Source organism: Pleurodeles waltl, chromosome 5 (genome assembly GCF_031143425.1).
Source record: "Pleurodeles waltl isolate 20211129_DDA chromosome 5, aPleWal1.hap1.20221129, whole genome shotgun sequence".
In the NCBI taxonomy this organism is placed as follows: Eukaryota; Metazoa; Chordata; class Amphibia; order Caudata; family Salamandridae; genus Pleurodeles; species Pleurodeles waltl.
This window is the reverse complement of record NC_090444.1, coordinates 1,148,335,075-1,149,289,658: the sequence shown is the minus strand read 5'-3', so window position 1 is coordinate 1,149,289,658 and position 954,584 is coordinate 1,148,335,075. Positions and strand designations below refer to the sequence as shown.

At 44.7% G+C, this 954,584-nt stretch overlaps 2 protein-coding genes and 2 long non-coding RNA genes across 7 annotated transcripts; 2 read left to right on the top strand and 2 right to left on the bottom strand.

Moving 5' to 3' along the window:
* Positions 1-120,477: 120,477 nt before the first annotated feature.
* LOC138296336 (uncharacterized) lies at positions 120,478-249,272 on the bottom strand. 3 transcript variants are annotated; one of them, XR_011203809.1, is made up of 3 exons: positions 249,180-249,272; positions 199,208-199,451; positions 120,478-121,404 (listed from the first exon to the last, which is right to left on the bottom strand). It is a non-coding gene; the product is annotated as an uncharacterized lncRNA (long non-coding RNA). The 3 variants fall into 3 exon arrangements; XR_011203810.1 differs by lacking the exon at positions 120,478-121,404 and adding an exon at positions 206,769-206,893 and having other exon boundaries at positions 198,344-199,451; positions 249,180-249,268; XR_011203808.1 differs by lacking the exon at positions 120,478-121,404 and having other exon boundaries at positions 198,344-199,451.
* Positions 187,195-199,226, top strand: LOC138296337 (uncharacterized). Its single transcript, XR_011203811.1, has 3 exons — positions 187,195-187,271; positions 198,220-198,313; positions 199,102-199,226. It is a non-coding gene; the product is annotated as an uncharacterized lncRNA (long non-coding RNA).
* CEP85L (centrosomal protein 85 like) lies at positions 212,159-627,799 on the top strand. Its single transcript, XM_069235375.1, has 13 exons — positions 212,159-212,579; positions 292,881-293,042; positions 418,053-418,822; positions 507,164-507,288; positions 551,678-551,795; positions 555,688-555,870; positions 568,969-569,121; positions 572,356-572,510; positions 579,487-579,604; positions 580,925-580,975; positions 594,810-594,917; positions 616,464-616,677; positions 624,140-627,799. The coding sequence occupies exons 1-13, from the start codon at positions 212,525-212,527 to the stop codon at positions 624,301-624,303; spliced, it is 2,376 nt and encodes a 791-aa protein (XP_069091476.1). The 5' UTR covers positions 212,159-212,524; the 3' UTR covers positions 624,304-627,799.
* PLN (phospholamban) lies at positions 439,509-454,781 on the bottom strand. 2 transcript variants are annotated; one of them, XR_011203807.1, is made up of 2 exons: positions 454,453-454,781; positions 439,509-443,914 (listed from the first exon to the last, which is right to left on the bottom strand). XR_011203807.1 is itself a non-coding variant. In XM_069235376.1 (2 exons), the coding sequence occupies exon 2, from the start codon at positions 450,984-450,986 to the stop codon at positions 450,828-450,830; it is 159 nt and encodes a 52-aa protein (XP_069091477.1). In that variant the 5' UTR covers positions 450,987-451,088; positions 454,453-454,589; the 3' UTR covers positions 448,595-450,827. The 2 variants fall into 2 exon arrangements, 1 of the variants encoding a protein (XP_069091477.1); XM_069235376.1 differs by lacking the exon at positions 439,509-443,914 and adding an exon at positions 448,595-451,088 and having other exon boundaries at positions 454,453-454,589.
* Positions 627,800-954,584: the final 326,785 nt, after the last annotated feature.

The following is a 954,584-nucleotide window of genomic DNA, read 5'->3' as shown; positions in this document are numbered from 1 at the left end:
TTGAACAGGCAGAGTCACTATTTTCTGGGCTTTTTTGCATAATCATTGACATGTCTGCCTTTGACGCAGATGTCGTCTGTCCTTATCTTTCCAAGAACTTGTGAAAGTATCAAGTCATTCAGAAAATGCCATGGATATGACACCTGATGCAACATCAGACTGGATCAAATGCCTTATTATCTCTATCTCAAGGTCAGATAATATAAACAGTGTATTCTAAATTTATTTGTTTTTACCTTATTTGAATGCATCTAAGACTAGCATATTGATGTACGCAGGTTATATCAGATATACCTCAGAAATTCCTGTCTCAGATAAGATATAGTATAAAAATGTCTACTTGTCAGGAGAGGTCCTTTTCCCCAGATTATCTTGCAAGATACTGCCAGAAGATCTTAACCGCCATAATGCCACAGCATCCCATTCAGCAATTAAAGGTGGAGAAAATCAGCTTGCGATGTGTGTTTTCCTTTCGAGGCAACACTTGCTCCTGTCTGCTGATAACTACAGTTTTTTGCTGTAAACAGATATGCAGTGCATTGGTTCACCTGAAGAAACTCTAGATGCAAGTTAGGCTACTCCTTGCTCTCATAGTATAGCACATAGAAGTAGATTTTAGGGTGTCAGGTTACTAGATGACATTTTAACTATGGTAGAAATGTGCATTCTGTTTGCAACATATGTTAGTGCTGTCTTAATAAACTTTCTGTGGTTCTTTTAGATGGGCTAAACAATTGATTTAGACTGTTGAAATAAAGACTTAAGTATAAAGTGTCTTATTCTTAGTGCAGTTTTTGTATGTGACATTTTAAAGTGAGAAATTGGGCTTGTAAATTACCACTGCATCCCTGAATCCCTGTTTAGGGATGGGTAGTAACCTTGAAAGCACTGACACCACATCAACTATGTATTGAGTGGGGTTGTGTGGGGCTACAGAAACCGACGTCTTCACATTCAATTGCTGGTGCATTGAACTAAGTTCATTCATGACACCTGTGAGTGTGAAGGCAAACCTTGTAGAACCAAGCAGGAGTCTTAGTTTATGCAACATGTCGTGTGCGTGAATTTCAACCTCTTGTCAGTCTAGCCCCCTTACACAACTTTCTTTCTGGACAAACTGGTATAGGGGACCAGAACATCCTTTTTACCTAAAGTCTTGACTTCCTTTCATGTTGGGGAGTACATCACTCCCCCAGCGTTCTTTGCCCCACCTCATTCCTTGAAGGAGGAGAAACTGCATCATTCAAATCTCAAAAGAGTGCTCAAATTTTACATCAATTAGACGAAAGACCATCGGCTGGACTATCAGCTCTTTGACTGGTTCTCTGGAGTAAAGAAAGGCAGTGTAGCGCAGAAACTGACTTTTTCCAGTGGATAGTCCTCTGCATTAAAATCTGCTGCATGGTGACCTAGAACAAGCCTTTCGGAGAGCTGAGGATCCATTTGACTAGGGCCAGGGCTGCTACCATTGCGGTTGGTGCGTGTCATGGATATTTGTCTGGCTGCAATGTGGGTGTCAGCATACATTCATGAAGCACTACTGCCTTCACAGGCAGGCCCTACAGGAAGGGTATTTTGGCTGTTCAGTCCTCAAGAACTTATTGGTCTGAGTCATTCCACAGACCCTCCACCGGGGAAGGTGCTACTTTGGTATTTACTCTAAAGGTGAGGAATCTACATTTCGAACTACCCATCAAAAGAACAAGTTACTTACCTTTGGTAATACTCTTTCTGGTGGCTACTCTTTCTAACCGCTGATTCCTCACTGCCTTCCTACGTCCCCTTTCTGTGGAATGATCTCTTTTCCATTTAAAAAGGTCCCAAATTAGAGATCTGCATCCTAGCACAAATAATGTGGCACCAATATGTGGCTCCAGCTCTCACTTCCAGGGTGGTGTGGGGTCGACGTGAAGCTGCACAGCACTACCTCGTGATCCACAGGAGCTGTGATAAAAAATCTTCCGGATCCAGCCTGGCACGTGGGAATATTCTTAAGGTGAGGAATATGCAGTTAGAGAATCTACTACAAAGATCGTTACTAAAGGTAAGTAACTTGGTCATCTCACCCTTACAAAGTGAAGGAAGTCACAGAGGATGGTAGACAACAGTTAACTATTCTTAACACCACATGGTTATAATGGTTATAAATTAACAGAACATAGGGGCAGATGTACAGCCATTTCCTTTAGCAACTTGCAAATGGCGAATTTTTGCAGTTTGCGTGTTGCAAAAAGAAATGTACTAATGTGTCACAGACACATTAAGCGATTTCCAGTGTGGTCTCAATTGACCTGCCTCATCACTATTCATGAAGCAGTTCGCAATTTGCAGCAAATTGGGAATGGGCAGTAACACAGGGATGGTGGCCTGCTGGGGACAATAGACCCCCATGTCTGTGTTTGCTTTTAAATAAAACAACTTTTTTAAAACTGCAGCCCGTTTTCCTTAAAGGAAAATGGGATGTGTTTCAAAAAGCAAAATTAAATGTTTGTTTAATTTTTGAGGGTAGGCAGGGGGACCACTGCCTGCTCTTAAAAAACATTTTTGCTACCATTCACAAAAGGGAAGAGGTTCCCTAGGGACCCCTTCCTGTTTGCGACTGGCTTACCACCTATTTGAAGTAGGCAATAAATTGCAATTGTTTTGCAACTACATTCTGGTCACGAAATAATTGTACATCTTCCTGCAACTTGCTATTAAGAAGGGATACCCTTGGCACCCCCCCTTCCTTATAGCGACTCTCAAATCTTATTTTGCAAGTTGGTAATCGGTTACCGACTCGCAAAATAGAGTTTAACATACCACTGGCTGTTTTTGCGGTCGCAAATATGCTGAATCTCCGTTTGCTACCGCTGAAAACTGTTGCAAATCTGGCCCATAGTCCTAACATATATATTTTGTGCCCATTGTACAATGTCTACTTTAGATTTTTAAACAACCTTAGGAATGAACGAGATCAGATGCTGTTTTGAGGTGCAAATTTGCAATTGTTTGTTCACCAGCAAATAGGCACGTCAATAGGCTTCCTCACTAACACAGTGGTTAAAGCTGCTTGTGCAGAATCTAGTCTCATGCCATGTTCCTTCACCCCCTTCTTCTCAAAGATTGTTTTATTTTCTGGTTCCAGCCTTCTCTGCCCCTAATCTGGGAAGGGTGATTTCCAGTGCATGCATGCATACCTTTTGCTGTACGTTATTTTTGATGCTTGAAAAATTCATGAACTTTGATGTAGGTGTGTGCTTTTTTTCAGAGCAGGGTTACATAAACTCCAGGATGGCGGTGCTTTCTGAGCTGTCTACTTTGGCTTCTATGACTTCATGGATGCTAAGATCAGAGCTCCCTCTCCCCTCGTCCCAGATTCATTTGGCTGCTCTGTGCAGTAGTAAGGAAACTGACAGATCTTAGAAAGCATAGGTACAAGAGAGTGGAGTTTTATTTGGGGTGTGGTAAGTATCTACACCAAGTAATAAACAAATTCCTTGCCAAGGTGAACCATCAAAGTCACTAAGTTACCCTGAGCTCAACCCCATGGTAGTTATGGCACAGAGCAGACATGCTTAGCTTAAGACAATGCGTACGGTATTTATGCAATACCAAAACAATAATAAAGGTAATGCAAAACAATGAAAACCTCAGAACGAATTAGAAAAAACAAAGTTAAAGTTAAAGCACAAAATGCCACCAAAATGACAAAAAATTCCAAGAAGGGGAAACAAAGATATTTGTTTTTATTAAGTTTAAATAAAATTGTTCTAAGATGTACAAAATGCCAATGATAGCTGATGTTCGTGATAGATGGGGACCTAGACGCAATGTGACACTGACTGCGATGAATCGCGGGTCGGATACACCAACCAGTTTCCTCCAGGACAAAATATTTTACCTTCAGAATTAGGGCCTGATTTAGAGTCTGGCAGATGGGTTACTCTATCACAAACATGACTGACATCCTGTTCGCTGTATTATGTTCCCCATATGCTATAATAGGATCATAATATGGCAGACGGGATATCCGTCACATTTGTGATGGTGTAACCCCCTCCACCAAACTCTAAATCAGGCCCTTAGTCCTTTAAGTTCCAATCCACCACAGAGATACTCTTCTAAAGCCCTCCAGGGCCTCAGGGGAGGCACCTCAAGATTCTCAGGGTGCCAGGCAGAAGCCAGCAGCAGAGCCCCTTCCAGGACCCACTGTTCAGCTGGGCAGATGCAGAAAAGGCGTTTTGTAGCTTGTTTTATCCTTGTACCTTGAACTGAACAGGAGGGGTTGGCTTTATGACCATTGGAGTCCACTTCTTTGTTCTGGGTAGAAGAAAGAGCAGGTCCAGTCCTTCAAGGCTCTTTTCGGGTCACAGACCCCAGATTCAGTTCTCTTCTAATTTCTCACATGTCCAGGAATTTACTGAAATGGTGCCTGGGTATGCCACATTTATGCCTGGCACGAGCTAGTGGGTGGAAATGACCCCTGTGGATGCCCAACCCAGTGGGATAAAGGTTTCCAGGGCAAACCCCTCCCACTTTGGGCATTTCCAAGATGACAAAAGTGTTTGGCCTCACTGAACTTGGGCTCATAGAGTTGGGGTGTATGTGGGGAGTGTACAGTGGTAATCCTGATATCCCCCCATTTAACTTTACAATCCAATTTGAAGCAGCCACAGTATCCCCAAAACCCCAGAGACAGAAATCCGTTGGAACAAAAAGCAGGGTTTTCAGCAACCCAGCTGTGGATGCACAAGAACTGTTTTGGCGTCCTGTTTTCCTCCTTTGAAGTGCACCGCAAGTATTATATGTAAACCCACCAAACCTTTCAAGCAGGCTTTGACATTGTAATATCAAAAGAAGCCTCCTGTGATTGGGGCCTGCCTGGCTGAAGTGGGGGCAAAGGAAGGACCCTGCCCAGGTGTCAGCTAATATCTGCCTGTGACAGGGAATGCCTATTTGAAGCGTGCCCCAAGTGTTCTATGAAACACCCAGTAGACCTGCCATGCAGGATTTTACATTCTAACATTAACAAGGATACTTACAGCCCTATCCTACATATTCTTCCAGGTTCACAGGGGTCAATTCTGCCCCTTAAGGTCAGCCTGTCGTTTGCTTCTCGGAGACACTTCACACCCATTTGCACCTATTCAAATGCCAATTACTGCCTTGCAGAAGCGGGAGAACAAAATTCAAATTAGTCTCTGGGATCTTCAGGCAGGGAAAGGGTAACTGTCTACAAGTTTCTTTTCCTTAATATTTAGTAAACATCCAACTTCACTATTGAATTGGGTTTTTAATAACTATTAAAAATAGTTGTTTAATTATTGTGCTAGCTAGTCCCATTACTGAGATACAGTAATAGTATCTCATATTACATCAAGTGTTATTTTATTTTTTATTTTTAGAACAGCCATAGTTACAACAGTGAAGGTAGCTTTTGGGGCCTTTTCAGCGTCAGGGCATGGGTAACATTTTTTTATGTCTTACTTTTAAATAACACTGACCTTCCCTTATGGGTAATAATGCTTACTATGAGGTGAATTACAAATATTTAAAAGGACGCTTTAAGTCTGTCAGATGTGTTATTTTGACAAGTTGAATTTACAATTAATAACTGCACAGTCAGGCCACAAAAACGTAGACATGCAGTCATGTTTTACACTATTACTATTGTGGATGGCACAATGGGTGTTTTAGTCCATTAGTGATATTGCACTTACAGGCCCAGAGAACACTTTTTATGATATACTAGGGACTTATACTTAGGTTAGTGATGCCAGTTAGAAGTATCCAAATGTTATCATGTTGATACGAAGAGCACAGGCACTTGATCACTAGTTAGCAGCAGTAAAGCGCAAAGAGTTCTACAGTGAGCAAGAATATGGGGTCCAGCAAAAGGTGAAAAATCTGTGACTGAAAAGGCGGATTTCCTACAGTGAGGTTTTGAGAAGAGAGAAACACCATTGCCTACTACTTAACTGTATGACTGTGCTCAAGTGCCACACATGCAACAGCTGAGAGGATGATCCTTGCTGTAAGTGAGGATGGGTAGTGACCAGAGTTGTACTGGCCTATAGGACTTGTTTTTCAAAATGGCTCAGATCTACAAATGCAGGCCATGTTTTTAGATATCTGTTTCACTAATGGGAGCAACTTTTGTGTTGGTCCCCCCTGCATATTGCCTTCCCCAGTCTGACACTGGTAATGACAGGACCTGTAGTTCTGCTGCTCAGTGTTGGTGGAGGAGGGTCAAAACCACAGAGGGTACCATATGACAATCCCACTAGCTCCCCAAGGACCGGTGAAGACGGGCTGGAGCAAAATGTGCAGTGCCTAATAAATAGGCTGAAGGAAAACCAGGAAGAGGGGGTCAGATAGATAGTAACACTGAGTCAGTTTTGTTTACTATTTAGGATGTTTCTTTAAAAAGTATAATATATTAATTGTTTTATTGTTTACTGTTTGGTATTTTAACATATTGTAGGTAATTTCAATTTGTTCTATAGTTATTGCATTTATATGGAAAATAGATTGTCTTTTTGACTGTTAAATAAATGTTAGCATCAATCGGCAATACATGCAGTCACAAGACTCCTAGAAAATAGACCTGAAGAAAGCAATAGGCACATAATAGCAATGAAGGAGAACTAGTAGGGCAAAAGACAAACAGAATAGATGCAGTAAGGGAGGCAGAGTGTAAGCTTGAACAAGTGCGGACAAAACCCACCAACAACACAGTTGAAAGGCACCATTTCCCCCTATGCTGCCTGTCTGACTTTAACTGAAAGAGGAAGGGACGAGCAAGCTAAAAGGAGCTCCCAAGGCAGCCACCATCCTGGATTGTGCTTCACATCTCCAGGAATAGTATATTATGCTATTTTACATTGAGGAAAGAGCAGCCAACGACTTTGCCTTATCACTGTGTCATCTAATCTTCATCCAGCCCACAAGCACCACTCTCAATTCTCTTAAAATGTTTTTACCCCACTTTCTTTGCAGTTTCTCTGCCCATCCTAGGTCCTCCATCACTGTGGAATCCTTGCTTCTGATAGCTGCAGGGTGGCCTTGAGACAAGAACACCACCAAGCCAACCAGATTTTAGCTGTTTCTGGTTGTAACTGGGTGGTTAGCACAATTTGATGGTATTCTTCCTCTTTCAGGAACCCCTACCGTTCCCCCGAGACAACTCCCTGTGGAGATATGTAAAGGTAGGAGTAGGAAACTGAGCTTCTTTGCAGATGCCCCCTACTTTTTCCCTCTTTTAGAACTACTAGATGCTGGTTTTCGACTGAGTGACAGACCTCCGTGCCAGTGCTCTTTCCTTAAAAATAAAGTATGTCTGATTGTTTGACAATTGGCACAGGATTTTAGCACCTCTGTAAGTACCTAGTAAATGGTACCCTTGGTACCTAGGGCATGGGTACTAAAGATGGCCCCTAAGGGCTATAGCATATCTTATGGCACCCTAAGGGACCCAAACATAAATTGCATTCAGCCTGCCATCCCAGACTGCATGTCAGGGTGCAGACCCGGAGTGAAAACATGACATGGCACACACATTGTGTGCTATTCCAAAGTCACTGCTTTGGCAGTGGAGCTGAAAGGCAGGGTGCATTATATCTAAGACACCCTACAGCTGGCCTTAAGAGCTGAAAGGCAAGGTGCATTATAATACATGTGAGGACAGATCTGCATGAGCAGATATGCCCATTTGATATCTAGTTCCATTCCTAGCCATTGCAAGGGATTGGGAGGCCATCTTCAAGCATTTACTGGACGCTGGTCATCACGAGTGACCCAGCTACATGATAGCCGCAACGAAAATACTGGTATTTGGTATCAAACACATTGTCCTAATAAATCTATACTGATGCCAGTATTGGATTTATTATGACATGCACCCAGAGGGCACCTTAGAGGTGCCTCTGCATCCTGCTAGTCCTCTAGAGTGCTGGCTGACTGGTTTCGACCAGCCTGCCACACAGGAGGGTTTCTGGTCCCCTGCAGGTGAGGGCCTCTACACTCTGAGGTCAGAAACAATTCCTGCTCTGGCAGGAGGTGTTATCACCTCTTGGCTAGTAAATCTGCTTACCAAGGCCAGGGACTTCAAAATCCCTGCCGCCTTTGGTATGTGACCCCTGCTTCCCCCAGACCTAGCAGAGGCGACCCCCTTCCCTGAGGCCCATTTGGCACCAGCACAGGTGGGAAAATTAGCTATGCAGGCCTATGTGTTGCACTGCCTGGCTGGACACACCGCTGGGGTGACCAGCCTGAAGTAAACATGAAATTAGGAAATCCACCATCTTGTGTTTGGTTGAATTAGGAATTCAGGGACAGGGTGATGCCTATCCCACATGTAAGTGGTCATCTAGGGAGTGTAGTGACCCCAGGGGTAAGTAGCCCATTGGGTACTACCCTTTTCTCCCCTTAATACCCCTAAAATTTGTATTTAGGGGACTCCCAAATACTAGGACTTCAGAGCCTGCTGATCTGAAAGAAGACAGACACTGAAGAGTTACAAAAGTAAAAAAACAGAAGACCAGCAACTGACTTGGCACCAACCCTGCCAGCCTGCCTGTTGTCGCTGAAAATTGTGCCAAAGATGTCTCATCCCGTAGCTGTCTACGTCTCCAAAAGCCTGGGAGAACTACCAGGGACTCCTGTGGAGGAGTGGAGCTGCTCCCCTCCATCCTAAAAGCACCCCAAAAAAACTGCAAGGACTCCAGGCTGCCAAAACCCGACATCCAAAAGCACCTCTGCACCCCGGCCCCCTAGCCTGAACTGAAGTGGGCCAACTGTGCCAACGTGGCCCCCAGAGCTGAAGCCCACCCTAGGTTTGGTAAATGTGGACTTCCTAACACCGCCTGCAGCCTCTTTCTGCAGGCTCCCTCCAACCGCCAGTATCTCCTGCACCGGAACCGATGCCAAAAGACACCACTGCACCCAAGCCCCGCAGCCCAAGGAGAATTGGACCAACTGTGTCAAGCATCTAAACCGTCGAGCCCCCCTGTGGTGCCCCCCGACTGGCCCCCCAGTCCCTGCTTGCAGCCACTTTCTAACCAGACCAACCTCCATTGAAGTGAATGGGACACCCAATGCCGTAATACGCCTCTGCAATGGGACACCCCAGAGCCCACCGAGGTGACCTGGTGGTGTGGCCTTGGACTTTGCCAAATATTCACCTCAAGTCTGGAAGAACCGGCCTGTAAGTCGTTGCCAAGTACCCATATGCAGTGTCTGTTTCTTTCCCATAGGATAACGTTAGGGCACCCGGACGCCTCAGTGCCTCGTGAAGTGACCTGTTGGTGCGCTATGGACCTTGCTCCATACATACCTTAACCCTAGAAGAACAGTCCTGTAAGTCGACAAGTGTGTGAATGCAGTAGGTCTTTTCCCCATAGGATAATATTACCGCTCCAAAATTTGCACTGTCAACTTTTGAAACGTTTTTAAATTCATAATTTGGAAACTACTTACCTGCTTCTGATGATCTTGGTATCTAAATTCATATAAAAATAAGTTTTATAAGTTGGTGTCAGATTTCTTTTTTGAGTGTGTGCCTCTATGTGTGCAATAGATGCTTAACACTGTCCTCTAATAAGCCTAACTGCTCACCCACACTACCACAAAAGAGAGCTTTTAGGGTTATTATGTTAAACCCTGTCAGCCAATAAGGGTTCCTCTGGACTATCTGCATAGTGTCCCCTTACATTGGTACACTACATAGATAGCCAACTTCCTACAGTAGGGCAAAGGATGCATTCCGGCCGTTAGGGATGCTTTAGTGGGCGATGTTTTGGAGGAAGGGAAAACTGAATCCTTGTGGAGAACTATATTAGGGACCCTTTCTCCCAACTCTTACCTTGGGGATAATTGCTGCTGTTTGGCATAGAACTACCTGTCCTAGGAACCCTGTGGAGGTCACTGAGGGGTGGGTGAAGAAGCCCTGCCGTGCCACGTCACCATCTGCACTATATAGCGCATCTCAAGCCCTTCGGTGCGGGATAATTGCTGCTGTTTGGCATGAGACTCCCTGTCCCAGGAACCTTGTGGAGGCCACTGAGGGTGGGGTGAAGAAGCCCTCCCACATTACCGTCTGTGCCATATAGTGCATCTCAAGCCCTTGCGGCGCAGGATAATTACTGCTGTTTGGCATGGGTCTACTTGTCCCAGAAACCTGTCGAGGCCACTGAGGGACAGGTGAAGAAGCCCTGCCACCTCACCGTCTGCACTATATAGCACATCTCAAGCCCCCGGGGTGGGGGATAATTGCTGCTGTTTGGCACAGGACTACTTGTCCCAGGAACCTTGTGGAGGGCACTGAGGGGAGGGTGAAGAATCCTGCCACGTCACCGTCGGTGCTATATAGTGCATCTCAAGGCCCCACCGTGCGGGTGATTGTGGCTGTTTGGCACAGGACTACCTGTCTCAGGAACCCTCTGGAGACCACTGAGGGGTGGGCGAAGAAGCCCTACCACATTACCGTTGCGATATATAGCGCATCTCAAGTCCAAGGATGGGCCCGTCTTGGGCCCATCAGTGCCAGGAAGAGGCAGGGCCACCCCCCTGGTTCTGCCTACGATTATCTTTTTCGGTCAGTTTGCTTTACTGCTGGGCATATTAACTTTCTTACCTCCTCACTCTAGCACTGTTCTGCATGTCTGTTTGAAGCTGCAAAGTAATATTAGAGGGGGCTTTGTCAGAAGCTAGAAACAAGCGGTGTTTGTTTTTGCTGCCCTGTCTGCAGTTAGAGCACAATGGGAAAGCAAAGAGAGGAGGCACAGAAAATGATGGCTAAGCGCTCAAGAACAAGCAAATCTATTTTACATTTTCTTAATAATGCAGTGGGGGTGTTAACACATGAAATTATTAGTGTGGAAGAGTAGCTCACGCAATCCCACCAGACACCAAACAATTTGTCAGATGTAGAGGAATTTTCTCCAACGGTTATTGCCACTTCTGCATTCACCCTTACCCCGTATCTCCCCTGCACACAGGCTCTCTCCACTCCAAATGAGGACCAGGAGATTTATGTTATACCCACTTGGCAAGAACAGCAAGGAACTGGGAAAGTAAATAAGGTGGGGTATGGAGACGGGTGATTGAAGCCACAGTGTTAAAGGGGCCCTCCTTCTCATGATCCCAACCAAGCCCAAGTTACTTAAAAAATCAAGGGAAGTAAGAGGGGGTTGTCTTCAATTGTGCCCGACCCAAATAACATGCACGTATTTTTTGAGAAAATGGAAGGTAAAATCCTTTCTGCTTTTGACATTCTTAATTTGCGGATAGCAAACCTGGAGGCAATAGTTGGTTCTTTAGTGAAAACAGTGCAAAATTTGCAAGTTCAGTTGCAGTTACAAGTATCAGCTCCAAAGGATATTCCACCAATAATTTTACATTCGGGCCCAAGTTCTTCCACCATTCTAAGTAACAATAGGGGATCAAACTCTTTGAACATTTCTGAGCAGCCAGGAGATAATCGGTCAACGAGTCACAGTCCATTGAATTCGGGCCAGCTAGCTATGTTCTCATCGGCCCCCTTGCTGGCAGGCAATAGAGCCCCATGTACAAGGGAAGGAGTTATCTCTAGTTTAAATCCTGATCATTCAACGGGAAGCCAAAAATGGTGGGGGTGTCTCAACAGAGAGAATTTAATCCAACTCTTAGGCAGGGGCCTGGCTTTAACATCAGCTGAGCTCAAAGTCGCCCTATTGCTCTGAATAATATGTTTTAATATTTGAGCAGATGAGGCGAGCAGGATTGACTGGGTACGCACATGGATCAAATTTCCCCATTCATTCCAATAAATCACTGATGATGCTAAAAGTTGTGAACTGGCATATTGCAGAAATTCAGGTTAAATTGTGGGATCCTAATTGGCTTGAGGTTTTAAGCTCCTATTATTAACTTACAGGAAACATGGGACACCAAAGATGAGTTTTGCTTAGGCAGCTGTTTCATTTAGTTAAAAGGGTATCCCATCGGTGAGTGGGCAAGCCAGGAGGGGTCTGGTTACCCCTATGAAGCTAAATTTGGATTTTAACCCTATGGTGATCCCAACTAAATCCTTAGTGTTTTGTTAACCTTTGGACAGAAATTTTGAATTATTTGTATTAATAAATAATTCTATGCATGGGAGAGAGGACACCGGTGTTGTGATGGAATTGGCACGGTTTTTAAATGCTTATGTTACGCCTCATGTGGATCAACGAAAAGTGTTTTTAATAGCAGGAGATTTTAATTTTCACCAGTGCACTGACTTTTATTTGTATGATTCTAGGGATTCTGCAGGGATTGACACAGGCCAGGTGCATATTAAGCATACTCCCCAAGGGGACTTCTTGAAAGACCTGGCCATGGACTTTAACTTAGTCAACTTACTTGTTCTAAGTTCTTTTGAATGGGCCAATGTCAGGCCTACATACAAAGGCCTGGTGGGGAGAGTCCACTGTTGATTATATCTATGTCTCTAAAGGTTTCTTCTCTGCTATTAACAGCTTTGCCACAGAAAGGAATGTCTTCAGTGATCATAATCCCCTGTTTGCTACATTTTCATGGGAGAAAAGGCAGTTAGACAAAAGTGCTTGGTACAAGGCTGTGGCTTTCAGTAAGGACAGAGGGTGGAGATTAAAATGGGGAACGATTGTGCCCAGGTTCTTTAATGCTTATTTGATACGGGCATGTCAGAATGAATTCTTTATCTGTTTAGATGTAGAGGCCCCGGATGAGAATATTTGTGAGGCTTTTCATTCTATCTGTAAGTTTGTAAATTCAGCCCAATCCTTGTAGCTGATTTGATTCACATGGTTCTAAGACTAGAAAGGAGCTTTTGCTCACTTAAAAAAAAAAAAAAGAAAAACAATACAAGGGCCAGGGTGGAGGTCAGAAGGTGTAGATGTGCTTACAGAACCGCTATAAGGGACAGGAAGAACAACTTAAAGTCTAGGCTATGGGAGGAACTGATGACTGCTAGTAACCAGAAGGATGGTTCCCAGTTTTGGCACATTTTGAATCATCCCACTATACCTTACAGGAAGAGAGGCTTTCTGATACATGGGAAGAAGTCAGAATTGTAATTTTATCCCTACCCTCAGGTAAGGCACCGGGTGCGAGTTGGGCCCAGGAGACTTATTGAAATCTCTAGTTGAATTATGGGCCCCTATTCTTACCATGCACATCAACACAGCCATTCGGGGATCCTTCCAGTAGCCTGGCAGCCAGCTTTTAAAAAAGTAGATGGAGGCGACGCAGCCTGTTATAGGCCCATCTCTCTTGTGGATATAGAATCTAAGGTAATAGGGAGTCTTATTTTGGAGAGACTGATTAGCTGGGCCAAAGAGGATAGAATCTTGCCTGACATGCATTACAGGTTTAGACTCAATAGGGGTACCGTGGGGCAAAATTTAAACATGTACCTACTGATTTCAAAATATACCATGGCGGGTTCTTGTTAATTCTTTGAGAGACCTTCATACAGATTTGACAGGGGTGGTCCGATACGGTGCATAGACTGAGTGCTCCAAACCCTTCCATTTAAAAAGAGGAGTACGACAAGGTTGTATTCTTTCTCTGTTTTTATTTATTATGTTTATTAACAGTTTGGAGGGGCTCCTTTCCAGTAGCGGACTAGATGTTCCTAGAGTTAATGGAAGGCCAATCCCAGTGCTTTTATATGCCAACGCTGCAGTTTTAATTGCTAGAATAGTCCGAAATCTTCAGCAGCTTTTTAATTTATTTGTTACTTTTATGGATATGGACCTATCCACAAATTAAAAAAAATCTCACTTCATGGATTGTCCTATGTATTGTATGTTTGCACTAACCATGAGTGGCATATGTACCTAATAAATTGTAAAGAGAATAAGGACACAATGCAACTGATAACAATGAAAGGAGCTCTCAGGGCGCACGTGTGCAAGAGAGTGCTTGTATCCTAGTCTACGGGTATCACATTTCTCTGTTTGTTGGGCGGAGGAGGTCGGGCAGTATTACTTGTGTGAGGGCTCCTGCGTCCTATATCTGTCTAGGCATACTACTTGTTCAGAGTTTGTTCAACTCCTTCTAGGACTGTTGCCCAATTGGGGGGGCTGAGTGGGAGGCAGTTGTGTGCGCGTGCCGCCTTTATTAGCTGTTGCTCTGCAAGTATTTCTATGTATAGGTCTGTTAGCCAGCCCGTGACTGGCAGTGTTGCGCTGGACTTCCAGCACATTGCTATATGACAATTTGCGAGGATCAGAGCTAGGTCTAGGACCTTGTTAGTGGCCCTGCGCTGTGAGGATCTCTTTGTTACCCCCAGTATGTAGTGTGACCCATCCAGGCATGTTTCCCATCCCATAATGTCATTCAGTATCTTAGTTATAGAGTCCCAGAACTTGGCTATGTGGGTGCATGTCCACACCATGTGTAGGAAGTCGGCATCCCGGGCTTGGCTTCTCGGGCACATATCCTGCACTCCCGGATACATTTTCGCCAATCTTGCAGGAGTAAGGTAAGTATAATGTAGGTAGTTAAATTTGTAGCGGGCATTCGTGGAGATAATCTTCGGTATTAGAAGGGCTTGTTCCCATTGAATATCTGTGTATGATGTTTGGAATGCTGCCTCCCAGTGTGCCCTAAGAGGCAGTTTGCTGTCTAATTGTAACGTACTGTATATATTTGTGACCACTTTTTTCTCTCCCCTCTGGGATAGTACCGTCTGCAGCAGTGCTGACGTTTTTGGTTCCTCACATATGGTGTCCCTGTATTGCGAGGTGTGACGAGTTAGTGAAGCATATGTGAGGAAAGTGCCCAGTGAGATACCATAACTGGTTACCAGTCTGTCAAAGGGAATGAGCATGCTGTCTTCAAATATGTCTCCCCATTCGGTTATACCTGCGCTTTCCTACGCAGCCGCCGTCGGCTTGTGACGTTTATCCGTGCACCCCAGTAGGACCCAAAGTGGTAAGCGGGGAGCATATGGGTATTTTTGATGTGTGGTGTGTGTATATTTGGTCCAACATTTCTTGGCAGTTGTCATTAATATATTACCCTCATCTGCTGGGATAGCTGGGCCAGACTTCATGATCCAGCTCAGTAGCTTAGTCTGAGTCCCCTGCCCATAGGTGGTCCCCAGCTCATGTAGATTGTGTGCAGCCAGCCAGCGCATTGGCCATTTGAGCTGGGCAGCTGCGTAATAATGCTCGTAACTTGGCGTCCCTAGACCACCACTCAATATGGATCCGTATAACTTATCCATATACACTTGATATCTTCCTTTGTCCCATATCACTGCTACCAGTAAGGACCGCATATCATTGAACCATTTACGTGGGAGAAATACCGGGATGGCTGAAAAGTAATGTAATAATCTGGGAAGCAGATATGGCCAGTCTACCCATTGGGGAGAGGGGAAGGGATGTCCAGAACTATAGGGAGGACCTCGTGTCCGACAACGCCCTTCCAATATTTGCATCTATAAGATTTTTTCCTCGTGGTATATTCTGACCCCCAGGTACTTGATAGTGTCGCAGGACCATGTCAGTGGGGTAGAGGGCAGCTGTTCTCACTGAGCTTCAAACAAGGATGTATGGGGGAATAAACAGGATTCCTCCCAGTTCACTCTGAGGCCTGATGCCCTACCAAATTGTTGCAGCAGTGCCATTAGTTGAGGTAGCACCCCAGCGTTGTTGCGTAGACATACAAGAGCATCATACGCATACAGTGAGATAATGTGCCAAGCACCACCCATATACAGTCCCCATTCAGGTGCATGCACCTGAAGGGCGTGCGCCAGGGGTTCCATCACCAATGCGAAGATAAGTGGTGACAGAGGGCATCCCTGTCTGGTCCCACGCTCTATAACAAAAGGGTCAGAGATTAGGTTGCCCTTCTTCACCCGCGCGAACGGTGCTTGATGTAGAAGGGCGATCCATCTAAGCAAACTAGGGCCCAGTCCTATTTTTTTTTTAACACCCTCATCAAGTAGTCCCACCCCAATGTATCAAATGCTTTTTCTATGTCGAGTGATACCACCCACGCTCCCACCCCCCCAGTGCACGCCCAGTACATTATTGAGAACAAGCGCCAGAGGATGAGAAACATGCTTCTGCCCAGAATGAACCCATTCTTGTCTGAATGGATTAGCCCTGTAATTATGGGTGTGAGCCTATTCGCCAATATACGATGGAGTATTTTGTAGTCCGAGTTAAGTAATGACAGCGGTCTGTACGACCCCATCATTAGTGGATCCCTGCCCGGTTTAGGTAAGACCACCAATGTCGTTTCCCACATAGAAGTGGGTAGGATCCCCGAAGCATACGCAGCGTTACAAGTCGTTAACAGTCTAGGGGCTAATACTATCAGGTATGTGGCATAAAATTTGATCGGCCAACCGTCTGTCCCTGGGGTTTTGCCCCGTGCCGTTTGTTTGATTGCCTCTTCTATTTCCGATAATTGTATTGGAATCTCTAGCACCACGCTATCTTCCGGAGCCACGCGAGGCATGCACATGGCACCAAGGAACGTTTCCAGTTCGTCACTCTCCATACCCGACTCCGGGGTGATGTATAATATGGAGTAATATGTGCGGAATGCTATGTTAATGTCCGCCTGCATGTTCAGCAGCTGCCTATCCCTATCTCTTATAGCGGTAATCGGTGTTTGGGCAGTCTCTAATATTAAAAGCCAGGCCAAGAGCCCACCCTCTTTGTCCCCCTCTGCATGTTTTCGGATTTGGTATTCCCTGTAATTCAGCTGCGCAAGCCTTTCCATTGTTTTTTTATGTGTAATGCGTATTCTCGCAAGTGATGCGGCCGCAGTGTCGTTAATGGGCAGGAGTTGCTCATAATATCGCATTTTGGATTCAAACTCCTTGATCTCCTTGCACAGGACCAAGATGGTACCAAAATTCGTCTTTATCGCATGTCCCCTGAATACGACCTCAAAGGTGTCCCATTCAATCCCCGCATCTGATGCTGTCCCCTCATTTTTCTCAAAATAAGTGTTGATATGCCCTCTGAGGGAGTCCCTTAATGATGTATCCTGCAAGGATAATACGGCATCCTCCATGTTGGTATGCTCGGAGGGGTGCGGTTCCACCGTAACCAGATCCATAGGGGTGAATGGTCTGAAACTATGCGATCTAGATTCTCCGCATTAGTATTTTTTAAATTTCGAATCTTAGTTGACAACCTCTGATAACAAAATGTAGGGTCCTGAAAGAGAGAGTTTTCTGGTTTAAGTGATTTTGCGATCGTATTGGTCATAGGCCTTTAAAGTCATGTTGAATATGTATAAGGCCTAATGTATTTCTATGGCAACTTTCGGTAGTGAGATCTGGGGTTATGCCGCTGTTGAAAAAATTCAGGTAATGGAAAATACGTTTCTGAGGGGTCTTTTACGGGTCGGTCAGTGCACTTCTGCTGCAATTGTACATGAGGAATTCGGCATCAAATGTACTTTTGATTTTATTTAAGTACGTCCGCTTTTACTTTGGTGTTCTGTTTGGTGTAAGGAGGGGCTTCATTTCAACAGATTAATTCTCCTGGCCTGCCTTTCTCTGGATAATGCACTTCAGAGTCTGTAACTTCTCTATTTAAAAAAATAGACTTTAAGGGCCATATTTATACTTTTTGACGCAAAACTGCGCTAACGCAGTTTTGCGTCAAAAAAATTTGCGCCGGCTAACGACATTCTGAAGCGCCATGCGGGTGCCGTATTTATTCAATGACGTTAGCCGGCGTTAGCCGCCGGCGCTGCCTGGTGTGCGTGAAAAAAAATGACGTACACCAGGCAGCGCCGGCGTAGGGGAATATGGAGCTTGGGCGCCAAAAAATGGGGCAAGTCAGGCTGAGGCAAATTTTTCGCCTCAACCCGATTTGCGCCTTTTTTTTCGACTCCCAACCCCCATTGAAATGACTCCTGTCTTAGCAAAGACAGGAGTCATGCCCCCTTGCCCAATGGCCATGCCCAGGGGACTTCTGTCCCCTGGGCATGGTCATTGGCATAGTGGCATGTAGGGGGGCACAAATCAGGCCCCCCTATGCCACAAAAAAATAAAAAATAAATACTTACCTGAACTTACCTTAATGTCCCTGGGATGGGTCCCTCCATCCTTGGGTGTCCTCCTGGGGTGGGCAAGGGTGGCAGGGGGTGTCCCTGGGGGCATGGGAGGGCACCTCTGGGCTCCTTCCGAGCCCACCGGTCCCTTAACGCCTGCCTTGTCCAGGCGCTAAAAAACGGCGCAAAAGCGGCTGGACGTCATTTTTTTTGACCCGCCCACTCTCGGGCGTGAATTTTGCCCGGGAGTGTAAATACGGCGCACATGCCTCGGAGTCAATTTTTTTGACTGGAACGCCTACCTTGCATATCATTAACGCAAAGTAGGTGTCCACGCAAAAAAATGACGCAAACTCCAAGGACTTTGGCGCTAGACGCGTCTAACGCCAAAGTATAAATATGGAGTTAGTTTTGCGTCGGAATTGCGTCAAAAAAAACTACGCAATCCTGGCGCAAACAGAGTATAAATATGCCCCTTAATGCTTTAGGAAGTCTGGGCTTTTTCTCACAGCCGTAGGGAATTAAGAAACAATATATTGTGTGGGTAAAACAGGATTTTTTCCTCAGGATGGAAGCAGATTGAGAGGCCTCAGCTCTGACAAGGCAGTCCATGAGATAACATGTAAAGTAGTTTAGCCTTGCACTTAGCACCTCACTTAATGTACTTCATGTCGATATGTATTATTGATGTTTTTCTTTTGTTTTATTAAATGATATGTAGATTTATATAGCTCAACTTATCACCAGTGATGGCCTCAAGGCGCTGTCCATGGGAGGGGAGAGATTAGGGGCCATAAGTACGAACACTTTTTCCCATAGGCACAGAATGGGGAAAAACCTTTGCTACATCTGGCCCTAAGTGATTTGCCCAGAATCACAGGACGTTGCACCGATGCCGTTTTAGGCATCTTAAAAAAGTGTTTGGCTCTTGTCATGTATGGATTTTTATCTGTTTTAAGGTATTGTGGCATAATAATTGTGTTGTATACTTTTATGATATTTTTTTTAATCGAATAAAGTTCTTTGACTGACTAAACTCTTACCTTGTTCTACATGGTACAGTTTAGAGGTGGTGTTAATTCTTGCAAGCTTAATTTTCCTCCTCTAAGAGGAAGGACGCAACTGTATATACATGGACAGGGCACAAAAAGGGCACCTGCTAGCGCCTAGGAACACCCCAGGGAAACAGTCACAAGACTCTGCGGCTTGTAGATCAGTTTTTCAATGACAGACTTTTTCCCCCAACTGAGTGTTCAGCAGTTAAGGTGGAAAAGTTCCCTTCTAAGGCTAAAGGCGAGAAGTCCTTATGGCCTTTATGGGAAGAATGCATACGCACTTGATACCATAGATCTAAAACCTACTGCACACAACTCTAGAATAGTCAGTGGACTGTAAAGAAGGGTGCCACTTCAAGCGAAGAAAAGAGAATGTAGAATAAATGTTGCAACACATGAAGAGAGAACTGTCAGCAACTACCATGTTTGAGTCATGCATCTTGACCGGGTAGAGCATCTAGAGAACAAGTTGATCTGGGTCTTAGAATGGCCACAGGAGAATCTACAAAGGAATCTAAACGGCGATGGGAGACAGCACAGTGCTAGGACATAGGGTGAGCCCAAGGGGAAACTGTTCTGAGAACTTCAGCAGTTTCAAAAACGCTCTTCCCTCTCGTGTCTTGACTTAAGTCCCATAACCCCTGCAAGGTGGCAGAAGATGCAGGAAATGCCGAAGAAGGCAATAAGGGAAGGGGCTGAAGTATCAGTGTTGTGCCTGATACATCTAAGAACGGAACTGGATATGTGATACTGCAATCTAACTAAAAAAAAAGTTACAAAAATAATCCCAAAATAGACACACATTAACATTAACAGATTTATTTGGCGAAGACTAGAACCTTCATTCCATAGCAACAGGGACGGTCTATTTCTAGCAGCCGGGCTCTGTTTTATCCTCTCTTGTTATGTTCTTGCGTGGAATATTTAGGATACTTTATAACAGAGAATATAAATAAGACAGAAATGCGACCCATCCCTTAAATGTACAAAACGAAAAGTTCCAGAGATGTATGCAGAAGCACAGACTGTAATATGCTATTTATTACCATTTTGAGTGTGGGAAAGGGTTTTAACTCGGGGGAGGCGAAGCTTTGTGGGCCCCAGCTCAGGCTGCTGGGAAGGGCCTTGTGTAGCCAGGTTTGTGTGTTTTTTATTATTAGTTTTAGGAATAACAAACTGCTTTCCATGCTCTATGACCCTCTTACCTGACTAAGCCAGCATCACAGCAAAAGCACTACGCTGAGGTCGAGCATTGCTCCTGCAGGATACAGTCATCGAAACCCACACACTGATAAATAGATTTTCTGCTGCCAAGACCACTCCCTCCTTAGGGCTCTGGCCCGCACTGAGAGAAGGCTTGGTAGCCTAAGAAGGCTCCATTCAAGGGCATCGAGCCTCATTTGCATTCGAGCCCTACCCCATCCAAGGGTATCGAGCACCCTTGCTCTTACCTAAAGCCAGCACCAAAGACTCCATTGACATCAAAAGCTAGGTCGACAGCCAGTTCTAAAGTATCAGATTTGACTATTATGAAAAACTACTGCCGTAGTGGGCAGATCTCAGAAAAGCCATCTCCATCTAAAACCACGGAAACACTACCTTGTAAAAGAAGGCTCACCTTTGAAGGAAACACTTATTTGGAGGCCCTGGTGGAGAAGAAATTCAAGGACAGGAGCAAAAGCCCTCTCCCATATGCTCAACTCCACCCTCCACCTCTGCCACCAATTAAACCACCTGTACCACCACGCTCATGTACCCCACCTTATCTGCCTCCACTAGAGTCACCTGAGACATAGTCACACAGATTTTCAGACCCAGGCAGTTGATATGACGCTATCAACCCATATGACCAGCCTTTAGACCCAGGGTCCAGTGATGGCCCCTTCAATGACAGACTGTGATGTCGAACCACCTGAGTGATCCCAGTACGGACCAATATTCAATCAGGGTGTTCCTCGGGATGATACCACATCCTACCCAGAGGTTATTCCTCACTATTGGTGGACATGCATGTTGTTCAGATTGAACAGGATTACCTGGTGGAGACTCTCTCCAAGTCTGAGTCCTTAGTCCAACTCTACCATGTGCAAAGGCGTGCTTAAGTCCACCAGTGAGAGTTTTGAGGAGCAGCTAAAGGCTTGGGTGGTAACGCCTTGAATGGAGGAAAAATATAAGCCCTCACCAGCCATAGTACCTATATTATGGCCCATGTCTCTTCCAACTCCATAGGGATACACATAGCCCACAAGAGGGTTTCAGTCCAGGTCACAGGCAACAAACCACCATCTGAAAAGGAATGCAAGCAGCTTGACTCTGTGGGCAAGAAGGTAATGGTAGAGGCGGCTACACACTAGAGCATAGCCAGTTCTGTCGGACGTCTCTCCAGGTATGACAGGTGTCCAGGTGAACAGATGCAGGAACTGGTGAAATGTCTTCCCAAGGAATACAGTGAAGGGAGGGGGGATGACTGTGTCCAAGGGCTAAATCCGCTTGAATGCCAACATTCAATGTGCGACATTTGCCGTGGCATAAATACTAGTATCCTTCTCAGGCAACATGCCTGGCTTGATGGTCACGGAGATCGCTAAGTCGATGGGTGCCCTGCAAAACCCTTTCAGATGAGGTTCCTTTCGTAGCCTGTGTAAGGATTTAAGGCTAAGACCTGCCACAGTCCTTCTCAAGGCAGTAGCACATCTTCTATCAGCAGAAAGGCAAGGGTTAAGTCAGAGGTGCATATAGGGGTGACACTCAAAGTAAGGGCCAGGACATAGTGGCTCCAGTAAGGGAGTTTCTATGGCTAACCACGGACTCCCTTCAATTCCCCCTGATCACACGTCACCTGTCGGTGGAGCATACAGGGTTTTCTTTTTCGCTTGAAGGAAATCACTTCTGATCACTTGGCTCTTGTGGCGTGTTTGTCATGGTTACTGCCACAAATTTCACGCACCCCCTTTCAACACACCACCTCACAGATATCCTCTGTCAAGAGCATCTCCACCTTCTTGAGGAAGAAGTTGAAACGCTCCTTCAAAAACAGGCCTTAGAGGACTTCAGTCCTTTGGGGAAGTGAGTCTTTTCTATTTATGTCATCATTCCCAAAAGGATAGCTCCCTGAGACCCATCCTGAATCTCAGACCTCTCAACTGATACATTTACTGAGAACATTCTCTATGCAACCCTACAGAATATCATCCCCCTGCTCCACCAATCGATTACGTGACAGCACTTGACTGCAAAGATGCCTATTTTTTCATTCCCATCTATCCTGCCTACAGCCAACACCTTCATTTTATGGTGAGTGGACGCCATTACCCATTCAGAGTACATCCTTAAGGTTTTTAGTGGTGGTGTCCTCCCATGTGAGAAGGGAGAGCACTCAGGTAGTCCTATATCTACAAAGATGAGCTGATCAGGAGCAGAAGCAGACACTATGCCTTGCACACACTCGCAGCAATATCTGTGCTCGAGAGCTTGGGATTTACCATAGGCAAAACCAATTTTCATCTCCAGCCCAAAGAAAATCCAGCTCTTCCTGGGATGTGTGTTGAACTCAATTACAAGGAAAGCCTACCCCAATATCGTTCCAGCAGCTACTATATCTTTTTCAGCTCACAGTCAGAACCATGATGTGCTTTTTCAGATTGATGGCCTCATGCATCTCAACTGTACCACTCATCAGGCCCAACATGTGAGGCAATGGTCACGAGTGTAGGATATTTTGGAGGATCTATTGTTGGTGAAGGCTAGTGCTCACTGATTTGGTGGATCAGCAACAACTATTCGGCAGTCAAACCTTTCTCAGCCCCCTTTCTGCAGGTGACCTTTACCACAGTTGCTTCTTTGACAGACTGAGGAGTGCATATTGGTGCTATGATTGTGCAGGAGGAATGAACTCCTCAACACCAGGGTGGCACATCATTTACCTGGAACTACTGGCCATTCTCTTATCTTCTACTGTTTTACATTCAGAAATAAGGTGGGACACGCACTCCACAGCTCTCAGTTCAGGGGATTTTGCATTGGGCAATCCGCCACAATGTTCACCTTCTAGCAGAGCACCTGATGGGGTTGTGTAAGGAGTTTGCCAACCTACTCAGCTGGGTGCATCAACTACTCCACGAGTGGGAACTCCACCTACAGGTTCAACACAGGTTCTTCCACTTCCAGTAGTGGTGAACCCCGCAAATAAGCCTCTTCACCAACACCATCAACGTAAAATGCCAAAGCTTCGTCTCCAGGTAGTACTCGCACCCAGAGTCCATGGGCAATGCACTGTGGAAGAACTGGTCAAGGATCTTTGCCTACACCTTCCCGTCTATCCTGCTTCTTCTGTACTAGGTGAGCGAGATGAGGCAGACATCTCTGACTCTCATCCATGCAGACGACACTTGAGCAGGGGAGCTGTGTTATTCCATGTGTTTGGAAGTGTGCATCAAAACACACAAGAAGCTGCTGATCAGGCCTGACCTCCTCACAGGGAAGCAAGGACAGATCTGACACCCAGACCCCTGCAGCTCAACCTGGCAATATGGGGCATGAAATCCTAGAGTTCGGATACTTAAACCTCCCCTAGGAGGGGGCCTGTTACATGACAAAGTGGAAGAAGTATGCCCACTACTGTATTGCAAAAACCTGGACCTCTTAAAGGCTAGTCTCCATCATATGGTCTTTCACATCTGTAGAGGTCAGGCTTTGCCTCACATCCATATGCACCTCCTCGCTGCTGTAGCAGCATATGTGCAAAACAGGAGTATGCATCCCTCTTCTGGATCCCAGTAGTTAGAGGTTTCATAGAGGGTCATACCTCCTCGGGCTACTCCTGCCCCTGAGTGGTTCTCACAAGACTCCAGGGGCCAACCCTCAATCCCCTACACTCATGTCTTTTTCAGTTACTTTCCTGAAATGTAGCTTTCCTAGTTGTCATAACCTATCTCAGGTGTACAAGCCAGCTGTAGCCACTCACTTTACAAGAGCCATTCACTCAGGGGCACAGGATATGTTTTTTCTTGGGACCAACTGTAAGTTTCTTCTAACGGCGGTATCTCTCTTTCAATGTAACCAGATTATAGAGTGCATAGTCTTCTTTCCACAACCAGCTGCAGTGGAGGAGAGAGCCTTACACGTGCTAGATGTTAAAAGGCCTCTTCTGTACTACAGTGATTGAACTAAACAATTCTACAAGTCTGATCAACTCTTTGTAACCTTTGTCAAACTTCCAAAGGCCATCCCTTCTCCAAAACAGACATAGCAAGATAGATTGTCAAAAGTGTCATAGTTGTTGCCACAAAGCTAGGAGATTTTTAACTATACCCCTAGGGCACACACCATGTTTAAGAAAGGGGCCTTTTTAGGGAATATTCCACTAGGTGACATCTGCAAAGTGGTTACCTGGTCGATGCCACACACTTTTACTAAGCACTATTTTGGGAACATATTAGGCTGTCAGCAGGTTATGGTTGGCAAAACACATTTGCGAACTTTGGCCCATATTTATACTTTTTTAGCGCCGCATTTGCGTCGTTTTTTGACGCAAAATCGGCGCAAACTCAGAAAATACAATGGAATTTTGTAAGTTTGCGCTGATTTTGTGTCAAAAAATGACGCAAATGTGGCGCTAAAAAAGTATAAATATGGGCCTTTGTTTCAGACATCTGCCTCAACCACTCACTAGATACCTTGTATTCAGGGCACTGCCTTATTATCTATTCAAAGCATGTGCATCTACAGCCAACCATGCTATGGGCAGAAAATATTACCCTGTAAGAATCTGCTTGTTGTGTGTGGTGTTGTAAATGTACATGCTCCCACCCTCCACCCTGGAAGCAGCATTGAGCACAGATCTCTTAAGTCTTTTACTTAGCACAATGCATTCTGCATACTGTACGTCAACTATGTTTTCTCCACACTGCATATCCAGTCTCACTTGCTGTGCAAAACACAATCCAAGATGGAGTTGGTGCCCAGGTTCATTGTCGACTGAAGGAAGAGTCACAGAACTTCCAGTGACTCAAAACAGTTCTTCAAAGAAAAAAACTTGTAAACATGCAAGCCCAGTAATAGATGGCAGGAGTATGCAGAGTACGTGAATCTACAGCACCATAGGCTACAAACAGATGCTTACAGGATAAGTAACATTTTCTAAATATTTTACAATATGGTAGTTTCCACAGTGTAATTATAGTTAGGTCAGCATCTGTATGCATAGCACTTCTGGCAGTTCAGTGCTGCAAAAATAAGAAGGTGTGAGGCATAGGTAGTGTCAACATCTACTACTGACTTCCTGGAGTCACGCTTCTCCCAGATACCTTTGTAGTCTAACAACAGGACTGTAATCTGTGCTTTGCCAGGACTGGGATCTTATGTCTGGACTGCCACAAAATCATCTTTGCCAGCCAACAGAATACCACTGCTTGGAAGAGTGAGGTGCTACCAGTCGCTGCTGGTGATGGTGCAATGTGGCGGGACGGGGCAGGGTAGGGGGTACAAAACAAACGTAAAAATATACATATATATAAAAAAGTACTGTGACTGCTGCACCGCTGCTCTCTGCTGCATTGCAGGCACACGCTCCTAGCCTTCCCTGCGGCCAATCCTGACGTTGCTCAGAGCAGCATTACGATTGGCTGGAGCACCCTGGCTGGGCGCTCCGAGCCAGAGTGGAAGTCTCTGCATGCTCACTCCACCAGGCAACACCATGCCATGTTGGAGGATGGCCTATGCCCATGTGTGTTTGACCGGCCAAACAAACATGCACACTGAGGAGAGTGCTGTGCACTCCCCTCCATGGCTGTCAGCACTCCCCTCCATGGCTGTCATTCCCCCATGGCTCGGCCCCTTTAAAAATAAAACACTAATAAACCCTGTATATTGTTTTATTTTTAAAGGTTTGCAGCTGCCTCTGGACAGGGCGTTACTCCTCTGCCATAGCCAAGGAGCTGCTACTGGGTGCTATGCAGTAGTGACTGGTGAATTTTAAAAGTGATGGGGGTGGTAATTTGTATGCCTGAATCTAATGTGTGAGCGAGCAGAGGGAGTGCACCTGAACTGAAAAATGTGTGTTTGGGGAGGGGGGGATGCAGAGTGGTTCTTTCCTACAAGAAACTCAGCATATATGTACTACAATTTTACAATGGGATCCACATGGGGCATTTTATAACATTCCTGATGATGACCTCACTTTAGGGACAGGAGTCCACTCCTGGTCAAGTCAGAAAGGTGGAGGCTACTAGAGATTAAGCTGAACAGACCTCGAGAGTCACAGCAAGGCTGGAAAGTTGCATGGGCCTGTGAGTCGTGGCTGTCCATTTGGGTATCATGCCTCAGGGTCAGAAAGGCCATTCCAGGTCCAGGGCAGACTAAAAGTGGGCGGTGGGTCTTTGCTGACCAGGTCCAGTAAGGCACCGCCAGGGCTTGTATATACTTAACTCCCATACAAAAAATATATATTTATTTGCCTTTCATTTTTTCCATGTGAGAATAGCCTTAAAAACCAAAGAGTAAATTATACAGTGTTTTCTGTTCCAGCAACTCGTATCATGTCATCTGCGATGGGGCAGTCAGAGGCTTTCATCTTTGAAAATGATGGTGAAGGTCATTAATAAAAACAATAATAACTAGGAGTGGGGAGACGCAACTGAAGACATTCTTTGCTGACTTTTATTGCAGCTGAAAATTATACCATGATTTCAGCCTTGGTGCCATATTAGACCAAGCCTCTAAAGAGTCATGCACTTGGAGGTCTCTTTCACATTCCATTTTACTTCAGAGATACAATGGCTGCCCATGCCGCAATTCTATCTCTACACGTTTTTGGTGAACTATAACCATGTACCTACCCAATTTTGGGCAAGATTTACAAGGCCCTAGCACCTCCTTACGTCACATTAAAGTTTTTTTTGTTTTACGCTAATGTGGCTCAACGAGGCAAAAATTGCCTCACCATATTTACAAAGTGATGCAATTCATGCATTGCACCACTTTGCGACCCCTTGCACCACATAATGCCTGAACCAGGCATAATGTATGCCATTGGGGTATTCCGGCAATAGGAGGCCCGCAAAAATGGCGCAATGAAATGTACAAGATTTCATTGCGCCATTTTTGGTATCATTTTTAACACCTGCTCAAAGCAGGCGTAAAAAGGACACAGCATTGAAATCAACGGGCCTCCTTCCACTTTGCTGCACAAGCATCAACATTTTTAACACTAATGCAGCAAAGTGCCACAACAACCTAAAAAATTGTGATGCTATTGGCCTAACTTGCGCCATGTTGCACCATATTGTAAATTCGGCGCACCCATGGTGTTGTTAGGTGACGGTGGGGGGGTGCAAGAAATCTGGCGCATCAGTAATGTAGAGTAAAGTAAAGTAGATGTGCCATATTCTTGTAAATCTGGGCCTTCATGTTGCACTCCTTCATGGAAGAGAAGGGCCTGAGAACATCTTGGTTTGTCTTTTGGAATAAATGTGGCATATCTAAAATTCTGCTTAAGGATGTGTCTTATGAGCACTACAAGCTTCTACATGTAGAAGTGATTTTCTGAATGAAGTGGCTGGTCAAAGAATAAGGCCCGTATTTATACTTTTTTTGGCGCCGCATTTTGCAATGGCATTTTGCAAGTTTGCGCCATTTTTGCGTCAAAAAACGACGCAAATTCGGCGCAAAAAAAGTATAAATACGGGCCTAAGTCTTTGATTGATATGGCTCAGTGGGTTGAGGTTCTGCAACAGAAATGTATGTGCAACAGGCCATGCAGGTTTGAATATCACCCTCATTCGTCTGTGAGCCATATACCATAAGTGTAGCCAGGGATAATATAATTACTATTATTTAAGTGCGTTGAGACAATTGAGTTTATAGCGTTTTGGGGAACAAAGTAACACAAATAAATCTGGACTGAGACACTGTATTAAAAAAGGAGTCCTTATTGTCAGTATTGCTTTCTTCAAATTCATACAATTATTGGTTACATCAAATGTACACATTGCGAATTACTGAATGAACTTGTGTTAAGTAGTAGAGGTGGGCGAGCTGCTACACAAAATAAGCTCTGAAAATACTTGGCATGTACATCATGCAACAAATAGCCGGTTATACTATGAAATTGTCTCTTTAAAATTCAAAACAGTGCATTTTGGTAACATGCCGAGGCGTTTCACCCTACCACATCACATTTTTCGAGAACTATGCATACAAAGTGAGAGTATTTTACCATGAACTGTTTTTAAACATAACCTAAGAAGCATTCCTGTCCCCTCTTTAATGACAATGCTAGCATTACACTAAAAAGCAAGTCAGACGCCAGGCATGCCCATTTGTGAATTTAATTGTTATTACAGATGGCTCAAAATTGTAGGCCCGTAAATCAAACACGAGGTTTTTGTACAGCGCAAATCCTGCACGGATGTATTTCAAAGTGCTTCTCATACGTGATAAAACACCGAAAGGAGGTTTTTAAAATGACTATTCGCCTAGTATCACATAATTTTGTGAGAAAAAAAAAAATCAAGCAGTTTTCCAATGCAAATGCTTTTTATTTTCAGCTGCCCAGTGTTATTTTTCATTCTCTTTCTTTCACAAGGTGGAAGCGCAACACCCATCCCAACCATCAAAGCCAGCTGCTATTGGTGCTATCTCATCAGGCCCCTTGCAAGAAGTGTTTTTCTTTTTTAATTTGTCTTTGCATGTTCAGACACTCTGTTTTTCAGTTATGCTATTTAAATCCTCAAAAAAGAAAAGTTTACATAAAAATTAGAAATCATTTAAAAAACAAAACAGAACCACCATTATTTGTTTAAAAATAGAAGACAAAAACGTTGCTTGTCATTTCTGTCTGTACTATTAAAGTTTGTTAATATGGACTCACCTCCAGAAATAGTAATATTAGATTTGTAAAATAGGGCTGTAAAATTTGCACTGACTTTTTGAAAATCCAGTGATATTATGTGAACCCACCAATGTACTAATAGGTTGTGTTACAGAATAACGAATTGTAGACACTTGCAATCCTACCTTCATCGTGTAAATTCATGAGAAAGATTACAAAGTGCAACCTGCTATGATTTGTTGTTATCACACAAATGGTGACCTGCTGGGGTACGTAGACCACTATATTTGTGATCACTTATACAAGGTGCACAGTGGAGGTTAGCTGCAAGATCTGATCATCAGCTAGACCCTGCACCCAACCACCTGAGGAGTGGCCAACCCCCGCTATGCACAACCTGTGACCTTGTGCAGTAGGGGTTGACCGCTGGGCTTGGTCTGCAGCTAAGTCCTGAGCTCAATCCGCCATGGGGCAGCTAGTCCCTGCTGTGCACAGCCATTTGCAGTGGGCTTGGCCACAGAGCCTTTGGCCATGCTCAGTGGGACCATGCACCCAAGTGCCCCCAGGGAGGAGCCAAACTCTTTCAGGCATGTGCAGCAGGGGTCTGCCAGACCCTGCACCCTACCCACCACTGAGTGGCAACCCCTGCTGCGTGTGGCCCTTAGCCATGCGCAGCTGGACCTGTCCAGTGGTCAGGCCTTGCATCCAACCAACTGGCAGGCGGTCATTCTCCTTTATTTTATTATTATTATTATCATTTTGGGTACAGCGGTACTCCCACGGTACTACAGTAGTACTGATGTATCTTATCGGGGCTCAATTGTTCCTGCAGTAGTACCATGGTATTGGTGGAAAATAGGTGTTTTTTTCACATTTTAATTAGTGAGGTATTCCCCAAGGACCCCTCCGCCTCCCAGAGGGGATTGGGAGGTCAGGGTGTGCTCATCCTGTCCCTTAAATACATTTTTTTAGTCTGTTTCAGGGCTTTTGGACCGAGTCCTTTAATGTCAGGTGCAACATTTCTTCAATGCTGCGGCCAACAATCAGATCATTTAAATGTACTAATTCTGTGGCACATAAATGGATAATGGCAGAAAAGCTCACTTGATCAATCAGGTCAGAGTATGTATTTGATTTTAGTATTACAGAAGTGCCACAGTACTGTACTGAAGAAGTACCACCGTACCAACCGCCCAGATATCTTAACTTTTTTTTAGGATTAACCCCTTCATGCCTATCCCTAGCCCCTCTTAAAGTACTATTTTTTCTAAAATAGCTGAATGAATGTATAACAAATCACCAAAAGCATGCTTTCTGAGTAAACGTCTAACTTTGTGTCAAATTTGGTGTGAGTTCTTTCAGCCATTTTTTCTGTATCTGAAATCAAACTTTCCTATGGGAATTAAAATAGTAATACGGCTCTACCCCCACCCCCACCTTTTCTTGGTCCCCACTTGATGGGCCAGCGCAAAGCATTCCATGAAGGAGTGGAAGTGGGTGAACCTGTTTTTTTAGTAAGTTTCATGTAGATTCATCAAACAGCACCAAAGTATTAAGAAATATAAAAAATCCTTTCTTTTAGAATTTTTAACTTAACTTTAACTTCACAGGTGCTGGCTGTGTAAGCGTGAGGTATGGAGGCGGGGTACTCTGCACATACAGCTTCATAAAGTGTGAGCCATATGTTATAGATAAAGGATTTAGAGTGAGGTGTAATGCAGGATGCAGTGCACGGCATATGTGAAGGGTGCAGACTAAGGCTTAAGGTGGGTTACTGAGTGATGTATATCTGTAGGGTCTAGAGCAGGGGTCTTCAAACTGGGGGGCCTCAAGTGATCCCAGGGGGGGCGCCAGGCTCTGGCCAAAAGAAGCATTTCAGCAATAACAGTGTTTTGTTTTAAGCAGAAACATGTTGTTGCATTTTTAAAATGGCAACAGGTCTTATCTGCAATGTTTAAATATATCTAGACATATTTAAACATTGCCATCTTTATAAAATATTTGTGAAACATTCTGAAGGGGGGCCCAGTGATTTTTATTTTTCAACTGTGGGGGCGCGGCATTAAAAGGTTGGGAGACCTCTGGTCTAGAGTATGAAGCATTGTATATAATGCAGGGTGTGAAATATATCAGTGGAGAGGAGCTATAACAGCATAGTGGGTTAATGAGAAAGCCATAGAGGTTGGTTCACAAGCATAAAATATTGAGTAGATGCAGAGCATGTGTTATAGAGTACTATGTCTTGGAATCAATGTATTGGACTAGACGTTGTGGCATGCAGTCTTGATAATTAAGGTGATATGACATATGACGTCATTGGTACCTGCATAATGAGGAGAGTGGGGATGACACATACCTGGCACTTGGTGTCAAATCGTATCTTCGTGATGAGTAATGGAATGCCACTGATCTGACTTTTGGAATTCCCTCAAACACAAGCAAGTAAAGGTGGAACGCAATAAGTTGTGGTTTGGATGCGCACCAGCGTGGGGAGTCATGGGATGGTGACTTCTTGCATTTCAGTACGGGCAGTGAACTGGTGTTTGGAACCATCTGGCATGGTAGATGTACTGAGAAGCAACTATTGATCTCCGACCCAATTGATGTCTTTCTGTTGACTGATAATAACACTGATCAAGACCCTCAGGGGGACCTTTTGTCTGGCCAGAATGCAAGATTTAACGAACACAAATTAAGGCAGTTCACCAGGAAGAGGAGTTGTCAGTGTCACAAATGGAGCTCCTTTTATCTGTTATCGTGGACCCACAGGAACCCCTTTGAAGAGGTTGATATGTGAATGAACATTGCCAAAACAAAACGCTCTTCCAACATGCTTATGTGTGGAGAATTACGTAAGCAACAAGAGAAGCCCCAATTATTAGGGTGATATGAGTAGTCGCGACCTAAGGGGGATCCATTCTATCTGTGTGATGTAAGCTAAACGGTCTTGATTTTTCTGTCATATGGATGAGATTAGTGGCCTCAATCGCTGATTCAAGGAGGCTTCCACGCTCCATGGTTAGGAGTTTAAGGACACTGCCACTGGTTCAGGCAGTTCTGTCCGGGTGCTGACCAGTCAGGAAGGCTTTGAAGCTGAAGATAACCTAAATGTAGCTAAGAATGGTGAGTGGACACTGGTCCAGCCAGACCACCTTCTATTGAAGTTTAGGAGAGTAAGTCGCTGCCCATTGGTCTAGAGGGATAACTCTTCTAATTTAGAGATGACACAGAATATTTCATCCCGCGATATTCTTGTGAAGCAAAATAATTATGTGTACATTACCTTGGTTAATACAATTTTGTGAAGGTCATCTTCAAGCTAAAGTACATTTTTAGTTAGTCTTTTTAAGTTTTTGAAGAGTGTATACATCCAAAAATCCAGAGTCTGGTTCAAAATTGAGCATGGTCCCTCCCCTTTTCCCGAAGTTGGTAGTATACCCTGCATCTCTCGAATCAGCAACCTCCTGGTTAGATTAATGGAAGTAAAATGAATATGAATGTGTGAATGAATACGAGGTCAGATGGCTGAATGACTAGATGAGGGTAGGGATGGATGGATGGATGAATGAGAGGATGAATATATTGATGACTCAACCCATATGATGATGAGGAAATGCCTGAATGGCTACTGTCATGTGGCAGGAGAATATTCTCCATTCTTGCTCCTTACTCACTAATCAATGCACTCTCAGATTTGTCCATCCCTGCACTGTCCTTCCAAAATGCCTACATTCACCCTCTCACATATCCCAAGCATTCAGTAATTTAGGGGCATATTTATACTCTGTTTGTGCCGGAATTGCGTCGTGTTTTTTTACGCAATTCCGACGCAAAACTAACTCCATATTTATACTTTGGCGTTAGACGCGTCTAGCGCCAAAGTCCATGGAGTTTGCGTAATTTTTTAGCGTGGACACCTACTTTGCGTTAATGATATGCAAGGTAGGCGTTCCCGTCTAAAAAAGTGACTCCGAGGCATGTGCGCCGTATTTACACTCCCGTGCAAAATTCACGCCCGGGAGTGGGCGGGTCAAAAAAAATGACGTCCAGCCGCTTTTGTGCCATTTTTTAGCGCCTGGACAAGGCAGGCGTTAAGGGACCTGTGGGCTCGGAAGGAGCCCAGAGGTGCCCTCCTATGCCCCCAGGGACACCCCCTGCCACCCTTGCCCACCCCAGGAGGACACCCAAGGATGGAGGGACCCATCCCAGGGAACTTAAGGTAAGTTCAGGTAAGTATTTTTGTTTATTTTTTTTTGTGGCATAGGGGGGCCTGATTTGTGCCCCCCTTTGCTAAGACAGGAGTCATTTCAATGGGGGTTGGGAGTCGAAAAAAATGGCGCAAATCGGGTTGAGGCGAAAAATTTGCCTCAGCCTGACTTGCCCCATTTTTTGGCACCCAAGCTCCATATTCCCCTACGCCGGCGCTGCCTGGTGTACGTAATTTTTTTTCACGCACACCAGGCAGTGCCGGCGGCTAACGCCGGCTAACGTCATTGAATAAATACGGCGCCCGCATGGCGCTTCAGAATGGCGTTAGCCGGCGCTAATTTTTTTGACGCAAAACTGCGTTAGCGCAGTTTTGCGTCAAAAAGTATAAATATGGCCCTTAATGTCCCTACAACCTACCTAATGTAAAACTTACCAGTTAATAATAAATAATTTGCACTATCAAAACGCCAGACCTATAAAGTTTACCAGTGTTTGTTTTTATAGACACACTATCTCACATCAGTTTTAAGTCCTCCAGCTCCCAATATAAACAAGATTTTGTCTACAGACTTTACAATTCTCTCTCTTTCCCTACCCCTGCTTTCTTGCAAGCATAATTGCCAGTGTTTTGGCTTTCCGTTCAGTCACCCTTCTGAGAGACCCACCTTCCAAGTTACTTGTCATTATTGTGAGAGCCCTTTGGCATTACCGTCTTGACTGGCAAATCACTCTTCTACAGAGTACCTCCCGGGTGTCAAGAACCTAGTTGCCAACTGGCAGGCTTGCTTTCCTTGAAACAGGAGTGACTTGGTGCTAGAGAAACTTTTTTCCAAGTGTTATCTCTTAATTGAGGTCTTGGGGTTAACGTGATGGCCAGGGGCTGCTCCTTCGGAATGGCGAAGGAGGGTCGCCCTACTGCCTGAGCCAGCCTCTGAAAAATAAAATAATATTCTACTACTGTTTTATTTTTCAGCTTCTGGCTCAGCCATCATGTGCACAGAGGGGTGGGGTTGGGCCATGGGAGGGGGAGAGGGGAAGGGTAGTAGAGTACACCTAAGTGTGCATGTTAGTTTGGTCGGCCGTCTTAGGCCGGACAAACAGACATACGCAATTAGGTTTCTCCAGCCAGGCTGTGTTGCACAGCCCGGTTTCAGAAACTGCACAAACTCCCATTCACTGTCTGAGTGGTAGACCAAGATGCTCTTACCAATCCTGATGCTGCTCTCATGCTAGGTATAGCACGAGAGCAGCACCAGGATTCCATGGGGAGCCTGTGCTGGTGTCCCAGGGACTGCTGGGACACCAACACCATCGAGGGAAGAGGAGCGAGGCAGTGCTGGGGGCGGCAGCAGCAAAGGTACGTTTTTTTTTTTTGTATTAATATTTTATTTCCTTCCACCCCTCCTCCCCTTCCCCAATTGCACGCTCCTCCACTTGAGATTTGCAGCTGCTGGTGATGGCATTGACATGGAACCATGAAGATCCTTTTCTTTTGGCCGGACGCTGCTCCGGATACATTTATTCTGGATTGGACTGGTCTCCGTCCCTATAGTTTTATTTGATGCCTTAATTTCTGACAAGGATCAAATCATTCTTAGACGTGGTTGTCCTCTGTGGTTCCCTCTGGAGGTCTGAAGCTTGGTTCCCGTCTGTCTTCCTTTTTATGGCTCATCTATCCGGGCCAACAGGGAAGCCAAAGGTCTGGTTAGTGGCTTGGAGAATTTATTTTCTTCATGACACAGGATACAGCTTTCAGCTTCTTTTGTGGAACTCGGTTGTTACGCCTGTGTATACCTGCACGATAAACATATGCTATATAAATATGAATGATGCATACATATATTGTACATTTGGGATCTAGCGTACTTTTAAAAGGTGATCGGTTACCCATTTTCATGCTTTTTGGCTCCACAGTTATGTCATGTGAGTAATGGTGTTATTCCTATGTCTCTCCTTTTGTATCCTATGTATTTTCTTGAAGCTAATAAAAATGTTCTACGCCGAAAAGAAACTCCGCAGGTAAAGACTATTGACCCCCTCAACAACCCACAGCCCCCTTTCTTTGGTAGGGGAGTTGCAGCAGCCAACTGGATGAGGTGGAGATAGGAGAGTGGGGTTGAAGAGCACCACGTTTGCAGATGGGGTAAATCTGTAGCAATACTTTCTTTCCTTAAGTGTGCAGTGGGATTCCCATGCACAGCAGATGATGCACTAGTAGCATGTAAATAGTCTACTTCCCTCTTTCCCGATCCCTCTTAATCACAGGGTCAATCACTCCCCCTCTCTTCTTATGTTCCTACGTATCCCTGGGCCTCTCCTTTATATTCTCTGTCACGCGCTCCCTTTTCTCTTCCTCCTCTCCCACCTCTTCACCCTCACACTCCCTTCTTCTTTCGCTCAATGTCCACATTCATTAACACCCGCAAACATTATTAAATCAGCAAACAGCTGAAAAGTTACAAAATATCAAAACAAAGCAATATGCGTTACTGTTTAAACCAGTGGTTCCCAACCTGTTGACTTCTGTGGACCCCCACTTTATCATTATTGGAATCTGGGGACCCGCACTGAGTCATTACCGAAAGCTGGGGACCTAATCTGTTAATACTATTTAATTTTCTAAGCAGTCGCGGACCCCCTGGGAAGGTTTTGCAGACCCCCAGGGGTCCCCAGGCCACAAGTTAGAAACCACTAGTTTAAACCATGCTTTATAGGAGTCTGCATCAATGTTCTTGATATCTTATACACTCAGTCACATCTTAAAGAGGAGCGCACATTAGGCACTACACAGGCGCTAGCAACACACAGAAACAAACTACGCTTCCTAAGGCAGCGTCCAAAATGCCCTTCACAAGACAGATTCACTGCCACAAGGGCAAAGGCATCGAATTGTCAATGTAACTGAAGGATACAGCAGTTATTAAAGATATTGGTCCGTAGCCACTAGCACTAGTAGAAAGACTTCTGAAACTGTGCAAAATAACAAACTTGTGACATCTTAAATTAGACTGATACTCATGTTGTAAAATCCATCAAAGCATTGATTAACAGCGGCTCCAGAGATGCAAGCGCAAACAACACGGTGTGGAGGTTAATGATCCTAGAAGCAGAGACTAAGGCCCATATTTATACTTTTTTAGCGCCGCATATGCGTCAGAAAGCGGCGCAAACTTACAAAATGCAATTGTATTTTGTAGGTTTGTGCTGCTTTTGCGTCAAAGAGCGGCGCAAATGCAGGGCTAAAAAGTATAAATATGAGCCTAAGGGCTGAGAACATATGCGGAAAAGCCACAAAGCCAACTTTGAATGAATGTGTGTCCACTCACCCACCCACTCAGGCACTAATAAGTATCTGCATATCACCATAAAGACACCAGTCCAAGTAACAACAACAACCTCTCCCCACTTGTCTATGCCCTTACATAAAGGGTTGAAGGTACGCTAGAGGGAGGCTTCCTATAGACCCATTTGCAAACATCTGAGGCCAGAATTAGCCACCCTGACCCCTGGGTTCACTCCTTACACACCCTACACAGTGAAGGAATGCAAAACACCAAGCTTCGTACACTCAAGAGAGGGGAACGGTAATACGTAAACTGACATGGGAGCAAAGCGCACAAATGTACCTGATCCGCAAGCATACCTGCAAATTGAGAAGAGTGAACCTGTAACAACACCAGTTGTTGCAATGGACCAACAACCCAAAGGTAAGTTTGACACCATCCTATTAGCCATAAAGGACGCTAGAATAGCAATGGTGCAGAAAATCAACACAGTGATGGTGGAAATTAACTTGTTGAAAGCAGATCAATGTGAACTAACGAAGTGATACCCACTGAGACTAATCTATTCAAGGTAAAACCAGCACTGGCCGAACTGTTGCATCAACAAGTTCCAGACCTTCAGGAAAAGAGCATGCTCTCAGGAACTCAGAGCTGGTGATCCTGAAGGTGGGTCGAGATAGAGAAAAATCCAAATTGTGGGACTTCTCAAAAAGCCAATCAGTGAAGCAGTGCCTGGAAGACTCGATGGTGAGGACACTGGAAGCAAAGGAGCTATAAAATTTCTTCACAGAGAAGCAAGGATATAGGGCACTGGTTCCCTGGCTATCAGTGAAAGCAACATCGTGCCCAATAATTGCAATGCTTCAGAATTATATGGACCGCAATGTACTTGTGTGAAGCACCATGCAAAAGGGACACATCAAATACCATGGTGCATGTGTGGCCATATCACACCCCAGCTGTGTAAAGTGCCTTCAGTAACTTGCTATCAGTTAAAGGGTAGGCTTCGAGCTGCAGATCTATGCTACAAGCTCCTTTTTTACACCAAGCAGAAGACACTAACTGGTAGGAAATCTTTAATCTTCGTGGCAGCAGCAAATGACTGACTGCATGAGAATGCAGACAAAACAAGGGGTGCAGCAGCACATAGGTGATAGGATGCTCCACCACACAGCAGAAACCGGAATCAGTGAACAGAACCAAGACCAATGGCAGCCCAGGCAGAAGTAGGCCAAGCAGTGGTCCTTGAAAGTGTAACTCTAGCTGCATGTGTCAGGGCTGGCCTTAGCACTGGTGGCGCCCTGTGCGACAAGGTTTGTTGGCTCCCCCCCCCCCCCAGTGACCACCACCGTCACAGATTGGTTCTCTACCACCCTTTAACAGTGACCCTCAAAACTCCGATCCCTCCCCAGGCAGAACATTAATCAATAGTTATCTTGACATTTTTATTGTTTCCTGAAAAGTGCTGAAGGCAAGGAACGCTGCTTCAGGTGCTTTTAAATCATAATACAAGGAGCCCCCACCCGAGTCAGCACCCGGTGCGGTGGCACCAGTCGCGCCGCCCCAGAGCCGGCCCTGGCATGTGTTCAGACTGAGAACGAGAGCAACAGCAATGACCTGAAAAAAATATGCAGGAAACTGATCTAGGCTCAAAATTAACAGAAAACTCCACAAGTCGCCCGAATGACTACAGATGTGATGTGAAAAGCAGAATACACAAAGAGTGCTTCTCCCACTATTCTTTTGCAAGAATGTTAAAGATAAAGGCTGCCAACATCTGTCATATCATACAACTCAGTTGTCAATCTGCCTTGTATTGTTCATGTATCAAACATTTTTTTATAATGGGCAAAGCCATAGATCAGAGTACATGTACAAAAATACTTTTTTCTGTAAGCCTACTTTATGAACAAACAAAAACACTGGATATGTACCCCCATCCAGCTGTGACATATGTGCTTACACCAAAGTGAATGTATAGAGATACATCATCACCAATCAAAACAGTGTTGAAATGTATGCCAAATAACTCATTAAACAAACTTAGAAAGATTCATATATTTACAAAAATGCTTATAACTCAGTCACCAGTCAATAATTGAAGAGACCTTTCATTTGACTGAATGTCCCACTTTAACTGATGTGTGATTAAGATTTGGGCCAATACAAACGATGGGGCTTCATTAGTGACAAGTGTAGCTCATGAAGCGTTTCTCCAGAAAAAGTTTAGGGCCTTATTTATACTTTTTGGTGCAAAACTGCACTAATGCATTTTGCACCAAAAGGTTTTGCACAGGCTTGCACCATTTTTTAGCACCAGCTGGGCACCATATTTATGGAATGGTGCAAGTCGGTGCAAAGGGTAGGCTAGCTTAAAAAAAATGACGTTAGGCAGTTTTGAGTCAAAATAAATTATTCTGACCAGATTAGCATCATTTTTTGACGCTAAGGGGCATATTTATACTCTGTTTGCACTGAATTAGCGTAATTTTTTTTTTACTCTAATTCAGAGCAAAACTAACTCCATATTTATACTTTGGTGCTAGACCCGTCTAGCGCCAAATTTATGGAGTTAAAGTAATTTTTGGGAAGTGGAAACCTATCTTGCCTTAATGAGATGCAAGGTAGGCGTTCCCGTGCAAAAAATGACTCTATGGCCTTAACGCCATATTTATACTCCCATGCAAAAATGGTGCAAGGGAGGGAGGAGGAGTCAAAAATGGGGCAAAGCTTGCTTTGCCCCATTTGTTAAGACCTGGGTCAGGGCAGGCGTTAGGGAACCTGTGGGCCTATTTCCATGGTGGAACACCATGGAATAAGCCCAGAGGTGCCCTACCTAGGCCCCAGGGGCACCCCCACCCACACTAGAGGTACTGCGAGAATGGGGGACCCCATCCCAGGTAAGTACAGGTAAGTGCATTTTATTTTTGAAAGTGCCATAGGGGGCCCTGAAATGGGCCCCCATACATGGCACATGGTGCAATGGCCATGCCCAGGGGACCCCTGTCCTCTGTGCTGGCCATTGGGTGGTGGGCATGGCTCCTGCCTTTTCTAAGGCAGGAGTCATGTGCCATGGTAGGTTTAGCACCATAAAATTACGCTAATCTGGTTAAAGTCATTTTTTTTTACTCTAACCTGCCTAAAGCCATTTTTTGGTGCTAAACCCTCTTCTTCTATACTGCCAGCCCCACCTGACTAAAGTCATTTTTTAAAACTCTAGCCTACCCTTTGCACCGGCTTGCACCATTCCATAAATATGTTGCCCGGCTGGTGCACAGAAATGGTGCAAGCCGGTGCTAAACTTTTTGGTGCAAAACTGAGTTAGTGCAGTTTTGCATCAAAAAGTATAAATAAGGGCCAATATTTTGTAAGTTTGCGCCACTTTTGCATCAAAAAATGACGTTAATGCGGTGCAAAAAAAGTGTAAATCAGGGCCTTGGTGCAAGATGGGTCTAGCACCAAAGTATAAATATGGAGTTAGATTTGCACCGAATTAGAGTTAAAAAAATGACGCTAATTCGGTGCAAACAGAGTACAAATATGCCGCAGCGTATAAACATGTCCCTAAATACGGCGTTAAGGCCATAGAGTCATTTTTTGCACGGGAACGCCTACCTTGCATCTCATTAAGGCAAGGTAGGTCTCCACTTTCAAAAAATGACTTTAACTCCATAAATATGGTGCTAGAGGGGTCTAGCACCAAAGTATAAATATGGAGTTAGTTTTGCACCGAATTAGAGTAAAAATAAATGACACTAATTCGGTGCAAACAGAGTATAAATATGCCCCCCAATGACTAATTTTCTTGACCCCTTGGAATGTCAACACGTTTCGATCTCTGATTTTTGGAGGTCTCCTCAGGACTTAGCCTGGGCAACGTGTCCTACAGACAAGCACGAAACACCGTTCAGCGGAGGATATGTGCCTGCAAAACTTCTAAGGAATAGTTGGAAACAATTAAAAGTACTCATCTAGTTTAGGGACCAAAAGTGTGCTGCCAAACTGCACCAAATTGTGCTTTAATGACCTGGATACTCGCAGATTCACACCCTTGATGATTAGTGTAAATACAGGCAAACCTCCAGGTACTCGGTGATTATTTGTCAGGCACTAACATTGTATAAGAGAAGAAAGGGACAACCATCGGGCCAGTCTTCTTAGAGATTTGCAGGAAGTGGAATAAGCATGCATTTGTAAGACCAGTTTGATCACTCACCTTTCCAATGGAGACTGTGCTAGGAAGGCTTGTTTAGGCGAGGGAGAGAGCAAAATATCACTATTCCACATTGATGGTTTAGTTGCGATTGGCTAACCTGCTAAGTTTTAGAGTCCCTCTCAAGTTCTTGGTTAGGCTGGAGTGGTTTCCTCGGGAACTGGGGACTGATTATGGTAACGGCCTGTGACAGGGAAGAGAACATGGAATCCTTACCCCCAGGTGAGTGTTAAATCAATACAAACTACCCTGCTGGGATTTAAAGTGCTCTTTGGTCCACAGGATTTCCTCAAGACCAGTGCTTAATTTGTAAATAAAAAGGTGCTGGTGCCCAAAGCCCTCCTCAAACATGCGGCTGCTGCAATTAAATGTGTGAATACGAAATACTGAGGCAGCGTAATCCTGAAGCCATCTCGGGCCTCTTCAATACATATAAAGCCACTCCCTGTCCCTTCAGCTCACCCTTGCAGCTTTCTACTTTCTCTCTTTGTGACCCCTTTTCGTTTTTCCCTTCGTCCGTTTTACTCATATGTGTCTTTTGCTCGCAGCAAATGCTTGAGGCATAAGAATAAGCCCCGGCCCTCAAAAATAAGTGCCGGTACCCAGCACTGGAAACAACAAGCACAAATTAAGCACTGCTCAGGACATGCGGAGAGGACCCGCCGACTGCCCGTAGTTCCCCGCTGGTAAATCGGAAGAAATGAGGGATACAACTGTAAAGAATGGATGTTAAACTCGAAAGTTCTCTGGGTAGCGGGACGGTAGCTAGCTGCTACATAATTTGTTTTTATGCTGCGTATTTCGGACATTTGATTAAGACCGATAACGAAAACGATGGTATTATATTTCAAAATGAGCATGGCCTATTTTTTTCAATAAAAGTGCTTCGACGTCAATCACCCTTGGGTATTTATTAATGGCATGGATTACGGTCCATTTAAATTCACGCTCGTTATGGTGATTTTTCATAAAGTGTTTTACCAGTGGAGCTGTCATCACGTTACAACGCATCTGTGATTTGTGTTGCCCAGTACATTTACAGACCCCTGGACTGGTCTGTATACAATTTATTTCAAAGGCAAATAGCGCCATAGGCCACATTCTTGGTTTTGCAGGTTAGGGTGCCCACCGTCCGTAAATTTCACGGACTGCCCATAATTTCGCCCTGCCAACCAGTGTCCGTGATGAAAAGCTTAAGGGGGCATCCGTCCGTAATTTGAGCCTTTCACCAAAAGGACAACGACAGGGTAGGGCGAAATTATGGGCAGATTAGTTTCCCCAGCTGGATTCAAAGGCAGGGAGTCTCCTGTGCTCTGAGGGGCAGACAGATAATAAACAGACCTTCTTGTCAGGGTGTCTCTTCCCTAAAGAAATGCAAATGTGGGCAACTAGTAAATCTGCCAAATGCAACAGGGCTTGAAAACCTGCATTGACTTTAACCAAAGGAGTCACTTGAAACTTTCAGAAGGAAAATATATTTTCTTTTAGAGAGGTACTGTAATGGTGTTCCAAGGTGAGCTGTGGAGTGTGTGGTTTTAATGGAGTGTTATAAAAAGTGTTAGTACTAGGTATAAACTGTATATTATTCAAATCTGTATTTGAGAAGCACTTTTTTTTATTTAACCAAAATGTATTTGCGCATTTTGTAGCAGCCTATATTATGATGAAATTGTAATTATATAGTGCTTACTACCCCTGACGAGGCATTGAATGCATGTTTAAAATAAGGACTTACATATTCACAGTTCTTTCAGGGACCTCAGTACCTCATGGTACTAATAAACATTGGCAAAGCCAATAGGTCTTGTCTACGCAAGAGTTATTGGCTTTGCCAATGTGTTTTAGCCATGTTATACACCAGAGTGGCTGCTGTTCAGCATGGCTTAAAGTTAGTGGCATAGTGGTGTGGAGTGGAGTAGAGTAGAGTGGCATAGGAGCAGTGGCGTAGAGCCCAGTGGTGCAAAGTATAGTGCAGTGGGGTACAATGCAGTTGTTTAGAGTGCATTTGCGTAGAGTGCAGTGGTTTAAAGTGCTGTGGCATGGAGTGGCGTGGGGCAGAGTAGAGTGGCATAGAGTGCAGTGGAGTAGAGTGGCATACAATAGAGTGGAAGAGAGTGCAGTAGTATTGAGTGGTGCAGTGGCATAGAGTGCAGAGTAGACTCGCGTGGCAGAAAGTGCAGTGGCGTAGTTTAGAGTGGTGCAGTGCAGAATAGAGTATAGTGCTGTAGCGTGCAGTTGCGTAGAGTGGAGTGATACAGAGTGCAGTGGCATAGAATGCAGTAGTACAGAGTAGATTGGTGTACTGTATAGTGGCGGAGAGTGCAATGTTGCTGAGTAGAGTGTCAGTGTAGTGATGTGGCGTAGAGCGGCACAGGGAGCAGTGACGTAGAGTACAGTGGTGCAGAGTAGAGGGCAGTGGCGTACAGTGCAGTTGTTTAGAATGCAGTGCCATAGAATGGCATGGGGTAAAGTAGCATAGAGTGCAGTGGAGTAGAGTGGCATATAATAGTGTGGCAGAGAGTGGTGCAGTATCACAGAGTGCAGAGTAGATTTATGCGGCATAGAGTGCAGTGGAATAGAGTGGGGCAGAGTGGACTATTGTAGAGTGGTGCAGTGCAGAGTAGAGTATAGTGCCTAGAGTCCAGTGGCGTAGAGTGCAGTGGCATAGAATGCAGTAGTACAGAGTAGAGTGGAGTAGAGGGAAGTGTTGCAGAGTAGAGTTTCAGTGCTGTGGTGTAGAGTGGTACAGAAAACAGTGGCATAGAGTACAGTGGTGCAGAGTAAAGGGCAGTGGCATACATTGCAGTTGTTAGGATCCGGAGGCCTCCAAAACGGCCCACACTCCCCCCGCCAGGAATGCACGAGACGACAAGCTTTACTTGTTGGAAGAAGTAACTTTTATTTTCAAAAGACATATTTCAAAATAACTCATAACTTCAACAAGCTAAACATCAAATAGCAAGTATAGCAAGGTTAGTCAATAAAGAAAACATTTTTATTTACATGTTACTGAGAAATTCTTGTGACCATAACCAATTTGACAGGATCCCTTCCGGTCCTGAACCACCATTTGGACCACACAGGTGACCCATGTCTCACCTGTATCCGTAGGAGGGACGGTTACCCTGACTACACAGTACCTTGTCCTCCATTTTCGGGTTCCGCCCCCCCTCCAAACACCAATCAGCCCTGGGGTGTAATGGGGGGAGCCAAGAGCTGGAGCCCCATGTTCTCCCCCAGCGATCTGAGGTCTCTTACCCCCTGATCTGGTGTGTACATCCGCTGGTTGGCTCAGAACTTCAGGATCCTATCCCAGATGTCCTCCTGGGGGCCCCACCTTGGGGACCCCCTCCTATTGTTTCTAGTCACATTTTTTATCTCAATTTCCAACTTCTTTCCAAACTATTAACATAAAGGAGAGGGTGGGTGGGACAAACGCGGGCCACACGCAGGTCCGGCCACCGCACACAGGAAAAGAAGGACTAGCCTTCTTAGGGGGGCCTTTAAATAGCCCCCCACCAGTATGCGGCGGCCGGAACCAGCGCAAGGCAAACATCGGCCCCACGCCATGCCCCCTGCAGGCTTGACTTCCTTACTAACGCCTCGCGAGGCGTCAGGGCGGAAATCCGGCCGAACTCCCGCACCCCCGGCACAAGGAAGGGGGGGGGGGTGCCTCAGGGCCTTGGAGGCCCGTCTCCTAACGGGCCGCACCCCCTCACTACGGAGCAGGCGCTTTTCCCTAGGATCCGGAGGCCTCCAAAACGGCCCACACTCCCCCCGCCAGGAATGCACGAGACGACAAGCTTTACTCGTTGGAAGAAGTAACTTTTATTTTCAAAAGACAAATTTCAAAATAACTCATAACTTCAACAAGCTAAACATCAAATAGTAAGTATAGCAAGGTTAGTCAATAAAGAAAACATTTTTATTTACATGTTACTGAGAAATTCTTGTGACCATAACCAATTTGACAGGATCCCTTCCGGTCCTGAACCACCATTTGGACCACACAGGTGACCCATGTCTCACCTGTATCCGTAGGAGGGATGGTTACCCTGACTACACAGTACCTTGTCCTCCATTTTCGGGTTCCGCCCCCCCTCCAAACACCAATCAGCCCTGGGGTGTAATGGGGGGAGCCAAGAGCTGGAGCCCCATGTTCTCCCCCAGCGATCTGAGGTCTCTTACCCCCTGATCTGGTGTGTACATCCGCTGGTTGGCTCAGAACTTCAGGATCCTATCCCAGATGTCCTCCTGGGGGCCCCACCTTGGGGACCCCCTCCTATTGTTTCTAGTCACATTTTTTATCTCAATTTCCAACTTCTTTCCAAACTATTAACATAAAGGAGAGGGTGGGTGGGACAAACGCGGGCCACACGCAGGTCCGGCCGCCGCACACAGGAAAAGAAGGACTAGCCTTCTTAGGGGGGCCTTTAAATAGCCCCCCACCAGTATGCGGCGGCCGGAACCAGCGCAAGGCAAACATCGGCCCCACGCCATGCCCCCTGCAGGCTTGACTTCCTTACTAACGCCTCGCGAGGCGTCAGGGCGGAAATCCGGCCGAACTCCCGCACCCCCGGCACAAGGAAGGGGGGGGGGGTGCCTCAGGGCCTTGGAGGCCCGTCTCCTAACGGGCCGCACCCCCTCACTACGGAGCAGGCGCTTTTCCCTAGGATCCGGAGGCCTCCAAAACGGCCCACACTCCCCCCGCCAGGAATGCACGAGACGACAAGCTTTACTCGTTGGAAGAAGTAACTTTTATTTTCAAAAGACAAATTTCAAAATAACTCATAACTTCAACAAGCTAAACATCAAATAGTAAGTATAGCAAGGTTAGTCAATAAAGAAAACATTTTTATTTACATGTTACTGAGAAATTCTTGTGACCATAACCAATTTGACAGGATCCCTTCCGGTCCTGAACCACCATTTGGACCACACAGGTGACCCATGTCTCACCTGTATCCGTAGGAGGGATGGTTACCCTGACTACACAGTACCTTGTCCTCCATTTTCGGGTTCCGCCCCCCCTCCAAACACCAATCAGCCCTGGGGTGTAATGGGGGGAGCCAAGAGCTGGAGCCCCATGTTCTCCCCCAGCGATCTGAGGTCTCTTACCCCCTGATCTGGTGTGTACATCCGCTGGTTGGCTCAGAACTTCAGGATCCTATCCCAGATGTCCTCCTGCTTGAGCTGGGCAGGGAGTTCTGACTCGGTGGGGTTGATGAGAGAGAGATGCTCGGTGCCAGGGCGACACACGGGCTACTATTCGAGGTCTGAAGAGGGTTTGAGGCGTGCGCTGCAACTAGGGAATATACCTGGCGCTTTAAGTCTGCTACTGTATTTTGCCAAGAGACACCCGCCCCCCATGGTGTTGTGGGTGGTGGCGCGGTGGTAGCAGGAGTGCTAATACCGGCCAACAACTTAGCCACTTCCATTAGCGCCAATCTGGATGGGTCTTGCTCCTGCGCTCGGGATTCGGGCAAGCCCGCTGGCGGGAGACCAAACGGCGCGGGAACGGCTACACCCTGGAGAGGGATGGGTGATGGCCCGGGCTGAACTGTAGGCGCCAAGGCTGACAAGGATTTACGAATATCAGCCAGGACCCCCTCCACACCCACGCTGAGAGGAGCCGTGCATGCCGTGGTAAGAACTTGAGGCGCGGGGTGGCACTGTGGGCGGGGCCGGGGTAACGGGCACGAACAGCTGTGCTGGCAGGCTAAGTGCTGCTGGGGGCAACAGCACAATGGTGGCCGGGACTGCTGCGGGGGGCGTTAGAACGATGGTGGCCGGCACCTGCACTTTGCCATTCCTTCTGCGCTTAACCGGGGGAAAGCCGCGCTGGGGGCCACATGGAACCGCTTAGGGCGGGAACCCTTCTCCCTGCCCCCATCTTTTTTAGGACCCTCTATGGCCACACTGGATTTCTCGCTCCCCAATTTTTCCAAGACTAATCTCAGCAACTGGGACAACTCTGGGTCGCGCTCCTTCCCTTTTTGGGTGCCAGCCTTCTTAGGTGGCATGGTGACCTGCTCTTATGGCTACTACCAATTGTAAAGGACTGTCTAATTATCAGTATAACCCCACCCTATTTAAAAAAAATTTTTTTTTTTTTGGGGGGGTTACGACCTGAAAAGAATTCAAATACAAGACAGTCAAACACAAGGATCCATAAGACACTCTTCCAAATGTCCACAAATTGAACCCACCTTAGACATGTGTGCCACCCCACATAAATCAATGACCTGAAGAAGCCACCAATACAGCCCCTTGATATAAATACAAGCAATATCTACTAAACACTGCCCCAGAGTCCCACACAAAGTCCTAATAAAAGGTGTAAATACTGCTGTATACGTAACATGCATTAACCGATTGCGCCACTGGGACTGACCACCCCAAAATGCCCAGCTCCAAAAAGAGGAATTAAAACAAAAAAGGGGGGCCATCATGCGACCCCGAAAGCCCCCCCCGGCGACCTGCCCCGCAAAGCCCTTATACCTTAATGGCGGTGGCTGAATTCAAAGCCCTGCCCAGGGAAGCTACCTGCGCCAAAGGCACTAAACTTTGCCCCTGAGCTATAAACTCGACGAGGAAGGCAAACGCTACTCACCCGCTACTGCGCGCCTGCCGCGACTCCGTTACCAATGCACTTGGTTAGATCTCAATAGTTACGCTACTGCCACTGTGCACAGCTAACAATACAATTGCCGGAGCATTCACCAGCAGAATGCGACCCGCACAGCTAACAGTACAATTGCCGGAGCATTCACCAGCAGAATGCGACCCGTGACCGTGACCCCATTAGTTACGCTACTGCCACAGCGCACAGCTAACCATATAATTGCCGGAGTATTTATAAGCCGATAGTTGGAGAAATCCGGATTCGATTCCTCCAACTCTCGTATAATAAAGGACCGCGCTAATGTTTGAGCTACTGGCCCTACCCTACACCCACACACACAGCGCGAGACTCACCTAAAATGAAGAAACCACCGACACGATCCGAACTGGAACAATCCCAGGCAAACCGAAGGACACTACAATCTGGAACAAGAACCGGCGCCGCCTGCGTGCCTCCCTCGGAATCCAGATAACGACCAGGAACCAACACCAACGTGGGCCTCCTCGACCTCGGAATCCAGATGACGACCAGGAACCAACAAACGCGGGCCACACGCAGGTCCGGCCGCCGCACACAGGAAAAGAAGGACTAGCCTTCTTGGGGGGGCCTTTAAATAGCCCCCCACCAGTCTGCGGCGGCCGGAACCAGCGCAAGGCAAACGTCGGCCCCACGCCATGCCCCCTGCAGGCTTGACTTCCGCACTAACGCCTCACGAGGCATCAGGGCGGAAATCCGGCCGACCTCCCGCAACCCCGGCACAAGGAAGGAGGGGAGGGGGAAGAGTGCCCCAGCGCCTTGGAGGCCCCGTCTCCTAACGGGCCGCGCCCCCTCACTGCGGAGCAGGTGCTTTTCCCTTAGAGTGCACTGGTGTCGAGTGCAGTGGCATAGAGTGGCATGGGGCAGAGTAGAAGGATAGAGGGTACTGCTGCACAATGTAGTAGTACAGAATAGAGTGGTGTAGAGTACAGTGGCGGCCAGTGCAGTGTTACAAAGTGGAGTGTCAGCATGCAGGGGTGTAGAGTGCAGTGGTGTAGAATAGATTGTTTCAGAGTAGAGTGCAGTTGCATAGAGTGGAGAGGTGCAGGGTAGAGTACAGTGGCATATAATGCAGTGGCACAGAGTGCAGTGGCATAAAGTAGATTGTTTCACAGTAGAGTGAAGTGGCTTAGAGTAGAGAGGTGCAGGGTAGAGTGGAGTTGCATAGAGTGGCATAGAGTGTGATGGCATAGAGTAAAGTGGTGTAGAGTGCTGTGGCGTAGAGTGCAGAGGTGCAGAGTAGATTAGAGTGACGTACAGTGTATGATGTAGAGTGCAGGGGCATAGAGTTGAGTGTTACAGAGTAAAGTGCACTAGCAGAGTGTATTAGCTTAGAGTGCAGTGGCGAACAGTGCAGTGTTGTCGAGTGGCATAGAGTGGACTTGTGTAGACTAGATTGGTGTTGCCTAGACTGGAGTGGTATAGCGAGCAGAGGAGCAGAGCGCAGAGGTGTAGAGAGGTGTAAAATACATTAGCATAGAGTAGAGTGGTACAGAGTACAGTAGAGAGTCATAGCGTGAAGTAGCATAGAGTGCATTGGCATAATGTGGAGTGGTTCAGAACGGAGAAGAGTGCAGTGCAGTGGCATGGAGTGGCATAAAGTGGCGTGATACAGAGTAGGCTGCAGTTGTGTGGAGTGGTGCAGAGCAGAGTGGAGTATGCATGATGTGGTAACACACTGCCATTACAGACAACACATTTTTTATTGGAATGACCATTAGATTTGCACAGATATACAGTTTTCCAAATCAAACTATACTGTGCACAGACGATGATGTGTGGAAATTGCATCACCTAATGCAATGATTTGTTTATATCATATAAAGGTATTTGTTTCCTGCACAGTTCAGAATTAACAAAATGTGCATTTGTACTCCTAATTCTGATGTATTCTGAAGTTTATTTAAATGTTGTCATGTGATAGAAAAACTCTTTCCTAACCCCAGTATCCAGCAAGATTGTCCCATTAATCCTCTCACTATGAAGTCAGAGCAAAAAAAGTTCCCACCGAAGACAGAGCCTGAGAGTTGACTTTGTTCTTTTAATGCACAGCAAATGTGATGAGATAAGAACAAGATTTACATGCCTGTTTACAGAAAGGGAGCTCTCGGAAGGATCCTTTAAATAAGGTTTTAGCAAGGGAAGGGATGAACTCAAGCTGCATAGCCTAAAACAAATAAAGCCAGCAAATTGAAAGCAACAAAATGTGAGTTACAAACCACAAGGCCAATGGCAAGCAGGGGGCAGAATGCATTCACAAGGAAGCACTATGAATGTACTTAAAATGACAGCCGTGGGATACTTTGTGGGGAAAGTCCAGTATTTTAGTCCAGTCCATATCTTGCAGAGGTTTGGCCGCATCAATCACCCTGGTAGTATGATGAGAAAACCTGGAGTGGTTTCCATGTTGCAAGAAAGGTCTGTACACCCATTCTATCAGTTTGCCACCAGTTCCTATGGTGTAGAGCTTCTGGCACTCCTCTTGTAGGGTTAGTGCTAGGTGGCAGACGTGAAATAGGGCATTTAATGATTATTTGAGGTGGTTGTAAATAAAGAGTTGACGGGGTGAAGATGGTAGTCTGCCACAGGGGTTTGGAAATTTAGTAGCTCGCCGTCCAGAAACAAATCCACCAATTTTAAGATACCTGCAGAATGCCACAGATGGAGTTGCTCTGAGCACAGCTGTCCTGTGCGAGTGGGAAGGCTTAGCAAAGGTAGTGCAGGAGCATAGTGTTTCTTCATGTCAGTGAGTTTACAGGTTCTAGCACAACAAGAAAAAGCTGTGCATGATAACCCCGGATGGTGATCTGTAGAATGGTCAGTAGGAAACAATGAGCAGTGCACTAAGCCTTTCCTTAAAGTCTTTACTAGTAAACCCCATCTCATGCAGGGAGGTGAGCAGAAAGCCGGCGAGCCACCCATTGGACCTGTGCAGCTGAATAACAGCATTCTAAGTCCAGAAGACCTAACCCACCCACAGTCACGGATAGTTTTAGAGTGGAAAGAGCTACACGATGGTGCCGCAGCGACCAAATCAGATGTGTAACATGTCTGAAGAAGGAATGAAAAAGATGAGCAGGAGATGGTTTGCAAAATAATACTATCATTGGGGTAACACACCATCTTCACTAGTGCCATGTGGCACACTACAGGAAGCAGAAGAGAAGACCAAAAAGCAAACTGGGCTTGGAGGGACAGTGACGCTCTGCTGAGATTTCCATCCTGCAAATCAGTGGGAGAATGGTAGATATTAATCACTAGGTATCAAAAGGTAACTGGTTCATAGTTCAATCTGAGATCTAATTGTATATAAAGGGAAAAACAATGCCATATGTTAAAGAAACACTAATTACATTTTAAAATTCCTACATTTTGTACATGCAATTTACATCCCAAATATTTGGAAGATTCTATGTGTACTTGACACTTAGGGATAACCTAGATCACTAGTTTGGCTTTTGCTCAATTTCAAAACCATTTAAAGACATGGACAGAGCGGGCAATTGCCTTGCGCAACCTTGCAATGGGTCTGGCCCCTGCTCACTTTTCACAAGCAAAAACAGCGGACCATTGCACCAGAAAAGTTTGCCAAATTGGATGGGTGTTGCTTGTTCAACCACTTGACAGTGCCTCTTCTGTTTCTCTCCTGTGTGCAAAGACAACTCCCCAGGTACCCAATACCTTTTGTTAGTCTTGGTGGACCCATCTTGTCTGATTTTAGGAATTGTCCCACCTTGTTCTCTTCCTTATTTATCCAGTTCTTAGCAACAACCCTTTGAATCACTTACTGTGGATCTCCCATTTGATCTCGATTTCATCCTCCTCTTTTACTATCTTTGATTGGTAGTCTGGGGTCCCGTTTCTGAGATAAATGCAGAGTCTTTGACATACACTCTAGTGCTGTGAGACTACAGACAAGTTGTGGGTACCTCACATCCTAACATTAGGTGAGAGACTGTCACCCACACCATCTGCCCTGCCTCTTTAATTTTTTTTTTTAAATAACTTGAATGCCTTTTTATACAGTTGTGTTCAAATAGATTACCTTCTATTTTCTGGCCACTACAAAAGCATTCTCCACATCAATGATAACTTACAGTGGGTTGCAGATTCCAAACTTTCCTAATCGCCTTCTTTAGTGATTTCACCAGAGGAGTGTACACTCGGATAATTTGTTTTCTAATATTCAGTCTTCTTTTCAGTGCAAACATCATTTCCTTAGTGTTGAGAGAATGTGACAATTCTGTCAAATTTTTGTGTGCTGATATTTATCCTTTTTCTATGTACTCTATGGTTTTGCCAAAAAGGATTTAAAAAGTTGGATACATGAACTGTAAAAGCTGAATTGACAGTTGATATCCGTGATATGAGTGATACTGGCAGTCTTTATCTTCAAGATGTTTGCAAAAGAATAGTGGGAGAGGCACTTTGGGCCATATTTATACTTTTTGACGCAAAATTGCGCGAACGCAATTTTGCGTCAAAAAAATTTGCGCCGTCTAACGCCATTTGGATGCGCCATGCGGGCGTCAAATTTATACCTTGACGTACGGCGGCGCAACCAACAGGTGGGAGTCATTATTTCGTGACGCACACAGCGTCGGTCTGTCGTAAAGGAAACCAACGTAAATGCGACGCACATCACTGTGGGTCGATTTACGACAGCGCAATCGTGAAAACGCCGTTTTTTTTCACGCAATAGCGTCACATTTTTGCGCGAAAACTGCCCTTTCAGGAGAGGAGACCCAAAATGGATCCTAGATGCCCCAACAGACCCCAGGAGGATGAGAGCAGACCAGGAACCAGCCAGGAGGAAGCATACAGGACCCAGGACATTTAAAAAAAAAAAAGAAAGTGTCGCTTCAGTGCAGAGGAGCAGGAAATCCTGGTGAAAGAGGTGACGGAACACCAGCACCAACTTTTCATCTCCTCAAAATTGCCACTCAGTAGGAGAGAGGCCATCTGGAAACAAATTGTGGACAAGATTAACAGTGTGGCTGAAGAACGCCGGACAGTCACCGAGTGTAAGAAACGCTGGCATGACTGCAAACGTAGGACCAAAGAGAAAATGGCCAGGAACAGGAAGGCAGCAATGCAGACTGGAGGGGGGAGTCCAGCACAACAGGAGGCTCTGGACCACATGGAGGAGATGGTCGCAGCCGTCATCCCGGAGGAGATCGTCACAGGGATTCAAGGACTGGACAGCGCAGACTACCACGACACTACGCACATGCAGGGTAAGTCGCATGGGGAATCATAATACAATAATGGGGACTGTAAGCAGGGGGGGGGATACCTACTACACAATGCATGTAAGTCAGCACATATATGAAGTGGCATGGGGAAAGGGGCACGGCAGGGGGGCATGCCCAGTACTGACCGAAGCTGGGGCACGACAAAATACAGCAACCACAACAGTCCCACGGGGACATCCTGTAATTACAACAAGAGAGCCAAGGGAAAGCAGTGACAGGTGGGAAGGACACTACCTCAAATCCACATCCAGGCACTTGTATTGCAAAATCTATTCTACATCAACTAGGTCCCTATCTGTAATGCAGTAGCAAATACAACAACTGTAACTTAACTGCAAACACAGTTGACAATAACACCTCTCATCTCTGTGCAGCTATAGTACCAAATGGCAGAAACCCCACCCTGGAACATACATACCTAAATTAGGGGGTGAGGGTGACATCTGCAATTACTCCTAGAAATAAGACAAAGGTACCAGTACACTCAAATGCCGAATGTCCATAACTGACACATACATAAGCCTAAGTAAACAGCAATAGGAGCCACACAGCACTAACGATACACACATGCTGCATACGTCAGGGTCCGTCACGATCCTGGCTAACAAGGCTACATCACTAATGTCATACTGCTCAGACAACAACATTGAGGAGGGGACACAGGCAACTGGTCACTGAAACACACCTGCAAAGTCGGACAAACAAATAGGACCTTCATACGATAAACAGGCCAATCCAATTCAAAACACATCACCCAACACCATCTCAAAACATCAAGAATGTTTACATCCATACCACATCCTAACATTGACATGCATAGGTAATGCCACGTTACATGTACAGATCATGCAATGTGAATAAAAAGTGTATGGGGCAGGGCCTGAGAGGCAAGTGTGCTGGCAGGGCAGTCACAACACCCACAGTCAGTCAAAGTGTAGTGTGGCAAGTGAAACGTATACTTTGCGCATTAGCCTCAGGCTGGAGGCCTTTGTGCATCTTACCCTGAATGTACTTATACTCATTTGCTCACATCTAAGTGCCTCAGAGCACTTTGCACTAAATGATTCTCATTGCCCTTCCTATCAGTTAATGTAGCAAATAGTCAGTCCTAAGGTGTTGTCAATTAGTCAAATCACACTGTTTTGCCTACTTCTGCACTGGAGTTTGCCAGAACATATTCACTCTGTGCCCCAGTCAAGGATACCGTCTGGTACGTTGCTGATAGATGTGGTAGGGGTCAAGGTTTGGCATTTCTGCTTCTGGAAACTTTGTCATCACCATGACATATGTCTTTTACATTCACTCCCTTGTCCCAAGACACGCATGGGGGAGTTTCCAAACAGAAAATAACAACTAGATGCTGCCTGCCTTGCTGCTGATGCACAACCAGATCCTAGCCCATTCCTCTGATATGAGGGATGATGTCTCCCCTGTGATTCTGACAGGCAACCTCCAAACTTAACAAGCTGTGCTATACATAGAACATGCAGGGGGAGAGTAGAAACAGTTAGGCACCATGAAAGCTGTGTACTAATGTATTACTCTCCTGCGGACTATTTCAATTCTAACAGTGTGTATTGTTTGTGTAAATGGGGCTCACACCTAAATTCCTACAAGTCAGTTGTACAATGAAACTTCATATCAAACTAATACTGTCTATGTCATTTGTGTATGGGAACCTACCGGAAAAGATACAAATGTGTAGGACCTGAGTGACCACCACTTCCCTGAGAAGTTCCAAAGATGTCATGCGCTCGGATGTCTAAACATTCCTTTGATGTGGGAGACCAGAGGCACTGCTAGTTAGTCTTAGCTAAATTGAATATCTGTGTGACAGAGTTATTTTCAAGTGGGTCAAACTTAGTCCCCCACACCATTAGCTATCCTGCTGCCTAGAAAGCCAAGAATCACATGTTGGATAATGAGAGCCCACTCTACAAAATGTCCCTCCATAACAATAGTGAAACACCGAGTGAGGAGTTGGAGAAAAAAACACCTATTCCTAAATAATTACAAAGCAACACCTAGAGGCGACCTGGCAGACATGTCTGAAAGATCCATATCAAACATGTGACACACAGGTGGGCCATAGGCCTACAACAATGCCCTATGACGGACAGCAGATACCTAGACAAACACAGAGTACAATGTTAAGGCATCCAAAGGCTTGTATCTTACTGCAAAATTGTCACAACACAGACACACTAATTGTACCCTGTTTCATTGCAGAGGAACACGGATCTCCTGCTGATCTGCCTGTCCATGAGTTCCCTGATGACATGGATGACGACACCATCAACCTCCCACAAGAGACCATTGACATGGTCCTTGAAAGCCTCCAAACCCCACCTTCAGTCACAAGGAGGAGCACAGAAGAAGCAGCCACCACAGTAGAACCACCCGCCACCCCAATTGTAAGACCTGCCAGCTCCAACACAGCTGAGGACTCTGACGACACTGGCACCAGCTTCGAAAGAACTGTCGTTGGGGTCCAGCGGGAGCTGGCCAAGGAGGTGCGGGTGGGGATGCAAAATATGGCAGCCAGCCTTGAGGGGGTGCGTTCGTGCATGTTGTCAACTGCTGATCAGGCAGCTGCAATGCAAGCCAGAAATTTTCTCTTGGAGGACATTTCAAAAACACTGAAGGAAATTGGCACAGCTGTCATCCAGTTGACACAACAACTCAAACTGCAAGCCACTCAACGTGTGCACGAATGCAACATAGAACCCCTCAGGGCCGACCTGGCTGCCAACCATCGGGATGTGGCTGCCATTCTGAAAAACCAGCAGGCCCTCCTTGCTGCAGTACTGCCCTTCCTTACTCAACAGGGATCAGCCCCCGGGATGTCTGCCTCCATGTCTTCTAACACTGAGGTGTGTGTTGCCCCTTCACAACCAACAACAACAAGGACACACCAGGCAACACACACATCAGAAGAAGAAGACATGGAACAGATAACATTCACACGCAAGAGTACCCGGAAGCCCTAGTCCCTGCACCATGCCCTACTCTGACCAAGGTCCTACGTTTTGACACATGCCAGTCTCACTACAACTAACCTCAATGACTGTTCGGCAATCCACTGTCTGACTTGTCCACCTTGCCAGTGAATGTTTCTCTCCTACCATTTGGCATTTCATGTTCCTCTGCACTGTCTGTGACATCACCCCAGCATGTCAGGAGCATCATCCACACCCCTTCTGTAGGATCACCATGTAATAATGCACCAGAAAGGAGTCAGCAAACATGGTGAATGGACATTTTGCACAACACCACTTATAAATAAATATCACTTGCACACCTATTGTGTCTCTGTGTCATTTCAAAATTCAACTGTGCAGTAGATAACTCCAAAGTGGCTGTGTGGAAACCATGTCGATTATCTATACTACTGTCCTGATTACATGTATACTGAATCATCTGTGCAGTGGCCAGGATTGCATCATAGCTTTACTATACTGAGGAAAATAACTGATGAAGGGACTAAGCACACACAATCATGCAGTGTTGGACAGAATGATGCACCATCTATAGCTATTCTACACAACTAATGGTGGCTGAGAAATGTAGGCACCATGCAATACTAAAATTTGAAATGATGCTGTAGAATGAAAGGAATGATAAACAAATTACACTGCATCAATCACCCTTACGGCGTATACTTCCATGAAGGAAAGTCATGCTGAATCAGTACACACATGATGTAGGTCAGCAATGATAGCAACAAGACAAGAGTGTGAACAAATCATCATCTATAAAGCTCTCCCTGAACTTCACAATGCTGTCCGACCTATCTATTTACCTACAATAACAAGTCTGGAAGCACTCTTTGTGAAGTAGGATACATACCAACCCCAAACCTTGATGATCAATGCACACTACCAATGGTGGCTCTCCAACATGGTGGATACTTACCAAGTTAGCACACGGGTAGCTGGCATGTTAAACCTCATAAGCCTGGGGATAGGGAGCATGGAACACAAATGTCATACTTAACATTTCTGCTACACTGATGTCAAGGCCATGAAAAGGTAGCACCTAACGCATCAGGTAAAGGGTTAACAAAATTTTTATTTAAAAGTAGTAATAAAAGAGGCAACTAAGGGAAAGGTAAACCTACACTAATCTAACCTGACTACTACTAACCCACAACTGTCCCTAACTAACCTAAGCTAAACTTACTCTACACATGTAACGAAACGATCTAAACATCAACCCCCCACCCACCATTAAGAGACAAGACACATGCAGGACAACACTTACTAACCTACACACATACTATACTATCCTAAACAAACATATATTTTTTTGTATTTTTTATATATTTTTTTTTTTTTTATTTTTTTTTATTAAACAGGAATCCCAACATTGCCCCCCACCCACCCACCCACACAAAAATATTAGATAGAAAGTATAAGGACCCCCCACCCTCTTACCTAACACTAACTAAGCTAATTACCTATACTTATCCTATAACTAACCCCCCAAACCCAACTAACAGTATGAAAAGAGGAAAGAGGGGAGGGGGGAGGGGTAAAAGTTCAGGAGGGCAAAAGAACTAAAGATTTGCCCTCTGAAGTGTGAGCCGGATGGAGCGCACCTTCTTTTTAACCTCCGCCATGTCCTCCGTCAGGTTGTCCACCTTTTGAATTAACCTGTCCAGTTTCCTAGACAATGCCTGGAAGGCTGCAGGGTCAATTGGAGGGTCACTGCTGGTCTGCGTGCCGGTGGAGGTGGAGATTGTCGCTGGAGTGGAGTGGCCACGGGACAGCCCTGCTCCCAACACACGGCTGGGTCCAGGTCTTGAGGAAGATGGCTGGTCCGTCGCTGGGTCCCCTTGGGCAGACCTGGTGGTTGTAGGTGGCACTGTTGGTGGAGCCTGTGGTGTGGTATACCACGCCCCGGAGGCCCGATCGGAATTGTATCTGCGGGCCATCCTCCAATACCCACACTGCACCTGCAGGATGTGCCTGTACCTCATTGCCCTCTGCTCAAAATGGTTGCGCTCTGCGGCACTCAGGTTTGCAGCTGTGAAGAGAAAAGGGAAATATTGAGCATTGAATTTACAGTGGGTTGAATCCCACAATGGCTCATTTGTCCATTACTAGAAATATATTGTATGCAGCAATTGTTACAACATAGTTCACGGAAATGCTCAGAGGAAGTACATGTGAATCATGCATCCCTAAGGTCATATCACACCTAGCATATCCATGTCTCTACATGATGGATGACATCACCCTAAACTACTCATCCAAATCATACCTAAGGCATTTGACATTGTGGGACCAGCTCTTCCGCATACTGACTTCAGTACATATGTCATTCTATGTGATTACACTCACACTCCTCACTCAATAGCATTTTTAATTAGTTGTGTGCTAAGATTGAACCCCTGGCCCAGAATCATGTGTCCACACTAGGTGTCAGATGTAGGAAATTAGGAAAATCAACTAGCAAATTGCAAAGCAGAACGGTGTCTCTGACACCGTCTGCGAGTCGCTATGGGGTCCATAAAACCCACCTCATGAACATCAATGATGTGGGTTCCAAGTTGCCCCACCTTAGCAACATGGGCACTCACGGGGATGGTGGCCTGCTGGGACCAGCAGAACTCCATAGACGTGACTGTTTTTAAATTAAGCAAGTTATTTCTCCCCAAGTGTAGGCCGTTTACCGGAAAGAAAAATGAGCAGCAATTATTTTTAAATCACAACAATTGTACTTGGAAATTTTCACGGTAATTATTGGTCCCTTAGACCACTGGCTTTTTTGCGCAGGATTCTTTTAGTCCACTCACAAAGGCTGAAGCTTTACAATGAGGACCCCTTCCAGTCAGCAAGGTGGTTACCATCCACTTCAAGTGGATGATAACAGCTACTCACTTTGCAACCACGTACTCGGTTGCAAATGGGATTGCCTACCACTTTGATTTGCAAGTAGGTCTGGTAAAACCCTTCATTATATCAATTTTGAAAAGCATTTTACTCATATGTACATGACCACCAAAGACATTTTGGATTAGGAAACAGACGTTTGCAAATCCCACACAGATATTTATGCCATTTGCAACGTGCAGACATTTTTCTCACTCTGGCCCAAGGTACTAACTCAAGTCACAAAAGGTGTTAAGTACGTGTAACATACTGGTTGCTACAGTCCTAGGTACCCTGTTTCACAGTAACATCCCAGTCTTTGTGGGTGGTGTGGGAAGAACAACCAACAATCCCATGTTCAATGCACACCCAGGAGTGTACAGAAAGTGCAACAATTATGTGCCTTCACACACAACACCTATGAAGGGCTAGCAACACGTTGTAGTCAGCCCAACCTTGTCACATCCCAGGTCCACACATGTCAAAATGTTATGACTTAGCCCAACATAACATACTATTAGTGAGGCATGTTTAACAACACACACAGGGGAGGTAGTACACCCATTCACATGATTCAACTGAACACCTAGGGCATTGCACTCAAGTCACACACACTTCGAGTTCACCTTGTGGAAGTACATGCCCATGGAAGATCCAACCTACAGTGTACACAGTCCATCCTCAACTAGGAAGAAGCACTTGTCATCAATGCCATGTGCCTAAGCTATCTGGGAGACTGTCAGTCTGATATGCAGACTCAGTTCATGGCAAGTCCCTGACCAAATCTAACATTGACCAGTCTATTCGAAATGAGTCATACCATTCCCAATTGCCGCCCTAATTGAATGGGCTACAGCCCCTCAATCTGAGAGATGACTACGTATTGCTTGGCAGAAACATAATTCTAATTTGATATCACACTAAAAGAACAAAGCAAATGAACGGCCAGCACATCAAATCATGAATTCTCTTGAACACACAGTAATCCATCATGCGTCATTACCAAACAATGTAAATAGCACTCAGGCGACACTCACTGTAGGTATCGGGGTCGTCAAAATGGGCCACCTCTCCCACGGTGTACGGGGCTGGTCCACCTGTAAAGCATGAAACAAAGATTATACTCAGACTGGGTGAATGGACAAAAGATTTCTGTTACAATGACACTGTGTGAAAATGACATGGTAATGATAGACTTTCACACATGCTCATCCTGCATGGATCACTTTGTATTCAACATTAACATTGGATGAGTCTCCTGCTCCAGTGTCACACCCTACTACACTCATGCAGTGGTCAGGACAGTCAGGTGTCGTCCAAGTTAATCCTCCATTAGTATGCCCCAACAATAATGTTATCCATACATCTCAGCATGTGCATCCCCGAGAGACATTCCAAAACTGGTTCCATGAGGACTGCATGACCACTCACAATAAAACAGGCTATTTGGACAGGGTCAACAGACAGCAACCAGACACACATGTGACATATGTGTGAACAACATGACTGACTTCATGTGACGTGACGGCAACACACATGTATAGCATCATCATGTGTTTCCAATTTTCTGTCTAGCTATGGCGTCTGCATCTGTAGGTATGTTGTTTCTACATGACGTACTCACTGCCCATTATGACCAGTGGAGTACAAATGGAGCCGTTCACGTGTTGCATTTCTGACACAAAGGCAACACTACATTACATGCAGCTACAGGCATCTGGTATGTGTTGCAAAAATGATCCATCGGACTGGTAGCATAGGTCTTCATACACATTCTCCAACAAATACACATTAGGACACATATGTATACCTTTGTAGCGCAGCATTTGAAACATTTTGGGACGCAGAGAGGGGGCGACTTAGCATAATACAAATAGATGTTGAATTTATAAAGCTGTCATTGCGTGTACATGTGTTGCAAGAATGGGGATTAATGTGTATAACCATGGGCCTAGGTTTCCCTGGCATTACACACACTCAGCTACTTATTTTGCAGATTCGCTAACAATCATCACATGTTCACACACCGATTTCTGTCATTCCCATGTAATTGTTTTTTACTCACCAACATGGCCACCAATCTGGAGTCCCAGGTGGTCCAGCAGGTCCTGTTCCCTGGTGATCAGATCTGCCCAGCGGTGCTTGAGTTGGTGTACATTCCTGAGACTCCCATAGACCCGGACCAGGTGATGGCGCACCTTCTCCCACCGGATTTTCCTGGCCTCCGTGTGATACCCCTGTATCACACGGCCCCCAGCTTCCAGCATTAGTGGGAGGAAATGGCTTACGAGCCATATGAACCCCCCCAATTCGTCTTCCCCCATCCTGGACAGGCGAGGCCTACCTGACATATTGAGAGGGATAAGAATGTACCAACAAAATATAAAATATAAAGGGGGAAATGGGGAAATGTAGAGGTGTGAAAGAAAAAGGAGAAGTAGAAAAATAGCCCAACTAACCCCCCAAACTATGCTACCCACAACAGACTCCCACAGACAATACAAACTATCACAGGTATAGACAAAATAACACTAAACAGACTGAGACAATGTGATACAACAATAATAGATTGACACTAAGACAAAATACAAGGCACACAGGACACTAGAGCAGTAAAACACAGGACAACACCTTTCACACAACCACACAGTCTAGAGAAATCTGAGACTGCAAAGTGAAAGTGAAAGTTACCTCCCAGTACAGATTTTGTAAACAGGATATCCTATTACATCACTTCCTGAATAAAATGGCCGCCGTTTTTATTTTCCCGTTATGCGTCATATTTTCACGCATACACAGTTGTGCGTCAATTTTTTATGACGCACTACAGTGCACATGATGCGGAGTGAAAAAATATGAATATTAATAATTAATACTGTACATGAAATGACCAATATATTGTGCATGTAGCGTCAATTTCACCACGCATACATCATGGGCGTCGTTTTTTTTACACGTACAGTGGTGCACATGATGCGGAGTGAAAAAATATGATATGAATATTAATAATTAATACTGTACATGAAATGACCAATATATTGTGCATGTAGCGTCAATTTCACCACGCATACATCATGGGCGTCGTTTTTTTTACACGTACAGTGGTGCACATGATGCGGAGTGAAAAAATATGATATGAATATTAATAATTAATACTGTACATGAAATGACCAATATATTGTGCATGTAGCGTCAATTTCACCACGCATACATCATGGGCGTCGTTTTTTTTACACGTACAGTGGTGCACATGATGCGGAGTGAAAAAATATGATATGAATATTAATAATTAATACTGTACATGAAATGACCAATATATTGTGCATGTAGCGTCAATTTCACCACGCATACATCATGGGCGTCGTTTTTTTTACACGTACAGTGGTGCACATGATGCGGAGTGAAAAAATATGATATGAATATTAATAATTAATACTGTACATGAAATGACCAATATATTGTGCATGTAGCGTCAATTTCACCACGCATACATCATGGGCGTCGTTTTTTTTACACGTACAGTGGTGCACATGATGCGGAGTGAAAAAATATGATATGAATATTAATAATTAATACTGTACATGAAATGACCAACATATTGTGCATGTAGCGTCAATTTCACCACGCATACATCATGGGCGTCGTTTTTTTTACACGTACAGTGGTGCACATGATGCGGAGTGAAAAAATATGATATGAATATTAATAATTAATACTGTACATGAAATGACCAACATATTGTCCATGTAGCGTCAATTTCACGACGCATACTTCATGGGCGTGTTTTTTTTTACACGTACAGTAGTGCACATGATGCAGAGTCAAAAATATTGTGGATGTAAATAATAATTTGAAGGTGAAATATCAAGACACTTTTGGATACATTTGTATCTGACTCTGCATTGTGTGCACTCATGTACGTGAACAAATTATGACGGCCATGCTGTATGCGTAGAATATGGAGCAAATTTATCCAAATGTCTTCATGTGTTTAGCTTTGGAAAGGTGATTTGTCATGGTCAAACGGTGCGATGTGAGACACATTTGTGTTTGTATATGACAAATGTCCGTACTTTTATGTATAGACGGCCTTCACACTGTGATGTTTGGGATACGTTAACTAATGTATTGACCATATTTGACAACATATTTGGTGTAATTGCTGATGGCTATTTTGAAATGATGTTTTTGATACCATTATGTATTCCGTCTCCAAAATGTCCCCACCTTTATGATGGGGATGCTTTTATCTGTAGTCCTAACAGGGAGTGGGAGAGTCACTTTCAGTTTTTATGGGGCTGACCATGTCCCATTATGATTTTGTGTTTCATATTTGTGTAGGACTTGTGACATGGAGGCCACACATGTGCCTTATGCATGTGTTTAGTTCACAAGTACATGATTCTTGTATGTTTTGGGGGTGGTAGAGGTGGAGTTAGGCCCCCAGGACCCTAGGATTTGACCATCCAGAATAGCTACTGTATCCATGGAGTATTTTTATCATATCCTGGCAAACCTGCAGCAGCGGGCGAATGTAAGGCCATATGGTATGAATGACTGTTGACCATTCATTCATCTCATTAGCCCATTTGACGTTTGCAGTAATGATGATTTGGAGCTAAGTTGCATACCATTTTCATATGACTAAGGGGGTCATTCTGACCGCGGCGGTCGGCGGTCGCCGCCCGCCAAGCGGTTCCCGCCGAAAGACCGCGGCGGTCATTCTGGCTTTCCCACTGGGCTGGTGGGCGACCGCCAAAAGTCCGCCCGCCAGCCCAGCGGGAAACACCCTTCCCACGAGGACGCCGGCTCAGAATGGAGCCGGCGGAGTGGGAAGGTGCGACGGGTGCAGTTGCACCTGTCGCGAATTTCAGTGTCTGCAAAGCAGACACTGAAATTCTTTGTGGGGCCCTCTTACGGGGGCCCCTGCAGTGCCCATGCCATTGGCATGGGCACTGCAGGGGCCCCCAGGGGCCCCGCGGCACCCCCTACCGCCATCCTGTTCCTGGCGGGAGACCCGCCAGGAACAGGATGGCGGTAGGGGGTGTCAGAGTCCTCTGGATGATGTCTCGTTCCCTGAGGCCATGCAGGGTTGTTCGTGGGTGGAATATCCTCTCCTGCCTTCTGCGCTGTCTTTGGGGTCCCTGCTGTTGTTGTTGTGGCTGCTGTTGTTGCTGCAGGGCTCTGCGTCTACGTGCACGTTGAAGAAAAAGCACCTCCATGTCTCCCTGTTGCTGCTCTGCTGCTCTGCTGCTGCTGCTCTGTTGTTTGTTCTGTGTGTTCTGATTAAGTACAGGTGTGTTTGCCCCATTTTAACGCCTGCCCTGTCCCAGGCGTTAAAATTTCACGCTATTCGTGCTTTGTGCCATTTTTTTGCGCCACCTGCCGCGCGGAAGTGATTTTTGCCCTGGAGCATAAATACCACGCACCGCTATGTGCGTCTGTTTTTGGACGGGAACGCCTACCCTGCATGTCATTAACGCAGGGTGGGGTGCCGCTTCCAAAAACTGGCGCACATAGCGCCATTTTCCTGGTGCGCCGGATCGGGCGTCAGGGCTTAAATATGGGGCAACGTTTGCGCTGAAAGTGCGTCAAAATTGTTGACGCACATTCGGCGCAAACGGAGTATAAATATGCCCCTTTATGTCTATTTCTTGTGGACCAACGTCTCTTCCCGCCTTACATGGACATGCTGGATTTGGCCCTTCCTGGAGGTTCATCCGCCCCCATTTTGCCTTCACCCCTCCAGTTTTGCTGAATTCGGCTTTCGAACACTATGCACTTACCACTGCTAACCAGTGATTAACTGCTTGTGCTCACTCCCTAAAACATGGCAAAATTGTCTTACCCACAATTGTCATATTTAATTTACTTATAAGTCCATAATGAAGTGGTATAACATGTACCGGGCCTGTAAATTAAATTCTATTAGGGGGCCTACAGCACTTCTTATGTGACCCACTTCTGTACCCCTTAAAACATGTCTTAAGCCTGCCATTGCAGCCTGAGTGCAGTTTTAAACTAGCAATTAACCTCTTGCCAAGCCTGAAACTTCTTTTTAATGCATATAAACCACCCCTGGGGTAGGCCCTTAGCTCTTAGGGCAGGGTGCATTGTATTTAAAAAGTTGGACATATACTTTTATATTTTACATGTTTTAGTAGGGAAAAATTCACATATTTATTTTTTACTACTTTGAGGCCTACCTCTCCCGTAGCACGACATTGGGTTATTTTATTACCATTAATAAGTGATAACTTTTTTTGGGAAGCAGTTTCCTGGGTCACATGACTAGCTGTAGTTGGCAGATGGCCTTTTTATATTCCTCCCAGACAGGCAAACAATAGGGGGACTGGGTGTTGGCAGGATGGACCATCCTGGCAGATTAGAGGGATGGAGCTGTGCACAGCCCCACTTTCAGTTGAAAGCAGCTGCCTCAGCCCTTACATAAATAACTTCACACTAGCCTTTTGTACCTCCAGACAGCCTGGGACTATCACAGGGAGGCATGAAACTACAGACACTTCTGTGGGGGGGAAAACTCAAGTTTATTCTATTTCATTGCTGGCAACAGGTTTAAAATTAGGACCCTCAGACACACTAATCAGTTCATTTTGGGACATGCGAAGGACTCTTGGAGAACTGGCCTGCTGTGTACTTGAAGGGGGTACACTTTTGGAGCTGTATTCAGCCACATCCTGCAGTTTCGTCCAACCGGAGAGTTTCAACTTTCATAATAGAGACTAAGGGGCAAATTTATGGGGATTTGATGCAGGGCAGTGCAGCATGTCACCATGCTGCGCTGCCCTACATCAAAATGAAAAAGCAGGAATGCTCCGTAGTTATAGCATACAACACATTCTTGTCCTTTGCCCCGGCAGTGGTGCAGAATGGGCTGTATAGTGCCAATGCAGGCATCCTTGCACTGTGGTGCATGGATTTCTGCGTTGCATGTAGGATTGTTTTTGTGCAGGAAGGGGCACAAAAACAATCCTGGGAGCCATTTTCATCTTTCTCTGTGTGCTGCAAAATGCAGCACACATAGCGGAAGAAACGAGGAGAAATAAAGATATTTCTCCTTGTTGTGCCTCCCCTGGCGAGGCGTAAGGTTTTGACGCATCCTCAGGTTCACAAGTTCTTGTAAATCTGGAGATGCATCAATATCCATGGGTGTTGCGTGGGAACACCCACAGCAATGTCCATGGAATGTCTCCCTAGTGCAGAGTAAGGCAACGCAGCGATTTGCATTGCATTGCCTACTCCATATCTATGAGGCCATTTAAAGCCATTCAAATTGGTTTTGTGTAGCCTCATAGATATGATGTGGTAGTTTCCGCTGCCGCTGAGTCACAAAAAGTGAAGCAACAGAGGAGCAAGGGGCTTGTAAATAAGCACCTAAGTCTGAACAAAGAAATCTTCACTGTAAATTTATACAGCAGGTCCTCGACTATGATGCCTCCTCCTCGTACACATCCGGCTGCCTTGCCCTGCTGAACTTTACCTTCTCAGACATTTTTTATTGAAAATTCTTCTAAGTTGATAGTAAGCGGAGACAAGGTCCAATCCACTCTGTGTATCAGAACCTCACTCCATTGCAGTCGGGAATAACTTTCCACTTTGCACCAGTCTAGTGTGCCTAGATGTCCATGGTTGGTGCATTGATCTTCAAACGCTATTTGTCACTTTAATCTTTAAAAATTAACTTCTCTGGTTCTACTGATTGGAGTTTTTTCATTTTGGTAACAAATAATTTATTAAATATTGCTAATTTGTTTTGTAAAATGGTGTCAAATTTTCTTGTGTTGTGTGTCCATTTTATTACTATTGATGTGCTGCATACATATTTTACACATTGCCTCTAAGTTAAGCCTGACTGCTTTTGTGCCAACCTACCAGAAGGTTAAGCACAGGCTGATTTGGTGACTTTTAGTGGTTCACCCTGACAATGATTGTGGCTGTTGTGTGAGAAGGGCTCAGGCTTCCCTCAACCAAGAACCCAATTTCTCACAGGGCATAACCCTATTTTTTTGAGTAACACACATCCAGCACACTGAATCAACTGCCCCAGCGTAAAATTATACCTGTCACCTGTCTGGATGGTTAAGCCCAGAAACCAGACAGAGGCACTAGAGGTCATGTGGTAAGAAGCAGCTGGACAATGTCTGGTGGAGGTGATCCACCAAGCGCTTGCCATCACCGCCCCCTTACTACTATTTTACTTGATTATGTTTATTGAACTGTCTACTTATATTAAGATAACATGTTTATCATAAGATATGTTATATTTGGTTGGGGTATTTTGGCTGACAAAACTGTTGTCCTGGCTCTGGGGGGAAATAGAAACTCACACCTTCCTGGAAACACAAGTAAGCTACAGGACACAACTCCCAGGCCATGCTAAAGGAAGAACACATTTTGGAAGAGACTAAAAGACATGACACTGAGTAATCAGCATACACTCCGAACATGGAATGTGAGGGATATTGGGACAACCATGGATATGATACACTGTTACCTGAGGCGTCAAAGTGACCTTCTTGTAACAAACACACATTATAGAGGACACAGAAAGTAAGCTGGAAAGAGCAGATATATAGTACAAATTACTCATCTTATGTCTAAAGGGCACCTATATTGCCCACACCAGGAACTCCATTTAATATACAGATACAAAAGTAGGCCCAGACAATATTTTTGTCTGGATAATCAATTATCTTGGCTAATGTTTATACTCCCAATGCACTACTTGAATATTTCCTAACCAAAACCTGGGCAGCCTTGCCACTGGAACCTCAAACATTTTCAATATACAGGGGGAATTTTAACAGCGTAGCCGACACGTTAGGATAGATCATTCCTCCCATTCTCGGGAACCACAAGCACTAGGACCTCCAGACACTTTGGGACCTGGCTACTAGACTGGAAGCTTAGAGACACATAGTGGGATGCACCCCCGCTAGTAGGGAGTATTTGTTCTACTCACCCATACAGGAACTCCACACTTGTCTAGGCATGTTTATCACAAGTGCGCACATGGAAGGGCTGACTGTGTCTGGTGAACGTCTTTGCAGGACACCATCAGATCACTCCCCGATGCAATACAAGTTGTGATGGGGTAGATTCCGGATGTGAACCCCATCTTGGAAGTTATAACCACTCTCCCTTGCCAATCCTCCACATATAGCCACAATCAGGGATGAATTAGAGGCCTACTTTAGTTCAAATGTGGGAACGGTAGAGAATATCATGACAGTATGGGAGGCCTTCAAAGTCATTGTATGAGGGACATGCATTAAACGGTTCATGGAGTTAGACCAGTTTTGTGTTCTGACTATGGTCATTAGATCTCACTATGAAACACCAGGAAAGGCAGATACACATTAAAGAGTTACAAGTAAAGTCACCTCCTCTTATAAAAGAAACATGCAGCAACACCGACAAGATTATGATTCTTGCATTGTAGTGAACATACAGGGAAAATCCACATGGAGTGGGATGGAACAGCCCAACTATTGGCACAATTACTAAAAAGTAATGGTGACAGAACCCAGTAACTGCCCTATGCAACTAAAAAGGAGAAGTTTAATACTACAAGCCATTAGCTGTAGCTTTAGCGTCCATCAAACTCACTTGTACAGGGTTGAAGCAGGATATATGAATATTTTAGTATCAGGAGCAGACTCTCTACGTTCCACCAGAGTCAAATATGCTGCACATTCACTGAACACCTGAAAGACCCATTGTAATTTTATATGGAATATAAGAAGCGTGGCACCCCACATTTGCTGGAACTTTGTGAGGCATCCGTGCAGCAGTGAGGTCTTCTCGAAAGTCCTATGAAGGCGCTGCTAGAAGTGATCCTAAAGCCTGACTGGGACGCCCTAGATGTAATAATTGTATAGGTTTCTAGCACTGCTTAACAGAAACATCAAAATATTGGGTAAAATACTGACCTCAACCCTGGTGAGAATGATGCCCGCACTGCTCCACGAGTTGGGATTTGTGCCGGAAAGAGGTACCTCTTATAATCCGAGACAGCTGTTCGATGTTAAGAATGGGCTGAGGGAAGAAGATAGCCTATCCATAGTGGCAGCAGTAGACATGGATGAAGCGTTCAATATGATTGAGTTGGATTTCATCTATGTCACCCTGAAGCATTTGCGCTTTGGAGAACAATGGAGGTGACTGTGGCACAATGGTTAGAGCGGCAGACCCTGAGGCAGAGATCTGGCTCAAGACCAGGGTTCAAGTCCCGCTTCGGCAGGTCTTGGGCTCAATTCCCTTGGACCAGATAATTCTCGCCTCGGTGCCTAATCTAATTAATGGGTCCCACTCTGCAACTCTGGGCAATAGCTTGCTTAATCTCCACAACGGCCCCAACAGCGCTTGGATGCCTGGCTTCACCCTGGGGGTGCCCAGGAGTGGGCACCTCACAGGGAAAAGCCAGGAGGGGTTCCATAGCGGTATGAGTACAGCGCCTTGAGACCCTAACGGGTGAGTAGTGCGCTATACAAGTGCAAAATTTACATTTTTACATTTACTCCATCTACTGTACACTGTGCCCATAGCCAGATTAAAGATGGGGTGCCTAATACAAGATACATGTAGGGTTCACAGAGGCACTTGTTAAGGGTGCCACTATACATCTTTGATACTTGCACTCACAATGGATCATCTGACCGGATGATATGCTTCTCAGACCGTAGGTCAGAAATGGTGGGGATAATACAGATCTTTGATGAATTCAGCTGGCTTCGGGATGCTGCATGAACAGAGCTAAGACATGATTTTTCCATTTCATGGACATGATGGACCATGACAAGTTAGGATGTGATCCATGGAGTACTGGTAGGATAGCAGATGCCTTAAAGCACCTGTGGGTTACAATATACAGAAACCCTGTGAAGCTACTCAATGATAACTACACTTGAGCTTTTGCTGTCTTACACAGGATATCAGAATTGTGCCGTCAACTAAAGATTTCAGTTATTCTGCATGGCTCTCATTAAGAGATGGTGGTACTCCTGGTGTTTTTATACCACTATGCCACTACTCAACCCCCACCCCCTGGAAATTGTTCAGCAACTTGAATTTGTTATTTATTAATTTAATTTGGAGCAGGTGAAGAGCAGGGCATTCCTTGGAAAACTTACCCTGAATTCACTGGAGGATATGAGGGGAAGACTGGACTTGGACCATTATGATCCAGCATTGAAAGCCCAGTGGGTTGCCAGGTGGATAGCTAAATGAAACCACCACAGGCTAAACCAGTTGCAAAAAGCAACTGTCTCTACGCCACTAAGTAAGGTAATCTGGGATGTGTCAACATATGCTGAAACCTTCAAAACTGGCAAAGTTAGTGAAGGACATCTGTGCTTGGTGCACTGAAGGCAGGACAAGCCACATTGCCTAGGTACCAGAACTACAAGTAGAGATAGTGTGATCACAGAGGGATCCCAAAAAGGAAGTAAAGACACCCATGGTCATGAAGCAGGGAAATATAAAACCTTTGATGAACTTACAAAAGGTCATAACCTGCAGACAATTTATTGCATACTGAAGACTAGTGGGGGGCTGATAGGGAGAACCCTAAGTGGATGATTCACTACAACTACTCCATATTCTAAGTTTGGGACGTAAGGCTGTGACCCACTTATACAAAGCACTTTCAAAATTCATGGAAAAATAATGCTATAAAATATGAAGGTTCTCAAAAGTAATTTACAGAAACTCCAGGTTCAAATACATGCAGTTTAATTATGTTCATCAGACTACTCAACCCATGCAAGACTCAATTTCATTTACTCCAACATTTTCAGTGCTTACCCCAGATGTTCCACAGAAGAGGCATCCTTTCTTCACGTGGTCCGGTTCTGCTCCACCCTGAAAGACGACTGAAAAGCAGTCACCATGACACTGACAGAAGTGATGGGTGGATCGAATTTACTTGAACCAATGAAATAACTGTTGGTGGACACGCCAAGACACAGAACAGACGAAGTAGAATGCAAATGTATCAATATAGCACTCGTATTGGTGAAACCCTTGGTAGTAGATATTTTGTGCGGGGTTTGCATTACAAAAGTAATGCAAACTGATTCAAAATGTCTATTTGCCATTTACTTTCCATTGCAAAACTTGTTTTGTGCTGGAATGTTGCCTGGATGTAATGCAAAGCAGATCTTTAAGCTGCTCTACTGCAAGGAGGCATTCAGTGGGTGTGCGTGGCATTCTCATGCAACCAGCCATGGTTTTTGATGCAAATCCTGCTCAACTAACAATGGTAGCCATGGTTTTGCATGAAAAAATAACACATATTTGAGGCAGATGTAAAAGGGAGAAAAGTTTTTGTTTCCTCAAATCTTTCACTGTTTGCACATATTCAAACTGGGAAATGTTTTAAAGTTTGTCTAGGCATAGTATTTTGTATGTGAAATGTAAAACATGCTAGACATGATGCAGATACCTTTGCACTATATTGCAACATTGAGTGAATGGTGCTAGGTAGCCTGATTACGCACCAGCACAAGTGAGAGATTAGGACACTGCCTCATCTTAATATAGACCTCATCCATTTAGGAACATTGCAGCTCTTTAAATGAAAAATGAAACAGCAAGTAATACTTTCCTGTTGTTACCCCAGGTATGACTGACTTTTTGATAATCCAAAGAGAGGGGAGAGTAGAAAACAGCTCAGGGATAAGTATGTACGTTGAGATTCTCTATCCTGTTGGAAGCTGTAGGGGAGGGGAGATGGGGATGTGAGAAAAATTAAGTTTAACTTTTTTTGGTCTTCTTTGATACCGTGATCAAAATCATATGAAGTTGCTTGTACATACATGAAATGTGCTGCTAATTTAAAATGTATTGCTCAATTTTTAATTAAACGTTCAAAGGAAAAAAAAGCATCTGACAAAATGTTTTCTGCCCCGTTGGTGGAAATTCCAATTGACCACCTGCGAATGGTTTCTATTGTATCAATTTGTGATTAGAGAGTTTGGAGATTGGACAACGTATTCCCAGTGGGAAAAACACTAGGTGACATACATAGGTTACAAAGTGGCAAACCAAAATCAATAGAGGTTATTAAACAATTGCCAGTTTTAGGATATCAGCGGAATGAATTGTTTTATTTGCCAAATAAATGATTTGCACATAATCCTATACATCACCAAGTGCACCCAGTAGAAAACTATTCAACTGGAATTTCTACTACTGAATTTAACAGGGGGCTTTCTATTAGTGTAGATACAGAGTAGAAACACTAGGTGTCACTGTTATATAACCTTCTGAGAATGTTTAATAGCAAATTACTAATATGGATATGGTAGGTAAAAGTCTTGTAGAGCGTTGGTGACTCTTCTAGCGCGCCCCTTGGCATGTCTACACCCTAAGAAGCTGCAACAACTGTCTGAGGTGGGGTGGAGGGAGGGGGTGTCTGGAGCAGGGGAAGGAAGAGGAAAATAAATCCCGGCAGGGTGGATCTTTTCAGATAAAATAGGAAAAGAGGCTTGGCCTCTGCTGCCGCCAAAACGTCATGTGATTTTTCCAGGCGGATTCAACGCCTGTTAACATCAGATTTTATAGTTCAGTGTTCCAAATCCAATACTTGGGAATGCCAAGTGCTGGAACACAGGCCCACTTAGCATTGTTGCGACGTGCGGTGCTGAGGCGCTACTGCTCTCGGCGCCTGTCAGGAGGTGTCAGGGTGGACTGCACATGGACGCGCCAGGGATTTTAAATAAATGAGACATATGCAGTGTTTAGTGTTTCTCTCGTCCTGACGGCAGCTCTCCTTAACTCCCGTGCGTCAGGACGGAACTTTATTAACTCAGCCCATGTGACTTTGGGGCTGCACCAACTATGCCCGCGGATCGGGGACCACCCACAGCCCTCCCCTGCAGGATTGGAGTAAATTAACTCCTCCCCCGCTCCACTACAAGCATCAGGCAGATCCGAGTTTCACAAGCTAATACTGCTTTGCCTGAGTCTTAATCAGAACCTAATGTAATAACTCTTTCTTAGCAAACATTAAAAAACGCAAACTCCTTTAACACAGGTTGGCAAGCATGTAACATTTTACTTTTGTTTATTGATATATACTTTTGAACACCTATCAAGAAAGAAATGTCAGGGGCCCTGCTTATGAGTGGGTCGTTGATAGGCTGCTATTTATCACACCTCATAACTAACGATATCCCAGGGTGCATTGTTTATGGGATACGATAGGGCCTATCGCAAGTTTTGGGGAAATAACATGTGGATTTTGATGTTCAACACACCAACATCCACTCGATATGGTAAATACCTTCCCCTGTTAAAATTTGGCAGGTTTGACAAACAATTAAATATGTTTTCAAGGATCAGCCTATTAAGTTCTGTGAATAGACACATTTTGCTAGTAAATGCAATGTTTCGATTTTTGGATAAATAAACACAAGTTCAATTGCCAAAGAAAATGTTGGCGTTTTCATAAAAGAACACTATTTATGTCCCAAAATTTCAGATTTTCTTCTTTACGTTATACAGATATGGTCCCCTTCTGGCATTTGTCATTTTCATCAAGTTTTCACACCTACTATTATGGCACATGGACACATTCTGTAATACATGGAGACGCATCACCATCTTCCACCAGAGATTTCCACCGCACATCATATATTTCTACCATTATGGAAGTAATAGTCACAATTATGTAAAGAAAGCCAACAGTATGTTAACAATTGGCAACATTATGCCAGAATCAATACTATGCCAGGGATATTTTTTATAACGTCAAAGATACCCATAACGTGAAAAGAATAGCCAGCATGGTGCCGAATATAGGCCACATCATGCCACGGGTGATCACAATACCAACATTTGCCTCCAGCAGATCCAGCCAGCATTATGAAAGAGGTGAGCAACGTCACGCCAGAGATGGCCACCATGTGCGTCCGCGACCACCAGATGCCATGGAGGCCTCAATTAGCAAGGGGAAAAGGTTACAAAAGTGACCCTGGTGGGAAAGTCACTTTCAAGATACTTCAGTTGTTTTTTTTTTTTTAAAGCATTCAGTGCATCAGCACCCACATTCACATTAATATATAAGGAATTATATCAATCTAAAAGTGGATGCAGATGCACTGCATTCTTTGTAAAACATTTGAAATATATTGTAAATGATTTTCATGAAATAATCACTTTTATAAACATTTCATCATTTTTCCCAGGCTAAGGTTGCTAGTAGTGAGGAAAATTCCTGCCAGGCTGAGGGTCACATTAGATTCCAGGTATGCACAAGTGGCGTAACGCAAAATAATGGGGCCCCTTGCAAAATGTGATGAGGGGCCTTTGAGTTTCCCATATGTCAGAGATATTCATTTGCATTATGTTGAATCGGCCCGCTGAAGGATTGAGGCTCCCCATGCACCTCAGTAGCTACATGAGCCTGCTTTGCACCCCTGATACTCACATACATACACACACTTCTTTTCTTTCTCACACAAGCATACAAACATACACACAACAGACATGGGCAGTCTCCCACAAAGAACAAGGCCTGCAACACATCCTCACATCTTGTACATGCAACCACATGGTCCCAGGCCTTGTTGCAGGGTTAGTGCTGTCAAGCACATTGCATGAGTGTGCACTGATTGGGCGGTGTCCTAACACTTGACAGCAAGCTCTCAGGCTTCCAATACACATATTATGTTAAAGGAAACATGGCCAGACCAGCCTTGTCCAACCCAATCACACGTCTCAGACACAACTTAACAAATAAAGGGAATAACACCTTCATGGCTAGTGGGGTAACTAAACTTGAGGGCCCCCCTGCAAAATATATGGAGGGGGCCCACCACCTACCACTTTTGTTGAGGGAGCCCCCTTGAGCTCGCCCCCCCACGCATACTGTGGGGGCTTATGTTACAACACTGTTAATGGCGTTGTAGTCCACAGGGACCAGGTAAAGGTGAACTACGTAAAATAATAAGAAAGTTAGGGTCCTTTACTTCACCAGCTCAGTTATAGATAGGGGTGTAGCTTCAAGGGGTTTAATTGGGGTGTCTACCTTTAATAGATGTATTTTCTGGTAAATAGTTGGCTACAGGTGCTTTGAGTCGGGTATGGTGAGGTGGCTGTCTGATTTCACCAGGAACCTTTACATGCATAGAGACAAAAACATGTGCACACACACTCTCCCTCTCTCTGTTTTGAAAGTCTTCAAAAATGTTGGTGGCTTAACAAAATATTGTGTTTTCTTTCACTTAGTACCCTTACCAGACCGTTTTTCCCTCCCTTTCCACTCTCCCTTAAGCCCCTCTCATGCACCCTACCTGTCATATAATGCATTGTAACAATAACCAGAGTGATTTTTTTAAAATCTGACGCCCCTGATAACAGACGGAACAGGACATATCACCCTCATATAGCAGTGCAGGAAATCCCACCTCGCAAGTGATAACGCATCCTGCCCTTATAAATTACCTGTACCTGGACACGTTGGAGGTCGGTGAATCTTTTAACCAAGTCGGGCTCTCCTCATCTTAGAATAGTCGGGTCACTCAGATCAATAATCGATAACTATTGCAATCGGTAATCAATACTCAATTAATAGATCAATATAGCACATCAGAAATCAATAACAGTTGGTATTTCGGCGCACCATGACCTTTCAGTCATGAATAACCACACCAGTTTGTTAAAAGTTAATGAATTTATTTCCCTATATTAACAAAGCTAACACAATGTATATAAGTCTCAAAACCAAATGATATATGTAGATGAACATTGCTAGCTGTCCATAGCGGCGGAAGAAACACAATCTACGCAAAATCTGAATAATGATACACTCAGTTATGGCAATGCAAATCACTAATATGACTAACTGTATTTGACTAATTTCATACATTGGTCAGCATAACAAGATTTCAAATTAGCATGGTACATCGAATGAATACCTCGACTAACCTCTAATTAGCATTGGCATGTGGGGTTTCATGCAAAACTAATTTAGTCAACACAAATTTGGAAACTTCTAACTTGCGCCCTATCAAAATAGCAGTTGGTACCTAAAACGAAAAATACAATGCATAATACATTTATCCTTTCATATTTACTAAATACAAACAGCATTCAAGAAAAGACTTCGTCCCTCAGGTACCGGTTCGATCAGCATGGGGCAGATTTCAAAGGGGCAAAGTTAAGGGCAAGCTTCCTTGCAACGGCAAGGAAAATGGGGCAAAGTTACTTCATAGGCAAGACGGGGCAAATCAAAGTTAAAGTCACTAGGTTGAGAATTCTTAAAGTCTCTTTCTCTCAGATAGAGAAAAGGGCATCAGGGTGTCGTCCAAAATGGAGTCTGGCATCTGGCTTCAAATTGGCATCAAGGAAAATGGCTGACTTCTCTTTGTCCAGTGGGTTTAAGTAAGAAACATTCCTAAATTCTGCAGGGTCTTCCATTGGAGGGTTCATAGGTTGGCTTCAAATTGTCCAATGAAAATTGTCTTTTTACTAGCTCTCATTTATGCATACACTGTCCTTGGAGCCTTGGAACACAAGTTGTAACATGGTTTGCCAATTATTTTACTATCTGTACCTTCATTGTCCGCACCTGCAGACTTACCTTGTATCAAAGGGGATGAAACCGGCCTAGTACAAAACCTTGGAGATAAGTGTATTAGTCATCTCTGCTGGAAAAATACAACTTCAAGCAAGAATATATGTTTCATTAGTTCAAGGAAAAAGCCACGCAGTTAGAATTTGAGACCAGGCAGCTAGGCCAAAGCCTCTACTACATTTAAGCTAAGCGGAACAGTTTCAACTAAGAAATCATGGCATACATTTGCAATTATGACGGATTACTACAATTTTCAATTCTTCATGATTAATAAAGCTTGTTTACAATGATGGTGAACTACCCCGAGGGCACAATTTCCCTCGTACATTATTTTCTTTACTGAAATCACACTACATTATATGCTTTTGATTACATGATATGTATGAATATATGTTGGACCCTCTTTTCTGCGTCATCAATCCCTCCTCTGATGACTAATTATGTCATCATATCAAATCTACCCACAAATTTTATTCCATTAAAATTCTGTATAGTAATTTGGCACTTCAGTTAATTCCCTTTTTCTTTTAATCCCTTTAGATTTTTCTCTATATATTTCTACCATTTTTGCTTGTTTTTTCTCTTCTCTTCTCCTTTTGCGTCTTGTTTTCAATATTTTGATACCTTTCCATATTCCCCAAGAGCCTAATAGACAAATTAATATTATTAATATTCCCTTTACTATTTTTAGTAACAATCCGTTCCAAACGTTGCTGAGCCAATTTCCCACAGAAGCAAATCCTTTTCCAACTTTCTCCCAAACTCCTGGTTCTTTCAATTCCTTTAAATCTATACTTTCATTAGTTAAATTTGTAAGCATCGTTCTAATTTTTCCACTGCTGTCCGGTATATATGTACAACAGTGACGTGTACCAAGCATTTTGCAAACGCCGCCATCCTTTGCTAAAAGAATGTCTAAGGCAAGCCGATTTTGAAGAGTCATAGCTCTTTCTGCAGCGAGTTCAGCATCCATCAGGATTATAGCTCCTGAAAATTTTGTCAGCATGTTATCCACAATAGTAGACAACTTTCGTATTTTGATTGAATTCAATATGACTCCCACTGAAGGAATCAATGCTCCAAATATATCTCCTACCACACCAGAAGCTGTCTCCCTTTTCTGAACATGATGTGATTCAGACAGCTTTGGAAATTTCTTTAAGTCGTCTAGTTGATAAATCTTTGGGAACACTATTCCCAAATAACATCTCCCATACCATCCTTTAGGAAGACGATAATAGGCGTTAAGTCCACAAATATAATATATTCCAGGAATAACTGGGTCTTGTCCATTCAGCATGAACGTCCACTTAGGTTGAAACAAAAACGTATGTTTGCATTCACTCGTTCCCACAAAAACTGTGTCATAGTATGATTTATGTCTATGTATAAAAAATCTCCCTACGTGCAATGTATCTAAAGCTATTTTCCCTTGTGTCTTTATTGCGGCAAAAGCATAGTTATCTACAGATGTCCTTTTGTGTAATTCCCTTTCTAACTCCTCCTTCATTTCTTTTCTCCTATCGTCAGTGTGGTCTAAAAAGTTTATCTCTACTGGTGAAAGCAAGCATGTAAGGTTCTCTCTATGCGCGTGAGCTGTGTGAAAAGGTGACAACGGCTCAAAGAATTCCCTCATTAATTTGAAATAATAATCTCTAGCTATTTTACTCAGGTAGTCAATTATGGGGACCTATGCAAATGTAACATCATAATTAGAGTAAAAATAATGAATGTACTGTTGACCATAAAATCTGGTTATTATACTACATGTAATTCCGTAAGTAAGAGGCATGCTATGATACGTCACCCCTTCCACTACTGAGGTAGGTATTTGTGTACACACATAACAATCTTTCGCATCCATTGTCTCAACATACTCACTCAACAAGCGATAGAAAACGTTAGACGAAAGTTCCTTCTTATCATGCAAATGTCTCATCTTGCTCGAGTCTCTTCAGAGCTGTTAGTTCAGTAATAATAGTAGGTTTAGAAGTAGAAGCATCATTCTTCTCACTCTCGTTCTTTCCATGCATTCCAAGAACTATCGCTACAATGATTAGTACGCATGTGGTTATTAGACCTATACACATGTATTTACAACACTTCATTTTACGTCCCTGTGTAGTGTAGCCTGTCATGATCTGTATAGAATCAGAAAGTTGAAGACACCTTATCAAAGCGGGTTTGCAAATATTTACAAAGCTGAACGAGTTCAATGTTCACACAGTTTCCTTTTAGCAGCTTAGGGGGTCATTCTGACCCTGACGGGCGGCGGAGGCCGCCCGCCAGAGTTCCCCCCTCCGAAATACCGCTCCGCGGTCGAAAGACCGCCGAGGGTATTCTAAGTTTTTCCCTGGGCTAGCGGGCGGTCGCCAAAAGACCGCCCGCCAGCCCAGGGAAAAACTCCCTTCCCACGAGGATGCCGGCTCGTAATCGAGCCGGCGGAGTGGGAAGGTGCGACGGGTGCTGTTGCACCCGTCGCGTATTTCACTGTCTGCCAAGCAGACAGTGAAATACTTGTAGGGGCCCTCTTATGGGGGCCCCGCGACCCCCCCTACCGCCATCCGGTTCCCGGCGGGCGAACCACCGGGAACTGGATGGCGGTAGGGGGGGTCGGAATCCCCTCGGCGGCGCAGCTAGCTGCGCCGCCTTGGAGGATTCCAAAGGGCGGCGGTACACTGGCGGGAGACCGCCAGTGTTGCCGGTCCGACCGCGGCTTTACCGCCGCGGTCGGAATGCCCTTGGGAGCACCGCCGGCCTGTCAGCGGTGCTCCCGCGGTCCTCCAACCCGGCGGTCATTGACCGCCAGGGTTGGAATGACCCCCTTAGTCTCTTATCGGTTAGCAGCGTTGTCTCAAAATCGGTTTCAAAAGTCAATCAAGTTAGCAATGTCTTAGCCGGTTGAAAGGTCAATCAGGTTATCAATGTCTCTATTCGATAAAGTTCATGGAGTTTTACTCCTCAAGTGCCAAAGTGAAGCTCTGCCTCTTCGTCCTCGAGACTGAGGGATACGAATTTGTCTCACCAATCGTTAGTGGCTAAGTATGCCCACTCGGGACCAGAATATCTTTTGCTCAGTATTCTTTTTCTTTTCAATTTTGCATCTCTCTTCGACTCTCTTTCGCTGGTACTTTCTTCCTTGACCAAGTCCTTCTCTTCACTTGGTGCTGATATTGCGACAGACACTTCCTTTCTTTTCTCTTTCACCTTTGGCCCTTCACTGTCGTTTAATGCTTCTCTGATCCTTAATTTCACTGGCGATATTCTTTGTCTCCGTTTCGCACTATGTCCACTCGATGGACCTGCACTCTCTTCTGAAGGAGTTTGAACCGCTTCGCTCTGTCCTGCCTTGTCTTCTCCCTCCGGGAAGTCAATCAGGTTTTCCTTTTCTTTTCCTGTATCATCTGCTTCTGGGAAAGCCCTCCTCTGATCAGACTCTCCCGCTCCTTCACTTGTCTCGAGCTCTTTGTCACTGTTACCTGCTTCAGGCTCTTTGTTACCTTCAGCTGTTTCAGGCTCTTTGTCACCTTCAGGACCTTCGTCACTTTCTGAGGCTCCTCCTTGGTCTTCCCCAAATGAATCGGTTGCTTCGTCCTCAGAAAATATTTATCCTTCCTCTATTTCTACCTGTTCGCTTCTGTTTCCTCTTCGCTCTGTCTCGGCGCTTGGCACTTTGTTATCAGACACAGGTGATTTCAGCGCTTCGACTTCCTCTTCTGTGGGACACGTCACCCTCTTTGTGTGACTGGCGTGAATCCAGTTGGGAACTCCCGCACACTTCACAGCGGTGGTAGTTGTCAGAATCACTTGGAAAGGTCCTTTCCAACGGGGTTCCAGACACGACTTCCTCACGTGCTTCTTTATCACGACCCAGTCACCTGCCTTCAGGGCGTGTCCTGGACCTTGGATCCGTGGCAAGGTGGTTGCCTCCACCTGGTGAGAGAAAGAGCGGACCACATCAGCTAGACCTTTGCAGTAGTCTAACACCATATCATCTGTAATATTCAAAAGAGCATTTGCAGGAACTGCTGGAAGTCTCATGGCTCTGCCCATGAGAATCTCGTGCGGGGACAGTCCAGTCTTTCTGTCAGGGGTGTTTCTCATTGACATTAGCACCAAGGGCAATGCGTCAGGCCATTTCAAGTTTGTTGATGCACATATTTTTCGCCAGCCTTGATTTCAATGTGCCATTCATTTGCTCCACTAGACCTGATGCTTCAGGGCGGTAGCTACAATGCAACTTTTGCTCAATGTTCAGCGCTGCACAAAGTAATTTTATTACTTCGTTATTGAAGTGACTTCCCCTATCTGATTCTAAGGAGATCAGAAATCCGAAACGTGGTATTAGCTCTCTCAAGAGTAGTTTTGCAACTGTGAGACTGTCATTTCTGCGTGTAGGGTATGCTTCAATCCAGTGACTAAAAATGCACACAACCACCAACACATACTTCAAGCCTCCATGCACAGGCATCTCAATAAAATCCATTTGCATCCTGCTGAAGGGACCCCCTGCTCTTCCAATGTGGCTCAAATTTACTACGGTTCCCTTCCCTGCGTTCATCTGTTGGCAAATGACGCAACGGTGGCAAACTGCTTCAGCAACTTGATGGAATTTGGGGTTAAACCAATCAGTTTTAAATAATCTAATCATGGCATCCCTCCCAAGATGAGCTTGTCCATGGTAAAATCTGGCTAACTGTGTCAAAAGACTGTTTGGCAGAACAAATTTCCCTTCACTTGAAACCCATAAGTCGTCTAGTCTCTCTACACATTGTGATTTGGTCCATGAGAGTTTCTCATCCTCACTGACATCATTCTGTAAGGATTTCAATTCGTCCATTGTATCTACAACTTTTAGAGCAAAGATTTCGCTTGGTTCAAGTTCTGGCTCATTTATCAAATTCCATTCATCCCTGAGCAATATACAGTTCAATACGCAAAACCTTGCGACTTGATCCACATATCCATTTCCCAGAGAAACATAGTCTTGTCCCTTCGAGTGTGCACTGCATTTTACCACTGCTACTTCTCCTGGTAATTGGATGGCATTTAACAATTCTCTTATTCTTTCACCATTTTTCACTGGCGATCCTGAAGAGGTCATGAAGCCTCTCTGTGACCACAATTGTCCAAAGTCATGCACTATTCCGAATCCGTACTGGCTGTCAGTGTAAATGGTAACTTTCATTAATGCGGAAAGTTGGCAAGCTCTAGTAAGGGCTACCAATTCTGCTACTTGTGCAGAGTAAACTCCTTGAAGCCAAGATGCTTCCAGAACACCTGTTACCGTACATACAGCGTATCCTGCCTTCAATATTCCCAGTGCATCTCTTAAACATGAGCCATCAACAAAAATAATTTGATCGTTTTCTTCCAATCGGGTATCTTTGATATCAGGTCTTGGTTTGGTGCAAAATTCAGTCACCTGAAGACAGTCGTGCTCGATGTCTTCAGCGTTCTCAATTTCGGCATTTTCACTGGGAAACAAGGTTGCTGGATTCAACGTAGTGTACAGTTTCAGCTGCACGTTAGGTGATCCCAGAATTATTGTTTCATACCTTGTGAGTCTAGCACCAGTCATGTGCTGTGTTCGGGAACGTGTCAAAAGTATCTCGACTAAGTGAGGGACCATGACTGTTAAAGGGTGTCCCATCACTATTCCTTCACTCTGAGTGAGGCTGATACCAACTGCGGCTACGGCACGCAAGCACCCTGGCAGTGCTGCTGCGACCGGATTCGAAGTAGATGAAAAATATGCTACTGGTCTGTTTACGCCACCATGGGCTTGGGTCAAGACAGACAAGGAACATGCATCACATTCATGACAAAACAATGTGAAAGGCTTTGTGTAATCAGGCATACCTAAAGCTGGAGCCCTGCACATGCATTCTTTCAATTCAATAAAAGCATCCATCTCATCTCCTTTCAGCTCTATTTCATCCAGCGCATCCTTCTGGGTCAGTTTCAGTAGAGGTTTTGCTAGGGTTGAGAAATTGGGAATCCATTGGCGACAGTAGCTCACCATTCCCAAAAACTTCCTCACCTCCCTCCTCGTCTTTGGGGGACTCATTTGAAGTACACTTGTTATTCTTTCCTTCATAATTCTTCATGACCCTTTCTCTATTTGGTGGCCCAAATATTTCACTTTCCTCTGGCAGAACTGTAATTTTGAAGGGGACACCTTGTGTCCATTCCTTCCCAAATGGTTCAATAGGGCAATGGTGTCAGCTGTACAGTCACTTTCTGTCTTGGATGCGATCAGCAAATCGTCAATGTACTGCACTAAGGTTGACTCGAATGGTAACTCTAATGATTCCAAATCTTTCTTTAGAATCTGATTGAAAATTGATGGTGACTCCGAAAACCCTTGAGGAATTCGACACCAACTGTAGACTCTGTCTAAGAATTTGAAACAAAAGAGAAATTGGCTGTCCTCATGAAGGGGCACAGAAAAGAATGCTTGCGACAAGTCGATGACTGAGAACCACTCAGCATCACAGGGAACTTGAAACATTATCACAGCTAGATTTGGTACTACGGGACAACATTTGATTATTATGTCATTTGTTTTCCTCAAATCCTGAACAATTCGGACCTTTCCACTCGGTTTTATTAGTCCCATAATTGGTGAATTACATGGACTGCTTAACACTTCTTTCAGTACTCCCTGCTTTACAAACTCATCAATGAGTTGGGCGACTTTCATGAGGGTGTCTTGCGCCATATGGTACTGTGGGGTCTGGGGAAAGGTTACATTGGGTTTTACCGTCACTTTCACTGGTTCCACTCCTTTGACCAATCCAACTTCTTTCCCTGTCATATCCCACACTTCCTTTCCGACTGTTTCCTGTAACTCAGCAGGAATATCTGCATTGCAATTATGACGGATTACTACAATTTTCAATTCTTCATGATTAATAAAGCTCGTTTACAATGATGACGAACTACCCCAAGGGCACAATTTCCCTCGTACATTATTTTCTTTACTGAAATCACACTACATTATATGCTTTTGATTACATGATATGTATGAATATATGTTGGTCCCTCTTTTCTGCGTCATCACAAGGAATGCAAACATTTGCTGCTGTCTACATCAGAGGTAAACAACTCCTGCTGTTTGGTCAAAGGACAGAAATCTATGCCCTACCTCATCATGGACAGTGTCACCGCGCGCCATGAAGGGCAAAAAATTACCAGGCAAGGTTAGTGTTGGTGCAATACGGATGCAGAGTGAGGGGATACGAAGGAGTGAATGTCCCAAGGATGGGGCACCCCAATAAACCGCTGTCAATGTCCTTCTTTCAGTGCCTCTGCCATATTAGTCAATCAAGCACTTAAGTACCACAAATGTAATCAAAATGGATTTTTTTGCTTGGCTAGTTGAAAAAAAACACTTTATGAATTAGGAAAAATGTATATCAAGATAAAGTATTCCAAATTTCAAAATGAATGCTGCTTGTGTTGCGGAAGAAAATTCAGGTTTTTGAAGGATTAATATAAAATTCCACGACAACATATTTCTTAAGAAAACATGTTATTAAGCAAAACACACACAAAAAATGATGTTTCTAATGGGCATGTACTTTTCATGAAGAACGAGGCTGGTGAAGACATTTTGCCAACTTGGTAATGTTCTCTTAAATCATGTGGCCAGAAAAGACATTAAAATCTTTCCTAAACTGCACTTTATTAAGAACTTTACATTTCTTCGCTGTATGGGAAACATATCTAATATTCGTAAACTGCTAAAACCTGTGAGTGTTTTAATCGAGAACACAAAATAAGTTGTGTGTGAGAACTAACGCAAAATTGAGTGAAACAGGGCATTTGCGGGTTTTTTTTTCTTTAAGTTGGCTCATCTCCCCTACACCACAGAAACACATTTTATGGAAATATGATCTCATTATTGCCTGGAGTCGCAGTGCAGCTCGCTGCTATGAGCAGCTTGTGTTTTCAGTTCTAATTTCCATTTCATTAATTGACAAAAAGATCCTGTTCTCGGTTGTAAAAAGTGAGACACGCATTTTGGCCACTAGAGAGCGCCATGAGGCTTCTTCACTGATTTAGGCTTCAGAAAATATTTTCTCATGTGACAGATGTGAGGGCAGATGCAAAGTAAAAACCGCTTATAGGCAAGTCCGGAACCATGCAGATGTTTACAGCGAAGGACAGCTTTATCGCCTGGTTGCTCTCCTGTGGAACAGTCTAAAATGATGACATTTTTTAAGCCTCCTTTCATTTGGTCAACGACGTGACTTAAATGACATCGGAGATAAGGTTATATGTTGTTTATTGTGCAACTGTACTGTACACATTTTCACTGCTCACGTATTCACTACGAAATTGATTCAGTTTATCACCCCCAAATAACTTTTGGCAAAATGTGTAATTTATAAAACCAGCGTCTTTTTCTATTGTGGTTGTCTACGATAAAAACACAGCGGAACAAACTGCACTTTACAAAACTATGATAAAAGACATCTAAACTTAATGAAAAGTGAGGTTGAATGTATCCTGGGGTTCCGTTTTTAATGTGATGAAATACTCCTAATCGACATGTAGTCCTTCCTTACCATTGTACTTATTGATTAAGGGATAACCATCCCCATGAGACACAGCCAACATCATTTTCTGACTCAATAAATACACCTTGTCCCGTTTCACTGTGAATAGTATGCAACCATTATTGTTCTGGCTGTTTGGGGCAATGGAAAGTTCTAAATCCCATAGACTATAATGGGATTTAGATTTCGGTGGATGGGATATCTGTCACTGTTGTGAAGGAGCAGCCCATCCACTGAGTTCTAAATCAGGCCCTAAATGCCAGACGATGTTTGTCCCATGGTGAGGTTTTCCACAAGTATTGGCACACAGACCCCCTCGCACACCTGCCCCTCATCCTTGCATGCATTTTTTTAGGTCTTCTCTACAGGCAGCTTTTAGCTGTTGACTGTCAAAGAGCTATTGGATACAATACACTAGGATCTGAGGAGTCGAAGGGTCATAAGGCTGACCTCTTAAAGCTACAGGGACACAGCAAGCTACAAGTGGCCTTTTCCTGCAAATGATCAGCTGCCAAGTGGCAAGTGGACCTGGACAGGACCCTGCTGTTGGCCACTGTCTGACACCCTGTGAGTCTCTAGCTGATTCCCCTGAAGTCCTGGGGATCTTTAGAAGTGTACTCCTGTGGTGGATTGGGACTTAAGGGACTAAAGGCAGAAGGTAAAATGTTTCACCAGAATGAACCTGGTTGCAGTCAGCGTTAAATTGTGTCTAGGTGCTGTTCTACCATGAGATCTGACTATCATTGTCACTTATGTGTTATGGATATATTTATACTTAAACTTCAAATATTCATATCTCCGGGTTCCCTGAATGGATTGTTGTCATTTTGGTGTCTTTTTGTTTATCAAATTTTACTCTGGATTTCTAATTCATTTTGCATTTCAATGTTATTACTGGTTTATAACTGCATGTATACTTTACACATTGCCTTTTTGTTGTGCCTGCCTGCTCTCTGCCATAAGTACCAAGGCGTTGAGCTCAGGTTGATTTAGTGACTTTGAGGGTTCACCCTGAAAAGGATTGTTGTTATTGCCTAAGATGGGTACATACCCCCTTCAGCTAATACCCCAGTTTCTTACACCACTGCACATAGCTGAAGGCCCTGCACTGCAGGTAGGGGTTTGTGTACAGGGTCGGCCGGAGTCCAGGCTTTGTGCCCAGCTCTAGCTGAACATGGCCATAGGCCTTATCCCACTGGGTGCATTGCCAGTAGGTGGTTGGATGAAAAGCTTGGGCACACACCATGCCCTGTATCCCACAGGTTATGATATTAAATACCTCATAAAAACAATGGAAAACCACTGTAAAAAGTGAGTTATGGTTCTTGCTCAAATGCATAAAACCATTGAAATTTACGAGACATGGTTTATGGAGCACACAATACACACCATAATTAACATTGTCTGCCATGCTCACACCAATGATTGATAATGGCACAGGAGAAACAGCCCGTCTAGCAAGAATAAAACATCGTGTAAGTTGTAAACCATAACTTGTGAATTTCTGTGGCTTTATGTGTTTTATGTGTTTGAGCCAAACCCATAATTCAATTTTGAACTATGTTTTTCGTTGAAGATAGATAAAAAGATAGATAGATAGATAGATAGATAGATAGATAGATAGATAGATAGATAGATAGTTAGATAGATAGATAGATAGATAGATAGATAGATAGATAGATAGGTAGACAGACAGACAGACAGACAGACCATAGATCAATGGTTCTTGACCTGTGGTCTGGGGAACCCTGGGGATCCGCAATGCCTGCTCAGGGTGTCCAAGACTGCTTAGCAAATTAAATAATATTAACAGATTTTTAAATTGCATATAAATGAAGAAGCAAAATGCAATTTAAAATTAAACATTTTAAAACATCTGTAAGTTTGAAGGAATAAAAAAACTGAGGCTAAAAATTAAGTTGGTATGTCCAGATTGATTTGTGGGAGCAGTCAGTGCAAGTGCATTAAACAAAATATATGGATGATAGATGGCCTCATCTGAATGTAGAAAAGTGTCAACCGTACCATTACAATAAAAATTTGTTGTTTTTGTTTATTTGTAAGTTTAAAACATATTTCATATTTTTTTTGTATTTGTTTCAGAAATACCTGAGCCAGTGTTTTATTGTTTTTTGTGGTTCTAGTCATCAAAGTTGACTAGGCTGGGGTCCCCAGTTTCTAATAATGATTCAATGGGTGTCCCTGGATTCCAGTGGTGATTAAATGTGGGGTCCACAGAAGGCAAAAGGTTACAAACAACTGCCGTAGTCCTTATGCTGAGCTCCTACCTGTCCTGTTGCATAAATATGAACTGACAAGGTCACACTTGCTCACATACCAATTAAATCCAGTTGTCCCTATATTTGCAGATAGGTTAGTCATCTGGGGCTGACGGGTAAGACTATGAGTCGGACTAATGAAGATTACTAATAAGTAATTGGGCAGTTTCCCTTCCTCATTTCTCTCATCGGTCTCCTCGTGCTTGGAATGGAGATGATTATCCTTGCCTCTTTCCAGGCACTTGTATTTTGGCCCAGCCTGTTGAGGGTGCACTGGTTTCTGTGCACTGTAACTGGGACAACTGTTTCATTTGTTTATAAATCGAGTTTTCTGCAGGTGAATTTTGATTACCAGGTTTCTGTAACATTTGAAGAATATTGTGGTGCCATTTCTTCATCTTGAAATAGACCTAAAGTCCTTGTGTATTACTCTAGTTTCCATTACCAACATTAATCTTGGTTCTTTCCCAAAACTGAGACATCAAGTGAGCTCACAAAATGTAAATTTATTCTTAATTGAATGATCTAACTAGAGACCATGGCCCAGAGTTATCAAGGGCTTATGTCGCCCTTGCATCACACATGTGACGCAAGACAATGCAGGCCTTTAAGTTAGATTCACTAGGCCACGCAAAGCCAGCTGGCATGCTGATGCGTGGCTTAGTAAATGTGGAGAAATCCAAGGCAGTGCATGTCACTGCCTTGCATCATCCTGCGTTGAGAAAACATTCCATGGGTGGAGCGTGGGAGTTCCCACTCATTTACCCATGGTTTTTTGGCACACTCCCAGATTTACTAAGACAAGTAAACCTGGGAGTGCGTCAAAATGCTAGGCCTTCCCAACAAAGGCATAACAAGGACAAATGGGTTTATTTCTTATTGTTATTTCCTCTTTTTGTGTATGCTACGTTCTGAAGTACCAATGGAAAGAGGAAATTGCCTCTGAGGATTGTTTTTGTGCAGAAAGGTGTCCCTTCCTCCACAAAAACAATCCTGGCTGTACCACAGTCACCCTTGCACCATGCCACAGGGGTGCCTGTATTAGTGCTTGGCAGCCACAAATGTGCCAGTGGAGAAACAGAGAAGGAATGACCCAAATGTAATTAAATATGGCACATTCCTACCCTCTCCTTTTGAGGCAACACAAATTGTGCCATAGATCTGGCCCCGTGTATTAAGACAAAGCATCTCTAATTGTGACCACCACACAGTTGTTCCCCAACAATTTTTCATTTCCACAAAGCTTCAATCATGCACTCAGCTCCAATTTGCCACACTTAAAAAGTACTTTTTCTTGAGGCAATTCTGGATTTAAAGAAAGTCCTTCATGCTGGTGTGAGACCTAAGGGTTGTAAGATATACGCTTCACAGATCTGTTTACCCTAAATGTTTCCCGCTACTAAACGTGCAGGGACTGACTCAGCCTTTAACCTGGTAAAATGAGCACCGTTTAGATTAGTAATATTACCACCTGTTTTTAACTGGATCAAAGTAATTTACTATTTTAAAAAATATTCAAAAACTCTAAGTAGGGTAGTCTTAGTATGCTGCAGTGCTTAATTTGTAAATAAAAACGTGCCGGTGCCCAAAGCCTTCCTCTTAAACACGCGGCTACTGCAATTAAATGTACGAACACTGAATACTGAGGCAGCGTAATCCTGAAGCCATCTCGGTCCCCTTTAATCCATCTAAAGCCGCTCCCTGCCCCTTCAGTTCACTCCTGCAGCTTTCTGCTTTCTCCCTTTGTGAGGCTTTCTCGTGTTTCCCTTTTTCCGTCTTTCCCATATGTGTCTTTTGCTCGCTGTAAAACAATCGTGAGGTAAGCTGAAAATAGCACAGTCGCCTGAGTGCATGCCACAGAGAGCTGTGCGAACTGATTGTTACAAGTTACCCTCTCAATCAGCAGCAAAACAGTACAGATGCTTGTCCTGGAATTTTTTTTTTTAAGGTTCTTGGAACTGCTGTCAATATCTGTATGCAACATACATGTAGTTTGTTTCTATACAATCAAGATGGCTCAGCACGTAAATGCACTTGCTGTCGAGACTGCGTCTGGTAAGATGACTCAATGAGTTAAACAATTGCTGGGAACATTTTGCCTGAAATGCAGGTCAGGATTTCACATCCAACAATTCTTATGAGGTTGGTAGTTTGGATGCCATTATATTAGCCAGTAGTAACACTCGTTATTAACAGTGGTAGAAATGTCAGATGTGTGTTGTGGACTGCTATATGAACAAGCATTGGCAAAGGCAATCGGTCTTGCTTTGCCAATGCTTTGTGTTTGCTGGTATTGGCCTTTGCAAATGCATCCAAGCACTGGGAAAGGCAATAGTGAAGGGCTGCCACCTCGAATATTTTTTTTCTATACTTCCAGGGTGTCTGCAATGTTACACCTGAAGGGAATGGATTTGTCTGCTATCGTCAAAATATAGAAAATAATGTTCCAAGATTACTGAACTTTAATTTTTGTCCCCCAATACGGCTGCCACATGAAATCTAGAGACAATCGATCATCGTAGAAGTATAGAAAATAACTTTCCAAGATATCCCGCCACTGCTTTGCCAACGCTTGTAAAATTGCATGTCAAGGATTCCCAAAGCCAATAGGACAGTCCTCTTGAAAGTATAGAGAGTAACTTCCTGGTGGAAAACCTTCGCTATTGAACTTGTCAGAGGCGGTGGATCCGAATAAGTGAACATAGCAATGACTGAAAGCAGTGCGAGGTGACGGAGGAAAGTGAGAGAGACTATGAGCTATGGCAGGGGTCACTTAGAGACAATGTAAGTAGAGCGTGTTAATAGAGAGAACTATGAGAGGAAGGAGAGCACAAGTTGGTGGGTAGATTGAATTAATAAAGTACTGGGGTGAGAGATGGGAAGAAAGAAAGTATGTTTAAGATGGAGGAGAGGAGCAAGACACACTGCAATTGAGTGCTAAATGTGAAATGACAAATTGAAAAACAAAAGAAAATTGTTCCACTGATGTCAGCTATGGAAAGACACACCCAAGAATCAAACCTAAATACGATAGGGATGAGACAAACACATGAACAAGAAGATAAGTCATTCATTAGCAGGGAACTGAAATAGACTGGAAAACTATCCATTGATTCAAAGCCCCTCTAAGAACAAGCTGAGTCACTGTTATGATGGAGCCCCATCACCTCCTGTGTAGGCCCCCCTACTTCAGTGCTTTAAATGGAAAAAGAGACGTGCCGGTACTCACTGAATTGATGGGATGGGTCTTGAGGGTCTAGCAGGGGCGTGCTTGGGGGCATGACTTGGTGGCCTAGTGCCTTCTGGCCACGTTTGGGTCATATGTGCATGGTGTAATTGTTATGTATTGCAGTTTAATATAGCCGAACCTGGCCGAAGGGCTTTAAAGCGTTTTACATGAGAAGCAGAAGTTTTATGTGATAGCATAATTTTTTTTATTTTTTATGGCACAGGGAGATTAAGGGGATGATTACGAGTATGGTGGTCCGACCATTGGACCACCAAACTCAGGGGCGAGAGGCCACGTAAAGCCGACGGCCTCACCCCCTGTCATATTACGATCTTTCCACTGGGCTGACCGGCGGAAAGATTGTATTATGACATTTCCATCAGTCAGCCCGGCAGAAACAGTGTGGCGGCGTTGGACTCGGCTCCCTTAGGGAGCTGAGGCCAATGCGGACGCACACCAGCATCCTTGAAATATGTACTGCCTGTATAGCAGACAGCGTGCATTCTGAGGGTACTGGCAGGGGGGCCTTGTGGCCCCCAGCGCTGGCTTTCTGCCGGTCTGTTCTTGGTGGCGACCCTGTCATGAAAAGGCTGGCAGAAAGTGGAGTCGTGATCAACATGGCGATGCCGAACTCGGCACCGCTGTGGCTGACCACGACTCCGACCACCGCCAACCCATCGGGATCTATGATCCTGGATGTGGTGGCAGTCTCCTGGCGGTCTGACTAGGATCATAATTTCCGCTGAGCGTGCCATGGTCCAGCCGCCACCACGGATTTGGCAGTTCTCAGACCGCCAAACTCATAATCATTCCCTAAGTGATTTGGCCAAATTCACAAAAAGTTGAGCTGAACCTGGGATTTCATGTCCCCGAAGCATAAAAACAAAAAAAGTATGCTTTCATGTAGAACTTGCGCTTCTCATGTAAAGAATTTTAATTGCTCGTTCCACGTTCACGCTAAATATAGCTGCAAAAAAAGTACCAAATGCACACATACACATGAGCCGAACTTGGCAGAAGGACATTAGGCACTAGGAAAGTCAATGGCAAGTGTATTCCAACACTTCAGCCTTACATACTGACAGCGCAACAGTTCCAATGTTGGGAGTTCTAACCGTCAGGCCACATCTTATTCCTGTTGGGCTGTCAGAGTGAAAGGCTGCAGCAGCAGCCCAGCGCTGGAATACCCTCACCATTGACTGCTAGAGTGTCTCACAAACATGCTCCATCTGAAAGCATCGTATTCAGCAGCACCTGCACTGCACGTACACATAGCCCGACCCCAGCTTTTCACTAGGAGTACAGGCATTCTCTTGACACAAGTAGAAGTTCCGGTACTCAAGGGGAGAACATCAAGAAGTGCCTGTACTTAGTACCGTTGAGTACCGGCCCATTTAAAGCACAGCCCTGCTTGCACAGTTTGCCACCACACCTCAGTGTGGCACCTTATGTGATTTTGTATTTGTGCCAACTGAAAGGGGGCCATGGGCGAGGCCCAGTGGTGCAGAGGGCCTTCAGAGGGTCTCCAATCATTTAGGTAGCCTCCCATTCAGCCAAAGACCAATGGCTATTTGCGAGATACAGGAGACTCAAGGGTACCTCATCACATTTTGCAGGTGGCACCCCTACATTTTGTCACTATACCGCCGGCGGTATTTTGACCCGGCTGACCGCCATGGTTTTCATGCGGTTTGGAACCGCCATGAAAACCATGGCGGTGAGCACTATCAGTGCCAGGGAATTCCTTCCCTGGCACTGATAGGGGTCTCCCCCACCCCCCACCCCACCCCAACTCCTTCCCCTACACCCCCCACCACCCCTGCCATCCCCCAAAGGTGGCAGGACCCCACCCCTACCACCAACATCACACCACACATACACACCCGACACGCATGCAGGCACCCCCAAAACACATACACACACACACCGACATACATGCCAACAGCCACACACAGTCAGACACGAACACCCACTTTCAAACATACACGCACTCATTCATACAGACATACCCATAGACATACACGCACTCATTCCCAAACACACTACACCCCCGCAAGCATACACGCACTCACACACCCCCTCTACATACACACACGCACACCCCCATGCACTCACACAACACACAACACCCCCCTGCCCCCCTCCCCTAACGGACGATCACCTTACCTGTTCCTGTGATCCTCCGGAGGGGACAGGATCCATGGGGGCTGCTCCGCCGACACCACACCGTCAACAGAACACCGCCACGCCGAATCACAGGACGTGATTCGGTGGGCGGTGTTCTGTTGACGTGGCGGTGGAGGTGGAGCAACCTCCACTTCCCCGCCGACCGCCAATATGGCTGTTGGCGGCCATCCGTCCGAAAAAGGACGGAGGGCTGCCAAGAGTCATGATACGTCGAGCGGAAAACCGCCACCACTGGCAGTCTTCAGCACGGCGGTCCCTCAGCGGTCTTGAGATAAGACCGCCGAGGTCAAAATGACCCCCTAAATGTATGTAAATGAGCTAACAATTGTATGGGTTTGTGTTCCAGAACATCTGAAAAAGTAGATGGGTACATTTACTGTTACACTTGTTAGTAAATGTACTACCTTTCGCTATTCAGTCCTCTTTGTCACAGTTCTTGCTACTGAGGAGAGCATCCCATCTCCAGAGTCCAGTACCTAATATTTCTTTTGTTTCCACTAATACGTGTGTCACTATCTCCACCTCCTTCCTTAACTTCCTGCTTGTCCCTTTCTATTACAGAACCACTATGTGTGTGCAGAGTAAAGATTAATATGAACAGCTTTAGCTGTCATGTTTTTGTGCTTTGGATCAACACACACTCGCCACTCAGGTGCCATAGCTGGAACTGGGAGTTTTAGCTGACTCCATAGCTTCCCTGCTGCTTTGCAGTGACGGTAGAGTTGTGCGTTAGATGAGATTTGGTTGACTTGAGACATATAACTACAGGAAGTCACTGTGATGTTTTTATTTATTTATTATGTAGTAGAAAATACTGAGGGGCTCATTTACAAGAAACTGTTGCACTGTGATCAGTGCACCAGTTTTCTTGCACCGTTCTGCTCCCCCGTAATGACGCCATGGGAACGCTGTATTTACAATACAGTGCGCCATGGGGCAAAGTTGTGGCACTAAACCTTAACATTTCTGGAATAGCATCAAAATGATGACGTTAGTCAAGCAATGTTGAAAGGGCCTCATAGACAACAGCACAGCCTCACCTTTAATGCCCGCCCTGAGCAGGCGTTAAAAAAATTACGCTATGCTAGTGCAGTGAAATCTCATAGTTTTCTCTGCGCCATTTCTGGGGGTTTCTTTACCCCTTTGCTGCAAGTCCTTTCCCCCCTCAGGTGCCAGGCCTTTTTTGGGGTATTTGGGGCAGTTTGCGCTTGGACCCTCATAACTTTTTGTCCACATTAGATACCCATGCCAAATTTGCGTCCTTTTTTCCAATATCCTAGGGATTCTAGAGGTACCCAGAGTTTCTGGGTTCCCCTGATGGAGACCAAGAAATTAGCCAAAATACAGCTAAAATTTCGTTTTTTTTTTAAAAAAGGGAAAAAAGGGCTGCAGAAGAAGGCTTGTGTTTTTTCCACTGAAAATGGCTTCAACAAAGGGTTTGCAGTGCTAAAATCACCAGCTTCCCATCTTTCAGGAACAGGCAGACTGGAATAAAAAAACTACACGTTTCAACACAATTGTGGCATTTTACTGGGACATACCCAATTTTTACTATTTTTTGTGCTTTTATCCTCCTTTCAATTAGTGACAGAAATGGATGTGAAAACAATGCTGAATCCCGGAAAGCTAAACACTTCTGAAAAGTAAGCACAATTATAAATTCAGCAAGGGGTCATTTATGTAGATCCTACAAGGTTTTCCTACAGAAAATAAAAGCTGAACTAAAAAAATATTGAAATTGAGGTAAAAAAACAGCTGTTTTTCTTCACGTTTTACTCTCTAACTTTTTACTGCAATGCCAGATTTTTTAAGGCAATATACCGTTACGTCTTCTGGTTGTGGGGATATATAGGGCTTGTAGGTTCATGAAGAACCCTAGGTACCCAGAGCCAATAAATGAGCTGCACCTTGCAATGGGTTTTCATTCAATACTTGGTATACAGCAATTCATTTACTGACATCTAGTAGACTTTCTGCCCCCCAGGGGTGTTGATCGAGGGTAATTGCCCCATCTTCCCACTGATGGGCAGAATAACTTGTGCCTGATTTAATAGGGGTGGGGGTATGCCCCACCCTTTTATTTCTTTGAAAAAAAAATCTTCCCTGGTATCTGGTGGAATTTCTACCCCTCCTGGGGGCAGATGGGCCTTCCAAAAATAAGCCGATCTGCCCCCAAGGGGGGAAGATATGGCCAACAGTAATGTGCCCCCATGGGGAGTGACCCTTCCCCCCAAACAAAATACACACTTACTCACACACCAATCCCTGGTGCCTACGTGGTTTCTGCCCCCTGGGGCAGATCAGCCTGATAGAAATAGGCCAATCTGCCCCCAAGGGAGGCATAAATGGACTAAAATAAATTCCCCCCCCCCAGGGGAGCGACCCTTGGCTAAGGGGTCACTCCCCTTATGTGAAATTGGCGCAAAAAAAGAAAATCCCTGGGGCCTAGTGGTTTCTGTCCCCCCTGAGGGCAGATCGGCCTAATAAAAATAGGACGATCTGCCCCCAAAGGGGGCAGAAATGGCCTAAAATAAATTTGCCCCCTAGGGAAACAACCCTTGCCTAAGGGGTCGCACCCTTTGCGTGAAATTGACGCAAAAAATACAAATCCCTGGTGTCTAGTGATTTCTGCCCCTTTGGGGGCAGATTGGCCTAATAAAAATAGGCCGATCTGACCCCAAGGGAGGCAGAAATGGCCTAAAGACAATTTGCCCCCCAGGGGAGGGACCCTTGTTTAAGGGGTTGCTCCCCACATATAAAAAAATAAAATAAATTTTCCATGAGAGAGTGTTGCAGTACCAGTAGTTGTTCATGTGTGGTGCTGTAATTACTCCAGGACTGAGCTGGAGTATTTTTATTACTGTGCAGTCATTTAGAAGTGTTGTTTGTGAATGGGACTGTTGTTACTCTTTTATTAGTGGGTGCATGTCCCTGCCTAAATCACCCCACTTAGCCCTCTCTTAACCCCTTCTTACTCCTCCCTAACCCCCTCCCATTTAGTAGTAAGTATTCCCCATATCCCAGCCACTACACCCTGTCCCTCTCACATTTTGGTCTAAAAATAGGCCCACATGTGTAGAGGTCCTCTCAGTCATCAGTCAGGGAGGAGATCTCCACACATAAGAGAAAAGAGAGACAGAGGCTGAGACCTCCACATGCCACTCTTCTGAATACCATTTGTAGTACATAAGTAGTACAAGTAAATGTACTACAAAATATAGTTTGTAAATAGGCCCCTTTTTGCTTAGATCGAGGCCCTGCACTCGCTGTTGTGTTCCACAACAAAGCCAAAATGCTAGCAGCAAACACCAGCCTATTGTTTTTTGCCAATGCTTGTTTTCTATCTTTTCATGAAACAGAATACATTTGTTTGAAATACACTGATATCGATGCTGTTCTCCATCCTTTACACTCTCTCTTGGGAAGGAAGTAAGGGAGGGAGAAGGGAGAGAGCGGGAGAGAGAGAGATTTTCCTTCTGTGAAGGTTAGGGGAAGGGTCAGAAGTTCAACTCCTCATGCTCTGCTTTGGTTTACCCAGAAGTGGCTGCGATTGAACAGGGGTGGCAGGGTGGGACAGGGCGCGAAGGGACAGAGGGGGATTAAAAAAAAAAACAACAGAAAACAACATTTACCTTCTAGGGGAGACGTGTTCGTCTCCCCTCCGTCTCTCTGTTCTCTTCCTCTTCCCGGCTGCACAGGCTCCCAGCCAATCATGACGCTGCTGACACCAGCAACAGCAGCTTTGTGATTGGTCTGAGCAGCCTGCTTCGCTGCTCAGACTGGGAATGGGAGCATAGGCATGTTCTCCACTAGGCTCTGCAATACAGCCGGGTAGAGGACATGCAAAGTGCGCATGTCTGTTTGGCCCGCCCAACACGGTCGACCAAACAGAAATGCGCACTTTGTGAGCACATACTCCTCTTCTGGCCCCCCTCCCTGCAGCCCAGCCCCACCCCCCTCACCCAGGAAAAATAAAATGATAATACCATAGTGTACATTATTATCATTTTATTTTTCCTTTTTGAGAAATCCAGCGGGTTGACGCTCCTCTGCCTTAGCATAGGAGCCGCTCCTGGATTTACCCCGAATTTGTCTGCACCAAAGGAGAACCCTGCAGCCACGCTGGAGCCACCCAGCTGCTGCCACTAATACACAAGCACCTTGGCCTAGCACCCCGTTTTCAGAATAGAAAGGCCACCATTGCACCGCAGTGACTTTGTGCTCCGAATCAGGCACAGACAAGTCTTAGAAAAAAGACTGTCCAGCAAAGAAAAGATAGGAAGCAATACATTAATCTACCAGCCCATAATTTAACAGACAGAAGCCATTACATTCTAACTAATTATCTGTTTTATTTCTAAGCAGTCCTAAGCATTTGCAAAGACAGGTGCAGGTAAAGCTGCTTCTGCCCCCAGATATATGATGGAACAACGAATACGTTTACAACGCATGTCTTTACAACAACAGCATCTTTACCACACACGCCTTTACCACACATGCCTTTACAACAAATTTAGTTGTAAAAGCATGTTTGATTAAAGTAACATGCATGGTAAATTCTCCCCCGACCTGCCCCCTAAACCTGACATCATACTCCACCTGCTCAGGCCCTTAAAACTGCCCCTTCCGACACCTTCCCAGAGCCCTAACCCCCAGGCCTACACTGCCCTGTCTGTAAACCTGTCCTAAACTTTCCAAAACACTACCCCGACCCCCCACACTGCCCTAAACTCTAAAACCTACCCTGTCTTAAAACCTACCACGTCCTGTCCTAAATACTACCCGACCCCCTGCTCTAAACCCTAAAACCTACCCCACCCTGTCCTAAAAACGACCCCATCCCACAGCCCCGCCCTGAACCCTAAAATGTACCCTGCCCTGTCCTAAAACCTACCCCGATCCCCACCCTGTCCACAACTGTCCCTCCCCAACCCAGGCCCCACTTACCCCTCTCCTCTGGTCCCAGCTCCTTCCTGCTTGCTTCCTTCCTTCTGCCCGACTGCTCTCTTTACTGTTACCACGTATTCGAGTGGTAAAAGCATGCATAGTAAACTCACATGCGTGGTAACGGCAGCGTGGTCAATGCATATCATTGCATTGATTGCGTCATTAGTGCTGTTTCCCCAGCCCCCTCGCAAATACCTGGAAAGAGACCCCACTTCACTTATGTAATCACTCCAACCACTTTATTAAGAATAAAGCTTTGTATTTGAATTTAAATTATATTGCTAGGCCATTAGGAATTCTCTCAAAGGAACTACAGATCTTGTTACATTTTCATTTAAGTTATCTGCAGTTAAACATTTATTCTCACTTGGCTGCAACCATGCTGATGTTTTCATTACCACTGAGAGTTCCAGAACAGCATAGAATCCCAACAAACACATTCAGTCTGTCTCGTTGACAGGTGTTGGTATAAAAAATCCTTTTAAAAAGACATTTAATTTAGTCAAAGCACTGGTTGGTCCTCGCATTTGTATAACAACTCTATTGGTTCTTTTAGTTGGCAGCATCGGTGACATTGAAAATATTCTCTGCTGGATGGTCTGCTGTTTTGCTCGCATACACTTGGTTGACTATGACCCTGCTGCTCACCCACTTCCAACCTCATCACCCTAAATCAGCCAACTGTGGCCGTATTACAATGTCCATGGCCGTATTACAATGTCCATGGGCTCAACGGGGGTGTGTGCCTGTTTTCTGCACCCCCTGGGGTACTGTAGTAATGCAGAACAAAGCACAGATACTTGTGTGCCCTCTTCTGTAATACAGATAGCACTGGTTCACATAGAGTGTTGGCGCTACCTTCGGAGGGAATTTCTTCATTAGCATTGGGACATGGTGCCATGCAAACTAGGGAAACACTTTTAGGGGGTTATTCTAACTTTGGAGGAGTGTTAATCCGTCCCAAAAGTGACGGTAAAGTGACGGATATACCACCAGCCGTATTACGAGTTCCATAGGATATAATGGACTCGTAATACGGCTGGTGGTAAATCCGTCACTTTTCCGTCACTTTTGGGACGGATTAACACCTCCTCCAAAGTTAGAATAACCCCCTTTGTCTCTGCCCTACAACAAACGTGACACAGAAGCAAAAAGGTGGCATGGATGTGCACTGGTTGTGAACCACATAAAGGTGACACTTTGGCCCATATTTATACTTTTTTAGCGCTGCATTTGCGTAATTTTTTTACGCAAAAATGTTGCAAACTTACAAAATACAATTGTATTTTGTATGTTTGCGCCAATTTTGCGTCACAAAACCACACAAATGTGGTGCTAAAAAGGTATAAATATGGGCCTTTTTGTTTTAAAACGCAGCCCCAGTCCCTTTAAGGAATATGGCCTGCACAAAAAAAACGCTGCACTATTGGAACACAATCACAGACATGTTGGTCTGTTAACGTTTAAGTTTTTTTTAGGTCGAACGCGCAAGCAATTTGACCTGTTGTAGTCTATCTGTGAGCTTTTAACCATGCCCGGCACACACCCATCACTATCACTCGTTCATTGTCTTGCTTTTCAAAAATCCTTTGTTATCATTGGTAAATGCTTTATGTTTGTCCTTCCTTGGGGCGGTTTTGTTAAGGCCTTGGACACCGACCCTGTTACATGGATAATTGCACGTTTGCCGATACGTTTGATTGAGAGCAAACTTACTTTTCCTTTTGTGTCTCTCCTTCGCGCTCATGCTTATGGCTCCCCTGGCGCTCTGAAACGGCTCACTTATTTCAACTGTTTTACTTTTGATTTTAAATCTATGTGACAAGTAAAGTGCAGTTAGGAATTTACAAAGCTAATAGCTCTAACTCGAGCAAACGCGAGACCCATTGCATTGCAAATGCTTATTTAAATTAAGACAGTTGTTGCTTTTTGGGTTTACAATAGCTCTTACAGTACCTTTAGCTCAGTTGCAATCGATTGATTAGAAGCAATGTGTCTTTGTTGTATGCTGATCTTTGAAACCTTCTTTGTGAGTGGATGCAAGCATTTTGCTGCATAATATCTCTCTTCAGAACCATTCGGGACGAGAGGCATTACATGATGCCTCACTTCATTGTCCCACAACTACCCGTTGAGTATGAGATATGACTTGGAGGCAGGCTGATAGTCAGTCCGCATTTGGGGGGTCATGTCACAAGCAGGGGATGAAGGGCCTCGACAGCCGGAGCAGGAGTTGTTTGATTCCTATGCACACGGTCCTTGCTACTGTGCAAATCTGGGCCATGTACACCCCCCCAGCATTTGACTCTCAGTGCTAGCAATGGTGAGCAGTCACAGGCTTCTTGGGGATGCAGTGTGGGGGTGTGCAAGCTCAGAACTCAACATTCACCAAGAAGTGCAATTACTGATTGTCCAACCCATTGTTTTTCTTTAGCAAATGAAAAGTACTTTAATCTACACCCTAATATTTCACTGAACACGTACCATGTACAAATAACCCACTGGCACTTGGGCTACTGAGCCTTAGATTCTTCCCCACCTCATCCTCTCTCCCAGGTGCCACCCACCATTTGGTAATTATAGGCAAGTCTCCCCCTGAGGTTTAAATTTTCTATTGAACTTGTATCAAACTAAGGAGCAGATTACCTTTTAGTTCAGTATGTAGAGCTAAGTAAAATTTTTAAAAATCCCCTTTTAGCAGAGTCTAACCACAGCACAGCCATCAGAATCTTTTCCCAACTGGTAGAGACCTTCAGAAGGCATCTCTCTTCCCTCCCAATTCTGGGAGAACACACGCCAGCTTCATGTACAGCCCTTGATCTGGAGGAGGGTTGCAGCAGAAAAACAGTAGGGGGGGCCATGCAATGTCCTTGCAGATGGCTGCTGATTCTGAACAAGCAAAGGGCTCCAACTGTTGGCCGACCAGCTTCTGAGCCTTGGGTGAGGGTCAGGGGTCACAGCAGCATGGAATCTTTGGTTGCAGTGGCACGATTTATATGGTGCGCAGTTCTTCATCATTTCTGCACGCTCTGCATCAGGCACAGATCTTGATGACAGTGGCATAATCCGCATTGGGGCAGGTCTTAGTGGCGGCACAGTCTGCCTTAGGAAGACTTCTTATCCACAGTGGCAACAATGCTGGATGTTGCCGGGGAACACTGAACGCTGCCGACCTGACCTTGATCCGACGCTAGCTTGCTCTGCCCACTCAACTCTCTCGGTGCCGGCTGGCCGGCAGTCACAGTGCTCTGCTGCGGAGTGCTCCGGTGTGGGAGCGGGTGTGGTGCTGCGGGCAGCAGGGCTTCGCTACAGCCTACGGTACATCCTGCGACCCACCCACCGCTACAGCTCAGGTCCATCCACCAGTCTGCTCCTCGTGTGCCTGGCCTGCCTGCCTGCTCCCCCTAGCTGGTGATGAACCCGGCTGCCCCTCGGCTATCCCTCCCGAGTGTGCAGGAGAGCAGTGAAGCGGCGGAGCGTTCAGCGGCCCCCCTGCCCACCATTTACCATCCACCCACCACCAACTGACCAGTTGTTCAGATGACCTGCTGGCATGTAGAGACTCAGCGGCTGGGGGCTGGTGGTAGGCCAACGGAAAGGCAGTGGTCGCTCTGTAGCAGCAGCCCTGGGAAGGGGGAAGATTGGGGAGACATCAGACAATGGACTACGGACAATCGGACAACGGACAACAGTCGGATTTACAGTGGCCCAGGAGCACAAGGTAGGGGGCTGCAAGATTGTGTGTGGCGAGCGCAGTGGGTTAAGATACCCACTGCCGAGTGTGTACCCCGTCCCCCTGCGGAAGTGGCCCGGCTAGGTTGGGTGCGGCTTTTGAGTTTGGTTTAGAGAGACCCGCTCGCCCCTGCTCGCCTCTACCTACATTTCTCTCTTCGTTGAACATAGCTTATTAAAAGCAAGCAAGCAACTAAACAACCAAGTAACCAGCTAAGCTCAGTCTTGCAAGGCTATTTAAGACACCTAACCACTCAGCAACTCGGCCACACAACACGCCAACCAAACCGTGCAACCACCCGTTGTTTACACTGCCTACACTGCCACACTGCCTATATCTGCTTATACTGTTGGTAAGCAGAGATGAGATCAGGCAAAATACGAGGCAGGACTTCACTCACAAGCAAGAGAAAGGAGGAACCACTGTCCACCGCAATTCAATCAAAAAGGAGACCAGACAGCAGAGTCCATCCGGCAAGATCATCTAGGGACTTCACCTTCAGCCCCCAAAGCCCTCTTCCCCCGCCTATTAAGTCTCTGTCAATGCAGGACTCTGTAATTGTAGCGGTAAAAGCTAAGCCAGTTAAAGAGACCAATAGCCTTCAGCCTGGGAGGATGGCCCCTCCAGCTCCACCCAAGCCTCGTAAAATAACAGATTACTTTAGGGCAACAAGCAGGATTATTGATTATCAAGGTCCCCCCTCCTCTTCAATTTTGGTTCAGGATCAGGCCCCCAACAAAAGAAGGGACCTAGAGGATGAAGGAAACCACCCCACCTCCACCACTCTCCCCCATTATTAGCATTCTGGAGGGTAGAACTTTTAAGGGCTAGCTCCATGGATAAGTATTTAAAAGACATCAAAGTTCTCAAGGACTGCCTCCCTACACCAGGGTGGTCATTGCCTACCGCAAGTGGTCAGGGCCCAGTTGTATATTCTCCAGCGTGGGAAAGCCTGACCAAACAGCACCCTGCCTCTCCCGGTCGGGCTAGTCCAATCAACCTACTTAGTGATGAGGACAACGCCCCGTGGGGAGAGAGGGGTGTCAGACTTCCCCCAAGGAGTTCCAGTTCTAAATACTACTATTTCCCCGCCATCAGTCCAAAAAATGCAGCCCAGGAGGGGCCATCCTTAAGGGCATTGGAGGAAGGTGGGGATGTATGGCCATCCGGATATATGGGCAGCAATTTTGAACTTTGAACAACAGAACCTAGGGACTTGTAAGGGCACCCCTGCCACTGATTGACCAAGAGAGAGAGGAAGCGTGCAAGTAAGGGCAGGAAGAACACTCAAGTGGCTTCTAGAGACCTCACAGGAATACTATCCTATAAAGTGCAGGAGGAGGACGTGAGGACAACACGCCCCCTCCAAAGACATCGTGACCCTGGACATTAGATCATGGGAGGCCCCTGAACCCCACCCTGGCAATGGAAGTGCCAGAGTTGGGAGGTACAGCTAGGCTCTCTCAGGACCGGCAAGCAGCAATTGCATTGCGGTCCTCCTAATCTAATCAGGTAGACTCGAGGCCCTCCTTAGGTGGGCGAGCAGAGGTGACACCCAAAGCATGGGGGGTAGATGCCACAGCATGGAACCGCCATTTGCGGTCAGATAGAGCGGAGATCTCAATAACACAGTCAAGTTTGGCAGATAGCTTAAACCAAGCCATGGATCGAGGCTTGCAGTTTTTATGGACCCCAGAGTATAAATCCAGAGGCCCGCAAGATGTGCTCAGCTGCTATATTCTCAAATTAATATAAGCACTCCCGGACCTGGCACCAGTGAGTTCTGATGACATTACCACTATAAAATTCATCCAAGCACAGGGTAGTCAGCAATCGGATCCAACCATTGTTATATTTGCATCTCGGAAACTACCAACGCAAATCATGGAGAAAAAAAAGCATCCTGAAAGATTGGGGAATTGAGGTATGCTTCCACCTAGGGGAAAGATACTTGCACCCGCTACTGCAGGGAAGTCATCTGAACAAGAAAGAAGTGACCACCTGGTCCGTCCTACGAGGAGTAAATGGAAAGTCCCATGTTGGAGAACCTGGCCAAGACCCGTCAGGACAAGGAGCGGCAGCTCAACCAGATTTACAAATAGAAATAAGGGAAGAAGAGGGCCGAAGAAGGATTACATCCAGACAACCCTCGAGAGAAGGCCACCCACAAGACAAATGGTCTTGGCTTCCAACAGTACGAGCCCCCAGATTACCCCCAAAAGCCTGAATGACAGTCCATCAGTCACTCCCGACGCAAGGATCATTAAGTATCTGCTCATGGAATATAGGATGCCTTCAGTCGAAGCTGGAAGATGCAGAGGTTATCAAATTCCTGGGGTCCTTCAATATCGTAATGCTGCAAGAAACATGGGCACTTTTGAACTTTCCTCTAACTGGATATGAGGAATTTAATAAGCCTGCAGTGAAGCACAACACGTTTTGAAGTGCAAAATAAGGTTTGTCAATCTATATCAACTCTAAGCTTGGGGCGAAACCATCCAGAGGACAGATGGGAGATCAGCCCTTCCTGTGGGTTCGCTTGGACAACTGGGCAAAAAACATTCATGATCCTTTGGTCCTGATCAATGTGTACATTAATCCCAAAAAGATAATGTTGGAAGCCAATATACTGTTAAAACACCTGCTCCACATAAAAAATGCATATAATTCTGCCGATTGGCTGGTTTCAGGAGATTTTAATCTTAATCTATTCCACATACCAAGTGAGGATCATGTACAATTGGCAGTTCCACTGATCATTCAAAATCTACCACACCAAAGAAAGAAAGATAAAATTGGCGCAGAGCTAATTAAGAGCTATGAGCTTGCAGGCTTCTTTGCATTAAACGGGCGGTTGCTGTCAGATACACCTCCAGCCTGGACAAGAGCTGCTGAAAAGGTTGTTTCATACTTAGATTATACCCTGGTAAATGTCCCCTCTATTTAAATTTGTGAGGGACTTTAAAATCAAAGATCATTCAGAAAGTGACCAGAACCCGCAAATAATCACAATCCAGACCCAAGTGCCTATCCAGGAAGAAACAAACCTCCTCAATGGGAAGCTCGAAAACCTAAAGCAATTAAGACGGAGCTCATTTTCGGTTGCAGCTCAAGCAGAGGAAGCTGTTCGGAAAATGGAAAATATGGCCAATGATCCACTAAAGGCAGTTGCTTTATGGAAGTCCTTCACTAAAAGCCTTCTTAAGCATTCCCCAGGGAGGGGCAGGTTCAGGGGAGCAGACCTGAGGCATAGAAATATCATACTCATGCCATGGGCAATACGGCTGAGGAAATCGGGGGTGAATAAGCTTCTGAGACAATTGTGGAATTATCCGACTGATTGATCAATTTTAAGAACCCTACGGAAAGTAAGGAACCTACTAAAGAGGGATATCTGTCTCTTTAAACGATCAAAGCAGGAAACACTATGGGCAAAATTACATTATGCATCGACACTGGCAAACTCTAGTCAGTTCTGGAGCTTGATTAACAACATTGAGAAAGGCCCCAGAGCTGCAAACAACTCCATCGTCACAGAGGAGGCATGGGTGGAATATTTGAAATCCCATTTTAAAGAATCATCCCGACAAATACCGGCTCAGCCCAATGTGAGATGACTGTGGATAGGTCTGAGCCTCAGGAGCCCATTACCTTCAGTTCACTTGAAATAATCAAGATAATAGAAAAAACACGCCAAGACTGTGCTCCTGGCCCCAATGGCCAACCACAGGCCCTATTTAAACAGCTCACCTCAAGATGGGCATTTTTTTTCGCCATAATGTTCAACTACATCCTAGCAACAGGCTCCATCCCAGACAGTTGGAAGGGCTTGATAATCCCCCGCCTTTTAAAAGGAAGGGGAGGCTTCCTTACCTTCCAATTATCGTCTAATCGCCGTTCTGGATGCAGACTTAAAATACTTCTCCATAGGAATCCTGTAGCACTTAGAATGGTGGGCCATGGACAAAGGAAGGCTCCCCATTAATCAAACAGGTTTCACAAAAAAAACAGGGCATGTTAACAAACCTAATGGCATTAAGTCTGGCAATTAATAGAGAAAAGGCTACATGGACACCCCTCTATATGTGCTTTGTGGATTTCAAAGCTGCATTTGACTGTGTCCCCCGAGACAAACTATGGATAAAACTACAGCAGTGGGGGTTGCCGGGGAATCTACTAAATGCCATTATCATGCTCTATTCTAACACTTGGGTAAAAATTAAATTGGGAGACGGCTCGTATCTATCCAGGCCCATTAAAACCACTGTTGGTCTGAAGCAGGGCTGCATACTGGCTCTGCTTCTTTTTGATTTGTAGATAGCAGATCTAGCTCCAGCATTTTTAAGGACTATTGGGAAAAAAGTATAGCCCAGCTGGAGCTGGGCGACCTGTGGGGCAGCTCATTACCGGTGCCAGCTTTCAGAAAAGCATTTAACAAATCAGCTAAGATTCTAAGATGGCTAGAAGATATGGAAGCCCTATCGAAACGATCACATGGATGGCTAGTCCTAAACTCATATCCATTGGATAAGGAATCACGCATCCTGTCCGCCCCACTAGAATGAAAAACTAAACAGTGCTTCTTATGGATGGGGTTGGGAGATTTACCAACTCTTGATTTCCTACCAAAATGGAAAAGAGAGGCCGGGCCGCAACCACAGGTTTGTAGACTATGTCATCAGACTAGGGAGACCCTAACCCATGTGGTTTGCATATGTCCAGCTCTGGGAAGTCAGAGAAGGGAACTACTAAGAAGAGAATTTAATACCCTAGGAGTTTGATCCTGCAGGTCGGCTGTTATGACAGCACTCAACCCCAGTAACGAAAAGTTAAATATCAGATGAATCCAGTTCTGGATAATCTGTGCCGCCCTGGCGATCCCACCCAGTTTATCTAGCTCACTCTAGGTAAAGAAAGGTACTGTCCAGTTATATAACACCAGAGCCTAGTCTATAGACATTAGGGCCCATATTTATACTTTTTTTGCGCCGCATTTGTGCCGCTTTGTGACGCAAAAATGGTGCAAACTTGCAAAATACAATTGGATTTTGCAAGTTGTGCCGTTTTTGCGTCAAAAAGCATCGCAAATGCGGCGCTAAAAAAGTATAAATATTGGCCTAGGTGTCCCTAATGTAAGGGTTTTGTCTATTTTGAATGCACCTTCAAATAACAGGTTGCTTTGCCTAAAAAGATGCTGAGGTCCTATGTGTCCCCAAAGTGATGATTTTGATTATCCTGAATGTATTTTCAAATAATATGTTGTGTTTGTGACTCAGCTGTATTTGGTTTTTTTGTGTACTAATCACGAGGGCTTCTTTTAATTTCTGTTTACATGTTATTGTCCGCATATGTTTAAAATTAATTGACACTGGTGCCTATTCGGTACAATAGCCCAATACGTTATGTGGGAGGACCCAAAAACCCGTTATTGTATCTTTTAGGTGTTTTTTTATGGTTTTTATTAACCAATAAAGTATTTTTCTACCCAGAAGCACTAGCATGGACAGCCAGCAACCATGCTCCTTAGGGCCCGCAGATAATTCTCTACAGTCCTCCTTCTTCTGGCTGACCGCTACACCACTGAGGTGAAACTGTTTCTGCCACTCCCTGAACTGTCACACCGTTTTCAGGGTTGGCAGGTTCTTTCCCTCTCTGAGCAAGCAGGTTGGCTTCTAGGCGCTTCAGGTAAGAGGAAAAGCTTCTTCTAGCAAGATAAAACTTCAGGTGATGTTCCATCACGTGTAGGAAGCTGGCTGCCAAGTAGACAAAAAGAATAATGTACATCAACAATAAGCAACCTCTGCTGTAAGTCAGTGTAAACCTTGATTAAAGTCTGTGTTTAATTGTACACGATATATGGATCATCACAGTCATTTACGTATACTCCAATATAGGGTTCTTTTATCACTCACAACAATAGAGGCCCTCTAATACTGCGAGGAATATTTTAGCTTTATGGAATGGTGGAAAGGTATTTACAGTTGTAAAAGCCCATTGTAATAGCCCGCCCGTCACCAGGGAAAAGGGTGTCTAAAGTGCGGATAATATTAAACATATGAAAAAATATTTTTTAACATGTTAAATCAGAATTTTCAAACAAGACAATAAGAACAAGGACAAATGACGCTAGACAGGTTAGAGTAAAAAAAATGGCTTTAACCTGCCTAGAGTAATATTCTGACACAAAATCATCCATACCACATGACTCCTGTCTTAAAAAAGACTGAGGTCATACCCACCACCCCAGTGGCCAGCACAGGGGACTAGGGTCCCCTGGGCATGGCAATTGCACCCAGCGCCATGTAGTGGGGCCCATTTCAGGGCCCCCAATGGCACATAAAAAAAAAATGCTTACCTGTTCTTACCTATACTTACCTGGGATGGGGTCCCCCATCCTCCACTGTCCCTCTGGTGTGGGTGGGGGTGTCCCTATGGCCTGGGGAGGGCACCTGTGGGCTTTCTCCATGGTGCTTCACCATGGAAATAGAGCCACAGGTCCCCTAATGCCTGCCCTGACCCAGGCGTTAAAAATGGTGCAAAGCAAGTTTTGCATCATTTTTTTACCCATCCAATCATGCACTGGAGGATAAATATGGCGCTATGGCCATAGAGTAATTTTTTGCACTGGAACGCCTACTTTGCATCTCATTGACGCAAAGTAGCTTTCCACGTCCCAAAAATGACTTTAACTCAATAATTTTAGGGCTAGACGGGTCTAGTGCCAAAGTGTAAATAAGGAGTTCGTTTTGCACTGAATTTGCATCAAAAATTGATGCAAATTCGGTGCAAAATAAGTAAAAATATGTCCCTTAGTATCTCTGGATCTGAAGCATGCATATTTTTCCATATGCCATCACGTCTCAGTCATAAAACATTTCTTAGATTTGCCTGGGGAAATCTTCAGTCCAGTGTTCTAAACTATTCGGGACTGTGGTTTCCTTGTCAACTTCGAAGACTCAACTTCAACCCTCACAGAGTTTCACATGTATAGGACCCCATTTTCAAACCAAAGTAGAAAAGGCCTCCTCAAGACTGGATAACAAAAATAGTTTTACTTAACTTCCCTTTGGCAAAGAAGAACACCATCTGTAAGAGACTATTTAAGACTTTAGGCACTTGTGACATCCGCGATTTTTGTAGACCTATGGGCTTGTTTCCTTTTAAAATATCTAGTAACTTACATTGTTGCACATAGATCTCCATCTTCACAGGACTACAACATTCACTTGAAAGCATCAGCATCTCTTCAAGACTGTCTAGCTTGGTGGGGAAACAGTATCACAGCGTTTCAGTTAATATGTTATCAATGTGATCTATCTATCTATCTATCTATCTATCTATCTATCTATCTATCTATCTATCTATCTATCTATCTATCTATCTGTCTATCTATCTATCTATCTATCTATCTATCTATCTATCTATATACAAATCACATTGATAACATATTAACTGAAACTCTGTGATACTTTAAACACAATTCAATTCTGAAGGGGTGGTGTGTGTGTGTGTGTGTGTGTGTGTGTGTGAGAAACAATAGCTTCAGTAATCCTCAAAAGTTAGGATTAGAGTGAGGACAGCAGATGAGAGATGAGATGGTAGTTACTTGCTGTTAGTTGCCATTAGGTCTTGATCATCCCTTTTCTAAGATCCCACCACCCCTCAGCTTCTGTCTTCCTGTCTGCTTGGTACTACAGATTATGATGAGTCAGGCAGAACATTTCAGAACACTTTTCCTTCAGTGGAACGAAAGGAAAGTATGATATTCATGAATCAATCAGCGTGGGCTCATGCCCGAGAAGCTAACTGAAGGGCCCTTATAATATTAATTCTGGACTGTGAGAGCACAACAGAATTGTGTATACCTCAACCTAACCCAGAATTGCTGACCCATGGCCTTACAGAAAGGGACTTTTCCGCACCTTGGCATGCTGAAGGTCAATAGCTTTCCTGAATAGGGTGATTCTCAGCTCCTTCCTGAGTTAATCTTTTTGGCTGACATCCCAATGATGGAGCTATTTTGTGTCCTAATTACCACTTTGTAGTTAATAAGAGAAATATTTCACCCAATGGGACAATAGCTTGTAAATGATATTTAGGACACATTATTAAAGTTAGATTATATTTCTGTATGCAGTATTCTGGCATACAATTGACTGGAGCATTAATTGTTCATACATTTCTTTACACTCAGTTTACTTTCCCATCAAAATAGGTTACAAAGAGGTCTTCTTATACAAAGATTCATTCATCATTGGCATCAATACGAGGCCGTTTTTAATTCCAGTGGACTTGTATCAGCATGTATTATTGCTCCACCAGAGTCATGACTTCTACTGGAGCACGGTAGATCATTTTTGTTGTTCCTAGAGATTTTGGCTTCTGAAAGCTGCTGAAAAGTTTATGTTCAATTCTAGGGTCAAATGAGAAGTTACCTGAGGAATTGAGTCTAGAATTACTGATTCCCCAGTAATTCCTCATTTCTAAGTGGATCCTCAGTTTCACACATATAACCCACTGGTAACTCTGCCACTGTAGTTACTGTTACTTTTTATACCAGTAATGCCGGGGGCAGAGTTATCAGGAGGATTACCTGATCACTCACAATTATGAATAGCCTAAGAATAGAATGGCAAGTCCTGGGGTAATAACATGATGTGGTAAAAAGTTAACACATTTTAAAGATGTGATATTATCTCAGGATATAAAGTCCATGCACAAAGAAATTACAGACGTTCACTACATTTCCATGACATGATATATGTCTAAATCTGCAGGAATAGAAGAAGTGACAGAAATCCATGCTTGAATTGTGCTGGTGGTTGCCATTCATGGGCACAGATACTCACTTCTGAGGGGAGATATTTACTTTCATCTTCAAACATCGAACCTGAACAAGAGATAGTAAGGCAGAAAAGAGAGAAAGAAGGCTAAGTAGTAAGATAGGTAATCAACAACAAAGGTAGAAAACATGGATCAAAAAGAACTTGCAAGTGTGAAATAAAAAGAGAAGTGTGGGGTAGTGGAAGAAGAGTCACAAGGGTCAATCAAGCCTAAGGGCCTGAATTAGATGTTGGTAGTAATGGTCCGCTGTCTACTTTTCAATGGGAAACCCGCCCGCCGCGTGACAGTCCACCTGCCGTATTTAGACGGTAGTAGGAGCCTAGACGAAAGACCACTGATGGTCTGATGTCACCGCCAAAAATCTTCACCCACTTACATGGCACAATAGGCAAAAGCGGCTGGCGGTGGGGCGAAGGCCCCTTTTACTGCCGAGCCAATCACGATGTGCAATCCCGCCAACACAATTGTGGCAGCTAAACCTCCATACTTGAGTTGGGGTTTGGGAGCTATATAAACACAAAACCTTTTTAAATGCTTTAAACAATCACAAATAGAAATGTGTCTGTAAAGGTGTGTGCAATAATGTCCCCAAAATATCAACTGAAACAGTATACCCAATTTGAACAAAACAATCCCATGATAATGTAGTAATTACACTACAACATGCTACAGGTGGTTGTACACAGAATGTAATACGATTGTTATTGGTGAACTGCAAACATGGCAGAGATGTGAGAAGGTAACATGTCCCCTGGGTGTGTGCACTATATCACAAACATCAGATCCCATTCAACTGTAAAGTGGCAGGTTATCTGTGTACTGCATATGTGCATATTATGGACACATCATGTCAAAATAAACACATACATTCTCCACTCACAAAAACAGAAACACATATAATTTTGGTGTAAGTGTCCAGTAACATCATGAATCCTTGCAACAAAATTAATATGTCCATCACTAATACACAACACTAATGTATGCATTTAAAAAAGAACTAAAATATAGAACCTGTGTTTGTCACTATCAAACATGAGCGCAAGAGTGCATGGCACACACATTAGCAGAAAGAACATCATCAGCAAACAATTAGTAACAATCAAAAAATAGGGGCAGGACAAAGGTATTCCTGTGGGACATGAACCTGTCAGGCCCATCACTTGCCTCCTAAATTTGTGATGTGTGATTTAATTTATAGAGTGCACAATTACCCAAAGGCGTCTTGGCACTAAGAATCCATACATATAGCCAGACAGAAATAGCATGAGGACAAAACAGAAAGATTGTTGTGTTAAATTAAGCAGGATAAAGCCATGTTTTCAGCAATTTTCGGAACACTGAGAGATTGGCTTGTTTTTTTTTAAATATAAAGGCAGTGAATTCAAGACATGTAAGTATAATATAAAAAACTATGGCCACCCCAGGTCATAGTACGTATCTTGTGTACATTTGCAAGCATGGATGAGGGAGATCTCAAATGTAGAGTGTGACAATACCATCTGATTTTATCTGTCAGACCAGTGGCCTTTGGGCCGTATAGGGGCTTATGAGCAATGCATAGTGCTTTGAAGGTCACTCTTTTCTTCACTGGAAGCCAGTGAAGTTCCTTCAAAGCACTTGATGCTGATGAATGCTTTGGAATATTTTTTAAGGCACGTGCGGCAGCATTTTGCAGCAATTGAAATTTCCTAAAAATAGAATTCCTGGTGCCCATATACAGGGCATTACAGTAGTCGATTCTAGAGAAAGTGAGGGTGACAACTACCATTTTCTATTTACCTGGTCTCTAAAAGAGAGGTCAGTGTCAAAAATGATGCTCAGGTTTCTTACGTTCGTCACTGGGGCGGGGGTGGGCCCAAGAGAATCTGGCTACCAAGAAGGTAGGATCTTTACCAAAGATAAGTACCTCCATCTTATCTGAATTTAATTTCAAACAATTCGAGGTCATCCAAGACATTGCATTCATACAGCTACTGTTGGCTACCTTGTTCACATTGCCGGGGACTGACACCACAATCTGTGTGTCATAGGTGTATGCAACTGTGGTGAAACCATACGAGTGTTTTAATTTGGCCAATGGGGGTTTAGTGGTTAGGTCCACGGTTAGTGGGGGGAAATGGCAAAAAACGCTTTACGGCCTATGGTATTCCTATCCGCTGTTGAGGTGAAAGCCACTGTATGGAACTTATTGCACACAGCCTCGAACTTAGAATTTAAAAAGGCTGCAAGTTTATCACAAAATACTTGGCTCGACGGGGAAACTGGCTTGGAAAGGCCTTGGAAATATCCCCAGCTATTTCAGCAACTCACATAAAGCAGATTCACCCCCAGAATAAACCTCCTCTGGAAGGGGCATCTATGAGGCTGAGATCAGGCACCTCGATGATCTTAGTGTAGTGGGTACTTGGGTTTTGGAGGGGAGGGTTTGGGTTTTCATGGGGAGGGATTGGGTTTGGAAGTGGTGGGTTTGGTAGAGATGGTTTGGGATATGGAATGGGTGGAGTTCTGTTTGGTAGGGGTGGGGTGGGATGTGGAAGTGTTCAGGGCCAGGGAAAAGAGTCTCCTTATGAAAATGGGTAGGGTGTTCGAGAGGGAGTTGGGTTTGGGAGGTACAGGGAGTGTCTGTGTCTGTTGTGGGTCTGTGGTTTGAAGGTGTGAGTGGTTGAGGACCTGGTGTATATACTGTAATTTTAGATGTGTGTATTTTACTGATTGTTGGGTGGGTGAGTGGGTGCATTTGTGTCAAGTATGTGTGTGTGGATGTGTGTGTAGTGGATGTAGTATGGGTTGGTGTGGTGCCTGTAGGTGTACTGGTGCATGCGTGTGTGGGGGTAGGCTTGCCGATTGTGGGTGTGCTTGTGGTGTGCGTGGATGTTGCTGTAGTGGTAGGTGTTGTGTCTGTGGGTGTGATGGTTGTATGTGTGTGCGGTTGTGTCATGGTAGGTGCACTGACTGGGAGTATGCTTGTAGTGTGTTTAGGTGTAACTGTAGTGGTGGGTGTTGTGTCTGTGGGTGTGGTGGTGGTGGGGGTATGTGGTTGTGTCATGGTGGGTGCACCGACGGGAGGTGTGACTGTGGTATTGGTGGTGTGTGTGATGTCTCCATGTGTGTGTCTGTGCTTGTGTTTTTGCTGTGTTGGAATGTGGTGCTTGTGGAAGTTATTGTGGGTGCATGTTTGCATGTGCTTTGGACAGGGCTGGGTTGAGGGATTTGGGATGGAGAAGGGGTGGGAGTTTGGGCATGAGGTTGGGGTGAGTGAGAGGCTGTGGCTAATGCGGATGCCAGACCCTGGAATGACTGGTGTAGGTCAGACAGGGCACAATGAATGCCATCCAGGTGGCATTCAATAGTGCAGTCTGGCCTACAGCAATTGTTCTTAAAAGATCAACAGCCTACTCAGTGAGCTCAGCCTGGGACACCGGGGCAGGGGCAGAGGTGCCTGCAGCAAAGGTGACGCCACCCCTTTTAGGGGGGCAGCTACAGTCAACTGTGGGAGCAAGAGGGAGGGTGGAGGTTAAAATGTGGGAGCGGACAAAGACACAGGTGTCACAGTCCCTCCAGGGTCCGTCCCCACTAGGTACTGGTCTTCATTGGAGGCCTCCGAGGAAGATGTAGAGTCATTGGTGTCCGCCGTACCAGTGTCCTCACCCTTCATGCCACTGGGTCCCTCGGTATCTATGGTGTCCACACTTGATAGCGCAGTGGCCTGCTTCATCCCTGCTGATGTGGCTGCTGTCACTTTTGCCTTGCTCAGTCGAGGATGAAAACACAGATACAAAAGTTATAGTGTATCTGTGAGAATACAATTGGGCATCAATGTACATCACACAACATTTGCAGCAAGTTCAGTAATCCCCCATCTCAACTCCCATATCATGTATGCCTTTGTCACCTATACACCTGTAGTTCACTCTATAACAAAGGGTTTCAACCGCATGAGTAAACACATAGGCCTGGCTACATCTCTGAACCTCTGCAGTACAGAGCTAAAATTGGTTCACTTCTCCCGAATGGTAAGATGTTTGGATGGGAATTGACTGCCCAAGATGGGACATCTAGGTGATGTTACTTCCATATGTAAATACCACTTTCAGTATTACATTGCTCTCCATCATCAATTTCTCCTCTAGACAGGACTAAGGACACCAAAATGTTGTCTGACACACAACTCTCTCACCAATGTGGACCCATTTCTGTCTGTTGCAAACAATACAGTTTGGCATAGAAACTGATATTGGCAATCACAGACTGGTTTACCGGCACATTCGTGAGGCCTAAGGACTCAGGTCCACCTGTTACTGTCCACATTAACTTACTAGACACTAGCTCAACAAACTGCTCTCAAATGTGTCAGATAAGGAATATTGCCACTGTACACAGAATACTAATAATTGTGGTGCAGATGCACATTCTCATTTTGTCACAGCACCAACTTAGCAATGTCAAGTCTGATATATCAGCTGCATCATAATTGTGGAGTTTGCCACAGTTACCAGTAATGAAGCCTACATTCACTTCACACATTTGTGATGTATTGTCACAGCTGACCCAGTCATGACATGGGGCATGTTTTTTAAACTGTCCCTCATTTGATTGTGAAAATCCTGGCAATCCCTTTGTCTGCATGCAGCCATGTGTCTGCCCGCAACAGTACTTGCCTTGTGAGGAGGAATCTAGTGTCATCCTTCAGCACAAAGCAATACATCACATACAGCATCAGACAGTGTCTGATCAACTTACATCTCCAGAAATCCTCATGGGATTTGGATGTGTCAACCTCAAAGATGATGGCATACAACATCACTAGAAAGTAAATAGGTTAAACCACAACTATTTCTACAGAAAATGACCTACCCCCTTGTTGCTGCTGTTGAGCCCTCAACTAGCCATACGCAGCTCCTGCCACTTATTCTGACAGTGTACGCTATGCCACTTGTGGGCCCCAGGGTCCGCACCATCTTTGCAATAGCCCTCCAGATTTGCCGCTTCTGATGGGCGTTGACTTGTATAGATGACATAAAAGAACAAGGAAAGAAAATTCAGGGTTACTGTTGGGCAGTACTGCTGTGACATTACATGTTGGAAATTCACAAGTACATCCACCAAACAGTTACTAGATTTTTTTACTGGCAAATTGTTACAGGTAGAGCAGAAATACTGATTTGCAGTGATCTCATGTGCACCATCAACACTCGCTAGCTTCTCCTGTTACCTAATCAGGCCTACAACATCATCTTGGCCAGAGCTACGCTACCAATCCTGTTGTGAGAGCCACCCCTGATTACTCACAATCATTGTGAACTCCTAAAGTCAAAACCACCTGTACAGTCCTTGCACATAATCAGACTCACAGCTACATTGGTTTCCTGCCTAAACTCCCAAGAGTCAGAACCAATTGTCTGCATCACATACAGTGACTGAGGGCAAGATAGAAGGGCTGCTATGTGTCAAAGAGAGCAGGGATTTTTGGGTTGATTGAACAAGTGTGTTCTGGGACAGACCGGTATTGATGATGGTGAGCCAGTGTCATCTGAACTTCCTGCACCTAAAATAAGTTTACCTATATGTGGCTTCATGACAGTTTTAAATTATACAGAGCAAACACATTATGTGCTGGAATCCCATGTGAAAGTACAGCATCAGACAACTCCAGACTCTCTATGATTTTCCTTCAACGTCACTATCATTTTAACATCGACTGTATGTTGTTAGTTGTACTACTGGTACACGTCAGTTGCCTGTAGTTTGTGTGATAAAATAAGATTTGTGTGTTACAAGGACACACATTACAGCTTCTACTTTCAGGTGACTTAACATTGGCATAGACAGGCATTTAAAACATTAGTAAAAATAATCTGTCCCAGGTACATAATTCTGTCATTTCCGATCACAACACTACCCACATTACCAAAAAGGAACCAAATAGCCTGTGAATCTAGAAAGAAGAGGTTACTCAGTCAGACATTCCCCAATCAGACATAAGCCTGTTCCTCTGGGCTCCCACAGAATTGGCTTTTCTGGGACAGAACCTCCCCGGCAAGCAGCTCTAGCTCCTTAGGGGAGAAGGCAAGGGTCCTGGCACCTGCTTTGCCTGGCACCCTGACTCCCAGAGGTCAGTAACAGCAGCAAAAAATGAGGGGGGCTTGACGGAGACGGACACAGCCATTGGCTTTTGTGCATAGCTGTCACACACACATTAGCCCATGGCAGGTCCTGTTGTGAAGGCTACCACCTACTATTCGGTCAACTTCTGCTGATGGCCGTCGGGTAGCCAATGTCCTTACGGCAAGGTCAGGCAGCTGCCATTTTAGGGTGTGAGGCTCCACATTTTTCAATTTAGTGCATCACCAGCACTCTAAATGAAGGCTGGTGCATTTCTAAATGTCAGATACGAATGACATGTTTCTTGGAAAGATATAACACAATACAGTGTGAACCTTGACTGTGTTTAACAACGAAAGTGCAGCGGGGGAAGTACTAACTCCGTTGATGGTATTTTAAACAAAATCTTTAAAAAAACATATGTGCAAATAATACATTTAAAATATATTATTTGCACATAATGAAAAAAAATACAAAAAGCTTTAATTCACATTTTTGAAGTCCAAATATTTGATGTCAATGTGTGTACATGTATTACCTAATGACATTTCTACTGTTACCAAGAAGTGAGATGTGTTTTGACTTTAAAGGTATGGTGTGATTATGTCATCTGATATTTTCTTTTCCATATATACAGATGTCTGAACCCAGCCATGGGTAGGAGGCGACAGCCTCAGGTGTTCTGGCCCTTTCCAGGCTTCGGCACCATGGAGGAAAAGGACGTCATCAAGCAATATTGTCTAAATAGGCAAATTATGATGGATTTGGATCAGCAGTTTCAGACTGATCTCCTGTCTCACAATATGAATCTAACAGCCATAACAACAATAGTAAAACTCATGGCAGTGAGAGAGCGTAGTCTAAATAACATATATATTAGAATGAAATGCTCATATCAATGCTTAACCATGTTGCATAGAAAACGACAATAATAGTGGTTTTGCTTAAACACGCATTTGAATTATGACTATAATGTGTGTGGTCATCAATATATACACATGAACTAATAATGATGAATAAAACTGTTTATGTTTTAGTCTATGTTAACATTACGATATTGCATCTATTAAAACTTCATAGGCCTTAAGTTAGCGTGAGCTGTGGGTTTTAGTTTGCCTGGCTCTCATATTAAAGGCATTTTTCTGTTTTCCAGTGTGCTGACTCGCAAAGGGCCATGACCCTGCAAATGTTCCTTTTCTTCATTCCAGTGTATCAATGTGAATTCTGTTCTCATCCGCATGCTTGCTGGTTTAGTATGGGCTTAAATACAAAGTTGAAACAAATGTAGATTAATGTAATGTACAAGGACGTTTAAACCATGGACAAAGGAACTCATGACCCGAGAAGACGTGCCAAATGGTGAAGTAACCCCGGATGTGCCACCTCCGAAGACGCCAATTATGAAGACCAATCAAAGTGTTATAAATTATTGTGGGGTGACAATTTGAATTACCTAATGTATAATTTGATAGGTTAAAGATAGTGGGGTATAGCAAATGACCAATAGAATTTTGGGGGAAAGTATTGCGAAAAAGGGATAAAAACCCATGTCACAGAAGGGTCAGAAGAACTAGGTAGGGAATGCTATTGATTTTATCCAGAAACTCTGTCACTCTGTTTGGTGACTTTGAGACTTAATAAACCATCCTCACCCATAGACCGCCCCTTTACACTTCTCCTCCTTATGAGGGAAGTGTCCCCTCTCCTTTAGACAAAGTTAGACTGATGGCGATTTGACTGATGTCCTGAAGACGAAGAGTGATCCTGTATGCTGACCTAATCCTTGGAGGGTAATTATGACAATGCAATTTGTAATTTGTCTGTTTGCTTTTTCTTTCTAGGTACCAACTGCTCATTTTTGATAGAGGCCATAGTTAGATGTTTTTCTAAATTGGTGTTCTAAATTATTTTTCATGAAGCCCAACATGCTGATGCTAATTAGTGGTTAGGACAGGAGATCCCTCTGACTGACGCAAATAGACAAAAGGCTGACGTTGCGCTATGCTGAACTGAGACTTACATGATATTCATTGTATTCTGATCTATGTTCACGCCGTGCTATGTTCTTATGTTTGTGATTCTTGCATTAATGAAATCTTATCACAGTTGCCATATTGTGACTATGCTCTTATGCTTCTTGGTTTTGAGATTGACTCTTCTGCTCGTAGATTGTAATCAATAGGGAATAAAATTCATAAAATTCTATCAAAAGATATGGTTATTCATGGCTGAAAGGTCATGGTTGCGTCGACAATTTGATTAATGTCTTTAACCAAAGTAAAGTGCATTGTGGTGGTGAATATTGATGATATTATTAATATATTACTTGACATATTGATCAGTTATCTCGTCCTACGGTGTCTCACCACTGGGTCACAAGATTCATTGGCCTAAAACGAGTCCTAATGTGTATAAATTAACATAGAAGGACGCGTTAACAGCAGTACTGCATTTTGTAGCTTCTGGCACCTTTCAATACACTGTGGCATTATATGGGGGCATGTCCCAGTCAACTTTCAGTGGTGTGCTACAAGAGGTCCTTGCTAAAAAAAACAACAGCTACGTCCAGTTCCCACGTCCACAGGATTTGACCACCGTGAAGGGAGACTTTTATGCTTTGGGTGGACTCCCACATGTGGTAGGAGCAATAGATGGCATGCATATTGTCTTGGTGCCACCACATGCAATGGAACAGGTCTACAGCAATCGGAAGAACTTTCCTTCCATCAATGTGTAAGTTGTCTGCTTAGCAGACTTAAGCATCTCAAGTGTGTGTGTGTGTGTGCCCTCTTCCTTGAGTCAACACATGATTCATTCATACTACAGAACAGCAACATACCCATGCATATGTCACAACTTGGACAAGGGAGGGCCTGGCTTGTTGGTAAGTACTATATGAATTGTTGATCTTTTGCCTGAATCCTAGTTGAGGAAGGGACAAAGGTTTGATATGTGAGTAATTTGTTGATGTGTTGCTTCTGTGTGGTAGACTCAATGTATCCTACCCAACTGTGGTTATTGGCACGACTGAGAAATCCAACAATGCCAGGGGAAGTCTGCTTCAAAGAGGCCCATGGAAGAACACGGAGGCCAGTGGAGCAGGCTTTTGGGCTCCTGAAGGCTAGGTTTAGGTGTCTGGACAAGACCGGTTGAGCCTTCCTCTACTCACTTGATAAGGTGTGCCAAATCACTGTTGCCTGCTGCATTCTCCACAACATCGCCTTGAGGACAGACATACCTATGATTGCAGAGAAGGGAGATTGTGATGAGGCCCCGGGTGAGAATGTTGAAATGCCCAATGCAGATGACAGTTCTAAAGAAAAAGGAGCTGACTTACGTCAAGATGTGATTGACCACTTCTTCACCCAAGTGTAAGTTTACCTTTACAAAATTTAACCTCCAATGTCAGTAGAACTTGTCACCTAAGGAACATATCTGTCTGCTATGGTAATTTGTTAGGAATGGTATGTGCAGGAAAGTTCAAGGTAAAGATGTAAGTGGATCAGAGTTTCCCCACATTGGGTAATGTGGTAATTGACAAAGATGAAATGTGCTTGCACTAAGTATGTGTGTCCTCATGATTTGTCAGTTGAGTTCAATTTAACATGTGGTAAAATTAATTTTCCGTTGTTATTCAATTTCAGGGTACTTCACCAAGTCATTGTTATTTGAGCATTTCAAGGTTGTGACATTTGCTGTGATATGTTGCTGTTTGGAAATGCAAAGTGAACATGTGTTGAACCTGGGACAGACACCCAACTTGCACTCTGATTGCATGGAAGTTCAGAAGATTGTATCTGACCTGGTTTCTGTGTGATGCTGCCATCAAGGCAATATGTGCCAATTTAGTTGCTCAAACCACTTGTGTTTGTAAAGCCCTAGCATACTTTTATTCCTTCACATTGGCTAAATCTTCAATTTGTGGACAGTGGAGGTAGCTGTTAATGTGCTTTATCATAGGTGATAGAACTTTTTGTTAGCACACCACTGAATGGTGAATGTTTCATTGCACCAGATACTGACACAGTGTCCTATACTGGTCATGTGGCCTCTAATGATGTCACTGCCATGATGCAGACTATTGGTGTTATTGATCTAGGATTCATTTTGTAAGGGCGGGATTTAGAGCTCTAAATGAGGTCATGCATCAGTGATAGTTTGCCTATTTATTTTTTTCCTGTTGCATATTCCCTTCCCTCCATGGTTTCAAGGTCTAAATGGCACAGTCTATTGGGGATAGGACTGTTTTTTGTAACCCAGTTTGCATTTCTACAAGGACCTGTTGCCAACATTTGCATGTTCCAAATGCGTTCTGAGTTGAGTTTGTTTTCTTTGAATAAATCGGTTAACATTTTACCTCTTTGTAATTGCAACCGATTTCCCCAACTGAATGTTCAAAGGATTTGGCAACATGATGGTGGAAGATGGACATGACAAAGGATGTGCCACAAAAAATTCAACAAGAGCCTTGTACTCTGTGTCCATTACATTTATTTTTGTAAAACAAAAACAAAAGTGAGATGTAGTATCAAAAATGAAATAAATAAAAAATGATCTATCATAATGAATGGAAACATGGTAGTAGAGCCAAAAACTGCTTTAAGTCAAATGTCCAAAATACATCTGTCCTCAGAAAAGGTAAATGTGTCCATGAAATATTTCACAGAGTGAACCATAGACACAAAAGAAGGAAACTAGGTTCTGCGTCTCTTGGGGGTGGTGGTCTTGCCATCCTCTCCAGCTAGTCCAGATGACCATCCTCTCTGGGGAAAAGAGTGCGGTGACTAGAGTGGTTGGAGCAGGTTCCTTCTATGGCAGGGCCTCCTTTTTGATGCTGGCAGTGGTGTATTTTGCCCAGATGTGGAGGGATCACAGACAGGGGCAGATGGTACAGGAAAAGCCCCACACATTTGGTATTAAATGTCAAATTGCACCACAGTCAAGGAGCTCATTCTTCCATTGTGGTACTGTAGTTCCAAGATGGGCTCCTTCTACACCACCTTAATTTCCTGGAGCTCAGTTATAACCTGGCCCATCATGTCTTGGAACTGTTGGACTGATCCCAAGACTTGGTTAATGGTGGTCTGGCTAACAGAAACCCCAGTGGCCACCCTTGGCTGACCCACAGAGTCCTTCCCATGAGCCCTATCCCTATTAGCCTGCGCCCTTGAGGAAGTGTGCCCCATCCCATTGGGTCCTGGCAGAACTGGAGACTGTGTTGTTGGTGTCTCAACAGGAGCCTGTACTGCCGGCACAGGATTGGTGTGTAGGTCCTCGGTCCACAGGAAGTGGAGATGTCTACACGTTGAGATGTTGTTGTAGCTGTGGTGGGAGGTGTAGCTGTGGGCCGAGTTTCACTTACTGGAGCTGTGTGGCCAGACAGACCAGATGGACCAGCTGGCTCGTGGTCATCCTGACTTGCATCATTGGAGTCCTCACTGAAGGCTTGCTCCTAGGCTGTAGTGGCGGTGTCTTGGCTGGCAGACGTTGGTGCATTTAGCCGGGTGTTTGGACCTTTGAAGGTTACAAAGGATATGTAATTAAAATATAGTTTGTGCATTTGTGGGCCGACCTAAAACCTAGAAAGAAAATGATAAACTGATTAGGCCTTTGTGTTTTTTTCAGTATTTTACCCATGTAGCCTGATTTACACAGATGGCAGCTCCAGTGCTGACTTTGTCAAGATGTCCTAAAATGCTAAAGTGTTACTTATGATTTGTAGGTTACATATGGCAGACATTTTATCCAACATAGTGATGAGTACATTGGAGTACTGGACCATTCCAAGGCCTACCAGGCTGCAATACATTGGATACAAAGTGGTTTATAATGTACATAAAACTATAACTGGTCATCATATGGACAGTGAAACTTGACTTGTATTTGGCTACTAGTCAGCATGCCACAACACATTTTTGGATATCTTGGACTCAAAAGACAATGAATAATGTAAGCATTTTCATTAATGTTGTGTAGCCATGAGCAGGTGTCAACATGAGCAGGTGTCAACATGGTTGTGGTACACAAGAAATTATATTTAAATCCACTGCATGACATGGTGACTGTCAAATGCACTCTTTTTTTAAATGTGTGTGTGTACATATGGAAGTAAAGGACGGTGGAACAACATTACATTCCACTATTGTTTTTTGGATCCAAAAACAAAGCATCATGGTAGTTGTAGTCATCTGTCAACATCATAGATAATACCTGTTTGAAACGTAGGTTACACATATCACTTTCAATTACTATACTGGAGATAAACACGTGTTTGCAACTTGTACACACATATGGATATGATATATCTAGGAAAAAACACCACTTAGAAATGCCATACTTTCCTGTCAAAATGGATGTTGTTTTGGACTTGTTTTTGGAAGCACAACACCATACATTGATAGACACACAATCTGACTATACATATTATGTTGGAGGAGAGCTACAACCATGCTGCTAGTATTTTGTATGACAACATATTTTTTGTCAAAATTAGCTATATTTGTGTTGCTAAGGTTGTTGCAGTATTCTAGAAGAAAACTTCATAAACCGCCTCAAAGGAATAAAAATAACTTAATTCCTGCCTCTACATGATGCCATATAATGGAGCAACAAGAATACTTTTAGAGGCAAACATGGATAACACATGATTTTATTAAACTCATGATCTCATTACATTAATCTATCTATACATCTGGGTCACAGTAAACTGTAATAAGAAATTGCACAATATACAAGCATAATAAAAGCATTCAACTTCAAACATTCTTTAAAACCAATTCTAGTCATATGATAGGTGAGGTCACTGATTTAAGTAAAAAATAGTTCAAATACTTTCATCTAAAGAAAAATCAATGAAGAACATGCATATTTTGTAGCAGTAAAACCATCTATATTGTAATAACAGAATGTTATAGCACATATGTAGATACAAATCCTATTCTGTTATATATCCAGGAAGAACAACAATGTAACAGTCTATAAATTGTGATCCTTCCTTCCCCGTATGTGGAACAATATAGGGGGAAGGAAAGATCACTGTTACATTGTTTTGTTCTGAATACATAAGAGATTAGGATCTGTATCTACATATGTGCTATAACCTTCTGTTGTTATAACAATGTAGATGGTTTTACTGCTACAAAATATGTATGTATTTAGTTGGTGATCTCAGAGATTGGTTGGCTTACAAGGAAGTTTCCGCAGGCTGTCCTAGCATGGTCCAACATCAAGTCGGTCAGGGCGCTCAACGATTCGGTGAAGCAAGTGAATAATAGGATTGGTAAATTGTTCAGGTCTTTTAGGCTGGTGTCTATACCTCATAGTTGCATAAAGAGCAAGCATTGTTTCTTGCCGGACAGGGATCACTTGTCCAAGGAGGGTAATGAAATGTTCCTTGAGAACCTGCTGGCTTGATTAGTTCATTGCCCATGTTAGTTTGTTGAGAAGTTGTGGGGCCAGATAGCAGGTGAACTATGCTGGCCTATGGCGGGTGAGGTCATGATTGAGGGACAGTTCTGGTCCATCCTTTTCCATTTAGATCAAAATAACAGCGGCATCACAGGACCCTCTAAGGCAGTGATACTCAAAGTACGGCCCGGGGGCCGCATGCGGCCCTCTTGACCTTTATATGAGGCCCCCTGATCAACAGCAGTACCCCGCAGCTGTTCACTCGATTTGCCGCTTACATAAAAAACAAAAAATTAACAGGCAAGTATTTCTTTAAAGGTTGATTGAAGTCTTCTCCACACACTGACGGCATTGCCAATAGTGAACTAAGAGGCAGGTCAGTTGTTATTTGCACTCATAGGGTGGCCTTGGGTACTATTACACACGAACAACACCCACCTTACCGCCTCCCCTCCCTCCCCCCTCCAAGACTGCCACTTTGCTGGCATCAATGCGGCCCTCGTGGCATCACAGACAAAGCTTTGCGGCCCCTTAAACAATGTTTGTGAGTACCAATGCTCTAAGGGGTGCTGGCAGCGAGTTGAAAAGAGTTTGCAGTAGAGTGGGTGTCGGGCGGTCACTGACATGCAGTCCTTACATATCAACTGCCCACGCAGGTGCACTGGACGCATGCTGGCATAGGTCCTTGGGGGTGGGGAGAAATTGATGCTGTAAGGGGTACCTGAGGTAGGTTTCCTAGTGGGCAGACAGGCCCCTTGCAGAGGAGTAGCCCAGTAGATGAGGTCGGTGGGTGAGGTCCTACTCTAAGTAGAGACCCATCCATGTCCATTTTGATTTGATAAGGGGTGTTAGGAGGAAGGGACACTGGGACTAGTCATGATCTCACTCAAAAAAAGTATTTTGAGGATGCACAAAAACCTCATTTTTAATTGTTTAGATATGGTAAGGTAAATATCTGTATTAGCGTCTCTGTTAAGGTTAGGCATTAATTCCTGTAAACAAAAATTGTACAATTGTGGGTTACTGTGCATTAAGCAAAGTGTGTTTTTGTGTATATGTGTGAATTAATACACCCAGGGGTCTTATGACCCCCTAACCCAAAAAAGAAAAAAACCTTGTTTTGTGTCTTGCCAGTAATATGGGTTTGTTGGGGTGCGAGTGTCTGGGGTATAGGCAATTTAACCATGGACATCAACGATGCCTGGCCATATTGCCTGCAGCAAGCTCAAATGCATACAGTCTCCCAAACCTTTGAAAAAACATATATAAAGTGCCATTAAAAGTTCAAAACTGCTCTGTTTGCAAATAAGGGACACTTTGGCCCATATTTATAATTTTTGACGCAAAACTGCGCAAACACAGTTTTGCGTCAAAAAGTATAGCACCGGCTTGCATCATCCCTGAGTGCCAGCCAGGTGTCAAATTTATGGAATGCCGCCAGCCGGCTCAAAGGATGGGCTACTGTAAAAAAATAATTACGTTAGCTGGGTGGTGGTGGGGGTGGCGGCATGGGAGAAGGGAGTTTTGCAGCACCAAAAAATGACATTAGGCTGGTTAGAAGCAAAAGAAATGCCTCTACCAGCCTAGCGTCATTTTCTGATGCAGAACCATCCACACCACATGACTCCTGTCTTAGAAAAGACAGGACTCATGCTCACCACCCCAATGACCAGAACAGGGGATCAGTGTCCCCTGGGGATGGCCATTGCGCCCTGTGTCATGCGGGGGGCCCAAGTTGGCCCCCCGATGGCACTTTAATTTAAAATACAAAAAATACTTACCTATACATACCCTACTTACTTGGGATGGGGTACCCCATCCTTCAGTGTCCCTCTGGTGTGGTTATTCCTGAGGCTTGAGGAGGGCACCTGTGGACCCATTCCATGGTGTTCAAGCATGGAAATGGGTCCACAAGTCCCCTAACACCTGATCTGACCCAGGCGTTAAATAATGGTGCAAAGCAAGCTTTGCACCATTATTTTGCTCCTCCTACCACCCATGCATCATTTTAGCACGGGGAATAAATATGGGGCTATGGGGTTAACACCATTTTTTAGATGGGAACTCCTACCTTGCATCTCATTGACGCAAGGTAGGTTCATGCATCTAAAAAATGGTGCAAACTCCACTCTAACATCAAAATATAAATGTGGAGTTGGTTTTGCGCCCAGTTTGCGTAAAAAATGACACAAATTCAGTGCAAATGGAGTATAAATATTCCCCTTTGTTAGAAATCTGATTCAACAATGAAGGCCACTTATTTTGGTGCTCCTATTTTCTGTCCTAGTCCAACCCTGCATAAGTATATAAGTTGTGAACTTTAAAACTCATAATGTCACTTGCCACACTTAGGGGCATATATAGAATCCCCTAGCGTCACCGGGTCGTACTTTTTCTGACGCTCCGGTGGTGCTGTGCACTGCACCATTTTAACAGGGTGGTGATAAGCCCCTTTTTGTGGCCAAATGTTTTTTTGCGGCAGAGGGGCGTGCAATGGGTGTTGCTGTGGGTATTCCACTGCAACACCCTTTGCGTTTGACGCTGCCTCAGATTTACAAGGAATCGTAAATCTGTGGCAGCCCAAAATCTAACGCCACCTAGGGGGTGGCAATAGCATGGCACAATGAGGAGAAATACTTGTATTTCTCCTCATTGTTGCTTTTTCCATGTGTGCTGCATTCTGCAGCACACATAGAAAGAGCAAAATGCCATGAATGATTGTTTATGTACCTGAAAGTGGCCCTTCCTGCATATTCAATAATGACTATTTGCTACTTCTATGCATTTCGCAGCACACATAGAAGTGCCAAATCGCAATTGGAGATTGTTCATGTGCAGGAAGGGACACCTTCCCTTCAACAAAGACACCCTTGCACTTTGGTGCAAAGATGCCTGCGTTGGCGCTGGCAGCTAAATTTAGCGCCAGTGCTAGGGGAAACACAGGGATGCGCTGTATTTTTGTATATACGGTGCATCTCTGCGTTTCAGAACTGACGCAGAGTGGCGATGCCAATTTTGGCCCAGCGCTGCACCAGTTCCTTTTAAATCTGTCCCGTAATATCTTGTCTCTGCTTGGCAACTTAATCAGAATATTAAATCAAAACAATAATTGAAGCCCAGAAGTACCCGTTCTGCCAGGTCATTTGAGAACATATATTTTACAAATTTTGTGCAGTGACTGATCAAAGAAACTTTAATCGCCTTCAACCACGCACGTATAAATAAAAAAGCAGTTCGCTTTAGGAAAGTTTGCAAGAATGTCCAAGGCGTAAATGGAGGTCTGCGATAGATAAGTAGATAGATAGATAGATAGATAATGTGTGAATGCGTGTGTGTAATATATGTACATATATACATATATATTTATTTATTTATTTTTTAATATCAAACCAATTTAAGGTCCAGCACTGTCCCCTGTTGTCATGACGCTGCAGCAATTATTACACTTGCTGGTTGCATTGTCATGAGAACATTGCAAGAAACCTCAAAAGGGGGTTGTGCGAGATTGCTGTATTCAAGAAAAGAGCCGGCGACGCCTGCAGCAATAAAGGGACACAATTTAAGGCTGGCAATCGCCGGAATGAACTCCGCTCTCGCACGGGAAATGCCCGAACAAAGAGCACGTCCCAAGGCCAAGCTGAAGCACCGTCACCGGGGGACGCCACGCGCGCCTATTTACTGGAACGCGAATACTAATGCGATGAGAATGGCATCGGTCACGGCCCAATTGTCTTCCTCCTGCCCCAGATGATACAGATGAGGTTTGTGTCTCGAGAGGGTAAGGCCGCTCAGGTGGCTAATGGAACGAGGATATCAAATTAAAAAATGTACGAGAAATGTGAGCTTAATTGGTACCTTCCTCCCTCCCAAATGCAAAGCAATCCGTTTGTATACTTCATTTCCAAATAACTGCTTCTTTACAATGATTTTCGGGCCATGGGCCAAACATATTTTGGGGTCCCCGTTTTTTGGAACAGCTTTGATTTTATGTTCCAATTTAAGCTCTTTCATGCCCTCCTGGCCAGGTCATTGGCAGTGCACAAGCACACTCGTCCAAATTATACATATGTTCAGATTTAATAGTCAGGTATAATGACGTGTTTAAAATATTGTAACAGCATCAGCGCTCTTATATTACTTTAAATAATCTCTGTGACAACCTCCCAGTTCGCATATATCAGGTGCTGTTTTTATCTAAAAAACATTTTTTGGTGGATGTAGCATGAAACATAAACACAACATTTCTCTGCAGATGTCTATAATAGACCCTCACAGTCACCCACATTAAAAGTAAGTTATAGGAAAATGGTATTTAAAACAATCTGTTTAAGAATTATGCAAGGCCTTCAGGGCAAGGCTCTCTGCAGAACAGAGTTGGCTCAATTAGGGGTCCCCTTGAAATGCTGGGGCCCTGGGCTGGAGCTCTGTTGCCTGTTTGCTTTTCTCCCCACCCTCCATATTGCACCCCTTCCTTTCCGTTTGCCCTCCTGACTCCCTTCACATTGCTTCTCTCCAACCGTACAATCCATTTTGCTTCATCACCACCTCGCACATGTTGCTTCCCCTGACCAACCCTGTATTGCTTACCCCATGCACATTCTAAAATAAATACACTTTTGCACATTTTGTTTCCTTTTATTTGACAATCCAAGTTGGACAGGCAAATAAAAAAGAAGGAAAAAGCAGCTGCGTAATTTGCTGGATGTGTGCATGTGTGGCACACGCACTTACAAAATGAAGCAATGTACTTTTTCTTATTTATCAATGCATTACAGATTGTGTGGGATAGTGGTCAATTCCTGGAGAGCAGTCTCAGAAGGAATCGTTGACATTACTAGACTTCGGTACTCTTACACCTTAAAGAATGAATCATGGTAGGTTCTAGAATGACAGCGGTACAAGGAAATAGGGACAGTGGTATATAGCAGAACTGATTCACAAGGAAACATAGGCAAAAGTAGATTCGAGAAAGGCTGTTGCAGAAGCAAAGGAATGCACAGACAGTGATAGATTTTAGGAATGTTCAATAAGAGACCACAGGCAATGGTAGATTCCACAAGGACTCTTACACAATGAGGTATGGATAGCGGTAGATTACACAAATGATGGTCAGAGAAGAGGGCATGGAGAGTGATAGAATCTTGAAGAATTGTCCATAAGAAAGCATAACCGAATGCAGCGACTAAGGCCCTGATTTATACTTTTTGATGCAAACCTGCGTTAGTGCATGTTTGCATCAAAAAGTTTACTACCGGCTAGCGCCATTCCTGGACACCAGCCGGGCGTCATATTTAAGGAATGACGCTATCCGATGGTAAGGCCTGGTTAGCGTAAAAATAAATGACGCTAACTGGGTGGGGGAGGTGTAGGGGAAACAGGAGGTTGTGCGTCAAAGAATGGCACTAGTCAGGTTAGAGTCAGAAAAATGACTAGCGTCATTTTTTGATGCACAACCCCCATGGACATGACTCCTGACTTAATAAAGACAGGAGTCATGCCCCCATGCCCAATGGCCATGCAAAGGGGACTTATGGCCATTGGGCACAGTGCCATGTAGGGGGGGGACAAGTTAGCCCCCCTATGGCACTTTAAAAAAAAATTAAAACTTACCTGGACTTACCTGGGATGGGTCCCCCCATCCTTAGGTGTCCTCAGGTGTGGGTGGGGGTGGCTGTCCCTAGGAGCAGGGAAGGGCACCTGTGGACTGTTTCCATGGTCCCCGACCATGGAAAGGAGCCCACAGGTCCCCAAACGCCTGCCCTGACCCAGGCGTTAAATAATGGCGCCAAACAGGCTAAGCGCCATTATTTAAGGCCCTCCTCCTCCCGAGCGTGATTTTTGCACGGGAGGATAAATAAGGCGCTAAGGCCTTAGAGTAATTTTTTGCCCGGGATTGCCTACCTTGCATCTCATTGACGCAAAGTAGGTTTTCATGGTAAAAAAATGACGTTAACTCCAATATTTTGACGATGGATGGGTCTAGCGTCAAAATATAAATATGGAGTTAAGTTTGCGTCAGATTTGCATTTAAAAAAATGGCGCAAATCCGGCGCAAACAGAGTATAAATATGCCCTCAAGACTGTCACATAGAGAGTGATAGATTCTAGAAGGACTCTTAGACAATCAAGCATGGAGTGTGTTAGATTCCAGGACAGCTTCAGAAGGCATTGCGGAAAGTGTCAATTCCAGAACCATAGCTACAAGAGAAAACAGAGACATTTTTGGTGTCCAGAAGTACACCATTGGTGTCATATGGTTCACCCTTAATTAAACACGATTCTATGCTTTATGTGAGGAGACACAGAAAATTCGGAGACCATCTAAACTGGTCAACTTTATTAATGCTGTTGACATAGCAAACAACCATTACAAAAACCTCATGGGGCAAAGAGCAAGGTTGTTTGTAATTAGCCATTCACTTTACTCTCAAAACATTCTCGGCATGCCCTCACAGACAGAGAAATGTATTTTTGATTGTCAAATATCTTTGAATGATACATTAATTTTAGGTCATTTTTTACGTATTAAAGCAGACCAACCTTACCTGCCCCGTTTACGTATTATTGGAAATTGTGCAAAATCAGTTGGTGCCCCAAGGCAACACTTCTTGTCAGATAGGGGAGCCTATATTTGGAGAAGACCATGTGTGCTCCACTTCTGATTATATTAGTATGAAACGTGCACTCCATTTCAGTTACTTCAAGTGCATGGACTGGGGACTCAGACAGCACCAAAGTGACTGACTATCCAATGCACTCCCACGGAAGCCAGCATATCAGAGTTGAATGCTGTTGTGTAAGTTCCCTGTATGCAAGATGGTTAATTGCATGCCAATCAGCACTGTCATTTCTGGTGGGCGGGATGAGAATGGACTACTACATATATTGGAGTCAAATGCGGGGGCGACGCTAGCAATATCCCAGCAGGTGCAGTGGCACCAGGGCCCAGAATATGAGGAGTCCATTGAACCCCAATGATAGATGCATTTTAATCCCAGATCAATGGACGGGGTGGGGGCTTTTCTTTGCTTACCTGGCACCAGGGCCCAGAATATGAGGAGTCCATTGAACGGCAATGATAGATGCATTTTAATACCCAATCAATGGACGGGGCGGGGGCTTTTCTTTGCTTACCCGGCTCCCACGACACCTTTGTTATGAAACAGGGCAAATGATTCTGTATGATGGAATCATAATACATGTGTTATCAGAGGAAAAGAAAAATGGAATTCTTAAATGCTTCCGAAAAACCCTCTTCTGCCACTGAGACTTTAAACCACCAAGCAATGTGTCACACGGTTATCAAAGCAGTAGTATATGTGCACTGCTCTGTAATAGAAGTGCTCCCACAACCAACTGCGTAGGAGACAGTCTGGAAGAGAATAGTGCCAGGGTCTCATTTTGCTCTAAGAGCCAAAGCACACGCTGAGCATCAAAATATGTAAATCATGCATCAAATGTCATGAAAAAATGATAGACTTTAAAATGAAAAATAATGCATTTTTCAACATTTCTCAGTGTCTCCAGAACATACCATTATATCGGTGAATTGAGTGACATTTATTGAAAGCATTATTTTTAAATGTGGAGAAGTCAAGAATATTCTCATGCCCTGATGCTGCTCCCATGAGTTACTCAAAATGTGTAGGTTTGTCATGTTCTCTATTTATATGGCCTTTATCTTTATTAGGATTATTTTCTATTAATCATTTATAAGCAAGGGTTTTGAAGTGCACAAATCTTGTGCAAAACTGTGCTCTCAAACAGGATGGTTAAGGAAAATAATATATAGTGAAGCAAAGAAAGGGGCTATGGTTCTCACAATTTGGGCAAGAAGGGAACCTAGAATTTTGGGAAAGCTGGGATTTTAGTCCAGCATTGCATATTGTGCTGTTCAGAGATTGTAGGGTTACAGCCTTCTCTCTTGCATTTGCCACCAAAGATCAATGTTTTATGTGCAGTTATTCAATTATTGTTATTCAGGTAGTTATTTATATGGAGTTCAATAAATACACTTATTGCACCTTAAACTGATCCAATATGTACATGTGCATAGTAATAACATTTAAAAGTGCGTTTTTTTGTTTTGAATATTCCCACAGACAATGAAGACCAAACAAAGGGGCATATTTATAACTGGTTTGCGCTGAATTAATGTCTTTTTTTTACACTAATTCAGCACAAACCTGACTCCATATTTATACTTTGATGCTAGACAGGTCTAGTGCCAAAGTTATGGAGTTAACGTCGTTTTCTGGAGGGGAAAACATACCTTGCGTCAATGAGATGCAAGGTAGGTGTTCCCGTCCAGAAAAGGACGATATGGCCTTAGCGCCATATTTATCCCCCAGTGCTAAAATCTAGCCCAGGGTGATGGGGGCCTTAAATAATGGCGCTAAGCTTGCTTAGCGCCATTATTTAATGCCGGGGTATGGGCAGGCATTAGGGGACCCGTAGGCATATTTCCATGGTCAGAGACCATGGAAAGAGCCCACAGGTGCCCTTCCCTGGCACCAGAGACACCCCCACCCACACCAGAGGGACACCACAGGATGGGGGACCCATCCCAGGTAAGTCTTCATAAGTATATTTTTTTTTTATTCCACGCTCGGGGGCTCTGACTTGGGGCCCCCGGCATGGCACTGGCCCCAATGGCCATGCCCAGGGTACGCACGTCCCCTGGGCATGGTCATTGGGGTGGTGAGCATGGCTCCTGTCTTTCCTAAGACAGGAGCCATGTCCATGGGGGTTGTGCTCTAGGAAATGGCGCTACACTGCTTAGAGGCAATTTTTTGCCTCTAAACAGTGTAGCGCCAAATTTGGCGCACAAGCTTCTATTTTCCCTACGCCTCCCCCATCCTGTTAGCGTCCTTTACAAGGATGCTAACAGGGCATTTGCCCCGGCTAGCACCATTCCATAGATATGGCGTCACCATTTTGCATGAAAAAGTATAAATCAGGCCCAAAGTGACAAAATATGCCTGTCAGAACTCATGCTGGGCTTCACATGCACCTCCTTAAAAAGCTTTAACAAAATGAGCAAATTCTCGGAAATGTTATGAGCAGTGCTTAATTTAAGATAGTGGTTGCCGGTGGGGGCCACCAGCACTCATTATAGGGGGCTGGCACTTATTTTTCTGCATCAGACATTTATCAAGAGCAAGACAGGGAAAAACAAAAGAAGCAGAGAGACGAAGGGAGAGAGAGACAGAAAACGTATTGTATAATTATTTAAATATCTCATAAAGTGCAAATTTTTGATAAGGCAAACTAAAGCAAGGTTCATGTGTCTAACATGTGACTTTAAAACACGATTTACAATCTGGGTCCGGCAAGATTAGGTGAGCTAAACAAATTCCTGTGTCTACAACACTACTTATAAACACTATTTACAATCAGGCGTAGCTCCCCTGCTACGGTGGAGGAGCGTTGCCCTCCCCCCGCCAGCAGCTGCAAACGTTTTACTATAAAATGATAACAAACTATGTTTATTATCATTTTATAGTAAAAGGGGCGGGGCTACAGGTTATGACGGGGATGGAGGGGGAGTGCACAGTACTCCCTCTCAATGCTCATGTATGTTTGGCCGGCCGTCTCGGGCCGGTCAAACACACATGTTCATTGGGCTCTCTCCGACCCGGCACTGTGTTGCCGGGTTGGAGAGAGCAGGCATACACTTTCATTCTGCCTCGGAGCACCCTGGCTGGGTGCTCTGAACAATCTGAATTCTCCTGGCATGTTGCTAGCAGCATGACAGCAGCGTTCAGATTGGCCACGGGGCAGGCGGCAGCAGAGAGTGGTGTTGTGGTGGCGGCGAGAAAGGTAAGTGATTATTTTAAATTAATCCCCGCACACGCGCTTCCCCACCCCTTCTAAGAGCCGTGATTCGCTCCTGTTTATAATCAGCTTAATGTTGTACCTTATGCAGCGAAAACCCCAAAGGACGTCACAACCAACACAGACTAAGTTATCTAAAGACACGTGAGAAGATATTTTGACTGATGTTTTAGGGATCGAATCCATTACAGCACAGCCTCTCCAATGGAAGCAATAGCCTTGAAATATTATCAGTTCAGCTATCTAAGTATCTAGTGCGGTGCTCAGTGGGGGGAAGGTTCAAGGGCTGTGCAAGATTGCTACCTGGGGAGGCTAAACAGGGGTCTAGTTTCCTTGTAGTGCAACATCCTACCATTTACAGTCCCATTTACATGCAATCTAAAAGCATAATTTAAGATATAGGCCAGGTAGCTATTGTCCCATCAAATTACCTGAAAACAAAAAAGGCCACTTTAAGGGGAATAAAGTCCAATCTAACGCTGGACTGTGCCAAAGTGGCTTCCTAAGGCAAATCAACAGAATTTCTGATCCATACATGTGGGCCATCCATAACAATTAACCATCTCCATCCAATATAATGTAAAAGGTATTATTTATAACTGGTTCCTGGGGGCTGTTAACCCTTCAACTGACCCATTTAAGTGAGGCCACTTTAGAGGAGTAAAGTGCATCAAGGGCTAGACTAATAAGTCCAGCTCTTTGGAGGGCTCCTGGAAAGTCACAGTATTAAATTGCTTCAAGTGCTGGGGAAAGCGAATGGGGCTACTTGGGGGGATACCTGGGGCTGTGAGCCCATCTACTGCCCCAAAATTAAAGGGAGCTCGAAAAGGCATCTCACATATTTTACACCCATGATCTGAGCATATAAACCTATGATCCCCCACTAGTTGTAGAAAACTGGGCATGGCACATAATTATAGACAACGGTAGATATTGTTCCACATTAGAAGCTATTACAGGCACACTCCTTTGTTGCTAACAGTATTTTATATGTATGTTGGCTTTTGGGTCCCAATAACTACCTTAAGAAAATGTATGCTGTTGAGATGGGGAGAGGGGCTCAATGACAATGAGCAGGCATGGGTTAGTGGCAGACTTTATTGTTGGTGCACCTGAGAGGTTTGCACCTTTCGGTCTACTGTTGACTATCCCATTGCCTGGAAATATGCTATGGAAACAGAAAACCCTGTATTCTACTGCTGGGCACAACTCTTTAATGAGACACATTCTATACAGAAAGATAGCTCTTCTGTAAGTTCTTGGAGAAAGATCCTTTATGTGTGCCAGCTGAGAATTTCAGGAACATCTGGCACATGGTAGAACTCCGGTGGGCCCATGAGGGCAGCACGGAGTGCTTTAAACAATCAGCCTACCTGCCAGTGACTCAAACAAATATGCCCATTCTGTCATATTATAAACAAACATTGGCAAAACCAATAGATCTCGCCTATGCAAGTACTATTGGCTTTGCCAATGTGTTTTAGCCATATTGCTGCTGTTCAGCATGGCTAAACGTTAGTGGCATAGAGGACAGTGCTATGGAGTGTTGTAGAGTGAAATGGAGAAAAGTAGAGTGTTTTAGAGTGGAGTGGCAGAGAGTGTCATATATTGGATTGGCATAGTGTGGAGTCACAGAATGGCATACATAGAGAAGAGTGGACTGGTACATTGGTATAAAGTGTTGCAAAGTATATTGGCATGGAGAGCAGTGCATTGAGTGCAGTGGGATTGAATTTAGTGGCGTACAATGCAGTGTTGTAGAATGCACTAGCGTAAATTAAAGTGGTGCACAGTAGAGTGCAGTGGTGCCGAGTGCAGAGCACAGAGTGCAGTGGTGCAGAGTGGGGTGGCACAGAGTAGAGTGGCGTAGAGTAAAGTAACACAGAGTGCAGTGGCATAGAGTAAAGTGGCAAAGAGTGGAGTGGCATAGAATTCAGTAATGCAGAGGGCAGTGGTGCAGAGTAGAGTCGAGTGGCAGAGAGTACAGAGTAGAGTTGAGTGGCACAGAGTGCAGTGGTGCAGAGTGGTGCAGAGTGGTGCAGAGTAGAGTAGCATGGAGTTAGGCAGAGTAGCGTACCATGCCATAGAGTGCAGTAGTATGGAGTGCAGTAACCTAGAGTGGAATAGCATAAATTAGAGTAGTGCACATTAGAGTGACATAGAGTTCAGTGGCAGAGAGTGCAGTATTGTAGTGTAGAGTGTCAGAGTGCAGTGGTGTAGAGCGGCGTAGAGAGCAGTGGCATAGGGTACAGTGATGCAGAGTAGAGTGCATCAGGGTAGAGTTTCTGATTCTGAGTGCATTGACATTGAGTGCAGGTGTGTAGAGTGCAGTGGCTTGGAGTGAAATGGTTAAGAATAGAATGGCGTGGAGTGAAATGGCGTGGAGTAGAGTGGCAGAGAGTGCAGTGGCCTAGAGTAGACTGTTTCCGACTAGAGTTAAGTGGCATAGAGTGGAGTGGTGCAGGGCAGAGTGCAGTTGTGTAGAGTGCAATAGTGTAGAGTAAAGTGGTGTAGACTGCAGTGGTGCAGAGTAGATTGGAGTGGTGCACAGAGTTGAGTGTTACAGAGTACAATGCATCCAGCATAGATTGTATTGCCAAAGAGTGCAGTGACATATAGTGAAGTGTTGCAGTGACGTAGAGTACAGTGGCATAGAGTGAAGTTGTGCAGACTATATTGGTACGGCCTATACTGTACTGTTGTAGAGTGCAGTTGTGTAGAGTAGAGTGGCAAGGAGTGCAATGGCACAGGGTAGAGTGGTGCAGGGTAGAGTAGAGAGATGTAGCTTGAAAATGAGTAGAGCACAGAGGCATAGAGTGGAGTGGTACAACGTGCTGTGGAGTGGTGTAAAGTGAAGTAGTACAGAGTAGAGTGCAGTGGAGTGGAGGGTACAGGATAGAGTGGGGTATTCATGGTGTAGTAGCACACTGCCATTACAGACAACACACGTTCAATTGAAATGACAATCACATTTGCACAGACATACAGTTTTACTAATAAAACTATACCGTGCACAGATGAAAATGTGTGGAAATTACATCACCTGGTGTAATGATTTGTTTTGATCACATTGTAGTATTTGTTTTGAACACAACAGTAAAAACAAAAAAGGTGCTTCATTGTGTTGCTTTTTCTGAAAAACTTCTATTCATTTAAATGTTGTTGTGTGCTGTAAAAAACTCTTTCCTATATCCAGTATTCAGCAAGATTGTCATATAAAGTCTCTCACTTTGAAGTCAGAGAAAGAAAAGTAAGCAAGTGCCCTGAGAAGACAGACCCTGACATTTGACCTCAGTCTTTGAATGAAGGAACAGCAAATGTGATGAGAGAAGAACAAGATTTACAGGCCTGTTTACAGAAAGGGAGCATTCGAAAGGCTACTGTAAATAAAATGTTGGCAAGGGAAGGTACAAATGTAAGCTTGACAGCCTAAAACAAATACATCCAGCAAATGGAAAGCAAGAAAATGTGAGTTACATACCACAAAGCCAGTGGCAAGCAACAAACAGAATGCATTCCTAGGTCAGCTTTCTGAATTTCCCCAAGGTTTCCTTAGCAAACCAGACAGCTCTGCTGTCTGATAGGTTGAGACCTAATAAAGCCACCAAATGGAAATCAAGAAAATGTGAGTTACAAACCACAAAGCCAATGGCAAGCAAAGGGCAGAATGCAATCAGCTTTCTGATGTCCCCAAGATGTCTTTAGCAAACCTAGACAGCTCTGCTGTCCGGTAGGCTGCGACCTAAAAATGGAGTACCCCACTATATTGAGCCTCTTACTCCCAAGTTTATAATCCGGGATACTGGAATTATGCAGCAGAGCAGGACAAAATTAAGCAGCAAGTTTGGTTAAAGTATACAGCAAGGAAAGGAAAATGATGCTGTGTTATGCAGGACTTTTTGTGGCTGTTTTTATTATTTTGTTATTTATACACTTGTTAACAGTATGAGAAATGTTTCACTGCATTAGTAGCAGTGTAATACATAAATACAGCAATCAGCAACTAAAAGGGGATCGACCGCTGTGCGGCAAACTGTGCAAAGTATGCAAAAAATTATGGATTAGGTGACAAGTGTGGCAATTGTGCGGAAAATGCCACAGGTGCAGAATCTCACAGTTCCTATGGCCCTGCTTAAAATGTCCTGCAGATGAGGAAAACTTGCCATTATAAACTGGACTGGGGCTGGAGGTGTACACCGCATGTGTCAGTTATGCAGTGACACAAACACATCATAACAGCAGTTTGTTGCAGCTAGATCGATGGATCAGGGAGTATCTACCTGTGTCACCTCTTCAGCCCTGGATACAGCTCTGCTGCTCTTCTAAGCGCCTTGCTTCATCATTTAATTAGCCTGAGGGATAGGCTTGCTATCATAAACGCGTGCTGACATTAATCGCGGCGGCCTGTCATCTGAGGTGCATGGCTGTGCTATCTGTGTAGCCTCAGGGACAAGTCTGTAGTCTGATTATGAGTCGTTGTTGATGGTAAAAATGCAGGTATCGTTTGTTCATTTTGAGAGACATCTCAGCTGCCTAGAATGCACAGCTTTATCTTCTATATAACCTGCAGAACAAGGACATCCCTGCTGTAGGAGGTATACGTATGTACCATTTGCAGAACAAAGAGTTTATCTCCTGTTTCGAGATAGAGCCTGTTAGATGTCTGTAAACTGAGGGACAGCTGTGCTGGCTGTAAACTGAGGGACAGCTGTGCAAAGCTATCTAGGGGCATAGTTAAGAGCCCCCAGCGCCAACTTAGTTCTGCCATAGCGTCATTTTCTTTATGCTAAGGTGGCGCTAAAGTGGCATTTTCCCTGTGCCATATTTATGAAATGGTGCAATGCATGCATTGCGCCACTTTGTAAACCCTTGTGCCACATTATGCCTGCACCAGGCATAACGTGTGCGGGGGGGCATTCCTCTGTTAGGGGGCCCAAAAAAATGGCACAAGGAAATCTAACAGATTTCCCTGTGCCATTTTTTTGGGCACTTTTTTGAACCCTGCTAAGAGCAGGCGTTAAAAGGGGGAATACCATTATTTATAATGGGCCCCTATGTACTCGGCAGAAGTAGTGCCAAAATAGCGTAAAGAAAATTACGCTATTGCCCCCTACCCTGCGTCACGGTGCACCGTATTTTAAATACGGCACACACATGGTAGCAGTAAGGGGCGAAAGGAAAGTGGAGCTGCTCTGGGTGCAGAGCCACTTTCCTTGAATCTGCCCCAAAGTGTGCAGGGATATAAGACACAGCAGCATAGCAAGGATCCAGACGGCCCGGGTGCAAGCAAGGAAAGGACACCTTTGACTGCTGTTGGGATGTACAATATACCAATTATCTGGGTACAGAGGGCCCTAAGGGGCTCTAGGGTCCCAGTAGCACCAATGGTAGCTACGCCCCTGTTAAGACAAAAGCTTGCAGCCACACTGTTGGTGCAGCCCCATGCCCCCGGGAAGCCTCCTTCCCCTCACTCCTCCTCCAAAGGGGCCATACCTCCCCAAGACAACAGACGCACCAACAGCAGGTCAGAACCCCACTGTCTTTAAAACTGACACAAGACACAGTCAGTCAGATAAAATTACATTGCATTTAAAACAATTTTTCAGAAGATGGACACAGGAATGCCATGGATGGCAATATTCTCTGAAGTCTCTCAACAAATGCTACAGGATGACGAACATTTTGCAGTAGAATGCCAGGTTGCACAAATAAACTATGGGCCAGATGTACGAAGGTAAGTATTTGCAATTACCAAATAGCAAGTGTTTGTGATGTTATATTTGGTAATTGGAAACACCAATGTACAAATATGTATTTTACACAATGTGTGATTCCCGGTGGGAATCCCTCCCGATTTGCAAATGGGTTACCACCTATTTGGAGTTGGTGATAAAATACAAATGTTTAGGAAAGCATTTTGGTCACAAAATCATTCATATATGCCACTGCAATTCTGTATTAAGAAAGGAAACCCTAAAACTGCCCCTTCCAAATATTGATTCGCAAACCCAAATTGTGATTCAGCAGCGGGTTACCAAATTGCAATTTGGACTTGAAGCTTACAAAAATGCCATTTTGCTTTTGCAAAAGGCCCGATTCTGTGAAATTAGATGTTTTCAAACAAAAAAAAAGCATTGTACATGTGGCCATGTGTGTGTATTCTAAGACTCAGTGCTACTGTCTGGGGAACTAACCAGTACCATCTCTGTTCGTCAAATGATAATTGTTTTCCAGAACTTGACAAATTCTAAGATATGGACAATCTACTCAATAAATCTAATGTATCACCTGTGCTATGTGAAGTTTACCACTGATGTCTGAGTAGCATATGTAACATGGAATTACCCTGAAGGACAGCTCATCTCTCTGAGGACAGGAATTTAACACCACTGCAGTCTGAAGGATAGCCCTGCTCTATCACCTGGGATATGTGAGGAGTAGTTCTGGCTTTGAAGCTGCTGCAGTTATGTTGGATTGCCCTGTAGGATAGCTCATCTCTGAGTTGCAGTGTGTTAAACCATTGTAACCTGAAAGATAGCTCTGCTGTCTGAGGGTAGCATCTCATCACAATGCGAAGGTAGGTTTCAGTAACTGGATCAAGCACAGAGCTACTATGGTGAGGAGATTAATGTGCTTGTTGTTCTGAAGACAGGTTACCACTGGTCTGGCCTTTGGTGCCAAGCAGGTTGTGGAGAGGCAAGGGTGCATCAGGGCCAGATTGAATCAGCCCAGAAAAAAATGTTCAAAATAGCCCCGTGTTACAGGAGGGGGCATGGTTTGGGTGTGGTGCTAAGGGGCACAAGAAAAGTGGTGCTGGATTGGGTTCAGCGCCACTTTTCTTAAATTCGGGCCTAAGTGTTTCACAAAGAACAACTGTAGCAAATGAGCCACGCCCATTCAGAAGAAGAGTGGTAAAGGTGTGGTATGTAGCCTGTGGTGTATTTTGGAGTACACTGTGGCACATATATTATTAAAGTATTTGTGGTAGCCCACTGTGAATTACAGGCAGCATTTTCCATTGAAATTCCACAAAATTCACAATGATGTACAGTTTTAATGATATAAATATATAGCATACAAATGATAACGCTTTACAAATTGGTTTCCTATCCTCTTCACCAACCACATGAAAGCATACGTGAGCAGACAAATTATACATTGACCACTACAGTGATATTGCAGTGAAAGAAAATGTAAACTGATATCTACTTGTTTTTAAAAGCTTTCAAGATCATAAATGCAAGAGTAGAAGGTTTTTGTTCATGTTGTATGTACTATATAATGTTTCGTTGTGCATTTAAACTGAACCGATATTTTGATCATTATTTAGACATGGGTCGCAAAAAGCCATAAGACAGTTTAGGTTCTATTAAAAGATCTCTGTGATCTGCTAAGGAAAAAAACACATGGTTGCTTCCTGCATGAAGACTTTGAGGATGAAAGGAAGACAGACAGAAATATCAGAAAAGAAAAGCTCATCATGTAGGGTGGGACACTTGGGAGGAGGTATGTAGATGAAATAATAGAAGTCCTCATTCTCAGTGCCATGGTAATCACGTTTTGGTGATAACAGGACTTGGCACCCAAATGGTGATTACAGTTTATAAGAAATCACCAGACAGATTTGTCTGGTTTTCAACCACACATTTTGCCAACTAAAAGCTGGGAGTCTTCTGCTGGTATCTTGGGAGACTTTTTTACAGGGTTAGCACTCAGGTAAAAAAGTTAAGCAAATTTGCATAATGCAGCATTTCATGAAATAAACACATTTTGCATAATTCAGAAATTTTGCGAATTTCACCTGCGTAATTAAAATTTAGCCCAGGCCTAGTCTCAGAACGAGCAGATTACATTGAAGGGCCCAGTCGCATCACGTGAGAGCAAAGGAGGGGTGCAGCGTGTACCACTAGGGCACACATAACACCTCCATAATTGCCTTGGCAACTCCACATGTCTTGGCAAATCAGCTAAACGCAGCCTTTACTCACGAGTTTCTGATGGGCTCCCTTAACAATGCCACAAACTGTATCGATTCCCCTAGCAGTAGAGTCGCCAGTGTGGGCCCTAGTGCAAGTAAGGAAATGGGCCCCCATCCTGCTGTTTGAATTATAAACTAGAGCAACAACCAGGGGTCAGTGTACCCCACCGGCCTTTGGGCCCCGGTGTCACTGTACCTACCGCACCAATGGAAGCGACGCCCCTGCCCACTAGACGTGTCACAAGCCCCTATGTACATATGTGATCCAAGATTCTACAGTTAATTCAACGACTGCAAAAGAACAGGTTCAGACCACTTTTCAGCAGCCAGAAAGTAGGCTGTTTATAAGAAGAGCGGGTTGTACCTTTTGTTATTCGTCACAGTTTCCTTCATCTGTAACAGGAAGTGCTTGTTGGTCTCTGTGACGGAAATGCACCGCCTCACCGCTCAGTACAGATAAGATGTTTAAACATACCTAATGCTGGTTTCCAAAGTAAGATTGTTTCCATAAACACAAATGCGAGAATAGATTTGAACAAAAAGATGTTAGAGATGCTTATCCTGGCCGTGTGGTAAGTGAGGCACCGCCCGAAAGACAAACTTATGCACTCTGCTGCAGGAGGGCAGAAAGCAAAAGGAATTCAAGTGCTTCTGAACTCCAAAATGGACGCCAGGCATTGAAAGCACAATATGTGTTCTGTCTGATCGAGCTGAAAGGTCAAAAATGAGCGTTTGAGGAAATGCTGTGGGAAAATTCTGGATGCTGGGAAGTGGCTTGTGCTGGAAACGTGTGGAAAGAAAGCCAGAGACTGCACACAGCATGACTGAAAATGTGTGGGACAGAAAAAACTGGGAATAGGCGAGGAAGGGGACGAAACACACTAAATTAAGGGAAAGGAGGAGAAAGTAGGAACACCAAAATACCTTTGGTGTGTGCAATTACACTTAAGGACATTTGTCCACGGCTAATACATATACTAACATTTGTAGGGCTTCCCTTGTAGATTGAAAGTGCACTGCAAGGGCTCCCCACTCCGGTCCTACTAGCTAAAAAGGGGTGACCAGTATACACATGCTTGCAAATTATGAAGTCCAGGCACGAAGGAGTGACACAAGTCTGAGTTATTCTTACACAGGCCCCTTCACAAGAAATCCCCAGAGGCCTAACTCCGCCCCCTTTCTGAATGTGTGGAGGGGGTGGATGCAGCGCACGTGCACGCGTCTTACACATTTCAATGAAGCCTTATTCATACATGCTCCCAGATGGGGTCTCATTAGCAAAAGCAGCTCAGTGCAAACAGCAGTGCAATTTACCAGGTTGTCACGCGTTACTGAAATGTCACCCTATGTGAAAAGATTTCCATCTCGCTCTAACCAGCTCCTCCTCCACTCAACACGCAATGAAAAACAAGCGATAGGTCTGACCTGTGGAAGGACTGCAATGTGTTTTTGCACGCATTTTTAAAGCTCATGCAATAGAAATGAAAAGTTCAAAAACAAATAATACATGTAAAAAGTGAAAGGAGACTTTAGCCCACAAGTCTAGGCACTAACGTGCACTACCTTTTAGCTACACATGCACAAGTGATCAGGGAAAATGTCTCAGAGTGCCAATGACTAAAGTGGGCTGACCCACTTCTCCCATGCTGCATGCTGTACTGAGCAGAGGCAAAAAGTAAACGACAGTTTAGTAGACCAATGGAAGAAGATTACTGACCCAAAGCCCCTGTGTACGTACGTTCGTATGCATTTTTATTTTATATTTTTTAATACATCAGAATGATGAGACAGATAAACCAGTATCTACGCCAGGCATAAAAACTCGGGTATACTGCTCTTTGAATTCTTTTTTCTAGGTTTAGGTGTGATTGCAAGGTAGAAAAGGCACACCGGAAGGTTGCTGTCCATTTGGGGGTTTCTTAAACTCCTTGTCGTTGTAAGTTCAGAAAAGCTTGCATTTGTATAAATATGAGCCACAATTACTGTATTTTGAGAAGAGAAGAGTTTTATGATCCACTTTGAACATAAAATCATTTGGAAGAAGGGAATAGTTTAACAAATTAATTCCCTCCACAATTAAATATTTGTGCAGCGTATGTACCTAGCCCTCCGGCATCTAGGATTGCTTGCAATGGAATAATTATTTCTTTCTCATGGGCATGGTATGCATCGTCCTTCCTGTATTATTTAGCGCTTTTATGATTTCGTTGTCACTGTGCAGGGTATGTCCCAGGCCATTCTCAAACAAATGACGTCACACTAAGCCAGTGGCACAGGAACAATTTATAACAAGCATTTGCAATGCAATGGGCCTCGTGTTTGCTCGATTTAGAGCTATAAGCATTGTAAATTTCTAACTGGACTTTTCTTGCCACATACACTGAAAACAGAAAGTAAAACAGTTGACATAAGTGAGCTGATTCAAAGTGCCACGGTCGCCAGAAGCGTGAGTGTGAAGGAGACACACAAATGGAAAAATGAAAAGTAAAACAGTTGACATAAGCAAGCCGATTCAAAGCGCCACAGCGGCCATGAGCGTAAGCACGACGGAGACACACAAAAGGAAAAAGAAATTTGCTTGGAGTCAAACATATCGGCAAACATGAGATTATCCATGTAACAGGGTTGGTCCCCAAGGCGGTAACCAAACCACCCCAAGAAGGGACAAACGTAAAGCATTTACCAATGTTAACAAAGGATTTTTGAAAGGCAAGCCTGGGACAAGTGATTGTGATGGGCGTGAGGTGGGCGTGGTTAAAAGCCCACATAGACATCCAGACGTCAGAAAAGCAGCGCTTGCACACTGCTATGCTCTACCTAAAAAAGGGGGGTGGGTTGACCTAAACCTCACCTGATCTAAGTACCTTGAATGTACCTTCAATTCTCCTGATATATATTTTGAGATAAATGCACATGTGTTAAAAAAATCTCTGCCATAATGTGGCCTTACACTTTCACTTGTACCCCAGCAAAAGGATCCCTACTTAAAAGTGCAAAATATCCGAAAAATGCAGTCAGAACCAGGAAAAGTAAACATGGCTCTCCCAGTCAAAATAATTAGCAACTCTTTGCCACATCACATGTAATGAGACCGTTTATACTTCAACACACATTAAATATCTCAGGACTAATAAATAAAGGCCTCTTCATTGTGAATTCTCCATTTGAACTCAAGTCTATGAGCGGGTGCTGCAGCACCCCGACCCCCTAACTCCCCTTGCACGTGAAGCTGCTCTGCAATAGACACCTGTAATTGTGCCAGCAGCTGTTCCCAATCCTAATCACTGAGTAGCAGTTTCATGTTACAGAGGATTACAACAGGTCCCACCTATTTACAAGTTGGACTTCACAATAGGGGTTATTTAAACTCTTCTGCCAATCACTTCGTTGCCTTCATTTCCTTCAGTCATGTTACTAGTCCATCCCATCTTCCCTCCTTCGCAGTAGGTCATCAGTGCATTTTATATCAGCTCAGGGTTTCATTAGGGCTTATGGTTGTTCCTGTCACTATTCTCAGGTTCTCTTCTTGCTCCACTCTCCTTCCTTAGATTTATTGATTAGTGCTCAATTTGTAAACAAACAAAAAAAAAAGTAAGTGCCAGGGCCCTTCTCAGGAGGCCATCTGAGCCTGTTCTACTTGTTTTACCCGTTGCCCCAGTCAGAGCTACCAATGACAGTACAAACACAGCCACGAGCCATCACATTTTTACAAGTGTGACATTCAGACTATTCCAGGCCACCCAAAGGTATAATGGCCTGAGTGGCAAGTATTAGTCATTTTCAATGTATAATCAATTACTAAACAACTGTTATACTAATTTCAAAATTAGACAAACAGCGCCCCAATATAGGGGAGTATTAGAAGAGCTGTGTTGACAAGTAAGTGCTGGTGCCAAGCACCTGGAAACCACCAGCTCAAATTAAGCACTGTTACCGATCTAGGAAGACTGGAAATCCACGTCACCAGGGCCAACAGATGACTTACTTCCTGAACTGCAGACCTTCTGTGCATTTCCAGCCCTCCTTGCCTGACAGCTAGACCCGAGCAACCTCTGGTCTCAAACCACTTCATGTTTATGATTGTTTGTGTAGCACTCACAGCAAAAATTAATTGCTTCTACGTACGTATGAGAGGGGTATACATCAGAGTAGCGTTACATTGAATTCTCGTGACTAGACAGCAGCGTAATTAGAGCGTAGGGCACATGAGGGAATATGTTAGCTTGGCTTCTTTTCTTAGATCTTTAAGAAATAAATTAGTGGATATCGTCCAAAACTCAACGTGGAGTAAAGGATGGAGTGGCCTATGGTGCAGGAGCAATATTTTAGACAGAGATGGTGTGACCTGCTTTCTCTCAGTGATGTTTTGTGTCTAAGGGTTGGAAAAGGTGCATTTTCAACCTGGGTCTGAAAACCAGGACAGAGGGGGGATTGAGCATGCCTTCAGGCAGGCTGTTCCAGAGGTATAGTAGAGCTGGCGGGAAGCATCTGCCTTTGCATTAGTCTACATTGATCGGCAGTAGGTTGCTGATACTTTAGAGAAGCTGGCAGGTGGAAGGTGAGGTTTCATTTGTGTTTTGAAGTTACTACTTACGGGAAGAGCATCAATACATTTGTAACCAATGTAAATGGAGATTCTAAGCTGCGCAAAGACACAGCAGAAGCTTTGTGGTTGGACTGAGTCTGATTTCAATTTGTATAGCCCAAACATTCCAATTTACAAGGTGTTGCTGCAGTCAGGATGTGAGTTGACCCAAACCTTGACAACAAAGGCATGATTTGTGGAGAGATGAATGGCAATTTTTTAATTTAACTTGGTTAAAAGAATCATTTCACAATGGCACCTCTTTGGGAGTTGTGGTTGGGATTGCTACCCCATTGTTCCCCTCAATCTGTTACTTGAGGTTTGATAAGCAATTGCTTCACCAAAGAAGGTGTGGTGCATAGAGTGTTATTTTTACTCAGGAGTTGGGATATGCCAAAAAAACCAGTGTTTCTGTTTAGACATATTGACTTTTAAGCTGTTGTGATCAATCCATGTCTATGTGACCATTAGGACATCATCAAGGTTGATATTTTTGTTGCCTGAAACTCGCAGGTATGTGTAAGAGTCATAATCACATCAACATAATTGGAGGCTGTGAGTGTGGCGGAGATCAATGAAGGGTTTGAAATGTATGTTGCAGATCAGAAGGAAAAGAGGAGAGCCCTGTGAGACTCTGCAGGTGACATGGTTGAGCAGAAAGGATGAATCTATATAGTCTCACTATTTGTTTGTAATTAGACATAAAAAATAAAACCAATTTGAGGGCTTTCATTCGGAAGGCAAAATAAGAGAGTTTTGATTCACATGATCAAATGCAGCTGAGATGTCTATGAGGATCAGCATGCCAAGCGATAGTTGATCTGCAAATTCGAGGGCCAGTATTTGTTCCATGGTCTGGGTGGAAACCTGATTGGTGGGCATCAGGGAATAAGTGGATTTCAGAATAAGCTTGACGTTGGACAAGGATAATCTTTCCTAGAATTCTTGACACACAAGGAAGACCAGCTGCAAAAAGAAGCAGTTAGAGTCACCTAAGCCAAGAAAGACATTCTTGAGTATGGGTGTTCTTAAGGAGATCTAGAGGGCTATTGGGATTGTTCCCATGCATCCACCCATGGATTCTGACACAATCTCTGATTTACTAGGCAAGTTTGCCTGGGATTCAATCATAATGATGCGCCTTACTAACAGACGTGCAACGAGGAGAAAGATCTTAATTTCTCCTCATTATTTCCTCTTTCTACACGTGCTACATTCTGCAGCACACACAGAAAGAGGAAAATGCCTTTATGGATTTTTGTTGTGCAGGAATGTGTCAATTTCTGCACAAAAACAAACCTGCCTGTAACACAAGCACCCTTGCACCATTGTGCTAGGTAGCACTCATCGTGACAGTGTGGGGGAGAGCAGGAATGCGTCATGTCTTAGTAGATTTGGCACAGTCCTGTTCTCTCTCTGTCACGTAACGCAGCAAGTTGTCTTGCTGCATTGCATGACATTTTGATAAATCTAACCATAGGTTTAACTCTCAGTTGGGGTACAATTGTCTATTTTTCGTAGGATGACTCTGGTGAGTGCCTCCAGGAGTACTTAAGGATGAGTATCGAGGCAGGTGTAGGCACAGACCGGTATCTTTCTGCTAGCTTGCAGACCGCAGTGCATCTTGTTTCAGTCAGCAGCAATGCCCAGCCTGGACTGCCCAGTAAACGACAAGATCCAGCCTGGTTGCTGACAAGCTCTAGCACCAAGAGTTAACAATTTTATGGGAGAACGTCTTCTAGACTTTCCATATACAAAACTAGGAGGAAAGCCTTGAGCTTCTTCAGACCTACAGTAAATGTGTAACTGAGGCGATTTTTTCCTTTCTGAGCACATTTCTTCTAGTTTTGTAGAATTGTAGGAATTGTTAATCTCACCTCTTTCTCTCACTTTTAGGCCTCATGTTTTCATTGTTGAATTCACTGTCCATCTGCATCACTGTTCCCTCTAGTGGATTGTGCCAAAAGTGACGAAGAGGAGAATGAAAAGTTACTCAGCGCCCTGGCCTCACTGCATGACTTGGCATCACTTGGGTCATCCTCCAAGTTCTCAGCATGTGAGTGGCTCCTTCTCATGGTTTAGATGAACATGATGAACAGTCACAGTAGGTAAAAAGCACCCTGGGTACGTGGGTCTGGAGAGATCCATCTGGGCCACTCAATTCCAGAATGTTATTTATTTTATTAATGTTTGCCCGTGGTGCGTGGTAACTCTTTCACAAAGGTCAAACTCTCATCCATACAGATTGTTGTAGAATTCAGTTAAATGAACAAAGGGTGCATCACAGATGTGTGCCTTGAGGAGTTTCCAGTGGCATTGTGGGAAATGTAGCCCTTGCATTTCTTATTTCCTTTTCCAGTCTTCATTTTAGCAGTAAAATACTGATGAATATTTCATGAAGTAATGTCCTCTATTTACGGTATTGTAGTTTCACTGAGGCAATCTCTTGAAATTATCCCATTTTGAATTGAAGAACAGAAGGCGCTAACACCATAACACCAACTCTCAGGGCAGAGAACAGTGCCATTTTTGGTGCCATGGAGATCATCATCCTCATAGAGCTCAGTTAGAAGGCTGAAGATCTGAAGTATGGGGTCACACTGTCATCATAGACCCTAAGAAAGCATTTCCGGAAAGACTGTGGTGACTGTGGTGCACTTTTTGAGGAAATGTTAAAGGAATGTCTTATGTGTCAGTTCATCGGCAGTGGTTCCAAACTCATCTTACTACAAATTCCAGAGCCATCTGAGCCTTGGGATCCTGGTATACATTCATTTTTATTGTATCTTAAATAAATTACTTGGATGGTGGACGGGTACTCCAGAGTCTGCGTGCTCAGGGGTGTATCGTCAATGATCGCAATGAAAGGAATTCAAACACAAGTAACACTGGATGAAATATTCCCAAAGTGGGAGGTTCTGTGCACAGGAAAATAAGACAAAGGACTACCCTTTAACAGCCACGATCCTCACCGCTTCACACAGCACAAGAATCTTCACCACAGACAAATCTGTAGGAGGCTGGCCTGGCTCATAGTGGGTACCTTGTGGTACTTACACCCTGTGCCAGGTCCAGTTATCCCTTGTTAGTAGAATAGAGGTGTTTCTAGCAGCTTAGGCTGATAGAAGGTAGCTATGGCAAAGCAGCTTAGGCTGAACTAGGAGACATGCAAAGCTCCGACTATACCACTTATATCATATAGCACAATATCATAAGAAAACACAATACTCAGAGTTACTAAAAATAAAGGTACTTTATTTTAGTGACAATATGCCAAAAGCATCTCAGAGGATACCCTCACTTAGGAGGTAAGTAATATACACAAATTATATGTACACAAACCCAAAACAGGTAAGGAACAGTAAGAAAAGTAGTGCAAACAATGTAGAATCACAATAGGATGCAATAGGTATACATGGGTCTAGGGGCAACACAAACCATATACTCCAAAAGTGGAATGCGAATCACGAATGGACCCCAGACCTATGGGAGGTTGTAGAGGGTCGCTGGGACTGTGAGAAAACAGTAAGGGTGTCCAAAATACCCCACCCCAAGACCCTGAAAAGTAGGAGTAAAGTTACCCTACTACCCCAGAAAGACAGTATAGTCATGATAGGGGATTCTGCAAGAACCACAAGCACCAGCAAAACACTGAAGACGGATTCCTGGACCTGAGGACCTGTAAAGGAAGGGGACAAAGTCCAAGAGTCACGAAAGTGTCCAAGGGGGGCAGGAGCCCACAAAACCCCAGATGAAGGTGCAAAAGGGCTGCCTCAGGGTGGAAGAAGCCAAAGATTCTGCAACAACGAAAAGGGCTATGAACTTCTCCTTTGGAAGGAAGATATTCCACGGCGTGCTGGAGGCTGCAGAAGTGCTTCCAGGCAGAAATACCAAAACAAGCCTTGCTAGCTGCAAGAGTTGCAGTTGAGGATTTTGGGTGCTGCTGGGGACCAAGAAGGACCAGGATGTCGCCCCTTGGAGGAGGAGACAGAGGGGGAGCTCAGCAACTTAGACAGTCCCCAGAGAAGCAGGCAGCACCCGCATAAGTACTGGAACAGGCACTTAGAAAATCTGAGGACAGCGGTCAACTCAGAGTCACAAAGGAGGGTCCCACGATGTCGGAGTCCAAATCAGCGAGTTGGGCAATGCAGGCTGGGGTGCTGGGGACCCAGGCTAGGCTGTGCACAAAGGAATCCTTGGAGAAGTGCACAGAAGCCAGAGCAGCTGCAAATCACACAGTACACAGGTTTGCTGTCTGGCGTGGGGAGGCAAGGACTTACTTCCACCAACTTTGGACCGAAGGGCCACTGGACTGTAGGAGACACTTAGACCCAGCTCCTGTGTTCCAGGGACCACGCTCGTCAGGATGAGAGGGGACCCAGAGGACCGGTGATGCAGAAGTTTGGTGCCTGCGTTGGCAGGGGGAAGATACCGTCGACCCACAGGAGATTTCTTCTTGGCTTCCAGTGCAGGGTGAAGGGAGACAGCCCTCAGAGCATGCACCACCAGGAAACAGTCGAGAAAGCGGGCAGGATGAAGCACTACAATGTTGCTGGTAGTTGTCTTGCTACTTTGTTGCGGTTTTGCAGGCGTCCTGGAGCAGTCAGCGGTTGATCATTGGCAGAAGTCGAAGAGGAAAGTGCAGAGGAACCCTGATGAGCTCTTGCATTCCTTATCTGAGGAATAGCCCAGAGGAGAGACCCTAAATAGCCAGAAAAGGAGGTTTGGCTACTGATAAAGGTAAGCACCTATCAGGAGGGGTCTCTGACGTCACCTGCTGGCACTGGCCACACAGAGCTGTCCATTGTGCCCCAACAACTCTGAATCCAAGATGGCAGAGGTCTGGGACACACTGGAGGAGCCCTGGGCACCTCCTCTGGGAGGTGCTGGTCAGGGGAGTGGCCACTCCCCTTTCCTTTGTCCAGTTTCACGCCAGAGCAGGGCTGGGGGATCCCTGAACCGGTGTAGACTGGCTTATGCAGAGATGGGCACCATCTGTGCCCATCAAAGCATTTCCAGAGGCTGGGGGAGGCTACTCCTCCCCAACCCATTCACACCTATTTTCAAAGGGAGAGGGTGTAACACCCTCTCTCATAGGAAATCATTTGTTCTGCCTTCGTGGGACCGGGCTGCCCAGGCCCCAAGAAGGCATAATCCTTTCTGAGGGGTTGGCAGCAGCAGCAGCTGCAGTGGAGACCCCAGAAAGGCAGTTTGGCAGTACCCGGGTTCTGTGCTAGAGACCAGAATGGTATTGGGGGGGACAATTCCATGATCCTAGACATGTTACATGGCCATGTTCGGAGTTACCATTGTGATGCTACATATAGGTAGGGACCTTTATGTAGTGCACGCGTGTAATGGTGTCCCCGCACTCACAAAGTCCGAGGAATTCGCCCTGAACAATGTGGGGGCACCTTGGCTAGTGCCAGGGTGTCCACACACTAAGTAACTTGGCACCTAACCTTCACCAAGTGAGGGTTAGACATATAGGTGACTTATAAGTTACTTATGTGCAGTAAAAAATGGCTGTGAAAGAACGTGGACGTTATTTCACTCAGGCTGCAGTGGCAGTCCTGTGTAAGAATTGTCTGAGCTCCCAATGGGTGGCAAAAGAAATGCTGCAGCCCATAGGGATCTCCTGGAACCCCAATACCCTGGGTACATAGGTACCATATACTAGGGAATTATAAGGGTGTTCCAGTGTGCCAATCAGAATTGGTCAAATTAGTCACTAGCCCGCAGTGACAATTTTAAAAGCAGAGAGAGCATAAACACTGAGGTTCTGGTTAGCAGAGCCGCCTCAGTGATACAGTTAGGCACCACACAGGGAACACATACAGGCCCAAAACTTATGAGCACTGGGGTCCTGGCTAGCAGGATCCCAGTGACACATATCAAACATACTGACAACATAGGGTTTTCACTAAGAGCACTGGGCCCTGGCTAGCAGGATGCCAGTGAGACAGTAAAAACACCCTGACATATACTCACAAACAGGCCAAAAGTGGGGGTTACAAGGCTAGAAAGAGGCTACCTTCCTACAAAATCACAACACTGTTTGCTCAAGGAAATAGAGTGGTATAGTGTTTCCTGTGGCCTCATAAAAAGCACGTTCAAGGCACTAAAGTACAGCAGTGACCACTTCAATACACCATAATACAAGCTCAAAGTTTACCGAAATGCTCTGCATAGCACCGCATGTGAGTGTCCATCTCAGCCAGTGATTGGAAGAAACAATTTGCACATTGTCACTTGCAGGGAAGTTGACAAGCTCGAGCCAAAGACTGACGCAGTCAAGAGAAAGTGAAGAAAAAAGCGAACCAGAAAAAAGAAGCAAAACAGCCTAACTGGACACTAGTGTGATAGAGGCAAATGCAAAATGGATGCATGTTGTTTGAAAATAACCCTGTGAATTCTCAAGAAGAATGGGGAACATGATCAATGCCTCAAGATCAGGACACACTGGCCCTTTCAAAATATCTAAATTCAAGACATTTGTGCTTATTTCCAGGGACATCTTAAGGATTTCGGGGGCCCTGGGCCAAACGTAATTCGGGGGTCCCTGTTCAGAACAGCTTTGAAATTATGATCTAATTTCAGCTCTTTCAAGTCCACTTTGCCCATGCCTTAAAACATCCCTGCTTACAGAGTACTGCTGAGGTCTACCTTATCATTCAACCTTTTGTTACTGAAAAGATATGACAGAACCATTCAAGGACACCAGTGTCTCATAAAAATGATATGATTTTATCCGATGTGTTTGCCCCTCCTTCTTGTGCTTTTCTGTCTCCCTTCTTATTATGCCTGTTTATAAAAAAGAAGAGGTTGCAGAAAATGTAATGTTGAGCTACTCGATATTTGAAATATCTACTGATGAAAATATGTTATGTCTTTTTAAATAAAATTGCTAAAAACGGTTACAGTTAAAAAAAATCAGAAATTTGCTTGCTAGCAAAATTTCAAGAAAATATGGGAAATTACAGAACTTTTTTTGGGCAAGACTCACTTGCAGGTATCGTGCATTAAAATTGAAGATGGGGACATACCTCACATTCGAAAGTCATGGGAAATATCAGCAGGAGACTAGGTTGAGAAGAAAACAGCCCCTGCAAAACACTTTAAGTTATGCAAAACTTAGAACCCTTTCAATTCAGTTCTGTTCACATTACCCAATTTCATGAATTTCAAGGGTGTGAAAAATGTACCTAAGCATCCTCAGAATTTATACTTAGCATAATGTTTAGGTTCAAGGCTGAGGTTATGCTTATGGTTTGCATTAGGCATAGGTTCAGGGAACAGGGTTTCTGCCAGTTTCATGGCCAGAGCAGGATAGACTGAGTTTTACAGTTAGCAACAAGCTTATGCTCAGGGCTAGTGACAGGCTCAGCTTAAAGCTGTTGTTAGATGCAGGTTCAGGTTGAGTGCTAGGCCCAGTTTTACCGCTGACTGTCAATTTATATATATTTTTAAGTATTTTGGATTCTAGTTGTAACCATGCTAATCATGTTTTATGTATTTAAATTTCAGTATTTTGTTTTCAATATAATATATTTAGTTCTGGGACAACATGACTTAAAAAAAGTCTGCACATTTGCATACCCTTGTGAATGCGCATGTATGTGCATCTATGTGTGCATGTATTGTGCACCTGTGTGAATGCAACAATGCCAAAGACTTTCTTAGTGCTTGTGTCTCGTTTCTTTGGTGTTAATGGCTCCAGTCCAGAAAGTGTTTGAAATATCTTACGTACTTAACTTAATATTGTTATAAAATGTTCTGCTGGTGGATTACCGCAATGATGTAGTTGACAGCGGTGTGCCCCACAATATCAAGGAGAGTATGCCGAGGTCACAAAATATCATGGACAGAGTATTGAGCCTGAAATATAGAAAGGTAAGTAAGTGTAGATTTTCAAATCCTAGTTACACATATATGCACCATGTCATTACGTATATCAGCAAGGTGCGTAGATGTGGTGCTGGGAATAGTAAATCTGTCCTCCCTCTATATGCACTTACCTTTTCTATTTTTTCCTTGATACTCTGTCCACGATATTAGTGTATCACAATATTCCTATCCTCTATATTGCATAGTACAATCGTTGACAACTATTAAAACTGATGAAGGTCGAGGTTTGGTTACAATCAAGCCATTTCAAACGTAATAAAATACAAAGTAACGGATAGCAGTCCTCCCGTGTTTTTTTTTTTTTGGTAGCAATTTGGATCCTGGATTTTCAGTGGCGGCCGGCAGCTTAAGGAGGGAGGGGAACGGGTGGGAAGCACACACACACATTCATTCTTTCACACACACACACATGCACATCCATTAACAACACTCATCAACATTCAAAAGTGCACACACGCACCAAACTTCATTTAAAAAGATCTCTCTCGCTCTCTCTCTCTCGTCCCAGGAGGGCTGGGACTGCTGCCATCCCTCCAATAGGCGGAGGCAGCAGACCCAACTTCATCACAGAGTGGGATGGGTTCAGTGAGACTGCTGACCCCACCTCACTCTCTGACGAGGTGTAACTGATTGACACTCACCCTGGGCGCTTCAGGGCTTAAACCTGAAACGCCCAGGTCGCAGTCAATGGGTGACTCTTCCCTCGTTACCTGGGAAAAGGCCTCGAGGCCCACAGGAGCTGTGACCTCTTCAGCCCAGCAAAGTTCAGCTGAGGCAGCCAGGAGTCTGCGCAAATCGCGCATGTCTACTCCTGGCTGCCTGACCTGAACATGAAAGGAGTCTGTCAGGCTGACCTTTGTTTAGCCTGACCGGCACTCTTCATGATGGGCAAAAGGTGGGGGTGGGGGTGGGGGTGTGGCCCCTCCGCCCTAAAGGACGGGCCACGCCTGTGCATTTTTGAATGTGAAAAGAACGCTGCGTCTAACATCTGGACAGGATGAGACATCTCGTCAGTAGGGAACAACAGTTTGCAAGCAAGGCTGAGTTCAGATGTTTGCATTGCAAGTTCCAGCGCAGCCCCACGCCAGGCCTAGACAGCTGCAAGAGCTACCTAATTCGAACAGCATTTATTACTGAAATAAACCTGACAGTAAAGTCTACGCAGGGCTGCGCTCGTAGAAACAAGAAGGACGATTAAGTAATTAAGACACAAGAACCTTAGACAAAGCGCTACTGGTTATTTAAAAAAAAAGACATCAAAAGAGTCCTTAACAAGCAGCTCCCCAGGGAGTGCCTGGGGACAACAATGACAAAGCCTATCGTTTCAGCTTTTATATAGTGAAAAAGGTTTTGACCAAGCGTCACTCTCCTACCAGAGAGACAGAACGAGCAGCAACAGAACAAACTTTCCTAACAGAAAAACAGGTAGAGGGCACAGCAGCGCAATCTTCCCCAACACAAAGAAGACTCACAGGGCAGGTAGTCACAGCAGCAGTGCAAACTAGCTCAGATGCAGCGAACAGGTACAATGCATGGGATAGCTGGAAGCGCGGGTTTCTGTGAGGAGAGCCGAATGAGGGTTAGCGCAGGAGACATTAGCAGGGGACGATGGCTCCGCCCCTGCACTCACTTAACCTAAGGTGGCCTGAACTGGACCATCTGCACTCGAGGCCTTGCATAGGTTGCTCAGCAGGCCGCCTCTCTGAGGCCCAGGCGGTGTTATTCCAAACAGGGCTGGAGCTCATATGTGGCATGTATGAAGGGGCGAGGCTACAAGATCCTGCTAGTTTTGCGTCAGGATTTCTCCGGAAGAGGCAGATAAGCAGATTTGTAGGACAAGAATAGCTGCTGCTGAAGCAGTGAAGAAGGGGCCCAGCTTTGAAGTACAAAACCATATTAATCAAAATAATTTATTGACGTGTCTTGCTGGACAGAGCCTTGAATAGTACGCAAATGTTGGTTTTGTAGGTAACCTTTTGCCAGTTGTCTCCTACCATATGCAGTCTAACCAGGCTACCCGCTCTTTACAGATGCATGCCACCCAAGCCCAGCATAGTTGCCCCATCTTTCCTTCCCTCCCTCCTGCCCACAGATACACATGGTTGTAAGATGAGACCCAAGCCCACCTAAGGTTTCACCCAGAGGCACCCTCACCTAATGTCATGGGTGTTTCCCCATCTCATCCGTATGCTCCCTAATAGCCAATGAGTATTCTTTGGGCCACTTCTTCAATGGCTTATGCCTTCACCGTTGGGTTCTTGAAGAAAAGAAGTACACGCATGCAGCCATGTGACATGATGGAAGCTGGCTTGATTTTCTGGGACTTTGGGAGAACAGGACAGTAATATTCAACTCACCTGGCTGCTAGGTTTCCATTCAGTCGAGCCTTTCGCTGTCCAGGTGAACACCGGCCATACCACGGAAAGGTATGAGGGGTGGACCTGGCATTGTTCGAATGGTAAAAAAGATAAACAGCTGAAATTAGCAGGCAGGCTAATCAAATCACTAAATGGTCAGTGTCGGAAGCCACACTAGCTCCCTGTGAGGTTTCGGTATATGGTGGGAGGCCTTCTGTCTGGTGCAGCTGGGGCAGATCCAGAAGAGGAGTCACAGTATCGGTAAACAGAAACCTTTCAACACGAAAACACGAAAGAGATGATCCTGCTGCTCCTGGCTCTGCTATGGCACTCATTCTTTGATTACATGTACAATTCATGAGAATAGCCAGAACATGCATATGTCACTGGCTCAGCTACTCTGATAGCCCTAGCACCAGTATATTTTTCTGCCTGACCTGCGGCTATCTGTGTTTTCTGACAGTGTTTTGGTTGGATCCTACAAAAGATGTATGGATTTCCAATGCTCTTAGGATTGCCAAGGGAAATCTGTCATGGAGCGCAAAATACATGCAAATACTCACACTGTATTCTGTTCATCTTCACCACGTTTACTATCATTAGGCGGCAAGGGTGTCCCAGGATTAGAACTTCAATGCACACAATGTATGTTTTACCTTGAGTTATTGTATGAGTGCTAATGTTTTGCTTTCCTGTGCCTTGAGGTCTATTCACAGCTTTTGTAGATACAAAATATTTACTTAGTGTAAATTATTTGTTCCTCTTGAATTACTTATTTAAGTCTTTATTAGTTTACACCTCGGGGTGAAATCACTCATGGTGCAATTAACCAGTCAAATGTCCTTCCTTACACTAATTCCCCCTTTTCCCTTCCCCTCTCTACTACTACACACGTTCAGACTCCAGCTCTACAACCTCTGGAGGATGTATGCACTCATCTCATTCCACCAATACCAAAACACTTTCCTCACCCTCATTCTTTCCCTTGACTGCTGCTTCTTCATTCCTCCAGCCTCGGTTTGTACTCGTTTCCCCACCTTTAGCACTTCCATCAGTCTTTTCTTTAACCTGCCTTCCTTTGGCTGCATACCCATCTAATTTTTATACATTGGCCCCTTTATTTTTTTGTTTGCAGTTCTGCCTCTTTTGTGTTGCCTTTAACTGTGCTGATAGCCTGCTGCAATATATGTTGCCTCCCTCCTCTAATTCTATGTTCTGCCCCACTTTGAGCCCTAAGTTCTGGAAATCCCTTCTTTCCTTTGTTCGTCCTGCCACCACTCTTTTGCACACTAAATAGAAAGAAGAATTGGCTAAACCGCTGTGGCTTTGACAGTGTTGTTGGCCACGCTGCACAGCTTTGCAGCTGCTGTTCATCATGGTTCAAAGAAAGACACACTGATGCGGCTGATGCGTCATTGGGTAAGCATCCACATCTGCTCATCATGCGTGCTTGTGCCTTTTTTATATTTACCATTCCAAGATGGATTTGCAAATTTAAAAAAGTAGGGCAAAGCAGTCTTTCAAAATGTAGTACAAAAGTGCTTTAAAAATTATGAAAACACATAAGCAGGTTGGGGGAGGGGAGGGGGTGAAGCAACACGGCAGGTGGAGAGAGAAGCAACATGAGGGAGAGAACACACCCAAAAGACAGCAACGTAGAACATGGGGGTAAAAGCACACAGGCAAGATAGAGCAACACAAGTGCGTGTGGGGGAGATAAGCAGAGGGGCAAGACAGAGCAACATGAAGGGAGGAGCAGAGGGCAATCTCATGGAGTGCTTAAGCAAAACAAAACAAGTAATTCCCTAAAAGCGAGCACAGGAAGCACAGAAATCAGCCAATCAGAGAGATGGTAAAGAGGCTATGCTCTGTCTAAGGGTCAAACACAAGACGGCCTGGGCGACAAAAGGAATGCCATGCAATCAAAAGTAAGCAAATAGGAGTGACAAGCGAGTCAACCAATCGTAAGCGATGGGTGGGCTGCAAGCCCCTTTATGTTCTTGGTAAGCCCATAATATGTCTTTCGCTCGTGCTGTGTGGTACGCTGAACTAAAAAACATCTCCCCCTATTACCTCTCCAGGCAAATTCCCCCTTATACGGTATTGTTTGCAACCTCTTTGTATTTATGGTTGAAATGTATTTTACAGTCTTTTGTACCACATATATGTGTACCATACAGGAAAACAAAAATGCATATCTGTTAAATAATAAATACATTGACTACTGTTATAACAGTGTTTTGTTTTACTATTCATTGAAAATCCTGACTTCATGAGAGAAACCGTTCTGAAAGCAAGAAGTAGAACAACATTGCATTCAGAGTTTGGAAAAATCACAAACACGTTGCTTCCTGTTTTTTAGGTACGAATCCTACAGAGAAACATCCCTAACAAATAGGAAATGTCTTACGTTGTTTGCTGTGGCTATTTCTTAGTTTTAGTTGGCAGAGATGCTTCCAGAGGCCCTTGCTTGTTAAACAGTTAAAACCAGAAACTGAACTAAGTTGAATACATATCTGGAAGCATGGAATACATGGTACACCCTTCGATTACAAAAATCTACAGATGCAAGCTTGTTTTCTGCAGACGGCAATACCTCTGTTGTTTTCCTCAAACTGTTTTACTCTGGAAAGTAGAAACAATAGTGTGAATAAAATGATGTTTCCATGATTCCATGCAATGCATAAACATTAATGATTGGTTTTAACATGTTGAATGGGATCTGATGTTTTCTTAATGTGCCTGTAATTGTCTAAAAGGGGTATAATCTGATCTTTCTTGGCGCAAAATAATATTTTGCGTCTTGTCACAAAAGTAGCTAGTGAATAATTCCAACCCATCTGCAGGGCCTTATAAAGTTTAGCCTTCAGCTATGTCATAAGATTAATATTGTGGAGTAAATTGAAAACGTGTGGTATTCCGAATATCGTATTACATTTGTTGATGGAGTTGTTCTCGGACACTTGAACTCAAGAAAGTTTGGAGTTCGTAAATCATTATCGATATTGTTTCCTACTTTAAACAGTTTCTGACAAGGTGCACTCTACCCCCCATTTTGTTTTCCTTTTAAGAGGCTAATATGCCCTTCTTTTTTGGAGAAGTCGTATTTATTCCTCAGAACTGAAATCCTATCCATTGCAGACATTTATGTAAGCTGCTAGTCTTATTATAATTAACTTTACTCAGGTCAGTTAGCAACATCACTTAATTAATTTGAAGTATAGAAGAAGAAATCCTCTTCAAATGAATGTGAGTAAAAGCGAGGCAATACCATTTAGGACGTCTTCTGTAAAGAAAGCTCCCAAATGGTGCACCACATGGGCATTAATAGAAGTCCTACACAAATGTGTACACTTGGAAGTATTATTTTCTCCAAATCTGTTGTAGTGCCATATTTGAAGAGACAATATGGCAAAACAATATCAATGAGTTATCAAGTTTTTCCCATCATGGTAAGATCAGGATAAACGAACTTATAATAGTCTGCTTGAGATCCTGCTTTTAAGTTAGATGGGTAATAAACGTTTACTCGAAATTTGATGAGATGTCTGCTTAAAATAGTTGGTAAACTTTTCTCTTGTTTTTGTGTACATAAACGACTTTTTCTAACTGAAGCCCTTCAATTACATTTAGGCCCAATGGGTCTCAAATATAAAGGTTGGAACTATGGGTCAGATGTATCAAAGTTCAATTTTGCACTTCCTAAATAGCAAATTTTAAGAAATCGATATTTAAGAAATGCAAAATGGTATGTATGAAAATAGCAATTCACTAATAGACATTCCTACAGAGTCTCAATCACTAGTAGGAAATCGCTATTACCAAACGAGACTCTACTCGTCTCTTTTGGCTTAGGCCCATAAGTATGAATGGTTTTGAATTTACAAATTTGCGATTTCATGGCAAATTAAGAAATGCGAACCAGGGGTGCCTAGGGGCCCAAGGCCCCCACTTGATGCAGCCCCCCAAAAAAACAGGTGACCATGTTACACGCACACATGCCCTAAATGGCACTTTAAAAAATACATTTTTGGCGCATTTTTAAAAATTGCACATGGTTACCATGGACTTGGAGTCAATGGTAACAGTATTTCCTAAATGCCCATTTTGCATTTAGGAAATGCTTGTTACATGTGCTTAGGGAATCGCAAATAGGAAATCCCTATTTGTGATTTCCTAATTAGGGAATCTCAAAATGTGATTCTCTATTTGGAGTCACAGTTTTTGGAAATCGAAAAAAAATGTGATTCTCTATAATTGGACTGCCTATGCCTTTCATATAACTGGAAAGGCTGTTTTGCATTTGCAAACGGTCACATTTAAAGATTTGCACGGTTTGCGAATGCAAAATGGCTTGATACATATGGCCCTACATTACAAATATGGAACCAGATGGGAAAAAAACCACTTTGTGCTTCAATATACATAGAATATGTAGTATGAATTATGTGGTGAATGTTGCAGGAAAAGAATAAGTAAATATCAGTTTCTGAAATTCTACAAGGCATTTTAAATCTCGCCAAGGTTTCCAAATTAGGGGAAGGCACTCGAGGTGCAGCTCTTAACTAAGTAAAATATGTTACTAAAGGCCAGCCATGAAATAAATAAAAAATACAATTAACCTGGAACTAGTGCTATGGCCCGGGAAAGGTCATCAATGTGTCTGTTTTTTAATTTCCCATCACTCTAACAAGTTAATTTAAATGTTTACATGGTGCTTCCCACTGTCTATCCTGTTTGTGTTATTGCTTTCAACAAAATGGTGGACTCTTAAATCACCACTTGACATTACTTCTACAGACTACTTCCCCACAGGGAAGAACGTCATTTGAACCAAAAGACCTGACCACCACCCTGTAAATGCACTGCTCCTCCTTGCAGGGGGGGGAGAGAGAGAGAGAGGAGTTACAGTTTCTGGCAGCCACAGGTAGGCGATTACTACTATTTCTCACTATGCTGTGCTTCTGCTGAAGAAGGCCATCTCCACCCCACCTGATCAGTAGCTTAATAGTTACAAGGGCACCATAGGTTCGGAGCACTATTCAGCGCTATCTACCTGTAGTCCATGTTCCTAGAGGAGGCCCATTACTTGCACTTTTTCATCTTCTACTTTTACTGCCATTGCTCAGTTGAAAGTAGTGCTTTAAGGATGTAGGAAATATGTCTTCCCTGCAGGGTCCCTCTCTCCTTTGCCGATCCCCTCGCCCTAAAAGGCTTTTTAATATGGGCTCTTTCTTAAACTCACTCCTACCTGCTTCCATGTTTTTTTCCTGCTAAGCGATGATCTCTATGTCATGTTTGTAGTGACTGTGAGAAAACGGCTTATAATTTGGTGTGGGTTACTGCACACTTCAAAGAATAATCACGCTTGTCAGAGTGAACCCTGAAAGTCACTAAATTAACCTGAGCTCAACCCCCAGGTAGCTATGGCACAGGGCAGACAGGCTTAACTAAGGGCAATGTGTTAAGTATTTAAGCTGTAACAAAACAGTAATAAAGTCAAAATGTAAAACAATAAACATCCCAAGACTAATTAGACAATAGAGACAATCTAATTAACAAGATGGCACCAAGATGACAAAAATCCAATAAGGGGAACAGGAAATATGAATTGAGAAAGCTTTAAATAAAAATAGCTCCAAAAAGCACAAAGCCCCAGAGCTACAAAAAGCACAAAGTGCAAGTGATAATTAGTGGTCGCAGTAGAGCAGGACCAGGGCACAATTTGAGGCTGGCCACAATGGAGGGTGAGTTGGATAGGCCAATCTGGCTCACCCTGATCAAATATTTTACCTTCTGATTTAGGGCCTGATTTAGAGTTTGGTAGAGGGGTTACTCTATCAGAAACGTGACAGATATCCCGTCCACTGTATTACGATTTCCATAGGCTGCAATGAAATAATATTACAGCGGACGGAATATCTGTCACGTTTGTGACAGAGTAACCCCTTCTGCTAGACTCTAAATCGGGCCATTAGTTTTTAAAATCCCAACATATCCACAGGAGTGCTTTTTTAAGCCCACCATGATCTCAAAGGAGGCACTTAGAGACTCACAGGGTATCAGCCAGAGGCCAACAGCAGGATCCAGCCCACGTTCAGTTGCCACTAGACCACAGAGTACTTCCAGGCAAGGGTCTCTTGCAGCTTGTTGTCTTACTCTGGGACTTCACTTTTTGTCCTGGGTAAAACAGGGAACAGGGCCAGTCCTTCAGGGCTCTTGTCGGGTCATAGACAGCGGGTTGAGTCCACGTCTGATCTTCTGCTGGTCCAGAAACGATTCTGATATGGGTGCCTAGCAGTGCCACATTTATGATTGGCATGAGCTAGTGGGTTGGAGTGACTGGCCCCTCCTTAACCAATGGGGTAGAACTTTCCAGGACCAGCCTGCCCACTTTTTTCAGTAGTTCCTGGTTGGCTTAATGCAAACTTGCCAAAAATGACATTTTTTCACAGAATTTTCAAGATGATGTAAGTTTTGACCACACTAAACCTGGGCTGTGAGGTTGGGACAGTGAGCAGGAAATGTACTATGGTAATCTTGTTGCCCTCCAACATTCACCACTAAAATCCAGTTTGAGGCAGGCACTGTACCCACAACAAACCCACAGAGAGAAGTGTGGATGACAAAGCAAGGTCCTTCAGCAACCATATAGGTAAAACACAAAAATTGTCTTGGCATTCTGTTCTCTCTCTTTCAAGCGAGTCGCAAGTGCTACATGTGGCTCAACAGATCCGCTGGAAGGTTCAGAACTGGAAAATGCACCATTTACTTTTCCTGATACTGTTATGTAGTTCCTGATACCACACAGACACTACATTTATCAAGGCACATACTATGTACCGATCTCAACCTCACATGGCAAGAAGAGCATGGAGCAAGCAAGCACTATTGTATAGAACAGGGGCGGCTCCTCGATTAGGGCGGAGGAGCATCGCCCGCCTCCAGCAGTAGCAGCTGCTAACCTTTTACTGAAAAACCATACTAAACTATGTTTATTATCGTTTTTCGGTAAAAGGGGCGGGGCCACAGGCTGTGACGTGCACTAAGGGGGAGTGCATATGCATGTATGTTTGGCCGGCCATCTCGGGCCGGCCACACACACATGCGCAGTAGGGTCTCTTCCAGCCCGGCAACACAGTTGCCCGGCTGGAGAGAGCCTGCACAGGCTCCCAGTCTGCCTGGGAGAGCACTGGTTGGGTGCTCCCATCCAATCCTGACACTGCTCTTAGCAGCTTCACGATTGGCCGCAGGGCAGGCTGAGAGCCTGTGCCTGCAGGCTGTCGGCAGACAAGAGGAGAGGTGCAGCACTGTCGTGAAGGCGGCGGCACAGGTACGTTTTTACATTTTTAAATTAATCTCCCACTGTGAGAATGTAGCCTCTTTCTAGCATGGTTACCCCCATTTCTGGCCTGTTTGTCAGTGTGTTTTGACCATGTCACTGGGGTCCTGCTAGCCAGGACCCCAGAGCTTATGGTTTGTGGCCTACTTGTCAGTATGTTTCTCTGTTTTCGTCAGTATGCTTTACTGTGTCACTGGGATCCTGCTAACCAGCATATGCTCTCTCCGTTTCCAAATGCATCCTTACATACTGTTAACCCAGTATTTCATTCCAAATTGGCATACTGGCCCCCCATTATAAGTCCCTAGTATATGGTACCTTGGTACCCAGGGCATTGGGGTTCCAGGGGATCCCTATGAGCTGCAGCATTTCTTTTGCCACCCATAAGGACCCCATGTAAAGGCTTCTACAGGACTGCCAATTCAGCCTCTGTGAATTAGTCATGCACTTTTTCACAGCCATTTTCACTGCACCAAGTCACTTACAAGTCACCTATATGTCAGGCCTTCAGTCCCTGAAGGCTGGGTGCAAAGTACCTGTGTGTGAAGGCACCCCTGCACTAGCAGAGGTGCTCCCACATCGTCCAGTCCCATTTCCCCAGACTTCGTGAGTGCGGGGACGCCATTTTTAAGTGTGCACTGGGCGTAGGTCAATACCGATGTACAGCTTCACAATGGTAACTCCGAATATGGCCATGTAAGGTGTCTAGCAACTGGGAATTGTACCCCAGTACTGATTCCAGTATTGGTTGCACAATTCCATGCACTCTGGGGGCTCCACAGAGGACCCACAGTACTGCCATACTAGCCTTCTGAGGTTTTCCAGGCAGCCCCAGCTGCTGCCACCTCACAGACAGGCATATGCCCTCCTGGGGCTTGAGCAGCTGAATCACAGGAAGGCAGAACAATGCATTTCCTTTGGGAGAGGGGTGTTACACCCTCTCCCAGGTGTTACAGGCATGGGGGGTATCCTCCCAGAGCCTCTGGAAATGTTTTGAAGGGCACAGACGGTGCCCTTCTTGCATAATCCAGTCTACACCGGTTCAGGGACTCCCAGTCCCTGCTCTGGCGCGAAACTGGACAAAGAAAAGGGGATTGACCACTCCCCGTCCATCACCACCCCAAGGGTGGTGCCCAGAGCTCATCCAGAGTGTCCCTGGGTGTTGCCATCTTGGATTCCAAGGTGGTGGGACACTCTGGGAGCATCCGAGTGGCTAGTGTCAGCAGGTGACATCAGAGACCTCTCCTGATAGGTGCTTACCTGGTTAGGTGACCAATCCCCCTCTTAGGGCTATTTAGGGTCTCTCCTCTGGGTGTTTCTTCAGATTCGGATTGCAAGACTCCAGCAGGAATCCTCTGCATCCTTTACTTAATCTTTTACGGACTGATTAACGCTGTCTGCTCCATGAACTCTACAAAACTGCAACAAAGAAGCTAAGACGACTTCTGAAACATTGTATCTTCAGCTCCTTCCAGCAACTGCAACAGTTTCCAGGTCGTGCATCCTCCGAGAACTGCCTATCTTCAGCCTGCACCAGAAGAACCAAAGGAATCTCCCCTGGAGTGACGGAGTCACTTCCCTGCTTCAGCAGGCACCTCTCTGCAATGACGACCGGTGGCTTGGGTCCCCTCTCCAGATGACAGGCGTGGATCCAGCAGCACGGGTGGTGGACTAAAGTGACTCTGGCAGTCCCAACGTCCAGCTGTCCAATTTTGGTGGAGGTAAGAGCTTGCCTCCCCTCGCAAGACAGTACGACATGCACCACGTGACTTGCAGTTGCCAAGGCTTGTGTGCAATCTTCCAAGAAGTTCTTTGTGCACAGCATAGCTTAGGCCCCCAGCACTCTATCCTGCGATGCACAGCTTCCTGAGTGGTTCTCCGGTGGTGTGGGGACCCTTTGTGTCGTGCTGCATGGGCCTCCATTTGCACCTCCTTTATCCCCATGCTGTGGGACTCCTGTGTGTGCTGCCTGGTCTTCTGAGGGCTCTCTGAGTTACTGAGAGTCCCTTCTTTCTCCCCCTCCTGGGTAGAGGCCAGCAGGTCTCTCCTTGTTCCGGGCAGCGCCATTTTCTGCCAACCGCGTGTTTTGCATGAGCCAAAGCTTGTTGGCGGACTCCAGCAATGCAAACCAGACTGCATTCATCAATCCACTGTGGGACATCTTCTGCACCAACCTCGAACCCATATCTGTCTTCTTTGGTGCAATACTGACTTTGTCCTCTCACCGGTGGTTCTTCTTTTGCACCTTCATGAGAGGGGCTCGTATTCTCACTGGTCTCTTCGGGGCTTCTTGGACTTGGTCTCCTTCTTCCACAGGTCTTCAGGTCCAGGAATCCATCATTGGTGTCTTGCAGTCTCTTCTGGTTCTTGCATTTGTCTTCTATCATGACTTCTAGTGTGTTTTAGGAAACTTGCTTTGTTTTACTCATGCTTTACTGGGCTCTGGGGTGGGGTACATTACTTACCTTTGGTATTTTCTTACACTCCAAGCGCCCCTCTATACATTATACTTGCCTAGGTGGGAAACCAACTTTTGCATTCCACTATTTTAGTATATGGTTGGTGTTCCCCCTAGGACCATTGCAACCTATAGTGATTTTCACTATTTGCACAGTTTTCCTACTGTGTACCTACCTGTTTTTGGTTACTAGGGTATATATTGTGTAAATTACGTACCTCCTTTGGGAGTAGAGCCTCCAAAGTATTTTTGGCATTGTGCGACTAGAATAAAGTACCTTTATTTTTGTAACACTGAGTATTGTCTTTAATGTGTGTGAGTACTGTGTGATTACAATTGTAGTGCAAGAGCTTTGCATGTCTCCTAGTTCAGCCTTGGCTGCTCTGCCTACAGCTACCTCTAGACAACTTGGCTTCTAGACACTGACTACATTTCACTAATAAGGGATAACTAGACCTGGTATAAGGTGTAAGTAACTTTGGTACCCACTACAAACCAGGCCAGCCTCATATACCCCCCACCCATAAGCGTACCGCCCGCCCCTTTTCAGTACTGTGAGCCGCTCCTGGTAACTAAACCCAAAAAGTTGGTATGGGAATGAAATCCATGAGCTGAATGGATACTATTGAGGCAGCAACAAAGAGGGTTGGTGGAGAAGCACATGAGAGACAGCAACATGGAGCGTGGAGGGAGATGTACACAGGAAAGACAGCGTGCAGACATGAGAGAGAGAAAACTAACCTAGGACGGAAAATTGGGTGTGGGGGGGACACGAGAGAGTGTGAGCTTTAAAACACATGTGCTCTAAAGGAGTTCTTAACTAAAAAGAAAGAAGTAGTTCCCTAAAAGTCAAGAAGATGGTAAAGCGGCTATTCTCCAGGGGTTGGGCGGGGGGGGGGGGGGCTCAGGAGACAAACACTTGATGGACAAGAAAAGTAATCAAATGAAAACCAAGCAAATGAGCGTGACACTAAAACCCACCAATGGTAAGCAATAGGTGGGCTGTAGGCCCCTGTAGGTTCTCGGTAAGACCACATAAGGTATTTTGAAACTAGTTAGGTAAGCTCGATCTAAAAACTGCTTTCCAAGTCCCAACATTTGTTGGGTTATGTTTATTCCACCTGCATTGCAAAGCTGTAGCTGCCTCACTTTATATCTTTCAAAATGAAACACTTATGTAAACTAACTATATCAGCTAAAACATGTCAAATGCTGAAAGGAACACAAACAGGAAAAGTGCTGAATAACAGGAGATCTGCAGGGGCCTGATGTCAGGAGTTTTCTGCAATGCGCGCCGCAGGACGTGTCAGATTGTATTTTTTCCTTAGACACACAGCTCCTTTGATAAATCATGCTGGGAGGAGGCAGGAGTTCGACGCAGCGCAATGTCTATGGAAGGAACAGCGCCAGGGGCAGCTGGTGGCACTACGCAGGCGGAAATACTGCAAGCGCTTTCCTCCATCTTTCTGTTGTTGTTTTGTCATATCCAAGGACGGGAGCCAAGAGGAGAGACTTACATCGACAAAAGCTTTCGCTTGAGTCTTTCTTGTTAGGAAAGGCAGTTGTAGATCATTGGAACCCTCTGTGTGGCCCATGACGGCAGTCAGCTGCTGCGCGAGCTCATCCCTGCTTACCACGGCGCTGACGAAAACGAAGTCATGCGGTCTCGAGGTAAACAAAGTGAGAACCATTGAGCAACGTCTGCGTGTGAAAGAGGAGAACAGATGCATGGTTAGAGCCCCCTCTTGACACGGAGGTCTGCCAATCGCCTTGCTTGGATTTGTTGTTGTTGATAACTCCTACAACAAGTTTTCTGTGACACTAGCAACACAAAATATGATTTGTATTCATTATTCGTGTGATCATGCTCCAGCTGTTTAAGTATTCTGAAGCCGGAGCCAGTGGAAAGTCCATCCGATGTTTGTCAACAGGTGACAGCGCACATAGGCCCATATTTAAGAAAAAGTGGCGGGTCAGCTGTGATGTGTCACTTTTCTTGCGCCCCCCCCTTACCGGCACTTAACAACAACATGGTAGTGCCATATTTATAATACGGCACACCATGGCCGTTGTGAGCACAATAGCGTCAACATTTGTGACGCTACTGTGGTGCTTTGCTACAATAGAGTCAAAAATGTTGACGCTAGTGCAGCAAAGTGCTGGAGTGAAATCATTTTTGAGGGCATCCTGGTGCCGGAATGCCCCCCTTGCATACATGATGTCTAGCACAGGCATAATGTAGTGCAAGCGGTTACAAAGTGGTGCAAAGCATGAGTTGCGCCACTTTGTAAATATGGCGCAGCAGAAGCCACTTTAGCGCCGACTTAGTGTAAGAGAATGACACTATGGCAGTGCGAAGATGGCGGTAGGGGCTTTTAAACATGCCCCATATTTCACCCAGAGCTCTGGTGGAACGTGCAGGGAAATAAATTGTCTAGTAAAATGCATGAGCCATAATTGGGCATTTACATAGATCTTTTCAAAGGCAAAGTAGACAGTGGACATTCACGTTGTTTCTGTTCTTAAACGATTTACAGGTTCTGGCTATTAGACATGGCTGTGGGTGGCAAGAGGCAGTGGTTTCCTTCTCATTATATACACACTAGAGGAAGAGAACAACCCTCAAACTTCTACAACTGGAGCAATGAACGCCACTTCTTGTCTTAAGCAGTGGACAGGAAGGGAGGGGAGGGAGTTCTAATCTAACATAAGATAGCATGGTGAGAGGCATTGTCAGAGCAAGGGTGCCGTTGGCTTTAATGCAAGCAAGGGAAATAGGCCCTCATATCTACAGCTGGGTAACAAAAGAAGCCATCACACCCCAAGCCTCCAGTGCCACTGCAGGTGATGCATCTTTGAACGCTTATTCCCTAGTAGAAGATAAGTTTGACCAAAAACAGAAAAACAATGTACAAGAGAGAGTACTTTTAGTTAAGGAAAGCTCAGCATATTACCTGTCCCTGCATCAAGGGTCCCGTGCCCCCAAATGAAATATCCAACAGCAAGTAATTGTAATTGTATTTGCATAGCGCTTACTACCCTTGACAAGGCGTTGAAGTGTTTTTCAGCAAGTAACACGCTACTCAGGAACCCCAAAGGATTAGTGGTGGATTACTATAGGGAAATCTGAGTTTAGTGTTTGTGTATAGTAAAATATGAGGTAATTTGAGCAGTGGACATGTGGAATCTCTTGAACAAAAAGAGTCAAAAGAGTGAAAATGTAAAGAGGAGGAGACAAACATGACAGACAGCGACACAAAGGACAAGCATTGGATTTGCCGATAGGTCTCACCTATGCAAGAGCTATTGGCTTTGCCAATGTGTATAGCCACATTGTACACCAGCATAGCTGCTGTTCAGCATGGCTAAAAGTGGCACGGAGAAGAGTGGCATGGAGTGTTGTAGAATGGAATTATGAAGAGTGGTGCAGAGTGTTGCAGAGAGGAGTGGCAGAGAGTGTTGTGTACTGGAATGGCATAGAGTGGAGTCATTTAGAATGGCATAGTGTGGAGTCATGTAGAATGGCACAGAGTAGAGTGGACTGGTGTAGAGTGCATTGGCGTATGGTGTTGCAGAGTATAGTGGCGTAGAGTGCAGTGGCATTGAATATTGCAGCTTACAGCATCGTAGAGTTGAGTGTTGTAGAGCGGAGTGGCGCAGAGTAGAGTGGCTCACAGTAGAGTGGTGCAGAGTAGAGTAGCTTAGAGTGCAGTGGGATAAAGTGGAGTGGTACAGAGTGGAATAGAGTGATGTAGAGTGCAGTGTCATAGAGTAGATTGTTCAGGGTAGAGTGAAGTGATGCAGAGTCGAGTGGTGCATGGTACAGTGCAGTTGCATAGAGTGGCATAGAGTGTCCTGGTGTAGAGTAAAGTGGTATAGAGTGCAGTAGCATATAGTGCAGTGGTGCAGAGTAGATTAAAGTGGCGTACAGTGGATTGGCGTGGAGTGCAGGGGCATAGACTTGAGTGTTACAGAGTAAAACACAATGGCGTGGTGTGTATTATATATAGTGTAGTGACATAGAGTACAGTGTTGCAGAGTTTCATAGAGTACAGGGGCATTGAGTGGAGTTTTGCAGATTAAATTGGTGTGGATTAGAGTGGAGTGCTGTAGAGTGCAGTGGTGAAGAATGCAGTGGTATAGAGTGGAGTGGTACAGGGTAGAGTAGAGAAGAGTAGCATAAAGTGGCATGGAGTGATGCAGAGTACAGTGAAGTGGAGTGGTGCAGAGTAGAGTGCAGTGGTGTAGAGTGGTGCGAAGTAGGGTTGAGTGGAGTATTCACTGTGAGGTAGCACACTGCCATTACAGACAATACCTTTTCAATAGAAATGACCACTACATCTGCACAGGCATACAGTTTTAGTAATAAAACTATAAAGAGTGCAGATGAAAATGTGTGGAAATTGCATCACCTCCTTTAACAATTCGTTTTGATCATACTAAAGTATCTGTTTCCAACACAGTTCAGAAATAGCAAACACAGTGCTTCATTTGTGCTTTGACAACTCTGATATTCTGAAATACTTACACAGTTCATTTAAATGTTGTTTGCTAGAAAAAAAACTTTTTTGTACCCCCACTATCTAGCAAGATTGTCACATAAACTTTCTCACTTTGAAGTCAGAGAAAGAAAAGTAAAAAAGAACCCTTGGAAGACAGCACCTGGCAATTGACTGCAGTCTTTGAATGCCCAGCAAATGTGACAAGATAAGAACAGAATCTGCACAGCTCTGTGTATAGAAAGAGAGAACTCCAAGGATTCTGTGAATAAGGTTTTGGCAAGGGAAGGACCGAACTAAAGCTGGGCTGCCTAAAACAAATAAAGTCAGCAAATAGAAAGCAAGAACACATAAGTTACAAACCACAAAGCCAATGGCAAGCAAAGTGCAGAATGCATTCCTAGTTCTACTTTCTGAATGTACCCAAAATGTCTTATGCAAACGAGAGAGCCCTGCTGTCTGCTGGGCTGCAACTTAAAAAAGATGGTCACTGAATGACAGTATGCGGGTATACTGGTGATCAGTAGATACTGAAACTAACTGCATGGCATTATAGCATTATATTACATCCAGAAATGATCAAAACATTCTAGAAGTTTGTCCCAAATGCACAGATTATGAACTGCCTCAGCATCAGATTGGCATTTATACGAGGATGTGGGTCCATCTGGAACCCAAGGAAGTAAAAGCTGTGTTGCCATATCAGTCCTCGTATGTTCTGTTGAATCATCTGCTACACTGCCAGCCCTTATTTGAGGTAACATCAAAATGCTTTCAGAAAACAATACCCTAAACCGGAATTAGACTTAAGGTTGTTGTGGAGTCAGAGAACAGCAGTTGGTGGGGTTCATGTTTGGTAGAACAATCCCATTCAACCTTGACCCAGTACTTTGCTAGTTCTTCTATTAGACAATTAAATTAATGTGCCAGGGAATGTATGTGACGTTAACAAAATAGTGCTTTGACTCTCTGTCCAATTTGGGACTGTCAGCAATTTTTAGATGTTTTGACCATAATCAAGAAAAAATAAATTGGAAGGTCAAGAATTGTCCTTGGAACTAATTTATTTTACTTATTGTCCTCTGAAATAGTGCATATGTATAACTCCTCTAAAACTGACTGAAAGAGACTTTGGGATGATGGAAATGTAATTGTAATTTTATTAATATATTGTGCTTACTATCCCCGACGAGGTGTTGAAATGCTTTTCAGCGAGTAGTGAGGGAATTATGAGTTAATTTGAGCGGTGGGGATGTGAGTCTGTTAGTCGTATTGAATAGAATAATGGAGGGATGGACGAGGGAAGAATCTAAAAAGTGTTAATTGGGAGATCGTAGTAAAAAGATGAGGTTTGGGATGAGTAAAAAGGAGCAATGGACGAGGGAAGAGTCTGTAGAAAGGGATTAGGGAGATTATAGTAATACATTGAGGTTTGGGACAAGTCAAAGGAGAGATACATGAGGGAAGAATTTAGAAGAGTTGCTTGGGAGATCATAGTAGTAAGATGAGGTTTGGGGTGAGACAGGCGGGTTAGGGAAGAGTCTAGAAAGGGCTATTGTGGAGATCATATTAGTAGAATGAGGTTTGGGATGTGTCAGAGAGTCGGGATAGAGGATAAATGGAGAGAAGTATGGGTTGAGATAGGGTAAGGCACTGGAGAAAGAAATGTTTGTTTTCTTCTACAATAGGAGTAAAGTAATAAATACATAGATACATGACTACATAGAAAGGGTCTATATAAATAAGGGAGATAATATATTGAGATTTAAAGTTGTATTGTATAAACGCAGACTTTCAAGTGTTGCAGTCTTTGAAGGTAATTTATTTGAGCATTTTTTTAACTCAATGTTTTTTTTCATTTATTCTTTTTTTAATTCGATCTTTTCCTCAATATTTCAGCAGTGAAGTGCTTGTAGATAAATAGTTAGGATCATATTTACTTATTGTGATAGATAGGTAATACAGAGACCATAAGCATCTAATCAAACAAATTATATTAAAAAACTACGCAATGATCTATTAACATGGTAAGCACAGAATATATATATTTATTTAACTGAAAGTAATATATACCTTTGTTAAGTAGACCTAAAGAGTATCTAAATATTTTTGTAAAAAACATAGGTACTGTACATATTTGTACAAAGAAATATGCCTATTGTGATGAATACATGAGTACTCTTGAGTAGTCTTCTGAAGATAAGATAGTTATCGGTGGATCTTATGTATGGGGGTTATTAATTCCATAGTTTGGCTGCTTAAAAAGAAAAAGATGTACCACCTATTGTTTCTTCTTGTATGGTGGGGTTTTGTGGTGAGGTGCCAATCTTGAGCAGAGATTCCTTTGTTGAATGTAGATGGTGATTTTATTCCTGGTGAAAAGCGGCTCCGTTCCTTGTATTGTTTTGTGGGTGAAATAAAGCAGCTTGAAGGTGGATCTTCTGGCAACTTGTAACCAATGTAGGGTCCTCAAGGCAGGGGAGATGTGGGCTTGTGGTTTTACATGTAGGAGTAGTCTGGCAATAGAGTTCTGAATCAGTTGTAGTCTTTTCATAGTTCCGTGGTAGAGGCCAGTGGCATAATCCAGTTTAGGCAGTACAAGAGAGATAGTAGCCTGGACCTTGTGTGGGAATCCCCGGTGGGGGAAGATGTGTCACAGAGTTTTCATGAAAAATGTAATGGAAAGCTTCCCTACTTCTCCCATATTCAGATAGTATATTGGAAACTGTCCTTCTTTGCCCCACAGTTAAGCTGTGACGTCGCGAGGACCTGCGGTGCCCCACTTGCGGGCCGCGGTCAGATCGCGGTCCATGTCCCGGATGGCTGTTTCGGCCACGGGCCGCGATTTGGTCCACTGCTGGGCATCTAAAAAGGTCTCCTGCCATGGTTGAAATGAAAGCAGTTACATGAAGTACTGAAGGAAGCGTTTCGCTTTGAGACATATATCACTCATAGTTGGTTTATTGCCTAACCGCCACCCCTTTGGGGTAAACCCACAAAACAGTGGTTTATTTGACACTGTTGAAAGGGCCCTATGCGGATTAGAAAAAATCTGGCACGTGTTTGCAATTTCTGGGGCAGTTCACCCTCATTTTTTATGGACTCAGCACAAGAGGCCACTGATGTGGCGGTACTGAAAAGGGTTATTTGATGTGCAAAAGACTTGCTTACGGTGACACTTTCGGTCCGCAGTGCAATCTGCACATCTTTCTTTGGGCGCTGCTTCGCACTGCGGCCGCCTTTTGCCCTCATAATATTGCTTATCTATTTTTTATGCCTTTTTTCTTTCTTCTTGTTTTCTCTTTCTTTGTGGTTTCCCTCCTAACCATATCTTCTTCTTCCCAGGAGTCTGTGTTTCCTTCCCTGTATACTTTGCTTCCTCTTTTACACTATGGCTATTTTTCCATTCACACTAATGTGGCTTTTCCCAATTCAAGAGGGTGTCTTCGGAACTTCCTGCTTGTCACTTCCTGTTTGTCCGTATATAAGCACAGTTGGTCTTCTGTTCTTTGCGTTGCAAACACTTCCCTTCTGGTGGTACTTCTCGCTCCTGTATCCTGTGATTTTTGGACTTCTCCTGTTTTTTCCTGTCTGCAGTTTTTGCTCTTTCCAGTTCATATTACGCTTCTATTTTTTCTTACCTCTTTTTTAGAGGTTCCTTGCTTCTGAGGTTTTTCCCAGGATTGGGTTTTTTCCTCTGCGATTCCTTCTGGAAGTTACGGTCTGCCTGGTGTTACTCTATCAGCAGCACCGTGGCTACTGGAAAGGGTCACCCTTACCTTGGTCAGTCCAGAACCAGCAAGAGACCAGGTGGTGCCTCAAGATTGACAGATAACCACGGTAAGAAGCATTCAGATTGTGACATAAGCGAGAAATGGAAGCTGTGGGATCAGAAGCTTACTATATGCAGCTGTTGAACCCCAAACCTAAACGTCTATCTTCTGTAGGCAAATGAGTCGGAGATAGGCAGAAGTCAAATGCAATTGATCCTAGCTTCAGCACACTCATCCTGGCTATCTGCCCCAATGCTGCTATTTGCTTCTAAGAGAGTCCCTGGTTTTCCTACATTGTGCAGGTTTCTTAGCTTATGCCTTAAAACTACACTGATGTATTAAAGAAATAGCTAAGGTACACAATGCACACAAAGCATGTGAACTCTTCGCATAGCATACATGAATCAGTCTTTCAGGCCCTCTCAGACTTCATTGAAACTGCATCCCACAGTCCTAATTGCTTACACTTACATCACTATTTATTCCCAACCTATTGGTAGCTGATGCATGGCCACCAAGTACATAAATATGTGTGCACAAGTCACTGACCCTCCTTTGTTCACCTGAACTGGGCACATTACTGAAAGCGGGCTGTGCATGAGTGCATGTGTGCAAGACAGGAAGTATTGCCCCATCGGGGCCACATCATTTGGAAGGCAATGCTTATAAGAGGGGCATAGGGTTGGTATTTATTACTATGGCGCAAGGCAGCAGAAACATGAAAAGTGTGGTTTATTGGTATGTTAACCTTACGAACCAAGGGCCTCATAAATAAGAATCTGACGCATCAGCATAGATGTGTCAGATTTCTTGCACCTGTCGCACATCCCCTAACAATGCCATTGATGCGCTGTATTTACAATACAGAACTCCATGGTGCAAGTTTTCACAGATGCATCAGAAAGTCTGATTCATCTGTAGGCGCTAAACTTATGCATTGCTGGAGTTGCATCGTTAAACTGACGCAACTCCAGCAATGTGAGGAGAGTCCCATCGGAAAAGGCCCTGCATCAATTTTACACCTGATCTAAGCAGGTGATAAAATTTAGATGCAGTGAAGTCGTAGAATGATGCAGTTAAAAGATGTAAATTTCACTGCATCAGTTCTACATGGCTTTTTCCGTGGGAACGCCTACCTTGCATACATTATCCCTGACGCAGGTATAATGTGATGCAAGGCTTTACAAACTGACGCATTGGGCCCAGTGCATACGTTTGTAAATATGGAGCAGTGTAGTGCACTGCTAGCTACACATCTGCGTAAAACAAAATGATGCTGCGGTGGCGCAAAGGGCTTTTCAATGAGGCCCCAGGTCTTCTAGCAACTTCTCTCTCTCTCTCTCTCTCTCTATCTTTGAACACTTTCTCGAACAAAGGGTGCAATTCAACAGAAAGTTATCAAGGGTGGCTGGTTAACGTCCATGCAAAATAGACTTTTCAAAAAGACAATTCCTTCAAAAATAGCACCTTGAAAGGACCAGAGCTGACAAATTGCCTGAAAACAAATGAGCAAAATCCAATACAAGAAGGAAGTCCAAAAGATTCAGTGGCCAAAAGTGTCATAATATCATCACTAGAACCCAAGACTGGTACAAGCTCTAGGAAGCAAAAAGACATGGAAAAGTCTCTGAAGTGGAGTATCTGGTCAGTAATAAAGCACCGCTTAGGATTCTAGAAGCAAGGCCATAGTAAATTAGAAACCTTGGAATATGAAGGGGCATATTTACAAGAAAGTGGCGCATCGGTCCCACTGCACCACTTTTCTTGCGTGCCCCCACCACCACCTAAAGACACCATAGTAGACTTGTATTTACAATAGGGTCCATCATGGCAGTCGTTAGGCCAATAGCATCAACGTTTTTGATGATATTGTGGCACTTTGCGCTTTGAAAGATTAGGGTGAAAAATTATGGCGCTAATCCTGCAAAGTTAAGGGAAGATCATTAAAAACAATTGGTGCATCATTTTAACGCCTGTCTCAGGCAGGCTTTAGAAATGATGATAAAAATGGCGCAAAGAAAGCTTGTAAATTTCACTGAGCCATTTTTATGGGCCTCCTAATGGGCGAATGCCCCCTTACATACATTATGTCTGGCACAGGCATTATGTGGTGCAAGGGGTTAAAAAGTGGCGCAATGCATGCATGTAGATATGGTGCGACAAAAATGGCACCTTAACACCAGCATAGCGTAAACAAAAATGATGCTAATGAGATTCACGGTGGCGCAAGGGGCTTGTAAGTATGCCCCGAAGAGTGAGAACGAGGTGCAGGTATTTTGAGACTGCGCTGGAAGGCTATGACAGGACTAGAGAGAGAGAGAGAGAGAGAGCACACCACACCTTAGGTCACGCCGCAGAGGTACACCAGAGTGGCACTATGCACCAGCTCATCTTACGAAAGCGCACTGACAGGCAGCGGTGGCCACCACAACTGTCAAGAGGGTTGGGGGGGTGAAGAAACAAAAAAAAAAAAAAATTACCTTTTTCACCATTCCCGCTGCCTCCCGCCGCCTCGCTCCTCCTCTGGTTCCCCAGCAATCCTGGCACTGCTTTCATGCAAAACCTGGCATGAAAGTGGTGTCAGGATCGGTCACAGCCCTGGGGTTTGTGCAGTTTCTCCAGCCCGGCTGTTAAACACAGCTAGGCTGGAGAAACCTAAGTGCGCATATGTGTTTGGCCAGCCTGAGAATGCCAACCAAACACACATGCACACTTAGGTGCACTCTTGTCTCCTCCCCACACCCACCTTCCATGGCCTAGCCCCGCCCCTCCCTGTACTGCTGGCTGAGCCAGCGGATGAAAAATAAGACGATAGTGGAACTATCGTTTTATTTTTCATCTCCTGGCTCTTGGCCAGGGGGTCAACCGTCTTTCGCCATTGCGGAGGAGCTGCCCCTGCTGACAGTGACATAGCTATGAAGACAGAAAAGGAAGACATACCAGTTTGGATCTACAGCAGGCATGCTACCAGAGATCAGCAATAGATTTGTCTCCACTGATGATGAAATTATAGCCCTGGATGTCATTTAAAGGTTGCAGCAGTGACCCCTGGCTTGCACCTTGCTACATCTGGTACTGTCTTTGCGACCCCTGGCTTCAGAGGTGGCAAAAGCAGTGCCAGAAACACGGTGGCAGCACGTCGTTAGGGACGTTGGTTGGGGCTCCTTTCTCTTTGTTTTCTCCGATTTTTTTTAATACACTGATAGTAAATAATGTTCAATTATTCACTATTAGTGTAATAAAAAATGGAGTAGAATTAGCTGAATAAGACCCTCCCTCACAGCTGAGGTAAGCAAAAAATGCTTTTAAATGTATGTTGTGAGCGTGCTTGAGGGTGAGTGTGTTTAGATGAGCGTGTGTGTGTGTGTAAGTGTGTATTTGTGTACGTGTAAGCATGTGTGTGAGTGGAAATGAAGGTCAAAATGGGTGTGTGACGTCACTTCCGCTACTCCTGGCATTTTGGTGAATTGGCGTTCATGATTATAGCCAGAGATACGTGCAGCTAAAAGAGAAAAGAAAAGTGAGAACCCGCACATGTCAGAAAATTAATGTGCTCAGCCGCACAGAAAATACACACACAAGTATCTTAAATGTGACAAAAAAGAATAGGTGGAACACAAAACAAATACTGGCAAAGGCAACAGGTTTCCCGGTTTAGTTTTGGCAATGATGTTTGCTAATGTTGTTTGTCAAGTAAATGCCACCGAGCAGCATTAGCAAAAGGGAGCTAAGTGAGCGAAAATGGAGGAGGTGGTGGAGTTAAACTAAATAAAAAGGCAGAAAAAGCTGAGTGGGACTGGGTGGGGTGGGGATGCAAGAGGCGAACATGGGACGTGAGATGCAACACAGAGAATGCAGTTTCACGTATGTAAGGTGGAAACACATGCACTCTCTCAGAGAGCTGAAATAAAAAATAAAAAAGTAGTTCTTTTAGGGTGGAAGTCTAATAGCCATCCAATCAAGAGGATTATAAAGAAGCTATGCTACAGGGGAAGGGCAAGCACAAAAAGTGGAACGAGCAAATGAGATTGACAAAAAAGTCAGTCAATGGAAAGCAATAACCTGATGTGAAGCCTATTCTAAGTATTGGCTTTGTATAAAGTAGGTCTTCGACAACCGGTGAGGCCTAAAAACCACTCTGCTCTGGCTTTTGACTGTCATCCAGAAGGGGACTTACGTCAGGGACTGTCAGACTTGCAGAAGAATCACTCACTCAAAGCAGCAGCAGCAGAATGGGAAAAAAGACTGAAAACACTCTGCACATGGGCAAGAAAAAGAGCACATGAGAACCAGAGAGGGCTTAAGCGACAGGCAAAGCAAGCATAAGCAACTACAACATACGCTTTCAGTTCAAACCAGTGTACAAAAAACTATTTAATGACAAAGAGATCATTGCACCATACATACGATCTATGGAGTCAACAGCCACTCAGTCTCACATGAAAGCTCAAACGTCGCTCAATTTCCAGAGACGTTCTCACTTCTACAAGACCAGATGCAACCATGAGCCAAAGATGTGTTTTCTATTTAAATGGAAGGAAATTTCGTGGTATATTCCTTGAAGTGCAGTGCAGATGTTTGGCTGTGATTCTTGATACGGACACCAGGACTCTTGGTACAGAATCCTACCAGGTCCACATCTGGTATACTAGATATTTCTTCTCCCAAATGACTGGAGATGAATTGAAGTGAGGGGAGGTAATTTAACTGCTATACAACATGAGGACATTTGGGTCGGAGACAAGCTCCTCCAGAAGTAGAGGGTAAGGATTTTTTTACCTGCTGCTTCCAGAATGCATGAGGAATTATTCAGCTATGCAGGTTTATCTGGTGCCTTTGATCACTAGTTGGCAGTTGGCATATAATGCGTTCTTACACACACTGTAGTCAGCCCTTCAACGTGCTAACTGGAACATTTTTGTATGACATGAAAGTGGATAAAGTAGGTCGAACTCCAGGGCCCATGAATGGCACCTCCTGTGCTGATACAAGAAGTTCATTGGCTAGTTCCTTTCCACCAGTTGAAATCATCACGTATCAGGGCTGCACAACTCTTATCAATTGACTTTCATAAATGTATGTCACGTACATATGTTTGAATAGAAAGGTTCCTTGCATGATTCTGACTGTGCGCCCTTCACCCAAATTACGTAGGGAATCTTTGGTATTTCGAACTCGTTTTTGTCCTTAATAGGCACTACAATTGTGCATGTGTGTGCTGAGGTCTGCTGTAGTTATGGTTTATGACTGAGATGAGGCTTTGTGGCCATGCAGGGTACAGCATGCATACATTTCACAGTGAGTCCCAGTACTGCCGCCTCACCACATTGTGCTAAGCTAGCAGTGGTGGAAGCACTGAATTATAAGCAAAGAGACAGACTTTCTTCCTCTTACTGGCGTAGAACGAATGGACTACTGTCCTTGGGAAACTTCCTCTATGCCAACTCTGTAACAACGAAGTCCTGGTTAACGAAAGTGGAACAACGCTTTCCTTAACCACGACTTTGTTTTTTTGTGCCTTAACCACGCATGTCCTGAACAACGAACATGCGTGGTTAAGGCACAAACAAGGGGGTCGGCTGAGGAGGACGGCGCGGACGACGAGGCGACGACTCAGGTAAGTGGGGAGGTTTTAGGTTTTGGGGCGGGGTGGGTGGTCGGGGTTTTAGGTTTTGGGGTGGGGGGTTGGGGGTCGTGGGTTTTAGGTTTTGAGGCGGGGTGGGGGGTCGGGAGGGTTTTAGGTTTTGAGGCGGGGTGGGGTGTCAGGGGGTTTTAGTTTTTGAGGCGGGGTGGGGGGTTTTAGGTTTTAGGTTTTGGGGTGGGGGTGGGGGTGGGGGGGTTTTAGGTTTTGGGGCGGGGGAGGGGGGTCGGAGTGGCGCATGCAGGATCAATGGATACCTATTACTAATGCCTTTACCAGGAATGCCTTTACAACGAAATATCGTTGTTAAGGCATTCGTGGTAAAGGCATTAGTGGTAACAACGAGGTCGTTGTTCCGACCTCGTTGTTCAGGCACTCGTTGTTTCGGCAGGCGTCGTTCCGACATACAACCCTGTCCTTACTTCTGTAGACAGTTCAGTCTTTGGCAACCTGGTCCTTTGCAACATCCCAAATCCCTGGATACCTTGTATGTATGGCACAGTATGTGCATAGCAAAATGTCAGGAGGGAATGAATGACCATAAACAGACTGAAATCCTTTTTAGGATCTCCCCTGTAGAGATTATTTACAAAATGAGAGTCTGATATGTGGAGAAGAGCAGTAAGAGTGCCATACAAATCATAGAAGGATGTTGCTTAAGAAGTGCACATATCGCTGCCATGTCCTCCCCCGAATTTTAGACTATGAACAAGGCAACCATGCCACAACAGTCGCACATCTCTACTAACTAGAGTAGTATTGAAGCAGTGGTGCTCGAAACACTACAACACACTCATTGCCATGATGTGTATGTCTGGATCAGAGAATGACTCTGCCAAGACCATATAGAGAGAAAAAGTAGCCAAGCACTCTTATGATACATCTGATGTATTTTTACCAAGGAGGTGGTCTGATCACACAGCACGTCGATTATAAGACGATACTCCACAGGAACTTATCAAGGTCCATAACCTTCCGAAGACCACATCTTTACTGCTGAACAAAGCTAACTTCTTGGCAGTCATAAAACTCTTGAGACGGACACCACACGCTCTTAATACTCAATTCAGACTTTGCATGGACCATAGGTTTTTTTTGGAGGACACAATTGTAGAGCTTCTAACAGGATAAACGGATGCTCAATCCATTACTGGATCCAGGAGGTTCTCATTTTGACATTGGGTTGACACATCACTAGGCTTCTATGGTTTAGACTTAGCACTTATAAGGATTTGTTTTCAATACGACTTGACTTGTATATAGCCTTGACAAGGTTCCCAGGAATGGGCGAAACACGTGGCTGTTACAATCTTCTATTGAACAAGACTGTCAACATGTACACAATCTCGTTTATACTGTTGAATAGATAATGTTGACATGCTTATAGTTTATATGGAAATTAAACTATTATCAAGTAAAAGAACATCTTCTATTACAATGTTTGGAAGCTTTTCTTATATTACTTCAATATATATACTTCTTGCTAAGGTTGCATTATTGTGTGCTCCTGGACCATAATGTAAAAATACATCAGATAAAATACATCAGATACATCATAAGAGTGCTCTGTTACTTTTTTCCTCCCCGGAATATGCCTCCTTCTTAGCTGTCATGGCTGCTCTGCCTGCCATGGTGTTCACCACTCAGGGATCAACCTACAGCACTACAAAGAGTGGCATGTGGATTGCAGCCATATGTCTCATAATGCCAAAGTTGCAATGAGATCCATTATTCCTGTTGTCGAGGCCTGTATGATTGGCATTCATTGTCTAGTGGTTGTAGTTCGCATTGCAAACTGCCTCACAGTAAGTATCACTTTATTCGAGAGATTTTTCATCAGCTAGGAGCTGGCTTAAATGTAGGACTGAGTGGTCTGGCAGCTGGCTTTGCCATTGACATAGTAGTAGATGCAGGGGTGCGAGGGACGGTGGAGTAGCTCCAGTTATTTGTGAGCATGATTCCGATTCTTATCTTTGCAGAGGTCTTAGGTCTTAATGCTCTTAAAAACCCACAAACTAAGAATTTGACAGAGAAATAAGATCACAGAGAATGTCGAAACACCGTGCATCAAAGCCAAAGTTCCTGGTTTTATCTCCAATGCGTACAGTCACCTCAGTTTGGTAGTAGACCTCTTGTAAATGTGCAATTTATGTTAGTGACTGAGAGAGAGAGAGTGTCTGTGTGTGTGCGTGTGTGTATGTCCACACATGCACATTTATATATATATATATATATATATAAAACTATTAATTATAAATTGGATGGACTCCCTAGCATAGCATCTGGCATGTTGCACAGTGTCCATGTCTCATTTACCAACCCCAGGGCAACCGAGTAAATTACCCTGTGATCTGGTGGAGGGACCGCTTGTCAAATTTGTAAATGACCACCAAGTTGGCGATCATTTATAAAGTATTGGCAGGAACTGCCGTCTTAGTGCACTTTCCTGTTTGGTAAAGGGCTCCATCAGTGGGACAGAGCCCTGTACTAAACAGTTTCCTTTTTTATTTTCAAAAAGAAAATCCAGAGACTGGATTTTCTTTTTGAAAATAAAAAATACAATGCACACCTGAAGGGAGCATTTAGCAGTTTTGACTGCCCCTTACCGCCAGGTGGCTGCTCTTCATGGACTAAAGATGGTAGCAAAATTCCAGCTGGGGCTCACGGGGGCTTTGAGCACAGCTAGGCACTTCCAATTTTGCCAGCAGAGCACTAGTGGCACAATATTAAGCACTAGAGACCTATGGACTGACCACAGTGTCAACATTCTGGACAGAAGCTGAAACACTAGATCTCTTTGTACTCTGCCTTCCTATTTTCCCTTATTTCATTAATGTATTCCAATATCGCTGTGTACTATTGTGTTATTTATGGATTTAAATTCTTCTTCTAAAATAAAGCACTGCTTGACAGTCGATTCATTAAAAGTTATATCGTGTTACTGAATTCTGAGTCACTAACCCTCACGCAACCTTCCTGAGTATCCTTTACTCCAAAGTCAAGTTCTTAAGAGGTGCAGTTGGTGCTCAGTTTTCTGGGCTCACAGCAGGACGGCTCAGGAACACTAGTGGGAGCTGGACTCAATAACCCACAATTAAGGCCCTAATCCCTGTGTGTGCTCCGAGACCCCTTAACAAGCTATTTCAACATGAGAACTACTTTGCAGCCGAAGTCTAGATGCAGCCCGTGGCATCTTTAATTTTGCTCCTGTGCTCTTGCTTGAGGCACAGGCCAGTAGTTTAGAATATACTGGTCCAAAGAATCACAGTCCCAAAAAGTTGACCCCACTAATGTGTCTTCTAGCATTTCAGACCCAAGAACCCATGCACACATACGCCTGATTATCTTTCAGAACAGTCACTTACGAAATTGTTACACGGTCTGACAGATATCACTGGCATGAAGTCCCCCAAGGAACACCAGAATTTTGCTTAAAAAAAAGCAGAAGATAAATACGGTTTTAGAGAGGGTCCAGTTTCCTGGACTATTGATCTTTTTCAAGTGACCTATGTCCTGAACTGCTTTAGCGGCATAACCCCAAGAACCCTGAGTTGCTATCTGCCTTCATTGTTGCATAGTCTAACGGGCCTTGAGTTGTTCTTGCAGTCTAAAACTGGAGCAGATAAGCAGATCACAGGCAGTGGTGGTGCAGCCTCCCCCCAGGCACAACATGTGCAGCAATTCAAGCTTTTCACATAGACAGAACATTATCATCAGAGGCAGCATCAGTGCATGCTTCCACACACACATACAGGCACATCATGTGCAGCAGCTTGCAGGCTTCCCTTACTTAAAATAGTAGTGACACAGATAGCAGTAGCCATATTTCCTTACACATGTACAACAGGTACAACCTGAGTTCTCAGTGTGAACGTGTGCAGGGCTGAGAGATTGCATGGTAGTTTATGATGGTGTGCATATGATGAGTCTAGGATACTTTATGTGAAATTACGTGTGCAATGGTAGGGCGTGGTACAGAGATGTCATGGTTTGTGGTGGGATGGTAGTTTGATAATGTACGCTAGTGGGATTCTGTATGTGACTAGGTGCGAGTGTGTGCTGGATGATGATGCATGTGTGAGGATTGGTGTTTATCTTTAAAATTGTATGTGATAGTGTGTGTTTGTGATGGTGTGTTCAGGTGATTCTGAAACTCTATTCATGTGTTGGTGTGAGCGTGGGTGGTAGAGCAGTGGTGTTCATGTGTGTTAGTGTTATGGTATTTATGTGTTTGAGGGTGACTATGTTGGTGTGTAATGCGTGGATTAGCGTCATTATGTGGAATGTGAGGGTTGATGTGACTATGTGTGTCATGGTGAGACTTTAATACTGTTTTGGGATAACTTCGATTCTTAACACAGCAGGTTAAGCCTGTCTGCCCATCCTGTACCATAGCTACCTGGGGATTGAGTTCAGATTAATTTACTGACTTTAAGGGTTCGCCCTGTCAAGCAATGAGATGGGACTGAATAATGCCCTTAGTCAATTGTGCCGCTGTAGCGCCCTGAGTATAGTGCCCCTGTAGCTATTAAGGTACTAGTCAGATGTAGTGAAGTTGGCCATCTTCAGCAGAAGCAAAGCATAGCGAAAACAGGAGTAGTCACCTACCTGTGGTCATCTGGGACAGAGTCCATGACACATGTGCATACAGACATGTACACAAATTCTCTGCGTGGCACTCTTCTTTGCAAGTGGTCACTGCAGACCAAGCATCTTTTCCATTCCTTTCTGTGGAGCAGGGACAAGCACTGATTAATTCAAGTTAATTAGTGTTTGTCCTCTGTTCCTGACATGATTGAGGTACTATTTTGTTCTTTTTAACTTCCAGTGTCCTGGAAACAGGGATGTGACTGGCAAAAACGTGCCCAGCAGGACAAACAAAATTGCAAACTCTTATTTTCTATAGTTACGTTTCTTTTATTTTGCTAACTTTTCTTTTTCACTTTGCACTCGTGTATCTATTGTTTTTGCTCATGGGCGCTGTTCTGAAAAGATTATGTTTTTCTTGTTCTAAATATTGCAAAGCAACATTGTTTCTTTCTTATTTGTAATTACCAAAATTATGCTGTAATTATGCTGTAACACATAGATGTGCAGTACACCCGAATCCTCCCCAATCCAATCCGTCCCACTTCAATCCAATCCGCCCGACTACAAGCCACCCTACCTCACCGCACACCAATCCACCGCTCCAATAAAACCACCCCACTCAATCCAATTCACCTCAGACCACTCCAATCCAATCCATCAAAATCAAATCCTCCCCACCCCACTCATCTACTCTCCAATTCACCCCACCCCACTTAAATTCACTCCAATCTACCCAACTCCAATCTAATCCAGCTCAATCCAGTCCACCTCAATCCACCCCACTCCAATCAGTTCACTGCACTCCAGTCTAATCTACCATATTTCAACCTACCACACCCAAATCCACCCACTCAAATGCAGTGCAATCCACCCCACTCCACTCCACTCCGGTGCACTCTCTCCAATTTGTTATTCCCACATTCCAATCAATTGCACCCCATTCCAATCAAAGCCTCCCTACTCCAATTCAATCCACCCCACCTCACTCCAACCCAGTCCACCCCACTGTGGTCCAATCCATCCATCCCACTCCAATCCATGCCACTCCGATCCACAACAATCCAATCCAGCCTACCACACTCCAATCGGCCCCACTCCAATCCATATCACTTCACTTCACCCCAATGCAATCCACCCCACTCCAATCCAATCCAACCTACTCTAATCCACCCCAATCCAATCCTCCCCATCCCACTCCAATCCAATCCACTCCATTCCAATCCACCCCACTGCAATCCACCCCACTGCAATCCACCCACTGCAATCCAATCTACCCAACTCCAATCCTCTCCACCTCACGTCACCCCAATCCAATCCATTACAATTCAACCCTCTCTAATGCAATCCACCCACTCTAGTCCAATCCACCATACTTCAAACCACCCCAGTCTAACCCACCCTTTCCAACAGAGTAAAGTGCATTGGTGTAGAGTGTATTGGCACAGAGTTCAGTGGCATAGGATGCACTGTTGCAGAGTGGCGTAGAGTACAGTGGCGTACAGAGTGGAGTTGGTGTGGCCTAGACTTGAGTGGTGTAGAATACAGTGGCGAAGAGTGCAGCAGTGTAGAGTAGAGTGGCAAAGAGTGCATTGGCATAGAGTAGAGTGGTATAGGGTACAGTAGAGAGGTGTAGCATGAAGTGGCATAGAGTGCAGTGGTATAGTGTGGAATGGTGCAGAGCGTGGTGGCATTGGTGTAAAGTGGAGTGGTGCAGAGTAGAGTGCAATGGTGTGGAGTGGTGCAGAGTAGAGTGGAGTGTCATAGAGTGGACTATTTATGGTGTGGTACCACATTGCCATTACAAACAACACATTTTCAATTGAAATGACCGTTACATTTGCACAGGCATACAGTTTTACTAACAAAACTATACAGTGCCCAGAGGAAAATGTGTGGAACTTGCATCACGTGGTTGAATGATCTGTTTTAATCATATTAAAGTATTTGTTTCCAACACACTTCAGAAATAATAAAAAATGTACTTCATTTGTGCGTTCATAATTCTGATGTATTCTGAAATATTTACACAGTTCACTTAAATGTTATTGTGTGCTAGACAAAAAACTCTTTCCTACTCCCAGTATCCAGCAAGATTGTCACAGAAATCCTCCCTCTTTGAAGTCAGAGAAAATAAAGAAAACAAGCTTCCTTGGAAGACAACGCCTGACATTTGATCTCCATCGTTGAATGCACAGCAATTGTGATGAGATAACAATATTTAAAGGCTTGCTAACAGGATGTGAGTTTATTAAAGAATACTGTAAACAGGGTTTAGGCATCGTGTGGGATGAACTGAACCTGGAGAGCCTAAAGGAAATAAAACCAGCATATGGAAATTCAGAAAGTGTGACTTACAAATCACAAAGCTAATTGTAATGAACGAGTGGAATGCATTCCTTTGTCAAATTTCCGAAAGTCCTCAAGATGTCTTTAGCAAACTAGACAACTGCGGTGTCTTGTACGCTGCAACCTAAACACAGCTGTCATAGGAGCTGTTCAGTCATTGCCAGTTGGTGAACTGTGCAAATGGTGCTTCAGATTACAATGTGTAAATGAGCAGAAGGAGCGGCACCCGCTACCTCCAGGGTAGCTCAGAGGGGGAGGAGGGCGCTCTCCCAGAAATAAAAATGAAACGAACGTTCAAATACTGCAATTTTCAGCACACATTCTAAAGTGTCACTATTTAAATATCCCAATACTTTTATAGTGTGTGGGGCAAGCCTTACCTTACCCAAGAGTGCTGGGGCTTCAACCTTCACCAAGAAAACTTTGCAGAAATGGTACAAAACAATATATTTTCAGCACAATTCCCATAACATTGGCCAAAACGCTCTAGGTATTAGATGGTTTCATGCATGATTCTAGAGAGAAATACATTTAAGGAAATTCTGCAGAAACTTTCTCCATAAACCTATATATTCTTTTTTTCAGAAACATAACACTCCTAAGACGACCAGTTCATCATGATGAATGCCCTTCATGTCAAGAAAATTCCCTGCATCACAGGTCTCTTGTTTCTGTTTTATAGTGGAACTACCCCAGTGCTTCATTCTTACCTTGTCTCTGTCTTTTTTTCTCCGGCTTTCTTCATCGCTCTTCGTAGACCCTGTGTGATTTTTTTTTGTTTAACCTTGCCCTATGCATAATTACTCATGCAGGTACGTATACCCTTGTACCCTCATCCCTGTCTAAACCTTAGGACTTGTATGGCTACCTATACCCTAGTACATCTATCTAATTCCCCCTTTTTGAAACTATACCTAGCACCTTTATCTTATGTATAATTCAGATTTGCTACCCTATGCTTGTACCAATGTTTTTACCCATATCCTATATCTACCCCTACTTATGCCCTTGGACTGTCTACTCTAATAAAGCACATGTAGCATAAACCTGTCTTTAGCCTAGCACTTCTGCTTGTCGCTATACCCATGTACCTCTTCCCATAATTACACCCAAGTACCTCTCTCTCCAACTACCAACTAGTTTCCCTTCCCCCACCTGTACACTTATACCCTCATACATCTACCCCTAACCTGCCACCTGTGCCCCACCTATATGTTAATGCTTCTACCCCTACCTATTCTACCTCATTCCCTGTCTACACTCCAGTATTTTACCTCTTCCTATATAATTCTGCCACAACTCCAACCTGTACCCTTTATCTTTGTCTCTACACATACTATAGAACCACTACACCAACCTGTTCTTTAGTACTCATTACCCCACCTACATCCTATTATCTCCAATCTTCTCTATACCAAAGAATCCAACCACAAAACATATGCTAGTACACTTACCACATCACAGCTACCCAACATTCCCCCAGGAGATTGTGTGTTTAAGCTTAATCATAAAACTATAGGCTCCGGAAGGAGTCACTTATATATACTCTGAGTTGAGTTGTACAAGAACCCCACCAATATTGAATTAAACACACATATATTAAGGTGTACCAAAGAATAACCTGTAAAGACGTTTTGTTTTTTTAAATATATAAGACTTCAGCAAAGAGCATCAGTACTGATACATAGTCTATTCAATCCATGTTCAATCAGGGTCTAAAATAAAACATTGTAAAGAGTGAAGCTGACCCACAATAATCACAGAAATCAATTCGTAGTATATTTACTGGTAATTAATGGGAAGCAGTATATCTACCTAACAAATCATAGGCTTTCTGACCATTGCCCATCAAAGACTGAGAATTTAATTGCAAAGGATCAAAGTCGGATGATACACATCAGAGAGGATGTATTGTCAATGTTTTAGTCTCAGATGATTAAAGAGTCCACAAGACCATCTTTAGGACTCAGTGACAAAAACAAAGCCAAAAGGACAAACCCACGAGGTACTGAAGAAATCATTAAGTACTAAACCATGGTCTGCTTTTGAAAAGTCAATCTACCCCAAAGTTCGTATGACAGAAAAGCTAGAATCACAAAGTTCTGAAATATTTTGAATAATTTATAACTACAGTCACAAAGAATCTGACAAGCACTGATCTCCATAAATGGAAGAATCCTTCAATTCCTTACCACTGCATATATCGAAGTTCTGATTCAAATACCTATACATAAGTACTTCTACCCATAATAATATATGTTAATGCCTCAACTCCTACCTATATGTTAATTTATTTTCCTACTCCCTTTCCATTAATCCATGCTTTTTTCTCTTAATCGTAGGCAATGCTCTTTTCTCTACTTTTCCTGGTATTTATTTGTCAAATGTCAACAGAATTTTCACTTCAAAAAACTGTTTTCTTTGTTTTGTAAATTCATCAAAATGGAGTTCCTCCAGCCTTTGGAAGTCACGCAGGTTTGTCCTCAATTTTGATTTTCCAGGAAGCCTTTCCAGATATTTTCCCATGTGCCTCTCTGGGATGTATTACATACAGTGAGCCAGGGGTGCAACAGTCGTTTTCTGCACCCCCAGGGCACTGTAGTATTACAGAAGGAACCACAGAAGCATCTTCAGCCCCTTCTGTAATACTACGACAGTATTACAGAAGGGGCTGCAGATGCTTCTGCAGTTCCTTCTGTAATACTGATGGCCCTGCTGCATACACAGCACAATCTTAAGAGATTGTTCCCTTAATTGAATGGGGGCGTGGCCCCATGCAAATGAGGGAAACACTTTGACCCTGCACCTGATCCGTAATATGGACTCGGTGCTGAGGCAAAGAATCCGTCAGGAGGCACACTGACTGTGTGCCACAAGGAGGCAGTGCACACCCAGTGCACCCCTGACGGCAGCCTTCTAGAGGGACTAAAGGGGGTCCCAAGGACCTCCTTAGACATTCCCTTGCAGGCGGATGCATTCACTACCTACACCAGCCTGCAGAGAGCTCTCTGTCCCTTGTTTGAAGTGTAGATGGGTTGCCACCTGCACAGAGAAAGACTGATTGGTTGCCTCAAACAACTGCTCCACCTTTTACTAATGCGCTGCCCCAAAGGAAGTGCAAGTTAGCGGCTGCCCTGAAGGCACTGCATTAGTTGTAATCGGGTGCACTGTCCCTGTGCGCACCAAGCGCACCTGTTTGCAGGTGCACTGTGGTGCAAACAGGGACAATGCGCACTGTCTAGAACACAGGCCCCTTCCCTTCAACTTGCATAGTTCCATAAAAGGTTGTGAGGTCCTCATTACCAGATGCAACCCTATGTCAACTTCCTCCTGGAACTTCCTTGTTCTTTACAGATCACCACCTAGCAATGCAACATTCTTATGATACTACATTCTAACCTATGGATCATTGGTGAAATAAACATATGGTATGACAACTTCAATATGCCCAAACCAAGAGCTATAATCACTGGCCTCAATATAATGAACCTACATCAGATCATCCGCAAGCCAGCACATATCACTTGGCACATCCTAGATGTCATTTTTGCAAATCCAGAACTAGCAACCTTTCAAAGAATTACTCCAGTCACATGTTCAGATCACCATCTGGTAACTGTCCAACACAACACCACAAATCACCACACCTAAGGCCACCTTACATGCAACCACATATTAACCATGGAACAAACTCTATTTAGAAAACTTAGAAAGACAACTAACATCCAATACAGATCTTGACAAAGTCAGTAGAAACACTTTATGAGTAGCTCCAGGAAGCTTTTAACATTCTAAACCCATTAAGAACAACAAAACAGGACAAAAGAAAACAAATAGGTTTGATGAATGCAGAACTAAAAAAGATAAAACAACAAATTCCAAAGCTGCAACGCACCTCACTCAAAACAAATAACAATCGAGAAACTCTACCTACACAAACTTAACAGAATATACAAGTCATTAATCAAAAAAAGCTTAAAGGGCACTATTGAAACTGAATTTAAAAGACTAACTGCAAAACTAAAGCATTTTACAAATTTTCTCACAGAGATTTGTAAACCTACATGCACAGAAAGAACTCATCCCTTTACTCAAGAATTTACTGACAAACTGGCAAATCATTACACAACCAAAGCAGACATGTTGGACTCCTATTTAAAACAAAGGTAAACAACAGGACCAACTGACTTCCAACAATCCCCTCCAAGGAGAGGCTAATCCAGCCTCCACATTCCTTCAAACAACTATCATAAACTGAAGTTATGGATCTTGTCAAAGCAAGCAGGCCAGCCGGCTCCCCTTCTGATCCTTGTCCACCACACATTGTCTAGAACATTATTTTAGCCAGAAAGATTAACAATAGTTCTTTAACTACAGGAATCTTTCCAGAAGACTTAAAAAATGCATACATACACCCATTATTGAAGAAAACAAACCTGAACCCCCATTACCCAAACAACTACTGACCGATAACAAATGGATCTTTCCTGGGTAGACAAATAGAAAGAGCACCATTCACCCAGATGCCACAATTCATGGAAAATAATGCCATACTTTCCATCCAGGAAGAGGCACAGAATATGCCATTGTTGCCATATCGGATTACCTTAAAATCACAGTAGACCAGAAAGGGGTTGCTGCACTACTTCTCTTGGACCTCTCAGCTGCCTTTGACACAGTTGACCATGACACTTTCATCCAAATATTCTACAAAGCTTGCATAGATCAAATCTTGAATGGATCAAATCCGACCTTCAAAACTAAAAAAAATATCATCTATACTCCCCCTTTCTCATCCAAAAGAAGGGGTCCCACTGGGCTCTATCATCTCACCCATGTTTTACAACATCTGCATGAAGCCCTTACTGGCAGTGATCAATTAATTTAAGCTCACATGCTATAACTACGCATATAATAAACAAATTCTTTTTAAACTAGAAAGCCCCACATACAACGGAAACTTAAAAATCCTCAGCTGCCTCAGAGCTGTTGATCAGTGAATGCCCAAGTGAATAATTTAGCAAGATCAAGCTTCATTATTATGGAAACTCTGTGACATATCTTTTCTCACCTAGAGTTTCCAAACAAGGTCCAAACTACTATCTCTCTTGAACTATCTAAACTTGAAAATTACAATGACCTCTATCACAGATCATCTTTATCAGCTATGAAAAGACCACAAATAATTCAGGACTCTGCTGCCAGACTACTCATGCATGTAATGCCACAAGCCCACATATCTCCTGCCTTGAGGGCCCTACTTTAGATACCAGTTGCCAGAAAGATCCACCTACAAGTTGTTTTGTATCACCCACAAAGCAATACATGGAAAAGGAGAATAAATGCACCATAAACATTCAAAGAAACATCCACTCCAGATTGGCATCCCGCCTCAAAATCCCAGCATATAAGAAAAAAACATGGGTGGTATATCTTTCTCTGTTCAAGGAGCCACACTGTGGATTCATTACCCACAAACATACAATCCACAGATAATGACCTTATCTTCTAAAGTCTACTCAAAAGCTGGCTCTCACTTTCATGACCACCATACTCAAAGCACAGATCTCAGCATATGCCTGTGTATGTAAACGTGTATAATTTGATTGTGCATATGTATTTAGGTATGTGCATTTTTTGTACAAATATGTATAATACCTATGGTTTAAAAATATATATTTTTATAGATCTGCTTAAGAAATGTATACATTAATCATGGTTATATATATATATATATATATTAGTGCCATATTTGTGCTTGCACCATTGGCATTCATGAATTTGGATCTGACAAAGCAGGTGTTGCAATAATATGACTTGGTTGTGCCATCTGTCTTTTCACCGCCCACTGAAGTGTGGTTTCGGTATCGAATGAGGAGTACAAACGTGGACAGAGACGTATGTGCATATATATATAAATATATATATATATAATTAGTAACCTCCTACGTTTTCTATCTTTTATGTGCACTTAAGCCTAATAATAAATCACAATTTGTTTTGAAATAACATTCAACGGCGTTTCAAGTAATAATAAAAATAAAAATAAATGAACCTGGAGAGAAGGTGATTGAAACTGCATACTTAGGGACAAAAAAAAAATCATACAAAAAACGGTGCATCTTAATGTTTAAGCACAAACAAGAGATAAGAAACAAACAAAAGTGCTGGTTTTAAATAAACTGTCACCTCATAGACTGGGAGTGTTTCTTTGAATATCCATCATCTGAAAGAACTTGATAAATACAATTAAAAGAAGTGCAATAGTGCATTCGGATTTTGAGTAACTATTTTTGAAATTGATATCACCGAAAATGGCTGAGAGAATTGCAAAACGAGAACAAATCATGAAGAATTTATTTGAAGAGGAAGGAGCAACAAATATGCAAGAACTTAGCATAATAAGGGATCGAGAATGACCCCTCAATCAACTCATGAAGGAACTGGAACAAGCAAAATTAATGGAGATTAGTAAGTGGTGGGAGAAGGCCACATTGCAGAAATACACTGAGAGTGGAAGAGTCCCTAGAGGTTTAAGAATCTCTGTTTTACCAACCCTAAATGATATGGATACAGACTTATTAAGACAATGGCAAATGGATACAACTGAATGCTCTACGAAATTAATGCAAACCTTGATAACACAAGCCGAGCGAAAATTAGAAAAAAATGTATCAAGAATTAAAGATCTTGAAGAAAAGATGTTATACATACAAACTATGGAAAATGTGGAAAAAAATGATAGAGGAAATGGAAAAACGATTCGAGAAACATAAAAACGGAAACACAACTGAAGAAAGCAAAAAAAATCAATAGGGATAAGATAGATTATTCCACAGGAGTAATTTTTACCTTTGCAAAACGTTTTGATTCCTTTTATACGAAGCAAAACATGGATAGAACAATTGAAAAAGAGAAAGTCTCCTCGAGCATGGAAAGTTCAGATGCAAGTCCGGGGACAAAATACAAATAGAGGGGAGACCGAAACTGGATTTTTCAGGAGAAATGAGGCTGTATCATATGGAAACCAGGAGACGTGGAAGGGGAGGAAAAAACAAAATGGGACAAAGAGAACAAGGAGATCACAGAGGAAGAGGAAAAGGAAAGAAATAAGAAAGACATTAGGTACAACAATAAATGAGGATGTGGTAATCAACCTCTCATCTAAAAAATTGGAGGACAAACATCTTAAACTTTTGAATAAAGGTCTTAATTTTTGTCCAATGACATCAATGGACTTAGCGACAGCGAAAATTGATCTCTACAGGTTTCCAGGAAACTGAAACTAAATAAATATTTTGGATCAAAAATCAAGAAACAAAGAACCATTAGATCGCAGGAGGTCTCGTCACTAGCAGTATCAGATTTGGGATCCCTCAAGACTTTAACATGTTTGGAACAAGAATCAAAAGGAGGCTTTGGAGATACAAACTATGGATATTTATCGGATCAGGAACTATGTTCCACATTGGGGTTACCAACGGATGCAACAATTTCCAGTCAATACAAACCTAGATCACAATTTTGCCCCCAGCTGCCGTCTGGAAACAAGATTGATGTGTTTCAGGAAGTAATGACAAACGGGTTGGCAAGGATAGCCTTGGGATTATCTAAAAAGACTAAAAATGATGAGAATCTGAATATGACACAAGATGAATGGTGTGCACTGAAGGATCTGCAAAATGACAATACAATTGTCATTAAACCATTAGACAAAGGGGGCAATATTGTAATGTTGAACAGCGATGACTATATCAAGGAAGCTAAGAAACAATTGGGAAATAAAGAAAACTGTAGAGAACTAAAAAGCAATCCCATGGAAACCTATATGGTGGAATACAACTGTATCTTAAAAAAATGGTTAGATAAAGGTTTGCTAAAAGATGAAGAATATAGATATCTTAAAACAGAATATCCGATTACTCCCACAATATATTTCTTGCCAAAGACTCATAAGAATAAATCAAATCCACTGGGGCGCCCCATTGTAAGCTCCATAGGGTCTCTTCTTGAAAATATTCAAGATTTATTGACATGTTCCTGTTTCCATATGTCTCAAACCTTCCATCATTTCTGAGAGACTCTATAGATTTCCTAAATAGGATCAATAACATACCTTGGAAACACAATTATATAATGGCCACAACTGATGTTTCCTTATACACATCCATCAGACATAAGGATGGTTTAGAAGCATGTAAATATTTTCTTAGATCAAGATCTATCAGCTTACTGGAACATTTGGAAATATTAGAAATGCTGCAGTATTGTCTGACTCATAACGTATTTATTTTTTATGGTAAAGTTTATTTACAAGAACAAGGAACAGCTATGGGGACTTCATTCGCACCCACGTATGCAAATCTCCTGATGGGGATGTGGGAATCACAGGTGGTCTGGCAAGAGAATAATCAGGAAATGCTAAATCATATTGTGTTATGGGTACGCTACATAGATGACCTCTTCCTGATATAGGAGGCGTAAAGAGAGCCTTTAAAACAATTTATAATATCGCTGAATAATAACCCCCAACAACTAAGCTTTACATATGAAATAAGTGAGTTGGAAATTAACTATTTAGATATTGGTGTATACATAAAAGATAGAAGAATCTGCATAAAAATGCATAGAAAACCCACCAGTGCGAATAGTTTATTACATGCAAATAGCGGACATCCAAAGGCTTTAAAATGGAGTGTACCATATGGTGAATTCTTGAGGGTCAAACGTAACTGTACAGAAAAAGTAGAATTGAAAATTCAAATGAACGAGATGTATGAAAGATTCAACAAAAGGGGATACCCGAACTCGGTCTTGGATGATGCATTGAAAAGAGCGATGCAACGAAAAAGAGATGAACTTCTGATCCCCAGAACAAAAAGTTGTGATTTAAACACTGATGCTATACAGTACATCATGCGTTTTGATGCAGGGAGCCAAAAGACAAGAAAACTTCTAAAAGACAATTGGAGATTATCACTGTTGGATGAAACATTATCTAAATCATTACCCAATCATTCACTGATTACATGTAGAAGAGCGCCAACACTAGAGGATCATCTAACAAGCAGTCATATGACCCCACAAAAGAAAAATACATCAGATTGGTTGAGTGACAAAAGGCAAGGTTTCTGTAAGTGCACAAAGTGTAAAGCACGTATTCATGGTAAAAATATGATGCATTTGACAACATTTGATGGAAGGATCATAAAAATCATGGAAAGAATAGACTGCAAGACCCCATATGTCATTTATGTAGTGGAATGTGTGTGTGGTAAATAATATGTTGGAAGTACAGTGAAGAAGTTAAAATTACGAATCCTACAACACATGAGGGAGATACACAATCAAGATATGACATATTCAATAGCAAAGCACATAAGGGAACAGCATCAGGGTGGACAAAAAGACTTGAGATACTACGGCATTAAACATATTAAACAGAATGATAGAGGTGGAGACCGAGAACAAAGATTGAGGAGGATGGAATCCAAATGGATTATTCTAATTGGAACTGAAATGCCTTGGGAGTTGAACATGGATGCAGAGTTACACAGACACCTATAGGAGATAAACAGAAAAGATCCAAAAGGGGACATTTGATAAGAAACATGTTTTGAACTGGTTTGTCCATCTTGAACCTTCGTGAAGAGTTAGTTAGACCTTCGAGATGATTACCAAAAGATATCATGGGGTTATGAAACAAATAAGATCCTTATGGGGAAAAGTATCCCCTTATATGAAGTTGCAGAATATAGCAGCCTTTTTGTTTTGGTAATGCTTCATATTAACTCAATATCTTCTCATTTTTTAGGTACTTTACCGTGAACAAATAACCCAATGTGAGGAGAGATGTAAATATGATATACAGTGTTTATAGAACAGTTTTTGTTTCAAACGGAATCCCCTAACTTTGATAAGTGTGCATTGTTAAACAACATAGAAATGGTACTTTACCTCAAAAAGAAAGAAAATCTTTATAGGAAGGGATAAACATATATATTGATTTAACAAGAAACATTTATGTTTAGGGTAAATTTGGCATCCATTTGAGACAAATGAACTAAATGTGGGTTAAAAATGGATTATAAATGCCATTTAGGTGATATAAAATGATCATGGATTTTTATTGGTGAATGTTGGTTGATTACATGATTTAAATAAACTGACTTCACAACCTACTCTATGGCCAGTCGAAGGCTCAGGCCGAAACGCGTTGCCATTTTTGTCTGGAGAACACTTTGCACTTTGTACTTCACATGAAATAAGAAAATAAATTACCTTTCGAGTTGATGGATGGTGCCTGCGTCATTCTTGCTTTGAGATGTTGGTAAATATTGCCTCTTGGATGCTGTGTAATGATGTATGCTTAAATATATATATACATATATATATATATATATATATATATGTGCAAAAAACAAAGGAGAACTCTGGGAAGTTCCCAAATTTAGGTGGAAAGCAGCTCTATTAAGGAGCACCCTGCAACACCAGCGACACTCTAGATTTGCTCACCTCAAATGTCTGCTTATCTAACAAAGTTTTTAAGCATAGGATCAGCACAGTGCTATCCACGCCGAGCTAGATAGTGACAAAGTATTTTGCCATTTGTACAGCAAAATCTTTAAGCATAGGATTGACACACTGTCATCCTCGCCAAGCTGTAAAATGACAAAAGCCATTTACCACTCCAGGCACAGTATTACAGCTTTGGACTGGTCAAATACCCTCCAAGCCAACCCGGAATGAGTAAAGCAACCCTGACATGTGTTTCGCTCTCATTAGAGCTCTTCAGAGGGGTTTAGCTTTGTCCAGACACAAGGGAGCACCCAGTATAAGTCAAAACAAGGCCCTATATTTATATATATATATATATATATATATATATATATATATATATATATATATATATATACACAAAAAAAACAAAGGTTACAGGGATGTCATAGTTAGGTGCTGAATTTACTTGCACAAAACCATAGAAATTCAGCAGTTAGATCAAGTAACTCCACTCTAAGGTATCTATAACTCGCTCTCCCACCATGCAGAGTGTCTTTTTCAATAATAATTTGATGGCTAACGTGTCACTGATATTTTTATTGATGTTCTAAATGTTGTCATGAGTGCTGTAACATAAGGGGTAATTAGCAGTGAATGGCAAGTGGGCGAGTTATCGTTACTTTAGGTTGAGTTATAGTTACTTGAAATAACTAACTATAACCATAACTGCTGAATTTATATGGTTTTGTGCGAGTAAATTCAGAACCTAACTATGACATCCCTGTAAACTTTTTTTTTTAAGTGAATTTCTATCTTTTTTTTAAATTCTATTTCCTAACTATGATGTCCATATACCCTTTGTATTTTTCTGTGAATTTCTATGTTTTTTTGTAATGTAAAGTAGTTTTAGTTATTATATGTTAATCCAACCACCGTCTGCATGGTGGCCTGTAGCCAGGCCCAGCAGCCAACCCCCTATAATCACCCAACCGTGCACGTGGCCGAAGGCCTTGCGTGCCCCCTCCCCACCCATTTTCCAATGTTGTATAATCTTGTTATTAGGCGGGGTCTTTACAGTGTGGATGATAATTCCAAATCTGATCCTCAGGAAGGAATACCCCAAATACAACACCAACAGGATGCCTCTCGTATTGTTGAAGGAAGAACACATCATACAGAGATCCATAATCATTATTTTTAAGGTAAGTCAAAAGCAAATGTGCAAAATAAAATCAAGGCTACATATTTATTAAAGCTTTTAAATAAAAAAAATCATTTTACTCAGGAATCATAATTTTGTGTTGTAAGAACAAGCAATATTTATCTAGAACAACTATTTTCAATATTGTTGTTTTCTGTTTTTTTAAAACAAACACTATAAGAAGGCAAGTGCAGGAGAAAAGACAACTACTACATTAATGCTGTATTCTTCCTCTGCTTGCACTACTTTTATCAGCAGTACCTGCCTGAGGAGTATCACAAACATCTATGCTAGACGTACGTCAGCATGTGTGCCTAAGGTTTGATACATCAGGCACATGGAGGCTACTTAAGACTGATGCCACTTCACTTTTGCCTACCCCTAAATCTGCAGGCCCTAAGATAGTACTGGTTTGATATTTTCTAAGGTGGTGTAATCCACACTAAGCCACATGCAACATCACTACAACAGTGACCCACCTCAGTTTATATATTTACAGCACGCATGCATAAATTTGTAGTAGCTCTGGCCAGTTAATGGTTCTGCTTAATATATATCAAACCACAACATGTGTTGATGATGCCTACGTCTTTGTATTGTGTGGTCTTGTTGCATTGTGGTTGCAAGCTTATCAACAGATTCGGTGATTTTAGCAAACCTTTCATTCATCATAATTTGACCATTCTGACCTGTTTTTCTAAAGCTTTCTTGCCCATCAAGCAATTGTGACATTGTACGATTCATACACATTAGTTGGTAATTTACAGTTTTTATATTTCTTGCTTGCAGGTGCTGCACAGACAACTCTAACCCTCCCTCCACCACAAACAATTGAGATATCTCTGAATCAGTCTCTGTAGAAAGGAGAGCAGCATTTCGAGAAGCTGTGGCATACCAAAGATTCTGCAAAACCCTGTAATGCATCTGTCTGCCTCTCAAAAATGTTGGGGTTGTTTCCCTGGCTGTATTTGGTTCATCTGCTGCATCTGTAACTTCTGAAAGTGGTGAAACTGTAGCTCTTCTTCTGAATGGTACTTGATCTGTCTGTGTGGCAGGTATGTCTGTAGACTGTTCCATGTCAAAAAGGACCTTCAATAGCGGCATCTTGCTCATGTCATACTCTGTCAGTTGTGATTCATCTGTGAGAAATACGTAGATGCAGTTTACTGTTCTTCTTCTGCTTAAAAGGAAAATATTATTAATAAAATGTACTTCTCTAAATACTGACTACTATGAGTGATAATATGTTTAAAGTCAAACTAACACATAGGTGTTTCTGAACATAAAGCATATCGTTTATAACTTTACTACAATTTCCATAATGCAACAAGCATATAAATTGAGCTGTTTTATTAAAGTACCAGAAACAAAAACAATTTTTTTATAATCTCATGAATTTATGAAAATAGTATAAAATCTTCCCTTGCAATAGAGATGGTAGATTTGAGACATCTATGTTGCAAACACAAACAACACTCTCAGGCTCAAATGATGAGTTTTCATGGATGCTTGTGGTGGCTGTTCAGATGGTCCTCCACCCATCCAACGTGCCTCTGTCAAGCAACTTGAATTTTCTCTGGACATACTTACTGTTCTTTGCAGGAAAACATTCATAAAAGAGTCCACAGGTTCACACCTAACAAACACTCTCTTACTCTGTGTTACAAAACACTAGGAAGAGCCTGTATTTGAACACTTTCTCATAGTGATGCCATCATTCTGCTCCCAAAAAGCGTTTTTGCCTATTTGTGATTTCCTAATTCAGATTTGCATTTCTGAGATTCCATATTGGGAAATAACTAAATAGCAAATGCAAAGTTAACCGATTCATATGTTTGAGAATACTGATGTTAGAAATGGGGTCTCTAGCTGGCAGTCATTTTGCACCCTGTCCAAGTAGGGACCCTCACTCTAGTCAGGATAAGGGAGATACCTGCTCAGATAACCCCTGCTCACCCCCTTGGTAGCTTGGCACGAGCAGTCAGGCTTATCTCAGAAGCCATGTGTAAAGCATTTGCACATACCAAACAGTAACACAGTGAAAACACTACAAAAGGACACCACACCAGTTTTAGAAAAATAGCCAATGTTTAGCTATTTAAAACAAGACCAAATACGATAAAAATCTGACATACAGTAATAAAAATATGAATTCTGCATGATTTACTCAAAACTACAGTTCCTTGAAGTCAGTAGCTCCACCTGGGACTGTCATGGCGTCGTGATCAACAAAACCAACAGTTCAGGCCAGCCGCGGCGTCGTGGGCCAGCTACAGTGTCAGGAAGTCCTGCAAACAGTACCTTGGATTTGTAGGGTGCTGTGATCCTCACGGTGAGCTCCGGAGAGCGGCGTCGCTGACGTTGCGGTGTCGGTTCCAGAGTCGGTGCAGGAGTCGTCGGACCCTTGAAGTCATACGCTTTGCAGATCAAACTCTGGGCTGTTGAAGTCAGGAGCACTGGTGTGGATGGCGTTGGGGCTGCGGTGCGAAGCGGGACAATACAACTTGTGGTGCCCATAGGTCATGGTGCAGGCAGCGGCTCAGTGGCGGCATCCAGCGGCGTCGGTGAGACCAGGGCTGCGATGCGAAGCGGGGGCGGTGCAACGTGCGCTGTCCACAGGTCACGGTGCAGGCAGCGGCTGCGTCGTTGCTGAAGCGCTGTCGTCTGTAGGCCCAAGCCAGCGGTGCGGGACAGGACGGTGCTTTGTGACCCTCACAAGCGGTGTCCACAGGCCACAGTGCAGGCAGGGATGCCTGGTAATGACACTGGAGTCAATGGTGCTGGCGTAGGTGAACAGGACTGCGGTGAAGGACAGTGCTTTGTGCTCCTCACGAGCAGTGTCCACAGGCCACGGTGCAGGCAGCGGCGTCGGTGTCAGCAGGAGCAGCAGCGTCGGGGAGGCCCAGGCTGCGGTGTGAGCGGGCGATGCTGGATTGCGGGGCCCACAGGTTGCGGTGCAAGCAGCGGCTCGGTGAAGTCATCTGATGACAGCGTTGGTGAGACCAGGGTCGCGTGCAAAGCGGGGCAATGGGACTCCATGCAGCATCGGCAGGTCACGATGCAGGCCAGCGGCGTCGTTGGCGGCATCACAGTGGTTTCTCCTCTTGAACAGCACAAAACACACAGTTCCCAGTGCTGCAGGTTAAGTAAACTGAAGTCTTTGGTGTCCCTGAGACTTCCAACAGGAGGCAAGCTCTACTCCAAACCCTCAGAGCACTTTTTCAAGCAGGACACACAGCAAAGTTCACCCTTTGCACTCTTTTCAGGCAGAAGCAGCAACTGCAGGCCAGTCCAGCAAAGCAACACAGCAAAGGGACAGTACTCCTCTTTCAGCTCTTCAGCTGGGCAGAAGTTCCTCTTGATTCCAGAAAGATTCTAAAAGTCTGGGGTTTTGGGTCTTCTTCTTATACCCTGTTCTGCCTTTGAAGTTGGCAAACTTCAAAGCAAAGTCTCAAGTGTTTGCAAGATCCTTCCTTGTCCAGGTCAGGCCCCCGACACACACCAGGGGGTTGGAGACTGCATTGTGTGAGGGCAGGCACAGTCCTTTCAGGTGTGAACGACCACTCCTCCCTCCCCTCTAGCTCAGATGGCTCATCAGAATATGCAGGCTACTCCCCGCCCCCTTTTGGGTCGCTGTCTAGAGAAGAGGTGTGAACAGCCCAACTGTCAAACTGACCCAGACAGGGAATCCACAAACAGGCAGTCACAGAAGGGATCAAGCAAGAAAATGCATACTTTCTAAAAGTGCCATTTTCAAACAGACAATTTAAAAACCAACTTCAATAAAAGATACATTTTTACATTGTGAGTTCAGAGACCCTAAACTCCACATTTTTATCTGCTCTCAAGGGGAATCTGTGCTTTAAGGATATTTAAAGGCAACCTCCATGTTAACCTATGAGAGAGATAGGACTTCCACAGTGAAAACCGAATTTGGCAGTATTTCATTGTTAGGACATATAAAACACACTAAAACACACTAGTATATGTCTTACCTTAAACATACACTGCACCCTGCCCCTGGGGCTACCTAGGGCCTATCTAAGGGGTGTCTTACATGTACGAAAAGGGAAGGTCTAGGCCTGGCAAGTGGGTACACTTGCCAAGTTGAATTGGCAGTTTAAAACTGCACACACAGACACTGCAGTGGCACCAACGTTACAGGGCTACTAATGTGGGTGGCACAACCAGTGCTGCAGGCCCACTAGTAGCATTTGATTTACAGGCCCTGGGGACCTCTTTTGCACTTTACTAAGGACTTATCAGTAAATCAAATATGCCAATCATAACTAAACCAATCAACAGTACAATTTCTATAGGGAGCACTTGCACTTTAGCACTGATTAGCAGTGGTAAAAGTGTGCAGAGACAATAAACCAGCAAAAACAGACCTGAACAAATAGGAGGAAGAAAGCAAAACATTTGGGAATAACCCTGCAAAAAGGGCCATTTCCAACAACTGATCTTTTGTACATTAGGATTGGCGATTTCCTAATAGCAATTTGGATGAAATTACTACTTGGAATCGCTAAACAAAACGTATGTACATCTGGCCCTTTGTTCATGAATGTCTATCTGAATCTGGCTCTGCCAGACCCTTCTAAAAAGCTGTTTGCAATATTTAGATCCTCAACTAAGCCATCTAAGATGGGTCCTGCGTGAACACCATCAGTTGCCAGTTGTGATGACCTGGCAAACTTTTTTTCTAAAAAAAAGTCAGTGATATTTGTGCCACTGTCCCTGATCAGGATGGGAAACTCGCGAATGCAAATTAATCATCTTAATCCGAGATTTTGATGACAACCCTTCCAGCATTTCTATCCTATAAAAGAGGAGGATCTGGTGGGTTTAATGAATAAAGTAAAATGAGGTCTGCCTTGCGATGCTGCGCCTCTACATATTTTGACCCAAGCTGCTGAGGTTATTTACCACGTTCTTCAAGAAGTTTGGACCTCTCATTCCCAAGTGGCGTAGTTCCTTTATCATAGAAACATGGTGTGGTCAAACCTTTACTAAAAAAAACTATGGATATTCAATTACTAGAAAACTACAGGCTCATATCGTTGCTTCCTGGTTTGGGCAAGATATTAAAGAAGCATGTGTATTACCAACTGTCAGCATATCTAGAGATAAATGATCTGTTTCACCTATCACATACTAGCTTCCATCCTGGCCACAGCACGAAACCATTCGTGGAAGTTGTGGAGGACCTAAGAAAATACCTTGGATCATGGTGACTCAAACATTGTTATTCTATTAGACCTGAGCATAGCATTCAATACTTTATCTCATGCAATTTGTAGCAGAGATTATGAAATTTAGGGGTAACTAGTTTGGCCTTGAAATCACTAGCATAACTATAGCCCCCGCAGCCCTCGTGATGCTGGGGAGTGGGGCGGAGCTCCGGGGGGGCCCCTCAGCACAGTACACTGTGCTCGGGCTGGGGGCCCTGGACCTGAGAGCTCCTGAATGGGTGAGAGAGAGGGGGTCCTTCATGTACTTTGCAGAGGGGCCCTCTCATGTTTAGTTACGCCACTGCTTGCAATGGTTACCCTGTTTTTAGAAGAATGGGACTTCCAGGTGTATGACAAACCTTTTTATTCAGAGTCTTTTCCTATTAAGTGTGGGGTGCCACATGGTTTCTTGTGGAGCCCCACGTAGTATAATGTGTATGTAATCCACCTGCGGAGATTATGCAGTGTCAAGGTCTCTCACGATTTTTATATGCTGATGACAACCAGACTGTAATTTCTTTAGCTACTGAAAATCATTCAAAAGGTTCTGAACTTAAACCTTGTTTGACAGAGGTTGCAAACTGGATGACTTCTTGCTGTTTGAAACTTAAAGGACAAAATAACAGAAATGATGGTGGTCGGTAATGATCTCAACTGTTGGTCCCTGGTTTGCTGGCCAAACTCTTAAGGTACGCAGCCCCAACTAAAATCTACAGTAAAGGATTTAGGCATGTAGCTGGATAATACATTTTCTTTTGAGAGCTAGGTACGGAAATTAGCAGCTAGCTGCTTTGGTGTTTTGCGTGTGCTTAGAAAGATTCTGGAAATCCTACTTAACTCTACTCAAACGATCATTTTCCAGGCTTTAGTCCTCTCTCATCTGTACTATAGAAACGCTGTCTATCTGGGGTGTCCACAATATGTTTTAAATAGATTGCAGATTGTGCAAAATGCAGCAGTGTGTCTTCTACTAAGGAGACCTAGACACCTCTGTTTGAGGATCCCTGGCGATCTGGCACTGTACCCAGCACAAGATACGAACCTATAACCCAACAAGGATTTTGAGATCCTTTACTTCTCATCTGGCAATAATCCCTATACTGCAGAAAACTAGAAAGGTGTGGTGGCGGTCCTTTTCTGACCTGGCTTCCAAACTACACAACTACCTGCCCATCAGGCTAAAGATCAGCTCAGCTTCAGGAAGAATCTTAAGACTTGGCTATTTGTATAACTTGGTGAGTTCTGTGCCTGAAGTCTTCCAGTGCTGGGAGGCCTGACTCAGGTAGTCATGCACTTTATAAAATTCTCAGAATAGAATACAGAATAGAACATGTAGCGATGTGCAGTGCTGTGTGCATGTGCTGGGTGTATGTTTGCCTGTGAATGGTACAATACATGGAAGATTTTGGGTTCCATTTGGGGAGATCTAGGGCTGGCTGGCGGAGCATGAGGAGGTAGAGGAATCCCCCCGACAGATTTGTGGATGGCTGATTTCCTGTAAGCTGGGTGGAACACACACCGGCGGAGGAAGAGTCAGGCTCTTCACTACACTTCAAAGGGTGCTCTTTGATTCAGGGAGCGGTTACTGGAAAGGGCTTGGATACATCTCAGGAAAGAGATGGGACTGCTAAGAAAATCATCAAGTGTATGACTGGGGCCATCACCTTTTGATATACATATTAGTGTGGTTGACACCCAGTTGTGAGCCTGTAGTCATTCCCATTACTTGTGTTGTGGGGCTATCAGATCTGGAGCCACTCCTGCTGTGACAGACTCATTCTGAAGGAAGGTGACACCATATGTCAGGTGAGGCCATCATGAAGTGTACTGCTGTGTTGATTAGGCGTCACCCATGTGTGGAGTAAGGTCAGGGACTTTGTTTGCCAGGTGGGGCCACCAGAAAGGACAAGGACTGTTGCCTAGTTCAAGCCGCCACCATGGTGACCCGTGCAGACACCAAGCACCGACTGAGGACTGGAGCTGGAGCAACTTACCCTCTCTACACCTGTGGGATGGATCAGCGGAATGTACCATCTCACCTTAAGGAACTGCCGAGGACACCCAGCTGCTGTCCCTACAAAGCTACAAGGGTTACTCACCAAAGGCAGCTGCTGCAGCCTACGTGATTGAGACGCTCTTGGAGACTCAGGTTGTGCAATCCCTGCTGGTGGGGGTAAGGCTGATCAAAGGGCAGGAGGGTCCCAGGAAACTTGTCTGCTACATAAGGCTTTGACGCTGGAAAACTTTTGACTTTTCTAGAGAGTCAGTCTGGGACTCCTGAGACAACAATTGCTACAAGGCGTCTAACCTGAATGTCGCTCATAGTGAATGGGGTATAACCACTACCAGTAGTGAGAGGGAAGTGTGATTCAGGGACCTGCCTATTGAACACTAGAGCCCTGACCTCATGGGACAGAGTATTGCTTGTGTATGCTGTATTTCACTTTGTGTTCATATACAAATACTACTTTTGTCATAAAAGACAATATTTGAGTGGAGAATCATTTATTGCTGCTATTAAACTTGCTTTGAGGTGTGAGCCTGTGTTCACCCCCTGTAGCCATTCCCTCCCACCTCCAACCCCCAAATAGGGAAGCCTTGGACTGCTCAACACATGCTACCACTGTGAGACAAGTGCTGAAGAGGTACATGGGCCAGTTGCTTAGGATCCATAGTAGGTCGGGACCCGAGACATCAGGAGTAAAATGCATCAACCCTCACGATGCGCCAGTAGCTCGTGCTTGCCCTGTGGCCCTCTGAATGTCATTCCGAGAATAGCTTACACTTCTGACCACTGCTGTGGCACCCAACGGTGGCTGCCTAATCTTGCTTTATGGCAGCGCTGGTCTCCCATGATATGATCAGGCAACAAACAGGTTACACCAATCTGAAATTTTGAGGCCACATACAGCAGTTGAGATTTCATAATAAAAAAAGCATATTAATAAAGATGATGAAATTCCTCCACACAGGCTATAAAACTACAGACCGAAGAGTAAGGACCCTAGTACTAGGGAGCAATAAGCATCACAAAGTAGGCATGAATTAGAATCAAATATCAGTTTCAAATATATTTCAGACTAGCAATAATTTTGTCTCCAAACTTCATCTTGGAAATAAGTTTGTTGCACAACTTCAGTTTTCCAGTTTCTGAAAGTAAACACATTTTTTAACAAAACATGTTTATCCCAAAATAATGCTTATTCATTTTTAATAAAATACCTGTTTGGTCGCCAATTGTCAGTGTTTCATTTTCATCAGGTTCTCATGCGCATTTATTTCTCTCTCTCATCCCTCCAAATCACCGCTCACATGTGGCTGGGATTTCCACCACTATTATGTCAGAGCTGGCCAGGAATACCACAATATGCAAAGAATGGACACTGTTATGCCAGTGACACGTTATGTTATGTAAATACCAATTATTTCAAAAGCACCCACAATATGTTAAGGATGGCCACCATTATCGCAGGACAATCCTATGCAGGAATATCCAGAATTATGTTACAAATACCCACAATACATCAGGGATATTTACCATTATGCCAGTATCAGCATGTTGCTAGATCGCCGCAATTATGTAAAGAAAATAAAAAGTATGTCAAGTATGGGTATGGTTATGCCATTCCCACCAAATGCCATAGATTGCAACTATTTTTAGAAGAATGTCCATGTTCAGTAATGGTGCCATTATGCCACAAACATCATTAAACTAAGGATAGCCACAATAATGCAAGAACACACACGGTGTGCAAAGGACTGGTGCCATTGTGCATAGAGCCATAAAAAAGAGAGCATTAGGAAACAATACAAAATAGTCTTCATCTTCATCTAGCAATAACTCCAAAAGAAGAAAAGGATCCTAGATGGACAAAACCGGCAGTAATCATGAGATTTATCATGCTCCCTTTGGACTACGGTTGCCCACGAACATATTCTTCTTTTTTTTAGGTTTATGCCTTGGCCAACATTATGCCAGGGATAGCCACAACTATGTCATCAATGCCCATAGCATATCAAGGATTAGCATGACAATGCTAGAGCCACCTTATACCATTTATGGACAATGGCTGTGCAGCTTTTACCAGGAACATCACTTTGTCAGTGTCCAGAGAACATTCCAACAAAAACACATAGGCATCGCAGACAGCTGATCACACATTCTTTCTTTCAAGCATGCAGTCACCAGAAGTGGAAGGGGGTGGCATCTGTTGGGAATGACCAGGAGGACAGTGGTCTTAGCCAAGTCCCAGGCTCCGGGAACAGGTTTTAGCAAAGGTGGTGGGCTGTGGTGAGACTAGCACAAGGAGAATGTCACTAGGATAAACAGTGAAGTATACATGATAAGTCACTATGGTTGGTGAAGGGCACTCCCAGTAAAACATGTGCACTTCCCAATTACCCCAGCACCTTGTTAAACTGAACCAGAAGTACAGTGTCCATGTTTCTAACCAGAGGTTTTCGTAGTCTGTGTCTGTTTTGCCTTGGGGAGTTGCTTCTGTGAGTTGCTTCTGCCACCTGACCCTGAGGGCGATTGAGCTGGGTCTGATTCAGAGAGCTGAAAGTTCTTGTGTTAGATGCGTGCTAGCGGTGCTCCATGTCTTTGCGTCATGAGGAGCTGGGCATGCCCTATATTGAGGATAAAATAAATGATGATCCCCGCTATTGCTGTGACAGGCTATCTGGGCAAAAGAAACTGTTCCTTTGAATAATAATATAATGGATTGTTTGGCTTTGGATGGGGCCCCTAATATCCAGTGGCTTACTTATGTTAAATCGATGTTGGAGCAGATCTGACTTTTAGAGCTGTCCACCTCCCCTAATACCTGTAGCTCCTTTTCCAAAAAGAGTTTGAAAGAAGTTTGTGGCATGGAGGAGGTTGATTCGCATATATAGGCAAATTCCCTATCAGGAAGGGATTCAGCCCTATTTGTGTGAGATACAGAATAGGCAGAACCGCTTTATTCTCACGAGGTTTCACTTCAATTTAATTCCCATGATGGCAGGTTTTCCCCCCCAAGTGTAATTTGCATACTGATTTAGCTCTCTGCCCTTGTGATGGTAGCTCTGTGCGGACAACCTTACATATTATGTTTTTATGTCCTTTGTATCACACTCCTAGAGGAAAGCTCCTGTGCTGCTGCTCAAGGCTATGAATCTTCATCATTGTAAGCCAGCACTGTCATTTTTACAGCAGCTGCAGTCACCTTTGGTATTCTACACTATTGCAAATGTTATTTGGCAGGTGGTGTTTTTATGAAGAAGTTTGTCCAGTTGATTTCCGCCATTGATTCTTTTTTGTTTAGCTGATTTTTTTTTATGTTAAGAAAGTTTCCGCTTTTTAGCTGTTTTTACATATTTTATGTACTATTTATCATTAATTGTTTTATCTGTGATGTGCTTTTATGTTGCTGAACTGCAGCGAATGAGGCTTTTTTTCACTTGACTTGACAGTGGAGTGCCTCAGCTGAAAGGGAAAGGGGGCTCTCCTTTCTTGCGGAGTCAAGAGAGGGACAGAGAGCTAAGGAAGAAGCCAGCCTTTTTACCAGAGTGTGTGCTTCCTGAAAGAAATATAAATGTCTGCAATTGGTTAATCAAAACATCTAAAGGCTGCTGGGAAGCCAGTGTTCACCTTAAATTATGGAGTCACTTGAAAATTCATGGTGACAAATATTTCTTCCTTTTCAGCTGAGTTTTCAAGTGTGTCCTTTTAAACGACAATTATAAAAATGTTTGTGCTCTAGGTACAGTCTAATTTCTTATTACCAATATACTTTTGTACACTTTGTGACAGCCTATATTATACTGTGTGCAATGCAAGTTTAAAATAATGACTTGCATTTTCACAGTGCTTTCTATCACAGTCTGGAACCTTCTAGAAGTAAAAATACAAGTTACTATTCTCCACTGTCCAGCCAGAATTCAGTTCTCTGGCTCTCTGGATACACACACAGATGTCTGCAAGAGATTGCACTAACCAATGGAGGTTTCATAACGTAAAATAATACATTTTTCACTGATTAGTTTAGCTTGCATTTATTTTCATTTACGGTGGGTGCATTATTTTACATGCAAAGACCCACAAAATAGTTTTATTTAGCCGCGCCTCTCATCCCAGCTCCTGTTCACTGTGCTGTCTCAAGAAAGACCTAAAGAGCCAGTGTGCGGAACTACACAGGTTACTATCCCTCAAAATAATGGCACTCAGTACAATGGTATAGACAGTAAATTCACCACACGATCTATTCATTGGAACCCCTGCAACTTCATTCTGTGAGTGATCTGAGAAACAGTAACTTGATGCCACCATTTGTTTCTCTACACATTGTCAGCGTGTTGCACATTTAGGCCACTGAATGTTAAAGTCCAATGCATCTGAGAGAATTGCTGGGATAGGGCTCGCTGATGCTATTCCCAGGTGGTGGATGTCCTGTATTTTCCAAGACTTTGTATAAATGCAGGAACATACATTCCTTCAAGTGTGGCTGCTTTTCATTTGGTTTCCTGTTCTCATGGCTGTCATTTATTGAAACCTGGGCCTTGAGTTTAACAAACCGTTTAGGTCCATTTCAACTCCTCTGTTGCAACTCCTGTGATTTACCAAATCAAGTTTTCAGGATGTGTATCTAGATACGTGAGGTCAGTGAAGGCGCTCTCTGCTTCTTGATGATTTCTAAAGTTACACTTCTAGAATAGGCAAGCAGATTCCACGCTTGGAAGAGGCCTTGTTTTTCCCCTTCAAATATATACGAAACAGGGACCGACCCATATAGCCAGAACTGAACCTGGACCAAATTCGAGAACAAACGGAATGGCCACGTGGGTCAAACTAATGCTACGATCTACTAACCCAAACCTAACCAATCATCAATGGGTATAGTAATATATTATTCAATGATTCAAGACCCACTCTAATTATAAATGCAGTGTATTATTCCTTCAACATCAAGCAGCGTCTTTCAAAGTCTAGTGCAGACAGTGCAAGGTGCATGAAGTGTCACAGAGTGGGATGGGGTCAGTGAGACTGCTGAACCCACCACACTCTGTGACGAAGTGTCACTAATTGACACTCGCACAGGGCGCTTCAGGGCTTAAACCTGAAGCGCCCAGGGCGAGTGTCAATGGGTGACGCTTTCCTCGTCACCCAGGGGAGGGCCTCGAGGCACCTTTGCTGAGCCGAGGAGGTCACGCCCATAGGAGCTGTGACCTCCTCAGCCCAGCAAAGTTCAGCTCAGGCAGCCAGGAGTCTGCGCAAATCGCACATGGCTCACTCCTGGCTGTCTGAGCTGAAAATGAAGAGTGTCTGTCAGGCTGGCCTTTGTTCAGCCTGACAGACACTCTTCCTGAGGGGCAAAAGGTGGGAGGGCGTGGCCCCTCCGCCCTATAGGACGGGCCGCGACTGATGCCTTTTCCGGTGGTTAGCCCTCCTCCAGCGCAGCGACCAAATACTGAAAACATACAAGGCTTTGTTTTCCGCTTGTTTTTTTCTATTTAATTAGGCAAAAAAAGTCTGGTTGGGAGTTTACAACTGCTAATAGCTCTAACTCGGAGAAATGCGAGACCCGTTACATTGCAAATGCTTGTTCTTTGTGCATTATACCCTTGTTGAATAAGCCCCCAGGTAGTTCTGCCCTGGGAAAATCATGTTTTTACACTTTTTTGTATCATGCCAGCATTTCACCTCTCTGACACTCGGAGAGCCATACTAACAACTTATAGGAGAAAGAATGATGGCTCCATTCGAGTTATAACTTGTTGACTGTGGTAGCTGTCACTTCCTGCCATGCCACAGTGGCCAAAGATGAGTAATGTCACTTCCTGTGATGCCAACTGTTGTTCATAGGGACGTGTCGTGGCAATTCTTCAATCCTTATAACTTTGGTATTGCAAATAGTTTTTTGACAGTCACGTTAGTCAGTTACATGGAAATAATACAATCATCTTCTGTGCATAGATGAGAGTAAATACCAACTGTACCTTTTTCGGTGGATCCTGTGTGTAGCCAAAGTATATCCACATGGAAAGGCGTTTATAGAAACCGGCACTTACATGATGTTGTGCTATGCAGAAATGATGCTCTGGGTATTGCAGCACGCGCTTACGTGTTTTGTAAGTTCTCCCCCAGAAATCTCTGTGAAGCCATTGTACTTAGCCTATATATTTTTTTAAAAACTGTGCTATGAAAGGCTAGACGGATTCTACCCATTCCGCCTCCAGCTGCCCCCACAAAAAATATGAGCCTAGAGATAAAACACAGCTCTTTTTCGCTGCAATACTGGACTACTGATAAAACGTTTCCTAGGGCTACACAGTGCAGTCCTGTCCTGGGTAGCAGGCTCTCCTCATCCTATGTCACTCTCATTCCTCTGGAGACACCCGGGACTGGGCTAGGAGAGTGCGTGGAAGCACTACGACACCCAGCTGGGTTTGCACGCTTCTCCTCAAACATGACAGGCATTTTACAGAATCTAGATTTGTCGAGGAAAATCCCCGTCACTGAGAAAGTTCACTTGCCGCTTTTTTTTTTAACCGGGAGCTGATTATTTAATTCATCCTAAGTGCTCGATTCCTGAAGGGTTTTTATCACGCCACGTGCCCACTGGCCTGGGATTTCCTCCGAGGGTCTTCCCGGGCCCCCTCCTCGCGTGCCTGCTCTCTGGCGCCCCTCGCGGCGCCCGCCCGCACTGCAGCGCTGTGTGCCGAGCGGGGGCGGCGGGAGCGGGCGGAGTACCAGCCCCGAGCGCAGGCAGAGCGGGCAGCGGGCTTTTGTGGCGGCCGCACGGGCTCCAGCGTCCTCCGAGCACCCAGGGGAACCCATGGCCGCTTCTCCCTGCACCCCGGAGCCGCCGCAGTGACAGGGGAGCTCGCGGGCCGAGACCCTCACTCCGCACCCCGGCAGCGGGGCTGAGCCCGGCCGCCCTCCCGGGAGCCCGTCCTCTCACTCTTATATTTATTTTTATCCCCGTGCTCGGGACACTATGTGGAGCAGGACCATCGAGGACTACGGCGACAGAGCCCGCAGACACCCGGGAGGTGAGCAGCGGGTCGGCGTGGGGTGGTCTCTGGCCGGAGGGGCTCCCGCCACGCCGGGGTACAGCCTGCGGTCTCTCCGGCCGCCGGGCTGGGGCGTGGGGGGCGGCGCGTCTTTGCGGCCCCCGTAAACTTGTTTCTGGGCCAGACCCGAGCAGAGCGTTGCGGGACAAAGCCCGGCTCTTGCAGCCCGTGCCGAGAGCCAGGCACCGCTGAGCACAAAGCATCCTCCGCCCCTTCCTCTCCAGGGGCCGGCTCGCTCCGAGTTGGCCAAGGCTGCCTTTATTTTGTGTACGTGCCGTGCCGAGTGACTTACAAGCCCTCTACCTCACGGTGCTCGCCTTCACCGGCTCGGAGCATTTTGTGTATTAAAACGTGGCAGCTGCAGTGTCGCGATGAGAGGCACTGATTGCCGGGCCACTGATGACTTATTATTTCTAACCTCTCACAAGAAACTGACTGTCGCCTTGTCCGTGTTATTTACATAATGAAGTTGCGCCCCCATTTTCATTTAAATGTTGTGTGTCGCATGTGCGTAAACTGTGCTCTAAATGGTTGTCTTTTAATATATAGACATGTCTTGGAACTAATTGAAACAGTGTGAGTTTGTTGTGGTATTATACCTGTCAAAGTAGCCAAGGGGGATTTATGGGATTGAAATGGTGGTTCGGCGTTGCGTTGCGTTTGTCTGCATGGCTTTTTCAGAGGCTATCCCCGGGACCCCGGTCACTTCTTGTTTACTAAATCTTAGGGAATAACGGGGATTGGCTATCCAAAAGGGGGTACGCATGGGCTAAACAGTAGATGTGGTTGCAGTGTAACTTCTTTTTGGGGGGCCTCACAGCTTTGCAAACTGTTGTCCTGGCCAATCTTGTAGAGGATACTCCCATCAGCCATTAAAGGTTCAGTATGTTATTTATTCGAGACACTTAATGACGCAGTTGGTGCTCCCTCTCCAGCCAGTCAAAAACGGGCTAAAGAATATATAGAAAACACAACCCCCATACAAAAGCATGATAATTCTCCAAGTTTAAAGACATTACAATTACAACACAATGCTGTATGGTAAGACTGGTCCGGCCTTGTTTGCTAAAGTTTATAAGTAGGAGTTATCTCCGCAAAATGGGGGTCCAGTATGGCCATGCAGCGACGAGGGCGAGTAAAATAGACTCTAAGAACAACCCGCGTTTAAGTCACGATTGTAAGATGGCTCACTGTCAATAAGGACTCAGTGCTTGAGTTGTGTTGGTTTAATAAGCACACAACATTGTGAGATTTGTAGCTATGGTTCAATTAGAGCGATCCAATTGATGTAGAAAAACCTGAATGGAATGATTTGTAAAAATAATGGAAAAAAATCAGGAACATTGCGTCACTACTAACCGTAGTTTAACCCCCTCCCCCCCCAAAAAATAATAATATTGACTTGGACGTGTTTGTAGGGAATGAGGCAACAGGGGACCTCAGTACTTCAGGTAAATTCACACCAGTTGGGGGACAACTCTCCCACCTTGACACTCACCAACCCTGGGTCGGTTTCAGTGGACAAATTGACATGCATGGGATGGTATGGATATTTACTTAGCGCTTTGTGCCCCCAGACTAGACGCCAAGGCTCTTTCTTCATTGAATCACTTTCATTGCCCTCTCAGGTATCCACTTTAGTCTCTAACCCCTCGGATGCCATGGACTGTCTCCTGTATAAATGCTGCAGTATACTACACGGAAGACTCTTTAACAGGCCTAGATGTGCAGTAACCATGAAGAGTGACTTCTTAGCTTCCTTCCTGCACTACGCTGCAACAAATCCAATTTTTGGATTAATTGGGCGGGGTGGGGGGTCCTTTGACCTGCAATAGCCTGCGTTCTCTGACCCCTCTTTTGTGTGGCGCAGAGGGAGGAGAGCCGTTCTATTCACAAATACCAGATTAATCAGTGCCTACTATTGTCCCGGCACGCGTTTACTCCCAACCGTGGACGCGAAGCTCCGAGGAGCAAGTCTGCGAGCTGGGGAAACTCAGGTCTTTGATTTTCTTGTTTTATTTGTAATTGGGATATCTCGAGCAGAGACATAAATCTTGTCTCGTCCAAAGAAGAGTATGGGGCCTTAAACCGTTCATCATTGTGCCGCGAAATGAAAACGTAATATAGTCCCTTTGCTGTGATTACAACGAGACAGCTTGGGGTGCTGGATAAAATTCTCCCTGCACCCCAAGCTTTTGCTAGTCTGCCATTTCCCTGAACCTCATAGGTTATGATGGTTCTGTATTGAACACTGCCACTTAAAACATCTCTAGGCATTAGGAGCCTGGTAGCAAGGTGACAATGAAACAGCAATGCACACTTAATGAAACAGACTTCTTTTTAGGGAACCCTTGTGTTTGGAAAGGGGTGATTCATGCTGCAGAGGTAAGTTTCCCAGTTTCATGTATGCATAGCTCATCCAGTCAATGCGTTGGGTGTGCATTCTGGGATTTGTAGTCCACATTTTATGATAGGACCAACAAAACTACAGATCCATGCTGTAAAGGAAAAAAAAAACTGGGCTGATTTAACTGTATATACATGGAACAGGGAAACTTGAGAGCTCTGATGTGATAGGCTTTTGGGTAAAGCGCTCTACAGGCAGATTAGCAGATACATGTAATACAGCAGCCTATATTTGTTACATGTAGGTGTAAAAGCCCTGTAGTAGTAGATATCGTTGTTGTAGTGATCTATGGTCGCTGCAAGATATAATAGAGGGGACTGTGTTGAAATCCCCAGAATTCAATCTGACCTTAAACTTTGAGCCAGTGCATCTTGTGCTGACGTTGGGACATTGTCTGGCCTACCTATGCTGTAGATAGTAACTTTTCTGCATTTTAATCACCTTAAATCTTCTTTTAAGCCACTAGATGTACTAACTTACCAAAATTCTAACCATCAATTTACCAGGGCACATATCAAAAACGTTAAGAGGGAAGTAATAAGTGAGTGGCACATGCGCTGAGCGTCTCTTTGCACTCATCCTTCTGCTCATGTTTTACTAACTCATGATCAGCCAGACTCAATTTATGTGGCACATTTACATAATGAGAATCTTTTCCTAAATTGGTGACCTGATCACACCAAAATGATCCCACAATCATGCTGAGCAGATCTCACCAAAGTCACGGCCCACCGTTAAAATCCCAGAGGTACTCGAACATTTTTATAGAAAATGATTCTCGTTTTCTTTACAAAAACTACAAAGCTATTATTTTTTCAGACGTTCTGTATTGATTGATTTGATCCTAAATAATTATTGTAATCAACCTAGGGTATTTTTCCTGGTTCAGTAACTCTCTTTTTGAACTTGCAGTCTGAGTTAACCAATCTAAGTACTGAAAGCGAGGGTTCTAAATATCTGAAAAAGCACCTTTTCACAACTCTAACTCTTGTGATGAAATAGCATTGCGCCGGTCAGTGATCATGTGACTCCCCAGTCTTGTTCTGCTGTTGCTTTGATGTTGCAGTTAGCAAGTACATTGGGTAAAACCACATCATTCAGGTACAATTTTTTACAGCGCCCTTCATAAAGTTTTCTAACCTGCTGCTTTCAGCAAGACATTGCAATAACTTATGAAAGTCCTAGAGGGCATGAGCTTTAAGAAAATTGCCATTCATGCGGCATGTGTATTGCCTTTAAATCTATATGTATTTCCTGTGTGCAGGCATTTATCTCATGGCAGTGGTCACTGCAATGGTCATTAACGCCACATTGGAGTTGTGGTGACAACTTTAGGCAGTGGTCTTCAAACTTTTTAATGCTGAGCTCCCACCCTCCCAAGTTGTTGGGGGGGGGGGGGGGGGGGAGGAGTCGTTGAGACTAGACTTACTTAGGCATTGTAGTAAAATTCTGTTACTGCTTTAAAAATGCAATCAAATACATGGTGCCAAGCATACTGTTGTGGTCAGGTAGGCCTTACTAACGTATAAAAGTGTCCACAGTGTGTTTTTTAGAAGTGGCGGTTTTGAAGAGTATTTGGAGTTCCTTCCTTTTTGACACAGTCCCAGCTTGGAAATAAATTACAAAACATGTCAGTGATGGCCCATTACAGAGCAGTTTACTGCAGCTCCTTAGCTCCTTTTTCAGCTTAAAACAAAGCCCTGTTAACTGCATAAGGCATTTTTTGCCACAGCCTGGCACCCCTCCTGGGATCATTTGAGGTCCCCGAAGGCCCCCCCCCCCCCCCCAGTTTGAAGACCCCTGACTTAAGGGGACTTTGGTCTCCCACAGCCAGGGCACATAGTGCCTTTTAATGTTTCCTTTCAGTGCAACCACCTCGGACACTACAAAAAGCGATGAGAAGGCTGCTGGTCCCACAATGTTTTATCTAACTGAAGAAACCACAGCCGGAGGCTGGGACCGGCATTGGGAGGTTGTTGCTTTTTGTTACAACACTGGCAAAATGTGCAGATCAGTATTGTCTCACATCAGACTAAGATTTGAAACAGTGGCTCAGTGTGCACTTTCTCCTTTCCCAGATGTATTATAGCAGTTTATTGTGTTACATCCTGCTGCCTGGAAAGCAGAGAAAGTGAAGTCTGTTTTTGCCTCTTTTGGCCTCGGCTACTGCTTGTTGGCATTGAACACTTTGTCCTCCTCTGTGGAATCTCTGCGTGCCTGTGGTTGCCCTGACTGAGGTGAATTGAGAAATGTCCACAAATCGGCATTGCAAGCTGCCCTATTTGCCAAAGGAGCACTCTGGTGCTCATTTTCTGGTCTGGCTTAAGTCGTCACGCCAGCCACCTGTATTTTTTATTTTTAAATGTACACAAACCTCCTAAAAGCATTCATAGAATGTCTTTCAGAGGGCATTACTCATGACTGGGCCTGTTCAACTGTCATTCAAATTTAGTTTAAACTTACCATTCAGATAAGATGGACATTGTGGACTCCTTTTCTATTGGCTGCCTTGCACCGAGTGAAAGTTTTTTTGCTGATCACTTGCACAGATGCCTGAAAAAGAGTGCAATTTAGTTTCAAGGATTGTGTATCTGGGCCACATCCTTTTGTTTTTAAAGATTTGCTATTTGTTTGCATATTTGAATAAAAAACATAAGACTCTGTATGCCTGTTGGCTTTGGCAACTCTTTCTTAAAATTTTTGAGTGAGAAAGTGTAGCCTGTTTTGCGTCACCTTGCAGCTATTTGAAATTGCGAATATGAAGATGTGAAATGGTGTATTATAAGTATGGCTCAAGGGAAGGTATATGGGATAGTAGTTACTAAGTTGTTGACGGTATCAAGTTCTTATCCCCGCTTCTCCATTCCACCAATTTGCTGGATCTAAATCAAATCACGTTGGTCTCATTCACAAAGGTTTTTGTCTACCTAAGTGTTAGGAGGGAAAATGTTTTCTGAGTTCACAAATGACAGATCCTAAAGCAGAGAGCCAAGACCTGCAGATAATTACAAGCATGGGCTCATTTAATTTTATTGACGTTGTATTAAGTGCCTATGTTATTTCATAGTGCTACATGCAAGAAAACAATAGAAACCGAAAGAATGATAGAAATTGTGTCCAAGGGAGTTAGAGCCCAAATGAATGCCTAGACGGTGTTTCCCGCCCTCCCCCATAATTCTCCAGCTGTTTACCTTAGGTATTCAATTCATGGCCATTTCATTCAAGTCTAATGTGAAAGGTTTGGTTCGCCGGAGTTTCTTAAATTAAAGCTTGGGAGATGCTGCTGAGGGGGCATTCCATAGTCTTGGACACTGGACACCAAGGCGCTTCCTCCTTGGTTCACTCTCACGAAGGGACGTTGCTGAATTAGTTAAACTAGAGTGGGCCAGAAGTTCCTCGTGGTACCTAATCGGGAGCTAGTTTCTGGGGGTAGCCAGGTCCCATTTTCCTTATTCTATGCTTAATGCTTCGTGCACAGCATTTTGAAATGGTTGTTGGGTTCCACAGGAGGCCAGTGGGGGGCTTTCACGACTGGCCCTACATAGTCTTGTAATGGACTAAATACTGTGCAATATCGGTCAGGTGGTGTGCCTTTTCTGCTGTTTGTGGAGAGGACCAGCATAAACACGTGTTTCTGGATTTTAGAGATGGGAGTGATTATTTTACATGCAGTGAGCACACTTAAAGCTGCAACTTTATGGGTATTCTCGAAGTTTTTCAAAGCTCTTACCCCGCCCCACCCCTGCATCTAAACACGTCTCAACATATACTGAAAAAGGCAGGGGTAATTGTAGGAAAAGGACATGGAATACACAGGTATAGTGGGACTGACTTGTCCAGCTGGAAACCTTTTGCCCTTGGGAGAAAAGAAGAGCAAAAAAATTGCTTAGTGACATGAACTTCCTGTTAGGAGCTTGCATTATTGCTGACAGGCCTGTGCCTGAAAAACTACAAAATGTGTATTTTTCCCACTCGTTTTCTGTTCCTTTGCAAAAGTCACAAAAAAGTACAATACTCTACATCATTGGTTCCCAACCTGTGATCCAGGGACCTCTGGGGGTCCGCAAAGCCTCCTCAGGGGGTCCCGACTGCTTAGAAAATTAAATAATATTAACAGATTATGTCCCTAGCTTTCAGTAATGACTAAGTGGGGGGTCTCCAGACTCCAATAATGATTCAATGGGGGTCCCTGGGTTCCAGTAATGATAAAGTAGGGATCCGCAGATGTAAAAAAGGATGGGAACCACTGCTCTACATATCAAGGGCATACAAATACAATTATATGGTATTTCTCAAAAGATTCAGTCCTTTGACCTCTCTCTGCCATACTAACCATCTTTTTTCAAATTGAGAGTTCCTAGAAATGGGCCAACTCCCAGAATTAGACTGTACAAATTAAAAATCATCTGAACATACTTACTCTTGTTCTACTGGATCCCTCTTCTCTGCTAATGGTTGTATAAAACACATAGCAACTTCAGAATTGAAGCTTGCTTGGTGTATTTTTCTTACAGGGGATCACCCAGAGATGTTCATTGTGGTGAAATCGGGGCAAATATTTCTGTTGATTGGTTTACATCCATTTCACATGCAGTTCTGCTCTTAACTGCCAATTTGCCTCTGGCAGTCTCGTGGTGATGCCTCCAGCAGCTGTCTGAACATCCACAAGAGTGTCGTGTCTAAAGTGAGAAAGGAGGGCCCGTTCTATGATAATAGCACATTTTACAATATTCAAATTTCCATGACTTTTTCTGAACACATCAAATACTAATTATTGTGCAACACTGTAAACACCTGAATTAAATACGTTGGTTTTAAACTAAATATGGTCCTAGTAACTCCTTTATCTTTACTTATTTAAAAAAGTTAAACGCCAGGGTCAGCGGTGTGTACAAAATATTGTTTATTTTGGTGTTATCAATATACACTCTTTTGTAATTCAATCTACTTTACGAAGTGCCTTTTCTGTGCTCCTACAGTCTTTGATATGTTGTGCTTTGAGTCATTACCTGCCTGCTTTCTCTCCAGCCAGACTCCTTGCTTTTTGCCACTAGCTGAAAAACTATTGCTTTCATTTCGTAAGTCGCTGTATGTACTCATCTCCTGGCTCTTCCTTTATTTCCCTTTATTATAGATATTGTAGGATCCGGATTCTGCTTATATGGTTCATAGGGAGTTGAACTTCTTTCAGCTATCTGTTAATTTTGGTCCACTCTTTCATAAATACTCCTGTGACGAACATAAGTGCTCCTGAAGTTTACGTGTCAGTTATATGTTTTGAACCCTTGCCAGGAGTGAAACTCTAGAGTGGCATTCCGCTCCACACCATAATGAGAGGGCCGCTATTCCCACACCTATTCTTACTGGGAGTGAGAACACCGGACCTGATTAAAATCGCTTAGGGTAGGGGCTACATTGCAACCCAGAACTGTTTCCCGCTCCTCACCCAATCTTCAGCTAAGGCAAGGAGGAGCTTAAAACCCTCTACCCTGACAGGAAACTTTGTTCTCTTCTCTGCCCGCCTTCCTCACCCCCTTTGCTCCCCAGCCACACACAAGCACCCTCGCACTCATTTACCTATAGCCCAGAGCAGTTGGCAAATGTGTATGTTAAACCCCATGGATTTGGTAATTATGTGAGGAATACTGCCTGGCAAATTTGGCTTTGCACAGTTATTCCCCATTTAGTGGGGTTTAGCAATAATCTGAATAAATAGGTGAAGCCATCTAGAATCTACTCACATATGTACTGCTAACTCAAAATCGGGTCCTTAGAAGTACACACTTAGCAGGGCTTAATTTTTTGTGTAGGACTTATTTTTCATCATCAGACTTCAACGCAAAGAAAGAAAGTGAAGGACGAGAGGCAGAAAGAATGAAGAGAATAGTTAGGAAAACAGTAATAAAGCAGGACTGAGAAATAATCTGTAAAGTAAGATTAAAAAGACAGGAGAAGTGAATTTGTGCGGAAAAGCATGAGGTAGAATCAGAACTAAGCAGACTTGGTATATGGCGTCCCTGGCATTCGGCAGGACTGGTGTCAGGCTCCCAAAAGAAACTTTGGGCCCTACATTTAGTTATTTTGCCAATTAACCACCACACTTGAGTTTTCCTTCCATGGTGCTACTTTCTAAAGTTAGATTAGCGCCTTCAGTCCCCTTTTGATACTTGCCTTCTTTCTCTTTGCTAATGCTAGATATAATGAACAAAAATGGAGTGACTTAACACTGCCTGTAAAAAGGTGCCTTGCCTACAAGTATGTGTGAGTTTGTGCATTGTTAACCAGGAGTGCCCAACGTGAAGTGGGGAGCACCAGAACCATGCCAGATATTCATCGCAACCATTGACTCTGTCAGTGAATTGTCATTTGCATACATTACATCTATGTTTTCCCTGTGGATAGTCTGAAAATCTTGTCTGATGTAGCCCCCATTAACCAATGTTGAAGGTTTCTGGTGCAATTGATTACACAGGACTTTTTTTTTTATAGCTATTGAACTGTGGTTGCATTGGTGCATTGAGTGGTCTTTGGTGTTCATGAAATCTGTTGAGGTTTGTTTTTCCTCATTTAGTGAGTGATAAGGTATTTCAGATTAGGGACCGGGCTGCTCAGAATGTTGCTCCTGACTTCCTCCATAGCTTGCTTCTTGCGTGGAGACTTGCAGACCTGGGCTATCATGGGGAGGTAGGATTACATGTTTTTGGATGTAGTTGTAGACCTTGTTTGACCTTGTGTATGAGTGATGAGTGCAGTTCTGAACTTGATCCGTGGCTTGCCTTTAGAGACTTTGAGGAAGGTTCCTTTCATGGAGGATTGTGGGTACTATACGAACAATAAGGGCTTGCTTTTACAGCTCCCACTGTGTTGTTTTTCTAATTTTACTTAGAATATTATGTTGGTGCTAGGTTGAGTTGCAGGATGTTGCTTCGGTTACTTTTCACTCCATGCAGTTGCTCGTGCAGTAGTTGCTTTTTCATATACAATAAATATGTTTTGCAACTTCTAGAGACAGTATTAATAACTACTGTGATTAATTTTATGCATTTTTTGTTAAACAAAAAAAAAAAAGACTCGTATTGCTGCCTATTCCCCCCCCCCCCCCGCCCCCCCCGGTGATGCATTAATTGGAAGGGATGCGGGCACACAGAACAAGCACCGAGGTGTCCATTGGCCACATAAATACAGAGGAGGTGGCAGGCATAGTCATGGGGGAGGTCTATTGAAGGAGGCGGGAAAGTTGGTACAGAAGATGGATTAGTCTAACAAGAGATGGATGGAAGAAAGGAGACTTGTCGGATAGGATGCTACATTGCAGAGGATGACCAACCATATGCAAATAAGCCATGGCCCTCTCTGAAAGGGACATTCAAGCCATAAATATGACGCCACTTCCTCCCCCAATAGCAACACAAGCTACGCCAGACCAATGCTGGCCATCAGCAAGGAGCATTTAAGTCCGATATGTCAGCAAACTCCGGACGTGTGACTTGGTCCAGAGTGGCTGGGATTAATTGAAGCTTTCCAGACGTGGCTTTTAAGTCTGGCATTAGTCAAGACCTTTTCATTTGAGTAAAATTACATATATAGCTTCTTTCTTACAGCAGCTACTGTGTTTTCTGAGACTAAAAACAGTTTTGTTTTTAGCCATTTTCTTTTGTTTTGGGAAGGGGCCGGCAGCTCTTCCAACAATAAAACTTTACAGGAAAGCATAGCAAGCAAAACAAGTGTCGACAAAGCCAAAAGAATGACAGCCGGCACCAGAACTGTTGACTTTGCGGGTGCTTCAGGGGCGCTAGAAGCAGGGGTGCGGGAGGTGCTGCCGCCCCCACCCTTTAAGATAACCTTGCTAGACTTCAGAAGACAAAAGAGCAATAAAGAGGCCATTACATTTTGTTTTTAACTCCCCCCTTGCTGTTAATCCAAAGCAGGGTCAAGTGTCAGGCGGTGTCGCAGGAGAAATTGCTGCTTTTTTAACATCAACTTTGGTGTTTATTTTTCGTTTGTTTTACTTTTTTTTTTTTTTTCTTTGTATTTGGAACTTTGTAATGTCAACCAAGTGAAAATCTTGCTGGGGTGCAGGAAGTATGCTTTCTAACACACAGCATACATGTAAACGAACAAAAAAATATATCAACATTTAAGAACTGTGCTGCATTGCAGTTTTTTCAATTGTGCTACGTTGTTTTTGTAATTCTGAAGTGTGATGAGAACAAAGAAATGAATGGGGTAAAAGCAAACCATGACACCCAACGCACAAATACAAAATATGCTCAGAAATTAGAATTCCACACATTATTGTTTGTGCGCCGTATAGATTTTTTACCATCTCCAACTTCACTGACGTAACATTGATGGCATCAGCCCAGTCTTAGGTGAAGCTGTCCCATCACCACTGCTGTGCTTGTTTGGTTTTCTCAGTGTGGTGCCAGTGTGATTGAACGCCCCTCTGCAGCTGTGTACCTAGTCTGTATTCTTCTGCCTGGTCCCTATCAAATCCCACCCACATGCACGTTACGTTGAGTGCACGTGTTGCTTATCCTTGGGATCTGTGGGAATCCTTCACAAGGCAGTGGTGCACCCATAAACTCATAGGGCTGAGAGCCCCCCTTAAATAAAAACAGGCGCTGCATCAGCAGCAAGCGTGGGCTGGGAAGGAGGGCAGACCGTGTAGCGCTGTTTAAAGTGTTTGAATGTTGGAGGCGACTGTGTGCTATTTGCAGTGAGTTGTGTACGTACAAAGCCTGGAGTTGAATCTCAGTGGTTGGGTGGGATCGGAAGCTGACGAAAGGTGTGCAATAACGTTTATGTTTCGGTGGTACGACTTTAACATGTTTTGTAAGGTTGGACGACATTTCTTGGTGTTTATTTCAGAATATTACCAGCTTAGGTTCCCAGGTGATTTCCAGACAGAATAAATACTTAATTCGTCATCGGATACAATTGTGTTAACGTTTTATACAGCTTTTTCAGTCGGAACAAAGTGCAACCTTGAATCTGGCTCTTACCGTTTGCCTTATAGGCTGTCTGGCTGCACAAGCTGCCTCTCCCTACACGTCGTCAACCGTCCCACAGGTGTTCGCTTTTAACAGCTTCTTGCAAAGTTTGTCCCTGGGTTTAAGCCAAGGCCCGTTGAAATTAGCCGCTGGCAATAATTGTGTTTAAAGAGACTATTTGTGGAAACATCTGCCGCAGTGGCTTCTGCACTGATGATGCTAAATAAAACGGCGACGGGTCAGCTCTCGCCTCCTTGATTACGTGTAGATCACATGTCCAGGGTGCCAGGACGAGTGGAAAGGGCTGGTAGGTAACCTTCCAACGAGTCCATGTGGGGGACATATCACGGTGTCGAGGTTTGTCGTCATTTAAAAACAGCAGGTTTATGTGTCATCTTTCCCGCAAGTAATATAAACCTTTGAACATCCTTGGGTTCCAGGGATGGAGTTATCACCTGTCCGGAAAAAAAAAATACAGAAATCTGGTAGCACTGTGTCTGCGTCAATCCGTAATACACGCGATCCAGTGATTCTTCCCAAGGCTGTCTCCATGAAGGGACCTGAACCAGCCATAACAGGATTTCTTAACTATCGTACGACGTGGTGGATTATTTTAGTAACTCAAGGTCTTTGTTATTTAGGGTAAAGCATATCTGTTATTTTTTTTTCTGGAAGTTATGCTGGTCTGGTGCCCCTCCCCCATAGCAGAGGGGAGAACAAAATGTACAACTTAACAGTATCTTGAAAATAGTTGTTTTTAATTTACTTGTTCTCATGAATGCTGGGCCTCTACTCGATTTGCATGTGTGACTCTGATTTGTGTGTGACTGCGGAAGGGCGCCATACCTTTCAGGAAGTTGCATGCTTTTGTTCTGTTTTGCCTCATAGGTATAATTGAGTATTCAAAACCAAGCTTAAAACTTCCCGACGTTCAAATATTTTTGCTTTGCGCAAAGATTTGGGGTAGTTGGAAGTATTCAGTAATCATTACTCCGAGTTATGGAATTAGCATACACAAATGTAGGTTAATTATATGCATCTGCATAGATTTGGGCTAGTCATTTAATCACTGCCTGGAATCACGTTTTTATTAGGAGCAGAGTAAGAGGACTCAAAGTAATGTGGTTAAGCTCTTTTGATAGAACCTGCAGTGATGTTTCCGTTTTTTTGAATACTTCTGTTTTTTAGGTTTCACACGCAGTGCTGTGCTTACGAAATCTCTTGTAAACAAGACAAAAAGCTTAAAATGGGCTTAGGGCCCGCCTATTACTTAGCATTACTTACTATTTGTTGACCCCAAGGTGGCACTCGTTTCCTTGCTTCTTATTGGTGAGAGCCTCCTCCTTTACCTAGCTTCCTCCTGGGGCTTTGTGTGTGTGCCTTCCATGAAGCATGGACCAAGTACAGCTTCCTGTCTGCAGCCACTTTTTAATTATTATTTTTTTTTTTTACATAGACTCAAAGCGCGCGATCAGGGTGTGTGGGGAGAGCAGGACTCTAAGCCCAAAAAATCCTGCTCTGACCAGGAAGTGGGAAAGCTCTGCAGCCCACTGGTCGGTGCTTTAAAAAAACAATCTGTTTCACTGTGTGGGATGTGCAACAGAAGACGGGCCAGGACTCTAAGTCCCAGAAAGCCCTGCTGTGACCAGGAGATAGGGAGGCCCTGCAGTGCACTGGTCTGGTGCTTTAAAAAGCCCTCATCTGCTCTTTGGTCTCAGGAGATTTCGGGACCAAGAGCAGGCCCATTATCGTGTGGCAGAGGCTGAGCCACCCCCTTGATTTTTGCTTCCTGCATTCAGGCAGGTCCCTTTGTTGTTTTTTTATTACGTTTATTTTTATAAACTGTTTATAGAAATGAGGAAATGCAGTACTGCATCCATTCTGATGCAAGCTGTGGGAGTTTTCTCACAAGAAATTGAGTTTGCTGAGCGTCAACTTTCCTTAATGGAAGAGACACTCCCATTTCTGCCTGTGCCATCATCCCAGCAAAATGTACCCATTCATTTAGCTGCTGGAGTCACCCAAGTCCCCATGGATTCCCTCAGGCCGGATTCCCAACAACTTGAGGTGTAAAACTTAGCTTGTGGGATCTCACAGGAAACCTTTCCATCCCCTCGGGTGAGCCCAGCGGCAAAGCGCAAGAAAAAAACCATAAAGGGATGAAGTGATCAGTGTCAGTACTGAGACCCAGACTAGTGGTTTGTAGTGGGCTAATCAGAGCCATGATGATGAACTCATTGAACTACTTAGTGCTATGCTTAGCACCTTTTTAGATTTTAAATTCAACTCCCTCAACATTAGGCTGATGGCCATCGAACATAGTCTGGAAAAATGACTTGAGTGCTGTGTTACAAGATCTACTGGACTTGCCAAGGGAGATTCACTAGAATTTGTAAATTTGGCCTCTAGAAATTGTAATAACTCCAATGCTGACATTCTATCTTACCTGCTAAATCTTCATGCCCTCACAAGATGCCTGGCGAGAGGAGATGCCTAAAGGGAGGGAGCGTTGCTTTGGCAACAGTGAGTGCCATCTCAGGCGCTGACCAAACCTGTGAAACAGCTGCTGGAGCGCCTCAAACATGGGTGGAGGGAAAACCAATTTTACACCTTCTACCTGCCTCCTGTCCATACATGGTTGTATTACCTCACTTCCCAGTATTGGCACCAGGAACAGTGGAGACTACAGAGCAGCTGAAAACAAGGTTACCCATAAGCTTAGTTGGAATGTTAGTTTTATTTTCAGTTCACCTAATGATATCATAATGGTATGCAGAGCTAGGTGGGTGGGCTCCCGCTTAAAGTGCTTTGAAAGTGATTGCGTTACTGTTAATTTTATCCGGTCAAGCTCAGTGGAGGATCTGATTCACCAGGCTAACCAGATTTAGTAAGAATTGATTAAGCTTGTACCATTATCCTTTAATTATAACCATCAAAACCAAGCCTTGGATGGACATACTGTTCCTGAGAAAAGCCCAGTTAACACAGCACAAGATGTAGGCATTCTGATGTCGAATTGTTTTGAAGCACTTTCAAATTTGGCAGAGTTAGATTGACTGTGGAGCTCGCACCTAGAAAGACAGAGATGAGTGTAATATCAATCAGCTTGATCTTTTGGATCAGTGCGGGATTCTACTGATGGTACCGTTGTAATGACCATCCCTTCAAAAACTTTGGAAGGGAATGATCAGGTAAAATCTTTTGACAATCCCTTGTCAAATTTGCATAGAGTTAAAATCCTCAGTTGGAACACAGTGGGTGTTATGGGCAAGTTGGGGGTCCCAGTAACGGTTGGATCATGTTAAGAAATTTGACATAGTACTGCTGCAGGAGACTTGGGCTGAAAATATGTATTTTGTGATGGCTTTGTGAGCTACATGCAGTATGCCCTACCACCATCATTGCTAGAGCTGGATGGTTAGTCTGGTTTAAGGTAACTTTAGATTGTGTCCAGACTCCAATAGACACTGGTAGCAGGCTGTACTTAGGTGTTTATTTAAATTGGGCTGTGAATTTTGGGTTATTTGCAATCAAATTTGACAACAATGGTACAACTGCTTTACCTACTTTAGTTCTCTTATTTCTTTTGACACTTTATACAATAGCCCACTTCTTAAGGAGGGCTGTTTTTAATTTGCTGTTAGCTGGAGATTTTGATGCCAAGTTGGGCGATATTTTATGCTTATTGGGGTTAAACCCTTATGATGTGACCATCTCTTTACATCTTTTCCAGAATCGAGATGCCAGGGATTCTGTGATTTTTTTCCTCTGTTACCTAGTCATGACCTATGTAATGCCTTTGAACTCTTGGGTTCTGGTGTCCCTGTGTTAGCGGCTTCTGCCAGCAGAAGCCAATGTTCCATAATAGATTGTTAGACCGGACAGCCTGAGCGTGGTCTCCCCCCCCCCCCCCCCCCCCCCCCCCACCGCTCCCACATTTTTGCCTACCTCCCTCCATTTTCTGGATCAAATTTTTGCTGATTTTAGGACTCTGCACACTTTACCACTGCTGACCAGTGCTAAAGTGTTCGTGCTCTCTCCCCTAAACATGGTAACCTTTGGCTCATACCCAATTGCCATATTTAATTTACCTGTAAGTCCCTAGTAAAGTGCACTACATGTGCCTGTAAATTAAATGCTGCTGGTGGGCCTGCAGCACCAATTGTGTCACCCACATAAATAATCCCTTAAACATGTCTCAGATCTGCCATTACCCGGCCTGTGTCCGCATTTTCACTGCCACTTCTACATGACAGTTAAAACTACTTGCCAAGCCTTAAATTCCCCTTTTCTCACATATGTCACCCTTAAGGAACGCCCTGGTAACCCATAGGGCAGGGTGCTATCTAAGCAAAAGGGGGGACATGCACCTATAGGTTTTACATGTCAAGGTAGTGAAAAAACCCTAAAGTTCTTTTTCACAACTGTGAAGCCTGCTCCTCTCATAGGCCAGCATTAGAAACCCATTTATATGCTTTTTAAGTAGTAGTTTCTGATCTGAGAGGAATAGACTTGTCATGTTTGGTATGGTTGGAATTGTAGTGAGAAATCCTTCTTACTGGTAAAGTTGGATTCTACATTATTTCAGAAAGGACCCTTTTATAAAGTAGGCATTTCATTGCATGTAATGCTCTCTGTGCCTTACAACCTCTCTCTGTTCCATGTCTGGTTTGTGGTGGTTGACAGCTCCCCTTGTGCATTCCAGCTAGACAGCCATAAACACAAGACACTCAGCTGCATACAGATGGGTCTTCCTGGGCATGAAGGGTGGAGGGGCCCACACATGTCAAAGGCCAGTTGCCTGCCCTCACACAAAGGATTTATAACCCTCAGAGGGCTTCTGGCAGACAGGGCTTGGTTGAAAGGGGAACTTGTGCACTTCAAAACCACTCTTTGAAGTTTCCCCCACTTCAAAGGCACCTTTGGGTATATGTACTGGGTCTGTGACCCCACCAAATCGGACACTGCTCGACCTACAACTGGACTTTGTCAGAGGGACTGCCTGGCTGCCCAAAGGACTCATCTGGACTGTTTTGCTGGAAAGACTGCTGGCTTGATTGTTGCCCGCTACCTGCTGAGCCATGACTCTGTCCTCCTCCACAAGTGTTCTCCCAGGGCTTGGTTTGAGCATGCCTCCTGTTCGGAGGTCTCAGGGTTGTCAAAGACTTCACCACAGAGCAGAAAATCGCAGCTCATGCCGGATTGACGCAGCAATTGCCTCATGGCTGAAAATTCACCACATGTCCTGGCGGATCGATGCAGCGCCTGTTGCCTCTTCTCAACGTGTTCTGGATTTCCATGCATCATCCCGGGGTGTCAAAATATCCCCACAAGCTGTAAGCAGCCAAAGCTGCGCTCCCGGAAACTGACACATCACCTTGCAGTTTAGAAAGAAATAATGCATGCCTTTGCCGCGCTGGAAGAATCAACGTATCACTACTTTTTGATGCATCTCCTCCCATGTGCCCCTCTGCATCGTTATTTTTTACGCACTCCAGGTACTGTATCAGAAGGATAAAACCACTGATTCTTAAGTATTGGGACTCATCTAAACCTTCAAATAGTGATATCTGGACTTGTGCATATTGGATTTTTGTCGTTTTGGTCTTGTTTTACTCAGATAAATATTATCTTTTTCCCTAAATTGGTGTGGAGTACTTTGTGTGGTGTTTTCACTGTGTTACTTTGAGTTATTGCACAAATACTTTACACATTGCCTTCTCAGTTAAGCCTGCCTGCTCTGTGCCAAGCTACCTGAGGGAGAACACTGGATAATGTAGGTTGTGTTGTGACTTACACTGACTAGGATTGTGATCCCTGCTTGAACAGGAAGCATACCTCTACCAACTAGAGACCCAACTTCTAACAATTATATTTTTGTTACAAGGAATCTATATAATTTGGTTCTCAATGGGGCGGTTATTGTCATTATTTATACTAATCATAATCCACTCATCTTCTTGCTTAAACTCCCATTAGAAAGCAAAGTTGGGGGGGGGTAATGGTGGGCCATTCTTTATTATCTGTTAAGGACAATTTGAGCAGGGTTGCCTGGAAAAAAAACTATTATACTGCTAGTTTTCTGTGAACTTGTAGCAAGCATCTTGAATACTATCATAACCGACCTCTGGTGAGGTATGAGGTGATACTGTAGTTGCTTCTTTTGTGTCTTTGGGAGATATGACAAAGAAAATTCGTATGAAAAAAGTGCAGCTAGTTGAGCCGAGGGTTGCTCCTTGATTTAACAGTGCATGTTGACAGGCTATTATAAAGCTGCATTATGTCTTGAGAAAATCTCCAAGGAATAGGGATAAAATTGCAGCTTGCAGGAAGGAATGTAAACAGTCTCTGGTAATAAAGAAACCTGAGGTTAGTTCTGAGCAGTGGTAAAATTTGGCCCACGCTTGAATGACCAAAGATACTTGGACATTTTGGAATATTGTTAATAACCATTCCCTGCCTGAGTCGCCTACGTTGGCGCTGAATTGTGACATTTCCCAGAAGCATTAGTGACTCACTCCTGTAGCATATATTGTTTGGTGGATAGTGAGTAGGTCAGTAGGGTCTGATCCTGGCCCACCCCAGTTTCCTATTACTACTTTTCCTTAAAGAGGTAACAACTGCCATTGTGATAAGTCCACCCCATAAAGCGCTTGGCTCAGAAGGTGTCTTTAAGGACCTTTATAGGGGCAGTGCTGAATTCTGGGCACCCCTTCTCGCTAATATGCTTAACTACTCTTGTGTGGTTGGTTTTCCTAAGTCCTGGAAGACCTAGATTACTGTGCCAGTCTTTAACAAAGAGAACCGTCCGGTACCGTCCTGTTACTGTCCTATTTCTTAGTTAGACTCTTCAGTTAAAGTAGGGCAAATATTTTGGATAGATTGGCAAGTTTGATCTCCGACAATAATCCTGTTAGCTTTTGTAAATTGGCCAAGCGCAGTTCTATTCATCTTGCTTTTATGGACCTCTCTATTGCGTTTGATAGTGTGAATAGATCAAAGCTTCGGGAAATGCAGACCTCCATGGGGTTGAGGAGGGGTGGGTGCCCTCCCTGCAGGTGCTGCATTTTGATCTTTCTGTTTTGGGACGTTTGGGGATAATGGAGAGTGCACTGACTTCTTCAGCCTAAAATATGGAGCCCACCCAGATTCTGCCCTGGCTCCTATTATTTTCTTATTGTAGATCAACAAATTTCGAGACCGTTCTTCTGGAAGTTGGAAAAGATGTACCAGTAGTGAAGAACAGTCTGCTGCCTGCGCTCCTTTATGCTGCTGATGCAGTTTTGCTAACCAGAACCCCTAATGGGCTAAAGACACTTGTAGAAGGGTTTGTGGATTTTATGGAGAACTTTAACTTAAAGGCCAACATGTCTAAAACGTTTATGATGGCATGTGGCCCAAAAATCATGAAAACTTGCCCTCTTATTATTAAGGGGAAGCGTTTGGAGAGAGTCAGGTTTTTCCCCTATGTGGACGTAACATTTGAGCAGGACAATACCTGGACTACTTGTTTTTCGAGTAGGAGAGTTTTTTTCTTAAAGGCTGTTAGCTCCATCTTTAGTTTTTCCTGTAGGATAGGAAATAATCCCATTTTCTCACTGGCTGAGATTTACAAACATAGGTGTATCCTCGTTCATACACATGATGCAGAGGTATGGGGTTATTGTGATTTTAAAGGTTGTTAAAGGTTTGCAGACTGAAGAAAACAGGGTGCTTAGACCAATTTTGGGGGCCCACCAAGTAGTCGCCATTTTATGTTGCATGAAGAATTAGGCCTGGATTATGTTAAGGATTATAGTAAATTGGTGCCTTTGCTTCTTTGGTGCTCTATATGGAGAAATTGCCAGGCCACACTTAATTATTCAGGACTGCATGATGTGTGCTCTTGTTCTCACAATACCCTGGCGCAACTACATCCAGTCGAAACTTCTGAAAGTGGATAGACCCAATCCTTTTTTTAAACCACAAATCTCTTAAAAGGGAGGATAAAAATTGGGTAAAGAATACTTTTTTGATGAACATGGCGTGGGAGAGAGAATTGACTAAGTCTGCAAAGCACTCTTTTAAGGAGTTTGCAGCGAGTCAAACGAGCCCTGGGTTGGAGTCATACCTGTAATTAATAAGTCACCCCCGGGAAAGAATGTTAATCACCAGGTTGTGTTTGGGGTCAATTAGGTGAAAGCTACCCCCTCCCATCCCCCCACCCGCTTGGCCAGTACGATGTTGCCTGAATGTGGTATTGCCCTTGTGACACAACCTCTCTCCAAACGTTGCTTCACTTAACAATATTTACAAAAACCGACAAACATTTGACAAGTGGTCTTTTGTTTCCCATTTTAAAGAATTTGTAAATCAAAAAATATAGAGCATCACTGATTTATTTACAGTCTTTATACACAGAGGAAGTATGTTTTAGGGTCGGTTATTTTTTTAAATGTGCTATAAGACTTACCAATTCTTTGTGGTTTCAATGTATGAAGTTGGTGTTTTTATCTGAAATTCAACATTGGATATTATTATGATATATTGATGTTAAATTTTTGGTGAAGTAATTATGGTTTTGGAAGTCTGATGATAGCTGCTTTTAGATTTGATCTGGAATATTTGTAAGCTGCATTACCTGTACATTTTAATAATATTCACTTTGTATATAGTATCTGTTTTTTTTTGTTGTATATTTGTAATTAATTTTATCGTTTTAACATATATGCTTTAAATTTACAAAAAATAAAGTATTTGATTTGAATTGCAAAGTATGAAGTCACTCTCCCTCTGTCATGCCCTCCTCCCACTGTTACTGCTCCTTTTTTCATGTTGCTTCCCCCCTACCCTCCACCTGCTGGCCATGGTTTGTTCGACAGACCCCCCCCCCCCCTTTTTCCATGCTTTGTTTCCCCACCCTCCCACTTTCCTCCCACTGCCTGTTTGTTTCTCAACCCCTCGTCCTCCCTCATGTAACTTGCTCTCCCCAACCCCACGCCGTTTTCACACTTATTGAACAACAGAGTAGGCTGCTGTGCAACAAGGCTAAGATTGGGGGGGGGTTGCTATGATGCTGTTAACACTGGCCACATCATAGTGCTTTTTTAAAAACTTAAAGCCAAATTGCAAAATGCTAAAAAATACATAGACAAAACCTATAGATTTTGCATAGGCGAAGCCCTGTTGCCTTTGCCAGTGGTTGCTGTTCGTGTGAATCATTGTCTGCTTGGTCTCTTCTCTTCTCTAAGGGCTCTTCAGTGACTGCTTTTCTGCAGACAAGGATACCAAGCTGTTTTGCTGTTGCTCACACCCGCTTAAGTTTTCAAACACCATGGGTACATTAGCCACCTGAGCTGGAATTTGCATCCCAGCTCGAAGCAACGCAGGGAGCACTGAAAATGTTTTCGTTGAGTAATTGTAACACACCGATCAGAAACCAACATAACAAAATAAGGAACCAATCAAAAGAAACTCGGACAGGACGAAGAACTGTAGCAGAGAGGCACAGCAATGGCCAGACGACATCACTTAAAACCAGGAGTTACCTCCTACTTCCCCTGTTCCTTCTCGACCAGAGAAGATTCATCCCAAACCTTTCGAGAACTGGAACAGCAAGACCCAAGCCACCCCCACACCCAAACCCAGAAACACATAGGTTATTCCTGGTAACATCGTAGGGTCATCCAAAAAGCACATCATATACAAGGTTGTCAGGAAAAAAAGCCTTAACAGCAATGGCTTTCAGTTTCAGCTGGTGGGCAACCGAGGCAACCAAATCCTGAACTCATGGCTTTTTACTCAAGCATGGAGATTGGTGATCTTGTTAAAAAAAAAAAAAAAAAAAAAAAAAAAAAAAAATGACAGCAACACCTCACCACCGCAAAGCCATTTAACAGCAACTGTAGAGCAAAACAAACAATAGGCAAACACCTGGTTGTACTGCAACATTAAAGGTGGTTTAGAAAGTAGCACACAAGTAGAAAAGAGAAAAGAATCAAGGCTAAGAACTGAAAACCTGTAAAAAAAATAACCAAGGCACTTTTGGTGGTGTAGGATCTCCTGCTGTTATCCAGTAATAGTCAGTAAGTAAGGCAAATTACATTATTGTTCTATCAAGTATTTATGACTTGCTCTGTTTGTCCACCGGGGTCCTGAAACATCAATTTGATATGCCTCCTCAGTGGTCCTTAAGCACCACATTGTTACGCGTCCTTTTTGCTCACTCCTCCTGTGTGCTGGAAGAGCGTCTAGAAATACCTGACCAGCCTCTTGGGTAGCTGGTGTAGCCATGCTCAAGCCATCCCATTGTCGAGTCCTGTGGCTGCCTCTGGCACTACATATTTACAGCAGTTGTGGGCTACCAGGTCTGCTTCTATAAGAAAGATAGATCACACGTGGTTTTTGCTCTTTGATATAGCTGTTCTGTGCGTGAGGGAAGCTTGTGTTGTGGCTCCTCAGGCCTTACCTAGTCTGTGAAATTTGAAACTTACTTTCAAAATCCACTGTGTATTATATTTTCTACATTATTAACTTTGTCAGTGCTTTTTTGTATGTACTCTTGCTGCTGTACGATCGTGGCTCTTGTGTTTACTACATATGGCGCTTGTGAATTCTTACTACGTTCGTGTTTATTTATCATGCAATACTTGCTGAAGCTGTGCTTGAAGCATAACATCAGAATGGATTTTATTTACAGCCAGACCAAATTTGAAAAGAGTCCCTTTACAACCAAACAGAATTGTAATAGTAATACAGCAAAGTAAGTTGCAAGACATATTTCACCAGAGAAAGAGTTGACTGGGCCGAAGGAGTTTTTGAGATCTATCTTTTTGAGACTTACCTTAAGGAAAGTCGCAAATTAAGGTTTGTGTTTCTTCCCCAGAGGCTTCCTTTTATCTAGAATTGATTGCAGTCTATCAGTACCACGCGTTCTAATTATTACCTGAAGAAATGCTTCCCTGTGTAGACCAAGAGTCTACCAAAGAGAGGCTCTGGTTATGCGCTCTGTTTCTAGAGTCCATCTATTACAACCACCTTTATGTTGAAGCCTACCAGACAGTGCAACTGTCTAGTTGCAAGGACCTGTTGGGGGCATGGTGAAACTTATTCAGGAATACATTCCGCCCATTGCTTACCATTGGCTTTGTTTGTAACTCACATTTGCTTGCCTTCTATTTTCTGTTTCTATTTGTGTTAGCTTGTCTGGGTTCTATTTGTCCCTCCCATGGAGCATAGCCTGTTTACCATCCAGTGGAGGAGGGTTTAGATGAAACTTCAGTGTGGACAGAAGCAGTGTGGTGGGGGATTAAGAGAACAATATAGGTGCTTCAGGTGTGGGAGGAGAAAGCTAATTAAAGATAAGGAGGTGTTGGAGAAGGAATGGATGTACTGGGATTTTGGTGGGAGGTGGGGAGGCAGCAACACTGAGCACATGGGGTTGAGTATTTTGGCAGGGAAGCAGTGCATGAAGGAGAGCGCAAGAACTCATGTGCCCTCTCATGGACTTTAGAAAGAAGAGGGGAAAAGTTGATCCCTGAATGTGAGCAGTGAAAGCAACTACTTCCAAAGGAAGGTGAAGTAGGTATGCTTCAGGGAAGGGACAGAAGAAGAGGAAAGAAAGCAACTGATTAAGAAGCAAACAAATGAGTGACAAGAAAGCCAACCAATGGTCAGCAGTGGGCTGGCCCGAAGCCCACGTAAGTACTGGTATTGCGCACAATTGGTTTTTTGACAGACAGCTAAAAATTGTCACTGGGGGAAGCCTAAACACAGGCTTTGAAAAAAACCTTGTTGGCTTCTCAGCAGCCACACAAGAAAAAAAAAGTGCTAAATTGCTATCTACGAAATACTCATAATGCCTATCAGTGTCTTCCTTGGGGAGTGTAATGAAAGTTTTATAAATATGGTAGAAAGGCTTGAAGGGAAAGTCCCCTGGTTATATGACTACTCTAACTCCCAGTGAATCTGTTTTTTGATTGAGGTCCTTTGACGGAAATGTGCTGGCCCTTCTCACACTCGCCACTAAAATGAATTGGTCAAGATCCCCATCCCAAGACTTCTCAACTTCCCTTACGAATAGTGGAAAATCTAACGCCAGACACTGAGAGCAATGAAGATTTGGATTGACATTGGAATAAAAAAATAAAAAACAGGCATTTAGGTTGGTGTCGTAGGAAAGTGCAAGCAGGCGTCGTTGCTTTTTTTTTTTTTTTTTTTTTTTTTAAATTTTTTCCCGGAGTAACATGTAAATACTGCTACTGCATGTTTAACTGAGAAATATTCTGAGCTCAGTAATCCTCTGTGAAATTGTATTAGTTTCTTTATCCTGATGGTAAGTGTATTTACTGTGGATTTATGCACTGCTGGTATTATTAAAGGAAGTGGTTTTTTTGCGTGGTATCCCATTTCCAAAATAATTGCACGTTGCCGATTACAATTTACAAACCATCAGAAGTAAGGCATGTGGCTGGTACTCTGTTGCCAACCCGCAAAAGCTGTTAGGCAGGATTGACTTCCACACACATGCCTGTTTTTTTTGTTTTCTTTTTTAATTAAACAACGTTATTTACATTTCACTCAAGCGATAGCCACTTGTAAACAAAAGCCATCGCAGTCTGACTGATGTTATCCCCTTATCCCACCATTACCCTGTAGTGCTCCCACTTATCTATCACAGTGTTCTTATCATTATGATTAGACATGCTTTTGAGGCTGTGTGAGTGGGGTTGTGCAATCTTTCTCACACAAGAGTCTCTTCAGGGGCCGCAAAAGTTCTCATGTTTCTTATGACATGCGCTGCCTTCATACACAGACTTTTCTGCAAGCCCACGCAAGCTGATATTGGGCTACCAATATGTTGGAACCTTGGGACTATTCCATTTCCTGGCTAGATCCCACCATACAATCAGGAGATCTGGAGTGTAAAACATTTTGTTGTGCTTTTTAGCTTAATATCTTCCAATATTCTCAATTCTACCAATTTGGGTTTGGGAGGTACTCTGCCCTGCCCCCAACCCTGTCCGAAGTACTATTATCAGACACTTAGAAGTAACCTCGCCAAACACCCTTACTCTGGAGCATAACCATGTTGTGTAAAAATCTCCCACATGGTCACATCCAATCAGTCACTAGCCTGATTTTTTGTTTCCCATTTTCTCACTCTCGTCTAGAATAGAATACCTGGTGTAGCACCTTGTATCTGAATTAGTGTGAAGCATGTACGTATAGCACCTCTCGCTCATACTACTGTGTGTCAGCCCCTTCTGAGTCTTCCAAGTCCCCCACCTGGCCCTCACTTGTCCAGGGTCTCCTGTGGTGTTATGGAGATTGTACTGTGCACTAAATGTTCTGACGGAATCCTGTGCTCCAGGTCGGCTCTCTCGGGTATCTGGATTTCTCCTTCCATGTGGATCCTTGAAGCATGTCACGGTTTTAAATATCACTCCGCCTCTTTGGGCTTAAGTCCTCTCTGAGTTCCTCGTATGACTTCAGTCTATTAGTTCCCCAGACGTCCCCTTGCAAGTTGATGCCATAGTTCTGATTTTAAAAAGGCACTTACACACCTATTAGGACTATTTGTGCATATTGCTGGCCTGGTTGGTCTATTGTGGGGAGATCTGCCTGTCATCACAATGTACTTAAATGTTCATATGAAAGGGTGGTAATAAGATTAAGGTTTGTGTAAAAAAAAAAAAAAATATATATATAAAATAATCTTAAAACAGAATGTATATCCCCCTGAAAGGGTCTCGAAAGAGGCTGTGTCTGTTGGCAGTGTGATCCCATTCCCGAAATCCTTTTAACTCCGTTCTCCCAGGTCACTTCTCATCCAGAGAGATGTGTAGCAGTCAGTTTGCCTTCCCTTCTCATTTTTTCTAGAGGACAAGTTCCACATTTTGATCACTGTGTTTTGGGGAAAGTCTTGATGTCCCTTGGTGTTATAGTGCTTCTAGGTAACTGCCTGCCCCCGGAGCATGAATGTTTACTTTGAGAGCTCCTGCTGGGGTGTGATGACCCAGTCATTCATTGCCACTGAATGAGTGGCCCAGTATTATATGTAACTTCTCCTATGCTGTTCTTCCATAGTAAACTTCACTTGTCAGTTTATTTAAAGTAAGCAAAAATTGTGTTTGGGGGGGGGGGGGGGTCCCCATCCCATGGCAGCATCGATATTACTGTACTGGGAGTATCTGGCCCCTACTCTGGTGTATTTGCTTTGCATATAAAAAAATATATATAATCTTGCACAATGCGGCCTGACCTAGGGCTGAAAGTGGCAGTGAACGCTAGTGTTACATGTCCCTTTGGAAATCTTACATAATCCTGTACAGCTTACATTTGTCTATTGACATCCCTTGCAATGTAGATTTCCAGATACACACCATCAGCTCAGAAAGGTGAGACTTTACCTCTTTTCGGTCCAAGGCTGAAAGGGGATACAACGCCAACCTCCTCCAGTTCATCCTTAAAACAGAATACCTTCCAAACAGCCTTAAAATTGAACTGTTTCTGTGTAAAGAGTTTGTTTGGTATACTGCATGTACATAATAAAGTTTGTTTGCTATATATAAGGACATTTTAAGTGAGCAAGGAGTTCAGTGACCATATAGAGGATTGAGGCTAAATGCTAAATTCCTTTTATAAAGTCAACAAACTTGAGGTGACTTATAGTATTCTTTTACTGTACAGCAGCGGGTATTTGTTCCTTATAATACAAAGCCACACCAACACTCATACTGCAAAGTGCTCAAGTCTCTGAGATCGTGCTCCGTCTTATGAAAGAAATAGTATTGTGGAGACATGAAGAATAAAAGCAGAATCTGTATTGCAAATAAAACGCATCAAAAAGCAGTTCGTAATTTGTTGCAAAAACATATTCAAATCAGTTTAATGTGAATCATATTTGAAAAGGCTGTACTTTGGAATGAGTAAACTGCAGACTGTAAGGATGCTCCATGACTTTGACCTCGGCTGGTGGCAATGGCAGAAAGCATTATGATGACACTAGTCAACCGTATTACAGTTAACATCTCCTTTTCTTATTTCCGGCGACTAGAAACGTCACACCTTTAATAGGGAAATTAGAGACAGACTTTTATAATTGGATTTGATGGTTTCGTGTATTATAGCAGGAGGATATCATCTGCATACAGAAGAGATATTCTTTATTTCCAGTCTGAGTGCTGCAAACTGTGTCTACACATGTTACCTCCCCTCCATTTTACTAGCTGCAGACTTAAGCTATGGCTTTACAATAGTTACAGTTCTTTAGATCCATCCAGTGTTTAGATTCCTAGAATTTCTTTGAATAGCTTTGCATTTCCAAGAAATTGCGCATTCATCAGTTGAGAAAGTGTACCTTCCAAGACTATTAGGTTTTTAAAATGTGGTTTGAATTCCCAGGAAATTGTTGGTTAATGATGCTTGCGACCTTACGAGTTTTGATTTCTAGAATCCGGAGTCTTTTGGCAGCTAGAAAGCATTGCCTCAGAAATGGGGGCAGTTTGCAGCTAAGCGCTCTGGTGTTACCTGACCTGCAGCTTGGAACGCTATATTAAGACCCTGTAGCATAACCCTATGTCTAATTATAGACAGTTGGTACAGAACACCAAGCAGCTTTCGATAGGCCGTAGAGAAATTATTGGTAGCCATTTGATTTACCGCATATTCGTTGGTAGATTAAATTATCGCACATTGAAAGTAAATTGAGTTATGCAATCCCACATTTTATTTCCATATATACAACCAACATAAGAGATTCAGAGGTCGGGTCATTCAATAGATGTGACTTTATTTCAGCAGTTCCTCTTTAGAAACTAAAGACTCTGTACAAATGCACGTTTTCTGTCTGGCTTGACTGAGTGCTTTCAGTACCATCTGGTTATTGGGAGCTTTTATGGTTATCATTTGAACTGCACTGCACATCTTCTATTGTTATTGCTTTTTCGAAGCCCAGCGCCTTAGGGTCACAAAAGACGCCCCCCCCTTTGCTCCCGTGCACACATTAACCCGGCCGCGTAGGGGAGTTTGATTTTTGTGATACTGAAGCACTTGGTCTGTGCCTTGAGGCTGGTAATCTTTGAGGAATGTAATAATTGCACGAGAGACAACGGGAAGAACTGTATTTATTCCTGACGTGGACACTAGTCACATCTGCTGACACACTGACTCTGCCTTGTTAAGTCATAACCAGAAGGTTTAGTCAAAATCTGGCAATAATCCTTGTCCGCGTAGTACCCCACCTTTCAGGAGGGATTTGACTTTTTTTTGCAATATCATTTGTACTATTTCTTTTTTGCCAGTAGAAATCATATTGTCCAGTGATGTGCATTAAAACTAAAAATGGTTTCTACACTCGTTCTAAACACACCTGCCTGCTAAGAGGCACCCTTGCTATTAAAAATATATGAGGTGGTTAATGTATTATTAAAATGTAAATAGTTTATTGCAAGAAAATGACTGCCAAGTTTAGGAAGTGTTGCTCTTTTATTTATGTGGCATATACTTACAATTAAAAAAAACGAATGTAACCATTCGATTATCCGAGTGGTATTTCTGAAGGAAGTTTCCTTTTGTCTTCCTAATGTAAGCCCTTGTTCCCTCATGTCGTTGTCAACAAAGAGGAATCATCTTTCGCTTACAATACCCGTGGCTTGGTCTGCAACCAGGCCACCTTCTGAGTTCCCACTGCCTTTTCTTCCCTCCACCCATCAGCAATCCATATCAGTCCCCTTACCTCCGCAGAGGGCTGGTTGTTTGGCCTCAAAAGTAAATGAAAGCCCTGAAAGCCCTTCTCACATGGATGCTTCCCAGATCACACAGACGTGACGATGAAGTCACAGTGCACGGATTTGTGACGTGAGCACGTCTAAAGTCGTTGGGTACAGTATTCCTCCAGAGTTGCTATGGTTACACAGGCATTACTAATCGGACGTCTCAAGATAAACTTTCATTTGAACAGATGCAGCTGGGATATGGCTGTAATTCACGTTGTTCCCCACTTTCATGCGTCCTCCTGTGACAGGAGCGTTGGCATATCAAAGGTGCACTTTACTTGATGGATAAAATGCGCGCACTTGAGACTGTCAAGATTATTGCGGATGGGATGATTGGTGTAACTTGATCGACACTGAGGGTAGGAACTGCTTTATAAGAAATATCAACCTATGTATGCACATTGTGTTCATGTATGGATTGTCTCTATTTCTCAATCGTAGTTATAATTTTAAAAAGCCATTTACACAGCTGTTGGGAGCATTGCTGCATATTGCTGGCCTATTCTGGGGAGCTCTGCCTGTCATAATTCCGAATTTATTTAAAAGTTCATATGAAATGGTAGTAATAAGGTTAAGGTGTGTCAAAAGAAATCTTACAACGGAATGTATATCCCCTGAGAGTGTCTCGAAAGAGGCTGTGCCTATTGGTAAAGGAAAGGCTAATGAGATGGCTGCTGCAAGGCTCTGGTTTGGTGTGCAGCAGTGTGCCTGTGTGCTGTGGTGAAAGTGACGGGCGGAGAGGGGTGTCACAACTTCAGGACTCGTGTTAGAAAACAAATCTGAATATCTAACAAGAAATTTGTGTTCAGTTTGGGCTTTTAGAAATTATGGAATATGCTTGTAGGAGTGCAGTGTGATCAAGAGCCACAACAGGGTAGGTATCAACGGTGTGCAGAATGTCTTACAAATCTGTCCTCAAAATCTAAGCCTGATCAACAGAAGCCTCTCCTTCACCCTGGAGTGGATTGCAGTATCTGTCTTAAGCAGTGAGGTAGTAATACCAAGTACAGCACAGAAAATACAATTTATTGTTTGTGAATACAGACTGTGGTGAGGGGTGTTAGTTCATCATCTGATTTTACAATCTGTGCATGATTTTGCATGAGGCAAAATATTGGGCTGATTGGTAGGTGAAAATAAATAGCACCATCTTCATTGAGCAGAAAGATCCTGTTCATTCCCGTCAAACACCTAAAATATGGTTGTATGAAAACATTTTTATAATTTGGAATTCACAAGTTTGTGATGCTTTTTGCAACATTTTAACTAATACATTTTATAGACACAATGTACTCCTATGCTTGGTCTAGGCTTTACCATAAAGCAGTTATATCTGGGACTTCGAATGCCGCCGAACAAGTGCACTATTTGCATATTGACCTACCTCATTCTTTGCACTGAGATCATCAACCAGCTTCGTTTTTTTTTTTTTTTTGTGTACCTGAGTTTGCTCCAATATATGCTACTTTTAAATTTGTTTTTTTGATAATGAATATCCTAAAACCGAATATTAAATGCAAGAGAACAAAGCTAAGCCTCTTTCACGCTCTCCTCCTGCTGTCACTTTAGTTAGTTTCATTATTCATTACCCTAAATTATTTTCCATTTCCAAGTTGTCTTCTGGAGAATAAAAAATTATTCTTAAGCTGGTGTTTTTCTCAGGTTTGTTTTAACAAAATCGTATAGAAATATCTTTCTTGTTCAGTCCTCATTTAGTGCACTTTTTTTAGCCCCTTGTTATACACCTGTACAAGGTCCTAGATCTCGCCCAAGCTATTTCTAAGTATTTTGTAGTCACTGAATTCCTTAGTGGCCAACTTGAATGGGCTTCATTTTGAAAGCTGTCTACCAAAATGGACTGGTTGAGTCCTAGCAGGAGTGAGCTGCAGATTTATTTCAACATAGTAATTTGAATTTGTTGCAAGCCACAGTTGGAATCACATTGGTATAAAGCTTAAACTATAACATGAAACATCTAGTAAGCAATTGTCAAACACATTATTTAATATTGATGGATCATTCGTCCTGAGCAAAGGATACGGGAACATTATGGATGTATGATGCTTGTTTAGTACCTTTCATGGTTGCAGTAGGTATTTATGGTTTTATTTTTACTTTTAACAGTGGTCGTTTTATGTAAAGGATACGCTGTCCCGTTAGCTCTGCGGCCCACCTTTAACTAGGTGCACCATGTGCACAGAGGAACAGTGTACCCTATTACAGATATTATCCTGCCTCCTGGAGAGCTGCGCGTTTGTGGCTGCCCTGGGCGCAACATACTACTGAAAGGCAGAGCTTCTCTTCAAAGCAATCATTCAGTCCTTCACACTGCAGGAGGTGCCCGGCCTGCTTTACAAAGGTGAGGGGCGGGTGCAGAGGTCCCCCATGCAGGCAGATACAGTGAGTTACAGCACCCACCTGGAAGGGATGTCTGGGGTGTCCATGGGGCGCCATTTCACCCCTTTCAGTGGGTGCTCTTGTGGGGGCAAGGAGCGCATTGACTGTGCACTACCTCTGGAGCTTAGTGAATGCGCCTCCTAATGACATCTTTGCCTTTACCCCTGCAACCGTAATATGGCTCATTGCATGCCTTATTTGCATGGCATTCCTTCATTCCATTTGAAAGGGCAACGTAGAGCATGAATGGTAGTAATAAAGCTGTGGGAGCCTATCCTGGATCGTGAGATCTTTCCCATACAGTTACAAATTTTCAGGGGTTAAGAATATTAGTTTGGAACTCTATTGGGTGCTGACATTTCGTCATATAGTACAATTGAGCCCCGAAGGCCTCCTGTCTTCCTTGTCCAGTAATGTAAATATTCTCTCCAGAACATGGTCCAGTTCATGTGTGCTTTTTGGTTTGCTGCTGCTTCGAGTTATGAGGCTCGTTGTGGTGCTGGTGAACAGGATGTTTTCACTAAGTTTATGGTGTGTGCAAGGAATACTTTAAGGGTAGATAGTGAGCAGACACAAGCATTGGATAGACCTGGGTTGACGACTTTTGCAGTTTGGTGAAAGCTACATTGTACTAATGGTATGGGCTTTTGGCTTTGCAGTCATTGCTGTTGATGATGGATTGTGTGGTTAATTATATGGTTAGCAGGATGTGGATTCTATGGCTTATGGCATGCAAGTAAAAGGGCACAATGAGTCTTGTGTAGAGGAAAAATGTTGCAGTACTGACATAGAAAATGCTTATGGATCTATAGATTCTTTATTTTCCCACTCTGCCTCTCCCAAGTAGATTCTCAGTTATATGTACTGACAGAGAATCTACCTGGAAAAGGCAGGATGGAAAATCTGAATCAAAGATTATGCACATCTCACAGCTAAAGCCCAGCAGAACCATGCAAATAGTACAGGCTTGTGGAGTAATGTGTCTTGTAAATTACAAAGCACTTACAGGATCCAACATCAGATCGGTTATACATATCTTGCCTGCCAAGGCAGAGAAAGATCATCGATCTAGATGATGAAGGGCCTCAAAGCAACTCGTGTAATAACGGCTTTGGCAGTATAAGCCCTCTGGTACTGAGGAACCAGAAACAATAAGCCTCCAGAACTTTCCTCACCAATATAAGCTTTTTTCGTACGTTTTTAATAGATTTTAAAAAAAATAAAAAGAACAGTTTCCTCAGCACACTTATAGCAAATTGACATTTCCTTTCTTTCTTGCAATAAAACATTAGGCACAGTCTCAAACTGGACTAAACCGAACCATAACCTTACCGTAACAGCAACAGGATCTTAGGTCGATAGGCAGATCCTGCATCACTCCTTATACTTTTTTTTTTTTTTTTTTCCTTTTTCCTTTTTCCTTTTCTCCCCATCCATTCCATACCTTTGTTATGCCATTCTGTTAATGTCATGTTAACAGTGTAATATTCCTATCTGCTTAATTATTCAACATTTGTCCAAACAGCTTATCTGTAGACTGTACGAGGTCCAATCCTCCAAAATAAGCTTTAAATGTATTTCAGCTATCCTGTTTAAGAAATACGGGCCTTTCTTCAGTAAGTACATTCTCATCATTTAGCATCAATACCCTATGTCGCCCAAGCAGAAAAGCTTGTTATTTTAATGAGCGCTCCAGTATTTTTGTAACAAAAGACCACTATTTTGTTCAATTTATCAATATTTGGTCCCCTACTAAAGGGGGTTTCTCACCAAACACTCCCATATAGTGATACCACACATGGACAGATTATACCTTTCATGACCGTTTATCATCAGCATCAAATACCACCCCTATTCATCATATGGCAGGAATTTTCACCTCCATTATTCCAAGGATGCCTACCGTGATTTAAGGATGTGCGCCATTTTGCCAACGCCACCATTAATTAATGGATAACTAAGGTTTTATCATGAAAATCCACATTCTGTTGAGAATGGGCACAATTAAGGACACTTCTAGTGTTGTCAAGAATGGATAGCCATAACTGTGCTGTAAATGATAAGCTATATCAGGACATGCTGGTATTATGCATGGGATTGCTAGTGATGGTATGCCAAGGATGGACCAGTAGTGTGCCAGTGAGTGCCAGGATTTCCCTATTACTGCCTGCGGTATTTTTTATTGAACGGGCGATAGCCAGAGGGCTGCCAAGAATGCTTGCAGTCTGAAGACTTTTCAACCTTAGTATAGCCAGAATGCCACAGCGGAATAGCCAGAATGCCACCCTGATTGTAAACAATGTGCCTAGGACATTCAGTATGTTATTAAACATTGCCCATTATGCCAGATATCACTGGAATATTGTCAAGGACGCACACACTTATGCTGGATGGACCCCCTACATGTGAGGTATAGCAAGAATGTTATATTGATTGCTCCCAGTTTGACAAGGATTAAGAGATCGACCTCTACTATGTCATGGTATCCCAGAATGTGATAAAAATGCCCAACAGCTTGTCAGATATCGGTGCTATATGAGTTTTGTTACTTAGATAAGTATCAGTTCAGGAGCTTTGAGGTCCAGTTTTCATTTTGAACTCAATGCATGCATCTCTCCTGCACGGGCATGTAAGCCATGTGTACGGTTAAGGACCATTCAAACCACTAATCAGCAGAAAGATGTTCGTTCTTTAAAGGTACCAGACATGTGAAATAGTTGCTATATTTACCTTGTTCCTACTCTAAGGAGGGAATCGCATCTGGATCTGTTTTGGTTTTGATGGACTCACTGCACAGTAGAGGACAAGATGAATAAACAAAGTAAAGCCAGTTAATTAGGACGACGGACGTTGCTTTTTACTTTTCATGAGAGCATGTCAACTAAAGAAGGCGACACTAAGCACTTTTAAAGTCGGATTCTATATGTAGCTGTTGAGCTGGACTTACTGTTGTCTACAGTACCTTGATGGTATATTGGCACTTCCTCTGAGCCCAGGATCAGTCAGCTTAACTTGGAATAAGGTGACATCATTGCTTCACATCATTCATGAGCTGCAACCTCTTTGAAGGTGTCCTAAAATATTTTTTTTACTGTAGAAAATAAGGTGGTAAACAATTGTGCGAAAAAGGCTCCTGTGCGACTGTCTTCTCCAGTTTTCAGAAGGAAACGTCAGTTGCGGAAGCTTTACTTGTCTCTGGCTATGTTGTGATGAACACGGAGTAGTCTTTAATTTCCACCTTGAAATTCCAGGTTTGCCTTCTCCCTTTGGAGTTGTATTTGGCCGCGGTTGTATCGCGAGGCCACATCTCATCCCTAACATGATGGCGTTACTTTTGAGCATCTTTGGCTGTCTCCGGACTGCACAAAGCATGCTTCACTCTGCCTTATGGGCACTTCCATTTTACATGGCCGATCTCTTTATTTTCCTGGCGGATTCATCGCTTGTAACATTTGGTTCGCAGATTAGCTCCTTACTGTGGGGCATGGTAGTTTACAATCATGATATATGTATGACCTGCTGTTGGAGCTTGAACACGAGATTCCTGTACTTACAGAGGACACTGTTTCTGATTCGTTACTTTAGTCGGGCTCTGCTAGCTCATGCCATAACAGAATTGCAACACAAGTTGGGGAGAATAGTTGTATTTTCTATAGAAACACAATTGACGGCAGCCTCCTCACAATCTTGTGGTCCCACCAGTGCTTTTCCTTCCAATTTTGTTTTATTTTATTAAATAAAATAATAAAAGCTAGTACAATTCAGTGTTTCTACCACTTCATTAATCACAGTATACAACTGACATAACATAATACCATAGTATGCACATTTTGGTGTTTGAAAAAAACATGTCCGCACCGCCTACCAAGCTGCAAACTTTCTTCTATTTCTCGGTCAGGAAGCTATTTACATTTATTCTGAACCTCCCATCTCCATTGGCTAGTGATGACGATACAGTGAATTTTCTTTAGTCGTTCTCTTCGCGCTCTCTTCCAGCTTGGTAAGTTTGCTAAGGAGCCCGTATGTCACTCGGATGTGACCCCCTGTGCAATAGTGTGCAGTATAGCTCAGCGTTTGCGTTACTGGATGCCAAATTGATAAGCCATTTGTCTACTTGGGCGTGGGAGGGTTGCTTCCCTTTTTACTCCGCATGTCAGACCGACAAACATTCTAATGTGCTCAAAAATCGTTTTAGAAAATAACCTGTTGCCATAGCCAGCAACCATAGCTCCGCCCCATGCCCGATGCAAAAAATGTGTCACATGACTTACATATTTGACATGCGTCAGTGGCGCTCTCTCCATATCTATGTATTTTAGCTGGGGTATCAGACCAGGTGAATAAAGATATAATGTAGCAATCTGTGCCCTGCTATTTATGGAGACCTCTTTAGTGTGTCAGCAGCAATACTCACACTGTGCATCTGTTAAGTGTATTCCAAAGTATCTAGACCAATTGTCCCTGGATAGGTGTCCTACCCTAGGTATGTCTAAGAGCCGTGGTGTACATGATCCAGCTGCATCAGGGCTCCGCAATCTCCAATCTGCCAGCCCTTGTGGATATGTAGGCAATGCTTTCCTCACTGACTTGCAAATTCTGATGTAGGGTAATGCCGCGTAGAGTGGCATTTTAGCAAATAGTCCTCCAGGGTGATAAACCTACCTCCACATACAAATCTCTTAGTGTAAGGAGTCGTCTAACCCATAACAGTTGTACCATCATAGGTTCACTAGTGATAGCCAATTTGGGCTTGTGATTCAGTTTTCTGTAAGAGGAGTACATAATGTCTGTGCTGGAGATTCAAGCTAGCCTCACTTACGCTGTGCAACACGTCAGTTGTATATCAGACCCATGCCTGGTCCGGGTTTTCAGAATGACGGGGAGTTCATGAGGGGTCGCTAATCAAAGTTCCATATCTCAGTGTGTTACTTGTCTATGTAACGAATGTGTGGCAATTTGTGGCTGTGCAACCGAGTAGTATACCTCCAAGTTTGAAACAGCAAGCCCGTCCTGATCATATGGGCTCTGCAATAATTTCCATCTGACCCATCCGATGGACACGTCCGCCCATGTGAGTTTAGTTAAGGAGGTTCTAGGTGATGAAAGAATACTCGGTCACTGGTATCGGGATATTTTCAAAAAAGTAGAGAATCTGGGAAAGTATCCCCATATTTATATGTGCAATGCAACCTGCCATTGTTATTGTTTTGGGTTATTTGAGCCATTCGTCAACATTGCTTTCAACTCTATCCAATAATTTGCCATAGTTCTCTCTTACGAGCACTACTGATTCTCTATGTATCAATATTCCAAGGTAGCGGACGAGATTCTCTTGCCATTGCAAAGGATACATCAAGGATGGCATAGTTATGTGTGTGTTCAGCATCATAAGTGATTTGAACCTACTTATAGTGTGTCCAATCAACGGGCAAAAGCACTGATCTCTGTAAGGACGAAGCCCAAGCTGTCACCTGAGTCTCTGCTGCACCTGAGACCCGCCCCCCCACCTGCTCTGGCTCCTTAAGTTTGTGGAGGGAAGGCCAAGACAGGCACCTCCATTTTGTGTTCCTCTGTGCATCTCCCCTGTGTCCTGATACAGCCCAGTGTTCAAGGATTGCAAAAAGACCTAGGTAAGGAGCCCAAAGATTTTTCTGGGTAAATAGTATTATTTGTTCAAAAAGTGTTTGTTTTACTGTGAACTCTCTGTTTCAGGCAGCCTGGCCTCTTTTAAAGTGGTGTTTTTTTTAAAAAAATCGTTTTTGCCGTGACTGTGTGATTTCCCTTCCTAGTTTGTGGCAACCCCCCCCCCCTCCTCTGCCTCCCCCTTCCCCCCTGTTCTTAGTAAAAAAGGCTACATACATCTTTCATAGTGTGGTTTTAGGAGACTGTTTTAATCTGTTTGTGTGATTTAAATTGTGCTTAAAAACTGTCTGCCCCCCTGTATTTTTGCCTTTAAAAAGCCCGATTTTAGAGTGTGCGCCCAGTACTATTGCAGTGTATGTCTCTTAAACAATCTCCCCCTTACCTGGAAAGTAGACTCTGCTAGCTTGGAAGTGTGGATTCAGCCTGTCTGTATCCAAAGAGATTCTGAATAAAGCAGCAGTTCCTTTTCCCCCTGCCCACAGGGACTGGAGTTTAGTTAACTTGCTCCTTATATAAGTTCCTTGTGGTTGTTGCATATGCTGTTGTGATAGGTTGTTGGGAGATGGTGTTTCATTGGTTGCTAGCTCCAGGGATGAAGTTATGATTGGTGGATAGGGCTGAGATTCTGATTGGCTGTTGGTTCTAGGGCTGTGATTGGTGGATAGGGCTGAGATTCTGATTTGCTGTTGGTTCTAGGGCTGTGATTGGTGGATAGGGCTGAGATTCTGACTGGTTGCTGGTTTTAGGGCTGGGACTGTGATTGGTGGATAGGAATAGGGCTATGACTGGTGATTAGGGCTGGGTCTCCCATTAGTTGGCTGAATCAGGGTTTAAAATAGGATTGGCTAGGGTTAGGACCAGCTTCTTATTGGCCAGTAGGGCTATAAAAGGCCAGGATTCAGGGCGTCGAGGATAAGGGCAGTTGTCTGTTTGTTTGGGCCTGTTCAAGACAGGTAGGGACTAGGGACTAGGGACTAGGGACTAGGGACTAGGGACTAGGGACAGAAATGCTGCCCAATTCACATATGGCCAGGAATGGTGTCAACCCCTACACATCCCTCAACATGCAACCACATATTCTACAAAGGCATCCAAACCATGCATCACAAACTGACCACAGACAGATTGCATTGCCCCACCACCCAACACAATACCCTACATACAACACATATACACATACCCCCCACAACTACTACAGTCAAACATCTCCATTCTCACAGCAAACACTACTCTGTCCCCTCCCACTAACACTACCTGCCATCACCCACACAATACAAAACTACAACATACATTTCTCTCAGTTTCAGTTTCCCAGATACACACTCTCTGCTGATACTAACCAACAACACTATCCGCTGTTCGCTCCACACAGACCACCTGTCATCATAACAATGCCCAAACCCTGCATTCAAACACATCATCAACAAACACTCTTCCCCTCTCCTCACCAATTACACACAACCATACATTCCCCACATTTCACTCCACCACACATATTACCTCTTCCAGTCATCGCAACTAACACTAACTCCCCTGACACACATCCATCACTTCTTACACACCTCATACATTCATCTCCAAAACACATCAACACCCCATCTAACACTCAAATTCCACTTAGCAGCACTAACTCACATACAAATCCCTCACCAAAAACAACTACACCAATATCCCCTCTCATTATTCCAAAAAACAATACCGACCACAAACATCAGCACATCAAAGCAACACAGACTTACATTGCAATCATCGTCCCACCCCCAGGACTACACAAAGGATACAAATTCCATCCTATCTCCACCCCTACCCCCCCCACTCTTCACAAACACCTACCTCAAGCACCCCAACCCAGCAACTTTCATTCACTCGCCTCTCCTCCATTGCACAATTTAGAGCCTTACATCATGATCCACACGGTCCTCCACCACCCCTAACCCATACTCCATCCACACTAAACAAACGCAAACAAAATAAAAAACATGCCACTCATAGCAACCTCGCATCCCCTTGTCTGTTACATAATAAAACTACCCTACAAAAAACACTACACTCCTCATGGCTCTCTCAGCCACCAAGTCCACCACCCACACCCACAGACCCAACAAAATGCCTCCTTAACCGGCTGGAAGAGGAACACTATATTGAAAAGCAAGACTATTGTGAGCCTCAAACAGTTATCACAACTAGCAACACTCCTGCTTCAAGCTCACATTACACTACTTACACTTCTACTAAACAAAACAACACTACCACTAACACACCTTATCTAAACTGCCAGCTCATAAATGCTCGATCACTCTAAAAAAACAAGCACCGCATCTACGACCTGCTCACAGACACACAACCTGACTTACTATTCATTACGGAATCCTGGTTGGGAGATGACATGTCACCAGTGTTGCATGAAGCCCTTCCTCCGGGCTATCAAACCATCACACAAAACCGTATAGGCAAGAGAGGAGGTGGACTAGCTATTATATTCAAACAGGCAATAAACCTCAGTAAAACAGACAACATCTCCATACAAGATTGTGAAGCCCTCCTTACCAGATCCAACTTCCTCCTGTAACTTTCTCCTCCTTTACAGACCTCCACCTAACAACTCCACTTTCCCTGATGCTTTTCTTGACACAGTCTCAAACCTTATTACACTATACTCCAATCTATGCATTCTTGGGGATCTAAACATTTGGTTTGACAAACCCAATATGCCCCATCCAAAAGCTATCACCACTGGCCTACTCGCATTGAACCTACATCAGATTGTACACAATCCCACACACATTGCTGGTCACATCCTAGATGTCATTTTTGCTAGGCCTGAACTCGTTACTATTCATAGCATCACACCAACTACCTGGTCAGACCACCATATGATAACCTTCCGACATACAACTCCACAAATCAACACACCCAACAACTACTTACATACATACACCTATCGACCATGGAGCAAACTCAATTTGGATCACTTAGAAACACAACTAACAGCCAACACAGATCTAGATACAATTAATTCTGTACCAAAACTTTGAGTGGCTACCAGAAGCTTTTGATGTCCTAATACCACTCAGAAAAACTAAACACGACAAAAGAAAACCAACACCTTGGAGAAACACAGAACTTAAAAAGATACAGCAACAAATCAGAAAGTTGCAGCGGACCTGGCTCAAAACAAACAACAGTCAAGACAAACTGCAGCTACACAAACTTAACAGGATATACAAATCATCAATCAAAAAAGCTAAAAAAAGATACTACTCAGACAATTCAAAATGCTCAATCTACAACCAAGGAATTTTATAAAATTCTCAATGAATTTCGAAAACCTACATGCATGGAAGGAAGTCATCCCACCACTCAAGATTTCACAAACAAATTGGCAAATCACTACACAACCAAGGCAGACACATTGGACTCCTATTTAAAACAGAAAAAAACCATCAGCACCAACCCCTTTACTAAAATACACTTTAAGAATAAACCATCCCAACCTCTACAGTCCTTCAAACAAATATCCCAGGATGAATTTATGGATTTGGTCAAAGCAAGCAGACCTTCTGGTTGCCCTTCTGACCCTTGCCCACCACAAATCTTCAAGAACATCCTGCTCTCTACTTCTGCTGCCACACCTGTAAGAAGAATCATCAACAACTCTTTAACTTCAGGAACTTTTCCTGCAGACCTGAAAAAGGCATACATACGACCATTATTAAAGAAAACAAACCTAGACCCGCAAGACCCCAACAACTACAGACCAATCACAAATGGACCTTTCCTGGGCAAATTGATAGAAAGAGCAGCATTCGCCCAGATGTCACAATTCATTGAAGACAATTCTATACTTTCAGACTTCCAAACTGGATTCCGCCCAGGAAGAAGCACTGAATCAGCACTCATGGCAATCTGGGACGATCTTAAAAACACAGTTGACCGAAATGGAGTTGCTGCACTACTTCTCTTGGACCTCTCAGCTGCCTTTGATACGGTTGACCATGACACCCTAACTCAAAGACTCCACAATGCCGGCATACAAGGATTGCTCTCAACTGGATTACTTCCTATCTCCAAAAAAGAGTGAATATCCTCCACTCGCCCCCCCTTCTCGTCCGAACCCTACCTCACAAAAGCAGGGGTCCCCCAAGGGTCAATCATCCCACCTTTGCTTTTCAACATCTACATGATATCTTTACCAGAACTGATCAATGATTTCCATCTCTCATGCTACAACTATGCAGATGACACACAAATACTACTTAAATTAGAAGACCCCCAAAACATTGAAAACTCCCAAATCTTCAGTTGCCTCAGAGCCGTTGATCAGTGGATGACCTGGAGCCATCTCAAACTAAATACCTCCAAAACAGAAATACTCATATGTGGTGACTGGAAAAAGTATGACCCTCTGTGCGTCTGGCCTGACTATCTCAGACCACCTCCTCAATTATCCAAGGAAGTTAAAAACCTAGGAATCCCCATGATTCCAAGTTAACTATGAATGCCCAAGTAGACAAATTAGCACGCACAAGCTTCATCACCTTAAAGACTTTACGACGCATCTTCCCCCACCTCGGATTTCCACACAAGGTGCAAGCTACTATCTCGCTTGTACTATCCAAACTGGATTATGCCAATAGCCTCTACCATGGATCATCTCTATCTGTTATGAAAAAATTACAACGTATCCAGAATTCCGCAGCCAGGCTACTACTACATATAAAGCCGCAAGCCCACATCTCCCCTGCCTTGAGAGCACTACACTGGTTACCCGTTGCCAGAAGATGCACTTTCAAGCTGCTTTGTATTACCCACAAAGCTATACATGGAACAGGACCGCTTTTTTATCAGAAAGAAAATTACCAAATACATCCAACAAAGAACCCTCCGCTCAAGACTGGCACCCCGCCTTAGAACACCACCATACAAGAAAAAGACTATAGGTGGTACATCCTTCTCCGTCCAAGCAGCCAAAATATGGAATTCATTACCCCTAACTATAAGAGCCACAGATAACTTTCTTGTCTTCAGAAAACTACTCAAGAGTTGGCTCTTTCCTTCATAACCACCTTTTTCAAACAACTATGAACTGCATCTGCCTAGGTGGATAATTTTTTTCTTCAGATTATATGTATATTTCTATTTATTTATAGTTTCTTTGGAAAATATGTATTGCTACTGTCATAACAATAAAATACACACACACTCTTTAAACCTGTCTGACTAAGTATTTTTTACCCATGATTCTAATTATGTATTGTATGTGCATATGTGTGTGTATTCGTGTGTGTGTGTGTGTGTGTATATATATATATATATATATATATATATATATATATATGTGTATGTATGTGTATATGTTGTTTCTGTGCTTGGCATGTTCGTGGATCATTGCATGGCTCCTGGTTTTGGGTTGTTATACTAGATATCTATGAATTCCTGCTCTCATCTTATCACACGTATCTACTCATCACTCTTATGTCATGTCTCTATCAAACTATCCTCCATTCTCAATCTGACTCATCCCAAATCCCTTCTACCACTTTCATCTCCTAAATATCTCTGCCTAAGCTCTTCCCTCCACATCTAACTCACCAAACCTCACTGTACCTCTGTGACCTCCCACACAACCCTACTAAATTCTCCTGCCTTCATCTCACCCTGCTACTATGCTCTCCCTAACCCTTCCACATACTCTTCCCCCTCCGCCCCCCTTTATTCATCCCAAGCCTTTGGGTTGAGTAAATGAAGGATATACTCCCAATTAACACTTCTGGATTTCTTTCCTCCTCCACCCCTCCATTACTCCAGTCAATCTAACTAACAAACTCTCATATCCGCGGCTCAAATTAACTCATAATAATACTAAAACTGTACTCATTATTAAACAATACTAATCCATCACTAATTCTTGTTGGGTTCCGGAGTAGCGTGCTACTCATCGAAAAGCGCTTTGACGCCTCGTCAGGGGTAGTTAGCGCTATATAAATACGATTACAATACAATAAAATACAGTCACCTGGGTCTCTCATAAGGAGTAGTATGTCATTGGCATATAATGATGTCAATGCCTTGTGTGTCCCAAATTGAATGCTCCTATTGCTGTGGAGTTCATGCAGTATACTAACCAAAGGCTCTAGATCTAGGGTAAAAATGATCAGGGACCTTGGGCATCTTTGCCTAGTCACCTGTTGTATCACGATTGGGCCGAAGATAAAATCTTCCATACACGCCACTGGGTTAGAGTAGATTAATCCATTTTGTCGTTGCCGCCCCTAGTCCCATTCTACTCAACACTGCTTTCAGCTGTGGCCCTTCTATTGTTTAAAAAGACTTTGGGGGCATCCAGAAACTCCACCACTTCTCTTAAACCCAGGTCAATCTGGTGAGGAAGTGCGAACAGAGTACGGAGGTTATCAGTTGTACACCGTGAACCCTGAATGTTCTGGCAAGACTAGACTATGCAATAATCTTACTACCCTGTCTGCTAAAATTGTAGCCAAAATCCTATTGTCAGTATTGATTAAGGACAGAGGTCCATAGGAACCACAAACATGCACAGGTTTACCGGGCTAAATTAATGTAATAACCACCACTTCCCGTACGGTAGGCAGGAGTTTTCCCTCCTGCATGGCTTCATTATACAAGTCAGGTAGGTAGAGGTCGAGGGGATCACCTCTCCTTTTAACATCACCCAGGCAATCCATTGCTGCCCGATTAGTTGCCATTCGTGAGATCCTTCATAGCGCAAGTTATGTCCCCTGTCGTAATCAGTTAGCACAATAGCTCACACTCCATTGCTTCCAACCAGGCTAAAGTGAGCTGTTCTAGATATCCTTTTAAGTCCTTCCTCATCTGTCTTATGCACTGTAGTATATAATGTTTGATACTAGGATGCAAATTCTGCAAGGATGTCCACAGAACAAGATTTCTCCTCACCTGCCGGAGTCCTTATCATGGCAACATGATCTGCGGCCCGTCTGGGTTGAATCAGCCTAGCCATGGTATCTTCATGTCTTTTGCCCTCCCTATACACCAGAGCAGTCGCATATTTTCCCAAGTATTTTAACTCTTTATCCGGTCCCCAAAAATGTTATCCTATAATACAGTAATGCCAACTGCTGCAGGCCCACAGTACCATGTTCAACCTTGCTAAATTGTTAACAAAGTGCCAAGGAAAATATATACCCTTTCAGGAGTGCAGTGTGTGCCTGCTAGAATAGCAACATGAGAACTGAATGATAACGTCTCTGAAGAAAGCCATTGAAATTGGGCAGAGCTAAGATCTTGGTTGGCTTCTGTGCTATCCACTGTGTTGTAGGGGCTTGTTCTGTGATGTTTGTAACACTGCAGAGAAGGCAGCGGTTGGTGGTAAATTGAGGGTTTTCCTTTCATCCTTAAAAGTATTCCATTAAGTGCTGCTGGCAAGTGAACAGTGTCTTATTTGACAGAAATGTGTTTTGCAAGCTTGCCACAAAATGGTTATACCTCCCTGTGTGAAATGCAAGGATTTTCATAAAAAATCATATTTTACATAGTATCAGAAGTTTTAGTAAGTATATTTTTTACCATTTGGTATAAAGATTGTTTTGCTACATAAAAATAACTTCTCTGCTAAAACATATATATGTGCGTGTGTGTGTGTGTGTGTGCGCGCGCGCGCGTGTGTGTGTGTATATATGTATGTATATACAATTTCCATTTAGTATAGAAGACTGTGTGCCCCAGGTACTAACCTATGCACATTAGATCATTTTGCTTCAGAAGATCTGTAATGTTTTCACCACAGTATGAAGGCTGCAGGTTGTGACCGTTAGCACCTTCAGATATTATTATTGTAAGTGAATAGTCGCTCTTTGGACAAGTATTGCATAGAGTTTACCCCTTGCTTAGCATATAATTTTAAATACTCTGTGGTGTATTACTCATGAGAAGTATCACTGTCTGCAAACAGTGTGGTACATTGTAAACTCTCTCCATAGACTAAACACTGTTAACAGTACCACTTTTATAGTCCTATCCATTTCATTTATCAGTGTAGATTCAGTGACTGTTAGGGGTTTGATACAGTTAAAGAGTGCCAGTAGTAGGGCATTAGTTACGTAACAGGGCTTGAGTATCTGGAGGAACTTGATTTTCCTTAAACAGTTGTATACAGATTGAATACCGTGTGCAGGATATGTTACCCTTTCATCTGTGGTTCATAGCCAACATGAACTGCGCTATCCATGAAGTGTATGGTATAGGGTCAATGTTACAAATAACACAAGTTTGCTTTACCTATGAGGGTTGTGTGTATGGTAGCAGTAAATACTTTTCATCTTATTCTGAGCTATTTTGCACTTATTTTCATAGCTCTAATGGTATACCTGTTTAAAGAGCAATGTTTACAAAAGCTTGGATGATGTCATTGGTGATGTCATGAGTGATGTCGTATGAGGTCATAAACCGTGCATGGCAGGCACAAGTTATAGTTTGCTCTAACTATAACTGATGTATCTCTATTTTTTTGTAAGTTCAAAATGTTAAATGTTGTCACTGACAAATTAACTTAACTATAATGTTACTTTAACCTTAGTTTTTTTTCAATGACTTTCTAGGATTTATTAACGTAAAGTAATATTTAATTATGAAGAGTAAATCCAACCCTCCACAGTGCACAGCCTTTGGCCATGGGCAGTGGGGGCTTGGCCAAGGGCCTGGCCTGTGGCCAATACCCATAAAGGCAGCCAAACCCACACTGCGCAAGGCCTTGGTCATCCTTTGTGGGGGTTGGCCAAATTCAGGCCCTGCAACTAACCTCCTGCATGAAGCCACCCCATGCTGCACACGGCCTTTGGCCATGTACGGTGGGGGTTGGCCACAAGGCTTCGCCTGTGGTCAGGCCCTGTTGCCACCCTTCCCCTCCCCCCAAAGGCAGACAACCCTACACTACACACGGCCTTCAACCATGTGCAGAAGGGAGTTGGCCCCAGGGGCTTTTTTTTTCTTTCTTTCAAAGGAAAGGGGGGAGCTTGTGGGTCCCCTCCTCAAGCCTCATTAGACCCTGTGGACTGCATCCCCAGACCTTATTTATTTTAAGGAGGAGAGGGGTTGTGTTGTGTGTCCCCTCTTCCTGAGCCTGATTAGGCCCTGGGAGTCCCACCCCAGCTCCTTTTTTATTAATTAAAGGGGACTGGGGGCCGCGCACCCCTCTCCCCATATAAATACATTTTGGCCACAAGGGTGGACTCCCCGGGCCTTTGGAGCCACGGGGAGGAGAACCACACTGCCCCTCTCCTCATATAAACACATTTTGGCCCCGGGGTGGGCTCCCCGGGGCCATGCGGACTCCCCGGGGCCATGCGGACTCCCTCTTCTTTATGAATTCAGCCAGAGGGTGAGCTTCCCAGGGGTATAATCTATATAATTGTGTATCCTTACCCTGCCCCTTATATTATTATTATTTTTAACTTCAGGGCAGCAGACTAAGTTCTGGAATCATGTAATGACTGCCAGCAACATGTAACTCACATTACTGGCAGCCAATCAGAGTGTTTCCTCTCGTGTCAGTCTGATACCGCGGGAGCAAGATGGCCCAAGGAAAATAAACTTCTCTGGGCCAATCAGAACACTATTTTTAAATTGCTGCCACTGTGAGAGTCTCTCAAGACTCTTGTGGGCCCAACCGTCCAGATATACAATTATTTTTCAACCTTAATTTCTCACACTACTGAACGGATTAACACCAAATCACAAAAAGCACAAGATCTTGCCACCTGCTGAATTCAGTGTAATTCCATTCAGCAGTTTTTCCTGTAGCCCTACTTAAGGAAGTCTATGGGAAATACATGGGGATTTCACGTTTTGGGACGCCCCCCCCCCCTGTTTTTTTTTTTTTCTCAGCCCCCACTTGACAGATCAACCTCGGAGCTTTCCATGGACAAACTAGTCAAAAAGTAGCACCATTTTAGAAAGGTTTTTGGAGATTCGTCAAACTGTGCCAAAGTTGGTAGCAACACAAAAACAGTTCTCCTACGGAACAGCAGACTTAACTATACCTAATGGCGACATACTCCTCTCCCTTTTTTTTATTTCCATCTTCCTCTTGCTAACTCCTCTTTCAAAATCCCCAAATCTTGGTTATTTATTTTCTTGTTTCGTACCTCTTTTTTCGTCATCAAGCGTTCATTTGTTTTCTCTTGTCTTCATTCTTTTTGTATTTTTTTATTTTCTCTTTCCTTTGACTTGGTATGTGTCCTTTCACTTTTTTTTTTTTTTTTTTTTTTTTTTAGATCTTTCTTCCTTCCTATCTCTGGCGTTTTTCTTATCTTTATCTGTCAATTCACGTTTTTCTATAAATCCCTCTTTTTCCCATCTGTGTGTGGAAGCCACAAGTTACTTGTCTGGGCCCAAAGTGTCAAAGTGGTTTTCCCACTCTGTGTCTTTTGCTGCTTGTTTCTCTCACAATCTCTTTTTTTCCTCTGTTCATTTTTCTCTTTCTTTTCACACTTTTCATTATTTTTTTCTCTTTGTCTTCCGTTTGCTAGCTTTCTTCCCATTTTTCTTTTCTCACATGTTTGCTTTATTGCTTCTTAGTTGTGTTTTTATTTTCTCGTTCTTTCCCTTCTTTCTTTTATTTCTTTGTGACCCCTTCTCTTTCTTCCTTTTTTTCTATTGTATTCCTTTCGCTTCTCTTTTTCTGCCTCATCCGCTATATCTCCTGAGGCCTAGTTATCAATGGAGCAACAGGTGTAGTGGCACCGGTGATCAGAGACTTAGGGACCTCACCAACCTCTAATTAATGCTGTATTTTCCTGCCAAAATTGCAGTCAACCGTTTTCCTTTTTCACTTCAGGGTCCATGACACCGTTACTACGCCACTTGTCCTCTCCATTTTTTACTCCCGACTCCCTCTTTCTTTTCACCCTCCAATCCGTCCCTATTTATATTTTTGTCATGGTGTTTTGAGAAATAAAGTCTAATGCCAAAAGTTTATTTCTGATAAAGGTTTATATGATAATTATGTATGTTTTAAGATAGAAGAACAAGGTAAAGAGAAGTGTTTTCGTTATATGTAGGGCCACTGAAATTTTATGGCAGGAAAAGATTAAATTATGAGGCAGGTATGACCAGTTTATGTGGCACGAAAGGTCCAGTTATGAATTTACGATGCCAGTAGCTCTAACTCAAGCAAATACAATACCTATTGCATTGAAAATGCTTGTTTAATATGTTATTACTCTCTAACCCAATGCGTCACATCATTAGTATTTGTTTTACTCCTAAATACTGTATTCAGTAACTGAAAGGTGACCAGCTGCTCCCCAGGTAAGGTCCCCTGACACTGTGCAGTCACAGTTGCGGCAGTGATTGCAGTAACTTTTGATCCATTTGAGCTAGAAACTAATATTTTTGTTTACATTTTCAAATAATGCGGACGATGATGGTTTATGGGCCAAGGGAGTCAGATTCATATTTGTACTGAAACTGCATAGTAGCATGATTCCATTTAACCTGGGTATAATGTGAAGGACTGCTGCTGAGAGTCAAGCGAGTCTCATCTTAAAGGGCACTGTTATATGTCAAAGAAGCATTGTTTTTTTTTTGGGGGGGGGGAGGGGTTGCCCATGCCTTATATGCCAACTGCTGCGTGGATCAGAGGTCTGATCTGACTGAACGTGCTCACAAACCAAGCACACGTGTTATCTTTGTCTTCCGGTGACCTAAGGGTCAGAGGTTGAGTGAGTCTGCATCTGATTTACTTCTCCTCCCCACTGCCCGTAGCTTATCGTTTACCAACAGAAATGAAGAAAATCATGAATGGATTGTCACAAACAAATGGCAGGACTACATATGTTTTTTCGACGTGATGTGGAAAAGAAACAAGTGCATTTGTGTAGGCTTTACAAGCCGGTGCTTGACTTAATGAGACAGTGCTATGGAGGAGCGGCAGGGTGTGCGAGGCACCCGGACATTTAATCTTTGCACGTGAAAAGGAAACCATTGCTCTGTTTGTCCCCTTTCTGTCCGGCACGCACACCTAAGATGCCGTCTTGTGCGCTCAATAATGGAACCTGAGGCGAAGAACGGATTTACGGGACACCTGAGGGCAAAGGTCGCGGAGTGTTTTTAAATAGGTATCAAACAGATTTAATCTTGAGCTGTCCAACATGTGTGGAATTCCAGCAAGCCTGTAAGTTACCCCCGCAAGACCTTGCACACGATTGTTGGTGTTACAAATTTAAGCTTCGCAAGGAGGCATGTTGAAATTATGGTACCACGTTACTGCGTTCATGGTGGGTTCCATCTTTGTGCCTGGGGGGGAAGAAAGGTTGGACGCCTAACGGGAGAAGTACGTTTTTTTTTTTTTTTTTTTTTTTTTTTTAAACTGTGTATCTGAATAGCAGCAGATGTTGCGCGTTGCAGTAGTGCTTTTTAGTGGAAATAAAAAGGCGTCAGGTGGCCTCTAAATTGAGTGTGGCTAAAAAATGTAACGAACTGGGAATCCTTTACTAGATGCATGGTCTGTGTAATTAAGGGAGTGACTTAAAACATGATCTAAAGAAGTCTTCATCACACAGTGTGTCATCTGGCCAGTATTTGGGTGTCTCTGAGTTTTCTGTAATTGCATCCAAATATATCATACAACAACTGTTAGGCTCAACAGCCTTGGGGTGGTCTTCCTCCAAACCTTTTGCCTACCGTGCCTTATTTTTTTGCTGCTCTGTTTTGGTTGGCCTTAGGACTCTGCGCACTTTACTACTGCTAACGAGTACTAAAGTGCATGTCCTTACTCCCCTGAAATATTGTGACATTCGTATATTTAATTGGCATACTTAATTTACTTATAAGTCCCTAGTAAAGTATATGTGCCCAGGGCTTGTAAATTTAAATGCTACTAGTGGACACGCAGCACTGGTTGTGCCACCCACTTAAGGAGCCCCTTTAAACATGTCTTAGGCCTGCCACTGCAGAGCTTGTATGTGCAGTTTCACTGCCATGTCGGCTTTGTATTCAAAACTCCTTCCCAAGCCTTAATTTCTCCTTTTATTACACATACGACACTCCAAAGTAGGCCTTAGGTAGCCCATAGAGCAGGGCGCAGTGTAAGTAAAAGGCAGGGCATACACTTTTTAGTTATATGTCCTGGTAATGAAAAACCCTGAAATTGGTTTTTCACTACTGTGAAGCCTGCCCCTCTCATAGGCTAACATTGAGGATTACTTAATAACTTCATTGAGTGTAATTCCTGATTGAGAAGGAGTAGGACTGTTGTGTTTGGTACCAATGGACTCCTAATAATAAACCCTCTTTAATGGTAATGTTGGATTTATGACTACAACTTTAGGACGGCCACTTTTAGAAAGTTGGCATTTTTCTCCTCTGAAGCCCTGTGTGCCTGCTGCCTGCCTCCAATTGATGTTTGGGTTGGGTGACGGCTGGGCTTTGTGCATTCACAGCCACACAAAGGGAGCTGGGGTGTGCCACTTACATCATGATGGGACCAAACCAAATCAGTACACTTCTGGACCTGAGTATACTCTGCCAGGAAGAAGGACTGCAGTCCTGCTGAAAGGACTGCCTTCATGACCTAGATGGGAGGGAGGAGCCGACACTTGTACCTGAGTGGGGCTTTGCATGTTCCCACACATTGAGCTGCCTGGAGTCAGGGCAGGAATGGGAGGACCTGTGTCCACTTCAAAGCCCCTCTTTGAAGTCACCCCAACTTCTGATGAACCACTGGGTAGAAGAACTGGACTTTTGACCAAACCAAATCAGTACACTTCTGGACCTGAGGATACTCTGCCATGAAGAACTGCTGTGCTGCTGAAAGAACTGCCACTCTCTGGAACTCTGCAGGACTTAGATGGAATCCTGCTTTGCTGTGCCTTCCCTTCTGCCTGCTGTCCCCTTTTCCTGGGAGCGAGATGGACTGGACCTGCATCTCTTCATCCCCAGAACTAAATGATTCCAAGGGCTTACTGGCTTGCCTCCTGTTTAAAGCCTCATGGCCATCAGAGACTTCTTCAACTCTGCTTCAGCTTCTGTGAGTCCTGCCCTGCCAAGAGGTGCCAATCCAGTCCTGGGCCATGAAAGGGGACTATGTAGCTGTTTTTCTACAGAAACCGACACACCAGCATCGTTATGCAGATCGGAACTCCCCCTCCCCCGCACCCTTCCACCCTCAATGGAGATGATATGCAGCTGCAGCTCCGGCCGATGACTTCTTATCACCTTGGCTGTGCGGCTAGGCGACGCATGGACTCCAATGCAGAGGGCGGAATGCCGCACTTCGAGGACACCGCTTCGACAGCTGTGTGGCTCGATTACGCATGCCCTGGACTGCTTGGATTGGAACCGATGAATTGCTTCAGCATTGCCTCCTCAAAGGGGGTGCAGCCCTCCATCCAAGGTACTTTACAGCGGGCCCTGCGTGGGTCCTGTAGCCGGCCTGCACTCCATGGCGGTTGGCCTGAACTTTGGATTTACTCCGGTATAGCACGATGTCAAGTAACCTTTTAGCTCCATTTACTTCTAAACTCTATATTGCATGTTATTTAAAAAAAAATCTTATTTTGAGTTCTACGTATTGCATTTTTGTAGTATTTTTCATATTTTACTCAGATAAATATTCTAAGTTTTTCTAAACTGGTGTGGCTCTTAAGTGAAGCCTGACCACTGTGTGCCAAGCTACTAGAGGGTGATCACAGGTTAATTTAGAGTGTGAAGCTGACATACCCTTGTTAGGATTGTTGTCCCTACTTGGGCATGGTGCATAGCTTTGGCACCTAGAGACCCAATTTCTAACAACAACAAAAATATGCCTAAAACAAGCTAGACCCTACTGGCTTTGGCAGTGTTGGACGTCTCGGATAAATAAGTACCAGCAGTGATTTTGTTGTGAATAATTATCGGAAATGTTTCACTTCTGAAATAAATATGCTCTGAGATAAACATAACTAAGGTCTGTGGAACCATTAAAGGTGCTCTGAGTGTCTGTTCAGTTTCAGTGATGCCGTTCAAACCACTTTCCTCTGCAACTTCTTATACTGATACACTTATACTGTTTTTTTCTCCACATCTTTCTGGAACTGTCCACCTGCACATCTAACATGTTATCTCCTTCCCCTTTCATCCTCTCTCATGCACACACCCACTTTCACTCCTCACGCATCATTTTCTTCTTCTTACCTTTATACCTCCTGTACACTCTTGTTATGTTGTGTGTATTTGTGAGGCACATATCAGCTAGGGGTATTCTGTTGCCATAAGAAGTGGAAAGCTTCCCTGATTAGAGCTTACTGAGAAAGCTAGGTTTTCAGATTCTTGCAAAATTATAACATCGATCGGGCTGCTCTGATGTGTAAGGGAGGTCATTCCAGGTTTTAGAAGCCAGGTAGGAAAAGGTGGGCTACAGGTTCTGGCTCAGTGGATGTGGTTGAGCATTTAGTGGTGAGTCAGTAGAGTTCTTTAAGTGTTTGGTTATGTGAGTGTGGAGTGGGAGTTTGAGTCCGGCTGCTGCATTCCGAGTGATCAAGAGTGTAAAGAGCAGATGATGGACAGAATGCTGAACAAATCAAACATTCACCCCCAGTCACAGATGTGAGTTTAATCAATCGTTTTTTGCTCATCACGCCGTCCCAGTTTGAACACAGCCATATTCAAATCCCTTGGGGACAGTCCAGACCCAACTGCCAGGCCAGGTCCTCCCTGGACCCGTTTTTGGGGTAACACCCAGTTCGGTGGCATGTGTAGCTGCAGATACACATGTTGTGCATAGTCCGCCGTCTGGTGTTGGGTCGGAGTGTTACAAGTTGTTTTTCTTCGAAGAAGTCTTTTCGAGTCACGAGACCGAGGGACTCCTCCTCCTTTGTTCCATTGCGCATGGGCGTCGACTCCATGTTAGATTGTTTTTTTTCCGCCATCGGGTTCGGACGTGTTCCTTTTCGCTCCGGGTTTCGGGACGGAAAGATAGTCATAACTTCGGAAAACTACGTCGGTATTGTTTCGTTCGGTATCGGGTTAGAATAGAATCGACACCGAATCGTGAAGAGCTCCGGTAGCCCTTCGGGGTAATTTCGATCCCCCGTCGGGGCCTGGTCGGCCCGACCGCGCGTAACATCGACACTGATGGAACGGACCCCGTTCCGATTCTGTCCTAAATGCCACAATAAATATCCATATACAGACCAACATTTGGTCTGTAACTTGTGCCTGTCGCCCGAGCACAGGGAAGAGACGTGTGAGGCCTGTCGTGCGTTTCGGTCCCGAAAAACGCTCCGTGACCGGCGAGCCAGAAGATTGCAGATGGCGGCCACGCCGACAGGACAACGAGGGTTCGAGGGACAAGGAGAAGAAGAGGAAGCCTTCTCCATCCATGAATCGGACTCGGAGGAATTCGACGTCGAAGAAACCGTGAGTAAGACGTCGAAGCAAGCACCACACAAGAAAACAGACAAGGCCCAGGGGACGCCACTGCCAACAGGCCATGGCTCAACCCATAAAGTAGGTGACCGTCCATCGGCACCGAAAAAGGCCGAACTGGTTCCGAGATCGTCCGACTCGGGTCGAGACACCGGCACGCAGCAATCTTGGGACCGAGAAAGTGCTGCCAAAAAAGATCGACGCCGAGACAGCGGAACCGAAGCTGCTCGACGCAGAGACAGCGGCACCGAGGAAGATCGACGCCGAGAAAGCTCGACGCCGAAAAAGAAAAAATTCTCCTCGGAGCCGAAAACAAGCAGAGACACAGTTTCGGTGCCAAAACGACCAGCAACTGAACCAACTGCCAGCTCATATACAGAGGAACAATCACTGTCCTCTCAAATGCGCAAACACAGATTTGAAGAAGAGTTACAGACCACTGATGTAGACCACACACAAAAGCGGATCTTCATACAAAGTGGGACAGGGAAGATCAGCACTCTTCCCCCAATCAGGAGAAAAAGGAGACTCGAGTTCCAAACACAAGAACAAACACCACAAAAAATGGTGAAGAAGGTAACTCCGCCACCCTCTCCTCCACCTGTAACTCACACATCACCGGCACAGACTCCGTCACATTCACCGGCTCATACCACCATGAGCCAAGACGACCAGGACGCTTGGGACCTATACGACGCCCCAGTATCAGACAATAGTCCTGAGTCGTACCCTACCAAGCCCTCACCACCTGAGGACAGCACAGCGTATGCACAGGTGGTAGCTAAGGCAGCAGAGTTCCATAACGTGTCGTTACACGCAGAACCTGTCGAGGATGACTTCCTTTTCAACACCCTCTCTTCCACCCATAGCACCTACCAAAGCTTGCCTATGCTTCCAGGAATGCTAAGGCACGCAAAACAGATCTTCAAAGAACCTGTCAAGAGTAGAGCGATAACTGCAAGGGTGGAGAAAAAATATAAAGCACCGCCCACAGACCCTACTTTTATCACCTCACAGTTGCCACCAGATTCAGTCGTGGTAGGGGCAGCTCGCAAGAGAGCCAACTCGCACACATCAGGCGAGGCACCACCTCCGGATAAGGAGAGCCGCAAGTTCGACGCAGCTGGGAAAAGGGTCGCAGTACAAGCTGCAAACCAGTGGCGCATCGCCAACTCTCAGGCGCTCCTAGCGCGATATGATAGAGCCCATTGGGACGAGATGCAGCATCTCATCGAGCATCTACCCAAAGAATTTCAAAAACGGGCAAAACAAGTGGTTGAGGAGGGACAAAACATCTCCAATAACCAAATACGCTCCTCTATGGACGCAGCGGACACAGCGGCAAGAACAATAAATACCGCAGTAACCATAAGAAGGCACGCATGGTTGCGCACATCTGGCTTTAAACCGGAAATACAGCAAGCGGTGCTCAATATGCCGTTCAATGAACAACAATTGTTTGGACCCGAAGTGGACACGGCAATTGAGAAATTGAAAAAGGACACGGACACAGCCAAGGCCATGGGCGCACTCTATTCCCCGCAGGGCAGAGGCACTTTCGGCACATTCCGCAAAACAACCTTCAGAGGGGGGTTTCGGGGTCAAGCCACACAAGCCAGCACCTCACAATCAACACCGTCTACATACCAGGGACAGTACCAAAGGGGAGGCTTTCGGGGCCAGTACAGAGGAGGACAATTCCCTAGAAACCGGGGAAAATTTCAAAGTCCAAAAACCCCTCCAACCAAACAGTGACTCACAAGTCACTCAACCCCTTCACACAACACCAGTGGGGGGAAGACTAAGTCAGTTTTACAATTCTTGGGAGGAGATAACAACAGACACTTGGGTCTTAGCAATTATCCGACATGGTTATTGCATAGAATTTCTCCAACTCCCTCCAAATGTCCCACCAAAAACACAGAATATGTCAAAACAACATCTAGACCTTCTAGAACTAGAAGTTCAAGCATTACTGCAAAAGGACGCAATAGAATTGGTACCATGTACACAAATAAACACAGGAGTTTACTCACTGTACTTTCTAATACCAAAAAAGGACAAAACACTGAGACCAATCCTAGATCTCAGAACACTAAACACCTACATCAAATCAGACCACTTTCACATGGTCACGCTACAAGACGTGTTACCACTGCTAAAGCAACAAGACTACATGACAACCTTAGATCTAAAGGACGCATATTTCCATATACCGATACATCCCTCACACAGGAAATACCTAAGGTGCGTATTCAAGGGAATACATTACCAATTCAAAGTGTTGACGTTCGGTATCACAACCGCACCAAGAGTATTTACAAAATGCCTAGCAGTAGTAGCTGCACACATCAGAAGGCAGCATATACACGTATTCCCGTACCTAGACGATTGGCTAATCAAGACCAACTCCCTCACAAAGTGTTCACACCACACAGATTATGTCATACAAACCCTCTACAAACTCGGTTTCTCCATCAACTATACAAAATCTCACATTCTGCCGTGCAAAACACAGCAATACTTAGGAGCGACAATCAACACAACAAAGGGAATAGCCACTCCAAGTCCACAAAGGGTTCAAAATTTTCACAAGGTTATACAAGCCATGTATCCAACACAAAAGATACAGGCAAAGACGGTATTAAAACTCCCAGGCATGATGTCCTCATGCATAGCCATTGTCCCAAACGCAAGACTGCACATGAGGCCCTTACAACAGTGCCTAGCATCACAGTGGTCACATGCACAGGGTCACCTTCTAGATCTGGTGTTGATAGACCGCCAAACATACATCTCGCTTCTATGGTGGAACAGTATAAATTTAAACAAAGGGCGGCCTTTCCAAGACCCAGTGCCACAATACGTGATAACAACAGATGCTTCCATGACAGGGTGGGGAGCACACCTCAATCAACACAGCATCCAAGGACAATGGGACGTACATCAAACAAAGCTGCATATAAATCACCTCGAATTGTTAGCAGTATTCCTAGCGTTGAAAGCATTTCAACCCATCATAACCCACAAATACATTCTTGTCAAAACAGACAACATGACAACAATGTATTATCTAAACAAACAGGGGGGAACACACTCGACACAGCTGTGCCTCCTGGCACAAAAGATATGGCAATGGGCAATTCACAACCACATTCGCCTAATAGCACAATTTATTCCAGGGATCCAAAATCAACTAGCAGACAATCTCTCTCGAGATCACCAACAGGTCCACGAATGGGAGATTCACCCCCAAATTCTAAACACTTACTTCAAAATTTGGGGGACACCTCAAATAGACCTATTTGCAACAAAGGAGAACGCAAAATGCCAAAACTTCGCATCCAGGTACCCACACAGGCAGTCTCAAGGCAATGCTCTATGGATGAACTGGTCAGGGATATTTGCGTACGCTTTTCCCCCTCTCCCTCTCCTTCCATATCTAGTAAACAAATTGAGTCAAAACAAACTCAAACTCATACTAATAGCACCAACATGGGCAAGACAACCTTGGTACACAACACTACTAGACCTGTCAGTAGTACCCCATGTCAGGTTGCCCAACAGACCAGATCTGTTAACACAACACAAACAATAGATCAGGCATCCAAACCCAGCATCGCTGAATCTAGCAATCTGGCTCCTGAGATCCTAGAATTCTGACATTTAAACCTCACCCTAGAATGTATGGAAGTCATAAAACAAGCTAGAAGACCATCCACTAGACACTGCTATGCAAGCAAATGGAAAAGATTTGTTTGCTACTGCCATAATAATCAAGTTAAACCATTACATGCATCTCCAAAGGATATAGTGGGATACTTGCTACATTTACAAAAATCAAATCTAGCCTTCTCTTCCATAAAGATACACCTCGCAGCAATATCTGCATACCTGCAAATTACCCATCAACTTCACTATTTAGGATACCTGTCATTAAAGCGTTTATGGAAGGCCTGAAAAGAATTATACCACCAAGAACACCACCTGTTCCTTCATGGAACCTCAACATCGTCTTAACAAGACTCATGGGCCCACCTTTTGAACCCATGCACTCTTGCGAAATGCAATTCTTAACGTGGAAGGTTGCATTTCTCATTGCCATCACATCTCTAAGAAGAGTAAGTGAAATTCAGGCGTTTACTATACAAGAACCTTTTATTCAAATACACAAAAATAAGGTGGTCCTAAGAACCAATCCAAATTTTTTACCAAAAGTTATTTCACCGTTCCACTTAAATCAAACGGTAGAACTACCAGTGTTCTTCCCACAGCCAGACTCAGTAGCTGAAAGGGCACTACATACATTAGACATCAGAAGAGCACTAATGTACTACGTTGACAGAACAAAAGAAATTAGGAAAACAAAACAACTGTTTATTGCATTTCAAAAACCTCATACAGGAAACCCAATATCAAAACAGGGTATAGCCAGATGGATAGTTAAGTGCATCCAAACCTGCTACCTTAAAGCAAAGAGAGAACTGCCCATTACTCCAAGGGCACATTCAACCAGAAAGAAAGGTGCTACCATGGCCTTCCTAGGAAACGTTCCAATGAACGAGATATGTAAGGCAGCCACATGGTCTACGCCTCACACATTTACTAAGCACTACTGTGTAGACGTGCTATCCGCACAACAAGCCACAGTAGGTCAAGCCGTACTAAGAACTTTATTTCAGACTACTTCCACTCCTACAGGCTGAGCCACCGCTTTTGGGGAGATAACTGCTTACTAGTCTATGCACAACATGTGTTTCTGCAGCTACACATGCCACCGAACGGAAAATGTCACTTACCCAGTGTACATCTGTTCGTGGCATTAGTCGCTGCAGATTCACATGTGCCCACCCGCCTCCCCGGGAGCCTGTAGCCGTTTGGAAGTTATCTTCAACATTTGTACATTTGTAAATATATTACTTAAACCTTAGTTGGTACATACTTATTCATTCCATTGCATGGGCACTATTACTAACATACACAACTCCTACCTCACCCTCTGCGGGGAAAACAATCTAACATGGAGTCGACGCCCATGCGCAATGGAACAAAGGAGGAGGAGTCCCTCGGTCTCGTGACTCGAAAAGACTTCTTCGAAGAAAAACAACTTGTAACACTCCGACCCAACACCAGACGGCGGACTATGCACAACATGTGAATCTGCAGCGACTAATGCCACGAACAGATGTACACTGTGTAAGTGACATTTTCCTTATCAGCCAGACTAGCTTGAATCCAGTGGCACAGTGAGCACGGGACCCCATCTGGGCATACCATTCCTACTTAGGTGAAAAATGCAAACAGAATGCTGAACAATGCAAACATTCAAACCCAGTCACAGATCCGGGTTTAATGCATCATTGTTTTGCTCACCACGCCACCCTGGTTTGGACCAAGCTATATGCAAATCAGCCTTGACCCTGTTCCTCATGGGAACAGTCCAGAACAAACTGGTCAGGGTCCAAACTAGAATGGCTAAGCGAGAAAAAAACCTATGGATTTAGGCCCAGATATGTAACTAGGGATGAATGTTTGACATTGTTGAATCTGCTTGGAATCTGTTCGATTAGAGCTAAGAATGTGATGGATCTAACTTGCTGGTGGTAGATCCATAGTGCTGATTTGTATGTATTCTTGTAGTTGGTTTCATGGGAGTGGCACCATCGGTGCTCTCTTTGCAGTTGCATTTAGAGAGCTGTTGGTCGTCTGTATACCAGTGTACCTGTGGTTTAGTCCATACTGTGGCTCTGGTTTTGAACAGGGCCATTGTGTCAGCGCAGAGGTGATCCAAGTCTTGAAATTTGGGTCAGAGCGTGTGAGGTCAGCTTAGTGCAGCAGACTGCTGAGGTTGAAATTTGTTCATTCAGGGATCTTGTTCCATTTGCATCGGGTGAGCTAGTGTGGTTTGCGTCAGGCTGGGTGAGTTGGTTCTGTGTTGTATCTGGTGAGTGAGTGTGGTTCTGTGTTGATTGGGGAGATGCAGGATGAATCAGAGGAGTGAGTAGTTGCTCCAGGTGAGAGGGATGGACTTGTCCAACATAATATCAGAATTTGAAGACCGGGTTGAGGAGGTGTCCAGCTACATGGATGGTGTTCATTTGTTAGGTAAGTCAGATTATGCTGAGGCTTTCCGGACAGATGTTTGCACTGGGGTTGGTGTAAACTTGAAGTGGAAGTTTAGGGATAAGGACAAGGATGAAAAAGATGGAGGTGATCAAAGTCGGTGGTTCTAGAGTTGGATCTGGGTCCATTAGTTTGGCGGAGTAGGGCCCCAGCCATGGTGGTGTTGCTTGAGGTGCTGAGCCTGGAAGCTAAGTGCCTGAGGTGGTTGCTGTAGTTTGTAGATGTGATGGAGCAGTTGATGTATTCTTTGTAGATGATAGCGAGCCCTCCTCTGGATTTGGATATTCTGTCTTGTCTTGCGATCTTGCACCCATGGTGGATGGCCACTGCAATGTCAGGGCAAATGTTGGGTTATGCCAGGTCTTGGTGAGGAAGAGTAAGTCTGGGAAGAGGTTGTACAAGAGGTCCAAGACTTTGATGGTGTGTTTCACGAGAGCAGGTGTTCGGGAGAAGGCATGTCAGGGTGTGATGTGTGCTATACGCTGGGGTGACTTTGGGGATCTGGTTTCATGAGGAGATCACTTGATTGTGGGATGGGTGAAACTCAGGAGAGGTGGTAGGTGGTGCAGGAGAATGCACTGTCCGATTCGATGGAGGAAGCCTGAGTGCAAAGCCTAGGTAGGCACTTGGTGTTCAAGGCCTGGAGGTTCTCGGCTGAGTAACGTCTCAAGCTAAGGTGGCGGATTAGGACTACGCCTAGCCTTTGCACGGCCGCTGTGTGGCTGCCCTGCGGCTGCCATTAATTAAGTCCGGAGGGGGGAGTAGATGGGGTGAGCATGGCTGGGTGGGACAAGACTGAGTGGCGGCTAACACCGGAGCAGCAGGTAATAGCATGGTGTGAGAAAATGTGGGAAAGGCGATAGGGGCACATAAAGTGGTAATTACAATTGGCCCAGGTGTGACCATCTCTATGAGCAGCCTGCATAGAGGCCAAGGATTGGATGGGTGAGTTGCCTCAACACCTTTATGCCCTGCTGACAGGTACTGTGAGGAACTCACACTACCCTCAGCCTCCACTTCAAACCCTAAAACGTGCTCAGTCATGAACACCCACCCACAACCTGAACTCACTAAGACACCTGGAGGAGATGCAATAAACAGGAGTAAGATGCTGCATTGAAAGAACTACAGAAAGACATCTGGAAAAAGCACATACTCTTGGGGAATTCAACATGAAGTAGAAACAAGTTTAAATGCTAGCAGGGACTGCATCAGTGACATGGATAACTTACGGGTTTTTATTTATTTTGTTAATAATCAGTCCGTGATTTTGCCTGTAATAAGATCATGCATATATGATCCTTTAAGGACCCGTTTCATTGTTAGTTTTTGAGTACTGCCGGGCCTGAGACCTGGCGAGTTAAGCCCAAATTCAAGCCCCGCGGTATCTGTTGAAAACAGTTCTTGTCGGGTTTATTTTGGTACAGAATGTTAGCAGATGCAGTCGAGTTGGTAATATATAGAGCCATGATGCCCTGCAATGTTTTCATCAGTCCACGACAGACTTAGGCCTGGAGCCGCGAAGTCGTCGCACCTCGGCCTGATCTAATTGCGACACTGTGTTGTGCATTGGCAGGGTTTATTCCTAGGCACGTTCGTGCTTGAAGTAGCGGCAGACAGCCCGAGATAGCAGCATTATTTTCAGAGAGATGAGGGGACGGAACAGCCACTGCGTATCCTTTACACGAGGGAGCATCCAGTCTACCCGTATTCCCGGTGGCATAACTGTATACAAGGGTACTCATGTTCGCTATTTGTAAACCATGTGATGTGTTTATTTCGGAGATTCGATGTCGTAATTCAGCCACGTCATTCCAACTCGCCCGGAACACATGGCAGTGTTCCCCAGTCAAAAGGTGTAAAAATGCTAACAAGCATTTCAGCTTAAGATGTAGGCTTTAATTAAAAATCTTTTACATCAGCCAAGATTTTTACGTTTTCTTGCAACAGGGAGTACTGTTAAATTGTGTAATAGCAACCTGCTGTTAACAGGTGTTGGAAACCGCAGAACCAGCAGTATACGTGGAACCTCACAAACAAGGGATGTCTGGAGTTGGGTGGGTTCAGCAGATGTAGGGGAAGAGAGAAGTACTTGCTCTGCGCTGCACATAAGGTGGCTTTGAGAGGCAGATTTTCCCATCAAGCATCAAAGGCATCCGGGGACTGGGCCTACATATTGTGCCTTGGTTCATTTTACTCTGTGTGCATGTTTTCCACACTGGTCGCCCGCTCCCACTCGCCAGCGGGCTACACTGTGTTGAGTCGTCCTAGCACGAATTCACCTGTGGTCTTTCGATGGCCTGAAGGAGCAGGAACACCTGCCTGAACATTTTGAATTTGTGAAACTTGCTTTTGCTGACAGCATTAATCTGCAGGTGGTGCAACGGTCGCCTCGAACATGCTGGGTACGCTTTCCATTGAGAAGTGGAGTCGCTTCTGCGCCGCTTTAGGGTTGGTTGGTTCTGGGTCCTGTAAGGCCGGATATGTTTTTTTTTTTTTTACGTCAACATTGTTCCTCATTATGACTCTGCCTGTCTCCAGTATTCTGCCTCAGCCCATTTAAGTCCTGGAAGGCTGCACAAGTCCACTGGTGATCAAAATATACGAAGCGTTCTCAAATGAACTCAAGTATCCGATGTGGATAAAATAAAAGTACCATTTACAGAAAAAACATTCACTGGAGCAACATAAACAAACTGCAAACATATTAAAAGTTGTGCACCTATTAAAATGATGGCAGAGTGTATCTTACGGCCTGTAGTGACAGATAACAACAATTGGTTTCAAATGGCAAATGTTTTGTGTGGATGAGTGTGGCCCATCTGATGTTCTTTAAGGTGCTTGCAAGCCCAGCACTAAGTGAATTTTAACAGCTTTTTTAAAAGTCGGCTTAGAGGCATCTTTAGCTGTAGACCGGCCAATTTGAAAAACAAAATCCTAATAAACTAACATTTTAATGATCAAAAATACATACAGGCTCTTTCGGGCTTCCGCGTCTCCAATGGTTTGTTCAAATGTCAATGAGAGTTTGTTTACCCCCACCCCAGCATTTCAGCATCCGATAGTAGCACACCCGGCTTCATTGATTGGCTGTCTTGCACTGTGATGGATATATATGTAGATATGTAAGTACAATATTAATAAGACAGAGATGAAATAAGTAAGTCATGCAATAAAAAGATTACATGTGGAAAAGTGAAATGTTTTACACAGGCAGTAGGGATATGGAATTAGATTTGTATAGGATTGTGAAAAAGACATGACACCTGGAAAATCTGATTTGGAGGCAATAAGGACACGTGAGGTTAACAAGTACATGCTTTGAATGCAAATTTGAATACGTGTGCCCACTGGGGTTTGATAAATTAACTATAACAATCAGCAACTTGTGAAACAATGGAATATGATGACCCATACATGATGTGTAAACATTACCCACTGGTTTTGAAACGTGTGATCTCTTACCAAAATGTCCTCAAAGGAAATTGCAATTCCAGTGGTTTCAATCAATGATTTTCAAGCAAGAGCACACAATACAGTTTTAGTGATGTAGTTTAATGAATGTCACATTGATGTATTAGCAATACACCTCAACATTGCTGTAGTATTAAATAATGGTTTGAATGAATTGTTAACTAGTGTAAAAAAAAAAAAGAAAGATTCTCATATCTGTTTGTGGAATTAATTTTCTTGCCTTGCTGCGCAGAGACGGAGAAGTCTGTTGTTATTGGTTCTTAAGAAATTATCACATGGTGAAGATAAATACGTAGGGTTAAGGCACCGAGTGTCATGTGAACAAGGCCATTTTGTTTGGGCAGAATGCATAGTGGGATACAACTTTCACAAATAAAATCTTTTGGAGAAAGAAGTGGTCCGTACTTGGATCTTTGGAGGAGTGATAGGAGAGGAATATATATATATATATATATATATATATATATATATATATATATATATATTTGTGGTCGCCACTGTATAGTAACAGTTAGGACCTAGTTACCATTGGAAATAGATTATTTGGTATGCTAATAACTTTGGCACTTTCTTACAAATCTTCATCAAACTTTCCAAAAGCAAATGTTAATCTACCCCCCCTTCCTCAAGTTTTGGTGGGATCTGTCAAGAGTAAGGTGAGAAAAAAATGAGGGAGGGGGGTGTCTAAAATTTAGTTTCTCCATTTGTTTTTCCATAGGAAAATTAAACCGTGATAGTGAACGGAATTACACCAAATTAGGCAGAAAGCTGGATCTTGGTCTAAAAAAAGCATGCATTTTGTGATTTGGCATAGATCCGTTCAGTATTTTTTTTTTTTTTTTTTTAATTTAAGGTTCAAATACTTTGTATATCTGAAAAAGTGGCTTTGCAAGAGGCTCGCAACAAGGGACCACCATCTCCCCCTCACCACCACCTTTCCATCCCACCGTAGCCCCGGGAATCACCAACTCCCCAGAGCGAAAATGTAGCTATGTGCCGGGGAGCTAGCAGCTCCCACCAGGCAAAAGCAAACAAAGTCCGCTTTCTGACAGTGGGAGCTGTCAAACAGCTCCTCCTGGCAGAAAGTGGAGTTTTTATCTGTTTCCCTGCACACAAATATGTGTGCAGGGAAACAGATGAAAACATTGCTCCCACAAGCAGGGAGTTGCTATTTAAAGCAGCTCCCAGCTTGTGGGAGCAGTGCTGGCTCCTGCAGACGCATGGAGCTGGCTAGGACTGCAGGGGCCTTCTGGCTCCCCCTGCGGTCCTGACACACATGTACACACTCCCACTCCCACTGTTTCTCTCCCTAGTGGTATGGAAGAGACAGAGAGATTGTCATTACAGTGGCATCTCCATACAATGACTTCAAAGAGTAAGACTAGGAAGATGTTTGGTATGAATGTTATAATCACGTTTACATGCAAAGAAGAACAGAGTCACTTCTGGGCTAATGGTCAGGGTCTTGTGCAGTCACTCAGTAGTCTGAAAGTTCAAATCCTAGTATCGCTTGGCAGTGTGTTTGTTTATTTACTAGTGTTTTGACTGTTAAACCTTCCTAGTGATGGAACATTCATGTTTCTTTCCGGTGACATGCATGGGTTGACTTTTATAGGTATGTCCAAGCATCACAATAAGGAGTCATTTATGGCCTACACGTTAAGGTCACAGACCCTTGTACTGAAAGTTGAGGGTTCTACTCCAGGTGTATCTGTGGTAATTTTCCTTCTTTAATTTCTTTTAAACTTCAAATGTTTAAAGTTCATACTGAAAGGTGATTCACTCTTTTTAATTGAGAAATACATTTTTCTTTTCAATTTGTCATGAAATATCTCATTCCAAATATTTCATTCATCAAAGCCTAAAAAACTCTCTCTCTCTCTTCCAGTTTCTCTTTTAATCTCTTTCTCCCACTGACAGATCCACTCAGACCCTTACGCACCCATTCAGACCCTTGTGCACCCACTCACACACCCACTCACAGACCCACTAAAAAACTAATGTACCCAGTCTGACACCCAGACAGAAACTCTCACACCCAGATACACCCTCTCACACTTGTTGTCACACCCAGAGGCCGCGGCCAACTCCTGCCATGCTTGGCCAAAGGCAATGAGCAGCATGGGTTTGTGTGCTTAGGGGGTTGGCCGCAGGGTCTCTCTGCAGGCCAGGCCCTAAGGCCAGCCCCCACCGCACAAGTCCAAAGGCTGTATGCAAGGTTGGGTGGTTATAGGGGGTCGACTGCAGGCTGTGCAGCCATCCCCTGCCGCACACAGCTGAAGGCCGTGCGCAGCAGTGGTTGGGTTAATGTATAGTAGTAAAAATTACTTTACGTTAACAAAAACATAGAAATTCACTGAAAAACCAAAGTCTACAGGGATAAAATAGTTGTGAAATAGATATATATATATATTTTTAAACATAAAAATTCACTTAAAAAAAGATTACTGGGACGTTATAGTTAGGCTCACATTTTAAACGTACAAAACCATAGCAATTCACCTGTTAAAGTTAGTTATCTCAAGTAATTATCACTTGTGCCCTAAGGTACCTTTAACTTGCGCCATCGCCATGCACCTCTAATGACCCCATAAATTACGGCACTCATGACATCTTTAATAACGTAGTTGATAATATCAATGTAATATTTGCAGTAAACGTTTTGATGAATAAACTGTGCATAGTGGGGGGCACGAGTTATAGTTACCTTAGGGCACGAATTATAGTTACTTGAGAACTAACTATAGCAGGTGAATTTCTATGGTTGTGTACGTTTAAAATGTGAGCCTTTACTATAACGTCCCTGTAACCTTTGTTTTTTTTAAATGCGCGTGTGTGTGTACATTTATATATAAATAACATGATTTGAAGTTTATATTGGGGGTCCTTGGGAGAGCAAAGAGCACTACTCGCCGCCTTCCTGGTCTGTCCACCTTTCTGTTTCTCTTTTTGTACCTGTGGAGTGAGTTGCCAATGCTGGTTTAGTTGTTGCACTGTGGGGGAGTGAATCAGGCTGTCTTGCCACAGTGTGGAAAAGATAATCGCAGGGGAGCTTTCCCAAATAATTGACCAGATTCTGGTATCAGCCACACTTTTCCCACATCGAGTAGCATTGTAGAAAGACTTTGCGTTGCTCCTCATGGTGACAAAGAAGAGTTACTTAAGCTTCCACCGAAGCAGTGACAGACACATTTGAAAAAAAAAAACATTTGGAAAAAAGAAGAAATGCTGAACAGAGTTTAGGATTTAATGGTCGCAGCTGCCACAGGCTTGAATCCTTTAGGCACCGGCCTGTCCTGGTACTCCAAGGACGGGCACCACAGATGATTCTCTCCATGTCGCCTGACCTTCCAGCAAAGTGTTTTTTTGTGCAAATTGAGCCTCTTTGCCAGGGCCTGCTTTCGAAACACCAAGTTTGCTTTGGAAGAGGAAGATAAGCAGAAATAAACACAAAAGGAAGGGAGAGAGGGAGTGAGAGAAATAAAGAGTGGCAACAACTGGACCAAGGAATTGGAAGGGGAACAGTGTAGAGTGGGGAAAAAAAAGTGGTAAGTAATGAGAGCTGGTGAAAGAGTAAGAAAAGGAGATGGGGGAAGATATGGAGAAGGGAGCAGAGACTAAAGAGATGGATAGGAAAAAAGGAACAGGCCAGAGAAAGGGAGAGGTGAGTAGAGACAGAAGAAAAAGTAGAGTAGATATGAGAATACAGAAGGGGAAAACACTGACAGCAGAGTGTGTAAGTGAGGAGTGCATAACAGAACGAGCAGTGAGCACTGACACCTTTTGGTCCCTCCATTTCTGTAACCTTTTCTTGCCATTCCTTGAGTGAGTGAGTGAGTGCGAGTGAGATTAAGTGGTTCAGCCAAGATTTCTGCATGCGTTAAAATGACTGAGCTGACGTGTCTTGACCATTAATGTACTTTTCCTTGACACAGAGTACTGATTTCTGTATAAAGTACAAGAAAGCCTTTCATGCCGATAAACAGACCAGCTCTGTAGATCGGCCTGGCTCAAAAGAATGGACTGTTCATTTCTATTTTACCAGCCCTGACGATATGTTAAAAGCACTGTGAATGTCCCTCCGTGTGCACACTTATTCTATATATTTTTTAATTATATCATGATCTCTGATCCACCGTTATCCCTTTCTTCTGTATTCTATTACATCCAGTAACAATTTACTGAGATTATATACTTCACTTGCACCGATTGCGGAAGCTGTGCATGTTAGTAATAGTTTTTGGGTATGTATGGTGTTCTGCTGCCTTTTTAGATCATCTCTGCTCCTCCCCAAGGAGGATGGCCATCTTCAAGCCATCCTTCAGTTTTGTGAAATGGGGATCTTGCCTGATCCTCATTTTTGGGGCAGCGTCAGATTAAATCTGTCTTTGCTTTCTAGCAGGCTCATATGTCGATTGTTGGCTCATGCTGAATTTGTCGGTTTACCATGTCTGCTTTTTAAAATCTCTAGCATGTGATGGTTGCGCCTCTATCTCCTCATTTGCTTTCTGTGTTTGGGATTCTTCTCAGTGAGGAGCTTTCTAGAGTGTAGATTGTGTTACTAGTTTGCAGCGTTTCATTTTGCTCACAGTCTTTATTTTATTTGAGGGGTGTCTACCACTTCTTTTTGTGGCTTCAAATTCCGCTGTCCGATTCTTTTCGAGAGTTGGTAGTACTTGGGAGCGCTTCCCTATATTTTAGGCAGAATTTTCAGTCTATGTCTAGCAGTAGTAGGTGGAGTGCAGTGCTTAATTATTATTATTTTTTTAAAAACGTGTGCAAGGATCCAATGTTTTCTCAAGAACCCACTGCATTTGGAATGGTTGAGGAATACCGAGGCTACCTGGTCTTGATTCCATCTCATGCCTCTTTCTTCTGCCACTCTTAACATCTGTCTCTCTATCTCATATCTCCTTCTTGCAGGTTCTTTTTCATCCATAGTTTCTTCCCTTGTCACTGTTTTCCTTTTTGCTACTTAAGGACCGGATGTATAATTGAACGACGTTTTGTTGTGGATCTTCTATCCAATTTAAGGTAGTGATGAGATTGTGTTGTGCTGAGTGACAAAGAGCAAGTGTGTAAGAGGATACATCAAAAGGAAGTATTGTGAGGACTGTGGCTCTTGGTAGTAGGAGAAGGAGATAGGGATGAAGGAATGCATGGGTCAGAGAACTGGACAACAGTACTCAATGCTTGAGGTATTGGGACGAAGGCGTATTTATTGGAAATGACTGTGGTTCTTCTGCAGATGGGAGGAGAGTCGGTGCTTCTGACCTAGATACGTTCGGGCACAGACTGGCTTGCCTTTGACTTACCTTCTGCAGGCGTCCACTCCTCAGGCATGCTGTAGCCATGTATTTAAGGCCACTGGAAGCCCCATGTAAAGGGTCAGTGTCTCGTCATCAAGGCGATCAAGCATCAGTGGTGCCTAAAAAAGTGACTAAACAAAACGGCTGAGATTGGCGCTAAATTGCTATTTATCTTGCCGAATGCTTCCCTCCACTTAAGGACTAAGGCTAAAGGAATACAAAAAATGACTAGAATGAAAACTGAATAAAACAAGAACGTGTGCAATGCACCTGAATTAAAATAAATAACTAGCACAGAAAAAAAGGCAGGAGGCGCCGGGCTCCCCTGCCACGTTTACAGCACAAACATTTATGTACACTATTTTGTGTCTGTCCGTTGTTTAATGTTTTGTCTACCAAATAAAATGCATCCTTTTGCCCCAATAAAGCGCCAAGGACTTGGAAAATGGTGCGCGATTCTTCCTGTTCCTCATCTTTCAGTCCCTGTCCCACCTCACTCCCCTCTTTGGTGTGCTCTTTCTTTCCCCTAAGTTGCTATCTCTTATTTCTGACCCATTGCCCTTTCTTATTTCACTCTCCCATCATTCTGCCCAGCTGCCCTTTTGGGCACCATGTCTGCTCTCCTCGTGCCCCACGCCCTCGCCACTGCCTATATATATATATATATATCAGTGCTCGTCAAAGGTAATTCGAGTTGTGGTTTATTGCAGTATCCTGGCCTTTTTGTGTGTGGTGTATGGTCTGGTGCCAACTCTCAGCTTACTGGCACGACCTTTACACTCTAAACACTCTTTCTGCCTAGATTAGTTTTGTGTTCAGCCTAATCCCTTTACTAGACTTTCAGTGTTACCAAGATCCAGAATCTTTTTGAGTTGTTCAGCTTATCACTCGGTTCAGTGCAGCAATGATCCATTTTGCTTTACCGGGATGAGTCACGTGGTAAGGTTGTTGGGAACGCTTGTGCCAACTTCCAGTCGAGTGCCAGATGTCTTCTTGTTCCCTGCACCCAATAGTGTGTGAGACCCACGTGGCTTGTATGTGGTTCGTGTTGACAGTGCAGAGTTTGTCTGGCTCTCTATTTCAGAAGCTGGCAAGCTTTTGCTGGCCCCTCACTCATTGCGATTGTTCCCTCTGTGTTCTGTGTAATGTGTTTAGTTATCTTAAGAGATTTACTTTGGTACCTGTCTGGGACATATGCACCTGTCAGGGATTGTTTGCACGCTGTAACAATATCAGCTAAAAAGCTCAAAGTTAATCGGCTTTTCTTCTAAGCGCACAGAGCTTGGAAGAAAGGAGTACATGGCTGGGAGGGGGTTGCAAACCCTTGATAAACAGCTGAACGGAGGCACTCAGGAGCCATGTTCCCTTTCTACCATACTTATTTCACACTCATCTGCACCTTACACTACTGCACTCTATGCCAGTACACTCTACACTATGTCTGTGCACTCTACACCAATCCACTGTATGCCACTCTAATCTAGTCTTCACAATTGCACTCTACGCCACTGCACTCTACACCATTTTACTCTACGCCACTACACTTTAGGCAACTCTACACAACATCACTCTACCCTGCTTCACTCCACTCTTTGCCAGTCCACTCTACCCCTCTGCACTCTACACCACTCTGTGCCACTGTACTCTGCGTCACTCTACTCTTAACCACTGCACTGAGTGCCAATGTACTCTACTCTGGATCATTGTACTCTGTGTGCTACTCTGCTCCACTCCACACCACTGTACTGACACTCTACTCTGCAACACTGCACTCTTTGCCACTGAACTCTACTCAACTCTGCTGTACTTGACTCTACGCTACTCTACTGTACGCCACTGCACTCTACAGCACTATACTCTACTCTGCACCTCTCTGATACTCGACTCTGCACCACTCTATGCCACTGTACTCTATGCTATTTTACTCTACTCTGCACCACTACCCTCTGCATTACTCAATTCTACACCAGTCTACTCTGCTCCACTCTACTCTGTGCCACTCCCACTCCTTACCAGTCCTGCTCTGCACCAATGTACTCCACTATGCGCCGCTTTAATATATCTCATTGCATTCTACGACGTTGCATTGCATGCTGCTGAATTCAATGTCACTGCACTCTGCACCACTATACTCTGCAACACTCTATGCCACTCCAGTGTATGCCACTCTATGCAACTCCACACAATGCCACTACAATACACAACACACTGCCATTCCATTCTACAGCGCTCTACTGTACTCTTTGCCAGGCCATTTCACGACACTCCTCTATGCCACTAACTTTTAGCCATGCTGGTGTACAACATAGCTAAAACACATTGGCAAAACCAACAGCACTTGCATAGGTGAGACCTCTTGACTTAGCCAATGCTTGTTTAGGTTTGCCTTAACATCACAGCTGTTGCTTGACCTTATGTGATAAACTGTGAAAATTCTTTTCTGATGGATACAACTACCTGTGTATTCCTCACCTCATGAATACTCCCATGGCGCCAGCATTCGACGGAAATCTTCTTACTAGTCTCTGCACGTCGACGAGGACGTCACTGTCGCCCACGCGACGCCGTCTGACGTCATACAGGCAATAAGAGGTCCTCGACGACGTGCGGACGTCAGTTCCCTTTTTTCTGTGCATTCGAAACGGTTATCTTCGAGGGAGCAACTGTTACTCTTGCGGTTACAGTGTATATCTTGCTGCGTAGTCTTTCGCTGTGGAAATAATGTCGCAGAGAAAGTCTGGATTTAAGCCTTGTCGTGAGTGTGGAGGCAAGATGTCGGTGACGGATCCTCATTCCGATTGCCTTTGGTGTTTGAGCTCCGACCACGACGTCTCGACTTGTGATTCATGTCAGCACATGAATCCAAAGGCTCTTAAAGAACGTGAGGCGAAGCTGTTTATGGCCAAGTCAAAGGAGAAGCATCACAAGAAGTCTTCTCCAAGACATCGGCGTCATCGAGACTCCCGGCGCCGTAGAGAATCTCGGCGTCATTCAAGGGAGGCTCGTTCCAGGTCTCCGGATCGGCGCCGAAGAACATGGGAGGTCAGCCCCACGGTTACGCCGCATCCTTCGACGCCGTTGCCTTCTCCGGCGTCTCCAACTTCACCTGGACAGGCGTCGGTGATTGAGGTATTGGAGCCTCAAGTGTTTTCTCCGGCGCAGACGCCGAGGCCGGCGTCGGGGTCGCCTCCGAGACAGGCACCCCAGTATCCGGCTTTTCCCACCCCTGGAGCCGATAGTTCCGCATTCTTGAATGCGATGTATGCCATCTTCCAACAGATGGCTCCAGGGGGTGCTCCGGCTGGGCCTTTGGCCTTTTCTTTGGGTGATCCTGCTCCTCTTCGGCCGGCACCCTTTATGCCCTTTCTCCCGTTTGGGAACGTGGGCTCGGCGCCAGTGTCGGCGCCGGTGGCCGCTCCGGTGGCTTCGGAAGGATTGGCCCCAGGGATTTCCATCCCGTCGACGTCGAGATTTCGGCCTGTGACTCCGGTGGGTCCATCCGTTTCAACTGCTCTTCAGTCGGCGCCGAAGTTACCTGTGGCGCCGGATGCGGCGTCGGTGGCTTCGGAAGATCGGCGCCGATCTCCGACTTCGGCGGAGGCATTGTCGACTCCGCGGATTGAGCAACGACTGCATTCAAGGAGACGTGCTCTCCGGTACTAGAAGAGCAGGAGTACCAACGAGCCCTAGAGGAAGGAGAGCTAGAGGACTCGGGTGATGGGCTGCGTGGACTGGAGTCGGCCAGTGGGCTGGACACTTCCCCTGAGTGGGACCTTTCGTCCCCGGGGGAATATACTGAGGAGGCTGCTTCCTTTCATGCAGTGGTACGGAAGGCAGCTAGTTTTTTGGACCTGCCTTTGCCGGTGGTGGAGGCGAAACAAAACCTTTTGACAGAGGTGTTACATCCGGCCTCAGCCGCGGCGGAGCCTCTGTTACCTTTTAATGACGCTCTGCTGGATCCGGTTTTAGAGGTGTGGAAGAGGCCGGCATCTTCCCCAGCAGTTCACAGAGCCGCGGCCAGGAGGTATCGGGCGGCTCCAACTGACCCTGGTTTTCTGTCCAGGCACCCTACGCCGGAGAGCTTGGTGGTGCAGGCCTCCTGTTCGTCCAAGTCAGCGCCTGGTTCTTTTCCGACGGTGCCTGGGGACAGAGATTCAAAGAAGCTAGAGGCGCAGTCGAAGAAGATTTTTTCGTCCTGCAGTCTGGCGTTAAAAGCCACCAATGCAACCTGTATCCTGGGGAGGTATATTCATGCTCTGATGGATGACATCTCCTCTTCGTTTACAGAGCTTCCCCAGGGTCTTTTGGATCTTGTCTCAAATGCCCAGGCTGCTGCGACCCAAATTATCCAGACGGGACTGGATACCACCGACTCGGTAGCCAGAGCAATGGGCACAACTGTGGTGGCAAGGAGACAGGCCTGGCTCCGTAACTCGGGCTTTTCGGCTGATGTACAGTCCACATTGTTGGATCTCCCGTTTGATGGGGACAAACTGTTTGGGGCTAAGGCTGATTCGGCCTTGGAACGTTTTAAGGAAAGCAGGGCCACGGCTAAGTCGTTAGGGCTCCAAGCTCCTTCTTCCACGGCCTCTTCCAGATTTTTCAGGAGGTTTCGTGGATTTGGGCGTGGCTCTTCCTCCTCTTCCTTTCGGGGAAGATATCAGCAACCTGCCTCTTCCCATCCCTATAGATCTTTTAGGGGGAGAGGTAGGGTCCGCACCAGAGGAGCCTCTCAGCAGCACTCTGCCTCTTCCTCATCCTCTGGCGGGGTGCAGCAGGGGAAGCAGCCTTAGGCTTCCACCATTTCCAACTCACGCCTCTCCTGTAGGGGGAAGATTACAGCATTTTCTCACCAAATGGGAGACTGTTACGTCGGACAATTGGGTTCTCAGTGTTGTGGGAAAAGGCTACACCCTTCCTTTTCGGGAGTTTCCGCCCCTCATCCCGCCCCGCCCTTCGTATTGTTCACAAGAACACCTCCTGTTGCTAGAACAGGAGGTAGAAGTCCTCCTTTTAAAGGGCGCGGTGGAGTTGGTCCCGGAGCAGGAAAGGGGTCAAAGAGTTTACTCAAGGTATTTCCTGATTCCCAAGAAGGATGGTCGTTTGAGACCAATTCTGGACCTGAGGATCTTGAATTGGTTCCTCAAGCAGGAAAAGTTCAAGATGCTGACCCTAGCACAGGTGCTTTTGGCGTTGAACATGGAAGACTGGATGGTGTCTGTCGACTTGCAGGATGCTTACTTTCATATCCCGATACTCAAGTCACACAGGAAGTATCTCCGGTTTGTGGTGGGATCGCAACACTATCAGTTTGCGGTCCTTCCGTTTGGTCTTACTTCAGCACCTCGAGTCTTCACGAAGGTGATGTCGGTGGTTGCGGCAGAGCTCAGAAGGAAGGGGATAGCAGTATTCCCTTACTTGGACGACTGGTTGATCAAAGCCAAGTCCCCGGAGCTTGTGTTGCGTCATCTGCAGTCAACAACCCAGTTGTTGTTCGACCTGGGTTTTTCGGTGAACGAGCCCAAATCTCACCTAGAGCCCTCTCAGCGCCTCCTGTTCATAGGGGCAGTACTGGATACAACATTGGGTCGGGCCTTTCCTCCGCCTCAGCGGATTCAAGATATTCAGGATTTGGTTCCAATGTTTCGAAATGGAGCGGTAGTTCCAGTCCTCAAGGTCCTTCGTCTGCTCGGTCTTTTTGCCTCCTGCATTCTGTTGGTCACGCATGCTCGCTGGCACATGAGGGCTCTTCAGTGGTGCCTCCGAAGGCAGTGGTCTTAACACAGAGGGGATCTAGAGGGTACTGTCAAGATCTCCAGAGATGCTGCTGTGGATTTGAAGTGGTGGATTGTAAGCAACAATCTTTCGCAAGGAAAGCCGTTCCAGCAGTCGCCACCAGTGGCCACAGTCATAACGGATGCTTCCACTCTAGGGTGGGGAGCTCATCTGGGGGATCTGGAGATCAAAGGTCTTTGGTCTCCAGAGGAACAGATTTTTCACATCAATCTGTTAGAATTACGGGCTGTACGTCTGGCTCTCAAGGCCTTCCTCCCTTCCCTTCGTGGTCAGTCGGTACAGGTCCTAACGGACAATACTACCACGATGTGGTACATAAACAAGCAGGGAGGAGTGGGGTCGTACCTTCTCTGCAGAGAAGCTCTTCGACTATGGTCCTGGGCAAAGGACCATCGGATTTGCTTGATAGCAAACCATCTGGCCGGAGTTTTGAACGTGCGTGCGGACAGTCTCAGTCGCCACTTCTCGGCAGACCACGAGTGGCGTCTCCATCCAGATCAAGTCCGTTTAATCTTCCAGAGGTGGGGGTTTCCTCGGGTAGATCTGTTCGCCACTCGAGAGAACGCGCATTGTCCGTTGTTCTGCAGCCTTCAGTATCCGATGCAGGAAGCGTTGGGGGACGCGTTTCAAATGACCTGGTGCTGCCAGTTGCTTTACGCGTTTCCTCCCATACCCTTGATTCCTCGAGTATTGAGGAAGATTCGCCAAGACCGGGCTCTAGTAATCTTAATAGCTCCGGATTGGCCAAGGAGGGTGTGGTACTCCGACCTTCTCCAACTCTCAATGTGCCCGCCGCTCCGTCTCCCTTTCAGGGCAGACCTCCTCTCGCAGTCGCAGGGGCAGGTTCTACACCCCAACCTCCAGAGTCTGCACCTACATGCCTGGAGATTGAACGGGGCAACCTGAGTTCCTTCTCTCTCCCGCCTGAGGTAGTGGATGTTATATTAGCGGCCAGGCGACACTCCACTAAATCTATCTACGCTAATAGGTGGTCTAAATTTGTTGCGTGGTGTGGAGAGAGGCAGATTGATCCTTTGCATGCTCATCTATCGGCCGTTTTGTCTTTTGCTCTATCTCTGGCGCAGAAAGGTTGTGCAGTGGCTACCATTAAAGGTTATTTATCGGCCTTGTCAGCCTTCTTATGTCTTCCAGACCAACCATCTTTATTTAAATCCCCTATTGTTATCAGATTCTTGAAAGGTCTTCTAAATCAATATCCTCCAAAGCCATTCGTTATGCCGCAATGGGATTTGTCCTTAGTCCTGACTTTCCTTATGGGGTCCCCTTTTGAACCTATGCATTCTTGCCCCTTGAGGTATTTGGTTTTAAAAACAGTCTTCCTGATAGCTATAACATCAGCAAGGAGAGTGAGTGAGTTGCAGGCCTTATCAGTAAAACCCCCTTATACAACTTTTTATGGGGATAAGGTGGTGTTGAGGACCAAGGCTGCTTTCCTCCCGAAGGTTGTTTCACCCTTCCATTTGGCTCAGGCAATTACTTTGTCCACGTTCTATCCTCCGCCTCATCCTTCCAAAGAGGAAGAAAGACTGCACCGTCTGGACCCAAAGAGAGCGTTGAGCTTCTTTATCGATAGAACAAAGGATTTCAGGCTGGAGGATCAGCTGTTTATTGGATACGTGGGCAAGAGGAGAGGAAAGGCAGTCCACAAGAGAACACTATCCAGGTGGGTTTTGTCTTTGCATTAAAATATGTTACTCTTTGGCAAAGAAGGATCCTCCTGAGGGCATTAGAGCTCATTCCACCAGAGCTAAGTCGGCCACTTCGGCCTTGGCCAGAGGTGTTCCTGTGGTCGACATCTGCAAGGCCGCAACTTGGTCGTCCCTTCACACTTTTGCAAAACATTACTGTTTGGATTCTGAGGTTAGAAGGGACGGCCATTTTGCACGGTCAGTGCTGCAGGATTTCTTGGTTTGACCATTTAGGCACCCACCGCCGGGCGTGGTACTGCTTTGGGACTCTATTCATGAGGTGAGGAATCCACAGGTAGTTGTATCCATCAGAAGAACGAGTTACTTACCTTCGGTAACGACTTTTCTGGTGGATACATTAGCTACCTGTGGATTCCTCACGGTCCCACCCGCCTCCCCGTTGCCTTTCTGGTCTTACCAAGTAATCCTTGAGTGCGCTCCTCTTGGTCTTTGAGGGTGCAATAGATGTATATATAATATATTTATATATATATATGTATATATCTTTATGTATATACTTGGTGTGTGTATATATTTTAAAAGAGAGAGTTTTATATATATATATATGTACATAAAAAGATTTACAGTTATTCATACAATGTGGTGTATTTTTACAATATAATGGATGTTGCCTTGCTCTTTCATTGCATTGCCTGGTTGTTCTCATGCACGTAAAAAATGATTGGTACTGACGTCCGCACGTCGTCGAGGACCTCTTATTGCCTGTATGACGTCAGACGGCGTCGCGTGGGCGACAGTGACGTCCTCGTCGACGTGCAGAGACTAGTAAGAAGATTTACGTCGAATGCTGGCGCCATGGGAGTATTCATGAGGTGAGGAATCCACAGGTAGCTAATGTATCCACCAGAAAAGTCGTTACCGAAGGTAAGTAACTCGTTCGTTAGGTCTTCTTACATTGTATATTGTTTGCCAACTGCAAGTATGGATATAGTTGTAATTGTATGACTGTGTGCTGAGGGCTGCTTCGTGGGAAAGCTTATGCTTAATTTAGTAGGTCGAGTTGGTTGTGATTTCGAGCTACTAATAAAAGCTTTTTTTGCCTGATTGGTTCAGAGAATATGTATATAGTTACTGTGGTGGAGCATTGTATTGTATTGTAATAGTATTTTTATAGCGCTTGCTACCCCTGACGAGACGTCGAAGCACTTGGTTGACCTGCTGTGAGTCCTCCTCCCCATGCATAATAAGAAAGTATTGGCTGTGCCATGGATTGTGGTGCTTTGTAGTTAGCGATAGGACTGCCTTATTTCCACAGCAAAAGCATTTTGTTTTGCCAATAACTTTGGTGCCGTTTGACAAATCTTCACAAAATATTATTTTCAAAACTAGTTTGCCACTCACTTCAGCGGCTGTTGTCTTGAAAGTTTTGAGGTGATCCTTCAAACGAGGCAAAGGAAAAGGGGGTCCCAAAACACATTTTCCACATGTGTTTTCCCATAGGGTCTTTAGACACGACTTGAGCCCGAACTACTGAACGGTATTACATCAGATTAAGCAGGAAGCTAGATCTTGGTGCACAGATTGTGCTTTTTGTTATACTGTGTAAATCCGTTCAGTAGTTTGAAGAATTAAAGTTGAAAGAAATATAGGTATCTAGACAGTTGATGTTTAGATATAGTCTGATTGGCCAGTATAAAGGAGACTATCATTTCTGATTGGTTGGTGACAGCCGGAACAATATGTTTTGCCAGCCATTACAAGACTCAGACGTGGTCCCTGTGTCATGAAAATGAAATAAAAAAAAAAAAAATGAAGTGGGAATGATGAGGACACCCACACCTTAAAGGGCACAAATGGGAGTCTCAAATGGACCCCGACCACCTTTATTGCCTGGCCACAGCATGGACAGCCTGCGGGTGCAGCACTTAACGGACTCTGGGGCATGGTCCCCATTGAAATGCACTGTAGTGAATGGCAGGTTTTGAGGGTCACAAAAAGTTACAATATAGATAATTTGTGGATGGTACCATGCTAATTTTAGGTATTGTGGTGTATTCTATGGTGATTTTACCCTGTGTGTGGAAAAATTCTTCTGAGTTTTCATGAATCATATTTGAGAGAAAACAGTTTCTTATGATTTTTCCCATGGAGGTAATGGAAGGTGCTCCTGAAGCTAAAATGAGAGCATATTTTCTGTAACTATCTTTCTCAGCCATATGAGATCGAAGTCTGTCATTCTCAGTAAAACATGAACTTCCAACAGGAGCAGCCTATCAGTTGATTCCCTTGTGTTCTACTAGAGCCTCCCAGAGTGTTCTAAAGAACAAAAATGCTAACCGTATTACTTCTGAGAAAAGTGTGGCACACCTGAAGCCATCTTGAGCGAATCAAACTGGTAAAATCAAAGGATCGAAGTGGAAAACTGAAAGCATTTTCTACTGAGGATACTGCAGTAAATGAGGAAATTAGAGAGCTTCATAACAAATAAGTCTCCTAATATGTCCACCAGAGAACAAAGAGCCCAAATGCAGCATAAATATCACTCAAATGTACCCCAAGTATAGCTCAATGACAGAAGTGTGCAAAATACTTAATTTTATTTGGTCTTTTTGCAGGTCTATATACTGCAGACTTGACCCAAAGGTATTGAAGTGCTTTATGTGAGCATCAGTTACATTACACAAGGACACATTCATTTTGGTTTTAGGCACGGGGAGATTCAGTGATTAGCCCCGAATGACAGAATGTCGAGCTGACGCCAAAACGCAAACCTGGTTCCCCATTTGCAAAGTCTAGGTCTGGCCATAACACCCCACCCTCTCCCCTCAGTGTAACATATAATCAAGTGGTCAACTGGATAAAAAAACATAAAGATAGCAAATAATTTAAAAGTGCTTTTTCACTATTTGAGAACTCGGAAAACATGTCTCCATTTTAGTTTTTTAGAGCACTGACATTATTTCTATGGGACTAAGACCCTCTCATTTTTATAATTTCAAAAGGAAATGCTTTAGGTAGTACAGTTTTGAATGTATCAAGGTGACATCAGGCATGTCACACTTTTGTAATAAATATAGAATGTTAGAGAATACTGTGGGGAGGCATATCAGGAGCACGGTCTTGGATAATTGAGGGCAGGGATGAGGGTGCAGAGGGGACACGTTGACCACGCTGGGCAGGCGGGAGGGTCAGTGGCAGCACAATGGACCATGGAGGGCACAGGAAAGGGTGGGCCTGGTCAACATACCAACCACGCAAGACAGGAAAGAGAGGCTGCGGCAGTGAATCAGACCATTGAGGGCAGAAGAGGCAGTGGTAGTACAATGATACATGCCAGTAGGACTGATTCAGGCAGGAGACTCCTGATGTTCTTAAGCCCAAAATGGCTTTATTTTACCTGCCTCCTGCCTAAACTCTCTTGCTTTTCAATGCAAGTCAATGGGGAAAATCAGTTCCCTAGACTTATTTTTTTCAAAATCTCCCGCTTACCAAAACGTTGGCAAGGATGGTACATTGGATCACGGAGGGCAGGGGGAATGGGGTAGATGCATGGACTTGGATTACAGAGGGCAGGAGGGAGATGGGTAGGTGCAGCAAACTTACCTTAGAGGGCAGGCGTCACGTGTTGCAACAGCATAATACACCACACAGGGCACGCAGGACGGCAGTACAGCACAATGGACCATGGAAAGCAATAGTGAGGGGACATGACCATGCACATGGATATCTCTCTTTCTCTCTTTGTTTTTTTCAAATCGAACACTGCAGAGCAATATGTTAAAAAAAAAAAAAAAAAAAAAAATGCGGGTGATCTTCGAGTGCTCCCAACTGAAACCTCCCTTCTTTACCATGGCTAATACAATAATAATTTAAGACTATATAGCGGACGATGGAGAAAGAACACCTCACCTTTCTGTTCCTTTTTCCTTTCTGAACTCCGATGAAGGACTTCTTTTTACTAGAAGGGAGTATGAGGTGGATTCATTGAAGCAAGTCATTTTGAAGCTCCAAAGTGAGTTGTTGTGAGCACAAATCCCTTTGAGGCAAGTCACCTTCAAGTGTTGCCATCTCACACGTGGACCAGATACTGAAAATTAGCATCTTAATAGAAGAACTCGCCTTCAAGTTAAATTTCTTAAATTGGAGGTTTAGTGTTATATCTGTATTCTATTTTCAACTTCAGTCCTCAAAGCATCGAGTGAGTCGAGACATTTTTTGCACTTTAGGGTAATAGTCTCAAGACTTGGTTCCCATGCTTAGTTCTCAAGTTCCTCAACTGTACTTATTGTTAACTTCCGCAGGTTTCACTATGCTTTACGCTTGGGGTCCTTGTGGTCTGACTGCCAGCATGTACTGAGCCCCTGCTAGTTGAGAGTTAAGTTATGAGATGTATGGGAGGAGCGGTAGTCACCCGTATTTTGCATATTTGTTGGCTTCAACAATATCTTTGTGTGGGGTGACTGCAGACGCTGAGGGAGTGTCCCTGAAGTGCAGAGATTAGGAAGATTACACACTACCACCTATTCCTCCCTTGTTTAGGTCATAGGCGTGGGGACAGTATAGTTATCCAGAACTGACCTGGGGTCAGGAGAGCTGGCAGGTGATTTCTGGTCTCTGTCCTTTAGTGTGTCTTTGTCACTTGTACACCATCAGACGCAGCATGTGAAGGGAAATATGCTGTGATCCACAGAAATCCCAAGTGGCCACGTTTCAATGCTAGTTCACTCCTTCCTGATGTTTCCTGTGCATTCTGGTACTTAGTTTCCCGCTAGAAGTGCAGGACTACAAGCATCAAATGGTTAGTGGTTGTGCAGGCCTGGCTATGCTGCTGTCACATGATGTCGTACTTGAGAGCTCAGAGTACCCGCTAACAGCGAATCAGCTGCATCCCCACTTCCATTTCATGGCTCGATTAAAATTAATGTGCAAAAAGAGGGAAGTTGGTGGTGCAAGTAATACCTCGCTTAGATCGAAGGAAGACTGGAAATAGGCCGCTCTCCTTCCTTAGTCTTACAATGGGCACCTCTTGGAAACAGTCCGCGTAACTTCTGGTGTTTGACTTTTTGCTTGTTAATTTGATTTCGAAAGTAGACTTCTGTAAAATTGTGCTAGTTTCTTCACAGTAGTGGTCTATAATTAATATGATTCATAATCGTAATGAATTGCTGCTTGTTTTTTTCAGTCGGTGGTCCTCTATATGGTTAGAGGCTATTAATATTTTATAGCGTCTACACAGTTCAAATTGTAGTGTAGTGCTTTGAGCACACATGGTGACTGAATGCTCTTTTTTTTTTTTTTTTTCCCCAGACCCAGATTTTCATTCAGTGTTATGGCTGCCTGGCGCTGACCCGCTTTGGCAAGCGACAACCCTCCCATCGAAAAGTCGAAGGAACCATATCCGACGTCACAGTGTCAACTCAGACAGTGGGGATACCGGCATAGGGACCTCTTGCTCTGACAGCCTGGAAGGTAAGCTGTGTTTCTCTTTATCATCCTCCATAAAAAAAAAAAATTAAAAAGGGTAGCTGACATTAATTGACTTTACAAATGTCTTTTTAATTTTTTGTAATCCTTTTTTGTCATACTTGAGTGTTTATACTTTCTTCAAGGTACAGTAATTGAAAGCCAGTAGTACCTTTTGTTTGTACTAATTCAGAATCATAAATTCCTGCGATGTGGGTTGAAACAGGTAAAGAACCTTTTTATAGTTTTAGGTCCAGTGGCCTTCCAGGCCCTCCTAGTGGTCTACTAAAATTATATGTGATGGATATTTTTTCAATTTAACATTCATAGCCGCGCACACATACCTCAAAAAATTTCTGACCAGCTTTTCCCTATAGCGCAAAATCTTTCCAGTTGCCTCGGCAGTGATTGTGGCCTTAGTCTGCCGCATAAGCATTTGTGACTGCTTACTGAGAGTGCAGGCATACTCGGATGGGACTTGTGCACAACCATTCAAACCACATCCTCATGGTATTAACCCATTGTGACTTTAAACTATCTCTCTGCACTCTGCCTTGAATTCGAGTTGAATGTTGATTAGAATTTGTCACTTGCAATCACACGTGTTAAAAGTATGGTCCATTGGCATTTTACAAGTACATGATCACAGTTGTTATGGTTTAATTGGATGGTGTCATAGAAATCTCTGTTTACCATTTGTAGATCGTGCAGTGCACCCTGTTTTCTAGGCTGTGACATGAAGTCGTGTATTCAAAGGAAGGATTATTTGATTTTTCAAGTTCGGGTGTCTGATTTGTCCCAATGCTCCGGATCTACTTTTATATCACAAATCTAAAGTGTGTGGGTAGTTTGAAGTTTTGTTTCCCCATAGATATGATCACTCCACCAGTTGCCATTTCACAATGGAATCCATTTATAGAAACCCCGCACTCTACTACGTCCATCTTCTTTTTTTTTTTTTTTTTTTTTTTTTTAAATGTAATGACACTGGGTGAAAATCTTCATTTATTACCACTATTGGAGCCTTAGCTAACATGTGTACCGCCCAGCCTTACAATATGCCTGAGAGATTTTTCAAGGCATGAGGAGTAACAGTAACTGGGTACACATGAATTGGTCTGTTGTTGCTGCAAATATGTTAGTGATTAGGTGTGGCTCACTCAGACTTGTTCAATGTGACCTTCAATAGTCATTCGGGCGAGGAGAGGAGTATGCAGTCAATAGTGTTTGTACAACAGCTCATCTGTTACTATCCTGGATACAAGCTTCACCCCATCTTTTGCCATGGAATGAAACCTTCTCCATTCTCATGTCGATGACTTCCTTTATGACCTGTAGGCATAGAGAATTAAGGTGTGCTATTCCATTACTTGTCGGTTTAGCAACATTTAGTGGTTTGAACGTGCTTCTCGATGCTAGCTTAACCGCATACATTGCTCAGGAGAATCGCCCATGCTATTTTTCATTTCCAATTTGATGCTTGTATTGTATTAGCACCAATCATACATTTTTCAGTTCTGAACTTTGTTTTTTTTCCTGTACCTTAATTGTGTTTATATTTTATGCTGAGCCCTTCATTTTTGCATCAGTTTTTAAATATAGCCCACAATTCCTCTCCAATAGTTTGGAGAGAAAGTCAGTCGAAATAAACTGGAGCTGAGAAGTATTGAAAAAGAAAGTGAAAATATGGAGTGGACAAGCTCATGCTGAAGTAGTTGAGTTAAAAGGCCAAAAGCGTCTGGTCCTGAGTTGATGGATTTTATTGTGATTGATGATCGCTGGACTGTTAATTTCACATCTTTATTGTGCACTCTATAACTATCTTTGGGTCAGACGTACTAAGAATGGAGTTTGTAAAAGTCATGCAAATTGTGCACCAACTTTTATTAAATCCATTCTGTTTTTGTGATCCAACCTATTACTAAAAGGTTGAGTAGCAAAAATCTGATTCATAGTGGGACGCAATTCGATCTACTGCATGAATATTAGTGAGTGTTCTGCTTTGCTTCAAACTAAGAGGGAACAAGGTAAAAGAATGCTAAAAATGCAGCGCACTTAGTCTGAGAAATTAATTTATTAAGGCACTTCCCAGGTCTCAAATGAGGGCATACAAAAATATTAACATGAGCATTTAAAATGAATACAGTAAAACATGTGCAGATACTAAAATCACAGCATTTGAATAATAGTAAGCAGAAAAAGTGCAATACATCAACAGTGAATATGTATGCAGAGAATATATATATATTTATGCAGGCACACAGCAAAGCTAGATAATGAAGAATTAAAAATGCATCACCATGGGGATCGAATCCAACATCATCCCTGTCCTTGCCATTGTCAAGCTGTGGAACCTTCGACAACTGAGACAGGAGAAATAGTCCCCAGTGAGACTCATAAGCAGTGCGTCCACCTTCACAATGAGTTTCTTCTGCCTCAGTGCCAAGTTTCCCCACCTTCTATACCTTAAGCAAACCCAAGAGGAAGGTTACCTTCCCCCTTCCTTCGAGTAAGTTGTGAACTTCAAGCACTGGCTGTACTTGGTCTGTGTTGAAAACACACAAAAGAATTGGCCAGATCCCAATGTGCATTTCCAAGACAGAGCCATATCCTTCTCTGCTATAAACATTCTCACCCTAGTACACTCTTATCACCATTTCATCTCCCACGATATGTTCCCTTCTCTGGTGAGAAGAGCGAAAACATGTTCAATGTAGAAAACAAGCTGTGTGTGGAAAAATACCTACGCTACCGATGTGACGGCATTTGAAGCTAAGCTAAGCACAAAATGGAGTCAAGATTGAATTGGTGGTTAAATTCAGAAAGCATTACAAGGAAGTAGGTCACACATTGCAACCCTTTATGAATCACTGCAATCACAGGAATGATGGCCTGCTGATGTCAGCAGAGTACCATTTTTTTTAATGCTGCTCCTTTTTCTTAAAAAAAAAAAAACGGGATGTGTTTAAAAAAAGAAATTGAAATGTTTAACTTTTGTTATTAAAAGTAGGCCACGGACCGTGGCACCACCGGCTACTCTTACAAAAAAAAAAACATTTACAAAAAAGAACATGTCCCTTGTGGGACAACACCTCATAAGTGGTTGCCTTACCACTACCTTTCAGTAGTCTGTAAGACATTAATATTTTGCAACCGGATTTCAGTCGCAAAACATGAATACATGCACTGTGATTCATTATTTGGAAGGGGCGCCCTAAACACGCTCTTTCGAAATGCAGAATTGATATCTAGTCACAAACCCAAATTGTGATTCATAATGTTACCCAATCACAATTTGGGTTTATTATTTACAATAGTGCCCTTTTTGCAGTCTCAAACAGTCTGATTCTGCTAATTGGGCCTTGCACAAAGGCTGGATGCATCTGGCCCTATGATCAGTCCTGGGTTCCACAGTCCACCCATTACTGCCCAGTCTCCTGGAGTTACTTTGGCTTGCTTTGCTCAGTGCTTCTCTGCTGGGTCTTACACCTACAGGGGGTGATGGTATGCTAACTAACTGTGCCAAATCGTCCCTCTAGGAATATATTCATAAAAGAGAGGAGTCCTCTCACAGCATTTGGTGCAAAGATCCTTACTGGGGTTCCTTCACAGTAACATCACCCTCTGCAGTCAGAATCCAATAGATAAAACTAAAAGTGTACCTCATAGAGATTGATCCTGAACACCAATGATGGCCAACATTTCCAGACCTATGTGTTCCCTAAATTTCCGGGTGCCATTTTTATGAGCATTCTGACAGTGACAACTTCTAAGCATACCCTCAATACCATGGTGTTGTGTTTGACACATTCTGCTCTGCTCACACTGTGTTAAATGCAGCCTTGACTTTAACAACAGAAGCAAACACAAAACCCCTGTTCTAAGTTGCATATTCAAATATCTATGTACTTACGCACCGTATTTTGCAGTCCCTCCTTGACTCTAACTCCGACCCCCCTAACCTGACTTTTGAAGAGGTGTGCAGAACGTCCAGAGCCACAAACAGGGGATTGACACTGCTTCAGGTCCACAAGGCGCCATTGATATTGCTACACCAGCAGATTCCTAAGAGAGGCTTCTGACTCAATAACAGAAAACTAAACGTTAATTATATGGAAGCCTCCCTGTTGCACAGTGTTTTCTTGATCAGTGACTTTTTCTTTTCACCTGCTGGTCGGGAATTTGAGATGTAATAAAACCTGGCCTCCCCAGCTGTTTTTGTAACATAAAAATGTTGAAAGTTCTAGCGTGGGTTGAGATCAGCGCGTTGTGGTTTTTTGTTGTTGTTTTTATCCTTGCTCCAGTGATTCTTCCAGTACTTAAGGGCGGGGTTGTGATGGGTGTTTGTGTACATTGTATCGACGTTTTGGCCAAACTTGTGAATGAACATAGTGCTAATGTGCTTAAAATGAAGTTCTCTTCAATAGGGCAGGTTTCTAATCCATGTTTGTTTCTGCTCTCATCAAACATATAGATAATCACAAGTGAATTTGAGAGTATCTGTTGTTGTAACTCGCTTCTGGGTGGACTAACTTTGTATGAACCATCCGAACACCTGTCCTTGAGTGATTTACTGACTACAAGAACGGTTTCCTTGCAGAGTATGCTGTTAGTACGCAGGGCTCGGTATATGGAAAGAAGGAAATGTGACAAGTTTTTTTTTTTTTTTTTGTAAACTTAAAAACAAAAAACAAGATGATTGCCCTGTTTAGTCAAATTCGGGGCCACTGGTATTATGCAGCAGAGGAACTATGCAGCAACAAAAGGCAAATTATGCAGCATAATGAAGCACTTTCATGATATTCATCATTTTGTCATTTTTACGCATGTTAACACTGTCTGGGCAAATGTTTCAGCTCATTAGTACCAGTTTAACACCAAAATGCCGCAATAAGCAACAAAAACATGACAAGTCGACCTTTTTGAAGAGCCTTCTGCTGCAAGACAAGTCAAGGTGTTTTTGTAATTTTTGATAAAGTTGGACTTGAAAATCATTTTGTTAAAATCTTGACATTCTGCGGCAGATGATGGATTATGTGGAAATGCAGCAAATTCCTAATTATCTAGAAAAATCTGCAGTCACAAATTTGCATAATTACATTGGCCCTGTCATATTAAATGGAAGGAAGGTTATAGAGCGCTGGAGGCAGGTAGATGGAGTTTTCTTTGTAAAACTGGGAGCAGGAGGGAGGCAGGCAGTCCGTGGTGGTGAATTTAATGGAGCCACGTATGAAGAAAAGACTAGCCCAACATTTCCAGTGGCATGGGCTCAGGATCGGTAGCAGCATAGGAGACAATGGAAAATGCAGACAATTGAATTTTTTGATGGGACGCCTAGCAGGATGGGTGTAAAATGCTTTGATGTGAGGAAACCTTTAGATACAGTTTAACATAGACAAGTTGTAAATAAGGTGAAATTGGGGATGGGTTGCAGCTTGGGAAAATGAGTAAAAAAGAAAAATTCTAGAGTTCAGTGGTATCGATTGCAAGCTAAGGAACCACTGGTGGACTGCAGGATGGATCCGATCTCTGACATGGGAATTTATTATCTTTATTTATATGATTGGTATGGTTTGGAAGCATTTAGTGTTTTGAAGGCCGCTGAGGCAACTTTTAAGCATTTAGTCGAGGCCAGCATGGTACTTGGTGATGATAATGAATACGCTTTCATGACCAATAGATTTCTGGCTATCTAACCTTATACCTGTCACTGAGGATACACACATTTGTGAAGAAAACTACAGGGAAACCCACCTTGTTAGTAAGACCTATAACTGAGTACAAGTCTATACATATGCATTTTCCTTGACCTCCTATTTTTTTTTTTAGTTCATTGTCATCTTAAGACCATGATGCAAAGGATGTGCAGAAAAGTGAAACTAACGTACCTTGCTAGTCCGACAGTATTGGTCATCATGAAACTGTTAGTGCTTTATTGTTAACTCATGCTCAATTAATTAAAATCATTACACCTAAAAAACTGTACATAACAGTTGCACATAAAAAGAACGGTTAATTTAACCAGGACTTAATTAGTAAAACCATAAAGATTAAAATTTCGAATAGCTCTAGCACCTTCAAAAAAAGAAGAAAAGCTATCACAAGTGTGAAGGAAGAGAGAATTGCCCACGCAGTCAATGAGACTGGCTGTTGAGAAGATGGCTGCCCGCAGGTCAAAGAAGCACATGGTCTAGCAGAACACAGCCTACGACCCTTGAAGTTAACAAGACTGATTAGCAGCTCTCCTGAAATGGAGTGATATGATTAAAGACTTCCAGTGGTGGCTTCGGAGAGTGACTGTTGGATAATGTTCGTAAATGTCCCTAGTCTAGCTAGGGGGCTAAGGGAATTTTCCATAAAGCACAGATCCGAGGCCTCCCTGCAATGCCTAATACCTTTAGAATGAAACCGTGAAATAAGCAGACAGCGTCTCGACTCAGCCACTTTAGGACAACTGCACAGCAGGTGATACCAAGATTCTTTGCGATAATTACATAACCTTCATGCAGTTAACTCAGCTTCTCCGAGATTGATGGTGATAAGCCTCATGTGAAGGATTGTACTGTGGGCCTGGGCTGAAAGTGCATGGTGAAAATAACACTGTGCTTTCCCCAGGGAATAAGATGCATCCAACTCCTTGGTCACGGGGGATGGCATAGAGTCTTTCAGTGTCTCGCTCGAAGGAGGCTCTTGCCACCTGCCTGTTCTCAACTCTTTTCCAAGCTGAGTATGGGTTTTCTTGGGCGTGCAGCATGTTGGCCTTGATCTTCAAACTGCCGATTGCTTTTGCTAACCATGTTAGCCGTGGGGAGTCCACCACCCTGAAGATTGTTTTAGGGTGGTATTTGAGCGTGGACTCTGGGGCTTGTCTGACCCCCTTGACATGCAAGGTCTGGGTTCCCAAGGCCCAGCTCCAGCCTCAGCCTGGTTCTTCCGGCTTGCCGAGGGCAAGCAGGACTTTCTTGTACGCCTTAATCTGGGCATCCATTAGAAGCATATCGAGGGCACCAGGGAAGGCCAGATGGCTGTAATAGACAGCCGGAATCAATTTTGCTCTTAATTCTATCAGCATGGGCTCAGCAGTTGGACCATGTAGGTGATTGCTAAGGCGCATCAGTGAGTTGATGACACTGAAGGATTTAAGTCTAAGGTGCCTTAAGTGAACGGCCGGCTCATGGCTTGGCCTCTTCTGAGAACCTAACTGCAAGCTAGCTGGAGCTGTCAAAATATGTAAGACTTCCAGCAGCCAGTGAGTGTTTTTGTGGTGATACTTGCCAAAAACAAAGATCTTGGTTTTGCTCCGGTTCACCTGCTGGTTATTCGCTTGATTGTAGCAGTGCAGTACATTCAGAGCTCTCTGTCAACTGGCTCTGGTGTGGTCCATGATTAGTGTCATCTGAATACTGCAGGATGGGGAGGCGCACCCCACCCAGCTTTGGAGTAGCTAGGCTTGCTCCTCCCAGGGTGGCAGTATAAAGATGGAAACAGAGGGGGGCCAAAACGCAGCCCTGTTTGAGCCCGTTGTAGGTCGACACTATGGCGGGAATTGTATTGGTGCTTGTTTTTTCCCAAACCTATCCACCCTGATGTAATTATATAATCGCCCAAAGGTGGAATTTCACACGCGGTTAACGTCCCCCATAACCTGCCCCAATCCAGCCTGTCATAGACTGTGCTGTAGTCAGTGAAGTAGCAGAACAAGGGGGGACGCTTTCTCCTAACTGCATGAGAGGCTAAGAATGCCAGCACCATGATATTATCCATTGTTGAACTTTCCAGCCTGAAACCTGATTGAAAAAGTGGAAGAATTATTTTTTTCTGTTACCCATGTTTTAGTTCCTTCAAAATGTGTAGGAATTGGCTTTAAGATTAAGAACAACAAGCTGATAATTAGCTGGGTTAGAACAGTCGCCCTTTTTATGAATGGGGAAGAGAATTGATCTCCATTTGTGGTTGAAAAGTGGCGTGAGGGTAGATACCCAGAATTTTTTAGCTGTTTTAAACATGGCAGCGTGAATCCCGTTGGGCCCAGGGGCACCATGGTTCCTCATTTTCTTAATAACTTCTCTTACTACTCCTTCTGAGATAGATGCACTCTCCTGGAGCCAAGAGTCAGGAGCCGGTGCAGCGGGAGAAAGGACATGTTCCACCAACCAATCTATTGTGTATAACATTTCAACGCGCCTGATCCAGGCCTTTTACGCCACATCATTCTCCTTGGGCTGCCTTGAGTTGCCCAAGCGATTTTAAGTACCTCCACGGGCAAGAGTGGTTCTTGTCTTTTAGTAAGGTAAAAATTCTGAGCCATTCTGTATCGATGTACTCTTTTGTGCTGTCAGACTTTCAGCTTGTAAGCTGCCCTGAGTGCGGTGATGGATAAGCCGTCTACCACACTGCTGCTTCTTCTAGCTGCCAGTGCCCTACGAAGTGAGCGTTTGCTGGTTGCAAGTTTCTTAGTGCATCAAGAGACTTGTGTTGAAATCAAGGAGAATTTGTAAGGGGGATGCCATTGACCGTTCCCCAGCACCTGGTGTAAGTCCGCTAGAAGACCCTCCAAATCTCCAAGTACTGTTGTTAAGTTGGATGGCTTCTTATCTGCCTTTCTTCTCTCAGCCCAGGCTAGAAGTTTGTCACCACGTCTAGTGGAACATTTGATTCTATTGAGAAGCTCGGGCACTCTTTCCCTTTTGGTCCCCAGAGTGCAATTAGTGAGTGGGGGGTCTATGGAGGCCAGTTGCAGGATTACCCGCAGGGGTCTATGGTCACTATTGTCCCAAACGTCAACTTCAAAGTCTTGGAACATGGGTGCCAGCCCTGCGCTGATGAAGATGTAATCAATTGTAGATATGTTCTTAAAAGTAGAATTAGTGTGCCATTGGGGGGAGCATGCTTTATTTAAGGTTTGAGATTATCTGAGGTTGTATTTGTGGAGGAGAGCCTGTAGAGGTGCAGTCACTCCTGATGGGCCAAAGGGATTGTAAGTCATATTTAGGTCCCTGGTGTTGAAGTCCCCAGCTACTTTAGCTTGATGGGAATTGTATGTGAACAACAGCTGATCAATAGTGCTTGCTGGCCAGGCCAAAGCCCCTTTCTTTTACAGACCTCGAAAAATCATAAAAATGTTACTAGACCTGCAGGTCGAGTAACCTAAATAATCTACTCGACCTAACTGTAATGTTTTTGACCCGTAAACGGGTCTCAAATTGTGTGATCCTAGGCAAATAGTTTACAGAGTTGCCTTTTTCTTTATTCTCACATATTATTGCACCTTCAAATATGTGAGCTCGGCATTTCTACAGCACAAAAAAATCTTTTGTTTGATTAAGTAAGCTAAAGTTTGCTGCAAGTATCACACGAATCTAGCCCACATATCGGCGTCACATAACCCATGACTTGCTTTTAGTTTACTAACAGCATTGCCATCAGGGCAGGAGTGTTTCTCAGTTTATATTTAAACACTCACGTTTAATAAATAGGTTACTAAACCATGATGTGGTAGCATATTGTCATCTACACACAGTAAATTTCAAAGAAATGTCTAAAAACCTTACCACTAACTTGCAGCTTTACTGATAAAACTATATAGTGTGTTAACAATCTGTGAAAATTGGGTTTCAGAAAACCTATCCTTTGCGCATCAACACGTAAAGTATTTTGATTTGTTTTCATCCTATTAAAATATTTTCATCACACAGAAATACAAAAAAATGGGCTTTCACAACTACTGAAATATATTTTGAAATGTTTGTACAGTTAAATGACTAAATTAAGTGTTGTGTGTTAGGAAAAACCTGACACCCTATATCCTTTTATTTTACACTCTAAATAGCAGGTCACACAGTTCACCTTACAAAGTCCTGGAACTCTGCATTCAGAAGGAAAGTTAATTTTAAGACAAACTGACTTTTGACCTCTGTCTATGACCACAGACCAAATGTGACATAAGAACAAGATTTAAGGCATCTTTTATTGCCCCTCCACTTTCTGACTGAGCAGGATACCTGTTCTTTGTCAACTCCCTAGAAGGGGTGAGCAAGTTCTAAAAATAGCTCACCTAATCAATTAGGACTCCTCTAGTAGATTTTTCAAGCCCTGTTTTGGTTCTGGGCAGGGTTCAGGTAGCAGTTGATTAGCAGCAGATTTGGGGCTTGAGAGTTAGACTTTAATCTCTTGATGAGCAGAGCTAAAAGAGTGTCTAAGTTGCTGGAAATTTCTGTGGCCACTATTTTTCGTGCATGTTTAATGAAAATGGAAAGGCCACCCGACGGTCGACCAAATATGTTGCATTTTATGGCCATGACATGAAAAACCAGTTGAGTGACATAGATTCAATGGCCCATGTCTCTTGGAGACATAGTATGTCGCTATTAAGTAGAAAGGAAGGAGCTGACTTGTCCTCTAAAAGCTTTTGAGGCCTGCCACATTCCAAGAAATGATTCAGTGGTTGACTGCTGCCTTCCTCTCTGTTGGCCTTTTAGTCTGACTGTCTTGAGATCGATGTTAGGAGTAATGCCTGCCGGAGCTATGGCCCGCAACTGGATCTGCTGAGTGTGTCCAAAAGGACACGGCCCATTGGTTGTCGGTGCATGTTAATCTAAGAGCAATAGGGGCCTTGAGGCATGTATGGAAAGTTCTGACACTGTTGTTGCTACTGTCTGTGTGGTGCAGGACTGACGCTACCCCCCACCCCTTGAGGTGGGGCCAAGGACATGCAGGTATTTCTCCAGACAAGGGGATTTGATGTCTATTCCCTCATCCTGCTAATTGAGATGCTTTCCTTGAGCACTGCGAGTTGGAGGTGCTGGTGGCGAAGGCCCACCAAAGTTGATTCACTGTGGATGTCCCCTGGAAGGTTTTGAAATCTTACCCACTCCAGATCCTCTTGAGTGAATATGAGCCAAAGATGGTATATGTTTGAATAACCGTAAAATATTGCTCCTGTTCAAAATGTAATGTGAGCCTTTAACGCGGTATCTTGGGGGTGAGCATTGCCTCAAACACTGGAAACTTGTTTAATGCAGGTGATGCTCCTAGATTTGATCTGCTGTTTGAGATGGAATAGGAGGGTCCAAGCCCAGCGGATCAGTTTCGACTAGTGGCCAGTGCTTCAGTGTCAAAGTGCTGCCTGTTGGGCGAAAAGGATGGTGAAGGCAGACGTAGAGGGGCCTCTATTGGGTGCCCAAATAGTGCAGCGCTTGGGTCGTGTGTCTGGGTTACCTGATTACTGGCATCCGTATTTAACTTGTTAGGCGCTTGTTCATGTATGGGCTCAAAGGTGGGACTTGCCTCTTGAAGTGCCAAACTTAAATCGATTGCCAGGAAGGTCTGAGTGCTGGATGCCATTTTCATCATTTTGGGCATTTGTTAATTTGTGAGCTCACGAGCAGAGCTAGCTTCCCCGAGGGCCTAAGACTCGTGTGTGTTCCTGCCGGGGGAGGATTCTTAGAGGGCTGAGTGATGCCTGCACTCTATAGATGTTAATTAGAGCTCAGTTTGGAGGTGCAGGTTTTGTATAGCGGAGCTCAGTCCTTAGCTCCTGCTGTGCTGCTCTTTTTCACTTTTTTATGCTGCTTTCTCAGCATTTTCTTGGCCCGCCTAGACATCGGAGCCTCTAGAGATGCGGAGGTGGATGGTGTCTCATTTTTGTTTTTCCTGTTAAGCTCAACCTCTGAGCATGACTTGGAACGTGGTCCAGGATCTGGCGCATCAGACCATGCTGCGGAAGCCGGGAGGTTCTGATAGAGCAGTGGACTATCCAATTTGTTTGAACTTGAACTGGGGAGTATTCCCTATACATTTGCGGGACTGGGGATGTTTTTATGGTAGGCATTGGGGCTGGAAGGTGCCAGAGGGCGATCTTTGCCTCTGAGTGTGGTGACAATCTCGACAGGAATCTCAGGATGTGTTGCCCAATTATCAGTTACAGATGCACCGTTGCCTTGTATTTTCTCTTCAGTGGAGTCAATCTTAATGCCTAGATTCACCTGGTGCTGCACCATAGACTTCAGAAGGTCTTTTGGAAACTCCATTTTTGTCGACTGCTGTATCATTGCTTTGGCTATTGAGTATTGTGCTGCTTTTTTTTAGCGGATGAATGCAGATCCTCAATACTTTCAGAGGCTTTTGTTCCAGGGCAGGAGGACCCTGTCTCTTCAGGTGTTCTAAACAACTTTGGTGTGAGCTTGAGTGTCCTCTCTATTTTAGTATCAAGGCTTTGTAAGAAAGAGGCTGTCATTCCCTCCTCCCCCCCATATCAGTGTATTCGGCAGCTTGGCCAGTCTCTGGCAGGATGGAAATGGAGGAAAGTAACTGGAAGTAGGACTTTGGCTCCTCGGACCCAACTGTGCTATGATGGTTTTGCGCCACCATTACATGGTCTCTTTTTGCTTTTTTCCAAGGCCCTCCTGCACACACTAAGTTTTGAGGGTTTGTGGAGACCAGCATTGGGTGCTTGAGTGTTAAACGACGTGTTAAACGTCTGTCATAAATTGGTTGCGTCATGCTCAGACAACACCCTAATCCCAAGGCACGACTGTGACATTTGCTTTGCATTGGACGAAGGAGGGTTAAGGCAAGCAGGCCATCCTATAATGCTCGGGCCAGCTGTTAAGAGACGCTTCAGCGCCCTCTGGAAAGTCGGTGGAGACGCCTGCTATAACATCAGAGCCAGAAAGAGGCTGATTGAACTTAATGATGGCTTCCTTTGGAGGAGCCTTAGTTAACGACTTGGAAGGTGTGCACACCTGAGCAGTGTTCTGAGTGTTCCTTGTAGTGGCTGGGGGTGGGCGACTTTTGAGTTTGAGTGGGGGTCCGGTCTTCTCTTGGGTCCCTTGATGATGGGTGATTCAGGCGGCTCCCTCGTAAGAACTTTATGGGGGCTTGAAATTAAATTGACACTGCAGTCACGGAGGAAATTGGAGGAATACAGGGCACAACTGATTGCTCGGGAAAGGGGACCCCACAGGTCGGGCAGTGAAGAGGAGGTGTCAGAGAGAGAGCCTAGAGTGAAGCATGAGCGATGCTTACCTGCAAGCCGCTCCCAGCTCTAGCCGGGCCGCTTCTGAGAGGTCCTGGGGGGCACACTCTCGGCAGTGGTTGCCTGCAACCACTGTGCTTACCCTCTGATGGCTCACAGGCATGTGGGGGATAGGGGAGAGGGGGGGGGGAAGGCTTCAGAAGGTAGGCGAAGACACAACGCATCCACCACACCGCACCTCCCCCGCGCTCCTGCCACTTCTGCCCATTGCCTCACGGTGCACTTCAGTGAAGGCTTCAGCTTTAGCAGCATCTGCGATGCCGGCAGCCTTGCTGGGTGCCCTCGTGGTCTGCTGGAGGTCTGCCTTCAATCCACTGGTAATTGCTGCCACCACGAAGATAGCCTAACTCCAGCCACCGCTCTCAGCTCCACCACCTCAAATCCCACTGTGTCTCTGCGTCTCAACGTACACTCTCCCACCAACTGTGGTGTTAACCAGAATTCAACAAAAGAATCGTCTCAGTCCCTATGTTATTTTTTCAGAGATAGATTAACCTCTTTTCATTGTAATACTAACATGCTCCTAAAAATTGCAGACTTAATTTTATTGTGAAACTACTTTTTCTCTTGGGTATCACCGCTATGTGTTCTTGCTTTACTCCATCTTGTTCGTCGATGGGTCATTTGGAGAGGACAGTGGCCTTGGATGGATGTTTGTAAGCATTGAAGCATCATCCCGATCACTGAGCGTTTAATGCCAAAGGTATACTGGCTTCGCAATACGGCACCAAAGAACAACTTGATGAATATATGACCAAGTTTAATTATACTGATCTGAACTTGATACTTACTTGAAAACATAACAATGAGCCCATAAAATGTTTGGACCTGACATTATATACGGTATATAACCAGTTAAGAGAATTGCATTTTTCGGAGGGACATCACCATAAATAGCACATTACAGGGTAGTAGGTCCTATCTGAGAAACCAGACTTAGTTAGGTTGCCAATGGAGATTGTCAGCACACTACACACACCCATTTGGTGTTAATTGACTCACATGCATTAAATAACCAGTAGGTTCCACAGAAGTAGATGCTCACAGAATATTAACTGATGCATCATGTAAGCAGAGTCATTGCGATTCTGTTGTGAAATAGAAAACCTCATACTGGTGGTGCTACGGACATAATACGTAGCAGGCAACATACTAATAAGAAGTAATAGATCTAGTTGATACTGTAATAAGAATTGGCATATCTTGAGGGCTTATGGAGATCTGTTTATGCATGTTAGTGAAATACCCTATTTCACAACAGAAGGCTCTTTCATTGGAAATATAGTCTAACCAAATGTTTTTCCACATTGTATCACACGAATATTCTTAATTGCTGACAGGACCACTTAGGTTTTACAGTAGTAATAGCAAATATTACAATATCAACTTTTTGGTCTAATTATATAGAAAAACTTACCAACCCAAGAGGGCAATGGAAAATGTTCACTGTTATGGTGTGTATGCTGAAATGTCCTTGGGGCTTTTTATTATGTTGACTGTGGTAAACAAAATAGTAGTAGATTGCTTGAAGTAACCTCAGCCACTGATAATTACTCAGTGTCACAATCTGGAACGTCGTTTTTTTTTTTTTTTTTTGCTCACCATGCCACCTCAGAAAGGAACAGTCCAGTAGACTTGGATAGGCAAGTGCCTTCTTATCAGGAAGACGAACAACCCCAGACGTATTCCATTAGATAATCCCAGATGTGGGGCCTGTGCTCATTGTGCTACAGGTCTCAAGCTATACCTCAATGATGACACCTCAGTGGATTGAAACAAGTCTGGTGTCCTTATGTTCGTGTCTGGACTGGACCTGACCTGGCAGCTCGGACTAGACTGTTTCTTTTCAAGCAGGATCAACAATGATTTGCATACTGCGGGTCTCTGTCTGTAGTAGCATAGTGGGCAAAAAAACAATGGTCTGAAAAGTGATCCAGATGATTGGGTGTGACTGATATTAATTAAACAATCCTTCAATCACTGTGTGGTTTGTTGCAGTAGACACCTTAAGTGTGACAGGCACCAAGTACACCCAGGCCTTGGTCCCATGCTGCCAAAAGGCTCAAGATATGCTTCATTGACGATACCCAGGTAGGACTAAACCAATCTGGGGCTGCATGGGGCTGAAGAGGACCTGGCCTGTCAGTTCAGGTTAGACCGTTCCTGTGGAGCAGGACCAAGGCTAATTTGCATATTGCAGGTCTTTGTCTACAGTGGCATGGTGGGCAAAAAACGATAGTCTGAATGTGACCTTGAACGATCACTAATGGCTGAGATTAATTCAAGTATTCCTTTCATCACCTTGGTGTTTATTTTATATTGGCACCACCCCTACGATCGGAGCATCTCAGGACAATAAAAAAAGCTGTGATTGTAAGTATCTATTGGCTGCTCCCGTTTATAAAATAAGTGGCAACCCAGAACATCAGAGACACGTGTCAGACCATACAAATAAAAAAATAAAAAAACAGATTACAGTGGGGCACTCCTGAACAAACAACGTTAAGCAAGACTATTAAAAATGAAGACGTTGCATTCTGATGAGCTCAAGACTAAACAACTTCTTTGTTTCTTGGTGACGAGCACTCATTTTGAATATAACTCAGGTTGTTGGGTTCAAACTGTCTCCATAAGGAGTTATTATGAATGCAAAGGAAGGGGTGTTTAGTATTTGATGTGTTCTATAATAGACTTTGGAGAGGGTGTTGCACTTAATATTACTCAGATATGTAGATTTAGCACAGGATCGTGCAGGTATTGCCCACAGAAGCTGGAGTCATGCCATATTTTTCTGATAACCACTGTCTATATAAGTGATTTGCATTTAGATTTGTTTCATGCAAATTTATCGCTTTGGGATGTTGTAAATGTGGCATTGATCTGTCTCTCATGTGGATATCCTAAGTATGGCATGGATGTGATTATTGTGCTCCTTTTTAAGATTGAGCGGGCAAACGCTCTGACATGTTGTAATCGCTTTTAACCACGCCCACCGCACACCCATCCCTATCACTCGTTCATGGGCTTGCCTTTCAAAAATCCTTCATCACTGGTAAGTGCTTTACGTTTGTCCCTCCTTGGGGCGGTTTTGTTACCGCCTTGGCCATTGTCCCTGTTTCATGGATAATTGCACATTTGCTGATATGTTTGGCTGCAAGCAAACTTATTTTTTCCTTTTGTGTGTCTCCTTCGCGCTCACGGGGGCCTTAGTGCTTTGAATTGGCTTGCTTATGTCAACTGTTTTACTTTTCATTTTCAATTTATGTGGCAAGAAAAGTCCAGTTAGGAATTTACAATGCTAATAGCGCTAACTCAAGCAAACGTGAGTCCCATTGTAATACAAATGCTTGTTGTACACAGTTGCAGGTACTGTCCTTGAACTGATGTGATATGACATAAATTGCAACTAGCCAGACTTATAAAATACACATGCTTCTCAAGTTGTTATGTCTGTAGCTTTCAGGGAAGGAAATGTGTACTGACTTGGGGGACTTAGCTTGTCTTACTACAAAGGATGGTGGATACATGTAGATGATAGGCAGATTTTGTTGAGCACCCAAAGCAGATAGGATCCATTGGTCGCACTGTTTCTGTGCATCTGGCAATAATACATTGATAAGTTTAAACTGGTTGAGACTATATCCAGCTAAGGCCGAGGCTCTCCTTATAGAATACCCTAAATGTACATGTAATAACCCCAAGCGTATCCTAAGATCAGGACAGTTATTCAGTCTAGCTGTTCTCAAGTGTAGACCAACACGAGTGGGGGCGTAGAGCTTTTGCAGTTCCATCAGCTAAGGCATGGATTAACCTTTCACTGCACACTCATAGTGAGCAACATCCACTGCAGGTAAGAAAGGCCTTAAATGCGTGACTCTACAGGCAGTTACTTCCTCTCCCCACAGCTTTTGTGCTCTTCAATCATCATGTTGTTTTAGTGCAGAGAAAGTGTGCATACATGTGCTTTATCCGGTATCATAATCACTACCGAATTTGTAAAAGAATAAGTTATTCTGCCCAAAGTTTGCTCAGTAGCCCACCGCCAGTGCTCTGGAATGTTGGTGTTGCCGAACGCTAAGACTATCTAGTCTTGCTTCCACCTCATGCCTCTTTCATTCACTCTGTGCCCCTTTAACTCCCTCTTCAGAGTTCTTTTTCATCTCTACTTTATACTTCTGTCACTGTTGTTCCCTTACTCTTTCACCATTCTTTTCCCCTTTTCTGGCCTTCTCTCTCTTAGTATGGGTCAAAGTGATCATGAAATATGAGCCTCTGGGACCCACTTGCAACCATAGGTTGAAGTTAAGCACTTTACCCAAAATTCACTATGATTCACCATCAGCGTGAATCATGGGACATAGATGTACCAGCTTGCTGATTGGGGCATGAATAGCCCGCAGCATTTCATGGCAGCCATTTTGATCTGAGCCTCAGGATGGGTGGCTGAAGTTCACTGCCAGTCGACATAGAGCATTATTTGAAGTTACCGCAGCCTGTTGAATTGGTGAGAAGAGGTCTGCCATAACCGCTGTAGTATGGTTTATACGAGTTTGGCGATTCCTTTTATAAAAATAATGTTCTGTAAATACTACGTACACTTTAGTTTACATGACTTGTATTACCTAAATTTGCACTGCCTAAAGGTTTCATGCCGTGTCTTTTGCTACTATGGAGATGGTGAGAGGATTTACTGGTATTCGGTGTGTAAACCAAGCATTCTGAAAATACGAACCGTCCTACAAAGTCTCCTCTAACAGTCGCGTATTCCACCTCTTTTATAAAAGATGCTATTTGCAGGACTCTCCACGTGGCTGGTACCTCAAAACCAAGCTTTGGCCTGTGGGTCTGCAACCCACGTGAAAATATGTTCAGGCTCCGCCTGCCAGCTATTGTGCTGCTTCTGCCCACACCCTCATCTTGATTCTGCACCATGGAGACCGAAATTAGCACCTCAGAAGTGCCAGCTGGAGAAATGGAAATGCTGGGCACCGATGCCGGAAATGAAAGACCATCCAACTTGCATCCGAGCAGTCACAGCCGCTCGTGCTTTCCCCTGATGAACACCACTCCTGTCCCTTGGGTGCTGGTTGGTCTCCGTCGCTTCATATTTGAGCGCGCCCCTGTGTGCTGAACCCCGTCTCTGCCCTCGCGCGCACACGTCACATGTTGGCAGCCGTCCCCGCGCCTGCGAGAGGTGATAGAAATGGTTGCTAACAACACCGTGAATCAAAGGCCTCGGATGTCACTGAGTGGACCTAGGCCCATGTACATGGCTTCAGATGCTCTTTCAGAGCACTAAATTTACACCTCCAGCACGCGCGGCATGCGTCCCTTTTCTCTGCCAGCTAGCGACAGGTCATCACCTTTTGTACCAAAGGAGCCACGCTCGGGGTACATGAGTGTTGGGGCCGCGGGGGTTGGCAGTGGGTGCTTGAAGCTTTGGTGGGGGGCATTAATTAAGCTTCTGTGGTCACATTGTTGGTTGAGGTGGGAACATGCGCTTCTAGCACTTGCAGACACCCGTGGCAACGAGGCTTCCCTGCTTATTCTTTACTTGCTCCTTATACAATGAACAGACAAGTCATTTCCCTTCTGTGTCCATGAAGAGTGCTTCGTTGTTCAAGCGCCTTACTGAACAAATTATTCTCTGGGAGTGCTTCGGAAAGGAGTGCTAATGTGAGCTCTTTGTTTACCTTTTTGTTATCATTTTTCTTCTTGCCTTTGTCAGGTTGTGTAGCCGATATGTATGCTGGAAACGGGCATGATACATGGGTTGACAGAGGGGATATATATATATATATATATGTATATATGTATATATATATGTTCGGTGGCATGTGTAGCTGCAGATACACATGCTGTGCACAGTCCGCCGTCTGGTGTTGGGCTCGGAGTGTTACAAGTTGTTTTTCTTCGAAGAAGTCTTTTCGAGTCACGAGACCGAGGGACTCCTCCCACTTCGGTTCCATTGCGCATGGGCGTCGACTCCATCTTAGATTGTTTTTTTTTCCGCCATCGGGTTCGGACGTGTTCCTTTTCGCTTCGTGTTTCGGGTCGGAAAGTTAGTCAGAATCTCAGAAAAATTCGTCGGTATTGTTTCGTTCGGTATCGGGTTAGTTAGAACAAATCGACACCGAATCTTGAAGAGCTCCGGTAGCCCTTCGGGGTAATTTCGATCCCCCGTCGGGGCCTGGTCGGCCCGACCGCGTGCGACTTCAAGACTGATGGAACGGACCCCGTTCCGATTCTGTCCTAAATGCCATAATAAATATCCTTATACGGATCACCATTTGGTCTGTAACTTGTGCCTGTCCCCCGAGCACAAGGAGGATACGTGCGAAGCCTGTCGCGCGTTTCGGTCGAGGAAAACGCTCAGAGACCGAAGAGCCAGGAGATTGCAGATGGCGTCCACGCCGACAGGACAACAACGGTTCGAGGAGGAAGAAGAAACAACTTTCTCCATTCACGAGTCGGATTCCGAGGAACTCGACGCCGAAGAAACGTCAACCGTGAGTAAGACGTCGAAACAAAAAGCTCACGAAAAGACTGACAAAGCCCAGGGGACGCCACCGCCAACAGGCCATGGCTTAACCCGAAAAGTAGGTGACCGTCCATCGGCACCGAAAAAGGGCGAGCTGGTGCCGAAGTCATCCGACTCCGGTCGAGATACAGGCCCGAGAGAGTGGCGCAGAAAAGATTCGGCACCGAGGTTGGTCGGCACCAAGAGGGCACGACGCAGAAAAGAAAAAAGATTTTGTCGGAGCCGAAAAAATCAGTAGAAAAGGTTTCGTGCCGAAACATCCGGCATCCGAACCAAGAGTCAGTTCCTACTCAGAGGAACAAGGACTGTCCTCTCAAATGAAAAAACACAGATTTGAAGAGGAATTACAAACAATAGAGCCAGATCACACGCAAAAGCGGCTCTTTATTCAAAAAGATACAGGGAAGATCAGCACTCTTCCCCCAATCAAAATGAAAAGGAAACTTGCCTTCCAACAAGGAGACAAGCAACCACAAGCAAAGGTGGTAAAGAAAGTAACTCCACCACCTTCTCCACCACCATCAACTCATGCATCACCGGCGCAAACTCCACCATTAACACACTCGCCAGCTCATACCACAATGAGCCAGGATGATCCAGATGCATGGGACCTCTACGACGCCCCAGTAACGGACAATAGCCCAGAGTCGTACCCAACTAAACCGTCACCACCTGAGGACAGTACATCATATGCACAGGTGGTCGCTAGGGCAGCCGAATTCCACAATGTATCACTACATTCGGAGCCTATTGAGGATGACTTCCTCTTTAACACCCTGTCCTCCACCCATAGCCATTATCAAAGCCTTCCCATGCTCCCAGGAATGCTAAGGCACTCAAAACAAATATTTCAGGAGCCAGTTAAAGGCAGAGCCATAACTCCAAGGGTGGAGAAAAAATATAAGGCACCACCCACAGACCCTATATTTATTACAACACAACTGACACCGGACTCAGTAGTTGTGGGGGCAGCTCGTAAGAGAGCCAACTCTCATACATCAGGCGACGCACCACCTCCGGACAAGGAGAGCCGCAAATTTGATGCAGCGGGAAAAAGGGTTGCAGCACAAGCAGCAAATCAGTGGCGTATCGCCAACTCGCAAGCACTCTTGGCGAGATACGACAGGGCTCATTGGGATGAAATGCAACATCTCATCGAACACCTACCCAAAGAGTTCCAAAAAAGAGCGCAACAGGTGGTGGAAGAGGGACAAAGTATCTCGAACAATCAAATACGGTCTTCCATGGATGCAGCGGATACAGCTGCACGGACAATAAACACTGCAGTCACAATAACGAGGCACGCATGGCTGCGCACATCTGGGTTCAAACCTGAAATACAACAGGCTGTGCTCAATATGCCGTTTAATGAACAGCAATTGTTTGGGCCGGAGGTGGACACTGCCATTGAAAAACTAAAAAAGGACACCGATACAGCCAAAGCCATGGGCGCACTGTACTCCCCGCAGAGCAGAGGCACATTTCGGAAAACACCTTTTAGGGGAGGGTTTCGAGGTCAACCCACAGAAACCAACACCTCACAAACAAGACCACCTACCTACCAGAGACAATATCAAAGGGGAGGTTTTCGGGGACAATACAGAGGAGGCCAATTCCCAAGAAATCGGGGAAAATTTCAAGGTCCCAAAAGCCCTCAAAATAAACAGTGACTCACAAGTCACACAACCCCTTCACACAACACCAGTGGGGGGAAGACTAAGCCAGTTCTACAAATCTTGGGAGGAAATAACAACAGACACTTGGGTCTTAGCAATTATCCAACATGGTTATTGCATAGAATTCCCTCCAAACGTCCCACCGAAAACACACATTATGTCAAAACAGCATATAGATCTTCTAGGACTAGAAGTTCAAGCATTACTGCAAAAGGACGCAATAGAATTAGTACCAAGTCTACAGAAAAACACAGGAGTTTACTCACTGTACTTTCTAATACCAAAAAAGGACAAAACTCTGAGACCAATACTAGATCTCAGAACACTAAATACCTACATAAAATCAGACCACTTTCACATGGTCACATTACAAGACGTAATCCCACTGCTCAAACAGCAAGACTACATGACAACATTAGACCTAAAAGATGCGTATTTCCATATACCGATACATCCTTCACACAGGAAATACCTAAGGTTCGTATTCAAAGGAGTACATTACCAATTCAAAGTGTTGCCATTCGGAATAACAACGGCGCCAAGAGTCTTTACAAAATGCCTAGCAGTAGTAGCTGCACATATCAGAAGGCAGCAAATACACATGTTCCCTTACTTAGACGACTGGTTAATCAAAACCAACACGCTAACAAAGTGTTCATATCACACAAAGTATGTCATACAGACCCTTCACAAGCTGGGTTTCTCCATCAACTATGCAAAGTCACACCTTTTGCCGTGCCAAACACAGCAGTACTTAGGAGCAACAATCAACACAACAGAAGGGATTGCCACTCCAAGTCCACAAAGGGTTCAAACATTTCACAAGGTAATACAGGCCATGTATCCAACACAAAAGATACAAGCAAAAATGGTATTAAAACTCCTAGGCATGATGTCTTCATGCATAGCCATTGTCCCAAACGCAAGGCTACACATGCTGCCCTTACAACAGTGCCTAGCATCACAATGGTCACATGCACAGGGTCAACTTCTAGATCTGGTGTTGATAGACCGCCAAACATACATCTCGCTTCTATGGTGGAACAGTACAAATTTAAACAAAGGGCGGCCTTTCCAAGACCCAGTGCCACAATACGTCATAACAACAGATGCTTCCATGACAGGGTGGGGAGCACACCTCAATCAACACAGCATCCAAGGACAATGGGACATACATCAAAGGCAGTTTCACATAAATCACCTAGAACTGTTAGCAGTATTTCTAGCGCTGAAAGCATTTCAACCCATGATAACCCACAAATACATTCTTGTCAAAACAGACAACATGACCACAATGTATTATTTAAACAAACAGGGGGACACACACTCGACACAATTGTGTCTCCTAACACAAAAAATATGGCATTGGGCGATTCACAACCACATTCGCCTAATAGCACAATTTATTCCAGGGATCCAAAACCAGCTAGCAGACAATCTCTCTCGGGATCACCAACAAATCCACGAATGGGAAATTCACCCCCAAATACTGAACACTTACTTTCAAATTTGGGGAACACCCGAAATAGACCTATTTGCAACAAAAGAAAACTCAAAATGCCAAAACTTCGCATCCAGGTACCCACACCACCAATCCCAAGGCAATGCTCTATGGATGAATTGGTCAGGGATATTTGCGTACGCTTTTCCCCCTCTCCCTCTCCTTCCATATCTAGTAAACAGATTGAGTCAAAACAAACTCAAACTCATACTAATAGCACCAACATGGGCAAGACAACCTTGGTACACAACACTACTAGACCTATCAGTAGTACCTCATGTCAAGCTACCCAACAGACCAGATCTGTTAACACAACACAAACAACAGACCAGGCATCCAAACCCTGCATCGCTGAATCTAGCAATTTGGCTCCTGAAATCCTAGAATTCGGACACTTAGACCTCACACAGGAATGTATGGAGGTCATAAAACAAGCTAGAAGACCTTCCACTAGACACTGCTATGCAAATAAATGGAAAAGATTTGTTTGTTACTGCCATAACAATCAAATTCAACCATTACACGCATCTACAAAAGATGTAGTAGGATATTTACTACATTTGCAAAAATCAAATCTAGCTTTTTCTTCAATAAAGATACATCTCACCGCAATATCTGCTTACCTGCAGATTACTCACTCAACTTCACTATTCAGAATACCTGTCATTAAAGCCTTTATGGAAGGCCTAAAGAGAATTATACCACCAAGGACACCACCTGTTCCTTCATGGAACCTCAACATTGTCTTAACAAGACTCATGGGTCCACCTTTCGAGCCCATGCATTCTTGTGAAATGCAATACTTAACGTGGAAAGTTGCATTTCTCATTGCCATCACATCTCTAAGAAGAGTGAGTGAGATTCAGGCATTTACCATACAAGAACCATTTATTCAAATACATAAAAATAAGATAGTTCTAAGAACAAATCCAAAATTCTTACCAAAGGTTGTCTCACCGTTCCACTTAAATCAAACAGTAGAATTACCAGTGTTCTTCCCTCAGCCAGATTCCATAGCTGAAAGAGCACTACATACATTAGACATCAAAAGAGCACTAATGTACTACATTGACAGAACAAAACTAATTAGAAAGACAAAACAACTATTTATTGCCTTTCAAAAACCTCATACAGGAAATCCTATTTCAAAACAAGGCATTGCTAGATGGATAGTTAGGTGCATTCAAACCTGCTATCTTAAAGCAAAGAGAGAGCTGCCTATTACACCAAAGGCACACTCAACCAGAAAGAAAGGTGCTACTATGGCCTTTCTAGGAAATATTCCAATGAACGAAATATGTAAGGCAGCAACATGGTCTACGCCTCATACATTTACTAAGCACTACTGTGTAGATGTGTTATCTGCACAACAAGCCACAGTAGGTCAAGCTGTACTAAGAACTTTATTTCAAACTACTTCAACTCCTACAGGCTGAACCACCGCTTTTGGGGAGATAACTGCTTACTAGTCTATGCACAGCATGTGTATCTGCAGCTACACATGCCACCGAACTGAAAATGTCACTTACCCAGTGTACATCTGTTCGTGGCATTAGTCGCTGCAGATTCACATGCGCCCACCCGCCTCCCCGGGAGCCTGTAGCCGTTTAGAAGTAGATCTTCAACATTTGTACATTTGTAAATATATTACTTTAACCTTCATTTTGTACATACGTATTAATTCCATTGCATGGGCACTATTACTAGCATACACAACTCCTACCTCACCCTCTGCGGGGAAAACAATCTAAGATGGAGTCGACGCCCATGCGCAATGGAACCGAAGTGGGAGGAGTCCCTCGGTCTCGTGACTCGAAAAGACTTCTTCGAAGAAAAACAACTTGTAACACTCCGAGCCCAACACCAGACGGCGGACTGTGCACAGCATGTGAATCTGCAGCGACTAATGCCACGAACAGATGTACACTGGGTAAGTGACATTTTCCATATATATATATATATATATATATATATATATATATATATATATATATATATATATATATATATATATATATATATATATATATATATATACACACACAAAACCTCTATCACAGCCACTCACACACCTACTCACATACCTAACCACTCACACACCTGTACAGCCACACCCACTCGCAGACCAACATAACCCCTCTTATACCCACACAGCCACTTGCACAACCACTCACAGACCCACACAGCCATTCACACACCCACCACACGCCCCACTCATAGACCCGCACAGCCACTCATACCCCCACACTGCCACTTGGCATGGATGGCACTGTGCTAATCCTGTGCTCAAAAACTTCGCTAGAAAAACAGACATTTGAGGTGATCAAGTTTAGAGTGTCGCTGGTGTTGTATGGTACTCTATACTGGGGCTGCTCTCCACCTAAACTTGGGAACTACCATCAGTTCTTACTTTTATTTTGCTTAATTTATCACTTTAAGCCTGAAAGGGTATTGTTTCAACTTATACTGGGTGCTCCCTTGTATCTGGACAAAGCTATACTGACAGTGAAATGCATGTCAGAGGTTGATTTTGCTCATTCCAGGTTGGCTTGGATGCTAGTTTACCAATCCAAAGCTGTAATACTGTGCCTGGAGTGGTGTAAGGCTTTTTTGTCATTTTACAGCTTGGCGTGGATGGCACTGTGCTAATCCTGTGCTTAAAGACTTTGTTGTATAAATGGAAAAATACTTTGTTCCGTTCTAGCTCAGTGTGGATGACACTGTGCTAATGCTACGCCAAAAACTTTTGCCAGCAAAACAGATATTTGAGGTGAGCAAATTTAGAGTGTTGCTGGTGTTGTACTGTATACTGGAGTTGCTCTCCACCTAAACTTGGGTACTACCCAGAGTTCTCTCTTCTATTTTGCTTAGTGTGTGTGTCACTCTAAGCCTGAAAGAGTATTGTGTGTATATATGTATCTATCTATTGGTTAGCGTCCTGCAATATACCTGACCTCGCCCACCTCACGGACTTGGTGCATGACAGCGGGCACAGGACCCACTCAGTATATACCAATGAACATGCCCCGTCCGCCACAAGAAGAGCCGACACTCCATGATGTATCCACTTCATAAGTTTTATTTACGCATTTTGACCTTTCAGTCTTTGTCAAAGCTGTATCACAAACACAGAGTGTGCCCAACCCCCTTGAAATACGAAACGCATTGTGATGGACATAGGGAACAGATTATGATACCAAGTTATTCATAGTGGCGTGAATACATTAAAAAAAGCTGTCTATACTGCAAATTATTTGAGAAAAGCAATCTTAATAAAAAACGTTTCAACTGACTTAAAACACTTATTCTACTGAACATGTTTTACAACGGGTAATATGGTGCAAGACCTTGGTGAGAGCCTTTGTTTCTGCCATTTTCTTATGCATTTGGTCTGCGATAGATTCACATGCTGGAATTGTTGCCTATTGTTGGGCTAGAAATCCTCTTTAATGTTGAAATGCTCAAACATTTATTATTAACATGATAAATAAACATATAACAGCCCATTTTTTGCAGTCTGGCCACCTCACTGTGTGAACCAAACTCTGCTGCTGAGTGGCTAGTGCGCTGCTGCCCCAGAAGACTTCCAGAGCTCAGATTTTCTACTGCACATTCTGAAAGGGACTCTTCCAGAGCACTACTCACAGTAAAATTCTCCCTCACTAAGTTCTCTGAATTTCTGTCAATGGCATGGCAGGCCATATGCAGAGGTGGCTACCTACTCTTTAACTTTGCAGTTTAAATGTTAATACATTGTGAGAACTACGGAGCTGCTCTCATTTTGTGGAGCGCATTTGCTTTCCATTCTCTTGCTTTGCTATTCATTGGGCAGTGTGGAGACCATGGGGACATAGTGTTTGGAAAAGGTGCGAACACCATCAAACACCACCAGTGGGCATTCACATAGCACACAGGAGGAGGCAGCAGCTGCATGGAGGCATCCTGGGACTGTCAGATGGTCCTTGTGAATGCGCCTGCGGTCGGTTTTCTGAAATATGTCCTGTTAAGAGAGTTTGAATACTTGCTTACGATGCCTGTTACTGCTAGTTTTAATACAGTTATCAATTATAAATTATGTGCATCGCAGAGAGGAGCATCAGTACACATCCTGGAGCACTTTAGAGTGCACAGTGACTTTAGCTGTAGAATCTTTCAATATGAAAGACGATATTGGGTCAAAGACTTGTAAAAGATAGCTGAAAAGCATGAATCTTACATGAAGAAACCAAATATTCTCCAGTGTTTATCTGCATTGGTAGGGAAAGATCCACTTTGTGAATGTTCACCAAAAACCTGAGGGCCACAATGCTCAAACAGATATCCTGGACTGACTCACACACCATGTTGTCCTCAGTGACCTTAGTTCCCTGGTCATACAACCTTCCAAGTTAAATATGTCTACTGTAAAACCTATTTTCTCATCATGTACACAACATTCCCTATCTATTACGCTCTGTTCTTGTTTTGAACTAAATTGCCTGATTATCTTTGTTTTGTACACCTCTTGCAAATTCATGTCAATGGGTGCATTGAGTTATAGGCATTGATGGCCAACGAGAAGTGCCAAGTTCCTCTAGTTCTGCTCATTATTCTGCCGCTCTTACATGGTCAACTCCACCTCTTTCGCACTCCTGTTACACTCCTAAAAGGATCAAGCTTCAAGGACGTAATAAATAGCGAAGTCAAACAGTACTTGGGCATATTTTGAACACCTTCTGTTAGGGCGCCATGAGCTCCACTGAGCATTCTTAGTGCATCTTGCTATAGAGACGTGCCTTGACTGAACTGTACTTGACTACCCTGCTTGGTGTAGTCCCACAACGATCTACTTTCCTTTGGTGCTGCTTCTCTCATTCAGGCTGTACACATGCAAGTCCTTATTAAGCTGTTTAATGCTGATCTTGCACCATGCATGTAGCCCTCCATCAGCTTGACTCAGTCCCTGGTCCTCACAACTCAAACCATTGCCCTGGAGGAATTGTACTATTGATTAGGACAAGGATACCACTCTTATTTTTTTCTTGATGCTTAAATCTCTGTAGTAACATCAACACCTCCTGGCTCTTTTCTGCCTTAAAGGGGGCATCGGGTGTATGATACCACAGTACACCTCAACACCAAAGCTGACATCAAACAGAACAACAATCTCGAAAGCCCTTCGGTGTTTGTTAGTGAAACAGGCCTGGCTGGGTGGCTAATTTAACTTAGAATATGTACACTCTTGCGATCCACAAATGCATTGGCAGTTATCTGTTCACTTAGGATTTCACAAGATTGCTGATAATTTAAATGAATTTAATCACGTTGTCTTGGTGATTCATTTAATAATGTCTTTCAAATCAAAATGTAAACAGATCTCCAATACGTAGTCTTCACATTGAAATAAGTGAAATGGGTAAACAAATTGAATGTTTTTTTAGCTTGTTTGTTTATTTTTCTGAACTCTATACCCTGTGTGCATAATACATTTTGTACCGGGTTGGGGTGGTATCAAAAACAATTACTTAATGCTCGATATCATCACAGCTGGAATTTGAAATATACACACAAATGTGATCTACTTTACAATGCATCACCAGATCATTATGTTCCTATATAATGTTTCAGCAGCATAACAAAGTAAAAGATGAAGTTCAGAACAAGTTCCAAAATGTCCCAAGCCAGAAGACTGTGTCTTCTGTACTTGCTTAACAAGGTCTCTCTCAACCTTTTATACAATGTATTGTGACTCGTTATGAGACCAGAATAATTGTCCTTAAATAACCCCTCTGGTGCTGATTTGTCATTCCTCCACATCACATCTAGTCATCATCTGCAGCGTGTGTACAAGTGTGGTTGCACTTTGCAGAAGTCTCACTGGGGTTTGGGAAGCACAGACTATGCAGAACCTTCCACATGCTGTGAACCCATTCTTCACATAGCAAGAAATTTGCTATAGTGAGTATGTTTTCGTCTGTGGAGGCAGAAGACCTGGGTTCTAATACTGGCTACTTTGAAGTTAATTGTGTGATCCAGGGCAAATCAGCTTACATCCCCCTGTCTTGGGCGGGGGGGAGGAGGTCTCTGTTAATGTGCCTGCCTAAGTTGACAGTGGCTTTAAAGAGGCTAAACACGAACCCCACTAGCTGCAGTCTAGAAGCACTACGAAATGGTTGCTGAACCTGGATGTATTCTGATGTGAAGCTGGACTGATTCACATTGCAACTCCATACAACTGACTTGGATTAATTATCGGCAGTGACCTCTCCTTCAAACGACATATTGTCAACAAACTTAAGACAACTTTGTATCTGCTCACAACTTTGCATCTGGTCTCCCTTAATGTGCTGCATACAATCCTAAGTTCGGACTTCAGAACATCCATCCAACCACTCTGCCATCTGGATTGTGGCATCGCTCTTATCCTTGGCATCTCTGGCTATCCTCGGTCTTCATTGAAGATCATTTGCACACCTAATCAGAGGATCAATGAAGTATGACCACATTTCTCTCTCCGCTATGGGCCTGCACTAGCTGCTTCTCCAGCCTGGAATCCTCTTTCAAGACCTGGTGCAAGACCTCTTGCATGGCGTATCCATAAGCATACCCCCACCTAGCAAAAGAATCAAACTTCCAAAGGCAGCCAACACAATACAAGAAGGCACATCAATGTCAGCTGAAATTAAGAAAAGGGGAATGGAAACCATGACAGAAAGGCCCTTACAGGTTGCACTCTCGGTACCAGGAAGAGCATCTCTTGGGTCTTGCGCTTAATGAAAAGTGGTCAGACTTCTTCTTCTTGAAGAGCTTTCACTGCCGATGAACTTCCGTTAGCTTCGGGGCTGAACTTCCCTCACCACTTCACTTTTCTTTGGAGCCAGCTGGCACTGATCTAGCCTGGGACTGATTTTCCAGTGATTGCCATGTGTGTATTTGCTGGGGTTTGCCATTCAGTTTCTCTCGATCAAGGCACGAGTGGTGCGACACACCCATGGGAAGTGAGTCAGTTCACACGTCTAATCTTTGCATCACCTTCGCAGTATTCAGTGTGAACAATAAAAGGCCGCTTCCTGTCCTTAACCTCAAACCCCAGAAGCTCCAGTTCATACGTGATATTAGAACAGTTCAGTCGCTGTGTTCTGTTGAGGATACGCCTTTCTTCTTAACTTGAAGTCTTTTTATTTTTTATTTTTGTGAGTGCACATTAATTCTTCTGACGTGGATATATTTCTGTTGACCCATTAATTAAGATTTTTTTAAAAGTATTATTGTGCTCGTGTATATGGTGGTCATGAGCGTTCCTGTCAGCCAATATGGGCCTTTTAAAAAAGAAATTGTGCTTATAATTCTGGGATTTGTAGTTTCATTTTGGACCTGTAAATCACAGCAGGCAGAGTGTTGATTGAAGGAAAACCAAGACTGGCTGAGAGGGACCATCTCAGGCGGCCGATTACCACCCGCCAGCCATTTTTCATTTGCATGATGCTAATTTTGTAAGTGTTGTATTTAGGAATAGCCTGTTGCATCAAATTGAAATGTTACATTCTTGTTTTCTGGGGTTTTATTGTTTTGCTTTTGCACAATGTGAATGCTTTTATGGATCGTTTGCTATTCTTTGGATGTTTTTGAAAGTTTGCTTGTTTCTGTTTTACCAGGGTCTTGCTACAACTTGCAGTTGTTAGTAACACAATATAAGGCCGAAATAGTGAGAGAAAAGCAGCAACATGTTGTTGACAAGGGACTTGAGTCAATGTTTGCAGGGTGTTCTAAAAAAAAAAAATATATATATATATATATATATAATATTTATTTGTTTCCGAGGCTGCTTGATAGAAACCGAGAAGAGGATGTGGTAAACAAAATGTCTTCAGGGTTGCAGGGTAATGGAAACGCCCTGAGCACTTGCTGCTATTTACGTTCACAGCTAGTTAGGGGCCCTAATGATAGCATGACCACATGACTCCAGGGCGCCGGGACTCCGTTTCATGAAGTATTTTTATTCCGGGTGTTGTTCTCTTCGTTCGGGGCCCGTGGGTTAAAATGGGAGATTTCATAGGTTTATAAAATTAAAACCGGCGCCTGCAAGCACGTTGTTTCGGTCAAGTGAGTCCATGCAACCCAATTACACCAGGTTCACTCGGAGCCTGGTCTGTCTTTTATAGAGGAGCCATCAGTAAACACGACCCCATTCCTTGGCTGCTGTAGTTCATCATTCTCTCTTCACGAGCGAGTCTGTTCTCTGTTTCTACGCAGCATTTATACCTTCCGGAGCCTACGGCGGACAGCGATGGAGGGATCAAAAATGTTACCGTGTATTCTGGCTGCCTCTTTTGCATTTTTGCGCTCGTCATACCGTAGTAGTTGGTCATTTGTTGGTATTGTAACAGGCAGCGACGGGGACCTCTGATGACAGACAGGTGGGCAACGGTGGTAAATCTCTAATGAATAGGAAATCCATAGGGTAAGCTTTCAGTATCTTCACCCCTACCCACCAGTCAACTTAAACGTGCCATATAGGATTATGTACATCAGTGTTTGACTAATGAAAACATCTCCAGTGCCTGTCCTGTGAAGCTGCAACTATGGGCATGGTCTGCACTGTAGTAGACGTTATTCTGAGACAAACATCCAACACCTTGGAACCAGTCGAGATGTGTGTTACATCTGTACAGTTTGCCTCTTTTTTTGGTCGACTTATAAAAACTTGTAACATTGATCTGACGGAAATAAAGCACGGCGTTGCCTAAGGTTCACACTTGGCTGTACCTAGAACATGGAGTAGACAGTGTCATTTTAGTAGTCAACCTGGGGCATTGATTCAGTTCTTCTTGAAAAGTGGGTAGAGGAACTCTTCCTGTGGCAGTGAAGTCTTTGACCATCTGAGAGTCGAGACCAAGAAAAGCGAGATACGGAAACTGTGCATTAATAATTCAGCACTTGGCACCAGTGAATTTGTAAGACAGGTTAGTCTTGCAGCTCCCCTTTAAGAAGGATTAGTGGAGAAAGTGAGAACGAGAGGGCCCACACTTGCTGTACTGCTTCTTTTGGGCTTCAGTGAAATAGACCAATGCTGATGCTGTCAGAATGAGTGGGTTCTAGAATCTACAGTGGGGCTACCTTTGTGCTTGACAGAGTTCGTCAAATACAGGTGGAGAGCTTGACACGGGGCCTCTCGGGCCTGCAGCACTGCTGCTTGCGTGCTTAAGATACAGGCTGATACAGATGGAGAGCGCCAGATCGAAGGGACTCTAGAACCTGGAGTGCTGCCATCTGTGTGCCTGAAAGCACCAGAGCGAAAGAGCTTGTGAGAGAGTGCATGGGAATGAGTGCGCTGGAACCTGCAGTACTGCCACCTGTGTGCCTGAGCGCACCAGAGCGAGAGGACTCAAGAACCTGCAGTGCTGCTGCGTGCCTGAGAGCGCCAATCGAAAGAAAGGACTGTAGAACCGTCTGTGCTGCCATCTATGTGCCTGTGAGTGCCAGATCCAAAGGACTTTAGAACCTGCAGTGCTGCCATCTGTGTGCCTGAGAGCACCAGATTGAAAGGACTCTAGAATCTGCAGTGCTGCCAACTGTGTGCCTGAAAGCACCAGAGCGAAAGAGCTTGTGAGAGAGTGCATGAGAATGAGTGCGCTGGAACCTGCAGTACTGCCACCTGTGTGCCTGAGAGTGCCAGATCGAAAAGACTCTAGAACCTGCAGTGCTGCCATCTGTGTGCCTGAGAGCACCAGATCGAAAGGGCTCTAGAACCTGCAGTGCTGCCATCTGTGTGCCTGAGAGTGCCAGATCGAAAGGACACTAGAACTTGCAGTCTTATTATATGCTTGAGAAAGAGTGCACAAGAATGTGAGTGCTCTGGAACCTGCAGTAATGCTATTTGTGTGCCTGAGAGCACCAAGTTGAAGGGACTCTAGAACCTGTAGTGTTGCTGTATGCTTGAGCAATAGCGTGATAATGAGTGCTCTGGAACTTGTCGTTCTGCCGCCTGTGTGCTTTGGAGAGCTAGGGTTCATCCTATATTCTCTCCTCTTCTGCCTCTGCTTCATCACCAGAAGCGCTATTTAGCTATGCGACCTACAGCCTGCCCAGTTAAATACATGTGTGAATATGTGAAGAAAACTTCCAGTGAATGTGGAAAATTGAGACTCTGCTACAGGAGCTAAACTTGCAAACTGTTTAAAATCACCTCTATGGCTCCCCAGAGGTGTCCTCGTTATTGTAGGGTTGCTTTTGGTGTGCCTTTTGACACCCTTTTGCATCTAGGGTGTCTAGGGAGCGACCCCTCGGGCAAGGGTTGCTCCCCAAGGGGGCTTTTTTTTTTAAGGCCCTTTCTACCTCCACCTGGGGGCAGAAACCTCTAGGTGCCAGGGATCTTTTTTTGTTTTGTTTTTTTAGTTTTTTTAGGCAAGGGTCGCTCCCCTAGGGGGCAAATTTTATTTACGCCATTTCTGCCCCCCTGGGGGGCAGATCAGCCTATTTTAATTAGGCCGGGATTTTTTTTTTATTGTTTTACAGATGGGGATTGACCCCTTAGGAGAGGGTCGCTCCCCTGGAGGGGCAAATTGTATTTTGGCCATTTCTGCCCCCTTTGGGGGCAGGGCGGCCGATTTTAGGTCAATCTACCCCCAAGGGGGGCAGAAACCACTAGGCCCCGGGGATTTTTTTTTTTTTTTTGCACCAATGTCTCGCAAGGGGAGCGACCCCGTAGGGAAGGGTCGCTCCATAGGGGTTTGGGGGGGTCGGCGGAGGGTTAATTTATTTTAGGCCACCTCTAGGCGCCAGGGCAATTTTTTTAAATTTTTTTTATTTTTTTAGAGATGGGGAGCGACCCATTAGGCAAGGGTCGCTGCCCTGGGGCAAATTGTATTTAGACAATTTCTGCCCCCCTCGGGGGCAGATCAGCCGATTTTAGGTCAATCTGCTCCCAAGGGGGGCAGAAACCACTAGGCACTGGTGATCTTTTTTTTTTTTTTTGCGCCAATGTCACTCAAGGGGAGCGACCCCTTAGGCAAGGGTCGCTCCCCGAGGGGTTGGGGGGGGGGGCAGGGTGACAAATATATTTTAAACCATTTCTGCCCCCCGAGGGCAGATCGGCCTACTGTTATTTACAGTTTTTTTTGTTTTGTTTTTTAGAGGTGGGGAGCTCCCCTGGGGGGCTTGTATAGACCATTTCTGCCCCCCCTGGGGGCAGATCGGCCGATTTTTGTTCGGCCAATCTGCCCCCATGGGGGCAGAAACTACTTAGGCACCAGGGATTGGTGTGTGTGTGTGTGTATGCATGTGTTTTCTTTAGGAGGGCAGCCTCTTGGGTAAGGGTCGCTCCCCATGGAGGCACATTACTGTTGGCCATATCTGCCCCCCCATTGGGGGCAGATGGGCCTATTTTTGGAAGGCTCATCTGCCCCGAAGGGGGGGGGGGGGGGCACAAAGCCCACCAGAGGCCAGGGAAGTTTTTTTTTCTCAAAAATAAGAGGGTGGGGGTATGGCCATACCCCCACCCCAAATAAATGGGGCAAAGTTGTTCTGCCCACCAGTGGGCAGATGGGGGCAATTACCCCTGATCCACACCAGTGTGGGGGGGGGGGGCAGAAAGTCTACTAGATGCCAGGGAATAAAAAAATATATATATATTGGGGTGGTGGCTACCAACTAGTATGGGCCTGGTTACGCCCCCACCTCAACTGAAAGGGGTAACAGTCTTTCAGCTCTCCCCCGCACTCTAAAACATCTTATCCCACAGCAAGCAAGAAGACATTTGATTATTTTGGGTTTTAGTTTTACGTTTTGGGCCATGAGAGCTTAGCTTGCTCTCATAATTGTCCCACTTGTAACAGTGAGGGCTGCACTTTATGGACTTTGGGACGCTGCCATGTAGAAAAATCCCCAAGACCTAGACACATCTGAAAACTAAACATCTGGGTGATTCCAGAGTGGTGTGTTTCACATGCACCCGCACCATTTTTGTACCCCCAACCCCCTGCAAACCTCCAACTTTGCTGGAAATCACACATTTTCCCACATTTTTTTTGTGATGGAACCTTTCAGAATCTGCAAAATTCCTACTACCCAGCATTGTCTCATTTATACCAATAAAGATTCTGCTGCACTTGTCAGCCTAAAAATGTTTTTTTTCAAACTGCCCTTTTGTACCACCTTTGGTTCCCCCTCAATATCGACATGTTTTTGTCTCTTCCCTTTCACAAGCACTTGTCCCACCTACACAAATGAGGTATCATTTTTACCGGGAGACTGAGGGGAACATTGGGTGGTATGAAATGTGCCCCAGTGCGGTGATCCCACACAGAAATGTGGGAAAAATTAGATTTTTCTTTTTAGCTAAATTTGAGGTTTGCTGAGGATTCTGGGTAAGAAAACATTGGGGGATCCACGCAAGTCACACCTCACTGGACTCCCTCGGGTGTCTAGTTTTCAGAAATGTCTGGGTTTGGTAGGCTTTCCCTAGAAGGCTGCTGAGCCCAGGACCAAAAACGCAGCCCCCACTCCCTGCAAAAACAGGTAGTTTTGTATTTGATAATTTTGATGTGTCCAGATAGTGTTTTGGGGCATTTCCTTTCATGGGCAGTAGGCCCACCCTCAAAAGTGAGGTACCATTTTTATCGGCAGACTTGGGGGAACGCTGGGTGGAAGGAAATTTGTGGCTCCTCTCAGAGTCCATAACTTTCTGTCACCGAAATGAGAGGAAAAGGTGTTTTTTTGGCCAGATTTTGAAGTTTGCAAAGGATTCTGGGAAACAGAACCTGGTCAGAGCCCCACAAGTCACCCCATCTTGGATTCCCCTAGGTGTCTAGTTTTCGAAAATGCACTGGTTTGCTAGGCTTTCCCAGGTGCCGGCTGAGCTAGAGTCCAAAATCCACAGGTAGGCACTTTGTAAAAAACACCTCTGTTTTCTGTAAAAAAAAAATGTGATGTGTCCACGTTGAGTTTTGGGCCATTTCCTTTCGTGGGTGCTAGGCCTACCCACACAAGTGAGGTACCATTTTTATCAATAGACGTGGGGGAACACAGAATAGCAAAACAAGTGTTATTGCCCCTTATCTTTCTCTACATTTTTTCCTTCCAAATGTAAGACAGTGTGTAAAAAAGACGTCTTTGAGAAGTGCCCTGTAATTCACATGCTAGTATGGGCACCCCGGAATTCAGAGATGTGCAAATAACCACTGCTTCTCAACACCTTATCTTGTGGCCATTTTGGTAATACAAAGGTTTTCTTGATACCTATTTTTCACTTTTTATATTTCAGCAAATTAATTGCTGAATACCTGTTATAGAATAAAAACCCATTGCAAGGTGCAGCTCATTTATTGGCTCTGGGTACCTAGGGTTCTTGATGAACCTACAAGCCCTATATATCCCCGCAACTAGAAGAGTCCAGCTGACGTAACTGTATTTTGCTTTCAAAAATCTTACATCGCAGGAAAAAATTCGAGCAAAACGTGGGGAAAAATGGCTGATTTTTTCACCTCAATTTCAATATTTTTTTATTTCAGCTGTTATTTTCTGTTTACTTCAGCCCAGGGGCACGCCTGCTTTTAGTGTGAAAAGCATTCAATTAATTGCTGCATGTCATCCAAAATCTGAATAATGCCCAGTAGCCAAACAGCCACTGATGACTGAAACTGGTTGATGATTTCCGAAAATTGTGCCTTAAGATGCTTTGTTTTTAGGGGCAGTGCCTGTTTCAGTAGGATACTAAACAGACCTATAGATTCCAAAATAGAAATATTGACGGCTCTCTTTGGATGTTGTTGCATCTAATGATGTCTTACCATTGTTGGGCGGGCTGCTCGGGTGTAAGCATAGTCGTGGTCTAGGGGAGTGGATCTTAACCTTTTGCTTCTGTTGAACCTTTCAGACTGACTATTGGAAGCCACGGAACCTGGCCTAAGCAATTTCTACTAATTGAACCTTAGCACAGTACCTAAAATTATACAAACAACTATACATAAAATAAATAGGCAAATTCTGAAATATTTTGTTTGATTCAGAAACAAAGCAATATGGAATGTAATAAAATATCTACTTATCCATGGGTCAGGTTGCTTCATAAATCTACTTGATTCTGCCAGGCCTAATAAGGGCTTGAATACAAGCAATTTCCTTATTTTGTCACCTTTCCGCAGATCTACACACTAGGGCTGGAGACACCGGTAAGCAATAGTTCCAGGGATGGAATACCCTTTTTGAGTCTATGCCAACCTACCAACTTGCATTTTTTAAGGCTTTTCACCAACTCTTTTCTAATCTTTTCCCATGCTGAGCAAGGTTGGAAATTTACTCCTGACAAGGGCAGAAGTAAGACTTCTCCCAGGGTTGGGAGGAAAGTGGTCGGAAGGAAAGCAAACTGGTAGACGCTCAGCATGAACAAACCTGCACATGCAAATCTGCTTGTGCTAAAATAGAGTTAGCAAATATTTTCTAGGAGTACAATGTTCTGGTCTACTTGTGTAAATTCTTGTGAATTCATGAAATACCTAAGTCTGCACTAATGCACAGACATTTATGCTTTGTGCATTTTTGTGATTTTCTTTAAGAATTGGGATCCTAATTAGCGCTGGTGTTTACCAGAGCCTTTTTTTTTTGTTATTAAAATTATCTATTTCTCTGTCTGTCTCTCTCTCTCTCTCTCCCTCTGTCGCTCTCTCTCGTTCAATCTTGGTCTCTGGCTTCACTATGAATGATAGCAATCTGCTGTTTCACAAGGAGCATATCGGGACACAAAGTTTTGAACAGTGCCACTAACTACTTTGGGGTAATGTGTACTTTTTGAGACCAAAAATATTTTGGTTTTTGCCAATGTTTGTTACAATGTTCAGTGCCTGGCAGCTCCCTCAACAGTAAAGTTTTACAAAAGCAATGTCAAAACAAGACACACATTGACAAAAAACAAAAGGCTGACCACCAATGTCAGACCTATTGGCTTTGCTGATGCTTGTTTATCTTCATTTTTCCCATAATCTTGTTGAAACTGGTTACATTGATTTTTTTCCATTATGACTATTTTTTGGAAATACACATGCATCAACACGTACCCAATGATGCTCCAGAGAAATAGTATCTAAAATTTCAAAGTAATTTAGCAAATCATTTTTCTTCCTAGTTGCACATTGTTTTAGAACATTTTCTTTTGAAAGCAAAGAAGCATTAATCTTACTTGCAAGCTTCTGGAAATATTTGCATCTAATCAGAGTATTCTGGAACCATTATACTTAGTCTCATGTAGTTGAACTTAGCAAACCTGTCTACACATTGGTTACTGGAATCACTGTCAGTAGTACAGTCCAAGCTTACATTTATTTAGAGCACTCACCCTAATAATTAAGGCTTTGCACTAATGAACCATAAATACAAGTTGAAACAGCATTAACATCAGGGCACAAATATTACTTCAACTGCAGACAGTTGGACAATTCCCTTTTCTGCTCCATAATGTGGTACCGTAAATTCGTAGCCAAAAGGTTTGTGCTGCTGGAGGTTGGGCCTACTTGTCCCAAGGACAAAATGAACATGAAAATTTGGCGTCATTGACCCCAGTGGGCATCCAGCTACAGGAATTCCACACCCCTGCAGAAGGTGGTCACGTTAGAGCAAGAGGCAGCCATTGCGAGACATCTTATCTGGGAGATTACTCGATTGAAAGAGAGAGCCAAGAGTGGTAAAGCAAGGTGGAGAGGTTTAAGGTGGTATTGCAAAAGTAATAAAAGAGTGGACTTAGGACTGAGTCTTTGAGCCCCAAACTCTTTCATTCTGATATCCCCTGTACCACAAAACAGAGTTGATTCTCCCTTTTTCTATATATTGTAGATAGAAAAGTATTTTCTGAACAATAGCTGCTGTCATGTTGCACACAGCAGCCATATTAACTGACTGTGCTGTTTTAACAGTTAGTGGCATAGTGAGAGGGGTCCATGAGCTGTGATGCAAGTGAAGTGAAACCCATTATCTCTAACTGGATATTAGAAAATTGCTAGCTACAAGTGTTAGTGCTTCACCTTTGATAGCTACACTTGTTGCCAGCTCAAGACGAGGCTGAAAATGATGTTCTTTTCACACACTTCTCTATTTATAATAATCACCAGCAAAAGGCATTTTATAATGTTCTGTTTTATGATATCACCTTGAGTTTTGGTGCGTATTGTGACATTCTGTGATTGGCCCCTTTTATGGGTGTATAAGAGGTACTTGCAGTCACTGGCTCACGTGCTGTAAGCTTTATAAAAGCAAACTATGAAGGTCACCCACACACACAACTAAATAAAACCGCACAGGGTGAAAATAGAACTTTTTAAGAAATATAGTTTCATTTTTATTTATGCCGGATGTTCTTTTAACCAGTTTTTAAGGTCTGGCTTGTTGTTAGACAATTATGTGAGTACCACTAGAGAGGGGCTTTGACTCCACCCACATCTTTGGAGCCAGGAGTACATGTTTTGCTTGGGCAGAAGTTATGTGCTTTCACAAAAAAAGTGCTTGACCTGCACTTGTTATGATTATTTTGTTTATTTATCCAGCTGGCTGGCTGAGCTTGAACTTTCAGTGGCACGCACATGATACTGTAATGCTGTAAAAGTGTCTTAGATTACTAATTTGTGGTGTTTGTCTTTCTCTGGCAGCAGCACAGGTCGTGGAGGGCAGTCATTAACCTAAATGGATTTTTAGGTCTGGCTTGGCACTGCAACTTGACCTTTTAACCTACACCAGTATTAGTCTACAGTTCTTTGTTTCCACACAAATGCATGTGCTATTTACTCATAATGCTTCACATTACCATACATCATCCATTTCAAGCCAGACCTATTGGCATCACCAATGCTTATTGGTCAGCTTCCACATCTAGAAAACTACTGGATTGCACAACAATTATCACACTCAACATATATGATATCCACGAATGACAATACACCCACATGGGTGAAGTTGGAACAATTTTTATTGAAAACTACCATTCCCATGGCCATTTATTATACAAAATGTCCAAAATGTTCACAATTCTCTAACCCGATCTTTTATTTTTCTCAAGTGGCATGGCAAAAAGCACATAAGGTTATAGATTGTAATCCTCAAATTCACTCATATGCTCCAATTTGTAATAACTCAGCAATTACTCATAAGGTTAAAGAACTTAATTGGTTTGTCTGGAGAAATCATACAATCAATACTTTATCAGATTTATGTACATGAAATAATTCCTTAAACATTCTCACAATTACAAGAAACGTATAAGCTCCCTAAATCACAATTTAACAATTATGTATTATTAATGTCTATCTTAAACTCCATAACAAACCTGAATACAGATCATATAATACACTCACCCATTGCGCGCCATATTTATGTATAGAAAAATACTAAAGGCATGATATCTGTCCTATAATATTTATTAATAGATAAATATTTTTCAGTAGATACTTCTAGAAATCTAAAAAAAAAATGGTGGTCTACACAACTTAATATTGACTACTCAGATAAAGAATGGACTAAAATCCTAGAAAATTATAATCGTGATGTGAGGTTGAAATTGAATTATTTTAAAATTCTACATCGTTGGCACTGGTCACCTTCTAAACTTTATTCAGCTAAACTTAGTACAAATTCTGATTGCTGGAGATGTCACCTACCCAATTGCGATATTGTACATATTTTATGGGAATGCTCTGCGATTCATTAATTTTGGAAACAAATATTAGAACTTATAGGGAAAGTTATTCCTAATATCCCTTCTCAATCATCAAGTCTTATTTTCTTACACAATATCCATGGAATGGGTAGAATTTCTTCACATTTGTTTAGATGGTTCTCCACGGCAGTCAGTATAGCTAAAGTTAACATATTACGTTTTTGGAAAACTAATGTCATACCAACGGTTCAATCCTGGATGAAGGATATGTTTGAAATTGCAGAGTTTGAAAGGATGATATATAAATTGAATGATAATCTACAGCAATTTGATCAAATATGGAATTCCTTTTTGGAATAATATGACTTCATACTTAGGTTATAAGACGGCATACTACACTAAAACTACATGATATATATATGTATATATATATGTTTTTCTTGTTCCTTTTTTATTCTTCTCACTATTGTTAATAGTCAATACGTGATGATTATGGAAAATTCTCTTACTGTTAGTACACTTGGTTCTTTTATATTTTTGTTTTTATTTCTTAATAATTAATTGTAATTGTTGCATTAACAATGAGTATTCTTTGTATTTATTTTATCTCTTTAAAAAGTTTAATAAAGAATTGAAATACAGAAAAAAAAAAAAGCTGCCTCTTGCGAAGGATTGTGCAGAGCTGGTTGCTGATGCCGTGTCTCTTGGCGCCAAGGCCTGGGGAAAGGTGCAGGGTGTGATGTTACAGCGCAAAGGTAGAAGATGCCAACACCAGGGTAATATGAGCTGCACCCCTCCCACCCCTCTTCAGCTCCCCTGGACCTATCTTGGCCCAGGTCCTGATAGGTCTGCAGGTCTTATCTCTCCAAAAGCTCTTTCAAGCCTGTGAATTGTGTGATCTTTAGTCCTAAAACGTGCCAAAGCCTTGCTTTGTTGTGGTAATCCCAGTTTCAATAATATCGGATTTGTGCTGGGATTATTTATTGTTCGCAGCTGGCGCAGTGATTCCCTCTCACAGCACAGGCCACTGGTGTCTATCGGCATCTCTCCTCTGCTCAAGTTTTTATTTCTTTGTGCGTCGCGTGACAAGGCCTAGTTACTCAGCAGTGGCATGAAGATGGGGCTGTGCCTCTGCCACACAGTCGGGACACGAGAGGTAGGGATGAGATGCATGTCAACCTGGCGAACATATTATCAGACAAACACCCACTCATCATGCAGTACTTTTTTTTTTTTTTTCTTCTTCCCCCAAGCGTGTTTAAAGTGGGGTAGTTTAGGGGCCCCTATGCCAGGGACCATAATGCAAGCAAAGTATATAGGTCCCGATCCCTTGTTTTTGTTGTAAAATATGCTATATCTTAGGTGCAGTGGGACCTCAAAACCATTGGTGCAGGTGCCACTTTACCTGCTACACTAGCGGTCGCCATGCTCCTGTGTGTTGAGAGTATGAGCTTGGATGTATTGCGGTCTGTTCTGATCATACAGGCAGGCCTGCTGCTATCATTGTGTGTAAAATGTGCCCGTCAGTCTCTTCTCCCATTCTCCCGCCTGGTGAGCAGCTTTTTTGAGGGGGTTGGGGTGCGATGTTCTCATAATTCTTTGGGGGGGGGGGGTCGTAGCAGTCGCTCTTCACGGCCTTAACGTCTATTTAAAAACGGGCAGTATAGATAAGAGTGGGTGTGCTCTAGGTCAGTGGCTCCCAACCTTTTGACGTCTGTGGACCCCCACTTTATCATTACTGGAGCCCGGGGACCCCCACTGACTCTTTATTGGGATCCGGGGACCCCCAACTGAGCCATTACTGAAAGCTGAGGACTTAATCAATTAATATTATTTAATTTTTTAAGCAGGAGGAGGCTTTGTGGACCCCCAGGAGTCACCGGACTACAGGTTGGGAACCACTACTCTAGGTATACAAAGGAATGAATCTCTTGGTGTGACGTTGGTGCAGAAGGAACTGGCAGTGTGCTGTGCTGGGTACAGTCGAGGTCGGAGGTACCGAGATATATCTATGAAAGACTCTTATTTTTAAAATCTGTGAAGTGGGCCTGTTGGCTAATCGTGACCCTGCGCGGTTCCTGTGTCTTTTCACCGGCAGTGCTACTCGAGGCTTGCGCGTTTCTAAAATAATACTTGTTTTGCCTCTTATCAGTGACACTGCCCGTCTCCTGGGACCCTTGTGAAATGATGGATTTCAGCCTCGGCAGCTGTACTCATAAACTCGGTGCCACCTGCACATCTCTGCGCTGGCGCACCTCGAAATCTAGTCTTCCAATGTCCAGTCAGATTTCTCGGCCCCTGCACTCCTTTGCACCTATGCAGTGCACAGTCTAGTGTTCCACTGTGTAGTGACATGGCTCGGCCCCTGCACTATGCTGCACTGATGAAGCTTTCAAGCTAGAGCATTGCTGTGCAGTGACATGGCTCGGCCCCTGCACTTAGCTGCACTGATGTACAGTGACGTGGCCCGGGCTCTGCTTTCTTGCAGCTCTCAAGCTAGAGCACTGCTGTGCAGTGACATGGCTCGGCCCCTGCACTTAGCTGCACTGATGTTCAGTGACGTGGCCCGGGCTCTGCTTTCTTGCAGCTCTCAAGCTAGAGCACGGCTGTGCAGTGACATGGCTCGGCCCCTGCACTTAGCTGCACTGATGTACAGTGACGTGGCCCGGGCTCTGCTTTCTTGCAGCTCTCAAGCTAGAGCACCGCTGTGTAGTGACATGGCTCGGCCCCTGCACTCTGCTGCACTGATGAAGCTTTCAAGCTAGAGCACCATTGTGCAGTTTCATGACCTCTGCTCTGAAGCAGCTCTCAAGCTAGAACAATTCTGTGTAGTGGCATGGCGATGCCCCTGCACGGCTGTGCAGGGATGTAGCTCACAATCCAATACCCCCTCTATGCAGTGACCTGCATGAAGCTCCTCCTGCAGCTCTCTACAGTGGACTGTCTTGCTGGCTGCTGCACCCCTAAACACTATTGGCCACTGCACCTCTCTGTAACTTGCTGCTTGCAGACTTTTATCAAGTGACCTTCTTTGTACCCAGTTGGTCTCCACTGTGCCGGCCTACCCATGCCCCACAGTGCAGTGATGCCGCACTGTACCCGCGTCTCTCTGCTTTTGTGTCTCAGCACCTGCTCGTCTTTACAGTGATGCGCACAACGTGGCCCCAGTCACGCTTCCTAACACTGCATCTCTGTGTTATGCTCCCGGGTCTACACATCTGCGACAATTCCTTTTGATGTCTGCATCTCTCTTCAGTTACGCTACCCAGTCGCCCCTCTTATCTTGGCAGTGACGCTGATCGGCCCCTGCATCTCTTTGCAGTGATCCTGCCTGGTCCCTGCATCAGTGGTGTTACACGGCTCCTGCATTTTTTTGCAGTGCTGCTGCCCGTCGCCTGCATCTCTCCGCCGTGACACTACCCTGTCACTGCATCTCTTTGCAGTGACTCCTCCCGGCACCTGCATCTCGTTGTATGCCACTGCATCTCTTTGCAGTGATTCTGCCTGGTCGCAATGCTACCCAGCCCCCTTATCTCTTTGCGTTACCCTGCCCGGGTCCTGCACCTCTCTGCTGTAACGCTACCCAGCTCCTGCATCTCTGCAGTGACGCTGCCCAGCTCCTGCCGCTCTTTGCACTGCCGTTGCCCAGCTCACTCATCTCTGCACTGACGCTGGCCGACTTCTGCATCTCTTTGAAGGGACTCTACCCAGCTCTCATCTCTTTGCAGTGACGCTGACCGGCCTCTCCATCTCTTAGTATTAGAGTTCTCCACTGATACATCCCTGCACCTTCGCACATGCTGTGCTCCCTGCCTCAGAACTTCTTTACTGATGGCACTCGACCGGCGGCGACCTTCTCACCCCAGGTCGTTAGGAACAGTGCCTCCAGCCGAGAATGTTTCACCTACAAAAAGTGTTTTGACCTTGAGGCAGGTGGTCACCCTAACTCTGCCCTGCTTCTCTCTGAAGGGATGCTGTGTGGCCCCTGCGAGTTTCCGCATTTCAGCTGTTGGACCCCCTGCACGTCTTTGCAGCTAAGCTGTGCAGTCCTCGCTCCTCTTAGCAATCACTACTGCCTGCCTCCCACTCCCTCTGCAGCGACCTTGCTGTGCCCTTTCTCCGCGTTCTTGTATTGTGCTCCCCACAGTAGCAGTCTCTCTTCCTGGTGCTGTCTTTGAGTCGTTCGCTGCAGTGCGTTGTGTCCCGGCCTGGTGAAAGGGTTCTCGACTTTACCCAACCTCACCCCCAGAAAGAGCTAAGCGCATCACTTGCATGGGAAACTCTACGACCCTAAAAAGGGCAAAACAGAAAATGTGACGAGTTACCACCTGCGCCCTGTCACTATTGGCGGTGATGGATGATCGCAGGGGAGTCACTGAGGAGTGAAATTCTGTACCGGGGTACTCGGAGAGCGCGGGACCTGTACTGCGGTGATTGCCAGATGAGAGCAGATAGTGGGCAGTAACAGTGCTGTTCCAGTCAGTGCAAGAGCGGATGCGAGGCGACGCACGAGCCAAGGCCGGGCGACAGAAGAGCTGCATTGGATACCTAAAGTGCAGGCACTTTATCAGAGACATTTTGCACTACGAAACGGCTTCTGTGTGTGCGTGAGCGATCATAGCACTGACCGACGAGAGAGCTGCTCTGGGGCCGAAGAAAGATCCGGCACTGTAAAGCAATTAGCAGAAACCATTTGAAGGTGCTGTTTGAAATAAGGGCAGTTGCAAGGCACACATTTCAAAGCGTTGAAGCGTGTGGAACCACCAGAGAGGTCGAACTCCCGCCCCGGCCGTGTGTGGCCTTGTTGTTGCGTGATAGAGCAGCAAAGCCACTTTAGAATTTAGTAGGTCAGGCGCCGATGCACTTCACTGCAGTGCTGGCTTCCCTGCCCCGTCCCATCCCTCGACCAATGCCCCGGGGACCGTCTCTCATGGCGGCTGAGCACTGCACAAGGCCGCATCAAAAGAAAACTAGACCGCGCCTCACAAAACGGGCCAGTTATGCTGCTGTCACGTGACCGTGCATTTTGCGAAATGCATTTTGTACAGTGCGATATTATTATTATTTTTTATTGGTATTTGAATCACAAAAATGCAACACCTTACTCCAGGAGAGGTTTACAGTAAGCCTAAGAATACAATGAAACTAGAGTTGTTGCGATGTAAAATCTCCTCCTATTTTAACCAACCACATATACGCACGCCCTGCTTTTCTGCTAGGGACAGCACAGGCGTGGCAGAGTTTGGTGGAAATTTGAATTCGTGCGCTTGTTATCAAATGGTGAAGAATCAAATCTTTAAAACGGGTATGTAAGTATTATAATCCGTGCAGATGACATATGTTCCTTTAAAAGCGAAGAGACGCACGCACACTCTGGAAACGTGACCTTTTCTAAAGTGGAAGCCGTAACTGAATAGCGGGACGTAAATAAATGAAAAGCATCGACGCTTTCCAGTCCAATTGGAGTTCTGAAATAGCCTGTTTTCGACACGCAGGCTTCATGTCAACAGAGAGACGGGTTCGGTTACTTTTATATACGTTCATTTGTTTTCCAGAAACTTGGGCGCTCGAGTCTCCATTGCAGGGTGCCAAAAAGTAGAGCAAATACTTATGAAAGCGCAGCTTGTCTGTGGAGACCCCAGTGTACTCTTTCCCCCACAGTGGGTTCTCTTCCATATTTTTAGCAGGTAGTCCCAGATTGAGCTCTGTGCTGCTTCTGGTGTCGTAGTTTGACTCTTGCTCTAGGCAAGACTGCTTAAGGATGACAGTACTTATGTTTATATGCGACTATGCCAATTGTACAACAAATTGAAACTGTTGTCCCGACCCACCCGGCTCACAAGCAGCACCTCACCTAAAACCAAAACAGGAAAAGGTGATTTGTGGCAGCCCTTACGCATGGACTCAAGAGTGTGACATTTCAGGGAGTGTCGTGGTTAAACAGAGATTACCCCTTTCTCACATGAACATGTCTCAATCAAACATAGGCAAAGAAGATGCAGTAAGGTTTCAATAGATTTTATATAACAAAACTGCAATCTGCGATACGTTGCATGGGTTGCAATGATTGGATAATGAATAGTGCAAGAAACAGAATGGTAAAGACAAGTGTCATTAATACAAAGACCCCCACCATCTTGCAATGACATAAAGTATGAGTTATGTCCTAATACCTCATATGATGTACCTAATCTCTAACCTAAAAGCGAGCTAGGTGTATTCAACCTAATCTGCCAATGCCACGTCCATGAGAATAGCCCCCAGCCCTCGTTACCTTGGAATGAGGTCTCTAGCTCAGACTCCGTAGAGACATGAAGACTGGGTTAGCGTCAAGGCGACGTGCAGCATCGATAGCAGCGATGACATCTGGTCGGCATCCCTCTGACTATCTGTTTAAGTGAGGAGTGTTTATACAGATCTGCTTGGACCCCTGACGTAGGTCTGTTCCCAAACAATAGATAACCAGATATGCTTGGGACGGTGATTTATATCAACAATTCCCTCGAAAGCGTGAAGAGGGAAAGTACCTAATGTGGACACCTGCAGTTTGTCTATCTTTGTCGCTTGATATTGACGCCTTATTGCGGTAGCACTGGTAATGCAAGCTAAAACATGGGCCTAACTAAAAACAAGGCAGCCATCTTTAAAGATTTAATTAAATAAATACGCTAAAACAGAGCAAGCTAAGTAGGGTAAAAGTCACTAGGTGACAGGGGCACGAGTCTGCAAGCCAAAGGCTAAGCTAACTCCTGTATCCCATTAAAACAAAAAAACAAAAAACTAGGATTCACTACACTGGTACCTTCTTGTCTCCTGTAGCCTACATTTTATTATACCCCTAGCTGTGTCCTTTTTTTGTTCCATCCTTTCCTATACAGGTCCTCTGCTGCTCTGCCACAGTGTCCCTCCTGAGCTGCGGCGCTTTATAGGTCGAGTCTGCAGCGGCGCACTCTTTTTCACTTGCAAGGCATATTGTGTACAATAAAGGGCTTGAAGCCCATGCATTGCTTACCATTTGTGGGCTTTAGTATTGCTCGCCTTTGCTACCTCCTAATAGGCTAGCGCATGCCAAGTGTCACTTCTTTTCCTTTTTGTGAAGCATGTACCAAGCCCAGATAGAATCAATTAAATAGTGCCCGTCCGCTGCTCGCGCTGTGATTGAGGAACTATTTCTTCTTTCCCCTCTCACTTGTGCGTGGTGCTTCTTTCCCCTCCCACCTATACCTTCTCCATGTTACTGCCCTGTCTGCTGCTGCCTCCCTAGCACTTCCCTCATTTTACTTTCCCCATAATCCCCTCTTCCTGCTGTCCGTTATTGGTGCCTCCTCCCCTGCAACTCCGGTGACGCCATTGTGTTGCTTTTCACGTCTCCCGTTGTTGCCGCTCCCACTCCCCAGTTCCTCCCTCATATTGCTTCCCTCGCCCCTGCTTTTTTTTAAACATATTGCCCAGCAGCATGGGCTCCTATGCAACATGGCTTATAAAAAGATGCTATGACAAGGCCAATGCCTTTTTCTATGACTTTAAGCCGTGTTGCATAGCAGCTCGCACTGCAGTGCGGTATGTCTAATAAATCATTGACAAGGCCATTAGATCTCGCATAGGGGAGACCTATTGAATTTGCCAATTCTTATGAGCTGTCTGTTTGCGTAAGAGCTCTATTAGACCCTTCTAAAAAGCTACAGTGGTCTTACAGCCCACCCACTGCTGGCATTGGTTGACGTTGTCCCTCTTAATTCCTTGCTTTTTATTCAAAGACTTCATAGCCTCGTCACCATGCCTTTTTTGCATAGCATCATCCAAAAGCATTTTGCTTTTTATCAATGCTGTACATTGTTGCCAAAAAGCATTGGCAAAGCCAGTAGGTCCCAAAGGCAAGAAATATTGGCATTTCCAATCCCTGTTCATCCTGTGTGGCAGTTGTGCACTTCTCCTGTATGATGATTTATTCACGTCCAAAATGGAACAGGCAGGGCTGAACTGGGCAGCGCTTTATAGAAGTACTAGAAAGTGTTGTTAAAGACGCATCTTGATGAAATCTGTGCAGCTCAAATGCCTACAAATACCTCATCAAGGCATGTCAATACACTTAGTGAAAGCAGACAAATCTGCAATATTTGGGCTTGGCCAAAGACGTGCAGTAAAGAATCAGACTGTTAGGCTCTGTGGGAGAAGAGTTCACAGTCTTGGTGGGAACTATAATTGAACTCTTACAAGACCCAAACAATCTGACCCACAAAACTAACGTGGTTTATGTTAGGAGTTGTTGGCTCATTCTGGTTTGCTTCCCTCAAGCAGAAAGGCTTTTCTATGAGAAAGTAGGCTTGTTTTGTGTTATCAAATAGTCAAACAACAATACAGCTAAGAAGTAATGTAGCTCATGGTTGAAACAAAGCCAGTTCTAAAGATGAAACAATTAAAAAAAATTAAACGCTACTCTCTGATAAAGAAAAAACAGCTTGCCAGAATTACACCAAAGTTAGCAACTTTACTCACAAAATGTTTTATAATTTGGTGTAAATATGCTCAGCTGTGTTCGAGAAATTTGTATTTAAAGAGGGACTTGTGTTGGGCATGAAGGGATTAACTCAGAAAAAGTTAGGTATATCTGGACAGTTTGTCCCACGTGAGACCTGCGGTACAGAATAATTAAACTGGATATTAAACTATAACTGTTGTATTTCTGTGTTTTTTGGGGATTTATAATATTAGCATTTGACACATTCCATCATTTAACTATAACATCACTTTAACTTATTGTTTTTCTTAGTGTGCGTATATATATATATATATATATATATATATAATATATATCTGTGTGTTTTCACATTTTATAAGCACTGTGAGTGCACCAAGTGACTGAAATCTAATTTCAGCAGGCAAACTGTGCCCTCTAAATGTGGTTCTGATTGCACATTCATTCAGAAGTTACAAAATAATGATCACATTTCCTTATACTTAGGTTTGTGTCTTCTGGGATGCAAGAATATGCAGTCTGAAAAATACTTAACAGTTTTAGAAATGGTAGAGTTAATCTTTCCTTCACACAGACAGCTCACTTAGAGTGTGGTGAATTGTGTGGCATTTGTATCATTCATTCAGCCTTTCTGTTAGAAATGGGGTCTCTAGTTATCAGCGGTTTGCACACTGCCCAAGTAGGGACCCTCACTCCAGTCAGAGCAAGGGAGTCACACACAGCTAAGATAACCCCTGCTCACACCCTTGGTAGCTTGGTTCAATCAGTTAGGCTTATCTCAGAGGCAATGTGTAAAGTAGCTGTACACACACACACACACAGACACAGACACAGACACAGACACACACACACACACACACACACACACACACTAACACAGTGAAAACACCACAGAAGCACCCCACACCAGTTTAGAAAAATAGGCAATATTTATCTGCGTAAAACAAGAATGGCAAAATTACAACACACACAAGTAAAGATATGTATTTTCAAAGATTAAATGTAGTATAGTGCTTAGAAACACAATCGCTCCAACTGGGGCTATCACCACGGCTTGATGGAATCGCTTCAGAGAGTCCGACACCACTTGCGAGGGTGCATGGGTCCGCTAGGGAGCCGAATAGACCCCAGTTACAGTAACTTGGAAAACGGTGAGGAAATAGACGTGACACGGCATTGGGGAGGTTAGGTGTCACTGGAGCCGGTCTGGCATCGGTTCCTGACTGCCACTGGGGCGGTGAGGCATTGGTTTCTTACTGCTAGGCAGGGGAGGTGAGGTGTTGGCTCTTTACGATTGCAAGGGAGGTGATGTGGCATTGTCAGCAAGGTGTTGGTTCCTTGCGGTAAGGCAGGGTTGATTAATCCAGCAGGACAAGACACGAGATGTCGAATTTGCGGTGTCGCAATCACACCACAGATGTTGTGGCGGAGTCGGGTGTGACGGACATCAGTGACATGGCAGCCTGGACTCAAGCTGTGGCGGGACTTCAAAGGCGCTGCAGCAGCATCGTGGTCTGCGTTATAGGTCACGGTTGTTGTACTTAGCGGGGACCACAAATTTGGTGCAGGCAGTGGCGCTGGGTCAGAGAGCGGCGCCGGATCTGAAGTAGCTCTGGAAGCCAATGTACCAGTTTCTTCCTTGTTGCACCAGAACTCACTCCCAGGGGCCCATGAACTGGATTAAACACCACTTGGCAAGTCAGGACTCTCAGCAGGAGAGCCCAGGTGCTGGCAGGTGAAGTCTTGCGTGTCACGGATGTCTGTGACATGGCACTTGGGACTGACACTGTGGCGGGACTTCGGAGGCGATGCGGTGGCATCGGTGAAGGTCCTTGCAGTCAGCGGGGACCATAGCTCTGGTGCAGGCATGGAGGCGAACAGTGGAGCCAGTTCTGAAGTCGCTCTGCTTGTTTCTTCTTGGTTACACCAGAACTCACTCCTAAGAGCTCAATAACTGCATTTGGCACCACTTGGCACGTCAGGACTCTCAGCAAGAGAGCCCAGGTGCTGGTATGTGATGTATTTGATGTCCCGGAGACTTCTTAACAGGAGACAAGCTCAGTTCAAGCCCTTGGAGAAACTTGGAAAGCAGGATGTATAAAGCAAAGCCCAGTCCTTTCACTCATTGGAAAGAAGCAGCAAGCTGCAGGCCATCAAAACAAAGCAACAGGCAGAGTGGCAGTCCCCCCTACAGCATCCAGATTTTCTTCCTGGCAGAATGTCCTCAGTCCAGAAGTTTTGTATGTGGTGCCAGATGTCCAGTACTTATACTGGACCTGTAATAGGTCCATTTCTGTCCTTGAAGTAGGCAAACTTCAAAGAGAAGTCTTTGTAGTTCGTAAGACCATGCCTTCCCTTGCCCTGGCCCCAGACACACTCCAGGTGGTTGGAGACTGCTTTGTGTGAGGACAGCAACAGCCCTATTCAGGTGCAGGTGTCATCTCCTCCCACCCCTCTAGCTCAGGAAGACCCCTCAGCCTTGTGATGGGCTATCAGGATATGCTGGGCACACCTCTGCTCCCTTTGTGTGACCGTGAGAGTAAATGCACAAACAGCTCAACTGTAATCCTGACTTAGACGTGTATTCAGCAGAGAGGCAGAGGCACAGAATGGGTAAGCAAGAAAATGCCCTTGTTATTTTCTAAAAGTGGCATTTTCAAACTCACAGTTCAAAACCCAGCTTCAACAAAAGATGTATTTTTAAAGTGTGAGTACAGAGACCCCGACTCCATATCTGTGTCTGCTCCAAATGGGAAGTTACACTTAAAAGGTATTTCAAGGCAATCCCCATGTTACCCTATAGAGATAGGCCTTGCCATTGTGAAAAACAAAATTAGCAGTATTTCACAATCAGAACATGTAAAACACACCAGTATATGTCCTACCTTTTAAATGTACTGCACCCTGGCCAGGGGGGTACCTTAGGCCTACTTCAGGGGTGACTTACATGTGGTAAAAAGGAAGGTTTAGGCCTTCAAGTGGATGCATTTGCCAGGCAGGCTGAAATGGCAGTTTAGAACTGTACATACAGACACTGCAATGGCAGGCCTGAGACATGTTTGCAAGGCTACTCAATCAGGTGGCACAATCAGGCCCACTAGCAGCATGTAGCTTACAGGCCCTGGGCACAACTGGTGCACTGTACCAGGGACTTAGTAACAAATCAAATATGCCAATCATGGATAGACCAATCACCTATAGAATTTAGACAGGGAGCTCTTGCACTTTAGCACTGGTCAGCAGTGGTAAGGTGCCCAGAGTCCTAAAGCCAGCAAAAACAAAACCCAGCACACAGTCAAAAACAGACGGTCAGAGGCAAACGTTTGGGGATAACACTGCAAAAGGGGCCATCTAAACATGGGGTCACAAATCCTCCAGTTTGCATTGGGCACTTCAGTGCCCATTCATTGTGCCTAGTTGAAACTGGTATTCATTGTAGGTTGACCTATGTTGGAGGTGATAAATGACGTGCATGGAAGTTGGAGGCTTGCTTTAAACATTGTGTTGTGGTTGCTGCACTTAAACCTGAAGTGCTGTGAGGAGTGTGAAACTAGAGACAGCTACCAAATGCTTATCATATTCAGGGTTATCTATATCTTAGTGTAACAAGCCCCATGGATGTGGATTCGTTGTGCACCACAGAATATTGTAGGAGTGCTAACCGGGAAAGCCCACTTAAGCCGCCAGAGAAAAATATATAGAGTCCACCTAAGTGTGTCAGGAAAGCCATTTTTGTAGAATTATCCCGAGTTAAAAGTACTGAGTAGGAGTCCAATTGATTGACTAGGAGCATTTGTTATAACTCTGCACTGAGGTGCACCCTGGAAAGGTAGTAGCATGACCCCTCAGCATGGGTGGCGGTAAGCTAACCAAGAAGAGAGAATCTGACAAGATAATCAATGGAAGCAATGTCTTTTTGATTGGAATGAAGTCCTGGATCCTCGGGTGAAGGGATTCAATAGGTTTGTGGGAGGGATTTAGGGAGAGGACGTTTGGGCACAGTACTGCATTGTGGGAGAAGTGGCAGGCTATGCTGCTAGTAAATCAAAAGGGGTGAGAAGGGTAGAGATGACAATAGAAAGCCTCCCACTGGTGACACCCGAGATGGATGTGGAATCTATAGGTGCAAACGGGCAAAATAAAATTAGCGAAAAAGGAAGGATAGCAAATCGTCTCAGTTATGTGTAAGACTTCCAGTTTTTTGGTTTTACTGATTGTTAAAGTTTCATATAAACAGACAAACTTACTTATGTCAGTTCGGGGAATAAAGAGTGTATGTCTTTAAAAAAAGAGCACATGTGGCTCGGACTAGTCAATAAACTACTGTTACAGCAGAGGTAAAAATACTAGATGCCTAGAACAGAAAGTTAATTTGAGCCGATAAAAAGATGGATTTCCTAAACGTACATCTTGTTTTACTTAGAATATTTGTTGGAGGGTAATGCAGTTCATACATTGTCTAAAGGAGCAGATGTAAAAGCCTAACTATATAGTTGCATCACTCTTCCCATTTCGGCTGTAGCCGGTAGTGGGGAATATGCTGGAATCCATGACGAAAACAAAAGTAAATATGTAAACACTAACATCTCTCCTCACAAATTGCGTTTTAAAATTGAAACAGCAGTTGTAATATAAGATTTGTTATTTTAAGTTTAAACATTTCACTGCTGAGAACAGAATTCTCATAGTAATTCAGTTTTCCAAGTGCACGACTGTCCTTTTAAGTGGATTCTTTGACACGCATTGCAAAACAAGCATTTGCAATGCAGTCGATCTCATGTTTGCTCGAGTTAGAGCTATTAGCGTTGGTAAATCCTAACTGGACTTTTCTTGCCACATAAATTGCAAATGAAAAGTAAAAATAGTTTTTACATAAGCTAGATGATGGCCAGCATGAGCGTGAGGTAGATGTAACAAAAGGAAAAAGAAGTACGCTCGTAGTCAAACATATCGGTGACAGTGTAATTAGCCATGTAACAGGGTCGATGTCCAAGACAGTAACCAAACTGCCCCAAGAGGGACAAACGTAATGATAAAGGATTTTTGAAGGGCAAGCCCATGAACGTGTGATAGTGATGGGTAGGTGGGTGTGGTTATAAGCCTAAATAGATAACAGGTCGGAAAAGCAGCGGTTGCGCGCTGCAATGCTCAAGCTATCAACCACTGGAATAAATTTGCAATCATGGAGTGACATTTAGCTGACATTCAGATAGATCTAAGGGGGTCTTGAACTCTTGAGAATCCTCTGACTTAGTAAGTGGCACATCATTCAAAGCAATAGAAAGAAAAGCATTCTAAGGGGTTAGTGGCATTGCCTTCCAAGTGGCACAACATTTGAATTGAAAGAGAGAACAGCATTCTAAGGGGTCAGTGGCACCAGCTTCTAAGTAGCACGGCGTTCAAGGAATCACTGCCACAGCATTTTAAGGGATCACTGTCACAGCCTTCCGGGGGACCAGTGGCATCGTCTTCCAAGTGGCAAAGCATTCTCAGGGGCCAGTGGCATCACCTTTCAAGTGGCACAGCATTTGAACTGAGAAAAGAACCACATTCTAAGGGGTGAGTGGCACCACGTTTCAGATGGCACAGCATTCTAAGGGATCAGTGTCACAGCATTCTGAAGGGCCAGTTGCATTGCCTTCTAAATTTCAAGTTTTTAGGTCTAGCGTAGAAGCCCTCTGACCTGTTGTAAGTCTGTGGGGCTTTAACCATGCCCACCTCACGTCCATCACTATTAGTCGTTCGTGGGCTTGCCTTTCAAAAATCCTTTGTTATCATTGGTAAATACTTTACGATTGTCCCTCCTTGGGGTGGTTTGGTTACTGTCTTGTTTTAGAAATGCATAAAAAATTAAAACCATTACACTAATGTTAAAAATGCTTGCATTTAAAACTCATAATCTATAATAATATACATTTCCACAACAATATTGGTATGACTAAAAAGTGCCAGCATGCTTCGATACTGAAGTGCTCAATACATGTACTAAAAATGCATACTATGCATAAAATCTTTCCCTTTGGTCTGTCCACAAAGCATTTCACATCCTTCAAATCATTTGTGCTTTTAAAAGAATAGGTCAGGGAAGGAGCTAATGTACTAGAGCGCCTGACACAAATACATTTCATCCAGCAGGTTTTCTCCTAGCTTCTTTCACTTTACAGTTCATACTTCAGTAGTCCAGATAATTTGAAGGGTCTTTGTAATAACAGACAATAATAAGTTACCACATTTCCTATAAAGAAACATTTCTTAAGACCTTTTCCTCTCTTGCTTATCATTTGTATCCTTATATTACAAAGTGCTGAAAGTACCTAATATGTTTAAAAAATATAGTACTCTAGTACGTTTCCACAGCCTACTTTACTACAAAAAAACATACTCCTGACGTCATTTCTTACTTCATTCATTTGTCAGAGGCCCATAGAGGTTTAAGAACACTTAATAGTAACCACTATAAACAAACAAACAAACAAGGTAAACAAATAAACAAGTCCCGTAAACCCAGGGTCATCGTGGTCCTGACCTGGTAGAAGCCCAAAACGATATTTAGTAAAATGGACCTTTTCCTTCATTCACCACCCGATCGCCAAATAGGGCTGAGAATTGAGGCTTTTATGCTCATTTATGACCATCCATGAATGAGACCTGGCTGAGAGAAGCTCTCTATCTGTTTCTAAGGAGATTTGCTTCATTGTGCAGCTAATAGCTTTCAGACACCCAGATCATCCAACACTTGGTCTAGATATTGCATGTGTGCTTGTGCTAATTTCCTCCAAAAATGTGCTTGACAAAGCTGGTTTCCAGTGGTTAGCTGTAGATGCTTTCATACCTTAATGGAGCTCCCTTTCTTGCAATAATTTGATTCATTTGTCCAAACTCAAACCTTATCTGCGCTTGGGAGGTGTAACAGGGGTGATTGAAAAGGGATCTAAAAATTCTTGTGACTATCCCATTTAAGATTTTTGCATCTCTTCTTCATAGTGCTTCACTTCCATATTTTATACTCCACAGTAATTTGGCTGTGATTACTTGTAACAAAGGCCGACAGCTTGGGCCATCTAGCAATCCTAGCGAGAGGAAAGCAAGCATTAGCATGTTTCCTTTTCTCTGCAAGTCTTCTTTCTGGTACCGTAAAGTGGCCCTTTTGTCAAATAGGGTTCCCAGGTACCTATAGGTTTTAGCAACACAAAAGGATGATGGACGGAGTGCTGAATGATGCAAACCCCCCCTCCCCCACTCCCAGTCACAGATCTGGGTTTAATCCATTGTTCTTTTGCTCACCATGCCACCCCAGTTTGGACCCAGCCATATGCAAATCAGTCTTGACCCTGTTTCTCATGGGAACAGCCCAGCCGAACTGCCAAGCCAGGTCCTCCCTGGACTCTGAGGGATCAGTAGCACAGAATTCCAACGGGCTAGCGGTACATCATTCTTAGGGGACAGTAGCATTGCCGTCTAAGTGTCACAGCATTCTCAGGGATGGGTCAAAGCATTCTAATGGGCCAGTGGCATCACCTTCCAAGTGGCATAACATTTCAAGCGAGAGAAAGAACAGCATTCTAAGGGATCTGTAGCACAACATTCTAAGGGATCAGTGGCACAGCATTCTAAGGGGCCAGTGGCACTGACTTCCAAGTGGCACAGCATTCGATGCAAGAGAAAGAACGGCATTCCAAAGGATCAGTGGCACTGCATTCAGGCTTTGCATAGCTTTCCACACAAAGCAGCGACTTGAGACTCTGGGCACCCTGCAACGAAAATGTGTAAACATTACAATACATGGAATAGGCAGATTATGTTAGAAACGGATTGCAATTGTGTATCAAAATTACAAAGCTTTAAGTTTGTGGGAGGCACACTGCAAAGTACTATAAAGAAAGTCTTCAGAAGTCAGACACCTCACGCAGTAAGAATGTCTTACCGAGTACATTTTCGAACGTGGGGTGAGCATTTGGCCTCGTCTTTCATTTCTTGCACGAGACGTGAGTGGCCTCAGAAACTGCGCCACAGACTAGTGTAATTGAACAGCAGACTGGCCGGGCTGCAGGCCAAAAAGTGATTGCATGCTGGTTTCCGGTTGGACGTTTGATTTCAGTAATGCAGCTTTTATTCTCAGCCCTTGTCTCAGTCTGCCCTGAAATTAGTACATTGCTCACATAAATATTTTCCAAACCAGATGTGGCACAGAGAAAGACCCCGCCCATAGTGCCGTAAAGGTGGAGCGGGTCTGTGAGGTTCATTATTTAAAGCAGTCTTAATTGTGGTCACAAAAGGCTTTTGAACATTTGTGTTTTCATTGCCTTCCGACCCCCCTTCAGCCTTCTGGTCAGACCAGATGTCTGCTGCCTTACTGTCGGGTGTGCGAACCCCCGACGACTGGCCCGGAACCACTGTTGATGAGGTTACATGGTTATGTGAAGAAATGAAAGAACGAAAGCCCCCGCTGAACGGGACAGGCAACAGTGGTGTACTTTCAAACACATATCAGCATAGCTGCAGCCTTCGCTGTCATTTTAAGGAGAGCTGCATTACTTTTTCAGCACTTCTTGGCTTGATTCGCAGTACTGCGCCAGTACCGTGTTCCCTTGCAGAACCGTGTTTGTTTTTCACCTCTCCCGAATTCCCGCTCCCATTTGACGTCTTCTCGTGCCAGTGCTTCTCTTATCCAGGTTGTGGGTCTCCACGACCTGCGACTTTGTTCGCTTGTCCTTATTTTGTGGTTTAATTCACGTTTACAGTCATTGGATTGAAAGGCCGTACTTCAGCAGCCCAGTCCGTTGCCAAGAGAGACGCTAAATGTCACTGGTTTCACTGTTTCAGAATTTCGAGGGGGGAGTCTGAACTTTAATGGAGAAACTCGCAGTACTTGATCCAAGTGTGGTTTTCTGCTGTTGACTGTAATGTAATAAAATGCATTTATTAGCGAGGTCGCAGTAGCTATTCCTGTAAGGCAAAACAGAACATTAAACTAAGAGAGCTGGCTTCGGGCTTACAATTATATAGCTGTCTCAGCAATATTTCACCCTCTTTTTTTATGGTCTGGCTCGACAACGCAGATATACTCCGACAATTATGTGAGCATCACTAGAAAGTGGATTTGGCTCCGTCCACATTTTGGGAGGTAGGAGTACTCATTTTGATTTGGCAGGATTTGTGTGCTTCCGCCAAAAAAGTGCTTGCCCTCCACACAGCTGTGATAATTTTTTTGATCCAGCTGCCTGAGCTTTCATGAGCACACACATGATATGCCATTGTAGTCCTAATAAAGAGTCTTATATAACTAGATAATTCATGGCCTTTTTCTCTGGCAGCGGCACAGAAGGGAGGAGGGCAGTCACCAACCTACATGAATGTTGAGGTCTGGTTTGACAGTGCAACTGCCACCTGACCCCTACTCCAGTAGTATTCTAGAGTTCTATGCTTCCACAAAAAAACATATCCATTCTATCCTATTTACTGGTAATGCTTCACATTACAATATAGCATTCCTCTAAAGCCAGACCTGTTGGCATTGCCAGTGCTTTTTAGGGTCGAGCCTGCATTGCATGCGCTTGTGCATGCGTATCGCAGCGAGACGCTTTTGTATTTAGAAAAGGGCTCTGAGCCCTGTCAACTTCACGTCAGTGTTTTTTATTGGTTCGTGGGCTTGCCTAATAAAATCTGCTTGCTTTCATTAGTCGAAGGAAAGCATAGGTCATGCCTTTTCCAGTGGCTAGCCCTCCTCGAGCGCAGCGACCAAGTAGAGAAAACATGCGAGGCTCGCTGTTTTCCATCGGGCTCGTGGACTTCTTTTTCTCTAATTTACAAGCGCGATCTCGCTTGGCAGAAGTCGAGCGCTTTACATAGTTAATTTCACTTTTTCGGGTTGTGTACACAAATGCACTTTTGCCCGATAGGTGAAAAGTCGGGTTAGGAGTTTACAACGCGATCAGCTCTAACATTGCATTGTAAATGCTTGTTCTCTGCTAAAGTCGCCGAACGTTTCTAAGGATGGTGAGCATTAATGGGCCCACTTGCTTTGGAATAGTGACCGGGTTTTGACACGCATCACTGAAACACACTGAGCACTTGTGCAAATTGGGTGGGCAAACGGAAAACACAAAAGAGGTAGAGCACATGTACAGCATCAGCAATGGTGTAAACATCCCGCATGCACACGGAATAGGTGCAACATGAAAGTAGCAGTGAATGCAAGATTCTCAGACACACAGATACATATACACGAAACATCAGTAGTGCAAGCTTTCTTCACATACATAGAACCTTTGTAGGAGCAGTACAAACTACATACATGCAATAGCAAACACGTTGAAGAGCAGCAGAACAAACTCACACACACACTAGATAGCAGTGCAGGCTTCCATTTCTTTCATAGAATTGATGTATTATCAGTACAATATGCGCACATTCACTGGAGAGCAGCAGTGCAGCGTTCACACACAGACATGCTATAAACAGCAGTGCAAGCTTCCATCACATATAATTGCTATAGTAGCAGTACAGCATGCACACACAAACACACTGTCAACCATCCATCGCCTCCCGCCTTCCACTTGGGCATCATTGAGTTCTCAATACAGATTTTCCCTAAGTGGGTAAGCAACATGTCTAGCCGCAGAGAGTGCAAGAGAATGTTAGAGTGCATCGCGAACAATCAAACCCACATAAAATGTGTATGTGTTAACCACCACAAAGTCTACACATACTCATGAGGTCTCATCCGGAGTTTTGTATTCATTTTTGAATGAGCCATTTTCAAGTAGCCTCTCTGGCTCTGAATACCTACCTTGGAGTATTGCTTCTAGGTTTCCAGGCCACATCCAGCTTATTGTGTCCAATTGCAAGAAACCACATCTGGAGCGCTGTCTAGTTCTGAAGCATTTTTTGTTCCCGAAGCACAACCGTGGTGTCCTTGAGGGAGTGTGATGTACATTTCTGTGAAGTATCAAGCTCTACATGGTAACTCTATCATAGTGTGTCCACTTATGTGGGTAATTTCTGGAGTATTGCATTCTGATCTGGAAGCCAGGAATGGAGTGTTGACTCAAGTGTCTGTAGTGCCATCTGAAACTAATACTAAGCAATGGCAAGCCCAATAAGCCTGCCCTGCATTTTGAACCATAAACAAAACCTGAAAAACCTGCAGTACTGTAAAACAAATTTAAAAAATGCTTTATGTATAAATGCATCTATGAGAGAATATACTCCTGATTCAGCGTACTTTACAGATGTTTTAAATAGTTCCTCATTCATTGCAATGCAAGGACTCCACTGAAGGTGGAATTATACACTAAAAAACAATAACATGAGGTGAGAGAAAAATACTTGTCTGAGTGAAGCTGGTAACTCTGTTTTTTTTCAGACAGCTCCGCAGTCAAGCCAGACCTAAAAAAAATATACATTTTCCTTCTTTTAACCATAAGTAACCCATTAAGGGCTAATTGTGGAATACATTGTCTGGAGCTATTTTATCAGCTACTTAGGTGGCTCACTTTACTGCGCTTTACACAACACACCTAGCTCCACTTACACACTGTATCCTTGAGACTTTTTTGTTTTTGTTTACTATCGTTGTTCTGTTTAAATCATAATGTGTACTAAACATATTAGGTTAATACAAGCTCATTTTGACTATCACCCTTTGTTTTTTTTTTTTTTCAGATTTATTCCATGATGTTCAACTGTTGACCTAAGTATTGATTGCTGGTTGGGTTAAATCAAACCATAAACTCAGACCAAATAAGGACGGTGTGTTTATGATTATTGAACCCAAGGACACCACTGTTGTTATTTACAGTACTGACCCGATGATCCCTCTTTGGTGTATGGGTAGTTGTGGGCACATTCAGGTTTTAAGGGTGCATTATTAACAGTAACAATTATTAAACATTCTCTGTTTACTTACTTGTTAGAGGCAGAGCAGTAGGAATGCTGTAAAATCCACAGCTATTTCAGCAGCACAGCTTCTTGAACGGCCTCTCTGGTGTTCTGTCATCAGTGCTCAGTGTTTGCTCGTTTGTGTTTCTTCCCCTGAACTGTGCTGTCGGGGCAGCAGTAAGTGTGGTGGACACTAGAAGGTTAAATTTACTATTCTAACATCAGACCTAAAATATTTGAGGCAAGAGCAACTTTCTCCTAACTATTCCAGGTTTAATTACTATTCTAACACGTGGAACATTTTGGGGAACGTTATAAATTCCCAAAGTATTTTTATGAGGGGTTGAAAAGTAGTAATTTTGAATCAGAGAAAGTGCTGTCCTCGGGGCACATCTCAGGCAAAAAACTCGGTATACCCCAACGTTGGCGCTTTATGACTTCAGTAGAGATCTCCTGTCACTATATTTAATAAGAAGCATTTGCAATGCAATGGGACTCTCATTTGCTCGAGTTACAGCTATTAGCATTGTAAACTCCTATCCGGACTTTTCTTGCCACATAAATTGAAAATGAAAAGTAATACAGTTTCACATAAGCGAGCTGATTCAAAGAGCCATTAGTTCTGGGACGGTCCACTGGATGTAAGACTATCCAAAAAGTAGGAATCCTTGGAAAGAAATGCAATGCTTTAATTTTCACTTGCTTGGAAGGCTGCTCCTCCCATTCCCCACATGTAATGAGCCGATTAGCAATACAAACTTAGTCGTAGGCTCACTAAACTTGTTTTGGATTAGCAACTTCCATTCTGCTGACGTTCTTGTCTAACATTTCTTGCTTTTTAAAGTTGGTGACTTTGGGAGAACTCTCTCCATCTTTGTGTCATGGGCAGGCACGTCACGCATCACCTTTCCATCATTCACCAGATTTGAGAAAGCCACCAAGGAATTGGCACAAACAGCAACATACACAAACAAGCATTTGAAATGCAATGGGTCTCGCATTTGCTCGAGTTAGAGCTATTAGCGTTGTAAACTCCTAACTGGACTTTTCTTGCCACATAAATTGAAAATGAAAAGTAATACAGTTTCACATAAACAAGCCGATTCAAAGAGCCGTGGCATCAGTGTGAAGCAGCACACAAAAGGAAAAAAAAGTTCGCTCTCAGTCAAACGTATCGCCAAAAGTGCAATTAGTCATGTAACAGGGGCGATGTCCAAGGTGGTAACTAAACCGCCCCAAGGAGGGACAAACCTGCAGCATTTACCAACGAAAATAAAGGATTTTGGAAGGGCAAGCCCATGAATGAGTGGTAGTGATGGGTGTGGTTAAAAGCCCAGATACATACCAACACAATGGAAAATCAGCGCTTGCGCGCTGCAATCCTCGATCTAAAAAAGTGCTGGTATGTGGGTCATTGCCCAGTGCTGCACTACTCTGCTCATAGCTGCATACTAATGTAGTTGAGGTTGGGATGATGATGGTGTGTGTGCGCTGCACTGGGGATAGGCAGTCAGTATTGCTGTTTTGCTCTGGCCGTGACTCTGTTTCAGCTAGCTGTGGTAGCTCCTAAACTCATGCTTCGCAGGCATGCAGCGAGTGGGCTTCTGCAGTACACCATGACTCCACTGAACTACTAGGGCAGCGTCGGGGGCATAGGTATCGTAAGTGCAGGTGGAGCAACGGCACCATGTGGCAGGCTGTGAGGGAGCACTTACCTCCAGTCATGGCAGTCTTTTACTTAGCAGCCTGACTGAGGTGGAGGGAGTATTTTCCTCATTGGCATCAGGGCCTATGGCAGGCTTGTGTGTCAAGTTAGAGAGAGCAGTGAATGTAATGGAATAGGGGCTGGGGGGGACCGCTTGGGGGGAGGCAGATTCTGCAGGACGGCTCTGTTATTGACCCTTTAACCTGGGAAGCACCAGCGACAGGTCCCATAGAACCATTTCCGGACAGTTGGCTTCAAAGGCCTGCAGGGTGGGTGCGCCCGATATGTGTCAGGGTCTACTAAAGATTTTATGCAAAGCCAAACTTACAGCAGAAAACATTGATTATGCTCCTTCCATACACATCGGTGGAACTACATTTGTTGGAAGTGACTTCAGTGGCATTCAAGGTGTGAAAACAGGCCGATCACCATCTTAGTTTTGACACTAGGGAGCAGCATGGCAGGAATACTGGCGGAGATGGGCAGAGGTAGAAAACCATGGCTGGTAGGAAACATCAGTCTCTTCACCTCTGCCATGTTACTGTCACTGTAGCTTTGAACCGGGCTGTTAATTTGTGAACCTCACATTTACCAATAGTGGCCCAAAAATGAAGAATAATAATTACGCCCAAGTAAGCAAGCAGAGACGTCTTTCATGTTTCTTTGATTTAAGCTGTGCTGTTATTTTTTTGCTTTGCTATATCATGTGGCAGTTTTAGGAGCTTTTTTTAAATTGTTTTCAGTGGTTATTGTAGGTTTTTTTTCAGCGTTTGTCCTTATAGTACTAGAGTTTTGTTTTTTCCTTCCCCCAAAGCTCGGCTGTCTGACATGTTTACATCTGGCTAGAGTGGTTGATATCCAGATGCTATAATGTGAATGTTAATGCTAATGTCTTGTAAGCCTTTAGGCGCCTAAGCATTTTTTACTTTTTAATCTGGCCTGGAGCCAGCGTTAGCAATTTCGCAAGTCTCATGTTTAAAAAAAATTAAAAGAAGTGTGTGTGTATATATATATATATATATATATATATATATATATATATATAGTATGTATACAGGGAGTGCAGAATTATTAGGCAAGTTGTATTTTTGAGGATTCATTTTATTATTGAACAACAACCATGTTCTCAATGAACCCAAAAAAACACATTAATATCAAAGCTGAATATTTTTGGAAGTAGTTTTTAGTTTGTTTTTAGTTTTAGCTATGTTAGGGGGATATCTGTGTGTGCAGGTGACTATTACTGTGCATAATTATTAGGCAACTTAACAAAAAAAAAATATATACCCATTTCAATTATTTATTATTACCAGTGAAACCAATATAACATCTCAACATTCACAAATATACATTTCTGACATTCAAAAACAAAAACAAATCAGTGACCAATATAGCCACCTTTCTTTGCAAGGACACTCAAAAGCCTGCCATCCATGGATTCTGTCAGTGTTTTGATCTGTTCACCATCAACATTGCGTGCAGCAGCAACCACAGCCTCCCAGACACTGTTCAGAGAGGTGTACTGTTTTCCCTCCTTGTAAATCTCACATTTGATGATGGACCACAGGTTCTCAATGGGGTTCAGATCAGGTGAACAAGGAGGCCATGTCATTAGATTTCCTTCTTTTATACCCTTTCTTGCCAGCCACGCTGTGGAGTACTTGGACGCGTGTGATGGAGCATTGTCCTGCATGAAAATCATGTTTTTCTTGAAGGATGCAGACTTCTTCCTGTACCACTGCTTGAAGAAGGTGTCTTCCAGGAACTGGCAGTAGGACTGGGAGTTGAGCTTGACTCCATCCTCAACCCGAAAAGGCCCCACAAGCTCATCTTTGATGATACCAGCCCAAACCAGTACTCCACCTCCACCTTGCTGGCGTCTGAGTCGGACTGGAGCTCTCTGCCCTTTACCAATCCAGCCACGGGCCCATCCATCTGGCCCATCAAGACTCACTCTCATTTCATCAGTCCATAAAACCTTAGAAAAATCAGTCTTGAGATATTTATTGGCCCAGTCTTGACGTTTCAGCTTGTGTGTCTTGTTCAGTGGTGGTCGTCTTTCAGCCTTTCTTACCTTGGCCATGTCTCTGAGTATTGCACACCTTGTGCTTTTGGGCACTCCAGTGATGTTGCAGCTCTGAAATATGGCCAAACTGGTGGCAAGTGGCATCGTGGCAGCTGCACGCTTGACTTTTCTCAGTTCATGGGCAGTTATTTTGCGCCTTGGTTTTTCCACACGCTTCTTGCGACCCTGTTGACTATTTTGAATGAAACGCTTGATTGTTCGATGATCACGCTTCAGAAGCTTTGCAATTTTAAGAGTGCTGCATCCCTCGGCAAGATATCTCACTATTTTTGACTTTTCGGAGCCTGTCAAGTCCTTCTTTTGACCCATTTTGCCATAGGAAAGGAAGTTGCCTAATAATTATGCACACCTGATATAGGGTGTTGATGTCATTAGACCACACCCCTTCTCATTACAGAGATGCACATCACCTAATATGCTTAATTGGTAGTAGGCTTTCGAGCCTATACAGCTTGGAGTAAGACAACATGCATAAAGAGGATGATGTGGTCAAAATACTCATTTGCCTAATAATTCTGCACTCCCTGTAGACACACATAGAATGGTGTGGGTCGGGCCCCTTCATCCATTGGTCTGTTGAAGTGTCATTCACTTTTGTCTTCCACCCACGAAGGCATACATCATGGTGCACGCTGACTTCATCCTTTTGGCTCTCTTGCAATTTAAATGACCCAATTTAAGACTATCTCATATGCACAGCTGTCTGAAAAAGAGTGCACTTTTTACTTATTTTTCTTGCAAACATGTGCCTGCCGCCTGTAAATGACAACATTTTGACTTATTTTTATTTTATTTTTACTTTTAAACTCTTTCTGTTGGACATGGAAGCAAAATAACCAGGTATTGACAAAGTCAGTAGTTCTGCTATTGGTTCTCAACCCAGGGTTTTGTCAATAAGCTTTTTTTTAAATTTATTTTGGCCTCGTTTTTGTAATGGCTGAAGTTGGCTGACCCATGGCTCCAAGCCGTACACTGTAGTGGGCGAAAGAAAAATGTGGATGACACAACCGCAGACCAGTGAATGAAGAGGACCTGCTGACAGGCCATAAAAGTAACTCCATATAAATATAATTTCAGTAAAATGAAAAGGCCTTGTCGAATGAGAGGCCTACAAAAAAAAATGGAAAACTGAGACCATTCCGAAGGCCAGTTCTGTTGGCATGGTCAATGCTTGCTTGCTCAGACTTGTGATTAGGGGAACTAGACGTACTCCCTTCCAAATGGAGCAGTTGAGGTTGAAGTGCTGGCCTACGCCGCTTTCTAAAGGCAGAAAAGCAGCAACGCAGGTTGAGAACTATTGTTTCAATTGATTTGTTTATCCATTTCTTGTATGTGATGAGATTGGAAAGTGTTAACTTTAAACTAAAAAAAAAAGTTTTCAGGGTCAGATTCTGCCTGTATTCGTTTTCCTCAGTGACCATCACAGAGCCCTGTTAATAGGGCGTGTCTATGGTACCAGGTGCGTCTTTAGAGAGAACAGATTTTTGGGAAATGAACGAGGTCTCATAAAACCAGCTTGACTTCAGAGGCGGAACGCAGGTGCCCCCCTCCTTTGCCACGAGCAAGGAAAGAGATATAAGCCTCTTACAAAACCAGCCATGAATAAAATATGCCGGAGCCCTTTCTGTAAAGAACATTTGGATTATTTATAAGCGCACACTTAAATTTATTGTGTGCGGAAGCGTGCAGACAACTCCAGTTCATTGCTTTCCTTAGGCCGTCATGCTCCTGCCAACCCAGGGATCAAGCAGCAAGTTCAGGCTGGTTGGAAAGTTTGACTTTACCGACCGAAGATACCTCAGTGGGCTAATGCACTCACCACACAGATCGGAGTGAAGGTGACATTGAGAAGTTGACACCTCAGTGGCCTTTCGCTTCAGTTGGATCAGGGGTGGAAATAGGAAAAATGTAATACACACACTGGGGATGCAGTAAGTAAAGGCAAGAGCTGCGTACTTATAAAGGACATAGTCAACAATAGTCCTTTATTTTCAAAGACAAAAAACTACTATCGAGAGCATGGGTACTCACAAACTTTTTCTCGGGGGACAAAATTGAAGTATGGTTTGTGGCCGAGGGCCGCACTGAAGGGGTGGGAGGGGGTGCGGTCGCGGGCGGGGCTAATAGCGGGGCACAACCACCCCCCCCCTTTTTCAAAACATTGCCAGACAATGCTGTATTTTGAAGCCAGATATAAACTACAAACCTACAAAGAGGACATTTTGAAAAACATTTTTATTATCAGACAATAGTAATCTTAAGAGGCATGTCATGGGGATGATCCTGTAAAAAGGGCCAGGTCCAACAGGATGTTGATGATCTTTTTTTCAGTGATGTCCAGGGAGTTTGTAGAACAACCTCAACTCCTGTATTATCTCGTCATGTTTTATTGATGGTATAACATCGAACAATAAACTCCTCATAAGTTTCAGATTTGAAAATAACTCTTCTTTTTCTTATTAAAAGGTGGATCTTTTAACGTTTCTGGGAAATTCATTGGTTTTCTAAGGTTTATTGTTGGCAGATCATTTTGCCCCCCCCACCTCAACAACACATCTAAATCCTCTCCACAATATACATGTCAACCGTTCAGAATAAGCCACTTAAACATATTGTGCCAACTTGCACATGGAATGGCACCAAAGCTGCATAGTGGGAAAGGTGCGAGGAATTATAATAATCACTTGAATCTGAGCAATCGACCAACAACAGACAGCAGAACAAAACAGTGTCCAACAGCTTATATATCCATGCACATAATAGTCTAAAGAAGTTCAAAATAGAACCTGGCCGACCACTGTCCACTACAATATTTTACTGAAAAATAATCTAGTGTAGTCTAACCTCCTTGGTCCCTATCCAATATGGTTTTCCTCCTAAAACTAGGACATACAGCCAAGTACAATGTCTAAAGACGCCTTTAACTGTGGTCAGCAAGTACTGTGATAGTGGCATAGAGGCAACACACATTTCAGTTCTGCTACAGGGGGACACGAATGGTTGTAAATGCTACTATACATATACACATAAGTTCAGTCTCTATTTCTAAGTGGATAGATAAAATTCTAGCTATATCCAGCTACCTTCTGGAACCAACTCGTTTTGCTACGACAGAATATGTGATCCTTGTGGAAAGTAAATTCTGCAAAACCCTTGCAATCTAATGATTAAAATAAAAAAAGTAGTCTGGGTTTTAAAAATAGCAGGCTACCCAAACAAAACGGAGGAAATGTGATGTAGACCAAGTTGTCAGGCTGCTAAACGAAGGCACTCCATCCTTGCCTGCTGTATTTTTCAAAGTTACCCAGATAAAATTCCAGTGTGCTTCATTTGGCTCGCATATGATTGCAGAGGGTTTTTTTTTTTGGTTAGGTGGGGAGGTGGTGACGGTCACTGTTTGGAACGGGTGTTTTGGAAATAGATTACATCTCTGATCAGATGTTACTACCTTTCAGAGTTTTGTTGCATGCACAAGACACCCGAATGAGATAATTAGCATTGGTGCAGATGTCCCTGGAAGAGAAGCATGGACAGGAGCTGGCAGCAGGACAGGGGGCAAAGGATGTATTTATGCAGAAGTAACACCGATGCACTTGAGTCACCTGTAATACACCAGATGTATCGCTCGTGCCAGGCAATCTTTTCAGTGCTTCACACTACTCAATGACACCCGAGCTATCCCTCACAGAAGACCCATCACCCTAGCTCCACTCCAGCCCCCTAAAGCAGCCCCCCAAAAACATGCCAAACCGCGTCCATAGGATAACATTGGAACCCGACCGATTCTCGCCAAAATTGGAGAGACACTTTTCCCACCTCTCCCCTGCTGGCACACAAAATCCCAAAACCCTAGCTTCACTCGAACCCACCCCAAAAAAATGCCAAAGACACTCCCCTCCCGCCCATTGAAACAAATGCACTTACTGGGCAGGTGGCAGCATTTGGCAGCCGGCTTCAGGTTGGCGCTGGGTCGGCAGGCAAAAACCAGGTGGCAGGAAGCGGACGAAAAAGCCCCGTAAAAGTTAGCTGCGAGCGCTGACTTTTAAGGGGCCTTGGCTTCCCGCCGGTGGCCAGGCTCGTGACGTCACCGGTAAATATAGAAGAGGGCCGCGGGAGCATGCGCAATGAAGCCGCTATCGCGCATGCGGCCCTCTTTTATGTTTATGGCCGCCATTGTAGTGTTTGCTGACAAGCGGTCCGGGCCGCCAAGGTAGGTCAGTGGGGCCGCTGGCGGCCCGTGGGCAGTACTCTGAGTACCACATATCTACAGTAAAGGAGTTCCAAACTCACCTTAATGCTCACAAACCGACCATATGTTAAGATAGTTTAATTTGAAAGGTAACTTATGCAGAAATCTGCTGTGCAGTTGCAAAGTCTCGGTTGGGTGCTGGTAAGATAGCTAACCAGGTTAATGCACTTTCAGCATAGATTCGTGAGTAATTGTGTAATCTACTCGGGTTTGAATTATAAAATATTTTTAGGGCTATTGTGCTTGCTACAGTGCACTGCCCGTGACCTCTAGATTATGGGTTTGTATATTTGTGAGGTTTTCTTGGTCTGTTAACACTTCGCTGAGATCTTGTATATCCCGCTAGCAACATGTAGCAATCCAGGTGAAATAACTCAGTGATTTGTGTGCCTGCTGCAAATATTTGCATGTTTGGGCAAGGTTTACCTCTGAATCCTTGCATGTTTTCAGTTCTTGTGTTGCTGATAAAACGAGTACCATCGTATGTAATATTAATTAATGTATTTTGTTAACTGCCACAAATAATATTACTGTGTGCTATTTAAATGGTCAGTATTAGCATAATTACACACAAAGTCGTAGATAAGTACTGTGTTACATATAGTGAGAGTTATTGAGCACATTGTAACGAATATTGTTTTCCCCAGTTGGTTAAACAGTATCATTATATGCATTTTTTAAAATATTTCCTTTGATTTGCGTTTGCCCTTTTAAAGCTGGAGAAAGTAAACCACTTTTCCATCTCTTGACCAACTTGTGGAGTGAAAGGGCAGATTGTACATTTGCTTCCCCTAAGGGACTGCTGAGTTTTGAGCCATGATGTGATGGGGCCCAAATGTACTCCCTTTGACTTCCGGCAACTGTTCCCTACCAGGTCGGTCTGCTGTAGTAATTGCTCCCTTTCCTTGGAGTGCGTCAGTTGGGCCTGTCTTGAAGCCACATTCTGGCCTTTCAGACTGTGGGATTGTGGTTCCCCGCAGTTCCCAGCATGCACCAGAACTACATTTGCTTATACGTACCCCAGTTGTTGCTGTCAACAATTGTGTCTAAAACTTTCTAAAAAGGCAGCAACTATTACTTTATATTTCCTGCTCTTATTATCAGTCAGCAGCTTCCAGAGAGGTTAGCATTATCATGAATAATAATTCCGAACGAAAAAAAACCTTCTGAAGCACATATAATTTATATAAACTGTCACCTTTCTCGAGTATTAAAGTGACTAAACAGGGCCAATCACTGGAGATAAGCAGGCTGCATGTATACCCGGGCTGCTTTGCTTTAATCACGGCTCTTCGGTGGGCACACATCTCACCCTCGTGGCTGATGTATGCCCCTCCCACCTGGCCTTAAAGATCAGCTAAAGGTGCGTTTGGGTCACTGAAAATGTCCATCCACTTTTAGCAGTGCCCCATGTGCGTTGCTTTGCACTACAGCCGGCTGGCTGTACAATATTATTGTGTTTGAGGGAAAAATGACTTTGTCCCTTAGAATATATAGGTCATTTTCGCGAAGTGCTTGTGGAGGGCATTACGTGCACATCCCGAGTGAATTGAAGGCCACAGAGGATAAAATCTCTCCGTCCGCGGGCTCCGGTTTCACCACGATCAGACTGGCTCTAGGCCGGATGGCGTTGCACTGTGCTGCGGTAAGGGATTTGTTGCTGCTCTCGAATAACACAGACGTCACAGGTTCGATCGCCCACAACTGCTTCCTGACATTTAGTCGTGAAGACGGAAAGTTCATTTTATTGGATTTTTTTCTCTCTCTGCGCAGAAAGTAAATGTACTTGTAGGTTCTATTTAATGTCGTTTATTTTCACGCGTTTAATATTATGTGTCTGTGCTAACGATGGAACAGTAAATGAATACCCTAGCATGAAGTTAACTTGTTATATTCCTTTGTGCATGGTGCACAATTTAAAGTATTATGGTGCTTGAGATTCTTTATGCTACTCACCATCATTTGCAAAATGAAGGCCGCTCAATATTGGGTATGCACAGCAGTGTCAAAAATTCCAGACATGCTATAGTCTCCCAGGAAAATGATACCACGTGTGAGTTCACAGTGGTAAACAACAGTCAACCATTTAGACAACACATTTCCAGAAATGGGAACAATCCATCAGAAAAAAAAAATATTTGTTACAAAAAGGCTTAGGCATACAACCGTGCATGCCTGTAACTACAGACACTCTCACTCGTACCACTCACTGTATGTGCTCCTAAAACACATCACTCCATTTTTAGGTCCGGGTTACCAGGCACGTTTTAGTTGTTTGGTTGTAAAATTGCTTTTGTGGGTTGTATAAGAACTTACAGTGGGCTTAGGGCCCACCCACTGCTGCCATTGGTTGACCTTGTTGTCACTCTTACTTGCTTCCTATTCAGTGGCGTTCCTTCCTTTTCCTTCCTCTTTTTGCCTTTGTCACTCCACCAGAGCATATTCTCTGTACCATCATTTTGATTGGCTGACTTGCAGCCTTACATTCTCATGACTTTTTCATAAAGCTCGTGAGAGCGCACGTGTTTTCTATCACTCTCCCTAGTGTGCTTCTTTTTTGCCAAACACCCGATCCTACGTGTGCTACCTGTGTATATCTCTCGCTCTCTTTTTCTTTTTTTTTCTTTTATTCCTCAACTCCCCTTTGCTTCCCCATACCAGCTCTGTTGCTCCCCCAGCCCTAGTGGGCATTTTCATTCTTACTTTGCCTTGTGATCCGCTACAAGTAAAGCACTTTTTATGCACTTGAAATGTATTTTTATTTATTTACTGATATAAGTGGTGCCTGCTATCTTAAATCGGAAAATAAAAAAAGGAAACTGGCGCCCACATATTCGGTAGTTGAGAGCCTGCATGGAGACGCGTGCACACTCTTACAGAATGAAGTGACTGGCAACTGATTGCATCATAGTGGCCTTTTCTTTTTTTGCAGATGCTGCAGCATTGGCACAACATATACAGCTATAAGGCGAGACCTAGCGGCTTCGCGTACGTTTGTTTCTGTAGATAACCTCCTTCCCACATATTTTTAGGTAACAGCTATGGATGGAGTTTACTGAAACTCTGCTCCCTGTAAAGACCCTCTACGTCCCCCCTTTTGCTCCCCCTTTGGTGCTTGGCGCAGTTCATCTTCTCTTGCCCTCTTTCCACTTGCTACTTACTCCTTGCCCATGTCGTTTGCACTTCTGGGCCTTACATACTCTGTTAGGAGCCCCACGACTAGCCTCCTTCACACACCTCATACTATCTTTAGCCTGCTTTTCTGGGAAGAGGAGTGGGACATTGCCTCCCCTCTGCTCTCCTTCTTGCTGCCTCTGGTGAGGGGGTGCTCTGCGCCTGTGCCCGATTCAGCACACTAACAAGTCTTGTGGCAGCGACCTGCCTCTGCCACTTCGGTTTCATGGCACTCTTGTCTTTTTATTGTATTTAGGTAGAAGGTTTTATGATTATGTACCCTTATAGGCGCTAGGCGGGAGTATTCTGGTTAAGAGCTTTGACATTTGAAGGGTGTTTCTTGCTATTTACTTTTTATCCTTCCTTTTCAATGTATTTTAATCTGCTGCAACGATTTTAATTAATCATGCAATAAAGATTCTTTCATTCACTATTGTCTGGTACAATGACTTGGAAACAGCAGACTTCAGATTTCTTCTAAATGGCAGAACTGGAGCTCTCATCTCCTCGAACATAGACATTTGGAGGCTCTGTTTGCTTTACCTTTAGAAAGGACCATGTATGGACCCTCATGCACGCTGACTGTGTACTGTACTTGAGCAGGACACGGGAGCCTCCCCAGCCCTGTGCCACAACACAGGGTGTTGATTCCCTTGCATGACCCTTACCTGACTTTGAACAGAACTTATGTCAAGCAGCCCGGATGAACCCGATCCCAGGAGTCTTGCGTCAGGTGCCACTGCAGCCAACATTCCTAAACGTATTTGGCAGTATTTATTCACTCTATGAAATACTGTCAAAAATAACTATTGACAATACAGTTGAGACGTTAGCTAATGGTAAGACAGTGGCATTTCTGTTGTCAGTCCCAGACCCCTTATCGTCTAAGAATTTGGTTCATTCTGTCCATCTTGCAGCAGAATGGCTTTTGAGTAGCTATAATCACATTTTCAAAAGTGGTTTAGGCCTGCATTTCTCTAGACCAACTGTGTTACTGGACAGTTTAATAGGCAAAGTGGATATGTGTTCCTCGTCATGGTAATCATTAGTGTGTTCTTGACAGTAATTGTGGTAATCCCCTGATTAACGTCTACAGTAGCTGACAGCCGTAGTGCTTCTGCTTATCAGCTCCCTGTGGCTAAATTTCAATAGGTGGGAAGGTGCATGAAACGTACACTGCCAGGGCAGATATATTCGACTTACAAATCTCTGTACTGCTAGACACAGCTGCAAAAACTGGGATCTGTAAAATGACTGGTACACGTGCAACTTTAGAACAGGCAAACAGTCAAGAATGTCCCTCTTAAACATGAAAGTATACAAAAAAGTGATTGATAAAGTGACTGAAGTATTCAAAAACGTGATGGTCTGAATGCTTAAATTAATTCCAAACATAACTTTTTTGTATGCTTCAGTGTGACACCCTAAGTGCGAAGGGTTTGCCCACATATAGGTCTAGTGCTCACTCTGCCACTGGAACCAAGTTTCACTGACTGAGCCCCAGGCAGGGTGAGCCTAATCTTGGGTTGCTTGTGTTCTGGTGTGAGGAGGACCTGGCCTTGCAATTCGAACTACTGTTCCTAATGGAGCAGGGTCAAGACTGATTTGTATATGGCCGGGTCCAAACTGAGGTGGCAAGGTGTTGAAAATAACAGTGGACTGGGAAGTAGGCCTTGAGTGATTACCAGTAGCTAAGACTAAAAGAGGGACATGTGTGGCTTTTGCCTGGTTCTCCAGAAATTTTGGGTTTGAGGTGCTGTCCATCTGATTTCAAATTCAGTATGTGGCCTGGACTTCATCCCATATGCATACGGGCGCAGGGGTTCATATCTGCTTAGTTCCATGCTGCTTAACTTTTGGTTTCGGAATGGTAACAAGTTGACCAACAATTCAGTTTACTCTTTTTGCAGCCGAGATATTCTGAGAGCCATCGGGATTAAATGCAGTCAGCAAATTCTTTATTTGGCTTAATAAAGTCATAAAAGATACACAAAGCACAGCAGTAAATTGATTGCATAATAACAAAGGAATACAAAAATTAATATAAATGTAAAACATTAGAGCAATTAATTCTCTTATAAACAAACTATCTCAAATCCTTAGAACAAAACGACGCTTAAAAACACAGCGTTGCCAACATTATCCCTACTATTCAGTCACACAATTACTACTGTGAAGTGTACCTTAATGTCATTGCCTGCTAAATCAAATTAATTACAGCTGTACAAATGGGTTCAGGAGCCAGCCATTGCAGAAAAAGGAGTGCTGTTGTACATTGTCTAAAATTAAAAGTGCTAAGCATCAGTCACAAGTACTGCTTCCTAAAACGTTCGTTAAATTTGCAAAGAAACATTTATTTTATTTGAGTTCATTCGGTCTAGAAATCTAGACCATTTAGAGTAACAAAGATAACAATCATACATGATAGATAATATTTGTTAAAAAAACGTAATAGCAATATAAAAACAATAATAATCAGGACAGTATAACAATAAAATCAACAGGACTAAGTATTTGATCATAGATAAAAAGTACAATAAATAAGACATGGCTAAAAATGTTAAGAGAAAAAAGATAAAAGCTAGGATATAAAATGTTGTCTAACATACCAATGTGTGCAGTTATTTTCCCGTAAGACCTGGCCCTCGTCAATCCAAAAAACAAATAGAGTTCCCATTTAGATATAGGATACTTTAACAAAAAGGGTCTATAAGCTTATACAATCTCTATTGTTCATATAGAGGGCAACAAGTTCCTGCTAAAAATTCCTACTGATACTACTAAAAAACAACAGTTGAGACTCCTTCTGTCGACTAATGTCAGGATGGCTCACATGCCCTTTGATACAATAAGCCTACGCCGGATGTACCAGGCCTCCGATAAATATTTGGTAACTGTAATTGCTACCACGGAGGATGAGTCATATGTACAGATTCTGGTGGCGTTTGCTCTATCCTGTAATGACATGTTTTGCAGAGGGGAATGATCCACCTCCCTCTGGGACTCTTATACAAAGGGCAGAAAAATAGTATATGCTCTATTGTTTCTTTGCAATTTTGGCAAGAGATACATCTATCATTTGAAACGATGTTAGATGACCAGTGAGCCGTAAAACCATTAATAGGCAGTGTACCATATCTTAGTTGGAGATATAAAGCACGGGCGTACGGAGGCATGGGAAGGTTCAAGAAGTTCTCAGCCCAGGGCTCGTGCTTGAATTGGAGAAATTCCATTGTTAGTCTGCCCGCCCCCTTTTGGTGCAAGGAGTCTTCATTAACTTTCTCCCAATATCTTTTTGTGACAAGTTTCCTTGCGTTATCGGGGATTTGATCCGGATATTTCCAGTAGCAAGGAAAACCTATTTTGACCCAGGCAGATTTCATCTCCTTCAGCCATGGAATTTTCACCAGTGCCTGGGGGGCGGCTATGAGCTCTCTTATAGCCAGCCTATATGGTTCGAGTTCAACAGATTTCCATAAATGAATCCAATAGGAGAGAGGCCTTAGGGCCGCTGTGGTTTTAATACTGTTTAAACCTAGGTCAAGCCTTAGAGGGGTCATTGGTGAGCCCATACCTAACCGGGCAATCTGTCTAAGGAAATGATTTTCCTTGGTTTGCAGAGTATCGAGGTTTTTGTGGGACCCCCAAAGTTCCGCTCCATAAAGGGCCGCTGCTCTGATTTGGACATTGTAAATCTCCGCAAGTATGTTCAAGGGGGGACTCGGAGCCTTTCTCGATCTACGGACAAGGGCCCCGCCTCTCTGGCTTATAATGAGAGCCCCTTTGTCAATGGCTGCCTTCCATTTGCCTGTGGTCGATAGTCTGAAACCCAAATAGTCGAACTCTTCTACTTTCTCCAATGGAATCGAGTTAATTTCTATACTAACGCGCGATCGTTTCTTGGAGGTACTATATATCATAAGTTTTGTTTTCTTAATGTTTATATCCAGACCATAGTCACTACAAAAAACACAGAATTGGTTGATCAGGTTTTGGATTCCCATTGGCGATTTTTATATCAAAATTGTATCTTCTGTATATAGCAGACACAGGATTTTTTTCCCAACCAATTTAGGTGAATCATTTGTACAGTTCTCTAAGTAGTGGATGCAATTATTGATATATAGCAGAAAAAGAGTGGGTGCCAGGACACATCCCTGTCTAACTCCTTTTTTAATAGCTACGAGGTCAGTCAACTCGCCCCCCTGGCCACATCTAATTTGAGCGAAAGTATTTTCATGCAGTTGAGCAATGAGTTTCAGGAGACCAGATGGCACTCCCATATTTGATAATGTTGACCACAGCAGGTTCCTGGGGATCAAATCAAATGCGGCTCTGAGGTCTATGAAGACCACATAGAGATTACCCCTCCCCAGGTCAACATTCTTTCATTTTATTGACATGAATCTTAGGGCTTGGTCAACTGTACTCACTGCAGGTCTGAATCCTGCTTGTAGGTCAGAAAGAGCTTCAGACTCCATAATCCATTCCTCAAGATGGAGCAGAAGATGTTTTGCATAGATTTTTTGGGAGTTATCAAGGAGACTAATTGGACGATAATTGGCAGGGATATTCGGATTTCCTTTTTTAAAAATGGGTACTATTTCAGCCCCTTTCCAAGTGGGTGGAGCGGGGGCCCCTGCTGCAATTGCATTGCAGATAAGGTTGAGATATGGTGCCCATATATCTGGTCTTGATTTGTATAGATCACCTGGAATCTTATCTGGGCCAGGGGCCTTTCCCCATTTCAATGAGTCTATTGCTGCTCTTGTTTCGGTTAGAGAGAATGTGATCGGGGTGGTCTCTTGGTTTATTGAGGCATCAGGGGCCCACAGAGATGCTTCAGATGGCCCTTCGTATAGTTGCCCAAAGTGCTCTACCCATGATGCTGAGAGGATTGAGGAGCCAGGTGCGGCAGGGTAATTACTACAGTCATCAGTTATTAGTTTCCAGAACCTAGATGTGTTATTGGATTTAGCAGTCTCCAGAATAATAACCCATCTGGCCTCTTCCCAGCTTCTGCGTGCCTTGGAACATTCCTTCTTATAAACCTCTCTGGCTGTTCTTAACAGCCCAACATGGCCTTCTTTTATTGCTTCCAGGAGAGATAGTTGTGCTTCTCTGCAACAATTGTCAAACCAAGGAGCGCAGTGCTTTTTGTTAGGATTATTAAGAATCTTTTTCGTAAAAAGATGCTTTAAAGATTGAAACAAATCAGTGTGGGCTGCTAAGAGTCTGTCGCCCTCCCCATTCTCGTTTAGCCGGATCATACACTCCATCTGGTTGGCAAGCAGGTTGTAAATGGATGCCAGGTGTTTAGGGGAAGAAATAACAGATTCCCATTTTAGGTTGCGTCTGTTATTAGTTAGGGCCAGCAGGGAGGCATGGATCTTAGAGTAGGGCACATTAAACAAAGGAAAAAGTCCTCTGGTCGATAAGATCAACGGGTCATGATCGCTCTCAATTTGCTTTTGGACCCTCATATCGAACATGTGGCTCCACAGTCGGATGTCAAGAAATATATAATCAATACGACTGCTGTGCCCTCTGCGCCTAAAGGTAGCTTGCAAATTTACATCTGAGCGCGAGCCACCGTTGCAGGCTCGGAGGCCATGGGCTAGTGTGATGTCGGCCAGTAAGCGCACAGATTTATTCAGCCTTGGTCTTTTGTTGGAGACTAGCTGAGGGATGCCCCAATGGGCATCCTCTTCTTTACATATTCCTTGGACTAGAGGGTTAGGTTCGAAAGTGACATTAAAATCCCCTCCAATCAAAACAAAGAAGGAGGGATTGTTTTTAAGAAAACTGTCCAAAATGGACAGGACATCAGGATCAGGGTGGGAGCTCACATTCCTGTTATAGATATTAATTAAAAGTAAAGGTCTCTCTTCAGAAATCATTATTAATAGGACTTGCAAATCAGGGCAACCCGCATCTATTTCTTCTATCTTGCACCTAAGAGAAGTATTGATCCACACAAGCAGCCCTCCCGATGGTCTCCCAGAAGATGACTTGCGTGCTGGAACCCAATAGCTTTTAAAGCCTAGTCTATATTTGGGTTCTAATGCCCACGTTTCTTGGAAGAGGCAAATCAGGTGATCATCAATGAAATTGCCCCATCCTGGGCTTTGTAATTTGCTTTCCAACCCTGCTATATTCCAGCTGAGTACCTTATCGAGATCCTCTGTTTTTATGGACCCTGCTTTATTCTGAGGATATTTCCTACGGGGGGAGGAATTGCTAGGAACCATGCTATTTCCCTCAGGTATATTAGGACCAATAGCTTTCTCGCTATGTGCCTTGTAAACCTCGCTGGATGTGACCCCAGCTATATTTAAATTTGGTAGGTTGGCCATATGGGTGGACCCCAGAATGTGTGGAACAATTGACAGGTACGGAATACATTCCTCGCTGGCTTGGCTCGTGGTGCTTGTGGGTGATCCCTGATTAACAGGATCTGCCAAGGTCGAGGGGGCAACAGAGTTAGAGATGCTGAGGGCAGTAGGGTGAATGTCCTCAGCCTCACTATTGCTCGGAGCCACTTCCGAAAGGTCATCTCCTAGTCAGTCTGTCTCAGAAAGAGATGACGAAGGGAATCTAGGGCCAAGTGCAGGGATAGACTGTGTGTGGATAGCCGGGGGAGCCCCGTATAACGTTGGCAATTGTCTACTCCAAGCTGGATTGGTAGGTGGATAAAACACTTGTAACCTGCAAAGAGAGGCTTTTTCAATTATAGGATAAGGTCTATTAGCGTTTAAAAAGAGCCGTTGGACAAGGTCAGGAGAATTGAAGTTGATAACTATGCAGTCCCCTGAACCGATCTTCGCTAGGGAGCCCACCCACCCACCCACCCTACCCTTCTCACCTTCAGTATTGAGGGTGTCATGGAAAAAGCAACCAATGGATGACCTTGTTTTTAAGTTCGGTAAAAGATTCAGTGGAATGAGGTTTGAGTTCAGGAACATTCGATATAATGAGCACAAAATGACATGATTCTGGTGGTAAATGGAGCACTTTTGGATCTAGCAGACCCCTAATCTTGTCACTCTTCTGGTGTTCTGTTTGCGGGTGCTCCCAAGTGGGGTTGCCATCTCCCAGATTAGTTACTGAGTTATTCCATGGGGCGGTTCCTTTTGAAAGGGGAACTGAGACCATATGGGGCTTATTCATTAAAATACTAGCTGTTTTGACAGAGCTGGGCCAATCTTGGTTTAAAGAGGAAAAAGGGATTTTGGGTATTTGGCCAGTGGGTCTGTTGGCAGTGATGAGGTCATTGTTGGCAAGGGGATGGGATTGAATTTCTACGGGTGGAGCAATTTTTGGTGGCTGGCTATTAATAAGGCTTTCCAATTTGTCCTCAATTGATTGGAGGCGGGTTAAAATAGGAAGAAATAGTTTTGAAAGCTCATCTCTTATGAAATCCCTGGTGTACTCATTAGCATGACACTCATTTGTGTTGTGTAAGGGGATTAATACCGTATCCTTATTAGAAGATTGGGCCAAGTTAGAGGGGCTCAAAGTCCTGGATCGTTTGTTTTTAAAAGCGGGTTCCCTTCGTTTCCTTTTTCCTTTGGTATTAGAATCTGCTAAGGTAAGGGGGCCTTCATTTGAGGGACTCTGAGCCAGCAGAATTGGTGCAGCACGGGTGGTAATTACGATTGGGGTTTCATCCTGATTCTCCTGGGGGATTGTAGAGGGGGAGGAGAAAGGGGTAGTCAGTACAGACTGTAATTCTGTTCGCGGGGGGCTGTTGGGCTGAGCTATCATGAGCTAGGCTGTTGGTTGAAGAAGGGGGGCAGCTAAGCGTCGCTGCACTAACTCTATTTCTTTTTCAAGTTCCCCAACAGCCTTTTGCAGAAAACCATCCAGGGTTTTGTTAGAGTGCTGCTTTCCTTACAACCCACCCCCACGTCGTCGGACCATTATTCTTTAAATCAGGGGCCTTTAGTGAGCCCCCGGCTTATAGGGGTGTGTAGGCCTATGGGACCCAGCCTCTGTCACTATAGCGTGATTAATGAGCTTCTCAGACCCTACTGTTCACAAATCCCAAAGACAAGACCACAGTGAGATGCCCAAAGCGTGTATATATATATATAGCCTGGCCCAACCACTTATCGGGCGCAGACAGGCGCAAAACGGGTAATGAATTTTGGGCTCCTGCCCTTGGGAGAAGACGAATGGTGCCGCCTCCTTCCGCCCTCCAAGAAACGTAATTCAATAAGCAGTTATATGAGGAACTGAAGTAAATTCAACTGAGTACACAGAAAAACCTGCGAGTATCCGGTTTAGGTTGATAGTTTTCCACGTGCTTGATGGGGTCTGGGGCTCTATGGGAGGGCTGCCCACGCACCGAGCAGAGGAACTTAAGATCTCCTTCAGGCAGCCATGGACAAGTTAGCTGTCTGGTCCACGTCTTTGGGTAGATGTCAGGGGGGTGGCCCTGCCCTGCCTCTTCCTGGCAGTGACGGGCCCGCCCTTGGCCCGGGCGGCGGGAGCGCGAAGTTAATTTAAAGGGCTCCTGCCCCGTGACACTCCTCCCGGCAGCAAACAGCGCTTCCCGCGACGGCGGGAGCGCGAAGTTAATTTAAAGGGCTCCTGCCCCGTGACACTCCTCCCGGCAGCAAACAGCGCTTGCAAAGAAACATAAAAATGACGAGTATACTGAACAGAAGAGTCCTCACATGGGCAACACGATAGCTCCATGTGCCACGAGCCAATCCTTTGAAAGGAAACTACAGGTTAGATGGTATTACGTCAGAAACGAGTCCGCAAAAACCTATGGTGCCTATTAACCACAAATTAGAGATGAGGTTTCATGGCATCCTTAGTAGTAAGGAGTGGGCTCTTATAATTGGTTTGTAATACTCGTTCAGTACCCTGGCATCATTACAAAAAGTAAAAAAATAGAGATATCGCTCTCTCTTTCAGAAGGGCCTTAATAGACTCCGGCTCAATAAGAGTTCTGGTTTGCTCATATTACCACAAATCTTATTTATTTTTTGTATAGAACAGCCCTGGGATCTGAAGTGCATGTTGAAGCTGCAAGCAATCTCAAACTACTAAGGTGTTGAAACTTGTCTCCAGCTTTGTCCAGATCAATGAACATAACAATTGCGGACAGAGTTTAAGTCCTCTATGTAAGAACAATTAGGCAGGACAGTCAACAGTCTTCTTAAAAGCATATTTTTAGCTCTTTGTAAGCTACTTATGCCGCATTGCCCCACAAACCCACAGGCCGACATTTACTAGTATAAATTTCCAACATCGAAGAGGTTTCAAACATAATTTGGAGGTAACCCTAAATACTGCTTCTGTGGACCTATCAAATTGCTATTATCTAACACTGGGCAGATGATGCCTGCGAAAGACTGAATCCATTAGGATCCCCTGATATAAAAAGGTGGGCACTTAGCCAGTCTGGACACCACGAAAACTATGGGGGACAGGTTTTTACAGCTCTAAGACTGCAGACCACAGTAAAGGATCCAATTGGTCCATGAAGTGAGCAAATGAATCAAGTAATTTCCGTAGCCCATTAATTGTTCTTGCCATTAAGACTGCATCATCAGCTTAGACCAACCCTGGAATTTGGCTTGTGCCCAACTGCGACATATCCTGTCCATTAGCCACGAGAAACATCTAAAAATCAATAATATAAAAAGAGGAATGGTGCCAGCACACCTCCTTGCCCCACACCCCTCTCAATCTTAAACGAGTCAGTACACTCCTTTGGGGCCGAAGCAGACCATGGGAGAGACATTGGAAAGTGCAGTTGTCTTAAATAATAGTTGGTCCCTCCACTCCCTATGACAGCATAATGGACCAATGTTTTTGGGCGATTGACACAGTCAAATGCATTACTTATATAATCGAAAGCAATGCGTAACAGAAAAAAACAACTTTTTGGGCTACTGTGTACTTTTTTAGCAAATACAGATTCCAGCACAGTTCAACAGAGCCCAAACCAAGCCAAGAAGGAAACTGCAGTTCAGTGGGAACAGAGTTTTCCTTAGTCCTGCTTTCTAATTTCACCACCAAAATTCTACCCACAACTTTAGTTATGGGAGATGGCTCTGCTCTATCACTTATTCTAAAGATTGGAACAATAATGGACTGGGACCAAGACACAGGGCAAGTTACTCCCAGCAGTGGCCATCGGAACATTTCAAAATTGGTGCCCAGAGATTAATGTAGGTTTTATATATATCCATCTGCACTCAGTCCAAGCTAAGGGGCTTTCCTTTTGGGCTCCTTGCAGGATATACAAGAGTAGAAAGAAACTGAAGGCAGACAATAATGATCCCCAGGCCCCTTATGCAAGCTTTCCTTGCCTGCAGTGCTTTATTATACCCTACACCAGTGGTTCCCAACCTTTTGCGTTCTGTGGACCCCCACTTTATCAATACTGGCACCCAGGGACCCCCACTGAATCATTATTGGAATCTGGGGACCCCCCAATGAGTCATTACTGAAAGCTGGGGACCTATTCTGTTAATATTATTAAATCTTCTAAGCAGCCGCGGACCCCCTGAGGAGGCTTCGCGGACCCCCAGGGGTCCCCGGACCACAGGTTGGGAACCACTGCCCTACGCTTCAGGCTTATATCTAGTTGATTTTCTGGTATCATCTCAAGGACAGTCTTAGGGTTTCTGTGTTATCGACCCAAACAGAATCGAACCAGCTACTCTGCTTGGTCTTCAGGGAACAGTGACTTGGCAGAACTACAGACCAAGTCAAAAGATCTTGAGTGCTGAAGCATCTGCACCACCATCCAAGCAGATCACAAACTGCATTATTTCCAGACAATATATCAGATAATAGATGTGTGGGGTTCACGTTCCTCCATTTTGACAGCACTGCTTTGTTTTTAACAACTTGAAGCTCTGCTGTCCCATCAGTGGTAGTTGAAGACCTTTTACCCAAACATATGCACATTGATAAAGGATTATGGTCGCTTGCACAATTCACTATGACCATAAAATTGTCATTGGTGACAAGTCCTTAGAAAATAAGATTAAGTCAATAGTGCTGGATGCTCCCTTTCCTATGAACGTGGGTACCAAAGGAGAAGAAGGAGAAACACATCGGAGGCAAGAACCAGATTATACTCAATCAAAACATTATTCAGTGCATTGCCATTAGAATTGTGATAAAAGTGAAGTGGGTCCTCGCCGCAAGTATTCAACACTCCAAAGATGGCATTAAATGTAAATAACAAAGGCGAGCCTTAAAATCACCAGCCCATAAAATAGAAAAATATTTGCCATTAACATCTGTGTATTTCCTGAGATCACAGTCTAGTGCAGTGGTTCCCAACCTTTTGACTTCAATGGACCCCCCCTTTGTCAGTAATGGAACCTGGGGACCCCCACTGAATCATTATTGGAATCCGGAGGACCCGCCTCCACCCCTGTGAGTTATTACTCTAAGCTATGGACCTAATCTGTTAAAATTATTAAATGGTCTAAGCACTCACGGACCCCCTGAGGAGGCTCTGCAGGCGCCCAGGGGTCCCCGACCAAAGGTTGGGAATGACTAATCTAGTGCATTTATGATCTTGGTATTCTGGTGATCGAGCATGTTGTTATAAAAATGTATCACCAGTGTATTGTGGAGGCCATCTATCTCTATGCAGTGCAATTGATAAAATAGGGACATAAGAAATAACTATGAGGCTTTCCCTGGTACCAAAACCAAAATTAAACTCGACAGCCCTCCCTCATCCTTCCTGCTTTTGATGGAGTAGCTGGAGTATCAAATGTACATTAACCGTCCACATGACATTTATGGAGGGCTTAAGTCCAATACATAGAACATTTCTGAACAAATATGACACATTCTAGATTATTTAGTGTGCGGTTGGATGCCAGCCACATTCCACGAAGCAAAATTAGTTACATCAGAAGTAGGGCAATTCATAGCAGCAGCATCAGGAACAACATCCACATAATCACTAGAAACAGGAAGGTAAATAGATAGGCAGACAGCTTGACCAGAAATCACAGCCTCCCAAAAGCAATAAAAGTTCTGAAGGGTTCCATGCACAAGCCGGTCATTCTCTTCCAGTCAGTCAAGAGGGGCAAAACTGTTTGAGGTTGTAAAATTAAACACCAGTGTGCTTTATAGAGACATTGCTGTCTATGTAGAAAGCCCTGCCTCCTCTTCCTCAAGGGCATTCTGGGCCTTGAAGTCCTGCCCAAACAAAAGTCAACGCATGCAGGGGGAGGAAACTTATCAGGAGGCCACCATTCTGCCAAAGGCCAATGAATATATGTGCAATATGGGAGACTCTGTGCCCTTTCATCCAGAGCACAAGATGCAGATAGACGGCATTTACCCACTTTTTTCACAGGGTGGACGCCGTCTACCCTGCCAAGAGGCTGGACCCCAGAAATTAGCCAAACTTGTCCTGGTATAATTTAGACACAGGACATGTTCAGCAGCGTCTGCACCTTGTCTGCTTTCCTTAGGAGCAGCATTGTGCAGGCAGGAGGATTCCATCTGGGCCCATAACAAGAGCCAAAGTAAAAGGGCCATCAGGAGTTTTCTGGCTGTACCTTTCAGGAGCCTCACACTTAAATGCAATAGAGGGGAAACAAAGGCACACAGCTTATCACTTCATAGGTAGTTGAGAGAGGCACTCTTTTGACTATTCAGTCCCTGTATATAAGACGTATGCATGCACTGTAAGAATTTCAGATGTGTTGGGCTATACCAATATTTACACAAATTACAATATAAATATCACTGTGTTGGTTTATTTATTTTACAGTGCTATAGTGCTACTAATCCAAATGCAGGGTGTTGGAGCACATTACATCACACGTACACATTGTACATAGAGAATAAATCGTCTGTGTAAATCAATGTAGAGGATGTGTTCCAGAAGACAGTGAGAGTTGCAAGGTGGAGGAGCCACATGTCCTTTATAGCTCACTGTGCTACATTACAAGGATTACAAATTATGAACTGCAAGTAACAAAAAGATCTCTAAATTAAAAGCAATAATCCATTTACCTACTTACATAAAATAAAAATCTGTTACCTGCATATTACATAATGTGGTTTGCAGGAGACATATTAACTCTCTGATACGTTGATGCAAAACTGGGACTAGACAAGACACAGATCTCTTCAGCAAATACAGTAACCTTCAGAGTTATTTTACCATTATTATTATTCCCTGAGATTTACTGGGCGCACACATATCTCTGCAGCAGGTGCCTTAACCCCATGAGATATTTTAAAACGCAGGATTTGCAACCAATTAAGAAGAACAGATTTATTGCCACGAGACCTTGTTGCCAATTTCTTTGAGGCAGGGTTTATAAAAATAAATGTAGAAGTTGAGGCCCAGCTTTTGTGTTGGGGTTGCGTCACATTTTTTTCCTGGATGGTGGTGTCCTGGCCCCAGCAAAACTGTTTGGCATACAACTTGATGGACTTGTTTTTTCTATTTTCCTTTGCGACACAGCACAGTAGCGACATGTTTACCAAGTAAACTAAATAACATTTAAAGTCAAACATGCACGCAGTGCAGCTGGTCTTCATTCCCCAGCATTCAAACCACCATTCCCCAAACATTGGGATGGGAGTGCATGCCGCCTGTCATTCCACAAACCATGTGTGTGCGCCTACAGTATGCAAACAACGTGAGGCAATCTGTGTGAAGGGGAAGCGGGAACCTCCGCCGAGCGACAGCCGTTCCTCGAAGGCTGGAGCAGGTTTATGTAATGTGGGTGTGACTTCGGAAGGAGGTGCGTGGATTGCAAGGACCCGAGCAGGATGTGCAACGTACTGTAACCTCCGATGCACGTACAGGGCCCATTAGACTGATGTCGCCCCGTGCTGGAAATACACAATACAGATATCACGAAAACTACCAGCTCTGGAAGCAGTTAGTACTTGGATGCCAGTGTGTATTGCTGTGTTCCCGCCATTTTGTTGGGCGTGACCTGAAACGGTGTTCTTGCAAATCTAAGTGGCTATAAATTACTTTCAACAAAAGAGGCGCAGTCTTGTGCTGAAATATTTAAATACGACGTTAGTAGAAATCCGCAAGACTGTGTGTGTACTGCTTGATGCAGATTTTGTTACTTGAAGTAAAACTCTTTGTCTTGGTTAGGCGAATTGACAGAAATGGAGGCCTGTACAATTTACCTTATCTTTCTTCATTTGAGAGGAAAATTTGAGATCCTTCTCATGTTGTGCTATTGTGAAGCCTGCTTTCGAGAATATCTTCCATGAGAGAAAAACATGCCAATAATAATTAAGCTTCAGCATATCTGATTTGCAACTTCAGTTGTAGGACATCTGTGCTCATATTCTAGATAACATTTTTAAGCCTGACCAAAATTTGAATTGCTCTGAAGTAATTTCGGGAATTTTGAGTTACTCTTTTGACGAGAAATTACTGAAACTTAGACATTTTACGCCTGTTCGCTTATGTGTTTTTGGCCCAAACATCCTACCACAAGAGCACATGAATGACACACGTAGTGAGCATGAGCAGAAACAGCTGGTCATGTTCTATTGCATGAACTGCTGCATTAGTGCAAAATGCATTGGCTGGCCCATTGTGGACGCCAGAGCAAGGGTGCATTTTATACTAGGAAAAGAAAGCTAAATGCTGTCCTACGCTGCTCGCGTAATTCTGTAGATGCATGTAATTTTGCATAATTGCGTAACAGCAAATTACACGTGTTACGTACACCCCTAATTATTTTATTAATTGTCAGTGCTTAATTTGTAAAACAATAAGTACCTGGGCCCAAAATCTTGCTTAGGAGCCCGTGGTTGGCACTACGCGTATCAGGAGTGCTGAATACCAAAGCTGCGTAGTATTCATTCCACCTCATTCCTCTTTCATCCACCAACAGACACTCCCTGCTCCTTTATCTCACTCTTGTAGGTTCTTTTTTCACCCCTGCTTACTTCCCTTTGTCACTGTTTTTACTTCTTTCTTTTCCTCTTTTTTTCCCGTTTTTGTTTTTTTCCCCTCTCTTACTATGGATGAAAGTCTGATCAGAAGCATGTGGACAAATAAGTGCTGTTCCTCAAAAGTGAGTGCCACTGGGCCCCACCTGCAACCATGGATCACATTAAGTACTGTTCATTACCTCCCGTCCCTCCCTCGCCTTCCTTTTAACCAATGAGGCCTCCCGCCTCCCCCTAGACCCTCCCTTCCCCTTTCAAACCCCCCCCCCCACCCTTATCCCCTCCTGTTCTTTTGTCTAGCCCACGCTAGACGTATTTCTTTTTCCTTTCTCACCTGCACGGCGGGGCCTGGAGGTCATCGAAGGAGGCACTCCTCGGGACGCGGAGCTCCGCGAGGAGTGCTATGGCTGGGGCGCGGCTTGTACGAGCAGCATGGCTGCTCGAGAGGCGTGTTCTGGGGGCCGGCTGACGGGGTCAGCCGGCCCTCTGTGGCTGGGGCGTTGGTTTCCGGTTTTCCACGCCTCGGAGCCGCGAGGAGCCGAGGACCTTCATGTTTGTGATGCAGGTAGGACGGGCGTTCGGCCCGTGGTTTTTTATGGATTTTAGAAGGATGTTGCCGTTTTAGGGATTGGTGGAGCCCTGTTGGGGGGAGGACCATGGTCCCATATATAGGCAGTTTTTTGGGAATGAAGTCAGTGTGATTTTGTGGTTTACCATGCCGAAAGCTGCAGCAAAGAGACGTAGGATTGTCTCTTCTTCCTCCTCGGAGGAGGGAGGTGAGGATAGCATGGCTCTTCCTGAGAACCCTCAGGTTCCTGACAGAGGTACTCCCCTCATGTCTAGAGAGGAAGTGCAGGATATGATTGAGGTAGCTGTTACCAGGGCACTGCTAACAGGCGTGGCCAGGTCTGGTCAGGCTAAGCGTGCGCTCTCATCGGTAGCGGCAAGGAAATCCTCATCAGAGAGTGAGGATGAGGCCCCATCGATGTCATCTGGGGGAAAATATGTTTCCAGAGAAGAAATGTGGGATGTGATGGCACATGTTCGGGACAATTTGGGTTTCCCAGTGTTTCAACCTACAAACTCGGATTCTCATTTATTTCCTCAATATCAGACACCTTCGAAGTTTGCCATGCCTTTCCAGGGACCTGTGAAGGATATGGTGTTTCGTGAGTGGAAGGATGTGGAGAAGGCTCAGGTTCCTCGATTCCTTCAGAAACTTTACTTACTTGAGGGTGAGGAGGTTTTGCCTCCTTCTATTCGCCTGGACTCTATTTTGGCTACTCTGATTGGCAAGACGGCAGTCAATCCGGAGGATTGTGTGCCTACGGATGCCATAGACCGTAAAGTGGATTCGGGTCTTAAGAGGGCTTTTGCTGCGGAGAATCTAGCGCTGAAGGCAGGGATTTATTCTGCTTATGCGTCACAGTCATTGGTTCAAGACTTTGATAAACTGGCGGTAGCTGTACAGGAAGGGGCGGAGTGTTCAGAGCTCCTGGCTGGCAGGGAGCAGCAGGCCAGATTGTTGGCTGATGTGTCTTCAGATGTGGTCCGTACTTCGGCTCTGGCATCCGGGTCTTTGATTGGGGCTCGTAGATCCCTCTGGTTGCGTTTCTGGAAGGCTGATCCAGGGGAAAAGGCGGCCTTGTTGAGACTGCCGTTTGAGGGCCGTAACCTGTTTGGAGATCAATTACCATCCATGCTTTCCAAGGCATTTAAGGAGAGGAAGCATGCCTTACCTTATAAAGGGGGCTCTTCTTCGAGTAAAGGGTGGAAGAAGCGTTCCAGATCTTCTCCTTCTAGGGATGCTAAATCCTTTTCATTTAGGAAACAGCGTTTTCAGCCGCGTTTTTCGCCTAAGAAGTCTGCTCCTGCGACCCGGGGTGGTTTCAAGAAGGGGTCCTGACAATCACTGTGGGCCTGGCAGAGGGCCGGTTGGGGGAAGATTGAGTCACTTTCTTTCAGCTTGGGAGGACAGTGTAACCGATCATTGGGTACTAGACATTGTGTCCAATGGTTATGTCATAGATTTTGTTGTGGTTCCTCCAGATTCAGGGGTTCGTCCCACTCCTCTGCCTTCAGAGGGGTCACGGAGAAGGGCATTATTGGACGGAGTGCGAGACTTACTGGTCAAGGGGGCCATTTCCCACGTTCCGCTAGACGAACGGGGTCAGGGCACTTATTCGGTCTTGTTTCTTGTGCAGAAGGTTTCAGGGGGATTTCGACCAGTGCTCAATCTAAAGGAGGTGAATACCTGGATCAGGACAGTGCATTTCCACATGCTGTCCATTCAGACTATTTTTCCATTGGTCAGGCAAGGGGAGTTTCTGGTGTCAATGGATCTGCAGGATGCTTACCTACACGTGCCTGTGGCAAGATCCTCTCAAAAGTTCCTGAGGTTTGCTGTGGGTCGGGACCATTATCAGTTTTGCGTTCTGCCTTTCGGTCTAAAATCTTCTCCTCGAATTTTCACAAAGGTGCTGGCTCCTCTAGTGGCTTTGCTTCATTCAGAAGGGGTGTTTCTGCATCCTTATCTAGACGACATTTTGATTCATGCCCCATCACGAGACCTTTTGCAGAGGCAGGTGGTCCAAGTTCTGGGGGTCCTGCAAAACCACGGGTTTTTAATCATTTGGGAGAAGTCAAACTTAGTGCCGTCCCAGGATCTGGTTTTTCTGGGGGCTCGGTTTCAGACTCTTCTAGGGTTGGTGACTGTGTCAGAAAAAAGGTTGGGTGTACTCCAGGCTTTGGTAAAGAAGGTATTGTTACTGTCTGCTCCCCGAGCTCTTCTATGGTTGCGTCTGCAGGGTCATTTGGCGTCGGTGATCTTTCTGGTGCCTTGGGCACGTTTCCATCTCCTGTGCTTGATGACTTGGTTCTTGAGAAGGTGGGCACCAGGGTCCAGTTCTCTGAAGGACAGGGTTACAGGGTCCGGATTGATTCGCAGGGAGTTGCAATGGTGGTTGGAGGCAGCCCACCTGAGGGTTGGGGTTTCTTTATCACCTCTGAGACCCGTGGTGGTAACGACGGATGCCAGCCTCTCAGGATGGGGGGCATGGATGGAGTCGGCTCAGATTCAGGGGTTTTGGTCCCCTCGGAGGCGAGTCGGTCTTCGAATTGGCGCGAATTGCGGGCAGTATTCCTGGCTCTGGTCCATTTCCAGGATTCCCTGAGGGGGTCGGCGGTTCTGGTTCGCACGGACAACTTAGTGGCCAAGGCTTATGTCAATCGGCAAGGGGGGACCAGGTCGAGGGCTCTGTTCAATCTAGTCAGGGAGATTTTTGTGTGGGCTCAGGAGTGGGTTCCTTCTCTCAGGGCTACGTACATTCGGGGGGTGGTAAATGTTCGAGCGGATCTGCTGAGCAGAGTGATTCCTTCCTCCCAACTTTTCTCTCTCCGGAAGTCTCTATTTCAGCATCTGGTTCGGCTTTGGGGTCTTCCAGTGCTGGATGTGTTTGCGTCAGTAGGGAATGCGAAAGTGAAGCGCTTCTGCTCCCGGTTTCGGTGTCCCCAAGCATGGGAGGTGGACGGGATGTCATGTCCTTGGATGTCATGTCATGTATGCGTTCCCTCCTTTTCAACTACTCAGGGCATTTCTGTTACGAGTAAGGGATCTGGGGTCCAGGGTTATCCTAATTGCGCCTCTTTGGCCGAGAGCGAATTGGTTCCCATTGTTGATGCTGATGGCAGAGGGGAGGATGTGGCCTCTGCCTCTTTGTCCGTCTCCCATGGAGTTTCCCTGCCTCCCAGTGGGGTCATTGAGGAGGTTACACTTGACGGCCTGGAAGTTGAACGGAGGGGGTTGACAGGTCTAGGGGTGCCGGTGGCTTTGAGTTCTACCTTGCTGGCGTCAAGGAGACGTTCCACTTTGCTTTCTTATGTTAGGCAGTGGAAGGTGTTTTCGTCTTGGTGCTTAAGTCGTAAGTTGGATCCTACCTGCGCTTCTATCTTTGAGGTGATGCAGTTCCTGCAGGATGGTGCTCATTTAGGGTTGTCAGTGGCATCTCTTCGGGTACAGTGGGCGGCTATTCAGGCATTCAGAGGACCATGGCGTAATCTTCAGGATGAAGGGCGATTGATGCCTAGATTTTTTCAAGGGCTTGTTAATTTATTTCCTCGCCCGGTACGTTCTTTTCCTTCACGGGATCTGTCCTTGGTTTTGGATGTGTTGACGGAGGCCCCTTTTGAACCGTTGGGGGACTGTGATTTGCGACATCTATCTTTGAAGGCGTTCTTTTTGGTAGCCATTACTTCGGCTCGTCGGTTGGGGGAATTGGGGGCATTGGCGTGTTCCTTTCCTTTTTGTAAGATTTTTCCCGATAGGGTGGTTCTGGTTCCGGTTCCGTCTTTTATTCCTAAAGTCAATTCTTCGTTCCATTCCCGGCAGGAGGTCATTCTTCCTTCATTTTGTCCGAATCCCTCATCAAGGGAGGAGGTCCGTTTGCATTCGTTGGATGTATGTAGAGTTTTGTTGGAGTATCTGCGGGTGGTGGCTCCTTTTCGTAAAGGGGATTCACTGTTTGTTAATTTTGGTCCGGCTCGCAAAGGTGAGAAGCCTTCCACGGCTTCCTTGAGTCGGTGGGTTCGATCTTTAATTCTGTTGGCCTATTCCTTGAGAGTGGTGGTTCCTCCTCTAGGGATTCAGGGGAGATCTACCAGAGGCATGGCGGCTACGGTGGCAGAGCTTCAGGGGACTTCGGTGGTGGAAATTTGCAGGGCCGCCACTTGGGCTTCTCCTTCGACGTTTGTGCGTCATTATAGGCTGTCTGACTTGGGTAGTTTGGAGTCGGTGCTAGGTCACCGGGTCTTATCCTCTATGAGATCATGTTGAGGGATGTTCTTGGTGCAGGATATTAAATAAAGGTCTTGCAACTCGGTGTCCGTCTCCTGTGTATTTTCTTGCTATGTCTCATTGGTTAAAAGGAAGGCGAGGGAGGGACGGGAGGTAATGCTTCCATTTTCTTACGATAATGGCATTACTCCTAGTCCTACTCCCTCGCCTTCCTTTTCCGTTCCCTCCCAGTACGGACTGTCCGAGTTGCGGCTTAGGCTTGGTTTTTGTACAGGAGGGGATAAGGGTGGGGGGGGGGGGGGGTTTGAAAGGGGAAGGGAGGGTCTAGGGGGAGGCGAGAGGCCTCATTGGTTAAAAGGAAGGCGAGGGAGTAGGACTAGGAGTAATGCCATTATCGTAAGAAAATGAAGCACTGTATGGGAGTGTGTATTCATATACCTCTTTTCTGTATATTTAATGGTGGAGTTCATTTGGTTGATTGTGCTACAAAAACTCATAGTTAAGGGGTAGAGGATAATCATGAAATATAGTTTTGATCCAGTGTGAGTTTAGATTCAGTATGATTTCTTTGCGCTCAGCTAATTAGTCTCTAAGCATTGGTTTTAATTAGTTAATAAGTAGCCCATAGCACTCAAAGCTTTACCATTGCGCATTGTTTAAATTAGCAACCTCTTCCAGAAAGCAAAACAAAACCTAATTGCAATCAGGACATTTTGTTGGCTGAACATTGCAGGGCAAGCTTCAAAAACTTTCCCGGATTACCTATTAACTATTGCTTAAAGGTCCATTCTTGAAAGCTGAGCATTTTAATTGCAAGCAGCGCCCATTGTTAGCATTGCCTTACTGGAAACAATTTTAAAAATATATTTTACAGACCGTATGTGCTTCATAACAAAGCAAAGCCTGCTTTCTCTAAAAGACGTTTTTCCTAACTACATAATTAAATACTTAATGGTCCCAAAATAAACATGTAATATAAAAATATGTAACAGAATTTGTGTTCCTCTGGTGCATCTCTGACTCTCTTATAGTGTGGATATCTTCATATAAATGCAAATGTGCATAGTGTAATGTGATATCTAGTACTACTGTTGAATGTGGGGATGGTTTGTGACTCGTGAGGAAGCCTCATGCGAGTCATGATGCTCTTCCCCTCCCTTAACGTTGGTAATAGAATATAATACTTTGGGCATCTGTATACATGGTTTATGCCATTTCATTTGTTTTCAATGTGTACTTGTTTTAACAAATGTGTTTAACGAAATTCAGGATGCAAGGGATTTCCATTTGCACAGCAAATGAAAATCACACTCAAGAGATTTCAGTGACTAATAGGGGAGATGTTACCTTGTATAAAGCAATGGCTACGTGGAAAAAAAAGTGTTTTCATCAGTTTTTAGTACTCCAGGAATAAACCCGAATATGACTTGTGCGCTGTAGTAAATGTGTGAATGTTCGTTTATGAGTACATATGCTCTAAATAGCGCGTGATTGGGTGCCGTTATAAGAGAGAAGCTGTTATGGTCCATTAATGCCATAGGACCAAAGGTTGGGTGTTTTTCTTGACCATTGAAAACATGCTTTTGTTATGTCCATTTATGTTACATACTTATTTCGATTCAGTTTTTAGGAAAATATCTTATTATCAAACAGATTTGTAAATAAAAAAATACAATAGTAGATTAGAATATTTGGTTGCCTGCTGTAAAAAGAAAATAAAAGTTTATTTTTCAGATGGTGGGGTCAAGTGAAAACCTGTTTTGATTTCTAAGAGGCACTCAAGCTGCTTTCTGTAAGGTATCAATAACAATGGGCCATGACTGCAATTAGACTTTAGAATTTTGGGAGACGGTTGACTAACTGATTACATAATTGGCATTCACCACCCACCCGGGTCACTGGGCACTGATGAATGCTGATTAAACAGGCAATAGTTAATGTCCGCAGTGTTTCTGGTCGTCATGCTTTAAACACAATGTCATGCTTAGGTGCCTTTCTAGCACAGTTTATCTAAAATATTTGCAGGTGTTACATCATCCCTGAAAAATATGGCTTTTGAGGATGTATCTGTCTATTGGTGGAATAAAAGCTGCCACGTATGAGATATTGAGTTGGTTTTGCTACTTGAATCAGTAGAGTGCTCCCAGGCCTACTGCCCCCTCTCGGCATGAAGAGGATCATACTCCTAGGCTTTGAGGCTGTCCATTTGGCTGGATGACACGTGGGTTAAATGAATAAAAGGGCACTTTTAAAGGCACACGTACTCTTAGCTGATTCCGTGGCATAAAACTTGCCTATAAGAAGTCGGGAATCCCCACATTCTCACCAAACAGCCCGAATTCCTTGCTTCCTTCTGGCAGGCCGTGGCCTTTCCGTGTTTCCACGGAGAGCGGTGGTGGGGGCTTAAACTCATAAACATGCCCAGAACGCTTCGTTTGACCTCTGCTGGCGGAAGGTGAGAGAGTGTCAGCAGAACCCGTGGCCACGAGGACGTGTCCCGTGAGCTTTTTGTGGTGCTCGTTGCTCTGTCAGAAACCGTTGTGAAGCAGCACCGGCCTCAAGGTGTTCCTTGGCAGGAGTAAGCCGAGCATTAAGTCGGAGTCCCGGCACCATGTGTTCTGGTACATGTGCGCCTGCTTTTATAATCAGAAAGGCAGAACATGAAGTGCAAGAAATGCATATGTAATAAAAACAGATAAGCACCAACTGCTTTCTCTGACACGCGCCACTGCCATTTGAAAATCGTTAACAAAACATTTTACACAACTTTCTCGGATATCTTTACACGTTTTGTTAAACAACTGAGGATGCGCTTACCTTCTGTTTCATCCACTGAAAATACTTAGGGTCCTCTTCCAAACCCTTCGTCGGACAGGTGCAGTCCTCCTATTTTCAAGGAAAGCTGTGCATTGGATAAAGTCTTGGTACCTTTCCGGGAAACCTGAAAATGGTTAATGGACTGTGGATTGTAGCAAGACGTGTAGAATGGTGAGCAGGCTTTCTGTAAACTTCAAAACCAAAACGTTGGGGAACATTCAGACGCTCTCAGGAAGACACAGTTTGTGCTCAAGGGAGGCACAACTGGTGCTGCTTGGCACGTGTAAGATGTCGCTGCCGAGATGTTGGGAGGGGGTTGTCCAGAAATCCAAAAACGTTTTGGGCAAACATTTGTCCACCAAAGCCCCTTGCCTGGCAAATTGTGAAATTTGATTTTCCCTACCTTCGAGACTCATGCAGGGGGCAGGGAAGTGCACGTTGTTTCATCCACCCTAACAATCTGAAATGAGGCCTCCATTTGTACTGCAGTCATTGTAGATTACACCATCCACCGACTCCTTAACGAGTATTTATGAAATACAGCCAGTATTATCAATGTTATATCTTTCCTGTATAGCGCAAATGTCTGCAGTCACATTGCTTCTTGGCGCATAATCCATGCCATAACAGAAACAAGCACTTGCTTAAACGAAATATCACAGCTATGGGATTAGGTGGATTATTTTCTGTGAGGTTTTGTATACTTTCACTTTCTGTGGTGTCCAACAAAAATTCGCCTTTCTGCTATGTAATCAGCCACCTCAAAAGTCAGCCACTGTGTAGCCTCCTTAGGTTGTAGTAACCTTTGGACAGAGGGGAATCCGAATTTTGAACTCTGCTGTCTAAAGAGGGGAAAACCTTGGAGGGCCTTCATTCTGCTCGCCGATTTTTACTTCATGGTTTGGAAATTGCTGGGCAGTTAGGAATAATTCCAACCCACGCAGGAGGGCACATTTTTTTGTTTACCAAGATTTCCTACATTTTTTGGTTCTGACAATCGTCACACAATATACTGTTTGTTGTACTCACTAGGTCCAGGTGATTACACATGCAGCAGCAGTGTTGTCTGAAGCTGACTTCCTGGTGTAGCAAGTTGTTTAAAATGACAATTTTCAACACTGGAAGAGATGTGTGACCCTATTACACTGGCAGAGTGGAGTGTTCCAGTGGTGGGATCCAGGGAGTGCAGATGTCTTGTTCCTGCAGGTAGTACACTTGAATTTTGGGGTAGCCAAGTGGTGGGCGTCACAGAGCAAGTGGCCGTATTGAAATGCGGAAGACTGTCAGGGATAAATGATGACCTTGGATGACTCTCAAGAAAAGGTGATACATTTGTAGAAAACCCTTTTACGACAGAGAGACAGTCCTATGGTTAACCTAAAGAAGAGACAGAGAAGGCAGAGCAGGGGACGAGTGGAAATGATGAGCACCTTCACAAAAGGGGGGCAGGAGTAAGTAATAATTTTTAAGTAAGTAATAATTTATTGTACAGATAATAAAATCCAATACAACTAATCAAGACAAAAGGAAAAAATAAATAATAAAAATATAATAATAATCAAAAACAAATGCCCTCAAGAACTGAGTTCAAACTAAAAGCACACCATAAATTGTGCATGCAACATATTAAAAACTTTATGAAACAATACAGTACAATACTGGCCACCTGACCCAAAGCCCCAATAGACACAGGCTAATACACATAGGCACAGCCCTAAAGTGCATGGTGCATAAAATAATAATTTCACTGAACATCATCAAATACCGATAAAATTCATCGTCCTAACCAATAACTGGCAAAATGGCAAGAGCATGGAAAAATATGGCAGGAGTAGTCGAGCACACCAATGATGGGACATTTGCATTACTCCATCTTTCTCAAGACCAGACTTGTGATCACTGTTTTGACTGAGTCAATAAGAGGTGCGGACCAGGCCAGTGGATATTGAGGAGCTCGAAGCTCACAGAGTTGCTATGAAGGAACACTCAGTTGTAAGGCTAAGTGTGATGGGATAATGGTGTAAGGCAGAGGTTTTTAACCTTTTGACTTCAGTGGAGCCCCTAACTAAATCATACTGAAAGCCGGAGAGCCCAGTCTTAGTAATTTCTATAATTTGATCCTCAAACACACACACATCAAAAAGATACACAAATTATGGAAACTGTTTAATTCACAAAGACACGTGGGAATCGAATATTTTATTTTAATTAAAAAGTTGGGGCGTTTCAATTTTTTTTTTTATTTTTAAAATACAAAGCAATATGCTAGACTGTAGGATATCACTTTGTTTTTTTCCACCTCAAATGCATGCTTTTTGTTGACTCATACCATTGATGCGTCATTTGACGCCAACAACAGTCCATACTAGATTTCATTTGCTGTACTAGGGCTGCTCCCATAAATCAAGATGATACCAACTTAATTTTTTACTTCTAATTTAAGTTTCTTCACATTTAAAGCATTAAAGCTTGCAATGTTGGTTTGGCTCGTTTTGGTGTTAGGTTGTGAGAAGGACGTGAGAATTGATTGCAGAGTTAATTGTATTTATAAGCTCATAATACCCCGATGAGGCGTTCAATTGCTTTTTGGCGAGTAGCATGCTACTCCGGGACCCAAAAGAGGATTAGTAGATGGAAATATAAATTGTAATTGGGAGTGGAAAAGATGTGAGCCTGTTAATTGTATGAATGGGATAATGGATGGCTAGCGAAGGGAAGAGTTTAGAAAGGATTATTTGGGAGTTCATGGTAGTAAAAGAGGTTTGGGAGGATTCAGAAAGTTTGTAAGTTTGGAGAAGAATTTGAAAATGGTTATTTGGGAGTTCATAGTAGCAAAGAGGTTTGGGATGAGCCATAGAGTGGAGAAGTATTTGTGCGTCATCTCTGTAGTTATAGCAGGTGAACAGAAATTAATTGATCATTGCTTGTAATGACTTAATGTAGCTGTTGAAAAGCATGGGTGAGATGATAGAGCCTTGAGGGACCTCCTCTTTTATGACATAGCATTTGGATGAGAAAGGAGGACTATGACATCTGTCGTTTTGAAGGTAGGATGTGATCCAATCAAACGCAGTCCCCTCTATGCCGGCTTGGCAGAGTCTTTGGATTAGAGTGTCCTGATCAGCTGTGTCAAAGGCAGCAGAAAGGTTCTAGAGAAGTAGTGCAAAGACCCTGTTGTGGTCTGCTGTGGTTTTAAGGGCTTCCTAGATGGCGATTAGGGCATATTCTGTTTGGAAGTAGGAAAGTATGAAGTTACTTTTAATAAATTGAGACATCTGGGTGAATGCAGTGAATAAAAGATCATGTCACCAAGGGTAGTGGTGTAGAGCGAGATGACCAAGTGGTCTTGTATGAAGCTTTTGTGGTGATTGAACAAACACCAGGACAGCGACTGGAAAGGTTCTGTGGGAAGCAGTGTGACTTAGCACTCAAGTGCTGATGTCAAAGGCAAAAAAACTGATGGATTAAACCCAGATCCGTGACTGGGGGGTGAATGTTTGAGTTGTTCTGCATTCTGTCCATCAACTGTTCTTTTTGCGTCGGTGTAGTTTGCAATTTATGAAGAGATCGCCTAAAGTGCGAAGTTTGTATGTGGAGAGTATGTGTTTCATCACTGTTTCCTGTGTCATTGTTAGCAATGGATTATCATTGAGGGGAATATCAGGCAAGGGTAGGACATCATTACCTAGGTATGTCCAGAGCTGAAACCATGCCCAGCAAGTTGTCGTGAGCATATGGATGTCCCAGGGGTCTTCGAGGTATGCCTTTCGGGAGTACGGAGTGCAATGGAAGCAGAGCCACCTGGTGCCTGTCAGGCTTCAGGTAGGGGAGCCTAGCGTCAGGGTGATACTAGTAGTATGAGAAATGGCACTAGGTCACCAAGTATTAAAGGTAAAGATCTGGTACTCCGAACCCGCCCTTGGAGTAAGGGAGAGTGAGTGTTTCCCATTTAATTATGGTGCGGTGCCTAGCCCATACTATACATGTTAACAGGGAATGTATTGTAGTAAAAAAAAGGAGACATTCAGTGGTAGTGGAATATTGAGGGATAAATAGTGAAAACAGGGGAGTACAACCATTTTTATAATCGCAAGGCGACCCGCTATAGTCAGTTTGGGTGGATAGGGTGTTGATGGCTGGACCATAATTACAGTGGATCACTTCATCTTCTTGCTGGTGAAGGAAGATGCTCAAATATTTAGAAAAATCAACGCACCACTTCAGGGGGGACTTGAGGGGACAGTAGCGTCAGTAGGTTGAGAGTTCAGACTTGTGCCAATTTATCAAAAGACCGGATTAGGTGCCATACCGGATAATCACCGAATGAATGGGCAAGATGCAGGGCACAGTCCCTCACAAAAAGCAATATATTTTCTGCATAGACAGAAGTCAGAATGGGACCCTTTTAAAACCAGATTCACCTGTGTAGATGGTGTTTCTGAAAGTGCCGAATTAATGGTGTAGGGCAATAATAAAAGGGAGGGGGAAGATGTGGCATCCCTGTTTAGTCCTTGGGATATGGTAAACACGTCTGTGAGATAGCCATCTACCCGCAAACTGCCGGCAGAGTTACCATAAAGTAGTAGAATGAAGTTTCAAAATCCCAGAGGGAGCGCGTCAAGTGTCGCCCTGAAAAATGGCCACTTGAAAGAATCAATTGCATGGAGGGCGACAATTCCATGGAGGGTTGGATTAACTTGGTTTATTATTGCAAATACTGTGTGCAATTTATGGTGGTGGTACGATGTGGCACAAAGCCGGTCTGGAGGGGGGAGATTATATACTCCATCAGGAGAGCCAGACGTGTTGCAGTGACTTTCGCCTGAATTTTTGCATCATAATTCAGGAGTGATAAAGGCCTGTGCGAGGTACAGAGGTGTGGGGGTTTGCCAGGTTTAAGAAGGAAGGTCACCATGGCCTCCCGCATAGATGGGGGAAGGATACCATCCTCAAGGCCCTCAACATATACCTCGGAGAGGTGGGGGACTAGGGCTGTTTTGAAGGCCTTATAAAAGTAGCCTATGAGGATCAAGGCCAGAGGCCTAAGAGCCACCTAGGGCATCAATGGCTTGAGAAATGTCTTCTTGGGTGATGGGGGCCGTGAGGGATTGCTGCTGGCCAGTTGTCACCGCAGACACATTTTAAAATGCCTGAATGTTTGGAAATACAAACCCTCCTAATATAGGCTTTGGAAGCACCCCACAACACAGCCTTTTAAGTAACGGAGCCTGAGTTTGATAAAGTGCCACTGATGGCAGCAGAGAGATCCAATTGGAATGCTGCACCCTGAAGCGCTAGCTCTGGAAATCGCCATTGTCTAGGGGTGGTATGTGAGTGTGGCAACAAGAAAGATAAGTGGACAGGGTAGTGGTTGGAGAGTGTACGAGGTAGGTGTTTAACATCTTGTAACCAGAGCTGGATGTTTTGAGAGAGAAACCAAAAGTGCCCGGATTGAGCGTGGTTTAAGGCTGGTAGATGACCGAGTAGAGACTAGCAGGGGATTACGCGCTATTTTGAAATCACCACCAAGAAGGATAAGATCTGCAGGCATGCGAGGGATAAGGGCAGATAAATAATGGAAAAGTTCTTGGGTATCCACATTGGTGGTATATATGTTTGTGAGTAGGATTGTCCTTCCCGCCAGCGTGCCGTAGACAAGGAGGTACCTGCCCTCCTTGTCTGAAATGTGTGATTGGTAGATAAAGAGCAAGGACTTAAGGACAAGAATACATATTCCACGGGAGTAAGAACCGTAAAATGAAAAATAACGCCTCTGACCCCAGGTGGGAGCAAACTGACAGTCGTCCCGGGGTGATAGGTGGGTTTCCTGCAGAAAGGCCAACATTATTATTTCTTCCCTTTCCAGGGATTATTTAAACCGTGGATGTTCCATGAGAGGCATTGGATTTCTACGGTGTTATGGGGCATAGGCATGGAAAGGTGGATGCCAATGCAGTGGAGCACTATGTGCATGTATGTGAACTGCAGTGTAACGGTCATGTATGAAGAGGCATAAGGAGGCAATGGTGACAGAAACCTACTACCAATAAAACAATGTAACAGGTCCCCCTCCCCTCCCTACCCACCCACACTGGACTACATATTATCCAGTATATCCCTTGAACATTAAACACAGAAACAAACATCCCACAGATGAACTTGGTGGTGTACAACATGAGGGGAGGCAATGCCTCAAATGATGTGACCCATAGTTCAAGGAGACTTGAAGGGGGAATGATCGGAATTGCAAGCAGTGTATTGCCTATGAGTATGACATTATCAACATCATAGTGTCGTCCGGGAGGCCTCTGTGCAATGTCAGCTAAAAGCCAGTAGGAGCAAGGGAGTCTGTAGAAGCCACCAGTAAGCTAAAGCATGGCAATCATCAACCAGGGTGGGAGGCCGCCGGTGAGGCCGGGGATGTGGTGCGTTCTGGCATTATCCCGCTTGGATGGTCAGTTGGCCGGGTGAGTTAAGCAGAAATACTGAACTTAATTTTGGGGGGGACAAGAGAGGGGGTTTGGCAGTATATAGCAAAGCATATTTGACGCAGAGTTTTCGTATTGAGTTTTTACATCAGTATATTTCCGGTGGGCCTCCTGAACTGTTATGGTAAAGTCTGGCTAGAGCGACACAGTGGATCCCTGGTATTGTAATGGACCTTTTTCATGGGCCAGACAGAGCACTGTCTCCCTACCTCTGTAATTTAAGAGACTAGCTATGACCGAGCACGGTGGGGCTCCCACTGGTGTCCAGGGACCAAGAGATCGGTGGGCCCTCTCAACTGCAAACATGGGAGAAAAGTTACTGTGATTGAACAGCTCTGCCAGGAGACTTTCAACAAATTGGTGGTCTCAGCTATTCCCTCAATCGGGATATTGTTTCTGTGCGACCATGCCTCTAGGTCTTTGTATTTAATAGCCCTTGTTGTTAATATGTGCAATGTCTTGTATAATCACTTCACCTTGAAGCCAGCACCATTCTGAAGGTTAGATATGCGTCCCTCCTCGTCTATCCTGGTCTTCTGGCGGTCAGGGTACTCTCCCATACAGTCAGTGCAGCCGGTAAGGGTGTCATATCGGGTGTCAATAGAGCAGAATCTAGCTCTCAGTTCTGCCAGTTTGATCGTTGTGCCAGTGCGGATTTCAGGGGCCTCTCCTCTATCAATGGGGATTATCCATGTCTAAGTGGGCACCGGGGCAACGTGGCAGCTTAAGCTGTCAAACAAGAGTTTGAGTTGTTTTGGGTCTCTGTGGCCCATCTTGACAAGCAGGGGTGAGAGAGGCGAGGAAAGGCCAGTCTTACCAGGCGTTGGCACTTTTTTTAGTACCTGGGGGTCTTATGGGACAGTATGCAAGCACCCAGAAGGGTCAAACCAATGAGCCCTGTGGTAGAATTTAGACCTGTATTGTGGAGCCCCAGGTACGGTCAACGTGGGGTGCTGGTAGCTTTGGCGCTCCAATGGTGTTCTTGGCGCAACAGAAGTTGCGGTCACCAGACGCTCCTGGGCCACAGGAATGGGCAAAGCGCTATGGTTATCGGTGTATCACATGGCGCTATAGGGAATCATGTGAAGGGGAAGATGGGGTTGCCTGACCTCCATCCAGCATATCACCGTGAGGCCCTGGCTGTCATCTCCCAGGCTGGCAGAAGGCAGTAGGTGAAGGTCACAGCAATTTCTCAGGCAATTACATGGGCAGGTGCAGCTGCATCAGAGCACTCCAACCGGCCCGCAGAGGCAGGACCAGTGGTCCGCAGGCAGCACGAGAGAGCCCATCAGGCTAGACAACTATGGGCCACAGTGGGTCCGAGGGTGGGGGGGGTGGGGGGATTCAATATGCCAGCCGCACCAGGTGCTGAGCAGGTACAGTGGCCGTTTTGCAGATTGTGTGTGTGTGGGGGGGTGGCTGTCTAGGTGCAGTTTCCCCACCGCAGCACCACCAAGTATTCACTAGCCTGCTGTCTGCAGGTATTGGCCCCAGCAGCCATCAATGCTGAGAACGGAGCAGCGCCATCTTGGGCGTGAAGGCATGCTCCAATGGAGGGATATGGAACTCCTCACTCACTAGGGCAATGGAGGTAACAGGGAGGTGGGTAGCAAGAAGGACTGTAGCACTGACAAGCCCAGATGGTCTCAGCCTCAGGCTCACCCATAGCCCCTGTTACTGTGGGACCTCTGAGGCAGTGTCAGGCCACGTAGTTCTCCTGCCAGTTTCATGAAGCGCAGGTGGCTATTACGGCAGGAGAGCCCGTGGCCAGGGCCATCAGGTGTTCAGTCAGCCATCCCCATGGCAGGGGGTCTCAGCGGTGGTGGGGTGCTTGCGACTTGTGGCGTAACTGGGCTGCAGTCGCGGGAGCTTCACTGGAAGGCAGTCATTTTAGTCACCGCTGTGGCCAAACCACAACACCGCATTCATAAGTGGACCTGTTGGCATTGCTAATGCTTATTCGCTATAATTTTGAGACCAAGAAAGTTGTTCAGGTGAAGCCATAGTTAATAGAACGCTCGATTGTACAGCATGTTTAATCCTTTCTACTAACTGTCTTTGGGTGTTCACTGTCTGGGCAAAGAAGTATTCTGGCATTCACTCTTCAACCTCTTCTGGTTCTAGTTTCATTTTTAAAATTTCTTTATTGGTGGGCTTCTGCATCTTAAGTTAATACGTAGTACGTTTAGCCCCTTAAGTGTCATCATTTGCTTCAGTTCTACTTTGTCAACTTTTTGTAAAGTCTGTGAGTTTTCATTTGTACGTTTAGGGTTTCTGCTGAACAAGTTACTTTAACCCAATAGTGTTTCAGCGCCTCGTCCAGGGGTAGTAATTTAAAATTGACAGGGCAATACAGTAAAATAACATTTTTTCGGATGACTTTCTTTGCCAGTCTATCCTATGCAGTCTTCCCACACATCCGGTAGATTGAAAAATTATTCTCCAGCAATGACCCCAAGGTGGCGTCAATGTGACTTCAGCATGGAGTCATAGCAAAAACATAGGACCCTTCTCCATGAATATGCTCCCTGATGCCCTTGACATAATTTCCACCTTGATTCTAACGGTCCACAAAGGCCAGGAGAACACCAGCTAGACAGCTTATTAAATGGGGAAGCATTAACGAAAGCAGCTTCCATCAGCTCCGAAAGAGGAGGGAAAGAACGATGAGTCTGTAGGGACCTAGAGTATCCATCAGAAATGTCATTAGCAAATGTAAGTAACTTGTTCTGATGGACACATCTGATAGATTCCTCATCAAATTCCCCTGTGAGTCTGAAAAACAATACTTTAAATACCAAAGGCCTATGATACAGTAAATATTGCTGGAGTACTAAAGTAATGAATGGAAGTCCAGTTAGCTGCTTGTTGAAACATACATGAGGTTAATGCTTTCCTGTCTGGATTAAGGAGTGCCACCGCTTTTAATGAGTTCTTTTTCAGCTAGCTCCTAGCATACCTTGATGCACAGGACCTTCTGTGATGCGTTTTCTCTGTGTCTTGAGGCAGTCAGTGGTTTCCTCTTTTACCAGTGACTGGTTAACCAGGTTAGTCCTTATCTACACTTCTGTGTAAGACTTTTTGTTTTCGAATGGTAGTTGAATAATGTCTACATGCTTTCAGGCAAGGGAAAGATAATGAGATGGGAATAAACTTTTCTCTTGAAACAAGGATTTGGGTTTCAAACTTGCTAAGCTATCCAGTGTGTGGTATGTTGTAGGCTTTGGGCTTTGTCAACTGACCTAAAATGTTGCGTTATCAGAAATCTCTTCTAAGATTACTGTATCTCATGCAAACTGAGGCTGGAATCGAGGAGAGTGTTTGCTAGATCCATTTAAAAGAGACGAATTTAAGTAACTAATTCGGTCTTGCAGCATTTTAGGCTTTGGCCAGGTATTATGTTGAGTTGATTTTCCAGAAACAAACTCCTAGGCTCTGGTCTCTAAATGCCCTTGAGGATGTGGCTGATGGTCAGACCAGTTTCATTGTGGACCTGCTTTTCTTTCAGCATAGATATTAGTAGTAGTGATGGGGAGAAAGGTTACTCGAATTGAATGGAACCCAACAAAGACAGTCGGAATGGAAATGTGGTTGGAGGAAATTAGCAGGCTTGTTATAAGAACAAAAACGAGCTACTTTTCCAGCCTTTCTGGAGTTCTTCTGACTCTATCTGCAGTCATGTGATTGATGCTGCCTTCTCTGTGTGTCTCGCCTACCAGGTGTTAGATCTAGATTCGTACTTTGTTTCCCCCGTACAATCACCACTTGTCTTGCTGTGTATAAAAAAGTGATTATTTTACATTAGTCATATTTTCCTATTAACACATAATTATATTGTTTCACTGTAGGCTACTGACTTTCCTATTAATTGATTCCAGAATATATCCCCTCCCACCCCCGGTTTTGTTAATGGAAATCTGTTTTTGCCTTTTATCGGTGTCTGAACGTAGAACAGTGGCAGTAATTCACACTAAAAATGAAGGCCATCGATGCGCTTCTACGGTACCAGTTCCAAACTAGAGCATATTGCACCTCTTTCTCACACGCCTTTGCTTTGTAGAGAGTGAAGTCCAAGGGGAATTTTAAGCCAAGAGGGCAGAATGAGAAATGAGCATCTATAATGCAGCATGTTAACCCCCACAAACTCGCCGTGGAGATTAATGTGGGGTTATTCATCATGAATGACCACTTAAGTGTCTTTTCTCAGTCAGCAAGGGACAGGTCTGTCGGACATGATTGCAGGAGGGAAAAAAGAGTAGTAGAAGTTATCAGTTCTTTAACGAGCAGTGGCAACGCCTATAGATCTTTCCTCTGGTACCTATTGACTTTGCCGACGGTTTATAGCTTTTAGCATCCCCAATGCTGTGCACCATGGCTAAAGAATAAGACAAAAAGAAGCTTTTGATGCTGCTGATTTTTTTTTTTTTTTTTTTTTTAGACGCAATCTGTGGTTTCCAGGGACAATGTAAAACGCACCTTTTTCCAGGAATAAAATGCCTCAAGGAAAATGTCCGATAATTCTGTGGTCCTAGTTTAAAGAGGGACAATGTGCAGAGTCTAAAATAAACCTGCAACAGTGGGTGCATCTACAAGCCACACCGTCCTGGTGTTTCACATATTTGTGTTCTGCTGGAGTAATGTGCCTGATGAGAAGGGAATGGATGTGTATAACGTTTATTTGTTAATGGAAAAGCATGTAATACAGGAAATTCTCCCTCCGTTGCAGGCCAGTGGCAAACGTGTGTTGTGCAATGGGTAGCCTAATGGTTGATGTGTCTGCATATGGATTGAGGTCACCGAGGCACTGTTTAAAAAAAAAACACACAAGTGCATGCAGGGGGCCCCTCTTCTGACCTAGATGCCTCCTAATTAACATCTGTGTTTGCAGTGATTCTGTCTGGAGAGTACAGAGTATTTTCACCACAGTTGCAACAGTGTTAGCTTTCACCTTGACATGAAAGTAGTCGGTGAGAGAGGCATTTGTGTATGTAAAATAATATGTCAACTGGCCACTTGTATTTCCTATTAGCATGCAGACATTTCACACTACATTCTTCAAACAGGTAGCACAGGACGGACTCTGGTAACTGTGAAAGCCAAGACATGTTTCTTTGACCGCTGAACTGTCAAGGATCCTGCCGGACAGTTATGGATCTGAAAGGTATGTGTACTGAAATGTACAAGTCCCCACCATTTACATCCCACGTCACTTAGAGAGATAGTCACGCATTAGTGAAACAGATCAAGGTGTGCCAGGCAGACAATGCACTCCTGCTTGACAAAGGTGCCCCACGCATCCAGTTTGAAGGCTGGATGAAGAGGGGGTGCTCTGTCCGCAAAAACTGGCTTTGAATGAACAACACATGATGGACGACAGTGAATGAATGGTACTATGCAGTGGCTGTCGGGTCTATGTACGGGTGAATTGAGCTAAGGCCTTGTCTCGAATGAGCTACCCCTGTGAATGAAGGCACTGATCTGATGTACAAGGGAAATCCTGGCTGCACTTATAGATCTGATGTGTACACAAAGATAAATGCTGTTAGACATGCTCTTGAGTGAACTATGTTAAACGTTGGCGAGCCGGGGCGCAGTGAATGGTGCCACTCAAGGACTGCTCTGCCCAGAGCTCTTTGCAGGAATGGCACAGTGCAAACGATTGCTTGAAAGTTAGTAAATAGTAGCAGTAATATGAATACTCAAACATAAAAGAATGATGGTATATCAAGGACTCGTTGGGATTAAGCCATGGATGATGGGTGCCATGGGAAGAGGCACCGAAAAGCCTGTAAATATCATATAATAATGTATAACAGTGCTTGGCGCTCTGCAGAGTGCCACTTAAAAAGAAAAATAGTGTGAAAGTGTTTTTTTATTTTTAAATCGAACCTGAGGAAAGCAACTTGTGGGCAGGGATCAGAAAGCAACGGGGGGACCGAAGCGTATGAAAGGGGTTCACATCTCTGCATCCATGTGCTCTTATGTTGCGTCGCACATTACAGGCACCGGTACAGTATGGACACTGCGAATGAACAAAGCTCCTGAATAATCCCTCAAAATCAGGCGAGCTCTGGATGTGGCAGCAGCGCTTCGGGGGGTGCTGTGTGCAGTACCAAAGGACCGCAGATCTGAGCTCGCAGGCTTGAGTGTGCACGGACATGCGCACTCGTGCTGCTGGCCCTTTCCACCCGCCTCAATGGTCTTTTTTTTTTTTTTCCCCAACCCGCCCTCCTCCCTATCAGCAGACCCCCTTTGTGGCGACTGTCCATTAGTGGCAAGCCATGGCAAAACTGAAAGCCGCTCCTGCTTCGTAGCAGTGTGTATTACCAGAATGGTATGTCTAAGGCGGAAGAGCCATGTGAGCTGTCCCATGGCATAGGGACACTGTTTCTGAGCTGGGAAAAAACGGGCTCAGGGGAGAGCAGTAGCTGGCGCTGGGTCCTGGGTGGTTTTATCGTAGGCACAAGTTGGACTGGCCTGTTGGAACAGCAAGAGCCGACCGTGACCGAAACGAAGCACTGTGCAGAGAGGATCAACACGTGGGGTGGGGGTGCGGAAACAACGGGCGGCTGTAACAACACAGTGGGTGATGAGGGGCACGGGTCGGATAAAAGCAAGTGGATGAGAGAGCGGACACGAAGCACGCTGGAGGGGCCAGGACCTTCGCAAGGGAGACAACTGAAAAATAATAAATGCACTCTTGTGGAGTGCTTACTGCATAAGTTAAATTAAAAAAAGACCGAGCGGATGGGAGGTTTGAGAACAGAGAGGGACGGGAATAAGCTAAATAGGGGCAAAAAAGAGGTCTGATGCAGTCAGCATTGACCACGTCATAGGTCAGAAATGGTACCTTGATTCCAGCATGAGCAGTAGATGGCCAGCATAGGGGCACTAATCAATGATAATTAATCTGTAGTTTGTGTGCCACTGCAAGAAAACAGTGGCGTCTGGTAAGTGCAGGCCAATGAGGAAGCAGCAAGGAAGAGCGATATTGATGCCAATGAATGGTAAGCTGTGGGCATGTTCCAGGTCCATCATTGAATACAAGAGTCTTACAAGCGAGAGCGCGTGCTTTCGCAGGCTCAACCTAAAAAGGCGTGAACTAACAATATTAATTAAAATGCCCCTTCTTGCATGATAAAACTGAAGAGCAAAGCCCTTAAGCCTTGTGTTTTCTTCAGCAGTAGTTTAGCCTTCTGAGGGCAATAAAGCACATGCAGTGCCCTTACCACTTCCTTGTTTATGCTGCAGCACCCCATCTCATCTCGCTTTGTCAGTTTAGCCTCATGGACACCGGTGGCATATTTTACTCTCTGACTCTTATTAAACACTCAGAACCCTCCATTTATCTTCCACGAGATGTGGTTGTTTGTTTGAGTTATGAATAAGGACGAAGAGTGCCCTGCTCAGTGTTGGTCTTTCTGGAACTGTGCAGAATGGAAAAATGCAAAATGTCAAGTACGTAGCTGCAGAATGCACCAAAATTTTTATAAATTGCACCATCCAACCACCTTTTCCCTTGTTGACCTCCCTTTGTTCTTTTTCCTTCAACGTTCTTTGTGGTTCTCAAAAGTGGATGCTTACCACCACAGTTGCTACTAGCACAGTGGCTTCTTACTTAAACCCACAGTATTGACATTAGAAACTCAAGGGAAGCTGGTAGGTTACCAGGTGCCCGACTGATCCTGTCCCATGAAATTGCTTTCCAGTTGCTTGGCAGTCCGTGGCAGTATTTTTCAGGGGCCCGTCTACCACTTGATTCGGAAGATGGGTGGCATGTAATATAACCAGCATCCAACTTTCTACTGTGTTGGACATGAAGAGTTCCTTCAACGAGCCATCGAGTGTAGTGATAAATAATGGTATTGTTTGTCCAGTCCTGTATCTCAACGGTCACCAAGGATAAACATTCTAGAATGTTTGTTTGTGTGATGGTGTCAACTAGGGTTTTGAGTTCCTTTGTTAAATCATTCACCAAATGACCTCTTAAAGGTGTTAGAGACGCTATGCAGCCATCACAAAAATGTACAGTTAGTGTTGGTAGAGGATGTAAATATGGGTTCCGGATTTTAGTTGCATAACAGAGGTGATGGAATATTGTGATTTCTCGGTTTACCCTTGTGAAAAAGGTTGAGGGGCTGTCCCTTGAAGATGGCCCGTCCCTTTCTCTGACATCTCTTTAAATGTGTTTGTACCCGAGTATCAGTGAGGCCCCTAGTCCATTGACTGCCCTGTACTCAAAATCTCCTTTGTCTGGAGCTATTGGGTATAGTGTGAGATTCTTCCTGTCTTTTTTCTTTACGCTCCTGTTTCAAAGCACTCGGCATCAGTGAGATGGGATTTCCCTTGGCTCTTCAGCAGTTGCAACATTAGTGACTCTCGATTGATTACCATCTTAATACCAGTGGCCTTCCCAGCACACACAAGGCTTCCTGTTGCTAAATTTAAACCGTATTCCCAGAGAGAGGGATTTCCTGCCAACTAATACCCAGCTTGGACTAAGTGATGGAGCAAGATGAAGTCGAAGCAGCCTGTACTTAAAACCAGCCTATATTTTTAATATAAAAAAAAATCCACACACTGTCACTCATTTTAGGATGCTGTGAAGAACAGGTAAGTCCGGAACAGAGTTTTATGCTTCCATCTTGCCTAGGGTTGGCATACGTATTTGTGTTCCCTTCCACCCACTTGTGAAGTTGTTGGCTTCCTTCTCACCCTGATCCCATCATGTGATGGCAGTGATGCCAGGGGATCCACCTAAACAACTTTCTCCTGTGCCATCTTGCCACCAGGACTTTAAATGGGCTGGGTCCCTCCGAGTCTCGGACCCAACAGTAATTAAAAACTAAAAATGAAACAGGTCCCTATAGGGCTCTATATTCGTATCCTTAACTTTACTGGCATAAAGGACCGATTTCTGAAGAAACATTGTAAAAAAAAAAACGGTACGGTACGCCATGTAAGTGATTTAGTTCCCGTTCATATTTCATATGTTCTATTTAATTGTGCATTCCCTAACAATATTAGCTACTTCCAGTATGCTGTTTTTTTCACGTAGCATATTACTTTGAACTGAGTCGCCTTCAGGCTACGATTGAGATCTCTGGCGTTGCGGCTGAAGCCAGTGCGAGTTTGTCACAGTGCTTGTCAATAGGTTTAAAAGATTTTTACAATGCATGGTCATCCAATCCTTGGCCTCTTTACACAGCGTGCACATCACTGGTCCCGTATTTCAATTGTAATTGTGATTCTGTGCAAATGTATTTGAAGGAGGTACACAGTTGTCAGTTATTGATAAAGCAAAAATGAATGGAAAAGCATTGCTTACAGGTGAATGTGCGTGTTGTGTGTTTGAGGATTGGTGAAGTTGGAGATGCGAGGGAATGGATTCAGGAGAGAGAAAAGAAGGTGCTGAAGAGAAAAGAGATTGGGTGCAAGATTTGCAGCTTGGCGAGATGTGGAGAGAAAAAAGGTGCACCTCTAGCAGAGTGAACATAATGGGAAGACTACAACCCCTTCTGTAAGCCTCAGTGTTTAATTCACAGTCGCAAACTTTCAGATTAAAAGCAAAAATTGGACAAAGCCAATAATCCTGGTTGGTTAGGTATATGTCAGTTGTGTTATATATCTGGATGCTTTAACAGAAAGCTCACCGAGGAACCAAAGCACAGTTGAGGAGGCATATTTGGGAATCTGACGTTTAGTTTGTAATGTTTAAGCCACGCCCTCAATTACACAGAACACATTCCTTTTAGCGGCCCTGCCTGTCACCAAGGTACCTTGTTCCTGAATGTCCCAATACACATTATTTACCTCCTCATTTTCTTGCTTGTACAGTTGCTGCAGTGTATAATAGGAGTGTAGCGACCAACAAAAATCAATTGAAGGCTTTTTACACTGTACCTCTTCTCCACTCGGTCTACTTGTTCCCGCTTCTGCAACAGCACAGAGGAAAATAAAATGTCTCCCAAAAGCAAGGAAGAGAAAAGTCTCTTTTGCTGCGGACATTCTGCGTGTTAGTGAGATTCTGTGTTTGTGCCCAAGGTTGACGGAGTTTCTCTTCATTGGGCAGGAAGGCAGGCTCTGCAGAGGTTATTTATACCTTGTTTCCACTGCCTGAGCGGCGCGTGGAAATGTGCTGTACAAGGAGAGCAGTGTGCTTGCTTCTCAATCTCTTATAAAAGCCTTAGTGAGGGTGACAAGTTTTTTCTTTGGGGTAGCATAGTCCTCCTTTGCAGTTATTATTGCTAAATAGGGTCGTAGCACGGTGCCTCATATTTAATTGCATTGTCTCACTCTGGAACCCTTGTAAGTTTAAGGGAATCACCGAATATACCGGTCCTCAGTTTAAAGCGCCTTTGAGGTCGATAGTGGTGGATTGTGTGCCACGTGCCAGTCAGCTCGTCCCTTGGGGAAACGGTTTCCATTCTCTCAATCTACTAACATAAAGCCGTGCACATTTTTATTACACTGGTGGAATTATATGAAATTAAAACACTTCACTTAAAGCCGCTAGATTTGACGATTACACATGTGATGTTGGTTATGCCAGTGTTTGCTTGTGTTCTAGGAAGCGAGTGCAGACAAAAGCATCTGAAAATGGATGGTCCAAATCAAAGCACCCTTTTTTTATTCTGTAGCATGTACTTTTCAGAGCCGTTTGTCAGCACCCTCTCCCCAATACAATCGAGCTGCTTGGTAATTGTAAAAATAGCATAAATGGTGAACAAAGGACAGGCTCAACAGTCAGTAGACCAATAGTGAGAATTAAATATCCAAGTGGGCTGAGCCAAGGTGTGATTGACAGTGTCTCTAGCCAACGACTGAAGGATCCGAAGCAAAAGAAGCTAAGAAGCAAGCAATTATTCAGGTGAATAGTCGAATGGGACTCTGCACGTGTGTCATGTACAACTCTTGCACTGTCTCAGGGGCCAGATTGGGCTTTCTCGCCCACCCCGGGATTTATGAGAGTCCCCATTTCTGGACTATCGTCTTGGAAAGATGTTGCCGTCATATGGGGGTGATATTGGGCCTATTAAAGATTCAAATATTCAACTTTTGTTTTCTAACATTCTGCTGGAGAATCTCCATTTAATGTTTTGGGAGTCTCTTGAACATGACTTTAGTTCAGAGAACCTGGCCTAGGTCATAGAACTGCATACACAGAGTTTAGAGAGGCCTGATTAAAATTCAGTAACTCTAAAGTACTACCCAACTGGTACTGGAGGCCAAAACGTTACATGCGGCAAAACTTTACAGGGTCTGTCAATGCTGCAGGTAAAGACAGCTGGACTGTGACTTGCGACATAGTGATCTTGCTCAAAGCAAACTCTACACAGGGATGCTGTATTAGATACAGTGCAGTGCCCCAACCACCACCATCTGATTCCTTCTGACAAGTTGACCTTGACACTTGAAACTGCAGATTCGCCAGGGGACCCCTTGCAACAGAGGCGGTGGGTGTCCTGTTAGCTTCATTCACTACGGCAAAGGATGCACTCCCAACCAGTGCTTTAAATGGTCCGGTACTGTACGGTACTGAGTACCAGCACTTTTTTATTTTGAGAGGTAGAGTACTGGCATATCTCAAGAAAAACTTAATACTTTTAATTGGAGAGTACCGGCACTTCTCGGAAACAAGCAGGTACTCTGGCACAGAGTACCTGCACTTTAATTTTTCCATTTCAAGCACTGCTCCCAACCCACCCATGTACTAAGAGTGGCTGTATTTAATGTAAAACACAGCCTCCTATGAACAGAACATCTGCAGATTACAAAGCCAAATATCAGTTTTTTTGCACGCAAGGTCGCCCTTATTCTAAAAATAATTTATAAAGAAAAGCGCTATGGCGCGGCCTTCCTAGGTGGGAGGACAGAATGTGCCTTCAAGTATCTCACAACAAGTGTCGCTGGCCTTCAAAGAAGAAGAGACTGGTGAAATCTGACACACAGAAGTTGAGCATTCCATCCTCCCTTGGCAGTTTTCTCCTGGTCCCCCAGGCCCAAGCCTTGCAGGTGTCATCCTGCTCTCCCTTCCTCACCTGCCCTTGGTTTCCGCCTCCTTTGTTTCTCACCCCATCCCCATAATCTTCATTTCCCGATCCTCTAGCGTTCCCCTCCATGGCCCTTTAGTTTTTCCGCCCCTCCCCTTTGATCTTTCTCCTGTCCAAACCTCCTGCGCTATGAAGCAGCGTAAAACAAATGGTTCTGCAGGGGGTCCATTGCAGTAACCCCCCTGTACCCATTTCACAATTTAAATTATGATCGAAAGAAGTGCAGGGGGCACATTAGCAACTCTCTCCAGCAGCATTTGTGTCTCATTGGAATAATGTCAGGATAGTGCCAGAGAAAGCACACATTTTAAACTGCATTCTTCACTCCCTCTGACATCAGACATACACTCCAGCTCATGCTGGCTGCGCAGTTCTGGTTTGCTGGCTGGGCCACACCATTTTTGTGAGAGGCACATAATGTGGCTGTTGCAAATATACCGCATATTTTGCTTTTTTGACTGCAGTTTACTTATTTTGTAGCTGCAAAATTTGCCAAACCAAGCTGCTATCGATTGGGGGTCTGGTTAGCCATTTATTGATTGAAATGCATGAAGTGAAACCAGAAAGTCTTAGATCAATCATGGCTGTGTTTTTCACAGAGTATCGCTTTGTTTGTCACACATACGAGTACTTTCAAGCATGTGAGTTCAGGATATGCACTGTACAAAAACTTCTTGTATTCAATGTAATAAACTACAATGTTTCTTCCTCCATAATAGGAATCTAGGCCACATGTTGAGTGCACAAGACAGATGATTGCCTCTTAGTTCACTAGTAGAATTGTCTTCGGGGCAGGACTGTTGCTAAGTCCGTGTTTAAAAACTATCACTTTTAATAAGTACCTCTTAATGCAGTGATATAATCTGATGTACCAAGATGAAACCCTTAGCTCTGGCTTGGCACTACCTGTTAATTTGTTTGCTCGCCACCTGTGCTGTAATTGAATACAATTTATTCCAAGAACCCATGAATTGGGTTTGAAGTTGTGGCCGAAGAAAGGGGGTGGAGTCCTGTGGGGCGGAGCTTGAAAAGCATATTCTCGCAGTCAATGTACACATTTATTTTCAACAAAAAAAAATTCTGCTACAAATAAATTGGCAACAAGGACGTATGTGAAAGTATATCTGTTCTAGATTACTTAATTGGTCACAAGGAGGCTGCATATTGAAATATTTTTCAGTTTAAAGACGCATGATGCAGAGATCATTGTGAGCCTTAAAATTTTGAGGGGATTATAATAGCAGTAAAATAACTCTAGTGGTTAACACTGTTCTGGGAAAGTTCTGTGCTTTTTTCCAGCCACAGTTTTGACTCCTAAAGTTGAATACAGAGTTAATGTGCTTGCTTCAAAGCACATCGTGTAACATTCAATTTACATATTTGTTTTTTATTTAGACGGGTAAGTGGGCTACTGCTTTTGACACTGAGATAATTTTGTTACTTCCAGTTCTGAAGTGGCAAGCCTAATAAAGCACAGTGCTATGTTTACTGGCATCAAGGATCTGCATGCAATCTGTAGGTGTTAAGTTTAGATCCTTATTGTTTTTTTTCTCAGTCTGTTGTTATTCTGTTATTGTAAATAAAGGTTTATTTGGGAAGTGTTAAAGTCTTATTAGCACAGACAACCACAATGACTATGTTAAGTTTTATATCCTGACTTTGTGTTTCTCCCAACCGTTCACTCTTAACATATAACGTCTACAACTATGGATGATATGTGATTCCTACACTTTATAAGGTATAAACCACAATGTCTAATGTAACTTTTCCTGTACAGTGATTTACACACGTCTGATTTATTGTCTGTGTTTGACATAAAGTGCTCTGACACCCTACACTGAAACGAGTAGGGCTATGAAAGAATTAAATAAAAACAAACAGTAGGTGCCATTTACTTCAGTGTTTGTGTAATTAATCATAGACAGATAAATCTTGAAGACTTGCAGTGCAAGCATATCTCTTACATAGGGAGTTCAACAAAGGTAAAATCCTACCTCCAAATCATAGTTTCTCTTAAGTACTTGTGAAGTGATAACATGCTGTGTGCCTTTGTTTCCTTCCATTGATTTGGTGTCTGTGTGTTAGGCTCCGGATTTCTCCCATCCATTATTAAACTCAAACTAAAGGAAGGCTGATAGCCTATTAATTTAAGCCTTTGTAGTGCAACCAGAAGGTAAATAAGCAAGCCTCCTAGCCTATTCGAACAGAAATTCAGACATTGTGCGGGTGTTACTGAAATGTGTCCTGGTGTTGGAAAAGGACACCAGGGCAACCTAGCATGTTTCCCTGGGTTGGCAGATTCCCAGATCAGCCCAGAACTAGCTGCCAGAACTGGGGTGCAGCGAGATTTCCCCCAATTTTAAAGCACTGCACTGCTCGCCCACAATCATAAGACACAGTGCAACACTAGTAGTGAGAAAATCCGGCTTAAGATGGAAGGCATGTTTGATCTGTTCTTCAAGAGGAGGTGTAAAAATGTATTTCTACTTGTGTTAATTCATTTCAATGAGAAATGGTGTTTATACACACACAACCCTACATTCTGTGATATCCTTTGACTCATTCTGCATACATGTTGTACTGAACATAATATTTGTGTGCAATGTTTGTTTCTGATAAAACGATCCCCCTTACCAGCAGAAAGGTTTGGTCTGCGTATGGTTGGACTCTGGAAGACCGTGAATAATTTGCATGTTAACCAATAACTGAGTCAGACTGCAAATAAAAATATTACTTCACTAATAGTATTTCTTAAGCTTGATGTCCGCTATAGTTTCATCTTCACATGAGGTCAGTGGAGCATTAGTGCCAATGCTGGTAGCTGGTAATACCCATTAATAGTAGTCAAAGGAGCACTGTGTATTTTTTTTTTTTTTATCCCCCTGGGTGCGACCTTTTTTGCAGAGAAATGTAATTCCTTCATTGATAAGGTATAGGTAGCATCAGATTTGTTGGGATAAAATATCCACACTCTTTTCAAAGAACACTACTCCAATATATTTTTGTGCATCAGCATACAGCGGCTTCAGAGGCACTTAAATATCATTCTCCTCATTTGAGTGCTGTCCTTTCTATAGTCCAGTGAATGTTCTATTTGGAATGGGTAATTTGTGAGCCTGCTGCCATCTTAGGAGGTGAGTGCTTTTTAAGGCTATGTTTCGGCAATTGAACAAATCTCCATTCATCCTGCATAGTACCAACAAATGTTGAGAGGGCAGATAGCCAAAGGTATTGCTGTTGTGGGTACTTTCTCTGCCTACCAAGGTGACCACAGTTAATAGGGATTCAGTTCCAGAGCTGGACCCTGAGCGACAGTTAGCACATTCCAAGGAAAGTAGAGAGTCTGCAAATTGCCCACCCCCAAGCATTCCATTCATTGGAAATTAATTAAAAACTATGAAAGTACTTGAAGTCAAGTAAATGAGGTGAATAATCAAAGTGTTCTTGAAACATTAGTATATATGTTTTGGAATACTTTTAATTCATAAGTGTCGATACTGTATCCCCAATCAATAACAAAAGTACACTGTTCCTAACTCTAGGGTGAACAGTTAAAGTTTAGGAGCTAAAAACCCTCACACACCCGAAAGGGTGTCATGCTTCATCATCGGGAAGCTCCTCGTCAGACCGGCTGGTGCAATGTCTGACGGGCTCCCCTTTCGGGGGCTCTTTGCCGGAGATCTTTTTAATATGTGGTGGCTGCCGTTGATTTATGAAGGTCAGACACTCTGAATGGCAGGAGAGTGATCAAATTAAGATTGATTAGAAACCCCTGAACTTGTTCTGTTTTAATATCTATCCAGAGGGGTTACGATCAAGATTAAAAACATAATAAAGTGGGGAATGAGAATGATGCTCAACCACTTTAGAAAGCCTGGAGTACTGGGAAATTGTCACCTATCTCCTAGGGTATGGTCAACATGTTTCGCGTAATATTGGTCGTGAAAGATCCTCTAACGCTTCATCAGGACCTACAGCAAACTAGACTTCTCCTGGCTGTGTACAAAAGAAAACACTATCTAATTACGTGTATGAGAGATAAATAGCAGTCACTTACAGCATTTCTGTGAACTGTCTCGTAAACAAAAAGGTCGCCCCGCCCTCTGCTTTTGTGGGGCCCCTTAGGGGGTAGCACGATCCAGCCTATAGCTTAGCATTTCTGTGAACTGTCTCGTAAACAAAAAGGTCGCCCCGCCCTCTGCTTTTGGGGGGCCCCTTAGGGGGTAGCACGATCCAGCCTATAGCTTTTTTATATAGGCGTCCTCAATTCGAGACACCTACCCACCGTCGTGCTTGCCCTGAAGACAGCCCTACAATTGTTCATAGATTCACATGTGACACTCCCAAATGTAAGGTGATTACGAAGATGAGTCTGGTTTCAGAGCAGTGCTCCAAACATAATCCGCAAATGGCACCAGTTTAGGTGCATTGCCTATAGGGTCAGGTGAATGTTAAGTGGTCTCGTGTCTGAAACACAATGTTTTTTTTCTTTTTTAATTAAATCTTTATGGCCAGTTCAGGATCTAACCGCTAGAAGGTGAGGTAATATGAAACATCTCAATGTTTATCCAGTATTGATTGATTCCAGTTGCAGATAACAGGGACTGTGGCAGCACAAGTTATTTAAAGGGGAAAAAAAAGGCTGTCACAAAACAATATTCACAGAGGCAAGTTTATTAACCTCTTAAATGCGGGCGTCGGCCACTGGCCGACGCCCACACACCCTCCCTGGTGCGGGTCACGACCAGTGGCCGACACCAGGAAGGGCATTAATAAATCCTCGGGTGCGTCGCACCCGAGGATTTATTTTTTATTTTTTTTCCCCCCCCGGGAGACACGGAAGCTACCGTGTCTCCCCCCGCCCCCCACCCGCCCCTTTGTGACGTCAGCGCGCCGCGAGGCGCGCTGACGTTGCAAAGGTGTTTTCCCCATGAAAGCAGGAAGCAGCCTTGCGGCCGCTTCCTGCTTTCATGGGGGAAAACGGCCTTTTTCACGTTCGGGAAGGCCTCGTAAGAAAGGGGAGAGTCTCCCCTTTCTTACGAGGCCTTCCTGAAAGTGTTTCCTGGCCCCCGATCGCAGCACAGCTGCGATCGGAGGCCAGGAAACACTTTCAGGAAGGCCTCGTAAGAAAGGGGAGACACTCCCCTTTCTTACGAGGCCTTCCTGAAAGTGTTTCCTGGCCCCCGGTCGCAGCTGTGCTGCGATCGGGGGCCAGGAAACACTTTCAGGTTTCCTGGCTCCCCCGATCGCAGCACAGCTGCGATCGGGGGGGTCAGGAAACATTTTGAAAAGGCCTCGTCAGAAAGGGGAGACTCTCCCCTTTCTTACGAGGCCTTCTGAAACTGTTTCTGGCCCCCGATCGCAGCTGTGCTGCGATCGGGGGTCAGAAACAGTTTCAGAAGGCCTCGTAAGAAAGGGTAGAGTCTCCCCTTTCTTATGAGGCCTTCTGAAACGGTTTCCTGGCCCCCGATCGCAGCACAGCTGCGATCGGGGGCCAGGAAACCCCACTAGACACCAGGGATTTCACTTTTGGGGGGCAGCCCCCCCCCCGGAAAACGGGCCGCCCCCCCCCCCCCCGGATAATTTTCCTAAAAAAATAAAAAGGTAGGTGCCCCCTGGGGAGGGGGGGGGGGGCGCGATCGCGCCCCCCCCCCCCCCGGGGATTTTTTTTTTTTAAAAATAAAAAAAAAATGAAATGACAGGGGGTCGCCCGTGGGCAGGGTGACCCCCTGTGGGGGCAATTTTTTTTTTTAGATGTTGTAGGGTTTCCCTGGGGGCCATTTTGGCCCCCAAGGAAACCATACAACAACTAAAAAAAAATATATGTATATATCTATATATATATATATCTATGTAGATAGATATATCTAGGTACATGGATATATCTATAGATATATCTATGTAGATATATATTTATATATATAGGTAGATCTGTATCAAAGAGATTTATAAAGCGCGCTACTCACCTGTGAGGGTCTCAAGGCGCTGGGGGGGGTACGGGGGGGAGGGAAAGGGGCTAGGAGGTTCACTGTTCAAAAAGCCAGGTTTTGAGGCCCTTCCTGAAAAGAAGTAGGTTTTGGGTCTTGCGAATGTGGGTTGTGAGTGCGTTCCATGTTTTGGGTGCAATGTAGGAGAAGGATCTGCCCCCGGTGGTGGTGTGTTTGATGCGGGGGTCAGAGGCGAGAGAGAGGTCAGCTGAACGGACGTTTCGTGTGGGGGTGTGGAAGGTGACTCTCGTTGAGGTAGGCAGGGCCTGTGTTGTGGAGTGATTTGTGTGTGAGGATGAGGATCTTGAAGGTGATCCTTTTGTCAATGGGGAGCCAGTGGAGGGATTTGAGGTGTGGAGAGATGTGTTCGTGTCGGTGGAGGTCGAGGATGAGTCGTGCTGCTGAGTTCTGGATGCGTGTAGTTTGCACTTGAGTTTTAGAGTGGTGCCGGCGTAGAGGGCGTTTCTGTAATCAAGCCTGCTGCTGATGAGTGCGTGAGTGACAGTTTTTCTGGTCTCTGTGGGGATCCATTTTAATGTTTTTCAGTATACGGAGTTTGTTGAAGCATGAGGAGGTAAGAGCGTTGATTTGTTGGGTCATAGAGAGGGAGGAGTCTAGGATGATGCTGAGGTTGCGTGCGTAGTTGGCGGGGGTGGGTGCAGGGCCTAGCGTGGTGGGCCACCATGGGGGGTCCCAGGTTTTTTTGGTGAGGGCCAAAGAGGATTATTTCGGTTTTGCTTGAGTTGAGTTTCAGGTGGTTGGCTGTCATATATACATCACTTTTGTCAATATGTGTGTGGTTTCCCTGGGGGGAAAAGGGTCCGACTTGTCTAGTGGCAGTTTTAGTGCCATAAAGAAGCGCAGAAGGTTTATATGCCTACTGCAAAGAGCACATCTGTATTTTATGTAAATAGCTGAGTACATTAGTAAAGTCTATGGAGAGATGAAGGGCACTTTTGCTGGGTGGTAATGAGGGAATCCGAGGAGGAGGGAGTGGGAGCACCAATAATGATTGTTGGACTGGGCGCAGGAGGTGCTAAAGACTGTGACGAATGGTATGTGACAAGGTGTTTTTTGAGTGTCTTGAAAGTACGTGCTGATTGAGGGAAGAAGCGCAGGTAAGGTGGCCTCTACTGTTGCACGTATCTCACACACACCATCGATTTTGTGACTGTCTACGTAGGCTAGTGTTTTAGAGCAACAGTTTAGCCAATAGCAGAGATGGCATCTTGATGGATGACTGCTGCCCGCACTCGGGTTATAGAGGACCGCTCTGACATAGGATCAGAGACTGAGACATCAGATACTGAGACAGCATCTGAGGGATAGGACAATGGCGCAGACTCTGGGAGTGATTTTTCAGTCAGAGGAGTCCCATTCGAAAACTCCTCTTCCAGTACATTATGAGGGAGGTGATGAGGACAGTCCTGCTGTCCCTTCGCAAGCTGTTCGTGCAACTGGGTAATAGTGGGTTAGGCCAACCCAGAGAGCAGGTGAATGCGGCGGCAAGCAGAGAGAGAGTGCTCTCTTGGGAGCTCACCAATTTAGTTCAGCCCCAAATTTCACCACCCAAATCATATTGTGGAGACATCAAAATTGTCTATGGCAAAACAAACTGGTTTTGTAAGGCAGGCACCTGTGTTTTTGGTCCTGGATTCGGCGGCCATATAGAGAAACACACTAAACCCAAACATTTCTGGAAACTAGACATTCGGGGGAGTCCACAGAGGTGTGACTTGTGTGGATTCCCCAAAGTTTTCTTACCCAGAATACCCTGCAAAGCTGAAATGTTGAGAAAAAACTCTATTTTTCTCGCATTTCTGTCACACAAACTACAGGAATATGCTGGGATCCACAACATTCCTACCACCCAGTGACTCCTCACCTGTCCTGATAAAAACACTACCCCACTTGAGTGCCTACACCTAGTGCCTGTGTCAGGAATGGATCACCCCAGGGTCAACAGCTGCCTCACGTAAGGACCAACATTGACCGTTGTGTGATCTATTCCTGTCGCAGGCACCAGGCCTAACCACACAAGTGAGGTATCATATTTATCGGGAGACTTGGGGGAACGCTGGGTGGAAGGAAATTTGTGGCTCCCCTCAGATTCCAGAACTTTCTGTCACCGAAATGTGTGGAAAACGTGGTATTTTAGCCACATTTTGAGGTTTGCAAAGGATTCTGGGTAACAGAACCTGGTCCGAGCCCCACAAGTCACCTCATCTTGGATTCCCCTGGGTTTCTAGTTTACAAAAATGTGCTGGTTTGCTAGGTTTCCCCAGGTGCCGGCTGAGCTAGAGGCCAAAATCCACAGGTAGGCACTGTTTTCTATGAAAAAATGTGATGTGTCCACGTTCTGTTTTGGGGCATTTCCTGTCGCGGGCGCTAGGCCTACCTACACAAGTGAGGTATCATTTTTATCGGGAGACTTGGGGGAACGCCGGGTGGAAGGAAATTTGTGGCTCCTCTCAGATTCCAGAACTTTCTGTCACCGAAATCTGAGGAAAACTTGTTTTTTTAGCCACTTTTTGAGGTTTGCAAAGGATTCTGGGTAACAGAACCTGGTCCGAGCCCCGCGAGTCACCCCTCCTTGGATTGCCCTAGGTCTCTAGTTTTCAGAAATGCACAGGTTTGGTAGGTTTCCCTAGGTGCTGGCTGAGCTACAGGCCAAAATCTACAGGTAGGCACTTCTCAAAAAACACCTCTGTTTTCTTCCAAAAATTTTGATGTGTCCACGTTGCGCTTTGGGGCGTTTCCTGTCGCGGGCGCTAGGCCTACCCACACAAGTGAGGTATCATTTTTATCGGGAGACTTGGGGGAACGCCGGGTGGAAGGAAATTTGTGGCTCCTCTCAGATTCCAGAACTTTCTGTCACCGAAATCTGAGGAAAACTTGTTTTTTTAGCCACTTTTTGAGGTTTGCAAAGGATTCTGGGTAACAGAACCTGGTCCGAGCCCCGCGAGTCACCCCTCCTTGGATTGCCCTAGGTCTCTAGTTTTCAGAAATGCACAGGTTTGGTAGGTTTCCCTAGGTGCCGGCTGAGCTAGAGGCCAAAATCTACAGGTAGGCACTTCTCAAAAAACACCTCTGTTTTCTTCCAAAAATTTTGATGTGTCCACGTTGCGCTTTGGGGCGTTTCCTGTCGCGGGCGCTAGGCCTACCCACACAAGTGAGGTATCATTTTTATCGGGAGACTTGGGGGAACGCCGGGTGGAAGGAAATTTGTGGCTCCTCTCAGATTCCAGAACTTTCTGTCACCGAAATGTGAGGAAAACTTGTTTTTTTAGCCACTTTTTGAGGTTTGCAAAGGATTCTGGGTAACAGAACCTGGTCCGAGCCCCGCAAGTCACCCCTCCTTGGATTCCCCTAGGTCTCTAGTTTTCAGAAATGCACAGGTTTGGTAGGTTTCCCTATGTGCCGGCTGAGCTAGAGGCCAAAATCTACAGGTAGGCACTTTGGAAAAAACAGCTGTGTTTTCTATAAAAAAAATAGGATGTGTCCATGTTGTGTTTTGGGGCATTTCCTGTCGCGGGCACTAGGCCTACCCACACAAGTGAGGTATCATTTTTATCGGGAGACTTGGGGGAACACAGAATAGCAAAACAAGTGTTATTGTCCCTTATCTTTCTCTACATTTTTTCCTTCCAAATATAAGAGAGTGTGTAAAAAAGACGTCTATTTGAGAAATGCCCTGCAATTCACATGCTAGTATGGGCACCTCGGAATTCAGCGATGTGCAAATAACCACTGCTCCTCAAAACCTTATCTTGATCCCATTTTGGAAATGCAAAGGTTTTCTTGATACCTCTTTTTCACTCTTCATATTTCAGCAAATGAATTGCTGTATACCCAGTATAGAATGAAAACCAACTGCAGGGTGCAGCTTATTTATTGGCTCTGGGTACCTAGGGTTCTTGATGAACCTACAAGCCCTTTATATCCCCGCAACCAGAAGAGTCCAGCAGACAAAACGGTATATTGCTTTCAGAAATCTGACATCGCAGGAAAAAGTTACAGAGTAAAACATAAAGAAAAATGGCTGTTGTTTTCAGCTCAATTTCAATATTTTTTTATTTCAGCTGTTATTTTCTGTAGGAAAACCTTGTAGGATCTACACAAATGACCCCTTGCTGAATTCAGAATTTTGTCTAGTTTTCAGAAATGTTTAGCATTCCGGGATCCAGCATTGGTTTCACACCCATTCCTGTCACTAACTGGAAGGAGGCTGAAAGCACCAAATATAGTACAAATGGGGTATGTCCCAGTAAAATGCCAAATTTGTGTTGAAAAATTCGGTTTTCTGATTCAAGTCTGCCCGTTCCTGAAAGGTGGGAAGATAGTGATTTCAGCACCAGAAACCCTTGGTTGATGGCATTTTCAGGGAAAAAACCACAAGCCTTCTTCGGCAGCCCTTTTTTCCCATTTTTTTGGAAAAAACAAAATTTTCACTGTATTTTGGCTATTTTCTTGGTCTCCTCCAGGGGAAACCACCAACTCTGGGTACCATTAGAATCCCTAGGATGTTGGAAAAAAAGGACGCAAATTTGGCGTGGTTAGCTTATGTGGACAAAAAGTTATGAAGCCCTAAGCGCGAACTACCCCAAATAGCCAAAAAAGGGCTCAGCACTGGGGGGGGAAAGGCCCAGCAGCTAAGGGGTTAAACACATTATTGGATCAAAGTGTAGGAATGGTAAATTTACTGGAGCTTTTTTTATTTGTGGGTGGAGGAGACCAGCTTAGTTAGAGTAAAACATGAAAGTAAGCTGCAAGAGCTAAGTATATTTGACCTGCCGTTAACAGATATGACATACTGGTTTACTTGGTGATTGTGGAACTTGCTGACTTATGTTCCAATCCTGACTATCCTACTTGGTTACGCTGTATGATACTGAACAAATCAATTTGTTTCAGTGCACTGCACTGCACTTTTTTTATCCGCCAGAATCTGGAGTGATTAGAGAAAAGGATGACCTCAACTTCTTATTTGCTGTATAAAACTGTCTCATGCACAAGTTGTTTTAATCAAAGACAGTGATTATTTCTGCTTATCTACCACAAGACGTGCATCTGTTCAAATCCAATAAAGAATGACCTGCTCAACCATAAAATCCAAACTTGGTGGGGTGGTAGTCCCACCTAGATTTCCTCGTACAAGGCAGATTACTGATGGGGCTTTCTCTTGGAGCACAGGAAGCATGATATTTTCGGCTCTCCTTTGATTCCATGGGTATGAATGCAGACCTGACAGTTAATCCTCCATAACGTGTTTTAGGTGCTTTACCTTTTTCACACATCGTAGAGATTATTATTCAACTTGCAAAAAAAAAAAAAAAAAAAAAAAAAAACATCAGCCGATGAAGTCTGGTTTAATGTTTTTTTGCATAAACCGCTCAGGGTAGTTCCCTGTACAGTGATCTCGTCCTTATTTGACCACTCATGTGATGACTGTTTTTGTAACCTGATGCATGTCATGATTTCTGTTTGGGGGCTTTTAATGGGTCCTTTCAACTGTCCAGACAAATATTTTATTCTCCTTTGGAGGTACATCAACATTTTCTTAAAGGGTGAAGTGCTTTGTCTCATTGAGATTCTGTTTCTGCTCGTTGACAAATGTGTTCGGTTTTCAACGGCTATAACCTGCGTAGCAGTATGACGAAAAGTTTCAAAGAAATTAGTGAAACTGTGCGCTTGCTACCAAAAATATGCAATGTCATTGAATGAAGTTTTTAAATGATCAGCTTGTGTAGCATAGACAGCTGACAACTGCATGCCACTAATGAACATGCAGAGCGATCAAAAGTTTTGGTGTCCAGCGACGTAGGTGGGGCAATGCTGATACTTGGGGTGGGGAGGGGGGGCGGGAAATGTAGAAAGTCTAAAAAGAAAGGAATTGCTGCTGTCTTCTGTGTTGGAAGCCGTTTGGGAGCAAACTGCTGGCCATACTTTGTATTGTATATGCATAACGCTCCTTTATTTATAATCTCAATGCTTTTCTTTCCAGATCACTCAACCTCCAGCTCGTCTTCATCCTTCAAGCCAAGTCGGTCCATGATCTCCATTCCCACTGCCCATGTGATGCCCTCGCCCTCCAGCTCCTCGCACACGAAACACAGGGGAGCGGAGAGGTCTAGCGGTTCAGACTGGAGCCCCGGCCCCTCTCTGCCCGGGGAAAGCAGGACCCCCGATGGCTGCCTGGACATGAAAGACTCCCGGCCAATGAGGAAGTGGTCCTCCTTGTCCAAGCTCAGTGCCTCGGACGCTGGCAGCCAAGATGGAAGCGAGGAGACGAAGGCCTCCCGCTACAGCCTGGAGCGGCTGGGGAGCGACAGTCCCGTGTCCCAGCCAAAGAGGGGCAGCGGCCCGGGCTGCCTGCACCAGAGCATGGAAAGGTTGAGGTTTGAGGACAAGGAACTGCGCAGAAAAGCATCCTCGGGCATCGACGGGAAATACAAATTCGATAGCTGCAATAAGGACGACTTTGGTACTTCCGGTTCCCCAAATCGGAGGCATACCCTTGACATGACATACTGTGCCTTACCCGAGAGCAAGCCGGCTGCCCCAAGCAGCGAGGCCTACGGACAGAGGTATGTCCCCCTGGGGCCTCAGGCTGTGGCTGGTGTGCCGCTTCAGCCCTCTGTGAGGACGCAAATGTGGCTAACGGAACAGTTTAACACAAACCCGGTGGACCACCGGACGACAGAGGAGAGGGCTGGCGTCTCTGCCTGGCAGCAGCAGCTCGAGCAGCTCCGGCTTGAGACAGACTACACACAGGTAAGACGTCATGCAAAAGTGGACGTGTGCTGCCATCGCGTGGGCATCAGCGGTAGCAATAACACTGAACTAACTTTCATAATGTCTGATTTTTGGAGTGGAGCAACCCAAAGCATTTCCATTAGAACAATGCTCTTTTATATAAGACTTCTGCTGTTTCCAAACAATGCAAATTAGAGCTTTTTCTTTAACCTCGTCTAATGGCCCTCAGTCTACCGACCACCAAATGATAGAAGGCTGAGTAGGCTTTGTCAGGAACTAACTCATGGCACAAAATCACTAGTAGTTCGCAGAAAACTTCAACCCGCTAAGCCATCTTGTTTGCATTACCGATGGAAACACCTAGAAATCCTCTCACTAAGCCTTCTACTGTTGATTTAACTTATGGCTGCGCATCAACGTCTATAACACTATGCCTAGAAAGATAGCAGCTGCCGTGTAAGGAGAACACTCTTATCGAGTGTGTAGCCTGGTGGCAAGATCCAACAAAGTTAGCTAAACTCTGTCTGCGTTACATTTAGTACGAACATTTATTAAAAGGATGTCCATGCTCATGATTCACTGCAAACCAGAAGGCATCTTTCATTTAAAATGCTTAAACCGATCGTAGGTTTATTTGCATCCTAGTTATAATTTATCGCCTCCTAAACTTTTAATTTAGCTTGCCATAATGGTAGTTAAATAAAGGTGGGAAGAAGCTGGCGTAAATATTTAAATTTCCCAAGTCATGTTATTTGTAGTCTCCTCGTTTGCCTCGGTGTTATCTTTTTGACTCTTTCCATTCAAGTGTACACAAAACATTGTTAGAGAAGGGAAACACATGTTTGAAGGTGTTTTTACTTTTCAGGGATACCTCATCTCGTACCATGAACACCCAATCTCCAAGAGTGCTGCCCGACCAAATATTTATTTTAGGAAATCTCTCATAGAAGACTATTGCTCCTCTAAAGAGTACCTGTGGAGTCCGGCGGACTTCTTTAATTAAAAGTGGCCCAGCTGGACTTGAGTAAATACACCATTCTCGGTTCTGTGTGCTAGCTGGCCCGTATCATTTTCAGTGTTGCAGCAATTGTGTCATAGTGCAGCGATGAAGTTGTTTTCTAAGTGCTATGACCATGAGACCTCGAACCCATTGAAAGTCTGCCATGGATATAAGTCATCTTTTATTTCATGTATAATGTAGTGGGGCATAATTGCCTGCATTCGCCTTAGATTGTTACACAGAGATGCGATGCAGATAGTGCTAGAATATGCTATACATCAGTGGCTGTTGGTGACGGCAGCTTAGGCAGTGTGAGTGAGCTTGCCGGGATTCTCTTCGGCAAAGGGTATATCTTCCTGTTTCCACAAGACATAAATAACTGCAATTTTTTGATGTAGGCAGAGCAAACTAACCATTGTTGCAAACATCGTTGATTCAATTGTGTTGTCTTTTTTTAAACAGATGAGGACAACATGTATTCTGTTTTCCCTACTTCAATATTTACTTCTCATTGAGGAAAACAGGGAACCAAAGGGTAAATGACAATTCTGGTTCTTTGCCTTCTGACCTCGTTGACTCATCAGGGCCATTGAGGATGCTCTCCTTGAGCCAAGTCTTACTGACCCTTACATGGGGAATTGGCTTGCATAACCGGATCTTAAAGATTCCTAATTCCATCTCTTAATTCTCATCCTCATAGGCATGATCTATGGTTCATCGTAGGGTCTAAGCTCTTTCCTTTCACAGTGTTGCTGTTCTAGCTGATAACTACCCTTTGTGAAAGTGCTGGCTTTCACTGAGACAGTCGGGATTCTATGCTTTCCCATACTTAGACATATAGCTGGTGAAAGCAGAGTCCCTGGCGCTAGTTGAGAAACTTCTTCTGCACAAGACGACTCTTCTTCACAACTTAGGTTTTACCTCTATGCTCAGAAGTTCCACCTCATTCCAACACAGATGTTGACCTTCATTGGTGTGGTGTTGGACGGCTTTTCTTCCTCCTCAGATCATGAATATTGTTGAGCTGATTGTGAGATTTGTGACTCAAACGCATATCGCAGCCCCGCCGATTTTATTCCTGTTTTGCTTCTTGGTATCTTGTTGGTGCCACACACTACCTGGCTGACGAGGGCCCTTTTGTGGTGCCTACCATAGCATTGGCCCTAATACAATTGGAATCACTCAGTTTATGTGGAGATACTCCAGTGAGCTTATTTGGACTTGCACTGGCAAATGAATTGCTCCAATCTGGTGGCGGGTTGTCCTTTCAGCCCTCTGCTAGCACATGCTACTTTGGACTTGGACATCTCCTTGCTGGACGTGCTCACCCGGGCAACATGATGGCTCAAGAGCTTTCTTTTGTGTCAGAGCATTGTCTGCATATAATTGTGTAAACGTGCTGGAGTTTGCCTTGAATGCATTTCTCCCTTTATGGTCAGGGGGTATCATTCAGATTATGCCAGGCAACAAAACCACAATTTATTACATCAACATGCATGGTACTGTAGGTTTGTGGATCCTATTATGGGAGGCAAGTGATGTGTGAGGAGAGGTCACAGCAACAGGGAATTATGACTGTTAGGCTTCTCTTGCAGGTTCCCTCAACATGAGGGCTGACGCTGTTGTCTCCTCTCGTTGGCGGACCATGAGTGGGAAGTACGCCCTTAGTGATCGAGGTGATTTCTTCAAACTGGAGTGTCCATCTGTGAATCTCTTTACCTTGCCCAGACCAGGAAGTGTTTTCAGTTTATTTCCTTACACTTCCTGTTGGATGAAGAAATGTATCTATTCCGGATGTGATTAACAAAATTAGTTAAATACTTATTGAGCATAGCATGCTTAAGACATGTTAACGACATTTTGGGTTGTAACAGTTTAAACATTACTATAATGCTTTACAGGCTACTCCATCAGAAAATACTATCCACAATTGGTCAAGCGCAATGTGGCAAATCATGGTACGACAAATACTTGACCCACATTTAAGACTGATGAAAAGGCATATTTGTGTTTCCTGTTTTACTAAAATATGTATAAAATACTTACATACAAATGCTTTCTGCCAGCCTTCTTCATCCGATAGTCTGTAATTGTGTCTTTCATATTTGTGCTCCACCCACTACAGTTTACAGCATGGAACAGTGGATCACCTAACTTAACTATGAGTGACTGCATTCTGCCATTTCACACATGCACAAGTCCACACACAAAATAGGTCACTTAAATCTTTAGATTAGTGAGGGCCTGGCAGCATCCACAACTTTAAAGTTTTGCAAAAAACATAAATAACATGCATTGACAAACCCAAAAGCCTGGCATGCTTCAGACCTGTGGACTTTACCAGTATTTGTTTTCTTTGTAAGGAACGTTTAACATAGCCTCTTGACGTTGATGCAATTAAAGAGTGAGCCCTACCCTGTTGGAGATGAGATGCCTTGTACCCTGCATGCTTTTTTCCAATGCATACAACTGTGGTTGAGGATGCATGAGTGGAGGGCAAAGGGGGATAACTAAATGAGCGCTCTCTGGACTCATAAGCATTTTAATGTTGTAAACACAATTTCCAATCTACTTAACTTCTGGCTAAAGAAAAGGCCTTTGTTGATATCTCTGAGGTATGGAACCCCCATCCAACAATCATATGGCGTCCCCTAAAGGGTCCAAGAGCATTTGTGCTTCACTAAAGAACAGCCAGCTAATAAAACCAAAGACTAATCTACCATGATGGGTGGAGGTTCAGATCTGATCTGCTGCTGTGTCTGAAGGAGCTGTAAAATGTGCTGGTAACTAGCAAAATTAGAGGGGTCCAGGCTAGGATTTTCCAAGAAGGGCAAAATATACAGACATTGATATCCTACCACTCGCTCGTGTTTTTTGTTTTTCCCACCTTTTAATGATGAATTGCTGATGGAATCTGGTAAGATTCATACCTGCAACTTGCTAGTTTTAAATATATCTATGAAGTGAGCACATGAACCTGTTGTCACCTGCCATGTGCATCTTTTGTTGCAAATGTTTGTATTGATTAAGCACCAGAGCGGTTGTATCGCTTACTCATGGCTGGGTGAACGGACCTAGTCTTCCAATGTGGAAGACAGAAGGCATAATCAGCTGAGTACTTTCCACGGCTGGGAATTTAGTGTGTGCCAATGTTTTTATGAAATGTTGGCTCACTCGTTGTGGTAAGGTGACATCTGATTTGTCAGCAAAACCAAAAGGGTAGTGGGTGTCAGCTGTAGGAAGGTGCTTACGAGAAAAGTAAGTACATGAGTAAGTGTCAGCCCTAACTTAGCAACTGGGCTCTCATATGTAAAATGTGCCCAGTGGCGCCTGGGATTCTCAGTCACCACACAACACGCTTAAGCCTCCGAGGTGAAAACTTTAGAGCTCAGACTGGTCCCCAGCTAGTTATGAAACTCTTCAACAGTAGTCTTCATAGTAGCTCAAGGCAGCACACATTTTAAGAAGATTAGTCAAATATATCCTTACTGAAAGACCTGAAATGTATTTACCAGATGTGCCAGAACAGTAACTCTGCACCCGGTATGCATCCCACTTAGTTGCCAGTATATTTGAAGCAGGCGTGTACTCATACATGTAAGCAACATGTCTCCGACCCGCACAAGAATTCGTTGTTTTCTGAAATGAATTGACCAACATTGCCGTGTGTGACTCTGAACTCGGAGACGCAGGGACCCGCGTATCCGGTGTGCTCGCGGCGCCGGGGCTTCCTGCAGCGCGCAGTGGTGACGGTTGAGCTTTTTGTGGTGAACAGCGCAGCGCGCGGGCCTCCGGGGACCCTCCCGGAAGTCCATTAGCAGCTCGAGTGGTTTTACTGCGCGGGCGGGAAGTGACGCCTCGGCTCCAGCTGGTGCTTCAGTCCTACTCGGCGGCGTCCAAACATTTTATAGAAAATCCATATTTGTCTCGGATTAGCTTAATAAACGTGCAGCAATTTCTGTACAGAGGATGCTTCCATGAAAGTAAAATCGTGGTTATGTGTTATTCACAGTGGCTTTTATCTCCAAAACTTACTTGGGACCAAGTTAATGATATTACGCACTATTGTTCTATAGGTCTGTGTTGTTCATTTTTTAGCTTCGGAACTGCAGTTGGCCCAGCAATGATTCAAACTTGTGACCTAAAAATTAAATGTTGACGTGCAGCGAGCCCTCAACCCACTGGGCAATCATTTTTTCCCATCATTTAAGGCTTTAGGGTTAGCATTCTTCAGCCACTGGCTGGCTTGGCATAAGAACCTTTTATCACTAGCTTGAGAAATTGTCCATCACATCTGGGATCTAGTCCCACCGTCTTTCTGTAGGCTGGCCCTTTAGCAAACAATGGCATACATAAGGGATTGGTTTATGTGGGAATGCAGCTTTATGCATTTAGTTGTCTTATCCATACACTGTATACACAAATCAACCTTTGACAATTGCTTTGCACTGTACCACACATTTATTTATTGCTTTTGTGCACGCTTCAAACCTATTAACTTTGCCTATGTCTTTTTTGTGTAGTTGAAGCCAGTACTTTTTAGTACAGGTTCAGTTAGGACTTTTGCTTCCATGGTGTGTCACTGAATAGCAGATGCCAGGTCCCCATTTTCTCATATGAAAGTACTTGTAATACCGTAACTGGTTTCCTTCATTTCTTGCCCTTTCTAAATGATATCTATTTAATCTATGTAATGTCAAGTTAGCAGTTTTTGTTTGGTTCCAACGGCGATGGCAACACCAAAAACAGATATTACGCAGGTCCTAAAAGCACTTGCCACAGCAATACATCAGATGCAAACATAAACATTAGACAGAACATCTGATATATGCCCAGAAAAACAGATGTCCTAGTGATTGTTTCCACATCTTTCTCAAAAGCACTAGAGACCAAACAGTGGCACACTATTATCACTGATTGCCAAGGAGACGCTTGCATCTTAAACACAAAGAGCGACATAAGCATATTTTGCATCTTCACTTGCATCACAGATCAGATTAAATACCTTGCAGCACTGTGCTCCTATTGTCTGCAACCATCAGGCATCGGGCCTGGTTTTATTCTAAAGATAAAGGTGTCTAGTCATCCCTCTCACCACAAACCATGTACTCATAGCTCAGTTGCCAAACGGACATGAAATACAAGCCCAAATTATACTTTTTTCATATGAATCCAACACCAAACATTTCACCATGCAAGTTATGCCAACAGGCCATGGGGAACCAGAACACAATACCCAAAACATATCATGAGATGCCCCAGAGTTCAGCCTACAAGGAAAACCTGCTGATCCTATAGAAAGTTACCCGCCACTTGTTCTTCAAGGCCATACCAGTGGCATACCTCGCACTCCACATATTTTGGTAATGTTACATGGCCTGCCATATGGACATATTGTGCAACCACTTGATTTTTCTTGTTGGCAGACGTGGGCATGCCTCATCTCATCCTGAGCGGTTTTAGGATGTCGGCGTTCACGTTTCTGGCAGCAAAAATGTATCTGCTTCACAAAGGCAACCTGTGCAGATTTGTTTTGTAATCCCATGTTTGTAGGTTCCAGTGTTGTATCTAGCATAAGTCTAGTGTAAGTATCAAAATATTATACTCTTGAAATTGCTACTAGAGCTTGGTGTAGTGTATCTGTAAATTGTTCTGATTTGGTTGCAATAAATTTATTTGGTCAGTCTTTCACAGTTTATGGCGTGTGAGGTTATTTTGAATAAGTCAAACGGTTCATGCGACGTGACTTGTGGTTATATCCTCAGTGTCATTAACAGTGGGGGCTCAGGACACCAACAGAAGGAGGGTACTTCACTATCATTTAAATGAATGGTCCAGCAGTATATTCTTGAGGAACACAGCTAAAATTAAGTACTGTAAGTGGCCTGGTCTCCAAGCACTTAAGGCAGTACTTGTAGAGGTCAGGCTCATCTTTATAGTCCTTACAGTTGCTGACCCACAGCTTAAGTGGTCCCAAGGGAAGGCGATGGAGGGACTGAGGTTCCCAACAAAAGGCAACAGTATTGATTGGTAGCACGTCCATGACCATCCTGACATTGAAATTAAGGGCCTAAGACTTTAGTAGCCTATTGTGTGCCTATTGTCAACAAAACTGATGACTCCAGTAGGACAGAGCCCTGCTGTCTTTAATAGTTGGTTTTTTTTTTTCAGGATTTCAGGATATTGATAAATATGTGGTTGAGCAGTGGAGGAAGTCCTTTTTCCCAATACTTTTTTTTATTGATGCAAAACCTGTAAAATAACAGGGGTGTGGAATTTATTAAAATATCTACTTGTCCAGGGGACAGGTTGCTTCTCAAATCTACTTGTCCTGTAAAAAGATCTACTTGTCCCTTTGGTGCCATGTAGTGTGGCGACAAATTATGGCAGCAATTAATAGCCTCTCTGATTATGCCAGGGCTACTACCATAGTAGGGCTTGAATACTTGGAGTTTCAATCCCTACTGTAGCAATTTCCTTATTTTGCCACCTTTCTGCAGATCTGCATACTGGGGCTGGAGGAAGCAGTAAGCAATAGTTCCAGGGCTGGAATGCCTTTGAGTCTGCAAACCTACTAACCTGCATATTTTAAAGATTTTTACCAGCTTCTCTCTAATATTTTCCCATAATAAGAAAGGTTGGACATTTACTCCTGACAATGGCAGAATTAGAACTTCTTCCAGGGTTGGGAAGAAAGTGGCTGGAGGGAAAATGAACTTGCAAATGCTCAATAGATTTTCACATGAGCAAATCTACACATCGTATTTACCCACGCTAAAATACAGTTCACAAATATTTTATTGGGGTACGACATATACCATGGGTGCACTTTTGTGACTTTCTTTAAGAATTTGGGGCCACAAGTAGTAGGTTCAGATTTGTGACCTGCAAATTGCGAGTTGCAAATCCGAATGTAGGATGGTGTCCTTGACACCATCTGTGATTCGCAAGGGCTTCGCAAATGCCCACATCATGAATAATCATGAGGTGGGTCGCAATTTGCGACCCCCTCACGAATGGTGGCCTGCTGGAGACAGCAGACCACCATGTCTGTGACTGCTTTTCAATAAAGCAGTTTTTTTTTGTTTTTTTTTGTAATGCAGCCCGTTTTCCTTAAAGGAAAACGAGATGCATAACAAAAACGAAAAATGAAACGTTTTCGTTTCATTTTTTCAGAGCAGGCAGTGGTCCACAGGACCACTGCTTGCTCTGAAAAAATGTTTACAGTGACATTCACAATGGGAAAGGGGTTCCATGGGGATCCCTTCCCTTTTGCGAAAGTGTTAGCACCCATTTGAAATGGGTGCAAACTGCGATTGGTTTGCGCCCGCGTTCGCGGTCACAAAACAATCCTACATTGCACTGCGAGTCGCAATTAGGAAGGGAACACCCCTTACTAATTGCGAGTCGCAAACCTGTTTTGCGATTCGGTAACCAGGTTACTGAATCGCAAAACTGGGTTTGTGCATCGCAATGTGCTTTTTGCACGTCGCAAACAGCGAAAGTCGCTGTTTGCGACATGCAAAAAGCTACCTACATGTGGGTCTTGGTCCCTAATTAGGTCTGGTGTTAACAAAGACATTTTGTTTTTATTAAACTTCTATTTCTCTCTCTTTCGGCTGGCTTTACTGTGAGTGATCGCATTCTTCTCTTCCACAAGGAGCATATTGCCACACAAAGTAGTTTTGTTCAGTGTCAGGAACTACAGTGGCAATCAGTGACGTAACGAAACTGGAGGGTGCCCCTTTGCAAAGAACATGGAGGAGCACCCTCTCCAGACTCACTCAGGGCAGGTGCTGTGCTGACGGGGCCCCCTGGAGGGCGGCTGCGGGGCCTTTGTTATGCTGCTGGTGGCAACGTGTGCTTTAAGAGTTCAAAAACCTTTTGGGGGGGTTTTGCCAATGTTTGTTACAATGTTGAGGGCCTGGTAGCTCCCACAACAATAAAGTGTTACAAAAGCCATGTCAAAACAAGACACGCATTGATGAAACTAAAAGACTTATAAAAATATGTCAGATCAGTTGGCTTTGTCAGTGTTTGTTTATTTTCATGCTTCCCATAATCGTGTTGAAAATGGTTACACTGATTTTCCATTAGAAATATTTTTGGGAAATACTAGCATGCATCAACACATTTTACTAAATGACACTTCATTTGCATATAATCAGAGAGCATTCTGGGAGCATTATACTTAGCCTCTTAGCCTAAACTTTTCAAACATGTGTGTACACGTTTTTTTTTTTTTTGTACTGGAACCAACGTCAGTAGTGAAGTGTGACCTTAAAACATTTATTTACAGCACGCACCCTAATAATGAAGGCTTTCAAATAATGAACCATAAATACAAGTTCGAACAGCATTATCTTTTGGAAACACATTACCTCAACTGCAGAGAGTTCAACTCTCTGTAAACAGACAGCCAATGGGTTTGTGCTGCAGGGGGTTGGGCCTACTTGTCCCAAGGACAAAGGAAACATAAAAACTTGTTGCCCTTGACCCCAAACAAGATGTCCCGGGCGTCGGGCGATAGGAATTCCACATCCCTGAATAAATGGCGGAAGTCCTCAGCACATTTTGGAGAGGACGTCACCATTTGTGTTAAAACACTTACCCGAACAAGGGTAATTTGCATGATTGTGGGTGGACCAGAACGAGGCCGGACCAAATCAAGTTAAATCAAGTATGTATATATATGTCAAGACCACACCCACTCCCATGACCAAGTTTAGTGCAGGTCCATGAAAGAATCGGGTTTCAGCAGCCTTGTCATTTGACAGGATCCTTGCGCACAGACTTTGGGGCTTTGTGATCACTGATTGGGTTACATCAACTCACATAAAGGGAGGTCAGGGGCTTTGTCGCTTCGTCTCTCTTTGGTACTTAGGAAATAGTGGCTGTGTTATGAGGATCTACACCTATAAAGCACGTGCTCCTTGCACTACAGGGTGTTTGGTTCACTCAGCGAATACCATCACAGTGAGGACCGGCCCAGTCCCCAGAGTATTTGTTGTGTATGCCCTTTCCTTTCATCTCATTTTCTTCTCAGGGCGACCTACCTGTACACGCACACACAACGTTCTCCTTTCTTTTCTGTTTTATTTTCCCTCTGTTTGTTTCAACTTTCTTTCTGTTACTCCTTCTCAATTTCCTTTCTTCCTTCTTCCCCCACCTTCAATTCCCTCGCCCTCCCCCTCCCCCATTCTTCCTGACCGTTATCTCTATGTGGCTGGAGATTGGGGGCAGTTAGATCATCGCCTGTAGTCGTGGCATCGAGAACGTGCTTTCTCCTTTGCTTGATGCCAGTCTGAAGGTGCTGCTCGTGTTTACTGTGGGCATCGTGAAGTGGGCACCCGCTAGGAGGCACACAAGGATATCTGGGGGCGCGAGGCTCGTCCCTGGGCGCTTAAGATTATTCATTCACTTAATTATCTGTCCGACTCCTAAGCCAGCATCGTTTTGCCCAGGTATCTGCTAAAATGTGATTAAAACAGGCAAAGCTGTCGTTGCCATGTGTGAAGTGTTAAAAAACGTTAATATTGGAAAATAAAAGGCAACGATGGATGTCACTTACGAACATTATTGGATCGTTTATGGCCCCAAACCCCTCCTAAAAAGCAAAAACCCTATGATGTATTGGCTCCCTCGCTTTCCGCTTCGATTTAATTTTATATTTTGGATTTATTGCAAGGAAAACGACGACACAAGTGTTAGTTTTGGGGCTTTTCTTTCGAGGTGCCTGCTTCCCAACCACATCCGAGTTCATTTGAAATGTTGGGTATGCTTTCAAAGTTTCAGACTGTATTTGTTTATTTACTAAATGGCAATTACTTAAAGCAGTTTTTGACTTGGTAATTCTTGGAGAAAATGCCCTAAAGCTCTACTACATACGTTTTTTGACCTTCCTCGCAATATTTAATATTTTAGACATTGATGTGGAAATAATGTCGATTACTATACACGAGAGGTGGGTTTAGGCTTGGAAAATTTTGAAGACTCCTGGATAACGCTCCCTAACTTACTTCGCTGCATTGTGCTGCCAGTCAAGTAAATGATCAGTGCAATTGCTATAATAATAATGTCGTGACACGTTGGCCTCTCCCTGTACTGTGTGATGTAATCTTTCTTGCGCTGTGCAGACTAAAGACCGATGCTTAAGCAGGACACAGCACTAGTCTCGTGACTCCTGGTTGGTAGCCGTGGAGGCAACATGCAACTCATTGCTGCGTGTCTCAGGCAGCATACAAGCATGGCAGGCCAACCCGACGGCAAAGTCCCAGCATAGGACATAGGCAGGTCTTAGGCCTGTCCTAAGGTGCAATAGTTGCTAAAGCGTTTGGCACCCTCTCGATCCCACAATTCAAGTAGAGCTGTGCAGGTGCTAAAGCTCTCAAAACAGAACTGTGGGAATAGGAAAGAAACGCTAGGAAGATTGAAACATCTCCGTGTGCCGAAATCTACCAATAGTCTGGAGAAAGGTAGATGGGAGACGTACAATTAACTGTGAAAGCACTTTTAGGCCATACATGGCGCTTAAAGAAGCTAACATGCAGGGTACTACCTTCTGACCTAGGCACTTTTTGGGGCTTTTTTAAAACCGGAGGGGCAGGGCAGTGGAGGGGAGAGAGCTAGCAGTACTCTCTGTGTTTAGAAACTCTCCTCAGGCTTCTTTTGTAGAAGAACGATTGGCTGTTGGAATTTCTCTGGTCAATTGCAGGGCTGAACACATCTTTCATCCCTTAAAAACAGCATCTCTGGACCACATTAGGTCCATCTGCTGCTCGGAGAAAGCTACTATTCGTGGGGTGGATGATGCCATTGTGCATAGTAAAATGGATTAGGTGCCTTTGCATTCACGCTACCTGGTTCCTCAGCTGCATTTTGTGACTTGCCCTCTCTAGTACTTTTTAATACCTTGTTTATTTGGATAGGTATTGAGGATGAGGTTCCTGGATTAATTTACCTCTTTTCTGCCTAGCTGTTCACAATTCCTTCCCCCATACCTGTGCAAAATAGTGTGCCGTAGGGTTCCACCTTGTTTATGGCATCATTTAATTTGTATGCGCAGCCGCTGGAGGACCTGAGGTTGACCAATATGCAGACAAGGTCAATCAGGATTTATAAAGCATGGCTAATCACCCGATAGGGTATCGAGGCTCTTGCAGCTCCTGGAAGCTTATTCGAACAGCCAGGTCTTGAGGGACATTCGGAATTCCACAAGTGAGGTGATTGTCCAGAGATGAGTGGGGAGACTGTTCCAGGTTTTTGCTGTGAAGTGAGAGAAGGAGCGTCATCCACTTCTGCTTCGATAGATGCTGGGAGTATGGGCAGGTGAAAGGGAGGTAGAGCAAGTTTCCTTAACGGTTGGTGGAAGTTCAGGCGGTGGTTGATATGCGCGGGTCCTTGAGTGTGTAGAGTCTTGTGAGCGTGGGTCAGCAGCTTGAATTGGCATCTCTTCTGTGCAGAGAACCAGTGGAGTACCCTGAGGTGGGGTGTGATATGGGTTCGTTGGGGACGGCCGAGGATGAGTCTGGCTGCAGTGTTTTGTATGGTCTGAAGTCTCTGCAGGAGGTGTGCAGCGATTCCTATGTAGAGGGTATTGCCGTAGTCCAGTTGGCCAGTGATGAGGACCTGTCACAGTGCACCTCTTGTGTAGGGGTAGCCACTTGAAGATCTTACGTAGCATGCACAAAGTGAGGAAGCAGATGGAGGAGACGGCGTTGATCTGTGGTTTCATGGTGAGCTTGTTGTCATTGATGATTCTGAGGTTACTGGCGTGGTTGGAGGGAGAGGCTGGGGGTCCTAGGTTTGATAGCCGCCAGGAATCATTCCATGTTGCTACTGTTGCCAAAGATCAGTAATTCAATCTTGTCTGTGTTCAGCTGCAGGCAGTTCTTTAACTAGTCAGCGATGCTTGTCATGCTTCTGTGGAAGTTGGTTCCGGTGGTGGAGGTGTCGTCGGTGAGTGAGAGGATGAGTTGGATGTTGTCTGCGTAGGAAATTATGTTGGGAGTGTGGAATCCTATGATTTAGGTCAGCGGCATCATATATGTGTTGGAGTGGTGTGGTGTGGGATTGAAGGGTGAAGCATGGGGGACACCTCAGGTGATCTCCTTGGGTTCAGGGGTGAAAGGTGGGTTCGTTCGGTGAGGAAGGAGGTGATCGACCAGATTGCATCCCCTTGGGCGCCGAAGTGGTGGAGTCAGTTGATCAGCATGCAGTGGGTTACAAAGTTGAAGGCTTCTGAGAGGTTGAGGAGGTTCAAAGCTGGTGTTTCTCATCGGTCGAGGAGGGTTCGGATGTCGTCTGTGGCTAGGATCAGGGCAGAGACAACAGTTATATTTTGGAGTACTGCCTTTGCCTGATTGCCTCAGTGCTGTTGAACAGAACACTCACTGGCTGTCACTTCACTTTTCTGCGCTTTCAGCATTTTCTGTATAATAATGGGTTTTCTACACTCGCTGTGCAATTTGCAGATGTCATCAAAAAAATGTTCTTCTAGCTCAACCGGAGCTCAAGTTACTTAAGTAGCAGGCCTGTGGTAAATGTTAAATAGCCACTTTTTGCTTTTTGTTTGCTTTATACAAGTGTTAACTGGTTCTTGTGAGGTGAAAATATTGCCCAGGCTGTGTGTTAAAGGACAAAATAGCAAAATAATAAAAATGCTGCATGATTTGTTTTCTTTATCCATAATTTGATACTCTTTTTCAGTATAATTCCAGTGGCCTTCTTATATTGCAAATATTGCACACTCATGACATTAATCTTTTGTTCTGCTGGATCTTTTCCCACAGGTAACCCCTATGACATGGTGTCCTATTTTCAATTTTTACAATTATTATTTTTTCATATCAGTCCAATTGTGTTATTTTTATTGTCACAATGTTAACAAGAAAAAATCAATAACAATTATTTTTGTTTTTAAGCCACCATCTAGCAGTCGCGGCTCCCTCCTATTAAAAGGGGCGGGGCGGGTGCGGCGCGTGGGGAATGCAGGGGGGGGGAGCGGGACATTTACTCATAATAAAAAAAATAATAATAAAGAAGAAAAAAAACGTAAGTCATCTGTTGCCGTGATGCGCTGCCCCTCTTTCCCTCATGGTCGCTGCAGGAACAGGCTCCTAGCCTGCCCTGCACCAATCCGGACGCTGCTTCGAGCAGCGTCAGGATTGGCTGGGAGTGTCCAGCCAGGGTGCTCCCAGGCAGACTGAGCTTGTGTAGGCTCTCTCCAGTCCAGCAACTGTGTCTCCTATCATATGTGTGTTTGGCCAGCCCGAGACGACTGGCCAAACACACAAGCAACACAAAAGGATGATGGACGGAGTGCTGAACAGTGCAAACACTCACCCCCAGTCACAGATCTTGGTTTAATCCATAGTTCTTTTGCTCACCAAGCCACCCCAGTTTGAACCCAGCCATATGCAAATCAGTCTTGACCCTGTTCCTCATGGGAACAGTCCAGCCCGAACTGCCAAGCCAGGTCCTCCCTGGACCGGAAACAAGCATCCTTGGGACCAGGGTATCACCCTTCATCAGCCAGGCTAGCTTGAATCCAGTGGTACAGTGAGCAAGGGACCCACGTCTGGGCCTACCCTTCCCACATAGGGCAACATTAGCAACACAAAAGGATGATGGACTGAGTGCTGAACAATGCAAACACTCACCGATCTGGCTTTAATCCATCGTTCTTTTTCTCACCACGCCACCCCAGTGCACTCCCCTCCGAGGCTGTCATCCACTATGCCCGTCCCTTTCACCACGAAGGAATTATAAAATACTATTCCTTCGTGTTGAAAGCTTTGCAGCTTCTGCTGCTTGGGAGGGGAGAAGGGGAGGGATGCGATGCTCCTCCGCCCTTATGGAGGAGCCACCCCTGCCATCTAGTCTCTAGACAAGATGAGCACTGCTATTTTAATATGCTTTCATCACTGTATCCCAGCTCCTTTTCCATTGTGAAGCATGTTTGGTCGTGGGATCACATACATATGACCACATCATCCACATTCTGTTCAAATTAGCCTGGTACCACTTCCAAATCAAAAGCCATGGGGTTAGGTGTACTTGAAGGATGAGTTCTGGATGGCCAGTCATAAGAATCATAGACTTGCTTTGGCTTGACATTCCTAAGCATTGCCAAGAATTCAGCACCAAGCCCTCTCCATTCTTTTGCAACTGAGATCCGACCTTCCGTCGGTTCAGCCTTTCCCGATTTTATGGTTTCTGTTCTTTAATGTATCTTTTATTTTATTTTAATTGCACTTTATTTTTTGTTTCCTTTGTATTTCTACTTGAATTATTTTGGATTATTGGATTTTTATCTTCTGAATTATTAATCCTCCAATTGCGAAGAGCCCTAACTCCAGGTTGATCCTTGGTGCTCTTTATAGATTGAATTAAATCCTTCTGAATTCACTTTTAAATGAGAAATTGTGTATCTAATTGTTTTATTCTAAATGTAGGAACACTTTAGTCGGCTCTAAAATAACTTGTATATTTTCTACTTGTATTCCCAATTACAAAATTCTTTCACCACAATGTGGACTCTTTTGCTGATTTTTTTTTTTTTTCTTTTCCACCTCATTATAATTAACTAGCCATATCAATAAAATACAGTTCAAGTGGTAAACTAGCACCCTGCTTCACCACTCGTCAAACTTCAATGATGGATATTAAGATGGTGGTGCGGTGCAAGTGCAGTTGTATTTGGTGGAGTAGTTATTTATTTGCAATTTAAATGTGCCTGCCGCCAGTGCTTGAAATTGAAAATAAAAGTGCTGGTACTTTGTATCAGAGTACCTGCTTGATTCTGAGAAGTGCTGGTACTGCCCAATGAAATGTATTAGGTTCTTCTTGAGAAGTGCAAGTAGTCTCCTTCTCAAAATAAAAAAGTGCCAGTACTCGGTACCGGCCTATTTAAAGCACTGCCTGTCGCCAATTCAGTGTACCTCAAAAATTAGCAACAAAGATTGAGACTCGAGTTAGTAAACCAGCTTTTACAACTCTATAGGAACTGTTCATTATTTGGACCTGTTCTGAACCTCTAATGTGTGTGATACATTGTTTCTAGAGGTAGGCTGTTCCAGAGCTGCAGTGCATGGACAGCAAATCTCCATTCTCACCTGCTCTGTAGTACCTTGCTTTGGGCGCTTGGAGCAAAACGTGTTAGTGGATTGCCATTTTATCCAGCTTGTAGGCCAATCTTTTTCTTCAAATTAAAATGTGCTGTGTGTTTCATGCACTTGTAAGTCACACAAAGTGTAACAGTAAGTTTGCTTCTTACAGCTGGAACAGGCCTCACGGCAGGTCGAGTCCTTCCTTTAAAAAAAATAATAATAATTTTATTTAGAAACAGTAGCCGGGCTTAAGAAGTTTGAACCACCTGGTAACACTGGATTGGCAATAGTGGAAAGTCCACATTGGTGCTATTTAGCACAGCGCATATGCCAAGCAGATTCTGTCAACAATCGCATTATGAATATTGGGTCTTTTTCCATATGGAATGGTATAGTATTATATATTTGTTTCGCACTTAGTACTTCTTTTGATGCGCTGGAGTGCTCTGCAGACTGATATTGTGCTGTTCCTTAGCATGCTCACATTAGAGGCAAATGTCCTGCATCCTGAGTTAGTTGTTCATGCTGTTTATCAAGCAGTTGAGACCCACATTTTAAGCAGACTGTTGTGCAGTTTTTCATGCTATTTTATAAAGTTGTCACAAACTTTGTTTCTTATATTCTGAAAAGGCATGCAATCTGTTCAAGTGGTTGCACAGGCAGGCATGTAGTGATCATGCAAGGGTCATGTGGGCATATACCTGCCATGGGGCAATAGTGGCGCTAGTGAAAGACCATACCTTGTCAACTCAAGAGTAGCAAGCCCAGCCCTTGGCAGCAATGGACTACGAGAGGAAATATTATATAGAGCCATCCCAGAAGCGACAGAGGCCCAGCACTAATTGGCAGCAAGCTAGGCCAGCACCATATGCCTTAAGGCTCCAAATGTATCTACCCCCTGGCAACAGTGCGATGCCACCAAAACACTGTAGAGTCAACATAGGCGCAACAAGCCCAGCTCCTGACAGCAGTGCTAGGCTGCCAGGAAATATATGCAGTGAACTCAGGAGTGACCCCTGGCAGTGGTGATATGCCTTTGATATACTATAAGCAGTCATCCCTGGTTCTATATAGGTAACATTTGTGGAAGGATAACTCTGTTTTTTCTTAAATAGCGCTGCACAAAAGGTAATGCTTTGTGCTTTCTAGGACTGTCCTACAAACAGGTTTTAGCTGTTTGTTGCTGAGGACCTACTAAAGGCCTGCCAGCTTTGAAACTAAATGAATGTGTGAGGAGGGACGGGCCCTTGAAGGGGTAGGGTCTGGTGTTGAGGTGGGGCTTTGAGCCCATCATTTCCTGGCCAACCATAGAGGGAGTGGGGCCAAAGCGGGGAAGGTGGTTGTGACTTTAAGCCAGGTACTTTACTAGTAGACCTCCTAAACCCTCTCCAAAAAAACTGCATAGACTTCTGAGGCTGCCTCTGACGTCTTGCGGAGGTTGTGAAGTGCTTGATGGACGCCACCTGGGCTAAGACTCCACAAAGTGAGTTGGAAACCTGCACTCTGTAGGGGTTTCCATCTCATTACATGCACACCGTGTGATAGCAGTGCATCACTGGCTGACCAAGAGAAGGGAGCTGATTTTGTGTCACATGTCTAGTACTGTGGACAATACCAATAGTAATGGAGGGCTTCAGGCTAGCCCATTGCTTATTATTTTGTATTTTTACTGCTTTCACTTGCATGGTTTTTTGTAATTACTGAATGCCCCCTCCAGCCTTTGGTAATGCACTCCCCAGGTGAGAGGGAACTGATACCTTTGGTGCCCCCGAGGCAGGAACACAGTTCTTCTTGCGGGCAAGTGGCCTCGCGTACAGCCGAAGAGGGATGCGCATGCGTCGGACCCATGCAGCATTGAAGCAGGTTATCTGCGTCTGTCCGTAGGGTTTTGGACGGGATAACTCGGGTGACACCTTTTCCTACACATTTTGGTGCCCACGTTTGTGGCTGCGTGAATGTTTATCCACTGGCACAACAAATGTGTGTGTATGTGTGTGTGTGTGTATGTGTGTGTGTGTGTATATATATATATATATATATATATTATGTATATATTACGCACACACCCACCACCGCCACGCCCCCCTCCCCTTCAGAGTCCTGGCGTGTAACAGCCCATGTACAAACTGTTAAGTCTGTCACCGTATTTGCTAAGCTGCTAACAGGAGCATTCATTTTATAAGGTAAATGTACTTTGCAGCATTTTTAACTGCAGCTCTTTGGCTGTCTATGTTGCGAGCTTATTGACATCCGAACTTCGGATTTACTATGACCCTACTCTATAATATAACTCATACAGCGTCCTTTGACTGAGCCTACGCGAGCGTGTTAGTTTCTGCTGTTTCTAGTGAGCTGTGTGCGTTGAGCGCCCTCTGTGATGTCCACAAGGTAAGTGCAAGTCAGGACCTACTTTTAAGCTGTTGCTAGAGGCAGCCGTCGAAAGAAAAAAATCATAATGACGAAGGCGTGAAGACGGTGGCATATTAGAGATGTTTTCCGTTTTCTCTATAAGTCGTGCCAAATAGGCCATCTCTGAAGACTACAAAGCATGAAATGTCAACTACAGCAGCTTTGAAAAGAACTTTGTGGCGGCCATGTAGCAAACATTTCAGTAAACAGGACTTGGTGAAACCATAAAACGAAACAGGCAAAGGAAGATTGCCCGCAGTGGGGCATTCATTGCTATCATAATTTATTTTGTTCCGCCCTCTGCCTTCTCACCAACAGGTGCAAACCTTTTCTAACCCCAAATGGTAGAACATGGGTGCTCGCAAACATTTTCCGAGGGGGCGCAAAGTGTGGTCTGTGGTGAGACCAAGGGTCGCGGTTTTGTGTGGGTGGGGGGTTGTCTGATTGTAAGGGAAGCGAAGAATGTACATCTAGTGGTTGAATTGCACAGGTGAAACTAGAAAACCTGGGCTCAATCCCAGCGTCTCATTTGACCACATTGTGTGATCCTAGGTAGTTTTATTTCACTTCCCCTCCTTATTCTACATTATCACACGTAATAAGATCTTGAAATACATGACTAAAGTATGTGCGCTGTATAAAACTTTTCCTGTGTTTCATTTAATAACCTATAATATTGTTAGTGTATAATAACAATCCAGGCCACCTAAAGCAAGGATGTTTCTAAATTCATGTTTTAAACGGTCACTTAAAAACAAATACTACTTAATGCAATGCACTGACATAATCTGATGTATTAAGGTGAAAGGGTTCTGCGTTTTGGAATTTTGGAATTATGAAGAAATGTTATGGTATTTTTACATGTTTGCTTTAAGATGTCTTTAAACAAGAGTGTTAATGAAGTTTAATGATGCAGGACACTCTAGTTACTTCCTTTGTTTAATATCAGTTAACCTTTAACTAAACGCTTGACATATTATTTAATATATTTTGAATATTGGTGCTGAGCCAGTAAACAGCAGCCCAGTGCTGCTGTTGAGCAGGGGGCCGCGAGTAATAGTCAGTAGGGCGCATGCAGTCCCCGTACCGTTCTTTGAGTATCACTGGGGTAGGACAGTGTAGAGTCAGAAATTGTAATTGTAATTAATAAAATTAACCCCACATCTATTTATGGTAACCCATTGGGGTGACAAATCTCATTGTGAGCTTATATTTGACATGATATGGTAATATATAGCCCGACAATAAAGCGTAGGTGGTTTATAAAGCCCTATTGGGCACTGATGATCCAACATCTTTAAACATCATGGATCATCCTGACGTAAAGTTAACAGCATCTCCATCGGCATAACGTGCTTCGCAGAAATACTGCACTGCAGCGCTCTGGTGTTTGACCAAAGGATTCATCTTCTGTATACCGCAAAATCTCAAGGGAAAATACCAGGGAAAAACAGACGAGAATTAGTACAATAAACCTGATTTTTGCATGTTATCCCCCAGAAATGTTTAATCCCCATTTTCTTCCCAATTCTGAAACTCCTGTAACCCTGGTGACTGGGATGCAGTGAAGGAAACCGAACTTACTCCAGACCACTGATAATAATTGTCTTAGAAACCATGGTCAGTCAGAAGTCACAACTCCCGTTTTGACTTGTTTTTTTAAGATTCCCCAAGGTAGTCCTGTTTATTGGACTGCATTCTTTGAGGCAGTCAAAATAAAGAGCTCAACTTCCGCATTTATTTTATGTATTGTTTGCTCTGGCTATGGATAATGTTTTACACCATCCAATCAGTTTTCATTTGGCTTCTGTGCATACTCACCCACCTGTGGACAGAGGATGTGCGACTCTCCGCTCTCCTCCAGCGGGCCTTCTTGTAGGAGTTTGACAGGAGAAGCTGCCATGGCTGGTTCTGCATCTGTACACATCACTAAGCCTTTTCAGACTCTCTTCAAGGTGAATCCTTAACAGGTGAAGCCCACGAGATGAGATCCTTCTAGATCATCATCTTCAGAAGGACCAAACTGAAATCCATCAGTGGGGAGGGTCTTCATGAACTAGCATTACACATACAGTACATTAAACTAAAAACAAAAACATGTCTACTAACCTCAAGTCGTTAAACAGTGATACAAAGTTGACTCTCAAACCTTCTACTAAGATTGCGGAGTAAGAAAGTGAATCAGTATTTTCAAAGAAAGTTTTAATTAAAAAAAAAATGACCGTACATTTAAAACAGAAGTGGCGTTGCATGACAAGCAGTAGAGTGGTGGTCAATGAAACATACATTGCATGGCTTTTGTCACGGTGACCGCCTTCACATCCCAGGCTGGCAAGCATCAATGGGATCTCTTTATATCTAGTCCCAGGTGTTCTGTGGCTCGCCCCCAGGAAAAAAAAACCTTAGTTACCAACCAAAAGCAAGCAATAGGTAGAATATCTCACAAATCACTTTTACAGTATGATCATTCTCGGCTTCTTAATGTGGGGAAACCTAGTGTGCAGTTAGTTAGACACTGGTGCAGACTAGGTATGTTTTTAAAGTATGGAAGATGTTTGTTAGATTTTGATGAGCAAAAACATCCCAAAGGAGGATGCCCTTGTTGTGGCGTGCATAGCAAGTATGAATCTCCTCTCTATGCTAGGCTGGTGAATGCTGCGTAGATATAGCGACAAAAAAAAAAAAAAAAAAGGTTGCCAACTCTGATGTTCTCTGCCGGTCACCAAGTGCATCCTATGAGGGACAAGTGCAACCCAGTGGCGTTGCTGCCATGCTCATGAGTTCTGTTGACCGCTTCACAGCAGTATAGTTACAAATCCGAGTGGAAAAACACAGATCAAAATGCTTTGTAATAGTCTGTGATTAATGGTTTGCCTCTGCTTCTAACACTATTTCCTGTTCTTCAGAAGCACAGAGTGATGAAAACAATGCAATCAGGGCGGAAAAACTTCGAAAATCATTAAATCACAACTTGATCTGAAGCACAGAAAGTGTTTCAAAAGATGTAGGAAGTGGGCGTCCTTTGTCTACTTATGGATCCGTTCCCAGGGAGCGGATTATCCTCTGCAATGCCAACATTCCATGGTATGACCTCGTGTCCTACAACATTCACTAGCGTTTCCAAAACATCTCCGTTGCCATGTTCACAAAGTTCTGTTTCAGTTAAGTGGGGACAAGTATTTCATTCCTTCAGCAGGGCGCCCGCAAACCTTTGTGAAACTGGCCAGCGCGGGGGTTAACTTACACATCCGTTGAGGCCTTACTCATGCATATAGGAAAGGTGACCTAGAACAAGCTATCTGTAAGGTGGCATCTCACTCAGGTGACACACGATGACTAAAAATCTTGCCTGCTTTACTCACTCATGCGCTTGTGAGTTTTACTCCCACAGGCATATGTACATCCGTAATGTCCTACAGCATCTGTTATATTTACGTGGCCTGTGCGTTTTACTCCCACAGGCATATGTACTTCTGTATTGCCCTACAGCATTTGTTATATTTACGTGGCCTGTGAGTTTTACTCCCACAGGCATATGTACTTCTGTATTGCCCTACAGCATTTGTTATATTTACGTGGCCTGTGAGTTTTACTCCCACAGGCATATGTACTTCTGTATTGCCCTACAGCATCTGTTATATTTACGTGGCCTGTGAGTTTTACTCCCACAGGCATATGTACTTCTGTATTGCCCTACAGCATCTGTTATATTTACGTGGCCTGTGAGTTTTACTCCCACAGGCATATGTACTTCTGTATTGCCCTACAGCATCTGTTATATTTACGTGGCCTGTGAGTTTTACTCCCACAGGCATATGTACTTCTGTATTGCCCTACAGCATCTGTTATGTTTAAGTGCCTCACACCTATTGACTGCTTGTGTTTTTTAAACCAAAATGCTACTTCTGTGAAACAACCAGTGGCAGAGCAGTCCTCGACTTGAGCCACTTCTGCCTGGAAGTGAAATGTTTGTGTTTCGTTTTATTTTTCAATAATTTTCTTTGTTACACAGCCTAAACACAATTCCTTTTTTGTGTGCATATAATAGTGTTATTGGTGCAGCACGGACTCACAGTTCCCTATACTTGAACACAATGTGTATAAAGCTGATGACGTTGTGCGCCTCCGATACCAATCAAAGAAACAAAAAAATGATGTCATCAGTATGCGACAGGCTGGAACGTTTCTTAGGGACCAGAGCAGTATATTTAGGTACAGATTGGGGCTACCTAGATGCTCAGGGTCTCCAGAACAGATAAGAGGAAAATAGATGTATTTTATGGTTAACAGGGAAGTGACTTTTTGATGGGTTATGTTTCTTTTGGTTTATTTTTTGGTGAATGCATGAGAACTCTTTAACCATGCTGTGCTCTTACAAAATGTGACGTCAGTGATGGGGTGTTCTAGTAAAGGTGTTGAGATCTATGTATGACAATGAGGAGATCTGGGTAATCGAATCGAGCATCATCAGTGCATTCCACCTTCTTTCGCTCTAGTGCACTGTTTCTCAAACCGGTGAGGCCCATGCCCATGTAGGTTTCCCGGTACAACCAAAACAACCTTCCCGTTTTTTTGTAATGTTGAAAAGAGAGGAAGCTGGGGTCAAAACATTGTTTAAATTTAGGTTACTAAAATAACTTTTCTGCTGTGTTAATACAAGTTTGAGAAATAATGCTATACTGCATAAAAGTATACATTCAAAATAGAAAGAAACACAGCCTCATGTGGCTTAGTTTGCCAGTGTGCATTTGCATGAGAGCTACAGTGCAAAATCTCTTCCTGTGCAGGTGTGATGATGCCTATAGGTTAGGACTTAACAGTAGTTTCTGTAAGAACTGACATAAAATTGCTTTGTTGCAATGTCCTTCTCTTCCAAGGGAGAAACCAGCTGCTTGCCTAATAGAGGAATTCGGGTCACATTGTCTGTTGTATATGTCTGTCAGGTTCTGCGCAGCCAGCGTGGAGAAAAACGATAAGTTGTAGGAACTCAGTCGATTTCAAAGCCCAAAGTTACATACAAGTTTGAAATTTCCATCTTCGAAATATACTCCTCTCGTCATAGTAGCTTGATTACGCTACACAATCATGCGCTGAAAACCAAAATAAGTAGGCACCGTTTGTGGCAATCCCCCCACTCCTTTGAGGCCATTCAGCATCTGGTACAGATGTTCACAGGCATTCTCTAGCAGGCGGTGCACGTGGCAGTTGTGCACGTCATCCCTCTGCCTGTAGCGACACGTACACAACTTAACATTATGACAAGTCAGTCCATGGTGGTATCAAGAAAACATGGGCCTCTTACAAAGTCTTTCGTTTCTGGCAAGATAAGGCAGAAAACTAGACGTGTCTTCAAAGTATATGTGTCCCTACGGTGCTGTGTGCTGGTGGGCATTCTGCTTGGTGAAACATTCAAGTGCATGGATTGTGTGAGTGCACATACCAGCTGCTCTAATAATGTAGTATATCTTTATAGGCATGAATTGGTTACTATTAGATTCCATGTACATTGGCTGAGACTTCTGTAAAGATCCAGAATAAACAAGACCACACACATGAGGGATAATATTTAAATAAGGTGCTTAGATTTGTTATTGTACAAAATTCTTTTTCAAGAAATGTATAATCTTCTTAGTGTAGGGTCGGTGATAAAAAAAAAAATATAAAGGCTTACTGTTGTACCAAAGTCCTATGAAAGGGTCATTTTATAAGGAACACATTTCTTGGCACAAGCTCCATCCAGCAGCTTTTGTTGCCTTCAGTAAACACTGATTAATGTTGTTTAATATCCCCAGAAGTTTGTAATGCAGGCCTTAGGCTAGTTGCTGTCTTGTGAGGTCATTGCTACATTAATAGTATGGTGCTGTACGTTTCTTGCAGCCCAGTGGGTACATGACAGTCGCAGCTTGGTCACCCAGTCGTATGTAGGATCTTAAAGCCGCTCTCCTTGGCGCAAGCACATAGCCACGTGCGTGGACCGTGCACGAAATGGTAAGCGGTCTTGTATTGAGATCAAGGAGGGTGTAACATTTCCGCCGGCGTACAAAGGTGTGTTCTCCTCTTAAAATGATGCTTCACACTGCGGGATCAGTGAACCGGTCTCGGGATCACACTGCCATGAGCAGACCGGCCCTGCATCCAGCAGCCATCTTTGAACCCCTGGTCTGGCTTCTTCTTGGTTGGGCACATGATGTCCCTCTGCTCATTACTGTTGGCTGCTTACGTTACATCTTTCATGGCCCAAGATGGTGCAGGGTGAATTTATACATTGCTGGTCCTCCCTTTCCTGCAGAGTGTTTGGCACCTAATGTGCCACCAGGCTGGCACCCTAAGTCATTGTGCAAAAGGGGAAAGTAGGAAGCATTCACATGAGTTTCACTAGAATGAACATAAGCACCAGCACCAAGACGATGAGCACGAAGTTGAGCAGCAGGTTGAGGCCTCTGTTGTTGGCAAGATCCATGGTCGGTCGCACGCTTGTCGGCCTCTTTAGCTGGGATCCTATACGCAGCCCTCTGGATTCACAAGGATTGGGCTCACTTCGCTGTTCACTAGCTGTGCTCTCAGTGTCTTCTCGTTTTTGTCTTTCGCCACCTGAGAAAAAATTGTTTAATCACAGTAACTAGTGACAATAAAATGCATCTTTTCATGTATCCTCATTACAGTTTCATGAAATTACTTAAACAATAACTATTTGTTAATTGTTTCTTACAACAGTGTCAGAGCCCCTGTACCCAAGCATTACCCAAGGGACGTGGTATTGAGGACATCAGATTTAGGACATTTTTTTTAGAGCCGCTTCTAGGTGATTGTAGAATTGGTGCAGTCTGAAATTATTAGGAAATGTGTTGCATGCGAGAATTTGAAAAATACCTAGTATAAACATAGGGGTCCTGCAGTTGAAGAGTATAGCAGCAGGGCAGCACGAGAGCCGCAGGCCATGCTGGTACTGCTTTTAGGGGCATGGCAGGGCATGATAGGCCTGTACTTTGTGCTGTCTGTGCATCTGAAGTCCTTCACGTATCCGCCAAGTGGCGAAACGTGTCTATTTCCATTAGCTTATCCCTGGATTCAGAAATCTAAGTGGAATTGTAATCATAATGGTAATAAAAAGAGTTTAAACTGAGAGGTAAAAGTAAAATAAATTGGGTTAAGAGAGAGAGCGAGTACGTAGCACTGCGAATGAGTGAAAAGTTAAAGGGTGGTTAGCACGGTGTTCCACCATTAACTGATAAATTAAATTAAGTTAGATATATTTACAAAATCTTATAGGTAGAGTTTCAAAAATGTAAATTATTGTTATAGGGGAAGCAACATTGTCTACAAGCTAAACCAAAATTAACATTGGATTAAAATGTTTTTAATCCGATGGTATTTAAATAACAATTAACAAAAACAATCCAGAAATAATTAATGGTTTCGAAACTGCTTCCGCATGCTGCCTTGTCAATGAGCCCTACTCCCACTCTGTAGAAGGTTTCTTTTTGCCCGTACCTATTTACTTTCTCTGCTGGTATTGCCAAGAGATGCACAAATCCGAGCCAGTCAGCACTTGTGGTTTCGTAAAGTGGCACCTTTTTGAAGGCTGGCCACTTGCATACACTGTTATCAGCTGGGTTCAGGTTTCCCTTCCCAGCACATCGTGTCTCTTTCCCTTTTGCATATGATATTGCTCCACGAGACCTCTTTTGTGTGTCTGCCCATGGTTTGGAGTTGGAACACATATCGAGGGCACCAGTGCACTGTCCGGGGGTCTGAAACATCTGTTTGTCAAAAGGACCTGGGTACATTAGCATTCCGCGACAAGAAGAATGTGTACAGTGTTCCCTATTTATTTGTGAAGCTTTCCAACCCACTATTTGTTCCTATTTGTATTTTCTACATTTGTAAACAGTGTCTAGTATCTCTCTTCATCCCTTTTACACCTCACCAGTTACTTATAGTTTGTTAGCCCTGTTCTGTTGAGTTCCCACCCCATTTTGTGGGTTCAGTTCCATTTGTCTCTGATGTTATGCTCTTCTATTGCTGATCTTTCACATTTTTTGTCACTATGCCTCATGAGGATGCTCCAAACTGCCACCAAAAGGTGTTGTTTTTTTAATCTGTGGAACTCCGCTACTCCCGGGTACAGTCGCAACTACTCGCAGAGGATTGTGCCAGAATTGCCCACGGCTCAGACAGGTTTCCTCACACCAGCATTTTCTTGGATAGGTTTCTTTATATACAGGCTGGTCCCTCGGGCTTTCAACATACATTTGCTCCCAAATTGGCTGCTCATTCTTGCATACACTTCCACAAAGCATGTCCTCTTTGCTACCACAAGACAGTCTCACTTGCACCCTTTACACCTATTTACTCTGAGACATGTGATCACCCAACTTCTTTCCAAGTACGTTCATCGTTCTGTCCAGAGGCGTAGCTTAGTCAGTATGATTGGGGGGTGTTTGCTTCACATTCCCCGACAATTGTGCTGGCACAGGATGTTAAAATACATTAGAGAACAAGCAAGGTGCAAGAGAGGGGCTTAATAGGCAGTGGAAAGAGAGAGGAATGCCGATTTGTGCGTGTACTAAGTGAGCGAAGACGCATTATTTTGTGAAATAACCAACATTTTGTAATCTTTCCAGAGAGGGGGAGAGTGTGTGTGCATTTTTTGCCTGTGTGGAAAATATTCCTGGTGAAATCTGATAGACACCTCACCATACCCGACAGAAAGCACCTACACACACACATTTTTAAAATGTGCATTTCAATTTGAAGTGACATTTCAGCACGACTTAATGCTGGATATACACCAGTTTCTTCACCCAGCATACTTCAAACTTTGTATAAATGTTATAATGCTACACACTGCCTACGTCGAAGCTCAGTAGATAAACACTGTAAATAAAAGTCTTCTGGACCTAACCACTAGAGGGCGAAATAATACACAGCTCTTAAATCTAGAAAGATTTAAAATGCAAAACTAGTATTTCTTCTTAACCCCGGCGCACCTTGTTAAAGACATACATTTTGGGCATTTTATTTTTTTCAGTATGTTTACATAGGTCTCTAACTTAAGTACTCTAGTATGATCTAAAAAGGATAGGTCGGGGCAGACGGGGGACAGCGAGCCGTGGAACATGAAACCGGGAAGGAAGCTCTGGTGTGAACAGGAAGAGAACAGGCCAGAAAGGTTCATAAGGGGGCAGGTAAGCCGCCGGTTCCGTGATCGTGAGAAGTGGTAGACACCCCGTGGAGCACAGAGAGAAGGGGCAGGTAAGAAGAATAAGAGGCCTGTTAACAAGTCATTTTAGGTCAGAGAGCGGGGTTTAAAAAAATTTTTTAAAAAAAGTTTCAGCATTATAAGTATTCCATGATTCAAACCATAAACTTGAGAGAAACTGATTTTTGAAGAAAGCTGATGTTCATGGATTACTTATAAAATAATGTATTTTTTAATGCGTAACCCGAGTTTTGACATATTTGCTGAAAAGTATTTAAAAATGTGTAAAAAATAAAATAATATCTGAAGAGTGAACACCGCTCCACTTCACAGTGGAAAACTCCCCAGAACCTTGCATTTGTCTGTGCTTATTAATCTGGAGTGAGGTCATGTGGCTGGTCAGGGGGAACACTACGGTGCTGAACACTAGCCCTCCCCTCACCCAGTGCATGTTGTCACTGGTGCTATCAGGCTTCCTCCGCCTGTGCAGTTGTTGGGTCAGGATGTCAGTGTGTCCCCTGTCGGGTAAATGTGGCCGTCTGGAGGCCTCTCACAGGCATCTTTGAAGGTTCTTCTCTCTCCCTGGGACCTAGCAACACATGTCCTGGAGAGCTCATGCACATGTCAGAAGGGGGTTGTGTCATGGGAATACAGCTTCAGTCATTCCCTCCCTTTCCACTCTTTTGATGCATCATCTTTTTATCTGTCATTTTCTCAAAAGCCCTTTTCATCTACTATTTTACACTGTAGCAGCTTTTAAAGAAACGGACAAAGCTTTTTTTGTATTGGATTTTATTGTGTTTTTTCATGCATTGAAATATAATGTCAAAGAACAAACCTAGCTCTACATTAACATTTTCTAAAGCCATATTTATACACAGGAGAATATCTCCAGCTTTACAGCTAACCAAATAATTACTGACATCATTTGTAACACATTATCTTAGTGTAAGCGCACAGGTTTCGCCTTTCAACCATTCAGTTCTGACACCTATTGCTTAGTTTATGATAAGATATTTTTGTGGGAGTTTGAAAGGTGCTGGCCACTCAGAACGGTGTTTAGGAATGAACAACAGCATAGGTTTATTGGCACGTGTATAAATGAAAAGACAATGCATAACACAGGTGTGTTCCTTCTGAAGATTGTCTTTTTGTGCACGCGCCACTGTTTTAGTGGCTGCAATATATAAATCAACATTGCATTGCATGCGTCAGCAGGAATAAAATGGAGGAGCCCTAGCCAATGGCTTCCTTTCCTCTGAGAACCTGGGTTCCAGTAAATGAATTCATTGGTGTTCTTGATCAAGGGACCATCCCAATACATGGCTTTGGGTTCCAGCGTACGCAAGAATGCAGGTTTTGTGGACGCCATGTTCATAAGTGACCCATTGGCAATGAAGGTGGTGCCATTTGTTGACTGTAGCCTTCTTCAACTCAGTTTGGAAGGCTGTTGCTTTGTGTTTCCTTTCCTGCCTGCGCTGCAGCTCAGGTCCTTTTGGCTGCCATATCGGGAAACGTTTCTCCTTTGCAGGGCACGGCGCGGTTATTTCCGTTCATTGTCTCACTTTTTCCTCTGGGTCGCTCTCACTAGCTTAATTCTGTTGGTCGGCGTCCAGTTAGCTAGTCTGCAGGAATGGAATGGACAGCCTTTGTTAGTTTAACTCATGCTTTATACATAGTGTGGGAGGACATGCATAACCATGTGTCCGTGTGAACGTGTTTCAGACTATGTACAGGCAGAAGGCCAGTTTGCATGTCATTTTCTTTCTTAATGAAATATTTTTCATTTATTTGTTCTTATTTTCGTTTTGTTTCTTGTAACTTTTGCCTTGCGTTTCTTTCCTTTGCTTATTACCCCAGACATGGTTACTTGATTTGGTGTGTCCCCATTAACTGACTACCACAAACACCTTGCCTCCCTTATTTACGATGTGAATTTAAACTAACTAATAGCGGCTCGTCAGAATGTTCTGTACATGTCGATGCTCCAGTCAGCCGAAGAGGGACGAGACGGATTCCAATATATTTTAATTGTGTTATGTCTCAATATTAAATTGCACCGAAAGGGATACATTGGCGTTATAAATTTATTGGAACATGGCGGTCAACATAGGACTGCTTGCGATTGCCCGACTCGAGACAAACATTGCCAAATAAGGTATTTCTTCAAATTCCATGCCATGCACTGTAAAGGATTATCACCTGCACCATGCGACAGACAAGTCTGTTGTCCCACATAGATAACATTTCTGCAGGATTCTGCCTCGTGTAAACACGCGTTTATAAAGTAAATCTGGCTAACAAGGTTTAACGGATTGATGGGGTTTTTTACTGCCTAAAGGTTGATTTATAAATGGATCCAATGCTCAGTTGTAGCCGAGCAATTAGGCCACAGGGTGGCCGTGTTGCTTTACAGTGATAGTCCTAAGATTCTCAGCTTGCGAAAACGTCTGTCTGCCTGTGCACAGCTGATTTAATTTGCCGTATGATAATATTTACTGTGCAGTCATGTGGTTTAGGATGACTGCACACTGCAGTGAAGCATCACCGCCCTGCACGTATTGTGTGACAAGACCAGAAGTTCAAGAAGTACACAGCAGTACCAGTACTCTAGCCCAGGCAGTGTCCCGCACACACCCCGGCATCCATACCTACTAGACTGCAATCCACGACTAACATTTGGCTCACTGATCTAGCAGTCATAATAAGATTGCCGACGGTAGAACTTCTGGGGGTCTTTTTCTTGTTCTTTTTGTTGCATTTTTTTTTAGATATTTGGATTCCATCCAGGAACAAAAACAGCAAAGGGGACATTTTGCATCCGAAAGCTCAAATCGTGTTTACCAAAGGCGTAAGAGTATATAGTTTCCATCTCTTCCGATGAGACTTTAGTATGAAGTGGGAGTCGCTTTTTTGTTCTGGGAGTTCACCCTAACCCTTTGTTGCTTCCCTCTCCCACCGCCACCCAGGGGCAATGAAGCGCACAGTGATTGGCTACAAGAAAAGACACTATGGGCCTGATTCTAACTTTGGAGGACGGTGTTAAACCGTCCCAAAAGTGGCGGATATACCACCTACCGTATTACGAGTTCCATAGGATATAATGGACTCGTAATACGGTAGGTGGTATATCCGCCACTTTTGGGACGGTTTAACACCGTCCTCCAAAGTTAGAATCAGGCCCTATATCTTGCAAAACCCTCTGTTCGTAGCAAGTTTCCGTAGATAGATATTTCTGCCATTTAGTGATGGGCTCGGATGTCTGCAACTTGTTTTTCTTTGAAAAAGTATTTTGAGTCACAAGGTATATGGTTAGAACTTAATACACAGATGTTTTGGTGAAGTATGTCACTGACAAGCACGTTGAGGCAGGTCTGTAATAGTTCCAAATCTTTGTGGCGTTACTGTCTTTGATTAGACTGACTTTGCATGCATGCAGAAACATTCCATGGTCAAAATGTGCATAACTTGGGGTTCTTTGTTTCTGGAACCAAAGCTGCCTCTTACGGCTGCAAAGAGGGTATTGTGGTTGCACAGAATATCAAAGGGAACAAATGTACATTCTGTTGTATTTTGCAGAGGATGTGTCCCTCTGGGTTTGTTTGGCATGAACAGCAAAGGAAAGATATGTTTTGCAGGTAAATGCTAGGGCAGATGAACAAGCAAGAGGCAACGCAGTGCATCATACATACTTTCTACTGTGAGTGTTTTCATATCAAGGGGGGGGGGGGGGGGTCCTACTGTAGGTCTTGGCAGAATATCTGTCTCTGCTGCCTAGGACCTGCATCGTCTGCAGTCTTTAGCACACAGGCTTAATCTAGGGGCTGGCGATGGCGATGCAGTTGGGAAGCATTTGACATTTGTATTCTGTTTCAAATCAAAGCAGTTGCACAACACTTTGCATTGAAAAAAAGAACACTTGCACATCAAAGCAAATAGTCTGCTGTCTTACTTTTAAAGTGAAACCAGAAAGAAGCAAAGAAACAGAAAAGGTGTGCATTCGAATTGACAGTATTTGCAAGCATACATCACAAACACTGACGGATATGCAACCTAACACATGCACACCTTTGCAACCACATACTCCTCAGTGATTGTCCTTCACATGGCCACAGCAGCTTCCATTAAAGTGTTTGTAAAGCTGAAGAGTACGAGTAGCAGACGGCTTTAGTCCAAGCACCAAATCCTCTCTCAAGAGCTTCCATGTATCGGAGAGTGCGCATGGGGCATGGGAGCTTTTGGGCCATTTTTTTTTTGTATGCGGTGTGGCAGGGAAACCACAATCAAGAGTGGCGGAGAACTTCAGAGGAGCATCACAAGGATGCAGATGAGCAGTAGGCAGATGAGAATAAGCGAGAAATTGATGAAGAGGTCCTGCATGTTTTGGCGCGCCTGTGGGTTGACCTCGATGGTGGAGGCTCTCCTTATTGCAGAGCGGGTTATGTTCTGAACCTTCTCCATGGCTGGGCAGTAGGTGGGTTATGTGCAGAGAGACTGACAGGAGTGCTCAGATGCAGTGCAAAGGGCCCTTCTCTTCTCTCTTGTTAGTGGGTCTTTGTGAAGCTGAGAAAGCAGGAGAGTGAAGAGTTAGAAACAGACAGGTAAAGTGTGTTAGGCAATATAAAGTGCAATAAAAGCGACGTGGGCTCTGAGGGAGCCCAAAGCAGTTTAGGTGGAATAGAGGCACAAAACAGATGAAATCTGTATGTAAATACAGTGATCAGTAGAAATGGCAATATAAGGCCCAGTAGACTACTTTACAGAATAATGACCCTTTGCAAATATTTTCCACCACTCCTTGTGATAAGGAGATCACTAGAAATCATTGAGGATGCAGAACACAGAATGATGCATGCAATGACGCGTGGGGCTGACCTGGCATAACTTCTTCCTTTAACCTTGCCCAGTTGCACTTGCCTGAAATTCCTTCAGGGAGCAAATATCAGCCAGAATACAGGACTTTTGCAGGAGTTTCCATTTAAGCACCTCCACCTTTCTCATTTCTCCCCCACTTGTGCCTACACATACCCACATGCACACACACATCTATTTTATCTTATGTTTGCATCTGTTCTTTCCTAATATGTAAGGTGAGCACCATGAAACCTGTAGGGATTGTGGAATTATAAACAAAAAAATACATACACTCAAAAGTAGATGCTGACTAGATCCTTTGGAAGGCCTGTGGTTACCACCACCACCAGATTTGGGTTTACTTCTGTACACTGGATTGGCAAGACCCCTGGTAAGATGTTTCAAAGAAACAGCCCAGCCCTAGAAATGTGTTTACACCCAAAAGGAATCTCATTAGAACCTGGTGTTTTCAGATATCGAGGATTAGTGGCACTGAGCACCACAGCTTGTATGACCTTGTACATTTACACTCCATCACACTACACCTCAAATGAACTAGATGCTGAACACAGCCAGTAAATAACTGAAATCACAATTATTATTAATTAATATGTGTGCCATTCTCAATCACATAATATTGCTGTGGCTCATTACTGATTGTCCTTTCTCCCCATCCTTGAGTTCTCATTCATGGAGCATCATCTTCAGGCATGTGTCCTCTCCTAACGATACTGTGGTCTACAAACCTCAGTGTCGTGGTAAATATTGCATCTCTACCTGACTGAAAGTGCTTAATTTGTGGAAAAAGTAGACGCCCAAAGTTCTTCGTTGGAGCTGAATGCCGGGGATTGGGAACACCATTGACTCCATCTTAAGCGCCATCCATTTTCTGTCCTCTTTATCTCACACTTGCAGGTTGAATTTCACTTGTTTTTGCTTTGCTTCTATAAAGTAAAATTCTGATTCCGTAAGTGAGGACTTATGAGCAGCTACGCATTCACTAAAGTGTAAAAGTTGAGGTTTTCTATTTACATGAAGTACAGGAAAGGCTTGGGGTGGAGCCAGAGGAAGGATTGAGGTGGTATATCGCAAATCAACATTTTGGCTCTGTTTACCATGGAGCCGAGGAAGGTTTTGCAGTTTTATAACAAGGGAGGCAAACATTTTTCGCACATACCTCCTTTTAATTTCCAGGTCTTTCATCTAGGTACAGTTATTTTTGCACTGTGCTCACCCTGCAAAGAATCCCACTTTGATTGATAGGTAATACTTTGCAAAGATCGCTTGCTCGCTGTTGCAAGCCTTGGCAAGTTTTTCCTTGTGTGCATTGATATGATGGAAATAAGGCTAAGGTTTGTAAGAGATTTTTTAGGTCACACATGGCAAAGGATTCCCCAAAAAAGAAATAGTTCCTAGGTCACCATCCTACGGTACAGCTCTATTTGTCTTAGTTCTGATTTGCTTATAGTGGTTACAGGTTTAATTCTGAATGAAGCCTGTTGAATTCCAAGCCCAGGCAAAGTTGTGCCATTGCAAATGGGCTGCAAGGGGTATCTAATGATGTTACATGCTAGAGTACGTATTAGAGCCACCCCAGGGATTGACCCAAGTCTTGGGAGATGTGGGGGTTCTCTCACGGATCGTGCACCTTCTCGGAGCATCATCTGGCTCCCAGCCCTTCCTTGGCATTAAAATTGAGAATAACCTGGCTCTCGTGATTTTTAACATTCATGGCAAAAGAACATTATCTCTGTTATATTAGGCATATTTCACACAGAGCTGTGTTTTCTGTTGCCTGCCTTGTCCAAATGTTAGTAGCATCATCTGCTCTAAAGTGGCTGCAAGTTGATATGCGTCCTTTACAGATCTCAAGTATGCATGAGCGTGGAACCAAGGCTCCTTTGATGATCAGTGTTGGAGCCCTCAGAATGCCAAAAATCAGTCATTGACAAACGCGCATGGTGCACAATCTGTTGACCTCCATTCGCCCCCTACCACACCCCAAATATTCTCTCATCTCCGGTGACACTCTGGATTTTTATCTACAAATCGGTTTCCCTAATGAAATTGAAATGACCAGCTACATCTGGTTACATTATACAGTAACAAATTGCACCGGCTGTGCAAAGCCTCGTTTTCAGTGCAGTCTGCCAGCGATTAACGTTTTGGGCTTGGGCTGCACCCCTATTACACCCAGTGTACCGCAACTTGTCCATCCTGAACTGTCTCTTGGAATCTCTGGGCGCCATGAACATTTTCGAGGGTCAGTAAGTCATTTAGCCGTTTGAGGACTAAAGTTAAAGTAAACAGAAGGTCTGCCAGCGAGTGATCATCACTAGAGCGCTAAATCTGACTGGGGAACTTGACGAACCGATGGTAACTTGTTTTGTTTTCCTGAATACTACCAGCAAGAAGTGGACAGGCGATGCCCTCTTAAGTGTTGAAGCAGTAGACAGAAAAGGTCCAATTAGAAGTATACAGTGGCCGTGGGTTGTACACAAATTTGATGATGTCGCTTGAGTTGTCAGCGGACCAGGCTGTATTCTGTTTAACGGAGTTAGGCGCACACGCTCCTTTTAACACTACAGCGCTTCGAAAAGGGTGAACACAACCCCGGGTGCAGTTCCACAAGTGTGTGCCAGGCATGGTCTGTTTTTGACTTTTTGTTCTTATTGAGTCTTTAATAAAAATGAGCGCTCGGGGAGATGAAAGGAGTTGACAATCGCATAATAAAACGGGGTCGGTCCTGTGTGTGAGAAAAGCACTGCAAGGACCTACCTAGAAAATGAAAGGTCGTGGGTGGGAGCCATTGAAGGTCGCGTGCCTTTGCATGAATGTACATCGGTGGCTACCTAGACGAGGTACGTCTTGAAAAAAAAAATACTTGCTTAAAAAACAAAACAAAAAAAAAAAACGCTGTTTGTTAATCAGGATGTCTAATCTTGCAGGGGGTAAATGTCGGTGGTTCCCCTAATTTCTTTTAAGAACTGCTGGCTTGCTATGGGTACACACCCTTCTGCGCAGGGCGCCGTGTTCACTAAACCCCGATTGCAGCGAAAGCCAAGCATCTTACCAGGGATGATGATGATGGTGGCGAGCGGATGGGCAGCCTCTGTGCGGGGCTCTGGGGATCTCCCGGCGAAGCGGAGCCTGGGGGTCTGTGGCAGGGCTTCCCAGCCGGGCACCAGGAGTATGGGAACAGATGCAAGAGGCGCGGGGGAAAAGCAGAAAGTTTCAGAGGCAGGGCTCGTGACGTCAGCCCGCAGTCCAGCCTTGTGATTGGCTGCCTGGCACAGACTTCAGTGAGTTCATTTTATCTGCTGTGTGAAGAAAACAGCGAGGCTTTTACATGAAAACTGCAGCCCTGTCCACGTCTTCTCCCATTCCAGCTGAACAGCAGTGCCAGTCAGTATTGTAGTGATGTGCCAACACAGTTTGTGCACACATAAATATATACATTGCCGGCCCGCAGCGTTTTGAACAGGAGCAGCACCGAGTCAAAGATTGCCCAGAACCTGAGGCGCACACATTCAAAACCTTTTGAAAGTGGTTGACAACTGCGTGTCTGTTTAGAGCATAGTTACTCAGGCTTTGGTGAGGCTGCTCCAAATACAAATAATCTACTGTGGTTCTGCAGTTTCTCAGTGCATGGAAAATTAAAGAATGAACATAAACCTCAGGTTTCTGTGTGACAATAGGATTTCGGGGTGCTGATGTGAACCATGACGTCAGAACGGTACCAGAACTTGCATACTAATTTACTCATCCTCCTATCCATTTTTCTTATTGAATTAAGCGCCCACTCTAGAGATCTGTCTGTAACTTACATGTTGCTCACGCCTTAAGCATACATTTTCTTTGCCCTTTGAAAGCTTGTGCTGGATCTGTCCTGCGGAAACTGGAAGGCCGCACTTTTTACTCCTGTGAGAGATGCGAACTTGCTTTGCTACTGTCACGTGGTCCTTGTTCTGTGAGACAGTGAAGCTTGCATTGCGGCTGCTGCCCCATCTGTACCTCTCCTGTGCTGGGAAGAGCTCGTGCTGACGCCAACCTAGCTGTAGCTGTCCTCTGAAGGAGGGATGCTTTCACTGTTTCTGCCCAGTGTGTTGCTGTTCTGTGAAGAAGATTGCTGTTGCCCCATCCTATATAAAAATAAGTATATTTTGAATAAACTTGCATGAAGTGCCCAGATCACGTAGAAGTTTTTATTGGACCCAGGGCAAAACTAAGAGTGGGGCCCTGACATAGAGTTCCTGATTTCAATCACAGCTTCCCAGCTTGACCGAACAGTGACAACCTGGACAAGTACTTTTCTTCCTTGTGCCTACTTTTCAGTGATCATCACATTTGAGAGCACCGTAACACAATTCCAGACGTGCACTGTACCAAAAAACCTCTCGTATGCAGTTTATTAGGGCATAACTTTCTCCATATGTAACAACCGTAAAGGCAACGGCTTGCCTCATGGGGCACTGATAAAACCGTCAGCAGTGCAGAAGGTGGAAATAACGTGATATCTGTCCAGGATCTGAATTGCACATTGCATCCCAGCTTGCAAGCTTGATCAAACAATTTGACCCTAGGCAATTACGTTTGTTCACTGTGCCTCCCTTTCCATGAATGTCACTTTCAATATTACCTTGAAAAAGGTCAGGATACACTCTGTAAAACAACCTTTTGTTATGTATGGTTCAATTGATCGTAATGTTAATCCAGCTATAAATAAAATAAACGCTTATGGAAGAAACAAGACAACTGACTTGCCTCAGCCGTTAATAAAATGATCACGGCAGAAAGGGTGTGGTTTACTAACTTTAATGAAGGTCACTCAGTGCTCTGATATAATGTAAGGTACTAGAGTGAGCCAATACAGGTTACGCTTTTTAGATAAAAGTAATAAATACAGTCACTCAGTGACACTTTTAGCAAGGTAGGAGGTCCAGGCTGAGCTAAGAGCTGTTCTCCTCAATCTTCATGGTGCTATTTTCCAGACTGGCTCCCACACAGAGACTTACGGGACCTGGCCGTCACTGCAGCACTTCCACTGCCCTATTGGCACTGGAAGCAAGGTAGGAGATGCTTTGTGTTAGGTGTGTAGTCCACTGTCTCAAGCCTGCACTCTCGTGGCCCGCATCCAGTCAGCTGTGAGTGTGGCTTGGCAGCGTGACCATGGTTTGTTTCATAGTGCAGACTACAATTACAGTGACACTCCCTGTGAAATAAGCTGAACATGCTGACAGCCTTGTCAGTAGCATGTTGCAAAACTGCTTCAAGGAGCAGGACCCCGAGTACATTTTCCACATTGCCCCAACCCCCTTCTGAGGCTCGTGTACATGCCCCATGAAGTAGGGATTATTTCATAATATTTGTGAGATACCGGTATTCAGTGTTTGAAGCGGGCGGGATGGGAGGGGCACAACCTGCCCATACTTATAAGATTTATGAAAAAACATTCTCCTACTTTTTTGTAAAAACTCAACCGTCCTGGGATGGGTAATTCTGTCAGTTTAAATGCCTGAGCTGGTGTCATTCAGTGAGTTCCTGTGCGGTGAAACTGAAGCCAGTCAGACAGCTAAAGAAGCTTGACTGCCAGGGTGCTTGCTTGCCTGAAAGAAATGCAAATGTGAGCTACGAGTTAATCTGCAAATGTAAAGACTGCTTTGGGCACCGTACTGGCTTTAATTGACTTAATCATTCAAAGCTTTGTGTTGACAAAGATTTATTCTTTCTGAGTGTTAGAGCAAAGAGTTACCAACTGGGCTGTAAAGTGCATGCTTTTAAATGTAAATATATCTGTATCACTCTTACTACACCAGAAGGTGTTGAAGGGACAGTAATGTAAACAAATTGCACTACACACACTCTGGGTTTTACAAAACTCCTTGTTTTGGAATAACCATTTTATCTTAAACATTTTGCACATTTTGTAGCAGTCTCTCTTATACTGTGTGTACTCTGTCACAGGCTATGACCTTGTAGCACTGAAAATACACATCACTTTTCTCCACTTAGCAACCAACATTTAATTCTGTGGCTGTCTGGTTATACACAGACCTCTGCTGTGCCTTAACTATTAGGTTTCGCAATGTACTATAGTGCATTTCCCAATGAGTAACAACTTTTAAAATTTATTTTTCATTTAAGCTGCAAGTTATTTTATATGTAGCTACCTGACGGTGAAAGACTAAAAAAAAAGTACTGACTATTTTATTATTTTTAGTCACGCCTTTGACCCCGCCCCCAATGCATGCAGCATCCCAGTTCCCATACTTTTTTTTTTAATGCACTTTGATACTGCCTGTATCCCTGGGGAAGATGCCAGAGTCCACAAGGCAATATTCAGGCACCAAAACATACTGGTGGAAAAAAGGAGGGTTCACTGCTCAGCCCTCCTCTTTTTATTCTTGTGGTAGGGAGATGCCAGTAAAAAAACATTTTTTGCTCACCCACAAACACTTTTAATGAAAGTCTGACAGGTTATATTAAAGGAAGAGCATAAATGTTGACATAATTGACTTAGCATCACCCAAACTAGATAACCCATGAGTGGGGAAATGGACAACCAGAGAACAATGTTACTCTTGAATCCTTCCCAGTGCAGATATGGAAGTCACTGATGAGCGATCATCAACCTTTATGAATACTTGTATATATGATAATCCCATAGAAGTTTGAACAGTTTCTTGCAGACGTTTTGTACTTCTTGTACATTTGTCTGTTTATTAAAATCATACAACAGTACTTTAATGCTTCTTATTCACTCTTTAGTGTGTTAGCTACCTGTGTTTTGCCTATCCTGTATGGGTGAGGAAATCGTGTGATTTACCTTCTACAGCCACCCGTCCTTTACTTATACTTTGTGTTCGGGAAGGTTGTACTGCTGCTGTCTCTTGCAACTTTATTGTGTTGTGGAGCTAGGTATAAAACTTTACATTACAATAAAAATCAGTTCTAGTTGCCGTACCTTGTTTTAATACATAATGTGAGGGAATTAGTGAATTGAACCCTTGTAAAATATGTGACCAGAGTACCCTTTAGGTTTTACAAATCGAACACAAGCAGAGTATGAAATGGAGTAGGCGGCTTTGTAAAATTTTAAAACTCTGGTGACGAGCAGCTTCATGTCGTGGACATGGCACCTCTAGACATTTCTGGCATTTTAGCCTACAGCACTTTGAATGCAGGGGTTTTAGCCCATAATGAAACTGTCAAAAGCAAAACTACAAGTCCCACAGTGCATTTTGCTGTTGGCTGAAAAATACATATTGGTATCTTGTATGATAGGGCAGAGTTCTAAATTGCAAAATGAAATTTCGTCTTTGTCTCTCTGCTTTTTTTCTTGTAGGCAGACACAGGTTAAACAGCTCAGTGGGTAAAAAGACACAGACAGCCTTTCTCATGCAAATACAACCATCTCCTGCTAATGGGCTACCGTTAACACTCCTTGGAAAACCAGAATTTTACAAGGACCCGATTTAGCAGTTAGATATGTCTAGAGACACAAAGACAGAAAAATAATGACCCATAACCCTCTTTTTCTCAGCCCATTCTTAGGGTTTGTGTGATTTAGGTGATGCACTTAAAACAGCACTGTGATATGCCCTGCACTGAACAAGTGCAGCACACGCTGCAGGTGCTGCACCAAGAGAGATGTCACTGAGAATACTCACTCACAAACACACATATTCAGTGGCATTCTCAACGTTGTATTTATTCACTGTCCATTGGAAAGTAATTTTTTTAAATTTGCCTTAAACCTTTCAACCCATGGACCGATCTGCACAACATTTGGCAGATGCTTAGCATAGTCAGCCAGGGTCTGGCATATTATGCATCATGCAGGAAGAAGGGCCTTTGGCTAGGCCCTGCACCCAACAGTTGCGAGCGGTGAACCCCACAGTACATCATGATTTAGTCACAGGAGGACCCAATCAACTGTGGATAGCCAACCCCTTGTTTCGTCAAATATTTCCAAAGGCCTTACAAAATATCTGGTGTTGCCAGTTGGTTTTGTATACTGGTGTACATCCCCTCTCAATACCGTGCTCATCAGTGGAGCTGGAAAGGGAAGTCGAACACAGCAAGACCAGTGCACAAGGGGCGTGGCTGTGCTGCCTGTGGATGGTCTGCTGTGCTTTTCATCAGTCATTTCCCGGCCTCCACCGCACCACTGAGTTAGAAACCATGGTAGGTCTGGCAGGCAAAGAAAACAAAGCAGAGCATGTGCCCCTGTGAATTATTAAAAAGGGGGTAATGGGGCGTGGACGGTGACCTGCGTAATTATCTGAAAAACACACCCAACAAAAGGGTAGGAAGGCAGTGGAGGCCGCAACATGAAAACATCTTCATCACAACCCTCCCTTCCCAGGTTGCTAACCACTCATTGTGCAGTTGTTGACTGAAACAAAAAGAGGAATGGAGAAGAGCGGCTCGTTTTGGGGAAGAGTGGCGCTTCAAAGGGAAAAAAAAAAAACCTGTCATGGTGGATAAGCAAGGGTAAGTCGTTAGGCAGAAACTTCACCAAGGGTCCTCCACGTGCTCCATTGGTCAGTGTCCCACAGAGAAAAGGCCTAGAACTGGCTGTGCATACCTCTCGACTGCTTGAGTCTCCATCCTTCTCTCTTGTGTCCTTTGCCCTCTGTTTACTAACTCACTCACCGCTGCTGACATGTACTTTAGGTGTGAGTGGAAAAGCATTTAGTGGGGTGTGGAATGACTTCGGGGCATGGGCCTTTAAGCTGGTAAGTATGAGGTCATCCAGTTTTTTTTTTTAATTCCTTTGTTGGCAAATTGCAAGATACAAGTGCCAGTAGTAAATAATTAGTCTATATGCCGTTCATTTTTAGGGTCACATTTATTGTTGCTGGGTACATATACAGTATTAGTCTACTTATTGCTTCTGCAAGGAGGGTTAGTGACGTCCGAGGTGCAAATCGAAGTAAGCCTGCCTAAAGCAGTCACAAGAATGTGGTGTTAATTCCTTCATTTTCTGCCTTCGCCGGTATTAGAGCTGAGCCTGCGACTGATTAAAGTTGGCTTGCTGACAAAATATTAACAGAGGGGGCAGGAGACTGTGGTTAGTTGTCCTTTTAACAACTGTAGTGTATACATGCTGTGAGTGTTTTCATCACACAGTTTACTGGCGACCGCAGGCACCCACATCTTTGTGGTAGAAGACCTGGGGAGGTGGTACCACCTCCACGGAATTGTCTGGGCCCATGACTGGACCAGGTGGTCATTGGCCTTGTGACAACGTATGCTAGCAGGTGGGCTCCAAAGTGCCTTTGTCTGGTAGTACCCAGCCATCGCTCCTGCAAGCGGGTTCGTTCTGCCTTGCTCCAGAGGAAGCGCTTGCATCAATCAGCAGCAGACATCATCCTATCGTCTCCAGGTACTGTAATTCAAGAGCCTCTTTATTTCTAATTGGTGCGTCACCAGTCATTGTCCCATTCTGTGAGGGGAACATGACATGGCATCCTTTTGCTGCTTTGGAAACCTGCAGTGCACTGCGCTAAATGTTCAGAGGAAACTGGCACCAGAAGAGGGTTATTTTTATCATGTGTGAAAGGTGTGTAGGTGACGCCATTTTTAGTTGGCCAGATCTGGATTGTTATTTGGCATTGATAGCATTGAGCCAATAGTATGACTTCCCTGAGCCTTCAGTATTCCTGGAACGTCTTTCCAGAAGGGTGTGAGGTGTCTATTGTATACAGAGCCTGACTATATTAGAGGCAGTGTTCCGTCAGTAGGGTGAAGACACACGTCTAAATTCATGGAGTCTGTCATAGTTGGTGGATTCATGGTTTGAAGGGTATGGGTGGAGAGCTGTGCTGCTGTTTTTCATGTACGTGGTTGTTCTGCTCTGCCCATCGTCCGGTAATGTATTTATTTTTTAAGCAGCTAAAGATGGCTTGTGGCATTGGGTTCTCCAGTTGCTGGTTAGTTGCATTCTTGCTGGGTGTGTGATCAGAGGTCTTTGGTTTGACAGGTAAGGCACATGTTACATATACAGGTGCCTGATGCTGTGATTGCATTGTGTGTTCTCTGCAGGACGTGTACATAGTGTTCTGGCTAATGTGTGCAGTTGGAAGTTGAGTGTGGCAGTTGTGTTGCCATTAGAAAGCTGTGCTGTTCTTGGCATATTTCTGTATGCCATAGCCATGTATGTTGGATATATAAGCAAAGTTCTGTCTAGTATCGTTTGGTGCAAACGCCTTGCTAGAGAGTTGGATTGTGTTGAATTGGACACCACAAAGCCTCCTTTGCCTACATTTTATGGATGCTTTTGGGTGTTTCCTCTCTTCTCGTGATTGTTTGCCTGAGTGTGTGCTTTTCCCAACCTTGGCGGAGGGAGCAGTTACCTAACTGCTCAGCACAAAGAGGCGTATAGATTGAACACATGTTTATGTGAACTGCATGTTGGGAAAGATCAGAGAAGCAGTGACACATGAATGATCTCCAATCCTCTGTTAATCGTACAGTGTGCTGAGAGGTGTACCATAGAGTGCTGTCACAGCGGGCTAGTCGGCTGACCCTGATGCCAGTGCCAAGAAACACTCAGGCAGCTGCTGCCTCCATGCCCTAAAATGGAGATGATCTGGGCTTTCTCCAGGAGGAGTCAGAGTCCAGCTTTAAAGCATGTTTCTCATCATTTTTGTCTGCTATTTGGTTGCAGAGGGATTTGAAAATATGTTCCCGATAGTGCATGTGCGAGTGTGCCAGCTGCGCTTGTCCTTCTTGTGTACATGATCCTTGTGATCCTCCCATGCTGTGCTACGCCTGCCACACTCTTGGAGCCATTTTTTGATCAATTTCATAAGCAGGGACTTTTGATATTCAAATGTACACTGGAAGTTTCTGAATTTCAAGCAAAAGCAAAGGCTAGTAATATTATCATACACACTTTGTGAAGGACACATAGGGATAAATCATTTTAATCCTACCCTTCATTCCTGATGCATCTGGTACCATATTACACCTTATTTGTTTGTGGGGATGTTCTAATGTATGCCAACTGGAGTATTTGTGTACCTATTCTTAATGGCATCGGATAAGCATTATACAAATGCCACAGTGCAATATACTATCTCACATGCAAATAGTGTTGTTTCTTTTTACAGTTTTACATCTTCAAATTGCATGCTATCTCAGAAAGCCTCCTCCCATTGTAGTCCTAACACCCTGCTAGAAAAACTGATCTCGACTTTAAACTAGCTACTGTTCTTTCTCCTTTCTTTCTGTTGTGACCCTCTCCTTACCCTTCTTCCTCAACATACCTTACACTCTGAGTGTAGACTACTCTAAGTCACATACCTCTCTGCTTTACTTTCTATGATCATATTTTTGCAGATTACAACACCTCATTTCATAGATGGCAGTCTCTCATCTCTTGAAACCATGGGCCATATGTACGAACACATTTTCCCATAGACACAGAATGGGTAAAACCCTTTGCTACATCTGTCCCCATATTCTTTACCCTAATAATACCAGACGTCCTCTAGCCGATCTGTTCATCCCACCAATCATTTGCATGAACTCACACTACTGATCACATCTAACTTCTAATTTGATCTACTAAAAAGAAACTGGAGTAAATGCATGAAATGGTAATCCCAGGAACCAGCAAGAAACAGTAGCAGTGAATTAACAGCTAACATTGCATTCTGTAGTAAAGTGCTTCTCGCCATAAAGTGCTTCAACCCCTTGTCAGGGGTAGTGAGCAAAAATATGCATGCGATTACAATACTTTGGCATGCGACTTTGCCTATGGCAGTCATCTCTCAAAGCTGTTCTAGAATAAGACACGTTGCCTTGTATATCTCTCACCAGAGAGTTGTTGGTGACATGCTTTAAGAATAGTAATGCTAGAGTGTCTAACTCTAAATGTAATCACTGTTACTGTGAGTGGAAAACACTACCCACGACTTTCTAAATAGATCTCCCTTCCTGCCCGCACATTTCTTGTTCCCCTCTTCCTCCTATCACAGAGATGACACAAATGGGCATTTTATAATGGCTAAAATTCTTAAGGAGCAAACTCCCCAGCAGCAGCCAGGCAGTACACTGCAGTCTGGGGAGAGCTTTCCTTTTGGTAAATGATTGAGGAACAACCTGGCGTAATCGCAGCCAGGTACAGCGGTCTTGTTATGCATAGTGGCTTCCACAGGAAGCCTCCATCGTTTACATCGCACTCTGAATCTGGTAACTCACTGCTGTGACGTAGCAACAGTGGATAACACAATTGTTATCCACTGTTGCTATGGCCTTTCCAGGCCAAGATGACCGGGCTCTCGCAGAGCCTGTGAGCACAGTGCTGCTTGTCTGCTTTGGCAGAAAGCAGAAAGCACAGCTGGACGAGAAGGGGGAAGAAGGCAGTTAAGGTGGAGGCGGGTTGGTTAACTGTGGCAGGTAAGACATGTGGTTCACAATTTGGTCATGGAGGAGAGGCCGTGTAATGTATAGCTCCCCCATTACTCCTCTGCCACAGTGTAGCAGTTGAAAGAGGCAGATTATTTTGGGGACCATACATAACATGAAATTATAGAGGGGTACAAAGTGAATTACCGGGATGCTTTTCATCTTTGTGATCTGAGTGGCACAAAAAGCATAAAGCTTGAGTTCTCGGTCAGTCTCACTCGGAACCCCTTGGTTGAAAAACATACCTTTAATTTACTGTCACCAATCTATAATTCTGTATATCGCAGTTTTAATAATTGTCTTAGTATGTGCAGTCTTAATTCTTAAGATCCACTTAGACTACTCTAAGATAGACACATTGTTATTTTTTAGTGCAGTATTTTTCTTGCGGCAAGAAGTGCCAAGATAAGGAACTGCACTCTTTATCAAAATGTCAGGGACCACATATTTCTATTACAGAATGTGGCTATGTGCATGTGCCCCTTCTGTAAAATGGAGCAAGCTAGTTCTGATACAATGCTATTTGATATCAAATGGGTACGCCTATATTTGAATTTGTTGGAATAGATGAGGATATATGACAGCAAGAAGAGGTAAGGATGCCCATATGGAGCGTGCTAAATGTTTGACACCAATAGATAACAATATAGGACAGTGCTGGGAATAGGGAGTGCTGGCAACAAAGTCATTTCATGCCTCTTGGTTGATGCAGAATTGTAGTCCTACTTTAATGTTTGTGGAATGCACCCATTTTTTATTTTGAAAATCTGGTCATCCTAGACTTCATCCACTGTCAAGGAGCATTTAACCCTTACCCTGTCCCCCAACCATCTTTGACAAAGCCAGTAAGTCTCCTATGAAAGCTATCGGCTTTGCCAATGTTTTATAGCCATGTTGTACATCAGCGTGGGTGCTGTTCAGCAAGGCTTATAGTTGGTGGTATAGAGGAGAGTGGTATAGAGGAGAGGAGAGTCGCATAGAGTGCATAGATTGGAGTAGCGTGGTGTAGAGCAGCGTGCCGTGGAGTGGCACAGAGTGGTGTAGACTAGAGTGTCATATAATAGTGGTGTGGAGTGGCATAAAGTAGAGTGGTGTGGCATGGTATAGATTGGAGTGAAGTGTAGCAGCGAGGAGTAGCGCGGCGTAGAGTGATGTGGAGTAGGGTAGAGTGGCCTGGAATAGTATGGAGTGGCATTTTGTGCATAAATTGGCAAAGAGTACAGTGGAGTGGCTTGGAGTGGAATGACATAGAGTAGAGTGTTGTTGAGTAGTACACTCAAACAAGCAACAGAACTTAAATTAACACAAAGGTATGATGCACAAAGGGGATAAATTGCTGAAAGACAATGAAAATAGGTGTGTGGCAGCAAGCATCATCAAGGTCAGTTCATCAGTTCAAAAACGTAATTCAACAGATTCAGAATAGCCATAAAAGTACAAAATATAAATAGATAAAACATTCAACACAGTTCCGGGCAGGATCATAGTGTCAATTATCATAAAAATTAAATTAAAACAGACCAGACAGCACACACAATTATCCATATCCAAATAATGCAAAAGCTAAAAATGAAAGCTTTTGTATAATAGTCAGTAAAAGGGGTTTGAGGTAAAAAAAAATCCCAAGGTGTGCATAAAGTTTACAAAATAGCATAAAGTGTAGGGTGCTCTGTTTACTAACCCCATCACAGTGGCAGCAGTCCAACTCATGGGGTCAGGTCCTCATCCTGGGGAACGCTACTAGATGATGCACTGTTCCCAATCTGAGTCTTGTCAGGGCAAGCCGATGCTGCATGTTAGTGATGCTTGATAGGTATCCTTCTCTACTTACCCACAGAGAAAAGGACATGTATATACCAATGGTAGATTTTGTCATTTCAGTGGTTTTCCTGCCAATCAGCCTATATTGCAGTAAAGTATCCTTAATACATTTCTTTGGGAGTGTCAACACTTGTTCTAGGTCCAAATTTATGGTTATATTGAACAGGGTTTTGAATATATAGACAAGCCAGGGGATGCATAAGGCACTATCCAATGTTAAACAATCGAGGATAAGTTGTTTGGTAAAAAATAGTTTCGCCTTTGGACCAGATACTGTGCCATAGGAGCAACGGGCTCAGTTCAACACGTCCTCCAGATACTGGAGCCCCACCTCCTGATGTACAATGCAGTTGGATGCAGAGGTAGGTAAACATAACAGCTGTTTTAAAAAACGATTTTCCTCTATTTGCAGGGAAGTACTCTTAGCATGGCCCCACACTCCAGCTCTGTAAACTACCATAGATAGAACTCTGGCCCTATAAACATCCACCTTAGGTGTTATTGGATGATTCCCCAATTTGCTGGCAAATCTAAAAATAACATATGGGTTCCTTCGCAATTTAGCCCTACCCAAGTGGATATGCTGTCCCCATGACCCATTACTTGTAAACAGGACACCCTGATAGCTGAATGAACTAGCAGTAGTAATTTGCATATTCTGTATATAAGAAGTCCTACATTTATTTGCCCACAGGCCATAGTAAAGATTTTGGATTTATTGATCACCATACCCTTAGATGTCATAAATTGCTCAAAAACCATTCCAAAATTTCTGAAGTTCCACTGGGGTCCTAAAGATCAGGACTGCATCATATGCATATAGTAACACAGGAACAGGGCGCTCTGCCACGTAAGGTGGGTTCGCCTAAATTGCCTGCAGGAAGTTAGCCACCCCATTAATAAATAGCAAGAATAATAATGGGGCAAGGATTGCAACCTTGGCAAATGCCTCTCCCATTCTTAAAAGGGGTGGTGCATTCTCCCATTGGCCCAAAGCGTACTTTACTTGTTAAGTTTTTGTATAGACGGGCCAGGAAATCAATAAAATAGCTTGGGGCACCCAATTCTAATAATGTAGACCAAGGCACTACTGAGATCTGCAAAACAGAGATATAGTGCCCCTGTTTTAGCCTTCATATATTTCCTTATCAGCAGGTCAAGATTAACACATTGCTCAGTGGTACCTAGACCTTTCCTAAACCAAAACTGGACAGGAGAGAGGATGTTATTATCCAATGCCCATTCATTGAGTCTTGCCAGTAGAACCCTACTTGGGACTGTCATAGATGAGTCCAGCAATGATATTGGCCGATCATTTTTGGGATCTGATTTAGCTCCTTTCTTATGTATAGGTACGATAATGGAGGCAGTCACAGACATTGGGATATCCCTGGTTATTACTGTATTATAAACCCTACTCAAGATAGGTGCCCAAAGTTTACTATTAGATTTAAAACCATCCACCATTACCCCATCTGGGCCTGGGGCCCTGTTCCCAGCACTAGCTTAAAATAGCCAAAAGAACCTCATCCATAGTAATATTTAAATGATTAGGGTACCCATCCCCAGGCTCCTGTTGTCCGACTATATGTGCTGCCCCTCTCTTATGCTTAAAAACCTCAGAAAAGTGTCCCACCCGAGCTGTGCAGGACACACTAGAGCTTAATTCCCCTTTCCAGTGAGTGCGTGCAGCGCATGCGCTGCTGCAGCCGAGACATACGAATCGGGCAGGCCCATAGGCACCATTGACAGAATGGCAGTGAAACCTGCAGTTTTGAATCTGTATAGTGCAGTCTCTCCATTACAGCGGTTTTTGGGATCACTTAAAAAACAATAATAATAATCTTGAGCAGCGTAGAAGAAAGATTGTGCAATGATTATCCTGAGCGGAGCATTTACCACCTAGGATGGTTAGTGTCTTCTACCTGCAGTGCAGGATATATTGCCCTAGCTTTGCTCCCCCTGAAGGCACTAACCTCATTTTCTGACGTGAATTCCATTTCTTTGCATTGTCTGTTTTGCATCTTCTTTTGTCTGGAATTAAATATCTCTAAGGCATCAAGGTAGAACATTTTTCATACAACGACCTTTTTCCCAAAGGTGGGGCGTCTTCTACAAAATGTGTTCTGCCTTGTGTTTGTAAAGCAGACATGTTGGTGGTGTTCAGTGAACTGGATTATTTGTAACCGGTTCATGTATATGCAAGAGAACAGTTTTTTTCTCCAGTGCCATTAGACTACGAATGGGAAAAGGGTATGCGGTGTACAGGGAGCATCTTTAGTAGTCCTACCCTTTTCATTCCCTGGCACATATCAAGTTCAATTGAGCAGATATTTGGTTAATTTGAAGAAATACTTTACATTTGAATGTTACTGATTTATGTAAGTGTTTGGGTGTAGAGATATGAAACTAATGTAATACAGTTTCATGGCACTATCAAGTTGGCTAAAGCACATTGTTTTGTTTGTAGCACTTGTCTGCCAATCAAAATGAGTTTTGCACCTTTGGTGACATTTTGGATTGCTAGTGTGATTCTGTTCAGATTTTTAAGGTTGTTGTGCAGATCATGAAGTCTTTGGTATATATTTACTTTGAGCACTATGTGCTCATAATTCCTATTTAGTGACTAATAAGATATTAATTTCCAATGGCAGATACATCACCTTATTACTGGGAATATCTTGAGCGATTTGTTTTGGGCACTTTTGGCTGAAACGTAAGGGCTTAATTAATAGGCAGCATGGCAGAAAGTGGCTAGAATGTATTTTGTAGGACCCAGCTTACTGCCAGCATGGGTGTTTTCCAACATTTGAGAGCAAGTAACAGTTTCTTGTGTTGACTCCTATCTATGGACCTGTGGGAGGGGGGTGCTTATGCATATCTAGCAATAGAGTGATTGGTATGCTGCTCTGCCTTGAATCCGAGTCCGCACTGATACAAAAATTGGTCAGTCAAAGAAAGGAGTCCCTTACTCTCTTCTTAACTTTCATAGCATTCCAAGATAGCCCCTACATTACAACATGTTACATCCAGGTGCAATGTGGCAGCCATCTTGAAGTGGTATAACTAAGAAAATAATAGTTAAAATATAATTCCAAGATGGCCTATATGTTACGTCTGCATGCTGTGCGATGCAGTGAAAACCCCGCTTTGGAAAATTATAGGTATAATGAGTAAATACAAAATAAAATTTTAAGATGTTCGCCCGATGATATTGGCTTTGCGAGCGCTTGCACCACACATGCTTTGGCAAAGCAAGTCTGATTGACTTTGCCAGTGATTGTGTTCTCAGTGCATCATGGAACTGTACATTTTTATTTTGGAATTTCACATTTGATGTGCTCCGTTTCTTTTCCCACCACCTGCTACTTGCCTCACAGTGTGCATTCCTCCCCACCAGTGAAGTGCCTCTCAGTTAACCCTCTGTTTTACTTGAGAAATTGCAACCCGCGTGTAGTTATTTCACACACATGTTGCGTTATTTTCTTACTGGCTGACAGTACTTCCCCACAAGTGATGCTAGTCATCCTTCCTTGTGTACTGGTAGTCTTTCTCTATTGTACGCCAGCAGACTTGCCAACGTGTGTTGGGTCACTTTTTAACTCGCATGCTGGCAGTCTGCGTTCCACATATTTTGGTGTTCTTTTACACTCTTGTATGTGGCCATGCTTCTCGTACACACACCAGCAATCTTGCTTCCTCCTTGCGCGCTGGCCGTCTCGGCCCCGGCCCCTTGCGCGCTGGCCGTCTCGGCCCCGGCCCCTTGCGCGCTGGCCGTCTCGGCCCCGGCCCCTTGCGCGCTGGCCGTCTCGGCCCCGGCCCCTTGCGCGCTGGCCGTCTCGGCCCCGGCCCCTTGAGCGCTGGCCGTCTCGGCCCCCTTGAGCGCTGGCCGTCTCGGCCCCTTGCACTGGCGTTCTTACCTCACATGCCGGCCCTTATGTTCCCTCGTTCATTCTGATAGTCCTGCCTTTTGTCTGCCAGTCTTACTTCTCGGTAGCCAACGCAGCCTTGTATGACTCTGGGAGTCCCTTTCACCCAAATGGACGCTCACATTTAGAATTTCATTCCATTGTGTAAAACAAATCGATGTGAAATTAGAAGTGGGATTGGTAAGGGTGAGAAGTTAAAAACGTGGACACATTCTAAATTCTCATCCCTAAAATTGTTAACTTATGTGAGATATGGGCCACTATATTCATGTTGTGACAGGAAGGACTGAACAAAACAAGGCCTTCTGGGCTGTGAAATCCGTTTTTTGGCACAATGGCTCCTGAAGCCGGGCACTTTATTTCACAGCTTGTGCCAGACGCGCCTTTGTGTTTTGCCACCTTCTGCTTTTGAGTGTGAACCTGAGGACCAGAGGCTGCGATTCTTGAAGCAATGAAACCGTGTTGAAAACCTTCCAGCTCTGTTCTTAAAACCAAGGCGTTGAGATTAGCAGTGTTGCTTGACGGGTTATGAGTGATGGACTAGCTAAAAGCCAAAGGCATGTGAAAGAGAGATAAAAGCCTTCACTGAGATGGGGGTGACAGCGGATTCCCGCCATTTTGAAGGCAGTCCTCAGGAGAGACATACGAGTTGCAAATTGAAGTCTTTTCCAGTCACAGTTTTCAAACTTAAGTTTTAACTCAGTGTGTGAAAGTCCTGCTTTCTAAAGAACAAGCCTTACTGGCTTTGCAACTTCAAGTAACCTTTTTACCTCTGGACATGATTTGTTCTCATACTTTAGAAGTAGAACACAAGGCCTTACCACATTCTCCACTGCGGTATTAATCGTTCCAACAAAACGTTGAATGTGGAAGTGTTAAAGTCACAAACAGTGAAATGTCTTTGACACGATTAAGGCTTTTCCTTCTTCTAAAATGTACCTGGAGCGCTGTTTAAGATCAGGAAAGCGTTCCTGTAGAGTCAACGGGTACTTCTCATAGTTTAAGGTGACGTGCAGCGACACCACGGAGCATGCGTCTCCACACAATGAAGGCTCTGTGCTGTCAGACATCAGTTCCAACAGCCGGGGATTTATATGTGCATGGTGCTGGGTCTTAAGAATTCATTAAAAAAGCATCTTGGTTAAAACTGTGAAAGGTCATCATCTTTCCTGCTCTCTCTACAAAGCATTAACAGGTCAAAAAACAGGAGGGCCGCAGTCTTGAGCACCTCTAGCTAGCAAATCTCTCTTGTTTGCATCCCAGTGATAGTTCGAAGGCATTGCCTCATTGGTGTTCATTTACAGCTCTTCTCCCAAGTGGATCGTCCCTCAGAATTCATGAGTATATCAGTCGATTATCTTCAGTAGCCTCCTAAGTGCTTGCAGAAGCACTGTTATATCAGCAACTCACCCGTGCCATATCCTGGTGGATCCGCAAAGCTAAGAAGCAGAGTCTTCTTTTTAGTCATCTGACCTTTACTGTTTCTCTCCATTTCTGAAGAGGTGCATCTTTCTCATCACAGGTTGTAAACATGACATCACTGCATCTCCCACATCCTGTGGTGATCCAAATAATGTAGGCACCTCTAGGGTCAATAATACCTGCTGCATCCCCTTTCTTTGCAGCTCTCAAAAGCTGATATTACCTTGTACTACCTTGATTTCTACTTTAGGATGTGGGTCAGTTTTAAATTAGATTCTATGTTGGTGTCAGTTTTGCTGTTTACTTCTTCTGTGGAAGCAGTCTACTCAGACGGCCACTCTTACTCAGTTGACAATCCATGAAATGTTGCATACAGTGTTCAAGAGCCGTTTAGAGAATAGTTAGTATGAAATCGTGGCCCCAGAGACGTCCAGTTGACAAAGTACACAAATCTGCCAACGCAGCTGCTTTATGTTGGTATAACTCCTGAGTTATACCAACATTAAGCAGCTGAATTGGCAGATTTGTGTACTTTTGCAGTTGTTCTCCCCTGGTTCTGCCTCTCTACATCTTGTTTTCCAAGGGCTGCTGTTGTTTTCGTTTCCCAGAGACGGCCATTGCCATTCAGCTTGGTCCACTTTAAGCTGCTCTGCATGCCCCCGTAGACTGTCACTTGCTAGCTCTAAAATCCTCATTTCCCAGACCTTTTGAGCCCGTTTGAGAATATCAAGGTTTGTTTATCTGGCATGTTACCTAGGCTGCTATTTGGCCACCCGAGGAGAAAAATACTACCCTTTAAAGTGAGAGGACCAGTCATCTGGGATATCAAATTAAGTGGTCAGAACAAGACACTGTAGTATACTGAGATATCCTTCTTCTTGTCGACTCCACAGGATTTACTCTACAAAAAGGAATGCTTGTGGTTGATGGGAATCATGTTCATGTATCTGTGGTGGCCAAATGAAAACAGAGGAGATTCCTCATCTGACTGAGACCTTTGAAAAGTATCTGCTAGTTACAGGAGGGACAGCTGCACAGGACGAGAAAGAGTTTTGGGTAGTGACATTAGTGTTTAAATGGGAAGAAAAGTTGGCTGGTCCCTTGGCTAAAAGGCTTTGGAGTGCAGGAAGTTAGAGATGATGATGGGTATTGTGAAAGGGAGACAAGACATGACCCGGTTCCAGAGAGATTAGCACCAGAGGTCCTCCTGCTGAACTCTTCACTGAAAGTCTATTGATTAACTCTGTGGTATTCAGCATATCAAGCGTTTGAGTCTGGGTTTATATTTTATTGTTTCTCCCTTTTTGTAGATTCTCCTTCCCCTACATCACTGCAGACTCTGAGCTCAAGCAAATATTCTACTGGAGAGACTATTCATATTTGAAGTCCATGGCTTAAAATGAAAGAAGTCATCTTGAGGATGCAGTCGACGTGTAGATGGTTCAAATATAGAACTGCAATATCTTTGTTTGATGGATATACTTATAATGTCCCAAATAAAAAGATGTTCAACAGAATCTGTTTATTGTAGCCATTTTTCTTTAAAAAAAAGAAGCTGAGGTCCATCCTGACCGAATGGATTCTAGATTGAAAAGGAACAGCATCTCCAAACTCCCTTCAGTGTCTGGAATGTCTTAATCATTGAACCCGAAATCTACCGAAAGTGTCTCTCTGATTTCTCCAGGGACTCTTCCTTAATAAGCCTTGCAAACCTATGGCTTAAAGTCCACTGTTTGCTGTTGAGCATTGACTGAATATTTAAGGTTGTCTTCTATTGATTACTGGCTGAGAAACATTTACTCCTTGATACTTTTAACTGGCCTCACAGGGATCATGTGAAGTGCGCTCTTGAAGAGTGTGGCCCACCTATGAAGTTAAGTGGAGGAAAAGATTCTTTCAGTTTTCCTAACAAGGTACAAGAACAGCAAGCATTCCTGCTGGATCTTATACTGTATTTGAATATATCCTTGGCAGTTAAGTTGCAGCTCATTCTTTGACCTCTCATAACCGAGTCCTGATTGAGTCAGACACAAGACTGATTATAAGCCACAAGCTCGGTGATAACATCGCCTTGAAACTAGGGATTTTCAACCCATTTCCTCAGCACCTGCAAGGTCCACCCGGTGCCTGGATTTGCTTCTGATGCCAGCCGAACCAGAAGAAGCCCACTCCTTGCCTGGCTGCAGGTCGTCATAGAAGCGTAGGCGCCGGAGGTAGGGGGTTGCTGCAGGGCCCACACAATAACCATACAATTGTTCAGATGGTGAATCAGCAAGAAGGCATGCCTTTAAATTTTGTTTTTAGCTAGTAACGTGATGCACTTCAAAGATAGAGGTCAAATGTTAAGCGATATCTACTGGCAAAAGAAATTGTTGTTTACTTTCTCTCACTGGAAAAAAGAGATTATTTTGTAAAGTAAACAATTCGGCTGTCTTGCAGGGGGGGCAGCTAGTGTGAAAGAAAAGGTTGTAGAATGTCACCTTTTCCCCAACACAATAAAATGTGATTACCCGTACTTTAACTATACACATGTATCATAGTTCGGAAAGCACACACTTTTGTTTGTAATTCTGGAGTGTGATGGAAGCAAATTTTTTAATAGGACCAAAACAAATCAAGGCATACTTGTTTCCTGAAACCCGATTTCCACTCGGTGTTTGTTTGCTTTTTATTAGTAAAACTGTACGTCTAAATACATGAAGTGGCTATTTAAATGGAAAATGGACTATCTGTAAAGGATACGGCATTACAATACTATGCTTTAGTAATATATTTGCAGGTGCTCCCCAAAAACCACCACTACCTCCATACTACACCCTTACCACTCTCCTGCTGAATATATAGTTGCTGCACTTGCTCTTTGTGACACGCTTAGATTTTTCACAGTTCCTATGATTGATGTGACGTTGATTGCAGCACCTCCTCTCTGGTAGTTGTTCCAGCACCACTGCCTACAAGGCTATCCCACTGCGGAGCATGTTCATCAGAACAGACCATAACAGAAGCTACAGAGTAGTAAGGGAGACTGTTTCCTTGCTTTAAAGCATCTTTGGCCCACTTCCTAATCATAGCAGTCTACTGAGATAAAAATTAAATAGATAAAACAAACCCTACTTTCTGCTCTTAGTATTTCTGTGAAACAGCCAGACCCTCCATTGTATTCTCCTTGGCGGTAAAACATCGCAGAGTTGTGAAAGGGAACTCTCTTTGTGAACAAACAGGCTCTTGGGACCCAAACTTGGGTTTGTTATTGTTCAGTGTTTTGGCAACAAGATCAAGGGGTGTAGCTTCGGGAGGAGGGGGGTCGTATTTGTGGTATGACCCTCCCACCCCCCAAAATACTAAGTGCATATCTGGCTTGGTATTTGGTTCTGGGGTCCCAGAATCGGTTCAGCTATGCCTGTGTTAGGTTTTCCTACTTGATTAGTTGGGAAATGTGCGATTCACACCCCTTGAATCTCACCGACTTAGCTACGCCTCTGGACAAGATCCAAGGAACTTGAGGTTTAACATTTAAAGGGAAAGCCATTTCCCTTTTTCCTTTAATTCATCAGCATGGTGCCTATATTTCCCGCTCGTAGGCTCTATATTATTTTTTAGCCTAGCACTGTGGCATAGGAATATTTATTTATTTGCAAAGTTGTCATACTTTCATTTAAAACTAGAGTCAATGCGGTTTGTTTTTTCTGAGGCATAGTGAACCTAATGACAGTGTCCACTACCACATATCTATGGGATTCCCATATCTAGCATCACTGCTACACCATATTGTACAAATAGCGCATTTAGTTGTATAGCGAGAAAATGGGTCGGTTGGTTAATGTGGTTGACATTATCTGTTGTTAATCAAATGGTTTCTGTAACTCTAAAGCTTCTGTCCTCACTACAGCAAGCTGGATTGCAGTAAGTATGTAGTATGGTTAGGATAATAGCTTTAACCAGGAAGATGCTGGGACACGAAGGGAACCACCTCTTCACTTGTAAGTTCTCTTATGCAAAATTCCTCATACATGATTGGCGATCTAGACAGCTGGATTTTGCTCCTCTATTTTACACATCTTGTAATCATCAAAGTCTTGGCTCGAATTGGTTGGCTTAAACTCACTTCTGTGAGCCTATGTTGCTTAACTGTTTTGCCCAAGTAGTACCATAGTTTGCCTTTGATCCTCCAAAGCCACATTGCTACCACTTAATATTGTATTCATGAATGTGGTTCATGAAGGAACATCACAGGAGAGAAGCTATTAAGCCAACACTTTAAAGGCTTACCATTGTAAGGGTATTCCAGAGAGCGCTTTTTGTAACTAGAACTTCCATATCTACTTAAACGTCTAGTCCTTTTTCTGTTCCTGATTGTTCTCTGCATGCCTATCTCACTGCTTCTCGCTCTGCTTGAGTGCTAAGGACAGTTCTTTCTAGACAGCGCGCCTGATGTCTGCTTTTGCTTCCTAAACAAGGTTCTGTTATCGTTGTGTGAACTATGCCAGATATGCCTCACATTGTTTAACAAATCCTCTGTGACAGTTGCCAACTTTTTAACTGTGAGACTAAGACCAGGGCGGGCTTAATGGTGCTTATGTGTTTTGTTGTGGTTTTGCTTGCAGCTGAGCCTGCAGACCAGATGGCTCCTTGTGCTTTGCCACTACTTGACCAAAAAGTGGATTTGAGAGTGGTCCGGGTTCAGGACAACTCCTGTTCCTCTTGGTAGTGTCTCCTCGCAGATTAGCAAAAGTATCAATTATATTTCAATGTCAGTTTGGATTTTTCCAGTTTATCTATAACCTTTATTCTCCTTCTCTGTTGAGCTTTTAATAACAGCGATGTTGTATGATTTTCATACGGGAACCATCCTCCTCCGTAAACCAATGATGTAGTTGTAAATGTTAACCTACAAAATGCAAATTAGTTCTTTAACTCTGTAAGGGCAGACATTTAATACACTGAAGACCCCCCGCCGCGTAAATGTGAAGCAAAACAAGAGACAATTTCCCAAGTGTGACTGTTTAAAATAAATTTGGGTCAGCAGTTTCATGTCATAAGATCCTCACCACAACCACGGCTGCCTGAGAGCTCTGTACTACTTGGCAAACCACCCATAACTAAGAAGATTTTCTCGCTTTGTGGTTTCTCGCTCCCACCTTTAATACTCACTCTTCAAAGTTATTCTACTCGGTCACACCCCTCTTATTCAGATGGATTGATACTCCATCTTATTTTCACAAGGGATTTTACTGGGTTGAGCATTGCTCCTTCTCTATGAAATTCGGTACAGGCCTTATGCTACACCTGCACTGTGTGCTTGCTGGGAAAGTGTTTGTTCAGATGTTCCACAAGAAGATGTAGAAAACATTGTTTTAAACATAGCCAGTGGGGCAGCACTATGTTCCGGATAGCTAATTTTATCCAGCTCACAGCAGCCCCTTCAGCGGAGATGTACCTAAGGTGCATAGCTATAAATGCAGATCTCCCATTGGTCTGTGTGTGGTTGTATTGTGTGGATGTGTGTGTTTTGGCTGGTATGTTGTACTCCATTCCCCTGTGCGGTTTACTGTTCCTGTCCGCTGAAAGTATGTTTCTTCTACCTCAGCACCGTACTGCTCTGGTGGTCTAAATGCATTTGTGTACATTTACAAAACTTAGAAATTGCTTAAGCAATATAATGAAGGGGTATATATAGTTCACTTATAATGTTGTTTCATGAAATGTGTGCTGAGGCCAGTTTTCACCACACTCAGCTTGCCTCTTCACCTTTGATTGACAGCGGCAAGAGGTCATAGCCACCTCAGAAGCTTTTGCTTCTACAAAGGATAGTTTGAGGATTGCATAGATTTTTTTTTTTTTTGGTGTTATTGCGGAACGTCATATTTAAGAAAATGTATTCAAGAGCTTGATGATCTTCATAGGCCAGTGAGCTCTAGGTGTGGGAGACAGGAGAGAGTATACTACGACTTTCCAAGCAAGTTTAATTTCTTCACAACAAAGGTTCTGTTGACCAGTTTGGATAATAAATCCCAAGCCACTAACATCATTGATAAATATTTGCCAAATGAAACTCATCTACTGTATTTGTTGGATCACACAGCTGTAGTTAATCTGTTCTTTGATAGGATGCCATAGACTAATTCTATGCATGGTTAAAGTACCACCCACACGTTTCTAGACCACCAGGCATAATTTATATGTGCTAATAATCTAGCTCGTTCGTACATCATCAACAGAATTAAAGAAAGGTCTTATAATTAATGAACCTGGACTGTACTTTGAAGCAGTGTTTCCCTCCTGGGGTATGATGACTGCAACAATCTGCCCTATCCCGAGGTATTGTCCACGTCACTGAATGTGCCCTATTCAGGAAGCTGGCAGTCAAGCTTCAGCAAAGGTGAGGTGTCTTTCGGGTTAAGAAAAGAGTAGTCTGCCTTGATCTTCCACAGATTGGGGATGCTTTCTGCACCTGAAAGTGAGCAAAGGGCAAGAATTGGAAATGGTTAGCGAGTCATTTTGGACCAGAGACAGCAGTTGAAGTATCATTTACTCCCCGTAGTCTCCAGGACACTTTGCTGCTTTTCTTTTGCGTTTTAATTTTGGGTCCAATAATCACCGCTATTAGGCCAGTCAAAAAATAGACTGAAAGATCAGAATGGGTTTTGTTCATAATTCATATTCTTCTAACATACAACCTTGCAGATGAGATAAAAGTCTCAGGCCATGCAAGGTGAGCTTCAGAGAATTCAGAAGTTCATGCCCTGGGGAGAAGGACTGTTATCTGTCTTTTGTACAGTGCTGTCTTCCAAGAAGGTGAGGCCAAGGTTTTTGTCACTGCTGATCACAGCCAAATGCAGAAACTCACCTCTTTGTGCATGCTCCAGGCTGGAGACCCCCCAGCTTTGCGGGGCATCACCATACAAATATTGTATCTTTAGTACAGCTGGGGATCGGTTTGTCAGTTGTAAACTAAATTAGTGCTTCAGGTTGCATTACAAAGAGTAAAAAAACTGTACATTAAAAAAGTAACGAGATGTTAACATTGCAATACATGTGAAATAAAACACTGCAATGCTGTGTCGTGCCTGGTGCAAGGTTAAATGAAGGCGATTTTTATATACTATCCTTTAACACATATGCCAAAATCAGTTCTAGTAGAAACCACAGATTTTCTCTAGAGTAGGTAGATTTTTTAAACAAAGCTTCAAACTAAAGGATGTGTATTAGTCAATATTAATAAGGCTGACAGAGCTCAAACACATATAATGGTTTTGTCACTCTACAAATCAATAGGCATGTAAATAAAGTAATAACTTGTTAAACTTACTACAAACATGTTTGTTTTTAGAGGCGTTTAGACTGTCTGCTATAGAGACAAAGCATCATGAACTCTGGATATACGCTTACTTTCTCCTGATTTTATTTTATCACGTGCTCCTTTGTTTCAAATTTTGGACGGACGTGATATTGGCTTGTGATATATTAAGGGCATTATACAAACAACTCTCTATTCCCATAACCAAGAGACCAGGGCAGTATAGAATCATCAGCACTATGTCCTCTTATTCACATACCCTCATTCTGTGTGCTCACACATATAAATCTTAAAAGATCAGCTAAAGAGCAATGCGCCCCAGGGATGAGTGCAAGGATAATGTTGATGTAGGTAGAATAACACGACTTTCTTGAGGTCTAGTTACTAGAAAATATAGGAAGTTTTCATCATAAGTGGGCTATGCAGTCACTCCAATAGGCCACTCACATCTGAGGTCCAAAAAGTCCAACCATCACAATTAATGAGCCTTTTCAGAATACTTTATAAAACCTACAGATTGGGTCCAACAAAAATCAAAAGAAAGTTTGGACTGCAGGTATGTCAAAGGGAAGTCAACAGATCCTTACGACAGTCTCAAACTCAATGTGCACATTTATGAACATTAAACTGACGTGTGCTGCACCAGTAGAGTCCGAGCTAGGGATGGAATGAGATCTTTGGAGTTGCTATGGCGAATGGAAAAAGAGGTGAGTCTGAAGGTACCTATTTGATTTTGGTTAAGTGATAAAACCAGGTTAAACATACAAATCAGTGTATTTACATCACAGGCAAGATAGAACAAGCAAATCTATGGGACAAAGCTCCTAAGCTGCAGTGTGTTAAGCATAGACTGTTCACGTACCCTGAACATCGGCCTATGATAAGTGCTACATAGACTGATAATATTGAATAGACAACATCCCCCAGTATGCTTAAAACAGCATGTTACACTTTAATAGTAGCAATAACACTAACAGTTTACCCTGTGTATTTAAAATTAATCTTAGTACATAGCGTAGAAAGCCTTTTTTAGAAACTATGGTGGAGGTTGATGGGAGTTTCACAACAGCAAATCACCTATATGCAGAGTCTCAGCCAAGGTGCTACACTGCAGGTGCAGACTTTACTACATAAGCAGATTCAGATAGAAACAATAATTGCTTCTACTTCAGGCCAGGCAACAGTTCCAAAATTTAAAATGATATGATCCCCACCCCCCTTGGGTGGAGAGAGATCTGTAGCAGCACTTTTCATATTTCTCAAATTGTCTTTTAATTTTGATACCCTAGAGGCAAGAGCTGCGGACTTTGGGTTTGGGAAAGCAGGTTTAAGCCTTGGGTCAACCGCCCGTGATTGTGAAGAAATATCTCATGGGGTGTGGAATTTAATAAAATATTTACTTGTCGATGGGACAGTTTGCCTCATAAATCTACTTGTCCTGTAAAACAAAATCTCTTTGGGGTCATGCAATGTGGCAACAAATTATGGCAGCAATTTCATTTTATACAAGCTCTGATAATAGTCTCTCTGATCGTGTCAGGGCTTATACTATAGTATGGCTTGAATACTAGCAATTTCCTCATTTTCCCACCTTTTCCACAGATCTCCTTACTGGGCCTAGAGGTAGCACTAAGGAATAGTTCCAGGGTTCGGATTCCCTTTGAGTCTGTGCAAACATAATAACGTGCATGTTTTAAGAGTTGTCACCAGCTCTTCTCTTATTTTTTCCCATACGGAGAGAGGTTGGAAATATACTCCTGACAGGGGTCAGAAATAAAACTTCTTCCGGGGTTGGGGGAAAAAAGTGGTTGGAGGAAAAGTGAACTTGTAAATGCTCAACAGATTTTCGCATGAGCAGATCTGCACATGCAAATTTGTTTGTGCCAAAATACAGTTCAAAAATATTTTCTAGCATCATGATATCCTGGACTTCTGTAAATTCTTGTGAATTCATTAAATATGTAAATCTGGACTAATGCAAAGACATATACCATGGGGGAACTTTTGTGACTTTCTTTAAGAATTGGGCATCAAATTGGATCTGGCATTAGCCAAGACCTTTTGTTTTTATTAAAATTCTCTCTCTCTATCCATTTATTGGCTTGCTTTACTGTGATTGATCACAAGCTGCTCTTTCACAAGGAGCATATCAGCACACAAACAAGTTTCGTTCAGTGCCAGAAACGAACTACTGTGGTAATGTAGGCTTTTTGAGAGCAAAAAATATTTTTGCTTTTTGTCAATGTTTGTTACAATAGCGATGGCCTAGCAGCTCCCATAGCAATAAAGTTTTACAAAACAAGACATACATTGACAAAACCAAAATACTGACCATCATTGTCGGGCTTATGGGCTTTGTCAGTGCTTGTTTATTTTCGTGTTTCCCGTAATCTTGTTCAAACAGGTTACACTGACTTTCCATTATGAATAATTGTTTGGAAATACTAGCATACATCAACATGTTTATAAATGATGCTTGAAAGAAATGGTATCTAAAATTTCACAGTAGTTTAGCAAAAACTTTTTGCTAGTTGTATCTTGCTGTGAACATTTTTTTTGTAAAGCAAAGAATCCTAAATCTTGCTTTCAAACTTCTGCAAATATTTGCATCTAATCCTAGAGCATTCTGGGAGCATTACACATAGCGTCATATTGTTAAACTTTGCAAATGTGGGTACACATTTTATTACTGGACCCACTGTCATTGGTGCTGTCCACGTTTACATTTATTTAGAGCACTCACCATAATAATAATGTTTTTGCATTAATGAACCATAAATACAAGTTCAAAATGCAGTAACATATGGACACAAGTATTACCCCAACTGCAGACAACTCCCTTCTCTGCTCCATAATGTGGTACAGTACATTGGCAGCCAAAGGGTTTTTCCTGCAGGAAGTTGGGCAGGACAAAATAAACCTGAAATCCTGTTGTTCTTGACCCCAAACAATATGCCCTAGGAGTTGAGCTACAGGAATTCCACACTCCTGATCTCAATCTCCCTGTGCCTAAAATATATATATTTAGCAATCTGCTGCTCATGTAAAGCGCTCCAGTGCCTCTTTACCATGTATACAGCCAGATAAAATGGCAAAAAAAAACCTTTCCATCATTTCAACAGGCGTCAACTGAAAAATAAAATTATCCCTCTCTTTTCAGAGTATAACGGTTTTTCTATGCAGTGTGTATCAGTTCTTCTAGGCACTTTGACATCATGGACCAGAAACCGTCGGCTGGTTTCTCCTACTGCCCTGCATTGTTCTGCCTGTGAAAGCAAGATTCATGTAGGGGGGTCGCCGGTTTTGTTTGAGTCTCTGAGGGTAAGTCAAGGCTGTGAGTGGTGTCGAGGACACTCTCAGGGAGGGATGACCAGCAGAGACAGGATCTGTGACAACTTGCCAGGCGGAGCATTGACCAACCTGGCTTCTTCTGAGTGTGATGGGGCATCACCTGCCACATCACAATAGTGCTTCTTGGTGGATCTTAGCCTGGTAATACTTCAAGGCTCAATTGCTCTGAATCACAGCTTCCTTATCCTGTGAAAGGACTGAAATCCACATGTGAATATGTTGTGAAAAATATTGTTTAATTGTAAAAATAAGAAATTTGCTTAAAACCCCACTTCTCAATATATCTGTTCATGCGATCTCTGCCATCTCCCTGACTGGTATACTTTCCTCTGTTTCAGCTTCTTTTATGTTCTTTTTTTTCTAATCCATTCTCTCTCTCTCTTTCTTACACACTCTCACTCTCTTACACACTCTCACTCTCTTACTCTCTCCCCCCTCTTCCTGAAACTGGCCTGTAGAGTGTGTGTTCAGTTTGCACTTCTGCAGCTTAGACTGCTTGTTTGTGTGACAAAAGCTTGCATAGCTTCTTCCTAGGTGTGTGTCTGTTCTTTGCAAGGAGCACAGTACTGCTTGTTGTGAAGAGACCTTTAAATGTAGTGATTCTTAACCGTTTGACTTCTGTGGAATCACGCTGAATCAATCTCTATTATTTGAAACTAAAAACAATACAGAAACAAGTATCCACCAAATCATTACACAAATTACAAAATATTTTATTCAAATCACAAGCAACAAATTTGCAAAACAAGTTTAATTTTAATGGGAAGGTTGTAGCTTTTTTTTACAACCTGGTTTTATTTCTAAAAGTTAAATACTACACTCTTACATAGCGAACCTACTTTGGCTTTTTTGCTCATAGTCCATGCTCTCTTTTAGTTGGGCAATTGAGGTTAACAAAAGTCCATTCTAGATTTTGCTGTACTTGCACTGCTCCCTCTAATAAGGCTAAGAATACCAACTTAATAGTTAACCTCGGATTTCTAGTTCCTTAACGTTTACCAAACGTTTTAAAAGTTTCATTTTCACATTTTGCTACTCTGTGTACTTATGTTATTAATCTGGTATAGTTATTTAATTTTCTAAACAGTTGTGGACTTCCGAAGTAGGCATTGTTGACCCCCAGCGTAAGGGGGACCACAGGTTAAGAACCGCTGTTTTAGTGCAGCTGTTTGTAAATTGTGCAGTGCTGTTTCCTAAGCTTTGCCTTATTGGTGTAACTACTTGAATCTTGAACAACTGCTGACTGTACTGCATTTGTCCTGACAGCAAAGAAAACGTGCACTGTTGTTGCCCTTGTATTAGCTATCAGTGCTGCTGGCTCTCCGCTACCTGTTTTGGGTGGTACAAGATGCTTGTCAAGACCTTTTCACTATATCAATCAATCAAGCATTTATAGAGTGCGGCAAATCACCTATGAGGGTTCTCGAGGCCCTGGGGCTGTATTCTGCTACGTGGGGGAATGAGCATTTGAACATCCAGGTCTTTAGTTCTCTTCTGAATTGCTGGAGTGACTGTGAGGGCTTGAGGTGCAGGGGGAGGTTGTTCCAAGACTTGGCTGCCAGGGGTATGAGTCCATGGCGAGGTGTTGTTCCCAAAGATGAGGACTTCCGTTTTTTCTGTGTTGAGTTTGAGACAGTTGTCCTTTCGCTACATTCATCATGCATCTTTTGAAGTTAGCTTTTGTGGTGGCAGGATCTTCGGACAGGGAGAGGATGAGCTGTGTGGCGTAGGAGATGATGTTGAGTCCATGTAGTCTGATGGTGACGGCCAGTGGGGGCATGTAGGTGTTGAAGAGAGTTGGGGAGAGACGATCCTTGGTGGACTCCACGGATGAACTTCTTTGGCTCTGAGGTGAACGGTGGGAGACTGATCCTTTGGGTTCTGCCAGTGAGGTACGAGGCAATCCATTTGGGGGCATGTCCTTGAAATCCCAGTGTGGTGGAGTCTGTTAATCAGGATGTGGTGGGAGATGGTGTCAATCACACCAGACAGGTCCAGAAGGATGAGGTCTGCTGTTTCCCCATGGTCCAGGAGGGCTCTTATGTCATCTGTGGCTGCAATCAGGGTTGACTCTGCTGTGGTTAGCTCGAAATCTAGATTGGGAGGGTCCAGGAGGTTGTGGTCTTCTAGGTGTTGGTTGAGTTGCTGGTTGATTGCTTTCTCAAGGGATTTTGCTGGCTAGGGAAACCGAGAGGAGGGCCAGTAGTTCTTCAGTTCGGCTGGGTAGTTGGATGTTTTTTTAAGGAGGGGCCTCACTTCAGCGTGTTTCCAGACCTCCAGGAAGGAGGCCGTGGTGATGGAGGTATTCTGGACCTTCCTGAGGTCATTGCCGACTGTCTTGCTTCGGAGGTTGAAGGCACAGTGGATCAAGGGTCCGTGGGTACTCCAGAGTGTACCAAATTCATGATGGAGATAGTGTCTTGTGTGGTGAGGAGTTCCCAGTGGGTGAGAAGGTGTTGAGGGTTCGTGTTTGTGCATGTGAGCTGGTTGATGCTGTCTGCGGCTGAGGGTTGGAGTTCAAAGTTTTTAGAGGTAGCCAAGATCTTGTGGAAGAAGTCTTCAAGGATGTTGTGCATTTCCTGGGGCGGAGTGATGTCGATCTCGGTGACTGCGGGATTGGTGAACTCTTTCACAGTGGCAAAGAGGTCTTTGCAGTGGTTTGTGCTGGCTTAGATGCGGCCTGCTATTGCATTCTTCTTGGTTTCTTTCAGGGGGCGGTGGTACTCGTTTAAGGGCAGTCCTGAAGGTGGGGGGCCTTCTGGTTTTTTTTTTTGTTGTGCTGTTGTGCCACTTCCTTTCAAGTTGAAAGTAGTTGCATTTGGAAGAGTGCAGGTCCTCGGTGAACCAGCTTTCTCTTTTGCTTTGTTCTTTGACCTTGGCTGTCTTGGCGGGGCCGATGACATTGGTGCATTCTTTGATTAACTGGGAGAAGCTTTTTTTGCAGCTTGTTCAGGGTCGTGTCTGGGAGGTGGGCGCAGAGAGCGCTGTTCCACTGGTCTTCTGGTACCTTTTTCAAGTTTCCTTGCGTGGATCATGGGGGCACGGTGCTGGGTATGTAGGTCCATAGATGGCGAAGTGTACGCTGTGGTGGTTGGACCAGGTGAGTGGTCTCATGTGGATGTCCCTAACTCTTTCGCTGGAGGTGAAGATGGGGGTCAAGCATGTGTCCTGCGATGTGGGTAGGTTTGGCCTGAGGCCAATGTTGCTGAAGCTTTTCAGGAGGTTAGTGGAGTTGGCGTCGCTGGGATCATCAAGGTGGAAGTTTAGGTCCCTTAGGAATATGTAGTGCTTGGAGTTGATTGCTTGTAGGGCATTCCAGGATGGTGTTATAGAAGCTTGGGCGTAGTCCTGGAGGTCTGTAGGCAAGGGTGCTTCTGATGGTGCTTTTTCTGTCCATGTGGAGTTCGAAGTTGAGGTGTTCCTTTACCGGTGTCGGGACGTCAGAGGATGTCGTGCAGCGGATGGTGTCCCTGTATATTATGCTGAATCTGCCACTGTGCTTGTTGGTTCGGCCCCTGTGTGTAATATTGTAACCTTCAGAGATGGCTGTGGCGATGTCTGGTCTGGAGGCGGAGTTGAGCCAGATATCTGTGAGGAAGATGAAGTCAGGGGTGAGGGAGGAGGTCATGTCCCAGATGTCTGTGGTATGTTTAACTAGTGAATATGTGTTGAGTAGGATGCACTGGAGTTGTGCCGTGCTGGTCTCCGTCAATGTGTCGGGTGCGTTGGTTGTTTCGGAGCTGAAGGTGAGGCGGCAGTGTCGGCAGGAGAACGATGCTCTGTTGGTACGCAGGGATGAGCGGTAGCAGCAGTTGTTGGTGCATCTGGGGTCCAAAGCTCGAAGGTCAGCTGTGGTGTATCTTCATGGAGTGGAAGAGCCAGGGGTCCAGGCGCAGAAGGCAGTAGAAAGCACTCCGAAAAACAGGGGGAAATGAGGGAGAAAGCAGTGGAAACGAGGTGGAAACCAGGAGAAAGCACTCAGAAAAACAAAGAGAAAGGAGGGAGAAAGCAGTGAAAACAAGGCAAAAAGCAGGAGGAAGTGCTCAGAAGACAGGGGCAGAGGAGGAGAAGGTAGTTAGAACGAGGCAGCAAGCAGGATAGAGCAATGCAGGGGAGTGCTGGTCTGGGACCTGCTTAATGGGGTTGCGCTGTGGCCTCCCTTAAGTAGGACCTGGGAGGATTGAGGGGCGAGGGGACACCAAAATGAATGGATTTGTGAATGCTTATGCAGATTATGAAATAGGAGAGCCTAAAATCCCATCCAGTGTCTGCTTTTTTGTTGTCTATATTGAAAAATCTCGGGGCCCAGCACTGATCGTGTTCCTATCTGGCTTCAGATCGCAAATATAATATTTCTTAAAGTACTGAACCACCAATAACTAAATATCCCCAAAATAAATTGCACACCGTCCTCAACAGCTCTTGCGCCTGGCAGGTGTAAATGCCATGCGTGGTTTTACTAAGGCACAGAGACCTTTTCATTCTGTATTGATTTACATTAAAGTTGGTAATCCAGAGAGACAGAAACCAGTCTGTCGTCCAGCTTATATTATTGGTTATATTTTATGAGTAAAATGCTCCCTGAACCCAGTCTACGTCTTTCTTGAGTTACCACCAGCTTTAATTGAGTACATGCTCTTGTATGTATAGGGAAGCTTTTTGCCCTAATAATCAACAGTGTTGTGATGTGGCATGTCTTCCACAGAAGACAGTATCTTGTGAGAAGAGGCCTTATTTTACTGTGGGATTAGCCCAACTGGTGTCCAACTGAGGTGATTTAGATGAGATTTTATGCTATGTAGTAATCGTATAGTGCAGTAACCTCTGCTAATGTGGCATCATGTTTTTCTTTGCTGTCTGGATCGGTTACAGGCGGAGTTGCATCTGTGGTTGTTGAAATGTGTGGTTGTGGTAGGCCGTTTGTTTTTCTCTCTCTCTCACTACGGACTGCTACTGCCCTGTAGGGTGTGTGTTAAGATTGCACTTCTGCAGTTTAGACTGCTTGTTTGTGTGAGAAAAGCGTGTCTGGCTTGTGTTTGTACTTTGAAAGGATGCAGTCCAACCTGTTGTGACGAAACCTTTAAATGTAGCGATTCTTAGCCGTTTGACTTTTGTTGAGGTGCTGAAGACCCGAAACATGGTCTAGTCGTGTCGCCTTGAATGTGGCACTTCCCATGAATGTTATATGTAAAGGATAAGTGATTAGGTCCATACTTCATGCAGCTTTGAATTTTTTTTTTTTTTTATACGTTTAGAGTGAAGAGCCCTGTGTAGCATCAGATACAAAGTTAACCCATCTTCAAGTCAGTTTAGAAGAGGGCAAGGCCCCGAGTACTGTCTGCCCTGTGCCCGCAGAGGAGGGCGGCCCAGAGGATTTTGGAAACCTGGACATGCTACCTTTGATTGGGGCTAACTGTCCCCTGGTCACACTGCAGGAGTGCGGCATATAGTTGTCACTGTAGGGTTTTATCGAGCCTGGAGAAATACTTTTCACACGTTTTAATACATTTATTTGTTTTCATTTGTTGAAAGAATTCAACTAGCTTTGCTTTAAACCACGGTTTTGCATTTGTAGCGCTAGCGGTGCTTGAAATGCAAAAATAGAAGTGCAGGCACTCTGGACAAGAGTGCCTGCTTATTCAGAGTACCTGCTTGTTTCTCAGAAGTGCCGGTTTGCGCCAATTAAAAGTATTCCGTTTATCTTGAGAAGCGCAGGTACTTTCCCTCTCAAAATAAAAAAGTGCCAGTACTCGGTACCGGCCCATTTAAAGCACTGAGCGCTAGTGTAGAATGTTTCTAGCTGTATGTAAGGGCGTAGCTACTATTGGTGCAGCAGGTGCAGTGGCATCGGAGCCGAGAGCCCCGAGAGGACCATTAAACCCTGACAGTTGCTATATTTTACTACCCCAACAGCAATCAGAGGACATTGTCCTTGCTGCACCTCGGCCCATGAAATCCCAGCTTCCTCACTCGCCTTACCCAGGCGGCCCCATGATTCACAAACCGTAAAACTTGTTTTTTTCTGTGTTTTCTTCGACAGGTATGGTTTGTTCAGTCTAACACTGCGAATTTGTTTTGTGTGTGCCTGCGCGCGCATAGCATTCTTGTTGCGGTGTCCGGAGGACTCCGAGTCCTATAATGTACTTTCGGAGAAGGGGAAAGAAGGCTGCCGCGCGCATGCGCATGTTTATACAGTGTGCGCGCGTAACCAGGAGATAATATGAACACTTAACTCAAACAAGTGCTTCTAAACTTAGACAGCGCCGGCTTCTTATCAACAGAACATACCACATACTGTTGTTCTTGGCATTCTGAGGAGTGTTCGTCTAGTGGTCTGTGAACACAGCTAAGGTTCTCACCTACCCCCTGAGCAAAATACCGGACATTTATTCATGTTTTAAGATTCTGCAAATGCCCCAACATGGCATTTAAATAGGACTTTGTATACAAATATCCGTATTCAAAATCAGTATGTTTTTTTCTGTCTTTAACTATCAGTCATAGATCAATAAGGCAGTTCTAGAACATGTTAGTGTTTTCTTTTTATGTTTACTGTTTTACGTGTGTTCTGATATGACGTAAAAATACCAGCCTCAGGCTATTTTTCGCAATTTTTGTACATCCCAGGAAGTTAAAATACCTGTCATGATGGTAAAAAACGGCTAGGTGACGACCTTAATCGCAGAACCCAGTCTCTATTATCTCTCGCTTCAGTATTGTATTACAGAAAGAGGCCGAATATTCGCAATATGGAGGTGTGTTGTGTTGGTGGTTGAGATGTTGAACTTTTGATGGAATCGTGTTTTAAAAATGCTATAAATACAAATAGTACTAACCACTTGCAGCCATGCTGTTGCGTAGTCATCTCCTTTAACAAATTCAAGGCAGAGGGGGGCAGAATATCACAGCAGATGCCTAAGCTATTGTGCTCAACCAAGTGTATCGAATTGTCCTAGTATATTGGGGATTATATCAGTTGGACTCAGAGAAAACATAGTTCCCAGAAAGAGCTCTGCAAATAGGACGACAATTGTATGCTATTTTTTTACCTTTTTCCTCTGTATTAATCCTGATTTATTTGCTCTTATTGGTATGAACCTGTATTTTTGTTTTGGTGTGCTCTGAAACAATTAACCTTCAATTTATACATGTACACACTAAAGAAGTAAATGTGCACGCACACATGAATTACTGTCTGTTCTTCAGTACTTTAAGTAGCTATGAATAACACAGTAGTACACTATGCATAAGTGCATGACGAGTTCTGTGCTGTTTAGCTGAGTGTTCGCTCTACTGAGGAAGGGCCGCGCCCTGCTCAGGCATGGAAATGATTAAGAGATTGATAACTTGCTCTCCATTATTTGGATGGGGTTGATGCAGGCCAGTTTTAAATTGGAGAATTGGTTTGTTTAGTTAATTCTGATAATAACCAAGACGTTCACATACTTAAAAAAATAAAAATAAAATAAAATTATTAGTTTTATCAAAAAAGGAAATAACAAGCAAGTATCAGCATGATAGTGTACATAAGCAGTCGATCACATGGTATACATATGTAGGAGTACGTCAGTCAAAAGGCAAAGAATCTGACACAGATAAGTACATATGGCAGTTCAGTTAACACCAATAAGCAAATTATCCACTTCATCATTGAGGATAACAATTGGCCATACTCCCATCTGCTTGCTAAAAGCACGACGTTCACATACATACTTGTTACCTCTCCACCCTCCAAATACAAAGAGTCCTTGACATGAAAGTAGTCGTGTTGGTAAATATCAAAGTTCTCTTTATTTAGACGTAAGTTTATGGCCCTAAAGATATAAAATAAATACTATAATATGCAAAAGATAGTCTTTCTATTGTGTTTATGACCGCATAGCGATAATACGACAATAGCTTGCTTTTGAAAAGACACCCTTGCTCTCTGGTGCACTGCTGGGTAGCAGTAGGTGGCCATGAGTGGAGGGATACTGAAACTTCTGCCTGTACCTATGCAAGGATCTAGTCCCTGCATTGTTAGTAAATCATATATTTTAACTTTTGAATGAAGCTCATAGAAACAGACATGTAAAAGAAGCTAGTCTTTCCTCACACATTGTTAATGTTTGGAACTTGGGAATCCGCATTAACCGCTCTGACGCCATCTTTTTAGAGAGCTGAAAGGATTTTAAATATTGTGAGGGCTACAACCAGAAATCTTAACCCCAATGAGGGGGTATTTGCTAGCTATGCCATTGCACGTGTATTGTCGTTATTGTGCAAAAAGACCAATGTATAATGTTGTTCTGTCTGTCAAGTCGAGCAGACTTAACCTATCTTATTGTACTTACCAGTAGATGTATCAATTCCCACTTCTTAAAATTCTCCTTTGAATTTCAAATGAGTAATTGAACTGCAGTTGAAAAAAATGTTATTAGCAAGATTATTAGAAGAGGACAGGCAATCCTTCTTTCAACCGTCCCAGCCCTGAATTGTTTTTCTTTGCTATAACAAATTCTTAAAGTATATGGGTCTAAGAAGTGCAGGATTCCAGTTTAAGAATTAGTTTGGAACGTTTAAGGAGTAAGTAAATCTGAGGTATTCCTCGCTGCTATCAGGAGGACCTTTAATAAAACAATCGCTTTGGGCAGCAGGCACCCAGCTGTGAACACCGTGCAGGGACTAGATTGTGGGTACAAGGTGAGTTTGCACAGGGGTGGAAGAAGTATGCAGGAGCAACAGTCCTCAAGCTGCCTGCAACCAATCTCATTAATACAGTGCTTCATACAGGAATCAAGCCTGGGTTTATGCTTTGACCATCTAAGTATGTTCTTTTTCTCTGACTTAGAAAGTGCAGTTACATTAGAAGTAGTCTAAAGGAATGAAGATTGATCTCCGCTAGATGGGTACATGTACGAGAGGCTAGAAATTGGAGAGAAGAGATGAATTCCTGTATTCTGGAATATGTGTAAAGTAATGACTAGCAGCAGCATCCTAAAAACCACCACATCTTCATTCCAGTCTTTACCTGTGGAGACAGAACCCTTTGCCCTTCCAGTTATTCCCACATGGTTTTTGTTTCTGCTTGTATCAACCTTGTGCGATCTTATCACTGTTCTAAAATTGTGCAACCCACACAAACGAGTTGTCTCTTGGTACTTAATGATAGTTATAAAACCAGTTCCAAATGGTACGCATTTTGTTAAACTCGAATGACTTAAACCTCTCCCATTGAATGCAACCCTGCTACCAGTAGGCGAACGCTCAGTACGTGGAACTATCTTTATCAACAAATAAAGCTTTAGCCTTCTTCATGTGTCTGTTACCTCGCTGGAAGCTGCATTTTCAGTTTGATATTGATTTTTTTAATTGGTTTCTACATTTCTGGAGGAGATTGCATTTATAAACTATCCTTTCGTTGGCTGGACCCAGTATTCTGGCTTCTGACCAAACCATGGGACTGACCTGACTCCCCGTAAGGTCTGGAATGAAGAGTTAAAATGTACAGAGGAAGAGGCAACCAAAAATTGTTGATGTTTCTGCATGGGAGCTCTGTTTAGTGCAGTGCATCGTGACATCTGACTAAAACTATAGGTATTCCAGGCCATTTCCTGGTATGATTTGGTAAAAAAATGTTCTGTTCACAAAACTTATAGTTTGATCAATGCTGTGCTTTATCCTGGCAGTTAAGGAGCACCATCTGTGCCATTTCTTTCGACTACTTTTTAAATCTCACCTACAGCCCGTCTTTATCTCTCTGTTGATTAAGATTTTTTTATGGGTAATACCCAGGGGGTGGCATTTGATAAAATATCTACTTGTCCATGGGACAGGCTGCTTTATAACTCTTATTTGTCCTGTAAAAAAAGTCCTTTTGTCCCTTTGTTGCCAATTAGTGCGGCTATAAATTAGGGCCACAATCTCATTTTGTAAGATCTCAGGTAGTAACCTCTCTGATTATGCCAGAATTCAAACCCTAAGCAGCATATCAGGACACAAAGTAGTTTTGTTCAGTGCAAGAGACTACTGTGGAAATGTGTGATTTTTGAGACCACACAATTGTATTGCCTTTCACCAATGTTTGTTGTAATGGTAAGGGCCTGCAGCTCCCGCAACAATAACGTTTTACAAAAACCATATCAAAACCTGACACATATCGTCAAAACCAAAAGGCTGACCACCAATGTCAGACCTAATGGTTTTTCCATTATTGTTTATTTTCATGTTTCCCATCATCTTGTTGAAACTGGTTGCACTGATTTTCCTTTATGAATATTTTTTGGAAATACTAGAATGCATCAACACTTTCTAATGGATGATGCTTCAAAGAAATGGTACCTTAAATTTCTCAGTAGTTTAGCAATACCAGTAATTTGCAGTGAGCTTTGAGTCATCTTATTGCTTACCATTGGATGGCTTTCTTGTTGATTTAATTTGCTTACTTCTTATTTCATGGCTTTCCTTCATCTTCTTGTGTTTGTCCCTCCCTGAAGCATAACTTCTAGACACCCCTTTGGATAGGACAACTTGTATCCTTCCACTGTTTACACTTGGATCTACTTTTTTCTATAGCATTCCATGGGAGTGCTTTTTTCTTACTCACACTCTCCTCTGTGTTGGTTCCACGCTCAAATCATCACGCCAACACATTCTTTGTGGCTTCAACCTTACCCCCTGCTCATCCATTGCGTCCCCACCCCTCCATGCCCCACTGTTGTTTTAACATCCGTAGTGTGCTCCTCCGTGGCTCCCCCCACCTCACTGCCCCAGCCACTCGTTTGAGTGTTTTTTTTAGTTTAATTTACAGCTCCAAGATGGGCATCTGTCATCTTGGAATAGTAAATTAAAAACAAAATGGCTGCCACATCATGATTTATGCTCACACATGTTTGCATATATGTCATTGTGCTAGGGTTGGGCCGCCATAGCATGTTGATGCATATATGCGAGTCACCATGCATGGGCACATACACATTCCAGACTTTTTTTTTGCTATTGATGAACAGCTGCTGATGAACAGCATTAGAAAAAAAGCATTGGCAAAGCTAGTAGGTCTGTATTGGCAAAACCAAAGGTAAAAATTTATAGGATGTGACAATGCTTATAAATGTATGCCTATTGATGTTAGTGCCTTTGTCTACCTAAATAGGGACAACATTAAGCTCTGTCTTCCTGTTGCAAGCAAGTTGCTTGAGTTGAAAGACCTTAAGTCTGGTACCTGCCAGATTTTGAAATGTTGTTTATACCTCTTTTGATGTAGTTACCTGCGCCTGTCCTTACTTCACACTTCTTTACATGTTCTCAGAGAAAGACTATTCATTCTCTTTTGTGCAGTCCAGTAATAAACTCATGCCCTGATAATACTATATTTTTTTCTAACTTGAGACTAGGCCCGGGCGAAATTTAAATTCTGCTAGCATAATTCATATAAATGTGGTAATTCCGTGGTACGCATATTCTGTGAAATTCCTTAAATTACACCATGTCATGTAATTACTTGTCACTTATGACAAAATGTTCCACGCAGTTATAAAGCGAGCAGCTAGAATGCGCGTTACTTTTGACCATACCACTTATCTTTTGCTCTACATTTTTACATCAAAATGCGTGCTACATCAAAAACTGAGGTGAGGATGCTTATAGCGCTAAATGATGGGTTTGCATGTTATGTAATTTTTTCGACATTTTGTGAAATTATAAAAAATTCCACACAGCCCTACTTGGTACATCCCAATAATCAATACCTTTTAAGCCATTCTAACTCCAGCAACTAAATTGATCACATGCACGAAACCTGTGATGATTCAACACTTTAATATGGCCTGTTTGGCCTAAGAATTTCAGTGGTAAGGGAAAGAGCTTAGCTAAACAATGTTTTCTTTTGCGGGCCTACAAGTACCTATATAATAAGGCTTCAGATAGGGAGCTGCCACTATTAGATAGACAGCTCCTAAGGATATTCACTCTGTGTATCTCATCTCCGGCTGCTCATCTCAGGAGACCTGTTGTGAAGGTCCTTCGCTATCTGAACCACAATATCTGTATGTTTCCCTAATAATCAGCTCTTCGTGGCTTTATGCTTTTTCTTATACATTATTATAAACTGTCTACATACCTGAAGCATGGCCGGTACTAGCCACATGCATCTGGCAATGTGTGAACCTCCAGCTCTATACTTTGTTTTGTGCCTGACAGAGGTTATAATTTTACTACGTGTGGAACCGCTCATCTGTCCAAGTAAAAATATACCGAGAGCAACGGTAGATGACAACTGACATGGACGTTTTTTCACAGGAATGGGGATTTATGGGTCCTAGAATATATTAGCAAACTATTGTCAGACTGACAGAGAAGGCCATTTGAGATTTATGAACTTTAACATCAATAAAACAATGTGCTGTGACGAGCCTAATCCAAGGAATAACTTGCCACATTTATTCTACCACACACAAAACTATTTATATGTGCACGTTTTTTCCAGTATCCTGCTTTAAAAATAAATAAAAAAATGAATGCACCCCTGTATTGCTCACGGGCATTTTCATGCATATACAAAAAAAATAGTTTTTTTTTCTTCTGAAGTGTCCTAGTAAACACTTATTAAATACATTTGCTCTGCTGAGCTGCATATTAAAACTGTACTATTTCTGTATTCCTTTTCGACAGACCCAGTGACATAAATTACCGCATTCATTTCCCTTTGCCTGTTTTTTTACACAGCTGTCTCTCCTTAGCAAGTTTTAAAAGCGCTGTCAGTTTGTGGTTAATTGATGCACCATGATGGATGGCGTGTGTCTGTGACCTCAAGCGCGTGCACAGGGAATGTGTGACTTCTTCCACCTGCCTTGCTGTTGCTATTGTTTTTTCTTAGAGCCCGGAGGTGTCTGGCTGCCCGAGGTCTACAAACAACAATAAAGGAGCGCACGGCTTTTGCAGAAAATATGGGAACGTACAGGCTGCAGAAAGAGCTCCTGTCTGTCAAGCTATTTTTGACTCCAGTTCTGGGTGATCTCAACCATCGTGACTCCGAACCGACCACAAGAGAAAGGTTTATTTGGGCACATTTCCAAAGCTTTTTGTATATGAGTAGTGCCTAAATATCACGCGGGATATTCTGCTTCTCCCTTTTCCTGCAATTCAGACTAATCAGCAAGGGAAATTTGAATATATTTTGTGAGTACACTTCTGTCTGGTTGCTTTTCTTCTCAGCCTGTGCAGTAGCACCACCCTGTGGCTGGCAGCCACAACATGTCTATGATTAATTTAAAGCAAGGTCAAAGAGGCATGTGCATTTCCAACTGACATGTATTGTATTGTAATAGTATTAATATAGCGCTTACTACCCCTGACGAGGCGTCGAAGCGCTATTCGGTGAGTAGCACGCTACTCTGGAACCCAACAAGAATTAGTGATGGATTAGTATCGGGAAATAGGAGTACAGTTTTAGTATTATTATAAGTTAATTTGAGCCGCGGATATGAGAGTTTGTTAGTTAGATTGACTGGAGTAATGGAGGGGTGGAGGAGGAAAGAAATCCAGAAGTGTTAATTGGGGGTATATCCTTCATTTACTCAACCCAAAGGCTTGGGATGAGTAAAGGGGGATGGAGGAGGGAAGAGTCTGTAGAAGGGTTAGGGAGAGCATAGTAGCAGGGTGCCATGTGTATCCATCCACTTCAAGTCGTACTGCTCCTTTTTACATCTTTCACCAGCGAAACTGATCTGATATTATACTACACTGCTGTTTTTAGGTCGAGCATTGCAGTTCGCAAGCGCTGCTCTTCTCAACTGTTGTAATCTATTCTGTGGGTTTTAACCACGCCCATTACTTTCATTCGTTCCTGGGACTGTCTTTAAAAGATTCACTAGATGTCGTTGGTAAAAAAAAAATTGTCCGGCCTTGAGGCAGTTTTGTTACCGCCTTAGAGACTGACCCTGTTACATGAATTATTGCACGATCGGCGAGATACCTTAGTGTGGCACACACTATTTTGTTTTTTTGCCTTGCCTCTTTGCACTCATGGCGGTATTTTGTTTCTTCCTCTTCCTTGGATTAGGGCATCTTGCTGTTTCTTTGCAATGTCTGCGGGGTCTTTTTGGTTTCTCTTAGTGGCAGTTTTTTGTAGTGTGAAAGCGACACTAATGTAATGGAGCACTTTGTTTTTTTGCAGTCTTATATAGCGCGCACTCAATACAAAGGTATTACAGCTCTTTACATGAGCACTGGTTACATTATACAAGAACACTTTCATTTTTGGTAGCAAGGGGAGATTAAGTGATTTGTCCAGAATCACAGGATGTTGAGCCGAGGCTGAGACTTGAACCGTGTTCCCCAGCTCTAAAGTCGCAGCTCAGGCCCTTACGCCACATTCTCTCCCTTAGGGTTCTTTGTCTGGTGCATTTTGGGGCAGCTTGGGAATAACTTATTTTTTTATATAGCGCTTGGTAATTCATGTTCTGCCATTTCATAGTGCTGCAAAGCAGGCGCCATTCTTAACAAAATCGCAGTATTGCATTTGCATCGACCTTGCAGAGATGAAGAGGTAAAAAAGCTAGGTCAGGATTGTAATAATTGACATTCTCATTCTGGCAAGACCTCTGCATTGGGTGCATTAACTAACTGACACATAAGTTAGTTCTAGGCACACAGATGGCGAAAGGTATTGTCTCCAAAATGGTGGAAAAGGAGTCGTGACTCCAGACCCAAGTACTTCACGGCCTCAAGCTTGATAGCAAAAAACCTCTAGCCTTTGGATGTAAATTGGGCCTCTTTAAATAGAGTTCAGTTAGTGTGAACTCGATACAAAGGTATTACAACACTTTACATGGTCACCGACTACATTGCACAAGAACACATTCATTTTTGGTAGCAAGGGGAGATTAACTGATTTGCCCAGAATCACAGGCTTTGAGCTGGCGCTGAGACTTGAATCGTGTTCACCAGCTCCAAGGTCGGCAGCTTTGGCCGTTACCACATCCTCTTCCCTAGGGTTCTATGTCTGGTGCGTGTTGGGGCAGTCTGGGAATAATTTGGGAATGCAGATTCTGCCATTTCATAGTGCTGCCAAGCAGGTGCCATTCTTAACAAAATCGCTATAATTAATTTGCCGTTAAGCTTCCTCTTCTGTTATTCTCTTTGTACACAGTCAATGTTTTTAAAACATAGGCTGGTATTGCCACTGTAGAGGAATAATTTTTGTAAAAAATTAACACACAGAAATATATGGCTGCTCCCTTTTCTTGGCTCACAACTCTATTGACCCCCTCATTCTCTGGGTTAAAAGCCACAAAGGTGCCGAAGGCTTGTTTGGTGCTATAAAAGTTTAGGTAAGCACACTAGAAAGGGTTGCATCTCTATTGTATCGTAGCAAGTCTGTAGGAAAGAGGCAAAAACACTCCCAAGATGGCAGTCATGTTATGTTCTCTCTTATGCAGAGACAGGTCTGGGAGGATTGCTGTAACCTGACATACATCTACTACACTCCAAACCAGAACACATTGGTAAGACATTGTCATTTACAACGTTAATAGCTACAACCCCCACAAATGCAAGATTATTGCATTGCAAATGCTTGTTCTTTTTTATTGTCTATTTAAGTGTCTGTTTCTTGGCATTGTTTAGCAGCATGAAAGGTATTCTCAAGCCTCCATGCTTCTCTATTTTATCGGTAAGTTTGTCTCTGCCTTGTGGAATTTGAGCACGGAATCTGGGATGCATGGTGCAATTATTTACTGCCTTGGTTACCACCATCTACTGTAAACTGGCACCTCTTGGCCACCTTTTGCTAAGCATTTTCATTGAAGCAAAATATGGTGCAGGCATGATCTCCTAATAACAAATTAATTGTGGTGAGTCTGTGAAGTTTGCCAAACAATACAGAGAAAAAGAGTGATGCTCACCTTGGTGGTCTGCAGTAATCTGACATAAAACAATGGTGATGTTGGTTTTTCATCCATGCACCCACGATCTGGAATAACATCCCTGAATCCATCAGGACTTCCCCAACACTGCTCTTATTCAAGAAAGAGTTCAAGACTCACCTCTTTAAAGAACACTACTTCACAGTTCATTAACCGTCCACAAACCAGCAACCCCTCCTATCACCTGTTGACTTTATGCTTGTCTTTGACCCTGTACAGTGCTGTACTGCCTTTTGGCTAGGTGCACACTAAAGAAATACCTTGTACATACACACTCAAATGAGATTCACTGAAATCAAATGAGATTCACTCAGATTAGGTACTTATGGAGCTCACCACATACACCTACTTCCCAGTGCCATTCTTGCTCCAGTTCCTACAAAAAGGGGAACATGATTCTTCTGGTAGATACCCATAAGACTTCTTCTTTTTTTTTTTAAAGAACCAGAATGTGAGATTGAACACAGAAAAGGGCACATTTAGAGTTGGGTCCACTGTAAATAATGTGGTGTCGCAGTACCTCCAAATTGCTCTTAAAGGGAACAGTCTATTAAATTACAATTTATGGATTTAGCCCCAGTGTCCTTGTTGGTACTGAAGGCTTATTTATTGAGGTGCCACTGTTGATGAGGAGCATCATTTAAAGGACCTGGGCATAGACAGCGGAAGAGAGATGTCAGGTCATGCGGCAGGTGGAGATTTTGAAAAATTAGGATCTAGTATTGGAAGTGAAGCAAATGTACCTTGATTGCCAGGACAGTATGGGAAATCAGCTCTAATCCACGGAGACAGAGCCCCCATTTCAATGTATGAACAGTCCGGGCTAGAGGCGAATGGGCAGTGTGAATGTAGTAATAACAGGCCGTTCTGATGGATACAACTACCTGTGGATTCCTCACCTAATGAATTCTCCCATGGCGCCAGCATTCGACGGAAATCTTCTTCCTAGTCTCTGCACGTCGACGAGGACGTCACTCTAGCCCACGTGACGCCGTCTGACGTCATACAGGCAATAAGAGGTCCTCGACGACGTGCCGACGTCAGTTCCCTTTTTTCCGTGCATTCGAAACGGTTATCTTCGCACTATCCAGGTGGGTTGTTCTTTGCATTAAAATCTGTTACTCTTTGGCAAAGAAGGATCCTCCTGAGGGCATTAGAGCTCATTCCACCAGAGCTAAGTCGGCCACTTCGGCCTTGGCCAGAGGTGTTCCTGTGGTCGACATCTGCAAGGCCGCAACTTGGTCGTCCCTTCACACTTTTGCAAAACATTATTGTTTGGATTCTGAGGTTAGAAGGGACGGCCATTTTGCACGGTCAGTGCTGCAGGATTTCTTGGTTTGACCATTTAGGCACCCACCGCCAGGCGTGGTACTGCTTTGGGACTCTATTCATTAGGTGAGGAATCCACAGGTAGTTGTATCCATCAGAAGAACGAGTTACTTACCTTCGGTAACGACTTTTCTGGTGGATACATTAGCTACCTGTGGATTCCTCACGGTCCCACCCGCCTCCCCGTTGCCTTTCTGGTCTTACCAAGTAATCCTTGAGTGCGCTCCTCTTGGTCTTCGAGGGTGCAATAGATGTTGTATATAATATATTTATATATGTATATATCTTTGTGTATATACTTGATGTGTATATATATTTTTAAAAAAGAGAGAGTTATATATATATATATATATATAAAAGATTTACAGCTATTCTTGCAAATGTTGTGTAATTTACAATGTTATGGGATGTTGCCTTGTTCTTTCATTGCATTGCCTGGTTGTTCTCATGCACGTAAAAAATGATTGGTACTGACGTCGGCACGTCGGCGAGGACCTCTTATTGCCTGTATGACGTCAGACGGCATCGCGTGGGCTAGAGTGACGTCCTCGTCGACGTGCAGAGACTAGGAAGAAGATTTCCGTCGAATGCTGGTGCCATGGGAGAATTCATTAGGTGAGGAATCCACAGGTAGCTAATGTATCCACCAGAAAAGTCGTTACCGAAGGTAAGTAACTCGTTTATCTGGAGCACACATGCTACACTGTCAGACTCTCACATGCCACCACACCTGCTCTGGGCACCTACCATTCAGGGGGCTTTGCAGAAATAAGAAGCACCACTTAAACACACCAACTGGTCCCTGAGTGAAACACACTTGCAACTAAAACCATCAGGCAGCCTCCAGAACACCATGTCCAGTGGGGCCCGGCAGTGTGGGAATAAAAAGCTGCCACAGTCCCAGTCAACATCTAAAGCACAAAGAGACGGGGCACACACCCCAGATGCTCCCATTTCACCTTGCTTTACGGTTTACAGCATGCCCCAACAGGGGAACTCCTGCCTTCATGCAAGCACCCCTGTCACCACAATTTTTGTAGGTGCTGTCACGGGGGGGTGATTGCCAGGAAGGGGAAGAGGTAGCAGTGGGTGGATGGGATTGCAGTGGAAGCACTTTGGCTGTGTAAGGATATGTGATGGAATGTAGGGATTTTATTATCCACGAGCTACTTCCGGTTGGAAAGTCACTTTCATCATAGATTCACTCCTATAGTTCACACCAAAATGATAAAAGGGGGAATGCAACATCTACTAAAGCAGTTCGACAAGAAAAAAAAACAGGATTGGCAAAGCCAATAGGTTGTGCCTTTGTCTTTTTTTTCTATCTAACTTGCTTAGAAATATTTGAAAAATTTTATAATGTTTGTTTTATACCTTGTAAAACAAACATTATTATTATTTTTTTCTAATATGTGTAAGCCAGTTAGGTAGCAAAAAAGACAAAGGGGAAACCTACTGGCATGCGGCTTAAAAAAGAGAAGACAGAAGAAGGCATGTGGGACAGAAGCTTGGAGCAAAGACAGAAGACTGCTTGTGGTAAAGAAGAAAGAAGACAGAAAAGAAAGAAGGCAGAAGACGGCATGCAGTAAAGAAGACAGAAGACGATATGCAGAAAGTAAAAAGAAGATGGACGGCAGCGAAGAAATAAGACCGAGAAGAAGGCATCGAAGAGAAAAGATGTCGGCGAAGTAAGAAGATGGCATGCAGGGAAAAAAAGAAGTACCTTCAGTGTCATAGCCAGAGGAAGGACACTGGCCAGTGTCCAAGGGGAAGTGATCATAAGGCGTACTTGGTCCACAGGCAACTCGATGGCAAGATCGGGGAAGAAGACAACAAGAAGAAGTGACGTGAAGACGACGTGCTGGCCAATCCAAAGAGCTTGAATCAGAGCGATGTTGGAGTAAGCCAATGGTAAGTTCAGGTAATGGATGGGTTGGTTCTAAGCCCTTTTTAATTTTTTTTTTTTTTTTTTTTTAAATAATAAAAGGTTTGACAAGCATGTGCGCACGTGCAGGTGAAACCTAAAAATGACAGAGGTTGGAATTAAGGAGAACAAGGAATGAAAAGAAGGTATGGAAGGGAATCCCTGTTTGCATTATTTAAAAAGCAAGTCCATTCTAGAACCATAGTTCGAACTTTAAATATTGACATCTTTTGTTCCAGGATTATTGGAACTCATTTGAAGACGTTAACATAGAATGTTTTGATTGTAATATTTGAAATGGTTAAAATAAGAATTTTGTATTAATATTTGAATGTTTAAAGTAATACTTTTCACCGAGGCAAACACTGGTGTTCCTCTGCATTAGTCACTCTAATTATTTTTCCTTGTTTTGATTAGCAGTACATATGTAGTAAAAATGAGAAATTACAGATTAGCCCCTGCGGGGAAAAATAGTTGTTTGATCATTTTTCAGTGTTTACAAGGGTGTATTTGTTGGTTTGCTAGCGGTGTACTTGAGTTGCCTAAACGTAAAATGCACTTTGTTGTCACGAAAATTACCTTGGCAGAAAACATAACATCCTCTGTTAGTGATTTGAGTCCTATGCAAGGCTTTATGTGGGATTTAAAAAGTTGGGTGGTGGTCTCTAAAACATATAAACTAAATTGCTGTGATATCCATACTGTGCCGCCTAACCTATATTTTGGTTTGTTACTGAGCTGATTTTGTTGTAAATATTTAACATTGAAAATGTTTCAATGCTGAAACTGTGAGACTCATTTAAACATTGCAGGGGACATCAGAAAGGGTAGGGGTTTTAAAAGTTTATCAGTCTGTCTATTCTATATTAGCCAAGTACACAATTTTTCTCTCCGCACCTCCTTCATTTTCATATCTTACACCTCATCACTTCCCCCTTCAGCACCCTCTTTTCACTGTCACCTTGAGATGGACCTCCTTGCATCTTTCACTTCACCACCCCCAAACACAAGGCGCCCACTCACCTGTAAGCACTGCATTTTCTTTTACTTTCGCCCTGTCAACATTTTGACAAATGCGTACCTCCTTCACACACACTTGCACAGAATTGCAATTGCAACTCAGATACGTGGCCATTGCTCTGTGTGTCCTGAAGAGAGACCAAAGATTGGATGACCACACTTTCTGAACATCTTTCTGACCCACTAACAGGCACTGTGAGAAACTCGTCCTCAACTCCAGCACTCACTATTGTGGTCTGTTATAAACACCAGGAGGCGACTCAGTTTAGAGCATGCGTTATCCCGGAATACTATGCTACACGACAAAACACAACATCCTGGAAATATTTGACAATTTTGCGAGTGCAAGATTAAAACGTGAAATATAAACTGGATCTAAATAAATGCCATGAATTGTTTGACATTCATTGTTCTGAAATCACTCTTTTTTTTTTTTTTTTGTCTGGAAAGGTAAGGATATGAATACAGAGCACCGGATCAATGTCAGCTTTTAATATCTACGTGGTCTGAGTCCCGGCTCACTTAAAGCCCGGGTTCTATGACGTGCTTGCGTGCAAGCAAGTTCAACAAACATTTTATCTGTGAAACATGCTCTCTCTCTTCGAGGAGCCAGCATCCACAAAAGGAATTTGACAGCTTGCCAAAGGCTGAAAGTCAAGCTTTAGTAAAATACACAGAGAGACGACAGAGAAGCTGGACACCACCCTACAAAGGCCTCGCTCTTACATAACATAACATGTGTATTTGTAAAGCGCACGTTCACCTGTAGGCCTCTTGGCGTTGAATGACAGATGTTTATTGTTACCCAACTCAATGGTACTCATTTTATCGACCTCAGAATTTGGATGAAAGGCTGAGTAGACCCGCTGGGATTTGAACCTGTGACCATGAGGTCAAACACAGGCCCCTACAGTGGACGCATTAGTCCCCTAAGCCACCAGACCCGGCTACCAGACAGATAACCTCCTTAAAAAATGGCCCCCAAATTTGTGAATCCAAATGTTGTTGGAGAATATCAGTTTGTTTATTTCTCATTTTCAGTGGCCTAGTGATCAGCAGATTGGAAAAAAAAAAAAAAACTGTATCCTCGTGATATGGTGTGATGATTTAAGGCACTGAACACCCTCACATGTAATTATAACTCTGGGCTTTTGTCATCACAGGGCTCCAACTATTTAGAAAACCTGTTGGAGGGTGTTCAACACCCTGGGCTTAAGTGCGCCCAGCATGCCTTTATTATCCTGGGCATTATAACCAAAGTATTTATAGATCTCCCTTTACTCATAGGAAAAAAAAACTTGGACAGGCCAAGTGGAAAAATAACTTGACTTTTTGGAATGACCAATAAACACAAGCCGTCCTGCAGTTCAGTCTATTAGAAAAGGCTTCTGCGTCAGGATTTGTGTGTTCTACCCAGATGGGTCTTTTTCAAAGCTGAAAACCAATCTGAGTCACAAGCAGATTTTGTGTGTGTGTTTTGAATTCAATCGTCATGCAACTGGTTAGTGAATGGTTTAATTTAAATGCAGTTAAATCTTGTTCGCTTTCCAGGACGCTTATGTCTTCAAGCCGAATACAGCCTGAAACTTGACTCCTATTCCATATCTATTGCCAGAATTGTTGAGTGATGCAGTGTGGGATTAAGACTCTTTGAATTTGTGGATAAAGGTAGTGAGTGCCAGGGATGGGTATGTGCAGGGCCACTGGTATTATGCAGCAGGGGAGGGCTAAATTATGTGGCAGGTTGAGTAATTTATGCTTCAAGAAAATGCAAATCCTGCAGCATTATGCTGCACTTTTGTGATAGTTTTAATTATTTTGTTGTTTAAAAACTTAACACTGTCTGGACATTAATTGCACCTCATTAGTACCAGTTTAACACCCAAATATAGCAATAAGCTATAGAATGGATACCAGTCAATTTTTCCAAAGCTGTATCCACTGTGCGCCAACAGGTGTTGCTGCGATTTTAGTAACTTTTGAACCTTTTGATGTAGAAACAATTTTTTTGTTAAAATCTGTAGTTTGTGGCAGATGACTGAAGATGTGACAAAGGCGGCAAATGTACAATTTTGTGAAAATTGCCGCGGCCGCACAGTCGTGTAAATCCACTGGCCCTGGATATGTCCAACAGATAGGAAGCCAGGTGCACCCACATTTTAGATAATAGCTCCTACGCTTTCTTCTGTACCCACACCGCCCACTCTTTTTACCTGCGTCTTTGGCTTGACCCTGCCTATTGGCCTACCTTTGCTCACTCAACTCCTCCTCTTCGTCTTCATTTTTGGCTAAATCGTAGATGTTCCCCATCTCAGTTGCCACTCACAACCATGTCCCGTGGCCTTCATCATTGGTCAGATGTTCCCCGGGTCGCTTCTGTTGTGCCTTGTTTGTGTACGCATTTTCCCTCTCCTGTTGAAGCTTTACACCGGCCATCCTTAGTGATGTGATCTGCCTTCCCTACTTTGAATGGAGCTTCCCATTCCATTTCTTGCAGCAGCACAGATCTATCTTCATTCACTTGTCAAGACATGTACATAAATGAGAGACATATGTTTATAATCTCCAGGTTACGCAATCCCACTAAAGGTTTTAGAAATAAAAGCTATGTTCCTTTAGCAGTGCCTTCTGCGCCTTCCTGTCTGACAGACTTTAGCATGCAGAGATTCAGTGGAGAGAATACGACTGAGCTGTTTACAAGTAACCACACCATCTGCACACTCCACTGGCTTCCTATTATCTGTGAAATCACCTCCAGGACACACAGGGCAATTCAAATATGTAGCCCAGATTTGTACAGTGAAACCCAGGCCTATATTACTCATTGTAATCGCAGTGTTCCACCGTTAAGCAGCTGCTCAATGTTTCACACTTCACAAATCACCCATAGGTAGGAACTTATTTTGTATGCAGTTCTCCAAACTCTTTATATTCCCCCTTGAAACTTCAACACATCAGTCCTCGACCATGATAATTGTGCAAGAAATGGTAACCTATGGCTTGCTCACATGGCTGCTGTCCAATCTGCAATGCACCTACCAACAGGAGCAGGCTTGCTGGTCTTGATGTGTAGCATGATGTCCTTCAGAGTTAAGCTAGGAAAGGCTAGCGTGCTCCTAGGCATTCCTTACTGGTGGATGTATGAAGTATTCACCAGAATTGAAGCTCAGAGTTAAAATCGGTCACGTGATAGGCTGAAACAACAATGGACCAAGAGGACATCTTAGCGTGTCGTAAACTAAGAACCACGCCAAACATATCATCAAACATGTTCCAAAATGGTTCCGGTACAAACCTACCCTTTCAAAACACTATGATTGTGACTGACTCCTTGAAACACTGACACCTAAATATAATAGCCCCTTGACATAAACCACTCAAATGGAAACGTACCACTTACACCTGCATTATCACAGTGTCAATCATCGCCGAAGTTCCACCATTGCCAGATTGTCATTCTTAATGAACACACTGATTAATGTTGACCTCAATTTCACAAACAAACTTTCAATACATGCTGACTGTGCTCTTTTTCACAAACATCACTATAGAACACACATTGGCAACGCAAATAGGTCTGGCTTTTGTAAGTCCACAGTTTATTTAATTGCTTTTTTAAATGCAAATGTTTATTAAAACTGTAAAAATAGTTTAAAAATGAAATATCTCTGATTAAAGTTAGTGTGCCTATTTGGAAAAAAACGACTCGTCGTAAGGATAAAAAAAAAAAAAGTAAAACAATTAAATGAATTCTTAACTTGGCCTAATAGCCTTGGCACTGAAATCAACTACTTGTTAGGTGGATGGAAATGTGCAGTAGCAAAATGCTGTCACTCACTGTGAAGAGAGCAAGTCTCTGAAGTAGACTAACCACTGCTCCAAGTTGTTGGCTGTGGTGGGCGTAAAGAAAAGTAAATGGCCTTTGAACAGACCAGTGGATTAAGCAGGCTGGCACAAAAGCCGTTTGTGTTTGTATGTAATTTTATTTATTTCTTCGGAAAACCTGAAGCTTCTGAGACAGCTAAACCTGTATTTTGCCCAGATCCAAAAAGTATCACAGGGGGTCACGTTCTCTCTTCACCATCTTAAAATATCCCAGAAGTATCCTCCAGGCTTCAGGACACATGACAGGGACACCTCTCGGCACTTCTACACATCTGAGCACGTCGGGTGCAGCACTGATAAGAATGCAACACCTGATGCTGCCAGCTAATTAGAATAAGCTAGAAGGCCAAACACAAGACTCTCGTGCATCTGTCAAAGCACTTAAAGGTCGTACTGTTGACTGTGAGTCACTTCACTTCTCAACTAAACTAAACACAGAGTTCTCCTGCTACAGACGGTAACAGCCAAACACGAGATACATCACCAAACCCAAGCCAATACATCCAACACAGTCAACCTTCAAGCAAGGGGTAATGCATCAAAGACCATGCAGGTGGAAACTTGAGCATCTCTAGTAGCACTAATCATATATATATATCTTGCTTCAGGCTGTTCACCATTCTTGTCATGTTTTCATCACAGTTCCGCTGTCTGGCGCGTGCTGGCCACATTCTAGTCAACACAGTGGCACATGCTGGCAGTTGTCCTGTGCAAAAAACCTTGCATCACATAAGAACCATCTAAAAAAAAATTGCCATTACCCCTTGTACCATAAAACATGTACATTTTTTTGCTTCAGTAAACATGAAACCAAATAGACTTCCCCGCTTGTCCTCTCAGTTCACTCAGATGAAAACCACCACGTGCACACAACCACACCATCATAAATACACGCACTAGCAGAAGCTTCCTTGTGCAAAGTAGGTACTTGCCATACCATTAAAGATTGTGGATTCATGAAGATGCAACCAGGAACTAGGAAGAAGAGCTAAGGATATTGAATAACAATAAATTCACTACTTTCAGTACTACTGCTGTGAATCCAAACACACTGCGTCACCATCCTAGACTGAAGGTGCACATTATTTCTAGTTCGAAAGTCCCAGATATGAGTTGCTATGTTACCTTAAGAGCTTGTGGGTGGTGCACAGATAGTTCTGAATATTCTAATCCACATTTGATGGTAAGTTGTATTTGCCCTGAAGCATGTTTCTAGTCTTAAAATGTAGGTTTTGTGCTGTCAGAAATTGGAAACACCTTGCCCTCCTTAGAACCTGCAGAGCATGAAGTGGGTTCTGTGGTGTGGGACTGTAAGAGGATGCACTTCACAACTTCTATGTTGTTCCTATGTAAATAAATAATTTTCTCTTTTAAAAACTTGTGTTTACTACGTGCAAGGGAAATGGTGTGCTAGCTCGGAATGTCATTGTTTGTATTGTCTTGCTGATCTTTTAATTAATGGTATGAACTTTTTTAATCTGCAGGCTGGGCCTAATTTTACTCGACCAGTTTATCCAGCTACGGGACCCCCTCAGGATTTCAGCAAGTGGGAGTCCTTGATGAAAATCAAAGAAGGACTGCTGAGGCAGAAAGAGATTGTGATTGATCGGTGAGTAATACCTGCTCCAGGTTTCATTATAATGTTATAGACCTTTGTTGAGCAGTGTAGTCACATAATGCTAACACATCAAGTATGACAGTTGCCATTGTAGAAGCGTTCAAAGCTGCTATCTGATCACACTGCAAGCTTAGCTCGAGTTGTGCAGACTTACCTGTTGGCATAAGTGTGAATAATGGGTGGATGAATAGCTATTCCTGTGGAAGTGTTAGGGAATGGGCAATGCTTATGGGGAAAACCCACAAAGTCTTAAGTTTGCGCCCATTCGTAACACAAACAAACGTTTACGAGTATCATCCCACTTTTCTGCTCTCCTAAACTTACACCTAAATAAATTATTGTGAAAATGTCGCTACTGATGCTAATAAAGTAAATTGCGTCTGGATGGGAGCTTTTGGAGTACTGTTTAGGTTTCACCTGCATGCACATGTGCTGTGCTTGCGAAGTCTTAAGTAAATAAAAAAAAGTCTTAAAAAGGGCTTAGAACCCGCCCCTACTTACCTGAACTTAACATTGATTTAGTCCAACGTCAGTCTAATTTATGTGCCTCTCATTGGCCAGCACATTGTCGTTTGCACTTCCGCTGTTACTTAGCCGTACTATCCTGCTTGGAGCTTGTACCAGGTACAGCTTCCAGGTATTGGCCACTGGCTAGTGGCCAGTGTTCTTCCACTGCCTACATGCCCTGAAGGTACTTTTAAAAAAAAATATTCTTTGTCTTTGTGCACTCCATGCAAATGCATTGGTAGGTTGCCTTCTCTTCTCCCCGCAATGCCTTCCATTGGCTTTACCAATGCTTTTTTTAAATATTTTTTTTTTTAAGCCCCACAGTCACAGAAGTTAAACCTGTAATGTACTCATGCACATGTATGGCAACTCTAACATTTTATGCCAATGAACATTTAAGCCATTAAGCCAGTTGAGTAGATTTATTTCCCCATGAAACACAAAACCCTTTAGTTGTATAGAAATGTTGCTTTTGCACACCTCTCTAGATAGTCATGTTGTTTTTTCGCAGTGTTGTCAGTAATACTTTCCACATTCTCAGTGATTTCTCCGTGTTTATGTGACCGGCAAGTTTCAGAAACGTTTGGACATGACAGAACAGGGTCACAGGTGCTACGCTTCTATCATTGCCAGTTACCTCCGTTGTGAGACAATTTTTAGGACCCGGCCTCACCACAGCATTTTAATTTGATTTCTGAAGCGTGGCTTCTGTGAAAGGCAGGGGGTGACAACTGAGCTACTGCTCCTGGAAGCACATAAATACTGCTCATGTTCTTTCTGGGGGGTCATTGCAGACTCTCTCTGGCCCATTTAATTTATATTGGATTTATATTGATTTTTGTGTTCCCCTTTCCCTGGTCTCGTCATCAGACTTCTTGTACTTTCTATCTTGTTTTCAAGCGGCAATCCATCTCCAGGCTGCACCGCTGCCATAAGGCTTTTCAACAACCAATGCCACTTCAACCTATTTAAAGTCGTTCTAGTATATCCCGCATGAAACCTTTACGTTTCTGCCTTCTGACTGCTCCAGCCAATGGGATGCAAAAAGTCAAGCATTGTACAGCAACTTTAACACTGGGGGTTTGCAGGGAGCGCACTGGTATCTGGAGTGCGATATAATGCACCATTTTAGCGGCTTCAGCTTTCACCGTAAGACCGTTGCTCAATACCAACTGCCCAACACCAACAGGGAAGGAAACTCAGCGCTGCTGGCACAAAACAAAAAAATTGTGTTTTTAAAATGTACCCCTTTTCCCCCTTTTTTTTCTTCTTTTTTACAAAAACTGCTGTCCCTGGACCGTTAATTCAGTCAGTTTAAATGCCTCATCTGAAATGCCTCAGTGAATCTGTGAGGTGAAACCGAAGCCAGACAAACAGCTAAAAAAGAATTCCAGCCAGTGTGCCTGCTTGCTTGAAAGAAATGCAAATGTGAGCTACGTGTTAATATGCAAATGTGAAGGGTGCTTTTGAGCCGGTACTGACTTTAATTGACCTACTCACTCGAAGCTGATTACCCAGATTTGTTCTTTTTGAGTGTTAGTGCAAACAACTGGCCTGTGAAGTGCGTGCTTTTAACTGTAATTGTATTTATATCACGCTTACTACCCCTGGAAGTGTTGAAGGGACAGTAATGTTTAAAAAAAAAAAACATTATGTACACTCTGGGTTATTAATTAAATAAAACTATATTTTGGAATCACCATTTTAACTGAAACATTTTACGCATTTTGTAGCAGTTTGTCTTATACTGTGTGCAGTGCAAGTTTAAAATAATGAAATACATGTTCATCGTGCTTTCTGTCACAAGCTGTGACCCCATAGCACTGAAAGTACACTTCACTTTTATCCACTGCACCAACCAATACTTAATTCTGTGAATGACAAAACCAGTAGATTTAGCTTGGGCAAAACCTATTGGCTTTGCCAATGCTTGTGTTACAAGAAGTAGCCAGTGCACTGTTTTTGAAATTCCTTACATTCTTTTGTATTTCTTACACAGCAAAACATGTGACTCTTTTGCAGTGCATGGATGGCAAATGTTCTTTCATTGTAATGGAGAGCACATTGAACTGCTTTCATGCAAAATGACTCATGCCATCTTGCAGTGGTGAGCAGATAAGGACTTGTAACTGAAAATGTGTGCTTTGATCAGGTCAGAAATGCTGCTGCTAGTGGCACCACTGTGTGACTGATGCTGGTGCACAGTACAAATATGGTTGGCCCTTCTAATTCTAGTCTCTCTCCTCCCACCTGCGTCCAACACCAATTTATTTCCTACTATGCAGTTGTGCTGGAACAGTTTTCTAAGTGGGAGTGCTACAAAAGGGGGCTGAGTCAAGATGGCGGCAAGGATGGATGTTCATTAAAGAGCTCCGTAACAAAGCCCCAAATAAATCCTGCAAATTTCCATAATGTAAGCAGAGAAAACACTTCCACATTCATGCAGTAGCTTCCAGGAAGCCACAGATACGTTAAACTGATGTGAGGGACCCGAACAACGGCTCAGATGCTCCCGCCCTATCCTATCTGCACTGTCTGCACCGCGTCGGCTGCCATTCCAGATCTGCGGCCAGCCATCTAATCTCCCCTAGGGTGTGGCATGACTCTGCCTGGTGCTCAATGGTCTTTTGAGCGGTGTTCCCAGATGTCCCGCTGCGGGCTGACTGAGGTGAGGAGGAACACGGTGCTGTGGGCAGTAGGAATCCCGGTGGAAGAAGTGCTCTGCCTGCGGGTGGAGATGGTGTTGCGGTACGGCGGCGGGGCTGGTGTGATCCCTGGACAGACTGGGCTGTGATTGTGAACCAGCGCACGGCTGGGAGAGGACCTCCATTTGCCTTGGTGGTGACTGCACCGGACCAGCCACGGTCAGGCCCGAAGGTCACCTTGACAAGAGCCTGGGCACTGTGGTGAGGAGATGAAGGGGAAGCAGCGGAGCTGGGATGAAGAGGCCTACGCACTGAAGGAGGCTACCGCTTCACCCCGCCACCCTAAGGATCAGAGGTGAGGGGCAAAACTCGGATACTGGGCCCAGAGTGCTTTAACAAAAGAGAAAGCTGCTCGCCTCTGAGAAAAAAGGCTGTGGGACCTGGATGGGCTGGTGCTTGGAGAATTGGACAGGGCAAGGCTCTGGGCCCCCTAACTTCGCCATTTGTTAGGCTCCCCAGCTCGCACCCTCCCTTCTTCCCGCAAACCTCCATTCCTCTCCTCCCCACCCCCTCAAAATACAAAAGAGCAACCTTCCCTTTTTGCCCCACTCTCTCCCCTGTGCTAATCACAGGTAGAGGACCAACACCAGGCATTAGGGAATCTGTGCAGACATTAGCAGTGGGACTGGGGGCTTTGGGGGGTGATGGTAAGAGGGGGAGCCCTAGAAGTAATTACTACACAAACGGGGCTGGCTAATACACCCCAGCTGGAGGCGGACGCCTTAGAGAAGTGGTGACATCAAACAAGAGGTATTAGCCCCCTGAAGAAGGAACAGCCCAGCCTGCTGCGACCAACACGGACAGTAGAAGTTGAGCAGCTACTAGAGTGGGGGTGGGAGACATATCCCAAAATTGACCAGCACCCAGGCACACCCACACCAGGAACTGGGTGGCTGGACTGGAGGTCACCCAACTTAAAAAAACAACTGCACAGTTGAGGGCGTCACAAGGGGGATGGGAGAATGTGGTGGGACACCCCGTAGTCACCACTTGAGCATCAGCCTATAATCCTGCATCGAAGTGGTGGCTGTGGAGAGAGGGAGTCATGCTGAAGGATAAGGAGCTCGGGCCTCCTGCCAGGGGAAACTTGACAAATATGCCAAGCTGGTGCTGACCACTACAGTGGGAAACACATATCCTGAGACCCAACAAACCCCTGATAACTCAGTACTACTACAGGCCGTTCAGTCCTCGCGTGAGATCCTTGGGAGGAATGATAGGCAGACAGAGTATCAACAGCAGAGACAGAATATCAAAGTTGGAAGAAACCGTTCAAACCCTGTGCAAAGAAGTTACAGACTGCTGCAGCATCAACAAAGACATAGGGCTTCATTACGATCTTGATGGAGGGGTTTCCTTTATCACAAATGGGATGGATATCCCATCTGCTCTATTATGATCCCATTATATTTTATGGGGAACGCAATATGGCGGACTGGATATCCGTCCTAATGAGGCCCATAATTTGGAGGCTAGAAAACTCAGAAAACAGGGCCAGACGAAACAACTTGTGTTTCTTCGGGTTCTCTGAAGGAGCGGTGGGCCCAAATATGCACACATTTCTGACAAACTGGTTAAAGCAAACATTTCCACAAGAAAAATTCTCCCTATGCATCATAGTCAAACATGAACATCAGGCATTGGGCCCTCAACCGCCTCCTGGGGCTCTCCCAAGAACAGTAATCATACGTTTTCGCAGCCATCAAGATAGGGACTTGATCCTCAGAGAGGCAAGGAATCTGGGGGAACCACAATATGAGAACTCGAAAATACAGATCTACCCGGACTTTACTTGAGAGGTACAATGTCAGTGACGCACATTTGACGGAGTCAAAACGAAATTGTGAAGTCTACAGTTGCAATACATGCTCCCGTTTCCAGCAAACTAAAAGTTAGCTTTCAAGGGAAAACATACTACTTTCACACTCTGGAAGAGCCGTGGGAGTGGCTGAAAGAAAGTCCCCGACTGGAGAAACCAGATGCCAAGACAACAGGAACCTCTTCACTGCAGGAACTGGAACTGCACGCCTCAATGAAATGGACGCTTGCAAGGCCAGGACAGAAAACAACAAGATGAACTTGCACGCCATGGAGACCGACAATGCAGACTAGGCCTATAATGACATCCTCATACTCCGAGAAGGAGTTTTACTCGACTCCCAAAAAACATAAAAAGACAGAATCCGGGGAAACGCTAGGGAAGAAGGAACCCAATAGAGGTCATGAGACATACCCAGATGCATCTCACCCGCTGGCAGAGGCCATTGCTAGCCTTGAGAATGATTCACTGAATTCTGGGCCTCTCCCCCCGGACGATTTTGCAACCGGGGAAACAGATAACCCTTGACAGGTGTGAATATATGCCAGGGTACAAGACTTGGCCACCCCATAAAGGGAGACCACGACCTAATCGCCACCTGGCGACTGCCTTCATCTACATTGAAGTTCCAGGACTCAGTTTCTGTTTAGTTAAGGAAGTTTGATTTTTTGTGAAGCAGGGTGGCTACAGACCTCTCAGACACTTCTGTCGAGTACTTAGTTATTTCACTGAGGGAACTCACTCACAGAAGACCAAGGGAGGTGATGGGACTAAGGGGGACAGTTCTTTACACAGAGGCCATGACACTGGGGAGATGGTACAGGATCTACCAATTGGGAGATTCATTGGGTGTATGTAACACTTCTGGACATAAAAGAATTAGACACTGTGGCTTTCTGGATGGAGAGAAACCCAAGCAAAATCACATATGGGGCCCCATGTTACTCCCTCACACACACAATGATCTCACAGATGAGTGAGGCCATACGTAGGAGGGGAGGGGTTTTCCTCTTATGACATGGAATGTAAATGGACTCGTAATAAAATCAAGAGGAGTCTGGTCACCACATACATTAAGATTAAAGCCATAAGTGGTCCTTTTATAGAAGACTCATCTGAGAGGCTCACATTGCAGATTCCTGGGCAGAGGGACGTACATGGTATTAGCACATGCGTATACACCTCAGACTCCCGAGGAGTGGGCATGCTAATCAGAAAGTGTCTCTCCCCCCTCCCCCACTCTCGCCACAGTAATAACTTAGGTAGACCCATAGAGGACTTACGTGGCAGGGAAGGGAATCTGAGTTTGGAGGGATATTACCCTTAAAAGCATGCATGATTGAAAAGCAGGACATTGGACAAGTTAGCCGAAAAACCTTTGAAATTTGCCCTCCCTCCCCCGCCCTACGCGCGTGCACGCACGCACACACGCACACTCTTCATAGGAGGCAACTTTAATGACATAGTGGACCCATACTTAGATCATACGAGCCTAACTCTGGGACACACAGGGACGACACTATTGGCTGGGTTTCTGGACACTCTGGGCCTGAAGAACCTGTGGCACTCCAGACATCCATACAAGCATAAATACTCCTACTTCTCAGGAGCACTTAAGGTATTCTCCAGATTAGACTATATTCTCGCCCCAACAAGAGAGGTGGGAGACATAACAAAAGAGAAATACCTTGCTAGGGCCCTGTCGGACCACTTTGTGATATGGCTTGCGGTGGGGACTTATCCCAGCTTGCCCAGGATGGGATGAAGGCTGAATGCCTGGGAGCTTAGGGATCATGAAATGACGCACCATCTTTAGGTTGACACTGAAATATACTTAGCAGAAAACCTTAATAAAGCCATAGCCCTCCGCCTACTTAATGTGTTTGTGGAGGTCAAGGCGAACGGTCCCTTCCCACTGGACCGCCATAATACCACTAAAGTTTGGACCCATAAAGCTGGGAAACCCACTGAGAATTATGGCTCATATGGCCCGATCTCACTTTTCAACACGGAAACGAAAATACTAGCCACTGTGCTGACCACAAGACTTCTGATGGTAATAACTGACCTCATTCACAACGATCAGATGGGCTTTATGCCCAAGAGATCTACGAGACTGAACCTCTGTAAACTTTACAATTGGTTGGAAACAGTTATGGCTTGGGAAGACCCTCCTATAGTCTTAGCCCTTGATACTGCAAAGTCATTCAATGCCATCCAGTGGCCTTTCCTGAGGCAATCGCTCTCAAAATTTTGTTTCGGACCTCCATTCGTGACATGGGTAAACCTGTTATTCACAACCCCTGTGGCAAGTGTGCGAGTGAATGGAGCGACATCTGAGGAATTGCATATAGAGCGAGAGACGGAACAGGGGTGCCCCCTGTATCCCTTGTTGTTCGTGCTGACCCTAGAGCCCTTGGCATGCTTAACAGGATCACACACAGGCATTGTGGCGTTGACATGGGGGATTTACTATATGTCATGCATCCAACAATGACACTCCCAAATGTAGTCCAGATTTTCGACCGATATAGGGCCCATGCTGGATATCAAATAAATTGGGACAAATCAAACAAGTACCACCTAGATACTGATGAAATTCTGAGGCAACTTTGCATTACCGAGATGGGGTTCAAGTACTTGGGCATCCACATGACTGTGAGTGTGGAAGACAGTCTTAATCCTAACATCAGATCCTTATTGACAGAACTTCACAATCTGGAAGATTGGAGATGGAGACACCTACCTTGACGTTGCTAGGAAGGGCCGCAATATATAAAACTTCTTTATACTCTCCAAACTACCTTCTATGTTATCCCAGAAGAGTTTTTTTACCACAATTGAAAGGGAGGTTCAGTTGCTCATATGGAATGGGAAGCATCCCCAGGTAGCGCTACAGGCGCTTCAACAAACCCAGTATAATGGTGGCATAGCCCTTCCAGATATTCGAGCCTATTACTAGGTGTCACACTCACATGACTAGAACTACTCGCAAGAGGATCACCCGACATATGCACTAGAAAGACGCCAATTTCTTATGCACCCCTTTCTACACTACCTATACGGGGGACACGGAACAAGACAGCTACTGCCGGCAACTCACTTAGCCATAGCAGCGTGGGCCCAGAGACGATTTGGCTGGCACAAACGTGTCACCCGAGAAACCCCACTATAGTCAGGTACATACCGAAAAGAAATGGGAAAACTGAGAGGCTTCCGTGCTTGGGACCTGCTATGGATATCCAAAATAAGGGATAATATAGAAAATGGTGCATTGATCCCATACAACTCCCTCAAACTAGACTATCAAATACATGACACACAATGGAATAAATACATGTAGCTTAAACTTGTATGGGAAGCTGAGAAGCTCGACCGTGGCAAACTCCCAGATTATGCCCCCTCTGGAAGGGAGATTGTTCCAAGGAAAGATAGCAGAAAACGCGAACTCCTGGCTGTATGAGATGCTAATTAACAACATGCCTGACCTACTTCAACACCTGAAAGCCCGATGGGAATTTGCAGTTGGAGAGATGGACGACATTGACTGAGAGGCGGCCCTAATGCACCCAAGGGAGATGGCTGTTAAATCACAGCTGAGGTTAATACAGTTTAAGATCCTACATGGGGCATACTATGGAAGGGATCGTTTGCACCAACGCGGTAGAGCAAAATCCCCCCTCTGTCTCTGTTGTAGAACCGGCAGGGGCTCATTTGTGCATACGCTGTGGGAATGCCCTGTTATACAAGTGTATTGGTCCTTAATAATTGGAACTCAACAAAATAATGAGATGACAAATACCCTTAAACTCCAAATTCGTGCTACTTTGCATACCTACCGGTATCAATAACCCGGGCTAAACTGCTCCTTTACAATCTGGATCACGTTGTAGCCAAAAGAGATGTAGCTAAACACTGGGGGAATGAAGAGCGGGTATGGATCTTTATAGGGTGGTGTGGAAGAGGGGAGTTCTGATACCTCAGTTGGACCGCCGCAATAATCTTAACACAAAGCATACACACACAGTGTTAAGCTCTTACATACACCGTGCCGCAAGATACATTTTCCCACTGTACTATTCAACATTATATCAGATCCCAGATATCTTCTTTTAAGATTTTATTAGGGTCTTCATTGAGACATCGACCACTGTGAATTGATTGTTGAACATGTTGTATAAAAACTACAATAATTTGTTTTAAAGGGAATGTTGGCAAAAGAGTTAAACTACTGAAGGTCTAGGGACTGTGAAAATAAATTCCAAGTGTCCCACAAAGAACAAGTGTAGCAAATGAGCCGCACCTGTTCAGTAACATTGGCAAGAGCCCACTGTCCTAAATATAGTATTAGATCATGATGTGGTAGTGCATTGTCATTTACTGCCAGCACATTTTCCATTAAAATGGCCATTACTGATAAAACTGTATATTGCACAAACAATGTGTGGGAACCGGGTTTCAGCAGAATTAAAATGTTTATTTCTATCACACTTCAGAATTACAAAAACGCTTGATTTGTACTTTCTTAATTGTTTAACAGCAACTGATGTAAATGGCACTGACACCCATGCTTAGGGTCATGACAGTGCTATGTGAAAACCTGAGATAGGTAAACATGGCTTCTGGTAGCAGGCGGGTAATGTACAGGACACAGAGATGAACCCGTGGGTTGGTCTCGAAGTGGTAAAGTCAACAGGGCACTTGCCACCAGTTGAACACTTTAAAGTAGTGCTTCCAAAACGTTTTACAACCACGATCCAGTTTTTTTTTTAACGACCCACTTTCACGACCCATCTAGATTTGATGGACATTAAGTGGCTTATTTTTTAACGTAACAAAAGCATTGTGTGCTAGTGCACTGTCATTTACAGATATCACATTTTTTATTGAACTGGCCACTAAATTTGCCCAGACATACAGTTTTACTGATAAAATTATACTGCACACAAATGATAACGTGTGGATACCAGGTTTCAGGGAATATTTATCATTTGCTCATCACCAAGTAAAGTGTTTTGATTTGTTTGGATCCTATTAGAATCTTAGTTTCCATCACACTTTAGAATTACAAAACAAAATGTGCTTAATGTTTCTATTCTTAACTGTTAAATGTGTCCAGTTCATTTACTGGTATTTAAATGTTGTGTGTTACAAAAAGTGACATCCTACAGCCCTTCCGTTCACACTTTCTATACCCCAGCAGGGTTTTCACATAGTTCACTTTAGTTTTCCTTCTCTGACTGCAAAGTGAGAGGAATTTGTAAACATCAATTCCCATGTTAATTTTTTTTTCTTAATTTGTAGGAAGACATAGCCTGGCATTTGACCTCTGTTTTGAAGTGCAGCATATGTGACGAGATAAAACAGAATTTAAAGGCAACTTTATTTATTTATTAGGCCTTTGTGATCCATCAGAAATCAGCTCATGACCCACAGTTTGGGAAACTCTGCTTTAGAGTACCACATTCTCTCTTATCTGCCACTGCAATGAATGTTCATTATCATGTTTGCCACTGTATTTGCAATTCCATGTTCTCTAGCCCTGCATATGTGCTGCTGCATGCTCTTCTTCAGCACACACGGTTCCAAGTTTACTTCCTCTACAGATGTGCTGTCGCATTCAGGCTATGCTCCTTTTGACATCTGGTGTGCTGCCTCATTCTGTCATGGAGCAGAGTTGCTGCCCTATTCTCTTTCTGCCTTGCCTAAATCTCTTTCTGACCTTTGCCCCATCCTCCTGCCTTCGCACCACCTTCATCTCTGAGCCGCACCATCCTGTCTCCAACTCGTTTCAGTCTCTCCACCTCACCCTTCATGACTAGTTCATCATCATCATTCCTCACACCTTCTCGCGTTACATTACTCTCATGACTACCTCACGCTATCCATTACTCTCTAATCATATCAACACGCGCACACATGCTGCTTCTGCTGTAGCTGTTCTGCTTGTGGGAAAGCTAGCACTACTGCTACCCATGTTTTCTGTGTGCTTGGGGGAAATAGCAGTGCTTCTGTGCGATATGTATACTATGCAGTCTTCAGTGCCACCTTCATATGATTACTTGACAATGATTCTGTCTCCAGTGCTATGTTGCTACTTCTGTTTTGATTCATCAATCTCCGTGATACTGAAGTCTTGATAGGCAAGGCCTCATCATCACCAAGACCAAGAAATGGAGGAAGGAAAAGACCAAGAGACAAGCATTCTCGTACCATGCACCAGGGATTTAGAACTCCATTCCAACTTAGATCCAAAGAAGGCCTTCGCTCTTCCACTACAAGAAGTAGGTCAGTCGTCCCTGTTCCAGAAGCACCTCACCGCACCGCACATGAATGTCAGTAAAGATTATCACCGTTTGCTCAACAGCTCAGTTTTCTCAATATAAAGACCCATACAAACATTCATAGAGTACAAGTCCAGCAGACAGTGAAATTCATTTCCCTTTACGTTTTTCACATTGAGTAAAACAACCTCCATTTTGCATGTTACAAGCAAAAATATGAACTTAACTTGCAACATGGTTCTACTTCTTCTATTCTTGTTGCACGCCACCAGGCATTTTTAATTTCATATGGAGATTCCCATGTACAGTGCTCACTCCTAAAAATCCCACAGCTCTCTCTTTCTCAATTTAAAGCTGCCTGCTTCTCATGGTAGATTCCATGCTACACATTAATACCAAGTAGTTGCTTAAAATCCTAGTCTCGCATCACTGGCCATCCACAGTACCTTTATTTTCCTTGCTCCTGACATGATGCAGTGGAATGGCAGGCTGCCTCTACATAATGTTTTTACTTTGTGTTTTATTAATTTGGTAAAGAACTCAGCATAAATGCTTTAAAGGTTGAAGTTGATCTGCAGCGTTTGCCATGATTTGGTCTCATAGACGACTCGTCACCTTCAGAAACATGTATCTCGACAGGATTACCTCAGAAACCATTCTTTTGAAATGTAAAATCAAGATAGTGTTCTGGAACCCATGCCCTACGGTGGAACTGGATGTCTTGGGTCTGCTGGTTTATGGAGACTTTTTAAACTGCCGTATCATTTTTGTACTTAGGGTCTCAAAGCTCAGGCAGTTGCATGTATCCGTCTTTGACTGCTAGTATTCAAAAACATATTGGAATGAGAATAAAGCTTAGAGAGTGGAGTTTTGTCTTTGAGACTCCATGAAGGGTGATCAGTTAATGGGGAGAACATGCCAAGAGAGTAACCTGAGATCTCTGTACATTTTCTTACCTCATGTGCCCATAATTCTGCAGTGCCTCAGTGGTGTTTGTGTGGCTTACTACCAATGAGTTGGTGGAAAGAACAAAAGTATTGTTGGCTGCTGCCTAATGAGACTCAATTGTTTATAGCTTACATGCATATATTGGAATTTCCTGCAGGGACATGTAACTGGTTTACCATTTTGTCTGCAAACCTACGTGCCCATCGTTGGATGCAGGCAGGTTGATGGACTTCTGCTGTCTGCTTTAATGGCAGCCTGCTGCAGTGGAAGTGTTGCATCATTGGAAGTATTCTATTTACTCGTATGAGGCAACGAAGAGCAGCACAAAATAGAAAACCTGGAAACAGTGATCGTGAAACTTTAAGAAACGGTTCTTGAGATCATAAGAGAGTATGTGTTCCACTTTCATCAACCCAGGGATAAAACTCTCGGAGAGTGAAAGCCAAACTGAGGCTTAAGAATGGTTCCTACTACTCTTCAAGAAATTTGAAAGCGTTGAGGTGTGGCAATCGCTTTCCATGCCTCATGGTGGACAAGGCTTGGACATGTGTGACAGTGTTTGCTTCTAACTTTTTAATAATAGTGTTGGGATGGTCCACTGGATGTAAGACTATCCAAAAAGTAGGAATCCTTGGAAAGAAATTCAGTGCTTTAATTTGCACTTGCTTCGAAGGCTGCTCCTCCCATTCCCCACATGTAACAGACAATTAGCAATACAAACTTAGTCGTAGGCTCACTAAACTTGTTTTGGATTAGCAGCTTCCATTCTACTGACGTTCTTGTCTAACATTTCTTGCTTTTTGAAGTTGGTGACTTTGGGAGAACTCTCTATCTTTGTGTCACGGGCAGGCATGTCACGCATCACCTTGCCATCTAAAGCCACCAAGTAATTGCCACAAACAGCAACATAGAGAAACAAGCATTTGCAATGCAATGGGTCTCACATTTGCTCAAGTTAATTATTAGCGTTGTAAAATCCTAACTGGACTTTTCTTGCCACATAAATTGAAAATGAAAAGTAATACAGTTTCACATAAACAAGCCATTCAAAGAGCCATGACATCGGTGTGAAGGAGCACACAAAAGGAAAAATAAGTTTGCTCGCAGTCAAACGTATCGGCAAAAGTGCAATTCGCCATGTAACAGGGGCGATGTCCAAGGCGGTAACTAAACTGCCCCTAGGGGGGACAAACGTAAAGCATTTACCAATGAAAATAAAGGATTTTTGAAGGGCAAGCCCATGAACGAGTGATGGTGATGGGTGTACAGTGGGTGTGGTTAAAAGCCCAGATACATACCAACACGTCAGCTGCTATGCTCGACCTAAAAAGGGTAAGCTTGAGCTATAAACAGTAAAAGCAACGTCAAAAATCTTGTTGCTAATGATCAGTCTGTTAGAGCTTTGAGCTGATGAGATGGCATTGTGTGCCCATGTTATGCCCGAGGGTGTACTGCAAATGCATGTTCTCTTCCTCTTTATGAACACCATTACTAGCTCTTTCAGGTAATGATGATGTCCTGTAGTTTTCGTGTTTTTTTTTTTTTTAATGTCTCGGTTCTGACAGCAGATCTGTTAAACAGACCTGTTCCTTACAATTTGCACAGAGTGGGCTTTGGGTCCACCTGTTTCATCAATTTTCTTTGTCAACTAGCCCCTCTCAGCCAGTGGCTTGAGGCTTTGTTAGTCATTTCTTGTCTCAGCTGATGAATTCTTCTTATCTCAGCTAAATTGTTGGCTGTTTGTGTGCATCCTTCCCCCACCACTCGAGTGCTTGCATTGACCTGGAAGGTTCTAGTTTACAACTAAAGCCCTCTCTGCCCCTTCCTGTTGATTTTAATGTAGTTATGCTGCATCTCATAGCAAATTATACCAAGCAATATAAGCTTTACCAACGCTTGTTAAATCTTGAACCTGGCAAATATTCATTAGTATGTTTGCCCCACTAGTTTTTAAGTGGGTGTACTGCTCTATTGAAATCTGACTAAGCCTCTACTTACTGTAACATGCACAGCTCCCAGCAGGTGATAACACGACTACACAAAAATGTGCCCACTCTCCCTGATAGAATGCAAAATGGTTGTCTTACATTTGCATCACATTTGACTGTATTGCATTGCTTGTCTTTATTACACCAATATCAGTCTTATAGTTTATACTAATCCGTCATCTGCCAGCCATTTTGTAACTCACTGTGTCTGGAATTCTGCCAAAGAGAAACTGATAGTTCTAAGAACGAAAGCAACATCTGATTCAGCCACATTAGCCTTTGCATAGTTTACTGCAGTCCTTCACTAATTGATCCTTATTCCTAATTCAGTGTGACTTTGAAACAGAACCCTGACATATCAAAAGTGGTGTTTGCCTGAAAACATATAATTTCTATTGGTATTTAAAAAGCAAACAACCACTTGGTGGGAGCCCTTTCGAACTATGCACAGGCATGACTGTTTGAGTGTAACATACTACACTGGTTGTTAGAATATCATGCCATACTTCTTTTTCGGTCAGGCTTCTCCGCCATAATGCTAATCACAGTGGAGTGCTAATTATACATATATTGTGTCAGCCACATCTCCGATGATAGGCTGATCACAGCCGAGGGTATATCTTTCATACTAATCGTATATATAGTGTCAACCAGCTCTTCGAAGGAATTCTAATCACATCCAAGGGTATATCCTTCAGACTAATAATACATATATTGGGTCAGCCAGATCTCTGAAGTTATGCTAATCACAGAAGAGGGTATATCTTTCAGACTAAACAGATGTGTATATATATCTATATATCATTGATATAGTGTGTCAACCAGATCTCTGTAGGTATGTTAATCAAAGGCAAATGTATATCTTTCTGAGTAATATATATATATATATATATATATATTCACTTAAAAAAAACAAAGGTTACAGTGAGTTATAGTAAAGCTCACATTATAAATGTGCAAAACAATAGAAAGCCGCCTGTTACAATTACTTATCTCAATTAACTATAACCTGTGCCCTAAAGTAACTATAACTCGCTTCCCTGTCATACACAGTTTTGTGAGTGGGTGCGTAAGAGTTTCAGTGGGACTGTGTGAGAGAGTCTGAGTGGGGCTGAGAGTGGATGCACGAGGGTCTGAGTGGGGCTGTGAGTGGGTGCGAAAGGGTCTGAGTTTGTGTGTGAGTGGGAGAAAGATTGAAAAAGAGAAACAGAGGGAACGTTTTTTAGGCTTTGAGGCTTGATATACTTAGAATGAGATATTTATGGACAAATTGAAAAGAAAAATGTATTTCTTAAGTATGAACCTTAAATTTTTTAAGTTTAAAAAAACATTGAAAAAGGAAAATCACCATGGACACACCAGGAGTATAACTGAGGGGCTGAGTGGCCCCCCGGGGGCTGTTTACAAAAGAAGCGCGGAAGCCGACGCTTTTTTTTTTTTTTTTTTTTTTTAAACTTCAGTGTATCCATGCCAAAAATTTAAAAAAAAAAAAAAAAAAATGCATTTTTAGCCTTGGGGTCAAAAGAGCTAAGGGGTCCGGGTGACTATACCCTGGCCCCTTTTCTTAGTTTATTTTACATTTATTTCCCTCCATTTTTTTTTTTTTTTTAAACACTTCCTTGTTGAAGTGTTGGCAGCCAGTCAGATCTCAGGACAAGATTGGGAGGGTTCGCGGAGCCTTTGTGTCCCTATATATACAAATATGGATTTTGTTTAATTTCTCAAAAACTACTGAACGTATTTACACCAAATAATAAAAAGGTCCCTTTCTGGGCCAAGAGCTACCTTTCTGCCACATTTAGTGAAATTCTTTCCAGTGGTTCAGGGGCTATGGCGGTTCATATCCCTATGGAAAAGTGCATGGGGAAAAAAACATTTTGCCCCCTCTCCTTTTTTGTCTGCCCCCACTTGATGGATCACCTTGAAACTTTCCAGACATCAGCTGACGTGCGCTTCAAATTTTGGGGGAAAATATTGTGAAGATTCGTCAACTGGTGCCAAAGATATAGGCAAGGCAAAAATGCTTTTTCTGTAGGAAATAGGTCTTAACTTTTAACTACATGCGACCGCCACTATGTAATGTGTGTGTGTGTATGTATGTATGTATGTATGTATATATATATATATATATATATATATAGAATCAACCACATCTCTAAAGGTATGATAATCAAAGCTGAGGGTATTTCCTTGTAAGTAATCTTGTGTATATATATTGTGTCCACTACATCTCCAGAGTTATCCCACTCATGTAGACATCAATCTTAAAACCTCTTTAGTGTGTTATTTTACCTAAATGGTTTGTCATGATGTCAATATATTTTTAATTAGTTATAATTTTAGCTTTGGTTTTCGAAGGGACACGGCCTATATTTGGCACATTTAGTAACATCCCAACCATGTTTTGTGGATAAAGTGATCGCAACTGTCTGCATATTTACAGGACTACATGACGCCACAACGGCATTAAAGGAATTGCAAAGACTGGGAGGCAACAGCCTAGAAAGGTCTTTGTAAAATCTGATGAATGACTGTGATGCAAAGGCACTTTCCTCGTTTTAGTTGACCAGTTGCATTGTGAGCCCCCAGAACTGAAGTAGATCCTCAGATACATTTGCCACCCCTGAAGGGATACTTTAAGTATTTCTCTTACATAATAAAACGCCACAGTATCTTCGCTCGTTATCAAAACTCTCCCACTATCGTCACTTGTGGATTTTGATTTTATTTTTCTTTAGACGTCAAATACGTACAGACTGTGTGCTAAATGTTTTCAACCACGTTCCCCTTGCTCCCCAGAAACCTATCAGTTGGAAAATAAAAACTGCTTTCTGCCTGCAAATGTAGCATATGGTTTAGATCTAGTTTCACCTTTTTAGTTTATGGTAGAGCTGACGTCTTCTTTGACATGGAATATTCAGTTTGTTCCATTTGGCAGTTTTGCCAACTTTAACAGTTTATCTTTATTTGCTCATCGTAATGTGTTTAGAGACTTGTTAAAGAAACTCTCGGGGTTGACTTTTAAAATCCCATAATCTAAAACCTCAACTGAAACTCTGTTAGCTCATCGTATTAACATTGTTTGATGCAAAAAATATTTGTTTGTGTTAACCAGAATACAAACGGATAACAAAGAAAATGAAAGTGAACCATTGACTGAGAAAAACGTTGCCCTGGCTCCTTGGAACTGGCCATTCACAAAGTTTTCACATTTCTGTCTGCTTGTTTGCTTGCCACCATGTGGTTTTAAAGCTTTTTCAGAAGCTTAGCTTGTTGACTGGTGATTTTTTTTTTTTATATGTCCAGCTGATTGTATTGAAATCTCCAATTATCATGTTTCCTTTTTTTAAGACTGACTGCGTGTGCTGCAAATGTATCTTAAAAGGTTTGAATTATTATTTGGAACATAAATGTTTACCAGAGCCACTGGATTCTTCATTACGTATTCAGCGGTAATCACTGTACATGTATTGACCTTGCCTATTCTTGCAGTTGGGTGTGTTACTTTCCAGAATATGTTTTCATTAAGAATTTATGGTCTGCTGAGGCCCTCGGGGATTCACCAGGCAGCGGGAGAACCCAATGCCTTAGGAACCGTCACGGGAGGGGTTGAGAAGCATAGCGGCCTATCTGGGGAAATGCCCTGAAGGGGCATCATCTGAGTGGAAGAGACAGTCCGGGGAAGAATAGAGCAAACGACAGAAGGGATCTGGTCCCTCCTGTGACCATGAGGAGGTGAATGCTAACAAGATCGTCAGATCTGGGACAAACTGATAACACAGACACAGCAGTCCTCCCCCGTCGCGCCCCCCCAACCCCCCGAACAAACCGCTTGTCCCCAGAGGAGCTGGCGTACGAGGAGAGCATGAGAGGTTGGAGTGCTTGTCCCTCCTTCTCCTGTTTTGATAGCTCATGGGGCACTTGGAGGTCATGTCAGTAGGAACATGGTGGGGTGTCCAGGGGTTACACCAATGCTTCATGTGTTACATCATTTATCCCAGGAAGGGGGAAGTAGTAATGGATTGCATCTGAAGCTGCAATTTGGAATGGCCTGATCATCAGAGAGTTTTGGCTGATCCCACCATACTGTGCTAAGAGGATGGCATCCCTGGGTAGACTTCTGGCTTATCTACATAAACCTAGGCCTCCATCTGAATCAGTGGATACACAGGCACATAGGACATCGTAGCAAGCCGCAGTCCTTTATAATGTCTCTCACTAAGATGGACCTAGTGTAAAGTCTCCATATTTTCAACCTTGAGCTTAGAGATCAACTTTAAGGGGACATAGAACAGAGCCTAGCAGACTTACGCCACGAACTTGGTGCAAAAATGAATGAACTCAGATCGGATGTAGACTCTTTGGGCCAGAGATTATTGAAGCTAGAGGCTAAGATGGGAACACGGAGCTTGATCAAGCTGACAGCTCCTTAAAGGGAGGCACTATGGATCAGAACATGCAAAACAAATTAGCCAAAATAGATGGCCTGAAGAACCGTTTTGACTGTCAAAATGTGAGGATAGTGAGAGGAAGCTGAGGACTTCAACTTGGAAGCTTTTGTGGTGGGCCTGTTTTCCTGTGTACTAGGCAGCGAATTGGCAGGAACTTCAACTCAGCAGAGTGCACAGTGTTCATCTTAAAATATCACTACTACTCAAAAAAAATGTAAGGGCCTGATTTCGATTTTGGTGCAGGGGTTACTCTGTCACAACGGTGAGGCTATCCCGTCTGCTGAAATGTAAATCCCATTGTTTCTGATGGGCTTTAGATTTCGGCAGACGGGATATCCTTCACCGTTGTGATGGAGTAATCCCTCCGCCAAAATGTAAGTCAGTCCCTAAGTACTGAAGGCAGTACATGACAAAGGTGAAGGCTCCTTTTAAAAACACTCTTGCACTATTGACTGTGATATCTCTCAAAGAACCGTACAGCACTGACTGGATTTTAGTAGAGGAGCATGCCGGGCCAAGCCTTGCCACTGGATCCCTGCCACATTGGCATCTGAAAGAACTCAAATGTATAAAATTAACACGACTGGGGTAGCTTGTCCAAGATGTGGGGAGGGGGTGCCGAACTCATGCACATGCTCTGGACATGCTCCTCACCATCTGCTTATTGAGAGGAGGTAACAACAATAGTTGCAGATGTAATATTGAGAGAGGTTCCCTGCTCCCCTGACCTTTGTCTCTTGTTCTAGTTCCCACACACCTCCAAAACCAAGACAACAAGCAGGTTTCAGGACCTAGCATACATATTGGCGAAGAGGGAAATCATCAGGAATCGGAAAGCCCCTGGAGGTCCCTGAATCACCACTTGGCGTAAGGGGTTTGAAAGGTGGGCAGGGTATAAGGGAGAGGTACTCCTGCATGAAGCGAGGAGGGGTCGGGCTCCCTGTACGAAGCCCAGGCTTGGGATACTCTGGTAGATTGCTTAAAGGAGTCTGATCAACAGTCACCAATGGGTACACCAGAGAGCTCACCCGCTGCTCCTTAGCTGCTATAGTTGAAAAATCTAGTTGCAGGAGGGAGATCACACAATTAGCTGCCACAGCTGTGACATGAGTGTGCTGATTGTATTTGCAATCAGATAGGAGCAAGGGAATGCTACTGTCTAGGATTTGTACAGAAATGTCAGAATAAATACGAGGCATGGATTATGGGAGGGAAGGAGATGGTGGTTAGAGTGGAAGTTGGGTAAACTACTGTTTACGATAACAGCTGCATAGGCTTGGAATATAAAAAGACAAGACTGGTGCAATAGTTGCTGTAGATTGTTTATAAGATAAAACTTGATACAATCCGTTTAAAAAAGATCTGAAAGAACTCAAATGAGAATGTAGGTTCTTCTTTGAAATGGATCTTACCTGCCCTCCTCGGCCCCACCAAGCTCCCTGATACCTTTTAGGTCGTTATCTCTGGAAGTGGCCAGTTATTTGTCCCCTCCCACAGCTGACCCTTGCAAACTGATCTTAATAAACACCCTTATCTGCGTAGTACGAGGTTTAACTAGTGCTGTGAACATATTTATATGTTTTGCTAGTTCTATGAAATTGTCCCCAAAACTGATTCCGTCCTACACTAGGGCCAGCTTCTGAAGAAGGGTCACCAGGATTGTATACTACTGAACACTGTCTCTGCGTAGGTAGTGCAGTTGACATTGCCTAAAGAGCACACTGCACTGCTTTCTGTGCAGATTCTACCATAATGTCAGATTCCACCTTTAGTTGTTAAGTCCATGTCAAGGATCTCAGTTATTGCGCCTCACTCATCTAGTGATTTTTATCATGACAAATTTGCAAAGAGCTAAGTGAACCTTTCAGGGTTGATACCACTGGAGGGGCTACCCTACCTTCTTGGGATGTAGAAAGTCTCTGAGTAAGTTGCACATGACTTATCTAATGCGTGGGGGTCAGGCAACCGGGGTAATTATAGCAGCCACAGTGTTTGTAGGCGGAATGCGTTTGTGGCTTGAGCTGGGCTGATGAAACTGTGCACATGAGCCCACTTATAGGTGAACTTGATGGGCGGGCGCATATCTGGTCCTCCAGTTTAAGAAATGCATTCCCTCTCAGGCTTCCTTAAAGCACAGGTGGGATAAGCAGAGGGTGTGACTTAGTGTCCAGGATGGGGTTGGGTGTGCATATCACGCTAGAGGGCTAGCAGACTGTGGCTGAGGATGTGCAGTCATAGTAACGGTTTTGTATAGTAAAAACAGAGCAGAGCTTGACTTCGTTGTCTGAGGGCTTGTGAGGTGGGCATGCGCGGCAAGGCTATTCAGGCCTTGAACAACCTTGCTAAGTCTCTGCTGCACCTTGATGTGCAGGGCATGATTTACCAAGTGCAGTGAAACATTGCTGGCTCATGTATGAGGTGTACCGTGTACTGGTTATGGTGTGCAGGTAATTCCAAACTTTCTAGTCTTTTCCGTTTTCTGAAATATCCTTCGTTGAGAGATTTCAAGCTGTTTCAGTGAACTAGGAAGGCATGCCTATGCCTCTTTAGTTGACTGTTTTGTTACTTTGCTTTTCTTTGGAATTCGCCTGTCTAGCCAGCAGACATTTGATAGCAGTGGTGTTCTGTAAATATGTGAAGCTGCAGGCAGCATTCTGGTGAAAAATGTGACTTATCTATTGTTGATAATAGAAATAATTCCCTGCGTAGAAATAAAAGAATTCCCTTGCAAAACTGCCCATTGTGCACTGGCATTTGAGGTTCTTTTTCACCTAAAAGCCTTCCGTAGAAAACGACAGATGGGCAGTGTTACTTATGGTACTATGCTGAGTTCTTGAATGCACTTTAGGGTATTTTAATGTCTCGAACAGCCTCCCTATAAAGGCTGCTTTTTAGGTCGAACTTGGCAAGACTTGTATTTAATATGGGCTTTTAACCATGCCCATTCTTGCCATTCATTCTTTGTTGGGCTTGTCTTAAATGCTTCATTTTTATTGGTGCATTTTTTGAAATGTCCCTCCTTTTGCATGCTAAGTTCCTGCCCAGGGGATTTCACTTAGAGAACATTTTTGTTGGCCATCACACTACATAAAGCTTCCTCCTGTTACAGCGTGTGATGTCCTCTCCTCCTCCCTCTTTCACTTTTGCCTTTAATCCCAGCTGCAATCCTTTCTCCTTGTGGCTCAGCACCATGCTTCATATTCAAATGTATGTTTTTCTTCTTTACTGTGCTTAGGGACTTTTGTTTTTTTACTCCAAACACCTCTTCAACATTTGACCGTGTTTTGAGTGACTGTGTGTGCCTTTATTTTTTGGACTCAGTTGTTATGTTCAAGGATGCTTCTTTGCGTGCGTTTTATGAGACAATAGCTCACAGCTCTTCAACATTTGACTGTTGTGCGCCTTTATTTTGTGTACTGTTATGTTCAATGGTGGCTATTTGTGTGCAGTGTTTTGTTTACTGTGCGTATGTGAAAGTTGAGAACATTCCTTTCTGTTTCATTTGTGAAAGTAAGAGCACCCATTTTTTTTTTATATTGTGCGTATGTGATCGTGAGAGCACTAGTTTATTTTTTTCATTTATGAAAGTGAGACCACCAGTTTTTGTTTTTTATTTGTTTCAAGATTGCGTGTGTGCTTGTTTGACTTTTTAAATATGTAATGTTGGAGAATGGTGGTTTCGCAGTGTTCACACCAAGCACTTTACTTAAAGGTTCGAAAGCTCTATAGATGGGTGACTTTTGCGGAGTTATTGATAATGATGTGTGGTTATTTGTGAGTTTTTATTTGGAGCACGAGTTTCTTTTTTCATTTGTGAAAGTGAGAGCACCGGTTGTTTTTTCATTTATTTTGAGATTGCATGTGTGCGTTTGTCTTTTTATAAAATATGTAATGTTCGAGGATGGTTGTTGTGCAGCATTTCACGCCAGCTGCTTTACTTAAAGTTTTAAGGTTCTAGATGGTTGGCTTTGGTGACAGCAAACCTTTGAAAGTGCTATGGCTAATGCGGTTTTCACTGTGCGTATTTGAAAGTGAAATGTCACCAGTATGTACAACAAGCTAACTCCTTCCCGCATGGCCTCCCTTGAGAATCTTGTGACTTCTCACTAAGACAGAGACTGGGTCTTCGAGGGAAGCAGGAGTTATCCATGTTCCATGACAAGAGGTAGTCCGGGTTTGTACAACAACTTCCCTGTTTCCCACTCACTCACACAAGTGCTGAGAAGAGACTTGGGGAGCTAATTTCTGGGTCAACTGTATTTTATTGTGCCTCAAAGGGACAAGGAGGGGGGTCAAAACCAAGTAGTGTTTTTTTAGATAATATCAGCCAGTGCTTAATTAAAAAAAGTTCCAGGGCCCTTTTTTTGGGGGGGGGGGGTTGGGGGACACAATAGCGTACACCACCTGTTGCCCCTTGCAGCGCAGCCAATGACAGTACCAAAACAACTACTATCGTACTCCTACAAGTGTGACCGTTCTGCCTATTCAAGGTCACCCAAAACAATAAGAACGGTGTGGGCAGCAGATATTATAAATTTTAATGTATATCGACTCATTAAACACTGTTGTGCTCATCTCAAAATCAGACAGTCCGCCACCATGTGGTGGACTGCCGTTAGTGCTGGTGTTGAGAATTAAGTGCTGTGCTGGGCACAGGAAACCACTGGCTCAAATTATGCTCGGACATCCGAATGTATGCTGTGTTCAAACTAGACACACTGAGGCACAGAGAAGACATTAGAGTCACGTGGGGTGGGGAAGGACAGATCACACTATCTGTAGAGGGGTGTTTCCCTCCCTACGACTCCCAAGCCCCCTCAAGTTGTCTGACGTATTTAGCTGCCTGTTCCTTCATCAGCTTTTCAGTAGATAGGACTTATGAAGAGGTGCTGGAACAGTAGTCAAGGCTCCTAGGAGGCTACTTTTCCCCCCAAAGTTAGAGGTCAAACTCTCCCTTATATCACTTTCAAACAGTGGGTCTTAACCTTTTGACTTTTGTGGACCCCCACTTAATCATTACTTGAACTTGTGGATGCAGATTGAATCATCACTGGAATCTTTGAACCCCCATTGAGCTATTACTGGAAGCTGGTGACTCCAGCCTGAGCATTTTTGATTAAATTGAACTGCAGAACAATACACTAAAAATACAGAAACAAACATTCATCAAACAAATACACAAACTATTAAATATTTTAGTTATTTCACCAACAAATACAAAAAATGAAAATTTTAATTTCAGTAGGAAGATTTGCAGCTTTTCTAACTTCACTTGAGGACACTCCCCGTCCGTCCTATATTCTGTTTGATGCCCTTGCTCTGCTCCCACAAATCAATCTGAGGATACTAACCTAATGTTTAGCTTCCAGCTTCAACTTCCTTCACCTTTAATGAACATGTTAATTAAACTTTTTTTGTTTTTTACTTTTTGTTCCTTTATTTATATACAAATTATTAATCTGTTAATATTTAATCTTCTAATCGGTCTTGGACCCCCTAAGTAGGCTTTGGGGACCACCAGGGGTTTCCAGATCACAGCTTAAAGAGGGGCCATGTCCCACGTTTCTTTTCCTCCTGACAAGAATTGTGTCTGTCAGGCTGAGCAATGGTCAGCCTGACACACTCTCTTATTTTTCAGATCAGGTAGCCAGGAGCTAGACATGCACTAAATGGACAGCTCCTGTTTGCCTGAACTGAACTTTGCTGAGCTGAAGATGTCCCAGCCCTCAAAAAGTGACCTTCAGCCTGGCAAAGCACCTCGAGGCCCTCCCTCTCATGACAAGGGAGAGCGTCATTGATAGCCTCAGACCTGGGCGCTCAGTTTTAAGTCCTGGAGTGCTCAGAGCCGAGTGTACATCATTGGCACCTCGCCACAGAGTGGGGTGGAGTCACCAATTTTCACAGGCCCCATCCCACTCTGACGAGGTAGGGACTGCTGCCTCCCCTCATTGGCTGACTTGGGTCAGCCGTTTGGAGAAGGGGGCAGTCCCAACCCTTCTGGGACCTCTGAGGCTTCCATTCTGAGACCTCAAGCAGGTAAGTGTAATTTTTTTTTTTATGTTTGGCGTGTGTGTATGTATGAATATTTGGGACTGACATTTGTGAATGGATGTGTGTGTGTGTACACATATGTGAATGCATGGGTGTGAGTGAGTGTGTATATGTGCATGTGAAGCCCGGCCTTCCCTCCTCCCTTCTAAAACTACCAGCTGCCACAGGCTTAGCGATAGCTGTTACCTACAAAAAATGAGGGGTTAACTTATCAATGCACACCTAATTCATGATGCCTCATGTAGGGCATTGTTTAGTTCTGGAAGTCGTATCAATAAAATAATAAAGATAGATTAGATACCTTTCAGAAAAATAAAAAGCTGAGTAGTCTAAACCATATGTTCTCTGTGACGATTCTGAATATAAACCAGAAATGGTCAGGATTGATGAGCATTTAATAGACGCATTTAAGTTCAAAAATAAAATACAAACACTACAAGTAATTAGCATATTTTACTGCAGTTGATCCTCTTAGACAAATGTCCAGAGTTGCTCTACATCCGCTGCAATCAAGTTGGGTTTTGAAGATAAACTACATACTAATAATAAGGACATTTTTCAGACCTGCAAATATGGCATGGATTCTGGTCCTTGTGGCCCATTCCTCTTCGCTCTTAGAGATGGCGCTTTGAGACTAGATCATATACTGGTGGGCTGAATAAATATTTCGAAAATAGTTTGCCATGGAAAAGAAAGTGATAAAGTGGGGTGCTCGAATTAGGGGTGGAGCAGATGCTCCAGCACCCCCAGACCCGAAAGAAGATCAGAAAGGTACTGGAAATAATGAGACCTTCTCAAGGTCAGACTGGCCTGTAGGCCACTCACTCTGGCAGTGCCAGAAGGGCTGGTCTGACAGGTCAATGTGTGGGCCAGCTATCTGGCTATTTGTAGGCCTATTTTATGTCAGGCTTGGCTTCTGTTTTTTTACTGCAGGTTTCCGATATTACCACAAGCATTTCCTGCAGCAAGCACAAAGGTCTGCAGTCACCTATACACAGGAAAACACCAGCACGGCATGTCTTTGTTAGTTTAAAACTGCTCTGATTTGGAAATGTGGGCCACTTTTTTTTAGCTATATGATTCACTAAAGTGGGCCACTTTTAGTTGTCTGTGCCGGTTTCTGGCTCAGTCCGAACCTGGGACTTTCAATTAGTGTTCTTATAGGATTAACAGTTTGTTCCAGTAATTGTAATGAGTGGCCCCAGCCAGCACCAAAATCAGAAAATTGTCCCATCACCACAGGTGATAAACGGTGGTGCCTCCCATCACATGTATTGGTCAGGATAGTTAATACATGTAGCCCGGGGCGCGCAAGGAAAGCAAGGTCCTTTGTAAACACAGACGAAGCAGGAGACCTTGTAGGCTGTGGTTCACAGTCATTTTCAGAATGGCGGGCTACCATCAATGTTACATCACAGCAGTCACAGGGATTGCGAAACATCTAAGTGTTTCACAAAGAACAAGTGGAGCAAATGTCTTCAGCAGAAGATTAGTAAGTGTGTATTACGTAAGTAGTGGTGCTTTTGTGGAATACTGTTGCAACTATATTACTGTAGCAAGTATGGTGCTGTAGTGTCATGTACAGACAGTGCATTTTCCATTGAAATGACCACTACATTTGCTCAGTCATACAGTTTTACTGATTAAAAAGCACACAAAATATAATGTGTTGCAGTCGGGTTTCAGGAAATAAATATGCCTTGATTTGTTTTGATCCTACTTAAAACTTTGTTTCCATCGCTCTTTAGAATTATAAAAAAAATGTGCTTCATGTGTGCTTTCCGAATTGCTGGTATATGTGTACACTTCACTTACGGGTATTCAAGTGTCATTGTGTGCAAGAACAAAATGACATCCTACAACCATTACTTTAACACTACCCTGTCCCCCTGCAAGATTGCTACACTTCTCACTTTGCAAAAGCATCTCCCTTTTCCATGAGAAAAAGTCAACTCCAATCTCCTTGTTAAAATAATAAACGGCCATTTGCTAGTGGATGGTGCCTGAAATGAGACCTCTATCTTCGAAGCACAGCAAACGTTACCACTTTCTGAACTCTGGTGTGGTTAATTTGGGGGTGCTGTAGAACCCCCATCTTCCAGTGCCTGCGATCACCGTACAGAGGAGTAGGGAGAAAAAAAATGCACCATTCAATATAATTTGCTGTCCTACACCTCAGGCAATATAAAGTCACCGACAACCACGTGATCCGTACTTGAGGTCTGCTCACCAGAAAGCCAAGTACACTCTCCACATAGACCGCCATTCGTTTGTGAAGCTGCGTATATTTACAAATTGTTCTTCGAATCTGTGCTCAGAAGCTTTCTGGGCTGGGTGTGAGAACCCAGTGCACATTCCCCACCTCTGGTCTTATTCTGAGGGTGTATTCGAAGTGGGTAGATTTTCAAGACATCTGCTTCTACGGCTGCCTTAAATTTTGATTGCGGATGGCTTCATGTACCGGAGGTCCAGTTCTTGGGGCCACACACTAGCGTGGCAAGGATGCCATGGCCCGGGTGCAGCCAAGGAAATGGCCCCTTTGGCTGCTGTTGTAGTAAAATACAGCAACTGTAAAGGATCAAATGGCCCCTTGGGGTTTCTTCCTGGGTGCTTTGCTCCAATTAACTACGCCCCTGTCACAATCAGTCTTCCTCGAGACCACCCAAGGTTATCCCACACTAAACACCTCCTGTGCAGATCCATCTGAGTATGGGACATTAAAATTCACCACCAATGCAAATAAGCATCCCGGTTTGGTAACGCAAGAGCGAGGCATCGTTTCTGATGCAGGTGCTGCAGTGATGCCCAGGACATTGTAGCCGTGATGGGGACACCCCATGTCGCAGCCCCCCACCCTGGCTTCTGTTGCCAGCCACTGGCAACCCGCTCCTTTGTGGACAAATCGCCTTGCAGGTTTCTAAAATGGATTAAAAGGACATCCCAGCCACGTCGCGTATGTGAGTGGAGTTTTTTCCCTTATTTTTCCAAAACAAAGCCCTGGCGACCCTGGGTCAGAGGCTGGATTAAGGGTTTGCAACAGGTGTGAGGAACTGCACAGGATTTGGACTATATCGGGGCATGATAACCTCAGCATCGAAACACAAATGTCATGAGGTATTCATCTGTTGAGAATTCCAGGATTACGGGATTACAGAATAAAAGAAGCCAATACGTCGGAACGCGGTGTCCTGTCTGTCATTCCTGGGCGCTGAATAATTGTCACCTCTCGCAGTTGTGATTTTCTGGGTCCTCAAGATTCGTTTTTAAACGAGTCAGTTTGTGCTGGGAAAATAATTAGGTGGCGTTAGAGTATAAAAAACGTTCTGCTATGGAGAATAATTTGGTGACCAAGAAATAAACGAATAAAATACTAAATAAAAATGAAACGAGAGGCCGAGAGATGCTGCGAGAGCGCCTTGCTCTTCAGCTGCGTCACATTCCTGTTCCTGCCTGTGGAGCAGGCAGACCCCACCATGTTTGTTGTTCTAGACGCGCCCTGCTTTGCCATTGGCTCACGGTGTGTACTTGGATGATCTATGCTCTAAAAACATGTTGACTGTTGTGTTCAGTTTAAAGATGAGCCAGCACTGCTTGCTTTAAAAAGCGTCCCCTTTACGTGCGAATAATGACGGACATAGTTGGCAGACGAGGGTGATCCGTGCAGTGCCAGCTCTGCATGTTCCATAAGCTCTGTTGGCACACTTTGAAAGGCTTTCGGACACTTAAATGTTTTGGTTTTCAACCCTTCAATATGTCATTCAATAGACGAGGTTATCTGGCTCTATCACATGGTATATGAATTTATGCCGTGGACACACAGCTGTTTCTCCAAATCAATGATGATAGCTCGTATGAATCTGCGTAGCATCTCCTTATGTTTTACTGCTGTTCAATCTTTCAATGAAGTCGAGATTAGGGTCCTCTCACAGGGGTCTCTCTTTCGAAAGCCATCGAATTTGGGCCCTTCACTCATCGCTCCGTTTTAAAGCTACGCACTTGCTGATTAGTCTAAATCACATCATATCCCGTGTAGGCCCAATAAACTTGCATCATCAAGTCAACAAGATATCGCTGGAGCATAGTGATAAAAATGAATTATTTTCTCCCACCTTCCTACCATCGCACGGTAAATAATCTGGGCCAGTATTCGTTTCAGGCTGGAATATTTGAACATTGATCGATCCACAGCCACTTATTCAAAATAATCCTTCTTGCATCTTAGTGACACTTTATCCCAGGAATTGCAGAAAGCCAGTTTGTCCCAACTCACAGGGGGTCTGCCTGTGAAGACTACTGTAGACTGTAAGGCCTTATGCTGGACACACTCCCTTGGATTTTGGTCCGCCATACATTAGGGACAGACACTTCAGTAACCACCCTTCTGCACTTCAGGGCCTGGCAACTAATGATAGCCCGTTCCTGGAAACAGTTTTTTGGGGTCGACATACACCGCATCCACATCTGTCTTACTCTTGGAATGACGGATGCCATCACTCAGGGATAGTGAATAACGTCTACATTTCAGTAAGGCACTGAAGACACACGCCACCCACGCTCCTTTGGGCATCTTAGTCTCAATTTTCTACTTCAGCTGCTTGAAGCTGTTTTGGTCCACTATGGCAGTGTATAAACATCATTACGTATTTTTCTACAGTAGCAAGGCAGTTTTTCGACCACACCATTACTTGTTTTTGATGGACAGTAAAGGAAGCCTTGCTTTGTAATCCCAAACTTGACTGTTGTCTACAAACATACTTATGGCATTTTCTTTGCTTCAACTGTGGTATCATCTCACTTTCGCTTTAGTTGGGTGGCTCATAATGATTCCCAAGTGCATCACCATTACCCATTTATACTTCTGCCGTTTTCTGCCCGCTTTGCAAGGGTGTCCAAATTGTGGACCTCTTGTTTCTTGATAGGAATACTCAAACTTGCCTTTTTTGAAGAATGACTCATGCACTTTGTTTTTTATGACACAAAGCTAACACCACACTGCTGGTTGCTTGAAAGGCTGGAGTCCTCCAGCTGCATCTGAGAGGTGAAGGTGGGTGGGAGTCAGTTGAGTGTGTGAAGTGCTTATTCTTGCATAAGTAGCCGTCCAAGTCAGAGTAGGCACGAACCTCTGGATTCTGTAATGTGTAGCTAACACCCTTTGGAAGATGGCTGAGTGAGATAAACACTCGCCAATGACATCTGCTGAGATCTGCATGTCTCACGTTTGAATCTAGACAAGGCCGAGTCAGCCTTTTCATCCTCAGGTCAGTTAATTGATTGCCGTTAAATCCCCATTAACACCTGTTACAGTTTGCAGTATCCAACATCCCACCTCACATTAAAACCTTTTCTGACAAATGTTGACGTGCGTGTTTGTGTGTGTCTGTCACGGTTTGCCTGGTTGAAGTTAGTGTGTTGTATTTGTTGAGTACCAACGTGCTGGACTTCCTCTGGTTGACCTTTTACAGGTTTTCATAGAAAAGAGTTGGTGCGAAAATGCAGAACAGCCATTTACTTGGCATGTATCCATAAATCAACTTCTTAGTGTTATGTATAATTTAGCGTGTCATCCCGGCCCAACCCACTCTTTTGCGTCACTTCCTATCTTGCTCAGATTGATTAGTAAAGAAGGCTGAAAAGAATGAGATTTTTCAATAGTTGGTGTGTGGAGGGAGACCACACAGCAGTTCGTTTATATTCAGAATATTGTTTGCTTTTCATTGAAGAAATGCCTGTGAAGTGTTAGTACACATTCAAATTTCATATTTTCTAAATATGTTTTTCGAATAACTGTTAATTGACTGCTAAATACGTCAAATAAGTGAATGCGTTTTAAACCTGTGGCCTGTACGTTTCACACTGATTTCTGCTGGAGATGTCAAACACTGCACTGTTGTATTCCTAGAGGACGTAATGTGTGCTGGTTATGCTTAGATTAGCACTTAGACAGCGCCTACCGTCCACTTCACAGTGCTAGATCAATAAGGCGGCAACAACAAGAAAGTAACAGTTTGTGTTACTCACTAATATCATGGCTCGTTCATGTACTTTATGGAAAAGTTAGGCTTCATTTCAGAACCTTTCCATTCTCTAGTCGATTTGGGAGTAGTAGTAAATTCCAAAGGGATGTAATTTAGGAATGCAGGTATCTCCTAGCAAATCATTTCTGTCTCGCTGGATAGAGTGAATCAGTGTTAGAAGGCCTGCTTTGGCTGTCTGTCGGGAAATACAGAAGCATACCGGGCATGCCCAGGTTGAACTTTGTACCTGGCAGAGGGTTTTGACTTTTACCTTTGCTCGTGAAGTGACTTCGACAATGGGTTAATGATGTCCCTCAGAATAAGGCCCAGAATAATGCCGGTCAACTAACGTTGGGCTCCTCACAGTGTTTCACTTGAAAGGCTGCGGTAAACATTGCTGGAGAAAGCCCTGGGAGGAAGCGTGGAATTGCAATGCTAGTTGCAGGATGACATGCCGGAGGCGAAGGTGATGTTAAGTATTCTTATGCAGATTGAGAGTGGACAGTCAGTGAGGGGTGTAGTGGTATTGTAGTGTGGTTAGTTTTACGTATCCTTTGCGCATTAGCTTTAGGCCTTTGTGCACTTTGCCCTGGATGTATTTTATTAATTTGCTTGAAGCTTAGAGCCTCTGTGCACTTTGCTCTAAATGCTTTTTATTAGGCTTCGTACTGTTATTTTTCAAATAGCCAGTTCTACGGTCTTGTTTTTTATTCATATCACACTGTTTGGCCTACTTCAGCACTGGAGTTCTCCATAACACATTCCTGTTCACTCTGTGCTTCAGTCAAGGATACAGTCTTGTACATTGCCGATAGACGTGGTAGGAGTTTAGTCTTTGGCATTCCTGCGTAGGGACATTTTGTGATTACACTGACATGTTAGTTATAAAATCACTTCCTTGTCCCAATACACGCAAGAGGGAGATTCCGACCAGGGGGACCACAACTAGATGCTGACTGCCTCGTTGCAGATGCTGAACCAAGATCACAGGCCTTTGCTCCGGTATGAGGGCTGATGTCTCCCCAGTGATTCAGAAAGGCAAGTTAGAAGCTTAACATGCTGTGCTCGAAATAGAACAAGCAGAGGGAGAGTAGAAACTATTAGACACAATGATAGCTTTGTTCTTATGTTTTACTCTCCTGGTGACTATTTCAATCCTACTGTGTTGTATGGTTCTGGTTATTGCGGCTCACGCCTTATTATCTAAAATGCAGTCGTTTTATTAAAACATTATATAAAACGTATATTGCCTTTGTCATTTGTATATGAGATCATACTGTAAATGAGAGAGTTGGTTTGGATCTGAGTGACCACGACTTCCCTGAGAAGTTCCAAAGATGTCATGCGCTCAGCTGCCCAATCATCTCTTCCCCGTGGGAGAAATGAGGCACTGCTAGTTAGCCGGAGCAAAAAACGGATTTAGGGTGACAGAGTTCCTTACACGTGGGTCAGACTCAGTCTCCACACCGTTACCGATCCTGCTGCCTAGAAATCCAGTAGTCTCATTTAGGATAATGAGCGCCCACCCGACATGGCGCCGCAAACGATTGGTCTGGCTCTAATATTTAGGTCCGGCTGACTCTCTCGGTCTCATATATATTTTGACTCCTCGGTTCCGTAAGCGGAGACGTCCGTGGGGCTGAGGGTTTCCGCCACCACGGGACAGGTACATCCTATTACTTAGTGGTTGGTTGTTCAAGCTTGAACTTTAAAAGGAAAACCCGACATTGGTGTGCCTTCTCTGACCTAGTGCTGTTTTTTTACAAATGGCGAATCCTAATGTAGTGAATATAGCGCTTAATATGCGACAACCGCTCACAGGACATCTGATAGCACATGGACTGACGGTCCAGGGGGGTCCAGTCACTTTTGTGGTGGACGCCCATGCAGCCTATAGAACAGAACTTTTTTATTCTTGGGTCGTATTTCCAGCAGTTGATGGGGGTACAAACACTTTTCACGAATACACTGTTGCGAATGTCCCTGGACAGTACAGGGCATATGCATACTTAGAGATACCTTTCTTATCAAGAACACCATAATTGGCTTGATGGCGCCCTCCCACACACAGTAGCACAGGTAAGGTTAGGTCCACTGAGTAATGATGGTCCGACCTGGCCTTTATTGGCTACTTACACACCATATCCTGCGGTTGCTAACTTGGCAGTGGCTGACGTTCGTCGTTTATATATAGACTTGGCAGCTACATACAGAAGACTGGTTCAGTTTGTAATGCAGGCATTAAATACTAATGCAGCGCGTGCTGCTCCGGCGCACCCATAGGCAGTGGTTCTGGGTATCAATCCGGCCACTGTACATTCAGTTATGGGTAAGGTACCGGCTAAACGTGAGGAAACTCCATTTTGGCTGGCGCAAAAAATTAATACGCTGGAAGCAGTATTTCCCCATATGGGACCTCAGGATAAACATAGAATATTGACGATGTGTGTGCCGTATGGGATGGTTCCTCCGGTGGACCTTTGTAATACCTGGGGCACGGTGTTTGCCGCGCTCTACACTACGGCACACGGTACACCGACATTAGCTAATTTACCGGAAGTGCTTAAACAGATTCAAGATGAATATGGGGCTGCCCCTGCCTTAGATTTGGGCATGCAGTTAATGGGCAATTTTGCCGCAGTTTCTTCTATTATTTTGAGTAATCTCAAGGGAGAGGCAGTAGCACTAGCAGTGCGAATGCGTCTTCGGGACGTTCCGCAGATTAAACAGGAGCGGGAACTTCCGAGAATAATAGCTGAGACATATTCCAGTATTGGTCGCGAAAGCCTAGGGGCTAGACCGCAAAAACCCCAATTACAGGGTAAAAATAATAAAGATAATGCTAAACAACAGCAACCTGAGGGTACTAAAAAGCGCTGGGAAAAGAAACAGCAAACACCTAAGAAAGATGGGGGACAGTCTCTGCAATCGGAGACCCCGCAGAATAGGTATAATCTCAGGAATAGAGATAATTTGAAGACGCCTGAAAGATATCAATATACTGATACACGCCAATCTCGTTCCTTTCAAGACTCCTCAGAGAAGAGAAGTGAGAGAGGTGGGCCGTCAGAGCGGAGAACGGAGTATGTGAAACCAAGACAGGATTCACAACGCTCAACGGAGGTTTCTATTAAACAAGAAGAGAAACCGCTGCAACAAAAACAGCAATTTAAAAAGAAGAAAGTGGCAGCAGTCTCAATTAGACATGCCGCTCAAGAAGAGAGTTTTCTTGACGAACAAGACATGGGGGTTGGCGCTGTTAGACAGCGGGGCAGAGGTCACAATAGTTCGCCGGAGTCTTCTAGAGCATCTAGAGGTGAAAGCAACTGATGACTTCATACAAGTTGAAACGGCGGATATGCGAGTCTCTGATCCTGATAGAGTATATCAAGTGACTCTGCGATTAGAAGGGGACATTGACCGCATTGTACACGCCATCTTTTGGGACCATGTGGTAAAATCATATGATGTTCTGCTGGCCGAACAAGATTGGCCGCCTGGCTTTGTTTGCGACTGTCCGGTGGGGGAAGAGGTTATTACACCTTCCTTCTCACCACTTGTTCCGAGAGAACTAGCGGAGTCCTATAGTAAATTATGGGCTCTTGCACAGGCCCCCGCTCTATATAGAAATAATGTGGGGTGGGATAGACAATCACCTCATCATGTAATTCCAATAAAGGGCGAACCTCAGCCGCAGCCGTAGTATCCTATCAAATTTGAAGCAAGGGCATCGGTTAGGAATATTCTTACACAATTGGAGTACCAGGGTGTGATTGAGCCCTGTGTCTCGCCGATGAATAATCCCTTATTTCCGGTTGCTAAACCGGACCATTCATATAGGATAGTGGTGGATTACAGACATTTAAATGGTCATACACGCACATATGCAATACAGAATTCACATAGCGCAGCGCTTATGAATAATATAGTGCGTAAAAAATACAAAACAACGTTAGATATCTCAAATGGATTTTTCAAAAGTCGGGACTATACCAGTTTCAGTGCGTTTGGCTCTCAGAAAAAGTTTTGTCGTTTGCCTCAGGGCTATAAGAATAGCCCAGGACTGTTTTCGGCTCGTGTAACTGAAATTCTGCACGAGTTGGACCCTGAAGCGTTATCATATGTTGATGACATATATCTGACAGACGATGAGATTCTGCAACATCTAAGGCGTGTATCGCGCATTGTCGTGGGGTTTGCTGAAATTGGCTATAAGTTTAATTAAAAAAAATCGAAGATTGCCTTCCTCAGCGTCATTTTCCTGGGATATGAGTTGTCGAGAGAGGGCAGGAGCTTGGCGCCACATTTTTTGGAGAAATGTGCTCAATTGCAGCCTCCTAATACGGTTCGGAAGCTCCAGTCATTGTTGGGGTTTCTGAATTTTGGCAGAACTTACATTCCTTAATATGCTACGCGTATAAAACCCTTATACGAGTTGATTCGTCCGAATTTTTAGAGTAGGTTTTGGACGATTGAGCATACACATATCCTACGAGATTTGTAGACTGATCTCTTAGCAGTTAAACACTTACACACACGGGACAATAAGACACATTTAGTCATCAGGGTGATACCTGGGGCTGTTGGGTTTACATATGTCACCTTTAATGAGGGTGAGACAGTCCCGATTGCATACAAGTCCCACTTGTATTCTGCTGCAGAACAACGATTTGCGCAAACTGAGAAAATACTCACTGCCGTACAGATGGCTGTGATTAAAGAAAGACCTCTTGCCCAGGGCCAACGCATTATTGTCGTTTCCCCGATTCCCGCCTTAAAGGCTGTTACAAAAGCGAGTGTCCCTAATTCGAAAGCTTTACACCCGCAATGGATACAATGGGCTACGTCTTTGACAGCCACTGATGTAGATTACATATTTGACCCTAAACTGCAGACTCAAGAATTTCTTCAGGATGAAATGGAGTACCCAGTTCCTGCTGGCACATTGCCTATTGACCAATATCAGGTGGTCATGTATACCGATGGCTCTGCGCAACCAGCGGTTGGGACTAAACAACAGTATTCTGCTGCATGTGCGGTGGTGAGCGGCACTATGGAGGGGGAAGTGTTCTGCCCCGACATACTTATACTAAAACCTTGGGAGATTGCACGGCACAGCTGGCTGAGCTCAAAGCTCTATTGTTAGCGTTGGAGCACGCGGATCCGGCGATTTTAACCTTGCTGGTCTGTGACTCCTACTACTGTGTTCAGTCTTTCAATGAATATCTACACTATTGGAAGTTGAATGGGTTCAGAGATTCTAAGGGCAACACCATTAAACACAAATTGTTGTGGGGTAAGGTTGCGGATCTGAAAGAGACGCTTCCTAAGGTCCATGTTGTGCATACACTTGGACACCAGCGCGTTGGGATACACGTTGCTGGGAATACTTTGGCTGATGAAGCCGCGAAGTCGGCAGTGGCTGTTGCCACTGTGGCCGCAGTGACTCGTTCGAGTTCCAAACCAGACACAGAGATTTCGGCTGCCATAAAAGCTACGGCTGATGGCACGCCATTTCCTAAAGGATTTCCTTCTAAGTATCGTTACTGCTTGAGTAGTGCGTTCAATGCTGTTGTTAATATTCCAGGCATTGGTGTACGTGATTTGCCAAATAAAACTGAGAGACCTCGATTAATTTCTGCAGCACATGAGGGGGCGGCATCTGCACATGCTGGTGTGGCTGCCACTATTTCGCTTTTACAGGCTCGTTACTGGTGGCCTGGTCTCTATAAAGAGACAAAGCAATATGTCCTTTGTTGTGATGTTTGTCAACAAATTAAAGGTTCATCGGCTAGACGCCCGCAGCAGACACCCCTTCTAATTTCAAACAATCCTTTACAGTGTGTGTACTTGGATCATTGTGGTCCGCTGACACCAGATAGTGCATACAAATATATATTGGTAGCTGTAGAGTCGTGCTCCAGATTTGTGTGGGTCTGGCCACAGCGCTCGGCTGACGCTCGGATTGTTATTAAAGATTTGCGCATCTTTGTCGATACATTTGCAGTTGCGGCTTTTCATTCGGACCAGGGCCCTGCTTTTGCCTCTAAGGCATTCCGGGACACCATGGCTTCGTTGGGGGTCCAACTCCAATTCTCGTCTCCATTTCATCCCAAGGGAAATTCTGTCGTGGAGCGTTTAAATCGTGATTTAAAGCAATCCTTAACGGCCAGAGTTATAGGTACGGGTCGTAGTTGGCTAGCCCACCTGTATGGAGTACAGAGAGCACTTAATAACTTGCCTAGAAGGTCACTGGGGGGTCGTACTTCATATGAGTGCCTGTTTGGAACACAAATGTATGTTCCTGATCTAGATGGTCCTAGTGTGGAGGCGGCAGATACGCCCTTTGACATAAATGATCGTGTCACTGTTTTGCAGGATTTAGAACAGTTCCGTGAAGATAACTCTTCTGCAAGTGCTGCCTCCTCAGGAATTAAGGATGAGCCAGTAACTCCTACTGGTTGGATACCCAGGATTGGGGATCTAGTGCTTGAAAAGGTCGCAGTAAAGAAAGAATTTGGTCCTTCTTATCAAGCACCTGTCCCTGTGTTAGGGGTTAGCGGCACGAGAACTGTGATTTTACCGCCGCTGCAAGGGGCCAAAGGAAATCGCTTTGTTTTCATTGATAATGTCAAGTTACACCATGTGGCCGATTCTGCACAGCAGACCAAGAGGGACACCCAGTAGTTCCGGAATCCCTCTCACTACTGGGGAAGAAGTCCAGCTGCAGGTGATTTACACCGACGCTGTTTCCTCTCCGAGCTTGGGGAGGGTGGAAGATGATCTTGCGATTGTTCCACAGACGACGATTAATTTGGAATCTTTTGATCAAGTTGCTGTACGTTCTACTGATGTTTCTGAACATGTGGTTTATAGTGTGCCAAGGCGAGAGCCTCCATCTGCTTCTTTGTTCACAGTTGCACCTTTTGCAAGAACTACCTCTGGCTGCTTCAACGACACTGATGATGCAGTGTCCGGCTCCTTGTCCTCAATGTCTTCAGTCCGAGGTCCACGTAAGCTGCTGTGTTGGCTTAAACGCACATATTTTGTTTTTCCTTGGAACTATTTGTGGCTTTTTATGGCTGTTAGGACTCTTTTTTTGTGGTTGGGATTTTTGGTTACTTTTTTTCTAGTAATACATGGTCATTTTCTTCCTGAACGATCTGACATTGAGCACGTGGAGACTGTGTTAAAACCACATTTTTCGTCTCATATGGTTCGAAGAGACTTGTCCAATGTAAACATTTCTGCAATACCGATTCCAGATGGGATTGTGTGGGATAAAGTAATGTTTGATATATATGGTCCCACTGAATTGATTCAAATACCGTATGTCCTCAAGTTATCAATGAATGATATTGTTATACCAGGCATTGTTTCTGATGATTGGGATGTGAAGACAGTAGATTCTATGCTGACAGACTTGCAATATTATACTGTCTATGATGATGAGGATGCTTACCTATTTAGAGATAATCATGGTGACATGTTTTGCTACAACTATTATGGACACCACTTTATTCATAAAGCAAGTAGACCTAAGTCCATATTTGATTATGTGCAATGGGAACATTGCCCAACTCCTCCACAGGGGAGCTCAAAAACGTATTATGATAAATTTGCATACTTTTCTGGGAATAATCAACAAAATGCTGAGTCTTACTATTTTAAAGTTACTTCGTATGCTAATAAGCAAATGTTATTGACCGATACTAAATTACTATATTCAAATTTGTTTGTGTCTAAACTTTCGGTTGAGGGGTATGAATATTGGTTTAAGACTGTTGATTTGAAAAGTGTCTGGGGAACGAAAAATTGGCAAATGCAGGGCAGGGACACATTATTTAGAGCATGTATTATCCCTGTGCAGATGATTTTCCTCAATGACACGGTACAATAGACTAGCTGTTTGGGCTTGGCAACGATTAGAGAGTTAAATTTGCCTAGTATACCTGTCCCTTCCAAATTGAACAATTGGCAGCGATATGTTAATGCTACGTTTAGTGAGTTTACACACTGGGTCCAGAATGGTACGCTTAACACTTCATTGGTACGTCCGGGCGGGTGGTTATTATGGCCTGTAGACACTAATAAGTGTCATCAACGTTTTGTCACCTCTTCAGGGGGGTTCAGGACTAGTAGGGCAGACCCTCGTTACATTTCACCAGAACATGCTGATATCATAACTACATACAGCGTGGGGAAGCTTTGTCAGCAATGGTTGAAGTCGTCCACGCTGGATGCAGTTAAATCACATCTCACGTTACTGTCTAATGATACTGACTTACAAGTTTTTTTGTCAGGACCTAAGGTACCACGGAAGAAACTATTTTTATACGAAGTATATAATGAGATTTGGAAGCTTTCACAGCAGGAGGCAGCGGCCCGGTTGAGGCAAATTGATCAGGAAAACCTGATGCAGGCTTTGTCTGTTGTAGATAATGGCATGCATACCCTTTCTGACCGTGTTTACACAATTGACAGCATCGTTTCCTCTGCTATAGACATTATTAAATCAGATATGTCTTCTTTATATCATGGGCAGAGTCAGACGCGGTCCATCATGCAGCTGGGTTGGACTCTTCAGACCTTGAAGGCAGGTCGCGTTCCGTGGCAGCACATTCGTGCCAGAGAGATCTTTGTCTCCTTTAATTTAACCCGTCAACAACAGCTGATGGCTAAAAAGGAAGCGACGTATGTCATGTTGAATATTGAAAAATTTGAAAAACTGCCTTTCACGGTTGCTGAGATTCCGTCAGCTGAGTGGTTGATTCATGGGGTAATTAATCTTCCTATCTCCACTCTGTAGTTTACTTCTTGTTTGAAACACATTCCGGTGGGTAGATATGAACGGTTGGGAGACAGTTACATACACGAGGTGTGGGAGCTTCCCTTTCTATACAGATGTATTAATGGTTTGAGGGAGGTTTTTCTTAGCGGTAGTGAATGCAAAACTTCTGTCAGCCATTCCATGGTTTGTAAACAGCTGTCCTTGCACGGAGCATGTAACGCTTCAATTGCTAACTTAGCTTGTTATCTGAAGGGAGTTCCAGTCCCGGTTATTAAAAACACTTTCCAGGTGCTATCTAACGGCAGTTACATTGTTCTTAACAGCGAATGCTGCTGTGGCATGCGTGCCGGAATAGTTTACGTTGTCACCAAGGCCGTTACGTGCTGCGGGAATGTGTTGTTTCCCCCCACTCAAATTAGGGAGGTAGCGGACATCTGGCCTCATATTGCTACTTCCAAGGTTAATTTCGACAAGTTGAGTCGACTGAAGGCTTTATTGTTTCAAAAGCATGTGGCCCTTACATCTGCTAGCGAGACCTACGCACTACAGGTGGCAAGGTCATCAGCGGAATTACAGTCCCTTTTGAATACTAACTTTCCGAGTCACTTTGGTGAACTTGTGGGACGTATATTTAATGCGTCCAGCACTGCTGGAATTGCACATTTTTTCAAAGCAGTTGGTATTGGTTTTGCTCACACCTTCTCTTCCATATTCGGTTTGATACCTTCGGCTATACACTCTATTTTCGGAAGCATTTTTGGGGGTTTCCCGATTACTTTGGCTTTATTGGCTGGAATCTTGCTATTGTTGCTATTTTTTCGCAATGGCTGTCCCGCCACGACTAGATCCTATATTGCTGCTCCCGTCAGCGCAGCTGTGTCGTGAACGCATGATGCAGCATTTTGGAGCGACACTCCTGGGACATTTGGAGTGTGACTGGTCTCTGTCATTCCGACCAGTTTTGGATTGTGTGCAATCCGTGTTTCGGTGCCTTTGGTGCTCGTTTGATCATGCACTGGCTTTCTGTCTCTCACTGCAGCGCCCTCCAGTGGACGAAACTGATCTGTTGATGTTCCCGATTAGGGCTCATTCCCAGACTTGTGCACTACGGTTGCGTTTGCTTCGTGAGGCAGTTTATGAGAGTCCCTTCCTGGAGGAAGATGGTATTGTCTCGTTCATAGGCCCTGCACGGGGTGCCGCCCTGAATGGTTTTGGGGCTTTGGAACACACCTGCTCCATGGTACTTTGTGGCGTGGATCTTCCGATATTGACATATATCGAAGTGGAGGAGCTCCTGCTTTCTATTGCTTCTGTCTGACAATTGGGATTTTTTTTCCCCTAGAAAATTGACATTATATTGTATTTGGCTTTATCGTCACATGCTTCCCAAATTTATGACTTTGTCCTCTGACCTTGTCGAAATATATATATTTTTAGGTATTGTTTATATCTGGGGCATACTTTTATATTATTGGAACCACTTGCTACCGACAAGGGGAGGGTGTAGTGTGGTTAGTTTTACGTATCCTTTGCGCATTAGCTTCAGGCTTTAGGCCTTTGTGCACTTTGCCCTGGATGTATTTTATTCATTTGCTTGAAGCTTAGAGCCTCTGTGCACTTTGCTCTAAATGCTTTTTATTAGGCTTCGTACTGTTATTTTTCAAATAGCCAGTTCTACGGTCTTGTTTTTTATTCATATCACACTGTTTGGCCTACTTCAGCACTGGAGTTCTCCATAACACATTCCTGTTCACTCTGTGCTTCAGTCATGGGTACAGTCTGGTACATTGCCGATAGACGTGGTAGGAGTTTAGTCTTTGGCATTCCTGCGTAGGGACATTTTGTGATCACGCTGACATGTTAGTTATAAAATCACTTCCTTGTCCCAATACACGCAAGAGGGAGATTCCGACCAGGGGACCACAACTAGACGCTGACTGCCTCGTTGCAGATGCTGAACCAAGATCACAGGCCTTTGCTCAGGTATGAGGGCTGATGTCTCCCCAGTGATTCAGAAAGGCAAGTTAGAAGCTTAACATGCTGTGCTCGAAATAGAACAAGCAGAGGGAGAGTAGAAACTATTAGACACAATGATAGCTTTGTTCTTATGTTTTACTCTCCTGGTGACTATTTCAATCCTACTGTGTTGTATGGTTCTGGTTATTGCGGCTCACGCCTTATTATCTAAAATGCAGTCGTTTTATTAAAACATTATATAAAACGTATATTGCCTTTGTCATTTGTATATGAGATCATACTGTAAATGAGAGAGTTGGTTTGGATCTGAGTGACCACGACTTACCTGAGAAGTTCCAAAGATGCCATGCGCTCGGCTGCCCAATCATCTCTTCCCCGTGGGAGAAATTAGGCACTGCTAGTTAGCCGGAGCAAAAACCGGATTTAGGGTGACAGAGGTCCTTACACGTGGGTCAGACTCAGTCCCCCACACCGTTATTGATCCTGCTGCCTAGAAATCCAGTAGTCTCATTTAGGATAATGAGAGCCCACGCAACAGTATCATTGCCACCAGAAGCAGGATATGAGTTTTTGGCTATATATTTGTCATCACCATCAGCTTATGTTCACTTGACTGCTAATTGTGCAGTGTGTTTTAGACCACATGCCAGAAGCCATAGACTGATTCAGGGTATCAGTAGTCAGTCCAGCTCTTGATATTTGAAGGCAAGAGTTGTTCCCTGATGTTTGTGATTGTCGTATTAGACATTTGTCTAGGGAGGGATCTTTATTCCTCAATCACTGAGGATTTTGTTGTGTTCAGTGAGTTGTTAACAAGCTATTATTTTCTCTGTCTTTTTCAGACATGGGAAGCAAGAAGCTAGATAGTGTTTCTGGTTAGCACTGAGTTACTTTATAAGTAGAGCTATTATAGCATTTTTATTATCCTTGCAGGGTCTACCCTGTGGTCAGAGAGGTGATGTAAACTCACAGAAAGATGACAGATATGTTGGGTGACTCTTTGGTTGTGGTAACCAGATTGGTCACTGTAGATAGAGTATGCAAGAACAATCCGTTTTATTCCTCAAAAGGCCACTACATCATTGGATAGTTGATTGTTAGGTGTTGCTTTCTTTGAGGTGGAGTACCTCTGAGAATTCCCAGATTAGGATTACGTTTACTGAGGTGGCCTCAGAGTTGTCAGTGGTTAAAATGGCTACATGCATTTCACACTAGGATGTCTCAAAGGCCTTGGTTTAGTTTAGATTTCTGAATTGAAATTCTGTGATTTGTAACATTTGTGATAGTGCTTCAGTTAAGCCATTGGTTGTGGAGAAATGATTTGAGCAAATAGTGTAATAAAGAGTGAAATAGGTATTCAAAATGAGTAGGATTTGGGGTTTAACACAGGGTCTGTGGTCTGCTTTTTGAGAGGATTTCTGAATCAGTTTATTAAATCGATTTTGTCCAGATTGTCAATGGCTCCTTGTGCATATGATTTTCTCAGTTCCTGCTTAATTATTGAAGTAATCTTAGAAGAAATCATTTTTTGAGGCTGATACAACCCCTGCACTAAGGGTCTTCTGTGTGGTGCAAGATGTTTGTCATGAATTAGCCTGATATGTTTTCTTTAATCAATGGTGTTAAACATTTGTACAAGTGAATGAAAATCTGTGTTCGGAAACATATTTTAGATGCAAGTGTCTGAAGGACACACAGTGAGGCCCATTTAGCTTTTGTAGGTGACGGTATTCCCTCCAATTACAGCTACTGTATTGCCATATTCTGATTAACAGTTGACAAGTTTATTATAGCAGAGGAAAAAGAATTGTGGAGAGCATTGGTGTCACTGTCAATGAAAAATATTGCTGCAAGTGTACGTTGGTACTCTGTGTGGTTGTCGATGATGTTTGTTCAGTGGATGTGTGGTACCAAGTATGGAACTTGAGGATGACACCCTTTAAAGTGGACGGGTCACAGAAGCTAGTTTGTTGAGCTGTGGAGGAGGTAAGTGCTAATGGAGCAAAATTGGGTGGGATTAATGACTGGTTGCAGGTCTAGGTGGAAACCGGCAAGAAAAGTATCTGACTCATACATTGCACATGGCTTTTCAGCAATCTACGGGGGCCAGCTTTTCAGAAGTTGCCTGTGTTGAAGGTGCTTGACTTGCTCTAGTTTTAAAGCCTTCCTTCGACACCCAGATGAGGGCGCTTACTTTAGGTTCAGCCAGAAGGTCCACGGCTGACATGAAAGTACAGTAGCCATGTGTGTAAAATAAAAGTTGTAAAAGAAAGAAATGCGACTCACTTTTGTGGAGATATTGGCAGCAATCTCATTATCCTGGAAATCTAGTTGGGATTTGCTTTACACCTACATCACTTTTCAGTTGCTGGAGGCTGCCATTGCCAATTTGGCAAGATAGTTTTCTTGAACATGTTTGCTTGGATCCTCACTTGTGCTTATGTTATTGCCGCTGCCAAATGCAGTTCTGCTTGTTACACTGTGACTAGAAAGTTAGTAGTCTGATGGGTCTAGAATGAACCTGAAAGGGTTACTTACTCACTGGATAAGTTTGGTTCTTATAGTGCATGGATCATTCAGATTTCCAACACGTTTACTCCACCTGAACCCTAGGATCAGGGATTGGGAGGACCACTGGAATGAGAAAGACAGTCTGCATGTTCTTTATCACTATGAGCATTTTGTAAAAAGTCCCTATTGTATCTCTTTGGGTATCAAACAGTGTTGTAATATGGGGGATTACGGGTAATGAAATCAACCTGTTTTACTACAGCATGCAAATGGTCTAGTGTGTTTGAGAGAAGCCAACTTTTCAATATTTTCCTGTTGCCTTTTCTTTTGACAGACAGAAGCAGCAAATTTCTATGCTGCATCAGAAGATCCGTGAAAATGAAATGAGGGCACAGCAAGCCATGTTGGGCCATTTCTCAAATTGTGAAGAACCGTACATGATGCATTTAAAGGTATGCATTTAAATTATATTGTAGGGGTAGGTATGTGCAGATATTTGTTGTTTGTTGAAAATGTAAAGAATGTGGCCTCGTCAAATCAGCTAGCATATATGAGTGTCTTTCGTACAGTGTTGAGACTCAGTAACTGGTCTGTTTTGGGTATTGTGTCTTGCGACCCCAGTGACAATGTCTCATTGGAGTGCGCTCCTTATATTGAGCCCACATACTTGTTTCATGGTGGAGGTTGTTGGTCCCTCTAACAAACAATGTTTTGTAGCTGAACAATAATGAATTCTCCAGATCCCTCAACCCAATCAGTCCAGAGCCAAGGACCTTGTTCCAACAAAGGATGAGGTCTGTCTTTTTGTCTTCACTTTTCATTTCCATTGGAACATATTGATCATCTGGTTAATGCTGCAAGGTGTCTTAGTACAGCTAGAGATTAGGCTATTTTTTGGCCAAGTACTTTGGTTCGTCAGTGTGAAAAGCCTAGTAGATAACACAAGGACACTTGTATTTAATGCATGCTGAAAGGGAAATCACTGGGAGTTCTTGTGCATGAGGTTGACGTGGTTGTCCTTGCACTGACCAGTAATCAGGCATGTGGCTACATGGAAGGTAACCTTTAGTGGGGAAAAGTGTGGAATCCGATAAATCAGTGAGTAAAGCATTTCACAAGAGGCAGGAGAACTGTTTATCTCTATTGTAAGCATTCGCCTCTATAGATGATATTTTGATTTGTGAGATATGGTGAATTAGTTACGTCTTTGGTACTGTCAACTGTAGTGTTTTTCCTAACGTTGTGTTACATCAGGTATGGTTTCATTAGGAAACCAGATGTTATCAGTGTGGGATTCATTGTATGTTACCGAGTGAATTTCCCCACTTCTAGTATGTTCTGTAATGCATGGGAATCTACCCTTTTCAACCCATCTTTCACAACACTTAACGTTGTGTGCTAATAATATTAACCAGGAAATGTTTTTTCCATAATAATTGTTTTCGGTTTATATCGACAGTAACAGGTAAATATTACTAACTGTGTATTGTTCACTTTTACATTTACCATAGCTAATGTAAGCCTGTGTTTAGTAGGGCTAGCGTTTGGGAGCCATCTTGCTTCATGTTACCCGAGTATTTTATTTCTAGTATAAGCTAAACTCTCAGTTACAAATGCGATGAGTCTTTGATTACTTTCTTGCGTGAAATATTTTCCTTTACACGATAAGTGTAGAATGTTTGAATTATTTGCTACACTACACCTGCAGAGTACAGTCTGGGCCAATTTATCTCGTTTGTTGCAGATAACTCCAAGTTTGAGGGACATTTAGAGAAGCATGATTGTGTAGAATCCTGAGAAACTAATGAGCCTTAGCTTGTATCTTTGCACTTTAACCAGATGTGGGCGTTTTATGGTAAGGGTGTGTAGGTGTAGCAAATGTTAGAATTGTATGATTTAAGCTAGGGCAGTGGTTCCCAACCTTTTGACTCCTGAGGACCCCCAATGAATCGTTACTGGAAGCCGGGGACCCCCAGCAATTTGTACTATTTAATTTTCAAACATGAAAACAGTAATTCGCAAAAAATATAACAAGTACACACCAAACAAATACTCAAATTACTGAAGATAAAATTCTTTTATATTGAAAACATATGCAAAAATCGAAACATTTTATTGGGAAGGTTGACGCTGCATCTCGGCAACAACCTTTTCAATATTTGGTTCTATTTAGGAAAGGTGGATCCTCAGGTCAGATTTTACATTTCCGGAGTGATTTCTGTTTTTATTTTTTAGGTATGCAAGATCTGAGAAAGCTTTTTCACATAAATAGGTGAAAGGGAAAGGAAGTAAACCATAAGGGTTTCTCATCTCTCCCTGGCCTCTCTGTCACATGTACTTCATTTGTTTTATAGCACCTCTCATACCACTGTAGGGTGTCAGGGGACTACAAGGTGTAGGATTCACATGTCATCCACGCTGGTAGGCATTTTCTAAGAGTGCTTGGTCCGGAGAAGCACAAACTTAGAATTCAGAACACAGCACGGTGAGTAGTGATGACGTTAGCACAGTACTTAATTTGTAAATAAAAACGTGCCTGTGTCCAAAGCCCTCCTCTCAAACATGCAGCTGTTGCAATTAAATGTGGGTACACTGAATCCTGAGGCAGCATAATCCTAAACCGTCTTGGGCCTCTTCAATCCATATAAAGCCACTCCCTGACACTTCAGCTCACTGTAGCAGCTTTCTACTTTCTCCCTTTGTGGCGCTTTTTTGTTTTTCCCTTCCTCCGTCTTTCCCATATGTGACTTTTGCCTGCAGCAAATGCTTGAGGCAGAAGAATAAGCCCCAGCCCTCAAAAATAAGCCCTCAAAAATAAGTGCCGGTGCTCAGCACCGGAAACAACAAGCACAAATTGAGCACTGCGTTAGCAATAAGAATGTATTTCTACACAAGCAAACCTTTTTTAGCAGCAGAAGGAAAATGAAAGACTAGGAAAAAAACAACTTTCTAATTTGTGCCATGCGGTTTGCATGCAGCTTTTTAATGGCAGTTCACAGCTCACTGTGCTAGATTACGATTATGAACTGCATAGTAACAAAAGAATCTCTGTGGAAAAAAAAAAGCAGTAACCCACTGTGCCATGCACATAAAAGACTGTTTTTTGCATGATACACTTTCTTTGCAGCAGGCATATTAACCATCTGCACTACCTTTGGGTCAAAACTGCCACTGCGCAAAACTCCCATCTCTCTCCAGCAGATACATTAATCACTTGAGTTAGCTTGATGCTTTTATTTTTGCAGTACAAGGAGCTTTGCAGTCAGTTTAAAACTGCTCAACAAAGGAAGTAATAAATATGAAAACACACACGCACGTGTTTCAGAGGCCCCAGATGCAGAAGTGCCTTCCTCCCAGCCCAGGCCTGCGGACCCCCTGGGAATGTGTCACAGACCCCTGGGGGTCCGCGGACCACAGGTTGGGAACCACTGAGCTAGGGCAGAGCAGGCATTTTCCAGAAGACCTTGAGACATGGGTTTGTCCACTTCGAGACCGCTTAGAGAAGAGAAGGCGCCCCCCTTACCTGAGAACCAATTTACTTAACTTTTTCCTTTCAGCCAGCTAAAAAAAAGTCCTTTTTTTATTTGACTTTGATTGATGTGAACTTCCTATTTATTAATGCATTAACTTGATGATGTTAATCTGATGTTCTTGAACCTATAAAGGTTTTAACCTTTATGATTTGAAAACTTAACCACTCTGTCGTCCTTGTGGAGCCTAACGTGCTTCACATTATTCAAATGTATTGATTCGTGACTTGACCCAATCATGGATTTCAATTCATCAGATAAAGCCTTATGGGCCCCGAAATTGTATGAAGAAAAGCGCTAACAACACTCATGTAACTTGTGCTCAATATAAAACTGGACGTCCTATGCTTTCATTACATTTCAATATTTGGCGTCTTCCAAAATGTTAGTCACAAGTAAGCCATCTCCCAGTTTTATTCTACAGGTGTGAAAACTCTAGCACCCCAATTTTCTTCTCTCCTAGAGCTCCAGTCAGTTCACCCAGGAGTGCCGAGTTTTCCCCCCAAAAGGAATCTACTGCTAGGACATTTAATATTGATTTGTGTATTTTTGAGAGTCTAGAATAGAGCAACTTAATAGCAATTTATTTAGCATGTGTGTGGTGTGCACAGACACTATTTGTGTTTTAAATTCTCCACTCATTCATGCATGTACTTGTATTCTTGTTAACTTTGGCACAGTAAGCCTTCTAACTTGAGTATCGCGGTTCATTTGCCAGGTCATGAAGTCGTTTTTTATATGTTCAGATCTCAGTTCGGGCTCTGTTTTTGTCATGACCCCCGATTGCCAATGATGTCCCTTCATCTCTTTCTAGGAAGCACAGTTTGAAAGCAGTCCACTGCAGAGTCCTCTTGCAGAATGCTCAAGGCCGCGGGCGTGTGAAAGAGGAGAGCTCGAGCAGCTGGCCGCTGCGGAGATGGAGGTTCTGAAGCTCAACGAGTTTATCAAGCAAAGCACCAACAAATCCAAGGAGGAGATCGCTAAGCTGGAAGAGAAGGTAAGGTGTCGCTTCGCTAAGTGGTGCAGCTAAGGCGCATGGTAAGCAAACTTGGTGCAGGGTTTTTTGATGGAATGAGTGAAGTGATGTGTTCTGTCCAGCCTCTTTCGCTGCATGTATGTGAAAGCCGACACCCCCATGCTGGAGGCGCTTTGGTCTTGTCTTTTAGACCAGAACTGCCTTCCTCCCACTGTGAAATTGGGGGTATTTTTATTTATTGAACCCAGGCAATAAATGCCTAGTCTTTGTGGAAATCTTCTTTTTTTTTTTTTTTTTAGGTATGCAGTTGCTGAATTTTATCCATGGATATTTCAAAACTCAATGTCGCCTTAATAATAGAGCAATTGCTCGTGCTGTGTCTTGCTTTGCAACATTTTTGACAGCGATACCCTACTTTTCCTACCACTGTTGAGTCTCCTATAAATATCCACCCCCACAATACACCCTGTATTTATGCCAAACAGTGCTACTGAGAGCGTAGGATAAAGTCACCTTTGTTTCTTGCTTGAAATTACTGCTGGGCTACAGAGGCTGTCCGTTAACCATTCAGAACTGTTTTCCCAGTAATTGTTATGAGGGAAACGTTCAACGAATCTGTGTTGAGAAAATATATTTTTTCACTTATTTTTCATAGAATACAGAGTGTAAAGTGCACATAAATACAAGAAATACCTAGCCGCTCCGTGGGCCCATTTCATACTGACAGGACGCTTCTCTCCCTCTTTACTGTTTCATTATGTGACGCATTTTATTATTGGCTTCTCCTGTTGCCAGAATATCTCCATTTTATAGAAATAAAATTAAGTACCTTTGATAAGAACGTTGTTATGGAAAGACAGCTGTCCTGCTCACTGTCTTGAAAAAAAATCTGCCGTTGACCAGACTTAAATTTATTCCCCGATATGTTTAGAAACATCCATTTCACAAGATATATTTTTTAGAACAGTTTGTGCTGCCATTGGCCAGGTTTCCATGTCTGTGAGCTACTTCTATGGTAATTTCAGATCACATGTTTGTTACTTTGGGCCCTTCCTGTTCACAGACCTCTCCACTAGAATTGTAAAAACGACGAAATTGGAAATATATCAATATGGCCACTAGCAGGTGCAGCCCAACTATGCACATTCAAGGTCAAACACACAAGGTTACTTTGGGGCTGGACTTTATTTTAATGGGGGCTGTTTTATAGCATGTCGCGGTGCTGCGGATTAGTGCTAGGCTCCAGTGTAAGCGGGCGGACTCAAAGGCCAGAGCAGCTGCTTTGGGATGCTGCAGCCTCCTGAGTATGAGGGACGTAGCCAGTGCTTTGGAATCCTTAGCGGCGCGTCACATTGATCTTCCACTCTGAAGACAAATCACGCTCTCCCCATTCCTGTACTATTGTTATTAATCTGTTACATACATTGATGCTGAAGTTGGTAACCTTTAAATGATGTCCGGTGGAGCTTCCAAATGTCAGCTTGTACAATGAAGTGTGCAAACAAGAAAGCAAATTAAGATTGGTGGAAAGTTTTGAATAGAAATCAAGCCGGATGTATTCAAATACTGCAGTGCGTAGATTGATGACATGGGGGATTCTATCTGTGTCAAGTTTTACTTGGCATCAGGATGCATTCTGGGTAGTAGGGTAAGATTTCGCTTGGCAGATATTTTAATCACGCCTGCGAAATTTGCATAGTTACTAAATTGCTTATTAAGTGAAATCTCCAGAATTATTTGACTTTTTGTACTATACAATTTCATGTCATTTTGCAAGCGAGAGACTTCTTAAAGTGGAGTAATAGATACAAAATAAAATCGAAAACCCACTAAAAATTCTCAGTTGTTGGCTTCACAAATCATAACTCAAGTATCACAATCAATGCTCATGACCTCTCCCTTTATATAACCAGTTGCTTCAAAATAGTATCAATGATCTCACTAGCGTCCGGATATAAAATCTTACAATTAGCATTATGAATGACACAACAATTAATATAGTCTTTCTGTATGTGTTGACATTTAAAAAATAAATAAAGCTATAGTGTGAAATCCTTATTTATTCTTAAAATTGTGAGATCATAAGCATTACGTTTAGTGTGCTTATTATGGTTTTCATTGCAGGTGAATGATCTATGGCTAACTGTGTTTTAGAGTACATTTTAGAGTTTTGTTTTAACATATGTTATGTTGTTGGGACCAAAGTGAACCATAACTTCAGATTAACTGTTTTTTCAGATGGAATGGTAAAAGTTGTTTACTCTTTTTTTGTGTGGATATATGTGATTAGAGTGTGAGAGGTGTGGTTGGGAGTATGAGTGGTGTGGAGGTAAATTATAACACTCCTCTTTCATGTTGTGTTCTACCCCTCATCCACGTGGACTTCTCAGCTGGTACAATGAGGGTTGATTGCAGTCCCAGCTCAAACACACCACTGCTGCGCATAACATTGAGTAGTATTCAGCGATGATTTGCCCCAGGGAACCAACCCCCGTATGGCAGTTCGCCAGCTGCTCCTGCTGTTTGAAAGTTAAACCCAGTTCTGGTATCCTAGATTTCATTCAAATACGGCATGAAACGTCAGATACCCGCACTGGGCCTGATGTGTCATACCAGCAGAGAACTAAAGATACATTCCTAATTAATTTTTAAAAAGGTGGCAAGGTTATTAGCAAATAAACACTTTTTGCCCATCCCTCATCCTCCACCATGCCTTCTATGACAAATCTGCATGAAACTTTGTGTCAGAATTCAGTGAAACATGCCAGGTATCTATTATGGTTTGTGCTGATCTATGTAATGTTAGTAGCTAATTAAAGTTTTTGTGAGTGCCTATCCCTTCAACCTTGAACCTCTCCTCACCCCAGATGACAGGGCATCTCTTTGAAACCTGGCAAACTTCAACTTGGCTTAACTTGCTAACCCTTCTGCAAATCTTCATCAGGGGTGTGAAATTTATTAAAATATCCACTTTTCCATGGGACAGGTTGCTTCCTAAATCTCCTTGTCCTGTAAAAAAAATCTACTTGTCCCTTTGGTGCCATGTAGCACGGCGACAAATTATGGCAGCAATGTAATTATGTAAGAGCTCTGATAATAGCCTTCTGGATTATGCCAGGGGCTGAAATATACTAGGGCTTGAATACTTTGCAATTTCGATTCCCTACTATAGCAATTTCCTTATTTTGCCACCACTCCGCAGATCCACATAAAGGGCCTGGAGAAAGCAGTAAGCAATAGTTCCGGGGCTGGAATGCCTTTGAGTCTGCAAACCTACTAACTTGAATGTTTTAAGGATTTTCCCCAGCTCTTCTCTTATTTTTTTCCATTATGAGAAAGGTTGGACATTTACGCCTGACGAGGGCAGAAGAGAGCAGTTCTTCCAGGGATGAGGGAAGAAGTGGTTGGAGGGAAAGTGAACTTGTAAGCGCACAGTAGATTTTCGCATGAGTAAATCTACACATGCATATTTGCTCATGCTAAAATACAGTTCACAAATAGTTTCTGGGAGGAAGATTTCCTGGTCTACTTCTGTAAGTTCTTGTGAATTCATGAAAGCCACTATTTCAAAGACACATACCATATACCATAGGTGCACTTCTGTGACTTTCTTTAAGAATTGTGTCCCTAATTAGGTGTAGCATTAACCAGAACATTTTGTTTTTATTAAACTTCTATTTCTCGTTCGGCTGGCTTTACTGTGAGTGATTGCATTACTTTCTTCCACAAGGAACATATTGGCACACAAAGTAGTTTTGTTCAGTTCCAGGAACAACTATGGCAATCAGTGCCGTACCAAAGCTGGAGGGGCCCCCTGCAAAGAACATAGAGGGCCCCCTCTAGACTCACTCAGGGCAGGTGCTGATCTGCTGGGGCCCCCTTAGAGGGGTTCCCGCCCACACTGCAGGGGCTGCGAGGGCCTTTGTTAGGCAGTGTCTGCTTTTTTGAAACCAAAAAACATTTTTTTTTGCCTTTTGCAAGTCGTGGTTACAATGGTGAGGGCCTCGCAGCTCCCACAGGAATAAAGTGTTATAAAAGCCATGTCAAAACGAGACACGCTTTGAGGAAACCAAAAGACACACCGCAGATGTTGGATTGGTTGGCTTTGCCAGTGCTTGTTTATTTTCATGCTTCCCATAATCTTGTTGAAAATGGTTACACTGATTTTCCATTAGGAATATTTTGGGGAAATACTAGAATGCATCAACACATTTTACTAAAATGATGTAATAGCACCTACAATTTCACAGTAGCAAAATCTTTTTTCCCTACTTGCATTCTTTTTCTGAGCATTTTTTTTTAAAGCAAAGAATCATCACTTTAGCTTAGTAGCATCTGCAAATATTTGCATCTAATTAGAGAGCATTCTGAGAGTATTATTCTTAGCCTCATATTGCTTAACTTTTCAAACGTGTGTACACTTTTTGTTTTACTGGAACCACTGTCACTAGTGTAGTGTGACCTTAAAGTGTTTATTTAGACCGCTCACCCTAATAATAAAGGCTTTTCATTAATGAACCATAAATACAAGATTGAACAGCATTCATATATGGACACACATTACCCTAACTGCAGACAGTTCCCCTCTCTGGCAGCCAAAGGGTTTGTGCTGCAGGGGGTTGGGCCTACTTGTCTAAAGGACAAAATAAACATGAAAACTTGTTGCCCTTGACCCCAAACAATATGTCCTGGGCGTTGGGCTTTAGGAATTTCACATCCCTGTTTCATACAGCTTGATTAAGTGGTATCAAAATTTATCAGCATATACAGCCCCCCAACCCGGCACTGTGTCCCCTTTGACACATTTACATGAAAATTCAAAATGTAATAAGTAAGCTAAACTTGCAAGCTGCCTTCCATGTCTTGTGAAGATCAAGACATTTTTCCTAAGCTATTAGTAAATCAATGATTTTTGAACCCCTCTCTCCCCATTGGTTATGTTTGCATGAAACCAGAGAGACCTACAATGTTCTCAGCTTAGTAGCAGATGTAAAAATGTCATGTAGATTCCTTAAACGGCACCAATGTTATTAACACATGAAGTGTTTTCAACCTATTCCTTTAACTTTGCCTGTGGAGCAACTCTGTAACCTCTGAGAACCCTTATTGAAGTTAATTCCAATGCATAAATAGATACCATCTGCATACTGGTTAATTGTGGGCCTTCCCGATGCCTATTCTACTCATGCAGCTTAGACTTGCCATCATCAGGCAGTATTGACAACTTCCAAATAAACATGTATCGGGAGAAAGGAGGCAGCATAGCAAAAAGATAAAATCCTAAAATTGAAGAAAGGAGATCTGCAAAAAAAAGACTGGTGGGACATCAATTAGAGAAACCATACACCAGATCTTGTTTTGCTTACAATTTAATGTATGATTAATGCATAAAAGGAGACTTTAAAACTCTTTTGTGTGAAATAGTTTTTTGATCAACTAGTGTATTAAAGGCATGGCTGTGAAGGGGAAATGGCAAAGATGACATTTCTTCCAAATTATTTTAGAAGCAGTGTTGCGTCTTGGTTTAGGGTGTGAGATTTCTCACTGAATACTGCTCTCCAAAACTCTGGAGAAGAGACAGGTTGCTCCATTGGGAGCCATCTTGGCACACCTGAGTGGTTATAGTCCTGTAGGCAACATAATCCTATAAACTGGAACTCTAGAAAGCTACACATAGTAATAAAGAGAGAACAACAGGAATGTGGGTACAATTGGAAATGTATCCTTTCCCTCCATTGTTCATTTTTAGGTTGCAGCCTATCAGACAGTGCAGGTGTCTGGTTTGCTAAAGACATCTTGGGGACGTTCAGAAAGTTAACTTTAGGAATGCCTGGGGCTTTGCCCTTGTGGTTTGTAACTCATACTTTCTGGCTTGCCATTTGCGGGCTTTATTTGCCTTAGGTTCTCCAGGTTTAGTTTATGCCTCCTGCTGTCTAAACCGTGTTTTCTGTCTTCTTTCACAAACTCCCTTCTCTGATAACAGGCCTTTAAATCTTGTTCTTATCTCATCATATTTGCTGTGCATTCAGAGACCAAGGTCAAATGTCAGGCACTCTCTTTTAAGGGGGCTTGTTTACTTTGCTTTCTCTGACTTCAAAGTGAGAGAATTTTTGTGACAATCTAGCTGCATATGGGGGAGGAAAGAGCTTTTTCTAGTGCACAACAACATTTAAATGAACTTTATAAGTATTTTAGAATATATCAGTCTTATGAATGCACAAATGAAGCACTTTTTTTGGGGGGGGAAGTATGTTGGGAACAAATACTTGAGTACGATCAAGACTTATCATTAGACTAGGTGTTGCAATTTCCACACATTTTCAGTTGTGCACTGTATAGTTTTGTTGGTAAAACTGTATGTCTGAGCAAGTGTAGTGATCATTTCAATTGAAAATGTGTTGTCTGTAATGGCAGTGTGCTACTACACCATGCATACTTCACTCTACGCTACTTTACACCACTCCACTCTACACCACTCCACACAACTGCACTCTACTCTGCACCACTCCTCTTTACACCACTGCTCTCTGCACCACTCCACTCCTCTCCACTCTACGCTACTATTCTGAACTACTCTACTCTATGCCAATGCACTCTTCACATCTGCCTTTTACACCACTCCAGTCTAGGCCATACCAATCTACTCTGCACAACTCCACTTTACGCCACCGCACTCTATGCCCATGCACATTACTCTGTAACACTTAACTCTGTGCACCTGCCCTCCATGCCCATCCACTGTATGCCACTCTAATCTACTCTGCACCACTGCACTGTACACCACTTTACGCCATTCCTCTCTGCCACTGCACTCCGACTCTCTACTCTGAATCACTCTACTCTATGCCAATGCACTCTTCGCCACTCTACACCACTGCACTCTTCACCTCTGCCCTCTAAACCACTCCAGTCTTGGCCACACCAATCTATTCTGCACAACTCCACTCTTCCCTACTGCACTCTATGCCCATGCACATTACTCTGTAACACTCAAATCTGTGCCCCCGCCCTCTATGCCAATCCACTGTATTCCACTCTAATTTACTCTGCTCTACTGCACTCTGCCACTGCACTCTATGCCACCTTACTCTACCCCATTGCAGTCTATGCCACTCTGTGCAACTGCACTCTACATTTCACCACTCCAGTCTGTGCCACTGCCCTGTGCATCACTCCACCCTGCAGCTGTCCACTCTGCAGCACTCCACTGTATGCCACTTCATGCTACGCCTCTCAACTTTGCCCTGTACCACTCTACTCTGCCAGTGCACTCTTCTCCCACTCTGTGCTACTCCACTCTGCTCTACAGTGCACCCTGCACCACTTCACCCTCCACCACTCCACTCTGCGCCACTCCATTCTACTATGCACTGCACCAATCTACTTCACTGCATTCTATGAGGCTGCATTGTATGCCTCTGAATTCAGTGGCACTGCATTTAATGTCACTGCACTCTATGCCACAATACTTTGCAACACTCTAGGCCACTATACTCTACAAGACTTTACGCCAATGCACTCTCCACCAGTCCACTCTATTCTATGCCACTCCGGTGTATGCCACTCTACCTGACTTCACACTATGCTGCTCCGATACACAGCACTCTCTGCCACTCCACTCTAAAACACTCTACTCCACTCTTCACCATTCCACTCTACAACACAGCATGCCACTCTCCTCTATGCCACAAATGTTTAGCTATGTTGAACACCAGCCACACTGGTGAACAACATGGCTAAAAAACGTTGGCAAAGCCAGGAGCTCTTGCATAGGCGAGGCCTTTTGGCTTTGCCAATACTTGTTCCATTTGGAAAGACAGATGAGCATGACATTACAGTTAATGCAATAATGATTGGCAAAATGAAAATAAAAAATCTGTGGTAATGCCAATTGTTAATGCATGAAAAGCATGTAAAATAAGTATTCTAAGGGCACCCAGGAATACTGCTTGTTAACGTGCAGTGAATTTGAGCACTTAGCAAGGAGAATATGAATTCAGCAAGCCCTGACTCAAGAATGAGGCTCAGTCTTGCCATCAGATATACTCAAACGTGCCTGGTTTTGTTAGATGAAGCAGTAGATAGAGTATGTTCTCTTTGAAGCTTTCATGTTAGTAGTAGATGTGGGCCAGTAACTGAAAGCTTGAGACACGCTCAGGCCTGAAGCTAGATTCAGCTTGAGGTCCTGTTGGAACCTCGAGCCCATAATAAGCCAAGCTTTCATGTGGCTTCTGCCTGCCTTCGTCCCTGTACCCTTGATGTGGCAATATTGCCAGAGCTGCCGACTTTCAATCTTGGGAACTTGGTTCGAGTCTGGGCGGTGGCTCAACATCCTGTGATTCTGAGTAAACAACTTAAATCCCCCCCCCAAATCTCTATAAACAATGAATGATGACCTCATACAATATAACTGGTGCTCATGTAAAGCACTCCAATACCCTCTGGTCGAGTTTGCGCTATATAAAACCTGCAGAAAAATGCACAAAGATGAAAGCAAAGCCTTAACGCAGAGAATGACCAATCCCCATTTACTGGCTGGTTTGTACAGAGTAAACGCAAAAGGACGATGTACCGAGGGCTGAACAATGAAAACACTCACCTCCAGTCACAGATCTGGGTTTAATCCATCGTTCTTTTGCTCACCGTGCCACCCCAGTTTGGACCTAGCCATATGCAAATCAGTCTTGACCCTGTTCCTCATGGGAACAGTCCAGCTTGAACTGCCAAGCCAGATCCTCCCTGGACCGGAAACAAGAATCCTGGGACCGGTCACAGGGTATCACCCTTCATCAGCCAGGCTAGCTTGAATCCATTGGCACAGTGAGCACGGGACCCACGTCTGGGCATACCCTTCCCACTTAGGGCAACTCTAGCAACACAAAGGAATGATGGACGGAGTGCTGAACAATGCAAACACTCACCCCCAGTCACAGATCTGGGCAGAGCCCACCTCTGATTAGTTAGTAGAAGGTAAATCAAGTGCACAAACCTTGGGTTCCAGCAGGTGTCCTGTTTCAATATATTTCAATATAGTCTTAGAATACATTCTAAGAGTAGAATAATGATTTCCTCAGATTAAATTGTCCTTGAGCGTAAACCATGTTGAGAGAACCCCCTCAGTGTAGCCTTTCACTGGGTAAAATCTCCCACATACCAAACTCTTGATAACAGACAAACAGTCCAGGCCCCTGTACCTATGTGTGTTTTTATTTATTTATTTATTTTTATTTACAGCAGAAACTTTGACTTTTGAAATTCCCTCCACACGTTTGCAGACAAACATAATGAGCTTTTCTCACATATCGGTCATCCGGTCTGCTTCTTCAAACACTCATCCATGTTTTATCAGATATTTAGAAAATCATTCATCAGAGGCTAGCATCTTGAAGCCTTTGTGGCATTTATCTGTGGGAAATCAATCAATAAGTACCAATTAATAAAAGTACTAATTACATCATAGTATGTTTCCAGACTCAGGGCTTGATTACAAACTTGGTGGATGGGCTACTCCGTCACAGATGTGACGGATATTCCATCCTACGTATTACAAGTTCCATCATATCCTATGAAACTGGTAAAATGGCGGGCCGGATATCCGTCACGTTTGTGATGGAGGATAACCTCCGCCAAGGTCGTAATCAGGCCCTTAATGGCTTCTTTGTTATTAATCTTTTCATAAAACAGTACGAACACTAAAGAAATAAAGAACGTCTTCCCATCCTGCCTCTGCGGGCTCTGTAGCCACTAAAATATTTAAGTGTCTACACTGTGGGCCCAGTTCACAAAGGGACTTTGTGACTCGGAAAGTTATGAGTCCTGAGTCTCTGCACACGGGATAGAGAAACTCATGCCACCCGAATTTTCTATGGAAAAAGTCACACCTGCAGAGCTCTTCTGTGAATGTTTGTTTTACCAGAAATTCTCAGCTTAAGATCCAGTTTGACCAAGCTTCTTGAGGCATCTGTTTGTCAGTTGCGTCTACAACTATTCAGTCTAGTTTGGTGTGGTACTGAAGGGCATTCCATTCTGATTGTGCAGACCTCAGGAGAATTCATTAGTAGACTGGAGGAATACAGTGTAATCGGTTCTCCCAGTGAGGAATTGTCTCAGCGTGTCCAGTTACACAACCACCTGCCATGACTTGAAATTTACTTCATTGAGCCATGTTGCTAAAAAAAAATGATGTTGAGTTCTGATTAAATTGAAGTGGCCTGGCTTTGAATTGTATCAGAGGCCTTAGGAACAGGAAGGGACAGAGTATGTTTTTTAGTTTTGCATATTTTGAGTCCATGTTCACAGTTTACTGTTAAATCTGCATTATTTTGTAAGTGACTGTAAGGAAATGCCTCCTTGGCATGGTTACCCCCTGACTTTTTGCCTTTGATGATGCTATGTTTTGAATTGAAAGTGTGCTGAGGCCTGCTAACCAGGCCCCAGCACCAGTGTTCTTTCCCTAACCTGTACTTTTGATTCCACAATTGGCACACCCTGGCACCCAGGTAAGTCCCTTGTAACTGGTACCCCTGGTACCAAGGGCCCTGATGCCAGGGAAGGTCTCTAAGGGCTGCAGCATATCTTATGCCACCCTAGGGACCCCTCACTCAGCACAGACACACTGCTTACCAGCTTGTGTGTGCTGATGAGAACAAAACGAGTAAGTCGACATGGCACTCCCCTCAGGGTGCCATGCCAACCTCACACTGCCTATGCAGTATAGATAAGTCACCCCTCTAGTAGGCCTTACAGCCCTAAGGCAGGGTGCACTATACCATAGGTGAGGGCACCAGTACATGAGTACTGTACCCCTACAGTGTCTAAGCCAAACCTTAGACATTGTAAGTGCAGGGTAGCCATAAGAGTATATGGTCTGGGAGTCTGTCAAACACGGACTCCACAGCACCATAATGGCTACACTGAAAACTGGGAAGTTTGGTATCAAACTTCTCAGCACAATAAATGCACACTGATGCCAGTGTACATTTTATTGTAAAATACACCCCAGAGGGCACCTTAGAGGTGTCCCCTGAAACCTTAACCGACTATCTGTGTAGGCTGACTAGTTCCAGCAGCCTGCCACAACCGAGACATGTTGCTGGCCCCATGGGGAGAGTGCCTTTGTCACTCTGAGGCCAGTAACAAAGCCTGCACTGGGTGGAGATGCTAACACCTTCCCCAGGCAGGAGCTGTCACACCTGGCGGTGAGCCTCAAAGGCCCATCCCTTTGTGCCAGCACCGCAGGACACTCCAGCTAGTGGAGTTGCCCGCCCCCTAGGGCCACGGCCCCCACTTTTGGCGGCAAGGCCTGGGGAAATAATGAGAATAACAAGGAGGAGTCACTGGCCAGTCAGGACAGCCCCTAAGGTGTCCTGAGCTGAAGTGACTCTAACTTTTAGAAATCCTCCATCTTGCAGATGGAGGATTCCCCAATAGGATTAGGGATGTGACCCCCTCCCCTTGGGAGGAGGCACAAAGAGGGTGTACCCACCCTCAGGGCTAGTAGCCATTGGCTACTAACCCCCCAGACCTAAACACGCCCTTAAATTTAGTATTTAAGGGCTTCCCTGAACCTAAGAATTTAGATTCCTGCAACTTACCGAAGAAGAAGACTGCTGAGCTGAAAACCCCTGCAGAAGAAGAAAGAAGACACCAACTGCTTTGGCCCCAGTCCTACCGGCCTGTCTCCTGCCTTCTAAAGAACCCTGCTCCAGCGACGCTTTCTCCAGGACCAGCGACCTCTGAATCCTCAGAGGACTGCCCTACTTCCAAGAGACCAAGAAACTCCCGAGGACAGCGGCAATGCTCCAAAAGAACTGCAACTTTGTTTCAAGGAGCAGCTTTAAAGACCCCTGCAACTCCCCGCAAGAAGCGTGAGACTTGCAACACTGCACCCGGCGACCCCGACTCGACTGGTGGAGAACCAACACCTCAGGGAGGACCCTCCGGCGACTCCGAGACTGTGAGTAACCAAAGTTGTCCCCCCTGAGTCCCCACAGCGACGCCTGCAGAGGGAATCCCGAGGCTCCCCCTGACCGCGACTGCCTGAACTCCATTTCCCGACGGCTGGAAAAGACTCTGCACCCGCAGCCCCCAGCACCGAAAGGAACGGAACTCCTGTGCAGGAGTGACCCCCAGGAGGCCCTCTCCCTTGCCCAGGTGGTGGCTACCCCGAGGAGCCCCCCCCTTGCCTGCCTGCAACGCTGAAGAGATCCTTTGGTCTCTCATTGATTTACATTGAAAACCCGACGCTTGTTTCTACACTGCACCCGGCCGCCCCAGTGCCGCTGAGGGTGTACTTTTTGTGTGAACTTGTGTCCCCCCCGGTGCCCTACAAAACCCCCCTGGTCTGCCCTCCGTAGACGCGGGTACTTACCTGCTGGTAGACCGGAACCGGGGCACCCCCTTCTCTCCATTGCAGCCTATGCGTTTTGGGCACCTCTTTGACCTCTGCACCTGACCGGCCCTGAGCTGCTGGTGTGGTAACTTTGGGGTTGCTCTGAACCCCCAACGGTGGGCTACCTTGGACCCAAACCTGAGACTTGTAAGTGATTTACTTACCTGACAAAACTAACAAAAACTTACCTCCCCCAGGAACTGTGAAAATTGCACTGTGTCCCCTTTAAAACAGCTTATTGTGTTTTATGTAAAAAGTATACATGCTAATGTAATGATTCAAAGTTCCTAAAGTACTTACCTGCAATACCTTTCAAATGAGATATTACATGTAGAATTTGAACCTGTGGTTCTTAAAATAAACTAAGAAAATATATTTTTCTATAACAAAACCTATTGGCTGGATTTGTCTCTGAGTGTGTGTTCCTCATTTATTGCCTGTGTGTATGTACAACAAATGCTTAACACTACTCCTTTGATAAGCCTACTGCTCGACCACACTACCACAAAATAGAGCATTAGTATTATCTCTTTTTGCCACTATCTTACCTCTAAGGGGAACCCTTGGACTCTGTGCATACTATTCCTTACTTTGAAATAGTGCATACAGAGCCAACTTCCTACAGTGACATACTCCTTTGGTGTCAGTGTTAAATATGTTGAAACTCTTCCTGTGATCTCTTCGCATAGCAATGACCATCTAATATACTGATATTTCTCTCTTATTAGATCAAAACCAGAGACAAGTACATTAGCAGCCTCCGAAGGAAATGTCAGAAAGAAGCTGAACAAAACCGCGAGAAGCAAAATCGTGTTGAAACGCTTGAAAAATACCTCGCTGACCTGCCATCCCTCGATGATGTTCAGAAACAAGGCCAACAGGTAGGTGTTTTCCTACTCGGTGTACTTTTCTGCAGCAATCCACACTCTTAGGTGAAAACCCTTGATAAAGGCGAAGGAGAAGTGTGTTGGATGGGCGGCCATTGAGAAGGTTTGGATTACTTCACACAGTGGTGGAGGTTTTCTTTTCTCCACTACACTGTACTGAAATTGACAGCGCGAGCAACACATGTCAGTAATGTCAGCACTTCCTCACTGGACTGTAGTGGAGCTCGACTTTTATTCCTCCTTCTTTTAAGTGACTTTCATTCTGTAGAAAAATCACTCTGGACATTATCTCCCTACTCCCGCCATCACTCCCTCAGGAGTGCAGTTTCATATTCTGGTGCAGAGAGGGCAGCTCCAGGCAGGTGGAGTCACCACTCCCCCTCCCCAGCATGTTGCCGTGGATCACTTGGCCAGCTCACAAAGGTGTTCGAGGTGCTCAGTGGGTGGTTGTGAACAACTGTTCCTGTGGAAGTTTATTCTTAAGCTGCTTGCTTCGATCTTGTGGGGAGATTTAGAGTAGATTCAGGCTCCCTTCAGCATCTCCGGTCCTTGTCTGGTTGAGGGCTTCCGCACAGGAATAAGAGCAGCACTTAATACCAGCAGGGCTCTAGCGGTGCATTAGGCCTAGTCCTATCCTAGAGGAAGTGGCTAGTGTGACGGTTCCATTCTCGCTAATGCAAGAGCAGAGCCCACACATGTCCTGAGTCCAAAGGCAGCTTCAGCTTATAGTAAAAAAAGATAGGTATTTTAGCAACTGCTTTTTGCCCATCAGTGTCCATCTCTCCCTCACAGGTTAAATCTCCTGCCATCCATTCAGGAGCACAGGTACCCTCCTCAGAGAGCAGTCTGGGGCAGGTCAGCTTCCTGCAGTCCACTACAGCACCCGAACAAAGAACGGGACAGAAGTATGGAATGTGTTTTCCTGTGTAGGCTGCACTGATCTTCTGTCTTGGCAACTCCATTCTTATATATGGAAAGCATTCACAGTTAGAGGCTACCCCGATGACAGGAACACCCGTAATATACATGAAGCTTCATTCTAATTATGGTTTCTAATGTTCTGGGAGGGTTCCATTTGGAAAGACTCCATGTAATGCACACAAACATTACATTCAATACAATGAGCTAAACAGTGAAGGGGCCCCTCTCTACCTCAAGCTTCTGGACTTCAGTTTACAGACAAAGCCAGTAGGCATGCTTTTCTGGATGCTCTAGGGCACCCAAAAGCTACATATGGCTGCCACTAGCTACGGCTTCACCAGTGAGTCAAATGGGTTACTTTCTTGATATTACGTGCGAGGTGAACCATTGGAGGTCCTCCCCATTCTCAGATACACTATTTGCATCTCTGAGAAGCACCAGATCTGCAGTTTTGGGATTAGGTGCCTCACAATCTCTGCCAAAAGTGCAAAAATCCCGGGAGAACAGCTCCGGCAAAAAGCTACAAAAACGCAGGCATAGCACAGCTGCTGTGCTGTTCGTGGACCTTTTCCTTGCATTCTCAATGCAGTAGTGACAGCGAACCCTTGGATGCTAACAGCATGGAAGAAAAATGTCAAGCATTTATTTTCTAAAGGTGCTTATCAGCTTTCTTTGAGGGCCCCGACGATAAAGGGAGTTTTTGTGATCTAATTTAGGATTTGTTTTTACCATCAACGGGAATTTGATGGAAGTGTCATTGAAAATACATTAATGTCCATGGATCAGCCTTCACGAGACAAGTGGGGAATTGATTGCATTACTTCATGATACAAAAGTTACATCGGAACTCAGTATAAATAACCTACTGGAAGACGTCAAAAGTTGAAATGATAAGACAAGAAGCGTCTTGATTGAGTCCCTTTACCTTTTGAAATATAGAGACTCACTCATCACATGAAGATTGTTGCAAAGCATTAAGTAGTGAATATGCACTGCACTTTATTTTGAAAGCACAGTCTATTTTTGTCGTCAAGCATGGTTTCTTATTGTCCAAAATACAGCTGCAGACACGTTTCCTTTCAGTAGCTAAAGCTTTTTTTAAGGTTTCACCAATATGCTGATTTAAACGGAGCACTATTTTGCAATCTCTGTCCAAGGATTCACATAAAAAGTGTTTTTATCTTGCACTTAATGTGTATCAAACAGTGTGGTAATTGGTTTTAGCACCGCCTGTGATCTAATAAAACAATTTTCAACATCCAGTTTGTACATTTTCTGCCAGGCCTTATAGAGCTCAAAGCCAAGAGTAGTTCTTCACTGCTTCTTATGCAGAAGGGCCTGGAAGGAGAGAGATGCGAGAAGGAAGCATAGACCAGGTCAGTAGACCATGCATTTCTCTAAGCAATCCATGTGTCACTCCTTGGTCACAGATTCAAAACCTACTAAGGGTTCCACTGGACCGACTAGTGGATGGAATAAAAATTTATCAGCAGCTTCGAAAGGCCTCTCGGGGAGAGCGTGCCTTCTACCTTAATGTCCCTTTTAGCAAGATACTAATTCTATGGTGACAAAGGAATAACATCAAGTTGATGATTTGCGGCATTGTGCTCGCAATATCGCTGGTCTACCTAGAGTAATTCTGTGACGTGAATCTGTTGGCTCATCTGTGGGGTAAGATTTAATTTGTTTGAGGCATAAACTGGAATACTCATTGCGAGTTATTATATTCTGAAAGCTGAAAAATCTTATTAACCCATTTTATTGGTGAAGTTGAATGGAAAATTATTCAAATTTACCAAACTAAACCTGTCCAATTCTGTTTGATTGGAGCTGAGTATTTGAAACCAAGATATCGATAAGATAAGGCTTTTCTGTAAGATGAAGAATTACAAAACTATGGTCAGTGGTGGGCATCGGATTGGTGAAGAACCTGTGGGTAAGGTGCCAGATTTCAAGTTCCTCATTAAAAACTCAAAAATGTGTTGATTCACTGTGTTATAGTGTTCCTTGCATTTTGTTTGTTAGTGATAAATATGTTGTTCAATAAAGTAATGCTGTCTCTCTTTGAACATGTCCTGTCGTTACCCGTGCCTCTACCATCAATGTGGAAGGGGTAACACTCCAATAAGGCATGCCATTTTAAGTTACACTCTGGAACTATACTACCACAGACACTATCAGTTTAAAACTCCAGAACAGCTGTGTAGATTAAATAAACAACGCTAGAATTATTTTTCATGATTTTAGGTTGCAAAGTCGAACATATGCTCTTCTTTTGAATAGTAAACACACTTGTTTCCACTTTAGTTGCAGGCTGTAGAAGAGAAGAACAAGCAGCTGCAAGAAACTGTGGCCAGCTTGGAAGCAGTGCTTGCTGAATCTCAAGCAAAGTGCAGGGAGAAGGAGCTGCAAGTGGAGTGTCAGAAGAAGAGGGAGAAAGAATTGGTCACCACTGTTCAGAGGTATGGACTTATTTGGGCCAAGGTCTAAAGATCTGAGCTTCTTGTGCATGTTTCAGGTGTGTCCCGTGGGATGGGTCGGAAGAGAGAAAAACCCAACCCAAATTCTTCGCTACTCATGTTTTTACAGTTAGAAATTAGTAATGGAGAATACTTGTCCAAACCAACCTTCTCAATGCGAATCCTTGATTTCTTTAAGGTCATGGATTGACCAATCACAGTACTCTGAATGGTGGTTGTAACTGATGAATGATTTGTGCTATAGCATTGCCTAATAAAAATGATAAAGGCTCGACTTCTACAACTCTGAAGTCTCTGATGTGATAGTATTCCACCAGCCCATCCAAACTAAATGCTTAGACCATTTCCTGCTGCAGCTTAGCTGTTCTCAAGGCATTCATTATGAGTTCAGACAGCTGCTAAGTGGATGCATTACTTAAAGCACTCCGTTCATGGGGGTGTTTTTTTTTATTTTTTATACTAAACCCTTTCAAGTTATTTTCTAAACTCACAGCAGGCCTGTACTAATCGCACAAATGAATGTTGCCGAGGTTTTTGCCATTGAGACTTGGCTCAGGATAACTTAGTTTCAGGCAATTACCGCATGTTCATGCCCTCCATAACGTTTATTAATGCAATACTGCAACTTCACATCTTTCAAGTGCAGCCAGCATTATCATTTCCTAACTTTCTGATCTGAGGCCACCAATCGATGGTGCAGAAAATTTGGAGGCGTCTTGGCTTAACAAGAAGAATAAGCTAGGAAGAAAATATACAGAAATGCCCCTTACCCCTTATAGAAGTTGAAACCTGGTTTTGATGCTGTATCTGGTATAAAGAAATTGTGAATATGAAGAAGTGGAAGGAGATGCATGTTAAATGTTTTTGCTGCTAAAGCAGTGTAAGTTTTTTTTTTTTTGTGTACTGTTGCAAAATTGAAATGATGTGCTTTACTGCTCCTTAGCCCGGTCTGGCCAGTGGCACAGAATCTAACTCTGTGGCTGGAAATCTTGGACCGTGTTTGTGATAGGGTTTGCGTGCACAAAGCCTGCATTACACTGAAAGTGTGAACTGAAAGCAGGATTTGCTCTTGAAAAATCCCCTGTTGCAGTGTAGAAAAACACATTTCAAATTGCAGTTTTCATTATGTTGCCCCTTGGGTCTATTGAGGTCCTTTGTGATGGGGCAGCATGAGTGGTCATCTGCCCTCTGCTTCATATTTCCATGTTGAATTGTACTGCTTGCCAAGAGCGCACAATATCCACTCAATCTGGATATGGTTCACCGAAGACCACTTTCTGATTGTTTGCGGTCAGGCTGGGAGGAGGGGTGGGGGGGAATTAAAAGTTAAATTAAAAAATAAATAAACAAACACTTACCTTGCTCTCTGCTCCTCCGTCCTCGAGTGCAGGCACAGCCTTCCCTGTGGAGCCTACTGTGCCCGTGTGTGTGGCCATCGCGAGGCGGCCTGCCAAACACACACATGCGCTCGTCACCCCTGTGGCCCCACCCCTTTCCTTGGAAACGATAATAAACCTGGTTTATTATCGTTTCCTTGTAAAGGTTTTGCAGCTGCCGCTGCTGGCGGGAGGACACAACGTTCCTCCGCCCTGATGGCTACAGGTTAACATGCAAGGTTCGTGTTTCTTGCATTTATACAAAAACAGAATATAAGTGTAGGAAGTTGGCTCTGTAAATACTATCTCAAAGTGAGAGATAGTGTGCACAGAGTTCAAGGGTTCCCCTTAGAGGTTGATAGTGGCAATAATAGGTAATACTAATGCTCTATGTGTTGTAGTGTGGTCGAGCAGTTAGGCTTATTGGAGGGTAGTTTTAAGCATTTGTTGTACACACACAGGCAATAAATGAGATCACACACTCAAAGACTTAACTCCAGGCCAATAGGTTTTTATATAGGAAAATATTATTTTCTTAATTTATTTTAGAACCACAATATTCCGAATTCCAGTAAGCACATAAATTGTAAGGTACTTCGCATATGTAAATATAGAACTTTGAAGTAAAACAGTAATGTACACAGTTTGGCATAAAATGGCAATAAGCTATTTTAAAAGTGGGCACTGCAAAATTCAACAGTTCCTGGGGGATGCAAGTGAAGGTTAGTTTGTCAGGTAAGTAAAGCACTCTCAAGTTCAGTCTCCGGGGCATAGGCAGCCAAACGTTGGGAGTTCAAGTCAACCCCAAACACCCAGCACCAGCAGCACAGGGCCGGTCAGGTGCAGAGGTCTAATTGGGGCCCAAATATCATAGGCACCCATGGAGACTAGGGGTGCTCTGGTTCCAGTCTGCTAGCAGGTAAGTACCTGCGTCCTCGAGGAGCAGACCAGGGCAGGTTTGTAGAGCACTGGGGTGTCCCAAATAGGCACACAAAATACACCCTCAGCTGCACAGAGGCGGCCGGGTGAAGTGTGCAAAGAAGGTGTCTGGTTTTGCATTGAAATCAATGGAGGGACCCAGGGGTCACTCTGGTGATGCAGGCAGGGCACATGGGGACTTCACGGGCCAGCCACCGACTGGGCAAAGATGATGGCTGCCTGCTGGTCACTCCTGCACCGTTAGTTGGTTCCTCTCAGGCCTGGGGGCTGCGAGTGCAGTGCTTCTTCCAGGCGTCTGGTTCTTTGTTACGGGGCGGTCGCGGTCAGGGGGATCCTCTGGATTCTCTCTGTGTGTGTCGCCGTGGGGGTGCAGGGAGGTCGTCTCAGGGTGGACAAGCCGTGGCAGTCGCCTGGGGGTCCTCACTGCAGTGTTGGATTCTCTGGACACGGGCCGGGGGCTTCAGGTGCAGAGTGTTGGGGACTCGCGCTTCAGGAGTGAGGTGAGAGTCCCTTCAAAGATGGTTTCTTCTTGTTGCTTTGGACAGAGCCAATGTCCATAGGAGTTTCTTGGTCCTTTGGGTTTGCAGGGCAGTCCTCTGAGTTGGCAGAGGCCGCTGGTCCCGCTGGATGCGTCGCTGTTGCAGGTTCTCCAAATCTGGAGACAGGCCGGTAGGGCTGGGGCCAAAGCAGTTGTTGGCTCCTTCTTCTCTGTGGGGTTTTCAGGTCAGCAGTCCTCCTTCTTAGGTCATCAGGAATCTGTTTTCCTGGGGGGTTCAGGGTCACCCCTAAATACTAAATTTAGGGGTGTGTTAGGGTCACAGGGCAGTGGCCAATGGCTACTGTTCTTGAGGGTGGCTACACCCTCCTTGTGCTCCCTCCCTCTGGAAAAGGGAGCACATCCCTATCCCTATTGGGCTAGATCTTCCAAAACAAGATGGAGGATTTTCCAAGGAGGGGGTCACCTCAGCTCTGGTCATCTTAGGGGTGGACTTGGCTGAGGGGGTGGTGACTCCTTGTTTTTCTCACTATCTCCCTGGACTTGCCGCCAAAAGTAGGGGCTGTGTCCGGGGGCGGGCATCTACACTAGCTGGAGTGCCCTGGAGCATTGTAACATGAAGCCTGAGCCTTTCAGGCTCACTGCTAGGTGTTACAGTTCCTGCAGGGGGGAGGTGTGAAGCACCTCTACCCAAGGCAGGCTTTGTTTATGGCCTCAGAGAGCACAAAGGTGGGCCAGAAACTGGTCTCTTAGTGGCAGGCTGGCACAGAACAGTCAGTCCTGCACTGAAGGATTGGGTAAAATACAGGGGGTATCTCCAAGATGCCCTCTGTGTGCATTTAAAAATAAATAAATCCAACACTGGTATCAGTGTGGGTTTATTATTCTGAGAAGTTTGATACCAAACTTCCTAGTTTTCAGTGTAGCAATTATGGAGCTGTGGAGTTCGTTTTGACAAGCTCCCAGATCATATACTTAATATGGCCACACTGTACTTAAAATGTCTAAGAATAGACTTAGACACTGCAGGGGCATATTTCTCATGCAGCTATGCCCTCACCTGTGGTATAGTGCACCCTAGCTTAGGGCTTTAAGGCCTGCTAGAGGAATGACTTACCTATACCACAGGCAGTATTTTGTGTGCATGGCATCCTGAGGGGGATGCCATGTCGACTTTACCTTTTTATCCCCACCAACACAATCAATCCGCAATGGCAGTGTGCATGTGCTAGTTGAGGGGTACCTTAGGGTGGCACAACACATGCTGCAGCCCTTAGGGACCTTACCTGGTCACAGGGCCATTAGTACCACTGGTACCTTTTACAAGGGACGTATCTGTGCGCCAGGGTTGTGCCAGTTGTGGAAACAATGGTACATTTTTAAGTGAAAGAACATTGGTGGTGGGGCCTGGTTAGCAGGATCCCAGCACACTTCTCAGTCAAGTCAGCATCAATAGCAGGCAAAAAGTGGGGGGTAACTGCAAGAAGGAGCCATTTTCCTAAGATAAGGAACATATTTCCAGGGATAAGTTGAAGGAATATACATCACTGTGCATGCATTGAAAGGTTAGCACTAGCAAGTGGTGGTTGAATACAGGGAGTATGTGTATAAGCATTACACGAGTAATAACGCAAAATGAGTGAAAAGTGCTGGTGTTCCTCTGGGTACAGTGCATGAAACAGGACAAGTGTCTGGGCACATTGGACCAAAGTGTCTAGGATTCAAAGACTGCTGCTGGATCATTTTTTGGGCCATGTATTTGCAAATAATGTTTTTAAGCTCTGTAGGTTAGTAATATAGGTCACATGTTGTAGAATTTCAGGACTATTTAAGGGAGACAAATGCTTCTGCTGTTGAAAGCAACAAACAGGACACTTGCGGAGTGCTGCCCATTGCCACATGCTACTACAGAACACTACATTACAAGTAGGTTTTACAGAAGCCTGAAAGCGCTCTGAGCCCCAGCTAGTAAGATGTTGAGCAGCACCCTTTCCCCCGGCCCTCATCAGGACATGAATAGTGTAGAATTAAATGTGTGATTTAGCTTAGATGTTTTTTTTTATTTTTATTTTTGAAGCCTTTTGTGATAGAGTTGGGGAATTTGTTGGTTCATTTAAGTTGCACTTTTTAAGTTCATGTAAACAGCAGTAGTGCTTCTGCTCACTCTCTGGGCTCACATTCATATCTCTCTTTTCCAGTAGATCAATGTTACCATTCTTATTTGTGTGGTTGATGTGGTAATGCTGTGTCAGGAGGCCTTGAATATTGGAGGCAAGATACAAATCAGTGACCATGGTGGAGATGATAGTAATCAGTGAGAAGAATGGCTGCCTTGCAAAAGCTTAATTCCCTGTGCTGATGATTTGCACACCATATGTGGCGAATAATGATATAGTAGGTCTCGAAGCCTAAGCAGGCATCATAACACAAAAACATATTCTCAAATGCTTATTTTCATTGATTGTTAATGATGTTGAACGTGGCAAAGAGAACTCACTCTTTACGGGCTGGTCTCTTTAAAGTATTCACCAAAGGATTGAGGCTTCAGCCCAAGATGTAGTTTGTGAATGTCAGATGTGCAGATTTTTATCTACAGCAAACTCCAAGGACAATTTATCCTTCTTCTCTAGTTGCCGTTTCATTTACCTTATTTGCCAAACCTAGCAAAAAGCCATATTGTTTAACAAAGATATAATTTACATAGCCCATTCTGCAAGCTGAATTGTGTCTCGGAGCTTGAACATTGGGTGTATTTACCCAGTTCAGAGGAACGTCTGCTGATACACGCATTAGTGCACTTGTATGTGCTAGCCAAGTTCCACTTTTAGGTCGAGCACATGTTGTAATCTGTTTTGTGGCTTTAACCACACCCATCTCACACCCGTCACTTTCATTCATCCCTGGGCTTGCCTTTCAAAAATCCCTTGATGTAATTGGTAAATGCTTTGCGTTTGTCCCGCTTGAGGCTGTTTTGTTACCGCCTTGCAGACTGACCCTGTTACATGGATTATTGCAACATTAGCCATATACTTCACTGTGGGTGCATTATTTTTTTCTTTTGTCTCTCCCCTTCGTGCTCCATGGCGGACATGGCTCTTTCAAGTTTCATACAGCACAAACTCGATCAGCGGTATTGGAACGCTTTGCATGACTACCAGTTACATCACATTGTTCACACTGATACCGAATCAGAGTAATTTCAGTCTTGCTTTTGTCTCTCCCTCTCTCGCTCCATGGCAGTTTGAAGCACAAACTCGATCAGACGTATTAGAGTGCAGCTGTTTCTTAAGTAAAAACACAGAAATCCTCAATGTGGCTCTCCTGGTACAGCGGGAGAGGCAATACTACAATATTCACTGCGCTTGGGAAACTCGTCTCATAATGCATTGCCGGGCATCCCTTTTACAAAATCGTAACAGATTTGAATGTATGATCCAGTTCCGGCTCTTTCTCGCCCCCTTTGGCCAGGTCACTGACAATGCACAGGCACACCTGTCCAAATTCTTAAATTGTTTACATCTAATATTCAGGGATAGTGATGTGTTTTCAGTACTTGCAATTTTATGTGGAGACATATGGTCTGGGCCCAGCCTGGGTTTATAGTGTGATTCCTCTTTATAAAATCGATTTTTGTCTCATACCACTTTCAAGATCTTTCCTGGGCTCTGCATGCTGTGTTTAGTTCCTTGCTTCTCGCTCATCAATAACGCTAGGCTAGGACACCCCTGTAAACTTGATTCGCTTGTACAGATGGCGTTTCTTTCTGACATCAGCAGAGAGCGACCGGAGGTCAATGGTATTTCTTTCATGGCAAGGGTCCTCGTACTTATTTGGTGTTCAGAGGTAGCCATTAAAGACCCTACCCTCTCTGTCATTGTACCTTTTGACACCGAAAGCTACTAAGTACTTGTGCGTCTTTTTTACATGTCTGTTAGGGAAAAACTCTAGTTTTCTTATTTTCGTTACGTTAATATTATACTCATTCAAACATGTCTGAGATGCTCTAGAAAATGTCAGCTCCTGCCAGGCTAAGATTTGTTACGTTTTTTTTTTTACTGTATTGTCTCTATACGCAGTCCCATGTATGCTGTCTCAGCTCAGTCTGGTCTTAATAAGCATTTTATTTCCCTCCAACTTCAATGTACAGTTTACAGCAGAAGGTCGAGCAATGTCTTGAAGATGGCATCCGACTCCCCATGTTGGATGCAAAGCAGCTTCAGAGTGAGAATAACAGCCTCCGAGAACAATATGAACGAGCCAACAAGGTAAATCCAGAGGTTAGAATTCATAAAGAGTTTAAGTGCTCCATGGGTAGTTTCTTTGATTACAATTTACCTGGGTGCATATACACTTCCTTGGCCTGGAAAACCAGGACAATTACCCTAAGTCTACCATATATGCATGTGGTACGGTGTGCATTCAGAGGTGATGTATACATCCGTGGATGCAGCCATGACTGGCCTTATTGGCTTCCTCCATTGGTCATGACACCTTATCATACATACATGCTTGACGGGCAGTCATTTCATCTTGCATGGGCTTTTGATTTCCTATACGTATATCTAGATCGCGCATAGGAGTCCTTTAGAATATCATTTCTAATAAAGGAAGATGTTTCTTCCCCTTGTCTACCCTCATCCCTCAAAGATCGCTTAGTTATCCCTAAGTTGATGAGAACCTGTAATAGGCTGATGAAATAAATATACTGTTCTGTAACACCACCCCCAACCTGTATTGCTTACCCTAAACACACCCTATACACTGTCAGTATGCCCTGTGTCTTCAGTCCACATCTGTAAGATGTTGAAAAGCTGACAGCAGAGCCAGTGCTTGAAATAGATGTCCTAGTGTTCTAGGTCCATGCGTGTAGGTTGGAAATGCTCCAAGTCAACCTTTTGTAAAGCGCAATGTACCATACCAGGTTATTGTGCATCACCTGACATCAGGAAATTGTTTAAGACACAGAAATATTGCTCCATCAGCCAAATTCGTGGTTTGTTATACAGGTACCTGCAAGTTGTCCTTGAATCTGTAATGCTGGCTAAGTTGGTGAAATTATACAATTACACAATTTGTACACCATCGCATGGTGTTCTGTGTTATTGGGAACTTTGTATAGTTTTTTTTTTCATAGTTCATGATTTTTGTATATGTATTTCCTCTGTTGCCTTACCCAGTTAATCAAATTACATACTTAACACGTGCATGAAGTCGTCGACTGTCTGTGATGTGAAAGACCCTTTTTGTGGTTGTTTCTAATCTCTTATCTGAATTGCTTAGTGATGTCATTTTAATCATTACATGGATCTCTGTGTTAATAGCTAGTGTGTCCTAGTTTTTATTATTGCATCAGATATTTCCATACCCTGCTCTGACCCTCTCACCATGGACTGTCCTTGTAGGGTGTTCAGCAATTGGCATTGTGTTTTGAAGTGTTGTACGGATATTGCTGAGTTTGTGTTTGATTATGTATTGCATGTGTTATGTTTGTTACTTGGACCCTTTCATTTTGTGAGAGCAACCTGACTTAAACATTTATCTGAAAGAGGATCCAGAATTTCACTGGTGCATGTTTGTTTTTGTAGGTCATAGACAATCAGCAGAAACAAATTGATGGAATGACACAAGAAATTACAGTAAGCATAATCTTTTTCTCATAGTTTGCATTACAGTTAACTTGTTGGGTAGCAGTGTGAATGTAACATCAGCGTTTCCCACCTAAACAGTTTCTGGCATATGTATGTTTAATGATTTCCCTCTACCACATTGGAATTTCCATAAAACATCTGTGGTGTTGACAGGGGTGTTAGTAACAGGTAATATTTTCACTCAAGTAAAACTTGAAAACATGGGTTGTGTGGTGCTGGTACAGCAGTAATCGTGACTCTGTGAAATGTACCTGTCCTAGAGAACTGTTGTTAGAGGTAAGTAACTTTTCTTCTTTCATCTCTGGCATAATGTGTCCACAATTGCTTTGGGGCAAGCAGAGTAGTCCTATTCACCTCAAGGCCTCACCCCCTTCCAGAAGACCCCAGTCTATGAAGAATTCAAATCTCAAAGGAGAGAACCACCGTATTCAGGCAGGCGCTAATCTATCCTGCTTTGGCTTTCAATTGTTCAAATTGATTATGCTTGTTCCCTTCTGCTGTATAGGATCGGATGGTGGCATATCGGCAGAATTGTGTTTTTTAACCCAATAAGAATGACCCCATTTTACTTTGCTTCGTTCAATACTGTAATCTTTACTAAGGAAAACCTGTTGTACGATGGGTGCCAGACCCAAAATATAAGTGCTTTACTATCTGCCACCTATCCACTTGATGGGACATTTGTTGGCAGGTGAGTGGCAATTCATTCATTGATGAAATAATTTTCCAGGATGGAATGGATGTGTGTTTCCCCTGATGCATCATGACATCTTCCAGAATTACAATCTTAAGTTATTAGTTGCTGATTAATGGGTACATCGTAGCTAGACATGTATTAATTTCAGTGTCCAAAGTTGTCAAGTCCTCCTTATCAGAATGCTGAAGATTTACGTGCTGAAGAGTGTGGCAGTAGTCTTAAAGGCGGCACCTTACCTGCTCCTCCGACTAGGGCTCTGCATCCTTAACAGAATCAACAGTTCCTGCATCGCCTGGGAAAACTATTTTCACTTGAAGAAAGAAGGACATTGGGATTTCTCTGTTAGGGAAGAAACTGGTGTTTATACCAGAGATGCATGAGTGGAAGAGGCACCAAGCAGGCATTCTACTTATCTGTCCCATCCCTCAATGATCTCTTAGTAGGCCCTACGGAAGGAGTAAGATCTTCTTTATATATATATTGCTGAAGAGTCTGTGACAAACCAGATAGGTTTAAGATATCAATGATGATACGAGTAAGGGTCTCCAACATACCCATTACGTGTGCTGTCTCTGTAAATACCATTCAACAGCTAATTGACACTATGATTTCAGCCACTTCACTGCTACTAAATCCTTGAAGTAACTTGCTCCATTTAGTAAATATTTGCCTTTCAAGAGAGAAATACACAAAGCAGGCACTTTGGCCTTCATAGGAGAATGGCGGTCATCAGACTGCCAGCCTCGCAGCGGCAGTCTTACCAACAGCCTCACAGTGGCGGTCTTACCACTGCGGACCCAGCGGTAAAGACTGCCGCATTACAAGTTGTGGGATTTGGCTGAAGCCAAACCACCACAACATGGCCTGGCCCACTGGTGTGGTCATACCAATGCGGCCGGCGGTCTGCTCCTCCGGGCTGGCGACATGCCTCCGCCCGCATTACGAGGCAGCAAACCGCCATGAAAACCGTGGTGGAAATGCATCAAGCAACAGGAATCCCCATTCCTGTCGCCGGCACACACCCCCCACACATCCACACACTTGCTAACATCCCCCCACCCAACCACACGTATCCATACAAACACCTCTACCCGCTCTCACACCGACCCCCCCCCCACTAGCACTCTCACATACACACCACCCTCCACATACATTCACACCTCCACCCACCTCCGCATTCATGCACACCCCTCCACACACACATACATTCACTCACTCCCCCTCCGCATACGCACACTTGCGCACACACACCCTAATCCGCACACACCCCCCCACTCACTTGCCGACTTGCACACATGCACCCCCACTCACATGCATTCCAATACACACACCTACTCACAAACACCCCGGCTCCCCCTCCCCTGCGAATACATGCAGACACACCCACTTGCTCGCAAACACGTACTCAGACACCCCCATTCGCACACATACACGCACTCAGACCGATACACCCACCCCTCTGCATACAAACGCACTTGCACCCCGACACCTCCCCTCCCCATCACATACATGCAGACACACACAGCCTCTACGCACACATACATACATACATACATACATACACACATGCACACCCATTCAGGCACACACACACATGCACCCAAAACACCCCCCCCGCCCCCCCCCCCCCCCCCCCCCTTTCGCATGATCAACTTACCTTTTCTTGCGAGGTGGTTTTCTGGGAGGGGATGGGTTCTGGCGTTTTCCACTGCCAGCACCGGACCGCCGACAGGACTCTGCTATGCCGTATTACGTATCGTAATACGGCGGGCAGTGTCTTGTTGCCGTGGCTGTGCTGGTATGTGGAACCGCCTCTTCAACTCCGTCAGCCAGACTGACTGAGTTGGATTTCCGCCTGTTAATGGACGGAAGTCCTTTCAGGTTTTCTAATATGGGGGTCAGCAGACCGCCAGCACTTGGCGGTCTGTTGACTGCAGCGGCTTTGGCGGTCTTTGACAAAGACCGCTGAAGTCGTAACAAGGGCTTTAGTCTCTTCACCGTAGACCTTTAAAAAACAAAACCCATCTGGAACTCTATTTTATGGAAAAATTTAAGAGAGACTCCCTTCCAACCCTGTGGGTTAAGGTTTAGTAGACCTCAAATCTATTATTGCTAGTTATATCGACTGTTAAGAGTGTATAGAATCCAAGCAAGCTAGTAGGAGATGGCCAGTATTGCTGAAGGAGCAGGTTTTTGTAGTCGTTAAAGCCATAAAGTGCAGGTGCAACGATTAAAAGTGCAATGTGACTGGAATAAGATTAAAACTGCATCAGTACTCATGGTGACTAAAATGCTTAGGCTGTTACTAAAATTAAATACATGTGCAAGAGACAAGCCTCTAAAAACTATAGCCAACCAATTAAAGCCGCATACACCCAATGAGACATATGGGACTATGGTGTTGTTAATGAAACAAGTAGTCAGTAGATGGGGATAACGAGGGTTAGGAACCCAAAGGCATGTGATGCCCAGTCAATAGGGTGCAGTTCACCAGGTTTGACGTTTAGTTACGTTACCTTCCTTACTGAGCCTAAATAACAACCATAAAGAATCAAGGACCGGGGTTAGGGCTGAACTCAAGACTGTTGAATTATCTAATTGCACTCCTTTCCTCCTTCTCCTGGAGCCAAGGCCTCTGCCTTTTTCATGAATCGCTGTAAGAATTTCACCAAGACGGAGTTCAGCCTAATTTCCTACGGATCAAAGCAGGCTAGCACAGCCTCTGGGAAGGACCTTATGCCCTGATCATTCAACCTTCTTTGTAGCCGATTCTGCCATTCCTCCATAAGGGTGGAGCACAAGCACAGTAGATGAATTGCCTTCGTGGCCCTGATTGTAAAGCTGGCATTTCACCTACCTCTCCTGTCTTTTCCATGCGGGATAGTAAATTGAGGTCGGGACTATCCCCATCCTATATTTCAAGAACTGTACCTTAGACCAGTTGTTATAAGGTTCGTCTAGATAGCTCTGTGGTTTTAGCCACGTATAGTTATGAAGAGTCACCCAGCCATGTTTACGACGAGACAGGCAAGCCTCGTCCTCTAACAGTGAAAGCAATTGTGTGCTTGCTTTTACCAGACATTTGAACTCCTGATGGCTACTGGGTAAGTCCCAAGCACTTGTTAAGTCAAGAGTGCTCAAGGCCTACAACAGGTAGGACCTTGCTGGAGAGCTTTGCTTTGTTTCCAGTTCGGACCAGCGATAATAGCCCAGAAAATCTTCTTTGACAGACCTGAATTTATGGCAGCACCTCATAAAAAACGCGTAACAATGCAAAACTTTAGCCTTATCTGGCATGGAGGTGAGTTGGCAGGAAGCTGAAAAGCTGATCTGTAAATCTTGAGCAGCATTTTGTCTAGTATTGCCCTGTCCCACCCCTTTCAGGCCCCACTTCTGTAAGCTAAGATCGCAAGAATCTTTGCTTGGGCCACCTGTAGGATCGGCATGAGCGTAGGAGCTTTTAGTTTTGTGTAGAGGAACTTGATGCCCACTGTCAATGTATTGCCCTTCTTACTGTTTTGACTAATTGAGCGCAATCTTATTGAAGAAGACTTCCAGGTACTTAAAGCTTTTAGTTGACTCTAACTTTTCTTGATCCAGGAACCACGTTGATTTTTGAGATCTAGTCCCTCAAATAGCTGCGATCTTAACTTTTTGTTGATTGTCAAGCCATTGCTTATTGAAAAAAACTGAGATGCCGTCAAGGAGGCGCTGCAATCCAACCTTTGTTCTGCTAATGAGGACTAGATCATCCACATACAACAAATTTGAGATATAAATGCCCCCCAATTTGAGCAGGTGATAATTAATTGAGTTTAATATGGGAGTCACATCTGATTAGAACAGGTTAAATAATGTTGGTATGAGGACGCAGCCCTCCTTAAGCCGATGCATGGTTTAAATTGGCCTGGACAAGCAAGAGCCATCTCTGATTTTTATTCTAACCCAAGTATCTTTGTGCAGAAGTTCCAGGGCTCTTAATAGGCCACCCGGGATGTAAAGGAGGGCCTGTTTCTGTCAAAGCCTTCCCGGGTTGACCCTATCGAACACAGACTTGTTTTTGATGAAACCTAAGTAAATTGGGCGGCTTTTGGATTTTGCCCGGTCAGATTATAGGAAGAGTGCCATTATGTTAGCTGAGGTCCCTGTGTGCTTAGTGAACCTGGTTTGATTTGGGGAATAATGTTTTTAGCCTCAACCCAAAGCTGTAGCTCTTCTAATAAGACCACTGCAAAGTATTTGGCATTTCTTCAATTAAAGGAACAAAGTGGTAGTTCTCAGGGGCCCCCTTGAATACCGAAGCGAGAATCAAGTCTAGGTATGAAGGAGGGTTACAGTTCGGATGCAGGATAGTGGAAAAAAGCGGTGTTAATTGTGCGACCCAGAATGCTGGATCTTCCTTATAAACAGCTGGTGGAATTCCACACAGGCCTGGGGCCTCATCTTTGCAGTTTGTTTCTGAACTTGACTAACAGTGATAGATCACCAGGATGCTTTATGATCACTGCTCCAGGACTGAAGTGGCAAAAATTTGGTGGCCTCCAGGCCCTCTCCTTGTGCATGATGCTGATTCGGCTGGGCTGGCAGGTTGAAGTGATCAAGAAAGAAGTGGTACCAAGTTGGCTCTGGGATATTGGAGGAGGCCACATTTGGGAGATATTGGCCGACTCCATTTACAGTCCACCACAAATTTGCGGAATTATTTGACCTGACATTGTGCAGTAGTTTTGACATAAAGAGTTTAATCTCTCCTGTCAATTGATCTTTTTCTCCTCCTTTAGCATTCTTCTTGCCTCCCTCGGCTTATATAATAATATTGGATCCCTGGGAGGCTTTTTAAGGGCTCTCCACAGCCAGTTTGCTCTCCGTTTTGCCCTTCTGACTGAGTTGTTGATTCCCCATCCTTGGGAAATGGTCATATCTTGTGATTTAGGTTTCTTTTTGGGTAAGACAGGCTTAACCTGCTGACTTGTGAATTTTCCAGTGAAGCTTATCCAACAAGACACAGGGTCTCCCTCAGGTGTATAGGTGGATGACAATAGTTGTTTGGCACCTAATAGGTTTGAGGTTGTGTACCCTTTAGTTCCTTGGTCTTCAGTGCAAGTAAATTCATCAAAACCAATATCAAGGATTATCTCTTGGGTGGTGGTCGCTGCCCATTTTTATGCCAAAGCCAAAAGAAGAGACAATGTTTAGCAGAGGGGAGACTGACCAAGGTATAGTAAAAAAAAAAAAAAAAAAGAAAGATGAGCCAGGTGAGGTTAAGTATGAGAAGCCAGGCGGTTTGTCCAGGAGTATGCAGCCATTTAAAAAGCTCTGAGGCCAAGATTTTCAAGATTGCCTTGTAAGGTCCAACCTTTCTTATCAACTTAGTGCCACCCCAGGGTATTTTGAGGCATAGTCATCCAGTGGCTATTGTGTGCTTCTGTGATCTCATTTACTGGTTGTGTGCTCATTAGCCACATATCGAAACCACCAGATATAATGAGATCTGTACTGAGCCACTCCGACCTTGACCCTATTATGAAATCCATCAATTTGTCAGAGACCTCTTTCCTTGATTTGGCATCTGGGTGAATATAAATGTTTGCCAAGGTGATTCTCTTGGTTAGACCATTCAACGTTTTGAGTGACAATTCTACTGTTTGGAGCCCTGCATCTTCACTATCTTGCTCCCAGGACTCAATTGTGCTGGTGATGGATACATAAGTGGCAAGACAACCCATACTGTGCCCGTACTTATGTTGTTTGATTCAAGGGATGAAGTGATTTGTATAACCCTCCAAATGATGAGGCATCTGTGACCAGGTCTCTTGTAGTAGAATAATTTTGAAAGAACAAAGGTATTGGAGGATTTTTGGGTCTCCCAATGTATTTGCCAGTCCATTGATGTTCCAGTAGCATATTTTAAACACTAACTAACTCACTAACTTTGACATCATCTCTGGAAGTGTAGATAGCTTATCAATAACAGGGGGCACGCTACTGTGTGCCCGCCTATGTCCTTTTTATCAAGTGTTTAGGTTTGAAATATTTTAGTAAATTCTTGCTATGTACATAGCTAAGGTGTTTAGGCGGTTGATCTGTATGTCTGTTTTATTTGCTTGGAAGTACATTGCCTCTACTGAGCTCTGCAAGATTCAGAGCACTGTTGCCCAGATCGTCTCCTGAGACCCTTGGGGTTCCTCATTGCTAATTATAATAGGGGTGGATTGCTTCAGAGTTTCGTTGCCCTACGAGGCCAGCATTTTCTCCCATTCCTTTGAGTGGACATATGAGAGATCATTTGCAAGGATTTGTGGGTCATCCTCAGTATGGGCTGCGTGATTTGATCCATTTCTCTGTAAATTTTTGCATCCTTTGTGGCCTGTTTCTCTAGATGGTGACAGCGCTCCCTTTAGGAGTCTAGATATAGCTGGGCTGGAGACGCCATATACAGTTTGATAGGCTGAGGGGGCCACAGACCCGTGAGGGGCCCACTTTTTTCCCTCTTCCTCTTTTGGCGAAATTATATGAGACCGCTCCAATCATGACAAACTAAATGAGGGCTGCGTTCAGTCTCCCACAGCCATAAGTTTGAAGTTGGTCTGCCCGATTGTTCTCTCAAGCCCTTCTGGTTTCTCTTGCTGTGAGGGGCTACGGAGAATGCACATGCTGGGATTAACGGGCTGCTCCTTGTCTCTGCCTTGGACAACAAGGGCAGCAGGGGCATTCTCGTTGAGGGGGGGGGGAGGGGAGATCCTTGGTGGCTTCAGGACTCTTTAAGACCCTTGTAACATCCTGGGCTCTCTTCCAACCGAGGGAGGGGCAGATTCCTTTTACGAACAATCACGGTTGGGCTTAGGGGGTGGGCAACCCCTTGATGTTGGTGTTACTGGTGAAAATGGCTGCCCCAGGATCTTTTAGAAAGTTAAACTTGGCTGAAAGCAGTTTGTTAATAGTACCTGTTGCAGCTGCATGCATTGTTGATTCTGGCTTGTGTACAATTGTTGGTGTTGAAATTAATGGTACAATCTGGTATGGGAAGACCGAATGTGCTGAGTGAGCTGTCCTCTTTCTCTTCTTTAGAGTCACCTCATGACGAAAAATGCGTCAAGATAGCTAGTCTCCTGACTGTGATCGTTTTGCCCCGTCTCCAGGTAGCGCTCTGTACTGCTGTGAATATACTTTTAAAATGGCCAAACTGACAAAGTGGCGAGACGGAAGTGGTTACGTGCGGTAGCAGGCAGCAGGGGGAGGTGCAAGCTGCACCAGACCAGCTCTGGCTGCTTCGGCCCCTCCCCCTACAGACACCAACCACCTAGGGTCTTTTGCAAGCCTCCACTGTGGGGCCCACTGTAGACTGGTTGATTCCTATGATACTCCTGTTACAAGTTATGGGTGGACTGATGGAAGATAGTCTAGCGCCAGGGGTTGTATCCTTAGGCCACAGCACCTTTCCCACCGCCTGGTGTTTAGTGGTAGTTTAATGTTCAATGTCTAACGATTGTATTAGCTTTCCACGGTCTTTCCACTATCTTTCCTCTGTCAAAGCAGAGACGAAGACAAAGTGTGCCGCCTCACCCCTTCCTTAAGATGTTGACTTGCACCATTGGAGGAGGGCATGAGCACGCACAGTCTCTTTTGTGATGAGTTGTAGATCTAAAATTCTTGCGGTGACTTGTGTCTGCTCCACTGTCACTCGGTAATCGACTGTGCGTATCAGGCAGTAAATTTAGCAAGCCTATGGAGTGTAGATATTGGAGGTCAAAAAAGCCTTTAGCTGGATGAGGACAAAGACGCATTGCTATGTTTGTTTTTTGTATGGCCAGAGGGGTTCCATATATTTTTATGTTTTCCACTTTAACTCCAACTGTAGTTATCAGCTTTTCTACTGTAAAAGTAATCTACTTTATTGACCACCCATCTGATATGGTAGAGGACTCGGATACTCTGCATTTCTTGGCAGTGTTCAAGCTGGCTGCTAAAGGTTTCAGCAAGATCAGTTGGTAGGTAGTGGAAGTTACTGGTGATTTTTCTTTTAGTAAGTAGAATATCTAGGACAGGGTACCATTCCATATCTTGAAGAACATGTTTTTGGTGACTGGCACTTAAGTTTTAGTCCATCCAGGCGCACAGATGCAAATGTCGGCAAGTGTTGAGAATGATATATATATATATATATATAGCACAATGGATGAGGCACCTGCTGTGTTACTTATATGGGTTCATTCGCCTCCTGCTTTATCCAGCACAGGCAGAAGTGGTCAGATGGCAGACTCTCCTATGCAGCAAACAATAGATAATGCAGAGCTTGTATCGATTGCATACCTTGTGTAGCATCATCTGTCTTTGTTTTAACGATTTTTGTTGGGAGTATCGGACCTAACATCACCTTGGTCAGATTAGTAAAGGGCATTTATAGACTTCTAAAAATCAGTTCTAGAACTAAGGCACTTTTTGTCTTAATTGTGCTACCTAACCCAGATTCCAAAGATTAAGTGGTTTCTGGATGTCCTGGCAAGATTAATCCACAGACTCCTTTTGTATTTGGGCTCCATTAGTAGGAGTAGAACTTTCCCTTAGGTCTGAGATGTCTAATTGACGTGTACATTGAGCGTTGGAGGCCTACACCCTATATTGCACTATGTAAAATTGCTTTAAACTTTACTTTGGCTTTTCCTGGATGCTAGTGTAACCTACTTATTTTTATTGGGTAATGTCTTCCCAAGAAGTGTTGACGGCCTTGACAAAGAAATCAGAAGTTAATGTCAAAGTTGTATGTATTTGTGGTACCTGTCGGAACCTACAGAGTTGCATAAATCTGTCTTTGAGCCAAGAGTGGCTACTTCAAAACTGGCTTCATGTGCTTCTGAAAAGAATAATCATGTACTAAATAAGCATTTCACATTATTTAATGAATCAACAGCTGAAACAACAGGTGGCTTCAAGCAAGGAATTTAGTCTAAAATGGCTATTGTGGACTCTCCTTTCATAAGGTGTCTATGGGTATTTCCTCTGTTGTCAATTGAAGATAAACTTCCCAGGCTTTCACTAGGCAGTTTTGTTGGCATCAATTAGAAATGACACTGTGTTTGAGTCACTTTAGATCAGTCACCTAGAATCCACTCACCACTTTACATTATAGGAGAAGAACTGTGATGACTGGCCCATAGCTTTCTTGCAGGCTGAATGTTTTCTCTAAAAATGTGCCATTGAACACCGAGATTAACTATAGCAAAAAGGTAAACGCATGCACTTTGAGGAACCTAGCATAATACCAATGAGTAGATTTTTTGGCAATAATACAAATATCACCTATTTTAGTTTGCAAAATGAATACACTTTGGGACTTCTATCTAAACTGCAACGCGACAGAAAGGGAAATTGTGAATGCAGCTGCGAAGGATAGTCACTGACCTATTTTGGAGTGGCATGTGTTAGCATTGGAAGAATATGAGGCAATAAAAGGTCCATGCTCTGCCTCATCCTGCAAAATTGGTTCTAAATGTTCCAAGTTATGGATTTTTATAACAGTTGACCTCTGCTGGACCCACTGTTGTAGAACAGTGCTGAAATATGATCACAACTTCAGCTTCTGAACTGCTGTACAATATTTTGGCCCATTCCTGATGTTTTTGTGTAACATTAAGCAAAGGTTTTGTTATTATAGATAGGAGTAAATCTTCTCTTAATTATAGTGGTAATAAGTCATTAATTTTAGGTGAGAGTTTTTTAAGCTTTAGGTTTGATGTCCTTCTGCACTTTCTTTCTGAGTCTCATCTGAAAGAAAAATCCTGTTTGGGTTTGATAGCGTATTGAAGCTAAACCCAATGGTTACTTAAAGTAGTAATAATGCCTAGAATTCAATTTGCGGTGCAGGACACTTTTTATCATATTGTAGGGTTCCCTGTTATTTTTTCCTGGTCTCCATCTAGGTACTAAATTTTACATTTTTCTGGGGTAAATGATATGCACTTATATACGATTAAGTACATTAGTACTTAAAAGGTTCAAGCGATGACAAATGCCATTTATGTCAACACTGAAAATATCTGATTGCTCAGTCTGTTTTAATAGAATGAGCTAAACAGAATCATTTTTCTGGAGCTATTAATAAGCTTCATTGAAGAAGAACAATATCCTCTCCTATGTATCTTTTCTTTACAAGTGCAGTTTACAGTACTGAGAAGGACAGTCTGCCTTTTGGTAGCAATGATCTTTCTAATCTGTTGACTGTTAGAGCAATACTGGAAACTATTTTTGGTCACTTGTCCTTTGCTGCACCAACAGGAGCAGACTTTCCGAGTGCCACTTGTGAAAGAGAAACCTCAGATCCCAGAGGTCCATCTATTAGCATTCCGTGATGCCTTTGGCAGCACCCTTCTTTCAGCTATTTGTGTGTTATGACAACAGGATTTGCAATTCTGGCCTACTGTCGTATGGTAGGGCTGCACAGCATCAGGCAGGTTGTACTTTGTGGGCTTGGCTGGAGCAGGAGAGGCATGCTTCAGCTGGATTGTGAGAGAAGAATAGCTCATGCACTGCTGATCTGAGAGGCTGTTTTCCCAGGTTTGTTGATTGCAATTAGTATAGGGAGTTTGAACTTGGCATAGATTGCTATTAAGATAAATTACTGAAAAATAATGAATTCCTTGTCTTGCATCCTCCTCATCCCGTTGACCAGATGGTACATGCTGATCCTGCAGTGGAACCTGAGATTTCAGAAGGCACAGCCCCATACCTACCTCTCTGACTTTGTCCCTATCTTTCAAGAGACGGCTCAGAACTTAGTGTGGTGGCAGACTAGGGCCAACCTGACAATTGGCAGGTAACTCCCCTTTCCCCACCCCAGAAGTCAGCACTGTAACCAATGCATTTATACTGGGTTATGGACCACCGTCTAGGGGGGTGAGGATCTGGGGTCTTTGGTCTGATTCCTTTGCAGCTTCAGGCTATCTTCCTGGTCCTAAGAGCCTTCCTACTGACCATCCAGGGAAGGATGGTGGATATTCCGAATGGCAACACAACCACAAAGAGGTACTACAACAAGCAGGATGGGCTGGGTTCCTGGATTTTGTGCCAGGAGACTCCTGTGTATCTGGCCCAGCAGACGATATCTTTGGTATCCAACTAGCTAACAGGGTCCCTGAATGCCAGAGCAGATGAGATGAGCTGATGACGGCTTATATACCTCGAGTGGCGTATCCATTCCGAGATGGCACAGGGCACCTTATAACAATGGGGCATGCACTGGCTTGATCTGTTTATCACAGTCAAGGGTGCACGGTGTCAAAACTTTTGCACTGTATGGTTACCAGCAAAATGGTAGTTGGGCGATACATTCCATTTCCAATGGGACTCAGGTCTCCCAAAAACATTTCCACCACTGCTTCTCCTACCATGATTTCTTAGACAGTTTTGGTCCCCAGTAGTCATAATAATCCAAGACTGAGCCGGGAGAGTGTGGTACCCAGACCTGCTGAGCCTATGTATTTCCTTCCAATCTGGCTACCCCTTCAGGAGAATTTCTTGTCTCAGAAACATGGGAGCGTTCTACCTCCGAATTTCCTCATCCTACTTCTCCATTCAAGGGGATTAAGAAGCAACAGTTAAATTCTTTACACTTGTTTCTTGAAGTGCAAAATGCCATTTTTGCAGTGAAACATTCATCTGCAAAATTAATCTATGCTGGATGCTGTGAAAGATTTATGACCTCAAGTATGATATGTCATGTAGGGCATCTGCAGGCCAAACTCTCAGATGTTCGTTTTGTTGTTATGCCATCACGGTCTTGGAGTCATCACAGTTTAGGGTTATTTGTTGGCCCTTTCAGCCTTTTTATGTTTGTCTGATCAGCACTCTCGCTTTAAATCACTTGTTGTGATGCATTTTTTTGAGATCCTAATACATATGTTACTTCCAAAACCAAGTGTCATACCTCAGCGGTATCTAAATCTAGTTCTAATGTTCCTTATGTACATGCCATTTGAGCATATACTCATTTGTCCACTATAGTTTCTCGCAATCAAGACAGTCTTATTGCCATCACTTCTGCTACATGACTTTCTTTCAGGAAAAATGTTTGCCTCAGACTCAGGCTACCTTCCTTCCATGTTGCCCAGCCAATCACCCTGCTAACATTTTTCACTCTGGCCCACCCCTCCAGTGTGACCCTAAAAGTTCTTTACTTTCGAGTTTCTACATTGACTGGAGCAAGAGGCCATTGAAACCAAGCAAGCCAAGGAGGTGCACAAGAGGTGTCTTTCCAGGTGAATAGCCCCTTGCATTAAAATCTGCTGCATGCTAGTGAAGAAGAAACCTCTAGAGGCCTGTGGGCTCATTCCATTAGGGCAAAGGTCGCTACAGTATAACTGGCAGGTATTGGTTCTGGATATCTGCCAGGCTGTGATATCTGCCACAGCACGTTTACGAAACACTACTGCCTTGATAGCCAGCTCCAACACAGGAGGGCCATTTTGCTCACTTGGTCCTTCAAGACTTCCTAGTTTGAGGCACTCCTCAGACCCACCACCTTTGGGTGTTACTGCTGTGATATCTATTCTAAAGGGAATTAATCTGTAGTTAAGTTTCCATCAGAAGAACAAGTTACTTACCATCAGTAACGCTTTTGCTGGTGGATCCTCTATTTAACTGCAAATTCATCACTGTTTCCCCATCTCCCCGTTCTGTGATATTGAATTTCGACCATCATAATAAAGTTCCCCGGCACACTGCCGCCTGCAGTTTGTTACAAATACCCCACTCCTGGGGGTGTGGAAGGAGAAAGCTCAAGAAACAGGTGTCAGTTTCCAGTGGTGGTGCTAGTATATGGTACTGCTCCATTACTTCCACAGCGGTATGATGTCACTGCAGAGCTACATAGCAACGCCTACTGGCCCACATGGAGCATTGCTAAAAAAAAAAAAAAAGAATTTAAAAAATAAAATCTCCAGATCTGGCCTGCAGCCTGGGTTTATTCAAATATGCGGTTGGATAGCTTATCCACTAGATAGAGTATTACAGAAGGTAAGTAACTTGTTCTTCTGGGTTAAGAAGGAACAAAGCAATTTGTGCTATTTCTTTTGCTACTAAAATAAAACTTTTAACTCCAGTCCATAATTGGTTACATCTACTTTATCGTAGGCTAGAGAAGCGAAACTTGTTCAAGAGAGCTTAACCGTGCAGCAGATGAAGAGTGAACTTGCAAAAAAAGAACAAAGTATACAACATTTACAAGACATTTTAAGTGAAGTAAGTACAGTTGATTCAGAATTTAGGAGAGTGGCACTTAGCTTCCTTAACAGTATTTATTTTAATAAATTGGCAAATCCTTAGGTCTATATTTCAAGTGAGCCACCATGTTTCAGAACTAATTTTTTAAGTATGTTTTCATCTTGGGGTTATTGCTGTTTTAGCACGTGTTGTTTCCAAATGTTGGAAGTGTGGTGTACCAGATCAGGAGCACGTAGGGCTAATGTGTACTAAGTGTACTTCTAAAATACAGCCTTCTTGCCCCAGCATCATTTACTACCTGAGATGCTTTCTTCAGAAAGTTCTTTCCCCAAACACATTTTGGAACATGTTCTATAGAGATCCATTCAAAAAGTCATACATTTCCTTATTTTTCATTTCCAAAAACCACCCACCCAAGTACAGTCATAAGTTGGAGTTTTTATAGAGTTTGAGGAAAACTGCCCAAAAGGGGCAAACACTATTGCTCATTAATGCATATGTCAATCCAAGATACAAGATCCTCAGGACCTATGTGCCAAGAACCATCCTATGCTGACTTCTGAGCCTACTTCTTCAAGCAAGGACTTGCACAAAACACATTGTTCATGCTTAAGAAACCAGGCCTACCAGGTAACCAAATGGAGGGAATGCTCAGAACTTGATCTCTATTCAGTCCTTGCTGAACAAATATTGTTTGCCTTAGCTTCACGGTGGGCACATTGTGTGGTTACTGACAAGACAGCTCCAGAAATATCTGCTGCTAGTGAGAATTGCCAGATTGCAGCAATGTCTGATTGTAAAGCCAACAACAGACTTGTACTAGTTCCTGCTTTTAACCCTGTCTGAGATACCTAAACTAAGTAGTCTTTCCAGATACTTAGTCTTTATTAGTATTGACAATCCTTTATCTCTTCAGCCAACACGTTAGCTGAGAAGCCCTTGCAGAGAGTGAGGGTGACACAGAAAGGGTTGCACAAATTGTTTCCACACCTAATCTGCAATATCTTTGTGCATTTTTCTACCACGTGTGACCATGCTGCATAATTCTTATGAAGAACTGCAATAAAAATCTTCCCATCTTCTGTGGCAGGGATCCTCAGGAAATGACATGAAGTGGAAATTCCCACCTCTTTACCATTACCCTCTCCAAACTTCGTTTTTGTCTCCCGAAACTCAGCTGAAAAAGACTTTAATAGTAAACTACAACATGGGGTTTCTTTTCATAATAAACCTTCAATGTCAGTCATTGACTAAATTACAACTTAAAGCTGAATTCTTCACCCTCATTTATAGGCTCACTGCAGTGGAATGTAGCTTTTCTTGTGCAGAGAATCATTGTATCCACCTTGCCTGCCATTTACAGCAAAAAGGAATCTATAGCAGTCCATATTGTTTTGGAACTGGCAGAAGGGCCTGGTACAATATGTTTGATGGCATGTGTAGCTGTAGTGTAGATAAGCATACTCAGCATACTTGTCCCATTTAGTGTTGGGTCTGGAAGGTTGCAAGTTTTTTGTTTTAAAATGTTTCGGGTCACGAGGAAGAAAGACTCCTCCTATTTCTGGCCAGGGCCATTGTCTCTATTTTCAGATTTTCTTCCGCTGTCAGGTTCTGCCGTGTTCTTTTAAAGCTCCAGTTCAAAACCGTTTTAGGCCTCTTCTGTTTGAGAAACCTCTCTGAAACCGTTGGTATTGTTCATCAAACGCGATACTCTATCCCTTTGTGTTCCGGGACCGAAGAAATCTTATTTGATTCAAAGTTTTTCAATTAAGAACCTTAAGGCTGCACCTTTCGGGCAGCCATTTTCTCCATCTCACACCTCGGAGAACTAAATCCTAATGGAGCGGATGCCTTTCACTTCAGTTCAAAGTGTCATTCCAAATTTCCGTGGGCCAATCAACATTAGGCCTGCAACTTCTGCCTGTCTCCAGAACATAAAGAAGACTGTGAAGCCTGCCAGTCTTTCTGCTAGAAAAAGACTCTGCAAATAGACAAGCCTGTCGCTGAGAAATGCAGAGGCAAGAAGTTGAGGAAACGCCAGACATTTTCCGACTTCAAGACACCATATTGAACACTGAACAAGAGCAGGGACTTTGCAAAGGTTCAGCTACTGAAGAGGAGCCTTTTTCGATTGAAGATTCAGACTTCGAAGACTAAATTACTCTTGAGAAGTAGGAAATCCCTCTAGAAATTAAGCTCATTGATGCTTCGGACAAACAAGTTTCTGCTCAGGCAGCAAATAAATAACATATTGCCAATACACAATGACTCCTTGCGGGATATGACCATGCCCTATTGCAACGAAATGGAGAAGATGCTCCAATACCTCCCAGAGGAACAGAGAAAAAGGAGACATGAAATTGTTAATGAGTGTCAATTAATATCCAACATTTCCATCCGTTGTGCTTTAGACTCGGCTGATACAGCAGCAAGACACATAAACATGTGTCCTCTTAGGAGGCCAGCATGCATGACTATGCATTTCCAATTTCAAACAGGAGGTACATCAAACAACTTTAAATGTACCGTTCGACAAGGAGCGTCTTTTCAGGCCACAAGTAGACCAGGCGTTAGAAAAGACAAAGAAAGATAGCAAGATGGCAAAATCTATGGGGATGCTCCAACTTCCTGCCGCTTGTGGTGCTTTTCGTGGGCCCCAGTATGAAACAGCCTCTGTTAGCGCATCTGACCTTAATAAGTAAACTTACAAGGGGACGCAAATAGGTAGATGAACCTTTTGACTCACAATTAAGATGTTCCCACCATAGATCCAGTACAGGCAGATCAATAATCAATAACATCAAAAATCAATAGCATTAGTAATCAATAGAATCAGTAATTGTCACACACCATGTGTTTTCAGTCATGAATAACCACACCTTTTAGTAAAAGTTAGAATATTTATTTCCCTATATTAACAATGCTAAAGTCACGTAAGATAATCTCAAAATCAAATGATAAACATACAGAAAAATCACTGGCTGTCTAAATCTACGAAAGAAACGCAATCTAATCAAAGCTTGGACTACTACACATTTTAAAGTTACAGTGCAAATCAATAACAAGAATAATTGCGCTAACGATATCACGTACGTTTAGATTCAGCAAAGAAATACGTCACTCCCTATAGCAAATTCTCAATAGTGTGGATCCTTATCTAACATCAGATTAGCATCAGCATGTTGGGCTTCTTGCAAAACAATTTAGTAAACACAAATTTGGAAAACATCTAACTATGGCTCTATCAAAACAGTGCGGTTGGTACCTAGAAAGAAAAAACAAGTAGGCATAACAAACACATGGGTAAAAGAATACCTCTCCTCAAATGGATCGTCAAGCTAAGATAGTCTTCGTCATCAGTTCAATCAACAAGGCATCAGGATTCAGCATCAAAGTTCAGAAAATGCAAAGTCTTTAAGCAGTTCAAAAGAATAGAGGTAAACCCTCAAGAAGAATGGGGAGAATGGCAAATGCACAATGGCAAAATGCTGATTTCGTCTCAGTGCAGTCCGGCTAAGTTAGATTTCCTAAAACTACTTCCCAAGTCCCTGTTGGTCAAGGGATCGCATGTTCAGACTTTGTCCAATAAAACTAAAACTTCAACTCTGTAATTTCTGCTAGTACACGTTCACATGTCGCTGATTGGCTTCTCCTGTTATATCCTTATCGTTCGGCTCATCAGGCAACAATATTGTTGCAGCTTATACTCCAGTCAGTGTCTCCATTGTTCTCCTCCTGAGAAAGTCAGCCTTACACATATTACACTCATAATGTAATGTTACATTTAGCAAGAACGGCATCTTCTAGCAATCGGTTCTCATGAGAGACTTTTAGCTATGAGCACATTTGGACAGTATAGTGGAAAATCACAATTTAATTCTTTAAGACAGCCATTTTATTAATCGGTTTAGAAGTACAGCTTGACATGAGGCCATGCAACCAGGCCAAGACCTCCGCCAAGTGAAGGCTTTCAATTAATAAAGCTATTACATAATACATAACCCTTAATATGATATACTACTACATTAATCAAACAAACTCCATATTTCATATTAATAAGCCATTAATAAGTACACTTTGTGAACACTGACGGCCACTCATCGTGATCACATTTTCAAATGTGTGCATTATTTTTCTCTATATTATAACATTTTCTACGCAAATCTATCACTCATACATGAATACTCATTATTATTTTTACTAAAACACCTGCGCTAGCAGTTTCATACCGCCAAACATTCCATCTCGCTGTCAGAAATGCTCACAGGATCACTTAATCTCCTCAAACAGGAACTTCAGTCTTTACTAACACAGGGAGCAATAGCACTAGTTCCTATACAACTTCAAGGAACCAATGTGTATTCCCTTTACATTCTCATACCCAAAAATGATAGATCCTTAATTCCCATCCTAGATGTCAGACCATTAAACCATTACATTATATCAGAACATTTCCATATGATAACACTCCCAATATGTGCTACCCTTGCTACAACAGGTCAGCTTTTTATCTGCACTGTATCTAAAAGACGGCTACTTTCACATTCCTATACATCCAGCACCTCACAAATATCTCAGATTTATAATTGAAGGGCAACATTACTAATTCAAAGTGCTCCATTCGGGGTCACCACAGCGCCAAGGCTGTTTACAAAATGTCTAGTGGTGGTAGCAGCTCACCTGCTCAGACAGAAAATTCATGTGAACCCGTATATAGACGACTGGCTCATCAAAGCCAACTCTCTCAAACAATGCCTCAGTCATATTCAAACCAGAATAGACTTCTGTAGGAAGTTGGCTCTGTATGTGCTATTTCAAAGTAAGGAATAGCATGCACAGAGTCCAAGGGTTCCCCTTAGAGGTAAAATAGTGGTAAAAATAGATAATACTAATGCTCTATTTTGTGGTAGTGTGGTCGAGCAGTAGGCTTATCCAAGGAGTAGTGTTAAGCATTTGTTGTACATACACATAGACAATAAATGAGGTACACACACTCAGAGACAAATCCAGCCAATAGGTTTTTATATAGAAAAATATCTTTTCTTAGTTTATTTTAAGAACCACAGGTTCAAATTCTACATGTAATAGCTCATTCGAAAGGTATTGCAGGTAAGTACTTTAGGAACTTCAAATCATCAAAATTGCATGTATACTTTTCAAGTTATTCACAAATAGCTGTTTTAAAAGTGGACACTTAGTGCAATTTTCACAGTTCCTAGGGGAGGTAAGTATTTGTTAGTTTTACCAGGTAAGTAAGACACTTACAGGGTTCAGTTCTTGGTCCAAGGTAGCCCACCGTTGGGGGTTCAGAGCAACCCCAAAGTCACCACACCAGCAGCTCAGGGCCGGTCAGGTGCAGAGTTCAAAGTGGTGCCCAAAACACATAGGCTAGAATGGAGAGAAGGGGGTGCCCCGGTTCCGGTCTGCTTGCAGGTAAGTACCCGCGTCTTCGGAGGGCAGACCAGGGGGGTTTTGTAGGGCACCGGGGGGGACACAAGTCCACACAGAAATTTCACCCTCAGCGGCGCGGGGGCGGCCGGGTGCAGTGTAGAAACAAGCGTCGGGTTCGCAATGTTAGTCTATGAGAGATCTCGGGATCTCTTCAGCGCTGCAGGCAGGCAAGGGGGGGGTTCCTCGGGGAAACCTCCACTTGGGCAAGGGAGAGGGACTCCTGGGGGTCGCTTCTCCAGTGAAAGTCCGGTCCTTCAGGTCCTGGGGGCTGCGGGTGCAGGGTCTCTCCCAGGCGTCGGGACTTTAGATTCAAAGAGTCGCGGTCAGGGGAAGCCTCGGGATTCCCTCTGCAGGCGGCGCTGTGGGGGCTCAGGGGGGACAGGTTTTGGTACTCACAGTATCAGAGTAGTCCTGGGGTCCCTCCTGAGGTGTTGGATCGCCACCAGCCGAGTCGGGGTCGCCGGGTGCAGTGTTGCAAGTCTCACGCTTCTTGCGGGGAGCTTGCAGGGTTCTTTAAAGCTGCTGGAAACAAAGTTGCAGCTTTTCTTGGAGCAGGTCCGCTGTCCTCGGGAGTTTCTTGTCTTTTCGAAGCAGGGGCAGTCCTCAGAGGATGTCGAGGTCGCTGGTCCCTTTGGAAGGCGTCGCTGGAGCAGGATCTTTGGAAGGCAGGAGACAGGCCGGTGAGTTTCTGGAGCCAAGGCAGTTGTCGTCTTCTGGTCTTCCGCTGCAGGGGTTTCAGCTAGGCAGTCCTTCTTCTTGTAGTTGCAGGAATCTAATTTTCTAGGGTTCAGGGTAGCCCTTAAATACTAAATTTAAGGGCGTGTTTAGGTCTGGGGGGTTAGTAGCCAATGGCTACTAGCCCTGAGGGTGGGTACACCCTCTTTGTGCCTCCTCCCAAGGGGAGGGGGTCACAATCCTAACCCTATTGGGGGAATCCTCCATCTGCAAGATGGAGGATTTCTAAAAGTTAGAGTCACCTCAGCTCAGGACACCTTAGGGGCTGTCCTGACTGGCCAGTGACTCCTCCTTGTTATTCTCATTATTTTCTCCGGCCTTGCCGCCAAAAGTGGGGCCTGGCCGGAGGGGGCGGGCAACTCCACTAGCTGGAGTGTCCTGCTGGGTTGGCACAAAGGAGGTGAGCCTTTGAGGCTCACCGCCAGGTGTGACAATTCCTGCCTGGGAGAGGTGTTAGCATCTCCACCCAGTGCAGGCTTTGTTACTGGCCTCAGAGTGACAAAGGCACTCTCCCCATGGGGCCAGCAACATGTCTCGGTTTGTGGCAGGCTGCTAGAACTAGTCAGCCTACACAGATAGTCGGTTAAGTTTCAGGGGGCACCTCTAAGGTGCCCTCTGTGGTGTATTTTACAATAAAATGTACACTGGCATCAGTGTGCATTTATTGTGCTGAGAAGTTTGATACCAAACTTCCCAGTTTTCAGTGTAGCCATTATGGTGCTGTGGAGTTCGTGTAAAACAGACTCCCAGACCATATACTCTTATGGCTACCCTGCACTTACAATGTCTAAGGTTTTGCTTAGACACTGTAGGGGCACAGTGCTCATGCACTGGTACCCTCACCTATGGTATAGTGCACCCTGCCTTAGGGCTGTAAGGCCTGCTAGAGGGGTGTCTTACCTATACTGCATAGGCAGTGAGAGGCTGGCATGGCACCCTGAGGGGAGTGCCATGTCGACTTACTCATTTTGTTCTCACTAGCACACACAGGCTTGTAAGCAGTGTGTCTGTGCTGAGTGAGGGGTCTCTAGGGTGGCATAAGACATGCTGCAGCCCTTAGAGACCTTTCTTGGCATCAGGGCCCTTGGTACTAGAAGTACCAGTTACAAGGGACTTATCTGAATGCCAGGGTGTGCCAATTGTGGATACAATGGTACATTTTAGGTGAAGGAACACTGGTGCTGGGGCCTGGTTAGCAGGGTCCCAGCACTCTTCTCAGTCAAGTCAGCATCAGTATCAGGCAAAAAGTGGGGGGTAACTGCAACAGGGAGCCATTTCTTTACACAAGCCCCCCCCAGCCCACAGGCCAGGAGACTCAGCCCAAGCTGGGAGAGTCTTCCTAGTCTGTCAGGCGAGGAAGAGTAGGAGAAATAGGCTGGTTAGTTGCAGGGCCTACTCTGCCTTACATCCTTCTGTTCAGGTCATTCCCTTTGGGGAACTGACCCACTTCCACAGTGATAGGACCTAGTCTGAATTGCCTCTTGTCTGCCTCTTCAATGTCTCCACCCATTCTTTTTATTTTGGGTTTAGAGGTATCCACCTCTGCTAATCTTATCTTGGCCAGGGTTACCCCTAGCTTACCCAGAGAGGTTACCCAGAGCTGGAGTAACCCCACCATGACCAATAGGGTCAGGGGGCCTAACTTGCTATTTGGCATGGGGTCAGACCACCATGCTAAGGATAGTGCAGCCATAAAGGCTAACACCCAGCAGAGGCCACTGACAGCTGTCAGTGCCCAGAACCACACCTTTAGCTCTTCACCTAAAAGGGAAGGGGCTAAGTTACAGGCTTCTTTGGGTTCAGGTTGCCTGTCTGCTGTATTGGAGTGGGGGGTTACCACATCTTGTAGTAAACACCCTTCTTCCACTCTTTCTTCTGTTAGCTGAGGAGCCACCCACTCAGGTTTAACAGTTGCCTGACTAGCCAGGACTTCTTGTGGGTCAGGTTGGACTTTATCAGGGCCATTTTTGGAGTTCTCCCCTACTGGAGCAGAATCTCCTTGGCTTGCTGTAACCTTGGCTAAAGGTTGTCCACCCTTCCTACTCTGTTTTCTTTTCTTCTTCTTCTGGGGCCTGCTTGCATTTACTGCAGAGGCAGGACTTCCAGAATCCTTGGGAGAGGACTGGCACTGGACCAGTTTCTCTCTTGGGCTCTGACTAACCTCTGGGTAGTCATTTCCAAGGAGACAATCAAGGGGGAGGTCTGTACTGACTACTACCCTTCTCCAGCTAAGAGTGCCACCCACTTCTATGGGCACTAAAGCCACAGGCCTCTTAGTGACCCTGTCTAGGCTAACTCTTACCCTGGCAGTCTCACCTGGGATGTACTGGTTTGAGAGCACCAGCCTGTCATGCACAATAGTGTGACTGGCACAAGTGTCTCTCAGGGCAGTGGTTGGGATTCCATTCACCAGTAGGTGGTGGAAGTGTCTACTTCCCTCTGGAATCTCCAACTCACCTGTTGGGCCCTGTTTCCAGTTGAAGGCTATGAAGACCTCCTCATCTGAGGAGTCATCTCCCATGGCTACACTGGTTACCCCTGGAATTTTGTTCTGGGGTTTGTTTTTGGGACAAGAAGTGTCCTTGGTGTGGTGCCCAGACTGTTTACAGTTGTGGCACCATGCCTTAGTGGCATCCCAGTTCTTACCCTGGTACCCACCTTTGTTTTGGGTTGTGTCTTGGGGCCCACCCACCTGTTCTGGTTTTTGGGGGCCTACAGAGGACTCTTTTTCTTTGTTTCTAGTGTCACCCACTTTCTCCTGGGGAGTTTTTGTAACCCCTTTCTTTTGGTCACCCCCAGTGGAAGTTTTGGTTACCCTAGTCTTGACCCAGTGGTCTGCCTTCTTTCCCAATTCTTGGGGAGAAATTGGACCTAGGTCTACCAGATACTGATGCAACTTTTCATTGAAGCAGTTACTTAAAATGTGTTCTTTCATAAACAAATTATAAAGCCCAACATAGTCACACACTTCATTTCCAGTTAACCAACCATCTAGTGTTTTTACTGAGTAGTCTACAAAATCAACCCAGGTCTGGCTCGAGGATTTTTGAGCCCCCCTGAACCTAATTCTATACTCCTCAGTGGAGAATCCAAAGCCCTCAATCAGGGTACCCTTCATGAGGTCATAAGATTCTGCATCTTTTCCAGAGAGTGTGAGGAGTCTATCCCTACACTTTCCAGTGAACATTTCCCAAAGGAGAGCACCCCAGTGAGATCTGTTCACTTTTCTGGTTACACAAGCCCTCTCAAAAGCTGTGAACCATTTGGTGATGTCATCACCATCTTCATATTTTGTTACAATCCCTTTGGGGATTTTTAGGATGTCAGGAGAATCTCTGACCTTATTTAAGTTGCTGCCACCATTGATGGGACCTAGGCCCATCTCTTTTCTTTCCCTCTCTATGGCTAGGATCTGTCTTTCCAAAGCCAATCTTTTGGCCATCCTGGCTAACTGGATGTCCTCTTCACTGGGGCTATCCTCAGTGATTTCAGAGGTGTTGGTCTCTCCTGTGAGGGAACCAGCATCTCTGACTATTATTTTTGGAGTCAGGGTTTGAGGGACCCTGTTCTCCCTAGATAGGACTGGTAGGGGGGAATTTTCCTCCAAGTCACTATCCTCTTCCTCTGAGTTGCCACCCTCAGAGGGGTTGGCCTTTTCAAACTCTGCCAAAAGCTCCTGGAGCTGTATTTTGGTAGGTTTGGGGCCCATTGTTATTTTCTTTATTTTACAGAGTGACCTTAGCTCCCTCATCTTAAGATGGAGGTAAGGTGTGGTGTCGAGTTCCACCACAGTCACATCTGTGCTAGACATTTTGCTTCTAAAAGTTGGAATACTTTTTAAGAATCTACAACTGGTTCTAGAATCTAATTCAAACTTTTACAAACTTTTAAACTCTAAAAGAAATGCTAAACAGGGACTTAACACACAAGGCCCTAGCAGGACTTTTAAGAATTTAGAAAACTTTTCAAATTGCAAAAATCAATTTCTAATGACAATTTTGGAATTTGTCGTGTGATCAGGTATTGGCTGAGTAGTCCAGCAAATGCAAAGTCTTGTACCCCACCGCTGATCCACCAATGTAGGAAGTTGGCTCTGTATGTGCTATTTCAAAGTAAGGAATAGCATGCACAGAGTCCAAGGGTTCCCCTTAGAGGTAAAATAGTGGTAAAAATAGATAATACTAATGCTCTATTTTGTGGTAGTGTGGTCGAGCAGTAGGCTTATCCAAGGAGTAGTGTTAAGCATTTGTTGTACATACACATAGACAATAAATGAGGTACACACACTCAGAGACAAATCCAGCCAATAGGTTTTTATATAGAAAAATATCTTTTCTTAGTTTATTTTAAGAACCACAGGTTCAAATTCTACATGTAATAGCTCATTCGAAAGGTATTGCAGGTAAGTACTTTAGGAACTTCAAATCATCAAAATTGCATGTATACTTTTCAAGTTATTCACAAATAGCTGTTTTAAAAGTGGACACTTAGTGCAATTTTCACAGTTCCTAGGGGAGGTAAGTATTTGTTAGTTTTACCAGGTAAGTAAGACACTTACAGGGTTCAGTTCTTGGTCCAAGGTAGCCCACCGTTGGGGGTTCAGAGCAACCCCAAAGTCACCACACCAGCAGCTCAGGGCCGGTCAGGTGCAGAGTTCAAAGTGGTGCCCAAAACACATAGGCTAGAATGGAGAGAAGGGGGTGCCCCGGTTCCGGTCTGCTTGCAGGTAAGTACCCGCGTCTTCGGAGGGCAGACCAGGGGGGTTTTGTAGGGCACCGGGGGGGACACAAGTCCACACAGAAATTTCACCCTCAGCGGCGCGGGGGCGGCCGGGTGCAGTGTAGAAACAAGCGTCGGGTTCGCAATGTTAGTCTATGAGAGATCTCGGGATCTCTTCAGCGCTGCAGGCAGGCAAGGGGGGGGTTCCTCGGGGAAACCTCCACTTGGGCAAGGGAGAGGGACTCCTGGGGGTCGCTTCTCCAGTGAAAGTCCGGTCCTTCAGGTCCTGGGGGCTGCGGGTGCAGGGTCTCTCCCAGGCGTCGGGACTTTAGATTCAAAGAGTCGCGGTCAGGGGAAGCCTCGGGATTCCCTCTGCAGGCGGCGCTGTGGGGGCTCAGGGGGGACAGGTTTTGGTACTCACAGTATCAGAGTAGTCCTGGGGTCCCTCCTGAGGTGTTGGATCGCCACCAGCCGAGTCGGGGTCGCCGGGTGCAGTGTTGCAAGTCTCACGCTTCTTGCGGGGAGCTTGCAGGGTTCTTTAAAGCTGCTGGAAACAAAGTTGCAGCTTTTCTTGGAGCAGGTCCGCTGTCCTCGGGAGTTTCTTGTCTTTTCGAAGCAGGGGCAGTCCTCAGAGGATGTCGAGGTCGCTGGTCCCTTTGGAAGGCGTCGCTGGAGCAGGATCTTTGGAAGGCAGGAGACAGGCCGGTGAGTTTCTGGAGCCAAGGCAGTTGTCGTCTTCTGGTCTTCCGCTGCAGGGGTTTCAGCTAGGCAGTCCTTCTTCTTGTAGTTGCAGGAATCTAATTTTCTAGGGTTCAGGGTAGCCCTTAAATACTAAATTTAAGGGCGTGTTTAGGTCTGGGGGGTTAGTAGCCAATGGCTACTAGCCCTGAGGGTGGGTACACCCTCTTTGTGCCTCCTCCCAAGGGGAGGGGGTCACAATCCTAACCCTATTGGGGGAATCCTCCATCTGCAAGATGGAGGATTTCTAAAAGTTAGAGTCACCTCAGCTCAGGACACCTTAGGGGCTGTCCTGACTGGCCAGTGACTCCTCCTTGTTATTCTCATTATTTTCTCCGGCCTTGCCGCCAAAAGTGGGGCCTGGCCGGAGGGGGCGGGCAACTCCACTAGCTGGAGTGTCCTGCTGGGTTGGCACAAAGGAGGTGAGCCTTTGAGGCTCACCGCCAGGTGTGACAATTCCTGCCTGGGAGAGGTGTTAGCATCTCCACCCAGTGCAGGCTTTGTTACTGGCCTCAGAGTGACAAAGGCACTCTCCCCATGGGGCCAGCAACATGTCTCGGTTTGTGGCAGGCTGCTAGAACTAGTCAGCCTACACAGATAGTCGGTTAAGTTTCAGGGGGCACCTCTAAGGTGCCCTCTGTGGTGTATTTTACAATAAAATGTACACTGGCATCAGTGTGCATTTATTGTGCTGAGAAGTTTGATACCAAACTTCCCAGTTTTCAGTGTAGCCATTATGGTGCTGTGGAGTTCGTGTAAAACAGACTCCCAGACCATATACTCTTATGGCTACCCTGCACTTACAATGTCTAAGGTTTTGCTTAGACACTGTAGGGGCACAGTGCTCATGCACTGGTACCCTCACCTATGGTATAGTGCACCCTGCCTTAGGGCTGTAAGGCCTGCTAGAGGGGTGTCTTACCTATACTGCATAGGCAGTGAGAGGCTGGCATGGCACCCTGAGGGGAGTGCCATGTCGACTTACTCATTTTGTTCTCACTAGCACACACAGGCTTGTAAGCAGTGTGTCTGTGCTGAGTGAGGGGTCTCTAGGGTGGCATAAGACATGCTGCAGCCCTTAGAGACCTTTCTTGGCATCAGGGCCCTTGGTACTAGAAGTACCAGTTACAAGGGACTTATCTGAATGCCAGGGTGTGCCAATTGTGGATACAATGGTACATTTTAGGTGAAGGAACACTGGTGCTGGGGCCTGGTTAGCAGGGTCCCAGCACTCTTCTCAGTCAAGTCAGCATCAGTATCAGGCAAAAAGTGGGGGGTAACTGCAACAGGGAGCCATTTCTTTACAACTTCTTTCACCAATTAGGTTTTGCAGTCAATTTTAAAAAGTCACTTTTGTACCCACTTCAGATACAGCCATATCTTGGGGCCATACTCAACACACAGTTAGAAATAGCCTACCCAAATGCAGCAAAAATATAGAATTTTCAAACACAGCTCTCTCACTTTCGCAACAAGTCACAGTAAAATCAATCATGAAACTTCTAGGGATGATGGTTTCTTGGATTGCAGTTGTCACATTCACGTCTTCACATGTGCCTGTTGGAGGAATGTCAATCATGCTAATGGTCTCATGCATAGGGTCACTTAGATGATCTAGTGCTGGTATACAGCCGCACCTTTCGCTCTCTGCAGTGGTAGAACAAAACCAATCTTTTAGAAGGGTGGCTATTTCTGGACCCTGTTCCACAAGTCATTTTGACAACAGATGCCTCTCGGATGGGATGGGGGCTCATCTCCAAAACCTCAAAGTCCAAGGTCCTTAAGACCACATATGATTTTACACATCAGTTACGTGGACCTGCTAGCTGTTTACCTAGCACTCCAAGCTTTTGCGATGCATCTCATCAACAAAGTAGTCCTTATTCGCACAGACAACATGACAATCATGTTTTATCTGAAAAAACGAGGGGGGGGGGCACTCGCTACTGTCATCCCACCTTGCACAGACAATTTGGCATTGGGCCATTAGTCACAACATTTACCTGCTAGCAGAAGTCTTACCAGGGACACAACAATTTTGCTGACCTCAGGGAACTCCAACCCAGAGTCCTTCTACTCCACTTTCAAAAGTGGGGATTGCCAGACATAGATCTGTTTGCAACAAAAGAAAATGCATAATGCCCAAACTTCACCTCCAGGTTCCTATACACCCAGTCCAACGGCAATGCCCTATGATGAACTGGTCAGAAGTATTTGCCTATGCTTTTCCACTTCTCTCTCCTTCCATATGTGGTTTGGAAACTCAGAAAGACTTCTCACACTACTTCTAATGGCACCCACATGGGCAAGACAACCTTGGTTTACCACTCTACTAGATCTCTCATGAGGAGTTTCCCCTAGACCTGGATCTTCTCACTCAGAACCACCGTTAAATCACATACCCAAATCTAAAGGAGCTGAATCTTGCAACTTGGCTCCTGAAGTCATAGAATTATGGTATTTAAACCTACCTCAAGAATGTATGGACATCCTTAAGGAAGCACGTAGACCAACTACTAGAGCATGTTATGCAGCAAAGTGGAAACTATTTGTTTACTATTGCATTTCTAAAAACTGGGACCCTTTCCAAGTGTTGGTATAAAATATCCTATATCTACTCCATTTGCAAAAAGCAAACCTGGCATACAGGTTACATTTGGCAGCCATAGCTGCTTACGTTCAGAACAGACAACGTTCTTCTCTTTTCAGAATTCCTTCCCTTTTATGGAAGAGCTTAAAAGGGTGATACCAACAGGATTACCTCCAGTGCCTTCCTGGAACCTTAATGTGGTACTCACTAGACTCATGGGACCACCTTTTGAACTACTACATTCATGCCCCTTGCAATTTCTTTCGTGGAATCTGTCTTTTTTAGTTGCAATCTCTTCCCCTAATTGTATAAGTGAGCACCAGGCATTAACATTACAAGAACCCTTTTTCCTGATGCATAAAGTTAAAGTAGTTTTTCATACAAACAGTACATTTCTACCAAATGTAGTATCTCAATTTCATCTCAACCAAACCATTCAATTGCCAGTTTTTTCCCACAACCTGAGTCAGTTGCTGAAAGAGCCCTCTTCACGTTACACGTGAAAAGAGCTCTTATGTTCTATATTGATAGAACTAAACTTTTTAGGACGACAAAACTGCTTTTTGTTGCATTTTCTCCACCACAAAGGGGTAACCCTATCACTAAAACCAGTATAACAAGATGGATTGTTTTATGTATCCAAACTTGTTATTCAAAAGGCCACTACCTATGACCCCTAGAGCACATTCAATCCACAAGAAAGGTGCATCTGTGGCATTTTAAGTTAACATACCTGTAGCTGATATATGTAAGGCAGCTACATGATCAGCACCACACACTTTCACTAGGCATTATTGTGTGGATGTTTTAGCACACCTGCAAGCTAATGTAGGTCAGGCAGTGATACACACACTTTTTCAAAGTACTGTAACACCCATAGGTTAACCACCACTACTTCTTGGCAGGCACTGCTTTACATATAGTCTGTGCAGAGCAATTGTATCTACATCCAAACATGCCATCAAAAGGAAAATGTTACTTACACGGTAAGCATCTGTTTGTGGCATGTGGTGCTGTAGATTCACATGCGCCCACCTGCTCCTCCCCAGACACCTGTTTTTCTAACAGTCTATTAATATACATTCACACACATAGACATTTCACTTGCTTATCTTCACACTATACTCCATTCACAACCGCCTGCAGGAAAACTATGTGAAACTTTCCAATGATTCTTTTGGAAACTTGATCCTTATCTGCTTGAAAAAATGATTTGTTGTCTTTGTTATGGACAACACACACCACCTCACATGCCTTCACTGGTGAAGACTGCTCCCGAACCATTGTATTACACGCGCTGTTCTTCTGATGTGCTCTGATCACGAGCGCCACTGGGGTCTGCTCTCTGCTTTTCTGTCAAGGCAAATATATCTGTATTGAGAATCATCATCAGGGCTGAACTGGGAACCAAATGCAGCCTTAGCAAAAATGTTGAAACCAGCACCTCTCCCTTCTCTCATTTATTTCTCTCACACTCCGTTCATCCATTCTGTTCTTTGTTTCTCTGTCATGTCTCACACTCTGATCAGTCTCTGTCTCTCTCTCTCTTACTCCTGAAGCCCTTGTGCCTGCTTTACTTATCCTTGGGAGAAAGTGCCAGAGCCACCAGCAGTAGTCCTAGGCCCTTCAAAAAACAGGCTCCAGTGGAGTCAGCCTTCTGTAGAATAAATAGCCAGCTCGGGCCTGAACTTCAAACAGGTATAAAATGAAAACAACAAAGGTTCTTTAAGATGAACCATTTTGGTGCAAAATACGACTTTCAAATCGATTTTTAATTGAGGTACATTTGGATATCTGCACCCTAAATTATCTGAAGCAGTTTGGCTGAATTTAAATGTCAGAGAATTGTCACGTTTTGGCCTTGCCTCTCTTGGAGGCCGTTGCTGTCTATTTTATGTCTCAGCACTGTTGTAGAGGAGTCACCTTTGCTTCCTGCTGCGACTAAGCTCTTTGTAGGCCTTAACAGAGGGTATGAAGCTCCAGTGGCCTTTTCTGTTTGCACTCCTGACTCAATCCAATAATCCTTACAACACATTGGTAAGGGGCAAAAGGTTTCACCACTGGACTCAGTTGCCACAATGTACGGTCCTCTTGCTGATGTAGAAATATGTACCTAGGCTCCCAAAGGTGCCATGAGTCAGACTGTATGCCACTTCCTGAATGCCATCATGGTGGTTCAGAAGCTGTGTGGCCTACAGTCATCATGCATCCGGGATGGTGCCCCATGCCAAGCTCCACATTGATTTTCTGAATTTCCTCCAAGCTGGGCATTTTGATAAGTTTCTAAACAATCAGTCCAAGGATGTCCTAGTCAATCCATCTTTTGTATTAGCATGCTTTATACATGCCCTTACTGGTCTATCTAACGCTGAGGTGTTGGGCACATGCTCCTAATCTTTTGGTAGGATACCCCGTCTGTGAGCAGAGATTGCAGTCACAATCACCTAAGGTGTGTTCATTTGGATGAGAATGGTGATGCTTATTATTGCATATTTCTGTCAGTGCCTTTTGGTGCAAATAAGATTTGTTTTCCACATTAATGTACGGGAGCAAAATGGCCTGTTTTTTTGCCTAAAATGAATTTCACTGGCCAGATCCACAATTGTAGTGATACACACCAAAACCACTATAGCACTCTTATACATAATGAAGAAAGGTGAAAGTAGCTCCCTATAACATTTCAATCTGGCAATAGAACTGTGGGAGTGGACCATTTTCATGGGCATATTTCTGTGGCTCTGCCAGATTGTAGTGTCTAGAAACTATAGAGCAGGACAGCCTGAGCAGGTGTCCTCATCCCATCAATTTGACCTCTCTGCCACTGCAGGTATACAATAAAGTTATAACTCAAAAAAGCGAGGGGCACATGAATTTTTCATTAAAGCAATCTGCAAATGTATTCAATCACTTTGAAACAGCCAACATGTGTTTCGCAATGCCTGTCGCTTCTTCATGGCCTAATACACTTTTCCAGAAAGTTACTCAGTTTGTGTCTGTCAAATATTTCTGTCTTCAAATGTTAAATTGAAGCATGTTCAAGAAGTTCTAATGGTAAAGAAATTCAATGTATTTGCATGCATGTGCAACAAAGTAACTGGAATAGTGCCTCTCTGGAGAAGTGTGCCACTGGTGTTACGACTTTTCTGGATTCCTTTGCCCCTCGTTTCTGTTCAGCTATAAATTTATTTTATACCTGCATTGGCAGACAGGTTCTTGTCAGGGAGGGTTGGTGATGGTCAAGTTGGGCAGGTCTGCCTCAGCTGAGTGACTTTCATCCTCATCCAGTCACCCCCACCATGAGTGGGAGTTTGAGAGGTCCTACTTTTATCCTCAAGGCCCTGGGAGCACCTGTCCATTGAACATCTTCACAGTGCCTCACACTAGAACCCTAAGTGTGAGCAATTCACCTTATGTCCAAAATCCCAGAGTGTGACCTGATATCGGATTGAATGAGATGCTCTTACATGTCTTTACTCAAACTCTTTGGATCCACAAAGCCCAGCAAAAAATCAAGGAAAGCCTTGTGTTCACTGCCATTCTTCTGGTTCCAGCTTGGTCTCAGTATGTCTGTTTTTTGTATGTCCTTCACTTAATTCAGAGGGAACATGACCATCTCCTCCAGAAAAAGGACCCACTTGTACTTGGTAGGAGGGAAAGGGTCCTGCACTCCTCCCTCCAATTAAGCAACTTGTTCGGTGGTGCTAGCCTTTGCCCACCTCTGCTTCTCTTCAAAGAGTTTATCATCCTGGAAGCTGTTAGGACGTCCTCCACTAAACAATACTAGAACAAATGGGCACTCCCAAAACCTACTCTCTAGTAATTGGGACATCCAGGAACATGGTAAGAGGAATTCTTTCTCATCGGAAGTCAAAGCGTCTTAACACGTGATGGGCTTATAGTGCCCTTTTTGTCCTTTTTAGAGCACCTCTTGGTCTCTTGGAATTTGAATCTGATTTTAACCAGGTTGTGGCACAGCCTCTTCGAGCTTATGGCCTTACTCAATCATTAGGCTTTTTCTCTGAGAAGGCTTTGTTTCTTTTTATGGGCGAGCGCAAAGTGCTCCATCCCATTCTGTAATCTCTTTGGGCTTCCAACCACGCCCATGTCACGTCAGTCACTTACATTGGTTCGTGGGCTTGCTTTTTAAAATCCGCTTGTTTTCATTTGTGAAAGGCATGCATTTGTCATGCCTTTTCCGCTGTTTAGCCCACCTACACTGGGCTCGATGTTTTCACATGGTGTCCGGACTACTTTATCTGTTTATTTTCCACGCAGCGCGACCGTGCCTCATTTAACATAGCGCGATCGCGCTGCATTTTTTTTCTTTAAAACGCTAATAACTCGAACTCGAGCAAATACAGTAATGTGAAAGGCTCATCCCACTTTGGTTTGTTCCAAAGTTATTAACTTGGGTTTATTTAAACTTGAAGCTTTTGCTCCTCAAATTTCTCCTTCCACTGGTGAAACTATACAGGTCTCAATGTTGGGTGTACCTTACAATTTTGCTGTTATGGAACTAGGGTTCTGTCTCCTACAGACTAACTCTTGAAACATTTGCAAGCAGTGATGCCCATAGAATGGCAACCAAGTCATTACTGCTTGATAGATTACATTCTGCTTCTCTCACTACTATTCGTAGCATAGAATAGACCCCTGTGGTATTCAAGCACACTAGCACACTACACATACTTTATCATGAACGTCAGTGTATTTTTCAGTGCATCAATCTGTCAAAGAAGTGTGGGTACTTACTACGGGGGCATATCCACACACATTCAGCTCTTGAACCGTCCTTTGCAGTTTGGCTACAAGGTTCAGCAGCCATGCTGGCTTAAGCCTAAGCTGCCCAATGCTGCTTTTTCCACTTTCCTCTTTCTCTCTGTGATATGGAATTGATCACAGGTTTAGAATTTGTACGAGCCAAGATGTATGTGTGTGTGTGTGTTTATACACACACACACACACTATGCCCATCTGTGACGTACAAATGCCTTTGTAATGTTGAACACAGAAATCTCTATCAAGCTCCAATAGATGGCTTTTCTGGTCCCACCTAAAAGGGGAGGAGGCCCAAGACACTATAAATATGCATAACATTTGCCTTTTGTGATTCCCGGTTGCTCCTGGCACCCCCTAACCCAGAGTGAGACTGTCATGTTTTTAAAGAATCTGTCACTTCTCCCCATTAGGAAGAAGGTTCTACATCATACTTTGAGTGTTGGGGTGCATTTTGGTGTTCTTACAGTGAATGTTTAAAGCAGGCTTTAGAATAAGCCCAGCATGTATTAATAGACACATGAAAAGAAGACAGGTGGACTGTCACTCTTTACAATCTTTTAGCTGGGTGGAAATTGGTGGCTATAATTTTACCTTCCTGTCGGATGACAAGTTTCTTGGGAATGACTTCAAAGTTCCATTAGCTAACTCCCACAGCTAACTTCAGATATAAATCATACATTTAATACAACAGTTTTTATACTCACCAGGTTTATGAGAAGTTAAGCCAAGTGGCCGACTTGCCAGACTAGACTGAGAATATAGAAGATACGTGTAATTAGCTAAGTTTAAAGAAAATTACATTTTGATGACTTAGGGGCTCTAGTGTCTCTAAATGTGAAATTGTCTGCTAGACCTGGTTTGGCAGACTTACCATAGGAAACTCCACTATGAAGCTGCACAGAAAGTGTTTCGAAATTAATTTCCAAGTGTTCCAAAACATAGTTTGATGGGCTATGCTATGATTTGTAAGTGATATAAATTTATAATAATATAAAATGGATGGTCAGCTTTTGTGTGTCAGCAATAATTTTTGCAGGCAGTTGATTTTGCTTTGGGCGATCCTCAAAGTCCAGAAACAATGATTTCTTCTCGTGGCGTTCTGGAAGAAGGAACCTATAAGATGGCAAAATATTTAATTTGGCACCCTGTTCATACGTGCATCGTTGCACACTTTGTGGCCAATGGTGCCATGCCAGAGAGATGCAGCTTGTCCTTAGACAGTCCACTTTCACATCTAATTACCCCAGTTCTCCCCAGATCATGCAGGGGCAAGTATAGTTGAACAGTTTCAGTATGCAGAACATTTTTATAGAGACAGACGTGACATTTTCAAAGTCTTTTAAATGTTTGTTCATTTGGCTGCATTTGCTGTCTTAGTTTTTTTATGAGAACCATAGTTAAATATAGTTAAATGTCCCACAGAGCTGAACAAAAGCATGCAACAGCTGGTTCCAACCCTCCAGTGTGGAAAGTGGCACAACTTTGGTTCTGCAGTTTGATCAAGCTTGGCGACTAGAGTATGTTGACTGTCAGTGGACATAATTTTTTGTGTCTTAAATGCTGCAGCTCGAGGAATGATGGATCCTGTGCTCTTGGATGCATTGCTTCACAAGTGTTGGGCAACCTCCCAACAAGACATCTGCATCCAGATTTCTTCATAGGCTTGCTCCGATGGCCCTGCGGCCTCCCAGCACCTCTGCTTTTTTTTTGTGCCTAATGTGTTATGGGAAAAGAAGGACTTGTGGTGCTCCTGAACACTATCAGTGGCCATCGTCTGTGTAGAGGAGGTGTCAGGAGATGACCTGTCTCATCAGGGTGTCACTTCCCAACTGAGTAGCTGGACTTCACTCCATGGTGCAAGTCTCCAGGGGCACAAAGCAACCTAAGACTGAGTTCTGTAATTCAGTCATGTCAGAAACTGGCTTTTTCCCTGTGGTACAATGGTGTCTTAGCACCTTCATGCCCAGATGAAGAGATAGTGAATGAATGGGCAAGACAACGAAGAATCCTCATCTGCCAAGTGAGGAGTATTTACGTGTAGTTGTGCTCTTTCAGCTGTGCACTAAATTGAATAATAATAATAATAGTAAGCATTGAACGTAATTTCCTGAAATCACATTTTACTACCAAGTACTAAATGCTCTTTGTTCCATGGTATTGTTTGTTTGCATTATAAAATTCACAGTTTTTTGCATCTGAAATCATGAACAGTAGTTAAAGGTGTTTGCTGGTGGCTGTTTTTGTTTCAGAATTAATTTGTCAAATAACTTACTCGGTTGTTGAATATCAGGCCTGTTTTTTCCACTGTATTTTCTGTATGACTGTTCAACAAAAAAATAATTATTTTTCGTTAGCAGTGCCTACCTTTTAAAAACTGGAGTGGCTATTTAATGTCCTTTACAGCTGATTTGTGAGTTGTCCTGTATTTTTGCTTTCTGGTGTATCTCTTTCAAAAACCTCTCGAGAATATGTTAATGTCTCATCATCAAATGTTTACACTATGACTAAAAACATAAAGTAATTATAACATTTTCTTTTTTCTTTTTTCCAAGAGCCAAAGATTAAGAGAAGAAAATTCATCTCTTAAGGAACAAGTTAATCAGATGCAGATGTTGCGACAGCCACTGTCCGAGAAGATCCCAATGGCAGATCAGTTATTCAAGGAGCTGTCACACTGCTTGTTCGACCTCAAAGCACTGTGCAGTATTCTGAACCAGAGAGCCCAGGGCAAAGAGCCGAACCTTACTCTACTTTTAGGAATAGAACGTAAGTAGTGTCGACATAAAGAGTCATTCAGTGAAGAAAATCATATATTGTGGCAAAAAGGTGCGAGATAACTCTCCTTTTCATTCTGTTCATTCTTTTTAGATTTATTATAGATTTTTATTAGGGAACTTTTGATACTGGTTCTGGAACCAAATTATCACAAATGCTCCTTCCAAATATTTTGACAATCACATCTGCATATACTTTTTTTTACCTCAGTAGTTGAGGATAGAATACACTTTGCAGTTTGATCTTAATATGAAGGTTGCGTCCCAGGATTGTGTATGTTTTAGCGCTATGTGATGCTGGCTGTTTTCCTACACAATTTGAATCTAAGGCAGCTACAAATTTTAAAAAATTGCCTTGACCAAGGCAAGCTTGATTTAATCCTCAGCAGTATAAGTGGAGCAGGGAAAAGCTTGAAACTACTTTTTTAAAGTCTCCCCACATCATTTGAAAGCAGGCATACTTGGAGTTTTCTGATAAGCAGATATATTAATATCTTACAAGGCTGCTTGGTATTTAATGGCTTGCTTTAGTAGTGTGACCAACTCAGCCTTTCATTCTCCATAAGATGATAAACTGAGTACCATTAAACTGTATTGTAGCAGGAGGTTTCATTGTCAAGGCTATGAAATGCCACACACTATAAAAAATCTGAAATGTTCTTTTAAGTAAACTTGAAAAATGCTTGAAAGTCAGTCACACTAACCCAAAGTACCCTGGACTCCTACTCCTGAATGAGAGTCCAGGTGGTTTCACTGTCTTCAAATATAGTGTCCATACTGAGTTTTGTGGTGACCGAAAACCCAGTAGGGACATTGAAATTGAGGTAAGCAAAAACACCTGGGTTCTCATCAAGGAGTAAAAGTACAGGGAACTTTGGTGCTCGTTATGATCCTGGCGGTCTTTTGACTGCCAGGGTAAATGCGGTGGTCCCACCACCAACAGGCTGGCGGTGAGGACCGCCACATCTCCACCCATACCGCTATGGCAGTATGAACCGCCGGGCCAGAGATGTTTATCTCCGACCCGGCGGTTCACAGAGGCGGTTTTAGTAGCTGGCCCACTGCCATGGTTTCCGTGGTGGTATCACTGCCACGAAAACCGTGGAGGTAGGGCTACCGGTGACAGGGAATGGATTCCCTGTCACCAGTGGCCAGCAAGCACCTAACCCCCACCCCCCTACAGTCACAGCCCCGTGCATACATGCACATAGACACCCACACGCACCACGCATACACCCACTCACCTACACTTCCAGACACGCATCCACTCACACTCATCCATTCACACATTCACTTACAGGCATCCCTTCACGCATTCACTTACACATACTCATACACATTCAGGCACCATACTCTCAAACATCCAAACACACATCCTCACATGCAAACACACTGACATGCAGACATGCATTCACTTCAACATTCATACACGCATTCACTCACGTGCATACAACCACACATACACTGCAACATACACAGTCACATTCACACATGCACACAGACACGCACACACCACACACTGACACACACATACAACATCCCTCACCCTCACACCCCCCCTCCCCTATCAGACGTCCGACTTACCTTGTCCGGCGAGTAAGTCATCCGGCAGGGAACGGGAGGGACCGCTGCTACCACTGGCAGCGCCCCGCCATCTGGACACCGGCAGGCTGTATTAATGGTCCTTCTGGCAGGGAGGTGCAGGTGGTCGCACAGTAAGTGCGCCACCACCCTCCAGCATGGCTACTGCCGGATATCTGTACAAAGTGTGGCGGAAATCCGGAAGTACCCATTATATGGCGGGTGACGGTCTTCTGGCGCCCGAGGCTTTGGCAGTCTCACTCGGAGACCGCCAAAGTCATAATGAGGGCCTTTGTGTTTGTTATGCATTATGTGAGAGGCTGTGTCCTGTGATCCCACCTTAGTTTAGAGAAGCCCCTCCCCCCCCCCAGGGACTGTCTTGGAACACTCTTTAGAAATTGTGTAAACAGTCACATCAACTTACAGTGTAAATAAGGCGGGTATCCCTGAGAAAGTCTAAACAGGATGCAACAGAACTGAATGGCTACTATCCTTTAAAAAGGTCTAACATCCTAATTTAAGCAACTCAGGATCAGTAGCCCACCAATTATCCTCTTCAGATGCCACCAGTAAAGAATGTTCGATATACAAAACATATTGGTACCAGATCCATCAGGCCCACTGCATTGCTCATGAAGATATTCAAATGCCTTTGCTCTATTTGCTTTGTGGTAAAACAACCTGCCTTCTTCCCCTTCTCTCCCCTTGTTTGGGACATCAGAGAGCCATCTGCTGCTTCCTCCCACACACACAGGTATATATTAGTGGTAATATATCCAAGTACTCTATATACCATAGTAGAATAGTAGAACCTCCTTCTAATGCCTCCACACATATGGACAGAGTCTATTGGAGGCTTGCTTCTGCAGATTCCTTACTTGAAACTTCTCAGGCGCCAAGAGTGGATCCAAACAGTGTTATAGCAATACCTAATCACTGTCTCCAGGTGCAGCCAAACAACTTTCTCAATGTAATCAGGCTCTGAAAGCAACAACAGTGGAGTGCATACGCTGAGCCCCTCGTAGACACAAGATCCAGAGTACCTGAAATTTCTCAGTGTATCCTTAACATTTATGATACTCTCAGTTGAGGACAATGTCACCTCCAAAATCATCTCACTTGAAGTCCTGCAACTTATGCTGTAACACATGTCTGTTGGTGATCCTCATACCAAACGTTTTGATGTCTTATCAGACCACAGGATGCTTTGAAGGAGCTCTGCACACCATCCTTACTATTCCACTGACAGTGAGTATAAGAGGATTGGTGTCTTGGTGAAAGAAATATTATGGGAATCGTGCCATAAAAATGTCTAATAGACCTTGTCTTTTGGTTGGGTTCACCTATGATTTATGAGAGATCACAGCTGTGGCTATGGCAAACCTGACTGTTTCATAGACATAAAATTGCAGTATTTGATAACTGCATGAACGTAGGCTATGCTGGCTGGTGTAGATGCATTTGGAAGATCTGTGTAGTCTAAAACAGGCCTGGATGAGAGCCACTGGCATTTTGAGCTATGTTCGGATAGATATCCTTGATTAGCCCTTCAGTCGCCAGCCAGCATCATTTTGGCAAAAAAAGATGATACTTTAGAATATCATCCAGTAGAGCTTAATGACTGCCCAAGCATGAGAGTTAGCCTCATTCTCCAAACAGTTTCATCACCACCTCTGATTTTTTTATGGGTGTTTTATTCAAAACTAAATTTAACATTCACACAAATCTCTGTTGTAGAATATATCATGTTTGCTGGCAATTGTCTACTAGAAAGGTAATTGATGTGCAGGCTCTTTGGTCCTTGTCCCGCTTTACTACTTTTTCTAAGTTCTGCTTAGAGTCCAGCTTTCCTTCCTTTTTCCCAAGTTTACAGCAGAGTTACGTATCAGCCAACTTATTGTGTTGCCTTCCTCCTTGCCTCTGCTTCATCCATCCAAGGATGAGGAGACAGCACAGATTGGAGCCAGGAGGTTGTCTGCCACTGCCTTCACAGAAAGCAACATTACATATTACAGTTTTTGGGGCATGTAAACTTGGTGCTAAACAATTTCTACAAGACTATCTCTGAATGTGAAGCATTGCTACAAGTTAGCAAACAAATCTCCACCAGAAGGATTTCATGCCAACTCTATAATTAGCTTGTCAACAACTTTCCAGTCCAAAAGATTTACAAATCAGCTACTTGATCTTCTGTTCATTCTTTGAGAAATATTGTTTGTGAACATGCTGTTTAGTAGGCCAGTGCTCAGTCTTTTTTATTTAAATTCCTTGATGAGCATCCTACTCCTTCTTAGAAGGATGCTTTGAGAGTGGTTCACAAAAAGAATCTACAGGAGCAATTTACTTCCTGTTACTAATGTTGTTTCTATTGGATGATTAATATGGGCTAGTGTGTGTCAGTGGCCAGCACAGTCGCTTAATTTGAGGGCCTTCTCGAGGTAGGTTACGAAAGTAGAGAGGCTGGGATGCAGTTACTGATCATTCAAATCATTTTATTTTCAAAGCAAACTTCAGTAACTGTAGCTGACCAGCAAGAAGGCAGCTATACATGGGATGTGGTGTCAATCATTCACATAGATTCTTGGACAGGTATGAGAAAGTGACTAGCATGCCTCAAAGCACTAGGCTCCCATTAGCTGGTGATGCATTTAGCAGTATGGGGCCATACTTGTGTGCTTTGTGATCTCGGTCAGTGCATGTATTTTGGTTCCTACTGAGTTGCCCTCATAGTGGAGTGCCTCATGCAGACTCCTAGTAGGTTGCTGCCAAGACCCTATTCTGCTTTTGCATCTCCCTCCTTCAAGTGGCCAGGTCCTGGGCACCGGATTTTTGTTTAAGTGCAGCAACATCTCTGCCCCTCGTGCCCTGCATAAAGAAAAGCTGGCGACTGCAGACAGCAGTCTGAGCCAGTGCATCAGTGCACGAGACCCTGACATGGCTCTCTTACATAAACCAGTTCTACATGGAACAGTGTTGCTGAATCTGTACATATGCATAATGGAAAGTGCTCAGACTGCTGTAGGGCATGGGGGCAGAGTAGCAACTATGCATCATGACCCATTAATGTCGATAGCTGGAGCTTTCCTAAGTAAATAGTTAGGCCCAGTCATTTTTTAGGTTGAGCGTAAGCATTCGACCTCATGTATTCTTTTAGTATACTTCTGAAGGCTTATAGCGATTTCATTTGTTGGTTGTAGTGTAGTTTAAAACTTCTTGCTCGCTAGTGGTCAGTTCTGCCTTTTTCCCCTTCCTTCTGTTTCAGAGCAGTGACCAACAACTGTATTATTTCACTTTGGTTTCTTTATCTGTTGTTGTGATGGACTATTTTTGTTATTTCTTTGGTGCTCCCTTTTTCACTGTGGGTGTTTTAGGCTGGTAGCTGCCTGTGTTTTATTGCAGCATTCCATGTTTTGCTTTTCACTAATGATTGAGCTGAGATACTCATACACTGACACAAAATCTCTGGAATGCACTTCTTAGTCCAAAGAAGAGATTTATTATTTCACTACGCAAGGTTCCTAAAAGGAGATTAGCATGTTGAAGCATACGTTTAAAAATAGTCTCAACAATGAAATAAAAACATACCAAAATGATTCTCCACAGCAATATACACAGCAAATATATGTATCTATATTATAATTCAAAGCATATAATTATTAAAGATGCATCACCGTAGGGCCTGTCAGGTGCTTCATCTTTCTTCTGCCAGCAGGCCGATTACCCCGTTCGACTGCGAAAGAGAGATCTCTACCCTCACGGGAAATCTATATCGGGCATCTGACGTTTGAATCCTGACTAAGGTCTCTGAATCCCTCACTGTTGCACTGGGTCCCTTTATATATCTTAAAAAACAAAGAAGGACCTTTATGGAAAAACCCCTTCTGTTGCGCAAGAAGTATTCAAACATGCTGGCTAGTTTAGGTATGCTTTGAAAATAACACGCTGGGGTTTGCCCACAATCCCAAGATGTCAGCTCAAAGCAAGGCTGTTCCCTGCCGTCTGAGTACATTCTTATCAACCAAAGCCCTTGGTGAGAAAAAGCACGAAAATAGACAGACAACGTGGAAAATCACTGGCAGCCTTTAACATGGCAGTGTATAATGGTACAATAAAGTCAATAGGCTGAATTAAGCTAAGGCTAAACTGAATACAAAATGGAGTCTGTAACTGGTAAACACTGGACAGCTAAGCCAGGTTCAAAGTGGTGCAACACGAAGTCAGTGGTCAAAACACACATTTCAGTACATTCCATTCCTTCCATTCCTCCCATTTCCTCCCATGTCGCCAACATTTGTTTTGGCTCAATTCCAGTGCTTTCCTCGTTTACCTCTGGCTCCTAAAATAAGCTTATTTTACAAAAGAAACACCCGGTTGTTTAGCTCATTGCTCACGAAAGCCACAATATGCCCTTTCTGGTAGAATGTAGCTAAACCTAGAAGCTATGATGTGAAATTTGCTTAGCCTCACATAGCTTCTCGAGTCTCTCTGTCCAGGGCCCCACCCTGCCAGCCCTCGCAAAATAACACACAGAGCATTGCTTATCTCCTTTATTGGGGCCATAAATCTTCCCAGGCTGCTCTGCTCGTTGAAATGCGAGAAAAGAATGCTTGCAAGACTTTTCTTTCTGTTAAAATAAAAAAACAAATACTTTCCAGTCTTATTTTCCAATTTCTGTTCAGACGTTTACACAACGTGAGATAGGGCAGTCATCTCGTCTCTCCTCAAAGGCTTGTGATTTCTGATGTCGGTAGCCCCCAGTGACCTCCAAAATATGGCAGGAAAAGATGAAGTTATGAGACAGGGTTAACCAATTTATGTGCATGAAAAGTCCTGTTCAGAATTTACAATGCCAATAGCTCCAACACAAGAAAATGCAAGACCTATTGCATTGCAAATGCTTGTTCATATAATGTAAGCACTGCAGATTTGCTGCTTTCCCTTTAGAATAAGATAGGCGGTTCCTGTGCATTGTTTTCTTGTGTTATTATAGTAACGATCCATTCTCTTCATCTCAAGTCTATTTGGACGCATAAAATAAACAGGCACAATAGGAAGTCCCTGCTTGTTTGACACAGTATATGTTAAAGACTTCTCCAGCATCACAGATTGTGTTGTTCAATGCCACCTGGCACTGGTGAATAGGGATTTGAAGGAAAATGTAGCCAGTCTAGTCTGGCACATTGCGAGGAGGATCACATAAGGAATTCCCATCATCCTTCAGCAATAATGTTACCATTGGTAAGCAACTTGTCCTCTATAATGCCTAAACATGTGAACGATGTTTTATATTACCAAGTCATTTACTTCTAATGGCCCATTCTTGGAATCCTTATTTTTTGGTGTTAGCAGACTTGTTTGTCCAATGTTAAATCAGGAGCTGCAAATCTCTTTCAAGTATGCAAGAAGCAATACGCTCAGGCAGGTCCAGAAATTCTCTGCTCCTACTAATTCTGAACATTTTTACCTGCTCTTTAAGCACAATTCAGACAAGTCATAAAAGTTTTGAACTGATTTTTTTTCTCAAGGATACATAGGTTTTCATAGAAGCCTCTCAAACCAGCAGGTAAAATTCATTTTTACTGTACCAAAATAAACCTGTGGTAGAAAAAGTGTATATCAAATCATCTATTATATGGTACATTTACCACCAACTTGGCCTTACGTGTTATTGTTTGTTACAAGAACCTCTTGATGACTTTATAGGACCATATTACACGGTAACCTGTGTTTTGTAACATGTGCATGTATGCATACCCATCCCAGACTTTACAACTAATTTTGTTTGATGTTGTTTTGAAGAGTGTTGTATAGTATGAACCGTTTCATTTTATTCATACACGGCTGCATTTCTTTTTTATTTGTTTTGCTAACAGCCTTCAATGCCTCATCTGAAGAAAGAGACGAATCTCACAGCTCAGAATCTCTCCAGACAAAACTAGGCGATGTACATCAGTTACGGCAGGATATCGATGAATTAAGAACTATAATATCGGACTGTTACGCACAGGATATGGGGGACAACTGCATAACCCAGTGACTCGCTGTTCGCCTCAGAGCAGTATTGACTTTTGATGTGAAATTGCTGCTTCATTGTTCCTCCATGCTTTCTGTTACAAGGCTACATTCTGGTGGTCACCAGCGAATGAATATATTTGGAAAGTTAGATGAACACCAGGAGCGCTTCTCCACTTTCTTCTGGTCAAAATGTGGTTGAGGAAGTGCCAGAAAACAGTGCTTTCTCTTCTCCAGACTACTAAGTGTTGGACCAAGCTGTGAATTGTTTTACAATGAGAGGAGATGGAATGTGTCTCCCATTTGGCTGATTTAATTTGTTTGTGCAGTAGACACTGGAGGGTTCATGAACCAAGACATGCTAAAAGCTTCATGTGGTGGTTTAACTGAAAGGTGATTTGGAAATGTATTTGTCTAAGTCTGTTCTGCAGCTCCCACATTTTGTAATCAGTGTGTGTGTGTGTGTGGCTCTGCACATGGCTGCTGCTGTGTGGTACTACTACTGGGGACAGTGCATGCACTTAAAGAAGCAAAAAAGGTCACTGTTGTCTTTTTTTTTCTTCAGTGCAGCACTGTATAGTGGAGGAAGTCCATAGAGTTTGCAAGGTAAATATACAATGTAAAAGCCAAACAACTTTTGGGACAGTGTCGGCAGCCCCAAGCTGCTTATTAAGGACGACTCCTGCACCTATAAATATATATGGGTGACCTTTTAAGGGAGTCACTGGCTGGTTCAGGAGTCGTCGTAGAAAAGGCAAATGCTTCAATGTAAGGTTGGTATGCCTAACAAAATAATGATGATTAGCTTATGGGTTGCCAGAAGTGACTTTGAGGCAGTAAGGAAAAATTGGGGGTGGTGATGAGGAGAGTGCCGTCAACAGACCGAAAGGGAGAAGGAAAGTGCAGATTCTGCCAATACTATTTGTACTGACATTGCATTTTCAAAAAAATCAACTAACCTCGCCAGTGAGTAGTATTTGTTATTTTTTTTTAATGCTTTTAAGATTGTTGTTAAGTGTTTTCACGTGCTGCTCCTTCATCACCAGCAGTGCAAAACGGTACATCAGTGGACATGTTGGTGGAATGTTGATTAAAAACATTCCTCTGATTGTAGCCATTTGAGAGTGTGGTCCAGATGAATGACCATACCTAAGGGGCAAACGATTCATATTAGTTTATTTAACTGACCGTTGCTAAGCTATGCCTATGTTGTATTATAGCACACTGAGGTTTTAAAGTATAAAATGCACTTGATTGGGAAGCATTGCGCTTCTCTACTCCAGGGCCTGCAGCATTGCGGTCTAGCCTGTGCAAAGGTGCTGAATTGGCCTACATTACTTTTGCAGACCTGAATTAAAATGAAGCAGCACGCAAGGCCATCATTCTTATTTATTATTACCAATATATAAGGCGCATAGTGATATTGGCTGCTGACGAGGTCTGTTTTCGTTTACAAGATTTGAATGTGCTCCTGTTTTCTGTGGTTAAAAAAGAAATGGGTGTTTGTTAATTTGATTCACATGGATATCCTATTTATTATAGATGAGTGGGTCAGCGAATGGTAGCCTTGATTATTTATTGTGTGAAGCAAGTTTGGTTGTGACAACTTGTTGTTTTAGCTGTAGGAGACAATCTGCAAAGCTGGGGCAATCTTTTAATACCCATGGATGTTTATAAAAGTATGGGTGTTTTATGATTGGATTTATAGAAGTATCGCTATTTATACATTGTTTTGGGGCTACAATGTATAGATTGTACAGAAGGTATACTTACAGTAACAGACTACTGTATTTTAGACTGTAACCACCCTGGAACATATGTATGGTATCCCAACTAAGGAAGATTAGGAGTACTGCTAAGTAAGCTCTAAATTTAACTTAGGCGGATCATGCAACATTTTTTAATCCTCAAACAATAGAAGTTGTATATGTGCTTAATGTTAGCCTTTGGTATCTGGTGTGTAAATAGGGATACCAAAGTATTTTGTAGAGTATAGTCCTCTTCGTGTATCAAAGGAGGTGTTCTACAAAACGTGAGTTGTCCTTTGTGCAGATTAGGAGCCCTGTGTGTGATCCCTATTTTCGACCGTCCTGCTAACTATATTTATTAGCTGTACAGAAGCAAATATAGATATATTTTTTCTATTTTTAAAAAGAACTGTATTTTTAAATTATTTTTTGATGATCTATGCAAACCCAACATCCCTTGGCAGACAAAAAAGGGTCATCCCGCTGAAAATGTCTTTGTAATGGTGAAACAGTTCCATAAATGGTGTGCATTGTGCTTCGAAGAAGGAGTTCATGGACGACTTACTATTTGCAGAGTGGAAATGCGTGCTTGGTAGCCAATGCGCTCGTCCTAATTCGTTTTAGACAAAGCGTCTTTCATAACTGACTTATTATCTTAGGATAATACATAGAAGAAAATTAAAATGTTCAATAAAAGGAAACATTACAAGATAATATAGGGTAAAGATACTGTGCATGTGGATTTAGATGTGGGTTCCTTAATAAATAAATGTTTAGGATAATTCTATACATTTGGAGTTAAAAATGGAAGGTGTTGTCTTAACACCCAATTGGCTGCAAAACTGATAAGATTGCAGCGAAAAATTTCAGTACACCATCAATCTAATGGAGTGGAGTAAGCCTATAACAATATTTCAGCAAATTCGGTAATGCACACACAACATATCCTTGGCATACCTCCTTCTTGTGCCGTATCAGGATAGGTTTGCTGGGGTAATCAAGCCTATTAGTGAGAGGGACTTCTAGTTGAGGAAATGTGCCCCTCTTGTCCAGTGAATTTTGGGTATAACCCGAAGGTTTACATATAATCAATAACTTTTCAGTGATGCTAATTTGACTACTGTTTGTCTCTGTGCCTTTCCCCAAACTCAGAGCTCCATGGCATTCACTTTCTTTTTTTAATCTGCTGTCATTTAGATTGCTTTTGTGAGAAGGCTGTATTTATAACCTAAACGCTAGATGTCATGTAGTGATTTGTATGGTATGATTTTCCCATCTGAGGTTCTGTTTAAATCCACCATATAAAGTGGAAATCTGAACTGTTGATTATACTTCCGCTTATATTGAAAAGGAGAGAATGACAGCATGAGATGGTGAGCGAAAATTGAAATTCATATGCAGAGCTGGACTATATGTACATTTTGTATAAATCCCTGAGGATTGCCAGCATCAAGTATTGTGTAAATGTGGGTCTGAATTTCAAGCGCACTAAATACCTCATTTGTACATATAGTTGTCAGGAACTCAGAGAAAAGAAAATGCATCAAGTGTTAAAAACAGTAAGAGCCACTGGATGGCTCATGCCTTTAGGTTTCTTCTTCCTGCCTCTTTTTAAAATATTTTGTAAGTAGGATTTGCAGCTAGAATTTTGAATGCCAAAGTTCTATTTATAAAAGTAAATGTTAGTTGCTAGTATTTTTCCACTGACAATGTGTTTGCTCATGTTTTGAACATGTATTTACAGAGTAAAATAAATTTTGTTACAGAACCAAAGGTTTGATGGGTCTACCCTAATTGACTGGGGGAGAGGAGAGTTCTTCACATGGTCTTACTGTCTTTGTTGTGTCTACTATTACATCAGTGTGTCATTTTTGATGAGTGCAAATTACTTTACACATTTATAGACATTTTGTGCAAGTAGCATATTTGTATATTACAGAACCATTTAATAGTTTCAGACACATGTTAAATCAGGAATATGATACTGAGGCTTTAGTGCTACACTTGAACGCTGCCTCTGCATAAATTGTAGCTGGCTGATGGCTGATTTGCTGCTCAGCAGTTTGAAGGCCAGAATGGGAGAGCTGTTCAGACCATCACCTAAATAGTTGGTAATACAGTGGTTGATGGCTTAGGATAGTAGCAGCAGTTGAACCTCCTTGCTATGCCAAATGGGGAGGAACAGCCCCTTTTTGAAGTCAGATACTCAGTCGTGTTTTGGAGGAAAATGGCAAAGGTTCAACCTCATCAAGGGCCTGATGAAATATGATCAATTAATCCTCACTAATGAAACTTCACTAGCTCTCCTTCCTGGTCCACAGCATCTTCAAAGCCAGTGCCATCATCAACAAAGCCATCAGAACAGCACCTTTCTTATCTGGCTGACAAGTTCACTACCTCCAGAGATCATGACATCCAGATAGCCATTTCCAGGGATGTATGATGGAATACCAAATGCCTTTATTAACGAATGGCTTTTATATTGCAAGCGTTATTACGAAAATGCCTTTACAGCGAAAGGCTTTTACAGCGAGATTTATTGCAACTAATATGCCTTTACAATGAAAGCCTTTACCATGAAATGTAAGTATTTAACAAAGAAGTATACATTATTATTTATATATATAGATATATATAGATATAAATATATATATATAGATATATTGAAATGGTGAGTGACGCCTCGAATAGTGGGAAAACGTTTTGCCCTCCTCCACTCACTTCCCCATCATTGTCTATAAGCACTTGCCTGATTAGGCCTTTTTTACGTTTGGTAGTTGGGGGCTGTTCAAAATGCAGTGGAAACAAACTAAATAGATATGGACAAGTAGCTTCGTCTTCATATCATGTGTGACACCTTTCAACTATCCTTGTATTCACTGTTGCAGCTCTTTATAGCCCTAGAATGATTAGTGCTTTCCCCTAATGCCCAAGGCTGATTGAAGAGATCACATAAAATGCAGGGCGTCTAGCAGCTGTGCATACCAGCTTTTGCAGCAGGAAGTCTCCTCTAGATGCTCATGCTTTTCATAATACTGCTATCTAGTGATTGGGTACAGACGTGTTTGTATACAAAACATTTTCCTTACTGTTGATGGGCATCAACATAGCCAGAGCCTTGATATGAAGTTGATCATAACCCCACAGTGCCCTTTACATGCCCACTACTTTAGATTATTTTTTTCCACCAAAGGGGTTTGGAGGTGTGCTGAGGGAGCGCCTAAAGAAGTCACCGAAATTTCATCAAAAAGACCTAAAAAAACATTGAGGCAGTGGAGTGGTTGTAAAAGATCAATGGTTTTGGGGATATTCTGGGGTGGTGAGTCCACGTAGTCAGAGAATAGTAGTTGGTCGCAGTGGGTTGCCTGATTTTCCTCTTTCCCATTTTAGTTTGAGCACAATTTGTAAATGTCCAAATTGCCATAGGAATTTCCCTCTCATCAATAAACATCCACTTCGTATATTTTGCCTTCTAATAGACTATAAGTCCAAGGACTGCTTCACCTGTTCGCTATATAATCTTAAAACTGTTGCATAGAGACAAAGTGTAAAAGCCCATTGCGTGACTGCGAACATGGCTGGGCTTTCCTGGGTTAGAAAGGCAGGCAAGATGTTCCTCCTCAATGGAAGAGATTAGTTTTTTCATCAATTCTGAGGTTGCTCAGGGTGAACCCTAAGACGGAGACCTCAAGAAAATTCTTCCAGCAGTCAACGATTTACATCACGAGTATAGATCATAAGCCTACCGTGCCCCAAACTAAAAATCCATTGGAGCTGTCAAATGTAAAGGCATCCAGGCGAGCTCCTGAAACACAGAAATCAAAGCCTTCAAAACTAGAAGACCAAGTCTTGCAAACATAAATGCTCAATACTGAAAAAACCTGCAGTCAAAGGAGTTTGAGATTGATCCCAACCTATTGGGTTAGAAGAAAATCATTGGTAAGGATTTGCTGAAAGTTGTTGCCTCAAAGTCCAAGGGCGATCAAGCTAAAAAAGGGTGGGAGAACCAGGCACCCTTGAAAGTGGAGTCCCGTAGGATAAATACACTTTAGACTTCGAGAGGAGTAAGAGGTCACTGGAACTCAAGATTGAACATCTAATTAAAAAGAAGAGGGCTTTCGAGCAGTAAATGTCCCTATACAAGGCACTAAAGCTTTTTGGGGTAAAACAAACCTGAGGAAGGAAGCAGAAGCACTTACGATACAGGAAACACCACGGAGGGTGCGCATGATATAGAAATGGGAGTGTAAGAATATCAATACACTCCCCCTGAAGGAGGAGGGCTAGGTTTCAACACATGACAGAGAAAAGGCTCTGTGGGAAGATATCAAGGCAGACTCCATGCCCCAAAGAGGAGGTGGATGTGTGTCCCTCAAGACCATACCTCCGTTTGACATATTCGAGGTTATCAAAACAGCGGCAGAAGCGTTTTTGGTCCATATGGAAACTAAAAAAGAGGGTACTTGCTTCTCTTTGAGACATCAAGCAGTGTATACAAAAAAAACTCAGCATTTTCCATATTGTCAAGTATTCCCCAGTAGCGATGAGAGGGTTTTGCTAAGCCTGCTTCATGTAAGGCAGTAACACCTACAATAGAGGGGAAGTACAGAGAATCCTCAGAAGACCCCAAGAAAATACAGGCATGTGGAGAGCACAACTCTTAGTTCCCATAGCAAGGAACAGAGCCATGTCACTAGCTTCTAGGGGCTGCCACAAAATAAAGAAACTTAAGGCGATTGGTAGGAAGATGAAACAGCAGCGGTCACCCAGTGGAAAATTGCCAATCCCTGTGCCCTCCTCAGTAAATATGTGCACCAAAAACTGAGACAACACGGAGGAACCCATCTGCCAAGAGAATATCAAGAGAGGACCATAGCAGCCCTAGATGATGGGAAGAATATAGCCAATTCATGCTTTAAGTAAGGCCTGCACTCGGCAGACAACCTACTGTGGGCATTGTCCTAAGAAGACATGCAAGGCTTCACATCTGGTTTTAAACCTGACGTCCAAGTGAATGATGTGAGAATGCCACTTACATGTAACCATCTGTTTGGCCCAAAGGTGGATCGCACATTGGAATCAATGAAGAAGGCAAATGCTACAGCCAAAGCTTTGTGGGCCCTGCAGGTCTTTGAACCTTTTAAAGAAAATTGGAGGCATGTCAAAAAGGAGAGTTGAAAGGCACCACTTAACACCCCACTGGCCCACAAAACAAGCAACACTGAGTCAGTTTGCCCAATGTAACCACTGGCAACATCAGCAGCCAAAGATATTTTCCCAAGGTAGAGGAAAGACCAGAGGCAGTACCCCCAGCATGTCTACCTCAGACTCATGCAGTGACTCACTTGTTGTCTTCTCATGCAGACAAGTAGAGGGCGATACAGGGCTTCCCAAGTACATGGGAGCCCTTTACAACAGACAAATGGGTGCTAAATTTGATAAGAAACAGTTATTGTATTTAATTCATACGAACCACCTACAATACCAGCAAAACAGCAAAGGTGCAGGAAGGGCTAGTTGTAAGTACAAACTCCGGTACAAAAGCTGCTGCACAATGACTGGATTGATAACTTTCCTTTAAAAGAGACAAACATAGAGGTGTACTCTGTCTACTTTCTGGTCTCAAAGTAAGACTTAATTGTGTGACCTATTCTGGATCGGAGGTTCGTAAACAGTTTAATAAAAAGGTTCTAGATCAGAGCTCCCCAAGAAGTCATACCACTGCTGGAGAAGGGAGACTATCCGGTCAATGGAGATTTAAATGATGGCTACCTCCACACTTTCCTGCTTACAGGAGATATTCTCAGATTTGTGATGGGGGTACATTATCAGTGCATCAGTACATTAAAATATTAGCATTTGCCACAAAGTATGCACCGAGAGTATTTACCAGGCACTAGCAGTAGTTAGGAGCACACCGAAGGAGAAAACAAAACCATGTCTATCCCTTGCTAGACACTGGCTGATAAGGGTGACCACATTCAAACAATGTCGGTCCAAAATGCAGTGCATAGTGACTCTTTTGCACCATCTAGAGGTCTCTGTGATCTATAAAATGTCTTCTCCTAACCAAAAGACAAAACGTTCCTGGGCCTGGGTTTTAAAACAACCACAGCGCTGGCTTACATAACCTTCAGTGTGCAGGCACTGCTGAACCAAGCCCGCCATCACTAGACATCTCAGTACTAAAAATGCTGAAAATGATGGCCTCTTAAGTTCGTTCACTTGAGTCCAAAGATAAAATTACATATGAGACCCATTCAAAAGTGGCTGAACAACCAGTGACTGTAAACCATGGGAAATTGGAACACTTTATGGGGTGTATGTCAGAGTCCCATCGGTTCTCTGTTGCTGTCCAGTGTCGTCTGAGTCCCTTATTGCTGCCCATCTCCATGATGCTTCATTGCAGCAGCAGGCTAGCAGAGCTTCCAGGTTATCCCAATCTTGTCCCTATTGCCCTTGCCCATCCCTCCACTCCACTGTGTTTTCATGGTGATATCTCGGCCTGACACTGACAGTGTTATCTGTTAGTGTCAGGCTGAGATATCACCATGTGGTATCTGGCCTTGAAGGCTTGCACGTATCTCGGCTCCCCGAAGTTGGCCATGTAATGTTGACTATTGAGTTCTTTTACAGGTTCATGGTGGTTTGCCTCATGTTAACTCTTTGTTGTGATGTTGCCACAGTCTAAGATCTCTACAAACCTTGGTTGCCATCTTGGGCACAGCTAGTATTTAAGCACGCCTAAGTTCACCATTGTGATTTGCCTCATGCTCGTCAAACAGAGAAGATCCAGAGAGGAACAATTACCTGTAGCAATGACTAACTCCTGTCTTCAGGTTCTCGAACTCCGTTTTCAATCAGAAGAACTAAGTCATCATCTGAAAATGAAAACAAAAGCCATAAAAAAAGGAAGGATTCCATAATAGGAAGTTCTGTTACAATTACTAGTTTTTTTAGCTATGCATAGCAAATCCCATTTTGTAAAAGGCAACCAACAATTGAATCCTAAACCCAAGGGAACAATAAACTGATTGATGTAGTATAATAAAGGACTGACCAATAGCAGCATTCCTGCTAGAGAGATTCAGGACCTTTTGGAATAAAAGTATGCCAGTGTAAAAACAACTGTGAAGGAACATGGTGAAGGTCTTGAGCAATAACGAAATCGGTATTACATGTTGTTAACAGTTATCCTGTGTATTTCTGTCTAATGTGTAAGCGTCTGAGTACTGCAATGTGTATCTTGTAGTTTTTAGAACCTTCGTTTCTGGAGAAAATCATAAGGATCACAATAACTCAACCCTCCCAGAGTCCCTTCAAGGAAGGATCAGTTGTGATCAAATGTTAGCCCCAGACAACTAAGGTGACTCGCAGGTAGATTTCCCATCTAGTAAACCATAGAGCCTGACAGGGAGACACTAACTTACAACGCTATGTTGTGTTTAAGTTCAACAGTAGTTCCAGGAGTTTTCATCACGCCTCTAGAAAAGACACTCGTCCTAGTTCTAATTCATCTGCTTACTGTATTTCTTTTATCGGCAAGAGAGAGGATGGGGTTAAAGGAGTTTGGTTTCTATCGTCTCTGTGAAGTCATGTTGTGGGTCTTACAAAATAAGTGCCTGTGTCATTTGGTCTGACAGAAGGCAAAGCCATAGGTGCTTGCTTCACCCAGAATATCTGAACACCCACGACGTTACCGTGCAAGATATCACGACAATGTTGGCAGCAATTCAAGGGGAAATCACGCCGTAAGGTAAGATATTACCACCCTTCAGTCTCAGCCTCTGAGCCAGGGAGTCCTTTTTAAACTAGGGTACCCTGCAACAGAATATACACTCTCACTGGAAAGGGAAACAAACATATTTTTTTATAGTTAGATGAGTACCCAGAGAACTGTTTTTTCCATCATGCTTAGTCACCAGTGTCTTCACATCTGTTCTTTGCACCCAAAAAGGGCGGTATCATACTTTTATAGAGTACCGTACAATAAATGAGATCACAGTGAAACATTTTTACCCCGTACCTTTTGCTAGATCAGGTAAAGGATGTAGTGATTTACAACAAATTGGATATGTGGAGAACATATCATCTTGCCAGAGCCCGAAGGGGTGATGAATGAAAGACTGCCTTCCCAACGAAGTTCGGTACAGATTGTTGAATATCGAGTTATGCCCAATGGGCTCTGCAACGCTCCAGGCGCCTATCAATTCTTCATAGATGAAGCACTACTAGAACTTATAGATGTCTGTTGCAGGATTTATATTGATGTTCTCATCTACTCTTGTTCCTTAGAATGTATCCAACTGGTCCGCATTATTGTCCTACAACTGCTCAAAAAACATTTTTTGTGCCAAATTGGAAAAATGTGTTTTTCATACCACCAAGTTAGAGTTCCTTGGGTACATTCTGAGCTTAGAAGGCACTAGTGTGGACCTACAGAAGGTGGAAACCATTCTTAATTGGAGTTCTGCTTTGCTTCAAACTGAGAAGAAACAGTGCCAAATAATATAGCACTCTTAGTTTGAGTTGTGAATTTATTAAGACACTTCTCAGATATCAAATAAAAGCATACAAATATATGAACGTGCATTTAACTTGAATGCAGTAAAACACGCGTAAATGCTAAAATACTCACAGCAGTTAAATAATGACAGGCATAAAAAGTGCAATACATCAACAATGAATATATGCAGTGAATATATATATATATATATGTTCGATGGCATGTGTAGCTGCAGATGCACATGCTTTGCACATCCCGCCATCTAGTGTTGGGCTCAGAGTGTTACAAGTTGTTTTTCTTCGAAGAAGTCTTTTCGAGTCACGAGATCGAGGGACTCCTCCCATTTCGTCTCCATTGCGCATGGGTGTCGACTCCATCTTAGATTGTTTTTTTTCCGCCATCTGGTTCGGACGTGTTCTTTTTCGCTCCGATTTTCGGTTCGGAAAGATAGTTAGAATCTCGGAAAATTCAACGGTATTGTTTGCGTTTGGTATCGGGTTAGTTACAACAGATCGACACCGACTTTTGAAGAGCTCCGGTGGCCCTTTGGGTTTTTTTCGATTCCCCGTCGGGGCCTGGTCGGCCCGGCCACGTGTCTCTTCAAGGCTAATGGAACAGACCCCATTCCGATTCTGCCCCAAATGCCACAACAAGTATCCGTATACAGATCAGCACCTGGTCTGTAACTTGTGTTTGTCTCCGGAACACAGAGAAGACACTTGTGAAGCCTGTCGAGCGTTTCGGTCGAGGAAAACATTAAGAGACCGAAGAGCAAGAAGATTGCAAATGGCGTTGGCGCCGACAGGACAAAGGCACTTCGAGGAGGAAGAGGAAACCTTCTCCATCCAGGAGTCGGAATCAGACAAGCTCGATCCCGAAGAAACGCCTAAAACCGTGAGTAAGACGTCAACCTAAAACTCACGAGAAGACCACTAAAGCCCAGGGGACGCCACCGCCAACAGGCCATGGCTTAACCCGAAAAATAGGTGACCGATCATCGGCACCGAAAAAGGGCACGCTTGTGTCGAAGTCATCCGACTCCGGTCGAGATACCGGCACACAGCAAACTCGAGCCCGAGACAGCGGGTCCGAGCAAGTTCGGCACTGAGAGAGCGGCACCGAAACGAGTCGGCACCGAGAGACCGGGATGCCGAAAATAAAGAAAGTGTCGTCGGAGCCGAAAAAGGCTACCGAAAAGGTTTCCATTCCGAAACATCCAGCCTCGGAACCGAAATCAGGTTAATACACAGAGGAACAGGGACTGGCCTCCCAAATACAAGGACATAAGTTCGGACAAGAACTAGAATCAATGGAGCCAGACTACACTCAAAGAAGGCTCCACATCCAAAAGGACACAGGGAAGATAAGTACTCTTTCCCCAATTAGGATGAAAAGAAGACTTGCCTTTCAAGAAAAGGACAAGCAGGCAAAGGTGGCAAGACAAGCAACACCGCCACCATCTCCACCACCATCAACGCACACATCACCGGTAGCTACTCCACCACTGATGCAATCCCCAACTCATACTGCAATGAGTCAGGATGATCCCGACGCATGGGATCTTTATGATGCGCCAGTGTCAGATAACAGCCCAGACTGTTACCCAGCGAGGCCGTCACCACCAGAGGACAGTACAGCCTACACACAGGTGGTGTCAAGAGCAGCGGCATTTCATAATGTCACCTTGCATGCAGAACCGATTGAGGATGACTTTTTGTTTAATACACTATCCTCCACTCATAGCCAATACCAGAGCTTACCTATGCTACCTGGAATGCTAAAACACTCCAAACAGGTGTTTCAAGAGCCTGTAAAGGGCAGGGCCATAACTCCAAGGTTAGAGAAAAAGTACAAGCCACCACCAACAGACCCTGTGTGTATCACGCAGCAATTAACACCAGACTCTGTGGTAGTAGGGGCAGCTCGCAAGGGAGCAAACTCTCACACCTCAGGAGACGCACCACCTCCAGACAAGGAGAGTCGCAAGTTCGACGCTGCGGGGAAAATGGTTGCAGCGCAAGCAGCAAACCAATGGCGCATTGCCAACTCACAAGCACTGCTGGCAAGATATGATAGGGCTCATTGGGACGAAATGCAGCATTTCATTGAACACTTACCCAAAGAGTTCCAGAAAAGGGCACAACAAATGGTGGAGGAAGGACAAAGTATCTCAAATAATCAGATACGGTCAGCAATGGATGCAGCAGATACAGCTGCTAGGACAGTAAATACTGCAGTAACCATAAGGAGACATGCATGGTTGCGTACGTCAGGATTCAAGCCGGAAATACAATAAGCCGTGCTGAATATGCCTTTTAACGGACAGCAGTTGTTTGGGCCGGAAGTGGACACTACTATCGAAAAACTTAAAAAAGACACTGATACGGCCAAAGCCATGGGCGCACTCAACTCCCCACAGAGCAGAGGCACATTTCGCAAAACGCAGTTTAGAGGGGGGTTTCGAGGACAAGCTACAGAACCCACAACCTCACAAACAAGGCCCACTTATCAGAGCTAATATCAGCGGGGACATTTTCGGGGACAATATAGAGGGGGACAATTCCAAAAGAGTAGAGGGAAGTTCCAAAGCCCCAAAACCCCTCAAAACAAGCAGTGACTTCGACGTCACAAATCCCCAACACATAACACCTGTGGAGGGAGACTAACCAAGTTTTACAAACATTGGGAGGAAATAACAACAGACACTTGGGTACTAGCAATTATCCAGCATGGTTATTGCATAGAATTTCTCAAATTCCCTCCAAACGTCCCACCGAAAACACACAATATGTCAAAACAACACATGGATCTTCTAGGACTAGAAGTCCAAGAGTTGCTACAAAAAGAAGCAATAGAACTGGTACCAATTCATCAGAAAGGAACAGGAGTTTACTCTCTGTACTTTCTCATACCCAAAAAGGACAAAACTCTAAGACCGATATTAGATCTCAGAACGTTAAATACCTACATCAAATCAGATCACTTTCACATGGTGACATTACAGGACGTAATCCCACTGCTCAAACAACAAGACTACATGACGACACTAGACCTAAAGGAAGCATATTTCCATATACCGATACATCCTTCACACAGAAAGTACTTAAGGTTTGTATTCCAAGGAGTACATTACCAATTCAAAATGTTGCCATTCGGAATAACAACTGCGCCAAGAGTTTTTACAAAATGCCTGGCAGTAGTGGCTGCACATATCAGGAGGCAGCAAATACATGTGTTACCATACCTAGACGATTGGTTAATCAAAACCAACACGCTAGAACGGTGTTCACAACACACAAAGTACGTCATAGAAACCCTCCACAAACTAGGTTTCTCACTCAACTACACAGTCACACCTTCAGCCGTGTCAAACACAGCAATACTTAGGGGCGACAATCAACACAACAAAAGGGATTGCCACTCCAAGTCCGCAAAGGGTACAGGCATTTCACAATGTAATACAAGCCATGTATCCAAGTCAAAAGATACAAGTCAAAATAGTGATGAAACTACTAGGCATGATGTCCTCATGCATAGCCATTGTCCCAAACGCAAGGTTGCACATGCGGCCCTTACAACAGTGCCTAGCATCACAATGGTCACAGGCACAGGGTCATCTTCTAGATCTAGTGTTGACAGACCGCCAAACATACACCTCGCTTCAATGGTGGAACAATATAAACTTAAACCAAGGGCGGCCTTTCCAAGACCCAGTGCCTCAATACGTAACAATGGCTGATGCCTCCATGATGGGGTGGGGAGCACACCTCAATCAACGCAGCATCCAAGGACAATGGGACACTCAGCAGAGACAGTTTCACATAAATCACTTAGAACTACTGGCAGTATTTCTAGCGGTGAAGGCATTTCAACCCATAATAAGCCACAAACACATTCTTGTCAAAACAGACAACATGACAACGATGTATTACCTGAACAAACAGGGAGGGACACACTCGACACAGTTGTGTCTCCTGGCACAGAGAATATGGCATTGGGTGATTCACAACCACATTCACCTAATAGCACAGTTTATTCCAGGGATTCAGAATCGGTTAGCAGACAATCTCTCTCGGGATCACCAACAGATCCACGAATGGGAGATTCACCCCCAAATACTAAACACTTACTTCCAAAGATGGGGAACACCACAAATAGACCTATTTGCAACAAAACAAAACGCAAAATGCCGAAACTTGGCATCCAGGTACCCACAAGATCAATCTCAGGGCAATGCGTTATGGATGAGTTGGTCAGGGATATTTGCATACGCTTTCCCCCCTCTCCCACTCCTTCGGTATCTAGTAAAAAAATTGAGTCAAAACAAACTCAAACTCATACTTATAGCACCAACCTGGGCAAGACAACCTTGGTTCACAACACTACTAGACCTCTCAGTAGTGCCTCATGTCAAGCTTCCAAGCAGACCCGATCTGTTAACTCAACACAAACAACAGATCAGGCATCCAAATCCAGCATCACTGAATCTAGCAATTTGGCTCCTGAAATCTTAGAATTCGGACACTTAAACCTTACACAAGAATGTATGGAAGTCATAAAACAAGCTAGGAAACCAACCACTAGACATTGCTATGCAAATAAGTGGAAAAGATTTGTTTATTATTGCCATAATAATCAAATTCAGCCATTACACGCATCTGCTAAAGACATCGTAAGCTACTTACTACATTTGCAAAAGTCAAAGCTAGCTTTTTCATCCATTAAAATACATCTTACCGCAATTTCAGCTTATCTGCAAATTACGCACTCAACTTCATTATTTAGGATACCAGTCATAAAAGCGTTTATGGAAGGCCTAAAAAGAATTATACCACCAAGAACACCACCAGTTCCTTCGTGGAACCTCAACATTGTCCTAACACGACTCATGGGTCCACCTTTTGAACCCATGCACTCATGTGAAATGCAATACTTAACATGGAAAGTTGCATTTCTGATTGCCATCACATCTCTAAGAAGAGTAAGTGAGATACAAGCATTTACCATACAAGAACCATTTATTCAGATACACAAGCATAAAGTAGTTTTACGAACAAATCCTAAATTCTTACCAAGTCATATCACCGTTCCACTTGAATCAAACAGTAGAACTACCAGTGTTCTTCCCAGAGCCAGATTCTGTAGCTGAAAGAGCACTACATACATTAGACATCAAAAGAGCGTTAATGTACTACATTGACAGAACAAAACAAATTCGGAAAACAAAACAATTATTTGTTGCTTTCCAAAAACCTCATACAGGAAATCCAATTTCCAAACAAGGCATTGCTAGATGGATAGTTAAATGCATTCAAACCTGTTATCTCAAAGCAAAAAGAGAACTGCCTATTACACCAAAGGCACACTCAACCAGAAAGAAAGGTGCTACCATGGCCTTTCTAGGAAACATTCCAATGACTGAAATATGTAAGGCAGCCACATGGTCTACGCCTCATACGTTTACCAAGCACTACTGCGTGGATGTGTTAACAACACAACAAGCCACAATAGGCCAAGCAGTACTATGAACTTTGTTTCAAACAACTTCAACTCCTACAGGCTGGACCACCGCTTTTGGGGAGATAACTGCTTACTAGTCTATGCAAAGCATGTGTATCTGCAGCTACACATGCCATTGAACGGAAAATGTCACTTACCCAGTGTACATCTGTTCGTGGCATGAGACGCTGCAGATTCACATGCGCCCACCCGCCTCCCCGGGAGCCTGTAGCCGTTTCGAAGTTGATCTTGAACATTTGTAAATTTTTTAATATATCATTTTAAACTACATTATGTACATACATATTTACTCCATTGCATGAGCACTATTACTATAATACATAACTCCTACCTCACCCTCTGCGGGGAAAACAATCTAAGATGGAGTCGACGCCCATGCGCAATGGAGCCGAAATGGGAGGAGTCCCTCAATCTCGTGACTCGAAAAGACTTCTTCGAAGAAAAACAACTTGTAACACTCCGAGCCCAACACTAGATGGCGGGATGTGCAAAGCATGTGAATCTGCAGCGTCTCATGCCACGAACAGATGTACACTGGGTAAGTGACATTTTCCATATATGTGCACAGCCAAGCTAGATAATTAAGAATAAAAATGCTACGTCATGGGGATTGAACTCTTCATCCTTGCCAGCATCATCAAGCCAAGGAACCCTGGATGGCTGAGGAAGGAGGTTTTCCCAACATGGGGTATTTCCTGAACCGTGCATCCACGTTCAGGTGAGCTCCTTCTACCTCAGCGCCAAGCTTCCCACCTTATAGACAGACAATCCCAAGAGGAAGATTCTGGCAATCGCTCCCTCCCTTCCAGTAGGTTATGAAAATCAAGCGCTGGCTGTACTCGGTCTGCATTGAAAGCATGCAAAACAACGGGCCCTGTCCCAATCAGCATTCCAGAGACACAGGAGCAGTACTTTTCCTTAATAAAAACATTGAAAACATTGGCAGGCTGAGACTTCCTTATCACGTCTTCCATCCACATCCCCCTTGTTATGTTACTGCACAGTGTAACCAGTTACTGGTGAGTAGAAGCGCAAACATGTTCTATGTGGAAAACAAGCTTTGTGGAAATATACCTGTGCCACCGATGTGACAGCATCTGAAGCTAAGCACAAAATGGAGTCAGTGGTCAAGATGGAGTCAGAGGTCAAATACAAATAGCATTACAATTGGCATTCACCAACTACAGTTAAACAGGTTGAAAGTCTTCTTGAATTTGCAAATCTGTGTTGGTGATTCATAGACAACTTTTCTAGCACCACCACACCCATTAATCGTTTGCTATGCAAAGGTATTAAGTTCAATTGGTAATAAGCTAAACAAGTGACACTTTTGGTGGCCATCCATGATTAAAGATACACACAAGTATGTGGAAACCTGTTCTACTTGTGTTCAAGGAAAAAAAACACACCCTTCCATCGCGTTTCTTGAGACCTATGAGAAATTGGGTTGTTGGTTGACTGGGGTGTGAGCACTGGTCAAGCAGCAGCCATAATTCTTTTCGAGGTACGGGACAAGCAAACCTCAAGTTAACCTGTGCTCCTCTGGTAGCTCATCCAAAAAGAACATGTGATAGACAGAATGCCAAACAATGTCAAACAGCAAGGGACCCATGTCTGGGCATACCGGTCCCACTTAGGGCAAAGTCCTAAGTGGGACGGGTATGCCCAGACGTGGGTCCCATGCTCCTCGTGCCACTGGAGTCATGCTAGCCTGGCTGATGAAGGATGAAACCCCAAAACCGGTCCCAGGATTCTTGTTTCCAGTCCAGGGAGGACCTGACCTGGCAGTTCATGCTGGATAGTTCCCTTGGAGAGCCGGGTCAAGACTGATTAGTATATGGCTGGGTCCGATCTGGAATGGCATGGGTAGCAAAATGGATTTAGGCCCGGATCTCTATACTGGGGTAAACATTTGACATTGTTCAACATTCTGTCCATCTTTTGTTCTTTTTGCTTTGTTGCCCTAAGTGAGACTGTTATTCCCAGGCGTGGGTCCCATGCTCCCCATGCCACTGGAGTGAGTCTAGCCTGGCTGATGAAGGGTGATACTTTGAAACTGGTCCTAGGATGCTTGTTTCCAGTCCAGGGAGGATCTGGGCTGGCTATTCAGTCTAGATTGTTCCCGTAGGGAGCTGGATTAAGACTGATTTGTATGTAGCTGGGTCCAAACTGGAATGCCATGGGTAGCAAAACAACTATGGAATCTGATAGAGACTTCTAGCTGCAGCTTCCTTACCTTAGAATTCCCTGGCATCAGCTTCGAATCCGGAGTTTTTTCTGAGCAGTACCCTGCGCGCGCGCGCCGTCGTTTCGGATCCGCGTGCGTCGACCAGCTCCGCGTGAGTCATCAGCGTCGTTGGAGCCGTCTATGACGTCACGGTTGTCTACATAGATGCCGTCTCGGCGCGCGCACGTCAGTTCTTTTCCTTCTGCGCCGGTTAAGCGCAGTTTTGGAAAGGGCTACCCTGCTTCGACGGTTTGTTGACGCTTTTTTGACTATTTGAAGTCATGTCTTCGAGAAAGACAGGATTCAAGCCGTGTGGTGCGTGTCATCGCACCATGTCTGTGACAGATCCGCACTGTGTTTGTCTTTGGTGCCTGGAGAAGGACCATGATTCCACCTCGTGCTCAGACTGTCGGGCCATGGTGCCGAAGGCCTTGAGGGAGAGATCCCTTAAGCTTCTTGCGGCCCGACATTCGTCTTTGGTCGGGCCGCACTGCTCCCAGAGCCCCAAGTCCTCTTCCTCGCATTCGAGGTCATCCTAAGGTAATAGGCACAAGAAGAAGTCCAAGCGGACTTAGTCTTCGCCACGCCTGTCGGCCGACGAGATGTCTAGAGAACGTCGACGTTCCGAGCGCAGTTCTGCGGAGCTGTCGCCAGGGTCGACTCTGCGTCTCTTCCCCCCCCCCCCCACCCCCAATCCCCCCACCCCCTTTCCGGGGACCAGATGGACCCCCCTCAAATAAGAGTTTTACGAGGCCATGCGTCTCGTTTTTGAGCGTGCTGCACCCTCGGGTGGGTCTTCGAGGTCAGCAGGGGCCCCTTTGGATTCGACGCCAGCGGCTTCAGCCTCGGCGCTGTTGGGGACCCCAGGATCCGATACTGGATCCGGACCGGCGCCGATCTCTCACAGTCAACATCCTTCGGCACCGGGTCCGACGTAGACGATTCCGCCACCGGCGCCCACCAGTTGCAGCCCCATCCTTAGTCTGGATTATCCGGAGCGACGTCGACTTCGGAGCTAATTCGGCCCAGATCATTGTCTGAGCATTATTTAGATCAGCCAGACGAAGGAGAGGAATGGAAGGGGTCTGAGGACCCTTTAGAATCTGGATTGCAACAGGACTGGTATGTAGATCTAGGGGAGGCCAGTGGACTGGACACGTCTCCAGATACTGGTATGCTCTCTTCTCCTAATGTGGCTACGGTGGAGGGTGCTTCTTTCACTATGGTGGTGTGTAGGGCAACTGAGGTCTTGGACCTAGATTTGCCTACGGTGCCAGTCAGGACGAATATCCTAACAGAAGTGCTTCAGCTGGGGGTGACAACATCAGAGCCGTTGTTGCCCTACAATGAGGCTCTTACAGACGTCCTTCTGGGTACGTGGTCCAAACCCAGCACAGGGGCTCCTGTGAATAGGACGGTCGGCCGCCGCCATAGGCCTGCTCCCAGCGACCCTAGTTTCCTTACACAACACCCCACTCCTGAGAGCTTGGTTGTCCAAGCCTCTACTTCCTGTGGTGCCTTCCCTTCCGCTCCCCCGGATAGGGAATCCAAGAGGCTGGATCAGCTTGGGAAGAAGATGTTTTCTTCCACCAGCCTTGCATTGAGGTCCGTAAACACATCTTGCCTATTGGGCCGTTATTCCCATACTTTATGGGATATGGTGGCACAGGTGCTGCCCCAGGTCCCGGAGGGCGTACGGGACACTCTCACCCAGGCTGTCAAGGATGGGAGAGATGCAGCAAAGTTTATGATCCGGTGTGATTTGGACGCGACCGACTCGCTGGGCAGAGCAATTTCATCGTCAGTGGCCCTACATCGCCACGCCTGGCTACGTTCTACTGGTTTTTCAGGGGATGTCCAGCCCAGCTTGATGGACGTGCCCTTTGATGGCTCTCACCTTTTTGGCGAAAAGGCAGACTCCGCGCTTGAGAGGTTTAAGGATTCTCGAGCCAGGGCCAGATCCTTGGGCCTTTCAGCGCCAGCACAACAGCAGTCTGTCTTTCACCCCTTTCGAGGCTTCGGAAGGGGTGTGGTACCACGCCAGCCACAGTCTAGCCACCGTCCTCAGGCTTCACAGCATCCCGAAAGAGGACGTGGTCATGGTACCATCAGACCCAGAGGGTCTGGCCAGAGGTCGGCCGCCACACAGCCCCCCCTCCACTGCGCCCCAGCCCTCCTAGTATGGTTCTGCGGGATCATGTCCGTCCAGTTGGAAGGAGAATCCGTTTTCATCTCCCGCACTGGCTTTCCATCACCACGGACAAGTGGGTCCTGCAAATCATACAGAAGGGCTACTCCCTTCCCTTCCAGTCTTTCCCTCCATCTATGCCTCCGACAAAGGAATGGCTGATCGAGGACCATCTAGCTTTGCTCCGCAAGGAAGTTACAGCTCTCTTGGCCAAGGGAGCCATAGAAAGAGTCCCGATATCAGAAGTAGGCAGTGGTTGTTATTCCCGCTACTTTCTGATTCCCGAAAAGAACAAAGGCCTACACCCTATCTTGGATTTAAGGGACGTCAATCTCTTCCTCAAGAAGGAGAAATTCAAGATGCTCACTCTTGCTCAGGTTTTGTCTACCCTAGACCAAGGAGACTGGATGGTAGCGTTGGATTTGCAGGATGCGTATTTCCACATTCCTATCCTGCCAGCCCACAGGCGTTACCTGCGGTTCAAGGTGGGCCACGAGCACTTTCAGTTTACCGTGCTTCCTTTCGGCCTCACCAGTGCCCCTCGGGTGTTCACAAAGGTGATGGCGGTGGTGGCAGCTCATTTGCGCAGGTCAGGGATTTCAGTCTTCCCCTACCTAGACGATTGGCTATTGAAGGCTCCTGCACCCCAGGTTCTCGTCACCCATCTCCAGACGACGGCAGACCTCTTGCATTCGCTGGGGTTCATACCTGACTCCCTCTCAGAAGCTCATGTCATCGGAGCTGTTCTGGACACAGTGCAGTATCGGGCTTATCCTCCCAACAGCGGGTCCAGGATATTCAGGTTATGATACTGATGTTTCGGCCTGTATTCTGGATCTCGGTGAGACTCTGAGGCTGCTGGGACTCATTGCTTCCTGCATCCAGTTGGTCAAGCATGCCCGATGGTGCATGAGGGCTCTGCAGTGGGACCTGAAGTTCCAATGGGCACAGCATCAGGGAAATTTTACCCATGTGGTTCAGATCTCGGAGGGGACTGCAAAAGATCTGCAGTGGTGGTTAGTGAACTGCGAGTGGGTCAAAGGCAGACCTCTCTCCCTTCCCCAACCAGATCTAACGGTAGTGACAGATGCGTCACTTCTGGGAATGGGGCGGCCATCTGGGGGAGGTGGAGATCAGAGGTCACTGGTCTCCGGCGGAATCCGGGCTCCACATCAACTTGCTGGAGCTTCGGAGCTAGCGTTAAAAGCATTTCTTCCTGTTGTGAAAGGGAAGGTGGTGCAGGTGTTCACAGACAACACTAGCGCAATGTGGTACTGCAACAAGCAGGGCGGTGTGGGGTCATGGACCCTTTGTCAAGAGGCTTTACGTCTCTGGACATGACTGGAACAGCAGGGCATGACCCTGGTGGTTCAACACCTGGCAGGTTCTCCGAACGCCAGAGCAGCCGAAAATGCTTAGAGGATCACGAATGGTGTCTCCATCCGGAGGTGGCGCAAGGACTCTTTCAGCAGTGGGGAGAGTCTTGGTTAAATCTGTTTGCCTCCGCAGAGAACGTGTAATGTCAGCAATTTTGCGCGTTGGAGTTTCCAAGGGGGCTATCACTAGGCAACGCTTTTTGTCGCAAGTTGAGTTCAGGCCTCCTGTACGCATTTCCTCCTATACCACTTCTGCCCAGAGTTCTCAAGAAAATCAATAACGACCGGGCCCAAGTGTTGGACTTTTTTGCTTATGCAGGGTCATCCTCAATCTTTTTGCCTCCTGACTCCTATTTTTTCTGACCTGTTGCTGTTGGCTTTTGAACTCTGAGCACTTTACCACTGCTAAAGTGAATATGCTCTCTGTGTAAATTGTATGTAATTGGTTTATCCATGATTGGCATATTTGTTTTACTGTTAAGTCCCTAGTAAAGTGCACTAGAGGTGCCTAGGGCCTGTAAATCAAATGTTACTAGTGGACCTGCAGCACTGGTTGTGCCACCCACATAAGTAACCCCGTAATCATGTTTCAGACCTGCCACTGCAGTGTCTATGTGTGTATTTTTACACTGTAAATTCGACTTGGCAAGTGTACCCACTTGCCAGGCCTAAACCTTCCCTTTTCTTACATATAAGGCACCCCTAAGGTAGGCCCTAGGTAGCCCCAAGGGCAGGGTGCAGTGTATGGATAAGGTAGGACATATAGTAATGTGGTTTATATGTCCTGACAGTGAAATACTGCCAAGTTCGTTTTTCACTGTTGCAAGACCTGTCTCTCTCATAGGATAACATGGGGGCTACCTTTAAATATGAATAAAGTGTAGATTCCCCTAGAGAGTAGATGGACATGTGGAGTTTGGGGTCCCTGAACTCACAATTTAAAAATACATCTTTTAGTAAAGTTGATTTTAAGATTGTGCGTTTGAAAATGCCACTTTTAGAAAGTGAGCATTTTCTTGCTTAAACCATTCTGTGACTCTGCCTTGTTTGTGGATTCCCTGTCTGGGTCAGTTTGACAGTTGGGTTGTTTTTCACCTCGCACTAGACAATGACACAAAGGGGGCTGGGGTGTAACCTGCATTTCCTGATTAGCCATCTCTGCTAGGAGGGAGGGGTGGAGTTTTCACTCTCATCTGAAAGGACTGTGCCTGCCTCTGACAATGCCGGCTCCAACCCCCTGGTGTGTGTCTGAGGCCTTGCCTGGGCAAGGCAGGATTTCACAAGTAGGTGTGAGTCCCCTTTGAAGAAAGGTGACTTCAAAGACTAAAATGGGTATAAGAAGGGCACCCAAATCTACAGATTTTAGAAACTCTTCTGGAACCAAGAGGAACCTCTGCCTGGAGAAGAGCTGATAGCTGAGGAAGAAGTGCTGCCCTGGCTGTGACTGTGCTTTGTGGAGCTTTCCTGCAGTGCTGCTTCTGCCAGAGTAAGAGGGTAAAGACTGGACTTTGTGTGCCTTCCATCTTGTGAAGAAATCTCCAAGGGCTTGAGTTAGAGCTTGCCTCCTGTTGTTTGAAGTCTCAGGGACAGCAAAGACTTCTCTCTGCCAGCACCTGGAGTCTCTGGAGAGACTCCTGCCCCGACAAGTGGTGCCCTGTCCAGTCCCTGGGCCCTTGAAAGGAAAGCTGGTGGAAATCCAAGGAAATCGACTTCGGACGACTCCGGTCCGACGCTGCTGCTCAATCTGGTAACGCCGCCTGCACCTGACGGCGTGACCTTCCCTGGAACGCGACGCTGTTCGCAGGCCCGATGCTGCTGCAGCCCCGCTGAAGTCCGCGGCTCCGCTTTTCGTCGCAAGTGGAGTTCAGGCCTCCTGTACGCATTTCCTCCTATATCACTTCTGCCCAGAGTTCTCAAGAAAATCAATAACGACCGGGCCCAAGTAATCCTAGTGGCTCCGGATTGGGCATGGAGAGTTTGATATCCAGAGCTTCTCAAAATGAGCATCGGTCCTCCAATCAGGCTGCCTCTTCGGGAGGATCTTCTGTTGCAGCAGCAGCGGAAGGTTCTCCACCCGAACCTGTCAACTCTGCGCCTTCATGCGTGGAGTTTGAGCGGCGACACTTGATGGTTTATGACCTCCCTCCCGAGGTCTGACACGTCATTCTGGCAGCCAGGCGTCCCTCTATTAAGTCGATCTACGCCTGCCGTTGGAAACGCTTTGTTTCATAATGTACAGAGAGGTCTATTGATCCTCTTTCTTCTTCTCGGTCTAACATGCATTTGTTTATATTGTCTCTCGCCCAGCAGGGTTCCTTTTTGGGTACTCTCAAGGGCTATCTTGCAGCCTTATCGGCTTTTCTTCAGTTGCCAGATCAACCATCTCTGTTTAAATCACCTATAGTACAGAGGTTTTTGAAAGGGCTTGTGCATCTATTCCCGCCCGTGCCTTTCGTTATGCCCCAGTGGGATCTTAATTTGGTTCTTACCTTCCTTATGTGTGCTCCCTTCGAGCCCTTGCATAACTGTCCTCTCCGGCTGCTTACTATTAAGACTGCCTTTTTGGTGGCAATTACATCTGCCAGGAGAGTGAGTGAGCTGCAGGCTTTATCTTCAAAGCCACCGTACTTCACAATATATCCTGACAAGGTAGTATTAAGAACTTGTGCCTCTTTCCTCCCCAAGGTGGTGACCCCTTTCCATCTGGGTAAAAATATCACTCTGCCCACCTTCTTTGCACCACTGCATCCCTCTAAGGAAGAGGAGCGTCTCCATCGGCTGGACCCAAAAAGAGCGTTATCGTTCTACCTTGACCACACTAAAGAGTTCCGGGTGGACGGCCAACTCTTTGTGGGGTACGTTGGTGCAAAGAAGGGTCGGGCAGTGCAGAAACGATCCATTTCGTGCTGGGTCGTTCTCTGTATAAAGATCTGCTACGCTCTGGCAAAGAAGCAGCCTCTGAGGGCTTGAGAGCTCATTCTACTAGGGGGAAAGCTGCTACCACTGCGTTAGCATGTGGCGTACTGGTGGTGGACATCTGTCAGGCTGCAACGTGGGCTTCTTTGCACACGTTTGTAAAACACTACTGCCTGGATAGTCAGGTGAGAAGAGAGGGGCATTTTGCCCGGTCTGTTTTGCAGGACTTTCTGGTGTAAAAATCTCCTTCAGACCCCCCGCCATGGGTTATAGTTTGGGTATCTATTCTAAGGTAAGGAAGCTGCAGCTAAAAGTCTCTATCTGATGAACAAGTTACTTGCCTTCGGTAACGAGGTATCTGGTAGAGACTCTATCTAGCTGCAGATTCCTTATACCCGCACAAGCCTCCCCGCTCTGCGGATATCTTTCTTATGTAGATATATATATATATATATATATATATATATATATGTATTTATGTGTACATATGTATATTTTTGATCTTCGCATTTTTGCCTTTCTTAAAGGCATGAAATAATTTTTACTTCAAACAGTCAAAGAGGTAAAATCCATAATGGTTGGTTCTTCCGTGACTCTGCGCTTCTGGCGTGGGAAGTTGTGGAAAAGAACTGACGTACGCACTAAGACGGCGTCTATATAGACAACGTGACGTCATAGACCGCTCCAACGATGCTGACGACGCACGCGGAGCTGGTCGACGAACGCGGATTGGAACGACTATGCCCGACTGCGCGCACGCAGGGTACTGCTCAGAAAAAACTCTGGATTCGAAGCTGACGCCAAGGAACTCTAAGGTAAGGAATCTGCAGCTAGAGTCCCTAGCAGATACCTTGTTACCAAAGGTAAGTAACTTGTTCTTTAGGCTCAGATCTCTGTACTGGGGGCGAAAGAACAGGGTTGGGGGCAAGGACACACCCTTGCCGCACACCCCTTGACACCTGAATTCTGTCAGTTAGCTGCCCCCTACCGTCCCACCTGACACGTGCATAGTTGCCCTCATGGAGCCGAGTTAGTAATACAAGAATGTGCTCGGGGATTCCCATTAGGGAAAGAACTTCCCACAACTTGTTACAGGGTACTAAATCGAATGCAGATTTCAAGTCCACAAAAGCAACATACAGGTTCCCTTTACCAATAAAAATGTTTTTCCAATATAAGAGCAGAAACCTGAGGGCCTGCTCAATAATGGATATTTTTTTTTTGAAAACCTGCTTGGAGTGGACTAATGATGTCACGTTCTGTCATTCAGTCTTGAATCTTGCCCAAAAGGCAGTGACAGAACACTTTCTGCACACAGTCTATTAAGCTAATTGGCCTATAATTACTGGGGAGGCTTCTGTCGCCCTTTTTGAAAATCGGGACAACAATGGCCCCCTTCCAAGACTCAGGGATTGGCGTCCCAGATGCTATTGCATTCGCTATGATGGTGATATATCTTGACCAGGTTGCTATATCGGTTAAAAATAGGTCTGCTGCAACACCATCCGCACCAGGTGCCCTACCACGCTTTAGAGAACCTAAAGAATATGCTATGTCCACTTGGGAAAATAGTTGCAACACTGGAGGGATGGGTGTTAGGGTAATATTTGCGCAAGTGTCCTTATGTCGAGAGGTAAAACTATCATGGTTGTAACAGTACAACCCACTAAAGTGGTCTACCCAGTCCTTTGGTGCAATATTAGTTGAAATGTTCAATTCGCTGTTTGCAGGGCTGCGCGCTGCCAGGGAACAAAATGTGCTGCAGTTCCTCTCTTGTGCAGCATCACTAAGTGCAGCCCACCACTTTTCGTCTTGTTTGCATTTAGCTTTGTTGATAGCTGATTTGTAAGACTTTCTGGCTGAATTAATTGCATTTACATCCTTAGATTTGATAGCTTGGATTAAATGCTTGCTTGAGGAGCAGCACTCTTTGTTTAACCAGCGATGCCTACCCTTGAGCTTCTTACTATCAGAGGCTATGTCAGGCGCGATGAGGGTCGCAATAACCTTAAAACATGAGGTGTGAGTTAAACTTATTTCCTCATTGGGGAATGCGGAGTCCCCCTCTAAGCCCGTCAATGTGGTCCTCAAGGTGTTGTTAGCCGTGTCGATGAGTGTAGGTCGAACCAGAACCTGGTTCCACTTTAGGTGGCATTCGTCATTAACCAGACTGATTCCCTTTGGTGCTTTAACTAAGGTGTTGATCACGGACAGGTGGTTGCACAAAGCTGAGAAGTGGACTGAGAGAGGATTATGGTCACTTTCAGATCTCTCAATAACCAAAGGCCATAATCTTATGTCCACTAGACAATAATCAATTCAGCTGGTGTGGTTGACTTTGTTATACGTGTGACAACCCTTTACGTCTGATTTGGTCGTACCATTGAGTGCCCTAAGTGCAAATTCCATAGTCAATGATTTTACTTGAACAGCAACTTGTGACCACCTTTCAATGGGAGGGATATCCAGGGCAGGGATAAACCATACCTGATCCTCCTCGTGGGTGGACCCAAGATCATCCCAGTCAAGAGGTTCAAATGTGACATTAAAGTCGCCTGCCACAATAATTTTGTAATGCCGGGGACAGTTTTGCAAAAATGCCTCCAGATAGAGGGTTTTGGAAACCCGACAACCCCCCCTCCCTTTATAGATGTTAAAAATAATCACAACTGCATCAGCCCCAAATGACAGACGAGACCTAGCAGGTCGGGGAATCAATGAATAGCTGTGATGTACGGCAGTTTAGTGATGTTCTAGTCCTAATAGCTAGACCCCCCAGAGGGCCTGCCCCTGCTACTGGGCAGAGCAGGAATATAAAAGTTGGAATAGCCATTTCAAAAGAGTGGGTCGGTCGACCATGTCTCTTGAAGAAGACATATGTCATGTTCCTCAATAAAGGAGGTAAAGGACGGGAGGGGGAGGATAGATCTCAGACCTGCCACATTCCATGAGACAAGTCGTACCCCGGTGGTTGGATGGACAGCCCTGTCCACTGACATATTTGAGAGTTTGGTTATCAGAGGTTGGTTTGACAGGTGAGGTTGCTTGGGAAGAGAGGGGTCGTCATCCCTAATGTCCACCGAATCCTGTATTGAGTAGTGATAACCATCTGGGGGACCTGACCAAGTCCTAGGTGCGGCATTCTCATGCTTTGCTATCTGTTCCTGGACTAATAAGTGAGATTCCCGGGGGAAAGAATTTACAATGTTATCACGGCTATGCAATGGATCACGGGTGGTCTGGTGGAATCTGTAAGGAGAAGAAACGTGAGTGCTTACGGAGGCAATATTGGGGACTACAGCCAGTCCAGAGACAGTTGTTTCATGTAAGTCAGGGAGAAGTTCAACATGTATTTCAGATGATGCTTTAAGTCAATCGTTCTCGCTAAGAGCAGATGGATTACCTGTTGGGCAGTGGTTGGGACGAGCTCTACAGTATACAGGTGGGCTAGGGTATTTGAACTGGATAAAGGATTAGCCTGGAGCACTTGTCCTTGCGTCCAGGGCCACCTGGTTGTTCACCATACTCCTATCCCTAAATGTCAGCTGTAGAATGTCAAAGTGTGTGCCTAGGTCGGGGCCTTCTTACTGCATCAATTATATCCTCATGTATTACAGAGTAACAGCCTCTTACGTGGCCAATCCAATGAATTGCCAAATTTCTAATGGAATCTCCCCCTTCTCTTTGTGCCAGTGGGTGTAGCTTGGGAACATTGACTATTAGAACAGTCCTTGTAGATTGGAGTCGGTCAATGCGGGTTGTGCAGTGTATTTAGGGACAGTGTTGCATGTAGATTTTGTGGTTTGATAGCAGGCATCGAATGCCTTCCCTGCACCTATGCTATTGGGTGGGGGGAAGGGGAGCGGATTGGGTTTCTTGATCTTAGCATCAGCTAGAGGTTGGCCAGCACAACTATTTGCTAATATTGTGGGCAATTTTTGTCATGGTACCTGAATGGTTTGGCAATGGGTTGCGGTAATGATTTATGGAGGTCTTTATATGTGGAGAAATTAGCTGCTTGACTATTGCAATTAAGGAATTAACCACAGACTTAAGTTCTGACACCTCCCTCTTTAAATCTTGTATGCATAACATGTGCTGTGCATTTGACTGGGCTGAGTGCTCATTTACATCTACATCTACTGACCCACCCACCCCGATGCCTGGGTCAGGGTCGTCCTGTGAGTCTGAGATATTTATTAAAGGGGTAAAGCGGTTGATACACTGAATGGGGTCGCTGGGATCAGTTGGAGGCATATCTGCTGATAATGGGGGAGCGTGGGTGAGGCCATCCCTACCCTCCTCCTGCCCTGTGGAGGCTATAGCCTTTTGGCCACGTTTTACAAATATGTCAGCAATTTTCTTGTGACCTGCGCCCTTCCGGACTGGGGAGCACTCTCCCCCAGTTCCGTTGGGGCTGCTGTCTGGGGAGGAAGTTAAGATTCCTTTGCATTTGTCAAGAAGGTTGTCAATTCTGTCCATAACACAGTTATTCGCTGCATGCTTATGTCTTTTCCGCTTAGTTTTTAAAACCGCCCCTGCCCCACCCTCTATTGCTTTCCTTTTGCCCATTGAAACTATGATTGATGGATAAGTGTTCTATAGAAAGTTAGTTCAATGATACACCTACAAGAAAATATAATAGTGGCAAGAGTCAACAGTGCCTGATTATAAAACATGTTCGGGGGGTGGCCCAGCCCACCCTCCTCCGGGCTACGACGGGTGTGGACGGGCTTGCCCTTGGCCTGGGCACGGCCTGCATACGTCCCGTGCCGTAAAGTGTCCTCACGCGCTATATAGCGCTCGTTGGTCTGATCAAGTGGGTGCTGGTAAGATGGCCGCCTCCTGGGACCACAAAGCAGTCTGGGATATGTAGTCCCTTTCAGAGTTCCAGATGCGTCCCGCGCCGCAAAGTGCTCCCACGCGCTATATGGCACTCGTTGGTCTGATCAAGTGGATGCAGGTGCTGGTAAGATGGCTGCCTCCTGGAGCCACAAAGCAGTCTGGGATATGTAGTCCCTTTCAGAATTCCAGGCGCGTCCACCTGTCAGTCAACATCACTGCCTTGAGAAAAAGGAAGAACATCCTTTTCTCTTTTGGGTTGAAGACTGGGCTTTTTTATTAGACTTTCTGCTTTTTAAAGCTATATATTTTTTAGCACCTTTCCTTTATTTATATTCGACAAACCTCCTGATAGTTATTTATCACATATTTTAAGTGGCTTTCGGTTATCTCCGTCAACAATTTGGGATTCCATCAGTCAATATGACATTGCTGACCAAAAAGTCCTCCCACTCTGTGTTGACTGATGCTCTTTTTTAGGTCTCGCCTACTGACTACTGTACCTCTTAGTCAAGAGAGTACAGCATACATAAATACAGAGAAAAGGGCTTTCTTTAGTGCTCGCCTGAGGCAGGGCATGTGCTCTTACTTGCAATGATCTATTGTTTGGAGAAAAAAAAACCTTTAAAAGGGGCTTATAGCCTATTACTTGCCACTCGTTGGCTTCATGGTCTTATTTTCTTCCTCTTGTTTGGTGAACGCAGGCAGTGCACGTGGACTTCACGTTGTTTCTGTGTGTTTCTTTTCTTTCCTGGACTATGGACCAGAAGTAGTGTTCTGCGCTGCTTGTGCTCAGTTTGTAGTTTTTTTTTTTTTGCTTGCAAGACAACCTGAATCCATTAATGTTGAAGCTCACATTTCCCAGTATTCCCAAGAGAAGAATGCAAACAACCAGCACTAATGAAACTTCGTAGTATGTGACCAACTTCTGAAACTTACATTTTGACGGCCTGTCGCTTTTATTGCTGATGAAGCTGTAAACATACTTCTGTTGTTTAAGACTGTTGCCATATAGTATGAGTTTTTCTGAATTAACATTTGCTGCTGTGTCACATTTACTTATTTGTTAGTTACCTCTTTTAGAACTTGTAGGTAGTTTTATTCATCATCAAACATGCGGTGATTTCAAAATATTTGTTTCTCCTTGACCCACCCCTAAAATCGCCTCCCTTTACTTCAACCCACCCATTAAACCTCATGTCAGCCTTACCTCCGTTTACCACTACCCACCCCATGATCCCTCAAGTCAACTCCACCTCATTTTACCTCTGCCCACCCCGGAACCTGCAAGTCACCCTCGCCTCCCTTTACTTCTACCCATCCCTAAAACCTAAATTAACGTTTTAAACAAATAACATAGAAAATTAGTTATTTAAAAAAACACCTGTGTAATAAAATACTGCATGGTAAAGGTACAAATACTTACGTGGGAAAGACTAAAATGTAAAAGTCCGGCGTGGTAAGGCTGTTTCCCCTCGGACATGACACATCCTGCCCATTTCTTAAACACTTTCCTGCTATCACCCTGGTGCACCTGAATGTTTAAAGGGCATTGTCAATTGTTTTCTACTGTACACTGGCACGGACTGTGGTTGTGAGTTTGCTAAAGCTTGTTAAATTGCATCAAAGCCATTTCTAATGTTTGTGATGTACTTCAACAAGCCCTGGCAAGCCCAAACTAGTGATATGTTTAAAAGGTTTCGGTGCAACTTGCCTTTTCCAAAATGGAACAGGATGTTGATATTTGCGGCCACAACAAGTGTCTGTGGACTGAATCTGGTTAGGGTGGGGCATTAGCACATGAGTTTTGTACCCGACCGAGGCTCTGTTAATGCCTGTGAACACTGCTGGGCAGCGGGAGTGCTACCTTATTGATTTCAGAAACGGCGACTGTCTCAGTTGATGCCTACATAGAGACACCCCATAGCCACTCTGCTTCCATGGCGCCCAGCTCAGGGACGTTTTTAGCCATGGGCGAAGCGAGGAAGGGCTCGGGGCCCCCATTTTCCAAAGGGCCCACCTGAAGTACATTTTCTGGTTACCTCACTTCTGTGTATTTTAATATCTCATCCTTCAAGATATAATTCAATATTGTTAGGTAACACAGGGGCTTGAAGGGGCATAAAATGCTTAATAAAACTCAGTTGTTCCACACATGGCCTCTCTAAAATATTTATTTCCTGTGCCCCCAAATTCCTTGAGAAAACACTGTCCCGACTGCTCTTACAGGAGCACAATCTGTTCTCGCCACAGCCAACAGCGCGAACGCGCTTAAACGAGGTGATGAGCGTGCCTTGCGTGCTCTACTCCCTGCACTGCAGTCACTATCTACGGCGTCTTCCAGTTCACTCAAGCACACGTTTATATAGTAGCTCCGGGTTTAGCGCAAGTCCCTGTGTTTGTTCATTGCCCCGATCACCTTATAAAATGCACCCGTTATCTGTCTCATAGTCCAAATAGGCAGTTCTGGAAGGAAACTTGATCTAATTTTCTGGCGAGGTGATTACATTATTGTTCGGGACGTTTTAGCGCGACATAAGTGACTTCAATCGAGCTAAGCTCACCTTTTGCCCAAAAACTTACATCAGTCTCAAGTATAATTTTTTCTTTTCAGGAGTACTCGTTGACTTAACTTGGCATGAAAACCTTTTGTTGTTTTTCTTTTAAAATGTGTTTTTTTCGAGACTCGAACACCGGTTTGGTTTGCCTATATTATTTCAGAGAATCCGAGAAGGGGCTGGCGCACACAAATTATGAGAGGAGGCAACCTATCTGAATAAACTTGCTGTTCATTCCCAGCAAACTTCTCTGATCCTACCTTACATACGAGGAGATAGGTCAGTGTCAACAGAGATGTGTCCATTATTAATGTTTCTGGTAAGTACTGAACACTCTTCAAAAATGCACCTGGAAATACCCCATCTCCAAACATGTAGGGAACACATTAATTTTTTTTAGCCTACTGCCCTATGCACGCTGGGACTTGTAGTTTTAGATTTGCAATTGTAAACATTGTCCTACAAGCCCCAGCTGACTGTTGGCTGAAGAAATAAGATCAGCTAAAGATCAACCTCATGAGGTGGGTCTCTGATACTTCTTCGAAAAATCGTTGTCTTTTAAAAGTAACAGCAACAGCAGCTTTCTGACCAGTGTGTTTCTGAAGATTATGGGTCCAGTTTCATTAAAGAGACCCCCAAACTCAGCTCAAAATTCTCAGAAGTAGCCTTCGGTGGATCAGATTTGCCATTTTGAAACAATCTCAACTTTCAGGAATAGCACGATGAGCTCAGTACAAGCCTTAGTCCTACTTTACTGCCTTGGATTTACAGCATTTTTGTTCACAAAGTGAAGAACTGCATTCCCATGCATGCACCAAAACGATCTCTCTTTCAAAAGTATCTTCTATGCAACAATTTAAGTTCGCCACTTACAACACATACTCCATCTTTTTTCTTTTCTGAGGGTACAGCTCAACTCCGATGATGCGGAATGTTCAACAAAGGGGATGCTCCCAGTTCCATAGTATGAAAGGTATTTTAACCTAGTATTTTAGCTTACACAATTATCTGATTTATTTGCACCTCAATCCAGCAAATGTAAATAATCACTAGGCACCCTGGGAATTATTCTGTGGGTTGACTCACCAGTGTATTCAACGAGTAACCTGCTGGTCCTTATTCTAGATTTCAATTTTGAAACCACTGATCTGTATGTGAAGCCCCTTTAATAGAGAGAGTTTATGCCTGGTGACCTTTAACTATGGTAAGTTATCTCTCACAAATGAGCAGGCAGCACGGCAGCCCCTCTAGAAGGTCCAAGGTGCTCAGTTCAGCGATGCCATGGATCCCTGGCTTGCCTTTAAGCAAACAGTTGTGTAGACATGAGTGGGATTGTTGCCAGAAAGATGTGCAGTGTTCAGTGTAAAACTGGAGCCCACCTTAGACGTGCAAGAAGCCATGGAAATGCAAGATGTACCTCAAGCTGAGAGGTTTTTGGTAAATTGCAGTCAGGCCTTTGGCTCCAATGAAGCATGGGGTTAGTTCTTCTGTTTGAGAGAGAACTCTTACTCAAACGTTTCATGGCGGGAGAACCACACTTACCAACCAATACTTGTCAAAAATCCTGGCAGTTTGAGAAACCGCCCTCTTGTGCTATGCCCCATAGTCCAGTGCACAGGTGTCACGACTCACGTGCTGCTTGCGCCTGGAATTTGCAGATCTGGTGGCGTGAATCTTCAATGTTCGGCTTTGGCCCAAAAAGGGGCGACTCTTTCTGGTAGCCACGGTGCTGTAGGCAATGGAGACACCAAGAACAGACCGTGCCCTTCAGAAAGTAGCGCCAGAGGGAAAAACCCCTTCCAAAGGGGAAAAACCTCCAAACAGGAAAAGTCCTGGAGAAAAACAAGAACAACAAACAGGAATCCGAAAGGAGCAAAAATCAGAAAATACAGAATGCTGAGTCCAAAACCAAAAGGCAAGGAAATCAGGAGCGAAGACACCAACTGAGCAGAAAGTGTTGCAGCGCAAGGAAAGAGGAAAAACACAGCCCTTATATACCAACAAACAGGAAGTGACCCACAGGAAGTAAAAGGACACCATCTTAGATAGGGAAACAATATATAGAACAGAATAGTAGAGGAACCATAGAGAATAGGGAACAAGGAATGCTGGGAAAGCACAGGAATCTGGGAAGGAGGAAAAGACATAAAGAAAGGCACACAACAGACTGCAAAAAGAAGAAAGGACAAAGAAACGAAGAAAAACAGGTAAGAGGGTTCAGAGACCCCTGGGACAGTGAAAGGCAGAAGGAAGAACGAGGCCCCAAGCAAATCTGGGGCCTCGAAACGCGCAGGAGAGGCTGGGGGCGCGCCGCGTCTTAATAACGCGGTGCGCGGCCCGAGCCGAACGCCCGGCCGAAGTCGAGCTCTCGGCTCGCGCCGCACCGCGCGGCGCGACAGTAGGTCCCCCTCCCGAAGGCCCAGGTTTAAGAGGGAATAAACAGTGAAAGCGTTGAGTCAGGAGAGGAGCGTGAACGGAAGAGGCATCTTCCCATGAACATTCACTGAGAGGATAACCCTTCCAATGAATCAGATACTGAAGTCGTTTATGAAAAAGACGAGAGTCACAGATTTCCTGCACTTCATATTCAGGAGCATCATTCACAAGGACAGGAGGTGGACAAGGAAACTGACGTGAGTAAGGATCAGGCACATAAGGTTTAAGCTGAGAAACATGAAAAACCGGATGGATCTTCCATGTATGGGGTAAGTGAAGACGGACAGTGACAGGATTGACCAACTGGAGAATACGGAAAGGCCCATAGTAACGAGGTGTGAACTTGTTTTGAGAGAGACGTGAGGGCAAGAATTTGGAGGAGAGCCAGACTTTATCTTGCAGATGATAATTTGGATTGGTTGTACGTCTCTTGTCTGCAGCCTTCTTCATATACCTCTTGGTATGTAACAAATTAGATCGAATTAGTTTATGGAGTTGGAGAAGGCGTTTGGAGAAATAGTTAATAGCAGGTAGAGGAGAGTTGGATTGTGGAGAAGTAGGGAAAGAGGTAGGATGAAAACCATAGGAACAGAAAAAGGGAGTGACCTTGGAGGCACTATGGACTGAGTTATTGTAGGAAAATTCAGCTAAAGAGAGGTAAGTGCTCCAGTTACTTTGGGTAGAATTGCAAAAGCATCGAAGATATTGCTCTAGTCCTTGGTTCAGACGCTCAGTCTGTCCGTTGGTCTGAGGATGGAACCCTGAAGACAGGGCTCTATTCATATTCAGTGTTTTACAAAAATGCTTCCAAAATCGGGAGATGTACTGAGGTCCTCTATCAGAGATTATGGTATGTGGAAGTCCATGGAGACGGAAGACATGATCTATGAATATTTGACCTAGTTCTTGGGAAGTAGGCAGCTTTTTTAGGCCAGTGAAATGAGCCATCTTTGTGAAAGAATCCACTGTGACCATGATAACCCGGTTTCCTGCTGATGGTGGGAGCGAACACATAAAATCAGTAGAGATAGTATGCCATGGGGCCGATGGAACAGGCAAAGGTTGTAGTAATCCTGCCGGTCTGGTGTGAGGTATTTTGACTTGGGCACATATGGGACAGGCCTGAACGTATCTTTCCACATCCAGTTTCCAGGTAGGCCACCAAAAAAATCGTGAAAGTAATTCTTGTGTGGCTTTGATGCCTCTGTGACCAGCTACAGGGGAATCATGGCACATTTGTAATGCTTTCTTTTGCACCTTGTTTGTAGGGAGGAATATCAAGTCTTGGTAATAAAAATATCCTTGTTTCTTGTACAATAATGGTCTTAGTTCTTCTATGTCATGGTCCGATAGGTTGGCGTATTCTTGTTGTACTTCTTCCAGGAAAGACTGAGCCACTCCAATGATCTTACTGGGTTCTAGAAGATACTGGGATGAGGAAGGAGAACACTCTGGATATCGGCGAGACAGAGCATCAGCCAGAATGTTTTGGGATCCTGGAATATATGTAATATAAAAATCGTACTGACTGAAGAAAAAGGCCCAGCGGGCCTGACGACTATTCTGGCATACAAAATTTCTTAAACATTGTAAATTACGGTGGTCTGTCCTCACCTCAAATGGTTCCTTGGAACCCATCAGAAACTGCCTCCACTCAAGGCAGGCTGTTTTCAGAGCCAATAATTCCCTTTCAAGTACGGAATAATGTTGTTCAGCTGTGGAAAGGATATGAGACAAATAGAAAACAGGATGTTCAAGGCCATCATCCTCTTGTCGTTGGAGTAAGACAGCTCCGATGGCTCTCTCAGAAGCATCAGTTACTACTATAAATTGCTTGGTGGTATCTGGATGTCTTAAGATGGGGGCTTGGGTGAAGGCTCTCTTTAAGCTTTGAAAGGCTGCTTCAGCAGCCTCAGTCCAGACAAACCCCTTCTTTAAATTGTCCTTCTTTAAGGTGTGAGTTATGTGGCTAGTCTGACTGGCAAAGTCTAGAATGAATTGTCGATAGAAGTTTGCTAAACCTAGGAAACATTGTGTTTCTTTTATGGTAGAAGGAGAAGGCCACTCTAGGATAGCTTGTACCTTTTCTTGGTCCATAGCTATGCCGGTGGGACTTAAATGATAGCCCAGATATTTGACTTCCGTTATGTCGAACTCACATTTCTCTGGTTTGCAAAAATAGTTGATGATCACGAAGTCTTTGAAGAACTTGTTTCACATGGGAAGTATGGAGTTCAGGATTTCTAGAATAAATAAGAATGTCATCTAGGTAGATCACGACTGTCTGATTAAGTAGGTCTGAAAACACTGAGTCCATAAATCTCTGGAAGATTGCCGGGGCGTTAGTAAGACCAAACGGCATAACCCTATATTCAAAATGGCCAAATGGGGTCCTGAATGCTGTCTTCCATTCGTCACCTTCTCTTATGCGTAAAAGGTGGTAGGCTCCTCGTAAATCCAATTTAGTAAAACGTTGGGCCCCTCTGATTGCTTCCAGTATGTCCCTGATGAGAGGCAAAGGATAACGATCTTTAATGGTGATTTTATTCAGACCTCGAAAATCCAGGCACGGACGAAGATCCTTAGTCTTCTTGGGCACAAAAAAGAGAGGGGCCCCAGCCGGAGACGACGATGGAACAATAAGACCACTCTGTATATTTTCGTCCAGATACTCCTTTAGAACTTCCCTTTCGGGTTCCGTGAGGGAGTACATCCTCCCAAAAGGAACAATTGTGCCGGGTTCTAATGGAATTGCACAATCATATTCTCGATGTGGAGGTAGCACAGGTTTTGACGGTTTTTGGAAAATATCCTGAAACTCCAAATAGTGGTCTGGGACCCCTTGGACCGTATTAATGGACATACCAGTGGCACCTTCAGTAGCTAAGGATCTTTTCGGAGACCAATACTTGTCGGAAGTAAAACAGTTCTCGTGACAAAATTGCGAAGACAAAGAGACTGTCCGGGTAACCCAATTTATATATGGGTTATGTCTAATGAGCCACGGAATTCCAAGAATGATGGTATGGTTAGGGGACGTAATAAGATCGAAGTAGATGTGTTCTTGATGGTTTCCCACCTGTAGACTTAACATCAGGGTAGTGGTGTCTACAGGACCAGAGGATATCAAAGATCCATCCACAGTGTGTACCTGTTCGGGTACTTCTTTTGCTTGAGTAGGAACTAGGTTAGCAGCAGCCCATGTCTTGTCCATGTATATACCACTAGCACCACAGTCTAGTAATGCCATAGTCTTTTCTTGACGACCGTCAGGAAGTTGTAACAGGACAGGAAAGATGAACAAGGCAGTTGTATTGTCATTAAAGGAGCTGATGGAAGGTATAGCTGTAGATCCCGTCCCCTCCCTTCTTACAGAGGACGGGAGGTGGCGTTTCCCGAAGGTCTGGACGGACGTACTGGACAGGTACGGAGTATGTGACCAGCAGAACCACAATACAGGCACAACCCTCTCTTGCGTCTGTCTTCTCGTTCACTAGCAGAGAGCGGACCTCGGGTAGTATCCACCTGCATGGGTTCCCCTTCGATGTCTCTAGCAGGAGTGCGAGGTTCCTCGGAACGCTGCAGGTATGCACGGGAGCTACTTGGTTGGGTAAACCCTCTACTCCTTTTCTTTTCCGATCTCCGTTCCTGAAGACGATATTCGATGGACAGTGCTTGATCCATCAGGCCACAAAGATCTTCCGCTCTGGTAGAATGCACTAGTTCATCCTTTATTTCTTCTTTGAGTCCTCTACGAAATAATGTTACCAGAGTACGTTCCACCCAAGTGGTCTCTGCCGCCAGCTGACGAAAACGGGTTATATATTGCAGGACGTCTTGGGAGCCTTGTTGGATGTCGCACAAGGCTTCTTCAGCGGAGGCTTCCAATCCAGGACGGCTAAACATTTGTTTGAAGCGACTCACAAAGGCGGAATAGTCTGACAATACTGGGTCGTCGGAGGACACCATCGGGGTTGCCCAGGCCAAGGCTGGGCCGGATAAGGCACTGATAAGATAACCCACCTTGGTCCTGTCGTGGGAGAATTGAGTAGGTCGGAAGGCGAAATACACCGTTAAAGCATCCAAGAACTCGCGAAGCTTGGTTGGTTCACCAGAGAAACAAGGGGTAGAAGCGGAGATTGTCGGAACATCACTGGTGCGGAGGGCCAAAGCCTGTCGTAACGCAGCATTTTCATTACGTAGTTGTTGCAACTCCTGGGCTTGTTGCTGAATCGTGGTTAACAGAGATTGCTCCGGATCTGCAGCAGCCGCCACTGTATTATCCATGGTGTTTGAGGACGTCGGAATGGTTAGGCGCTGCAATCTGTCACGACTCACGTGCTGCTTGCGCCTGGAATTTGCAGATCTGGTGGCGTGAATCTTCAATGTTCGGCTTTGGCCCAAAAAGGGGCGACTCTTTCTGGTAGCCACGGTGCTGTAGGCAATGGAGACACCAAGAACAGACCGTGCCCTTCAGAAAGTAGCGCCAGAGGGAAAAACCCCTTCCAAAGGGGAAAAACCTCCAAACAGGAAAAGTCCTGGAGAAAAACAAGAACAACAAACAGGAATCCGAAAGGAGCAAAAATCAGAAAATACAGAATGCTGAGTCCAAAACCAAAAGGCAAGGAAATCAGGAGCGAAGACACCAACTGAGCAGAAAGTGTTGCAGCGCAAGGAAAGAGGAAAAACACAGCCCTTATATACCAACAAACAGGAAGTGACCCACAGGAAGTAAAAGGACACCATCTTAGATAGGGAAACAATATATAGAACAGAATAGTAGAGGAACCATAGAGAATAGGGAACAAGGAATGCTGGGAAAGCACAGGAATCTGGGAAGGAGGAAAAGACATAAAGAAAGGCACACAACAGACTGCAAAAAGAAGAAAGGACAAAGAAACGAAGAAAAACAGGTAAGAGGGTTCAGAGACCCCTGGGACAGTGAAAGGCAGAAGGAAGAACGAGGCCCCAAGCAAATCTGGGGCCTCGAAACGCGCAGGAGAGGCTGGGGGCGCGCCGCGTCTTAATAACGCGGTGCGCGGCCCGAGCCGAACGCCCGGCCGAAGTCGAGCTCTCGGCTCGCGCCGCACCGCGCGGCGCGACAACAGGGGTGAAACTAGTTTCCCTTAAAGGTTCCTTAGTAGTAGCAGTAGAGTAGTTGTGGTTAAGAAACCCGTGTAACATGCAACGAGTATAATTCATTCAATTAAAAAATGCCTGAAACACACAGCAAATTTAAAAAAAAGAACAAAAGAGTTAATTCACGGTGGGAATAACAGCAAATATCAAACTGCATTGGTAAAGATAATATATCATAAGCAGATTTGAGCGCAATTACACCTTTTAAAAAACATTTTGTTTATGCGTCTCCTCTGTGTTTCAAGACTAGTTTTCATTAGAAAAGCGGGAGCTGTTGATAACTGGGTCGATCGTGCCAAGCGAGAGATTATACCTGGTGATAGGCTAAACCATTAGTGAAGAAGAATTTCTTTAATAAATTCAGAGGTTTTATTCAATAATCAAGAATGCCAAGGTTTCAGAGGATAGAGTTGACCTTCTCTCACATGGGAATAACTAGGACAAAGGGGCAAGAGGTGGTCCAGCTTCTTCAGCCACAGGGCATCTTTAGAAATATTTAGACACCCCCCACACTGTAGCCAATGGCGCAATGCCTGGCTTAAAGTTTAAGGAGAAGGTTTTAAAAAACTGACTCTCCGTATCCTCCAGGTAGCTTAGAAACTCTGGAATACGTTTTGCCCGTAAGAAGGTTACAGTGAGTAGATCTTGCCTCCAACTGGTTGTTATTTTTTTCAGTGTGTTTCGAGTAGGATTGTTTAAGTTGCACCACAGAAGCAGGGGTTATGGTTATCTCTCATTTAACTCGAACACATGTTTATATAGTGACTCACAGGTTTAGCTCCAGCCCCTGTGTTTGTTGGTTGACACGAGCACCTTATGATATGCACCTGCCATCTATCTCTTAGTCAAAATAGGCAGTTCTGGAAGGAAATGTGATTTAATTTTCTGGCGAGGTGGCTACATTGTTGTTCGAGATTTGTTAGCCCGATATAGGTGACCTCGAACAAGATAAGCTCACTTGTTGCCCCAAAATCTTACATCAACCTCAAGTATTTGTTTTCTTTTTTCTTCTCAGGGTTACTCTTTGACATAAGCTCCAAAAAACTTTCCGATTGTAGACATGAAACATGTTGGAAACCAAACAAGATGCTTGGTCCCTTCGATCAAGAACTTCTTGCCTTGCAACTCACTATGGTGATGGTGCGCCAATAATCCAAGTGCACGTCTAACTCAGTAAAGGACTATAGGCCATGATCTTGAGACATAGTTCCAGAAATAAGGGCTTGGTAGTGCTACTTACTGGAAGTCTCAGCAGTGTTATGAGATGGCCATCTGGGTGGGATTTTCATAGTTCCAGATATGAGAAAAACCAATGGCTGCAGACTGGTAGGTAAGTAGGTAGGTAACTTTATTGCATGATTACTTAAAATCATTGCACAAAATACAATAAACACGCATAGAATAAAATACATCTTGTCCGTATGCTATAATAAAATAGTATATTCACAGCAGTGAAAGTGCAGATGCCAATGGAGACTATCCTAAAAATCTGATATCAAATCAATTTACATAAAATTCTAAAACTGAGAGTGAAAGTGCAAATGCCATAAACTACTGTAATCACAGCAATGAAAGTGCAAGCACCAGTAAAGGCTATCCTTAAAGTCTGAAAATGCATCTGATATTTTAAAATTCTGTAATCTTTACATAAAATACAATGAAGACTCATTAAGTGAAATACTTATTATCGTATGTTATAATACAGCAGTATAATCACAACAATGAAAGTGCAGAGGCCAATAGAGACTGTCCTAGAAATCTGATATCAAGTCAATTATTATACAATTCTGAGTCTTAGCAGTAAAGTGTGAATGCCATAAAGTACTATAATCACAGCAATGAGAGTGCAAGAGCCAATGTAGGCTGTACTAAAAGTCTGGTATCTCATCTGTTGTTATAAAATTCTAAAACTTAGACGTGATAGTGCAAATGCCGTAAAGTACTATAAACACAGCAATGAAAGTGCAAGTGTTTCCAACCATTTTCACGCTAAAGAAAATTCGTAGATATTTTCTATCTTTCAACTTTTTTTTATCATATACTAACTTAAGAGTCTAGAATCACAATAAATCGAAAGCGAGCTCTACCACCCGAAGGAGTCAAATACTGCATAATGTGTTCTGCCTATCAATTCGCTTGGACGTACAATGATAGCGCTAAGCCAGGCTTGAGCAATTACCATATTATCATATTGCACATCGACATATGTATCTAGAATCCAATAAATTGCATATCATACTATAGTGTGAACCACCAATTTAATTAATGAACATATGTTATCTTAGACAGGTTAAGCAGAATATAAGGAAAAGTGGTGGAGTTTCAGACTTGACACCCCAAGAGGTGACTCCAAAATCAACACATTAAAGCAGAGGCAAGCGCCATCATAGGTATGATAAACCTAACAGTAAGGGTAAAAACAGGATAAACACAATATGAAGAGGAAAAATATATAGCAGAATGATAAAATCCAGAAGTTCAAATAAGAGTTCCGTCATGTCTGCATCGCCATGATCTTGGTCCATGTCAGCTTAGGTTGTGAGTAAGATTACCATGGGTGAATGAGCCACTTCAACAATATTGTTTCTTCAGGGGCCACATCTCCCCTTTTGATTCCAGCACGTTGCTGGCCCTGAACAAGCTCTAGAGCCTTTCTCACAATAGTAAAGAATTTCCCAAGGCAAGCCAGTTCAGTAGGGGTCTCTGCAGTGAATATATATTTTACGGCTTCTTTGCATGTTCTCAGACCATGTTTCCGTAATATAGGTTTTATTATTTGACGCCTCTATGAGTCCAATCATGGGCAGCAACATACTAGATGTATTATACAGGGAGTGCAGAATTATTAGGCAAATGAGTATTTTGACCACATCATCCTCTTTATGCATGTTGTCTTACTCCAAGCTGTATAGGCTCGAAAGCCTACTACCAATTAAGCATATTAGGTGATGTGCATCTCTGTAATGAGAAGGGGTGTGGTCTAATGACATCAACACCCTATATCAGGTGTGCATAATTATTAGGCAACTTCCTTTCCTTTGGCAAAATGGGTCAAAAGAAGGACTTGACAGGCTCAGAAAAGTCAAAAATAGTGAGATATCTTGCAGAGGGATGCAGCACTCTTAAAATTGCAAAGCTTCTGAAGCGTGATCATCGAACAATCAAGCGTTTCATTCAAAATAGTCAACAGGGTCGCAAGAAGCGTGTGGAAAAACCAAGGCGCAAAATAACTGCCCATGAACTGAGAAAAGTCAAGCGTGCAGCTGCTACGATGCCACTTGCCACCAGTTTGGCCATATTTCAGAGCTGCAACATCACTGGAGTGCCCAAAAGCACAAGGTGTGCAATACTCAGAGACATGGCCAAGGTAAGAAAGGCTGAAAGACGACCACCACTGAACAAGACACACAAGCAGAAACATCAAGACTGGGCCAAGAAATATCTCAAAACTGATTTTTCTAAGGTTTTATGGACTGATGAAATGAGAGTGAGTCTTGATGGGCCAGATGGATGGGCCCGTGGCTGGATTGGTAAAGGGCAGAGAGCTCCAGTCCGACTCAGACGCCAGCAAGGTGGAGGTGGAGTACTGGTTTGGGCTGGTATCATCAAAGATGAGCTTGTGGGGCCTTTTCGGGTTGAGGATGGAGTCAAGCTCAACTCCCAGTCCTACTGCCAGTTCCTGGAAGACACCTTCTTCAAGCAGTGGTACAGGAAGAAGTCTGCATCCTTCAAGAAAAACATGATTTTCATGCAGGACAATGCTCCATCACACGCGTCCAAGTACTCCACAGCGTGGCTGGCAAGAAAGGGTATAAAAGAAGGAAATCTAATGACATGGCCTCCTTGTTCACCTGATCTGAACCCCATTGAGAACCTGTGGTCCATCATCAAATGTGAAATTTACAAGGAGGGAAAACAGTACACCTCTCTGAACAGTGTCTGGGAGGCTGTGGTTGCTGCTGCACGCAATGTTGATGGTGAACAGATCAAAACACTGACAGAATCCATGGATGGCAGGCTTTTGAGTGTCCTTGCAAAGAAAGGTGGCTATATTGGTCACTGATTTGTTTTTGTTTTGTTTTTGAATGTCAGAAATGTATATTTGTGAATGTTGAGATGTTATATTGGTTTCACTGGTAATAATAAATAATTGAAATTGGTATATATATTTTTTTTTGTTAAGTTGCCTAATAATTATGCACAGTGATAGTCACCTGCACACACAGATATCCCCCTAACATAGCTAAAACTAAAAACAAACTAAAAACTACTTCCAAAAATATTCAGCTTTGATATTAATGAGTTTTTTGGGTTCATTGAGAACATGGTTGTTGTTCAATAATAAAATTAATCCTCAAAAATATAACTTGCCTAATAATTCTGCACTCCCTGTAGATTCAGTGTGGTAGTTACATAGGGTACATTCTTGTGGGTATCCCCACGTAGAGTTCCACTTGCGTATAAAGTCCCTAACGGGGAGGAGACACCTTTGTAAGATACTCTGAAACGCACAAGCTCCCAGTGCTGCTTCTGTATATGGTTGGGCTTTAGTAGTTGTATGAGACTCGGCTAAACCCTTGGCTCTGCTAATATTCCTTATTATGGCAATGTCACTTTCTCTAGAAGCTCGCACACCTTGGTCTTTCAAAGCCTTTTTTTTAAGCAGGGCCTTCGATATGAGAGGGTCCAATGTGTAGGAGGGAGCTAAATAAAAAAAAATCCTCAGCTTGCCTGAGATAGATGGCCGAGCTACTAGATTCATCTTTAAAAATTGCTTTCAGGGACCCTCTCAGGCTGTCTGTATTGGCCCTGCAAACACAATGGAAAAGCTTGATTATATCCATTTTGCAGTTTATATCCATTCTTGTTATGTTGAATTCTAGGCATATACCTGCGTGTCTGGTTGATTTAGGAATCTGGAATATCCTTTTATAGGCTCTTATGTGGCACTTCTCCAGTGGTGTAATAAGCCTGCTGGGATATGCAAGGTGTTCATAGGTAATAGCAGTTAGTAATTTTGCTTTAATAACTCTCCTGATTGCCTTTGATGTTGCTTATTGGAGCCGGAGATGGAGTTTTGCTAAACCATATGTGGTTCGCTCTGCCTTAGTTCTCAGTGCCGCTACCTGATATGATATTTTCCCCATGTTCGATAACCCAACTGCAAGGTAGTGATATTTTTCTTCCATTTCTACTTTTAGTGGACTGAGTTTCCAATCTCTTTGATGCTTTTTGGTCTAATGTCCAAAGACCAAGACCATGGTTTTTGCTGCGTTTGCCCTTAATGTGTTTTTGTTGTTGTAGCTATGTAATATATCCAGGCCCCTTTTCAACCCTATCTGGGTCTGAGCAAGAAGGACCAGGTCATCTGCATATTGAATTATGGGGAGCACTGCCTTACCCAGTTTCGGGGGAAGTGTATTTCTTCTCAGCAATTCTGCACCAAGGTCAGCCGTGTACAGATTAAAGTGTGTAGGGGCGATGACACATCCTTGTTTTAATCCTTGGCTGGTGTGGATTTTCTTGGTAACGTGTGTTTGTGATCTTGATTCTCGCCCAAGTATCGAAGTAAAGTGCAATTATGGAAGTTAACAATTTCCTTGGTATCCCCCAGGCCGCCAGCTTCTTCCAGAGGATATGGCACACCACACCATCAAAAGCCGCACTATAATCAATAAAACAAGCAAGAAGTGACTGAGCTGGTGATTTCAGTGCTTTCTGACTGAGGTATGAACGAGCAATAACATTATCTAGAGTGGAAGAGCTAGGTCTAAAGCCGGTTTGATATATTGGTACGATGTAATTTTCAGTGATCCAGTTCTCAAGCTCTTGAAGCAGAACCCTTGCGTAGGCCTTGCCATCCACATCCAGTAGTGCTATTAACCTTGTAGTTTTCTGGGAGAGATGAGTCTCCTGTTTTGAAGATTGGGTGCAATATTGAGCCTTTTCAGGCCTCTGGGACCACAGAGTAATGTAGACAGTCATTGAAAAGAGTGGTCAGAGGTTCAGCCCAAAAGTCTTGATCATCTCTAAATATGCTCCCTGGAAGGCCATTTGGACCTGGTGCCCCATCCCACGTGATGCTGCCGAGCACAACTTTCGCTGATTTGACAGTGACCATTAACACCGTATTTTCTAAGCCGTCTAAATTGTGTTGCCACCCCGTAGTAGTCTTGGCTTCAGTATACTGTGGGTCCACATCGAGATTGCCCACATGGCTTTCTCAACCACTGGCAGATATCACATTGACCTTACTTACAGATGCATGTAGCAAAGAGTTGACATATTCCCAGATTTCTCTTTTTTTTGCTAGGTGGCAGCAATGCATGTAAATGGATCCAGCATTCTTCGATCTCCTTTTGCTTCAGTTTCTATATTACTCACTAGTACTCTTTCCTCGCCTGCCTCCTGAGAGCTTCTGCTTCCGGGGTTTTATTCCTTCTACATCGCATTTCTGCCCCCTTCATTTCCTTTTGCTCTGTGTATATTCCCTAGTTGCTGTGAACATGTCAGCTTTTTGTCTTTTGCTTCCTACAAACTCTTGCTGTGCTGGACTGCATAGAGAAGCGTGTAAGTTCATTATCACATTTGCCCACTGCTCACTGATCTTGCTTGTCTCGCTTTCAAAGTTTAATGGGCCATTGATCTGCTTCGTTAGATCGTATTTTGCCTTGCAAGTCACGCTCCATTTGACCCCTTTTGTCAATGACCATAAGTGAGTTGATAATTGCTGTCCATTGGCCTTGTAGGACTTGTCTCACTCCTTCAATATCTATTCTATTGCTACGGGGTTGTGGTCACTTTCAGATCTATTGGTCACGTTATGACTTAAACATCTGCGCAGTAATGCTGGCCTTAAGAAAATGTAATCTAATGTGGAGATGTTTTTGAAAGTCATAATAAGTGTGCCCACTACTGTGTTGCTGCAATTGGACGTACTCAGTTCATAGTCCTTGAAAAAGGTTTCTAGGGTTGATCTTATGGAGTCTCCGGGGAGCCCCACCAGGTCCTGACCAAGGTGTCGGATATTGAAATCTCCTGCAATTAGATGTTCGTGATCCGGATGCTTGTATAAAAATTCCTTTAATATGGACAAAATCTGTTTACTTTCCCGATTGGGATGTATGTACAAATTTATGACTAATATAGGTGTTGTTTTTTTGGTGAGGGCTAGGCCATATATGGTTATCACGTGGACATCACTAGTCGATTTTTTCCAAGGCACCAGTTTAACCGCTAAATCTATTTGACATATGTTGTGAGACCTCCCATATGTCTTCCAAACAAGTTTTTCTTTTGTGCAGGGGACTGAGTTGTTATGAAGCCCAGTATGGTTTGTGGCTCCGTCGTCCTGCTTTCCTGAAAGTACATAATATCTGTGTTGTTTAAGAAGCCCTCAATGTTGGGGCTAGCAATGAGGGAGGCCAATCGAGCCATGTTCCAGCTGATTATCTTAATCACCTTGTTTGTTTTGTTTAATGAGGGCCCTTTATGGTTAAAGATGCATTTTCCCTTTAGTGGTCAAAGCTACGGGAAGCCAGTCCCAGTCCCGCCCGCCCAAATTACTGTGATCATTTCTTGCATCGTTAAATTGAATCCCTCCTGTATTCCTTGTCAACTGTATGGTAATTTTCTTATCTACCATCAGCGGTTTTTACGGTTTTATCACCCAGGTTTCCATCAAGGGACTGAATGTTTTTTGTTGATTGATTTCCCATAGACAGGACTTGAGGGTAGCGTTCTTTTTCTGGTTTGCTGATTTTTATGTCCCAATTTTCCACCAATCCCTCATATTCAAATATTCTCTCTACATTGCCTTGGTCAGCCCATGTCATTAGTGTCAAACTCAGGCGGTGGCTTGGAAGTTACTTCCAGGACTTGCTCTTCTGTGCTATTTTCGGCAGCATTAGTGTCTGGAGGGTTCGACAGTGTTGGATGTGCAATAGTAGATTGCCTATTTGATTCCGTCTCCCTACTTCCTTCTTCACCTTCTATGGATGCAGGAGATCCCCCTTTACGGGGAAGCAGCCTAAACCACGACTCCTTAACAACGAGGGTCATAATCCACGAAAGCAGAACACTGCTTTTGTGAACAATGACCCTGTTTTCCTCTGCCTTAACCACGCATGTCTGGAACAACGAACATGCGTGGTTAAGGCAGAGGAAAACAGACTCCGGATCGGAGAGGACGTGGTCAGGTAAGTGGGGCTGGTGTAGTGTTGGGGGGCAGGGTGGGGGTAGTTTTAGTTTTAAAGGGTGGGGGTGGGAGGTCAGGGTAGTTAGTTTTTTAGGGGCGGGTTGGGGTGGTTTTTGGGGCAGGGGAGTTGCGGTAATTTTAGGGGTGGGGGTAGTTTAGGTAATTTAGGTTTTTGGGGTGGGGTGGGGGTTGTGGTAGATTTAGGAGCGGGTGGAGGTTTGGGGTAGTTTTAGGGGCAGGGGTTGGGGTAGTTTTAGATTTTAGGGGCAAGGTGGGGGTCGCGGTAATTTTAGGGGTGGGGGTCGGGTTTTGGGGTAATTTTAGGTTTTAGGGGTGGGGGTCGCAGTAGTTTTAGGGGTGGGGTGGGGGTTGGGCTTGCGGTAATTTTAGGGGCAGGGGGTCGCATGCTGGAACCATGCATGCCATTGCATGCATGCCTTTACCAGGAATGCCTTTACAATGAAAAATCGTTGTTGAGGCATTCGCGTAAAGGCATTAGTAGAAAAAACGTGGTCGTTGTTCCGACCGCGTTGTTCAGGCATGAGTGGTTTCAGCATTCGTTGTTCCGACATACATTCGTGTCATCGGCTGCTTTACAATGATGGATGAGACTAGTTAGCAAGTCTGGCAGGGTCCATAGTTTGTCTATTATTTCATCATTGTGGCTCCCTTACACCGCATTGTCATCTTTCCATCTGTTACCCCACTTATCTAGCTTTCCACTTTATGAGTTCAATTTATTATCTAGCTAAGTACACTTTGAGCCAGCATGTGGGTTAGTTCTAGATGAATCTCCATCTTGTGTGACTGCCAAGTAAGTGCTTTTACTGCAGCTAGGAGAGAGGCATTAATGGTATTTATAATATAGTCTGATCTATCCACTTCTCCCGGCTTCTCGTTAGGTGAATTTCCCTCTCCCAAGACCTCCTCATACATCCCCCTGATCTCAACTTTGCGGCCTGGCAGTTCCGCACTTGTTTCTTGCAATCTCCAGCCATCCTGTTCTATTACAGTGAGCAACACATGGGGAACTTCCTTTGTGCCTTGTAGGGGGATAGAGCAGGACCGGCTATTGCCGGAGATTTCATGTGCATGGGATTCCACTGTTTGTAATTATGCCGACTGATGAATCTCTACTACTGTTTGCCGTTTGTTGTTGCTTGGAGATACAGTCTGCCCCCTATTCGGCTGCTGGGATGTCACTACCACGGGAGCTGTTCTAGTTACCTCGGTCTGCGGTCAGGTCCCACTGGGCTAATGCTGATGCTAGTTGTTCTGTCATTGTTATTGTGGCTGATCATGCCTTCTCCTAATGCAGTATCTGCCAGTTCTAACAATTCTCCACTTATTGAAGCATCCAGGCTGAAGCTTGTAGCATAGCTAGCAAGGCCTTGTGCTTGCTCAGTTTGTGTCGACCTAAGTAATGGATCAAGCTCAATATCGGAGCAGGAGGAACAGTGGAAGGAACAGTCTGTGTGACTTGGTTATCCATAAGTTTAGAGGATTCTCCTACTATACTCCTCAATCTTGTAAAGTAATTAAGCATATATGTTTTCCTAGTATTTGGACCCTCTTGCTTAAGACCTGTCTTGTGATCTTTGTGAGCTTTAGGTCCATCTGCCGGCAACTGCCTCATTGTCATCTCCATTGTGACAATTCATTTCTATGGGTTCTGCAACGATTGCAGTAATCCTCGTAGAGTTTGTGGGGCTTATGGGGCAAGTGGGGCACCCTCCTTCATCTTCTTTCACCCCTCCCATTTTGATCATGTTTGAGCGGTCAAACGGCCTCAGTCTCTTTCACCAGGATTGCGGCTGTTGTGCTGTTTGAGGTTGTCTCCTCAATGTGCCACGAGCCCTATGTATGAAAAAGATCCTATGAGCCGGTTTCCAACAACCCCCAGATATTTTGAGAGCTTTATCCTCTTTCCGAATGTTCTGTGTTTTCTGTGCCCTTTGTACCTTAGGTACTTGCCTTGGGGGGATTGGAGATTCCAAGCGGATTTAGTGTTGGTGATTGGGTTGTTGTTTCTCCCGGCCTTGGCTCCAGTTCCTGCTCCTGTGCCTGCCCCCCTCCCTGGGGAGACATAGGCCAACTTAGCACAGGGTCTACTCAAGTTGTTTGTCCGAGGAACTGGCCGGGAACCCCGGGAGGTGTCCTGAGTGGAGTGGTGTGTCGAAGGTGAGCTATTAGTTAGGCTTGTCTTTCAGTAACATGTTGAATGTTTGTTTCGATAATTGCTTTCTTACTTTCTTAAGTGGTTGCATAGTTTTCACCATAAAGAAATAAAGAAAATGCTGGTCAGTTTAGTTTGGTTTTGTTTAGCCACTTGCCACTTGCCTCAGCACAATCGAGCGCCGCCTCGCCCCCTACCCCTCCACACACTCTATTTTGCTTTGTCACCGCAGGCCAGGGGGTACGAGCACGCTCAAAGAAATACTCTTTTGCAGTGCCATGCAATGTGGCAGTTTAATGTTTCAGTTCTGAGGAGTGCTTACAGAGCCCCCTTATAGCTCCAGTAGCTCCAATGGCTATTTACCTCCTAGCTCTTGTAAAATACCCTTGTAAATTGCCTTCTAGTTTGGCTCTTGGCTCTTATGATTTGCAGTTTAAGTAGCATGACATGCAAGATGCAGAGAGTGTAGGACAAAGTCTATTCACAGCATTTCACTATTCCGCCCCCTCCAGGTCCCCATGCCCCCTTCGGTGCTCCTTCTACTCTTTTTATGTGCCTCGAGGCAGAGTAGCAAACCAACAGGCCTTGTAGGCGTGCCAGGTTTTGTGGGGGTTTTGGTGGGTTTCGGGGGGGAGGGGTCAGGTAGGAATTACCCATGCAGCGTAGCGCCAGGCGCAGTTTCAACACATACACCACATACTGTTCCCTGCATTGCCGCCATCAATATTCAATGAGGCAGGCAGAGACGAGCACACGCCAATACCTGGTGACTCTCCGACTATTTCCACGATCTTGGTCTCACGGAGCTCTCTCGGGCCACGGCTCTGACGGACCCCGATATGACCATTCAGACTCCCCCTGCCCCATCCGCTGTCTGTTCAAGTGGTGAAACGGCCAGGGAGAAACAACACCACTGGGCCCTCTCCTCTCCCTCTGTTGCTGCTGCAGGCTCCGGCCTCCTGCGCCTTCACGCTCTCTCTACGTCTAACTGCTGGACAGTGCTTAGCTTAGCTTAGCTTAGCTGCAGACTGGGCCCACTATGTAGACCTCTAGCTCAAAAGAAACAGCATGACCACCAATTTTGACAGTAAATCACAACACTGAACTTTCCATGTGCAGCAAAAGATCTTTTGACCATTTTACATCAACAGTCAACCTAATTCCCAAATCGATTTAAGACACCTTTTTCTAACAGTCGATGCTTAATGCTGCACACTGTACCGCAACTCCTGGGTTATTATCCACCACCCAACCTGTTTGCACCGAGAGCCCACAAAACACCAGATTACAGGCAGAAACAGTTTACTGCCCGCATATCAGCAAGCAAAAAGAATGGCATAATAATTGGACCATTCAGTTTAATCAAACCAATTGATTAACTGCTATCAAAAATGTGTTCTCCTGCTAGTAAAGCAAGCCCGGTCCAACATATTCACTCTCAAGATGGCCTTTAATCAGTCATTCACATCTGACGCAGTCTGCTCAACCCATTTTTGACAAATTGGCAATCAGCATTACATAAAATATCAGTTTCCTGTCTTTGAGTCCAACCACCATGTATTTTTAAAATCTACTCCAAACAACATGATGGTTTGGCTTACCTCCAAACCTTGGCCAATCACGGCAGATGCCATCTTAGTTATTGCTTCCCAAAATGAGAAAGACTCCAGACAGGGGAAAACGTGCACATCATCTGCAGTGGGGTTACCACATTTCCTACAACTCAACTCACAGCCTTTAGCCCATTTCATCATACTCTTCAGAGTCCAATAGGCTCTATGAAGGGTAAAGGGATGATTTATTTTAAGAGTAGCTGGGTAACAAGAGCATGGAGTATTCAAAGATACTTGCCATAACATTTTCAGATCATTGTCTGGCAAGTATCCATCCCAATCTTGGTGTATGACCTCTCCATACCTTCAGCAGCGCACAGGAATCCATAGCATCTTGCCGCTCCTTCTTAAATTTCCTTTCAGAGTGGAGCTCTTCCAAAAAAGACCCCTGTAGTAAATTTTATCCAGTTTTGTGGTGAATACCATGAGCACATTTGATTCTTTTTTAACCTGTGGATATTTCTGTTAGTCTCAGTATTTAGAAGATCACAGTATTTTAGTCCATCAGCCATGATGAAATCTCCCCAATGAGTAATGTTCGCCTTCCTTGATGAATAACTCAAGGTGTCTATTAGGCACTTGGGAGTAGCAGACAAATCCCATATTGGAGCAATGTCATTATATATATGTTAGGGAATCTTACACCTGGAATGCACATTTGCCCATACTTTAACATCTGTAACTAAAACCTTATATTCTTGAACAACTTGGGAGGTCCGAACTTATGTAAAAAACAGTTTTGAATCTTCAATGAGGAGATTTTAGGTCTATACAATCTCCCTCTATGATAAATCCGGTGTCCCCATTAACATTCTAAATTACTTTAGTTGGAAAGCGAAGCAGTATACTTGTAGGTCCTGAAGCGGTCTTCCTCCTGTTTTGAAACTACTTTTTAACTTCTCCCAAGCTATCCTCGGACCCTTAGACACCCAGATAAAAACTGTTGCTACAAGACTGCAACTTCTGAAGAGCTACTGGGGCAAAGTTTAATGGATTGTTGTTAAAGACAAAAGTGACCTTGGGTAAGCTACACAACTGTATTAGATTGACCCTACCATAGATCAACAAGGGGAGATTATGCCATTTTGCTAGAAGGTTTTTTAATTTCCTCTCCCACTCTGACAACATTTTCTTTTAGGATTAGGTTAATGTAATGATGGATGTCGATCCCTCACCATCTTATTCTTTCCGTGGCCATGTTGAACCCTTTTATTAACCCCACCCACATTCCAAGTCATTACTTTCATCTTACCCCTGTTAGTGGAATACCCAGAAAGAGCTCTAAAACCATCTGCAAATTTACAAACTGCGGTCTCTGGGCACTTAGTAAACAACAGCAAGTCACCTACATACAATGCCTGTTTCTTCCTCAATCCTGGTGCTTAAAGGGGAACTATGATGTCCTCTGCTCCCAGTTTTTGATCAAGGGGTTCAATAAACAAGTCAAAGAGGAACAGCAAAGGAGGACACTCCTACCATATCTCTGTCTAGTCGGACTTTTTGGGTTAGGCAATTATTTACCCAGATCTTTGCCAAGGGGCTGTAGTAAAGAGCCTTTAAAGCATTTATGATCACAGTTAGAATTCCAATGTTTTGTAAACACACCCACAAATATTCTGAGCTTACTTGCTCAAAAGCTTTCGCCGCATCCAAGCCACTATTGCTAGGTGAAGAGTCTGGGAAACTGCTATGTCTGTGATAACTATAACCTGATGGCTCAGCTCTCCAAGCTGTCGCCTGTGAAAAACCCTTTCTGGTCCCACGTTGACCAGCTTGCGTATGACCCCAGAGAGCCTATTCACAAGTAATCATGCAAAAACCTTATAATCCACAATTAATAATGAAATGGGCCTATAGGGTCTACGTTTAACAGAGTTCTTATTAGGCTTTAGAATGAATACTATATTTGCCTCCCCCCCCCACCAAGTAGGTGGATCCTGGTCGCCGATCAAGGTGTAATTAATTAATTCCTTCCAAATTGGAATTAGATGGAACCAACTACCTATACATTTCCCCTGGGATGCCATCTGGGCCAGCTGCTTTCCCCAGTGCTATGTTAGTAATGTCTATTGCAACTACATTGTCTGTGATTCTTGGGGCCAGTTACTTGGTCCTGCAAGTCAAGTGAGGGTAGCTTGAGAGCTTTGTGCCAATTCCTAACATCCCCTCTGCCTGGTGCAGAGTCTCACACTAAAAAGACTGATAAAACCTCTGAAAATCCTCCCTCATCGCTAATAACATTAGTGACCCCAAAAGTGCAATTAATCCCTGCAATATTGTACTGAGTTTGTTGTGTCCTTATCTTCCATGTCAGAACTTCCCCCTTCTTTACCTCATATCTATTAAACTGTTCCTAGCCTGCCACTGGTCCTGCATGTTTTGCTTTAATCTTGCTCTGGCAAGGGATTTGCATTTTTCAAGCATGCCACGAATAGAGGCGAATGCCTGCTCCTGTCCAGGCTAATTAGCTGATTTTCTAATGTCCTAATGGATCTTTGAAACGTTATCTCTTCCTGACTTTCCCATTTAATGTAATTTATTGTCTAATTAGTAATCATACTTTTTTAATAAGCCTTATAGGAATCCCGAACCACAGAGATTGACTCACTAGCAAGATGTTCCTCAAAAAAGTAAAAGGTATGTGACTGTAGAAATTGATGGATTAACTAATCTCTTCTCCATTCTCCATTATCCATGTCCTACTCACTTGCCTAGTCCCCAGGTCTAATGCAATTTCCACTGAGTGATCTGTTAGAAAGGACAGCCATAACCCTCCAGTCTACCAAACAAAAGTCGATTCTAGAAATGGGTTCATATTTTTTGCTACAGAACAAATATACTCTTTTTTGCCCATTCTTCACTCTTCAAACATCCATCAGTCCTAATCCTTGTATTGCGTTTGTTAGGCAAGTCATTGAATTACAATGGAGTCAATGAGTAGACTGACCCAATTTGCAGTTTAATAAGGTGTTAAAATCACTGCACCCCAATTTATTAGGAGCATTATAATCCAAAGTTTTTTCAAATAATTGTGTAGTAGGAGATGGGTCATCAATGGTTTGTACTACAGTAGCCAACAAAAAAGTAACGAGGCTGATCTAACTGGATCAGCGCAATTATCCATCTGCTTTTTTAATCCACCTCTGCCCGAATAACTTTAATATTTACACTATTCCTTACAAGAAGTACACCCCGTTTATTGCACTCCATCTGCGGGGACCCAAGTCTTGGACCCAAGAATGACTCTCAGCCACTGTCCTGAACTTGCCTTTCCGTACGATGCATTTCCGCAGAAATATTATTTGGCCCCATTCCCTCTCAAAAACTCTAAAACTGATCCCTGCCTTTTCTTTGTTTTCAGACCATTTACGTTCCAGAAACTATGATGAGCCACATGTACTTAGTATTTTTACGGTCGGAAATGGCCAATCGGGCTGATTCCAGCCACAAAAATGCTTTTAGGTATGTACAAAACAAGTTGCGATTTGGTAACATGTTGCAAAATCACAATTTGTGTTTGTGATTTGGTATTTGGAAAGGGCGTGTTTAGGGCATCCCGTCCAAATACTGAATCTGAATGGGATGTATGAATGTTTGCAACCAAATTATGTTTGCAAAGCATACATATTTTACCAACTCTTTGAAGGAGGTGGTAAGCCATTTGCAAATTGAAAGGGGTCCCAGGGGACCCCTTCACCTTTGAGAATGGAGACCAAATATATTTTACGTGTTGTGATCCCACAGACCACTGCTTACTCTTAAAAAATGAAACTACAAAGTTTCATTTTTTCTTTTTAAACGGATCCCATTTCCCCTCAAGGAAAATTAACTGCATTTAAAAAAAGAAAGAATTCTTTATTAAAAAGCAATCACAGACATGGTGTCTCCTGATCTCAGCAGGCCACCATCCTTGTAATGCATTTGATTCCTAATGGGTCACAAATTGCAACCTACCTCATTAATATGCGTGTAGTAGGTTTTTTTGCGACCCACTAGGAATTGCTAATGAAACTTAAAAGAGTTCATACATTAGGAATACTGATTTCCTAATTGCCATTCAGATATAATCACAATAAGGAAATCAGTATTCCTAATGTTAATACATATGGCCCTTGATTCTCAATAACGGCTCCTCAGCATCACAGCCAAGAAAATGAGATGTCATTGTTTAACTACCTTCATGCTTTGATCAGATTACCTAGCTTCTCCTCAGTCCTCAACACAACCATCTTGTTGTTTCACATCACCGCTAAAGAACAAGGAACTTAATTTGAATTTTGGCTCCACAAACCCTAAAGCTCCACCATCTCCCCCCCCCAACAGCCATTGCCTTTCTTCTGTTACGTGTCACACATCTGATCTGATTATGCATGTTACTCCTTTATATACTACCCATTTTGACTTCAAGACAGTGTTTAAAATTAAGTTGTTCTCAAAGAACAAAAGTTAGCCAGGATCTTCCTGGGACGATCCCTATTTTGGGTTCAGCTTATAAGGTCTCTTTGAGCCCTCTAGATTTCAGTTGTGAGATCTTCTTTTAACTTAGTTGTATCCCTGCTAAATAGCCTTTCTTGAATGAGACACATTACAATTTATTATCTGATCCTTCAGAGCCCTTTGGAACATTCAGTATTTTAATATTGTTTTTCCTGGCCTGATTCTCTAGGCTTTCTAAGATCTCTCATGGTTTTATCTCTGGTCTTCAAATTAACTAACTCATGTGAGTGCTTCTCCACCTCTAGTGCAGTTTTTTATCACACCATCCTTCAAATATACTGTTTGAGAGGTCAGCTCAACCAACTTGCCTTCTAGGTCACAACATTTCTCACAAATATCTGTCTGGTTAGTCTTGGAAATAGAGACTCTGATTTTGAGCTTACCGGCAACACCCTCTACAATTCTTTCCAACCCTTCTGTCTTGGAACATGAGGAACTACCATAATCTGCCCTAGAATTACAATCCTTTGGAGCCACATTGATGTCCCTGCTAATCCCCAGGGTGTAAACACTACCCTATATGGGACACTACGGCTCCAAGGGGCTCTTTTCCTTAAATTGGGCAGTGAGGGAATTGCCCCTTCTCGCCTTGCCCACCCCCTCCTCCCCAGGTCACTTACACTCCACAACCCCCAAGAGCACCTTAGGTCTAAAGATGCTCAAACCTATTAGACAGGGAGACCTCTTGATGAATTTTATGAGTATATAAAGATGGCGACATGACCTGTGGGGGTTCTGAAGTCTACATTGTTACCCTAGCACTTAATACTGCCTCCCCTGACCCCTCACTTTCTAATTTTTGAGTCATTCATTTCTGCCACCTTTGTGATGCTGGCATGATCTCAGCCCATAGCCAAGATTTCAGGGATGGGAGCACTATGGTTTATAGCATTAGCAAGCAGTTGTTTCTGAGGGCCCCAGATGGTCATGTTAATGTGGATCTACTTGGAGCTTATGAAGCCTGGGAACCTTACAACTGTTTGGGCTTTTGGCTCCCTCTATTTGCTAGACCAGAGAAGCAAACAATCACTAGGGAAAATGTGTGAGATGTTATATGTTACACCAAAACTGAACAATACAGAATTTGAAGGTCCAAATCAGGGTTAGTTAAACTAACACAACTTTACTAAGTAAAATGCTCCACAGATTGAAAACAAATGACTCTTGGCATCAAACTCTTCCAGTGTTCTCCTGTCAGACTGTAAGTGAGCTTTTTTGGCAAAACAGGCAAGGATGCGGCTTCTTCAGTGGTTACAAAGTGGTTCTTAAGTGAGCAAAACAAAATAGTTTAAAAAAGGAACTCGGTTGGTGAATCTAATCATTGGCCTTCAAATTCTGGTGCATTTCTTACCAAATGGACTGACTGGCATATCATTAGTGGACGAGAATAAGCCCCAAAACATAAGCATCAGGCTGTGCGTCCTTCAGAACCTGCAACCTGAGCCTAGGTGCTACAGACGCTGCTCCAAACTGAACCAGAAAGGCAAGATCAATGAAACGTCGGACTCTGTGTGTGCATTCTGCTTTAGAATTGAAAGACAGCACGTCCTGACACACAATCCATGGTGGCAGACTCAGCAGACTTTCCAGGGAAATGAAGATGGACTCTACTATGTAATCCAGGAGATAAACTGAAATATGAAAAGGTTATAAATAGACAAAGGACTTCAAAAAGTGTTATGATTTGAGAAGAGCAAGGAGCACGAAAGAGCTGATATGGTGGATCATGCTATCTCTGTAGGCATAGCAAATGGCATGCTCATTTAATATGTTATATAAGCAAGTGCATAATTAATTGTACTGCTTGAGGCATTCATTTTATCAACCGCTGAGGAATTCAAGTGTGATTAGCCCTGGAAATATTAAATCTCTGCCACGTAGCTCCAATCAAATGTTTGCTACATGTTCAATTAAACCATTTCCCAAGATCAAACATGTGACATGCAGAAGGATCTTTGCAAAAAATAATGAGTGATCTTTCTATGATTTGCAATTCTGATCAGCATATTACACACACACTGCAGGCTCATTCACCCTCCTATTCAACTGCAAGTCTCTGTTAGTATCTTGCCTTGTAAAAACAGAGCAAGTACTAATATGAGTATGCGCGCATGTGTGTGTACTGTGCGTGACAAAGGTTGCTGTAGCAGCGGTTTCTTCATTAGAGCAGAGGTGCGTCACCCCCTCACCCGCTGCGAGCTGCATGTAGCAAATGTGAAAAATGAATTGGCAAAGAAATAATTTCATTGCCATTTAAATTTTTACACATGCACAGCCTGCCTGAGCAGAGTGTGAAGTAGGGGACGTCCTCTGCTGCTGATTGGCAGCATGGAGGAGTAGTGGCAAGACACTCCAAAGTGCGTATGTCCGTTAGCCGGCTGTCTTGCGACGGTTAGCCTGACATGCACACTTTAAAGCTGTCCAACCTGAGCTGTGTTAGACATCTGGGTGGAGAGCAATCACAGGCCCCCAGGGCCTGAAGGCGCGTCAAGTCAGCCTGCTACATCCTGTCCTGGAGCTTCTCTCATGCTGGTTAATAGCATGAGAGAAGCATCTGGATTGGTTAGGGGGGTTACCTTCTCAAATCGTGCTCAGAGCCACAGGCTGCAGTAGAACACTGAGGAGGACGCGCAGCCCACCACGGGTAACTAACATTTAATTTTAAGTACAATTTTACTGTAATATTTTTTAAAAAGTTATATTTTATTTTATGCTTTTAAATCATTTTGGAAAGAATTGTTCACTTACACTTGGATTAAAGTGACTACTGACAAATAATTGAAAGATTCATGTTTATGATTAAAAAAAAGTTAAAATCTGTCAGGTTGCCGAAAACTGGAGGTGCAGCTGTCTGAGCTGAGCATGGTTGCCAAACATGACTAATACAAGTCAAAATGCACGTAAAAAACAATAGCTGAAGGTTTATTCCCTTTCAATGATAAAGTTTTCAATCCATATATTCTTGTGCAGTGTAGCTGTTAGCTAAGCACAATGCGCACTCCTGATCCCAGGGAACTTGTTTTAAGCCTCACAATGAATTTAAAAGTCTTGGACTTAAATTCCCTCATGCAAAAGTGCATTTTGTACAGCGCTGATTCATATACACTCTTTTAGTGCAGTTTTTCCTAATCACGTGTAACTAGAATGCCTAGCTCAGAATACAGGCAATGCACTGCAGCATGTTTGGCTTTTGGGAAGCGATGGGGCCCTTGGCTTGCCATATCACTTTCAAATGTTACCAGCCACCCCTGGGGCACATCAGTTTCCTCTGGGCTGTAATTCATGCCAGCAATTACTTGATATAAAGGTAGTACCATAGGAACTACAAATTAGTGAAGTGCCTGGTGTAAAATGCCTGGAAACGTGGTGGGCTGGGAAGGCGAGGGCACGCTGCATGGAGTCCCGTGGGCTGTGAAAACTAGGAAAAGGGTTAATGGAGAGCGCCTATAGGGATCTAAGAGCCACAGAAGAGTGACCAAGGTTGTTCTAAGATTCGAAATAAGGCACTAAGAGTTAGTGCTTTGAAACAATCAAGAGCAGAAGAGAGGGTCGAAGGGCAAGCATGGGTCCTCTTCAGGTCTTGGTAATAGTCATTGGAGGAGTTAATAGGGGCTCCGGTGGCTCAAAAAGTGTGGCTGTCTGTGGGGGTTGGTCTGAGAGGTGTAGAAATTATGTAAGTGGCTCCTCTCCTGAAGAAACACTCTGAAGTTGGCAAAGGAGCTCTGGGGATTGACAGAGGCCTCAGAGCATGCACCAGGCCCAACACTTTAACCAGTCAGGTCCCTTTCACCACCTTCCTCCGGCATACACTGTTTGAGCAGTAAAATTCAGTAGTAGACCCCTACTCTCACCCTCTCTCTGCTGGCTCTAGCATCCCAGGTTCTAATGAGGAATTTAAGCTTCTGCCTTTTCATCCACTCCTACAAGAGCTGCTTTCCTTCACACACGTCTCTCATGAAAGTGCCTGACATCTCAGACAGAGTAGCTAGATGACCATCAATTTTTATAGACAACAGAAATAAAAAATATAAATAAAAAGCAGGGGCGACTGGTGCTCATTGACAAAAGGAGTGTTGCCCTTCCACCCTCTGGGGAGTGGCAAGAACAGGGAAAAAACACACAGAGCAGCTGAAAAGAAATCACTGCTCTGAGACAGTGTGCTGAATCTCTTGGGTGAACTTTAGTGAACTTTGCAGATACAGCAGTGACATCATCAGAGAGGGAGTGGTGAATTAGAAAGCAAGCAATCCAGTTGCTTTTGGGGTGCATAGACAGTGGCCCTGGGAGGAGGAGGAAAAGCTCAATTCACTTCAATTACTGGGGGTGGAGCAGACCGATGAGGATAAGGAGGGAGTGGGTGGCAACAATTTGTTGATCATCACAAAGGGGCAGCCTTAGGAGGGGTGCAGGGGGCTGCTCTCCTGGCAGTAACACGTTTAATACTGTATTTGGTTTCACTTTGAAAAAAAATGTTATGGAGCTGAGCAGGACAGAGTGCTCCTTATTGATGCCATAGAGGCCCAAGGGAGGGATTGCACTAGAGGACTAAGAGCTAAGGGCCATATGTATGAACACATTTTCCCATTGACACAGAATGGGAAAAACCCTTTGCTACATCTGGCCCTAAGTGTGCAGTTAAGCTTCTGCCTTCATCAGGGGCATCATCAACCTCCCCCAGCTTTAGCAGCTACAGTGGGGTGGGGTTCTTGATGGGCCTTTTCTGTCTGCAGCTTGGCAGACAAAGGCTCATATTTAGCTTGGGAGGGTGAGTGAGTGAAAGGAAGGATGGGTGGAAGGATAGATGCTTGGATGAATGAGTGAAAGGATGGACATAGAATGGAAGAGTGAAAGGCAGGGAGGGTACATGAGTGAAAGGGAAGATGGATGGATGGAATGAAAGGATGGATCAATGGATGGAGAGAGAAAGGATGGATGGAAGGAAGAATGAGTGAAAAGATGGATGGATGAGTGGAAGGGTAAATGGATGAGTGGATCAGTGCAGTGAAAGTATGGATGGATGAATGAAAGGATGGATGAGTAAAAGGATGTATGTAAAGATGGATGAGTAAAACAATGGATGGATGAGTGAAAGGCTGGGTAGATGGATGTCTGGATGAAAGGATGAATTGATGGATGGATGACCAGATGGATGAGTGCATGAAAGGATGATGGCTGAGTGAGAGGGTAAACAGAGGGATTGATGAGTAGATAAATGAATGGGTCCAAGTGTGGATGGATGGGTGAAAGGTTGAATGGATGGATGGATGAGTGAAAGGTTGGATAGATGGATGAGCCAAAGGAAGGATGATGGATGGAGTTGAAAGAATGGATAGATGGGGAAAAGGTTGGATGGATAAGTGAAAGTATGGCTGGATGATTGAAAGGGTGGATGGATGAAACAGGGGGATGGATGAGTAAAAGGATGGATAAGTTTATTGGATAGGTGTCCCTGGATCAGCAGCAGCTCTCCTTTGTGGGCTCCATAGCTACACTACAACCTCCTTGTTTTGTGGTCCATTTTTATTGTATCAAGAGTAAATAATTATTCACTCTTGATATAGTAAAAAATAAAATGCACACCGCTTCAAGTCTAGCAACAAACAGACAGCTACTGGCATTGTTTGATTGCTGACACACGTGCTTTAAGGTGCCTGCGCCAGCCATCAGATATACTTTCAGAGCTGGTGAAATCCCAGCACTGTGCACATGTCTGTGTGACTATGTGTGTGAGTTAAAGTGAGAGAGAGTCAGTGAAGGAATGAGTCAGAGTGAGTTAGAATGAGTGACCATGAAGGCTAGTATGTGTGAAAATGAATGCAAGTGAGGGAGAATGACAGTGAGTGTAACTGAATGTTACTGTGTGTGAGAGTTAGTCACAGTAAGACTGAGTAATTCAGAGAGTGGGACTGAGTGGGACCGAGTGGTGCAAGAGCAGAATGAGTGAGAACAAGTGAGACTAAGTGAGTCAGAGTGAGACAGTAAACCTAGTGCAAGAAATTGCCAGAGAAGCCTTCAAGAAAAAGCTCTTTGGAATTTGTGCCAAGGGTTACACCCCACCACTTTCAAAGGTCACCGGCTGCCACAGATAAAAGTCTTGAATTGTGGCACTTTTTATTGTTAAGAATCTTTGCATTTACACAAGTAACAATGCTTACCTGGTAGATGACCATAAACCTAACCTTAACAGCTTGCGACCAGTGGGAGAAATTGCCTGTTGGGATCTGTCCCACAGTCAAGTACATTGAGGTACACAGATCTCCATACGTCAGAGCAGTGATGGAATCTCTAAAGAAAATGCATGAGATCTTATGTGTAACAGCTCAAAAAACAACATAGCACAGAAATAACCTAAAAGTTGTGAAACGAGTTAACAAATTGATAACCAAAATGAACTGCTGAAAGAAGGTATAAAATCAAAAATGGGCCTGGGGTGGTTAAGTAAGGAAACATAATATGTCACAGTGAGTCCTACAGTATTCGACCTCCTGACAAGATTGTTGGGCAACACCACGCAACTACGCTGATTAGCACAGCCTCCCTCAGCCTGTCACTGGTCTGCAGGAAAATCTTCCAAGAGAGCCGGGCACCATGGACCTCCCAGAGCATTTCAGATTACAAGTCCCTTTCCAAGGCTCACAGCTTCTGGAGAAGTCTAATCTCGCGGGTCCTCAGCAATGGATTTTCAGTACCTAGGCTACTTGGTTCAGGATTGTCTGTAGTAGCGCTTGTCTGGTGGATGGGGGTGGGGTAGGAGGTGGGGGATAAGATTGTGCAGTTTTCTAGGACACAGTTCCTTAAGTGCTGGTTCCTTCCGTCAAGAAATTTCTCCTGTAGAGGCAGCTTCAAATGTCCTCTGGCCGGGACAGGAAACGCACTCTCCCAGCTCGAGAACAATGTTCTGCTGACTGGTTCACGCCAGGTAAAGGAATTAACTCGACCAGTCATCTTGTAGCTGGCTTTAAAGAGGCTTCTGTGGTTCCGAGAAAAAGTTGAATTGGAAGTGGCCCAAGCCATTAAAATTACAACTAGCGTAACATTATGGGTGATCTTAAAAAGGTCCCAAATACCACTAACACATTACTATTTCCGTGTGACGTACTTCTTATGCATAGAGGCACTACTATTTTCCTCAAGTGCCATAATCCATACAGGCTGGGGACAACTCAAGGGCTATAATGGTTTATTTAGTTCATATTTTTATATAGCACAACAGTACCCACGCGGAGTGGATTGAGAACTTCTAGAGAAATTGAAACTAGGATAATAATCTTGTGAAGAGAAAAAGACAAAACAGTACCTGGCTGATGGATGAATTTGAACTGGAGTGGTATTTGTGCTCTATGAAAAGACTGAGGAACCAACCAAGATGAGCAAAAGTAGGCATAAGTAGGATGTCCGATTATTAGTTTCAACCAACCGATTTAAAACGGTAGGACCCCTCGGATATTGACACCTTCCTTACTAGTTTTAAACTGTAAACTACTGATTTCCCCCGCTAGATGTCAGCATTATCATAGCTATCTTTTATGCACTGTCTATAATAGATTTTTAACCACTAGTTAATTGTGTTTTCTCATGGCATCAGGCTACCCGTCTCTGGAGGGCAGTGTAATGCACTGGCTCCTGACTCAGTTTAGCTACTATAATGTTTCATGCTGTTTAGGGTCTTTGGTCATTAGCACCTATGAAGATGTGCACCAAAAGCTGCATTCGGAAGCACATTTTCTCTGCGACATCTCCCTTCCATCTGTCTAAGCAACATGATCAGATATATAAATCCAGATATCTTCTCCCAATTGTGTTAAGCTTTTTCACCCCAACACATACATATAGATGTCATTTGCTAATCCCTTGCAGAAATCAAAAAGATTTTGTAGTATTTGATTTTTTTTAAATGCATGTTTATTTAAAACCGTTGCACATGTAACCTTAAAAACAATGTTAAAATGCAGAAATGTACAATATAAATTAGTCTGGCACACAATTAGTCAAATAGTTAAAAACTGTAAAGTACAATTCAAAGTGCAGAAATAACAGTGAAGGATCAGTTCCGTAGTTGGAATGCTCAATGTTGTAATTAAAAGATGTTACTTGTTTAAGTTCCTTAGGGAGCAGTTCAGGAAACAGCACTTAGGCGGTCATTATGAACACGGCGGGAAACACCGCCGTGGCGGCGGTGAATAGAAGTCCGCCGTTGGCAGTGAATGGAGACCCGCCATATAATGAACTAAAATCCCAACCCCGCCAAAAATCACCAGACCACCACTCCCCGCCATGACCCTGTCGGCAGGAATCCCAGACCTCCCCACCCCGCCACCGCCGAGCACACCCACATCCCGCCCTCCAAATAATGATGCACAAATCACCTTGGCGGACAGTGGAGGCTGGATGACCATTGGCGGTTGTGACCGCCAAGGGCGGCAAGTGGACTGAACAGCAAGAAGTGCACACATTGGATAAGCGTGCAACCCACACACCTGACACACATCCATAAAACACCCCTAGACATACCCCACAATCCTTTGTAACGAAACCAGGCCGAGAAGACGGAGAGCACCAGAGGCAGACACCGAACGCCACCATACATGAGACGCACACCGACCCACAGAAGAGCACACTCACCGCGCTCCCAGCCCCAACACCATTCACCACACTCACCATGTCACCCCCCAAACATTCACGCTTCACAGAAAGGGAGTTAAGGACCATGGTGGACGAGATCCTGAAGGTGGAGCTACAAATATTCAGGGCCAAGGTGCAGCACACACCCATCTCAAGGAAGATGGAGCTATGGTAGACCATTGTGAACAGGGTCAATGCAGTGGGACACCATCCACGCACCAGGGACGACATCTGGAAGAGATGGAACGACCTGCAGGGGAAGGTCAGGGGCATGGCATCAAGGCACCACATTGCAGTCCAGAAGACTGGGGGAGGACCGCCACCAACACAACCGGAATACACAGACTGGGAGGAAAAGGTACTGGCCATCCTGAGGGACTCACTGGAGGAATGGACTCGGGTAAGTCATCAACATATATCCCATATACACCATACCTGTAATGCATGCACCACCCCATCCCACCCACACACAACAGGACCAACGCCCCACCCAGGCAACAGCCACTAAATCCCCCCCCACATGACCATAAACCCACTAACAGGCCCACATCCCTCCCCCTGTGCTCAGCCACCTACCCCTGCAAGTACCCACAATGGGACGAATCCCCCAACCACAATGGAACCCCACAATCGAAGCAAAATGCAGTGTCAACCTCACAAAGGCACCCTGTAAGGCCACTGAAAGTAACCCCAGCACAAAATAGCCCAGTCCTTTTCACCCCAAACGTTCATGCAGCTGTAACAGACATGTCTATGTCCCCCAACAGGCACCACCACCCATGCCACCCTAACGAACGGGACAAGGAGTTCCAGTGCCCCCCAGGGAGACACAGGCCCCTCACACAGTCCTAGACTGTCACCATGCAGCAGCCCCACCCAGGAAACCACTGTCACCCCTCCCACCCAGTCTAGACCAGCAGCCCAGGGCAAGCGTCCCCACACCAGTGTATCCAGGCCACAGACTTGTGGAACACAGGTCCAGAGGCCACAGTCTCCCACTCCCGACATGCAAGAAGACGGGGGCCCTAGTACGAGTGGTACTGCCAGACCTGTGCAGGGGACAAAGGCACAGGGGGCTAAGGCAAGTGCAAGGGTGTCATTGGGCCAGGGGGGAGGCCACGGGATGGATGCAGCAGCCCAGGATGTGATATTAGAGGTATTGGGGGCCTACCAGCATACCCATCACAGCTTGGCACAGATAGTGTCCACCCTGGCGCACAGTCAGAGGATGCAGCAGGAACACCAGCAACAGGCCATGGAGCAGTGGAAACAGCACAACACCACAATGGCCACCATAGCAGGAGCACTACTGTAGCTGGTACAAACCCAGTCTGAGACACACACATGACAGGAGGCCCCCACTACAGCACCCAACACCCATCATGAAATTACACCATCAGCAGAAACATCCAAGGAACTTCCCTCACAGGAAACCCAAGGGCCTACCATGTCATCCCCTCAAGACCAACAGCAGGCCGACAAACAGACCCTCAGGCCAAGATATGGCACTGGAACCCCATCAAAGAACAAGGCCCCCTTCAAGAAGTAACTCTGCAACACTCTGCACAGCAACCATCCCACTTAATCAACCACCACACATTCCTAAGAGGCAATATGAACTAATGTAAGAAAAGATAGACCCATCAATACTACCCACAAGGTTTCCAGCATGTTGCCTTTGAGGACACCCACCCCCTATGACTTGCCATCAATGTAAATAGCACTATTCACTCCCTGCAACCAATAAACACATATCACACCTGTAACACTGTCCCCTGTGTTAAAATGTGAACAAAGTGAAGTATGGATGCAACTGACTGATAACCACTTTATTGTCAAATCTTTGCATGAAGGGAGTCCTATGTGCCCAAATGCGGGCCCTAAGTAAATGCTGAAAATATCAATCTGTACCATGTAGACCTGGACCATGTTTCACATATCATTATCGACCCCCCCTATATGACTGAGCACACTGACAGTATGTGTCACAAACCCCAATGTCAGCCCTTAGTCCCACACAGTTACTGGAAGTAGAGTTGTATCAGTTGGGTCCTGGAATTTACATCTTCCCCTTCCGCATCATCACTATCTCTCTCCTCCCCTCTCTAAGGAAGCTGGTCAGGACATACAGCACCCTCCACCTCCAAGAGGGGGATAGAATGTCTCACTGCCACGTTGTGCAGCATGCAGCAGGTCACCACTATTCTACACACCTTTTCAGGCCCATAGGCCAGGGAACTCCCAGAGATATGTAGACAACGAAATCTAGCCTTCTGGAGACCTATTGTGCGCTCTATCACCCTCCTAGTACGTCCATGGGCCTCATTGTAATTCCTCTCTGCATCCGTCCTAGGATTCCTCACTGGTGTCAGGAGCCAACGCAAACTTGGATAGCCAGAATCACCTAGAAAAGGTGAAATACAGAGTAGTCATTGTTAAGCCCCTTAGTCAGACAGCCTGGCTGTCTGCTATGTGTCAGTGACAGACACACTTACCTATGATCCACCCTCTGTCCTCTTGGAGTTGTTCCATCCTCTGTGGCACACTACTGTTCCTCAACACAAAGGAATCCTGGACTGAACCTGGGAACATGGCATTCACATGTGAGATGTACTGGTCTGCAGTACATACCAATTGGATGTTCATGGACTGAAAGTTCTTTCTGTTTCTGTACACCTGTTCACTCACTCTTGGGGGGATGATCGGTATGTGGGGTATGTTGGCAAAGGCATAGAAATCTAACTTGATGGCAGGGAGGTCAGTACTTTGGGGAAACCTCACATAGGACTGCAGGTGTCGTACAAATGCATCTAGAAATCTTGTCAGTACCATGCTGAACATTGGCTGTGAAAATCCAGCACCCATGCCCACTGTCACTTGAAATGAGCCGTGGCCAGGAAATGGAGTACGGAGAGCACCTGCACTTCAGTAGGGATGGCATGCTGATTACCATTTCCCAGAGTTAGTGCAGGATCCAGTAAAGCACAAAGTTCCTGAATTGTTGCACGTGTAAGTCTGTAATTGATTATGATCTGACACTCCACCATGGTCCTCATATCCACAAGTGGTCTGTACACCGATGGTGCTCTTCCTTGCCACAAGGGTCGGTACCTACGAGGGGCATCAAAAAAGGTATGATGAACATGCAAACATAGGCACACAATGTCATCAATTTTGCACTGCATATTTCATTGAAGTGACTCAACATTAACTGCTTCTTGACAGATCTACATCTACACCTCAATGAGGGAACAGTGTTTTTCATGTGTGGTATATTACGGAATGGTCACATGCATAGGTGCTTCATGTGGCTAGTAGGGCCTGCATTGTGCACATTTTTATTTCGAGAGCGTAGTTACTGCCAAAATGTCTGTCCACTGTAATCCAGGCCTTTCTTTGAGGAAGTGACCTCATACCGCTAGCGGTTGACGTCAAAGCGTAAGGCAGTGTTTACCGGCGTTCGCACCATCATTGGTTAACATAGATGCCAATGGGGAATCCTAGCGTATCATGATCGCTGCCGGCGGTGACGGTGCACACCGCTGCAGTATGTACACAATTTCGTCATCTATTATTCACTTGACTCCCTCATCTCGTGCGGACAGGTTCTCCACTGTGTGTACTGCTGTGGCCTGCCTCTGGTCATGGATGTGGCTCGTGTTGCAGGGGAAAGAGTCCCGTCCTTCACCTAGGAGGAACTGGAGAGGCTAGTGGACGAGGTCCTGCCCCTGTACCTAAAACTCTGCGGACAGCCAGATGTACAGGTGAGCCTGGGTTTGGGGGGGCACTGTTTGGGTGTAATGGATGGTGTTGAATGGACATATGTGCGCACCTCTGAGCCTGCATGGGCCGTGGTGCATGGCATGCTGCATGCATATGGCCTGTAAGTCTGAGAGTACTGTCCGTCCCATGGAGGACAAATAGCCAGCTGTACCTATCTTGCAAGTGCCTGACCTCTGTGTTCCATATCTGTGTCACCCTTTTAGGTCAGCGGCGCCCACCAGAAAAAGGCACTTTGGCGTGCCATCGCCAAGGAGGTGCGGACCCTGGGGGTCTACAACCGGCAGAACACCCACACATCGCCTCCTTAGGTAGTCCAGGGGATGGGTGTAGAGCAGTAATCTGGTCAGTAGTCAGGGGCATGGCCATGGGCATACTGAACGGTGCTGCCTGTTGGGTGTGTCTTCTGGGTGGGTGTATGTCTGGCCACTATGTACCTCTATTCAGCTATTTACAAGTGTCTCTCCAGTTTTGTCTCCCCATTCCTGTTCACTTGTGCCTATTTGGTAAAGCAGCAACATCTGGTGAGGGAGCTGAGGCACCGGCAAGTGGGGAAGCAGCGGCCCACGGATCATCGGAGGCAGAGACATCTGACGCCAAGGGGACCAGTGGGTGGGAGGGCGAGGGGAGTTCCACGGCTGAGACAACTACCACTGGAGGTAGTGACTCCGAGACCTCCTCCGATGGAGACTCCCCAGCGGTGGCGGACCCTGGTGGCCACACCACTACAGTGACTTCTTCCGCCACCCCCATTCCATCACTGCCCTCCCTTCTGCTCCCCACCGAGTTGCCCGCACACCCAGAAAGGTGGACGTCTCCTTCACCCCAGGCACCTCCTCCCCTGCCCCAGTCAGCCTGCTGCCCTCACAGAGGAGGCTATTGACTTCCTGAGAACCGTCTCTGTAGGGCAGACAACCATTGTCAATGCCATCCAGGGGTAGCATCAGAGGTGCAGCAGACAAATGCCTATCTGGATGGCATTCACGGTGCTGTGTCTGCCCTACAGAGATCTTTTCAGGCTCTGGCCTCCTCTTGGATGGCAGCCAGTTTCCCTGGCCATTCCGTCCCCCCTCCAAACTCCTCTACCCCTTCCAGCACCCCACTCTCTTCACCCGTCCAAAGCACACATTCAGACACCCAGTCAAGCACATCAACACACAAGAAGCACACTTCTAAACACAAGCACCACACCTCCCACCACAAGCATTCACACAGCCAACAGACACATGCACGCACAACAACATCCACTTCCCCCAGTGTGCCCACCTCTTCCGCATCCCTGTCTGTCCCCTCTACATCCACACCCTCATGCACTGCACCTTCAGTCACTGTTGCTGCTCCTCTTACTGCACTCACCACAATAGCATCCATACATGCACCCCATACACCACACCTGCACTCACCACAACTACTGTAGTTGACACATGCATCACACTCAAACTTGCAGACACCCACACAACATACATCCACACTAGCTGCCTGTCTTTTCCCCACTGTGTCCACCCCCCTCCTCCAAAAACTCACAAACGCACCAAGACACCCACCCATCACACGTCCACCACACCACAGCATACTGTCCAGTCACCTGCACCCAATACATGCACCCCTACACCACATACATTCACTGCCTCTGCCTCCACTCCCACGCCCTCATCCAGGACCACCCCAATTGCTCTGAAAAAACTTTTCCTCTCCTGTGCTGACCTCTTCCAACCCACTGGCCCACCCCGTCTTGTCCCTAATCGTGCTCACCTCCTTGCCCTTTCTACTCCTACCACTTCACAGCCCACCCCTGTCCGCCCTTCACATTCCTGTGCCCCTTCTCCAGAGAAAAAAAGGCCCGGGCAGAGCCTAGTCCATCTGGCTCCACCCGCTCAAAACACCCCCCCACCTTCAAAGGACAAGCCCACACCCCCTCCTCCTTCCAAACGAAAGTCCAAGGCCCACCCCCGTTGCACATCACCACCCCCACCACCCACTGCCCCCGTTCCGTGAGTTGCCTGGATGCCCATTTGTTGCCCCATTATGTGGAGTACCGTGCACTTTTGGGGGTCAGGTTGGGTCCGTTGTGGCCCATGGCACTTGTAGTGGTACGGACTTGCCACTGGCCCTGTTTGAAGTAGTTGGCTCTGTGAGCTTTAATAAAATATTTCTGTGTGTCCTGTGTTTTGGCGGCACACTGTTGAACCCTGGTCTTTCGTTTCATTGTTTATAGGTGTGGGGTGTTTGTATGTACTATGGTCAAGTTGGATTTGCCTTGTGTCGGGTAAGTACCTCTTGCTGTGGGGTGTATGACTTGTGCTGCTGTGAAGGGTTGAAGGGGCGTTGCTGGGTGGGTATGTAGCTGTGCCCTTTCCTCCCTTGTTTCGTAGGTTGCGGTACTTACCCTCGTCGTCTTCGTCGGTGGTCTCGGTCGTGGAGGTATATGTCAAGGAGCAGGGCTGGCATGATCTGCAGCGCTCTATCCATGTCTGCTTCTGCACGTTGTGAGGGCCTCCGGTGAGTGTTTCATTGGATTTGGTTCATTTCCGTCTGGCTTTGCGTGGCAGTGGTTCCCGCCCCGGAATTGGCGGCGAACTGGTGGTTCATTATTTCATGGGCATGTTGGGCCTTTCCGTCGGCCTGTGGGCGGACTCTGCCGTTGTCATCGGCACTCCTCTACTGGCGATGGGTGGTTTTCTGGATGCCTGTTTTTCATTTGGCTCATTATTTGGCGGTCCGAACTGCTCGTCTGTTGGCGGTTTTTACCGCCGGCGGTGCGGTACAGGTCGCCGTGTTCATAATGAGGGCCTATGTCTGGTGGCAGGAGCATACTTGGAAATTAGTCTATGCTTTAAAGATGTAGGACTTTAACTTCAAGCGTGCCTAGGTATTTTACTAACCTGCTCCCTGGTGCGCCATCAAAACTAGCCAGGGGCGCCGCACACAGTTTGGGAACTACTGGCTGTAGTTTTACTGTGTCTGAACTGGAAATAGCTAAGTGGTTCCCAAACTGTGTGCGGCGCCCCTGGCTAGTTTTGATGGCGCAACAGGGAGCCGCGGCTCACAGTTTGGGAACCTCTAGGCCAAAAGATAGTTCTCCGGTCCTCCATGTTACCTTTGCAAATACACATCGGGTGGACCAGCGTCTCTGGAGCTAGTCCGCAAAGCCGGCATAGTCCTGTCATTTCTCTTTGTTTCCATGGAGGGTGGTGTATGTATGTTGGCAAGCATCCCATTTGGTACTTCATGAAGGCTGCTGTGACTTGCAGTTTGATGGCTATTCCCAAGTATGACTGTGGGGAAAGTTTAGTGTACAGTGACAAAGTAAGCCAAGCATGCTTTCTCCCAGGAAATGTTTCTTTGTCCGTCAGCAAAGAGTAAACCCTAACACTTTTATTAATTAAAAACTTGGCGATACGCACTAAAGTGATCCTATTGGTCAGTTAAACCTAGTGATTCCAACGAGGACTGTAAGTAGAGCCTGGCTAAGGATTTGGGCTGCCCTTTGATTTCCACCCAAAAGAGTTTAATGTGGAGATTTTGGAGTAATCTTCTCACGTACAACTTATTGTGGCATGCTTAATCATTGGAAATTATCCACACCACAGCAGGTATCTCTGCTATAATTTAGTTGTCATTTATATAAGAACTCCAAGAAATGGATGAGTCTACCATCATTTCTCTATGGACAATGAATTCTCCATTGTCACCAAATGACGATTCCTACCTGACAATCTCTATGTGTATTGATGTTTTGATGTTTTACTAGGGAGGACATGGGCAGGTACTCCCCCTCTCTCTCTCCATTGGTGTATTGCTGCAGTTCCACCTACCTCTCTCCTCTCAAAGACAGAAAATACGAACATTGGTAACCTCCCTAGCCTTCACCTCCTTATGCCAACAAAATTCCTATGCACACTACTTCCAGCAATTGACGGTCCGGCTATAATAAAAATAGTGTCTGTGAATGTATTTTGAAAGCACTGGAAGAACACTGCTTCTGGCAGATATTTGTGGTTGTCAAAATGTATAAACCCTGATAACCACAGATTTTCAGAATTTGGAAAAACAATGGAAAATGTCCACTGTAATCCAAAAGAAAGAAACACTGAAAGCAGGACAGCCTAGGTATTCGGGGGAGAGGGGAGTGGTGGAGAAAGGGCATGGGGATGAAGCAGAAATATAGCAATATGAGGACATGGTATAGCGTATAAATTGGAGCAGGTGGCAAGGTCAGGTGTCTAGGAATAGCAGGACAAGGGAAAAAGTGGGTAAGGAATGGTACAAGGTAGGCAGAGGAAGAGAACCACAAAATGGTAGCTAAGGAGCATGCTAAAGAATGAACATGCACATTTTTAATATTTTGCAGAATGCCTGAAGGATCATGTTAGACCTGGCATCCTTGGTATGGTTTTCCCTTAACTTTTTTCCTTCAGACCTTGTGTTTTGCTGACTTCGTTTTTGCTGGCTTTGGACTCAGTGAGCTTTATTACCATTAACCAGTGCAAAAGTGCTTGTGCTCGCTCCTTGGTAGAATTGGTTTATGCACAATTGGCATATTTAATTTACTTGTACGTCCTTAGTAAAGTGGCACTACATGTGCCCAGGCCCTATAAATTAAATGTTACTAGTGGGCCTGCAGCCCTGATTGTGCACCCACTTAAGTAGGACTTTAAACAAGTCCCAGGCCTGCCGCTACAGCCTGTGTATGCAGTTTTAAACTGCCATTTCGACCTCCCAAACTAAACCTTTATTCCAGGCCCAAACTTCTTTTTTTATTACATGACCCCTTTGATAGGCCCTGGACAGCCCAAAGCGCAGGGTGCAATGTATTTAAAAAATGAGACACCTAGGGGCATATTTATACTCCGTGTGCGCCGAATGTGCGTCAAAGATTTTGATGCACATTCAGCGCAAACCTTGCCTTGTATTTAAACCTTGACGCCCGAGCCTGCGGACGACAAAATTCCGCTGTGTGCGTAATTTTTTGGATGCGGCAACCCGACTTGCGTTAATCATATGCAAGGTAGGCGTTCCCGTCCAAAAAATGACTTAAACGGCCGTGCGTCGTATTTATGCTTTCGGGCAAAAATGACGCACGGCCGGGAGGCGGAGCCGGAAAATGACACACAGCCCGATTTGTGTCAAAATTTAACGCCTGGGTCAGGGCAGGCGTTAAAATGGGGCAAACACACCTGTATTTAATCAGAACACACAGAAGCAACAGCAGAGCAGCAGAGCAGCAAAAGGGAGACATGGAGGTGATTCTCATCCAGCGTGCACGCAGACGCAGAGCCCAGCAGCAACAACAGCAGCTACCACAACACCAGCAGGGCCCCCAAAGGCAGCGCAGAAAGCAGGAGAGAATATTCTGCCCCAGAAAAACCCTTCAGGGCCTCAGCGAACATGACATCATCCAGAGGTACAGGTTGAACTGGCAGACCATTCAGCAGCTGCTGCGCAACATTGAGCCGCAGTTGGCACCCACTTTGCTGACACCCCCCACCATCCCAACAGAAACCAAGCTGCTTGCCGTACTTCACATGCGGGCAAGTGGCTCTTTTCAAACAACTGGTGCCCTGGTTGCCGGAATATCACAGCCATCATTCTCTGCCTTTTTGCCCAAAGTACTGGATGCCATCATCAGGCTCACATCCCGCCACATCTGCTTCCCAAACACACTGCAGAAGCAGCAGGAAACAAAACAGGGGTTCTACCTCATTAGTGGCTTCCCGCACGTCCTTGGTGCAATCGACTGCACACATGTACGCCTTGTGCCACCTGCTGCAACTGAACACCTCTACCGCAACAGGAAGCACACACATTCCATCAATGTGCACGCCATTGTCAATCACCAAGGATTGATCACCAACATCGTGGCTAAATATCCTGGGAATGTCCATGACTCATTCATCTTCCGCCACTGCACCATCAATTAACACTTCCAGGATGGAAGGTATGGCAATGGACTACTTGTTGGTAAGTACAAAAACCTACTTATATACACACTGCACAGCAACCCTCTAGGACACTCAACACATACACCACAACAGCAACATGTCGACAGGAACACACTGAGGTTGTGACACCGCTTGCCATGATTCTTAGGTCACCATTGAACCTTCACACATCTGAAATTACTGTACAGCCTAATGTTAAGACGTCATTGATCACAACGTTTGGAGTGGGTTGCCTAAATGTCACCTTGGAAATTGTAAGCATCTCAATTATGTTTACATTAATCCATTGCATAAGGTATGGGATGTCCAGGGTACATTAATATGAACGTGTTAACAACACTGTCAATTTTAACCTGTGTATGGAACTATCATCTCACCCCCAGTGAAGACACAGGGACACCTGTGTCACAAGTCACAATGCTAGGGAGGGCACACTGTACTGCAAATCCCAAAACATGCTGCTGACAACTGGCTAGCAGCCAAACACTTGTTCAGCCAAGGAAACAACCCAATGTAGATGGTACATCCTACTAGCCTAGTATGCGACATAATAACACAAAAGAGTCACAGACAACACAAGACAACTACTGCCATGAAAGGTGATTTCAATGGGGCAAGCTACATCTACATGATCCCATTCATTTTCTCTTGCAGCTGATCAGGGGTATGGCATCCAGCCATGGATAATGACACCTATTGGCAACCTGAGTACTGCAGCAGAGCGTGCCTACAATGATGCACATAGGAGGACATGCACCATAGTCGAGAGGACCTTCGGCATCCTCAAGTCGAGGTTCCGGTGCCTCGACATCACTGGTGGTAGCCTCCTATATTCCCCGGAAATGGTCTGTAAGATCATCCTAACATGTGCTATTCTGCACAACATTTGCATAAAAAGGAGCATTCCCCTCCTGGAACCCGAGCCACACATGCCTGAAGAGGAGAAAGAGGATGATGGTGGCCTGCAACATGAGGGGGAACAACAAAACACGGCCGCTGGTTTACTTAGGCGGCAACATATCGTGAACAATTTATTTTAAATATAATCACCATCATCACTTTATGAACTAATTTAAATAAACACCTATAATAATCACCATATCATCGTTTGGCTATTCATTTTTGCACACCTTCATCTCTAACTATCAGATTAAGAGTGTTGCCTAATGGAGCATTGCTGATATACAGATTAGGACACTGAAAATCTCAGAGCAAATGTGATGCGTACCATACAATGGTCACATACACACACAGAGTAAATTACATATATCCTGTACATTTCCCCGTTGAAGGGCAATAGCAGAGGACCACACCTATTTCACACATACATGTTGAAAAAATGGTTCATCGCAGCATATGGCTCACAACTAAGACACCATCACTCAATAAGGGGAAAACAAGCCTCATACATGAGGCAGTGGATGTGCTTTTGCATCAGTAACAGGAATGTCTGACCAGACCCTTGACAGCAGTAAGTCCAACTGCATCCAATCTTTGCAAGGACTATCTGTGACCAGAGTTCCATAGGAGCAGAACATAGACAGCACAAGGGCCACACATATGAGCAGCATTGCGCACATGACATTCCATGTACATGTAAGCCCATTTCCTAACTCCTGACACACCCATGCACCTGGTCACAACCCACCTGTCTGAAGAGGTCCCTGGAATAGTAAGATGTGTACCCTGATATTCCCTCCTCAACACACACAGCTTGTCAATAGCAATCCAGTGTGCTACACCCTTTCCTATGGTATACCATTGTCATAGAACATCTGACTGCATGGACGTCAGGTCAATTAATACACTGGCTTCTAGTTTCCAAGCCCTGTTAGCACCTGTAGATTGCTTCCCGTGTGAAAATGTCTGTTGGCCATTAGAATGCAAATCTCACCTACAGGACTTGTGAGAAACAGATGCAGCCCACACCTGTGATCACCTCCATGCACACGACCCATTTCAACAAGCACTGCCCCTGCTGATGCCTGGAACAGCATAGGAGTTGCCATTTTGTCAAATACACCGTGAAGCATTGCTACTAATTAAGTCGTGTAAGCACACCCCTTGGGTTCATTTGTCACCTTCAAAAACACAGGACATACACAGTTTTACATGTCAACTGTCTAGTTCGTCCTCCAAACAGTTTTACTCAGACCACTGATTATGTAACTTGTTAAAAATGCTGGATCCTGATTCACCCTGCATCCTGTCAGCCTGACTGGCATCTGTCTGTGCGTCACACTAAACTTTCCCTGTGGCTACATATGTACCACACTTGTGTTAGCAAACCTCTCATTCCTCAAAGGGTATTTGGGCATGTGCTTCATCAATGCATACCCAAATACATTGTATAGCATCATCTGCCTTTTAACTGTACCATATGAGTTAAATCCTCTGTGAAAACCAAAATTCATAGCCCATCCCTTGTCTGGGTCTCATTTATGCATGAATGACAAAGTGTGACAGTGTCCCAGGGCCGTATGCAGGGATTGGGTACGGGCCTTCAGCAGAACCAGCAACCTCTGATAATGTCCATGAAAAATCCACACATGTCAGGACCCTGACACTTCACACACAGAATTACATTGCTCACAACATTTTGATGGGCCATGTGTGGTGAATAGCTGCGAGAATAATCAGCACAGAGGCTATGATGTTCCCAGATGCAGTAGGAATTGCAGAGGCTAACCTGTGTACAAATGTTGTAATGACACCTGCCGGAACATGACACTTGAGACATTATCTCACTCAGCACACCAAGGTTGCCCTGTTGACTGTCTCATTACACGTCTTCAGTGACAGGGTGGGACCATCCCCATGTAGGTTCTTATGTCCACATCCACTTTACTCACATTGATCAACAAAGGATACTCAGTAGATACAGGAATAGCTGCCACTGACTCATGATGAGACCTGGACCTAACTGTGACAAATGACACCCCAAAAAATATACAGGCTCAACATTGGACCACACACATGTACAAGAAACCTATGTGCAATTGATCACTGGAAATATGTGGACACGTGCTGCCTCCTCTGCTGGTCCACCACAGCAACTGGAGAGTTGTGGCTCAGTTATATGACCTCAACTGTGGCGTCATCATACATTTGTGGTTCACCTTTGGCTGTCTGGGCCAACTACATGGTACCCACTTCATCAATGCATGTGTCTGACTCACTGTGGGATTCACCAACAAGTGCCTAGGAAGCTGCTACGAAAAATCTAGGACATAGGATGGTGAAAACGTGGACCATTGACATGAACAAGCGTCTGCCATCTATCTGGTGCATGCTTTGTCATATGTGGTGTCTACGTTACCCTAAATCTTGGAAGTGCACATAACGGATGTTGCTACTATATGACTAACACATGTCCTCTCTCAGTTCCACAATGACTTGCATCCAAGGTTTGGACATATTGACTTCACTTTCATACAAGCATATGTGCAATAATGCATCATGTGATGCACACACACTTGGTCAACAAATACATTAGTTGCCACAGCACACACATTGAGCCATAGGCATTGAGGTATTGTACATATGTGTGTCACATTGCTATCCTCTCCTGATGCCAAACATGCCCAATTTGTGCAATACATATATGTAGGCCACACATATGGCCATCTAGTGCGTCAGCCAACTGTCAAAATACTGTGAAGGAAGTAGCGGGTCATGGTCCGCTGCAGTATGATGTCTCACATGTGAACATACACCATCAACACCATAGTGGGTGCCCTCAGCCTATCTCTGATGTGTTCCAAATGTAACATAACATAAAAACAGAAAAAATGCCCAAAACCAGTACATGCACTGAAATTTGGACGTTGCTAGCGTTATGCGGCATTTTCCCCCCACAAATACTGTTTGTGCGTCATATTTTTTGACGCACAGGAGTGAAAATTAGGCCGCATCCAAATAATTGTACAGACTATTTACTATTATTTGGATGCGGGCTAATTTTCACTCCTGTGCATCGAAAATTATGACGCACAAACTGTATGCGTGAAAAAATATGACGCATAACGCGAAAAACGGTGGACATTTTATTCAGGAAGTGACGTAATAGGATATCCTGTTTACAGATCATGTACAGTGGGTGTACTTTCACTTTCACTTTGCAGTCTGTGAATCTTCTAGACTGTGTGGCTGTGTTGAGAGTGGTGTCCAGTGATTTTGTGCTTTTGTGTCCTGTGTGCTGTCTCAATTGTCAATTTGTGAAATAAATATTGTTAGTGTATAGTGTCCTACTGTGTTTTGTTTACATTTGTCCAGTTTTCTAGTGTTTTTGTTGTTTGTGCGAGTCTGTTGTGGGTAGTGCTAGTTTGGGGATAGTTGGGCTCTTTTAGTGGTTAAGTTTACTTTTCTTCTGTTTTTGTACCCCTATTTTCCCCCTTTTCCCCTTTCTATTTCTTTAACCCCTATTCCCCTTCTCATTTTCACAATGTCTGGTAGGCCACGTCTTGGCAGGATGGGTGAAGAGGAGTTGGGGGGCTTCATATGGCTTGTGTGCCATTTCTTGCCACTGATGATCGAAGCAGGGGGCAGGGTGATACAGGGGTATCACACTGAGGCACGCAGAATCCGGTGGGGAAAGATGCTGCATCACCTGCAGCGTGTGTATGCCAGCCAGAGGAGTGACCACCAGCTGAAGCACCGGTGGGCTGACCTCATCACCAGGGAGCAGGATCTCTTGGACCACCTGGGAATCGTGTTTGGTGGCACTGTTGGTGAGTACTAATCATGTAAATGTGCACTATTAAATGCTCTGTAGTGACCATCAGATGATTTGTACAATATCTGCCAGCTAACTTGCTGACTGTGTGTAATGCTGGGGAAACATACAGGGTCATTGATGGACTATGTGAAGGACCACAATTGCTAGTTGTCAGGAAGCACGTGCTCTGCAAACTTACTGAATACCTTTGCTTAATGTAATTTGGTGCCGCCTCTGTGTCAGACAGCAACACAAAATAGGAGCCCATCATGTCTGTATAGGTCACATTTGCCAGTGAAGTATAGATTTACTAAAATATTGGCAACCTTTGTTGACGCAATAGCTAGACTTACTTTAGAAACACTACATGATGCAGAAAATGAGTGCTGGCTTCACGTCAATTGATGATAGCAAAGTGGCCCAGACATATGTCTCATGTGAGTCTGGTGAATGTGGAAGGAAAGCGTTCACGGAAGTTCTATGAATGTTAGGGATTATTGTGGTCCTTCATCTTTTTGGATACATGTCAGATCTGGATTTGAAAACATTGTGAAAAGGTGTAATGTGCCGTCAGCTAACATCTTAGACTGGTATTTGGAGTGAGTTGTGCCACATTCCAAATAGGGAAGGCAGTCCAAAGGTATGCACATGGCTTCACATCTCCATGGTTGGTGCAAATCACCATTGCAGGTCCACATCAAATGAAGAAACTGTAACAACAGGAGGGCTTACAAAAGTCCCTGCCCCTCTGTACATTGTACCTATGTGTATGAACTGTGTCATGGCCACAGAGGCTTTTTGACTGGTAATGCAGTCCTCAAGTAACCAGGCTTTGGATGTCTCTCTTGGATGCACATGATGAGACGATTACACTCCATAATTTTTTCTGATCACTAATGACGGGGCATGTTTGCCACCACATGATAGTTAGGGCCACTGCATGTGTGCAGATATGTGTGTAACTGTCACAGGAGACCCATGCTATGTACATGTTGGCCGTGATATATCAGATGCAGTATCATCATGTCAGAATGGCTGTCATTTCCTTATTCAGCTTACACATTGTATATGTCTTTGTAATTGTTGGTCAGTGCACAGATTCTGAGCACATTTCTTCCTTCCATGCCTTACAGGTGGACCGGCACCCTACACTGTGGGAGAGGTGGCTACATTTGAGGACCCCAACCACTCCAGTAAGTGTTGATATGTCTGTTATGTGTTGTGTTTGCTGGTTATGTGTGATGGACTCCTGTGTGTTGAACGCATAGCAAGGTGTGATGAGTTGGCCAATCATTTGCCTTGTTCCATGAGTGGGATTTCAGTTTCTCACCATTTTTGAGTTGGCCAATACTTATCCGATTGTATTATCTAAGGATTGTAGGTAATTCCTGTAGGCCCCACAATGAGTACTGGGGTGAGTCATGTGGATGACACTTGTATCAACAAGAGTCGCACTGGAAGTCAGCTCAGATTTAGTCAGCCTGTCAGACCCACATTCTCCCAGATTGGTACAGCAAATTGCTTTCCAACAGACTTCTGCTTCCCTATTTACCAAGGTACTTATTAAACTGTAGATAGAACTTCCTAGCAGCATGTACTTCCACATGTTGTGCTACATGTATGTGGAACTTGAGTGCAATGGCCTAGGTGTGCATGCTAATCATGATCATGGGTGTTCTTGCAACTCTGTGTCTGGTGTAAGTCATGCCTTACTGGAAGTATATGCTGTGTACCAAGCTGTGCATTTCCTGACATGTGTGGCGCTATGATTGGTCAAGGGTTTGCAGACTCCTAATTGTTGATAGACCTTACCTGTGGTGTGTGTGTAGAGCAAAACACGTATGGAGTTTTCTATACACTCCTCGGTGTCGATGTTGTTTGGAATTGTTAGTTGTTTCTCCACCCCACTCCTCAAACACAGGCATGGGTTTGTGAATAGGGTACCTAGGACTGATGCTACCAGTATGTTACACATACATGTGAATAGGTGACTGTTTGGTTGGAACCTAGTATACACACTCAGGTATGGCACATGGGTACTATACTGGCAAGTCCTGTTACAACTTGCAGACCATGGGGGTCATTACGACCCTGGCGGTCATGGACCGCCAGGGCCGGGGACCGCAGATGCACCGCCAACAGGCTGGCGGTGCATCCAGGCCTATTCTGACCGCGGCGGTAAAGCTGCGGTCAGAAAAGGGAAACCGGCGGTTTCCCGCCGGTTTTCCCCTGGCCTGAGGAATCCTCCATGGCGGCGCTGCAGGCAGCGCCGCCATGGGGATTCCGACCCCCTTACCGCCAGCCTGGTTCTGGCGGTTTTGACCGCCGGAACCTGGTTGGCGGTAACGGGTGTCGTGGGGCCCCTGCAGTGCCCATGCCAATGGCATGGGCACTGCAGGGGCCCCCTAACAGGGCCCCACCAAGATTTTCAGTGTCTGCATAGCAGACACTGAAAATCGTGACGGGTGCAACTGCACCCATCGCACCCTTTCCACTCCGCCGGCTCCATTCGGAGCCGGCATCCTCGTGGAAGGGGGTTTCCCGCTGGGCTGGCGGGCGGCCTTCTGGCGGCCGCCCGCCAGCCCAGCGGGAAACTCAGAATTACCGCGGCGGTCTTTTGACCGCGCAGCGGTATTCTAACGGCGGTACTTTGGCGGGGGGCCTCCGCCGCCCGCCAAAGTCAGAATGAGGCCCCATGTGGCTTTAGTTTTGCATTCCGTACACTGACATTGGCGGAGGATATGCAGCATGATTGTTAGCTGATAACTGGCAGAACTCAGATGGCAAGTCAATGCCAGTTGTTACCCATCTTGTAGGTTTTGGATATGCTATGTGTGATGTGACCTTTGTAGGCTGGCCTGCCATGTACTTACTCAGGGACATTCAATGATCTGTATGGTGATATGTGACAAGTACAGTAGATGTATTGTCTGATTGACTTCTTGTGCCATTTCACACAATGCAGTTCCTAATGTAAATTATTAGCTTTTGTCTTCACAGCTGCAAAGATGACTCCCGACCAGGTCTGTGAGTTCCAGTGGCGGGCCATGAGATACCAGCACATCCTGCTGGTAGAGTCGGAGTTCAGGAGGATGGACCCTCGATACCGCCATGAACGGGCCTCCGGGGCATTGAGGGCCTTCCCACAGGGTGGCCCTACTTTGCCCACCACAGCCACTACCAGCACAAGCACCACTTCAACCGAGGTGGCCCCACCCACAGCTGGGACTGTTGTCCCTACGTCTGCTGTACTTCCAGGCCCCAGCATTGCAACAGCTGCAGGACAGCCCACGGGCCTTGGCTCCACACGTGCACAGACCTCCTCTGCCGGTACCCAGACTGCCCCAGCTCCATCAGTTGACCCTGCAGCATTCCACGAAATGGAACGGAAGATGGACCGCGTCTTGCGGAAGATAAGCAATCTGAGCCGGGATGTTCGCCACATTAACAGGCGTGTGAAGTCCATAAAGAGGCCCCCCCGGAGGGCCAACCTCTAGACTGTTGTGACAATGGACATGATTCCCTCCCCTCCCTCCTCTTTCCTTTTTCTCATACTAGTTAGTGTAGTCTGTTAGTTTAGTTAGTGTTAATGGGTGGCGGGTCCGGAATCTTTCTATTTTTACTTATTAAGTGTGTGTGTGGGTAGGTGGGGGGCTATGTTGGGGTTCTTGTGTGTTTAATAAAAAAAAATAAAAAAAAATTACAAATATATATATATATATATATATTTGTTTAGGATAGTATAGTGTGTGTTTAGGTTAGTATGTGTTGTCCTCCATGTGTCCCGTCTCATAAGGGGGGGGGATTGATGTTTAGAACGTTTCGTTACATGTGATAAGTAAGTTTAGGTTAGGTTAGTTAGAGACAGTTGTGGGTAATGAGTAGTCAGGGTAGATTAGGGTAGGTAAGACTTTTCCCTCAGTTTCCTCTTCTGTGATTAGCATTTAATAAATATATAGTTAACCCTTTACAGTATGTGTTAAATGCTACTTGATCATGGCCTTGGAATTAGTGTACATGAATGTTGTTCTATTACATTTGAGTTCTATGCTACAAACAAATCCCAACTGAGCTGTAAGATTGGCAGCTACCCCAGAGCTACCTTGCAAAGTTTCCACCATTCGTTGCAACCACCAATCACAGTTAATATGGATCCCAACGTGTTTCTGTCGATAAGTATGTTTTCTAAGTCACAAACAGTGCTTCCAGACTTGGTATTGGGGGAACAGTTTTAGGTCTGACTGCAGTGTGATGTTCAAGGACACCCTTATAAGATGAGTTCTCGTGAATACTCTTGTATTCTTGTCTTCATGACTCACATTGATCATTTGCAACACAGTTCAGCATGATTACCTATGGATGTAAACTCAGACAGCTTCATTCATGCAGTTTTTGTAGTGTTTGCTTAGATTTATGTGCACTGTTATATGTGTTAGTATTGCATGGTGACAACATTTTGCTGCCACTATTTTATGACTTAGATATCCCTTGAGGAAGCATTATTCTGCCCAACACAGCATGATGGTGTATGGTTTCTCACTTCATCAGATATTACCCTCAGGAAGGGCAGAGTATGATGCAATCATTGCCGCTGTGCAGATTTATCTGACTACATAATATTAGGACAATTGTATGGACAAGCTACGTAATTTGACAGTGGGCACATTTCAATTATCTACTGCACAGTTGATATGTCACATTACCCAGAGACAGATTTGTTGTGTAAGTGCTATTTATTGAAAAGTGCTGTAGTGCTATATGTACATTGTCCATGATTGTGAGTCCATTATAGTGACATCTTACATTGTGATCCTACACAAGGGGTTAAGGAAATGCATTTGACATGCTAGGGTGATGTTTCAGACAGTGCAGAGGGACAGGATTTGCCAATGAGTAAGAGTGAGACAATCACTGGGCAGGCTAACAAGATATACAGTGGTAAGCAGAACAGTCATTAAGTAGAGTTGTTGTAAGACTGGCATGTTACAAAGCACAGGACCTTGGTAATAGTTGGCCATGTGGCAGGGACTAGTGCTTGTGGGTACTTTTCCGTGTGAATGTGATCTGTTCCATGTCTTCTTCTTCTGATGTGTGTGTTGCCTCCTCTGTTCTTGTTGGTGGTGGTTGTGAAGGGGAAACACGCACCTCAGTGTTAGAAGACGTGGAGTCAGACATCCCGGTCACTGCTACCTGTGAAGGTCTTAAGGGCAGTACTGCAGCAAGGAGGATCTGCTGATTCTTAAGAATAGCAGCCACATCACGATGGTAGGCAGCCAGGTCGGCCCTGAGAGGTTCAATGTTGCATTCGTGCACGCGTTGACAGGATTGCTGTTGTAGGTGTTGGGTCAACTGTTTTACAGCTGTGCTGATTTCCTTCAGGCTATTTTGATGTTCCTGCAAGATAGATGTTAGCGCTTGCATAGTTGCTGCCTGATTTGCAGATGACATAATGCACAAGCGCACCTCCTCAAGGCTGGCTGCCATAGTTTGCATCCCTACCCCCACCTCCTTGGCCAGCTCCCGCTGTACTCTGACTACAGTTCGCTCAAAGCTGGTGCCTGTGTCGTCTGAGTCCTCAGTTGTATTGGAGCTGGCAGGTCTTACAGTTGGGGTGGTGGGTGGGTCCTCTGTGATGGCTGCTTGTTCTGTGCTCCTCCTTGTGACTGAAGGTGGGGTCTGGAGGGTTCCAAGGACCTCTTGGATGGTCTCCTGGGGAATGTTTGTCAGCTCATCATCCATGTCCTCAGGGTATTCTGGGACAGGCATATCCGCAGGAGATCCATCTTCCTCTGCAATGAAATGGGGTACAATTAGTGTGTCTGTGCTGTGGCATTAGTGATGTGACATGCCTGCCTTGTGATGAATTCACACTGTGATCTTGTTTCGTGCTTATTGCTCCAGTCTTTCAGATGGGCATTCTCCCAGGCCTATGGCACACCTGTATGTCACATGTATAGTATTAAGTTATTGGACTTCTCAGCATCATCTCCTCTAGTCTTGTTTTAGGCCAAATAGTGAATTGACACCTTCTTGTCCTACTCAACCCTCCCCCTACTTCCATTCTCATGGTGAGGCCTTTCACTGGCTGTGGGTGTTCTGATGGCACTGGCAGCACACTTAACAATCTGGACGTGCCCCAGTCTCTGATCTTTCACATCCACTTAAATGTAGTTGACATGTAGCATATCCTATGCATAGCAATGTTATGGCATGATATTGATGTTAGCATTGGTAATGTGTACAGCTGATGTTGGGAATGTGTGTTACATTGGATTGCCCTGATAATCGTATCAGTGTCCTATTTCCTCCTCTGACTGTGCAGGTATATTTCAGTGACCAGTTACATGTGTCCTCCCCCTCAATGCTGTTGTCTGAGCAGTATGCCATTTGGGATGTTACATTGTGACCCAGGCACACGATGACCCCTGACCTATGCAGCATGGGTATGTCCTTAGTGCTGTGTAGCTCCTATTGTTGACATTGGCAGATGTTTGCGACAACTATGGGCATTGACATTTGACAGTACTGGGGCCTTTGTCATTTTTCAGGGGATTACTGGAGCTGTCATCCTCAACCCTCCAATTTAGGTGTGTATGATCCATGGGGAGGTTACTGCCATTGGCTACTTGAGCTGCACACAGAGCCGACGAAGTAGTGGCAACTGTTGTTGTAGTTACATTCTAGTTGTCGGTATGGCTAGAGGTTGTTAATAGGGCCCTAGTTAATGTAGGGGGTATGGTGGCTGACGTGTGCCGGGATGTCAGTTTGCTGTTGTGCCCTTCCCTCCTGGCGTGGCTTCCCTTTGCTCCATCGTTGGCATGGCAGCATGCCCCCATGGGACTGTTGTTGGTGTAGTGTAATGGTGTGCCCCAGTTTTCTGTCTGTGCAGGCCATGCCCCCATGCCATCCCCCTTTACCCATGCCACTCAATGTATATGATGACTTCCATGCATTTTGTAGTCAGTATCCCCCCCTGTTGTAGTTGACAGTGCATTTTAATTCCCCATGCGTCTTACCCTGCATGTGCATTGTCTCCTGGTAGTCTGCGCTGTCCTGTCCTTGAATCCCTGTGACGATTTCCTCAGGGATGACGGCTGCGACCATCTCCTCCATGTGGTCCAGGGCCTCCTGGTGTGCTGGACTCCCACCTCCAGTCTGCAGTGCTGCCTTCCTGTTCCTGGCCATCTTTTCCTTGGTCCTGCGCTTTCAGTCATGCCAGCGTTTCTTGCACTTGATGACTGTTCTGCGTACTTCTGCCACACTGTTGATCTTGTCGATAATTTGTTGCCATATAGCCTCTCTCCTAATAATTGGCAATTTTGAGGTGACAAACAGTTGGTGCTGGTGTTCCGTCACCTCTTTAACCAGAATTTCCTGCTCCTCTGCACTGAAGCGACACTTTCTTTTCTTCTTAAAAGTCTCCTGGTTCTTGTGTGGGTCCTCCTGGCTGGTTCCTGGTCTGTTGTCATCTTCCTGGGGTCTGTAGAGGCATCTGGGATCCATTTTGGCTCGCCTCTGCTGAAATGGCAGTGTTTGCGGGGTTTTTTGACGCTATTGCGTCAAAAAATGCTGCATATCCGGTTTGCGGGGTTGTAAATCGACCCACAGTCATTTCCGCCGCGTTAACGTCATTTTGCTTTACGACTTGACGCTGCGGTGTCCATCAAAATAAATGACTCACAGCTGTGGTTTGCGCCAAAGTATAAATTTGACACCCGCACGGCGCACCAAAAGGTCGTTAACCGGCGGTATTATTTTTGGCGCAAAACTGCGTCAAAAAGTATAAATATGGCCCTTACTCTTAAGACTTACATGCCATCGTGGTGGTGATAAAACTCTTCAATTTGTTTTTCACTACTGCAAGACCTAGCTCACCCATTGGCTAACAATAGAGTTTCATTGTTACATTTAATAAGCTGTATTTTCCAATGGGAACAGGTGACCAGTTCATGTTTGGTGTCTTTGGAATTGTACTGAAAAAAACCTAACTTAGGGTGAAGTCGGATTTTATATTACAATTTTGAAAATGCCGCTTTAGAAAGATGGCACTTTCCAGACTTCACTGTTTGGTGCCTGCAGCCTATTTCTGGGTCACAGGAATGGATCTAGTTGACAGTTAAGCTTTGTGTATATCCTCCTAGACAGCCACACACAATGGGGGGCTTAGGTGTGCCTGGATGGGCCCTCACTGGCAGGATGGTGGGCAGGAGCTGGGAAAAGCCCCACTTACACATCAATATGCTGTTTCCTGCCTCCACACAAAGGACGGCATACCTCCGGTAGTTAGTTTGGAGCTAAGGCAAGAAAGGCAGGTCACCTGTGCGCTTCCAACGCAAGCCTCTAGATTCTTCTACCACTTCAAAGTGGGTATAAATATTGGACCCCAGACACCAACTTTTCAATACACTTCTGGACCCGTGAGTACTCTGCCAGGAAGGAGGACTGCAGTGCTGCTGGAAGGACTGCCATTCTTCTGAACTTCTGTTCTGAAGAACTGCTGCCCTGCTGCCCTCTTGCTTGGGTGAGAAGAACTGGACCTGCATCTGTGGAACCCAGGACCCCAAAGTGACTATAGGACTAGTTGGCTGGCCCCCTGACTTAAGCCCCAGTGACTGAAGTCTCTAACAACCACAACCCCATCACCGAGATGCTGTCATCTGTGAGTCTACCCTGTCAAGTGGTGCCAGCACCAGTCCAGTCCTGGAACTTTGGAAGAGGCCTTAAAGTGTTCTGCAAGCCTCTGTGGAGCCCGCAGAACTAGTGCATCCTCTCTGTTGCATGGCACAACCCTGAGCAGAACCGACGCAGCTGCATGGATCTTCCGCATCACAAAGACTTGCATCACATCCCGCTGCCTCATTGGAACCACTGAAAACATGTTGCAGGCTCTCGCATCCCTCGTCAAAGCAGCCTCGATGACTCCACTGGTCTCCGAATCGCAACCTTGCAGCTTTTCAGAATCGAGGCATTGCCCCCACTGCAAAACACATCCTCAACACCAGGCCTTGCATCCCAAGACCTCATTGACTGGATCCTCAACAATGACTCAGGACCTCCCATTTCAGCCTCACCGTACCTCAGAACCAACCTATCGCTTCAGGTGTGAGATGCATCTTTGACATGTACTCTTGCAACGCTTCTCAAACCAGGATTTAAGATACTTTGTTTAGCCGGCTTAACTGGGTACTTGTAACTGGCCAATGCACCATCACGGTTGGCCTGTACTTGTGACTTTGTCCTGGTCTGGTGCGACCAGATATCCACAGTTTTTGCTTTGTGCTTTTTGGTGCTATTTTCACTGAGATCTTTAAACTTGCATACTTCTGTTTCTACTGATTGGATCTTTGTCATTTGGCCTTGATTAATTTATTAAAAAGTACACTATTTCTCTAGCCTAGTGTTGGATCCTTTTTATGTGGTGTATTCACTTTATTACTATTTGAAGTGTTGCACAAATACTTTACGCATTGCCTCTAAATTAAGCCTGATTGCTCTGTGCCAAGCTACCAGAAGGTTGAGCACAGATTAAGTTAGGATTGGCTTGTGCCTCACCCTGGCAAGGATTGTGGTTGTTGCTTGATCAGGGCTCAAACCCCAGTCAACCAGCAACTCAGTTTCTTACAGATTTCTTCACAGATGTCTTCAGATAAGGAGTTCCAAAGAAAGAAGGATCTCTTCCCCACTTCTCAACTTAACGCACTAGTGATCATTTAAACCTTGTTTACTTCAAAAGGATTTCTGCACCTGCTAAGATGGTCACTGGAATTCATGCTATGCTTTCGAGTTACTGGGTCTGCAAGGGACTTCAGCTTAATGCAAGCCCATATGAGTTCTTAACCTTCTGTGTGTTTCCTTTCAAGCTTGGGGTAGAATATAGCTTTCACAAGACACCTAGAGACAGTATGTGAAACTGAAATCTTCAGGCAGAGGTTCCAAGAAAACACCTCTTCAAATTATGCATCTGACTACGCCACTGCAGGCTGATTATAATGCATATCATGCCCAATGTCTCAATTCTAAAAATCTCATTAAGCAGCTGAAAGCTGATTACCGAGATACGTTGTTCAGCCCATATCACATTTAGGATATAATTGTGTTTATTGCACTTATGAAACCAAAGATCCTAATTAATAGGCAAGATTTTATTAAGATGTGCAGTCTACAGCAAAGGCTGCTCACGTCGGAGCAGCAGAAAAGCCGACTGAAAGTGAACAAACCTGGATTTTTAATGTCATAATTGTTGCTTTAATGGCAAATTGAGAAACATAGGTTTGATAACTAGATCACAGGCAACCTCGACAACATGAACTTAAAGGAGGCCTGGCACTCTAGGGGTAAAATCCCCTTAGAGCTCTGCTTGTCCACAATTAGCTTAGTATTCTAGGAAAACCCATAGTGAGTTTATGGTTTTAAGGAACTTTGCAAGAATGTTCTGCAAAATGTGAGCTTACAACCGTTGTAGTCAACACAGCTGTAATACAGGCTAAGGGATTATGTCCAAAAGTTTAGGTGGACATTTTGGAAGGCAAGAACGAAAGGAATGGATATCATACATGGTGGTCTTGGGTCTGATATTTCATTTAGACCGGGAGTGAAGCGGAGTCTGCCCAAATATTTTGCTCCATCTTTCTCCATTCTTTAAATATAGAGTTTGAGGTTGAAATATTAGGATGGTACTTTTTTGTAAAAATAACCCATATCACCATTTAGCCATACTGCTCTTCTCCACACCACTCAGTTTTCTGTTTGGGCAGAAATGGTGATCCTGCACAAACTCTTTATCATTTGGGATCCGGTACTTGGGCCCAGATTTATACTTTTTTACGCAAAACTGCGCAAAAGCAGTTTTGCATCAAAAAGTATAGTGCCGGCTTGCGCCAATCCACAGTGCCAGCTGGGTGCCATCTTTAAGGAATGTGCAAGCCAGCGCTAAGGGTGGGATAGCGTCAAGTAAAATTACGTTAGCCGGGTGGGGGTGGCGGTATGAGGGAATGACGTTAGCCTGATAAGAGTAAATAAAAATGGCTTTAACCAGCCTAGGGTAATTTCTTGACGCAAAACCTACCATACCACATGACTCCTGTCTTATAAAATACAGGAGTCATGCCCACCAGCCCAATGGCCAGCACAGGGGACAAGGGCCCCCTGGGCATGGACAGTGCACCCAGTGCCATGTAAGGGGGCCATTTCAGGGCCCGCGGTGGCACTTTAAAAAATAAATACAAATACTTACATCTACTTACAAAGGATGGGGTCCCCATCCTCCGCTGTCCCTCTGGTGTGGGTGTACCTGGGGAAGGCACCTGTGGACATATTCCATGGTGTTCCACCATGGAAATAGGCCCACGGGTCCCCTAACGCCTGCCCTGACCCAGGTGTTAAATAATGGCGCTAAGCAAGCTTAGCGCCATTATTTAGGCCCACCTCCCTCATGGTCACCATTTTTGCACGGGAGGATAAATAAGGCACTAGGGACTTAGAGTCATTTTGTGCCTGGAAACGCCTACCTTGCATCTCATTGACGCAAGGTAGTTTCCTGCAGGCAAAAAATGACTTAAACTGCAAAACTTTGGTGATAGATGGGTCTAGCGACAAAGTATAAATTTGAAGTTAGATTTGTGCTGAATTAGGGATTGCAAGTTCTGGGGTGGAAGACTGATAACATTAAAGCCCGGATTGTGAAGGATGTGTCAGATACATTCGAGCAGGGTAAGGAGAAGGTGACCGGTTACAATATTAATCTGTCAGATGGAATAGTGAAGAACAGATATTCATGATCTTAGAGGATGCATAGAAGGAAAGGAGAAAGAGTAGGGCACCGGAATTCACTTTCAATCAGCAGAGGTGAGATCCGCAAAAGAAGACATTTGTTAAAGTAAAAAATGGAAAGTTTGAAGATCAGTAGTCTGGAAGCATCATGCAAAACAAAGATATAACTGTCTTGAGCGGCACAGTGAGTACAAAATTGATGGTCTGGAATGTTGCTCAAGTGAGATTAATTCAAGCATTCTTTCCAGCATTATGTAGTCTGTTGCAAAGGAAAATCTTCAGAAGCCCTTCTGCTTTTCACATTGCTGGCATACTGTGTTATAACAGGGGTGTCAATGGAGAGGGAGAAAGAAGCATAAATATTGGTTTGCACAAAAAAGTATGCCACAATTTAAAAAAAATTGAAATGTGAAAAAACAAACGCTTGGATGGACAATATGTCTAATGACACTGTTACTATTTGTTGGAGAACAGAATTCGGTAGGTGGTTTTCATGTTTGTAAATTACGAAAAGGTTATTTATAACATAATTTTATGGCATGCCACAAAGAAAACCCACAAAATTATACATCACAAACTGTTGATTTGTATTCAGTGAAGACATTTCTACAGGTAGACATGAGTAAATGGCAGGGGCAGTCCCTCCACTACATCAGAGGCGTGTCACCCCGCTGCTGAAACCAGAAAAAGAAAGTGTTTATAAAAGTATTTTATTATCAATTTATTTTTTGGCTTAGTTAGGGTGGGCAGGGCCAGCATCCTCCATGTTAGAAGGTGGAGGAGGAGTGGTATGTGCACTTCTAAGTATGCATGTCAGTGTGGACGGCTGTCTGAGGGTGGCCAAACTGACATGCACACTTAGAATGCTCAACCCTGCTGCGTTGCACAGTTGGGTAGAGACCAAGCGCAGTCTGTCCCTCCCTGAACGACATTTCAGTCCACGCAGGCCAATCCTGGCACTTTTACTCAGCATGGGAGAAGCGTCGGGATTGGGTGGGGAGAGGAGGAAGAAGATGAGAAGAACCGAGGCAGCGTGAGTGGGGTAACACTGAGGCGGCAGGTATATTTTTTTAATTGTTGCCCCCCTGTGCATTGCCAATCACCCTCCCACCCCTTTCTGGCAGAAGCCACTACTGGTATATGGAGCTTGGAACAAACAGGGTGGTGGTGGTGGGAGAGAATATAAAGAGAAAATATGGGAATTGTCTCAATACAGAAGAGCCATCTTTGGGATGATAGAAAAAATAAATGGAAAGATAAAGCAAAGAGAACACTATCATATCACCTTGTAGAATTCTGATGTTGAATGTCAAGAGTTCATAGGACTGCCCAGGAGAGGAAAAGATATAAAATATATAAATATAGAGAAGCATATGAGGTCTATGCCAGGAATATGTGTCTGTGGCAGCTTTAAAGAAAACATCAGACAAACAAGTGAAAGTCTAAGTTCTTTCCAGTTATTTTTATGGTTGCAAAAGATGTCAAAGGGCATATAGTATTTTTCTCTTTTCTCATTTGGGAATGTAACAGTGTGGCCAGGGTTGACTTCTATTCACTATTAATAAACCGATCAGCTTGACCTCACTAGGTAAGGGGTTGCAAGAGGGAATAGACCTCTGAGACCTTTGCTTCACTTCAGTAGGACAGGGACTCTTCCTATCACCAGTTGGCAACTACAAAGCTGTTAGATGTTTCAGTAGACCTTGGATCCTTGTCCAGTTATGCCTTTATTGACAGCTATGGTTACTAGCCTAAAGTGTTCTAGTTGTTTGTCTTGTCTGATGCCAAAGACATTAAGAGGATGATCCCATCAAGATTCTGCAGTTTTTTTGTGAAAGAAAGAGTGACCCAGGCAGCCATTGTACTTTTTTAGTTGCCTCCCACCTCCCCATGTGATCTATTATTTGTTTATGTATTCCTTGGAAGAACAGCTCCCCAATCTCAAATTCTCACTTGATGGCAATTAAACCTTAGTTCCCGGAACCTCTGGTCTGACACGGTTTTCCATACAGAGACGTGGCCGCCATCTTGATTATTCAATGATGATGATTGTGACTACCATCTGTGCTCTTCTTGCTCATTCCAGTTAACTCCTGGGGTCTGTGAGTAGGTTGGTAGACATGTCACTCGTCCTCATTGCCAGCGAGTCTGAGGTAGTTCCTCTCAGCGGTAGTAACGCCTCATGGGACTCATAGTTACGTCAGCCTCAGGGTTCCTTTGTTCTACACTCTCTCATATATGAGGGCAGTTCCCCATGGTATCTTAAGTGTTCACCCCACAGAAGACAACAAGTGCCTATATGCCATGGTCCATGACGTCATCTAGATATCGAACATCTAGGCAAATATACAGCTCGGTTTTTGTAGGGGAGGGATGTAGGTGTTTGTCATGGGCTTCCATAGTTCTGACTTCTGCCTCCTCCATTACCTAATGGTTCCTTATCATTCCTATGTATCTACAACCTGCTATACACCAGAGAATAAAGCGTAATAGGAAAGTCAAGGGACCTCCTCCTGATTTGTATAGGAGCAGACTTAGAAAATAGATAACGGAAATGCTGAGTCAGATTCTGCACCCCAAAGTGGTAAGTTAAAGGGTGAATCAGACAAGAATATAGTATAGATTTAACACAAAGATCACAAAAACGTCTTCTGAACTATGAAGCATGTAGAACAGAGGTCTTCAAACTTTTTGATATCGAGACAGCTCTGTCAAAAAACTTTACGCGTAAGGACCCACTCCTGACAAACATTTCTAAAACCTAGTACTCATCATCGACAACTATAAACGCCCCCAGTTACCACAGCTAATCATTTTTACAGAGGGGAAATAATATTAAACATTGTTTAACAAACCGAAGGTTAGTGGGTGACTGTGGCTGGGTGTCTGAGGCTTACCACACAGCTAAACAAAAACTCTCCAAAAAGAATTAACCAAAAATGCACAATGGTACTTTATTTTTCACAAACAAAACATAATTTGACAAAACGTATTTGAATGATGACACTTTTCTGATCCAATGTGATTGGTGTGCCTACTTTTCTCCAGAGAGACAGTGAATATGTGGTTGCAGCTCATTACTACCAGTTTAACATCCAAATATAGCAATAAGCAACAAAAAGGTGACTAGTCCAGCTTTGCAAAGGGCCTTCTACTTCACGGCAACATGTTTCATTGTTTTTTGTAACTTTTGAACCGTTTGAGCTATAAACACATTTTTTTGGTCAAATCAGAAGATTACTCAGCAGATGAAGGATTATGTGGCAAATGCAGCAAATCTATAATAATGCAAAAATCACAGCAGCCGCACAATCGCATAATTCCACTGGCCTTGGGTATTATGTCTGAAATGCGTGGGCTGCAACTTTAGTGCACAGCATCCAAGGAGAACCAAACTCTGTTTCATGGGATGCTGACAGCTTGGCTTTTAGAGCTTAATGGAACTGGAGGTTGTTGAACATCATTCATCATAATTAAAACATACAGTTTACAAGCTACCACTGTTTTATTGATGAACTGTAAGGTCCAAGTAGGATGCTTTCTCTAATTCCAGGGGAAGAAGTGGTCCCTTAATCTTCTTTCACACTGTTTTTCTAAAAAAGTGTTTATTTTTAACATTATGAAAATAGACACTTCTATTTTAGCAAAAACTGACTCCTGGTTATATTAGTTTTCTGCTGTTGTTGAATTCAGTTTTTAGGTCTTTCACCGCCAGGTAGCTACATATAAAGTAACAGTTAGCTTAAATGAAAAGTAAATTTAAAAAGCTGTTATTCATTGGGAATATGGTACATTATGAAACCTCTATTAGTTAATGCACTGCAGAGGTCTGTGTGTAACCTGAGAGCCACATAATAAAATCTTGGTTGGTGCAGTGGAGAATAGCGACTTGTCTATTTTTAGTGCCAGGAGGTCACAGACTGTGACAGAAAGCAATGTGAATAAGTAAGTCATTCATTTATATTTGCATTACACTCAGTATAAGGTAGACTGCTACAAAATGTGCCGAAAGGTTTACAGTAAAATAGTTCTTCCAAAATATAGATGTTATTAATACCCAGACCATAAGTAATACAATTAGTTTTACATAACTGTCCCTTCAACACCACTTTAGGGGTAGTAAGTGCTATATAAACACAGTTTTAATTAAATGCACACACTTCACAGCTCAGTTGTTAACTCTTTTCACTACCACTCAAAAATAATAAATCTTTGTCATCACAAAGCTTCAAGTGATTATATCAATTAGAGGCAGAACCAGCTCCCAAGCATCCTTTACATTTGCAGATTGCCCTTTATATTTGCAGATTAACTCTTAGTGCACATTTGCATTTCTTTCAGGCAAGCAGGCACCCTGGTAGGAAGACTGTTCAGCTGTCTGCTCGGCTTCGGTTTCACTGCACAGGATATTAACCGTTGTCTTTTTCCAAAACAGAGACATTTTGGATTCCATGCCGAAGTGAGGCTCTGGAATGCTTGCCCCTCTTCCCATGACTCTACAGCCCCCATAGATGTGGTTCCCCACAGATTGAAGACATTTGGCTTAGAACAACACTTGATAGCCCTGAAAGAAGATAAGAGAAACAGAGAGGCTCCCATTGTTGGGAGGGTGGCAAGGGTTGACCAAGCCAGTGTACTTACTTAAGTGTTAATATAGAAACAGTATGCCTGTCTGGTTCAGTAACTTCTACCCTCTATACAAAGATTACAGCTAGTTATACAAATTCTGTACAGAGGACATATTGCATGAGCATGAAAAGTCGAAAATTGATGACTGGTATTCCGGCAAAACACTTGCTTAATTTTGGAATGTTTATATGCAATGTAGAATTGCCTGCTCCATTTACCTTTAAGTGTTATTAGACCACAAAAAGACTGTATCAGGGTGTAGTAAAACAATTAACTATTCAGTTTCATTCTATATATATATGTGTATGAATGGAAGAACCCTACATCAGAAATGAAGTTTTGTGGTTCAAGCCATACCATGGGAAATTACTGAAATAATTTTTGTAGAAAGTGATTAATCATTATGGTCATTTTTTTTAAAACAAATTAGTTTAAACTCTCTTGAATACGATTTCTAGCACTGATGATGGGTCTTCACTTATCTTTTACGCCAGTGGTTCTTCACCTGTGGTCAGGAGCCTACTCAGCAACTGCTTAGAAAATTTAATAGTACTAACATATTAATACAATATATACAAATAAAGAAGCAAATTGAATAATTTAAAAAGTTCTGTAGATGTGAAGGAATTTGAAATTGGAGACTACAATTTAAGTTAGTGTCCTCAGAGTGAGTCACAGGAGCAGTGCATCAAACTGAATATAGTATGGGCAACCAGTGGCCTCAATGGAATTTAGAAAAGCTCCAACCTTCTCATTAAAATTAAACGTTTTACTTTTTTATATTTACTTGTGAATTAAATAAAATATTTCATAATTTGTGCAATTGTCTGATGAATGCTTGTTTCTATATATTTTTTATTCGTTTAGTAGTTCAAATCATCGAAAAAATGCTTAGGCTGGCATCCTTGACTTCCAGCAATGATTCAGTGGGAGTCCCCAGATTCCTATAAATATTCAGTGGGAGTCCCCAGATTCCTATAATTATTCAGTGGTGGTCCCCAGGTTCCTGTAAAGAGTAAGTTGGGCAGGGTCAGCTTTAGCAGTGATGACGCCCTGTGCACCACCCACCCAATGACCACCTCCTCTGATTGCCTCATTACCACCGGGTAAATGTGCCCCTCATCCCTCCATAGCCCCCCCTTTCACATGCATTCATTTGTTTTAAGACGCTTAATCCACTCAACTATCCACATATAGTTATGTTCTTTGCAGAAGGCACATTAACCCTCTGTGCTACCTTATGGCTGCTAGACAAAACTCCCATCTCTCTCCCAACATTAATCACAAGAGTTACCTTGGCATTTTTATTGCTTCCAGATGGCTGGATACACAAGGAACTTTTCAGCTGATGCTTTCAAATCACAAGTTTCTAAGTTGTTGTTGCTAAACACAGCGCCCCCTGAGGTCAGTGCTCCCAATTCAGGTCAGCACCCGGAGCAACCGCACCGCTGGCACCGCCCTAAAGCCGGCCCTGAGTGTGGGTCCGCAGAAGGCTAAAGGTTAGGAACCACTGCTTTACGCTCAGATGTCATGTTTGTTAATAAGTTATATGAACTCGAAATATGCAGTGAAATTTTATTTCTGGTGTATTGTTCTTCCATTCATACTCATGCTTGAAGATGTGTATATAGAATTAAAGATGGGTTTTGTCTTTTTGTGGATGGAAAGAATTACGTGTAACTGATTGCATGTAATTGATTTGGGTGTGCCTAGCCTCTGCTTTACATGGACAAAGCCCCATCAGTCAACCTAATTTTGGAACGTGGCATTTGTTGATCGATAATATTGCAGTCGATGCACATAGTTATATTAAATTGACATCTTTGCGGGAGATGAGCGCTCTCTCACATTATTTTATTTAATTACATGATTGCTGTAAGTGATAGTTAAATGTGATGTTATTGTGTAGTGTGTTTTAGTGATATTGCTATTTGTTTCCTTTTTAAAAATATACCTACACTATCTCTTTAAAATGGCACATTATCCAATTTTCAAAACCACTATGGTGGAGGAGCATCAACCCCCCTCGCCAGCAGCACCAGCAAAACAGGAAAAATAAAACGATAATAAACCATGTTTATTATTGTTTTGTTTTTCTAGGGGGGGGCCATGGGTAATTACAAGCACGAGGGATAGTGGTGTGAATTGTTGTCAGTGTGCATGTGGGTTTGGCTGGCTGTCTCAGGACCGCCAAACCCACGTGAGCACTGAGCTATCTCCAACCCGAGCTGCGTTGCTGAGTTGGAGACAGCTGGCACAGGCTCTGAGTCTGTCTGGGAGTGGAAACCGAGGGCGCTCAGGCCAATCCTGACCTTGATCTCATGTTACTTGCAGCATGAGAGCAACATTAGGATTGGCAGCAGGGCAGTCCGGAGCCTGTGCCTTCAGTAAGTGGAGCCAGAAGAGCAGCAATGCGGCGGGCGGCAGGTAAGTTTTTTTTGTTTTCTTTTGTATTTGTATTTTTGTTGTGTTTTTGTTTTGTGCCTCTCCCTCCCACCACTCTGCCACGACACCAGCCGCGACTGCATTCACTATCAAACCTATGCAAACGTGAGCTTCTCATGCATCAGCTTACTTACTACAGAGGGGGGGAATCCTTAAATCCGGGGACCAAATAAACTTCATAAAGAGGGCTACACACAGTTACCTATGGGACAATAACCCCCAGAATTTTCATTAATGCTATCAGATCTCGCTTCCTGGGTGCTGCAGCGTTTAACGAAACCTCCAAAGTCTGAAGCTTAAAAAAGATAAAGACAACATTGTGCTTCTAACTTGTACTTACTAGGAAATGTTTCTGAGAAAAGTGAGAGTGGCTTAACATCACAGCAGCCAGAAAACGTTGATACTTCCGCTTGTGTCTTGTGTGTGGGGCGCGAAGGCTTCTGTGCAGGATATTAACATTGAAGGAGTGGTGATATTATTTACTGCATGGGGAAAATACCAGGGAATCACTGTGACCTTTTATATCGACCTGAAGTTAGAAAAATATCCACAAAGGGGCGACAAAGACAGACAAGTGGAAAATATTTATGAAAAGTAACACTGAGGTCCATGCGCTTGACATACAAAATGCTGTGGACTTGGCAGACAATACCTGATGCTCCTTTTGGAGGGGGCATGGGGCAGTGGCTTAAGTGGGATGAAAGTGTTGGGGAGGGTCTTTAAAACGGGCATGGCTATAAAGAAACATAACTAGCAATCCTTTCCAATAGAGGTTAGGGGTGTGGCTTATAACATGTAAACTAAAGCCCTGTAATTGGGTGCCTCACTATGAGTATTCAGTTATTGCTTCCAGACATGTCCAACAAACACCTATTTCTAAAAACAAAATAGCCAGGTCTAGTGGCCTAAGGAGTGTCTCATATACTCTTGTTCTAACCTTCTCACCCCTCTTTTCTGAATTCTCGCCCTCTGTTAGACACGTATACTCTTTTTTTCCTACATCTTTCTGAAAACCTCCATTGGCATATCGCACACTTTCCAACAATTACTATTGGCACAAATGCAACTATTGGTCTGTGTGCCCTTGCAGAGACACCAAGGAATGGATGTGTATTTAGTTTGCACATCTTTGTGACCCACTGACAGGCACTGTGAGAAATTCACACTGACTTAATTTCAAAGTTCTCAGTTGTGTGTTTCAAACTCCTGCCAACAACCTGATCTCATCCAGACACCTGGAGGTATCCCAGTTTAAAGTATGCAAAATGCAGGAGTCACGTGTTGCATGAAAAGGGACTAAAGAAACACGACACCTTGAAAACAGCAATTAGTCTTGGGGAATGCTAGATGAATTAAAACATGTTGTAAGAAACTGGGTAGTTAGTTGACGGTGTGAACACCCACCTCAAGCCACAAACACAGTCCTTGTCAGGGTGAAGCACTAAAGTTGGTATATTGACCTGAGCTCAACCCCCTGGTAGTTCTAGCACAGGGAATGTAGGCTTAACTCAGAGGCAATTTGTAAAGTATATATGCAATACCAAAAAGTCAAAGCATAACACAAGAAAACTCAGACGAATAGAGTACATTTTTATAAATAAAATCTCGCTAAGACAACCAAAAATCAAATAAGGGTAACAGGAAATATGAATTTAAGTGTTAAGTGCCAACCACAGTCAACTGGTCATGATAGACTGGAACCTATGCATGATTTGAGGCCGACCACAATTGAGCGCGGGTCAGATGCAGGAACCAGGTTCGACCCAGTCAGAGGTTTTACCTTGGTGCTTTGACTCAAAACCAGAAGTACAAATTCGTCCGCAGGGCAAGCTTTAGCCTTAGAGTGCTCCACGAGTTTGGACTGCTATCAGACAAGGTGTCATCGACGTTGTTGGTTTTTAGCTGGAAAGCTTGGAACAGAAGAAATTCAAATTTCATTCCCAGAGAAGGTTCCTGGCCAAATACATTTGGCGCCTTCATCCAACTGAGAGTCCTCTATTCGTACTTAGCCACTTTTTTGGAGATCAGCTTCCTCCAGCAAGGCAAGGCTGCGCACCATAGCTAAAGAGGGCTCCTTAAGGCAGGATACAGCCTCCGCAAGGTAATGCGACAAGGAGCTGCTGCTGCAGAGTTAGAGAAACTTGAATCTTCAGTCCAGTAGCAACACACCTTGGACAGATCAACTTGGCTGGTTTGTCCTGGTCCTCCGGAGGATTTAGAGCCAACATGTTTCCAAGTTCCAGGTATTTGAGAATGTTAAGAAGAATACACACAGAGACAGCCCAGGTTTGCAAGTCCTCAGGAACAGCACTTGGGGGTCAGGACACACTCCAGCAGAGGTACCCAGGACCTCAGGGGAGGCACTTAGAGACACACATTGTGTGAGACAGAGGTCCACAACAGGGTCCAGGGCAGATCCAGTTAGAAATGATCAGCTGTACAGTTGCCACAAAAGACCTCTCAATGTTTGTTGTGTACCTGTAGCTTGGACATGAGGTCAGCCTTATGACCCCGGGGACCCACTGTTAGGCCTGGGTATAAGACAGCGCACGTTCAATCATTCAGAGCATTTCCTAGGTCTCAGACAGGAGGTTAATTCCTCTTGTGGTCTTGTCAGACCCAGGAGTGTTCTGAGGGGGGCACTGGGAATACAATGTTTATGCCTGGCATCAGCTTGTGGGTGAGGGTGACTCCTGGCTCCTCCCTAATGAATGGGGTAAAGGTCCCCAGGGGTAATGTGCACATCATTTTATGTGTGCCCTACTGCAAACAACCCCACAGTTGCCATCTCTGACTAGATCTAAGATGTGCTCCCCTTGTGCAGAGCCTGTGTTCCCATCCTAGAGGTGTGACCAGGGAAATGATTAACACCTTCTCTGTAGTCACTCCAAGCTACTTCTGAGGGCAGCTCCCTCCCCACTTAGATTGGTGCCTGGTTGACTTGGGGGAACACAAACGAAGGGGCCCGTTCAGGTGTCATCTGTTGTCTGCCTGTGTGATTCCTTTTTTAGTGATTCACTCAATAATTTCAAGTTTCTTTAATTCACGTTGCATAGATGCTAGAGACAAGTTTAACCCATGCATGTTGATGTTTCAATTTTTTTTTCTTTGTCTGTGATGCCTAAGATTCAACCTGTTTTGGCACTTTTTCATCCACATGTGACTCTATGGGACACCTTTAAAAAGCCTGGTCAGTCATCCTTGCCCTAAGCTTACTGTCCTGAAGATAGCCTCATCTACTGATTAACCAAGAGTCCAAAACATCGATCTGTGTTCTGCTTCTTGCTTTTGATGCATTGACCGTTCAGTCATCAAAAACACACAAGTATAAGGAGTGGATAACTGATAAAGAGTATACAATATGTGAGAGTGGATTAGCATATATGTTCCTCGCGCCACAGCACTGCACCTTACAAGACTTTTTTTCATCCTTTGGACATAATATACCTGCTATGTGCTACAAATTAACCCCTTTGGAGAAAACATTGAATAGAATTGAACCCCTGTGTTTTTTGCTCTAGAAAAGTAATTGAATTGAACATAAATTAAGTATATTTCATGTGTACGCCTCTTTTCATTTTTCTCTTTAATTATCTCTTTATTTCTTTTAATGACATATTTTATTTATTTTGTTGCAAATGCCACATACATCTTGGCCAACATGACTAACATTACACTGTATGTTACTAGAGAGAAAAAACAAAAAAAGCTTAATTATAACAAACATAAAAATCTAAATAGGCCTGTCCCATTACCCCCACCACCCGTATCTCTCCCGTTCTCTGCCAGTGTAAGAAATCGGAAACTGCAACCCGTCATCCCACCCCTACGTGGCCAGCCCCACTCCCCAGAATGTTGAAGTGTCCACCATCAGGCAAGTTGTCTGCACGGCCCCAGGTCTATTCCCAGTATTCAGCCCATCTCTTACATGTCTTGTGATGTTGAAGAGAGGAACCCTGTGCTTTCTACCTACCGCTATCTCCATCCCCATACAGTGATACATCTCCTTCTTCCACCACGTCAAGGAGGGTGGGGATTGCAGCCTGCCATTCCCTGGCAACATCACATTTTTGCCAGTGTGAGACCCAGACAGAGCAAGGCCAATTTGTACCGTTTCCCACCTAGGTCATCTGTAAGATGAAGAAGGGTGATACAGGGCTCTCTCTGGATCAGCCAGGACAAGACCCTACTCAGGCATGTCAACGCCCCCTGCCAAAATTTGTGTAATTCGGGACAGCTCCAAACTGTATGAGAAAAGGTGCCCTCCATCTCGCCCCACAGTGAAGGCAAGCTGGTGAGGCAATCACCCCATGCTCCATAACATATGTTGCATGTAATACACCCTGTGTGTGTTTTTAAATTTAATTAATCTCAACTTAACCTCCACTGCTGCTGTACGGGTCATTCTCAGAATTTCCATACGTTCTTCATTTTCCAACTCCCCCAGGTCAGCCTCCCATGCTGCATGGAGGAGTCCGAACATGTCAGGTTGACTAGAGATCAAGGACTGATAAAGTTTGGAGATTTGATGATCCCCAAGGTCACCCATAATGAGTTTACCCTCCAATGGGTTGAACTCCTGGAGGTCTGTGAGTGTGGCAACATATGGGGGCAGCGCATGACGGAGCTGAAGATATTTATGGAATTGGCTGCAGTGCAGTTGGAGCTCTGCCTGAAGGGACTGGAATGTCTTAAGGTCCATGCTCTGCATCACATCCCTCAAGGTGGAGATGCCAATAAGGTCCCACTTCTAAAATACCTCCAGTGCGGCTACTTGAAGGAGCAAATAGCCCTGCCACAAGGGAGTCTGCTCTGTCACTCTACCCCAGCACTTCATACAACAGAAGGAGGAACACCACAGGTTGAACACCACTCTGGTGGCAAATCTCTTCATTTGCCCCCACCATGTAAGAAACTCTCAAGTGGGGTACTCTCATCGCCCACCTCTCCAAGGAATATTCCGGGTCCCCACCATGCCGCACCACTGTTAACTGATAATAAGAAGGTGAGCTGCATAATAATATGATTCTACATGGGCCACTGCAATGCCGCCAAAATCTGTGGACCGAAAACACTTCCCATGGGACACTCAGGGAGTCCCCCCTCCAAGAGGAAGGATTGAATTTAGCCTGTGAAACTACTGCTGTGAAATATCAAATGGAAAGTTTTGCAGTTGGTAGAGGAGCCTGGGGAGAGAAACCATCTTAAACATAACAGACTGTCCAGTCAAGGACAGTGGGATGCAGGTGAGCACCAGCTCCACATTAGCTGCCCATGCCACCATCTTGTCAGGGGAAATATACCCTTCCAGGTATTGGAATTTGTGGGTGGTGACCCTCAGTCAGGACACTCACTTGAGTACCCAAGGACCAGTGAATACAATGTGGAGTTGGAAGTGTTAATTTAAAGGCCCATTGTCTCCCAGCAGATGTGCATGATTTGTAATAGCCTAGGCTACGTAAGGTTGGGTGTAGTGAGAAAGAAAATAATTTTGTCTGCAGAATGGGCAATCCTGCCAGAGAACCCATCTCTCCATTCAAAGCCCCACGCCTAGGCGTCCATTCTTACCCAGACAGCCAACGGCTCCATGGCAAGGGTGAAGAGCAGGGGGTACAGGGGAGACCCCCTGTCGAGTCCCCTACTGCAGGGAGAAAGTGTATGATCTAGCACACGCCATCTGCACCAACGCCGGTAAGCTTATATACAGCCACCTGAGGTAGGAAAAAAAACACAGACTGAATTGTAGGCTCTTGGGGAGGATGAATATATACTCCTAGCTGACTGAGTCAAACACCCTATGCACGTCTGCCAGGAGGATGGCCGACAGTTTGTGTAGTTTATCAGCCAGTGTGTTGTAGACTTGCTGGATATTGTGATGGGTTGCCCAATGGGGGCATAAAGCCGGCCTGGTCTGGGTGCACCAGATCTGGGATGTATCTTATCAGCCTATTTGCTAGGGCCTTAGCAAAGATATTGACCTGATGGTTGAGCAGGGAGATTGGGCGATGAGATGAATATACCCCAATCTCGGCATGATGCCCGTCTGGGGCAGGATGGCAATGACCCAACTCAAGTGGATCACCCCAGTGGTCACAGAGCCCCAGCACAAAGGCTTTAAAAAATATGCTTGAGAAACCATTAGAAAAGAGCACACATTCATGTGAAAGTCATTAAAAATTATTAAACATTAGAGCAGGAGTTCCTGCAAATGAATTAATCATCAGATCAAATATTTTTATTTAGACAGTTACTTTTCTGTCAAGGTTATCATAATGATATATTATGCACCAGTACTCCAATACAGGAAAAACATTTATTGTAATTCACCATACACTTTAAACAGAATATTTTTCAAAGGACACCCACACATAGTGCAACAAAAGTGCTACCCAAGTGAACAAACACCACAAAGAACTTTACTGACATTAAATATTCATTGGTGTGATAATATTTGACCATCCAGACAGCCTCCATTTAATTTTGTACAAATACATCCATAGGGAAGTTTGTTTATGGAATGAAGAAAACATCAGGTCTGTCTTATTGGTTGTCGATGACGTTTCGACCCTTGTAGGGAGTGTTAGGGTTTCATCAGGACAGACAATAACCTGTGGAATGATTGCAATAAGGCAGTAGTATAAGCACTGGCCACCTGGAAATTTGATGCTTCTTAGTCCAGAAAAATTCTAAAACAACTCAATCGGTGGTGAATGAAATTAAGGAATATTATACATGCTCTCATAGGCCTCTTATAATTGTTATGTAGTCCTAGTGCGCTTAAGGCACTTTCAAAAATAAGGAGTGCCTGTGGCTCTCTAGTCGCCAGTCCTCCCGATCAGAGGGACAATTGGGAAACTATTAGGCCCGGGGCCCTGACTGTGGATATCCCCGCCAATGCCACAGAGAGGTCATTAGCAGTAAGTTCAGCATCCAAGGATGCATGGTCGGTCAGGGAAGAGGGTCTTGAGAGATAGTGCCTGTACAAATTCCTCTAGCTGTGCTCTAGTCTGTGCTTCCAACCTAGTGTACACCTCCTCAAAACAGGAAGCAAAGCTGTTTGCGATCCTCCTTGAGTGTCTAAACAGGGCACTCAACGAGTCCCTGATGGCTAGGAAAGGGGGTGAGTGGGGCTGGCCCTGACATGGTCTATGGAGCTTCTGACTTGACTTATCGCCCCATTGGTAAATGCAGCTCTAATCAGCTAGATCTCATGCCCTACGCAGTCACTCCCCAAAGCAGAAGCTAATGTCAACCCACCACAAAGTGGGCTTCAATACCTCCCACAGCGTCACTGGGGACTGCACCAAACCCACATTATGAGTGAAATAATCATCAAGAGTGCTCAAAACATTCATGGTACTTTGAGCTCTGGAGGGTCCATGGTGAAAGATGCCAATGGAAGGCTTAGTGTTGGGGCCCAACCTGGAGTCAAAGCGCCACTGGTGAGTGGTCTGACAGACCCCTTGGATTACCTGAACATCCGACACCTTATGCATATATAAATGTGGAAGCAAAAAGTAATTAAGGGGGGAAAAGGAGCCATGTGTAGAAGAGAAGAATGTATAGCCCCATCAATAGCATGGTAGGAACACCAAACATCCATCAATCCCAGAGCCGTAAAGAAGGAGAACAAATGGGTAGGCCCGAAATCTATGGACCTCCAAGGTTGACACCACCTATCCATCTCTGTAACACCACCCCATTCCAGTCCCCCACCCTGCACAGTGAAACCCCCCCGGAAGGTCCCCTCAAAGCCCTGTTATGAGGTCTATGTAGGTCTATGTAGGATTGTCTGAGTGGTGGAGGGGCATATACACACATGAACGTAAGGCTCTTCTCATAGAGCGTACCCGTGATGGCAATGTATCTAGCACTTCTATCAGACCATGTCTTGGTTGGATGGAAAGGGATTGTATTTTTAACCAATATACTGGTGCCCCTAGACCACCTCTCAACCCTGCGTGGTAGATTTGCGTATATCCATATCTGTCCAGGCACGGGCGCTTATTTCCAATAAGGTGGGCCTCCTGTAACAAGAGAACGTCTTCCCCTATTCGCTTGGCCTGCTTGAGGACTACTTCCCTCTTGATTTTATCCAGCAGACCATTAACATTCCACGATATTACCTGGAGGGTGCCCATGGAACCAGGCTGTGAGTGAGCACTCATGTGGGGTCGAAATGGGAACAAACCACTGAGGGACCGATTTAGGGGCTGGCAGTATGCAGGACAGAATAACTCCGAATTGAATATTGATCATGCAAGCACATGATACGTAGATAAACGCCACCTTTTTGGTTGAATAAACAAACAGAAATACTCCCCCCATACTTTGGAAACTAGATGTACCTATCGCGGGATAGCCCGAGACTAGGCCCCATTGGCAGATGCCACCCGACCACCTCAATGGATCCGCTCACCCAACATTGAAATCAAGAACTAATCTAATAGGGGTTGCCATCTATGTAGATATATGTCTTGCAACCGCTAGAGGTCCCACCACATGTTGGGATCACTAGCTTTGTCAACAGGATGGTTCTCCACCAAATATCAGGGAGGGCAGAGACGCTCCCTCTCCATCATATTTGTCTGTGGATCGCTTGGTGGTCCCGCAAGTTTGAGCTGGATCTGTTGTGGTGCTTTGCCATGGTCTTGGGGGGCCTGCCCCTGTGTTTCCTTCAAGGGGAGCAAGAGTCCATACATGGGGAGTGTGAGGTCGGACCTGAATCTATTCATCCACCCACTGAAATACCTCCTCCGGGGATTCAATGAAAAACAACCTAGTCTGGTATATTATTTTCATTTTTGCTGGAAAGAGAAGCATATACTGTATGTTCAGTTCATGCAGTCATTGTTTGGCTGCTTGAAAGGACTGATGCTGTAAATGCCCCAAACAAGTGTAGTCCAGAAAGATCATGGGATTGGTACGTGGAGCCGAGTATGTTTAAGGATGGCGTCATGTTCCAAATAATTCAACAGCTTAGCAATGATAGGGTGGGTTCTGTCCCCTGGGGGAGGACACTTCACCAAGGCCCGGTACGCCTGCTCAAGCACAAAACATGGGGAGAGGACCTCCTGGGGCATAATCTCATGGAGCCTTAAGTCGAGGAAATGTTCCACGGAAGAGGCCTTACACCCCTCAGGAAAACTGATGAAGTGGAGGTTTTTGCGGTGCACCCTGCTCTCATCGTCCTCCACATGGGCTGCCAGCACCTTTGTCGCAGGGGTAAGTTTGGACACTGTTAGCTTCAGGGCCGCTACAGAGTTTTCACCCCCAGAGACCTGGGTTTCAGCCTCTGTGGTGCAATCCACAGTATTGGGTAAGTGTTGGTGGAGCAAGGTGACCTCTGATCCCATCATGCCAATCTTGGCTTTCAGAACATCCCAGGAATGTGTGATAGCTGCCAAGAGAGCAGTGTTGTCCGGGAGCAACTGCGGCTGACCCTCCGCTCCTGCAGATGAAGTGGGTCCCCCATGCTGAGCATACTTGTCCAGGATGCTTTGTTTAGTGCATGGGGGTCCGCCTCCAACAAGACTAATCCCCTCCATCGCGTTACCCCAGGGAGCCCGCTCACTGCAATGCAGGCCCCAGCCACTTGGGTCCCCACCACACAAGAGGGACCGGTGGGGGCCAGGGGCACAAGTCATCCCTGCTGTACTCCCCATTCACTAAGGTCACTGTCTCCTCACCTCAATGGCCTGGCACAATCCTGGGAGGGCCTCCCTCTGCCTGTGGTCCCTCCCTCCCTCCATCACCGCCTCGATTCCAGCCACTCTCTCTGCCTCCGGCCCTGCTCCTGAGATCTGGGACTTCCAGAAGGCGCCAAGTCGTGCCTGGGCTGCCAGGATCCCAGCGCGGTCAATCTCTCCTAAGAAAATGCAGAGATCGTCAGTGGCCAGTCAAGGCAGACCAGCTCCCGTCCACTGCCTGCTGGGCCCTGAGAATCCGGGGACTGCGCCTCCCTATGCTGCCACCCTTGTCTCGCCTACAGCTGCTGGGAAACCTCGTGGCTGCACTCCGCTGGGGTAGTAGGCTGCATTTCTTTTTTGGTGCTTTTCTGGGGCCCCCGCACTTCAGGGGTGCGCCCCCAGTACAGATCCGCACCACCCAGCAACGGGAGATAGGATTATCAGGCCCCCGGAGTCGCCCAGGTCAGGATTTCGGCAGATTGGATGGCGGCAGCCAGGAGCTCCTTTAGGAAGCGGCTGTCATGATCGGCGTCCAAGCCATGCCCCTAATTATCTCTTTATTAAGTGCTATTTGAATGTGAGAGTACACCTTTACTTGCTGATGCACTGTAATTATTTAACTTATCTTGTTTCTAAATTATGTCACTAAATAAAGTAATCTCCTATTACTCACCAACTTTGAGCTTGCCTTTGACCATGCACAACGCTTCACTCCCTTTTGGCTAGGTTTGCACCATAGTAATGCCAAATATACATACATACATACATAGATTCATATATTATCCTCTTGTTTCCATTTTTTTTGTCGTACATCTATATACTATGTATGCATCAAGTGAAAAACGAGCAAATGTATGGGTTACAGTTTCCTAAAGTTAGTGTATTCACGGTACAGGGTCAGCAATGGTTGACATTGAGTTAACAAGTTTCTTCTCAAGATCTCCATGAAAGGTCAATAGCAGTGAGGTTATGGGGAGGTTTGTAAAATGTATAAATGTAAGGGGAGCACCTGTGGCCACTTAAATATAGAGCACGTATAGGCTCAAGAATGCCTAACCATGGAAACAAAGGTTTAGGTGTATAGGCGGGTGCAGGTTTAAAACTGCCCCTCTCGTGGCATCAGTCCGGATGTAACAAATAAGGCAAACAAACCTCAATCAAGAGAAAGATATTATTTATTAGAGCACACACAACCGTGAATCTCCACTCATGAACAAGCAACAAAGTAACATACACACACTAATGTGTTCAAAGTGACCTATAGAGGTTTTAAATCAAATCTAACACATATTCTATTCCCTAGTTAATCGTGGCAACAGATTCAAACTGTTTCCAGGATGGATTTTCGGCATATATTCACATAAAGAATCAATTCACCTTTATTGTGAAATCCTAATTGCAGGCAGTTATGATGCCGCCCCTGATCGTAAGCCTTGCATACTGTTTTGCGAAATTCCTAAATATTCTTCAGGCAGAAGGAAAAGGAATATACTTGAAATTATTTTTAGGAGCTCTATTTACAACACATGTGGGTCAATACATTTCAACATGTGAGCTATAAATCTTCCATCAGGAAAGGCCCGGACAGAGGGATTCTATTGTGGTGACCAAACTGTTAGGCTGTGGTCCTGAAATAACTGATATATCTTGGCTTATGTAAATTCTAACTTTAAATGCCGAGAACATCTATTGCGGATCTCTGAATCAAAGAAGTCTGCATCAGGGATCAGTGCCTGCATGTCAACAAAAACAGGCTCTGGAATTGAAATGAGGAGGTTGAGGCATTATGTGCACTAGACTAGATCACCCCCATACTGCATTGGTTCTTTCAAAACTCTTTACTTGTTACTGATGATGGAAATTTGGATTTCAGTGCTACAACTGACTTAACAGTTTCATTTTCATTACTTTCACAAATAGCGGGCACTTGCTAGAGGGTTGGCGGAAAATGATCCTATAGCATGGGACATGGTACTGCAGTGAGCTTCAATCGTTATGCCAAGCGCCACCTGAGAAAAATGTTTAGAAGGCGGTCACCCCCATATTTTCCAAGGGGATGGATGAAGCCAATGGTTAGGAGGCTTAATAAATCATCAGCACTGGGAAATGCACTGGGGGCAAGCCCCATCCAGGACTCCCATCAAAAAGGCATCAAGAATTCCTCTGCAAAGCAGTACCATGACACTTCTGTACAGAGTCCTCTGCTTAAAGTGTAAATTTCCACCCAAACTTTAACAGCAAAGCTCTCACCTACAAACCTGTGCAAAGCCCCATTCAGAGCCACTGCAATCTCCCTCATTTCCTCTGCTACGTATCACCCAGACCCCAAATGCAAAGACCTAGCCAGATTCACTTACACAAAGCACCATTCAGACATATTTTATAAAGTCCATCCGTGCACCTCTCAACAGCACCATCTTTAGGCCACCTCTTTAATACCTCCTCCAGAACCCTTTTTCAAACTCTCATGCAAGTCTCCTGTTAACAGCCCTGTATAAAAAGCCCTCTGATGCTGGTGAATAAACCAAGGTAGCTGGGAACCCTTTCTGTGTTCACAGGTTAATCCCAAGCATCACAGCAGTGACTGGCCTCTAAACACAAATATTTCAGCACACTCATCAACTCACCTACAGCTCAGCTCTGTCACGCTGGTGCCAAGCTGTTGATGGGGGGAATGGATTGTTGGTGCATGAAGGCAGAGGGTGAGAGAGATGAGGTTTAAGTGGTGTTAGAAATGGTGACTCCAGCATCTAACAAATGATTAAAAGTAGTTTAGAAACTACGACCCCTGCCTACACAGGGGGTCTCCTTTGCTAAAATGTTCTGGCACATATTAGGCTGGGGAGCGACATGACTAGGTTTGGGCAACTCCACTGTGTTCGTTCTTTAGACTGTTCATTGCTGTGGTTTTGATTGCAAGTGCCATGTTGGCGTTTGCTACTGATATGTTCTTTGCTTTTCTTTCTATTCTGTGTGAAACAAATAAAGAAATAAAAAAAACGGGAGTCAAGTGCAAGGGCTATTACTGTTTGCAGGTCTTACCACAGACTGCTTCTTGTGCCCTGTGAAGGTTGGCATACTGGGTGCACCATAGTGTAGCTATTGATCACTATCTTTATAGCCTTACATGTTGAAAGTACTTGAAAGGCCAGTTAATACCCACTTAACTTACTTCTTGGGCAGTAATAATTTACTGGATGAGACGCACACATGCTTTAGAGGCAGAAACAGAATGGAGTCCACCTTGCTGGCAGTGCTAGATAGCATTAGATCTGAAGGGGACCAGGGGAAGGCTGAGGTTCTGATCCTGTTGGATCTGTCCGCAGTCTTTGACATGGTTTCTCGTAACCTGCTGATAAAAAGATTACTTGAGACTGTGATACATGTGAAAACCTTGCAATGGGTGGGATCATTTTTTTAATAAAAGAACTCAGTCAGTTCAAATGGCAACGTTTAGATCCACTCCCTAAAACTCTAAGGCCCATATTTGTACTCTTTTTGCGTCGCATTTGTGCCATTTTTTTATGCAAAAGTGGTGCAAACTTACAAAATACAATAATATTTTGTAAGTTTGCGCCGCTTTTGCGTAAAAAAATGACGCAAATGTGGCACAAAAAAGTATAAATATGGGCCTAAATGTGGGGTTACGCAAGGTTCCTCTCTCAGCCCTACGCTATTTAATGTATATGTCTCCTCCTTGGATGGTATAATTAAAGCTTGGGGCTTTGAGATCTGCTTCTACTCTGCCGATACTCAGCTTATTATTTCCATTGGGGAGAGGCAAGGGAGACCCAAGAGAATCTCATTGGACATTTGGCAGAAGTAGCTACCTGGTGCATTGTTTAACGCTTAATGCAGAAAAGACGGAGAGCTCACTCTTTGGCAGAGCTCGCAGTATATAGGATGATTTGTGGTTGCCAACGTCCTTGAGCACTGCACAGAACCAAGGAGATTAGCAAAGATTCCTACCTGGGATTCCTAATAATAGATGATTCCCTTTCCATACAGGACCAGGTAAATATCACCTGTGGCAAATGCTTTGGTCGCTTTAATTTTTTGCATCAGATCTTCCACTAGATTCCAGTGGAATGGCAAAGGACAGTGATCCAGGCACTGAATATGAGCAGGCTTTATTATCTTGATGCACTAAATTTGGGAACAGCAGATTTTTTATTTTACAGTCTGCAGTCCATTCAAAATGCAGCCACAAGACTCATCAATAACATTGCATGAAACAGCTCAGCTTCTCTCTGCCTAAGCTCACTTCACTGGCAGCCTATTCGCAAAAGAGCTAAATTTAAGTTGTTATGTCATGTCCACAACGCTTTATATGACACCGGAATGACTTTTCTGCGCAGTTGAGTGGCTATAAGCTTCCCTCAGCTAATTTAGCATTTGTCAACGCTAAAAGCATTAGAACAATCAGATTGGGTGGCTGCTTTTTCACCTATTTGTCTGCTGTGTACTGGAATTCATTGCCTGTTGATCTTCAACAGACCTTGGCCCATACTAGGTTCTGTAAGAGAATGAAGCCCTGGTTATTTCCCCATAACTGAGTGTGAGGGAGGAGGCAAGGTAGTGGACCTTCTAGCACCGTGATATACCTTTGGGGATGAATGTTGCGCTATAAATAAATTAAATTTAATTAAGGTTGCCTGCATTGGGGCTTGGCCGCACACAATGAGCCACTGTTAGGAAGCAGCAGGAATGCACCGCATCTTAATTGATATGGCGTATTGTTTCTGTCTCCCTTGCCTGCAACGCAGCACAGCAACTTTGCTTGCTGCCATGCGTTGGGTGCAAAATGAATCAATCTTCCCCTTAATTCTTGCTTCCACTGGCAGTGCAGGCTTGATGCGGCCTCTTTTTTTTTGGATGAAAGCTAAACCTGCTGATTGGGTTTGAATTCAAGAAATCTTGTGGGTGATATTCTTGGGTGAACTTGGTGTAGATCATACTACAGTGATCTTCCTCATGAAGGGCAACCTTCTGTACGACAGAGCACTACTTAGTGGCCTGCATGAAAGCGTAGGAGTCACTCGCACAGTCACACTTGGAACTGGTCCTTTACAACTGCTTTAATGTGAGGGACCGATGGCGTGAGGCGTGAGTCAGAAAAGAAGTTTTTTCTTAGATTGTCTCTGATTTTCATTCATATCATTTGTTTACCAATGTTCTTGTCTAATCCTACATCTGATTCAGAAAGGGTCTTAGCTTGTTTAGAGGCTAAAGCTGCTCTGCCAGATTTTCACAAGATTGCACTTTGTATACTACTTGGGGAGCTTTGCACCAGGAAAAAAGGCCACTGAGGTGTCTAGCAAATTACATAGTGCCATGACATTGTTTCTTTGTTTAGCACATTTCCTCTCTGTATAGAATACACACTCGAGGAGTCAGCAGCAAACAGTATCTGTTGCCTATCACAGCCTCATCGCACTTGAGGTCATGTCACTCGTACCTAGCTGTTTTCACTGCCAGTTTTGTGGTAACTGTGCTGAACCTACTTTAAGTTATGGGTTTCTTTACTCGCATTTCGGAAGCATGTGTTTTTTAAAATAATCTGTGCTCACTGCGGAATCAAGCAAATGGTGGATTGGTGCTGGGCGGTAGTGCCCACTCCAAAAAGAAATCCCATTTGTGTTTCTGCCATTTGATTTTGGATTTTTAGGAAAACATCTGGAAGGGTACAGGTCAACGCCTTTAGCAACAAAATATATACAAGACACCCTAACACACGTTATAGGCCATTCACATCCACCCTAGGCCATTTTTGAAAAACAACCATATATTTTGATGAGAACATGAATGGAGCGGGGCCTCTACCAATGATTTCTGACATGTACACGGCTACTCCACTTCCACGTGTGACATTACTTTAACTATTTGCTTGGTTTACATGTCTCATTATCAGCGCTCAGTGCCCTGATTCTATTGTACTATGCCTCATTCCGTTAACAAGTCCTCCCCTTTTGAGCTTCTGCGGGGAAGGAAACCATATTCAAAAAGTTTGTCCTCCTTGGATGTTTAAGTGGGTAAAGGAGATGTGTCCACCGGTAAATTGGATGAGATTGTGAGAGCTAATGTCAATGAAGCTCTTGACAGAACAAAATCCATATCTGATAGCAAGAAAAGCACAAAAGCAATAACATTAAAACTAGGGGAGGTGGTCCACATTCATAAACCAGGTCATGTCAGACAGGGTGAGTGCAAGTTTGGGGATCCTGTTTAGATTGATAATGGAAGAGCGTAGTTTAAATAATACATATATTAAAATGAAATGCTCATATCAATGCTTAACAATATTGCATAGAAGACGACAATAATAGTGATTTTGCTTAAACGTGCGTTTGAATTATGACTATAATATGTGTGGCCACAAATGTTATATGCAAACTAATAACTCATAAATAAAATTATTAATGCTATGGTTAATCAAGTTATATTAACGATTACGATATTGCATTTATATTGAAAATTTTATAGGCCTTAAGTTAGCGTGAGCTGTGGGTTTTAGCCGCCTGGCTTTCATATTAAAAGCATTTTTCTGTTTTTCCAGTGTGCTGACTCGCAAAGGGCCATGACCCTGCAAGTGTTCTTTTTCTTCAATTTGGAAGATGAATGTATCAATACAATCCTGTTCTCATCCGCATGCTTGCTGCTTTAGTATGAATTTTATACACAAGATTGAAACAAATGTAGATTAATGTAATATACAAGGACGTTTAAACCATGGACAAAAGAACTCATGACCCGAGAAGACGTGCCAAGATGTGAAGTAACCCCCGGATGTGCCACCTCCGAAGATGTCAATTATGAAGACCAATCAAAGTGTTATGAATAAATGTGGGGTGACAATTAGAATTGCCTAACGTATAATTTGATAGGTTAAAGATAGTGGGGTATAGTAAATGTCCAATAGAATTTTTGGGGGAGGTATTACGAAAAAGGGATAAAAACCCATGTCACAGATGGGTCAGAAGAACTAGATAGGGAATGCTATTGATTTGATCCAGAAACTCTGTCACTCTGTTTGGTGACTTTGAGACTTATTAAAACCATCTTCACCCATAGACTGCCCCTATACACTTCTCCTCCTTATGAGGGAAGTGTCCCCTGTCCTTTAGATGAAGTCTAGACTGATGGCGTTTTGACTGATGTCCTGAAGACGAAGACTGATCCTGTGTGCTGACCTAATCCTTGGAGGGTAATTATGACAATGCAATTTGTAATTTGTCTGTTTGCTTTTCCTTTCTAGGTACCAACTGCTCAATTTGGTAGAGACCTTAGTTAGATGTTTTCCAAATTGGTGTTCTAAATTGTTTTTGCATGAAGCCCAACATGCTGATGCTAATTAGTGGTTAGTACAGGAGTTCACTTCGACTGATGCAAATAGACAAATGACTGACGTTACGCTATGCTGAACTGAGACGTATATGACATTTGCTATATTCTGATCTATGTTCACGCCGTGCTATGTTCTTATGTTTGTGATTCTTGCATTAATGAAATCTTATCACAGTTGCCATATCGTGACTATGCTCTTATGTTTTCTGATATTGAGATTAACTCTTTTGCTCATAGATTGTAATCAATAGGGAATACAATTCATAATATTCAATCAAAGGTGTGGTTATTCACGGCTGAAGGGTCATGGTTGCGCCGACAATTTGATCAATGTCTTTATCCAAAGTAAAGTGCATCGTGGTGGTAAAGATTGATGACATTATTGACATATTGCTTGACATATTAATCAGTTATCTCATCCTACGGTGTCTCTCCACTGGGTCACAAGATTCATTGGCCTAAAACGAGTCCTAATGTGTAATAAATTAACATAGAAGGACGCGTTAACAGTTCTGGTAGCAGAGCAACGGTTTTGGCCCTTGGGGGCCCTAGGACGGAGAATCATTGTTTAATTTGTTTTTCTGTGATAATGCAAATTGGAGGTATGATGGGTTTCTAAGTTCACCATGACTTTCCCGGGATCTCGGAGCCTGCCTAAGTGAGTTGGGGATGTTCTCGGCGCCATAATGTGTGTGGTTTAGGGTTTTTGCGCTTGCTTAGCTTATGCCTTTATGCAGGTGATTGTGAAATTTGTGTGTATTTAGGCCAAGTAAATGTTGTTTTAGTAGGAGTAGGCGTACTCCGCAGTATGAGAGTAGGGAAGTCGGCGTACTTAACATGAGTGTGGCGCTTGATGCTCAAAATTATCCATGTGGTTGGTTGTTTATGTATGGACCTGTTGTGGTCTAAGACTCCGGAGTATGTTGACAAGTGTAGGAGACACTTGGATTTATGTTGCAATCTGTGCGGTTTAATAGGTCAATCGGGCGTGGTTGACAAGTCAAGTTTGAGTTGAAATGTATGTGTGAAACCTTCGATGGAGATTTGGCAAATTCTAAAGTGCACTAGGATGAGCCATTGACAAGTCGAGAGTAGAAATTGCGGGTTGAATTCTACTTGCGTATGCAGGAGCTGATAAAGGGAAAGTAGCGGCTGAGGCTTCAAGTGAAATCTCTGTAAAGTTCTGAAGCAAATGAGTTACCCTTCCTGTAGTAAACCAGCAGATTTGTGTTGTCATTTAAGGTGCTCGCAATAATTTGCATTAGTTTGTGTGAATACAGTGAGGAGCGGACGAGCCGCAAGACTTTGTCATCTGCAGTGTGTGTGACGTCAGTGGTGCCGCGCTGATATAGGTCAGTCGTCAAGAGGGGTCTCGCACGGATTGACTGCCGTCCGGGAGAGGCAATAGGTTGAGAAAGGTGGGTGAAGAGTGTCCTGGGAACTAAGTCAACTCCGATTAAAAATACAAATTAGAAGAAAATTGCAAAATTAATTTTGTCAAGGCATTTAAGAGCGCTCTGAAAGGAGACGCATATATTGTAGCAACTGATGGGGAGCCTACACCACCCGAGGGTACTCCAGCTTATATAGTCATGGAAGAGAAAGGTGTCGCACCTTGTTTATGGATGAAACAGTGGCGCAAATTAACAGAGAAAGAGGGATGTTTAGCATTCCCAGAACGTGGGACATTCAATACGAGGGTGCTAGAGAATTTGAGGTGGATGTTAAGTATACAGAAACCACCTCCGAGGCCAGCTCAGTATGAAGCTTTAGCGGTTTGGGATCTAATGGCTCTTAAACAAAGGCAAGAAAAGTTTCAGAGAAGACTGAGAAGCGCAGAAAAATCCTATGCTGAGGCTAGATGGGATAACGAGAGTAAAATGTGGAGAAGGGGAATTGTTGACGGACTAAAATTGTTCCCAGCAATAGTACAGGGAGAAGACACACAAGGAAAGAAAGCCTCCTGTAAGACAGATAAAGACTCGAACAATTCTAAAGAAAATAAAAGACCTTGGGAAGAGGAAGATGATTCAGACGATGAGGAATTCATGGACAGATTATTACATTATCGCCCGCCACCTTATGCGGTGAGCGACAGTGCTCCAAGTACTAGCATGGATCCTGGGAACCAGACGTAGGAAAAGGGAGTTGCTGATACGGTACAGACTAGTGATACGGTTTCGATACAGAATGGTGTCAGTGTACCCACTGCACCAGACATACTGATACAGTTGAAGCCTCCACCGCAGATACAGAGAATCTACCCAGATGTTCCAGTACTTGAGACTACTACAAATCTGATAGTGCCGCCAGACCCGATATATACGAAATCAAAGTTAGTGCAGATTGAGTCGACTCCGAAGTTGCTGTCCCAGCCACAGCCACAACTGATACCAGGGTACAACCCAGTAGGAGTTACTGCTCCACGGAGTCTGGGACCAGGTCAGACACCCGCTGCCATATCATTACCAATTACTGTGGGTCCACCAGTGCCATTGTATGCGCAAGGCAAAACTGGCATATGTGAAAAGGGAGTAATGACCCAAGATATGATAAGAGGAGGGTCCATGGGAACTCCCCAGATAATGGCCCTAGGAGAACAAGCAGTTGAAAAGCCGAGGTCTTTAATAGACCTTAGTCCAGTGGGGGCACCCATAGAAGCAATGCATCAAGCAGGGCTAGGGGTTTTAACCCCACAGACAATGAGTACAAACACTTCACAGTCACCGATGATACATGCAGGGAACATCTCACTGCAGGGCTTCACAGTCCAACAGCTAAACAAATGGCTAGAAAGGACATATACTTCACAAAAGGCCGCAGTCACTACAGTTGAACCAGAACAGGAAAGGCAAGATGAGTACCTAAATTTTGTAAGGTTAGGGTCAGAAGCTGCTGAATTAGTGGAAGGTACAATGGAAGTAAATAGATTGGAGTCATACACAGAAGCAGAATTAAGATTCTTGTGCCCCAAGATTACCAAAGAAGTAGGCAAGGTGCATCAGAGATTAGCTAACCTGGCAGATAAATACAATATTGATGTCGGAAACACTAAAAACCTGAAAAGAAGTTACAGATTGGATTTTGACTCCAAAGACTTTGAGCACATGAGGTCTGTGGGAATGAAGGCACATTTGAAAGAATTGTTGCAAAGTGCGCAAGTTTGGGGTGCGCTGGAAAAATGGGAAGGCAGGTGGGCAAAGAAAAGAGATAAGGAAAAGGGTGACAGTCCAGGGTCAAATCAAGCCAAGGCCTCACCCGATCTGGAATCAGTAAAAATATTACCCATGAGAGAAACAGCTGGTGGTGTCTTAGTTCATGTACCATGGACCAGAGGAGACATCCTATCTTTTACCAATGACTATCCTAGATTGAGGGAAAAGCTGATCGAGTGGTACCAACAGACAGACAGGTTTGTGAAACTTGCTAAGTGTCTTTGGGAAGACTTGAATACTTTATTTGAAATAATTGTTCTGCCTGATTTGTGGCTTGAGTGCAAGAGAGGAGTAGATTGGCCGACGAAGGAGCCGGCAAGGGTTAAGGTGACCGGGGCACCCTCTGAAGAGGTGATGAAGTATTATCATAAGGTGATTGAGTTTTTGAAACAAAAGGTGTCGCTGAAGGTGACTGATTGGCAGAAGATCGACCGGACCTCTCAAGAGGTTAAGGAATCAATACATGCTTACTATGAGAGATTGTTAAAGGCATTCAAACACTACAGTGGTACTAAGAATACTGAACCGAAAGACATGAACCATCTCGTGTTTAGGTTCATCGAAGGGCTCAGACCAGAAGTTAGCCAGATGATTAAGAATCATTTGATTTGTTGGCAAGCAAAGCCGATTGATGAAGTGTTGCAGTATGCGAAATACTGTAGTGATGAGATTGAGGTGAAGCAGAAAAAGCTGAAAGAGAAAGTGATGGTGATGCAGATAAGGGCTGCACAGGCAGGAATACAGGGAAATGGAGTTCAACAGATGATACAGCAGCAACCGCAAATGAATGGGGCATTTCAGGCGCAGCCAAGAGGTCGAGGCCAAGGGTTTGTGAATCGCGGTCCGGACTTCAATACTGTTGTGGTTCAAAATGACGTACAATGGGCAAAAAGGATGTCACCATGTCACGGGGGTGGGGCACTGGAAACGGGAATGCCCGAATATGGTGCAGGATGGTATTGTTCAGCAAAGCGCTAATGTTGGTACATTGCAAAATGTAAGAGGCCCAAAAATAAGACATCAAAACCCGAATTTTCAGAACAATCTGGTACAAATGCAAGGGGCACAGCCCATGCAGCAGATGCAAATGCCACGTTCTCAGCCAGCGCAAATGCAACCAGTACAACAGCAGATTGCCATAGTACCTAGACAGCAAATGCAATTACCAATGGCTCCGATGGGACAGCAACAGGTGATGCTTCCTCAACAGGTCACAGGTCAGGTAATGAGCCAAAATAACACAGTACAACAGTTTCCATTACGAGGTGAAAATGGCATGAATGGAGAGTGGTCAGATGATAGCTCAGACAGCGAAGAATGCAGGCTTGCAGCATCCTTAGAGGTGGATCAGAGGGGTCCATATGTGGAAGGAAAGGTGATGGGTTACAAAGTCTCATTTTTGTCGATACCGGAGCTACACGCTCTACGGTCAGAAGTGCAGAGGTTCCAAAATTACCACTTTCGGGACGTACCATAAGGGCAGTCGGAGTAGCAAATCAGTATCTGACAAACCCGATTACAGATCCAGTACAGGTTGAGATCGGCAACTTCCAGGGACTACATAGGTTCGTAGTCTGTGATTCAAGTCCAGTATCCTTACTGGGAAGGGACTTACTGTGTAAGACAAAATGCTCGATTACCTGTTCCAATGATGGAATCGAAGTACAGACAAATAGTGACGATGAAGTAGAGGGTCAGTTCTCAGAAGAAGAGACAGAAACAACAAATGAGGACTATCCTTTAATTACCTTGTTCCCAATGCTTACCATGATCGATCTACCTGTTGAGTTACAGGGGACGGTAACAGAGAAAGTGTGGGATCTGACAGGAAAAGAAGTAGGGCTAATAAAAGGTGTGGAACCAGTTAGAGTCCAGGTAAAGCCGAATGCGGTGTTCCCTCAGGTGCCACAATATCATATGGCACAAGATGTCCTTATTGAAGTGTCACAGATGATTGCAGATTTTCTGAGACAGGGAGTCCTGTAAGAAGTTTTGAGCAGTCCATGTCACTCTCCCATAATGGGTCTGAAGAAGCCCTGTGGAAAGGTTCGAATTGTGCAAGATTTGAGAAAAATAAACGAAATTGTGGTAAAATGTTGCCCCGTGGTGCCCAATCCAGCAGTGATCATGTTTCAGGTTCCATGTGATGCTGAGTGGTTCACCGTTATAGATCTGTCACAAGCTTTCTTTTCAATACCTCTTCATGAGGACAGCCAATTCTTGTTCAGTTACAAATTCCTGGATAAGGTGTACAGTTGGTGCAGAATTCCACAAGGGTTTTCTGAATCACCGTCCATCTTTAACCAGATACTGAAAAAGGATTTGGAATCCTTAGTACTGCCTTTTAACTTGACTCTAGTGCAGTACATCGATGATTTGCTGATTGCATCTAAAACTAGGGAAAACTGTAAATACAATACCATTGCCTTGCTGAATCATTTGGGAAAGAACAGACACAAGGTGTCACCTAAGAAGCTGCAATACTGTCAGAAAGAGGTGAAATATCTAGGGCATCTAATCGAAAAAGGGTCCAGGAGAATATCAAAAGAAAGAATAACAGCCATTTTACAAATGAACCCTCCAACGACAAAAAGAGATGTCAGGATGTTTTTGGGAATGGTGGGCTACTGTCATCAGTGGATACCCAACTTCTCGATCATCTCGAAACCCTTAATAAGACTGACAGGAAAGGAAATCAAGGATGAGCCATACCACACCATAGCTTTGTCCAAAGAGGAGCTTGAGTCATTTATGGAATTGAGAGAATGCATGTGCAGGGCACCAGCGTTAGGCATGCCTGATTATACGAAGCCTTTTCTACTGTTTTGTCATGAACGTGATGCCTGTTCTTTGTCTGTCTTGACACAGGTCCATGGAGGTGCAAATCGCCCTGTAGCATATTTTTCAGCTACCTTGGACACCGTTACAGCAGCCTTACCGGGTTGTTTGCACGCAGTTGCAGCAGTTGGTCAGAGCCTTATGCAGTGTGAAGGCATAGTCATGGGATACCCCCTAACAGTAATGGTTCCGCATTCAGTTGAAATTTTGTTGACTCGAACTAAAACTCAGCACATGACAAATGCTCGTCTCACTAAGTACGAGACAATCATACTGGGGTCACCAAACGTCTCGCTAAAACGATGTACTGTATTGAACCCGGCAACTTTACTTCCTGTTGAAAACACTGAAACTAACAATGAGGAAGAGTTTGAACATGACTGTCTTGAGGTAACAGAACTATGTACCAAACCACGTCCAGATATTCAGGACACACAGTTGAAAGAAAATGACTGTATCATGTTTGTCAATGGGTCCTGTTTAAGAGATTCTGTTGGAACACTGAGAGCTGGTTATGCGGTATGTACCATAGCTGGTATCATTGAAGCCTCCTGGCTTGAAAAAGTGTTTTCCGCACAAGTGGCAGAATTAATTGCCCTTACCAAGGCATGCCACGCAGCTGTGAATCTGAGAGTCACCATCTATACTGACAGCAGATACGGATTTGGAATTGTACATGATTTTGGCCAACTATGGTCACAGAGGGGTTTCATGACCTCTTCTGGTTCTGTGAAAAATGGTGAACAAATAAAGGATTTGTTACATGCAATTCAGTTACCTCTTGAAATTGCCGTGGTGAAATGCAGTGCTCATGTTAAGTCGCAAGACTTTGTGTCCATGGGAAACGGTTATGCAGATCAGGTCGCAAGGTTTTGTGCTTTGAACTGTATATCGTTCAAGGAACAATGGGAATTGTTACCGCAAACAAAACATTACAAGGTCGTGCTAGCAAAGAGGAAAAACGTTCCTGGTAAAGAATGCAATGTGTACAGAGGGCTGATGATTTGTGGGTCTCAGAGGAAGGAAAATTAGTCTTGCCAAACAGTCTTCTGTCTCAGTTTGCCAGGCTGTATCATGGACAGGCTCACCTTGGGAGGGATGCAATGATCAGGTCATTTAAAATCGACTGGTTCAACCCAAAATTCACACATGCTGCCAAAGTTATTTGTCACAGGTGCATCATCTGTCAACAGATGAATGCTGGAAAGGGAACAGTGGTAACTTTGAGCCACATTGGGAGAGCTGGCGGTCCGTTCAGCAAAATGCAAATGGACTTCATTGAAATGCCTGTTTGTGGAGGATTGAAGTACGTGTTGGTGATTGTATGTGTTTTCAGTCACTGGATTGAGGCCTACCCCACACGTAGAAATGACAGTCTCACAGTTGCAAAGCTGCTACTTAGGGAGTTAATACCAAGGTTCGGGTTTCCGGTCTCTATAGAGTCAGATAGGGGCAGACACTCCGACAATGAAGTGAATAAACTCCTGTGTGCCGCACTCGACATCGAACAAAAGCTGCATTGTAGCTATCGCCCTGAAGCATCAGGACTAGTGGAGCAAATGAACGGTACTCTGAAATCCAGAATGGCAAAAATGTGCACAGCTACCAATATGAAATGGCCAGATGCATTGCCCTTAGTGCTGATGTCAATGAGAAACACCCCTGATAAGAAAACAGGATTATCCCCCCATGAGATCCTCATGGGTAGAGCTATGAGGTTGCCAGCAGTACCCGCAAATGCTCTAGTGAATATCACAGATGATATGGTGTTGGACTACTGCAAAGGTTTGGATGATGTGATTCGCTCTTTCTCTCACCAGGTAGAAGCTAACACATTGCCACTGATTGGAGATCTAGGCCACACCCTACAAGCTGGTGACTGGGTGGTTGTCAAGAAGCACGTGAGAAAATCGTGTCTGGAGCCACGCTGGAAAGGGCTGTATCAAGTAATTTTGACAACCACTACTGCCGTGAAGTGTGCAGGAATTCCAAATTGGATACATGCCAGTCACACAAAAAAGGTAACGTGTCCTGTTGAAGAGGAACTTGAAGTTTTCAGCACAACAGCTCCAGGAAGAGAAGTCTCAGAGTTAGAAAACAGTCAAGAAGGAACTGAGACTGCCAGAGGGCCCACTGAGAACAGCCTCGTCCCTCAAACAGTGAATGAGTTCGAGAGAGGTGACAGGGCGCCTATCTCAGTAGAGGCAGCAGGAGAACTAAATCAAGGAGAGGTTCTCCCAGAAGTAGACAGATACAGGTTAGAACTTGAACCCGGTACAGACCCAGAAGAAGAAGAAGAAGAAGGAGAAATAGTGGAAAGAGAACGGAGTGTGCCAGAATCTCCTGAACCAGCTGCAGCTCCATCAAGTGAAAACACCATATCACAAGAGGAGGGTGCTGTCCAGCGTTCTGAAAAGACACATCGAAAGAAGACACATAAGGGTGATAACTGGCCAGAAAAAACACTCTTAAGGATAAGAGACACACCAAATGAAACAATAACAGAGGAGAACGATACATCCCGAGTGGAAGACCTAAGTGAAGGAGAACAGCAAGGTGAACGAAGGCTGAAAAGAAAGAGAGTCGCAAACAGAAGATATACAGGTCCTGAATGGGCATATGCTACAACATCTGAGTGGCAACAAGAATTCCTAGCATTCCGTTTTGACCGAGAAGTACCAGGCCAATACTCCGGTACCTGAACAAATCAAAAGGAGAGACCTGGTTAAGATAGAAGAAAAAAAAATTGAAAACTGAGAAAAGAGACTTTATAAATTACCGAATGTGACATTAGAACCGGACTGACTTCGAGAAACCCGATTATGACAAGCTGCTAACCTGATTTGACAAAAGAGGGTCTTGAGTGAGTGAAGACGCTGTAGATACACACAGAGAGCAAAAGAAAATTCTAAATCATTCTCAAGTTGATTGTTAGTCTACTATCTGATTCTATACAGACATGGCTAATAATAGAGGTAGAAGCAAGGGAAGTAAGGTGTGTGGTTGGTTAGGTCTTATAATAGGTATTGTGTGTGCAATAATAATTGTGGGAGTGATTGTGGGAATGCCTTGGATAGAGAAAGAGACTATTAACGCAACTTCTAAACCTGAAACTACAACACTAACACCGTGGGAAAGATTTGAGCAAGATGCAAGACACTTGCACGAGGGAACTAATTCAAAAGGGGAACTTTCTACTAATGTCTTCTATCGCTTGCTGAATGAGTATGTGGAGACCATGGATGCGAAAGGCTGTTATGTGTGCACTAAAATTCCTTCATCTGTGCAGGAAGGAGTTACCTACCATAGCCTTCCTCTAACCTACGGGATCAGCTGTAGTTTGCTACTAACAAGGTTCTGTAATCAAGAGCATGTGAAATACTTTTATTCGAATCTGGATGTTGTGTTTTCTTTTGTGCCTGAACAAACTAGCTAAGGAACATGATATAAAAATAGAGGATTCTTTGAGCCAACGCTTACATTTGGAACTGCTTATGCACATCGCAATAATTTGACTTGCTTGCTATCACCTGTAGAGAAAAGCTTTTTAGATCATACTGACGATAGACGCAAAGCTTTGAAAGAAAGATTAGAAAAAGGATTAGAAAAACGCACATATGCAAATGATTATGCTTACACTGCAATCAAGACACAAGGCAAGCTAGCTATAGATGCATTACATGTAGGTAGGCTTTGTATATATAGGCCAAAATCTGAACAGGACAATTTGTTTGTGGGAACGAGTGAATGCAGACATGTGTTTTTGTTTCAGAGTAAATGGACATTTAAGTTGAATGGACAGGATCCAGCGGTCCCTGGGATCTATTACATTTGTGGGCTTAATGCTTATTACCGTCTCCCTAAGGGATGGTATGGGACATGTTATTTGGGAATAGTCTTCCCAAAGATATACCAGATTGATGACTTAAAACAAATACCTAAAACATCTGAATTACAACATGCTAGACAAAAATGAGAATCAGTGGCTGCTATCATTGGTGACATATTTGGAGCTATAATCCCTTCAGTGGGGGTTATCTTGAATTCTATGAAGATTCAAAAGTTGTATACTATTGTGGATAACATGCTGACAAATTTTACAGGGGCTATACTCCAGATGGATACTGAACTTGCTGCAGAAAGAGCTCTGACTCTTCAAAATCAGCTTGCCTTAGACATTCTTTTAGCAAAGAGTGGAGGGGTCTGCAAGATGCTCAACGAGTGCCATTGTTGCTCGTTCATTCCGGATAATAATAAAAAGATTAGAGGTATACTTACTAACATAACTAGAAATAGTGCAGATTTGAAGGATTTGAAGGAACCTGGAGTTTGGGAGAAATTTGGAAAGGGAATTGCCAGAGTAGGGAGCTGGTTTACCAACATTTGGAATGGGGTGCTTGCAAAAATACTAATGTGTCTATTAATTGTTCTGGCTTGTCTATTAGGATTATGGGGGGCATGCAAAATCAATGATATAGTTAAGAAAAATTGGACTAAAAGAACCAGAAGAAATGAAGAAAGTGAAAGAGAGAAAATGTTTAATGAAATTTGGGAAAGTTCACATAAAGGGCAAGATGTTGAAATGCGCATTATGCGCAAGGTGAAAAATTAAAAATGAAAGGTCAAAGGGAAAGGTTGTGTGATGACGAGCGTCATCAGAGGAGGGACTGAGAGAGCGTAGTTTAAATAATACATGTATTAAAATGAAATGCTCATATCAATGCTTAACGATATTGCATAGAAGACGACAATAATAGTGATTTTGCTTAAACATGCGTTTGAATTATGACTATAATATGTGTGGCCACAAATGTATATGCGAACTAATAACTCATAAATAAAATTATTAATGCTATGGTTAATCAAGTTATATTAACGATTACGATATTGCATTTATATTGAAAATCTTATAGGCCTTAAGTTAGCTTGAGCTGTGGGTTTTAGCCGCCTGGCTTTCAAATTAAAAGCATTTTTCTGTTTTCCAGTGTGCTGACTCGCAAAGGGCCATAACCCTGCAAGTGTTCTTTTTCTTCAACTTGGAAGATGAATGTATCATTACAATCCTGTTCTCATCCGCATGCTTGCTGCTTTAGTATGAATTCTATACACAAGATTGAAACAAATGTAGATTAATGTAATATACAAGGACGTTTAAACCATGGACAAAAGAACTCATGACCCGAGAAGACGTGCCAAGATGTGAAGTAACCCCCGGATGTCTCACCTCCGAAGACCGTCAATTATGAAGACCAATCAAAGTGTTATGAATAAATGTGGGGTGACTATTAGAATTACCTAACGTATAATTTGATAGGTTAAAGATAGTGGGGTATAGTAAATGTCCAATAGAATTTTGGGGGGAGGTATTACGAAAAAGGGATAAAAACCCATGTCACAGAAGGGTCAGAAGAACTAGATAGGGAATGCTATTGATTTTATCCAGAAACTCTGTCACTCTGTTTGGTGACTTAGAGACTTATTAAAACCATCTTCACCCATAGACTGCCCCTATACACTTCTCCTCCTTATGAGGGAAGTGTCCCCTGTCCTTTAGATGAAGTCTAGACTGATGGCGTTTTGACTGATGTCCTGAAGACGAAGACTGATCCTGTGTGCTGGCCTAATCCTTGGAGGGTAATTATGACAATGCAATTTGTAATTTGTCTGTTTGCTTTTCCTTTCTAGGTACCAACTGCTCAATTTGGTAGAGACCTTAGTTAGATGTTTTCCAAATTGGTGTTCTAAATTGTTTTTGCATGAAGCCCAACATGCTGATGCTAATTAGTGGTTAGTACAGGAGTTCACTTCGACTGACGCAAATAGACAAATGACTGACGTTACGCTATGCTGAACTGAGACGTATATGACATTTGCTGTATTCTGATCTATGTTCACGCCGTGCTATGTTCTTATGTTTGTGATTCTTGCATTAATGAAATCTTATCACAGTTGCCATATCGTGACTATGCTCTTATGTTTTCTGATATTGAGATTAACTCTTTTGCTCGTAGATTGTAATCAATAGGGAATAAAATTCATAATATTCAATCAAAGGTGTGGTTATTCGCGGCTGAAGGGTCATGGTTGCGCCGACAATTTGATCAATGTCTTTATCCAAAGTAAAGTGCATCGTGGTTGTAAATATTGATGACCTTATTGATATATTGCTTGACATATTAATCAGTTATCTCGTCCTACTGTGTCTCTCCACTGGGTCACAAGATTCATTGGCCTAAAACGAGTCCTAATGTGTAATAAATGAACATAGAAGGACGCGTTAACAAACACATTTGTAGGAATACTGTCAGGATAAAGGGGACGACTCTTGTGGAATGTGGCGAGAGTCGTCAAAGTGAACCAAAATCAGCACAAAGACTCAAGTTCTCGACCCACTGGAAATGAAGGTGTGTGAAAATTTGTGGAAGTGAGTGGTGAGAGAACCAGCACCCTCTCCGTAGGAGATTCCGTGTACGTCATCTACCCTTTTAAACTGAGCGATTATTTTCACTAAGCCTTAGAGTTTTGAGGGAAGGCATGTGCTGTGTCTTTGTTTACTGTTCTTCAGAGTTTATTTTGTGCTTCATGCAGAGGTTGGGCGATTTTAGTATTAGAGGTATGCCTATTAGCTAGTATTGTTAGAACATTGGGTCAGATGTAGAAAGGCTTTTACCGGTTGACCAGTAAAAATATCTTTTGGCATGTACCAACCCCAATTTGCAAGTCAGTAACCTATTACTGACTTGCAAAATGTGTTTGCAACTCGCTATTAGGAAGGGGTGTGCCAAGGGCGTCCCTTCCTAATTGCAACTCGCAGGGAGATGTAAGAATTTTATGCAACCGGGAATGCGGTTGCAAAACATTCGCAGTTACCACCAACCTCAAGTTGGTGGTAACCCATTCGCAAACGGGAAGGGGTCCCCGCTGGGACCCACTCCTTTTTGTGAATAGTAGCAACTCGCTATTGGGAAGGGGCATGCCAAGCGCGTCCGTTCCTAATTGCGACTCGCAGGGGGATGTAAGAATGTTTTGCGACTGGGAAAGCGGTCACAAAACATTCTCAGTTATCACAAACTTCAAGTTGGTGGTAACCCATTCACAAACGGGGAGGGGTCCTTATTGGGTCCCACTCCTTTTTGTGAATGGTAGATAAAAAAAAAAATCAGAGCAGGCAGTGGTCCCGCGGACCACTGCCTACTCTGAACAAAATGAAAACAAAACTTTTCATTTGTATTTTTGAAACACATCGCGTTTTCCCATTAAGGAAAAGAGGCTGCATTTCAAAAAGAAAAAGTGCTTTATTCAAAAAGCAGTCACAGACATGGTGGTCTCGTGACTCCAATAGGCCACCATCGCTGCGAGTGCGGCCATTCCCAAATGGGTCGCAAATTGCGACCTGCCTCATGAATATTAATGAGGCCGGTTCCTTGTGACCCATTTAAGAATCACAAACAGTGTGATTAACACTGTTGTACATTTTGTTTTGCAACTTGCAATTTGCGGTTCGCCAACAAATTGTGAGTTGCAAAACAAAATGTTGTACATCCGGCCCATCAGGTCAGATGTACAAAGGCTTTTACTGGTCGCAAATGGCACATCGGGGCATTTGCGACTAGTAAAAATGCCTTTTGGCATGTACCATCCCCATTTTGTGAGTCGGTAGCCTATTACCGACTCGCACAATTAGGAAGGGGTGTGCCAAGGGCGTCCCCTGCTAATTGCAACTTGCAGGGAGTATGTAAGAATGGCTGGCGAACAGGAATGCGGTTGCAAAACATTTGCATTTACCACAAACTTCAAGTTAGTGGTAACCCATTTGCAAACAGGAAGGGGTCCCCACTGTGAATGTTCAATATAAGCAGTTAGTGAGGAAGCACATTTGTAACCTGTAGTCTGCTTCTTGTGGCCTTGGAGATGTTTCTATCTAAAGAAATTAAGCACAAACGCATTTGTGTACAGTAGCTGAACCCTCACTCGACCCTTGCGACCCCTGACACAGACTTTGCAACCTCGGGTCTCAGAAGTGGCAATATCAGTGCCTAGAACACACAGGTGCAGCTCTGCATTGCTTTTTTTCAGCCCATTTTTCTGTATAATAATTGTGAATAATATTCTAGTATTCACTGTTAGTGTAATAAAAAAGGAGCACAAGAAGGGGCATATTTAAGAGCCCTTAGCGCCACCTTAGTGACACCATAGCATCATTGTTTTGATGCTAAGATGGCACTAAAGTGCTTTTTCCCTGTGCCATATTTACAAAGTGATGCAATGCATACATTGCACCACTTTGTAAACCCTTGCACCACATTATGCCTGCGCCACGCATAATGTATGCAAGGGAGGCGTTCTGGCACTAGGAGGCCTGCAAAAAGGACGCAGTGAAATTTGTCCTAATACCCTAATAATGTGAACCTAATCTCTAACCTAAAGAGAGATAGGTGTATTAAACCTAATCTGCCAATACCATGTCCATGAGAAGAGCCCCCCAACCCTCGTTACCTTGGAATGAGGTCTCTAGCTCAGACTCCTTAGGGACATGAAGACTGGGTGAGCGTCAAGGTGACGTGCTGCATTGATAGCAGAGATTGCATCTGGTCGGATTCCCTCTGACTATCTTCTAAGTGAGGTGTATTTATACATATCTGCTCAGACCCCTGATGTAGTTCTGTTCCCAAACAATAGATAACAAGACATGCTTGGGACGGCAATTCATGTAAACAATTCCCTCAAAGGCATCAAGAGGGGAAAGTACCTAATGTGAATACCTACAGTTTGTTTATCTTTGTCACTTGATAGTGGTGCCTTAGTGCAGTGGCACTGATAACGTGAAACTAAAACATTGGCTTAACTAGAAACAATGCAGCCATCTTGGAAACATATAATTAAATAATTGTGCTAAAACAGAGCAAGCTAAGTAGGGAAAGAGTCACTAGGTGACGGGGGCACAGGTCTGCAAGCCAGAAGGCTAAGCTAACGCCCGTTTCCCATAAAAACAAGATAGGATTCACTACAGTAGGAAAAAAAACAGTCTAAAATGGTGGCTGTGAAGGTCCGATGGCAAATACACATCGATTTCACTAAGACTTTGATTTGGAAGCAGAAACTAAATACAAGCATTCATAATTGAACAAGTGTTGATTATGGAAATGCAACAACAAAAAACTTCAGCAGCAGAGCAGCAGGGAATTGAAGGAGACTATGGGGTCCCGCCAAGCGGAAACCGCCAATTGGCCGCTCTGCGGTCAAAAGACCACGGAGGCCATTCTGGCTTTCCCGCTGGGCCGGCGGGCGCCTGCCAAGGGACCGCCCGCCGGCCCAGCGGGAAAGGGGCCTGCAACACAGAAGCCGGCTCCGAATGGAGCCGGCGGTGTTGCAGGGGTGCGACGGGTGCAGTTGCACCGGTCGCGATTTTCACTGTCTGCTAAGCAGACAGTGAAAATCATGCTGGGGCCCTGTTAGGGGGCCCCTGCACTGCCCATGCCAGTGGCATGGGCAGTGCAGGGGCCCCCAGGGGCCCCACGATACCCGTTCCCGCCATCCTGTTCCTGGCGGTAAAAACCGCCAGGAACAGGGTGGCGAGAAGGGAGTCGGAATCTCCATGGCAGCGCTGCTTGCAGCGCCGCCATGGAGGTTCAGCCCAGCCGGGGGAAATCCGGCGGGAAACCGCCAGATCCCCTTTTCTGACCGCGGCTTTACCGCCGCGGTCAGAATGGGCAGGGAAGCACCGCCAGCCTGTTGGCGGTGCTTCCGTGGTCATCCACCCTGGCGGTCGATGACCGCCAGGGTTGGAATGACCCCCTATATACCATTTCACCTACTTTAATCTATCTCACAAATTACCACAGTTTGGCAATGGTCAAAGTGCATTAAAAAAGTTTGGGAACTGTGATGCTGTGTGCAAAGGCGTGGGGTCAGTGAGTGTGGGGGCTGGGTTAAAGGTGTGGCTAAAAAAACAAAATATTCTGTACTTTTTGGTCTTTCACCATTAGCTACCTACATATAAAATAAGGTGCAGCTTAAATGAAAAATAAATAAAAACAGTTATTTGGTGGAAAATGCACTATGGTACATTATGAAACCTCTATTAATTCATGCACTGCAGAGGTCTGTGTGTGACCAGCCAGCCATAGTATTAAATCTTGGTTGATGCAGTGGAGAATAGTGACTTGTGTATTTTTCATGCTAAGAGGTCCCGGCCTGTGACAGATAGCACTTTGAATATATGTGCCAATATTTTAATCTTGCATTGCACACATTGTAAGATACACTTCTACAAAATGCCCAAAATGGTTTAAGATAAAATGATGCTTTCAAAATATAGATTTTAGTACTACCCAGACTGTATGTAATGCAATTTGTTACATAACTGTCGTTTCAACACCTCGTCAGGGATAGAAAGCATTGTAGAATTACAATTAAAACTATGTACATCACAGCTCAGTTACTATTTGCACTACGACTCAAAATGAATAAATCCTCATTATCACATAGCTTTGAGTGATTCAATCAATTAAAGCCCATACTGGCTCCAAGCAGCCTTTATTTACATTTGCAGAATACTCTTTATTACCCTTTATGTTTACAGATTAACTTACAGCGCACATTTGCATTTCCTTCAGGCAAGCAGACATCCTGGCAGGAAGGCTTGTTTAGCTGTCTGCCCGGCTTCCGTTTCACAGCACAGAAGACTCACTGACTAACACCTCAGCTGAAGGTATAAACTATCGGAATAAACTGTCCTGGGACGGTTGTCTTTTCACAAAAAGTAGGGGAATGGTTTTTCATGAATCAAAAAAGTATGGGCACGGTGTGCCCCTCCAATCCCGCCCACTTCAACCACTGCGGTTTGGTATTACGGTAGGTATTCAGACAGAAAAGTCACACAGGTGGAATTTTGTTTTTTTCTCGGATAACATTGTGTGCATGCAGTGCCACATTGTTCCACTAGATGGTGCAGTTGAACAGTAGAAAATCTACAGTCTGAGGGCCTGATTCTAACTTTGGAGGACGGTGTTAAACCGTCCCAAAAGTGGCGGATATACCACCTACCGTATTACGAGTCCATTATATCCTATGGAACTCGTAATATGGTAGGTGGTATATCCGCCACTTTTGGGACGGTTTAACACCGTCCTCCAAAGTTAGAATCAGGCCCTGAGTCTTTCCAGTACGTTAGTTGTTGCAGAATGTCTAAAAAAAACCTACATTGTTGGTCATAAGACGTACATAGCAAAACAGGCGGAATAGATCATTAGAGAATTATGTTGTAAGGGTGTTTATTTATTTGGCTTTTATAGTATTTGAATTGCATGAGGTGGTAGCTGCAATTCATAAGAGCCCTAGCAATAAGGCCTTGGCCTGTACCCGGACCTGGTTGGGGTCCCATTAGCCCTATACAAGGATAAATGCCGGTGCTAGGTATGCACAGTTGCTCAGGGGTCAGGCCCCACACTCAACCCACCAACATAGAGAACCGCACCAGTACGCCACATCCAGGCCATGGGTAGGACTCCTGATTGCAGGAGAAATCTGCAGCGTCGTATTCTTGAACTGGGATCATAGGGGCCCCACTCCAGGACTTGCCTCGCTACACCACAGCAACGAGGCCCCCGTCTCCTGTATGCAAAATTGCAACGAGACAGGTTGCAGACACCAGTCCTCTTGTGCTTCCCACCCATCTAATTGAAAGCATGATGTCTCGTTGCAATTTTGCATACGGGGGGGGGGGGGGGGGCTCATTGCTATTATGTAGCGAGGTGAGTCCCGGAGAGGGGCGCCTATGGTCCTAGTTCAAGGAGACACATGCTGCAGGTTTCTCCTGCAATCAGGCCTCCTACCCTGCTGCCCGTAAAGAGGCAAGCAAGCTCCCATTGTCCTGCAGTTTAGTGCCCCAGCAGTTTCAACCCTCTGCGCCTAGAAGCAAACCTCACACCTTCACCCCTTTATGAGCTGTAAAAGAAGGCCCTCTAGGTGGCTTAGAGGGGGAAGCTGGAGCCTAGGATGGGTCTAGATAAAGCAACGTCAGGAACAGGGTCATCTATTGAGATGCAAACAGCCGTGAATATCTCATTTGTATGCAAATTAGTTTTCTTCACAGGGTCCCAAAGATCATAGAACTGCCTTTTAAAATATAATGTTGGGCTTTGGGCCTGCTGCTGACAAATTTGTCTAAGCGTGGCTTGTATAACTGGGCTGCCCAAATCTTGGGGCACCGCAATAATGGTGCCAGTATTTAAAAAGTGTAACCGTAAGAATCCCCGCTGCTACCACTCAAGAACTTTGTTTGACCAACCATAAAAATTGTGGGCAGGGTAGTACTTGAGAGGCTCAGAGTCTAATCTAATTTACAGAGTGCAGTATGGCCTACGGACTCTCAAGCAGTGTCTGAACCTACATCTCCTCATATTCAAGTATACTGTGGCCAAGCATAACCAATTTTATATGCCCTTTATGGATCTTTCATCAGATTTCAATAGTGTTAACAGGTCGAAGTTGTGGGAGATCCTGTGTGGTCTGGGAGTTGATAAAGGTTTGATGAAGTTTTTACAAGTGTTGCATTTTGCCCTCTCAGGATCCGTGTGTTATAGGAATACAGGGGAATGCACAAACTCCTTTGAGTTAGCGTGTGGGGTCTGACGAGGTTGCGTTTTGACCCTAATTTTGTCTTATTGTATACCAATGCCCTAGAGGCAGCCTAGCATGTTGCAGGGGAAGGCGTGCCAGTAGTTAATAATGGGTCTGTACCTGTATGCGGATGACGCAGTGATCATGATCAGAACCCCCAGTGGTTTAAAGGAGCTGCTTGGGGCCAGATGTATCAAGCATTTTTGCATTCGCAAACGGTGCGAATGGCCGTTTGCGAATGCAAAAATACCTTTCAGTATGTATGAAAGGCATTCGCTATGCAATTTTAAGGAATTGCTAAGATAGCGATTCCTTAAAATTGTGAACCCGTTTAGAGAATCGCAAATTGCGATTCTCTAAATAAGAAATCGCAAATAAGGAATCCTTATTTGCGATTTCTTAAGCACATGTATCAAGCTTTTCCTTAATGCGAATTGGGCATTAAGGAATCGCAATTACCACCAAGTAAAACTTGGTGGTAACCATGTGCAAATTTTAAAAATGCATGAAAAATGCATTTTTAAAATTGACATGTAATGCACACATGCCCCTTTGGCATGTGTGCGCCTTACATGCCCAGAAATATTTTTTTGGGGTGCAGCAGAGCGGGCCTTAGGCCCCCAGCACCCTGGGGTTTTGCATTCCCTAAATTGTGAATTCCAGTTAGAAATTTGCAATTTGTGAAATGCAAAAATTCGCAAATATGGCCCTACAGGCCCATAGGTGCGAATTGGCTCAAAATTGCTATTTGCGATTCGGTAATAGCATTTGCGATTTTTAAGAAATTGCTGTTACCGAATCGCAAATATGATACATACCATTTTGCGAATCAGAAATAGCGATTTCTTAAAAATCGCTATCAGAGATTCGCAAAGTGGATTCTTCATACATCTAGTCCTTGGTTCTTTTGTGTATTCCATGGAACAGGTTGCATTTCAAAAAATGCTAACTACTTTATTTAAAAAGCAGTCGCAGACATGGTGGTCTGCTGTCCCCAGCAGGCCACCAGCCCTGAGAGTGCGTCCATTCCCAATGGGGTTGCAGATTGCGACCTACCTCATGAATATTGATGAGCTAGGTAATTTGCAACGCCATTGGGAATCGCAAACAGTGTTAAACAATGTTATACATCCCAGTTTGAGACTTTTTAATAGTGAATCGCTAAGATTCACTATTAGGAAATCTCAAACCCAAACTTACACACATCTGGCCATTACTCAGACCTAAGAGAGGTGTCTCTTAAGTAGGCTGAGAACGGCCTCAAAAAGGTGGCATTTGTGTTTTCCTTTGGGTCAACATGATACCAAACGCATATGTTGTTGCCCTTGTGATTAATTCTCATAACATACTTTGCTACGCTTCCTGCTTTTTTAGTTCATTTTATGTGCCTTTCTCTAGGATGTATCTTTTCCCAATTTTAAAGAAACCCCGGATTGCTAGGTGTAGGCCAGTATTTCTTTATTTACTTATGCTCCCTTCCACAGAGGTCTAAGAGAATGTTGGCCGGACTCCTTCTTAAATCAGCTGGGCACCATCACAAAAGCTTGCTTTTTTTTTACTATGTTTCTTAGTGGTTAATCGCTATCATTCTTTTTTATTTTTATGATGAATTAATATTTTTAATGTCTAGTTAATATGTTTTAATGTGATGTTTTCAACGTTACTCTTTTGTAATCGTTTTTGAATGACTGAATAAAGATTCAAGATTTGGCTTAAGGAATAATGGTCTATAGAAATTATGTATGCCAGCTGAAATGTTAAATGTTCACGCAGTCACTCAACACTTTAGAAGCGCCACAGAAGTAAGAAAAATGCTAGTCCACGCATAAAGAGCAAACAAAACGATTTGATTAGAATCGTTTCTTCTATTTATCATTGCGTCACAGATACTTTTATCAGAGGTACATAATACATAAATTGATGAGGTTCTGCTCGCCCCACCCAAATGGTAATGCTTTTAACTGCTGGACATGATCACACTCAAACTTTCATAACTGTTTCCGCATGCAAGCTATTGGCTTTCAATTGTTATCATATTGAATAAAACACTGACAAAATGTTACTTTTATTTTAACTTCGATATAAACGTATACACTATAATGATATTCTCCAGTGTACTAGCTTCTGAGCTTTACAAAAGGGAATTTAATACATTCTTGTTCACAAGTATAACTTGGCAGGTTTTCTTTTTTAGTGTTACAATTTGTTGAAAAGGTTTAGAAAATTATGTATGAATAGGGAAAAATGTTACTCAACGATTGACACTACTGAGGGGTCCCTAAGGCTGATAGAAAGCTCAGACCATGCCTCGAGTGATAAGCAGGAAATGGGTAAACCCAATGACCTGTAAAACATGCTCAGGTGGACTCTCAACTTCACAAAAACTGCACTGTAGAAGTTGTGGTTCGCAGTCCATAGGAAGAAGGCCAGTTGGGGCGTGGTCCTGCTCCATTTACCCCCTCCCACCAGTCTCTGAAATTCGTCGGCTTCCTCCCCAAGCCACCCATTGTCTGAGGCAAAACTGGGTCCATGTCCATGCAGAACAGTGGTTTGCCCATGGTGCCACTGGAAACCCCATATGTCCTAGGATTATGCAAGTAGAGAGGAACTCCAGTTGTGCTAAGATGTTCTCGTCATACCCCCCCCCCCCACACGTGATCTGATTGAGTTAGCTAGACTTTTCCCATAACTACTCATATACTAACCACTTTTGCTGTTTGGCCTGAAGCTGCTTCCTCTCCATGTTAGCTCCTGTTTACCTAACCTTCACTTACCTACTGCCACTTCTGTCCCTTGTACTCCCAATTCTCTTAGATCTAGCCAGCGCACAACAAACCCTCGGCCCTCCTTCAAATGTCTAACCCAGTATGGAACCCACCCACCAACTACACAGTAACCACAATAAAACCCACTAAATGAGTTTTCATTATCCTACGCATCTCCTTTTTCTTACCCACAAGATGCCACTTAACCTGTACCTCCTTCCTTTCAGCAAAGCCCTAAGCCTCCCAGATTAGTCAGATTCCTATTGCACCCATATCCACATTTCCACTCTGGCACTGTCCTACTTGTTTACCCTGCATAATAGCTTCATTCGGACTCATTCCACACCAAATAGAAAAGCTACAGCTCCCACTTCAACCTCCCACTCTGCTTCTGGAGTATTAAGTCCATAAATCTAGGAATGGCTGGTCCATTCTATCTGACATTCACTCCAAGAAAGATCACCTTGGAAAAGGTAAGTATACTTTAGTGTATTACAAGTGATTTTATGTAGTTCTTCATAACCCTGACTAGGAACTAAAGCACATTAGTGAACATGGTACACATTGTCACAATGCTTGGTTGGAAGAGTGTTGAATTGTAGTTTGATGTGTAAGGACTTTGTTCAAGTGTTGCTCTGACACAGCAGACTTAGGTTGCTGCACCTAAGTATGTTGTGGAGGAATATAACTATGGGAGTAGATTACTTGCACTTCACTTTAATTTATTGTTGTGCTTGGCTGAGAAGGTTTCATTAGGGGATCACCCATAAACCACTGACGAGCAGCTCATGGCATGCACTCAATATGAGGCTGTCATAGCAGATATCTTTGTAGTCAGCCCAGGAGTGAGAGGTGAGTGACTTACATGCATGTGCTGAATACAGGCAGTTTGGGTAGAATGCTCTAAAGTAGGCTTCTCCAATGAGTAGCTCGTGAGTTACTGGTAGCTTTCCAGGTACTTGTAAGTAGCTCTCCTATGTGCAGCCAAGCCAACTAAATTAAAGGCTTTTCCTTGGTTGAATTAAAATAAGTATGTAAACAATTGCAAAAACGTATATTAGAGATGAACATGTGTGTATTTGCAGAACGTTTATGCTTATGTTTGGTGATAAATGTTAGAATTTCACAAATAAATTTAAAGCTATATGAGTGATGCATCATGTGGTGCTGGGGTGACGTATTACTCATATTATAACCTTGGTGCCAAAGGCTTTGCAACTAGGGCTGTTATGCATTACCTATGTATTGGCATTCCAAATCGATACATCCTTTTTTTCGTTACTACTGGTAACCCTGCCTGATGCACAGAGGTGACCACTATTGACAGTCTTTTGTAAGGTGGTTGTTTATGTAATCTTGTCTGATGTGGTCACTATACAAGACTAATGAAATTAGTAGCTTAGCATGATTTTCATTAAACATAAGTAGATCTTATTACAAAAAAAGGTTGGTGACTCCTGCTCTAAATGGTTCACCCTGCAGGAAAAAGTGAATAACGCAGAGGCATGCACGAGATACAGGCAACCTTGATAAATAACCCAAAGAGTCCTGCCCTAGGCACAAAAGCAAAACAGCGATAATAAAAACTCTATGATTAGCTTGGAACGACAGAGAAGCAACCTGCTGTCATCCAATTATTGGCGGTCGCTAAGGTAAACGATGTACAGAGCCCATTGAGCAGTGCGGTAGGCTTAACCCTCAGGAATGTAGTAATATTACAGACATAGTAAAAGCTCATGAGAGACTCCACCTAAGTGAAAGACAGAGTCAGACTGGGGCAGAAAATAGACCAAAACAAGCGACCCCCTTAAGTGAATCAGAAAGCTAAAAAATGGCCCACATTTTCACATCAGTACAGTTTTGATAAATAAACATTGTACAGAATTTGTGCAAGCTATGTGACTCTGTATGTATAGGTGCTTCCTAGAGCGATTTCTGTGCTAATATCAGTGATAGAAACAGTAAACATTGGCCCACCAGACCATAAAACAGGCCCACAAGCAAACAACCACACACTAAAACATTGCTCTAAAGGCCACTCCGACCCTGGTAACAGATGTGCAATACACAGGAAGGCCCTGGATAGAGGCAACCATCCAATAGATGATCTAAAGAGTTAATCAAGGAGACACAGATGGGTAGCTCACTTGTATAAAATAAGCACAGGCATAAAAAATGTTCCTTAAGGACTACCCGGAACCCAAAGAGGAGCAACCCTGAAGCATACACTAATGCTGGCAGACTGCTGTTCTGAGACACTGTCTCAGCAACTTAAGGGGGCTATTCCCAGTGTCTAAATTTGTGGAACATGTGTGCACTTTCCACCAAAATGTATCTAGTGAAATGGCTTCACTCTTGGCAGATGCAGTCATTTTGGTGGAAAAGCTGCAGCTTTCCCTTTGTGGAAAAAACTGAATGTGCTGGGTTTTTAAACACTACCTTTGGAATGGTTGTAAGTCTGCCATAATGGCAAATGAATAATTAATTTACCAAACTCAAAATTGGGATTCTGGACACTAGCTAACCATCCCTTGACCTAAATAACCTCAATTACTCTTACGTAAATTAGATAGAGAAGGACAATCTAACTACTCTTCCTTATTTTCACAGAGACTGAGCCTGATTCACAGTTTTCAGGTTTTGCTTGACAGACGTGTTCTGCATAATTATTGTTACCAGTTTTAGTACTTTAAAATATACATAGAGATGGATTTGGCTCCACCTGGAGGAGTATTTCTCTCTCACCACATGGTTTTGGCTGTTTAACAATATCATTCCATCTCTTTGGATTTGCTACTGTGAAATGCATCAGGAAGTATTGTACAACTCAGAAGTTCACTTAAAAAAAGTAATCACACATTATATTACTTACATCATAAAGGCGCTGTATGCCGAATGTACTTATTATGTCTACTAACTCCTGGGGTATAGGCCCTCCACCAGGACTCTTCAGCCACCTCTGTCTTGGGCTTTCTTTCAATTTGACTCCAGGTGTATGTAGTCATCCTCGAGGCCTCGGCACCAGGAGTTTTTTGCCTTCCTCTATTCAATTTCTCTTGAGGGTTCCAGGTCCAGTCTTGCATGGTGATGTTTGATACAGACTTGCAAAGGGTGTGACCTATCCTGCCCACTGTCTTTTCATGATTTCTTCATGATCCGGGGAGTTGGGAGGTCTGCTGCCATAGGACGTTGTTGCTGATGGTGTTTGGTGAGTGGATTTTTCCTCAGGCAGGTGTTCATGAAAGTCTGGACTTTGTTGGTGGTGGTCACTGTTGTCCTCCAAGTTTCTGCTCCATACAGCAGGACCATTTTTATGTTGGTGTTAAAAAGCCTGATCTTAGTTTGCAGCGTTAGGTCCTTGGAGAGCCAGATCATCTTTGGCTGAATGAAGGCAGCTCTTGCTTTGCCAATTCTTGCCTTGATGACGGTGTGTATGCTGACCTGCTTGTCTATGACACTGCCCAGGTAGGAGAAAGACTCAACCTCTTCCAGTTCATCACTTGTAAGGATGATATTCCAGGTCATCACTTGTAAGGGTGACTACAGATGTACTGGACGAGTTAGCCTTCAGGATCTTGTTTTTTTTCCCCTGTGAGTGTTGAGGTCAAATTGTTCTGATGTGGCTACCACCTTGTTTGTCTTCTCTTGCATCTGCAGACAGGTAGGGGAGAGTAGGGCCATGTCATCTGCAAAGTCTAGGTCGCCGAGCTGAGTTCAATGTGTCCACTGGATCTCATTTCTTCTCCTTGCTGTAGATGTATTCAAGATCCAGTCTCTGGCCAGCAAGAAGAGAATAGGTGAGAACAAACAACCCTGAAAGACTCCGTTTGTTCCCTGAAAGGTTTCTGTGAGTTGGCCTGCATGGACTATCTTGTACGTCATTCCCTCATAAGAGTTCCTGATGATTCTTACAAGTTTATCTGGCACACCATAGTGGCAGAAGAGTTTCCAAAGGGTCTCTCTATCTATGTTGTGGAATGCCTTCTCATAGTTGATGAAGCTGACATAGAGGGGCTGAGTTCCATTCTGTCGACTGCTCAATGATGATGTACAGTATTGTAATTTGGTCTGTACAGGATCTATCTTTGCGGAAGCCAACTTGCTGATCTTGCAAGTGAGAACCAACCTGTTCCTTCATTCTGTTCAAGATGACTCAGTTGAGCACTTTGCCTGGGGTTGAAGGAAGAGTTACCCCTCTGTAGTTTGCACAGTTACCCAGGTCACCTTTCTTGGGGATCTTGATGAGATATCCTTCCTTCCAGTCTGATGGCACCTTTTCCTCTTCTCAGATTTTTCCAAATATGGGGTAGATCATGTCTACTGATGTTTCAATGTCTGCCCTCCCTGCCTCTGCAGGAAGGTTGTAGGGTCCTGCTACCTTCCCATTTTTCAGATTTTTGATGGTTTGCCATAATTCTTCCTTGGTTGGTCTGCTTCAGTCAGTTGGCAAGTCCTTGTCAGCTGGCTATATATCTGGTGGATACTGCAGCATGGGCTAGTTCACCGGTTCTTCAACAAAGTGCTCCACCCATATACGTTGTTGGGCTTCATAACCCATTATGTTCTTTCCAGGTATTTCTGGCTTGCTGTATTTGTCTGAGAGTTTCCTTGTTATGTTGTGTGTTGAAAGCATTTATGTTTTCTTTTCCTCTGCAGGAGGCTTTTTTAAATATTTTAGCCAGGGCTGAAAATTTGAGCCAGACATATTGGTGTTGTCAATGCAAGTTTTATAATTCTACAAAAAAGAATTTGGAGCAAAAAATAGCTTTTTCTGATATAACATAGAATTCAATGAATGCAGGAGTGAATGAAATCATTCACCTTTTCAGACATCTGGGGCCAGTATAAGTGCTGAACAACCTGTCCCATGTTTTGGTCTGCCCCAAATGTCCGGCCAAGGGGATGTCATGGTATACGTCCAGGAGGTTCCCTGTGACTCTGAGGAACTTTCAATCTCCTGGGTGCTCCAGGTTTTTAGGCAGTAGCCTCACTGTACAGGACACCCTCTTCTCAGGAGGAAAAGTATCTCCTTTTTCTTGAGCTTTAACCTGGCACCAGAAGAATTTAAGAGGTGGAAACTCTTTCCACGCTTGGTAGAACTCCTCCCAAGAGGGTCCACTTGTCCTGTGTAACTCAGAGATTTGAAACAAGTCTACCAGAATAGGCACCTCTTCCCCTTTATGCTCCAGAACTGTCTGGAGACCAGGGCCCGTATTTATACTTTTTTTGCGCCGCATTTGCGTCATTTTTTGACGCAAAAACGGCGCAAACTTGCAAAATGCCATTGTATTTTGTAGGTTTGCGCCGTTTTGCGTCAAAAAGCGGCGCAAATGCGGCGCTAAAAAAAGTATAAATACGGGCCCAGATTCCTTTGGGGCCATGTGAACCTTTGAGGTTGGTTTCCAGTGCCCTTTGCCCTTCCTCTTGACTATGGGAACATGGGCCATTGTAACAGACCCCAGGCTCCCTTGACTAGCTTAATGAGTTGTTTTGGCCTTTTTGGCCATGCACACTCACTCAGGCAGATCCAGCATTTCATCTTGAATCCTCCTTTCCACATCTGCCCAAGCAGAGGTTTCCAGAGTGTTTCACCACAGGCACTCCACTGGTAAAACAGCTAATTTCTTAGGGCCAGTTACCACTTCCCACTCAAAATTGACCATTGCCGCAGGGTGGAATCTCACCTCATTGTCAACACTGAATAACCTAAAGAGACTATCTTGTATGACCTGCTGTGGGGACACCAGGCTGTCCACTACTATAATCATACTGGCTCCGTTATTGCTCAATGTGTCTACTTTGGTGTCGTCAACTGTAGGCCATTGTCTGTACTTCATTAAGATGGGAGGCAAGGCTGCCATGTTATGAACATCCACCCCATGCACTGAAAATTAAGTGGCTTCAGTCCAACCACCAGTTTCCCCCGGGCTAATTTCCATCCAAATTCCTAAACTAGCAATTCCTTGTGAGTGCCCACGTATGCTAAGGCTTCTTAAAACAGACTGAGTCTCCCTTATTGTGTCCTGGCTTGTGGTAGTCCAGGCATACCCCAGTCTTGGAAGCATCAAGAGTTTCTTCACCTTGTACTTTAACTTTGTGAACTGACCTATTAGTACATAGATCAGCTTGCAAAATTCCACACTTGTTGCAAATACACTGGGCACAGTTTGTGACCAGTATATTGTGAACAGTGTTTGTACATTTTGCCCCTAGCGTACAATTTGTGCATAGGAAATGATTTCTATTAATCTATGAAATGAGGCTTAGCACAACTTCAGTTAAAGTATTTTGTGCTTTACCTATTGACAGAAAATAATTAGAAAGGTAAAAAATGTTGGAACTAAGGGGCATATTTATACTCTGGTTGCGCCGGAATTGCGTCGTTTTTTTTAACGCAAATCCGACGCAAAACTAACTCCATATTTATACTTTGGCGTTAGACCCGTCTAGCGCCAAAGATCTTGGAGTTTGCGTCATTTTTTAGCGTGGACACCTTCCTTGCATTAATGATATGCAAGGTAGGCGTTCCCGTCTAAAAAATGACTCCGAGGCATGTGCGGCGTATTTATACTCCCGGGCAAAAATGACGCCCGGGAGTGGGTGGGTCAAAAAAAATGACGTCCAGCCGCTTTAGCATCATTTTTTAGCGCCTGGTCAGGGCAGGCGTTAAGGGACCTGTGGGCTCTTAAGGAGCCCAGAGGTGCCCTCCCATGCCCCCAGGGACACCCCTTGCCGCCCTTGCCCACCCCAGGAGGACACCAAAGGATGGAGGGACCCATCCCAGGGAACTTAAGGTAAGTTCAGGTAAGTATTTTTTTCTTTTTTTTTTTGTGGCATAGGGGGGCCTGATTTGTGCCCCCCTACATGCCACTATGCCCAATGACCATGCCCAGGGGACAGAAGTCCCCTGGGCATGGCCATTGGGCAAGAGGGCATGACTCCTGTCTTTGCTAAGACAGGAGTCATGTCAATGGAGGGTGGGAGTAAAAAAAAAATGGCGCAACTCGGGTTGGGCAGATTTTTTGCCTCAGACCGACTTGCCCCATTTTTTGACGCCCAAGCTCCATTTTCCCCTACGCCGGCGCTGCCTGGTGTAAGTCATTTTTTTTTACGCACACCAGGCAGCTCCGCCGGCTAACGTCATTCCATAAATAAGGCGCCCGCATGGCGCTTTGGAATGGCGTTAGCCGTCGTTAAATTTTTTGACGCACAACTGCGTTGGCGCAGTTGTGCGCCAAAAAGTATAAATACGGCCCTAAATATGTGCAAATGTTTTTGAAAAATAGAACAGTGAACCCATCTGGTTCAGGGGCTTTATCATTTAGTAATCTATAGAAAACATTGTAAAATTATTTGATGCCCAAATCTTCCTCTATTAGAACTAAAATCAATATTGGTTTCATTTACAATATCTAATCCTTCAAAATAACTATTAAATTGTCCCTTTATAGGGGAAGCATCAAGAGAGCAGATATGTCTGTAATCCTCTGCAAAACAACTTTATCTATCAGTGTCTCTAAATATCTTCACCCTTATTATCTATGTTTTTAACCTTAGCTTTTTCAATGGTAGGCTTCCCCTGGTGAATCCCCCCTCCTCCCCGACGCCCATTTCTAAGCCATTTTTTTGGCGATTCGGGATAGTTCATGATAAACCTCCATAACTTTTTTTCCACATAGCTATCTATGCCAAAATTGTGTCCGTTTTTCCCAAAAACCTGGGGTAAAGGTTTGTGGATCCCCCTGAGGGGAGTGAGAAATTAGTCAATATATAGCTAAATGTAGGGTGATTGTGGAGAAATGGGGAAAAGTGCTGCAGAAGAAAGTGTCTAATTATTTTTCTGCAAATAGCATCAATGAAAGGTATGTGGTGCTAAAATGACCATCTTCCCAGCTTTCAGGAACAGGCAGACCTGATTCAGAAAAACAATTGTTATACCCCAGTTTTGATATTTTACTGAAAGATAGCTCATTTTTCTTATTTTTGTGTGCTTTTAACCTCCTTCCAGTTTGTGGCGGAAACAGGTGTGAAACCCATGGTGGATCCTGGAAAGCTATATATTTTTGAAAACTAGACAAAATTCTGTATTCAGCATGGGGTTAGTTGTGTAGATCCTATTTTTATTTTCATAGTCTGAAGGCTCTGCTTTAATAAGCCCTGTCCTCTGCACCGGTTCCAGTTTAGGGAACGCAGAGCAGGGGTAGGTGCCGGCTGACGCTATGATCCACAACCAAGTAAGTGCCTTTTTACCAGCCCCTAGCCAACATTTGAAACATGAATGATAATTACACTTGAGGGCCTCATGAACTACCGCCACCATTCTTTGGTAACTGTTAGGACTTACGGCATGATAGCCACCTGATTATGGAACTTATTGATGCTTACACATGCATTACATGTACGTACCTTGGTGGGAGCTCTCATTTATCTAACAGTAGAATACTTGATTTTTGGCATGATTGTTAATATCACCTGAGTTCTCTAACATGCATTTGTATTACTTATGTATTACCATCACCCTTTGATGATAATAGCCATGATTAACGGCATTACAGCTACCCGATTACTGGACTTATTTATGTCAATGAGTGTTCTTTGTGTATGTCCCCTGGTGGGGGCTGTCAACCTGTTCAAGAGGGTACACTGGATACATTAATGCACACTGACACTCCATGAGTCATAATAACTAGTAAACCAATTGGCAGGAGTTGTTAGTTTTGCTATTAAGTAGTTTTAGGCATAAGTATGTCCACTTTTACACATACTAGTAGCATTATCCCCACAGACGTCACGCCTATACAGTATGTGGAGTGCACATTTATCATCGATGTTTTATCAGTCCTTATTACAGTGACGAATAGAAACCATTTCAACCGGGGTTAACTACGTTATCATCATTTTGTCTAACTATGTATTACCAGCTGGACTATAGCACATGCTAGGGACAGTACCACATATTATTTTTTGTCAGACCATTTGGTATTTCTTGACAGATTATGGCATTAAGATATAGGATTATCCAATTTCCATAACGATCCCATGAGATTTCTATGCAGACATCCAATGACTATATATTCTTCCTTTGACTGTAGACGTGCTGATTATTACATTGGCTGGATCACTAATGCTCGCCGCTATTCCCTTTGGGGCCCATCCCTTAATTTGAGGAGGGAAAGAATTTCAGCTCTTTTTAATTAGAAGTGTTCATCCACATGTCACCACTTTTTTGAGAGCACCTGTAGGGATTCTCACTAGTGTGTTTTGACTGACACTGGCATGTATTTCTTTGCACCATATGTTACTAGACTATTGTGTGCTTAATGATCTTTTTCTTTTTTTAGGTTCCTGTTTTGCACATTTAACTTAGTTTACTACAACAGTGAGGATTAGGTATGGCTATTTTGAGGTCCTGACAAATCGCACCAAGATCTTTATAAGACTTACTTAGAGAGAAACATGTTGAACTTTTTCAATTTAGGCAGTGTAGGGATATCCAACTCTGCCATTCACATACTATGGCAGTCATTACAACATTGGCGGTAAAAGCCGCTTACCGCCGTGCAGAAGACCACCAACACAGCGCCGTGGAATTCAGCCACAGCTATTATGACCCACATTTCGGAATCCGCCAAAATTCAGACACCCACACAAGTCCGCCACACCAAAGGTCAGTGATAAACTGGCGAAAACAAAACCTCCACCGTCACGCCAACAGAAAAACGCCCACACTATCACGACACACGAATCCACGTGGCGGTCTTTCAGCCACGGTATTCCATTGGCGGTACACACCGCTGCGCTCAAAATACACACACTCTTACAAAACACAGCCACATTGGACAATTCAAAATACACACACCTGATACACATACACACACCACTCCCACACATCCAATACAATATAAAACACACACCCACATCACCCACAAACCCCTACGACAAAAAATTCAGAAAGAAGGCCAGAGAGAGACAACACCAGCAAGAACAACAGCATCCCCAGGCACACAGCACCATCACCCACAGAACTTCCACGCACCTCACACAACACACCACTACATATCAGCACACTTATCACCAGACACTCCACCCCACACATCACCTACACCACCCCATGGCATGGCAAAGACACCCCAGGTTCTCGGAGGAGGAGCTCAGGGTCATGGTGGAGGAAATCGTCCGGGTAGAGCCACAGCTATTCGGAGCACAGGTGCAGCACACCTCCATTGCAAGGAAGATGGAGCTATGGCGAAGAATAGTGGACAGGGTCAACGCAGTGGGACAGCACCCAAGAAATCGGGAGGACATCAGGAAGAGGTGGAACGACCTACGGGGGATGGTGCGTTCCGTGGTCTCAAGACACCACCGGGCAGTTCAGCGGACTGGCGGCGGACCCCCACCTCCTCCCCCACAACTAACAACATGGGAGGAGCAGGTCTTGGCGATACTGCATCCTGAGGGCCTCGCAGGAGTAAGTGGAGGAATGGACTCTGGTAAGACAAATCTTAATTATTACTTCCCCCACCCTACCTGCATGCCAGCACATACCCCCACCCTCACCCTCACCCCCAGCACCCCAACTCCTCAAATATATCCCAACATCACAAACCACCCATCCCAACACCAAGCCCTGCATGCAACAACAAAGCATGGACACCCCTCACTAAAGCATGCCCACTGCACATACCCATACAACCCCCTAAACCATCATCACACAAGGTCCCACACAGGAATGCAAGCACTGGAGTACACGGTCACCCACCCATTGCACACCATGGCACACACAGATGTAATAACCATCCTTTTACACCCATGCAGGACTGCTACCCAACGTCACCGGACAGGAGGGTCCACACATGTCCACACCACCAACAGAAGAGTCCCACAGTGATGACAGCACCTCTGTCCTACTGGATCTAGATGACCAGCCCGGCCCATCGGGGACCTCGGGACAGTCGGTTCCCCTCATCCAGTCACAGGCCACCACAGACCTTCACCCCTCAGGAAACACCAGCACAGCACCCACCCAGCGGGCCCATTCCTCCGTCCCCAGGACACGTCAATCAGCTGTGTGTCCACCACTACAGGGAACCCAGGATAACCCACCACCCCAACATCAACAGGGACGTGGGGGCAGTGGCAGTGGGCACACGGTCCAGGGGACGGAGGCCCAGGAACACAGGGGAACTGGGAGGGCTGCTGTGCGACAGGGGGCGGACAGGCCAAGGGAACCCACTCTCCATGAGAGTAAACAAATATTGCCATTCAAGGGCCCATCACTTTCATACACCCACAGGACTGACGCAGCAATCACACGCCCTGATGGACTGGTGTTTGGCTGGCAATGTGTGTGTAGTGACCAATAGCAAGTCACCACTCACACACCATAAGCCAAAATGCCAGCTCACACACACCACCAGCCAAACACCAGTCCACGCACCCGGCCAACGAAGAGTCAGTTCACGCACACCACCAGCCAAGTGCCTGTCCACACACCCACCGCCATCCAAGCACCAGTCCGGTCACACCTTCAGACGAGCACCAGTCCGGTTACACCTTCAGCCAAGCACCAGTCATAACACACACCCAGCTAAGCACTAGTCCACACGCACTGCCAGCCAAGCGCCAGTCCACCTATAACGCCAGGCAAATGCCAGTCCACACTCTGCCAGCCAAGCACCCGTCCACGCTCACACACACACACACTGCAATCACATTTTTTTAACAAAAATGAAAACATAAACTAATTTGAAGGAGATGAAAAACCAACTATGACTATAAACAGAACAAGTCTAGCTGAATACATCAAACTACCACCAACCGCATCAAAAAATATAAAATGATACAGACCGGTCAGTTTACTTTTACTCTCACGGTTGCTCCCAATACTTGAGTTGTGTGTGGTATGATTTAAAACAAGAGGGAATGCATAGCCCAGGATTAGGACACTTAGGCAGAACACAAATCTCTCCTTTCACACACCTCTTTGGAAACAGACTCTACATATCCTATTGGGAGCTTTTTTTGGGGTGTTGGAGGAATATAGTCTGGAAAGTGGCGATCTTTCAATCTAGTCATGTCCTCCACCTCTCCAACTGTAGGAACACTTGCCTGCTCCCCTACAACAAGGCTGCATATTGCTGACTACTGAAACTGAATCATTGTTGAATTTGGAAAACAATCCTTAAATACAACAAAAACAATGAAGGTTGAAAATGAAACAAATTGACAGCCAACTTCTTTCACCAAATGTATAACTTACACACAGCACTGTAGGGCTCCAGCCTCTGACCTACTCTGTCTACACCACCCAAGTGCTTGTTGTAGTCTAAAATGCACACAAGTTTGCACAATTCAGCAACCTTACCCCAAACAGTCACAGGTGAAGTAATTTCATCAAGAAAGGTTGTCAGCATGTGGACATCTCTCCTGTCTGAACATTCCACAGCTAGACGTTCATCACTAAGCAAGGCACCGCATTGTCTCCCTGGATGTTTTTTACATACAAGCTCTTTAAGGTAATTTTTATTGTTAGAGCAGACTGTGTCACATGCAACAGTGTCCACTTTGAATAATTCATTGAACAATTGCACGCCAGTGTGTAAGTTATCTTAGGATAAATTGTGACATTTCAAAAAAACCTCCTCTACCAAGTTCCCACACAACTTTCCCACTGATTCCAAAAGTGGAGGGACAACTGAAAGAAATTTATGGGCAACATTTTTTCAGTATTGACCCAACACCCTGTGACACCATTAAAGGCAGGCAACATGGGCTGTGCCATGTTTGGGGCAGCACAGAGTTCAATTCTTCCAATAGGAAGCCTTCCACCCCTAGACTGCAATTCAGATTTCTCTTGTTACACTATGGGCATATCAGTGTCCTCCTCCAAAAGAGGCACTTCCTCCACACTGATATTGCCTTTATTATCAGATGATTCCTCTCCAAAAGAATATTCACTGCCAGAATCTTGGACTTTGTCCTCAACCTCAGATGCAGAGTCAGTCTCAAACCATGGTCAGAGGAACATTCAAAAAGCAAACCAAAAACCTGCTAAGCGGTCAACCTGGGGTTAGGCATAATCCTTGCTTATGAAAATAACATAACACTTAAGTCAACAATAACCAAAACTGCGTAAAATAAGTACAAATCTTATTGTGTATCAAACAGAAAGTAAAACTACTGACATATAGTAATCTGGAAGGAAAATTCAATCAATACAAACCACACAAAGATCTATGGGCCAGATGTATCAAGATTTCGGTTTGCACATCACAAATAGCGAATTTTAAGAAATCGCTATTTTCGACATGCAAAATGGGATGTATCAAAATTACGAGTCGGAAATAGCAATTTCTTAAAATTCGCTAACAAAATTTGCGAGGTCCAAATACCGAATCGCAAAAGAAATAGCGATTCGGTATCTGAAAATCGCAAATTGCGAAAACGACAAACCGGAACTGCCTGATGACATCACAACCAGGAAGTGAGTCAGCTCATGCTGTTTCCAGAAGCTACACTCACAGGAGCAGGCAGGGAGACACAACCCAGCACCAGGGAGCCAGCTTAATGAGCCTGCCAGGATCAAACTGCACCATGGCCAATGATGGGAAGGAGAAGGACAAGGGAGACAGAAAGCGCAAGATCAAATTCGGTGAGCAGGAACTGAAGGTGCTCATTGAAGAGGTTGTCAGGAACCATGACAGACTGTTTGGAAAGAGCTCACTACAGCTGCCAGAAAGTGAGAAAAGGAAACTCTGGTTGGAAATACAGACAAAAATATGCACAGTGGGTACTGCGCAACGCTCTGTGGAGGAGATTCGCAAGAGGTGGTATGACTTGCGTTCCCGTGCCAAAGAAAGGGTAGCCAGCAGGCTTCAGGAGGCAAGGAGCACTGGAGGAAGACCACCCACCCACCCACCATCTTCACCACTCGAGGACATGGAGGAGTCCACACTGCTCCCTGAAGCTGTCAGTGGGGTCACTGACATTGACACCTCAGGCACACCCAGCACAAGCAAAGGTAAGGATAGTAATGATGTGTATCCCCATATGTGTATGTACAAATGCCCCTTAGAAAATAGCTATCAGTGCAATGCAATGTAGTGCAAGCCACATCTTACATACAATGCACCAATGCCTTATGGGAGTGTTGGTCCACAACCCTAACCTGCAAATAACACATAGATAGCAAGTAAGTGTACAGCCACCCAGAGGAACAACACACACAACTCACAGTGATACGATGTAAGTGTACATATATTAAAATTGTGCAACATTTTGTGGTAATCCATAAATGACATGCTGCACATTGTCGTTGCAGATGTCTCAGGCCCTACCGCAGCAGAATGTGGATATGTGGGGGATGTTGAAACACAGCCACTGTCCAACTCTAACACCAGTGAGTCATTGAGCATTAGACCAACTAGGCGCAGGGCAAGGGTGTTACCTCTCCCAGAGTTGAACATGGACTCAGACGAAATGCTGGATGAAGTCCACACACTACCCCAGAAGCTACATCCACAGGAAGACAGCAATCCCTTCCCCAGCGTCAGTCAACTCCCCTCAGGAGGCGTGACGAAGCAGGCAGACAGTGCACAGATGAAGGAGAGGGCCCATCAATCTTTGGCGACCTTGAAGCGTCCATGCTGAAAGTGCAGTGCCTGCAATGCAAACCCATGAGGTTAATGCACAGGCAGTTGGTGTCAATTGATCATAACATGGGTGCAGTGCACAGGCAGTTGGAGTCTCATAATGACAATATGGGAGTACTGCACAAGCAGTTGCAGTTGGAGTTTGAGTTGGAACACTAAGGAGTTGACAAACGCCATTAAGGAACTCCGCACTGAGATGAAGCATGAGCGTGTCAACCATCGCAGGTGCCATCACCAATTCATGGGAATGTTGAATGGGTTCTGCAGATCCATCAATCAGCTTGCGAGTTCAACTGCCTTGATATCACGGCGTGCTGTGGCTGCACAGGTGGAGACGGCACATTGCATTCGGGATGTTGTACAGGCATTGATGCAGATAACCAATATTCTGGATGCAATGCAGACAGCACGCAATGCTACAACCAGCGAACTGGGTGTTGGGGATAGTGAGGAGTCCTCCAGCCTCAGCAGTCTAACAGTTCCTGTGATGGATCCTAGGCGTCGCAGTGCCAGACACAGTACTGCCTTTGACCCCGCTACAGGAGGTGCCAGCGAGGGCACTGCACACCCAGGTGGAATGCGTGGACGTAAGAAGTGACATTGAGGGCTACAGGGGACTACCTTCACATGTAGCAATACAGTTATACTATGATGTTAATAGTGTGACACATATGTTACCTGAGGTCAAGGTAATAAAGATGGTGACTACCGGAATACATATTATTGAGGTTGTATTTTCATTACTTACTTCAGAAATGGTTGCGCATGATGTCAGCACGCCTTTGCCTGCCCTCTGCTGCACTGATCCTGTCTGCTGGGTGAAGGGGTGGTATGGGATCATCATCCTCATCTGAGTCTGGCTCTGTTAATTCCACTGGTAGGCCCCTGGTGGTTGCTATATTGTGCAAGATCGCACATGGCCACTATTTTACATGTTGTCTCTGGGCTGTACTCTAGTGCGCCTCCGCTTTTGTGAATACACCTGATGCGGCTCTTCAGCAGCCCGAAAGTGCGCTACACCACATTGCAGGTTGCCCTCTGTGCTGAATTTAACCTCCGCTCTGCTGGTGTTGCAGGGTTCAGGTAGGGCGTCATCATATAGGTGCGCACTGCGTAGGCACTGTCTCCTAGAAGGAACAGAGAGTAAAATGAGCACTTGTGCCATCTGACACCACACTGACATCAATGCAACATTGTAAAGTGGCAATTTACCTAATAGATAGCCTTCACCAAATTCCCCAGCTAGCAGCCTTGCGTGAATCCCGCTGTGGCAGAATATGTACGAATCATGTGTGCTCCCTGGGTACCTGGCGACGAGATCCGTAATGATGTAGGAGCCATTGCATGTTCATTGAATGTTGGTTTTTACGGTTGCGGTACACATACTCTGTGGCCGATGGTGGACAGATTGCAACATGTGTCCCATCTATGGCACCTAGGACATGAGGGAACTGTGCTATCTGGTAGAATGTAATTTTAGTGTGCTGTAATTCCTGTGGGGTGTGGGGGAATCTGATGTACTGGTGTATTCTGCTAAGCATGGCATTAAGAAATGCGTTGAAAAATCTAGAGAGGGCACTCTGTGATACCCCTCCAGCTGCTGCTATGATCCCTTGATAGCTCCCTGAGGCTAGTAGGTGCAGGGAGCATAATGCCTGCACATGGGTGGGTATCCTATTGGTCCTGTGTGTTGTGTGCTGCAGCATGGGTTGTAGCTCAGCTATCAGGTCAAGTATCATGGCCAAGCTCAACCTGTACTTCTCATAAATGTCCTCCTCTGTCTGGTCAAAAAAGGTTATGCGCACTCTGTAAATGCGCTCCTGTCTCCTCCTCCCTCTCCTCAAACCTGCCAGGATCCTCATTCTCCTCGCCATCACGTAGAGTGCAGCCATTGTGGAAAAGAGGCTGAGTCATTCTGGGCCTCTTTTTATAGTTTGCACCTGGTTACCACCTGGTTTCAATTCGTGGTAAATTGCATGTGCAAAATGCCATTCTGCGAATAATCGAAATTTGCAAATTTTTGATGCATCGCATTGCGACATGGTTTTGCGTGTCACAATTAGCGTTTTGCAAATAGCAACATGATTAACAGAATCGCTATTTGCGAGTTGCTAGTCTAGCTCGCAATTTGCGATGTGCAAATAGCGATTTGGTATTTCATGACGCTATTTGCGAAACGCAGATTGCGACACGCAAAACCACGTCCCATTCGCTAAAAATCACAATTTTTGCGAATCCTTATTTTCACGCTACAAATGCCTTTGATACATCGCAAAAGGCATTTTTGCACTCGCAAACGGCCTATTTTTGTGATTTGCACCATTTGCGAATGCAAAAACACTTGATACATCTGGCCCTATATACTCAAAAACGATACCACTCACTTGCCAGAGACAGCTTGACTGAGAGTCACATGCACCTACTTTGCACAGACACAGCAAGCACCAATGATATCCCACTAGAAAGGAAAAACAAAAGAAAATTACCCACTAGCCAACACGATACACATCTTGCACAAATGCAAAGAGAATCTGACAGAATAAAATAGAAACTGAATATGCTGCAATTATTACACCAATGTTAGAAAACACATTAATGCAGGGTAATGATACTCATTTGAAATAAACAGTACAATGTATTTTTCTTACCAAACAGATGCAACTACACAAACTACAGATCTACTAGTACTGAAACCGGAAGCAGGAGTCACCACTAAGAAAATCAAAAGATTTACACTGGAATAACCAGGAGAAATAAAGCATTAAGATTGCAAATGCAAATTATGACAAGAAATAAAACAGTTGATGTTATAAAACACTATGAAGTTTACCCTTTGGGGGCAGATCAGCATCACATATGACTGATTTGCCCCCAAGGGTGGCACAAAGCAAAGGGAAGAAATTAACATCTTAGAGGGGAGTGACCCTAACCCCAGCCAAACACCAGTTCACATACAACCATCCAAATACCAGTCACACACCTCACCAGCCAGAAGCCAGTCCACACACACCACCAACAAAATCACCAGTTCAAACACACCATCAGCCAAACACCAGTTCACACACACAGCCAGCCAAATGGCAGTACATGCAGACAAGCAGTCAAACTCCAGTTTGCACACACACAGAAACTTATTCTCTGATGTGTAGTGGTCTTCTGCCAGATAGGACTAAAAATGGCTGATCTGCCCCAAGGACGGGGGGTGGCAGAAAATGGTCAAAACACTTCTTCAATAATAGGGAGTGGCCCATGACCAAGGGGCGCCTCCCAGTATATAAATAAACTAATCCTTGGTGTCTAGTGATTTTCTGCCCTCAATGGGGGATAGATGGGCCTAAAAATATAGCCAATCTGCTCGGGGCAGAAAATGGCCAAAATAACCACCAAGTAACGGGGAGCGACCCTTGCCCAAGGGAACACTCCCTAACATTTAAAATAATTGTATCCCTGGTGTCTAGTGGCTTTCTGCTCTCTCCACCGCCTTAGGGGCAGATTGGCCTAAAAATATGGCCAACCTACCTCCGGCAGGGGTGGAGGGGCAGAAAACAGTGAAAACAATGCCCCATTAAGGCGGAACAGCCCATGTCCAAGGGGCCACTCCCTGACATTTAAATAACATAATTCCTGGTGTCTAGTAGTTTTCTGACTCCCTTGGGACAGATCAGCCTAAAAATATGGCAGATCTACCCCCACAGGGGCAGAAAATGGCCAAAATATTGCCCCAATAATTGGCAACGACCCTTGACCAAGGGGTCACTCCCTGCAGGAAATTAAAATCCTTGGTGGCTAGTGCGTGCATTTCTGCTGTGTGATCCCGCCCCCACCCATGATTCTGCAGCAGGAATGCACTGCAGAGAGCTACTGAGGAAAAGGAAAAACTTGTTCCTTTCACCCAGTGCCTCTCTGCCCTCTCTGGTCCCTCTCGAAGAAAAAACTTACCTCCTTCTGGACTGCGCTGGAAGCAAGCAGTGTCTAGTGCATCCCTGGCATACTTTGATGGCATCAGCGCATGACATGCATGCTGATGCCATCAGATTGCCAGGGAAGGAGTCACGGGTGGCAGCAGAAGAGCTTTTACTGCCATCCCTGGTGAGGGCATGTGGCAGGGGTCCCCATGTGGGAACCGCAAGAGCGTCCCTCATCGGTGTGTGCTAGGCCTTGAGCCATCATCCGCACATGCCTACTGTGGCTCAAGGCCATCCTCAGCATGGAAAAGGTTAAAGTAATTAGCCAACAGTAATGTACCCAAACTTTTTCCCATCTTAAAATGTGACATGAATCTTCAACAGGAAACAAGAGGCACTTTCTGTAGACTTTTTATTAAACTTAATCTTTATTGTGATAAGCTATCTCAAACATTTCTTATTATCGTTAGTACTAAGGAAAGTGTGTTCTGTTTATTATTTTTTTTTATCTATGATGACTAATGGGTCTTTTTCAGATAAAACCCCTGGCAGCCACTTTAAATGTATCCCAAACAAGACTCAATTAAAGTATTATGTTAAATTGAATCTTCTAGAAATTCCTCACATCTTGTCACAAAAATATTAGCCTTTAATAAAGAATTGTTAAATCACTATCTGGTTGATGTTACTTTATGGTGAAGAACATCCATATCTATGTTATCGGAGGGTGATTTGAAATTCGAATGGCACAAATCTTAGCATTTACAAAAGACTGGGTAAGATCTTTATTCAGGAAAATATAATCAATCAGGTGTTGGAGAATGGCAAGGTGATGGTGACTGATTAATCAGCATGGTGTTTTACCACCTTCGATCATGTGTCTTTGTATCATCAAGTCAGACAGCATGAATTATCACAAGATCTCAAAGGCTTCATACTGCCAATGGGAATGTACAAGTTCAAAAGTATGCTGTTTGGAATAATGTCTGTGGTATTAATGTTGCAGAGAACCTTGGGAAATATTGATGGGATGAAATCTTTCCAGTACATTTTTATGTTCTATGGAAGAAGGCTCCAGGAAAGTACAATGAATTCACCTTAACCTTGAAGTAAGAAAAGTGTTGTTTTGGAAAAAAAGACAAATGTTATTTGGAACATTATAAGGCACTGAGTGTTAAGCCTAAAAAAGAGTTGATAGAAACCATCTAGAGATTAGAGGCTCCTAGTGACAATGAGGGGGTTCTGTCACTTCTAGGGATGGTGGAATGTCATAGATTTCAGAGAAAACTGCTGCTATGAGGAAGTTGCTGAAGAAAATTGTGGAGTATAGTTGAAACAAAGAGTGTCATGGTGAATTTGAAACAGTGAAAGAAGATACGGAGTAGGCTCCAGACTTGTAGACTTTTGTATTGGGAAAAGAGACTATGGTAGTAATAAGTGACAGTGGGAAGGGGCGGGGCACTTTGTTACTGTAGGATACAGATGAAGGTGAAAGGACTATAGCTTTTGGATCAAAGTTGCGGGGGAGGCTAAAATAAACTGGTTATAGAGAAAGTGGCACATAGGCTTTATTGGGCAGTAAACATGTTTAGGCAATTTGTCTGGGGTGGAATAGACACAATAAGTGATACATTATTAGCAAAAAAAATCAAGGTTTTTTGCCAGTCAGAATTAGCAAGTGGGTGGTGAGCTTGCAGGAGCACATATTCTGCGTGAAGTATATTACAGGCATTTTGAAGAAAACAGCCAACTGTTTCTCCGGACTGATTACACATGAGATTATTGATTATGAGGATTTAGAGATGAGGAGAAAGCAACAGCTGAGTGGATGTTTTCCAATATAATGTGTTTTAACCAGATGTGCCATCTCAGAGAACAAGGAGAAGGATCTAGTATTGAAGATAGTATGGAGGAAGTTGAGCAAAGTTGCATGAGTTGTAAACCTGCAGAGGGGAATTTATAATCATTTTTAGTTGTGAAAGAAGAGTTGGCTGAGAAAAATAGGTCATTTTTTGCAGTGCCAGTCTAGTTCCTCTGATGTCCTTGAGCAAGTATTTAGTAGACATGGCACATAAAGGTTAGGGTAGGTATATGTAACATTAAAGAAGGAGCTTGTTCAGACTTTTGGTGTCCAGGTTTAGATCTACTGGTAGGGAGTGCTATTGGAAAGTTTGTGAAATACCGTGAGAGTAATAAAATACTGTGTAATTTCACCTAACTGACTCACTCAAATTGCTTGAAAAAGAGGTGATGTGAAGAAGTAGCTTAAGATTTGGTGGAGCCAGTATCTGGTGGATGATTCACCTTCTACATTTCGGTGATGATTCATCTATACCTTAGATGGCTGGAAGAAAAATGTGTGCAGGATATCAGTTCTAGAGATATAATTAGGTTCATGAATAATGTTCACCACAGAAGAGTTTTCTAAGTCATTTTTGATCGACAATGGGGTTCAGATTTGCTCAAAGGAAATTAATCTTATTTCGGGAAGAATTGATTTGTTCATAAGAAATGTGCTTTATATAATTCCAAGACTACAAAGGTTTTTGGAATTTGTAATTCAACTAGCAAAAGCAAACGAATTGAATTGGAAGGATTAGATGGAGAAAAGGTTGTTGGTGTATGCATTGTCTCCTTTTGAATAGTTTAGGGGAAGAAAAACAGACAGCAAACTGGTACAGGGGTGTATGAGGTGGAAGAAGGGGTGGATGGCAGTGTCTTTGAATGGAGATTGGAGAGAAAGCGAATTGAAGAATTGTAGCTATTCTGAATTGCTCAAACTATACCAAACCGAAGAAGGTGGTAAACTTTACTCAAATGCTCTCTGGTTAAGCTTGAGGCTGCCTTTTATCCTTGAGCCCAAAAAGATCCAAGCCTTCATGTGGCTTCTGACTGTCACCCACACTCTAACTTCATGCCCCAAAAATTAATTGCAAAACATTAACTTAGGTGTAAAATGAGATAACAAAAGAGATACCCCTCTAGTAGCTGAATTGCACAATGTGGACCAGAGAACCTGGAATCAGTGCCATCTTCCCTTTTTGACCAAACTATGCCATCCTAGCTAATTATTTTACTTCATCCTGTATCCTTCCTCTTCATTATCATATATGAGAGTAACTTAACTAATACATTCATTCATGAAGTCTGCTGTACAAAATCTTCTCTTGTGTTTGATTTACTAGACCATAATATTGTTCCATGTGTAATTACAACCTAGGCCACATAGAGGCTGACCATGCCTGTATGCCCCCTGAACCTCGAAACCACAATATCAATGGCACACAATATTGAAGACAGAATATTGAAAATACAATATTGATGTCTAGATTTTCTGTATCTAACTCCACAAATACATACCTACATGGTACATATTTTCAATGTACGTCGATGTGGAGTTAGAAATAGTAAATCTATACTATCCTATATACACTTACCTTTTGATATTTTGTCCCTAAATATTTTGCCATAGATATTTTAGTACCACAATATTGTTAGTGCCAATATTCAATAGTACATCAAACTGACTTACCTCTAGGTTCACTGTAGGAGGCTGACCTGGCTTGCAGTGGGCACCAATGGTACTTACAGCTTATGCCAGGTCCAGTTATTCTTTATTAGTAGAGTGTAGTAGTGTTCTAGCAGCTTAGGCTGATAGAGGTAGCTATAGCAGAGCAGCCAAGGCTGAACTAGGAGACATACACAGCTCATGCAATACCACTTATATCATATAGGTACTATATCATAAGAAAGACAATACTCATAGTTACTAAAAATAAAGGTACTTTATTTTAGTGACAATGTGGCAAAAATATCTCAGAGGATAAACTCCCTTAGGAGGTAAGTAACATACACAAAATATACACAACTAACCAAATCAGGTAAGTAAAACAGTCAGAAAGTAGTGCAAACACAGTAAAACACAATAGGATGCAATAGGCCTAGGGGCAACACAAACCATATACTAAGAAAGTGGAATGCGAACCATGAATGCACCCCTAGGCAAGTGTAGTTTGTAGAGGGTCGCTGGGAGTGTGAGAAAACACCAAGGGTGTAAAGGAGACCCCAACCCAGGACCCTGGAAAGTGGGAGTAAAGTACTAGTATTTCCCCCAAAACACACTAAAGTTGTGATGAAGGATTTTGCAAGGACCACAACAGACTGCAAAGCACTGAAGACGGATTCCTGGACCTGAAGACCTGCAAAGGAAGGGGACCAAGTCCAAGAGTCTCTAAAGTGTCCAGGGGGGGCAGGAGCGAACTAAACCCCGGATGAAGGTGCAAAATGGCTGCCTCCTGTTGGAAGAAGATGCTGGTTTTGCACCAACGAAAGGAGGTAGGAGGTTCTTCTTCATGCATAAGATGTCCCACGGCGTGCCGGAGGATGCAGAGTTGTTTCCTTGGCAAAATACTGCAAACAAGCCTTGCTACCTGCAAGAGTCGCGCTTAGAGAAAAAGGGTGGTGGCTCGGTCCAGGAAGGACCAGGATGTCGCCACTTGGGAGAGGTGACAGAGGCTGCCCTCAGCAACATAAAGAGCCCATGGACCAGAAGGAAGCACCCACAGAAGTCCTTGAACACGGGTTCAAGAAGACTGAACACAGCGGTTGTCTCAGCACTGCAAAGAGAGGTCCCACGACACCGGAGCTGAGCATCGCAGGATGGAGTGTTGGGGACCTAGCCTCGGCTATTCATGCAGGATTTCTTGGAAATTTGCACAGAAGCCCTTGTAGCTGCAGATCACATGGTGCACAGGATTACTGTCTGGGGAAGGGAGGCAAGGACTTACCTCCTCCAAATTCAGAAAGTTAGACCTCTGGACAGTCTGGGTCACTTGGGTCCACCACATGTATTCCAGGGGCCATGCTCGACAGGATGAGAGGGGACCCAGAGTACCGGTGAAGCTGAAGTTTGGTGCCTGCTGAAGCAGGGGGAAGATTCCGTCGACCCACAGGAGATTTCTTTGTGGCTTCCAGTGCAGGGTAAAGGCAGGCAGCCCCCAGAGCATGCACCACCAGGAAACAGTCGAGAAAGCCGGCAGGATTAGGCGCTACAATGTCGTTGATAGTCTTCTGGCTACTTTGTTGCAGTTTTGCAGGCATCCTGGAGCAGTCAGCGGTCGATCCTTGGCACAAGTTGAAGAGAGAAGTGCAGAGGAGTCCTGCTGGATTCTTGCAAGTTGTAATCTGAGGAAAAGCCCACTGGAGAGACCTTAAATAGCCCTCAGAGGTGGATTGGCTACCTAGTCAGGTATGCACCTATCTGGAGGGGTCTCTGACGTCACCTGCTGGCACTGGCCACTCAGAGGCCTCCAGAGTGCACCCACACCTCTGAAAACAAGATGGCAGAGATCTGAGACACACTGGAGGAGCTCTGGGCACCACCCCTGGGGTGGTGATGGACAGGGGAGTGGTCACTCCCCTTTCCTTTGTCCAGTTTCACGCCAGAGCAGGGACTGGGGGTTCCCTAAACTGGTGTAGACTGGCTTATGCAAGGAGGGCACCATCTGTGCCCTTCAAAGCATTTCCAGAGGGTGGGAGAGGCTACCCATCCCCAGCCTTTAACACCTATTTCAAAAGAGAGAGGGTGTAACACCCTGCTCTCAGAGGAAATGCTTTGTTCTGCCTTCCTGGGACTGGGCTGCCCAGACCACAGGATGGCAGAACCTTGTCTGTGGGGTGGCAGCAACTGTAGCTGCAGAGAAAACCCTAGAGACCTGGTTTGGCAGTAGTGGGGGTCCATAGTGGAGCCCCCAGGATGCATGGAATTGGCTCCCCAATACCAGATTTCGAATGGGGGGACAATTCCATGATCCTAGACATGTTACATGGCCATATTCGGAGTTACCATTGTGAAGCTACATATAGGTATCGACCTATATGTCGTGCACGCGTGTAATGGTGTCCCCGCACTCACAAAGTCCGGGGAAATGGCCCTGAACTATGTGGGGGCACCTTTGCTAGTGTAAGGGTCCCCTCACACTTAGTAACTTTGCACCTAACCTTCAGAAAGTGAAGGTTAGACATAGAGGTGGCTTATAGGTTACTTAAGTGCAGTGACAATGGCTGTGAAATAACGTGTGCTTTATTTCAAGCAGGCTGCAAAGGCACTCCTGGGTAAGGGTTTGCCTGAGCTCCCTATGGGTGGCAAAAGAAATGCTGCAGCCCATATGGATCTCCTGGAACCCCAATGCCCTGGGTATCTAGGTACCATATACTAGGAACTTATAAGGGGGTGTCCAGTATGCCAAATTAAATTTGTAAATGTAGTCACTAGCCTATGGTGACAAATTTAAAGGCTGAGAGAGCATGAGCACTCAGGTTCTGATTAGCAGAGCCTCAGTGACACAGTTAGGCACTACACAGGCATACACATTTAGGCCACAAACTATGAGCACTGGGGTCCTGGCTAGCAGGATCCCAGTGAGAAAGGCAAAAACATACTGACATACATGTAAAATTGGGGGTAACATGCCAAGAAAGATGGTACTTTCCTACATTCACTAATTCCATTGTCATCAGAGTTGGGGATAGGCATGAGTGGTTCTAAGTTCATGTTTGAAAACGATCACTTATAATGAAGTCCACAACATTCAGTAATGTGATCTGATGTACTAAGGTGCAACACTTCCACATGTTGGAGAAATACACTTCTGCTTTTCAAATTGACTTTGTCATATTTTTATGTTGCACGATGTTTTAAAAAATCAAGGTGTTCCTAAAGATAGGAGGTGCAGGACACTTTCTGTTCTTTCTTTCCTTTAGTTTAGAAAATGTATAAATAAATCCTTGCCTGTTAGTTCAACATCTTTCTGAATGTTAGTGCTCAGTCAATTAAACAGCACCCTAGAGCTGATGTTCATCAGGACGCCACATGTAAAAGTCAGAACGGTCACGAGTGGCCCCTGAGCAGAACAGTGATTTTGCTGATTAGATGAGTAATGAGAGAGCCTAGAATTTGAGTTTAGTCTAGTATTGTTACAGTGGGGAAAGTCTGGAGAGGAAATCAGAAGAATAAGATAGATCTGACATCAATAGCCTTTGAGACAGATTAAGGGGAAGATTTAAGAGCCCCTAGTGCCACCTTAATGCCGCCATAGCATAATTTTGTTGACGCTAAGGCGGCGCTAAAGTGGCATTTTCTCCACACCATATTTACAAAGTGGTGCAATGCATGCACTGTGTCACTTTGTAAACCCATGCGCCTTATTATGCCCGTGCCAGGCATAACGTATGCAAGGGGGCGTTACCCCGTTAGGAGGGAGGGTGAATAAATCTCCTAGATTTCCTTGCGCCATTTTTTTTAGCACTTTTAATGCCTGCTCAGAGCAGGTGTTAAAAGGGGGCGGCTTCCATTATTTATAATGGGCCCCTATGTACTCTGCAGGAGTAGCGCCAAAATGTTGGCACTAATCTTGCAGAGTACATCAATAGCGTAAAAAGAAATTACGCTATTGCCCCCTACCCTGCACCATGGTGTGCTGTATTTCAAATACAGCGCACACATGGTGGCAGTAGGGGGCGCTAAGGGGCACAAGGAAAGTAATGCAGTGCCACTTTTCTTAAATCTGCCCAAAGTGTGGCATGGGCATTTTTCGAGTGGCGCAAGAAATGTTAGAGGTGATGCTGGTACAGACGGTGATGGGAGATTCTGAAACTTGCGTCAAGTCACCGTGTATCACTAAAGTGAGAAGGTCAGGAGAGGAAATCGGAGAAACGAGATGAAGCTGAAATGTCATTATCAATTGGAGCAGGCCAAGCAAGGCAGAGAAATGTATCGAGTATGTTAGATAAGTGAAAGAAAAAAAGAAAAATAAGGCTAACAAAGAATCAAAATCCTATCTACTCGTTTTACTATTTCGCTAAGTACGTACCTTATTGTTAGAGACACGCCTAGTCTGGTTTACCTGGTTCCTTTCCAAGGATGTCGGGCATTGCAATACCCTTTTATTTATGATATCCATCTCACCTCGTTCTAGAGGGTTGTGGAGGGAAAAATATAAATAATCGAAATATAATGAGTGGAAAAAATCCTGAGTTTAGTACTCTTTAAAACGAAGTTAAGTGTTAGCATTCACGAGTTCCTATGTGCCCACTTCCGTTTTAATAATCACAGCCCTGTAGAAGTCCGCCTCAGCCTGCACTTCCACGTCCTGTGCCAATAACTCGCCGGGGACTACCATGCTTCTCCTGGAGAGTGGAAGGAGCCGTGGACCGCTTGGGCCTCCTTCATACATGCCAACATTTTAGAAGAGGAAAGTGGGTGATTTAGAAAAAAATAATCGGGAGAACTTATTTCCTCCGCTGTCGTTTATTAAAGCAAAGGCAATTTCAGGCGAAAGTAAGCGAAAATAAAGTCATTTTTGGTTTAGAAAATCGTGAGTCTCCCGCGTGAATCAAGTGGAATGTGCGCTGTTTGGGACATCGGAAGCGTGGAGGCTGCAGGCTCGCCTTCCCATCCAACTGGACGTCTTCTCTGTCCCTGGGCTTCCCTCGAGAATGGAGGCAGTGGAAAACTATAGTGGGGTGTCCTCTTCCCTCAGGCAGCGTAGTGTCCTCCACGACACATTCTGGTGTTGCTACCCAGCCACCCCTTTAGGGCTGGACTTCACACCCACCCCACACTCCTCCAACATAGGCGTCACTGGTCAGGTGACCCAGCTAATAAAAGAGCCCGAGTGCACATGCTTGGGGCTAGTTAGGTACCCTATACCCTGGTATCCGTGTCCATTATTTATCCCAGCATGTGGGCCTAGGGCCCACGACATTACATTGGCGACGCGAAGTGTGACCTCCATATTCGTGCCACCTAGGAGGTCACCCTGTGATTGAGGAGGAAGAGATCGGGTCCGTATTGCCACCGCAGCCTGCCCGTGTGGCAGGGGCACGTCGCCCCAACAAGAGGATGACTTTAGGCCTGACCACGGGAGATGAGAATGGACACTGCTCATCTCCTATGCCCCACAGCTACTGCTGCTGTACGCCTGCTGCAAAGCTGAGTGGGCGAGCAGTGCAAAGAAGCCCATGTAGCACTGTGGAGAGGACATCGATTGAGGTAAGAGCCCTGGCACCTGCAAGTATGACCAGGCCTAGCCGGAGCCAGCTGCCATCTGTCCCGACAGGAAGAGGGCGAACAGTGCATGCCCCTAATGCATCCCTGCTGACACCGCTGTCCGTGCAAGGAGCCCTCTCCATTACCAAGACAGGCGCGGTGCAGCGACGCAGCAAGAGATGCCCCATCCTAGCAAGTGAACAGGAAAGAAATGGCACAGAAATAAAGGCCCTGTGGAGCTCCCAGCAACCTCCTGCCAGTGACACTGCTCCACGGATAGGGCCATTCCTACATTGGCAAAACCCCTACTTGCCGTCTTCTATCCTGGCGAGGAGAGAAGGGAGTGTTCGGTTAAAATAAAGGAGGGACGGTAGTACTGCATCAGCCAGGAGGCCCATAATCCACACTCAGAACACGAAGCTGAAGGGCACTCCCTGAATCAAAAAAACCTGTGTTATAATGCCAGCTGCTCCCCTGGCTCCATGACTGAATGAGGAAAGGCCTGCATGTTAGCCGAAGGCCGCTCCATACACTGAGATGTTGATGCCCACCTCTGCATCTCCCGTTGGCCAGGGAACTGTACTTCCCAGGAGCAGACGCCTACAGTACAAATGAAGCCCTGCCGCACTTGTAGCACACAACCCACACTACAACTTCCGCACAAACCTGCACCGGCATCTCCAGCTCCATGTGGCCTGCAATCTGGTGAAGACTGCCGCGGCCGGTAAATAGTAGCGCTGCAGCCCCACTTACCGGTGACTCAGTGAACAGCACTAGAACGAGCAAGTGACTCTGAGGAGTCACTTGCCTCAATAAAAAAACTGTCAGCAAGCAGGAGAGGCAGTTTTTTGCCAAGAGAGAGTCCCAAAGAGCACAAAGCTGCCCCAGCTCGGAAAGCTGCCAAGAGTCCTGCAAAGCCAGCATTACAAGGGACTAAAAAAAATCATATGGTGCTGGCAACAGATACTCACAGCTCTGCACAGCACACGAGTAAAACGAACCATCATATGCACCAGTACATAGAAGTGCCGAGGAGCACAGCACGCCCCTGGAGCCTTTAGACACCACTGCAAGGAAGAGAGAGAATACCTGCTATCTCCTGCAACAGCAATAAGAAAACTACCTTGCTCTGGCTCACCAGAGGTGGGAAGCGACCAGCACAGCTCCCCAGTTCCCATGCCCCACAAAATCAGGGCAGAAGGTGTGCACATGGCATGGAGTGACGAGAGACTGGGAACCAACACAAAGAACCGCAGGAAGCTGCAGCAAAGTCCAAGACAGCAAGCCACAAGGAGCGCTGTGTGGAGCCGCCACCACATTTCAGGAGACAACCAAATGTCCACCATTGCCCTGCCACTGATGGTATCATGTGGAGTGACCAACCATGCCAAACCTGCACAAACGTAGGCAGAACTATTGCCATGGCAATGCCTTGAGGCGCAAGCACTGCGCCCTCAAACAAAGAGAAGGCTTAAAGGGACACGACCAGCCATCACTGCCCACAGTGGGCCAGAGACTGATCAAGGAGTGTCCTTCCCTACACTGCCTCAAGATAGAGTCAGCAGTGACTCACAACAGGCAAGAGGAGAGTCGCACACCCCGGGTGACAAGCTGCCATCACTGCAAGACAGAGAAGACGTCTAGTCCTTGGACAGACCGGACCTGCAAGAGGTCTGCTCAAAAGGAAGACATGTGGCTGGAAGCCACATCATGGCAAACAGAGAGGGAGTGTGGCACAACGCCACACCTTGAATAAGGAAGGAAAGGGAGATGACAGAAGATCGTGTGACAGCACTCTGGAAGATGTGGCGACCATAAATGCCCAAGACCAAAAGATCCAGTGTGAAGAGATGGAGGGCTCGTGCCTCTAGAGAAGAGTGCACCTACTGACAAGACAGCCACTGGTGTGCAGTGACGTTACTGGAGATAGCTCAACGAGAGGACCGACAGTAAGCCGCCTGCATGCGCGAACCATGTACTTACCCCATGCTTCACAGTATGACTGTCCACCCACCTGTTATTGGCTACTTGAAGCATATGGCATCACTGCTAGCATCTGCACATGAGGAAATGTAAGACTGTACTAGCTATGCTGAAGTCCCTCCAGTCACCCTCACTCCAGCAACATCAACACCTGTCATCCAGGTCACCTGCTGGCAAACACTAGCATTGCTATGTGCATCACTTGACCCAACGGAGAAGCACCTTGACATCAGTGTGGAATCGTAACTTCACAAAACACCAAGGCCCAGATTCATACTTGCTTTGCGTTGAATTAGCACACAAGACATATACCACTCCAAAAACACATGGCCAGGGTAACACAGATGTGCAGGTAACAACACATATGCACCATGCTTCAGTACAGCACAATCAGTGCACACCACAAACACATACACCCATATGTACGTAACACACCCACAACTTGACAGGCACACCACGTGAAGGGAAGATTCAGATATATATCCTTTGCAAACAGAAGATGTACACAAACCACTACAAGTGCCCACAGGTTGCCTACTACGTACACTTCACACACACAGTACATCAAACAAAGAATAGCACAGCAATGTTAATGGCATACACCATGCTCATGTAACATAAGTCACACATAGGCACATATCCCTCAAATCATGCCGTACAAGTCTCTGCCAGAACAAACATTAAATGCCAGACAACTGGTGCCAATACCAACTATATCTCATCAACACATACTTGACTTACCAGTAGTGTGCATATACATCTGCCTGATGCATTGGGTCACATAGAAAATAGGAATACAACATTAATAGCCATCACATATCATGTGCCAGATTTGTGAGAAGTGGCACCACACCTATTGTAGTGCCACCTCATATGCACCACTTACTGACCCATAACACCATCATGTCTGTACTGTGAACAATAAATGTCCCACCATGGGGCAGAGTCACTGTTAGACAGTGCAGATCATGGATGCCATAGTGGGACCCTGTAGGAGTATTTAGGACATCACTGACCTTACATGAACTGTGCTAAGGGACACATTTGCTAAGTAGCTGAGTTTCATCCCATAGCCTACACTGTGCATGTGTGGACAGTATAAATGCCGATTCATGTTTTGGAAGATAGGAGAGAGCCTGGTAGTGATGTTGATCATCCTGAAACAATGGGATACTCACCCTTGGACACCTGATGGCTGGCACAAACATCAGCTGCCCCTCAGGATCACTAAGGGACCTATGCACTGTATGTACAAGTTTGCAGGTGACCACTCTTTTGTGACTTGAAGCCACATTGTAAATATGCCACCCTCCCACGCAGCACTTAGCGTGGAAGGGGCTTGCAATGTGTGTAGCTTCATGTCTGTCACCACAAGATACATTGCATTATGATGCTGACACAGATGTAGGTGTCACCTAAAACCTGAGGCAGTGCCAACATCAAACACCACCCCGGGGGTGCCGTTTGCAGGTTGCAATAAGGAAATAGACTGTGATTTGACCTCATATGAATGTGCCACCCATGCATGCTGCATACTGCTCCACACACAGAAAGAGCCAATTGCTCATCAAAAATGTATATGTATAGGAAGGTGTCCCTTCCTGCATAGATACATCCACCTCCACAGGTCAGCTAGCCAAGCACTCTGGTGCAAGGTTGTTAGTCTTGGTGCATGGCTGCATATAAGGCGCTGGTGCAGGGGACAACAAAGGGTTGCCTAGTAACATGTCACACATGGTTCATTCCTGCATAATGAAAATGTTGCAGCACAGTGCTGCCAATGTTAAGCTGTGTTGTGCATTGTCACTTACTCATTAAAATGGGTCTCAGTGTTGAACTTCATCTGTAATGACACATGTCAAAATTGCTGGGATGTCCAGGCTCTGTAGGGCCACCATGTTGTCACCACTTCTGACCCCATTGTGTTGTGAGGATATGTCAACTCCAGTGATAGCATACAGCGACAAAGATGCACTACACAACACATTGTACATACATATTGAGCATCAGTTAGGATTCCAAAATATGGCCTTCATTACAACCCTGGCGGTCGGTGATAAAGCGGGGGTAACACCACCAACAGGCCGGCGGTAAAAAAAATGGAATCATGACCATGGCGGAAACCTACAACACATACAGCCACTTTAACACACCGACCGCCACAGCGCTAGCAACAAACACCACAGCGGTAACCGCCAACAGCCAGGTGGAAGACAATGTACCGCCCACAGCATTACAACAGGCCTATCCACCAGCTTTTCCGGGGCGGTTCCAACGCCATCAAATGCACGGCGGAAACAGAACACTGAAGGGAAACGACTCACCTCTCGACACACAAGGGAGAACCACGACGCCATGGAGCCCGAGCTGCACTTTTTTCCAATGCTGGTGTACCTTCTCATACACCAGGAACACGAACGCCGGCAAAGACGACCACGGTGAGCACACAAGGAAGGGGGGAGGAAAAAAAGAGTAACACACACGCAGCACCCCCAACCCCAACACCGTACACACAAACAGATGCAACAACATTACATATACACCCCGTAAACCTCAGGAATAACGCAAGGACAAAGGAATGGAGTAAAATGAGTGTATTAGTATACAGTTTTAGATATATACGTCCTTAAACAATAAACTCTATGTGCAATATATACAAAAGGAGGGACAATGCCCACTCCAAAATGTCCGTGGCCCACGGGGCCATACCACATAGGCCAAGGACACACTTGACTCCTGCCTCAATACGGAGAGAACACTGCAGGGGCATCAGGGCGAAAAAACACAGGCACCTCAGGGGGACGGGGAATGGGAGGGCACTTCAGCCGGAAGATGGTACAGCCACTGGCCTGGAGGGGGCTCCATGCCCACTGTTTGGTCCTGGGGAGTGCAAAGCGACAGTCTCTCAAGTGGGTGGTTTGCCCACTGCTTGCTCCTGGGGAGTGCAAAGCGACAGTCTCTCAAGTGGGTGGTTTGCCCACTGCATGGTCCTGGGGAGTGCAAAGCCACAGTCTCTCAAGTGGATGGCTTCTTCACTGGTTCTGGAGGGGGCCTTGTGCCCAGTGTGCTTCATCCTGCCAAGGAGGGGCTGAGTGGATGGCTTCTTCCACTGGTGCTGGAGGGGGCCTTGTGCCCAGTGTGCTTAATACTGGCAAGGAAGGGAAGAGTGGATGGCTTCTTCCACTGGTGCTGGAGGGGGCCTGGTGCCCCGTGTGCTTCATACTGGCAAGGAGGGGCTGAGCGGATGCTTTCGTCCACTGGTGCTGGAGGGGGCCTTGTGCCCAGTGTGCTTCATCCTGGATGGGGCAAGGTCACAGTCTCTCACCTGGGTGTCACACCAATAGGTGTTGCAGGGGCCAGGACGCACTGCAGCCCATGTAGTCACTCCTACACACTGCTCGCCGGCGGTGACAGCTGCTCAGTGGATGCCAGTTGCGCTGCAGGTGGCGGTGCTGTCAGTGGGGGTGGTAGCCTCCAGGCCCCCCCCTGCAGCCTCGGACGGCTGCCAACTGGGGCTGATGCTGCTGGCAGTGGTGCTGCTGGCGGCGGGGCAGGTGGCGGTGCTGGCCGCGGTGCAGGTGGCGGTGCTGGCCGCGGTGGTGGTAGCCTCCAGGCCTTCACCTGCAGCCTCGGACGGCTGAGGTACCATGGCTGGTGTTTTGTGCCCCTTTCTGCCCTTGGCAGATGGTGGTGCCTCCTTGCTTCTGCTAGCTGGTGTCTTTTTCGTGCCCTTGCTGGCTGGTGGTGCCTCCTTCCCCTTGCTGGCTGGTGGTGCCTCTGTCCCCTTGCTGGCTGGTGTCCCCTTCTTGCCCTTGCTAGGTGACGGACCCTTCTTGGCCTTGGCAGGTGGTGCTGGCACACTGGCTGGGCTGACGGGTGCCTCCTTGGAGCCTCTCAAACCTGCAGTAGCTGCAGAAACCACAGTGGCTGTGGACTGGGTGGCCGAGGTGCTGGGCTGGGTTCTGGCCACCCTGGCCCGAAGTGAAGGACGGGGTGGTAGGGGTAGGGAATAGACCAATGGTAGAGAGGAAAAGCTTCTTAGGGACACTGGGGTGGGAAGAGGGTGAAGTTTTGGGTGTGGAGGAAGAGGGAGTGGTTGTAGGAGGTGTCAGTCTGCTGTGTTTGGGTGCAGGTGCATGGGCTGGATGCTCTTGTGAGGTGGATGGCTGTTGTGTGTCTGTGTGCTTGCGTTTGTGTACTTTGGGAAGAGGTATCACAGACACAGTGGGAGAGGACACAGGGGACAGGTGCATGGATGTGGGGGTGGTGACTGCCAGTGAGGGGCGTGTAGTGATAGGTGTGCTGGTGATGGAGGTAGTGGAATGTTGTGCATGCAGGTGTGAGTGGTGATGCTACTGGGAGGGAGGTGGACGAGGAGGAGGAGGTGGACACAGTGGAGGCAGTGGATGTTGGTGTGTCTGCATGTGGATGGTGCTTGTGTGAGTGCCTGTGAGATGAAGTGTGGTGCTTGTGTTTGCCTGAGCCACTTCTGTGTGTTGATTTGGGTGCTTGCTGGTCTGAAGGTGTGATTGGGATAGGCTGGGGTTGAGGGGATTGGGACTGGGTAGAGGAAGTTGGAGGGGGGAGGCTGGAGACAGGGACAATGGCTGCCATCAGTGAGTTGGCCAGAGCCTGGAATGCTCTCTGTTGGGCTGCCATGCCAGAGTGAATGCCCCCCATGTTTGTTGCAAATGCCATGCTAGACCCTGGATGGCATTCAGTATGGTTGACTGCCCAACAGAGAGGGATCTCAGGAGGTCAGTAGCCTCCTCACTGATGGCAGCAGGGCTGACTGGGGCAGGGCCTGAGGTGCCTGGGGCGAAGGAGATGTCCACCCTCCTTGGTGAGAGGGCACGGGAAACACACTGAGGGACTGCTGGGACAGCGGTGCTGGTACGGGGGTGGCGGCTGTACCTGTAGTTGGGGTGGCCACAGAGGTGTCCGCCACCACCAGGGAGCTTCCATCGGAGGAGGAGTCGCTGTCGGTACTGTTCCCTCCTGTCTCTGTTGTGGTGCTCTCCTCGCCCTCCATCTCACTGGTGCCCTCACCATCAGTGGATTCGGACTCCAGGCCCATGTGGAATACAGCTCCCTCCGTCGCCGGTGCCTCTGCTCCTCTGCCAGATAATGCTAATGCACACAAGGACAGGGTGACACAACAAAAAGGGGGGGAGAGACAGAGGATACACTTGGTCGATGCCAGCATCAACACTAACGTTGGCGTACACAACTCACAGGGATCAGCCCTATGCACTAGGCCATGCACTACCAGTTACAATGCTAGTCACCAGCCCATGAGGTACAATTCCTAACCCCATTAGCTGCACACCTGAAACCCACAAGACCCTGCCAAGTAGTAGATGCTGACTAACATTATTGGGGTTGGAGTGCATCTGAGCTTGCCCATCATTGAACATACCATGCCATGTTCGCCCTGGCCTAGGGGCACCCAAAGCCCACATCCCCCACCCAGGTAATACCTTAATGCGCGCAAAGTCATAATTCTTAATCTGTTCTCACCCCCTTGTGGCTGCTGTGATGCCTTCAGGCGCCCATCCAACACCGGATAGGCCACCGCCAGGATGCAGAACATCAGGGGGGTCAGGGTACGATGGGCACCCCTTCCTCGTTGAGAGGCCATCCCCAGCTGGGCCTGCGCCGTCTTCCTCGCCCAGTGACGCAGGTCCTCCCGCCATTTGCGTCAGTGGGTGCTCCGCCTGTCAAAGACCCTCAGTGTCTGCACCTCCTTGGCTATGGCACGCCAAACACCCTTTTTATGATGGGCGCTGACCTGCAGAAAAAATACAGCAGAAAAGGTATTAGTTATACCGTCCAGACTGTTATACTCATGGCCCACCATATCCCCCATCCTCTTACGCACATACATTGACCACCATACATGCAGCACTCTACCCAGGACCCCCTCAGATCCCCCCCACACAAAGCTTAAACACATAGCAATCCATACATTCATGCCCCACGCATTATGCTTACAGTGTACTCACCTGTTTGTCTGGAGGACCACAGAGTAAAGGCTACTAGGGTAGGACCCCATCCACCAGTCTCTCCAACTCCTCTGAATTGAAGGCAGGGCCCTTTCCCCAGACACTCGAGCCATTGTCGCTTCCAGACACAGGTCACAGCAGCCCTTGCAGTGTAGGTCCTCTCCTGTTGAAGGTCAGGTAGCAAGTGAGTGAACAGATAGAAAATGGCGGTCACATCCGCGGCAGTGCGTACTGTCACCGCTGGCGTACATCGCCATTGGCACCTGGAACCCATAGGCCCCAATGATAACCAATGCGGTGTTGCACGGCGGTCATCGACCGCCGACCGTAACGGCGCACAACGCCAGCGGAATTACCTCATTTCCACTTGTCCCTCCACACAGGTCAGACAGCCGCCATTTCAGGGGGGCACAGGCCATGGCACCCAACTGCGTCACAGCAGACATTGGCACATCAACTGACTTACAAATTCACATACTGTTTCTATAAAGCAAAAATTGCATATTAATCTGAGAATATGTTTGAATATGACCTTCTGCTCACTGTTTTTCACCCTAGAGTTCAACCACTGAGGATGAATAGGAGATGGAGACATCCCCCGTGTACAGACCCCTGGTGGACCTGGCAACAATGGAGGACAGGCACATTATCCTAACCTTCAGACTTGATAGGGCCACAATCCAAGAACCGTGTGCCCAATTGGAGCCGGACCTGACATCAGCTATCTGCCACCCAACAGGTATCCCCCCTCTAGTGCAGGTCCTGTCAGTGCCCCATTTCCTGGCAAGTGGTCCCTTCCAAGCGACAGTGGCCATGGTATCAGGGATGTCTCAGCCTATGTTGTCAAACGTGCTGACCAGAGTGTTGTCTACCCTGATGAAACACATGTGCAGCTACATCGTATTCCCCCAGGTGGAGGATTTGGCCACAGTGAAGGCTGACTTCTATGCACTGGGACATATCCCCAACATCATTGGGGCCATTGATGATACACATATTGCATTTGTACCCCCCCGGAGAAATTAACAAGTGTTCAGAAATAGAAAAAGCTTTCACTCTCTGAATGTGTAGATGGTGTGTTTGGCGGACCAGTACATCTCCCATGTCAATGCAAAGTATCCTGGCTCTGTGCATGATGCCTTTATCTTGAGGAATAGCAGCATCCTATATGTGATGTCTCAACTCCAGAGGCACAGGGTGTGGTTAATAGGTGAGCCCATGGTCCCCATCTAGTTGATGTAGGTATATGGATGTAGGGTTGGCCCTAAGGCTGAGTGTCTGGCTAACAGGTATCCCTCGATATTTGCAGGTGACTCTGGTTACCCCAACCTCTCATGGCTACTGACCCCAGTGAGGAATGCCAGGGCAAGGGCAGAGGAACCTTACAATGAGGCATATGGGCGAACAAGGAGGATCATTGAGCGAACCGGTGCCTTATCTGACAGGTGGATCCCTGTACTACTCACCCAAGAAGGTGTGCCAGATCATTGTTGCATGTTGCATGTTGCACAACCTGGCCTTGAGACGCCAGGTGCCTTTTCTGCAGGAGGATGAGCCTGGGGATGGTCGTGTGGCAGCAGTGGAGCCTGTGGACAGTGAGGAGGAGGCAGAGGAAGAGGACGTGGACAACAGAACTAAACTAATTCAACAGTACTTCCAGTGACACACAGGTAAGACACTGTAACTTCACCTTCCATTGCAGTTTTGTTTTGGACATTGAACATGGCAGCCTGATTTCCCTATTTCTATGGCCACTTACTGTACCCTGTGGCATCTCTATTTTCATATCTCTGTGCCCACTCTGGCTCATTATGTGTTTACTGCTGCCCACTACAGGTCATATCTATGTAATTATTGAATTGCAATGTTTACAGTTTGTAATACTAATACATATGTCAAACAATTGACAGACTCCATACTTGTAATAGTTCCAAGGGTGTTTATTTCAGTGCTGAAAAGTTAATGGGGATGTGCACTGGGCTGGGTTGATGATGGAGGAAAGTCCAGGATAGAGTTCAGTCTATTTGTATCACAGGTGCATTGTACAAGGGGAATAGGAAGTGGAGCAATGTCAGTTCAAGATGGACACAGTGACAGAGTGGGACAGAAGGGTGACAATCAGGAGAGTCATATTTCCTGGCAGGGGTCTTGGCAATGTTCTCTGGCTTCTGCCTGGATCGCAGGGACCGTTTGCGGGGTGGTTCTCCTTCTGCAGGGGGTGGGGTGCTGGTGGCGTGTTGTTCCTGTGGCGGGGCCTCCTGTCCACTAGCGTCAGCGGAGGTGGAAGGCTGTTCTTCGGTGTGGCTAGAGTTAGGGGCCCGTTGATGTGCCACTGCCTCCCTCATGGTGTTGGCCATGTCTGCCAGCACCCCTGCAATGGTGACCAGGGTGGTGTGGATATCCCTCAGGTCCTCCCTGATCCCCAGGTACTGTCCCTCCTGCAACCGCTGGGTCTCCTGCAGCTTGGCCAGTATCTGGCCCATGGTCTCCTGGGAATGATGGTATGTTCCCAGGATGTTTGTGAGTGCCTCGTGGAGAGTCAGTTCCATTGGCCTGTCCTCCCCCTGTCACACAGCAGTCCTCCCAGCTTCCCTGTTGTCCTGTGCCTCTGTCCCCTGAACCGTGTGCCCACTGCCACTGAACCCAGGTCCCTGATCGTCCTGTGTTTGTGGGGTTGCCTGGGTTCCCTGTAGTGGTGGACACACTGATGATTGACGTGTCCTGGGGACAGATTGATGGGCCCTCTGGGTGGGTGCTGTGGTGGTGTTTCTTGAGGGGGGGAGGCTCTGTGGTGGGTTGGGACTGTGTCTGGGTAACTGACTGTCCAGAGGTCCCTGATGGGTCAGGTTGGTCATCGTGATCCAGGCGTGCAGAGCTGCTGTCATCACTGTGGGCTTCTTCTGGGGGGGACTGGATGTGGCTGGCACCTCCTCTCCGGTGACGTTGAGTGGGGGTCCTGTGGGGATGTAAATGCAGTGTTATTGTTTCTGTGTGTGCCATCTTGTGCATGGGTATGTTTCCCTCTATGGCTGTTATTTGCAAGGCAGCTTTGGCTTGTGTGAGTTGTGATTTATTTGGCTAAGTGATTGTCACTAGTGTGCATGCTGTGGTGATGGGTGTCCATGCATTGGTGTTGCATGCAGGGCTTGGTATTGGGATGGGTGGGTTGTGATGGTGGGGTATATGTGAGGTGGTGTGGTGATGGGGGTGAGGGTAGGGGTTGTTGTTTGTGATGGCATGCAGGTAGGGTGGGGGATAAAGTAGTAAAAATTTGACTTACCAGAGTCCAGTCCTCCTGCTACTCCTGCCAGGCCCACAAGTTGCATGATCGCCAAGACTTGTTCCTCCCATGTTGTTAGTTGTGGGGGAGGAGGTGGGGGCCCACCGTCAGTCCTCTGTACAGCTATCTGGTGTCTTGCAACCATGGAACGTACATTCCTCCGTAGGTCGTTCCACCTCTTCCTGATGTCATCCCTTGCTCTTGGGTACTGTTCCACGGCATTGACCCTGGTCACGACTCTCCGCCATAGCTCCATCTTCCTTGCAATAAATGTCTGCTGCACCTGTGATCCAAATAGCTGTGGCTCTACCCGGATGATTTCCTCCACCATGACCCTTTGCTCCTCCTCAGAGAACCTGGGGTGTCTTTTTGGTGCCATGGGTGTAGTGTGAGTGGTGTATGTGAGGGTGTGTGGGGTGATGTGTTGGGGTGTGTGCTGTGAGGTGCGTAGATGGTGTATGGTTGATGGTGTTTTGTGGCTCAGATTCAGTGGGTGCTCCTGGCTTGTCTCTCTCTCACTTGCCAAATTCTTTGGTAATTGCAACAAGTTTAATCAAACTTTTGTGATCAAAACATATTCTTGGTGGAATGTCAGCAGAGTGTGTCGTCCACACTATGTACCAAAGATGTACACATGTCAGGCAAATATGCAGGCTTCACACACGTCTCCATAAACTCAAAATCTACATAGGGAGACAGTTGTCGAGTAATACTTCCTAGGTAGCAATGGTTCACCCATCATCAACAATGCCTGACCTGTGTATGTAGCTTTGAATATTATGTTCTGTATGACAACATCACACATCACAGACACAAACTCAGTACACAATCACAAATCAGAACTATTGCATTGTACTGAATGCCAAACATATGTGGATACACTGTTGTCACACATGCATATATATGCACGACGTGCAACAATTTGCATGCTGTTGATTCTGTAAAACACACATTGGTGGAACAGACCATTCACACCCTTATCACATTGTTGCATGGACTACCACATGTGGCCATGATACCCAATATGCTACACTGCAGCACAGCCCATGTCATATGTATGTTGATTCAGGGTGCATCTATGTACAATGCAAAAAAACATGCAATCAGGAATTGAGTCAAAAAATGTGACGCACATGCGTCTAAAACATCTGCAAATGCAAAGTAAACGACACATGGGACCTTAACGTGAATTCCACCTTCGCACTCCTCTCAATGCTGTCTTCAGTGAAATCGACACATAACTTTCATGGGTCAATATAAACGACGCACGTGCATTATGCGTCTAAAAAAAAACACGCAAATGTCAAATGCTTCAAATAAATACACACATAACTGAAAAACGGGACGCACAGGGACAGGAAGTGATGTAATAGGAAATCCTGTCTACAAGCATGGTACAGTGGGTGTAGTTTCACTTTCTCTTTACAGTCTGTGCCTTTCTGACTGTGTGGTTGTGGTTTGGAGCTGGTGGTTGTGTCTTGAATGAGTATTGAAGTTTGTGGTGTCCCTCCTGTGGTGTCCTGTTTTATATTGTGTGCATTTTGCCCCAGTAGTTGTGATTTTGTGTGTTTTTTGTCTATATTTGTATTTGTGCTGTTGGGTGTCTGTCCAGGGTAGTTTCTTTTCGCATTTGGGATAGTTGGCATTAGTTAGTGGGGTTACGTTTCTATTTATATTAATTTTTTATTGGTATTTGGGGTCAACCTTGACCATATATAACATGCCTGGTAGGGGGAGGTTGGCGAGGATGTCAGAGGATGAGCTAGCTTTATTTGTGTGGCTGGTATGCCACCACCTGCCTATGATGCTAGAGATGGGTGGCTGGGTCATCCAGGGACCTCAGACCGAGGCCAGGCGGCTGCGGTGGGGAGAGAGTGTACAGGAGTGGCAGGAATGAGCACCAGCTCAAGCATCGCTGGGCAGCCTACCATATTTTCCCTGGATTGTGTCAGCAAAGTTGGGCAATGCATGTATAGCGCAACTTTGTCATAACTTCATGCACATGACCCCTGCCCCAGCCATTATGTTATCAAAAGTGGCTTACCCGCCTTAAGGGGTAATGTATACAGGACATTTGATACCATTACACAACTTTGCCACATCGGTCATGGATTAATCAACACATGTACATTGCAGACTTAACATTGAGCGGTATGTCTATCATGTCTATCATAAAGCGCCTCTGGGTGCCTTGGAAGACAAGCTTACGTACCTGAGTCATATGTCTTGCAAAGCGCCAGGGTAGTGTCATGTTTTTTTACACAACTACCCCTTATACCATGTTGTTCCATCTTGTATAAATGGCCCACAAATGGTTGTTGCAGGATGTAGCACTACATGAGTCTCTGGCTCAGTGTTAGTGTTCAGACGTGTGGCTCTAACTCACCTGAGTGTCTGTGTCATTGTGCAATCATAGTGGTGTGTCTGTTGCACTGTTTTCCAGTAGGATAACTAGCTCACTCCTCTCAACTAGTTCACACTGAAATTTGTTGTCCACTCGCAGTGACTGTGATATGACACTAAGCATGGTTTTCCATTCATGTGGATCTGCCACCTACACGATTGTCAAAGTGGCGCAATTTGAGGACTCAGATGTATCCAGTAAGTGTGATAATGTGTGTCCTGTGAAGTAATCCAAGGTTTGGTGTGAGTGAGTCATGTGTGTTGAATACAATGCCAGATGTGATAAGCTGTCCAATGATCAGATATCAAAGTAGGCTGGATGCTGACATTATGGCCCATTTAAAGGATCCCCATGCACCAGCAGAGGGTCACATCTTATGAGGCTCGTGGTGCACAATGGCCAGCTTTGTGTACACAAGGTGATGACAAGCCACATGTAGGGCCATATTTGATTAAGAATGACAGAGTGCAACGTTGTGAGAATATTGGTGGTGGCACACTCCATCATTCTCACAACACAGGGATGCACCATATTGAACCCAATTTGGTGTATCCCTGTACTGTCATGAAGATGGAGGACTGGGATGGCAATTGTCCCCCAGCATGGCGGTCCGTCTTTTGCACTCCATGTATGTTACACTTATGTGGAATGTAATTGGCTTGCATGCAGGTGAAGGCCAAATGTGTGCTGGCATTGAAATGGGTGTGTAGGGAATAGTAGTGGCAGATCAGGTTTTGATTGGTGTCTACACCTGGACACATGAATGTAGATGTGATTGACCTACGGATACCAGCTTCCTAGTTGTTAGCCCTCCTGAGATGATGGATTGCATGGCCATCCCCACTTAGGATCAGGAATACCAAATTTGTAGGTAGATGTGATGCTCAAAGTGTAGGTGACAGTCATATTGATCAAGCTTCCATGTGTACCTATCAGCTCTGACCCCTTATGGTTACCAACAGCATCCCATCCTCCCAATAACATGTCCAGGTTCCTGGTGATATATGATTGTAAATAGACACAGGTGATGAGGAAGTTTGGGCCTGATCTATGCAAAGTTTGCGCTGCCTTTGTATTATTCTTTATTATGCAAAAGCGATGCACACTTCCATATGTTTGGTTCATTTTCTCGTTTTGCATTTCTTTAGTGTTAATAAAATGATGCTAAGGCAGCGTTGTCATTACATTTATCAGGGCCATTGTCTTTTCTGGAATGTGAGTTGGAGTGCATGTGTAATTAGATGTAGCAGTGTAAGCTACTAATCTGTACAGACTCCACACAGTGCAGACATTGGTGGTTGCCTGTCTCCATTTAACAGCTGCCAACATGAAGAATGATGAGCTATGCGCTTTTCAAAAGAGGGCAGCGAGGTACCGCCATATCCTGACAATGGAATCTGAGTTCCAAAAAATGGCTCGCTGGTACTGTGCAGAGAGGGCAACGGGGGAATGGCGTGCATTCCCACAAGGGGTCCCCACAGTGGCCAAGACGGCACAGAAGACATTCAGCTCCTCAGCAGTGCAGGGTGGCACAGCTGGCACCACACCAACAACCACTGCTGCAACAGCTTCACAGTCTGTGCAACACTCACACCACCTGCTGTGATTGACAGACAATTGCTGCAGGATCTGCAGAGGGACATTTCCCTGGTCCTAAAACGTCTAGACAGTTTGAAGAAGAAGGTGGCCGCTAACACAAAGAGGCTAAAGTTCATCAAGAAAAAACTGAAGAAGGCCACTTTGTGAATCATATCTGGACTGCCACCTCCAAGTTCTGTCCCCTCCCTTCTGATTTTAATTTATGTTTTATTGTGGGCTTCAGGGGTTAGTGTAGGTATGTAGTTTATATAGGATAAGTGGATTTGGGGGGTCATTTACTTATTACGTGTTAATTAGTGGGTGGGTGGGGTCATGTTGGGGTATCTATGTGTTTTCTATAAAAATATAATAAAAAAAAAATATATATATATATGTGTTTAGATGTAGTTAGTATATGTGTAGTGTTAGTACATGTTGTCCTACATGTGTCTTGTAACTTAAGAGGGTGAGAGGCCAATGTTTAGAGTGTGGTGCTAAAGGTGTTAGGTAAGTTTAGCATAGGGTAGTTAACTTTAGTTGTTGGTTAAGTATAGTTAGAATAGATTAGTGTAGTATATGGTAGGTTTTAGTAATGTTTTTAGTTTAGCTTGATACTTAATAAACATTTTTGCATTCTCCTATACATTTTGTGTCATATGCTTGTGTCTCAGGGTCTTCCCATGAGTGCACAGTGCAAATTGTGTGTTGGCCTAGGGATTCAGTCGTGCCTCCAAATCCCTCTCTTGACATGTGTATCACCTATTGACAACTGAGCTGTCCCATTGGCAGCAACAACACATCTACTTGTCCATGCATCTGCCATCCAGTGTACCCACCACTCAAGGTGACTATGTTTACTTTGTATTGGACAGGAAGGTGTGGTAATTCATCTGTCAGTGTTGGGGTCCTGTGTAGGAATGTTGGGAACTGTGGCACATCTGACAACAGCCTACATTTGAACTCTATCCTGCAAAACTGACTGGTGGCAATCACTAATGAGGTTAGGTACCTCTGTATCACACCAATGTGTTCTAGTGGTACTCCCAGCTGATGATATTGCCCAAGAACTGTTATACAGCCATTCGTGCTGTATGTAGTGAGTGAAGCATACATGGGTTCTTCATTTTTGACATACTCAGTGAATTTCTTGTAGGGGATGAGACCAGCATTGACATTTGTCATGCTGGGATCTTGTGTGTAGGTATGTGCCCCCATAGTCCAGCACTCTTGTACTGACACTCTGTGATTAATGACATGGTTACACACATCACAATTACTAAGCATATTAGAAGGATCACAATACACAAAGGCATGCTGTTTGTGTAGTAAGTGTTTATTTACAAGTGTCATAGTGAGATATTAACAATGTCCAGGTCAGTGACTCCATTTGTGAAATCCATATAATTGTGACACAACACAAGTCCAGTGTTGAGGGACATGTCATGGGACATGCTTGGGTGAAGTGTCGTTAAGTGCAGAGGAACAATAATTGCCAATTGGTGAGTAAGAGACAATGACAGTCCATAGCAGACAGGTCAACAGTGTGTGTGTCTGTGTGAAGTGTGCACATACCTAACTCTGCTAACACTGGCATGATCTCAAGCACAGGACAAAGGAGAACACTGCCCATGTGGCAGGGCTGGTGCTAACAGGAACTCTTACGAATGAAAATGATCTGTTCTACATCTTCATCCTCAGATGTGTGTGGTGTCTCCTCTGCCCTTGATGGTGGTGGTGGGGAGGTAGAGAGGGCCACACACACTTCAGTGGTTGTAGATGTAGACTCCCAATTCCCGGGAGCTGCCATCTGTGGAACAACATATGTCATCACTTCAGAAAGGAGGAGCTGCTGATTCCTCAGGATAGCAGCAACATCCTGGTGGTAGGCAGCCATGTCTGTCCCGAGGGAGGCCAGTTCCCGGTGCATGGAGTACATCTTGTTCTCAAGCACACTGCTGCCAGTTTGTGAGGGAAGTTGTTGTGGCATCTCCCTCATGGTGGCAGCTATGTCCCTCAGACACTGCTGGGCTCCATGCATTGGGGAATGTGTGCCTCATTTGGCTGCAGTCTGTTCAATGGCCGTGACAATGCAAATACCCATACCCTCTAGGCTGGCTGCCATAGTTTGCATCTCCACCCGCACCTCCTTGGCCAGCTCCCGCTGGGCTCCTACCACTGTCCTCTCGAAGCTGGTCCCTGGGTCCTCATAGTCCTCAGCTTGTTGAAGTAAGCCTCAGCAAGGCCTACTAGTGCAAGGGGTTCACCCTTTTCTGCACAAAGTCCTCAGACCATATAGGAAGAAGTTGGCACAGAAACTGAAATAAAAGACAAAATTTATTAAACCTCATGAGGTGGTACTACAGTTCAAACAGCACCCTTCGGAAATGTTTGAAGTAGCACACTGAACTGAGAGAGCATGGTCCTTTTATACCCACGCAGGGGCTAAAAGGAGGTGGTACAATTATAGAAGCAAGACTTCTATACATATAAGGTCATGTGGAAATGCACAGTCGACAGGTAGGAGGGGCTAACAGTTTTCAAGGACTAACAGCTGCAGACCTTACTGGGCATGTGCGAAAGTGGGAGATGCTAAATATAACTTGTCACTAGAAAGATTTTCAAGAGTAGTTAACAGGAAGGTAGGACAGAGCACATGGCGAGCACATGGCAGCATGTGGCAGAGAAAATGGCTGCCATGAATACAAAATGGATTCCACAAAATGTTCACAATAGTTGCTAAATACAAGATGTCTTCTGCTAATGCTTATTCTAATCGCTACTAAACTTCAACAGACGACCCTTTCAGCATTAGCTGAAGACATTCGTCTTTCTGGGATAATCTAAATATTCATCTTGTATATTTATGCTCATCATTTCAGCTATTTCCTTATCTAACATATGTTGTGCTTTCATTTCTGTAATATTTCTTTTAGTAGGCATACAAGCAGTAACACACATGGAGCAGAACATTGGACCACACTGAATACAGATACAGCATGTGAAAAATATTGCAATCATTACACACACCTGACCACCCAACAGGTAGTTGGTAATATCCATAGTTACCACAAACAAAATATGTATTATGTGAAGCTGTAAAACTACTATTATTTACACCCTCAATAGTTAAAATCAAGGCACAATCGCTTATCCCACTGGAATTCGCCCAATGCTACGTATACATAAATCTTCTTTAGTTTTTGTAACAGAAATCACAAATTGTTCTTTCTTGTCAGAGTCTCTTATATTTGTGAAGACATATGGTATTGAAACATTGTACGGTTGATACTCTTCCCATTCCCATTTAGTTCCTTTGGCTTGGGGATACCCATCTTTGCCTTGGTAGCATACTTTATTAAGGCGAAAAAAAAAGTCCGCCCTCTGTACGTTTTCCAGATGCAAACAAAAGCGTGTACCAAGCTTGACAAGAACCATTGTGTGAAAAAGGAAGAGGAATGAAAGGTGTTCCTCCTTTCATTTGATGTGCAGGTATCATTCCATATACCCAACAATTAGTAGTATTTGTAGCATCATGAGTATGATGCAACATCTGAATGAAAGTATTATTGAAGTACGATTGACGGTGCTTCTGCTCCTGATAGGGAAGCGTAAAGTAATAATGATCCTCTGGTACTGGAGTAGTGGCAACAAAAAACTCATGAGCAGGAGCCTTCTTTTCAACAAACCAGGTGATTATTACTATAACCACCAAAACAACAACAAACCCCATAGTACTAATGATCAGTTTGTTATTCATTTTAGCAACAGTGATAATCAACCCTTTTAGAAATTAATTAAAAACAATTGTTGGAGCTCTTATCCCTGGGCAGCCGCTGATTTCTTCACCACGGGCCAAGACGGGTGTCACTACTCTAATGTATGGCTGATCCCCCCCCCTTGCCACATTGGCTCTCCGTTTCACTAACCCAGGGCGGTAGCTCAACCAGTTTTCTCCAGCACTACGGGGTCTTTCCTTGGTCTCAAATTATATTGCGACACTCCAGAAATCGTATGGTCTGGGAAGACCTCCGCAGATTCGTCAGGTGATAAAGCACGGCCTTTCTCCGTAGTCAAAATCTCTCGATGATCGGTCAGCACAGCAGGTTCCACCAAGGTAGGTAGCACTCTCTTGCAGTGAGTACTATGGACCCAATTCTTTCGGTTCGTCACGCGAACTGCTGTCCTTGTCGCAAGGAGCACCTGTTCTGGGCCTCGCCACCTTGGTTCCAAGCTGCTTGATCTTTCAAAGGACTTAATCATCACCTGGTCACCAGGTCGGAGTTCATGGCCTTCACCTGTAGATCTGTCAGGAAGTGCTTCTCGAACCTGTTGATGAAACGAAACCAAATTGTTGGTTAATTGTGCCAAATAATCATCCATCAGGACACAAGGTACATCATATACAGAATTTGGCTTAGGAACTCCCCAAATGTTCATTGGCCTTCCAAACACTATTTCTTAGGTCTTAGGGAGTAAGGCCAATTCGAGAGTGTGGCACTGACCTAATAGACAATAATGCCAATGGTAATGCATCCGGCCAAGTTAAGGATGTGGAAGCCTGTATCTTCGCTAACTTCAGCTTCAAAGTAGCATTATACCTTTCCACCAACCCTGCTGATTATGGGTGGAAAACCGCATGGAACTTCTTTTTGATCCCTAATCCTTTCAGGACATACTTAATAACTTCCCCAACAAAATGGGGTCCGTTATCACTCCATAAAAGTCTGCAAACACCAAACCTAGGGAAAAATTATTTTAAAAGCACCTTCGCTGTGGTAATGGCAGTATTATCCTTTGTGGGGTACGCCTCTATCCATTTACTGAAGGCACATACCACCACCAAGACATACTTTAAATTGTTGCAGCATTCAAGCTGAATGTAATCCATTTGTAGAACTTCAAAAGGTGCAGTTGGTGTAGCAAACCCTCCCGCAGGAGAACGTGTCCCTTTTCCAGGATTGTATTGTAAACAGATCAAACAAAACTGTACTACTCTCTTAGCTTTACTGGAAATTGCTGGATGCTCCCAAACTTGCGTAAGCAACTTCGTTATTGTTGAAGCTCCAACATGTGCCAGCCCATGTGCCATCTGAACCATAGGTTGTACAAAAGCTATAGGCAATTTCCATTTATTCATCTGCTTATTCCGCCAACAGCCCTCATCATCCAATTCTCCTTCTTCAGACCATTGCTCACGTTCTTTCACAGAAGCAAATTTCTGTATATCTAATACGTTTTGTCTAGCATTATGCCAACGTTCAGCTTGTGACTTCACTACATACATAGAAGTAGTACTTCGCTGCATCGCAGTCTCACGTGCTACGCGGTCCGCAAGGGCATTACCTTGCCCTATCTTATCGGTCACTTTCTTGTGTGCACTACATTTCACAATAGCTAGTTTCTTTGGATATGTCAATGCAGTCAAGAGGTTATGCACTAATTCTCCGTGCATTATCTGCATCCCGTGGGATGTGAGAAAGCCTCTCTCCTTCCAAAGCAAACCAAAATCATGAGCCACTCCAAAAGCATAGCGGCTGTCTGTATAAATGTTCATACATAAGTCAGTACTAAGCTCACATGCTTGTGTCAAAGCTATTAGTTCAGCTGCTTGAGCTGACTTCTGTGGTATACGAGCTATCTCCACTACCGTGTGTATCGTGGTGATTGCATATGCAGCTGAGGTCGTACCGTCTGGCAACTTCAAACAAGACCCATCAACCCACAATTCCCCGTCTACATCTGGAAGGGGTGTATCTTGTAAATCAATACGACCCTTTGTCTGTTCTTCGGTAAGGAATATACAATCATGTGTTTCTTGTGACTGAGGCTGAGTCACCAGATATGGCAACAAAGTGGCTGGATTTAGTGTTGCACATCTCTTCAGTGTAATGTGAGGAGCCAGCAATGTCAATTCATATCCTGTCAGGTGAGCGCTAGTTAAATGTTGCATCTTTGTTTGATTTAAAAGAGCATCAACCGCAGGGGGTATTAACACCAACAGCTTATGTGACAAAACTATCCCTTCACTCTGACGTATTGACACAGCTGTTGCCGCAACTGAACGAAAACACCCAGGCAACGCTTTAGCGACAGGATCAAGTACTGCTGAAAAATATGCACAGGGATGCTGCTTATCGCCATGTCCTGTACTAAAACTGACAATGCACATCCATCTTTCTCATGTACGTAAAGTGCAAAAGGCTTCGTGTAATCTGGAGTACCTAACACTGGTGCTGAACAAAGGGCTTGTCGTAGCTGCCGGAAAGCAGTCTCACATTCATCTGTCCATGGGAGGGGCATTGGAGTATCTTCAGTCAAAAGTGCTAGCAAAGGTTTGACAATGTGTGAAAACCCTAATATCCATTGCCTACAAAAAGAAGTAAGACCAAGGAATGCACAAACATCTTTCTGAGTAGAGGGTACTGGTGTGTCTAAAATTGCTTGAATACGATCTGATATAAGTGCACGGCCCTCCTTAGACAAAAGGTGACCTAAGTAGGTTACCTTTGGTCTACAATATTGCAATTTCTTTCGTGACACTTTATGATGGTGTGAAGCAAGAAAAGAAAGTAAGGACAAACTGCACTTTTCACATTGCTCAGGGGTATCAGCTGCCAACAAAATATCATCGACATATTGTATGAGAGCCACACCTTCAGGCAAAACAAAAGAATCAAGTTGTCCAAAGTCATAGTACAAGAACTAATTGCTCCCTCAACTTCCTCATAAAAGGCAGCTGGATTTTTCCGTGGGTCAGGTAATGCTATTTTAAGTGCCATTACATCTGCCCTATTCCAAGGAGTATACACCCAATTATAAATATAATAACTGGGTGTATCAACAGAAGTTTTATCATCACTTGTACCCGATCCTTTGGGAGGAACATACAAAGGCGCGGCCTCCCGCATTGGTTTTGCGTGAACTATCATAATCTTATCTGTTCCAAAGATGGAAGCTTGCACCCCGCCGGTCTGAGATGTCCGTGCAACTACGTCCACGGCCCTTTTCTCCTCTCACAAACGGTCTGCTGCAACACATAATTTCACCAAACGCCTGATTGCATCAGCCACCTGGGAGAAAACAAAAAGACCATCACGCATTTGCTTATGATCAGCTGCTACATCATCGGGCTCTAACTCATCAGAATATTTCCAATATAGTTCAATAACTTCTGTGCCAAATGCCTCAGTAAAATATAGCTGCTCCTTTTCCGTCCACCCTTTCATGTTGTCTAAAAGTTCAGAAGCAGAGACAACGCTACGAATTGTTTTACGAGCAATAGATCTAAGTTCAGACGCACGGTCAGCAGGCAACATAGAGCGACTATCTCGTATCTTCTGTTGCTCCGAACCCGAGACCTCAGCTAACTCATGAGGGGCAGAAGGAACGATATACGGAGGTGGAGGGCGATCTAGTAACAAAAAATCACCGTGTGGTTTATTAAGGATAGGATAGAGAGGTTGCCCAACGGTGTATTGGCCAGTTACCTGTAATTTACGTTCTTTCTCTTCTAGCGCCTTTAAGTCATTTATTTCTTTCTTTCTCATTTCCAATGCTTTCACATGTACATTCTTCTGCTGCTCTTTCTCAAGCAAGGCTTGCTCACGCTTCACTCGTCCATGCACTTCTTTCTCCCACATTTGTACACAGTCAAACATATCTTGCCTAGACTTTCGCTTACACATACAGTGTTCCACATACTCAATCGCAAATCAAATGACCCATGCATAGGCCAACGTAACTCAGGATCCAAACTAGTGTATTTATTCCATAATGTGCTGTACATTATAGAAGAAAGACCATGTTTAACATATATATCTCTATTGGGCGTCCCCTCTGGGGGTGCTGGTTGCGATTCTTCCAGTCTCAAATTGGTACCATTACAAAAGCAACACATCCTACGAAGTGCGCTAAAAACAGGCATGCCAAAAATAGTGCAGAATATGCAGTATTATAATCAAAGTAGCACTTAAGGTGCTGTTCAAATCAAAATTAAATTGGAGAAAATTCTCCTCATTACCTGCCTATATAAATTGAAATTTATATATCAATTCAAAGGACACAAATTGACTAGTCACCCAAAACACGAGAGCCACAGTAAGTAGTGCTAAACTTCATTACCAAACAAAGGCATCAAAACCCACAGCAAGTGCCGTAAAACGGCTCTTACCAATCACAGGGTGTCCAGGTTCCGACTGCCAAGTTCTAAAATCGACCAAATGGTCACTGCATGACGAATGAAGAAAAAGGATCTCAGTCGAGGACCGGGGCCACCTGCATGGTCAAATCAGAAAGAAGGGAAAAATGCCGTGGTTGCCAAGACTCGGGTCTCCTCAGGCATTGATCGTCCACAGCGAGATCCCAATCCTTCGTCGTGACCAATCCGTTGGGCATCTGAGTCGCCGATGAGTCCCTGTTCGGGCACCAATTTGTTGAAGTAAGCCTCAGCAAGGCCTACTAGTGCAAGGGATTCACCCTTTTTTGCACAAAGTCCTCAGACCATATAGGAAGAAGTTGGCACAGAAACTGAAATAAAAGACAAAGTTTATTAAACCTCATGAGGTGGTACTACAGTTCAAACAGCACCCTTCGGTAATGTTTGAAGTAGCACACTGAACTGAGAGAGCATGGTCCTTTTATACCCACACAGGGGCTAAAAGGAGGTGGTACAATTATAGAAGCAAGACTTCTATACATATAGGGCCTGATTACGACCCTGGCGGTAAAAACCGCCAGGGCCGTGGTCCGCGGGAGCACCGCCAACAGGCTGGCGGTGCTCCTTTGGGCATTCTGACCGCGGCGGTACAGCCGCGGCCAGAAACGGAAAGTCGGCGGTGTACTGCCGGCTTTCCGCTGCCCAGGGGAATCCTCCATGGCGGCACAGCTTGCTGCACCGCCATGGGGATTCCGACCCCCATACCGCCATCCTGTTCCTGGCGGCCGAAGGATGGCGGTATGGGGTGTCGTGGGGCCCCTGGGTGCCCCACTTAGAATTTCAGTGTCTGCTTAGCAGACACTGAAATTTGCGACGGATGCTACTGCACCCGTCGCACCCCTTCCACTCCGCCGGCTCCATTCGGAGCCGGCTTCCTCGTGGAAGGGTGTTTCCCGCTGGGCTGGCGGGCGGCCTTTTGGCGGTCGCCCGCCAGCCCAGTGGGAAACCCAGAATGACTGCCGCGGTCTTTTGACCGCGGTACGTCTTCTGGTGGTTCCCGCTTCACCCCCATAAGGTCATGTGGAAATGCACAGTCAACAGGTAGGAGGGGCTAACAGTTTTCAAGGACTAACAGCTGCAGACCTTACTGGGCATGTGCGAAAGTGGGAGATGCTAAATATAACTTGTCACTAGACAGATTTTCAAGAGTAGTTAACAGGAAGGTAGGACAGAGCACATGGCGAGCACATGGCAGCATGTGGCAGAGAAAATGGCTGCCATGAATACAAAATGTATTCAGCGAAATGTTCACAATAGTTGCTAAATACAAGATGTCTTCTGCTAATGTTTAATCTAATCGCTACTAAACTTCAACAAGCTGAGTCGGTGCTGGCAGGTCATACTATTGGAGTGTTGGGTGGGGCTTCTTTGGTGGCTGCTTCATTATTTGTCCTCCTTGCAACTGAAGGTGGTGTCTGGAGGGATACCAGGAATTTTTGGAGGGTCTCTTAGCTGATGGTTGTCACCTGGTCATCCAGGTCATCAGGGTACTCCAGGACAGGCAGATCAGCAGGAGAGCCATCATCCTCTGCAAAGAGATGGTGTACAATCAATCTTTCTGTGTTGTGGCAGATGACATGTCATGTCATTGACTTGCTATTGGAGGCTCATTATCATCTTACTTACCAAACATTGTTCCTGTATATCATGTTTGCAGTCAATCAGCCCTTTGCCCCACCTGAGTGTCACATGAGGAGAAGCTCAGGTGGTGCAATTGGCTGTGTCATATCTACTAGGTATGATGTATGTCCTTTTTGTGGCTTGACACCATCTTGCTATTGTCAACCCTCCCTCTGCATTCATTTGCATGGGAGGGCCTTGCACTGGGTGTTGCAGTGGTCTAGCCAAAGCAACACACATGGCAATATGCCCCTGTCCCAGTATTACATGTTTCACATACACCCGAACGGTACTGAAACCTCGCAACACCCCAGGAATGGCATTGCCAAGATACTATGGTGTTGTTTCCTTTGATAGCTCCTCATGTTGACGTATATGTGCTACATTGCACAGCACACATGGACCTAGCAGGTTTCCATTTCATCTTCTGTCTGTGTTGGAAGGTACGCCTTCCTACACAACTAAAATCCCCCCCTAATGCAGCCATCCTTGCACTATGATGCAAGAGATGCAGCATAGTGGCAGTGCTACTAAATTGACAGAGGCACAGGGGGGGACCCAGGGATGGCCAGCATGGGCATCATTAGTTGCTGTGTACATCCTTTTGTATATTACAGTGCCTGATGGTAAATTAGTTTATGGACATAGCCAGTTAACTGGAGTTGAACTTAGGTCAGGGCCTCAAGCTAGTTTGAAGGTGATTTTGCAGGTAGTCATACTGGTGCATGCATAGACCCTCAACACAAGTCCGGCAGTCCTATGACCACCTGACTGCCATTGTCTATGTGACCACCCCTAACAGCGCAGGTCGTAGTGGCACATGTTGTCAATGGTGAATTCCCCATGGGCCAATGGCCTGGCACTGGCAGGTTGCCAGCAGCTTACAGACTGGCAATGCCACCTGTCTTGTGATCCAGACCAGTATTATGATCAGAACTACCCTCCAGGTATGTTCCCACTTTTCCACCAGCCTTCACATGGTGTGAAACCCCTATGCAAAGGTTGGTGGTGATGTGGTGTGGTGTGCTCCTGTGTGCCCATGCACAGCGCATGCACCTGGCATGGGTAGTGCAGGGGGACCCATGCCCTGCCCCTTTGCCCTTTCCACTGCCTGATTTGCAGGGCTAACAGCTGTGTGTCCTGCCACAAACAATGTACCCCAAGACTGACACTGACTCTATTTGATCCATCAACAATGTTGTGCTAAGTGCCCCACAGAGCTACCATGAGTAGACAGGTTTCCACCCGCCATCTCAATGTGTGACTCATACTGCCAAACCTCAAAGGGTACACTGCACTGGCAGTCTTACCAACACCAAACTTGCTATGCACCACCGCCCGCCCATCAATGTGAAATTGTACACCATTATGTTCACAGTCATACACCATGTGTTGTATTTGTGTGGTTTATCCCCATTCCTATGTGGCTCACATGGTTGGGTCAGAGTAGTTGTGGGCTGTTTTTGTTGTGACCTACAGATTGCAGTCTGTAGTACATATTTTCTCTAGTGGCACAGTTCTAATCAGCATCACAATGTGTGGCTCCAACCTGCACCAGTTTAGTTACACTGGGTAGTGGCATGTTTCCTGTGATACAGGACCACCCTGCTCTTTCCCCAGCACCTGTCCAGATTAATTTTCCCTGCACCTTGAGTGGCATTCTTACTGCATGATGGAGTAGTGGCTTCCTTATGGGGATGTTTTGTTTACGTGTGGGGTGATGGTGCTTCTGGCACATGTCTGGGTACTGTTGGGAAAGGTTTCAATGTATTGTGTGCTGTGAGATGCAGCACACATGTTTTGGCAATGAGACAAGGCCGTTGCAAGGTGTTTCTGCCAGGGACACCACCATGACGTAACCCCAGGAATGGTATTGACTGACTTCCTAGTCTCTGATGTCTTGGTCGTGTTGGTAGGGTTTGTTTGACTATATGCAAGGGATGTTGTGATGACACAACCAGGGGCACAGTCATTAGACATGCCTTCCATCCTATGTGCTGCATAGGTACATGTAGGTATATATCCCTGGTGGTTAACATATGTCCACGTTGTGGATGTGTTGTGGTGCATAGCACTACCAAGGCATATGTACATATGTTGCTTACGTTTGAATGTAGCAACTTACTTCATGTGCAATGTGTCTCTCTGCGCTTCCTTGACATGCTTTGAATGTGTCCTATGTGCCTACCCCTCCTTGCACTTGACTATTTTGCATTATTTTCCCCCATGCAACTTACCCTGCAGTTGTGGTGTTTCCTGGTAGTCTGTGCTGTCCTGTCCTGCAATACCAGTGACCTGTTCCCCCGGGATGACCGCTGCAACCATCTCCTCCATCTTGTCCAGGTACTCTTGTGGTGCTGGACTTCCACCTCCAGTTTGCAGTGCTGCCTTCCTGTTCCTTGCCATTTCTCCTTTGTCCTTCTCTTGCAGTCATGCCAGTGTTTCTTGCACTCAGTAACAGTTCTCCTCACCTCTGCCACACTGTTGATCTTGTCAACTATCTGCTGCCAGATTGCCTCTCTCTTGCCAATTGGCAATTTGGAGGTGACAAATAGTTGTTGCTGGTCCTCCATCACTTCTCTCACCAGAATTTCATGCTCCTCTGCACTGAAACAACACTTTCTCTTTTCCTTCTCTCTCTCTCCTGTGGGAATTGTGTGTGTCCTCTTGGCTGGTTCCTGCTTGTCTGGGGGCACCCTGGGGTCTCTCCTGGCTTTCTGGCTCCATTTTGCCTCTCCTTTGCACTGTTTTCTGCATTAGCGTCTGTATTGGAAGCTAATGCAGGTAAAAATGGTGCATTTTCGTTTTGCATGTTTACGTGTCGTAGAACAGGTTAGAGTCATTTTTCCGGCGTTAACGTAATTTTGCCTTACAACAAGGTGCAATGGTGAACGTAAACAATGTTGACACTAACCTGTTTTAGTGCCACCCAGCATCATAGTATAAATATGATGCCTGGGTGGCATTAAAAAATGGCGATAGCCAGAGCTAAACTTTTTGATGAAAAACTGTGTTTGCACAGTTTTGTGTCAAAAAGAATAAATTTGGCCCCAAGAGACCATAAAGGCACTCCTGGCAACGTGTGAGACCAATTGCCCAGAGACTATCTGAGAGCCCACCTGCAACTGGTCCATGTTTGTAAGTACACTGACTGCGTATCATCCATTCTTGCAATACATGAATGACTTGGCTGTGGCTCCCGTCGGAGAGCCTGCAGTGGCCTGCAGATAGCCCACACACAGCACAACACAGTCCATGCCGGTCCCGTGGCAGCCCATAGAAAGGGTCTCAAGGAAGTTCCTGAATGGATAATAAATAACGAGAGGTAGTCTTGAAGCTGCTCCACCGACAAGGTATCAGGACACAACAGGGCTTCAGAGGAGGACATCACATCACCACAGACGCCTTCACAGTCTTCGAGTGATTGGCATTGATGAAGTCAGGATGTCTCATGAAGTATCGTTGCAGCGGACTCCACCAACTCTCCTGATGCACCAAGTTTGAAAAAGCTTGAACTGTTTACACCAACCGCCTCACCACAAGTGCCCGCAGGACTGACCCACAGTGTGTGATTGAGCACTGAACTAACCAACTTGCTGTCACCAAGTCCGGACTCCGTGCACACATTGTTCATGCCCAGTAGTAGCTGGTTAAACCATGGACTTGTGCGGAGATGCCTGGGTGCTCCCAGCTGCACCTGTCCACTGCCATCCTGCTGCCTGCCTCTCAAGGCTGAGAGACTGATTTTGTTGTTTAGGTTTTTTTTTTTTTTTTTACAGGTTGGACTTTGTTGTGAGTTTCAATAAAGTTTGGGAGGAATGTAGTGTCCTCCACAACACATTCTAGTGTTTGCTACCCAGCCAACCCTATAGGGCTGGACTTCACACCCACCCCACACCCATCCAACACAGGCATCGCTGGTAAGGTGACACAGCTAATAAAAGTGCACAAAGAAGTTCAAAAATGTCCTCTCCCTCCTCTCAGCTAGTGCCGTCTCTCCGGGTGTCTTCCATCAGTGGTCTGTTGCCAACTCAGCGTCCCCTGGGCTTCTTGATAAAAAGAAAAAGGAAGTTTATGTTTACTCCCCCTTCATTGTAAGTTTAGTAGCCTTTTTTCTCTGTTAATTGTATTTTCAGGTTGTTTCAGGTTGGTGTCAGAGCTTTGCAGATGGGCCATGTCAGAAGCCCTCAGGTAAGTCCTCATCTTCCTTACCGAACTGTACAAGGTATGTTAGCAGTGATGCTGGTAAGAGAGTTTCAAGAGCATCTGCCTATTTAATTCACTGTCTTACTTCAAGATTGCACATATTTATAAGCTGTTGGTGACCTTAACTCCCATCATGATCTCTATATATTTACATGCTGTGTGTGTTCTGCCATTTTATTTGTGACCAATTATCAGGTGTGTGCCTTTTCCTTTAGGTGACAATTTTTTCTTGCTTTCTTTCTATCATATATTATGTTTCTTCCTTTGTTGTTTATTGTTCTGGTTTGGTTAGGAAAGAAGATATGGAACATTTTTCTACCAGGACTTACGATTCCATCCTGGAATGTGTCTACGTCATGTCTTTGTTGTGTATCCGTTCTGGCTTGGCTATTGTACTATATTCTGAATGTGGCAGGTAGTGTACAGTTAGCCTGTGGCTGATATGCTGTATTAAAGAGAAGTGTCGAACCCTCTTTATTTTCTGCGTCGTCTTTAAACTGAATTTCCACCAGTAACATTGAAGTAACAGTTACTCTCTCTGCTGGGTTTTTTCTTGTTCGCCCTCAGTAGTTTTAGGCGGTCATTACAACACTGGCGGTAAAATCCGCTTACCGCCGTGCAGAAGACCACCAACACACCGCCGCGGAATTCCGCCACAGCTATTATGACCCACAGCACGGAACCTGCCAAAATTCAGACACCCACACAAGTCCGCCACACCAAAGGTCAGTGATAAACTGGCGAAAACAAAACCTCCACTGTCACGCCAACAGAAATACGCCCACACTATCACAACCCACGAATCCACGCGGCGGTCTTTCAACGGCGGTATTCCATTGACGGTACACACCGCCACGCTCAAAATACACACACATATACAAAACACAGCCACATTGGACAAATCGAAATACACATACCTGATACACATACACACACCACTCCCACACACCCAATACAATATAAAGCACACACCCACATCACCCACAAACCCCTACGACCACAATTACTGAGAGAAGGCCAGAGAGAGACACCACCATCAACAATACTAGCATCCACAGGCACACAACACCATCACCCACATAACTTCTACGCACCTCACACTACACACCACTACATATCAGCACACTTATCACCCCACACACCCCCCCACACATCACCTACTCCACCCCATGGCACGGCAGAGACACCCCAGGTTCTCAGAGGAGGAGCTCAGGGTCATGGTGGAGGAAATCGTCCGGGTAGAGCCACAGCTATTCGGAGCATAGGTGCAGCAAACCTCCATTGCAAGGAAGATGGAGCTATGGCGAAGAATAGTGGACAGGGTCAACGCAGTGGGACAGCACCCAAGAAATAGGGAGGACATCAGGAAGAGGTGGAACGACCTACTGGGGAAGGTGCGTTCCGTGGTCTCAAGACACCACCTTGCGGTTCAGCGGACTGGTGGCGGACCCCCACATTCTCCCCCACAACTAACAACATGGGAGGAGCAGGTCTTGCCGATTCTGCATCCTGAGGGCCTCGCAGGAGTAGGTGGAGGAATAGACTCTGGTAAGTCAAATCTTAACAATTACATCCCCCACCATACCTGCATGCCAGCACATACCCCCACCCTCACCCCCATCACTCTAACTCCTCACAAATGTTCCAACATCACAAACCACACATCCCAAGCCCTACATGCAACCACAAAGCATGGACACCCATCACTAAAGCATGCCCACTGCACATACACATACACCCCCCTAAACCACCATCACACAAGGTCCCACAGAGGAATGCAAGCACTGGGGTACACGGTCACCCACCCATTGCACACCATGGCACACACAGATGTAATAAACATCCTTTTATACCCCTGCAGGACCCCTACCCAACGTCACCGGACAGGAGGGTCCACACATGTCCACACCACCAACAGAAGAGGCCCACAGTGATGACAGCACCTCTGTCCAACTGGATCTAGATGACCAGCCCGGCCCATCGGAGACCTCGGGACAGTCGGTTCCCCTCACCCAGTCACAGGCCACCACAGACCTTCCCCCCTCTGGAAACACCATCACAGCACCCACCCAGCGGGCCCATACCTCCGTCCCCAGGACACGTCAATCAGCAGTGTGTCCACCACTACAGGGAACCCAGGCTAACCCACCAACCCAACAACAACAGGGACCTGGGGGCAGTGGCAGTGGGCACACGGTCCAGGGGACGGAGGCCCAGGAACACAGGGGAACTGGGAGGGCTGCTGTGCGACAGGGGGCGGACAGGCACAGGAACCCACTCTCCATGAGGCCCTCTCCAACATCATGGGAGCCTACCACCACTCCCAGGAGACGATGGCAACGGTACTTGCCAAGTTTCAGGAGACCCAGTGCCTGCAGGAGGAACAGTATTTGGGCTTCAGGGAGGAACTCAGAGCCATCAATTCCACCCTGGGCACCATCGTAGGGGTGCTGAAGGAAGTACTCAACACCAGGAGGGACACTGTGGCACTACAAGGGGCCCCTGACACTAGCCTGGACGATGAACTGCCCACCACCTCCGCCGGCGCTAGTGGAAAGGAGGCACCGCCACAGGACCACCACACTAGCACCCCACCCCCTGCAGAGGGAGAACCACCTCGCAAACGGTCTCTGAGATCCAGGACAAAGACAGAGAACGATGCCAAGACCCCCGCCAAGAAATGAGACCACCCTGAATGTCATCCTACTGTCCAACTTTGTCACCCTGTCCATCCTCAAACTGCCCCAGCTCCACTTCCTATGCCCATTAGGGCAATGCACCTGTGAGACTAATAGACTGGACTCTGCCATGGACATTCCTCCGCCATCACCCCTCAACATTTTGCTACCCCCTCCAATATTGAGCACTAAAATAAACACCCTTAAATCACACAACAATCTGGAGTCAGTCAGTGATTTGGGAATACTGTATTAGCCATTACTTTGGAAAAAGCTCTTTCATTTGTAATGTCAACATACTTATGTCACACAGCTGTAGTCCATGAGGAATCAAAGCAGATGTCACACATTGGGACCCACATCTTTGAAATCGTAAGGGAAAGTGACAACTCAGTGACCATACACTGGGTGAAAACGACAGACAGTTGAGAGGTAGTAGTGTTAAAGTACATGTAGTAGGCAGGTTTGTATTCTTACCTGTGTTTCACTGGATATATTGCTGGATCACTGAGTCCCTGTTGTCCATGTCTTCTTCTTCTGCTTCCTCGTCTTCACTGTCCACAGGCTCCACAGCTGCAACAACACCGCCATCTGGACCATCCTCCTGCAGAAAAGGCACCTGTCGTCGCAAAGCCAAGTTGTGAAGCATACAGCAGGCCACGATGATCTGGCACACCTTCTTTGGTGAGTAGAATAGGGAACCACCTGTCATGTGGAGGCACCTGAACCTGGCCTTCAGGAGGCCGAAGGTCCGCTCGATCACCCTCCTAGTTCGCCCATGGGCCTCATTGTAGCGTTCCTCTGCCCTTGTCCTGGGATTCCTCACTGGGGTCAGTAGCCATGACAGGTTGGGGTAACCAGAGTCACCTGCAAATGGCGAGAGACAACTGTTAGACACACACTAACCTGTAGGGATATCCCCAGACCCAGACAACCATTCCCACTGTCTTGCTTCCAGGTGCTCACCTAATAGCCCACACGGTGCCTCTGGAGTTGACCCATCACATAAGGGATGCTGCTATTCCGCAGGATGTAAGCGTCATGCACTGAGCCAGGGAACTTGGCATTCACATGGGAGATGTACTGGTCGGCCAAACATACCATCTGTACATTCATAGAATGATAACTCTTCCGGTTTCTGTGCACCTGTTCACTCCTGTGGGGGGGGGGGAACCAAAGCCACATGTGTCCCATCATTGGCACCTATGATGTTGGGGATATGTCCTCCCCCAGTACACGCTACTCTACAGTCCTCCAGACAAACAGGTAAGTACACTGGGAGCATGCTGTATGGGCTATGCCTGTGTGGAGAGGGGTGGATGCAAGAAGGAAGGGGGAGAGTGCGGCGTGCATGAAGCGACGGTGAGTGCATGTGCCACATGGCAAGGGTAGGGATGGGGGCCAATGACTGTGATGGTGCAGTTGGTAATAAATTTCTCTTCCCCCTGTACAAATCACGTAGGTCAGCGCCCACCAGAAAAAATATATTTGGTGTGCCATCGCCAAGGACGTCCGGACCCTGGGGGTCAACCACAGACGGAGCACCCACTGCCGGAAAAGATGGGAGGACATTCGCCGCTGGAGCAAGAAGACAGTGGAGGCTCAGCTGGGGATGGCCTCCCAACGTGGGAGGGGTGCCCGTCGCACCATGACCCCCCTGATGTTCAGGATCCTGGCGGTGGCGTACCCGGAGTTGGATGGGCGCTTGAGAGCATCACAGCAGCCACAAGGGGGTGAGTACACTCTCATCCTGCTGATTTTGCGCGCAGTGGAGGGGTCTGAGTGGGGGAGGTGGGCTGTGGGTTTCCCTAGGCCAGGGTGAGTTCCATAGGCAAGGTCCCTCCATAAGGCCGGCCATGTGGCACCCCACCCCACCTCTGTAGAGTGCCAAGTACACCTAGTCATGCCCCTGTGTCATCCATGTGTGCAGATGACGTCCATAGCCTAGTAGGCCATTTCCAAGGAATTGAACAGTGGAGCCCAAGAGTGCGGCGTAGTGCAGGGGGCTTCTGTGTCTGTAGTGTCCGCCAACGGTAGCGGTAATGCATGCATTGAACATGTCTTTCTTCTGTCCCCCCCCCCCTTTTTGTGGTCTCCCTGTTCTTGTGTGCATTAGCATCATCAGGCGGAGGAGCAGTGGCACCGGAGCACGAGGGGGCTGCATCCCACATGGCCATGGAGGGCCACACTATGGACTCGGACTTCACCAGTGGGACAGAGGGTGAAGGGAGCTCCACGGCAGGGGCAGGAGCTGAGACCAGCGACAAGGACTCGTCCTCTGATGGGAGCTCCCTTGTGGTGGCGGCAACGTCTGTGGCCCCCACATCTACAGGTACAGCCACCACCCCCCCTACCAGCATTGCCCTCCCAGCAGCCCCTCAGCCTTTGCCCTGTGCCCGCTCACCCGGGAGGGTGGGCATCACCTTCACACCAGGCACCTCAGGCCCTGCCCCAGTCACCCCTGCTGCCCTCAGTGAGGAGGCCATTGACCTCCTCAGGTCCCTCACTGTTGGGCAGTCTACCATTTTGAATGCCATCCAGGGTGTCGAAAGGCAGTTGCAACAAACCAATGCATTCCTGGAGGGCATTCATTCTGGTCAGGCGGCCCTTCAGCGAGCTTTTCAGACTCTGGCCTCAGCACTGATGGCAGCCATTGTCCCTGTGTCTAGCCTCCCCCCTCCAACTTCCTCCACCCAGACCCAATCCCCTGTACCCCAGCCTATCCCAAGCACACCTCTAGACCAGCATGCACACAGGTCAACACACAAGGGAAGCTCAGGCAAACATAAGCACCACACATCCCACAGGCACTCACGCAAGCATCAGACACATGCAGACACACCAACATCCACTGCGTCGCCGTCCTCCTCGTCTCCCTCCTCCCTCCCAGTCTCCTCTACACTCACACCTGCATGCACTACATCTACAGCCACTACTGCCATCACCAGCACACCCATCACCGCACCCCGCTCACTTGCAGTCACCACCCCCACTACCATTCACACGTCCCCTATGTCCTCTCCCAGTGTGTCTGTGACACCACCTCCCAAGATACACAAACGCAGGCACACACCCACCCAACAGCCATCCACCTCACGACAGCCTCCAGCGCATGCACCTTCACCCAAAGTCAGCAAACGAACACCTCCTACAACCACAACCTCTTCCTCCACTCCCAAACCCCCTCCAGCTACCCGTCCCAGTGTCTCCCAAAAACTTTTCCTGTCCAACCTTGACCTCTTCCCCACACCTCCCCCACCCCGTCCGTCTCCTACGTCCCGAACTAGCAACTCAGCCACAACATCTCCGGGACCAGTGGTGCCTGTAGTCACCGGAATATGGAGTGCACCAGCCACCAGGGCAGCCAGTGTGGCACGGATCCACAGCACAGACAGTCCCCCACCTGTGAAACATCAGAAGTTGGCCAGTGCCCGGCGGGAGAGGGGGGAAGACTCCAGCCACCAAAGCCGCTCCCAGGGGTCCCGGTGGGAGTGTGGAGTCAGCAGTGACACCTTCCAAGGTGGGGAAGGGCCACAAGAAAGCAGGAAAGTCTGGGAAGAGCAGCACAGTGGAGGAGACCGCCATAATTCCCGCTGCCCAGGAGGCCACAGCCATCATCCCCGCTGGGCCAGAGAGAACCGCCAGCACAAGCGCCTCTGGGACAGAGAGGACCGCCAGCACAAGCCCCGCTGGGCTAGAGAGGACCGCCAGCACAAGCCCCGCTGGGCTAGAGAGGACCGCCAGCACATGCCCCGCTGGGACAGAGAGGACCGCCAGCACTAGCCCCGCTGGGACAGAGAGGACCGCCAGCACAAGCCCCGCTGGGACAGAGAGGACCGCCAGCAGCTGAGTCACTGCAAAGGAGCCCGCTCCTGTTTTATTGGTATCTGATGCCCCTGCAGTGTTCTCTCCGTCATGGTTGGGGATCTTGTTTGGGCCTCGCCCATACCGTGTGGGCCCAGTGTTTTACGGACTTAATTGGAGCACTATCTGGACAACTATGCTTGGTGTATATTTTGTTAATGGTGTATATATATATTATTTTTGCCTACTTGATTTTAATATATTACAATGGTTCCACTAATTTCCTTTTGCCTTTGCATTCTTCCAGGGGGGGGGTTGAGGGGTGTGACTATCATGTATTAATATGTATTAGTGTGTGTGTTGTAGTGGGTGAGGGTGGGGGTGTTGCGTGTGTGTGTGTCCCTGTTTTTTCCCTCCCCCCTCCCCTGTGTCATAGGTGCAGTACTCACCGTTGTCTTCGCCGCCGGCGTTCGTGCTCCTGGTAGAGGAGCAGGAAGACTATTGCAGGGAGAATTTGGAGTTCCGGCTCCATGGTGTCCTAGTTCCTCGTGGGGTGTGTAGAGGTGAGCGTTTTCCCTTCGGAATCCTGTTTCCGCCGTGTTTTTATCCGCGGTGAATCCGCCCCGGAAAAGGTGGCGGATTGGCCTGTTGTGATACTGTGGGTGGTACTTTGTCCTCCGCCTGTCTGTTGGCGGTGTCCGCCGCGCTGTTTGTTTGTACCGCCGTGCCGGTCGGAGTGTTAAAGTGGCTGTCTTTGTCGGCGGTTTCCGCCACGGTCGTAATTGCAAAATTTTTACCGCCGGCCTGTTGGCGGTCTTACCGCCACTTTAACACCGACCGCCAGGGTTGTAATGACCACCTCAGTTTGCCACTGTGTCAAATTTGGCTTCTAGATCCATTCTAGTTTATTTTTTTGCAATTATTTAGAATATAGTACGATTTATCAATTTGATGTCCAGAGCCTCCAGCATCTCCTAGCGTTTCCTGTGAAGCTTCCTAACTATCCGATGCTCCCATGTGCCCATTTGAGTAATCAGTTGTCTCTATCTGCAGTTTGGCATGTTTATTCTTCACCATCTTGCAGTATAAGCAGCATGTTCTGGAGAGAATGCATGAGTGGTTCAGTAGTGCCCTCAGCATAGCCGTTTCCATTCAGTCACAGTATTTGTGCTGTAGCATATGTGATATACTGCCCTTTAAGCTACACAATTGGGCTATGAGTATGTTGATTTGTTCTAATATGCAGGGATGTCCATTTAGGGTAAGATCCGGGTTCCACATGTATACACCTCTATGTCTTGTCCTTCAGCACTCATGTAATAGTTATGTAGTACATTGAACATCAGTCTTTGTATTGTTGTCCTCAGAGATGTGATTTACGGTGGGGTGGTGGAGAACTGGAATATCACATACAACAGACATTCACAAGAAAGTAAATGTGAGACCAGTTTGTGTCTCTTTATCTCTGTGCCTCACCTCTGTTGGTGCCAGTCCCCAGAAGCACAAATTCCCGTCTCGGCCAGCAGATTTTGCATAGGCACCCCCCCAAAAACTTGATTACAGATTTGCTCCCTCCATACCAACCAGAGTACGGATCTCATCTCATACCTCCCATCCAGTTGTAACGCAGCAGAGGCCACCTCTCTGGACCACACCTACATCTAGATCCAGCTGGAGAGGCAAGATTTACCCAGTGGGCATGTGGAATCCTGTGTCAGTGGCATCCACTAAGGTCCATATTTATACTTTTTTAGCGCCGCATTTGCGCCACATTTTGACGCAAAAGCAGTGCAAACTTACAAAATAATTAAAAGTGGCACAAACTTACAATAATTTGTAAGTTTGCGCCGCTTTTGCATCAAAAAGCGGCGCAAATGCGACACTAAAAAAGTATACCTATGCGCCTAAGTGCCTCCACTGCATCAGTGGTCTCATTGACCCACCTCAGTGCTCACTTGAAGTACCACTTTCTCTTACAGCCGAGTTGGAGTTATCTTAATTGCCACTTATTGCCTACCAGCAACCCTTCCCAAGGTTCTCCTATTTCAGTTGGGGTCTGTGGGCAGCCCATGTCTCTTCTATGTTTCCACAAAAGAAAGCAGCGTGTGAGCCTTCTTTCCCACTTGGAGTGGGGGCCTCGATCCATACCATCAAGCCAGCTTCTGAGACCGGTATTCAACCAAATATTGTGGAAAAATATTGTGATACACGAATATTTAATCAAAAATGTCACCACCTCAAAAATCCCCTGTGAAAGAATATAAGCTAAAAATATTGTTTCGGTTTTTTATGCTTGGTCTATATAATATTGCTATATTTAATATAATTGTATACAACTTGTTTTTAATTTAATTGTAAAATGTTGTACATTCATTTTATGCTTAGTAATTGTTTTAATTTAAATTGTTTCATTTCATATTAAAGTTGGTTCATGTTTATAAATTTTGTAATAATTTAACTACTTGCTATTTTTTGGTAGTAAGGAGGGTAGTGTGTTTATCTGTAATTTTGCTATTTTTGGTAGTAAGGAGGATAATGTGTTTATTTGTAATTTTATTATTTGTTTAATATTATTTGTAAAAGAAAATGTAACATTTTTAATTTAATTTAGTAGTAAATACCAAGTGGAACTCCAAGAATATCCCTGTTCCCTCCTTTCTTTTAAGTAATAATAGTGTGAAGGTGCAATAATGAGAAAAAAACAACAATGTGGTGAAAAAGGAAAACAAATACAAATTATAACACTCAATTAAGCTTGGCATATGAGTGTATCCCCGTGTCACTCACCCAAGAAGCCACAGCAATCCTGATTAGTGGCAGGCTGCAAGGCTTCGACTGGTGGCTTCCAGCACTCATTATTCCATGCTTCTGGGTCCTCTTCTGTTCTCGTATCCTCGTAGGGATCCACTGACACAACCTTGTTAGACTTTGATTTAGCTTCCATAGTCTCACAGTCCTCTACTTCTCGGTAGTCACCTTTGCCCTCTGGCTCTTTTCAATTACTCCTTTCACCTACCTGCTCTAAGGCAGCGTTTCCTTCAGACTCTGCTCTGTTATTCCTTTAACTTGCCTCCTCCAAGTCAGTGCCTCCTGCGATCTCCGGGCCCCACTTCCTGTTGCCCATCCTTGCTTTTACTCCTCTAGCTTCTCCCTCTTTCCCCTGCAAACCCGAGTCTTTTGTTAGCGTTGGTAGCTGGCTTGCTGATGTCAGCGCCGCCCTTCTGATTTTTTGTTGTTGTTTTCCTTAGGGTTCTGCCGGCACGAATGAAGAAGTGAGGGAGGAGCTGCTGTTGCTAATCCTGAAAAGTGTACAGGGTGGTTCGGGGTCTTTTCACAGAATAGTACATCTGACCACTCCAAAGTTCAACATTTTCCCTATTTTTGGTTATGTTGAGTGGTAATAGTAAACTTGACACATCCAAAGTTCCCTGTTGTCACTCAGATTATTTTTTGTATTTTTTAATTTTTATCTTATTCATAAGAATAATAATTTGTACTTTTTATTTATATTTTAATTTTGCTGGATTCATATTAATTCTATTTTGTGATTAAAATTGATATATGTGTCTGTCATATACATATATATATGTGCATATAAATATATATATATATTTATGTGTATATGTATATATTATTAATTTTTATTACATTTGTTAATTGTTTATACATTATTTTTCAAATATATGCATATTTTTTTTATTTTACATTCACCATTTTGAATTATGTTCTTTGAACTGTTAATATTTTGAATAAATTATGCATAATTATATATATATATATATATATATATATATATATATATATATTTATATATATATACATATATATATATATTATATGGTAAAGTGACAATATAGTTAGGTGAAAATATCAGTTAAAACATAACATTTTAAACTATCAAGATAATTGAAATTCAGCAGTTATAGTTATCTCAAGTAATTGTAACTTGTGCACTAAAGTAACCTTGCGCCCCCACTAACCACAGTGTTGTTATCAACAATGTCATTTCCAATGTCATTAGTGATGTTATCAATGCAGTCACTGAGCATGTCATGAATGATCTAACATTTGAGAGTACAAGCAGTGCATCGCCACCTTTATCTTTTTTTTTGACTGGCCCATGGATCCTCTTCGGATTCACAGTCCTGTAAAAAAAATCTTTTTTAGCCGGAGGGACCCCTTACCAGGCAAAGTATCCCTACCCTGACCCTTTATGTTTTTATTACTCTTTTCTAAAGACAGGGAACTATGGGCCACATTGCGAGGCTGGTGGTCTTGAGACTGCCAGCCTTGCTGTGGCGGTCCGACCACCACATTAAGGGTACCGCTGGTATCCATGATCCTAATGGGCTGGCGGTCGGGGAGGTTGGAGACAACCTTGTTCTCTGCCAGCCTTTTCTTGCTCTCTTTACTGCCATGAAAAGGCTGGCAGAGAACAGGTGCAGGGGCAACAGGGGTACCCCAGCACTGCCCATGCCGAGTGCATGGGCAGTGCAGGGGCCCCCCTGCCCAGCACCCTCGCAATGTTCACTATCTGCTGTGCAGACAGTAAACACTGCAAGGGTGCTTGTGCACCCTGCAGTGGGAGCATTGCCTTCTGCTTCATTACAAGCTGGCGACAATGGTGCTGCCTGTTTCCCGCTGGGCTGGTGGGCACAAACATTGGTTTCCGCCAGCCCCGCGGAAACTCATAATGGGTCTGGCGGGGAGGTAGCCAGTGTGACGGCAACCTCCCCATCGAAAGCTCAGTGAATGGTTCAAACCTCATTTTGATCTGTTGGATTGAGGGAGGATCCAAGTGTCTATAGATACATAAACTTTAAACCTTAATTTCTCAATACCTTCTGAACACATTTCCAACAAATCTAAAAAAGCATGCTTTCTGGATCAAGATAATAGCTTTCTGCCAAATTTGGTGTTATTCTGTAAAGCTGTTTGTTTTATTTTCCTTTTAAAAACTGCATGGGGAAAATACATTTTTGGACCCTCATTTATCTTAGCCCATGCTTGATGGATCACCCAAAACGTTCCAAGAAGGAGAAGCTGGGATGGATGAGACTCTTTTTTTTTTTGAAAGTTTAAAGTAATTATATAGTCAGATGTGATAAAAATATGTTTTCACTAAAAAAAAAAAAGTGAAATTCACTGAGACAAATAAAGGTTAAAGTAAAGTTATAGTTAGGGAAATTTGTCAGCGGCAACATTAACATTTTGAACCAAAAAAATCCATCGAAATTCACCAGTTATAGTTATCTGAGCTAACTATAAGTTGTGCCTCTGCCATGCACTGCTTAGGACCTCATATATGGCATCACACATGACATGTTCTATGATATCATTTATGACATCACTGATGATATCTCAAATGACATAATTGATGATATGTTTGTTTCATAGTTTACATAGTGGTGGGTAAGTACGATATTACCTTTCTACCTAATTTTGTACAGTTTGTGTCCAACTAATCACTATAAGTGTTTACAAAACGTAATGCAGCATAGATGGGAAGAGGTGTTGAGCACCTTATAATCTTCATACTGAAGTGTAACTCTGTGTGCAGTTGACAACCTGCATTAATTATGTTCCACACAAGTTTTTGGGTACGGCAGAAAACATTTCCAGCAGGGCAAAAGTTCTATGTACTACATACTAAGGGGCATATTTACAAGCCCCTAGCACCACCTTGTGCCGTACTATCGTCATTTGTTTATGCTAAGGTTGCGTTGAAGAGGCCTTTCTCCGGCACCTTATTTACAAAGTGGCACAAAGCTTGCATTGCGCCACTCTGTAAACCCTTGTGCCACATTATGCCTGTGCCAGGAATAATGTATGCAAGGGGGGTGTTCCTACACAGAGAGGCCTGATAAAATGGCGCAGTAAAATTTACAACATTTCACGGCACCATTTTTCCATCATTTTTTACGCCTGCTTAGAGCAGGCATTAAAATAATGCGCCAATTTAATCAATGGGCCCCCTGTGCTTTGCTGCACTAGCGTCAACAATTTTGACACTAGTGCAATAAAGCGCCACAATAGCATACAAAATGTTGACTCTATTGTTTTAACGACCACCATGGTGACCGTATTATAAATACGGAGCAACCATGGTGTCGTTAGGTGGGGCAGAGGCGACGCAAGAAAAGTGGTGTATTCGGACCGATGTGCCACTTTCTTGTAAATATGCCCCCAAGTACTGTAAGGACGCTTGAGTTATTAGGCAGAATCATCTATGCATGGCAATGTCTATTGAACGTAGATGACTCTGTGTACCAGGTACTAACCTATGTGCTTGTTTTGCTTCAGAGGATGGGCTATCTGTAAAGTTTTAACCACAGTATGAAGGGTGCAGGTAGTATGAACTTTAGCACCTTCATACCTTGCTTATTTTAAGTGAATATTTGCTATTAGGACAAGTTTTGCATAGAATGTACACTGTGCTTAGTAGTTACTTTTTAATACTCTGCTCTGTATTTCTCATGAGAGTTTCACTGTCTGCAAACAGTGTAGTACAGTGTAAATGCTCTCCATGAAGTAAATCGTGTCTACTTTTCTACTCATGTCCACTTAATTTCTCAATGTAGGTTCAGTGACTGTCAGAAGTTTGATATAGGTAAAGACCTCCGTAGTAGGGCATTAGTTATGTAACAGGGCTTGGGTATCTGGAGGAACTTGATTTTTCCTAAACAGCTGTATACAGATTGAACACCATGTGCAGGATTAGTTACTCTTTCATCTGTGGTTCATAGTCCACATGAACTTGGCTACCCATGAAGTGTATGTAATAGGGTCAATGTTGCAAATAACATAATCTTGCTTTACCTATGGGGGTTGTATGTATGATAGCAGTAAAGATTGTTCATATTATTCTGAGCTATTTTGAACATATTGTCATAGCTCTAATCATGTACTCATTTATAGAGCAATGTGTATAAAAGAAGCTTGGATGATGTAATCAGTGATGTCATCAGTGATGTCTCCAAGGATGTCGTTTGAGACGTCATAAATGATGTCATAGAACATGTCAAGAGTGATGTCATATGTGAGGTAATAAGCAGCACATGGGAGCCTGCTAACTATAACTGGTGTTTTTTTATTTTTTTTTAATCAAAACGTTAATGTTGTCACTGACAAATTCACCTAACCTTAATGTCACTTTAACCTTAATTCCTAAGGTTTAAAAAAAAAAAATCATATATTTTTATCATACCTAACTATAACTTTACTTTAACCCTTAGTTTTTTGGTAATGTAAATGTAAAATGTAAATTAGCACTTGTATAGCGCACTACTCACCCGTTAGGGTCTCAAGGCGCTGTACTCATACCGCTATGGAACCCCTCCTGGCTTTTCCCTGTGAGGCGCCCACTCCTGAGCACCCCCAGGGTGAAGCCAGGCATCCAAGCGCTGTTGGGGCCGTTGTGGAGATTAAGCAAGCTATTGCCCCGAGTTGCAGAGTGGGACCCATGAATTAGATTAAGCACCGAGGCAAGAATTATCTGGTCAAGGAGAATTGAGCCCAAGACCTGCCGAAGCGGGACTTGAACGCTGGTCTTGAGCCAGATCTCTGCTTTAGGGTCTGCCGCTCTAACCATTGAGCCACACTTCTCCACCAAATTCTTGGTGAATTTCTAGTTTTATTTATTTATGATACATAAATCCAACCCTTGCTGCACATGGTCTTTGGCCTTATGTGGTGTGGAGTTGCCTGCAGGGCCTATGGCATATAAAACACATTTCAGCCACATGGGGGTGGGATCCCTGGGGACTCTTGAGGATCAGGGAAGGGGATGCGTGTTCCCCACTCCCCATGCAAATACATTTCTCTGCCCTCAGGGTGGGCCCCCTGGGGCCTCTGGTGGCTCGGGGAGGGGGAAACACAACCTCCCCTTTATGAATACAGCCCTGGGGGTGGGCTCCCCAGGGCTTATAATTATTGAATGCAGCCTGGCTGGCATTTTGTTTCAATCCTATGAGAGTCTTGTGGGATTGTGGCATTTTTTGCTAATTATTTTCTTTTCTGGCCCTGGGGGTGGTCCCTCTGGGCCCCCCATGGGGCCTTGGGGGTTAGGGTATGCCTAACCTGCACCCTTATACAATTCTTTTTACATTTCAGGACAGGGGACTAAGTCCCTGAGTCCTGTAATGGGTGCCAGCAACAGTTTGATTCCTGCAGAAGCAAGATGGTCCAAAAGGGAAAAAGGTTCCATGGCTCAGTCAGAATGCTTAATTTTGTAATTGCGGCTCCTGCAAGAGTCTTTCAAGACCCAACTGTCCAGATATACAATTTATTTTCAACCTTACTTTCTCAAAAACAACTGAATGGATTTACAACAAATCACAACAAGCATTGGCAAAGCCAATAGGTCTCCCCTATACAAGAGCTATTGGCTTTGGCAATGTGTTGTGCCATGTTGTACACCAGTGTGGCTGCTGACCAGCATGGCTACAAGTTAGTGGCATGGAGTGTCAGAGTGGAGTGGGGTGGGGTGAGTAGAGTAGAGTAGAGTGTTGTAGAGTGGACTTGCTGGAGTGTCATAGAGTGGAGTAGAGTGTTGTAGAGGTGTGCAAAGGGGAGTAAAGTTCAATGGTTCAATGGCAGAGAGTGTCATAGAGTGGAGTGGGGTAGAATAGGGTGAAGTAGGTTGGAGAGGATCGAGGAAATGGGGTGGATTGGACTGAAGTCGAGTGGGGTGGATTGGATTGGGGTACAGTGGGGTGGATTGAGTGAGGTGGATTGGTGTGGGATGGATTGGATTGGAGTATGGTGATTTGAAATGGGGTGGGTTTAAGTGAGGTTGGTTAGATTGGATTGGGTGGAGCGATAGGGCTGGTGTGGGGTGGACTGGATTGGGGTGGGGTGGGGTGGATTGGATTGGAATATGGTTGAGTGGGGTGGATTAAACTGGACTGGAGTGGGGTGGATGGGGTTGGTATGGGGTGGATTGGAGTGGGGAGGATTGGATTGGAGTGGGGAGGGCTGGATGGATTGCATGGGAATGGGATGGACTGAACTGGGATGGGGTGGGGTGGATTTAATTGGTATAGAGTAGAGTGGATTGGAGTAGAGTGTGGTGAGGTGGATGGGGGTGGGGTGGATTGGACTGGGGTGTGGTGGGCTGCAGTGGGATGGACTGCATTGCAGTGGGGTCGGGAAGACTGAATTAGCGTGGGGTCTGTTGGACTAGATTGGGGGTTTGGATTCAAGCAGGGTGGACTAGAGGGGGTGGATTGGAGTGGGGTGGATGATATTGAAGTGGGGTGGATTGCAGTGGAGTGGGGTGGATGGATTGGATTGGAATGGATTGGAATGGGGTGTACTGAACTGGGATGGGGTGGGTTGGATTGGGGTAGGGTGGGGTGGATTGAAATGGGGTAGACTGTAGGGGGTGAATTGGAGTGAGGTGGGGAGGTTTTGTTGGGGTGGATCGGATTGGGGTTGGGTGGATTGGAGTAGGGTGGGGTGAACTGAAGTGGAGTAGGATGGATTCGAGTAGAGTTGGGTGGATGGGAGTGCAGTGGATTGGGTGGATTGGACTGGAGTGGATTGGGGTAAATTGGATTCAAGTGGGTTGGATTGGAGTGGGATGGATTGGACTGCAGTGGGGTAGAATAAATTAAAGTGGGTGGATTGGATTGGTGTTGGGTTGGATTAACTGGAGAGGGTGGACTAGATTGGAATGGGGTAGATTAAGGTGGTTTGGAGTAGGGTGGAATAATGTGGACAAGATTGGACTGGAGTGGGGTGGGTTAAAGTGGATTGTAATTGTCAACAAGAGACTTGTAGCGAGGCTCTTCGACCCAGAATTAGAGTCTAGTCTGGAAGACTTCTGCTAATTGATATAGAGCGTTTACAACGGAGACGTACACTATGTATCGAACTGTGATGTACTGTGCTTACATTATATATTTGTATTTACATGTCTCAGTGTTTAAAATAATAATAAACAGATTTGATCCATAAAGTGGATTGTATTGGAGTGGGATGTTTGGGGTGATGTGGTGTGGGTTGGATTGCAGTGGGGTGAGATGGGTTGGAGTTAGGTAGGTTGGATTGGAGTGGGGTGGATCGGACTGGAGTGGGGTGGATTGGACTGGAGTGGTGTGGATTCAGGTAGGGCAGATTGGATTAGGGTGAGGTTTGTTAGATTGGAGTGGGGTAGATTGGATTTGGCTGGATTGGGGTTGATTGGATTGGTGTGGGATAGACTGGATTGTAGTAGGGTGGATTGGATTGGAGTGGGGTAGATTGGGATAGAGTCGGGGGGGACTGGACTTGAGTGGGGAAGATTGTTTTGGATTGGAGTGCGCTGTTTGGGATTGGAGTAGGACAGGTTGGAATGGAGCAGATTTTTCCTGATTAAAGTTGGGCAGATTGGACTGGCGCAGTTGAGAGCGGGACACTTTGATTTGAATTGGAATGGGACAGACTAGAGTGGGGCAGATTGTTTTGGATTGCAGTGGGGCATTTTGGAGTGGGGCAGATTGCATTATGGTGGATAGAAGTGGGGTGGATTGGATTAGAGTGGGGTGGATTGGATTGGGTTGATGTGGGGTGGATTAGATGGGAGTGGGTTGGAATGGATGGGAGTGGGGTGGATTGGACTGGGGTAAATTGGGATGAGTGGGTGTATTGATTGGGATGAGATGGATTGGATTGGAGTGGGGCGTATTGTTTTGGTTTGGAGTGGGGCAGATTGGTGTGGGACTGATTGTTTTGGACTGGAGTGTGTCAGACTGGAGTGGGGCATATTGGAGTGTGACAGATTGTTTTGGATTGGACTAGGGCAGACTGGAGTGTGGCAGATTCAAGTGGGGTGGATTGGAGTGGGGCAGATTGGTTTGGTTTGAAGTGGGGCAGATTGGAGTAGGGTGGATCAGAGTGTGACAGATCGTTTTAGATTGGAGTGGGGCAGATTGGAGTGGGGTGAATTGGAGTGTGGCAGACTGTTTTGGACTAAAGTGGGCCGATTGGAGTGGGGCAGATTGTCTTGAATTGGAGTGAGGCAGATAGTTTTGGGTTGCAGCAAGGCAGACTGTTTTGGACTGGAGTGCAGCGGATTGCAGTAGGGCGGATTGTTTTGGATTGGGCAGATTGGAGTGGGGCAGATTGTTTTGGATTGGAGTGGGGTAAATGGAAGTGGTGCTTATTGTTTTAGATTCGAATGGGGCAGATTGGTTTGTATAGGGGTGAGGCAGATTATTTTGGAGTGGTGTAGATTGCTTTGGAATGGACTAGGGAGAACTGGAGTAGGCCAGATTAGGTTGGGGTGGGTTGGGAGGACTGGAGTGGGGTGGGTTGGAGTGGATTGGATTGGGGGTGAATTGGTGTGGGGTGAGATGGGGTGGATTGTAGCGGGTGGATTGGAGTAGGTGGATGGGTTGGGGTGTACTGCATGATTATGTGTTAAAGCATCATTTCAGAAATTATATATAACAAAGACACAGGCGGTCATTCTGACCGCGGCGGGCGGTGGTCGCCGCCAGCCATGCGGTTACCGCCGAATGACCGCCCCGCGGTCAAAAGACCGCGGCGGCCATTCCAACTTTCCCGCTGGGCCGACGGGCGACCGCCAAAAGGCTGCCAGCCGGCCCAGCGGGAAAGCCCCTGCAACGAGGAAGCCGGCTCCGAATGGAGCGCGACGGGTGCAGTGGCACCCGTCGCGATTTTCACTGTCTGCTAAGCAGACAGTGAAAATCTGTATGGGGCCCTGTGAGGGGGCCCCTGCACTGCCCATGCCAGTGGCATGGGCAGTGCAGGGGCCCCCAGGGGCCCCACGGCACCCTTTCCCGCCATCCTGGTTCTGGCAGTGAAGACCGCCAGAAACAGGCTGGCGGGAAGGGGGTCGGAATCCCCATGGCAGCGCTGCAAGCAGTGCCGCCATGGCGGATTCCCTGGGCCAGGGGAAAACCGGCGGGAAACCGCTGGTTCCCCTTTTCTGACCGCGGCTTTAACGCTGCGGTCAGAATAGCCCAGGAAGCACCGCCAGCCTGTTGGCGGTGCTTCTGCTGCCCTCCGCCCTGGCAGTCATGGACCGCCGCGGTCAGAATGACCGCCACAATGTTTAGAACAACATAATTTTCATCTTTTCAGAACGCACCCATGAGCATAAACAAAAGAAAACATGAGTTCAAAGTGAGAAAAGACCTCTTGAAAAAATAAAAGAAAGTTAGCTATAAAAAATAAAACTTTGTCATTTTGTTTGTTCTGCTGGGCATGTTTTGACAGTTGCTCACCTGTTTTCAGGGCACTAGAAGTTAAAAAGAACAAAATAGTACCTCAATCACGTCGGGAGCAGCAGGCGAGCATTGATTACGTTGAATCAATCAGTGCTTGGTCGCTGCTCCACACAGAGGAACGGAAATAATGCCAGGCCTTCAGAGATGAATTATGAGGCTGTAATGCAGAGTGCCACGGAATCCAACAAATGGTATGCGACAGGCCGACTCCAAGCCCTTTACTGTACATAACGGAGTCTTGCAAGTGAGATGCATGCGCTAGTGCATGCACTCACATGCTCAACCCTAAAAAGCACAACCTGCAGACCAAGATCCAGCTTCCAGTCAAATTTGAACTGACATTTCCATTTAACCAGAACGCCACTTTACCCTTTGGGGTTTTTCAGTGAATATATATATATATATATATATATATATATATATATATATATATATAGTCACGGACCTTTACACTGAGTATTCATGGTTCGAATCCAGCTGGCCTAGCTTCCTTCTTTTTTTTTTTTGTAAAGTACAAGTTATTTTAATGTTTAAGAATTACAGATACATGTTTTATTTTGAATTGTACAGAAATATCTCATTATAAGTATAGCAAACATCAAAGCCTAAAAAACTCCCTATCTCTCTCCCCCTCACTTTCTGGATCTCTCTCTTTTAATCTATTTCTCCCACTCACATACCCACTCAGACACTTATGCACCCACTCACAGACCCACTCAGACACTCACACACCCACTCGCAGATCCACTCAAACTCTCATGCACTTATTTATAGCCCCAATCAGATCCTCATGCACCCACTCACAGACCCACTCAGACACTTACAAACCCACTCACAAACCCATTCAGACCTCACAGACCCACTCACAGACCCACTCACACCCTCATGCAGCCAATCACAGACCTGCAAAGACATTGACACACCAACTAAGACTGATGCATGCACTCTCACACCCAGACAGAGACTCTCACAGCCACTCTCACCCCCACATGCACCCTCTTACACCTATTCTCACACCCAGAGAGATAGGCTGCGACCAACTCCCGCCGCGCATGGCCAAAGAGCTGTATGCAGAGTAGGGTTGGGTGGTTAGGGGGGTTGGCTGCTGGGACTGGCTCCAGGCCAGGCCTTGAGGGCAACCCCTGCTGTGCACGGGCGAAGGTTGTGCACAGTGCAAGTTTGGGTGCTTCTAGGGGGTTGGCCCTGTGAACAACCTCTGCCATGCACAGTCAAAGGCCGTGCATAGCAGTGGTTGGATTAATGTATAGGAATGAAAATGACTATAAATTTAAATAAAAACATACAAATTCGCTGAAAAAGACAAAAGTTACAGGGATGTCATAGTTAGGAAATAGGATTCAAAAACCCATTAGAATTTCACTTAAAAAAACAAAGGTTACAGGGATGTTATAGCTAGGCTAACATTTTAAACGTACACAAATCATAAAAATTCACCAGTCATAGTTAGAATTACCTCAAATAACTATAACTCGTGCCCTAAGGTAACTATAACTCTCTCTCGCCATGCACTGCTAATGATCCCACAAATGATGGCACTCATGACATCTTTGATAACATCATTGATAATATCAATGTAGTATTTGCAGTAAACTTTATGAAGAAAAAACGTACATGGTGACCCCGATGGGAATGAATGTAGTCAAAGAGTTATTTGTACTCCTCTAAAAGAAGTAAAATAAATGAAAAAAACAAAGAAAGTAATCAGATGGAACTTCCTGCTCTGATGAATGAGGTCTTCTTCTTAATATACATGTTTTGATTTACTTTGATAGAGTGGATATATCTGCCCAGGGGTGTGAATTGTATACATTGACCCCAGGAAGTTTATTTGTTTTTAGTTGAAGATAATTTTTTTGTCCTTTCCCATATATTTTATTTTTTTCAGAATCACACAGAATGGCACTATGAGGAGGAATGGATCCTGATACCGGGTCAGATGGAGAGAGCTAAGTGTTGTATACTATTTTATTCTCATTGTTAGGATTCTGATCTTTCTACGATACTAAATTATGTTGCCATGTCCCGGGGTCAATATTGATTTGAGGCTACTTGAGCTTGAATTTAGCCTTTAATATGGTGTATATAAAATAGAAGGGTGTGGGAATATGTCCTATCTGTGATTGCTTGGTGAATCCAGCCTTAAGTGATTTCCTCATAGAGGGTAACAATATGTTGAGCAACCACATCCCCTCCCTTCTACAGATGTTATCAATGAGCTTCAAAGGGCATGGTTGCCAATTAACCCAATTGTTGTAAACATGCACCGGATACTTTATATCAATATGTCGAGTGACTGCAACCCCTCCCATAGCTGAGTAGCGGTACTCTTTGTGATTTTACATTTGAGACATTACATTGTGAATTTGGAGATATTAACACATTGGAATAGGTCAATATGCCAACAGTCGGAGTTATACACAATATAATGAAGGTTAATTCTGACAAAGGATTAAGGATTATTTGCTCTTCTGGGTTTGTAAACAAGACAGAAATAATAGAAAATTGTGGCACAATGTTTATGCTGAAGTGAATGTTTACTTTATTTTGCTTTTGTTAAAATCACACCCAATGCAGGGTCTTTTTTAAGTCTATGTATATGGTTTGGATGTCTTTAAAATGTGAAGAAACGGACCTCCAGTCATGTGATCAAGACGTGTGAAGGTCTAAACACGTCATCCTTTGTTTGTTTGACTGCAATGAAACAACCAGAGTAACTTTCCTGGTCCGGAGTGGCTCGTCCTTCACCGTTTATGGAGGGAGAAGTTTCCATTAGTAGTTTGTGTGTGGCGGAGTCTGCAGACGATCCCCAACCCGTGAGTCTGGGCGTTCCTTAAATAGCCAACAGTACATGGGATATATATATCAAAACCAAAGGTTACAAGAATGTTATAGTTAGGGAACATTTCAGACAAACAAAACTAGTGAAATTCAGCAGTTACAGTCACCTGAGCTAACTATAAGTTATGCCCCCGCAATGGACTGGTTATAACCTCCCATATTACATCACTCATTACATTGTTAGTGACATCACTGATGACATCTCAAATGACATCACTGATGACATCATCCACAAAAAATGCTAACACACCCACTGATACCCCGTACAATCTGACATCCACACACACAAGTACTCTCATTCTCATTTATATACCCACAAGACCACTGACACAATACCACTCACTCAGTCACACAGTCACTAACACAACTACTCACTCACCCATCCATGTGTTACTCATCTGTTCACGCAGTTACGCAGCTACTCACACACCCACTCACTCACCCATAAAGCCACTCACACACCAACTCATAAATGTGACAGTCACATAAAACTATATAAATCTCATACAGCCACTAACATACCCACTCACTCACCCATGCAGGCAGTCACAGACCCACATACTCAGTTATGCAGTTGCAGACACTGCTTGTTAATCACTGAAACAGACATTTACACTCGAAGTCATTGAGCCATAGAACAACTAACACACCCAGTCTCTCACCTGTACAACCACTTACACACCCACTCGCTCACCCATACAGGCACTAACACACCAAGTCACTTCCTCATACACTTATCCACAGATCCACTTACTCTCCTATAAAGTGACTGACACCGTTTCCCACTTCTGCAAAAATTCTCATACACCCACTTACTCACCCATACAGTCACTGATTCACCCACTCACTTACCAATACAGTCAGAAACAGGCCCACTTACTGACCCATACAACCACTCACACAGCCACTCACTCACCCATGCAGGCACTCATACCCCTCTCACTCATCCATGCAGCCACTCACACACCCACTCAATCCCTGACACAGCTACTCACAGAGCCACTCACTATGCCATAAAGTCAATGAGACATCTACGGAATTCTGCATCAAGACACTGGTACACCTTCTCACTCACACATACACTTACTAACTCACTGACTCTTTCACTAACACAGTCAGAAACACATTCTTTCACTCATCCATGCAAGTACTCACATACCCACTCACTTGTACAGCCACTCACACCAATCAATGCAGTCACTCGCAAACTGACTCATTCCCCAATACAGATACTTACACATCCACTCAACCTCCCATACACTAACTGACTCCATAACATACTTACCCATAGACCTGCTCACACACCCACACATCTATAGAACTAGTTACACTTAGTGGATGATGCCATCAGTGATGCCATCAGTGATGTCACTGACAATGTCATGAGTGATGTAATATGTGAGGTCATAAGAAGTGCATTGCGGGGGCATGTGTTATAGCTAGATCAGGTAACTATGACTGCTGAATTTCACTGGTTTTGTATGTCTGAAATGCTACCTAACTATAACATTCTTGTAACCTTTTTTTCCAGTGAATTTCTAAGGTTTTTTTTTTAATTCTAATTCCTAACTATAGCATCCCTGCAGCCTTTGGTTTTTTCCCGTGTATTTCTATGTTTTCAATGTTGTTTTCTAACTATAACATTCCTGCATTCTTAGTTTTTTTTAGTGAATTTCTATGGTTAAAAAAAATTTCTATTTCCTATCTAAAATGTCCCTATAACCTTTGTTTTTTTCAGTGAATTTCTAAGTTTTAAACAATTCTATTTCCTAACTATAACTTCCCTGTAACCTTTGTTTTTTTAGTGAATTTCTATGTTTTTGTAAAATCTGTTTCCTAACTATAACAACCCTGTAACCTGTGGCCTTTTAAGTGAATTTATTTGTATTTTCTGTATTGACGTTTTTATGTTAGTATGTGTTAATGTAAAGACTACTGTGAATGGCATTAGGATGTCTCAATCAATCAACCAATCACTATACTTGTAAATAGTGGCTAGTCACCCACTAGGGTCTCAAGGGGCTAGTGGGGACAGTAAGTGAGTAGTCGTCAATGAACAGAGGGGATCAGACGAAGAGCCAGGTTTTGAGGTCTTTTCTGAATTGCGATAGAGAGGGAGATCTTCTGAGGTGGATGGGAAGGGAGTTCCAGGTCTTGGCGGCGTGGTGAGAGAATGATCTTCCTCTGGCTGTGGCCTTCCGGAAGCGTGGAACGGCAGCGAGGGTGAGGTCAGCAGAGTGGAGCTGTCTGGTGGGCATGTAGAAGTGGTCTGTGGTTGAGGTATTCTGGTCCAGCGTTGTGAAGGGCTTTGTAGGCGTGTGTGAGAAGGTTGAATGTAATTCTTTTGACTGTTGGGAGCCAGTGCAGGTCCCTCAGTAGGACGGAGGTGTGGCTGTGCCTGGGGGCATTCTTGATGAGATGGGCGGAGGCTTCCTGGATGCATTGCAGTCTTTTCCATACCTTGGTGGTGGTTCCGGCATAGAGTGCGTTGCCATAGTCCAGGCCGCTACTGACGAGGGCTGGGATGACTGTCCTTTTGGATTCGGTTGGGATCCATTTGAAGATCTTCCAGAGCATGCGCATGGTGTTGAAGCAGGCGGAGGAGACTGTGTTGACTTGACGGTTCATCGAGAGTACTGAGTCCAGGATGAAGCCGAGGTTCCGGCCGTGGTCAGTGTGGCCCGGAGTGCTTCCGAGGGCAGTGGGCCATCAAGAGATGTCCCAGGCTGAAGGGTTGTTGCCGATGACGAGGACTTCTGATTTTTCGGTATTTAGCTTAGGCAGCTCTCCTTCATCCAGGCGGGGACTGCCTTCATGCTGTTGTGGAAGCTGGCTTTGGCTGTGTGCGGGTCATTAATGAAGGAGATGATTAGCTTTGTGTTGTCAGCGTATGAGACAATGTTGAGTGTGTGGTGACTGGTGATGGTAGCTAGGGGGGCCATGTAGAGGTTGAAAAGAGTGGGGCTCAGAGAGGAGCCTTGCAAGATGATGCAGATGATCTTGTTGGCCTCTGAGTAGAAGGGGGGGAGTCAGACTTTTTGGGTCCTGTCGGAGAGGAAGGAGGCGATCCATTCTAGTGCCTTGCCATGGATGCCGCCATCATGGAGACAAGTCCATAGAGTGCAGTGGGAGATGGTGTTGAAGGGGGCGGACAGGTCGAGGAGGATGAGAGCCGCAGTCTCACCCCTGTCAAGGAGGATGCGAATGTCATATGTGGCGGCGAGGAGGGCGGTCTCGGTGCTGTAGTTGGTCCAGAAGCCTGACTGTGGAGGGTCCAGGATGTTGTTGAGTTTGATGTGTTCGGTGAGTTGTCTGTTGACAGCTTTTTTGATGACTTTAGCTGGGAAGGGGAGCAGAGAGATGGGCCGGAAGTTCTTGAGGTCGTCTGGGTCTGCAGTGGGTTTCTTCAGTAAGGGCTTGATTTCGGCGTGTTTCCAGATTTCCTGGAAAGGTGGCAGTTTCGAAGGAGCTGTTAATGATGTGCCAGAGTTTGGGTGCAATGGTTCTGCTTGCTTTGTTTAAGATGTGGTGGGGGCAGGGGTTGGAGGGAGATCTGGAGTGGATGGAGTTCATGATGTTGAGGGCTTCTTCGTCGGAGATGTTGGCCCAGCAGAGTAGAAGGTGGGGGTTTGGAGGAGCTTCGGTGGTGGATAAGGCGGTGGTGGGCGTAGGATGGTCCTGAGTCAGGAAGCTGTCGTAGATGTCTGCTATCTTGCAGTGGAAGTAGGTGGAGAGGTTGTTACAGAGTTCTTGTGAAGGGGGATGTTCATGGAGTTGGCTCTGGGGTTGGTCAGTTTGCTGATGATCGCGAAGAGCTCCTTGCTGTTGTGTGCGTTGTTGTTGATGTGCTCCTGGAAGGTGTTTCTCTTGGTGGTCCTGATGAGTTGGTGGTGAGTGTTTATGGCTTTTTTGAAGGCTTTGTGGTTGGTGGGGGTCTTGTTGGTGAGCCATAGATGTGCATCTTTTGGAGGGTTTGTTGATGGGGCTAAGGTGTTGGTGCAGTCTAAGATCCAGTTGTCGAGGTCTCGGGCAGATGTGTTTGTGTCGAGGTCATCTGGGGGGGTGAGGTATTGAGGCTGGTGAATAGCTGGTCCTTGGTGATCTTGTTCCTGCGGGGGGTAGGTGAGCGAAGTGTCGGTCGGGGGATTTGCTGAAGGTAAAGTGGACACAGTGGTGGTCAGTCCATTGGAGTTCGGTGATGTGGCTGATGAAGATGTGGTTGCTGGCGGTGAAGATGGGGTCGAGTGTGTGTCCGGTGGAGTGGGTGGGCGAGGTGATGAGTTGCTTGAGTCCAAGGTTGGTAAGTTTTTTCGAGCAGCGTCATGGAGTTATTGTCACTGGGGTTCTCCAGGTGGAAGTTGAAGTCCCCGAGGAGGATGTAGTCCTTGGAAGCAAGCGCGTCGGTGGTGGTGAGGTCGGCGATGGTGTCGCAGAACAGGTAGTGGGGGCCAGGCGGCCTGTAGATGAGGGTGCCCCACAGAGTGGTGTTAGGGCTGGTTCCTCCAATCTGGAAGTGGAGGAGTTCCATGTGGGTTGTGGTGTCTTCAGTGCTGGTGGAGAGGTGCAGGGATGATAATGGCGATGCCTCCCCCGGGGCGGTTCATGCGGTCTTTGCGGATGATCTTGTAGCCGTCAGGGATGGCGATGACGATGTCTGGAGCCATGGAGGGGTTAAGCCAGGTTTCCATTAGGAAGGCAATATCCGGGGTTGTTGTGTCGATGAGGTTCCAGAGTTTGATGGCGTGCCTGTAGATGGAGCGTGTGTTGATCAGGATACATCTGAAGTTGTGTTCTCTTTTGTGGGTCCTCTGTGTTGGCTTGAGTGGCAGAGGCTAGTGAATTTGCAGTGGCGAAAGGTGAAGGGTCCCTAGGTGTCACTTGGTGATGCCTGCTCACAGTTGTTGTTGCATCCTGGGTTGAGTGCGATGAGTGCTGCTGGTGTGTAGCGGTGGTGGGCGAGAGGCCCAAGGGTCCTGGCGCTGGTCGCGGTCGGGCCGCGGGTGGGCACAGACGGGATTGCCATAGGCGTGCCTTTGGGGCACCAGCGGCGCGCCCACTGAGCACGGCCACACAGAGGCCACCATTAAGTCGGGAGGGCGGGAGGAGAGGACAGCTGGGAGGTGGGAGAACGGCTCAAAAAAGGGGGGCGGGCCACGGGGGAAGCAGCGGCGGGGAGAATGAGAGAGAGGAGAGAGAGAGAAAGAGAGAGAGAGAAGGGAGATTGAGAGAATGAGAAGAGTGATAGGGAAAACGAGGAAAAAGATAGAGGAAGCGCAGAAAGCGAATGTCACAAAAACAGCACAATAAAAGAAAAAGCGAGCGGAGAGGACAGAAAAAAGAGAAAGAGGCAGAGGGCAGCCTAGCAGAAGAGCAGAGCTCTCCCACTAGACACCAGGGATGAGGTGGAGGCAGAGCCTGTGGGTGGAGGACTGCCTCAAACTACTGACCGGGGTCAGAGTTCAAAGACAGACAGGCTTCACTTACTGGGTGGAGCTACTCTGTGGCAGAGAAGTTCACTGACCATGCCTGGAGCACTGAATATCACCATGGCGTGTCCTATGACCAAAACATGTTGGGAAACATTGGTAACATGCTCTCCTGTATCGCCATACAGATCAGTATTCACTGATATGTAGATTGCAGGGCTCTTCCTGTGAAAAAAAGCTAACCTAGGTGTGTTGAGGCTTCTCATTTCATTGACCACATTATCTGCTTACAATAACTGCTTCCAGTTACAGTGCTGGTTGAAGTCTGACTCTCTACAACATAAACTTAACTGACACACTATATATAAGAGGGTAGATTAGGTGAATGTATGATACCTTGCTGTCAGTTTGTCCTGCATGGTGCATGAACTAATCCTTTCCTTATGTTACTGCCATGGGCTTTCATGCTGAATTAAGAGTTTTTTACCTACTAGTAATACTAAAATATATATATGTTAAAATACATTGAGGAGTCGCCTACCTAACGTAAACCTTCATGCACAGTACACGACTTCAGCATGAATTACAAGTTTTTAGAATATACATATACACAAGTTTTTCAAAGATAGTTTTATTTACTACTTTTACTAATCTTGTTAATTACCTACCATAACAATACTTGAAAAAGATTTTAAATGTTTTTTGTAGTACTTTTTCAAGAGTCGCGACGTGGTTTAGCACCGTTCTCATATGTATTTCCGGATTCACACAGGGTACGGAACTTCTACGGTTTTTAAAAATACATTATAAACATATATACACTTTTTTAATGTTTACATTACTTAAAGAGATTTACTACTATGTTAAAGAAAATAATGTTTGCAGTCAAGAAAAAACATTTAAGCAACATTTAAATAGTTTTTAAGGAGTCACGTTTATGTTGCGGTGGGTACACAGCAGTGACACACATTGAATGTCACCTAAAAAGAACAATTCCATTGGCTAAAGTCCTTTCCATCTTGTAGACTGAGAGGTCCAACCCATTGCAATTTAGCTTGGGAGTGGCTGTGTGTTTTCACACTTGTCTGCCACACCCAATGCTATGTTCTTGTGGCTTGGTGTTTTTCCTACTTCTTCTTCTTATAGGTATGACAAAGCTTCAGGAGAGCAGCGAGAGATGGATGATTTTTTCTCCATTCCATAAAGGGGAAAAAAATGCCCAGAAGGTGACATGTACTCTTTGTAAGAGTGTGTTGTCAAGGGGGAGTAACAGGAAATATTCCGGCAGGACATCGAGCATGTTCAAACACCTTAGCACAATGCACTCTACTCGACTTGCAAGAGCGCAAATGCAGGGTCTGAAAAGGGAAGGTGGTTCCAGTTCATCTTCTTATGAATAGCTGTATGTGTGTCTGACTGGTAGCGTGAATGAGCATATGGGTGATCGAGTGGCTGCGTGAATGGCTGTATGGGTGATTAACTGGGTGCATGAGTGAGTGCGCAAGTAAGTAAGTGGGTATGTGAGTGGGTGCACAGGTGAATGACTGACTGTGTGAGTGGTTGTATGGGTGAGTGACTGGGTGTGTGGGCAGCTGTATGGGTGAGTGAATAGGTGTGTGAGTGGCCTTATGGGTGAGTGATAGGGTCCATGAGTTGCTCTATGGGTGAGCAATAGGGTTTATGAGTTGCTGTATGAGTGAGTGAATGGGTGCATGAATGGCTGTATAGGTGAGTGACTGCATGCGTGATTGGCTGTATAGGTGAGTGAATGGGTGCATCAATTGCTGTATGGATGAGTGAGTGGGTGCATCAGTGGTTGTATGGGTGAGTGAGTGTGTGTACGGGTAAATGAATGTGTGTGTAATGGCCTGTATGAGTGAGTGACTGAGTGTGAGTGGCTGTAAGCATGACTGAGTGGATGCATGAGTGGCTGTATGAGTGATTGAATGGGTGCTTCATTGGCTGTTTGGGTGAGTAACTGGGTGCATGAGTGGTTGTATAGGTGTGTTAATGAGTGCATGTGTGTATGGGTGACTGAATCAGTACATAAGTGACTGTATAAGTGAGTGGCAGGGTACATGAATGCCTGTATGCCTGAGTGGCTGGTTATGTGAGTGTCTATAGGGGTGAGTGATGGCTGGGTGAGTGCATGTGTAGATGAGTTAATGCGTGTGGGAATTACTCTATGGGTGAGTGACTGTGTACGCCAGTGTCTGTTTTATTGAGTGCGTGTGAGCATTATTGGCTGAGTGAGTGGGTGTGAGAGGGCATGTATACATGACTGATAAGGTGCATAAGTGGCTGTTTACGTGACTGACTGAATACTTTAATGGCTTTATGGGCAAATTAATGGGTGCATGAGTAGCTGTATGGGGAAGTGACAGGGTGTGTGAGTAGCTGTATGGTTGAGTGATTGGGTGGATGACTCGGTGTATGGGTGAGTGAATCGATCCATGAATGGCTGTATGGGTAACTCAGTGGTTGTACGAGTGGTTGTATGGGTGAGTGAGTCTGTGCATGAGTACATGTATGGATAAGTGATAGGGTGCATGAGTAGTTGTGTGGTTAAGAGAATTGGTGCATTAGTGACTCCATGGGTGACCTACTATGTGCATGAGTGGCTGCATGGGTGAGTGAGTGTATGTGTGAGTGGCTGTATGGATGACTGATAAGATGCATTAGTAGCTGTATGTGCAAGTGAATAGGTGCACGAGTGGCTGTATGGGTGAGTGACTGGTTGCATGAGTTGCTGTATTGGTGAGTGAGTGGGTGAATAAGTAGATGTATGGAAGAGTGATAGGGTGCATCAGTGGTGTATTTTGTTACTGTCTGGGTGTATGAGTGGCATACTAAGTGGGTGACTGAGTACATAAGTGGGATCATGGGTGAGAGAGCGGCTGCATGAGTTCCTGGATGTGTGAGTGAGTAGGTACATAATTGGCTACGTAGGTGTGTCAGCGGGTGTATTACTGAGGGTATGTATGACTCAATTAGTGAATGAATGAGGCATAGAGTGAGGGAATGGGTGAATGAGTGACTGAATAGTTCAGTTAGTGAGTGTATGAGTGTGTATATCGGTGAGTGACTGGGTGCATGAGTGACTGTATGTGTGACCAATATCCTGCATCAGTGTTTGTATCCATAAATGACTGGGTATGTAAGTGGTTGTTTAGGTGAGTGAGTGGATGTAAGAGTAATGTTATCGGTGAGTGAGGGCATGTAGTTGGTACTGTATGGTCAAGTAACTGGGTGCATAAGTGTATCCATGGCTGAGTATGTGACTACATAACTGGTATATGGCTAAATGGGTATAGTAGTGATATATGGATGACTTAATGACTGTATTGGTAGTGTAAATGTTACTGAGTGGCAAATGAATGAGTGAGCAAAAGAGTGAGTGAATGTATAACTGATGTATGTACAGTTATATTAGTACTTACATGACACACTGAGTGAGTGTGTGTCATATACTATATAGGTCAGAAACCAGAAAACCCACTGTGTTACAAATAAAGAATACTGATTAAGAATAAACAATTGTCCATACATGCCAAAAACAAATACTTTTCCGCTAGTCTACTATCTTCACAATTTTGATCACATATCTCTCCAAGTACTGTGTAAAAAAGATTATAAATATGTTATTTTGATGCTTTTAAAACATGTAAAACAAATCAGTATGCATTAATTATGCTAGAGCAGTATCTCACAATTTACTAAAACATTTCAGTTTCCCTCTTTTCCGTTCTCAGTTTCTTTATACAAGTAGCTATAACAGAGTACTGTTTGATCATCATTGAACAGTCATTTAAATTGTAGGAAAAAAAAACAGATTGCCACAGTACTGCATCACATGTAAGTAATACTGTAAATTGCACTCACTACAATTGTTACAATTTTTGATTAAGCCACAATTACTACATTAACAAAAAGATCGTATGTTAAACACAATTTGGCTAATATTATAGCTGGTACAAAACTACTAACAAACGTAATCCACTGCTGATTTTCCCACATCCTTTTTAGAGGCATCAGGCCTGATGGACTGAATTATGTCTTAAACATTGGTAATCCACACAGTGAAAAGACATATATTCTTTTTCTTTATGAAATCATATTAAACTGTTTCATCCACACTTTATTTTTGGATATGCCTTTGTGAACATCATCCCCTGATAGGCCAAATGATACCTTAAAAAGTGCTGATCTATGTAAACAGAACACCATGTAGTCATTTCTATTCCAGAAATCCTACAAAGTTATTTCAACCATACTTAATTTTTGGATTTCCTTTTCCTGACATCACCCTTTATATGCCAAATGATGTCTTAAATAGTGATGGTCCAGATAGAGAGAGGCCCATATACTCATTTTCTTCCTGAAATCCTATGAAAACAAATCTACACTTTATGTTTTGAATATCCTTTTGTTGACATCACCCTCGATAGGTGGAATGATGTCTTAAACATTGAAAATCCATGTAGAGAAAAAAATGAAAGTTTGTTTTATAACAGAAATCCTTTCACCTCATTTATGCATAATTCATATTTGATATCTTTTTGAAGACATGATCCCTAATAGGCTAAATGATATATTAAGCAGTATATATGTCAACACATAAGACTGTATCTGATACTTTCTTAAAGAAAACATGCTTAGAACGTATGCTGAAGGAATAGGTGGTAAGAATTAGGAAGTTTGAAATGCAGTTTTTGTTTGAATTGCAGACAGCTGTCATTGCACTCTGTCCATCCAGCCGGAGTCTTTAAAAATACGGTGTAATGTCCTGATGTAATATTTAGGCTTTTATGGAAAATGATAGCCAAAGTACACTATGTTCTACCAGAAATTGATATCTGTCCAGCTTTAAAGTTTGTATTCTCAGTGTCCAACTTTGTTTCATTTGCTGTGCATGGTTGAAACATTGCTATAATGTATTTATCACTCCTCTTTAAGAGCAATGTAGAAAATACATTTGATTTACGGCTTGGACCGGTCATATGTTGGTCACTCTTTTTATTAACTTATCGAACAATACACTTTTAGAATCTGACAAAGTTCAGTCCAGAAATCGGTCAGATTGGATTTCAGTTGTAGATGCGAAAGAGCAATCATTACACTCATGGTTCCATGTATAACTCAGTCCAAAGAAGTCATCAATATTTCCATCTTTGTCTTCTAAAGCTCCAAGGATAACCATAATGAATTCCTGTGCATCTTGTTGAGCATTTGAAGTAAATACTACAGATCCACTATATTTGTCTACTACTTGTCAAATGCCTGAAGCAGAATGTATTACATGTACATGTCACGAGATAAGCATTGAAGGCAATCACATAGTGCTGTGCACAATGTGTTCCTTGGTTTTTCTTGGATTGCATTTACATGTGGTAATTGGAAGAGAGCATTGAGAACAACATTAACATAGCAGTTTATACCAGTAGTCCAACTGGTAACCTACAATATCTCCATCCTTTTCCAGTTTTATTTTCTTGACATTTTCTTCTTTAGGTTTCTTTTCTGCCTTTTCTATAATCTTTTTAGATTTTTTTGTCAGTTTCCGCTTACGACATAATATCAATGTTTCATAAACAGGATACTGTCCTAAATGAGGAGCATACTTACTTCTTAATCTGTTGTACTCTCTCACACAATTCACATCTGCACTAGGTTTCTTCTCACCAAAACCAACCAGAAACAAACCAGATAATGTTGGAACTCGTGACAATGAAACATATGACATTCCCACTTTAAAAACTGTACTTCTGATATTAATAAATGCAGCATCAACACTTAGAGCCTTGAGACTTGTGGATCATCAGGGCATACGCAAGACAAACTGGAAACTGTTTTCTTCGGACATACACATCTATCAAAAGCAAGAAGCATACAACACATTGTCCAATTTTCTTCACACCATCAACCTGATGAAGCTAAAAATTCAATCTCTTCACGATTAGGAAAATGAATGAAATCAACAACTTTGCCCATGGCACCATTTATCAATCCTTCTTCTACATTTAAATAACGTCTTAGAATTACTCTAGAGTTTTGCAGACATGTAAACACTTCTCTTGTCCAGCAGTCCTGGATAGAAATTTCTCCAAAGAGTTTAATTTATCTTGTAATTTATCATTAATCAGTACAGTTACATTTTGTCAATAGCCGTAATTTCCAAAATGTTTTCATTCTCAAGTTTTAGTAATCCTTCATTAAATGTGGCATACTCTTGAAGCGTAGGCAAAGAAACTATATGTTTCCCCACTTACAAAAGTTATACATTAGCTCTGCTGCTGTCTTCTTAGAGGAACACAGTTTCTTCATAAGTTGACTTTCCAACAACATTCTTCCCTCCTCTGTCAGACCTCCTACTCTAATGACCTTTAGAAAGTTTCCATACTCCATGTCAGAGGCTTAACGCACATTTTGAACAAGTTTGTTGTATTGAAAATATTTCCAAATATTTACATTGCCAATACTTCCCAATGAGTTTCGAGTTACTTCATGTAATAGAGTTTTAAAAACAGGCTTTCCTTTTACATGAGTAAGTTGTAGAAGGTCTCCAAAAACAATCAAATGCTTTCCTCCAAACAAAATGTCATATTCCATTTTGAATATCTATTGCATTCTCAGGTGAACAAAGACAAGCATGAGGTTAGAGAACATGCTCACCTCATCAATAATTAAAAGCTTAATTTCCTCCAATACTCTTGCTGCCTCATGAAAAGCTTCACCAGATAATTTCTGGTAATCCAGTTTATTGTGATGTTCAACTGGTAGTATTAGTAGTCTATATAAAGTTATTCCTTTGATATTGTGTGCAGTTAATCCAGTAGGTTCTGTCACTACACAGGATAAGTTTGATTCTGTAGTTTTTTGTGAGTAAGTAGAGGTAACTTTGATTAAAAAGCTTTTTCTAGTACCAGCCTGACCACTAATATATAGTAGTATTGGCTTGAATGATGAGCAGTTGAATAGCTCATTCTCATGTTGCAATCCATGTTCTATTTTCTCTTTTACTTCAATATAAATCTCTTGGTGTACATTGTTGAGTTGTCTAACTAACTGTTCCAGATCTACAGATTCCTGTCTAGCTTGTTTCATGGCAGTTTCCACTTCATTCATAACTACTGCAACTTAATTTTCCATAATAGGTTTACTAAGAGGATCCTGACTTGAAGGTGCAGAGCTTTGGCTGCTTTGACAACTATCCTTAGCTACCTCAGCAGCAATCATTTTGTCCTGTTTTATCACATCATTTACCATTTGTGAGTAGTTTTTGAACATGGGACACTGAATAATATCCTTGACGGCATTAAAACAAACTTCATTGCAGTCATAATCGCCAAGTAATTCCAATTCACTATACCAAAGTTTGAATAGTTGAAGTGCTTAATAGAAAGATTCTCTTTTCTCAGGTGTTTGGAAGCTAAGTTTTCAGTGGGTAATTAGGTTTTCTTTTCCATGTTTCACTAAACATCTGTCATATCCACGTACTGCATATTTCCCTTCTTCTATGTTCTCTCTTACATTACTTCTGTATGTTTAACTTTGAAGAATTTCATAAAGGCACTTGTCTTCTAGATGCGGACTTCTTCTTGGAGAGTATCTATACAACATATTTGATTTTACAATGTCTGTAATTTCTGATTCAAACTCTGCAAGGTACTGAATTTCAGGGAAAGACTTCAAAACTCTGCTTCTGTAGTAGATAGACCAAGAGTTACCCAGACAATTCCTTTTGATTTTGAGAACAAACTTGCTGAGCTCAATCTGTCACAGGCTTCATAGGACCCCAGTTCCTGATGGGAAAGCCTTTTTATTCTGAAGGAATACAATTTCTTGCTAAGAGTCTTCTCTGCAGAAATCTCTTCCCACATCTCCTTCATCTCAGTTTTTTCAGACTTCGTGATGTCCGATGTGACATACCACTTCATGGCGATAGAGTTGCCTGCAACAAATTGTATGTCCATGTTAGCATTCCACATTTTTTTAAATCACAGGATTGTAATCATTAATATATTTGGAATCTCCAGTTCTCTTTAAGTTATATGTGTGTTTTGGTGATTTCTTTGTCAGAGTATATCTGACTGAAGACAAAAAGCTGTTCATTATTCCTTTTGAAATAAGAGTTCATAAAAATCCAAATCGTCATCTTGTGTAAAAAATTCCTTTGCATCAGTTTTATGACAACAGCACTTCCCACATCTATGTGTTTGAAAATGCAAAACTTGTTGTCCGAGGCCTTTTTCACCACTGCATTTTGGTATGCTACATGTGACATACTGTTCTATAAAAGACAACACAGGCTCATCACTTTGTGTCCAAATTTGGGTGTGTCTTTTATCCATAGCAGCATGTGAATGTGAGTAGCATCTCTTGCCTGGTACACTTTCCACCAAACAAAGGTGGTCATTACAACCCTGGCAGTCGGTGTTAAAGCGGCGGTAAGACTGCCAACAGGCCGGCGGTAAAAAATTTGCAATTACGACCGTGGCGGAAACCGCCAACAAAGACAGCCACTTTAACACTCCGACCGCCACGGCGGTACAGACAAACAGCGCGGCGGTCACCGCCAACAGACAGGCGGGAGACAATGTACCGCCCACACTATTATGACAGGCCAATCCGCCACCTTTTACGGGGCAGATTCACCGCAGATAAAAACACAGAATAAACAGGAATCCCAAAGGGAAAACGCTCACCTCTACACACCCCACGAGGAACGAGGACACCATGGACCAGGAACTCCAAATTCTCCCTGCGATAGTCTTCCTGCTCCTCTACCAGGAGCACAAATGCCGTCGGCGAGGACAATGGTGAGTACTGCACCTACGACACAGGGGAGGGGGAGGGAAAAAACAGGGACACACACGCAACATCCCCACCCTCACCCACTACAACACACACACTAATGCATATCAATACATCACAGTTACACCCCTCAAACCCCCCGGAAGAATGCAAAGACAATAGAAAATGAGTGTAACCATTGTAATATATTAACCGGTTCTGTGCCTTGGACGAGATCATCTCGTCCAAGGCTACAGTTCCCCTGTGCCTTGGACGAGATCATCTCGTCCTAGGCACAGGGGAACTTGGGGGAGCGCTAGCGCGCCCCCCCGTGCACCCCCCTCCCCCCCCAGGCGGGGATGGAAGGGGAAGACCTTCCCCTTCCACCCCCGCCCCCCCACGTCAATCCGATGACTTCAGCGCGCGCACAGCGCGCTGACGTCATCTAGTGTTGCCGGGCGCGCTGGAAGCCATTTGCTTCCAGCGCCTCTTCGGAGGAGGACATCACAGGTGAGTCCTCTCCGTTTTTGGGGGGCGGGGGGTGGTGAAAACAGACACGGGGGAAAGGAAAGGGTTTTTCCTTTCCCCCTGTGCCTGTTTTCACAAGATTCTTGCTCCACGATCGCGGGCAGGGCTCTCCACTAGCCACCAGGGATTTTCTTTCTTGGTTATTTTGGGGGCGACCCCTTGGGCAAGGGTCGCCCCCCCGGGGGCAATTTTTTTTTGTATTTCACCCCCCCCCTGGGGGCAGATCCGCCGATTTTTCGGCGGATCTGCCCCCGGGGGGGGGCGAAAACCACTAGACACCAGGGATATTGTTATTTATGTGTATTTTGGGGGCGACCCCTTGGGCAAGGGTCGCCCCCCCCGGGGGGCATTTTTTTTTGTATTTCGCCTCCCCGGGGGGCAGATCCGCTGATTTTTCGGCGGATCTGCCCCCAGGGGGGGGGGGGGCGAAAACCACTAGACACCAGGGATATTTTTATTTATGTGTATTTTGGGGGCGACCCCTTGGGCTATTTTTTTTGTATTTCGCCCCCCCAGGGGCAGATTGCCAATTTTTGGGCTGATTTGCCGCCGGGGGGGCGAAATCCACTAGACACCAGGGATTTTGTTTTTATTGTTTATTTTGGGGGCAACTCCTTGGGCAAGGGTCGCTCCCCTGGGGAGCGTTTTTTTTTTCTGTTTCGGCCCCCCCGATGGCAGACCAGCCATTTTTTGGACGATCTGGCCCGGGGGGGGGGGGTGAAAGCACACTAGGCGCCAGGGATTGTGTTGTGTGTGTTTGGGGGCACCCCTTGGGCAACGGTCGCCCCCCTAAGGTGGGGAAAATTGGTATTGGCCATCTCTGCCCGTAATTTTGTAGGCCCATCTGCCCCCAAGGAGGGCAGAAACCACCAATACAGCAGGGATTCTTTTGTTTTGTTTTGTGTTGTGCTGGGAGTGACCCCTTTGGGAAGGGTCGCCCCCTGAAAGGGGGCACAGAGGTGTTGCCCATTTCTGCCCCCCTTGGGGGCAGATTGGCCAATTTTTTTACGCCCATCTACCCCTGAGGGTGGCAGGATCCACTTAGGTACCAGGGACAACTTCTAAGTTCTTGGTGGTGGGGTGTTTGTCAACTGGCAAAGTATTTGTATTTGTGATTATAACAATTTATTTCTTCTTTTTCTTCTAGTTCAACGCTTTTGCTTCCTTTGCTGTGGATCTTTGCGGTTTTGGCAGTAGTTGTCCTGTGGTTTGCATAGTTGCATGTTTTAGGTAAGTGAAAGCAATTTACTCCAAAGGAGTATTGTTGACATGTTTGTAGGTGGTGTACTAAATGCAGTATTGTGTGTTTGACATTGTCCTTAGATTTGAGCACAGTGATGTTTGTGTTGTCATATGTCTAATTTGCTTTTTTCTTTTTTATTTTTAGTGGGATATCATTGGTGATTGCTGTCTGTGCAGAGTAGTTGCTTGGTGAGTAGCTATTTCAGGCAACTGAGTGGTATAGTTTTTTGTAGTACATAACTCTTTGTGATAAAGCTACACTTTGTTTATTACTTATTTTAGTGCTAGTTGTTGTTGGCAATCCATTTGTTGTTAGGATCATGGCTAGCCGCAAAGTGACCGCTCAGCAGGTTGTTCGCATGCTCTTTGAGTCGTCTTCAGACCATGATTACGACACTGACTCTGCATCTGAGGCAGAGGAGGAAGCAGGAGATTCTGGAAGTGAGTTTTCTGTCCGAGAGTATTCTTCTGATGAGGAAGCTACTCTCAGTGCAGATGAAGGGCCTGTGTTAGAGGAGGACATTGATGTGCCAAGAGTGCAGCAGCCTGGGGCTGCAGGGTTTCCCATTGGAAAACCTGACACCTGGATTGCCCCAAACATGGAGCAGCCACAGTTACCTGCATTTACTGGTCTCCCAGGGTGTAGAGTTAATACGGAAAACTTTCTGCCTGTCCATTTCTTTCACTTGTTTATGGACGATGTATTTTTGGAAGAGATTGTGGAGCAGACAAATGTGTATGCAGAGCAATATTTGCGGGACAACGCTGACAGACTTAAGCCTCAGTCTAGAGCTACTCATTGGGTTCCCACATATCTGGAGAGATGAAAAGGTTTTTAGGTTTGTCTTTTTTGATGGGGTTGATCAGGAAGCCGTCACTGGCTTCTTATTGGTCTACTAGTCCCTTGATGGCAACTGCTATATTTCCTGCAACTATGACACGTAATCGGTATTTGCTTCTTCTTCGTATGCTGCATTTTGTAGACAATGCTTTAGCCTTGCCACGAGATCACCCTGATTGTGACCGCCTTTTTGAGATTAGGCCTGTCCTTGATCATTTTGTGGATCGGTTTTCAGAGGTCTATGTTCCAGGCAAAGAGATAAGTGTGGACGAGTCTTTGGTCCTTTTCAAGGGGCGTTTAGTTTTTAAGCAGTACATTCCTAGTAAGAGGGCACGGTATGGGATTAAATTGTATCTGCTGTCAGAAAGCAGTACAGGATATGTGTATAATTTCCGGGTCTACACTGGTAGGGATTCCAGTATTGACCCTCCTGGTTGTCCGGCCACTTTTGGAGTTAGCAAAAAAATTGTGTGGGAATTTGCTAGACGGCTGTTTAACAAAGGTCACCATTTGTACGTAGATATTTTCTACACTGGAGTGCAGTTGTTCAAGGAGTTGTTTAGGGTGGACACTGTTGCTTGTGGCACAATCCGTTCTAACCGGAAAGGCTATCCAAGGGAGCTTGTCTGTAAAAAACTTGAGAGGGGACAGTGCAGTGCCTTGCGGAATAATGAGCTGCTAGCTCTGAAATTTTCAGACAGGAGGGATGTGTACATGCTATCGACCATCCATGATGAGAGTACTTCCCCTGTGGCTGTTTGGGGTCAGGTTGCGGAAGTGCGCAAACCTGCGTGCATTTTGGACTACAATAGGCACATGGGTGGTGTTGATAGAGTAGATCAGAGGTTAGAACCTTACACTGCTCTTCGTAAGTCTTATGTGTGGTATAAAAAGTTGGCCCTACATTTATTTCATTTGGCAACTTTTAATGCCTTTATTGTATACAAGGATTGTTCACCCGAGTCAAGGATGACATTTGTTAAATTTCAGGAGTCGGTGATAGAAAGCCTTATTGTGGTGGAACCGGCAAGAGTTCCTAGAGTAGAAGTGGTGGAGGATGTGGCTAGATTGAAAGATCGGCACTTTCCAGATCACATTCCTCCCACTCTCAAAAAAGACATGCCCACAAAGAAATGTAGAGTATGTGCCCGGAGATCAATCTGGAGGGAGAGCCGGATGTACTGCCCCGAATGCCCTTCAAAGCCTGGGCTGTGTGTGCCCAGCTGTTTTAGAAGTTACCACACAAGGAAAACCTTTTGGGAAATACCGTGAGCGTAAGCTGTCTGTTTTATATTTTCATATGTTTCACGGTTGGCATCTGTCGTGTATTTAGTTAGAGCTTTTGTGTTTGTAGTTTTGTGCTTATTTTATTATTAGTAGTTTCTTTGTTGTTTATAAATTTTAAAAAAGTGATTGCGGTGTGCGTGGGGTGGCGCTTGGCTGCCGGTGTGCGTGGGGTGGCGCTTGTCTGGCGATGTGCTTGGGGTGGCGCTTGGCTGGCGGTATGCGTGGGGTGGCGCTTGGCTGGCGGTGTGCGTGGGGTGGCACTTGGCTGGCGGTGTGCGTGGGGTGGCGCTTGGCTGGCGGTGTGCATGGGGTGGCGCTTGGCTGGCGGTGTGCTTGGGGTGGCGGTGTGCTTGGGGTGGCGCTTGGCTGGCGGTGTGCGTGGGGTGGCGCTTGGCTGGCGGTGCCAGCCAAACGGCAGTCCACACTCCCATCAGCTGGTGTGATTCTTGTATCAGGCATGTGGGCGTATGTAAGTGATGGGCCCTTGAGTGGCGCGGTCTGTCGATGTGAGTGTTGTAATGTGCTGGGCCCGTGGCTGGCGGTGTGAATGGTCTTGTACGTGTCATGTATGAAAGGTGTGTGAATGGACTGTAAAGCGGTTGGTGCCTTGTCGCGGCTTTACAGCTCACGAGCTGTGAGTCATTGGTTCACTTTTTTGCCTTTCAGTTATTAGCAGTGCATTTCATTTTTGTGAAATCTCTTGTTAATAAAATTTGATCCACTGAACCATCACTCACCCTCGTGCCAAATCCAACCAGTATGTGTTGTAAAAAATGACAAAACCTGCTCCGCTGTAAACAGGCGTCGCAGCACACCTGTGACACGCTAGGTGCCTCGGTGGGACCCCGATGATGAAGCATGCCACCAACTTGGTTGGTGGGTGAGGGGTCTTCTTCACATAACCTAAGTGTGTTTCTTTTCACAATTTTAGTGTTTGGCACATCACAGACGTATGTGCACACATCAAAGTGATATATTCCAAAAATACCTGTGTTTGGGGGGGAGGGCCCACCTATGTTTTTGGTCCTGGGTGCGGCCTTCATGTAGGGAAACCTACAAAACCCAGAAACATTTTAAAACTAGACACCCCAAGGAGTCCAGGGAGGTGTGGCTTGCGTGGCTCCCCCAACATTTTCTTACCCAGACTCCTCTGTAAACCTCAAAATTTGCATAAAAAAGCATATTTTCCTGATTTTTCTTAGAAGGATCACTGCTCCAGCACAAAATTCCTACTCCCCGTTTTCCCCTCAGTCTCCCAAGTAAAATGACACCTCACTTATGTGGGTCCCCAAAGCAGAGTCCGTCTAAAGATGTATAAAAGAATATGCCCTTATAAACTTGCTGTGCTATCCCTTCTATCCCTTCAGGTTTTGGGCCTTATTCTGTTGCAGGCACCTGGCCTACCCACACAAGTGAGGTATAATTTTTATCAGGAGACTTGGGGGAACGCTGGGTGGAAGAACATTTGTGGCTCCTCTCAGATTCCAGAACTTTCTGCCACAGAAATGTGAGGAATCTGTGTTTTTTTAGCCAAATTTTGAGGTTTGCAAAGGATTCTGGGTAACAGAACCTGGTCCGAGCGCCGCAAGTCACCCCATCTTGGATTCCCCTAGGTCTCTAGTTTTCAGAAATGCACAGGTTTGGTAGGTTTCCCTAGGTGCCGGCTGAGCTAGAGGCCAAAATCTAAAGGTAGGCACTTCGCAAAAAACACCTCTGTTTTCTTCCAAAATTTTGGATGTGTCCACGTTGCGCTTTGGGGCGTTTCCTGTCGTGGGCGCTAGGCCTACCCACGCAAGTGAGGTATCATTTTTATCGGGAGACTTGGGTGAACGCTGGGTGGAAGGAAATGTGTGGCTCCTCTCAGATCACAGAACTTTCTGCCACAGAAATGTGAGGAACATGTGTTTTTTTAGCCACATTTTGAGGTTTGCAAAGGATTCTGGGTAACAGAACCTGGTCCGAGCCCCGCAAGTCACCCCTCCTTGGATTCCCCTAGGTCTCTAGTTTTCAGAAATGCACAGGTTTGGTAGGTTTCCCTAGGTGCCGGCTGAGCTACAGGCCGAAATCTACAGGTAGGCACTTTGCAAAAAACACCTCTGTTTTCTTCCAAAATTTTGGATGTGTCCACGTTGCGCTTTGGGGCGTTTCCTGTCGCGGGCGCTAGGCCTACCCACGCAAGTGAGGTTTCATTTTTATTGGGAGACTTGGGGGAACGCTGGGTGGAAGGAAATTTGTGGCTCCTCTCAGATTCCAGAACTTTCTGCCACAGAAATGTGAGGAACGTGTGTTTTTTTAGCCAAATTTTGAGGTTTGCAAAGGATTCTGGGTAACAGAACCTGGTCCGAGCCCCGCAAGTCACCCCTCCTTGGATTCCCCTAGGTCTCTAGTTTTCAGAAATGCACAGGTTTGGTAGGTTTCCCTAGGTGCCGGCTGAGCTACAGGCCAAAATCCACAGGTAGGCACTGTTTTCTTTCAAAAAATGGGATGTGTCCACGTTGCGTTTTGGGGCATTTCCTGTCGCGGGCGCTTGGCCTACCCACGCAAGTGAGGTATCATTTTTATCGGGAGACTTGGGAGAACGCTGGGTGGAAGGAAATTTGTGGCTCCTCTCAGATTCCAGAACTTTCTGCCACAGAAATGTGAGGAACATGTGTTTTTTTAGCCAAATTTTGAGGTTTGCAAAGGATTCTGGGTAACAGAACCTGGTCCGAGCCCCGCAAGTCACCCCTCCTTGGATTCCCCTAGGTCTCTAGTTTTCAGAAATGCACAGGTTTGGTAGGTTTCCCTAGGTGCCGGCTGAGCTAGAGGCCAAAATCTACAGGTAGGCACTTCGCAAAAAACACCTCTGTTTTCTTCCAAAATTTTGGATGTGTCCACGTTGCGCTTTGGGCTGTTTCCTGTCGCGGGCGCTAGGCCTACCCACGCAAGTGAGGTATCATTTGTATCGGGAGAGTTGGGGGAACGCTGGGTGGAAGGAAATTTGTGGCTCCTCTCAGATTCCAGAACTTTCTGCCACAGAAATGTGAGGAACATGTGTTTTTTTAGCCAAATTTTCAGGTTTGCAAAGGATTCTGGGTAACAGAACCTGGTCCGAGCCCCGCAAGTCACCCCTCCTTGGATTCCCCTAGTTCTCTAGTTTTCAGAAATGCACAGGTTTGGTAGGTTTCCCTAGGTGCCGGCTGAGCTAGAGGCCAAAATCTACAGGTAGGCACTTCGCAAAAAACACCTCTGTTTTCTTCCAAAATTTTGGATGTGTCCACGTTGCGCTTTGGGGTGTTTCCTGTCGCGGGCGCTAGGCCTACCCACGCAAGTGAGGTATCATTTTTATCGGGAGACTTGGGGGAACGCTGGGTGGAAGGCAATTTGTGGCTCCTCTCAGATTCCAGAACTTTCTGCCACAGAAATGTGAGGAACATGTGTTTTTTTAGCCAAATTTTCAGGTTTGCAAAGGATTCTGGGTATCAGAACCTGGTCCGAGCCCCGCAAGTCACCCCTCCTTGGATTCCCCTAGGTCTCTAGTTTTCAGAAATGCACAGGTTTGGTAGGTTTCCCTAGGTGGCGGCTGAGCTAGAGGCCAAAATCTACAGGTAGGCACTTCGCAAAAAACACCTCTGTTTTCTTCCAAAATTTTGGATGTGTCCACGTTGCGCTTTGGGGTGTTTCCTGTCGCGGGCGCTAGGCCTACCCACACAAGTGAGGTATCATTTTTATCGGGAGACTTGGGGAAACGCTGGGTGGAAGGGAATTTGTGGCTCCTCTCAGATTCCAGAACTTTCTGCCACAGAAATGTGAGGAACATGTTTTTTTAGCCAAATTTTGAGGTTTGCAAAGGATTCTGGGTAACAGAACCTGGTCCGAGCACCGCAAGTCACCCCATATTGGATTCCCCTAGGTCTCTAGTTTTCACAAATGCACAGGTTTGGTAGGTTTCCCTAGGTGCCGGCTGAGCTAGAGGCCAATATCTACAGGTAGGCACTTCGCAAAAAACACCTCTGTTTTCTACCAAAATTTTGGATGTGTCCACGTTGCGCTTTGGGGTGTTTCCTGTCGCGGGCGCTAGGCCTACCCACACAAGTGAGGTATCATTTTTATCGGGAGACTTGGGGGAACGCTGGGTGGAAGGAAATTTGTGGCTCCTTTCAGATTCCAGAACTTTCTGCCACAGAAATGTGAGGAACATGTGTATTTGTAGCCAAATTTTGAGGTTTGCAAAGGACTCTGGGTAACAGAACCTGGTCCGAGCCCCGCAAGTCACCCCTCCTTGGATTCCCCTAGGTCTCTAGTTTTCAGAAATGCACAGGTTTCGTAGGTTTCCCTAGGTGCCGGCTGAGCTAGAGGCCAAAATCTACAGGAAGGCACTTCGCAAAAAACACCTCTGTTTTCTTCCAAAATTTTGGATGTGTCCACGTTGCGCTTTGGGGTGTTTCCTGTTGCGGGCGCTAGGCCTACCCACGCAAGTGAGGTATCATTTTTATCTGGAGACTTGGGGGAACGCTGGGTGGAAGGAAATTTGTGGCTCCTCTCAGATTCCAGAACTTTCTGCCACAGAAATGTGAGGAACATGTGTTTTTTTAGCCAAATTTTCAGGTTTGCAAAGGATTCAGGGTAACAGAACCTGGTCCGAGCCCCGCAAGTCATCCCTCCTTGGATTCCCCTAGGTCTCTAGTTTTCAGAAATGCACAGGTTTGGTAGGTTTCCCTAGGTGCCGGCCGAGCTAGAGGCCAAAATCTACAGGTAGGCACTTCGCAAAAAACACCTCTGTTTTCTTCCAAAATTTTGGATGTGTCCACGTTGAGCTTTGGGGTGTTTCCTGTCGCGGGCGCTAGGCCTACCCACGCAAGTGAGGTATCATTTTTATCGGGAGACTTGGGGGAACGCTGGGTGGAAGGAAATTTGTGGCTCCTCTCAGATTCCAGAACTTTCTGCCACAGAAATGTGAGGAACATGTGTTTTTTTAGCCAAATTTTCAGGTTTGCAAAGGATTCTGGGTAACAGAACCTGGTCCGAGCCCCGCAAGTCACCCCTCCTTGGATTCCCCTAGGTCTCTAGTTTTCAGAAATGCACAGGTTTGGTAGGTTTCCCTAGGTGCCGGCTGAGCTAGAGGCCAAAATCTACAGGTAGGCACTTCGCAAAAAACACCTCTGTTTTCTTCCAAAATTTTGGATGTGTCCACGTTGCGCTTTGGGGTGTTTCCTGTCGCGGGCGCTAGGCCTACCCACGCAAGTGAGGTATCATTTTTATCGGGAGACTTGGGGGAACGCTGGGTGGAAGGAAATTTGTGGCTCCTCTCAGATTCCAGAACTTTCTGCCACAGAAATGTGAGGAACATGTGTTTTTTTAGCCAAATTTTCAGGTTTGCAAAGGATTCTGGGTAACAGAACCTGGTCCGAGCCCCGCAAGTCACCCCATCTTGGATTCCCCTAGGTCTCTAGTTTTCACAAATGCACAGGTTTGGTAGGTTTCCCTAGGTGCCGGCTGAGCTAGAGGCCAAAATCTACAGGTAGGCACTTCGCAAAAAACACCTCTGTTTTCTTCCAAAATTTTGGATGTGTCCACGTTGCGCTTTGGGGTGTTTCCTGTCGCCGGCGCTAGGCCTACCCACACAAGTGAGGTATCATTTTTATTGGGAGACTTGGGGGAACGCTGGGTGGAAGGAAATTTGTGGCTCCTCTCAGATTCCAGAACTTTCTGCCACAGAAATGTGAGGAACATGTGTTTTTTTAGCCAAATTTTGAGGTTTGCAAAGGATTCTGGGTAACAGAACCTGGTCCGAGCCCCGCAAGTCACCCCATCTTGGATTCCCCTAGGTCTCTAGTTTTCACAAATGCACAGGTTTGGTAGGTTTCCCTAGGTGCCGGCTGAGCTAGAGGCCAAAATCTACAGGTAGGCACTTCGCAAAAAACACCTCTGTTTTCTTCCAAAATTTTGGATGTGTCCACGTTGCGCTTTGGGGTGTTTCCTGTCGCGGGCGCTAGGCCTACCCACGCAAGTGAGGTATCATTTTTATCGGGAGACTTGGGGGAACGCTGGGTGGAAGGAAATTTGTGGCTCCTCTCAGATTCCAGAACTTTCTGCCACAGAAATGTGAGGAACATGTGTTTTTTTAGCCAAATTTTCAGGTTTGCAAAGGATTCTGGGTAACAGAACCTGGTCCGAGCCCCGCAAGTCACCCCGCCTTGGATTCCCCTAGGTCTCTAGTTTTCAGAAATGCACAGGTTTGGTAGGTTTCCCTAGGTGCCGGCTGAGCTAGAGGCCAAAATCTACAGGTAGGCACTTCGCAAAATACACCTCTGTTTTCTTCCAAAATTTTGGATGTGTCCACGTTGCGCTTTGGGGTGTTTCCTGTCGCCGGCGCTAGGCCTACCCACACAAGTGAGGTATCATTTTTATCGGGAGACTTGGGGAAACGCTGGGTGGAAGGGAATTTGTGGCTCCTCTCAGATTCCAGAACTTTCTGCCACAGAAATGTGAGGAACATGTTTTTTTAGCCAAATTTTGAGGTTTGCAAAGGATTCTGGGTAACAGAACCTGGTCCGAGCCCCGCAAGTCACCCCATATTGGATTCCCCTAGGTCTCTAGTTTTCAGAAATGCACAGGTTTGGTAGGTTTCCCTAGGTGCCGGCTGAGCTAGAGGCCAATATCTACAGGTAGGCACTTCGCAAAAAACACCTCTGTTTTCTACCAAAATTTTGGATGTGTCCACGTTGCGCTTTGGGGTGTTTCCTGTCGCGGGCGCTAGGCCTACCCACACAAGTGAGGTATCATTTTTATCGGGAGACTTGGGGGAACGCTGGGTGGAAGGGAATTTGTGGCTCCTCTCAGATTCCAGAACTTTCTGCCACAGAAATGTGAGGAACATGTGTTTTTTTAGCCAAATTTTCAGGTTTGCAAAGGATTCTGGGTAACAGAACCTGGTCCGAGCCCCGCAAGTCACCCCGCCTTGGATTCCCCTAGGTCTCTAGTTTTCAGAAATGCACAGGTTTGGTAGGTTTCCCTAGGTGCCGGCTGAGCTAGAGGCCAAAATCTACAGGTAGGCACTTCGCAAAAAACACCTCTGTTTTCTTCCAAAATTTTGGATGTGTCCACGTTGCGCTTTGGGGTGTTTCCTGTCGCCGGCGCTAGGCCTACCCACACAAGTGAGGTATCATTTTTATCGGGAGACTTGGGGAAACGCTGGGTGGAAGGGAATTTGTGGCTCCTCTCAGATTCCAGAACTTTCTGCCACAGAAATGTGAGGAACATGTTTTTTTAGCCAAATTTTGAGGTTTGCAAAGGATTCTGGGTAACAGAACCTGGTCCGAGCCCCGCAAGTCACCCCATATTGGATTCCCCTAGGTCTCTAGTTTTCAGAAATGCACAGGTTTGGTAGGTTTCCCTAGGTGCCGGCTGAGCTAGAGGCCAATATCTACAGGTAGGCACTTCGCAAAAAACACCTCTGTTTTCTACCAAAATTTTGGATGTGTCCACGTTGCGCTTTGGGGTGTTTCCTGTCGCGGGCGCTAGGCCTACCCACACAAGTGAGGTATCATTTTTATCGGGAGACTTGGGGGAACGCTGGGTGGAAGGAAATTTGTGGCTCCTTTCAGATTCCAGAACTTTCTGCCACAGAAATGTGAGGAACATGTGTTTTTGTAGCCAAATTTTGAGGTTTGCAAAGGACTCTGGGTAACAGAACCTGGTCCGAGCCCCGCAAGTCACCCCTCCTTGGATTCCCCTAGGTCTCTAGTTTTCAGAAATGCACAGGTTTGGTAGGTTTCCCTAGGTGCCGGCTGAGCTAGAGGCCAAAATCTACAGGTAGGCACTTCGCAAAAAACACCTCTGTTTTCTTCCAAAATTTTGGATGTGTCCACGTTGCGCTTTGGGGCGTTTCCTGTCGCGGGCGCTTGGCCTACCCACGCAAGTGAGGTATCATTTTTATCGGGAGACTTGGGGGAACGCTGGGTGGTAGGAAATTTGTGGCTCCTCTCAGATTCCAGAACTTTCTGCCACAGAAATGTGAGGAACATGTGTTTTTTTAGCCAAATTTTGAGGTTTGCAAAGGACTCTGGGTAACAGAACCTGGTCCGAGCCCCGCAAGTCACCCCTCCTTGGATTCTCCTAGGTCTCTAGTTTTCAGAAATGCACAGGTTTGGTAGGTTTCCCTAGGTGCCGGCTGAGCTAGAGGCCAAAATCTACAGGTAGGCACTTCGAAAAAACACCTCTGTTTTCTTCCAAAATTTTGGATGTGTCCACGTTGAGCTTTGGGGTGTTTCCTGTCGCGGGCGCTAGGCCTACCCACGCAAGTGAGGTATCATTTTTATCGGGAGACTTGGGGGAACGCTGGGTGGAAGGAAATTTGTGGCTCCTCTCAGATTCCAGAACTTTCTGCCACAGAAATGTGAGGAACATGTGTTTTTTTAGCCAAATTTTCAGGTTTGCAAAGGATTCTGGGTAACAGAACCTGGTCCGAGCCCCGCAAGTCACCCCTCCTTGGATTCCCCTAGGTCTCTAGTTTTCAGAAATGCACAGGTTTGGTAGGTTTCCCTAGGTGCCGGCTGAGCTAGAGGCCAAAATCTACAGGTAGGCACTTCGCAAAAAACACCTCTGTTTTCTTCCAAAATTTTGGATGTGTCCACGTTGCGCTTTGGGGTGTTTCCTGTCGCGGGCGCTAGGCCTACCCACGCAAGTGAGGTATCATTTTTATCGGGAGACTTGGGGGAACGCTGGGTGGAAGGAAATTTGTGGCTCCTCTCAGATTCCAGAACTTTCTGCCACAGAAATGTGAGGAACATGTGTTTTTTTAGCCAAATTTTCAGGTTTGCAAAGGATTCTGGGTAACAGAACCTGGTCCGAGCCCCGCAAGTCACCCCTCCTTGGATTCCCCTAGGTCTCTAGTTTTCAGAAATGCACAGGTTTGGTAGGTTTCCCTAGGTGGCGGCTGAGCTAGAGGCCAAAATCTACAGGTAGGCACTTCGCAAAAAACACCTCTGTTTTCTTCCAAAATTTTGGATGTGTCCACGTTGCGCTTTGGGGTGTTTCCTGTCGCCGGCGCTAGGCCTACCCACACAAGTGAGGTATCATTTTTATTGGGAGACTTGGGGGAACGCTGGGTGGAAGGAAATTTGTGGCTCCTCTCAGATTCCAGAACTTTCTGCCACAGAAATGTGAGGAACATGTGTTTTTTTAGCCAAATTTTGAGGTTTGCAAAGGATTCTGGGTAACAGAACCTGGTCCGAGCCCCGCAAGTCACCCCATCTTGGATTCCCCTAGGTCTCTAGTTTTCACAAATGCACAGGTTTGGTAGGTTTCCCTAGGTGCCGGCTGAGCTAGAGGCCAAAATCTACAGGTAGGCACTTCGCAAAAAACACCTCTGTTTTCTTCCAAAATTTTGGATGTGTCCACGTTGCGCTTTGGGGTGTTTCCTGTCGCGGGCGCTAGGCCTACCCACGCAAGTGAGGTATCATTTTTATCGGGAGACTTGGGGGAACGCTGGGTGGAAGGAAATTTGTGGCTCCTCTCAGATTCCAGAACTTTCTGCCACAGAAATGTGAGGAACATGTGTTTTTTTAGCCAAATTTTCAGGTTTGCAAAGGATTCTGGGTAACAGAACCTGGTCCGAGCCCCGCAAGTCACCCCTCCTTGGATTCCCCTAGGTCTCTAGTTTTCAGAAATGCACAGGTTTGGTAGGTTTCCCTAGGTGGCGGCTGAGCTAGAGGCCAAAATCTACAGGTAGGCACTTCGCAAAAAACACCTCTGTTTTCTTCCAAAATTTTGGATGTGTCCACGTTGCGCTTTGGGGTGTTTCCTGTCGCCGGCGCTAGGCCTACCCACACAAGTGAGGTATCATTTTTATCGGGAGACTTGGGGAAACGCTGGGTGGAAGGGAATTTGTGGCTCCTCTCAGATTCCAGAACTTTCTGCCACAGAAATGTGAGGAACATGTTTTTTTAGCCAAATTTTGAGGTTTGCAAAGGATTCTGGGTAACAGAACCTGGTCCGAGCCCCGCAAGTCACCCCATATTGGATTCCCCTAGGTCTCTAGTTTTCACAAATGCACAGGTTTGGTAGGTTTCCCTAGGTGCCGGCTGAGCTAGAGGCCAATATCTACAGGTAGGCACTTCGCAAAAAACACCTCTGTTTTCTACCAAAATTTTGGATGTGTCCACGTTGCGCTTTGGGGTGTTTCCTGTCGCGGGCGCTAGGCCTACCCACACAAGTGAGGTATCATTTTTATCGGGAGACTTGGGGGAACGCTGGGTGGAAGGAAATTTGTGGCTCCTTTCAGATTCCAGAACTTTCTGCCACAGAAATGTGAGGAACATGTGTTTTTGTAGCCAAATTTTGAGGTTTGCAAAGGACTCTGGGTAACAGAACCTGGTCCGAGCCCCGCAAGTCACCCCTCCTTGGATTCCCCTAGGTCTCTAGTTTTCAGAAATGCACAGGTTTGGTAGGTTTCCCTAGGTGCCGGCTGAGCTAGAGGCCAAAATCTACAGGTAGGCACTTCGCAAAAAACACCTCTGTTTTCTTCCAAAATTTTGGATGTGTCCACGTTGCGCTTTGGGGCGTTTCCTGTCGCGGGCGCTTGGCCTACCCACGCAAGTGAGGTATCATTTTTATCGGGAGACTTGGGGGAACGCTGGGTGGTAGGAAATTTGTGGCTCCTCTCAGATTCCAGAACTTTCTGCCACAGAAATGTGAGGAACATGTGTTTTTTTAGCCAAATTTTGAGGTTTGCAAAGGACTCTGGGTAACAGAACCTGGTCCGAGCCCCGCAAGTCACCCCTCCTTGGATTCTCCTAGGTCTCTAGTTTTCAGAAATGCACAGGTTTGGTAGGTTTCCCTAGGTGCCGGCTGAGCTAGAGGCCAAAATCTACAGGTAGGCACTTCGAAAAAACACCTCTGTTTTCTTCCAAAATTTTGGATGTGTCCACGTTGCGCTTTGGGGTGTTTCCTGTCGCGGGCGCTAGGCCTACCCACGCAAGTGAGGTATCATTTTTATCGGGAGACTTGGGGGAACGCTGGGTGGAAGGAAATTTGTGGCTCCTCTCAGATTCCAGAACTTTCTGCCACAGAAATGTGAGGAACATGTGTTTTTGTAGCCAAATTTTGAGGTTTGCAAAGGACTCTGGGTAACAGAACCTGGTCCGAGCCCCGCAAGTCACCCCTCCTTGGATTCCCCTAGGTCTCTAGATTTCAGAAATGCACAGGTTTGGTAGGTTTCCCTAGGTGCCGGCTGAGCTAGAGGCCAAAATCTACAGGTAGGCACTTCGCAAAAAACACCTCTGTTTTCTTCCAAAATTTTGGATGTGTCCACGTTGCGCTTTGGGGTGTGTCCTGTCGCGGGCGCTAGCCCTACCCACGCAAGTGAGGTATCATTTTTATCAGGAGACTTGGGGGAACGCTGGGTGGAAGGAAATTTGTGGCTCCTCTCAGATTCCAGAACTTTCTGCCACAGAAATGTGAGGAACATGTGTTTTTTTAGCCAAATTTTGAGGTTTGCAAAGGATTCTGGGTAACAGAACCTGGTCCGAGCCCCGCAAGTCACCCCATCTTGGATTCCCCTAGGTCTCTAGTTTTCACAAATGCACAGGTTTGGTAGGTTTCCCTAGGTGCCGGCTGAGCTAGAGGCCACAATCTACAGGTAGGCACTTCGCAAAAAACACCTCTGTTTTCTTCCAAAATTTTGGATGTGTCCACGTTGCGCTTTGGGGTGTTTCCTGTCGCCGGCGCTAGGCCTACCCACACAAGTGAGGTATCATTTTTATTGGGAGACTTGGGGGAACGCTGGGTGGAAGGAAATTTGTGGCTCCTCTCAGATTCCAGAACTTTCTGCCACAGAAATGTGAGGAACATGTGTTTTTTTAGCCAAATTATGAGGTTTGCAAAGGATTCTGGGTAACAGAACCTGGTCCGAGCCCCGCAAGTCACCCCATCTTGGATTCCCCTAGGTCTCTAGTTTTCACAAATGCACAGGTTTGGTAGGTTTCCCTAGGTGCCGGCTGAGCTAGAGGCCAAAATCTACAGGTAGGCACTTCGCAAAAAACACCTCTGTTTTCTTCCAAAATTTTGGATGTGTCCACGTTGCGCTTTGGGGTGTTTCCTGTCGCGGGCGCTAGGCCTACCCACGCAAGTGAGGTATCATTTTTATCGGGAGACTTGGGGGAACGCTGGGTGGAAGGAAATTTGTGGCTCCTCTCAGATTCCAGAACTTTCTGCCACAGAAATGTGAGGAACATGTGTTTTTTTAGCCAAATTTTCAGGTTTGCAAAGGATTCTGGGTAACAGAACCTGGTCCGAGCCCCGCAAGTCACCCCTCCTTGGATTCCCCTAGGTCTCTAGTTTTCAGAAATGCACAGGTTTGGTAGGTTTCCCTAGGTGCCGGCTGAGCTAGAGGCCAAAATCTACAGGTAGGCACTTCGCAAAAAACACCTCTGTTTTCTTCCAAAATTTTGGATGTGTCCACGTTGCGCTTTGGGGTGTTTCCTGTCGCCGGCGCTAGGCCTACCCACACAAGTGAGGTATCATTTTTATTGGGAGACTTGGGGGAACGCTGGGTGGAAGGAAATTTGTGGCTCCTCTCAGATTCCAGAACTTTCTGCCACAGAAATGTGAGGAACATGTGTTTTTTTAGCCAAATTTTGAGGTTTGCAAAGGATTCTGGGTAACAGAACCTGGTCCGAGCCCCGCAAGTCACCCCATCTTGGATTCCCCTAGGTCTCTAGTTTTCACAGATGCACAGGTTTGGTAGGTTTCCCTAGGTGCCGGCTGAGCTAGAGGCCAAAATCTACAGGTAGGCACTTCGCAAAAAACACCTCTGTTTTCTTCCAAAATTTTGGATGTGTCCACGTTGCGCTTTGGGGTGTTTCCTGTCGCGGGCGCTAGGCCTACCCACACAAGTGAGGTATCATTTTTATCGGGAGACTTGGGGGAACGCTGTGTGGAAGGAAATTTGTGGCTCCTCTCAGATTCCAGAACTTTCTGCCACAGAAATGTGAGGAATATGTGTTTTTTTAGACCAAATTTTGAGGTTTGCAAAGGACTCTGGGTAACAGAACCTGGTCCGAGCCCCGCAAGTCACCCCTCCTTGGATTCTCCTAGGTCTCTAGTTTTCAGAAATGCACAGGTTTGGTAGGTTTCCCTAGGTGCCGGCTGAGCTAGAGGCCAAAATCTACAGGTAGGCACTTCGAAAAAACACCTCGGTTTTCTTCCAAAATTTTGGATGTGTCCACGTTGCGCTTTGGGGTGTTTCCTGTCGCGGGCGCTAGGCCTACCCACGCAAGTGAGGTATCATTTTTATCGGGAGACTTGGGGGAACGCTGGGTGGAAGGAAATTTGTGGCTCCTCTCAGATTCCAGAACTTTCTGCCACAGAAATGTGAGGAACATGTGTTTTTTTAGCCAAATTTTCAGGTTTGCAAAGGACTCTGGGTAACAGAACCTGGTCCGAGCCCCGCAAGTCACCCCTCCTTGGATTCCCCTAGGTCTCTAGTTTTCAGAAATGCACAGGTTTGGTAGGTTTCCCTAGGTGCCGGCTGAGCTAGAGGCCAAAATCTACAGGTAGGCACTTCGCAAAAAACACCTCTGTTTTCTTCCAAAATTTTGGATGTGTCCACGTTGCGCTTTGGGGTGTGTCCTGTCGCGGGCGCTAGCCCTACCCACGCAAGTGAGGTATCATTTTTATCAGGAGACTTGGGGGAACGCTGGGTGGAAGGAAATTTGTGGCTCCTCTCAGATTCCAGAACTTTCTGCCACAGAAATGTGAGGAACATGTGTTTTTTTAGCCAAATTTTGAGGTTTGCAAAGGATTCTGGGTAACAGAACCTGGTCCGAGCCCCGCAAGTCACCCCATCTTGGATTCCCCTAGGTCTCTAGTTTTCACAAATGCACAGGTTTGGTAGGTTTCCCTAGGTGCCGGCTGAGCTAGAGGCCAAAATCTACAGGTAGGCACTTCGCAAAAAACACCTCTGTTTTCTTCCAAAATTTTGGATGTGTCCACGTTGCGCTTTGGGGTGTTTCCTGTCGCGGGCGCTAGGCCTACCCACACAAGTGAGGTATCATTTTTATTGGGAGACTTGGGGGAACGCTGGGTGGAAGGAAATTTGTGGCTCCTCTCAGATTCCAGAACTTTCTGCCACAGAAATGTGAGGAACATGTGTTTTTTTAGCCAAATTTTGAGGTTTGCAAAGGATTCTGGGTAACAGAACCTGGTCCGAGCCCCGCAAGTCACCCCATCTTGGATTCCCCTAGGTCTCTAGTTTTCACAAATGCACAGGTTTGGTAGGTTTCCCTAGGTGCCGGCTGAGCTAGAGGCCAAAATCTACAGGTAGGCACTTGGTAGGCATGTGACGGGGTCCTTTATCCCGAGTCGAGGGGATATTGGAAGAAGGGGACAGACGCAGCACTTAAGGGTGTAGTACGTTTATTTATTTCTTTGTGGAGATTGTAGTACTGGCTTTTCCGCCAAAGTGTTATATTCCAAGTCCAAACTAATATATAAATCCCTTTTCTTTTCAGGGTTCCTTGATGTTCCCGGGACAGCCTGGTCCGGTCCGGAGGGAGTGGTCTTGTTCACCCGGCTCTCATGGCCCCAGGATTTCCCAAAACAAAGAAGGAGAAAGGAACAGGTAAGTGGGGAAATTTATCTATATAGGGTTAATTGGGGTTAGTAAGGAGTGAGAGGGGGGGGGGGTTTGTGTGGAGGTGAAGGAATGTGGGGGGGTACGTTTCTCTTGTGTCTTCCTTTTGTTGTGCCCTGTTTGTGACCCCCTTACAGTTCTATCCACTGGTCTGGGTACGGTCCTTGTGGGGTTACCCTTCAGTTAACTGTGGTGCTAATTAAATGGGATCCCCTTCCCTACATGACCTCAGCCCTCTCCACTTAGCCCCTTTAAACCCAGCCAACCACCCAGAACCCCAGTCCCAGCCCCGGTACGCTCGTACCTGACTTGGCCACGCCCCTCCAGGGACGTGGCCGGCTTGTAGGCGATCTCCCGACTTCGTCTCAACAGGGGCGGGAGGCGCCCAAGGGTTTCCGCTCTCTGTCCGCTGTTCCTTCTCTACGGCGGGGTTTTCCTTCTCTGTTGGTGGTCCACGGCGTTCGTCTCTCCGGCTCTCCCGGACGTCGGCGTCTCTCTCTGGGTTGCCCGACTCTCCTTTTCCGTCGGTCGTCCCTCCTCCTTCTATCTGACGGATGACGTGGGACGTCATCACGTCAGGAATCCCTCGGGTGCCCCCGGGGTATCCTCCGGCGGCCGTTTGCTCCGACCCGGAACCGGCGTCTGGAGGCGCCCGGTTACACATCCCCTCACATGAATGGGGCTGATCGAGCCCCTCCAGATCCGGAAACCGGGACAAATAGTCAGCCTGACCCATAAGGTCACCAGGGAGGTGGCAAACCTGGAAGGAGAAAGGTTGGAGTTCCATGAACCATCTCAATATACGATTGTTGGTATTCTTATATCTTGAGAGCCACGTAAGGGGTGCATGGTCCGTATACAGTAGGAAAGGTCTGCCCAAAAGATAGTATTGGAGACTTTCGATAGCCCACTTAATGGCAAGACATTCCCGCTCTATAATGGGGTATCTTTGCTCCCTGGGGAACAGCTTACGGCTAATAAAGACGACGGGATGGCTCACTCCGTCTTCATCCTTTTGAAAAAGAACGGCCCCTACCCCCACGTCGGAGGCATCCGTTTGGAGATGAAAGGGTTTGTCAAACTCAGGACATTTCAATATCGGTTGGGTGGTGAGACACCTTTGCAAGGTATGATAACTATGAAGTTGAGTCGGGTCTAGTCGTGTGAAGTTGTTGGGTTGTCCTTTTCTTAAGAGATTGGTTAGGGGGGCAGCCAAACTGGAATAGTGGGGAATGAACCTTCGATAGTACCCCACTAGACCTAAAAAGGAACGAACTCCCTTCTTCGTGGTGGGAGCATTGGTGTGTAGGATGGCTTCGATTTTATTCTTTTGTGGTCGAAGTATACCGTTGCCAATGTGATAACCCAGGTAGGAGATCTCATTAAAAGCCAGTCGGCTCTTGGCGGGGTTGGCTGTCAGTCCAGCCTTCCTTAAAGCCGAGAAGATGTGGTCTATGTGGACCAGATGGTCTTCCCAGGTCTCACTGAAAATAACAATGTCATCCAGATAGGCCGCCGCGTATCGGGTCTGAGGTCGTAATATGGTGTCAATGAGACGTTGGAAGGTGGCGGGGGCGCCATGTAACCCAAAAGGGAGAACCTTAAAGTGATACAATCCTGAGGGGGTAGCGAAAGCCGTCTTTTCCTTGTCTTCGGGACCCAACGGGATCTGCCAATATCCCTTGGTCAAGTCAAGGGTAGACATGTATTTCGCTTTCCCCAACCTTTCTAAGAGCTCGTCTATCCTAGGAAGAGGATAGGTGTCAAATTGTGATATGGAATTGACCCGTCTAAAGTCAATACAGAAACGTATAGACCCATCAGGTTTGGGTACCAAGACCACGGGCGAACACCAGGGGCTTTGGGAAGGTTCTATGATGTCTAGATCTAACATCTTCTCGATTTCGTTTTCTACGAGGGTTTTCCTAGCTTCAGGGATACGATAAGGTTTTAGTCGTACGGTCTTCCCAGGTGGTGTGAGGATTTGATGATGTACCAATCGTGTTCTACCGGGTACCGAGGAGAACACCCGACCGTGTTTATCAAAGAGATTCTTCAATTGTCTATTTTGTTGAATCGAGATCTCTGTATTAATGATAGGAACCTCTCTCTCGCCAGGGGGATCAGTGGGGCACCACCCTATCTCTAATTCCTTAACAGTATTAACTAGGCAGCCGTGCCTTGGGTCGTTCGGAGGTTCTTCCCATCTTTTTAATAAGTTAACATGGAAGATCTGTGACCTAGGGGGAGTGTCGTTAAGCTGAATTTTATAAGTTACGGGGGTTACTAGTCCTGTTACGGTGTAGGGTCCTTGCCACTTGGCCAACAATTTGTTGTCTGAACTGGGGAGAAGAACTAGCACTTTATCTCCTAGGGAAAAGGACCTTAATTGGGTATTTCGATCATAATACCTTTTCTGTTTGTCTTGGGCCCTCTCCATGTGTTCCCTTACGCTTTCCCATACTGTATGTAGGTGGGTTTTTAACTCACGGGCGTACTTTAGAATGGTTTTTTCCCCGTCTTCTTCTTCCCACATCTCAGCGGCCATATCTAGTAGGGTTCGTGGTTGTCGCCCAAACAACAGCTCAAACGGGCTATGGCCCATAGAGGCTTGTTCGTGTGTCCTGATTGCGTATAATACTAAAGGGAGTTTCCTATCCCAGTCCTTACCAGTCTCCGAGATAGTTTTCTTTAGTAGTGTTTTGAGGGTACGGTTATATCTCTCCACCAAACCATCGGTTTGTGGATGATAAACCGACGTCCGTAACTGTTTAATCCCCAATAGTTGACATATTTGTGTCATTAGGTTGGACATAAATTGGGTACCTTGGTCCGTTAGGATTTCTCGAGGAAACCCAATTTGGGAAAAGAACCCTATCATGGCGTGAGCAACACTTTTGGTGTTAATACTAGAGAGGGGAATAGCCTCAGGGTATCTCGTGGCGTAATCTACTAATACCAATATATAACGATAGCCTCTCGACGAAGGCAGAAGAGGGCCAACGAGGTCCATCCCTATTCTGGAGAAGGGGACATCAATGATGGGGAGGGGTTGTAAAGGGGCCTTTCTCCGTGAGCCGGGGTCAATCAATTGGCATTTTGGACATTGTTGACAGAATTTCCTAATCTGGGAAAATACCCCCGGCCAGTAAAACTTCCTCAACAAATACTCCTCTGTTTTCTCCCTCCCATAGTGTCCACCCCCGGGCTGGCTGTGTGCTAAGTGTAGAACTTGTTGTCTATAAGGTTCTGGAACTATCAACTGTTTCTTTTCGTCTTGGTCTTTGTAAGTGACTCGGTATAATAGGTCCTTAACTATGGTGAACGAGGGACCCTTATCCTGGGGGTTCCGTGGGCGTGCACTTTTCCATGCATGAATCAAACTGGGGTCTTCTCTTTGCGAAGTCCGGAAGCTGGGAAGAGCAGTGAGGGCGAGGACCTTTGTAATTACCCTGGTCCTGCTGGAGGGGTCTTGGTTATAGGTTTTCTTAATTATTCTTTTCTCCTTCCGGGTGAGTTTAGGTCGTACCCTCGGAGGTGATAGAGGCATATTGGAGAAAGGAGCGTCCTTCCACCAGTTGTTGGTTTCTTCGAGCTGTCTAAGGCTGTCTAGGAGTTGCGGGAACTCCGAAAAGTCAGTTCCTATAATTGCTTCTTCAACCAGTTGCTCTACTAAACCCACTCTTATGGGTATTTCTTTTCCTCCCCAGGTGAGGGTTGTCCAGATTAGGGGATATTCTCTGGTTTCCCCATGGATGCAACAGATTGATACCGTGAATTCCGAATAGTAATGTGCGTTGAACAACCCGGCCCTGACCACAGATTGGCTGCACCCTGAATCGATGAGGGCCACTGTGCTTTTCCCATTGATACTCAGTCTCTTTTTATAAGGGTTGTCTCTTCTCCCTGTATAAAAGACTCTTCCCCTTGTGACCCCTATTTCCATGGGTTCTGGTTTTTCTGTCTTCAGGGGGCAACCTCGAGCTATGTGGCCCCATTCCCCGCAACTAAAACACTGAGGTTGTTGTATATAGGGCCTATCTAGTCCCCGGGATTTCGCTATGTCCTCATTGATTCTTCGTCCCGCTGTCGCGGATGTTCCCGAACCCAGACGCAGGGGACTAGGTGTTGATCGGGGGGGGGTTACTTTGAATTCAAGGGAGCGATGAAAGGCACAGGCCAACTCGATGGTAGTATTGGTATCCGGGTTTGGATGTTGTTTGATCCAATTGCGGGTAGACGGAGGCAGAGCATCCAAGTATTGCTCTAAGAGCACAATCTCAATAATGTCTTCCCGATTTGTCCCTATGGGACCCAACCATTTGAGACCCAGATCTTTGATCCTAAAATATAGGGCCCGGGGATTTTCATTGTTTCCCCACTTCGCTTTTCTAAACCGGATGCGATAATGTTCAGAATCAAAACCCACCCGTTCTAAGATGCTCTTTTTAATATCCTTATAGGGGGTTATTCCACCGGGGTTTACCGCTTGATAGGCGGCTTGAAGAGTCCCCGTCAATAAGGGGGCGATATATTGGCCCCATCGCTCCTGAGGCCAAGTAGCGGAAGTAGCAACTCGTTCAAAATTGGTGAAAAAGGCATCGGGGTCTTCACCTTCTTGATATCGTTGTAAGACCGAACTGGGCACATTCGGGTGTACGCGAGTAGCAGCGATGGTATCTGTGAGATTCTTAATGGCGGTTTCATGAACCAACTGGTTGTTGGCCATTATGGTGGCCTGACTCTTAAGGGCATTTTGTAGTGCCTCTCTTTCCAATTTGGCCTCTTTTTGTTGCTCTTCCCACACTAATTGTAGGTGTCTTTGTCCGGAGGCCAACTGTTGCATCATATCGGATATGGTACACTTCTCCTCCATGGTTGGGAAGTCTCTGTCACCTATTCCAATATCCCACTTCTGACACCACTGTGACGGGGTCCTTTATCCCGAGTCGAGGGGATATTGGAAGAAGGGGACAGACGCGGCACTTAAGGGTGTAGTACGTTTATTTATTTCTTCGTGGAGATTGTAGTACTGGCTTTTCCGCCAAAGTGTTATATTCCAAGTCCAAACTAATATATAAATCCCTTTTCTTTTCAGGGTTCCTTGATGTTCCCGGGACAGCCTGGTCCGGTCCGGAGGGAGTGGTCTTGTTCACCCGGCTCTCATGGCCCCAGGATTTCCCAAAACAAAGAAGGAGAAAGGAACAGGTAAGTGGGGAAATTTATCTATATAGGGTTAATTGGGGTTAGTAAGGAGTGAGGGGGGGGGGTTTGTGTGGAGGTGAAGGAATGTGGGGGGGGTACGTTTCTCTTGTGTCTTCCTTTTGTTGTGCCCTGTTTGTGACCCCCTTACAGTTCTATCCACTGGTCTGGGTACGGTCCTTGTGGGGTTACCCTTCAGTTAACTGTGGTGCTAATTAAATGGGATCCCCTTCCCTACATGACCTCAGCCCTCTCCACTTAGCCCCTTTAAACCCAGCCAACCACCCAGAACCCCAGTCCCAGCCCCGGTACGCTCGTACCTGACTTGGCCACGCCCCTCCAGGGACGTGGCCGGCTTGTAGGCGATCTCCCGACTTCGTCTCAACAGGGGCGGGAGGCGCCCAAGGGTTTCCGCTCTCTGTCCGCTGTTCCTTCTCTATGGCGGGGTTTTCCTTCTCTGTTGGTGGTCCACGGCGTTCGTCTCTCCGGCTCTCCCGGACGTCGGCGTCTCTCTCTGGGTTGCGCGACTCTCCTTTTCCGTCGGTCGTCCCTCCTCCTTCTATCTGACGGATGACGTGGGACGTCATCACGTCAGGAATCCCTCGGGTGCCCCCGGGGTATCCTCCGGCGGCCGTTTGCTCCGACCCGGAACCGGCGTCTGGAGGCGCCCGGTTACAAGGCACTTCGCAAAAAACACCTCTGTTTTCTTCCAAAATTTTGGATGTGTCCACGTTGCGCTTTGGGGTGTTTCCTGTCGCGGGCGCTACGCCTACCCACGCAAGTGAGGTATCATTTTTATCGGGAGACTTGGGGGAACGCTGGGTGGAAGGAAATTTGTGGCTCCTCTCAGATTCCAGAACTTTCTGCCACAGAAATGTGAGGAACATGTGTTTTTTTAGCCAAATTTTGAGGTTTGCAAAGGACTCTGGGTAACAGAACCTGGTCCGAGCCCCGCAAGTCACCCCTCCTTGGATTCCCCTAGGTCTCTCGTTTTCAGAAATGCACAGGTTTGGTAGGTTTCCCTAGGTGCTGGCTGAGCTAGAGGCCAAAATCTACAGGTAGGCACTTCGCAAAAAACACCTCTGTTTTCTTCCAAAATTTTGGATGTGTCCACGTTGCGCTTTGGGGTGTTTCCTGTCGCGGGCGCTAGGCCTACCCACGCAAGTGAGGTATCATTTTTATCGGGAGACTTGGGGGAACGCTGGGTGGAAGGAAATGTGTGACTCCTCTCGGATTCCAGAACTTTCTGCCACAGAAATGTGAGGAACATGTGTTTTTTTAGCCAAATTTTCAGGTTTGCAAAGGATTCTGGGTAACAGAACCTGGTCCGAGCCCCGCAAGTCACCCCTCCTTGGATTCCCCTAGGTCTCTAGTTTTCAGAAATGCACAGGTTTGGTAGGTATCCCTAGGTGCCGGCTGAGCTAGAGGCCAAAATCTACAGGTAGGCACTTCGCAAAAAACACCTCTGTTTTCTTCCAAAATTTTGGATGTGTCCACGTTGCGCTTTGGGGTGTTTCCTGTCGCGGGCGCTAAGCCTACCCACGCAAGTGAGGTATCATTTTTATCGGGAGACTTAGGGGAACGCTGGGTGGAAGGAAATTTGTGGCTCCTCTCAGATTCCAGAACTTTCTGCCACAGAAATGTGAGGAACATGTGTTTTTTTAGCCAAATTTTCAGGTTTGCAAAGGATTCTGGGTAACAGAACCTGGTCCGAGCCCCGCAAGTCACCCCTCCTTGGATTCCCCTAGGTCTCTAGTTTTCAGAAATGCACAGGTTTGGTAGGTTTCCCTAGGTGCCGGCTGAGCTAGAGGCCAAAATCTACAGGTAGGCACTTCGCAAAAAACACCTCTGTTTTCTTCCAAAATTTTGGATGTGTCCACGTTGCGCTTTGGGGTGTTTCCTGTCGCCGGCGCTAGGCCTACCCACACAAGTGAGGTATAATTTTTATCGGGAGACTTGGGGGAACGCTGGGTGGAAGGAAATGTGTGGCTCCTCTCAGATTCCAGAACTTTCTGCCACAGAAATGTGAGGAACATGTGTTTTTTTAGCCAAATTTTGATGTTCGCAAAAAACACCTCTGTTTTCTTTAAAAAAAATGGGATATGTCCACGTTGCGTTTTGGGGCGTTTCCTGTCGCGGGCGCTAGGCCTACCCACGCAAGTGAGGTATCATTTTTATCGGGAGACTTGGGGGAACATAGATTAGCAAAACAAGTGCTATTGCCCCTTGTCTTTCTCTACATTTTTTCCTTCCAAATACAGGAGAGTGTGTAAAAAAGACATCTATTTCAGAAATTCCCTATAATTCACATGCTAGTATGGTCACCCCGAAATTCAGAGATGTGCAAATAACCACTGCTCCTCAACACCTTATCTTGTGCCCTTTTTGGAAATGCAATGGTTTTCTTGATAGCAATTTTTTACTCTTTATATTTCAGCAAATTAATTGCTGTATACCCGGTATAGAATGAAAACGCACTGCAGGGTGCAGCTCATTTATTGGCTCTGGGTTCCTCGGGTTCTTGATGAACCTACAAGCCCTATATATCTCCGCAACCAGAGGAGTCCAGCAGACGTAACGGTATATTGCTTTCCATAATCTGACATTGCAGGGAAAAGTTACAGAGTAAAACGTAGAAAAAAATTGATGGTTTTTTCACCTCAATTGCAATATTTTTCTTTTTCAGCTGTTATTTTCTGTAGGAAACCCTTGTAGGATCTACACAAATGACCCCTTGCTGGATTCAGAATGTTGTCTACTTTTCAGAAATGGTTAGGTTTCTGGGATCCAGCATTGGTTTCATGCCCATTCCTGTCACTGACTGGAAGGAGGTTGAAAGCACAAAAAATTGCAAAAATGGGGTATGCCCCAGTAAAATGCCAAAATTGTGTTGAAAAATTGGGTTTTCTGATTCAAGTCTGCCTGTTCCTGAAAGCTAGGAAGCTGCTGAGTTTAGCACTGCAAACCCTTGGATGCCATTTTCAGGGGGAAATCCACAAGCCTTCTTCTGCAACCACTTTTTCCAATTATTTTGAAGAAAACGAAATTTTCACTGTATTTTGGCCAATTTCATGGCCTCCTTCAAGGGAACCCACAAAGTCTGGGTACCTCTAGAATCCCTAGGATGTTGGAAAAAAAGGACGCAAATTTGGCTTGGTTAGCTTATGTGGACAAAAAGTTATGAGGGCCTAAGCGCGAACTGCCCCAAATAGGCAAAAAAAGGCCTGGCACAGGAGGGGGAAAAGGCCTGGCAGCGAAGGGGTTAAAAGCAAGTAGGCAGAAATATATATATACACCATGTACATAATATATACCAAGCATAGTAGTCCAGGTAGTGCTCTAAGAGAGTCTGTGGAACACTGGGACCACACGGTATGGGCGAGACCCACACAAGATCCCCGACCATGACGGAGAGAACACTACAGGGGCATCAGACAGCAACTAAACAGGCACCTCAGGAGGAGGGAAAGGGGGGGAACCTCAGCCGCTTGAGTGCATGACGCCAAATCCACGAGGGGGCCACATGCCCACTGTTTCATCCTGAGGAGTGCAAAGCCACAGTCTCACAAGTCTCTACAGTGGGTGGTTTGCCCACTGTTCAATCCTGGGGAGTGCAAAGCCACAGTCTCACAAGTCTCTACAGTGGGTGGTTTGCCCACTGTTCAATCCTGGGGAGTGCAAAGCCACAGTCTCTCAAGTCTCTACAGTGGTTGGTTTGCCCACTGTTCCATCCTGGGGAGTGCAAAGTCACAGTCTCTCAAGTCTCTACAGTGGTTGGTTTGCCCACTGTTACATTCTGGGGAGTGCAAAGCCACAGTCTCTCAAGTCTCTACAGTGGTTGGTTTGCCCACTGTTCCATCCTGGGGAGTGCAAAGCCACAGTCTCTCAAGTGGATAACAGTCTCCACTGGTTCTGGAGGGGGACTGGTGCCCAGAGTGCTTCATCCTGTTAAGGACAGACGGAGTGGATGCATGTCTCCACTGGTTCTGGAGGGGGAATGGTGCCCACACTGCATCAGGCTCCCCGTGACGCTTCCTGTTCCGTCACTGTCCCAGCTGTACATGGGATAACGATGCTTGATGTGGCGGTGTTTTCATTCTTCAGCGGTGCTCTGCCCTGTTCAGCGGTCTTCACCATGGCGGTGGGTTCTTTGTTCAGCAGTGCTTAGCCATGGCGGTCGCTGACCTGTTCAGCGGTTCTCTGCCCTGTTCAGCGGTTCTCTGCCCTGTTCAGCGGTCTTCACCATGGCGGTGAGTTCCTTGTTCAGCGGTGCCTTGCTATGGCGGTCTCTGACCTGTTCAGCGGTTCTCTGCCCTGTTCAGCGGTCTTCACCATGGCGGTGAGTTCCTTGTTCAGCGGTGCCTTGCCATAGCGGTGCTCTGCCCTGTTCAGCGGTGCTTTGCCATGTTCAGCAGTCTTCACCATGGCGGTGAGTTCCTTGTTCAGCGGTGCTTTGCCATGGCGGTCTCTGACCTGTGAATTGGTGTGTGGCATGATGGTCACTCATTGCCCAGCGGGGCTGTGGCTGCCGGGGCCCTCCTGGGCACTGACTCCGGCGGTGGTCTCCTGACCAGTGATGGTACTCCTGCCCTCCTGGGCACTGACTCTGGCGGTGGTCTCCTGACCAGTGACGGTACTCCTGCCCTCCTGGGCACTGACTCCGGCGGTGGTCGTCCCGGCCGCCGGGGAGGATGGTGCCCTTCTCCGCCGTGCTGCTACTACCAGACTGCGCAGACTTCTTCTGGCACTTCACAACCTTTGGAGGAGTCACAGCTGACTCTGCAATCCCCCTGGGACCCTTGTGAGCAGTTTTTCCGCCAGGAGTCTTCACCCTGTCCCGTCGGCCACTTTCCAACTTGAGATGCTTTACAGGGGGTGGACTGGCAGTGCTTTGACTCCGTGTCACACTGCCTGCCCTGGTGGCCGGTGCACTCCACACACCTTGAACACGCACCACTGGTACTGGAGTCTTTTTGGCTGAGGCGCTACTACGTGGCTTATGAATTGGAGGGGTGGGGGTGGGTGCAAAGAGGTCAACGTTGCTGAGGGAGAGTTTCTGACGAACACTGGGATGGGTAGCTGGAGGGGGTCTGGGAGTGGAGGAAGAGGAGGTGGTTGTAGGAGGTGTCACTTTAGGTGTTTTGGGTGCAGGTGCAGGTACTGGAGGCTGTCGTGAGGTGGATGGATGTTGGGTGTGTGGGTGCCCGCGTTTGTGTACTTTGGGAGGGGGCGTCACAGACACACTGGGAGAAGACACAGGGGACGTGTAAATGGTAGTGGGGGTGGTGAGTGCAGGTGAGCGGGGTGTGGTGCTGGGTGTTCTGGTGCGAATCCTAGTGCCTGTAGATGTACTACATGCAGGTGAGAGTGTAGACGAGACTGGGAGGGAGGAGGGAGACGACGAGGAGGGGGACACAGTGGAGGCAGTGGATGTTGCTGTGTCTGTATGTGTGTGATGCTTGTGTAAATGCCTGTGGGATGTATGGTGCCTATGTTTGCCTGAGCTACGTTTGTGTGTTGAGGTGTATGCATGCTTGTCTGATGGTGTGCTTGGGATAGGCTGGGGTACAGGGGATTGGGTCTGGGTGGAGGAAGTTGGAGGGGGGAGGCTAGACACAGGGACAATGGCTGCCATCAGTGCTGAGGCCAGAGATTGCAGGGTTCGATGAAGGGCAGCCTGACCAGAATGAATGCCCTCCAGGAATGCATTACCGTGCTGCAACTCCCTTTCTATACCCTGGATGGCATTCACAATGGTAGACTGCCCAACAGTGAGTGACCTGAGGAGGTCAATAGCCTCCTCACTGAGGGCAGCAGGGATGACAGGGGCAGGGGCTGAGGTGCCTGGGGCGAAGGTGATGCCCACCCTCCTGGGTGAGCGGGCACGGGGCGAACGCTGAGGGGCTGCAGGGAGGGCGGTGCTGGTAGGGGAGGTGGCGGCTGTACCTGTAGAAGTGGTGGGCACAGATGGTGCCGCCACCACAAGGGAGCTCCCATCAGCGGACGAGTCCATGTCGCTGTTTGGTGATCCGGTGACCGACGTGAAGCTCCCCTCGCCCTCCGTCCCACTGGTGCATTCTGAGTCTGTGGTGTGGCCCTCCATGGCCATGTGGGATGCAGCTCCGTCGTGCTCCGGTGCCACTGTACCTCCGCCTGATGATGCTGATGCAGAAAAGAACAGGGAGAGCACAGAAAGGGGAGGGGGGCGACAGAAGAAAAAGAGGTTGAGTGCATGGCTTACCGCTACCGTTGGCGGACAATACAGACACAGCAGCCCCCTGCACTACGCCGCGCTCTAGGCCTCAACAGCTGCAATTCCTGGGATCAGGCCTACATCGCTATGGTGGACATCTGCACACATGGATGCCACAGGGGCATGTATACCTGTACTTGGCACTCTACTGAGGTGGGGTGGAGTGGCACATGGCATGCATTACGGAGGGGCCTAGCCTACGGAAGTCACCCTGGCCTAGGAAAACCCAGAGCCCTCCTCCCCCACCCAGACCCCTCAACTGCGTGCAAAGTCCCCAGAATGATGTTGTACTCACCCCCTTGTGTCTGCTGTGATGCCCTCAAGCGCCCTTCCAACTCCGGGTAGGCCACCGCCAGGATCCGGAACATCAGGGGGGCCCGAGCTGAGCCTCCGCCATCTTCTTGCTCCAGCGGCGAATGTCCTCCCATCTTTTACGGCAGTGGGTGCCCCGTCTCTGGTGGACCCCCAGGGTCCGTACGTCCTTGGCGATGGCACGCCAAATGTCCTTCTTCTGGTGGGCGCTGACCTACATGACATGCACAGGGGAAGAAGAGAAGTCATTACCAACTGCGCCGTCAAAGTGAGTGGCCCACATCCCTGCCCTTGACATGTGGCACATGCATTCACACTCATTCATGTTCCCTGAACTCTGCCCCCTTCCCTCTTACAACCAGCCCTCTCCACACAGGCATAGCCCATACAACGTACTCCCTGGGCACTTACCTGTTGGTCTGGAGGACCGTAGACTAGCGTGTACTGGGGGAGGACCCCGTCTACTAGCTTCTCCAACTCCTGAGCAGTGAAGGCAGGGGCCCTTTCCCCAGACGCAGCAGCCATTGTCTCTTCCAGACCGAGGTCACAGCAGCACTTGCAGTGTAGGTCCTCTCCTGTCGAAGATCAGGTATCGAGTGATTGAACAGATAGAAAATGGCGGTCACGTCTGCGGCGGTGACGTCCGCGGAGGTGTGTATCATCACCGCCGGCGCAATTCATCATTGGCTCCTGGGACCCGTAGGGTCCAATGTTAACCAATGCAGCATTGCGCCGCGGTCTACGACCGCCTACTGCGACGGTGTACAACGCCAGCGCAGTTACCTCACACCCTATTGTCCCAGTTTAGAGGTCAGGCAGCCGCCATTTCAGGGGCCCACATGGCTTCATTTACTACTGCGTCACACATACCTAGGCCTACACTCGACACACATACAGGAAGATTTTTGTCTTTGGTGTCGTGTTCTGTGTATCTGTGGGTACATACCTGGGATTTTGTTGAGTCTGTGGTCGCTGTTGTCCTTCCTAGGCACCGTCAGCTGGGACATTTGAGAAGATGGCGGAATCCTCCGGTGTACCGACCGCTGGTGGACCTGTTGACAATGGAGGAGCGACATTTGATCATCACCTACAGGTTTGACCGTGCCACTATCCAGGAACTATGTACCCAGTTGGAGCCAGACCTGATGTCACCAATCCGCCTTCCCACAGGAATCCCCCCTGACGTGCAGGTGCTGTCAGTGCTCCATTTCCTTGCAAGTGGGTCTTTTCAGACAACAGTGGCCATGGCATCAGGGATGTCCCAGCCTATGTTTTCCAACATGTTGTCCAGAGTGTTGTCTGCCCTGCTGAAACACGTAAGGAGCTACATCGTTTTCCCTCAGGTGGAGGATTTGGCTACTGTTAAAGGTGACTTCTATGCCCTTGGACATATCCCCAACATCATAGGTGCTATTGATGGGACCCATGTAGCTTTGCCCCCCCCCCCCACAGGAGTGAACAGGTGTACAGGAACAGGAAGAGTTATCATTCGATGAATCTACAGATGGTATGTTTGGCAGACCAGTACATCTCGCAGGTAAATGCTATGTTCCCTGGCTCAGTGCATGACGCCTACATCCTGCGGAATAGCAGCATCCCTTATCTGATGGGTCAACTCCAGAGGCACCGTGTCTGGCTATTAGGGGACTCTGGTTACCCCAACCTGTCCTGGCTATTGACCCCAATGAGGAATCCCAGGACTAGGGCAGAGGAACGCTACAATGAGGCCCAAGGGCGGACTAGGAGGGTGATCGAACGCACCTTCGGCCTCCTGAAGGCCAGGTTCAGGTGCCTCCATATGACAGGTGGTTCCCTATTCTACTCACCGAAGAAGGTGTGCCAGATCATCATCGCCTGCTCGATGCTTCACAATCTTGCTTTGCGACGCCGGATGCCTTTTCTGCAGGAGGATGGTCCAGATGACGGTGTTGTGGCAGCTGTGGAGCCTGTGGAGCCTGTGGACAGTGATTAGGAGGACGCTGAGGAAGAAGACATAGACAACAAAGAGTCAGTCATACAGCAATATTTCCAGTGACACACAGGTGAGAACAGTTTTCTTTTTACCATTACATTCACTTTCACACTTCTACCACTATCCTGTCGTCATTTCATAGCAGTATTTGGTCACCGAGTTGTACCTTTCCATTACGGTTTCACAGGTGTGGTTAGCAACCTGTGTCATCTGCTTGCATCCTTCAAGGACTTGTGATGTGTGACATAGGTATGTTGGCTTTACAATTGGAAACGCATTTTGACATTGTCGTTGATTATACATATTTACCAAATCACAGACTGACTCCAGATTGTTTTGTGGTTCAAGGGTGTTTATTTAAGTGCCCAAATATGGAGGGGGGTAGTAATATGGTGATGGGGGACGGTGGAGGAATGTCCATGGCAGAGTCCAGTCTATTAGTCTCACAGGTGCACTGCCCATATGGGCATAGGAAGTGGAGCTGGGGCAGTTTCAGTATGGACATGGTAACAAAGTGGGACAGTGGGAGGACAATCAGGGTGGTCTCATTTCTTGGCGGGGTCTTGCCATCTTGCTCTGTCCTGTTCCTGGATCTCAGGGACCGCTTGCATGGTGGTTGTCCGTCTGCAGGGGGTAAGGGGGGGGTGTGGTGGTCCTGTGGCGGGGCGTCCTGTCCACTAGCGCCGGCAGAGGTGGTGGGCAGTTCATCGTCCTGGCTAGTGTCAGGGGCCCCTTGGAGTGCCACGGTGTCCCTCATGGTCTTTTGTATGTCCTTCAGCACCCCTACGATGGTGCCCAGGGTGGAGCTGATGGTTCTGAGCTCCTCCCTAAACCCCAAATACTGATCCTCCTGCAGGCGCTGGGTCTCCTGAAACTTGTCCAGGACCGTCACCATCGTCTCCTGGGAGTGGTGGTATGCTCCCATGATGGAGGAGAGGGCCTCGTGGAGAGTGGGTTCCCTTGGCCTGTCCGCCGCCTGTCGCACAGCAGCCCTCCCAGTTCCCCTGTGTTCCTGTGCCTCCGTCCCCTGGACCGTGTGCCCACTACCACTGCCCCCTGGTCCCTGTTGTTGTTGGGGTGGTGGGTTATCCTGGGTTCCCTGTAGTGGTGGACACACCGCTGATTGACGTGTCCTGGGTACGGAGGTATGGGCCCGCTGGGTGGGTGCTGTGCTGGTGTTACCAGAGGGTGGAAAGTCAGTGTTGGGCTGTGCCTGTGCAAGGGGAACCGACTGTCCCGAGGCCCAAGATGGTCCGGGCTGGTCATCAGGATCCAGTAGGGCAGAGCTGCTGTCGTCACTGTGGGCCTCTTCTGTGGGTGGAGTGGAGTTGTCTGGACCCTCCGGTGTGGTGACGTTCCTTAGTGGTCCTGCAGGGATATAAGAGCATGATTATTGCATGTGTGTGTGTAATGGTGTGCAATGGGTGGATGTTTGTGTACCCCAGTGCAAGCATTCCTGTGTGTGGGTTTGTGTGATGATGGTTAGAGGATTGTTCTGGGTATGTGCAGTGAGCATGCTTTGGTGAGGGATGACCATGCTTAGTTGTGTCATGCAGGGCTTGGTGTTGGGATGAGTGGATTGTGTTATTAGGACATTAGTGAGGAGTGTGAGTGTTAGCGGAGGGGGTGAGGGTGGGGGTGTGTGATAACATGCAGGTAGGGTGCGGGATATGATAGTTGAGATTTGACTTACCAGTGTCCATTCCTCCACCGACTCCTCCGAGGCCCTCTGGATGCATGATGGTCAAGACTTGCTCTTCCCATGTTGTTAGTTGTGGGGGAGGAGGTGGGGGTCCGCCGCCAGTCCGCTGTACCGCGATGTTGTGCCTGGAGAACACTGAACGCACCTTCCCCCGTAGGTCGTTCCACTTCTTCCTGATGTCCTCCCGATTTCTTGGATGCTGTCCCACAGCGTTGACCCTGTCCACGATTCTTTGCCGTAGCTCCATCTTCCTGGCTATGGATGTGTGCTGCACCTGTGAGCCAAATAGCTGTGGCTCTACCCGTAGGATTTCCTCCACCATGACCCTGAGCTCCTCCTCGGTAAACCGGGGATGTCTTTGGCGTGACATTGGGTGGTGTGGGTGATGTGTGGGGTGGTGTAAGTGTTGATGTGTAGTGGTGTGTGGTGTTTTGTGCATGTAATGTTGTGTGGGTGATGGTGTTGTGTGCCTCTGTGTGGTGGTGTTCTCAGTTGCTGTGCTCACTGTCTATCTGGCCTTCGTCCGTGAATTGTGGTCGTAGGGGTTTGTGGGTGATGTGGGTGTGTGTTTTATATAGTGTTGGGTGTGTGGGAGTGGTGTTTGTATGTGTATCAGGTGTGTGTATTTCGAATTGTCCAATGTGGCTGTGTTTTGGAGATGTGTGTGTATTTTGAGCGCGGCGGTGTGTACCGCCAATGGAATACCCCGGTTGGAAGACCGCTGCGTGGATTTGTGTGTCGTGATAGCATGGGCGTGTTTCTGTTGCCGTGACGGTGGAGGTTTTGTTTTCGCCAGTTTATCACTGACCTTTGGTGTGGCGGACTTGTATGGGTATCTGAATTTCGGCAGATTCCGAGATGTGGGTCATAATAGATGTAGCGGAATTCCGCGGCCGCGGCAGTGTATTGGCGGTCTTCTGCACGGTGGTAAGCGGGTTTTACCACCAATGTTGTAATGACCACCTAAGACTCTTATTCTTTTGAAAATTCATATCTTGACTTATATGTGTTGGATGTTTGTTGTTTTGGTCTTGTTTGATTTAGATAAATATTACCTATTTTCTAAACTGGTGTGGTGTCCATTTTGTAGTGTTTTCCCTGTATTACTGTGTGTGTTGGTACAAATACTTTACACATTGCCTTGGAAGTTAAGCCTGCCTGCTCATGCCAAGCTACCAAAGGGGTGAGCGGGGGTTAACTTAGTGTGATTCTCCTTTACCCTGACTAGAGTGAGGTTCCTTGCTTGGACAGGGGGTAACCTGACTGCCAACCAAAGACCCCATTTCTAACAATACCATGCAGTGAGTTCTTGAGACTGAGGCATAACTGCTTGAATGATGAAGATATGATGCAAGAATGTAAGGAAATAGAACAAAGTTTCAGAATGAGAGGGTACCCACAGAGGTATGTTAATCAGAGGTTGAAATTAGCTAAATCAGCAGATAGAAACCACATGAACTATAGATGAAAAGTAGTAACTGTTTCCGGTGTTTTTGACACATTAAACAGATAATTTCTCACATCTTCGAGTTGCCTGTCCTTTCTTAGCGTGAGTAGGCTTTGTTGGATTTAATGGCGCCAGCGGTAATGCCATGCGGGCACCACAAGTGGTTAGGTCCAGGCAGGCACTGCACTGTTCATGTAACATGCATATATATATATATATATATATATATATATATATATATATACAAAACTACAATTTCGCCTTCGCTCCAGCCACTTACTCTAACGGTGAATCACAGCAGGGCGGCGTCCCCTCATATAAACATCAAGACGTTGTCAAAACCTCACGGGGACGGATGTCCCATGACGAAGAGCAACAGGCCGTGATTCCAAGTCGAAAAGATAGTGATTTATTGAATTAAACTAATCCTGACGTGTTTCGGAGCAATGGCTCCATGCTCACAGGTCATACCCCATGATGGATTATGCATACATTTAAATTGAAGGATAAATAAACAACATAAAAAAAGGACTTAAAGACACTTGTTGCAAAAAGTGTCAGCCATTTTGGAGTGGGTTCTATAAACAACACTACCAAATTACTCAATGTTTATCATGGTTCTAAATCAAATTTAACTACACTACTCACACTACTTATTAGAGAGCATATTAGATCTTACAATTTACATACTCATGGTTTACATACAGGTGTCTCTTTCCATTAATATTACATAACTACCAAAACAGTTGCTGTACTGCTAACATATCGGCCATGTTTAATAGGTGTTACACCTTCAAAAAAATCATATAAACTCATATAGACCAGTGTATGTGTATAGTTGGAAAGGAGCACAAGCACTACATAATGTTATATTCCGTTTTGGCAATTCTTTGCACACATAATTACTAAAAAATAAAATTCATAAATAATACTCATCTAATCTGAGGAGTGTGCTCCAATAATACCAATAGCTCCTTACACTTCTGACACATATCCATATTTTCTGTCCTAGATTTATATCTATATATGGCACATTCCTGCTCTCTCTCTGTACTGGCACACTGAATGCTGCCAGCACCAAATGCAAGCACCCTTGCACCCTCGTGCATTGCTGCCTGTGTTACAGGCAGGATGGTTTTTGTGCAGTAAGCAACATGTTGCTGCACAAAAACAATAATCAGAGGCATTTTCCTTTTTCTATGCATGCTGCAGAATGCAGCACATGTAGACAGAGGAAATAACAAGGAGAAATAAACATTTCTCCTTGTTAGCCTTTGTCGGGATAGTGTAGCATTTTGACAAATTCACAGGTTTACTGCCCTTAGTAGATTTGGGAATGTGCAAAAATTCATTAGTGGATGTGTGGGAACTGCCACACTCCACCCATAGAACACTTTGCCACAGCAAAGTAACGCAAAGCAAAGATTTGCACTGCGTTACATTACTCTGGATTTACTAAGCCATGCAGAGCCGTGGAAGGTGGCTTTCCGTGGCTCAGTGATTATCAGTTAGCCCCTTGCGTTGCCTTGTTTCACCTTGTGTGACCCAATGGCAATGAAAGGGTTTAGTATATCTGGGCCTAAGAGTCTCGCAGGTTTGGAGAGACAGAATATTCTTAACAGTATATCTGTGTGAATCACTTTGTGTAAAATTATCATGGCCTCAAACATTATTGGTTTGGGAACTGGCTGGCAATATAATTATTTTAAAAAGGAAGAAATGGGGTCAATTTTCTTAAGGCTAAAAATAAATTTGTCAGCTGTGCCAGCAACCTGTTTCTTCAAAATAACTATAAGAATATCATTACTGTAGTTAGTACGGAAATGAATAAGAACATTCCGAAACGTGATTTCTAGTCAGGTGATGGCCAGTAATTTTGTTGAGACTTTTAAATGAAAAAACTGTTTTTTGCTATTTGGACAAAAAGAGAGTGAAGACTGAGTTCCTAGTCCAGCTACATGACCTTGTTTCGACTTGTCACATATGATTTGAGGTAGATATTTGACATCCACCAATGAGTGGCAGTGAGACTATTGAACTATTATGTATGAGACTATTGAACAGTTATGTATCAAAATGCGTGCTTATATTATTTAGTACCTGTTTGCTGGAGGAACTTCGGGAGGAATCTCATATAAATAATAAAAAGTGATGGCGACAGAATGAATCCCTGTGGTACCCCCACAACTGATGTGTTTAGGCTCTAAACAGAAAGGTGGGAATGATTACGTTTGGCGATGATTGGTTACAAAGTTTATAATCCATGACAATGCCATACCATTTATACAAGTTTCTTTAATGCTCATAATAAGGAACTCATGGCCAGTGGTGTCAAAGGCTGTCAAGAACTCAGTGAGCGCAAAGGCCTTTGAGTCCTTGCACAACCAACTAAGTGCTTCTACGTTAGTGTGCAAATGCCTGATTTGGAACCAGAATAAAAGAAGCCTCAAATAAATTTGATAGTGAAATATAAATTCTCTAACATCTAGGTGATGAGATGAGTGAAATGTGTCAGAAATTGTTGAAGTCTGCGGGATATAGAGAAGGTTTATTAAGAAGGGCTTTAATTACTTCATCTTTCCAAAGTTGCTTTATAGAGCCCATTTTCAATGAGTTGTTAAAAATTTGAAATGACGCACAATTTAGGGGACTTGCCAGTTCATGCACATATCTTGCTGGACAAGTTTCCAAGTGCAAGCCCGAATGATGGGTGCACAAAAGAACAACCAGCATATGTGACTCGAAAAAAAAGATGTAGAATTCATTAAATGAGGGACTGTTTGGGTCAGAAATAACAGATGAGTTGAGGAAGTCAGGGCAGAGGATGACTTCAGACTCAATATGACTTTTAATAGATTTTTTTTTCAGAGAAGAAGGATAATATCTCATATAAATCTATGGAAGGTTCAATGAAATTTTGTGTAACAAGTGGATCTTCGTTTCCCTTTATGATCAAAAACAGTTCTTTGACTAGGTTTGGATCAGTCTACTGGAGTGAAAAACTGTGTTAGCCTCTTTTTTAATTCCTAAATAGTATTTCTTCTGTTTGAAAGAGAAATTAATCTTAATTTCAGTGTCACTATTTCTAGCCATTGGTGCTCAAGTTGCTGTACTTCCAATTTTAAGATAGCCAGTTACAGGAAAACCAGGGATTGCATTTGTTTTTGCAAACAGAATTTCTTTGTGGAAGTGTCATCAAGGATATGAGGTGTATCTTCAGTAAATTTGTCTAAAAAAATGGCAGGTTTAATTTCAGTGGTCCAATTTGGGTTGTTTCTAAGATCCATTTTAATTAAACTACCATTATGTTGGGTGAAAAATATTTCCAGGAAAGCTGATCAGTAATAGGTATATTTAGTATAGTAGTCTTTAAACACATATTGCAATAGATGCAACTCAGGGGATTGGGTTTGCCAATTAGAATATTACCTAGTGTGGAAAAGACAGAGTCTAACAAGTGGCTGGCAGAGTACATAAGTGCATAGAAAAATTAAACTCAACTTCAGAATTTCTTGGTTTTGTTTGAACTAAAGAGCCCGACCAGTAGGTTTTTCTGCCACAGGCTGAAGTCCCCCTAGACCTGTGATATTGTCATAAAAAAGAAAAAATTTATGAGTTCATTGCTTAACTGTTGTCTTGTCCCTGGAGACCTGGAGACCTGGAGACTCTGTGGGGTCGATGTATGAACAGAAATGTGGTTTGAAGTGCTTAATTTGAGCTGTTGGTTTCCAGTTGGGCCCACCGGCACTCATTTTTGTGGACTGGTACTAATGTTACTTCAGCAACTACTGATCACGAGCAAGAGAGAAAAAAAACATACACATGGGAAGGAAAAGGAAGAAAAAGGTGAAAAGGGGCACAAAAGGATAAAGCAGGGACTGGCAAGTGTGAGATTAAGGGAAGCAGTGTCTGTAATAGACTAAAGAGGCCTGAGGTGAATTCAACACTAGGCAGCCTTAGTATTCAGCAAGCTGAATTTTAATGACACCGCCGGAGGAGAACATTGCGTACCCATTCATTTTTTGTTTTTTTACAAATTAAGCACTGGTGGTGTGACCATGGACAAGGAGTTGCAGCATGAGAATATCACACTGCTGAATAGTGTGGGCTTTTATTTGTGTGAACTGGAGTCAGTCTTGAAAAATAATAGCAAATTCTCCGGCTTGTTTTCCAGTTTGACTTGAGATATTTTATAACCCATTGAGATTAGCTTGTCAGTCAGACAATTACAACGTGGGTAAGCCAAGTTGTAGTAAGAAATAAAACATGCAGCTTGAAGTTCAAGAAGACCATACATTTCATCTCTATAAGCTAAGCCAGATCACACATTGCAATGTATAGTTTTGAGTTTAAATGGTGTTTGTACCTACTATTCAGTTAGCAAGAATTCCGCAGTATTAACTTTGTTGGTAATGTTAATAAAGCCAGAGAAAAGACTAATAGATTCAAGGAAAGCATTAGGCATGCAAATTACCCACTCCCGACTCAGGAAGTAGTGGCAAAAAATAACAATACAGGACTCTTTCGAAGCCCTGTATTGGAATGAGTACACTTTAAATCCTTTAACGAGAAGCCACTGGAGGGCAAGTCTGGTGCCAGCAGTCCTGTTAATTCCAGCTCCAATGTTAGTAAAGATCTATGGACTTTGAAGGCAACAACAATAAGCTAGATGTTTTAACAGCTTATCAGTTATTACCCTATCTCTCGAATCGCTATCTATTTCAAAGTTAACATTTTAAATGCATGCAACTGTTGAGGTGAATATTTTAGATTATTCCATTAAGAGTATCTGGCCTAATTTGGGCAGAGAGATGGGTGGTGACTGAGTACCAAAAGGCACAGATTTGCTTTATTTGGCACAACTTCCACACACTAGCAGCACTCTCATTGCAGGTGTCTGCTGTAACACACGCAGCTGTGCCTGCTTCATAGAGGAGGTGTGGCTGACACAAGGACACCGGTGTCTAGACTGGCAACCTCTACTTCACCCAAGATGATGCTGATTGGAAAATCAATCAGGAAAGTGCAATGCAAGAAGGGCCTAGGGAGTATAAGCCAAAGGGAAAAGGTTTTAAGTATGCTAAAAAGTATCAATACAGGAAACAACAATAGGAACATCAGTGATAAACACCAACAGGAACTTCACTTGACTGAGAGTTTCCCCAAAAAGTATTATAATTTTAAGTATCCCCACACATAATGAATAACTCGTTACCTGGGTCCATTTTTAAGTCCTGGTTGCCTTATCACTGACACTGTGCCACCCGTGGCATGTTTGGAAATGTGGGGTGATTGTGGGTGGAGAAGCAACTTTTTAAATGAGAATCGTAACAATTGCCTAAGCTCAAATTCATTAATTTATATTTTTGAAAAATCGCACATTCTTCCACCAGTGTATTATTCATTCCATGCAATGCTACTGTTTTTGTGAATCATGAAGATTTGCACATTTTATGCATTCATAAACATATTGTGTGATTTTGGCTCAGATGCACAGATCAAGGACTCAGAGGACACATGCTATAATGATGTTATTGTTCACAACATAACAGCAACTTTTTTTAATCTCCTGAGCCTTTTATGTCATTATTGAGTAAATAAATAGAAGTGTGTGTAAGAAACTGCATTACTAGTTGAGGGTGGGTGAACCGTACTGAAGGAGGAACTGCAATCCTTGTAAGAGTGAAGTCAAAAACAAACCCTTAATTAACCTGTGCTCAACCCTCAGGTAGCTTGGCAAAGAGCAGTCAGGCTTAACTCAGAGGCAATGTGTAAAGTATTTGTGCAACACTTCAAACAGTATTATAGTGAAAACATATCACAAAAGAATCCCACACAGGTTTAGAACAATAGAGGAATTTTTAATAAATAAACTAAGATCAAAACAACAAAAATCCAATCAGTAGATCCACAGATATGTAGATTTTAACATATTGGTGACAACAGTTCAGTAAAGCACAAAGCGCCAACTGTGGATATCTGTTCTTGCCGCACCAGGACAATGTCAAAAGTTGAGGTTGATCACGATCGAGAGCAGGCCAGCTACTGGGACCCGGTTAGGGCCTCTGAATAAGAGTATTTTGAGTCCTGGATGCGGAGCGTTGCGAGGTCCTGCACTAAGGATGCATTGCACATCTGAGGAGACGTGTCAGTTCTGAGGTGCTGCAGAGCTGTGATGCAAGGTCCTGCATTATTGTCTAGGTTCCTGTTGACAAGGGTTTGTGATGTGAAGTCCGCTGTCAAGGATGCGTCACACAGTCAAAGCGATGCATCAGATCCGAAGAGCTGTGAAGCTGCAATGCGAGAACCAGTGTTGTCTTCAAGGCTACCATCAGTGAGAGATTTGTGATGCGAGGGCATGTGTCAGAAAAGCTTTGCATAGGCCGATGTGGGCTGCCAGGTCAATGCGGAGTCCTTGAGTCCTTGCATCGGGAGAAACCTTGCAGCAGAGGCGGTGTGTCAGTTCTGCTCAGGGTTGTGCCACGGAACAGAGGAAATGCATCAGTTCTGCTGGATCCACAGATGGGTTGGCAGAGCACCATCAGACCCACTCCCAAGGGTCCAGGACTGGGGTGCCACTGCTTGGCAGGGTGGGACTCACATTGCAGAGCCTGGGTGCTGGGTTGGGGTTCAAGGTTTTTGGAGCTTTTTGTCCCTGAGACTCTAATCATGAGGCCAGCCAACTACCCTTGGAGTCACCTTGGAGTCCTGGGGTTTAACAGATGCAGGTGCAGTCCTGCTCAACCTAGCAGGAGGGCAGCAGAGCAGCAGGCAGCAAATCAGCACTGTAGGACAGCAGTTCTTTAGAACAACAGTCCAGCAGGGAAGCAGTCTTTTCAGCAGCACAGAGAGTCCTTCTTCGTGGCAGAGTATGCACAGGTCCAGAAGTGTACTGAAGAGGTAGTATCTGAGGTCCATTTTTTTTACCTGGTGCCATATTTCTGGAAGGTAGGAGAAGCTTCTAGAAATTATCTATGAAGTTCACAGGCTTATTACCTCCCCTGCCCTGGCTCCAGACTAACTACAGAGGGTAAGAAGCTCTTTGTGTGGAGGCAGGATACAATACTCAAGTGTAAGTCAGGCTGTGCACAGCTGCACCCTCCCATCCTGCCATTGATGGTCCATGCTGGCACAGCTAAGGTCTCTATTTTGTGTGGCTGTCTAGGAGAAATATACAAAGCCCAAATATCAGCTACATCCAATTATGTGACACAGAGACAGGTTACCTCCCAGCTACACCCAGTCATGTGACACAGAGACAGGTTACATCCATGAAATGACTAAGGCAGGAAAATGCCAACTTTCTAAAAGTGTCATTTTCAAAATTGTAATTTAAAATCCAACTTTACCATAAGACAGAATTTTTAATTACAATTCTAAAGACACCAAATGTAAACTAGTTACCTGTTCCAATCTGTAAATTATCCATTATTAAATGTAATAAGCTTACGCTAATGTTAGCCTATGGAAGAGGAATGCCTTGCAATAGTGAATAGTTTTTTACTACCAGGGCATGTAAAACTTAAAAGTACATATCCAAATTTCTAAGTGCATTATGCCCTGCTCTCTGGGCTGCCAGGGCCTACCCTAGGAGAGATGTTTATGGATTAAAAAAGTAAGGTTTCAACCTTGCACAAAATGTCTTTTGCCCGGTCAAAATAGCAGTTTAAAACTGCATACACGGCTGCAATGCTAGACTAGAGGCACGTTTAAAGGCTATTTAAGTGGGTGTCACAATCAGTACTGCAGGCCCACTAATAGCATTTAATTTACAGGCCCTGGGTAGATGTACTACCACTATATTAGGGATTTTACAAGTAAATTAAATATGCTAATTGGGGATAAGCCAAAGGTAACACGTTTTAAAGAGTGAGTACATGCACTTTTGTGATGGTTAGCAGTGGTAAGGGCTGCAGAGCACAAAGGCCAGCAGAACAAGATCATCAAAAATAAGGGGAGGATGTCAAAATGTTTGGAGGAAGACCACACTAAGGCTAACAGTTCTAACACATTCACGCTGAAAGTGGGGAAACTACCCAAACTCCTGGGAGTTTGTGATGAAGAACCCTCCCCCTCCTTACCTGGTGTAATCATCGGTGATCCTCCCTCACTCCTCATGCGATGCAGCGAACGCCTGCAAAAGAAGTAAAGCAAATGATATTAAATTAGAGAAAGGCTGCAGGCAGACACATTTCCAACACCACTAAAACAGGAGTTCTCCCTACAGGACAAGAGGGAGTGGCGCTACCAGTCAAAAAAAGGATCCACCAAGGAAGGATGCGAGGAGGACACCAGCCTAGGAGAAGAGCTGGAGTATGAGGAAGACATGCACCGTAAACCGAATGAGTTGGGAGAAGGAAATGGTGAGACCATCACTACTGAGGACCTCCTGGGGACCTGGTGTGAAGACTGGAGGATGCCCCCAGAGGACGTGCAGCTGCCCACCACAACTCAAGTGGCAAGTATGTTGAGTGACTCAGGAAAGCCCTGAGCTATAATCACTAACTTGGTCTAGAAACACCATGGGTGCTAAAGGCACTCATGAACTGCAACAGCAAGATTGTAATCTACATGATTAAGTGCCCCTGCCAGATAAAATATATCGGAATGACAATAAGGAAGGTCAGCACTCGCATCTGTGAACACAGGAGCATTATAAGGTGCAAACGTGACGCCACAAAACTGACAAGCCATTATGTCGCAAAAAATCATTCCCCAGACAATATGAAATGGACTATTTTAGAGCAACTGCCACCCACAACCAACAACATGTCACAGAAGTTACTTCATTACGAACAACGCTGGGTCTGGAGACTACACACAGACACCAGCGGATTGAATGACGACATACCGTGGTCTTCACTTAACAAATGACCTTACCATTGCTACATATACTAGCAATGTAGCATTTTGATCTGGGTACCTGTGGGTAGAGTACCATTTGCCTCTACCCGGGTACCTTTTGGTCTTTCTCTCCTTTTTTCCCCCTTCTTCTTTTTTTCACCCCTTTTCTCCCCCTCTTCCCCACCCTTCTCTCTCTTTCCCTTTTTCCCCTAACCCTTCCCCCCTTCTGCCCTACCTCTCTTCCAAACCACCCACACAATCCCCCCTCCCCCCTCGTCTATTTTTTCCAATCCTTATATCCTTACCTCCTTATTTCCTTCTTCCATTTGTTCCTTTCAACAACACCCCCTCCCCCTTTCCCTCTTTCCTTTTTCTTTTATTTCCTTTATTCCGTTTTTTCTCTTTTCTTTTCTTTCTTTCTCTTCACCCTTTTCCCCCTTCCATCTCTGTTCCTTCCAGCCCCCACACCCCTGCTGTATCACCTTCCACCTCTGCTTCCCCCCTTTTTTCCATTGACAACCCTTCCTTCTCTCTATACGCGATAGGACGCCTTTCTCCTGTTCAGAGACTGGGAACTATGTTCCCCAGCCTCCTGAGCGCTCCGCCGCACCGCGTCGCGCGCGCTCTCTCCCCCGGAGACTGGGTTCTTCATTTCCCAGCCTCCGAAGCGCTTAGTCTCGTTGCTCAAACCCCACATGCGCTAACAGTGTGCCGAGCATGGTATACCGGCTGGAGCCGGGGTACCTCGTTTATACCTAATTGCCCTTACTATTTGAGCCGCCTCCTCTCTGGAGCACACACCTCAAGCGGTTCAGTGAGGGGAAGGACTAGGCGCATAGCGAGCACCTCCTTTGACATAGTGAGTGCCGGAGCACCTCCTCCTCTTTCTCCTCAGAGATCTACTGCCACGCTACAGATATTAGACATAGATTTACTTTACCCATCGGCTGTTTCCCCGATTTGGGGTACAGACGGTCGGGTATTCTAGCATGTAATGATGATGGTAAGTGACTGTTTGCTTGCCATTTTTCCCTCGGTTGTAGCATATTGTCTCTCTGTAGGTATCCATTAAACTGCACCTACCTTTTGACACAAGATGTTTTCTATCTCGTTCGCTCACAGAGGTCTTCTCCTAAATGTTCCCTATGGGGTATACCAACGGATTTATTTAATCTTCCACAGTAACGTGATTCTTTTATATTGACTGCCATCCTTGCCTATTTCTTTTCCCTTCCCTTAGAGTGTGACTAAGTTTTTCACGAAACGTTAATCACGCTTCTGTTTCCTTAGGCCTACGTTAGGTAGTTCCTCGCTACAGATAGGCCTCATCATTTCTTATTTTTCTGTACCCACTCTTACTGAGTGTTGGATGTCTTACTCTGCATTGCATGACGTTTAGGGATCCTAGGCCCTGAAGAATGCCCCCAGACCTTCCTTGACTCATTGTAGAGGGCAGAAACATGTCAGCCGTATTTAGATAGGTGACCCAGTGAGTCCTAGTTCTCACCCTGGTGGCCCATCCTTGTTTTTAAATACACCAGCAGACACCATTATTAAAAGTGTAGATTGCACACTGGTAACTGCTTTGGTGTTTTTATATCTTTCCCTATCTTAGCTGGATCCCTCTTATTCCAGATAATAATAATTTACGAACTCCCTCGCCTTCTTTTGACGGTGAGGTTGAGTCCACCCAGGTGGCATTGTCCTACCTGGGTAGGGCTAGGTGGTCAAATGATGAAGCATGACACTATATAGTGTGTGAGACCACCTAGTCTGTAAAGGAAACACCCCCCCCTACCCATCACCACTCCACAGCACTCACACTTCATTCACCCACCCATTGAGGTCAAGGAGCCCCTGGATAATCTCCTTTGGGTATAGCTCCTCATTACAAGTGAACCCCATACTTTTTTTGTGTTTTTTGACTGAGGGCAAGCTAACACCTAAAAGGAGGGAAGGGTGTCAGGGCGCTTGTTTCCAGATATTGCCTTGTCAGTATTAAGAGCCACAGGATACCACACTGAGTTCAGGTCCTTCACTGATTGCTATCACAACATCCTCAGGAAGTACTTGACCCGTAGCAGTTTCAAGGTCTTTTGTACTCCTTGGTTGGGGGGGTCATACTTTGACTTCCCCCAACTCTACGTGGAGAGAAAAGGATGTAGAAAGAGTGTCATTACAGCAGGGGGTCCCACAGCCACTAGGAAATCCATTCCTGTTTTTTTCCCCTCCCTTTCACTTTGTAGGCTTTTTCCCCCTCTTCTATCAAATCCACTTATTTCTCCACAAACCTTCTGAGCAGGGAAGGAAGAGGGAAAAGGAAAGGTCACAAGTTTTGCAACACACTGGTGCTTGGTGAAGGGAGTGTTATATTAGTAGGAGACCACTATGCTTCCATCATTTTCCATGTTCTCTTGAGGGTGCTGGTGGCAGCAACTGTCTTCTGGAAACCCGACCCATCCACAGATTTCTCATCACTAAGGTAGAAAAACCCAGAGAGACCATCAGCATTGGCGTATTCTGACCCAGTGCAGTGTGCCAATGTAAAGTCGAGTCAGTGTAGGAAGATGGGCCACCTCAACAATTTTTGGAATCTCACCAATCATCTGCATCAACCATTTGAGGGGCCTGTGGTTTGCCTGACCCCAGATATGAGGCCCAAACAGAAATGGTCTCAGCTTCTTTAGTGCCCATACCATAGCAAAAGCTTCTCTCTCTTGATAGTACTCCACCTCTGTTCCAGGGGATGTGACCTCCTACTGATGAAGGCCACTGGCTGGTCTTGTCCCTCCTCATTTAAACGTGACAATACTGCCACTATGTGATGCTCTGATGCATCAGTTTGCACAATAAATTCCGGGAAAACATCAGGGTCATTGAGTACAGGAGCTGTACACATGGCCAGTTTGAGGAAGTCAAAGACTTTCTGACAGGCCTCTGTCCAGATCACCTTCCTTGGCTGCTTCTTTGAAGTCAGCTCAATCAAGTGGGTAACAATGGTGCCATATTCCTTGACAGTCCTCCAACAATAACCAGTGAAGGACAGGAAGGCCCTCACTTCTGTCTGCATTCTGGGGGGCTCCCAGGCCATGATGGTTTCTGTCTTGGTCTGGAAGGGCTTCACCTTACCCTACCGACCAAGTGTGCTAGGTACACCACTGACCCCTGCCCTATCTGGCACTTACTGGTCTTGATAGTCAGACAAGCCTATTGCAGAGCCTGAAGCACTTCCAAGAGGTGAAACAGGTGGTCCTCCCAGCTGCTACTGAAAACAGCTGTGGCATCCGATTATGGAGCACTGAAGGCCTCCATTCCAGCCGAAACCTGCTTAACCAACCTCTGGAAGGTGGCAGGGATATGTTTTAGGCCAAAGGGCATTACCTTGAATTGGAAGTGGCATCTTGGTATGGAAAATGCTGACCTCTCTTTAGCCCCATCAGTTAGGGCAATCTGCCAGAGCCCAGAAGTCAAGTCAAATGTACTCAGGAACTTTGGTTCCCCCTAACTAATCAATGAGGTCAACAGTTCAGGGAATGGGTTGAACATCAGTCTTGGTGACTGTATGAGTCCCTTGTAGTCCACAGAGAACCAATGTTCTGGTGTGGTGCCCAGTGGGGCAGCCTTTGGAACCAGCACAACTGGGCTGGACCAGGGACTACTGAAGTGACCTCTACCTTGATGCTGGATCTCAATTTTTCTGACAGTCTGTAGATTTTGTTTTTGACGGGGGACTGTCGTCGGTGTTATTTAAGCCCAGTGGTGAAGGAGAACATATAGATGAACTGTCCCAATAGCTGTCAGCAGTCCCTCTGCTGCTCTGGGGTCAGAGTAGGGTAAAGGTTGACACCCTCTTCTGACCAATCTTTCTCCTTGGATGACAGGAGATCGTGGAGTGGCTCATTCTCCTCCTCTGCTCCATCATCTCTCACCAACAATATTGTGATCTCAAACCTCTGATAGTGGGGCTTCAGGCGATTAAGGTGGAGACTTGTAGGGGGTGTCTAGGGGTCTTGAGTTCCACCAGGTAGGTGCGTCCCCCTTCCTCTCAATCACTTCATAGGGCCCTGTGCAGCAATCTTGGAGGGACGTGGGCTCAGCAGGCCTCATTACCCATACCTTCTGCCCAGTCTGCTTTCTGGTCATGCCATTGCTTCATTACCTCTTGGCTAGCTAACAAGTTCTCAGAAGCCTTCTTCCAGAATTTCTGCATTTGGTTGTGGAGGGCTAGCATGTAGCTAACCACGTCCTGAGGGGATTTCTTAAGAGCTTGCTCCCACACCTCCTTCAGCAAACTCAGAGATACCCTTAAAGGGTGACCATAGAGGAGTTCAAAAGGGCTAAACCCAACTCCTTTCTGTCATACCTCCCTGTAGGCAAAGAGTAGACAGGGCTAGAGGACTTACCTCTTCCTCCTCTTGGGCTATGGAAGGCCCATAATCATGTTCTTGATGGTCTTGTTGAACCTCTCAACCAACCCATTTGTCTGGGGATGATAAGGTGTGGAGAACTTTAGTTTACCCCACATTCCTTCCACGTGACCTTCTTGTATGCCAGCAGGAAGTTGGTGACCATCTGACACCACTTCCTTTGGGAAACCACGAGTAAAGATCCCCATCAACGTCCTAGCCCCCGCAGGTGCAGTAATGATCCTCAGAAGGATGGCTTCTGGGTACTGTGTGGCATGGCCCACCAAAACTAGGATAAATCTGTTGTCCAATGGAGTTTTAGGGTCTAAAGTCCCAAAACTGTTGATGCCCACCCACTCGAAGTGGATGTCAATGACAGCCATGGGAGTCAGGGGTGATTTGAGCTTCTTCCCTGTCTTCCCACTAGCTTGGCACGTGAGACAAGACCTACAGAAAACATTGGAGGCTGTCCTCATCTGGGGCCAAAAAACATGAGTGACAAGCCTATCAAAGGTCTTGTCCTGCCCCAGATGTCCTGCCAATGACATCTCATGAGCCAGACCCAGTAGGAAGGCCCTGTAACATTGAGGACCACAAGCACATGTGCTTCCCCATGCACAGACACCTTAAGCTCACTGTAAAGGAGGTTGTTCTCCCAGTAGATCAGGTGATCTCCAGAGGTGTTACTAGCTGCCTGGGCTTTGGCCTGTTACCTTCGTCCCTTTAGGGTTGGGCACTCTCTCTGCCCCTTGCAGAACCCCTCACTGGTGAGCCCACTCTCAAGTTGATACCCAGCAAGGTCAGGCAGGTCACCTAGAGAGGCAATGGCCTCCCCAGTCAGCTCCAGGGCCTCCTTCTCCTCTAGCACCCCATCTACCAGTACCACAGGAATATCAGAGGTGGGCGTCCCCCTCTTCTTGCCTTCCCTTTCTTTGCAGCTGCCTGAGCCATTTTTTGAGGCTCCAGGCCCTCTTGAATCTCTTCCCGGGCAATTATAGATCAAGTGGTTGTACAGACCCACTCAGGCAACCACTTCCTTCCAGAAAGTGTACCTTAAGTCATTATCTAGCAAACATCCACAGGCACAGCAGGACTCACAGCTACTTTAAGAAAACCTGAGTTAACCCCACTAAAAGGTAACCACTGTGTAGTGACTTTCACGGTTTTCGCTACTACAACCTGGTGAAATGTATTGGGTATCATCTGCTCCAAGGACACTAGATGATACCTGACAGAAGTCCTACTGGCTTCTGTGCTCCTCGGAGCCTCCACCCTCTGCTCTTTGATGGTGACCTACTGCCTATACTTGGAAGTATTGGCAGATATTTGGGCTTTAGGTACCATCTCTCCATCACCAAGGTGCACTAAGGTAACCACAGTTTTCCCCCTTCTCTGACTGGGACGATCTCTGCCCCAAGCCATACACGGACCAACCCTTGGGACTGCTCACCACTGGGGGGCTGCGCCCTTTTTGAACATTTAACAACTCCCTTGCAATGCCCATACTGGTAGCACTTGTAGTACTTAGGGACAAACTTACCAGTATTTGTGTCCACAAAACCTTGCTTTTGGTGGCCAGATTTGGACTAAGACTCTTTCCTTTGTGAACTATTTTTGGGGCCTTGTGAGAACTCTGGTGGAAACCCTGACTGCCCTTTTGGGAGTCCCCCCAGAAGCTTTTTTGGACACCCAGGTACTGACCCAGATGTCTGCCTTCTCAGCAAGCTTCCTGGGAACAGTCAGATTGCTATCCACTAGGTGCAGTGCAGCTCTGTAAAACAAATATTGAGCATGTGCTCCCTCAGAATTAGATTGTACAGTTCAATATAATCATTAATTTTGCTGCCTCTCACTCAACCATTCAGTGCCTTGCTTGAGAAATCTAAGAAGACTACCCAAGGCTGGTTAGGAAGTTTGTGGCTGTCGCTGAATAGCTAGCAGCATTCTTAAGGGGTCAGAACAAACTTATCGATAAGGATGGCCTTCATGGGGGCGTACTTGGTCTGGCCATCTACCACTAGTGTGAGTAAGGTATCGCTTGCTGCAATAGGCATATGCTTCCACAACCTACCCCTGACCCAGTGCTCCTTCAGAATCTTGTGTACCCTCGGGGCTACCTCATACGCAGCAAGCCACTTGTCAATATCATCCTCCACCATATAGTATGCAGACCTTTTTTCTCCTTCAGACAATACATGGAAGCTGCCACTACTGCTGCTGGATTCTGTGGTTTGTCTAGCATTTATCTCCTGTTCTGTCAGGCTCCTCTAATGCTCCAGTAGCATTTTCTCTCTGCCAAAGCTCTCTCAGCCTTCTTTCCCTCTATTTTAAGCTTCGCATTTGGAGCCTGAACTCCCTTTCAACTTCCCTGTTCATAGAAGAGACACTGATGCCTGCCCTAACACTGGGCTCTCTCTCAGTGGGCAGAGGAACTCCCTGCTTTTGGAGTTCCTGCTCAGGGCACACGCCAGGTCATCCTCTATTACCAAATCAAGTTCCCTCTCATCAGGATCTTCCATGTTAGAATCCTTATCATCAGATTCCTCGGGCTGAAACTGCATCCTAGTGACATCCTCATAGGTGTGAAGGGCTAGCTGAAGGTCCAGCTTTCTGGCCTTCTTTCCTGCACATAGCCCGAACTCCTTGCAGAGTTTCTGCAGCTCTGCCCTGCTGAGATTATCCACATAGATCCTCTCGACTTTCAATGTATAAGACAAAGACGTAGGGAATTTAATTTTAAAAATAGGAAAAAGAGCCAATTAGAAAACTAGGGAAAATTTAAAAAAGCTTGAATTGATCTTGAATTATTGATATGGACTGGCAGTGTAACACAAAATTAGGTACCATCTGCACTGCACGAACACTGCACAAACACAAGTCCAAATCTCAGCGCTGATTACCAGTGTAGGAAATTGGGCTACTGGTTGATGGGGTGAAACCCTACTCAAGCAGGAACCAAAAACCTTGTCAGGGTGAAGTCACAAGCAAACCCTAAATTCATCTATGCTCAACCCTCGGACAACTTAACACCGAATTTGTGCAACACTTCAAACAATAACACAGTGACAACACACCACAAAAGAATCCCAACACCAGTTTAGAAAAGTTGAGCAATTTTCTATAGATAAAACCAGACCAATGTGACAAAAATCCAATCAGTAGAATTGGGGATAAGTAAATTTAAGATTTCTGTGAAAATAGCGCCAAAAAGCACAAAGCGCCAACTGTGGATATCTGGTTATGTTGGACCACGGCAAAGTCACAAGTTCAGTCCGTCCACAGTGGACCATGAGCTGGGTACAGGGCCCAAGTTAGGCAACCTGAATGAGAATATGTTCAGTCCTAGTTGTGGACAGTTGCTGGGTCCTGTAGAAAAGAATGCGTTGCTCAGTCGAGGCAATGTGTTGGTTTCGAGGAGCTGTGAGGCTACAATGGGAGAACCTGCGTCATCGTCAAAGCTGCTGTTGATGAGGGATTTGTGATGTGAGGGCCTACGTTGGGAAAGCTTTACACAGGTGGCATTTCCAATGTGAACTGCAAGGTCAACGCAGAGTCCTTGCATTGGGAAAACCCTCACTGCACAGGCAATACTTGTGTTTTGCCCAGCATTGTGCCGCGGAGCAGAGGAGATGCGTCAGTTCTGGGGGTTCCACAGATAGGCTGGCAGAGCACCTTCAGGCCCACTTCTAAGGGTCCAGAAATGGAATGGGGTGGCACCACTTGGCAGGGTAGGACTCACAGATGGCAGAGTCCAAGTGCTGGGTTCAAGGTTTTCTGAGCCTTCTGCCCCTGCAGAAGGAGGCCAACAACTAGCATGTAGAACTACTTTGGAGTCCTGGATTCAACAAATACAGGTCCAGTCCTTCTCACCCAGAAAAGAGGGCAGCAGGCCAGCACAGCAGGGCAGCAGTCATTCAGTGCAGAAGTCCAGCAGAGTGGCAGTCCATTCAGCAGCACATCAGTCCTTCTTCCTGGTAGAGTAAACATAGGTTCAGAAGTGTACTGAAGAGGTGGTGTCTGAGGTCCAATATTTATAACTTGTGCCCTCCTTCTGGAAGGCTGGAGAAGCTTCTACAAAGTCTTCTTGAAGTGCACAGGCTTTTTGCTTCCCCTGCCCTGGCTCCAGACTAACTACAGGTGGTATGCAGTCCTTTGTGTGGAGGCAGGACACACCCTATTCAAGTGTACATTGGGCTGTACCCAGCTCCATTCTCCTATCCTGCTAGTAATGATCCATCCAGGCACACCTAAACTCTGCACTGTGTGGCTGTCTAGGAGGAATACACAAAGCCCAACTGTCAGCTACACTCAGTCATGTGACCTAGAGATAGACTACAGGCATGAAATGGCTAAGGAAGGAAAATGCAAAATTTCTGAAAGTGGCATTTTCAAAATTGTAATTTACAATCCAACTTTACCATAAGAGAGGATGTTTCATTACAATTCCAAACACACGAAACATGAACTGGTTACCTGCTCCCATTTGGAAATTATCCCTTATTAAATGTAATAATATAGCTTCAATGTCAGCCTTTGCGAGAGATAGGCCTTGCGGTAGTGAAAACTGAGTTTAAGAGGTTTTAACTGCCGGAATTTGTAAAACTTAGAAGTACATGTCCAACTTCCTAAATACATTACACCCTGCCTTCTGAAACATGCTTAAAGCATACTTAAGCAGATGGCACAATAAGTGCTGCATGCCCACCGGTAGCATTTAAATTACAGGCCCTGGGTAGATGTAGTGCCACTTTACTAGGGGCATGCAAGTAAACAAATTATGCCAATTGGGGATAACCCAATGGTAACATGTTTCAAGGATTGAACATAGGCACTTTAGCACTGGTTAGCAGTGGTAAAGTGTGCGGAGTCCTAAGGCCAGCAAAAATTAGAGCCGAAGAAAATAAGGGGAGGAAGGCAAAAACGTTTGGGGGAAGACCACCATAAGCATGACAGGTCAACCAGGTTATTTCTGGTGCCATCAGATTCCAGATAAATGTCTTTAATTTCCTCATCTTTAGGGTACGTTTGCTGGGCCCATTAATTAATGTATTACATTTAGATTCGAAAAGCTCTTGTTAGACATTTGCCTTTGTAAGTGAACTGTCACGTTATACCTTATCTATACACCATTACTATTGGTTTCATTGTGAAAAGTATGATGTTACTACCTTATAAATATGTTGTTCCGTTTGTTTGGAAATTCCACTTAATTTTTAATAGTTAAAATGAGTATGCAATTTGCTTGTTACTACATTCAAAAAGTATTTTACGCTGATCCAGCCTTCTATAAATAAGGGCTCAAATGTAATCCCATTTTCAAACTCTTTTAAGGCATTGCCACTCGTTGGCAGTATTGCTCTATTTTGGGCCGATGTGTGTGGCGCATCTCCCAAATGTCCCTTCATAGTGAGCATTGGAACAGTAGTACCACTGCCTACTGTAAGAAGGTGTAAGTCGTGACCGGTGAGTAACGTGGGTGCCTGCAGCTCCTGCCATGCAGGGCATGACTACCCTTCGGATGGAAGGAAGGTAATATCTAGAGAGGATCTATCTCAGAGACTGCTGTGTTTTCAGGAGGCTGCCATTTTGTGGTATGGGATTGCGGGTGATAAAGGCCCTTATCAAAGCAGTGACTGGCGGCAAACAGCAATGTGACATACAAGTAATTTTATCGACGCCCGGTCTCCATCAGAAGCAGCACATACACGTTATAAATGTCGAGCAAATGTCTGTATATGGTAGTAGCACATACAATACAGCTAGACATACGGTAAATATATCAAAAGCATAACATAGTCGTTTTTGGCACGCTTACTACACAGCTAACTTTTGAGCACTAAATTGATAAAGACATCCGGAAACGAACTCTTCAAAGTTAGTTTCTTAGTTTTTAATTAGCCACTTCATGTTAATTCAAGAGAATTAAAGACAAAAACTATGCATGAATAGCTCAGGATTAGATGTGAAAGGAAATGTTCAGTGGAGAGGCAAAAGGGCCTGGCGTCTTCACTTGAGTGAGCATGAGGAAACATTGAATCTGAAGGGAAGAAAACAGCGCTGTTTTGCTTTTGTCTTTATTTGTGAACGTAATCAATTTTTAATATATCACTAATAGGGCTTTTGATTTAGCAAACAGGGTACAGTATTGATTTACACATGACACAAATTAATTGCTTCGTTCCATCCTTCAATTCCGGGCTTTTGGCTCCAGTGCCGCAGAGACATTATTCATAGGGATCAATATGTCTCAGAAACCGGACACTAAATAATAATTTGAGCCGCTAATCTGCGTTTTTCATTACTTGAGGTGTTCATGGAAGAGAGCGTTGGGGTTTGCTAGTTCATTTACTTCACAGATTGGTTTTCTGGAACTGATTTTTGTCAATTTTTAACAATACACAGCAAATTAGTTGCCAAAGCATTTTTAAGGTCACAGACAGTCCAATTCGGACTTTGTAAAGGCGAAAATACTTTTTTCTATTGTGCCAGTCTCATCTTGGAGCAGGTAAACGTTTACTAACTCTCAAATGGGATTCCAAAACCATACCGATTAGGTATTTGGAAGGGGTGTGATGGCCTTCACAAAATATTGTGTGATGTATCAAGGATTTGCAACTGTAATCCAGTCACAAAATATAAAAAAGTTAGTGACTCCTGAGATAAGGTAGTAAGGGCCAGATGTAGGTAGGCTTTTGCACCTCGCAAACGGCGAAAAACGCCGTTTGCGAGGTGCAAAAGCCCTCAAGCGATGCAGAAACACATTTTGCGAGTCGGAACCGACTCGCAAAATGTGTTTCCGACTCGCAAATAGGAAGGGGTGTTCCCTTCCTATTTGCGACTCGCACCGCGATTTAAGTTGATTTGTGACCGCGAAAGCGGTCGCAAATCAACTCGCAGTTACCATCCACTTGAAGTGGATGGTAACTCATTCGCAAAGGGGAAGGGGTCCCCGAGGGACCCCTTCCCCTTTGTGAATGCTCACAAAATTATTTTTTCAGAGCAGGCAGTGGTCCTATGGACCACTGCCTACTCTGAAAAAAACCGAAACAAAAGGTTTCGGTATTTTTTTCTATTTGCAGCCCGTTTTCCTTTATGGAAAACGGGCTGCAAAGAGAAAAAAAAACTGCTTTATTTAAAAGCAGTCACGAACATGGAGGTCTGCTGACTACAGCAGGCCTCCATGTTTGCGAGTGCCTATACTCGCTATGGGGCCGCAATTTGCGACTCACCTCATGAATATTCATGAGGTGGGTCATTGCGACCCCATAGCGAGTTGCAGTCGGTGTCTGAGACACCGTACTGCATACCAATTTGCGAGGTGCAAATTGCGAGTCGCATGGACTCGCACTTTGCACCTCGCAAATTGGCGTTTTGCTACATCTGGCCCTAAATTCCTTTGAAAACCTTTCTCATGTGTAAATGCAAAAAAAAAAAAAACACTATGGCCCTCATATATGACCTCGGCGGTCTTCAGAGAAGACCGCTGAGGTCCCGCCAGACCGAAGACCTTCCAGTGCAGGCGGTCTTCCGCCAACCATATTATGACTGCTGGCGACCCTCCGCCATATTTTGGGCGTTTCAGTATTCGGTGTGGCGGTGTTCTGGTGACGGGGTGCTGGCGGCGGAGCAGGCCCCATGGAACCCGTTCCCTCCCGGACGACCACTGAGGCAGGTAAGGTGATCGTCCGACAGGGGAGGGGGGCGGGAATGGGGTTGTGACTGTGAGTGTTTAGAGGGGGTGTGTTAGTGCGTGTATGTATGTGAGGGGTGTGATGTGTGTCGGGGGATGTATCATGTATGTGTGTGTGCATGTGTGTGCGTGTGTATGTGTGTGAGTGGTGTGTGCGAGCATGAGTGGAAGGGTGGGGGGTATGTCTGGTGGGCCCATGGAGTTCAGGGGGCAGGGGAGGGGGCCCTATCACCTTTGGAGGGTGGTAGGGGGTCATGGCTGTTGGGGAAGGACTCTGGGGAGGGGGGCGGGGGAGACCCCTATCAGTTCCAGGGAAGGAATTCCCTGCCACTGATAGTGCCTACGGCCATGGTTTTCGTGGCGGTACAAAAACCATGAAAACCATGGCGGTATGCGGGGTCATTATCCCGCAGGCAGACTAGTGACGACCGCCGGGATGGAGACCGCTGTCAGGTGTGGTGCATTGGTGGTTTGGCATGTGCCAAACCGCCAATGTCATAATTTGGCGGTAATTACTGCCAGCCTGTTGGCGGTGCTACCACCAAATTAACACTGTCTGCCAGGGTTGAAATGAGGGCCTATGTGAGAGAGAAGGCAGCAGTCCGAGGACCACTGACAACGCTCAAACTAGCTTTTTTTTTTAAAGCTTCGTTTATTTTAGCAAAATGCACTGCATTAAACATTTTAAAAATGCATTGAAATTCTACTGAATGACATAGTGATCTACTGACCCTAGGAGACCACCATCCCTATGATGGCCACCTACTGGACTGTGTCGAAATTTTCACCCTAAGTCATTAATATTCATGAGGGAGGACAGATTACAATACATTCCACATCAGAATTTTATGAACCAACCAATTACTACGTTGATTAGTTCATAAAATTCTATACTGTTCTAAAAAATACTGGTCAAAAATTGTGCCCAGTATTTTGCAACCAGTACTTAGTGCATCTGGCTCTTAGCTGCTTCTAGGTGCACAGTGTATACCAAAAACCAAACCTATCATTGGGAAAAGTGAGACACCATAGTTCTGATAGAAAACTTTGGGGCTTATTTACAAGTCCCTTGCGCCATGTGGCATTACTTTTTTGTGATGTTGTAGTGGTGCAAGCAGTCCCCTACACTGCACAACATTTACAAACTGGTGCACTGGGACCATTGTGCCAGTTTGTAAAGCCCTGGACCACATTATGCCAGCACCAGATATAGGCCCTCATTACAACCCTGGTGGTCGGTGTTAAAGCGGCGGTAAGACCGCCAACAGGCCGGCGGTAAAAGAAATGGGATTATGACTGTGGCGGAAACCGCCAACAAAGACAGCCACATTAACACTCCGACCGCCACGGCGGTACAAACAAACACCGCGGCGGTTACCGCCAACAGACAGGCGGGAGACAATGTACTGCCCACAGTATTACAACAGGCCAATCCGCCACCTTTTCCGGGGCGGATTCACCGCGAACAAAAACACGGCGGAAACAGGACTTGGAAGGGAAAACACTTACCTCTACACACCCCACGAGGAACCAGGACGCCATGGAGCCAGAATTCCAGATACTACCTGCCTTTGTGTTCCTGCTCCTCTACCAGGAGCACGAACGCCGGCGGTGAAGACCACAGTGAGTACTGCACCTACGACACAGGGGAGGTGGGAGGGAAAAAAGAGTGACACACACATGCAACACGCAACACCCCCACTCCCACCCTCACCCACTACAACACACAGACAAATACATGTAGATACATTACAGTTACACCCCCCCAACGGCCCCGGAAGAATGCAAAGACAAAAGGAAATGATTAAAACGAGTGTAATCAATTTAAATCCAGTACTCAAAAATATATATACACTACTTACAAATATATACACCAAGAATTCAAGTCCATGTACTGCACATACATAGTCCGTGGACCACTGGGCCCAAAATGCATGGGCGAAGCCCACACAAGATACCCGATCAAAACTGAGACAACACTGCAGGGGCATCAGATAGAAATACAACAGGCACCTCAGCGGGAAGCGAAATGGGGGCACCTCAGCCGGATGAGTGCACAACGCCAGATCCACGAGGGGGCTCCATGCCCATTGATGTATCCTGGGGAGTGCAAAGCCACAGTCTCTCAAGTCTCTACAGTGGGTGGTTTTCCCACTGCTGCATCCTGGGGAGTGCAAAGCCACAGTCTCTCAAGTCTCTCCAGTGGGTGGTTTGCCCACTGCTGCATCCTGGGGAGTGCAAAGCCACAGTCTCTCAAGTCTCTCCAGTGGATGGTTTGCCCACTGCTGCCTCCTGGGGAGTACAAAGCCACAGTCTCTCAAGTGGATGCCTTTCTCCACTGGTTCTGAAGGGGGCTTTGTGCCCAGAGTGCTTTATCCTGCCAAGGACTGAGGTAGTGGATGTGATACTCCACTGGTTCTGGAGGGGGATTTGTGCCCAGAGTGCTTCATCCTGCCAAGGACTGAGGTAGTGGATGCCTTTCTCCACTGGTTCTGGAGGGGGCTTTGTGCCCAGAGTGCTTCATCCTGCTCGTGGCGGCCTCAGTAGTGGCGGTGCTTGCGGCACTCATTGGCCTGCGGTGCTGGTGGGTGGCTCAGTGAGCGTGCTGGTGGCGGCAGTGTCCTTGGCAGCGGTGCTGTTGGCGGCAGTGTCCGTGGCAGCGGTGCTGGTGGCGGTCTTGTCCACCGTGCAGGTTTGCGGCGACTTCCCTTTCTTTCTGTGACCCTTCCCCAAATTGGATGGTGGCGCAGCTGTCTTCCCACTGCCAAATGTAGTCCTGGGAGAGCCCTTGGTGGCAGGTGTTTTGCTCTTCTCCCTCCGGGCAGTGGCCAACTTCTTATGCTTCTGAGATGGGGGACTGTCCGTGGTCTGGCTCCTTTGTACACTAGCTGCCCTGCTGTCCGGCACACTACAGAAGCCAGTTACTGCTGCCACCACTGTTCCCGCTGATGTGGTGGCTGAGGTGCTGGGTTGGGACCTGGAAAGGTGTGCCCTAGGGGACTGAAGGGGTGGGGGAGAGGAGGGGAAGAGGTCAAGTTTGGACTGGAAAAGTTTTTTAGACATGGAGGGGGAATGGGAGTGGAGGAAGAGGTAGTGGTTGTAGGAGGTGTACGTTTGCTGACTTTCCTTGAAGGTGCATGGGCTGGAGGCTGTCGTGAGGTGGATGGCTATTGGGTGGGTGTGTGACTGCATTTGTGTACCTTGGGAGGTTGGCTCACAGACACACTGGGAAAGGACACAGGGGATGTGTGAATGGTAGTGGGGGTTGTGAGTGCACGTGAGTGGTGTGTGGTGATGGGTGTGCTGGTGATGGAGGTAGTGGCTGAGGATGTAGTGCATGCAGGTGTGAGTGGAGACGTGACAGGGAGTGAGGAGGGAGACGAGGAGGAGGGGGACACAGTGGAGGCAGTGGATGTTGGTATGTCTGCATGGGTATGATGCTTGTGTGAGTGCCTGTGGGATGTGTGGTGCTTATGTTTGCCAGAGCTTCCCTTGTGTGTTGAGGTGTGTGCATGCTGGTCTGAGGGTGTGCTTGGGATAGGCTGAGGTACTGGGGATTGGGTCTGGGTGGAGGAAGTTGGGGGGGAGGCTGGGCACAGGGACAAGGGCTGCCATCAGTGCTGAGGCCAGAGTCTGAAAAGCTCACTGTTGGGCTGCCTGACCAGAATAAATGCCCTCCAGGTATGCATTTGTCTGTTGCAACTGCCTCTCTACACCCTGGATGGCATTCAGAATAGTAGACTGCCCAACAGTGAGGGAACTGAGGAGGTCAATGGCCTCCTCACTGAGGCCAGCAGGGCTGACAGGGGCTGAGGTGCCTGGGGCGAAGGAGATGCCCACCCTCCTGGGTGAGCGGCCATGGGGCACACGCTGAGGGGCTGCTGGGAGGGTGGTGCTGGTAGGGGGGGTGGCGGCAGCTGTACCTGTAGATGTGGGAAGCACAGAGGGGCCCCCCACCGCAAGGGAGCTCCCATCAGAGGAGGAGTCCGTGACGCTGGTCTCAGCTCCTGTCCCCGCCGTGGAGCTCCCCTCGCCCTCCTTCCCACTGGTGACTTCTGACTCCGTGGTCTCGCCCGCCAGGGCCATGTGGGATGCAACTCCCTCCTGCTCCGGTGCCACTGCTCCTCCGCCTGATGATGCTAATGCACAAAAGAACAGGGTGACAAAACAAAAAGGGGGGAGAGACAGAAGAAAGACATGTTCAGTGCATGCAATACCTCTACCGTTGGTGGGCACTACAGACACAGACGCCCTCTGCACTACGCCGTGCACTTAGAGTTCCCTAATTCATCACAGGGACATGGGGTACAAGGCCTATGCCGATTGCTGCACACCTGGAAGACACAGGAGCCTGACTAGGTGTAGTTGGCTCTGAACACTGGTGGGGTTGGGGTGCCACATGGCCTGCCTTATGAAGGGACCTTTCCTACTAAACTCGCCCTGGCCTAGGGTAACCCACAGCCCACCTCCCCCACCCAGACACCTCCAATGCGCGCTGAATCCGCTGAATGAGAGTGTACTCACCCCCTTGTGGCTGCTGTGATGCCCTCAAGTGCCCATCCAACTCCAGATACGCCACCGCCAGGATCCGGAACATCAGGGGGGTCATGGTGCAACGGGCACCCCTCCCATGATGGGAGGCCATCCCCAGCTGGGCCTCCGCTGTCTTCTTGGTCCAGAGGCGAATGTCCTCCCATCTTTTTCAGCAGTGGGTGCTCCGTCTGTGGTGGACCCCCAGGGTCCGGACTTCCTTGGAGATGGCACGCCAAATACCCTTCTTCTGGTGGGCGCTGACGTACAGGAATAGTACAGAGGAAAAGGAGAAGTTAGAACCGTCCGGACCATCACAGACATTGGCCTGCGTCCCTACCCTTGCCATGACGCACATGCACTCACCGTCGTTTTATGCACGCCTCATTCTCCCCCCCCTATCTTCCATCCACACCACTCCACACAGGCATTGCCCATACAGCATGCACACAGTGTACTCACCTGTTTGTCTGGAGGACTGTAGAGCAGTGTGTACTGGGGGAGGGCCCCATCCACTAGTTTCTCCAACTCATCCCTGGTGAAGGCAGGGGCCCTTTCCCAAGTTACATGAGCCATTGTCTCTTCCAGACTGAGGTCATAGCAGCACTTGCAATGTAGGTCCTCTGCTGTCGAAGATCAGGTATCAAGTGAGTGTACAGAGAGAAAATGGAGGTCACGTCCACGGCGGTGCGTACCGTCACCACCAGCGTACATCGTCATTGACTCCTGGAACCCATAGGGTCCAATGTTAACCAATGCAGGATTGCGCCGTGGTCTTCGGCCGCCTACCAGTGTACAAAGCCAGCGCAGTTACCTCATATCCCCTTGTCCCACATTACAGGTCTGACAGCTGCCATTTCAGTGGGCCACATGGCTTTAATTTAAAATGCGTCACACATATCTAGGCCTTACATACACTCTAAGAAAGGCACATAGCGGATTTTTAAATTTGTACAATTAAGTTGTGTTTTCTTACCTCAGTGTTGGCTGACCCTCTGCTCGCTGTTCTCCTCCATAGAGCATCTCCGCTGGGGCAGGTGAGGAGATGGCGGCATCCTCTGGTGTACAGACCCCTGGTGGACCTGTCGACAATGGAGGAGCGATATGTAATTGTCACCTACAGACCGGACCGTGCCACAATCCATGAACTGTGTGCTCAGTTGGAGCCCGACCTGATGTCAGCTATCCGCCATCCCACAGGGATTCCCCCTCTAGTGCAGGTGCTGTCAGTACTCCATTTCCTGGCAAGTGGGTCTTTTCAGACGACAGTGGCCATAGTATCAGGGATGTCCCAGCCTATGTTCTCCAACGTGTTGTCCAGAGTGTTGTCTGCCCTGCTGAAACACATGCACAGCTACATTGTGTTCCTTCAGGTGGAGGTTTTACCTACAGTGAAAGGTGACTTCTATGCCCTGGGACATATCCCCAACATCATAGGTGCCATTGATGGGACACATGTGGCATTAGTCCCCCCCCGCAGGAGTGAACAGGTGTACAGAAACCGGAAGAGTTACCATTCAATGAATGTGCAGATGGTGTGTTTGGCAAACCAGTACATCTCCCATGTGAATGCCAAGTTTCCTGGCTCAGTGCATGACGCTTACATTTTGAGGAATAGCAGCATCCCTTATGTGATGGGGCAACTCTAGAGGCACCATGTGTGGCTATTAGGTGAGGACATGAACCCTATACAGTGTAACTAGGTGTCTGGGGTGTGTCCGTCAGGGTTAGTGTGTGTCTAACAGTTGGCCCTCGACATTTGCAGGTGACTCTGGGTACCCAAACCTGTCATTGCTACTGACCCCAGTGAGGAATCCCAGGACAAGGGCAGAGGAACGCTACAATGAGGCACATGGGTGAACTAGGAGGGTTATAGAGAGGACCTTTGGCCTCCTGAAGGCCAGGTTCCGGTGCCTCCATATGAAAAGGTGGTTCCCTATACAACTCACCAAAGAAGGTGTGCCAGGTCATCGTGGCCTGCTGTATGCTGCACAACTTAGCTTTGCGACGACAGGTGCCTTTTCTGCAGGAGGATGGTCCTGAAGGAGGTGTTGTGGCAGCTGTGGAGCCTGTGGACAGTGAAGAAGAGGGATCAGAAGAAGAGGATATCGACAACAGGAACACGGCGATTCAACAATACTTCCAGTGAGACACAGGTAAGAAGACATCACTGACTGCTACATCTGATACACTTGTTCTACCTCTCAAGTTCAAAGGAGCTTTATTGCGGCTACAAGAGCCAAAAAAGCGAAAGCAATAATAAATACAAATAAATACACATAATGATAATTACAAGTAAATATAATGATAAAAGGGAGTAAAAGATAAGAAAAAAATGGAAAAAAGTGGAATAAAATGGAGTAAAATGTGCTGCACAGGACGATGGGACAGTCTTATTTGGAGTCTTTATCCAGAAGCGTTTTCCCTCTAATAAGCCAACTAGCTCCGAGGAATTTGGCGACGGCGATCACTAGCGTTGGCCTAGTGTCTGATCTGAGGATTCGCAGGGCTAGCGCAGAGCTGCGGACTCCCAGAAGTCTGCATGCCGGGGCCAGCCATTTCCTACGGGGGCGGTGTACGCGGGGCAGGCAAAAAGGACGTGAGGGAGATTCTCGACAGGGGCTTTGCAAGCTGGGCATACGGTTGATTCATTGTGTGACCAGCTACTGGTGAGAAGTCTTAATGGGAGTGTACCAATGCGGAGCTGGAAGTACAGTTTCCTTTCCTTTGGCGCCGTGATTAGGTCCCAAAAAGCTTCGTACTTGCGTGATTCTTTTAGGTTGGCAAAGTCACAAGAGAGTGTAGTGTGGAGTGCAGCTCTTGTGTCATCGTAATTTGCCATTTGCCAGTATAGTTTCTTTAGTTCGCTTTTCGAGGGGAAGACTGACGTGATTGGTGAGTTCCAGAGATCGTCGAGCCCAAGTGAGTGCAGTGAACCCTTGATGCATCGTAGCCAGGGGATTCTGTGAAGATGGTCGGCTTTTAGGATGACCTGTAGAGCTTCAGTGAAGGTATCAAGCTCCGGAGTGGTCCAGAGACGCCGCCAGTACAGCAGAGGTCGCAGACGGGCTTTGTGTCCAATGCGTTTGATACCGAGATCCTTGAAAAGGGGGAACAGTGGGGTGCTTAGCGGAAGGGACACGAGGGGGTCATTCCAACCCTGGCGGTCGGTGTTAAAGCGGCCGCTAACCCGCCAACAGGCTGGCGGTTTAAAAAATTGAATTCTGACCCTGGCGGAAACCGCCAACAGAGACCGCCACTTTAACACTCCGACCGCCACGGCGGGACAAACAAACAGAGCGGCGGTCACCGCCAACAGACAGGCGGGAGTCAATGTACCGCCCACCCTATCACAACCCACCAATCTGCCACCTTTTCCGGGGCGGTAGCCCCGCCGATAAAAACACGGCGGAAACAGTCATTTCAAACGGAAAACGCTCACCTCCATACACCCCACGAGGAATCTGGACAGCATGGAACCCGAACTACACATCCTACCAGCTATTGTATTCCTGCTCCTCTACCAGGAGCACGAACGCCGGAGCAGAAGACTACGGTGAGTACTGCACCTACGACACAGGGGAGGGGGAGGAGAAAAAATTACGGGCACACATACGCTACACACCCACCACCACCCTCACCCACTACAACACACACATCAATGCATAGCAATACATCACTGTTACAACCCCCAAACCCCCCGGAAGAATGCAAAGACAAAATGAAATGATCATAAACAGTCGAATATATTGTATTATCGGCATATAAAAATATCACACATTTAAAACTAATATATACATAAATATTAAAAGTCCGATACTTTTAGCAGTCATTGTCCGTGGACCACTGGGCCCAAATCACATGGGCAAGGCCCACACAGGATCCCTGACACCAACGGAGAGAACACTGCAGGGGCATCAGATAGAAAAACTACAGGCACCTCAGGGGCAAGGGAAGGGGGGGCACCTCAGCCACATGAGTACACGACGCCAGATCCACGAGGGGCCTCCATGGCCACTGTCCCATCCTGGGGAGTGCAAAGCCACAGTCTCTCAAGTCCATACAGTGGGTGGTTTGCCCACTGTACCATCCTGGGGAGTGCAAAGCCACAGTCTCTCAAGTCCATACAGTGGGTGGTGTGCCCACTGTACCATCCTGGGGAGTGCAAAGCCACAGTCTCTCAAGTCCATACAGTGGGTGGCTTGCCCACTGTACCATCCTGGGGAGTGCAAAGCCACAGTCTCTCAAGTCCATACAGTGGGTGGTTTGCCCACTGTACCATCCTGGGGGAGTGCAAAGCCACAGTCTCTCAAGTCCATACAGTGGGTGGTTTGCCCACTGTACTATCCTGGGGAGTGCAAAGCCACAGTCTCTCAAGTGGATAACAGTGTCCACTGGTTCTGGAGGGGGACTGATGCCCAGAGTGCTTCGTGCTGGCCTGCCCGACACAGATGCGGCACTGCTCCTTCCGCCAATGTGCCAGCGGTGCTTGAGATGAAGGGCCCAGCGGAGCGGTGCTTGAGATGAAGGGCCCAGTTCAGCGGTGCTTGAGACGGCGGTGCCCAGCGGAGTGGTGCTTGAGATGAACGGCCCAGTTCAGCAGTGCTTGAGACGGCGGTGCCCAGCGCAGCAGTGCTTGAGATGAAGGGCCCAGCGGAGCGGTGCTTGAGATGAAGGGCCTAGTGCAGCGGTGCTTGAGATGAAGGGCCCAGTTCAGCGGTGCTTGAGACGGCGGTGCCCAGCGGAGCGGTGCTTGAGATGAAGGGCCCAGCGGAGCGGTGCTTGAGATGAAGGGCCCAGCGGAGCGGTGCTTGAGATGAAGGGCCCAGTGCAGCGGTGCTTGAGACGGCGGTGCCCAGCGGAGCGGTGCTTGGGATGAAGGGCCCAGTGCAGCAGTGCTTGAGATGAAAGGCCCAGTGCAGCGGTGCTTGCCCTGTTCAGCGGTGCTTGCCCTGTTCAGCGGTCCTCGCCCTGTTCAGCGGTGCTTGCCTTGGCGGTCCTTGCCCAGTTCAGCGGTGCTTGCCCTGTTCAGCGGTGCTTGCCCTGATCAGCGGTCCTTGCCCTGTTCAGCGGTGCTTGCCTTGCCGGTCCTTTCCCTGTTCAGCGGTCCTTGCCCTGTTCAGCGGTGCTTGCCTTGGTGGTCCTTGCCCTGTTCAGCGGTCCTTGCCCTGTTCAGCGGTGCTTGAGTTGGCGCTCCTTCATTGCCCAGCTGGGCTGTGGCTGGCGCTCCTTCATTGCCCAGCTGGGCTGTGGCTGGCGGGGCCCTCCTGGGCAGCTGGGCTGTGGCTGGCGGGGCCCTCCTGGGCAGCTGGGCTGTGGCTGGCGGGCCCTCCTGCAAGCCTGGGATGGGGCTGGTGGGGCCCTCCTGGGCAGCTGGCCTGCTGCCGGACTTGTTGGGCGTGCTGCCCTTCCCACCCTTCCCTGGTCGTCTGTGGCCCTTTCCCACCTTTGGCGGTGTGCCAGGTGGCACCCCACTTCCAGCCGGAGCCAGGGTAGGGATTTTGGTCCCTGGTGTCCTTGGCCTCTCGCGCCGGGCACTGGTGATCTTTGGGTGTTTTTCCGGGGGTGGGCTGGCCGTGCCTTGGCTCCTACCAGAACTTGTTGCCCTTGAGGGTGGGGGACTCCACAGTCCTTGGACAACAGTCTTGATAGGTCCTGGTTTGGTGGTGGCTGAGGTGCTGATTGCAGTCTTATTCGATGGACGGGGTGGGGGAGTTGTTGGAAAGAGGTCAAGTTTGGAAAGGAAAATCAATTTGGAAAGAGAGGGACGGCTAGATGTAGTGGGTATGGGAGTGGAGGAAGAGGATGTGGTTGTAGGAGTGTGAAGTCTGGTGTCTTTGGGTGCAGGTGCTTGGGCTGGAGGCTGTCGTGAGGTGGATGGCTGTTGGGTGGGTGGCTGCCTGCGTTTGTGTGGTTTGGAAGAGGGGGTGACAGACACACTGGGAGAGGACACAGGGGACGTGTAAATGATAGTGGGGGTGGTGACTGCACGTGTGCGGAGTGTTCTGGTGGGTGTGCTGGTGATGGACGTAGTGGCTGAAGATGTTGTGCATACAGGTGTGAGTGGAGACGTCACAGGGAGGGAGGAGGGAGACGAGGAGGAGGGGGACACAGTGGAGGCAGTGGGTGTTGGTGTGTCTGCATGTGGATGTTGCTTGTGTGCATGCTTGTGTGAAGTGTGGTGCTTATGTCTGGATGAGCTTCCCTTGGGTGTTGAGGTGTGTGCAGGCTGGTCTGTAGGTGTGTCTGGGATAGGCAGAGGTACAGGGGATTGGGTCTGGGTGGAGGAAGTTGGAGGGGGGAGGCTAGAGACAGGGACAATTGCTGCCGTCCGTGCTGAGGCCAGAGCGTTGAACGATCGCTGATGGGCAGCCTGACCCGAATGAATGCCCTCCAGGTATGCATTACTCCGGTGCACCTCCATTTCTACACCCTGGATGGCATTCAAAAGGGTAGACTGCCCAACAATGATGGTCCTCAGGAGGTCAATGACCTCCTCACTGAGGGCAGCAGGGGTGACAGGGGCAGGGCCTGAGGTGCCTGGGGCGAAGGAGATGCCCCCCTTCCTGGGTGAGCGGGCACGGGGCAAACGCTGAGGGGCTGCTGGGAGGGCGGTGCTGGTGCGCTGGGTGGTGGCTGTACCTGTTGTTGCGGGGAGCACGGATGTTGCCGCCACCACAAGGGAGCTCCCTTCAGAGGACGAGTCGCTGCCACTGACATCAGCACGAGTCCCCGCTGTGGAGCTCCCCTCGCCCTCCGTCCCACTGGTGTACTCAGAGTCCGTTGCATGGCCCTCCAGGGCCATGTGGGCTGCAGCTCCCTCATGCTCCGATGCCACTTCTCCTCCGCCTGATGATGCTAATGCACACATGAACAGGAAGACCACAAAAAAGGGGAGGGGGAGAAAGAAAGACATGTTGAGTGCATGGATTACCGCTACCGTTTGCGGAGAGGACAGACACAGAAGCCCCCTGCACTATGCTGCGCACTTGGGGTCCACTACTCAATCAGTGGGAAATGGCCTACAAGCCTATGGACGACAACTGCACACATAGATGACACAGGGCCATGAATAGCTGTACTTGGCACCCTACAGAGGTGGGGGGCGGGGCACAGGGCCATGCCTTACGGAGGGGCCTAGCCTACAGAAATCGCCCTGGCCTAGAGATACCCACAGCCCACCTCCCGCCCCAGACACCTCCACTGCGCGCAAAGTCACCAGAATGAGAGTGTACTCACCCCCTTGTGTCTGCTGTGATGTCCTCATGCGCCCATCCAAATCGGGGTAGGCCACCGCCAGGATCCGGGACATCAGGGGGGTCAATTGACGACTGGCACCCCTCCCACGTTGGGAGGACATCCCCAGCAGACCCTCCGCCGTCTTCCTGCTCCCGCGTCGGATGTCCTCCCACCTCTTCCGGCAGTGGGTGCCCCGTCTGTTGTGGACCCCCAGGGTCCGGACGTCCTTGGCGATGGCACGCCAAATAGCGATTTTCTGGTGGACGCTGACCTATGTGACATGTACAGGGGGAGAAAAAAATCATCACCTTCTGCATGCTTGATGTGAGTGGCCCCCCATCCCCACCCTTGCCATGTGGCCAATGCTCTCATCTGTCGTCTGATGCATGCCTCTATCGCTCCCCTCCCCACCATCTTTCATCCACCCGACTCAACCCAGGCATTGCCCACAAAGCATGGTCCCACTGTACTTACCTGTTGGTCTGGAGGACCGTAGAGTAGCGCATTCTGGGGGAGGACCCCATCCACAAGTTTCTCCAATTCTTCAGAAGTGAAGGCAGGGGCCCTTTCCCCAGTCGCAGCAGGCATTGTCTCTTCCAGAGCGAGGTCACAGCAGCACTTGAAGTGTAGGTCCTCTCCTGTGGAAGATCAGGTATCGAGTGAATAAGTAGATAGAAAATGGCGGTCACGCCTGCGGCGGTGCGTACCACGGCGGTGCGTACCGCGACCGCCGGCACACATCGTCATTGGCTCCAGAAACCCATAGGGTTCAATGTTAACCAATGCGGCTTTGCGCCGCGGTCTTTGACCGCCTACCGACACGGTGTGCCACGCCAGCGCATTGACCTCACATCCCATTGTCACACTTCACAGGTCAGGCAGCCGCCATTTCAAGGGCCCACATGGCTTAATTTCTACTGCATCACACACACCTAGGCCTTTCCTCAACACTCATACAAACCATTCAATGCATAGTGAATCGTGTTGTGTGCAAGCTGTGGGAACGTACCTGTGGGTTGATTGACTCTGTGCTCGCTGTTGTCCTTCCTAGGCACCGTCCGCTGGGCAATGCCAGGAGATGGAGGAATCTTCCCGGGTACAGACTGCTGGTGGACCTGTCGACAATGGAGGAAAGACATGTCATACTGACATACAGGCTTGACCGAGCCACTATACAGGAACTGTGTGCCCAGCTGGAGGCAGACCTGATGTCACCCATCCGCCAACCCACAGGGATCCCCCCTCTAGTGCAGGTGCTGTCAGTACTCCATTTCTTAGCAAGTGGGTCATTTCAAACAACAGTGGCCATATCATCAGGGATGTCTCAACCTATGTTTTCCAAGGTGTTGTCCAGAGTGTTGTCTGCCCTGCTGAAACACATGAGGAGCTACATCATATTCCCTGAGGTGGGGGATTTGCCTACAGTGAAGGGTGATTTCTATGCCCTTGGACATATCCCCAACATCATAGGTGCCATTGATGGGACACATGTGGCTTTGGTACCCCCCAGCAGGAGTGAACAGGTGTACAGGAACAGGAAAAGTTATCATTCGATGAATGTACAGATGGTCTGTTTGGCAGACCAGTACATCTCCCATGTTAATGCCAAGTTCCCTGGCTCAGTGCATGACACCTACATCCTGCGGAATAGCAGCATCCCGTATGTGATGGGTCAACTCCAGAGGCACCGGGTGTGGCTATTAGGGGACTCTGCTGTATGCTTCACAACCTGGCTTTGCGCCGCCAGGTGCCTTTTCTGCAGGAGGATGGTCCAGATGGTGGTGTTGTAGCAGCTGTGGAGCCTGTGGAGAGCGAAGAGGAGGAAGGCGAAGAGGACGACATAGACAACAGGAACACAGTAATAGAGCAATATTTTCAGTGACACACAGGTAAGAGTACACACCGGCATATTACATTTACTTAAAGACTCCTACCTCTCTACTGTCTGACTTTTTCCCCTAGTGTATGGTTACTGTGTTGTGACTTTCCCTTCCGTTTTCAGAGCTGTGGGCCCCACTGCGTGACATCTGCTTTGTTTCCCCATGGACTACAGCTGTGTAGGCTTGTTGGCATCACAATGTGAATAACAATTTTGGCACTGTCATGTCTAATACATTTGTTCAAATCAAAGACAGACTCCAGATTGTTTATGTGCAATAAGTGTGTTTATTCAAGTGCTCTAATTTGGATGGGTGGTTGCAAATCGGTGAGGGGTGATGGTGGAGGATTGTCCATGGCAGAGTCCAGACTATCAGGTTCACAGGTGCATTGTCCAAATGCCTGTGGGAAGTGGAGCAGGGGCAGTTTAAGGTTGGACAGGGTGACAATGTGGGACAGTGGGATGACAATCAGGGCGGTATCCTTTGCTGGCGGGGGTCATGACATGTTACTCTGTCTTCTTCCTGGATCTCAGGGCCCGCTTGTGGGGTGGTTCTCCTTCTGCAGGGGGTGGGGTTCTGGTGGCATGTTGGTCTTCTGTCGGGGACTCCTGTCCACTAGCGCCGGCGGAGGTGGTAGCCAGTTCTTGGTCCATGCTAGTGTCAGGTGCCCTTTGAGGTGCCACAGTGGTCCGCAATGTGGAGATTAACTCATTCAGGGCCAATACGATGGTACCCATGACAGTACTGATGTTTCTCAGTTCCTCCCTGAACCCCATATACTGTTGTTCCTGCAGAAGCTGGATTTCCTGAAACCTGCCCAGGACCATGGCCATCGTCTCCTGGGAGTGGTGGTATGCTCCCATGATGGAGGAGAGGGCCTCGTGGAGAGTGGGTTCCCTTGGCCTGTCCCCCCCCGTCGCACAGCTGCCGTCCCAGTTCCCCTGTTTCCTTGGGCCTCCGTCCCCTGGACCGTGTGCCCACTACCACTGCCCCCAGGTCCCTGTTGTTGTTGGGGTGTTGGGTTAGCCTGGGTTCCCTGTAGTGGTGGACACACCGCTGATTGACGTGTCCTGGGGACAGAGGTATGGGCCCGCTGGGTGGGTGCTGTGCTGGTGTTCCCAGAGGGGGGAAGGTCTGCTGTGGCCTGTGCCTGTCTGAGGGGAACCGACTGTCCCGAGGTCCCCGATGGACCGGGCTGGTCATCTAGATCCAGGGAGACAGAGCTGCTGTCATCACTGTGGGCCTCTTCTGGGGGTGGAGGGGACATTTGTGGACCCTCCTGCGTGGTGACCTGGCGTTCGGTTCCTGCACGGGTATAAAAAGTATGGTTATTGCTTCTGTGTGTGCCAATGGCGTGCAATGGGTGGGTGCCCGTGTACCCCAGTGCTGGCATTCCTTTGTGGGGGCTGTTGTGACGGTATTTTGGGGGGGGGGTGATGGGTATGTGCATTGGGCATGCCTTGGTGATGGGTGTCCATGCTTTGGGGCCGCATGCAGGGCTAAGTTTTGGGATGGGTGGGTTGTGATGGTGAGACATTTGCAAGGGGTAGTTGTGATTGGGGTAAGGGTGAGTTACATGCAGGTGGGGTGGGGGGATGAAGTAGTGAAGATGAGACTTACCAGAGTCCATTCCTCCACCGACTCCTGCGAGGCCCTCAGGATGCAGGATGTTCAAGACTTGCTCCTCCCATTTTGTAAATTCTGGGGGAGGAGGTGGGGGTCCGCCGCCAGTCTTCTGCACCGTGATGTTGTGCCTGGATACCATGGAACGCACCTTCCCCCGTAGGCCGTTCCACCGCTTCCTGATGTCGTCCCTATTTCTTGGGTGCTGTCCCACAGCGTTGACCCTGTCGACTATTCTGCTCCATAGCTCCATCTTCCTGGCAATGGTGGTGTGCTGCACCTGTGTCCCGAACAGCTGGGGCTCTACTTGTACGATTTCCTCCACCATGACCCTGAGTTCATCATCTGAGAACCTGGGGTGTCTTTGAAGTGCCATGGGGTGGTGTGGATGATGTGTGGGGTGGAGTGTGTAGTGATAGGTGGGGTGCTATTTAGTGGTGTGTTGTGTGAGGTGCGTGGAAGTTCTGTGGGTATTGGTATTGTGTGCCTGTGGATGCTTGGTAGTTGACTGTGGTGTCTCTCTCTCGCCTTCTCTCAGAATTTCTGGTCGTAGGGATTTGTGTGTGATGTGGGTGTGATTGTTTTATATTGTATTGGGTGTATGGGAGTGGTGTGTGTATGTGTATCAGATGTGTGTATTTCGAATAGTCCAATGTGGTTGTGTTTTGTACGAGTATGTGTATTTCGACCGCGGCGGTGTGTACCGCCAATAGAATACCGCAGTTGGAAGACCGCCGCGTGGATTCGTGGGTCGTAATGGCATGGGCGTATTTCTGTTGGCGTGAGGGTGGAGGTTTGGTCATCGCCAGTTTCTCGCTGACCTTTGGTGTGGCGGACTTTTGTCGATGTCGGTATTTTGGCGGTTTGCCTGTTGTGGGTCAGAATGACCGTGGCGGTTTACCGTGACCGCAGCGGTGTTATGGCGGTCTTCTGTCTGGCGGTAAGCGCGCGCCTTTTACCGCCGAGGTTGGAATGACCCCCAAGGTTTCTTAGGAAGTTGTTTTCAGCAGTGGTTAAGTCTTGGGTTTTGGTGTAGCCCCATAGTTCAGCCCCGTAAAGCGCTGAGGAAACGGCCTGGGCTTTGTATAACTGTAATGCTGGGCGAATTGGTTTTGTGTGTGAGAGGTGAAATTTTTTTTGTAGTACCCCTGTTGTTTGTTTTAGTTTTAGGGCTTGTTTTCCTATGTGTGGCTTCCAAGACATGTTGTCAGTGAATGTTATGCCCAGGTAGCTGAAAATGCCCACCTTCTCAAGTGTGGAGCCCACTAGAGTAAACTTCCCTTTAAAAGATCTGTGGGGATTGAGGGTCATTAGTTTTGTTTTCGAGGCATTGATTTCGAGTCCCTGTGATGAGCAGAAATGCTTGAAGCACGCAAGGAGTTTCCTTAGACCACTAGGGGTCTTGGATATCAGAAGGGTGTCATCGGCAAAGAGTAAGACTGGGATTTTTTGTGGGCCGAGTGAAGGTGCGTCAGCCTGCAGTCTGAGGAGGGAGGGGACGATTTCATTGATATATAGGGAAAAGAGGGTCGGGGCAAGTACGCACCCTTGCTGCACACCCCGGGAAACGTGGATTCTATCAGTGAATTGGCCCTTGTTGCCCCACCTGACTTGTGCGTAGTTGTCCTCGAGGAGTCGTATCAGAATGGCAAGAATGGGCTCCGGGATTCCCAACCGAAAGAGAGTGTCCCATAGTTTGTTGTGAGGTACTAGGTCAAAAGCAGATTTGAGGCCACAAAAGCTACATAAAGGCTGCCTCTACCAATGAACACTGTTTTCCAATATAATAATAGGAATCTGAGGGCTTGATCAGTGGTGGAAATGTTCTTCTGGAAACCGGCTTGGAGGGGGCTAAGGATATCGCGTTCAGTCATCCATTCTTCGATCTTTCCTAGGAGGCAGTGGCAGAAGACTTTTTGGACACAGTCGATTAGGCTAATAGGTCTATAGTTGCAAGGAAGTGATCTGTCGCCCTTTTTAAAGATTGGAATAACAATAGCAGCTTTCCAAGACTCGGGAATTGGCGCCCCAGATGCTATTGCGTTAGCTATAATGGTGAGGTATCTTGACCAAGATGCTAGGTCTGTTGAGAACAGGTCTGCTGGGACGCAGTCTGATCCAGGGGCCCTGCCGCGTTTTAAGGTGCTTAGAGAATAGGTTATGTCACTTTGGGAAAACAACAGGGGTGCTGCAGTGGTGGGTGCTAATGGGTGATTTAGGTGGGGGACCGTGCAAACAGGGATGGGACTATCGTGATCAGGGGAGTACAGGCTGCTAAAGTGAACTACCCAGTCTCTCGGGGCAATATTGGTTGTGATGTCTAAACCACTGGTTTCTGGGCCTCGCGCTGCCAGGGACCAGAACAGACTATGGTTCCTCTCGCGCACAGCGTCACTGAGTGCTGTCCACCATTTATTATCTTGGTCACGCTTGGCTATGCGTATTGCAGATTTATAGGACTTCCTAGCTACGCGGATGGCGGTGGGGTCCTTGGATTTAATGGCTTGAACTAAGCGCTTGTTTAAGGACCGACACGTTTTGTTGAACCAACGGTGCCTACCTATGGGTCGTTTGTCGTTGTGGGCTGGGGGTACTGAGAAGTGGGCTGTGATATCCCTAAAACAGGAGGTGTGAATTAAGCTTATTTCCTGGTAGGGAATTGCAGGACCTGCCTCTAGGCCCATTAGTGTGAGTTTTAGGGTGTTATTGGCAGCGTTGATGAGTGCCGGCCGAGCCACGACCTTGTCCCATTTTAGGTGTCGTTTATTGTTGGCCAGGCTAATGCCCTCGGGAGCTACTGCTGGGGAGTTGGACGTGGATGGGAGATTACCTAGAGCTAATGTGTGGACAGAGAGGGGGTTGTGATCACTTTCAGCCCTTTCAGTGATCGTCATGTCGATGACTAGAGGCCATAGTCTTATATCGAATAGACAATAGATGATTCTGCTGGTGTGGATGGTTTTGTTGAACGTGTGACTGCCATTAGTGTCTGATTTGGTTCTGCCATTTAACACCCTGAGCCCGAACTCCATGGAAAATGATTTGACCTGGATAGCGACCTGCGTCCATCTCTTGATGGGTGGGATTGACAGCGCGGGGATCGACCAGGCTTGATCCTCCTCGTTGGTGGACCTGAGATCGTCCCAGTCAAGGGGTTCGAATGTGACATTGAGGTCCCCAGCCCCAATGGTTTTGTGATGGCGGGGGTAGTTTTGTAAGAGGGCTATGAGGGCGCAGAGGGTTTTGGAGACTTGACCCCCCCTGACCCCTCGAGTGTAGATATTAAAGATGTTCACCACAGAGTCGGGCCCAAAGGATAGATGAAGGCCTAACAGGTCGGGAGAGTCAGTAGGTAGCTGTGATATATGGCAGCTAAGTGATGTTTTGATCCAGATGGTCAGAACTGCCTCTCGTGCTGGCCACAGCGGGGATGTGGAAGTTTGTATAGCCTGTTCGATAAAGTTGGTTGAGTGGCCATGTCTCTTGGAGGAGACATATGTCATGTTCGTCAATAAAGGAGGAGAAGGATGGAAGGGGAAGGATAGATTTCAAACCTGCCACGTTCCATGAAACAAGTCGTACCACAGTTTGTGGCTGAACAATCCTGTCTAAATGCCTGGGGTTTGTATGGTTGGCTGTCAGGGTTGGTCTGGCAGATGTGGTTGAGTGGGCAGAAGTGGGTTGATACCAATGTTTACCCGTGGGGCCTGGGGTGGTTGGTGATGTTCCTCTGTTGGAACTGACCTGATCCTGGTCCGGGAAGTGCTTGCAGACCCAGCCGGCAGGACATGGTTTGGTGGGCAATGCGCCTGCAAGATGGAAGGTGCATCGTTGTCATGATTGCTCAGTGGACTGGCAGTGGTCTTAGTGTCATGGGTAGGGGAGAGAATACATGGACAAGCAATAGTGGGGTAAGAGGTAGATCTGGGGCTGATAGATGTTAGAGAGTTGCAGGGTTTGCCAGCATAGTATTTGATGCAATCATTTTTATCAAGAGTGGATACATTTTCTGCTGGGTGATAACTCGAGCACTCCTCGTGGTGCGTAGGTGGCCTGGGGTATTTAAACTGGATGCGTGAGTGTGCTGGTGGTCTTGTTCTTGCATCTAGGGCCACCAGGTTGTTCACCATGGTCCCGTCCTTGAGTGTCAGTTTTAAGATGTCAAAGTGAGTTCCCGGGTCTGGCCGTCGTACTACATTAATTAGGTCCTCGCGTATTATGGATCGAAAGCCTCTGACATGGCGAATCCAATGGATTGCCTTGTTTTTGATAGAGTCTGCCTTGTGTGTTCTACCTCTCATCTGTTTGTCACTTACACCCAGGTTATGGACCCTGAGTTGTTACTTTGCCTTTCGATTTTCACAGATGTGGGTCCCACTGTGTGACATCTGCTTTGTTTCCTCATGGACTAGAGCTGTGTGACATAGGTATGTTGACAATGCAATGGATATTGCTTTTTTCCTCACTTATTGCAAATACACATTTACGAAAGCACAGACTGACTCCAGAAAGATTAGTGATTTAAGGGTGTTTATTTAAGTGCTAAGTAGTGGAGGGGATTGTAAAATGGTCAGTGGTGATGGTGGAGGATTGCCAGTCTATTAGTCTCACAGGTGCATTGTCCAAAGGGGCATAGGAAGTGGAGCTGGGGCAGTTGATTGATGGACAGGGTGACAAAGTGGGACAAAAGGATGACATTCAGGGTGGTCTCATTTCTTGGCGGGGGTCTTGGCATTGTTCTCTTTCTTTGTCCTGGATCTCAGGGACTGCTTGCAGGGTGGTTCTCCTTCTGCAGGGAGTGGGGTGCTGGTATCGTGGTCTTGTGGCGGTGCCTCCTGTCCACTAGCGCCTGCGGAGGTGGTGGGCATTTCCTCGTCCAGGCTAGTGTCAGGGGACCCTTGTTGTGCCACGGTGCCCCTCCTGGTGTTGACGAGTTCCTTCAGCACCCCTACAATGGTGCCCAGGGTGGTGTTGATGGACTTGAGTTCCTCCCTGAACCCCAAATACTGTTCCTCCTGCAGCCGCTGGGTCTCCTGAAACTTGGCCAGTACCATTGCCATCGTCTCCTGAGAATGGTGGTAGGCTCCCATGATGTTGGAGAGTGCCTTGTGGAGAGTGGGTTCCCTGGGCCTGTCCTCCCCCCGTCGCACAGCAGCCCTCTCAGTTCCCCTGTGTTCCTGGGCCTATGTCCCCTGAACCGTGTGCCCACCGCCACTGCCCCCAGGTCCCTGGTGTTGTTGGGGTAGTGGGTTAAGCTGGGTTCCCTGTAGTGGTGGACACACTGCTGCTTGACGTGTCCTGGGAACAGAGGTATGGGCCTGCTGGGTGGGTGCTGTGCAGGTGTTGCCAAAGAGGGGAGGCTCTGTTGTGGCTTGTGCCAGTGTGAGGGGACCCGACTGTCCCGAAGACCCAGATGGGCCGGGCTGGTCATTTAGATCCAGTTGGATAGAGCTGCTGTTATCACTGTGGGCCTCTTCTGTGGGGGGAGTGGACATGTCTGGAACCTCCTGTCCGGTGATGTTGGGTAGTGGTCCTGCAGGGGTGTAAAGGCATGATTATTGCATCTGTGTGTGCCATGGTGTGCAATGGGTGGGTGACCCTGTACCCCAGTGCTTCCATTCCTCTGTTTGAGCTTGTGTGCTAATTGTTTAGGGGTGTGTGGGTATGTGCAGTGCCCAGGCATTGGTGATGGATGTCCATGCTCTGTTGTTGCATGCAGGGCTTGGTGTTGGGATGTGTGGGTTGTGATAGTGGGACATGTGTGAGGAGTTGGAGTGATGGGGGTGAGGGTGAGGGTGGGGGTATGTGATGGGATGCAGGTGGGGTGGGGGTTGTAATAGTTACATTTGACTTACCACAGTCCATTCCTCCTGCTACTCCTACAAGGCCCTCTGGATGCAGTATAGCCAAGACCTGCTCCTCCCATGTTGTTAGTTGTGGGGGAGGAGTTGGGGGCCCGCCGCCAGTCCTCTGAACTGCTATGTGGTGTCTTGAGACCACTGAACGCACCTTCCCCCGTAGGTCGTTCCACCTCTTCCTGATGTCATCACTGGTTCTTGGGTGCTGTCCCACTGCATTGACCCTGTCGACTATTCTGCGCCATAGCTCCATCTTCCTAGCAATGGAGGTGTGCTGCACCTGTGATCCGAATAGCTGTGGCTCTACCCGGATGATTTCCTCCACCATGACCCTGAGCTCTTCCTCAGAGAACCTGGGGTGTCTTTGCGGTGCCATGGGGTGGTGTGTGTTGCGTTGTGTGAGGGGATGTGTTTGTGTGTGTTGTGTGAGGTGCATGGATGTTGTGTGAGTGATAGTGTTGTGTGCCTGTGGATGCTAGTTTGTAGATGGTGGTGTCTCTCTCTGTGCCTCATTCCTAATTTTTGTCGTAGGGGTTTGTGGGTGATGTGGGTGTGTGTTTTATATTGTATTGGGTGTGTGGGAGTGGTGTGTGTATGTGTATGTGTACCAGGTGCGTGTATTTTGATTTGTCCAATATGGTTGTATTTTGTATATGTGTATGTATTTTGAGCGGGGCAGTGTGTACCGCCAATGGCATACCACGGTTGAAAGACCGCCACGTGGATTCGTGGGTCGTGATAGTGTGGGCGTATTCTTGTTGCCGTGACTGTGTCGGTTTTGTTTACTAGTTTATCACTGACCTTTGGTGTGGCGGACTTGTGTGGGTGTCTGGACCGCGGCGGTGTGTTGGCGGTCTTCTGCACTGCGGTAAACGGGATTTACCGCCAATGTTGTAATGCGGGCCATAATGTATGCAGGGTAGGCGTTCCCACGTTAAAAGCCACACAGAACTGATGCAGTGAAATTTACTACATTTCATTGTGCCGTTCTGCACATTCACAGCGTCACTTTTTTAATGCCTGCTCAGAGCAGGCCTTAAAGTGACACTGGGTTTTTAAACATGGGACCCTCCTCGCATTTCCTTGTCCGATTACCAATGCTACTCCAGCACTGTGCCGCTTTTGTGCCAACACATGCACCGGATTTTCTAGTGCATCTGTCGAATTCTACACAATGGAGCACTGTTTCATAAATACAGTGCTACCATGGAATCGGTAAAGGGTCTAGGGCTGGTGCAAGAAAACTGCCACATTGATGCCGATGTGACAGTTTCTTGTAAATGAGGCCCTTTGTTTTTTTTTAGCACACATCTAAAACCCCTCAACATGGGCAGCAACGTAAGCTAGCTACATGGGTAGGCTATTCCATAAAATGTGAGCCTGAATGGAAAGCACAGATCATTCCTGCCTACAAACAGACAAGCAGGTAACTCTTGATTAAACCATTCACAGGACATATAATGACACTCACATCAACTGTGCAATTGGATTCACATGAAATGTTGAAAATTACGATTTTTCAGAAGAAGTCTGTAGTGTATTTGATAAAGGAGGCACTTTCTTTAACACTAAATTGTAAAAAATAATCAGTGTACTATGCCTTGTAATATGTCCATATCCCATCAAAAAGAATGAAGTTGACTGGGCTCTGCCAAACAACATGGTGAAAGTAGCATACATGTACATATATATATTTTTTATTTTGGAGTTACTACAATTTGTTTATATCACAGCTACTGTGAGTGCCAAAAATCATTTTATTAACAAAAGAATGGTACGCTCTATGGGATCCTGGAGGCCCCCCAGGTTACTGCAATTTCTTCATGACCAAATTAGAAAAGTATTTCCTCTATAAAGATTCAGAATGGCAAGAGGGAATCATTACATATGAGGGTTTTAGATGACTTCATACTTTGGAAAACACCAAGAAGTTAAACTAAAAATCAAAGACCTACACCAAAAACAATTAATGCATAACTTTCAGTCACTATCAAAGAGCATCATTTTTGGACATAATGATTTAACTCCACAATAACACAGTTCAAACAAGCTTAGATTGCAAATTGACTGACAGAAAAAATATTTTGCATTATAAAATATTTCATTCAGCTTCCCTAAAAGACATTTATCATGATCTCAACTCTCAAAGTTAAAAGAATAATGTTCCAGCAAGACAAACATACAAAGAAATAGCCAAGTTCTGCAAGAGGGTAGCTCAAGAAGTTTTCAACAAAGCCAAAGAGGTATAACTAAAACCAGAAAAGAATTGCTAAAACTCCAACATTCTACAACCTCTGAACAAGTAGCTTTTGTATTGAAATATTCCAAGTCAAGCAATGAGATAAAACATTGTCAACAAACACTGGTAAAAACTATGCCTCAAACCAGACTTTAAAGGGATTTTCTCCAACAAACCACATTTTGTTTACCACCATTCAAGAAACATAAGAGAGTTGATAATGACAAAGAAAACAACCCAAAATGCAATGCGAGTGGCAAACCAAAAGGCACATATCCATGCCTCAACTATGATCGCTGTAATAATGTCACAGAAGTCAAATTTGTCAAATACCGATATAGTGGACAAAACGTTTAAATAAAAAGCTATGGCACTTGTGATATATATGGGCACAAATGCCCATGGGCCTTATTACATATAAGCAAAACTGAGCAGAAAATAGAAATCAGATTGCCTGAAGATAAATGCAACACAAAACTTGTACATACAAAATCCCCTTCGGCATTACATCTTTGTACTTTGCTCACTTTGCCTCTGGAACTAAGCTACACCCAACTGAAGAAACCCAATCAAGGCTAAACTGGTTTTGGGTTACCTTTGTGCCAGTTTGGAGAAGGCATGGCTTGCCAGTTAGGGCTGGACTGTTCCTATTGGAGCAGGGTCAAGACTGATTGGCATGTAGCTGTGTCTACTCGGAGATGACATGGTGGGCAAAAGAACGATGGGTTGGAATGCGACACTGAGTGATTGCCAGTAGTTAGACATTGCAAGAATCCTCCCATCACCGTTAGCTTGTTTTTCTATATATATATTCAAACTTAAGCTTCCATTAGCAGATTAGCAAGGAGAACATCATCAATCAGACCAAAAATGACAATTTCCCAAACAACAAATGTGGCAAAGAACTTTAAAAGTAAGTGAATCTAAATAAATGTAAAATAACTAACAACCTCTAAATGTTAAAAATAAAACAAACATCAAACACCCCATTACTAAGCACACCTATTTTTTAAACGTAAAAGTAAAACAATCATTTAATGTACAACAGAGAAGAAGGCACTACCTTATCCACATCTCAACACAATTAAAGAGAAGATGATAAAAGCCATCTCTTATTTTTCTTTAAAATTGCAGCAAATCTGGAAGCATACAATGTGAAAAGTGACAATGTATGTTAAAATGTTAACAACAAATTATATTGTTCACATTACATAATGAATGTATACCTCTAACATTTACAGATACAATGGCAGAAAGAGCCACTTACATCACCTCCCGGAAAGGCAAACAATTATTATCACACATGGGATATAAATAATGCCAGGAGCTCAAGTACTGAGCATATACATTGAAAATGTGCAAACAATTATGCTAGTGCTTGTTATTGGAGGGATACAGCTAAAAACAATGTAATTAACGTTAAAGAGTAAAACCACTTCCACAATTTAACAGAGAAAGGAGCAAGACATGTTTTGCAAGATCTCAGAGGAGCAAACAGTAGTTCCCAGAAAGCAAAGGGAACTATATTAAAACATAAACTCTAACATGTTCCTGGCAACTCCCTGCAGTCCCTAATTTAAAATGATTAGCAGCACACACCAGGAATGTATAACAGATACCTCTGCTGCTCCTAGAAAATTCCAAGACATAAACATTTCTGAGAATCTGACCACTTTAAATACTGAATATCCTTTCCTCCTCCACAATAATAATAATGAATGTGTCACAGAAAATAGCATCTTTAAATTAACCTGAAGTCAAACATGGATGATGGATGGCAATTTCAAGTCATGCCTTCCACCATTCACACAGACATACACCATACATGGTGAGTAGCATGATAGTAATTTACCCCTAATTTATGCATCACTTGCTAACAAGCAAAGTGCTACATACTTTGAAATACTAAACTAAATAAAAATAAAAACTAACAACACAACTGCTACCCCAAAAAATAATTACACACTTTGAGCAAACAATGATAGAAACAATTTTGAAAATCAGCCCACACACAGCCATACAAGCTGCTATTACCATTTGATTCAAAGCATTTAGAGCACCTCCAAAATGTTACACTAAGGGCCTCATTATGAGTTTGGCGGTCTGATGGTAAGACTGCCGCGGTGGAAGCTGCTAAAGACCGCCATGTTGGCGGTAACTTGAATATTACTGAGTAACCCTGCATTAAGTGTTACACTGAGAAGTCCGCTAAAAAATAGCCAAATATCTGAAACCGCCAGGACACTGGAGGACAGAAAAGAGGCTGTCCCACCACTAGCACCACCAGCCCAGCATAAATCCGCCCACCAGATTATGATCCACAAATCACGACAGAGGTTCTTCCATGGCGGAAAACCATTGGTGGTGCGAAACGCGGCAGTTTCAACTCACATCACAATGAACACAGCACCATATTGGATAGTTTGAATATCCCACACCTGAGGCTCATCCACACACCCAACACACCTACACACTGCACTTTATAACATACCCCTATACAACTGACAATCCTTTGCAATCTGAACACCACACACAGCCACAGACAAGCTAAATCTTAGACAGAATAGAAAAACCAACATTAGGCATCCACAGAGATTTCACTACACACACATCATACACCTGCACAACATACACAACACACATTTTACTACCAGACACAATCCACAACAGCTGTCACCCACTGACATCACAGCACCTAAACCTCACCATTTACCTTTTACTTCAGCCTTTTTTTTTTAAACACTACCACACCGTCTTCACCAACACTACCATGTCCCCACAAAACCACCCACGTTTCACGGATGAGGAGTTGAGAGTCATTGTGGACAAAATTATGAGGGTAGAGCCACACCTGTTTGGAGCACAGGTCCAGCAAACATCAGTTGTCAGGAAAATGGTGTTGTGGCAAAGAATAGTCGCCGGGTTCAATTCTGAAAGCAGATATCCACACACAAGGGAGGAAATCAGGATGAAGTGGAACAATCTCAGAGAGAAGGTACATTCCATGGCATCCACGCACCAGCTGGCGGTAACCAAGACTGGCGGTGGGCCCCCACCTCCTTCCCCTACTTTCACATCTTGGGAGGAGAAGGTCTTGGACATTCTGCATCCTGAGGGCCTGACAGGAATACCTGGGGGGGTGGAGTCTGGTAAGTCCCCACAAAATCCATGTCAACCAATTGTTATGTACTGCACGCTCCCTCGCCACCTTAATCCACACCAATTCACATACCTCCTACTACACCTCTGTCCAAATGTTCTAATCCCCCTCTCTGGCATGCCGCATGCCCACTGAACCCACTTGGCTCCACAGTCCTTGAAAATGGCACATGAAGTACTAGCAACTCATAGCACCACAATTCTCAGAATGCAATATCCCACTATTGTGAAAATCAGAACAGTGCACCAAATGTGGGATGTCATGCCTGTGAAAGTAACTTCCAACATAAACCATCTTGATTATGCAAGTGTGAAACAGTGGATGGCAATGACAGCAGTGCAATGGCCCACTCCCACTATCATCACAAGAAAAACACAGCTATAGCTGAGTACCCAATCACAATGCTCTTAGAATAAAGATTCCTAAGATTGAAATATACCCACCTGGGGTGGAAATCTAGATGCCAAAGTGAATGCACATGCAGTACATCCAGTTACAGGTCGATGTCTATTGCTTACTCCTTACTGTGTCACTACTCTGACACTACTGTGCATTGTACATCTCTTTGTGTGCCATGTATCATGTCAGACACTTCAGTAGGCAACAAAGATGAGTACCCATGTCAATAATCAGACAGCATAAGATGGTACCTGCAGTCCAATCACTACCAACATAGTTTAACAGCTACAAGCATGGTGTATGGTATTGACATTACAGAGCCCTCTGGATGAAGGACCCAGTGAGGACAACACCCATGGATGTATGGACACTGAAGAGGAACCTGGCCCATCAGGGACACCTAGTCAGTCAACAAATGTCAGCCTCACCCTGCCCACATCGACTCCTCCCAGCCCTGTTGCATCTATATTACAGGCAACCATTCGCCCCCAAACCTGTGTCCCAAGGACTGTATCATCCATTTTGTGCCCCACAGTACAGGTACCTGAGTCTCCTCTTATCACCCCTGACGATGATGGTTCTGCCACCACTGGAAGTGGGCACAGGCATGTGGGGGTAGGGTGTGTGGGAGGAATAGTGTGGGCCAGAGGTTGGGGGCTCAAAGGGACACCACCGACAAGAAACCATCTCCCAAGTCTTGGGGAGCATACCAAAATTCCCAAGGCATGATGGGCCAGGTAATCACCATGATGGGGGAAATCCAACAGCTGCAAAGGAACCACCACCAGGAAGTCATGCTTCAGTGGCAGGCACAAAATTCCTGCCTGGCTTCCATTGCTGGGGTGCTGAGGGACATCAACACTGCTCTGAGTAGGAATTCAGCACAACATCAGGCCTCTTCCATTGGTAATGAGTCTTCAGACCTTTCAACATCTGCGGCTGCAAATGGGATTGAGGCCCTGCCAGGGGAAGGGCTTGCCTCTGACACCCCACCCTCAGTAGCAGAGGACCCCCCGCAAACATGGACGTCCACCCAGGCATCCAGGAGGAGCAGATGCCAAGACCAAACCCACTGCCAGAAAGTGAACCTCTCCTGACTTGTTCACCTTGTGCGCCACAGATACACCCCGTTGACTGTTCTGAAACCAAACTCAATTTTTCCATGGTACAAGGGCACTGGACTTGTGTAGCCTAATGGTGTAGCAGCTACCCTCATGATTCCAGCCACCATGACAAACTCTTACCTGTTTATATTGTGTTTTTGTTAGTTATGAGTCACATATCTTGTTTTACTGTTCACAATAAATCACACTTGAACACAGGTCCAGTGTATGTGTCATTTATCAACCATGTACCACTGTTATGGATGGCAACTCAGCTATCAATATGTCCCTCTGTATTGTACAATCTATGTTATGGACATCACACGTGGACTCAATTATCAGGAGACTCATTACTTTAGAATTCCAACATGGACAGAATCAAAAACTGTTGTATGCTACATCTACACACATTTATTAGTAGACATGCAAACAGCACATAGACTATAACTGATAGTAACATCAGGGTGTTTGCTAAGGTGGTGTCAGACACTGCTAATCCACAGGATACAGAAGTTAGGGACATACCAGTCTTCTTACAAGCCAGAAGGCGTACAGATTGGTCCTTTGTATCACCTGGTAAAGCCTTATCACATAACCATACCTTAGCTTCCTAATATACATACCCCATGGCACAGACAGATATCAGTACTAATGTCCCCAGTCCAGGAATCTTTCACTTACATTGGTCACATACCTGTAGACTTGCCACTCACCTATGTAAGTCCACAGAGACATGCACATTGGTTTGTAAAGTAGGAACACACTGACAGCTAAGTCTAAGGTAGGTTACATACCACAAAAGCCATTGTGGTGGTACAGGCTATTGTTCAACATTTTCACATATGCCAGACACATATGAACACACAACCTACACCAGGTGACCACCTCCAGTACCCTACAGGTTATCTTGAGGGGTAAACACAATTCCACCCCGGTGTCCTGACAGTGTGGCTATCTTACTTACACTCCACATACTCATTGCAATCATCACCTGGTTCAGCCATGTCCACTTCTCATGTGTACCTGCAATTCCAATCTGCTTTTGACACTGTATGTAACTTGTCAAGGATGAGGAGCCAAACTGGAACTCTGCAAATCTTTGACATAGATAAGAGGTAGGACATAGCAGAAATAATTCCTCAATTCCCACAAGTCATCTTCACAAGAGTGACTTTGCATGTGCATTAACAAAACATGACACTGTAGACCACTCTGTTCTGTCAACAATACCAAATTACTTGGCATGCACAACTCAGTCATAGGCATTGGAGCTACCTAATACCTCATAGCTGATGGTAAAAAGGAAGTGACATGCTACCCATCAACACTAGGTTACTAATTTAAATCACTGCATCAAGAATACATCACATACCTTGAGTCAGTTGACGTACTGATTGATGAAATCTGGCCAGGCGTCTCTTGCTTCATCCCCATCTGGCTCATCATCACTTGGCAAATCTGCATTTCCACCCACAGGTTCTGCTGGCTCCCCCTCATCTGGTAGGAATGGTATCTGACGTCTCAGAGCAAGATTGTGGAACATGCAGCAGGCAATAATTATTTGACATGCCTTGTTGGGTAAGTAGAGGAGGGCTCCTCCTGATCTGTTCAGGCAGCAAAATCATGCATTCTGGAGCCCAAAAGTCTGCTCCATGACACGCCTTGAATTTCTGTGGGCCTCATTGTAGCAGACTTCCCCTGGCGTGGTTGGATACCTCACTGCTGTCAGCAACCAAGAACGGTTAGGATAGCCCAAGTCACCTGCAAGCAAATAGGTAGAAATACACAAACATATATCGAGGACATGCACAAGTGTGATAGCAGAAGATAAACTTTGCAAACACACGTCAAATCTGACTTACCAACCAGCCAGGCCCTCTCTGTGTTGAGTCTCATCATTAGCAGTGGGATATTGCTGTTCCACATGATGAAGGAATCAGAGACTAATCCCGGAAACTTGACAAGTGAAATGTACAGGTCTGCCAAACACACAACTTGAACGTTGGTGGAGTGATGGTTTTTCCTGTACCTACATACATGTTCATTGGCACTGGGGAGAACCAAGGCTACGTGGGTACAATCTATGGCTCCAACCACATGTGGAATGTATCCCATTTCATAAAAATCTGCCTTCACATAGGCCAAATACGCACATTGGGGAAACCTCATGTAGATGTCCAGGTGTTTCAACAATGCTGACAGTTCATCCTTCAAACCCAGACTGATCATGGGCTGAGACATCCCTGCAGTTAGGGCCACTGTATTCTGAAAGGTCCCAGTGGCCAGGAAGTGTAGCACTGACATCACTTGAACAATGGGAGTTATGCTATAGGGATTATGAATGTAAGGCATCAGATCAGGCTCCAACTGATCACAAAGATCCATGATTGTATGCCTGTTTAGCCAATATGTCTGGATAGTGTCTCCCTTCCATGTTCTACTGGTCTACTAGTGGGCGGTACACTGGAGGTTGGCATCTTCTCCTCATGCCAGGGTAACTATGTGGAAACATATAAAATTTGTATGTAACATGAACAATGCAGAAATAATGAACATGTACATATACATCTCACACAGATCTCCAATTGAGGTTAGTTAACATCTGACATCTACAGGACTGCAAATTGCTATGCATCCTATAACACTCCCCTTGGTGCACATTCCCTCAATTATCTAATGTACTGTACATGCATATTAATCTGTGACTGTCAGTGTTTGTTAGTCCAACTGACTTTACATGTGAAACACATTTTTAGCACATTATCTACATTACTAATGCACATAGGCCCCCATTACAACATTGGCGGTATTGACCGCCTACTGCCACGGCGATGGCTGCCGACATACCGTCGCCGTGGCTACCAACCGCCAACCACATTATGACCGTAGATGGAATACCGCCACCATGGTACAGGTAAATTTTTTGATAAATTTGTAAAAGTGCCATTGGGGGCCCTGAAATAGGCCCCCCTACATGGCAATAGGTGCAATGGCCATGCCAGGGGACCCTTGTCCCCTGTGCTGGCCATTGGGGTGGTGGGCATGACTCCTGTCTTTTATATGACAGGGGGCATGTGGTATGGTGGGTTTAACGATAAGAAATGGCGCTAATCTTGTTAGAGTCATCTTTTTTTTACTCTAACCAGCCTAACATCATTTTGTGGTGCAAACCCCCCTTCTCCCATACCGTCACCCCCACCCGGCTAATGTCATTTTCCATGACGTTAGCCCACCATTTGTGCCGGATTGCGCCATTCCATAAATAAGACGCCCAGCTGACGTCTTGGAATGGCGCTAACCGGCGGTAAACTTTTTCACGCAAAACTCTGTTAGCGCAGTTTTGCGTGAAAAAGCAAAAATATGGACCTAAGTATCTCAGCTGTGACAATGTGGTAAGTGGTACAGGTGAAGGGTCTCCTAGGGAGACATAGAACTACAGTTGCCAACTTTGATACACAGATGTGGACATAGTATTAGTATGCCAGCATGTGGTGATGCACATATGACAGTGTCATATATGTACCTCTACACTGCTATAATATGTGTAACCTGAGTGTGATCCTTCCCACCTGATGTTCCACAGTCCATTTACCCAATTAGTAAGTTGTCCAACTCTTTGGTCTCTGACCAGTCCTATTCCACTGGATCTAGCTCTATATGCAACATAGGGTCTGATAGATGAGTAACATGGCCAAGTAATCCTGTGTCCTGAAATCACTGGGAACTTCATGTGAGACTGTGATCCCAAACAGGAATGCCACATGGCATACTTACTACACTCCCTCTGAGGTGTAAGAAGGTGTCCCCATTGTTGTGTCTGAACTATACATTGGCAATTGTGATGTTTGATCAGGGTGGACATCCTACATGGTGAAAAGCATGGTTTTAATAATGCATGGTTTAATAACATAGGGCTGCACCATACCTATGTAGGTGCAACATAAACTGTTTTGTGCCTACATCATGTGTCAATTGTTACTTCATGCATATTGTTATGTTGAGGCCTCTACTTTGCCAGATTTACCTTTGCTAATCTGAAGCAGTTAAGACAGATTTTGTAATTGATCAGCTCATTTCTACCTCACTTAATAGTGTAGCTGGGGTTCCATTTGACAAACACATGTTGAATGCAATGGGATATGTTGTCAGTCAATTTGCTGGACTCTAGATGCATGTGTCAATCATGGTTACATTAGTAGTGGATTATGTCAGTGTTACTTCAGTCCTAAAGGGTTAGGTTACACGTCTGGACATTTGTTAGTGATGTAGGTATTTTGATGTATTCATGTTGACGTTTATACTCAGCATGAATAGTGGAATAGTATTTGGCTTTTATGCACATGATTAAGCATGTAATTTTTGTCTATGTGTCAATGACTAAGAACAGTGTGTCGCAAACCTCTTTCTATCCATTTTTAAGATACTTTTGATAGATGTTTGTATGACATGCTATCTTATTTTAGGAGGCTCACAATTTGGGTATGCACCATGTAGTGATTTCATCTGAGGTATTTGACATTGTAGATGTTATGGACAGAGCCATGTCAGGTATGTGATTGTTAAGCTACATGCTGTGTTGTATTAGAAGTGAGATTAATTTACTTTCATGTAACATGGCTACTGGTGATGGACTGGGCAAGTGTGGATTAGGGTTAGGCATGATATTGTGTTGTCAGTTAACAGCATTTTCTAAGGGTGATTTGTTGATGTACATTGATGATCTGTATAGGGAGAGACTTTTGATGTAGCCAATTCATCTTGTGCATGAAAAGTTTGTTACAGCTGATTTGATGGGATGGGGTTGTAGTGATCAGATGGATGTCTTATGTTGTGGTGATACTGTTGTCATATAGGATTGTTGGAAGTATGTAGTTGTGACATTATGTAGGCTCTAAATGGTTCCTAAATGGCACTTTATTAGACATAGATGTGTTGTTAATGTTGTGTATTGTGCAATGTATGTTTATGTTAAGAATGTGATGACCCTCTTACTCTCTCTATTTCTATGCATCATCATTGGCAGGTGAAGGAGACGGGGCACAGTCGAGTGAGGAAGCTGCTGGCCACGGGATCCAAAGTACTGGTACCACTGACACCGAGGGACCAAGTGACCCGAAGGGTGAGGGGAGACAGGATCCATGTCTTTATCTTTGGAATCCTCCTCCAGTGGACACTCCCTGGCAGTGGCAGACCCATCTGGGACCACCCCAGCTCCATCTCTGCCCGCCACTCCCCTTACTACCACTGCCTTCCCTGCAGCTCCCCAACCAGTTGGCTGTGCCCGCTCCCCCAAGAGGGTCGGCGTCTCCTTTGCCGCAGCCAGCTCTACCCCTGACCCTGTCTGCCCTGCTGCCCTCAGTGAGGAGGCTATTGAATTCATTAAGTCGATCTCTGTGGGTCTGTCGACCATTGAAAATGCCATGTAGGGACTGGCAACTCAAATCCAACAGAATAATGCATTCCTGGAGGGCATGCACAATGCACTGGCTGACCTACAGAGATCATTTCAGGCTCTGGCTTCCACACTGATGGCAGCCAGTCACCCTATGTCTACCGTCCCCCCTCCACCTTCCTCTTCCTAATCTCAAACCCCTTCTCCCAGACCCAGCAAAAGCACACAGACCGACAAGCATGTATCCATCTCAACATCTAAGGGTAGCTCTGACAAACACAAGCACCACAAGACACACAACTGGCATGCACACAAGTAACATACACCTGCACACACAGCAACAGTCACATCAAGCCCTGACACCCCCCATAACCCTAGCATCTTAGACAGCACACTTGACACACCTACAGACACCAGATCCAGCCACTGCACCTATCCTACCCACAGACAGCACAACAGCAGACCGTCAGACATCCACCCCAGTCACCATACCCGCAGACACCACAACCACAGACATGGCTACATGCAGCACATCCACCATACCTGCAGTCACCACCCAAACAGACACTCATCCGCCCACTACGGCATCCCCAGCACCTCCACCCCCCCTCCCAAGACACATAAATGCCCTCACTCACCCATCCAACAGACACCCACCACCCACAAGTATACCTTGCACAAACATGCACCCAAGACATCCACACCAACACCTCTGACAACTACTCCCTCTCCCTTCACACCAGAGGTCTTCAAACTGGGGGGAGGGCCCCACCCACCCCACCCTAGGGGGGCCTCAAGTGATCCCAGGGGGAGCCAGACTCTTGCTAAAAGAAGCATTATTCAGATAACAGGCCTTTGTTTTAAGCAGAACATGTTATTGCATATTTAAAAAGGTAACAGTACTTAACTGCAATGTTTCAATAGGTGTATACATATTTAAACATTGCCATCTTTATGAAATAATTGTCAACAATTCTGAGGGGGGGGCAATTATTTTTATTTTTCAACTGGGGGGCTCGGCATTAAAAAGTTTGGAGACCACTGCTCTACACCCAAACCCTTTTGCCACAACCATCCCCATGTGTGTATGAAAGCTTTTTTTTCAGAGTTTGCCCTTTTCCCTACTCCTCTCCCACCCTGTGATACCCTTAAACATGCTGTGTCCCTCCCCAAATCTGGCCCTTCTACCTCCAAGACCTCCCCTGCCCCCTGCAGGTTCCCATGCCCCTCCCCATACACAAGAAGTCTATCCCTCCACCTAAAAGCCAACCCTACCCTAAACCTAAGTCCAAGCCCAAACCCCCCTCCCAAGCCAGATCCCAAAGGCCCCCCTCCAAGACCCAACCCCAATGCCCTCCTCTATCCCCACCACTAGATAACCCCTGATGTGCCTGCCTGCCTGCCCCATAGATGCCCCTACATGTGGAGGTTACGTGGCAGTCAGGAGTCACGTTCGGGGCACACATCTGTGCACTGTGAGCATACAGACTATTTCCATTAAGGACTGGCCTATGGCCTTTGTTTTTTGCAATAATTTTCCTATTAATAATAACTTAAACCAACATGTAGTTGGCTTCCTGGTTACATATTTGTCATGCATTTCTTTCCCTAGTATGGAGTTGTTCCTGGCTGACATTTGTTGTGTGTCTGTATGTGTGTGTATTCTGCTTGGGCTACGTGTGTTGTTTAGGAGGTATGTGAGGTTGTTTGCAGTGCTTTTGTATTAGAGTAGTATGGTATCTATTGTGTGATGGACATTTGTGTGTCCATGAGGTTTTGTTGTGTTGGTATTGTGTGTTGCTTGTGTTGAGATGTGTTTGCTGGTGTGCTGTGTGGCTTTGTGTGCTTGACTGTGTGCATGTTATGTGCCTGAAATGTTAGCTACTATGTTCTTGGTCAGTCGATCTGTAAGTTGTGTGATTGTGTATTTGCATGTAATTTTTTTGCCTGTTGGTGTTACGTTGTGATGTATGTGTGATGTGTCCCTGGGTAGTGTACCCTGTGGGTTCCTGCCAAGTGATTGGAGATGGTGCTGTTGTGATGTGTTTGTGACTTGTTGTGTTGTTGTGTGAGTGTGGGCCTCTGAAGTGTTTCCAAGCATACCTGTGTGTGTTAGTGATGTGTGTATATGTGTGTGTGTGTTTGGTGGCCGTGGCATGTTTGTTATGTATGCGCTAGTGTTGTGACTGTATGTGAGTGTGCATTGAAGTGTGCAGTTACGTGTGTGTGTCGCCCTTGCACACCCATCCCAAATGTCTGTTGTGTGAGTGTACAAAAATTGCCAATCTACAACAGTACCAGGTAAGAGTGTACACTTACGGTTGCTGTTGTCGTCATCACAAATTCCAGAGAGTTTAGACGAGCAGGAGCAGCGGGAAAACGTATAGTTTAGGTTCCATGGCGGCTCCGGTTGAAGATGACTTCCTGAAGGTGAGTGTCTCCTTTTATGCTGTTGGTTTCTGCCTGCGTTTCTGTGGTGGTGCGACCGTGGCAGAAACCTTGGCGGTGTGCAACCTCGTAATCTGTTCAGCAGAAACAGTCTCCTCCAGCCTGCAGGTGGCATCTGCCGTCAATGGCAGCCAGACCACAGTGGCGGTGCTGGCGGTGCTTTGGCTGTATTCTGTTGCGAATACCGCCCTGGTCATAATTTGGCGGTCTTCTCCGCCAGCCTGTTGGCAGTATGACCTCCACCATCAACATGGCGGTCCTGAGACCGGCATAATGCGGCACAAGGGGTTACATTGCGCCACTTTGTAAATATGACGCTGCGTTATTGGCCTCGTTAGGCCACATTTGCATACAAAATATGTAAATGTGGCGCAAGGAGCCGCTAGGGTCTCTTAAATATGCCCCATACGTTCTTGTGGGGGAGGGTAGCAGATCTAAAAGCTCATGTAGTTCATACATTGGGCCATCAACATGTAGGAGTAAATGTAGGAAATACTTTGGCTGATGAAGCTGCCAAACCTGCAGTAGCTACAGCTTCTGTTGCTGTGATTACTCGTTCTCATATGAGACTGGATGATGAAATGCTGGCTGCTGTGAAAAGCAAAAGCATACCCTGCAAAATATTTCCACCACTCAAGTGCCCAAAGCATTGCATTTGCAACTATTTCAGGGGTGGGTAATTGTGTGATCGCCAACCAAGACCAGAAATTTGACTTCATCAAAGCAGCACGTGAGGGTGTTGCTTCTGCCCATGCTGGTGTGGCGGCTTCCATCTCCCAGTTGTAAAAACGCTATTGGTAGCCGGGGCTATATAAACAGGCCACACAGTATGTCCTTTGCTCTGACATCTGCCAATAAATTAGAGGGTCCACGATCAAGCATCCACTGCAGACATCCCTCTGGGTTTCCAACAAACCAGAATAATGTGTGTACCTAGACCATTGCAGTCCCATACAACCAGGTGGTGCATGCAAATACATTTTAGTAGCTGTAGACTCATGCTCTAGATTTCTTTGGGTATGGCTACAACGATCAGCTGACGCTCTAAGTGTTATAACAGATTTGCAAGTCTTCATCAGGACATATGCGGTTACAGCTTTATGGACCTGGGCCATGCTTTTGCCTCCATGACATTCAGGGACACCATGGCAACAATAAGTGTTCAACTCATTTAATCCTCACCATACCATCCAGTGGGAAATGTGGTTGTGGAGAGGAAGAACCAAGACTTAATGTAATCCTTAACAGCAAGAGTACTTAGTTCTGGTCGTAGCTGGATTCATCACCTATATGCAGCCCAGAGAGCACTAAATAATCTGCCCAGAAGGTCCTTGGGAGGACGTACCCCTTTTGAGGTCTTATTTGGGATACCTATGTATGTCCAGGTCTTGATGGCCCTAGGGGCAAAGGCGGCAGAAACAACCTTTGACATAAATGAACATTCCTGTTTTATAGGAAACACAACAATTCTGTGATGAAAATTCATCCATATATGCTGCCACTTTGGGAATGAGGGATTTGCCAGCAACATGTACCGGCTGGATTCCTAGGAATGGGGATCTAGTGTGAGAAAAGATTTCTGTGAAAAAGGAATAGGACCCATCATTTCAAGCACTGGTTCCAATTCTGAGAATACACAGTACCAGAACTGTCATTCTACCACTGCTGCCTGGTTCTAAAGAAAACCACTTTGTTTCAATTGACAATGTCAAATTGCACCATGTGGCTGATCCTGCACAGTAGACCAAGCGGATTCCTAGGTGGCCCCCTTGCCTCTCTCACTACCCCAAGGGATATACCTTTGCAAGTATTTAACTATGCTTCAACACGCAATAATGCTACAATTGTCTCCCTGAGCTTGGGGAGGGCGTCATATGAACTGTTATTAATTCCTGTCACCACTTCATCAACAAGAAATGTCCAAGATGTAGAGATCTACTACTCCAATTCAACACAAATGGATGACATTGTTTATTATGAACCACCACCATTGGGCACATCCACCAGTTCTGTACCGGCTCCAGTTTTTGCATAGACTGCTTCTGGTTACTTTGCTGACATTGATGACTTTTCTTCAAATTCTTCCACAACAGCAACTGCATCTGTATTAAGAGCACATATGGTTTACAACTGGCTTAAAAATAATTATTTGGTTCATCCATGGTATTATCTGTGGATATTACCTGCTTTGGATTGGTTTTGTTATCATTTTCTTTCTACTGATAAATGGTAACTATCTTCCTGAACACTCTGCTGTTAAAGTTGTGACAAGGTTTTAACACCTTACCTGTCTATAAGCCCATAAGGTCCGAAGAGACGTGTCCCTTGTGAACTTTTGAGCCTTTCCAATTTCTGATGGGATTGTTTGGGATAAAGTACTGTATGATATATTTGGCTCTACTGAAGTCATTCAAATTCCATATGTTTTCAAAGTATCTATGAATGATGTTATTCCACCAGGGATGGTACCTGATGACTGGGATGTAAAAACAGTTGATTCCATGCTTATGCTTTCTGAGATTTCATATTACACTGTGTTTGAAAATGATGATGTTTACATGACAACAACAAAATGTTCTGTTATCATCATTACGGATATTATTTTTTGCACCGAGCTGGTACCCCTAGATTAGTTTACAATTACACCCAATGGCAATATTGTCCAACGCCACCAGTGGGGAGTTCTAAAACATATGTAGACAAGTTTGCATATTTTGCTGGGCATGATGCTGAGTCATATTATTTCAAATTACCTTCCTCTGAAGCAAAAAAAATATTGCTAACCGATACCAAATTGATTTATTCAGATTCCATTATCTCCCAACTGGCCATTGAAGACTGTGAGTTTTGGAAGAAAGCAATTGATTTAAAGAATGTGGGGGGGACATGAGATTGGCAAATATAAGGAATGGAAGCTCTATTTGAAGAATGTTTTATTCCTTTACAAATTATATTTTTATTTTTAAATGACACCGTTCAGCAGACAACTTGCTTGGGTTAGCAAAAAACAAAGCACTAAATGCGCCCTGTATTCCCACCTTTGCAAATTTGACAATTGGCAAAAGCTTTTAAATGTCGCCAAAGAACAGCTCAATATTTGGGTTCAGAATGGTAACTTTAATTCATCAAATTTACATCATGAAGGGTGGTTATTGTGGCCAGTAGACACAAATGGTAGTAATGCACATTTTGTAAACTCCACACAGGGTTTTAGAGTGAGCTGACCAGACCCTTGTTATGTCACTACTCAATACTCAGGTGTTGTTACACATATAGGTGGTCATTGTGACATTGGGGGTGAGTGATAAAGTGGTGGTGATACCGCCAACAGGCTGGTGGTAAATACCACCAAATTATGACCATGGCGGTGATACCTCCCATAGACAGCCAATGTATTACACCAACCGCCAGGACATTAGCACCATTGACCACAGCGGTAGCCATTAACAGCCAGGCGGCAGCCAAGGTACTGCCCACGATATTATGACATAGCAAACCGCCACAATTTCCGGGGCACTACCAACGCCATCAAAAGCCTGGCGGAAACAGAACACAGAAAACGAAAGACTCACCAACGGGTACACAGAGGACTCCTCTGCCGCCATGGAACCGGAATTTCAAGTCTTCCCGATCCTATTCTACGCCATGGCCCTCATAGAACACCAACGCCGACGAAGACGACGATGGTGAGTACAGCCACCTAGCACACAAGGGAGGGAGGGAGGAAAAGGAGAGTGACACACACACACGCACAACACACACCATACACAGAACCAGCAGCAGAGTTAAACCAATGTCACAGGACACATGTTAAAATACAACAAGAACAACTATGAGAATCAGCAAACCCTGTAATTTGATGCCAACAGCCACCACATTGTCCATTCAATTCCAAATGCAAGCAACAATGTTCAGAATGGGCCAATGGCCAGTCCAAAGTACAAATGGCCACTTGGCCACAGGGCTCAGTCCAAGGCCCAACTTGACTCCTAACAACTTCCGGAATCCACTGGTCAGGGGCATAATGTTGGAAATGGGCAAGCAACTCAGGGGGAGGGGGGGCACCTCAGCTGAAGTGGGGAACTTGCCCACTGGTTCTGGGGGCCTCCATGCTCATTTGTCTTTGCTGGGGAGTGCACGGCCACAGTCACTGAAGTGGTGAACTTGCCCACTGGTTCTGGAGGGGGGCTCCATGCCCATTTGTCTTTGCTGGGGAGTTCAAGGCCAGTCTCTGTAGTGTGGAACTTGCCCACTGGTTCTGGAGGGGGCCCCATGGCAATTTGTCCTTGCTGGGGAGTGCACGACCACAGACGCTGAAGTGGGGAGCTTGCCCACTGGTTCTGGAGGGGGCTCCTTGTACAACAGTCCCTGGAGGGTGGCCTACATGCCCTCTGCTGGAGGTGAGGACTGCTGTACCTGTGCTGGAGGTGGAGGCTCCTTGCCCTCTGCTGGTTTGGGGGCTCCCGGCTCTCTGCAGGAGGTGAGGGCTGCTGTGTCTCTGCTGGAGGTGAGGGCTGCTGTGCCTCAGCTGGAGGTGGGATCTCCTTGCCCTCTGCTGGTGGAGTGGGCCTCTTGCCTTTCATTGGTGGTTGAATAAGCCTCTTGCCTTTCATTGGTGGTTGAGTGGGAACCTTCACTTTCATTGATGGTTGAGTGGGAACCTTCCCTTTCATTGTTGGTGGAGTGGGAACCTTCACTTTCATTGGTGGTTGAGTGGGAACCTTTCCTTTCTTTGCTAGTGGAGGGGGATCCTTGGCAATCTTTGCAGGTGGAGGGGGATCCATGTGTCCCCTCTTGTGAGGGGTCCCTTTGGCCTTTGACTTGCCACTTGTGTCCTTGCCTCCAGGACTAGGAGGTGCCTCCATTGTCCCCATCTCCTGTCCCTTGCTTTTCATCACCCTAGTCCTCACTTTCTGAGCTGGATGTGTGCTCTCATTAGGAGTGGCAGCCGTCACACTCTGGGGTCCCTTTGTGCCAGCAGCTGATGATTTGATGGGAGCAGTGGCAGACTGTTTGGCTGAGGTGCTGGGCTGGGTCGTTGGGACTCTGCTATTACAGGCAGGACAGGTGGGTAGATGGGAAAGGAAGAGGTCAAGATGTGCAAGGAAAAGCTTCTTAGGAGCGTTGGGGCAGGATGTGGGAGGAGGGAGTGGAGGTTGAGGGTGTAGTTGTCAGAGGTGTACGTCTGCTGGACTTGGGTTCAGGTGCATGGGCAGTGTGCGTCTGAGGTGGATGGCTGTTGGGTGTCTGAGTGCGTGCTTTGTGTCTCTTAGGAGGGGGGCAGACAGGGTGGGAGAGGACAAAGGGGACACGTGGATGGATGTTGTGGGAGTGTCTGCAAGTGAGGTGTGTGTTCTGCATGATGTGGTGATAGTGGTGGTGGCTGTTGATGTAGTGCATGCAGGTGTGAGTGCGGATGTGACTGTGAGGGAGGAGGATGAGGAGGAGGAGGAGGAGGAGACAGTGGAGGTAGTGGATGTGGTTGGGTGTGCAAGTGTCTGTTTGTGTGAGTGCTTGTGGCCTGAAGTGTGCTGCCTGTGTTTGACTGTGCTACTCTTGTGTGATGTTTTTTGTGCATACTTGTCTGTATCTGGGCCTGGGATGGGTTGGGATTAAGGAGACTGTGACTGGGAAGTGGTGGTTGGAGGGGGGACAGTAGGAACAGGGCTGCCATCAGAGAGGAGGCCAGAACCTGAAACGATCTTTGTAGGGCCGCCAACCCACCATGGATGCCCTTCAGGTATGCATTGCATTGCTGCTTCTGGGATGCCAGCCCCTGGATGGCATTCAAAATGGGTGACTGCTCTACTGAGATGGATCTCAGGAGGTCAATAGCCTCCTTACCGAGGGCAGCAGGGCTCACTGGGGCAGGGCCTGAGGTGCCTGGGGCGAAGGAGATGCCCACCCTCCTGGGTGAGTGGGCACAGGCACCTCGGTGTGGGGCTACTGGGAAGGCAGTGCTGGAATGGGGGTGGTTCCAGAGGTGTCTGCCACCACCAGGGAGTTTCCGTCGGAGGGGAAATCAGAGTCAGTGTTGTCACCTCCTGTGTGCTCCCATCACCCTCTGTCCCACTGGTCCTCTCGGCGTCGGTGGACTCTGCCTCCTGGGTCCTGTGGGATGGTGCTCCGCCAGATGATGCTAATGCACACATTGCAGGATGACAGAAGATAATGGGGAGAGAGAGAAAGGGAGCACTGGGTCAATTACAGCAACAACACCACAGTTGGCATACACATTACCATCACACACAGGAATCAGGATTGAGCACTATGCATGGCACTGGCATTACAATGGCTAAGTGCCACAGCAAGATGAGAGCCAACCACCACCAACTGCACCCCTCCTGGGACCCACTAAGCCCTGTCTGACATGGAATCCTACCTCTCTGGTTACCAGATTTTGCTATACACCCATTTACCTTGAGCTGGATCACAAAGCAATGGCTGAGCTGGCATTAAGGGGCACTCACTAACTAAAACCCACCACCAGGATCCCATACCACCCAAAAATAATTGTCACGCTCACTGTACTCACCCCCTTGTGGCTGCTGTGCTGCCCTCAAGCATCCTTCCAGCTCTGGGTGGGCCACCATCAGTATGCAGGCCATCAGGGGGGTCAGGTTCCGACGGGCACCCTGCCTTTCTTCAGGGCCCAGCATCTCAGGTCCTCCCACCTTTTCCTACAGTGGGTGCTCCGCCTGCTATAGACCCCCAGGGTCTGCACGTCCTTGACGATGTTACGCCACAATCCCTTCTTCTGATGGGCGCTGACCTGCAGAGGTAATACAGAAAGGAGGACACCATTAACCATACAATCCAGCCTGTCACACATATGGCCCACAAATACCATTTCCATCTCCATTGGCACACACATCACCCGGAGCCCTTCATGTACAGTACCACCAGACATACCCCCACCCAAATTACACACTGCTAGCACACACATTTCCATGCAACCTTGTCACATGCATCATGCCCATGGTGTACTCACCTGTTGGTCTGGAGGCCCATACAGCTGTCCATACAGGGGTAGGACCCCATCCACCAGGTGCTCTAATTCCTCTGAAGTGAAGACAGGGGCCCTTTTTCCTGTCACATGGACCATGGCAGGATCCAGACACAGGTCACAGCAGCACACGCAGCGGAGGTGTTGTCATGTGGAAAGTCAGGAATCAAGTGAGGTTTTAGACAGAAAATGGCAGTCACATCTGCGACGGTGTACACTGTCACCGCCGCCGGTGATCCCCATTAGACACTGTACTCCACAGAGCCCCATTTTAGCCAATGAGGAATAGCACGGTGGTGCAAGACCTTCTTCCGCTGTGACGCCCAACGCCGGCGGAGTTACATCACTTCCACCTGTCCATTCTTACAGGACTGGTGGTGGACAACATTCAGAAATTGGAAACTGCGTCATTGCTATAAATTGCACATACATTGCCATACATGCTTTATGTACACTGAGGTGGTGGTTCCATTGTTCAGAGTGTGACACCCTACTCACTCTTGTGTCCTTAGATACCTACCACTGCAGAGGAATAGGAGGAGGAGACAAGGCCCGGTGTACAGCCCCCTTGTAAACTTGGCTCCACTGGAGGACAGGCACATAATACTGACCTATAGACTGGATAGGGCCACAATCACAGAGCTGTGTACTCAATTGGAGCCTGATCTGATATCAGCTATCCGTAATCCCACTGGGATCCCCCCTCTTGCGCTGTTTTGTAGCCATTTTAGTTATAGCCCCATGCGTGTTATTTTAGCATACTAGGCCTGCCGCTGTGCACTTTAACCTAGATATATTTTATTCAGCTTCATTTATTATTTTAACAATAGCCACTTTTGTGGTTTTATTTATTTCTATCTAGCTGTTTTTGCTTAGGCCAGCACTACGTTCTCAAACAAGACATTATTGCTCACTCTTTGCTTCATTCAAGGCTGTAGTAAGATAGGATGCCGGTGAATGTGGTAAAGGTTTTGTCTCTGGTATTCATAGAAAAACACACATCCTTAATGTAGGGACATTTTCCCAGAACATCAGCTGCTTTATTATAAAAACACCTTCTTGTCCCTTACACGCTAGAGTGAGATTCCAGCCAGAGGACCACGACTGTATGCTGATTACTGAACACTTCGCTACAGCTGCTTATACAGACTTCAGGCCTTTGTTCAGGTATGGGGATGATGTCTTCCCAGGGGAATCTGAAGGGCAGAATTAGAGCTTAACATGCTGTGCTCTATTATACCCTAGGTAGGAATTAGTCTATTGACTCTAGTGACAATATTGTAGTGTTATTTCTAGGCTTCACTGACCTTGCCACAATTCTAATCTGGTCATGCTGTATCGTCCTGGTTATTGCAGTACATGCTTTGCTATCTAAGATGCAGTTGCTTCATTAAAACCTTAATGAAACATATCTGTCTTTGTGTATGTGAGACTAATGTAATTGAGAGAAACGGATGAGACCTGAGTCACCACGATTTCCCTGATGAATCAATTATGTCATGCACTCGGCTGCCCAATCGTCCTTGCCCTTTGGTAGAGATGAGGCACTGCTAGTTAGCCGGAGCAAAACCCGGATTAGGGCGACAGGTGTCACCTGTAGTGGGTTAAGACTCAGTCTCCCACACCGCAGGCAATTCTGCAGCTCAAAATCCAGTAGTCTCATTAGACCACCTCATCTCAACTGACCGTCACCTATGCCTTCTCATTTTGCAGATGTTGGTGTTATAACTACTGTGTACTGATGTGATGACTACAGAGAGCTACAGGTCATTATTTGTATGCTATCTCAGAGTTCAGGTAATTTGCACAAGATGTAACTGTTATCATAATTGCACCTTTTATTCACATAAAGCACTATCACTCAAGTTGCGTTCAAGGGTGTTTATTGTAGTGAAATTTATAGACAGAATGGTGCAATGTAATGGGGTGATGGTAGAGGTAAGTCTAGGGTATTGGTCCAGTCTGTTTGTTGCACAGGTCCCGTGTCCAAGGGGCCATAGGAAGGGGAGTGAAGGCAGTTCATAGTGGACAAAGTGACATAGTGGGACACAAGGGGGACATTTAGGAGGGTCTAATTTCCTG

Coding starts and splice junctions, on each gene's coding strand:
- CEP85L (XM_069235375.1), top strand. CDS start 212,525: ATGTGGAGCAGGACCATCGAGGACTACGGCGACAGAGCCCGCAGACAC. Junction 418,823..507,163: donor TTGAGACAGACTACACACAG/GTAAGACGTCAT, acceptor TTTAATCTGCAG/GCTGGGCCTAATTTTACTCG. Junction 569,122..572,355: donor TTCAGAAACAAGGCCAACAG/GTAGGTGTTTTC, acceptor TTTCCACTTTAG/TTGCAGGCTGTAGAAGAGAA.
- PLN (XM_069235376.1), bottom strand. CDS start 450,986: ATGGAGAAGGTTCAGAACATAACCCGCTCTGCAATAAGGAGAGCCTCC.